The sequence below is a fragment of the Lepidochelys kempii genome, chromosome 18 (genome assembly GCF_965140265.1).
Source record: "Lepidochelys kempii isolate rLepKem1 chromosome 18, rLepKem1.hap2, whole genome shotgun sequence".
In the NCBI taxonomy this organism is placed as follows: domain Eukaryota; kingdom Metazoa; phylum Chordata; order Testudines; family Cheloniidae; genus Lepidochelys; species Lepidochelys kempii.
In genome coordinates, this window is record NC_133273.1 from 21,153,691 (window position 1) to 22,307,123 (window position 1,153,433).

Consider the following 1,153,433-nt stretch of genomic DNA (forward strand, 5'->3'; position numbering starts at 1 on the left):
GCTATCTCCAAGGTTCCTCTCCTCTTTGTCCGTCCCCTCCCCCATATCGCCTCACAACTTGTTTCTAAATTTTAGTTTTACTTGTTAAAAGCAGTGTCCGGGCTGCGGCATGAAAACCTGTCCTTAAAAACCGTCTCCAACCATCGCCAAGGTGAAACAACTTGCAAGTAGTGACCTCTGGGCACTGGTGAAGGTTTGGTTGCCTTTTTTAATGAAGTTTCTCTCTTAGCAGCAGGGCCCATAAGTGTCTTTAAATTCTGTGAATGTAAGAAGGTCTCTGCCGTGATGTGAGGGACGTATTTACAGACCAGCATCTCTATTACGTATTGATGAGAGTGAGGATTTCTCAGGACAGTCAGACTTTCCAGACTTCTCTCCCCCCTGCCCCCCCACCAGAATAAGGAATGAGCAACTTAATTTTTTGATACTCAAACCATGGCAGTCTGATTACCCTTTGGTGTGATCTCTGGGAGCTTTGGGGGGCTGTTTTCTGGTGAGGTTCAAAGCTGGGAATGGTAATGTGGCTGCAGCCAAACTGCTCCCTCTTTGCAGTCTGAGACAAATGAAATATCGTGCTTTGTTTTCTAATATGGCTTCTTTTTACAAACGCAGTGAAGGCGGGGAAGGGCTGGGATGTAGGACTGAGCCAATCACCGTTCTTTATAGGTCTGGATGAGGGGCATGGGTTGATCCAGGAAGAAACTTGTATGTGACCTCCCGCCCCGGGAACGGCTTTGGGAGTTGGAATTCTTAGGAACGAAAGCCTTTGTAGCCAGTTCGTGCAACAGATCGTCCCTAGCTGTGCAGAGAGCAGTGAGCATCCCACTGGGCATGGTTCATACTCTACAGTTCCGCTGGGCGGTCTCCTGCAGCTCACCCTGCTCTGCCATTTCAAGCACTTGTGTTGAGTGAAGCTTTTTACGTGAAGGAATCCTGGAATCCCACCACCCCCCAAATCATCCCCCATGCATCAGTTTTACTTACGGAAAGAATTAAAACTTTGGCTCCCCCTCTCTTCTTTCCAGTTCTCTGTACTTCCCAAATGTTGTTTTTTTTCTTGGTTTTAGTAGGAAAATATGTTTGAAATTACTCTGGCCTCCATGCTGTGGGGGGACAGCCCAAGGCCTGCTGCCGACAGTGCTGTGTTTCACGCCCTGCATGGCTTTGTGAGCCCGTTCTGATACTCCACACCACTCTAAGACTGCTGCCACGTGTGTGTATCGGTGGGGGTGAGATTGTCTGTCTGCTTTGTCCATGAAATGTGGAATGCGGCTGAAGGCTCCAATGTGGAATTCCAGCACCTTGCGCCTGTAATTGTTACTTACCCAGATGACCTGAACACTGCTGTATATCGTATGTAGCAAGTATTTAAGCCAATAAACTTCCTGATCTGTTCTGAGCGGTGAGGGGGTTTGCTGGTTTTATGTCATTGGAGCTACTCAGCAGGAAGTCTGGCTAATAACTTACTTTAGGGTATCTGGAGGGGTTGTGTAGAACATCACGCCGTCAAAGGAATACGTAGCCATTCAGGCAAGCTAGACTGGCAGCCTGCATGCATCCTTCAGAAATGTCAAGGGGGCGAAAACTCCAGGAGTGGGTAGTTATTCTCCGAGAGAGCGAAATAAATGTGTATTAAATAGAAATGGGAGTTTCAAAACCTATGCAAAGTGGTTACTAGTCCCCCCCGTTTGGGGTTTTTCCATGCAGCGAATGAGGTTTTTGCTCTTCAGTTGGGGCAGTCATTGCATTGTTTTGGAGGAGGCCTGCTTTGATGCAGGCAGGAGCGGCTGACTTCCCATGGCAAATCTGTAAGGTAAGAATTGCTTGGCATTTGTGGGGCTAAACCGGCTGTGTCTTGGGGTCAGGGTCACGTCAGCTCTTTGTTCAAGTGCAGGTGGCTAGTGACTGGCATTTATGGTGGCTGTACGGAGAGTGGGCTGCCAGGTGTCCACATCCCAAATGCCATGCTCAGCGCCGGTGCCTCCCCTCCATGTCAGCCGGGAGACGGAAGTAAGTTTGGCCTTGCAGCACTCGGTTCCTCCATGTCCAAGGTGAGCTGTGTTAGGAGGGACACCGGCACCGCTGCTGCCTTGCGGGTCCTTCGCTTGCCAGTTCGGTCACTCCTGCTGCTTTCAGGAGCACACAGGCATCCTCAGAGCGTGGGGGAAATACAAGGTTAGTGTGGCTGAGCTTGCCAGGTTTCATTCTTTATCCCTCACCTTACTTTACCCTTCAGCACATGTTGTGGCCCCGTCAGCACCTGTTAATGGGCTTCAGTGCCTTGGTTTATCACTCTTCTCTGCTACAGGCAGGCTCTGTCGCGTTGCCTGGCTGGAGGGTGAGTTTTAAACCCGTTCCCAGAACGAACGCTGCTAGTGAGTTTTGTTTTGGTTTGTTTTAATGCGAAGTCAGATCCCAAAGTGAAAAGGCCTCATTGCTCTGCTCAGGCAGGACCAAAATTGCTCCATCCCACAACTGCAGTATTGAGTCAGATTTTTGTTTGCAGTGCTAAGGGTGGTTGATGTGGGTCAGAGTCATAAGTCTCTGGAACAGACCAACTCAGGAATACACCTGACCTGTTCTCTGTTTTTCTTGCAGGGACAAATTAGAGATGGTACAATGAGAACGTTGGGGAGAATGTGCTTGTGGTTAAAATGCAGGAGTGGGATCTAGGAGATCTGGATTTTATTTGCGGCGCTGCTACAGATTCCCACATGACCTGGGGTAAGTCTCCTAAGTTTTCTGAGTCTCTGTTTGCAAAGTGGGGGTGATCCCTACCTCATGGGGAGTTGTGAATTGCTTTGAGACCCTGAAATAAAGAGCGCTGTGGAACTGTCCTTCATGCCAAACTGTCCTTCCATTAATATTAGGGCTGTCAATGAATTGCAGCTAATGCATGTGGTTAACGCAAAACAAATTAACTGATTTTTTAAAAAATATTTGCACCATAAAAAAGACAGAGTATTTTTCAATTCTCCTCATACAAGTCCACTCAGTCCTCCTCCTTGTTCAGCCAATCACTAAGACAAACGCGTTTGTTTACAGTTACGGGAGATAATGCTGCCTGCTTCTTATTTACAATTCTCCTGAAAGTGAGAACAGGCGTTTGTCTGGCACTGGTGTAGCCAGCATTGCAAGGCAGTTACGTGCCAGGTATGCCCCTTCATGCTTTGATTTGTAGCCTCTAAAGTTTTATGTTTTGTTTTTTGAGTGCAGATATGTTTTTAAAAAAAAAATCTATTGTGAAAGTGAAATTTACAAATATAGAGATTGCACTACAGTACTTGTATGAGGGGAATTGAAAAATACTGTTTCTTTATCATGTTTACAGTGCAAATATTTGTAATAAAAAACAATACACAGTGAACACTGTACGCTTTGTAGTCTGTGTTGTAATGGAAATCAATATATTTGAAAATGTAGAAAAACATCCAAAAATATTTATAATAAATTTAAATTGATATTCTGTTGTTGTTTAACTGTATGATTAAAACTGCAATTAATCGCGACTATTTTTTTAATCTTGTGATTAATTGTGATTATTTTAATTGTTGGACAGCCTGAATTAATATGGTCAGTAGGTGGCAGCCTAAGCTTCGGAAACATCAACACTTAGTGCGATGTGCATGCTGGATTGCGATTGCAGACGGGAGTTTGAATAAGGCTCAGCTCATTGTGCTGCTTGCTGCTAATTGTCTGTATTACTGGGCCGTGGAGCAGGACCCCATGGGCCCAGGTGCTGTCCAAAAGGTGGTTTTATATTTAGCAACAGCCGAGCCCTTGAATCAGGAATCTCAGCCATAGGAGTGACCAACCAAGTGTCTGAATTAAGCTTAGTTAGTGATTCTCATGAACGAGGCACGCACCCTGGGCATGGGGGATGGGCAGCGTGGATCCCCATAGCTGGAGCCACAAAGGGGAAGGCTGCTATTTTAATGCATTGTGTGCTGCACGTGACTGGTGCTGCTGCTGGCTTGGACTCGTTTGGGCCTCTCAAACGATCTGAATTCTGCCTCCTTCTTTTTGACGTCCCATCCCAACTGGGTCTGTGACTGCGCTTCGGTGGCGAGGGTTCTGTAGCACCATAGAAAGGTGGGGCTGGACGGGACCTTGCGAGGTCCTTGAGGCCAGCCCCCTGCAGCAAGACAGGACCAAGCAAACCTGGACCCTCCTTGGCAGGTGTTTGTCCAACCTGTTCTTAAAAACCACCAGTGCTGCTGGGGAGTCCACAGACCCCCTTGGAAGCCTGGTCCAGAGCTTCACTCCCCTTTTCCCAATATCTAACCTCGGGCTCCCTTGCCGGGTTCAGCCTGTTCCTACTTGTCTTGCCTTCAGCAGCCATGGCGAGCAATTGATCGCCGTCCTCTTTATAACCACCCTTAATGTATTCGAAGACTGTTATCAGCACCCCCTCCTGCCCCACTTTGTGTTTTCTTTTCTCAAGACTAACTCTGCCCAGTTTAACCTTTCCTCAGAGGTCTGGTTTTCAGAGATCACTTTTGTTGCTCTCCTCTGGACTCTCTCCAATTTGTCCCCATCTTTCCTAATGTGTGGGGCCCAGAATTGGACACAGTGCTACAGCTGAGGCCTCACTAGTGCTGTGTGTAAAGCGGGACAGTTACCTCTGTGTTTTACATGTGAGACTCCTGTTAGTGCACTCCCAGATACTCGCTTTTGTCACAACTGCATCACCGGGTTGACCCACTATAATCCAGCTTCTTGGGATCAGTACTGCTACCTCCCCCAGCATTCCCCATGGGGGAGTTTGCATTTTATTTCCCCCCCCTTTTTAATTACCATGCACTTGTCTTTATTGACTTTCATTTTGTTGATTTCAGACCAATTCTCCAATTTCTCAAGGTCATTTTGAATTCTAACCCTGTCCTCCAAAGTGCTCGTAACCCCTTCCAGCTTGGTGCTGCTTGCAAATTTTAGAAGCATATTTTCCACTCCAAGTCATTACCGAAAATATCGACTAGTGTGGGATGCCCATAGCTTGACAGCAAACCTTGGGTAACTCCTCTTTGAGTACAGTCTTTCAACCTCCTGGGCACCTACCTTATCGTAATTCCAGCACCACTGTAACTCTAAATGCACCCCTTCCGATGATCCGGCTGCGCATGAGAGACGCGTCTGTTCTGTGGTTCTAGCTGGAAGGCGGCATTGCCTTAGCTAAGCAATGAGAGGGGGGTAAGAGAAGCAGCGGAGACGGATGTGTCCTAGAACACCCCCTGACTCTGTCCTGTGTTGAACTCCTGTGTATGTTGTAAAGTTTTAGATGCATCACACAACCTCAGTTTCCCTAGCTCTAGAATCAGGGTAATAGTGACCCGTCTTCGTCAAGTGCTGGGAGCAGCTGAAATGTTCAATGTGTGCAAGTTGTTTGTCAGTTGTTACAAAGGGTCAGGTCATTTGTTAAAACTAAATCACAGTAACTCTGTGTGCTAGAATTGGAACTGTGCACTCACTGAATGTTTTGGCTTCTGGCAGGTAATGAATACAAGATGTTAAAGTAAGAGTATTTTGTGGATTTCACGTGAAATTCAAAACTCAGCGTGCCCGGACTGTTGTTCTGGCTCATGATGTATGATGATAGCTGTTTTGTTTGGTTCCTGAGACTAAGTGTTATCTGCCCTCCAGGTCCACACCACAGTGATCCTAACTCAGCACACTGTGCTGAATGGAAGTCAGGAAACAAATGTTTTGCTTCTTGCTAGTTTTGACATTGGACAACAGATTTATCTTTCTCAGGGCAGTGAAAGGCTCCAGCTTAGTCTCCCAAGAGAATGGAAAGCTGCAAATCTGATTAAGAAACGGAATATTAAGTTCCTCGTTTCCAGTCTAATACATTTGTCCATTAGTTGTGGCTTGACTCAGAGGATTGACTTTGGTTTTTAACAGTAAAATGCCTCTGGGAGTGGATTAGCTCAGTCTGGGATGAAGTACTGCAGCCAATGAAGAGTGTCCTTGTTTTATCACTGATACAATTTTCTCTGAGTTGCAAAAAGTTAGTGTGGGCCTGATTCTGCTTTCCCAGAGCTTTGCTTGGAAACAACATTCAGGTGCAAGTCAACCCTCTGCTGCTTAGGCCAGGGCTCTAAACTTTTATTTACATTGTGTCAGTTAGCAACTGGCCCCAAACGCTCCCGGAATTGCTTTTTAAGTATTTCAGAACCCCTTTTGAAGTAGCGTAACATAAGAACAGCCACAGTTAGACCAATGGTCCATCTTGTCCAGTTTCCAGTCTTCCCAGAGGGGCCGATGCCAGCTGCTTCCCAGAGAGTGATCCAGTCAGCTCGTCCCAGCTTCTAGCAGTCGGAGGTTTCAGGACACCTAGAGCAGGGGCTTGTGTATGTGACGAAGTAGCCACTGATAGACCCACCCTTGATATGCTTTGCTATGCGGTATGTAGTTTAATATTAAATATCTAATATACCATGAAACATTTTTACCATCTACATGAAAATCATTGGCTACCCAGTGATCTTGATGAACCTGCACTGTTACCAGTAATAATATAATAAAGCAGGTCCTACTTACTAGGTCACTGATTGTTCTTTAAACACATCTAGCTTGTTTTCAGTGTCTGCATTGCCTTTTGTGCACCAGACACCGTGACAAATTTCCAGCACAGCAATTAAACATGCAGATCACCAATTGCTTTCAAATATCTGCCCAATATTCAGAATTCAGACCCTGGTCCCAAACTGCCTGTTCAAAGACTTAGCCTCCTCTTTCACAAAAACAAAAGGCAGAATAATTCCACCAGGTTAAATGGTCATTCTCAACCCTTTGTATTCAAGCCTGTAGCAGCCTCTCACTCCCTCAGACAGGCCCACTGTCATCTGAGCACCACACTAGTTTTGTCACAATGGATCATTGGCAGAAGGGATCTTATCAATTTTCTCTGCAAGAGCCTGGCCCCAGCAGCCTTACGTTGACTTGTGCCTGGTCTCAAGGATGCGCACATGCAAAGGGTTAGGGTAAGCTCACAAGCTTCGCTCACCAACAGAGGTTGGTCCAAAGAAAGATAGATATTATCTCACCTACTGTGTCTCTAAGATCTGGCATTAACAGCGCTGCAATCAATAGTCTTTTCATGTGAGGACTAGGACATTTGTCCTAGCAGCAGTGTATTTTAAGGTGAAATATCACCACTTTGTGAAGTCAGTCAGTGGCCACGATATTTTCACATTCCTGGTTGAGTTTCACAATCAGGGTGGATTCCTTAGGAAAACTAAGATGCCCCTGGCCTCCTTATTGGTTTGGGGCAGTTCTAAAGACTTACATATATTTGGGCATAAACTTTTCTGGGTAAAAAACCCACTTCTTCAGATGCATGGAGTGAAACTGCCCACACTTCCACTACGTGTGTAGGCAGTGCCTGCATCCAACTAGATTTGGGTTTTTGACTTACCCTGTAGGTGGTGTTTAAACGATCAGGGCCCGAGTCTGGCACCAAGAGCTTTGCCATTGACTTCAGTAGGCACCTGGGGGCAAAACATGGAACTGCCCGTGTGCTGCTGCCCCTAGTTAGGGTAGACACACTGATGTCCACCAGGGGAGGTTCGCAGGGTAAACGGAGCCCTAGCCGTGATGATATTGCTGTAGTCAGCACAGCTGGTGTAAACTCTTCCGATAACTAATGAAACTACCATTCAAGTTGCATCAGTCCCTTGTGCTCAACTCTAGGCTATGGAATGCACAAACTCCTGCAGTTCTGTCAATTAATCACAGCTGTTCAGTCAAAGACTCCATTAACTTTTCCTGCAGAAGTCCTGTCCTAGCACAGCTTGTGAAGAACATTTGGGGCCAGGGTTTCAAAAGCACAAAACATCAATGGGAGCAGAGTTAAGCTAGTTGTTGGAAAATGCCAGTTCCTCAAAACTTTTTTTTTTCCCTGAACGGAAAACTTCACTGAAACTGATCTGTTCCTGCAAGGCCTTTTTCAAAATGACACGAGTTTTTGGTTCAGAAAAGCAAGTTAAGAAAGAGAAGGAAAAAAATCTAAACAATTTTTGAAATGATCAAAATGAAGCATTTTGTTATTAATTTCAACGTTTTTGGCCTGATTTGGGATTGGAAAATGATTTCCCACCCATCTCTAATGCTTAGTACTGTTGAAAGTCCTGCCCTTATTATCAAAACCACCATTTATGGAAACATTTCACTACCTTTTGGGAGCTGTCGCAAGCCCACAACACACTTGGGTCATTTGGTGTCTGGCCCAGCTGCTCACATGATTCCTACAACACTGGCAATTAGGGTTTGTCAGACTATCACGTTCTATATTAAGACAACGTTTGTTTATATTGCCTCTAAAACTAGAGAGATGTGATTCCTAGTTACATGAAAGTGCTCAGTGCTGTTTAGTAGTAGCTTGTAAACCTGTCAAATAATTAAAACAAAACAAAAAAGGTGATTAATAAATGTAAACTATCTGTGATTGGTAAATACAAACATCAGAGCTATACTTAAGCCTGCTGCCTATGTGATGTGCTTTCTTAGTACTGACCTATTTTAAACCCCTTTTGCCAGTAATGCACAACCAGATTTGTTAGTCGGACGAAGGGTTCTTAGCTCAGTTGTATAAGTGTGTCTCCGTCACAGAATGTAGTGGCAGACAAGAAAGGTGGAACCCTCATCCTCGAGGATCTTGTTGTAGTTGGACAGTGTCATTTTTGAAGTTAATTTTCCTGCACTTACAGTGTTTCTGGCTAAGATTCCCAGGAAGAAAGTGAAGTTGGGACTGTGTGCTGACATCACCAAGAACAAACTGAACTGCAGATGGGTAGATGTGGTATGAATTGCACTACAGAGCACAGTGTTTCGTATTGCTTTTTCCTATGCATTCAATTAGGGACACAGCTTGGGCCTAAGTGTATTTTGGAGATATTGAGCAGTGAAATCATATTCCCTTTAGCTTTTATTATAATTCAAACCAGATACCACTTTATGTTGTTTTTGACATAATACTGTGTTCTAGCACTCATCAGTTCAAAAGGAGTACAGAATAGAACATATATAAATAAATAACTTTTCACCAAATGAGCAGCTAAGTTAATATTTCTTTTAAAGCAACAAAGTTTCTTGTACCCAGCTGTGGAGAGGGAGGGTGTACTCTATTAAGTTGGTGCAGTGGAACAGAGTGCAAAACACCTTAAACTTGCCTTTAAACATCTCAAGGATAAACAGGTTAGTAGCTCAGCTCCTTGGAAAGACGAGGTTACGAACACTGAGTCTGATCTACGATGCTACTCCAGCCCATTATTTTATATACAGACTACTACCAACCAGACGGTGTTTCCTGTGCTGCTGGAAGAAGCAGTCACATGTAAGTCAAGTCTCATTAGTTTAACAAAGTTTGCACAATCCCCGGAGTCCTTGTCACCCACGAGTATCAAATGCTCCTCTATGGAACCAGGACTTACAGTACATTTTGGAACTTAAATGTGAGTGCTCTTATGACCAACTTATTGAATGTTTATTTTATTACAGCACCGTGGCCAGTGGTAAACTACAAGGAAAGACTGTTCACAAGTTCAAAAATCAAGTGATGCAGCACCTCCACACCCTGGGGCTCGGGGTCTTTGGCTACCAAGCATGAAAACACATTTGTACATCTTCCCATAAATATCTTTACATAAATATGTATTTTGATTAAAATTCCACACAGACAATAAAAAAAAATTAGAGGATGAGGCGCAGAAGTCCACTAATTGCCCATTGGAGAAAAAACTGCTGCATCTCTCTGATAGAGTAAAAATAAAATGCTTCCCAAAGTTTGTTGAGCATGAAATTCCAACAGCATTTCTCCCAGGTGTGTGACTTTTTACACACTTGTTCACAGGCTCCTTGCTGAGTTGTGTGCAATAGCCTCAAACCTCTTAGGCTGAATTCCTGTGTGGTTAGTGTTAGCTAAGACAGGTTCAGCAGAAAGACCAGGGGCTTGTTTACAGGCTGACTCTTGTTTTCCTTGAACATGGTGGCTGCATGACCTAATGTTTCACAGGCTGGAAAACTTCCCTGGGAGAGAACAGGTAGGATATTCTAGCTGCCACAGCTACAAGAGAAGAGAGAACAATGTGAGATCTTATAGAAGGCTCAGGTGTGTAGGGCAGAATGCCCTCTCCACCACTGCCCTCTGTTGGACTGATTCATACCTACTCAAATGCCATTGGTTTTCTCTATGCTAGGCAGGGTAGAGATACCCAACCTAGCTTTAATGTATCTACTTGCCTGAGGAAGGCATGCCCCAGCTAGCCCCACACAGCTGCCGTGTCGCTGCTGTTGGTACCCACCCTAGTGTAGGGTATGGCTGCAGTCACACCCTCCGTGTCTGAAAGCTCAACCACTCTACCTGCCTAAGGGAAACCCCTTGGGTGAGAGCTTGTCAGGTCCAGGCCATAGGGCTGCTTTAGCTGAGGATTGTGTCTACACTAGGCTGTGTTAGTCCTGCAAAACCCCGAGGGCATAACAGTACTGGGGGGTGCCCTCATATTAAAAGCACTAAACCACAACCCTTTGCATCTTGCCCCAATCAGTTACTGGTGTGGGGTGACAGTGGGAACGATGGAAATACCAGAACTGCTGCCTGAGGTTACCTTCTTGACATGTAGGGCCTATGTACCCATTAACGCACGTGCACTGGCCATTCTGAGCATTGCAGAAAGAATTGACAGGGCCACAGTCACAGGTCAGGGCGCAATCTGGGCCAAATTTATCCGTGCGGCAGTCTGGAGAGGAAAAGGCAGAGACTGTTTGGAGGAGCTGGAATTATTTCAGCAGGTTAGCTTGCAGAACTAAGCACAGGGCTGGTGAAAGGTAAGGGAGCAGTTTGCCCCACGAGAGAGATGGGATGCTGTACCTTACCCTGGATTTGTTAGACCACCCCAAGGGTCCAGAGAGGAGTTCAAGTTCCATTCAGTTGTTGGCTTCTTGACTCCAGCTAACTATCGGGGCAGAGGAGTGTGCGGTCAGGGGGCCACCCATCTACTAAGCGTGAGATGGACCATGGCATTCAGTCACTGCTGGGAGACCTAGAGGTGAATAGTCTCGCATCCCATAGGAACACCTGGAGCCATCCAGTCCTCCATGTCAGTACTTGTGTTTTATGAATGTGACCTACAGAGCCAACGGGCACAATTCTCCTCTCGCATTAGTGTACGGCTGGTGCGAGAAGAACCAAGTCCCATGCCGTCTGGCTAGGCCACAAAAATGCCCCTCCCTTTAGTAGTCCCAGCCCCAGACAGGAAGTGATGAAAGCTCATCCGTCCTTAGATCACCCTCCCTCTTACGCGCTTGGACACCTGTTATGTTTGTTGCAAATAATCCACGCTCACCCAGCTCACACTTGGCACCAGTTTTTCCAGGCGGACACAGGCAGCGCCCAGTGACTGGATCACATGGTGCGTTTCCTTCACAGTCACACAACTGCTGGCAACCCTCTCCATACCGCTCCTCCTCGCAGCCTGTGAGCACAAGAGAAAGGGGGATGGGCAGCACAAGGATCTTCAGCCCTTCGACCAGTGCTTTTCCCCACACAGCCAGTCTTCCCATTTCTGAGCCAATCCTGTGGGACTCACCCCCCCAAGACAAGAGACAATCTTCTTTACGTGGAAATTATCTCAAGGTACCGGGAAACCCTGCATGCTTCTTCCCTCTGAGGGCAGGGCCAGGACTGCACCCCATTAGTAGGAGGCCTGTGTGACAGAAGCTGATTCGGCAATTGGCCCTGTGGGCTCAGTTTAGTAATTACCCCCACAGAGTGTTGTGCAAAACAGCAAATTTTGGAGGAGGGAGAAACAATTGTTTGATTATTGATGTATTTTTGTGCCTCTGCTTGCCTAAATTTGAGTCATTCCAACTGGCTCAAGATAGCAGAAAACTGGTGTCTAAGAAATCACTGGGAAGAAATGTTGTCGGGGATCAGAGCAGAACTCCAGGGTTCCATTGCTGTCTCCACCTTCCCTGGTGTCAGAACACCACAATGGGTCTGGCACTACTGAACGAACTCACTCAGTGGGTTTGATGTTTGAATACTACCTCATACTTACTGAGCCAGAGCCCTTTTAAGCTTATCTTAACACATGTCCTGTTTGCCAGCAGTACCTTCCCCCCCAATGCTGAGTGCCTTTGGTGCCAGCTGGAAGTAGATTTACACACTAGTATAAGAGATCAGCACTGGGCCCTGTGTATGCAGTGACAACACTTCACCTTTTGATTGTAAATACGCTGAAGTCATCTATACCTTTCTGACAGCGGTCTTTGTGGAAGCCAGCAGGACACAGACACTGACCGGTCACTGGGTCACAAGTTGCTCCATTTTGACAATCACACAACTCCTGACAATGAAGTCCATGGAAACCTGGAGGGCAGGCTGCGAAGGAAGCCAGTTGGAAAGTTCATTAGTAAGCACAGAGCACTTCAGTGGGGCCTTATTCGCTGGGGGTCCCAGCAGCTCACCCTCCTGCTAACTCATGGGAGGAAGCATGAGCCCTTTGCACTGGGAAGTTTTGAGATGCAGAGGGACAATCCTGCTCTGTGTTATGAAGGGGCAGGGAGGGATTAACCAGTGGTCTTTCTGACACTTATCCTTCTAGAGAGCAGGCTACTGCTCTCCGTCTGCCTTTTAGCTCCATGCTGTACACTAGATCCACAAATAATCATTTATTACAGTAGTGCCTGGGAGCCCCATTCATGGAGCAGGCCCCCACTGTACCAGGCGCTGTACAAACACAGAACAAAGGACCTGAAAACTATCCAGTCAGCTCCTGAAATTCAGGAAGATTGTTGAGTGTAAAGTTTTACTCTTTCCATGAATCTCAATAGCAAAAAAATGTAAGCTCAAAAAACTCTTCACCCATCTTCCATTTTAGTGAACAACAGGGGAAGATTTAAGGTGAAAAATGCAAAATGTCATGTGAGAGACGAGGTGGTATCTTTTATCGAACCAACTTCTGTTGGTGAGAGAGACAAGCTATTGAGCCACACAGAGGTTAGGGAATGGTACTCTGGGCTAAATGCAAGAGGGAACAGATTGTTTAGCATAAGTAGTAAGCACATGTTCTAAGGGACCATTCAAGGTAGCGTGGCCCATTAACACCTCTGCAGTTATAGGACAAAACAGGTGTGTTGGTGGGTTACAGATTGTTGTAATAAGCCATAAATTCAGGGTGTCTGTTCAGTCCATGAGTGTGTGAAACTAGCCAGTCTTTCCGTTTGATGCAGGTGTGTCGTAGCACTGCCTTTCCCACAAAACTGCTAAGGAATCTGAGGTCCTAAAAACAGATCTATTTGTCTGACCTGAGCACACTAAAGAAACACAGACATTCCAGTAGGGACCATGTTGCTGCTTTTTTGTACTCTGGATTGTTTTTAAGCAGTTGCTAATGTGGGTCAGCTTATGTGTGCACAATCCCAGCTCACACAAAGGACAGGACATTCAAACCAACAGCTTCTTTAACTTGACTGATAACCTGCCTAGTGACGTACAGGGCTGCCAGACAAACACTGCAAATGCAATTTCAACCGGGCTGTGCAATGTTATGACCAACACTAGGCTGACAAAGGCCACATGTCAGGGCTCAAGTGGATCACCCAGCTGCTTTGTCCACATGCCTCCTTTTTACCCCTCCCCAGGACAGCGCAGTAGTGAGCTGGCCCTGTGCATTACCAAGAATTCTTCCAGTGTGCTGATGCCTGTGGTTTTGGCCTCTGCCAGAGGCAGGATACTAGACTTGATGGACCTCCTGGGGGAGGGGGGAGGAGAGAGAGCGAGTGTGTGTGTGTGGGGCCGGCCACTGGGCCTCTCACTTGCTCTGATGTTCAAACTGCCCCTACGCGAGTCAGCTCGGCTCCTCTGCCTTATGTCTCCTGGTGCTCACATTAAACATCTTTACAACACAGCCTCGGAGGGCAGAAGGAGCAGCAGTTCTGCTGCCTGAACTTACTTTGCTCACATAAGTGCCCATAGTGCCCGCTGTGGCAGTGGCAGGCGCCCGTCACTTGGTCACAAATCCCATTATTCCGGCACGCACAGTTCAGCTGGCAGTTGGCGCCATACTTCCCCGGTGGGCAGTCTGCGGGGAACACATCCAGAGAGTAATTGGCACACGGCTCATAGGCGAGCATGTCCTGTGCTGCAGTGACCTGTGGCCAGGCCATGCCTCACAGGGCGCCCTGCGAGGGAGGGCGCAGCTACGCCTGTGGCTACGGCAAAGAGGGCAACAATTCTAAACACAAACTCTGTTAGTTTAACGATTGTCAGCCTGGTGCCAGGCCGGAGCACTCCGGGGGGTTTACCCAGTTCGCAGAATTTCCCGGTCCGCCCAAGCCCACACAAACAGGAGCCGTCGGCCGCATGGCAGATTCCTCCATTCTGACAGGCGCAGGTCTGCATACAGCCTGCCCCATACTGGTTTTTCTGGCAGACTGAAAAAGACAAAGGAGGAGAGAGTGGGAACCCAAATCCGGGTGTGATCAGACACTACAGCAATGGGGGTGGGGTACCTTGCCTGTACCCAACCCTACAGCCCTCTCCAACCACGGTGGTGAAATACCCAGTCTTGGTTAAATGGCACCATGGTTAATGTTTACCGTGTTCACAGCTGGGACCAGTTCTTCCTGCTGGACAAATGCAGATGCCTGTCACATGGTGACAGGTGGCTCCTTCTCCACAGGAACACAGGTGCATGCAGTCCTTGCCATAGCGACCAACAGGGCAGCCTAAGAGAGGATTCACTTCCATAAGAGATGGTGACATTAGCATTCTTAGAAGCAGGCTGTGGGGCACAGGGCACTTGCTGGAGGATTCGCTGCACCTTGAAGTCTTTAAATCATGATTTGAGAACTTCAGTAGCTCATAGGTGAGAGGTTTATTGCAGGAGTGGGTGGGTGAGATTCTGTGGCCTGCGCTGTGTAGGAGGTCAGACTAGATGATCATAATGGTCCCTTCTGACCTTGAAGTCTATGAGTCTGAAAAGGAAGGGCTTCGGTTTGGCTTAGAGGGGAATGTGTCTGGTGGTTAGAGCTCTGAGACAAGGAGTCAGGACTCTTGGATTCTTTTCAAGGCTCTGCCACTAACTGTGTGATCTTAGGTCTGATTTGGTAGAGAAAAAACAAGAGCCATCTAGATCACTTCTGGTGGAGGAGGAAAGCATTTTAATGGAGGCTCCAGAGCCAATCAATGGGATGGTGCAAGGGTGAACTGCCAGATTAATACAGCACTTCCAGACCTGGGAGCAATTATGGTGCAGAAAAAACCCCAGCAAGAAAGTGATTCTATTTCAATAAAAGCAAGAAATTAAATCAGTTACTTGGGAGCTGTAATAGTGGACAGGCTCTTTCCTCTCCTGTGTGATTCAGAGGAAGAAAAAGTAGTGCACACAGCCAATGGTGTAGTGTTGTACCTGGGAGAAAGACTTCCTTCCTGACACTGCAGCTGAGCGATTCATGTCCTGAATTGGAGGACTGGAAAGGACCTTGAGAGGTCAGTCCTGCCATGAGTGCAGGGGACTGGACTAGATAAGTATTATCTAGACCATCTCTGACAGGTGTTTGTCCAACTGGCTCTTAAAAATCTCCCATGATGGAGATTCCACAACCTCCCTAGGCAATTTATTCCAGTGCTTAACCACCCTGACAGTTAGGAAGCATGAAATTATCTCTCTGGCTGCACATCATGATCATCTTAAACTTCTACCTGGTGCTGTAGCTCCCTCTGGTAAAATCCATTTTGGCAAGAGCTTGAATTTTTGCAGCAATTCACTTTCCCTTTGTTTAGCTGATGTATCATTAGAACCATAACAATGCTGGGAGAAAAAACACCCATCCCCCAATGAGTAATAAGAAAATTCCCTTCCACAAAGGTCTTTTTGGCAGGGTCACCATTGCTCCTGCAGGGGTTTTGACAGAAAACATTTTGCTGGAACCCAAGAGGAAAAAGCTTCATGAATCTGTTCTTAGAAGATGAACCAAAGCTGTCAAGATTGTGCCACGCTCAGGATATTATTAGTATTGTGTAGAGGGGGTATTATTCTGTTTTGTGGCACATTTACTGTGTGACTCCCTTCCGCTTTAATGTCTAAAACCTTTCAAGTGTAAGAAACACCCCGAACTTATGGATTTTTGCTTTTATTGTAGTTCTGGACAGTGAATCATCTAAAACAGGAGTCACTGGGAGTCAGAGGAAGAAAGAATGGTCCATGCATTTCAGTAGTAATTGAGAATTCACTCCCCGCACTTCCTCTGCTAACAGACATCTCTAAACTAGGCAGTGAAAGATACTCAGTGTAATGTTTTGCAAAGCTTGACTTGGAAGACAAATGTGCTGCTTCAAATCTACCTGCAATGTTCTTAGACTGTGGCCTGCATCACAACTGCTGCTCTCTCTTGAAGGGCAGCATCTCATTCATGTGCATGGCGGCAAAGGAAGCTGCACACTCACCAATACTGCAGTCAGCTCCGACGTACCCAGGGGGACACTGACATGTCCCTGTGGTGGTCTCACAGTGTCCTTGATTCTTGCACTTACACTGCTGCTCACAATTGGGGCCATACCAACCAGCTGAACATCCTGGGGGGAAATTTAAAAAAAACCCAACGCTTAGAAAAATGACAAAGCCCAGACACTGATCATGTGGCATATGCACGGACATTCACAATGCAAGTGTCTCCTCCCCAATCTTTATATTTAAACACTAGGTCGTGGATGACAAGGTAAGATGATTCGAAATAGTGTGTAGCATGATGGCAATCTAAGGGGTCCGCCGATTTACTCATCAACATAAACGTTTGTAGAGACGTTGTTAACCATGGTTTACTTGCTCATAAAACAACAATTGACATTGATGAGTAAATGGTGTTGGTATGAATATATGCCAGACAGTGACACCACCCAATTCACTTCACTCAGTGAGAGGAGGTGGGAGAAGGTCATTTCCTGTCTATTTTGAGTGAGATGCTGCTGATTTCCTGACTAATCTGAACAAAGATCTCATGGTGAGCCAGAGAAACCGGTCCAGCTGACATGACATGCACACCAGCAGGATGAAGATTCAGGAAGCCAGGTCTGTTCTTGCCTAATGGACTGCATGATGGAGTGGACTGTTTTGATTAGATACAACCCACATATTGTGACAGAAATAATCAAAGCGCAAGGCTATCCTTCATCCTCCCAGCACCTGCTGACACAAAGCACAGCATAAAACACAGGGAAGTGCTCACAGCTCCAAGGTACTGGCTTCTCAAAAGCAGGCCGAATTCCACATTTTATCTTGCATTAGCCAAATCTTATAGAACTATAAAAAATAATCAGCTAAGTCACTGGTTTTCAAGGAGGCTCCTAATGGAAAAGCTATTAGTGCAGTGAAAATACATTTTTAAAAAACACTGCATAGAAAACTTTGAGCAAAAATGAAATTGGGGGAAGATTATTTTAAGAGGGCTGCAATAAGGTGCCCATCAATCCCCACCCTTCCTCCAGTTGCGCAGTCAAAAGGACGAGGGTGAAAGCATCTCTAAATAGCCCTCCTTGCTCTTGGCAGAGGGAAACTGATCCAAGGAGTTTTACACTTAGAGAAAAACAACAGTACAAAATTCTCTGTTGATCATACTATGTAGCCAACTTGCCCATGGGTTAGATGGGAAATGGCAGAATGTGGCACTTGTGTATATTAAATTGTTTTTCATGGCACAAACTCACTAATTAGTAAGAGGAAGTGTGTGTATGGGGGTGAGAAAGTGCATGTATGGGTGTGGGTTGATGGATGGATGTATGAGTATGCAGGGACAGATGGAGGAACAAAGGGAACAGAAAATGCCTGTGTGGGCAGAATCATTTTCCCCATTACCGGCAAGGTTCACAAAGACATAACCTGGGAAATGTTTTTTAAAATCTCAAGCTGCATGAGTGAGGGGAAAGGAAAGCACAGTGGGAACCTGGGATGACAGCCAATCCGAATGCAGGAGGTCCCATATTGGAGCTGTCCCAAGGCTCCTGGAGTTCAGTTCCTGGCCTTAACTAGTATCCAGTGCTGCAGAGGAAGGTGGAGTCCCCTCTTCTCTGATTAGGGAATTGTGAATGCTACCAGAAACTTCCTTCCTGACCCCACAAGATGATCAGTTTATGCCCTGATACATGACCATGGACTCTCCTTGGAACACTCAGCATGAAGAACACAGTCCCTGATTCGCTACCATGCAACAGAGAGGCTGTAGGTGAAGTCACATGAACCCTGACAATGCTGAAGACAAAGGTTAGAGCAAACTCACTTAGTTGGCAATTTCTTCCATGATAACCAGGCGCACAGATACACTCCCCAGTGACAGGATGACAGTCTTGGTTCACTTCTGGGCACTGGCAAGCCTGAGCGCAGTTCAGCCCAAAGGTGCCTGCCAGACAGGCTGTAGGAAGAGAGAAGATGAAGATACCACAGCATTATTGTGGGGGCTCATGGTCTCCCTCAAAACCCTACTCCCTAATTTATTGTCATTTTTAGAACTTCACTATAGAGCAGGACTTATTGGTATCAAAACCCAGAGCCATGATTTAGAATGGCCTTTAATGCGCATGGTCTTCATCCGCCACTCAAAGCAAGGGGAAATGGGAACCAGTCTCCCTGGTGTATCCTGTTGTGAGGAGCATGGGGGTAGCCGCTAGGATGCACAAAGGAGTGGGATTGAAGAGGACTGGAAGTATTTTCAGATACTAGATGCCCTCTGCAATCATGCATCCACACATGCACAGAGAGATCTGAAATACACACACTTACAGACTGAATAATGTGCTCACATGCCTCTGTCTCTCCCAGACTTGCTCATATCCACAGGAGCTCTGTCTTACTCTGATTTATTGCTAATCCTTTGGATGGAATATACTGCTCTGGTTTCCTACTTGGCTCCTTTTGCTCTGTTATGATTATGTGGGCATGCACTGCCTGCCAAAGTGTGAGCTGCTATTTGGCAACGCATTGATTTTTTTTTAGTAGTAATGGATTGAGCCGTCTAGTTCCCTGGACTCTGCTAGTAACCGTAGAAGGGCTGTTCCCTCCTCCGTACATTGTTCACATCCATGGCCCATAAATCCTGGAGGGCAGCCACACTGGCCAGTGACATGGTTGCAAGGCGTTCCTGGGGAACAGTCGCAGCGGCTGGCACACTCCTTCCCAAATGAACCAGGCAGGCAGGCTGTAGGAAGGAAACAAGGTGGGGAAAAGAAATCAAAACAAAAGGTTTGCGAATTCTTCCTAGTGCCCAGCACTAGCAGGAATTTTATGCCCCCAAAATAAAGTGTAATTAAAGGTTTAATGCAATATTGTTGTAGCCTTCCTGGAAACGTGAAAGAAATGCCCCATTGAACACTGATGTGAGCTGAAGACACGTCATGTCCCAACTGGGCACCTTCTGTCCAAGGAGTTGCTAAGAAGCCGATGTCTCCGTAAGTGAGCAAATCTCAAAGTCTGGCTGCTTCCCCCAATCATCCCAAGGCCCCCTTTCCTTGGCACACTTCTCTGTCTAGTGCATTGAGAGATGCCAGACTGACAAGCCAAGAAAACAGTCCTCTTAACTGAATAGGTACAGTGGGGCACCAGCCACACAAACTTCCCCAAAGCTGCCTTGGCCTGGAGAGACTGTGAGAGAGGTGAGTGGGAGTTCAGTTTCTGTGACCCACTTAGTCCTGGGCCTCTGCTGAGATGTCTTGGTGCCTAGCAGTGCCAATAATGCTGTGGCTATCTGTCTACTGGGGAGCGAGCTGGGCTCGAACTCTGACATCAGCCAGCCGGCAGCATTTGTTACAGCAACTGAGGTACAAGCCTCTTTCTATAGCCCACTGCCCATCCCCTGAGCCATCTAGTCCTACTTCGTCTGTTACTGTAGAGAAATCAGGCTCATTCCCAAAACGTCCAGGGCTCCGTGACTTCATCTGAGGCTGAAATGTAACGAGAACAGCCTGGATACCTGAGCAGCAGAGACGATGCAGAGGCGACGTGATTCTCTCACCTTTCTCACAGCGCTGGCCCCTCCAGCCTGTGGGGCAGTCACAGGTGCCAGTGATGTGGTGGCATGAGACTCCAGCCCCACAGGCACACTGCTCTGCACAGTCCTCTCCGAACGTACCCTCCGGGCAAGCTGCAGAGATTCAAACGTACAGAGAGGTGGGGGATAAAGGGGTGCTACAGAATGAATACAGGCATGGTCTGGTTTCATTACACAGGGCAATTCAAACTATGCTCTCCAGGCACAAAGAACTGCAAAGGTTTATTTTATGTCCCTCTCGTGTTCTCATGTCAGGGGGTGAAGTTTTATGTTTCACTTCATGTTTGACAAGTCAGGGGGGATCTGTCAGCTGCAGAGCTGGGTCTAACGAGACTAGGAACAGGATCAAATAGATCAGACTAGTTTCCTTTCTTTGGTGGTGGCGATAGGTACCAGCCTGACAGCTCTGGAGAATGGAGCCCTTCGTTCATCCCCAGAGGAGGTACAGCATGGGCAGCAGCTGGGCAAGCTTCCCAACACTGCTTGGCTGGAGCACTTCAGCCCTGACCTGAAAGGATCCCTGTACCACGGCTGCTGAGGAGTGAGAGGAGAATTTAATCTCTGTAGCCCAGTCAGTCCTTGGCCTCTCGGCTGAGCCCACCAACAAGGGATCCAACTGTGCTGCTGCTTTACCTTTCAAAGGGGAAACTTGTTGACTGGGAATAAACTCATGTGACCCTGGCCACTGTACAGTCCCCAGACAATAACGTGTTCATCACCACTGCTCTGGGCAAGAGTGAACCAGTGAGCACCAGGGGAAAGGCTCCATCTCCCAAAATCGCCAGTCCGCTGGGCAATCCATTGACTCAGCATCTCCTTGCCACTCTCCGTAACAATCTTTGCTTGTTTCTAAGAGAGGGATTTTCTGATTCTTCTGTTCATAAAGCGAGGTCATAAGGTCAGTTGGGCCAAATTCAGCCTTGGCCTAAACAGTTCCAACTCCCATGGAAGTCCGCAGAGTAGCACACACCTACGTCAGGGCTGAACTTGGCACATGCGGTTGGATTTGTGACATCACCATTACCTTTGAGACAACAGACCATGAGGTCAGAAACTTTGGCAGAATCCGGGACAGGGAGAAAGTGCGTGCTGAGGCGGGGAGAATAGCTGAGCCAGGCAGGAAGAGGGGAAGAAAGAAAGTTGTGAGCCGACAAACTGCTCTTTGCACAAACATTCTCTTCTTCCTAATCTGGTGTGAAAGTCTCTCTCTCTCTCTAACAGCACCAAATGTTTTTGGAAGCATTATTCCTGGCACCATTTAGTGGGAGCTGGGGGGCCAGGATAGTATCACCATCAGGGCCATTTTCCTCCTGTCATCTATGAGGAAGTGAGAGGCTGGTTCTTAAGGCAGATGAAAACCAGATAAGAGAGTCATTGTCTGAATTATAGAGAAGTTAGTTGCATAAACGCACAAGCTACACACCTAACTGACAGCTAGTCAACTTGACTGAGTGCACAAATTCAGTAACTGCATGTGCAAATGACAAAATAGGTGCATTTGCCCACGCATTCACCCAATTTGCACATGCAATTGGGGTAACTGCAAGCATAGATTAGGGACATAGTTGTGCATATATTGTATGTGCACGTTTGCACACCTAACTTTTCTAACCAATTTATTTGAGCATAAGCTTTCGTGAGCTACAGCTCACTTCATCGGATGCATACTGTGGAAAGTGCATCCGATGAAGTGAGCTGTAGCTCATGAAAGCTTATGCTCAAATAAATTGGTTAGTCTCTAAGGTGCCACAAGTACTCCTTTTCTTTTTGCGAAAACAGACTAACACGGCTGTTACTCTGAAACCTAACTTTTCTAAAAAACAACCCCTAAAAAGAAGTCAAATAAAGGATTCTGACTTTTGGTGGCGATGGGGTAAGTTAGCAAGGCAAGTTAGCAAGTTAGATAGGCATTGCTGGGCTTTTTAAATCTTAATGTCAATATAGACAATGGTCTCAATGTAGTGAAATTCTGCCTACAGTGAGACAGAAAAAGTCCTGAATAGTTTCACTGCAAATCATCATTCTGGTTATGATGACCATTTGCTTCAAGCTGCCCTGTGAAAAGCAACAACTTGACTAGAGGAGGGTCATGCGCAAAGAGTTCTATATAACACAGTGACATGGACCTGTGATCTGGTAAAGTGCCTTGAGGCTGACTTGAATACCCAGCCAAAAGGATGGTGCCTGCCAGTCCCCAAAGATGGTGGACGGTTAAGTGAGATGTGTGTTTCACGTTACAGTACTCAAGGCTGTACTGAGGGTGCGCCAAGTCCAGTCAAACCTCTTCATGGCACGGATCTCATTCTCTGCTTTTCTCCTCAGACACAAGAACCAGATGGCTAAGGTCCAGTGCAAATAAGTGAGGGTAACAAGCAGGGAGGCTATGGAACTGAGCAGACATTTGGAATCTTCCACTGAGCATTTGCTTTTGTGGGTAATTCTCCCCTGCACTTTCTAATTGGAAGGCGAAGCAGAATCATATACCAGTGTTGCTGGTTGCAATTTGCATCATGACACCATATCCAGGTCTGGAAAACACTAAAATAAATTTCACTGGCACCATCAGAATTCTGCCCTGGCCCCTCACGCACACTGGCCCAAGAGGAGCTCAATGCCACATAGCAGAACACTCGATATTCTGCTTGGAGAAGGCTCAGAAGCTTCTGAAGGTTCCGTTCAGAGCAGAATCCAAAAATTCAGATACTTTTCTTCTAACCATGAGGTTGGATACCTCACAAGAGCACATCTTGCTTTCATCGGAGTCTGAAATCCCCCAGAGCTGCCTTATTCAGATCAATGGAATGCCCACAATGGGAGGTGAAAAATCAAGCAGATATAGAAGGGGTTCAGAGACAGATGACAAAAGCTACTAGAGCCCTGGAATGACCTGCTGTGTGAAGAGAGGCTGACAGGGAGCGGGACAATGCTACACATAATGTAACATACATTACTCAGCCAGAGAGTGCATCAGTGAAAGGGATACTCATGAAAGGGATACTCGGGAAGGAGAAGATTAGGATTTCTCAGCTTTGCAAAGCCTCAAACGGCTCTTGAAACTTGCCTGACCTTCGTCCCACATTAAGAAATGTTCCAGCAACATCATATTACAGGCCACAGTCTGCTTCCTGCTAATGATCCAGGGAACAAAGCAGCCACACCCCCACATTACCTACAAGAGCCTAGAACCAAAACAGTGACACAGTCAACACCTTGTAAATGTCAGGGCCTTTCCTAGCCATGCTGCTGAGGGTGGGAATGACTGCAGCAGACAAGTCACTCACGCCCACGGCTTCAGCTGATTACCAGCCTCAGTCTAATAACCCCCTTCACAGTGGGCTACATTTGCTGTGGCTGCTGGGACTTCTGGGAGGGGAGGGGCTCCCCTTTGCTGATCTTCTGGGACTTGATCCAGTCCCTGAGGCTCCCCTTTCAACACTAGCTAATAGCAAAGGGATTGCCAGGGTACTTAGTAAAGTCTGTAGATAAGCTGAATATGAGGCCTGCGGAAGGCAGACCTACGAGCTTGCTGGGGCTTAGGACAGAAGCCAGGCATTCTGGGTCTGCACAGCGGTTCCAGTAGCGAGTAAGCTCAGAAGCTGGAAAGGGGGAGGAGGGAAGGTGATCTGGAGCAGCATAAAGCTATTAAAGTCTTGGGTCAGGTGGAGGTTTTCTTATGACATTTCAGCTTCACCTTGCCTTCCATTGCCATCTGCTTCCATTGCCATCAGGGGCAGGCTGTGTATCAGTCTAATTCAGGGTCTGCTCCTGCAGGTTTGCTATTCACTTCACGGGGAGCAGGGTGACACTTTGGGATCTCTGGGAAGGGACGTGGCCTTTTCGTGATCGTACCGCACTAGGTACACGTAGGAAACGGCACCAACAACGTTTCTTTTGTTCAGACCTTGAGGGGAGCACAGCGCCCGGCAGAATGAGTTCGCAAAGCTAAAACCATGGCCTGTTTTCTCTTGAGCTGTGCAAGCCAAATGTTGGGCCCTGTCACCTACAACAGATGCACCAAGCAAACTATCAGCTACCTCCAGCAGAGAGGACTTGTGCTTTTCTCGTTGTATCAAAAGCAGCCTTTTAAAAAAAAAACCAAGGTAACTAGACTTCCCTGAACCTGAGAAAGGTTCCATCTGAGGGAGGGCTCAGGCCAGCCAAATCTGTTCCCTTGCCCTGGCAGGTAAGTAGAAGCTACAACCATTGGTAGGCTCCTGTGGCTTTCACTTACAGCTTTGGCACTGCGGCCCAGTCCAGCCAGCCCGGCAGATGCAGAGGCCTGTCTGACGGTCACACAGCCCCCTGTTGTGGCAGTCGCAGGCTTGCTGGCAATCCACACCATACCGTCCTTGCGCACATTCTAGGGGAAGCCAGAGAGTTGACTGAAGTGGTTTTAGAAATAGCACAATAGAATCTTAGTCCAGAAATACAAACCCACAACTCCCCCTTGGGGACAGAAAGTAAGGATATGTCTACACGAGAGCTGGGAGCAGCCCCCAGCCTGAGTAGACAGACTTGTGCTAGCTTTGCTCGAGCTAGCATGCTAAAAATAGCAGTGTGGACATTGGCGCTCCGGTGGAGACGTGGGCTAGCTGCCTGAGTTCGAGCCTGCCCAAATCCCTGTGTCTGAGCTTGGGCAGCTAGCCCTCACCTTCCTGGGAGCTCCAGTGTTCACACTGCTCTTTTTTAGCGCTCTATCTCAAGCAAAGCTAGTGCATGTCTGTCTGCCCATGCTGGGAGGCACATTCCCAGCTGCAGTGTAGACATACTCTAGAGGGAGAACGCTAATGACCCTGCTGTTATCACCAGATTGTTCTAAGACTGGGGACTGGAGTTATGGCTCCATTGACCACTGGTGTTCCTCCCCCGGGTGCAGTCTTGACTGAGCGTAGATTAGATTAGAGAGCACGGACACGTGCTGCGCCAGGCATCAAAACCATTAGGAACCAAACTCAAAATGTTCCGAAGCTGCATTGCTGCTTTTTGTTGGCAATGTGGTAGCCCCGTTTTCATTATATTTTAATACAAAAAATGGCTCGAACTGTGTTCCTTGAGCCCCAACAATGCTCCCCGCTATCCTTCTGCGGCCAAATTACCGTTTTCTTGCCATCCTGGGGCATGAAATGACTGAAGTGAAATCAGGGAAAACTTGTTGGGAGAGGGTTAAACGTGCAACAAACGTTCTGCAGGTTTCAACAGCCCGGGGTTAACAAGGCTGCTCCCACTCCTGTTGCTTACCCAGCTCACAAGCCAATCCAGTCCATCCTTCTAGGCATGTGCAGTGCCCCGTGACGGGGTCACACCTTCCGCCGTTCCGACAGAGGCAGTGCTGGTGGCAGTTCGTGCCATAGAAACCATATGGACACGCTTGGGGAAAAATCAGGACAAAGACCGAAGTCAGAAAGCAGCTCGACACTAGGTTTACAATGCAGAGATCAGGCCTGTCGTATCGTGGGAGGCAGTGGGGGTTAGGAGTAGACAGAAATGAAATGGAGCTGCTACCGCTAGAAATAAGTAACAAGAACACAATCCAATAATGCCTGAGGGCTGCCTAGCTGGGTCCACAGGAAGGTTCTGCATTTTTACTTGCATATAAGAGGTGTCAGGTCACAGGGGACTGGCCTGGGGTGGGGAAAGGGAGGGAGAGAAACAGCAGAGAGGTGAGGGAGTCACGTGCATGGAAAATCTTCTCAGTACCGTAAACTCTCTCTTCTCTCCCACGCTTTCCCCACCCTCTGCGAGCTTCTCCACAGCTCCCACTTTAGCCATTTGGTGGTGCCTTGACCTCCTGAGCCCTGCCTGAGGCTTCCTCCCATTCCGTGTGTGCGAAGTAGGGATCAGCTCCAGCTCCCACCAACTACAGACATGTAGACGCAAGCCTGGCTCCCTCTCTCTGTCCCAGTGCAGTGGTTCCAATGACACCAAGTGACCCCTCCGAAGCTCGCCAGGCAGGTGGGAACCTACCAACAGACACGGCAGGATCTGTGGGCAGGGGCGGTGATGGTGGCATGAGGTCTGCCAGAGGGCGTGAGGTGGTGGGGCCACCAGACCACTCAGCCCCGCCCCACCCTGCCTCAGCAGCAGCCTGCTGCTCTCCTCCCCTCTCTCACTGCTGGGGGCTCCCCTGCTGCCCTGGACACCTGGCCAGCTGCAATCCCGTGTATTTTAAACCCGCCAGAGCCTGCAGGAGCGAGAGGCTCCAGGAGGGCAAGGAACACTGGCCCACTCCATGCCACGCTGCCATGGACACCTCCAGGGATGGAGCCAACCGAATCCTGCCGCCAACCCAGGTATGAGCTGCACACTCCCCTGGTTGAGTGACTTTTTGCCCTGGAAGGCCCTGTAATGTGACTCTTATGGGGGGCAGCAAAAAAAGGTGTTGGGAACCTCAGCTCTAGTCTGGGAAATGGCACATGGAGCCCAAAACAGTGAGTTTGAGGGAATGTATTAGAATCCTGTGTCCCACTAGAGAAGGTCTCAATAAAACGTGGCACTGCAAGTGAGTTGGAAGACTGGAGGTTTATAGGAACAAGGAAGGTGGTTTTGGCTCACCATCTAAACACAGCTTGGCACAAGGCTGCTATAAACTTGGCTTTTCCAAAGGCCAGATGGGGGATGGGGGGTGTCTTTCATAACACAGTAAACTTGGAAGAAAAGAGCCTTGATGCTGAACTATGCTTGGCCTGTATTTTCATGCAAAAGCTTTGTTGCTAGTGAAGATATTTCTCTTCTCCTTCCTGCTCCTGCAGTGAGGTCCATAACCCCGTGCTTGCCACTTCACACGCTGCTGCCATAGAAACAAGCTGGGGTGTCACAAATAGAGCCTCCCAACATCACTGCAGGATCCAGTGGAACGTGCTCCTGTTTCTTGGGATGTCTGCGCCTTGCATAAGGAGGCTGTGGGATCAGTAACTTGATGACTTGAAATTTAAGCAACTCAATGGTCCACCAGATGCCTTTGGAGAGTGTTTAGTCCAGAACACACTGCATTACTTTTAAAGGGAGTTGTATGAATTTAGTGCCACAGGTTGGCAGCCAGTGACTTCAATCTTGACTTGCAGAACACCCTGCTCTTCCACATCTGGACAATGCTACCAAATTTCACTACCAAAGAACCATAGGATGAACGCAGTTGCCTTGGCAGAAGAACAACTTCTCTGTCGTTTACCGTAGTAGTCAAGTAAAACTGGTTATATCTGCATTATCTAAATTTCCTTTAGGGCTTGATTCTGCATGCTAAACCTCCAGCTGCCAGAAGCTGGGACTGGATGACAGAGGATGGATTATTCAAAATTGCCCTGTTCTGTTCCTTGCCTCTGAAGCATCTGGCACCGGCCACTGTCGGAAGACAGGATACTGGGCTAGATGGACCATTGGATTGACCCCGTATGGCTGTACTTATGTTCTTATATTATGTTAAGCTGCTGTAGGAACCCAGAAAAAGCACGTAATCACATGCTTAACTGTAAGCACATCTATAGTCCCACTGATTTGGGACTAAGTGCTTTGCTGGATCAAGGCCAGAATGCCCTTACTGAGAGTTAACATGTGCAGCACAAGTGGAGATGATTTGAACCATGTTCCAGGCTCATCACCATGCCACCAGAGCACTCCACACAGCCAGCTGCTAGGCTGATTCAAACTACAACTCACACAGACACTTGGAATTTTTTTTCCAATGGCTGATTTTTTCCCCACAACAAGGAAGAAGACAGTCTGGAATAGGACATGACCACATGTTGTATTACCCTGCTGGCAGGTAGCTCCTGTCCATCCAGCCGCACAGAGACACTGTCCACTAACATGGTCACAGGTGGCATCATTAAAGCAGCTGCATGCCTGACTGCAATTCTCTCCATACCAGTGATCCTTACAAGCTGCAGGGAAACAGAAGTAGGCACAACAACTAAGTAACAGGTATTAGTTACATAGACTTTTACTGCTGATTCAGAAATGCAGCTGTTTGGGAGAAGACAAAGGGGACGAACCCACAACCTCACCAACCAAAATGTTACAAGAAGGTCAGGTTAACTGCCAGCTATGCCTGCTCATGAAAAGTGTGTGTGTTGTGTGTGTGTGTGTGTTTAAAAAAAATTTTTTTTACACTATCATGAGAAAATAACAGTCAGATTGTATATATGGTTGTAGTTCACAAATATGGACGTTATTTTTCCATGATATTTTGAAGGTAATCCATTGGGAAGCTGTTTTCACAGATGCCCCAAACCTCATTACTATCTGCAGTTAGGGGCACAGAGACTGAGCCATTCAAAACTTTTGGAGGTAAACTGCAAAATAGACAAAATTTGCCCCCAAAATTTCCCTGAGATTGGGAGTCTGTTTCAGATAAATGCTGCACAATTCAGATCCAGGTCAAAAGTGTCTCTGAACTTCTTGCAAGATTTCTAGCCCACTTTTATAGACTGAAGAACAGGATTTCTCTGGGACTTTTGGGATTTCCTGATTACAGTCAGGCTAGATGCAGCACAAGAACTGCCCATTCTGGCACTTCCACATCTGGCCCTAGCTGAAATCTGGCAGTAATAGGCAGATGTAAAAATAAGAAAAGCTAACTCAGCATTTCCAAACCTTCCCATGGGCATGGGTTATAGAAAAGGGTTACGCTCTGGGGGGGCCATGGAGAGGGGGGCTTATTTTTTCTGAGTCAATTTACCCTCCCTGGCTGGCACAGCTGTTCTCAGCATCCAATAAAGAGCACAACTGAAATGAGAGAGAAGATGAAAAGTGGAAAAGATCTGTGGAAACAGCAGGCATCCCTTGAAGGTGAAAACCATCAATGTCGCAGGAGACCCTGGTGCTGAGACCGGCCTTCCAACTACGTCTGAAACCCCACCTTCCTACTACTGCAGCAGTGCTCTGAGAATGAAGGATTTCATCACTGCAAGACTGAAGCAGGGTCTTTGATTATTTTGGCACAAGCACTTGCGTTGACTCTTCATACCAATGTGAAGGCAACAGCAAAGCTGTGTGTGTCACGCAGGAAAGAAGCCTTTTTTCCCCCCTCCCTAATGTTTGTTTCACTCGCACAAGCTCCTAAAGAGCTGCTGGCACCTCATGAAAAGCTTTGATAAATATTCACTAGAGTGACAATTTCATCCTGGACAAAATCCAGGTGGAGTAATTACCTTTAGCCAATCTAAGCTTCCACAGCAGTTTCAACTGAATATGGGATTCCTATACATAGAGCCAGATCCTCAGCTGGTGCAAATCAGAGCAGGTTCACTGACTTCAGTAAAGCTATGCTGATATACACCACCTGAGATCTGGCCCATCGTCTGTAAATTACTTGGTGTTCTTCTGGATGGAAGGGCAAAACCCACCTTCAAAGCTGATCCATGTACCTGGTACGTCCCTTTTCAAGGGCTACTGTTCTCATGTAGTATCATCCAACAGGAGTGCCACCCAGGGTTTAACTCCTCAATCAGCATCCATCAACTCCTGCTGCTTACTCCCTCCCTGACATCACACTCCTTTCTGTGGCATGAAAGCAACAGAGGTGGGAATAAGCAGCAAAAGAAATGCAGACACCAATCTCTTTGAATCACGTGCCAGGACAAAGAAACAAGGATACTGTATGATTGACTGCAAGCTGTCTCTGACCAAGTTCATCTTCAAAGGCACTAGTGGTCTGCAAATGGGAATCCTCTATTGGGATAGATTTAATGGTATAACCTCGGCACCTACTCTGGTTACAGTTAAGGCCAATCCAGCCGGTGGGACACGTGCAGCGCCCTGTCACATGATCACAGCGGGCTCCGTTCAGACATGTGCAGGTTTTCTGACACTCCAGTCCATAAAATCCATCGGGACAGGCTGGGAAAACAGAAAAAGTCCAGAAATGTTTGTATAATCGTCGGGGTGTGCAGAAGGCTGGAAATCTCCCAAGGAGAGAGGGACATTACACAATAGCTCATTCTGCTAATAAAGTGCTTTGCAAATGGATTTGTAGCAACTTCATAAAAAATGTACACCCTCACACCATGACACGATTCAAACTTGGAACTGAAGGGTACTGCCATAAGAGAGCCATGTCCCACAGAAAGCAAGGGCTGGTTATTCGAGACACTTGTGTTAGTGCCCCAGATTATCCTATCAAACAAGTTTATTTTTCTATATTAATATAACTATATTAATCAACACAGTATCTGAGAATTAAGCTGTGTTGACTGGTTAAAGCAGAGGACTAGGAGTCCAGATTTCTGGGTTTTGTTCCCCACTCTAGCTCACTATCTGTGGGTGAGCCATGCAAAGACTATTTACCACTTAAGTCTTGTTGCAAGGACCTTGTGCTAGCTCTTTGTGCATGGGTGAATTTCACCCTCAGATCTTGAGAAGTCATTTATCCTCTCTGTGCCTCCATTTCCCTATTGATATAAGAACGATACTGTGGGCTTGTCTACACAAACACTTAATTCACAGCAAGCTGGGGTGTGAATCTACCATGCACTTGCCTGCGTGTGGACTCTGCTGATGGGCAAGAACAGTTCCCTAGTGTACTTTATCTACCCCTCTTTGCAATGGTGTAGATCAAAGCACAGGAAGGAACTATTAGTATGAGTCAGCATGGTCCACATGGGAATAATGTATGGCAGATTCACACTGCATGTATTGCAAACTAGAGTGTTTGTGTAGACAAGCCCTAAGTTGCAGGGGGTGAGGTTTCATTCATTCCTGTTTATAACCTGTTTGGAGATCCTTGGTTGGCAGCTGTTAACAATACTGTAAAACTCTTGTATTGACATATTACAAACTGGGCAGGAAGACTGGAGGAATGTTTGTTCCTGCATATTCAGTGCTATGGTTTATCCCACCTGTGTAGCGAGAACTCACTTCATGGTTCATTGGTGGGATACATTTCCTGTCCCATAAAAACTACAAATCCCCCTTCGACCTTTCTCTTGTGTATTTAGGGCTCCAATCGGAGTGAGAACATAGCCAAGCGCTCGTCTCAGGGCCTAATGGTCTCTTCCCTTTGGCTGTGAAATGGGCTCCCCTTCTGCCTTCCAGGGCTGCGTGGTTGCTGGCAGACTAAAACTCACCTCCTTCCCGTCTCGCACCCCCGACACAAAACTGTCGTCAAAGCAGCTGCCAGCTCTTGGTGTTCCCTTCGTAATGTGAGTGGGCTGTCCTCTAGCCATCACTAAGGGGGGGGGGGGGTGTTGCAGTATCCACCGTAAAACCATGGGGCTCAAAGCTCTACAGCAAAATCCTGGTCTGAACTGAAATGGCCTCTTCAAGGTCTCACTCAACTCGGGAGGGAGTTTTTCAATTATTTGGTTTTCACTGTATAAAACCCACGTTACTGTGCTTATTGCAGGTGGCTGTTTGCAAGGCGTGGAACTAGGGACATGCTGGAAAAGCAAAACTGGCCCAGGTTTGTGACTAAGAGAAAAAGTGGTGCGTGGGGATTATCTGCTTCTTCAGTGATCTCCCTTGGGAGCAGACAAACATGTTAGTGTCAGTCTGAATCTTTGGCAAATCTCAGAGGATTGTTCAAAACTGCAGATGCTTTTGGTTAGTGAATTGTTTTACAAATACATTGATGGATGTTAAGGCTGTGGGGTTTAGCCACCATAATTAGAAGCTTTGGACCAGTAATGGGCTATTAGTATTGAGGTAGCCTAAAGACCCTAATCAAGGATGGGGAACTCATTGGACAAGCACATAATGACAAAGATGGTCCCTGCCCCAAGGCACTTACAGCTGAAGATGGGACTCTCCAAACGTTCATCAGCTTGATTTGGATAAATACCCCAAAAATGGGACCTTTGACAAAGTACCCAACCCGCGTGGAGTGGGATACCTTGCTGTGAGATTGGTGTTCCTTGCATCTGACCAGGTTGGAGATAAGGTGAGAGAAGACTTTTGTTGGCTCTTTCAATCTTAGTGGGAAACAGGAAGTGCAGAGCTACCCTTTTCAAATGCATGCACCATGCAAAAATCAGATAGCCTTCATGCTGCCAGAACATACCCACATGCATGTGCAAACAGGGAGGCTCCTTGTTTACATGCACCATCATTCACTTGTTTGTATGAACCTGTTATTTCCAGAATTAAACTTTGGGACCAGCCTGGGACAGTGCAATAGTCCCCACAGCTCTGCTGGGTGCTTCTTGCCAACACTTCCAGTAGGAGGTCCTGCACAATTCCCAGTGACATGGAGACTTCATTAGACATGACAGGTTCCTTAGCTCTCCTTAAGGAGCAAAACCAGCGTACTCACCACGCTCACAGAATGTCCCGCTCCAGCCAGGGCTGCAAGTGCACGCCCCACTGACGTGGTCACAGACAGCTCCGTTGTGACACTGACACCGGTGTCGGCAGCTTAGCCCAAACCATCCTTCAGGACACTCTAGCAAATACAAGGCAACCAACGTTGACAAGAGTGTCCTTCCAATCAGGGTCATTTACGAGGCTACATGAGGCCGCTGGTTCAGACCCTGCCGAGTGAGGGCAGCAGTGAATGAAAGCAGCGCTATCTGATGGCTGGTTGTTTGCAGTGGACTGGTGGTCTCTGCTCCAGGACTTAGGGAACAGATCCATGTCACCAAAACACCAATCACAGCTGGCACTCATTGGTAATACAGTAGAACCTCATACGAACGCCTCGGGAATGGAGGCTGTTCATAACTCTGAACAAAACGTTAGGGTTGTTCTTTCAAAAGTTCACAATTGAACATTGATTTAATACAGCTCTGAAACTTTACTATGCAGAAGAAAAATGCTGCTTTTAACCATCTTCATTTAAATGAAACAAGCCCAGAATCAGTTTCGTACCTTAGAGTCCTGACTGGCTTCGTATGGAGTAGCTCCAGAGCATCAGCCGGTGACTCCGTGACACCTTGTCAAATCTTTTTTTTTTAAACTTTCTCCCCCCGTTTTTTTGTAGCCGTTTACATTTAACAGAGCACTGTACAGTATTTGCTTTTTTCTTTTGGTCTCGGCTGCTGCCTGATCGCATACTTCTGGTTCCAAATGAGGGGAGTGGTTAACCGGTCAGTTCGTAACTCTCGTGTTCTACCGCATCAGCAAAGAGACCAGGCCTGGGAAAAGAACGAGCCCCACCCCAACAGATGTGCCATCATGGGGGAAGCTGGCCCTGCTTCTACCTGTGCTTTAACCGTTGTGGATAAGCAGAGGGCTTCACTCAGCAGGGCTGCCAGGCTAGCATCTTTTCCTACCATAAAAGCTAATAGAGTTCAGCTTGGCTGAGCGCTCCAGCCTGGAACCCAAGGGCTAGACCAGCCTGCCGACAACACTCACTCTGATCACAACGGAGTCCCGTAGAGCCGGCTTCACAAACGCACTGTCCTGTCCTCATATTGCAACTTCCGTCACTGTTGCTGCAGTTGCAAGTGTTAGCACAATCTGGGCCCCAGTGGCCAGCGTCACAGGCTGAAACAGAGGAGAGACCACGCCGTGAATGGCAGTGCCCTTTGCTCAGCTGGGCAAGGACATGGGGGAGAAGGGGCTTTTCTTCTCTCCTCTGGATGCATGTGGCTTCCATCAATGGGCACGGCTTATTTGGGCCTAAGCTTTCGTGGGTAAAAAACCCCCACTTCTTCAGATGCAACTCCTCGTTGTTTTTGTGGATACAGACGAACAAGGTTATCCCTCTGATACTAGGGGATAAGGTAACACAGGGTACCACTGCATTTTGTACAGGGTCCTTTGTGCAGCTTGAATCCCCACAAAGGACACGGAAGGAGAGAGGGAGGGCAGGTAGGCAGAGGGGCTGTGACAGACAGTTGCACAGACAGAACAGAGACACATGAAAGCGAACATACACTGAGAGGTGCCCTCCACACAGTGTCCATGGCACACGAAGAGTGCTGTACCTCTCCTGCAGTTATCCCCAGTCCAGCCAGGGGCACAGCTACATTTCCCTGTCACCGGGTGACAATATCCATCATTCCCACAGCTACATCTCATCTGGCAGCCTGGCCCAAACCAGCCAGCTGGACACACTGCAAGGGAAGAGAGATATTAAGAGCAAACTGCTGCAAACGGTGCAGTAGTTACATTTTTGACAGGCAGCGTGTGGTGTTACACACCCTGATTTCCAGCATGGCTCTAGTGCAGGGCCATCAAGATTGGCCCAGCCACATGCTTTAAAAACCCTGCTTGCCTGATGCTCCCGCCTGGGCTGACCAGGTCCAGGAACCTGCCCTGAGGAGCTGCATTCCTTCTGGCATTACTGCTTCCTTCCATACATCAGACAAGGAGGAGGATTAAGCCACTTATCTGCAAGCAGCTAGACTTTAGCTCCATACCACTGCCAGACCACAGAGGGATTGTCTGAGCAGAGCACCGGGCCCCAGGAACTGACTCACTGTGTGACTCTGGGCCAGCTGCACAACTTCTTGGTACCTTGGTTTCCCAGGCATAGGCTACGTTTAAAATTTAGGTCAACATAGTGACATCAGTCAGGCACAGGTGTTGGAACTAAGGGTGCGGTGGGGGAGGGTGCTGCTGCACCCCCAGCTTGAAATGGTTTCCATCGTATACGGGGTTTGCACTTTGGGTCAATGGCTCTCCGCTCCCCCACTGTAAAAATGGTTCCAGCACCCCTACAGTTAGGGGTGTGAGAAATGCACAGCCCTGGCTGACGTAGCTATGCCAACCTCACCCCCAACTCTGTCGACAGAAGCTACCATCACTTGGGGAGGCGGTGTTCCTACACCAACAGAAAAATCCCTTCTGTTGCTGTAGGCTGCACCTCCACTATGGGGTTACGGCACTGCAGCGACGCTGGTATAGTCCTCCTAGCGTAGACATAGTCCCTACAAAAGGGACCCGTGGTAGCTCGTAGGAGCTGCAAGGACACCAGCTAACGCCCGGCACTCCAGGATGTAAAATGCTAAGCGCTGTTTCTTCTTTAGCTCAGTGGTGACAGATAACCACAGGCTCAGATCAATAAGTAGGATAGTCCAGGCCACACCTGTAGGAATCCTAGTGATCACCACCCACGCGCATTCACTGAGATGGAACAAATCCAGCCTTAAATGTCCCCACTTACCCTCCTGGCAGCGACTGCCAATGTACCCAGGTGGACACAGGCAGGCACCCGTGGCCGGGTCACAGCTGGCGTCGTTCTCACACTCCAGGCAGATCTCCTGGCAGCCCACTCCCCAGCGGCCATCGGGGCAAGCTGAAGCACAGACAGAGATGGATGCCAGAGGAATCTCCACTCATTATTCCAAAAGGCAGCTAGTGCTGGGGAAAGACGCCAGCTCCAGAGCCCTGGAGGATAACACGCTCCCTTTCTCCACAGAGCTGGTGTAGTAAGGGCAGGGAGAGGGCAAGCTTCTGTGCAGCCAGTGCATGCAATCCCGCCTTGGAGAGGCCACCCCTGGGGATGGAACCCATTCTGCTGAGAATACTAATACGGTGGCAATTAGTACCAACCGCAATGCGGACACCCGTCCACTAGGAAATGGCTGAAGACCACCATGCTGCCCACTCTACACCTTTCTCACCCTTGCTGTTACTGCTGCTCCTCACATCAGGGCCTGGGGACAGGAAAAGCAAATGCCACGAACAAAAGATGCCCCAAAAACCACTAACGAGTTTTCAAATCTGTTTCCCCCCCACCCCCCGACCCCCATCTCTCATCCACCAGCCCACATTCCTGGACAGAACCCCACCCTCATTCAAATGCTTTCAGAGAGAGTATTCACCCGGTTTACATTCTCCAGGGAGTTTTATTGTTATTTACTTTAAATTAAGCTTTTTTCCTTACTACCTGGATCCCTGGGTCCTACTCCAGAAAAGGGAGGGAAGTTAATGACATTAGAAAGGCAGCACTGAAGTCACACAGTTAGACTTAACAAGCCTTTTCTTCGCCCACCAGGCAATCTTTCCAGGAGTTTGAACAACGTCAATGTAAATGGGAACGAGCTGGGAAATCTGTTTCTTTGATTCCAGAGCATTCTTTCAAATATTACAGCCCTGGGGTGCCTGCAAGCCCTGGGAACCATGCCACAAAGCTATTTAAAAAGAACTAAAGAGACAGGTTTATTTTATTGTTTCTTTATGACTTAAGTGAGGCTTGTGCTCTCGTGATCTGAATTTCCTTTCTTTCAGTGTGGAGCTGGGGGACAGACTACACGCATCCCAGCTCTTGGGGCCAGTTATCTTTATGACAACGGAGTCTCTACGAATGCCATCATCCTGCACTACTCCTGTCTGTCTGGAATCTTCTTCCCTTACCAGCCAAAACGTTCTCTCTGCTGCACCGTTCCATACCGGGAGTGGAATCAGGTACATTGTCTCTACAAACTCAGCAATGCTGCCTCCCCCACAGCAAATGCTATTAATTCCTGAGCTGGTTTTCTGAATCCACTTTGCTTGTTCCATGCATTAGCAGGCTCTGTTTGTTTTCTTCACCTGTTTTGCTTGTTTTTCTTCTGATATTCTAGATGAAAAATGACAGTTTGTGTGCACAAGCCCTAACCCACCAGTTCTTCATCAAAGCCACATTGCTGGGAATCTCAAATGCCACTGCTTCAGAAAGAACAATTCATCCAGTGCCAGGGGATTTACAGTGACACAGAATTCCAGCCAGAGTTACTGAGGTCGAATAGGCTGAACCAAGTTTTCCCTAGCACTTGGAGTCTCTAGGCATCCCAAAGCAGCTGCTGAGTAAGGAACTGAACATTCACAACGCACTGACTGCGTGCAGGCAGCTGGTGCACCTGAAGCCCAGCATCAACTATGTGAGGGACACACGGTAAAGCAGGCCAGCCGCTTACGGGCACTAAAAAAGGGCCTGATCCTGCATGCCTTCTGCATGATGCTGCTTTCCATCCATTCCCACTGGGTTCAATGGGAACTGATGGTGCTCAGCACTCCCCACAATGGCATCCTAAAATTGTAAGAGCTAACCACTTGCTTTTGCTGTGCATTGAGATAGGTTTGCTTTCTTGCCTGCTTTATGCAAGCACATAATTCTGCAACCTAGGCTAGCCCAAGCACTTTCCAATGTGTTTCTTGCTGCTTGATCTTACAATTAGTGAGTTCTGACCTGCTCCTCAGTAAGAAAATGTTTTAAGCAGGTGGTCAGCATTCAGGCAAGATGGTTTCTTCAGGTTGCTAGACAGAGATCTTGCTCAGCATTCCTAAGATTTGCATTTAGTTCCAAAAAGGAGCCAAGAAGCTGAGAAGTGCTAAAGCTGAGTCAAGCATCCTTCTTAAAGTGATAGCAAGACCCTCCAATGGCTGGGGGGAACTATTAAGTGCCGTACATGTGTGTCTTATATTGCTCAGTCAAGCTATTAGAACTAAGACATTTCAATATGACTAATATCTTCCAGCTGTTGTAGCTAACTTTTTTATTTAGGGATCTCTGGTCTTCCAGACATTAAAGGGACATGGTGAGGATGATAAAAAAAAGAAAATATCCATCTGTAAAGAAAAATTCCTTAGACTTCAACACTTGGAAACTCCAATTCACTTTTCATTCCTCACTTGCTTACACGTCATTCAGCTTGGACAATGAACCTCGACTAGCTTGTTTTATTGTCAGTGTCTTGGACACAAGAATAATGCTGCTTTTTTTTTTTTTTTTTTTTACACTTTCTCACAATCTATTTGCAGGAGGTTTGTAAAACCTCTTTAACAAAAGAAAAAGAACCCCCCAAATGGACAGTTTAACTCTCCCCCCACCACCCGCAGCCACACCTCTTGCCTTCTCACCTCGGCCACAGTCAAGTCCTGTTCTACCCGGCAAACAGATGCACTTCCCAGTGAGCCGGTCGCAGGGGGAGCTGCCACAGGAACAGGATTGTAAACAGTTAACCCCAAACTTCCCTTCTGGGCACTCTACAGTTAAAATAATGGAGGAGAAATCACACTTCACTATGACACATTTTCCAAGAGAAGACTTTCAGCCAATCACAGCTCAGATCCCTCACGTCATCACAAAAGAGATACCTCTTCCCTGACTCTGTGGGGTCACATTATGGCTGTTTCCCGGTGCATGTGTCAGAAGTGGAGAGGGGAAATGGCTCCCTCCACTGGAAAGGAGCATAACCACACTGCATATTGCTGAGGAGCTGGGGAGGGTGGCGTGAACACAGGACCAGACACAGCCGCTGATGCGCTCCATGCTGCAGAGGGAATATGTCTTAGTGGGGTGTGTGTGTGGCCACGCTGTCATTCACCCTAGCCATCATGCCCTCCTCCCCCCTCCAGACCTCACCCTACCCACCAGGCCCACAGTGAGAGGTCCCTGACAAGGAGGCAGCACAGAAATTTCACAGCACCACACAGTTTTTCTATTTGAAATGAGCTCCTCTATTGCTACCTGCCCTTTCACAGGAAAGCTCATGTGTTCAGTAACTACCATTTGAGGCCAAACCGCCCTCCCCTGCTGCCTATGGTTTGCTGCCTGCAAAGTGTCCTTATTAGAGGTACACCCAGAGCACAAACATTCATCCACAGGCAGGAGCTGCCAGATTTTAGCACCTTTAGTGTATTTCCACCAAGACTGGGCATTGTCTGTAAACCAGCCCACATTCCTTCCTGGCCTGGAACCACGGAGGACCTCATGTCAGTGGTTCCCTTGTACTGAAACACAACTGACCCATTTTCTGGCATCTTGTTTCTGTAATCCGACCAATGAAATGTCTGTCAAATTTACCTATGGCTAAATCTTAATGCTCAGGGAAGCTAAAGGAGAATTCCCCCCCAAAACCAAAAACACAGTAAACTAAGGGAGGACGGGAAGGATGTTCACATGGCTAGTTTTTCCTGTGTTCCCTTAGCAATTAAGGAGGATATTTCTGTTTGGGTCAGGGATTTCCTGCCTCAACTGTACAATATGTGGAGAAGTCGCAACCATTCATTTGTCAAATCAGTCTCTTGCCATCAAAATGATTGCGACGGCCTCAATTCAACATTATGATATCGCTGCAGGATACGATAGGAAGGCGAATGCCGTGCAAGAAGCCCCCAGGCTTATACTGAGTCACACGTAAAATGGACGCACACTGGCACACAAACAGACACCACTGACGTCAGTTAACCCCATGCAAGTGCCAAGAGGAATAGCCCTAAGACCCTCCATAACTGCATGCCTCACCCCTTGAGCTACAGAAGTGGCTTTCAACACCTCAGCACATCTGACCTCCCGTCCACTAGAGGGCAGATGTGCACACACTTGCACGCCAGAACACTATTTTCAAATGAGTCAAACCTCGACTCTCCCAAATCATTGCCTAACCCGAAGTCCAAAAAAAAAAACAAAACCACACCTCTAAGTCGAAGACCGAAGTTCTCAGACATTACAGAGTCCAATTTTTATGAGTCAGCACTGTCGACAATGGATAATGTAATGCAAAGCGAGCAAGAGAATTATCATGCACAAGAGGAACGCACATTTTCATTTCCTTTGCTCACTGTGCGAGGCTTGTTTGGGAAAGCCAGATTTTGGTTTTTTGCAGAATGATCTGCTTTAGTAATTAAGTCCCACATAGACCGAGTGCCTCAAAGTTAAAGATCCTTAAATCCTATTTGAATCTCTGAGGAGAGCTCCAGGCTTGGAATGTGTTTGTACACGTGCCCCAGCCTTTCATAAGACTAAGCATTGTAACACACTGACACTCACAAAAGATGGAGGGGGAAAAACCCCCGCACATGTTCAGAGATTTAAAGCAACACTGCAGAGTTTTCTAATGTTTCTCTTCTTTGCTAATGGGTGGCAGATGCTTGTCTTCGCTCTTTAATAGTTTCCAGATCCAAACAAGAGTCAAGAGCCTATTATTTCTATGAAAATATTTGTGTTATTTCCTAGGACTCTTCCCTGAGGACTTTAGCTCCATTCTTTATTCTTTCAAAAAGCATCTCCTGATTGACATTTCCAACCTCTGGACTAGCTCAGTGGCTCCAGAGGCAGCACAGTTCTCTGCCATATGGAAGATCTGAGACCACCAGTGACCTTAGGAAGGACCCCTGCTTCCCAGGTGATTGGAAGCTAGGAACCCTGTAGTGAAGCACAAACTTTGCAAAGGTTTTCTGCATCTCCTCTGGTAGATTCCTGAAACTCTCGTAGATTTGGCAAGGAGGGCAGAATATCAGAGAAAGAGGGCAAGAACTGCAGGAGAATAATGCCTGATTGGCATGGAAGAATCACTAAGAAAAATCAGTGGCATTAGCATTTGGTCAGTCCCATGGGCATAACATTGGCCATGATGGGAGACACAAGCATGAATCTAACTTTGAGACAGTGTTGGACAATCCTCACAGGGCTCAGCAGTCCAGCACAGATGTGCAACCCAAAGATCAGACTTTTACCACAAAAGGGTGCCAGCTACAAAGTTTGGATGCGACCATCCCAAAGTTTTGAGGTGTGCTCAGCTACAGGGTTTATCCCAAGTTTCTGGTCTAGAAAACTGACAAGAATGGGCTGACAAGATTTTGAGCACCTCCTGCCTACAGTCAGAGCTAAATTAACCTTACACAGACAACTTTTCTTGCTGTATTTTGGCAGAGCCACTTATACACCTGGATAGTACCAGGAAGCATATGACAATTAAAACATTTTTGGAGGGAAAAAAGGAGAAGCACTTTCACGAACCTCAAAGAAAAAAGAATCCGTTTGAGTTGGTTGAAGTGACAGGCAAAAGAGTGGTGGTGGGGGCCTCTGGGGTCTCTCTTATTTCCCCCCGTCGCTTTTTGCAGCACTATTATTCAAACACAAAATTAAGCCACAGAGCTTGTTGCTAAGAGGGTAGTCATGTCAGCAGAGAGCGTGGGTTGCAGGCACAGAGCCCAAGCTGATCGAGATAGATTATTTGCTGTCATTGGCTTTTCACAGGAATGTAGAATAGATATAAAAGCAATCCCTTTGACTTGCTCTACTGGAATATTTTGGTGAAAATCTACGGCTTTCACCTTCACTGATAAAATGAATGGGCTAAATTTTCTGTGCTGTTATTCAGCATAAGCACATGCTACTAAATTACACTAACATTTGGTAGTCACAGTCAGAATTTGGACAATGAGCAGCAGCGAGTGTTTTTATGCTGTGGGTTTTTTCCTTTCTATGTCTGAAGACGACAGCACTTGGATATTTCCTATCAGATCCAAGAAGTTGGCACTAAGGTTAGAGGAGACAAAAATGGGGCCCAGAGGGGGCCACTCCTCCCCCCGGCATCCCCATGGACCAAGAACTGATGAATGAACACGTGACATGCTGCAATCACACAGGTCACTCTGTTGGTGTGTTATAGCCCTTCCCCCACCTGTGTCTGTCTTGTCTACTCTGACCAAAGCTCTTCAGGGCAGGGTCTGTCTGCCACTCTGGGTTTGAACAGCGCCTAGTACAATGGGGCCCCTTCCTTGGCTGGCCCATAAGCAGCAATGTCAGAAACACGTAATAACAATAATTAAATGCGCCAAGAACAAAACAGCTACACAAAAGGGGATGATGCTTTTTGATCCGTGGGCCAAACTGGAGGCTGGACCAAAGTCCAATTTTCCAAGTTCTGTTGCAGTCATGTTTCCTGGTTAATCATCCCCTTACACCTCACAGCAACAGTTCTTCTACTGTCTTTTTACATTAATCTACGAGAATTCACTGCAAGAAAATCTAACATGCACCTCTGCCATGAACTAACAAAGCCAGGGAGCTCGTACAGTCTGAGCACTGCACCGCAGTTAGCCGGGAGGTTCAGTCATGTATTCCAGTTGCCAGGCTGCCTGGCAGGACATTGAGAAAAGGATCATATGGGGGCACCAGGTTAAATTTTAAGACCACTGAAATATAAGATTTTCTTCTCCTCTTTCAGATCAAAAAAAGCTTTAATATGGAATAAAACGCAGAAAGGAGACTCTGACTCCATTCTGCCAGGGATGGAATGCCTGAAAAAGAACAGATGTCAAAGGAAGAAGAAGAAAATGCTGCTAAATATCATCTTCATCTACAAAAGCCGAGGCACCCAAATGGCAGGATAAAGTGTTGCTTTTTCCTCCTGCTCTGATTAAGAATCATTATTAAAAAATGTTTCCCTCCACACTTTAAAAAACTGCAATGCTTTGATACAGCCCCTGGGTGTTCTTTTATCATCTAAAGCCATTTCAATTTCAGCTTATTTCTTCTGGCTTCACTCCTATAGGGAGAGGAAGCTTAAATTGACCCCTACAGATGTTCAGACTCTGCACAGGCAGCAGCTGGCACAGGACACTGCAGGCACCCTGGAAAGATGTTTGGCCTAACAAGGAGAAGTACACAAGAAGGTGGAATGTGTGAACTGGAAGTTGGGACATAGAAGAATTTTGTCCCAATTCATTTCTGAAATTCACAAGCCCTTCAGTGAACTTGAGAGGCAATAAATCAGGGCTCATCCTTGGAGAACTAACAGACAAACTCTAGCCACGTTACAGCGCCCAGTCACTGAACAGACATATAGAGGCAACATTTTCAAAGGGACTTGCGATTGTGGATGCCCAACTTGAAATATCTGAAAGAAGCCAAATCAGGTCCCTTTACAGTGTCCCACACTGGGGATCCAAAACTGGAAGTACCCAAAGACACCAGTAGTGGCTTTTGAGAATTTAGACCAGAAGCCACACAGGAACGGCTTTAATAATGCTTCCTTTCAAAGAACTGCCTGCCTAGAAATAAACCATTCACACCAACCCTTGTACAGAGTCTGTGTCCTTTATTTGTCTAATAAGCATTTTACAATGAAATATGCCACCCTCAATGTAAAGTGCTGTAAATGCCTCTGTAAATATATCGATGTATTAAAAACTGGTGTTCTAAATAGTTTGGCACTGATTTGGAAGCCAGTTATATTGTACTTCCAATGAGACTTAGGTTTCCAAGTCACGTAGGCACTTGCGAAAAATCTACCCCGTATCTACAGCGTGCTTAAAAATTGTTACGTGTGTCATTAACGCCTTTGTAACCTTTGAGGCAAGTAACCTTTAGAACAGTAGAATAGAGAGGAACATATATTGACCCCAAGCACTGTAGTCATGCTATAGCGAGAGGAATCAGCCTTGCAAAGCATAAAGTATCTGGACTCCACCTGCCGAGTTATTCTCTCTCTCCGTTTTTAGAGCATGTTGGTTACTGCAGTACCTGGGAAATCTCCTCCCTAACCCCCTGTGGTTTTGATACACTATAACAAGCTGAACAGCGGCATTCAGAGGTAGCTGCCAGCGAAGCTCACTGAGCTTCTGAAAAGTAGAATATGATACATGCACAATCTGTGCTGGTGCAACACTTGTCCTTCCGCAACCCAGTTCCACATGCGGTTTTTACCTTGGTCGCAGTTCTCCCCATGGTAACCCTCGGGACACTCTTTCTGACACTCTCCGCTCACATGGTCACAGGAAACTCCCAAGGGGCAACTACATTTGTTCTTGCAGCCACCACCATAATAGCCAGAGTCACACTCTGTTAATGACAGACATTGAAAAGAAAAAGCATTCGGCATTAGCAGACAGACCTGGGAAGAACACGCTGCCCAAACTGAGTATCAGGGATTTGAGGTACCTGCAGCGGAACGCTAACAGACCCCTCACTGATCTAATATATCACACCTAGCTGGACTGTGGACACAAGTTCAGGGAGTTTCCACCGGCATCCAATGTGTGTGGAACTAGACACCCTAAGTTAGCTGACCAAGGCTGAAAATTGGGCTTGCTCCTGTTCTAATTCACAGGATGTCCTTGGGGAGGATCTTAGTGGTTCTTTGTTTTCCCAGTAAAATTAATGAGCGGGGGAAAAAAAGGAAAGCCCAGGGAAATACTCCCCTAAACAGCCCATGTCACCTGACCACTCACTTGTCTGACACCTTTTGCCATGATAACCAGGTTTGCATCTGCAGGAGCCATCCTTCTTGTCACACTCCTGGGTATTCTGCTGCACACACAGGCATTCTTCAGAGCACCCAGGCCCATAGGCCCACTTCGGGCAGGCTAGATGTGTTGGGAAAGCATCATTAAGTGCTTTGGGAAACCAAACAGCAGAGAACAACCAATAGCATCATTATCACCCTCCAAAGACCCTGCCCAAAGGGAACTCTTAGAAAGATCTGTCTGACAGTGTTAGAAGGTAACGGTGTTAGAAAGGGTTCATCCTGGTTTTGAAAAAGTTAATGTGGGCCTGAGAGGCTAACTAACTCACCTGGCTGCACCTAGAGGGTGGGAACCAGGCCTAACTACAGATGAAGCCAAGCTAGGTGATGACTATAAAGGAAGGAAGACCAGATTAGAAGGGGGCTGCAGGAAGAGAATGTTTCAGTCTGTCGTTGGCTGTAGAGAGTGGAGAGACTGGCAGGGTCAAGGAGGAGGCCCAGGGAGATAGCTGGCCTGGGGGATTCTCCCTGAAGTACAGAAGTCTGAAAGGATACCAAGAGAGACAAGGAGCAGCCATCAGGGTGGAGCAAGCTGCAGTGGTGAGCCCTGATAAAAGGGCAGGATCTGGACTTCCGAGGAGAGAGCCCTGGGAGGCATTCAACTGCGAAACAGAGAGGGATGAAAGGTCAAGCCCGAGAAGGGAAGAAGTTGGGTGTGTTTGTTGTACTTTTAGTTAGGGATTTTGTTGGGGGATTCCAGAGGAGAGCCCTGCTAGTCCCAGCCTTGAGAAAGGGTGAAGCTAGAGAGGTTGTGGGGAAATGGCCTGAAAAAGAAAGAGGAAGAAGTCCAGGCAGGCAGCAGCAAGGAGTCTGCATGAGGCCCCTGATAAGAGGATAAGAATAACTGAAAGCCCTGAGAGAAGGATATGAGGATCATGGGACCCAGAGATGGGGTAAGGACATTGTTACCCTGGAATGGTTGGGGACTAAAATGTGACCTGGCTGAAGGGCCAAGTCATGAGAAGAAGCAGACGATGGCATGGAAAAGGAAAGCTACCTACACCACACCCAGCCACCAGGGGGCACACCAGCAGTCAGCCAACCCTTCTATGGCTGGCCAGACTCACCTAAATGGCAGTATCGTCCGTAAAGTCCAGGGTCACACAAACAGGCCCCGTAAATTCGATGGCACCGACCTCTGTTGGCACAGTTGCATTTCTTCCTGCATTGTTTCCCAAAGAATCCTTTAGGGCAGCCTAGAAAGAGGAAAATGTACTCCGGTAAGAACACCCAGCACAGGAGTGTCACGTCACTTTCAAAGTGGGTGCTGATAATGGAACTTGGCAAGAACACCCCCATTGCAAAATCACTGCCTGTATAGGATAACAAATTATCACAGTCCTACAGGGCACCTGGATGTGAAAGACGGAATGGATCATTCTGTCATGAAGAATAATGTCTGCCTCTCTGTGAGATAAGATATCAATAAGGGGGTAATCAAATCATATGCTTCTGGGCATTATCCAATGGCTGCGGGGATCAGAAAGGATTTGCATCTCTCACCTCATGTACAGGGCTGTTTATTAGGTTAGATGCATTATGGAGTGTTGGGACTCTCTCTGAAGCATCAGGAATCAGCAAATACCACAGACGGGATACTGGACTTGATAGAGAGTGATTTGATCTAGTGTGACACATCCTATGCTACAGGATGATGACAAACCCATTCTACAGACAGACCTCTACAAACAACTAGAAAACACCAAATTACCATTGTCAGCTCCGGGACACCTTTCAGTGCAAAGGCTCCCAAAGTGCTTTACAACCAGAAATGCACAGAAGCACTGAAATGCAGCCGCATCCAGGGTACCAGATGGGAAGCACCAGGTTAGAAATAAAGGCCAGTGGGAAACAAATGCCCTGTGATTTCTGATGACCCCCTAGATTAAACAGAACCTCACCCAGCAAATCACATGGTACTTCCTCCCTTTATGCATCCAAGATACTCCCCAGTGCACCCAGCACCATTGTTTCCACATTGGAAGGACAAAGGGCTGAGTCAATCCTGCTGGCAGCCAAACATGGAGTTCCAGGAAGTCTAGCTTTTTCAGACCTGACACTTAGACCACTAAGCCACCCCCTGGGAAAACTGACAATCATATTTGAACTGTTAAAGGAATAGAACAGTTGCCAGGTTTTTATTAATGCTGAAGAATTTAATATTAGAAGCATATGCCAAATACACTGCATCCGCAGAACACTCCCACCATCAGAGGTACAGGTAGCACAAGCCTTCTCCCATCTGATAACAACATCATACAGTTTAGGAAGAAGGAAGGCTGTCTGGCCCAATTCGCCAGCTCTTTATTGTTTATCTTAACCCCACCTTCCTGCTTTTTCACTGTGCCCCTCAGCTGCCTCCTTCCTAAGGAAAAACGTCTGGGTGTGCCTCAAACTCAGATATACTCTGCTTCAATTGCCTTCTCCAGCAATGGATTCCGTCTGCTCCTAACCACTTGAATGAAGTCATTTTAATGGAATTTCTTACTGCCTCCTTGTTTTCACGTTTTTAGATTATATCTCCATGATTTTAACCCTTCAGGGTGAAAAATAAATCAATATCTACCCCAGTTCAACTGATCCCTTTTGTGCAAGAAGATGGGAAGCGACTATTCTCAAATGTCTCCAGTGTCTACCTCCACTTCAGCGACAACCATGACACCTTTCCACACCACTTCTACTTCTTATGACTTGGAACCTTTTTTCTTTTTTTTTTTTGGCTGCCTTCCACTGAACTTTCCCCAAGACAATCATCTGCTAAGAGGCAGTGCCCATTACTGCTCCCTGTGTCTCAAGGAGGACGTCACTGATCTGCTAAACTCGGGCTGCAAGGTGCGTGGGGCAGGAATTTGGGCGTGACCTAGAACACTGATTCCTGGCAAGTGGGTTTTTCAATCACCCTTTTCATATGGAAAAAAAAGTCTCTTTAAACACAAGACTACGTGACCCAGCAAGTGAGATGGAATCTAGGGATGTGTCAGAGTCTCACACACAGTGATGTTCCAAGCAAAGGGTTAAAAGATGCCAGGTGCCCTTAAAATACAGGTGTCAGGTAACAGATTAAAGAATATAAACTGAACAATAGAGCACATCCTATGTAAAGTGCTTCTAAGTTTTAACAGAACCACAAGTGGACAGTGAACCCCTGGGCATCACACTTGGCTATGATCTCCATTTATCACTAGAGCAAACACTCCACTATAAAGTATCAATTCAAATAGCAAATGAACTATCCTGTTAGCTCTGGGAATGGAGTTTGTAAGCAGTTAAGAAATATTGTTTTCCTCTTGCTCTGTCCCCAATTTCATTAAAACACATTCTACAGTAAAAAGAGGAGAGCAAGACAATTAGGAAGGTACAACCCCCAGCACCTTGTGCAAGAATTCAGGGCCCAGAATAGCAGAGAGACTGCACCTATCCTATGCACAGATCCCTCTGTCCTTCCTCCACATGTATTGCACTGATATCATTCTTTCCTTTTTCCAGTACTTTATTAGCATTAACTAATCATCACAACACATTGGTGAGGGCACAGAGATACTGATTGCCCATTTTACAAATGGGGAAGCTGAGGTGGAGAGGTTAAATGACTTGCCTGAGGTCACTGAAAGAGTCAGTGTCAGAGCTGATATTGATGCTCGGGAGTTCCTGGTCCGCTGTCCTGTGCTGATACTTTCTGCTCTGCCCACCCCAGCTCCCAAACTGCTTAATCTGTGCATGAAACATTACTCACAATGTGCGTGGCACAGTGCGTGCGGCCAGACTGTGCCTTCAGTTACAGAACCAGGAGCACAGGGTGGCCCAGTGTTTCTATCAGCCTGCTGTCTAACTGCTTAGAATGAAGCCTTCCCGCACAGAAGCACCTCCCTCACCATCATGTCACTGGGCTAAGGGGAGCGAAAAGGGGGAGTCTCATTACTGCATGAAGCAGGAGATTGGGAACTTGACCATACCATCCTCACACAGTTCTCCACTGACCCCAGGTGGGCAGCGGCACTTCCCAGTCACTGGATCACACGTGCCTCCATTCTTACAGTGGCAGGTGAAGCTGCAGTTCCTCCCAAAGGTGCCTTCGGGACAGGCTGTGAGGGGACAGAGAGACAGAGGTCAGAAAGGCGATTGTACTGTCACAGCTATTTGTTGATTTGTATTGCCCTAGATCAGAGGCTCTCAAACTTTTTTTTTCTGCGGACCACTTGAAAATTACGGAGGGTCTTGGCGGACCACCTCTTTCCAAATGTTGTTTGTACCATTAGCTATATAAAAAAAAAAACCCTTAATAATAAACTTTTTTTGTTCTATAAATAAAAGCACACGACTCATTTTAATAGTAGTAGTCTTAACCTTTCTAACGTGACGGATGTGCCCTCTCTCCCCCGCCACAGCAGCCCCCAAGTTGGGGCTGGGAAGGAGGGGGGTCTCCCCAGCAACCACAGCCCTGGAACTGGGGAAAGTCGTCTCTTTCTCTGGCCGTCGCAGCCCTGCAGGTCCCAAATTCCCCCCACCCCCTCTTCTCACCCCATTGCTCCCTCCCACCTACTCCCTATTCCCCCCAAGGCCACCACCTCACCTTACATGTGCATCTTCTCCAGAGTCCAGGCACCTAATTAGTGGAGCCACACCTGTGCGGCTCCACTAATTAGATGGGTGGCCCTTCATTTTGTCATGTGCAGCCGCCCAGGTGTGTACCTTAGAGGGAAATATCTGTGGACCACCTGAATGGAGCTGGCGAACCACTGCTGGTCCATGGACCACAGTTTGAGAACCACTGCCCTAGATTGACAGATTAATTACAATAAGGTCTGACACTCAGCCCAAAGGGTTTCCAGCAAACTCAGTGAGACCTTTCCCTGCTTGACTTGCAGCAAGCACGTCCTGACATCGTAGTAATTCAAATGGATGACAGTGAAGCAGAGAAAGGGACATGGGGATGTCTGAAACCAATACAGTGCAGTGGGACTATTCGCATGCCTGCTCTGCACCACTCTACTCCAATGCATCCTAGTGCTGGTGCAGGGCCATAGGAAAATCAGAGGATGAGCAGATAAGGTGTACTCTCAACTGGTGCTTCTGATCTCTGGTGCCAGCTAATACTCAACCTTCTGACTAAGACCTCACTGCCGACTATGTTCTTTTTTCCTTCTTGCATTTGGCCTGTTATCCTATGTATTGTATTTGTCTGAATTAGACTGTAAACTCTTCAGGATTGGAATCTTGCCTTCTATAGCTCTGTGTACATCATTAATGATGGTAGCAGTAAGAATGAGCCAAAAACCTCAATGGATAAAAACCTCACAGTGTACAGAAATTTAGAGAAAGCTGAACAAAATTTGGAGATACGGTTCAGTTTAGATACTTATTCAAGCCTCTGATGTTTTCTTCTCCTCTTTTCTACAACAACCCCACCTGTCATTATATCGTACACTATGGAAAACACCTGGAAAACAAACTTTTTCAGCTTTGCATTTATTTGCTGAAAGGTACATGCCAAAATATTTTTTTAGAAAATAAATCCTGAAACCCAGATGCCAATTTCATTACCATTTAGGCAATATATGTATTCATTTTTATGTACTCTCTTCTGAAATACACACCGTTAATTTTTCCTAAAGTTACTTACTTAAAAAATAGATTTGCCTCAGGCCATGGAGTTCCATTAATATTTACAAGCACGAACCCAGCCAGGGGGTAGGGAACCTTGCCTTTCCCTTTCAACTCATTGCAAATACAGTTCCAAATATTTAAAAAGCAAAATAAGGACTCCAGAAAGTACTGGTTGGACAAGCAAGATTTTGGGCATCAAATTCAAACTGAAATTGCAAATATCAGCTAACTGCAGCCCTTTCTCTGAAATGGGCATCAAATGCCAATAATGTTTAAATGGAAAGAGGCCCCAGGGGAAAATATTCCTTCATTTAAACTGCCAACAGCTTTGAAGCCAGAAGTTCAGTTGGAAGGAGGAATTAGGACGACTCCCATTAGTGCCTTAAATAGTTTCTTAGTCTTAAAGAATGTAATATGTCTAATTCACTGCCAATAGGTTTGTGTGCACAGTCTGAGAGCTAAGCTCAGATCCAACACTAAATACAAACATTTGCAGGTTTGAACTATAGATTCATACTCTCTGGGATCTATATGGTAACGAGAGGTAGAGAACTTTATTAGGGATTTTGTCTGGTGACTACAACCATGCTGTGCCAACACAAACATTGCAAATGCAGGCAATGGGGCAAAGAAAAGCCGGGGTTGTTAGTGCTATTTAGACCAGCTGGGGGGTTGTGCTTACCTCACTCTTCTTTTTGACTGGCTTTTGGAAGGAACACAAACACTATAAAACCAGCCTGCCCTTTGCTTACCCCTCTCGTCCTGCCCTTCTCCAACTTAACTCACTCTGATTGCATATGACTCCACTCCAGCCCTCCGGACAGTCACAACCAGTCTGGTTCTCATTGCACGTTCCACCATTTCTGCAATCATCGCATGTCAGGCTGCAGTCATGACCAAAGGTGTCCTCCAAGCAGACTGGAAGAAAAAGAAGCTGCAGATGAGTGGGCTTTCCAAAAGCTGCTTCATCGAGCTGAAGGGTTGAGCTGGGCAGCCAAACCCATACCACTCAGGAACACTGAATCTCCAGCAAACGCACCAGTAATGTGTAGAGCAGTGGTGTGTCTGGGACATGTGGGGAATGCATAAGAGTCTGGAAATGGTCTGCTCATTGTGACAGTTCATGTCATAAGCAGCAAGACCCTGGAATGTTTGGGGTGACGTCCTGGCTCGGTTGAAATCAATGACAAGACCCACGTTGACTTAAACAGAGCCAGGATTTCACACTTGGTGTTTAATGAGAGGTACAATATGAATCCGAACTCACAAGTGAAGAAAGGGTGTGTGTGTGGGGGAGTATTTTCTTCTGTTTTGGCAGCAAACTAGTTCTCCGAGACAAGATATTGCTTTTAAATAGGTTAAGACCTTAAGAGACAAGTTGTGAGCCCTGGTTTACAACTGTGAATGCTCAAGTTTGCATAATACAACTGAAGGTGTCTGTAAAACGAAGGGGCACCACTTTTCCATCCGCAAGCCACTACTTGCACGCGGAACCTGTAGCTGAGTGCTCAGCTACCCAACCTGAGTGTGCTCAATGGATGACAGCCCCCGCAACCTGTGCCGTAATGCAGGCTTCGTACATGACAAGCTCTGTGGGTGCACTGAGCTGCTTGTGCAAATTTGGACATGTACGTTTGCTCCAAATGTGTTGCTACTGCTAAAGACACCAGAGAATTTTCCACATGCCCTTGCTACAAAATGCCCACCAAATTTTTCCGAAAGCGTGTGCTCTCCTCTTGCTTCCACCTCTTCTTCCTCCTCCTCATACTCCTCATCGAAGAGCTGGGTGAACTCATCACGCAGGATGGCGACGTGAGGAATAGGGCGTATGATGGGGCGCTGGCCATCCAGGGCTTCCATGGGGTCATCCAGAGCTGGGAAAATCCATGGGGAAAGACCAAACGTTTCCATCCAAATCACCAATCCAAAGAGGAGAGATTCAAAGATGAGTGAAACGAGAGATGAACAAGAGATTAGCAAAGAGCAGAAAAATGTGCAATAAAAAGCAGGAAAAGAGAACAAGATCTGACAAAGTCAGTGGTTCTGTACTGATTTAGCGTTTTATAGAGTCTACTCCAGTGACCCATACATCTGTCCCTGGCCACTTTGGGGACTGTGATTCATTCCCTGTCTCTTTCCTTCTCCCACATTCCCATATTCTTTTATTTCTCTCAATCTAGAATTTTATACCATTCCCATCATGTGAGTATCTGACTGCCTCCAAAAAAAAAATCTACTTGAAAGGCTTATATTTTATATTTACAGAGAGATCTGATTTTCCAGGAAACTGTTCTGTCACACAAGCTAGGTCCTCAAGGCCTAGGTCCACAGCCGTCTCAAGCTGCCGCAAAGGGACTCTTATCTTGTTTGTTATTTTTGTTTTTATAACCTAAGTATGACAGAGCTACCTTGACATTTCCAATCCAAATATGCCTTTCAGAAGCTGAAGTGAAAACTGGTTACAATTTAAAACGAGAGCACATGCTAGGGGACACAGCACAGCTACGTTTGTTTGCCTGTTTCCCAGCCTTTCCTGGCTTCTCCACTGTGCTTCAGCTGCTCCCTTGAACTGCATCATCATAATTCATCAGAAAACCCGCTGCATCCTAGAACAAGCTTAATGGAAGATGTATGCCTAATGCCCCTAGACTGTTTGGAAAATCTCAACCCTGCCAGGAGCAAAGTCTCTGTGCAAGCAGGGAAATTGTTCTGTCTGTGTTGTTGTAAGCTGCAGAGGTTTTCCATACAGTTATGATAATACAGTTCATAGTAGCAGTTTGTGTCAATAATGGAGCTGTGAAGAAGCCAGCAAAGGTTCAGAAAGGGTTTAATAAATCATTGCTCTGCCACCCAGCATACTTTCAAAGCAGCCTGGAGGATTTAGACTCAAGCCTTCCATTCCTCAAAAGATGTACATCAAAACCCCCCATAGACTGCTCTGGAGATCTCAGATCTGGCCTCTCTACAGTGAAAATGATTGGATTATACACAAAGTTGCACAAGGAAATGACACCAAATGAAAACTGTGTAAGGGAAGGAAAAGGGTATATATAAATGAAACCCTTGTTTTCACTTGATATTGTTTCCTGTTGAAGATTTTATACATAAATATCTTCAACAGGAAATCATACACACACACAAAAAGATGTCTCTTACGAATACAGCTCCTCCGGTCTTCATCCAGTTTGTATCCAATCTGGCAGCTGCACTGGAAGGACCCCACCAGGTTCTGGCATGTGTGTTCACACTCACCGTTATTTGAGGAGCACTCATCCACATCTAAAAATATATACATGGGACTATATATACATATGCAGATAAGAGAAGTGTCCAGCATAGGTCAGGGACTCCAAGGCATACAGAGTATTCAGAGACTAACGAGTATTACTGTTTCTGCCTGACTTTCTAAAATTAAATCAATGTTGGGCCGAGGGACGCTGCAGGTCTGATAGAAGCCTTCAGGTTCCAGAACTCTTTTCACCACGTCGCAGAATGGATTAGAATCATTTCTCCTTCCCATTTGAAGTTTTTAATTTATCCTACCAATATCTCTGGATAAACAAACTTTGTCTCATTTTCTGTCCTGTTCAGCCATGCAAACCTACCAACATTTCTTTTACATAAAACAAAGATCACACATGCAAGTGAACCACAAATATTTGAAAATCAGTTTCCCCAGTTTTAAGAATCAGCCTATGTATGCTGGGCCAGTTGGACTAACTTAATCTTCCAGCTAATAACATCAAATGGGGCTGGATAGCTATGCTAGTGACAAAACAGATTATCATCGGGGAATGGAAACCCAAAATCCCACCCACTTATTATATTCTGACTGGCTAAATGAGCTACTCAGAACAGAACTGATGGAAAAACTGACATTCCCTGGGAGAAATAATTAGAAGAAATGGCCAGCTGTTTGGGGCCATATGGAAGTATTTCATGTCACCTCACTTCAGAGCTCGCATTAGTCATTATCTTCCTAGCTATATTTTTGTAAACAGATTGGCATTTGCGTGGGTCCCTCCAAAGCCAAAATTACATGCAATACAAAATGACATTTCCATGAATCGTTAGAAGAGATGGGACCAAACCAACTCTCTTCAACTTTGGGAAATTCTGGGTTGGATCCAAACTGTGCTCTTTAGCTGCTACTATCTTGAGCTAATCTCTGTCTTGCTTGCGTGTTTCTTTGCTTCTTTCGTCAAACTAAAAAACTTAAGAGAAATCACCAAAAATAAGCCTTTAAATCTGACTTAACATTTATAATAAGTTCAATGTAATTGTAAAACCAGGCATAACAGGACTAGTGGAAGGACCAACACAGCCATGCCTGTAGCTGTCACTAACACAATACTGTAATGCAAAGGGGCTGAGCCAATGTCTTTCGTCTTTCACCTACCACAGTCCAGCTAGGCATTGCTGCTTACCATCACACCCACAACCATCGGTGTTGAGCCTGTATCCAGCATAGCAAACACATTCATAGCCGCCAGGATAATTGTAACAGTCCTGCTGACAGCAATGAGAACGAGCGTCACAGTCATCGATATCTAAAGACGGAAAACAAAGAGCATCAGTTAGCACAAATCTGAGAGTTTCTGCTTTGCAGAAAGCGGACACATGCATCCATCCAGGCCTTTCCATTTCTTATTTGGCTGATGAGCTCCCTTCTCTGGCCTGTGATTTTGTTTAAAAGTAAAGTGCAAAGGTTACAGAAAAAGGTCTGCATCCCAAATCAGTAATAGAAACGATATGCCATTTTAGAAATCAGCAATAAATATGTTTTAACATATAATATCTGCACATCATTTTCCCTTCCTTTTGCAACAGCTGACAACTTCATACCAATCTAAAATAAAGCAGCACTGCTTTCTTAGGTGCAACAGCATGAGCTGCAGTGGGCCACACAGGGAAACCTGAACCCTGGATGCAACAGATAAGGATGAGAAAGACCGAGCCAACGTTTCTTCTAGAGATGTAGCTAGCCATCTGGATTATCTGTTGGAAATCTTCATGAACTTCATGTTACTCACATAGGTCCCTAAACAGTGTAGGATTTTTTTTAAAAAAAAGCATTGGTGTTTACCTTCAAAGACATGTGAATCTGACTGTACTTGGAAAGTGACGCAATATTCATAATTGTAAGTGAACTAGGGAAGGAGTGGGGTCTAGTGGGTCAAGTACAAGGGACAGGGAGTGAAAACTGCTCAGTTCTATTTCCAGCCCTGTCACTGACTCACTGTGACCTTGAGCAAGTTTATTAGATCATGATTTTCAGAAGCGATAAGCACTTGCAGCTCCGTCTAAAGGAAAATGTCTGGTTCTTAATCTCTATGGAACTCAGCTTACCCATCTGTGAAATGGGCTGAATACCTCCGTATTTCCCGGGGGTTCCCTGGTAAAGGGCTTTGCTATCCCCAGATGAAACCTGGGAGTGCAGAAGATTATTATTTTGTGATTAAAACTTGCCAGGGAAGAACCAACACTACTCAGGCCTATGTCAAACAACTTGGGTGAGGCATTTATGAGCCTACTGTGCAAAGCCAAGTTTAACTGCCACATTACCTCTCTTTTATCTTGCACTGTAGTAAGAGAGGTGTTCCTTTCTCAAGAGGTTTCTGGAGACAATACTTTTACTTCTCCAGCTGCTCTTAGGAGAGCTTCCTCTTGCTCAGCTATGCGAGAGGCAGAGCTAGTACTCCTTTCAACTAAATCGGTGATGGCTTGTCCATTGTGCTTTATTTCAGAAAGAGAGTGAATCTGTTCATTACAGATGGTGTTGTGAAAGGGAAGGCGATCCCTGAGCCCAAATGAAAAGCAGCAGCACCAGAACCAGATTTGAACCAGATTTGTCTCCTGCGTCATGCGATAACTGGGACTTTCCAGTTCCACACAAATAAGTTTTATATGGAATCAGTCATAAATCATTTCCCTATCATCTGTCACCACCCTGTACTCTTCCATTTTTACAGACAGTAGATAACCTTCTTCCATTATCCCATACATTCTTGCACTATTCAGGACATACAGCACCATACGTATGATTGATTTGACAGAATACCTATAGGGTTTCTTAACCCTTCTCTGAAATTCATCTGAAAGATCTCTAGGCATTGACCCAGCCAAGTTCATACTCACCATACCTGAGAAACATCCAAGGTTATCTAAGTTTAAACACTGGACCCAGCCCCACAGGAAATACCTGTTTAAGTTTATTGACACAGGAAATGCCTGGCTACTGAGCATTACAATATGTTTCCATTAGGTTAATTGTCCAGTGGCACACGGAACTACATAGTCTAAAGTGAAATACACACATCAAGATTATGGCATTTATGTACAGAAAGCTCAAGTTGCATTTCCTTCTTACCCAGTGTGTTAATACATCCATCATACACCCAGATGCAGCTGAGTTATAGATTGCTGGCTGGTGGCCGATCTGTCTCACCCAGTGATACAGTCAGTCATTTCAGCAGTGTTGCCACTGAAGCAGGAGGAGAGAGGCTACATTTCCTAGTCCAGGGACAGGTTTAGGGGTATTCAAAATAAGCCACAAGGGGGCGCCAAGGAGGAAAGTGCATCCCCAGCCACAGGCTAACTTCTTCATTATTCACAAAGAAGGAACTAATCTTCTGTATCCTTCAGAAGGAAATGCTTTCCAAGGAGCACTAGTTTAGAATAAGTAGGGATTTAGCTACCCATAGGTGCTGCTCTCAGCCATATAGCCCAGTGGGTCTAACGCATTTTCATATGGCGGAGCACTCCTTAAAAATCAAGATCCTTTTGTGAGCACTTCCCCTCCTGCAATCCTGATCCTTCACCTTTCCTGCAACAACCGCTATAGTGCTAGGCTAGAGGGAATGGCAGCATTCAGAAAATGTAAAGGGATCAATATGAAAATAGATTCCCATTAATATGATGGGTGCAGCTGCTTGAGTACAGCCCTACATTGTATCTGTGCTGTTTATATCCCCTCCCTTGGTGCAGAACATATTAATATTAGATCTCCCTTTGCTGCCTGCAGCCCTCGCTGCTCAGATCTCTTCAGGTTACTCTGCTCTTTAGTTCTGCCCTCCATGGTGTTTGCCATTTCATCCACAAATTGGATTGCAACTGATTTTACATCAGAGATGCCCAGCAAAGACAGATACACAGGAACTATGCACAAGACAAAGTGCTTGGATTTGTTTGGCCAGAAAAGCCTCAGGAGATTATAACAACAACACATTAGGTTACTACTGCTTGAAGTTGGAGGTGCTTCACCATTGGAACAGAAGCAGATCCATGGACCACAATCTGAGATCAGTGCATCAGCAAGAGTCTCATCTGCTGAGAAAGCCATTATCATCCAGTTCCACTAGAGCAGGGGTTCTCAAACTGAGGGTCGGGATCCCTCAGGGGGTCACAAGGATCTTACTTGGGGGGTCGCGAGCTGTCAGCCTCCACCCTAAACCCCACTTTTCCTCCAGCATTTATAATGGTGTTATTAAGTTTTTAATTTACAAGGGGGGGGTCGCACTCAGAGGCTTGCTATGTGAAAGGGGTCCGTACAAAAGTTTGAGAACCGCTGCACTAGAGGCACTGTACTCTGTGTAGTACTTAAGGAGGACTGGCCATTCAGATCTGAACTGGCTGAAGAGTCTAGATTTTATAATCCCTCCTTGCAAATAAATAATAGAAGAATTTTTAAAAAACGATTAGATTATCAAGTCCGTTGTCCTGCAAGAGCAGGGCGCAGACCTCAGATTCAGGCAGTATCAGAGATTAACAGGAATGGATGGTTACACTGTGAAAGAGAAAGCATTCAGTATTTTACTAGAGTGCTCTTCACTGAACTGAGGGTTTTGGTTTTTTTTTTTACTATCAATATTTCAGTATTTTAATATAAATCCATATGGTGTCCAGAGGAAGGCACCATCCCTCTTTGCATAGATTGGAATCTTATTCATACTCAGCCAGCACAGACCCTCCCCAATTAAGAGTTGTCTAAAACACAGCAGGACCATATGGATATGCCAGCCCCTGTGGAGCACACGGAAGTTCTAATGTGAAGGACATAAATTTACACCATGTAGAGGTTAAGCACAGGAGTTTATTACGTACAGCGCTGACGGAGTGTCACCTTGCTTATTAGGCTCAGAGACACTGTTAATTAATTGATTACAATGGAATATATGGATTTTTCATGGGCGGGGGAAAGTGACAGGGTAGGCAGTCCCACACCCCCAGATAGGTTTAGCAGCAAGACATAATAGCACAGTAGCCAATGGTCAAAGGTTACATAATGTCTTTGCCCATGGTCTTATGTTGACAAATTAATATTTAACATTTAATTAGTGCTTTAATAAATGTATTAGTATAAAATATATATGTTGAATTTTGATTTGGGGTTCTTAGGAATGAAGTAGCTTCTTTGATTGTCCAACAGATACATATTTAGAGGTAAAAGCAAAGAAACAGTGAAAGTATATAGCAATAAAGATTGTCTTTTAAGTTGTTTATTTGTGTTTTAAGGCAGGCATTGGTTCCCGGGAAAGGGAGGTGGGAGGAGGCCATATCTTATACTGACGTGCTTGAACCTTTTATAAACTTCAGGTTGGATGTGTGGGAAGAACATCTCTCTACAGAAGAAACTAACACAACAGAAACAGGGCTTTTTTGTTCTATTTGCAACTTTGAATAAGCCACAATTATTGCCTCCAACATCTGGCGTTTTGCTGACCAGGCATATTTTAGCAAAAGCAATGTTATTTTTCGGTTATTTTGCTTTTACTTAGCTAATTACTATTTTCAAGGCCTCTGACTTCTTGACCAAACTTTGGACTTTGGGCCTGTACACAAATCCATATACTAGGGTATTACATCAGCAATGGATTTTAACCCTTCATAATGGAACAATGTATCACTCAGCACACAACGGGAGCCACCTCTGCAGGGCAGACTGCTTCCCTTACCAATGCAGGTTTTCTGGTCCTCATCAAGCTGGTAGCCAAAGTTACAGGAGCAGACAGGGCCGGAGCTAGTGTGACGGCATAGATGGGAACAGCCACCATTACTGGCCTCACAGCTATTCACAATCTCCATCTCTATCCCTGGAAAGCAAACAAGCATACCGTATGGATATCTATCGAGCATCTTGTAACATTTACACAGGATTTTTCCAGGGGATCATGGCCGACCCATCTCTGCCGTACCTGGATTTACAGAGCCACATTCTGGCAGGCACCCAGTATTTGGGATAACAGACTCCCAGAACAAGCAGGCTTCATTGTGTGCACATATTATGGCTGTCTATGCGCAGCCCTCGGAATAATAAGAGTAGGAACAATGTGCAGGAGAGAGGGGTTGGGGGTAGCTGTAGTGGGTAGAGGCCATTGATAGGAGAGGAAATGATGCACAAACAGATCACATGCAGTTCACAGCTACTGATCCCAGGCTATACCCCATAATATCCCTGCACAAATCCTGTTCTGGACAAACTGTGGGGCAGCCTCTCTACAACCTTTCAAATGGCCTTGAAAAGGGGCCACTCCTGCTGCTGACTGCTGATTTTGGACATGCTCCAGCACATGCTGCCAGCCCAAATCTGGCGCGTCACCTTTCCGCAGGTTCTGCACAGAGATTGAAGGACAGCTAGAAACTGGATCAGCAGCAGCACAGAGCTAATTACAGAAATATTCAGGTTCTGATAGCCGGGAGAGTTGGAGCCACTTCTTGTAATGCTGGAAGAAACGTGAGTAGCAAACAGACACATGAGTTTTTGCCAAATGATCTAAAAAAGGTTTTTAATTAAGCTGATTTATGGCCAATATGAAACTTATTAATTACATGTTTTAAAATCAGGCTAGCTAATTAAAAGCTTTGCAAACACAAAGGAACTTATCCCCAGAGAGGATTTTGGCTCAGTTCCATACATCGCTTTAAAAGAACAATTTCGATATTTTCATCACAAAATGACGTGATTTTTTTTTTCAGCTCTTGTAAAATCCTGGGATGGGCGCATGAAAGCCACGAATGCTGGCCCTGCCTCTCTCCTGACATCGGGCAGGGAGCCAGGCCCAGGTGTAGAGCAAGGGTTTGTCTTTCACTCAGATCTCAGAACAAAATGAAGAACATTTTATTCTTTCTCCTTTGTTGCCATTGTAAGAGCAGTTAGCAGGGTTATGAAAGGCAGAACTTCTGCTTAGAGATAAAAAAAATGTTAACCATGCACCCAGTGAGGACACTTGAAGGAAATTAACACCAGGAACAGCACTAAATTGAGCCCCTTGCTGGAAGCCTTAGCAGAGACGCCAAAGCCTCAAAGAGCTGCAGAGACTGAATTAATCTCTCACTTCTAGCAGTGGACATTTCAGAACCGGGCTGAAGCATGCCAGTAGGAGGCTACGTGCATGGGTGAAGCTTGCACTGCAATCGCCAACAGATGTACTGTTTCAGTCTCCAGGGCAGGCAGTCTGGCATCTTTTACCAGTAACATCTACTAACCAGAACCAATGTGAATAAGAAAGCAGCTAGGCATTGAGAGTGGTCCAGATCTTTACAAGTCACCTGTGTGCCAATTAGCAGCAGAAGCCATGGGAAGACTGGGTTCTTTGCTGGGACATTCACAACGCTAAGAGAAATTAACTGGGCAGATCCACTACTCCCAGACTCGCATTTACCTTTCTCATCTGACACTCCATAAACCTACCTGCTTTAATTTCTTAACCCCATCCAAGAAAGGGAAGGAACATTGCTAATTTAATATGAAACTCCTCTTTATATGATCTGCCTGTAGGCTGCAAGGAACTATACTAGTGGGGGAAAACCAGTGTTATTTTAATAGTTGAATAGAGTACAGCATCAGTCCAATTCTGCACGTCACTCTCAGACCCCATCAGTCAGATTCCTACTCTTGTAAGGACAATTTTAATGTCAACACCTAGATCACAGAGAAGTGCAGTAGCAGCAGGAATGAAGGGTTGAAAGGATGGATCTCATATCGTGTTGCTTCTTATAAGAAACAATAAGCCTGAGGGACCACTACTACCCCCCAGTCCAGTGTACTACATAACTGACTAGCAGAGTATAGCAGGGAACAGCTGGGGTAAGCAAGAACATAGGTAGTGACAAAACCCAACGTTAATTCATTTGCTAGGGGATTAATAACAACAAGGACAGCTATGGTGGTTCTTTACCACATCAGTAATGGACAGTAGAGCTTTACGTGCCAGTGACTTCACTTCGGGCAATTAGCTATCACTGCTGGTCTTCATTAGCCTGATAAAGAATTATGTGTTTTATCATTTCATAACCCTGAACGTCTCTTTTTCCCTGGGAGGGAATTGACGGGGACACATTAGATCAAGTTCTGCCTCAGTAACAATTCTGCAATTTCACAGACTTCAACTTGGGGAGGACAGAGAGCAGCAGAGTTAGGTCCATTGTTTTTAGACAGCTATTAATACATCACCAAAACCACTGCAGGCAGTTTCATGATCCCTTTAAAGACCCAGCACAGCTCTTGTCCTGGTGAGAGAATAAGCAGTCCCATAAACTTCCCTTGAAAGATGCCACTGAAAACGCCTAGGACTCTCATTGTATCAGCTCACTTAGAACAACAATGGACACAGGTTTTGTCAAGGATTACCTCACTGTTTACTTCCCTTCTTTTTCCCCCTGTCAAAACCACGTTCTCTCCTCTCGTTGTCTGTGGGTTAGTGAGCCCGGGCAAGGCGGTCAATACTTACTGTAGCACTGCTTGCCATCTTCCCCCAGCTCATACCCAGGGTTACAAGTGCATTTAAAGGAGCCGCGGGTGTTGAGACAGCTGTGTGCACACACGGCCAGCCCAGTTGCACATTCATCTACGTCTGCAAGAGAAAGACGGGCAATTACCAAAACCAAGCAGAGCGGCTCTGGCAGTGGAATGCCCTCCAGGAGCACAGCTCCCTGCTTTTCAGTGTGTTCAAGAGAGGGACGGTTTGGGGGGCTCCTTTCTGAACTGCACACACAGACTGGTCTCTGGTCCCTCCTAAGAGATAAAAGCTGGAAATAGCCATGTACAGCTGCATGATGGAACTAACTGGAACTTAACTAGAGTGGGGAGGTTGGGGAGAAATATGGCAAACGTACATTGTTGAATCGGTTGCCACATGTCTTGTGCACAGCTAGGAAACACGTATGATTGTCTTTCCTTTGTATTGCACTACTGCATTTCTGGAAGCAGGGATCACTGGCTCAAAAGCCTACGTTGGTGGGAATAGTGGGTTGTACCCTCTTCTTTTCCAAAACCTCTGCCACAGACTCAAACCAGAGACCAAGCATTTCATTTTTGGTGTTTCTGACTTTTGGGGGGGGGGGTGGCGATGAGGGGGGAGTGATTCCTTACATTCCACTGCACCTCCCCCCAGACTGGTGTCAGGACCATAAGCAGAGACACCAGCAAACAGAAGGACTGCAATCAGGAGCTATTCATCTGTTCACAGGAGACCTCCAGCCCCACTGCTAGATCAGTGAAGTATGGCTGCTGGACAGATTTAAACTAATCACAGGAAATCTTGGATGCTTTCCTGAGCTGAACCTCTGGAAAAGCATAAGGTTCATTTGTCACTATGTTAGCCACCAACATTAACAATACCAAGGGTTGTGTCTCTCTCCATGCACGCTGCATTGTGGGTACTGTACCTTCACAGGCCTGGCTGTCAGCTGCCAGCCGGTAGCCGGGGTGGCACTCGCAGCGCACTACTCCATGGCGATTTTGGCATTGGTGCATGCAGCCTCCATTCCTATTGGCACATGGGTTCCTCACTACAGAGACAGAGCAGGGAGCAAGTACACATCATTTCAAACAGATCCTCTCTCTTGCTGGCATTAGCCTAGTGGAAGAATAAAGCGCCGAGTGGTCATGGAGATCAAGGAGAGACTGTAGTTCATTTAATACAATCCATGAATACAAGACAGAAGCTCCATTCCTGGGAGAAAAGGTCCTCATTTGCATTAAGGACTGCCCTGGACATGGCCCAAAACTCAAAGTGAACCCTGAACTCTTTTGGGGACTCACCGGAAATGCATTTACCAAGCAGTCCCTGGCAGCGCATGCCTATCCCACAGGCTCTGTGCACAAACTGTCACAAAAAGAAAAGGAGTACTTGTGGCACCTTAGAGACTAACCAATTTATTTGAGCATGAACTTTCGTGAGCTACAGCTCACTTCATTGGATGCATACCGTGGAAACTGCAGCAGACTTTATATACACACAGAGATCATAAAACAATACCTCCTCCCACCCCACTGTCCTGCTGGTAATAGCTTATCTAAAGTGATCAGCAAGTTGGGCCATTTCCAGCACAAATCCAGGTTTTCTCACCCTCCACCCCCCCACACACAAATTCACTCTCCTGCTGGTGATAGCCCATCCAAAGTGACTACTCTCTACACAATGTGCATGATAATCAAGGTGGGCCATTTCCTGCACAAATCCAGGTTCTCTCACCCCCTCACCCCCCTCCAAAAAACACACATACAAACTCACTCTCCTGCTGGTAATAGCTCATCCAAAGTGACCACTCTCCCTACAATGTGCATGGTAATCAAGGTGGGCCATGTCCAGCACAAATCCAGGCTCTCTCACCCCACCCCCTTTTTTCTTTTTCCCCGGGGACACACACACACACACACAAACTCACTCTCCTGCTGGCAATAGCTCATCCAAACTGACCACTCTCCAAGTTTAAATCCAAGTTTAACCAGAACGTCGGGGGGGGGGGGGGTTGGAAAAACAAGGGGAAATAGGCTACCTTGCATAATGACTTAGCCACTCCCAGTCTCTATTTAAGCCTAAATTAATAGTATCCAATTTGCAAATGAATTCCAATTCAAACTGGACAGTCTCTACGTAAAAGAATAAATGGACACAAATCAGATGTCAAGAATTATAACATTCATAAACCAGTCGGAGAACACTTCAATCTCTCTGGTCACGCAATCACAGACATGAAGGTCGCTATCTTAAAACAAAAAAACTTCAAATCCAGACTCCAGCGAGAAACTGCTGAATTGGAATTCATTTGCAAATTGGATACTATTAATTTAGGCTTAAATAGAGACTGGGAGTGGCTAAGTCATTATGCAAGGTAGCCTATTTCCCCTTGTTTTTTCCTACCCCCTCCCCCCGCCAGACGTTCTGGTTAAACTTAGATTTAAACTTGGAGAGTGGTCAGTTTGGATGAGCTATTGCCAGCAGGAGAGAGAGTGTGTGTGTGTGTGTGTGTGTGTGTGTGTCTCCCCGGGAGAAAAAAAGGGGGGGGGGGTGAGAAAGCCTGGATTTGTGCTGGACATAGCCCACCTTGATTACCATGCACATTGTAGGGAGAGTGGTCACTTTGGATGAGCTATTACCAGCAGGAGAGTGAGTTTGTGTGTGTGTTTTTTGGAGGGGGGTGAGGGGGTGAGAGAACCTGGATTTGTGCAGGAAATGGCCCACCTTGATTATCATGCACATTGTGTAGAGAGTTGTCACTTTGGATGGGCTATCACCAGCAGGAGAGTGAATTTGTGTGTGGGGGGGTGGAGGGTGAGAAAACCTGGATTTGTGCTGGAAATGGCCCAACTTGCTGATCACTTTAGATAAGCTATTACCAGCAGGACAGTGGGGTGGGAGGAGGTATTGTTTTATGATCTCTGTGTGTATATAAAGTCTGCTGCAGTTTCCACGGTATGCATCCAATGAAGTGAGCTGTAGCTCACGAAAGCTCATGCTCAAATAAATTGGTTAGTCTCTAAGGTGCCACAAGTACTCCTTTTCTTTTTGCGAATACAGACTAACACGGCTGTTACTCTGAAAACTGTCACAGCATCAGTTGCCCCCCAAGATCCCCAAGAACTTTACAAAGTTTGTAAACTCTAAGTACACCGAAGTCACTTCCCCGATAAAGCGCAGACTCTTCTGGGGTGAAGCATGGCAGCTATTCAACAGCTAACAAACACTACACAACATTTCAGGACAGGAAGTGAAAAACACCAACCTATCCACCTGAAATCACCAGGGGAGTTTTAGGTAGACGGAATGCAATTAAGTTGTGATTAAGCCAGGATAACCTGGAAGGTGATCTCTGGGGATCCTTACTTACTGTATATGAATATTCAGGACCTTGGTTTTATGCCTCACCTGAGAAGGAGGGTATACATAGAGTGAGGTCCTGGCAAAGCAATGGGCTGACCTTAATGAACCATTTCCTGCAGAACACTGTGCAGTCCCATCCCTGTGCAGCGATCAAGAAGGAAAAGCAGGGCCAATCTCTTCCAAGGACTTTTTACTAAGAGATATGCTAATTCCGACCTGTTCCAGGAGCCAGGCAGATATGCAATTGTGAAATCCCATCGGATGCTCCATTTATCAGATCCCAGATGGTCCTGTTCTCCCAGCAGCTCCACAACAAAGACCTCCCTTCTCAGCACTTATGCCAACTGCTATGCATGAGAAGCCTGAGCTTCTACTCCTTCCCTCTTCAAGCTTCCTCTCCTCCCCAGCAGGAGAGGCAGGACAGCCTTAAATCTGTCCTAGGGCAGGAGGAAAGTGCAGGGGTTTCTGTTCCACTGATATACTGCTGCTCCTTTACTTCCTCAGGAGAGCATGTCCCAATACGATTTCATTTGGGTTGCCCAGGCTCCTTTCTGCTCTTCCTCAGCTTCCAAAATAATTCCCAGAAGAAGTCCAAGGCAATATAATAAGCAGAATTGGCACCAGCTTCTACTACAGTGCAACATGCCAATCTGATCTGCTCCACATCGGAGCATGCAGTTGTGGCATCCCCCTGGTTTGTGTTCAGTTAGCACTACGAGCTGGTCTCTAAATTATTATTATTAACCGTTTCACATCTGGTTCCTCTCTAGGAATGTGAGTGGGAACATGGGAATAACCATCAACAATGTCGAACTCCTACAGCGCAGGACTTCCTTTTAAATAAATCTAGCTGTGGGTACAACCTGGGAACGCAAAGACAAAAGAGAAGGAGTGCCTCTGAATTCACAATTCATTCCATGTGCTCAGAGCAGACTCACGGACACAGTGCTTGCCGTCCTCCTTCAGGTGGTAATTGTACCAGCACTGGCATTGATGCTGTGTTAGGGTCAGCTGCACGCAATCGTGTTCGCATCCACCATTGCTGACGGCACAGGTGTTCACAGCTGGGAGGGCAAAGGGTAAAACCGATTAGAGCAGGCTGACAAACAGTATGCAAGAGTCTGCTTTGCGAGTAGCCAGGGCAAAATACAGGCACCAATATGCAGATTTACGAATACAGCAGGAATCAGACTGGCTAATAAGAATTCCGAACTCTGGAGCATATTCAGTCCTGGCATAAGTGGAGGCAGTTCCTGGTGAGTCTTTAAACTGTGCTATATAAACACAGATTATTGTTGTCATAAGCATCTATTCTGTAGTCAATACACAAGATATATGCGACAATATTGTGCTATGAAGATATTCTGGGCAGTACACCCAGACCCAGGGCGCTGTTCTTCAATGATGAGAGCAGCTCTATTCCGCAGCGTGAGTCTGCATCTTTAAAACACTGTTTACTATAAATCTTTATTTCCCAGTACAGCTCCCAGCTGCTCCTCAGGGAAAGGAACGTAGGCCAGAACATTTCTGGCTTGGATTACATAATCTAAAGCTAAATTCAGAAAGCTACATGGGAGGGAAGTTAACAACAAGCATGTTTGCTTTATAAACGCTAATCCCTCCCTAGCAGGTGGCAGTGTCAGAGGGCAGGGACTGGGGACTGCTTGTTTATCACGGAAACTCTTGCAATTGTTCTCAAAGGCACTGACTGCAGGTTCAATAGCCCAGCTAGTTCAAGTCAATAATGATTGTTTAGTGAAGGGCCATCTCTGGCATATTCAAATGCGTCCTCATGACAAAATGATATAGAAAATTAACTTTCTGGACTGGACGCACACGAAAGACACTCTGATTACACAGGATGAGGCCATGAAGTTATGTCACAGACTCTGCTGGGAAGACCTAGGGAGATATGTTCTAAGCCACACCTACAGGCCAGTAGCGTAGCCGGGGGGGGGAGCCGGGGGAGCGCCTGCTCCCCCTCTGAGCACAAGTGGCGCCATTTTAAATGGTTACTCAGCGGCGGCGCTCCGGGCTTTCACGCGCTCCAGCTAGGCGGGGGCCTTCACTCGCTCCGGGTCCTCAGCGGCGGGGGCCTTCAGTGCCCCTGAGGACCCGGAGCGCTGCCCGGGGAGTACAAGTGGGTGGCACCTTTTTTTAGGTGCCCCTGTTCGTTCCACCTAGCTACGCCACTGCTGCAGGCTTGCACATAAATCCGGCATCTTAACCTCCAATTTGCTGCTTTGAAAAATGTGACCTCTACACAAAAGTTAGTGGGCTTGTTTCTCCATTCACCTTATAACTTGTGTTATAACTATCGAAGCCACTTAGTTGTCTTCTTGTTAACAAACAGATGTAGAGAGTTTAGAGAGAGAGGTGCTGACAGGGAGTACCATCTAGTGGTTAGCACAGGAGACTGGGAATCTGGATTCTTGAGTTCTGTTCTTGGCCATGGCATTAAGTTTCTATGTAGCCTTGAGCAGGTCACTTCAACTCTCTGTGCCAAGGAACTTTACATAAACAAAACAAACTGTTCTTATGACCTGGGATGGCAGGTTGCCTCCAGTGAGGTTCCTCAGTTAGCCTGCTCCCCACTATGGTAAATTACCCCTAAAGAGTAACATAAGAACATAAGCATGGCCATATTAGTCAGACCAATGATCCCAGTACAGATCCTTGGGCAACCCTGCTAGTTACCTCTCTCCACTGTGATCATTTATTCCTACCCTTTGTTTCCTATCTTTTAACCACTTACTGATCCATGAGAGGACCTTCCCTCTTATCCCATGACTGCCTGCTTTGCTTAAGAGCCTTTGGTGAGGGATCTTGTCAAAGGCTTTCTGAAAGTCCAACTACACTATATCCACTGGTTCCCCCTTGTCCACATATATGCTGACCCCCACAAAGAATTCTAATAGATTGGTGAGGCCTGATTTTTCTTCACAAAAGCTGAGCTGACTCTTTCCCAACATATTGTGTTCATCTACATATCTGATCATACTGTTCTTTACTATATTTTCAATCAATTTACCTGGTACTGAAATTGGACTTACTAGCCTGTAATTGCCAGGATCACTTCTGGAGCCTTTTCTAAAAATCGGCATTACCTTAGTTATCTTCCAGTCCTCTGGTACAGAGGCTAATTTAAGTGATAGGTTACACAGCAGATATGCAATTTCATATCTGAGTTCCTTCAAAATTCGTGGGTGAATACCATCTGGCCTGGTGACTTATTACTGTTTAATTTATTGATTTGTTCCAAACCCTCCTCTACTGACACCTCAATCAGGGATCAGTTCCTCAAATTTGTCACCTAAAAAGACTGACTCAGGTGTGGGAATCTTCCTCACATCCTGTGCAGTGAAGATTAATGCAAAGAATTCATTTAGTTTCTGCGCAACGGCCTTGACTTCCTGTGTGGCAGGCTTCCTGCTTCTGATGTACTTAAAAAAAATTGCTGTGAGTTTTTGTCTTTTGCTAGTTCTTCAGATTCTTTTTTGGCCTGCCTAATTATACTTTTGCACTTGACTTGTCAGACTTTCTATTTTACTCAGTAGGATTTGACATCCAATTTTTAAAGGACGTCTTTTTTGTGTCTGTCTCTTTTATTCTATTGTTTAGCCACGGTGGCAATTTTTTGGTCCTCTTATTGTTTATTTTTATTTGGGGGTACACATTTACTTTGAGCCTCTATTGTGTTGCTTTTAAAACGTTTCCATGCAGCTTCCAGGCATTTCACTCTTGTAACTGTTCTTTTTAAATTTCTGTTTAACTAGCTTCCTCATTTTTATATAGTTCCCCTTTTTGAAGCTAAATGCTACTATGGTGGGTTTCTTTGGGACTCCCCCCTCCCCCCACAAGGGCATTAAATTTAATTACATTATGGTCACTATTATTGAGCAGTTCAGCTATATTTACCTTTTGGACCAGACCCTGTGTGCCACTTAGGACTAAAGCAAGAATTGCCTCTACCCTTTTGGGTTCCAGGACTAGTTGCTGCAAGAAGCGGTCATTAATAGTGTCCAGAAATTTTATCTCTGTATCTCATCCTGAGGTGATTTACCCAGTCAATATGGGAAGAGTTGAAATCCCCCACTATTATTGGGTTTTCTGTTGTTGTTGTTGCCTCTCAAATCTCCCTGAGTATTTCACTATCATGGTCAACATCCTGGTCAGGTGGTCGGTAGTATATTCCTACTGCTATACTCTTATTATTCAAGCATGGAATTTCTATCTCTAGGCTTTCTTTCACATATAGTACCACTCCCCTACCACTCAATCCTTAGCCTCTCCACTAAGATGAACAAGTATACTAACAAAGGTTTGAATGGATATGTGAACATAGTATCTGTAATAACTGAACTGAGAAACCTGCTCATTTCATACAGGCCACCAAAAAACTATCCAACCGCACTGACTTTTGGTCACTACACACCCAGGAGAGATTAAAAACGTGTGTGTGTGGCATTACGCATCACATTTTAGAGTTGTGTGTGTGTGGCTGGTCTTGAAAATACAACCTATAATGGAAACACAGAAAGGGCTCCCATCACTCAGATTGCAGAAGAAATTGTTGTACCAATAGGGAAGAATCTTATGAGGGGACTACCACAGTCCCTAACTAAACGCAACTCTCCACAAACCAGCACTGCTCAGGTAATCACAATTCTTGAGCAGCCTCCAAAGTATCGCTAACCAGTCAACCCTGGAAAGCTAATGCTAATAAAACTCTGCCTATTTTCCACGGGATCCCTATGTTCCTATAAAGTTCTCTACTGTAAAATCATATGCTTCTCTGGCAAACACCGCAACGTTCCAGCTCACTCATTTTTAAATATTATTTTACAACATAATTGCAAGAGGACAACATGCAGTACCATTAGCACTTAGAATCCATAGCTCTTCTTATCCCGGGATCTCAGAGGGCTTTATAAACATGACTTACTGAAGCCTCTCTATCCCCAGGGTGGTGCACAGGAAAACAAACACATGACTAACCCCTGAATGGAGTGGGACTGAAATTCTGGCTAGAACTCCAAGTGAACTGAACCTTTGGGAGGTTCAGAAAGTTTGTCGTCTTGCCCTTATTAGGCTAGGGATACTGAACGCCTCATTTACTCGCCTTTGGGTGCTCTATACCAGTGGTTCTCAACCAGGGGTCTGGGGCTCCCTGAGGGGCGGTGAGCAGGCTTCAGGGGGTCCGCCGAACAGGGCCAGCATTAGACTCACTGCAGCCCAGGGCAGAAAGCCAAAGCCCCTCACGTGGAATTGAAACCCGGGGTCCCACCACTCGCGGCTGAAGCTGAACCCTAAGAAATGCAGCTTTGCAGGGGGCCCTGTAGCAAGGGGCCTCAGGCAATTGCCCTGCTTGCTACACCTAATGCCAGCCCTGGCTTTTATATGCAGAAAAACAGTTGTCGTGACACAGGTGGGCCATGGAGTTTTTACAGCATGTTGGGGGGGAAGGGGGGCTCCTTAGGGAAAAAAAGGTTAAGAACCCTAGCTCTATACCTCCTCCTTAGAAGGTATGCCGAGTGCCCCTCTTAGCCTGATTTGGGGTGTTGCAGGACACCTCCCTTATCAGACTGGGGTAGGAGTGCTAGAATGCCTCCCTTGGCCTCGTCAGTGGGGGAATTCAGCACATACTGCAGTTGTAAATTGATTTTTCATTTGTTTTTATAGCTCACTTTGAAACACAAAGACCTTCTCCTATAGAAAGGGTTATGAACAGCTGGAAAGAAGGTCCGAGGACTTTGCCCAGAAACAAAAGGCTAAGAAGTTATATCAAATGACAGCTCATGGTGTTTATAACTTGTAAGTCAAATACAGTACAGCTCCTTTGCTCATCTATGAAAAATGACCTGAGGCTGGATGTTTACAGTAAGGAAACCGACCTCTCAGGCTTGTTCAATGCCTTTAATTTTCCCTCCTAATTAAATCCATTTAACCTGCACCTTTTTAACAAACAGTTTCTACTGTAGCAAAGTAGACCAATGAAATACTGAAAGCTATTTGATTAAGCCAGTCTATTTTTACCAGAGCGTTAGCGAAACCCCAATATTCTTCACTATGGTTGTGCAGACATTTGATCCAGGGTACACATGGAAAAAACCACAAAAATGTTCTGATTTTTCTACAAACAATTCTCCAAACTGAATCTGTTCAAACCAGAGCTCAGGACCTCTATGATACAGAACAGTTTGAACTTCCATTTGCATCAAGGCAAACATGAGTCTCTGATTAACTAAACAACATTTTTGGGAATAAAACTAACTTAACTGGGTCAAAATGTTGAAGAATGCTGCTCGGCGCTGGAGCAAGAACTATCAGTCTGCGTTAATTTTCCTGATTTTTTAAAATTTGTTCTACTTTGACAGAGGCAATAGAAGTAGTTGGCATTACTGAAAAATTATAGGTACATTACTTGAGTTATAACGGAGCTGGCTGGTGGCAATTTTAAATGTTCTGGTATATTAAAATGTTTAATAAAAACATATTCAAAGCCTCTCTAAAGCAGTTATAGTTCTTGGGTTTTTTTTTTAAAAAAAAATCATTAAAATAATGCTAAACTCAGCCAGTAAATATCTCCATATGGGAGAAAAACAAGGCCAAAGTTTAAAATCCAACACATCTTAAATCCAGAATAAGCTCACAGTATGAAACTATTCATTAGAGTCTGGAGTCTAAGTTGCCTTCGTGACCCATCAATTCTATACATCAGATTTTTAAAGATTTAAAACCTGAAGTCAAAGTTCTTGTCTTTTTTCATTTGAAAGCCATCATCATGCTGTGCTGACAGCCCAGGAGAGGGAAGTCTTCGAAGACAGCCACACAGCAGTAATAGCGTGGGCAGCAGCAGTGCAGGCTCCCCAAAGCAGATTTGAAAGGACCACTTCTACAGCTAACAAAACCAGGTTTCATCTCCCACATCCATTTAGTCCCTAGCCTTTCCACTGAGACATGCCAACCAGATGCCACATGCTAACAATTGTGATCATGGATTTTTGAGATGGGGACAATCGTCCGTAATGAGGCAGAGTGACACTTCCAGGACATCACATGGACGCCATCCAAGCACTGTCAGACGGCAAATGACTATCAGTCACGATAAAGCTGGGTTGGACATAAGCAACTAGTGAAAGGATATACATCCCATTATCAAGCGACTGACCAGCAAGTCCTCCTTGACAAAGGTCTTTTAGAAGAAAGCCCTTGGAATGCTGTGACTGACTGCTACCATGTCTTCGCCATGACTTTTCAGCGGCACTGGAACCAAATATGGTGTGACGATGGGCTGTGAAGTGCCTTGACACCTTACTGCATAAGCCAACTCAAAATATTTGAGAACTAATAAACAGAAGCCAAGAGGTAAAGCAGCAGGAATGTTGGGCTCTTACAGGTATTTTATTTCCTCTCATTCTCCTCCCCACCTCCCAAAAGTGCCATACATTGTGTTAGCAAATTTATTGTTAAAGACTAATAATCCCATCTGAGCCTCATAAATTCTGACAGTGGACATGCTGACTAATGAACCCTAGTGTTCTATTTGTGTTAACCAGGCCGGGTACATTCCAGCCCGGTACAAGTAATAGGAGCCAGACGTCAGTCTCTGGCAAGAGGCATATGGACAAGTGAGTTCTGGTTGGCATCACTGGCTATTCAGCATGAAGTAGTTTATGGTGGAAAGGATCAAAGCAATAACATCATATTGCTTTTAATATACACCACCCACATTACACTGAATAGCAGCAATGCTCTTAGATGCAAGCACTAAGATGTGCTAGGAAAAGAAGCAGACTGGCTGAATTCAAACACAGGGAATGGCAAGACCTAAAGAGTAAACAGCTTCCTCTTTTTTTCTTCTTAAAGGAAGGGCCGCTTAGTCCTGGGCCTCCTTAGGATGCGGTCTCACAGAGCAGTGAGTGAAGGCTAATAAGACTCATTATTGGACTGATTTGAATTATTAATCCCTTTCTTTACAAAGCCACACTAAAACAAATGTCCATCCCCAGATGCTTTCCCTAGCTGACCCTTTCTGTGACAGTGCTGCCAAACCCAGTGTCATATTGTGTATCATGTGGATTTGTGAGAGAAAAATTAGACAGATTTTCCACAGACGATATTTCACAGCTTTAAAAGAGACCGAACTATTTCCATCCCCTCTGCTTCTAGAGTGAGTTTTGTGTTTGGGAAACGTTCTGGGCTGAGAGCCCTGGAGCCCGAGGTCCTCAGCTGACCCTGGCATAGACACACCATGGACAGTGCCAGGGTTTGCCACATACGGAAAGCCATGTCTAATCTGATAATAGAATGGACTGAACCAACTGACAAAGAAGCACACCTCAGGGTCACGTTTGGCAAATGCATGCATCTGGCTCATTCCTGCAGCTGAAAGTCAAACCGAACCCTTGTGGTTGCAGGCAGCAGTTCTCCTGCAGTCTCAGAAGAGCAGATGCCAGTAGTAGCTGTCAGAAGTACATTTCACTTGAAGGTCTCTCGTCCCTCTCTCCCAGGGACCAATTTCAGAATGTAGAGGGGTAAGTGCAACATCCACTCCCGTTCATTCACTCTCTAGATGACCTGCTTAGACTGCTCTGTATCCCATTTACCAATCCTGATTCAGCTTTGAATCAGCAAAGCACTTAAGCAAGTGCTTAATTTATATGCTTAAAGTTAAGCACATTGTAACAGGGTAGCTGGCCTCTTAAATGCAATCAGGCCCAGCGCTTCTGTTCCAATCCAGGTGCAACCTAGTTTGGTGCAATAAGCAGGGCAGGTCTACCTCCGGGCAGTAATAAATGAGGAACAGCCCAAAGGCATGTGACAATTCAGAGTCCAGAGAGGGAGACAGAAAAGCCAAGGGATCTAGAGAAGCAGAGAGCTCAGAAGAAAAGAGCAAAGCTGGGCTGATAGCTGCAGGGAGAGGATGCCACTGAAGGAGGGAGCGGTGAGAGTTCCCTAGTTGGGCTGTGGAGGCAGAGATCAAGCTGGTGAAAGCAGAAGGCAGAAAGAAAGTGTGCAGGGGTCACCTACAAACTTCCCCACGTCGGACAGCCATGGCCAGAGAGGGCTGAGAGCAGCAGAGGGAGATGCTTGCTGGCCCTCTGAGCCAGAGGGCTGAGACTGGAGGTTCAGACAGGGCTGTAGGCTGGGGAATGATAGAGGGGAGCCCAATGTCATCTCTGGGCAAGAGCGAGAACTAGATCCGAGACTGAAAACGGGAGGAGAAGCTCCCTTCCTAGAAGGGCTGGAGTGAGGCCTGGTGATATGACAGGCCCATACCTGACAGTATAAAGAGATGCCAGAGTCTAAAGCAAGACACGAGAGCTGCACCAGAGCAGCTGAGCGTGGTAAGAGACGCCATGGCAGTACCTGGTGTGCTGATGGTTTACTGAGACTTGAAAGAGTCCATGTACTATTGGGATTGAAGCAACACACAAAACATCAAAACACAGTCCTTCCATCCACTCCAATAAATCCCTGGTATACTTGAGATTTCTTCATCTAACATACTCTTAATGATATAAATAGGGATATATTGTGTAATCTGAGCTCCAACAATTTCCAGAAATACATTGTGTGCTAATAAGGACCATCTCTGTTTCCCAGGCCAAAGAAAGCAACTGGCTCACAGTAAATACCTCATTTTGCAATGGAGTCCAAAAAAAGAAGAAAAAAAGAAGAAAAAAATAAACACGCTCTGAAACCGTATAAAAAAACTGGAAGATGTTTGCCATCCCTCTCTTCCCATCCATTTCTGAGCACGGGACAGGAGGTAATTTCAGGATAGTGTGATGATGTTCTTTTCTTTAGTAGAAATCTCTTTTTGTTTTCCCTTCCTTCTGTACTGAAGCTGCGTCACACTGGGCTGTCATATTTCAGCAGCAGAAAATGTGGACAACGTACAAGAATTTCTTGCAGCCTTGGTACAGATCACACAATGAGTTGTTGGCAAGGGTGAGACTCTGTGCTTTCCTGTGCTGTTCTAAGCAGCACACACATATCACAGCCCCAGGAAAGTGTGTGTGTGTGTGTGTGTGTGTGGGGAGGCGGGGATTAACAACTTTTGCACCCTCCCAATTCTAGGGTGTTCCATGGCCTCAAGTGAGCCTGGCAGAATTTAGGCAGCCCTCCGGGGCTGTCTCTGGCTGCTTATGGGCAGCAATGCGGCACAGAATCGCCACAGCATTGTGCTGAGACTCGTTCTCTGCCACTCTCACCCGCACTTTAGCACAACACCTGAGCCAGGGCTTGCAAAGGTCCCTTCGGGGGACACGCTGCGGCTTTCTCTACCTCGGTTCCCGCACCAGGGGAATTGTCCCCAGGCTGTATCTGGAGCTTTTAGGGTCCCTTTGTCCAGTGTATATGGTGAGAGTGGGAGTTCGAAGCATTTTTCTAGGGGAGGGAGTCTGCCTAGTGCAGTGGTTCTCAAACATTTGTGCTGGTGACCCCTTTCACATAGCAAGCCTCTGAGTGCGACCCCCCCCCTTATAAATTAAAAAACACTTTTTTGTATACTTAACACCATTATAAATGCTGGAGGCAAAGTGGGGTTTGGGGTGGAGGCTGACAGCTCGTGACCCCCCATCTAATAACCCTGCAACCCCCTGAGGGGTCCTGACCCCCAGTTTGAAAACCCCTGGCCTAGTGGGTGGAGCAGGGGAGGGGGAGCCAGGAGTCCTGAGTGCCATTGACTCTGCTACTGTCTCACTGTGACACAAATTAATTAGAATCATAGAATATCAGGGTTGGAAGGGACCTCAGGAGGTCATCTAGTCCAACCTCCTGCTCAAAGCAGGACCAATCCCCAATATTTTCCCCAGATCCCTAAATGGCCCCCTCAAGGATTGAACTCACAACCCTGGGTTTAGCAGGCCAATGCTCAAACCACTGAGCTATCCCCCCGAATTCATTTACACTCCCGTGAGTCAATTTACCCATCCATAAAATAGGTTTAATAAGAGGTTGTGCTGAGAGGCACAAATTAAAGTGTTTAGAGAACCTTGAAGGAAAAGAGCTAAAAAGGCCAAAATATACATTTCAAAATGTGACAGGTGTAACTGTGTTACCTAGACCAGTGCTACTCAAAGTGGTGGTCCGGTCCGCGAGCCACCAGCTGCCGGTCTGCGCGCACACTGGAAAGAAAAATTACCGGTCCCCCCACATCAGACAGCTTGAGAAGCACTGGCCTAGACAGCTATAAATATTAAATTGCCGGGCATCTCATTATGTTATTTCCTTTCTTTCCCTTTGTAAAATCTTTTCAATACATTTTTACATGTACCAGGAACCTAAAAGACCCGATTCTCCTCTGCTTTGCAGCTTGCCTCATCATTTACACTTGTGCAAAGTACACAAGTGTAAACAGCCACAGGAGGCACAAGAGACAGGAAAGAAAGCAGCAAAACGTTTTACCTGGCTTCTAGTTCCTGAATATTTAAAAGAATGAGAGAGGATAGGAATATCCATCACAAACATGTAATAGTAACCCAAAGAAAGAGCTAGAAGAGTATTCATCCTCTCCCTGTGCAACTCTATTTGTGGTGTGAGTTCTTCAACAGGTTTTGAACCTTCAGGGTTAACAGCAAACCAGCCTCCTCTAGTGGGGTTTTGGAGACAGGATGTGCTTTAGTCAGTATCGTTGATGAATCAACAGCTTTGTGGGTTTTGTGGTGATAGGAAAACATTCAGAGAATTAGATTCATTGATTGACATATTTTAACTAGAAACTTCATAGCAAGATACTCTTTCTGTCTCTAAAATACTCTCTGGCACCGCATTTCTGCTCACTAGTATTGCCAACAGCTTCCTAAAGTTAATATCCATGCTTGATGGTGGCTCTGGACTGCAAGACTCCTGTGTACCTCGGCTCAGAGCTCCATTAGGAATTAATATATGTTCCGTGTTTCCTTCAGCAGAATGGAACATGAGGGAGTCCACTGCATTTATTATTCATTCTTTGTTTCATTACGATCCATTTTCTATAACTTCAGGAATTTTGTGCATTAGCTGCACTGAGACTTTTCTGTGCTGCAACTGAAAGATATCCCACACTGAAATGCAGCCCATGCACACAAAGAAGTGACCTGATCCTCCAGATTCTGCACAGATAAAAATCCCATGAACTCAAGGGGAGTTTTGCCCGGATTAGTACAACACTACTGGGCCCAGGTCATTCAGAATGTCACTGGGATGCAACCCAGATCCTCTTGCTCCAAAAGCACAAGCTCCTACATATCTGAAATAGGGGAGAACGTCCTTCAGCAACTAGGCAATACAAGATCTATGGCACACGATGAAAAGTTCTGATTCCATCCAGCAGAGTGCAGCGGTACAGAAAACATACCCACACATAGTAAGCAGTTCATTACAATAGGTTTTAACTGTGGTTATTATTATACAAGACACTGAATGTCTTGGCAGGCAGCAACTAATACAACAATTAGAAAACATTTTGTCACTGGTTAGATGCTCAATTTCCTAATTGCAATCTACAAATGTAGCTTGCTGTGCCCTTCTTTAAATGTGTGTCCACACGTAAGCATCCAATCTTGGGGTGCAGCTCTGAACCAAATTCCAAATCATGACGTTTGCCTGCCACTGGAAAGGATCAACCATATGTGACTAAAAGTGTATCTGCCGGTCTTTATCCTTGTCTCTTTCACTCAGTCACATATTTCCTCTACCTTCAGGTACCCCTGGCCTTGCAGACTTTCATTTATGCAAGAGAAATTTTCTCTTCCCATATGGTGCTAGAACTGGGGAAGGGTTTGTAAAAGAAGAAAACTGAAGAATAAATTAAGGTTATTGTTAAGTGAGGCCTCAGGTCTGTTCTGCTACAGGCTACACACTTTCCTACAGCCCTCAAAGAGCCAGCCCTGTAATACTTGTCAAGAATGTTGGTTTAATAAAAACCATGTGATTTCAAAGATCAAGTCATAGCAAAGCCTCTGACTTTGCAGGGTAAATATTTATCTAGACTAAGCACTGGCGGAGTGAACCACTTTCATGTACTTGCAAAAACACCACAAAAAGCAGGCACACGTTCAAGGAACAGGGATTATTGCAAAGTGACCCACTGAGTGAAGACTGGCTTGATTGCTTGCATTTTCCAGACTTCACTGTGTTATCAGTCTAAGTATCAGAGTGTGGTGAAGGAACAGGAAGCCTCTGCACAGTTCCCTGGAACATACTTTGCCTAATGAATAAATCTTAGGAGGAAGAGTGCCCCTTGGCTGCCTCATGTTCACAATGCGGGGTACTTTCTGTGGGTTGGTTTTTTTAATTGATGGCTTGGACTATCGTACGTTTAAGTAACTTCTACAAACTCAAAACACCTCTCAACACTGCAGCTCACTGGTTGTTCGTGACTATTAAAGTGCAGTCAGCAACTGGATAGGATATAGCTACTGGTACCAAAAAAAACCACAACACAAAGTTGATGGGGTAGAAACCATCCACCAAGAAACAAACATAGGAATAGAGACACTCATCTGGCATAAGCATTCATGGCAGGAGCCAAACGGAGGCCTAGGAGTGACGGGAAGGCAGAGTCACAAACACAACCCCATTTACTGCGCATGGAAATACACCCAACTTTTCTATTCCATTCTGAGCTTTGAAAAACTCCCCTCTTATCAACTTTGATCCTAGTGAACAAATGGTTTCAGATGTTATTATAGAGTTAGAATGAGAGTATTGTACTTTATTCTATCATGAAAGTGTGTAAGGACAAAAATCATCAATCCTAAAATGGGAATGCTGTACCTTTATAGTTGTTCCGGTGGTGGTATTTTTTAGAAACATTAATTTATGAATTATATAGTGTGGAGGTTCTACAAGCTGTCTATTCATATTATAGGTCATATTCTAGTTGTACTTTGTCACAGAGGTGCAGGCATGCTGGAATAATGCCAGGTCCTGCCAGCCCTGAGCTCCAGAGATTTTAGAAGCTGCCCCAATACCTCCCATAATGGGAGGTCAGGTTTAATGATTGGAGACACCTTAATTCTAGTAGATGAGCTCCAGTACCATGCATCTTACTGCTAATCCCTCCTGGGAAGTTTAATGCAGAACAGTTTTGCAGCCTGCATAGGCCTGATTGGATTCTCACTGGAATTTTTTTGCATAGATGTTCCATACAAGTAGTAAATATACAAAAAAAGCAAGAAGGTTCATGGAACTCCATGGAAAATCAGTTTTAGTTAACTGGATGTTCCAGTTAATGATGATCATCCCTCATGTTTTCTTTTGGTTTTGGGGGCCTTGGTGACTGACAGGTTAATACTTCCAAATGGGAGGGTTCACTTTTCACTCTGTAGTATGCTTCGTTCAATGAGTAAGAAGAAACAGCAACACTTTAGGCCACAGAATGGGAATTAAATCCTAACAAATTGCACATTTACACATGTAACAGCAGCATATACATACAAATGGATGGTTATTGGTTCAAGTGGTTACAGCAATGGACTGGGAGACACTGGCTTCTTGTCTCTGTCTGCCATTACTTTGCCACTGGATTTTTCCCATGCAACACGACACTCCATGAACTGCCAATTTAAATGGATGCGCCCCTGACAACATTAGAAATATCATGATGTGGTTGGTACATTTGCGGGTGGGGTTTTGGGGTGCACAGTTGTGGATACGGTGGTAGCATGGGAGGAAGAGTAAGTTAAAAAACGTTGTACATAGGATATATGTAATGGTGCAGTGTGGCATAAAAGATTTCTGGCCTGATTTGGGGTTGGCCACATCAATCATGACTGGCACACACACACACACACACACACACACGTTCTCTCTCTTAGACATTTTTTTAAGCAGTCTTTGGCCTGACAAGTCTCAGAATCCCCTACACCCAGGAATTTGTTCCACTTATGCAAATATTCACTCAAAGAATTTGCAAAAATGACAAATAAACAGCATCCCAAAGGAAAAGTGAATTCAAAACAGCAGCAGCAAGAGCAAGAAGGCTGACACCAACCTCGAGTATCAGGGGGTAGCCGTGTTAGTCTGTATCCACAAAAACAACAGGGAGTCCGGTGGCATCTTAAAGACTAACAGATTTATTTGGGCATAAGCTTTCCTGGGTAAAAAACCCACTTTTTCAGATGCAATCTTCAGATCCATGCAAGGCTGAGCTCACCAGCCAGCAGGGGGAGCCAAGGAGAGAACTGTTAGAAGAAACTGGCCTGGAAACCAACCATACGCCAGCTACCATGTCTGAAATACTACATATGCTCAGGTTTCAGAGTAGCAGCTGTGTTAGTCTGTATCTGCAAGAAGAAAAGGAGGACTTGTGGCACCTTAGAGACTAACCAATTTATTTGAGCTTAAGCTTTCGTGAGCTACAGCTCACTTCATCGGATGTGCTCAGAAGGTGATGCCTGGATCTGTAGCAGCCAAGTGGCTGCATGACTGGACTCAGAGGCAAAGGTGGATGGGGAACTTATTTCACAGCACAGTTCCACCGCTAGATTCCTAGTGCTGCAGATCCAGCATGGTGCCACTGTTTTAAACACTGTTCTTTGTAGCTGCTGGGACAAGAGTGACCCTTTTACTGTGTGCCTGAATATTACTGCAGTGGGTTTCTCAGAATCAAGTGCTGAATAAGGAGCCATTCTTAATGTGGTTTGAAGACTCTACTGGCCCTCCAGAGCAAAGCCGCTGCACACTTCCCTGCTTCAGGGAAAGGCTATTTTACCATAAGATTAATTATCTCTGAAAACTCCTCAGTACAAACCTTTACATCTTCTGTTTAAAACCAGTCTCCTCATTCCTAGTGCATTCCTGAGCTAGCAGCAGGCTGACCTTCAGTGCTGACCCTCCTTCCCCTATCCCATGAAATGAAAGTTGACCTCTGGCAGGGGGAAGTACTCAAAAAACCCAGGCATCAATAAAAACTGGGGTCCACCAGAAAAGCCCAACCCCTTTACTGCCCTTAAAAATGTGGCCTTTTGTGTTTCCAGGGTGTTGATTCTCTCCCCCACTGTCTCTTTAGTGGCGATATATGACACTGGGAGCACTTTATGTCGAGCAGGGAAAACCCTTGAGTGCTGTGCACATGCAGGGAAACTCAAGCTCTCCGCATTTAAATTACAGATACACATGTGTAAAGTCTCCTATAAAATAAAAGAATGACAGAATTACATGGGGTACAGTCTTGGGGCCTTTTTCATTTCTAACAGATCATCCAAGATTTTTTAATTCACTGAGAATGTGGACTCAGCTCTTAGTCCCTGACTGGGCACCATGCTGCTCATGTTAACAGTCCACAGAAGAGAAGTCCCGCGTGTAGTTTATGCGCAGTTGGGAGCAATATATCCTGTTTACTGCAGAGTGTGCTCTGAAATGCAAAAAACAGGGATGAGAGAAAAGCCAGCACCAACAGCTAGGATCTAGGTTTGAAAACCATATTGAACTAGGAATTGGATTGGATTACTGAAGCCAAATATATGGCACCTTTTAAAGATTTCAGAGCATTAGGGAAGGAGAAACGTTTCTTTAACTTTTGAAGATCTCTTTAAAAATCTCTACAAATGTTTCACAAAACGTCTCAAACATTTTGGAAAAGATATAGCAAAAACTATGAAACTCCCTATTTCTCTGGCTCCTCTCATGCTACTGCAGATTTAATGCCATAACTCCAGTCTTCCAGCAAACCACACAATTAATTCCAGAATACGGATAGCAACTTTTGAGGTATTCCACGACTGTGGAACTCAGAGTGCATGCATGTTATATGAAACTAAAAATGCACCTTGTTCTCTGGGGTTCTTAACCAGAGGCTTGTCTTTCTTTGATTAAATCCTAGGACCATTAAACTAAGAAAAGGAAAAGACTGGAAAGACAGAAAGACAGAAAGAAAGAAAAGACCCAACTAGTTCTATCTGACCGAGAAATGGGTCCTCAATTTTTAAAAGTATAAACCAATTCAGAATAAACTAGGGATGCAATATAGAATGTTACAAAGCACTTCTTGTGCTAACTTCTTTTCCTATTTACCGTAGCAGGCGGATAAAGGCTGATCGCAGGATGCGATAAAGTCTTATTTTTCTTGAAGACCAACACAGAATTCCAACAGATGTTTCTGCTTTTAGATCAACTGTAGTTTTATGGAGAAGTTTTCTTTTCTCTCCCAAACAACAGACGGCACCAGAACCCAGGAGACCTGCTGCTGCTGCGAAATACGCTGGCTGGCTTAACTGCCACACGGACAGGAGCTAGCAGGGGAAAACGATCCAAAAGCAACTGATTTTCCCTTTTGCAAAGAGAATCAAAACAGAGTGAATGTTGTGCTTGTTTGTTTGACAGCCCTCCTGGATGCTGACGCGCCACACTTTCTGGGTCTGGGCTGCGTCTGGAAGCGGAAGAGCCAGATTACCGCAAAGCAGGTTGGTTTTGCAAAATTTCCAAACTGAAGGAAGTATCTGAAGTCTCACTAAAAAGCCTATTCTGTGGACATTGCCAACCCCGTTTTGTACTCCCGAGACATTCAGGAAAGAGTAGAACCTGCAAACTCTTTAAGGTTCTCCCCATCGCTTTTTTAGATCACATCAGATATGAAACCAATAAGACCCTCAGTAGCTGTATGTTAACTATATTCAGTTAAACTTTCACCGTTTTCACTATCTCTCATCTCTCTGATAAAAATTATGGTTTAATTGGTCCTATGTGTGTAGATAATTTGAGCCAAATCCCTCAAACCTGACTTCATCCTTAAGCAGGGAAAGCTCTCATTGACTTCAGTGGGAGCTTTGCCTGAGACAGTCAGAACTGCAGGATTTCATCCTATAATTTCCCCAAAAGATGGGATATGAATCAAATGCAGCCCAAAAGCCTCACCCGTGAATGGAGAAAGGCACCTCAGATTGTTTCCTTGGCACAACACTATCCCCTCATGTCCAGGAACTTACTCCTCCTTGCCAAGAACTCATTAATCCTTGGCTCAGGAAAACTTACCATAACAGGGAGCACAAAAGCTCCAATACTTCCCACATAGGCTAACTTGATAATATCAAGAGAGAAAATTAAGACCCTAAATCAAGGATGGATCTTCTTTGATGTGCTGCTGTATAATTAATTTGTTACTAGTTTAAAAAATCGATTCACCCACTCAAAGGAGATTTGCTTTTCTCAAAATATGACTAGTCCCTTTTTCACTTTTCAAAACTTTTTTGGTCCTAGGCTTCCTCCCATTAGCTACGAAGTACACTGATGCATGCTATGAACTCCATCTTCAAAATATTCATAACATATGCAAAATGCAGGAAGGTGGGCTTGTCTATACACAGTACAACGAGATAGTCACCTCCCTGCCATCAGTTCAAAGCCCATGTTGGACCAAAGTCGTTGCCATCTACAGTCTGATCTGCGGGTCTGATCCCTAGTGGTTTTGGATTAGACATCCTTCAGAACAGATTACTGTACATAATGACTGAGGTCAGCCTCAAACCCAAGAAGGGCACACATGGAGCTAATCTTGTTGGTTCTGAGGTTAATAGGGCCACAATGACAGCATTAATGAAAACCCTTGCTGTTTTTTGCCTTCCTCTGTACCATGGGGCATGGGTCACTTGCTGGAGGATTCGAAGTCTTTAAACCATGATTTAAGGATTCCAATAGCTCAGACATAGGTGAGAGGTTTATTGCAGGAGTGGGTGGGTGAGATTCTGTGGCCTGCATTGTGCAGGAGGTCAGACTAGATGATCAGAATGGTCCCTTTTGACCTTAGTATCTGTGAGTCTATGCTTATTAGCCTCATTCGACACATCTAGGCTACAACAGTGCATTCCATGAAGCAATAGGCAAATCAACTCAGATAAAATAAGGACTAACCTGAACCTTTTACCCAAATTAACTTAACAAGAAACCTTGATGTTTGGGGAGGGGGTGGTTTGAGATTCAAAACAGTAAATTTTTTGGTTGGTTGGTTTTGAAAATGTTATGCCTCATAGCCACTGGACCAGAAGCAGAAAAACCTATAAGAAACACTATAAGAAATCAACAATTGATTTCTGTCCTCTCAACATGTCACTGCCTTGCATAGACAATGGAAGCAAGAGGGGTGGGCAAAAGGAAACCATGTTTGTGTTCCATGCAATGCTGCACGGGGGGATAAAAGGGATAAGGAGAATTAGATGCTCTCAAAAGAACAAAAGCCTCAACTTACCAATGCAGGTCCTGCCATCAGTGTGCAGGCGAAAGCCTGGCTTGCACTCACAGTAATAGGATCCCAGGGTGTTCACACATCTGTGCTGGCAGCCCCCGTTGTGAATCTGGCACTCATCAACATCTGCAGATGGGAAGACGAACAGAAACATTCAGTAAAGTGGGCATGAAAGTAGCTAACCTTAGCATTTCTCCTGGTTGTTCACGGACTCCAGAGCTGAGGAATGGATGAAGGACAGGAGGGGAGAGCGCCATATCATCAGGTTTAACCATTCAGGACATTGTGAAAATCACAAGGACAGACATGCAAAGAGCATCAATGCAGATCACGAGTCATTCAAAGTAAACCACCCTTCAGACTTGACTCTGCAACAGTGCCGCCCCCACTTTGAGATCAGTTACTCTGTGCAACTTTCAGACATCTGAATGTACTCTCAGGATAAAGAGAGTAGAGATGGACTGAACTAAACTACTGGAATACTCCAGGGGGAAATCCCATTTCTGAGGCCTAAGATCTGTACATACTCTAAATCAGGGGTGGCTCTTCCGAGGTTAATATGCAGCTCCTTGCATAGGTACTGATTCTGAGGCTGGAACTACAGGTGCTAACTTTTCCGCGTGCTATGGGGTGCTCACTGCTCAACCCCTTGCTCTGCCCCAGGTCCTGCCACCACTCCAGCCCTTCCCCCAAGGACCCTGCCCCTTATCCCGAGCCTTCCATGACCTCGGTCCTCCCCCATCCCCACCAGAGCCTCCTGCGCACTGCAAAACAGCTGACTGCAGCGGGCGGGAGGCATGGGGAGGCACTGATTGGCGGGCTGCCGGTGGGTGGGAGGCGCTGGAGGCCGGTAGCAGATGCGGGGCCACTGACATATTACTGTGGCTCTTTGGCAATGTTCATTGGTAAATTCTGGCTCCTTCTCAGGTTCAGGTTGGCCACCCCTGCTCTAAATCATCCTTGTTCTCACTCTGAACAGGCTGGGCTGTCCCATTTGCTATATACATATTAAATTATTTATAATAATGACAAGAGTAAACATCTAACATTTAGAGACTATAGCCAAAAAGTATACCTTAAAGCAGCAAGTTTTAAATCCCTAGATTCCCTGCATTTATGGGTTGGGATCCTAGCAGGGTTCATAGAATATCAGGGTTGGAAGGGACCTCAAGAGGTCATCTAGTCCAACCCTCTGCTCAAAGCAGGACCAAGCCCCAATTTTTGCCCCAGATCCCTCAATGGCCCCCTCAAGGATTGAACTCACAACCCTGGGTTTAGCAGGCCAATGCTCAAACCACTGAGCTATCCCTCCCCCGAGGGCTGACTCAGCCCTTCATCTTTCTGTGCCAGAGAGACCAGATTCCATGCAATTTACTTTGTAATAAAGATAGGGTTCACTGAAGAACACCTTGAACAGAGGTCCTCCCTTCTCTGTATGAACACTAAAGCTCAACTTTGCCAAAGCCTGCATGCAACATCTGATGCACACACGCAAGTTGTAGATTTCCCAATACCAGCCTGACTTGCTTGTGTGCTTGGGTTGTCATGCAGATAAGTCAAGTGTGCACAAGCTAGGCATAAAAATTTTGAAAATTCAGGCCATCATAAAAGTAGGGATTTGTCCATATGATGTTGACCAACATTCCCTCTCCCTCCCTGCATTATCTACATGGCTGCAGCTCAGAGCTCAAGAGGTGTTGTATGTATATATTGTGGGAAATACTTTCACCCTGAAGCATACCAAAGAATGCATATGAATATTAAATGTTATTACTATTGAGCTCATTCATCCCAATTTTTTCCAAAGCACTTAAATTTCACAAACTACAGGTCTCACTTTACCTGTTGTTGCCATACAGCTAACCCTGGGGTGGAAGGTAACAGATATTTAACCTGTGCTCAGTAATTCTACATGATATTAAAGGCCAGAAAGTAAAGAAAACCATCCTATCCCACTGAAATTGTGAATAATGGACTTGTATGAGGATTTTTTCATAATACAATGACATCTGTTTAAGGTCAACTTCACCCCATATATGAAACTCTGAAATGTGTGTTGCAATTTTCTTGTCTGCCCTTTCTAGTTCCTTCTACTGCACAGGTATCCATGGTATCCTGGCTTTCACACCAAAACAAACTTGGACAAACTGAGGCAAAACTTTCTACAAAGAGAAACACATTTGGCCAGCATTCATCTGTGTTGCCATTTCCATAATTGAAGCTATCTGGGCTTGAATAAAAGCCATTCTCCTTGCCAGAACAATTTTATTTTTTTCCTCCAAACAATGAGCATTCTTTGAAGGGTTCAAATGTTAACCAATCCATTATTTCTTGGGCACACATCCTATCCCACCTCATATTTAAGGCTATGAAAAAGTAGACATTTTGTGTTTAAAAACAAGAAATTCACTCCTGTTCCACAATGACTAAGTCACACACAGTTGTCCTTAAATACTGTAGAAACAAGGAAGATAACCACCCCGGGAGCTTCATGCTATCCAATGCTATCTCAGCTAGACATACCCTGAAAGTAATTGCAGGATTCAGAGACACAGGATTCCTTAGGTGAAGAGCAGTTTGTGTTTGTGAAAGTTATATATTTGCTAATTAACTGATCTTCTCACACATACATATATACACATACTAAGCTATAGATCCATATAGAGAAATCACAAGTCTGGATTTCATTTTTCTTCTGTTTTTGATTCCCTCTTCCCTTCCTACTAAGAGGCTGAAAGTCATATTAGTCCAATGTAATTGGAATAGTATAGCAGGAACACCATTCTCTTCTGTAAAAAGAAAAGGAGGACTTGTGGCACCTTGGAGACTAACAAATTTATTTGAGCATAAGCTTTCGTGAGCTACAGCTCACGTCATCGGATGCATTCAGTGGAAAATACAGTGGGGAGATTTATATACACACAGAACATGAAAAAATGGGTGTTAAAATACACACTGTAACAAGAGTGATCAGGTAAGGTGAGCTATTACCAGCAGGAGGGAGGAGGAGACAGACCTTTTGTAGTGATAATCAAGGTGGGCCATTTCCAGCAGCTGAAAAGAACGTCTCAGGAACAGTGGGAGGGGGGGGAATAAACATGGGGAAATGGTTTTACTTTGTGTAATGACCCATCCACTCCCAGTCTTTATTTAAGCCTAAGTTAATTGTATCCAGTTTGCAAATTAATTCCAATTCAGCAGTCTCTTGTTGGAGTCTGTTTTTGAAGGGTTTTTTTTGTTGAAGAATTGCCACTTTTAGGTCTGTAATCAAGTGATCAAAGAGATTGAAGTGTTTTCTGACTGTTTTTTGAATGTTATAATTCTTGATGTCTGATTTGTGTCCATTTATTCCCCTCTTCCCTTCCTACTAAGAGGCTGAAAGTCATATTAGTCCAATGTAATTGGAATAGTATAGCAGGAACACCATTCTCTTCTGTGTTAGAAACAGTTGGCTTCTTGGCTGAGAGACTAAACCAGTATACATTGTTATCATTCAGTTTCTTTTCCATTGCTCCAACACTCCTTTTTCATGACTGTATCGAGGCCCTAAGAAATGAGCCCAAAAATGTTTCTATCAGATTGCAACTGAAATTTGAAAATGACAATGGAAAAGAAAGGCTAGTATAATTAAATGCTCTTCTCTCCTGTCTGTAACAGGAAACAACAATAATCCTAGGAGACTATTGAAAATGTGAGACCTTTTGTTAAATCACTTGTTATTCTAATCTGTAATAATAGATTCTCAAATCGAAACAAATTCTTCCTTTAGGTAGAGTGGCCTTTCTGTAGTGACACTATTGCATGGTATACGGGTGACCACAAAGAAGAGAATTACAACAGCCAAGAACTCAGGATGCAGGCAGGAGCAAGATTTTCAACAGAAGAGTGGTTAAGATAGTATCAGGTGACAGAACACAGGGAAAAGCCATTTGGAAATATACAGAAGAGCAGCAACTACAGTGTAGCTGGCAACACTGAACTGAACAACAAGGAAGAGGAGTTACTTTAGCATGGTGCATCACAAGACATGAGTTTCACAGCACAGAGTACAACTAAGGATAACTCTCCCCTGCAAGCACCTTCATTGCCCTCATGCCAGCAACACACACTGAACAACAGAGGTAACTTGATTCAGAGTAGCAGCCGTGTTAGTCTGTATCCGCAAAAAGAAAAGGAGGACTGGTGGCACCTTAGAGACTAACCAATTTATTGTTATACCAAATATGAGGCTGCACGTCCTCTTCTTCAGATCAGTTGAGTGGGAGGAGGAGGACAAACAACACTCCTACCATACAGAGTCTAAAATAAACAAACTTAAAAAAAAAGGTCAGATCTTGACAACTGACCAAAGCCAGGACCATGGCTCATAAACACTCGGTCCAAGGAGAGTCATGCTGGCTATTAGGAACACAGACATGTGTTGTTCTAGTTTACATAGGTGGCTTTGGGTTCATTTAGGGAGATAAACAGTAGTGGCGGCTTGCGTGTGTCGTTAAACCACAATTACAGTCCCTCTGTCGGGAAACATCATACTCAGAGCTTTGTAGTTCAATCTAATTTGAACATGGATTTGCTTCTAGCAGAGCCAACATGCTTTCCCTACTGCACAGACAGCTCACAGAGTACGGGCTCTTCAAAGCCTCTCTTCTTCCTGGCCTACGACACCCAGCCCTCCCTCTAGTAAGCCTGTCAAACCCACCCTCCTCCCCGTTCTTCGTCAGTCTCCCAGGAGCTTTTAAAACAATATGTGATGAAATAAACAAAACAGTTAAGGCAGGAATCGAATTTCTGTGCACCAGGCTTATGGACTTGGGAGGTTTCCAGGGTACAGGATTTACAGTACACAAGGGGGGGGAAGCATTCCTGAGTCCTGCTGTGCTGGCCAACGCACTGCCGTGGAGATCCCCTGCCGGATTTACTCAGCAACAGCTACCGTATCGTACCTCACGCTGCACAGCGAGCAGCAGCAGAGGGAGTGATTCATGGTGGATACATAAAAGTACAGTGGGGCAGACGTTACCAGTCCAGCACATAGGTCAAGCCGCCAGCAGAGCGATATGTCCTGGCTGCGTGATGAACAAATACATGTCAGCACTGATTGTTACTAACAACACTGAGAAACAACTCCTCCGTTAATCGTTCTAGGGTATTTCCCATAACTGCTTGTGCCTTTGCACATAAGCCATTTGCAGGAGCTTGTCCCAGCACACACTTGAATCGTATTTGGAATCCCCTCTACCTGCCTGCATTAGGAGCTGCCAGTCCTAACTGTTTTCATTCTTTTCTTGCCCTCTACTGATTGTTTCAACAGCTGTGACTGTGCAAGGGATCTCATAAGTCTTCATCCTTTCTTTGAAAAATGAGACAAAATAACCCTGGAAGGACAGCGTGCTTCCTAAAACCACAAAAAGAACCTGGTTTGTGCTCCTATGGCTCGGTTACAGAGTATAATAGAAACGCTGACATTTCCTTCCAGCACCTTTCACCCAGGGGCTTCAAAGCACCTGAAAAATGTTAATAAACTATGCAGCACCACACGTGGCCAAGGTCCCTGTCATTAGTCAGTGGTGGGACTAAGGCCCAGAGAGGTTGAGTGACTTGGCTAAAGTCACAGAGCCGTCAGTGACAATGCCATGGGTAAACATGAAGAGCCCTGACTACCTAGCCCTGCTCCAACCTCTAAATCACACTCCCCTCCCAGAGTCAGGAAAAGAACCTGGGAGTCCTGACTTCTAGTCTCCAGCTCAAATGGCCAGATAACACTTTCCTCAAGGCTCCTACCACATACCGATTTTCTATTAATATCTTTATATGAACGAGACACACCATGCTGCAGGCTGTGGATAAAAAAAATCACTTTCTCTATTAAGAGCTAGTTATTCTCATTAACTCCCAGGAGAAACGTCCATTTCAACAGACACTGTTGACTGAGCGGTGCCGTCTTTCAGGGGGAAGGAGGCATTTTTAAAAAAATAAATAGAGTGGTACCTTTTAAAGTAAAAACAATTACAAAATTCTGATGTGAAATCTTAGCTCCAATTGGTACCCTGTGGTGAAAGCCTAACGTGCCTGCCAAGCCAACCTAGCTCCAGCTAAAACACCTTCCTTCCTAAGTCTTTGCGAGACTTAGCTTCTACAGGGTCCCAAAGCCTGTGATGTATTTACTCTATATGCAGGTTGGATAAATCAGTTTGTTATCTGGAAGGCCTAGCAACAAAACAAAACCATGCTTGCAGCATGGGATCCGAGAACGACACCTTACTCCCATAGTCCATAGTGGCCGAAGGCATTGCAGAGATAACACCAGGGAGGGATGGAGTACCTCGCCTTGATGTCAAAGTGACCTTTTGATGTAGAAGCTGTGCTGATGAGCTCCATAGAAGGCAGAGTCCAAACTCTTTGGCCAGAAGATCAAGTCCTTTGCATGGAGAATGAGGGGGAAAGGGAGAAACTCCCTGATCCCCAAAATGAATTAAATATAAATTACACAGAAAAACCTACAGAAAATCCAACAGCTGCCAACCTGTTATTTGTGCCTGTTTCCACTGGCTACAATGGCTGGAAGGAGAGGGATCTGGCAAACACATTCCTGCTCATGTGGTCCAGGGGCAATATGAGCACAGGCTGGAATTATTAATTAATTATTAATTAATTGATTATTAATTATTAATTATAAGAAAATTTTCTCCATCTGACCCATTATTTCAGTGCTTAGCTTGAAGGCCACTTTCCAACTAGCAGAGAGGAAACTAGCAAAGTAAAGAAACATTCTACAGTCACCAGCTTCAGTACAGACCCAGCTGGCACAGTTCAGAACTTGAAGCGTCTTATCCACCTCCAGTGAAAATCTAGAGGACACTTGAACACTTTCCCTGGTTCGAGGCAAAAGGGAAAAACTGTAGAGTCTCAGAAAACCATTAAGGTGGAATAAGCTCTCACTGATGAAGACAAGGCTGAGAAAAGAGAGGATCTGGTTGAAAGAAGTTTCGTTTACTTCTGGTTTTCTGTGTGCATCTTTATCATCACTGTTAATTATGAGTTATTTATGGGAGTTTCCCTTCCTTTTGAGCCCAGCTTCTGCCCGTGACACTGCATTTTGGGGACTGAGATGTCACAAAAGGAGTGAGATTACTTCACTGCAGTAACACATCGACATACAGGGGATAAGCTGAAGGAGGAAAAACAATTAACACACCAACAGTCAAATTTGGTGGCTCTTGGTCCAGCTGCTAATGGACAAGTGTTCTCAAAATAAAAACGACTGTCACAATGGGTACTAAACTCTCACCCTCACTAGCACTCTTAACAGCGGAACCAAAGACTAAGTGGTTTTGGATACTGATCTAATCTACGTACCCACAGGTGGTCCTGCCAGGTGTAGGGTGATGCCATGTTGGGGCATCTTGTCCTGAAGTTGGCCATGTCATTCCCGCTCTGTGGGCAAACGGCAGTTCTCAGCCCCCAGGCTGTCCATCCAGCGCCTGCCACCAGCACGGAATTGAACATCCTCTCGCTCTCTCACATACACAAGGAACTTCGATGATAAGCTCCAGTGGCAACAGGGATTGAAGGGAAAAACGCCATGGGGCCAGACTCTTTGTTCTGCGACAGGCTATTGGTGCTGCTCCACCAGAACCATGAACCCTGAAGAACCAGCCCCTGGGGAGTTAACAGGTGCACAGGAAATCCCTGGGTGGTACAGAGCTCACCTAGAGGCCCTACACCATGTCACTCCCACCCCCAAGCATAGGGGGTACGGTCAGAATGGCACTGTGACCCCTGGCTGCAAGGGGCCATAGACATCCGGGTGCAAGCTCCAATAATCTCAGGGCTAGTACCAAACCACCCCCCTTCCAACTCTTATCCTCACCAGCATAAAAGTGTCTTAAATCTACCTTGCTCTCCCTCCCTGTGCTGAGTTGGGCTGGAATGAAGGATCAGGCCCTTGGTGTTCTACTTCCCTTATTGCAACAATTTTACCCAATGAGCCCTGGTACCCCTATAGAGAGACAAGGTGGGTGAGGGAATATCTTTTATTGGACCAACTTCTGCTGTAAGAGAGACAAGCTAAAGAAGAGCTCTGTGTGGCTCGAAAGCTTCTCTCTCTCTCTCTCTCTCTCTCTCACCAACAGACGCTGGTCCAATAAAAGATATTCCCTCACCCAACCTGTCTCTCTAATACCCTGGGACCAGCACTGCTACAACAACACTACATACATTCCTATAACCTGTCCTTTAAGAAATGTTAGCAGGCTCTTTAAGCGCTGTCAAGGCAGCTCACTGTATTACTAAAGGGATCAGGTCAATATGGTTTGTGTCAAGCAACTGCCCATTTGTTTAGCATGCCCGAGAGCCTACATTTCTTTGTCAATATGTACACAGCCTTTGGGAGCTGCAGTTCTCCAGTGAGTCAATGTGTCTGAGATCTGCCTGTTCACGTTTGGCTCCCTTGAGTGGAGGTCTCAGTGTGGGAAGGAAGACCTACAAGTATTTGGGAATGTCGTGCCATCCACAGAATGGTCTAGGAATAAGCATCATGCTAGTGTCAGTTAAAAGGAACGATCCTTTAGTTCAAGCAGCGATGGTTTGCGTAGCTGGTTCACTGAGCACTCTCCCCGAACTATGTAAAATTCTCTGATTAACTGTTAATCCTTTACTGGTATAGACAGCTGTTTGTACATACCACACTTTCCAAAACGTATCTTCAAATACGGTTTGTAACCCAAAGAGGTTATAATCCAACACAGGCAAGACGAAACACAAGACAATAGCTGAAGTAATGGAGGACGTGAGAAGATGTTGGTGATTCATCGCATTACCCTGACGGAGAGCCATTTCCTGTTTGATTTAAACCAAAATGTTTCTCTAACAAGAATTCCCTATCAGAGAGTTTTACTGGAGAGAGGGCAGCAGCAGATTGCAAATTACTGAACAGTCTGCACAGAGGCAGCTTCTCTCCTATGAAAGGCTGAGGAGAAGGAGTGAGAGGAGAAGATGAATCCCAGCTGTAAGCACAGGCACTAGATATGCTTTTGCGGTTTGCTGTATTTGACTAAACATCCAGTGCCAGGTTTTAATCTCTGTGGCAATTAGCCTGGATTACAGAGCAGGGATGCAGGAGGAAAGGTTAATTAAAATCTCTAAAGAGGAGTGCATGTGGGATTGGGCTACTTTATCTTTTCAGTACCAGTTGGTTAAAGTTGATTACAGCAATTATAGGAAATCCTGAGGCTGAAAGGCGGTGGAATCAGCAAAGCAACAAGTTGCAGAATCAGACAGACTGCTAACAGTTCGGGGAGCAGTGAAAATATGCATACTGACCTGGATCGGTTGTCCCACTGTGCAGATTCCCCTTGGAAATCAGTGGCACAGAATGGGACCTGGAGACATTGGAAGAAAAAATAATTGGTCTGTGGTCACTTTTTTCTCCTTCTGTTCCCCTCCCACCCACTGGGCAATCTGGAGCTGTTAGGGCTCTGTCATGCCCCGCATCCATTGTGATAAAGTCCAGGAAAAACACAGCAACAGCAGGTTCCAACAGTGAGAGAATCACCCGGGGGCAGCAGGTTTTTCATCTCCTTTCTGTCTCCTCTCTGCAGGAGCTCCCCTCTGCTTACCCCCCTCCCCATTTGGCCCCCGTCACTCTCAGGTTTTCCATCTTCTTCCTGGTTAAGAATACCAAACCATACTTTGCTGCTCTCTCCGGTGCTTTGGTCACCAAGACGACACACAAGCAATGAGGGGAAAGGGGAAGGTGCTGATGGCATGTGCCTGGACAGTCTTAGGCTTTCAGTGTCAAGCTGCAGTGTCCACCCATTACAGCCTGAGGGCCTGAAGATGTTGATTAAGAAAGATCAAGGGATCCCAATTAATACGTTGGGGCAGATCATCCGTCCCACTTGCCTGAGGTGGGGCAAATGGAGGGGTAACCACTTGCAAGGCCCCTGCCCAGGATTCTCCCAGAGGGTGTGGAGTCCCCCCAGCCTTAGGGCACATAGCATAGAGAAGTGGCTGCACTTGGGCTGGGTCTGGGGGAGAGCATCAGGGAGCTGTAACCAGCTGTCAGCTTCTCCCTTCCATTTCTCCCGGCTGCACTGGGTGGCAGAGGGGCCTCGTCCTTCGCTAGCACTGCCCCAGGTTCAGGCAGGGCCAGCTAAGCTCCCGTCCTGGGAGGCTCCTGAAGTCCAGCAGGGAAGCAAGAAGTGGAGCAGCCGGAGTTACTCTCCCCTCCCTGCCCTGCAATGCAAGAAGCGACCGGTGGGGGAGCTGCTGAACAGCTGCTATTGGCAAGAGACAGCGGCTGCTCTAAAGGCCCCAGCTGCAGAGCAGTTCCTGGAGCCACAGGGGAGGCGAGGGGAAGCTGTGGGAGGCAGCAATGGGACTGATGCAGGCAGTTCCGTTTACCCTCTGCAGGGTGTTGCTCAGGGGCAACACTTCCAATTTGTAATCAAATACACATTTTCTTCTTAATACGGAGGCCCTTGAAGGCCACTGGTTGGACAACCCTGCTTTAGAGTCGCCCACCAGCCCAGATGATCTCTATCCTGCCTGTGCTGGGTGATCTCCTTCACCACACCTGTCCGATAGGTGGTGCTCTTGATGAGCATATTAAAATGAAACAATGCTTTCCACTTCTGGGGCACCTTTCACCCGAGGTTCTCGAAGCCCCTTACACAACTACAATACCCACCTGCTGAAGTGAAGAAACAAATTGACAGAGCCAGAAGAGTACCCAGAAGTCACCTACTACAGGACAGGCCCAACAAAGATAATAACAGAACGCCACTGGCCATCACCTTCAGCCCCCAACTAAAACCCCTCCAACGCATCATCAAGGATCTACCTAACCTATCCTGAAGGACAACCCATCGCTCTCACAAATCTTGGAAGACAGGCCAGTCCTATAGACAGCCCCCCAACCTGAAGCAAATACTCACCAGCAACCACACACCACACAACAGAACCACTAACCCAGGAACCTATCCTTGCAACAAAGCCCATTGCCAACTGTGCCCACATATCTATTCAGGGGACACCATCATAGGGCCTAATCACATCAGCCACACTATCAGAGGCTCGTTCACCTGCACATCTACCAATGTGATATATGCCATCATGTGCCAGCAATGCCCCTCTGCCATGTACATTGGGCAAACTGGACAGTCTCTATGTAAAAGAATAAATGGACACAAATCAGATGTCAAGAATTATAACATTCATAAACCAGTTGGAGAACACTTCAATCTCTCTGGTCACTCGATTACAGACCTAAAGGTCGCAATATTACAACAAGACGACTTAAAAAACAGACTCCAATGAGAGACTGCTGAATTGGAATTAATTTGCAAACTGGATACAATTAACTTAGGCTTGAATAGAGACTGGGAGTGGATGGGTCATTACACAAAGTAAAACTATTTCCCCATGTTTATTTCGGCCCCCCTTCCCACACCCTGCTCCTCCTCATGCTGGTAATGGCTCATCTTAAGTGATCACTCTCCTTACAATGTGTATGATAACACCCATTTTTTCATGTTCTGTGTGTATATAAATCTCCCCACTGTATTTTCCACTGAATGCATCCGATGAAGTGAGCTGTAGCTCACGAAAGCTTATGCTCAAATCAATTGGTTAGTCTCTAAGGTGCCACTAGTACTCCTTTTCTTTTTACACAGGTACTGCTATCCTCGGGTACAAAGGGATGCAATAACTTGAGAGGCGTTCAGAAGCATGCTGGTTACAGAGGAGAAATCAGTGGTATTACAACTGTGTTGTAAGAACCATTGCTCTCAAGCTCTTGCAGGAAGCTAATCCCATCCTGCATGGGCCTGGTCTTTACTCACGTGAGTAGATCTGTTGTAGCCAACGAGATTATGCACAGGAGTAAGGGCTGTAGAATGGGGCCCTACGTGCTTTCCAGAAATCTGTGCACTATACTGATCATTATCGTCTCACTGTTTCCTCATGCTCCTCTGTCTGACACTGCCTGGACTCTTGTCTTCAAATGTGACCGTAAGCTCTTAGGGGTAGAGACCGTCTTTTTGTTCTGTGTTTGTACAACACCTAGCACAATAGGCTCTTGGTCCATGACTAGAGCTTCTAGGCACTATTAAGGTACCAAAACCACAACAGTAGCCAACAGGAGATGCCCAGCCACCAGCATCCCACACAATACAGCCCCAGGCAGGCTCGCTTTTGGAACAGGATCTTATTTTTCCTCTTCATAACCCTCCTCCTTTAATTTGGCTCCAGGCCCAGGGAGAAACACCAACAAAACTGGCAGATCCATCAAGATGAGCGAGCGAGCAAGCAAGCAGTCTCAGCCCCCGGGGAAACGATGAGAGGGCATTTTACTTTTCAGCGGAAGCAATAAAACCACCACAGATGGGGTCACATTGAAGTCCAAACTATTCACGTGACTAAGAGGTCAAAACTGCTCTTCAATCTCCATCCCCAGCCTGCAAGAAAACAACCACACTCGCTATTGCTAATCGCTATTGCGATTTCACAATATTTAATCTGATTAAACAGAAGTGCAAAATGGAATTATTTAAACCAAAAGAGGCTCCCAAATTCAGAGTCAAGTCACTTGCTGTGTCCTTAACTCACCTTTGTTTTGCCTCAAAGCAGCGCAGTTGGGAGAGTCAACCCAGCTCTTCCCTTGCTCACATTTCAGTCTAATCAAGGGACTGATGATTATCATGCCTCACTGTGCTCTGTGCCATTTTGACTGTACAGCACGTTTATGCACGGAACTGGCCTGTAACGGGCCATGTACACTCCTGACACCGTATAAATGACAGTAATACACACAGCATTACAAACTGGTGGAAAAGCAGGACATTGCCCCAAGGAACTCACAGTCTCATTGAGATCAAATGGTATAAACAAAAACAATCAACGGTGTTATGTATTGTATTGCTTTTATGTCTGTGTTACATGCATTTATGTCAAGTCTATCCCTCCGCAAGATCACAGCATAGGTCCCCAAAAGAAAACACATTGGATATTAACATAAGAATAGATACTACAACTAATCTATTTTATCTAGTAATGAAAGGATCTCAGAGGGAGCCTTTGGCACTGGAAGGCATAACCCTTCACTAACACTTTACATAGAAGTAACTCAGTGTAGAGCCTGTGTCACGGAATACATTACAGAAGCATTACAGAATACGTTTGCCAGAAGCTGGGAATGGGCGACGGGATGGATCACTTGGTGATCACCTGTTCTGTTCATTCCCTTGGGGGCACCTGGCATTGGCCGCTGTCGGAAGACAGGACACTGGGCTAGATGGACCTTTGGTCTGACCTAGTATGGCCATTCTTCTGTTCACAACACACTGAGATTTGAAAAGATATGTATTACACTCACACAGCAAAACGCTTCCCCCTCACCTACTCTAATATATTAAGGTGCCAGCCATAGGCATGTACTATATTGAAATGCTGGCTTGCTGCCCTTCTCTAGCTGCATGACAACAGTTTGATATGTTTATGGAGATGTGCATTGCATGGAATCCTAGCACTGAAGCAGGCAAAAAGGTCAGTGTAGCCCAAGTTTAACCAATGCATGTGGCTGCAAAAAATATAGAGATCAAAGAGACAAAAGACAGACCCACGACCCATGCTCTGGTCTATGGATCAAAAGGAAGAAGTGCAGTCAGTGAAGCAGGATCACCAAAGAAAACTACCATGGTACTGTATCAAACATACCATTATCAATGGACTACTGACCACATGCTCTGCCCTACCATGTGGGAGGACTGGATTTGATTGTACTTCTAATTCTAGTGCTCTCCTGGAGCTGCAGTAACTCCCTAACAGGAACACTTGGCCCTGCTATAGTGCCTTTCATCCAACAATCTCAAGGTCCTTTGCACGTATTAAGCCAGCCTTGCATCTCCCAAAGGGGTCAATATCACACAGATTAGGACGTCCATTGGACAGGTCGGTACACGGAAGATGGGTGAGACATTTGGTGTTTGTACTTCGTGTGAACCTTCCTTTACATCATCTGGTTCAGTTCGCACCTTTTGAGATTTTATTTCCATTTTAGGTCCCCAAACTCAAAAACAAATTGAGCCAAAATGATCTGATTTCACAGGGTCTTCATAAATGAGTCCAAACACATTCAAAACTAGGCCCAAACATCACCTGTGCTGATGTAGGAAGAAAGCAGCAGCACTGGATGGTTTAACCAATGCATCTTGGAGGATTACAGTTCAGAAATCTAGCTCCTTTCCCAGATCCAGGGTCATCTCTTAGGCAGAAAAAGCCTCATCCCTGCCAACAAAAATCTGCAATATTCTTGAGTGATCTAGTCTTCACACCTTCACCAGTATTAAACTCACCACTTCGTCAGACATACCATTTGAATACTTCATGCTGGAGTAGACCAATAATTCACTTTTCTTTAGAAGGAGCTCAGGGAGAGAGATTTTTATTTTCTATTCACTACTTCTCTTCTTTCCCTCTTCTTGGAAATCTTTTCTCTTGGTTATTTCCCTACTACAAAAGGGTGCCAGACATAATTTCTTCAAAGAAAAAAATATTTGTCTTACCGGCTAAATTCTGTCCTAAAAGAGAATATGTCTGGCTCTCTGATCCTCCTTTTGCCTGGAAGACAAAAAAAAGAGCCGCACAAGAGGGATTTACGGTTACATAGATTACCATCTTTCAATTGGTTTGTTGTTACGTTGTTATATGAATGAGGCTTCTTCTGCAGCTGTGGAAGTCTTCATCTGGGGAACAGTAGCCAAAGGGACAGGGTTTGAGAGCTGCTTGGTATCTTGACTGCCAGCTTTGAACTACCTTCCTGAACCACAGGAGCAGCAGCTCTATTGTGGAGGACCATCAGAGATACTGGGCCAGATTCAGATCTTACACCAATGTAAATCAGAGTAGCTCCAAAGCCATAGGGTGACTTGTTTGTGAAACTGGTGTAAGTGGGATCAGAATCAGGTAAGTGATATAATAAAAAAGAAAGAAGCAGGTAAGCCAATTTTTATTGGGTTTTTAAGCTTCCTGTGAATCCCCGTTATGCTGGAGCCTTGGATTTGGGTGTGAAACTTGACCTCAGGTGCCGCAGACATAACCTTTATCTTTTGAAGGGAGAGTTTGAACTTGTGGAAGCTGATAAACTGATGGACACTCCAAATGATGTGAGTCTGAAAACAAACAGCTGGTCTATAAATAGAAAGAGTAACACACCCAATTTCCAAAGGTGTGTGGCATCTAGTAAACCCGCTAGTGTCACCTCCACAAACAGCAGCTTGTGGCCATAGGTTTTAGCTTGTGCAGAGATACTGCACTCTTTGCTATTTACATGACTCACAAATGTCAATGGTTACCAGCTTTTGGTGGACTGTGGGCTCCACATATTCGCCGTCATTTCCTGAATTTTCAGACAGTCTCAACCTTTATCGCCCAGGAAGTCAGCTGAACATACAGCCAGGGAGACACATGTGCAGGATTGTACACAACAAATCCCTGCACAAATCCAGTCACCCCGGCATGGGAAGCAAGAGTTCTCTAGCTGCTGCCCAATCATTTCACAATTAGAACCAGTACACAGAAACCAACAGGCATGAGGCCATTTCTGATTAGTGTCCAGTGGAGAATTTTTGAAGAACACAATCATTTCTTAATTATCTCAGCCAAGTGACTAGTCAAATTCAGCCCTGGTGTCAGAATGTGTACCTCTCACTGGCACCGATGTCAGGGCAGAATTTCTTGTTAGTCCAGGGGATGGAAACAGGCGGGGGCTATTAATTCGCTTTTGTGCACATCTGGATCTGTGCCCAACACCAGCTGTCACTCCTATTTTAGCACTTGCAGAATTCAGATCAGCAGAACAGATGACAAAATGTTACATTACAGCAGCAGAATGTTCTTAATGTTTATAATCACATAAGATGTGGTGTGACTCTTAATTGCAACTGCTTGGCTGTGCCAGAAAATATCCACACAGCAGCAGGCTCAAGACAAAGAGGTTAGGAATTTGTTTTTAACAAAGACACTAATAAGTCTGGACCCTTAAATTCAGAGATGTAGTCTGCTGTGCTTTCCAGTCTGTGGCTGTCCTCTCAGCACTCACGTGTGTGCAAATAGGAGCTATGCTCCTTACTTCTTGTCTCTAATTACTGCTAGAAAAATGAATACTAAGAGCGTTTCCCATTACACGTAATGACACTGAACAACACAGAGCCACACAACTGTATGTTCTCATCATGCACTGGTCAGACAACCCAGACATGCTTGATCAATCTATCAGTCAGAAAGCCATCATTTAACCATTTCATTTGCTGCCCTGAGTGATTTGCAAAACTCAAGATCAGCACAACCCATAACAAAATACTAATTTATTTTAACATGCTTGTTGCACAGCAGCTACATAACTTTATAGCAATTGAAGTAAATGAAATTCCATAAAGTAAGCCTCTCTGCCAAGAATGACTTTCAGAATAATAAATCCATTCAAGCAGGAATATGTCTATAACGCTTAAAATTTACACCAACACACAATCAGATGGGCAATCAGCTCCCTGATGTGTGATTTCAATAGTTGTCAGGATGGCAGTCACTCCTTATACTACAGTTACCTGTCTCCAAGCTATCAATAAAGAAAAAACATTTTCACCTCATATCGGTTCATTGTTCAAAAGTGAGCCTGTCAAGAGCATCCCTGTAGCTGTGAATATAGCAGGGATACATACCTGGCCTCATCTCAACTCCATACCCTGCACGCCCCATATAACAGGGGTGACAGCTTCTCCAGAGATAGCGGTAGTGAACACCAGCGGCACCTGGGATGCCACTAAAAAGGCTAATGCACCAGAGCACCGTCCAAAAAAGCCTCGGTTCCTCTCCCATGGTGAAAAGCCAACAAGAATAAAAAGCCAGAAAACAGGATTCCAGAGCAAATTAAAGAGAAAATAATGTTAAGCTACAAAATGGTAGAAAAACCCTTAAATTCAAATAAAACCACCCCAGAACATGTCTGTCACCTACAGGGCAAACTGCACACAGAGCCAAGCTGCCCTGCAAAGACTCACAGATGCACAATGTGCCATGGTAATAACAGCTACTGCTTCCTAACAACAGATGTAGTTTGGGACCAAGCTTTCTTAGGAGCCCTCCTACACCCCTTCCCTTTTATGTTCTCAACTTTCGACCCGCCCCCTGCAGGTAAAGGCCAAACCCAGCAGAAGTGTCTCCGCCCTTACATTCATTCACTTTCCTCCCTCCCCTGCTCTGCTTTTTCTTCTTCTGTGCTGAGCCAGAATTTGTGCGTGACATCACATTCCTCCAAAAACCACACAAACTGAAAGAAACCAAAAATTCCTGGCTAGCAGCTCCGGAGCTGGGTTTGGGCCAAGCCAGAGTTCTATAATTGGTCATGTTAGCAAAAAAAAGAAAATATGAGAGCTGGGGGGAAATGCGTAGGGGGGGGATGGGCTTTAAATCAACACCACATTTTGGAAAGTCCCGCCTAGACACTACTGGTGACGGTAGAGCAAAATATCCTGAGACACTCACCACACTGTGGAACAAGAAGAGCGGTGTCTCTTCTAGGAGCAAAAACCCTGACAAAACAGAACAACATGAGTTCGTTTGGATGCCTAAAAAGAGGCCATCAATTACTATATAATTATGTCCCTGTTGCTGTGGCTTTACAGCACAGCGTACGTTAAAATGAAACAGCAACGAGACTAGGTAACAGCTGCCTCTATCTACCAGCCCAACCCCATAGTCCTAGCCCAAATTCAAGCAAATGCTGGCCAAAAACAGGAGTCCTGCACATTGCACTGAACTCTGTTCTTGGCAGAAAGTGGGAGGGACTAAACTCCAGAGATGGGGACTCTTTACCCAGGTGTCTTTTCTCCAGTTCTCTAGTGTCCCGTTCTAGAGACTGGTGTTAACAGCACTTCAGCTGACATCATGCATCTGTACACCTAAAGCAGGAATTTGGGAACCATGTGCAAAATTCGGTGTCATAATTTAGATGTACCGATTACGATGATCATCTTCATATATTGTCCGGGCTTTTCTTAATAGACAGTAGGTTCATGACTAGAACTGTGTGAATAGTGCAAAATAATAGTCTGCCATCAGTGGTTCAAAAATGTTAATGAATTCACTTTAATTGTCTTTGCTTCTTTATGTTAGCTGTTTCCCAGCAGAAACATTCACTGAAAGAAAAGGAAAATTGCAGAATATTTGCAGGAAGTGAATTCTGAATTTGTATCCACAAATATTCCACCAGAAAACTGATGCTAAGAAATATAACACATCCAGTTAGGAAACAGAAACATATTAAGTGTCAAATCAAAACATTTTGGGTTAACTTGTTATTCAAACAGACTGCTTGCAAACAAGCTATAAACCTCATTATTCGAGGCAAGCATTCAGCAAATAATTTGGAATAATGAATATATTTGAAAAAATTACAATCTGCTTGCAGACAATTCCCAGCGAGGTAAAAATTAGTGAGTTAAATAAACAATTCCTTACAAGTTACTTGGCCAGCTCTATTCCTGACTGATGCCCAGGAATATATTTCCTGTTTTTCAAATGGAAAATAAAGAACCACACAATGCTGCCTGTGTGAGCAAGAAACACAATTATACACTGTTCAGTACTGGATAATGTTACAAATGAAACTTTGCATAAAATTAAGATTGAAAAGTATTTTAATGGCTAAGAGAATTAAGATTCTGGGACAGACAGAGTTTTTCAAAAGCAATTGCTTGTGTTTTGGTGCACATCACTTTTGCAGGCAACTATATAACTATGCATATAAATATGGTAAATGCTCATGCAATGGGTCAGTTAATTCAAATTATCATCTCTGTGTGTACAACTACTGTAATGGCATTTGTAATCCTGATACCATATTTGCACACATAGCTTGGGCACACAAATGGACAACTGTGTCTGCAATACTCAAAATTTGTCCATTAATATAGGTCACCAGCAATCAAAAATTACTATCTTACAACTGTTCCATCACCAGTATGAAATGAACTGGTGGTCTCAGACCAGCTCCTAAGCACCTCTAGATCATGACAGACACTATTTGGTTCTCTTGTCTGAGCAGAGAGGTCAGCAGTTAAATAGGTAATACAGACTTTACTCTTACCTCTAGAGGCCGTTCCTCCAGCTATGGGATGAAGCACATGGTTGGGGGAGTTGAGAAGTTGAAATTGCCACTATCTGTGCTGTACCCAAGGGTTACACAAACTGTCCCAAGTCGGTCACATGACTGGCAAACATGAGTTTTGGCTTTGCTAGCTTACGCTCCGTCACTCCTGTGAACAGTGAACAGTAAAATAAATAATCATTTGTGAGAGTCATTTTTTCAATAAGCATTCAGAATGATGTCGTGATCTCCAGCCCCTAATATGACTGGGCTGGAGATCACGACATCATTCTGAATGCTTATTGAAAAAATGACTCTCACAAATGATTATTTATTTTACTCTCCACCTAGGAGCCTTAGTCATGGAACAGAATCTCATTGGGATAGGGTGCTGTACAAACGCAGCACAAACAGGTGCCCCTGCCCCTGCCCCAAGAGCTTACAATCTAAATATAAAACAAGAGATAACAGATGGATACAGACAGCCTGATGGGAGTACAAGTAACGAACGAGACAAGACTGGTCAACATGATTGGCAACCTAACCATTCTTAAGGTTTGTACAGGCCTCACTCAAAGGAGTGTTTTAAGGAGCGATTTGAAGGAGGATCATCAGGTAGCTTTGACGGTATTTACAGGTAGCTCCTCCCAGGCACGAGAGGCAGCATGGGAGAAAGCACAAAGATGCTTGTTTGAACAAACGCTAACATATTATGCACTACCCTTTATACAGAGTACCACACCATGAGCCATTTGTCATTCAAAGCTACTCCTGGTGCAAAAGGCATCCTTGGGCATTACTGGAAAGGGCTGTATGCAGACACTGATTAACTGAGTCTTGCCTTGGACTGGTACACGGGTATGTCTGTACACATGCTCACACGGGCATGTGTGTGGTAGGAGCCTGTGTGTATGTGCTTTGTGAGAGGCCATGTCTACCAATCTGTGTGCTATGATCAGCATGTGTTGTGCATGTGTGGCTGTGTGCATTATGAGTTGCGTGTACCTTGTGTGGATATGTAAATGTCTGCATGTGTGCATGTGGGAGAGAGAACACTACGTTCTCTTAAAAACAAATAAAGGTTAGTTCTGCACGAACCTATCTTTTGAATCTAGATGCCAGCTGAAGAATGAAAAAATTGCAAACTGTTCCCACATTATACAGTCTTGCTAATGAAATAATACAAATATAATCTCTCCTAGAATGCTTAAAAAGCATTAATAATACTTGCAATTCATTTCTGGAATCCTAGGAATCTGTGCTAATCTCTTCACAGATTTTTTTATTTTACAGCAAACAAAACCATTTTTTCCAAATGTTTGCATTGATTGCTTCTGAATAAAGATCACGAAGAAAAAAGATGATCAAAGCTAATACAAACAAACATTCTATTAATATTAAAAAGAAAATGAGCTTGCATTCGTTCATTATGTATTTCATTGGTCTGCTGTCCATGCACAATGCTAAAAGAAGCCCAGAAACTACACCCACAGGCATCTGAGCCAACAATTACAGCCCCAGCAAAACCCTTTTAACTGTATTCTTCTTTTTGTTCATGAAAAGGAATACAGCAAGACTTTGACATTAAGGTAATTCCTTAGAGCTTTACACTGTCCTCTGGTATCCCACTGTTGCCAGTGGAAGCTGTATATCTGAATGTCCTTATGTGATCCTTAATTGCCGTAACGAACACAGCACATGTTGACAGGCAGGATTCTCTTTTCCAAGAGATGGCTGAATTGATCTGTTATTACTATTCTGTTATAGTTTTAAGTCAATCTCGTGCTGGTGAAAGGTACCACTATTTATTTAACTGCAGAATAGGTACAACACAGTCAGCCACAGAGCAAGCTTCCAATCCCTACCCGCACTCCCCCTCCTGCCCCCCGCCCAAATGTGCCTCAGCACATACCTGGAGGGAACAGTTAGTGAGAGAAGAGTTCAGTCCCCGTGACCCATTAAATCTTTTCAGTTATTTGCAGGCTTTTCCATGGCACTCACTGCCATGGCACCTCAGCACCTGGCAAATGTGATTTACCCTCACACCGAGGTAGGGCATTATTACTATTCACGTTTTAGTAGTGGGGAACTCAGGGACTGAGGTAGTGAAGTGACCAACACAAGGTTACATGGGAAACCAGAAACGAAGACCCCCATCTCCTGAGTACCACGCCAGATAATTAACCACAAAACCATGCTTCTTTTCTTGGCCTCTCTGCTCACACTGACATGGAGGGTGCCCGTTAATGCCAATAGCGAGTGATTCATTTGTTTTGGGGTGTAGTTTGGACTTGCACGGCCAGCTCATTTCCTGCAGGCCAGCAGACAGTTCTCAAACCACATTTTATTTAAAGTGGATTAGAACAGGTGGCTGAGACTCCTAACCCCTGCCAAGATGTCTGCTGCACCCTAACTGGTACAGCCACAAATCCTCTCGGAGTGGCCTTAAAAGGCCAGCATGACATTGCAGGGTTTTAACTCTTGCTTTAAGACTACATAATCCCAAAGATTAAACAGCAAGAAAAGAACACAAGCCAAAGGATACTGACATACCACTCACCTATTACCCAGCTGAATTTACCACCACTACACATTACAATGTAACAGATCCCAGAAAACAGAGCTCCAAGGCAACGTGGACTGCAATCTTTAGTGATGAAGTACAAAGCCTCCCAGCCCATGACTGACATCAAATGAAGAACCCTCCCTTTCCCATCTGACTCCCAACCAGGATCCCTCCAACCCTGTCACCAATGAGTGGTGAAGCCTCCTACCATCTGACACCAGAATCATTGCCTTATCCCCCCGCAGGAATGACATCAAATCAACATCCTCTTCCTCCTCCCATGGGACTGATACTTAGCTAACCAACTGATGGCTCTCCCATTCTGCAAGTGACACCTGAGCAACAGCTCTCAAACCCTGCGACTGAAAACATGGTATGAAAAGGTTGGGGAGACATTCGCCATCCATTAAAAAAAAGAGAGTTCCATATTTTGGTTCTTTGCCCTACACAGACTGTCCTAGAGAGCAAAAGCTATGGGAGAACACCCTATATTTGGTGTCTCCAAAGCTTTCGGTCCTCCTGTGACCCGAACTGAGAACAAGAGAGCAGAGTGTGTGGCTAAGGCATGGTGTTTCTCTAGCAACCACTAAGGTAAAGAAACTTTACTGGGTCTTTCTTTTTATTAATCCGATGAAATATTTCTAAATTAAGGCACTGCGTTCAAGCCACACCAATTACCCTAAGAAAGTAATAATGTTATCAATTCCTGTGCTCTGGAAGATAGAATCTAAATTTAAAAAATAGAGGGGTAAGCATAATTTATTGGATTTTCCAGAGACCAACTCATAAAACACAATTAGCTTTCTGGAATGTTTCGTAACATGGTGTTCATACGAGTGGTGGAGAATAGCAGCTCCTTTTAGTGGTATTATTTGGCCATAGCAAAATTCCAAATTAAAATTTGTGGTTTAGACTGTAATGAATATCACTCCGTGATGAATATGCAACACTGAAAGAGTCCAACCCAGGAGGAAAACAACAGCCTAATGTGATCACCGCATACTTTCCAAAGGAAGGTGGACTCTAGTCACTTGAGTAGACTGTTCCAAATGTCAGCAGCTACCTAACCTTCCATGAATCATTCAGCTCCTCATAATATTCATTCACTGTAACAAACTGCACACTTGTCATTAATATTCTGAGTTTAAAAGAAACATTCTAAACCAAGAACTTGGACAGTTACTCTATGGAAGAAGCATGATCTTTCCAGAAAAGACATTTTTTTATAACAGTCTGAACAAACAAAAGTCAGTTATAATTGCTGATGTGATGAAGCATGCTTTGTTACAGCACACCTTTCACTCACCCTCTGACCTCCATGAACACATCTGGAATGTCTATTAAAGTCCTAACTGTCCAACACAACTGGAAGAAGCTTACATGGATGCAATCAATGGAAGTTAGGAGCCCAAATACATTTGTGGATTTGGGCCTACATCTTTATCACCTTATGCAATGTACAGATAAACAAACACCTACCACCTTAATTGGAATACTTAGCATTTATATAATGCTTTTCACCTGCAAAGTGCTTTATAAACATTGATGAATTAATCCTCACAACACCCATCTGAGGGACTTTAATGGCCCATTTTATAGACAAGGAAAATGAGGCATATAGAGGTTAATAAACTTTCGTTAGAAGGGATCAGAATCAGAGCCAGGATTACAAGTTAGGAGGTCTTGACTCCCAGTCCTGTGCTCAGACTGTTCAGAGGGATAAACAAGACAGATGTGCACAGTACTTATAAGTGATGCAATAAATATTTTACTAGCTAAATGAATTAAAACCCCTGAAGAACCAACTACCTTGATAGTAAATCTCAACTAAGTAAATGTGAAAGGCAGGGAAGCTAGGACTGTTAACAGAAAATCTGTTCTTGGCACTGGGACGGTTAGTCGAATAGACATATCGCTGCAAAAATTTCTTTTTAATCTGCTTAATCACAGTTCCCAGTGGAAAGCGAAAACTTTCCTTTCCCTTCCTTGTTCAAATTCCATTGCACCTGGCCCTTTTCCCTGGACAAGTTAAAAATGAGGTAAAATAAAAGGCTCATTAATCAACCATACTGATGATAGCAAATTAAGGCAGCTTGTAAACACAGAGAAACTGTAGATCGAACTAGTGAGTTTCGAAGATTGGGCAGCATCCAATACCATGAAGTGAAAGGTGGATAAATGCGGGCAATAGATAAAACAATCTAACCAGCAATGCTAAATCAGAGCAGACTGGTTTGAGAGCAGCAGTCCAGAAAAAGACCTGGGGCGAGATTAGTTAGCGAATTTCATATGCAATCCCTGCAGAATGTTCTTGCAATATAAGCAAACATTATTCTAGGATGTAACATTGGAATACTGTGTATTTTGTAAATCCGGAGAGGTTTCTGAATTCCTCAGCCTCAGGAAGAGCACAGAGAGTTCTGAGTACAGTTTTGGGTGCCACAAAACAGAAAAAGACCTTGACAAACTGGAGTATCCAAAGAAAAGGTACAATAAAGACTAGAGGGCACGACATGTAAGGAGAGTCTGAGGGACTGTGCAAGGGAGAAGAGGCAGCCAAGCAGGGAGCATGCGAACAATCCAGAAATACCCAAGAGGTACTAACTAAAAGGAAGGGAAGCAAAGGGGCAGACAAGGGAAATTGATGCCTGATATATGGAGTAAGGTCTATCAAGCAATGAAGAAATCCACCGTGGAAGTCACAGATGCTCCTTGGCTATGTTCACTCAAAGAATACTGGGTGTGATGTTTAAAGGAGTGGAGAAGAGCTGCGCCTGCACTCATGAGTGTAGCAGGCATGCTGCATGCAGGCAGGACACAGAGCAACGGGGCCCTGTGGCTGAAAGTCTGCAGGGCTGAAGGCAGTGCTGTCCCCACCCAGTCTGAAGCCCCACCCCCGCTGGGCTCTGGAGTTTTTATACCATGTTGAGCAGGGCCTCAGCAAGGAAAAGGTTGAGAACCCCCAACACAGAGCTTACTAGCTTGGAGGCAACATGTTTGGGATCTTCCTTAAGCCTTTTAGCTGCTAGATGTCGGATAATCAGCCCCGGCTGTGTTATCGTCATGGCATTGTGTGTCATGATAAGCCTTCACAGGGTGATTACGAGAGCAAGAACATAGGATTTCCAATACGAGAGGTCAATCTAGACTAAGTGTCTTTTTTCCAACAGTGACCAATGCCTGATGCTTTAGAGGAAGGCGTAAAAGTCCCATAATAACCGAATTGTGCAATTCTCTAGTACAGGGGAACTTTTCTTTTTTGTTTCACCAGATGTTCAGTTTATTTCTTTTTGCAGATACAGACTAACACGGCTGTTACTTACTCCTTCAGTTTATTTTAAGCAAGTGGATTGAGAGTTCCGGGTCTGGGGAAGCAGGGGGTTGGCAACAGACTGGCCTTTAGCTACACACCGGCCTCCACTGAGACAGGAGGTCCCTTTCCAAGCCTTATCTGTAAAGCTAATAATCTCCATATGTCACAGGGAGCTTGGCTTGTAGTGCATACAGTAGGAAGTGACAGCAAAACCCTATACACATCTGATACTCTCCCCATAACCGCTGCTTCCTTCTCTTTCATGCTGCCTGTTCACATTTCAGCCTCCAGATTCTTCTGCAGCACAAACCCGTTATCGTCCCACCACTGGGTGCGCTCAGCCCCATGTGCTGCATTTCATCAGCACAGTAAGTTTGCACTCAGTACACTGGAGCTCAGGGACTCCTGTCTCCAGAGCTTCCCTTTTCACCTGCTGCTGTTCTTCCCCTTTCCAGGGGGCAGCCTTGCCTATTAATGCTTTTGGGCTAATGCTTTTGACCTTCAATTAACCAGCTGCCATTTTGTATATGATTTCCATTCTATTCCCTAGTTTTAAACAAAGACTATACCTGCCAGACTATCTTAGCTGAAGGAATAGGAATTGGCAAGCACTGGAAAGCCAACAATTTTTAACCCTTTCAGTCCAGCTCCGTTCAATGAAGGTTGTGTTTTCCTAGGTAGAACCATCACCTAAGGAGAGCAACTGAGCAGAGCGGGCCAGTGAAGTGAACAGGTCCTGTAGGAGGCTCAGAGGACTACATCGACCCATGACAGCATATAACAGCCCACGTCTTAGCTGGTGGAAACTGCCAACACAGCAAGAAGAGACCTTCGAGCACTATTTTCAAAGTAACTTCACACAGGAAAAAATGTGCGTGGACTCTGGTGTCAGAAATGCCAGCTGTGTAGCTGCACTTTGAACACGAGTTGGAAGCGTTTAGAAGTGCAGCGGTTTGAGTTTACAAGGAGAGAAGAGTGTACGCATGTGTGCACGCGAATGCACAGGAAGGTAATATTGCATCTCAATTTGCTGATACAAAGTAGGTGGATGATGGAGTCCTCTAGTTTGTCAGTGCTATTGACAGTGCATTCACAACACTTCCTCTTGACAAATCTCCCAGCGTGGTGTTGGCATTTGTGAACTATGGGAACACACCAGCTTTGGGCAGGTGCTTCTCCCGTTCAGTGGCGGTTTGGGTGGGACAGTTGGCATGTTTTCCCAAGTCCGTTTGGGTTCCCTGCATATCCAGCACGTCGTAGTTACATCTGCAACACTGCCTTGCATGCAGTGATGTAGCTTGAGGAACTGCTCCGGGTATTCCCGCCTGTGGGGAGGTATCTGACAAGCCAGGGAGAAGGACAAATGGTTTGCAGCTTTACTCCAGTCTCCTGGAAACAATACCATGGCCCACGCTTCATTCTCCACAGCTAAGTGTTCACTTGAAACAAAACAATGGTACAAAAGGAACAAATTGTCACCCTTGAAGTCTCAGAGAGGGTAAAGCCCCCCCTGCCCTTTTGCCCCAGAGATGTTCCTTCCAGGTCAGATGGGGAGCACCTTGACTAGGTTGGGTGAGGGTAGCTTGCACTGATACCACCCCAACTGCATGCTTTCTGTGAATAAAACAGCAGACTCTGGTTCTCGGGGTTGTCAATCTTCAGCCTTTTACAAGTGTTACAGTCATTTCCAATGTGCATTCATGAGGGAACTGAGGCACATGTGTAAACAGGTAAACTGAGGCACAAGCTGACAGTAAGTTAGTTGCAGAGTCCGGACTAGAACCCCTAAATCCAGACTCGCAGCCTTCTGCCCACATTCCATTCCAGGTACTGAGCTAACTATGCTCAAATGAAACGTTCAAATTCTAGCCCCATCCCCAAACAGATAACACCTAGACCTAGAGCCACAGACAATTCATTTCAAACGGTATTAAAGAGAGGGGGAAATTCCTGTAGCTTAGCATCATCCGTGGATGAACTGAGGCATTTCACTGGTATGCATTAAATTCCTGAATTCAAAATCAAGATCAGGCTAGTCTAACATGGATTCCAGGATAATCTAGGGATTTAAAGGAGAAACAGAGGAAGCTTCTCCTGGATTTAAAGACTGCACAAAGCAGAAGACACAAACTACCAGGTGATTATGGTTTACAGCGTTCACTTGCCACTCTGGCCTTTGATTCCCTACTAACCTATGCTATGAAGAAGTTTGGTACCACTCAGATATGTCTGTCTACGCTGAGAGGAAGCGGACGTTCCAATCTGGTTAGCTACGGCATTCTGACAACGCAGATTAGCAGGTCAGCTGTTCTATCGTTGTGCCGTGCTGTAACATTGGCTTTGGAAGAGTCAGATAAATAAACAGAATGGGAAATTTAACATATCCCAGTCACAGGCTGAATGCCCAAAAGTATTCCAGACAGATATTTGAACCCCTCTAAATGTGCGTAAGAAAAATGTTAGTTGATAATTAAATAAATAGAGCCCCCTTTGTGCAGAATTACATTTGTTTCACAAAATACAGCGAAAACTTGAAATTTCATTTCAGTTGATGCCCTTGTCTTCAGAAGAGTTTCCAAAGTTCAAAGATGCTTCCTCCATGAATAAGAAGTGACATTTAGACAAATGACCTAAAAATAACAGTTTGTGAGGACCACACTTCAGAGTTTTGGGGACCACTTGCAAGTCATGCTCAGTTCACAATACCACATGCACTGCTGTTTGGAAGAGTTCTTAATTTTGTATTGAGTCACTGTCCTACAGCTGCCCACTCTCCTGACAGTAAAAAAGTCGCATCTCAGTCTGTTTAGGGTTGTGAAGCACAGGAAACCTTCCAAGATGGTGACAAACTTCCTGCACAAATTCTACAATGCAACAGCAGCTAACAACAAAACTAACGGCCAGAAACTGTGCAATGATTCTGAACCTGCTGACACTTTAGGACCTGCAGTTGAACAACAAATGGGTACCTTGTTTTATGACTCTTGGTCTAAATGTTGCAGGTTCTATTGTGATATGCTTTGACAATGCTAGCCCTAGTTGTGTTTGAGCCTTTACACTCTCCAGTTTTGCTGCTGAAATGGAGTTTCTCACTTGAGAATGTATCTAGAAAGCCAGTGCTACATTAGACCTTCGAGTCAGATTCTGCAGGCACACTTGCAAACCCTCTGCAGTCTCCTTATGGGGAACACTTCCGGTATCAACTGGGTCGGCACTTTGCAGATAGTACACTGCGAGACCGAGCAGCCTGGCAGGCGGATTTACTTCTTACTGAGGTGCAACAGCAGTTCCATAATTAGGGCTGAATCCAATTTTTGCCTTTGAGGAGACTTTAAAGCCTCTTATTCATAAGCGTATGTGCCCACTGCCTCTAGGCCTCTACGCAAAAGGTTCCATCAACTCCAAGCTCTAGTCCTCAATAGTCCCAGCCCTGAATCTTGAACTCCTGCCTGAATCTGTTTGAGATCCAAACACAACCCCCCTCAGCGCAGCTGTAGGGTTAAACAGATACTATGCTTGAAGTCAATAGGCAGCCTTTCAGTTCATAGGAGAATGGGGGGGAATAAAGAGCTAATAAGTTGCCCAAATAACTCAAAAAAAGAAAACGGAGTGAAAACATTTTTCTGTACCACCCACTCAGCCCTGGCTAAAGCGGTCTGTCTCTCTACCCTACCTCTGTCTGCACTTGTTGGGCAGTCATGGGAAAGATGCCAGGCAGATGGCTTAGATACCCCAATGTCATAAAACAGAAGAACAGGGTACATTAAAAGTATGACAATGAACCTATTGTTCTAGTTGCTCAGCCAATCCACAAGCCAGGAGCTGGTCTGCTGACTCTCAGGGCAGGTATGTAAGCTTCCAGGAGAGACAGCAGGTCAATCTGCCGGATGTCACTTCACAGCTTGAAACTCTCCCCTGCCTGACAGTGGTGGTGGATTCCATAGACCTTTGTCCAGCACAGCTCCCAAACCTACACCTGCCTTGTTCCAACCCCACTCTTCATGCCTGATTCTGGCTCCAGTTTCCAACCTGACTGCTGCCGCACAGACCACTAGGCCCAACTTCCACTGCTTCAACCACAAGGCATGATCAGGCACCTCTCGGTTTCTGCCACTACATGCAACATACTGACGACACTCCATACCACGTTTACAATACACACTTAAATAGGTTAGAAATTTTTGGTGGGGCGAGATCACTATGGGATTGCTATGAGATATAGTTACTCTCAGCATTAGGTCCCCAGTTCAAATTCAGTTCATGTCCATAGAGATGAAAGTTAGCACCATGAGTGGCTATTCAACACCAATAATGAAGTAAGTTTGGCAACCTCCGTCTAGTTCATAGTTGGGTACATCACAGCACTAAATGGCTCCATTGTTTCTAGTCTCAGCAGAGGCAGCCAGGACTGCCTAAGTTATGAACGCTCTTCTGTCTAGACATGCTCCCCCCAGCCCACAGGTGAAAACAGTCTGGGCAAATATGCACTGCTACCACTCGGGCTGTACCTGTTCCGCGGATAAGGGGACTTCAGTCCTAAGGGCTGTGAACCAGACCCAAACACCAGTGGTGAATTCATTTTAAACAGAGACTATTTCTTAACTGTGAAAAAGAAATGCTCTTTCTCATTCAGTCCTCTGATGGGAGTTACTAACATGCCAGATGGCAGGAGTTAATTGAAAGATCACCTATCCATGGAAGATGTTGCATGAGATCTTCTCAACTTGTCAATAAGTCAGTCAAACTCTGGGACAGCCAATCACTTCCCAGAAATTCTTACCACTCCCTTTGGGTCAAAGGAAAACCTGCACCCGTTTCCGAGATCCCACCCATTACCCAATCAATTTCCACCATGGGATGAGAGGAGTGACTTTTTTTTACGCTTTTTTTTTCTTTTAACTGCATTTCTCATTTTCTATATCTTTTACTGTGAGTGACTCAACATAACAAATCCCTCCAATGCTAGTTAGCATGAGGCACAGTGTTTCCCCAAGAATTAAATTACATCTGTCTCAGGGGCTGCCAAGCCCTCAGAGCAGGTTGTTGAGATTCAAGTGTTTTCCGTAAAGTTTCCTACCCTGAACACAAACATCAAGTCCTGGAGTTTTCACCTTTACCCCAAACCCCCGCTGATGTTATTGTGTGGCTGTTTGTCTAACAGATACATCAAAGGGGAAGACTCCAAAGGGGCTTGCAATTTGGTGTCACCAAAATATCACAAGACCCATCAATCAAGTCACATGATGAAGACAGTAAAACAGTGGCCTTTGCCCCCATGGCTCATGCTCTCAGGATATTCTCAACAAAGATGTGAATTCCATCTGAACTTTGGGAACCTCTGTGTCCAACGTGGAACCAAGGAGGAGGACAGGATGCTGAGCCCCTCACACTTTGGAGTCCAGATTGTTTTATTCAAAGTCCAACAGGATTTCCAGTAAGAAAAGCAAGTTTCAAACTTTAAATATCGATTTGTGTCTCTTGTGCCTTTACTTAAAAAAAAACCACTGTACAAAAATGGGTCTAGGCCTATTAACTCTTCTTTACATATCCCTTAACAAACAGGATATTTGAAGGTGATTTCCAGTTCTGATGTACACGTAAGAGTAAATTTAAACTGCTCCAGATGAAGCAGAGTACACCCTGCCACAGGAATAAGAATTTTTGCTGATGAGCTCAGCACAAGCACCATGATTTGTCACTATTTTGTCCCTCATATAATTATTTACTGTGACCCTCAGAGCCCCTCAATGCCAAGTGGCAAAGGGTTCACTGTTTTGTAATAGTGACTTCTATCAGGTCTGACAAACTCACTACACCTAACATACTGCTTTCATGGTATTTATCCATAAATAGTGTCTTGTAAGATGTCAAATGAAAGATAGTGATACACTGGTTATTAACATCATTGCAAAGGACATGTACAGACGTTGTATAAGGAGTTACGTATACACAATGAAAATTAAACAAAGCAGAGTTCAGAATTGGGTTTTCTGTCAGACAAAGCATGTCTGTTCACCTATCCCTTTCTGTGTCATAAATTAAGCACTGAAAGCCAAAGACGATGGGAGCTACATTTACATTTCAAGTCAACAGAAACCTGTGAAGTCAAAGAGCACACAGGAAAAAAAGCAAAGAGGGAGAAGAGTGTTATCTGGTGGTGCACTTCAAAAGGACACACTTCAAAGGTTTTCTGGACTATAGCTGTCGGGACAGGGACAGCATCCCGGTTATCTATCACTGAGGAAACAAGAAAGAGAACACTGTGCATCCAGGAATGGTGGATTACAACCATGCTGGTTGGTGATGCTGGGAAGTTGCTTGAGGTAAGAACTTACTTCAGACAAGGATTTTAGTGTGTTAAAGTTAAGTTTAGACTCCAAAAAGAGTGTTATCCTTTTGTTTCGTATGTAACCATGCTGTTTCCAATATTCTTACCCACTACTCATTTGAGTCTCTGATTCTCTGTTCTATGATATTAAACTTGTTTTTGTTTTTATTATAAATACATCTCAGTGCTGTGTTATTAAGCAACGTGTGACTCCACAGTTGAATCAAAGAAGCGAACTTGGTAATTATTGTGAGTGTCCAGCAACGGGAGCTGAACACTGCAGGGAATGCACTTAGATGGGCTCGGGGACCAGGGTGCACCTTTTGATACCTGCAAGGCAAAGTCAGGGCTAGCAGAATTCTGAGGCTAGTGCTTGAGTGGCAGAAAGGCTGGCAGTGTCCAGGAGCTGACATGCAGAAACTACAAGAAAGAGGCAATGAGGTGACTCTCCCTCCTGGGCACGCAGAGGAAGCATCACAATTACACCCAAGCAAAGTGAGTGCAAATTTTGTGTAAAACGCCATCCAAATCAGAACCCACTTTAAACAGATATAAGTGACCACACAAGGGTCAAAATCTTGGAGAGTCAGACCCAAAAGCTTTGGATGAGGTTATTCAAACCACGATAGAGTGGAAATTGGATTGGTAATATTAAAAGAGCCATATGAGATTTCCAGCACCTGTCAGTTTAGACAGGACTGGAAATGCCATAGGAATAGACTCGCTCATGAAACGTCTGCCCTTTATGGTCCCAGCTATTTAAAAACAAAATAAAAAAAAGTTTAGTTGAGTCTATGTTTGGGGCAAAGGTTCATGTCAATTTTATTTTAGCCAAACCATTTTGCCCATATGTATTGTATAACAGCACCACATGATCTGTACTAGAGAGTATAATTGGGTGGTTCACTCCCACCAGTATCATGAACCTCTTAATCATCTGAGAAACTAATCCTTGTCCAGGGAATATTGGGGAAATTCAAAATGCCTTAACTTGGCTCAGATAAGGGCAAAGCTGTTTATTTCACACATCTTGCCAGTGTGTGTAACAAGCCAGGAAATACCTTTCAGCTATTTTAAACAAAACATGACAAATATACCAAACTGGCAAGGATGCAACATTTTTTCCTCAAAAATTCCTCGATGTCCAAATCAATGTTCATAAAAATGGCTCTCTCCCAGTATGTCAGTAATGTTTATTAATTACTTTGAATCGTTTCTGCTTTCTCCCACTAAGCAAATCAGTGTAGTAAACTGATAATTCTACTACAAAACATGTCACAATACTAATTACACTAATATCACATGCTGAGTTTGGTGCTTTAACTATTATTAAAGAAAATATGTTTTCTTTATATTTTTAATGCTGTAAGAACTTGGTAAAGGTGTCCTTTTCATACAGTTTCAGCTAGTGCTAGGATTGGCATATATTCAGAAAAAATACAACTAATTCTTGGCTCTGGTTAGCAAATAATTTCTTGCAACAGTCTGACACTGAGGTCCAGCCATCCCAAAACTGGTATAGCAGATAACAGCAGAAATCGTATAGCAGATAATTCCCAGGGAGTGGGGGGGAAAAGGGGGGAAGTTTAGCTCTAGTAGAAAACTACAGGCTGTATAACAATAATGAATTCAAGCTCTAGAGGGGGAAACGTCCATATGACTGAGGCTTACTTTGGGGCCTAGACTATTACATTTCACAGTCACCTTATTTTCACTTTACAAAACATACAAATGTGTACCTCTTTGCCTATTTTGTGGAAATAGCCATTTCAAAGTGGAAGATGGCGAACAATGTAAAGATAAAAGAAAAGGAGTACTTGTGGCACCTTAGAGACTAACCAATTTATTTGAGCATGAGCTTTCGTGAGCTACAGCTCACTTCATCCGATGCCACAAGTACTCCTTTTCTTTTTGCGAATACAGACTAACACGGCTGTTACTCTGAAATGTAAAGATAGACACTTTGGGTGAAATCCCGGCTCTGTTAAGACAATGGCAAAACTCCCGTTGACTTCAATAGGGCCAGGATTTACCCATAAAGCCTGGTTTTCATCCTAGCCTCAAACCAGACAGCCTTTTCCCACCTCTGTGGATACAACTGGTATCATTTTAGATATCCATGCTACTGACTGTGCCCAGAAACTGAGCACTTCTGCTGGATGACTGAATGACGTCAGGAGTGCATGAGTAGAGGAAAGAGAGCCTGTCCTTTAAAATCTAGTTGTTAGGACTCTAACTTCTAGGCTACTCTGTGGGTGAAGTCATGGACCTATAAAACCCTCCTTATAAACATAATGATTCATGCCTAAACCACAGCGTGGACTGGTACTAAGGTACGAACACGGCAGAAAATGAGAAGACTAATCCTCTTGGAAGTTGAGCGTTACCACCAGGCCTCTGTAGAATGATCTATTAATTCTTCCTAAGGACTAAGGAGCTATCCATTATATTCACATTCTGTAGTCTCTCAATCGCATGGTTAAACTACTATTGCAAAAGTAATTTAAACACAAAAATATAACGTTCCCCTCAGACATGATTTTAGAAGAGATGACAGTACTGATGCTAAACAGAAGGCTACGTGACTTTGGACAGACCCTGCCACTCTCTGAGGAGCATTAAAATGACATTCTGTGTCCAGCCAGTATGAAACGCTTATTAAGAAATGACATGAGACAAGAAATTCCCAGCAGGGGATGGCAAAAGGGGTGTCAGCTAGTAGTTTTTTTAATGGCTTGGACCCTTGCTGAAGGGCATTTGTTTATATCAACATAAAAACAAGAGCAAATATATATAGAAAACAGGGAGAAGGAGATGGGACAGCGACTTTGACTGAAGTAAGCAAGCAGCAAGTAAGATGAAACTGGATTTTCTATTCAAGCAAATGTCTGGGTCCATGCTCACATTTTCCTTCTAATTTTCTACTGCTGCACCAGTTCAAAGGAAGATACACTGGACACCTGGAAATTAAAAATGCCAATGTAGCTGGATATTTCCTTCTAGGAGCAGCTTTTACACATGAATCCACACCATCCCATATTGTGGATGCCCCTTCATTTGACATACTGCTCCAATTCCCATGACCATTGTAAAGGAGAGTTTCAGTTTTCAAAGAAGGCCAATGCAAGCTTGCCACCATTTAGATGGAGCCCAGTGACGTGTCAGTCCTGGGGGGGAAAGGAATAGGCGAGTACTTGTAAGAGGAACATTTTATGTGGAAGTGGGTAAAAGGAATGGATATTTCAATCCTGGCACAGAGAAGACTTTCTTTAGCATCACAAACTCTGTTCAGAGGCCTGTTAACTTACTCTAAAACCTCAAAAGTGCTGGCTCATTTAAAATTGTTTTATTCAAGTCTGGATTTGACGTCAGAAAACTCAAGGCAATTCTGCCTTTCCAGGATGTTTGTTTTAGGTTTCAGCCACCATGCTGTAAATTACTAGGAAATGGAAAGAAATGGAGAAATATTTCAACAGAGGCTTCTCTCTCACTGATCCCCATCCAACCACCCCAGAATGAGGTATCAAATTCTGCCAGATTTCCACTCAAAATCATAAATTTCTCCCCAAAATTAGAAACTCCACCAAAGTTCACTTGAAATCGTTCCAAATTCATATATTTTGCATTGCTCTATCTCTCACCTAGCTGAAGAGACTCAAGGAAATTGAACAAGCTAAAATAATTAGCAAGTCTGTCTGCCTTATTGCAATAAAAGAAAATGTTCTTTCAGCAATTGTCCCAACTGGTGGTGTTGTCAGTACTGAAATATAATTGATAAATTACATTACTAGTGCTAGCTTTCCTACTTGGAAGCATTAGTGCAGAATACTGCAGAGTATTGTTATTTAATAAGAGCAGGCTTCTTTAAACTACAAATATAAACAACCACCTGTTTTCCAAGCATACTTCCCCCTTTCCTTGAATAATCAGAACAAATCTGTCCACTTAAAACCAGCTCAGCCAAAAGTTTTCCAAGACATTGTCAAGAAGGCTAAAATGCTTTGAAACCACAAACCACCCTTCTCCTCTCACAGACAGGACACAGCTGGGAAAGGGCACAAACAGAACCGTTACATTCCTGAAGAGAGAGCATTCAGTGATTTCACGTCACAAAAGGAAGTTCTATTAGGAGTGAGATAATAACATGTTGTCCGACAGAGAGAGAAAGATACTAGATGGCCTCTCCCGACTAATGGCCTTTCATTGCCTTGGAAATCTGGCTGAAATTTAAGATACCATTGCTGCCTCCCGGTAGCCAGAAGAGGCTTTCAAATGGAAGGTACCCTGGGTGAAGGAATAAAAGACATACTGTAATTAAGTGCATACGTCAAACCAAGCAGCTAAGCTGCAATCAATCATCTATGGAGCATGTAGTTGGTGTATGTTTTGTATTTGCTCTCCTAGTTACAGTTGTTGTCATAAAGGAAAACAAAAGTCCCACACTTGGTCCCATCCAATATGCTAAAGCTAAACCTGATTTCCTCCTATTCCTTCTCATAAGGGGAGGGTGTTGGATGTCAATATAATTAAAATTTTATTTTGCATCCTGAAATTACAAAAAGAGGAAGAATTCTACCAGAGTGCGGCATGATCCCAGACTATACTGTTCCATGTGCAATCACATACACCACCCCCAAAATACGCCCAGTCTGTCCTATACACTCCACAGTACTACTCCAGACCATACAGACCTCCCTCACAAACCCCCATCCAACCTCCCCAAACCCTATTATTCCTACCCCCCCACCCCACCCCCACACACCCCATCTACACGATTATTTATCTTGCAAACCATCCTGAGATACAAGTTGTGTAGAAGACTGTATTTTAAATGCAGTTGGATTGTAAAGAAGAAGAGGGCTAAGGGTACTGAACAGCAGAAGGGCAAAGGGTCTCAACACTACAGACAGATACTGACAAGCACCCACTACAACAGCTGATTCTTACTCTTCAAATCACAGGGAGATCCAATCTGTTCTGTAGAAATCTCTACGCATCACTCTGCTATAAAATTTGGTAAGGCCTTGCTTTATAACTTCAGAATTTCTAAGGCTACAAAGCAATTCTTTGTAACATACATGCAGCTGTAGGAGCCAAGGGAATTCATCAAAGCCCCCAGTGGCTGGCCCATGCCAGTGGGCTGTCATCCCATTCCTACCTTCGCACGCCTTCCCGTCTCCCTTCAGCCTCAGCCCATCAGGGCACTTGCAATAGAAGCTCCCAATCGTATTGCAGCACTGGGACTCACAACCACTGTTCCCGGCTTCGCATTCATTGACATCTGAAAGAGATGAGAAATTGGGGCGGGGGGAAGAGAACGTGAGAGATTTCAGTGGAGAACCAAACCAGAAGGATGATTAATGTGATATAAAAGTGTGTCTATTTTCAGTACACTTCTCTCTTTTATTTTTTAATTAGATATCTAGTGCCAATAGTAAAAAAATAAAGGGTAAATTGTACAAAATAATTTGCATGCTAAGGGATATATTTTAAAGCTTAAAATGTAGCTACAAAATAGGTACTTACCCCACTGAACATGCAGTACATGTGCTTGCATGCACACAGATATTTACACTCAAATATATCCGGTTTCCCTCAATAATACCCATTTGTGCATGAAAAATTACAGACTGGGGTAACGGGTGCACCTTTGTATTATGCAGAAGCAATTTATGAGCCTAGGTTTGAAAATTTTACCCTAATAGCCTCGTACTTTGTTTTTAAAAAGGATCAGACATTTGCATGGGTAAGAAGAGATGCAGGATAAAAACCACAAGGATTCGCAATCCTCGTATTTCAGTTGGTCACCAGTTGAAAGAGCAAGAAACTTCCCACCATGTAATCAAATTTCACAGTTAGCTGCGAAGTAGTAGGAGGTTTAAGGCTTTCATTGCAACATTCAGAAATGGCCACAAACACCAGACCTGATGGACCATTAGTCTTATCCTCTGAAACAGTTTTCATGTTTATTGCAATATTAAGAAAATAAAGTGCTATTGTGATGTTGTAATTTATACTTGCACCTATGACATAACCTAAACAATCATGAATTCAAAGCAGAGAGCACTGTTAATAACAGAAAATATCAAAACTATAAGAATTGCAATCATTCCTTAACACCAAAATCCCCTAATCAAAGAAGTTTCAGTTTCCAGACCTGCCCAAAATGACTTATTTGCTGATACGCATAAAGAAAGGGAACATGTATGTAGAACAAAGGAAGGATGAGATGTAGCAAAGTAACTGGCTAGCAGGAGTTGGCTACTTCTCAGCCAAACTTGTTAAACACCCACTATCCTCTCATGGAGAAAACTGAATAATATTTTGTATTTTCTGTATTTCTATTTCAACTCCCTTCCCTCCCTCCCCCCCCCCTTGCTGCTCATTATTCATCTGAGGTTGCAATTTTCTACTTGTGACAGATGAATCACAGATAAATCCCTAAGTAACAATGATCTTTTTGCACACCCGTATCCAATGGGGCAACACTGACTCTTGGAAGGTCTCAATTTTTTTATGCACCACCCTTTGATGATCTGATGCAGAAATGGTGCTAGGCATAAGCAGACTAAGTCATTGCTTAGGGGCCTGAGCAGCTCAAAGGCACCCGCTATTCACTTTTTACTATGTGCTGGGGGAGGCAAAATATTCCTGCTTTGGGCCTCAATGGGCTAGCACCGCCTCTGATCTGATGACAACTTCTTCATGTGTATATTTCACCAGCACTTCACCATGATGCACTCTTTATGACCAGCAGCTCCCTAGGCCTTCAACAGGCACTCCCAGCTCTTAAAGTTCTAGTTCAAATAGGAATTAATTCCGGGACATCCTATGGCCTGTGTTATATGGGTGGGGTGGGGGAATGTCAGACCAGATGATCACAGTGGTCACTTCTGGCCTTATGAGCTATGCATCTATGAAAGGCCCAACAGAGCGAAAGACACAGGGTAGCATGTAAGCTGAGTCTTCCACATGGAAGAGGAGATCACAGCAGGTAGTCACATGGCTGACCCCACTGGAGTCTTTGAATAGTCTAATGAGCCCATTCAAAGGCTCATGCACAACACATCACAGATAATTATTAATGAGGGGACATGAAGGAAGCAGGAGAAATCCATCTTCAAATGACGCATAGCAGGAACTTTCAAAAAACACACATGACAAAGAGTAAAAAAGCAGAAATCTTTACTGACACGGGAAGCCCAAATGATAAAATGAATCCATCTCTCACCAACTACTATGAGTTCAGAGTTTAAAAAAGAGACTAATCATCCCAAATCAAAAGGCTGGTTTCCAAGATAATTTTGCACGTTTTGCCTGCATTATCAAAGAAAACTAGCAAAAAGCCCATCTCAGTCTCTCAGAATCTAAAACCCCCTTTCTACTTTTATACTCAAAACCAATTTTCAGACCTTTAATTCCAGATCAGTTCTGGATGCCATCAAGTTTCATGTGTAGCTTGTTTAATAAGACTCAGCAGTGTGTGGTAACTCTTACATTGCATTCTGCTCAATTATTTCTTGCTGGGGACCTATAGGGAATCCTTTTCACTCAATAGCTGGCAGCAGCTGGTCATTTCAGCAAATACTCCCACAGACAAGAGAGAGTGTCTTTCTGACACCAACTTTCATTACTTACCCAACATAGTTTAACTTGTGTCAGCTTTTAAAAGCAAAATCTTTAATCCTCTGTTGAAGAAAAGGCAGAACCATTATGATAAATTTGCACCCAGAATTCCTGAGAGATTACCAATTCAGAGTCGGGGAAAGCACCATTCTTCTTTTTGGTTCCTCTGTTATCTAATGACAATATGACACTATTCTTTAACTGAACTGTGTGGCATAGGCCAATGGCACAGAAGAAATTCTGTGGGCAGAAAGTAATGCCCAGCTGTCAGATTCAGAAAAAGATTTAAGAATCAGAGCCCCAAATCAGCTGAAGTTTATACATCCCTTTCCCCTAACCTTGAGGCGCCATCCTCCCCATAATCCCTCTGGAAGCCATTCTCTGGCTGCACGCCCCATCCTCTTAAGTACCGGTAGGTGCCGGAGTTGCTGTCTGTAGTGCAACATTTTCATGCCTCACTGAAATATGAGAAAGTTACTTTAAACTACTTCAAAACTAACAGACTATCTTCAGGAGCTGCCAATGTTCCAAATGTATAGCATATCAACTGCTATAGAACCTCATATTAAAAGCCATTTCATACTTCAATCTCTCTGCAACCTGCAGTCAACAACTAAGGGACCATCAAAAATCAACTGCCTAGCAGAGGTGAGAATTTAAGTGAAAAATCAAACAAACAATAGTGCAAACCTTGAAGATTATTGAATATGGTTGCTTAGATAGAGGGTTACCAAACAGCTGTGTGTTCCCTTGTACAGGTGTCACTGCATATAAACTGACCCTCCCATACTGTGGGTGTACCCAGGAATAATACTCCATACCAGTGCAGAGGCACCAAATTCTGCAGCAACCTCTAAAGTGGCTTGTGCAAATAGGCTGCAGGGGAGATTTTTAGGAGACTCCACATCATGGCTAAAAGAAAATGAATATTCTACCATGGCAAGACTGGGACATTTCATATTTTCAGCTACAGAATCCAAAACAAACCCAAATTTGGAGATGTTATGTTCTGATCAGACATCTGAAATGTGTGGGGAGGTTTTAAAGAGATTTATTGGTTCACTATGAAATTCTTGACATTTGGCACCTAACAAGACATTCAAAAAATGTATTTGGGTTCAAGCAGCTAGTTCTTTGCTTTGTAAAGAGCACGTGTTACTTAAACCGGACAGAAAAAAAGGAGACCAGTATGGTTTTTAAGGCATTTGGTCTGGAAGTCAGAATCATGAGCTGCAGACTGTACTGTACTCTGTACATTTCTTTCGGCTATGGTAGCTAATTCATTTTCCTTCACACACCCAGAGCTCACAGGGCATGCTCACCTGCCTGCAGAAGTGGGAATCCCATTTCTACACACACTGCAGTTAACTTTGATTAATCTGACTCCAAACTCATCATCTGTATCAAAAGCCAAAGTAAGGCATAGCTCTTTGACAAGTTACTGGATACAAGTTAAGGCCAGGACCGTTACTGCTGGTAGATCATACACAGCACCTTGGAAGGAAGTCACTCTGTTCTTGCTTTGTATTGTTAACTTAAAAGTAATGCACAGACAGCTGGATGTCCATTGTCAGAATATACCATTCAGACAATAAACGCTAATGAAATCTAGGCTGAGCTAATGATTATATATTATTTTAGACAAGTCACTAGCTCTAAAATAGACTCACCTGAAATCTTGCTAAAGTCAGCATGTGCCACAGGGAAAAGAAGATTAACTGAACTCAGAACCAAGACTTCTGGAAGACTCAGTGCAACCTTCCAATCTGAGGAATGGAGATGACAGGTGTATTTGCCAATTCAAGGACTTAATCAGTCAGCAGCTTCTCTCATCTAGTGGCAAGACCCAACTTGGCACCGCTCACATTTCTACAACTGAGTCTTAACTTGCAGACAGTTAAGTCCCGCAGACAGACCCTGCAGCAGCCAAAATCGAGCCTTCTTTTTGGCCAAGCTGGTAGGACTTTGCTGACACCGCCTCTTCTAAAAGATGTTCTTTGCCGATCTCAGAATAATCTTCATAAAAGGCCACAGTTTTGTTTTTCTAGACATACATCATGGTACCAGTATATAAGACACAAACTGAGATGCGTATAGTATCATCTTTACAGAGGTAACAGTGAATAATGAAAAACATTCTTGGTAAAACAGTTAGGTTTTCACTTCACCTCTGAACTTCGTTTCACTTTTAATTTTTTTAAGCAAGGGTCACTGTGACAGGCAGGTGCTTCAGGTCATTTGTCTTGATGGTCACAAGACGTGGGGTCCAGTGGGTTACCCAAGAAATAAGGAGTCCAGTAATTGGGGTCTTTGACTGAAGAAGCCTGGCTCCAGCCATAAAGTCTTCAAGATTAGAGCCTCCCAGCTGATCTTAACTTAAGGATTCAGAGCAAGGTGTAAGGTGTAATATAAAGAACAGTTGCAAATTATGGTGACTGGAATAAAATTCCTGCAGTAAGTGGCAGTGCATGAGATGTGATGATATTCATCATTCTGACATCCAGGATGATGCAGGTGTCCAAAAACTGATTCCTCATCAAGAGAGGTACCAGATGCAAAAGAGTTGCCAAGAAAGATTCCATGGCCAAAATACTGGGAAGCTGAGGGCTTGCACTTATCAGACAGATTACATTAGCCATCTACTGTACATCAGGAGCAAATCAGAATGTCACCAAATGAGAGCCACAACAAAATGCCAAAGAAAGAACAGTATAAATTTTGGGGTAATATTCAAACCAACTCCTCAGTAACCACATCAAGCACACAGATCATCCTGCAAAGTAAAGACACTTGCCTATAGCACCTTCAATTATTATTATATTTTTAACTTTACACCTCCGCTTAAGAAGATTCATGCTACTGTCATTATAGTTGGCTAACCTGTGAGGCATCGCAACCTACAATTCTTTGGGTTGTAGGCTGCAGTGCCTCTCCGGTTAGCAAACTATTGAGGACCAGCATTTTTAGGAAAATTAATAAACTGGCAAACCAAGAGCACTGAGCTCCTGTTGGTCACATTCAGAAAAAACCACAAATCACAGGGTCTCAGTGAAAAGCATTCAGAGAGACGCTTCCACACACAATCTTCAGCACCTCTGCAAACAGCCAGAGGCTCCAATCTCTCTCCCGTATCCCATCCCATGTTGCTTTTTGTTCTTGTAAAATGAATGCCTCCTGGTGGCAGCTTTAAAACAGTGCACAAGTTCTGTTCAGCGCTCATTTTAAACTGCTAGTTATTACTGCAATACGTGGACTCTCCAATGCTTTGGGGAAATTTCTTGGTGTTTGTTATGCACAAACTTCAGCATAAAGATGAAATTCTTAGGAACTAATTTAATTATTACTGTCTTTAATGTAGCCTGCAAATCTTCAAACACAGGCTTCTGTCGTATGCTTATATAGAGGGGACAAACCCACCACTTTCCACCTGAAACTCCCCTGTCCCCAAATTTGGATAGTTTGATGAACTGAAACCCATATTTCAACCACTGCTTCTTGGTTCTGCAAAAACAAAGCTTGAGTGATGAGGTTGTGCAGAACCAAAACCTGAACTAGGCCTTCTTGGCCCTTTTCCAGTTTAAGAACCAGAGGCTAGTCTGGACATTTTCAGCTGGTGGGTAAACTCCTTCCCTTTATCCATGAATTATACTGCAAGAGCTCTGTAAAAAGATACAATCCCAAAGAAAACCTCTGACTGCAGGAAGAAAGGAAGGCTCCGGGCAAAGCATGTCAGGAAGAATATGATCATTCTTCCAGCCAGAACACTTATCCCATCTTCTAGAATCAAACCAAATGCAATGTTCTTATAGCTCTGTCCTCCTCACATGTTTCATTCTTGCACTAGCTCTGCATTTCTAGATCTGTGACTAAAGCTGTACTTGCAGTATTTTTATAATGACAAGCAGTACCTTGCATCTTGGGAAGGATCCTATTCTTGTGAGATTTCCAACCCAAATATGCAGACCCAAGGAGACTGAATAATCTTCAACTGGAGCGTCTGCAGCTCTGAGAGCTTGCCCAAACTCACCACAATCCTCCTGAAGTTTAAGATCCCACATCACTAGAAGAAATTTCATGGCTCCTTCCACATGAATTCACTACATCAGAACAGTCCAACAGCTGTTAAAACAAAACAACTGCTCCTCCAAAGAATGCTGCTTATCCCTAGATGACAAAGTAAGAGCTAGACAAGATGCTCAGATACTGTGGTGATGTGAGCTGCACAGATAAAACAAATGAGACAGGTGACAGAGAGAAAGATGTAGAAACAATCACCAAGGAAATGAGACAATGAGCACTTTCAGGAAATGAAAGCATTGCATTCTCAAAATGACGACCACCAAGGAGCCAGGGTTATGCTGGAAAAGAACACCATTCTGCTGTGGAGCCAGACATTCCATGTCAACTGTATAAAATGTTTTGATGAAGGCCATCACGCAAGCTCTGGAAGGACTTTGCAGCAGGCAGGCCAAAGAACAGAAAAGAGCTAAAATAAATGGAAGGAAATGAATGTGAAAAGCTGAAAACGCATGCATAAATGTCAGCATGGAAACACATTCACTATTACAACATATACATTCCTGCAAAGAGAATTAACCTGGGGCCTGACATAGTATTTCTGGAAAGCTGCATCTGGACCATCCATGAAAAGCTATTCACAAAGATGTTCCTTTGGGTGGTGTTCTTTAGTCATTATAACATTGGCGGTGGATTGTTTTTATAACAGCAAGAGAAAACATTCAGATGTCTGTAGTGACCTGACCTGTCAAGTTTACCTCTTAAAACCAATGGAGAATTAAGTGTATTAAACATGAGGGCTGTGAAAGCCTATAATAAATTAGGTTTTGGGAGTGGGAAAATAGAAGAAAGAATAAACGAGAAAAGCTCCAAGTTGTACAGGAAGATTTTAGGGGGTGAACGGCTCTGAGTAATTTCTGTTTTTTATTATGATACTGTCCAATTATATTTAATAAATTATGTCTGCAGCTTATGTGGAATTGTTATTCTCATTTCAGACATTCACGATGCACTCTGAAACTTAGACAATTTACAAATTGTGAGACTTACAAATCACTTGGTGTGGGACAACTTGACATTTGTCTTTTGGCTGAAGCTGTGTTGAAATATGACAGTGTTGGAAAAGGAGACCAAATAAAGTAAAATAAGCATGCGATCAAAGAGGCCTTCATTTTACCTCCCTCAGACCCTTCTAATTCAGACCTCAGGAGATTACCAAATACCATTGGCTGAAAAAGAGAGAGAAAAAGTGCAGAACCTGCAGTTTTGTGATTCATTACCTCCCAACACTAGTGCATGCTACATTTCACTCTACACAGCTGCCAGATTCCAGAGTAGGTTTTCTGAATGTAATTCTATTTGCCCAAATCCTGCATCTACATGTTTGGGCAACATGAACCATTGTTCATGCAAAATGATTATAGCATTTATCAAAACAAGCCAGAAAAAGTGGAGACAATGGTTTCACCTTTGTTTACATATTGAAACTTTTCAAATATGCTATTGTGCACACCATAGCAAGTAAATAGTGCATTCCTTTCAGGAGGCGGCTAATACTTGGGATGCACAAAAGTTTGTAATGAAACCCCTAGACAAACAAATATTTTTTCCTGCTTTGGGAATTCAACCAAATTTCCAAACTCAGAGTATCACCATTAAAAGGTGCTGAGGATCCCAAACTTGGGCAGGTTGGATTGGCTATTGGAAGCAGGGAGGGCTGTTTTGTTCTGTTCCCCATCTGGTGGTTTGGGATGGTTGGTAGGAGAATGATTACTATTGTGCCTAATGTGTTCTGTAGAGGCATGTGTTTTATTCTGAATGCATGGAATGTGACCTGTGACCAGTTAGTGCAAAATAAATGTGGTAACACACATCATATTCCTTGTCACTTTGAGGGGTAGGGAGAAGGGAGGGTGTAACAGGGCGGGACTCACCCCTGCGGCGCCTCCTGCTGGTCGTCCAGGGAATTAGTGTTTCCAACCTCCGGAGCACCCTCTGCAGGCCGGTGTCCCGCTTGTCACTGGGTCCCGAGTCCCTCCCAGACCCTGGTGCCCCTTTCACGCCGGGGTGCTGCCCCCTGGCAGTACCCCCACAGATCTGGGTCTCTCCCCCACGGCCGGGGAAACCCCACCCTCTATCTCCACCTCACTTCAGTCTTTGGAACCAGTCCTCAGTTGTGGGGATGAATGGCCAAAGTATCAATACTGGCATAACTTCTTGTAGGCTCTGAGCCTCTAGAGCTTTGAAGTGCAGTTTGGACCTGCTTGTGTTGATCAGTTCTGTTGTGCCGCCGGCCACTGAAGCAGCAGCTGGGTATTTCCTTCCAGGTTACTTTCAAAAACATGAATATAAACTCTTTCAGAACTACCAGTGACATAAAGTTACTATCTGTATGCATTTAGCTAACGAGGAAGGGCATAAACAGTCTGTATTTTGGAGATGAGGAGGCAGTGAGAAGCCTCCTTCTCTTATTTTGGCCATTGTTTAGATCAAGCAGGGAGCTTAATCTCATTGGTCTCACAATGTTTAGTTTCCATTAATTCCATCACAAATAAATAATGACAGGAACAATATTTATGATGAATGTGTATTTAGGAAAACCAGACACCATCAGAACAGCACAACTAGTGTTCGTATAGTTAGAAAAATACCATGTGCACATTACATCCAAATTTCCAACAGAAACAAACAAGGCTGGCAAAGAACTTTGTTGGAATGGACTAAGAAGAAGATCCCACAGTTCCCAAGAAAAATTCAGTGAAGCAGGCAACAGCATCCTAAAATGGCAGTGATTTCTAGAGAGGAAATGCCATGCCAACCCTGGCGGGGCAATCAGGCCACCACCCTAGTTGGGAGAAGTCACATAATTCTGGAGGTCTCCAAGGAGCACTCTCCTTATTATTAGACATCTTTGGAGGTGTCTGAATGTGTACGTGTGAATGATGTGTAGGGGTATCTCTGAAGATGCATATGCAAGGGAAATCAGTTCACCTCTCTATTTTCTTAATGTACAAACCTAGAGTACCGACCAGATCAGGATTCAATTCACAGAGATGATATTCTGTTGGAAATTCTGAAGGAATTACCCTGGCTTGATTTTCTCCCGCATCCATGCTCAGTGGGAGCAATGGGAACAACTGGCACAGGACCAGGCTCTGCGGGCTTTACATGTATCCTTAGGCGTAGTTTGACTTCTATATTTAGGGGGGCAGCTCCCGCAGACCAATGGGTCCATATTGGGGGGGGGCAAATTCCATGCCTGCAAGAGGCTTGCCCAAACTATGCCCATAAGCTCCCAAGAGGAATTCTCAAATGGCTCGTTACAGCTAGAGGGGATTTAAGAATCTGGCCCACTGTATGTACGAAGAGCAGAGATGGTGAATGAGAAAGCTGTTGCATAAAGGTGACTTTGACCTGTGCTTCACACATGTTTCACACAAAGAGATGAGTGATTTTTCATCTCTCTTATTCCCTGAAGAACCAGATGATTAGCCTGTAATTAATAACTTTCATCCTCTTTATCCACTGGTCTGACAAATCTGTCTGGGCTCGAAGTGCCCTTTCTACTTCTGAAGCATGAGGCTGCACAAGTTTTGTTTTACTTTTTCAAAATCCTAAGGCCTCGTGAAGCTTAACAAAATCCTCCAGGGTTTACATTCCTTTAATCCTCTCATTCCAGCAACCTGCCAGGGTTAGGAGACCCCCAGAAGGACAGTTCATTCCAAACATATTGTGGAACAGAGAAAGGCTACTATGGGGTTATGAGGAGCGGTGCATAACTATCGCTCAGAGTTATCCCTACAAATGGATTTCCATTCCACTAGGTTAAAAAAGAGAAACAACCCACACGTTTTAATTAAACCTTCTACAGTTTAATCTCCTAATCACAGTATTGGTGGATGGAAAGACATGTTATTCTAGAAACTTTTCCAGGGATGTATTTAACCTGGCTCTGGGGAGTAAATATTCGTCAGTTAAAAATGTCTTCTTTGCATTTTTATCAAAGATCCAAGACACATATCACTGGGCCACTACAAATCTCTTTTGAGGCAAAGACCAACACTGGTGGATACAATAGTCAGACACATGGCAGATCGTGTTTTACATATGATCAGAAAATGGTTCTAAAATGCTGCGAACAGCACTTGCTCGCAAGCACAAGGAAGAATTATTTTCCCAACCTTGTCCACTATTAACATAGCCATAAAGATGCATTTGTTATTCAGTCCCAACAGCATTGACTGTGGATTGGTCAGATATATGCCACCTGGAGGATGAAGGTCTCTGTGAGGGATGTTGAGTTTCACTGTGCAACAAGAAGGGAGTTAAGAAATATAACCCTCTGGGATTTTGATACGCTTTGAAAACGCAACTGATGTTTTAGAAGTTAAAAGGGCATCTCAAGGCAATGAAGTATCTGTCAGGCTGAGTTAGATATGAAGAGTGTAGTAAAAATGAGTTCAGATTAAAGGAGGATTTTTCATGCTGGGGGTAGCCTGAATAAGTTTATTAAAATGTTTGATGGTTTAATAAGAAGTTTTCACCTCTTGCTTTCCCTCTTCTGCACAAAATCCTAATTCTATGCTTATTATATCAATCTGTTGTGGAAGAGACTGCAAGGCCACAAATCAGCATAGTGACATCCCTGCAGGATCAAATAGAAGCCCTAAAGGGAAAAAATCCTCATTTAACCCCCAAAATAACAAAAGTAATGGGCTCACACTGAACAAAGTCACACAGAATCTGGCAACTTCACTTTGCAGGAGATTGATTAAACTCTTTGTGTTTTAGTTATTTGTATGTTTTATCTCAGAGCTCCTGAGCATGGTCTTGGGTTTCAGAGTCAAATGAACCTAAAATCCCAAAGGGAGACTCAGTCAAAATTGCCATCTTTCACCATGGTTCACATCAGAAGTGAATTTCACATAATTGTGATGCAAAACCACAAATCAGTCCCAGGATTGCTAGAAAGGTTCATAATGAATCTTAGCAAATTCTGATGGATCTGGGTGGAGGTACAAATTTGTCAGTAAGCCTGAAACCACATGAATTTCATAAAGTTTGAGGGTTTGTTGTGCAGGTTTTGTACAGCTGAAGTCTAGTATATTTGAAACTAGCATAATTTTCTTCAATATGGAACTCTCTCTTTAAATCATGGATAGATAATCTAATTAACTTTCTGACAATTAATTACACAAACTCCCACAAGGATGGAGAGAAGCATTTTTTTTTTTGCATGGATGTTTGATAAAATCCATAAAGCATTCAGATTCTACAGTGATGAGTGTGGTATAAATAGATTAACACAGATTCCTGGAGCTTGTAGATTTCAAAGAATATGACCAGAGGCTATAAAAGCTCATTACTCCATCACTGAAGCATACTATCCATCTAGAGAGTCAAGAGCGCTCAGTCACAAGATGTCACTGGATGATACATCACAATGCTTACAATATTCCTCAAAAGTATAACTGCCTTCTGTATATTTTTCTAATATTATGCTCCCTCCCTTCCCAGCAGTCATTGGTAGGGGAACTGGCTTTTGTTCTAGCTCCGTTTTGATTCTGTCCTAGTCTTTCCATTGTTTTACCCTGAATTTATTACTGAGGAACATTGTATTTAGCCTCCCAAATGAACTAATGGAATACCCAATGTCTGGTTCATTTAAAATTGAGCAACGCCCTAAGGAATACTGCACAGAACAATCCTGTAGTAGCAAGGGAACTGACTACATGACCCAACAGCCCTTTGGCATCTCTGTGAGCCTTTATTTTTTATCACAAATACATAGGAATTACCCCAATGTCAAAACCTGTAACTACCTTCCCAATGCTGTTCCAAAATTCACCCTATAAAAATACCATTTTTGTGACTGTGTAGTACCAATAAAAGAGTAGGAAATGACTCTCGAAAGGATACCAATGATCCATACTTAGTTAAAAAAAAAAAAGAAGGGACTGAAAGAGTTAAACATTTTACTATCACAAACTTGGGACCCTCTGGTCATCCTCATGGACCTACAGAGTTATAGGACTTCTAGGTAAAGAAGGTTACAGAATACTAATCAAGCCACAAAGTATGGCACTGAGATTTATTTTGCCTCTCCATGAATCAGCTGTCACCAGCAGCCAGGTGTCATGAACAAACAGTGCTAGAGGCTGGTCACTAAATCAAACCAGAATCTGCTGAAGTTGAACTAACTAGAAGCAGCTGGGCTGGAGTCAGTCCTAATAGACCCTTTGAGTGCTTGGTAAAGGAGATTGTGTATCATTCCCAGGAGGTTATCATGCACCTTTAAAACAATTCATTATGTTTTACAAAAGTGAGATTGTTGCTGGCATTCCCTCGTTAAATACGTTTGGTCTACATTAAAGATTTTACGTAAGCCATGTACCACCCAAAATTAAAAGCATACCCGACCCCCCCCCCAAAAAAAATCAGTGAATTAGGTGTCAAGAACTTAGTTATAGAAATCCTTTTGGATTTTGAGAAGTTTTCACTAAATACTTTGAGCTGACATTCCAAGTAGCTAATCAGTACACAGATCATGAGTCAGCCTCACTCTCAGTTATTCTACGCTGATGTAAATCCAGTGTAACTTCCCACTTCACATAAGTTAAACCATGTTTTCACGAACATAACTGAGAGCAGAATCTGGCCCTGCGACTGTACATTTGTGAAATATCAGAACTGCAGGAATTTTGGGGGGGCGGGGGAAGCTATAAAACCCAATTCTATTCAAAAGTCTCTTGTATTTGTATTTCCAAACAAATTCAAACTCAGTTCAGGTTCACTGAAAGCTCTGAAATCTTTTCAAGTAAACTAGGCCTACATTTGAGCAAACAAGGGCCAAGTTATCATTTCACAGAAAACGTGCAAATTCTTCATAGTTCTCATATGAAACCCAGTGAAAGAATGTGGTTTTAACTATGTTTCACACTGAATGTTTGGTCTTGTTCAAAATCCAGAACTTACCTCAAAACTCAGAGGGGGTGAATTCCATTTGAGTCTGAACAGTAGAAAATTTTTGCAAGAAATCCCTGAGAAAAAAACGACATCAAGTTTCATATGGCTCGACAGCTAAACATCAAATGCTTGTGAGCAGGATCAGTAATGTTTGTTTGGAACAGAAATACAACTAGTATCCAGTCATCCACGAATGAAAACAATAAAATATCTACTTTATGATTTTCACTGCAATTCAACAAGTAGCATGTAGCAAGTTAAAGAAAAGTTAAATATTTCAAAAGGCTAAAGTGATAGGGAAAAAAAGTTTGTTAACTGAGAGGCAATTAGTTATCTTGTGATGGCTTCTTAGCTAGCTAAATAATGAAGTCTGCTAAAAGGTTTGGGGGATTAGTAAATCTCCACTCAATAAATTGATTTATGATGTTGAATACTTGGCAGCTACAGTCATCTCCCGCAACAGAACTTAGTAAGTGAGACCATGGGCACTGGCAGGCATATGCCTTTCATACCACTGCACACAATTTTAATTTCCTGCAGGCAACATTTCTTGAGGTGCACTGGGGAGTTTTACAGGTTTTTCATCCGATCTCAGTAGCTAACTGCCATGGTAGTAATCATGTATGTGAGATCAAGAAGCTGGATACAGTCCATATATTCATTTCAGATTGCTGGGTACATGGTGGGCCTAGCCACTGACAGTGCTCTATGTTGCCAGGTGATTAGCTGTATTTAGGGCAGAGATTCAATTCCTCACAAAAAGTCGAAAAGCTCTGCACCGTGACTGTGGGGCAAACTGGCTGAAGTTATAAGCTGTGAGGTGCAACCCACTGCACCCACTTACTGCAGCAGTAGATCTATCCCAATACACATAAACCCAACAATTCAGAACATAGTGCAGGTCTAAGAAATCAAATTCTGAAAAATCTGTAGCCTGGAAACGAATTACAGAACCCTACATAATTTAAGAATTTGAGGGGGTGAGGGAAAAGAGTTTGAAAACAATGTTCAATTCCTATCTTTTTCTCCAATCCTAACAAACAGCATCTCCCCAGCATGAAGCACAGGGCTAAACTATCTCTAGAAGACCCACAGCTAGAAACTGAGATCCACACGCTAGGGGAAAGAGGACCGAGTACGCGTCCAATAGCAGAGCTATTTACAACGGTAAAGACTTCTGCATTCATATTTTGCCACAAACTTGAAACTTGGGTCAGCTGCATAAACAGATCTCTGAGGCTCACAGACTTTGTGGGGAACCTGGGCCAAGGTTTGCATGGCTCTGACCCATTTGTGGCTTTCGGTGGAAAACATTTGAAATTCAGAATTTTCCACTGTTTCCATCCAAAACGTGACCATTTCTGCTGAGATAGGCTTTGAGTGTTGGAGTTTCAATCCTCAGCCCCATCATTCCACATGACCAGTGACATTAACCTTGAAACAGTTTCTTTGCTTCTCCCACAACAGTGTCCCTGTCCTCGTCTGCACCATTCCCTATGCATGGAACATCCTTCACAAACCCGTCTGCATGGGGCACTATCCTCTCCACTTCCACAAGTCTTCTGACCTCTCATCCCTGCCCTAGTGCCTACGAGAAATTAGCTGACTGATAATGGCAAATCGGTGGGACAACAGAGAAAAGTCTATCTATCCTTCCAAAAATTTGTTTTAGCACAGCACCCTATTACTGTGGCAAGATCATGGACCCTACCAGAAATAAATAATAAATGTTAACAATAATAAAAACAACAAAGCCAGGCCTGGGAGTGGAGGTGGGGAGAACTGAATAAAAAATGAAAAGGGTTTATATTAACACCCTGCAAACCAAACCACTCAAGATCTGCTCAGGTCTACAGATCAGATAAGATTTGTTTGTTTGAGACTGTCTCTTCGCTATGAGCTAGGGTGATTCCCACTGAGCTAGTACGAGCATAAATAGTGTAGCCACAGAATAACGGATAGTGGCAAGTATGCATACCTGTTCAGGGGACTCATACCCCTAGCTTGCAGTGTAGATATAATCTTTACTATCTTTCTATCACCTAAACCCCTGCAAAATGATCTCCCCGCCCCCCCGACCACAGTAGGATTTCCTTTCACTGGATCTGCTCCAGCTAAAACCTTCTCAGTTTATAAATCAGGTTAAATTTCTGGATAACGGTATTTTCAAGGAACGATTCTGTCTCTAAGGAGCAAATGCCAGAGTCATTAAAAGCTGGTAATTTGATGCCTACGCTTAGTACAGTGTTTCTTAAACTTTTTAAAGGAATCTGGATTCCAAGAGGCAAAAGGGGGTTGTTCCAAATGGCCACAAATTCACTCTGCAAACAGTCATTTGCTGTGAAAATCATTCATATTGAACATGGTTATTTCCATTTTATGGTTGTCCATGATTTCATATATCAGAAGATATATCTGCACTACTCCACCATATCATTACATATATAAATTTATTGGAGTAATGTAGTGTTGATTAAAAGAGTTGGATTGACAGCTCTGGAATATGAAACCCTCTAGACACAAACAGAAACAGTACGGGAAGTGGCAGTGCAAGATACCCAATAATTTACTTCTAACATTCCCTGGAAGAATAATCTCTAAGCATGAGAGAAGAGTTCAGTCCCAGTGGCCCATCCATCTCCTGAGAAACCAAAGCCCAACTTGAAGTACTATTGTGGGTTATGAATTTAAGGGCACTATAGAAAATTTAACTGACCCAACTGCTAGTGAAATCAATGGGAGTCTGGATCGGGCCCAAGGGGAACAAGTAGAGATGGGAAAACTGGTTTGGTAAAATGAAACCCTTTTGAACCTGCACTGCAGAACTCCAACAATATTCTCTTTTGGGATTTAGAAACGTCCTTTTCTCATGCTCACTCACTCATGAATTTTCAGGTACTGGCTGGTACCATAAGCAGAAATGTCATGGAGAAAACACATATTTATGAGACTTCCAGAAGAATTTGGCAGACTCCAGCAAATCCAGTAAGATTCAGACCTCTATGTGGTTGTCTACCGTAGACCGCTTAAGGATCACTAAAGGCAGGCAACAGTTGACAGATTCATGCAAACCTGCACATGGGGCTCACAGCTCCTGAGTTTCATTTTAACTTTTGGGTTTGAATGAACCCAGCAACTCAAAAATTAACTCAGCCATAACTCAGGGTTGATTCAACTTTTGCTGAATCTAGTCTAACTTTGAGGTTTGTAAGGTGGGTGTTGCCTGGTTTGGGATTCAATTATCCAAATTGGTTTTGGTTGCTGTAGTGGGGCAGCTGCCCCCCTCCAGTAGGCAGGGGGTTAAAAACAGCTCTGGAGAGGGCCGCGGCTGGGAAAAGCTAGGTTGATTTGGGAAGCAGCCACAGCTGGGGCCAGCCCAATAAGGGCCCAGCTGACTCTCATAAAAGGGCTGTGGGCCAGAAGCTGAGGAGTCTCACTCTAGCCCTGGAGTGGGAAGGGCTAGCTGCCTGGGAGTAAGGTACCTGAGGTAGAGCAGTGCTGGGGAGCTCCAGCCTGGTAAACCTGCAAGCCTTGGCAAAGGCCCAGAAAGGTACTGGGGCTGCAGAGGGGCAGCCTGGGAATAGGCAGAGGAAGCTGGTCCTAACCCCTTGCCAATGATGAGTGGCCATTACACTGCAGTCTGCCCCAGTGAATGGGGGTTAGATGATGACTGGCAGTAGCCACTGAGGCAAGGTTAGTTTAGAGGGTTGGGGGTTCCCCAGGGAGGGGAGACCCAGAGTGGGGGGGTACTGCTGGAGCAGAACCCCAGGGTAAAGGGCACTGGGGTTCAAGAGGGATACGGATGCCAACAGCAGGCAAGACACCGGCCTGCGGAGGGTGCTCCGAAAGCTGGAAAGAGCTAATTCCCAAGACGACCAGCCGGAGGCACTGCAGCAGTGAGTCTCTACCTCGCTACAGTTGTAAATTACTCAATTTGTTCCGGGAATGAAGTTTTTCACTATGAATCAGAAAAATACACAAAGCCTTTTCAAAGGAAAAAGTGATTTATAAAAGAACTATAATGATTTTGGCTATAATGATTGTAAGAAAAAAACCCTGCATTTTTTAATTATTGTATATTAACAAAATTCACTCCTCCCCCTTTACATTTCAGTAATCAAGGGCAATTCTAACAGTACTTAATAGCAAATAAAATACTTCCTGTGTTTCTTCTGTAGATTCCCTGCTGACCCTTGAAACCAAGTATGGGTCGCCTAGAATTAATTCAACAGGCTCCACCCATTCTTGATTTCCAAGGTCATATACAGGAAGTATCCAGGAATTCCAGCAAACCTGTCCCTTAAAGAAGCTTCCCAGTGTTATTGGATAAATCAGCATACATCAAACCCACACAGAGTCAACCACATACACACACACAGTAATTAAAGTAATGTGAATGGTCTGATGTAAATCTAGACAAATCTAGTACAACAAGAATTACTGTACTTTCCTTAGTAAGACTTAAATGTACCTTGCATACTGTTCCTAATTATATTTAAAGGATCTCTTTAAAAAAATTCTTAAAGTTAGATTCTTATACCCATAATTGCCAATTAGTAGCACTTTACTCCATAAGTAATCCCACTGAGTCCAATAGGGCTACCTGTAGAGTAAGGTACTTTCAAAACAAGTAAAGGTAATAGAATCTGACTCTAAATTAGGTAATGCCAATTAACTTGGATCTCTCTTTTGGTGTTGGCGCTCACACAGAAAAGAAACTAGTCGTTTTTACACAACTTGAGCAGATGCTAGTCTAGGTTCCCTCACCCAGCTCTTTGAACATACTGAAACCTCAATCCTGGCCAGCAACACTCCTTCCATTCTAGTCAAACCCATCCACCTACACAACTCTGCCAATACACTTCAACCCTGATCTCAAGCACCTCCTGCTGTTCTAGGCCAGAGTCTACTCTGAGCCCAGGCCAACTGAGATTTTGAAGCATTTAACGGTTGTACTTTTTTATTTCATTTTCCAAGCAACTTTCTATATTCCTTTGACGTTTCCCAAGCGAGTTTAACATTATTGCAAGGTTCATACCACAAAACTACAATGAATCTGTTGGACGATAAAATGTAGCCCAGGTCTCTGAGGTTCAAACAAACCTGTGAAATGGCTGGAATGGGATTTGCAAAGAAATATATTACTACGGTTAAATTTCCAAAACAATGTGTACACTTTTAAGCAGCTTCAGGGACACGCACGGAGTAAGACTTTTTCTGAAGTTCAAACATATCCTGCTGAAAACCGTGTTTTATGTAAAACTGAATTCATCTGCTTTGGGAGATCTTCATAATTCTTTTCCACTTCCCTTTTATCCCTGCACCTGTGCAGGATTCCCTTGAAATTCATTCTCCATATGCAGTTGAATGCACATAAATTTCTCTGCCTCCTTCCAACCATTAGAACTGGCACCAGCTTACCCTCCCAGCCTCGGCTATAGGTCTCTCTTATAGGGCATGGTAACGAAATGCAGTCAGTGTGACATAAACACCACTTAGCTCAACTGCATATTTATTTCTTTTCTGGAGTTTTTGAGAAGTTTGAGACTTGCTCCTATGGTTACTCAAAAATGGCTATTTACATTTATCCACACTGCATATATCTTCTATAGAGTCACGTTATAGATAAAATATAGCTGAGGCCACAATGGATAAATGAAATGGCCCATTTAGTGTGATGCTTTCAGCAGTGTCCAACAGTCAGTGACAGGTTCAGAAGCCTAGTTCGAAGTAGCATCCAAAAGCTGTGCATCTTCTTCAAACATCTCCAAATTATTTCGGTCGCAGACATCAAGCTGTAATGCTGAACAAGTTCTCTCAACTCCTAATTATGTGCTCATCACAGCCTCACTTAAACTCTGTGAAGTTCTCATTACCCTCCATTTTTATAGGCTTGGAAGTAAGAACAGCTTTCCTCATATGGTAATATTTCCATTTCTTTACCTATTCAAAAGCAGGAAGTGGAAATGGATATGGAATTTAAAAACAAAATGTCAACTGAAGTTTTGTGAAACTCTAAACGCTTTCGAGAGAGAGATTTTGGTTTTGTCTACATTTGAGCTGGGAGGTGAGATTCCCAGCTCACATAGACATACCTGCGCTAGCTCTGCTCCACCTGTTGTTAAGCCCCCACCCATGCCGCCATGGACCTATTGCTATTTTTAGGTGCTAGCTTGGCACAGCTAGAGTGGGTACCTTTCCACAAGCTGGGAATCACGTCTCCTAGCTCAAATGTAAAAGTACCCTTTTAGCTGTGGGGTGAAATCTGGGGCTGGTTGTGTTTTATCTGAACAGGTCAACCCATCAATAATAAGAGGCCGATTGGTTCCCTATCTACTTGCTCTTGTAAGACTGAGACTCCCCCCACCCCCTGCACTGGGCCTAGTGATTTTTAATATATATCTGTTTGTTTAGAAAGTGATGAAATTTCACTTTGGTACAAATGACACACTGTCACCACCTCAACACATTTTATTTTCAGTGTTGAGGGAAGTGTTGCAAGATAATTTGGAGACAGTATTTGATTCAGTGCCATCATTTCATTACAGGTGCACAACCAGGATTCTGGCTCAGATGAATAATATGCTCTCTCAAAATCTTAATAGGAAAAACTTCTGAACAGCTATAACATTCTTCAGGACAAGTTTGATGGAGGCTTATTTTTAAATTTCTTTAAGATTTGCCTCCTTAATCTCTGTCAGAAAGTTGCTTGAGACAATGCCAGCTCCATTAATAAAAATTCCTATCACCCAAAAGAAAGAAAATTGGGGACAGAGAACACAAAGGGATCCAGATGGGTAGAGGATGAATATTGGGATATTGAGAACTTTCATCGCTCGGTCACTAGTCCGAACGAAGAAGTCACTAACGGCCAGATCAAATGTCATTAACAGTAGATAGCTGTTTGGATTCTCTGTGAAACCAATTGATTGTCTCAGTTTGGTTTCTAGCAGACAAGTGTCCAGATCCCAAAAAACACCTCCAGGATTAACACGAATAATTCCCTTTGTTAGCAGTCCCAGCAGAGAGGCCATAGAGGGAATGGACCATGAATACTGAACTGCCCAAGGATACTCTCTAGGATACCCTCTAGGTCGGGACACAGCAGTAGGGCGGTATGGCAAAGCTTTCCCTCTTGCTCATGCTGTACCCACATGGTGGACAGACTCCAGTCTCCAGCACTGTCAATCTGACACCTTTTCACCAGCAAACTCACTGAAAGGAAATAGCTAGCAACAAGAAAGATTGCTATTCTTTATGAAAATCTCCAAACTATTTTAAAAGAAAAACAATTCGAGCACATCTGGTACTTTATGTATGGAGAGTCAACATTCCCAGATGAAAGAAACCCACCAAGTTAAACTGATAACAAAAAATAGCCCAAAGGCAGATGGAAAGTAAGGGTAAGAGCCCATTAACATTTACCACCTATTGTCAAGTGACTTTATAGGATCTTGTGAAAAGGCCTGGAGGAAGCATTAAGAATGAAGGGTCCCAAGACCATGGCATCTGTCTGAGTCCTGAACAATGACTGCCCCTTATCAATGTACAGCCAGTTTCCCAATTCTAAAACACACACATCAAGCAAATTCTGGGTGACCCTAGGCACTGAGGTGGTAGAGATCAAGGAACTCGACCTTCAAGAAAGAGAGGAATGTCTTTGTACATTATTCTTACAGGGCAATAAAAAGCAAATGCAATGTGGACCACACATGTCAGGGCACCAACTGGGTTATTTGTGAGTATCCCAAAACATAACTCCTTAGAAAGGGGGAGTAGGGAGCAAACCTTGGGTTGCAATACTTGAACAATAACATTAGAAATGCTGCCTCTACTTTTCGCGAAAGTTTGTTAAAGGAAGCTGTATTCCCTTAGACCGCAAGTTAGTTGACGGGGTCCCCTCATGAAGGCAAAGGAAGGATGTTGCTGAATGAGATGGTTTATTCTTCAAATGCCTTACTAAACAAAGAACATGTATGGACTGAATTTAGTCACAGATAAGCAGGCTCGCGGTCACAGCCTGCAAATCTGCTGGACCGCTGCAGTGAGGTGTTTCAGGGTGCATGGCACTGTGCGCCAACTCCAAGCCCTTGTGTCGGTCATGACCATTTTTCTCCGCCACATGGCCTTCCTCGCATTAACTGAGTGAAACTCGTGTCTGTGCAGCCTAAACTGACATCAGCACTGATGGAGGCTGGATGGCTCAGTGGACGGGTTACAGAAATTTTCACACCTATGTTGCTGATTCCAAATTAGCTCAGGTTGGCAGTCCTTGAAAGTCCTTACTATCTGGGTAGCTGCTTGTGATATATATGAAATAGGCAACTGCTCACAGTCTAGCTGCCAGTGGACTGGTATTCACATCAAAAGTGCCACCCAATCGGTCCCTCAGCACAGAGACGAAGAATTGAAATGGCCCAGAGCTGCTGACCCCCTGGAGGTACTTTCTTTAGAAGAGAGTGAGGGACTGCCAGTGCTGGTTAGAGATAGGACTGCAGTATGTCCTGTTAATGGGATTCTGCTTCCCAACACCAAATTCTCCCCAAAAATTGGAAAAACCATCACATTTTAAACTGTGCATCAAAATCATGGATAGAAGAAGCTTTATATTTGTACCCAGATATTATGAGAACCTCATACACCTGCTAATCCCATTAGAATTAACAGCTGTCCAAAAAGATTTTCTGTCTAATGTGTTCGCATCATAATATGTGATATTCTTAAGATGAAGGACTACACTGAAAAATGTTTTTAAAAAACAGCAGAGCTTTTTCAATTGCATTTGGTCGATGTACCCAGTGAGCAAATAAAAATGTATGGCTTACATCACAGGGTAAAGGTTGTGGAAAACATTCCAGATACATGTGAAAGTCAAACTGGGTTTTGGGGACTCTCTCTTTTTCAATCACAAAAGGCCTGGTCTCTTCTTTCCCTCTGAAAAATGTTCATATGTCTGCCCGGGCTCATATTAACAATAGGGATGGGTGGGCTGTTTCAAATCAAATGAAAGGCAACCAGATTCCTGGAGCAAAACTCAAACAAAGCCCTTGTACGAGGCCTGAAAATGAGTAACTTTGCTGGTGGTGGTTTGCATTCTCATGCTCCTCAATGCTTCCTGGTCTAGCTGCAAAGGACAGAGGAAGCACCAAACTCCAAGAGAGAGAGCGTTCTTGCCTAGCCCAAACCAGCAAACATTGCCAAATGCCAGGAGCTAGTCCCGGTCACTAGTCCAGTTCCTACTCCACACTTTTAGATGCTTCTCTGAACCCACAGAGAATCTCACCCTTCGGTATTTAATATAGTTCAACATTTCCACTTGGCATTGGTTCAAATTAGCAACAAAATAGTAGCAAAAAAGAGAATTTACAACATCCTCCCACACACATCAGCTGCACTCCATGCCAAGAGTGAAGCGCTGACAAGAGGAGAGACTACATCTATCGTGAACCAGTTAAATCATGATGTTTGTTGTTCAACATACCCAGAATCTGTGGCAAAACGCACATGCAGGGCTGCCTCACATATCTGGGCCCTCCCCACAGAGATGCCCAAGTTCACGTTCCACTGATGTGCAAAGGTTGCTTGACTGCTGCTCCCTCTCCTATGCATGTACTAGCAATTGGAGTGACACATCTTTGCATTCCCAGAAACACAACCTTTAAAGGGAGAACCTCCCTGTCTCTTGATTTCAACAGAAGTGTGATGGGGTGACAGGACAAAGAAGAGAGGTGCCCCTGTACGGAACACATTCCCTGTCCATGTGGCACCAATGTACTAAAACCTCAAAGAGCAATGTCTCAAAACACATCATTCTCCAGTTGGCTTGGATATCACTGCATCTCTCCTGAACTAAGACAGGTTTTAGAGTAACAGCCGTGTTAGTCTGTATTCGCAAAAAGAAAAGGAGTACTTGTGGCACCTTAGAGACTAACCAATTTATTTGAGCATAAGCTTTCGTGAGCTACAGCTCACTTCATCGGATGCATACTGTGGAAACTGCAGAAGAATTATGTCTTCTGCAGTTTCCACAGTATGCATCCGATGAAGTGAGCTGTAGCTCACAAAAGCTTATGCTCAAATAAATTGGTTAGTCTCTAAGGTGCCACAAGTACTCCTTTTCTTTTTCCTGAACTAAGAGGCATTCTCACATGAACAATGTTTGCTATAGCCCAGCCAAAGCACTAACACGCATACTTCTGGCCACTGAACAGCTAACAACCACCTGCCACATGTCACTCTTCCAGCCGGGATCTCCAGCACCATGCGCTACGTTAGGGGACCTTGAAATCTGACTCCATTAAGTAGGCCAAAGTTTTTATATCTTTTCAATATAAAGTAACTTCACAAAGTGCTAACTGATCAGCAAACGAACTTCCATGGACACTTGCTATCCAGTCACTGGGCACTGCTCTCATTAGCAGCTATTCTGTTAGACAGCCTGGCTGACGAGATAGCTGGTAGCTGTATTTGGATGACTGCCTAATTCTTACACTCCTGACTGAGCAGGAACCGTTTTGAGGCAGCCCAGAGGTTGGAAAGTACTTACTGTCTCTTGCCACATCGTTGCCTTGTGTGGGCCATACTGTATCTTGAAAAGTCTAGAGGGGGGGCAACCTGTTCCAGCCCCTTTGAGTAGAGCCAAATATAAAAATAAAGGGCCTGGGGAGGGAGTGCAGCTCATCCTCTTTTGCGGAAAGCAGACTCCTGCATTCTCTGAACTCAATCCAATTTATCAACATCCTTCTCGAATTGTGGACATCAAACTGGACACAGTATTCCAATACCAGTCACACCAGTACCAAATACCAAGGTAATATAACCTACCTACTCCTACCCGAGATTCAAGAGGATATTTCCCCATCCCCACTACTGTATGGAATCTGCTATTAGCCCATGATAGCAGTCATTCATACTCCTTGCTTGGTATTGTACCAATCTTGTTCCAATTAAGCAGTAAGTCACTCCAGATTCATGTATGAGCCTAATCCAACCTGGAGCCTACCTGCAATAAGGAGACCAGAGGGATAAACAGCACAAGGAAAGAGGAGTCATTTAAGTTAAAGGCCAATGTTGGCACAAGAACTAATGGATATAAACTGCCCATCAACAAGTTTAGGCTTGAAATTAGATGAAGGTTTCTAACCATCAGAGGAGTGAAGTTCTCAAACAGCCTTCCAAGAGGAGCAGTGCAGGCAAACAAAACAAAAGTAACTTGTCTTAAGACTGAGCTTGATAAGTTTATGGAGGGGATTGTATGATGAGACTGCCTACAATGGCATATGGCACATCCATGACTGCTACTAGCAACTATCTCCAATGGCTGGAGATGGGACACTAGGCAGAGAGGGCTCTGAGTTACTACAGAGAATTCTTTCCCAGGTGTCTATCTGGTGGGTCTTTCCCACATGCTCAGAGTCTAACTGATCACCATATTTGGGGTCGGGAAGGAATTTCCCCCCAGGTCAGATTAGCAGAGATCCTGGGATTTGTCACCTTCCTCTGCAGCATGGGGCATGGATCACTTGTTGGTTTGAACTAGAGTAAATGGTGGATTCTCTGTGACTCAAAGTCTTTAAATAAAGACTTGAGCACTTCAGTAACTCCGCCAGAGGTTATGGGCCTACTACAGGAGTGGGTGGGTAAGGTCCTGTGGCCTGCAATGTGCAGGAGGTCAGACTAGATGATCATGATGGTCCCTTCAGGCTTTAAAGGCTATTAGTCCATGAGACACGAGGCAGCAGAGCTCCTATAGAAGGTGACCAGTGTTGGATTTACTGCCACAGTTTTAATTTCACTTATGGAGGGAAAGATGTAAGGTGAATTGGACACCAGATGCCTTCTTTAAATTGACAGAAAGCTGTTCCTAAAGTTTTCAATCCCCTACTGACTGCTCCCTTCTGCCTTGTCAAAGCCCTCTCCTGCTTCTTCTGAATCTCACAATCAGCTCTGGGTAAACTCCAAAGGCTGAGCAATTTGGTTGAGATACTAGGAGTCTGAATACCTATATGCAGCTACTCTGCATTATCTGAATCACTAATAGTGGGGGCGTCACTATTTCACTCCCTCACTCAGACTGAAACCAGCTGGATTCTTCCTTGAGTTAGAGTCCCATCACAGGCCTTTCCCTCAAGGTCTCCATTCACCAAACAAGAAGCAAAGTAAGAAGCTTGCTTGTCAAATTCTGTTAGGAGCAACATTTCCTTTGCACACTGGGAAAAAACCCAACCTAGACAGACATAGGTACAGTTCATTGTCATTCACACTGTCAGCAGTGAAGACAGACACATCAGTGATTTCATAACGAGAGCTTGTGAATATAATCTGGACATTTTTATGGGCTGCTTTTCCCCAGCCAGCTGAAGCAGAAGCGCTAAATAAATCACAGTACCAGCCAGCCCCAAAAGCTTCCTCCCAGTTCGTGGGACAGATCTGTAAAACAAGCATCAACACCACTGACCATGATTACCATAAAAAGATGTGCTGGCATTGAAGATTATTATTAAAGGGACCCTGCCACCAACATCACTTCTCTGGAATTCTGTTCCAATTCAGACAGCATTGGCTTGTTTTCAGGCCTGCTGCTTTATAGTCTGGCCAGTTACCCTGTAAGACAGAATATCCATCAGCCCCCCTCCATTCATCTCAGAGCACATCATGACTTGCAGCAAATATATTAATTCACCTTTGGCTAAAGGGCTGTGCTAAGACACATGTAAGCCAAGTACTGACATGAAACCCCAGCAACACGAAAGGCATAAGATGGAGAACTGTGAATTCCAACCTGAGCTGATAGTTTTGTTGTTTGTTTTACCAGTGCACAATCTGAATTCCCAGCTCCAGGGCGCTGGGCTTCTTCACTGCTGGCACATGCTGCACATCACTGCAGGCAAGACTCCAGCAGAGATTCTCACAGTCCAGAGACAGCAGCTGTACTGAGTAGAGAGCCTTTGGGCTCGGCTAGGCCTGTCTCTGGAGAAATTTAAACTCACCTGTCATACAGAAGCACCTATGCTGAAACGTTTTGGCCCTTCGCTGCAAGGAAAAGCAAGCTGAGCCTGCTTATGAAAGATCCTACTAAGAATTCCTGAAGGGTTGGGGCTGCACGTGTCCTTCCAATAAAACAAAAGAGTTTTACGCTTCTATGGGCAAAGAGTCCTACCAGACTACGGCCCACATGGGCATATATGGGTGACATCCAATTATTTCCTGGGTAACAAATTGCCAACACCTGGTTCAGCTGTACCTTGAAAGGAAGCTTTTGTTTTCTGGAATGTGAAACATTGCAATTTCCCTAGGCTGTCTTCAGTAAAAAGAATGACTCCTGGACTGCCTTTTGTCCACAAATAGAAAGCAAGAGACGATGATTCCACAAAGCCCAATGTTTTAAGCGTTCTCCCTCTCTCTTTCACTCTTTGTATCTGTCTCTTTCTTTTTTCCTTTTCTCGCACTGCTTCACTTGATGTGTACAAGCCAAGTATCCATTCACTATCAAAGGCATTAATTTGTGAAACATACTTTTAAAGTTACTGCAATTTTAAGGCGAACCACCAGGGGGAACCAACTGCTCCCATTCCCTCTGACAACAGCAAAAAAGTTGAATTCTTTTATCTGGCTGCACAATGAACATCAAGTGGCTCAGGACTAAACACTTAAACTGTTTTTTTTTTTAAATATACCACAGTATAAAGCTTCACATTAAATATTTACAAGAATAGAGTAAAAACAGTTAGCATAGTAGCTTGTATCAAAACTCCAAGGAGGTCAATATGAAGATACCAGACACAGTTAAATTTTGATGCTGGCGTTGAAATTTTTCCTAGTGCTGTTCAGCCACTAACAGCATTGACCAAGGCAAAGAGGATTGGTACATTTCCAGTTCATACTGAGTGTCTGTCTGTCTAGGTGTAGAATACCACGCTCATCACTAGAAAACCAGGAGAGAGTTTGGTTTCAGAACTGTTGCTGGCCCCCAAAGAATTGCATCTTTCAGCACAGTCAGAAACATCACAAATACAAGCTGTTCAAGTACAGGGCTGTCAAAACCCTGATGCAGAGTACATAAAAATCAGGAGAGAGGAAGACGAATGGCAGCATAATAGAATGGACCAACAAAGAAATGCTCTGTGCTAGGTAACAATTACTGAGAATAGCTTGGGTTCAGAGTATATACTCCTCCAAAAGTGCGACTTCTCCAAACTACACAAACCTCTCGAGCCTGCAAAACTGGGTAGGAAATTTCAAAAGAATAATTTTTTCTCTGGAGATTTCTTGCACTTCTGATCCAAACTGAGAAGATGTAACAGGTCCTTTAAAAGTGTGGTCCTAGAGAAGAGGTGAAAGTTCCAGTCAGTTCAGAATTTCCTGAACTGGTTCACTGCTCCCTAATACTTACTTATAATGTTTAAGTCTACTTTAATGTGTAGGATTTACATAATCCTGTTGGATGGAGTGCTGCTAAGTTAACCCTTTCAAATGCCCCAAAAGTCAGTGGGTTTTAGCCCACGAAAGCAGATGCCCAAATAAATTTGTTAGTCTCTAAGGTGCCACAGGGACTCCTTGTTGTTTTAGTAGAAAAGGAGAGCATTGTAATATGGGGGAGGGACGGACAAGTATGAAAGGCTGCGTTCTTAATATGAGGGAGGAATGGGAGGCCAGGGGAGGAAGGAGATAAATTGACACCTCCTGTCAGGTGGAGATGGCCACAGTCAGTGATTCAGCATCATTCTATTGTTCTTTTTTCAGGTCTAACACACAATACAGAAAACAACAGAATATGGAGGAGATCTGACTGCATCTTGGTAAGACACTGAACCAAGAACCCTGGGTCACTAGTGGCAGGTCGAGTCAAAATTTCTTACATAACTAAGTAAAACAGACATCACCGTAGCAGCAATAGGTATTTTCCGTTTACATTCATGGGACTCCCTGGGTTCTGTTACTCTTACTTGAGAGTTAGGACCTGGGTCTCCAAGTCATTAATTCCAGAGATGCACCAAATACCTACAATAGCTGGCACGTCATATACCACTGATTAAAATGTTAATTGTTTCTTCCTACTGGCTTTGGCTCTGATGTGCAACCTGACATAGGATTAATCAGTGAACTTCTGATGTGTGTGAATATTCATTGGGTTTAAAGACATCTGCAGACAGTGCCTGCAAACTGTTGTGCGAGGGAGCTTCCCTTGCCCTACCTAGCACAAATATGAAAAGAAGCTTCAGGTTTGCTCTGGATGGGGTGGGGGGAGAGACTGCAGTGCTGCTCCTAGCATTCCCAGACCAGGGTGGGACTGCACCGAGACTCTCCTGAGAGAGCCTCAGGACCTCAGATATCCAGTCCTGGAGGGCCAAGACGATCAGAGAAGAAATTGAACTTCTGCACTCTCATCAGAACTGAATCACTGAGGTTCTCCCTTGCCGTGCTTAAATATGGCACTTGATTGCCTCTTCTTGCAATCAAATTCTATCACACCCTTCCCAACTCTAATGCAAAAGGTCATTAATGCACGACGCTCAACAGATAAAGCTTTGCCCTTACAGAGCCTCATTTAGCCAAGAAAACCGAAGTGCTTAAAAACAGACAGTTCCCTCTCCTCCTCCACCACCACCAAGCATTATGCCCATTTTACAGAAGGTGAGAGTAAGGAAACAAAGATAAAGTGGCTGGCCCAACATCACACAGGGACTGTCTTTTGTTCTGTGTTTGTACAGTGCTTGGCACAATGGGGTCCAAGTCCATAACCAGGGCTCCTAGGCACTATGATTATACAAAGAAATAACAGCAAAAACATCAAAAGCAAGTCAATGGAAGAGCTGGAAATAGAACCCAGAAGTCCTGACTGCCAGTCTCCTGCTCTAACCATTAGACAACACTACCATTCTTACACAGACAACTTACTGTCTAACTCCTGTTTGACTGTGCTAATCAATTTGGATTCTTTTTAGCTGTAGTGAGAAAAAGCATGGTGACATCTGATCATTTGGACCCATTGTTTCCATTGATCTATGAGAAGGCAAACTGCATTTTTCAGCAATGTTGCCAAAATTTATGGAGATCCCTCTCGCTGCTGAGATTCCTTTTCCTCCATAACCCACAGAACGCTATTTCACTGACTCTCCTCTCCTGTCACTACCAACTGCACCATCCCTGCTGTACATCACAGCATCCAACCCACTAACCACAAAGCCACTGTGTATGCTGAATGCTAATTACTGTCAGCTCTGATCTATGTCTTTCTATGTGTCTAGCTATATAAATATAGATTTAAACACATCCTTTATCATAACACTAGAAAGTATATTTCTGAGATACGCTGCAGTTGCTGACGAAGTCAGCTGAATACCATTCAGAAAGAAGAATGAAAAACAATCTTTCCTGGGAAAACTGGACACTTAAACATAGCACGTAAAGTGCCCATCAACAGCTGACTCAGTCCCAGCAGCTTCCCGAAGACAATGTACCAATATTGGCAAAGCAAATCATCTGGCAAGACATTAGACAAAACTACCACAGCTGCTGGCCATCTCTGCCCTGTACACAAAACTTCCCTGTGGTTCAGGACTCATGTTTGTTGTAAGTGACTTTTGTTTTAGAAGAGATGGCACTTTCTGTCCTTGTCCCATAAACACAAAATCAAGATGGTCATTCTGATCAAAGTAATGGCTGGTAACATTTAGAATCAAAGGAAATATAAATATTACTTCACACGACAGAGTCAGCCTGAGGATTCTTGGTCACAAAGAATCTTGGTCTAGATTTTTATAAAGGGGGGATTAATTGTCATGGTTACAGGACGAGCTATGCCCCAGTCCCCTTTTCAGGCCCTCTTCAGTGCCCCCCTTCGGTGACAGTCTTGGCTTCCTTCGCCTGCCTCAACTTCAACCATTCTTAGACTGGATCTCTGGGTTGCAGCCCCCCGTTTCCCAACCATGTTAACATGAGAAGCCCAACTGGATTTGGCTCCTGCCAGAAACTTCCCTTTGGAAGCCTGTGACCATCTGCTGATCAAGGTGACTCAGAACAGCTTCTTCAAAACAAACATATGGTTTATTCACCCAGGGGTACACAGCAATCACAGAATAGGGTTAAAACATCAAAAGGCCTACATGCCTGGGCCTTACCTAAAGCTGATCATTTCCCTCAAAGCTTGGGCAAGCTTAGCTAATTCACACTCCTCCTGCATGGCCTCTGACATAGTCCGTCTGCTTGTCGCAAACAGCCTCTGATGACTGAACTCCCCCTCCTTCTCTACAAGAAGAATTTTCAGCTGTTTTGTGTCCCTTTGATCTCAAGCCCTTAGCCTTGGCAAACCAGGCTTTTGTCTGTGTAGCTTTGTTTCATGCCAGAAAGAAGCATCTTCTGAATTAAAGGCCCAGCGTTGTCCACACAGGCACTGCATCTGGTGGGACAGGCACAGGCCCCACAGATCATCCCTGAACATGTTCTGACTGGGGGAGATGAAGTGTTTGCCAAACATGAGGGAGGCTGAAGCTTGGAGCTTGGTTTCTGACCCTGAAGAGAAGCTGATAAGGAGAAGGAGCTTGGCAGATAAACAGCTAGAGTGCCTCAGTTGTGGTCTCTATCTCCTGTTTTGATTTAATAGCGAAGGTTTACAGTTGGTGGCAAAAACAGACAGCTCAGTCGCCGGATCCGGGAAGAACATCCACCTTCTTTAGTTTCCAGAGTAACAGCAGTGTTAGTCTGTATTCGCAAAAAGAAAAGGAGTACTTGTGGCATCTTAGAGACTAACCAATTTATTTGAGCATAAGCTTTCGTGAGCTACAGCTCACTCCATCGGATGTGACAAGGGGAAATCGGTTACTTTTTATAATGAATCAACCATTCCCAGTCTCTATTCAAGCCTAAGTTAATTGTATCCAATTTGCAAATTAATTCTTTCTGGATGAAGCTCCCCTCCCTTCCCAGTCTCCATGAGGCCTGCTACTCTCATTTCTAGTTAAATCCTTAGTCTTTCTTAAATAAACCTACTTTGGATTTATAAGTGCTCACAAGTGCTGTGTGGTTTACAGGAGTGGTGGCTTAATGTAAAACTGGTAAATTGGGATACACTGCACCTTTGGGGACAGAGAATCCGGAATTTCTGTGAGTGCCCTGTGTCAGGGGCTGGATATTACAGAGGAACAATTCTAAGGGACTCATGGGTTGGGGTGCATGTACTGCTAACCTGCAAGGTGAAGTTAGGGCCGCCATAGCCCAGAGGAGAGCGCCCAAGTGGCTGAAAGGCTGGCGGTGTTACGGAGCAAACCCCCAGGTACCACAAGAGAGGCTTCTTCTTGCTGGAGGCAGAGGGTAAAAAGGACCCACAGTCCTATGTGCCCGAGAACCATCACACAGGGTGAAAGATTTTACCTATGGATCTTAGACAAAATGGTGGACAAATGTCAAGATAAGGGCAACTACAGTCAAGTCAGTTCTCCTGCAGACCTCTTTAACACACCGTAACACCAAGAGTTACCTTCCCTTGAGAAGCATGCTGAGGTCTGTGGATGAAAAGTACCTATATAAAAGCTAGGTGCCCAGCTACCATCAAGATGGAAGTGGTATAAGCAGCTCAACACAACAGAGACTGGAACAAACAGTAATGTAATGTCTGTTTTTAATAATAAACGAGAGTGCAATAAGCTGCAAAATAGATCAGCTTCCTGCTCACCAAGGGTGAAATCTTGGCCCCATTAAGTTAATGGGAGTTTTCTGTAGACTTCAATGGAGCCAGGATTTCACCCCTAGCAATCATCCCACACACACACAAACACACGCTGCACCTCACACACACTCAGCTTGAATATGTGAAGATGTCTATAAATACGGGCTCATCTGCAAAGGTGATAAATCTTCAGCTGCAGCTATCTAGCTTCATAGGACAGACCTGGGTCTAGCACAAAACATTTTTCTGCTTTAGGAAACAAGAGTCCAGAGATAGGATCACCTCCATAACTAGGTATGAGATTTGGAATGAATTATTCCCCACATATTTCTGTGATCCATATCCCTGGAGAGGTTCAGCAAGTAACTCCAACCACTAACTTTCAAATCAATGCTTGTAACTCACGGGCAAAGTAGAGAGCAGAGTGAACCAAACAGAGCAGGGGCAGCTTGCTGGGAAAGAGCCAGGAAACCTGCCTAAAAAAGGCACAGCCTGCAAAAGAGATGACTGGTTAATTAACCTTTACACTGCATACACCAACATACATGTTATTTCTAAGTTTCCCAAAAAGGCTTTAAAATGGTATTTTTTTCACGTTAGTAATCTTTAGTAAAGAGTAGCTACTTTATTACATTAGAAAAAGATGTTGAAAAAGCAAACAGTTACAGGCCATTAAAAATGTATTTTAACACACACACGCTAAGTAATAGCTAGTACGGCTTTTGTTATGTTATTGTCAGCAAAGCTGAGCTGGAGATTGGAAACCGCATAAAACAAAACAGAAGGAAGTTTCACACAAACCTCTTGGAAGTCAGATAGGAAATAAGGCATACATTTTTGATAGTGAGGGTAATTAACTTTTCAAACAATTTACCAAGGGTCATGGTGGAATCTCTATCACTAATAACTTTTAAATGAAGGTTGGATGTTTTTCTAAAAGATCTGTTCCAGGAATTATTCTGGGAAGTTCTATGGCCTGTGTTACACAGGCGGTCAGACTAGATCATCACAATGGTCCCTTCTGACCTTAGAATCTATGAACGCAAATCACCAAGTTTTTTTATTACCCTAGTTACTCTACTTCATAGCGTTTCCATGATAGTCACACAAAATAACTATAAAATAAAAGGCCCCAGGGTCCAGTTTTGGTGTTTTTTCCAGGTCTCTCTGGAAACTTGCCAGAGCTGGCTCTCTCATAGGATACTAATTCTTCACTGCTAGTTGTAGCCAGAACCAGGAAGTGCAGAGATGTGTGAACACTTACATTAAAGAATTTTATGCTATTAACTCTTGTGGCCTCCTCTACGTGTTCATGTATAAAACTGATCTCTGGATGTTTCTGGGGCAGGAGTCAAAGTTTCAGACTGCGTTAATGGAGAAGCTATTTTCCCTCCATTTTTCTGGACTGCAGGCCTGGTCCAAATTATTAATTTCATTACAGTAGTGCCTAGAGACCCCAACTGAGATCAGGGCCTGATTGTGCTAGGGGTTCTACATATCAGAGTAAAAGGCAGTACCTGCCTCAAAGAGCTTACCATTTAAACAGACAAGAGAGTCAAAAAATGGGAGAAAGGAAGTATTAATATCCCCATTTCATAGATGAGGAACTGAGATCTTACCCTCATTCAAGTACAGTGCCTCTATCCTTCCACTTCTTCATCCCAACTCACTCATCCTCAGTGTTACATAGGAGTAACTTCACTAACTAATTACGTTGCTCTTGATTTATACTGTTATAAGTGAGGAAAACTGGACCCTACATGTGTACTCAGTACCAGAGATAACGCTCCTGCCAAATCCTACTGAATTATGCAGCATCCCATGGCATGCCCTAAACAGAGAATGCAATGATAATCAACGTACCAGTGCTTTGTATTCCTATAAAATAGTCCCTTTACTTATTTATAAGTGTTTGCATTACATGACAACATGATAAAGGGAGACAGAGAGAACACATTCATCTAAGACTGTCATTTCTAGATAGCCCAGACAGTTTCTGCGGAGAAAATAATCCTACAATATCTCTTTGCATTTAATGAGATGCTGGCCTGAGACCAGGTACGGTGAGGAAATGGCAGAGACCTGCCTGCAGCTTCCTGCTGAAGCTACTAAACCCAACTGAAAAGCATAGCACATCACTGAGACACGCTCAAGGTGCTACCAGGCACAGAGGTCCCAATTAACCTGTGTGACGCGGGTGCAGCCATGTGCCAGATTAACCCTACAGACAGGAGATTCTTAGGAGCATGAGCCTGGCCGCAATGGAAAAGGCCATCATTCAGTCACAGTTCCATCATCTCCAGTATCTTCTTCTGAGGGTGGCCATGGTCACAAGAAGTTAAACTCCTCCATAATGCATCTAGTAGTACAACACAATAATATGGGACTTTTATGGCCTAGAATATATGAATTGGTAGCCCTCATAATATCTAACTTATGCTACTTTATCTGTAGCTGCTATTGTTACTCATACTATGAATTTAAAAGGATGAGATGTTTGAAAGTGAACTGCCACCCTAAGATCTTTCATTACCACCTGCAGTAGGTTAATTATTTGCAGCATACAAACTACTTTCTATACCTACTGTAAAGATCTGACCTTATAATTTCTCAGTAGGAATCATTTGCTGCTAGTGGTAATATTCAGACCTGCTAGGCCTAGACACACGGCTCACAAAGTATAAGGAAAAAACAGTTATGCAAGTTTGGTAACACTTCTATTTACAGGCTAGAAATACAGAAAACTTACATTTAATAGAGCACTGTAACAGTTCCACTGCTAATTAAAAAAAACCCCATGATTATTTAACATACTCAAGTCAATTTAATCAATGTAGTAACTATAAACATGCAAGAATGTCTAAAACATAGTAGTCCAACCCCAATTAACTTTTTAGTGCTCAATCGCTGTGTAATTAATAACATTGCTGAATGACACCTCTGTGTTATGGCAACCTGTAGGAAGAGATCATATCTTGCTGAATGACAGTTTCAGGAAACAGAGTACTGGTTTTTGGAAATTTATGATGTAACAGGATTAATGTGACCAAATGCTGATTCGAAATCTATGTTCATGTGAATGGGGTAGAGAGTCCCACAACACAATCCCCCCCTTCCCCCTTCACAGGCTTTGCCTTTATTGTTAATTTAATTAACAAAAACCTCAGCCTAAGTTTTCTCTGAACACAGCTTGTTCCTTAGATTTCTCCTTACAGAACCCCTTGCCCCATGGGCATGGCAACTCAAGCCTTTTTATCGTCCTGAGTAAGACCTAATAGGACACACCTGCTCTGGTGAGTCAGCAGAAATAACTCTGCATTTTTGTGCATCATTTTAGCAGGGCAGTTACCCCACTCCTGAGATAAGAGGAGTGAGAACAGCTGAGGGAAACTGACTAAGTAGCTGACCACAGGTGTGGCCAGCTCAATCAGGGCCCAGCTGGCCCTGATAAGAGGGCTGTGAGGAAGGAGCTGGTTAGAGTCTCACTCCAGAGCTAGAGTGAGGTGGACTTAAATACCTAGGAGCAAGGTACCTGAAGTGAAGCAGAGCACTGTTGGAGAAGGGCAAGAGGAGCTCCAGCCTGGTAACTCCCCAGGCTGAAGGCCTATGGAGGTACTGGGCTACAGGGATAGGCAAAGGCAGCTGGTCCTATCCCCTTGCCAGTGATGAGTAGCCATTACAGACTGCAGTCTGCCCCAGAGAAAGAGGGCTAGATAATGACTAGCAGTAGCTGGTGAGGTGGGTATAGAGAATGGGGGGGGGGGTCTCCTGGGAGGGGAGACCCAGAGTGTGGGGGTACTGCTGGGGCAGAACCCTGAGATAAAGGGCACCAGGGTCTGGGAGGGACCCAGGGACCGGAGGCAGGCAAGACACCAGCCACCAGAGGATGCTCTGAGGCTGGAAAAGAGCTAATTCCCAGATGACCAGCAGGAGGTGCCATGCCAGTGAATGCTCAACCTTGTTACAATCATACTATAACTTGACTCTTATTACAGTTTGGATAAATAATGCACTTTGCTTTAGTTCAATAGCTCTGATCCTGCAGCCTACTGCCAATGGGTATTTTGCCAGCCCAGGAACACTAGTGTTCTGTCGCATATGATTGCGTGCTATGATATTCTAGGGTCTGCTGAAGTATCCACCCCTTGTTATTTTCTCTTTAAAGAAATAATTTATAAATCAAACTTAGTTGTGGTATGTGCTTTAAAGTGGGAATCAACCCTCAAGGGCTAGGTTCTCAAGCGGAACAGAGAGTGATTGCCCTCAGCCTTTAAATAATAATGAATTAAATAGTGATTATCCTGTTTTAGTGCAACTGAACTGAATTAATTCTAAGATGAAACACTACATAAATTTTCTAAAATTCAAATTACTACAGCATCTCTCTATGGAAACAGATGCACTGGAGAGACTCTGCAGTGTCTTGAGAATTAGAGCTACTATCCTTCACTCTAGATCTAGTGTGTATATTTAAGCACTTTATCTTTTTATAATATGATTCCAATGAAAAGACAACTGGGAGGATTGGGTCAAAAGAAATCTGATGGGGTTCAAGAAGGACAAGTCCAGAGTCCTGCACTCAGGAAGGAGGAATCCCATGCACCACTACGGACCGAATGACTAGGCAGCAGTCCTGCAGAAAAGGACTTAGGGGTTACAGGGGACGAGAAGCTGGATATGAGTCAACAGTGTGCCCTTGTTGCCAAGATAGCTAACAGCATTTTGGGCTGTATAAGTAGGAGCACTGCCAGCAGATCGAGGGACGTGATTGTTCCCCTCTATTCGACATTGGTGAGTCCTCATCTGGCGTAGTGTCCAGTTTTGGCCCCACACTACAACAGGGATGTAGAAAAATTGGAAAGCGTCCAGTGGAGGGCAACAAAAATGATTAGGGGTCTGGAACACAACTTATGAGGAGAGGCTGAGGGAACTGAGATTTAGTCTGCAGAAGAGAAAAATAAGGGGGGATTTGATAGCTGCTTCCAAAGAGGATGGATCTAGACTGTTCTCGGTGGTAACAGATGACAGAATGAGGAGTAATGGTCTCAAGTTGCAATGGGGAAGGCTTAGGTTGGATATTGTGAAACATTATTTCACTAGGAGGGTGGTGAAGTACTAGAATGCGTTACCTAGGGAGGTGGTGGAATCTCCTTCCTTTGAGGTTTTTAAGGCCCGGCTTGACAAAGCCCTGTCTGGGATGATTTAGTTGGGGATTGGTTCTGCTTTGAGCAGGGGGTTGGACTAGATGACCTCCTGAGGTCCCTTCCAACCCTGATATTCTATGAAAAGCAGTTGTGGTGTGTCACGGTTCCTCCCCCACTCTGAACTCTAGGGTACAGATGTGGGGACCTGCATGAAAAACCTCCTAAGCTTATCTTTACCAGCTTAGGTCAAAACTTCCCCAAGGTACAAAATATTACCCCCGTTATCCTTGGAATGGCCGCTACCACCACCAAACTAATACTGGTTACTGGGGAAGAGCTGTTTGGACGCGTCCTTCCCCCCAAAATACTTCCCAAAACCTTGCACCCCACTTCCTGGACAATGTTTGGTAAAAAGCCTCACCAATTTGCCTAGGTGACTACAGACCCAGACCCTTGGATCTTAAGAACAATGAACAATCCTCCCAACACTTGCACCCCCCCTTTCCTGGGAAATGTTGGATAAAAAGCCTCACCAATTTGCATAGGTGACCACAGACCCAAACCCTTGGATCTGAGAACAATGAAAAAGCATTCAGTGGTTTACAAGAAGACTTTTAATAACAATAGAAGTAAATAGAAATAAAGAAATCCCCCCTGTAAAATCAGGATGGTAGATATCTTACAGGGTAATTAGATTCAAAAACATAGAGAACCCCTCTAGGCAAAACCTTAAGTTACAAAAAAGAGACACAGACAGAAATAGTTATTCTATTCAGCACAATTCTTTTCTCAGCCATTTAAAGAAATCATAATCTAACACATACCTAGCTAGATTACTTACTAAAAGTTCTAAGACTCCATTCCTGTTCTGTCCCCGGCCAAGACGACTACAGACAGACCCAGACCCTTTGTTTCTCTCCCTCCTCCCAGCTTTTGAAAGTATCTTGTCTCCTCATTGGTCATTTTGGTCAGGTGCCAGCGAGGTTACCTTTAGCTTCTTAACCCTTTACAGGTGAGAGGAGCTTTCCCCTGGCCAGGAGGGATTTCAAAGGGGTTTACCCTTCCCTTTATATTTATGACATGGTGATATTTAAAAAATAAGAGCTGATGCATTTTATACTAAAATGCCTGGGGTTAACTTTTGCCCTAATGCAATAGCATTGGTGCTGGAGGCATTTACACAGGGTTGGATTTGGTGCATGCACTCTGAGACAGGAAGAGGGAAGATATTTTACAGTCCCTGAAAACGTGACTAAACTGATCAGTCAAGGGTGTGCTGCTCCACAGTATTGAAGTTCTGCTGATTCTTCGCTTGACCTGAATGAAAAGTTTGCCACCCAACTAGAAACTACAGAAATGCCTCCATTAAGGGTTTATTTACCAATTTGACTCTTAGGCTGATTTGATAGGTATTCCTAATATTCAAAAACAGTTTATCCTGAGTGATCCCAGGGACAATTGACTGGCTGCCATAGACACCAGGCAATGATTGTGGTTTTACCTAGACTGACATTTAAACAAGATAAAACAGAGTGGGTTTGAAAACTTGGGTGTCAAGCCATAGGATTTTCTCCTCCACTATTACGGCCTTTTTACGCTATTGCAAAATAACATGTCCACTAGTGCCTTGGATCTAGCCATGACAGAATTCCCTGTGGCGCAACCTTTTTGTAAGGTAGCGTATGCTTCCCTCTGAGGCCCCTGGTACAAGCCCCATGACAGGGGGTGCCCTGCTGGGAGGAGTGGATCAAAGGTAAGAAGGGCAGGGACACAGTGCATGCAGAACACTGAAGCTACTGCCCACAGACAGCTGGGGCCAGGCTGTGGTAACTAGAGGGGTGTCTGGCCTCCTCCGGAGGCTGCAGCAGCCCAGAATCAAGAGGGTGCTTCGCTCCTGTCTTCCTGGGCTGAGAGTTTGGTGCTACCCCATTTAGAAGCAGAGCAAAAGAAATCTCTCTCTCTTTCTCTGAGGTGGGGGGAGTTTTGCACTCACATGGTTCCTTTTTTTGCTCTCATAAACAAGCTTTAAAAGGATGGCAGCAACCGGACTATTTTTTTGAAGTGCATAACTTCAAAATATTCCAGTTTGTAATCAAGAGCCCTTGAAATGGCATGTCTGGAAAGGGATTCATTTTTATAATTCTGTTCTTAAAAATGGTAAGGGTTTATTCTACATCCTCACAGATGTTTAAAATGGACTCTTCCTTGCTAAATGTCTATATACAAAGTTTCAGAGTAACAGCCGTGTTCGTCTGTATTCGCAAAAAGAAAAGGAGTACTTGTGGCACCTTAGAGACTAACCAATTTATTTGAGCATGAACTTTCGTGAGCTACAGCTCACTTCATCGGATGCATACCGTGGAAACTGCAGCAGACTTTATATATATACACAGAGACCATGAAACAATACCTCCTCCCACCCCACTGTCCTGCTGGTAATAGCTTATCTAAAGTGATCATGATGATGATCACTTTAGATAAGCTATTACCAGCAGGACAGTGGGGTGGGAGGAGGTATTGTTTCATATTCTCTGTGTATATATATATAAAGTCTGCTGCAGTTTCCACGGTATGCATCCGATGAAGTGAGCTGTAGCTCACGAAAGCTCATGCTCAAATAAATTGGTTAGTTTCTAAGGTGCCACAAGTACTCCTTTTCTTTTTGTATATACAAAGTGTAAACACTGGGGCGGGGGAAGTGTCTTACTATTCCCACCCTCTGTTTAGGGATTCTGGATAACAATTGTAAATATAACAGATCCTTGTTTATTTCCTATTCACAGTACTTGGTGGGTGGGGTTGTGTTTTTGTTTTTTGTTTTTTTTTTTATAAATGGAGATGGGATGAGACAACTGCTTTTAGGGTAAAGTGTATTCTAAAAAGAACTCATTGTAGTATGAATGCACCAGACAACTATTGTGCAGTTCAGCTCTCTCTGGGTAACTTCATCAGGATATGACCAGATCTGTTTACATGACAAATGTAGTATGATTTTTTTTTTGTCTTTTTACCCTTTCAAGCTTACCATCTCTCTGACTCCCTCTAACCTGCAAACAATATAGTCAACAAAACATCCATCATAGGCAGCACCTCCCGGAAGTCTCTAAGAAAAATTATGGGCCTTGATGAGAAGATACTTAGATGAGATCTATCATGGGCTGGGGGGGTACAGAATGCCATTTAAATGCTGCATCTTCCAGGTATGGTCCAACAGTGTATCCAATGAGTGCTGACATGGTAAAAGATTGCATCTAATGTTGACCTTATTTCATAAAATCCCTCTCTGTTCTGTTGTCCTGTTTCTATGCCATCCTATTTCTATGGCAGACAAAGACTGAAATAGCCCACAGCAAAGTCTTTTGAGAGCATCTTGCATCTTCAGGTTGTCTTTGCCAAAGGAAATCAAAATATGTTATAGATAAAATGGTCCCACAGCTGCTGCACTGAAAGACTAAACATTTTCAGGCCAAAACTACTTTTTACCTCTCTGTGGGCAGTGACCCTATATAACTGGTATACAGTAGTAACACCTAGAGGCCTGCATTGAGACTGGTGAGTCATTATGCTAGGAACTGTAGAGACACAGAATAAAGGTAGTCTGTGCCCTGAGAAGCCTACAGTCTAAACAGATGAGACAGAGAAAGGGCCAGACAAAAGTAACAGCCAAACATCATAGACAAACTCTGAAAATGCTTTCAACTCCCACCTCAGCCCCTGTTGTAAGTGACCTTAAGCAGCATAGTCACTGGCAGAGACTCAATACAAATGTATCTCTTAACCTCAACAGCAACCACAGTTAAAGAAAACTGCTTTAAAGGGGGCACCAGCTTGGCTTCTAGGCCAAGCAACACTTGTGTATACTACAGTGTCTTTCCACCAACCCCATCTGCTCTTGTGATATAGCAGGGTATTGGCATATTCAAGAGTTTTGAACAGCATGACCTAGATTTCCTTTCTTAAAAGTTATGGAAATAGTCAATTTTGTTGAGAATGAGCACAAAAGGAATACCCAGAATGGGGGAAGGATGGTCTTGTGGTTAAGGCAAAAGAATAGGAGCCAGCAGATGTGAATTCTAGTCTTGCCTCTGCTCTACATGTGATGGGACTTTACTGTGTCACTGATCTGTGCCTCAGTTCACCCCCCCAACACCCACTGCAAAATGGGGGTGATAGCACTTCACAGGCTGTTGGCAGGTTTTATTATTTTAAATTTTAAACACTTGAGCATTCTTGGGTAGAAAGCAAAGTATTAGTGGTGCTTGGACACTAGAGTGATGGTCACTTTAGAAATGTGACAGACCTAAATTAGGCTGAAAATATCTCCAAAGACCTCAACAGCAATAACTCCAGCTTCAAGAGTCAGTGTCACAAAAGGGAATGAAATTCACCCTGGGAAACACATTAGAAGTCCATGGCTTACAAAATACCATCCCCATGTTCTTAGAGATCCTGCAGATCCTCTCACCCTAATCCCCACATCTAATCCTTAATGGGGCGGGGGGGCGTTCTAGCAGACACATCATTGGGCTTGTGGTAGCCAGCTGCTATTTACCAAAAATGGATCAAAGGGATTATGATGGAGAAATGAGAAGGCCAAATATCTCGGAGGTGTTTGAAAAGCTATTCAAACGTGACCTGGAAAGGTAAAGTTTGATGTCAGACTGGAAGGAAACTGATGACAGAAATTAGAGATACACAAATAGTCTTGAAAGAAAAATTAACAGACCTGAACTTCTGCCCAAAACCTAACTTTTCCAGCATTGGGAAAGATTTAAACATCATTTAGGGTTAACTTTTCAGCCGTAAATGTTCCAAATGTCACAATTCAGACTAGGACCAAGGGTACAAATGCTATGAAGTTTATCCTCTTGGCATTTCCAATGTGTCTGAACATGGGAAGTACTAGCGCAATATTTCTAGGCCAAAGATCTTCAGATGAAGATCTGAAGTTTTTGGATAGAATCCAAACAGGGCCAAAACATTCAGCATTTTAGATCCCTTATCTTGGATGGAAAAGATGACTGTTTCCAGAGTGCATGGATTGAGTTTGCTGCCTTGTTCCTCAGGCTAGTGGGGACTTTGGAGCATCTGATATCAGCAGTAGTAAGTAAGTTTAGCAGACAATTTTTAAAAGAGGTTTCAAATTTTCAGAGGATGTGAAAAGACAGATTGAATTCCACCCTTTTGGGGCATAACAAGTGAATATGCTGTTATGCCGGTGCCAGAGACAGGAATGATAAATTACCATTTACTCCTGTAAAGCAGCAATCAGGGACGATGTGAAGGTTTTGGGAGGAGAGAGGCAGAAATCATGATTAAAAATAGTTATCAAAATAGACATGTTTTTCCCCCTCTCCTTTTTAGCCCAACATTCAGGAGTAACTAAAACACCCAACATCATTGGGTTTGTGCCTGATGTTATTCCCTAGTGATCAGTTCATCCAAGCTTAACTAATTAAGTATATAAACAACATTGCAGATTTAAGATATACTGGTGACGTCTGCAAAGAGAGGAAGAGAGACAGAATGAATACCCAGGCAGTATGCCAGGCTGTGCTGATTAAAAAGCAGCAGGATAAACTAGCTTCACAACCCGAATGCCAGCAGACATTCCCAGCGCCAAACTCTGTTCTCAAAACCTCCATGCAGAGCTTTCTCCCTGACTGTAGAAGCTGTGACTGTTACTAACTACACTAATTGTAACCCTTTCACTGTCACTTTGTGCTCCCCATCTGTTGTCTCTTATAACCTCTCTGAAAGCTGGGAGCATCAATTCATTGTGTGTACAGCACCTAGCACAAAGGGGCCTTGATCTCCAGGTGGATCCTCTGTGCTACTACAATACAAATATGAATACGCTGTAACTATAAATAGGACAAACCTTACAGTTGTTACTCAGGCAATCTTCCATTGAATCTACTGAGTCTGACTGAGATCTAAGGAATTTTGCCTCAGTCAGGATTACAGTATTTGGCCCGATAAAGACTGAATAAGCATTAGGTACACCAGTAGTTTAGCATCCAAACTACTGTGCAGTAAGGGTTTTTCCCCCATTTCCCTGCTTGCTGTTGGAATTTTGAATCAGATTCCAAGAGATTATTCATCTTTGATTCCTAGTCTGACAAACATCATCTTTTAAAGGTGGGGAAAAAATGGAGTGGGCATAAACAGAGGGGGGGAGGGCAGATGCAGTGTGACCTCATCAATTTACCTGGAATTTGACTGACAACATAGACTCATAGACATTACGGTCAGAAGAGACCATTATGATCATCTAGTCTGACCTCCTGCACAATACAGACCAGAGAATCTCACCCACCCACTCCTGCAATAAATCTCTCACCTATGTCTGAGCTAGTGAAGTCCTCAAATCATGGTTTAAAGACTTCAAGGTGCAGAGAATCCTCCAGCAAGTGACCCGAGCCCCATGCTACAGAGGATGGTGAAAAATCCCCAGGGCCTCTTCCAATCTGCCCTGGAGGAAAATTCCTTCCTGACCCCAAATATGGAGATCAGCTGAACCCTGAGCATGTGGGTAAGATTCACCAGCCAGATACCCAGGAAAGAATTCTCTGTAGTAACTCAGATCCCACCCCATCTAACATCCCATCACAGGCCATTGGGCCTATTTACCATGAATAGTTAAAGAACAATTAATTGACATCCTCTCAACTTCATTGTCCCTGTGCTTGAAGAAATAGCGGCCAGGGGATCAACTCTACTCAAATTGCAACTGCTATGGGCCCTATTGATTCATATAATCAATTTACACACACACTTTATATGCATTTCTAAATCTCATAGCAGTTAAGGTTAGTTCACTAATTATTCTAACCTCCCTCCCCACCCAAAAAGTGAGGACGGAAAGTTAATGGCCTGAATCTCAGGGATGCTGTGCACCCACAGCTATAACTGGAGTCAATCAGAGCTTTTGGTGCTAAGCACCTCTGAATATCAAGCCTCTTCATTTTCAGAAGTGACCCCTGACCTTGAGTGTCCAACTTAAGGCAGCCTGAGACTGATTTTCAGAGATGCTGATTACCTAGAGCTCCCACTGTCGTCAGCTGACATCATGGGTGCTCAGTACTTCTGAAAAATCAAGCCCAAATTCAGCCCTTCCTCCCCCCGAAAATGAGACACGTAAAGTCAGTGGCCGCGTTTGAAAATTTTGGCTTCAGTGTATGGCAGAGATGGAACAGAATCCAGATCACCTGTGCCTTGTATAATCATCCTACTTCCTCTGTTATTCTGCTCAGAGAAAAAAAGTGTAACTGTGTGTATACACACATACACAGCTATTATAGTCACACACACTAACATACAATTGTACATACAGAAAAATGCTCAGAGAAAAAAATTATAACTAGATCATTGTAGAAATTTCTTATGCTAATTAAATAATGTTGGGATTTTATGGTCCAATATCTCAAACTTTCCTGATTAAGTAAGTATTGTATATCTCATTGGAAAGGAAGATTCCTGACTTTCTAATGGGTAAAAAAAATCCCATTTTTAGCCTGCAGGGGAAAAAATATTGGTTTTAAATATTTAACTGGTGCAGGACTGAATGCTGCTCATCCTAAGAGCCACACCAAAGTAGCGTTTCAGAGGGAGGGGAAATTCTATACTTAGGAGGGGGAAAGCAGCATTTTTCTGGCAGGCTGATTTAAAAAAAAAAAAGTACAGCATCTGTTTGAATCTGCTCAGAGTTTTGGAATGTTAGAAAAAGTCCCAGTGGAGCTGGATTAGTGTGCAGAGTTCAGGTATGGTGGCCAAAGTTGAGTAATAAATTCAATTTATCACATGGATATCATCTCCACACATACTGAATATATATCCTGGAGATTGATTAGACAGGCTTTAAACAGCTTTTCTGAAAAGAATAAATTACCATTTTTGGCTTCTGTTAAAATTTTCTACAAATGTAAATATTCAGTACAGCCAAATTATACTTAAGCAGTATCACAGAACAAGTTTATATGGATTACAGGGATTACGGTTTCTGAATTTACTAGACTGATTCAGGAAAATTGTAGGTTTTTAAGGAAAAGTATATACGGTGGTATCAGCTCTCAAATTAACCTTCAATTTGTATGATTCGAGTCTCACAAAGAAGTGACTTGCCTCATACTGGCCATAAGCCTCCCAGGTCTCCTTAACTCAGCTCCTGGAGGTTGCACACCATACTGTGAAGACAGAAATTTTAAAGAGGCCAAACATTCTCTTCTAAATGCTCTGGGGGAGAGTGTGAAGTCTGAGTCTTTTTTTAAGGTAGATAGTCAGGTGACCCAAATAAACTCCACTATCCTGTTACTGACGTGCGTTTCTCTTCCACTGCCCTCCCAAAGGAGACATTTATGGGTCTGAAATAATATAAAATCTAGAAATTCCATATTCTCTACTGAAGAGAATAATATCACCAGATCAGATCCCCTGTTTTGGAACCACAAATGGCTCCCTGAAAAGCTCAGAACACACATACAAAGAGTGGAAATGCAAATACAAATATGGGAATCTGAGCACATCCCAAAGGTAGGCCCTTCCCAGCACTATTCTCAAGAGCCTATTAATTGTTTACCCTCTGCCTGGGAAGCCTACTACTTGAATGTTTCAACAGACCTCTTTAGTGCTGCAACATTTCACATTAGATATTGTCTCTATTTTCACCATTCATGTGAGTGACTCAAGGATCATTTTGGTCCTCAAGTTCCCCAGCTGGACTGTTTCTTCCATGACAATACAATTATGGTTTCAAGGAGGCTGTGGCCAGGTGCTTCGCAGAGGCTTCCTGGCTTAGCAGAGATTCAAAATAATGTCTGTGACCTCTTCTTAAATCCTAAAATCAGGCTCATCTCATCTGGCTCTTTCCTTGAGCCTCAGAGCATGAAGAACCCTTCACTGCTTCCAGCAACATCTGCTCAAGGGAGGAAATAATTAACAGAGGAACAACAACAACAACAAAAAGTCCTCCTAATCAAGAAACTGAGAAACCCATCTCCCAGTGACAGGGAGCAGCAGTTTTACTAGTCCCTAAGAAAGAGAAAGGCAAAGGAAGAAGCTAAAGGCTGGTTTGGAATCCCTCCTTCACCACTGGGATGTATGTAAGTACCTGTCCGGACTAGCATGAGTTATTTGGTTTAGGTTGTGCAAAGGCTCTGGGAGAAGGCACATCTATCAGAGAGAAAGTAGTTACACAGAGCTTGAAAAATGCTTCCATACAAATAACTCTAGGCTGCTGCTGATCTTCTACTAAGGGATGAGAGAATGGGGTTGACAAAGATGCTCATGAAATAGTCTTGCTCTATGCAGGACAAATGTACTCATAACATCTGCAATTTATGGATGTTCTGTCACCCTCCAGTTGCTTAGCTTCCAATCAGTCACCAGCACCATCCATGGCTTCCTATTCGTCCCTTCTCTACCCTACATAATTCCTACTGACTTTCTATTTCTGTCACAGTTTTCCTACCCATATTCTGTCACTGACCTCCTATTCATGCCCCCATCACTATGACAGGTGCACTATCCATCTACAACTTAAATCTGAAAACTGGCTTCCTGATTTCCATGGACTTGCTCCAGTTTCTCATTCTCTCATATTTCTCCTTCTTGTCCCACAAACCTGCTTCCCTCCCCCCATTATGGCACCCTCCCACCTCCAAAGATTCTGAGCTGGCATCCACAAGGGGCATAGAATCATAGAATATCAGGGTTGGAAGGAACCTCAGGAGGTCAGAGTCCAAACCCCTGCTCAAAGCAGTGCCAATCTGCAACTAAATCATCCCAGCCAGGCCTTTGTCAAGCCTGACCTTAAAAACCTCTAAGGAAGGAGATTCCACCACCTGCTCTCCCAGAGTGGGATCCATACAGAAACATACTTGAAAAAGAACCTTGGTTACAAGTTCAAAATTTGTTCTTTATACAAGAGACATTTGAAGTATTTAATCCAGAAATCTATCTGCAAATGGTGCCCAAATTGTCTCACAAACCTCCAATTTGTTCAAGTCACCAAAAAGCAACTTTCCCATTCTTTGCTTGTCTGACATAAAGCCATGACCTGGAGGTTGGCCACTCACTTAACAATTCCAATTCATAATCTAATTGGCAATCGCAGCAAATGGAACATAGTCCTACATGAGCACTCTGATGCATTAACAAGCCTCTTGGATGAGTACAGTGCAGTACTCTGCCAAGAAAGGGGAAGGATTTTCAATGCACTAGACAGTGCTGCTTTGCTCAGAGTGGATTCATACATTGTACCACATGTTCAGAGGCAAGCACCATCAGCACTAGATCCCTCAGGCCCATATCTTCCCATTTATCCTTCTCCAGGTTTTGCTGAATACTTTCCAATTCTAAGGAAAATACTGGAAGGCAGAATCGGACTTCACACACAGGAATATAAGTAGCACCTCAGGACTCAGGCTCACCTGGTGAACCATGCTTCTTCCCTTTTTGACTAGCTGTAAACAAGCCACCCTTAAATAAAATTCCTCCTAGGGTCATCCTTAAATTTGGGACATGTAAAGTGTCTTTCTCCATCAGGCAATTCCTACCTAGATATTAACTGGCTGCTTCTCAGCTCCCCCTTCATGGCCTATCACACACAAAGCTGGCAAACGTTCCACAGTGAGATGCTGTAGAAATAGCACATTTCTTCAGTGCAGTGAAAACAGCCCATTATGCTATTTATAACTCCTTAAAAAAATACAGCTAATCTGCCCTGTAGATGAAACATAAATCTGAGACTCTGACTATTCATGGTCATTCTAGACTATGGGGCACATGAAAGCAGAGGGGTGATGATCACTGTGAACTGACCAATTTCCAACTTGGGTACTTACCTAAATTCCATCTCTGAGTACAGCCTGTTGCATCAATGGTTGCATTTCAATGGTGAATGAAGTGAAAACTTCAGATGTAAAATTTCCAATGTACTTTGGGATATGGGGCAATAAGAAGCACTTTGCAAGATGTAAGATATCATTAACAGTACATCCGATGAAGTGAGCTGTAGCTCACGAAAGCTTATTCTCAAATAAATTTGTTAGTCTAAGGTGCCACAAATCCTCTTCTTTTTGCAAATACAGACTAACACAGCTGCTACTCTGAACCTGTCATTGACAGTACTACAGACCATCAGAGTCAGTTAGATTTATTCATCATGAGCAGTTATGCTCTTACACCCTCATTCCTTACCATGCATCGAGCTGCACTATGGTTTTTACACCATATATGCTTTTCAAGATACAACTGTGGAAAGCTTGCCCCATTCAACTGTAAACAGGGTCTGAATGAATTCTTCCCTGACAGCTAGATGGGAGGCGGGGAGAGACTGGGTTTATGTAAATACATTTTGCTCCTGCTTTGCTTAGATATCAAGCAGATAAAGCAGTGTTTTGCTCAAAGTAATCAACTTTGGCTGGTGTTGAGTTACAAATCACTTTAATACTGAATGCAGGGGTAGTGAAATGCTGTTACCGACATTTAATTATTGTAGGAATACAAAGAAGCAGGACTGTGCTTTGCCTCGTTTGAGACAGGTTATCACCCTCAGCTGAAAGAACCTTGTTAAGCCAGGGGCTCGAATGCCAGAGCTCTGTGAAAGAAAGGGGGTGGGAACAGGTGTCCCAGCCAGAAGGTGTGGACCCGCCCCCCACAGGTCCTCCCTGGACCGGTTTAACCTGTCTTCCACACACACTCTCTCTCTGTGTTCAAAGAAAGACTGAAATAGGCTTCTTTAGGAACCACTTTGTTATTTTAAATGTTCAATCAGGGCAGAAACCAGTTGTGGTAGGACTGTTTCTGTCCTGCCTGTTAAGACCTAAAAAATCACTGAGAGCTGAAATCACTTGAGATGGGGTAGTATTTCTGCCCAGCCTGCAAAGTGCTGAAAATTAAGAGACTGATGTGGTGTGGTCACAGCAGAGAGGCAGGTGGCAACTGACAGTCAGCTGGTGAACAAGTGGCTGGTGAAGTGGAGATTCGTGGCAAGTGGCCAGCAGGGTAGCTGGTGGAGAGGCGTGGTGCAAGTGGCCAGCAGGGCAGCCAGCAGGAGTGGCTGGCAGAGAGCCGTGGCGATCAGCTGGCAGGGCGGCTGGCAGAGGGGGCAGCAAGCGAGTGCCTGAGCAGTGGAGAGACTAAGGTGCCTCTTTACCCTTCTCCCTCCATCTGGGGTGAGAAGTGAACTCTGCAGATGTACCTTTGAACCCTAGGTCTGCACTGACCAAGGACAGCAACCGTGAGTGGGGTGCAGGGAAGGGACGGGCATGTGAAAGGGACTTTTGGGTTGCTGGGCTTAAGAACCTGAGGGGAAAAGGACACTGCCCAAATTACAGGGGGGTGGGTCTTTTGCTCATGGTTTATGTTTTTGAACCCTGTTTGGGTTCAAATTAACACCAAGCTACTTCCCTCCTTTTATTAAAAGTTTATTTTCTACACTCAGACTCTGTGCTTGCACATGGGGAAGTATTGCCTCTCAGAGGCACCCAGAGGTGGAGTGTAATTTTCCCAGGTTACTGGGTGGGGGCTCAAGCCGGTTCTGTGTTGTATCAATGGAAAGGAACTTCTAGATATTGAACCTGGCCCTGGTTGCTGCCGGCTCCATTTGGCAGAAAGGTTACACAACCTTCAGGCCCAGAAGTTTGGTGTTCAACTTCCTCAAAAAAGCAAATCACTCTGGTTTTCACAAGGAATTGCAGGGAAGTTTCACAGGTAATTTCAACTACCACCAGGAAGGAATATAAAAAAAGCTACTTCTGCAAATCTATTCAAACTGGGCAGGAGAGCCTTTCTAAAACAGCAACAATGCCACAAACTTGGTGACACTAAACATTGCTGCAGAAGTCATATATAGTAGGCAACTCCCTCTCCACCTCCCTTTAAGCTTCATGAATCCAAACAGACAGAGGGACATTTCTTTTACACTTTGAAAAACTGGTTCACTCACCCAAAGCCCTTGTAAAGAAGTCTGCAGTGCACACATAGCATGTTCTGAACTATGTGATTACAGAAAGAATCACAATACCTGCCCTAAACAGCTAGTGGAATGGAAGTGACAGCCTCAACGTTACCTCGGGCCAGACTGTTTTTTCCACAGACTACAGAGGAGGGCCCTATTTGGTTTAATTGGCAGTGTCTGCCAGTAACAAAGACTTTATAGGCCCTCCTAGGCCTGCCTAAGTTTTGTTCATCCTTTTCCCTCTAATAAGATCTAACCATTCAATTAGCCCTCACTTCAAAAGGCTATTCTGCTGGCTTCAACAAAGATAAAGGCTCATCAGAGAAGGAAACAGAGGCAGCAAAACGGGCTGCTCAGGTCTAGGCGGTTGCTTCATGCCTGTATTGAAAATTTGCCCTGGATGTCCAGAGAACCTGGGGAGCGATAAAGATAATGAGGCACTGAATTAAACAGCAAAGAATTAGTACATTTTGGTCAGGTAAGGGGTGGGACTATTGTTTCAAATAAAACCATCCTTCAGACTTCTTTGCTTCACAGTTCAAAGTGCTCCTGTGGCATTTCTGGCACAACTAAAAGTAGTCAACGCTGGAAATCTAATGAGAGAACAAGTTCTTGTGAGATTTCCAGTGCAATTTTTCAATCCCAAGGCTTTGGGAGAAGCATCTAAACCTACAAGTTCTTATCCAAATTGAAGAGGACCTCTCAATTTTGAGATTCACTTGTCATAACAAAACCCCCAGAAGTTTCAGAAAGAACTAACTCATTGTAGATGTTTGTTCCCTATCTAGGGGCTTATCCAGTTTAATTTTAAAATTCTTGAAATATGGTGCTTCCTCTGCTTCTCTTCATGGATTATCCTGGGTCTTAACAGGGCACGGTCTCAGGAAGGTATTGCCAATATCCTGCCAAAATTTTCCTTCTTAACTACGTCTAATTTTGAGTTAAACATGCTCCTGCAGAAGAGGCTCCTGTTACATTAAATCCCCCACAATGTTTTCAGAATCATTGCTCCATCTTTCCTCTCCTTGTTCTGAAGCTAGATGTGCTACTGACTGACCAAACTATATGGTTAATAACAAAGAGAAAAGTAGTAAAAACAACTAAGAAGAAGATAAAAACAGCTGACACTCTCTGGTCCAAGCTGACTTACCCATTTTAACTCAAGTGATACTTTTAAAGCTGAATTAAAGTTGCAGCTCTACAAAGCAGCCAAACCAGGAAATTCTGGTGCCAGGCTCAGAGCTCTTTGCATTTATCTGCCCATTTTTTAAATGAAGATTCTTCAGCCACATTTCGCCATCAAAATGTAATACAATAAATAGAGCTGGTCAGAGGACAACAATTCTATTTTCTGACAACTTTCACAATTTGTTTTTGAGTTTGTTTTAAACTCTGAGCCCTTGGAATGTGTTCACAAAATAGATGTGTGTTGAAATGTCCATTTTTAAGTTCTCTCTCTGGACCTCAGAAACCTTCCCATTGTAATCTCCGCAAAGATGATATTTTGTTGAAAATGTTCTGACAGCTCAAAAAATAAACTACTTGTCAATGGGACCCTGTTGGGCCCCCTGTTTGGAAAGAAGACAAACCAGTTAAGTGAGGGTCAGCATTATCATTATTTATATAGTCTGCACCGACAAAAGCAAAGCAGAGAATTGTGCCAATTCCAGCAGCGCAGCCCTGATCCTGCACCAATGAAGGCAATGGGAGTTTTCCCATTGATGTCAGGGAGAGCAGGACGAGAACCCAAATGAATCTAGATAGCAGGTTCATGGAGAAATATTAAAAACAAACACTGTCATAGGATGCCAATCTTCAGGGTTCAAATAGTACTTTGCAAAAAGTTTTAGCTGAGTTATTTCATCTGAACCAATTCACTCATTCACAATATCACAGTAACAGCATCAAATGGCTAAAACCCAAGACTGTGATGCAGAAGATCTGGATTCCAGCTTCGCCAAAGATTTGTTGTGCTATTTGGGCAAATCATTTAACCTCTCTGCTTCAATTTCTCCATTTGCAAAATGATATCAAAAGACTTGCCTGCTTCACAGCTTAAGGGCCTTTAGGTTGTGAGGTTCAATTCATTAGCATTTGTAAACTGTTTTGAGATCTTCAGATTGTTGCTATACAAGTGCAAAGCATTATTATTACTGATCTGTGAAAAGCACTGTTACAGAATATTAGGCACCAATTCTTGCTTTGTCAAGATAATTTCAGTTAAACAAATTGAAGTCAACCCAAGATAAAAGAACCAAAGTGCCTGATTCTCCTCTCACTTACACCCAGGTAACTTAATTGACTCCACAGTAATTAGTGCTAAGTGTGAGAGTGGAACGAGTTGCAAAATATCCAGAAGAAAAAAAAAATACAGGTTTACCAATAAACAGACACACACACACCCCTCAGAGAGAAGGGGGCAGATTTTTTTTTAATTGCCGTTTTCCATGCAAGTTGCTGAAATACATCGATCAAACAATACTGAAGATTTTTTTTTAAAGTGACATACTTTTCATTCTACACATTTTGAAAAAGAATGTTTTTCCTAAAAGTTTAGTGACTGGGTTTTTTTCCCCACTCTCTTTTGTCACTCTGGAGGGAGGAGACAAAGTAGGGGACGGGGAGAAGGAAAAAATGAAAAGCCAGAAACCTTTTGCCTTCAGTTTTTAATTAAAGGAAAAAAAATTAAAAATCACCAAAAAAAAGAATTTAAAAATATCCCAGTATAAGGCAGGGAACTGTGCAGCCTTACTAGCCCTAGGCAGGAGGGAGTGGAACAAGGGTCCCTGCCCAGAGTGAGGTGACGGCTGGAGATTTGAGACCGGACTGGGCACTCTAGGAGTGGAGTGGGGTGGGGGACATGCAGGCAGACCTTGTCCGCCACCCCACCCCCATGATTTACTGCTTGGCTTGTACTGGCCATGCTCACACAGACAGAGCATGCTCAGTAATACTGCTGAAGCCCCTGCCCTCACTCCGACCCCCCCCTTCCAACCTCACTATCAGCAGGCACGGGTCACCTTTTAGTACAAGATGGTTGTCATCCTCCCACCCCCAGGCAGCATGAACTTACAACATGTCATTTGCAAAGACTCCAGTGAGTTCAATTTGCAAACATTCTGATAGGCGCCTGCTGAAACCTCAGACCAGGGTACGGCGACCTTACTCTGGAGCGCCATGGTCAAAAAGAGAAGGGACTGTCTGGTCAAATCATTATCAAGAAGGCTCCCTAGAAAGATCCTAGTGCACAGCACTCGCCTTTCATTAAAGAATGAGTCTATGGGTATGTCCACACAGTAGCTGGGAGGTGATATTCCCAGTGCGGGTAGACAGCCACGCGCTAGCTCTGCTCGAGCTCGTATGCGAAAAGTAGCAGTGTAGCCATGGTGGGAAGGGCGGTGGCTGGGGCTAGCCACCTGACCCCATCGGTACCTACTGACACAGGTAGCCAGAGCCACTGCCCACATTGCTGCAGCCACACTGTTATTTTTAGTGCACTAGCTCGAGTAGATGGCTACCCTCGCTGTTAATCATTCCTCCCAGCTTCTGTGTAGACATAGGCTACAACTGTATCTCAGTCATGGGGTTTGGATTTCCCCTCAAGAGAAGGCACTTACACATATTTTGTTTAAATATCCATGAATCTCCACTTACCTCTAAGAATGTGAACAGCAAAAACTTTTTGCTTTTTGTTAAAAAACAAAAGCAAACTCACAACCACAACCCTCCAGGGAATGTTTGTTACAGAAATATATCTTGTGGTTGGGGTTTTTAATGGATTATTTCTACATAAACATTGCAAATAAATTGTGAAGGGCAGTGGAGTTTTGGACAAGCAAGCTAACTGCTGGCCTCCCTTTTTAAAATGATGGATGTATTTTTCTGCATCCCTGCACAATATAAACTTGTGGTCTTGTACCTGTGGGAGCCAGCAAACCATTTTGCTTCTCGGAGTGACAGACAAGATCAACAGAAGAGTACACCAGAGCAGAACTGACTGGCCATAATAAAGCCCTTCACTTGTTTATTTTTTCTTTTGATCCTGTACATAAACACCCATTAAAAGCCCATTCCCCAAACCTTTTTTCCCTAGATAATTAACAGCTGCTTCTTGCCCAATCCCTCTCAACCCCAAATCAATGAGCTGCCAGATTTCCTGATAGCAGTTTACAGTGACTAAACAATGTATTCTCAAGAATTAGATACATTAAGCTTCTCCAGGTATACATGTTTGAGTTTCTAGATTGGGACTTTCAAAAGGGGTCTATGGAAGTTAAACACCCTACTCCCGTGCCAGTGAGAACATGATATTTTCTCAGCTATGAGCTTTAATGGAGGCTCTAGTGCGTGGCCCTGGGTAATGCACAGCCAGTGTGTTTAACTAGGAAGCAAAGACCTGACAACATATTCGCAAGTAATCACAACAAAAATGAGGCACAAATGGGACCTGACTTCTTTTAGTAGTAATCTTCCTGTGATACTTACCTAAAAAAATAAGAATATACTGTCTGAAAAAATAAGATTGATAGTGTGAAAGTTTATCTGGGATGGGTCAAAACTCATACATAAGAAACGACATGAACAACGCCCATTTTTTGAAGGGAACTTACCAAAGCCATTTTAAGGTTCTGAAATCTTTGGTTATAGGCTGTTTCCCCACCCCTACCCACAACAAACCTATACTTCTTTTTCCAACTGGGAATAGAACCAGAAGTGCTGAAATATCAAGAGAAAGACTAACTAAAACTTACAAGTGGCAAGGAAAGGGCCAGACAGCTCAAGGATGCCTGATTTCCAATCCAGGAAGTCTAGAAAGTCTAGAAGTCTGGAAAGTTTGGAGAAGTAGCGTAACTTTAGGGTGTTTATTCAAAGTAAATCCAAACACTGCATCTTTTGAAGTTTGCATGCCACTGCGAGGAGCACACCGTTCATTTGAATGATCGATATGTTCCTAGATAATCATGGTTTCCTTCCAGTCTCTTTGTCTACGATATAACTGAGCTCAACATTACCGAAACCCCAAAAGGGGGCATATCCGGTGAGACGCTGAGTAAAACAAAAAAAAAATCCCTGAAAATAAATTGGAACAGTTGCAAAAGCAAATGACTTGTCTGTACAATAACTTGTATTAGGCAATTAACAGTGGGATGAAACATTGCATTGCTACTTAAAAAAAAGCAATGTTGTTTAAAGAACATTTTATGAGTGCGTTTTATGTTGTCCTCAGCAAATTTATTGCCAAGCTACAAAAGGCATTTATACACCCTTCCTTTTCCCTCTGATGAAAGGGTCATTGCTACTTAAAAAAAAAAAAAGTGAAAAAACAAAGTTCAGTCCTGCTGAATGCACTTTAAACTTCAGATTCTCCAATTCAAATTGTGAAAGAAACTTAAACAGCTCAAATTCAGTGCAAATATATTAGTTACGTGGAGGGAGCTCACAGCACTTTACAAGTGACTGTAATACCACAAAAAGAAAAGGAGTACTTGTGGCACCTTAGAAACTAACAAATTTATTTGAGCATAAGCTTTCGTGAGCTACAGCTCACTTCATCGGATGCATTCAGTGGAAAAATACCACAGGGATGACTAAAACACATCCTTGCAAGGTAACTAATCACTTTCTGATAACAGTCAGTCACGGAGTGCCACTAGGATCTATTGCACAGGCTTCAATGTGCAGACTGCTGTGTATACTTGACATGTCAAGTCCCTGAATATTAAAACAAAGTTACATATCAAAGCAACTGGAAAAGATGAAGGAAACACTCGCTTTTCTTTCTAGAGCAGTTCCTATACTGTGCGGTGCAAGGGCAGCTCCCCAAAGCTGATGAGAGGGACAGAGGAGGAGGTGGACAGTGCCCACTTTGCTGTAAAATCAGATACATTATCATCTTCACCCACTGGCTCTGAGGAGCAGTTATAGGTCAGTTTTGCCACCCACTTTAAATGTCACCATCCGCAACTGGGGTTCTTTTACTAGTAAGGTCCTCTGTCATTTACTGCTCTACACAGCAGACATGAAACAGCTACCATTGCAGAGCTGCTTGCCACGTGCTATTCCTTTTATTTATGTGCCAATCGTTGGTGCCAGAGAGCAAGGAATGAACAAACTGTTCCCATATAGTGCAGCTGGAAGATAGAACAATCCATTCCCCCCTTAGATGCTATATATTTACCATGGTAACAGAGACCTCAGCTATCACACACTAGGACCAGCTTTACAAAGCCAGATGCCGAACTGAAAATCTGGTCCTGGTCCATCTCCCTTTTGTTCTCTGCCTTGCAGGAATTCTTAAAGGGAACACTGGCTGAGTGCACTCCTAAAACTAGGGATGGGCAAACTCCATCAGAGAAAATGGTAAGCTCTGCAAACTTTCTCCCAGCTCTCAAATGGATCCAAAACCAGATCTTCTTGGGAGTATTTAAAAAGGTACGTATCTTAACAATTATTTTTTGCATCACCCCACACAGAAACCAAAATTACAGAGCCAAAATACTGTGAGAAAAGGTGTTTGTACCCTGAAAGAATACAAGCAGTACCCACCCTCTCCCTTGAAAGCCCATCCTTCGGAATTACAGCATCCATTCTGGAGCCACAAGAGGTTTGGGTAATTTGGACAAGCATACATGGCTAGATTCTCCGATATTGTAAATCTGCATAGCTCCACTTAGTTAGTGAGGCCACTTTACACCAGCTGAGGATTTGTCCTACAAGCTGTCCCAAAGTAACTCAAACTCCACTTTTTTTTTGGGGGGGGGGAAGGTTTCACAACCCTAAAAAATACTGGGAAGAGAAAGAGGTCTCTTAGCTGACTACCTGGGGCAAATGGGTCTGGAGTTGGTGCCTATGTGATATTAGCTTGAACAGACATACATTTATGCATAGGAAGACTATAATGTAGTCTTGTGGAGCATGCCAGTAACGCGTTCAAATGTTAGAAACCTCGTTCCAGTGCAGCTGTTTCAGGACCTGCCAAAACTGCAATATCTGTGGAGTGACAGATGATATGCTTTATTGTGTATTTCTATCGTGCACTTTGCTATATATTTTTATGTTGTATATAAGCTGTAATAATCAAAAGCTGAAGCAACGAAGCTTGAGTGACTAAGTGATGTTGCAAGGTGTATTTCTGAGCAGACTGATCTCTGGGAAACTATTCCAGATTTGTTTCAGGGATGGTCCCTAAACCAGGATAAGGAAATTGCTGCAATGAGTTACAGGAAATCAGTTACACCACATCAGCACAGCAATCTGCAGCCTAAGAGGTCCCACCCTCAGTCTCTGGGGAAAAGGAAAAAACTGGCATCACAGACTAACTCCATGTTCAGAGGGACAGACTACAATACTGCTCTTGCTGCTATCAGGGCCACTCAGTGCTGGAAGGGAATTTTGTTTCTGCCCTCTGCCATGGACTCTGTCACTGTCCACTGCGTAAGTGAGGCTGGTGAAAGAACAAATGCTGTGGCTGTGCTGAAAAGACAGTGTCACAAGTGGCAAGGGATTAGCAAGCTTGATAGTGCCGTCACTTGCATACATGAGACATGACCCAGAGGCTGATCTGTGGTTGCTAAATTTTCTTATGAGCTCGTCATCTTTGTGGCATAAGCTAAACACACAAGTGACTTTTACCATTTTAGCCCTTCTAGTGTATTAACTGGAAGTCAGCTGGTCATGTGAATGTTGTTACATTTAGTCCACATGGAAGCTAAAGAAGGGGACAAACCTGATAAGCGAAGTGGCCATTTCCTGTCCAGCAATTCCATGTGTCCTTTTGGAAAAGCATTTCAACACACTTGAAACTCAAGCCTTTAAATTGAACGTTAAATAAAGATCGCTCTCAACAGACCTGCAGTACTTGAACCTTGGGTGCAAAAGAACAGTAAGAATGGGTGCAGCAAGATAACTGGCTCTGTGGATGAGGGGAAAGCAATGGATGTGTTATTCCTTGACTTGAGCAAAGCTTTTGACACAGTCTCCCACAGTATTCTTGCCAGCAAGTTAAAGAAATATGAGCTGGATGAATGGACTATAAGGTGGATAGAAAGCAGGCTAGATTGTCGAGCTCAAAGGGTAGTGATCAATGGCTCCATGTCTAGTTGGCAGCCGGTATCAAGTGGAGTGCCCCAAGGGTCAGTCCTGGGGCCGGTTTTGTTCAATATCTTCATTAATGATCTGGAGGATGGTGTGGATTGCACCCTCAGCAAGTTTGCAGATGACACTAAACTGGGAGGAGAGGTAGATACGCTGGAGGGTAGGGATAGGATACAGAGGGACCTAGACAAATTAGAGGATTGGGCCAAAAGAAATCTGATGAGGTTCAACAAGGACAAGTGCAGAGTCCTGCACTTAGGAAGGAAGAATCCCATGCACCGCTACAGACTACGGACCAAATGGCTAGGCAGCAGTTCTGCAGAAAAGGACCTAGGGGCTACAGGGGACGAGAAGCTGGATATGAGTCAACAGTAAGCCCTTGTTGCCAAGAAGGCCAATGGCATTTTGGGATGTATAAGTAGGAGCATTGCCAGCTGATCGAGGGATGTGATCGTTCCCCTCGATTCGACATTGGTGAGTCCTCATCTGGAGTACTGTGTCCAGTTTTGGGCCCCACACTACAAGAAGGATGTGGAAAAATTGGAAAATGTCCAGCGGAGGGCAATAAAAATGATTAGGGGACTGGGACACATGACTTATGAGGAGAGGCTGAGGGAACTGGGATTGTTTAGTCTGCGGAAGAGAAGAATGAGGGGGGATTTGATAGCTACTTTCAACTACCTGAAAGGGGGTTCCAAAGAGGATGGATCTAGACTGTTCTCAGTGGTAGCAGATGATAGAGCAAGGAGTAATGGTCTCAAGTTGAAGTGGGGGAGATTTAGGTTGGATATTAGGAAAAACTTTTTCCCTAGGAGGGTGGTGAAGAACTGGCATGCGTTACCTAGGGAGGTGGTAGAATCTCCTTCCTTTGGGGTTTTTAAGGTCAGGCTTGACAAAGCCCTGGCTGGGATGATTTAGTTGGGGTTGGTCCTGCTTTGAGCAGGGGGTTGGACTAGATGACCTCCTGAGGTCCCTTCCAACCCTGATATTCTATGAGTCTATGAGATAACTAGAGCAATGACATAAACAAGATAGATATAAAAACAATGAGGAGTCCTTGTGGCACCTTAGAGACTAATAAATTTATTTGCGCCTAAGCTTTCGTGGGCTAAAACCCGCCCACAAAAGCTTATGCCCAAATAAATGTATTAGTCTCTAAGATGCCACAAGGACTCCTTGTTTTTGCTGATACAGACTAACAGAGCTACCACTCTGAAGAAAGATATACTCTTCCACTTAACGTTAGCATGAATGGAATCCTAGGAATCCTTCCCGTTCTTAGGAGACCATCTGAGAGAGCAGAAGTGATGGTACCAGCACATACCTTATGTGCATGACAAGACTGACTTTTCTCACAATGCACCTTAAAAGATTTCCAATGTCGTTTTACAGTAAATGAGAACCAGTGGCATAACCATGGTCATGTTGCTGTAGGCATCCCAGCAAAGGAGTATTTCAAGGAGGGATTTGAAGGAGGATAAGGAGGTAGTTTTGCAGATGTTTATGGAGAGCTCCTCCTATGTGTGGGGGCAGCACAGGAGAATGCGCAAAGGGGCATGTTTGAACATTTAAGAAGTGGGAGGTGGAAGCTGGCATCATGGCCTGATCAGAAGTAGGCGCTGACCTCTCAAGAGAGAAAACAGGTAGGGCAGGGATAGTTCATGAAGGGCCTTGAAAGTGGAGACAAGCAGCGTGTGTGCGATGCGATAGAGAAGGGGGAACCAATAGAGGGATGAAAAGAGAGGGTTGCCATGGTAAAATGACAGGCTCAGGAAATGATTTTTGCAGTAGCATTCCGAATGGACCTGAGCAGGGCAAGATTGCATTTGTCAAGGCCAGAGAAAAGGATGTCGTTGTAATCATGAGACAAGATGAGAGCCTGGAAGAGAGTTTTAGCTGGGTGGATTGATAGGAAAAGCCACATCTTAGAAAGGTTATGCAGAAAGAATCTACAAGGACTTAGACAGAGCACAGATCTGAGGACCTAGAAGGAGTTGAAGATGACATCCAGGTTACAGGCCTGAGCAACAGGCAGCTACACAGGAGAACTGACAGGCAAAGCCAGCCACTATCGAAGCCTTGATTTGTTCCAAAATAAAAGGGATGTAAAGCAAAAATGTATTTTTAAGGCAATTACTGAAGGAGAGCAGCACAGGAATCTAATCCATAGGTCTGTTGAAGAGTCAGAAGAGGGACTTATTTTGATTTCTTGGCATTCATGTACAACACAGCTTGCTGTTCTGGTGCCGAGTTTCCAGATCCCAGTTGTATTTTTATTTGCCCCAGAGATAGAAAGAAAGTCAGTTTCTGAGCATTCCCATAAACGAGAAACACCTGTTGGCATTCAAAACAGTTTCTTGGCTGGCTTTTGCCAACTGAGAGCCTAGCAGGTGTCACTGCAGCCCATGGGAATAACTAAAGTGGGTTCAGAGGCCCCACAGACGTTAAGCTATGCAAAGAAAAAATGTCTGCATAATTGCATGCAGCTCATGTGCACGTCTGTGTACGTTAGACCACGAGAAACAGTGGTCCCATAAAGTTAAGCATGCAGTTGAGTGTCTGGGAGGAAATTAATGCAGCCGAGACTGGAAAACCTCACCCCATAAATAGCAAATGCTGATTGGATACTCCATTCAATCTAACTGTTTCTGCTGGCAAAAATGCTGTGTGCACCTCCTTCTGGCTTGCAAGCATTCTGACTCCACACCTCAGCCAGGTGAAAAAAAACCCCACTACTCCAGCCACCCTACCATATAGCCTATTGCAGAGATTTGACATAGTTTCCTAAGGATTCTATTATTCTTTGAGGCACAGGCACTCATGGCCAGCATTACAAAGACGAATTAACAAACCCACCTGAAATTAGCTCCACAAAGCACTAATTCTGCGAGGCGGTGCGGGATAGTGTTAACTCCACGGGATGGGGATCTAGATTCCTGATGTTCTGCCATTAACTCATTGTCCAATTTGGGGCCTGAGCTTTGTCTATTGTCATCATGTGCACTTCTAGGGCTAGACAGATAAATCATATGAAATTATATAGGCCCTTGTAATGGGGAGACTGACTGAACCGCAATTAATTTTCACAGTTCCACTGAGGTAAAATCTTGAAATGTGGTACACACTTTCTCTAAGGCTAGGTATGACCTTTGGCCAATCCATCCAGGGTCATCAAAAGGGCATCAGTCTTTCTCATCCAATGTCAAACATTCCAGTCCCATTTGCAACAGGAAACCTGACCTTTGGTAGACTTACTCATTACAGACCACTGGCTACCGCAAAAGAAATCCAAAATCCCACGTATCAATCAAATCACCAAAGCATTCTCAATCTAATAACATACAGAATGTCTTACTATTTTCTGCGACCTGGTTGGGTTGGGTTGGGTTGGAGGTCTCCAGTTTTGGGGAAATTAAGTTTGCCTGGGGTCAGCAGTTCTATTTAATTAATTTTAGCCAGGCTAATTGGCGAAGATGAGTGCATGCTCCACAGTTACTGATGCTTACAGGCAGGTCCTGCCTCAGAATGGACTGCTGTCAACTAATCAGCAACACTCACCGTGCATCACTTTAGCCATCTGTAATACTGATATAATGATGTCCCCCTTTAAGAGGTGCTGTTAATAGTGTTGGGTAAATCTCAAAAGATTCAGTTTCAGTAATTCCCATCTGAATCTCCTCTGACTCCAGAATTGGCCAGGCACCCCCCTAGAACTTCTGGTTGGGTCAGCTTTCAGACCCAAGCGGAGATCCTGCAAGAACAGTCTTGGGGGGGATATTTTAACACTTTCAGCTCCTGTCTCAGCATAAAACTGGAAGTGAAAATACAACTACTGGAACACTGCAGAACTTCAATCAAGTTTGATTTTGAGTTTGGTTCTAAAAAAAAAAAAAAAAAGGCAAAGGCATGGATTAAAAGGGCGAGTCTATGGTGGTTGTTTTTTTTTTAACCCAAACTGATTCACCCATTTATTCCTGTGAGGCTTTAAATTAATTAACTAATGTTGTGAAACCAACAGGTGTTGGAAAGCCCCAAAAGAAAAGAGACATACAAGGGCAAATTCATAATACTAGCTTGAACCTCACATTTGAACTTGATATAATGATACCAGAATAAGCAGGATTCCTGTTTCCTGAGATATCATTTTTCATTAGCATTTGGTAACAGATGTTACGCAATAAAAAAATGATTGCAACAAATTGTTTTTCTCTCTGGCTGGTGCCAGCTGTTGATCTGGTTACGATGGTTGCCAGAGAAAGCTTCTGCTCCTTCTCTGAAGAACCCTGTTATCAAACAACTCAGTCTGGCTTGATATTGCACAGAATAGCAAGGCTCCTCTGCAGTGAAGGAATTCCAGAGAGCCTCTGGAATGCACAGAGCTGCCAAGCACTTGAATTCGATTCAAGGATATGGAGAAATTGTCCGATTTTCTCACATGCCCCTCATTAATTATACCACTGGAAGCTGGAATCTTCAATGTCCCTTCCCGGAACACACAGCATCTCAAAGATATTTTGACATTCCAAATTATTAGTTTCTTAAATTATTATATTAGTTGCTTTAAAATAAATGTTAAATTATTCTATTCATTCGATGCTTCTTTAATACTGGGAGTGTGGTGGGGAGAGAAGAAAATGTGTTTGGATTCAACACAATGAAAAATGAAGATTAAGGTGAAACCTTCAGCTGAGCTGATTGTTTGTTTCAGAAACAGAATTCAAAGGTGATATGAATTGGCACAAAATGACCTTCTAATTGGCTGCCTTAAAAACCGCAACACGTTCCTAAGAAAAAAAAACAGCGTAAGGCTATCCACCTCTGCAAAAACATTAGCTGTAAAAGCACTATCTTTTGTGACATTTGGACCTGTGCATAAATCATCCTTAAACATAACAATTCTAACCATTTTCACAAAGTGTGTGCTTACATTTACCCTTTTCTCCTTCAATCTTCATTCCTAATTTCACTAAGAAAAAGGGTCTATTTTCATGGGAATTGGTCACATTTTTCAATTTGAATCAAAAGGCCAAAAAAAAAAAAAGCCATTGAATTTTGAGTAGTTTTGCATTTTGCTATGTTTTGCTGACCTATGAATCCTAATGAAACATCATCACAACTTTGACCAAGCGCCGCTATAGGGTTAATACTAATTTGAGTTTGAGATGATCTGGGGCTTTTCATAAGTCTCCTGAAGATAACTCCTAATTAAAGGTCATGAGAAATAAACTCTCTCAAGACACTTTTTTTCTATAATGTAAAAAGGCTGAGAGACTTGAAAATTCTCAGCAGGGTACAGAACAGAAACAATTCAACAACAACAGGGATCAATCAGAAAGCAGGGGAACTGTTAGGGACGGACATCTGAAGGCGGAATTTGCTTGACATTCCCAAAGCAACTAGATAAGCTCTTCTAGGAAACTGAAGTGAAAAGTCTGCTCTGGTTTATTATTTCATCCCCAGCCTGCACAATGGTCCCAGAATACCTCAGAAGACACAAAAGACATCAGTTAAGCATTCTGAGTAACATTATCTATCTAGTTTGTGTATCTGCTGCCAAAACAAATATATGTTCACCTGTCCACTACGAACTGGAATCTGAGGCTAAAGCCTCATTTCAGAGCTCCCAGTGAAAATCTTTTTAGAACATATATCTTATATTTGTTTTGGCAGCAGATACATGAATTAGATAAATAACCGTCACCACCATAAATGACACTAATTGGTCTCCTTGTTGTGAAGATCTGCTAAAGACAAAGTGGGAATGGAGTCTAAGCTACACTGCAGGTCAGAGATGAAGGGATTCTCTGGAGAAAGGGCTAGTCTGGGATAACTGGTAGGGGATGCTCTGGAGAAAGGGCTGGTCTTTGGTCTGGAGAAAGCTTACATTGCCACTGCCCATGCTGTACCTGCTCTAGGGCCGGTGGGTTTCTGTCTCAAGGCTGTCAGTCCAATACCATTTCTGAGCATTAAATAGGTATTTTTTTAAAAAATGAAAGAATTGCATTTTATTTTATCTACGTAATCCACAGAGACCAGAAATGTTGAAGACCAAAACCATTCCAACTCTTGCATGCTAGAAACAAATACAATGCACTTATGGTTAGTATTATTTCAAGAGAGGATAAACAGACTCGTCCACAAAGCTAACATACTTTGCAGTCTTGTGAGGTTAAATCAAGGAATGTATTAAGTGTCCTGACTCCTGACAATAGAACCAAGTACTAGCAGTACCCCACTTGTATCTCTGGAGGGTGACAGAAACACTAAAGTTAGAAATTTTTAAATCAATAGGTCCTGATAACTTGCGTCCAAGAATATTCAACGAGCTGGCTGATGAGCTCATTGGACTATTAATATTGATTTTCAATAAGTTTCAAAAGACTAAAAGAAAGCTAATGTTGCCCAACTTTTTAAAAGGAGAAACTGGATGACAGGTAATTATAGGCCTGTCAGCCTGACATCCATCCTGGCCAAGGTAACAGAGCAGCTGATACAGAACTCGATTAATAAAGAATTAAAGGAGGGTAGTGAAATTAATGCAAATCTATTTATGGAAAACAGATCCTGTCAAACTAACCTAATATCTTTTTTGAGGAGATTACAAGTTTGGTTGATAAAGGTAATAGTGTTGATGTGATATAATTAGACTTCTGTGAGGCATTTGACTCGGCACTGCATGACATTTTGATTAAAAAACTAGAATGGTATAAAATTAATACGGAACAAATTAAATGGATTAAAACTGGCTAACTGATAGGACTCAAACTGTAATTGTAAAACAAGGAAACATCATCAAGTGGATGCGCCTTTCCAGTAGGGTCCCACAGGTATTGATTCTTGTCCCATGCTACATAACATTTTTATCAATGACCTGGAAAAAAGATAAAAACCATCACTTATAAAGTTCGCAGATGATACCTAAATTAGGGGAGGGTTAAATAACTAAGACAAGTCATTGATTCAGAGTGATCTAGATCTTGTTGGTAAACCAGACACCAGTGAACAATATGTGCTTTAATATTTAAATTTAAATTTAAATCTGGGAACAAAGAATGTAGGCCACACTTATAGGGTGGGGGACTATATCCTCGGAAGCAGTGACTCTGAAAAAGATTTGGAGGTCGCGGTGGATAATCGGCTGAATGTGAGCTCCCAATAAGATGCTGTGGTCAAAAAAGCTAACGAAATCCTGGAATGTAATAACTGCTGGAGTGCTGTGTCCAGTTCTGGTGCCCACAATTCAAGAAGGATGCTGATAAATTGCAGAGAATTCAGAGAAGAACCATGACAATGATTAAAGGATTAGAAAACATGCCTTGTAGTGATAAACTCAAAGAGCTCAATCCATTTAGCTTAACAAAGAGAGATTAAGGGGTGACTTGATTATAGTCTGTAAGTATCTACATGGGGAACAAATATTTAACAATGGGCTTTTCAATCTAGCAGAGAAAGATCTAACACGATCTAGTGGCTGGAAGTTGAAGCTAAACAAATTCAAGACTGGAAATAAGGTGTAAATTTTTGACAGTGAGGGTAATTAGCCATTGGAAGTTTACCAAGGATCATGGTGGATTCTCCACCCAACAATAGATGTTTTTCTAAAAGATCTGCTCTAGGAATTATTTTGGGAAGTTTTATGATCACAATGGTCCCTTCTGGCCTTTGTATTTATGAATATATGAAACCACAAAGGGCTGCACAATGCTACAGCTGGCAGATTCACCTCTGGAGATTAGAGCCTTTAACTGGCCTGGTCTAAGCCCACTTACATTAGTGGAAAGGCTCCCACTGATCTCAGTGGGCTTTAGAGTATGCTTTTTGCCTATACTGCAACAACACCTGACGGACCTTTTGCTGTCCCCAATTTTAAATCTCAGATTTGTCACAGACAAATTCCTTCCTCTGTTTTGCAACAAACACTCTGTTCTCATGAAAAGATCTGCTCTCTAAAGAGAAGCGGAAGCAAGTCCCAAAATTCCTCTTAGCTTTAAAAAAAAAAAAAAAAAAAAAAAAAAACCAACCTCACAGACACAACCTAGCTGCTCAAGTCATCCTGGCCTGACTATTTTGTGCCCGTGCTGCTCATTTTGATCAAGAGTGGTGGAATCTCCTTCCTTAGAGATTTTTAAGGCCCAGCTTGACAAAGCCCTGGCTGGGATGACTTAGTTGGGGATTGGTCCTGCTTTGAGCAGGGGGTTGGACTAGATGACCTCCTGAGGTCCCTTCCAACCCTGATAGTCTATGATTCTAAGAGGAGATTATTACAGAATGTTTCAGGAAACATGAAGGTCAAACTCTCAGCTCCCAAAGCATCAGAATCCTTATGAGCCTGGGTACCGCACTCCCCCAACCCTAATTATCATCACTGTCCAGCCATTGGTGAATCTCAATAGATTCAGAGTTTGGGTTCAAATCTCATAAGCACCCAGAAGTTTGGATACTCACCCAACCTACCTGAACCGCTAGAAGCTGAAAGAAATTAAATAAATAATAAACAACATTAACCAAATATTTTAGACCTTCCTGGGGTTTGATTCGGATTCACTTCTAAACATAAACAAAGGTTTGATGTGTTTTATTTTTTCCTCTAATCAATTCATCTAAAGCTTGATCCCCACCAATAATCATGCGATTCCATTGATATAGACACTGTTTCACAGACATCCCCAGAGCTAATTATTCTGCCCAAACTGTACTGAATCTTTTTATTTTTTTAATGTATTTAATATTATTGTTAATTATCTGCTGTTCAGATAAACCAACTTGGTGGGTCAGTGTTTGTGATTTTCCAGTGGCCTTTGACTTCCTGACTTTGGGAGCCATCGCATTCTCCATGTAATGGTTCAAGGACTCAGGACTAATTCTCTCCATTTGGCATTCATGCATCAAGTTCTCCTTAGTACCAATTACACTAAGAGACCCCAGGAGGTCCATTTTCAGACTTTATTATATTTTCATTGCTTGGAAAATGACTTGCTCTCTCCATACAAATATAATTCAACTCACCTCCGTGCATACATTTGGGCTTTCAACAGATGGTTTATGGGAGCAAAATGTTTAGGTTGAACACACAGCTCACAAATCACAAACAAAAGAGAAAGAAAAGGAGTACTTGTGGCACCTTAGAGACTAACCAATTTATTTGAGCATAAGCTTTCGTGAGCTACAGCTCACTTCATCGGATGCATACTGTGGAAAGTTTAGAAGATCTTATTATATACACACAAAGCATGAAAAAAATCTCTCCTCCCACCCCACTCTCCTGCTGGTACCAGAAGGTATTTTTTTCATGCTTTGTGTGTATATAATAAGATCTTCTAAACTTTCCACAGTATGCATCCGATGAAGTGAGCTGTAGCTCACGAAAGCTTATGCTCAAATAAATTGGTTAGTCTCTAAGGTGCCACAAGTACTCCTTTTCTTTTTGCGAATACAGACTAACACGGCTGCTACTCTGAAACAAAAGAGAAAACATTATAGATGCTCTTTTGAAAATTTAGACTGGGATCCAAAGTCATTAAGGTTTTGCACACAAAAAACCCCACCCTTTCAATTGGTCACAGCTGAGTGTAATAGTCGGTTTTAAATCCTTGTGGGGAAGATTAGAGCTGGGACTGACAGTCAGCTATTGTACTGGTGCTGTAATGATTAAGGACCTGACCATGTGAGGCACTCAGCGTCCTCTGTTCCCACTGGAGTCAATGGGAGCTGAGGACATGCGACACCATGAAGGTGATGTTCAGCACCTCACATGATTGGGCCTAAAGTTAGAATGACTAGTAACAAAGCTTAGACACTGTGACATAACCAGGCAGTTTCTCCCACATCTCTTTTATTAGTGTCGATCTTAAGCTAACAGGCTACTGCGCCCAGCTCCCTGCAAAACTCAAACTCAGTTATTTTTCTCTGGACTAAGATGTAGGATTCCTCCCAGCTGTACCACTCAAATACAACTGCTGTCCGCAAGGGAAACTTGAGGGTTTATCACCCATTGACAGAAACTTGTTTGTGTTACTTTTCTAACATATTCCTGGAGAGTTGTCAAAGTACTTTGGAAATATTCAGAGCAACATTAAATACCTTCTGGGGAACGAAAGACACCTTTTTTATGCGCACCTGCTAGCTGGAATTTGCTGGGGATAGTAGGAGCGTAATGATATAAAACACCAACACTGAAGGATAGTTATTAGTGAGGATTATGCTGCAAAAGCTTGGATAATCCACACCCTGCTTGCTCTTAAAGACCGCAAAACCAATTAGAAAAAATAAGAACTTTCTCCTCTACATGCTGCCAGACCTTTGCCAGCTCTAGAAATGAATCTGAACAGAACTTTATGTTTCTAAAATATTTGGTTACATTTTTCCATTCTGTTACATTTTCACACACTTATGTGCTTTCTGTCTGGGATCAGAACCCCTAGAACTGCAATGCCAGGCTGTTTGCACAATATTTCTGGCCTGCCTATAAACATGATAAGAGAACCATCTCCCATGAGATTTCCAGGCTCGTTATGCAGGCTCTAGAAGTTTGCATGACTATTAAAATCCTGACTTTTCACATTATAGACATGTTTGACAACAGCTTTAAAAATCTGCTCAAGATTCAAAATCGTTAAGAGAACCCTATGTGAGGACATGAAAATTGCAAAAAATGCAACTCGATATATGCTGAGCAACTAACTTCTGTTTCCCTTTCTGTGAAATGCAGAGAATATTCACAACACCTCTATGATACAGGTGGTATTAAATAGTACAGTCTGTATGATGATTTTGAACCTATTAAGAACTAAATATTATTAACACGTATTATTTGAAAATCGGTTCCTCCTTTATTTATCTACCAAGGACTGAGTAAAGCACTGCAAGACATCCAAAAACATCAGCACTGCATTTTCTTTTAGCTGATGTAATCAACCTTTTCAAGGGGGAACACGAAATCTTGAACCTTGACTCTCGTCTGGTAAATAAGGGCTTAATTCAACCCAAGAGAAATCTGAAATGAATGGAAAGATTCCTGCTGAATTCTAGGGGAGATAGGCTAGGCCCTAAAAAGTCAACTGCTTTCAACTACTGCAAGTGTTTTCAAAACGAAAATGGTCTGGTAATAATTTTAAGCCTATGAATCCATTATGTTACTGATCTGGGACATTGTAAATAAATTAACACACAGAAGTTGTCCAAAGGCTTTTCAGTTAACCTTTAGAAACTCAAAAGCATGTAAATAATTACGTTATTTATAGACTAATGCCCCAATATTTACATCCAAATTATTTAAAAACACTTCACATCTCCAGACACATCCCATCAGAAACCTTAAGAGGCATGCTGAATGGTGTTTTTGACATGAAATGTGTTATTCACTGGTTCTTATCTCAAACACACATCAGGAAAGGGACTAGAGGGAAATGTGGCTCTCAGTCAGACCCCCAGCTATTTTCCCTACTTTTCCCCTTAAAACGTATTTACCAAAATCTCCTTTTGAACTAAATACACCCTCACGTGGCTTTGGCTTATTTTCCTCTTACTAACTTCTTCAAAGAGTTCAGAGCTACCTGTTTGCCAACTACTAAATATTTAATATTTGACTGATGGACAAGCAGATAGCGCAGCATGAAGCAGCGCTTTGCACAAGTTGCCCTTGTTCCTTTACCTGTCAGAGCCAAAAGGAACAAGAAAGGAAAAGCCTCGCCAAGCACAATCACACAGCAAACCCGGCAGGCGACCCACTATGGGTTTCTACACTCCTCTGCTCCCCCGCCTCCAGCAGAATGATAAAAAGCCACCCTCTGTGGGCTGTTTGTCAATACAAGCATTGTGACTTCTTGGCTGCTGGAGGAAAAAAGGTTCTGCTTTATTTAGCAGCGGTATTATTAACAGTGCAAACTATCCAGTACTCTGATGAGAGCTCAACAACAACTGCTGCTACTTAGTTCCACAAACATATTTTAAACCAGCCTTGTGAACTGTAAAACCATGAAACATTAAGCACAATATCCTGTTATTGTCAAACCAGTGAACCTTTGTGTGGGTTCAGTGGATTTGGACTAGAACAGCTACCTGAGTTGAATTCAATGTCTTATTATTATACACACACATCCGATATAGCCCTGAGTTTCGTTCTGATGCTGGAACGATGCTCCTGGCTACTCCACCCAAGAAGAGCTCTACAAGGGATTTTCCTTTGCTTCCAGTGGGGGAGCATGAAACCTTTTTAGGTTTGTCTGTAATGCTTTGAAAGTATTTTACAGTTCCGTGGTTTTTGCTGCTTTCTTCGCTAAGGATCACCTCTGCTAACAACTCTACAGTAAATCCATCTCTCCAGCCCCCACACTCCTCACCACTCAGCAGTCCATGCAGAAACACTCCAGAGCACTTCCAGCTGAACAATCTGAAGGGATTAGTGAGAGGAACAGAGTTATTAAGCAATCAAGCAACACTGAGGGCCAGTCAAACATTTGTGTAAATGACGACAGCAAAACAAAGGAAAGAAATAGTGATGTCCTAAAGCAGAGGGGAAAAAAAACACTTTCAGCTGGCTTTGAAAAAGGGGACACTAACAACGGGGCATCTTCACTTAGTTAGCCAACCTCTTATTTATGTGGCTAAAGGTGGTTTGGTTTGGTTTGGTCTGGTCTGGCTGACCACTCAAAACACAGCCAGCCTAATTAGAAGGGTCAATCTCTAAAGCACAGCAAAGCTAGAATATAAAAGCCCTCCGAAATTCAGTGTGGTTGAAACTGTCCATTGTACAGTGAAATATTTAGTAAGCAAACATGAAGCCAAGGCAATTAACTTGCTGTGAAATCCAGCCAAGTAGCTGATTTACAGCATAAAACAAAAATAATGGCCTGTGTTGCTTTCACCCCATATCACAAAAGTTCACAGAAAAAACACAATGTTCTCAAAATGCACAGGGACCGGCGCTATGCCGCAGAAATGTGTCAAGGTGTTGCAAGTGGTTTCTCACTGCCACTGCAGTCTACTGAAAATGGAATGTCAGTGATATGCAGAGAGAACCGATTACATTCAGCAGCACCTTCAGTATGTATGACCCAGGTGTACGGACACATTCAGCCACACAGCAGGGGCAGGCAAATGGCTAAACAGTGGTTTGAAATAGCTGTCCTTCCACTGGGTTATCTCTGAATCAATGCTACATGCAAAACTGACTGGTGAAAAGCCTGCTGAGTAGTCCCACTGCCAGAAGTATAACAGCACTGCTGTTGCTGCCAGCAGAGGAGAGAGCACGCAACAGGAAATGCCCTGGTGCCTCTCAGGACTGAAAAGACACACTGTTTCTCTCTCATTTGGAACCACTGCTATTTTCTGCGGTGGAAATCCCACAAATAATACAATGATATTAAAATAACGTTGCCTATCTCTAACACCTTCCATCCATGTGTCTCAAAGCTATTTACAAACAAACCAAAATTCAACCCGTTTTATCAATGGGGAAACAGAGGCACTGCAAGGTTAAGAGACATGCCCAAGCCAACAGGAAGTCTGTAGCAGAGTCAGGAACAGAACGCCTATACACAAGTGCCTATACACGAATGCACGAAGCCTGGGAAATAAGCAGGGAGAACTGGAAGTCTTGGCAAAGTCAAGGAATTATGATGTGATTGGAATAACAGAGACTTGGTGGGATAACTTACATGACTGGAGTACTGTCATGGATGGATATAAGCTGTTCAGGAAGGACAGGCAGGGCAGAAAAGGTGGGGGAGTTGCACTGTATGTAAGGGAGCAGTATGACTGCTCAGAGCTCAAGTATGAAACTGCAGAAAAACCTGAGAGTCTCTGGATTAAGTTAAGAAGTGTGAGCAACAAGGGTGATGTCATGGTGGGAGTCTACTATAGACCACCGGACCAGGGGGATGAGGTGGATGAGGCTTTCTTCCGGCAACTCGTAGAAGCTACTAGATCGCATGCCCTGGTTCTCATGGGAGACTTCAATCACCCTGATATCTGCTGGGAGAGCAATACAGCGGTGGACAGACAATCCAGGAAGTTTTTGGAAAATGTAGGGGACAGTTTCCTGGTGCAAGTGCTGGAGGAACCAACTAGGGGCAGAGCTCTTCTTGACCTGCTGCTCACAAACCGGGTAGAATTAGTGGGGGAAGCAAAAGTGGATGGGAACCTGGGAGGCAGTGACCATGAGATGGTCAAGTTCAGGATCCTGACACAAGGAAGAAAGGAAAGCAGCAGAATACAGACCCTGGACTTCAGAAAAGCAGACTTTGACTCTCTGGGAACTGATGGGCAAGATCCCCTGGGAGAATAACATGAGGGGGAAAGGAGTCCAGGAGAGCTAGCTGTATTTTAAAGAATCCTTATTGAGGTTACAGGGACAAACCATCCCGATGTGTAGAAAGAATAGTAAATATGGCAGGCGACCAGCTTGGCTTAACAATGAAATCCTTGCTGATCTTAAATACAAAAAAGCAGCTTACAAGAAGTGGAAGATTGGACAAATGACCAGGGATGAGTATAAAAATATTGCTCGGGCATGCAGGCGTGAAATCAGGAAGGCCAAATCACGCCTGGAGTTGCAGCTAGCAAGAGATGTTAAGAGTAACAAGAAGGGTTTCTTCAGGTATGTTAGCAACAAGAAGAAAGTCAAGGAAAGTGTGGGCCCCTTACTGAATGAGGGAGGCAACCTAGTGACAGAGGATGTGGAAAAAGCTAATGTACTCAATGCTTTTTTTGCCTCTGTCTTCACGAACAAGGTCAGCTCCCAGACTACTGCACTGGGCAGCACAGCATGGGGAGGAGGTGACCAGCCTCTGTGGAGAAAGAAGTGGTTCGGGACTATTTAGAAAAGCTGGACGTGCACAAGTCCATGGGGCCGGATGCGTTGCATCCGAGAGTGCTAAAGAAGTTGGCGGATGTGATTGCAGAGCCACTGGCCATTATCTTAGAATACTCACAGCGATCGGGGGAGGTCCCGGACGACTGGAAAAAGGCTAATGTACAGCCCATCTTTAAAAAAGGGAAGAAGGAGGATCCTGGGAACTACAGGCCAGTCAGCCTCACCTCAGTCCCCGGAAAAATCATGGAATCAATTCTGAAGCACTTAGAGGAGAGGAAAGTGATCAGGAACAGTCAGCATGGATTCACCAAGGGCAAGTCATGCCTGACTAATCTAATTGCCTTCTATGATGAGATAACTGGCTCTGTGGATGAAGGGAAAGCAGTGGACATGTTGTTCCTTGACTTTAGCAAAGCTTTTGACACTGTCTCCCACAGTATTCTTGCCAGCAAGTTAAAAAAGTATGGGCTGGATGAATGCACTATAAGGTGGGTAGAAAGTTGGCTAGATTGTCGGGCTCAACGGGTAGTGATCAATGGCTCCATGTCTAGTTGGCAGCCGGTATCAAGTGGAGTGCCCCAAGGGTCGGTCCTGGGGCCGGTTTTGTTCAATATCTTTTAAGTGTAGACTAGGCCTAGTTAATTCCACAGAAACTCCTTTTAAGGCAGTTGGAGAGACTGAGATTACGCAGAGAACTCACACCAGTTTAACTAGAGATACGTTGAACAGGTTCATTTAAACCAGTGCAATGTTATGAGCAGAAACTCATACACTGGTTTAACCCTGGCAGACATTGCTTTAGCTTGCCCCTGAAATGTAGCATACTATTTAGCATCAGTTTAGTTAAAGTAGTTTAACATCACACCTTCAGTTAAACCAGTGCAACAGTGTGTGTAGACCACTAGAAAGAATGAAAATTCAATCTTGTGGAAATGAGACACAAGACAAGACTTCTTCACAAGTGACAAGGAAAGGCATTTACAGATGTCAATCCAATCCTTTTGACTTTAGGACACAGGGATTAGAAATAAAGCAGAATGGCAGGTTGACTTTGCAAATGGATCTTCCAGCATTTTTAATTAGCGCTGGTCTGCTTGTTTTCTCTGGCAGCCAATAGAACCAATTAAGGATTCTGGCTTTGGGAAAGCATTAGGAGTAATGAAAAGGCATCACAAATTGGAGACACCAATCTGAGAAGCATCTATTTGCTGAGAGCAAACCACTAAAGCAATATTTGCCATTGATGTTTATTTAAAAAAAAAATTGCGCCTTTCAGGAATCAAGAGCTGTACCTAGGGCAATAATATTTTTCAAAGCTGGGGCTGGCTGGAAACAGAATTTAAAAGGAGAGTTTGGGAACTGGGAAAAGTTGCATGAAAATGCTCTGGCAAAATAAATACAAAGTCTCAAATCTACTTTGTCTATATATCATTTTCTTCATCTGTAGCTAACACAAAATGCTTCACTTGTGTCATCTGTTTGCAGACTAGGAAACCTACATCAATATGTGACAAAGCCTGATTATTGTTGGGTTATGCGAGCACAAACTATCCCTGTTCATTCACTTAACAGACACAAAATTAGCCAATTGTCAGATAAGGAGAGAAAAAGCAACTCAGCAAGATGTATTTAGCACCCATTAAGTGGATGATATTTTATCACCACTAAAATATTACAGGAACATGAAACCTATGCTCACTGTTCCACTCCCACTCCCACCCCACAACACCTTTCCCAACAATCTTCCTAACTAGAGCTAGGTGAAATTTTGCTACATTAACTTTTCTAAGCAAAATATGCAGATACGGGTTGACTGAAACATTTCACCAGTTTGTGTCGAATTCAGTGATTACTTCAGTCAAAAAACTTTAAAAATTCCAAAGAAGTCTAAACATTTCTTTTGACATTTTCAAAACAAAACATTTTGACTTTGCAGTTTGAAACAACTTTTTGTTTTGAAATTACTTTTAGTTTTATTTTTTTACTAAATTTTAAAAGAAAAAAAAAGGCTTGTGAAATCAAAATGCACCCTTTCATTTTTGGTACAATGAAAATGTCATTCCACCCAAAGCAATTTCTGCCCCCCAATTTTCAATTAACCAAAAATTTTTAAAAAAAATTGTTTTTGGTCAACCTGAAATAATTTTACTTTCAATTTTTTGGAATTGCCAACACACTAAAACTCAGTGATTCATACAGTTCCACTCCTACCATACTCAGTGCTCTGAGGAAGCAAAGAAGTATCTAGTTTCACTCCTCCTTTTGTTCTCCAGCCTCACCACCATAGTTTTTAGGATAGTAAATCAGTTAGTTCACCTGCCCCTAATAAAACAGGAAGATTCAAAACTCGCCAGCCACTGTCTGCATTGAGAGATAAACAAAAGAAGCGGGCACTTGACTGGGGTTAGTAAACTGTTTCCTTTTGAAACACAGTGAGTACCGGTGTGATCTCACAGTAAGATCCTCTCTGTGTGCTCTGCCCTCCATTCAGAGCCTGAACCCAAATCAGTTGACTCAGAATAGGACACCCACAGTTCCCGTCTTTTTTTCTTTAAACAGGGATTACCTTCACTACAGATGAGCTCCATTTATCACATGACAATCCCAGAGCAGGTGCCATTCTAACTGCATGTAGCAAATGGAGTTAAACTTTTCATGCGGGCAGCTCTGCAGAAATCTATATGAACCAAAAAGCAGAAGAAGGAGAGAGATTAATAGATCCTACTTCTAAAGATGAGTGATCCAAATCGTACCATTTTCAGGAGTGGCAGTTGTCCAAATGGGCTCTGAGACCCCCGAAATATGGAAATGGGGAGCATCCTGCAGATCCCTAGAAGAGGGGGGAAAGGCAAAGTATCTTTAAGATATTCTAGGGCATCTTGAAGCAAGGGAAGGGAGAGGAAAATTCTGATGTGAAGCAGGAGGAATCCAGGAATGCTGGAGGAAGGTGCAAGAGAATATGATTCCAAACAGGTGATGCTCAGACTCTGGGATCTGAATATTATCCAAATATTAGGACTGCCAAATCCAAGGAATGACCTAAAATGACCAATCTCTAAAATTAAGATAATTAGAACAAGCCAGGACCAAAGCTTGGGATGCAGGGTATGTATGTCTATACTGGCCCAGTTACAGCACTGGCAGTTGCAGAGTGCACTGAAGGGAAACTGCTGTTGTGCGTGCATGCTGTCAGCTGCCTGCGCAATAGCGTGCTCACACTTACAGCAGTATTCGGAGTGGTGCAGCTGTACCACAGAGCACCTCTTCCTCTTCTGCTGCTACGAGTTGTGGGAAGGCGGAGGGGGTCACAAGGCATTCTGGGTCCTGTCCCAGTGCCCCGGGATGCAATGCTTCGCATCCCAGCAATCCCTGTGCGCCCATCTGCATTTGGCACCATCTTTCAATGGTTTGTGTACTGCACGCTCTGCCTCTTCGGTCTGCAGGAACGGATCCTGCACTGTTGACCAGTATGCTGCTCGCTCTGATTAACACGTCACGAGTGGCAGTGGAGTTATTCCTTAAACTACACAGGCAAAAGGAGCGTGACGTTGATCTCGCCACGCATCGTAGCTTTGACATGAGATTGCTTGTGGCTTTCACGGAGGTGCTGACCACAGCAAAGTGGTCAACATCCCATACTGGTCAATCATCCCAGACCTGCAAAACTATGCAGTCCCACCAGTCTGTGCTTGTCTCCCGGGCCCAGAATCGGCGATCCACGGCATGAGCCTGCCCCATTGCCACCAGGATGTCCAAATTGCCAGTACTTTGAGAGAAGTCTGTGTCCATGTCCTCATCACTCTCGTCACCGCGCTGCTGTCACCTCCTCGCCCGCTTTTGCAGGTTCTGGTTCTGTACATACTGCAGGATAATGCACGAGGTGTTTACAATGCTCATAACTGTCGCAGTGATCTGAGCGGGCTACAGGCTTGCCGTGGTACGGCGTCTGCAGGAGACCAGGGTTGCAGCGGAAGCAGTGGCTGATGATGGATGTCACGAGAATAGATATTTATAAAGAACAACGAGAGGACCTGCGAGGTGGATTCATGAGAGCAGAGCGGAAGCGGTGGTTCAATGACGACGGTGAGCAGTCCTACTGCACCGTCTGCTGAAAGCAGTATGGCATCCGCACGGAAAAAAGGCGCGAAACAATTGTCTGCTGTTGCTTTCATGGAGGGAGGGGCGACTGACGACATGTACCCAAAACCACCCGCGACAATGTTTTTGCCCCATCAGGCATTGGGAGCTTAATGCAGAATTCCAATGGCCGGCCGAGACTGCAGGAACTGTGGGATAACTACCCACAGTGCAACGCTCCGAAAGTTGACGCTAGCCACTGTACTGTGGATGCACTCCACCGACTTAATGCGCTTAGTGGGGACACACACAATCCACTGTATAAAATCGCTTCCTAAAAAAATCGACTTCTATAAATTTGACCTAATTTCGCAGTGTAGACATACCCTTAGAGTAGAACACTTGAGCACCATTTGAGACAGAAGAGCCAGTTGATAAAGTAAAATCAAGGGCGAAACTTTACTTAAAATGTGAATCAAGCTTTAACTCTTTTTAATAGTTGATAAAATTGAAGTAACTTTAAAACAGTCAGTCAATCAACCTGGCTTCATACAGTGCCTGCCTGTCTGGGGTTAATCTTACTTCATGCTTGTAGTGCTTTTTCCCTTCATGCAATAAACCTACGTAACCTAAAACAAGAACGTCTGTGTGCCTTTCTTTGTGCTTCCTGATTTTGGCTCCGAAATGGAAATATGCTGTGAAAAGCAGTTTATCTTCTTGTCTGTCCCCGTCACTGAAAAGTTCATGAGAGTCGGTTCTCAGGAGATTTCCAGCCCAAAATAGTTTCTTTTGGGTCCTTATCCCACTTGAACCGAAGAATCCTTTGATGTTAACATAACACTATGGGCCTGATTCGATGAGGTACTGAGGATCCTTAACTTCCCAACAAAACTGAGGGAGCTCAGTATCTGTCAGGAAACACTTGTCACCTTGCACTATTGAGACCTATGTTGTTACCATTTATTGGCAAACTCCTCCAGGGTCTTGGAATTTCACAGGTTCACCCTCTCGTCCTTTCCTTAGAATTCACTCATGATCCAAATTCAGCATTGGTTACCTTATATTTTCCGCTACTTTAACATAAGAACAGGGAAACAACAGAAGTCATAAACAATGCAGCATTTCCTGTTTAGGTCTGAGCTTTCAAAAGTCCTGCCACTTCCTTCTAACCCTTGAAGTGAGCAGACATTCATGTCTGGATGGATTCCCTGTAAGGAGCAGGATGATTGTGCCTTTGGAAAGTTTATGAACCATAGGACTAACAAACAGTGCACAGCTATCTCAGAAGAATGGGACGTTAGGAGGTTGCTCCTGCCATGCGCTTTGAGACACGCTTCACTTGGGTATTAAAATAATTTGAGGAAGCAAACAAAAAACAAACAATCCACTCAATTCAATTGGGTTCTGCAGTTTTAAAAAGGATATTAAAAATTAATGTTTTATAGACTGAGATTAAGAGCCATGAAGAATGATTTACCTACCATACTCCACATTCTCCTCTCCACTTTTCTTTAATTAGCTTATTCCATAGTAACAGGTTCTCTCGCTCTCTAATTTCAGTGAAGGATAGCTTTGGGGATGCTGCCCTTTGCCTTTTGCACATTCTGGGCCACTTCCTCTGCTGGTATAACTCAGCCTCCCTCTGTGGACATCAATGAAGCTATACACCAGCCAATGAGATGACTCACAGTATTTTGCATTTTGGAGAGTTTTTTAAAATTTAAGGAGTACTTGTTGCACCTTAGAGACACAAATACTCCTTTTCTTTTTGCGAATACAGACTAACACAGCTGCTACTCTGAAACCTTAAAATTTATCATCATAATTACAGACGAGTGAATTCTCCGAATCGCCATACAAAGCACAATCTGAAGCAAACCATTTGTAAGGTTCAACAGAAAAACTTGGGTAACATTTTTCCGTTTAATTTTTTGCTTTTCTGTGGTTGCCTCTTTGCTTTCTGATTCTGTCCAGAAACAAATCCTGAACCGCCACCAGAAAGACTCAACTGACAGAGAGCTGGACAGGAGATCTTGTCAAACTGGCCTGTTTCTGCAAGATTTCCTACCTAATTTTGCACTCCTTAGCAGCTCAGAGACTTGGGAGAAGCATTTTTATAAAGGGTGCTTTGTCCAAACTGGCCCTTTGGAGGTTGACCCAGCACTAGCTTTTAATGGGTGATCATAATTTCTATTCCCACTCACTAATGGTCGCTCATTATTTGGGTGGGAAGTGCCCCTTTCCAACAGATGCTTCTGCTTGCCTGCAAATCTGTTACAATCATGGGAAAACTAGAACTAAACTGGTCTAACTGGGATGGTAACAAGTGATTTATGGTTCGATTGTTCCATTCTGTTCCTCCTCCTTTATACAGGTCCTTGTTTCTTCCCTGACCAGCCCCACGGAAGTGTCTGAATAAGGCACACGGTGTTGAGTGTGCCACTAACCCAAGCTACTATTGTCCTTCCCTTTCTATCTCATGCTGTTTCTGCAAAAGCTTTACAGAGAAGAAAAATAAAGGCTAATCTCCAGCACTACAAAGTTTGACCTTTTAAAGCCTAAAGCACTGACTTCAGGCCCTTTCTTCAAGGGGGGTACATTAGTGGAATTTACAGATGTATTTTCTTTCTCTCCAAAATAAACCAATCATTTCCCCCTTTTTTGGGGTACCAGAAAATATGCCGTTTATTTTTAAAGCTGCAATCAATTATAATTTAGGGATTTGTTAAACGTTTACAAATGTGGCAATACTTGATAGTTCCCAGGTTCTATATGGGAAAGCTCCCTGTGTTTATTTTATTATTTTGTGTGAGGGAAGATATGAAAAAATTTGCAAATGACTCTTTAAGGAATGTTTACTTCCAAAGGAAACTAATCTCTCTTTCACACACACATACCCAAGCAGTCTGTCGTGAGTACATCACCTGTGAATTAGCTCTCTTCTGATCCCTCCTTGTGTAGAGAATGAGAGATAAACACAAATGTTAACAAGTGGATTGGGATGGTAGATGTTGAAGAAAAACTGCATGCACAGATTATTCCCTGGGGCTATATTATAAAAAAATTAACTGTCGGGTATTTTGGAAATATATGTTTGCTTCAAAAACAAAAACAGTAATGTAGATTGTAAATGATTAGTGCACCAAACCCTTTTCCTTCTTACACTAAAATTTGGATTTAACATTTAATCTTGACCTTGCCCTGGAATGTTAAGTGATCAACAGGTTAAAACTGGACTGCTGAGTTTCCTGCTGGCAGATACAGGAAGGGAGACGCTGTGATAATCAAGTTCGGTACCAGCTTTTTCAGCAGAATTTGGAGTGGCTATAAATTTTTTTCCACATCTGCCTCAATGCAACATGAAATAAAAAACATGGTGCAAGAAACTTCACACTGTCCTGTACTCTATCCAGGCTATGAAACATATGACAGCCCCCTGCAGGATTATGTTCAAAACAGCACATAAGACCAGATGTTAAATTACCAGCATCATGTTGCTAACGGCCCATGGAATGAAGTGTCTCTCGATGATAGGAGGACTTTAAGAAAAAGAAAGAAAAAAAATTACAACAGGATAGGCCACCCTGTGTGCTTTCATCTGTCACTACTGCCTGATGATGTCTTTGAAAATGTGTTCGATAGAAGGACGATGAATCTGGGGGTGATGTCATGCACCACTCTATAACATTTGCCTTCCTGTGGCTTTGCAGTGAAAGTGCACTGGTGACACATAAGAACTGGCGTGGGAAACAAATCCTCTCCCCTGCACAGAAAAACAAGATGCAAAGTATGGGACACTCTAGAGCAGTGATTTCATGCCTCAGTGTGGGTCAAAATCTGCCGCCCTTACTCTAGCTGAATACTACTCCTCTTCAGGGCGGTAGTCCAATTTAAGCTCATAGGTGGCAAAATGTGTTCTTGTGCGATCAGTGCAGCATAGTGCTAGTGGTTAATGCCCTGCTCTGCCATGCAGGAGACCAGAGGTCAATGTGTGATCTCTACAAGAGACATGTACAGTGCACTGATCTATAGTGACAGAGAAGACACACACAACAGAAATCCGGTACCTCACAAAATCCATATGCTCTGGAGTGTTACTTCACCCACAAAACTTAGCCTCGCTTTTGTTTTGAATGGTTCCTAGCCATACCATTAGGTGAGGTTAGAAAGCAATGCTAGGCTGTTGGATTCTGGATCTCAGCTCCCTTTTGCCTTGCTAGTCAACTGAAGCCAAGTTTGGCTTCAACAACAGTTCAAGCTTTTGCACTGAACTATGTGCAGAGTCATACTGTATGTTTAAATATACTTCATGACATTTCCAGTTGGCATGCAGCTCATTATTAAAATGAACTTTCAGCTGTGATGATTGACAAAACAGATGAAAAGATGTCATGTTCGGACTAGAAATTCTGGCATCTTTGGGCAAAACTTGATACCTTTGCCCCTTCAACTTACACTACCCGTGCTTATCTTCAAGTGAGAGATGTAATCTCAAAGCTTCATTCAGGGCATGCAATGTATGGTGCAGAGAGGCTTGCCATAGGCTCTCCGTCAGCCCTAGGTCATGTGAATGCAGAGTCAGGGCTAAAAGGGTCTGGGTAACCGAAACTCTTCAACTGCTTCAAGAAGATCAATAGGGGCGGGGGAGAGGGGGGAGATTTAAAACCAAGGACTGGCTGTCTAAGATGAATGGGTAATGGGAGACAGAACCTTTATTCTGTAGTGAACGTGAGCCTCTGCCATTTTAAAGGACTAAGTGAAATTAGCTAGTGGACGCAGTCTACCGCCTAACAGAGGAGTGTCTGCGTCACGAGGTACCAGTGTAATCGGTACTCTCCTGGCACAGCCTCAACAGGATCCTTACAGATTTCCCGAGGCACAGACTGAGTTTTTATCGTGCGGTAATACAGTCAGAATAGGGCGGAACAGCACGAGGGAGGTGTGCACCACTGCTGGCTGTGCTAAACCTAGGCTGCAGAGCAATGAAGAACCCAGGGGTGAAACTCTGCCTGCACAGAAGTCACTGGGAGTTTTGCTCTTGACTTCAGTGGGGCCAGAATTTCACCCCTGCTCAGCCGGCTGTCGATATGGCACCTTTCACGCCGTTGTTTTTAAAAGGCTTGATTCACACAGGTTTCCTAGTTGGTTCAACTTCTGTTGGTGCATTTCCACAGACAGTTTCCCCACTTTGTATTGTGCCAATGCCTTTGATTCTTCTGTACAGTACTGTTAAAAATCAGCTCCTCAGAAAAGTCACAAAGAAGTTGGAGTGGTTCTGTTCTCTTCCACCAGGGCATAGACAGCCAGCATCTTGCTGCTTTGCTTTCTCCGCCGAAGGGGTAAGCTGTGCAGTCAGCTTCCAGCATTGCCATGCACGTGATGAAACACAGGAGGATGTAGTTGTGCTGGGCGCAGTATTCCAGCAGCAGCACCACCCTAAGCTTGCTGCGGACTCCGCAGGCACTCCATCAGCAAACAGAACACGGGGCTCCGGGCTCAAGAGACTATGTGTTTCCAAATGAAGCCTCCAATTCGGAAAATAGTTCAAGCCGGAATGCCCTTCAGCAAAATAGCAGCGGCAAAAGGTTGCTGCTAGCACACCTGGGCCTTTGCAGAAATTCCTATTTCAATTACCGGGGAAATTGGCTCCCTCCGTACCCGGGTATTTTACACCAGGCAAATTGGGTGGCCACCAGATAAAGGATCACATGCCAACTCAGTGTGCACTGGCTGTTCCACAGTCCAGTCAAGCCCAAAGGAAGGCTCAGATTCTCTGGTGGAAAAACACTCCCACTCCTCCTGACCGTGCAGGATGGATACAGAGCCAACTGAAAACACAATCTAACATTGACAACAAACTCTTTTACAGCAGCAAAGAGTTTCTTGATTAACCTGCAATTGCATTTCTGAATGAGGGAACCAAGGTTTTTTTCTTTAACAGGATTATCTGAATGAGACTTAAAGCCTTTTAAGCACTTCTTAATTGATACCTGTAACAATAATTAAAGTTCCTTACAATAGATGTGGCATGAAAAATCAGCTCTAACATGCTGACTCAGCAGCTGAAACCTCGCTGGCCACCATACCAGGTAATTAGGTGCTTTCTGGTGCATCAGAATGGTGGGAACTTGTCACCTTTCCCTCTTCGAAGTGCAGCATTAAGATGCTCGTTTATTCTGCTGCCGCAGAACTAGTACAATAATTTAGGAATGTAGCAAACTGCCCCGTTTCCCCAGTCCTCTTCTATGCATTCTGGCCACAGAGGCTGAAGTGTAAGCTTTATGCTGTGCGGAAACTGCTGTTTCCTCTCAACCCCAGATCTTCCCCCATGTCCAGCCCTTCTTACTGGGATAGACCAACCCTTTACCATGGCTAATCAACAATCTGGGGTAGAGAGACCAAACTCTTCCCCCCACCCAATAGTTCTAAACCAGAAAGGAAATAATACTTACTTGAATTTTCCACCTTCCTTAAATTCACCAAAGAAAGAAAAATATAGCAGAACTCCTTCACTTAGAGTACGTCCACACTGGAACCCCAGGGCGTGACTGCAGCTCGTGTAGACATACCCAAACTAGCTTTAGGGAATGAACAGCAGCAAAGTCATTGTAGCACAGACTTCAGTGCAGGCTGTACAAGCCCGCCTAGAACTCTGGGTAATTACTCAAGCAGCTAACCTGCACTAACGCCTGTGCTATCATGACTTCACTGCTGGATTAAAGCTAGCTCGTGTATTTCTGTACAAGCTGCAATCGGAGATATGCCCTGAGTCCCAGCTTTCTACTACAGTACTCTCAGACAGTGATCTATGCCAAATACTTCAGAGGAAGATGCACAAAACCCATTGGTGGGCAATTATCAAATAACCTGCCCATAGAGGAAACTTCTTCCTATCAAATTATGATTGGCTTCTACACTGACACACAAAAGTTTCTATTCCTATGAATCAGGAAGGAGGAGGAGTTTGTGTGTGTGGTTTTTGGAGGGGGGTGGGGGGGCTGAGAAAACCTGGATTTGTGCTGGAAATGGCCCACCTTGATTATCATACACATTTTAAAGAGAGTGGTCACTTTGGATGGGCTATTACCAGCAGGAGAGTGAGTTTGTGGGGGGGGGGGGGGGCGGAGGGTGAGAAAACCTGGATTTGTGCTGGAAATGGCCCAACTTGATGATCACTTTAGATAAGCTATTACCAGCAGGAGAGTGGGGTGGGAGGAGGTATTGTTTCATGGTCTTTGTGTATATAATGTCTTCTGCAGTTTCCACAGTATGCAGCCGATGAAGTGAGCTGTAGCTCACGAAAGCTCATGCTCAAATAAATTGGTTAGTCTCTAAGGTGCCACAAGTACTCCTTTTCTTATTCCTATCTCATTATTCATATAAATGTCCAGTCCCATTTTGACTACTACTAAGATCTTGGCCACAGTGATATCTAATGGCCATGAACTGCACAATTAATTATGCATTGTGAAAAAAATGTACTTATTATTGGTTTTTAACTTGTTGTTAAAGGTTTGCAATGCACTATGATCAATCGTTATATCATGGCGCATTTTCCAGACTGCCAACCAAATAAATGTGTTGATTGATTGAACGTTATGGGTAGACATTCCCAAGATCCCCAAGGAATAATACAACGTACATTGTTCTTACGCATTTGTTTTGTATAAATTAGGTATAGAGTCGTGCTCGGAGTTTTTGGCCTGCTCTCCAGCAGCAGCTTGCTACCAAATAGCATATCAGCCAACAAGAAGATTCTGAATTGCATAACACAAGAAGTTCAATAACCTTCACAAAAGAGTGTGTGTGTATTGTGTTAGGTGCTAATTACACAAAGTTTAACAGTTCAAAACCAGTAAGACCTGACAGAAGACATAACAGCTCTAGCTAGTCCTTTCGGATGCAGACTCTGTCAATGTTTAAACAACATCTACTTGTGAAAACATGTCTTGAAACCCTTGCTAGAAACAGCTCAACCATTGCTGCCCCTTTCCAATGGCGACGGTCTACTGCTGGGCTCACTCTGGATTTGTCCAATGGCTAAAGGTTCAGTTCACAGGAAACGACCCCAGGGTTTGCTTTGTTCAACCCAACTTTAATCAGCTTCCTTCTTTGATTCCAACAAACCACTTCAGCTGGTGGTGGCCAGGAATAAAGGCCATTGTATATTATGGAGAGATAGGGCTGTATTCACAGCAAGTCATGACAAGCACTTCCTTCCCAAACATCCCATTCTTAAAACATAACAAACAGGAGCCAGTATATGTGTAGAGCAAATTAATGGAGATATGCGATAAAACTGCAGCTTGCAAAGATAAAGGATGCTGGGGTCAGGAAGCAAACATCAGGGAAAACAACCTTCGTCTCCTGCTCCTTCGGCTTTAAATTAAGAATTCGCAGGAGGAAGGTTTAAGGTAAGGGGCTGGAAAGGCTACTCACCATACTGACAGCGGGGTCCCTGGAAACCAGAAGGGCAGCGACAGAGCTGAGAAGATCCTTCCATGCAGTTTCCTCCATTGAAACAAACTCCATAATTGCAGACAGCTGAAGGGGAGGGAAGAAGGAACAACATGAGATCATAATTGTACATACATTAAAATAACTTCAATGTCCATTCATCATGAAGGCTCCCAAAGCCCATTAAAAACGCAAACAGATATACAACCAATACACAACCAGCCCCAAAATGCATCCCCCCCTTTGTGTTAAATCAGAGCAGCAGTTTAATAGCACACAGAAAGAGTCCCCAGAAATTCAGGACAGCAGATAGAGAATATCTGACCTTGTGACCATGTTTGTATTCAAAGCATTTACCCAAACTGAAAAGGGGGGGGGGGGGGACTGGTACTGAGGTTTTGAACTCCAGTCTTACAAAGCACCAGGGGGTCTTTAATGACTCCATTTTATGCCTCATCTGAAAGGTGATTTATCCAGCACCAGTGATTTCCTTATGCCCAATCTGAGGCATTAATTCCTAACTGAATCAGAAGAAACAATGCCACTTACTGAATCATCAACATCACTTTCTACAGTGCCTACAGATGGGTGTTCCTTGGAGGTACCCCATCTAAATACTGACCCAGAATACCCCTACTTAGCTTGTAGAATACAAGGGGATACAGAGGAAAGAATATGTGCTGTAGTTTTTTACAAGTGGGTTAAGTTAAAAGTGAGATCATTAGAATGAAGAAGGTGGCACTGCCCTGATTCTTCCTCTGCTCGGCAAGCTCCACTTTAGCAAAGGATTTCTAGAAAGCAGCAATAATTCCAGGGATGGAGGGAGGCTGGAATCTTATAAATGAGAAAAATCTCAAATGTCGTTTTTTTCTTTCAATGAATCAGTGTTTAACCTATCCACGATCCCCAATCACAGAACACAAATGAACATTTTAGAAGTATACATTCTTTTAACAATATTTCCCTGATTTATCTATCTGCCAAAAATGAGAGTCCAGGGTTCTGTTCTGTGTTGCTCCTGCAACAATGACTGACATCACTAACGCCAAAAGCAGAAGCCAGGAACTACATTCCTGGCATTCCTTACCCTGTGCTAAGGTGCTAGTGACTTCAACAACTGTGGTGGGGAAAACAGAAAACCTTATACTTGTCACTTTGCAATTTAAAAGCCTTTCAGTCCCCTTCAAATGATGGCTGCCCACAAAGAGAGAAACAAGCCCTTAAGTATCATCTCTCAAGTGCATTTGATTCCGAGAATTAAGCTCTAGTGTAGAAAGCATGAGGCTTGGAATCGGAGGAGCTCTACTTCTAGCTTGGTCACTGGACAAGTTACTTCACCTCTCAGAACTTTAGTTTCTCTGTCTGCAAAATGAAGACAATACTACTGACCCGTCTCACACAGGCTTCGGGAGGTATCGCTCATTGGGTCATTTGTAAAATGCTTTGAGATACTTAGATGAAAGATGCTAGGAAAGTGCAAAGTCCTAAGCACCTCTCCAGATCTGGCTATACATGAACTAAGTGTATTCTGTGGAACAAGCTCACAGAAAGAAACATATCCTATGGCAGAATCACATAACCAACATTTTGTTACTAAAAGGACCATTAAAATCAGCTTGATCTGAAACATCTTTTGCTCAAAGTTGTAGCTCGTCCAATGTAATTACAGTAAAATAGTGAGAATCCAAAAGGGCATTTTTATGAAGGCCCGGGGTTTATAAAAGCCAGTTGTTTCCCTGGACGAGGTCCATCTGCTCTGTAACAGAAACCACTGCATTGAACACAGAGTCGATGACAGCAAGTAGCTCTCTCTATCTTTTGTAAACTTCCTGAATTCTGTGTATAACAGCAGGGTGGCAGATTTCAGACATCTAAATAGCCTTAGGGCATTCTGCAGTGGAGCTTAAGGTCAAATGAAAGAGACACGTACAGCCCTCCAGAAGTACTGCTATTCTGCAACTCCTCCCAAGCAGAGGTGGCGGCATGACCCTTATTCAGTGCAGGCTGAATCTTCACTATTAAAAACTCAGCATCCTGGCCAAAACCCCAGTGCAGGCATAAATACACTCTGCCCCCGAAATGCCTCATGCAGTTTCAGGTGGATATGATTTTCTTCTTCACTTCCTCTTCTAAACACCTCCGTAGCGTTGCTGTGTGCGAACGGCTGCCTTCCAGCCTAGAGGTAGCTGTATTTCAGCAGCGAGTGAAGTGATCGTCATCTATTTCTGACCTACTTCACTGGAATGGTACGTGGCTTAATAAATGCTTTGAGACGGTCAAATGAAAGGAACAATAGCAATGCAGAGTTGTTGTTTTCCAGATAGCACCTTGGTGTGCGCGGCGCTAACAGAAATAAAACTAGGTTCCTGCCCCTAGGATCTTACACTTTAAAGTAGACGAGACATTGGATTTATGATGTTCATATTCATTTCTATACTATGCAAATTATGTGCATTAGCAAGTTGTTTACATGGCACTTGCCACTGTGAGGACTGGGCCAGGCTTTAGGGCCACCACAGAGTGGTAACCTGAGAGCCCTGAGGCTGCTGCTACAGTGTGTGAAGCAGATGCTACCACAGCTCTGCCAACAGAGCAGTCTTGGGTTAACAGTTTCAAAAACCCACACATGACTCAGGACCCTACGTCCCGTTATCAAAAATAACTGAGACACTCAGGATTTTCACTTTTCAATAAGACTTAGGTTTCCAAGTGCCTCATTCACTTCTGAAAATGGGATTTAGGTGCTTTTGAAAACTTTACCCTTGCAACTGTGCGCACGCCTGGACTTCTCTCCCAACCAGACAGTACGATACTGTGGGAAGAACCACCGCCTTTGCTAAGGCAAAAGTTAGAGTTGCTCTTTCTTCTCTTTCAAGCTAGAGAACCTGGGGACCACAATGGATGCAGCATGCTGGTTCTTATTCATGTGCCATTGGAAAAACACACTTTCCCATATGAAAACATCCACCAGTGGTAACTATAACATATTGCACTTCTTGGCTTGCAAAGAATATTCCAGCCCCAATATCTTCCAGCTGCTTCAGAAATTTTATAATACAGGTTCCATCTACACTTAAAATGCTACGCAGCAGCTGAGCTGCAATGGTGCGTCAGTGACTCTCCTGTCACTGTAGTGAACCCACCTCCCCAAGAGGTGGTAGCACGGTCTTGGGTTTGCCCTCTCCCCCCCGGTGCCCCGACTTTTCCTAGCTCCTCCCCAGCTGGCACTGCAGTGTTCACTGGAGGGCAGAACGGGACTCCTAATCACAGCATTGTCAGAGCCTCCCCGCTCCCCAACAGCTGACAGAAAGCAACAGCAGTGGCCTGGGACAAGCTTAGCATGGAGCGAACCAGACCCGGATCCCTGCCCTGGGACAGCCATCAGTGAGACACCCCCCAGCCCACCATCCCACTCCCTGGGATAGGGCTGGCCCGCTAACCCCAGTGAACAGCTGCAGCCTCAACAGGGAGACAGAAGCGAGGACGCTGCACAACTTTGCCCCCGCTGCCCCAGAATTTTTCTAACATATCATCCTTGGTCCCATTCCTTGTGCAGTCAGTCTTCCTCGATGGAAGTGCCGACATTTCTCCAAATACCCCCACATTCCTGCTCCCTCTGTACCTTCAATAGCAAATTCTTTGCTTTACGGTTCAATTATGAGCTCATTTTATACATCTCTAAAATGTACCATCTGATTGCTGGTCCAGTTCCAAATTTCAGAGCAAAGTGACCTCATGGCTCCATCACACTGCTCTGCTGCCACATGAGCAGCTCAGCAGAGAGAGGCAGCCTGTGTTCCTGTTTGAAATGTGTTCCGTCAAATCTTCAGGGAGACAGTTTCATTGATTAAACAGGTGTTGAACTGGAACCCAGGGGAAAACTAAACAATAAGTAACCTCACAGGTACTCTGGAAACTACTCTACAACGGATACTTAAACAGATGATGCTCTGAGATTTGGGACTTATAATAGGTAAAATGTTAATCTCTACAGTCTAGAATTTTCAAGGTCTGAAATTCTGTATTATATGTAAATTTTTTTTACATAAACTAAAAAAAGGTGAGATTTGAAAGTCAGCCCTCGTTTTAATAATGCCTCACTGCCACTAAAAAGCTGTAGGTAACACAAAGTCTTGGAATCTACTTGAGCTGGATGAACTCTTCATAACAATTTGTTCAACAACTTTAGCAATGTTTTCTCTCCGTGAATTATCTGCAAACAGCCAGATTTGTGTAATGGTTTGAAGTTTTCCAACAAAGTAGTATGATTCCTTACAGATTACTTACACCAAGACTATTGCTTTGGGTATTCATTATTCTAGCAAATGTACATATGCAGCATACATATATGTATACCACCACCAATAGGTATCCATACTACAGAACTGTTTGTGTAGCCATCCTGAAAGCTTTTCATAATCTGGGGAGTCGTTCAATTAGAGAGCAGAAACAATACCATATTAGGTGACCAATCACACAGCACAAATAGCGAATACTCTAAGCAGTAGTCACAGCAAATGGTTCATGAGCAATCCAAACGCAGAAATACATTCACTTAATCCTTTTTGCTGGAAATCTTAAACAAACATTTATATAAATCTGGCCATTTGCTGATAATTCATGAACAGAAAATATTACTGCATTTGGTGAACTGCTCGTTATGAGTAGCAATTTTATATTTTACTGCAATGATGCTACAGCTTTTTGGTAGCAGAGTCTGGTAAAAAGGAGGACCCATTTAAATAATGAAGATAAGGATGGTTTTCATGAGGATTTGACTAACTCCACAGTACTGATAAGGAATAATTATATACAAGTACATTAGCTCTTTAATGCACCTTAAAATGCAGTGCAATATGTTTCATTTATTACTTTTTGATTAGTTCTTTGTACAATTCTCCATCAACCCTTTTCTAAAGCAGAGGTAAATTTGTATCCACAGCTACTTTTCCTGGCAACTCTTTGCTGCTTTCCCTCCAAAAAAATGCCATTCGAATTGTTAGGTGTGATCTACCTTTTGAGAATCCATCATAATGAAATGCTAGCATTTCAGGTGCTCCGTTAGCCTGTGTCTGATCAGCGTATCCAGTATGGTTCCCAAGCAGACTCCCAGCACTTCCTCTACACACTTCTGACAAGGTATTGAGTGGTTACAATGAGTCTGGAAAGGAGGGAGTGTATCTCCCCTGTTTCCTGTCTGGCACTGGGGCTTTTTCTGGTTAGTCTTCATATGGTCTCATTTTCTGATTCCCATCTTCCAATAAAATCTTAATTTCCTTTTGCATTTCTTCTCATTATTATTGGGAACGTATGTCCACTTCTGGAAGCTGTCCCCCATATTTCTGGTTGAATGAATCCATATGCGATCATTATTTTTGTTCGTTTGTTTTAACATAAACAACAGCTATTTCCTCTACCAGTGAATTACCTCGGTTATTTACTCTCAGAACTAGCCCTGTCCTTGAGGGAACGTTTCAAGGTGTAACTGAATATATTCATCTCCATGGACCACTCATTCCCTGGCTCCTTCTGTTGAAAGTGCCAACAAACAAAAGGTAGGGGATCATCTAATTGTTAACTGCAATGTGAACAGCTACAGATTGGCAACTGGACTGACTTCACCAGTTCACATAGATCAGACATTAGATGGCAAAAACTTTAGGTCACTACCAACTAGGGAATCATTTGAACCAGAAACCGAGAGCTGAAAAGCTGCATTTCCCTTTCCCAGCCCCTGCAGCCAGCTAGTTTCTGGGTGAAAAGTGTTGCTGAAAAATAACTGGTTAACAAATCAAGAAAATCGTACTCCCCCAAACCATCAAACTGTCCCCGAGTGGGATGCGTGAAAGACCAATTACATCAGAGCGGATGGACTCCTGCATATTGCAGCAGGAAGACTGCTATATAACAACTATTAAACCTTCTCTTTCAAGGTTCAGGATATTCTGTCCCTGAGAACCAGAGATTAAATATGCAATTAATTGTCGTTTCTCCAACAACTTCTTTTGGATTCCAAAGGAACCCTGTTCTCAACTTGATGCTTTCCACTGACAAACCCAGTGTGTTTAACTCTCATTGCAAATTCTTTGCTCAAAATAATGCATAAACAGCAGAGCTAGTGTTAGTGTTTATTGAGCAAATACTGAGTGTCTAGAGAAATGCAGATACTCGTAGCTGCTTTGCTGGCTGGGTGATAGAAAACATGGCATCAGTGATATCACCTACTTGCTTATGGGTTAATATGACTGGACAGAGTCAGAAGTAAAAGAAGATTTGATACTGCCTCTATTAGTCCTCTGGGGATGAACTAAACTGCTGAGGTTATTCCCCACAGTTAGGCAAAACAGCCAGAACTATGACTTGTACAGGGCAATATAACACTAAGGGTCTTAACTATTCCATAAGTAGTCATGGTCAAGAATTTGGAGGGTTTTTTAAAAAACAATAATCTGCAGAAACTACTGGATAGTCACAGCATCACCATTCTAACAGATGAGAAAATAAAACTGAGCCTAAACAAAAAGTAAAACTGAGCAGTCAAGTTTCATTGTTCTAGCCAAGTGAAGTGCAAAAATGTACACAGACAGTGAGCGTTCAATCAAGTTTTTGAAATCCCTTCTTTTTCATAATCTAAATTATTGTTAACACCATAATTAGGGGAAAATTGTTTAAATATGGAAGATGCTTTCCCCGTTAAATGTAGGATTCCTAGGATTTACCTACGCACAAAATAATTAGTTAATACCTCCCACTAGGATAAAGTTAATGTGGACAGAATTGTGTAAAAATAAGAAAACAGAGACAGCATCTCTCTCTTTCTTTTAAATCCAAACAAAGATTTGGACTATAAAATCATGTACCTGGGGTCTTAAAATGTTGTCAATCACTGTAGTGGTTGACCGCCTCCTCCCAAGAGATCACCACCAGAATCACAACAGGTCAATGTCTAGTTTCCCCGAGCAGGACATAACAATGGTTTTGGGAGGGGGGTTTCCCTTCCGGCTCTCCTGTCTTACTACAACTTCGATCTCCTTCTCTCTGTCGCCCCATAACCACTTCTTGCATGACTAAACAAATTCTGTAACAGAGTCCAAAAATAAACTTTATAAGGGAAGTAGATACTAATACATTTCACAAGGGCAATCACAAGCCAGATAATTAACAACACAGGGCAGGTGGGGGGGAAGTGTACACGTATCTGTACACTGTACTGTATATCTATATGAGTGAGAGGGTTTGCAGCTTTGTGCATCTGAAACAGACCTCTACATAGTTCCTGATCCAACAGTTCTCACTCAGTCTTTAACCCCAGTAGGACTTTTGCTTGAGTAAGGAGTGCATCCTGGACAAGACTAGGACAAAAGCAAGAGAGTGTGTGAAATGATGTATTACAGCTTATGCATTCCAGAGAGGAATGTACTGCAACTGCCAATTCTGTCATGATCATCCATTTTAGGGGCCCTCCTGTCCCATTGATCCAATTTATGAGTCCAGAGACCATAATTATTCAAGTAGCTGAAATTACAAGGGACAGGGCTGATGATCCAAAAATTATTGGCTCAGAAACATTAATTTACTAGAACTAGCAGAGAAAGCAAGTGACCCTGACAAACATTAACAGTTCAATGAAAGCCAAATGCAGCTTAGATTGGGGTTTGGTTCAGATTGTACTGGACTCCTTTGACTAACATGGCCTGCCAGCCTGCATAATCACTGAGTGAAGCTGGACTGCCAGCAAAAAGTGTCACCTCGCAAACATATCGTGAATCCTTATCAGACCGAAACCTGTTCCCAGGGAAGCAAACAGGAATCTTGCCACTGACTTCAGTGGAAGCAGGGCTCGGCTGAGAGAGAGACAGAGACAGAGTAGCCTTGTCTATATTTCTCTTTAAGAAAGTTACCTGCTGCTGTCATCACACCATCCCTGGCTGTAGCTGAGCCAGTGCTCAATATACTTTAACTACAACTGTAGCTAAGGACAAAGCATACGAAGCACCTTTCCAGACACTATCCTTACAGCTTGCTCAGAGCAGGCATATATCGGGTTCTGTGTGTGCTAGAAAGTTAGAATTCTCCTTCATCTTTTGGATTGAAAATATAATTGTTCCTCTTTGTCATTCACCTTCTTCCCCTAATTCCTGACAATATCACAGTTTGTTTGCAGTGTAGCTGTAGCCATTTTGGTCCCAGGATATTAGAGAGACAAGGTGGGGGAGGTGACATCTTTTATTGGACCAACTTCAGTTAGGGAAAGAAACGTGTTTTTGAGCTACACAGAGCTCTTCTTCAGACCTACCCTGAGGAAGAGCTCTGGGTAGGTCACAAGCTGGTCTCTTTCACCAACAGAAGTTGGTCCAAGAGACCAGCTTGTGACCTACCCAGAGCTCTTCCTCAGGGTAGGTCTGAAGAAGAGCTCTGTGTAGCTCAAAAACACTTTTATTGGACCAACTTCAGTTAAGGAAAGAAAAGATATCACCTCCCCCACCTTGTCTCTCTAATATCATAGTTTGACATTCTAACTCAGTGATGATTTATATACCCAGTTTGATTTTATTCTATTTAATATCTTGATTGTTCCTCAAATCCAAAAATGAGTCCTGGTGACACAGGAGTGGTACTGAGGAAAGCAACATCTGATACTGATAGACTTTACTGTTGGCTTTGTGATCAAGCTGTTAAACTTTAAGTATATAACACCGATCCTTCCCTCTCATGGGAGCACTCCTTTTGCTTCACAGCTTGGGACTGATGCTTTCTTAGGGTGCACCTAAATACACTAGGAATTGTGGAGAGCACCACGGGGGCAGGAGGAGTGGTTTTCATTTTGTCTAGCACTAGTATGGCTCTCAGCTGGGCTACACAAAACAATGGAAAAAAATACCTGAACTTACCATTACCAGCACCAACAGTACAAAAAGTCCTACTGTAATAAGGCTTTAATTGCAGTTTCAAAATTTCATCTTTGAAGGTTCTGCTTCACTAGGAATTATTGATATTGCTGAACGCTGTTCTCTGTTAAACAAATCATCATTATTGGATTCCCTGTTTGAAACTTTTGTTATCACCAGCTTGTCCCTCTTCCAAACGTACTAACTTTAGTGTCCTCGACTCAGGTTAAAGGGGAAACTTCAAGTTTTTCATTTGCCAGCATGTAGCATCTTAATTCATGAAGAAATGGTTGAGGAACACACCAATTATGAACCTATTTATAATAAAGAGTGTCCTCCTCCATCTCTTTGCCCCAGGGAAATTTCATGCTGACCCGGAAATTTCTTGTATGTTTATGGCCATTCCTTGTAAAGTGTCTGTGATTCTCTACAATACATTAATACTAACTGAGACAATAGCAGCCGTACCTGCCAATGTCATCTGTGCTCCTCAGTGCAATATGAAAATTTGTGGAAAGGCAGTTCCTTCTCATCTAAGCTTGTGGTACTGCCAGCTTTGTATTTATGACTTACCATAAAGGAAAATGCTGGAGAACTAAATACATCTTCAGCATGGCCTTCATACACTTTGGTAACTGATTGTCTTCAGCTACTGTATTTAACTATTGGTTTCAGAGTAACAGCCGTGTTAGTCTGTATTCGCAAAACTATGTTTGTAAGGATCTGAAGGGATGATGGTGACACCTGCTGGCATGATGTACTGGGCTCAGCCATGGGCACCAGCACATGGAAGAACTCCACAGCAGACAAGCACTAAAGTTAGTCTCAGGGCTTGAACTGAGTTGGTGCACTGCCCCTCCTCACGGTCAGTGACCAGGCACATAAAAGTGGATGGCTAAAGCACAGGCAAAATATCCCAACACCTGGGGTCAACTGAAGAGCAATAATCCCCCAATAACTGTAGGTGGCACAGATCCTATCCCCATCCGTCCTACCCACTACTTCTCTAATTCAGCCTGCTGAATTAGGAGCCTCTCTAGTTTCTATCTGGTTTCAAGGATTCTGATGAGCAATTCCTGGGAGGTCCTATCCTTCACATATTCACTCCCAAGATTCAAATCACTAGGATTAATCAAAGCAGTACACTGTGCACTGAGTGTGCATTACTCCCTCCTGGCAACATAGCAATATCCAGTCTGTGCATTCCCTCCTTCCCCATCACCCAAACAAACAATATTCACTATTAAAATAGCAGGGCTAATGGCGATACAATTCACATCTATTTGTGCCACATTATTACAGTTAGCAGGGATGCTCCAAAAATGTTCCCGTAATTCTTGCAGATACTTTATTTTTTGTATGTGCAAATGATTGTATTTGCACGTGGAAAATGTGCAGTTAAGAGCATGAATACTTGTTTTGCACATGCCAGCAAGAGGCTTTGCACACACAAATGGATGAAAATACTGTATTGTCAATGCAATTTCAGAGACCCTTTGAAAATTTGCCTTTAAAGACACACTCATCTTAAGACAGCATTGTGCCCCACTAGGACACAGGAAACCAAAACCACACAGGTGTCAACATGCCAGGTGTGGCACAATACCCCCTCTCTAGCTCACAGCACTGCTAATACTCGCACAGATAGGAATGTGACCTGCACTGGTAGCAATAGGACATGTGATCAGAGAGGGGTGTTTGCTTGGGCACTACAGGTCATCTTCCTTTCCCTCCTCACCCCATTCCTCCTCCCAACTCCTGTGTCCATCCTATGGGATGAACACAGTGAATCTAACACAATGTGGCCTTTGTCTCATTAACTTGTGCCATCACTCCCCCATACACACACAAAATAAAAAATTCAGAACGTTGAAAAGTTTCTTAAATTGCAGAGCTCATGTCAGCTCACTTCAGAAGCAGCGTATTTCAGCGAATCTGAAGTGGGACTGGAGAGATATAAATCTAGACTGCAACAGGGCCTGATGCTGGGAAGAAATGTAATTATGTTACCTGGAGCAACACAAAAGGAACATCTCTCCTGGCAAAGCAGATCTAGGTCAACGGACAGGGATGTGCAATGGGACTCTGTAGATTCACCTGGCTCCAAGGAGCAGTTCACAGAGCCTTTTAACTTGTTGGCAAGATGGTAACTAGCAGATCTGACATAGGAGCTTTTGAGAATCAATCAATGGTGTAAAGGAGATCAAAGCATTTTTTTATGTGGGCCCGCAACCAAAGAGTAAAAGGATAGAACAAAAACTCCAGCCTGTGGTGAAGACATATTTCTGCAAAAGAGGAGTGGGAGGGGGAAGGAAGAGAGAGGCCAAGTGTTAGGGAAGCATCTGAATGGAGCACATGGAATCTACATGCTAAAACTGGGTCCAGGTTGCAATGTTAAACATAGGAAAGGGGCGGGGGGGAGGAAAGGGGGAGAACAGACTTTTTTTTTCTTCCAGCTTGACCCAAAAAAATCAAAGAATCTAAGGAACACAGCCAATACTTTAATTTACATCCTTAAGAAGCAATGTACTAGAACAGAAATAATGTTAATTAACAAGGTGATTGAGATACAGCAGCTGAGACATTGAAAATTCAGAGGCATTTCTGCCCTAGGTTTTCAGGATTTTTAATTTTATTATACAACTAGGAATATTAAATACATACATACAGTAAAGTTCAGTGGTTCCTGTTGCTTACTACTCAACCAAAATCATAATCCATTCTTTGACATCTTAATGGTCACCACAGCAATTGCCTGTGATGTTAAAAAGAAAGAAAAAAAATGAGGATTTCAGGTGGGGATTAAGCAGCAGGATTTGGTGAAGTCCCAAGGAACAAAGAGCCTGTTTTCATGCACATGTCCTTAGTGGTGGGGGGGGGGGGGGGGGGAGGGAGAGACACTATACCAGAAAAGACAGAATTGTTCCGAACTAAACTGTGCTTCATGGAAACTTTGGGAGCAAACAGCTCTTGAAATCACAGTTACCTGATTGTTAACTCTTATTATCACTCTGACTTGTTGGCCTTGTCTCCCACAGAGACCCACAGGATTAGACTTTATAACTCACTCAGGTATGTAAAATGTAACCAACTGGAGATTTCTAAGGCCCAGGGGACACTGGCTGTGTCTACAATGAGCTTTTTTTTCTTCAAAGCCTCCCAGCATGGCTATAAGACCAGTACAGCTCCACCGGTGGAAGCAGCAGCAAGAGTGCTGGGATCAGCCAGCTGCTCGGCATCCACCCCTTCTCAAAAATATACTTTTCAAAACTAATCGACCAACAAAATACATCTGCTACCAGTCTAGGACGGACCCTTCGCTGGTCAACCAGCATATTAAGTGTCTGAATTATATTTGTCTGAGAAAACCCTAAGATAGATAGATCTATCTGTATTTTCTGTATAATTAAAGGCTGGATTCTGAGCATATATTCCACTCTCACTGAAGTAAATTGTAAGTTAAGACATTAAGGGCCAGATTTTTAAAGGTATTTAGGTGTTTAGTGAGGTTTTCAGAAGCACGTAGATGTCTAAAACTCCTTTATTTCAATAGGTGTTTGGTGCCTAGGCACTTCTGAAAATCCCACTAGGTGCCTAAATACCTTTAAAAATCTGACCTAAGGCCCCAACTTCTGAAAGTATTTAGGCTTTGCTCTGTTCAGCTTTGCAAGGCCTAAGTGACGTCATCTGTTAAGTCCCATTTTCAAAAGTGACTTAGGCACTTAGGAGCATAAGATTCACTGATTGTCAAGTTTGGATGTTTTTCTAAAAGATATGCTCTAGTTCAAACAGGAATTAATTCAGGAAGATCCCTGGCCTGTGTTATGCATTGGTCAGACCACATGATCACAGTGGCCCCTTCTGCCTTTATAAGCTATGAATCTATGAACGCTGAGCAGAGCAATGCCTAAATACCTTTACAAATTTGGGCCTAAGTATCTTGTATAATTGAGTCTTGAAACTGTAAGTCCCAGGAGGAGGCATCACATCTTCCTCTACCCAAATTGCAGTACCAAGCCCAACAATGATACTGCACAGACAGCCTCATCTCCATATTTTCCCAAAGGATCCTAAAGCATTACACAAACTATATAGCTGCAACATCACTGATATGCAACCACCTCAGAAGTGGAGCTGGCAACTTGGCCAACTACCCACACATTTGATCAGCTTACAACACTTCTTACTAAAAAGGCAGCATGCATCTAAAATGCATCACCACCACACGGAGGTGGCTTGTTCCCCGCTGTCTTAGACGTGCCAAATCTCCTGAAGCTCTGCTCTCCCTCTATAAAACATCCCTCTATTTTTCATATTGGAAAGCAGGCTGCATTTATATCATGGAGGAGGGGGTACATACCCCAGGGGCATCATCCCAGCCCATCCGCTACAACTATAATAAGCTGCATTGTCACTCACTGCCTCCAGGGCTGGAATAGTGCTCTTGGGTTCTTGTAATGCTCAGGGCTGGAATGTTAATAGGCAGAAACAGGAGAAAGTAGTGAACTATTGGCCACCCAGTGTAAATCTTATCCTAGCTCCAGATCAGCGGGAGAGCGAGAAATGGCATCCTGTTATGCACTGAACACTTGGGAAACAACCATAATACAGAAACTAAAGAGAAACTAGAAAGGGAGTTTATGGGGTTTGTTGCACCAGTCAGTTAGTTAAAAATAAAGCAGTAGAGAGAGAAAGAAATACATTAAGCCAGACACTTCGATGCGTGCGAGAGATCACTACCTCTTACTGGGAGTTATAAAATATACCATGCTTGCCCTCCCCCCATTCACCATGTCACAATGAATACCACACAGTCCTTGGCAGTCTCAGGGCAGCAATGCTTTAAGAAACAATGACAACTATGTAGTAAGCCACAATCCCTATTTCCCAATTATGTTTCTATTCTGTCACTTTGCACTTTTAGTGGAGGATCTCCAGGCACTTTAAAAATACTAATTAACTAAGCCTCAGAATGCTTCAGTGAAGTAAATATTCTCCTCCTCCTCCCGTTTATAGATGAGCAAACAAAGGGGCAAAGAGATTACACAACTTGCATGAGGTAAGTCAGTGGCAAAGTTGGGGGCAAGACATCAGGAGTCCTGACTCCAAGGCCCACTTTCTTTAACCATTCGATACAGTGCATCCCACTTAATTCCCTATAGTGCTCCTCATTATCCCTCGATATTCTGGTCAATATAGCGTGTTCCCACTGGAACTATACCTACTTTGTATAACTGCAGTGCTACTGACTATCAGTATATAATCAATAAGAGATTTGAGGGCGCCTCACAAGAAACCAGGTATCATGTGTCATAACAACATTACCCCAGGCAAGCATCCAAGAGATTTATATTTAACAGCACAGTAAGAGGCACCATAACTATTCTGTAATCTCGGACTGCAGTAGATCCAGTTGCCCAGGTACAGCAATGCTCCCTTAGCTCTTTGAGATGTTAGGATGCATTCCCCAAGACCGTGTAGGACAGGGTTAGCCATAGAGGCATTTTGCAACATCACGGATGGGAGTCAATTGATGAGCTTCTCGGAGTAGTGGCAGTGTAATGGATACAGCTGGGAAATGTCAGGGCTGCTTGAAATTAAGACAAAAATACAAGCATAAAATCAAAGGATGTAAGGAATGAGCCCTTAGCAGAAAGGTACAGGGAAGGGAGCTCTGAGCAGACAATTTCCATTGATATGGAAAAAAGTATCAACCATAAACTGGAGGAAATTATTCCAGTTCGGTGTAATGGCTTAGTGAGGCTACATTAGGGACACATCTTTAGTGGCCAATCCTTCAAATTACATTCTCTTTGTCATGTTTGATTATAATTCTCTTATCGTAGTGTTTTATCAAACTGCATTCAATTATGATCCACTATAATATGGAGAACTAATTTCCCCATTACTAAGTTTCCTGCTATTCTCTGTTTACCACTGATAGCTACATGCATTAAATATTGACTACAATTTTCCTACTGAAACACAATTGGCTTCCTAAATTCCCACTGTATGCTAGGTACTGACATTGTCCTTTATCATGCTTTTCCTCCACAGTGTAAATTCCTCCTGTTTCACCATCTACACACGCACATTCAGTCCACCTAACACAAAGAAATAACTTCATATGTTAGCTGCTTGCATTTTTCTCTTCTCCTACTACTTAGTTCCCTATGGGTTCAGTTCTCTACTCAAAGGGTTATTATATAAGTGAATAAAAGGAAATATATGTAAGAAAAAATTCCTGAGAGTAGATTATTAGATTGCTGGAGTAGTATCACAGGGAAATGGTGGATTCCAGTTCACCCATTCTTGTCACACAGGAAAGACATACACCTGGGTCCATCCTTAAATTGAGCTTGGTGTGCAATCTCAAAATAAGTGAAAGCACAAAAATCTCACAACAAAGATCAGGACAGCCTGACCTCTCCATCACAATGACTAAAGGCCGAATCTATGGAAGAGGGAGAGATGATCAACCAGGTAATTCAACCCAGCAAAGAAGATCAGGAGAGAAATAATTTAGTTTTGTTATGCTGGTTGGGTTTCTTGGAGATGTGCTCCGAGTGTCACATCTTTAACTCTATGTCGCAGGAGTCAGTAATAATAACTGCAGTTCCCCTTTCTTTCAAAGGCACTAACTCAGCTATATCTTGGTGTCTCTGGAGACTCTCTTTAAAATGACCATCAAATGGTCAACTGAGCCCAGCAGAATTCCAATTTTGCTTAAGGACACGGTGTCATTATTTAGTTACCCTTCACAGCACTATAAATGTCACAATTTGTCCCACCTCTGTACCTGCTTCAGGTTCAAAGGGCTCAGGCAGTTTACTCTGAGAAGCAAACACTCCCTTGTCATGGAGCTGAGTAGATCATGACTGGCAAGGCTGAGCTGTATCTTTACCTTGATTTAAATCCCATTCTGACCCACATCTGAACCTCCACCTTAGACCTTAGAGACATTATAGCTGAAATACTTAGTCTGGGTGCTAGTTCTTGTTTTAGAGTTTAAGTATTTGACCATTTTTTATTCTCTCCCCAAAAGACTGCTTAATAATACAAAGGTAGCATTGAAGTTAAAATACCCCTATACCCAGACTAATGAGACTGTGATGAAATGCTGCCTCAGAAATCCATCTATCTTCCTAGCTAATGTTTAAGTCACTTTTTATGACTATGTAGCCTTGGGTGTCATTGCAAACCCATATATTTTACCTGTGGAGAAGCTCAGAAACCCACTCCTAAAAATCAAGTTCTGGTGGTTCCCCTTACAAATGTCAGTTTATATATATTTCTTCCAAATGTACAGGTCTTCCCCCACCCCCAAGTATAAAGACAAACTGACAATGTATCTATAGATATTTTCCTTGGGACTTCCTATAACAGATATAATCCATGCTGCATCTTTAGTAAAGTCCCAGAACCTTAAAATATCACTAGTACTCTAGCCCTACAGAAAGAGGGCATCTTTTTTTAGAGCATGTCAATATTATTCAATGGAAGTCTCTCTGCAGGCAGGAAATAACCTTCAGGGCCGGTGGAATGTTAAGGCTCTTTGGGTTTCATTCTATGATCCTGTGGGATCTCATAAGCTAGATAGAGTCAGGTTTGATCAGTGTTTGGCTGTGCATCCGCAAGGAACCTCTAGATACTGCATGGAATGGTACTGACAGTTCAGTAAGTGATCTTCTTCCCTCCAAGTCAGTACAAGCAAGGGCCACCGCATGGTCCTAGGCGACACTGGAAATACTTGTGGAAATGTGAGACTAGAAATCAGGATATGCGTTCTACTCCTGACCAGGCCCCAGACTTCCTCTGAGGCTTGGACAAGTACCTTCACCTCTCTGTTCCTCCTTTTCCCCAACTGTAAAATGGAAATAACAACAACATCCTATTACATAAGGCGCAAAAAGGGCATGAAAGTCTTAATTCACTAACGTTTGTAAAGAGATCTTCAGACAGAAGATGCAAAATATGGTATTCCACTGTTACACAATACATCTCTTTACTGTTAAACAGTTCCAATATGAAACTTGGTATACCACTATGAAATGGACAATAGCTACCATGTAGAAATAAAGGTTTCAGAGTAGCAGCCATGTTAGTCTGTATCTGCAAAAAGAAAAGGAGTACTTGTGGCACCTTAGAGACTAACAAATTTATTACAAATAAATTTATATAGAAATAAAGCCACTTGCTTTTATCAGGGTTATGTCTTACCCTGGGGTGGAGGGGGAAATCACTATTCTCTGGCTCATTCCTTGGCAATGTTATTTATATTTAGGCATGAACTTTAAAACCTAAGCGAATACTTAACCCTTCCCTATATGATAGGAGCCAGCCCAGCACTTCCTACTTCAGGAGATCAGAAGCTAGAAAGAAAGCACTGCAAGGAGGATGACAAGCCGCAGGCCCTGGGGGAGTCCACCCCATTTCTGAGCAGCTCCTGCCCAGAGACAGCCCTCACAATTCCAGCTGGTGAGTAGGGGCACAGGGCTGCAGAGAGCACCCTGGGAGGCTGCAGGGGTGAAATAACAGATCCCTGCAGGCGCACAGAGCAGCAAAGGCTGCGCTCGCCTGGTACTATCAATAGATTTTGTTGTTGTTGATTTGTGTGTGTCAGGTGACATCGAAGTTTACAGACAACTACTCATTTAAATGGAACCCTGCCAAGCCTATAACTGTTTCAAAAGACAAGGAGTAGAGGCTTGCAGGGACATAGTAGAATATAGCTTTTCAAAAGAGGATACATCAGAACATTAACCAAAATTATGCTTGATCCGAGGCAAAAGGCTCACCTCAGGGTATTCTTCCCAGAAAGTTAAAAAAGTATGGATTGGATGAATGGACTATAAGGTGGACAGAAAGTTGGTTAGATCGTCTGACTCAACGGGTAGTGATCAACGGCTCGATGTCTAGTTGGCAGCCGGTATCAAGCGGCGTGCCCCGGGGTCGGTCCTGGGGCTGGTTTTGTTCAACATCTTCATTAATGATCTGAATGATGGGATGGATTGCACCCTCAGCAAGTTCAAGGATGGCACTAAGCTGGGGGGAGAGGTAGATACGCTGGAGGGTAGGGATATGGTCCAGAGTGACCTACACAAATGGGAGGATTGGGCTAAAAGAAATCTGATGAGGTTCAACAAGGACAAGTGCAGAGTCCTGCACTTAGGACAGAAGAATCCCATCCACCGCTACAGGCTGGGGACTGACTGGCTAAGCAGCAGTTCTGCAGAAAAGGACCTGGGGATTACAGTTGACGAGAAGCTGGATATGAGTCAACAGCGTGCCCTTGTTGCCAAAAAGGTTAATGGCATATTGGGCTGCATTTGAAGGAGCATTGCCAGCAAATCAAGGGAAGTGATTATTTCCCTCTATTCGGCACTGGTGAGTCCACATCTGGAGTACTGCGTCCAGTTTTGGGCTCCCCACTACAGAAAGGATGTGGGCAAACTGGAGAGAGTCCAGCAGAGGGCAACGAAAATGATTATGGGGCAGGGGCACATGACTTACCAGGAAAGGCTGAGGGAACTGGACTTATTTAGTCTACAGAAGAGACAAGTGACGGGGGGATTTGAAAGCAGCCTTCAACTATATGAAGGGGGATTCCAAAGAGGGTGGAGCTTGGCTGTTCTCAGTGGCAGCAGATGACAACAAGGAGCAATGGTCTCAAGTTGCAGTGCGGGAGGTCCAGATTGGATATTAGGAAACACTGTTTCACTAGGAGGGTTGTCAAGGTTCCTCCCCCACTCTGAACTCTAGGGTACAGATGTGGGGACCTGCATGAAAAACCTCCTAAGCTTATCTTTACCAGCTTAGGTCAAAACTTCCCCAAGGTACAAAATATTCCACCCGTTGTCCTTGGATTGGCCGCTACCACCACCAAACTAGTACTGGTTACTGGGGAAGAGCTGTTTGGACGCATCTTTCCCCCCAAAATACTTCCCAAAACCTTGCACCCCACTTCCTGGACAAGGTTTGGTAAAAAGCCTCACCAATTTGCCTAGGTGACTACAGACCCAGACCCTTGGATCGTAAGAACAATGAACAATCTTCCCAACACTTGCACCCCCCCTTTCCTGGGAAATGTTGGATAAAAAGCCTCACCAATTTGCATAGGTGACCACAGACCCAAACCCTTGGATCTGAGAACAATGAAAAAGCATTCAGTTTTCTTACAAGAAGACTTTTAATAACAATAGAAGTAAATAGAAATAAAGAAATCCCCCCTGTAAAATCAGGATGGTAGATATCTTACAGGGTAATTAGATTCAAAAACATAGAGAACCCCTCTAGGCAAAACCTTAAGTTACAAAAAAGAGACACAGACAGAAATAGTTATTCTATTCAGCACAATTCTTTTCTCAGCCATTTAAAGAAATCATAATCTAACACATACCTAGCTAGATTACTTACTAAAAGTTCTAAGACTCCACTCCTGGTCTATCCCCGACAAAGACAGACTATAGACAGACACACAGACCCTTTGTTTCTCTCCCTCCTCCCAGCTTTTGAAAGTATCTTGTCTCCTCATTGGTCATTTTGGTCAGGTGCCAGCGAGGTTACCTTTAGCTTCTTAACCCTTTACAGGTGAGAGGAGCTTTCCCCTGGCCAGGAGGGATTTCAAAGGGGTTTACCCTTCCCTTTATATTTATGACAAGGGTGGTGAAGCATGGGAATGGGTTACCTAGGGAAGTGGTGGAATCTCCATCCTTAGAAGTTTTTAAGATCAGGCTTGACAAAGCCCTGGCTGGGATGACTTAGTTGGAGTTGGACTAGATGATCTCCTGAGGTCTCTTCCAACCCTAATCTTCTATGATTCTATGAACAGAAATACAATTTATCCCTCTGAACTGACAAAACAATAAGCTTCCAGGAGCCAAGGGGCAATGTACACAGGAAAGTCAACCTCTTAAGGAAATTAAGTTGTTATATGAAAATATTTGCTGTGGATCACACCAACACACCTCATAAAATAATCCCTCATGAAGACCTGGTACAAGATTTTTTCTGCGGGTTGTGCAGCCCATGGTTATGCACCAAGCAGAGTTTTGACATATTTGCAGAATAGAAACCAACAGCTGAGCGTGGCTGCCAGAGCAGGCCCTGCTGAGTGCTGTTTAACTGCTCACTAGATGATATGCTAAAGCTAAACAGAGCTGGCAGTGAGACATGTAGTCCAGCATAGGGTAACTCACTTTGGAGTCTTTAATAGGCCATTTGTGACTAATAAAAGCTCCCCTCTTAATAAGGCAATCAGAATTTGGCTGCTTTCTATGCACCCCTTGGAGATGCTCAAAGTGCTCTTTCAACCCACCTTTGTCTCTGATAACCACCCCCCACACCAGAGTTAACATTTTATTCTCCCTCTTCAGCCACAATCAAGCCTGTACCTCAGAACCTGGAAAACAAGCAAGAGTCAGTGCCAGCAAGTCTTGTGCTGTTTAACGAGACTGGCTTGTACCCATCAAAAAGTCAAAGTACTGAATCTCCCACTAAATCTTTCTTCCTGTTCCTCCACATTTCCCCTCCTTTTCACCATCCTCAACTCCTCTCCATCCTGCAGTTTCATTAGCTGAAATGGAAGGAGTTAGCAGGGGTGCCCAGACACAGTGTCTGTTACTGAACTCCAATCATTCCATTCAGGTTAAGAGCTACCAATTGTAAAGACTTGATGGGACTCAACTTTTCAGCAACCTGGAGCCAACAGTAGACATCATGAGGCTACCCAGACACACAGGCCTTGTATTGCACAGCAAGGAGCTTAACTACACTATTCAACCCATGTGGAATTTATGTGACATCTCAGATGTCATCTAATACTAATAGTTTTAGCTCAAAAGTCAATCTTATCAGTTATCATTAAGGATAGGAATCTGATACCAGACCATGAGTGAAAAAGGCTGTCACGACTTCTGACCTTTTCCCTCTTTAAACTGGGCTGTGCGGATGAATGGCCCAGGACAAAGGTGGATGAAAATGCAGTTAGGAATGACATGGTAACAGAGCTGCAGCGAAGAAGCATGGGTTGACTTAAGTCAAAGTGATTTAAATCACATTTTAATCATGATTTAAACCATCAAGCAGGAAAGCTCGATTTAAATAATCAATTTTCATCTTGTTTTGCAATTGTACTTTTTAGTTATTTTCCTAAAGATAGTTTCTAACCAATGAGACTCAATTAAAAAACTATATGTTCATTTGCAAATAAATATAGCCCTTTACCCAAAATTTGGTACTTAACTAACCATAAGAACACAATATATCTATACATATTTAAACAATTACATAGCTTGCACATTTATTCAGATTATTGTTTACATATTTCAGTATATTAGAAAATGATGAATAATGCACTTATTATACAATGGTCATTGTTTACTTGTGATTTGTATCAAGCTCTATTTGGGTAGAAATTGGCATTCAATTCACATGTATAAAAACAACATTGTAAAACTGGTATATTAATTAAATAAATTTTTTTAAAAATGTGCTAGACAAGAAAAAAGTAAGTTTATTGAGTCATTCTGCATTTAAAACTGATGTATTAAACAAAGGAAATATTATCTGTAGTTAGTAAACTGAGCTGATCGTTTCTGGTGACCATGTTCTTCAGACTTTAGAACTAGTAGATCTTATTCTCTCTCACCTAGTTGTTACTCATAGATTGGAAGAGGAAAATAAGCTTACCTTTCAACTCTTGGTGGTTTCTTAACTTGACTGAACTAGTCATTCAACTGAACTAGCAGAATAAACTGAAATGAAAAAAATATTCTCTCTGCACCTGCAGAAGAGGCTAGTGGTGTCAAAAACTGGTAAAAGGAATTCAACGCACACTCTGGTTCCAGGTGCTTAGCCAGTGACTTCCACCAGTTCAGAGGTTTGACTTTTAAAAAACTTCTGCAGCAAACGTGTACACCTTAATTTTTATTTATTTACTTTTTATTTTATCTAAATGTAGTTTAATTATAAGTAGTTTAGACCTTATCATAATTTCAATTTTAAGTAGATTTATTTTAAAAAAGAAAAATGGATTTAAGTAAAATAAAGCAATTCAAAATTTTAAAAAATCTGATTTTTTAATCATCACTTATTTTCCACTGTGAGCACAAGGGAGGAGAAAAAGCAGGTAATCCACAAGGGAACTGAGCACTACACATTTATAAGGTGAGATCTGACAACTCCTGGGAATGTTATAAGCCCAGCAGACAACTACAAATGGCACAGGGAGAGGGACATAGCAGGGAAATCAAATATTCTTCAAGAAATTTTCAAATCTCTGCGGAGCATTAATTCTTTAGAGCTCTTCCTTAAGTGACATTTTACAGGGTGTTTCAATGAAACTTTCCATCCATTTCCCAATTATTCATTCCCAGCAGAGACGCTGAACTCTGTTGGTCATTAAGCAGTTCCCAGCCTGATGGCACTGCATAGGCCATTCTCACACCTCTAAATACTTGGACAAGCACCTTTTGGAGGCTGGAATAAGCCCTCAGTGTTTCAAGCCAGCTGTAAGCCTGCTAAACAAGGAAGAGGCAGAGTGTGGGTATCAGTTGCCTAGGCAAAGCACTCTCCTGCAAGGCAGGTAATACAGCCCTGGGAAAAGCACACTCTTCAGGGTTGGGTTAATAACCAGGCAGGTACCGGGTCCTTGGTCTCCCATAATATTATTTATCGAACATCAGATACTACCTCATGACTGTGAAAGAGAGAAGCTACAGGCATGGCTGAGCGACAGGCACAAGCATAAGAACACAGAGAGTGCAAAGTTACCCGCACAGAGCATCGTGTGCTTCTGCTTTTAGACAGATGGAAGGGTTAGCCTCGCAAAAGGAAGAAGAGCATAAGTAAGCGAAGAGATTTGTAAAGGAGCATTCCAACGCCTGGAGGAATGAGCACATGGCAGTGAAGAAATGTTAACTCAAACTGGAAGACAGAAAAAGATGTTCTTGCTAGCTTGAGTCTGCCTTACAGTCTCCTACAGTTCTAATTATATTTTCACCATTGATGGCCTTGCCCACGTGTCTGCATGGAGCAGGAACAATATCCATTACATCTCTGAGGACAGACACTCAACTAGAATAATTTGGCATAGCTCCATTACTTCAACAGAACTACACCAATTGACACCAGCTGAGGACCAGGCCCTGAGCCTTCAGTGTTACATGAGGTAGTTTCCACAGCAAATCTTGCAGAATTCACAGCTTACTGGGTACACTTCTCTGTCAAAGTAGTTCTTCATTAATACAGTTTATTCAACTCATTTCCTATCTCCATCCTTACCCCTCCCCTTTTGATTAAAGGATCCATAAAAGTCTAGACAAGAACCCAAAAAAACCACAAAGTTCCCACTAGAGAACTGGGGGACTGGGCAGAAAAGTAATTACATCCATGCAAGCTAAAAAGCTGGAGATGCTACAGGGCCCCCTCAGGACAGAATATTTTGATATGTGAAAGAACAACAAACAATGTATTGCTGATTGAAGCAGAAAGCCTGGATATAAGTCACTTGCCACCCCACGGAGCAGTGTTGAATGGTGGGTAGATAGAACATTTAGGATAAACAGCTCTCTGATCTGTTAAACAACAGCTTTCTCCTATAGTGGTTGACAGTGGTGTGCCAACTTTAGCCACCAGGCTTAAGCACTCTGTTGTTGCTGCACCAGGTTCTAACAAAGTTTGACCAGACAGCGCAGACTGGACCAAACCATGTTATAACTGGGGCCAAAAACCTAGTCTACAGTCCTGGTCTAATTCAGCCATGGTTACAACACAGCTGTCTCCCGACATGGTTAAAGAACAGCTCTCTTGAAGTACTATTCGGACCGCAGCACGTGCCAGATCATTAAATAGCACTATAAAGCCTCACAAGATAGAAATATGCCATGGCCATATTGGAGATGGAACATCTATATTTTCACTTTGTTAGGGGTATAAACACAGTTTTATGCTCAAAAGAAATTGAAGATAAAAAAAGAAAGAAGGTTTGAATGTAGGTTCCAGAAAGGCACTTGGAAACCCAGTGCACATTTCCATGTGAGCCCACGCCAGATGTGATCAGTGAAAAAACCTTTGACTTCGGAAACTGAAACCCTTCTGCCACAAATGAAACAACAGCTCCACATTATCAAGCCAGCCTTTTTGCATTCTAGATTCTCCAGTTCTGCCAGAATTTCTACTGAAGTGGGTTTGGGCCAGCAATGACCCTCCCGAAAGCCTTCCTTTTCTAATAGCATTATATAGGTCCTTGTTCTTGTCACCCACAAATCAAAGTTCATCCCTCACCTCAATTTCTGGTAACAATTTGCCATCTCCCTCTTTTTTTATTTTTCTGGAGTAGCAACAGCCTCATTTTCCTTTAGTCAGGGCTCAGCCTGAGTTCCTGCCAGTTTTGGCTCCACCTGCAGAGACACCCAGGACTAACTGAGCTAACCCTGGATCCTGTTAAAAAGGAGATAAAATACACAAGCTGCCTGTGACCAGGAATATTATCCTAAGATACTCTAAGTGCTCAGGGTTAGCCAAACACAGAGGCAGCCAGCAGTGGCATTGCTGGAGTTATAGGGAGCCAGGAACTTAAATAGCCAAAGCAGAGAGGCAGGAGTGGAATTGCAGAGTTAACCAAGACAGCAGGATGGTAAGGTAGAGCGTGTTGCAGCCACAAGGCTCCTATTTTTTCACATTTACCCCCTTCCCACCAAAAGTATTATTTTAACTGGTTACCTGAATCACCTTTGCCCCTACTTTGAAATCTCAAGGCTCGTGAACGGAAGCAAGAGAAAATCATTGGCTTTGAAGTCTGCTTTTCAACCTACATTGCAGGCACAAAGCAAAAACTTCCAGCTTTGTTCCTCCCGGGGCTCATATGCAAAAATACCCAAACAAACAAAACTTAAAAGGAAACAACAGGGTCTACTGACTTATGCATAATAAGAAAATAAATGGCATTTGTTCTCCTGTCACATCAGCAACAGGCACATGATGAATATTTAAATAGCCCAACACCTTTGTTCTCAGAAGGCCCAGACATACTTCATTCTTTATGAGAATCCGGCATCCTCTATGCACTCTGCTTATTATCCCCTGAATCAATTCTTCTACAAACAGTCCAATGCAGTTAGAGATTATTCCTACACCTTTGACTTTCAGTACGTACAGTTGGGATGACAAGTTAAGAGGTTTCTCTAGGCAGTTCTCTTTCCCTTCCTCTTGCTCCCTTCCTGTATAGAATTATTCACTTCCTCTATAGGAAATTCATTACAGTAGTCACTTTTCTGAGTTCAGCTGAGAGTATTATCTGCCTGCTGCAACTGGGTTATGAAGGACCCACAGAGTTTCCTTTGACACAAAGGACTTAGCCTCCTATATTATCATCCTTTAAATCAGAAAAATAAAAATTGGCTTGCTAGACACATCTTACTCTTTCATCCTCACTTCAAGAAGCAAAGTGCAAGAAAATGGGTCTGCAAGCCCTTCTGGAGAACAAAAGAGGACTAGCTGTAAGAGACATTTTCCAATGCCCCAGGTCAATTACAATCAAAATCATTTTAAAAATGGATATGAAACCTGTTGGCTTTTGTTCTTTTGATGTCAGGACAGCCAAGCATGCACACCCTTTGTTAGTTCTCCTGTCTATCGCCTCTAATGAAAGCTAAATTTTAATGACATTAGTAGAAAATGCATCTCCCAGTGCTAATTAAAAAAGGAGCTGATGATTTTATTCAGTTACTGAGCATGAAATTAATAATATAATCATGAAGAATATACATGATACTCCCTCACTAGTAACTTTTATTTCTATGTATGTGCTTGGCTGTATCAGTGTGAGATCCAAGAGAATATTTTTCTTTTTTCAAGCTATCCAAATATACCATTTTAATCAACCGTGTTCCACAATAAAAGCAAATACTAATAATATTTTGCACCTCCATAGCCTAATCCATCAAGAGATTTTAATACACTTTAAAAACATTAAAGGAACCTTGCAACACACTTGTGAAGTAGGTACCTTTATATCCATTTTACATATGGTTAAGCTGGGGCAAAGAGAGATTTACCAAAAGTCTCAAAGCACGGCAGTGGAAGAACTGGGCCTAGAACCCAGCAGCCCTGACTCCAAGTCCCTCACTCTAAACCACCAGAGATATCACAACCCCAGCTCATTCATAGCGGACAGTTAACTTCCTGTTCTGGGAGTGTGACATTAACCCTTTCTACTGTGGTCCTGACAGTACTAAACGCCAGCAGTTTAAGAAGTCCCAAAATCCTTTATAAGGGGAGATCAGCCGAAAAGAAAGTGGGTAGGGAGAGCCCCAAGTTCAGCCAGCTGAATTCCAAGCTTGAAAAATCCTAAAATATAACCAAAAATCATTTGACCGTTTTCAAGATATAAGGGGAAGCATCTCTCAGATTATGTAAATTCATGAATGAACCTCTCTCTCTCATTCTTATTTAATAAGTGCAGGGAGGGGCAAACAAAACAGGAAGCACACACAGTTGAGTGTCCATAAATTTCCAGCCAAATCTCACAGGGCTCCTGCACCACAGTAGTGAAACACATTTTTGTATATGAACAGTTCAAAGGCTTCATTTGTCAAAAGCTTCATTTCCAAGGCCTCCTCCTATGATGAAGTGGTGAGAAGCACTCCAGGAAATGCTGAGCAAGAGGAATTTGTAGGCAAATTAGCTAACTATCACTGGCATGTTCACTTACATAACCAGCAATTAATGTTACATTTAATGATAACGCCACTCAGAGTTGGGATTACAGCTTTCTGCAGCTTCTGCCACTGGGGCACTTTAAATCACCAGCTTGTGATACGTTTTAAAATGTTAGTAGCTTTTGGCAACTGGGTAACTGAATAATGTGACCCTGAAAATCTCCGTGTGTTAGAATGTGGAAGTTCTATACAAAACAGAAAGTGGCTCACACCACTTCACAGGAGTCCAGAGAGAAACTTCCTCTCCCATTAAAAGAAAGTATTCTTCTAAGACAGGGGTTTACAGCATCTGCCGCAGTGTACCGACCATGAAATAAGCATGCAAAGACAACTGGAATGAGAAGAAAACCTCATCGGTGCGCAGTGGTACTTACAGTAAAGGCAGCCAGCATCCCCTCCAAGCTGGGACCATCCTGGGCAGCACTTGTACACAGTCTGGTATTCCATGCTGTACACCTGCCTGTAGTCTGTGTAATATGCTGTTCTAAAACACAAAACACAACCACCATTAACCCCTGGAGGAGGAGGATTTAGTATTAAAATGGAGTGCACAGAAGATTCAAATCTGACTGTAGCACCTAAATAAAAAGAATTCAATTTCAAATACTTTGCATAGTTTCCCACATATTCTAATAACAATCATGGATCGTAACATAATGCTTTTCAATCCATTTTAAAGAGGTAGGAGACAGCCCGGGGGAGCGGGCTCCAGAACAAGCCTAGCACTTTTCTTCTTGTCCAAGTTGTGTATTTCATTAATTCCTTTGCAGTTTTGTGAAATCGCTTCCCCCCTAATTTAAACTGCTGTTTGTCAAAGGAAAGTCAATTTATAAAAACAACAGGTATTTAAATCTAGCACCGGTGAGCGAGTCACACCAAGGGGCTGGTGAGAGCTCAAAAACTATTTGGCTTATGATGAAGGAATTTAAATATATATACATATATATGCTAGCATCCTACCGGAAAACATCAAGCTATTCCATGCGCAGACGGCTCCTGATGCAGTTGTGGATTAACCAACAAGCTACTCACAGGCAGAGCTGTGGGGAAGTTTCCAGTCTCCTCAATTCTCTTGCTCCCCCCTTAGCAACCATGACGAACACTCAACCCTACATCACTGCACATAGGACTGGAAGGGACCTTCTGGCTCATCAAGTCTAGTCTCCTGCTACCGCAGTCAATACAGTTCTAGAATCCCATTCTTAAATGCATCAAGCTCTTCTCGGGGCTCCTGCCACTCCTTTACCCCTTCCAGAACTGTTCTATTTATATAAAATAAAACTAGCTTCATGACTGACAGCTATGGCCACTAAAGGGGTGCCAGGACATGGGGTGCCACATGCAACACTGCTTTTCACATGAACCCAGTACTGGGCTCTGTGTAAAGAACCCACTGTCCAGGCCAATTTCTTCAAAGGGTCCCAGAGGACTGAAAACCTTCACAGCAATCCTGTGCCAAGTTTCTAGTGAACCTGCTCCTCTCCCAGGGAGGGGTTATTAGTCTTACATTCAAATTAGACAGTGTGGTGCATTTCAGGGTCTGGCTGAATTGGAATCATAGAATCATAGGACTGGAAGGGACCTTGAGAGGCCATTTAGTCCAGTCCCTTGCACTTATGGCAGGACTAAGTATTATCTAGACCATCCCTGACAGGTGTTTGTCTAATCTGCTCTTAAAAATCTCCAATGATGGAGATTCCACAATCTCCCTAGGCAATTTGCTCCCAATTAACAGCCACCCCAATATCCCACCCGACCAAATCCTGAAAAACCCCCACCAGCTGCCATAACAAATCTATTGCACATGGTAAATATCTAACTCATAGAAATCAAAGCCCTTCACACAGGAGGTCAATATCATTATCCCCATTTCTCAGATGGGAAAACTGAGACACAAAGAGGGAGTAACTTGCCCAAGGTCACCCAGCAGGCTAGTAGCACAGTCAGTAATAGAACCCAGGTCTGCTGAGTCCCAGTCCTGTGCTCTATCCACTAAGCCACACCACATCTCTTGCAGCAGCTGAAGCTCCAGAACATCTCAGGGCCCAGCAGGATCATTATGCTTATTTTTGGTAATGCCCACGGCCCTGAGCAGGAATGGGGCTCTGTTACCACAGACATTGTACTAAGGCAGAAGCTGAAGATCTTTTAATGACTCCTGCTCATGACTTCCAGGTGAGATGTCAGTCTGACGAACAGATGTTGAGTTAAAACATAAATAAATGTGACACTTTTCCCCCTGAAAATTTAGTGCTCTGTGTATCTGAAAATCAAAAGCGGAGATAAAACGTTTGAAGCTGATTTTAGAAATCCTACTTTGGCAGAAAATGAAACTGCTCACCCAAAGCACAATGGACAAACAGCAACAACAAATATTTGGCACAGCTGAAAGTGTTGTACGCATCCACTGAAAATATTTACCCTAACTAATCCTGGTTGTTTGACTTTGTCTACATGACTCTACAAAGAAACTAAATAGTGATGCACTAACCAAATTAATTCCCATGAAGGAAATCTTCAACTACACTTCATTGCCAATGAGTATATGAGGTCACAGCTGATAAAAATAAAAACAGTTACCCATTTTTGTACAAGCTTTTAGCAAATTGTGAAGGAAGTAACCTGGGTTCACACACAACTAAGAATGGAATTCACTAAAGACAGCTAGCAATCAGGCTGAAATCTATCGGGATCTCTTGGTGTCAAGAGCTTCTCACCACCCAATGCCTTGTGTTCAAAACAAATATTGCTTTTAATGTAATGTAATGTGCATTACAATGTGCAAAGTTAATGCCAGGGATGCGATATGTAACTAAACCCAAAAGCATTCAGTGTAGAAATGAATAATATTACTCACCAATGAGTGGGGAACACAAACATTTCTATGCATTGTTGTGACAGGAAAAGATTTTTTCCCCATGCAGATTCACTGAGACATTGCTGGACTGTACTACAACAGTCAGTGTGGGGGGTTTTTTTAGGCTGCATAGACTCATACATGGAGGGCAAGCTGCTCCAAGGAAAATCAAAGGACAGTAGGAAAAACTTTATAGACTGTATTCTGCCCTTGGACATTCATTTGCAGCTCCTACGTAGGTCAAAGGGGAGTAGAGGAAGCAGTGCTTAACCCTAAAACTCTCTAAGATATTATAACAGACTACCTACGGAAGCAGTGGAACTAAGATAGCAGAGGCTAAGAACTACGGGAGAGGAGTTGAGGATATTGAAAAGTCCTGCCATATGCAAAACTTTACAAAGAAAAATGGGATCCAATATAACATTCTACAACTGATCACAGAAAACTAGACTGGAGAAAACACAGCTCTTGGAACCACTCTCCACACCTGCTGGGATGACTCAATAACTTAGGTGTTTTTGCATCCCTAATTTGAATGATTCTCTGATCTTTTTGTTCAACTGAGCACTGGCACAACTTCCTTCAGGAGTTTCCCCCCCCCACCCCCAGAAGTTGATAGGATGGAGAGCTACTCTTGCTACCTAACAGAGCATCCAGAGATGTTGCACAAAAAGAAATGGCAAAATATAGATAATGGGACCCAAAACAATCAACATTCCCCAAGATGGCATAAAATACCAGCTCAGCGGCAAACCGTTAATCTGTCGAGATAACAGTTATGAAAAGCATTCATTCTGATGGCAAAGCAAAGCCACCAGCTAGTGCGGCAACCCAGTGTCAAATTCCTCTTTTTTCTTGCCCTCCGTTAGAATCAATAAAACCTAATAATGCGGGATTTTATTACACGGAGCCTGGGTTCCCTAATAATGCGGGATTTTATTTATTTACTGCACGGAGCCTGGGTTCCATTCTGCCCTCAACAGATTTCTAAATGTCTAGTTGAGCTGTGTGAGTGAACAACCTTGGCCCATCTCCAACTAACTTTATGTCAGGCCCAAGATTAACACATTTACTGAATCTTGAACTCAAGGTTCAGTTCAAGTAGATTTAAAATGTGATGCAAATATTTTCCACAGTCCCAATTGCCAGTGCCTCTATGGATGTCACCAAGGATAAAGAAAGTGGAAGGCGGAATAAGGAGGTGTGGAAAGAACTGTTAAAGGAGATTGTTTATCTTAGCTTTTGTTTTCTCTTTCAGAGTTTCTGGCCCAGAGTTATTCAGAACAGCCAGAGCTAATGGAACTCTAGCTTAGAAAAATACTATAGTGTCCTGCTGATGAAAGATCCATTTACATACCCTTGAGTACACGGCATACATGCATCAGCGTGTGATTCCTGAAGGCTATGTCAAACTAAACTCTTTGTTGTTAAAACAGACACAAATAGTACCAAAAATATAACATTTCCAGGAGCAGCTAGCTACACAACCCCTTGGATGTTTAGTTTATCCAATGCAAAACAATTTTTCACACTCTAAACCAGCAACCACCATGTCTTGAGGTCCCACATATTAACACACCAGCAGGACCACAGAAGTGATAGTTGGACAAGACCTATTAGATAATCTAGTCCACCACTACTAATGCCCCAGTCAATGAAGGACTGTTCCCTACAGTCAATTTTCTAGCATAAAGTGTTATTTATTTTTATAAAATGTGGCAACCCCAATAATCTGGGCCCATATACAAATTTTATAAAAACAACCACTATCACTTCAAGCAATGTCCAAAAAGAAAACCCCCCAAAAAACAACCAACCAGCCCTCTCAAACCCAACTGACTCTTGGACAATCCGTGTCCAGACACCCCAAGGGAAGAACAGAAGGTTTAAACCCTCAAAAATAAGCAATTAAACCAACTGATTGCACACAGTGTTATTTTACTGTAAGAGTATATGGAGTAAGATCTTTTATGGAAGCTTGTAATGCACTGAACAGTCACTCTGAGATAGGCATCCAGGTTATGGTTATGAACGTGTTAGTTACAATTACAATTTTCTATACATATAGTGGTGCCTCTTCTGCTCTCCATTGCCCCAACCAGTATTCACCCGCCCTCCAGAAAAAGCCTGAAAAAAACGGAACAATGCATTTGTCAGTGGACTCTGACTCACACAAAATTCATCCATTTTAGCAGGCCTGCTATGGGTTTAGGCTCCAAATGATATCACTTTACCAGTATCTGCAGTGCCACAAGAACATACACAGGGACATCAGGGGCTATCGATAATTACCACTAACGTTTACTGAATTATTGTCCATGCAGCCCTGCAGACAGCTGCTCCACATTAAACAGGTGAAACTACACTAGGGAGAGGAATAGCAGATGCTGTATTTTCCTAGTCACGTCCATTAACTCAGATAAGTTGCAGCCAAGGTCAGACCAGCCTTCTGTGTGTCAGATCCTGAGTCTGTTAATATGTTTCCTGAACCCAGTGTTGTTGGAGCACAGTCCAACTGGAGCAGCTCCAGTGGGTGAAACGGAGGCTGCATAACATTCACATGGATGCCGTCACCGTGCACTCCAGTGACTTCAGCTGCACGGCACAAGAGAGTTTGGCATCAGATCGTCATTCTAGTGGGATGTATTGCTGCTGTAATGGAAACTTCCAGCAGGAAGATCAGAAGGAAGAGAACAGCAGAGACAGCCTGATGAAAGGATTTTTAAAGTTCCTTTTATATCACTTATTTTTCATATTCGATAGGTAAATTCTGCTCCCAGTTACATGGGAGCAGCCCCATGGTTTTTGGCAGAAACTAAATCCCAGCATTGGAACATACAAGCTGTCATCCACCCTGGAATTATGAAACACCATTTGCCCCAACCCACTATTTGGCCACCTCTGAGGGCTCTGATTTCCACCCTCAGACAAGGTGATGTCTCTTTCCAAGACTGCTCTCAGTGTTGGGTCTGTGCGACTCTGTAAATTAGCTAGCCAAACTATGAAAAGAAAAGGAGGACTTGTGGCACCTTAGAGACTAACAAATTTATTTGAGCATAAGCTTTCGTGAGCTATAGCTCACTTCATTGGATGCATTCAGTGAAGTGAGCTGTAGCTCACAAAAGCTTATGCTCAAATAAATTTCCACTGAATGCATCCGATGAAGTGAGCTCTAGCTCACGAAAGCTTATGCTCAAATAAATTTGTTAGTCTCTAAGGTGCTACAAGTACTCCTTTTCTTTTTGAGAATACAGACTAACACGGTTGCTACTCTGAAACCAAACTATGAAGTTATCTTGGTGGGCCTTTGCTCAGTTCCTAGCAGACAGGGGTCCACTCCAAAAACCCACCAGCCACCCAAATCTTGTTTGGAGTCTTAATCCAGAAGCTAAGGACTGAACGGGCTTGGATAATACACTCTTCTCTTTCTCTTAGGAACGGTCAGGCCACTTCAGGGCTGATGTACCTCGGCAGACAGAATGGGGAATCAGGCTACAGCTACCTGCACTGTGTCTGTTGTGGACAAACAGAGAGACCTTTGGTCTACGGGGCTGCCAAGTCAGCACATTTCACCAGCACCACAATTCACTAAAAAGTGCATAAACCAAACCAAGACCAAACTGAAACAAATACACAGAATCTTTTTTTTTTTACCAAAAAAGGCAATAATAATACATAGTTAGCTTAAACCTCTACCTTCATCCTGTGTACAAGGCAACTTCTGTTCACAAGTAGACAGATGTTCTCAATGGAAAATTATGTTGTTTTAGTTCCTTGATTTACAGTGTCAAAAAACATGCATTAGCAACCTGAAACAGACATTTGCGACTGGAGAACTGCCAGCCTTTGAAGTAGCAGCAGACAAGGCACCTATCATTTCAAAGTACTTCCTCAAACACAGTCAGAGAGACAGACTCTATGACTGAAAATCAGAGGGTTTGTTTGTTGCTTTATTACCATTACATAGATATTATCACCAAGATAATTACTGACAGTTATAGGTTAAGAGCAATTCCTTAAACCCAACACTTAAAAACTGTCTCTAGTCCAAGGTACCTCCTTGGAATTAGTTTCCTGATGCATCTTTAAAAAAAAAGACTTATAACTGTTCAAGGGGATGGGGAAATAGAAAAGGGGGCAGAAAGCAATATAATGCTTGGCCCTACCTACTTTAGCCAGGACAGCAACCAGAGAAGGAAAGATCCAGAATTCAGCATTTGCAGTGTCCTTCCTTCACAACCCACTTCTCCAGCTTTCAACAGCCTCTATGCTCCCAAATTAGGCTCACCTGCTACTTATCTGATATCCTAAGAAGCGAAACACCTGCAGTCACTTTCAGTTCAGACCACTGCACTTCAACTACTAAAGGCCAACTTCATCCCTGACACAGGCAAGTGTAATCCACCTGACTTGTGTATAGTTGTACCTGCTTACATCAAGGCTAAATTTGGTCCTGCTTATCTATATTACACCCATTTTTAAGGAAGCCCTATTCTGCATCAAAGTCATCTGCTTCATGATAGCAGTTATCATAGTAAATCTCCCCAACAGTCGCCATCACCTCTCAGAGCAGACATTACAGCTCTTCTGGCAGCGCCAGCCCACTGCTCCTCACTGATTTCATCCACAGACTACAACGCTGCCTCACTCAGTGGTGCTCGAAGGTTACAGAGATGATCACTGATGCGTATCTGCTGTTAACAAACTCCACATCACAGAACCAACAGCAGCTGTAGACCACAGCTGAGCTGCTGACAGCATCCTGCGCTAATTTAATCTTTTCCCAGAAAATCTGACATTCATATTTCCCAGTGCCGGCTGGAAGACAGCCCATAGATGGCAGCATGTTATTCCCTGATTCACAGATTCTAAAGCCAGAATGGACCATTATGATCATCTAGTCTGATGTTCTGCATCACGTGGCCCATAGATTTTACCTAGTGAGTCTTTAATCAAGCCTCAAAGAACTCCAGTGCTAACTGCAGCATAGGCAATTTCAGCCTGTAGACCTTTATCTGTTCAGATTTTTAGCTCCGTACAGCCAGAGAAGCCAATGAACCCGCATTAAACATTTCAGTGACTAAGGACCAGAATCCTACTTCCACATAAGTCAATGAGAAGTTTTTGCCACTGATTTCTGAAAGACTAATATTAGGCCAGGAAGCAGTGCACAGTGAATGTGCATACATCCGCTACGCCCACAAACAAACCTAAACGTGAGTCAGCATATTCACTGGCAATTTGACTGTCTCGGAATCAGTCTTCAGCCCAGAACACTGTACAGTCGTATTTCAGAGGTAGCGTTAGTACCACACTGTACCTTTTTTAAACAACAACCTTTCTGGAGAACCAACAAACAAATAATAATTTGAAGTAAAATCCCAATCTAACATGGTCAAAACCCAGGCATGGAATCTGATATAAAATGCAAAAGGGATGTGTGTCAGTGTCTTAGTTTCAACACCTTTTCTATCCTGGAACAGAGCCAGTCCTCGAATCTCTGCCTGAAACTTTTTTCCATTAGAATCAGGGGAAGAGTTTTGTTACTGTTAAAAATCAGAGCATGTCCCTCAATTGAATTTTCATGGCTTGGGTTGATTCTCTGTACTTTCGTATAGTAACTGCTCCAGGCAATCTTATTATTCTTCTGATTATTGAGCAGTCTTTGCTCTGATGAGATTAAAAGAAAATGGGAATATATTAATATTCTTAAACCCTGCAAAAGATGGGATTTCCAGCTCAAACTGATTCCTAGTACTGTCAGTTTAAAATGTGGCCACGGACCCCGAATGACTCTCCCACAACGTATCTGCTCCCAGTCCAGCACCAGACTGGACTACTGCATTGCAGATACAACCAAAGCTGTGCAGGTGATTGATTTTTTGTTCAGTGCCAAACCTGGAAAAAAACGTTCATTTTAGGTCAAGGAAAGGTTTCATTGGACCTGAAACAAAACAGTCTGGCAGGCCCAAATCTGCATTTTTCAGCAAAAATAGTTTCAGCTGAAAAATTTCACCCAGCCCTAGATACAACTACAGTAAGGATCAGGTGGAAAACTCAGCTAGTGAAGAATGTAGATTCCTACGTGATTTGTGGTGCTTCCCACATGGAACACATTACAACTGTGCTCCACAGAAAACTCTGATCTGCAGTTCTATGTGTGGGTTTTAATCTATAAAGCCCTTTAATGATTTGGGTTATGTGTTTCTTAGAGACCGGACTCTCTCCTGTTAAACCATGGCAGTTGAGATTAGCTGGGACACTCAGTCTCACAGTTCCTAGATTGGTTAGGATCTGGGGGTAGGACATTCAGTGTGAAGAGTCCTTGACTCTGGAACTCGCTTCCCCACATCGGTCTGGGGAATTTGTTGACCTCTCTATTTATGTCGACTTTTAGTGGGGGGGGTGAATGGGAAGGTAGGGCAGAGCTTGTGTTTGTAGGGGGGTGAGAAGCATTTAATGTTTTGTTAGTGTTGTTTCATCAGATTTATTTTGTGATGTGCTCTTCATTGATTTTCCATGGGCCTAAAGTCTTGGGATAGGAATAGTACAAAAATCAAACAAGCCAATATCTGCTTATTTTAATTACAAAAAGACAGATTTTGTTCCTGTACCTTGTAGCAAGATAGGAACAAATACAGATCAGGGTAGTGAGACAGACTCCATTTTGCCATCATCCACAAAACTGTTAGCTACATTCTGACACATTCCTGGTGAGGCGAGAAGCAGAAAGAACTCAGCTAGCTTGTAAGGCCGCAGGATGAGTCTGTGGTGGCAGCACCTGAGATAGGTGAAGGGAGGAATCACTTCTGCGACCCTGTTAACATTCTGAAGCTGAAATTGTTGAGAATGAAACATTACTCTGAAATGACATGGCTGGTTCCAGGAACATAACCCCATATTGTCAGGTGGTTACAGAAAATAAAATGTCCCTTCAGTCTTTAAGACTCCCAATTTCTCTTCAGAACTCACCATCATATGGACATCCAGTTCTTCACAATCATCTTTATATGCCAGTGTTTCTGGTTCAATGCCTTTGAAAGAGGCTGCTGCCTTGGTCAGTGCAGTTTAGAAGAGGGCAGGTTTGGGACTTCTATTTTAATGAGAACAACGTGGGACAGCTGTCGGGGGATGGGACGTCATCCCTTTCTCTTTGCCTAGCTTTTGAAAGATCCATTTGAATTACTGCTTCGCCCTTCCCCTGGAATATAGGTCATTTGGAGCTTTTTAGCAGATGAACATTTCGCTTTCATTCTGGAATTCTTTCATGTGTGGAAGAGACACTAAAGGAGACTTATAAAGTGCTGGCATGGCAGAGCATGGTACCAGGTGACAGGGAATGGGATATGAATAATAAACATTGAATTTTTACCCAGCATTAAACCTTTTTCTTAATAGCTGCTACATAAATAAATAAATAAGAAAAATGATGTTTACAATATTCTATAAAATAAGGTAGTCTGGATTTATTCTGCACTATATTCATGTTCTATTGCCCAAGTAACACTTTGTGATATATTAACACACGTCAGTTCCTACTAACAATCACAAGGAGTTCTTACTCTTCACTGTTTACTTGGTATCATTTAAAATACTTACGGGAGGAACTGGTAGACTAACGTGCGACCCCCTAGATCGACAGAGGTTGGGAAGGCTGTGGACACAGCGCAAACAACTCCAATGAGGAAAGCACCCCTCATTACATATGAAATGCCGGTAACGGGCTCTGGAAGAAGCAACCTCCAACCCCCCTCAGTTGGGGGGAGGATGGCCACAATTGACGTGTCAGGGTAGGAGGTAAGTAAAGAGGGGAGAATATGAGAGGGTCTCGGAAGATCCTATCCACACAAAATGGCCTTGCTATTATTAAACGTTATAATCGTGGGGTGGCAACCAGCATGGGGCTCCACTGAGATGGATGCCATACAAACGTAGTAAATTGCAGTCCCTGCCCAAAAGAGCTTACAGTCTAAAGGACAAGCCTTAGCAGGTGGGTGAGACAAACAAGTGGACTGGGGTGGAGGTTCAGGAAGACAGGGTCCTAAAAGTTAACAGAATGCAGGCAGTTCTTAACCAATCAGAAACTGTAACCACAACTCATCACCTGCCTAGCTGTTAATCAGGTTGCAATTTCCTACATGTATCAAGTAACAGGCAAGTTCTGAGAAAGGAATTGAAGGACCGAAAGGACCAATTTTGACTGGGAGCTTTTTCCACTTGTAAGGGGCAGTGTGGGAAAATGTGTTTCTTGGGGAAGCAGATTATCAAGGTTGACATCACTGGCAAAGCTAGGGCAGGGATCAACTTTGCAATACAAAACAAGCCTTACACACAGGACCAAGTTTTCAGACACTGGCACTTACGTTACACCTGTAAAAACTGTGCATACAAAAGGAGAGCTTTCATGGGAGCAACTCTGCCACCACTATTTGAAAATGTGGCTAGTACACTCCAACCCCATGAACAGGAAAATGTGCAAAGCAGGTTGAATGTTAATTCGGGGCTACATTACACTGGCAAACAGAGAAGAACAATATGTGTTAATGAGAACAAGTGCTGCTCACTTAATTATCCATGAACCCCATGTAAGTTGCACCCTGGTAACTGAAAAGCTGCCTGGAAAATCTGCACCAGTGCCATTAGGTTCTTGTCTACATTACAAAATTTTACCAGATGAACCAGGATGTGAAGAATTGAGTTGCTGACACAGTGCTAACTGGTCAGAGCAGGCCAGGCAAATCACATCCAGTATCATCTTAACTAACTAATCTTGATTAAATCCTGTGGGGTTTTTTGACAGAGAATTTTTTTTGTCAGCAAAAATGTATTTCTGTTTTCCAACCAGTTTTATTATTAACACACAATAAACTTAATTCACAATAAGTGATCAGTTTGAGAAACCCTGCCCTTTAAACATTTATAGTGACTTTATCTGTACTTTCCTGCTATGAAGTCAACACAACTGAAGCTGTTGGGATAATACAGATGATGCACTTAATTAATGTAACTAACATGGTATGATCATGGCAAACAGAGGCAATGTGGGTTAAGACAACTGGAAACAAATACAATGGCTAACCTGCTCCAAAAACAAACAGAGACCCTATATTCTACAACCTAAATGCTTAAAGGATTTGAAATTCTCAACATTGAGCATTGTTACAGTAGTTATATTACACTGGCACCCACAGACACCAGCTGGAATCAGGGCCCATTGCACTAGATGCTGTGCAAACCCATAGGAACACATGGTCCCTGTCCCATGATTGTGTTTAAAGGTTCACAAAATCCTCTGGGATTCCCCTATTTCTAGCCAGACCATGGTGTAATTAAATAGCTGCACTATTGATGGCTAATCTGTGGCTTTAAGCCACATATTTCTCTGCACGTGCCTCCCTTTGTAGGTTTGAGTCAGCCACTACATGAATTCTTTATGTTACCCTAATAAAAACTGCAACATGAAATCAATACAAATCAGATAGCCAAGGCACATACACAATAGCAACTAGCATTCTCCAAACTGGTGACTGAATTTAATGCCAGATCCTTCTGCGAGTCCTAATACCGAGTCGACGGTGACTTCTGTTAGCTGTTATTGTTAGGTGTGTTACTTTATAATGCACCTTTTATGTTCTTTGCATTGCCCAGTGTTAGGGGGGCTTATTCCTTCACCCACTTCCTTCCCTGGTCCTTCTCGCATGAACAAAGAGCAACAATACCCGAAGTCCAAAGGTGCAAACAATTCAATGTTTATTGGGGTGAACTTCCAGCAAGCATGATTCCAGTTTCCTTCCTTAGTATCCTCCTTCCCAGCTCTGACACCACAGAGCCTTACACCTGTGTCCCTGTTCCCATTCCTGCCCTTAGCAAAACATTATTCCAATTTCCTTACCCCCATTCCCTGTTCCCATTTCCCCCTTTAGCAAAACATGATTGCAATTTCTCCACTCCCATTCCCTGTTCCCATCTCTCCCACCCACACACCCACCCCCTCACTTCCTGATTGACTGCAGACTATATAGTAAAACTTGAGTTCGGCTTAGCTATACCTTAACCAATCATTTTCCTGAAATTTAACTAACCAATCCTAACATATTGTAACATGATTTTGTAACATGATTATGTAACCAATTATATCCCACCACCTTAATAGTTTACACCCAGCAAAATTAATTATACAGCAGACAGGAACAATCACAGAACCAGACAGAGATTATACAGACAGACAAACAATAGCAAAGTGGGAACTATAATGACAAAACAATACAAAAGTGAGGATTTCACATCCCAGTATTGATAAGTGAGTTCTTGCCAGACAGGATGCTATCAAACTAAGTTTCCTTTTACATTTTCTAGGCACTTCCCTTTCTCTGGAGGTGATAGGCACTATCAGGACACGACTGTATTCCTAACAGCCCAATAGCACCTTATTTCAATGTGACTAGTTTGGGAAGTGAGGAGGTGACCGGTCGCTTCCTAGCTTATGGCTGCCTCTGCTGCTTAGCCAAAGGCCTTAGCCTAAGAACAGGGCCTCAGACTGTGACAGTAGGAGAAGGCCCTTACACCAGCAGATAGTGATTTTGATTCTTTCTTTTATACCTCTAGAACTAGCCAAGTGATAAGAATACACCTCAATTCTTAAAGTACAGGCCTTTGCAGACAGGCCTGAATATCTATATCCTAACACCCAGTCCTTCTCCCTCTGAGCTAAACGGGGGAGCACCTGTATTGTCCACTCCCCTTTGTAAACTAGCATATACCACTTATACCCCCTCACTTTCCTGCAGCACTCATTACAACTGCACCAAGCCTCTTCTCAGGCTGCTTTCAATGCTGTTCTGTGGCTCATCCATCGAGGAAGGTAGGAAGGTGAAGGGCAGCCTGGTCTGTCTGGCTTTTCACCTTTGCAACAATCCCCACCTCCTCCAGTCCAGAATCTGAATAAACTTGAAGTCAACATTTCAGTCTAATAGCATGCATCTTTGTGTGTCTTTCTCGCTGTCATACATGCACACGCTTACAGACACACACACACACCCACACCCACACACACAAGCTGAAAGAAAGTGAGTTAGGTTAGCATTTCCTTTCAGAAGAAAAAATCTATTTTCATTTGACAAGGGAGAAAAGAAGCACCAGAAAGCAGCACTTACCTCCGTTCATAGCCTATGCACCACGGCTGTCCTCTACAGCCCTGTTTCCACACTTTGACCATCCGAGTGAAAGCTTGGACACATGGCTGCCTGTGCCCCACTATCACCAGCTCTTGCTCCGCACAAACGTTTGGCCTGTCGAACAGAGAGAAGCAGACATATTTATATCTCCCTCAACATCATGGAGTGAACCAGCACTGTGCTTTGACAGCCTGAGAATGAACAGGGTGTGAGTAAGCGATGCTTTTTCTGAGAAAGCGTCTCAGACGATATTCTGTACAATATTTATCTACTCATTTAATTTCTACGGGAGGAAATGGAAGAGACATAGCCTCTCAGCTAAGCAGGTCCGAAGCCCTTGGGGGCCTTATACTTCACCCAACACTTAAACTCCTTCTGGGAGCCCCAGGGAGCCAGTTCAAATCACGGAGCACTGGTTTAATATGCTTATGGTGAGACAGTCTACTTACCGAGCAGCGCACCACATTTGGCACTAGCTTCAGTACAAATAATATAATAAAATAACAACAGCACCTCCACTTCAAGAAAAGAACAGGAGGACTTGTGGCACCTTACAGACTAACCAATTTATTTGAGCTAAGCTTTCGTGAGCTACAGCTCACTTCATCGGATGCATCAAGAGTGTCTCACTGGAGGACCAAAGGCCTTCATGGATCAGTTAAGTCTCACCGCACCCCATCAGGTAAATATCAGCCTCCAACATGTTAAAAGTGGACAGACTGAGGCAGAGAGAAGGTAAATATCTGAACAAAGTTCACACAGTGAGTCAGTGGCAGAGACAGCAATAGGACTCCTGAGTTTAGACTCCCTGTACCATGCTCTAACACCTAGCCCCACAACTCTTCCCCACTTGATTATATGTTTAGATACCATAGTGGTCATCCTGCAAAAAAGCATAAAAGTCACATCTTTTTATACCATTTAACCTGTATTGAAATAACTTTTATTTCCATTATAACTTTTATCCAAGGATCTCAAAGAACTCTATAAACAATTGATTAAGTAAGCAAGGCAACACTCCTTTGAGATGAGATGAGATGAGAAAGAAAAGAAAGAAAGAAAATCGCTTCAACAGTCACTGGTATGCTGCCACCTCTGGCATGAATGCAGCTGATGTCTCAGAATGCACAAAGAAAAGGAGTACTTGTGGCACCTCAGAGACTAACCAATTTATTTGAGCATGAGCTCTTGTGAGCTACAGCTCACTTCATCGGATGCATGTAGCTCACGAAAGCTCATGCTCAAATAAACTGGTTAGTCTCTAAGGTGCCACAAATACTCCTTTTCTTTTTGCGAATACAGACTAACACGACTGTTACTCTGAAACCTGTCAGAATGCACAGCATCACTATACAGCTTAGAACAGGAAGTAATTGCATTGGGAAGCTCCCTGTAACAGAAAGTAAAAAATGCTGTCTCCAAATGAAAATGTATGGGGAATTTTAAGTGATCAGAGTATAATTACTTGAGTGGGAGTTTGAGCAAGAAACCAATGTCAGACACTGTAAGACAGTTTCCATCCTGCCATAATATATACTCAAAATAAGAAGAGAAAAAAATAAATCTGTTTAAATATAGCACATTAAAGGTCTTCTGATTATTGTCCAACCAGCATTAAGGCAGGCCAAGAAACCGCTTATGGTGTTTTAAATTGCCAGATTCATAAAGGTCAAGATAGTCACCAACAGTAATGGGTTCAGAAATGGAAACTATAACTGACAAATCTACTTCCAAGTACATTTCACAGTTTACAACCGAGGGGGAAGGTGCTTCATACTCTCAGAATTTTCAAACCAGGGGAATGAGTAAACTGGGTGCCGTTTTCTTTTATAGCATTTGGAACACGTAAAATTAATCAACAGCTTCAAAAACCGATGAAATCCGAGCAGACATATCAAGAACTCATGTGTAGTACAAACTTCATTGGCTTAGTGCTTTGCAACCAAATTATTAAAAGATGAAAATATTTTGGTTTCCCAAATGCTAATAAATAATAAGCTGTGTAATCTTTTTTCAAGTATCAGAGGCCCAGAGTTCAAAATTTCTAATAAATTCTATTTCTATTTGCTTTTGCCTCTCCACACAAAATAAAATATTAGTTTATTGTTAAGTTCATTTTATATTTTCCAAAATGCCCTCCCACTGAACAGAAGTGATTGGGGTTGATTCCTGGAAAGAAACAGGCATACGGGATTTGCCCTAGTAGACCAAACCTTTGCTTCAACAAGCAAAGAGTTTATATTCTGCTGTTCATTATAGCTACAATAGCATTGACTATCAAGCATGACTAACTTGAGGTGGATATGCAACTATTACCAAGCAGTAAAAAAAAAAAAGCATTTTCCCCCAGTACATAATAAAGTGGAGAACCTTTTGGAAGTCAGCCTTTGTTGCCACTGCTAACTTGATTATGGATGGTATGAAATATTTTGAAATCACAAGTTTTGGACAGTGAAGAGCTGAGAATGTGTTTGGGGATCCATAAATAAGCTACAACTGCATTACTGTATTACAGCCACGATAGGGCTGGTACAGTGTGAGGTCTACATTTCAGAAAGAGGATTTTTGTTTTGTGTTGGTGATCTTAACATTCTCTTAGAAAATGTTAATTCTGTATTTGGCATTCCTGCTTCCCCGACTGATTAAACCTGAACGTATTTTAGGAATGAGTTACTTCATATCCTGTTTACAAAAATAGGTCTCTCTCCCCTCTTGTAGCACCTCCTCCTGGCCGGCTACAGGATTGTATTATAACCAATTTTCAAAGCAATGACTGTGAAGCCAGCAGAGTGGATTCCTAACCTAATTTTGACCATATATGGCACAATGAACATATATTTCAAAAGTCACAAATGACTGTGCACTGCAACATTTTTTAATGAACAATGAAAATACTTCAGGGATATCAGTACAAAAATTGTATGGTCTGGGGTCACAGGAGTAAACACTGAGTGACTTGTGGGTCTTAGGAGGAAAAAACACTGCCAAGTCCTGCTCTGGTTCACTCTCACCCTGCCTTGCCCTGCTTTCTACAATGGGAATTAAAGTAACGTATTATATCCTGTGCAGCTCCCACCTTTTAAAGTAAATACTAATGTCACCCAACTTCTGACTGATAGGAATTCTCTTAACGGGTCCCAACTGGTTCTTACCATTGAAAAGATTTGATTGTACACTAGTCTAGTTGTACACAAGCACTCTCTTTATTCTGACTATTTCTGGGTGGTGGTTTGGGCAGGTGTTGTTCTGTTTTGAAGTGGTTGTTTTGTTTTGTTCCTGTTTCAATCAGGTTTCCTCCACAATTAGGAATACAAGAACGGTGATATGGAATCAGAGCACTGGTACACCTAGTCCAGTCTCTTACAGGGCTCAGCACCAAATTCTTCAGAGGTAAAGGTCCAAAACTTCCATAATGGACAACAATGCAATGCCTACGGCGGAAATCGCTTTCTAACTCCAGCGGGAATGAATGGTTTATATCCGCTATTATTTTTATTCTCTCTGTAACTGTGTATATTCATATTATCCATATAAACGTCTATGTTGTTTTTAGCTCCTGCTAAGCTCTTCGCTTCAGAAACATCTTGTGGCAGTAGGTTCCACATGCCAACTATGCATTTTGTAGAACATCTGTTTTCACTTTCCTCCATTTTAAATGTTACTTTTGTGTGTTTTAAGCTGATGTCCCCTTGCTCTCTTATCGTAAGAACGAGTATAGACCTTTATCATGCCCCCTTTTTCATTAAAAGAATCTGAAGCAACAGTAGGTTTACCTATAGGCAAAGCTAGTCATTGCCCTGACCCTTTTCCTGAATTAGAGTAACAGTAAGTTACTCTACCATGAAAGATGCATTTTTCAGTGGTTCTCAACTCTATGACTAAGGGTCCGTGAAAGGTTGTTGTTACCATACAACAGTGGTTTACAACCTGTGGTCAGCAGTGGGGTCCGCAGACTATGACTAAGATTTCCAAAGGGGTTAGCACTTCCATTTGAAATTTTGTAGAGGTCTACAACTGAAAAAAAAACTGCATTAGATCACTAGGGCTATCTGCTTCGCAAGGGCAGGCTTCAGTTCCCCCAAAAGAGGATCCATTCATATTATAAACTGACTGGATATCTGATTTTGGCCAAAAAGCGTATCAGGGTTTGCAAGAGAAGAGACATACAGGTCAGTTTGCCTCTTCTCTGAGGCCCGCTAAAGTTACATATTAAAGCACTAATAGTAATTGTCTTTTTCACAGGAACTGCATTTAGGAAAAAAAAAGGAAGTTTGAATTTTTTCATCTATTTTTTCAGACAAGGCTCTACAAGCCTTTTCAGCAGGAGTGAGCTGGAGCCAGTTTGAGTCGGTTCGCGCAACCAGTTGTTAAATTTTGAAGCAGTTTTAGAGCCGGTTGTTAACCCACTTCCCTGCAGGGGGCGCTGAGGCTTTGATGGGCTCCGGCCGGGAAGTGATGTAATTCCTCCTCCGGCCGCTGGGGGCGCTGCGCTGCGGGAGCCACGTGGGCTGCTGCCTGGCCCTGGGCACGAGCCCTGGTGCTGCTGCTACTCCCCTGGCCCTGGGGCTCCCGCTGCTGCCGGGTGGGTCCCCGGCTGCTCAGCTGGGCCGGGGCTGCCTCCTGCCGCTCGGGCTGCTCCGAGCCGCTCTCCCCGTGAGCACCCCGCACCCCCTGCCTCCAGCAAGCCCTGCCCCACGTCCACTGGTGCCCTGCAGTTCCCAGGGCAGTAACCCTGCACACTTGCTTCAATGAGGGGGGCAGGGAGCAGCTGGGACCCACACATGTGCACACCCTAGGGTGACCAGACAGCAAGTGTGAAAAATCAGGACAGGGTGTGGGGGGTAATAGGAGCCTATATAAGAAAAAGACCCCAAAATCGGGACTGTCCCTATAAAATTGGGACATCTGGTCACCCTAGCACACCCCCAGGGAGTGGCAGGGACCCACACATGTGAAACGGAGCTCATTTCTAGTTCAGGCCCGTCTTTTTTAAAAATAACTTTAGGCAGGGTTAACACACACCCGTATTTTCCCGGACAGGTCAGGCTTTTTAGTTCTTAAATCACCGTCTGGGAGGAATTTTTAAAATTTAAAAATTCCTCCCAGGAAAATACAGACGTATGGTAACCCTGTTGATACAAAAAAATACACACTGGGGCACATCCCTTAAATCAGAACTTTTTACAGGGAACCAGTTGTTAAGATTTTAGCAGCTCATCACTGGAACAGCCCGAGCGGCAGGAGGCAGCCCCGGCCCAGCTGCGCAGCCGGGGACCCACCCGGCAGCAGCGGGAGCCCCAGGGCCAGGGGAGTAGCAGCAGCACCAGGGCTCGTGCCCAGGGCCAGGCAGCAGCCCACGTGGCTCCCGCAGCGCAGCGCCCCCAGCGGCCGGAGGAGGAATTACATCACTTCCCGGCCGGAGCCCATCAAAGCCTCAGCGCCCCCTGCAGGGAAGTGGGTTAACAACCGGCTCTAAAACTGCTTCAAAATTTAACAACCGGTTCGCGCGAACCGGGGTGAACCGGCTGCAGCTCACCACTGGGCACAACCCTTAAATCAGAACTTTTTATAGGGAACCGGTTGTTAAGATTTTGGCAGCTCATCACTGCTTTTCAGTAAATATGTGGTCTGACAGTGGTCTCTGCTTGGAGTGTGAAAAATATTTCAAAATCATAAAGCAAATAAACATGTGTTCTGAATAGTAATTATTCACATCTGTCTCCCTAGGCAGAAGCTTACCTTATAGCTGTTAACACTCTTCACATGCACAGTACCTCTAGGCAAGGTGAACCTCTATGAAAGATCCAACAACTACTTGTCCACTGATCCCCGACAGGTATATTTTTCTTTTAGGGACTTTTAAGAAAGAGCACCTTAAGAAAGAGCAAGAGTCAAAGAGGAGGCAATTTTCTTGTGGGCCTGGATTTCAAAATATATGGTAGGATCCATGTTCATCCACTCTCAATTATTCCAGAATATATGAGCTTTATTTACAGGTTAACAGATTATTTTTCTAACGGCCATCCTCCCAAACCCCACCTGAGATCCTCCTGCCTCTGACACGATCACCAGAAGTAATGAGTCTGCCACTAGACTTAAACATGGATTGTGTTGATGCTGCAAAAGACAGAATAGAGAGCTCGCTATCTCCTAAATGCACTGATGCCGACAGGGCTGAGAGGAGTACACACTTCCTTTAGTGAGTAAGGTGATCAATTCTGATTAAGTTAGAAAGCGGGTCTATTGAGTGAGTAGGTGCCATTTTTGCCTAACCGCTTTTCTGACTAACTGGGCTTCAATAAATATTAATCTGTTGTTTTAATTTTAGGAGGGGTAGCAAACATTAGTCTGTGAATTAATGAGATTTGGGAGCAATCTGTTGGGTTTTTTTCCACTTCTGGTGGTTATGGTTCCCCAAAAGAGCCTATGCATTTAAAACAAACCAACGTTCTATAGCAACAGACTAACTCAATAATTCAGACATGGAGAAGTATAGCAATTCCAGCTGGCATCTTACTGCTCCAAGACATTCAATTACAATACTGTTACAGAAAGCCTGAAAATGCCTTTTGGATTAATGACGTGTTCCCCCAATAGCTTTGCCTTAAAATTCTGGCCTGTTGTTCTCACATGTGGCCACTGAAGAGCTATTCAGTTAGCCAAGCCTCATATACATCAGTTCACCAGACCCCCGTCACAGATGGACGGAGGCCAGGGAAGCAGTTGTTATTTTGCTAGTATCTCCTTTTCCAAAAGACAACAAATCCATCCATATAATAACTATCAAAACTTGCATTTGCAGCTGATCGAAGGGCAATCTACAGAATGGTATTGCCCTGCGTGTCCTTTGCTATTTACTTACAAATGCCTCACCCCTTAGCTGTACGCACATCCAAAAAGGAAGAACTAAAAAGAACCACAAGAATGCGGTTGGCAGCAGCAATGTTTCTGGAATAATTTATTGCAGTGAAGGAGCGTTTTTGTGTGCACCAAACAGTGGTTTTATGTCTAAAGAGTATTGTAAGCAGTGCTCTATTGGGAATTATGTTGCTAAATTAAATTCAGCACTTCCCATTCCCTGGCATTTTCTTTTCTTGAATACACTGGCACACATCTCATTTCCAGTATCTGATCCAACAATCCCTAACAGGCATTGCTGGGGAGATAATATGAAATTCTTTACATAAGAAGAAAGATATCTTTGCAATAATTTTCCAAAACACATCCACTGAACAGGAGTGCCTCCATCCCCAATAACAGAGTTACTGATACAGGGAAAAGATGGTTTGGGTTTATTTCACTGCACAATACTAGTTTCATTTACAAAGAAAAGCAGAGAGATCCCCCTCCAACTTGTAAGGAAGTTTTCCCAGAGGATCCACACAGTTAATGCCAAACTAAAGCTGTAACATTTCATTAAAAAATACGGGGCTCAGTGCCTCTAGATTAAGAGCAGAAGAAAAAAAGGTGACTACAAAGAGGAATGTGATAAGAAAAGAGAAATAAAGAAGAGGGTATTATAAAAGCAGCAGTCATAGGAAAACAGTCTTCAGACTATATAATTACATTTCATACTCACACACTACCTACATCTCAATAAGAAAAAAAAAATCCAAGCATCTCCTACAGGCAAAGGGAAGCATCCATACTTTTCAAATCCCTGTTTGCCTTTGTTCTATGCACACTTGTGACCAGGGAAAACTAAAAAAGAAAAAGAACCTTTTTTTTTAAATTGCATATAGCAGTTTCTCCCTTAAATATTTGCGGACCTGACCCAGCCGGTGAGTCTCTTCACTCAGTACTTACATAAGGGGCTGCAGTTTGTTCCCATAGGTGAGCGGACACACTGGCAGGGTGAGAATGAATGATAGCACCAACAACACGTGTGACTCCATTGCTGCTGCTCCCTTCCCTTCCCAGGGTGGCTCTGGTGGGTGCCTAGAAAGTTTTACAGCCTTCTCAAGTGAGAGGCTGGCAAGCGTCTCTTCCTCAAAGAAAAATGTTCATGATTATCTCCTGACTTTGCCAATTTCGCCTTTGCTGACAAAGAACAATGCTATGGGAACACACACCGATTCTTGCTGGGGTCCGCTGGAAGAGCAGATTTATCACTCTTGGTCTTTTCCTCCTACAGGCAGTTTCCCCTGTATCTTCAGTCCAAGTGAAGTGAGGACAATGAGAGTGGTCACAGAGCTTTTCCAAAACCCAAACCTGGCTCCTTAGCTTCTCTTGTTAGTATTAAATTATGCTGAGGTGGCTTTTCCTGCTGACATTTACTTTCTGAGGAGATCCAAAGTACCGGTGGCTTACAAAATCTGGGTTCAGTCCAGCAGCGAAGTCCCATGTAGGTTTGATTGGTTTGGTGTCCTGATCCACTTCACAAGGCAATATATAACCCAACTCTGAGGACGGGAGCTCCCACAGAGAAGTCCACCTTCCTGAAGACACACACAATTCCCAGCCCCCTTTCAGCAATGGGCAGAAATTTCCATTAACCCTCACTGCACACCCTAAGTCATCCTCTCTCCATCAACCTCCACCTTTCTCCTGGCAGGAGACTCACTCTCTTACACACACTCGCTTTGAAAGCGGCAGCTCTTCTATCCCCTGCACTACAGACCAACAAAACTTTCTTCTTGCCTTTCCCAGGTCTGCCTTTCATTCACATGCTCTCTTGTTTCTTTCTTGCTGACAGTCAGAAATCCCTCCCACCAGCCATGCCCAACCGTGAGGAGAGGAAGGGGAGGGGGGGAACCCAGCAGAAGTGCAGCAAGAATAATTTCATTTTGCTGATCAAAAGGCAATTCTTTTGCCGGACCCACTGCCAACTCCCAAAGCTTTGCAATCCTTCCAGCCCCCAAAGACAGGTCTAAAAGAGTCACCGAGATCCAAGCTTTCCTGCACATCTAGAACAGATAAGGCAGCTCACAACTCTTCCAAGAGAAATTCTGATGGGGGTGTGTAAGGCTGACAGGGACAGGCAGGAAGAACACTTTGATGGCTGGAGGGTTAATAGGTATGCAAGTGCCTTGCTCACAAATCCTGTTATTTAGTGCATGGTTTGCTAAAGTGCATCTGGGGTGTGGGGCAAGATTAAAACTATAATTAAAATAATACATAAATCTGGATCCAAAGGGAAAAAATCATTCCAAAATAGCTGGGCAAAGTGGGGGAGAAAAGGGATTAGACTAATTCGTTATTTGCCCTCTCCTACTTAATTGTCCCTCCTGCAAAAGAAAACAAAATGAGCAGTGAGGTTTGATGGGGGTTAGATCTGCGTGGGAGAGGGAAGCTGTGTTTTATTGGGGGTTGACCTCTGCTGGCTCAGGGGTAAGGCTGTTATTTAATTTTTTGTCCTTGTAACTTGTGGCTGAGGTGCCTAGAGGCCCCGTTTTATTATTGTATAAATCCAAATAAACAAACACAGTGGCCTTCTGCTGTCCCTGTTCAGCATGCTTCTCACTACCTCACCTTCTCTTCTCCTCAAACATTGCTCTATGGCCAAGCGCTCTTTAGAACTTTTATTTTAGTTCATACTTGGCAAGCAGAAAACATACCCCACCTGCACTAGACATTTTGGTTTGGCCCAAATGTGAAATTTCACTCAAAGTCATAAGCGCATTTTATCTATTTAGTCTGGAATGGTTCTGAGAGCAGGACTCACTCAGGGAATGGAGTATTGAGACTGACTTCTAGTTCATTGATTCCCACCAAACACAGCGCACTAGGGACTAAATTGTGTTGCCATCCAATGACTGTGAACTAGCCAGTGTGAAATTAGTTGGTAGGTCTCAATCCAATTCCCAGTTGAACTAGTGTTACTCCCCACCCCATCAAAAAAAAAAAAAAAAAGAAAAAAGCATCACAAGTGGCATTAATTGTCCTGTTATTGTCAGTCTCAGCAGACGGACGTGCTGAGGATTAAATGAGCTAAAAAGACTGCGCTCCCTGCTTGCCCCTAGGGATGGTTCCGTCAGATGGGGCAGAGACACACTGGCTGGTACAAGAGGAGTGGGAAGAGCAGACAAGAAGTGTGAAAGCACTGCAGTAACAAACACCCAAGCGAGGAGCTGTCTGACAGAAGCTGAATTTCAAAAAGGGGTGGGGAATCAACAAGGGAGAGGGAGGTGAACAGACCGGTCCACGGAGCTGGGGAGTCCTCAGCAAAGGACTGACCTTCTGTACAAGAGAGCAATGAGGAGTGCAGGAAGACAGAGGGAGAGTCTGCTGGAGTGAGACTTCCAGCCCCAGCTGGTTCAGCAGTGCACCCAGGAATGTGTGTGACTAGGTGAAAGAAACCAGACTTTGGAATTAATGCACCTAGAGCAAGATTGGAACCCCACAGGGCCAGGTGCTGAACACACTGTAAGAGACTGTCCCTGCCCCAAAGAGTTTATGGAAATGTGATGTGACATGAGTTTATATTTGCTGGATTGAACTCACACCAAAACCAGCTTCGCTAGACACTCCCCAGCACCCACCTATACTTCTCCAGAGGAACAATGGGTTACCCAGCTCTTTCCGTAAAGATAGAGAGAATCTTTTTGTGAGCAAGTGGGCAGAAGCTTCTGAATGTCCCTGAAACTGAAACTCTCTAGTGCGTGGTGTGTGAATGCCAGTGTACTGCTATGGTAAGAAAATGGGGGCCCATGGGGAATGCTCCTAGACCTAATTATGTCTTTGAGGAATGCAACTCGCATTTGCTGTATACATAGTCTTGTTATTACTGCTCTTCTAGGCATACAGCTTACTGTGGCACTTAGAAAATAAAAATATGCAGGGTTCCTGGCTCAGGAAGAGCAAGGTGATGACATGTGGGCACTGCACATGTTGCTGAATTTGGAGTAACATAGTAGTACTCTAGGGGCAAGTTAGAAAAATAACAATTGCTTTTGTTAACAGCTAAATGTATCCCGTTGAAGAAGATGGAAAAGAAACAACTTCTGCAAATAGCTGGCTTTACACATTAATCCCTTCATAAGTGCCCCATACACCACCTTTACAGCTGTGTGCGTAACATTCTCCCTTAGGAACTAAGTAGCTGTCTGGCCCAACAGCTGGGCCTTCGATATTTTCTGTTTTAAGAAAGGGACATGGCGATGTAAAAATTCTATTGTTAAAACTTCAGAGTGTAAGTCAGCACAATAAGGAAATTCAAGCACTCATTTTCTTCTCAGGATCCTGAAGCCTTGTGAGAAATTACACTGATTTCTCAAAGGGAAACTGTAAAACTATTTAGATCCTAAAATTGCTTCTTGAAAACAGCAGGAAAATTCTACTGAGTATCTTTTGTAAATTATCTTCATATTTAATTTCTGAAGTGTTGTTCAAATCTGAAAAATAACTTTGTTAAAATGGCACTGTCTTTCAAGGACTCCAGATCAAATTTGCTCAATTTACAAGAAGAAAGATGTTCCAAATCTCAAAGCCAATAACCTCAACCTGGGATCTGAAATTCATATCAGTTCCTTGTGGCTCATGCATCACCAGTAAAATAGATTCTTCATGAAAAATCTTCCTTCAGTTATACCTCTGCATCACCAGTAAGAACATAAGAATGGCCAAACTGGGTCAGGCCAATGATCCATCTGGCCCAGTATAGAATCATAGAACTAGAAGGGACCTCGAGAGGTCATCTAGTCCAGTCCCCTGCACTCACGGCAGGACTAAGTATTATCTAGACCATCCCTGACAGGTGTTTGTCTAACCTGCTCTTAAAAAGTATCCTGCCTTCTGACAGTGCCTGTGGCAAATGCTTGAAAGGGAATAAACAGAACATGCCAATTAACAAGCGATCCATCCCCTGTCATCCAGTCCCAGATTCTGGCAGTCAGAGGCTTAGGGATACACAGAGCATGGGGTTGCATCCCTGAGCATCTTGGCTTATAGATGCTAATTTATCTCCGCTAATTTATCTCATTCTTTTTTTAACCCAATTATACTTTTGGCCTTCACAACATCCCCTGGCAATGAGTTCCACAGGCTGACAATGCGTTGTGTGAAGAAGTACTCCCTTATGTTTGTTTTAAACCTGCTGCCTATTAATTTCATTGGGTGACGCCTAATTCTTGTGTTATGTAAAAGGGTAAATAACACTTCCTCATTCATTCTCTCCACCCCACTCATGATTTTATAGTCGTTTATCATCTCCCCCCTCAGTCGTCTCTTTTCTAAGCTGAACAGTCCCAGTCTTTTTAATCTCTCCTCCTATGGAAGTCGTTCCAGACCCCTCGTCATTGTTGTTTTCCTTCTCTGTACTTTTTTCCAATTGGAATATATCTTTTCTGACATGGGGCGACCAGAACTGCACACAGTATTCAAGGTGTGAGCATAATATGGATTTATATACATATTTTCTGTCTTCTGATTTTCTACCGATGCTGACATAGTCTGTGCTCAGTTAAACCTTTGCTGCCAAACTGTCTTTACTCAGATCCCATTTACAGGTGTTTAATTTTATTACCGTGAGTTGTCCTGTTCATTTCAACGGGGCTATTCATGGTCATAAAGTTAACCATCCAACTGTTTGCAGAATCAGGACCTATGAGTGAATGAGTACAAATCAGACCATTATGAAACTGCACCTGATCAGGGCATCACACTCCTGCAACTGGTGCTTAGTAAACAATTCTGGTGATGATGCACAAAAACCAGACTTCAGCTCACTCTCACCTGTGCTGTTCTGCAGGTTTAAAGGAAGTTGAAAGCACTGAAGACTCATCTTAGTCACGGAAGAGAGCAGCTCTGATTCTGAATACAAACAGGGGGTAGATCTGCGGAGCAGAAGGTGCCTGCATGCTGCTGGGTTAACTCACTAGCTCAGGAAGGATCAATGCCACTTCAGAGCCTCTTTTCAGGCCCTTGCCTCAAGGCACAATTCATTGGTTAAAGAGAAAACAGAAACAGAAACACCAAAATAAAGTTGTTTCCCCTGTCCAACATGGGCTGTAGTTCCTAAAGGCTTTTCCCTCACCTCTCTCAGCCCTTCCAGGACCTTGCCCTGTCATGGGGACTCCTGCAGGAGCCCACTGGCTCCCTGCAGTTCTCACTCTCCAGGCCTTCTACCTGAGAGTCACTTAACAGCTGAGTTCTTTCACCTACAGTTCTCTAGCTCAACTGATCCCTTGCTGACCTTTATAGACTAGGGCCCCCGTTTTTAAAGGTATTTAGGCATTGCTGTGCTCAGCACTGCAATGCTTAACTGATTTACATGCCTAAATCTCATTTTCAAAAGGGATTTAGGTGCTTAGGAGCATAAATCACATTGACTTTAAAACTTGGGGCCTTGGTACTCTTCAAGCTATCACATGACTCCTACCCCACAACCTCAACTGGAAGGCAACTGATCAATTTACTCTGTGCAAGCACCATTTTTACAGTCACTTTTTTGGACTAGAATCACACTTTAATCATTAACAAAAAACATTGGCTGGATATTCCACAACCTAATGAAGTCTGACCTCTGCTTTGCCATGGGTCCCATTCCTTCATGAGCTTGGAAAGAATTGCATTGTCCTTTTGACTAAGGAAAGACATTCAAAGCTTTGGAGGACATGAGGTACAAGAAATGTTTTACTCCTAGGATTGTAAAAAATGAAGGAACAGCAATTGCAATGCTCTAAATCAATTTACCCTCTAACCCAATTTAAGAATATGGAGACAAAGTTCAGTTTGTGGACTGTATATTTTTTAGTGGGTAGCTCCCTCTTGTGTATTTGGAAGGTACACGCAGCTTATAAGAATGGATTCAGTTCTTTAGTTTAAGGAGTCCGTTATCTCCACCAAACATGAAAAAGGAACAGTGGCCCCCCAGTGGACAGACACCAGAGCAAAGGAGGAGAGAGTAAGAACCAAAAGAGGAATTATTCTAGGTGCAAGTTTATCTTCCCAATTCAGACCTCAAGTAACTGATACAGTCTGAACAGCCTCTAGACTGATTTTCATAGATGCCAGGTAGTGTACATAGGTTGATGGTTAAGGTTATCCTCTGACCTACACAGTGTGGCTATTCCTTGTAGGGTTGTCTGGGAAGAGAAGGTGACATTACGATGGAGAAAGCCCTGCTTTAAACACCCAAGATTTGGGCAGTTAATGTTATTGAACATGAGGCCAATTCTACAACCCTTACGTTAGTAGCCTTAGCGAAGACTATGGGGGTACTTCCATAAATAAATGGTTGAATAGGGATTTCAAGAATGGACTTAACTTAGGAAACACGTGTGAAAGATGAATGTCTGAAATCCAATACATTGTATGTCAAGTCTCTTGAATATGTTTTCAGTTTTTACTGTCTTCTAGCACAACTGTCTGCTAAAAATATCATCTTCTGGCACAAAGTATAGTAACCCTGGAAAGTAGTAACAGAGTTACAATATCGGCTGATAAACAGTATATATGGAATCTGCAAACAGGTAACTGAAAAAAAAATCTACATGCTTTGATACCCAGCTGTTTAATCTTGAGTATCAAATAGAGGAAGCACGGTACAGTGTACAGCATGCTGGACTTAAAACTCTACCCCTGACTCTACCATTGACTCATTTTGTGACCTTGGGCAAATCACTTATCCTGTCTGTGTTTACCCATTGGTAAAATGAGAACAGTGATACTTACCCACTTTTGTAAAGCTCTTTAGGATGTATAGATGAAGCATGCTACATAAACGGTAAGCATTATTCCCATGTTCTTGTCTCCTGGAATATTTATACCTATGGTCATTTGATAATTGCTCGTTTGTTATGCTTTCCCCTCCAGTTTTGACTCAACATATATTGTATGACTTAACTTATATCTGCTTATTAATTGATACATATCTGATTGCTTGTTAACAAGATTGATAAAATAAATAATCACTGGAGCACAGTAGGTAGTGTAATCTCAGAATGTTACTTACAGAAAAGCAGGGTTTGGTTTGGCCAGGGAATCCAGCATTTCCAGGATGGCTGTGATGAGTTATACTGCCATCTGCTGACAGAAACGTGATCAATTTTAACAAAGACAAGAAAAACTGGCCCCAATAGTTCAGTGTATTTTTAATACATTGTGGATGAGAGTTTTTTGTATATTTATAAATGTTTGATTATTAAAACAAATTTAAAGGAAAAGCCTATTCCTATTTAGTGCTTTTAGGGGGCCCCAGATAGCCATTATTAAAAACTAAAATACAGGCTGAGAAAAAAAAAAAAAAGATTGGCAACTTCTCCCCCATAACATGGCGCTAGGGTCAGTGTGTCTCAATCCTGATGCCTCTAAATTCTGTCTCCATGACTGTCTCACCTGCAGCTCCTGCCATATGGAACCACCTTCATGGATCTGACTCATCAGCTTTCCAACACTTCAAATCTCATCTGAAAACATCACTTACTCCCCTCGTTTAGGCTTTTCATTGCTCCTTCTCCCTCTACTATATTTTATTCAATTCAATAATGCGTTTTGAGATGAAGTGTAAATTTTTCAAAAGCACCTACGTGATTTGGAAGCCTATGTATGTCCCATTTTCAAGAGACAGACGCTCAGGAGCCTAAATCAGAGTGCCTTAGACACTTAAGAAAATTTTACCCAAAAATCTATATAAATGATCCTATATAATATAAAGCTGCGTTGTACTGATTGTATGATTCATACATAGCTACGGGCTGTAAATTTTAGACCTGGGCTCAGATCCTCAAAGGTATTTAGAAGTTAGGAGCCAAAATACCTAGGATCTGGGCCCTGGTCTCTAGATGGCAGCAATATTCTGTAATCACACCCTGTAAATATGCCCCATGAATCTGATCACTTCAGCCTAAATTCTTCTTAGCTTTGTGTTTTAAACAACACTTCTCATTGTTACCAGGAACATAAGAATAGCCATACTGGGTCAGACCAAAGGTCCATCTAGCCCAGTACCTGTCTTCCGACTGTGGCCAATGCCCCAGAGGGAATGAACAGAACAGGTAATCATCAAGGGATCCATCCTGTCGCCCATTCCCAGCTTCTGGCAAACAGAGGCTAAGGATACCACCCCTGCCCATCCTGGGAATAGCCATTAATGGACCTATCCTCCACGAACTTATCTAGCTCTTTTTTGAACCCTGTTATAGCCTTGGCTTTCACAACATCCTCTGGCAAAGAGTTCCACAGGTTGACTGTGTGTTATGTGAAAATAGGTAAGAACACTGGGAAATACGCCAGTAAAAATTGCATACCCAGGTGTTGCTTTAAAAAAAAAAACATATGCCTGGTACTGAGGCTGAAGCAGTTTTCCCAATATGCTTCTCCAGTCCCTATAGAGTTTGTTTATTGCTTTTATGTCTCTTAATGTTTTCTCAACAGTTGTTTGTTTTCCAAACAGGTTACAATGCCGTCTCTCCCAGCCTAACCCACTGCATTGACTGATAGACCCCATTATGATGAGAAAGGGGACAAATCCTAGATTTGAGACCCCAAACCCCTTTACATCCACTGAAATTTGAGATATCTGTTATTCCCATACTTCAGGTGCCCACATTCTGCCCAGATAAGAGACTCATTGGCAACTTGCTAAGAGCCCAAAGACCAAACTCAAGTACATTAAATGGAACAGGTCAAAATCACCCTGATCTTTAATATGGCAGGCAGTTCATGGATACATCCCACCATGTGATACCCCATCTTGAGCCAGCCCATTTAGTACTGCCAGTTTGGTTGGGCTACACATGTGTATTAAAGAAGGCGGGGCATATTATTGAGCTCCACAGACCACACTCTGGGACAGTCTCCATTGTAAATTACTGACATCAGAAACATAGGCCCATGACATGGAGGAGACAGAACACTGTTGCTGGCTAGACAGGGAAACATTCGTAGGAAAATTCTTTACCACTTTCAATTGAGATTTAATTCAGATGGACATTCTCCAACCAGCTCTATTGACTACACTATTGACACAGGTAGCACTAAGCCCCCAACCCCTCTTCACATCAGCTTCAGTCCTTGGCTCCCCCAACCCCCCATCCCTCCACCCCATAACACGGACCATGGCTGGCTGCAGGAGGAGCCCTCAGCTTCCACTCTGCAGAGGGCAGGTTGCTGTATGTTTTAATTACCCTTCCCCTTTCTCCCCCACACTCACATCCCCTGTATCTCTCCCTCTTCCCTTTACCTCCTCCCCACATCCCCTTCTTCTTCACCCCTGCCCCCAATCCCTTCCCCCCAAAGCTTGTTCCATCCTTCCCCCTCTACCCCATCCCTGCCCCCTCTTCCCTTCCCCCTTCACCCCATCCCTTCTCCCTTCATCCCATCCCTGCCCCCTCTTCCCTTCCCCCGTCACCCCAGCCCCATATCCCTTCCCCCTCGACCCCATCCCTGCCCCCTCTTCCCTTCCCCCGTCACCCCAGCCCCATATCCCTTCCCCCTCGACCCCATCCCTGCCCCCTCTTCCCTTCCCCCTTCACCCCAGCCCCATATCCCTTCCCCCTCTACCCCATCCCTGCCCTCTTCCCTTCCCCCGTCACCCCATCCCTTCTCCTCATCCCTGCCCCCTCTTCCCTTCCCCCTTCACCCCATCCCTTCCCCCTCGACCCCATCCCTGCCCCCTCTTCCCTTCCCCCGTCACCCCAGCCCCATATCCCTTCCCCCTCTACCCCATCCCTGCCCCCTCTTCCCTTCCCCCTTCACCCCATCCCCCTGCCCCCTCTTCCCTCCCCCCCGCCTCTTCTCCAACCTCTTCCCTCCCTCCTCCCCCCTGCATCCTCCCCCTTTCCCAGCTCCCCCACTCGGCCCCGGGCCGGAAGCGGAAGCGGGCTGCCGCAGGCCGGAAGCGGAAGGGGCGGGGCGGGGCGGAGCGGACCGGAGCGGAGGGCGGCGCCGGGCCGGGGCACCCGCGGGCGATGCTGCAGCTGCGGGACGCGGTGGAGGGGGACCCGGACGGGGGCCCCGCCGGGGCGGCGGCGCTGCTGGTGCCGGCCGAAGCCGACGTGCCCTTCAGCCCGCCCGGGGACTCGCTGCCGCCCCGCCAGACCCTGCGGCCCCTCAGCGTCCGCAACCCGACCCGGGGCGGCCGCCTCAAGGAGTACTTCGTGTTCCGGGTGCGGGCCGGGGCCGCCGCCCCCCGGGGCCGGCCCAGGGCCTAGAGCCGCGCGCCCTGCCCCTGCCCCTGCGCGGCGTGGGGGGAGCGGGGGCAAAACGGGGAGCCCGCTCGCCTGTCGGCCCAGCAGCGCTTGGCTCCGTGCGCCTCCCCCCGGAGGGTGGGGGGCCGCCGCCGCCGGGCTCCGTGCGCCTCCCCCCGGAGGGTGGGGGGCCGCCGCCGCCGGGCTCCGTGCGCCTCCCCCCGGAGGGTGGGGGGCCGCCGCCGCCGGGCTCCGTGCGCCTCCCCCCGGAGGGTGGGGGGCCGCCGCCGCCGGGCTCCGTGCGCCTCCCCCCGGAGGGTGGGGGGCCGCCGCCGCCCACTCTGGGGACAGACGCAGCCGGGAGGGGTTTGCTGCACTAAATGGTGTTTGTTTAGAAAACCCAGTTCGGTTTCAATGAGAAAACCAGACCCCCAGCACCCTGCTGTTCACCTCTGCGGAGAGGCCCTCAGGGCCAGGAATGTTTCAGTACCTGGGCTCCTTTCCTCCTCCACTGTTCCTGGTGATATAAATTACGCTTGTCTGTTTCCTCTCCATCCCGCTCCCGCAATCCTGGCCTTTGTTCCCAAGAGTGAGAGTGCGGTGATCGGCTTTCATGCCATGGTTTTCTCCATGCAGGTGGCTCTTAAGGAATTAGAGAAAGTAGTTACTTTCTCATTTCCTAATTCCCAGAGCCCCCTGCCAGAGCTTAACCTAATCTCCGAGAACAGGGTTTGGGAACCTAGACCACAAAAAGAAACATAAATGTGGTTGTTCTGTTGACAGGGGCAAGAGGTGACAAACCCCAGACTGGTTTAGAAGTGAGAGGCCAGTTAGAATATCGAATAATCTTTTAAAGGAAGTAGTGGAGGTCCCATTGCTTGAGATAGAGAAAGGCCAGGAGGAGACAATAGGGAGCAACTACCTGATCCCTGCTAGATGATTACAATTTGTTAGGTCTTTGCCTCTCAGATCTCTATCCCTGGTCCTGGTAGATAGGTGCTATATAGTAAGTCAGTTTCAGAACCTGCTGAAATGTAAAACAGCATGACTGTCAAGAAGTTGCAAACATGAATACGTAACTAGAGAAATATAAAACCTGATTCTTTCTTTGATTTAGCCTGGAACTATAGAACAGGCAGTAAATGAGATTCGTGTTGTTGTGATGCCCACTGAAGATGGAGAGGTGCAAAGTGTGTGGTTGCTAACAGAGTAAGTAACAGTACTAATAGACAAATGGAACTTTTCTTAGCTTTTCAGGACAAATTTTTCTCCTGGATCTGCACACCTATTACAAATTCTCTTGCTATCTGTGTGAAACTCACAAGTAATTGGAGTAAAGCTTTCTTGTGCAAATCTGACACAAAATTCATGTCTTTAGTATACAGTTCATCCAGCAACATTTATCTTAAAACCAAGATCTTTTTACTGCATGTTTTATATATTATTGTATTGACAATATTTGTAAAATGCTTTTACAAATCACTTAAAATCCCATGTTTGCCAGTATATCCTGAACTCTGTTGGTCCACCATCTGATTTATTTATATATACAATTGCTTCATTTACCTGCTTTCTTTTGATCAGTTTAAACCTGGTAAATGTTTTAGTTCTGGAATGCAGTATAGGTGTGCCCAATAAGATATTACCTCACCCACCTGGCGTCTTAGTATTGGAATAGAATATATTATAGACTTGGCTTTATCAAAAGCCCAAGCAATTAATTGTTTGAATGAAGGACTCTCAAATCTTGGTCAGACTCCAAAATTAGTCCCATGTCCTATTAAACACAAATTATTGCAGTCTATATTTTAATATCCTGTATCGCTCCTAAACTGCGTTGGGAGGGACCAAAACATAGCTGTGTGCTCAACTCCAGGGTTTCTCAGCTCTAGGCACTTCACAGACCAAGGAAAGTTGTCAGTTTCAATCCTGTGCCTGCTAGTAAGAGCTGAACTGGCAGAAGGTCAGCAAGACATGTAAGCACCTGCAGTTCAGCTATGCTTTGGTTGGCTACCCAGCCTGTGAATTAGGATTGTTTTTTTTAAAGAGGGGAGCAGTTTTGGTGTAGTCAGCTTTACTTTAACAGTGACTCTTTTTAAACCATCATACAAAATTCTTAGTTTTATTTTCAGAGAAAAACACTAATTCTACCATCTAGTAAAGCTGCATTTTAATCCACTGTTTTGAATCCTCTAAGGAGTCAGTGCCCCCTCAGTGGTGATTGAGGGTGAAAGCCATAGTCTACTCTAGACTGCTACAATAGTTAAGTACTAAAGAGCCAGAAATGGAGAGGCACTGATGTGATAGAGGCAATTGTTTCCCCAATGCATATAGAAACATGGCCAATGGTCACTGGTACTTCCAGCAAAACAGTGAGCTATGTGAGAATTCATTGGCCTTTATTGTAAAAGTTGTAGATTTGTGCAAGCATTAAAACATTACAAACTGCTTATATATTCATCTGAAGCTTTTCCCTTAATCTTTAAAAGTCTTCATTAGTAGTTTTTCCTATATTCTGTGTATTTGAAACATGCTTTCAAACTCTTGTCAATCCTATATAAAAATAGCAATGAATGGGAAATACAGCATCACCGTTATTTGAATTTTCTACAGAATAATACTGCTGTTGCTTAAATAATTCTCAGTTGCTATTGTATTAGTCAAACTATTACATGCTTTAGTCAAACTACTAAAAGGATAGAAGATTATCAGAGTTTACTGTTTGTCTTACAAGAGTTGACCACTGGAACAATGAGAAGGAGCGTCTGATTCTTATCACTGACTGGTCCCTTCTGATCTGTAAATATGACTTCATCAGCTTGCAGTGCCAGCAGGTTACTAGAATATCACTCAGTGCAGTTGACACTATTTCTGTTGGAGAATTTGAGTTCCCACCTAAATCACTGAATAAGTAAGTTTTGATTTTTATTTTATTTTTTTAAGTTTCTAATGATACTGCTAATGTTAAGGCTGTTAGTCTATCATTAGCCATATATCAATTTTGATAGCCTTTCAGTTTATTTGTATTAATAAAAGTTTTGATTTTGCTGTAATTAAAAAAATTATTGAAATTGGTTGATCAGCAGGGAAGCAAAATTAACAGTTACTATTTAGACTGAAAACAGTTTACTCCTGAAATATTCTTTAACAACATGGACTATACTTTATTTTGGGGAAAGTCTTTGTAAGCAGTCCTGTAATTTTATTTTAATTGTTCAGTATTAGCATTATATTAGAAACTTGTAAGTTAATCAGATTATATTGAGTATTAGTCTTACTATAGACCAGGATGTGTTAGGCTGCATGAATATAAAGGTGGAAGACTTGCATGTTTAATTTTAATAAACTTAATCTTTCATACAACTTGTCATTTAAACAATCTTAATGTGGGAGCTGGTATAAATGACTGATTTTCAACTATGCTGATATTTGTTTAGAGACTATTACCATCTAAGAAAAAACTTTAAAATTCTAAAATGGACTTTAGTTTTCATTAAGGTATTCAAAAATGTTTAAAAAAAAAGCTAATTAACCTGCTCTAAAGGAGCTTCAAGGCCTACCCTATCAAATACGTGGTGTCTTCAAATTTGTTAGGCGAGAAGGCATTGGCATTCGAATTCAATGGGATAAGCAAAGCCGTGCATCCTTCATAAACCGATGGAATCCATGGTCCACAAATGTGCCCTATGCTACTTTTACGGAACATCCAATGGCAAATGCTGATGAGAAGATTGCATCCCTTTGCCAAGTAAGGAAGTTTTCTATACTGTATTAGATATAAATCACAATGATTTAAGCTGGATACAGTTCTTACGAATTTACCTTCTTTTGAAAATGACTTGATGATGGAAGCAGAGAATAAATGTAAAGAGACTAGCCAAGCTTTTTCTATGCTCTCCATCTATTTCAGCAGGGTAGTGCTGCTAGAAGTAATCAGGCAAGTCTTGTTGACTCTTCAAATCATGTTCATATAGCAAAAATGAGGTTGCAATGATTTCCAAATTTACAAAAAAAAACAACTGAAGCTGAAAGAGGAAAATATTTCCTTAAACTGCAGGTAGAGTTCTTTCAACCTTCTTTCCTGCGAAGAGGTCTAGGCTTTACCTGGAGCGTTTGTACTTTGTAATTCTAGAAGAATCCTAGTAAATTATATGTAGTTCCAAAATATATACCCCTCCTATGTGCGCACATGTTTCAGTGGCTTTTTTTAAAAGGAGAGCCCTTAGGGTAAACAAATTATCAGTTGTGGACAGTTGTAGAGCTAAGCATTTATTATAAAAAATTACTGTTATAGCTGATCTTTATGCAAACATCTCATATTTAGGAAAGCATGTTCTCATTTGAAACTACTTGCATCAGTATATGCTAGCATGTGGAATTTATTCTAGGATGTAGGTAGTCTTATGTATAACAATTACAACTTTATATGTGTTAGTAATCTTCTGTTTCAGCAGCAGTGGCTCTTTTCGGTATAATTCTGCCTTTGTAAGCAAACTAGCAACAGATTTTCAAATAATGGGAAAATATTAAGTTGTCAAAAGTAAGTAGGTATACTTAATGTTGTTTTTCCCCCTTAGTTGGAAAACTTTAAGACTCAATTAATCCAAGCTGTGAAGAAGGCCCATAAAGAGTGTCCATTGCCAGGGAGGGCCAATGGAGTACTCGTGCTGGAGCGTCCTCTTCTTATTGAAACATACGTGGGATTGATGTCTTTCATCAACAATGAGGCCAAGCTTGGCTACTCCATGACAAGAGGAAAAATTGGATTTTAAATTCATTATAATCAATCCACTAAAAGGGAAAGTGATTTGAGATTAGTATCCTGGGGAAAGAGTTGGGAGGACTCAGTACATGGCAGAAAAGAACAAAAATGAATAAAGTGTATGGATAAAAAGGATTGGTTAGTTGCAGAATGAATGACTGTTTCAAGAACAGTCACTACTGTTATGAAGTTCATGGATAAGTCAGTTATTGAGTTCAGGTGGTCAAAGGGTAGTTGCATTTTTAGAGTACCCTGGATTTAACTTACTCACTATTTGTATGCAAGTCTAGTGAGCAATGATATTTCCTCTTACATTTCAAGCTAAAGGTCTTTCCTTACTGAGTGTGACTTATCTGTGAAATATTCCATATCACTATCCAGTGTAGATACATTGCATGTTCATGCCACAGCTATATTTACATAAGGATTCAATTGCAATGAAATCATTTCATGTGCAGTTGAGACTGATTTTATATTGGCTAAGAAGGTACTAATGTCTAAATTACAGTAATCTCAGGAATTTAATTCAGTGTCAAATTTTTAAAGAACTCATTCTTTAGCAAAGACAGCTAATTTGGTCAAAACTAGAGTGTTATGTCTTCTCCTAACCAGTGGAATCGAACAGTTATTTTGTAAGTTGAAGTGGTGTTTGAGTAATGTCACTGGTCTCTTTTAAATAGCTGTCGAACCTGAATCTGTATAATTTGCAGGTTTATCTTATTTATGACTTCTCTTTGCAGCCATCTATTAAAGAAAGACCTTAAAATAGAATAGCCAATTTCAAAAAAACAGTTAAAGGGTATCTTTGCCTTCCTCTGAAGTTACTTTTAATGCAACATGGGAATGGTAGTTTTATAATTAAAAAGGGAATTCTACTTTGAGTAGCTTTATATTTCCTTAGCAAAAGTGTATTGTGTTGTTTTTGGTTTTGTTTTTTGGGGGTTTTTGTTAATACATGGACCAGATTACAATAGCACCAAAGTCAGGTTTTTGTAATTTATGTGGCCATGTAGTTGTTGGAGAGGGGAAGCTTTAGTCATAGTATTGTACTTCAGTCTTATGTGATCTTCCCTTTAAGTTTGTAGAAAGTAAATTCAGTAGTACAGTGAACTTTAAATGCAGTAGTATACAAAGATACTGAACAGAACTACAGCATGAGATTACTGAGACAAGTTTCACTGTGGATGAATCCTTTATACAGACCATCTTAATCTATAATTTTATCAGAAGCATTTCTTTGCCTCTCAACATGTTAGTGATATGCTGTGCAGCAGTGGAATTGGTATGTTAAAATTTTTTTACCTTTTAACTTGAAATAAACTGTACATGTTTTTTTGAATGTGGCTCTGGAATGCAACCAGCTGCATGTTCTTGTCAATATGGGCTCTTTTCTAAGACATCAGTGTCTAGCTTTTTGTTAATAAACTTAGCCATCTTTGTTCTCTGGTTTTTAGTTGGTAGAACACTAGATGTTGTAAAAGCAGGGATATAAACCCTCATGCTTTAGGTCATAAACCAAGCATAAACTGATAAAATCTGTAGTAAGCAATTTATCAGGGCCTCTGTTGTACCTTCCTTTGAAGCATCTGGTGCTGATCAAGATGGACCACCTCCTCTCCCTAATTGTTATGGAATTCTTACACACTACTTCCAGTCCATCCAATTTGATACTCCACATTTCTGTGATTAAGTCTCTTTAAAACATCTGATATGAAATCCTTTCCCCTATGCTGGTCTCTTCCCACAACTAAAGCAGGTGAGAGTGAGGTGAAGACTGTCATGGTAAGAATCTCACCTGTCCTTTTTTCAAATGCTATTCTACACAATCACCTATAATTTAGAGGAACACTGTTCAGGGTCTGATATGATGCCAGCTTAACATTTTAGTTGGTAAAGCAAACTGGTTCTCACACAGTTGCACTTGATGACTTCAACACTTATTCATGGCTAAAATGATAAAATAACTTCAGAACTGCAGTAACTGTTCTGTATTCAAAACTTACAAGTATTCAGGGTCTAACAACTATATGCATTTCATTCCATATTTAATTCTAACAGAAGAGAGCACTCACTGTATTGAGTGACCAAATGCAAAGACTAGTCTATGAACTTGTACACTACTCCATGAAAATAGCTGGAAAATTGTCTTTTATTCTTTCTTGAACCCTGTGTCCTTGGGGGACTAGGGATTGCTGTACAATGGTATGTAGTTAGTCACTGTCCACTTGAAATCAGGGTGACAGCAATAGTGATATGTACATGTGCATTTCAAACCTCAGTTCCAGCTCAGAATATTAGAGGATTCTACACTTTAGGATAGTGCTGGGTTGATAGTTTGTAGCCACACTAGCAGAAGCTATCAAAATGTTTATTGATATTTATACAAATTAAATAACCTCTATACACTATTTACAAACATACCATTTTAGAAAATATTTTGACAAAAGTTCAAAACAAGGTTTAAGTCTTTCAACTCTAAAACTTCATAAAATCAAGACTGCTAGTTTCCACAATTTTAGCTGCAAAATTAGAGAGCTCTTTCTAAATTCCTTTGTCGAACACACTTCATTTCAAGTAACTATCACAGTACTTCACCCAAGGGAGTCTTCTTACACTCCCCCAAACGTAAGCTTTCTATTAGTATAAAACCTCTTCCTGCTGAACAACGAGGGCCTGCCCATTCTCATCTGTTCCATATAGATATAGCAGCACTTTTTCAAAGATCCATTTGCAAGGCAGGCTTTTCTAGCCTTGGGGGGCAGAGCGAGGGGTTCCATTATCTGCTTTTATTTTACCTCTTCTCTTTCCAAGTAGCACATGCAAAAATTATCCTTACTCAACAGTGCCATGGAGTCCCCCCTAGAGTGCCAGCAAAGTGAGAGGACCTGGAAGTCACCTGCAGATACAAATTAAAGAAATAAATAGCAAGAACTCAAGAGTTACAATAATTCTGTTCTAGAAATCTTGTTACTTGGAATAGCTTAGTAATTTCATCAGTAAGAGATAAGAGGCTTGAGTGAACAGAATTTTGTACTGTATATACCATTGTAGTTGAGCTTGACCATATTTTAATGCAAGTAAATATCACAAAATTGATCACTGTTGCAAAGATCTGCAACCTGACACTGAAGGTAAAATTTTCTTCCATGGAAGAACTACTAAGCCGAGAAGCATGCTATAGGTTATATTTAATATAATATTTAACTTGCAAGTAGGAAAGATATTTATAAAGCAATTAGCCAGCTAATATGCTAGTCCACTGAAAGATCTTACTGTGTACCTGCAGATTAGAATGGAGGAAAGGATAGATAGGAACCTTAATTCTGCCTTTTTGGAGTAGATTTAAGATTCAGATTTCATGTTAAAATTCTAAAAACACCACAAAAAGTAATTAATTTTAATGTACTCAAAAGTATGGTAGGCACTACACAGTTCTTATTTTGGCATTTGGTATACCAGACAGCTACAGCTTCCATATAAAAATTAACTGATATGAAAGCAAAGCCTTGAAGTGTTTTGATTTACATGTCAATAAATTACCATGCTAGGGCAATAACTTAATTACCTTAGATGTAAGCTTTATGTTCCATTCTCCCCATAATCTCTTGAATGTAGGGAATATGTGACTAAACACCCAAAATGTTTGATCACTTCAGGCAGTCAAAACATCACTATCACTAACAGTACAATCGTTTATATACATTAAACAAACTAATGATTCTGACTTGCAGCAGTAGTTTTAGGTGGCCTTACCTTCCATTGGTACCTGCACTGAGACGCACCCTGCTGGGGACCACAGGTACACTTTGCTATTCCCAGTACATATGGCAAGTCGAGGTTGACGTGGATCCCACTGGAACAACTGAACAGCATACAACTGCTCCAAGACTACAAACAATTTCAACTTTTGAACATCCCAGATCCAGATGGAGTTAGGAATGTTATCTGTTAGAAATGGCCAGGGAAATGGTTAGAATACTGTAAGGAACATAACACTATGTGCAATGTCATTGCAATATCTCACATTAAATGGGTTTCACTACCAGTAACCTATCTACTCTACTGCTTGCAGCATTGGTGCAGAAAAGTCTGGGCAACTAGCATTGAAGATTCATAACCTTTAACTCATTATCCCTTTAAGAAATGGTGAAAGGTGACATCACTGTGAATGTTGAATGTGTGCAGAGAGCTTGCAGTCTGAAGTACAGTACAGCAGTACCCTAGCAGTGCGCCTGAGTCCTCACTTTGGGGAAAATTGCCACTAGGACAAAAAGAGTAATTCAATCTATAGAACTTTCCTTCACCGGCTTTTCTAAAACTACATAGAGATGCCACTATTGGTGGGTTTTGTCATGTGAACATTTCTCAGCTAGGAACTGGATTAAGCCTCCCCCCCAGCCCCCTACCACCAGTTTCCCAAGATGTTTTTTTTCCCCCTTTTATTGATAACACAGCACCAGGAATGCTCTATCCCAATAGAGAGATCCAGATCTACCAGGGAAAAGGTTAGATGAAAAGTCCAGAACTCCCACTGTTCCTGCTAATGCAAAAATTAATATTTTGAAAATTTCTGAAAATTACTTTTGTGCAGGGAGGGGAGATGGATTTTAGCTAAGATTATGTATACAGTATAATGAGCTAAGGCAAATATGAAGGGAGATAATTTAGCACATGGTACTTAAAGCCAAGGCTATGAGTTCATGCAGCAATTAATAGCTGGTCCCACAGCTTAGTGGTTTATGCTAAAGGTTGAATTCCCTCTGCGTACAGTGCTAGCCTCAATCCCAACTGGGGCCTCTAGCTGCAGCCAGAATACAAATAATTCACAATTAAGTAATTTACTTGTTTATTTATAGCAGAAGCAACAAGACCTAGAAAAAAACAAAAGGGTTTCTCCTTTAAAATATAGCCTACTAGGTACTAACCATTTTTGGTTGCCAGGAAACAGTTATCAGGACTAAATGCCAGCATTCCAATTCCTATTCTGGGATTTGCCCGATCAGCAACTGGTTTGACATACTGTAAAGAAACTGGTACCTGGGAAATGTCATCTGAAATTTGAAATACAAGCACTATAACAAGCAAGTCCATATGGACATGGCAATACTATTTCTAAAAACAGTTAACATTATCTCTGAAATGATAGGAAAATAGTAATATATTGCACTTCTGTAAGATGTTCCATCCAAAAGATCTTTACAAACTTTGTCTCAACATACCTGTCAGATAGTATTTCTCCTTTTTACAGAAGGAAAAACAGGTACACAGAAGAGTCTGAGACAAAGCTATGACTACAACCAAGATCTCCTAACTCCGACCCATGTTTTATAACATCTCACATATAGGCAAAGCAGTACTTGTGACACCTTAGAAACTAGTCTCTAAGGTGCCACAAGTACTCCTTTTCTTTTTGCGGATACAGAGTAACACGGCTGCTACTCTGAAATCTCATATATTAACACTCATGTAAGGCAAGGGAATAATGAAGTTGAACTAGTTAATGATTGCTCAGCACTATAATAGTATATGCTGAACTTTGACACTCAAATATCAGTAGTAGTAGTAAAGAGATCAGGGACTGTTGTCTGAAAAAGTAAAGGTGTTAAATTAGAAATATTAAAAAAATTCATGGTCAGAACTTGTTAGATAAAAATAATGTACCCTTGCTGATGTAGCCACCCATTTTTCCACCTGACCATACAAAAAGGCAGCATTTCTATCAGTACAGGCAGTTAGAGAGGCTTTAGGTTGTCACATCTTCTGAATTTTTTTAAGTGTGGAAATTCCCATTGATTGAAGCCTCCTACAATAAGAGGAGTATACTCTGCATCATCTGCAGCAGTTAATATAATTCTAGACAAGAAATATCACTGTTGCAGAGACTTAAACCAGCCAAAAATCACCCTGTTCCGAGGCACATTTTGCACAAATAAAACAACATTGGGAAGGGGCAGGTTGTCTGTCACTTCTACCCACACTGACCCCCAAAAGTTTGCCATGCCTCTCCTGGAGCCCTTCATTGCCCTTAAGATCTTCACCGTTAGCCCCATTCTGCAACCATCATCCTCTTTAGCCGAGGAAAACATGTCCTTTGAAGTCTTGCATTTAATTGAATGGGCTTCCCCTTAGCAACCCAAGGTTTGCCCCTGCCTTCAGAGGCAAAGTGAGCTATAATGTTGATTTACAAGGCTTAAATATTTTACATCACAGGTATTCTAAAGTGGTCCATTTTAGTTTGCTTACATTTACTCTGTGTGCTGAAGAGAGAGCTGGCTTGCGCTCTGGCTGGAGGGAAAGCAAGGCTCTCTGTTTCAACTCTTGGGGATTTCTCCATTTCCTTATATACAATCTACACAGAAGGAGAAGACAGTTTCACAAAAGGGCCTAGCAAGATTTGAGCCTAGTGTGTTGAGTCCTCCACATCCCATGCTCAAAATGAGCACTAAGGCACATTCATTTTAAATGTACAGTGTTTCTCAATGCTCTTTACTATTGTACACTGGGAGCAGGCAGATTTGGGCATGGAAATGCTAAATTTTGAGATTTTTGAAAATTGGGCCCACAATTAGAAAAAGCAATTATGTAATTCAGAAATGGACATTGTATGGAACTACAAATAATCCAATCGTTGTCATTTGAGAGCCCATGTAAAATGAGTCACACAGAATGCACCTTCCCATCCCTTACCAACTGAAGGTAAATTTGGTAATATAACTGCAATCTTTTATACAGCAGGACATGCAATATTTCATTCCATGCCTTTGAGAACCACTGCAAACAAGCAATGTTAATGGGATAATGCTAAAAGGAAACAGTGATGAAATGCTAACAATGTGACTAAATTGGAGCTCCCAATCTAATTTTATTAGCAGGAGCTCTCTTCTTTCCAATGGAAAGGGACTGAACTATTTCATTTGATTCTCATTCTACCTCTCAAGTTTAGATTTTTATTCTTAATTCTGAATTTGAAGGATAATGGATACATTTGGGTGTTGCAGCACTTAGTCTGGCAGCCAGGTTTAATATCTAAAATGCTTGAGTCACATTGATTGGAAGAGAAAATAAAGAGCAATAATGAAGACCGCTACCACAGAACTAAAACGGTTTTCTAGCAAGGAGACATTTTACTAAAGCATATTCTGCCTGCCAGATTCCTTGATAAGCAGCAACGATAGATTTATATGAATTTTTTTAAATTTAAATCTGCACACCACAAACACTGATCTTTACTATAGCATATTATGTGAGACCTGCTCCGTTCCTTCTATTGGCCGTGTAATATTATTACTACCAGTGGAGATTCTTCCTCACAAGGGCTGGGGACAGAGAGAGCCTGTGATTTTGAAGTAGAATATACAGTTATCTCCCTGCTGAGAACTGTAAAAAAAACTGTGGCCACATGTGCAAGGATAAAAAAAAGATTGTGACAAACATTTACAGAACATACTCATTAAGTGAGCTAGATTTGCCTATACATATGAAATTAGGTGTCATCATAAGACACTTCAAATCAAATCCAACACTATTCATACACTGCAAATTGTATAGCGCTGAGATATACAAAGTTCTCATTCATGTTCAGCTTCCGAGCACTTGGGTACACCACCACATGCAAATGAAGTCTGTAAACACAGCCACCACCTCTATCAGAAGATAGAGTACTTAACAATAATTATCCATGACTCCCTTACATAGAGAAAAGGAAGATGGAGGGGAAAAGAGAAGAGAATTCACTGAAAGAAGTCAACTAAAAATGATTAATCTATTTTCCTTACTTCATCATTTTCATTCAATTTCCTCAGCAGCATTTGCAAATCAGCAGGACTTCAGTCCAAGTAAAAAAGCTTTTACCAAAGATATCAAAACAAACTGCTGCTAAGGATCCAAGGGTCCCCATTCTATACTTACTATCTTTGGGTTAGCAATGGTCACAGGGTGTTCAAACTCTGTAATCTTCTTCCAAGTCACGTGGTTCAGGATACGCACCTATTTCAAGGTAAGTAGTAAGGTAGTAAGAGGGGATTGCTATGACAACATTTTGCAACTGACTTGAATGGGTTTAAATTCCTTTTTTACCTTTTCATCATAGCTGCCAATCGCCAAGAACTGACTGCTGGGACTCCAGGCAACTGACTTAATACCCAGTGACCATTCATATGCACTGTATGTGGACAGCAGACGGCCATCAAGGGAGTACAGCAAGATTTTATACTGTAACACAAATTGATTTGATTTAAAGACAATTGACACTGTTAAAAACTAACAGAGAGTATATAACTCCTTTTTAAAAAACCATCCCCATCTCAATGCACAGATGTTCAAAATGGAGTTTCCCTTTTCTATATCTTATAAACTAATTCTGCAGTTATTTGTTTGGATAGTTACTAGGCTAACATGGCTGTTACTCTGAAACCATAGAATCTTCTGCAATTTTTTTTAAAAAAAAAGATACTTAAATTATGAAAAAATATAAGTAGGATAATTTGGTAACAATGAGTTTATATGGCAATTTAAGCAACAGTGTTTTGACGCCCATCACCAATACCTAAGTACAAAACTACAAATTGTTTCTTAAAGCCCTTCATTTTATTTTATTTTTTTTTAAAAGGTACTGCATTCTATGTAGCAGCCAGAAAACTACTTAATATATGTTCAGGAGCCCTTAATTAAGTGTTCAAGATCTTCAGAAATAATCTGTATTTTCTCATACCTCCAGACAAGTATCCCACACTGCCAACACACAGCCATTAGGAGCCCATTCAATCCCAGATAGGTCTTGAGTTTCAGTGTCAAAATGCTTCCCAAATGCAAAGAAAATAAAACAATGAAACAGTTTTAAAAGCTGTACTTAAAATGTACGGTTGCACCTGACTTTAAAAGTAAAATCCTAAATTAGTATCACATTACCTTTACACATTTAAAAAAACATATATAAAAACATTATATATCTATCTTATTGAGCTAGCACATCCTTTTATATGTCTGAATGCATAGACTAGAAACATTTCCTTTCCTTTTGTTATAATACACGACATTCACTGCTTCCTTATTTTCTCCTACCAAACTATACAAAAATCAAGATCTTTTGAAACAAAGTGCACTTTGTAATAAAAAGAACACAAATTCTCGTATGTTGTAACTTGTTGTTCAGATCATCATTTTGGCAAAAGCAAGTTGTGATCATGGTGCTGCGGCAATGTATTTTACTGTCAGCAGGATTGCTTGGATTATGCCAGAACATCTGAATGCTTCTCACAGTAAAAAAAAGAATGCAGTGCTTTATCATCCCTGTATGTGGTTTCCTAAGCAGAATTCTTCTGCCTCCCCACACACCTGCAGGCCAAGGAAGAAGAAGAAGAAGGAAGCCATCAGAGGAAATGCCCCAAATCGCAGAGTCTAAAGTGGAGCATTAGAGTTGTTCAATGATTTAGTTAGACTCTACACTATGCAGAGTACACTTTAAATCTGTGCAATAGCAATGGAAGGCAAGGACATGTCTTACCCTCAGTAGTTGCCAGTCACTGCATACAAAGAGGCTAATGAAGTCTTTGCAGTCACGCCTCTCTGCTAATGCCATATAGCGACCATCCTTCGTGAAGGCTATTCCTGCCAGAGAGATTAGAAAATACAGTCCAGACCAGTAATATATATACTTGTGAAACTGGCCCTATTAAAGCACCAAAGCTGAAAACAATTATGAGCCAAATCAGCTGGAAGTAAGAATTTATTCAGAAAAATGTGAATGATGATTGGAAATCATTTTGGCATACCTATTAGATGCCCAAAAAGCATGTTAGGCACTTCACTGAGACTCAAGCACACAAAATACTTGTCCCAAAGAGCCTATAATCTAAAAAACTGTAAACAGATGGAGTTCCCACCCTTCTCTGAAGAGTACTTCACTGTACATAGGCCAATCTTATTTCCTTCCTAGGTTTTGACCTTCATGGTAATTCAAGAAGTTTCAATCTCAGATCTCCCTTACCAAGCTTGGCTGTACCTGGTATTTTCCCTACAGAATTTCCAGTTCCCACCCTAGTTCTCTTTGCTTCTGCAAGAGGGATATTTCAGCCTCTCTTCCATCCTGCCTTCAGGTAACAAAATATACCTGCTACTGACTCAGCAGTAAATACTCAATCTTCCTACATGATTCAAACACCTGACATTAAGAGGACTCTGAGGAGCCTTGAGTCTCTGTGCAGGATCCCAGAGTCTGTCACCATTATATACACATGTATATGAGGACTGAATACAGATGCGTAACAAAAAGATGAGCAATGAGAGGGGATACTTATACTCCACATTTTTTGTTCTGGGTTTGTGTCACAATCCAATCTCTAGCTATACAGCTACATGAAATACTATATCACTGATTTCTAGCAGACTTGGCAGTGGTTTTGTTCAGTATCTCTTCTTTTTCACTGGTGTTTGGAAGATGGACAGGTGCATATGCTAAATGTAATATTTACTTCTCGTTCCTAGTAAGACTGCGATGACTACAGATTAGCTCCCATGGTTCACACAAACAGTAATGGTAGTGCACTGGTATTGAGCTCAGTAAGACCTTGTCTACATTTGTGGGGACATGTAGGGTACACGTAGCTATACCCCCCAGTATAAGGCAGGCTGTGTCCACACTTGTCACCATGGTGTATAGCTAATGGCTCTGGCAGCGGGGAGCTGCTGGAGCCTTTCCCCTCTGCCTCCTCTCTACTAGAGCCTTTCAATGAGGTAGAGAAAGCTCTGGCAGCTGGACATTAATTGCTAAATTTAGCAGTGTAGATGTGGAAGACGCTGCTTGGGCATGTAGAGAGACATGGAGATATACACCCTAAGGTTCAGGTATGTAGGTCACTCTACTTGCCTAAGTTGTACCTCCCTGTCTACCCTGCTATTTATACCCATGCTAGCTGGGCGTGCAGTGTCTGTACTCTACATGTCGCTGTAAGTGCGGACGTACCTTAAATAAGATATGCATGTCCCTCCAAGGTGATCTACAAGCATCAGCAGAAAGGTACTTGAATACACCCTGACCATAAACGTATGCTTGATTATATGTAAATTCCATTTTCCTTTATTACCATATTAAAAATGCTTTTCCTATATTAGGTATGATACACTCACCGTGCTGACAAGCTTTGGGATACTTGATATAAGACACAGATTTTGTACACAAGGACCAGACAGTTATCCGCAGCTGTTGGAAAGAGAGAGACAGGGAAGTATTTGTTTATCTTTGCAGACAAAAAAAGTGTACAGAGAATCTCATTCAACACTAAACTTTTCACACTGGGAGGGTCTCACATTAAAACAAACAACCATGGAACCAAAACTTTTCCTAACAAAACTGTTCTACTTAAATCTTAGTGTCTCTATATTAGATTGCACTTATGTTTTATTAAAAAACCTCTTTTCCCAACAAATGTATAACCCTTCTATAATGCCCTTCACATATTAGGTATTGTAATAATTGATCAAGTTAAAAACAGCCTCAAATTTAAGAGATTTATAGCGGTCCTGTTTTATTTAGTTCAGTAAAATGTTTTCAGGTAGAGTTTATATAGAAGTCATAAAATAATCAAGTTGTGTTGTATTGTAGTGTACAGAATTATCCAGGACACATAGAGATTGGGCAAACAGGAGTGCCAAAGGCTGGAGATTCCAACAAAGCAATGCATCCAGTCCTCTTCCAGACTTCTATCTAATACGCCACTTTACCCTGAAGCTTTTTAGTTTTGTTTTAAAAAGGAGACGTAGTACCCAACCTGGTCCAGAACTCTGGCAACAGGACCCTGGGCTATATGTAGAGTGCTTAAGAAGAGATCAGGTTATTAAAAATGCAAGTGAACTTGGGAGCTATAACAAACTAGATCCCCAGTCCTACACTTGGGAAGTGTGGCCCAGATCCCCAGAGGTATTTTAAGCTCCTAGCTTCTGCTGAAATCAACCCTTTGAGGAGCCGGACCAATGTAACCAACCTTAACGTGCAAGACTCTATACAAAACTGAACCTACATGTGTGCACTGCAACATTTAGGCATAACGGGAGGATTTAGTCACCACAGTTCAGCGTTCTCCTTTCATTTCCTTATTTCTGTGGTTTTAACTAAGGAAGTTTGTGAGCTCTGATTGCTAGGAATGTTAGGTTCCCTCAAACAAAACCCCATCTCTACTTTTCAGTCAATGATATTTATTCCGATTTAGTAATGGAAGCACATAGCAATACAGTGTTGATGAGATGTATAAAAGAAGCAGGAAGTTAAATGGCCAACAATATTAAAATTTACATTCATATTATTAAATGCTGATAGTAGTGTAAGAGCTAGCATCATGACTGCCAATGTGTATTAGGAAATCATTTTTGCACAGATCTGTGAGATTTCTAAACCATCACAGGAATCTGGAAGAACATGAAATACATAGGCTGGCAAGAGGTGAGAAATTCTTCTTGTATTTAGGTTCTTAGTGAATGATATGAGAACAGCATGTCATTTTTAGAGTGAAATGCTGCATCTCTTGGGATGAGATTACTAATTACTGACTCGTCACTGTATTTTTCAGTTTCAAAAAATCAAGATCTGAGCTAACCAATTTTCATTTTAATTTCCCCTTTCTCAACCACACAAACAGAAAAAAGTGACATTATGCAATTATTGGAAGGCCTTGATTTTCAAAAGACTAATTATGAACCATTTACATAGTGTTTGGGGTATTTTTGGAGACTCATGCATCTGTAGAATTCGGGAACCACAGAGGAAGCAGTCAGCTGCAAAACAGGCCTCTCCAGAGCATGGCAAGGTCACAGCCTGTATTATAGAGGCTCTGCATTACCATCTGCAGATTATTCAATTAAAAACAAATACTTACTCTACCATAGCAACGGCAGCAACACCAGACACATGTCTTCATCAATGTGTCATGTGAACCTTTGCATTTATATTTGCAGAGAGGAATATTTTCCAATATAATTTTTTTCTAGCTTTTTCAATATTTTGTTATAACAAGGGGATACTACAACAAAGTGAAAGGTACAGTACAGTGGGACACCAATAAATCTTTTCTGAAACTATCACAGCACCACCAAATCTTACAAACAATAGCAAAGTAGGTCTAGTACAATGTTTAACCACATCACTCTTTGTATTGATTTTAACCCTTCCACCAAGCAAAGGGGAAAAAATAAAACCTAGAATATGTATGGTTATGTCTACAGTTACATTGGCTGGTGTATAACAATCCTGAAGCTAGAGAAGTATCTCCCTTCAAGGCATAAACCAACTGCTGCCAGAGTTGGGGAGAGCTTCCACCATGGTTAGTTTACTTTACAGTTGTCCATGATAAGTATTCTTGCAACTTCCTCTGAAGTAACTGGTACCATTGGAGATGGGATTCCAAGCTGAATGGACCACTAGTCTGATCAGCTGTGCCATTTTTTATGTTTTTACAGCAATTTTACTAGAATGCATTTTCTTGCTACCAAGTAAGATCCAGCACTTGATCACCTGGGCGTGGCCACTATCACACCTAGTGCATGGAGCAAACTGTAAATTCTAGTGCTGCCCCCGTGTCCTAACTGAAATGCTTAAATTCTACTTCAAAGAATCCTAACTGTCACCTCCACAGAGAAGCATCAGGAGAGGCCCAAAACAAAAAGGACTAACACTTCCTTTTTTTAAATACACCAACCTCTACACAGAGCATCACAAGAATAAATTTAAAGAGCAAGGAAGCTTGTAAAGAGATTTAAAGACATCACTCAGAAGTTGAATCAGGGTTTCTAGTTAGCCGGAAAGAGAAACAACCAGTTAGGCCCCCAAGCCTCTTTCATGTAAAGCAAAAAGAAAGAAAAAGTGCAAGAGGGAGCGGAGGACATGAGTTTAACTGCTCTTATCACTTTCCTATTTACCTCCTTATGAACTAAGGATCAAGGATCCAGGGTCGTGCCTGGGGCAGAAGTGACATCGCTTCTGGGACTAACCACGCCAGGGGTGGGTAGTGGAGGCAGCGTCTCCCCAAACAGCCAAGTGTGGCTCCGCCCACACTCCGCCCCCACAGGGCCTTGCCGCTGGGCTCCAGGGGGCTATGGCCATGCCACTCTCCCTCCCTCCCAGCACTCCAGGGCTGCTGGGGGAGGCTGCAGTGCTGCCATCGCGTGCTCTCTCTCCGGTGGAAGGGGCAGGGCTGGGGGTAGCCTCCCCCAGCCAGCAGTTCACCCGCCGCCCATGCAGCGCCGGCCAACACACCAGCCCGCAGGGCTTCCCCAGAGCACGGGGCCTGGAGTGGTTGCCCCTATTTGCCATCCCCTAGGGACGCTCTGCAAGGACCTATAGTGTTAACTTTAAGAGTACTTAATATAGTAATTCAACAAGAATCCACTAGACCAGCAGTTCTCAAACTGTGGGTTGGGACCCCAAAGTGGGTCCCAACCACATGTTAATGGGGGTCACCAGGGCTGGCTTAGACTTGCTGGGGCCCAGGACCAAAACTGAAGTCCAAGGGCTTCAGCCCCGGGCGTCAAGACTCAAATTACAGGCCCCTGCCTGGGACTGAAGTCCTTGGGCATCAGCTTTAGCCCCCACCTTCCCAGGACTTGGGCTGGCTCAGGCTTCGTGTCCCCCCGCCCGGGGTCATGTAGTAATTATTATTGTCCAAACGGGGTTACAGTACAATGAAGTTTGAGAACCCCTACACTAGACTGACTTTTGATAATCAAGTTTTATATTACCACAACTGCTGGCTTCTGGACACACAAAAATACACCATCAGGCTGTTCTGGATACAAGATTTACTTTAAAAATACCAACACCATGCCCACTCACATTCCTCTACAGCAATAGAGGCATCCTGCTTGCTCCTATTAATTGCACTTGCCTCTGTTCCTCCCTTAATCCAATCCAGCATCTCTCTCTCACACACACACCCCGGCCACTTAATACAAGCTTTGAATGTTAAGTTCTGGGTTATAGTCAAGCATGCAAGTTTATAGCTGTAATACTGACTTGGCCTCCTGACCAAGTACCTACTGGGTATGGAAGTGTCATTCAGTTTAAGGCCATAAGGGGCCACCTAGTCTGACCTCCTGTATGTCACAGGTGACCAACATCAACCCGCAGCTGCACACTAAACCCAACAATTGAAATTAGACCAAAGCATTAGAGCCCACAGGAGATGTATGCGCCACAGGAAGAGAATAGGTAGAACCAAGGGTGCCAGTGTCCAAGTCCCCTGCATGATGCTCTCCTGCCCTGCCCCCACATAAACAGTCTTGGCCCCCCAGTATAGGGCAAATCCCTGCTGCTTGAGTCAACCCAAGTACACAGGTCAGGTGAACTCCACGAAGGGGCGAGAAAGCAAGTCTCCCCACAGGCTATAGAGGCACTCTAACTTCTGCTCTGTTTCAGCCTCCACCCCATGAGAGAAATGAGACAGTAGAGGAGCCACCTGCCCTCTCGAGCAGCGCAGAATGAACCCCACATCGGTGCCCAGCAGCCTGCCTTCTCATGCAGGAGGACCACACTAGTTCCACTGCACAGGAAGGGATGGAATGCACCTCGAGCTAACTGCTTGGACACCAGATGATAATACTCAGTTTGGAATAAATAAGCAAATAACGTATATAATATATTATTCTAACCAAGAACTTTATTGGCTTTTGTGCTGTTTGGTAGCTTCTAAGCTTAAATAAATAAATGTATATGAAAATCCAAAACTCACAAAAAGGTATATCCAGATACAGTATGGTTACAGACAGGAAAAGTGATTAAAATAAAACTAGAACATGTTGGGATTACATTTTTAATCAGAGTGTTCTGAAAACACCTATGAAGCATATATAGCCAAAAAAAGGGTACCATTTTTGCAGTCAGTATTTTCTCAAAAGACATTTACTGTTCACTATTGCAGAGAAACTTATACAAGAGGTCATGATCTTTATTATGCAATTCCAATCTTAAAACAGCTCCAAAATATCTGCAACTGTACCAGGTACAATTCTTCCTTATCCCCCCTCATTCTGTCCGTCCCTGGAGAAGCCATTTATGACAAATTTCACTGTAAAGTTCTATTAAATATCTGTTTTACTACTATAGCATGTACTCACATGGACACTCAGAGCACATTTTAATATTACTGCACATATTTCTACACATATCTATATGTTATTTCATTTATAATGAATAAATAAAATGGTCATTATAATATTGAGAATTTGATAGGTTCAGACTGCACACCCAGTACGTTATACAAGTCACAAGTCTGTAACTAACTGTTACAAAGAGATATTTCTTTTATAAAAGAAATACCAGACTAAATGAAGGTCTTATAGTGGGCACACAGGCTTCTTGTGTAGGCAAAGCACATATTTTTAGCCTCTTAATGCACCTGTGGAGTACAAGTACACAAAAACCCATAGGCTCTCCTGTCCAGCTCAGATATGTCACTTGAGGACCAGCTGTGGTCTAGTGCAATAAGCATGTAACTGGGAGTCACGAAATCCAAGATTCATTGATACCTTAAACAAGTCACAGACCAACATTTTCAAACATTGGTGCCTAACATAGGCACCTGAAAAAACTGGGCCACTTAAAGTGCCTAAACTCTGGTACCTAAGTTTGAAAATATTGCTCTTACTGTCTGCGACTCAGTTATCCCATCTGTAGAATAGGAAGATTCTCAAAGTTTGGGTAACAAGCACTTTGAAATCTATGGATGAAATGCAGAGTATAGTTATACTGTGTATATTTCATTGTCAACATGTAACTAGTCCCATGGACAAGAAAGCCTTCATATTCCCAATGGTAACAGCCACATTTATCCACATACTTGCCCTAAACCTCTATGAAAACTACACAAGAAAGATGGTCTCTGCTATCAATGAAACAAAGAAGGGAAGGAACAGAGTACAGTGCTCACTGCATGTGAAAAAAGGTAAAAACAGCCATTTAAAGTTTAACAAATGGAGTTTTCTGTGAAAAAAAAGTTTTTCCCTGAAGCAAAAATTGATTTGATCAACTGCAAGCATTTCTTTACTAACCATTCCAAGATGTTCTCTCTTTAGTGCAGATGACTGGACTAAGTGAAATGTCAAACTCAAATCCTAATGGTCATGCTGTCCAGGAAGTTTTCAGCTGTTGTTTTGCAGTGGAAAAACAAACCAAAAGCAGCAGCATTTTTAAAATAGCTTAAAAACAGCTGAGAATAAAAAAGTATTTAGATAGTAACGTGATAAACAGTCCAGTGCTGGGTTAGAGATTTCATCCCAGTTTTGACAGCTTTAGGCAGGTGTGAGACTGGTGATTTTCACTAGACAAAAAAAAAAAAAAAGCCACACACTTTTAAACAAACTTGCATCTCAAGTGACCGTCAACTTTCGTCCCAGACTTGACTGGGTCACAAGGCCTCCTTCCATAGCTGTGTCTGTCAGCACAGGATTTCAGAGGATTATTCAGGGCACATTCCTTGACAGAAAGTATTTTTCAACCAATATAGCCATTTACAATTACTAAGGATTAGCGCCAATATGCACAAAAAGCACACTTTTTAACACTGTGGCTGTAATTTACAATAGGTTTACTGACATCTTAACCCCCTGACTGTGCTAGAAAACACAGAAATATGCAGTTAATAAAATAGGATTCCTAATGGAAATACTGGATGAACTAATGTTACTGATTGTTGTATTGTACTTTGGTAAACATGGGAGTCACAATGAAAAAAAGAATGGAAACCTAAAGCTTCCTTCTCCTATGAATCAGGGGAGTGAATTATCTACAATAATTTGAACAAAATGAACATACCAAATTTGCATAAGTTGCAGGATGGGTGGGATATGACAATATCCTAGTGTTACATGTACGATCTGTACTATATAGCTAATTACAAACATCCACTTTCCCCCTCCTTACATTCTAGCCGAGTTCTCTTCGAGATACATACACTCCCACATTGTGGAGCATGCAGACAGAAGGACGTCATCATAAGATGCAAGATATCTGGCATAGTATCCGCTTTCCCATTGGCAGATGCTACCAGGCTGTTCTAGTAATACAGCAATAGGCTTGAAAGTGCCATTCTGCTCCGACAATGGTCACTTCTCTCTGTGGATCTGCACCCACGCCCGGTTCAGAGTTAGAGCCATTTCCTATAGCAGGTAAAGTGAGCACACTACTTTTTATCCCTACTAAAAAATACAAATATAACTACAGGAGACTGACCAGATTTCTATTCCATTTCGTGAGAACTAACTAACTACGATTTCTAAGCGAGCCAGAAAGAATCCAGCTTGACTTTCAGATTCCTGGCTGAGTTTGTAGAGCTGGTAATTAGAAGTACATCTTTTAGATTTTAAATTAAGCTAGAGTGATCTGGAGTCACTGAAACAGAAACATGGAACCCCACAGCACCATTAGGAGAATCACTGTTCAGTTTCTATTCACCCTTGAAGGCTGCTGTAAGCATCAACAACTGGAAATCAGCTCAATGCACCCTGGATGATAAAAATCAAGCTGCAAACTTTGCATGTAATGAGCCCTTATTTTGGACTAGTGCCTTTGCTATGAGTGTGTGACACAAAGGGGAACTTTTAGCTAAACAAAAGTTATAAGTGACTGAAAGCACATGGGAGTATGCTCAGCTGACAGCTGGCAAAGATGGTGGCAGACCCTAATAAAGGGTTACGCCTTTTATATCATCAGAGTCTATAGTGTCCCAGCCTGGCCAGCTGCTTAGACAATTTACAGGAGGACTGTCTCACTGACACCCACCCACCCACTCCACAATCCTCCTAGCAATGCAAGCTAGAAGAGCAAGCCTGAAAGCTCCTCACATCTGAAGAAGGCTTGCAGGATGAAGCCCTGCATATCCATCTTGTTTTGTTACTTCTGCCCTCATCCACTGTTTTTTCAGATTCTGTTGCTGTCCTATTAAGTGTTACACAACACATGACCAGGTATGGGTGGTTGGGTGGGGGGTTTGTTGTTTTTTAAACTGAAGACATTACATACAAAACCAACTTTGTTAATGCAGCATTAAGATCACATTTAAATAAATCATTACAAAATACCAGGGAATGCAATAGAGTCCCTAGGAACTTTTAACTCTCATACATATACACTATTAAATGTAACTTAAATACACAAAGACAATGAAATACGTATAACTTAATGTTTCTATGAAGACCATAACCATTGCATTCCTTGACTTTCCTGTTTTAAGTGTAGCCACAACAGTTTTTGCACCTTTTGTATACATCATATTCTCACAAATATATACAGGACCACCACCAGAACAGCCATACTGGGTCAGACCAATGCTCCATCTAGCCCAGCTTCCTGTCTTCTAACAGTGGCCAATGCCAGGTGCTTCAGAGGGAATGAACAGAACAGGTAACCATCATGTGATCCATCCCGTCGCCGATTCCCAGTTTCCAGCAAACAGAGGCTAGGGACACTTCAGAGCATGGTTTTGCATCCCTGCCCATCCTGGCTAATAACCATTGATGGACCTATCCTCCATGAACTTAGCCATCCTTTTTTGAACCCTGTTATAGCTTGGCCTTCACAACATCCTCAGGCAAGGAGTTCCACAGGCTGATTGTCCACTGTGTGAAGAAATACTTCCTTTTGTTTAATAGGCAGCAGGCTTAAAACAATTTCATTTGGTGACCTCTAGTTCTTGTGTTATGAGAAGTAAACAACGCTTCCCTATTTACTTTCTCCACCCCAGCCATGATTTTATAGAACTATATCATATCCTCCCTTAGTCGTCTCTTTTCCAAGCTAACAAGTCCCAGTTTTATTAATCTCTCCTCATAGGGAAGCTGTTCCATACTCCTAAAATTTCTGTTGACCTTTTCCAATTCCAATATATCCTTTTTGAGATGAGGCGACCACATCTGCATACAGTATTCAAGATGTGGGCATACCATGGATTTAGAAAGAGGCAATATATTTTCTGTTTTATTATCTCTTTCCTAATGATTCCCAATACTGTTAGCTTTGACTGCCACTGCACATTGAATGAATGTTTTCAGAGAACTATCGCCAATGACTCCAAGATCTCTTTCTTGGGTGGTAACAGCTAATTTAGACCCAATCATTTTATATGTATAGTTGGGATTATGTTTTCTAACGTGCATTACTTGGCAGATGAAATTCAGTGTTGATAAATGCAATTTTCTTGCCCAGTCACCCAGTTTTGTGAGATCCTTTTGTAGGTCTTCACAGTCTGCTTTGGACTTAACTATCTTGAGTAGTTTTGTATCCTCTGCAAATTTTTCCACCTCACTGTTTACCCCTTTTTCCAGATCATTTATGAATATGTTCAACAGTACTGGTCCCAGTACAGACCCCTGGGAGACACCACTATTTACCACTCTCCATTCTGAAAACCTACCCTTTGTTTCCTATCTTTTAACCAGTTACTGATCCACGAGAGGATCTTCCCTCTTATCCCATGACAGCTTACTTAGCTTAAGAGCCTTTGGTGAGGGACCTTGTCAAAGGCATTCTGAAAATCTAAGTACACTGCTTGTTGACCCCCTCAAAGAATTCTAGTAGATTAGTGAGGCATGATTTCCCTTTACAAAAACCATGTTGACTCTTCCCCAATAAATCATGTTCATCTAGGTGTCTGATAATTCTGTTCTTTACTATAGTTTCAACCAATTTGCTTTGTACTGAAGTTAGACTTACCAGCCTACAATTGCTGGGATCGCCTCTGGAGCCTTTTAAAACAATTGGCATCACATTAGCTCCCCCAGTCATCTGGTACAGAAGTGGATTTAAATGATAGGTTACGTATCAAAGTTAGTAGTTCTGCAATTTCATATTTGAGTTCCTTCAGATCTCTTGGGTGAATACCATCCGGTCCACGTGACTTATTACTGTTTTAATTAATCAATTTGTTTCAAACCTTCCTCTAATGACACCTTAATCTGGGACAGTTCCTCAGATTTGTCATCTAAAAAGAATGGCTCAGGTTAGGGAATCTCCCTCAGATCCTCAGCTGTGAAGCCCGACACAAAGAATTCATTTAGTTTCTCCACTATGGCCTCATCTTCCTTGAGTGCTCCTTTAGCATCTCGAGTGCTAAATTGTTTGTTTTGCAGGCTTCCTGCTTCTGATGTACTTAATTTTTTTGCTGTTAGAATTTGAAGAACAGCTAGCCACAGACTCAAAGTTTCTTGACCTTCCTAATTATATTTTTACACTTCATTTGCCTGAATCTATGCTCCTTTCTATTTTCCTCAATAGGATTTAAACTTCTACTTTCAAAAGTTTTTTGCCTTTTTGTCTCACTGCTTCTTTACTTTGTTGTTTAGCCATGGTGGCACTTTTTTCGTTCTTTTACTAAGTTTTTTAATTTGGGGTATACATTTAAGTTGAGCCTCTATGATGATGTCTTTAAAAAGTTTCCATTAAACTTGCAGGAATTTCACTTTTGGCACTGTAACTTTTAATTTCTGTTTAACTAGCTTCCTCATTTTTGTGTAGTTCCCCTTTCTCAAATTAAATTCTACCATGGTGGGCTGCTTTGGTGTCCTTGCCCTCTCCCTCCCCTCTGGGATGTTAAATTTTATTATGTTATGGTCACTATTACCAAGCGGTTCAGCTATATTCACCTCTTGGTCCAGATCCTGTGCTCCATTTAGAGCTAAATCATGAATTGCCTCCCCTCTTGTGGGTTCTAGAACTAGCTGCTCCAAGAAGCAGTCATTTAAGGTGTCAAGAAACGTTATCTTTGCATCTTGTCCTGAGGTGACATGTACCCAGTCAATATGGGGATAGTTGAAATTCTCCATTGTTACTGAGTTTATTTTTATTGCCTCTCTAATCTCCCTGAGCATTTCACTGTCACTATCAGCATCCTGGTCGGGTGGTCAGCAAGACTTTTACTTCATTTGACTCTACACCATAGTGCCATTCCCCCTCCAGTACAACTTAGTCTGTACTTTCGATATATTTTATACCCTGGTATTACTGTGTCCCATTGATTATCCTTATTCCACCAAGTTTCTGTGATGCTGGTTATGTCAATATCCTCATTTAAACACACGACACGGCACTTCATCTTCACATTTAGACTTCTAGTATTCGTATTTAAGCACTTAAAAAAATTGTCTGCTTGCCATTATGTGATGTAATTGTATGGGACTCTCATTAAATTAAACATTACTATTTGTCATCCCTAATATAGCTGGTTCTTTATCCAACAGTTACATAAAATGGTATCCCTTGTTAACACATTCCTTATGTAAAATAGTACTCAATGTTTTGTAATGCTAATTATCTTATTTTTTCACACCTATTTAAATATTTGCTATCAACTGCTGCTTTTAGAAGTTTGATGGAAATAGTATCTCTTCTGCTGTTATCTGTAATGAGATACAGTGGCTGATGCTGGATTCAGTGGACCAAATCCAATGATCAAAAAGTTGCTGACCACGGATTAATGTTTTCCAGGACCTTTAGTCAATAAAGTGTAGGCTAACTTCAATTAAAAAGACTAGGCAGCAAAACAAGACACAAAAAAGAAAATATGTAAGTTAGGGATTTGTGCTCAGCTTTGTTTAAACTCAATATACCATAAATACCCATACCAATGACAATGCTGGGCAGTACTCAGCAAAAAAAAAAAAAATTATAGGTACAGCACTTTTCTATACTCTATTTCCAGTAAGACCGTGTCACTGAGTTGACCTGTGTACCATTCTACATGTTTTGATTGCATCATTCGTGTGAAGCGTTAGATATTAGTGTTAGAATCTCAATCATTGGAGATTTTTAAGAGCAGGTTAGAGGAACACCTGTCAGGGATGGTCTAAATACTACTTAGTCCTGCCTTCAGTGCAGGGGACTGGACTAGAAGTCCCTTCCAGTCCTATGATTCCATTTACCTGTAGCATTTTGTATTATTGGATACTATGCCATAATGTTTGGTCTCAGATATATGGTGTATTATATGTATGAAGGATTCTCATTTGCAATGAAACAAGTATAAACTGAAACATTTTCAGATTTGCATTGATCTTAGATACATACCTTTTTGAGACATGTAGCATTATGCTGTATCCACTACCGAGTTTGCACACCATGAGCAGTAATGGACTTCAAAGTATTCAAGGAAAAGTCTCCCATTTATTTTAAGTTAGATGTTGGTTTCTTGTACGCCGATCAGATCAGAAAAATCAGTGTTATGAACTATACTTTGTTTATAATTCATATACCATACAGAACACCCACTATGAAAATAATGCAGTTTAGTTATAGAGAGTTATAAATCACACAAGTAGCTAGAAACAAAGTACCACAATCACTTTTTTTTTTTTTTTTTAAACTACAATGTGTTTAAAATAACATGAAAAAATATTAGTGAACCCATTTTGGAGCATATATATTGACCTGAAGAATTACAAGTATGAGTCATAATTAGTTGGTTCTATATTAAAATGTCAGACTACCAAATCTGAGCAGTGTGGGTTAACACAGAACCTTTAAAGCCTTCAAATGATCCTTGAACTTGATAATGTACATAATATGATGATATTAAGTATCCTGCTATTTCCTGTCTCAAACACCGTCTGTCCCGGTAGAGACTATGGATATAGCATACTAGAGAGTAAACACAACACAGACACCAGCATAACCCAAGCAGCTGTCTGACACAAGTTAATTTAGCAACCTGTTTACAGCTGGAGAGAAAACCTATCCTAGCACAGATGCCAACTTGGCAAAGGCTTAAATGAAATCCTGTGGGGTCAAACTGAGTTCTGATAGGTGGTAAAAAAAAAAAAAAAATACTCACTAGTCCACCCCCGCATGTGCCATTATGAGCCTACTTGTAGCATGCAGCAGCAGGAGCCGCCCACAGTTTTGGTTACTCAAACTACAACAATCCTGCCTATTAGACATGTGTCTGTCTTTAGTTTGAACAACCGGACTCATTTTTATCCCCACCAAGGACAACCAAAACGGGGAAACTCTTTCCTGGATTCATCACTGTGTAGTCACCACAGTCCCCTGGAAAAAGAAAGGAAGTGCTGATTTATAGTCAGAAAACTGTTCTCCCTCTACACTGGACACCAAAAACTCCCTTGTGAAACTCATTTAAAAATCCCAGTGTGTGGGTCATGAAATATTTTCTGGCTGTATTCAATTTCACTCTCTCACTCACTTAGAAATGTTAGCATTCCAGGCTTGCATTAACTCTCTACCATCCACACACAAAATCATCTTCTCATATCCACAGCAAAGATACCAACTCCAATATTCTGCTCTCCCTGCCAGCACAGGGCTTCTCCCATGGATGATAATGGGAATTTCATACATGTAAAAAACAAACAAGATATAGGAATCAAGGTCCACTGTGTAGAATGAAGAAGTGAATTTTTCCTCTCAAGTCATTTCCTCACCTTTACCTCTAAAAAGATACTCATATCCAGACAGGTGAAATCTCCATAAGCATTAAAGAATTTTGCAGCACACAGATACTATGAATTTGTTGGATTAAAGAGTGAATTTAGTGCTGGTAAAAGCTGCTGGTGTGACAACCCTGGTATATGAAGTTTATGAATATTCAGAGAACAGGTACAGTGGCAAGGCAAATTTACTGTATTTAGTTCTTAGCTTCTTTTCACTATTACTGTTACTGCTCTGAGCTCTGATCAAATCATATAGTTCTGAAAACACCTATGAAACCCCTCCCACTGTTTTCAATGAGCTTTGAAGCAGGCTCATACTGACCAAACTCAGTGTCATATCTTGGCTAGGATTCCAGACTAAGGCTCTTATCCTACAAGCACTAATACATGTTTAATTTTAGTCCTGCAAGAAGTTCCATTGAAATCAATAAGACTAATCACATGAGTAAAGTTAAGCATATGTGGAACTTTCTGCAGGTCAGGTTCTAAGTCTTAGAAGTAATTTATCTAAACAGCATTGCCTTATTTTTATTTAAAAGGGCACTCTTACTTAAAAAGCATGCCGTAAACCTATATTACTCGGATCACACTAAATTACTTGAACTATATTTTAAAAAAATTCTGCTTATGTATTACTTTTCATGCTTACTTTTTGCATCCCTCAGCTTGGATGATTAAAATCAGATAGATTACTATCAATTTCATACTCTTAATGCCTTAGTGGAGGAAATCTGTTTAAAAATAACTGTTCCCCTTAGAGTTTTAGAAACATTTCTGTTCACAGATTTTGGAAAAAAGTTTGTGTATTGTTTTTTTGCCCAAATTTGAATTTCTGGTCACATTTGCCAGTTCTTTAACATCTTTTTTTAAATGCATAATTTCATTTTGAAAGGCATGAGTGTTCAGTATTCCACCTTTTCACCAAAAAAAATTAGAAAGCAAACTGTAAAAGAACTAAGCGGTGATTAAATCAGAATGATCTAAAACAAGGAAAAAAATGTGCATATACATTGATTAATAGAACACTACAGCTTTAAGAGCTCTAGGCTATTTTAGATGCGGTGTGCAGGCAGTAATAGGATACTCTACAGAACAATCATGACTTCACACTTACGTAAAACTCAGTTGTATTGAGAATATGACGACCATCCGGACTCCAGCACGAAGCCACCAATCCTGCTGACCCCTCATCAATCTTGCAGTGCCAGTCTGGCTGCTCCAAGGACCAGACCTAGGTCAGAGAGACTAGTCAGTGCAGCAAACTGACTAGCACACCAAAACCTCCCTCTCATCACAGAGCCACGCTACAGCTAAGAAAGAAAATTCCATCAACACATACCAAGGGGTCAGGAAACCTTTGAAAGCCTTTGGCCATGAAGGACTGGCGCTGGATCCCATTACAAAAGTAAGCTGCACATCTCTGTGCATTAACACAAGTCATAAAGCATATTTTCTTCTGTCATGTTTTCTGAATACCATCCTTTTTAAAGCTTTTGCTCCCTTTAATAAGAGTCTGCATGTATTTATTTCCTTCTGAAATAACAGATATATGAGATACTTGGTAGCAGCTTCTGTTTTTACACATTTGCTCCAAGTGTTTTTATTCTGATGTTATTTATCTTCAGACTAACAAATAACCTTTTAATCAAGGTTTTGACAAACAGTAGCAACCTCGACTTTCTTCAAACCATGTGTTATTAATCAGAGTATCAGTTACTTTGGCAAAAACACTCAATTAGTGCTTGACATTAGAAGTTCTCAATTTAGTAGTTAGTAAATTTTAGACAGAAACAATACGCCATGCTGTATCTGTACTTACCTGAACAATCCCTCGTTTATACATGGCACACAAGATAAAGAGAGAGTCTGACGACCATTCTATGTACTGGATCTGATCCAGGCAAGTATACAGCTGAAGGATCTGGAGGTTGTTCACATCTCGAACTATCAAACGGTACTGCACACACGAAGCCTGAATGCAAACAAAAATAAACTGCTTAACTGACGCACCCATATCAGAGTTATTAACTGAGACTTAAGAGTGCCAGGACTTGAGCTGCATCATTCACTCTCTACCACACTGATCTAGAGTTTAGATGTTTTGGATGCACCAGGATTTATACTTTTGGATTTGTAGGTTTGTTATGAGCTACACAACCAATTGCAAAAGAAGGTGAATAGAGATTAATCCAAAGCAAACGTTAGATGATTTTAATGTATTTGTTAAGAGTTTACAAAACTCACCTATGTGTTTAAGGCTGAAGGATAGAAATGTTTGGTTTCAGGCCAAACTTTTTATTTTAAAGAGGTACTAAATTTGTTTTACATTTAAAGTACAAAAACGTTTTCAAACATTTCTATCACAAAAACTGTTGTTTTCTAAGATGATACGATCAACTTGAATCTAGTCAATTTCAAAAATGAATTAAAGTAGCTTCAGATATTGCACATGTCCCTGACTTTCCCCCAGTAAATTTTTGTGACTTCAGAGTCAATTTTCTTATTTTAAAATGTTTATTTTCTCCCTCTCCCCCCCCATTTTGCTGTGCCCTTAAAACTCAGTAAACTGACTATACAGAAAGCATCATCAAATGCATAAAGTAAACAAAAAAAAGGGATGGGTTATTATAATGACACTAGTCATAAAAGTTAAGCAGCTGCTTAAGTATTTTCAGGACTAGGGCCTATATAAGTAAGGAAAAATATCTGTTTGCTCCATTACTACTATTTATACTAGTCATAGAATCATAGAATATCAGGGTTGGAAGGGACCTCAGGAGGTCATCTAGTCCAACCCCCTGCTCAAAGCAGGACCAATCCCCAATTTTTGACCCAAATGGCCCCCTCAAGGATTGAACCCACAACCCTGGGTTTAGCAGGCCAATGCTCAAACCACTGAGCTATCCCTCCCCCCTATTGCACCTACTTCTTAAAACTATTTTTCTTCCATTTCATGTTTTCCTTTTAATGAAAAATTGGCTACGGCCTTATTCTGGAGTAAGTGAATAACATGCAAGTGAAGTAACACACATGTAAGCAATTGCACAACTGAGAACTCATAGCAGGATCAGAGCCTCAAGATTTTAAAAAGTGTCTTCAAACAATACAGACAATGGGTCTAAACTTTGCAATTTTTTGTTTTGACTCATAACTAAACCAGTGCATTAGAAATATTTGTAATTTTTAATTTAAATAAAACACTGAGGGGCACATCTTGGTCCCAATGATGTCACTGGGAACAAGCCTGATCCTGAACATTCAATTTTTGGGCTGAGATCTTGTCTGACAGTCAGTCAGGTTCAAAGTGAAGTTTTATGCGATGAAGAAACTAATGTACAGTAACTGCAAGTAATGAAGAAACTGATCACCAGTAGGTGTCACTATAATACTTAATACTGTACGACATTATCTTTACGGTCAGAGCAAAATAGAAGTTAAAACTTAGAGAAGGTTATATATTGTAACTAGACTGTTCACTAAATTGTTTTGCTAAAACTAATTTTTTTTAAAAAAGTTAGTCATGCTTTTTTATCACCTGCAGTATAGAAACCAGCTCACAAAGTACAGGGATTTGATTGCAAAAGACTAAGTGATCTGCTATTTGTCTCTCCCTCAGGTTCACTATTATGGTAGCACCCAGAGGCCCCAACTGACATTGGGATCCTGTTATGCTAGGCACTGTAGAGCAGTCCCTACATACCAAAGAGCTTGCAATCCATCTAGACAAGGCAGAAAGGGAAGGAGCGGAAACACAGGCAGAGAGGTGAAGTGACTTGCCCATTGTCACCCAGCAAATTAGTGGCAGAGCTGGGAACAGAATGCAGGTCTCCTGGCTCAGTGCGGTGCCATAGCTGCAGGATCAGGATACCTTTCCCTGCAGCTTTCGAAAAAAAGCTCAGTAAAATGGTGGCTTTTAAGATTCATTTGAACAATACATTTATGGATTCCTACTGCTAAACTTACGGCTAATTCTTACACAAAGCAAAACAAGGGAGTGTGTCGTCCCGTTCCCCCCAATAATTACTGCCTCTCAAGACAAAAGTCAGTTGCTTCAAAAAGGCCAATACAGGGCCAATACAGACGTTTCTATATTTTTTTTTTATAACAGCTGCTATTACTCACAATGAAAAAATATTGTAAGGTACGTGAAGGATCGTTTTTCATTAACTAAAATCCACACAGTATTAATGGCTGTAAGCATACTCTCCCTTAAACCAACAACGGAGGGGGTTGTTTGTACGTAATGAAATATCTAGGGTTGAGGAACATTCAAACAGTTCAATCTTAGTGACCAATTTTCTATACAATACTTTGATTGTACATTAAAAGGTTATTAACAGCAGCAGCAAAGTTAGGTGCATGTCTGTTGTTTGGTTATATACACTGGGTATAGGAATGGATGATAAATGCAAATTTTACTAAAGATTTAAATAGTTTTATTAGGAAACTAAAAAAAGTTGGTAAAGCCCCTTAATAAGTGGTTAACAGAAATATACAATATCCCAGGAAGATTAAATTTAGTTTTTGCTAGTAAAATCTTAAATTTTGTGATCAATATTAACATTGCTTTTGAATGCATTTAATGAGTCTCAACAGTTCTACTAATGATGCATTATTTCCACATGTAATTTTCACACAAAAGTGTTTATATCAAATGTATCACTAGTTAGGAACATCACTACAAGATCACTACCTTCAGAATAAAAAAGTGTGTTCATCAAAATAAAATGTTACATTTTAAAAGACATTTACTATTTGATAGAACAATTACATTTTACATTGCAAGGCCCCTGTTGACTGTTTTCTGCCCCGATGACAGATTCCCTAGACATCAGTCACTCTCAGATTCACTTGTACTTTGTTTCGAATTCCTTTTTTTTTAAAAAAAAACCAAAACAAAGCTGAGTCTCCTATTCGCAGTGAATACCTTTCGGCTAGAGGTTCACTAACCCACATGCATCTACAAATCGTTTCTCACTTTAGTTACACATTGCCCGTCAGTTCAGCCGGTTCTACAGGAGGATCTCATGCAGTGGCTCTCAAGCTTTTGCCCGGGTGACCTCTTGCACACAGCAAGTCGGGGAGCGCGGCCCCCTCGTGAACTAAAACCACTTTCTGTCCATCTAACACCATCATGAATGCTGGAGGCAAAGGGGGCTTGGGGTGGAGGCTGGCAGCTCGCGACCCCCCCGCCCCCATGTAGCAGCCCCGCGACCCCCGGTTTGAGAGGAGGCCCATACCTACGGGCAGAGGCTCCTTGGTGGCTGGGGACAGGCCGGGGGCCGGTTTCCTGACCAGGCAGCCACCGCACACAAGGCAGGAGTCGGGGGGGCGCGGCCCGAAACCCACCCCCCGGAGGTGGGAGAACGAGAAGCGCCGGGGGCCAGCCCGACCCCGGGGTGTGTGTCAGGGGGAGCCGGGCCCGGCACACGCCAGCCGAGCCCCTGCAGAGCCCGGGCTGCGGGTCTCCGGCCAGCCGCGGCGCCGGGCCACTCACCAGGTACTTCCCGTCGGGCGAGAACTTGCACAGCAGGCTGGAGAGCTTGAACACCTCCGAGAAATTCATGGCGGGCCCCGGAGAGCAGCCGCGGGGAGCTCCCGGCCCGGTGCGCGGGCCCCGCGGCCCCAGTGCCCGGGGCAGCGGCCGGCGTCACCCAGGCCCCGAGGGAGCCGGGCCGAGGGGGGAGCTCGGGGCAGCCAGGCCCCAGCGCGGCCTGCCCCGTTCCCCTGACAACGCGGCCTCGCACAGAGCCGCGGCCGGGGCCCGAGCCAGGCCGCGACTCCCGGGGCCGGGGGGGGGGTGAACCCGCAGCCCGATTCAAACCCGCCCGCTCCCCGCCGCCTCCAACCGCCTTCCCGGACCGGAAGCGGGCAGGAGGGTACCGGCAACCCGGGCGGCTTATCGGGGCCAGGCCCGCCCCGGGGCAGCCTGGGAGTTGTAGTCCGGGGTGGGGGGAGCAGGTACGGCTCCGGGGTGCGACAGACAGACAGACAGACAGACAGGTGCATCTGTGGGACAGGCAGACAGGGGCGTGCGTGGGGCAGACGGAAAGACAGACCCAGGGGTACCAGACAGACAGTGGGGGCGAGGCATTGTGTAGACCAGACAGACAGACGGGGTATGTGTGGGACAGACAGACAGCAGACAGACGGGGCGTGTGTGGGACAGAGAGACAGACAGACGGGGCATGTGTGGGACAGACAGACAGACGGGGTATCTATGGGACAGACAGACAGACGGGGTATGTGTGGGACAGAGAGACAAAGGGGGGGTGTGGCACAGACAGACAGACAGACGGGGTATCTGTGGGACAGACAGAGGAGGTGTGTGTCGGACAGAAAGACAGAGGGCCTATGTGGGGGACAGACAGACAGACGGGGTATGTGTGGGGGGCAGACAGACAGACGGGGTATCTATGGGACAGACAGAGGGGGCATGTGTGGAACGGAGAGAGAAAGGGGGTGTGTGGGGGACAGACAGACAGACGGGGTATGTGGGGGGGCGGGCAGACAGACAGACGGGGCGTGTGTGGGACAGACAGACAGACAGACGGGGCCTGTGTGGGACAGACAGAGGGGGTATGTGTGGGACAGAGAGACAAAGGGTGTGGGGGGGGGACAGACAGACAGACGGGGTATGTGGGGGGGGCGGGCAGACAGACAGACGGGGTATGTGGGGGGGGGGCAGACAGACAGACGGGGCATGTGTGGGACACACAGACGAGGCGTGTGTGGGACAGCCAGACAGACAATCGAGGACAGGCCGGGGCTGGAGGCAGCCAGATTGCTGCGGGCTGTGTTTCGGGACGCCCAGGGACTGTCAGTGCCCCTGTCTGTACGAGGCCGCACCGGAACGATTATCGAGCTCCTGGCGCTGGCGAGGGGTCAGGGGATTCGGTGTGTCGGGGGCGGAGGGGAGGTCCCGTACTGCCAGGGGGAGCTGGGGAGCTCTGCAGAGCCAGGTGTCTCCTGGGCACCCTCCCCGCATCACCGCGGGACGCCGCTGGTGCAGAATAACGCCGGGAAAATGCCTCGCAGACCGATGAAGCGAGCTGTAGCTCAGGAAAGCTTATGCTCAAATACATTGGTTAGTTTCTAAAGTGCCACAAGTCCTCCTTTTCTTTTAGCGTTAATCTAGACACGCAGCTGTTAATCCATTGACAGGGGCCTCCTGCAGTCTCAGAGCAGGCTCGGTTACTTTTCTCCTGTACATGCGGGATAACGTCTGTCTGCTGCCAGCCCAGCTGTCTGTACCTTCGCAGGTTGAAACCAACTCCTCCCTGTGAATTTACGCCTGGGAATCCTTTGGCATTAGTTATTTACACATGTGCTTACAAAATACATACAAGCAAGGCACAGAAATCTCACATTTTGGTTCTGGTCCTAAAGCTTTTAATTTGTTTCCATTAATTTTCGGTTAATTTTGCCAGTGTTACCCTTCAATTTTCCCTCCCTCCGGCAATACAATAATCCCGAATCCTTGTCTCTTCGTGCCTTCCTGAAATATTTTAAATATCATATTTTAAATAATTTTCTTCTCACCCTTTTTATCTGAAAGAAATAAATTATGAAATAGTTAATGTTACAGTTCAGCCCTGATGTTTTTTTCTTGGCACCTCACTGCTTTGTTTTGTTTACAATCCGATTGGAAGCATCCACTAATAAATACATTGTTATATACAGTCACATCCGTTTTTCAACGAATGCATCACTAAACCTTTCCGAATTTTTTTTTAACCAAAATCTCTTTACAATTACTAAATAAGGTACTGGGACCAAACAATAAGTGCGGTCACAGTTTAAAAGAATGCAATGATTTTCTGCTTATGAATTTACAAAATACAAATAATAATGTTTCTTATGACAACATGTTATTTAAAAATACTTTCGGTGATGGGGAATCATTCAGTGAAATTTAATTAACAATTGTTAATTGTTTTTGTATTTACTTTATACCACTACCATCTGACCAAACCCTGCCGCAGGTGTTTAAATCGCACGTAAAAGGGATAGGACAAAGTATTTCTGCTGGCTTTATGCTATAAAAAGCCCTGTCAGTAAAACTTGTATACGCAAGTGGACGTTTCAAGGACTCCATCCAGGGGAGTTTTGCCGAAATAAAGACTGCAAGCTAGGCTCCTTATTAATTATTATTGTTGTTCATGATTATTGTCAAGGACCCGACTGTGCCACAATGATGGCTCTACAGAACCATCTCTGGCATTAAAATAAGGAATAGCATCGCCTACCTTTGCAGTAAGAATATTTTGAATCTGCAAATTGAATCTGCAGTTTAACCAATGTCGGATTAAAAGCAAACGGATTCCTCTCCTAGCAGATGGATGGGGCCATTGTTTCAGAGACAAAATACGTGTTAATAATTCTCTCCTGCTTTTAATTTGCTATTTGTTTTAATTTCTGTAGCAATGAGTTTTATTCTCTCCGTTTCTCTAGTTCTGTTTATTTGCAGTGTCTGCCCTGTACGCTCCTGGGTGGCGTTAATTTGATACCAGACTTGTGTGCCAGAACCTGACATATTTTCTCCATTTGATTTCCTGGAAATAGGTTTATAAAATAAAACATTAAAAAACATTAAAAAACGACTTAACGGTCACATACACATACCAGGAGAAAATATGAATGCGTATCTTGCAGGAAAACCGTGATGCTTCCTTGGAATGATCATTTATTTCCATGTTATTGCATTTCGGAAGGTGTAAATCCTAGTACGCGCCTGTTGTTTGGTCGGCGTGTGACTGATTTGCAGTATTTCTAATTGCTTGAATTATATATTCTCAATTGTTTGTGAACCTCAATTCCAGTGTTGCGTTTAAAAATCCCAGGGAGATGTTTAAAATAAAATCCTTCCTGGGAAAGGATCAGAAATATCTGAAAGCTCTCTTTAAAGATCATCCTCAAATTCCCTCTCTCGTCTTGTCCTTTTAAAAGTATATGAGTTGGGGTCGGAGGTGGAGGGTGGGGGGCGGGGGGTTGCGCCTGGATCCTCTTTAAAGGGACATTTTAGTGTCGGAGAGCTGGGGGTCAGAGTGGCGGTGAATATGTAAATCGTAGCCTTGAGGAAAAGTGACGAGCTCAGGGATGCGCAGACTGGCAGACAATGGTGCGGCTTCAGTTTCAGGGGACACGGGGAAGGGGCGATAGACTTGTGTGTGTGGATAGGCAGAGAGGGGCCCCGGCTGGACCCGGCTGGGAACCACCTCGCCGGGCCGCTGCCTTCCTTCCCTTGGCCTTGCCCAGGAGCTGCCCCAGCCCCTGTCTTGGCCCAGCTCATCCCTTCCCTCCTCCTCCCCCCTGCCCCCGGCCCTTCCCGCCTGCTCAGCGCGGAAAGGCGGCTACGCTGCAAAGCCAGCCGCCTCCCGTGCCCCGGCTGCCGCGCGGGCAGGGAGGGGTTAAGGAGCCCCGGGCCCGGGCCCCGGGGAGCCCGCAGGGTGGCTGGGCTCTGGCGGCGGCGGAGGAGGCGGTGACTCGAACCCCAGCCCGGGGAGAGGGCGGCGAGGGGTCCCGTGCAGCCTGGCTCCTGCCCTGCCAGTGGCACCGATGCCATCCGAGCGCACGGACCGCCGCCGCCGCAGCAGCCAGGTAGGGCGGCCCCCTGCACGTGGGCCCGGCTGCGGGGCCGAGCCAGGGCAGCCCGAGCGCCCTGCCAGGCCGGGGAGGGATGGCGGGGCGCTGCCCGAGGCGCCAGGGGTGGTCAGAGCTCCCCGCGGCAGCGCCCGGCGTGCCCGGCCCTCGGGCTGAGCGGGGCTTCGCAGCGCCCGGCGCTCAGCGGAGGGAAAGTCAGGGCTCTGCTCTCCCCCTTCGCGTCCCGTCCTCCCCGAGCTCCCTCCAGCACCCTCCCCTCAGAGCCAGTCCCTCTGCATTGCCCGGCTGCGCCAGAGCCCCCCAGCCCGGGATCCTGGGACCAGGGGAAACACTCCCGGGAGGGGGAATTCGGGGGCAAACACCCAGGATACGAGTGAAAAGCTCTTTTCCCTGCTGGGTTAACCAACTCTCCCTCCACTGCCCCCGGGCATTGCCTGGTTGGTTCTTCAAACTTCATCCTCAGTACAGCAATATTCAGGCTGATCTCCGCCCCAGCTTTTCATTTCGCCTGTCGTTTGCCGGGCCAGCTCAGAGAGGGTTGCTCAAGAAAAATGGAACATTAATCACAGAAAGTGTCCGGGTCTGCATCTATTTATACACAAAGGTTTCCAAACCAATGAGTAAGACAAATGCAGACAATCCAGACATATGTAGAGTGATTCCTTGTTCTCCCCAAAAGAAAAGGAGGACTTGTGGCACCTTAGAGACGAACAAATTTATTTGAGCATAAGCTACAGCGTAGCTCACGAAAGCTTATGCTCAAATAAATGGGTTAGTCTCTAAGGTGCCACAAGTCCTCCTTTTCTTTTTGCGAATTCAGACTAACACGGCTGCTACTCTGAACTTGTTCTCCCAGGCATTGAGAGCTGATGTCTGACATGTAGGAGCCTCTGGTCACTGATCTGAGCGTTGTTTGTTTCAGTCAAACTGTCTCTCAAACTGGAAAGGGTGAAATAAGAGATTGAACAGTCGGATGTTTGCACCAACTTCCCCAGGACTGTTGTTTGCAAGATGATGTTTTGGAAATTGTTGACTATGAAATCAGTAACTCTGAGGTTGATTCGCCCTCAGGCTGGAATAACTTCATTGAAGTCAGTGGAGCTATATGGCTGTGTAAAACTGGTGAAAGCAAGAGGAGAAGCAGGCCCTGTTTCTAGGTGTATATGCTGTGTGAGAACCCTGTCTGAGAGTGGCCTGGGATCCCTGGTTCTTTTGGCCTGGGGTCATTGTGAAGATATCAGGCTCATTGTAGGGGTACAGGGAGCAGTGGGGAGGGTGGAAGCATCCATCCCTCATGGCTTCCCCCAACAGCTGGTCTCAAAATGGCAGTCTCCAAGATCAGAGCCAAGGTGATGCTGGTGTCTTGAATCTGTTGTGGGATGAGGATTTACACATCAGAATCTCCTGGGGTGTAAACCTATAATTATGTTGCAAGCTTTCAAAGTGGCTGATTTCTAGCAGACACATTTTATATAAAGGATCTGTTTGAAGGGGGTGGGTGGGAAAGAACCTTTTGTGAAATAAGGAAAATAATGCTCCTTGCCCAAAAAGATGTTCTGGACAAAGCAGGACAGACTTGTAACACTACTAGCCCAAATTCTGCTCTCATTCACTCGGGTGTAAATTTGGAGTATCCTTATCTACCTAGGTATTTTGATGGCCATAATCACCACAGTATCTGAGCATAGTACTTCACCCTACTGAAGTCAAATAAAATAAATCCAATAGACTGAAGAAAATCAAATTAAGCAGAATTTACACCAGTATAAAAGACAGCAAAATTTGGCCTGGCCAACTGACTACCATGGAGTTTCTTCTGATTTATACTGGTGTAACTCCAGGCAGAATTTAACCCACTGACTTAACTGGAGTTAGACGAGGTTTACCCCACTGTAACTGAGAGAAGAATGTAGTCCACAGTGTGTGTTCCAGATCCAATCACTTTAATCCTGAGAGAGCAGGTTAGTGACCCTGCAGGAGTGAACTGTATTCTGTTACTATGGTTGTTACCATGGATGCCAGTATAACCAACTAGGAAGATTACACAGGTGAGGAAGCCAAGCTACAAAATTTAACAGAACTTTTAAAACAAAGGTAGAGAAGGGTTCTCTGGAGAATTAGCAGAACATGAGAGCTGACAAAGTTTAGGCTAGTGCTGCCTAGGTTTTAATTTTATTTTGCAATGGAGAGATCCACCAGCGGTTGCATCACTTAGAAACACTGCCATACCTTTTCCTAACTCTGAGATGTTACTTGATTTTATTTGAGTATCCTTGGTCAGTCAAAGGTGGGAACTTCTGCTTCTCCTCTTCACGGGATAGGTGTATGTCTTTTCCTTCTCACAAATAATGTTTATATTTTGGCTCGGCAGAATTTTATTTTTAATATAATTTTGATGGGTAATATGTTTATTTTTAAGCTTTTTACATTTTTTATTTATTTAAATTTTCACAGCAGTGGAAAATTAAGGGTGTAAGCATTTTTTCAATGTTTATTGATTTAAATTTTCATAGTTGCAGGAGATTCTGGAGCGGGGTTCACATAATAAGGGATTAAACAATTATCTAATTACAGTAGACACTGTGATTCAAAAAGTTAAATATTGATAAGCATTAAAACACAAATTGTTAACTTCACATGTCAAAATATAAAATAAATATCCTTAAATCAAACTCTAATAAGTTCTCAAGCAGAATTTTTCTTATTTTGCCTAGCTGTAAAATTTGATTATTATACATGGAAATATTTTGGTTTGTGTGTATGGTGAAATAAACATTTACTGACATTCACAGATAAAAATCTAATCCTAACAAACCTATTTATATTTTGGGGGTTTTTTACAAAAAAAAAAAAGAACTGAAATGGCATTATTCCAATTCAACAATTTGTTTGCAGAAATTATTTCAAATAGAGAGTTTGGGGGGGACAGGGAAGCATTTTAAGATGTATTTGATAGGAGTGTTTAGTTCTTTGTTTGTTTTTACTTTGTTGTTTTCTTAAAAGATCACAGAGCAGAACAGTAAATTCAGGGTTTCAGTAAGAGCTCTAGAGGAGACAGATTATCCATCTTCATAGATTTTCTCTCCCTGGAAGGATTGAATATACAATGTCCTCATTTCTCATTCAAATGAGGGAGGAAAAGAAGGGTATCTTACAGGCAGTCTAATGTTGCTAATCCATTCTACCGCAGACTTAGTCCCCAAAGCAGCTGGTGAATGGGATTGGTTCTAAACCAAGAACAAGGACAAACCAGAAGGAAAGACTAGGTGTAAACTCTACAAAGCCAATGGGGCAGGACTAATATAATATTCACTTGGCCTTATATTCCATAGCTGACACATAAACTTTTCCATCCAAGCAGAGGCTAATATTGTATAATACTTTCCTAATCCCTAGTGGTCAGAGCAGGATTTCTGGCTTCTGTTATCGATCTTGATCTTGATATGCTGATATTGGGCCAGTCACCAGACTTACCTGTGTGTTAATTTACCCATATGTAGAATGGGTATAATGAGTGCTTGAGAGTCTTAATTAATGTTTGTCAAATGCTTTGAGATCCTTAGGTGAAAGATGCTATAGAAAGGCAAATTGTTAATAACTGATGTCCCTAGGGAAAATATCTTTCTTAAATGAATATTCTGCCCCTAGGTTAGATGGAGCCAGAATAATAACCACTCCAATGTCATTCTTATTTGGACCTGGGCATAAATTAGAAGTTCATTGCTGCTAAGACGACAACTCCAGTCAATTCAGAGCATGATGCATGCCCAGTATCCACAGAATGGATAATGACTTAGAAGTTTCTCCGCCTTGTCTGGGGTGTTTTCCCCCTTTGCAATCTGAACATATTCTCAGCATCTGAGAACAACATGTTTTGTGCCAAGTGCCATCTGGAGATTCAATTCACTTTATTACCTTTGCCAGTTGTAGGGTGATTAATTTCCCGCCTGCTGTTTCTGGCTGCAGTGGGCTCTGCTGGGAGACCCTCTCTGGGGGAACCTCTCTATGTAATCAGGAAGCCGTTCTTACATTTAGAGTTACAGCTAGTGTTTCTGTCACCTGTGATGTTGGCCCAGCAGAGACTATCCCTACCTCAACTTCCTCAAAACCAAACTCTCCTTAGGCCAGGTTTACACACGGGTTAGCATGTGACTCTTTACCAAAATAATAAAAGTGGTACAATCCCTAGTGTGGATGCCATTATACCAATATAAAGGTGCCTTATGCCACTGTGAGAATAGCAATACCAAAATAAAGCATCTTTATAATGATATAATGACATCCACGCTAGAGGGTTATAGGTCTTTAATTATACCAGTATAGTTAGAGGTAAAACTTCCTAGTGTCAAATTTAAATGTCTCAAGGGCCTAAATTCCACTGATTTAGGACCCTAATGGCCAGATTTTTAAAGGTATTTAGGCACCAAAAGATGCAGATAGGCACCTATTGGGATTTTCAAAAGCTCATAGGGCCACATTTTGAAAGGTATCTTTAGGTATCTAAATGCCTTTAAAGATCCAGCCAGAAGAGACTTGATCCAGGTCAGCAGAAAGTCGGGGCAGAGCTTGGAACAGAACAGTGTTTTAACCGCAAAACTGTTCTTCCTTTCCACTTAACCTCAACATCCAAAAGAGAATATCATTATCTAAACAAACTTCCATCTGGTATATAAAACACAATTATCTGAATAATAAAGAAATGGTAGATAGACAGCTATTGAACGTATATTTTAGCAACAGTTTATGTGTGAAGTCTGATAATCAAATAATGATAAGGAACAGAGATTAAACTAATAATTATTATGCAAATAGGATAAGCAATCAGCACACTATTTAATAAGATGTGATATGCAACGCCATGATTAGACACCAATTTTCTCATTCCTCCTTTCACATTCCTCATTCCCTACCGTCCACAAATGTCAACAAAACTGTCTCATAATTAGAAGAGTCCCCTATATATATCAATATATTTTAAGAAAGCATGTTCCAACTTGCTTCCTGATTCTTAATTTCTGATCATGAGCAGCCTCTTCCTGACTAATTATTGGCAGTAATGAAAGAAGAGGCATCAACTTGTGAAAGTTTCCCTCTGCTTTTATAGTGAGACTGCAAATTAAAAATGAAATATATTGGTAAACAAAAATTGGATAAAAAGGAACATTCATAAGATTCTGAGAAAAATGGAAAGTGGATTTGAGTTTAAATAAAGTAAGGGAAGACTGGCTACTTTGTGTTAAGATCAGTGTTAAAGGTGTAAATCATGCTTAATTTCAGTTTAACAGGTAATTAAATTGGATCCTTGTTTTATAGCAGTTTAATTTGCACACTGTTTGCAGTTAATTTGCACACTGGGTCAGCACCAGGGATGAATTTGATCCACTGTCTTTCAAAGAAATATTTAATGGATAATTCAGGTTGAAACTGTAGCTGCCTTATTCACCTGATCCTATGCCCACTGACTTCAAATAGTGCAAGATGGTGTCCTGTGTATCTTTCTTTCTGGGTCACTCAAGATCTCAGATTGTTATTCTGAATTAGTGAGGTGATACATGAAGTCTTTTTGAGAGCCTGACTCTTGCATAAAAACAAATTCCCATTGGCTTCTTTCTTTCTATGCCCCAGTGTAGTTAAAAGTACCATTCATTCTGAGTCTCTTGGAAGGAAGTATTTATATTGCTCTGAAGTTACAACAGCTTCTAGACTGGCTGTCGATCACAATCTAGAGCCAATATCTAGAGGCCATTGCCCTACCTCCTGGGGAAGAGCCGCCAATCAGAGAGCGTTCCCCCCAGGCAGGGCTGATATGAGCTGGAGGTTCTCCTGCCAGCCCCTGCCCTGGCTGCACTGGTGTGACCTCCAGCTCCCTGCCCTGCCCTCTCTGCACCTCTGGCATCCAGGGTGGACCTCTCCTCCCCGGCCAGGCCCAGTCCAGATGCATTCCCCCCTGCATCTTTGCCAGCTCACCCCTCGTGCAGCCCAAGCATACTTCCTGGCCACCCCTTTGCATCCCCCTCCCCGTCACCTGGACACTGCCTTCCATGCCTCCCCACCAGCCTCTGCCTGAAACAGTCTCTCCCTCTTCCCATGTGTCATGTGACTTCCTGTGCCTCAATCACATCCCTCCCCAGAGCTCACTCCACCCAGCAGAGACCCCTGTGAGGCCTTTGCTCAGCCCCCGGTGTGCTTGTGGGTCTGAACTGCTCCCACTGGGTCTGAACTGCTCCCACGCGGGCTGGCCTGTGGAGTGTCAGCTCCTTGGGGCAGGGACATCAGCTTCCCCAGTGCAGTTTTGCATTGTTCACACAAACCTCTCAGACTCTGAAACTGAAATCACGTTATTGCTTCTGTAGGCCGAGCTGTACAGCCAGCCACTGAGAGAGAGCAGCGTATTAAGCTGCTTCCTGTCATATGTGTGGCCAGCACAGGGGGTATTAAAGAGATTCCTCTGCCTGCAGCACCAAATGGGCACTCTGAAAATAACACCTATCACAGTAGTGCCAAGGGCCACAATCTTAGACCAGGGCCCATTGTGCTAAGTGCTGTACAAACATCTATCCAAAGAGACAGTCCTTGCCCAGAGGAGCTTGCAGTCTACACAGAAAGCACAATATAAACAAATTTCACACAAGGTTAATATGTGCAAATATATTCCATCAAAAGGCATTACTCTCATAACCTATTTCAGCTGAGTGGGGCCTTTGAAAATGAAGCATGTTTTTCACCTGTGAAAATAAATGCAAGGATTTTATAGTCATCTCAGGCAATATGAACATGCCAATGCTAATGTGTTCAGACCCTTGTAAATGTCAACCTATAATGAATAAATCACATGAATGTATATGTGGGAATAAAAGATGTGAATATTCTAACAACAGACAGAAGTCTGCCCCATTAAGTGTGCTTTGGGGATGCCTAGGTACAGACTTTTGGTTATTGTTAGACACTGAGTGGGGATAAACAAACAAGTTCAAATGATGTTTTTAAAATAGTGAATACACTTCAACTGCCTTTTTCAAGTGTTTGAATGGGGTTAAGCACATAAACATCAGCAAGACTGATTACGCAGGGACAAGAGACAGTAAGAAGTTATTCAACAATTTCGTAATGCGAAGATAATTAGCGTCTTAGTTGGAGGTTCTGCAGGGCTTTCCAGACAGACATTGCCTATTGTTTTCAATCAGAAACAGAGTGCTCTTTACTGGCGACGGCTCTAGGCACAGCTTGGCAGGTCAGTTTTTCCCACCCACATTCTGGTGTCACCGGAGTCCACGTGCCTGTGATAAATTATACTATTCAACAACTGTCTGAAGAGAGAGGGAAAAAACTCCTCGGCTTCTGAGCGTGAGCGTATCACATTGTGATAACAGCCTCATTCTCACAGTATTTGATTAAACGCTAATAAAACAGAAACTCTCCTTTCATGCGTATATTTACCATGAGGGCAGTGCACTCTGCTGTTCAGTGGTACTGAATGGCTGGGCATTTCTGGAACCCTAGATGAGCCAACCTTGCTTAGCTTCAATGACCATCTTAATTCCCAGGCACAGTTGGCTGAGCGTTCCCCACCCCCTTGTAACTCCCTTGTGTTCCAGGAAGGAGAGCTCAAGCCCTTGCCACACTTTTCACATAGCTTTCAACAGCTCCAATGTCATCGCCTAGGCGACCGGGACGCTACTTGCTTGTAGTGCAGCAAATAACGTAGATCCACAATACCAGGCCGCCCCTGTCTGCTGGAGACCTCCGGGGGGACTCAAAACTCTCAGGGCTACAGAGCAGGTAGGAGGCCTTGGGTGTGTGTGGGTGTGTGTGGGTGTGTGATTTATTTAGCACAGTCTCTCTCTGGATTTCGCAGTATGGCATCTGGAGGATGATTTGTGCTGCTTTGCTCCCTAGTTATATGACATTAAACATCTTGGATACGTTGACCCAATCAATGCGTCTTTGATCCAAAGTGATAGCGCTGGTGGAGAAAAATAGCAACAAAGCCTCAGGTAAAAAGCCTGTGCTATGCATAGATAGATGCCCGGTGCCATGTCACCTGCATGGTGACAGAGGGGAGTTGTGTCTTGCCTGAGCTACAATAGCAGACTTCAGTGGAGTCACATTTATACTCAGAGGTGGACTTGAGCTGTTCGATTTAAGGAAGGGGAGTTACTTTAATTTAGTCTGCCCTCCCATCACAAAACACCCGGAGATTCCTTCTCTTTCTGCTTCTCTATGTACCAGTCCATTTTCCTATTTCACCTATCTAATCTTGTTTGTGGATTCATCACCATGGTGGCTGTTTTCTGAATAATTGGGGCTACTTTAATTTCTTCTGTTCTTCCATCACAAGAGGAATAATTTCTCCTCTGTAGGAGGCACCATGGGTTAGCCAGTGCTCAGTGCCTGAAAGAGGGAACATCATCTACTCCCTTATGATACTGTATTGTCTGACCTGTTTGACAATTGTTATAAACTGGACACAGCACAGGATCCGTAAGGTACAGTACATATCGTGCCTGTCCTAGGAGGTGGCCATGCATGTGTAAAACCTGAGAACAGCAAGCCAAGGAACAGCATTACCTTGGGTTGAGGAGACATCTAGAAAAAACATGAAAAAGGCCCTGCAGTTCATGGTAGCGAGGCACACTGACAGGCAAATTGCTTCTGTCCTCGTGGGCACTAAAAGAGAATTTGAAACTCAAGTGTGCTTTGGCGAAGCTTAGTATCTCTTGTAAATTCATACAAGCTCCATGTTCCAGATAGGAATTGAATAGCATGTGATTAATTATAAAAGTCATGAATTATCACCTGAGGATCTCAAAGCACTTTGCCAATGTTAATTCATTCTCTCAACCACCCCTGGTTCGGGTGAGCATCATTGCTCCCATTTACAGATGGGAAGACGGACATACAAAGAGATTCACATGACATCAAGGCCACACAGCAGGTCAGTGGGAGAGCTGGAAATAGAACCCAGGAGTCCTGACCCCAATCCTCTGTTCTAGCCACTAGACAGACAGCACTCCCTTTTTGGAAACGTGGCTGCCCAGTTATCTCTTACTAGTTGCCTCTGTGGTGTTGACATACCTAGGGCGTACGGCCTGTTTGTGCATGGGCCTTCTCCTCTCAGGGCATGCCTGAAGGCTGTTGGGTAATGGGGATTGAATGTACCTGCTCTGTGGCCTTGCACTTTGCAAAGTTGTTTACACCAGTGCACAGCGGGTGTAGAACGTCAGCGGATCAGAATGGTAGCATTTCATATTCATTGTGCACTTACCTGGCACTGTTACAAACAACGGAGCAGGGCAGTGGAGAGCCAAGGCTCTGTGAGGTCTCAGTAGCATGCCGTTTTAGAATGCTGGTAGCAATGGAGTTTTCTCTTCACACATAAAAAGCAAGTCTGTGTGGAACAAGGATATATGTGGTGGTAAAAGGGAAGGTTCCCTTTGCACAGAAGGATAATGGAGGAGTTAGAACACTACCTCAAATATCTCTGAGAGACACCTACTGTGGCCTGGCCCTTGGGTCCCATTGTAATGTAAATAGATGCCAAAATAACTCCATTGCTATGGTATTAGATCTGAACCAGACATAGAGCCAAAATCATACCAACAGGAGAGAACATTATCCTTTGTGTTCTGTACATTGTTAAACAAAGGAATTGAAAATTTTTGACAATAGCAACTACAAAAAGATGCTCAGCGATTATGCTGTGGGGTACAACGCAAAGGTTCTGCTAACAATAAGGTGCTGAAAATTAAGACTGCCACTCCATCATGCAGGCAGAGGGAAGTGAGCACCGAGTATCAGCCCTAGCTCAGAATTGCCTGGTTTCCATTGGTTGAAGTCATCCTCTAAGTAAAAACCTGTTTTAAAATTTGAATTAATCATGGTTGTGGCTTTGCAGGTTCAGCTGTTGTATTTTCCTGAGGTACCACTTCTTTCTCCTCCAAAGACATCAGTGACTCCTGGGGAATGTTGTTGATTCACATTCTTCGGGCTACGCTAGCATATGAGAGGTCATTTCGGCGGAAAATATTAATCAGATTTACTTGGAATGTACAATACAACCAAAGTTACACCAGAGGGGGTTCTTCAAGGAGACTGAGTGTTTCTAAAGGACTTCTTTAGAAACCATTTGTGCAGGCAATTCACATGGATGATAAATCCACAGAACAAATCAAGCCAGTTGGAACAAACCAAAGTCTTTCCACAAACTTTAAAGTCCAAAAGTCCAGTACCTCCGTGTGAGAAGGGCAGCCCTGGATATTTACCAGTCAGGGGACCATGTTGAATTGAGACACCCTAAAGCAAGATTTGCTTTTGCCCCAGCTATTTCTAATCTTCTCGACTCTGGGAATTTCTTAGAAGGCATTGACTAGCGTTAGAGGAAAGCAGCAGCAGCTGCAGGGGTGGGGTTAGTCTGAGAAGGGGGTTCTGATGTGGAAGCCTCCATTTTGAATGAAAACACAAGCACAAATGCACCAGTAACCTTGGGTTAAAGCAGCCAAAGAACCCAAATATGCATGTTCAATTCTGTGCCCTTTTAAATATCTGAAACAAATTTGCCATGTGCCCTGCTCTGCAGAATATCTCCCATCCCCCACAGTGCACAGAGGGGACTCAGCAGCCAGCAATGTCCGTTCATCAGCCACAGTTAGCTGGTAGACAGTTAAGGGCGTTCAAATCAGTTGCATGTCTAGTAAAACTCTTCACTTTCCCTGCAATTTGCATGGTGCACAGACACGCAGAAGGCAGAGGATCCCCTGCTGCAGCATTCCCCAGGCAAAGACAGGTTCATTATTGGGCTTTCAGAGGCACAGTTTGGCTCTGGGTCCAAATTCCCCCTAAATTCAGGGGTCTTCAGTTTGGGGTTTTTTGCCAGAGTGCTCTCCCTTGCAGGAAGCTTCCTAGTACTGGCCATCCAAACACCAGCCCTACCAAGAGACTTTATCCTTCACTGACAAAGTGACTTCAGTGCTGCTAACAGGTGCTGGGATGATTGCTTTGGTGATTAAAGTCCTCTGTTTGGTTATAACCACACACAGCAGTGGCTGCGGCAATGTGAGTTTCCTCTGCTGAGAAACCTCAGTCCTAATCAAGAGGGACCATGTTAAAGAACGAGAGAGGAGTTTAATCTCCATGGCTTATTTGGTGTCTTTTGAGATTGTCAGCAAAGGGCCAGTTGCACAGTAGTTTCCTGATGTGGACGTTAAGTGGACAAGGTAGGTCACCAGCCAGCCGCCGTAACAATGTTTGACCATTACTGCTCATCTGGGTGGACTCAACCCAGTGAGTTAGGCATGACAATCTCTACAGCCCATAATCAGTCCTCTGGGACTCCATCTGACACTGAAAACTCCAGAGAGGCTCAATTAGTAAATCTAGAGACCTGGTTTCAGTGAAATCCTAAATAAAACATGTGGCTAGCGAGACGCCTATTGTCAATGAACACTAACCCTCCCCCACCACCACTATATTATTACCCTGCCTCAGACTGTGTTAACAGAGCCACTGATATCTGCTCCCTTCCCTATCACTGAGTATCAACTGCATTATAATACTGCAGCAGGGTTTATACAGTGTCAGGAGAAAAAACACATCAACTTCATTATGTAATCCCAGGTATTAGTATTAGTGTGAACTAATGACTGGGGCATGGGACTGGGAGTCAGGATGATTGTGTTCTGTTCCTTGCTCTCACACTGGACTGTGTGTGTAGCCTTGGCTTAGTCACTTCTTGCCTCAGAGCTTCCTCTGTGAAATGGGGATACTACTCCTTACTTCCCCACCTCACAGTGCTGTAACCATAGCACTCTAGAAACAAGGGAGGAAAATGGCCTGTTAGATTATCTAGCCCACTCCTCTCTAGCAATACAGGATTATTCTCTAGGGCTCTTCCCAGTTCACTTTTAATTAACTTAAGTGATAGAACATCCACCATTTGCATTGGGACACTTTCCCCTTCCAATGGATCTCACTGCAAGGACATGTTTAAATCTTGCTGTTACAGACATTGCCCCAAGCCTAAATAGTTTTGTCATTAATTAGAAATAACGGTGTAAAATTATATCTCATTTTAGGGCAGCGTTTCTCATACTGGGGGGTCTCAAGCCTATTGTAGGGGGGTCACGGTATTGCCACCCATAGTTCTGCGCTGCCTTCAGAGCTGGGTGGCCGGAGAGCAGCGGATGGGCACCCAGCTCTGAAGGCAGTGCTGCCGCCAGCAGCAGTGCAGAAGTAAGGGTGGCCTGGTATGGGGAGTGGGCTCATCACTTTTTTGGGGGGGGGAGGGGATCATCCCATATTTTCAAAGGGGTCCCAGCAAAAGAAGTTTGAGACCCCCTGTTTTAGAGGATGCTGTGCTGCCATTAATATTGCTGACACTTTCTGGAGTTACTAATAGTTGTACAGCACTTTGCAGTTCTCTGCCTTTCCTTCCAGGCTGTCACAGTATTCTTATTACTACTCAGCCACACTCTCTCCTGGTTCCTACCACTTCCTTTATAGCAAATGAATTGGCAAACGCACGGACTAGTGTAGTGACAATATTAATAGCCCAAGCCTCCATTTATATCATAGAATTTACACCATAGAGTTTTAGTGGGAGCTCTGAGCTGTAAAGAGACACTAGCCTGGGTTTGCAAACACAGATCAGGCTTCTGAACTCCAAAAACGCCCTTAAAATATTCAGATTTTTTTTTTTCATCTGAAAATGACTCGAACCACGTGGTTAGAAACCGTGTCACCCATCATGACCACATTGTAGTGGGTGCTGCTGCTGTGCTTTCTCTGCTGAAAGAGAACGTGCAGCTCATTCCTGAGATTGCTCATTCCTGGGACGGAGAAAGGCAGCATGGAGCCAGGGTAAGGTTGCTAACAAAAGCCCCACAGCACCTCAGAATGGTTCTAAGCTTTCTCTTAAAGCTGCAGCCCATGTTCTTTTCTTGCACAAAGTTTCTTTCTCTTATAAAAATGGAGTTGGAGGATATGGGACTTCTACAGACAGAATCCTACTGTGGCTAAATTCGTAGCAAGAGAGTCCACTGTTGCTTTGGAAAAGCCCTCCAGATAATAATTTGTGGACATTGTATCCCACAGACAAGACACAAAGGTAATAGAACACCAGGGGCTAGGATCAGCTGAAAGAGAATACTCAGGCTGCTTTCATTTTTAACTTACAGTGTGATATTTTCAGTCATTTTTTTAATCCTTTAAATTTGAAGTTGACTCAGGGCAAGCACAGAGAGAAAGGGGATGACCAGAGGAATCCCTGAGCCAGAAGGGGTACCTCTGTACCAAGAACAATAGCTCACTTGGTTAGAAAGCTGCTGCTTCCAGATTCTGCAGTTTAAGATCGAAAAGCAGGAAGTTTTTAGGTTCTTAGTATCAGATGACAATACGAAGGTGCTATATAAGATGGTAATACTGGCCTTCTGCCTGAAAGAGGTTGCCCAAAGCTCCTGAGATGGGGATATGTCACCAACTGGATACAAATGGGGTCCAGTGTCCGTGGAGGGGATAGGCAAGGAAGTGAAACCGAGTGATTCTGCAGCATGGCTCCATGCAGTGTAAGGCAGCAGAGAGTCCAAGATGGCTGCAGCCTGGTGGCTCCAGGAAATGATGGTGTTTTTCTGATGGATTTAAGGGAGACGAATCCGTGGGGCACAGTGATCAAGCCCGTGCTCCCTGAACATTTATGTCTGGATTTGGAAATGACCTTGAAAATATAGATTTACAGGGTATGACGCTGGATCACTACACTACCTCCTGCTCACAGCATGAGAGAGACTTATCTGAGCCCACCACGGGAAATCCTTCCAACTCCGCCAGCCACTGACAGCACAAGTGCTCTGCTCCAGGCTCTGCGAGCCCCGCTCATTCCCACTGCAGGGTAGCAATTCACACACACCACCTTGTTACACTCGAGTGCCCAGTCCTTTGTCTTCTGAACACCTGCAAGGCACACAGATTCATCGCCCCCCTGGAAGCAGTGCACCCCCGTCCACCAGCCTCCCCTCAGCTCAGTGCTCTCTTCAGCGCAAGGCACTGGGTCATGTCCCCAATAAAACCAGATAGAAGTTTATTTCGCATAGCTTAAGATAAAGATCCAAAATCGATGCAAGTAAAAGGACTGGAACCACCAGGTTACGGTGTTACACAAAATTTAAAATGTAGTTGAGAGCCTGTACTTATTAACCAGTTCCCATCCAATCCAATAAGGTATTTCTCACCCAATGGACAATCCTTACAGCACTGGCCCAGTCCATAGAGGTGAGATCCACTTTTCATGGGACACTCAGGTTGGCAGAGCATCACCTCCGTAGTGGATAATGTGTTGTGCTCTTTCTCCTTCTCCTTCTTCTTCTTCTTCTATACAGCCTCAGACTTATTGTCTCTTTTCATAATCAGGGCCTTTCATTAACTTCAGCTCAGCCCTGAGGGCCCCTAGTCAGTGACTTTTCTTGAGTTTTCTTTGTCTTTGTCAATGCTCAGGCCTGCATCTGGTCCAGACTGTAAACTCAGGGCTGGGCTGAGCTGAACGATATTGATTGTTCTCACTCATTGAGTTAGCTGAGGCCCACCCTGCCTTAGGTGACATGTGTCATCTCCAACAATTTTGGAACATAATATTCTACACAGCTCTTAATATATGACCCATACAAACCTCTCACAATAACCATGACAATTAGCTATTCTTACCTTTTGCCAGAGAGCACACACACCACCCCCACTTTGGTGAAGTATCGAGAACCTGGTCAGACATAGTTGTAATATGCCTGCCTGGACATGTCTGGGCACGTCTAGGCATGCCTATGTTACATAGCGGCTTGTAGTGACTTGCAGCAAATCCAAGCATGCTGTCAAAGGCTACCATTGGAATCATGCCAGGCCCCACCAAAGCTGAGTTTCTCTACTCACCCTGGCTGACAGTCGGGACTGCCAGAGTTCTGGCAGCTGATCCCCAACATGTTGTCGAAAGTGATCCAATGTTGAAACTAATAAGGAAAATCTCTTTGGTGCATTGCCTACTTTCTAATAGCATCCCATTGTCTGAAACAGTTGAGATTTGCCCATATGCTCACAGATCTATAGTTTGCAAAGCAGGGCCTAATTTTTCACTGTAAGGTCTGTGAGAGCACATGGGAAAATATAACTGTATGTGCACAATGAGTACTGCACACTCTGATACTTTTGTGGGAGTGTATTAATTTTGCATTCACAAATGTGCATTTTATGCGCACATTTACCAGTCACCGCATGTGTGCACAGAATCTCCAGGTGAAGTCTGAGCCCTCTGTTTGAAAATTTGGTATAAACAATCTAAGTGTTTAATCAAGATCAGTTTAGATTTTTTTAATGTGCAGGCATTTTGGTGGGTGGTGGGTATTATGGACATGGGGATTGAGGGAATTACTTCAGACTGATCACCATATTTTGTTAATCTACAAAGAAAACCACAGTGTAAAATAAATCCTGACACTTCATTTCATTGTCTTGGCCGTACAATGAGACTGTTAGTGGTCTTAGGACAGTTTTCTCCCCACCCAGTAAACCCTGCTGTGTTTTGTCTGTTGTACCTCTGGGCATGTCTACACAGTGCTTTAATCCACACCAGAGGGGTGTAAATTTTTGTCCGCACTAGCATGTCGCACACTGACTGGTCGAGGTGGACCCTACGTTATTAGGTTAAAAGCACTAGGGACTTTTAGTGCGTACCAGTAGAATACACATGAGCCAGTTAGTGTGTGACATGCTAGTACAGACTAAAGTTTACTCTGGTGAGGATTAAAACACCGTATTGACACGTCCTCTTTCTCTTCCTGAGCCGTTACCTTATGCTTCCTTTCAGCCCTATAAATGCTTTGTCTTTCCCATGCAGAGGGCTTTCGAATCCTTTGCTTTGGAGGGGAGCTCTGGGGGAGTACTGAGTCCATTACTTCCCTGAGGGCAATTGAAGGACAATACCAGTGCGCCTCCTGGTTTCATGATGTTCCCTTTTAAGATTGCTGACCTTGCAATGTCGCCTAGGAGTCTCCTACTCGACGCTAGTTTACATGTAAGCCCCTAGGCTTTACACAAACTGACTCTGGGTCATGGTGCTTTCCTACGCGGACGCTAGTCACATGGTAAGAACGTGACTTTGACGATCATCACAAAGGATAGCATGAGGCCACTGATAGTCACCTTCTGCTTGCTGGAAGCACCAGAAAACACAGGGCTGATAAATGCACCTGCCGAACACATCCCACAAATGGGCTGCTGAGAATATGAGGTCTGTCAACAACTACCTGTGAGAAAATGTTCTCTGGAGGAGTGAGCAAGGTGCTCAGCCTGGGACTGAGGATGGTTTTTGTCGTCATGGCACTGGGCTGGGATTCAAATGACAAGTACTGATTCTGCCACAGACTTTCTGCGTGTGGCCCTGGGCAGGTCATGTGATCTCTCTGTGCATCAGCTCCCCATCTGTGAAGCAGAGATAAGAATACTCACATGCAGCTTATAACGTGATACATTTATTCATATTTGTGAGGTGCCGAGGTGTTGGGTGGGAGAGGCCTAGGGAGGTGGTAGAGTCTCCTTCCTTAGAAGTTTTTAAGGTCAGGCTTGACAAAGCCCTGGCTGGGATGATTTAATTGGGGATTGGTCCTGCTTTGAGCAGGGGGTTGGACTAGATGACCTCCTGAGGTCCCTTCCAACCCTGATAGTCTATGATTCTATGATTCTATGATTCTAAATACCTTGACAAATAAAACTCCAGACAGCTGGGTTCTGGCTTCACCGCTCACTTGTACTGTGAGTGGAGGAGACTCATTTTTCTTCTCTGTACCTCAGTTTACCCATCTGTATATTGGGCATATTAAACTTTACCTTCTTGACAGGAGAGTTATGAGGCTAAATTAATACTGGCAGAACACTTTGTAATCCCTGAGTGAGTAGTGCTATAGAAGGATTAATATTAATGGAGAAAAGCTTTACAAAAGTGATTCCTAAGAATGTTTTTATTATAGCTTATTGCTGTTGAACAGTGTCTAATAAAGAACAGTACATTCTGCTCCTGCTAGTTAAGGTTAAAAACAATCTGATACAAGTTTGGAGATGTTCCTTTGAATGAGCTCATTAGCATTAGAATTGCAGGAGCATTTGGAGATCAAATTGCTTTTGATAATATTTTTGGCTTAACACATGTAAACTTTTTTAGAGGGCTGCATGAGGACAGGGTTGGCTTTCAAAAGGATATTAATGTTTTCATGTTACATTTGCTATGACTCACATGTAGTAACTCCCATAGTCATATATACAAAATATTATCTAGTCTAAGGAGAGCTTTGTAAACTCTGGACTCCTGTGGTTACCCCCAAACCCAGACATGTGATGGTGGGAGCAGAGCCTGTGCTCAAAACAGGGAGCCCAGATTCAAAGAGCTGTGATGTGAGATTGTGTCTGATTCCATTGTGTTTTTACTGCACTTGCTGATCAGTGCAAAAATTATTAATTAATATTTGTTTGAATTTGAAAGGAAAATTTTGAAGGCAATGACATTTGTAACTCAGGTTGGGTGAATAATAATTATGAGAAAAATGCAACAAATATTTAGTGAATATGTTTGCAAATGATATTCCCAACTGTAAGTGGTCTTTAATGGAAATGAGTAGTCAGACGGTTTGGGCTGAGATGAGTACAAGGAATAATTGTCTACAGAGCACACCACTGGCTAAGAGGGCTGCCTGAAGCAACAGTTGACCCTTTAACAAAGTTTATTGTAACCTTCTCAAATGGGAGTCATGGAGCCAGTGTTTATTAGAGATGGGTTGGAATCCAAGCACCCACTGTACCTCAGTCCCTTCCGAGTTTTCGGTATATTTAGAAGCAAACTGAACGGTGTTGACATCTCCGGAAATACAGCCCCATTGGGAAAGCCCCAGCAGCCAGAGGGCTGCCGAAGGAACATTTCCACTGCTTCACTGCTTGCTTTCTCTCTTTAAAACCGGAAGTTGATTTTGTGCTGATGAAAGGAGACAGGCTGACAACCCGGGAGACTGGCGATCTCTTTCTCTAGAGATCAGGTGTGGCATGGGCAGAGGTAAAGCAACCTCCCCATCATATCCTCACCACGGAGCCTCAACCCTGCTCTGGACCACCCAGGGGTAAGGCAGTCAGGGTCTGACCCAGAGCCCATTGAAATCAGTGGGAGTTTTTCCATTGATTTCCGTTGACTTTGGATCTGGCCCTTAGTCTCCCTGGCTCATCCAGGCCTTGGCTTCTCTGTTGAGACTGTCAGTGAGGGAGCCAATTAATGTCAATGATGATGAGTTCATTGGGAACTCTACTATGGCCTCAGTTTATTTCCTACTGTAGGCCGCTGAAGGGCTAGCAGATGGTAACTAATTATATTAATTTCTAGTCGCGGCATAGGGCCCCCATGCATGGAATCTCTACTATAAATGCTTTGGAGAGTCCCTGTCTGTAAATTATTGGCTGTGTTTTATCATTTTCAACCCAGCAAAACACGTTTGATTAATCAGTTGGTGCTGAGCTTTTCAGAGTTGTTTGTTTCTTAAAGTGACAGTAAAATTGGTTTATATGGAAACATTGGCACAGCTCATCCTTTCCTTTCTATTGCTGGTAATGGTCTATTCTGTTCTACTCTGGTTCTTATGCTGTGCCCACCACTGGTATCTGTGGGCTTTGGTATTCTACTGAGAGAAAGCAAGGCATTGCTGATTGCAACTCATTGTCCTAGTAGAGTGGAGCATGCCTAAAAATATACAATTTTGGTACAATTCTCTGGGATCTGGCACTTCCATATGACTGACCATGTGCAGCATTAATTTAAATATAATGTGCAGCATTAATTTAAAAACACAAGGATAGTTTCAAGCAGAAGTTTGAGAATAGCATCTCATCAGCCTGGTTTTACATTTCATGCCCTAACACTATTTATTTTAGCTTTATCAGAAAGCCCCACTGCACTTTAAGGGCATAGCTCCATAAATCAGCTTAGCTCCATTGGCTTCGGTGAAGCTATGTCGATTTACACTAGTGGAGGATCTAGCTCCAAGAAGAGAAAGCATTCCCTGTCCTTTCGAATTTCCAGCCCCTCACTCCGGGTGGGTTGAATGTCTTGGCTCTTTGAAATGACATCTAGATGAATGAAAGGTTCACAGACACAGAGCCAGATTTTGCTCTCAGACTTTACTAGCAGGCATTTAGGAGAGGGGATGCCATCTTTCTCAGGTTGAGATGGAACACTGCATGCTGGGGCCTGTAGTCTTTGCTCTCCATACTTCACTATTCAGCATGAAGGTGGATGCAATCTCCTCTTTCCTGTGCAAACTGCCACTGGATTATAGCAAGGCAGCCCTCAGATGGGTAAAGTTTGGGTGCCCCCATTGCAAGCAATTTATTGTCTCTGGCCAGTGCTGTAGCCAAGTCCTGCTGCCTTGTACTCAAGTGCTAAATCATAACAAAGCAGCGTCCCTGGGACAGAGCAGCCTCAGGTGGGTCCTTCGGCGGAATACATAGTGAAACCCTCCATTCGGAAACCTTCTGGGAGTCTCACATGATCTTGCTGAATAAGGACCCAAAGGCTGGATGAAGTGACAGATTGCTTCTCCCTCCTCCCCCCTTCTCTTGGTGACCCATACTGAACAGGCCTGGGCTTGTAGGGCTTGGCGGTGCCAAACAAACGGGAAAAGCAGCTCCTAATTCTTTCTTTCACACGCTGACGACCTCTAGAGGCCTGAGCTCTGCCAGATTTGGGACTAGATTACAGTGCTGGCAGGAGAGGAAGTGGCAACATTTCAATGTAATGAGTCCTACGGAGATCTGGTTCCAAGTGCCACATCACTGGGGAGCTACATGTGAGCTCCCCGGGCGCGTCTGAGAGTGCTGTACTCCACCAGGGGCTGTCACATAGCAAAACTGGGAGCGAGCGAGAAACCAGAGGGTGGGGGATTTTCAGCAATCGGTTATATACAGTGGGATCCTCTATTTCCCCTCCTAAAATTAGAGGCCACTGTTATCCACATGCAATGTGATACAATGGCTCAATATGGGACTTTCAATCTACTTTATCTTAAACTGAGTTTACTGTATCTTGATTTAATTATACATGAGATTCACTGTCGAGGCCCAGGAAATAAAGAACTGGGAAAGAACAATTTGATCGTCTATTCCACCCCTCTGCATGCACAGAGCACACCCCTGTATATACACTTTGGAAAGCACTTAGAGAACCTGCGGCTGAAAGGTGCTATGTAAGTACAGGCTATTATGATTATATGCATTGTGGCAACACTAATGATGCTGTTTTTCTTTGGGCCCAGAGTGATTTATCCTCTGTCAGACTCCCCCTCTGTGAAGATGTCCCAGTCTTCTCCAGCTGATGAAGGAACGACATTTGAACATCTCTGGAGCACACTGTAAGTGCTACTTGACCATTTGTGCTAAAACTCACTCTGGGAAATAATTGGTCCATCACTGTTTAATGCTTAGTGACTCATATTGTTGAGGAACACTTAAAAGGGAAACATTTTTATGGGTACCTCTACCCAGTCTCTTAAGCTGCAAGCCCCGTTTTGCATGCCCATGTTTTCATGCATGTATTTTTCATGTTCAGATTTTTGCTTGCAAAAAAGCTCAGATTTGTCAGCTCAGTCTACATTTTACCAGCCCAATCTCCTTGCATCAGTGGAGGTCCTGATGTAAGACAACTCAGTGAGAGCAAAGATCGTGGAACATCTTGAACAAGAAACCACCCATCACCTCACAGCATCTGGTCCATAGCTTGCACATGCAAAAATCTGGACACCCAAAATTTGGCCTCCTGTTTTAGTGGCTGCTTTTGAACCTTCCCCCCGCTGCCTCCCCCCCAGCGCTAATGCTCTAGATCTGCACCATGAATGCAAGGGTGTGTTTCAGAATGCTGCAAAAAATAACTACAGCACAGCTCGAATTTGTTCTCCCCCTTACTGATTGAAGGTCAACGCCCAGGCACTTCCTCTTGCTGTAGCAAACTTTACTGTTTGGAGGGGACTATTTGGAAGTGCTCATTTAAAGTCAAAAGAAATTAGGAAGATGTGACACCCAAAGGGACTTAAGTTCTGCTGAGATGGAAGCAGCCAAGCTTGTGCCAGCTTTGTTCTCCTGCCTGCATCTATTCATAGAGACTTACCCGCCTGTTTCAACCCTTTGTAGGGTTCCCACACACACACTCCACTGACCCATGTACTGGACTGAAGAGAATTAAAGCAGGGCTGGTTCACACAGTGCTGCTGCAGGAAGCTAGCATGGGCTAGTTTGGGTTGTTCTAGCTGACATGGCGGCCGGGAGAGTTTGCCAGTCTTCACAAGGGATTGTGCTCTCTACACATGGCTCTCCCCGCTCCTGTGGGGCAGGGTAGCTCAGGTCTCTCTGTGACATTGTCTTTCCACTCAAGACCCTGGAGTCCTCCCTGTGTGGTCCAGATTCCACACCGGGGCAAGTGGGTGGAGATTGGCAGGGCAAGAGGGATACACGTTGTCCGCCTCTAGCCCCACACAGGTTAGTCAGACAAGAGTGTTCAGTCCTGGGCTGCATTATCTTTCCTTCATAGCCCCACTTGGGATCCCTGGGTGCAGCTGCTGCCATGAGACATCCCTGTTCATGTGGCTCCAAAGGAGTCGTGCTGCCAGAGAGCCCTGGACAGTACTGCACAGGGATCCAGTGCCAATGGGAAGGTTTTCCATTGGTGTTAATGGGCATTGGGTAGGGCCCCTGCTTAGCAGGAGAGGTGGATGTGAGGGACAGGCCCATGGCTGGATGGATCAGGTAAGACCCACTCCTAATGTATTGGTTCTCTCTCAGGCCTGACTTCCTTACACCACTCAGGGTCTGCCTGATTAAGAAATGAGCATTCCAAAGTTAAATACTCTGCATTTTCTAATGGCACCAAGGCTTTGGCAACCTCTCTGGCCTCTATACTTAGCATCCTGATCAAATAGGGAAGGAGGAGTGTGTTCCATTTCATATTCTCCTCCAAGCTGTTCTATAACTTAAAGCCATTCCCAGAAGGAAGAAATGCTCTGCCTGGCTAATCGATCGCTATTGAGTGACAAGCAGCTTCTAAGTCCTCTGAGTCTTATGCTGTGTTTGTCCAGCAATTTGTCTAAGTAAAATGTGCTCAAAGGGGGCAGCCCTGTCCTGGGAAAAAAAAAGGTTGGAGGGGTCAAAGTTCAAGGGAAAGCCAAGCTATTGGGTGGGATTGATGAAAGCTGCATGGGGGAGCTGAAGACATGTCATCTCCTTTTCTCAGGGAACCGGACAGCACCTATTTTGATCTCCCTCCATCCAGTCATTCAGGAAGCAGTGAGGTGTCTAACCAAACTGAAGTCACAATGGATGTCTTCCAGATGAGGAGTATGAATGAATCAGTCATGGTGAGTACATTCAGGTTACAAGAAAGATAGTAATTTTAAATAAAAGGTTGTTTCCCTCCTGGGGTACTGGATGGCTCAAGGGTCTGCTAGCGGGATATGGAGGCGATTATTTCTGTGTTACTGGCTCATAAGCCAAACAAATTCAGTGCTGGCCAAAAGCCATTGTATGGGTGAATGGAATAAGCAGGGCTCCTCCATATTAATTGTACTGCATTTTGCAGCCACCTCATACAATATCCAGGAAAATAGCAGTCCCTTATTAATAAGTTTCACTGGATTGTCCAGAACAGCACGTGGGTTAGTGTCCTGGTAAGACATGGAGTAGCGATCATCTCAGTACAGCTTCTGTCGGCTTGACCCCGGGGTGGCTCTCTCTTGTGTCACCTGGCAGAGGTGCTTTCCATAGACCATGGTGGTCCCTGTTTGAGTCTTGTCTGTAGAAATGTCCGGCTAAAACACAGAGCAACTCTGGCCACTTGATGAAGGACTCCCCACATCCATATAGTCAGCAGGAGCAGCTATTGTTATTGCCCCATGCCCTAAAGTATCCCACGTGGGAGCAACATGCTAAAATGAAACCCCAGAGACAAGAAGGCGGTGGAGCTCAGAGGGAGGTGCTGTTGCAGTTGGAATAGTTTAAAGCGCTCTAGTCATAGTAGCTGCATTGAGATCTTTGCTTCATGCCTCTGCTCGCTTGAACACGCCAGACACAGGCTCCTGGATAAAATGAAGGTGGAGAGCTGGGCAAGTACCATTTAACAACATACATACCCTATAATTGTTCAAGTACAAACATGCTGAGTGGTAAAAGTCATTTGTAAGCTATGCTACAGGCATAACTCGGCAAGGGCCCACTCCAGCTCCCACTGCAGTCAGGAGGAGCTTTGCCCTGGCTCTTAGGGAAGCAAGATTGAGTTCTTAGTACTTTGTGGGGCTCCCTGCATAGTCTCTCAGTTAGAGCTTGGAAAAGAGATGCTACGTCTATCAGGGAGAAAGGGTTTTAAATATTTATTGGACGTGATTGATTCTAAATGGGGAGAAAGCAAAATAAAACAGAAGCTTCCTAGCCTGAGGTGGGCTTTGCTCTCTGATTTTCTGGCTGTTTCTGACAATGGCAGTTTACAGGGAATTTTTCCATGGCTCACCAAAATTAAGGCCCAAGATGGCATATCTTTACTCATATGAGCTCAGCCTAACTCATGCGAGTAGCTGGTGAAGTTACTCAGGTGAGTAAGGTTTTTGTAAGATCAGACCCTTCATTTTGTTATTAGGAACCTTCACAACAATGGCTAGAATAAAGTAAATTCATTTGTTGAGTCGAGGTTTAAAAAGCACCAACTCTGTATTCTCAGCAAGTTCCTCTCATAAAGTTGCCGGCATCACTGGTCCATAATATGCAATTTTTTTTTAATGTTACTCTTTTACAAAAGGCACCAGAGCCAGCTGTCCTAGTGTATGCAGGGAATGCCTGCCCTGGGCCTCAGACGGTCTCCAGATCATACTTCCTGGGCTAATGCAGGCACAAGGGCTTGTGCAGTCCAGTTTATCTCGTGATTGAAAACCTGTGTAGTTGGGGCAGCGTGTTCTTTCTAGCATTCGGATCCACTGCCTGGATATTGATCGCTCAATAGGTCTGTTTTCCCCCACGCTGTCCACTCACCCACGTACTGCTCTGCAGAGCCTGAAAGCAGGGCTGGTTCAGGCAAACCTTCGCTCACACGGCCCCCACTAGTGTTAATGGGATGGTTACGTGTGCCGCTGCTGCGGGAAGTGAGCATGAGCTGCTTCCCGCTGGCTGAGAGCTCCGGAGGGATCAGAATGTTTCCCTCTTTATTGTCGTGGCCCTCGCTGGGACACAGCACAGGCTCTCCTTCCCTCCTCTGGAACAAGAACCTCCAACCACTCTTTGCACAGACCGTGAGACACTCACATGGTTTCGGATACTTTACTTATGCTCTTCACACCTCAGCCCTGCTTTAGGAGGAGAGGAGATCTGGGTCCTATACATGTTCTTGACCAAGTCACTTCCCCTCTCTGTGCCTGAGTCCCTGCATCTGTCAGCCCGAATGGCAGCCCCCTCATGTCCTCACAGAGGTGTTGAGAAGCGCAAAGCATTATTATTCATAAGAAAACACACACAGAATAGCTCTGACCTGTCTAGATTAGAACTGTTCGCTCCATATGTCTGGGCCGCTCTGATGCGCGGTTTGCAGCGATTAGTATGTCAAAACTTCCCTGTCAAACAGGTTTGGTCTCCTGGGAACGTCCCCTCTTTAACGTTAAGCACACAGGCAAGTGCTCAGAACTCCTGTCCATTTATTAAATCTCCCTCCTCAAACCTCCAGCTTCCCTCCTAAAAGTCCTGAGAGTCTCCTTCCATCTGCACTTTTCCCTCCTCTGTGGGCCTCTTTCCCTCTTCTCTGCAGCCTTTGTCTGCCTGGCAGACGGATCAGGTGGACAGCGAAATGCTAATTGTGGCTCTGCCCCAGCCTTTTGGCCGCGGCCTCCCTTCTCGTTATTCCTGCTGTAACATAAGCCGGGCCAAGTGTGAATTCCATGCAACCTATTATTGCTGCTGAGGGGGGGCATCCTACTGCCCACACCATACTGCAGGACACATGCCAGGGGCTGATGAGCATGTAGGATTCCTAGCGTTCTGGCTTAGAACTGGGGAGCATGTGTAGAGGGTGTAGCTACCTGCCAGTGCATGTTAGCACTAGTTTGATCGAATGAGCCGTTAGTAAACATTTATACTGGCCCAGCTTTGGGACTGTACATTATATTTCTTTGCTCAGGATGCGATGAGTCCAGCTGGTACTATCTGTCACCACTAAAATGTGTAGCAGGCTCACACGTATAAAAATAAATGCACAGGCATATGATCCTTTCGGCCTGAAATAAAGGTGGCATATGTGTTGAGTAAAGGAGGTGGCTGTTAGTTCTTTTTTTTTTTGAGGCAAAGTGCTCATGAGGTTTAGAGACATTTCTCAGGGAAGCAGTATAGTTTTGTGGTTACAGTAGCCAGGGCTCCAGGGTTTTACAGCTAGCTCTGCCACTGATTTGCTTTGTGACCCGTGGCAGGTCACTTAAAAACTGTGCCTTGGCCTAGGCATCTGCAGAAGAGGGGTAATGGTGCTTCTTTACTTCATGACCTGGGGGGTTGTGCCATCTTTTGAAAATATGACCCACCGTGTATTAAAAATTCCCATCCATTCAGAAAACCATCTGTCTCAAACCAAGGGGCAACTGCAAGGGGCTGTGGCTTTCTTTCTACCCCGTGTTCCTGATGGGATTGAGAAGCCTCCAAGGATACTGAGATATAGCTCTATTATGATGTCTAGCCAGGCGTAAAGTGTGTCTCATGAAGGCGTCTCGTGGGCAGCTGGCTCAGAGTGCCAGGCACTCCCATCTCTCAGGAGTAGAGCAGGCTAATTCTGGAGCTACCGCACATCTAAAAAAGATTGTGTAAGCGGGTGTTTGTGACAGACCTGTCAGTGACTAGCTTTCCAGGGTTTAGTTGTATGCACAGCAAAGATTCCTTGCAATTTATGACATTGTTAGACTTTTGGTTTGTGCACAGGTTTGATAGACAGAGCTACTTAATGCACCAAAGATTTTTGAATATGAAACTAAGAAATGCTAAACAAATTAGGAAATGTTCTGTATTTTCCCGATATGTACAACTACTGCAATTCATGGCTCATATACAGTAAAACTCTAAAGGCTTGAAAGTTGAGTCTGCATAAGCCTCGAAGCATTTGGATATTTCTCTGCTTTTCTGTGGTCTAGAAATGTCCTGGGAACAGGCATGTCAGGAGATTTCTCACATCCTGAGTGCAGCCAGATCAGAAGTGCCACCAGGGCGGCCTTTCCTACATGGGTGTGCTGTTTCTGATTCCAGTCCTGACAGAAGTGAGGACCTGCGGCAGGGTTGTGTTGTTGAGGGAAGGGAATTATCCACCGTTCTTCAAATCTGCACACAGATTTGGTTCAGGTTTGTTTCTAGGATGGGAAGAAGTTTCTGGTAAAGTTCTCTTTTTATCCAGACCAATTTGTCCCACCCTTGGCTGTCTCTGACACTCCTGGAACCTGCATAGTTCCCCTGACTTTGATCATGTTCCAGCCAGAAGCAGCTTTTAGAATCCAGGATTCCTACCGCACCTCTCTCGAATCCTGCCATTGTGTGGTGTTGTACTGCATCGCGCTGGGCATTGGGATCTCTAGCGTAGGCGTCAGTCAGGTGGGAAAAAGCAGGTTTTCTTCGTGATCACAGCAATATTATTGCGGGTTTAAAATCACTCAAAGCTGATGTCACAGTAATCGTTAGCTATCAGTAAAAGAAAATGAATTACTGGATGAAAACAGAAAAGACATGGGGCCTCTTTGGCCACAGCATTGATTTCCTGCAATTATTCAGAGCTGTTGGGCTATTAATTGATACCTCCCTGGGTGAATCTTGCTCTGCCGCAATTCCTGGGGGGGCGGGTGAGGCTGATAGTACTCTTGGGATTGCCGGTTAATAACAGCACTTATTTTAAAGGCGGAGTTTCACGTTTAAAAAGTCCAGGAGCTACCAGGCAAGGAGACACAAATCTTCTTAGTGTGAAGAGATGCCTAATTAGGCCATGTGAGTGGTGTGGCATAGAGTTAAATGCTACAGCTGGATTAAGGGTTGGATAATATTATGACCTAGGCACATCTGCGGCTATACATGCTAAAACAGAGGTCGACGGATCTCACGCTTCAGGCTGTAAGCTGATCACCTGGGCCTAGGGTGACCAGATGTCCTGATTTTATAGGGACAGTCCCGATATTTGGGGCTTTTTCTTATATAAGCTCCTATTACCCCCCACCCCATCCCGATTTTTCACACTTGCTGTCTGGTCACCCAACCTGGGCCCCACGGGCAGAATTGCCAAATATATTGTGAATTTTTCACCTCCTTTTGAAGCACCAGGTAGAGGCCACTGCTGCAAATGTCTCCCAAACGTAATGTTTGCAGAGATAGTGGAGCAGACACAATCTATTCAAGGAACCAGCACCACTCTTCTCCACTCTGCTAGGATCACTAATCAGGGACTCTGACATCCTTGCTATGGACAGTTACACTATCCATCTGCCTGTGTCTACTTCCACTCTCCTCCTCTCCAGCTAAAAATACCCCCCACTCCCACCATTTGCTTCTATGTTATTGGCCTCTGGCTCTCATGAGCTGTTCCTGGACCATCCTGTCAACTAACTTCTCTTGAAGTCAGACCTAACAGCACCTCTGAAGCCCCTCACTACCAGCCGGGATTTTCATCAGTCCTCAAAAATTGGAAATTCCAAAGTCACAACCCCAAGGTAGGGCAGAAATCTGTCAATCCAAAACATGGTTCAGAGGGTGAATGTCACTGCATTTGCCTCCAGCCAAAGAGTTGTTTGTGCCTAAGATTATTTTTTAAATGTATTTTCTGGGAGGTTGGTAGGTGAGACTGTTGTCATCATGATAATTCACAAGCTGCATTTGATGTGAAGGAATCTTATAGTCCGATTTCATGTTGGAAGAGAATTGATTAACAGTGTTGCAATGTAGCTTACTAGAGGGAAGTCTTGGTGTTTTTCAGGCTTGTTAAGAATAGGTAGATCATCTCTCCTTGAAAAGAGGCAATCCAATGACATAAGAACAGATATGGGGGAGGAAACGTTGAGTTATTGGTGGAGAGAAAACCCAGGAAATCAGCCGCCCATCAACTGGCTGCTCTGTGGCTCTGAACTGACAAGAACTTCCAAACTAGTGAATCATGTGTTCGCTTTTCCTCTCAATATTATCTTGTAGTTTTGGTTAGTGGATCATGAGTTACTATTTAGCATGGATTGCAACGTGGGGACATTTGTGTGACTACATTCTGGGAACTTCCCTACTGATCCACTAAAGGCAATCTGCTCTTTTATCTGTAAGAGATAATGATGTCATCCCACTTTATTCCTTCGGAGATGTTTTCCTAGACATAGTGAACAGTAAACCTGTGAGCTAAGTATGCCTCTTTCTGCATTGTACTTCTTATCAACTCCAGTTCTTCAAGAGTAAAAGAAGGAAACCCTGTTGATGTCATATGGATAACAGACCTTAGGAGGAAACTAAAAACAACCCCGCCATATATCAGAATCATGGGATCGATAGATTGATAGATAGATGGGGTTTATGGGGATGGATAGATAGATAGATAGATAGATAGATAGATAGATAGATAGATAGATAGATAGATAGATAGATAGATAGGGTTTATGGGGATAGATAGATAGATAGATAGATAGATAGATAGATAGATAGATAGATGGGGTTTATGGGGATGGATACATAGATAGATGGGGTTTATGGGAATAGATGGACAGATAGATAGATAGCAAAAAGAAAAGGAGTACTTGTGGCACCTTAGAGACTAACCAATTTATTTGAGCATAAGCTTTCGTGAGCTACAGCTCACTTCATCGGAAGCTTTAGCTCACGAAAGCTTATGCTCAAATAAATTGGTTAGTCTCTAAGGTGCCACAAGTACTCCTTTTCTTTTTGCGAATACAGACTAACACGGCTGTTACTCTGAAACCTGTCATAGATAGATAGGTAGATAGATGGATGGATGGATGGGGTTTATGCGGAGAGATAGCTAGCTAGATGGATGGATGGGGTTTATGGGGATAGATAGATGGATAGATGGATGGATAGATGGATAGATGGGGTTTATGGGGATAGATAGATGGATGGATGGATGGATGGGATATATGGGGATGGATGGATGGATGGATGGATGGGGTTTATGGGGATGGATGGATGGATGGATGGATGGATGGGGTTTATGGGGATGGATGGAAGGATGGATGGATGGGGTTTATGGGGATGGATGGGGTTTATGGGGATAGATGGATGGATGGATGGATGGGGTTTATGGGGATGGATGGATGGGGTTTATGGGGATAGATGGATGGATGGATGGATGGGGTTTATGGGGATAGATAGATAGAAAGATAGAGAGATGGATGGATGGAGTTTATGGGGATAGATAGAGAGATGGATGGATGGGGTTTATGGGGATAGATGGATGGATGGATGGATGGATGGGGTTTATGGGGATGGATGGATGGATGGGGTTTATGGGGATAGATGGATGGAAGGATGGATGGGGTTTATGGGGATAGAAGAATGGATGGATGGGGTTTATCGGGATAGATGGATGGATGGGGTTTATGGGGATAGATAGATGGATGGATGTATGGATGGATGGGGTTTATGGGGATAGATAGATGGATGGATGGATGGGGTTTATGGGGATAGATGGATGGATGGATGGGGTTTATGGGGATAGATGGATGGGGTTTATGGGGATAGATAGATGGATGGATGGATGGATGGATGGATGGATGGATGGATGGATGGGGTTTATGGGGATGGATGGATGGATGGATGCGGTTTATGGGGATAGATGGATGGGGTTTATGGGGATAGATAGATGGATGAATGGATGGATGGATGGGGTTTATGGGGATAGATAGATAGATAGAAAGATAGAGAGATGGATGGATGGAGTTTATGGGGATAGATAGAGAGATGGATGGATGGGGTTTATGGGGATAGATGGATGGATGGATGGATGGGGTTTATGGGGATAGATGGATGGAAGGATGGATGGGGTTTATGGGGATAGAAGAATGGATGGATGGGGTTTATCGGGATAGATGGATGGATGGGGTTTATGGGGATAGATAGATGTATGGATGTATGGATGTATGGGGTTTATGGGGATAGATGGATGGATGGATGGGGTTTATGGGGATAGATGGATGGGGTTTATGGGGATAGATAGATGGATGGATGGATGGATGGATGGGGTTTATGGGGATGGATGGATGGATGGATGCGGTTTATGGGGATAGATGGATGGGGTTTATGGGGATAGATAGATGGATGAATGGATGGATGGATGGGGTTTATGTGGATAGATAGATAGATGGATGGATGGATGGATGGGGTTTACGGGGATGGATGGATGGATGGATGGGTGGGGTTTACGGGGATGGATGGATGGATGGATGGGTGGATGGATGGATGGATGGGGTTTATGGGGATAGATGGATGGATGGATGGATGGGGTTTATGGGGATAGATGGATGGATGGATGGATGGGGTTTATGGGGATGGATGGATAGATAGATAGATGGATGGATGGGGTTTATGGGGATAGATAGATAGATAGATTGATTAGATAGAATAAAGGTCAATGTCTACATTTGCCCAGCTCCACAAACACAGTATTTGAGTTATCCCAAAGTCACTTCATGCACTCATCAGTGCAAATCTAGTTGCCTTATTCTACTGATAAAAGGTGCAGTTCAAATGGCTTTTAGCTCCATTGATCCTCTACAAGCAGCTTTTTGGAATTAAATCCAGCTGAATTTAATTATGGAGAAGGACCCTCAAACTCCCCCTTGGTAGGGACATTTGGTACAGTCCAATACATCATTGGGCAAGCCTCAGCCTGCCTGTGTTTTAATGAATAGTCATGAGGGAGAGAAAGGGGTGGGCCTGAGTTTTGTTGTTAGATGCAGATGACAGAACTAAGGGAGATGGAAAAAGCGAGAAAGCCAACAAACTGCAGACAGGTAGCCAGCCCAGCATCCCCGGCGCTGCCTCTCCCTAGTCACTTGCCCTTGTCTTTACGTTCCATTATCGTATGTCGATTAATACCCTCTTTATTTTTTCCATCCTCCCGTGACCTCATGACTCCTGTGGCGGGAAAGTTCCTAGTTGTTTTTAAATTCCAAGAAGACTAAAATGCTGTATATTAGCGACCCAATGCAGCATTACACCACGGTAGGTGCTACCTTTTCTGAACAGCATTTGATTTATTATTTTTCCTCCAAAGGGAATGTCCTCCCCCCCCCCCCCGCCCAAGACAAAAGGCTTTGCAGAATATTGCACTCGCATTCTTGTTTTCTTGAGTTTTGCGCCTGTTGCTATGTGAGAAATGCCACGCGTGAGATTCAGTCTTCATTCAGGCAGGGTGACCCAGTGCAAGAAGGTGCTGATGTAGAACGGAAGTTGGATGGATGCTTGCTTATGTGCTCTTCTGCACATGCACAGATCATGTTGTTTTTAGCACCAGGAGGCACTCATCTGTTCTGATCATCAGGCAGGTTGCGACTTCATGTGCAACTCCAGAATGTTGCAAAAGGAAATTTCGCCAGATTCTACTTCAGGATGGGGTGGTTAAAATGTTGTCTACTTAGTTGGCAGGTCTCTGCTGCACTCTCTTTATATCTAAGATATGTGTTGTGCTTTGCAAAATCTTCAATGTGATTTAAATCTCCGGCTGAGGTAGCTGTTTGAAGCTCCTGAGTCCCCCATGAATACATCTGTACAAGCCTCTATACCCTGCATTGTGGTTTCTCCCGTATCTTTAACTAACTACAGCTCTGAGCTACAATTTAAAGAAACAGTCTGTCTTCAAACTTCTTAGCTGCGGCAGCACCAAGGCATTGGTGTATCCTTCATTTGGGACTTGCTCATTTGCAGAAACCACGGGAACACTTGCATCTCTGTAATGCTGTGTGTGTTTGTGTCCCCAAACAGGTTTCCTTCTGCAGATTAAAGGGGCTGGGAGATTATGACAATTAGCACTGGACATGGATTCTCATATATACATTTTCAGCATGGTCTATAAACTATATGATGCTGTTTTAGTCTACAGATTTTGTTTTTGCTGTTCTGGTATTCAGGATATATGAGGCAAGAGCGTCCTTAATGAATATACAAGGTGAAGGAAAGAGATCTCTCCCCAAATGCATTTCCTTTTTAAATAACAAAGAATTTTTTTCTGAGGGTAGTTTTCTTTTTGTATTTATTGATGAATAATCATACATATAGAGTGAAACAGTGTTGCAGTTCTTGGTTGAAATTATTGAATTGCTTGTTTCTGTTTCCACATATGGTGGCTTGGTTTTGTATTGTAATTCCGTTACTCTGTGTGCCATTATTACAATGATATTTCTTTTTAATGTTTACATGTGGATTTTTCTTTTAAAGGGACACCACCAACTTGCAATCTAATCATTCTCAAAAAAGGAGTTAAAATCATTTTGGGTATGACAGCTGCCCCTGAAGCCCACTGCTGACATTTGGGGATTTACAACCACAATTTCCTATTTTTAAAAATAATCTTGTTTCTTTCTCCTGTTGCTTTGTAACAAGTTCACACAATTGCCAGGGGAAATCAGCTATACAGGGAAACAGGGAAACTGTCTGTACCCAAAGTGCTTTTAAACGCACAGAGAAAACATAGTGGGGGAAAAAAGGGGTGAGGGAAATACTTTTGACTAATCTCTATGGACTATGTTTTGGCACCTTTACTCACACTGCATGTAATTTGACTTTGTATTGATTTAATTTATTTAATTTAATTATGTCAGTTTATAGGAGTGCTAAAAAGAGAACCCATCTCTATGCTTTATTCGCCCTGGACAGAAATTAAAAATGTAGCCTAAGTGCATCAATTTAAAATAGCTTGCCACAATCCCCATCTCTCAAACAATTCCCCACCCCAACAATTACAATTGTAAATAGTTTCAGTGGGACTGCTCACAGATTAGAGTACTCCTCAATATGAATAATAGTGGCAGAATCCAGCCCTTCGTTCTATAATCTGCAATGTTTCTGTAACAATTATAGGGAACAAATTTTTGGGTAGGAATGTGAATTTTAAATGGATGGTGTGTCTGGTTCAATGTACCGATGATCACTTAGGTTGCTGGGCACGAAGCTTTCGTTTTCACAAATAGAGGGGTTTACTTTTATCAGAGGCTGTTGTCTTTTGAAAAGAAGAATGTCTCTCACACTCTAAGCATCGGTGCTCATGGCAGTGGCTCACTTCTGATTTATCTACACGTTGTACATTCTTCTTGCACTCAGGCACTGCACATGCTGGGACAGCTGGCTGGAGTGGATGTTGTATTGTAAATAGTTGCACATTATTGTTGCGTGTAATGAATCTAAAGGGGCAGCAAACATCCTTCTGAAAGCACTTATAGAGCATACACAGCGGGTGCTTTTCAAGTTCAGTATCTTACCCCTCGTTGTGGGGTATTTTGAAACACCAACAGTAATTTTGTTGCGTGTCCATCTCCTGCAAAATATCCTGGCCCGAGAAAAGCTCGTCCTAGATCAGAAAGCCGCTGTTTCATTGTGCTCTTATTTAGAACCGATCACACCTACTACACTAAAATTGTGTGGGAACATTCACACTGGTAGATGCTGGGTCCTTTCTCCTGGCAACGATTCATGCAAGGGACTTGTGCTACAGGTTCAATGCTTTGCACATTGATGGGAGAGTAGCTTACTTGCAGGTAGTGGCTGACTCAGAGAGTACTATATGTAGGGACTGTCCTTTTGCCATGTGTTTGTCCAGCACCTAGTACAATGAGGCATTGGTCTATGACTGGTCTTAGACACTATGGAAAGGCAAAGAATAAATAATAATAAAATAATAATAATAACACAAATAAAATATTGCCCAAAGGAAAAATGATTCCCGAGACCATGATGTATGGCCCAAAGCTGAAAGGCTTTATTCAGATACTACTGTGATGGGGATGGATGGGTAGAAAGGATTCCCTCTCCTATGCATTTCATTCCAATTGCTCATAAGTCCTCTGGGGAGCAGGGAACCTGGTGCTGGGGTGGCAGCCTTCGTAGGAGCAAGACGGGCAGTATCTTTGTGAGAAAGGGAGCAGATTGTGAGCCCCCACCCTAAAGGAGCAGCCTTGAGGGTAGAGGGGGAGGCATAGGGTTGTCTTCTCTTCCTCCACCCTCACTTCTTCACCTGCAGGAAGTGTTTCAGGAGGGATGCTCAGGAAGTTGGTCCAAAGTCACCCCCTGCACAGGAGAGGTCAGGTCAGCTGGCTGTGGCCATGGTGGGTAAAAGGTGGGCTTGGCTTTCCCAGTGGGGGACGTAGGGGTTGGGGGAGCTATAGGCTGTGGTAGCTTGCTGCTGCTCCCCCATTCCCATGACTGGACATGTTACTTATGGGTAAAGTGAGGCCCAGAAGGCTATGTCACATAGTCACATGGAGAATCTGTGATAGGGCTGGATATCCTGAGCCCAGGGGTCCTGAATCTAACCATGGTAAACTCGCTACACTGTTTAAGAACTCTTCCTATTTTTGTCGACTTTTGCAGCAAACATTTCCACTGGATTCTGGCTTTCTGCAGTCTGCAGAGCTCTTGACTCCGTGGAAACAGAAATTGTCAAGACGGGAAATGATGCATGTTTATTTCCCACTTTTCAGGAGATAACTAGTGGACCAACACACACTTTATTCTTTGTCCCTGACGATCAGAACACACATTGCTATTATTTTTGAAGGATGAATTTTTATGTACAGAATGAGAATCCGAAAAAGTAGTATGATGGTTCATCAGTGTAAACCAGTTACTTTCTGTTTGTTCCTGCGAAAATAGATTTGATTTTCTTATTTGGCGATGAATGTTTCTGGCAGGATCTTATCTTGCAGTTCATTTTATTACTCCTAGAGTAGTAAGAAATCAGCAGCTCTGTGCTTATCTGGCTGAACATGCCATCATGGGCTTTGTGGACTGTTTTCCAGGTATATTTTGATAACAGTTTAAATGAAGTTTCTTGTGATTATTTCTGGAATTATGGATAGTTCATGAGGTTCTTGTTTATCTGAGGCAAACTATACAGCAGGAGAAACAGACAGAGGGTTTCATACACATATTTAAGGGGAGAAGAGGGATGTATTTGCAAACGCAAGTTAGATCTTGTTTGACATTCCATCAGTTAGTCACAGAATCCTGACGATCTTGTGGGAGACGTAGAGAACTGGAGGTCTTACTTGGAAAAGTTTGATAGCTTTTTTTTTTTAAACGATTATACTGTAAACCCGTAACTTTCCTTTGGGTGAGGTTAGGTTCCCAAGTTAAAACATGTCTCTTGAGTCTGAAATCTGGTTAGTTGCGAGCATTTCAGACTGACTTCATTTGGGGGGAGGAGGAGTGTGAAGAGCTGTGCCCGTTTGTCATGTGAAATCATGCTTTAAAAAACAATACATTTAACAACTTGTTGTTTAACACATGTACATTTCCAAGTGCCATTATACACTGTGAGCCATGATGTGTGACGGCAGGGACAGTTCTTTCTCCCAGAGCAAAGGGGTTGGTTTGAGAACAGCTTGCAATGGCCTCAGCAATGGAAGACTGGATGGTTCAGGGTAAAGACAGATGGTGATTTTCACATCTGGGTTGCTGGGTCAGTGAGGCTGGGGGTGAGTGACAATAATTACCAGTCTGAGGGCAGTTTGGTGGCCTCTGTGCTCTGAGTTCAGATAGCAGCAGACTGCCTGAGCAGAAATACCGAGGGATGGATGGCCAAGGAGACAGACTTGGCCGGAACTGGGTGAAAGGCGTGAATGTAGGGAGACTGGAATAGTAGTCTGTTCCCTGGACATGGTTCCTTCAGAGGTGTCTTGGAACACGTGTGCAGGACGCTCTCTGGATGAGGCTTGCGCAGCCTATGCTATTCCTGTTGTATGGATGAGCTCAGGTTTTGCAGTCCCACCGGTGAAAAAAATGGAGCCACTTTTTGGATCATTATATTCACCTAAAAGAGACCCTGTGAAATAGGGAGGAGGCTGGTAGGAGTTATTACAAATACTCTCTTGGCTGTTCATGGTCTTAGTACAGTTGACAAGAATATGTGAGAAGTTGCCATAAGAGAACACGTGAAAAAAACCCTATAGAATTATGGGTAAAAAATGTATAACTCTTTCCATTAAACATCACAGTGGGGAAACGGTGGGAAAATTCTGTAAAGATTCTTCATGAGCAAATCTCAGACAAATTCAGTGCTTTAATTCAATAGATGTGTCTCATGGTCACTTTGCTAGAGTGTTCAGCCATAGAGTGCGAAAGTCCTCAGTTTATCCAAAGACTAGGTTCTACATGTAATAGATCAAGCTTCTCTCAGATTAAAATGATAATCTCATGAGAACAGGCTTTTTCATTTGTGAGATTTCCAGAGTGTTCTGACGGCATCTGAATAGGAAACACCACAGGAGCAATGTTTGAGTGGAGAATTGATGTATTTCTGCTCTGATCCCAGGTGACACCAAAAAATATGCTAAATGTTTTTTAAAAAAAACAGTTCACATCTTTGGAGCTTTTTTTTTCAACTTCAGAAAAAGGCTGGATTTTGGTCTGAGTTTTGGATGTAGGATTAGGTCAGTTATTGTTTTGCCCTGCGTGGTTCTGCTACATTTACATGATATTTAAGGCCATAGGATTTACCAAATAGAGGAGAACAAATTCCATCTTGTGCCATTGTGACACAGGCATGCCCAAACATGCCCTATCATGCCCAGGCAGGCAAATTACACCTATGTCTCACCAGCTTCACGATATCTCACCAAAGTGGGGAAAAGCTAAGAACTATCTGATTGCCATGGTTGTTGTGAGAGGTTTGTACAGCAAATATTTTAAGAGCTATATAAAATGTAGAATACTATGGTCCCAAACTGTTGGAGATGAAACGTCACCTGAGGTGGGGAGGACCTCAGCTAACTCAGTCAAGAGTGAGAATAATCAGCATCTTTTGACCCAGCTCAGCCCTGTGTTTACAGTCTGGACCAGATGCAGGCATGAGCATCTACAAAGGCAAATAAAAAAAAACAAAAACCCAACAAAAGATTCTGAACAGGGGACCCTCAAGGGCTGAGCTGAAGTAAATGAACTGATTATGAAAAGAGACAAAAAGTCTGGGGCTGCATAGAAGAAGAAGAAGAAGAAGAAGCAAGGGCACAAGATGTTACTTGTTACGGAGGTGACATTCCGCCAGCGGAAGCATCCCATGAAAAGTGGATCCCACCTCTCTGGACTGGACCAGTGCTGTTAGGACTGACCACTGGGTGAAAAATACTTTATTAGACTGGAAGGGAACTGGTTAATAAGTACAGGCTCTGGACTGCATTTTATATTTTATGTAACACTGTAATCTGGTGGTTCCAGTCCTTTTACTTGCATCGATTTTGGATCTTTATCTTAAGCTGTGCTAAACAAACTTCTATCTGATTTTACTGTGGACACGACCCAGTGCCTTGCGCTGAAGAGAGCCCTGAACTGAGGGGAGGCTGGTGGATGGGGGTGCACTGCTTCCGAAGAGGCAGCAGATCAGTGTACATTGAGGGTGTCCAGAAGATGAGGGACTGGGCACTTGAGTGTAACAAGGTGGCATGTGCAAATTGCTAGCCTGCAGTGGGAACGAGTGTGGCTTGCAGAGCCCGGAGCAGAGCACTGGAGGATTTTCCCCGGTGGGCACAGATAAGGCTCTCTCATGCTGTGATCAGATGATAGTGATTCACACTGAACACCTTGGTAACCCCAGAAGTGTCACAGACATCAGCTGTTAATGGAAATATTTGACAATGGAAATTCAGAACAGATGCTGAAAACCAGCTTTATAAGAAGGCAGGAACTGGCCCAGTACACACAAAATAAGGGTAAATTCGGCCAATTATCTTATTTTCACTCTGCATCAAAACTGTGCATTTGAATGTCTCCCAAACCGTGGACTGTATTACTGCAAACTGCAAAAAGATTATATCACTTGTGTAAAATGAATTGTACAGCCTGCCTCTGAAAGGTGATTGCAATGTTCATCCACCCTCACAAACCTAAAGAGGGAAACTGGGTGGGATGTGCATGAGTGTGTGTGAAGGGGTGAATGGATGGATATGGTTGTGCATGGGTGAAGTGAGAAATAGGCCCACCCCATTGCAACAATGCTATCATCTTATCGGCGGGTATGTTAGTGATTGCGGGGGGTGGGGTGGGTGGTTGCTCTGTGGGCTGTATGGACCAAGTTCAACAAGTAATTCAGGTGCTGATTGTGGTATTCAAGATATCTCATACAGGGGAACGTTTGCTTGCTCCAGAGTGGAGACCTCGTCAAGGATTCATTTACAGAGTGTGGCAGTACCACTTTATAAAGATAGAGGGCACTCTAATGACTCTTATGAGCGTCTCGAACAAACATTGCGGCTGTGTCCCACAGTAAATTGCAACTTTTATCAGATAAAATTCCAACCCTTCCCAGGGCGTCAGTCTCGTAACTTTCTACGACATTTGCCTTGGTGGAAATGCCATTATTTCTCCAAAGCAAATAGCACTTTGTAACTGAAAAACAGCCTTAATTCCATGAAAAATCTGAGAGATGAACAAAAAGTCACTGTGAGACAGGGGTTGCTCCCTGGTTTAACCAGCAGGCTGGTGGGGCAGGCGTGGGGTGTTTTCTCCAGCCCTACCCTTGATATTTTTATATTTAGGCGTCTTACTTTCTTTTTCAGTGTGACCCCACAAACAGAGCCGGTGCATCCAACTTCTCCCTGATTCTGAGAGTTTCCTGTCCCGTGGATGCATGCATGCATCTCCTAACAGAGACATATTCATATTCTTTGGACAGTCAGACCTAGATTTCTCCAGTTTGCAGCTCTAATCCGTTCGGAATCATTTAGGTTTTAGTGTATGGTTCTGGGAGATAGCAGAGGGGGCTGCTTTTCAGACAATCAGTGGGAGATGATCTCTCCTGCTAAACTCGACTACATGACCGGAAAGCTTTGTATGAGCGCGGGGTAGATAAAGAATTTCAGTTTGTCATTAAGTCCAAGATTTTCAACAGGGACCAGTGATTTTGAGTCCTCAAGTTGAGATGTCTTAAAAAGTCTGATTTCCAGAAAGTGCCAAGCAAGCATCCCCCTCTGAAAATCAGGTCCCTTTAACGCAAGCATCCACAATCAGTAGTTACTTTGAACATCTTCTGTGGGGTGAAAGTTAAATCAGGAGGCAAACTGGTGTCTGTGGTGTCCCTTCAATGGGAGTTAGGCCCTGCTTTCCAAAAACCAAGAAGTGAAATGTCACTCTGGGGCCTGGGAATGGGCAACACTGACGTAATAGGGTTATGACAGGTCAAGAGCGAAGTTAATTACTGAAGCGGGAGAACGGGTGTGTGTGTCCATCTCTGTGTGTCTGTCTGGGTTAAGAACCAGCATCAGACCCATATTTTCACAAGCTCAAAAATGCCCCTAAGCGAGACACACAGTAATTTCTGTTAGCAAATGATTATTAAATGTCATGTTTAACGCTAGGCCTCGTCTAGCGGCTGATCCATTGAGGGAATGACCGAACTACAGCTATCAGCTAGAGGAGTCCTTTAGAACAATGGTAGACACTCATGGTGCTGGAGGTCCTCAATTCAATCCCCAAAGATGATTCACGACGGTGCCCGCTGTGAACGAGCCTCCAGCAAACCCCACCTTTGTCTCACTGCTATGATGAGGCCTTGCCATTGGCCAGCAATTGCATCTTTGTGCAGAAAGTCCCACCTACCAATCTGGGTCGTTTTGTCCAATATATTTGATTCGGTCGGCCTTATGGAACTGAATGCAGCAGCCAATTGCATCCTCCTCCTCCGCCCCCCACCCCGGGCATCATGGAGGGCAGACAGGACATGGTGCAGGACGCTTAGGAAAGGTGCACCAGTGGGCTATGCTTGGAAGGTGAGGAGTAGGACTTTGCAAAATCGGGCAACAGGTGCCCAAAGGCCAAGTGGCTGGGAAACTGGTGCTTAGAATTCCGCCTCCCCCTGGTGCTTAGAAGTCCCAGAGCTGTCAGTGCAATATACCATTACTCGGTGCATTCCTGCTCTCCCACCCCAAGGGAAATGCATTCTGTCCCACTTTGGAACAGGGGTGACCTTTGCTCAAGTCTACCCTTGACTTTTTTATTGGGCTGGCTGCCAGGGTTTCCCTGGGCTGAGCCAAGAAGCTGTGTTTTGCAGCATGTATGTACATGTGCACATGTCGCTGTCTGGCTCTGGGCACGCTGCAATTACCAAGAGATAGAGACTTTTCAAAGTTGTTTTCTCCTAAATTTCTTACAGCTCCCGAGTGGTCTTTGTTGCTTTGGGGGCAGCGGAATCATGGTTGTGGGTTTCACCCACAGGTTGTTCCAAAGGGACTAGAGTCAGAGTTTGATGATTCTTTATGGGCTGCTGCCATCCCTCAGTATCGTCTGCATGGGCTACGGCTGGGCTTTTGGCATTAAATGCTGTCGGTGGTGTTGGGCTAACTGGGGGGAGCACATTCAGCCTGTGATGTGAAGGCAAGGGGAGGAAAGAGACATGTGAGGAAGAGTTTGTCTAATCGGTGTCACTTTCCTGATGGGAAGAATTGGGAACAACTAGAAAAAAATGAGAAAGTTAAATAAATCTGGGAGGGGAAATGAAGAAGGAAAAGTGAACGAAGGAGGAGTAAAGCTGGAAGAGAAAGGAGAAAATGAAAGAAGAAATAAGGTTTATTCCAGTAGTTTGGATAATGATATGAACTAAACACGATCCACAATTGCTAACCAAGCAGATGTGACAGGTGAGATACGTGTAAATAACAGGCTGGCCCCAGAGCAGCTTATTTGTTGATGTGTCTATGTTCAGCATAACCCAGCACAGCTAATATATGGACAGGAGTCAAGCCCAGGAGTCCTGACTCCAGCCCTGTACCCTGGTCACCAGACCATCCTACTTCCCTTTGTTATCACTTGGATATGTCTCCACAGTGCATCTGCATAGATAGCAGATTGCCGCAGCTCGGCCTTGCTTCCCAGAGCTGATAACAATGAATCCACTTGGTGGGTCATAGCTTGAAGGCAGCTCTTTGCAGCGGAGTGGATCCTTTTAAAACCCTGTGCTGGCTACGTGTGATACCACTGGTAATGGAATGCAGCGTGTGCATGGAGACTCACCACCCAGCCACCAGTGTAATTCATTCAAGGTGACTCTTCGGGAGCGAAGTGGGGAGCAGGGAACGTTTTGCTCCACACACGTGGGCGTTTTGTTCTTGAGTCCTGGGCATGCATGTGTTTTAAGGACTCTCCTCTCTCTTCCAACTTGGCTCCTTCTCCTGATGGAATCTGCAGGGAAGGCACAATCCTGCACTTGTGGCATCCCACTGCTTTGCTACGGGAATAAAGTCACATACGCACAGGCTTCAGGGTGGGATCCAATGGGAGGGGAGATGGGTAGTGACTTGGGGTGGAAGCCCTGTTTTTACACACAGCCATCTCAGGCAATGAACAAACCGTGGGAAGAAAGATTATCAGAAAGGCTGGAAGGTAAATTCAAGGCTTCAGCATCAGTCTCTCTTCAGAACTGATTATTTTGTTTCCAGTTCACTAATAGAACTTTCTTTCTTTCTATGAAATAGTGTAAAGTCTGGCTACTACTGAGCTTCTGAGATGGGGCTTCTCTACTACTAAGGTGGGCCCAACCTACAAAAGAGATCCAGAGTTCAAACCCCACAAAACTTAAGGTGGCTGGAATCTGGGGGGTTGGTTCAGCCCTTTAGAAAGATAGGAGCCATTTGCAAAGTTTGGTTCCTGGTCTGGGTTGCTGTGTGAAGTTTGGGAGTGTTTGGCTCAGGGTTGGGGGTTGGGTTAGTCCCATATGAACTGAAAGTACTGAGATTTGAAATGGAAGTGAATGAGCCCTTACAGAAAGGTCCCTGATGGAACCAACGGGGATCTATAGAAATCCCTCTGAACATCTCCAGAACTTATCAGAGGATGAGAGCCTTTCCATCACACTTGTTCGGGCATCCTCTGGAGTTCTGTACTATTGGTGTATTCTGTAGGGTGAGCTCTAAGATCATTATCATTTTCTAGTCAATAGGCCTTTCCCATAAGGGGGTAGCAGAAAACAGCAAATATATGTCTCTTCCTAGCTAAGTGATGATTTCCCTGCAAAAGAGGTGGTTTTACACTGTTAAGTGCACTGGCAATTCAGGAATCTTGGCCCCTGGCTGCCTCCGTTATGGATGAAGCTGACAAAAGGGGGTGATGTCAATGTGTCAGGTTTTATCCCTTTCACAAGCGGTGACCTGTTTTAAAAACAAACCAACCCAGCGGAGGTATTTCAGCTAACTTTCCAGTGTGCTGGCCCTTTAAGGAGGCTGTAACAGGACACCTGAAGTCCTGGAGAAGTGTAGTCTCTAAACTGGCTGGTGTTTTCTTTTTTTTCCCCCTCCTCCCCTTTTCCCTTCCTCCAGTCCCAGTTTAATTTGCTGAACAGCAGCATGGATCAGAGCATCGGCACCAGAGCAGCTTCCACCAGCCCTTACAGCTCTGAGCACCCTTCCAATGTTCCAACGCATTCTCCCTACTCGCAGCCCAGCTCGACCTTTGACGCCATGTCCCCAGCTCCTGTCATCCCCTCCAACGCTGACTACCCCGGGCCCCACCACTTTGAGGTGACCTTCCAGCAATCCAGCACAGCCAAGTCTGCCACTTGGACAGTAAGTTGCATGAGTTCTTCTTGACTTCAGTAGAGAGATGCATGTGTGTCTGTAGAACTGTTTGCAATGAATCTGCATCAAACCCTTTACTGTCTCTGCAAAAAGAAAAGGAGGACTTGTGGCACTGTAGAGACTAACACATTTATTTGAGCATAAGCTTTCGTGCCCTCCTTTTCTTTTTGCAGATACAGATTAACACGGCTGCTACTCTTTACTGTCTCTGTATCATTTTGCAGAAGGATACACAGTGCATGTTTATATACTGCAGACGTTGCAATGTCAGCTGCAAAATATCTGGTTGTTCAGTAGTAAACAGAGGGTATTTTGGTGGCCACCTTTAGAGGCAGCAAATATAACTCAAGCCTGACAAGCAAAGCTTTGGTGGGAAATAGGGGGTTTATTTTCAGGATTTGTTTCCAGACACAGTAGAACCCTGGATTTTTCATATTTTTTTTATTTCTTTTGATTTGTAATAGCAAATGAATCACTCAAGCTGTAAGAGCCCTGATGATAATTAAACTTGCAGCCACAAAAATATCATTTAGCAACGTCACACAATAAGAAAAATGAACAGAGGAGCCAGTAGATAGTAGATAACACAGTTGCATAGACCTTTTCCCTGAGTACCCAAAAAGCCAGCCGCTCAGCTGTGTCAAAGAGATGGCTTTCACAGCATCTCTTCAGGTCAATGAAAAGCATCATCTCAGCACAGCAAGGGACAGGGAAATTACTGAGAGAAGAAGGGTGCTGCTTTTCTCATCAGAGGTTAGATCCTAAATTCATGTCATAGGGGCTTTTGCATAAGCATGGCCCATAAAGAAAAAAAATATTTACACTGATCTATTTTTAAAACATTTCTGTCCTAGACGTTTCTCTGAAAACAAAGTATTCACAAAAAAACTCCCAGTGCAACTTAAGCACCCGCTCAGATCCTACCCGCCAAGAAATGCCTGGGAAAATAGAGGCATCTTACAGACAGAGTTCATCTCCCTGAGGAGAGATAGCTGGCATTGAAAGGGAGCAAAGGGGTCTCCTGTAGGATTGTGGTTTGACCGTGCTACCAAACCAGCACAGCAGAACATGAGCAAGGTGTATCAGCCCTACGTGCGATAATGACTTGTTTTGGAAGCTGATGTGTTCAGTTACTGTGAAAGGTCTTTTAATGATGGACAAAAAGTTGTCTTCCGGCTGTTTAATGTATGGGCTATGAGCGTTGAAACCCCAAATGGCTGCAGCTCCTATTCTGTTCCTGTCAGTCCAATATGTGCCACCCCTCTAGCTGCTGCGTGTGGGAATGGAAAGTGCACACGGAATATAGCCTAGCAGGAGTGTGGCAGGGAAGAGGTTAAAAGGGCGATTTGTAACAGCTGTCTCCCAGCAGTTTGTTTTGTAATTCTAGACAGCCAAGCTTCCCCATGAAAATGAATAGGGAGAGCAGTGAGGGGTCAGCTCTGCGGGGCTCCCAGGTGAGGGAGACCAACGGGACTGCTGAATTCTAAGCATGCCCAGCACAGTGCTGAAGGAGGGAACTCCTATCCCAGTGCCCATAGCACTGGCAGCCCTCAGCACACAACAAGCTCTTGTCAGAATGATCCCCCAGCAATTATAAGCCAAAATATGTGGATCCTGGTATCAGCAAAGAATAAGGAGCCATTGTGGTGTAAAATAAAGCAAATGCAAGGTAAATCCGTACAGCATTGCACTGACCACTCAGTCTTCAGAGAGCAACAGAGCTTCTAAAGCAAACCAGAAATAAATCTGGTTTTAAAGGGATCATTGCTTTCTTCGTGGCTTGGCGTAAAGGGCCAGATTCTCTGGTGTAAATAGCATAGCTCCACTGAGCTGAGGAGCTGGCCCAAACATTTTATGGGGAATCTTTACTTGACCAGCATTCTAGTTAAAAGGACAGGCTGTCTGGATGGCAGTGTATCCCCTGCCCCCCTCTGGGTCTGGTGAAGTGTAGATTAACAATGGGGTACCTCTCTGGATTAGGTCTGGGATTAACGTTAGGCCTTGAGGATAAGAAACAACCCTAGCCTGTTTGTCTTCCCTTGGGGGGAAAGCTTCCTCAGTGAAATGTGAAGGTCAGTAGGAATTGCCCAGCTAGCAGAGGGACTCAGGACTGTGACCAGAGCCAGATAAGAACCTAGGTAAATTGGTAGGGCCAGATTTGGATGAAAGATGGAATTTTCTGCCCAAACCCTGGTTCTCTGGTGGTGACGTTCAAAAGGAAGGGACACCAAATGGAAAACAAACGTAGGCTACTCTGATGGGTCTCATCTCTGAGATTCCTCCCTCCTTGGGCACTCAAGCGAGCTAGGAGCCACCACATGGATCTGGGGTAGCATGGTGGTCATCGAACGTGGTTTGGTCAGATACAAAAGGCAGGGTTGCTTTAATCGTGAAGCCTGCAGTTTGACATCCCATCCCCTGACAGTGCAGGTGAAATTAGGGTGACCAGATAGCAAGTGTAAAACATCGGGACAAGGGGTGGGGGGTAATAGGTGCCTATATAAGAAAAAGCCCCCAAAATCGGGACTGTCCCTGTAAAATCGGGACATCTGGTCAGCCTAGGTGAGACACTAATAATCAGCCTGGTGGCAAACAGCAAAGAAAATAAACTCAGCATTTCCCAGGGGGAGTCAGTAGCTTACTTGATCTGGTATTGCCCCCCAGTGATGCAAGCGGAGTGTATCAGCTACAAACGCTTGAGAGACAATGAAAAGCCAAAGACAGTTCAGCCTGTGCTGCGAGCCAGCTGGATTCACGGGGACAGGGACAGATCCCGGATATCAGACAATGCCCTCCTGGATTCTTACCATACTCCTGACATTAATACACACCGACACAGAGCTGTGGTCAAGGGCTGTTCAGTGCCTGTAAATCAAGGGGAAACACCTGCTGAAGGAGCACCCACTGATCACAGTTGAATGACCATTAGGAAAATGCCTTTTTCCTGCTCTCAAATGTTCACTGATCCTAGGATTTGTGCCTGGAATACATACAGGGTGTATATACCCGATGCCATGTCATTCCCACAATAGCAGCAGCAACCGTCAAGGATAGAGCAGCACAGAAACAAGTGCTTTGGGCTCGTCCCATACAGCGCGCAGCCACTGACTGCTTCACATCCCTCGTTCTGTTTCAGTGCCATTTTTCTATCGATATCAGCTTTGTTGCTGACTGTTGTGTCCCAGGTTAGTGGGAGCTCTGTTTCTGGGACTGGGGATCATGTTCTCTGTCACTAGAGATCCGGGCACGCTCAGCTTCATTGATGATGTCTGCACTGCATGGGCATCCACACAGCACTGATTATACTACCAAAGTCCTCTGCCATCATGCACTGGGCTCCACATAAAAGTTAGGGTGGATTCTTTTGCGGGATATTCAGTTCTTCAGTTATTACAGAGCCCTGCTCAAGAAGCTAGGATCTTCCCAGGACCTTGCACTAACGCAGGACAAATGATCAAAATCAGGATATTCTTATCTCACGGGAAGCACAGTGGAAACTGCTTGCATTTCATCCAGATTCAGTAGAACTCCGCTTAGAATGAAGTGGAATGAAAGTCCCAGACTGTTTCGGCATATCACACTGTGTTGGCTGCAACCCTGGTTTCTTGTATCCTTACACTTGGAATGAAGTTGATCTGTGCGGGGGGGAAATGACTAACATGAGAGACTAGTTTTCATGTTTGGAAACCCAAATTATCATCCCTAGCCATGCATTCAAGTGCCCAAATCAGCTTTGACACCTGAAAGAGGCATGTGAGTCCACATGGCTCAAATACACATTTGAAAATTAGCCTCCAGGAAGTTGTAGGCACTTCCGTACCACAGTGAAAGAATGAATATGTGGAATGAATGTGTGAGATAGACACGGTCTGATTCTGCTCTCAGATACTCCATTGTAAGTCAATTTGGAGTAACTCCACTAAAGTCTGTATAGTTACAACATGTAAAACCTGTGTGAGATCAGAATCAGGCCTATCATTTCCCTGTATTTTGGACAGTGAAACTTGTGTCAGATGCTTGGTTCCAAACATCAGCTGCGTTGCTGGAAGGAGCACAATTTCCCATGTGACTTTGTAGTGACAATTGTAACATCTTCTCTTTTAACAAATACTGGTCATGCTGGATTGGCAGCGAAACTCATCCCAGATTGTATCGTCTGATTGACAAAGTGTCTGAATTTTGTAATTTTGTATTTTCTGTTAAAAGAAAGAGATTATTTTCCAGGTCTGTTTTCTCTCCACTAGACTGCATGCTTTATTTCCCCACTAGATACAAGACTGGAGAATGAGTATTTATGCAAAGAAAATGATTACAATTGAATCAAGTGATCACACTCTAATTTCACTTGCTATATGCAAACAGCAGATAGTCTCAACCAAAGTAGTACTAATCAGCAGTTAGGAATGCAGACAATTGGTAAGGGAAGCTAAAGGTATCAATGAAAAATCTATGGCCAGTGGGGTTGAGGATAGCAAGAAAAATTTCTTTAACTATATCAGGAATACATGAAATCCTAATAATGCTATAAGTCTGATATTCAACAACAATGGCAAAATTATTAATCATGATGCAGAAAGTAGTAGTCAACAAATATTTCTGTTCTGTATTCAGAAAGAAGCAAGATATTTTCATATCTTATAGTGATAAAGAAATGTTTTCTATTCCATCAGTACTAGGAAGGATTGTAAACAACAGCTATTAAAGTTAAACATTTTAAAATCAACAGGAGCATATAAATTGCTCCCATGAGTATTAAAAGAATTGGCCAAAGAGCTCTCTGAACCACTAGTGTTAATTTTTAATAAATCTTGGAGCACTGGACTGGAGAGAAAAAAGAGAAAGCCAGTGGATGATCAAAGACCCTCTTGGCCAGTTAGCCTGACAATGATCCAAGGCATAATCATGGGTAGGCTGATATGGGGATACAATCACTAAGAATTAAAAGGGGCTAGCATAGTGAATACCAGTCAGTATGGATTTATGGAAAATAGGTCTTGTCAATAGGTCTTTGATGTCGTGTTTTGATGAGAACACTAGTTTGGTTGATAAAGGTAACTGTGTTGACATAATATACTTAAACTTCTGTAAGGCATTTGACTGAGAGCGTCTCTACACAGAGGATTAGTGCACGGCAAGTCAGGGTTTAAATCTGCAGTGACCAGCTTGCCACGCACTAAGTAGCCATGTGGATCCTGGTACCACACACTACAAGTTGCACAGTGTGCTTTGACATTCTGCTATTTCAAGTACTTGCGTGGGAGGAGGTTTCTGGTAGTACAGGGCTCCTTAGTCTAAAATTAAAAAACATAATGAGATCCAATGCTTGGAAGCTGAAGCTAGACAAATTCAGACTAGAAATAAGGTGCAGATCTTTAACAGTGAGAATAACTAACCATAAGAACAACTTACCAAGGGTTGTGTTTCTCCAACACTTGAAGCATCTAAATTAAGGCTGGATATCTTTCAAAAGATAAGCTCTAGCTCAAGCATAAATTAGGGGCTCAGGGCAGGAATTACTGGCAAGGTTCCCTGGCCTATGCTATGAAGGAGGTTAGACAAATCGTAATTCATCCCTTAAAATCTGTGAATTTATTAATCTATGAAAGGGAGTAATGGAGAAAGGGACCAAGGCTTCAGTTGCAAATTGAGGGCTTATGTGGGTCAGAAAATGTTTCTTTAGGGCTGCTCCATGGGAATCTCCTGCAGAAGACGCGTGTGAATCAGGAGTGCCTGTCCTGTGCACTGACCGTCAGACCAAATCTGGCTTTCTGCAAAGCGTTAGTGGTTTCTGTCTCTTAGTACAATCCTTTTAAAATAAAGCCGTCGTATTTTATGCAAAACTTTAGAGCCAGGTTGTTTTTTCAAACAATCTCTTTGTCAGTGGAGGGCCATGAGGTGGGACAGAACCTGAAAATGAGATTTTTTTCTCTGCCTTGGAAGGCCCCTTTGGTGGCTTGTTTCCTGAGGTGGGAGGAAAGGAGTGGATCTGTAGCAGTACAAGACAGGGCATGCAAGGCGCCTACCTGCTTGTTGGAAGCTGTCAGGACTCCCCGTTTCCTGGAGCTGCCTGTACATGCTAGAGCTGGGAGCCGATCTTGGCTGTTTTCTCACATTCAGCCCCCTTGCCATGCCAGCCAGCTGGTAACTGATAGATAATTAGTATTTTTCTCAAGTACAATTTCAGACTGACTGGTGCTTTCCTCCCCTCTAAAAACATTATCATCCTCACCAAAGCCAGCAGAACCATTAATAGGGTCTTTGGCCTCCCGCAGCCTCACTGAAAAAGAGCCCTAGGAATCAAGCTACCCTCCTCCTTCAGATCAGGACTTGTCCCTGCATTCCCTGATGACCCAGAACAGACGAAGCGTCCATCCAGTCCAGCATTGTGGGCCTGATTCTCCATTGCTTGGCCTTGCTAATGGTTTATGCTAGCACTTTGCAATCTCTTCGCTCAGGTGTATATGACTGCACATGGTGCAGGGCAACAGAGAATCAGACCCATCTCTGGCACGGAAGGCGTAACTCTCCATCATGGTGCTGGTGAGGATGTTGTTATTGGAGGAAGGAGATGATGTTCACCCCAGACCTCAGCTGCTGACCCAGCTGGCACTCTGAAGCTAGAAACTGGATAGCCCTCAAAATGAAGTGGAGCAGTTCACTGGACTGAAATTTTGACATGGGTCTGGTGTGGATCTAGTGCCCAGTTCACTTACATGGTTTCAACCACAATCCAGGGAATGGAGCCAAGCTGCTAAGGGAGACTGTGACCATCTCCATGACTGGAGAGATTCAAGGCTGGCACTAGACACCAGTCTGTCAGGGATAGGAATAATTATGGACCAGGGGACACAATCCAAACCAGGTCCAACCCCAGAGCTAAGTCAGTTAGCTACTACAGCGACGGGCATGTTATAGGACCCTAATTAGATCAATTCTCCAACTTCACAGCTTGATTAGTTTCAGAGTAGGTGAGCTGTAGCTCACAAAAGCTTACGCTCAAATAAATTGGTTAGTCTCTAAGGTGCCACAAGTACTCCTTTTCTTTTTACAGCTCGATTACTTACTGCATAATGTTAGGGCTGGGATGGGGAAAGCAGGGAAGGGAGAGGGAGAAGGGAGAGGATGACTGAAAAATTTTGGTGTCCCCAAAATTGGTTGCTTCTGCTATAGTCATCATCTAAAATACCCTGTAAATAAACAATGGCAAAAATCTGTCTCCCTCTAGCAGCAACAGTAGGAAATAACTAACTCCTGGCACCGCTCCTAAGAATGTGGAACTCTCAACAGTCTGCTAAATGTCCCTTAATAAGGGCCATGGCTGTGAGTCAGATCTCACTCTGCCTCTGAGCTCTGAACACTTTAGCTTGTCTCCAAGCAGCTGAAAAGAACGGGTGAAAGATCTGGAATGGCAGAAATAGGAAAGCATCCGCAGTGGGGGTCTGATCCGGAGTCCACTGAAATCAATGGGAGTCTTTCCATTGGCTCCAGCTGGGCATGGCTCATGCTCCGTAAATCCCAGATACAGTGGGATTGCGGAGAAAGGCCCATGGCAGTGTTTATGAGAGTTATTTTCGGCAGGCCCTGGGAGGACGCTGGAACAGTAGGCTGTTCCAACAGGACTGTGGTATCAGTTGCATTATCTCAGAAGTTTATGGAATGCACTGATTGATGTGAGTGAGGCCTTTTGCTCTTTAGCATGAAGAGAGAATTCTCCCTCCTCAGTGCTGCCAGCAAAGCCCAGACAGACAGTTAGGACCGCTGTAAATTAGCAGCACTGCATCTAATATTCCTGGGCCTCAGCAAGCTCCATTCACCCCTGGGTTACACCTCTGAGGTCCTCTAAAGTCAGTGAGGCCTGGCTGATTTACATCAGCGGAGGGACTGGACCTTGTTACATATGTGGTAACAACAGAAAGTCCCACGTGGTGAAAATCTGTCTCATTCAGGAGCCATGAGCAGTGGTCACGGAAAGCATTCTTCCAGGCCTGATTTCCATGGCTGTGAGTATGCACTTACATGCACCGAAATGCAGGGGCAATTTGCATGCTTAGCGAGGTGCACGTTTTCCCTGCACATTTTGGTGCTTATGAAAATCTCTCCCTATGTTTCTGTCTCTGAACCAACGGAAAATAGACCTGAGCTTGGGGATTGGGACTGGGTGAAGGGGGAGCTTGACTCCAGACCTGGTAGCTACCGGCATCCTGTCTGAGTTCAGTGAGCTGTGTGAGGAGTCGGTGACTCTGATGCCTAGGTGTGCCCAGGCCTGAACCTCACACATTATTTTGAGGGAGGGTTTTCTTGCTGTTTTAAACCCATTTGTAATTAGTCTTCACTAAGGACAGACGCACACTCCCCTCCATCCCAGCTGTATAGTCTGAGACTGCTCAAGGCAACCTGCTGCCCCAGGCAACATTTGAGTGTGTTGCCCCCCACCTCTCAGATTTGGCCCAACCACCTGTCTTGTCATGACAGAGGGGCGGCTGGGCCAAGTTTAAGTGAGTGAAACTGACAAAATTCCAGCCCAGATTGACTGGCCTTGGTACCCAGATCACAACAGCTGCAGCACAGTTGGCCCCTGGCTGGCTGTCTTTCCAAAGAGCCCTTGGACAGCACGGGCCTTGAAGGGTGAATTTCCTTCTCCTCCCATCCTCTGGGCTGCCCTGGATGAAGTGCCCTTGCACCAATGCAACCGACACTGTACCTACTCTGTGCATAAGGAAAGGCTATGACTCTCCCAGGCTGTCAGTCAGGCACCCTCACAACTAGCCGAGTCACTTGAAAAGAGGAACACGGAATGCCGGGACCTTGACAGGATCGCTACCAGGCACTGCTGGGGTTGGGGGAGGAAAGTCAGATAGCCCACCTGATTGTAACAGTCCTTGTTCAGCAGTGTTTGTTCTCTAAAGAGGGGCATGTTGATCTCATCTGGAAGGCTGTTTTTCTCCTGCTACATGGGGAGGATCAGGGTTTTTCCTCTTCTGTATTAGAGCAGATTAGTAACATTCTCATACCCTCCCGTGGATTCTAGTGCCAGATTCAGGGGCGGGAGCAATGTAGCTGTGTGTTGCCATCCTCAGTGGCTTGGAGGGAGGATGGTCTTGTGGTTAAGGGACTGGAGATCTGAGCCAGTTTCCAGCTCTGCCACAGACTCCCTGTGTGCCCTTGGGCATGTCACTTGTCTTTCTGAGTCTCAGTTCCCCATGTGTAGAATGGGGATAACAATCACTTCTTTCTCCTGACATTTGTCTGTCTTGTCTATTTAGATTGTAAGCTCTTTTGGGCAGGGACTGTATCTTACTGTGTGTGGACCCACATACCTAGGGGCTTGTGGCAGGAAGCTGACATCTGCTATGCAAATGGTTGATTCCCTGCTCCCAATGTTTTACTTGCCAAAGCAAAATCATTTAAAATCTTGTTTATTAACTAGGCTCCTTAGATTTACACCTTGTTCCAGTGACTGAAATGCAGGAATTTTCTGGGCCATTTGCTCACCTCTGTCTCTCTCCTGTATCAGCCAATTCATTTAGGGCCTGACCTTGACTTCAATAGCAAACCTCAGATAGATTCCAGTGCTGTCAGACTGAGCCCTCTCTGTTTACATGGCAGCCTGCAGCTGATCAGCCTCTCTCCCACACTCCAAATTCTGCAGCCTTATCAAGCAGCAGAGAAATTCAGGGACACCTGTTTCCTGCTGAGGTTTGAAATCACCTGGAGAGTCAGGCAGGAAGATACAAAAGGAAGTCGTCGGATGTCAGAAGCTGCAGAGGGGATGTCTGTGGCTCCAACTATGGTGAGCAGGGACACAGAGGAGGCCAACGTCATATATGCAGAGGGAGAAGGAGGCTGGTATATTTATGCTCCAGTTATCATCATCTCAGTGTTAGGGATTTGGAGTTCTTGTTGCTGATAGGAAGACTGTATCTATAAACTGGGTATTTGGTGCAATTACAAAAAGAACAAAAGGCACATTGGACATAGTATCCAATTTACAAAATACAGCTCTCAGGAAAAGCCACTTAATTTCTCAAAATCAGCAGCACAACTCTGGTACACGTGAGCCTTTCCCTAATCCCAACTGTGCTACAGAGCAGAGCAAAACAGCGCTTGCAAGAGGCACCTCCCCCACTAGGAACTTTACTCTCTCAAAAGGTGTAGAAAAAGGGTATTGGCCAACGGTTGCTCCATGCACAAAGTCTGCTGTGCCCTGTAAAGCTTGAGATGTATCATGCCTCCTTTATGGTTCCTGAGTAGCCGACCCAGTAAAGATAAATACACAGCCTGGAATTCAGTAATAACACATACGTGTCCAGTATGTGATAATGCAAGAGCACTTGAGCTCATGTTGAGCTCCGTCCTCGATCAAAGCGTCAATCCATTAGCTCCAGTGGGGACCCATATCTGAGGCTATACTGGGGGGAAACAAAATGAACCATATTGCACCTGCCCCTTTGTGCAATGCCGGTAGGGGAATACTCCTTCCTGACCCCTGGAGTGATCAGCGGATGTCCTGAAGCGTGAGCTTGGATGCCTTTTTTTTAGCTGCATATGTGCAAATCCAGCTCTGTATAAAATCAACCTAGAGCATCTCCAGCAGCAAGTTCCACAGTTTGAATACATGCTGTGTGAAGAAGTGTTTCCTTTCATTGGCCCTAAATGTACCTGCCATTAATATCACTTTGTGTGTCGCCATCAGGCAGATCTTGGGGGAGAGGTGTACTGGAGGGCTGGAATACTGATCTTGCTCAGCAAATAGTGCTGATCTCAGTGCTTTGCAAGCCAAAATTTCATTTCAGAACGGCTGCTTTGTACGCAGCCGGTAGACCTCTCTTGTGCATGAGGAATAAGGAAAGTCCTTGTGAATGATTCTAAAAGGGGGACCACTACTTGAACCCTGAAGTTTCATTCTTAGTTAAAAGGATGTTTCACAGTCATTCTCTCTATGGCTTTCAAATGCCTTTCTGAATCCAAACTGGAAAGTACTAAGCGTTGATGGAAACCACTATGCAATGGAGAGGGGACACTTCCCAGTGATGCAGGGAATGTGCTGACGCCCTCATTGCCCACTTGGGCTCTTTCACCCCCTGGGACCCTCAGCTTGTGAGCAACAGGAAGGTGGTGTCACCGTTGAGCTGATCGTGTCAGAATGCACCAAGGAGAGCAGGTCTGAGACTCCCTGGGGACCTTTGAAAATCTCTCCGCACCTCAGTTTCCCCATCAGTAAAATGGGGTAATAATAAATTAAATAATAATACTACTTCCTCCTCTCTCTATTTAGATTGTAAGGTCTTCAGGGCAAAGGCTATCTGTGACGATGCACTGTGCGACCCCAGCCTCTGTTCAGGGAGCGCTAGCTACTAAAGATTAATTAGGATCCGACGCCAGGTCAGATTCTGTTGCCCTGTGTTTTTGCATCGGCGTGTTCAGCTAGATTCCCCCGATCATATTTCTTCACTCTTTATCCCCATGAGTTCCTCAGCGCATCCCAAAGCAACTGCATTGCTGGGTTTTCTGCTTGCTTGTTAGTGGCACTTGGCCTCTGTGCAGTCTTGGTCACATGGTCAAAGTAGCCAGACAGAGAGCGAGTCAGACTTACTGGAAAGATTTGAAAAGAACAAAGTATGTGTGGCTCGGCCAAGCAATGAGTAAGAGAGGATGTGAGCCCAGTCGACAGGTATTTAAAAGGTGTAAATGTCAGGGAGGGAGGGAAATCAATTAGGGTGAACCATGGGACTGTAATTAGGGGTAATGGAAGGATAGTAAGCACACAAAAATGCAGACTGAAGAACCAGAAATCTATTCATTTGTGGTCCTGCTAATAGAACTGGGGTACAGCCTTGGGGAGTCTCTGGTAACACAGCCCCAATGAGAGCTGGGTTTGGCAGTCACAGGTCTTCCTGCAGATCCCCGAGGTGTGGGGTGAGCTCTTGGGCAGAGCAAAGGCCACCCTCTGAGGGGATGAGGTGAGCTGATCTCAGCATGGGGATCCTTGTAACGTCTACCTGCTCACCTTGTGTTTGGTCGGAGCAGAGCCATCTTCTGTGTGAGGAGATTTTGGCTAGGCACAGCAACTGCAGTATGCATAGAGGAGACCAAGGGTCCTGCTGCTTTGGGAAGAGCCCAAAGAGGGCCTTTCAAAGCTAAGTTGCTATGCACACCTTTGTGTCTCTGTGTCCATGAAGCCTTCCTGGTGAAGAGGCGATTTTACGATGATCTGTTTATTGAGAGAGCTACGTTACATTAGAGTTAAAGGTGGGGCTAGCAATGCTTACAGCTGGGTGGAACCTGTACCCACTGTATAGGTGCAGCCAGGGGAGATTTTTGGAAGACGTATGATCCTCAGGAGTCCTGGGTTCTACTCCTGGCTCTGCTGGGTGACCTTGGGGCAAGTCACTGTCCTTCTTTGTGCCTCAGTTTCCCCATTCCATAAAATGGGGATAACACTACTGACCTCCTTTTGTACAGAGCTCTAAGTGTATGGAGGAAAACACTATCCAGGAGGTAGGTATTGTTCCGTCCCCTTTATATTCCCAACCTTTTACTGTCCTGCTCGTTTAAACAGTCACTTGCAGCCATCCTGTGATCACCACTGTCCAGAACCAAGCAGCTCCGTGGGAAAGATCTGAAATTGTTCTCTTCAACTTGATCATTACCAGCCACTAACTCCACTTCTTTTCTTCTGGAGGGATGGACGAAGTGGATGGGGCATGGGGTCAGACGGAACTGGGACTTTCTGGTTTTATAGACAGTCCATGTAAGGCTTGTGTACATCTCCCGATGCAGTGCACACGATGCCCTGGTCACAGCCACATCCTTGCTCACACTAAAAGGGAAACAAAGTAACTTGTGATGGAATTTCCAAATCAGTGAGAAACTATAAAGACCAATGATTAAAAAAATGGTTATTAAAAAAATTAGAAAGGAAAAAGCCCTGCAGTCGGCATGTCTTCCAGGATCTGTTGTAACAGATTCGTCCGAGCCAGTTAACGGTCTTTGCGGTTTGCAAGCTCCTACACGTCTGAGTAAAATGACAGACACATTATTATCACCTCTCCGCCGTGATCTGTCCAAACCTGTCCTGGGGTGCAGCTCCACAGCTGCTCGCTAGAGAGTACAAGGAAATGAGCAGCCCAAGGCACCACTTTTCTTCTCTCTCTCCCCCTTGCCAGTCTAGGGGCTTTATTGGGATCCACTGACTGCAGTCCTGGACACGTCTTGAGCGGGACTAATGGGGAGACTGGAATGTAAGGAGGAGGAGGCGGTTGCAGGGGGAGATAGTGGGGGAAAAAGTAATTGTTGGGCAAATCATTTCCTTCAAGAAAGAAAGCAGCAGCTCTCGGATCCAGTCCTCCCGAAGCAGGCAAGTCTAGACGCTTCTGTGTCAACAGCTGAAGATAAATAAGATTTTTATCAGTTCAGAATCTGTTGGGACACATCCGCCTAGCGGTTCTGCAGAATGGGCAGAACTGGGGGGAAGGGATGTTTCGGTTAGGCCTTTTCACACAGAATATTTAAGTTAGATTTTGGTTTTAGGCTCTCAAAGCACTATGGGAAAATGCTTCTCTTTTCTCCTGTCCCCATCACAGGAAGCGGCGCCAGTAGCTATAAGCAGTGAAGTAGTTTCTTTCTTCACGGAGTTTGGGATTCTGTTCCCCTGCTCAGGGTGCAGGGCAATAAATGGTAACACTCAGTGCCGTTCGACACTGCAGACAAGCTCAGACTTCAGTGGGTTTGCATGGAGTATTGGAATGGGATTTTGACCACTGTCTCTGTAAAACCCTTCCTTGGACCTAAGCTATAGATGATAAACATCGGCCTCGAGATGGGTGTTATTAAAGAGTCTTATCAAAAGAGCAGATTACATCCCCAGGAGAGTTTTTATTTTCTGTCACAGGTGCGGAATGGCTGCTCTGTCCCACCCCAGAAATGGCTGTATTTCAGAAGATAGGGGAAGTGACCTCTATCCCATTACACTCCGGGATTCTTGGGTGTGAAAGGCACTGGAAAAATGCATGGAATTTGCTCAGAGATGTGCTTGAATAGTGAAAGGCTGTCAGTGTTTCACTATTTTGGCTCCTCCAATAAGTCCTACAACTCTGGAATTTACTTGGACTTAAAGAAAGGAGGTTGCAGTAGCAGAGAAGAACCATCTAAGCAGGTTGAGGTCTGATTTTCATTGCAACAAATGAAAAAACTCTGGCATTAGAAATTGCATCAATAGGGCAAAAATTGGATAAAAAGATATTTCAGATAGAACAGCCTCAGTTTATGTCAGATTGGTGCTACTACCATTGTTTGCTATTAATTATCACAGCAGCTCCTAGAAGCCCCAGCTAGCTGAGGCCCTGTTGTGCTCATTCCTATACAAACACAGCGTAAGACAGTCTCTGCCTTTGTTCAGTGAGGGGAATGACATTAGTTATAAAGCTAGTGGGCAGGAAGATGCTAAAGGTCTATAAATACCCAGACGGTACAGTAGGAACCAAGAATAAAGGGAAGGAATGATACAGAGGTGACAGAACAGGGAATACATTCAAGCTCGTCTGTATTAGAAACGGAATCCTAAGAGGGAGGTCTCTCTGGTGATAGACTAATCCACCGTGGGGAAGTGAGAAAAGGAGTAGAACCCAGGTGTCCTAGGAGCTAGTCCCCTGATGAAGCCACTAGGTATACATGCTGAATAAAGACAAACATCTACATGTAGTTTGACTATGTTCCACCTAGACCAGGGACAGCTCCTTTGGAAGAGGTCCAAGACTTTTTTCAAAATGCTTGTTCAACAGCTCCTTTCAGGAAGCCATTGTTGTCTTTCTCTCTTTCCAGTTCTCATCCAAATGGGAACAGCAAATTTTTACAAGAAAAAGCAGAGTCAGAATTTCTCCAAATGGAGACAAGAACCTTGAAAATAGGATGTCAGACTAGATGATCACAATGTTCCCTTATGGCTTTGGAATCAACGAATCTCTGAAAACATAGTACAATCACTTGGACTGAAGATGTATCTGAGGGTTATTGATATATATGGAGTTCAAGCAATGCAACCAGGAGCAAATGTCACTTTGCACTATGGGACGTTAGGCATTAGATGAAGGTTGGGTTTTGTCCTCTTACCTGTGAGTGAGCTACACAATAATTCATATCACAATACAATGCAAAAAAAATCTATATTAAAAGGCCACGTATTTCAAAATATGTAGAATATGAGGGAATACAAATGAATAACCAGAGTCTTTAATGGCTGTTGTCAAAAGTGTGCTCTTGGAAAAAGGCAAGGTGGTGGCTCTGGGCTAGTGACTAGTGTAAAGCATTGGGACTTGGGAGTCCTGGGTTCTAGCTCCAACTTTGGAACTGACTTGCTCTGAGTGAGAGCAAGTAATTTCGCTAGTGTATGCCTTTGTAAACTAGGGCACACATATCTTAACGAATGCTTGTAAAGTGCTTTGATATCTTAAAGGTGCGAATTACCATGGGTCCATTTTTTTTCAAAAGGCCAGAAGCCCAGGACTATGGACAGAAATGCAAGTGCAATAGATTATTAGCTCATGCAGATCCCCACTTAGATGTCTAACTTTGGCATCTGAACTAGGTACGAAATTTCACATGCATTATGGTGAGTGCAAAATATTTTGGGCTTCTTCCTTTTGAGAATCAGGCGGTGTGTGTGCACAGTCGTATTTATTTTTTAAAATAGAGGGTTCTGGTGCATAGCGGCAGTGAACAGGCTCATTCAGAAAGAAACATCTACTCTTTTCAAAGGAATAACTCTAAGAGGCAAGGAACCAGTCACTCCCAGCAGAATCCCACTGAAGGCAAAGGGCATGCAAATGGGAGATGCATGACCTGAGTGGACATTGACTGGTAGGTGACAGGACATCTGAGCTAAAGAAAAGAGCAGTGTATTGTATGCAGTATTGAAATGGGATATAAAACAGGCTACTGCTCTCTCTGAGTTATCAGCACACAGTTCCTTAAAAGAATAGCTTGTTATTGTTGAAGGATCTTTGAAGACAATCCTGGAGCTGTTAAGACACGATAAGGTTATCAGTGGAGGCATGTCTGTGTTCGGCTGTAGCTCTTTTGCCTGCAGGGCAATCGGTTTTGCTATTTAACAGAGATTTATCCATGTCATAACATGGTATAATGAGAGCGTGTGTTACCGAAGAACTTACCATAATGCACCTCTACTCTTCCAGAAAAATGTTATTTCCCAGGCATGTTGGGGACTGCCTGGGGAATGTCGACATGAAAGGATCCTTTGACAGGAGTTGCCAGTATGTTAACACCTGGCCAGGAAGAACCCCCCAAATAACCCTTGTTCTGCCATGCTGCCTTCTGAAAATGAGTGTATCAGATCACAATCACACAGAGTATGTAGGTTACATGGGCGAAAGCAAAGGGGTCAAGCTTCTCTGTTCTGTGCTCACAAATTGCAGCTATGTACACGTTTCAGGAGAGACTATTTAAATCTAATCAAAAGTAAGTGCAAAGCTTGGTTTATATGCTAAATGGTATCACATCTGAGAAACTGACTTTAGTATGTGATCAAAATGTAGTCTGATCCTGCACCCTTCATTCGCCTAAGATCTGGGTATGTCACAAAGAGGCGTGTTCATAGTGTCACCCAGCGTTCTACTGCTTTTATAACAGGACGCTGACCTGTAATCAGACAGGAGCACATCTGTGTGACTCAGACAGGCCAGGAGAATCCTTACTGCCAAATTCACCCTCATGTCATATATACAAATTGTTACCACCCACCCCACCCCTTCTTCAAACACCTCTTCTGTTTCAGGAACTAGATCAAAACTGCCCCTCTTTGTGTTTAAAACAGTCCATAGACCTGATTCCAGCCAACTCCTTGGTTCTGGCTCTCTTCCCTGATACCTTCACTTACTCGCTAGCCCTTTGCACAATCTCACCCCTGCGGGTCAGAGAGCCGTCTCCTCTGCAACTCCTGCCATCTGGGACAGTGTTAAGTGCTCTCTGCATCGCTTCATGGCTCTCCGCTGAAAAGGTATCTTTCATTCCTTGTTTCTCTCTCCTAACCTCTCTCCCCTTTTGCTAGTATTTCACTTGATAGCTGCTTTATCTAACTCTGTAACATTTCTGAGATACAGTTGGCAGGAGAGAAACCAAAGTGAAGTTGCACTGGTCTGTCAGTGGAGAATAGATGTTCATGGAATTTCCTTGGGCCTGGGTTCCACAGCAGAATTTCCTATCAGAATGTATCTGTACACACATGCCCCCACCACACAAAGACCCACCCAAAAGGGAGCTTTTGAATGTAGCTGCTAATATTTACTGGAAGTCATATGTCATACAAATCCATCTGTCCACCCCTCATCCGGGCTGATCAGCAATCTTGATAGGAACTGATAAGTGGAGAGCTGTAGGGCAACAGAGACCTTGAGACAGCTGCATTCTGTGTGCAGGCATGATAAAGATAGCATGCCTTGAGACAGGAACAAAAATCACGTCCAATTCACACTGCCTTTTTATTGTACAAAACTCAAACCAAAGGGGGGTGGGTTTGAGCCAGGTGTGTTTGCCAGAAAGGTCAGCTGCCAGGAACTCAGCTTTAGATTCCAGGGGTTAGACCGATTTTTGTTGGATGTGTCTGTGTGATGGTGGATTGTGTTCAATCATAGTTTACACTAACACAGCATGACAGAGCACCAAAATACTTGGAAAACTGCCATAGAGTGCTGCAACCCCAGTGATATCCAGCCTGGCAGAGCAGCCCACGGCACATCACACAACAATCAGAGAAAGGGCAATTTACACTATAAACATTGAACAAATCCTTACTCTGGGACTGTAAATGTCCATACAGGGCAGACAGGATCTCAGAATGTCAGCTGTCCTCCAAAAGCCCTACCCCATGCACAGTGAAATGCATGGAACTCAGCTAGCTGCACTGGAAGGATGAAGGGCTGAGTCAGCCCTGTCACAATTCACAGCTGTGGTTCCAGGGAGGCTAGTGATTGCAAACCTGGTGCTCAGGCCACTCAGCTATCCTCTGTCTCCATACGTTTTGATGTGTGCGACTGCAAATGCTTCACTGCACTTTATATCACCACATACATATAGAGAGCAGCTGTGTCAGTTAGCATGCATGTACACATGATTAACTCAGATCACGGAAGAAGGAAAGCCAGTGAGCTCTGATCCGCATTCATCCAGATTGCTAAATTATCTACAATAGTAGCATTTCCTGGGTGGTTAGCACCAGTTGCCCTTTGGCCCTCTGCCTTGGAAAGACAGGGCTATAACCACCTAGAAATGCACTGGCCACGGGGTCCTGTTGTTCAACTGACTGGAACCACAAAAGCAGAATCACCATCTTAAAAACCCAAAGGTGTTCGCAGCAATCCTCTGTGGATGTAGCCGCACCTGCCTGTGCGCCCTGCAGCCACGTCTATTATAGGCATGAAACTTGCCTGGGAGTAAAATCCTGGGTGCACCAAGTGACTAAGGATAAAACTGACCCCAGCTGTAAGGAAAATGTGAAGGCTGGCTGGAGGCATGCCGGAGTTACGTGGCCAGTGCAATGGAACAAGAGCACCAGTGCTGCTAAAGCATTTCATTGCAGCCAAGGCGGCTTGTCTCCAGTCAGAACCGTCTGCTCTCATGTCCACTCGTTGCCCAGGAAGCTGCAGGACTCCTGCGGTCTCACAGTTTGGCTTTTCTCTATGTGTTTTGATGGCTCAGGACAAGCTTTACCAACCCTGCAGATGGCCTGTGCAGTGGTATATTTTGGCACAAAGTGTGTGTTGTTGGGGATAAGATACAGTGCTCTGAACAGGAGCATGCCCTGCCATGCAGTAACTAGCACTCCGCCTGCCCTTGGCCTGCTCTTAGGTGTGTGCAGGAGAGGAGAGGAGCTCTCAACAAAACAACAAAACAAACACACAAACACACACTCTTTCTTGGCTGCAAAGCAGCTTGGAGGGAGGTGGCATGGAAAGGGGACTCGTAGATTTGCTTATCAGCACAAAAGGCATTGATTTCTGGACAGAGCGAGGGGAGCCACATGCTTATTTGAAATGGAAGAAAGATGTTGCACCAGGGAAGCTCCCGCCTCCTCACTTCTCTCTCTTCCCTGGCTTTAAATGTTCCATAACATCCCATAGACTCACGCTTCTGCTGTGTATTTTGCTGTAGCTGTATGAAAACTTGTGACATGCCACCAGCTATGGGACCTCAGTGTGGCTTTTTCCTACCAAGTGGCAAAGCAGTGGGCTCTTTCACAAGCATGCTTCCATGCCCCACCAAGGCAGGACACGTGACACTGAGACCCCATACTTTGTGCTTCACCCCGAGTGGGAAAATCCCCTTATGCCAAGCCATGCAGGGGGCTAACGTACGCCCGCATACACTATCAGGCCCAGGGGTGACCTCAGAGGCATGTCACGCAGTCACACTGTTTAGCAGTCTACAGAAAGCTGGGACGTGACTGCAACAGTATGAGGAGCCCAAATTACTTGACAGATCTTAATGAACCAAGGCTTGTAACTACAACCCCTGTGAGCTGGGTAACAATATTATCCCCACGGTTGAGAGGTGGAAACTGAGTTACAGAGAGGAGAGATGACTTGCCCAAGGTCATAGAATCATAGAATATCAAAGTTAGAAGGGACCTCAGGAGGTCATCTAGTCCAACCCCCTGCTTTGACCAATCCCCAATTTTTGCCCCAGATCCCTAAATGGCCCCCTCAAGGATTGAACTCACAACCCTGGGTTTAGCAGGCCAATGCTCAAACCACTGAGCTATCCCTCCCCCCCAAAAACTTTCTTGGCAGCGGTGGGATTCGAACCCACGCCATCAAAACGACTGGAGCCTAAATCCACTACCTTAGACCACTCGGCCATGCTACCACACAGCAAGTCAGTGGCAGAGGTGATAATGTTGCCCAGCTTTCTCAAAACCCAGCCTCGTTCTGTAGAAACTAGACCTCTCTGCAGCTTTCCTTAGTGCAAATCAGTCATTGGCACCCCCTAGTCACTGGAGCATTCCCCTGCCTCATTTACAGCTCTTTGCACTGTGCCCTACGCTGTCCCCACCCTGCCAGTCACTGTCCCTATCTGGCTGCACCCCCAGAACCAACACACATTCCCAGGGCAGGAAAGAAAACAGCCACCCACTGATCTGGGCTGCAACTATGCAAAGAGCGTCTCTCCCCACAGCAAGGCCTAACTACTGCACCAGCTCAGCCCCTGACCATAGAAGGAAAGCACCAGCCCTCAGATCACTCCTCTTATAAGCTCTGCTCCTGCAGCAATTCAGCCCAGCTGAGCCCACCCTGGGAATTACTGTACTGAGAGCAAGCACCTGTGGATGGTGTTAACCCCATCCCTGCCAGAGTCCATGCTCAGGTTTTCACCCATTGGGGGATGTGGTACTTTATTCGGCAGTGATTACCCTGTAAGTGCTTTTGTACTTGCACAGTAACTGCACAGGTCTGACTTGGCAGCATACAATCTGTGGTAATTACATGCTTGGGCAGATTAGTTGGTAGGTCCTACGCTAATTGCTGTGTAATTTGCATTCTGATTTAAGCCTGGTATATACCTGACCATGAAACTGGATTTACATGAGAACGTGTGGTTAGTCCAAGGGAACTAGATATATTGTTGTGAGGTCTAGGGCAAGTCTCTGTGCCTTGATTTCCCCGCTAGAAAACATGGCTAATAGTACTTGCTCAAGCTGGTCAATGGCTTTGCAATCCTCCTATGAAAAGCACCATCTAAATGCAAAGTAGTATTACAATACTAATTAGTGATTCTCTAATGGAAGCCAATAGCACGCCCACGAAACCAGCACATGGGAAACACCAGGGTTTGCCTTTCTTAATGGCAGCCCTTTGCTCGGAAGAGTTTGCTTCTCTTTCACATGATCAGGCACATCCTATAAGAGCCTTGTGGAGAATATTTCAATGGTAAAAATAAAATTGTTTTCTAGATATAAACCAACCACTCTGGGCACGTCTCAGACTGCCTGCGGGGCTATATCACCACTCTTTGTCTGACTGTCTCTCTCGCAATTGACATTTTTTAGGACAGTGTCTTCAGTCTCTGCTACAGTAATATTAAGGTTAGACTGGCTGATCAGACTGGACCCTTCTGGCTATTCTCTGCTCTGGAGTCTGGTAGGAAGCCATACAAAACTGAACATCAGCAGCATAACAAGGCACTACACAGTTCTAAGAGAGGCTCTAGTTACATGAGACACTACAGGGGAACTGGGGCACTAAGCTGTTTGGAAAATCACTCCCACAGTGCCCCAAAGTGGGCCCAAGCATTCAGGTGTGTGTGACTTACATGGGTACTGATACTCTGGTAGTGTTGTGCAATGCACATGTATTAGGTTCTATACAGATACTTCCAACTCCGGCCAGATATTGTGGCAGGACAATGTGGAATTCAAAGAACAATATGTGGAAATGCATTCACCACTGGTGATGTACTACAGAGATCCCTAGGGAGGTGGTAGAATCTCCTTCCTTAGAAGTCTTTAATGCCCAGCTTGACAAAGCCCTGGCTGGGATGATTTAGTTGGGGATCGGTCCTGCTTTGAGCAGGGGGTTGGACTAGATGACCTCCTGAGGTCCCTTCCAACCCTGATATTCTATGATTCTATGTGCACACAACAGCAGCTTGTCATGTAGCCTGACATGTGAGAAAGGCAATGTAGGGAAGAAGTGATATATTAAATAACTTCAAAGGAATACCTGCGTTTCTCAAGTGATGCCCTTTGCCAGCAGACAAAGAATCTTTACATTGGCACAATATCCTCAAAGTGGTTAGGACACAAAAGGCAATAATTGGCTCTTCAGCAAGTAATTATTTCAATTTTCTGCTTTCCTGCTGTGTTGGCACTTGGGTTGAAATACACAGACAGCAGAGAGTGGGAGGATCATAAAAGCCAGAGGAAAATAAACGTCCATTTTCTTCACACACTGCAGGGTGCAGGAGTGCTAAGCTTGAGCACTTTTAAACTTCTACTTGACAGCAAGAGCGTTTAGCGCTCAAAGTGTCCAGAAAAGTAATTACCTTTTGGGTCCCGAACTGATGGAGAATGCCAGGCCGCGGCAACTCCTCCTGAGAATATGCCAGCAAAAAAAATACGTTTCTTATTTCCATGTGTACGTTCAATGGGCAGTGGACGTGCGGCAAGAGTTGGCTAATAGTCAGAGTTACAAATGGAAAAGGCCAGGCCTATTAGAACAGAAGCCACAACACACATCAGCACAAGGCTGGTCCCCATTGAATTGCTTTGTGCAGTGCAGCTCTAAGTACCAATGGGGCTTCCACAACAGCCCCTGGGACTCTCTTCCTACATGGCTCTCGGCTACAAAGTGTTTAGTGAAACTTACTCTTAAACTTCCCTTTCTTCACTTTCGGAGAAAGGACAGCCTTGTGCGCTGGGTTCAGTTCCTGCCTCATGGTGCCTCTCCTTCCGTGTGCAAGAGAGAGAAGGTGATCTTCCTTGGTTATTTAGATTATAACCTCTTCCAGGTTCTGTGTGTGTGTGTGTGTCCACCACAGTGTACTTTTGTAGCCAAGATATACAAATATGGCTCTGTTAATCAGTCCTCACATGTCAGTCCCTGATTATCTTTGTTGCTTTCCTCTGCACTCTCTCCAAAGTGGCAATATCATTCTGGTGCTGCGCTGCCCGGCGCTAAACGCTCTGCGTTAGGTGCAGTTACAGTTGGGCACTCGCCACCCTGATCCATTCTGCCATGAGCTAGGTCAGTTTAGTTCCAGCTCCCTTTTGTTACAGGGAGGTCGGCTGCTCCTTGATGCCATTTAAGTGCTGAATAGTAATCTGGTTTTTCAGAAATGCCCCTCATATACTCCAGTCTTGGTCATTTTCACACTGGAATAGCAAAAGGACGTGGGTGCAGGTATTTCCTGGGGAATGGATGCCCTGCTGGGGGCGGTCACTCGGCTTCCCTCACACCCTTCATCCAAAGGATGTTAACGTGCTGCATAGACACTCCTTACCACTGTGACTTGCCCAGGCTCATGCAGTGAGAATCCAGGAGACCCTGCTCCAAAGCCAACCCTAACCATGTTGTGGGGTTGTGCCTGTGATCCCTGGACCTCTCCCTTCCTTGCTGGTACGGCTGCAGGCTATAGACAAGGTACCAGAAATACACTGCAGAGTAAGCACTTATGTGTGAAGGCGCCTTCCTCTCTGGAGTTGGATTCAGAGTACACCCCAAGGGCAGCACCCCCATACCTGTGTTAGTTTGGGCAATGCTCTATCTCAGGGCGGGCGAGGGACTATGTGAAGTGCTCAGTGTGGCCTACACTAACGGTTCACCTCATCCGAGGCCATCAGGGGTTCAGAAGCAGATTTTAGCTCCCACCCTCCAGTAAGAACGCTTGGGCTCTGAGGCAAGGGCTGTGTGCAGAATTAGCCCCATTTCAGCCAGCTGGGTGGCAGCACTGATGTAGCAAAGGAAAGCTAGGACCGGTACTAGTAATTCTCAGCCTGGCTGCAAAAAGGGCAACCACTGGCTTCACCATCTACACCAAGGGGCTGTAGTGGGGCAGATACACCCAGGAGTGAAATCAGGCTGATTCCAAGAGTAGAGACAGTCCCTCCTCATTTTAAGGGGAGTTGATCAGACACTGTAAAGGGGGCTCTTTCCTCCATTCCTGTCCTCTGCATCCAGTTCATCCCGACCTGTTGCAGCACATCCGTGCAGGGAGCCAACTGGTGCAGAACAGCTCCTCGAGCTCCTGGTGAATATTTGGGATCCCTGAGCAAACCTGCCTGTTCCAGCATGTTGCAATAAGCCTCCCTCCCCTCCCCCACCAAAAAAAAAAATCCCCAAATCTTTGCTGAGAGGAGAGTCTCAGCCCAGGCTGATGGGGGTACGGCTCAGCTAGCTGATCAGGTATCCCTGCTGAGCTGTGTGCGTAGGGGAGGGTCATACGGGCGTCTAGCAGATGCCAGGGATGGGAGGCAGGTGAGTTTTTGTCTCCCAACTCCCTAACCCACTGTGAATGCAAGCCATGGGTTTATCGTCTAGGAATGGCACATAAAGCTCCCGTCCCATACGCAGACACAGACCCCTGTGCAGCCAGGCTGCATTTAGTCAGGTTGGAGGGGAACAGAGGATTATTGGAAAAGGACATTTTGTTGCTTTTCCCTCCGTGGAGGGGGCAGGGAGACATCAGCCAGCAGGCAGCTGTCTCTGCAGTCTCAGAAGAAAGTTCTGTCCTGTGCTTTATACCTGTGCAGCCCCAGTGACTTGCTGGACCCAGCCCTGATGGCTGTCAGGTTGCAGGCATATAAGTTATGAAGGCAGAATATGGCTTTTGGCAGTTGCCCTCCCCAGGGTGAGTGTAGGGGGGGCCGTTACCCTTGCTCCTTTACATGCTTATCGTTTTAATTGAGTTGCCCCAAACATTTTCCCCTAGCAAACCCTGCCACGTGTTCTGCGTGAAAACCAGGTGCGCCGGCCAGAGGCACATGCCTGGCTCTCTGGCCCAGCCAAGGTGCAAAAAGGCAAATGAAGATGGGGCAGTGGAGGAAGAGGGCTGCAGACCAGGTGATCTCAGCCAAGAGACATTTCTAAAAAGTGGGACATACAGGTTACAATCTACCCTGGCATGGGGCAGGGAGGCACTTAGCCTGAGGGCCCCAATGCACCCCCATCCCCCTGGCCTGGATAAATTACATTGCTAGCTCTTTGGGGCAGGGAGCGTGTCTCACTGTATGCGTACAGCACCTCATGCTGATTGGGGCCTTTTGGTGCAACTGTAATATAAATAAATAAAGGAGCCAATCCTAGGTGTGGGTTTTCTGGAGCTCTAAGAGTGCGCTGGCCTGAGCAGCGGTGTGGACCCCACAGTGCGGGGCACACTGGCATGGAGACACAATGCCTGCACTGCAAAGCCCCATGGGCTCAGTCTCTCCAGCTGCTGTGACACGTCTGATACCGCGATCCATTCCGTCCCCGACCACCCTTTGCCCGGGCCACGGGATGTGCCCTAACACCCAGCTCTCCCTCCTCTTTTCCAGTACTCACCGCTGCTGAAGAAGCTCTATTGTCAGATCGCCAAGACATGCCCCATCCAGATCAAAGTGTCCACGCCGCCCCCGCCAGGCACCGTCATCCGGGCCATGCCCGTCTACAAGAAGGCAGAGCACGTGACAGAGGTGGTGAAGCGCTGCCCCAACCATGAGCTGGGACGTGACTTTAATGATGGTGAGAGCTGGTCTCCTGCCCCTCAAATAGCGGGTCAGTGTCTCCGTCATCTGCCCAGCTGGTGGGGACAATGATTCTGTTTGAACCTGTCTCATGCTGGTAACCTGTATCCTGGAGCTTCCCCATAACCAAGACTAGCACTAGAAAATGAGCAGGGCCATGCGACACCTGACAGGTGGGGTTCAAGACCCTCCATTTTCACTCCTGTATACAGAAGTCTTCCCTTCCCCACCCCACCCCAGCCTGTTTCACTCTGAGAACCAAAAAGCTGCCTGTGAAGCTCAGATGAAACCAGCACGTTTTGCCTGGCGTGTGCTGGGAACCATCGCTCCTGGCAGCCCCAGGACTGGACTGATGGCGAGTGAGACAGATGAGGTCTGAGCAGAGGCAGAGCTAACAAGCCCTGGAAGCACTCATTGAGCCAAGTGCTCCATCCACTCTGTGCTAGGACAGCATCACCCTTTACCTTACCTCTCCCTGTGCTGTCTGTCCTCTTGGTGGTGGTAACAGGACAAGTGCCCGCCACAAATTATTTCAAGGTCAGATCTGCTTGCCTGTTAGGTATTTTTCACCTACTAGCTAAGCTACAAATTCCTCAAGTTGCTGCTTGTGACACTCGGATAGAATTTTCAAAAGTGCCCAAGTTCCAAATCCACAAAGGTATTTAGGCACCTAATGTCCATTGATTTCACTGGAAGTAAGGAGCCTAAATACTTCTGAGCATCTGTACCTAAGTGACTTGGGAGCCTAAGTCCCCTGGACATCAATGGAGCAAAGCTACTTAAGTGATTTTGAAAATGTTACCCACTGACCTCCTCTCCCTTAAAAGGCAGGGAGCTTGGACTCAGTTTGGCTCCAGCTGGCACCCTGAGCTCCTCACTAAAGTCCATCTAAAGAAGACAAAAGGATCAGAGCCCCAAGTGTTGCTTGTGAGATTCATGCTGTTATACATAACGTTCTGCTCCCAGCAGAACCCTTTGCCTGCTGAAAATGCAGCCCAGCCGCATCAAATACAGAAGGAAAGAATTGGGGTAGGTGTTTTGAAAGGGGTTAGGTAGTTAGGGGGCCCCCGCCTCTCATTGCAGGACTTGCCTGACGTGCCTCTGTTCAAGTGGGGCCCTGCTCTCTGGTCAGCAGGAATGAGCAGGTGTGAAGCAGACAAAGGATTCTTCAGGCAGGGCAATTGTCCGCACCTTCACTGGCACTGTCAGAACCAGACATTCAAGTCTCCCTGGCTGGGGCCTGCCTCGTACCCCGTTTCCACAGAGCCACGTCCAGGCAGCCCAGCCCAGGAAAGGGAAGGGAGTGATGCATGCAGCCACAAAATCATCCTTGAAAATGCTTCGATTAAGAAAGCATCGAAACGCCCAAACGAACAGTGGCTGTGACAGCAAACCTCCCTGTGCCCCGGGGAAGCCTGAGGCGACCTTTGCACAGGTCATTGGTGGCAATGCACCACTGAAGTGGAGCAGCCTCAGCGCCTCTGGAAATAGGCTGGCAAGAGGTTGCCATTTGGAATGTTTGGAGCCCACCAGGCTGCTTCAGGATTCTCCTGTCTTGCAGTTGCCCAGGGTTTCTCAGTCTCAGAGGATGAGGGACAGCGGCCTGGTGTCTTGCTAGGTGTTTGTACTTGCCTACTGTGATGGGGCCCAGTCCTGATTTGGTTCAGGCCCACCTGGAACACCCAGTAAATTCAAAGGCAGATGAAAGTAAAAGTCAGTTAAACGAATTCTTTGGCTCCTCAGAAGAGTTTCAGGTTTAGGTTGAATGCTACGTTGGGTGGAATTTTCAGGTCAGGTTTTATGTGGCCTGACCCAAAACAGCCCCCTTTGGCCTCTTGAGAGAAGGTGGGGCTGAGGGGAAGCTGGAGAGAACAATGTCTACACGTGGAAGTTGAACCGGTTTAACTTCCATAGTTTTTTTTTAAACCATTTTACCAGAACCATCCCGTACAACACTCTTTCTAGTTTAACTCACTTATTTTGGTTGCGTTTAACCCAATTCCTAATCAACTTAAGCTAAACTAAAATGCATGTGATGTAAACCAAAATGTGAGCGTCCACACTGCCTTTTGCCCTGGTTTAAGTAAACGGATTTTATAATCACCCCGTGCAACGTTCTTGGGTCGGCAAGCCCACCGAGAAGGGTCTTTCCTCTAACTCTCCCCTCTGCAGGCCAGTCCGCTCCAGCCAGCCACTTGATCCGGGTGGAAGGCAACAATCTCTCTCAGTACGTGGACGACGCTGTCACCGGAAGGCAGAGTGTAATGGTGCCATATGAGCCACCACAGGTATTCTCTTTGCTTGAAGAGGAATAGGGGTGCTGGGGCAGGGGAGAGGAAGGGGCCAGGAGGGAGGGTGAAAATACTGTTTGTAGTTTTCTTAAATAAAGTTATAGCTACCTCACTAGCTTTGACCCTGCAGTGACTCCACTGGCACCAAGGTGGCTAAAAGCAGCATCCGCCCTGTGGAATTTAGGAGATGAATTTCAATCCCTGACAAAGCTCCTGATGGCACTGCAGTGTCTGGAGAGTAATATCCCTCGTGCTACAGCCCTGATAGCAAATACATTTTGCCTGTACTCCTTCCCTTTCAGGATTTGCCAAAGCATCTCACTTTAAAGGGGAATCTTGCTTCAAACCCACTGGGATCACAGAGCATTGTGCAGGTTAACAGAAACTTCAGTCCAGCTAGTAACTGCTCAGGGGCACATTTAGCCAATAACGAAATTAAATAAAATGGTGAGTGGAAAGCTTAGCGCGCCCCCTAGGGCCCTGTTAAATTAGTGTCTTTGTGATGTTGATTTCCAGCTGCAATGTCACATGCCCAGGGCAATGAATGAAGTATCTAGCAGTAAGGTCCCACAAAACTGGCATGATATGAAAGTAACACAGGCACTCTGCAGTTACAGTGGCTACATAATCCCCATTCAAGGGGATATTTCTCCAGAGCACTGGTTCCCAAACTTGTTCCACCGCTTGTGCAGGGAAAGCCCCTCGTGGGCTGGGCCGGTTTGTTTACCTGCCACATCCACAGGTTCAGCCGGTTGCGGCTCCCACTGGTCACGGGTCGCGGCTCCAGGCCAATGGGAACTGCTGGAAGTGGCGCGGGCCGAGGGACGTACTGGCCACCGCTTCCAGCAGCTCCCATTGGCCTGGAGCCGCGACCTGCGGCCACTGGGAGCCGCGATCAGGCGAATCGGCGAACGCGGCAGGTAGACAAACCGGCCCGTCCTGGCCCGGCCCGTCAGGGGCTTTCCCTGCACAAGTGGCGGAACAAGTATGGGAACCGCTGCTTTAGAGCAAGGGTCAGAAATTCATCTTCCCCGCCTTCCTCCATGAATATTCCCCCAAACACACACACAAACCCCCCACTGATTTGTGAGCTGAGACACGCTTTTTGCACCTGTCTGGCTGCAGCCCATTGCTGCAGTGACTGAGGTCTGCCACCATCTCCCCTGGGCTTTTAACACCCTGCCCCCTACTAACCCCACCCCCCACATGATGTCATTTCCTCTCTTTTGGGCAGGTTGGGACTGAGTTCACCACCATTCTGTACAATTTCATGTGCAACAGCAGCTGTGTGGGAGGGATGAACAGACGGCCCATCCTCATCATTATAACCCTGGAGACAAGAGAGTGAGTCATTCTTATGGTACCTGTGCTGCAAAGGACAGACATCTGCTCCCCTCCGCACTCCTGCGCCTGGCTCTCCTGGGCCCTCCTGGACAGATTACGAGCTGAACGGCAGCTGCGTAAATAGCTAGAGAGAGGCTCACCCAGTTCACATCTGGGGATGAACCACGCATGGCCTGGGGAGAACCTCAGCAGTGAAACAGAGGAGTTAGCAAAACTCCAGAGCCTGATTTGCAAGACCTCTGGAGGAGAAGGCAGCCCATAAAGTTCTGGAAGCTGCAGTCCAAAGCAAACTCCTGGCCAAGCATCTTTGGCATGGAGAGTCCAAAGCACAGTGAAGAGGTGGGAAAGTGGCATTCCCTGACTGGGAAGTTAGTGACTACGAAGAGCCTTAGAGGGTGGGTGTGGGGGAAGGTAGGAATACACAGGGGCATGGGCTTCTCCTCTGCACACCTTTCACAGCCTGGAAAAAACTCTTGCTCCCTCCTGTCTCCCAAGGTGTAACTGTATTAGTCCTTTGCTAATCAAAGATGAAAGGCCACCGGGGGAAATTCACCCCTAGTCAAAGAGACCTGCACAAGAGCCCGTGCATCACTGTGAGACTGTACATGGAACACAGCACCTTGTGTGCTGCATCAGGCCTGGTGTATATGTACAGCAGCCTTGGGCTTCTAAGATCAGCAAATTCCTGCAGAGCCCTTGTTAGGTGCTCACAGGAGGGGAATTCCTTTTCCTGAACTTTTCTTTTTAGTATTTTCTGGATTGTTTAAAAGCTTTTTGAAGAATTGATCAACACAAAGTCAACGGACAGAAACCCAACCCCATAGAGAATGAGGTTTAGTCTGATTAGTTCCCTAAAAAAATAAATCCTTTTTGGTTTTTACTCTGCTCCCCAGTGGCCAAGTATTGGGGAGGAGATCGTTCGAAGGGCGGATCTGCGCCTGTCCCGGCCGAGATCGGAAAGCCGACGAAGATCATTACCGAGAGCAACAAGCCCTGAACGAAAATGCAGCAAAAAATGGCAACGTCAACAAGCGCAGTGAGTCCTCCTTTCAGGAAAGGGTGAATCTCAACTCCGAGTGAGACCCCCAGCTTTGTGCTGCCTAGCACTGCTGAGCTGGTGTCGTCCAGGGCATGGCCCATGCTTCCGGGGCAGCAGCAATGAACACCCTGAACTACGGAACTTGGGTGGTGACGTTTAGCTGAAGAGCAGTACTCCGATCCAAACGTCATCGCTCAGATCCAGCTGCAGTCAGAAAAACAGAGTGGCATTGTTAGTGGAGGTGGTTCATTGTCCAGATCTATTTGTTCATCATTATTATTATTAAAGGCAAGTGTTTGTTAGTGCTGAGATAGTTAAAAAACTAACATGCTCCATAAGCTTTAAGCTTATTTCCTGCAGGCATCAGAAAGGAATTTTTTGCCCCCTCTCTTCCCATCCAGCCATGGCCAATTACGTACTGTGGGTTTTTTGCTGTACTCTGAAGCATTGCCCCTCCCAGAGATAGGTTAGCAGCAGGCAAAGCCTCTGTTGAGTGTAGGGCTGGGGGCTGAAGTGGGAGGCAGAGGGAAAGAATTTTCTGTGTAAGTTTATTATATTTCATCACTAATTCCACACCCCCAAATAAATTGGGCACATACTGAGCTAAATCTTCTCAGGGCAGGTATTTAACTGTTCGCAGTAAAACCTTACAGAAGGCTCCTGGCAATTTATCAGCTCGTACACAAGAGTTTCTCACTAGCCCTCTATCACAATGGTGATAACTCATCTTTTAGGCACCTGTCAAATATTTACGCTCCTAGCAAGTGTGTGAATTTAATGATCTGTACTGATCTTCCTCAACTTTAACAAAGCAAATCACTACGAAGGGCCTAGGGACATGCAGCAATGCCCTCTTTCTTCCCTTGTGAGCTGGAGTCATAGTTAGGTTTGTGCAGTAAGGTTTGCATTGTCCAGCAATGGGCTTGGAGTTCCTCTTGTTGGTAGTCAGGGAAGCTCTGGGTTCTGGCTTTCGTTCAGTGGGGCCCTTCAGCAGCTGCCTGCCCTACTAGGAGCTATTGCATTTACTCTAACACAGTTCCCAGTCTAACGTTATAAAGAACTAGGGAGTGGCCGCTTAGATGATCACATTTAACTTGATTTTTCCGTAATACTGTTTCCCATCTCCTTCCTCAGCTTTCAAGCAGAGCCCCCAGGGGATTCCAGCACTAGGGGCTGGCATTAAGAAAAGGCGGCACGGGGAAGAGGAAATGTATTATGTCCCAGTAAGTATCAAATCTTCTGCTGCACGCAGTGTCTGAGCCCTGCTCTGGGAGAGCAGTGGCGCTGGCCCCTGGATAGGATATGGGGGAGCGGCTCCCAGAATTCAAAGGGCAATGAAGTGATATTTTACCTAGCTGAAAGGATGAGGCCTCCCCAGACTGGCATTCCCAGCAGTACACAGCACTGAAGCGCTTTACTTTGGGTGGCTGGCGCTTACCGTCCTGATGAGTCCTTACAGAGGGCAGACAGGGTGCAAGGAGCAAGACTGATGAGGCTAAGAATGGGTACAGTGAAGAACAGGCTGGGAACAAGTCTGCAACGAACGCTGAGCAATGAGCAGCAGGAGCGGAGATCCAGAATCATGCACTGGAATTGCTTTGCATTCCCAGGGCAAAATAGCCTGCTCCAAAACAAGGCTGCAAGTCACCTTCCTCCCTGATCCCACCGTGGCCAGAGGGAATTTGGCTTTGTGTGCCTTCAACCAGGGACTTGGCTACCCCGTCTTCCTGCTGTTAGGGGAGGAGACACGTTATCGGACCCCCACTCTGCTCCTGCAGGAAGGGGACTAGAGGAGACCATGCGTTGTAACTGGATTTCTTGAGGATGGCTCCCCTAGAAGCATGGAATCCCAGGTAGCTGCTTGCCTTGCTTGTGCTTAAGGCTATCCTCACATTGTCCCTTGAGTGGGCTGGGTAAAGGAGGGGGAAGGTGGGACTGGCTATGCGCGAGGGTCCTCAGCAAACCGGACAAGGCAAGTCAGACTGAAGTACAGGCTCGCCTTGGTCCCTGATTCAGGTTCGCGGCCGGGAGAACTTTGAGATCCTCATGAAGATAAAGGAAAGTCTGGAGCTAGTGGAGTTAGTTCCACAGCAGCTGGTCGACTCCTATCGGCAACAGCAGCAGCAGCTCCTGCAGAGGCAGTAAGTACCATGACCTTATTGTCCACTGTCGCCAAAAGAGGTCTCCAGAGATACGTCGAATTAAACACAAGACATAACAGGGATCCAGGAAGCTGGCCTGACCCACCCTCAGGGTTCTTATGCTTTGTATAACTATGGGGTGTGGAGAGGCCTCTACCACCTTCCAGAGAGCCCCTCACTTTGATTCCTCCTTGGTAGTCACCAATATTGGGTGGGGGTGGGGCCAGACCTTCATTCTTCTCTCTGGAATAAACTATTCTTCCTCTTTGTTTATTGTTTCCCTGACTAGACATTGATGAGCACCTTGGGAACGTATATTATGATAAAAAAAGCCAGAAACCAGATACACCTTACACTGCTACTTAACTCTTACCCAGAGCTCTTCAGCCATAGCTCCCACAATAGTTTAATGGTGGGTAGACTGCAGAATAGATTCACTGATTCCAAGGCCAGAAGGGATCACTATGATCATCTAGTCTGACCTCCTGCATACCACGGGCCATAGCACTTCCTAACAATAATTCCTAGAGCAGATCTTTTAGAAAAGTATCCAACCTTGATTTAAAATGGTCAGTGATGGAGACTCCACTATGACCATTGGTAAGTTGTTCCAATGTAATTACTCCCACCGTTAAAAATTTACGCCTTATCTCCAGTCTGAATTTGTCTAGCTTTAAATTCCAGCTATTGGATTGTTATATCTTTCTCTGCTAGACTGAAGAGCCCATTATTAAATATCTGTTTCCCCATGTAGATAGACTAATCAAGTTACTCCCTAGACTTCTCTTTTTTAAGCTATGAAATCTGATTAAGCAACAGCAGTGAAAAATGGAATGCAAAGAAAGGAAGTGACTTGTCCAAGGATGCAGAGACAGTGACTGGAAGAGTTGGGAATAGAACCCAGCTCTCCTGACTCCCAGTTGGGGACCTCTCCATGGGACCACACTGCAGTGTGCACCTTACTTCTTCAGTGACAGGTGATAGTTGCCCATCAGAAGCTTTAGTTCTGCACTGCTGGTTTAATGGGTAGGAGGTGGAGAGCAGCATCCAAGCAAAGAGTGTTGGAGAAAGACCGACACAGAAGTGAAATCAGCAAGCAGGGCTGTAGGATATATTGCAAGTGAAGCCTCTGACAGTATATCTCCATAAAGCAATGTGATCTATGGGTTAGAATGGATGAGCAAGGACCAGGAGCTCCTGAGTTCTTATTCCATCTCTCCAACTGACCCACTGTGAGAATCTGGGGATGTCATTTCACCTTTCTGCCTCCACTTCTCCATCTGTAAAATGGGGATAATTCTGCTCCCTTACCTTATAAGGAGGTTGGGAGGGACTCAACTAACGTTTACACAGGGCAGTGCAGATGGAAGCTGTGTAAATGCTATGTATTAGGATGCCTGTAAGGCCCCTGCTACGGTCCCCGTACTGAGGTGAAGCCAGCTGTTCCGCATCCCATGCACATTCCAGACAAACCAGTGCAGAAGTTGATTTCCCCAGTAGGGGTACAGCACGATTTGCACCAGTGCAATGTACCCAGCCTTAAACCAGTGTCAGTCGCGTCTAGAGCAGGGTTTTGCACTGGTGCAGCTATGCTGCTGGCTAAAATCTCAGTATGGACAAGGCCGAGGTCGGAGTCCCTAGAGAGGTTTGATTTGCTCAGTCTCCACTAGGGTCTCACTGACCGTGCCACTCTTCCCGAGCAGGAGTCACCTGCAGTCCCCTTCCTCCTATGGGCCCGTCCTTTCGCCAATGAACAAAGTACACGGAGGAGGGATCAACAAACTGCCGTCTGTCAACCAGTTGGTGGGGCAGCCATCACAACACAACTCCAGCTCTGGGCCCAACCTGGGCCCAATGGGTAAGGCACCCGCACTGCCATGTGACACGGGCTCTGCAATCACAAAGGGCCAAGAGGCCAGACAGATAGACAGCCGCCTCAGCGAAACAATACATAAAGCAGTGCAAAGCTCCCTACGCCGAGCTCCAAATTCTTCCTCCTCCCGCTCTCCCAGGCCAAGCAGAGTAGGTTACCATGGGCTTGGTCATTAGTCGCTTATGCAGCTACATTGCTCAGAACAACTCACCATGCCAAGAGCTGGGAAAGCCCTGCCCAAGCCAGGCTGCCTGGATCCACGGCGTAGCCGCTGTCTGCAAAGGTTGCCCCTGAATCTGTGGATTGTGGGGGTGGAACCTCCAGCTTCTTCACTCCTCCTCCACGCAATGGGTGAATTCCCAGGGAATCCTGCCAGTTAACACTCAGGATCTTGGGTCCCTGAGGTGGGTTATTCCTGCAGATTGGAGAATGGGGCTCTGTGCTTGGGAAAGGACAGTTGTAGCTTCTTTAAGTTAAATCAAAAACTTTTCAATGGTTCTCCCCTGTACGCTCTGGGCACAGTCCAGGAGATGGAAACCCTTTTGCTTTTTCTTGTGCTCAGGACCCGGAATGCTGAACAGCCACCCCATGCAATCCAATGGAGACATGAATGGAGGCCACTCCTCCCAGTCCATGGTCTCAGGTTCACACTGCACTCCTCCTCCACCCTACAACCCTGACCCCAGCCTTGTCAGGTAGGGACGTCACCGGTCCTGTGGTGTGTTGTCTGTTGTTGTTTCATGCTCTTTTCCTTTACTCTAACCTTCAAAGATATGTTTAGCAACTGGTCAACTGGTCACTAGTTCCAACTGAGAAATCACTGCTCATGAAACCAGAGAGCGTTTTCCTCACCCCTCTTCACTTCAGAAATTGTCCTCGCCAGCCAATTGCTGGTTAGAAACACATATCACCTGGAAAGATCTTTGGCTTATTCATTCTCACTAAGTTCATTCAAAACTTGATCCCTTTAGCAGACTGATATGAAAAGGCACCTTGCCCTGCATGTCAAACACTGGCATATAACTTTGCAGATCTTCCTTCTTCCCCCTTTCGGACCAATGGTGACTGGAAATGGCAGTAGAGGATTTATATCCAGACATTAACAGGTCTGTAGTCTGTGATTTGATGTCCTTCTTAAAGAACCGATACCTCAGATGTTTTCCCAGATGGTCTACCAGAATCCCGGAGTAGCACAATCCGTGCTAGCATTGTGTAGCTACAGCCAAGCCCTGTACATAAAATATTTCAGCACCAAATGTTATAGTGCAAAGATTAATTGTTGTTGACCAAATCGCTTAAGGCCAAATTCCACAACCCTTCCTCAGTCAAGTTGCTCCAAGGGGAAAATTAATCCCTAGAGTAATTCCATATAGGTCATTTAACTGAGACATTGAAGACTGCTGAAGCCAGTGGAATTATGTTAGGATGAATTTGGTCCCATGGGCTTTACCTCTCCAACATTAATGCCAAATTAGTTCGCACTTTTCAGCCCCAAGAAAACTCTGACCAGGAGTTTTGAGGATCCCTGAAATGGGTTCTTGCTACGCTTCCAATTTCTTGCATCCCACAATACCATAGTAGCATGAGAAGAGTTGCCAAGCCTTCAGATGAAATAAATGAGTCCAGTAAAATGTCCCCATACCCTCACATGAATTCAAAAGTGCTTTGCCACAATGGTGACACTTGAGAACACAGCATATATACCTGACAAGTTAATGCCACTTTATTTTCAAATTCTTTCTGCAGTTTTTTAACAGGCTTGGGGTGTCCAAACTGCATCGACTATTTCACCTCACAAGGGTTACAGAATATTTACCACCTGCAGAATCTAACCATAGAGGTAAATGCTTTGGGAAGATCTCTTCTTATCACTTGTTTCTACCAGCTGTTGATCTTAAAACAAGGACAACCAAATAAAGGAAATAAATGTGCACCTACCTATCATACAGGCTTTATAGGCATGTTTTATGTTTCCCAATTATGCATTCTTTGTAGTCCTATAGATTTAGAATAGTGCTATCCTTAAAAGAAACTGTAATATTCTCTACTGTTGATTTTTCCAGGCTGTAGGATGCAAGGCCTAGCAGAGATCTGAATTAAGAAAGAAATGCAAACAAAAACAAAAATGAAAAAGAATTCAGGTGCAATCATTCTCCTCATGTGCACATCTAAAATAAAGCCAAAGATACAGAAATCAGACTTTGAATTGATTTTCACTAAATATGTCTACTGAAACAAATCACAGTACTCAGGGACTGACCCTAAGCCCACTGAGCAATGGAAAGATCGCCCTTTGACTTTGATGAGCTTTAGCTCAGAGCTGCAGGGCCCAGCTGCTTCCCTTGCAAATCAGGAGTAACTGCACTGGCCAAATGGAGTCACATTAGCAATAAACCAGAACAAACAAGGTCAGAATCAAGCTTTTTGTATTTAGCAATTTTTTGTTTCAACCCCAGGACCTGATATTGTGGGCTGGCTGGTCAAGAGCTGTAATTTTTTTTTTTAATTGATACATTACACGGGAAATGCTCTAATTTGTGTTTAAACACCTTGCCTCTGGGTGTGGTGAGTTTTATTGTAGCTATTTCTTGGTTGAAGAACAATCTCTTGGGAGAGGAGGAGCCAACTTTGCATGAAATTCACCTGCCTTTGGTGCCGATGAAAATTGTAAGGTCATCCAGCCAGTCTTGACATCAGTGAGGCAAGGGGCTCCCTCAGTACAGTAATGTAACCAGCATACACATAATGCATTAACACTTTTCATCTATGACAGACCCCAAATAAATCCCAGACTCAGTATTTTGACCAGGACAAAGCTCTTATCTTGATCCCATCTCATTCTTAAAATATTTGCTGTATGCCTTCCTAGTCTAGCAGCTAGGAACCAATCAAGAACGCAGATGGTATAATTATTGAAGACACAATGATTTTTCATTGGTAGCTGGGGCCAGTTGCATAGTCTTAGATTAGTTTTGAAACATTTTAATAACTAACCCTGTAAGTGATTTTTTCTTTAATCTGCCAAAAAGCACATGTATGGCACAGTCAAAATAGATTGCTGGGTTGTGTGTCTGAGTTGACATTTTTAACCCCTAATTACATACTTACTTCTTATGGAATTAATGCTCACGAGTGAGTCTGTGTGTTTGGAGTTAATGTGGACCTCTAGCAGCAATTCAGTACGTCTGAAATACAAACTACTTGTATTTGTTCTGATGCAGCCTCTGGCATGTATGATACAATCCTGAAGTTTTCATGCTTCTGTTTAACATTATGACCACAGCACTTAATGTCTGTGATGAATAACATCAGTCAGTGCACATGCTGGCATAGGTTAATGCACCAGAATCCTGTGACACTTCATATGGCTAGAGCAGAGAAACAGCAGCCATTCAGAGCCGATCATGCTTCCCAAGGCAACCTTTGCCCATCCTGCCAGCATTTGTGACCTGAGATTTTAGTTCAAGGCTTAATCCAGGTTATGATTATCCAGGGGAGAGAGAAATGATTGCAGGCAAAATGGGATGATGGTTTCCTCCTTATTTCAGTAAATTGAATGACCTGACTCCTCACGTGGTGCTCTGCAACCTGCACAGTGAAGGCATTCAGCCTCACACCGTCCATTTTGTTAATTAGATTCATTTAAAGCAAAGGAATTCTCTTTTCTTTACAAAATGATATGGTATATGACCCAAAGCCCTGATCATCTCATGTGTTGACTATGTGGCTAGACCCACACACTGATCTAGACATTTAATGGTCCATGGGTTTGCCCCTCTCTTGACGATGCTGTTTAGCAAAATCATTTTTGAAGAGGCCCACCTTAGTGACGTTGTTGTTCTAGGATCTCGGAGCGCTGAAGGTCCCGGAGCAGTACAGGATGGTTATCTGGAGAGGCCTTCAGGAACTCAAACAGGGCCAGGACTATGGTGCCCAGCAGCTTCTCCGTTCCAGCAGTAATGCCGCCACCATTTCCATTGGCAGTTCTGGGGAGCTGCAACGGCAGCGCGTCATGGAGGCAGTGCATTTCCGCGTGCGCCACACCATCACTATCCCGAACCGCAGCGGGGCTGATGAGTGGGCGGACTTCGGCTTTGACCTCCCAGACTGCAAATCCCGCAAACAGTCCATAAAAGAAGAGTTCACCGAGGGCGAGATCAACTGAAGGTCTCCAGCAGTGCGGCAGCAGGAGACCAGACACAGAGATTTAAAGGAATGGGGGAAAATATAGAATCCCAGCCTGAAAAATGGAAAAACATTTCCAGCTTTGAGTGTCTGAAGAAATATTTTTTAACATGGCTTTACTCAAGAGATGGGAACTCATCAGCTGTGTGAGGACATGGGTCTGGGACCATCCCCTGGAGGAAAATTCCAATGGTTTTATGACAGGGGATCAAGGGAAGGAAAAAGGGCAGCTGCCACAGATCTCTCAATGGGCTGTAGAGTTTTTTTAGCCTTGTGTGGCAGGGGAATATTCACTTGCCAATGTACAGTGCAACTTTACAATTTGCTGGACCATTTTTGCATCAAACTCTATTGCAATGTAAAGGCAAAACACACACATTTTCTTTAACTCTAGCCTGCCCCACATTCCACCCTATCCTCACTGTCTGCTAAGGGACGGCTGAATAATAACAGACCTTTGTCTTGTGAAAGTGGTTTAACCCTCAACTGTTCCACTTTCTTTAGGGACATCTGCCATTGACTGATACCCAAGAACAAAAGGACTTGCTTTCCTGATGGACTGCCAAAAAGTATTTGTTTCTTTTGTTTTTTTGTAGAGCAGAAAAGCAACTTATTTGCTGATTCCAGACTGTGTGCATGTATCTAACTGATATTTGTGTATATAGACACATGCTATATATACAGTATATTCACCATGCTGTAAGGATAGAGAGATTTATTTTCATGAACTTGTATGCTACAAAAATATTGATAATTTCCCCTAAATAAGACACTACTGTGTCATAATTAAATTAACTTCATGCTCTAGCATGTAAACATGCAAAAACCTGATATATTTCAAGCCTCACTTGTAAAAAAATCATTTTTCCCATGTGGATTTTTAATACAATTCTGGAGAGACAAATCCATGGACCCCACTGCTAGGAATTAGAGGATTCTGTATAATTAATTACAATTATTCACCCAAATCTTGCTCAAAGTTCCTGATATTGCCAGAACTCAGATTTTTTGTAGCACACCATTAATTTTACCTTAACCATTAACCTGTATGTGTTAAAAAAAAAAATGGATTTCCCAGACTGTTGATAATCATCCCCATCTGGTAAAATGATTATATTTTCCACATCAATGAGTGGAAATGGTTTCTTCCTTCCCTATAGTCCCTGTGGATAGGTGTTTTGTTGATTTTCCTCAAGCCTTTTGTTTGTCTGCTGGTTGAACTTAAAAACTCAGCAGGAAACAGTCAAGCATGCAGATGTATTCATCTCCAGTTCTTGTGCAAGTCAGCTGGAAACTCTCTGCGTGAGATTCTGTGAGACACCTCTAAGAGGCACAGCACAGAATTCACTGCACAGGCAGAGGAGGGGCTATGGTGGCTTTAAGCCAACTTTATACCCCTCCTCGTCCTGGACTACTATACAGCCCCATAGTTTAGACAGCCCTGAAGACCTAAATTATGGCAGCTTGGGGCTTCCACGCTGTCTGGAATCTCCACAACACTGCAGTCCTGCCTTTGGCATACTCCCTACGCGGAGGCTAGCAAGGGGGTCCTTGAAAGAGCCTTGTGGCTATTTTCCACTGTGCTTGCACGGGGGGATTCCTCCCTGGTCTGATATGTTTTTAAGAGTTCCTTTATGCTGCTCAGGGCCTTTTACCGGGCATAAAGGGGCCAGAGGTAGGATTTCACCTATGAGCAAGTACAGCGTTCACCTCATAAGTTCTGCTTCTCCTCTCAAGCAGGATGGTCACTGTCCTCAGTCTTAGCAGAGGGAAGGCCACAGAGAAACTGAGCTGTACCTCTGCAAGTGCCAGCACAGTAGCACAAGTGTACTTGTCTCTTCCCCATTTCTACGCAGATTCCCCCTTCGCTGCTGGCAGCTCAGGAGCTTGGGAAGGCAGGAGACCACTGCTCTGCTCCTTGTAAATGACCAGCTCAGTTTCCACTGGCTTTTACCCCAGTCCACCAACCTAAGCCAACCCAGCATATTTGAAAGCTGTACACTTGTGCACACTGTACTCTTTAGGGATTAGCACTTCAGGGCGTTGCTGAGCTGTGAACATGCGCTTTCTAAGTAGTAGTGAATTAAAGCACTTTAATGCTTTAAGATTTTTAAAATAATCATTCATGTTTTCAATGTTAACTAATGCTTTTTCCAGCAGTATTACTGGATATATTCCAACTCTATTAATTGTATTTTTTGTAATGTTATCTTTTGGAAAATGTGTTATTTTTATAGCTGTGGTTTGTTTGTTTTTTGTAACACAATAAAACACACGTCTGAAATACAGTGGCTCTGATAGAAAAACAGCTCCTGACTAGATGGCCCAGGAGGTGATCTGATAGTACTAATGATCTACAACTTGGAGAGTTACCTTCTGCCTTTCAGAATTGGCCTGAAGTTTGAGCAGAAAATGGGAAGCTCGCTGTTGCAACTCAGTGAGTAGTGTGAAGATACAAACGAGCAAAGCACAGAAGTACTTACCCAAGCCAAAGTAAAATTAAGATAGGCTTTGAGTGCATTGAGAAAATTGCTTGCAGGATCCCATCATTCAAAACAAGACATGGCATTCATCTGTGACTGGGGAGCAGCTGTGCATGAATCTTGGTCAGTGCATACAAAAAGTCTACCTCATTTCTACAAGCTTTCAGCACACTGGTGCTACTTTCTGCAACATATGAGCAGAGACAATCTGAGGTCATACTTAAGGAAGTTACATTTAGGAAAATGTAAGTTTTAGAAGAACTATGGCTGGATCAAACATTCATGTCAAAAAGAAAAAAACCCAACAAAAGAAAAACATTCGCTTTCATTTAATAAGTGGCTATCTTGATTTAATGGAATTTAGGGGAAGAGGGTTATATATAAACTATCTTTCAATAAATGGCCAGAAAATATATCACAAATCTGACAGTATATCATTAAGACACAGCTTTCTTTGGGTTTAAAAAAAAATGACACTTAAACTATTTCCACGAGAGAACTGGGTTTAGTTATAAATATCACAGCTATTCCTAGTTTTAGTAATATATACCGTGTATATATATATATAAAAAAGAATTGGAAATTGACAGAGTTAAGAAATTTTTTCAGGAAGAGAAAATGTGACGTATAGTTGCTCACACATTCAATGCAAGAATGTTATTTTAATACAATTAAAAAAACCCTTTTTTTAAATCTTGAAAACCAGGGTATGAGAAATACAAACAAGAATACAAAAGTCAAATATATAAATTTCAATATGCTCAACATAAGAATAAAAAGTTACAAATAACCTGGTTTAAAGCAGACTTGCCTGTTATGGAAGGCACTATCTTTTCCTGTGATGTGTAATCCAAATCTGGTGGACTGTAACAAGCATGTATATCATATTCCCTTCCCCCACTCACGGAAAACATGTATTATTTAATTTCCCTATTGAAGAAACACTGAAACATGAATTTGGATTCAAGCAAGGAAAACAAAACTGCTGACAGATTGTACTCTCTTTGATGCATCCAGGTGACATTTCTTGTAACAGACGTTGTACAGTGCTACTGTGTAGAGATTCACAATTTTATTCTAAAATAAACTTTTATTTTTTAACAGTGATGCAGTGTTCATAGAGAAATGCCCAAGTGCATGGTTTGCTCTGTGAAACAGTCCAATTCATAGCATGCCTTCCAAGTTTCTTTCATTACACTCTAGAGCCAGAAGTCTCCCTGCCTGTTCATTTTCAAAAAGTTAGATGCTCACAACTTCCCAGCGATGTTATTTCAAAACCACAGCAATGAATTAAGAACAACGTGGACAGTTGGATAGATGGGGGATTCAGAACAGGGGTATTTAGTACACAAATCACATTCCTGCATATACTAATGAGATGTACCGTATGGACCAAAAGGATGCTCTCATTTTGAACACCATGGTTGCACCTCATTTTCAAGCTGCCATTATAAATGTTCATTGCACAGTCTTCACTACAACAGCAGGTTGTCAGTACGTCGTTGTCAATATCATGATTAGTGTCTGGGAAATCCACTTTCAGGAAACCAGTATTCCAGAACCTGAAACTAACTCCTTGAAAAAAGGAAATACCACTGCAGACAAAGCCTCCCATAATCTCCTCTCAGAGTCCTGAGCCATCGGTAACACCAGTACTGAACACTTTTGTAGCTCTAAAAGGTATCCGAGTTACAGGCGTTGTCAGTGAAAATGTAAAAAATAATAAAAAAGGTTGTTTAGTTTTGTATTAAGACAACAGTGGAAACCTCCCTAGATGAAGAGACCTCACTCCCGTTAGCAGAGCTCAGGGAATACCCTTCACTTCAAACAGCAGTGTGTGTCACATTATTTCAGTCTTGATTAGAGACACATCTATTGCTTCATTGCGTAAGTCAACAGCAGATCCGTTCCTCCAAGACTGCTCGGCAGCTGCAGCTACCTGAATCGTCCAGAGAAACTGCTCTTTGGTGATAACAGGGGGTTCTTTGCCTGTAAAAGAAAGACTATGTTACTACAGGCAATGAAGCATAGAGGATAAGGCTTTGGACTCTCAATCAGGAGTCCTGGGTTCTATTCCTAGCTCTGCCACTGAAGTACCATGTGATCATGAGCAAGTCACTTCACCTATGTTTCCCTTTCCACCCTTTGTCTGTTTAAACTATAAATTCTCCAGGGCAGGGACTACCTCTTCCTATTTGCAAGTATGGTGCCCCAATCTCACTTGTATCCTGCAAGAGCTACTGTAATACAAATAATAATGATCTTTATAAAAATAGGGTTCATCAGTGTATCTCATTATCTGGTAATAACCAAATGTTTGTAGGGCTAACTTAGCTCACACGAGCAGGCCCAAGTTAAGAGAAGACAAACCTGAACAAGTAATTGCTCAAACAACTAACTATTTTGAAACCTATTTTGAATATGTTTATGGTAAATAAGGGAGAAAGAAGCTAACTAAACTAATTACTGTGGGTACTTTCATAGTAAACAAAGTAGGCAAGAACACCCTGAAGCTTGCCTTATACAATCTGCAAAGTGATTGGTCCTTTACATGCTAGAAGTAGGCTTGTCAAGTGATTAAAAAAAAAATAATCGTGATTAATTGCACTGTTAAATAATAATAGAACACCATTATTTAAATATTTTGGGTGTTTTCTACATTTTCAAATATATTGATTTCAAGTACAATACAGAATACAAAGTATACAGTGCTCACTTTATATTTATTTCTGATTACAAATATTTGCACTGTAAAAAACAAAAGAAATAGTATTTTTCAATTCACTTAATACATGTACTGTAGTGCAATCTCTGTCATGAAAGTTGAACTTACACATGTAGAATTATGTACAAATAACTGCATTCAAAAATAAAACAATGTAAAATTTTAGAGCCTGCAAGTCCACTCAGTCCTATATCTTGTTCAGTCAATTGCTCAGACAAACAAGTTTGTTTACGTTTGCAGTAGATAATGTTGCCTGCTTTTTGTTCACATCACCTGAAAGTGAGAACAGGCATTCGCATGGCACTATTGTAGCCGGCATCACAAGATATTTACATGCCAGATGCGCTAACGATTCATATGTCCCTTCAGGCTTCAACCACCATTCCAGAGGACACGCGTCCATGCTGATGACAGTTTCTGCTTGATAACAATCCAAAGCAGTGTGGTTTGATGCATGTTAATTTTCATCCTCCGAATCAGAGGCCACCAGCAGAAGGCTGATTTTCTCTTTTGGTGGTTTGGGTTCTGTAGTTTCCGCATAGGAGTGTTGCTCTTTTAAGATTTCTGAAAGCGTGCACCACACCTCATCCCTCTCAAATTCTGGAAGGCACTTCAGATTCTTAAACCTTGGGTCAAGTGCTCTAGCTATCTTTAGAAATCTCACATTGGTACCTTCTTTGCCTTTTGTCAAATCTGCAGCAAAAGTGTTCTTAAAACAAACAACATCTGCTGAGTCATCATCCGAGACTGCTATAACATGAAATATATGGCAGAATGCAGGTAACAGAGAGATGGAGACATACATTTCTCTCCCAAGGAGTTCAGTCACAAATTTAATTAACGCATTATTTTTTTAACGAGCATCATCAGCATGGATGCATGTCCCCTGGAGTGGTGGCTGAAGCATAAAGAGACATTCGAATGTTTAGCATATCTGGCACGTAAATACCTTGCAATGCCAGCTACAAAAGTCCCATGCAAATGGCTGTTCTCACTTTCTGGTGACACTGTAAATAAGAAGTGGGCAGCATTATCTCCCATAAATGTAAACAAACCTATTTGTCTTAGCGATTGGCTGAACAAGGAGGAGGAGGACTGAGTAGACTTGTAGGCTCTAAAGTTTTGCATTGTAGGAGGACCTTGCACCCATTTTGCTCAACACAGTAAGAACATTTTGAAAGGAAAGAAGCACTTCTCTCTGGGGGGGAAGATATTAGATGTATTTTAAAGATTTCTTCAATTTAGCTATTGTTTTGGATCTTGGTATTAATAGCAGCTTGTTTAAAATGTAGCATTTTATACTGTACTTATGTGAACTTGAGAGCCATGAACAGAGGCAGCTAACAGGAGAATTTCAGAGTAAGTTTAGAGAAGGGAGTGTGGGAATCTTCCAGGTTCAGTTCTGCAAGTGATTTCAAGCATAGTGGTGACATGCAACAGATGTGCCATGTTTTCTTTCCTGCCTAAAACTAGAAGCGACTTCCTATGCATGAAGTACAGGCCGGTGACTGCGCTGAAGGAGAAGATTCTTGGTCAGGAGGGGGAAATAGACACATTAGTGAGAATAAGAAAAGCTGAGGCATTTCTAGACAGCCAGGTTCAGGAAACATCAGTACTCCAGCTTCAAGGAAGAAAGGAGATGGCCACCAAGGAGTCGGAGAGAGAGGAAGTCAGAGTGGAGGCCTGACAGTTCGTAACCACAAGAGGTAAGATGTTATGTTGGCATTCTGTGTGGCTACTGATAGCCAGGAGTAGGCAGGCTGTGGCTACCACAGAGAAAAGGACCTGGAGGAATTCCACACTAGACATTTCTAATCGATACCAATTCATCAGAGTGGAAACTGTGGAAGAAACCTCTTCCAGCTGGTCCAAGGGAACAGAGAAATGTATGGGATACACCTGTAGATGGCAGGTTGGCCCAACCTGTCAGAAAATCAAGCTTGCCCACAAAGTCCTACAACCATCCAAGGAAGACAGACGATCCAGAACTTAGAAGAATCGAAAGAACATTCTACAAGGGACAGCAGACAAACACCCTGGAGTGCTGCCTTCCCTGAGCCAAGACTTGAGATATGACTCTGAGGTTGGATAGGCTTCTGAAGTTGATGTGAAAGAATCCTAGAGTCACTAATGTCAGTGTCGCAGGACATACTGCAAACAGTAGATTACTTCAGGAAACTTGAAGCATTCTGTAAAAAATAGAATGTCCAAGCTATCTTCTCTGAGTTACTTCTTGCCCCACAAGCAAAGGAAAATAGAAGATTCTAGACGTGAACTGCTGGCTAAATAAGTGGTATAGGGTGGTGGGTTTTGCTTCTGTGGGGTGAAGGGGCTGTATAGTTTGGATGGCCTTCACCTCAGTAGACGGGAGACTAATCTTCTCAGGGCTGGCTAGAGTAGTCAAGGGTGTTAAATAAACAAACAGGGAGGATAAAAAGAGGGAAGACAGGCATACTCAACTCAAAATGGAGATTTCGAGAACAAAATTAATCAAGGAACTGAAGGACAGGAAGAGAAGAAATTCTTTAGTTGCCTCTACTACAATGCAGGTAACAAACTTTAATCCAAGAGTTTTCAAAGAGCTGTCTGAGGAGCTCACTGGACTGTTAAACATAGAATCATAGGACTGAAGGGACCTTGAGAGGTCATCTAGTCCAGTCCCCTGCACTCATGGCAGGGCTAAGTATTATCTAGACCTGGGGGTCATGAGGTTATTACACAGGGGATCGCAAGCTGTCAGCCACCACCCCAAACCTCTCTTTTCCTCCAGCATTTATAATGGTGTTAAGTATATAAAAATGTGTTTTTAATTCATAAGGGGGGGCCGCACTCAGAGGCTTGCTATGTGAAAGGGGTCACCAGTGCAAAAGTTTGAGAAGCACTGATCTAGACCATAATGTTGATCTTCAGTAAATCTTGGAGAACTGGGGAAGTTCCAGAAGACTGGACAAAAGCTAATGTTGTGCCAAATTTTCAAAAGGGTAAACAGGATGACCCGGGTAATTATAGGCCTGTCAGCCTGAGAATGATCCCAGGCAAGATAATGGAGCAGCTGATACAGGACTCAATTGATAAAGAATTACAGGAAGGCAATGTAATTAATGCTATTCAACATGGGTTTACAGAAAATAGAGCCTGTCAAACTATCTTGATATCTTATTTTGATGCGACTACAAGTTTGGCTGATAAAGGTAAGACTACTGAAGTAATATACTTAGATTTGTGTAAGGTGTTCAACTTGGTACCACATGACATTTTGATTTAAAAAACTAGAATGATAGAGAGTTAATATGGCACACATTACATGGATAAAAGCTATCTAACTAATAGGTTTCATAAATATAATGTACACTGGGAATTATCACTGATAATTTTAGTGGAGTCCTGCAAGGATCAGTTCTTGGCCCTATGCTATTTAACATTTTTATTAATGACCTGAAAGAAAATCACGGATAAAGCTTTCTGATGACACAAAAACTGGGGAAGTGGCAAATAATGAAGATGACAGGTCACTGATATAGAGTGACCCAAACCCCATGGTAAGCAGGATGCAAGCAAATAATATGCATTTTAACATGACAAAATGTGATTGTACCCATCTAGGAACAAAGAATGTAGGTCGTACTTGCACAATGGGGAACTCTATCCTGGGAAGCAGTGAATTTGAAAAAAGATTTGCGGGTTGTGGTAGATAATCAGCTGAACATGAGTTCCCAGTGAAAAGACTAACGTGATCTCTGGATGCATAAACAAGTGAATCACAAGTAGAATTAGAGTAGTTATTTTTCTTCTACACTTGGCACTGGTGTGACCACTGCTGGAATATTGTGTCCAATTCTGGTGCCCACAATTCAAGAAGGAGGTTGATAAATTAGAGAGTTCAGAAAAGAACCACGAGAATGAGTAAAGGGTTAAAAAACATGCATTGTAGTCACAGACTCAAAGAGGTCAATCTATTTAGCATAACAAAGAGACAGTTAAGGGGTGACTTGAATACGGTGTATGAGTACCTATCACGGGGAACTAATATTTAATAATGGGCTCTTCAATCTAGCAGAGAAAGGTATGTCATGATCCAATGGCTGGAAGCTGAAGCTACACAAATTCATACTGAAAATAAAGTGTAAATTTTTAACAGTGAAAGTAATTAACCATTGGAACCGCTTACCCAGGGTTGTGGTGCATTCTCCATCACTGACAATTTTTAAATCAAGACTGGATTCTCACCCCCAACAAAATAAATAAATACATAAGTAAATAAATAAATATAAAAGCTCTGCTCTAGGAATTATTTTGGAAAGTTCTCTGGCCCGTGTTATACAGGAGGTCAGACCAGATGATCACAATGATCTCTTCTGGCCTCTGAATCTATGAAAACTGTACTGTCAGCAAATTTCCAGCTCATGGATGCTCCTTTAAACCACCAGCAAACCTTAAACGAGTTAAACACTAAGCATTAAACATTGAAAATCTACACTCTTTTTCTACATCTGACAGCTTTAGGGCCAACTTCTGTCTTCAGATATACATGTGACACAGTGAGACAACCAAGGGCAGAACTAGACCCATTCACTGCCAGTGTCATCAATTAGCATTTTATTTGGCTGCCACCAGAAATGCCAATTCTAATTTTAAAAACAACCATCTAGATTTCAGAGTTATTTAATGGTAACAAGGTTTTACTTTTCAAACTGTTCAGACTGGCTGGTGTTTAGAGTTCATATAAACACCCGTTTCTTCATTTTCTCTCGTTGCGGAGTCTGAGATTCCAAGAATAAATGAACCCCAAATTGACATCGCTTTTGGAACAATCTTCAAGACTAACGTTTGTTAAAAGCAAATCCAAAAGTGAAATTAAGATTACTCTTACAAATAAATGGACATTGCATATGTTGGCAATTTTTTCCTAACCTTTGAGAGTTCTGAGAAAGTGTCTAAAGAGTTCTCTGTATGCTTCTTTGTACCGATCAGCCTGGGTTTGTGAATATATAGACACAGATGTTCCATGTTCTGTAATTCCCAAGGGATTCTGATTATCTACCCGTAATGTTCCTTGAGAACCATGAACCTAGGAGAAAGAGGGGAAAAAAACAAAAATACACATAAACATGTGTTAAAGACCCCTAAATTAACATGCTTTTGGCCTTAAAACAATCTATAAACCATGTATAAACCACTATAAACCAATCTATAAATACTCCTACCACCTGAGGAGTAACTCCTCCAGCAGGTAGAATTACTTGCTCGGTCACTACAGAGGATGCAAGCACATGCTGTACTAGCCTGGGTTGCAGTTGCACAGTATATCCACTCTCCCTTGGTTATGAAACAAGCTGCTTTTATTTTAAGGCTTAAACATTTCCCCTCGCCAAATCCAGCTTAGAGAACTTTATATTTTTGCCACTCTAATATAAACCAACATGAACTTAGGCAGAAAAGATTTCCTCCAATAATGATAGATCTGTACCTTTTTTCCCCCCTTGGTACCATTTATATCTGTGATTCTGATTTACCTCTTGGCTTGCTGTGTCCACAATAAAAACATTACATTAAAAAAAAATGGGGGTGGGGAGGGAGATAGGTTGTCTACAAAGTTTAAGACTCAAGGCACCTGAAACAGCTGAGAAACTATCAGGGCCAAATTCTGCTCTTGGGTGACCATATGAAGCTCACAGTAACTCCAAAAAATGACCATGTGCATATCCAGTGGCAGAATTTGGCTAACAAAACTGGAGGTTTATTTTAAATGGAGAGCATGACAGTCAATTAATTGTTACTTCTACTGCAGTAGTAGTGTTCTGTGTAGTGTGCGTATACCCATAGTACCATGACAGACTCATCTGAAAAAACCCACCTCTAGTCTCTGATCACAGCTTTTAGTACAGTGCTGACTGACGTCCAAAGTAACAATTGCTCCACTAGGAAATTTCATGCTGACTGCTACAGTGTCTGCATCCTTCAAGTAGGCCATATCTGAGTGACAAGAGAGGCACTAACTCAGACTAGGAAATTAAACCAGCAAGTCTCTTGTACACAAAATTGCTCTTATTTTGTAAGAGGCGTTATAGTGAAAAGAACATCTTTAAACAGTAAAACAGGAAGCACAGTAAACATTGAACATGTGTGTGGCCGCCTACACTAATCAGACTACAGTCGTCCACACCACTCTTCGGCACCGCTAAACTCTGGAGAACCTTCTACTGTAGTTACTGGGGGCTGAACTCTCCAGGACAAGCAGCCTGGCCTACCTTAGGGAGAACCTTTCGCCTTTGAAACATAATTGCCTTTGTGGTTACAATACAGACAACATCAGGCAGCCTTCAGTATGCGGCCTACATATTCCATTATAAGGTCACTTATTGGTTTTGTTCCTGGCAATTCAATGCCCTACCATACATTAAGATGGTCTATACTGCCGCTTGTAGCAATGGCAGCTGATTGCTGGCAGCAACCAATATTACATGAAAAACAGTTAGACTCTGATTAATAGTTTAACAGTCTGAAGTATTAAAAGGGAAATAATCAACTTTATCTATGTCAGGTTTAACCAAAGAACTGAAAAAATGATATTGTTAAGCACAAAGCTTTGTTTGAAACCCCCTGGAAATGGTAATATTAGCAACCCTTTACAAATCACCAATGTTCACAGTAATTGGCATTACTGATATTCCTATAATAGTTTTGCAGCACTGAGAAATCCACAGAATTCAGTGAAGTTTTTTAAGTGTTTGCAAATCTATTCCAACATTCTAGAAATTGTTCTGTATTTCCATTTTCAAACAGATCCATGAGAGAACATCTACATTAGTTGCCCCTTCACATATTTTCAAATTTCTAGCACTGAAATCTGCAATTACTAGGAAACTAACAACACATCCAATACAAAGTCACCAATCCATGAAGTTTTACCTGCACAGAATGCATGTCCCAGTGAAAATATTGTATCTGGTGCACTTTCTCCCAGTAACAAACTGATAATATCAATATCATGTACAGCAGCATTATAGAAAATTCCACCTGGAAGTAAGAGGGGAAAAAATGGGCACTAGAAGATTTAGCATTATAAAACCTATGAGCAAACCTAGATATCTATACTGCATGAAAACCAACGTAAGAGCACCAGAAATATGATTTCAAAGAACATACAGATAAACTCACTCGTCCACAATCAACATTAGGGTCAAAGGGAATATTCCCTGCCATAAGGGACAGAATAATGCATTGCAGGACACACACACGGACACACACATATACATATGTGGCAAGATAAATTGCTATCCCTTCACAGAACCAACCTCTTCTTCTATAAGAAAGCTACTCAGTACCTGACTTTTTTAGGAAGCTAAGAGATGCTGCTGGATATATGCTGCTAACTGTCGAAATCCGATGAATCCTCCCCAGTGCCTGGCTGTCATGGACTTTTTTATACAAGAACTGCAGGGCTGGATCAAAACGCCTACAGAGAGACAGCCAATGTGGAACAGTGAGTGTTCAGTACAGAACAGGTCATCTACACCACTGACATGCAGTCAGATGTTTGGGGGCAGAAAAGAGTCTGGACTTCAGACAACTTCCAACTTAGACAAGGGTCAAAGTCCAATTTTTCTGATGAGATCAATTGCTCAGCAATTTATGAGACTTTCAAAAAAAACCCTCACAATAAGTTCTTACAGGCAATAAGCAGAATGAGTATTTGCCCTTAAAGCTCTTTACCAACAATATAAACTAAGATATTAAGCCACTATAAATAAAGTGATGAGCAATGTCCAGGAAGTTATATATAGCTAAAAAAATACACCTTTATGGTTTTATATTCAATTAGGTCTTAACAAAAAAAACCTCCACTCTAGAGAAGTTCAGATCCAACCTTGTGGCTTGGGCTCAACTTTCTCTGAAGCACTCAAACCAAAATGCAGTATCACAGTATATATTGTGTTTGAATATATTTCCATCTATATATAATTTGCATACAGATAATTTTTGCTTAAAATGAAATGAACAGTTTTCAACAAAAAAAACAGTAAGTGGTCAAGGCTGGGGGGAAGGCAGGGAGGGAAATAATCCACACTGTTACTAAACACATTGGGTCAAATGCTGAGCGTAAACTCAGAGCCACTTTCCTTGACTTCAGTGGAGTTACCGAGTTTACAGAACTGTAACAAAGCGGAAGTACATTAGAATTAACCTACTTTCCCCATATTTACAGTGATTTATGATTTAGGGTTAGTCTACACTAGAAACGCTACAGCAGCGCTTTAACGCAGCATGTCTGGTGAAGACACTCTATGCCAATGAGAGACAGCTTTACCGTTGGCATAATAAAATCACCTCTGCGAGAGGCAATAGCTATGTCGGCAGGAGAAGCTCTCCCGCCAACAGCGCTGTCTACACCAGCGCTTAGGTCGGTGTAACTTATGTCACCAAGGGGAGTGGCTTATTGACACTCCTGAGAGACATAAGTTATGCCTACAAAGCCTGTAGTGTAGACAAGCCCTAAGATCTATATATACAACCACAAGGAGAAAACACACTTTTTAATATTTACTACATGTACTCCTATTTAAATGGGCCAACCATTCTGAAAACAAGCAGGACTTTCATTTTGATGTCCATTATGCGACCCTAGAATGTACAAATACGACTTCTTCCAAAAGGTGTTATAAGGAATAATGAGCTAAATTCACCTGTATACAGAAGGTCAGCCTAAAGTATTCAAAATAGGGCTTACGTTACATTTAAATAACACGTACGTACTATACTGGCTACATGCATAGAGGTGAATTTCACCAAATTACAGTGGCCTAATTACATCAGTAGTAGCTCAGAAAGAGTTTGTGTTAAATACATTCTTTACAAAGAACATTATTATTTCAAAACCTACTCTATTATTTACACCCTACAATTATGTCTGGTCCACTGAAGAAGGGCTGGCATATTTCAGTCAGTACAAGATTTAGGATACAGCTAGCAAGTCAGTAACAAATATTCAAAATAAAGGTAAGTTTTAAAAATATATAAAATCTCTTCCGCATGCTTTTTATAGAAAATTATGCTGTGATATTTTAAAAAACAGAACCTATTTACTTCTATTTTTATTTTTCGATTGCTGCAACAGAATTGTCAGTGTAGTTATTAAAAAAAATAACAGCCAAACAAATAAGCTCTTCACATTCCTAGGATTTGAAAGAAAACAAGTGCAAGACACAAGCAGAAATTGTCTGTGAGGAGGATTTGTACTGTGTGACAAGGCTTAATGTTGTAATGTTTTTCACTGGACTCAACATTTTTGCAAAGTATTTAGTTTTGCAACTGAGAACAGCCAAATGCAGATCTCAAGTAGCCTAACTTTTACCAAAACCCATGTCTGCTGAATTAGATGACTGTATACACATACAAAAAAATTCCCACTTTGTTTTTTTTCTGAAACCACAGACCAGCAAAGTTGATCCATAGTATGGCTCAGTAATTCTAGTTACCAGTACATTTTCCTCACCTCTAAAAAAGATCTGGCATAACATTTTCAAGAACACCTAAGTGACTTAGGAGCCTAAGTCACTTCTGAACATGCTTAGATGCTTTTGAAAATCTTATCCTAGGTACCTGTAATACAAATTCTGTTAGCACCCAATCCAGTGTAGATGAATAAATTAATTTTAATCCTATGCCAATTAAGAAAAGATTCAATTGTCATCTCTATGAAGCGTGAACAATGAATTTTGAAGCAGCAAGTCCACCGAGCTCTCTGTTTAGCTACCTTCTAAGCAAAATTTCTCTAAAACAAGTATTAAGTAGCTATAAAAATTTAGGAAGGTTTCATCAGATAGAAACATTACTTTACATTTATGCTTCTTGTTGAAAACAAAAAAATGCTGGTCTTACTTGTAGAATCCACAGACCAATGGTCTTCCACATCTGTCAGCTTCATCAAAACAAGCCTCTGCTGTCTGCCTATCTAAACTGGGTAGCTTCTCGCAAAACACGCCTTTCCCTATGTAAATGTCATAGAATACAAAATTGAAGGCAGGACATAATCCACACTGAACATTATATATTCTGCAGTGTTCTATACATGTCAACACATTCCAGAGACAAGGTTTCAGAAAATTGAAAAAATTGTTTTTGCTGAATGATTTTCAATACCTACAGCAGCTACCATTTACTATTTACAAACCTCAAGAAGTGATTGTTTTTAGAGATAATGAAACTCTGATCTTCTTGGGTTTTCTTTTATACCTAGCTGTGTTTCTCTGAACAGACATTTCAGTTACCTGTAGTCAGAACAACAACACAGTACAAGCTCCGCTGACATTACAAGTCATTAGGGTCATTGTCTTCAGTGGACTAAGTTCTCCCTAATTATGCAATTAGACACTCAGTGTATCCCTCAAGGGAAACTACAAGGTACAAAGAGGCAGACTGCAAGTGATTTTAATCACTGGAGAGGAAGAATAAATCCCTGATATAAATGCTGATGGGAGGGCCTTATTGAATTAAGACAAGGAATTTACAAATAAAACTGAAGTCAGTCCTGTTCAGAGGGCATTAACACAGATGCATCATCACTAACCAGGAAGCTCAATTGGTGTCTAGAGAAGTACAGTTTATAGGCCACTAGAGAAAAATTATTTCCACATATAAAAATGTTGAGACATTTTAGCAGAAAGATAAAAGAGGCAACTTGTTTTGAGCACCACTGCACTAAACCATGGTCTATGGAACACCACTGACCAACTGAGCAATTGGTGGTAGTCCACGGAGAGCTGGTCTGTTAGAGGGTGCTGGCTCTCTTCTCCATTTACAGTTGATTAAATGCATTAATACTTTCCTAATGTTACTTTTCCATGTATGCCCCTGATGTACTTGCCACAACTATGCCATGAGACAGCAAATGGGAACAGAGGTGTCCACAAGACAATCACCCCACTAAGATGGATTGATACTACAAAGAATTGTGGATCCCTGCTCTAGTGGACTGAGTGTAGGGCTGAGACTGAGAATGGGATCCAGAAACTCCTCAATTCCAGCTCTGACATGGACTTCCCAGACATAAGTGCTAAGTTTTGTTGGGGCAGATGTTCTTTAATCGTCATATGTAAAAGACACAAAAGGATTTCATTCTTGGAACAATTTTCATTTAAACAAGCATTCAGAACAAATATATGACTGATCTTTAGCTGGAGAAATATATGAAAACCAGAAAATTAGCAGTTTGGGGTGTTTTTAATGTTACAATTATTTTTAAAATAGCCAATTTAGTACTTAAACTGGGCCTGATCCTGCTTTCATGAAGTCAATAGCAGTTTTGCCACTGACTTCAGGAGCACAAAATTGGGCCCTAATAGCATGTCTTAGATCAATTATCCAATAAGGAGATCCAGGAGATTTCAAAAGCCAAATCATTTTTTAGTAGACTATCAGTTTTTGAGTTCACTGTCTCTCTACCCAAATGGTGTTTCCTCTGGTGCAAACAACTAAGGATGTAGCTTTATAAACATAGTGGGCCCAATTCAGTGGGGCAACATGTTATATATGAAAGCAGAATTTGCTGCAGATCTACTTCAGTTCTCCTTACCTGCTCGTAAAGCATCTATCACAATTTCAGAGGCCGCTTCAGGTGGTGAACAGACAATGGCTCCAGAGACACTGCAGAAATTAAGAGAAAAATACTTAGATGGAGACAAAATTTCTGCTGAAACAAACAGTGGCCAAAATTAAGGAGAGAAAAAGATTCTTGAACATTACAAAAGTTCCTCACATCAGGAAGAGGGTGGGGAAAGAAACCAGCAACTCCCAGGAGACAGTAATATTACGAGCAGGGAAAAGTTATTTTTTTAAGAACAGCAAGGACATAAGCTCTGGGGCAACAGTACCAGGAACAGATTGGGTTCCTACATTTAGTACAGTTTTTTAAATGGAACGCTGACTTAATTCATGGTCCGCAGCCTCCCTAAATACTTTTTTTAATGGTATAGTTATAAAGAGCATGTGTTCACAGCTTAATAGAAAAACCTTTAGAATGGTTTCTTTCAAAACCTGTTTGAACCCTCTATGTTATCAAAACATATGGGGAAAGGCTTAACACAAATCTACACAGCAAATTGCAAAAAAATGTACAGTGAGTAAAATTTAACCGATTTTTACCTTTGAATTTCTACTGTGAAGTAACATCTTTCAGAGTCACTGTTCCCTTTTAAGATTTGTGTGAAATCTGAAATATTGCTTTCACAGATTCATAGATATTTAGGTCAGAAGGGACCATTATGATCATCCAGTCTGACCTCCTGCACAACGCAGGCCACAGAATTTCACCCACCACTCCTGCAAAAAAACTCACACCTATATCTGTGCTATTGAAGTCCTCAAATTGTAGTTTAAAGACTTCAAGGAGCAGAGAATCCTCCAGCAAGTGACCCGTGCCCCATGCTACAGAGGAAGGCGAAAAACCTCCAGGGCCTCTTCCAATCTGCCCTGGAGGAAAATTCCTTCCCGACCCCAAATATGGCGATCAGCTAAACCCTGAGCATATGGGAAAGACTCATCAGCCAGATACTACAGAAAATTCTTTCCTGGGTAACTCGGATCCCACCCCATCTAATATCCCATCACAGGCCATTGGGCCTATTTACCATGAATATTTAATTACCAAAATCATGTTATCCCATCATACCATCTCCTCCATAAACTTATTGAGTTTAATTTTAAAGCCAGATAGATCTTTTGCCCCCACTGCTTCCCTTGGAAGGCTATTCCAAAACTTCACTCCTCTGATGGTTAGAAACCTTTGTCTAATTTCTAGTCTAAATTTCCTGGTGGCCAGTTTATATCCATTTGTTCTTGTGTCCACATTGGTACTGAGCTTAAATAATTCCTCTCCCTCTCCAGTATTTATCCCTCTGATATATTTATAGAGAGCAATCATATCTCCCCTCAACATTCTTTTAGTTAGGCTAAACAAGCCAAGCTCCTTGAGTCTCCTTTCATAAGGCAAGTTTTCCATTCCTCGGATCATCCTAGTAGCCCTTCTCTGTACCTGTTCCAGTTTGAAAGTTGACAGGAACTCTATTTAGCCAACGTGTTTTTAGCAATCTAGATCAGCATTCCAGAACGTTTAGTGAAACAATATAAACACAACATAATATTGCACGTTTACACTGTACCCTTCATCTTGAAGGATCCCAGAGTGCTTTATGAGCTTTTCACATGTACCTCCACTGAAACAAGCCAGGCACTGTGCGGTGGAAGGGTGGCAGCCAGCAGGGAAACTGACGGACGACATGCTACATGACAGCATGAGGAAGGGAATTTGGCCAAAGGCATCATCCCTGAGAAAACTATCCGCGGAGACGAGACAGATGGTTTGTTTGTACAGCTACATCCACAAGCCCTATATACCTAAGTTAAACTACGCTTCCCAGCAAGATCCAAGAATGCGTGCGATCCTCAGGATGTCTAGTAAACAGTAAAGTAATTCAACTAGACCTACAGCTGCCACCTGCTGGTGAAAGGAATACAGCGTTCCAATCTCACAATGTAATATTGAGGCTACTGAGGTCAGACGAGCAGGATTCACCAAGTGTGTCCTAACTCTAGGAAAATTTTCCAAAGACAGAGTAAGAACACTGATTGATAGTGCTACTTATCTCTTAAAGCCTTAATTACTTAATAAGGAAACATGCATGGAAGTTATTGGCGGACTGTACCGTTGATCATTGAGCACTATGTCAGCATCCTGCTGCCGTAGCACCCTGGTGTTGGCCAGGAATTCTGTATTGAAGGCACGTTCCACATCTGGCAGCTGATCCTCCACAATGTAAAGCAAACAGCAGCCATTTTCTTCCATTAAACTTTGAAACAATGCTTTGTTACCAAGCCCCACGCCGAAGAGGGCAAGACCAATATTGCTTCCTGAAGTCCCACTACTGCTGTACCGTCCCACTGACCCTCCAGAAGCCACACTGTTGGATGCCTCAGAAATAACAAGTCTTTGGATGCTCTGTTTTGAGGGAACAGGCGCATTTCTCATATGGAGGGCAGCGAATGCCGACGGGTGACTGGTGGAGGTAGAGGGTGTTTGGTCTTCTCTGGCAGACATGACACTGGTTGTGGAGCTGATGGCGCTGGGGTGAACAGGGATCAAGGACTTGTGGTAGGAAGGTGGAGATGGTACCATGCTATAGCTGGTGCCGGTGCTGGTGATGCAGGGATTGGTTGAGAGAATAAATGAAGGCTGAGAAAGCAGGGAAGGAGTGTCAAGTTGCATGGAAAGGCTGGTACCAAGGTCTGAACCTGCAGATCTAGATAAAAGGGGACAAAAATCTTAAGGAAGCTGCTGTAATTCAGGATTATTCAAATACAAAGATTTTATTCCAACAAGAGAAAACTGAGGAAGTTTTACTGAGCTTCAGATGTCTCTAGCTCTGTGATCATAAATGTATTAAAGTTTTATTCCATCATTTGACTGATATGCTATCTGGCAATTAAATTTAGTTAGCTATACAGAACGAAAATAGTATCTCCCATCTTAACAAGATTTAATAGCAGGTTCTTCATGGTGAGCTATTAGCTACACTTTCACAAAATATACAAAGTGCACTTACTAGTATTCTGTGAAGTAACCTAAATCATTCTATTCAAACAAGTTACCAGAATACATGGATGACGTTCATTCTGATGGTTACACTTGCTTTTGTTTTACTTTCTTTTTAATCCATAAAATTCAAGAAATTTGCAATGTTTCCCAGTCAGTGTACTTTAAGTAAAACAGGCAACATACACATCTTAAAATACACATTACCAACTCTGAAAAATTCCTCACCTGTTACCACACTACTCTGAATTAACAACAGTGTGGCTGGTTTTTTTAAACAGTTTAAACTTCTGAGGGTATTTTTGTACTATTCCGCTTTGATCATGAAAATCAATTAAGTCATTTCCACTTCCAAGTTCTTAGTACTCTGCAATACTTGGGTTTCAAAGGCTGCAAGGGGATGTTTAAAAACCAAATGACCTTCTTAGCAGTAAAAATATTTCGAGAGATCTTAGGTTTTATAAAACCCCGGGGGGGTTTTTTTTTGGTTTGTTTGTTTGGAGTTTGTTTTTTTTTTGTTCTAAGAACCAACTGTGCCGAATTGAAATGGACAAACGCAAAGCTACCACACTACTGCCCTCGCACTTCCTGGAAACCAGGGAGTTTGCCGCCCGGTGTAATTCGCAGGAAGGACTCGGAGGAAGTTTTAGCACCACTCGGGGGTGGGGTGGGGGAAGCAGGTCAGCTTTTTCCAGGATGAAAGAACAGCCCCTCCCTGAACGACAGCACGAGGCTGAAATCCGGGGAGCAGGACAAGACCCCCCGTGTAACCGCCTGGGGGGGGGGCAAACGACTCAACCCCGAGGCCGGGCAGGGCCGGGGGCCCCCGCGGGGAGGCGCCCCGGGGGCGGCAGCGGCGGGCGCTCCCCGCAGGCCCCGCTTTGACCGGCACAGGCCCCGCTCTGGGCGGCTTCCCCTGGGCGAGGCCCCGGGCTGGCGGGGGGGAGACTCACAGCAGCAGCGGGGCGCGGAGGCCGTGCTGCTTGACCAGCCGGCGGTTGCGGTAGTGGCGGCCCGAGGAGAGGTGCTCCAGGATGCGGTCCCGCCGCACCCGCATGGGCAGCTCGCAGGACTTGCAGTAGAGGGTCTCCACCACCGAGCTCTCCCCGGGCCCGCCGGGCTCCAGCAGGTGCCGCTTGACGCCCAGGTCGGTGAACTCGGCCGCGTAGTCGTGCAGCGTCTTCTTCTTGCGCCCCATGGCCGGGCCGGGGCCGCTCGGGCCTCGGGCGGCTGCGGCAGCCGGGCGCTCTCCCTTCCGCGGCCGGCGCAGGGGGCCGCCTCTCATCCCAGGCGGGCGGGGCCCTGGGCGCCCCCCAGCAGCGACGGGGCTCGCGGGCACCGCGCGCGCGGGGGGGGGAGGGGCGGGCACCGCGCGCGCGCGGGGGGGGAGGGGCGTCCGCCCCCCTAACGGGCGCGGGGCTGGCGGGGGGTGGGGGGGCCGCCCGGCCGAGGCGCCTCCGGGCCGCTCCCCTTCCCGTTCCCCGGGGCCGCGGCCCCGCTCTGCCTCCGCCGCAGCGCCCGGCCCCCCCGGAACCGGAAGCCCCGACCTGCCCCTCGGAGGCGGGAGAGGCCTCGCCGGCAGCCAGGGTCGCCGGAGACCGGCCGCGGTGGGGGCGGGGCAGAGAGCCGCCCCGCCCCGCCCCAAATAGCCCCGACTGGGGGACGAGGCACCTCATGGAGATTCCCGGGACCCCCCCCCGGCTACTGGTGCCCCCCCGACACCCCCTCAGTGCTGCTTCCCCCTAGTCACCCCCCCTCCCATGTGCTGCTGCCCCCCCGACACTGCTCCTCTGGACACCCCCCCGCCGGTACAGCTGCCCCGACCCCCCCCCCAGCTACTGCTGCCCCCCCGACACCCCCTCAGTGCTGCTTCCCCCTAAGTCACCCCCCGCCGGCACAGCTGCCCCGATCCCCCCCCAGCTACTGCTGCCCCCCCGACACCCCCTCAGTGCTGCTTCCCCCTAAGTCACCCCCCGCCGGCACAGCTGCCCCGATCCCCCCCCCAGCTACTGCTGCCCCCCCGACACCCCCTCAGTACTGCTTCCCCCTAGTCACCCCCCCGCTCCCCCGGACCCCCCCCCCCGGCCGGCACAGATCTCCCAATCCGCCCCGGCTACTGCTGCCCCCCCCGACACTCCCTCAGTGCTGCTTCCCCCTAGTCACCCCCCCTCCCATGTACTACTGCCCCCCCGACACTGCTCCTCTGGACACCCCCCCAGCACAGCTCCCCCCCCCCCGACACCGCCTCAGTGCTGCTTCCCCCTAGTCATCCCCCGCTGGCACAGCTGCCCCGGACACCCCCCCCCCCGCTGGCACAGCTCCCCCAATCCGCCCCGGCTACTGCTTCCCCTCCCCCCGACACCCCCTCAGTGCTGCTTCCCCCTAGTCACCCCCCTCCCATGTGCTGCTGCCCCCCGACACTGCTTCTCTGGACACCCCCCCGCCGGCACAGCTGCCCCGATCCCCCCCAGCTACTGCTGCCCCCCGACACCCCCTCAGTGCTACTTCCCCCTAGTCACCCCCCCTCCCATGTACTACTGCCCCCCCCGACACTGCTCCTCTGGACACCCCCCCAGCACAGCTCCCCGGGATCCCCCCAGCTACTGCTGTCCCCCTGACACTGCTCCCCCAATCCCCCCCAATTACTGCGTCTCTCCCCCACTACCCCCTCAGTACTGTTTCCCCCCAGTCATCCCACTGATGTGCTGCTCCCCTCCCCCCCCATACTGCTCCTCTGACCTCCCTGAGGTATTGCCCCTCTTCCCAGCCACGCACACCCCTTGGCACTGCTCCCCTTTACACCCTCCTCCCCAGGCACAACTGGCCTGGGGGCCCCCCTGACACTGCTCCCCTGACCTTTCTCAGGTATTGCCCCACCCCTCAGGGGCTGCTGTCCCTGGACATACACACACCTCCTCCCTGTGATTTATAACCAGGGCTGGCCTACAGCCAGATTTTGTACTCATGGCTCTGTGAGAGAGGGTGGGTGGCAGAGGGTGTTACACTGATCCTTGTGCAGCCCCCTAGCCTGGCCACACTCATGCTGGTATGAAGATGCCTGCCAGTGAGCACATTACAGTGCATTTGCCCAAATGAACTAATATAAACACCTTTGGTACCAGTATCAGAGGGGTAGCCGTGTTAGTCTGGATCTGTAAAAGTGGCAAAGAGTCCTGTGGCACCTTCACTACATACACCCTAGGGGATGGTATCAGTTTAACTGTACCTGTTTCATTAAATCCATACAGAAGTTGTACAAACCCAAAAACCTGACCTAAGAACATGAAAGGATCGAAGCTGCAGCTCTTGACACGTGCCCCAAGAGGGACTGAGGGGATCCAGGGTAGAAGGGTACTGTCTTCAGTGTGTCACTGCTACCTGGTGTCCTGGCTGATGCGAGGGAGGGATAGTGCCAAATGAATCACCCACCAAAAGTAAATGAACATAAGAACGGCCATACCAGAATCATAGAATATCAGGGTTGGAAGGGACCTCAGGAGGTCATCTAGTCCAACCCCCTGCTCAAAGCAGGACCAATCCCCAATTTTTAACCCAGATCCCTAAATAGCCCCCTCAAGGATTGAACTCACAACCCTGGGTTTAGCACTCAAACCACTGAGTTAGACCAAAAGTCCATCTAGCCCAGTATCCTGTCTTTTGACAGTGGCCCATGCCAGGTTCTTCAGAGGGAATGAACAGAACAGGTAATCAAATGATCCATCCCCTGTCGCCATTCCCAGCTTCTGGCAAACAGAGGCTAGGGACACCATCCTTGCCCATGAAGCAGTGCCATAAATACAGTGTTAGTGACAGGGGTGTTTTATCATATCTGTAAATTCTGCAGACAGTACAGTGCTTTATGTCCCACTTCTCAAAAGGATGCTTCTGGTTTCTCTGTCTGTCTTGGACCCTGGCATCCTTCCCCCATCCTTGGCTTCACTGTTTTTGCTTACTGGGGTTTAGCTTCTTATTCAAAGGCATAGTACAAGTTTCCCTCTGCCTCGCAGCAAAAAAAGTAATTATGTAAGTCTTCATTTTGTGCCCAGCTTTTATTCTCTATTAAAGTCATGAACACAATAGGCCTTAGCATTCAGTACACTACACTGGTTCCAACACCAATACTGTGTGTATTCCAGTAAGTACTATGACTATAAGTTTTCTATTGAGGCAGGTTTCTTCTGGAACTTTTCAGTACAGCTGGACTTTTCAAAGGCATGTAAGTGAATTAGAGGCCACCGAATTTCAATAGTTTTTCAGCACACTAACTTCCTTAGACTGATTACTGGATCAGTTTCCCTGGTATAATGGATTCAGATGGTCGCTTCAGGTATTTGCAAAAATCCTCCTAGAAATAAAACAGATAAGAGACAGACTATGTGGCAAGGATTGAATTTCTAATGCAGTATTCTTAGCATGCTGCAAAAGAAACATTTAGAAGAAAAACTTTATCAGGTCAAAAAGAAGAGGAGTACTTGTGGCACCTTAGAGACTAAACAAATTTATTTGAGGATAAGCTTTTGTGAGCTACAGCTCACTTCATCGGATGTATTCCACGAGTTTTTTTCATGAAGATGATAGATTTCCACTCCATACGGCTAAATTCAGTGCCTTGCATAATGACAGGTTTCAGAGATGAAGTGAGCTGTAGCTCACAAAAGCTTATGCTCAAATAAGTTTGTTAGTCTCTAAGGTGCCACAAGTACTCCTTTTTGCGAATACAGACTAACATGGCTGCTACTCTGAAATTTATCAGGTCAGATTCTTCTTTAATATGTGCAGTTGGTCATCTTGAAATTTCTACATCTGAAACTTTAATTGACATCAACGGAATTTCCACTATCAAAACAAGCATAGTATAGGCAACCAAGATCCGCACTGTGAGTAATTCTGCCCTTTATGGGTGACTGAAGTAAAATTTAATAGAAATTAGATGTTAGTCATTATTTAAAAACGTGAGGTTGAATAAACAGAAAAATATAACATGCATAGAGTTCTACTGAAATGCATTATAAAGCAGACATTCTAGAAATGTCATTATCTTGTTTGCTTACATTAAGACCTGACAGTTCCAAAAAACCTTATAAAAGGCCTATTTCTGAGCGATCCTAAACAGCAGCAATTCCCTTTGGCTTCAACAGAAGAGTATCTCAGGATCAGGTTGATAGTGAGCTGCTAAGCTACAGTCAGAACAACCTTTTGGGGAGGACTTCTCCCTTCATTCCTATTGATTGTTTGAGGAACACTCCCATTCTTCTAATTCAAACCCATTTTGTCCATTTCAATAAGCATCTGAACTCTGGATGCTCCTCTGAACCTTCTTAAAGTTCTACCAACAGTGATAATAGATCTCTGTTTTCTTTCTGACAGGAATATTCTAAAATCCATTATCCTACAGATCTATGTCTTACTGGAAATCCACAAGAACCTTCCTCATATCCGTGTCCAGTGCAGTTCTTTCCCCCGTGCTCTGGGGCAGGATTATTGCATCGTCGAGATCGGCTCACCACGCCGAGGCCACAAGAGATGGGGCAGGGAGTCCAGGATGCCCACGGAGACCACATCCCATCAACTGAGACAAAGAAAAGACAAGCATCATGACCAGTGCTTCTCTACTTCATTTCTTTTTAATTTCTACATGTTTCAGGCATTTATGTTCAGGAAAGATAACTTCAGATGGGCTGTTGCAAATTGGTCTTTTCATGCAAGCCACTAGCCACTTTTTCATCTGGCAGCATCATTATTATTCATAAAGTACTGTGCGGGTACATCACAGTTTACAAAACATGAAAAATGTAGTAGCCATGCCCTGAAGAACTTACAGTGCAATCTGAATAAAAACCATGGACCAGCAGTTAGCATGCAAGAAGCCACAGAGACTTTAACAGTGAGGGGAAAATGAACTAAAGTCTTCACAGAAAAGGGGTTTTAATGAGGGACTTGAAGAAGGAAATGGAGATTTGGTATGCAGGAAAAGGTGGTTGTTCTAAGCATCAAGGCATAAGGAAGATGTACACCTACTGATGGGAGGAGGAGACAAAGGGAGTAGTTAGGAGTGGGAGGCAGTGTAGGGTGAAATGGGAGCAGAGATGTGGTGGGAAGCAGAGCTCTGGGGACACTCCAATCTGGTACTGAAGTCCCTTTGACAATTACTTATGCAACAGAATCTCTTTCTCAGTCTCATCTGCGTCTGATATTTTGGTGAAATATTACAGTATTCAAAATAACTACTGTACCTGGGCATTTGTTGTTGTTGCACACAGTGACTTCCTCCTTTAACCCAGCACAGGGCAAACCTCCTCTGGAAGGAGCAGGACTATTGCAAATCCGGATTCTTTTCTTGATTCCCAAACAGGTGTCAGAACACACTGACCAGGGTGACCATTCTGACCACTGGCCATTCACTAGAGAAATGAAACAGAAGCATTCTCATCTCTCTGAGCAAGGTGGCAGATCCATATTGATTCAGACTATTAGCAGCTATTTGTGTTGAATCTTGTCACATTCCATGAGGATACACTTCACTGAAAGGGATTCACATCATTGAGGATAATGGAAAATAATCATTAGGACGAGGATGTTGTCACAGAATAAATAGCACACTCTCTCTCTCAGCAGAAATGTCTCTGCTTTACCTTATGGATATATTTTTAGTGAAGCCTTGAACTCAGCTTTTACATTTACATTGTTCTAGAAGCAATGGGGCCACTGGGTATGCTCTGAGATAGACTCGCAGGATGTTAAAACATACCAAAAATATCACCGTCATCACATGTTGATACATGTCGTGGCTCAGGACAGCTTATTTTTCTGGCAAGCTCCTCCAAGTGACAGTCCTAATTGTGACAATCCATGCTGTCCTGTGACCACCTTCTACTCCACTGACATGATCTCTTCCTTCAAATGCAGGAGATGACATGTTATTTGATAGGTGCTGTCACAGGCTGGCTGGTCCTTTAAGGTTCAGCCAGTGACCTAACAACTAGCCCCCACTTGATGGTGATGTGAAAATAATTAATGATAATTAGTGACCCCCTGCTGTGAAAAGGTTAGGGCGGGAAGGCCTGGGAGAGAGAAGCAAAGAAGTCAGGCTGGAAGGCCCACACAAAGCAGGGTAGGCTCCTGTGGGGGGCCCTGAGCTAGGGCCCACAAGGGGCAGAGAGATCCCTAAGGGAAGCTACCAGAGTCCCCAGGGAGAGGAGGCAGCAGTGGGGGGATCCTGTGACAAAGCAGCAGCAGAAGAGGAACTGTGCAGGAGTAGAGTTGAGTTACTGGTTTATAGATTTAATTGGACTTTCATTTGGACCCCAGGCACCAGGGGGCGCTATCAATGATAAGTGTACCCCATTACAGGTGCCAACTAAGGGCCCAATTCACAGTTTTCCTGAACCTTGGGTAGCTGTTTTCCCCAATGCAAACTGCTACTACCATTCTCGCTTGGTAATATTTTATGCCCACTTTGCATTAATGGAAATGACTAGACCAAAGCAGGTCATCAGCAGATCAAGCCCTAAGAATTCCTCTAACTTGTGGTCAACTAAAGAAGCATATAATACAAGGGATTGTCAGTGAGAAAGCTTCTGTTACAGCCTGTCTTTTTATGGCTCCACTGCTGGAGAGAATGGCAAACCAGCTTTGAACAGGTTGAGTCCCTACTCCCATCCTCAACACAGCAAGCAGTTCCTGAGTTAGTATCCAAGCACCCTCTTCCTGGGCTTGGCTTTAGTGGAAATTCAAAAGCAATAACATAACCTCAATCTAAACTTTCCAAGCTTAGATGTTCTTTGGGCTTTCTTCCTCTGTACTAGTCCCCTGTGGCCAGAGACACCCTGTGAACCCCTTTATACACTGGTTGGAGTTTACTGCACCCACCTGCCAGTATGACTTAAGATTCAAGGTAATTACTATTAAGACAGGGTTTTTATGAGCTACACCTAGGGGAACTCAAGGAGTCCTACATTCCTGTACAAGGTCCTGGGGTCAGCCATCCTGTTATACCAACACAACTGATCATCATTTTGTGAGGACTCATGCTCTAGGGGATAGAGAACTGAAAAGCAGAGCTGCTGAGAGCAAATGAGATTCTCATTTAGTCTGTTTTGAAGCAGGACATCCCAATTTCTGGTTCCCATGCCAAACTGGCACAGTTTAGCTGACAAATGTTGCATAGGGAATCGAAATCATACAGCAATCTGTATGAGTTTGGAGAAATGAATGAGTTTGGACTCACTTGGGCATGGTTCTAGATTGGGACAAAGCTTGAGATCAGCAGAAGGTCCCTCACAACGCATCCCACTTTCTGGATGGGTGCACAAGCGGATCCGCATCTGGTTCTGGTATCCACATGTGACAGTACAGACCGACCAGGGAGACCATGGGGACCATATGCTTTTTGCTGCCATAGGGAGGACAAAGATGAAAACATCAGGATGAGAAACACATCCACGCCTCACCTCTTCCCAGTCACATGTAAGTAACCAACAGGTAATCTCGTCTCCTTACCTTTACAGTGAATGCCATCGCCAATGAACCCACTCTGACACACACAGAAATAGGAGCCAAGAGTATTCAGACAAGTAGCATCCTGATTACAGTTATGGATACCTCTTGCACACTCATCTATATCTAGAATGGAAATAAAAACACTAATTTTTTCATTTAAAATGCAGTTATACAGGATTCATGTAAATTACAGGTTTCTACAGCACAACAGTATCTTTATTCAGGACCTTCGACATGAGGAAACAACCACAGATGTTGTTTTGCGTCTGTCTTGACCAAGGCTCCTTGGTAGGAATGGGACTTAATTTCCCTAGGCCTCCATCATTCCAAGCCATCTTAATAGGGCTCATTGCCTGGCCCTTTTTTGGCCTATCAAAAAGCAATTTCTGCACATTTCTTTGGTACCTGTAAATCACAACCACAGTCTTCTCTTTACCTGTTTAATTATACAGGCTTTGAAAAATGGACTTGCTTCTAAACTTACTGTTCAGAATGTATTAGCTGACAAGCTAACTCAGTTTAAAAAAAAAAAACCCTCAAGTCTCAGAGCTCACATTTCCTTTACCTACACAGCTGTACAGTCCATCACCTTCGAATCCGTGTGGGCAACGACAAAAGTATGATCCATATCTATTGATACATTCAGCCTCGGGCAGGCACTTCATGGGCATTCCTTCCACACACTCATCTATATCTTCAAGCAGAAAGAAGTGTCAGAAGATAGTCAGAAGATGCCCAGAAGCATGGACTTGATTAATTCTCTATCTTAGGCTGTATAATTGAAAATAGTATTATTGGACCAAAATGTGTCTTGTCCTTTTAAAAACTTCAGCCACTACCATTAACAGCATGGCAGAGAGGTGCTTTCTCATAGTGCATCTCACTATTGCACTGTAATCCTTTTTTGCATCTGCAATGTTTGCATATCAGACACTTAAAAATCACAGTAAAACAGAATTCAAGCCAGCCATGGAAGGGAATGTTGACTAAACCCATCCTTTCTGGAATTAACCTTGAATTTCCTTCACAAGCTGCATGGCACAGCGTGAAGATGTTTTTAACAAAACTCATTGTTATATCTAATGAGTGATTAATCTTATTCTGATCCTCACCTTGAGGCAACCCTTCAGAAAGGCTACACTATTTTTGCAATAGCAGCTTAAAACACTAGCAAAAATCATTAAAATGTGCAATTTTAGGGTCATTACTGAAGAATTCTATGATATTTTTATAACACATTCTGAAATGGATGCCTGGGACTTGACACCCTCCTCCCCTGTCTTTTATTCTTTTCAATGAGGCAAGCCTCATTTTGATGTCACATGTGAATCCTTTACATGGATATATAAGGCATTGAATGGCTGCAGCATATCACAAACGCTTCAGTCTCTTCTATGTTAAGTTATGCTTACATTATGAGAAAATGCTCCAGGAAGCAAAGTGTATGAATATTTACCAATACAGTGTACGCCATTTCCCTCAAATCCCGGGTTACAGTGGCAATTCTTTTCATTCCGAGTTCCATTGCACATTTTGCTAATATCTGGGAGGGAAAAATGCACATGTGACACAAACAAACAGGAGACTGGCCAAAGTAAAGTAATTGATCCATTTAATCATTTCATGTTATTCAAGTCAAAAAGACATAGTTGCCCTTTATAGTAAACACAATAGGTGTTGGTTCATTCACAGACTCAGATTTTAAGGCCAGAAGGGACGATTAGCTCATCTAGACTGACTTCTTGTCTAGCACAGACCACAGAATTTTACCCAGTTACACTTGCATTGAGCCCAATAACTTGTGCTTGACTAAAGTCTAAAGCAAATCTCCCAGAAAGGCATCTGGTCTTGAGGTAAAATCATTAAGAAATAGAGAATTCGCCACTTTTGTTGGTAGTTTGTGCCAATAATTAATCACCCTCACTGTTAAAAATGTGTGCCTTGTTTCTAATTTCAATTTATCATGCCTTTAATTTCCAGTCATTGGCTTTTCTTGTGGTTTTCTCTGCTAGGTTAAAGAGCTGGTATATTTTCCTTGTAAAGGTATGTGTATTCTGCAGCGAAGTCACCTCTCAGTCTTCTTGATGAAAAACTAAACAGATCATATTCTTAACTTAATTGTAAGGAATCTACTCCAGCCCTCAAATTATTTTTGCGACTCTTTTTCTGCACCCTCTCCAATTTTTTAGCATCCTTTTAAAAATGTGGAAAACCTCGTTCATTAAAAGCTTTGGTGAACAGTTAATTGAACTCATGTTAAAAGGGTACTGTCAAGCAGAAGTGACCTATATATGTATTTGCATATAAAGTAATAATTTAAATAAAAAGTGGTCTTACCAAAGCTAATATTAATAGAATATTTTAATGATTTTTAAAAAAAATATTGCATTGGCTGATTTGGTTGTACTGAATATCTAAGTAAAAAGGTAGAGATGACATGGAAGTCAAATCCTGATGAAAGCATACTAAGGATAATGCACCACAAATTTAAAAACATTCAGTACCCTTCTTTATGAAGAAGAGCCTCTGGGCTACCATAACCCTTCCAGGAACATCAGGGGTGAAATCATAGACAAGAGCTCGGATGTAACCAAATTCACTATTCCTGAGAGAAGGTAAAACAGAAAGGAAATGAGAATCCTCGATTTCCCACTCAGGTTTTCTACTGAAGGTTGCTTTACAGTACTCAGACTTCACTCTGGGGATAGGTTTCCTACTGGATGAGCAGGGAAGGAGATTAGAACTCAGACATTTTGTTGATTTTGTCTCCCCCTCAGACCACAGGCAACTGGAGGCTAGTTTAGGAAGAGAAGGGGGAGAGTACTCAAGAGGGAAGAAATAGAAGGAACGGGGAAGTAGAGGTGATAGGAGATGAGGGGATTAAAATGCAGAGATCCACTCTGTTTTATGACAGCTGCAGAACCCCTGGATGGCTATTTTTCTTATGGACTCAGTTCACAGTTGCTTTGTATTTCTACTCCTTCTCTAAATCTATTTCTATTCCTAATCATTTAAGAAATAATATTTTTACAGCAAAGTATGAGGAGCACCACTAAGTGATGATAATCCCAACAGTCCATGTGCCTTATTCTCTGCTCCTTGTGGATGCTTATCCCATATTGGTGTGCATATGGGGGGGGCGGGGGAATATGATAGAGGTTATAAAATCAGGAATGGTGTGGAGAAAGTGAATAAGGTAGTGTTATTTATCCTTTCATATAACACACAAACCAGGGATCATGCAATGAAATTAATAGGCATAAGGTTTAAAACAAACATAAGGAAGTACTTCTTCACACAATGCACAATCATCCTGTGGAACTCCTTGCCAGGGGATGTTACGAAGGCCAAAATATAGGTGATTCAAAAGAAAATTAGATAAGTTCAGCGAGGATAGGTTCATCAATGGCTATTTGCCAAGATGATCAGGTATGCAATCCCATGCTCTGGATGTGCCTGAACCTCTGACTGCCAGAAGCTGGGAATGGAATGGATCACTCAGATTGCCCTGTTCTGTTCATTCCCTCTGAAGCATCTGGCATGGGCCACTGTCAAAAAACAGGATACTGAGCTAGATGGACCATTGGTCTGACCCAGGATGGTCATTCTTATGAAGATGCATTACTCCTGAGCACTGAGAAGGAAACAGGAGTTTACAGGCTGAAAGTACAGCAGATTACAAGCATACTTTACTCCTTTGATCTCAATCCCCTCAGTCCCGTTGGCCAGCACAACAGCATTGGTATCAAACAGTGTCATAAGCGAAGGCTCTTTGGTCCACTTTACAAAGCTGGAGGGAGACACCTGAAGATACTGAGGCAGCTGTATGGTAACGGTGTCTCCTTCTAAAAACTGTCCAAGCTCTAAAAGACAAATGCAAAACCAGAGAACAAGATCGATAAACATTTACGATGGCTCCTAAAAAACCCCCAAACTTTCATTGGTTCTAAAAGCATTCTACCAATAAATCATGCCAAGTATGCCTCAAGGAAAGTAACAGTCAACTGAATGAAATGTCTTAGATTTATGCTCTAGTCAAAGTGCGATAAATATCTCCATGAAGTTGGAGATAAATATATGCAAAGATCCTGGAGACAGTATTTTGTCAATGTTCATTGGCAGATTCTGTGTGTGCCAGCTCTACTTTGATCTTTAATGATCAGTACCATACAAGCATCTAAGCAGAGTGTTATGGAGGAAGCCAATTTTTTTATAATGTGTCCTTGCACAAGCACTCAGGGCGCTGTAGAGAGAATTAGAAAATAATCATATTAATAAGCAGCATACAATTAACATCATATAATGCAATATAAAAGCAAAACCACATGCTGTAAATGTAAATCTGATTTAAACTCCTCCCTCAAATATCAGGTCTCTCTGGATATGAAAGTCTAAAATCAACATTGAATGAAGAATACAACAGAATAAATGGGCATAGCTATAAATAGGGTGCTACCTTCACAGAAAGAGGTACAGTTTACTATTTCTTTATAGGTGAGAAACAGTCCTACAGACAGCCTCTGAAGGTGATTACAGAAGAAAAAAGGGTTTGTTCGTTTACTAGGAAAAGGAAGTCTCATGAAATGCAGGATGGCTGGTGATCCCAAACATAAAAGGCTTAGCTCAAGAGCATGCCACCCTTTATGTTTTATCGGCTGGGTGTTAGTACAGGTCAGCCGTTTCTGATAAAATGGGCCCTGATATGGATGAACACCCATGGGCTAGTCCATTCTCATTTAAGGGGATGTTTACAGATGTAATGGTCACTGCAAAGCACCAGGCATGTTTCTGGTTTTACAAAAATGATAACCAGCTTTGTCTTATTTGACAAAGATTTCCACACTGACCCTTACAGCATGGCAAAGTTTTCTAATGTTAACAGTGGTAGCAGTTTCCATTTCTTACCTATTGGCATTCTTTCTAGGACGAAAAAGTACCTCAAGTGGGAAGGGTTTAACATCTGAAAGTCTGTGAAATCATACGCTTCAATGTTTGCCTGTTTATCAGGCAAGGCTTTTGCTTGGATTTCAGCCCAGAACATGTTTGGGTAAAAATCATCCTCATCAATAGAAAACAGCTTCAGAGACAGACTGCTGTTGGCCAGAGCCATCTTTGGGGACAGGTTAGCAGCTGGTGTCAATCTCCTTCGATAACTGCAAAGAAACAGTCCTTGTAACCAAATGGGATTTTTTTGGCTAAAATCAATTGTAGGATCAGTGTAATACTGGATACACTCTATATTTGAGAGTGACTATCCCAGGCTGAGGGGAATAGAAATGGTGACTGGTCTTTTCCAGATCTTTGCCAAGCCATATGCTACCCTCAGTGTTTGGCAATTCTCATTGACACCAATGGAAGCCCCTCACATAGAATGCAAGGAATGCATGTGGGTTAGATCCTCTGTACGATATGATAGAGGGCAGATCAGGTGTAACTGGAGGTAGGCCAGGGACACATCAGGAACATGGGAGAATGAAGAAGAATAACATGCTCTGGTGAACCTGGCCAGCAGAGTGGCTTCTTAGGGACATTCTTCACTGATGTAACTTAACTATCTAACTTGTGCTGGAGGCCAGTTGCCCCTCTCCCCAATATCACTGGAGGGTAAAGGTGGTATGAAGCTATCTCTGTGTTTCTCCCTCAGCCCACCATGCAAAAAAAGTCCTATTCCACCAAGCCTGGGGACCTGGCCATGTATATATAAAGGTGTACTAGTAATAAGTCCTCCCACAAACACATTTCTACAGTGATCAGTAATGGTGCTCTGAACAAATGGCTGGCCACCCTAAATGATAACAGACTCTGTTTGTCTCTAAGGTGCCACAAGTCCTCCTTTTCTTTTTGTGAATACAGACTAACACGGCTGCTACTCTGACAGCTGCAGATAAACACTCTTTAAAAAATCTCTAAACTTATACTTAGGAACTTCAAATACAGGATTGTTACGTACTAGCTGTTCTCAGCCTCACTCACCACATAAACTACTCACACCAATGACTGATAGCAATTTAAGTGAGACAAGGTGGGTGAGGTACTATCTTTTATTATTACCTCACCCAGCCTGTCTCTCTAATAGCCTGGGACCCACAGGGCTACAATACTTCATGCACCAATTTAAGTAACACCCAAGTGCCCTCTAGTGTTGAAAGTGGTATTGCAATGAGATTAAAAATCCATCAGAATTCAAGGTGAAATTCTCTCCTATGCAAAGGGCCAACCCAAGGCCTAGGCACTATCTAAATCCCACATAAACCCAGTTTGGAGGATTTACAGGGGACTTAAGGGGCTGATAGATTTTGTGGCTGTCTTCTATGCAGGCGTTAATTTCCCCCTGTGTTATCAAGAAGCAGTTCAGTTCAAGCTTTGCCAAGGTTCAGGCAAGTGGTTATAAAAATTGCTAAACTCAGTGTCCTGAATCTGCTTGTTAAGCAATCCACAGTGGAATACTGCAGCCTTCAGCTAATGGGGACTGAGGAAGAAACAAAATGTTATAAGGCCCTTCCCCCAAAAAATATATGTTCCAGAGGGTTCCCCTAATTATTATGCCATTTGCCAGATACATGCAATGCTTCCAGGCTTCTGTGCAGAAACCTTCCTCTTAGGGAAGCTGCTAGTTCTATGAGGAGAAGAACTCAAGGTGTTGGAGAGCAGAAGCTCACTAATTCTGAAATGAACGAGGTGCAAGCGGACTCACCAATTCAGTTTTCCTTCCTACTTCTAAAAAAAAAAAAAAAAAAAAAAGTTTGTAAGTCCTGCTCAGCTACTTCAGCCATGGTCTGGAGCATGGAATTAACTATAAACTAAGATAAGATCTGAAATAGGTTTCCAAGGGAGGTTGTGGAATCCCTATCATTGAAGGTTTTAATAACAAGTTACACAAACCCTTGCCAGGGATCACAGCTGCCGACTTTCCCAAGCACCGGGGTGTGTGTGTGCGCTCAACCCCTGGCTCTGTCCCAGGCTCTGCCCCCACTTCACCCCTTTCCCCAAGGCCCTACCCTTGCCCCACCTCTTCCTGCCCACTTCCCCGAGAGCGTGCGTCCTCCCTTCTCCCTCCCAGCCTCCAGCACGCTGCAAAACAGCTGTTCATGGCGGGCGGGAGGCACTGATCTGTGGGGCCTGCCAGCAGGCAGGAGGTACTGAGGCCTTGGAGGGGAGCTGATGGGGGGCTGCTGGTGGATGCTCAGCACCCACCATTCCCCACCCCCATGGGTAATCCAGCCCCAGAGCACCCACAGAGTCAGCACCTATGCCAGGGATGGTCTAGGTTTACTTGGCTTTGCCGTGGCACAGGGGGCTGAATTAAATAATCTCTCAAAGTCCCTTCCAGCTATACATTGCTGTGATTGTTTCTTATTTTATCCAGGCTGGTCCCCAGCATACCTAACAATGACATCACCACCTGTAAAAATAGATAATTTCCTGTAAGAATGCATCAGATCATGCTTATATTACACATATTATAGGCTTGTAATATCCATAATGGTGTGGAATCTGCACTATTCTAAATATACCTGTGGAACTGGGGTCCTTGGGCAGAGTAGAATTTGTACCATTTTATCATAGATGGCTGGTGGTTCCCAGCAAGAGAGACTCTGAAAGTGACTTTTCTTCCAGTCATCACTTTGATAAGACAAACCTGCTCTCCAAAGCCGTCACAAGCAGATTTATTGAAAACAGTTATGCTGTCAGCAGGCTCTAGAAAAGGATAAACAAAGATCTTTGTCTGTCTTTAGAATCATGGCAAGCAGCATTAACCTGCTCTTGTTTATTACTGTTATCTTAGTGAATCAGTACTGGTAGAAGATGTCAAAAATCGATCTCCATTTCAGCCATATTGCCTGGGTAATTCTGCTGCTGCTGCTCTCTGGACACAGAAAATTACACACACAGGAAGCTCCACAAAGGTCTGACCAATTTCCCTCTTACAATAGCAGCATAAGCAGTTACCTCTAGGCACAGGTAGCCCATAGGGGGCGGTTGTTCATATTTGGATGGACATGGACTGGTCTGTCCTTGTTAAGGCTTGTCCTAGTCTTCATTTTACAGTACAGCACTTTGCTTACCGACAATAATACTATAATACTTTGTGCATCTTTAGTCCTTTCCATGGAAGGATCTCAATGCATTTAATAAGCTCCAATTAATTGCTATAGGACCCTTGTAAGATAAATAGGCATTATTATACTGGTATATAGATAAGTCAACTGAGGCACATGGAGGTAATGTAACTCGCTCAAGGTGAGTCACTGGCAAAGCAGAGAAAAGAATCCAAGAGACCTGATTCCTGATCCACACTTCCTCCTGCTGAAAGGAAGTCCCCTAAACATGCTGTCAGAATTAGCCTAAGATGTCACTTGCCTTGACAGTAATTAGTGCCGTCACCCTCATATCCTGGCAGACACTGACAATAGAAATAGGTTGTCACTTCATCCAGCTGACAAATTGCCTTTGGATGACACTGAATTCCCCTTGTACTGCATTCCTGCTTGTATGGATCTGGAAAGAAAGACTGTTTACAACACATAGAATCATAAAAATGTAGGGCTGGATGGGACCTCAAGAGGTCATCTGGTCCACCTTTCCCCTCCCCCAACCCATCCCTGTTCATCAATAGTATGCAAAGCTGATAGAATGATATAATCAAGAAGTCCCAGAAGGCCTGATCCATTGACATTAATGGAGAAACTCCAACTGCCTTCAGTGGGCTTTAGATGAGGTCAATAATGCTTGGGAGAGCCACAGATCCAAGTCTGGAAACAGAATCTCCAGCACAAATTGATAATTTAATTATCTTTTAAATAGAGTTAATCCAGAAATATATCTTTGTTTCTTTGCAAAAATTAATGTAATTTGAAACTGAACAAAATCTAGATTCCTGATGAACAACAAATTGCATTTGAATTAATATGATCAGCATTTTCCATTTGTGTGTGAAATCTTCATATAAGGCTGTGTTATCAGGGGACACATTTTAACAGCCTTTGGACAAAGGTTTTTGCCCTCTGGAAATCTAGCAGTTCAGCAAGAGCTTTCACACAGCTTCCTAGTAAAATGCCACCACCCGATTCTAATTTAGCATTCATGGCATATCAATAATCGCTGACATAGGACAGATTTTTAAGCAATGTTTCAAATATACTTTTGACTCTAGGCTTCTAGATTCACCCAGGATTATGCTTTAAGCCGGAGTAGGAAAGACCCTGAACTTTATCCAGGGTGGGAGCTGAGAATTTATGTTTTACTTCCACGGCTAATTAATAACGCACCCCGGGTTCTGCTCTGAAGCTGGGTCGCTAATAACGGCAGGAGGAGGATCCACTTGCCCAGCATTTCCAGTTCACTCTCTGCTTGGTGTGAATCTCACATCCCGCTGCTGCTGGTGGCATTAGTCGATCCCCAGGGGCAAGCCCCCGAGCCCGTGGCGGGGAGCCGCCCAGCCAGCCATCGGGGCCCGGAAAGCGCCGCGCCCAGGGCCCGCGGCTGCCCGGTAGCTGTGGCGGAGTGGGGGGGGGGGGGGTCGGTTTCCGTTCAAAGCGTCCCGAGGGTTCGGATTCCAGGGGCCGGAGCCGGCGCGGAGCCGGGCCGGGCGAGCCCCGCGAGGAGCTGTCCTGGCGCTCGGGTGCTGAAGCGGCCCCCGGCGCACCCCAAAGGCACCGGGCCGCGTCCCTCGGCGTGGCCCCCGGGCGAGCTCCCTCCCGCTGCCCCGGCGCCGCGGGGGCCGGCTCCTGCCGGGCTCTGGCTTTTTACAAGCAACGCGTCCCGCCGGCTCGCGGCTCGCGGGCCCCCCCCTGGGCGCTGCTCCCGGGGCGGGGGTGGGCGGCTGCAGCGCCCGGCCGGGAGGACGGAAGGGGCGGGCCGGGGCGGCTGCTGACCCTCTGCACCGAGCGGGGGGGGGGTCACAGGTGGCCTCAGGAAGCCACTGGCGGGGGGGGGGGAGGGGGAGACGCAGGGTCAGTTCCCGCCCCCTCGGCCCCGGGGGCGGGAAAGGGGGCTACGGGCTCCCCCCTCTCTCAGCAGAGGGCGGTAACCACGGGGCGACGGATCCTGGGGGAGCGCCCGCTCCGGATGCAGCCGGGCTGCCTGGGGTGCTCCGCAGCAGGGAGCCTGCGTGGCCCGCGCCGGCCGCCAGGGGCGCGCTCAGCGGCCCCGTTTCGCCCCCCCCCCCAGCGCCCTCGGCCGGTGGCTTAGCAACAGCCGTCCACGAGCCGGGCGCCTGCCCCGCCCCGCGCTCGCCGTTCCCTCCGCTCATTGGTCACCTCCCCTGTCCGTCCCGCCTCGGGGCTGGTCAGGCTCCCCCAGGCCAAGCGGCTGGTTGAGAGGCCACCGCCGGGGGCAGGGGCCGCAGCGGGTGAGGAGCCCCGCCCCCAGCGCCCCCCCAACCCCCTCTTCCCCCCAGCTCCCTCCACTCCCTCCCCCTAAACCAGCCCCCTCTTCCCCCCAGCCAGGCTCCAACCCCCCCTCCCTCTAAGCCAGCCCCCCCAGGCCCTGGCCCCCCAACCCCTAAACCAGCCCCCCCTGCCGCCCCGCCCCCAGCCAGCCCCCAATCCCCTCTTCCCCCCAGCTCCCTCCACTCCCTCCCCCTAAGCCAGCCCCCCCAGTCCCTGGCCCCCCAACCCCTAAACCAGCCCCCTGCTCCCCCAATCCCTGAGTCAGCCCTCCTCCCTCCTGCTCCCAGCCCCCTCCACTCCCTGCCCCCAGCCCCCAAGCCAGCCCCCCCAGTCCCTGTCCCCCCAACCCCTAAACCAGCCTCCTGCTCCCCAATCTCTGAGTCACCCCTCCTCCCTCCTGCCCCCAGCCCCTAAACCAGCCCTCCTCCCTCCTGCTCCCAGCCCCTAAGCCAGCTCCCTGCTCCCCCCAGCCCCCGTCCAGTCCCTGGCCCCACTCTCCTGCTTCCCCTGGCTCCCCCAACCCCTAAGCCAGCTCTCCTTCCTCCTGTTCCCCACAGCCCAGACCCTCAACCACATAGGGCTGGTGTTGCCCTGAAAGTCCCTCTCTGCCTCTGCCACTGCCCCCCCGAGGGGGGCAGGCCCCCCAGTTTGAAAACCTTGGATTGAAACTTATCAGGAACACAAATGAGGAAATGTGATCTGTAAAATTATAGGCCTTTTAACCCAGCAGGCTCCTGTTAATTCTCCCCCTCTCCATGTTGTGAAAGGCTGAGATTGATGAAACACCATTAGAGAGATGAACTTGATGACGAAGGGTTTCAGTGAGCTCCAGGAATTAAGCAGCCGAAGGCAACAGACACCAGTATGGAAGCTTCCCAGCGGTAGATCCACGCTGAGTAAATCAGCTCAAGCAGTCAGACGCTACTATGAGAACCAAGTATTTAATATGCTGCTATTTTAATCACATTTTAGACATGATAAAATGGGATTTGATTTGAGAAGCAAAGGGTTATGAGGGGCTGCCTTGCTAGCACTATACACCTTCTGGGAAGTACTCAGCACCTTGCAGGTTGGCATTTTGGGCAGCAGCTTCTTTCAGGCTTAAGCTCCAAAGAAAGGAAAATCCCATTAAGTAGAATGGATTCTGCACACCGCAGGAGCCAGTCATATGCCATTTGCTTATCCACAAAATATTGGGGCCTCTCAAGGCAAGTGCAGCCAAGGCCAGCTGTCATATGCAGGTAATGGCAAGAAGTGGATTTTCATCCCTCCTGTGCAATTTCAATGCTTTGTTTATCAGTAAAATCATAATCCCACCCCCTGGATTAATGCTGACAGTTCCGAAAGGGGTTAGGCACACAGTTTCAAGGGGATTTGGGCATTTAATTCCCTTGAAAATCTTAGCTGAAAGGAAGTGGGAGAAAGGAATTTTAGCATTTGATGAAGGATTTCTTTGTGAGGGTCTGATCCTGCAGTGAACTCAGTGCCTCCTATGACATGCTGAGCCCCCTCTATTCCCACCAACTTCAAAATGGAGTTGAGGATACTTTGCAGATCAGGCTCTGACCTTGAGCTGCCTATCATTGCTGGTTGTCACATCACAGAATGGATTTACACCTACATTCCTGCCAACCTACAATTAAAAAGCACTTTTTGAATAAGACACATCCAGTTAATGGTCTAATTTCCTCCTATTTGCCAGGCTAATATCAAACCTGCTGGCTTCTTTGAGTCAGAGTATGAGCCCCAGGTGGAGGAATTACAGAGATCTTTTCTAATGCGCCCTGGATGTCCTAGATTTAGTAACAGAGCAACTTCAACATCCCAGCTCGGTAAGGCTCACAAGGAAGATCAGCAAACCCCTCAATACCCTTTCCTGTAATATGCTATTTCTCCCACACAATAGCCCTTATTTCCCCAGTACTCCTGTTTAAGTCCTACAAATTGTTTCCCCATTCATTCGTCAAATTGCAGGTAGGCAGAGTACTGATGATTCCCTCAGCACGACTTTAACATGTAATATGGATCTTGCACTTGACGAGTATGTATTTGCTAGTAGGGGCTTTCGACAGTATCATTTATTTAGCATTTCCTCAATGCTACGACAAAGTTAGAAAAGCCTAGCTGGTAGTAAGTGAAAAACCCAAAGGCAAGTGTACATGATCCAAGAAGGAGGAGGCCAAGACCATGCAAACAAAAAACCATCCTGCCATTCAGAGGGTCTCCAGACCACCACCAGCCATCTAGAGTTCCAGCTTCTTTTATTGTTCTAGGAGGCAGGCAAGCTGGCTCTTTTTCCCTTAGACAGCAGGTCAGGGAAGAAACAATTTAACCAAGTTCATAAGGCCCTTACCTCAGAGGGTTGAGTCAGAGCATATAATCAGAACACAAAGTCTCTGAGGCTGAGGTCAGGCTGGTGACCAATGGGACGGTTGAACCACTATCACCAGCACCACTTCTGGTTCCTTTCTCTCTTACTTGGCTGCCTTTCCCTGTTTATAAATAGCCCCAGGGCGGGCAGGGTGCTTCTTGATTGCACCCGGGCTGTTTAGGCTGTAAACTCCACACTGTCTCTTGAAGGGGTAGTCGCAGAGTAGGGTAGTCCTACTGAGAGGAGTTTTTCCCTATGTCCCGAACACCAGCCCCATTTTTCAGGCTAAGGAACCTTTGGGTTTATGCTGGGCTGTGACAGTTTTATGCTGAACAGAGTTTCAGAACTAGTTTCTGGATGCTCTGGTGGTCCCTTTTAGCCTTAACCTCTGTGACTGAAGACAGATTTTTCCTTATTCAGAAGGACGAGGTGACTCAGATCTCAGCCCCTTTCATTCTATCATAAGTTTGTGTTACCATGACCATGTAAATCTACCTGGATATTAAAAGTGATAGGTTCCTCACATACCTGAACTAGGAATTCAGTATAAATGTTTAATATTTAAATCAGTCCATCTCATTTTGCATAAAACCCACATTCTCTTCACTTCTCTGAAACTGGTAAAAGTTTCAACACTTTGGCTTATACCTTCTGTCACGTTAAAGTTCCGACAATCTGGAATACCTCAAATGGATATTTTTCCTTGCCAAAAACAAAAAAGAAAAACCACTTAGCAGTAACCAGAATTTTTTTTTTTTAAACACAGAAAGTACTTTAGCAGACATTCCTGATTTGCGCTATAATTTCAGTACCATCAGTCTGTCCTCCCAACTCAGCTTTGAAGAGTGGAGTGCTGCCCTTCAGAACACACATTCATTAGAATCAGTCACCAAAGGTAAGGGTAAGGGGATGACTGTGAAGAGTGTGCATGTGTGTTTTCCCAGGAGGGTAAAAATCAGCTGCGAAATTGTTGTGTTTGCAAGTTAGCGCATTACACTGCTCCAGGAAACACCACTGGGCTTGCCTTGGTTGCTCTTTTTAACCAGTTGGTGGCATGACATGATCTCCAAGCTGTATACTCCATAGAGCAACCTGCACCATGTAGTAGAAGTGCTGTCTATGGTCCTTCAGGGTCCCTGTTCCAGTCTAGGTGTGGTTATATGCAGAACACAGGGCACATACAAGTCCAGCCATAAGTTGGAGGATTTTGCTGATCAAGGTTGTAGCCAGAAGTTGGAACAAGACACAACTCCCTTTTGAAGCCTATCCATTGCAGGCTGGGTCACTGCTTTTAATTCAGTATGGTAAATAATAATTTCTGAGGAGTTTTTTAAATGGTACAGTCAGTGGAACCCAAAGCGCTGAGGTTAGTAATCAAGATTTGTTGCCAGAAGAAATAAGTTTGACAGAACAAATATGTTTTTCCAAGACTCTGGTTGTTATTTAGATAAATGCTCTTTCCACTATTCCCCTCTCCCCCACCCCCCAGAAGCTGGCCAGCTCCCACACAGTAGAAGTCTCACTGGACTCTCTAAGTGGAAGAGTTTCACAGAAGGAATAGTTTCACCCGAACAACAAAGAGGACCTAGAGAGAGTAAAATCCCATGGTACATTGATGTAATCCGTGAGAAGGTAAGAAAATGTTGCTATAATACTTCAAAAAGAAGAAGAGACCACACACATAGTTAATTGCAAAGTGATCCAGCTAGAAAATTAACTTTCTAAGGGTGTGATGTAAATTACGTTAATAATATAATTGTATTTGGATAAATGGATTCAAAGGATCTCAGAGTTCTTTTTCAAAACAACGTGAAGTGCAGGAAAGAAGGGAAAGCAAATAGAGGAGAATGGCAGTAAGTCCATGTAAAATAAGAAAGAACCTAGGAGTTCTGGGTCCTAGTCCCTTAGACTAGATGCCATTAAATTCCCTACAGATGGGCAGATATTGAAATACAGTACATCATCCCCTCGCATGCCATTCATCCATCTTTTTCTTGCCCACCAATATCCCATCAAACCTAAGATGCATTGTTTGAGTGAACAGTATGCCTGTTTCTATCCCCAGGAACGATGCTTGTTGATGATGGGAGAAGAGATTATTCGTCTTTCAAGATGTGAGGAGGAATGTGCAAGGAAGGATGATGCAATCTCTATCCTTAGAGATGAGATGGAGAATCTGAAGAAGCATCTGGAGCTGCTCAGGAGGGAAAGTGTCATCACAAACGAGGTAACTTACACTCATTTTCTCTGTATGAAATGAAGCACACATTTAAGACAGACCTCATAGTGAGAGACAAAATGGTTATCAGCAGTGGCCATCACTAGAGGAAAAGCTGATGGTGATGATGCTTGTGATCCCTTCTGATCCTATGATGTAAGCAGATAGGGGACTTCCTCAAACAGGTGCGTGAGCGCGCACACACTCACACACACCAGACTGAGGAAGGAGGTTCAAAATAAAAGCTATTTAAGGCCCTCCTTGTGCTCTGAATTCACTAGTAGCACAGTGAGAGGGAAGAGCATTCTGGGTAATTATATGCAAATGAGACACACACACCCCAGCAGTCCCATTTTGATTATGAGCCTCATAAGGGATGTAATAAAGCTACTGACTATCACTGTGCCAGTCGGTGGCAATCTGAAGCAGAATGGAATGCTGGGAGTGCTCATTTGTGCATCATTTTCTAAACATGTTATCAGCTTCCCCAGAACCATTGTGGAGGCCTTGCACTAAAAATTCACTGACAAGGTGAGGTATATTTGTGGTTACTGCACCAAGCTCTTTCCTTTATGTGCTGCAAGCTAGGAGTGTGGAAAGCAGCTTCCTACTTTTAGCTTCCTAGGTAGTTTTCCTCATACTAAAAATTTTCCCTTGCAGAAAGATGCAGCCTCAGAACCTGTAGCTGACGACAGCAAGACAAAGATGGCTAGGCTAAGCAGCTCAGTGCAGGATGGCTTAGGACAAAGCAGCACTAGAGAAGATTTGAGAGAGGAGGTGGCATGCTTAAAATTAAAACTAAGCTACTCTGATAAAATGCTGGACTCCAAGATTGCTAGCCTGTCTGAGTCCTTGATGAAAGACCAGGAGGAACTATGGCAACTGGAAAAGGAGGTGAAAGAGGATCTGCACTAGTCCAGATATGGCAAAAGAAACTGGCAGTAGAATGAGAGGAGTCTCTGCCATTATGTACTTTTCACACTGTTGCTAAATGTGTCCTTTAGTGACTGCATCCCCTAGATCAGTGCTACTCAAAGTGGTGGTCCGGAGCCATCAGCTGCAGGTCTGGGCGCACATTGGAAAAAAAATTGCTGGTCCCCCACATCAGATAGCTTGAGAAGCACTGCTCTAGATCAGCATTTCTCAAATGCAACCACCATGGTTGCATGCGACCACCAGGGGCTTTTCCTGTGGCCACAGCCTCTTGGGCAGTGATTCGGGGAGAAGGGGCAGCAAGGAGGGGTTGGGTCCTGCCCCCCTCTTGAGCCACAAATGTCAGAGAAGCAGACAGCCGGTGTGAGTTCCCCACCTTCCCCCGGGGTGGTGGGGCTCAGGCTTCCGGCTTCAGCCCTGGTTTGGTGGGCGGCAGGCTCTGGCCTCATGGTGGTGGGCTCTGGCCACAGGCTCTGACCATGGGGCTTTGGGCTCTGGCTGCACAGCTGCGGGCTCCATTCTCTGGCTGCTGGGCTTCAGGTTCCAGTGGCTGGGCTTTAGACTCACCCCCCTCCTATCGCCCCTGGCCCCTCACCCATCCACCCCCATCACCCTGGCTCCCACTGCCTCCATACCCACCTCCCCATCCAAGGCTTAATTTGTTCCCCCAGCTTGCCAGGGCTGAGTAAGTCTGCTCTGAAAAGTGATATTTGCATGTTTGTTAATATCACTTTTCACTGCCTCCCAGCTAGATAACAAGTGTCTGCTGTGAAAAAGTGATCTTAAGAAACATACAAATATTACTTTTCACAGAAGGCTTTAGACTAGTTAGCAAGTCTAAAACCAAACAAACCTGCAACCAAAAAAGCCAAAGAAACAACAACAAAGACAAGAACATGCAAAGCATCTTATTTGTGTTTTTATTCTGTTTAGGTCCAGTAAAGAATAGAGACAACTGTGTGTTGTTATTATTGAGTCTGCAAAAATACCCCTACATAAATAAATTACACTGATTGGACCTGTATATGTGCATATGTATTTGTTTTTCCTAAAGTTAATTAAGTATTTTAGGAAAAATTGTCAAAGCGGCCATCAGCAAGAGACTTGGTGGCCACACTCTGAGGCCACCCAAAAATTTGTTGCGAGAACCCCTGCTCTAGATTGCCCTCTCTCCCCCAACTCCTTTGGGTCTCTGATTTGCAGACATGGGAAAGTGTATACTGAAAACCAAAGCATTTAGAACCATCATTATAAAGAAAAACTTAGGTTAACATCTCTGGGCCAAATTCTGCTTTCAGTTACATCAGTGTAAATTAAGGTACATCTACAACAAGATAAATTCTTATAATTTAATCCTCCTTCCCGGGTCCACTGCTGTGAAGATTCCAGGGAAATTGTCTAACCACAGGAGCCAAAGAGATCAGTGTGGACAGATCCTAAAATAAATTAATCCTCCTAATTGTGCAGAGGGGGTCTATAAACAAACAAACAAACAAACATACATCTAACCACACAGATCCAAAAAGGTGCTCCAATGTAGCACATTTCAAATGCTCATGTATAAAAGTGACAAATATTCAGAATCTTCTTCTCTTGTAGTATCTTGGAGATATTGCCTGGTTTTGGGTCAAGTTCACGGTCAGTGGATTTGGTGTCTGTTTGCATTTGGACCAAATTAGGCAGGAGGGCAGCCCAATAATGAACTTCCGGAAATCTTGCTCCAGGTCTGCTTGGGTTTTTGGGTTGTGCCTCCAGGAGTATGTTTTTTTAATATCTAGACATTGTGAGGTCCCCAGATGCTCCAGTGCTGGACCCAACAGACACTTTCAGATAAAGAAGAAGAACAGGAAGCAGAGCTGTCCAAAAGTTGAAAAGGGAACTAGTAATTAAGCTGCAGCAGTTACTGAGTCATTTTCTTAAGCCAGTGTCAATGTTTCACCATACATTATATTATTCCATTTGTAAGGTGTCTGGCTCAGGGTTAGAGGTGCCCTAAATGCAACTCCAGAACTAGACTCTTGTCCCTCCAATGTTCAGCTCCAGAAATGGAGCCTGATAGGACTAAAGCCAGTCTCTACCGAAGGCTGCATTTTGCTTCAACTTTCAAAATTCTTCCTGTCCTTTTGTCCTTACAGTATTCAGAAATGCAGCAAAAGGGCTTGAGACAAGAGGACATGGAAAAAGAGCTTCTCAGTGGTACAGAGATTGAAGTGGCTTCTGAAGAGGAGGAGGAGAATGAGGCAGAAGCAGAAGAGAAAGCATCCCTGATCAAGCTCAAAGAATTCCAGCAAATGAACCAAGAACTCTGTAAAGAACTGGAGAAAGCAAAGATGGACTATGACATGGCCACAGGTACCAGGACTGGCACAGGGGGAACACAAAAGGGCTAAAGACCAGAGAGTATCTCGAGTGGCTCGATCCCAAACTCTTCCCCTGTTCTGCGAACAATTTGTATGCCGGTTATGGGGAGCAAGAGGAAGTCATAATTGTGGCTCAGTTCCTTCTGTCTAGGAAGGATCTACATTAGATCTTCACTGAGAGTCTGCAGCTTCTATTCCCTCTGCAGTTTTAAAGGTAGCTTCCCCACAACAGCAGCTACTTTTCCCTTACAGCTTGCCTGGTAAAGATGCCTATTACCAACCAAGGGCAGATTCTACTTAAAAGTGCCTAGTAAAGTTTGAACTGCTAAACAATGCGGGTGCTAATCAAGAGCAGCTTTTGAACAAAGAGGTGCAGCCCTGTCTAGCTAGCAGCTCTTTGGGAACTCTGTGACGTGTCCAGCTTCTGATGATTTAATTGGGGATTGGTCCTGCTTTGAGCAGGGGGTTGGACTAGATGACCTCCTGAGGTCCCTTCCAACCCTAATATTCTATGATTCTATGATTGTATGATTCTGTCGCTAGCCTGGAGGGAGCTTCTGCATGTCAGACCATTTCTAAGTCTTTGGACTCTTGCACAAGATGAATTTGGCTGGCATTAAGAAATGGACACTTCAATTCAGTCATGCGATAAAGTATCATTCAGCTGAAGTGTTAACCCTCACTGTACTTCTGTAGTGACTGTAGTTCTAAGAACTTATGTTCACAACTAGATGACTTTTGGATTATGGAATAAAATGACTGGCCCCTTTTTCATCACTTGAGGGAGGTTTCCTGAGGGCTTTAACAGGGATTCAGTTGGTTCAGAACTCTACTCTGATTATACAGGTACCATCACTTCCTTGCAAAGGCAGTTGGCTTTCCAAGAGTCACAGCTGCGGAGAACTGAGTCTGAAAAGGAAATGCTACAGAAGGAGCTTAGAGAGCGGGGAAATCAACTACAAGCTATGTCTGCCAAGGTACAATCACTAAGAGCATAACACAGGCCATTGGCCACCATTGGGTAGTGTGGGAAACTGGGAATTTATTCTTTGTGAGACTTTTTTTTTTTGTTCTTTTTTAACAAATCAGGAAATCATGATTCTGTGACCTGTAGTAAGGGGGATGATGTGTTAACTGGAGCTTTTTCCTCTCAGTTTTCCAGCCTTCGAGAAGAACGGAAGTGTGAAGAAATGATGGGAATAATAGAGAGAGAAAATTACAAACTCCGACAGGTGACTCATTGGTGCAAAATCCTGTGCTCAGTTACAGCAGCCAACACCCTAATTCTCCCTGCTGTGCACCTCTTAGGCCTGGGCCTGTATAAATTAAACAGAACAATACCATTGTGTGAGCACCTTGTGCTCCTTTAGGTCCTTTCCTGCTCTCTCTCCAAATCCTGCACTGATGTCCTGTGTCTTTCAGTCTAGTTATTCGCAACCCTAAACCCATCCATGTCCTCCCTAGTTTTTCAGGGGAGTTTGTCCCATGAAAATCAGAGATGGGATAGCCCTGGCATATGTTGTTTCTCAATACACTTTATTGCTCAGTTTAATTTTTCTAACGAGCCTGAATTGATGAAAAAGGGAACAAACCTGTTTTAATGGCTCTTAATTAGAATAATTATTAAATACTATAGGTAAAACTGGCGGGGGGGACAAAGTCCCAAACCAGTAACGTTACTGGGCATTGACATATGCCGATGTTTGAGTAAGGCAGCTTTCTCCTTCATTCCTCCTGAACTGCGTTTCTCCTCAGGACATTGTAGAACAAGAATCCAAACTGGATGAGAAAAACAAACTGATTGATGATTTGCAGAGCAAGATCAACCAGCTCCAGGCAGAGGTTATGGTAGCCCAGCACCATGTGCAGAAGCAGCTGTGTGACCAAAGTGAGATGCAGAGCCAAGTCGAGGCCTTGAAGCACACTGAGCAGCAGGCCAAAGTTGCACTGGAGTGCATCAATGCCAGGGTAAAGACAGCCTCCTTCACTGCGGGCCTCTCTCCTGGGGGAGGGACTCCAGCTAACGAGAACAAAGGCCCCAGTTTAGTCAGGGCCGTCCTTAGACACAATCACTGGGTGGACTGCATGGGACTCCCTTTGGCACCTCAGCTCCAGCAGCTGGAATGGAGGGCCTGGCAGTTAACAGTCTACTTGCTCCCCAAACTTTCCCGGGCGGCTTGGGCTCCTGTGCTTGCCAGGGGCTTTTGTTTCAATTATGGGTCTTATGGGATACCAAGAAAAAGAGACCCCGAGGTTTCAGAGCAGAATAGTTACAATGCCAAACTTCTTTCTGAATTTTATCCCACAGCCTCCCAACCCGTCTGGGGATTCCCCCCTCTCTCAAATACAGCAATAGGCTAAACAGCCATCATGGGAAGACATTTCTCCAGATTTATTCCTAAAGGGCCATATTCAGACCTGCTGCAAGCAGGTGCAACTCCATCCAACGTCAGGTCAGATTTGCTTACGTTACTAATTCAGAGACACACGTTGCCACTAGGTGTCTGTGTGGGGCTTCTGGTGAAGCCATCTGGAATTGCACATACTCAGCCCAGGGCAGAATTTCAGTCCTGCCCTTTACTGGTCTCCTGGGGACATTCAGAGACATGAGAACCTGTCAGAAATGCCAGCTGTCATACCAACCCTCTTGTTGGCATATCTTAAAAGCAAGGGTTGCTTCAAATTCTCCCTCTAGTGAGAGTAGGTCTTTGCTTGTGTCAAACAGTATCCCTCTTTAATTGGAGAAACCTGGTTAACTCTTCAGCCTAAACTAAGGTAGTTTTTTTTTTCCTTTTTAAAATCAAAGTTTGAAAGATTTCGAAGCAAAATAATTCAGGCCACATACAGCACTGCAGGCTCCAAATCCCCCCAAGCTGAAATTAGCGATGAGGAGGCACTAGAGGCTATGCAGGTATGTGATTCAGTGTGGAATGATGCTTCTGCTTGGACCCCTGAGCTGGGGACCTGCAGAGAGGTGAGGGGAGAAGGAAAAGTTTAACGATCCTATCACCTCCACGGCTAATGCTGGATTCTCCTGTGAATATGTCTGATTTCCAGAGAATAATTAGTGAGCGGCTGGATTTTCATCAGATGCTGAAACAGAAGGGTGTGAAGGTCCCGTCTCTCTTCAGCACTGAGCCAGCAAATCTGTCCTCTCCTAATTCTAAGACCAACAAAAAGAGTCCTGTGAAATAGGGCCTTGTACGCTGAGAGCTGATTCCTGCAGCTGAGTCACAGAGTCAGAAAGGCCCTTTCCCCTGAGGTTCTTTCCTGGTTGCATTTTGGTTTTTCTCTGGTGTTTTGTTTTTTATTGACAAATTAAACAATTAAATCGGACTTCAACTGCATTCTGTTAAGCCAGCTGATCTCTAATTAGTCTACACTGTTGTCTCATAATTGGAGTTGGGGACTGGAATCAGCGCTCAATTTGCCATAAATCACTTATTCTCTCGGATTTTCCATCTGTAGAACAATCTCCGCCTCACATGGGAGGTGTGAGAGTTAATGTGAGTTTGCAAAGTGCTTTGGGGGTCCTTGGATAAGAGGAGCTAGAAAATGAAAATGATTCCCTTTGTGGGCACACCACCTGCTTTGGCCAGGTTATTCTATTGCTGCTCATTGTGCTCCTTTTAAACACAGGGTGCAGGCATAATCACTGGCTCACCAAGCTTCTCTGGCCTGAAACAAGCAGGCCTTCCAAACTTTCCAGATTCTAGCAATCACATCCAGGTCATCTCTGAGCATATTGTACAACAGGATGGTTCCCACCCACTGCTAGATATCACTAGCGCTGGCAATCTAAGCTTTAGTAATCAGTCTCCCCTTTCCCAACCTTAATGCTAAGCCACTGTGCCAGGCTCTCATACAGTGTCACTGCCAACCTCCCATTCAGCTGTGCACCCTCTAACCCACCATGGAGTTTGGACTGCTGCAAAGCCAGCTTTTATTTCAGGTTAGCTGAAATCTGTTCCTTATCAACTTAAACTGAACCAGAATAAGCCACTCTTTTTTTAAAAATAAGTGTCCACACAGGAGTTTGCATTGACTCAACTAAACTGGTTTAAATTCACATCTTTAGTTAAACCAGTGCAACCCACCATGTAGACAAGCCTGAAATGTCTTTACAAACCTAAACATCCTAGTGAGGTTTTAGGTGCAGATTCTGAGACTGGTCTCCGTTTTAGTGGACACAAGTTGCGGATAATAGATTTATGGGTATAACTGGGAACTTAGACATCTACAAGGGCCTAAAATGCCAGCACAAATAATTGCCGATGAAGAATTGTCCTTGCAGTTTGGTTCCTGCAAGACTGAGACTCAGGGCTGGGCTGAAAATCTGGCCCTTAAAATGTTAGTGTTCAGTTTTCCTCTGCAATAAACACAGTAGGTGGTGTGTGTTCCTGGATCCCCATTTCAAATGTCATGGCCAAATTACTTTAACCCTCTAGCGGTGAAGTAATCACCTTAGTAAGGCCTGGTCTAGAGTCTCTTATCTCTGGTATGAAATTAAAGTTCAAAATTAAATTAAAATTATCAGTTCAAGATAAGGAACATGGACCAAGCTGTGCATTTTAAAGTGTGGTTCTTAAGGGTAAAAATGATGCCTCCTTACTCGGCTAATCTGCCTGTGCTTATTCAATCATGTCTGCTGACTTCACGGGCTAAAATTAGGTTGCACTTTTTAGCTCTGTAGCACTCATACAGCTTTGAGAGCGGGACCTGGATTCTATTCTGGCTCATGTTCCCTTAGCAGAATTATTAATTGAGTTCCCATTGCAAAATCTTTTTTGTCAGCGATGTGTGAGCCATAGAAAACCAGCTTGATTTTCAGATACCAAGACAAGTTTGCAGGGCTGGCGATTAGAAAAATAAAATCTTTTGGATTGCAAAGTGAGCGACAAACACGGAACCCCACTCTGTCATTTCTACAGAGTCACTTTTCAACTGTACCTTATTGCCATTAATAACAGCAAACTAGAAACCTGCCTTTGTGACCAAAATTTTAAACCAGTTCCATAATCAATGTGATGATCACCTCCTTGACATGCACATGATTATTCTGTTCTAACTAACAGAACAGGTCAAATACCCTAATATCTACTTCCCGGAAGACTTCCCCGTGTGCATCATGCCAATTCCGTGCTGTCAGCAGGTAGCTCCAAAGCCAGTTACAAATCGAAATTGCATGTTTGTGTTTTACCCCAACCAAGATCCACACTTATGAATTTCCCATTGGACAAAGTTATTCCAAATGCATAAAACAGCCTCCTCATCTGTACGAGATTTCTGGCTGAATTATGTCACAGTAAATAAAAGGTCTGGTTCTTCAGGGCCTGGACCTTGTGACCTCATCTACACCAGTGTAAAGTGGTGATGAAACGCTGCCAAATTAGGATTCTCCACTCACTTGTACCATTTCACTCCTACTTTGCAAAAGGGCACAGGGTGACAAGAGATTCAAACCCAAAGCCCTTAGGAAGGCTAAGGATACAAACCTCTCTGCTACAGAACAGAAGAATAAATTCACAACTCAGATGGTTGCCTCATAGTTATTTGGAAATGAAATGCATCCCCGTGTGGCAGTCCCAGCCCTTTGCCTGGAGTTCTACAATGCTTGCATCCAGAGGTCTGTTGCAAAGGTCAACCAGGCTAAAGTACATTTTCCTCGTGAGCTTAGCACCAGGCTGAATCTCCATGACTAATGTCTGCCACTGCCCTCTTCAGTCTGATCTTTGCATTGTTCTAGGTGCTGTCTTCACACAGCTGATAGTCTCTTGGAAAACACCATTGCCGATGGTAGTGGGGGATGTGCCATTGCTTTTCTCTTCAGTTTTAATATTTCTAATACAACCAAACACAAAATCAACTTCCTTTTTGCATTTCTCTGTGAACTGACTACTGATGAGAGATGCTGGACTAAGGGTCCTACATGGGCAAGCGCCGTAGAACCCTGACATTGGGCCTCCACTCCAGGCTGGAGTGGACTATCTCTGGGGACAAGACAGGAGTTAATTTCTGAGGCCCCTTCAAGTGTGCCCTCTCTGCTGAGATGGATGATCTAGCTGCCAGTTGTAAAGGTGATTTTGGGATGCTGACACCTGCCCACTCAGTACTGAACTGGGGCTTATGCCTGATTTCAGACAGGGCACCAGACAGCCTTCAGTTGGAAACAACAGACCAGAGCTGCATTGCAGCAAGCAATCTGGCTGTGTGAAAGGCTCTGTATCCCATCAGCAACCTTCCCCCGAGCTGTCCAGTTCCCTAATCTGCACCATTAAAGAGAGAAGTACAAGTGTAGGATTTTGCTTCAGACTGATAGTGCTGACTAGATCTCTGATGCACTGTACCTATTCTGATCTCACAACTCTGATGTAAATCTGGAATAACTACATTATGTCAGTGGAGGACAGAATGAGAAGCTCTGGATCTAGCCCAGGAGGAGTAAGGGCTGCGGGCAGGATTTCAGGGATTACAGAATATTCAAGAGTTTCCCCTGCTTGTTGTCCAGCTTCTCCCAGGGCCATGCACACCTTTCACTGGAATCCCAATGCTGTGATGGCACTGAGGTCAGAATGCTGAAATAAAGGAAGGGCCAGATCCAATGGTCAATGTTTCTGGTGGTAACCCTTATACTCCTTCCTCAAATCAAGCCTTTGGCATGCATTCTCCATTGCATGCACCTCATTTGCCTTCAGATGGAGTGGGGTTAAAGAATTTGCATGTGGGAACTGTGGAAATTTTGCCCCAGCAATTTGGTGCTTAGGTCAGAATGTACGGAGTCAGCCAGCTGTAGCTGGCACCTGTGTTTTTGTGCTGAAAGGCTCTGAACTGATGGGCCCCGCCTCCTTCCCTGCTCCTCCTCTAATCTTGGTTTAATACAACAGCACACGCAGGAAACACCGAGGCTCAAAAGCTCACAATCAACCCAGCAAGGAAAGAGCTCAAGGCAAAGGGTTATTTTTCTCCAAGAAACAGTGTGGAGCAGAGTCAGAGAAGGACTTTGATCCTCAGGTGAGAGCACGCTGCAGCTTTAAACACAGTCTCTGGCAAACTCGCTTTTCTTTTCTTACTTTTTTTCACTTTTCCACCCAATTTTCAGGGGTAGACTTGCTGAAGCCCAGCTCTGTGCAGACGTTAAGAGGAGAGGAGGAGTATAAAATCCAAGCCCATTCCAGTGGTAAACTACTTTTTACTGGTTGGTTTGGGGGAAATGGAGAGAGGCAATATGGCTTCATTTTAAAAATCTCTCAGCCAGAAGTAATGTGTCTGCTCTAGCCAACTGGTCAATATGTTATTTGAATATACTGATCCCTGGAGAGGATGTGAGACCTTTGGATCTGGAAATCATACAGAAGGCAGCTAGGGAGACACCTGAAAGGAGCAGCTCCTCAACATCCCAAAGTGCAAGGACTGACGTTGTGCTGGGTCCTTCCCTGGGACTTTAAAGGAGAGTAGGCTCCTTGTGTCACCCCTGTACAGGGACAATGGCTTTTATAAGTGAAAAAAACACCATCAGATTGAAAACCAGGGGCCAGATTCCCAGCGGGGCTGCAGCTGCAGAGTGTTGATATAACCCAGCAAAGTCAGGCAGTGGAGAGTCCCCTGACAGGGAGGAATTCTCTTGTGGCACAGGGTGCCTCCTGCCCTGCACAGCTTCCCCTTCTCCAGCACAGGAGGTGCAGCCTAGCAAAGAGGAGGCTTGGCCAGGACACTGTTGTGTCTGGCTGTTAGTCTGGGATAGTCCTGTGTGGCCTCTGGAGATGGGTGTGAATTAGAACAGCCTTCAGGCTGCTCTAACCCACTTTCCAGCAGCGCCAAGATTGGACAAATGCTAAAGTGGATTAAAGCCACCTTTGACCCAATCTGATCCGGCACCATGCTGGTCAAAAAGGGGCATCTTTAAAAATGTAAAAATATTTTGAAAAATTCCTCACAATATGCCAGGCTCATGCCAAGTTGCAGATGATAGTAAATGTTTCTAAAAACCTGCAAGATGCTACAGGGATATGCACAAAGAGGCATTTAGATCGCAGAGCCAGAACTCTGAACGGAGCTGCTGGGTCTCATCGCTAACATGGTACGTTAGCAAACACCAGTGCGACTGCTGGCACTAGCAGGTTTAGAATTTGGACCTTAATCAGGGACATTGTTATGTCAGCAATGCCAAGAACGTAAAGTCCTCTATTTACAAAACATAGGCTAGGGTCCAAGTGAAAATAATCACAGTTAAAAGGGCAAATTGAAAATACCCCCCAGGCAGCATAATTCCTCTCGGTCCTGCCCCATCTTCTCCTTCCCAGTTCTGCCCCATCTGCGTTCCAGGTCCCCTTTCTTTCCCAGACACACGTCAATTAGTTGCATTTCTAGTTTTCTTTTGTGCTGCTTCCCATAGGGCCACCCTTTCTTCTAGCTCCCTTCTGCCAGGCATGGCTGTCTCACAGCACTGGGTGCTGCGCGCCGTGTCTCAGGAGCGGGAGGGCTGGGTCATAAAGGAGGTGGCAACAACAGGAGAATTTAAAAATTACTGCAAATTAGCTGTTGTAAAGCATTATCTGTTAAGTGCCGATGGCGTGTTCTCTACAAGGCACAAATATCTGGTACTCTCAGTCTGGAAGAGCTTATGACATGAGAAACAGACAACCTGCATTGCAAGACAGAGAGTAAGGAGTAACTTTAGATAACTCAGTCTTGGTGAGAATTTTAGGTAGGCTTCATAAAATAAAATTTTACGTTTCTGTAGGGGGACCTTTCACCATGAGAATCCCAATATGCTTCAAAAACCATGGGACATACATACATCTCCTTACTGAAGTGCAGACACCTCTGGGGTGTGGAGGGCAGCAGCTAGGCAGTCCTTACTCTGCAGGGAGAGGGGGCTCTTAAGCCTTCCAAAGATTTGTGGGTGTTTGGAATCTGGACCCGAATCAAATGCATATATAAGATTGAATGACTTGCTGGAGCCTTTCACCCCAGATTGTAGGTTTATTTGCTTGGGTGAATTGGTTTGATAGTCTCAGTCTAATTCCCAATGAACAGGTGTTTACACATAAAATTATCACGAGCCCAGTTGATTGATGTACTTAGATCAATAAATGGAATCTCAGGAGTGGTTTCACAGTCACCCATCCACTTTTTTTTAGGCTTGATCAAAGTTCCCGTTCAAAGTCCTGTCAGACTTTTCAGAGGGATTCCGTTTTAACCCTGATAGTAATTGGTACGTATAGCTGTCTCAATACTTTATGCCTGTATTTCTCATTAGTCTTGACAGCTATTGATCTGGAGTCAGTAAGAGAGTGTAACCCCACATGGTCATGCCCGGTGTCACATCATTGACTGTCATTGTCAGTTTCATAAGGAATAAAGGAGAATAAACAAAAGTTAGGAAACTGCATTAAGTTTTTCCTCTTGTCAAGGCATCAGCTTAACTTGTATCTGCCTTTGCCTCCTTCCTAGAGTCTTTTTCCTTCAACCTTTTCCTTGGAAGGATGCAGCCTCAAGACACAGGTGTTCAGTACAGCAGGTGGAATGACAGTAGTCGTGATGAAGTCAGCGTGAACACATCCACTGCTGAGGTGTCGGGATGTAAAAGGTGAGACCCCTGTGGCTCGGCTGCCTAAGAGGTGTAGACTCAACAATAGCTGTCCAGAACCTATTCCTCTTGCCAAGGTGTTCCTCCTGAGCTATGGAGGCTCCCTGCAAGCCCTCTTGTCCTTCTCCTTAGCCTTAGAGAGTCTGTCAACCTTTTATTCCTCTGTGCTGGAATTACAGAAACCCACACGGTTTGACTGCCCATGGTCAATCAGCAGAGTAGCCCTACATCCACCATACATGGTCCTAGAACCAGACACACTGTTCCCCAGGATCTACCAACTGCATTTCTGCAAGGCCAACACAGATCACCTCCTGGAAGATAATGGAGTCAAATCTTCCAGGATTGTCTTTGTCTCTCAGTTTATAGCAGCGCAGAAACACACAAAGGTTCCAATCACACAGTGCCACTGTTGTCAGTGAGATTAATGCCTGAGTATTGATTTCCGAATGGGAACCAAACTTGGAATTTTTAAAGCAGAGAAATTGGGCTCTACTCACAATCTAGCTGAAGTTACAGATATAGCTGGCTGCCACGTTACGATTTTAAAAGCTAAGATGTCTGTACACAATTCTAAATAATTCCTTTGTTCTAGAAAATTGCAAACAGTGACTCAGTGGCTTACAGCATCGTGATTCTTTCCTCCACTCACCCTAACGCATGGAAAGGAAGAGATATACGACCTTTCTCTCCCCCCATGTAGACTCTGTAAGAATAATAGTAACATTTATTTCTCTAACACCTTTCCCCCTAACGTGTTTTACAATAAACTAGAATCACTTCACTTGCCACTAAAACCAGCCACCTCTTGCCAGAACACAGCCACGCTACACAACAGTTCAGGAAGTGCTGTGAAGAATGTTGTGTTGAACAGAAGCTTCAGGGAAGATTGAGGGAGACAAAGTTTAATTACTCCAGGTGGACTGTACCCTGAATTAGGGCTAAGATTTCTACTCTGAGGAGAGATGCTGTAAAATCTTCAGTGATCACAAGCAGTCAGGCCCTGGGTTTTATATTTCATCCAGGAGATGGCATAGCCCTCGCAGCCCCTTTCACAGGGCAGCTGATCACTAGTGACTGGGTGCCACCTCCTGAATCACCAGCACCACTTCCAATACCAACCTGGAGTTTGACAGCAGGTCTCCCAGCCAAATAACAGGCTAAGTAGAGCTGACTGGGTTTGCTAATGCAGCCAGGATGACTACAGCTGTTCCTTATCCCTGTTTATCTCCCCAGAATCTACACTAAGCTGTGCACTGGGAAAATCGGCATTGCAGTTAAAGTGGTTGGAGGAAACATCCTCTTTTGGACGGTTTTTGTCATTGGCTACGTGACAGGTTACTATGTGCACAAGTGCAAGTAGAAGGAACAGTGAAATTCACCGGCAGGACCCCAGGCCTGGATTTCTCTGGTGCGGTAATCCCAAACCTCCTTGTCCAGTTCCCACCCGCAATCAGGCAAGTCACCAAGCATGCATGCAAGATGCAGGAATCTTCACTATGTGTCAGATGAGCACGCAAAAAGAACCATCAGCATCAGGGAGGTGCACAAAGCCAGTGCTGGATGCAGCACGTCTTGCTGCCTACGAGAAAACTGATCGTACAGTCGCAGCTGAAGGCTCAACAAAGGCAAAGGGGGAACTAGAAAGGGACGTGCTCTCCCTCATGAATCAGCAAAATGTGCTGTTTCCAAAACCTGTCACTGCTGCCAAAATGCCCTGTATTGCAATGAGAACTCCTCCCTGGTCCTGCGGTTTCCATCCTTACCCCTTATGACACCCCCATCAGCAGGGGATCTGGGTACCGGTTTTGCATGGGCATGTTTTCTATGAGCTTCTTAATGGCACCTGCATACCTCCTGGAACATCCATATGCATGTGAAAACACCTCCATTTTGTGAGCACGTAATGGGTAGCTGTGTGAGCAAACCTGTCACTGGGCACCCAACCCGTTTGTGCACCTGATTGCACGTGCAGGAGACTTTAATCCAAATTCCTTAGCAGTCACTGGAGCCCTTTGTTGATCGCTGGGCCGACACACATACACTTCTATTTGACTATGAATTTTCCAGGAGCAAGGTGCTGCTCCCTTACGTTTGGGATCTTTCTCTTTTCAAGCCCTTATTTCTAGCCTACACTTTACTAGAGGCTGCGAGTGCAGTGCCTGGATTCACAGGATTTGCTGAACCAACCTTTGAAACTTCTTTATGCTCTATCAGTCACGTCAGCCAGGAAGATTAAAGGCTTTTGCACACAACCCCTCTACTAACTCTTCAGGAAGGCTGCATGCCAGCTTCCAGCATAGCTGGGTTCATTATAAACCAGTGTGATGGGAACCTTTATTTTAATCATAACCTCACTGGCTTCCCCCTGCAAAGGAACCGGTTGCTCTTTATAATCATGTTAATGTTTCCTTTAGAAAACTCTCTTCCAGACCAGGGCTCTCCCACAGATTTTCAAACTGTGCAGCAGGCATGTAAAGCTCTGCATATTTCTGCAACAAAGTCAAATTGTTTTAAGCAATAAAAAGGAGATTTAAAGCCAACAGGCTGCCCATGTCTCTGATCAGTGCTGGAATATGTGTCTCAATGGAAAGGCATATACAGGGGAGACTACTGAAGTGTATCTTGCTGTCTTAGACTAATTTCCTGTGAACTGCAGCTTGAATAGGAAAGGTCAGGGAACTCTACTCTTGGAGCTCCCTGGGACTGTACATTATGTATTTGGGGTTCAACTAATTGAAGGTCCAGGGCTCCCGGTAAAGAGTCTGGGTGGGATCCAAATTCCAACCCCACCCCACTCAAGGCAGAAAGATTTGAGCTCATGCCTCTTCTAAACAATCCTGACAAGAATAATTCACCCCATCTGAGCACAACCCCAATTCCGATCCTCCAGGCAGGCCCTGCTGGTAGATCTTATCTAAGATGTGCATTAATGCTTTCCCAGGCACGAGGTGCATGCATGCAGCCTGGCCTGACACAACTAAGCAAAGGGGAGAGACTGATGCAGTTATTTCAGGGATTTAGTACAAGCCTGGTGCATTAGCCAAAGTTATGCAGATTCTGTTCTCTTTCCCCCACTCAAGGCTGTTTGCAAACAAAATGGTGGTAGGCCGTTGTTCTCTTCATGTCATTTTCATCAGCATATCCCTCTCTTCTTCCCCCAGGAGGCAGGGTTCCCTCAGGCACATGCTGCCTTTCCTAACTTCTGCTTCCTTCCCTCATTCCCCACTGGACCACAGCCCATGCAATGGAGCCTTTCGACAGGATGCTTGTAAGAGCAAAGATGCTGAGTCAACCCAGATCTGTGCTGTGGAAGGTCACACAAGGGAGAGGAAAAGCATTTGAGCAATGCTGTCAGCAGTATCTATTGCTCTGGATGGACTGGCCCAAGATGCATCTGTGGAAGAGACAGGCCAGCCCCCACATCGAACAGTCAGAGAAGCCACATTAGATAGCACAAACTGTAAACTAAAGCAGCACTGAGTATTTTATTTACCAAGGGGTCTGTTTGGTTTTTTTAAGTCACTGGTAAAGAATGAAACCTGATCTGCAGCCTTGGGGGCAGCAGGGCAACATAGAATGGGGCACTGGGTCAGGGCAGGTGCTCTGGAGACTTCAGGGTAACGACAGGATGAGACAAGGGAGCACTTTGGGTTTGATATTCATTGTACTCATTTCTCAACTTCCCCTGCTGCTGCTACCCACAATTCCATGTACTGCCCTGAAATAGCTTCTGCATCTGCTCACTAGTGTCACTGATCCCTAGGCCACTCTTACGTAGGGCTCAGAATCCTGATTATTGTGGGGCTATCTGGGAGTTTTGGAGGGTAAAAGCTGTTTAATAAGCTGGAAGCTCTCAGAGTGCTTTTCAGCCATGGATCTCCAAGCAACTCATTCACAGGACTGCTTATCAGAGGAGAGTGATTCATCCCAGCTGGGCTGTCTGGCAATCCCTACAGTGACGGTAAACACCTGTGGGGTAGGTCTAATTTGGCAGCCGTTGCCTCCTCTCCTGTTTACAATGGCATTGCTTAACTTTTCATGAGAGGAGAGATCTTGGCTTTCAAAATAACTTTTCACCAGCTATCTCATGAGCAAAATACATTCCTGACCTGATCATCTGACCAGAATGAAAGAAGCAAGCACAATTAAACCTGTCAGCCAGAAGAAAGCAACAGAGCAGAAAGACTGTACAAACCCTGAGATTTCTCCTCTGGCAATAGCCTTCACTAACCTGAGTTAATGCTGGCTTCATTTGCCTTAAAATGTGGTGCTGCTAGATGGGAGCTGCCTCTTTCCAAACACACCGTCTGACGCAGTTACTGTGGCCCTGAGTCGATGGTTGTCCAAAGTGCTAACCCAGAGGGGCAGGAGCCTAGCATCCTCTGAGCCCAGGAAGCAACAGTGCCAACTTCCCCACACTGCACAGCTGACACCCATCAGTCAGGGGTACTTTTAGGTCTAAGCAGAGAGTTCAGCCTCGATGGCAATCCTGTGCTCCCTCCAACAGACCACAAAGAAGGAAGCTAATGGGTGCTGGATGCAATGATAGTTTTGTGATGTGATCACCTGTCCCTCCAGCAACTGGGCTCAGACCCACCCAATTAATTTCACACAGGCTACCACGGAGTGGTAACTTTGGTTGCTGTTGACCTGGCTGAGATTTGAACCAAGCAATCTCGAGAAAAAAGTTATCAGAAGAGGAGTGATTGCATTTTAAAACACTGTATGAGAGCACACAATCTTTGGCGTTGGAGATCATTGTTAGAATTGATGTGTGGCAAATTGAGCCAGTTTCTGATCTTACACCTACATAAACCCAGAGTAATTCCACTCCAGTATCTAGCTAAGGTATTTTATGTGCTGACCCCTGTTGTATCTCATGCCTGACAGTAATAATGTGTGGAAGCAATTGTGAAATACAGTTATTACATAGCACACACAGGACATAACTTGTGACATAACTTGTGCCAGTTTCTGGCATATTGCTAGGGGCTGAAGCAGTTTTGCAGAGGAGGGAATATCACAGGCCAAGGTTCTGATGCAACCGTAACACCTACCTGCTGGTACAGCACTTGCAGCTGTATCTTGATAACTGGTCCATTACATATTTAGTCCTTTCCCCAAATATAAAAGTGGCATGTTCCCAAGGAACAAGATGTACTGCTCAGGAGCTTTATTGCTTAAAAGTATGAGTCAGCAGTTTGGCCAAACTGGACTCTACCCTCATCCCACTTCCACCACAGCTTCTGAATGCTACAGGCTTGTAGTTCTTGTTTGTTTTAAAAGGACACTTGTCAACCTGTTTTCTTGGTCCAGAAACTAGCTGTAACCTTTTAGGAAGCACGTTTCCTACGTGTCAAACATCGATTTAAACAAAGAAAAAAAAAATCCCATCTGTGCACCATTAAGTAAATGTTGCTAATAACGATGGCTTCTATTGCGTGACAGGCTCATTCTTGGTAATGTCCCACTGTCCTGCTGAAAGATCGTCTTCCACCTTGATTTCCACTTACAGCAAGACCTCTCCATCTAGATGGATCTTTCTAGTGCACCAATAACTATCGCATGTTGGTCCCAGTTCTGAAGCCCACTACGATCCTAGGTTACGTATTTCACTGTGTATACATTGGGCCCGCTCCTCAGCTGGTACAGATCAGAATAACTTTACTGATGTGAACAAAGCAATGCTGATTTACGCCACACGAAGATAATTTTTTATTGCTCCCAAACCCTCCAGGTCATGCTGAGGGGAATTATTTGTAATAAAATAACTGATAATTGAGTCTGCCTCAGCTTCTCCGGGTGACCGGTCTGCAAGGAAATGGTGAACTGTGGTACGTTTCGTATTTGAAATTACTTATAAACTTTTGGGACTGAACATTAGTGAACAGGTGCAGGTAGCTGTTTGCCAACTGGCACTGGGCTGGGGTAGTCACAGGGTGTTGATTCTGTTCCCTGATTGGATAATTTATTTAACCAACATCACTATGTTGCTAGCACCTTGGAGTGGGAAATTCACCAGTGGAAAATCTGCAGGCTGGTCCCTCTCCCTGTCCAGAGCATGAGCCTAGGGCCTATCTAAGGTTCCAGGGCACTGGGCTGGAGTATTTTTGCACTGGGTATGTAGCGGATTCCCAGCAAAGCTGCCGCACCGCTGCACGATCAGGATGGTGGTGTTCGGCTCCAGTGTAGGGCTCCCCAGGGCAAAGCAACTCTGGTTGATCTGCAGGAGCCACTCCCAGATGTGCTATCAGGGTCCAGCTGGGGGCTGGGCAGATCCGGCTGCCCTGGGACAGCCCTGCTTGGCTCCTTCCCTGGCCAGCAGTGCCCCTGCTCTTCCTTCGGGCAAGGCTCCACTGGCTCAACCCCCGCATGCCCAGGGCCCCTCCCCTGGCTGGCTGCCCCCACTCCCTGCCGAGTTCTTCAGGGGAGCCTCTGCCTTGGAGCACCAGCCCCAGCCGGCTCTGGGAGTCCCCGTTGCTTAGCAGGGACCTTCCTCCTCTGCTCCTGGGCCAGCCTGGCAGAACAATCATGCTTTCACTTACCGGCTGCTCCCATGGCGGAGCCGCTCCCAGCTGGATGGGGAATGGGGGGGGGGGGGAAGGCCAGAGTTTATGGTAGGGGTGCTGAAAGCGAGCTAATGAAACTGTAAACCACGTGTGTTCAAAAGCAAAATTCCTGCTCACAGCACAGCTCTGGAATTCTCAACAATTGCGAAATAATGCTCGGCTCATTCTGACGGCACCAGCCAACTTTTCACAGCGTAACCCAGGGTGCTGCAGCACCTGCCCAGCCCTAGTTCCCGCACCCACGTGCTCTGCTCCTTCACTCAGCTCCCAGACATGAGGGAACATCTGCCAGGAAACTATGCACCCAGCTGCAGTTAGCCTAGGCTGTGAGGGGCCACAAGGGTCAGCCCTCAGGGCACAGAAAGCAAACAGCAGGAATCCTGGCTCACTTTACAAGTGACCTGCACAAGCTTGTTTTCCAAGCAGTAACATAGCCCTGCAGCAGTGCTTAATTTGTGCCCTGACACCTCTGGGCATGGCCGTTCATATTGCCATCAGTTATGAAAGTAAAAAGATTGTTTGAGCCCTAGCACCTCCTTTGTTACCTATTAAGTAGTGCCCTCCAGGGTCTGCAAGCTCCCCTGGAGCAGGCCCTGAGTGGCTGCCAGGCTCAGCCTGACTCAGCTTACAAGCGAGGGAGAGAGGAATGGGGTGGTCAGACTGCACTGGCTTGGTCATTGCTACTTCAGTTTAGGCATGAAAAGGGCTTTGAGCAGTAGGAAAGTGCATGATCCATTTACTGTTTTAGAAGATAGTATTTTGTGAGAAGGGCAGGGTGGAACACCAAACTATCTTCCCTAGAAGGACACAACATCCCACATTCCCTATTAAACTAGGCACTTGCCCAGTCCCGGCAACAGCTTCTGGAGGGCGGAGGTTAGAGCCCCGCATGGATACAAAATTTGTATCTGCATCCAATCCACAAGCTGCAGAAATGACCCACGGATATCCACATCAATGGATTTAAAGTGGGTAGGCACAGATTTGCAGGGCTTTAGATATAAAATTTGGATCCCCATCCACCTGTGATCTACGGGTAGCTGTAGACTTGCAGGGCTCCCGTGGAGGTGCTTCTCCAGTAAGGAAAAGGCACCAGAACTTGCCTACATGCACCTCTCTTCTCCCTTCCCTCCCACCCCAGCAATACTTGCAGCTGTGGAAGTGGACATTTCTGAACTGCAGAAAGTGTTTCCGTAAGAACAGGACAGGTTAAAGTAGGGCTCGAGTAGGACACAATAGCTCCTCAAATACAAGCACAATACAGATAACAGTGTAGCACTAGCCTTAATGGAGAGAAAGCGGGTTTAGTAGTATGGCTGCTCTCTTAAGTTGGACTGTGATTGGAGAGAGTACTGAGGTCCCTGAACTCCATGTTCAAGAACTAGTAATGGAGAAAACTCTACTGTAAATATGCAGAGTTTTGTAAAGGACTGCCCTAGCCTAGCACGTATTTAATAGCACACTGCAGGAGTTCCTTCATGCTCTCGCAGGAACACTCGAAGCTATGTCAGATAACGTAGACCACTTCTTTGCAAAGCTTCTAGTGTAGTTTCATGGGGTGTATACATGTAAAGAAAAAAACCTCATAAGTAAACTGAAGGCAAGTTCGAACTGCTCTCAAAACACAGAAACCCTTATTTAACTAAAGGCTGGCTTACTGGAAGTATCTCCGCGATCCAGCTGTTTAGTACACAGGTGTACCTCTGGCAGGTTACAGGACTTGAAACACAGAAACACTAAGGACAACACTGACCGTGATTACAGACACCATCACTTCAGTTTTCCCATCCATTATGAAGATCTCAGCAAAATTCAGTGTGTTTTATAGAACAGTGAGTAGTTCAACTACGTAGACAGAGCTTGACTCCACGAGAAAATACAGTTTACATGTCATCCAACAGTATGGAACTATTAGCATGTCTGCCGTTACCGAGTTAGTAGCTGGGATGCAAAACCATCCCACACACAAAGAGTGCAAGGAAGTTGTTCGTTTCTCCATTAAAGTTACCTGGCTACTTCAAAAAAGCTTTTCGTTATTTCACCCAGTGCATTCCATCGATACTGAGTGTGCTCATGAGACATTCCACCCCCTGAGTCACCCTTGGGAAGCAGCTCTCTCTGTGCTGCAGGGTTAAGGGAGAGTTTGCACAGCACAAGGGGGAACATCAATGCTTTTGCAAACAACAGACCTCAAATGCAGGCGTGTAGTATAAACTCTGAGCAAACTCAATAGGCAGCTAATGTAATGGTTTGGGACGGTTCAATGGTGGCTAATACTTCAGTGTGAATGGATTATAGCTTCAAAATGCAGCATGACCGATAAACACCTCCTGAAGTGGCTTGCTGGTGCTTTGGTGAGCAAGAGAAGCAGTATCACACCTATAGCAATATGGTGGTGTAACTATCACATGAAAGGTTCACAACTGAAATTTTAAAAAATGTTTGGCTGTACTTAGACTGACGAGTTTAAAAAACCACAAGAGGTTACGGGGTTTGCAGTGATTCAGGTTTAGTTCCATATGAACACATTACAAAGCAGAGTTGCATCAAGAAAAATAAGACCCAAATCATGATAATCAGCAATAGCTTTAACTCTCCACATCATCTTTTTATGGTATATTAGACAGCCAATGTCTTTAGTACCAGTAGATGGGATATATCCTTGTTGGTCAGTTTTTGTGTTATCTATTAATTTACTCATTAAGTCACAAAATAGGTTTCCACATTAATTCACATGAACAAAACAAAAAACAGGCTTATAAAAAGATTGATTTTTGGGGAGCGGGCAATTTCATAAACTGGTATTTTGTTTCAAAGCATCTTAGAACAGCTCAATGTTATTTCAACTTCCAAGGTCACCATATCTATAAATTACAACTAGATGGGATAAGAATAATCCTGAGCACAAAATATGTGAAATACTTAGATCCCAAGTTTAGCATTTAAAGACTGATTCACATCTCTAACCAGTTATAACATTGGGACTTTATTACTAAGACAGGAAAGAATGTAGTATTCCTTGCCATAGTAGGATCAAATTATCAGAGTTATGCACCCAAAAGGAGGGCACTTTACATGTTTCTTAAAGACAGAGGAGTCTAAATAATTTAATTTTACCATATACAAACTCTGTATTTGTAAAATACGCAAAAAAATTCAAAATCAAAGCATTTTACAAGAACCTTGATGGCTGTTAACGAATTACAGTTAAAAGAGATGAGACCAGAATTAGGTCAGTTTTAGATGGATACAGTACTTTTAAGTTCCCATCCATGTCCACAACGCGAACCTGCTCCACTGTTAATGGAGAATTCTCTTGCTCTGCATTTTGGCTGGGATTTGAATTCACTGGTTCAGAAATCATGTCCGATTCAGCATCAGACACAGATTCTTCCTCCTTATTCTCTAAAGTGAATTTGTTGAGTTCTGCCATTTTCTGATTAGGAAACAAAAAGGAATCAAAGATATCAATGTACATGGTGAATGCAGTGGATGGCCTATGAATTGCTTAAAGAATTTCCAGTAAGAAGGCCTGAGCTTTACATACTACTGAGGGACTGATATAAATGGAAGCTTTCAGTAATCATTTAAGCATTTTTTTAAAAAGAAACTTACAGCTCAATATACAGGTTAGTGAATTCTATCTGAAAACCTTATTTTCTTCTGCTATTCTTGTCCTCCAATTCTAGAGGAGCAGGTTTACAAATCAGGCTTTGCAGCCCAGCACTTCGATTCTAAATGAAAAGAACCTGCTCCAGTGTCACTACTGAGGACTCTGCTTTCAACATATTTTAAATTGTCCTCATTCCTGCCCTGTATCAACTATCCAAGTGTCACTGAACTTGGACTTCAGAACATGCTAATGACAGTTCATTAATGAAGTGTAAGAGAGGAACTAGGGGGTAAAGCATCCATCAGACACCCTGGACTGTGGGACCTGCACATGAACAAAACTGCAACCTGTCACAACAAAGTGTCAAAGAGGTCGAAGTGGGGAATCTCCCAGTCTTGAAAAATTAGGATGACTATATCTGGCCAGAGAGACCATTTGTGATGACTGGTGAAAGATCTGTTCAATCTGCCAGCCTATTCTGGAGACCTGGATGGTGGGAGGCTTGGAAGTGAATTGTATTGGCAATACAAAACTCCCAAAGCAGTATTGCTTCTTGGCACAGAAGAGTCAACCCAGCTCATCCTTGTCTGTTCACGTAGATCATCACGGCTGTGTCGTCCGTGAGAACTAATAAACGTAGTTTTTTCCCCATACATATGGGTTTATGGAAGATAGAGCTTGTCAGCCTAACTTCACTTTTTTTTGGATGAGGTTACAAGTTTGGTTGATCAAGGTAATGCGTTGATGTGATATAATTAGACCTTTGTGAGGCGTCTGACTTGGTACCGCATGTTTTGATTAAAAAATTAGAAGGATATAAAATGACCATAGCACACATTAAATGGATTAAAAACAAGGCTAACTGATAAATCTCAAAATGTAACTGTAAACAGGAATAATCATCGAGTGGGTCTGTTTCCAGGAGGGTATCGCAGCGATCAGTTCTTGGCCTTAAGCTATTCAACATTTTTATCAATGCCCTGGAAGAAACTGTAAAATCCGCACTGATAACCTTTGCAGAGGACACAAAATTTGGGGAGTGGTAAACAAAGAAGAAGACAGGTCACTGATTCAGAGTGATCTGGATTGCTTGGTAAACTGGGCACAAGCAAGCACGATGCATTTTGACAGAGCTAACTGTAAATGTATTCATCTACAAAATCAATGTAGACCAAACTTGTAGAATGTAAAACTATATTCTGGGAAGCAGCGACTCCGAAAAAGATTTGGGGGTCATGGTGGATAATCAGCTGAATATGAGCTTCCAGTCTAATTCTGTGGCCAAAAGAGCAAATGCAATCCTGGGATGCATAAAGAAGGGAATCTCGAGTAGGAATAGAGAGTTATTTTACCTCTCTACTTGGCAGTGGTGCGACCACTGCAGGAATACTGTGTTCAGTTCTAGTGAGGGTTCAGAGAAGGGCCACAAGAACAATTAAAGGATCAGAAAACATGTGTTATAGTGACAACTCAAAGAGCTCAATCTGTTTCTCTTAACAAAGAGATTGGGGGGGGGGAAGCTAATTACAGTTTAAGTACCTAAATGGGAACAAATATTTAACAATGGGCTCTTCAACCTAGCAGAAAAAGGTGTAATACGATCCAATAGCTGGAAGTTGAAGCTAGACCCATTCAGACTGGAAATAAAGTGTACATTTTTAACAGTGAGAGTAATTAACCACTGGGACAGCTTACCAAGGGTTGTGGTAAATTCTCCATCACTGACAATTTTAAAATCCAGATTGGATGTTTTTCTGAAAAGCTCTACTCTATGGATTATTTTGGGGGAAGTTCTCTGGCCCTTGTTATACAGGAGGTCAGATTAGATGACAACAATGGCTCCTTCTAGCCTTGGAGCCTATGAATCTATACAGAGATAGGCATGTCCAGTAGGCAGTAATGCATCTGAAATCCATTGACACTTCCTGATTAAGTGGCATAGTCACAGGCAATAAAGTTACCAATAAATGTTCATAGTAACATGCAATAAAGACAAAATTATAAACAATAAAGGGAGAAATTAAGCTCCATGTACCTCTCTATTCCAACTTGGTTCTCTTATTCAGGGAACACACAAAGAACAAGCTATAGATTTAGCTTATTGGAATACTTACTAGAATGAGGGTGTCCATGACATCTTTGCATATCTGGAGGCTGGTGCCGCTCGTCACTTCCAGAAATAGATCACAAGTGTTTTTTCTAATCTAAAAAGTATTCCAGAGGGACTCAGAAAAGGGAAGGCTGAATTGTATTACAATGAAATAGAAACTAGTGTGCACAGCTCCATAATCACACTGGTGCATTTGTTTCTCAAAGAATATTTCAGCTATTATTTGAAAAGCATCCAAGTGCTTAAGTAACGACATGTGAATCCTGCTAACTTCATGAAGGAAGAACTGTAGGTTTGCACGTCTCCGGCCAAAACATCGTACCTTTGGAACGGCTTGCTACTGAGTACGGTTTCTCAGCCTGTGGGTCGCCATCCAAATATCAGGTGGCCAGGATTTCTCAAAGGCTATGTCTGCACTATGAGCCAAGGGCATGATGCCCTTGTTTGTGAACACATACTCGCGCTAGCTGTATACATAGCAGACCACCCACGACAGCACGGGGAGTGACAGCGGCCGCACGGCTCAGCCATGCGGACTATGTACCTACTGGGCTCAGCATGGCTTAGCTGGGGCTCTGCTGCCACTGCCTGTGCGATGATGGCTACACTCTTATTTCTACTCAGCTAGTTTGATGACACCTAGTGCAAGTCTATGTACACGACCCGGGGAAAACACACCCCTAGCTCATGGTGTAGATGTAGCCAAATAGTCGAGTGGGAGGCCTGGGAGGGGAGGGGAAGGGTGGCCAAATCCTGCCCTTGGGGAGATGGGAGGCCCTGGGTGGGACAGGAAAGGGAGGCTGCAGAGCCTCCCCCACACTCATCCCACAGCAGTGACGCCTACAACTCCAGTCCTGCAGGGCTGGCTGGGCTCATGTTACTACCTGCTGCGTGGGGGATGTTACTACCTGCTGCGTGGGGGAGTCACAGCACCACTCAGGTTTGGCTCAGCCACTCCTCCATCATGACGACAGGCTGCCAGCCAGGGCAAATGTGAGTGAGTAACCCTACGACCCCAGAGGTTACCACACCCAGAGTGAGGAGCCAAGCCCAGCCAGCCCCACAGGACAGGCACCACTGCTATGGTATGCAGAGTGTTCTTTTTCAGTACTTAGTACAGTAACGTGCATTATATAATCTAGGTAAAAAAAATATTTAGTAAGGCAGATTTTTCTTCTCTGCAGGAAAGCTATGCACTGGGTTGCTACAGGCCATCAAGGTTAACAAATGGCTCCTGAGCCCAGAAAGGTTAAGCAGCACTGCTAAATAGCTTAATGTAATTTTGACATTCAGCATTAAAAATGCATAGTTTGACTTCAAATTCATTTTAAAAAATCTAGTGCTTTTAATGTATAAACTTTAGATCTTAAAAGTTCAGATTCTAAACTCACTCATGAATTTCAATGGAGACTTGAACATATGGTAAGATCAGGAGCATTTATTCCACAACACCTGAGTATCTCCTGACAAGGAGAGGATTGAAGTGATTTAGTTTTGAAGCCTGGCCCACTTCCACTATCATTGAGACTTGGATATAAGTGGATTGAAACTTTTGTACCTTTGTTCTCTCACTGTTAGTGATTGGTGGGAAAGAAATCACAACACCCTCAGCATCTACTAGACAAGGATAGTTCTCTTTCCCATCCAGTAATTGAAGGTACCTGTCAAGGGAAAAAAAAAAAAGGTGAAGATAACGGAAAGAGATCAGGCAACAATAAATAAGACAGTTAGAAGAGTGGGAAAATGGAGGTTATGTGTTTCTGATCCAACACACAGAAAAATGTAACTACGGCATCATGACAACAACTGCACGGCCTGCACTAAATGTGAGTAATGAAGCAATAATCATGAAGCACTTTGAAGTTAAAGTAATATTCCGATTGCCAAAGTGAGCGAACACGTTCTTAATGCTTTTACTGCACCCGGTGCTCAAAATATAGCAACATTTTAGAGCTTGTTTTACTGATGCTACAAGCTCATATGCTTAAATTTAAGTCTCATTACCCGTCTCCACCACTTACAAAAATATGCAATCCCCACTTTGTTTACCTGGTCGGTTTCCCCAAAACATGCATGATGATGGACATGTGAGATGATCCCAAAACAAACGGGATGGGAAGGGTGATGTGTCGTTTTCCTTCAAATTAGATGTAGTCACTTAAAGGTTTCAGCTCCTTACAAGCTGTTCCATTGACAGAATTTTGGACATTTCACATAAGCAAACTTATTGTGCTTACATTTATATTCAGCTCCCCTCCAATTTCCCTCCTCTCAAACATCTGCTGTCTTTCGGCACAATTTATATTGTAGTAATGGTGACAACTTCCAAATTAACTCTTGGTATAATTGGAGGCCCAACAACATGTCACTCAACCACACTGTACTCAGTACTGTTCTTTGAAAATTTCCCCCCAACCCTTCTTCCGCCCCCTCCCCTCCTCTAGATTTTCAGGAGCTCATGTTAAATGCATATGCACCCTGTTACCATTAGATGTTGCCTTTCATAACTAAGCACAAAGGGCAAATCTGCAGTTACGATACTGTTGCTTTTCATGTGATCTTAAATTGGCCAAAATGTGTCTGATCAATTTGAAAAAAGCTGTGCATTAATACACTGACTTGTGCAGTCCAGAAACATTTTGACGCTTCTTCTGTTTTCTTTGTTCCTCAGCCTCTAACTGCAACTGACGGACAAGATCCTTTGCCTTGATCTCTTTCCGACCCAGTGGCATTACCTGTATCAGAGAGAAAGCAAATACTTAAAGCTAAGAGTCATTCAATTGACGTCAGGACTATCTGAGCTAGTTCATAAGAGCTAAAGCAATAAAAAATGGGGAGATAACACTTAACTGAAAGTTCTGCATAACTTTAATTCTTTTGCTTGGAACATAGACAATGGGGGATTTTATGAAACATTTGTGACACTTCATTCTTTAAAAACATCCTACATATTCAGGCATGTTTAAACTCCCTGCCCGGACTCTTGTTTGTGTTATCACACCAAAGGGACATTCCTATTAATTATGGTATGTTCTTGAGTTTTGAACACCATGTTTATTTTAGAATTGAGTGAACAGGAGACATTCAAGAATAAAAAGCTTAACCCAAGATACACATCTTAGAACCATGGCTCACCCAAAGACTTTCCAGTGCTCTGGACTATTTTAGAAGAAAAAACTGAATAGTTTTAGTATTAACTCTTATGCCCTAGAGGCCTAATTTGTGATGTGTATATCTCAGATTTTACATTACTATAGATTAAGCTCTACAGCTCTTTATTCTGCAGAGTTTAGAAAACTCCCCTGCCCCAATTAGTGCTGCTGAAATCTCTTCTAGTTGTTCTAAGTTTTATCAAGGGTGGCTGGTGCTACATGCTCAAGCAGTGATTATGGTTCCTCACTATTTGATCAACTCTGCAATCCGCGTTCTCATTGGTGCTAAAAACAGACTGGAGCAAAGCAAGACTCGGAGGGAACAGCAGGATGGAAAACAGGGGTAGAAAAATAATCATTTAAAAAAACAAAAACCTTTTTATTTAACTTTACACGTTGCTAGTTCTTTGCCTTCTTTAGTCTTTGTTTTGTACTTCTCTTTAGTTTATTAATTGCTTGCAGAACTTCAGATTTTACATAGAGATTTCTTTCCAAGAACCATCACACTTAAAATGCTCATCTGTGCAGAAAAAACAAGTCCAGAACCTCCTAACATCCACAAACTCAAACAGAAAATGGCTACGCAAATAGCCATTGCTCTATTTACAACCAACACCTTCTGATAGATTGTACTTCCACAAGTCAAGAAAGCTGAAATGCTTCAAACAGGCTATACTCCTACATCAGGGTTCAGTTTGAAGTCAATGGGACTTGCATTCCCAAGTCACTTTGGTGATTCTGAAAATTCCACCCAGAGGTACTCACACAGGGGCTTTGGAGCCTAACTTTAGGCTCCTATATTTTAGCTTGTACATATAAAATTCACAATCATTTTGGTATTGTATTGAAAATCTAAACTTCTTGTGGTTAGCACTGAAGCAAGCCGTTTAAAATGACAAAGATGATTATTCTACTCAGAGAAAAATATTTAACAATACAATTTTAGCCCCAGATTCTGCAAACACTTGATTTTAAGCACACTGAAATCAATGGGACTATTAGTGAGTGAAGTTACGTACCCACTTGAGTGTTTGCAGGATCAAGACCTTAGTTCTCAATGTTTTATTTTGCCTATAGCAGTTACATAAAACTGAAAGAAGATACTGAACCATCCTCATTTATAATCCAGCACAACTGTTTTTCAATCTAAAATTGCAATGGACAAAATCTAAAATTCATTTTACAAAGCCTCAACGTGATTTAAAATAGTTATTTGTATTTGTTTTAGATCAAGTAATTTAAATTATGACAATGATTTAGATGCCTTTATTTTAATCACTCCATCCTGGAAATACTCCTGAACAGCTGGGAGGAGAGGGTATGGAGCACAGCTGTGTCAAACTGGAGCACACGCACTATGGTTTATTTCTAATGAGCAAATAACCCCCACTTCACCACTCTGCCTCCCCCCCCACCTTTAAAAAAAATTTTAAAAAAAGCCAGTCAACTGCTCTCCTATTGTATTAATGGAATTAGGAGGACACTTTTTTAGGTGCATCTCAAAGGCTATTCCCATAGCTTGGTCAGCAATTCGTGGTAACTGCAGAAAAAATATAGCATTGTCTCATACTGTGAAGAACTACCCCACAATTTGGATTCTGGTCCCTTTAGAATCATGATGCTGTGGGCAACTGAATTTGAAGATCCAACAAAATCTTTCACCTGTGATCCAAGGAAATAATTGGACCAAAGTCTCCAGAAGTGAAAGAAGTGTGCATTAGCCTACTGTATTTTGTGACTATTCACGCACAATAACTTGTAGTAAACATGTCTGTCTAACTAGCAAGCAAGCAGAGTCAGGTAGTCAGATGTCCACATTCTAGTATTTGCACCTGCAATTAAGGCCACAAGACAGGCAATTTTTCAACATCAGGTGGTGAACATGAAGTTCAGGATTTATTTGTGATCCCTTGGCCAAAGTCCACACCTGCAACATTTTTTCTAATTTCAATTATATATGAAAGACTTGGCTCCTGGATTCTACTGCTGGCTGGTAGTGTTTGCTAGGAGTTAAATATATCCTGTGGAGTGGGTTCTCAGAAAGCCTTGTTTGATCAGGGATTACTTTGTGGGCTGCATGGTTTAAATCAGAGATGCTTTGCCATCTGGAATATTAAAAGTAAACAAAACCAAAGATTAGTAACATTTCATCAGGAAGTACAGTTAAAAGTGTTTTTGCCTTGGGCAACAGGTAGGTAAGTTTACTACAGCCTGTCAGTTCCTTTGTAGCAAGAGACAAGTACTGGGCTTGTTCCAAGTAATTTCTAGCTTCGTATGGCCTCAGTCCATAAGAGGGCAACTGTTGGAGGACTGAACCTCATCAGTATATGATTAAATGCTTTAGACAAAATGCATTAACTACTAACATTTGCCTGCACTCCTATAGAGCTTGAGAAATGAACAGAAATGCCTTGATTGCATTATTAGTGATGAAAACGAAGGCAGTCTGCATCTAAGGCCTGGTCTACACTACGAGTTTATGTCAGATTTAGCAGCATTAAATCCGAATTAACCCTGCACCCATCTACACAACGAAGCCATTTTTTCGACATAAAGGGCTCTTAAAACCGATTTTTGTACTCCTCCCCAAGGAGGGGATTAGCGCTGAAATCGACATCGCCGTTTCGAATTAGGGTTAGTGTGGACGCAATTTGAAGGTATTGGCCTCTGGGAGCTATCCCACAGTGCGCCATTGTGACCGCTCTGGACAGCACTCTCAACTCAGATGTACTGGCCAGGTGTACAGGAAAAGCCCCAGGAACTTTTGAATCTCATTTCCTGTTTGGCCAGGTGAGCTCATCAGCACAGGTGACCATGCAGTCCCAGAATCGAGAAAGAGCTCCAGCATGGACTGAACAGGAGGTACTGGATCTGATCGCTGTATGGGGAGAGGAATCCGTGCTAACAGAACTACGTTCCAAAAGACGAAATGCCAAAACATCTCAGAGGCCAGGAGGGACAGAGGCTACATCAGGGACGCAACACAGTGCCGCGTGAATCTTAAAGAGCTCAGATAAGCGTACCAGAAAACCAAAGAATCAAACAGACGCTCCGGAACAGAGCCCCAGACATGCCACTTCTATGCTGAGCTGCATGCAATTCTAGGGGGGGCCGCCACCACTACCCCTCCCCTGTCCATGGACTCCGAGGATGGGATACTCTCCGCCATGGCTGAGGATTTTGCAGATGGGGAAGATGAGAAGGATGACGAGCTTGAGGAGAGCACACAGCACACCATTTTCCCTGACAGCCAGGATCTTTTTATCACCCTGACTGAAATACCCTCCCAACCCAATGAAGCTGGAGAAGGGACCTCTGGTGAGTGTACCTTTTAAAATACAATACAGGTTATAAAAGCAAGCTTTTTTTAATGATTAAGTAGCCATGAGGACTTGGGATGCATTCGTGGCCAGTACTGCTACTGGAAAAGTCTGTTAACGTGTCTGGGGATGGAGTGGAAATCTTCCGGGGACATCTCCATGAAGCTCTCCTGGAGGTACTCTAAAAGCCTTTGCAGAAGGTTTCTGGGGACAGCAGCCTTATTCCATCCTCCATGGTAGGACACTTTACCATGCCATGCTAGTAGCAAGTAATCTGGTATCATTGCATGACAAAGCCTGGCAGCGTATGGTCCAGGTGTTTGCTGGCATTCACGCAACATCCGTTCTTTATCTCTGTGTTATCCTCAGGAGAGAGTGATATCGTTCATGCTAACCTGGTTGAAATGGGGGAGTTTGATTAAGGGGACATTCAGAGGTGCCTGTTCCTACTGGGCTGTTTGTCTGTGGCTAAAAAGAAATCCTCCCTGCAGTTAGCCACGCAGTGGGAGAGGGGGGCCTTTGGCGCTGAGCTGTTTGCTTTTGGCTAGCAGGGATCTTCCTTTCCCGGCCATCCCATGTTGACGTTGATGAAATGTCCCTTGTGATCCATCAGTGCTTGGAGAACCATTGAAAAGTACCCCTTGCGGTTTATGTACTCGGCGGCTTGGTGCTCCGGTGCCAAGATAGGGATATGGGTTCCGTCTATAGCCCCACCACAGTTAGGGAATCCCATTGCAGCAAAGCCATCCACTAGGACCTGCACATTTCCCAGGGTCACTACCCTTGACATCAGCAGATCACTGATTGCGTTGGCTACTTGCATCACAGCAACCCCCACAGTAGATTTGCCCACTCCAAATTGATTCCTGACCGACTGGTAGCTGTCTGGTGTTGCAAGCTTCCACAGGGCTATTGCCACTCGCTTGTGAACTGTGAGGGCTGCTCTCATCTTGGTATTCTTGCGCTTCAGGGCAGGGGAAAGCAAGTCACAAAGTTCCATGAAAGTGCCGTTACGCACGCAAAAGTTTCGGAGCCACTGGGAATCATCTCAGACCTGCAACACTCTGTAGTCCCACCACTCTGTGCTTGTTTCCCGGGCCCAGAATTGGCATTCCATGGCATGAGCCTGCCCCATTAAACACCATGATCTCCAAATTGTGGGGGAATGTGGTTTTAGAGAAAAGTGTGTTCAGGGCCTCATCACCGCATTGCCATCGCCTCCTCGCCTGGTTTTTCAGGTGCTGGTTCTGCATACACTGCACGATAATGTGCAAGGTGTTTGCAATGGTCATAACTGCTGGGGTGAGCTGAACGGGCTCCATGTTTGCTATGCTATGGCTTCTGCTCCTGCTCAGGCAATCCAGGGAAAAGGGCGCGAAACGATTGTTTGCCGTTGCTCTGGCGGAGGGAGGGGAGACGGACAACATGGCTTACAGAATTGGCTTACAGGGAATTAAAATCAACAAAGGGGGTGGCTTTGCAAGAAACAAAGTGGCCCCCTCAAGGACAGAACTCAAAACTGGGTTTAGCAGGCGGTTGATTTCACGGTGGGAGGGAGGAGAAAAGGAGTACAAAACAAATCTGGTCTATTTCTTGTTTTGATCCACTTCATCTGTCTTTATACATCTTGCTGGCAGCAGACTGTGCAGTATGACCACTGGCCATCGTCATCTCCTGGGTGCTCGGCAGAAGACGGTGCAGTATGACGGCTGGCCATCGTCTTCTGCTGGCTGCATGTTAAAAAAAGACAGTGCACTGCCAGTAGGACTGAATCGCCATGAGATGAAACTTAAAAGGGAAATGACCTGGCTGAGTCACTCCCATGTTTGCCCAAGTGCCCCGACCTCATCGAGGTCGGTTAAAAGAGCACCCTGGACTACGTCAACGACGGCTACCAGTCATACTGCACTGTCTGCTGCCAAAAGGCAATGAACTGCTGCTGTGTAGCAATGCAGTACCGCGTCTGCCAGCACCCAGGAGACGTACGGTGACAGTGAGCTGAGCGGGGCTCCATGCTTGCTGTGGAACGGCGTCTGCACAGGTAACTCAAGAAAAAAGGTGCAAAAAGACTGTCTGCCCTTGCTTTCACGGAGGGGAGGGAGGGAACGGGGGCCTGACGATATGCACCCAGAACCACCCACGACAATGTTTTAGCCCCATCAGGCACTGGGATTTCTACCCAGAATTCAAACGGGTGGTGGAGACTGCAGGAACTGTGGGATAGCCACCCACAGTGCAACGCTCCGGAAGTCGACGGTTGCCTCGGTACTGTGGACACACTCCGCCGACTACATGCACTTAGAGCACTGTGTGGGAACACACACAATCGACTGTATAAAAATGCTTTCTACAAAACCGACTTCTATAAATTCGACCTAATTTCGTACTGTAGACAAGGCCAAAGAGATCTAGCCAACCAAAGTGAGGTCATGGACCATGCTTCAGGACTCTATAGCTCCTGAACCTTAAGCACTCCTGCCTGGTTTGCAATCACAGCATCTAGAATTGAAAAAGCTTTAGTGCCACTGAAAATTTCTTCTGGCTCCCACTGTGCGGATGTGATGAGTTAAGAGACCTACTCTTCTCTTCATGACAACACATTGTCTACTAGCAACAACAAGAGATGCACAAACACTGACAGAACTGTGTGTTCAAAGAGTGCAGCTATTTCTGATAGAATATCCAAGTTTAATATTGAGTTATGTTTTACATAACCTTCTTTCCAATGTTCACCTGAATTTCCTGTCAGGAGGCTAGCTTGCCCATGATTAATAAGAAGAAACCAAGAACTGGAGAGACAGACAGACAATCTAGTTTTTAGCACTGCAAATGAACCGGAACACTCGAGTACACATCTCTGTTGGAACACAAATTGATGTGGACCAGACTGACTTCTACTCTAAGCATGCAGTGTTACTGTTTGAAATGGCTCATTACCAATGAATTACTGCAGGAGCACCCAGAGCTTAGTTTTACATCCAAACTCTGGAGACAGCCTGCAGATTCACTAACTGGACACCATACCATCTTGGAGAAGAAACATTACTTTTAGCCCATGTAACAAAATACACGATATTCTGAGTGTTTTTCAAGTGTAGGACCTCGAACATAAAATGGTTTTCTACTATTTGTTACTGTAGAAAAATTTATTTTGCCAGATTTATTCAGCCCTGAAACCTAATTTCTTTTGAACATGAATTACCCTCAGTGGTAAAAGCTGCCTTTGAAAAGACTGGCACAGATGACATCTAATTAATCTGAAAGCAACAAGCCCATCAACCATCACAAAGACTGGCATAATCATCTTGCTATTATCATACACTGAATGAGGATAACTACAGTACACAGCAGAAGCCATTCTTGGGCAATCCCTGGATAAACTGCAGACCTGGAAATGAAGTACATAGCCTTGCTGATTAGACTGTGTGCAGAATGAAGAAATGAACAATACAGAGTCGCTCTCAAAATCCACACTATTCAGACTTCCCTGTTTAATTAGAACAATTAAGTTAGTGAGTTCACTGACTTCCTCTTACAATGGCAATTCAGGGTTTCCTGATCAGCATGTTAAAGTAACATTTTGTAACGTGGATTTAAGTTTCATATCAAGTTTAGCTTAAGAGGTTGGTATACTAATGGGTTGTAAATGATTACATTATCTGGGAGTGTGGCAATAAAACTGCCAGAGAGAAAGAATTGGTGAACAGAGCCTGAATTTGGTTCAGCTGATCAGCTTATAGATTGCTGCCCATCACTCCCGGTACATTCACGTGAATGAACACCTGCTATGCTGCACAACACTCCAAGTATATCCTAACATTTTATGGACTTCCACTGAACATTAACTTAGCAACAGCTCAACACAAATGAGAGGACCAGCAGTGAAACTGTTAACAGGGAAACACCAAGACCTCTGTCACCCTAAGCAAAATGCGTAACATGCAAGATCAAAATGCTCTTTATGGAGAAAAAACATTTTGGACTGCTTTACCTGTTTGAATTTTTAAGGTATTCAACTAGTACTAGGGGTTCTGTAACTATTAGTAAATCAGATACTTTGATAAACGTTCACATTCTGAAGGATATTTGAACAGCGAGGAGTTTTCTGAGCCTGATTTAGATAGGGGTTGGCACACTTTCTGAACTTAACCTCCTGGTTCCAGTTAAATTTTCTTATTTCTTTAGCGTGCAAAATAGCATCTTCCCATTTCTGTACCACTCCAAAATTTGATAAAGCAACAGAAAAAAGGTTATTTATCCTACCTTTAATTCATTAGGTGGCTGAGCATCATACAGCAGGGGCCCTTTGATCAGCTGCAGGTCATGTGTGGCAATGGTTGCTGCTGTTCGTTTCTCACAGATGTCGTCATGAAGTTTGATCTAACAAAATGTGCAGGACACAGAAATATGAAGTTACCAGCCAATGTCCTTCAGCATTCCTATACCATTACCAACTTCAACCTTACTCTAAGTTGTCTTATTAAACTAGTCCCTTAGCCTCAAAACATTTTTGCCCCCCCCCCCATCAATTTTGTCTTTTTCCATTTGACAAGCCTTTGCTTCCCCCTCTGTTGGATCAGGCTGAAAGCAATAGTTCTCTTTACTTGTTCACCAAAGAGTAATTCACCACTGTCCACATGGCACTGGAAGGAATGCTTGTTAATTTGCTGATTATAATTACGCTCTGTAGCATTGGATTGAAATGGATAGATGTTGGTAAACTATTTCAACTGACATACTGAAATTGACGGGAAAAAAAACCACTAACAGTCAACGGGAGCGCAGCCTCCCTGCCTTGCACCTACAAGGACTTGGTGTCACCATCCATGTGGCAGTGCAGGGAGCCCTCTGCAGCCCTCTGCCAGGCCCTGCTCTCACCAACTGGGAGTGCTGGGGATCCCTATTCTGCCATACCAGGACAAGAGCATTCCTTACCCCTTTTGCCTGCAGGGATTCAATGTCACCAGCCCAGAGAGCCCTCTGCAGCTCTGCCGTCACAGCCCCACCCACTCACCAGCCAGGCATGTAGAAGCCATCCCTGTGCAGGAACTGTTCAGCAGCAACCTGGGGTCAGGGACTCTGCTCTACCAGGCCAGGCCCACAGCCTTCCCAGCACCTTGTACCCTTGGTCCCTTTGACCATACAGGGAGTCCCCTGTATTCCCCTACTGTCAGTGCTGCCCTAACCCCAAATCTAACCCCTGCTTAATTTCCAGCAACTGTAAAAATTAAGGATACATTTATACTGCAAAAAAGCCTCGCAGCAGCAAGCCTCAAAGCCCATGTCAATGACTTGGGCTCATTCTATAGGACTATAAATAGCAGTGTAGACATTGGGTTTGGGTTGGAGCCTGGGCTTTGACACCTGGTGAGTGGGGTGGATCTCAAAGACAGGGCTCCAGCCTGAGGAAGAACATTTACACTGCTATTTTTATCCCCATATGTGAGCCTGGGTGAACTCAGACATGCTGTTATGGGTGGGGTTTTTTGTATTTTTTTTTTAACCCTTAAAAAAAACACCAAACACACTGTTGAAATTAGAGAAAAAACATCAATTTCTGCCAAGCCTAATTATAATGCAGAAACAGAAGAGAGGAGTTCAGACTGTTTTGCTGGTTCCATAAAAATGGAGACTTAAAAACAAAACACAATTAGGGAGCAGATAAAATGCTTCTATTTAGACATTTAGCATATCAATTACACACAGAAGCAAGAGGAACTTCCCTCCAGCTTACAATGCTAAGGTAGGTCAAATTTTGCACCGCACCACTTGTTTTTCTTCCAGAATAATCTTCCCCATCCTCCACTCTCTCCTCCCCACCCCTAAATCCCATACTTATTTACTATACAAGTAAAGAAACTGAGTATTCAAAGGTGCTTATTACCACATATATGGCAAAGCTAGCAAACCCGTGAAAAGAAACTGATCCAATCTCAACAAGGTGTTTTGGGGAAAACACTCCACTGCAGCCTGCAACTTCAAATGCAATTGTTATGCATAATATTTTGAAAGATTGTGCATTTGTAAGCATCAATTACCGTATGGGACCAAAGTTGTGCTTTTTGGGTGATCTATCCCACTAATTCTCCGTTTTCCATTAGGAAATGTGTAGCACAGCCCAAGTCAACTAAGGTAGAAAAAACTACAGATGCACAAGGACCTGCACATTTGAGAAAAGCAATCATTTGCCCTCTAGTGGACAAGGTGACTAATGTACCAGTTAGGAAATTTTTTCAAACATACCACCTTCAAGTCTGAAAACTAGAGTACAAACATGTGCCGTTAGTATGGCTTAATACAGTTTTAAAGCCACATATGGCATTTAAAACTAGACTGGACAAAGCACTGAAGAACAGTTGTAGGAAACTACCAGTCCAGCACCAGAGAAAAAAAACATTATAATCTAACTCAGTGATACTCAGACTGAAGCTCATAAGCTGCAAGTGGCTCTTTAGTGTGTATTCTGTGGTTATTTGCAGCACATATTAAAACACTGAGGGATTTAATTATTAATCAGTCTAAGTTCTTAACCAATAAGGACGCTTGCATTATGTTAACAACCAATTGTAGTTGATAAAATAATATAATCTATATATTAGATATTCTCACACCAATATATAAACTAAATATTTCCTGTCATACTATTGAAATATGACTATATAGTACTATAGTGAATGAAACAATGAATTCACACTACTGTGACTCTTTTGGGCAATGTTGATCATTGATTTGGCTCCTGAGCCACTGAGGTCTGACTATCACAGATGGAAACAATCTTTGCCGACTCTAATTTTAACATGGATTCACAGTTATCCTTCATTCCCAGAACATAATGTATATGGCAAAGCTACAAGGATCTTTTAAACTGGTAGAGGAAATCTGTGCGCTTATGTGGCACCCTCCACAATAGTATTTCAGCTTCCAACACCTTTTTAATAAAGAAAGCTTTGAAATTTGCAGTAGATCACGCGATTTAGTGCAAACTGGGGCAGAAATCTGATAGGAAAGCAAACTGTACATAAAGGAATAGATGCAAGTTGTTTTGTACTGTTATATTGCAATCTAAAGTCACCCAGAATTTAAAAACATCAATGTTCATCATAACAACTGATCAGTTACTTCCTTGGTTGGGAAAAGCTCTCTCTCTCTCCCCCCCTCAAAAAACTAAACTTATGTTCTTACAGAGAAGCTGTCCTCGAGGTTTATGCCTATGTGCAATAGCTTCTTTAGTCACTCTGTTTTCTCTTTAATGGAGTCTATACCCAGGAACAGACTGTTCCTAACTCTGTTCATTTGGAATGGGAGTAAAATGATATCACTGAAAACGCATTCACAAAAGTTCTAGCCTAATCCTTCAATAATTACCTGTGCAGAAAGAAATCTCTTCAAGGCATTTCCTTGCTTCAAATTCATTCCCTTCACCACACAGCCAACAATGTATGGCCGAACTTCTTTTATATTTGGACTAACTTTAACTACCACTGGAGCTGGATTTTCTGCAATGTGCAGAATCTTGATCATCAGTTTATTCACCTCTTCCAGCTTGTCTTGTTCCCCATCTCCACTATCCTTTTTCTGGCGTTTATCCCTCTTTTTTTTTTTACTTTCCTCTTTATCAAAGTTGTCTGGCTTCCCTTTTCCTTTGCCACCTCCTCGGCCTCCAACCCGCAAGTACTCCAGGATGGATTTTGTCTGGCAGCTATTGACCATTTTCTCCAGCCGCTTGTCTTTCAGTTTGTTCCCTCTGAAGTTGACCTCCTTTAATTTAGGGCAGTCAGCAACCTCAACAGGGATTTCTGATAACTCATTATTGGAAACATCCAGGATCTGAGGGAGGAAAAGCATTTACAAAGTTAGACTGGCTGCTTCTAAAAAGCTTGAGCTTCACTCACCCTTGGCATGCTGTTTGCTCAGAAGGCAGCTAGATGCACAAGGTAAGGCATGGCATAAAATATCTACATGAAGAGATTCCATAACACCAGGTTGAAAATGCTTGAAATTTAAATCAGTTATTTTTTTCCCCCCAAAAAAGAAAAGGTAATTTGTTTTAGCTAACACTAGAACCAGGATATGCCATTCTATCAATGCACCATTACATAGTTCATGAACTCTGCCAGTTCCTCTATACAACACCCACTACTTTTAGAACTGGTAATGTAGCCGAATCCAACATATCAACCTTTTCCCATGAAGGTCTAATCACCACCCATGCTGACAACTCTCAAGTCATGCCATATTTGTGACTTTCTTAAAGCCCCAGTATCCAGGATCAATTTAGTGAGAATCTCATCTTCCATTAAAAAAGTTTCTAGACCTCTTGGTTGTGGAAAAAAAGCTCGATAACCTGAACCAAATGAAACCTAAAGGCTCAGAAACTAGAAAGCAAATAAAATGAAGCCCAAATGGGTTGTCTGTTAAAATCACTTTTTTTAAAGTGCCTAACTTATGCTATTTGTACACTGGGGTTGGCAAAACAGCATCCCTCCCTTCCCACAGGGCTCCAGCATCACCCCCATTCCAACCCACAGGAAACTACCTGCAATGTCCTGTGGGGTCCCAGCCCCTCAACCCCTTCTCCGCCCACCGTATGGGGGGCCCAACCTCACACCCCCAAGGGGTAGCCAGTCTCTTTGCCCAGCCCCTTCTCCTCACCCTCCCCCCCTGACCTTGAGGGCCGGCAGGTTGGCGATGGTAGAGCCCAGCTCCTGCAGCCCGTTGTCGGCTGCCTCCAGCTGGCTGAGCAGCGGGAGGAGGCTGGAGGCGCCCGGGGGCAGGAGGCCGCCGGGCAGGGCGCTCAGGCGGTTCCCGGAGAGCAGCAGGGTCTGGAGCTGGGGGGCGGCCCGGGCCAAACCCGGCCCCAGCTCCCGGAGCCGGTTCCCGGTGAGGTTCAAGCTCCGCAGCTGGGGGAAGGCGGGGGGCCCCCCCGGAGCGCAGGGCCCGGCCGGGCCCAGGGCTCCCCCCAGCGCCGCGGGCAGCGTCTCCAGCCCGTTGCCGGACAGGTCCAGCAGCCGCAGGGCCGGCAGGGGGCCTCCCAGCCCCGGGCCCTCCGGAGCGCCCAGCCCCGCCGGGCCCAGCCCGTTGCCGCGCAGCACCAGGGTGTGCAGGGCCGGCAGCGCCGCCGCCAGCCCCGGGCCCAGCTCCCGCAGCGCCCCGCAGCCGCTCAGCTCCAGCGCCTGCAGCAGCGGCAGGGCCAGGAGCCGCGGGGGCAGGCGGCCGCCCCCCGCCCGGATGCGGGCCTCCACCGCCGCGCCGGGGAGAACCAGCTCCCGGCGCCGCTCCCGCTCCGCGGCCTCCAGCTCCGGCCAAGCGGCCGGGTCCGCCATGCTGCCCGCCGACCCCGCCCTTCCGGGTCACGGCACTGCTTCCGGGGGCGGCGCTGGCCCGGGCTTGGGCGTCTCACCATAGAGACATAGAGACCATAGAGAGCGGCCCGGCGGGCGGGCGAGAGCGTGCCGCGCCACACCCGGCACTGCCATAGAGCGAGGGGCCGCCGGAGAGGCTAGAGGGTCCCGTTGCCATTTCAAAGGCAGGGCGGTGGGCCTGGCTGCCATAGAGAGCAGCCCAAAGGGAGGCTAGAGTGTCCCACCAGCCTTCCCCTCAGCGCCGACCTGCCCGGAGGCCGCTTGCAGCGCTGGGCGTCTCCGGCCCCGGCTGAGGGTGTATCTGCGGGGCCGCCGCGGCAGCGGCGCCATGGTAGCACAGAGGGCCGCCAGTTCCGGTGGGGTGACTCCCTGGGGGCTCCGTCCCATGCCACCAGCTTTAAAATGAAGGTATTAATCTTTCACTCCTGGCGGCCCCCGGGCAGTCCTGGAGGGTTGGCAACCCCGTGTAACAGCGGCCCCGGGCCCTGCGGCCGCGGGTGTCCGTCGGTGGTGCCCTCGCAGCCGCTCCCAGAGGCCGCCCGGGCGGCTGCTGGGCCCCCTGGGGCCGGCGGGGGTGGCACTGATCTACCCGCGAGGCGCAGGCCTGAGCGCGGGGGCGAGGTCGATCTGGTTTTTAAGCGTAGACCTGGCCTAGCCCTGCGTGCAAAGCTGAGGGCAGATTGCGGGCTGCGGGCGGTGCCTGGCTGCGCCATTCCGTACAAGGTGGCCGTGCTCAGAAGGGCCCGGTTTCTTCGCCTCAAAGGATGGGAAGTACCTTCTTTCACTGACGTAAAGGGGGCTAAATTTCCATGAAATGAGTGTGTGGTTGAAGGACATTGGAAGAAGAGAGAGCGCTCGCTACCCCAGTCTAGGCAGGGAGACGTGGGGGGCGGGAATCCTTCTCCTTTTCCCACCTCTGTTCTCTCAAAGGGGTAGCAAAGAAAAATTAAAAAAAAAAAAAATTATGGTGAACGACCCTTAAGGTGCAAAGTCGATCACTCAAAAGTTAGGAAATGCCCGTAATGCCTATTCAGCCTTAATTCATCTCCTTTCTGCATATGAATTATGATACAGTCTTTAATTACATAAGCACATACTATTTTTTCCAAAGGAATTTGTCCCTTTAAATCCACGCACATATTTGACCTTAATTATACAACATGTAACCTTTAGATGTGAAATAAAATGTGTTAAAAATAAAATAGGAACCGTTTAATTTCCCAAATAATTTAGAAAATGGTTTTTGGTACTTTGTGGACTTCGTGAATTAGAGCAAGAAAATATTATAAAGGGGTGTTATATGGCAAGGGATTTTAATACTCTCCGCACAGAGGGTCCCAGGCTTGGGGCTCCCTGCAGGGCCATGAGGGTATCTGCGGCTTGGGCATCAAGCCAAGCATATCTGGATGCCCGATGATATATTTAAAAGATGAACATTTAATTCCATTATTATTAAGAGATAATCATTAATCAACCTCATTTACAAGACTCCCCTATGAAGGGAATTGGGGTTCTTCAAACAGTGAAAATGTAATAATTATAAACTAGAGCTATGAAAACTTCTTAAGAGACACACTATAAAAGCCAAACACTTCAAAAAGCCAAACAAACCAAGTAGGATAATTAAGTATACTCTATCTTGATATCATAAAGAACTAGTTCACATTCTCCTGTCATACTGAAAGAAACTTCAAAAAAATATACACTATGTTATAGAAACACGGATACCAGCAACATCAAATGCTATCTGTGTCTTCAGAGTATGTCTCTAACTTCTAGTAAAAACACTAGGAGTGAATCTATTGCTCTGCCAATAGAGGGGGTATTATGCCCATGTATGTATCAGTATACTACCAGAAAGCAAGATGACTAGGGCCATATGTTGCTCAATTAGAGTAAGAAAATATTATAAAGGGGTGTTATAGCGAGGAATATTAATACTCTCCACACAGAGGGTCCCAGGCTTGGAGCTCCCTGCAGGGCCATGCAGATATTTGCGGCTCGGGCATCAAGCCAAGCAGTTTTGGCTTCAGGTGGTGGCCTGGGGAGCCAGACCTATCCTGGCAGGCCCGCCCTGGGGAGTGGCCCTGCCGTTGGCCCAAGGCCAGGACACCAGAAGCACTCTGCACATCTCTCCATCTCCTGGGATGGGCTAGCTCCAGGCTAGAGAAGTGGTAAGCTGGAGCCAGACCTGCTGACGGTGTTCCTGGCAGGTGTCAAGTGCAGGGTCCCAGGCGGGGCACACGGATGCCTAACTGCTGGCAGGGGTCCGCTGCCCAGCATGGAGGGCAGCTGCTGGCTGCACACGGTGCTGAGGGCAAGCGTGAGCATCTCCTGTCTCCTGCCATGCTGCTCAACCTGCACCAGCTGTGGCAACTAGAGCCAGGGTCCCGGGGGCACTGGGCCCCCTGGGGCTGGCTCCAGCCGGCCCATAGTAGCCTGAGCCTGGGCTCCTCTTGGGAGGCGCTGCACCCTTCCCCAAGGGCAGGACGCTGGACTGCGTGGTGCCGGGTGCCCCGGGCAGGCGGATAGGTGATTCCACCCCTTGCTAACGCTCCGCCACCGCCGTTACTTCCTGCTGTGGCTCAGACACCCGAGAAGTGCCTGGGCGACCGCACTGCCCTGCTCTTTGCCGTCCAGTCAGGGCTGGAGCACTTTGAGTGGCAGGGGGCCGTGCAGAGCCACGAGCTGGAGTTCATAGAATATCAGGGTTGGAAGGGACCCCTGAAGGTCATCTAGTCCAACCCCCTGCTCGAAGCAGGACCAATTCCCAGTTAAATCATCCCAGCCAGGGCTTTGTCAAGCCTGACCTTAAAAACCTCTAAGGAAGGAGATTCTACCACCTCCCTAGGTAACGCATTCCAGTGTTTCACCACCCTCTTAGTGAAAAAGTTTTTCCTAATATCCAATCTAAACCTCCCCCACTGCAACTTGAGACCATTACTCCTCGTTCTGTCATCTGCTACCATTGAGAACAGTCTAGAGCCATCCTCTTTGGAACCCCCTTTCAGGTAGTTGAAAGCAGCTATCAAATCCCCCCTCATTCTTCTCTTCTGCAGGCTAAACAATCCCAGCTCCCTCAGCCTCTCCTCATAAGTCTTGTGTTCTAGACCCCTAATCATTTTTGTTGCCCTTCGCTGGACTCTCTCCAATTTATCCACATCCTTCTTGTAGTGTGGGGCTCAAAACTGGACACAGTACTCCAGATGAGGCCTCACCAATGTCGAATAGAGGGGAACGATCACATCCCTTGATCTGCTCGCTAAAAGGTCATCAGAAAAAGTTTGTTCCTATGTTACTAAAACTTTAGGTATTACCCTACTATATTTACTATGACAAACAGAATTTTAAACCTGCATTTATTTTTCACCATTTATGCTGTGTTTACTTTTTCCACATCAGTCACTGGAGACAATGAAAACAGAACTGGCCTGCCTTGTCACGTTCACAAAGTTGTGTTTGGATCACAACCCTGAAGGGGAAAGTTTACATGTAAACAAAGTTTCCACTGAAAATTAAAAAACACACAAATACACAAAAACATTTAAAAGCTTTAAAAAGTGTTAACACAACATCCCTTTGGGTATGATCGACACCAGCAAACTATGTAGCCATAACTCAACAGCGGTGGAACCGCTGGAAGACAGCGGATGTTGAAGCTGTAGTGTAGGGCTCAGCTATTTTTGCTACTGTCTCATCTAACTTTGCTCAAAAGCTGAAGGACATCAGCAAGGTGCGGCTCCTCTAGTGCTAGCAATGGTACGAATGGAACAGTGATAACCTGCCCGTGCTTTAAGCCCTGAGGTGCATAGACCTGCACAGAACAGAATTAGTGCAGCACCAGGAGTGAGTTACAGCCATGATGTTTACTAGGGCATATACAGCCAACAGAAATTTGGATCCATTCTGCTCATCCCAGAAGCCTGGAATGTTAGAAGAGAAATAACGTTATTTACAATATGTAATCCTGAGTTTATTCATGGAGAGAGGAGATGCTTGCATTTTAGAATTTCATGGTGCTAGCCTGCAGAAAAATGAGTACCATTCTCCTTTACATAACATGTGCAACATTTAAAAAAAAGCTATCAAAATAATGTAAGAATGGCGTTACTAGGTCAGACCAGTGGTCCATCTAGCCATGTATCCTGTCTTTGACAGTGGCCGGTACCGGAGCTTCAGGGGAAGCGATCCACTGGTCTTCCCCTCCTGGCTTCTGGCAGTCAGAGATTTCGAGTTGCCCAACCATGTGGTTGCATTCCTGATTATCTTGGCTAATAGCCATTGGTCCATCTATTCTCCATGAACTTATTTAGTTCTTTTTTTAACGGAGTTTATTTTTGGCCATCACAACATTCCATGGCAATCAGTTTCACAGGCTAGTTGTGCTTTGTGTGAAGAAATACTCCCTCTTATTTGTATTAAACCTGCTGCCTGTTAATTTCATCAGGTGACCCCTGATTTTTGTATTGTGTGAAAGAGTAAATAACACTTCTCTATTCACTTTTTCCACACCACTCATGATTTTGTAGACCTCTATTCTATCCCACCTCCCTTAGTGACCTCTTTTCTAAGCTGAGCAGCACTTACGTCACTCTGTGTAGGGAAGCCGTTCCATACCCTGTATCATATTTGTTGCGTCTCTCTGAACCTTTCTGTATTTTATTTATGGAATTCAAATCCAGTAAGCAATGTCCCCAGTCCCAATAATGTTCAAAAGTGCTGAAGTTTGCCTTGGGTCTTTGTATTAGCAAGTATAAATCCAAAAGCATTTAGCACTGACTAGTAGAACTTAAGGAACCTGTGCAGTTATTGCACAGACGAGAAGCCTAGTTAAACATAGAAAGTAGCTTAAGATAGTAGGAAAGCAGTTCATACACCTGCTGTGAGGTGCTGACACATGAAATGGGAAGATGCACATTTTAGACAAGTGACCTAAGCATCACAACTTTCAAACACCTTTGAGATGAGCGAGTCCGAGCCAAGGAAAGGATTGGAGATGTCAGAAAGAAGCAATACTGAATTCCTGAAAACAATGCCAGGTTCAGCCCCAAATTTATCAGCTATTCAAAATGGTGAGTAACAGTAGAATATGAATAGAATATGGCCTTTATTCCAATTCCTGGGGCTTAACCTATAGACGATGTAGTTATAAAAGTCTACCCCTGGCCTTGTTTTCTGGGCGGCCCCCTACACAAATTAAGAGACAGCGAGCATATTTGCTGCTTCAGTTATGTGAAGGATTTAACTAAATGCCTTCGTTTTAACTGTTAATCATCTGATTCATAAGACACCACACTCTGAGAAGGGTCACATTTACCAATGCAGTGCACCCCAGGAGGGCCCAATCCAGCAAACATTTACACGCATGAAAACCTTTCCAGACAGGAGTAGATCCATTGAATTCCAGGTATAAAAGATTACAGGTTTGGACCATTCAAAGGTAAGCTGTACTCTGGGATCTTATCAACTGACCCTGCAGTCACTACACAGGCTAAACTCTGAGCAAAGTCAACAGGACTTTTGCCTGCATAATGGACTACAGGATCAGGTTCTAAAATGGAGAGACCGTTTAATTTCTAACAAATATGTGAAGGAGTGTTTAAAGGTTACATACAACAGCATTTCAAATGCAAGTGCTGCAATGTGCTTATAAAATTCATAGACATGCACGGAGCACACAAACAAGCTCTGTTAAAAACTGTACACTACAAATATAGTATATACAAAATACAATAAATACAGCAAATTCGTATCAATGTGGCAAAAGAAAAAATATTGCTTTCAGATTACTATAATCCCATATTTCTGGATCCTGCTGTGGACAGTGGTGCAGAACAATTAATTTTATCTTGGAAGGAAATATCCTGAAATTTACAATGAATAAAAGGTGTTTTAAATGCTGTTCCAGGGTGTACATGAATTTTAACACACTACACCTCAGAACTAAGTGTTCTGTTTAAAGCAGAACTACACAGTGGAATGTCGATTTATGAATGTTTATTTTACTAAAAAGCTAATGAGAGAAACTGTTATTATGAAATTAGGGCACTGAAAATAACCAAGGGAGAAGGTCACTAGAGCTAAAGCTTTAAAATATATATTTTTTTAATGGATTTTTACTTTTTAGTAATTACAGTTCCTAAAACCCTTCCCCATTTTTAAGGCAATATTCAGCCAACCTCTGGGATTCTATTTGGAGCTGAGTCTTGGCATTAACTAGGATTTGGGCAGCACTCCTCCTTGAAAAGTCTAGACTTATGATTAAACAGAAGGGAAGGCCAAATTTCACTAAAGGTACCGGGTCTTTTCTCTCAGTATACACGGCTTTTGTTCGCGTCTCCAAGGATCATTTTGGTGGGCTGAGCTACAGAGGGGAAATCAGTCTCAAGACTATACGCCTCCCCTATTGCTCCCAGCAGTGGAGCTACACGGGTGGCAAATTATGGATCACAAATTTCCTAGAGAGAGACAGAACCTACGAGGTATACCACATTTTCCTTCTCATACGGTCAGTGCTCCTACTAATACCTAAGGAAGGTGCTTGTCCACACACATAAGGGAGGGCATACAGTTCAACATTTTACTATGCATTTACACTAGTATTGTTATTAACAATTTAATAAGCTGCAAATTCCTGTGGTTATGCAAACTGTTCCCTTCTAATCAAGAAGTATTTTCTCCTGTAACAGACATTTCCCCCTCCCACTCTATAGCCTTTATTGGTAGCAGGTTTCTATTAGCCCACTCTTATGAAATCAAACAATTCTATCTAAAGGAAACTTTTGCCATCCCCACAGACTACTAGGCAATGGAGCAACAATCTTATTCAGCTCTGGGGGTGGAAAGTGATGTAGAAGTGCAGCATGTTATATTAAAAGTTAAATAATAAATAGACGGGTAACACTTCAAACAGCTGCTCACAAACACATAGCTGTAGAGTAAGTTAGACTGCGGGTGAAAGTCCAGCCCCACTGAAGTCAATAGCAAGACTTCTATCGAATTCAACAGGGCCAGGATTTCACCATGCATTTTGATGAATAGGCTAGTCTCTTGTTTGCAGTTCAGAAAGCATTACGGTGTCTGAGCAAATAGGGTGGGGAAATCATCGATGGAGACTATGTGGTTGTCAAAGAGGCCATTTAAACAGCAACTTTTCTAGCACTTTGGTGACTGTAAAAAAAAAAAAATTAAAATTTATTGGGAACTTGTATTGTCTATTGGAGAAACATTTTGGAATATGTACTGCACTAACTGTGCACAGCAAATGCATGTCGTAAAACCCACTGAAAAGTGTAGTAAAAGCCTTTGAACAGTAACTTCTCTCCTTCGAGAGAAACCATTTTTCAAAGCTACACTTCCTGGTAGCTTTTACTCACAGACATGTATTGTTATAAGGGCTGATCCAAAACTCACTGAAGTCAATCGGAATCTTTCCACTAAACTTCACTGGGAGTTGAATTTGGTCCTAAATGAAGAATAAATCATTGTTATAGAAAAAATACTATGCACAATTTCAGTTTAGAAACATGGCAGTTTTGAGCTAAAGCATACAGAAGAAATGACTAGCTTTTTGCAGTTCTGTAAGTTAAATGACCAAAATTATTTCATCCACTTTTGCTAAAACAAAATTTTTCCCCTCAGCCAACGATCTGTCTCCCAGAATGATTAGAAACCCCTGAACAGATGGGATTGCTGTAGACATATAGATGGTACCCACAGTCAATGGTTGTTGCTGAATTACTATCAAATCATGTTAGTATGTGGCGTAATGGAGAATTACAGTCTCCAGAGAACGGGATGATATTTTGCTTTACAAGATGTTAGGGTGGATAATAGAGAACAAGGCAGTTGACAAAAACTTTTCAGTTTCTTGTCCTGCTTATAAACTGGGCACCTTATGGGTAGAGAGAAACTACAGGTTGGGTCTTGCAGGATTCAAAATATGTTCCTGGCCTGCGCTGGTGACTCTGCAATGTTATTTCTGAATTAAACAGCTCTAGTAGAGTTTTATTTTAGGGAAACTGATATTTCACAAGTTCACTGCTCCAGGTGTGTATCTGTTCACAAGAGTCCATCTAATCATATTTATGAAATAATTGTTTTGGAAGTACAATCTGCTTTTTTAAATGTGACTTTAACTGACAGAATAATTTATGCTTAAGCCCTTGCTATAAATGTCTAACAGGTACTCTGTATAGACAGGCATATTTTTATAAGTATACATAGTTATTATATAATATACAAGCTGCTACCTGAAATATTCATTATACTGATCATATCAAACTTGGATCTGGAGGTAAGACAGCCAACCCAAAGGAATGTAAGAACAGTTAAAGTTTTTCTAGAAAGAGCATATTGTTTACCCACATCCTTCTGTGACTACGGAACATTGGCCAGCTAGAGAATTTCAAAGTGTCTCATAAAGGAATATTTTTAGCTGCTCAAGACTTACTTTCTACTTTAATTTTTGTTAGCTGTATGTTAGAACAGTTGGGTTGTGGGACTCCTATGACACAAACTTAATGACAGCAAAGCTACTGTGATCGCAATATAGCTATTGTGTTTCTAATATTCAGTGATGTGTTTCAAAGCCTAAATATGGTAATTTCTCTGTAGATTGGTTTTGATTTGCTGGACTGGTGCAGAAATACACCTAGTCGACCCATACTGTAGGTAAATGATACTATAGTCTTATTGTAGTTCTATTTCGGTACAACTAGCACTTCCCCCCCTCAATCAGATATGTAGTGACACTATTCATTTTACTGTGTCACACACCCAAGCAAGTTTTGACAGAGAACAGTTACCAACAAATTTTATAGTGACTTCATTAAAGTGATAAAGTCACATGATACAATGATTGCATTCTCTAAACAGTTTGGGAATATTTGTCAGTGAACATTAGCTTTGGTTCAAAGGAACAGATACCTCAAAGCTTTGTTCTGAAAACCTGATTTAGTTGGACTCAGAGTCTCAGCTATGCCCCGAGGAAGGGCCAAAAGAGAGACAGTTGTGGCTTCCTGACCCTGGGGCCAGTTCCTTACTTGTCCTAGCATCAAGGATGCTCTTGTTTACACTGGCTACCGCCCTCGTCCCATGGGATCATACACTGACCAGGGACAGCTGAAGCATGCTATATTTTGGCCAGGATCTCTACATTGGTTGCTGCTGCAGTGGGTAGCTCAGGATCTGGCTATGCCATGGGATACTCCCCCATGCTGAGACAATCCTCACCAAGGAAGGTTCAGCTGCTTTCTGCTCCCTCTGTGCTACTGGGGAAGTGCAAAAGGAGTGTAGCAGGCCAGAGGCTTTGTCCCTAAAAGACTGCAGATCACTAACAGTGAGATGCAGATTCTTGGGATAATTATACACAACACTACACAGAGAGAACCAATATATAAGCTTTAACTATTGGGTAAATGAAGCAGTCAAACACTATTTGTGGTTGATAAACAGCAGCATGTAGTTCAGGTGAAATGGATGACGTGGGGCTCCTATCACTTGCAAACAAATCTTGGAAATGTTGTGCATTATATAAAACTTGCTCAGTTATGGAGACAAAGGAAACGAGTACTTCTCATGTCATCGCTTTGCATATGTTCTGCCAGTGCTTTTATTCAGGCCCCCTTTTGGGGCAGGGATCTTGCTTCCTACAGAGGGGGATCGAACCTTTGTTGCTGTAGGACCTGATTTGGTTATGGTTAATCCTGCTGCTTTTCCTGGGAAAAGAACAAAGATTATCAATCACAAACAAATACTGCATATCTCTTGCATTTCAAGTACATGCCTTAGCTACAACATTGACAGAAGTAATAAGATTGACTTTGAAGTGACAGGATTACTCACAGGAGTGGTAACAGGAGATGGATCATACATTTGAATCCAGGCCAGGGAGTAAACATGAACATCTGACATGAACATACCATCAGTCTGTTCAGAGACCCACCATATGTGACATGAGTTCATGGTCAGAGTTCAGTTCCCAGCTACCTACCTGCCACAGGCATTTGTCTGATGCTTATCAACCCAGTGTCCTAATTTCTAGTTCTCTACAGGACAGATAAAGACTACCTATTCATTTCACTCCATCCCATAGTTAGGATTAGATTAGCATCTCTAATTGGCCCTTCTCAGGCCTGAGGCATATTGACAATATAGCATTTAAGCAGCTGCCTGTGCACTACTGTATCTGTTGGGTTTATAGCATACCGTGTGATATAAGAGGGCAACTACAGCAAGAAGAGTCTTTGTGGTATGCTGCTCCATAAAATGAGTGAACAATAAGACAAAATTAAAAATGAGGCAACTTCTCCACTCCATTACAACAGCGCATCTGTGATGAAGTCATTGAGATTGACTGGCGTATCAGAGGGTAATCTGCCCTCTGCGTGTGCTATTCTATACCAACATATTTAGAAATACAGAGTCAGCATATTCAAATACTTGAATAATGCATTGAACTGTTCTTGACTAAGGATCAACTTGCTTTCTAGAATAGAGCCTTCTGCTTAAATAAGTAAACCAAGTGAAAAGCATAGTAATCACAAGGAAATCCATACCAGACTGCATCAGCAGAGTTTTATTTAGCGTAGGCACCCTCCGCAGATTCATTTGACAGCCATCTTTGCCCATTAGGTGAGATTTCCAGGCCTATGATCAATTAAGAAACAAGTGATGTTACAAAAGCAGAGAAATAGCAGGTCTTTCATACGAACGCTATTTCTGTATCTACACGTGTGCACAGCCATGTGAATGCGCACACACTTTTTACAGCATCAAAGGAAAAATGAAATGCTAGGTGTCATTTTACTGAGAAAAGCAAGCAGATTTCAATAGTTTTGGCCCGCACTGAGGACAAAATCTGGAACATCTCACAGTCACCTTGGGTTTAAGATGACACATTGTCTCATTCTTTTGCCTATTAACTACGGTCTTGATCAGACTGAGAAGAGACCTCTGAATGAAAGCCAAACATAGATAATCAATTCCTGCTGTAACCTGAACAAGCCTAAATGTAACTCCATCAAATCACTTAGCAAAGCAAATTAAGGCGGGGGGAGAATTGGAGGCACCATTTCCTGCTTCAAGGCTGATCTCAGAAGAAGTAAGGTGGCCATTAAATTCCTGTTTTGCACAGCCTTTGAAAGTAGTTTGCTACCAGTTTGCATTTATTAACCTTGTTCTGAAGCCACAGGCAGAGAATCCCGGCACTTTTTGATATGGTTATGTTCAGGCAGTGTAGGTAATTTCCGTGTTAAAGAACAAACTATTTGAAGTCTTAGTGACAAGACTACCAAGACCAATTTGACATTACACTCATTTTCTCTTACCTCCTCTCCTGGGGCGAAGTTTTCATGGCACAATGGACAGCGGTTTGCCACCTTTTCTGGTTTTGCAGCTGAAATTATTAGAAAGAGGGAAAAAAGTTATGCTACTGCCACGTGTTTTGCCCAATGCAAGAGGAGCAGCTTGATCTCTGCCAGTTTCTGTGAGCATGGGATGGAACTGGCTACTATTCTACCTTCCCCTGCCTAGTCAAGAAACCGATGATCAAGAGAAAAAATGAAAAGGAAAGGGAGAAAAGCAAACACAGAAGTGCCTTCAGCTTGTTCTACAGTAATGAGGGTGCTCTAAACTGTGGAGCAATCTTCAGGGGTTTTCTGTTCTTGCTCACAAGACACTTGCACATGCATTAATTGGAGGTAAGTGCAGGGAGCACTGAAAGGCAAAAACGTTTAGGCCAAAAATATTCAATCCTTAGCCTCAAGTTAGGATTCTAACACCAGCACCTAAATTGAAGAGGCTTGATTTTCCAAAGGTATTGAGCTTTTGAGGTATTGAGCAGCTCCCCCCGGCTTCACTTATTCCATTTGAAACTACTCACGATTGCAAGTCTTGCCCTTCACATGTTTGGGCAGTTCCTCTTTTAGAATGGCCTCACTACAGCGCTGACATTTCCCAAAGCCATCTTTTTTATCACACTCAGTCAGCAAGTGCTCTGTCAGGCTTGCTATCTCCACCACCTGCAACAGGAACACAGACAGGTGGCTGAGAATACAAGAAATACAGGAATAGACTTGTATTGGGCTATGAAATTAAGAATAATATTTTCAAAAGATCTTAAGTGACTTTAGAGCTCAAGTCTCATTTTTAAAAGTGACTTAGGCACCTACAAGCTTAAATGTCATTGAAAATTAATGAGACTTGGGCTCCTAATTCACCTTTGAAATTAGGACTCAGGGTAAAATTTCAAAATGCCTAAGTCTGGTAACATTCTGCTTGTGTTTCATACACCTGTAACCTGCAAATTTAAAGCAAAAATGTATCGTTATAGGCTTAAAAATAAAACAAGGAAAGGTAACTTAAAACTTGTTCCTGTGTTTAACTCTATTCTTACCTTGAAATACAGTTAGAAATGATTCCATGTATTGTACTGTGTATGAACACAGAAGTTGCTAACACTGCATGTACGTACAGGCAGGCATGGGACAAAACAGGAACACATGCTTCTTCCTGGGATAATCTTTGTACAACATATCAAGCAGCATCTAGATAGATGCTTCAAAGCCACCTTGACTGCCAGTGGTTGAGTAAATCAATGAAAGTTTCACATTAAACACCTCAGTAAGGGCTCCTAGGCCAAGTTCATCATGAAATAAATGGATGCAACTCCCATGGAAGTCTTGGGGCCCACAAGTGGTGTTGTAAGCTGAACTTCAGGTAGAAGTTGGTCACAAAGCAGATGTAAATACTGAAGTACATTTGGACTAATCTAAAAGTCAGTGGGTGTACAAAATAATGGTGCTTACACACTAAAGAACAGAAAGGCAGAGGTGGGAGAAGGAACAGGAAAAGGAATTGAAATAAGCTGTCCCAGGCCTCTCGCTTTTTAGTCCTTGTTTTAATTGCTTCTCCGGCTACATCCCTCTTCTGCCCACCTGAGGTGTAAGTTACATTTGTTTTGCACTTTCAGTTTATGACAAATTGGAGCAAGCTACTCGACAGGTAACACTGGAATGTTAAAGTGTCCCCACAAATAAATACATATCTGAAACAGGGCCCACACTGAGCTGGTTAGTAGTCATATGGCATGCTGCCTTGTTCTCCAGAATCTCAGCACTTTTTAAAAGACAAAATCTAGTCTCTAGATGTGATAATTATCAACACAGCTCAAAAACATGTATGGAGTGTAACTGATAAAGTGATGCCTGCCCACGTTTGCAGAACCTGAACCAACGGCACTGAGTGTTATTAGCTGCCCGATTCATCTCAATGGGAGCTTACTGAGATGCCTAAAATGTTAACAATACAACTGATTGTAAAAAAGGAGAGGGAGGGTTACATTATGAAAATCTGCACATGCACCATCTACCGTGAATGACAGCTCCCCTTGGCAACTGCAGCAAATGGGTTTGGGAGACACTGCTACATTCCTCCCTCAATCAAGAAAGAGTTGAGCCCAGCAGAATCCCATTAAGGAGAAGCCAAGCTCAAGGAGCCCAGCAGAGTCAGCAGTGTATTAGGACCCAAGTGGTGGAAAAGCCGAACCCAGAGAGCCTGCGTGATCATATTTGAACATCTGCGCAATCAACTATGACTACATGTCTCCTGTGGGCAGAGCTGATTTTGTGGGTGGAGTCTGAAAGAGTATCACTAACTTCTCCTCCCCCAATATGACATCTGGTCTGAAATGATTTAGAATTTCACACACAGCAAGAGCTCTGATTTTCACACATGCATCCGCAGCTTATACTGCATAGCAGTGATTCCCCTATAGATGTGACACAGCCTTTCCTTCCAAACAACACTATTTAAAAGGTATTTGTCCTAACCCAGAAGAGAGATCCCCTTCCTTTCCCGTTTCCTCATTCTAATGGTTCTGTGACATTTTAAATAGACAAGTATGTTGAGCAGATTTACTTTGGTTGTTAATTTGGTTCCTTATACTGCTCTTTTCCTCGTGTTATTTTCCATGACAATGATTCTGCTACAAACTGAACTTCTTGTTAAACAGCAATTTTCACCTTTTGCAGCTTATCAATTGACAACAGAATAATTCACTACTTGTGTTAGTTCTGGAACGTGTAAGTTAGGTTGAATATTGATACAGGCTTTTGAGTCCAATCCCTGACCTGTTTGCAGTGCTCACATCTTGTCAACATAGGGCAATGTTTCCAGTAATGGAGATCCAAACCTTCCTCTGTGAACGATTCATCCCTTTCACCACAAAAAATGCATAGGCTGGAGAAGACAGAGGAAGAATAACAAACACTATAGATTACTGAAAGAAACAAGGGAAGGGAACCTCCTTCCAGTATAAAATCATTCTGTGACATAGACAGTTTTTTTTTTTTGTATAAAACATCTTCCCTACATAATACCTGCCTCTGATTGGGCTCAGGCAGAGACTTTTGTAAAGTTGTAGTGTAGCTATAACTAAAAACGTTCACTCAAAGAGAGAGACATTATTACAAATACATACTGGGGAGGGCTCACTTAGACAGTTTACCTGATCTCAGAAAGCATTCTAGATCTTCATCAAGCTCTTCAGCGTGACAATCTTAGTCTTAGTTTTGCCTCTGTTTCTGTAGCAGTGATATGCTGTTATATTGTGACAGTTTTCTAATCCATGGACACAACTTCTCAAACACATGTACAAACCTCACACTGTACAAGTGGTGAAGGATATGTAATCCTGATTTGTCCAATATTAAGTATATTTATTTTGGAAGATAAAGAATAAGGAGGAAGAAATTAAAATATTCAAAATGCCACCTATTAACACTTAACAATTTAAATCTTATTTAATGAACTGTCCACAAATGTCAGTATAGATATTTGCATTTGGATGATCACTAACTGCTCTTTAGCAATTACTCTTTTAAAGTGGTTAGACGCTGCTGATTTTACTTACTTATCCAAATAATTTGCAACCGAGGAATGATCATCTGGAATCTCTGTTGCCGCAGGTAGGGTGACTTTCTTTCCCTGCTCATCTGTAACAAGGAATCTATTAAACTCAATAGATGGTTCTTAGTTCTTTTTGGATAAATATTGTTTCTCAAGGTCTTAATGGCAACTGACTATTTGGAACAGTACATTCCTAAACGTCAAAAAGCACAAGAGGAAATGCTTCCTGGATACAGCAGGACAATTGCTTGCCTTTTGAGTGCGCTGCCATATACAAAACAACAGCAATGGATTGTTTGCACACACAGTCATCACTTAAAATGCTGGTGAACATTTTGAAAATAAAGCAGCAGATGATTTCACCTCAATGTGAGGAGAAATGCAAACTGGCTTCAATCCAAGCCAATCTGAGTTGGTGTAAGAAACCACCCACCCAGCTGATGGCAACCAATGTTGGCACACTAAATGGTCAGTTATCCCCTGAAGACTGAATGATTCTCTCTGTCAGATTGAGTCAGCCAATCCAAAGCTCTAGGATCTGTGTGTTTCTGAACTCAGATGAGTCAGCGTGCATTATATCATAGTCAGTCACCTATTGGTTATGTATCCTAACTACTTCCCCATCCAAAACATTTCAAGGCTAATTTGGTTTTTGTGTTTCGTTGAATAGTTTTAAGCTTTACCTTGAGTCTTTAGTTTTTGATAATCATTTTCTTTCTCCTGCCAAACAAAGAAATAGTTGTCAGTAATTCCCTTGGTGACTAAGGCACCACCCAGGAAAGAACAATTTCTTGGTATTTCAAGAAAGAAGAACAGATAAATCCAGAGAAAGTCCAGTCAGTGAACAAACAAGAAGCACGGTCAAGGCAACACAGGTTGTGGTGCAGACAGACAGCCTTCCCAAAGAGGATATCTCCTGAGTGCTGGGACACAACAGTGTTCCTCCAGTAGATATATCCCTTTCCCTGCCTTGGTACAGGCACATATATTGCAGCAGGGTGGGCAACAGTCCCTCTACCATATCAGGGTGCAGTTACTAACCTTTTAAAGTCACGTATGTTCAAATCCAATTGATGACAATTATATAGTATAGCATCATTCTAAAGTGACCTACATGAGTTATTATGTATAGTACCCTTGCACTGCTCTAACAAGTACTTGGACATTTTAAAGCTTGTAGAAGCAGACTCCAAACACCACACGATGGATTCAACAATTCTACATGGATGCAATTTTTGTACCACTGTACCAAAAACAAAGCACAGAATTTTAATTTTGACTTCTCTTTATGCCATGAGTAAAGACTAGTCCCTTCATGTATTTCAGTTAAACTTCTTGTGGTTTAATATAGTACCAGAGTTATCACAAAGCAGCCTTCATCTCACAGAACACAGCAGCTTAATCTGTTTCCAGTATCCATCAGGAAAAAATAATAGGACCAGTACCTGTAATTATACCACCATTACAAGATAATTTCAACCCAGAACATCTGCTAAAAAATTATATTGACCTTTCCAGCCTGAACTGCCTGGATCTCCTTCAGTGCTGCTAGCTGCCCTTGCAGGACCTTAATCTCCTCTTTCTTCTGTTTTTCTGCTTCTTCTGTGGCTGCTTTTTTCTGTGCCTGTTAAGAAATACTCTTTCAGTTACAGTGGTTTTGTAATACTCTTTCACTCAGGGAAGGATGCAAAAACACCATTTAATCTAGAACATAATGTTGTTTTCTTACTGTGTGCAAAACTAACAACTGGTCCATTACAATATAAACAAAAAAGGATCTTCTATGCTAATTTTAAAGAAATGCATTATGATTTAGACCTGTCTCTCATGTAAATACCCCACTGACAGATAATGAATAAATTAACACATCTTCCATTCGTCCCACAGTCAAAGAATGACCATACTGCCACTGACCCTAGATTTTTACCTTACTGATGTGAAAATATTGTTAGTGTTTCAGAAATATAACCTGTGCTTTTTTCTATGCTTGATCCCTATCATAACAGTGATTATAAATGGGTTTATATAGTAAAGTGAGTGCAAGTCTGTTTTTTTACTATACGACCGTGATATTTACAATTATGAAATTCTGCCGTAAGTGTTATAACCATTTTTTTTTTACGATCAGTGCAGCTACAAATTCAATACATGGTTCCACCAAGACACTGCTGAAAATACAATATCTTAACATAGCTGCACACTTTCCACAGTCTTATTACTTACCCTAAGCTCAGCCTCAGTAAGTCTACCATCTATTTTAGTAAATCCATCAAAGAGTGTTTTATAGAGAACATTCTTGCGTGTGTTGGCATCATCTGGAGGAAGATAATCCAGTATAATGGCCTGGTGCTGCCTGTACATGTCGAAGATAATCCGTAATGCTGTATCGCGTACCTCATATACTCTGTGCTCCAACGCCCCTGTCGCAAACTGAAAATATTGGTGAAAAAGGTTATTCTTACTTTCTTCTGGAGTTAAACTGGGCCGGACTATTCTCACCACATTTGGGGGAAAAACAAAGATAGCTTTAAACCACCTTCGCCAGCCCCGATTTCCACTGTGTGCTGAGCATACCTCAGTCAGACCAAAGGATCTGTCCCTTAATCAGGAGCGACTGCCCACTGCAGTAGGAGCATTGATATTGCCTAGTTAGACAGACAGGCATGTTTCTCCAACCACGTATCCTTTATAGATTTTCTTTTGCATTATGGATCTTCACAAGGTTGACTAATGCCACCTAGAGAAGCTCACTGGGCCTCACTGACTGGTGTATGCACCAGGCACTCTAACACAAATAAATTAACATTCATTCAAGAAAAAGAGACTTAAAATACTGTAGTTTCAGACGCTTACCCTCATGACGTTGTCAATGGTAAACCCAGAGTTTTCTGTTCCCAGGTCTTTCAACAGGCGTTCCACCAAGTCCACCTGACTCATTGCCAGATGAGTAGGGGAATTTGGTTTCAATGGCTGGACCAGATGAACCGGAATGATTTGAAGAGGTTTAACTTCATTACACAGTGCCATTTCCTGTAGGGAAATACAGAGTTAACCCGCACAGGAAAATGCTGAAACACAGGATGAAATGGTTTGCAAAGCCACTGTTATTCAGGACCTCATGACCAAGAATGTCCTGTGTTAGTTACAATGAGATAAACCTTTCAGGAGAGGAAGATGGTTATTCACTATTTCAACACAGTCGGCTGTACACAGCATAAAGAGAAGAAAAAAGTGTCAGTCTTGCTATTGGCAACAACTTTATTGACCGAGAACATGCACACATTGCATCTGCTGGGAAATATGTTTTCACTGGGATCTCTCATCTGAACAAGACCTGCAGAATTGGACACTAAGTTTTTTTTTTTGTTTTTAGATAACTGAAGGAGAGAGAAAATTTCCTAGAGGAAGTCTAATGATAATGCCTCAAGACTGATCTCAGGAAAGTGCTTTAGCAGAGGAAATCTACCACCTCACATTTTATTGATCTACTAAGGAAACAGCCTCACAGCTGAATTCTGTTGTCATAAGATGCTTGCTGTTTGGTCCTTTCAATGCTAGACAGTACCTATTCTAGCTGTGTGTGCAAAACTGATAATTTTAACATGTTCGTAGAAAAAAATACAGTAACTTTCACTTAACATTTTAGTTTTATTAGGCTAGATTCTGTTTTCAATAAGAAAACTGGATTAAATCCACCAGCGCCTGATCTAGTATATAGCATAACAGATCAGAATCTGACACACAGAGTACATTTAACAAATAAATCCAGTTATTTTTCCCTGTGAATAAATATTAATATGCATGAATCAATTATTGTTCCTTCCACTAATGAACAGTGAAGACTAGCATTTTCATATCTTCTGTGCTTTTATGAAGGGTAAAGAAATGCACATTTCTAGGACAGTTCTCCATTCCTACATAAGTTCTAAATCCTAAAACATGGTCAATGCAGTTGGAGTCTCACTTGTGTTCAAATTACACTAACTTTTGTGCCCATTTCATTTCTTCAATGCCACATCGCAAAGATAAGATTTTGGTTTGAATTTTTTAACATTTCAAGTAATGTTTGTAATTTGGTTCACTGGTTTATTTTTACTTTCCATGTGGTGCCAAGTATCATTATTGTCTTCAACATCAAAAAAAGTCATAACATTTAGTTTAATAGTTGTGCTTTAAATTTGATAAGGTCACAGGAAAAAGGAGAAAAGTATATTTAAGCTAAGGTTTCCTGACTTGTCTAAGGAGCTACCAACAACAAGGAGATTAAAAGAAACACCCAGGTCAGTTGTGACAATAGAAGTATGGAAGTAACAGGCACCAGATCATGAGGCTATGAAGCCTGGTAGTATTCCTTTGAAATCACTGCACTCTGTCCTCTTGTAAGCAAACCTGACAAAAAGGGGAAAAATTGAGAAGGAGCCAGACATTAGTTCAGGTAGGTTGTACAGAAAGAAGAGTCTGTTGTAACAGGTTTACTGCAACATAGCTCAGACCATAAGCCACTATTGGTCTTGCCATCACAACTGACTGAATATTGGTTGCCAGTGGCTAGGAAAGAGAGAGTAACAGCTTATAGGAGAAAAGTGAGACATGTGAAGCAGCTTGCACCAGGATCAAAAGAATATGTAGTGGATGCACATGGAGGAACAACACTGATCTGCATTGCACAGGATAATTTATGAAGCTTTCATTTGCATGGTCTGTGTGGGAGCCCTGTGCCAAAGGAGTAAGTGGTGGTAGCAGTGGCAGTAGAGAAACAGCTTCTTTCATAAATTGGTTTGATTTTAAGTGATTATGGAGCAATGTTTCATTTAATCTTAGTTCATATTTCTTAAAGGACACATGAATGATCTGCATTCACTTTTCAAGTAAGAGGCAAACCTACTGGAAAAGGTACTGAGTGTATATAGGAAAAGGGCTGCTTGACCATCTTTTATACCTCCTGTTTGGAAATGTCATACAAAAACCCTACAGGAATATTACACTGTCACTCTAAATATTTCTTAAGTTTTACTGTTTAGGTTCTATTAAGTTTTATTTTCTGCTAGCAATAATATACTAAGTATATCTTCCTCCTTTTCCAAGCCAAGTACTCTATGTCCTGGCTACAAAACTACAACAGTAATGGCTTCCTCATTTCCTTTCAAGTATACAATTACAAATCTAGTGTACACGAGCCAAGAGGTATTAAAAAAAAAAAGCCACCTTTGGCTTTAGAGTGACAAACCAGAGCAGTTCTCACACTATCCCTGTTAAAATCTGAGTCAAGTCTGTAGTGAAAGAAAAAACTTTTCTCCCAATCTTGATGAATGCAATGATAAAATAACCCAGAGCCAGTGACTCACCTAGTATCCTCCTGGGATTATATTAACATATATACACACACACAGAGAATTACTGTTCCTGCTTTGAAGTTTTACTGGAAAACAGAGTCTGTACTTCTTCAACAGCTGTTCACAAATGCTCACTGCCACCACACAAGGAATGGATTGTCAATTTTTAAATTGGCATCCTTTTTTACTTTTGCTAAATCTGATATTTACGTCATTTGTTTACTTCTAATTGAAAATTTCCCTTAATTTTTATTGCAATTAGGTTAAAATGACTCTATAAAATGACCTAAAATTCAGTCACAGAACAGGTAAGTTTATTTATAATTTTACAATTAGTTTGAGTGTAAATATATTTTCTTTTAATCAAAAATTATACCATATTACAAATAGGAGACAAGGACTATCTAGGTACTTTCATAGCTCTTATCACTGCAGTACCCTTCAAATTAATAATAATAAAAAAAAATGGCAAACTAAACTTTATGTCCATTCTGCTCTTGCAGGAGTAGACTGAAAACTAGCAGATTACTTCACAACCAGTAGATTTGAGCAAGCTGCTGAAAAAGTAATTGTGAGGAAGCTAAGTCAAAGAAATGGAGTTAGTTCCAACTACTGTGAGGTTCATGGTCATTATCTCTTCTGTGAGTGAAGTCCACAGTTTAGGTCCAAATCCTGTGAGAGTTCTGTCTCCTGCATTCACAAGCAATACAAGATGAATCTCAGGAGTTCCAGTTTACGAGATATTTCAACATTTTGAAATATGGTTTAATTCCAGTTCAGCACAATATTTTGAAATTTCTTATGAACTGGAAATCCTGAAAAATATTTTGCTTCTCATACACCAACACATTACATTTCCAAAAAAGAAACTCGCTTTCCAGAGGGCAAAACTAAAATTGACTTTCTTGGCAGTTTAGCCACTGCTACAGCAGTGAAATGGACAAGAATGTCCATTTCAGTCAGCAGTTGTTGGAGCTTCCAAGTTTTGCAACTTTTGGGGTGGACCTTCTTAGGGCTGGGGATGGAGGGCTTCCAGACCCGAGGGCAAGCTGGCTTCCATGGCTGCCTGCTTGGGAGCTCAGCAGCCCAGGAGGCAGCCAGCCGAGGAGTCTGGAAGTCCTTGGTGGCTCTTAACAATCCGCATGTAAATATGATAGTGGAATGTGTAATGAAGTATTTACCAGAAATAGCACATTCAAACCAAAAAGGGTAATTAACACTTAGCGTCAAAACGTACAACCATGATATGGAGCTTATTTAGGTTAATCCAGCAGCAGTAAACTGATTACTGTAGCACCAATATATCTTTTTACATTTGATTTTGGACAGATGTCATGCAGTCCGTGTCTTGGTGGCATTCTCAGTCTGTCATATGTGTGGGTAAAACAGCTAAATGTTGTATTAAAAAAGTCAATCTAATATGCATTTCCAGATGACATTCCTACCTGAATAAAGTTGGCAGCCACAATACGAAGACGGGTTGAGGAGTCTCCTGTTCTAGAAAGCAGATTTGGAAGCGTTCTTTCCACACAATGAGCTGTTTCCAGTTTACCTAGTTTATGCTTTGGTATATACTGAGTGATGATCATTTTCAAAAGTTTCAGGGAAGCTTGGAAAACCTGAGTTAGAAAGATTATTAAAACAAAAAATATTTTAAAATGTCCTATTTCCATGTAATATAACTCAGTCTGTTTTCTAGAATTAACAGAAACAGCAAAAGTCTAGAATTACCAATATGGAAAACACGGTAATGGAAGCGACCTCAGGTTTTTTCCCCTAGAAAATATGAGTTAAATCCTTAAGTGAAGGGCCAAACAATATATTCTACTGATTTTCTATAAAGTCCAGCAAGCTCTTGAAAAAACTGAACTTTCCCCATCTCCTAAGGCCTAGCTGGAGACTAAAAGTTACCCCTCTGCAATCTCTTCTGTTCCCTGTATCAACTTTATAAAGTAGTATAGCCCAATTTTAATACATACTGTATCCATAGTTACTTCTTCAAGCCCATTACTCAACTTTGACTTACACAAATGTGGAAAATATTGCCTTGATTTTGTCCAACCCTAGATTAAATGACTTAAGTTAAGGCAGATATTCAAGTAAAGGCAGATAGTCTAGCTTTCTTTATTCATTCTGAAAAAGTCTGCACAAACTATTTGTTGCAAGAACCAAGTTGATTTAACTACATACTTCTGCTATGCAAATTTAACTGTTACTTGTTCTTTGGGTATTTTACAGAATTAAATTGTTAAATTTAAGATGAATTTTAGGATTCTCAGCTTTCATTCATGTTTTGTGGAGCACAGTGGATAATTACAGGGTACATTATCCATAAATAAGGCTACATTTTAGTCACAGGTATACTAAGTAAAAGACATGGATAGGTCACAGGCAGTAAACAAAAATTCACGGCCTGTGACCTGTCCATGACTTCTATTATATACCCCTGACTAAAATTTAGGAAGGGGTCAGCTTGGGAGGGTGGCTCTGGGGGCGCTGCGGAGGCTCGGGGAGGGGGGGTTGGTGGGACTGGGGCAGGCTTCCTACCTGGCTCCTAGGAAGCGGTGATCCCAGCTCCTAGTTCCACTTGCTGCCTCCGCTCTGTCCCAAGCCCTGGTTCTGCAGCTCCCATTGGCTGGGAACCATGGCCAATGGGAGCTGCAGGGGCGGTACCTGCGGGCAGAAGCAGCACGTGGAGCTAGGAGCTGAGGGAGGGGAGTTTTTGTCGCCCTTCCGGGGAGCCTCCCCCCGACCAGGTAAGCACTGTCCCACACCTCAACCCCCAGCCCTGAGCCCCCCCACGCCCAAACTCCTGCTGCTAGGGGTGGGAGGGCCTGAGACTGCCCCAGCAGAGGCTGGTGTACCCTGAGCTGCTCAGGCAGCCCCTGGGCCAAGTGCACTGGCTGCTGCAGAAGTCACAGAGGTCACGGAAAGTCACAGAACACGGAGCCTTACCCATAAAATATATTATTTGCTAAATAACCTACGTTTCTCTTTCTACTATAGCATTTAAGTGCTGTATAAAAGTTTCACAAAAAACTTATTTATTGAGCACAGTCACTATTCTTCATGGCATGCAATACACAGACAACCCAAGATGCTCACATTTTATAAACTATTTACCTCTGTATATTATGCAGTTCCCTAAATTTGGCAGCAATTAAAAACCTGCATGAACTCACATTTTTGTAAAATTGCAACTATAATTCAAAGCCAAAGTTAATATAACAGCATTCCCTTTTAGAGTGTAGGCTATTCAGATATTTAATATTATTAAATTACAATTATTTTCTCAACTAAAAGCCTTCACTTACTAGGCCCTGATCCTGCAACTTGTTCCATGTGAGTATAGCCTTGCACAAGGCTGTGCAGGACTGGAGCTTCAATGAGGATATTTTTATTATGAAACAGTATTACTCACTGAAGACACTATGTCTTTTATGGCTCTTCTTATAAGAAAGACAGCAGCTCTAAGCATATTCTTTAAATCATCCTTAGATGTGCTGGCAGAGATTTCCATCAGCTTTTTATATATAGCAAGCAATGCATCTTCTCGATACGACCAAGTCTTGGAATATGCTCCTGCAACCTGATACAGAGTAAGATTACTGTTAAAATGGCTAATACTGGCAACTCAATGCATAATTTAGTGCGACACAGGAAGAGATTTGCAAAGGCAAAATGGGAATTAGGCACTCAAATCCCATTTACTTTCAATGGGACTGAGGCATCTTACTTCTTTTGCATTCTTGAAAATCTCTCCCATAAAATTGCTTAAAGGAAAAATGAGACTTTATACCAAAGGAAATGGGATTAATACCTTAACCTCAACAAACTAACCCAGATTTTGGCAACTACCTATCTACCAACAAAGCACCATTCGCTGTGACACTAACAGTGAAACTTTCATCAGAGGACAAATTCTAGAGCAGATAATCTGTAAACCTCTTCTTATCTCACTCCTGAAAATGGATGAGCTAAATCTACACAAACTTATCTAGATATAATAGATTCCTCTGATAATATGTAATCAGCTCATTAACAACCGAAAGTTAGGTAGCCATGTAAATGCTGAAAATAGGCACCTGATTTTAATACTAGTGACAGTAATACCAAACTTTAGATTTGCAGTTCTATTTAATCATTACATATATGAAGCTATTATCTCATCATGCTTTTGTTCACAAAGTGAATTCTAAAATGACTCAAGATCTGGATTATAAATGTGAAATGGTTTATTTTTCTGGTCTTTACCAAGGCCTCTCCGAAAACTTCAGTGGCAGGGCTGGCCTCCCTCAGCGCTTTCTCAGTTAATGGTTCTGGCTCCCCAGTGATGCCACTTCTTGGAGTATCACTGATATCTTCTTCATTCATCTCTGGCTCAAGGTAGGCAAATCCATCCTCATGCTGCTTACGAATAGCTGGAAGAGGTCTCTCATCGTAAGGCAAAAATTCAACCTAATGGAGAAGACAAGGAAAGTAATTCGAATTGTGATTCAGATCTGATGTTGTTCCATCACTACTTTGATTCATTTCAACACAGTCCATCCAGACTTTTCTCCAGAGTTGTATCTCCTGCATTTTAAATGCAGGTTTGGAAGTTTTCATTTTTTAATCATCCTGTTACCATGGCAACAGTGCTTTCAGAATGGAAGTCAGTACTAAGGATATATTTTATATGACATTAAGCAGATAAGATAAAAACATTATGGAATTCCATTTATAGCCACTCTCCAGATATGAAGACAATGTAAACAGTTACATTATTTTACTCCAGTGTGCTGTAAAGAGATTATTGCTGCTCTTAGAGTCCAATCCAACTCCTACTGAAGTCAATGGGAGTCTCCATTCGCTTCAGAGGAAATTGGGCTGGCCTTACTGGTTATGTCTGCACTGCAATTAGACATCTAGAGCTGGAGGGTGCATCTGACTTGGGCTCAGGCTAAGAGGTTGTTTAACTGCAGTGCAGATGTTCCAGCTCCGGCTGTAGTCTGAGCACCAGGCCATCCCACCTCACAGGATCCTAGAGCCTGGGCTCCAGCCTGAGCCTGGATATCTATACTGCAATGAAACAGCCCCGCAGCTCCAGCCCTGTGAGCCCGAGTCAGCTGGCATGGGCCAGACTAGGGTTTTTAACTGCAGTGTAGACATAGTCTTAGTGTTTCTGGTTCCAAGAATTTTATTACAATTACTGCCTGGATTACTTTCCCTCATGATGCACATGACATCAAGCCATTACTGTGTTCTTCAGTCTCATTCTAACATACTCTTTGCTGCTGTTTTGGCCCTGAGCCTAGAATCACACATGATCATTTCTAAAAGAGGAGTGTTATCAGATCATTAGAGGAACAGGCTGAGTTGTAGCCCAGCCCTAAAGTGAGTCAGCAGTGTGACCTTGGACAAGTCACTTAACCTCTCTTTAGGTCAGTTTCCCTATTCGTAAATTGGGTCTAATCTTACTTAACTCATCTTCATGAATGTTTGTAAAGGCTTTCAAGGGTCTCACACAAGCATCATTATTACTAGATGAACACAGATTACCAGCAGAGAAAGCCAACCTCTGATGCCATATGAGACATCAGCATAACCAAAAGATGATCAGATTCCTAGAGGAAGCTCAATGTAATAAGAAAATCATTTTCTTTGGTAGATTCCTATAGAAATGGCCAAGAAAGGTGACTTTTGGCTGGATATGATTATATGATGATCTCTTGCAAATGTGGGAGGCCTCAAATCAGAGAAGACTCAGATAAACAAGATCACTTACATTTATCTTTGGAAAACTCTCTACAGAGGCTGGTGGCTGGGCTACATGAGAAACGGAGTGGTCAGGGACAATGGGCTCAGGAGAAGTTGTCTCGGGTGGCTTTTCTTGTGGCAAAGGCTCAGTCTTCTGTGCTTCTGTTTTTTCATGCTGGAGTGACTGCATGGGTTTCTTTTGCCGAGGGCTAACTGAATAAACCATAGGCTCAAGGGGAAATTCAGGAGGTCTTCGGATCTGAGACAAGAAAGGGCAATTTTGTACAATCAGATTTCCGGACATGGCTTCAAACTAAAATGCTGAAAGTGAAGCTCAGTCACCACTACTACATCAGCTGCTTTCGAACCAACACAACGTCACTTATAAAAATCAGTGGAAATTGTGGCTCTAAATGCAGGTGTCTGGCATAACAGCAAAGCAACACAAGGGAGAAGACTACAGATTATAAGGAGCCTCACCTAATTGGCAAATAATGGTTTCCCAATAGCTTTTCAAGCTATAAATACCCCTTGGGATTGTGGTATGCCCTCATTTTGAACTCCTGTGGTTTGCAGTCAAGCCACCAGAAGCCCTTTATGCATGTACGTTAGCAACAACAAGAGGTGCTTAGTAATATGAGAAAGCCACGTGTCTTGATTACATTTAGGTCAGACTAAGTGATCTAATGGTCTCTTTTATCCTTGAAAATCTGTGACTCTATGCTGGATGGCCTTTAAATTAGACAAAACATGTGAGTATTTCTAGTGTAACTGTGATTGTTAGTGCCTTTTCATTATTATTTATAGACCACTAAGTGTATATGGCTGGAAAAACTAGATGAGTACAGATCAACAGCAGAGAAAGCCAACGTCTGATGCTATGTGAGCAACAAACAATCCAAGTAAAAAAAATAAAGTTAACAAAAATACTCTGACAATTACCTAATGAGTCCTATCCCTTGAGTTTATTTTAGCTTCTCAGATACATATAATACCACTTGATAAAGCCCTATGAGTCAAGCCACCATGTGTTTATTTTTATATTATGACTAGTGATCCCTACCATCAGCTCTGGATCCAGAAGGTTGTGCAGCTCCAGTTGCTGATACACCTTCAGGCGGTACTCTTCCATCTGCTGTTTCTTCTGTTTAGCAAGATCATAATCTTCCTTCTCTACAGCACAGCGCTTTTCTACCTCATACCGCCCGAGTCGTTCCCCAACCTGAAAAATGGTGCTTTCATGTCATTAAGGTTGCTGGAAATCACATTCTTTTAAATGTATATAGAATTCCAGCCTGTAAAACTCAATTGTCTGACTCTTCATTTGTTATTTTTAAACACATCAGAGGGGTGACCTGCAGCCACCAAAAATGCATTTTACTGCAAAGATTGAGGACCATCTTATGGACAAATGAAAAACTCATGGATTTGTGACATGACGGTTATTAAACAGTACCTTTTGCAAATCAGCAATAGCTTGTTTGAGTTTCTTGGCATAGTCATAACGTTCATGACGGACAGCTTCATGCTTTTTCTCATCCAGTTTACGAATTATCTGAGCAACTTCCGGATCCTGGTACATATCAAAAGCCAAATCATCCAGTGGTGAAATAGAGTCAGGTTTTCTGGAGAAATATATATATATTTTTTTGAGGTTAATCTGAAGCACCAGCTACATATATTCCTTCTCTTTTTGCTGTGAGAAGATTAATATATATTAAGATGACAATTATTTTTTTCTCATTCTTCAATATACTGTGGATCTCACTTATTTTAAATGGCTCATCAAAGTCACATTTTTCCTGTTTTACTTTGAAATACAAGTTTAGCTCTTGTAAGAGTTATTTCTTCTGTTGGGTTCAATAACATTTAAGCAAATGTATATTTTCCATTTTACTCTACATTGAAGTTTACTGGATATGTTATCCCCTAACTCAATGTTCTAGACCTACCACTAACGAGACTTTGATGTGATCTGTTGTTTTCAGTGACATCTATATGATTAAATTATCACACTTCTATGTAAATGAAAGAGCTCCTCAAGACTCTGGTCATTGAGATTTTCTAAGGAAGAAGAGCAGATGTCTGTTGTAATGTTTATAACGGCTCTGAAGGTTTAAAGTACTAGGTAATAGCTAATTATTATACTCCTGTTATTTCCATCATTCACCAAAACCTTGTCCTCCCAGCCCAGATCCAATTTGAGGTGCTTCTTCCTTCAAATCAGATAAACTGGAAAATGCCGCCTCTAGCACTAGTCGATGTTGGTATGGACTGCAGTGATGTTAGTAAGTAAACAGTTTGTCAGTGTCCACAGAAAATTGTCTTTTATTCAAAAGAAAATGCCTTCTACTTACAAGGGAAATTAACCACTAGAACATCTTATCAAGGAACATGGTAGATTCTCCATCATTTAAGTCTTTAAATGACAACTGGATGTCTTTCTAAACATATATTCTCTAACCCAACCACAAAATAGGGGTTTGATAGTATTTCACCCAGTAATTTCTGTAAGGTCTGTGTTATACAGTTCAGACTAGAATCCTAGACGATCACAATGGTTCCTTCTGACCTTAAAAATATATGAATTTATGACTGAGAGTAACAGTCTCTTCTTTTAAGTGAGATGCTAACATTTTTAAAATGAACAAAGAAAAAAGATCCAGAAATATAAGATTCCTGAAAACTAAAATATTGTGTTATTCTGATAGAGTGTTTTTGTGTACTAGGCATGCAATGATATGACCTCTAGTTGTCATACAGGTAATTCATAATCTGCTGATTATTCTGAACAAATAATGCTAAGATTGGATCAATTTGATCAGAACAAGCAGGAAGTATTGTAGGCCAAAGTATCAAAATCCTATGCAATGGACACAGATTGTTCATACACCGCCAACACATGCAAAAACCAACATGTGTGTAAATCAAGTAACTGCACATTTACTAGCATACAAACTGAGTCAGTTACTTGATCTGCGTGCCCAAAAGAGGGCTTCTGTAGGCACAATTTGTATGGCTTTTGTAGAGGTTTGAAATATGTGGGCCATGTAATTATGCAGCCTAAAAAGCCTAACTGAGAAACAGTTAGTGCTCTCTGACATGGCTGTTTGCTATGACAATATTATCGATAGGAGAGTAACTCAGTAAGACTCAGAGATCTAGCTAGCTTCTGGAGAGTATAGGCTAGTCTGTTAGCCAAACTACTCTCCTCATCTGTCACCTGATAGAAGAACTACCACTGGCCAAATTTGCAGTGCCGCCACATTGGTTGAATCCCTGACAGCCAGCATACATGTTGTGATGGCAACCACACTGTAAATGTTAAACAGGAAAATAGGATGAATAGTAGTTAAAGTTGGGCTGGTTAACAAGACGCCAAGAAGAATAGCTAGTGCTATCAATTCTGTAACAACCGCTTGGGTTCAAATTTTGCATTTAAGGAACAACGTTTCTGAGATATAAGACACAAGGGTAGCTGATGAAGAAAAGACCCAACAGAATGTGACTGCACTCTGTTCATTCACTAAGCATGTAAGACATAATTAAGTGCTGAAGTTCAACAATAATCAGCACAATTCACAGCTTGGAAATGACAAAGTTTTGGCACCTAAAATTGTTTATAATTATAGCTCATCGGGTCACTAGTTTTATTAACTCCTCTGATCCAAATCTCAGCAGAGAAATCTTACCGAAGGTATGTTCCATCTAAGGTTAGGTCATCTAGATTGTTCCCAAGATAATGGTCAATCAGCTTCTCTCTTGAAGGCTTTGAAAGAAAAAGGTTAATGAAATGTCACCAATTTTTTTGTGAACAGGATAGAAACTATAGAGTCAAACAATTAAAATTAAATGTGAGACATCATGTCATGCCTTTTTCTATGCCTCTATTTTTAGACTTAAATAACTAAGTTGAATTAACAGTATCTTCAAACAAACTCACATATATAACAAGGTCTCACAATGTTAGAGTTTTTACTACATCTCTGACAAAATACTAGTTTTGTTTAGCACAACAGTAAAAAGCAAACATGGCAAAACTATTATATGCAAATTACACAGTAAGTTTTAAAATAAAAAACGCTATCATTTATATTTACTGTACTATAAGAGAACAGCAGCATTTGTTCCAAACATACTCAGTTCCGTTATGCTATTTTGGTTTACTTCTTCCAAATGGAATTTCTTTTCAAAATTACATTAAAAAGAACAACCAACCAAAAAACAGAAAATAAGTGCATGACAGCTCTGTTTAAACAACACTAATGTAACAACAACAAAAATCAAAAGGCACCCTACATTAGGTGAAGCACATCATTATTAAGTATGTGTAGCAACATCCAATGGACAGTCTATGTTTGAGATGGAAACTTTCTTCCGTAATTTACTTTATATACTTACGTTATTGCTGTCATTGCTGTAGTCTGCAGGTTCCCCAATTATATTTATTGCTACCAGAGCAACCTAAGGTAGAATTAAAAAGAAATACAAGACCACTATTACTTTACTTGTATTTTATGAAGACTTGAACAACATCATTATATAACATGCACTGAGCCATTACACAGCTTGTGCTGGCACCTCTAAAATATTTTTGATCACTTACTGAAAATTATCTAGTAGTGAATTACTTAAATTCATAGAGAGTCTATGGGCCCTATGCACCCAAATATATATAGGCAAGAGCTCATTGTAAGAGTAAGATGCATATGTTCAACAATTTGTTATTAAATTAGCTAAAGGTAACTTGGCTAGAAACATGGTGTAGTGGTCTGCTACTCCCCTTTTAGGGCCATAAGCCCTGGTCGACACTAGGAGTTGAGGTTGAATTTAGCAGCGTTATATCGATTTAACCTGGCACCCGTCCACATGACAAAGCCCTTTTTTCGACTTAAAGGGCTCTTAAAATCGATTTCCTTACTCCACCCGACAAGGGGATTAGCACTGAAATTGGCCTTGCTGGGTCAAATTTGGGGTACTGTGGATGCAAGTAGACGGTATTGGCCTCCCGGACCTATCCCAGAGTGCTCCATTGTGACTGCTCTGAACAGCACTCTCAACTCAGATGCACTGGCCAGGTAGACAGGAAAAGGCCCGCGAACTTTTGAATTTCAATTTCCTGTTTGGCCAGCGTGGCAAGCTGCAGGTGAGTGCAGAGCTCATCAGCAGAGGTGACCATGATGGAGTCCCAGAATCACAAAAGAGCTCCAGCATGGACTGAACGGGAGGTAAGGGATCTGATCGCTGTATGGGGAGAGGAATCTGTGCTATCAGAACTCCGTTCCAGTTTTCGAAATGCCAAAACATTTGTCAAAATCTCCCAGGGCATGAAGGACAGAGGCCATAACAGGGACCTGAAGCAGTGCCACATGAAACTTAGGGAGCTGAGGCAAGCCTACCAGAAAACCAGAGAGGCAAATGGCCGCTCCAGGTCAGAGCCCCAAACATGCTGCTTCTATGATGAGCTGCATGCCATTTTAGGGGGTTCAGCCACCACTATCCCAGACGTGTTGTTTGACTCCTTCAATGGAGATGGAGGCAACACAGAATCAGGTTTTGAGGATGAGGAAGATGATGATGATGAAGCTGTAGATAGCTCATAGCAAGCAAGTGGAGAAACTGGTTTTCCCGACAGCCAGGAACTATTTCTCACCCTGGACCTGGAGCCAGTACCCCACGAACCCACCCAAAGCTGCCTCTCAGACCCACCAGGCGGAGAAGAGACCTCTGGTGAGTGTACCTTTTAAAATAGTATACATGGTTTAAAGCAAGCATGTTTAATGATTAATTTGCCCTGGCGTTTGCGGCTCTCCTGGATGTACTCCCAAAGCCTTTGCAAAAGGTTTCTGGAGAGGACAGCCTTATTCCGTCCACCATGGTAGGACACTTTGCCACACCAGGCCAGTAGCACGTACTCGGGAATCATTGTAGAACAAAGCATTGCAGTGTATGTTTGCTGACATTTAACCAACATCCGTTCTTTCTCTCTCTGTGTTATCCTCAGGAGAGTGATATCATTCATGGTCACCTGGTTGAAATAGGGTGCTTTTCTTAAGGGGACATTCAGAGGTGCTGTTCCTGCTGGGCTGTTTGCCTGTGGCTGAACAGAAACGTTCCCCACTGTTAGCCATGGGGAGGGGGAAGGGGTGAGGGGCTAGCCACGTGGTGGGGGGAGGCAAAATGCGACCTTGTAACGAAAGCACATGTGCTATGTATGTAATGTTAACAGCAAGGTTTACAGTGAAAGAGTGTACCCATTGTTCTATAAAATGTGTCTTTTTAAATACCACTGTCCCTTTTTTTTTTCCTCCACTAGCTGCATGTGTTTCAAGGATCACAGGATCTTCTCCTTCCCAGAGGCTAGTGAAGATTAGAAGGCAAAAAAAACGCACTCGTGATGAAATGTTCTCTGAGCTCATGCTCTGAGCTCACACACTGACAGAGCACGGACGAATGCATGGAGGCAGACAATGTCAGAGTGCAGGAAAGCACAAAATGATCGGGAGGAGAGGTGGTGGGCTGAGGAGAGTAAGTGGTGGGCTGAAGAGAGGGCTGAAGCTGAAAGGTGGTGGCAGCGTGATGAGAGGAGGCAGGATTCAATGCTGAGTCTGCTGGTGGATCAAACTAATATGCTCCAGCATATGGTTGAGCTGCAGGAAAGGCAGCTGGAGCACAGACCGCCACTACAGCCCCTGTGTAACCAACCGCCCTCCTCCCCAAGTTCCATAGCCTCCTCACCCAGACGCCCAAGAACGTGGGGGGGGGCCCTCTGGCCACCCAGCCACTCCACCCCAGAGGACTGCCCAAGCAACAGAAGGCTGGCATTCAATAAGTTTTAAAGTTTTAAACTTTCAAAGTGCTGTGTGGCCTTGTCCTTCCATCCTCACCCCTCCCAGTGCTTCTCTCCTCCACCACCCCTCCCGGGCTACCTTGGCAGTTATCCCCCTATTTGTGTGATGAATTAATAAACGGTGCATGAATGTGAAGCAACAATGACTTTATTGCCTCTGCAAGCGGTGATCAAAGGGAGGGGAGGGTGGTTAGCTTACAGGGAAGTAGAGTGAACCAAGGGGCGGGGGGTTCATCAAGGAGAAACAAACAGAACTTTCACTCCGTAGCCTGGCCAGTCATGAAACTGGTTTTCAAAGCTTCTCTGATGCGCACCACGCCCTCCTGTGCTCTTCTAACCGCCCTGGTGTCCGGCTGCGCGTAACCAGTGGCCAGGCGATTTGCCTCAACTTCCCACCCCGCCATAAACGTCTCCCCCTTACTCTCACAGATATTGTGGAGCGCACAGCAAGCAGTAATAACAGTGGGAATATTGGTTTCGCTGAGCTCTGAGTCAGTAACTGCGCCAGCGCGCTTTTAAACGTCCAAATGCACATTCTACCACCATTCTGCACTTGCTCAGCCTGTAGTTGAACAGCTCCTGACTACTGTCCAGGCTGCCTGTGTACAGCTTCATGAGCCATGGCATTAAGGGGTAGGCTGGGTCCCCAAGGATAACTATAGGCATTTCAACATCCCCAACAGTTATTTTCTGGTCTGGGAATAAAGTCCCTTCCTGCAGCTTTTGAAACAGACCAGAGTTCCTGAAGATGCAAGCGTCATGTACCTTTCCTGGCCATCCCACGTTGATGTTGGTGAAACGTCCCTTGTGATCCATCAGTGCTTGCAGCACTATTGAAAAGTATCCCTTGCGATTTATGTACTTGCCGGCTTGGTGCTCTGGTGCCAAGATAGGGATATGGGTTCCGTCTATCGCCCCACCACAATTAGAGAATCCCATTGCAGCAAAGCCATCCGCTATGACCGGCCCCTTTTCCCAGGGTCATTATCGTTGATATCAGCAGATCTTTGATTGCGTTGGCTACTTGCATCACAGCAGCCCCCACAGTAGATTTGCCCACTCCAAATTGATTCCCAACTGACCAGTAGCTGTCTGGCGTTGCAAGCTTCCACAGGGCTATTGCCACTCGCTTCTCAACTGTGAGGGCTGCTCTCATCTTGGTATTCATGCGCTTCAGGAGAGGGGAAACCAAGTCACAAAGTTCCATGAAAGCGCCCTTACGCATGCGAAAGTTTCGCAGCCACTGGGAATCGTCCCAGACCTGCAACACTATGCGGTCCCACCAGTCTGCGCTTGTTTCCCGGCGCCCAGAATCGGTGTTCCGCGGCATGAACCTGCCCCATTAGCACCATAATGCCTGCATTGCCAGGGCCCCGTGCTTTGAGAGAAGTCTGTGTCCATGTCCTCATCATTCTCGTCACCATGCTGACGTCGCCTACTCACCCGGTTTCACTTTGCCAGGTTCTGGTGCTGCATATACTGCTGGATAATGCACGTGGTGTTTAATGTGCTCCTAATTGCCAAAATGATCTGAGCGGCCTCCATGCTTGCTGTGGTATGGCGTCTGCACAGAAAAAAGGCGCGGAACGATTGTCTGCCATTGCTCTGACGGAGGGGGGGCGACTGACGACATGGCTTACAGGGTTGGCTTATAGGGAATTAAAATCAACAAAGGGGGTGGCTTTACATCAAGGAGAAACAAAAACAACAGTCACACAGAATGACCCCCTCAAGGATTGAACTCAAAAGCCTGGGTTTAGCAGGCCAATGCTCAACCCACTAAGCTATCCCTCCCTCTGATATTTCAGGCAGGACTTCATGGAGGGAGTGGGGAGCAAATGAATACAAAACAAATCTGGTCTATTTTTTGTTTTGATCCACTCCATCTATCTTTTACATCTTTGGCTGGCAGCAGACGGTGGAGAAGGACTGCAAGCCATCCACACCTCCTGCCTGCTCACCATAAGATGGTACAATAGGACTGCCTGCAGGACTAAAGAGAATTACCTGATCGAGTCACTCCTAATTTAGTCCCTGAGCCCATATCTGCCCAGGCGCTCCTGACCGACCTTACCGAGGCGGCCAGGAGCATCTCGGACATGAGGAGGATGGTTTTCAGGCCTATTGTACCATCTGCTGCCACAAGGCAATGGGTTGCTGCTGCTGTGTAGCAATGCAGTACCGCGTCTGCCAGCACCCAGGAGACATACGGTGACAGTGAGCTGAGCGGGCTCCATGCTTGCCATGGTACGGAGTCTGCACAGGTAACTCAGGAAAAAAGGCGTGAAACAATTGTCTGCCGTTGCTTTCACAGAGGGAGGGAGGGCCTGATGACATACCCAGAACCACCAGTGACAATGTTTTTTGCCCCATCAGGCATTGGGATCTCAACCCAGAATTCCAATGGGCAGCGGGAACTGTGGGATAGCTACCCACAGTGCAACACTCTGGAAGTCGACGCTAGCGTCGGTACTGTGGAAGCACTCCGCCAAGTTAATGCACTGAATGCACTTAGAGCATTTTGTGTGGGGACACACACAATTGACTATATAAAAACGATTTCTAAAAATACTACTTCTATAAATTCGACCTAATTTCGTAGTGTAGACATAAGTCTGATTCATACACAGCATAAGTATGCAAAGTTAGAGAGGGTGATTCTCAGCTTCTTTCATTTTGGATAGATGTGCAGTGTAACTACTTAATTGTCTTGCCTGTATTATACAATAAGCACTCAGAGCGCAAAATGAAAAACAGCATAGAACTGCACATTTGATTAATCTGTTCTGGATACACTGAATACCACTTCTGGCCAATCTGACAGAAGAGCAGCCAGCAAGAGAACTTTTACCTTCAGATATTATCTATACTCTTAATATACAATGCAATGCTTGGATGAAAATGTGCCAAACGAAAGCTCTCGATTATATCCAAATGTCTTAAGTGTAGTATAGAAATCTTTAGAATCCTATATATTGAAGCTAATTGAAGCTAATAATTTGCACATTAAAGAAAAGAGACACCAGACTTTTAATTGACATTTTTCTGAGAATTACTCATTCACAACAACTTCCCACTGGCAATTTTAGTTTTATAAATCAAGGCAGCATTTTGCTATGGCCGTCTTGGACAACTGCAATATTGTCTAGACCATCAAGTCACCATTTTAATTAATCTTACCTGACTGTATAAGTTGTATCTATTGATGTAATTTTTATGGAAAGTGAGTTTTAGATACTGTCCTACTGCATCCACGTAGACTGACTTCAGCTCCCGTGCTTTGTACCCAGTCTTCTCATTGTCTGAGAGAGAGACATAACTGTAGAAAGAAAATTGATAAGGCAGATGGAATGTGTAAAAACGTGCAAATAAGTAAAATATATTTTGTTAATATAGAACATCCATTCAAATTAGTATTTTGATAAGATTTAAAATGGTATTGAGAACTGAAATAAAGAATGCCATTTCTCTTTTTAAAAAAGCACTCTACAGACTTAATTCAAAGTGCACTGAAATCAAAAGACGTTTTGACACTGAGTTCCAGGGGCTTTGGATCACTTCCTATATCAATTCAGTAGAATAAGCCCCACAGCGCTGAGCCTGCATTGAGAAAACATGTGAGTGAACCTTTGGGGTTCTACTCCGGCAGCCACACATATGGACACAATTGCAGCACTGGGGCCTATGTATTAAAAGAGCTGATGTGTTAAATATGCTCAACTATTAATAGAATACCAGAGAACAGGGATGCATAAAACCACCTGAAGTTATGGCAACCACCATCCCTTTAAAACTGCAATAAAAAGGACTTTTCTATCTGAAGATATTAAAATTGAAATCATGTACTTAGAGTATAAGGTCTTTGGGACATGGATCATATTTTTGTCATGTTTTTGTATGGCACCTAGCACAGTGAGGCTTACAACTGGGGCTTCTAAGTACTACCACAATACAAATAAATAACAACAACACAGGACTTAATACATACTGTTTTTTTATAGATTTTTCTTCTTTCAACAACTGTGCCTGCTCCACATGCATATTTAAAAAGATGACATGTCAGCTTGTATACTGAGAGATATTGGTCAATAAGTCTAGTTGGATGTCTATATCCATGTTTAATAAAAACCACAGAAAAGAATGCAGCTGTCATGTGTGTTCTGAAAGTCCAGGGAAAAATGTTGTCCTCAGTTGCACCCATACAATTCGAGTGACTTCAACTTTATTACCGTAGCATTCCACAGATGCAACTGGGGGACAGAATTTCCCTTCCCTATTTCCTTAACATCACATCAACATTTTACCAGTGACTAACATACCACTCCCTTCCCAAATCTTACCTTTCTGATTAAAGTGACACTATCATTTAGCACCTTTTGACTTACCCCAGTCTGCGAAACCTCTCTGACTGATATGGTGCAAAGTACTCAGGCAGATTTTCACTAATGTAGAACTCAATTTTGCTTGAAATCATATACTGGTGAGCGAGTAATTGCAGCTTTCGAACTCGACATCTCTCCACCATCTGAAGGACGATTTCTTGCGGATACTGGCAGAGTCTGAAAGTAAAGAAAATTTTCAATAGTCATCTTCTTAAAGAGTTATTGCCAACTTGAATCACACTTTGTCTAAAAATTGTTTCTCTCTTATTGCTACAAGTAGTCCCTAATATTCAGAGCCATGCTGGGAAGGATGGGGGGAGGAGGGACAGCTTGCCCAGGTCCCTTGTTCGAGAGGGCTCCTAAAACCAAGTGACATTGCTGCCTGGCATGCAGGGTCATAGTGCCACTCACAATAGAGGGTCAGCCAGACCAAACCTCAATGGCTTTGCAACTCCATGTAATAGGTTGGAAAGCCCAGACCAGAGAGCCAGGCCCAGCCCTGTGACACAGGAGCCAAGCTCCTGCTGTGGGCTGAGTGTAGTGTGGGCTCTCTCTCCAATTCCCCACCTTCCCTCAGTGGTAACTTTTTTAGCAGGGTGGGGGCCCTCAGTTTCAGATCTTGCCCAGGCACACCAAAATGTGCAGCCCTGCTAACATCACTACAGCAAGTTTTGGTGTGTGTGTGTTGTGGGGGCTCTTTTTTCAATTTACTTTGTTTATTTAACAGCAGTATGTATAGACAGGTCACCCTGCTGGATGTGTGGGCCTGTCACACAATAGAAGTGGAGAGAAAAGCATTAAAAAAATAAGAGAAGGCAAGTGATTGTAAAACCACAAAAATTGGCAGGAGGACTTGGAGGCAGATGTAGTGCCCAAAATCACTTTTTTTTTTTCAAATTGACTTGTTTCTAGTTAATGGTATCCCTTTTAAGAACACTCTGGAGTTTTGGGGGATAAGAGCTGTGTGGGATGAAAGGTAACTAAAGAACTTGGTCCATAGTTCTTACAACCAGTGAGGTCCCTCACCCTGCAATCTGCTTTGGGCAGACAGAACCAGGGCGCTGACTTTGATGGGGTCTCACGTGGACACAGGAGTCTGCCTGGAGCAGTTCACAGGACTGGGGCTGGATTTTGTCAAACTCTTTGTGATCTTGAATGAGAGGCAATTATGCAAAATCATGATTTTCTATCTTAGATTTCTTATTTTTTGATGTAATCAGATACCCAGGGTAGAATTATTTCCCTGTGAATTACTTATATCTCATATTTTAGAGACACTTCAACGCATCCTTAATATAAATAACTCTTTCACTTACAGTACCTTGGTGATCTCCATCCATTGACCGTTGGTGCATGAACCATCAGTTCTTTTGCACTGAAGCCATCTTCATGTCCTGATGAACTGATAACTACAAATCCAATTTTGTGTGGCATTCTGCACAGTTGAGCTGATAAAACAATGACTTTTTAAAATTAAGTTAATTCATTTTATAAAAGCTACAACTAAATAAGTACAACCCACTCCAGCAGTCTCTACTCAGACAAAATGACTGTTGACTTTCATGGGAACTTTCTTGAATAAAAATACTAGCACATCAGATTCTTAATCTAAATCCTATCAAACCTCATTAATATTAAAGGTATTAGTTTTAGCATTGTTTAATAAAGCCAATAAAAACTTCCAAACTCAGAGGGAACTTTGTACTATTAGCCAAGATGGTTAGGAATGCAACCCTATGCTTTGGATGTCCCTAAACTCTGACTGCTAGAAGTTGGGACTGGACAACAAGGAATGGATCACTCAATAAATTGCCCTGTTCTGATCATTCCCTCCAAAGCATCTGGCAACGGTCACTGTCAGAAGACAGGACACTGGACTTGATGGACCATTCGTCTGACTCAGTGTGGCTGTTCTTATGTAATGAATGGAACTGGTAAGTGAGAAAAGTAGATTTACCAAAATACCTCTGATATCACAACACTCCACATAACTCAGTTGCTCATGGGGCAAAAGCACAAAAAAGTGCATGGATCTCTCTGATCAAAGAACAGCCTCCTGGTTAGTGATCTTATAAAACTGAACTCATTTCACAGTGAAAAGGATACAGAGCTAGCATGTAACACCTGCTTTCCTAGAATGTCTGTAAAACATATCCATCATTCCCGCACTTAGAGTGGTCTGCAAACAGGTTAATTGGCAACAAAATAACTAAGAAGTAATGTATTAAGTTATCTTTGAAAACTGAGCACATTGTAGTTTCACACAAAAAGTAGGCGGCAGGAAGGGATGATGAGCTCCCTTCTCCTGTAAAGTTCGTGAACTCTGTAAAAGAAATGCTCCCTCCTAGTAGAACACTTTCAGTTTTCATCAGCATCTGCCTCAAAATTCATCACCTTGTTTTAAACTCTCACAAACTGGTTTGTCACGAGTTGCACTCTGTTCTGAAAACTAACATAAATGGTCTATACCATCTGACAAAGTAAATAAAATGTATCATGATTAGATTAAAATGAGATACATGCAAAATCCTGGGAGTCCGTGAGCCTACCACAAAAAATTTTAAATAGAGTTCAACCTGACCACTGGCACTGGTGACTGGAGCAGGCTTTAACACCACAGAACACATTCTCTTGTGGGCTGCCCTGTATACCCATTACTGTGGTCCACTTTCACGTGTTAAAATGGTTCTCTTGGGAGGAAATTCAGTTTTGCTAAGCTTCTAGCCCACCTCATCATGCTTTGTGCACAGCAAACAGTGGCAAGTATTAACACAGCACATGCACTTTCCCATCTCTCACATTCTCTGAGCCTGCACTCCTCCAGCCCCCTCAACTCTCAGTGACCCTGGGACAGGGCACAGGGGTGCCATTTCAGATTTTGGTAAGTGGGGGGCAACTTTAACTGTGATTCCAAGGGCTACTTAGGCACCTGAAAACTTTAGGTTTTTTTTTGTTTTCTGCAGATAACTTCAAAATTAGGAGCACTGTATCTAATTCCTATATATATATATATATATAAAAAACAGAGGATTTAATAAATATTACTCACTCAGCTCTAATACTGACATGTTCTCACATCTTGCGTCAAAATCACTTAAGGAACACTGGTTAGGTTTAAAATTTTAATGTATATCCTTTGTTACTAACTCTTGAATACAACAATTGAAACAACTGTAGAAATATCTAGATTACTTTCTATCACTTTTTTGCAGTTCATCAAGATTCGAGTAGATCATTTAATTTTGGAAACATCCTACTAGGGCAGGGCCCCCTGAGTTTATAATGCACCTGCCTGGGGCTCTAGAGGTATTATCTCATGATAAATAATAGACTAGAAACTAATCTTAAACAGGAGTGAAGCTGACACTTTCACAGTATTGCCAATCCCAAATGTTCAAAAATGATGAATCTGGCTCCCCAAAAATCATGAGATTGGCTTTAAAATCATGAGATTATGTCAAAATAACAGATTTGGGGTTCTTTTTATTTGCCTTCTGCTTTTTGAGATGTTAGGGTGCTTTGGGGTCACATTTTGACGCTTTCTCCACAGCCATGAGGACTAAAAACTTCTTTTTTCTTTAAGAACGAAGGCTAAAATAATCACATAGCCACTTGACTCCAGGAGCTGGAGCTTTAAGGAAAACAATCATCATAAGACGCATGACAAAAATAATAAGAGTTGGCAACACTGCTTACTTCTGTTTAAAAGCTAGTTACTTTTCAGAAGGCTCTTAAACACAACACTACAGCAATTGTGTTGCAGTTCTCACAGGAGAATATTTAAAACCAAACACCAAGAAAATTCTATAGTTTAAAGTTGAGAAAAAAACAGACTTCTGAGGTATATCAGAGCAACTGCAGGCAGGAAAGGAAAACAAACAGGCACAGGAGTTCTGGGCAGCTCTTCCTTTAGAAAGAAAGTTGGAGGGTCAAATCTTCTAGTCCTTAATCAAGTAAAACTTCTACTGCCAGAAGTGCCTCCACTCAGAGCTATAAACATCACAGTGAACATGTGAAAACGTGTGGTCAATAACTGTACAACCTCATATTTAAATATCTGAGCCATCTTATCCAGATTTACACATTTTATACGCATTGGCTCAGGGACTGGATTTTCTGGCATATTCTGAAGAGTGCCGAGCACACAGATGGTGCCCAGTGAATAATGCAAATCATGACAATCATTGACTTTATGGACTCTGTGGATGCAGTTTCTGTTCTTTGTTCTGGAATTGGCCTCAATACAGCTGAAACCCTAAGAATTTGAGGCATAAACACATCTGATACTTATATGACACTTTCTCGTTCCTTCTTTTTCTCAAATTCAGAACAAAAAATGACTGAACAAAATGGTTTTCAGTTAAAATGTAAAACTGCACAGCAGCCATTGCTCTACAACCCAGCATGGGGCAGAACCTGCCACCCCTTGGGAGTTAAGTCATCTCCTCTCATCTGACTCTCATTCTCCATCCTTCCTAACCTCTGCGCTGCTTTTCATGCTGTCAACCATGACATCCATCCTGGGACCATTTGCTGGAGTCTCAGAGAACTGGCCGCCATGGTTTTGCTCCCATCTATCAGAGTCCTCTTTTTTGCAGCATGCAGCAGAGAGAGAGGCTGGTCTGCTGGATAGGGAGCTAGCCCTGAGAGACCTGGGTTCTACTCCCCCCATGGACTTCCTGTCTGACCCCACCCCAGGCCAATGCTTTAAGGACAGAATTTCAAAGGTGTTTAGGCACCCAAAGATGCAGTTAGATACCTAGTGGGGTTTACAAAGCACCAAATCTTCTAAGTGCATTTGAAAAACCTCATTAGGTGCCTAAATACCTTTGAAAATCTGGCCTTTAGTCTCTGTGTGCCTCAGTGCTCCACCTGTACAATGGGGATAACAGCATTGCTCTACCTCACCGAGAGGCTGGGAGGAGAAATAGGTTAGACGTTGTGAGGCACAGCCTCAGATACTGTGGTGATGGGGCCACGTAAGACCATGGGTAGAGTGGGAACCTCTCTATACATGGCTAGCCCTGCCCTGGGTCTGACCCCTTCTTTCCACCTACACCCCCAAATCTCCCCCTTTTCTGCATGTAACCTAGGCTCAGTGCTTCGCTATATTTTTTCTAAATCCCCTGTTCTTTCTAACACAACCCCTCCCCCCTCTCCAGAGACGTATTCCTCTTTTACAGGCTAAACTTCCATGTCTTTAATTTAATCACCAGCCAACTCCCTGAAAAAGCACAAGAGCAAATCCTCACAGACACACCCCTAGAACCCCGAGAAGGGGTATTCTATCTGCTACCCAAGATCCATAAACCTAGAAATCCTGGACACCCCATCATCTCAGGCATTGGCACCCTGACAGCAGGATTGTCTGGCTATGTAGACTCCCTCCTCAGGCCCTACGCTACCAGCACTCTTAGCTATCTTTGAGACACCACTGACTTCCTGAGGAAACTACAATCCATTGGTGATCTTCTTGAAAACACCATCCTAGCCACTATGGATGTAGAAGCCCTCTACACCAACACTCCACACAAAGATGGACTATAAGCCGTCAGGAACAGTATCCCTGATGATGTCATGACAAACCCAGTGGCTGAACTTTGTGACTTTTTCACATAACTATTTCACATTTGGGGACAATGTATACCTTCAAATCAGTGGCACTGCTATGGGTATCCGCATGGCCCCACAGCATGCCAACGTTTTTATGGCTGACTTAGAACCACGCTTCCTTAGCTCTCGTCCCCTAATGCCCCTATTCTGCGCTACATTCATCATCTGGACCCATGGGAAAGAAGTCCTTGAGGAATTCCACCATGATTTCAACAATTTCCATCCCACCATCAACCTCAGCCTGGACCAGTCCACACAAGAGAGCCACTTCCTGGACACTACAGTGCTAATAAGCAATGGTCACATAAACACCACCCTATACCGGAAACCTACTCACCGCTATACTTACCTACATGCCTCCACCTTTCATCCAGACCACACCACACGATCCATTGTCTACAGCCAAGCTCTACGATACAACCGCATTTGCTCCAACCCCTCAGCCAGAGACAAACACCTACAAGACCTCTATCAAGCAGTCTTACAAGTACAATACCCATCTGCTGAAGTGAAGACACAGATTGACAGAGCCAGAAGAGTATCCAGAAGTCACCTACTAAAGGACAGACCCAACAAAGAAAGTAACAGAACGCCACTAGCCGTCACCTTCAGCCCCCAACTAGAACCTCTCCAGTGCATCATCAAGGATCTACAACCTATCCTGAAGGATGACCCATCATTCTCACAGATCTTGGGAGACAGGCCAGTCCTTGCTTACAGACAGCCCCGCAACCTGAAGCAAATACTCACCAGCAACCATACAGCACACAACAAAACCACTAACCCAGGAACCTATCCTTGCAACAAAGCCTGCTGCCAACTGTGTCCACATAGCTATTCAGGGGACATCATCATAGGGCCTAATCACATCAGCCACACTATCAGAAGCTCGTTCACCTGCACATCTACCAATGTGATCTATGCCATCATGTGCCAGCAATGCCCCTCTGCCATGTACATTGGCCAAACCGGACAGTCCCTATGTAAAAGAATAAATGGACACAAATCAGACCTCAAGAATTATAACATTCAAAAACCAGTTGGAGAACACTTCAATCTCTTTGGTCACTCGATTACAGACCTAAAAAAAGTCACAATATTACAACAAAAAAACTTCAAAAACAGACTCCAACAAGAGACTGCTGACTTGGAATTAATTTGCAAACTGGACACCATTTACTTAGCCTTGAATAAAGACTGGGAGTGGATGGGTCATTACACAAAGTAAAACTATTTCCCCATGTTTATTTTCCCCCCTACTGTTCCTCACACTTTCTTGTCAACCGCTGGAAATGGCCCATCTTGATCATCACTACAAAAGGTCCCCCCCCCGTAATAGCTCACCTTACCTGATCACTCTCCTTATAGTGTGTATGGTAACACCCCTTGTTTCATGTCCCTGTACGTATACATATCTTCTTACTATATGTTCCATTCTATGCATCCGATGAAGTGGGCTGTAGCCCACGGAAGCTTATGCTCTAATAAACTGGTTAGTCTCTAAGGTGCCACAAGTCCTCCTGTTCTTTTTCGGATACAGACTAACAGGGCTGCTACTCTGAAACCGGCCTCTGTTTGTAAACAAAATCCTGACTCCCTGCCCGAGGGGCACCTCTCCTTTGCACAGCCTCACACGAGCCCTGTGCTGTGGTGAAGAGCTCCACCTGGGAGCTTGCACTGAGACTCGGGGGGCCGCTCTCCCCTGCCCAACTGGCGCCCTTGACTGGGGGGCGGGGGGAGCTTGCTGAGACGCCTGCACAGAGGGCTGAACACAGAAACGGGAGCGGGGGGGGTGCGGCTCATCCCCGGTGAAAGCCAGGCTCTGTCTCCAGGGCGGTCAAAGGGGAAGGGTCGCGGGGCCAGGCCCTAAGCGCTGGGGGGGGGAGGGGGGGGTTGTAAAACTCGACAAAGACTCCGGCGGGGGCGGACAAATGCAGCGTGCGGCGGCGACTCCCGCCCAGCAACGCGAGGCCGGCAGGGAAGCGCCAGGGGCTCGCCCGGGGGTGCTGTGGGGAGGAGGGAGGAGACGGCCCTGCCCAGGCCGGCCGGGTCTGGGATCCCCCTAGTCGCAGGCCTATGGGGTCGGGGCCGGGCAAGGACACCCGTTACCGCTCACCCCGGGCATGACAGGACCCCGAGCGGGACAACGACCCCCCCTCCCCGGCAGCCCTCGCCCTCAACCTACTTCACTCCGGCGCCATCGCCAGGGCCACTGCTCCCATGGCAACCGGCCTAGTCCACGCCCCCTGCGCATGCGCAACATCCTGCCGCGCGGCCGGGCCACATCTGCGCATGCGCCAGGCGAGCTGGCGATGGGGCGGGGACAGACTGCTTCCCCGCCTCGGTAACTCTCACGGCGTCCGGAGCTGTGAGCATGCGCAAAGTGATCCGAGCGGCGCTGGGGCCCGGGAGCTGCTGATGCCAGAGGCTCGGGCCCCGCTCTCGGCTGGGCCATGGCCCCGCGGCCCAAGGCCTTCAAGATCCGCAGGCTGCGCGGCCCCCAGAAGTACGGGGTGGCGGGGCGCAGCCTGCCGGAGCTGCTGCGCAAGGCGGGCAAGCGGCTGCAGGTGCGAGCCCCGGCGAGCCCGGCTGCGGGCAGCCCCAGGGCTCGGCCTGGCTCCGCGCCGTCGCTCCCCTGGGGCGGGCCCAAGGCGCTGTCAGGACGGCCCCCCCCGCCCCGCCCCGCGCGTCGCGGGGTGTTGGTGGGTGCCCCAGAGCTAGGGCACCTGAGCGCCCCCGACAGGCAGGCGCGTCCGAGCGTGGGGGGTGAGGGGCGCGTCGCCCTCAGAGCAGGGGGGCCTGTCTTCCCGGATACCCCCCCCCACCCCCACCCCGCTTTTCGGGAGCGGACGATCATGGGGCCCCGGCACCTTCACCCCGCCCCAGAGTCCAGGGAGGGCAGCTCTGGAGCCGCAGAGGCACCTCTCGGCGCTGGAGGAATCTGTATTTTTGCGCCGTCGCTGATGTTACACTGTTTATTTTAACGCATTTCACTTGTAAAGGTTTCTGTGGGTCCATTTGCAGAGAACCTTCATTAAAGTGCAACTGTGTGCGCGCGTGTGTTCTTTTTGTGAACAGCTTCCTTTTCCCGACTGCCGGCTCTGTTTGTATGAGGATGGGACAGAACTGACTGAAGGTTACTTCCACGGCGTTCCAGATAATACAGACCTTGTACTGCTAGCCCCAGGGGAGACCTGGCAGGGTTGTAAGTGGGAAAAAATTTAATCCGTTTATCTTGCAGCTTAAACAGTTTCACATTTCGAAACCCCAAAAGGGAAGGAGTCGGAACTTGGGATTTTATCTCCATCTTCGCAACTGTTGCTCAAGGTGACCTTGTAAAGGCCTCCTTGTGCCTCAGTTTACCAATCTGCAAAAGGGAGTATGATACCATACTAAAATTTCATTACAACATTCTACTGTGCATTTACTAGTCTGAACTACTAAAGCCAATCTACAGTGGTCATCTTAAGAATACATGTGGATGCATTATCATTGGGTTTTTGTTCACGCCCTTATTTTAAAAATGTGTGCAATGGGCTGCCCACTTTTTCGTGATGTGTTACTATATTACTAAGAAAAGGAGTACTACTGGTACCTTCGAGACTAACACATTTATTTGAGCATAAGCTTTCGTGAGCTACAGCTCAAGCAAGCTTATGCTCAGATAAATGTTAGTCTCGAAGGTGCCAGTAGTACTCCTTTTCTTTTTGCGAAGACAGACTAACACGGCGGCTACTCTGAAACCTTTATTACTAAGGTAAAAGTAAAAAGTAAACGGGAAGAAATTTCCCTCATTTTTCAGAGTTGGTTACTTGGGTGGAGAAAAGCCTGGTAGGTTTTTGAACAGGCACAGAATAAAAGTAAAGATGCCTTTACTCGCTCTGAGTGGAATCTTACTCCCCAAGTAGTCATGTTGAAGTCAATGGGGCTACTCTGAGCAAGGTGCTGTTCATCATGAATAAGGTGAGGGGAAGTTGGCCTGAAGGGAAACCCTTTGCTCCCACATTTCTGATGAAACACTAGAAAGTCAATACCGCGGGTTTGGATTTACTTTTAATTAAGATATAAATGTTGGCAAGTAGCATATTACTCTTTTAAAATGTTTTTTATTCCGTCCCAGAGAAACTTTTTATGGAACACACCAAACCCCAGCTGAAAGCACAGTTCAGACTACATAAGTTTTCCTAGCACTAGTTTGCTTTTTTCTTCATTTAAAACTACAGTTGTCAGTGACATAGATCACTTCCTAAATACATTTTACGCACAAAAAGATGACATTGTTGAGGCTGCACAAAAGCTGCTATCAGATGAGCAGGCTCCCAAGAGACAGAAGCTTCTAGTGGATCTCATATCAAACCTAAGTGAAAACATTTTGGCGGAAAGCAGAGAGGAAGACAGAAAGTGGTTTGAAGGTAAGTTCTGTATCAGTATAGCAGTTAAATCTCTCAGCAGAATGATAGATGAGATAGTTTAAAACAATTTCCATCTTTAATTTCTTAGATTTGATCACAACACATGGTCTAGGCCTTCAACTCCTCTATGCTTTATCAAATCTAATTCTAAAATGACCCAAGTGAAGAGGATCCTGCCATTTGCCTAGGAACATTGTACAGTTCAGTAGATCTGTCAGATATTCCTCTTACTTGCCTCCCATTTCTTTTACATATACAGTCTCTGGGCAACTCTTTAGTATTTAGATGTTTTTGATGTATATTCCTCTTTGTTTAGATATCTATTCCCTTTAGATGTCACTCAGTTAAGCTATATCTATTTGGCTCTTTTAATATCTCCTTTTAAACCCATCCATCTTGTACCCTAATCATTGTGATGTTCCTTTCTAAATACCCTTCAGTTTGTCATCTTTCTGATACAGAAGCGCCTGGAACTAAACATCGTATGCCAGGTATGGGCCATCAAGGAGTATCGTTAAGAGCAATGATTGGTATATGATTTATTAAGGGCAAACAATGTACTGAGCCCTATGTAAAGCCAAAATAGTAAGGCATTCTTGGTGTCCAGAGTGCTTACACTATGAACAGGGAAGCAAAGCAAATAAACAATCATACTCACTTCATTTCATAAAGAAAAGGAGCTAGAGATCCAGCCAAGTAAAACAACAGCTTGAGATTTTTTATACAAGTCATAAAATATTTATTTCTTTTAGGTATGGAGTCTCGCTTTAAGAATAAATCAAGTTATATGAGATACAGTTGTGAAAGCAGAATACGAAGTTATATGAAAGAGGTAAAAATTGCTGTTTTGAATGTAGCTTGGTTTCAAGCTGTTATTAAAAATAAATCTTTACATTAGACCTGAACAGCTGAATTTTTTCCATAAACAGCCATGGAACTATAAGTTTTACATTTAAATCTATTGGATTTATTAAGTAGATTCAGGGTGCAGTAGGCACTGTCTGAGCTAGGAATGACATAGTGCTTTTTATTTTCTTAAAGGTTAGCAGTTATACTTCAGCTGTTCATCCAGCAGCACAAGCAGAATATAAAAGAATAACTGACTTTATGTTGGATAAACTGAAGTCTGTTAAATATAATGGCTGTTACTTTGACAGAAGAGAGGAGGCGGCGGTCCGCCTCTGCACTACTGAGGGATGGTTCTCCTGTCAAGTAAGAAACTATTTCAAAGACAAATAAGTGTGTGTAATGTATATTTTATGTGCTGTGCTTATGAAAATAAATTGTAATGGGAGTTATGCATTTAAAGGCAGAATAAGCCTTTGGGCACTGCAAACTATTAAACTGAAGAGAAATAATTTACCTACCTACAGTGACTGAAGGACGCTGCCAGCATAATTTGTTCTCAGATAAAATTCTTTGGTGTTTTTACTAAATTTAAACAAGACTTAAGACCAACAAGTGTTTTGTTTTTGTTTTTTGGAGTGATATTTTAAACATTGCAGCACTGAGAGTGAAACTGACTAATTACTTTGAGCATCCAACTTTTGAGAAGCAAAGTGTGGCATATTACCTCTTATTAATCAAGGGTGTGGGTAACATAACTAACTGATTTACAACATTTTTAAGTTGACAGTGTCCCTTTGCTGATTGTCATACTGCTGAACAAATTCAAGCCTTACTAGGGGAGGCAGGGCTTTCCAGGATTCTGTATTTTATTTAAGTAAAATGTCTGATTTAGGCTGATATTTCTGTTAGGCTTTCAGCAGGACATGGTGCCAACGGTTGTGTAAACAATCACCTAGCTTTAAAAGAGGACTTGTTTCTTGCCCTTTATAAGCTAAAAATTGGATTTCACATCTGCTCTCCTGAACCACTGATCCCCAAATTGTTGTAAAACAGCAGCGGTATCAGGGGCTTCAGTACAAGCTTTCCAATCATTGTTAAAAGTTCCACCATGCTAAGAGCTGCCCTCCATTCACCTCTTACATAGGCACACATTTCACAGTCATTTCTTAGCCAGAGTTCTCTGCTGCAGCAAGTGCTGGCATGCTGTACAGCAGTGGTGGGCAACCTGCAACCCATCAGGGTAATCCGCTGGTGGGCTGCAAGACAGTGTTTACATTAACCGTCCTTAGGCACGGCCACCCATGGCTCCCAGTGGCACGGTCACGGTTCCACAGTGGCGTGGGCTGCAGGGACATGCTGCCTGCCGCTTCCCACAGCTCCTATTGGCCGGGAACGGCAAACTGTGGTCACTGGGAGCTGCGGGCAGCTGTGCCTAAGGACAGTCAATGTAAACACGGTCTTGCAGCCCACCAGCAGATTACCCTGATGGGCTGCAGGTTGCCCACCACTGCTCTACAGTGATGGAATTTGAGGAAAGAGATAACTACTTAGATACCTAATTAAATACAAGCATACGTTAGCTTACTGATATTGATTGCTTATTTGTGCAGGGAAGAACTATTAAAATTTTATCCTGTGTTTCCAAAGGCAGGCTTTGTCAGTGGATGGCCTTGATTCTTCCCATATCTTTTCCTATGCAACAAGTCGAATACATTTTGCTGGGTGGATACTATCCCTCTGCCTTTCTTTTTACAGGGTCCTTTTGACAGGGATTACTGCCTGTGTAAACATTCCATCAATCCCTACAGTAACAGGGAGAGCAGAATCCTCTTCAGTACGTGGAATCTCGATCATATGTACGTATAAAACATTAAACCAAACATACCTGTTACACACCTTCCACCTTCAGCATTAAACAAGATACCAACCCAGCTTGTTTTCATCTTATGGGGAAGTCTGATGGTTGGTCTGCTCATTTTATCCTAAATCCACTGAGATGGAAGGTTTGCAGAAATGGGTGGCAAGATAGAAATCTACAATACATACTACATTCTAGTACATTCATTGTTAGCTGCTCTTCCCTTACCCCTAACTTCTCTGTGTATTAAAAACATCCCCCACTAGGCTCCTCAGGTGACTAGTCTTTCATTTCTGCCCCTGCCCAAAGCTGTTTCAGGTGTTATGTAATTAGAAATTACATAGGATTCTAGGGTCCACATTACTCATGCTAAGCTCCTTTCTTTAGAATTTAAAAAAAACTACCATCACCACCACACACATCCTAATATCAATGCAGAAAAATCTTACACATGACTGAAAGGTTAGCTCCCATCCTTCCTTTAGGGAATACATACATGGTTTGTTAAAAGGAAGTTTGTTACGGTCAATAATGGAAAATGCTTCCCTCATTTTATATTGCAGAATAGAGAAGAAACGTACTATTGTACCAACACTGGCAGAAGCTGTCAAAGAACAAGATGGAAGGGAAGTAGCCTGGGAATACTTCTATCAGTTGCTATTTACTCTGGAAAATTTAAAACTAGTGCATATTGCTTGCCATAAGAAAGCCAGCCATAATCTCACCTGTGACAAAACTAAAATATACAGAAAAAGAAAGCGAATGCAGAAGGTCTCAAAGTGACTTCCCTGAAGATGGCTTTTTGCTGTGGTTTTCTAAACTATATGAAAGGACACCATTTATAATATTTCTGAAATTCTTAGTGAAAGAACATCATAGATTGATCTCTTCTTGCTAAATTTCCTAATATGTGTGGCTGCAATCAAACCTCATTCAAACATTTGTCATTCCACCTTTCATACAGTTGGTTTCTGAGGCCCCAGCTCATTTTCTGTGAGGTAGTTAAGTTGTTCTACAGAGCTTACAGCTGGGCAAACAATCTGTGTGCCTTAGATTTACCAAAGGCTACCACACAGTTAGTGGCAGAGCTACTCCCAGTTCTGTGTCCCTGTGATCTCTGCTCTAATCTACTAATGACTCCCATTTTTAACCTATTATTTTACATACATATTTTCTAAAGAAACTTATCAGTGGTGCTAGATTCTTTTTTTTTCTTGGTTCATATTCCTCTTTTGTTTTTTTTAAAAAAACATCTTCTAACTTCCTTGGCTGCTTGACATTTCTTACAGTGTTGTGCAGTACTGCATATGAAGGATATTATAGGAAAAGGCATTGTATGTTCAATATCTTCGATAATTGTCTGTTCATCAGCTGTGCTCCCCTATACCTCTTAATTATGTAGTAAAACGTGAATGATTTTTTTTAAAAAAGGCCCTCTGGAATCAACTGAATTCTCAGGAACTATGTTAATGTAAAACTTCAATGTATTTTTATATATTTGTTTAATAAAGATCTTTCAGGCATCTTACCTCATACATAAGTATAAAGGAGAGATAAGGTGTGTACAAGCAACTAGTGCAAAATCAAATGAACTAAGACCCACTTCTGATAGAGTGAAGTATAAATTGGTCAGGCTAGAATAATGTCTTTTGGCACAGAGTTGTGTTTTTACATTTGGTGAAACACTAGTCACAACATGCCTGTCTGTTTTTTCCATGTACTTGCGTCTCTCTCTTTTCCACCACAAACACTACTCCAAGTAGCATTAGGTTATTAGTAAAAAAGTACCATCTTATTGTTCAAAGTGGGGAAGTTTTACTATATAAAGTGAGTAACAAACTCAGAAAATAAGCATTCAGCATTGCTGCTATACAATGAGCGGGTGCATTTTTAAAACAGGGCTATGGCAGACCCAATAGTTACCTGTCCCTGTTAATTTTTAAACATATACTTCTTTATACAATCAAAACAATTGAATAGTAATCTGCAACTGTTTTAATACCAGTAAATAAGAAATCTACACATTCACTCCAGGATATTTTTGGAGATGTAACAACAAAATGAAGATCCTGTTCTTGCCCTGCTGACAAATCTAATGTCGTCTATACAGTATGTTCCCTAAATAATTTAATATCACCCTTTAAGATGCTATTCAAAATAAATGTTATTCCGCCTGAATAGACACTTACGAGGTACAGGGGTTTACAAATAAATCCCCAAAAGCCTGAAAGACAAAAGCTATAGGGATTACAGCAAGATTTAGTTAAAAATCGTAACTACACTATTTTAAAAAAGTTGAATGCCTCTGTATTAGAAAAGAGGAAAAGCACTAAGACATTGCTGACAGTAATATATCAGAAGTGAAAATAAGTGAATGAACATATCATATACAATTCATTCAGCTTTTATGTGGATGCTTAATAGGCAATAGCTGTAGAAATGAATATATATGTAAGCCATCTGCTGAGATGTTTCCTACTTTTCTAGAAGTATAGAGAGCAAGTACTTAAATGTTTCAAAAATAAAGATCTAGAAGCTTATTGCCTAATAACCACTGCCAGTGAAGTGTTACCAATGTTAGATAAACTAACAATTTTCATGAAGTCATTTGAAGCTGCTCATTTTCCAAAACCACTACAACCTGGGAAAATCAGGCAGACCAACCTTATTCTGTACTTCCAACACCCATTCATCTAGTAATAAATGGTTGAAGAAAGCTCAGAGATTAGTTTTTATTCCTTCTTGAGCATCAACAGATTTACTGAGCTCCCATAAATAAGAGCTGTGTAAACCAACTGAAGAAAAACAGTAAGGTTACATAGGTATAAATGAGGGCAATATTTATCCTGCAGTATCTTTACTGCTGGTAATATATGTGAAAGAAAGAAAACCCAGCTTATACCTCAGATGGTAGGTGGAGTTCATTGAACAGAGAGTAAAGCTCTCATACTTGTTTGTAAAATAAGCACATCTGGTCATCTAGAGACAAAACAGAACCCACACTGACATTTGTACAGGGCCATTTTTTCCAACAGAACCACAATTTAAAGGTTTGTAAGTTGAATTGATTAGTTTCAGAAGTAAACAAATGGTATAACACTAAACATAAGAAATACAGGATGGACTCCCTCTTAGGTATTGGGTACCAGCAGCTTACTTACTAGGCACCTATGAAGGACACAAACGTGTTAGTCACATTTTGCTTTTAAGGTTTTTCTTCTTTTTAAGAAGATCACTGTTAGCCCCACGGCGACCTGTGTTGTACGTGCTCAAATTTACATAATGCTCGTTAGCTGTTCCTCTTCGCACCAAAGAGATAAAGTAAAATTGCTTAGTTTATTAAAGCAACAAGTCCTTTAATGCTGTTAAATTGGTAAATCAGTAGCTGTGGCTTCTAAATCCTACAGACTTCATACTTCCACATTCACTAGTAAAGGCACTCACTCTCTTCCACACCCAGCTTCGGGGTTTTGTCTAGGATTCCTAGAGAAACTGTCTGTTTCTCTAGGAAAGGCACTTGTACAAAGATGTCATGCCAGTGAAATGTGATGGGTAGGGCAGCTAATTATAATAGGATCACTAATTATTTTAACAGACTTATAGAAAGAGACAATTTAACAACTATAAAAGTTATGTTTTTTGCATTCTGTGCTTAAAGTGCATCGTTGTCGTCGTCATCGTCTTCCTTTGCAATGAAGTGTAGCTTTCTAAATTCCCGCCTGCTCATTGTGGTGCATGTGACTGCAGCTGCTGGGAGGTCCTTTAAGAAAGAGAATTTATTAACAAAAGCCAGCTGCTGTAGCAACTAAACAGCCCTCCCATACAGACATTTCACATTACTTTATACAGGTTCCTCAACTGGTATATGCTAGACATTAACATATACTCTACTGCAGCTGACTGTGTTCACATACATCTTAAGCAAAAGCAGTCTGAGGTGAGCCTGCTCAAACTGCTCATTTTTTGCTCTTAACATCTGCCTTAATGTGTGGTTCTTGCTTTCTTTTTTTAATACTTGGGGGGAAAAAATTGGGCTAAGTGCTCTACAAACAAATCCGAACATTACCCCTGTATGATGGTTAAGTATTATTCCTCATTAAACAGCTGGGGAAAAAGATTATGTCTTGTCCAAAATTACAATGTGTCAGTGGTGGATCTGGGAATAGAACTCAAAATCCTGTCCCATACTCAATCCATTAGTTCAGCTGGTGGAAAATTTCTGTTCTGTGGGAAAATTCTCAAAAATCCTGATTCAGAAACATTCTTTTGCTTAGGTAAAAATGTTTAGTTTTGGTTGTCATATTAGAATATGAAAGATGGTCTTATATTTAATATTATTAAAATATAGTAAGTCAAAAATTTGACACTATTGAAATGAAACATTTTACCTTACCAAAACAAAATGATAAAAGCTGAAAAAAACATTTAGACATTTTCCTTTCAAAATCAAAAGTTCCTGCAAAATGTTTCAATTTAGATTAAACCCCCCCCTTAAAAAACAAAACAAAACATCAAAATGTTCAGTTGAAAGATTATCAGCCGGCTGTACCCAATAGCTCAGGATGCTTTGAGCAGGGGTTGGACTAGATGACTTCCTGAGGTCCCTTCCAACGCTGATATTCTATGATTCTATGTTTGTCTAACAGATTGTCAATATTGGTCAAATTTGCTTGAAGTTTTGGCACCACTCTAACATTCTTTGGACATATAGACTAGAAGCTAAAAAGGAGTTCATAGGAGCAAAATTAAAACAAACAAAAAAAAAACACTTCAGAGTTTTATTCTTCTTACCTGCATGAACTCAATGTTTCCAAAGAATCGATCCACTGGCATTGGCTGGTTACTGTCCTCATCTAAGAAAGCACTATTATCCAATTGAATTGGTTTCTTCTGGAGATCCACGGTCTCCAGCCCAGACTCATCTGAAAACGCAGTTCCACAGCTGCTCTCCTCTTCCACATTTGGGATATGGTTTTGCAGAAAAGTTTCACCTTCCTCTTTCTTTGGTGGGCAGCTCTTTCCCTTCAGTGCAGATGGTTTTATGGAAATATCATCATCATTCCCCTCTCTCTCTTCATTAATCTTTGGTGCACTTTTGATTTTACTCTGTAAAGGTTTCATATTGGGGTCAACTGAGTCTCCCAAGAGTTGAGTCTCATCAGATGTTTCCGTTGGTTCTTTCAGACAGCGAACACTTCCATTTCCAGATACAAGTTCTTGTAACTGCAGTTTCACTAGGCTGTTTTTTTCACATTTTAGCCTCTTTGAAGGGCGTCTGTCAGTTGCTTTGTGTGAAGAAGCCTATCACAAAGAAAGAAGATCTAAGGTCTAGTTCAAATAAACTTCACTAGACAACATTAGTGGCAGGCTGGATATGGAGCTTAACAGCTTAATGAAGTGAACACTGGGTGTTCTTTAAGGGGCTGCCGTTTGATCTAAAGCTATATGCTTAAGTAAAGTTGATTTTATGATAAACAGTGGGTTTAAAATTTGACGCAATTACATTTCACAAAATTACAAACAATCAATCACCATTTGGAATCCTCTTCCCATAGAAAGCACAGAACTAACGTAGCATGTGGATGATCACCCATCATATTTTTCACAATATTCTTCTTGATAATTACCATAACAGAACAAACAACTTTATACACCTTATTTTATGAGATAGCTATATAGGAATTCACAAGACAGTACATACACACATGGTTTACCACAGTGCACTTTATGCTGTGAACAACAAATCCAGAAAACTGACTCCACAATGTATAAACTTGTTCCCTTGATTGTGTTTTTTTGCATAGCCATATAATCAAAATAACGTAAATATAGTGAATCTGAAACGTTTTCTTTAACCAATTCTCAAGCTAAATCGATCACACTGGTGGCTCATTTTGTAGCTGTTTATAATTAGATGCAAAAAACCCTTCGTTGCTGTGTTTAAACAGATTTTAAACCTCAGAAGAACTGTGGTTCCCACAGCAGCCATAAGTAGGCCACATTGCACATATATTAAAGGTAAAACCCTAGACAGAAAGTAAGGGATAATGATTGCTGGGGAGGACACATTATTTCTTAGTAATTAGTGACGTGCTGAAGAAATGGAGTCATTAACCTCACCAGCCATTGACTGACCAGAAAATGCCTTAACTATTCATTATTGCCATTATCAACCATGAAACTGTAAGTTTAAGGAAAAATAAATTACCACTTTATAAACTCAAGATAAAACTACATATTACTATAGAGTACTTTTTTTTTTTTTAAACAGAACAGGTTAACTGCTAGTACAGTAGTCAACAGGAAGACAGGATTTCACTTCCAGTGTGTTCCTCTATAGTATGCTGTTGTTCCTTAGAACCATTTAATGAACCTTAGAACCAAGGTTTTATGATACAAAACTGGACAATTCAACCTCCGTATAGACATAATATGCAAAAAAACCTTGTTTTTAGAGTGAAAAGGAAAAGGTGCCAGTGCATTTATTTGCATGTACGCACCACTGGTTGCATGTTTAGAAAACATGCCACTGCCACCCTGATATTCTGAAGTAACAACCTGAGGAATCAGAATTAGTTATATATGATCTGGCGTACCTCAAATTACTGACACATCCATATTAACATGCAAAATGAATGTTCCATATGTTAATATATTAAATGTTCATCGCTATGTTTCTTTATATAGCTAATACAAGGCATGTATGTTATGCATGTTTATTTCCATCTCCCTTGCTCTCTGGATAATCATGTGTAAATTAACTAAAGTTTAGCTGTAGCCGTGTCAGTCCCAGGATGCTGGGGAGACAAGGTGGTTGAGGTAATATCTTTTATAGGACCAATTTCTATTGAATGGTCCCTTAGCATTTAGCTGTGACACTCTAGGGTACCTTTCCCAGACCTGAAGAAGAGCTCTGTGTGGCTCAAAAGCTAGTCCCTCTCACTAACAGAAGTTGGTCCAATAAAAGATATTACAGAGACAAAGTGGGTGAAGTAACTGAAAACATTTTGTACAACATATAATTTTCATGGCCTTACTAAAAGTCAAAACATCCCCTATATCATACTCCAAAATGAACAGCTCAGTGCAAAATGAAGTTACTTAACGTTCTTAAAACATTTCAGAAAGTGAAAGTCACAGGTTTTTCCTACCAGACACACTGTTTTTGTGGATTTGCAAAGATCAACCTCTTGATGAGATGAAGACTGGGTTGCTGCGTTGTTTCCAGCCTTCTGGCGTTCTGAAGATGGCACTCCATCTGCAAGCTAAACCAGATGCAATTTTACAGTGCAGAAGGGATGTGGGGGTTTTGTTAAATCTTTAGCAGTAGAAGCACCCATTTGAGCAACAAGGACTCTCCGAAAGTATCACGGTGTGCACCCAAACGATCTGACACAGATCCCACAGGAACGCAGGGCAGACCGCTGAGGCAGAATCCTCTCTCCATTTAGGTAAGGCGGGAGGTTCGCCTCCTTATCACGTGGGAGAAGTCCGCACCCGAACTTGGAAGTGGTTAGGGTTAGCAAGAGAGATCGGGACAGGAACAAGATGGCTTTTAACCTCTGTCCAGCACCCCCCCACAGCTGCTCCCACCAGGGCAGGGTGTGGGGCCGCCGGTTGGGGGGGGGGGGGGGGGCGCCGGCTGGGGGGGTGGGCAAAGGGCGCACGGGGGGGGCGCCGGCTGGGGGGGGGGGCAAAGGGCGCACAGGGGGGGCGCCGGCTGGGGGGGGGGCAAAGGGCGCACAGGGGGGGCGCCGGCTGGGGGCAGTCGGGGGGGGCAAAGGGCGCACAGGGGGGGCGCTGGTTGGGGGCAGTCGGGGGGGGTAAAGGGCGCACGGGGGGCGCTGGTTGGGGGCAGTCGGGGGGGGTAAAGGGCGCACGGGGGGCGGTGGTTGGGGGCAGTCTGGGGGGGTAAAGGGCGCACGGGGGGGGCGCCGGTTGGGGGGGGTAAAGGGCGCACGGGGGGGCGCTGGTTGGGGGCAGTCTGGGGGGGTAAAGGGCGCACGGGGGGCGCTGGTTGGGGGCAGTCTGGGGGGGTAAAGGGCGCACGGGGGGCGCTGGTTGGGGGCAGTCTGGGGGGGTAAAGGGCGCACGGGGGGCGCTGGTTGGGGGCAGTCTGGGGGGGTAAAGGGCGCACGGGGGGCGCTGGTTGTGGCAGTCGGGGGGTAAAGGGCGCACGGGGGGCGGTGGTTGGGGGCAGTCTGGGGGGGGTAAAGGGCGCACGGGGGCGGTGGTTGGGGGCAGTCTGGGGGGGTAAAGGGCGCACGGGGGGCGGTGGTTGGGGGCAGTCTGGGGGGGTAAAGGGCGCACGGGGGGCGCTGGTTGGGGGCAGTCTGGGGGGGTAAAGGGCGCACGGGGGGCGCTGGTTGGGGGCAGTCTGGGGGGGTAAAGGGCGCACGGGGGGCGCTGGTTGGGGGCAGTCTGGGGGGGTAAAGGGCGCACGGGGGGCGCTGGTTGTGGCAGTCGGGGGGTAAAGGGCGCACGGGGGGCGGTGGTTGGGGGCAGTCTGGGGGGGGTAAAGGGCGCACGGGGGCGGTGGTTGGGGGCAGTCTGGGGGGGTAAAGGGCGCACGGGGGGCGGTGGTTGGGGGCAGTCTGGGGGGGTAAAGGGCGCACGGGGGGCGCTGGTTGGGGGCAGTCTGGGGGGGTAAAGGGCGCACGGGGGGCGCTGGTTGTGGCAGTCGGGGGGTAAAGGGCGCACGGGGGGCGGTGGTTGGGGGCAGTCTGGGGGGGGTAAAGGGCGCACGGGGGCGGTGGTTGGGGGCAGTCTGGGGGGGTAAAGGGCGCACGGGGGGCGGTGGTTGGGGGCAGTCTGGGGGGGTAAAGGGCGCACGGGGGGCGCTGGTTGGGGGCAGTCTGGGGGGGTAAAGGGCGCACGGGGGGCGGTGGTTGGGGGCAGTCTGGGGGGGTAAAGGGCGCACGGGGGGGCGCTGGTTGGGGGGGTAAAGGGCGCACGGGGGGGCGCTGGTTGGGGGGGTAAAGGGCGCACGGGGGGGCGCTGGTTGGGGGGGTAAAGGGCGCACGGGGGGGCGCTGGTTGGGGCAGTCGGGGGGTAAAGGGCGCACGGGGGGCGCTGGTTGGGGCAGTCGGGGGGGTAAAGGGCGCACGGGGGGCGCTGGTTGGGGGCAGTCGGGGGGGGGTAAAGGGGGCACGGGGGGGCGCTGGTTGTGGCAGTCTGGGGGGGTAAAGGGGGCACGGGGGGCGCTGGTTGGGGGCAGTCTGGGGGGGTAAAGGGCGCACAGGGGGGCGCCGGTTGGGGGGGGTAAAGGGCGCACGGGGGGGCGCCGGTTGGGGGGGGTAAAGGGCGCACGGGGGGCGCTGGTTGGGGGCAGTCTGGGGGGGTAAAGGGCGCACGGGGGGCGCTGGTTGGGGGCAGTCTGGGGGGGTAAAGGGCGCACGGGGGGGCGCTGGTTGGGGCAGTCGGGGGGGTAAAGGGCGCACGGGGGGCGCTGGTTGGGGCAGTCGGGGGGGTAAAGGGCGCACGGGGGGCGCTGGTTGGGGCAGTCGGGGGGGTAAAGGGCGCACGGGGGGGCGCTGGTTGGGGCAGTCGGGGGGGTAAAGGGCGCACGGGGGGGCGCTGGTTGGGGCAGTCGGGGGGGTAAAGGGCGCACGGGGGGGCGCTGGTTGGGGCAGTCGGGGGGGTAAAGGGCGCACGGGGGGGCGCTGGTTGGGGCAGTCGGGGGGGTAAAGGGCGCACGGGGGGCGCTGGTTGGGGGCAGTCTGGGGGGGTAAAGGGCGCACGGGGGGCGCTGGTTGGGGGCAGTCTGGGGGGGTAAAGGGCGCACGGGGGGCGCTGGTTGGGGCAGTCTGGGGGGGTAAAGGGCGCACGGGGGGCGCTGGTTGGGGGCAGTCTGGGGGGGTAAAGGGCGCACGGGGGGCGCTGGTTGGGGCAGTCGGGGGGGTAAAGGGCGCACGGGGGGGCGCTGGTTGGGGCAGTCGGGGGGGTAAAGGGCGCACGGGGGGCGCTGGTTGGGGCAGTCGGGGGGTAAAGGGCGCACGGGGGGGCGCTGGTTGGGGCAGTCGGGGGGGTAAAGGGCGCACGGGGGGGGCGCTGGTTGGGGCAGTCGGGGGGGTAAAGGGCGCACGGGGGGGCGCTGGTTGGGGCAGTCGGGGGGGTAAAGGGCGCACGGGGGGGCGCTGGTTGGGGCAGTCGGGGGGGTAAAGGGCGCACGGGGGGGCGCTGGTTGGGGCAGTCGGGGGGGTAAAGGGCGCACGGGGGGGCGCTGGTTGGGGCAGTCGGGGGGGTAAAGGGCGCACGGGGGGGCGCTGGTTGGGGCAGTCGGGGGGGTAAAGGGCGCACGGGGGGGCGCTGGTTGGGGCAGTCGGGGGGGTAAAGGGCGCACGGGGGGGCGCTGGTTGGGGCAGTCGGGGGGGTAAAGGGCGCACGGGGGGCGCTGGTTGGGGCAGTCGGGGGGGTAAAGGGCGCACGGGGGGGCGCTGGTTGGGGCAGTCGGGGGGGTAAAGGGCGCACGGGGGGCGCTGGTTGGGGCAGTCGGGGGGGTAAAGGGCGCACGGGGGGGCGCTGGTTGGGGCAGTCGGGGGGGTAAAGGGCGCACGGGGGGCGCTGGTTGGGGCAGTCGGGGGGGTAAAGGGCGCACGGGGGGCGCTGGTTGGGGCAGTCGGGGGGGTAAAGGGCGCACGGGGGGGCGCTGGTTGGGGCAGTCGGGGGGGCAAAGGGCGCACGGGGGGGGCTGTTGGAGGGTAAAGGGGGGTGGAGAGAGGAGGGGCGCTCGGGGGGGCGCTTTGACCGTGTAGCCCCCCCCACCCCAGGGGAGCGTGACTGGCCCGGCCAGAGCCGCTCCGGGCTCGGGCTCTCCTCACCTTTCGGGTCCTCATAAGACGCCCAGGAGGGGGCGGCTCTGGCCGGGCGCCGCCAGCTCCCCCAGCTGCCTCCCCCGCCCCAGCCGGCGCCGCGCCGCTTCCGGGACGAGCTCGGACGTCGCCCGCCGCCGTGCCGACGACACTACGCCACGCACGCGGCGGCCGCCATCTTTGTGATGGGGGGGAAAGGCGGGGGAAGACAGACAGAGAACAGGCGCCATCTTTGTGAAGGGCGCAGCCGCCTTCCCCCCCCCCCCCCGCCGCGTGGTTGTGAAGAAAAGCTTGAAAATGTGACCCTTAAAAAAGCTCAAAGTCCAGAAAGCAAAAAGAAACCCCACATTTATTGTTTTAGAAAAAGTCATGATTTTAAACTAATCTCATGATTTCCGGGGCCGCACTCATGATGTTTGAATGGCTGATATTGTAATATTATAGCTAATGTTTCCGATCTCTGGGATGAGGGCAATAGGGGTGTATGTGAGGGAAAGTCACTTCATTTACAATGAGATCCTTTCAGCTTCGTCTTGCTCTGACTTTTGCTTTCTCAGAAAAATGGCACACCTGCAGAGCCATGGCTCTCAAATGTCCCTCATCACAAGGGAACATCACTCATTTTAGTGTTAAAGTTACTTATACCCCTCTCCGCCATTGTGACAGACTTTTATTATGGACAATTATTTTACATCAGAAATAAAGAGTCTGGAAACTGTTGCTATCAAAAGACTGATTACACAACACGATGGAATCCTGCCGGGTTTGAAATTGCCTGAATTAATAATTTTGGTGTGTTCCCGATTTTGGGTCTGTGTCATGTTTGTTCCACATTTGGGCCTTGGCAGGGAGAGTTTGGAGGAGATGGAGGAAGGAACATGTGCATCTTGAATTCATTCCTTCACTGTTCTCTCCTTTAACTTCCCGTACATTTATGATCTTTTCTGTAATGGTTGTTTTTGTCAAAAAACATTGTGGGAATCACACATAATCCCCTTTCTGAAAGGAGGGAGAACAAAGGAGACCCATTCCCCTCACCAAAAGTTTGCAAACAAACAAAAAAGTTGTATTTTGGGAGATAATTCAGGGCATAAAAAGAGTTTTAAAGTGGATATAATAGTAAAGGGGCAAAATTCTCCTCTGCATGCTGGGTCTCTAGTGCACATTTTGAATGTGGAATAGCAATTGATGCTAATTATGGGTAGAACATTCACTGGAGGCTGGCTGTGCAGCTGGGAGTAGAGAATTTTGCCCACAGACAGGACTATGTTAAAATCACCTTTTTATAAAAATGAAGAATTTTGCTTCAAGTTGCTCCCCAATGGGCTGACGTTTGGAAAAACACAATTTTTGCCTTATCGTTCTATCAGTTATAAACATTGCAGATCCTTTTCCTTCCCACTGCGTCTCCTTTCTGTAACTGTAGTTTGATTTATAATATGTGCAGTTAGGGACTTATTCAGATTTGCCTCTCAGTTCATTTGTGCAACCCACAGGGAACAAAGTATGTTAGTAACTCAAATCTCTGTTTAACTTCAAGGACTCCAGTGACACCAGTGATAATAGATGCATTTATGTGAAGCAAGGAATGAGACACCTGCACTTAAATATGTAGTTATTTTTTTAATAAGGATTATTTAGTATTTTATCATTTCAAGTAATGATTGGTATCTGTGGTCTGTAACTGATCGTGTTACAATACCCAGAGCACATGTGCTGGGAAAGAGTTGGAGCCCTATCCAAAGTCCATTTAAGTCAATGGAAGCTATTGACTTCAGTGGGTTCTGGATTTGGGCCTTGGTGCATGCATATCTGTGAGTGTCACACTAAATTGCACATCTGCTTTTTGTTGGTTTAATGGATCAAGAATAATATGGAAACTTTTATTGCTATGTCATCAGTTGAATAACAGTGCAGTACAATACCATAACTGTGACTCTGAACTGACAAGTGACCAGATTAAAGGTCTGAATGCTGAATTCTTCATTGGGAACTTTTCAAACATTTGCAGATTTCAAAACCATACAAACACTCATCAGTGGTTTGATGTTGTTACCCACCTTCCTTCTCCAAGTCCCTATTGCTCAGGGAACAACTCTTGTCCACACCTCTCGGCTTTAAAAGAGTGAACAACAGCTTATGTCTTAGAAACAAATGGCAACAGCTTAATGTTTTACCTGTGAGAAAATTCAGATAAGACATTTTTCTCAGCAGCATAAAGCTCTCACAGTTAAACTGAGGTTGAGAGACATGCCTGCTATGTTGTTCTGCAATTTCATGCACGGCTCAAGGGTCCTTCCGTGCTTTATTCTGTAGCTGAAGTGTAATTCATATCCTCCTCCAAAAGCATCCTAATGTTCTCTGTTCCCTTACAGAATTGTCACTTGCAGTCAAGCAATACAGATAATTGTTTTTATTATATAGTGAAAATGTCAACCCTGCTTTGTAAACACATCAGGACCAACATTCAACTTTGCTTTAGCTTGGCCAGTCTTGGCCAATACTTGAAATTAGCAACTCTTCCTTTTCAGAATAATCTAATCTAACATGTTGCACTACCTGAGCTTCTCTCCTCTGAAGATCTTAAAGCATGTTCTGAACAGGGGTGAAAGTAACTTAAGGGACTTACCCATATGCAGGGCTGGGGTCCTGAGCAGGGGGTTGGGGCCTCAACTGGAAGGGGTCGGGCCTTTAAATCCCCAGGTCCTTTAAATCACGATTTAAAGGGCCCGGGGCTCCAGCCCTTTTAAATTGCCTCCTGGGGAAGCTGCCCCCTGCTGGTACGGTCGGCTGTGTACCGACTCTTGCTGGTATGTGGTACCGGACCATACCGGCTTACTTTCACCTCTGGTTCTGAACAATTATGCCTCACATAATTCATTAAAGTTGGGAGGTAGGTATTGTCATTATGGGGAAAATGAGGTGCTCAGTGGCCAAGGTGTTTGCTTATGGTCATACAGTGAGTCTGAGGCAGGTGTGGGAAGATAACCTAGATGTCCTGCTTCCAGCTCCTAATACTGTTCCTTTCAAATACTCCACCCTGTAACTTCTGACAAGATAAAGTACACTAGAAACCAACTGGCTTGATATCCTCTCTAAATGAGGTTCTTCCCTTCCTCCTAAACATGTTATACTCAGTGGCCATGAATGTTATATAAGAATGTATGACTTGCCATTCTGACTCAGATCAACATTCCATGGCAATACGATATGATAATTCTGTTCTTTACTGTAGTTTCTACCAGTTTGCCTGATACCGGCCTGAAATTGCTAGGATCAACTCTGGAGCCCTTTTAAAAAATTGACTTTACATTAGCGACTTTCCAGTCATCTGGTACAGAGGCGGGTTTAAGTGATAGGTTATATACTACAGTTAGTTCTGTAGTTTAATATTTGAGTTTCTTCAGAACTCTTGGTGAATACTTTCTGGTCCTGGGGACTTATTACTTTTTAGTTTATCAATTTGTTCTCAAACCTCTTCTACTGACACATCAGTTTGGGACAGTACTTTGGATTTATTGCCCAAAAAGAATAGCTCTGATGTGGGTATCTCCCCCACATCGTCTGCAGTGAAGACCAATGCAAAGAATTCATGGAAGTTCTGAATTCTTGCAGCTGAAGATCTGGGAGCTTTTCTGAAGCTTCTGCTACTATGCAGAGTAGTGTGACATGGAAAATGCACCATGAAAAGGGAGCTGGAATGGAGATCCCCTTTGAGGCCAGTCCAGACTTCTTCAGGGGACAAGTGACTTGAGAAATTGCAATGTGACCAGTAACCACCAAGGAGCCCTACAAGGGGATCAGATTGCATAAAAGAGGATGTATTTTCAATTAGATTAAAAAGTGTCTTTTTTAACCTTTGGGCTGACAGGCAGGAGAAAAAAAAAGAGATGAAAAATGCTGTATTGAGAGCTCGCTTGCCTTTAAGCAAGGGAGGTCTGGGGTGGGGAAACCAGACTATAATCTTATTAAACATGCAGCAAGGTACAAGCTGTGAAATGGAATGTGTAAATTAGTCTGTTGCAGCACATTTCTCTTTGCCTGCCACACTCATCAGTGTCTCCATTTTTTTTTTATAACCTTCTGGGCTCATTTGGCTGAACATTAGGGACAGGATAGGGACAGCAGTCAAAGGAATAGAATTTTGCCTGTAAGTGTAATGGCTATTAACTGTTGGATGGTTCCCCCCACCCTCCAAGCCAAGTAATTATCGAACAGAGACACTTGGTGATGCTTTTCTGAATCAGAAAGTAACGATCTTGAGCTAAGGTGTCCAAATTCCTCTTTGTTAAGAAAACGTAGGGGTATTGAGAGTGAGAGCATGAAGACTAGGGAATGGTCTACTAATCAGCGGGATACTTCCGCCCAGAGTGGGTTCCACATCCCTTTCTGTGTCTAATTGAGAAAAGATGTCAATTGGGAATAGTCCCAGCTGTATGAGTTAATCTTTAGCTCAAGCTGTCGAGACTTTTAGCTCTGGAGTTCTCTGGTTCAATCCATAGTCTCAACCAAGATGGCGGTTGTCATGCAAGCTCAGTTAATACATTAGACCTTCTACTCCCAAGTGTGGTGTGTCCTTCTATCATTTCATCTCAGTTAAAATAAAATAGATCTTATTTGGGCTCCTGAAACATTCTAAGGTGCCCAGCCCAGCATGAACAACAGAGAGTGTCACTCCATAACCTAACTCTCAAATGTTCTGAAGTCGCACCGTACAAATCTAATGTGCCTTTATTAATATCACTGAAAATTATTCACATCAGAAATAAAGAGTCCCGAAGCAGAGGTTACAGACAAAGTTATTTACATTAAAGGAAGAGATTTTTTTGTGTCCTGCTCTTTAGATCTTTCTCATATACTGCATTCTACATTAGAGTCTTAGCAGGGTGAGAGGTGTGGTCAGAAGGGATGGAATTAAGCAAGTTCCGCAGTAAGGTACAGCTAAGACAGGATTTATGATATGCCTGACCTTAGCCAAAAAGCTTAAGGGAAGGAGACAGGGAATCAGAAATTTCATGGTCAGATGGGAATGTTATTTACAAGAATATACAGTTATCTCTTGCAGGCCTCTGAATGTTTCTGGTATTACAAAAGATACTGGACCCTGGCCTGTGTTCCCTGTTGTTGGCAATAGAATCCATTTAATAGGTCCCAGTATTCAGCACATTTACTCAGTGATAGTCACAGTCCTTAGCCCCAATGTGCTACTCATTGTCAAAGCACTTTACAAACCTTAACTCATGAGTGAATGGCTTTGAAATGAGTCCACCTCGGTTCTATACCCCTTGCAATGCTTAATTGCTTTGTATAATGCTTATTTTCAAAGAATTTAATCAAAAATAAGTAAATCTCTCCTAGCAGAAATATCCCACTGAGCATCTAAGAGTATGTCTCCACTGCAATTAGACAACCGTGGCTGGCCCATGCCAGCTGACTTGGGCTTGCAAGACTTGGGCGAAGGGGCTGTTTAATTGCAGGGTAGAGTTCGGGCTCAGGCTGCAACCCAAACTCTGGGACCCTGCCCCTCACAGGGTCCTAGAGCTGGGGCCCTAGCCCAAGCTTGAACATTTACATTGCAATGAAACAGCCCCTTAGCCCGAACCCTGGAGCCTCAGTCAGCTGGCACAGGCCAGTCACAGATGTCTAATTGCAGTATAGACATACCCTTAGAATCGCTACCATTGCTTCAGGAGCCCGTCTGATCCTTTAGAGTGGGGCTGAAGGAATGAGAATTGCCCTGAGGAAGCAACAGAAATCAGGGACTCACAGAACTTTTGTTCTGAGTTAATTTAACTATGGTTAAGTTAACCACACCAATGTAATACCGACAGACCCCGGTCATCGTTGGGCGGGATCGAACCTCGGACCTCTGGAGCTAAATGCATGAGCCTCTACTGTATGAGCTAAAAGCCATACAGAAGAGATTAACAAGTCTGCTCTACAGCCTTAGCTAAGTGGTCTCGGTGCCACTAGATGGGACAGAACACCACACCCAGAGGGTATGTGCGTTACACCAACACCCACTTTTTAACCACTTTCCATTTCCTTCCCAAACCTTAGTTCTACAGGTTTATGGGTGAAATTGCATCAAGCTCTGAATGCTTCTACCCACCTAGTTACTTATATGGTCCCCTCACTGGAGTATCTGAGTCCCTCCCAATCATTAGTGAATATCTCTCACAAGCCCCACATTCTCCTTTTGTGTATAGAGAAAGGGGAGCTGAGGCATAGACGGATTAAATGACCTGGTCTAGTTTACACAGAAAACAGTGGAAGAGGTAGGAAATGAAGCCAAATCTCTTGACTCTGCATCCAGTGCAAACCTCAGCAAGCTTCACCGGGTGGGGGTGAACCAGGATTAATTTGCAGCAGCAGCAGCTACTTATTTTGAGTCCTTCGATGCAAATTACTTGTCAGCTATTTGTCTGTCTGTCTTTCTTAGTGCCTCTTTCCTTGGTGTTGTAAAGGCTAAACAGGTCATCATATAATGAACACTGGGTTGGAAGCTCTCTGATTTTGTTTAAACCTCCCAGCTCCCAAACACTTGGGGTCAGTATTAGATAGGAAATTAACTACATAGACAAGGAAGCAGTCAGCAAGGGCAGCTCACTGCCATGTGGTCATAATGGTTCTAGACCCTGGCTATCCCTATGTGGGGGAGGGGAGGAACGTTCCAGGTGTGGGGCAGGGTGGGGCTTGACAAAATAGAGGGAGCAAGTAGCACATCTCTTGACTCCCAGGGTTGTCAGAGTGCAGCCTGAAGCCACAGCAGGGCTGGGGGAAATGTTAATTTTCCATTTCTCCATTTGCAGACTCCCTCTCAGCACCCTTGAGACAATTGGGGAATGAACATGTAATATTAAAAATGTATTAATGGGTGAGGAGCAGCTGTTCTCTGGCGCGAGCTGATTATCATGAAAGGAACTTACCTACTGTGCCAAGCCATTTAGCTCTCTTGCGGGTAGCTAGATTCCCTTGCTGCAGAGCCCGTGGGGAGTCACAGAGCCGGAGCTGTTATTTTATTTAATAGCCCTGACAATCTGCTATTCCCAGCCAGCATGGCACTTGGCATCAAACAGTTTCACTCTTGTTTCCGTCAGTCTACTGTCACTGTTTCCATTTGCTGACTGGTTGCAGGTAAGCAGTCTGAGCCTGGGGTCCCCACCACTCCCGAATTTCAGCTGAGCAATCCAGATTTTGATAGCTTTACTTTCCGTCTTCTGCAGGACTAAACTTGGGGAATGCTTAAAAGTCCAAAGTTTAAGGCGGAAATTCTTTTCCTGTTATTCATTTGTTTTTATTTACTCTTCAATAATTTAGAAAAGGGTATAAAATGCACCTGGTGAAACACCTCTGGGCACATGAGCAAGATTTCACACAACACAGCAGGTGACTTATTCCTACATAGAGTGACTTCTTTCCACCCACCCGCAGATCCTTTCAGGCAACTCACACACATCCACTCCCTCACACACGCATGCTTGGCACATCAAGCTGGGTTCCATCCTCCATGAAATCTCTTAGCCAGGAGTCCAGAAAGCAGGTTGGGAATTGATTAAAATAAAAAAACAACAACTGATACTTGAGGTTGCAAAAATGAAGTCCAGATAGAAGAAGGGCAGGGGTGGCTTTAGGCCACCTCTGCACCCTTTAAATTCTGGCTTTGCCTGGCATCTGTCTCACTTTAGAGCAATTACAGGGCAGGGCCTTACATGTGAGGCTAAGAATCATTCCCCTCTTGCTCTGAACCACTCCCTATTCTGGGGACTGTGCAGGAGCTTGACACTAGTGAGGGAACCCTTGTATATAAAATGATATTTCTTTACAATGCTTTTGTGCTCACATCTCTCCTCTACATCTGAGAGACCTGGACACCATACAAATGGGATATCTAACAGCTAGAGGCCTTCCATATGTAGTCTCTGCACACCATTTTGGGGATCCGCTGGCAAGACAAAATTACCAACCTGGAGGTTTTCCAAAAGTCAAATCCCACAAGCATCAAGGTCATGCTGATAAAAGCCCAACTATGTTGGGTTGGACACGTCATTAGGATGGCTGAACATTGACTCCCCAGAAAAATTCTCTTTGGAGAATTGGCACAAGAACACCAGAATCCAGGCTGCCTCAGAAAGCGCTACAAGGACAGCATCAAGAGCAGCACACTCCTAGGTGCAATAAAACCAGATGATCTCCAAGGCTGCATCAAGTAGATCAGCCTGGTGACACACAGCACCCAGAGGTTTCCAAGCCTTTCAAGAAGACAGAAATAATCAACTGTTAGCTGCAAGGGGAAAGCATCAGACCACGGCTATAGCTACCAAGATGCTCACTCATGACTTTGTCTGCCCGATCTGCTCATGAGCATGCACATCATGCTTTGGACTTCAAAGTCATTCCAGGATCCACAAAAAGAGAGAGCATGAAAATGTCATTGTTGAACCAATGGACTATGCAAGAGAGATTTCTCAGAAGGGTCATTTTGCCTGCTTTATGCCTCCAGAGCAGTGCAAAGGGGCGGAAGTGGGAGATAGAAACAAGCATCATTCGTGTCTAAGGCCCTCCCAGTTTTGGACTTTCCTGTCCCTCTCTGCTACTCCCCTCCCTTGGGAGAGGCCTGCTGTCTCTTTCTCTTTCATGTCTGTACTGGGCCATTTCCCCTCTGACTCTGCTGGCTCCTAGATTTGGTCTGTGTTTGATTTGTCATTGCTGGACTTCCTGCAACCCACTGGTCCTCAGAGTAATCTGATTGCCAAGCAGCTGTGGTTCCACATGGAGTGAAGGCTCCTTACTCCCTTCCTTCTTAGATTTCCTCTTAATTACTAGGCTTTCTGTACTGACCAGATTCATGCAGAACATTCTTACAGCTCTGTCATCCTGTATGATACACCTAACAGTTTGGAATCTCCCTTTGTTCCACGTTAACACTTGCTCCCAATATCTGCCTCTTTCAAATAGCCTATCAGTGCTTTGCCAGCTCATCAGGACTTTGACAATATTGGCCTAAGGCCTGAGAAAACACGCTGCCGGATGGCTTTTTGTTTGAGAGATTTCAGGCATTATCCTCCTCACAGCCACTGGAACTAGCTGGTGTTGGTGCTAGCTAATGAGCTGCGCTCAGTCACGCCTCCATTCGTCCTTCGCTTTTTCAGAGAGGTTTTCTTCCAGGGAAGGTCTTCCCTTCTCCTTCCTGTCTTGTGGCTTCCTCGTTCCCTGCTGATTCCTCTCTGCCCATCACACTCTCTCACCCTTGGGTGTCTGTCCTTATTAGAAAATAACATAAAGCACTTCCTCTCCAGAGACAGTGCATGTCCCTTTGGAGGAGCACGCACTAGCAATTCTCCCACTAGCTCAGGGGCCAGACCCCTATAGTTATTCTCTGTTTCTATTAATATAGGCTAATAATTCTCTGTGATTTGGGTGCTGCCCTCTGACCCAAGCGCTGAGCACCAAACACCTCGTTCAGGAGGAACTCTGGCTGAAGGCTCAAGGTTCTGTTGCTCAGAAGATTGCCTGTTATGTGGGGAGGGGTTTTAGTGGAGTGGGTCCCCAGCTAGATTGCTGGATGTGAGTTACTCCCTTGCTCCCTAGGCTTTGGGGAAATCCCATTCAGGTTTGATTCCAGGTCTATATTTGGTGGCTAAAGCCCATCTCTAGTTCTTAGACATCCTTGAAAGTCAGGGACACACGACACATAAAAGCAGACCTTTGTGTTATGAACTGGGGGACAGAAAGGTGGTACTGTCTTCCCTCACTCAGTTCTAAAGCTTTTTGTTGAGATTGGATGTAGGAGGTCTGAAGCAAAGTTGGACAACCTGGTGTGCTCATTTGTCCCACCTCCCTCCCATCTCCAGGTATTTCGTAGCAGGCTTAATGTCAGATCTCTGACAACAAATTGAATAGTGTGTTGCACTGAGATCCTGTCTCTGCAGTTTGCAAGCATGTATTATAGGAGGCTACACCCCATACGCCTCTGGACATCTCTTCCAAGGGAAGTGCTGGACATCTCATTGCCTGAAGCTTTGAACACTAGCCTGGATAAAGCAAAGGAGAATTTTCTATAGACTAGATGCTGTCTCTAACTTCTGTAAATCTCAGTCTGGGATATAAATTCAAACATTAGGTGCAATAAACATGGTTCTAGGCTTAAACTGCTCAGGTCAGCCTGTGTCAAAGCTTTCCGTGGAGCATATTTCAGAGGAAATAGCAAGAGAATGCAAGATGCATCCATCCTACACTCTAATGAATATCAGGCTTAACTGCATCCAGATTTTCCTTCAGTACCAGGAAACATTTTAGTAAATGTTCTGCATTATTTAGTATTGTTTCTTTGGGGAGATTAAAATTGCTTTGTGTAAATGTAGCTCTCCGCCACACATACCTGACAATGACAGAGGAGCCCGCTTTACAGAAGGCTCATTAAAAATATAAACATTATGTTGATTTCAGCAGCTTAAATTACTTAAGCCAGTGTAATGGGATAAATATTTGATGCTGAAGTTTTATTAAATTTCTATCAATAATATGTTGTTGCTAAATATGTGGAGCGCTCTTTAAAAGCGGCTTGGTGGTCTAGGCAGGGAGATTATTTAAAACCCATCTCAAAGCTCTGTGCTCATTGCTTGTGGGCTGGAAATGAATTACATTCTTCCTGTTATCACCTGCAGGTAATAGCAAATAATTTCTGGTGCCATCAGGCCACAAAATATCCTGGATCAGATCCTCAGCTGGGGTAAATTGGCTTAACCCCATTGAAATCATTGATGATTTACATCAGCTGAGGGTCTAGCCCACTCTAGCCCAGTTTGTAAGCAGTGGGGGTAATTTCTAGGCATCCCATTGAAAAGTGAAGGCACATTCTGTCATGCTGCAGTGGAAAGTTGAGTTGTGGGAGTGCGTGTTTAGGGGATGTTCTACTTTTTAAATGGTCTGTTTGCATAGTATCTTTTATTGTCACCTTCTTGGACTTTCCCACCCCACTGCTGTGCACTTGGCCACAGGAAATGGATTGAAGTGAGAAGCTGATGGAGAGGAGAGGCAGAGCTGAGGGCAGGACATGCTGCATTAAAGAGAGAAAACTCAAGGAAGCTTGAAAAAGAACCGTCTGACATAAATGATGCATGTTCCTGAAGTCCAGCTCCTAATCAGGCAAAAAGTGGCATTCACAGAAGATTACTGTAAAGATGAAGTCAGACAATGAGCCTGAGAAACTGCTGAGCCAGCAACCTCCTCTCCTGGGGAGGTGGGACTGGGAAGGAAGTATCTCTCAAGAGGCTTCTTGGGAGTTGACAGATGCAGGAAGTGGTGCTGACAGGCCCTGGAGGGAGTCTTACTCTACCTTATCAATCACAAAAAGGATCCTTTGCGAGGAGCAGAGTGTTAGGTCAAATGGGAAATCCCAGATGAGCTCCCCGCGCTCACAGATCCAGGTGTTTTTTATTGCTAAGCTATAATCAAGAGGTTGTTTTCAGTGTGTTAGTTCCCCGAGTGATTTGGGCTCCATTCCGCACTCCTTGCTCGGGCAAAGCTCCCTCAGAAGCTAATGGGACTTTTGCTTGAGTCAATAGTGCTCTAAAGTCCAGTGCAGTCCAAAGGGCTGAGGCAGCCACCTTGGGGCAGTGTGTAATAAAGGCCTGTGTTTTCCAGGCCACTGCCCCAGTTATTTAAGCTGAGAATTGCTGCTTCCCAAAGCTGCTGGGCTCTGCAGAATGGGGGATGGGGGTGGGTTCTCCACTCCTTTTAGCTCTGGAAAAGCAGTAAAGGGTGGTTGCGATGCAGGTGACATCCTCTCCTAATCCTCAAAGTGCAGAAAGGGAGTTAGGAAAAAGGGTCCAGCTTTGATTCATCTCTAACTTCTAATCTTCAGTCTCCACTGCCTTGAAGTTGACTGACATAATGGTCCCAACCTCCCCAAAATTGCCACAAACCACATCTTTCCCCTTTATTATGAGTTTCCTTAAAATGCAATTGGGTGTCCCATTGCTCCTGCTGTGCCTAGGGACTCAGGTGTTTGTGTTTTGCTTATTCAGGTAAGAACAGTGCTTAAAAGGTCAACATGCTTTCAAATTAATCGGAGTTTGTCCAGCCATCTGACAGAGTACACCGTGCATTAGCTCTCTGAGTGGAACTGTGGTTCAGAGCAGGTGAACAGGGCCAGCCTGAAGGATGGGAGGCAAAATGGAGGGGGCCTTCCTGGAGTCTGAGGTGAATATTTAGCTCCAACTTCATATATTAAAAAATAAAAATCCAAACAGTCCCTTAAAGAGACCTTTTCCCAGGGGTCCACCGAATTCTGACCCATCAATGACGCTATTTGGCTGTGAATAAAGATAAGACTTATCCTGCCTTTGTGAGAATAGACTGAGTAACACCATGAACCTCTTCAGCAAAAACCACTGTATAACACCGATGAGGGAACTGGGGCAGACACTGAAAGGTCTAGCTCTACGGCCCTTACTAAGAGGCGTAGTCTCGTAGACTCCAGCAGTATTACCGACCCCAAGTGTCCAAAAATCACGAGTTTGGCTTAAAAATCATGAGACTCTAAAATAATGCATGTGGTGTTCTTTTTATTTATCTGCTGGTGTTCATGTTCTCCACCTTTTCTTCATAACCGTGAGGGACACAAACATATGGATTTATAATAACATGAATCCAGGAACTGGGACTTTAAACCCCCCCCCCAAGAAAAACAAAAAAAAACCCACCACTGAAATGTTGCGAGACTCTAGAATTGTGAGAGTTGGCAATACCACTTTAATAGTACCTGGATTCCATCTAAAACACCTTATGTAGACTGGCTAGTCTGAGCAAGAGCTGCAGGGTTCGACCCTTAATTTGTATTTGTATTGATAGCAAGTATATCGTAGCAATGTTATTGGCAGTCACTGGCAGTGAGCGGTAGCCATGTGGAAACTTATCAAGATGGACAGAAACTAGAAGGTTGCATGGCTAGATTCTGTGCTGATCTGAGTTGAGGGGGTCTTTCAATTAATTGTCTTTGGGGCCAACTAAGGAGGAACCACAAGATTTTCCCTGGTCAGATAGTTTGGCCACACCATTTTGTTTCATTTGGGAAAAAAAAAATCTTTAACAAAATCTACCATGAGGATAAAGTGTTTCCACTTTGATTTAATTTCATTGAAATTAGTTATTGAAATCTAGACCTTCCTCTGCAGTGTCTGCAACCCAAATACAACATCCTTTGCTGGTGCAGGAGAATCAGAAAATGAAACTGACCAGTCTGGCTTCTCTATTTCAAATGGAGTGAAATGCAAAGAAGTTAGCAGAATGTAAAAATGTGGAAAACGTCAATGAGATTGTGTTGGATTTGGAGCTGCCTGTAATAATTTATGAATATCATATGTTGACCTGGTTAAGTGATGTTTACTATATACGTATACTGAGTTAGTTCAGGTTTCATAGTAGCAGCCGTGTTAGTCTGTATTCACAAAAAGAAAAGGAGTACTTGTGGCACCTTAGAGACTAGCCAATTTATCTGAGCATAAGCTTTCATGAGCTACAGCTCACGAAAGCTACAGCTCACTTCATCGGATGCATCCGATAAAGTGAGCTGTAGCTCACAAAAGATTATGCTCAGATAAATTGGTTAGTCTCTAAGGTGCCACAAGTCCTCGTTTTCTTTTTGAGTTAATTCAGTATCAGCATTTTCAGTTAGGGGTGTGGTGAGGTGGATCCTGGTATTCACTTCTCACAAACACTTGAAGCACTATGCAAGAGCCATTGGCTTAGATGCTCTGCTGGGCTTGCCAGATCCATTTCCTGACTGAATCAGTACCTGTGTGGGGAAGGAAGATCAAATGGTCCAAGAGGTTTTAAAGAGAGACACAGTCCATCAAGCAGGAGGAGAGACAGTTAACACCCAGCACAGACTTTAGGGGTGGTTTAGCCTTAGTCTGCTAGGTCGCCATTTTGGCATGGAAGGACTCTAGGAAAATCCATTTTCTTCCAGTGCTTTGTTCCTACAAAATAAACCATACTTTGGTTTCAGAGGGCTGTATGGGGTCTCTGAATACCATTGGTCACAGGCTCCTGAAGAGGAACAAGGATCCTAAACCTCATTGGAATTGCAGGGTACGAGCGGTTGATGCATAGTACTGCAGCCAAAGGCCCGGTAGGATAATCGTGCGACTTCACCTGAGAGGAGTGAAGGCAGCCCCTGACACCAGAGGGTGTGCACTCAGAGAGACCACAGAGAAACAGAAGTGCAGTGAGCTCAGCAACTGTGACAGAGATTTTAAAATTTTACTCAGGTTCACCAGCTTCTAGTATTATTAGTAGCACAGGGAAGGACAACAATTATTAAAATATTAATTTTTATTTTAAGTAATATTAATTTTATCCTGACAGTGTTTCTTCAAGGACAGTCAGAATGTTTTAAACCCTGATCCTACAAAGACTTACACGCATGCTTAACTTTAAGCTTCTGAGTAGTCCCATTGCGATCAAATTAAAGTTAAGCACGTGTGTAAATTGTTGCAAGATCAAGGCTTGAATGGCTCCAAAACTACAGCCCAGTCTTGATTTACTGCTGTGACTTAATGGGACTTGTGTTAGTGAGCAATGGGCTTAGTAGCAATTGTTTGGCGCACGGGATCTATCAATATTTGGATTGCCTTGTGAAGTGATTACCATGTGGCCTCTCTCCCTCCTTGTCACTCTAAATTCACGGTTGTTGTTTTTCTATTTCTTATCCTGTGAAAATTCAATAAAAATAAAGTTTAGAAAACACCAGCAGTTCAATTCCTGCCTCCTAAGAAATGCAGTTCTTAAGAAGATGAGTCATATCCCTGTGGACTCGAGTCAGCCAAAACAGAGAAGCATAAGAAATAAAACTCTCTGCCGGTCACTGATCTGAGATGAAGTTAGCTAGGCCAAGTAGCATCTCACCATTGCAAGGAAAAAACCCCACAAATATTTTCCTTGGCAGGTGTATCTTTCTCCAGTGTCTTACAGGGTGGGAGTTTCAGCCACTGCAGAAATATCATTCTGGGTCACTGCTTTCATGCTTCCCCCACGATAAAAGGCTAATTACCAATGAACACATGCTAGAGAAAAAGAACATGGCCAGGCGTTTCTCTTAAAGAGCTGCGCCCATCTCTTTATCCGAGAGTGTGAGGAGATGTGGAAGTAGTGGCGGTTGCACCAGTTTGCCCTGGGGGCACTGTTCCCTCTAAGGTGTGCCCGTGTGCGCGTGCACGGTGAAACCCCGCGTGCACAAAAATTTGCACAGAAGAAATTTTTTTGCACACACGGCCTGTCAAAAATTAGAGGGAACGTTGCCTGGGGGTAGGGTTTATATTGGTAAAGTGGGAAAAGAGAATCAGGAAAATATTCTTACTTTCCTCCCAGTTCTCTTTAAGAGTTGCTAAATTAACAGAGGAGCTCTTCCGCTGGAAAGGTCCATGCTAGGGCAACTTCTCCAAGGTCCCAGACTGTAGCGGACTTATGGACTCAGTCCATTCCGGGTCTCCAATGCAGCAGTAGCTCTTCAATGACCAGCCTTGCATCCACTCAGAGTCAGGGAGCCAAGGCTCTGTCACGTACTCCTCCCTCCCTGATATTCCGTCGATATGATCACATCCCAGGCATGTCACTCTGTCTGCGTTCACGCTGAAGCCTGCCACGCGATGGGAGCAGCTACAAGCCTGGCTAAGGGCTCTTTTGGTTCAGAATCTCACCAGGCTGAATCATTATGGATTTTGTGCTGCGTTACTATCCCGTTTTTAAGTTCTCAGCCGTTTTGAATGGTGTGCAGCGACAGTAGGCAGGTAGCTATGCCATACCAAGAGGCCCCAGTGATATCAGAGCTGACTCAACCAAGTACCACCCTGCCTCTACAGCTAACTTGCACTCAACAGTTTCATTGGTGGTCTAAGGGAGACTGGTTGTTTACTTGGGCAAATAGCCACACCCGTGCGCCCAACTGCCATGAGCACAAATCAACACAAATCACTCAGCACAACCCAGACAACAACACAACCAGCCTACCCAACCCCAAACACAACACAACACAACCAGCCTACCCAACCCCAAACACACACAGTCCCTCACCACTGCACCCCCCCATTTGCCACTCACACAAAACTACACAACTTTGCCAGCACAAATACACAACCAGCACACACAGTAACCCCAAACACATATAGCCCCTCACTGCAGCATACAACCCTCATTCACCACCTGCACAAATCAACATAAGTCTCCCAGCACAACACCCCTACACAAATCAACACAACCACCTACATCTCAGCACAACCAGCATGTACAACCTCCTACGCGTAGTCCCTCCCCACAGGACTCCACCTCCCCTCAGTCACCACCAGCACAAATCCACACAACACTCCCAGCACAACACAACCCACCCACAAACCTTCACAACCACTCACATGAACAACACATCCAGAACACACAATAACTCCAAACATCACTCAGAAAACTAGAATGTCTGTTGAGTCAGCATGAAGTGATGGAAACAGCTGCAAGCATCGCTGAGAGCTTTTTGTTTAGAATATCACCAGGTGGAATCATCACGGGGATTCACGGACTGTTACCGTCCAATTTTAAGTTCTCAGGCATTTTTGGCTTTTTTACACATGTGGTTTTATGAATTACACCCTTGTGACAGCATGGGTTTTCACCTACTAGTGTGCAAATATCCCCCCACGTCCGCCTACCAACCACCAAAGGGAACATTACATCACTGATTCATTAAAAGCACTTTTTGCAAGAGCAGGAATGGTTGCCTGCATGTCCTGGCCAGATTCGGACCTTCTGCAGTTTCAGCTGGGTATGATGTAATTCACACCACAGCTTCCCTTGTTCCCATATAGAGTCTCGGCAATCAGTTGTTCCATGACAGGTGGGTAAGCTCTTCCAGGCTTCTTCTGTGCACACTGACAATGCTCAGTGCATGACGCAGAATCACTCAAACAGAATTAAATAGAACCTTTGGGATGAAAAGTGCTACCAAAACACACGATCCTGGCTGAAAATCTACCTGGTGTCTTCTGCCTGCCTTTAGCGTACTATATCTCTTTAAAACCAACCCTCTGGGACCGCTGGGAATGAAAACAATTTTTTATACTTGGAGAGTTTTTGATTTGAGTGACACGTCTGGGCTTGAGACTGTCATGCCAGGTCATTTGTGCTGAGTCATGAACTGTCACTGGAAGGAGTGCACTGTAAGCATGTGTTTGCAGAGTCTGGGGTGGCTTTGCTTTGAGGACATAAACACAGATTGTCACTTCCCATCTTTGTCTGCCCGGATGGTTGAGGTACAGGAAGGTGAATAACAGGCTTTACAGTTCTAAGGCATCTGTGTTTTCAGTCCATTTGCACACGGATTCTGTTTGAGGGTTGTGTCATAAACCCTGTGTCTGTTGAAAAGGGGCAAGTTTTGACTTATTCTGTGGGCACACTGATTTCTGCTCTTCGGAAATACTAACATGCTGCTCTTTTGCCATGGCTTTCATGGCTGTAAAAGATGTCAAGAGCTTACTGCTGTCTTAAAGCAGCTAAAGTACTAAAGCCTAATTGGTTATAAAGTCAGGGCACTTACAACACCAAACAGGAATCATCCACCCTGGCCAAATTCACTTTTGGGAGAACTCCACTGGCTCCATTAATCAGATATCGAGATTTTTGTGAATTTTTTTGAAAGGACACCTTCCCTCTCTCTTTTCTGAGTGCAATTTGCGCCTGTAAAATTTGCACCTTCATTTTCTGCCCACAAATCAGGGATGCAAATCAGGTCATTAGAGGTGCAAGCACTCAGAGCTGTGCACACGGTTCATTTGCAGGTGCCAAAATGGCAGATGGGACTTGTGCCCCCCAAAAAGGGAAACTGGGCCTTAACCAGGCTTGATACCTGACCCAGAGTTTGTAAAGAGCTTGGGATCCTTCAGGACAAAAGGTGCTATACGTACATGTGAGATAACAACAACAGTCATACTTGTTAGCATACATACAGGATCTTCCTTACCAGATTTTCATAGTCAGTCCCCATTGGTGATCTCTTTTCAACCAAAGAATCAGTCCTTCAAATGCCATCTTAAAGGGACAGAGGTTGTGTGCTGTGGCATTTTGACATTTTGTGACATGACGTCAGCCAACATGAGAGACTTCTTAAAAGAATAAACTATTTCCTGCTTCCCTCTCTCATGTTGTGATTTTAAATAGAAAACAAAGCATGCAGCTCTTGGCACTGTTGGGGAATTGGAGCTCGGGCATGAAGGACAATTTCCCCAAAGGAGCAAGCATAAGATAACAAAGTAATGGACTGCAAGGAGCATACTGGCCTCCTGTGGCCAGTGAGATCAGAAGGAAGCACTTGAATGGATCTTTTAATCCTGTGCCTGGGTGGAGGATGGAAAATGGTTTTAGCCAGGTTAACATAGGAAGGATCTAACCTTGATCAGTCTGCATGATAAATAAGCGCAAGTATTAGTAGGGGTTAAAGTAAAATTAAGTCAGTCTATTATGCTACAAATGAATAATATGGATGGCCCAAATAATGGTATTTGCCATACAGAGCTAAGAATATAAAGGTACAAATAGGTCAAATACAGAATGCCTCGACAGCAGTCATTCTAGGTGTGGGGTCTATCATTCTGGGGCTCTGCTGAATGACAGAGGAAACAAGTAATTCACTATCTAAGTTGTTCAGAGATGCAGCTAATAAGCTGTTAGTACATTGCAGCTACACATCTCCATGATTTTTCACACAGTTAGCAGGGCTGCCTTCCCCTTTGTGAGTCATGGATTGTATATGGAGATGAAAGGAGCATTCTTGATAAAAGATGCTGTTTTGTCAAAGCCAAAACATTTAGGTTTTGACAACGTTTTATCGGGAAGTCTATTTGGGTCAAAAGTAATGGGGGAGACAGACAGCAAATGCTACTGAGACTGACTTTCATAGATAGATTCATAGATTCATAGATATTTAGGTCAGAAGGGACCATTATGATCATCTAGTCCGACCTCCTGCACAATGCAGGCCACAGAATTTCACCCACCACTCCTAAAAAAGACCTCACACCTATATCTGTGCTATTGAAGTCCTCAAATTGTAGTTTGAAGACCTCAAGGAGCAGAGAATCCTCCAGCAAGTGACCCGTGCCCCATGCTACAGAGGAAGGCGAAAAACCTCCAGGGCCTTCCAATCTGCCCTGGAGGAAAATTCCTTCCCGACCCCAAATATGGCGATCAGCTAAACCCTGAGCATATGGGCAAGATTCATCAGCCAGATACTACAGAAAATTCTTTCCCGGGTAACTTGGATCTTACCCCATCTAAAAACCCATCACAGGCCATTGGGCCTATTTACCATGAATATTTAATTACCAAAACCATGTTATCCCATCATACCATCTCCTCCATAAACTTATCGAGTTTAATCTTAAAGCAAGATAGATCTTTTGCCCCCACTACTTCCCTCGGAAGGCTATTCCAAAACTTCACTCCTCTGATGGTTAGAAACCTTCGTCTAATTTCTAATCTAAATTTCCTAGTGGCCAGTTTATATCCATTTGTTCTTGTGTCCACATTGGTATTGAGTTTAAATAATTCCTCTCCCTCTCTGGTATTTATCCCTCTGATATATTTATAGAGAGCAATCATATCTCCCCTCAACCTTCTTTTAGTTAGGCTAAACAAGCCAAGCTCCCTGAGTCTCCTTTCATAAGACAAGTTTTCCATTCCTCGGATCATCCTAGTAGCCCTTCTCTGTACCTGTTCCAGTTTGAATTCATCCTTCTTAAACATGGGAGACCAGAACTGCACACAGTATTCCAGGTGAGGTCTCACCAGTGCCTTATATAACGGTACTAAAACCTCCTTATCCCTACTGGAAATACCTCTCCTGATGCATCCCAAGACGACATTAGCTTTTTTCACAGCCATATCACATTGGCAGCTCATAGTCAACCTATGATCAACCAATACTCCAAGGTCCTTTTCCTCCTCCGTTACTTCTAGTTGATGCGTCCCTAGCTTATAACTAAAATTCTTGTTATTAATCCCTAAATGCATGACCTTACACTTCTCACTATTAAATTTCATCCTATTACTCCAGTTTACAAGGTCATCCAGATCCTCCTGTAGGGTATCCCTGTCCTTCTCTAAATTAGCAATACCTCCCAGCTTTGTATCATCTGCAAACTTTATTAGCACACTCCCACTTTTTGTGCCCAGGTCAGTAATAAAAAGATTAAATAAGATTGGTCCCAAAACTGATCCTTGAGGAACTCCACTGGTAACCTCCCTCCAACTTGACAGTTCACCTTTCAGTAGGACCCGTTGTAGTCTCCCCTTTAACCAATTCCCTATCCACCTTTCAATTTTCCTATTGATGCCCATCTTATCCAATTTAACTAATAATTCCCCATGTGGCACAGTATCAAACGCCTTACTAAAATCTAAATAAATTAGATCCACTGCGTTTCCTTTATCTAAAAGATCTGTTACTCTCTCAAAGAAGGAAATCAGGTTGGTTTGGCACGATCTACCTTTTGTAAAACCATGTTGTATTTTGTCCCATTTACCATTGACTTCAATGTCCTTAACTACCTTCTCCTTCAAAATTTTTTCCAAGACCTTGCATACTACAGATGTCAAACTAACAGGCCTATAATTACTTGGATCACTTTTTTTCCCTTTCTTAAAAATAGGAACTATGTTAGCAATTCTCCAATCATATGGTACAACCCCTGAATTTACAGATTCATTAAAAATTCTTGCTAATGGGCTTGCAATTTCTTGTGCCAATTCTTTTAATATTCTTGGATGAAGATTATCTGGGCCCCCCGATTTAGCCCCATTAAGCTGTTTGAGTTTCGCTTCTACCTCAGATATGGTGATGTCTACCTCCATATCCTCATTCCCATTTATCATGCTACCATTATCCCTAAGATCCTCTTTAGTCTTATTAAAGACTGAGGCAAAGTATTTGTTTAGATATTGGGCCATGCCTAGATTATCCTTGACCTCCACTCCATCCTCAGTTTTTAGCGGTCCCACTTCTTCTTTCTTTGTTTTCTTCCTATTTATATGACTATAGAACCTTTTACTATTGGTTTTAATTCCCTTTGCAAGGTCCAACTCTACTTGACTTTTAGCCTGTCTCACTTTATCCCTACATATTCTGACCTCAATAAGGTAGCTTTCCTTACTGATCCCTCCCTTCTTCCACTCCCTATATGCTTTCTGCTTTTTCTTAATTACCTCTCTAAGATGCTTGCTCATCCAGCTTGGTCTACAACTCCTGCCTATGAATTTTTTCCCCTTTCTTGGGATGCAGGCTTCCGATAGCTTCTGCAGCTTTAATTTAAAATAATCCCAGGCCTCCTCTACCTTTAAACCCATAAATTCTTCAGTCCAATCCACTTCCCTAACTAATTTCCTTAATTTTTGAAAGTCAGCCCTTTTGAAATCAAAAACCCTAGTTGCAGATTTATTTTTGTTAATCCTTCCATTCAGTTTGAACTGAATTAGCTCATGATCACTTGAGCCAAGATTATCCCCTACAACCATTTCCTCTATGAGATCCTCATTACTCGCCAAGACCAAATCTAAAATGGCATCCCCTCTAGTCGGTTCAGCAACTACTTGTTGAAGGAATCCATCAGCTATCGCATCTAGGAAAATCTGAGCCCTATTATTATTACTAGCACTCATCCTCCAGTCTATATCTGGGAAGTTAAAGTCTCCCATGATCACACAGTTTCCATTAGTATTTACTTTATTAAAAACATTAAAAAGGGCTCTATCCATATCCAAATTAGATCCCGGCGGTCTATAGCACACCCCAAGCACTATCCCAGGGGAGGCTCTAATAGTTTTCTTCCCCAATTTAATTGTTGCCCAGACAGACTCAGTCATATCCATTTCATCGCTTCTTATTTCTTTACATTCTATCTCATCATTGATATACAGTGCTACTCCACCACCTTTACCTTTATTTCGGTCTTTCCTAAACAGCACATACCCTTCAATACCTGTAGCCCAGTCATGACGACTATTCCACCAGGTCTCTGTTATACCTATAATATCTGGTTTCACTTCCTGCACCAGTAACTCTAGTTCCTCCATTTTGTTACCTAGGCTCCTTGCATTAGTGTACAAACATCTTCATTTTTGCTGTTTGGCCTCACTCACATTCTGTACCCTATTAGGCACGGTTATTTTACTACCAGTATAACCTATTAGACTTGTATCTACACTGCCCTTCCTCCTACCTACAGCTGTATCCACTCTTACTTCATTTTCTTTCCACTCTATGCTAAATTCTGGCGTGGAGATTACCTGGACATCTCCCAACCATCTCCCCCAAATTCCTAGTTTAAAGCTCTCTTAATCAGTTGTGCCAGCCTCCATCCTAGAAGTCTATTTCCTTCCCTACTCAGATGAAGTCCATCCCGAGAGAACTGTCCTCTATCCATGAATGCCTCCCAATGGCCATACATCCCAAAGCCCTCCTTATAGCACCACTGCCTAAGCCATCTATTGATAGTCATAATCTTGTCACACCTTTGTTGCCCTTCTCTAGGAACAGGCAGAATCCCACTAAAGATCACCTGAGCCTCAATTTCCTTAAGCGTCCTCCCCAGCCTAACATAGTCTCCCTTAATACTTTCCAGTGAGAATCTAGCCGTATCATTTGTTCCCACATGAAGGATAATTAGGGGATTCTTTCCCGCTCCCTTTAGAATCCTTTTTAACCTCAGGTCTACATCCCGTATCTTAGCACCTGGAAGACAGCACACCCTCCTATTTTCTGGATCAGCTCTGGTTACAGGCCTATCTATTCTTCTCAATAAAGAGTCCCCAATCACATAGACCTGCCTTTTCCTAGTGACGGTGCTATTCTCCAGTCTATCCCCTGTTCCCTCTGGCTGCAAGTTTTTTCCATTCCCATTCTCCCTTGTAATCCTTTTTAACCCATCCTGTATCCTCCTGGGGCTCATATTTGGTGTAATCTCCATTAACTCTTCCCCTTTTCCTATAGGACTAACCGCTCTTCTCTTCTTCCTTGCCCTGTCACCTTCAGTGACTACCTGCTGAGCCCCTTCTTCATTTTCCAACTCTGCAAACCTATTCTGAAGCTCTATTTCTCCTTCACTAGCCCGTCTTTTCCTCTGCCTAGTTCTTTTAGTCACATGCTTCCACTGATCACTTTCCTCACCCAGTCTCCCCTCAGAATTCCCTAGTCCTGCTTCCATCTGCAAGTCTGAGCTTTTCCCTTCAGATACCTCATGTCTTTGCTCCATAATCTGCTCAAACCCCTTCCTAAACTCTACCAGACTTTCCACCTGCATCTCCAAACCTCTGATCTTTTCCTCCATCAGCTCTATCAGACGGCATTTCATGCAGACAAAACTCTTACCAGGTGCCCCCTCCAGGATCATGTACATACCACAGCTTCCACATCCAGTCATCTTCATTGTGTCATCTGCTACATGGGTCACTCCCACTGCCACCTCTGAATCTGTCATAGCCTTCCCACCTAAATCCTGTTAATCTGGGAAACACAAACCACACCAAAACACCACCACCCACAGCAAAACCAAACCCCACACAAGCACCACAAGACAAAACTCCGCTTTCAAACTCCCACTCAAACTCCCCTGTTTACAGCTCTGTTTGCTAGCTCCTGTGCTGCTGCAGCTTGATAACTTGGTAGCTAGGACATTGGCCTGGATCGTAGTAGACCCAGGTTTAAGTCCCTACTTTGCTGGATTCAGAGCCGAGTGTGTTATCCCCAATCCTGCTGAATCAACAACAGAATGAAAACAAATGTATAAACTTTGAAAGTTACCATGAAACACAATTGTTGTCCTCTGAAGGGCTCTAGTCCTGTATGTTTCCCATAGGTCCTGATTTTTTTAGGGCCACATATGTCTCATCTGGTGTTTAAGCCAAGGTTGCTACATAGATTTACATTGGGGTGTTGATGGTTCTTTGCTATCTCACATCTATGTCAGCAGGGACCTATGTTCTTCCTCAGGGGGTGCATTGTGTTGTTTCTTGTCATATGATTTGTCCACAGGATTGTGCTGTGGTCAAGCTTACAGAGTATAGGTCCCCCAGCTGCTTACCTATAGCAGTTTAAAGGCAATGCATTCTAATGTAGGGTATATGTTCCACTTTGCTTTGTGCTTTGGGTCACAAGTTCTTGCTGCAGCAGTGAGCTTTCCCCTGTTTTGTTTCAACAGTATAGAATCAGGGAAGGGAAGAAAAACCCCACGTCTCATTCGTGTTGCATCTTCGGTGAAATGTAAAGAAATGGATCTCCATAAATATTTCATGATGGAGTTTATTAAACTACTAAAATGATGATTACTGCATTAAATATGTCTGAGGCTCCAGTGGGGTATTTTTTAAAAACAATCCCAGAAGTTCCTGCTGTGCTCACTATCTTCAGAGCAAAGATACCTGGCCTGAAAGGGTGAATGGGACCTGCACAGCCAGGGGGCACTTTATGTCTAGTGGTTGTTTTTTCCTCTCCTCTGCAATTAAAATAAGGTACAAAGATGTGTTTTGTTGTTTGGTGGACCCTTGGGAAGACGTTTGGAATACATGGGCTTCATTAATTCAGCTGCAATTAAACTGTGAGCCTGATTATCGTAATAACAACAATACCTAGATCTTCATCAGTAGATCTAAATGTGTTTTACCAAGAAGGTTAGTACCATTATCCCCATTTCACAGATGGGGAAACAGAGGTACAAAATGACTTGCCCAAGGTCACCCAGCAGGCCTGTGTCAGAGCCAGGAATAAACCCCAGGTCTCCTAAGACCCCATGCAGTGCTCTGTCCAGTAGGTCACCCTACCTCCCAGGGTGCTGCACAGGACCTACCCTTTATAGAAAATCAAAATCTATAGTTTTGAGAAGAAAGTGAAACATGGTGGTGAACTATTAGATACTGTGCCTAGTGGCTGGAGCAGAGGACAGAGACTGAGGATTCCTGGATTCTCTTGCTGGCAGAAAGAGAAGTGTTTAGGGCAAGTAACTGAGAACTGGTTCTCTTGAGTTCTGTTTCCAGCTCTGTGTGGAATTGGGAAATGTGGTCTAGTGGTTGGAGTGGGAATCAGGAGTCCTCATTTCTATTCTTGGGTCTGGTTTTCACTCACTACAGAGATATTCTGTTGAAAAGGACTATAGAATCACAAAGCATTATTACTGGTATAAGATGCTGCACTCACCATATACTGTGTGTGTATTAGGGATAAAAGCCAGGTCTGGAATAGGTTTTATCCTTAGCAATCAAATGTCCAGATTGGCAGGTCTGAAAGATGATATTGTCCAGCCCAGGGATGTCTATTCCAGGTCATTAGTTTGTGATTTCAAAGTGAAAAATTCAAACTGCGCATATTCATAAGAGAGACACCAAGGACTGTAATATCTGGTCAGTGCATGAGATCGTATCCGATGTGTTTGCAAATCCCACTGTTAATACCAAGGGAAGTTTCCTGGACAAATCTCCTTTCTCCCCAAACAGAGAGGAAAATATGCCTCATACATTTAGGATGGATTTTGAGTCTCTCTAACTGTGAAAGGGAGTGGCTGGGTCATCACACATATTGCATCTCTTTCCCCATGTTAAGTATCCTCACACTTTCTTGTCAACTGTCTAAATGGGCCATCTTGATTATCACTACAAAAGTTTTTTTCTCCTGCTTATAATAGCTCATCTTAATTAATTAGCCTCTTACAGTTTGTATGGCAACTTCCACCTTCTCTGTTTGAATATATGTATCTTCTTACTATATGTTCCATTCTGTGCATCCGATGAAGTGGGCTGTAGCCCACGGAAGCTTATGCTCTAATAAAGTTGTTAGTCTCTAAGGTGCCACAAGTACTCCTGTTCTTTTTGTGAAAGGGATGTTGCTCCTTAAATATTTAAGACTGTCAGTGTGAAACACAGGAGACAGCTGTAATGTTCATATTGCTGTTTGTGCTGCTATCTTCACCAGATCCCAAAAGGATTGGTGAGATAACTCCAACTCCATTTTCTTTGTGATGGTCACAGCGCTGACAAGGGTTATTGCAATTACAGGAGGGCTTGAATTTATGGTTTGTCTGGAATCACAAGCACTCATTAGTCACAAGTTCTTTGCCCAGGCAGAAGAATGACAGGGCTGTGCAGCTGGGCCCAAGATACCATGGGGAAAGAGTAATGCTGCTGAGTTTGCTGTTGGATCAGATGAACTCCCTTTTCCCATCGTTTTAGCTCTTCTCCCATCAGTTTCAAGTGGGAAACTTGATAAAGGATCAGAGCTAATGTGGGCAGCCTCAAAATGGCACCCGACTTAAAGGAAGGTTTTGTTTTCAACGTGTGGTTTTATTTGCAAAAGTGACTATGTAAAAATAGTGTCACTTCATAGATCTACCGAGTCTTTAGTCCAGCTAGCTCACGTTATCGTCTAGAACAAGTTGTACTGCTCTTTACCGACCTTAGATTCTTCTGCAGCACCCATCATTCCCATATCTATGAGCTCTAAACCCATTAGCCCTGCAGGGCTAACACAGCTAAGAGAGCGAGTGAGCTGGATTCTACCCCTACTCGTGTGTCATCAATAGAACGGCTTGTTACATTTCTATCACTTGCACCTGGCAAACTTGTTGGCAACAATGGGGCTGCACGGGTGTCACCAAGGGCTTCATTTGACCCGTGGAAACTTTACTGCTGGCAGTGAGCAAGGGAAGAGCCCAGCTTGGCTCTCCGATCCCAGGCTGAGTTTGCAGGGATGAAAGTTAGAGAAAAAAGCCATTATTTTATTTATAAACTGAGTGGATTTGACTAGGAGTCCCTGAGAGACAATGAAACCCCTGCAAAGCCATTTTGCAGTCATGTTTCAGAGCAGAAATGCACATGAACTGACATGCGGATTCTGGAAAGACTGAAACCTCCCCTCTTCCTAAGCTCCGCTTCCTGAGACCCAAGGACTGCACTGTTCTGCAGCTCTTCTCTGAATGACATGAGGACAGCATTTGACAAATGCTGTTGGGAGATGCATCCAGCCACAAGGAAGGTCAGCTTGACGCAACAGGGAGCAGAGAAAGACAACGTGGGGCAATTTTTTTCCTAGAATGGCTGGTGAAATTGTCCTTCTACTCTCCCTGCTGTCTCTGGTGCTGCTCTGAATGCTGGACAGTGACACACACATGATAGGTGGCTGGTCTCAGTCAGGTTCCCTGAGATCAGGTGTCCACATCACCCCAAACACCCTGGTGCTGCTAGCTCCCCTCTCAGCAGGGAGGCTAAGGAATAAATGTACCAACCTCCACTCTCATTGTTGGGAACCTCAGGGCACATGGTGAGGAGCATTAAGCAGGGGTCCACTTGGGGTATTTTCACTGCTGTCCCTGGTCTGTGGATAAATGTCGGATCTCATTCTCCAGGGGGATAGTCTGGCCCCTTTCAGCAATGTTACGTCCAAGTGCAGGACAGATTTTTTTAAAAAGCAGCAGGCTCTCGAGCGATTTCTTCTCTTCTTAATTAGGTAAAATGCATCCGTCTAATGCGATCTTGTTGCTTAAATCCCAATTCCAGCCTCCTGAGATTAATTACCTTCCCCCTGTATTGGCATCCTGCCTTTTGCCTTTACATTCAAATCAGTGTAAGAGATGATGTGGTCTTGGAAGTAGAACTCCCCGTCACTAACCGGCAAACCAACTTCTCGAGAAGTGGCTCAGAAGGGAGCCAAGGGAGGGTGCCTGGGGTGAGTGCTGCCTGGCCTGAGCTGCAGTCACTGGGAAGAGATAAATCGCACTCGCCCCTTTGGCGAGCTGGCACTTCGCAGCGTTGGTTACACAGGCCTCCAGATCGAGCTCTGCATGAAGCAGAGGAGAATCGGGCCTTTTGCACTTCCACAAAACATTCGGTGCCTCCAAAACCACCAGCGACAGCGAGGGATGTGCCATGGTGCAGCAGCACCTGGCGGCGAGGGAAGTCCTCAGTGACACTGAGGAAAAGGGTCGGCATCAGCTGATGCTTCAAATGCTGCACAGACCTAGCCACCGGCCCCTCTTCTCATTTGAGCCTGGGAGCTGCTAGCTCTTGTAAGGGCCTGAAGTGAATATGTCCATGACACTGATGTGCCAGACGTATTTCTCTCCTCTGGAAGTACAGCCTTGTGGCATGCTCTGCCGAACATTACAACCTGCAAGGGGCATGTGCACATGAGCCAGCAGCTCCCAGGTTTACATGGGAGGAGGCGCTGGTGCTGGCATCTGTTCAGTGAGGGGCCATCGATACTGCAACTTACTGCCCTGCCTCAGTCTATCAGAGCTTGGATGCATCAATTTTCAAGGCATGCGGCAAGGCCTATCCACTCTCCCTGGTGGTTCCTGACAGGACTGGTTAAATGGGGTGTGGATGGGGGATGAATGCACAGTGGATGGGATTTGTGGTGGAAGGACAGCATTTGAATCTTTGCAGGCAATTTTGAAATGGCCGATATTGATTTAGATTTATCACGTGTCCTTTTGTCACTAACAGACCATTTCCTTCCCTCTTTCCTTAGGTTTTTATGGTGCTGCTCACAGAGTAAGGACGACAGGATCAGGCCCTAACTAAAGAGGAACAAAGCACACACACGCAATCAAATGCAGTGCCATGTGCTCACACCCAATCACCCATAGGTGCACTCCCCCCAACACAAATGCTTAACTCCCATTCCATTGACATTTACCCAAGCACTGCTTTGTGTTTCAAGGGCAATTCATTGCCAATAGCCATTCCTCCTCCTGACTGCCCATTGCTTTGAAATCCTGAACTCATTTCCCACCCCAAATCAACAGCCATAGCTGCATTCTGCTAACTGGGCATGTATGTTCCAAATCCATCACTCTAACAACCCCATGGAAATGCAAATAAAAGTGAGATTATGATATTTTACGTAAATAAGCAATGTAGCAACTCCAATCTGGTTCAGGCTGTCAGTGGAATTCACTGGAGAGATATTAACACTGAAAGATTTGAGCATGTTCTCATGGAACATTTATTGTGTAACTCTGGGCTCCAATAAAGCTTTTCTATAAATTATTCATTATGGAATTCAGATGAAATGCCAAAAATCCCTCCCATCAAGAGACTGTTTTGTTTATTACTAAGAAAATCTAGTCTTAGTTAGCAACTAAGCTATTAAATTGGCATGCAAGATAATTAGGAGGGGGAAATGAACAGTTATATCATTGCATCACTGATCATACACTATTACCCTTCAAATATGCTGGACCTCCACAGTTAAGGGTTTTCTCAGCTAAAACACAAAAAGTTGCTGTTTATCAAAGAATATGAGTATCTACCTACTCTGCTTCTCCTTCTGGGCTCTGGAAAGGGACAAATAAATATTTTGCACAGAGGGAACTACAGGGGTCTGTAGGCAGTGCAAAATTACCTAGCACACTGTTAGCACTATGAGGAATAATAAGCAGCCACTCCACCATAACTGTAACCTAACTGGATCTCACTAGGCAAGGCTGGGCTTGGTCAGTGCTTGGATGGGAGAGCAAAAGAAAATATGTGCTACAAACAGCAATGTCGGTGGTATTGTCCGGTGGGTGAACAACCCAGAGGTGCATGATGAGTATCAAGGTCTGGGTGAGGGGTGGAACTGCTGGTGGATTTGGGAGAGGGGACAGATTTTTAAGAAGAAGAGAGAGCATGGCTCTAATAGGTGTTTTATGGTAGGGAGGGTATTTCATCCATTTATGGCCATCGAGGTAAAACATTTTCAAAGGGAGCCCTTTCACTGATGCGCAGCCTCAGCATAGAGGGTGAGGCTGAATGTGACATGGGCTGGCATTTTCCAATGTGCCTAAGGGAATTAGGCACCCCAACACCATTGACATTCAATTGGAGTTGAGCACCTAACTCCCTTGGGCTCCTTCGACACTCCCAGTCCTGGAGCATAAACTGCTGTCTCATCCCTGGATGGGGCTGCTGATACCATGGGGGCAAATGCAGTATGAAGCCCTAGGGAGAGATGGCCATAACTGAGACACGTTGGCTGACGTAGCTTAGGTCGACTTGCTGCGGTGTTTACACTGTGCTGTGTCAATGGGAGACGCCCTCACAACGACCTATCTTGGGGAGCTGGAGTACTAGAGCTGATGGGAGAGTGCCTTAAATCACATCACCTCCCTAAACCAGGTGATGCAAGTCCTAGATGATACAAAGGCTTGGGAGGTAGCAGAGGAGGTTTGGCTGCATCTCTGGAGAGTAAACTCCTGTGGCTCCCATCCCAAAAACTGAGACTCCACCAAGAAGGATGTTAGAACTGGCCAAGGGCTGTGTCTATAGCAAAGGTACGGGGAGCCGGGCACAGCTGTACCGAAAGCTGCCTTAGATGCCAGCACATTAGTGAACAGCTTTGAAGCCAGAGCAGCCAGTCCTACATCAACTAGGCAAGACTTCAGAGTGTAATACAACACACACAAACGCTGCTGATAAATAATGGATCAAGCCTGCTGCCTTCCAAAATCTGCTCAGGGTGAGAGTCCACAGGCTGGGCTTCGCTAGAAGAGGGTGCCAGCTGGCAAACAGTTCCGTTTAGTAATTTCACTGGCCTAGTGGGCACTTCTCATCTTCTCTCAATTTCTTCCGCTGCAATTAATGTGGATCGGATGCAAGAAGCCAGCACAGTCCTGGGCGAGGTAGGCAGACCTACGGGCAGCATTGCGGTTTTCCTGTGACTCTGTCACACACAAAGTCCATTGTTCTACACACTGAATAGAAGAAAGTTAATGCCCTGTGCAGACCTGGTGAGAGTGGCTACAGAGCTGCTAATCTCGGGCTGGCTTTCCATCTCCCTTAGTTTAAAAAAGCCAGGGAGCCCTCCTAGAGGGTTGGTATCCACCCAGGGAACAGCACAATGTCCTCTAGCTTGAAAGTTCCTTGGGGGCAGATGCAGCATTGCAGAAATAATCAATTATGTTCTGAATCTCAGCATGTCCTTTTAAAAACTCCTTGGCAAGCTCCTAAGCCTCCATTTTCAAGGTCCCCCCCTTTCAATTGTAATGGAGACTATGTCTTCATCAGGCTTTCTGCCACCATTTCTAGCACTGGTCAGGCCCTCCTGCTGGCAGCAGCAGAGGAAGCCCTAGTGTAGACCAGCTCCTGCCGTAATCTCTGTGCCACTGAGACCTGCTCTGACAGTCACCACATTGCTTAAAACACTGCTGACCAGCTGGCCTCTGCTGTCCTGGCTGCTGTTTCCACTTCTCCAGTGCCTCACGAGGGTGATTGTCACAAGAGCGCAATGCATCCTGGGAGATTTAGGGACTCTGGAGAGTAACACGGTTATATAAGGAACTGATGACTAGGAGCAAAAGAGCTCCTGAAGGAGACAACTGCCAGTTTGCTTGGAAATAAGATTCTGCCTTTCAAGGAGGAGCGTAACCATCTGCATTATGGCTACACGCACAGAGCATAAGTGTTTCCCTTTATGGCTGTGTGAAGGACCACAGTGTGGCAGTTGCCATGGCAACTCCCTTTTTGAACACTCCATTGTTAAATAGTTACGTAAACTCCCCAGTAAGTGTTGCTGCAGCGCCCTGGGCTCTGACATTCTCTGGCTTTTCTCTTTTCACTCCAGGAGCCCCTGTCTTGCTTCAGATCACTGGTATCCTGCAAAAGCCTGGGCTCGTCTGCTGATCTGTACTGCCTAGAGGGTGCTGCTGGATGCTGCTCATGTGCTGACCATGAGGCGGCCCTGACCCTTGGGGCTGCCGGCAGGGGGTGGGAAAAGGAAGGCCAAATGGAGCCCAGATCACCCAAAATCTTACATTTCTGTGAGAGGGCTCAGTCCCCTGACCTGTCCTCTTGAGAGTCTACCGGCCCTTTGAGAGCTTGCTCTCTTAGCCTTTTGCACAGCTCCTGCTATCTTCAAATCCTTATGCGGTATCCCTCTTCGGCTTGGTCACAAGGCCTAGGGGGCCCAGAGAACAGGAGAAGGGGGACCCAGTTAGGCTGGCGGGATTTCCCCAGCTGTCTCACCCCAGTCCCCAGGGAACTTCAGGTTCTGCTCCCAAGGCAGCTTCCTGCTACTTGTCTGTTCAGGGTGGGTATTCCTCAGCCTCTCTAGCAGCCCCCCTCTCCTCTTGCACCCCCTTATCCCAAACATGGCTGGGTAGCCAATTAGCACCACCATTACAACAGGGAGCTTTTGTTTAGAGAAACATTACACAGCTATCTAATCATTCGATCTCTCTAATATAATCACTTTCTAATCTTCCTCTTCTTGAAGGCTGCCTGCCCTTCCCTAGGTGAAGGGCACAGTGAGTGTCACACAAAAATAAACATTTGCCATGCTGGGCAGCCACGGGTACCTCCACCTGGGACCCTTCCTACAGGAGTCAGCCCCGAGGCATGGTAGCTAATCCTCACTGCACCCAGTATACAGTGCCTCGGAGACATGGGAAATGCCATGGTACTACCAACACCACGGGACAGTTGCTGTTTACTTGTTGTTGGTGCCCAGGGTTAATCAGACTTTGATTAGAAGTGTTGATGTAGAAGTATCATTATCATGCCCAGGGGGTGCAGAACCAAAGGCAGGGTTGGCGGTAAGCCCAGAAGGCTGTGAGGAGGCTGAGTTCCACAAGGATGTGGTGTGAATAGCATCTCCCCAGGGGAATCATTAGGGCTCTAAAATATTAACGACATGGCAAAACCAAAGAAGAAAACAGCACTTAAAATCCATAGAGACTGGAGCTTCCAGGGAATGGCTTGCCCAATGCCCATTGACTTTCAGTGGGATATGGGTGCTTTAGCTTCCTTTGAAAGTCCCAGCCCGTATATTGGTGATAATCCCATGGTGGATGTGATTGGGTGAAATGTAAGATGGGCCCCTGGTAACCAGGGTGGGTTCTGTCCTTGCAGGAGCTCATCTTATTCTCACCACCTTGCTATCTACTCCCCTCTCTGGTCAATGTTGTTTGGTGATGATGTGTTATAACATGTTGCCGTAGTTCTGGGGTAACAAATGGAATGATTGCAACAGAAGATTACTTTTTTCACTTCGAATGCAACAACACTAACACTCCCGCGGTGTAGCTGCACTTGCAATTAGTTATTTTGTGGGTTTTTTCCACAAAGACTATTTTTTTTCCATTTATGACTCTTCCTCTTTAGCTTCAGTATATGTTTCTTGAGGATGATTTGGGCTGCCCCCATGGAGGCAGGGGATCAGACCCCAAACAGGTAGGCTTTTGTTTCTTTACTGGTTTATAATGACTGTGCCACAGATACCCCTAAATTTAAACACTTTATGCATCCGATGAAGTGAGCTGTAGCTCACGAAAGCTTATGCTCAAATAAATTGGTTAGTCTCTAAGGTGCCACAAGTACTCCTTTTCTTTAAACAAAACAAGTTGAAGTTAACAGCTCTTGAGATTGCACACACAAATGGACAGTTAGGCATGCAAAAGAGGCATTTTAAAATGCTGATTTGAGCATCCAGATGTGAGATTTGTATGTGTTATTTCGCTTCCACGTTTATAAAGTAAGCTCCCTTTCTTTAGGGAACCCTTAAGGACACTGTATGCTGTGAGGCTTGCCTGTTTGCAGCCTGACCTACTTCCCAACAGACATTTATATTTGTAGCATTACACTGGGGCCTCCAGCTGGAGTGTTAACATGCTAAAATTCAGTTAAACTGGCATAGCAGCAAAGTCCCCATTGCTCTGGATGGTATGGTGATAACATCTAATAATGACTGTTTCTTTCCTAAAGCTCTTTAACAAATTAATCTTGTAAAACTGCACCTACATCTGCAATGCAGCCACTTCTACAGCTGTTAACAACTATACAGTGATACTGCATATGGGAGTGAAAAAAAATCATGGCTGGATTCTCCACTGTTTTGCATTTGGTGCCATAATTTATTTCTGTGCAAACCCAGAGTAAAACGCTACCAGATCAGAGTAGTAACATTTTACATGAGTCTTGCACTGGGATAAATGACCAAACTAGCTGCAAGGGACTGGACACTCCTTCTTTGGCCAGATTCTGATGGTATTTATCATGGTGTAAATCCAGAGTATCTCTACGGAAGTCAGTTGCATTGCCTTGGATTTACACAGGTGTAAATGAGCTCAAAGTCTGTCCCTGTCTCTCTTACTGGGAGTGTCATGGGCCTGTTCTGGTACAGAAATGGCCAGGGTCCTTGGCTTTACATCTCATCTTGAAGACAGCATCTCCAGTGGCTCAGCCCCCGCGAGCAACCTCTCAGGGCCATTGGTTCAGTACCGATTCAGAGGGTAGGGGACTGACACCATTTCCTGCGGTGCTTGTGGGGCCAGGAGATTCCTTAGAGGGTTCTGATCCTGTTAAATGATGACAGGAGGGAGTCACACACCCAGGGAGAACAGAGCCTTACCGACGGCCCCCTAAACTGACACCTGGCACCTGCATAAATAAAGGTGGGAAAGTAACAAATTGCAATAGTTACTGCACTTTATTAGCTTGTTCACAGTGTAGCACTTGCAGTCCTACATAGCCCATAGAACCGTAACTGTAACTTTTTTATATGGCAGCTGTCTGCCTCTGGCAGCCTTTTATGGATCATCAGAAAAGCTAAATGGAACTTTCCCCTTTTCTTTTGGAAGCACATCAAACGCCACTATGGCATATCGTTCTCTGGAGCAGAGGGCTGTGTGCAGGCCACCTGGGAAAGAGAGAGCAATGGTGAGTTGAAAGCAGTTCAGCGGCTTCTCCGGTACCTCTCTGCTTCTTCCTTACCCCACCGCCATCCCCCTGCTTTGTGGGAGACAGGGCCAGCCTCATGGTGCTGGGGCCCCAAGCAAGACCTCAGAGGATTTGGAATCTGTAACCATGGGCATGTACCAGGAGCTAAATACTCTGGCTTTTTGACAGTATGAAAGTGTGGCCTGAAGTGAGTGTGTTCTGTGCATCGTGAGTGTATGTGAACAGGTGTGTTCATGAGCAGGCTTAGTGATCTGGAAAGCTGCCAGACAGGTGGTCCTATAGATTGCAGCCCTCTGTTTACCCCAAACAGGTAGAGGGTAGGACAAGCATCCCATGTGCTGCTCTGGCTGGGGGCTTTGGCCTTTCTCTGGAGGGACCACCTCAAAAACTGAGAGGAGAGTTCTGGTTCCTCCAGCTGTCTGCTGGCACTGCTTACAGTGATGCCGTGAGTGCCGGCTGGGGCGGTGGTTTTTGTGATGTGGGCACCTGTCTTCATGCATATTGAGAATTAAACAGCTCGCAATGGCAGAAATGGAATTGCAGCAACTTATCCTGCGGGAGGGTTGGGTGAGAAGCTGTTGCAGCTTGTCCTGCTTTTGCAGGAAGTGAGCTGGGACTGGAGATGCTGTTGGCATGAGGCAGAACTCTGTGGCTTTGCCCATTTGAAATATTATTGAAAAAGTAAAACAATGAAGCAACCCCGCTTGTTATGTCCACCAGGCTGTGTTCAACGGGGAGCGTTCACGTCCCTGCTTTTGGTTTCTCCTGGGCAAACGAGGATGTCCGTGTCCCACCAAAAGGTACAGCAAGCTTTCTCTGTAAACAAGAGTGGCCCTCCCATAAACTAGCCTGAAAGAGCTCCCCCATCTCCCCCACTGAACCGGAAAAGCAAACAGAGGGTAAACACAAGAGGAAAGGCCCAGGGACTTTGCCACGTCTTGCACTGGTGGCACTCATGCTGTAACCTACACCCAGCGAGTGAGAGCCCAGCAGGACATGTCACTCTCACTCCAGGTGCAGAGGGCGGGCAGGGCTCAGTGTGTGTGCCACAGGCAGCGAGGGTGCTGCTCTCCAGAGCGTGGCAGAGGTAAAAAGGGCCCGGGGATATTGACTGCTGAAAGGGCTGAGATTCTGGAAAGGGGCAGGGAGGCCAGGGGGCAGGAATCAGAGAGACTCCTGCCGAAGGGTGTTGGTAAGAAGCCGATCAGGGCAGCGAGGTGAAAGGAGGTGCCACTCCACTCTGGCAGAGTCAGGCGGGATTGGGAAAGGTGCCAAAGGAGCCCTGGCAGCGGAGAGGAGAGGTAAGGACAGTGCCCTTTGGCGGGGAGGGAGGGCATTCAGCACAATGGAAGAAAGCACAGATCAGCAGTTCAATAGCAAACAACCACACTCTGACGGCAGAGAAGCGTGGGGAGCTGCTTGTGCTGGGAGCAGGGAGCGTGAGGCTGGCCAGGCTGGGAGCTGTGTGAGAGACACAGGCCTGACACAGCCCATTCAGGAATGGAACAACCGATGTGGCAAAGGGAGAGGGTGGGTCCTAGGGGGGCTGACATCGCAGGGGAGAAGAGGCCAGGAGGAGGAGGAGGAATAAGAAACAAACCTTCTGCGTATGGCTGCACAGTGGGGGCTGGGGGTGGAGGTGGAAGGGCCTGGGTTTGCTAGGCTGTTGGGATGTCCTTGGATTCCCTGGGAGTAGAATAGAGCCCTGGCTGGTTGTTACAGGTCAGGCCTCTAGCTTAGCTTACCTTGGCTGGCACAAAGGACATCCCAACGTTTGCTGCCTCCTGGCAGGTGCAGCTAAGGCTTGGTGGCACAATGGGCTCAGGCATCCACTATTCACTTGTCTACCTTTGCTAAAGTGATCCAGCTACACCTAGACTCCAGTTCTTCTGGGGTCTATGTTGTTTCCCTAAGGCCACTGTCACTTTAAATAAAAAGAAGTGGGATACAGCAGAGGCAGAGTGGCGCAGTCGGGTTCAGTGTGAGGCTCACATACTGTGTGTGGAACCAGCTGAGCACGCGTTGTGGTAGCTTTCCTGTGCGCCCTCTGATGGGGAATAGGGATCGCGACTGCTCACTCCAGGGACGGAGGCTCAGCTGCCCTCTACAGTGTATATGATGGTCACAAGTGGAAATGCATTTACTGGGTCTCAGCCAAAGCTCTGGCGGGCTCTTATCCACATCACACACCCACTATGTGCCATCTGTACCTGACAAGTGCAAAAGTCAAGCAGGTGGAATAGAGAATATTAAGAATGAGGCTCAACATTAAGCAAATTTCCCTCCCACTCACATGTTTCCATATTGCATTAAAGGAGCTAGCTAAGGAACACATGAAATATTTTCTGTCCTTCTCCATTAGGGTGCGGGGGTTATCAGGAGGAGGAATGGCCAGAAGTTATATTTCAATGAAGCATTAGGAAATGCTGACCTGTAGCACTGGCAAAAGGTTTAGCCACACCTTTGTGGAAGTGCAGAATTGATGGATAGGTTGGCTGACCCCAAGGACACAATGGGAACTTGCTGGAAGCCACAGGTCGTCTCCTCTGGCAATAAATCAAGCAGATCGTGGTTGCCTTGGTAGTACTCACAAGGGATCCGTGGTCTGGGAGCGTAACACCTCTCCTTTGTCTTTCCTAATGAGGTGTGGCTCACACGGAGAACTCAGCTTGCAACACTTGATCCTGGGTGGCACTTCTGTGTTAAAGGACAAGAAAGCCACAGGCCATCCCCTCCATGGGGTACATTTGTCTGTGGAAAGTGCTTTGACAAGCCTTGATTTGTTTCTTGTAGCTCTGCATTCTTGTGGCAGGCAGCAGTCTCAGCACAGTGTGTGCGTGTCTCTTTGTGGGCGTGATTATGTTGCTAGGTCTTTTTTGGGAGTCTATTTTTTGCTCACCTTGCTTACAATAGTTTATATCTGTGTGGTAACTTCAACACTGAGAATGTGTCCTGAGCAGCACACAGATCATACTGGAGGTCACTCGGTAGCCTGTTGAAATGCTGATGCTCATTGAGATTGTCCTTATTATGCACAAAGACTTCCGAAAGTTCGCTGTCACATGGATTCTGCTGATGCTAGACAATAGCAGCAAAAGGTATTTTTCCTCAGGGATGGGGAATGCCCCAAGTTAGCCCCTTTTTCAGAGCAGCTGGGCCTTGTCTACATGAGAAAGTTGCCTTGGTTTAACTTAAATTGGTTTATAAACCAATGTCGCTAACCTGGGGCAATCCCCTGTGCAGACCCCATTATTTCTGTTTAAAGGTGGTTTATTTAGCTTAAACTGATTCTTCCCTCTTGAAAGCTAAACTGAACTAAAGGCCTCCCCACAGGCTTTTGCACTGGTTTAACATCCCACCTTAAGTTAAAGTGGTTCATAGACAAGCCCTTAGACAGACAGATGTTGCAAACAGGAGTGACAGCCCTACCACGTCCTCTGGATCCTTCACCTATGATAGATGCCTGAGAAAAAGGTGGCAGACAACGATTTCGATAAGCTCTGCTTAGTGCAGTGAGAATCTCTGGGGAATCCATGTTTAACAGAAATATAACTGTATCCAGTTCTGAGCAATATGATCTATCATCTCTAATATACATAACAATTAGGGATTTAAAACAACAGTAGTTTTCTATGACAGCATTTACTCTTAGGACAAAAGCCTGCCCTCCAGTGTGCACATAGCGCCCCCAGAGGGCAATGTAAGCACCTCGGAGAGTAGAACCTGGCTCTAATCATCTGCTTCTATTCATCTACAATCACACTCCTCTCCCTCCAACTCCTGGAAGCAAAGTGTGAATTTTTTGCCATTCACTGAAAAGCTGCACAGTGCACTGCCCCTGGTGACACTGCTCTTTGTTAACATAATGTGTGAAAGATAACAGCAGGAGAACTGTAATTATAACATTACAATCTTAGGCTTCAACCTGTGTTCGGCTTGTTTCACTGGTAGGATGGGAAATAATTTCGCTATAGAGAATGTTAATAAGAGCTTTTATAAGAGATGAACACACAATATCTACCTATCTATCGCAATACCGAATAATGAAATTCAGGGAGTAATAATTATCAGTGCATGCGGATTCCAGGCAGAGCAATGATCACAAGTGCCGTATGATTAACTACTTTTTATTTGTACAGCTGTCTCCCATCCCTTAGTTTGTTTTCACAAAACACTGTTTCAGGTGGCTCCATCTCACACTGATAAGGCTTCTAGTGTTTCTTGTTTAGCTCTCTCGTCTTAAGATGCCTGTCAGGGACTGACAATTAAACGCATTCCCAGCAAATTTCAGCAAGCAAATGTGCAAGATCTTAAGAAATCAATTGCATTAAAAATTAAAGCTGGAATCACTGTTACAGTGAGAAAAGATTTGCTAACATTTTGTTTACAAATCACAGATACTGAAGATGGCAAAGTGGATGTAGAGTGACATGGAAAACTCCCTGTCCTCCCCCACCAATTATGGTGCAGCCTGAGATGCCTCCTATCCTCAGGGTTAGTAGAGCTGGCATGATTGAAGGAGCATTTCTTGGTCCTACTGCGACTGAATGGGGAAGCAAGTAGGTGACTAATCCTCTTTTGGCCCCATGTTTGGACTGTGAAGGCAAATGAGTTTGGTTGCTGCTGCCAGATCACATAGGCACAGCAGATACCTTTTGCAGCACATCCCCCCTCTTGAGACAGGGTTGTTCCCCACTCTAGGGGAACTGCTAACATTTAGCTGCTTGGTTCTGCAGAGAAAGGCAGAGCTGCCAACATGATTCCTACGCCTCCTAAAGTCTGCATGTGAAGTTGGAAAATCAGCTCCACAATCCTTGATGCTAAAAGGACAGGAGGACTTGTGGCACCTTAGCGACTAACCAATTTATTTGAGCATAAGCTTTCGTGAGCTACAGCTCACTTTATCGGATGCTGTAACACTCAAGAAATAGAGACATCGAAAGCACCAAGGTTGCATGTATGATGCTTCCAGGCCAGATGCCAGCTCTTGCCCAGGCTGCAGGCATTAGCTGGAACGGACAAACTTGTAGCTGCAGACCAGACCAGTTGTATCTTAGTTTGGCTCAAAATAGGTATTAATCTAATAAGAACGTATTTAATGTTTAGACTCTATGAAATACTTTTAAGTTGTTGCCTGCGTTAATCTCACTTGCAATATGGGTGTTCCATGCTGTAAGAAAATATGTAAGTTTTGCTTTATAACTTTGAAAGTGTTTGCTCTGAATTTGTGAACCCAGGCATGAGAATCATCTCCCCCGCTTATCCAGAAGGACAATCAACTCAGATAGGCCATCAAGGAAAATTGCAATACAAAGGATTGGTTAATGGCCCTATGGCACCTTGAAAATGCTACGTGCAAGGAAGTGCACCCTGTGGACTCGGAAAATTTTCCTGTGACTTTGTTTATTTCCTTCATTCAGCTTCCATCTCTTCCTTGTTTGAACTCTCACAGGGCTAGAGACACCAAACGGAAGCCAGAGATCCCTTCTGAGTCTGCCCTGAAAGATATTTGAATTGACAGGTCACTACAACGCTGTCACTCTTAGGATTTAGATGATAATCCATTTGTGTGTATGTTTGCTGCTTTAAACTTTAAATAACTCTCTTATTTCTTTTTCCTAGTTAATACACCTTTAGATAGTTTATTATGGACTGGCTACAGGCATTGTCTTTGGTGTAAGATCTAGGTACCAATTGGTCTGGGGGTACGTGACTGGTGTCTGGGCACTGGAAGCAACCTGAATATGGTGTGAGTTTTGGTGTAATTGACCATTTATCACGAAGTCCAGTTTGTCTGGGTGGCAGGATAGACTGGAGAGTCCAAAGGGACTGTCTGTGACTCCATGGTAAGACTGTGACAGCAATCCAGGAAGTCACATTTGTTACTGGCTTGGTGAAAGCTCTTATAGAACACACCACAAGTTGGGGTGTCTGCCCTGGTTTTGACAGTCTGCCCTGAGATAGGCACTCTCACTTGTGAGCCGCTCCAGACAGTGTGACAGCATGGGCTCATTAAAACCTGCTCTGTTATTGCGGGCTACTTTCTGAAGCTGCTAACTCCGCCACCCTGGAAATGAAGCCTGGCATCTCAGCAAGGATTTTTTCTGCAATATAATTATTTATCATAAAATAGACTTTAAAACAATGGCAGGAAAAGCATGTTGGGCATCAAGAGCCAAAGTCCGCCATCCTCTTTTGTGATGAGAGATGATGTAATTACAGATTGCGGCTTTTTTTGCATGAATTTATTTACTAGCCTGCAGCACAGTATGTCTTCAGAATGTCTTTGTTTGGCTGAGAGATGATCGAGTGACTGGGGACCTTGAGAAAGACAGTGATGTCAGTTTCTCTTCACAAAGTTTCTATTTAAGATCTGTGGTGTGTGCTGGCAAATATGTCGAAGGTTTCCTCTGCTGCCTGTCTCTCCCCAGCGTTAGACAGCACTCTTGTGCACTGCTTGGGCCATACGCAGCAGCTGTTGCAAAACTCAGGTAAGTAGTTCTTTGAATAGGCCAAACTTTAAGAGGACATCCTGCGGCATTAGTCAGCTGCTGCTTATCCCAGAATAAGTCTGGAGCGGTTCCGGTGGAATCAGTGAACAAAATACAGAGATCCAGCTGGTGAAAGCAAACTGATTTTGGTTAACACAAGAGGGGAGAGGGAATAACAGAAGTAACTTAATCCCTGTTCCCTGCCCAGACAAGTGGATCTGGGGGCCAGGACCAGCCCGAGCAAACATGTTGTTCTCCGGGCTGATGGTGAGGGGAGCGAGGCACAGAGAAGTGAGTCAGTATCTGTGCTGGGGTTAGAAATGTGCAGCTCCTAATTATGTGTTTACCACCAGCATCCACACTCCTGTCTCAACAGTCAGCCCTGGGCCCTGCTGCTGCAATGGGATCTTCAGGTGCCTTCCGGTCTTCAGCAGGACTTTGCTTGGGGCCCAGGGACCAACCAAGTGGATCCTGCTGCAGCATCTGGGCTTTGCATCAGTTTGGTGGGTTTTGTTCTGTCTGGGTCGGGTCTCCCTCCTGCCTTCTCGGCAGAAAATGACACAGTCTCTGGGGTGGTGTGTGTGGGGACATAATGGGAGAGCCCCCGACATCCTGGTCTGCAGGAGTTTGTGGGGTAGGACCGACTGAGGGACGGAAGGAGCTGGGGGATCCACAGCTGCACTGAACCACTGTTTTGCCACCCCCCACTCAGCACCCATGTAGGGAGCGAAAACAGCCACGGTGATGCCGTCTTGGCCATGGAGTGTGGTTTGCGGGGGGGGGGGGGGGGTTCTCCCTCTGCCCCAGGCAGCTCCAGTAAATCTCTGGCGAGCCTGGCCAGTGCATTCAGGTTGTGCACTTAGAAGGAAGAGGAGGAGGAGCTGGCAGCCCCATGTCCAGCTCTGCACTTAGCTAGGCATGCATGGCCTGCCTTGGGGCTGCAGGTGTTTGAGGGTCTGTGCACATTCCAAATACATATGTTGCTTTAAAGCCACATTTTAAGAACTGGCTTCTGGTTTTGCATCGAGCATGAATTGTGCCTACAGAGAAGGCAGACGGGACATCACCATAGGTGCAAAGATAGAGGCTGGGATGAGGGTCATTTAAACATATGGAGCTCAGCACATCTGTGATGTGACATAAGCAGGTGTTAAGGATGAGCCCTTGGGTAAAACTCAGACAGCGCACACATTCTCTGCTGAGTGAGCCTTGCCCTTTGCTGCACTGGACCCTGGCTTGCAGAGACTGACTAGATTTTATGTGTCATTATTTAGAATTTAGCAAGTCTTCCTCTGTGTTCACCCCCTCCGGTCATGACTTCAAATCCCAGCTTCCCTCTCTCCCAGTCACGAGTCAGGACGGGAAGGGAACAGTGGGAAGGGATCATAGACAGGGGCTTTCCCGCAGCCCTGCAGCATCTATGTCTAGCAAGCCAGGAGGATTCACTTTCCCAGTCAGACATACTCCTATGGAAGTTGGGATGTCAGGCAGGCCAATAGGCACCTGGAGAAACAGGCCCCAGCTAGGACATTTCTATGGGTTATTTCTATTGCAGGGATTCATTTAGCTGCTCAGGTACAAAGCAGATTACAAACCTACCACCTGAACAGGGACTTGACCCCTCGGATTAGGACTCTAATGCTCTGTTGACTGAGCTATCCAGCGTCATAGGGGCAGATGGCTGGTTAGGCTGGAAAAGCAACTGGGTAGGCACACTATAGGCAAAAACCTGCAGGAACATTGCATTTTTTTGGTCCAGGGCTCTAGCCCATGGGTGAGAATCGCCCTCTTGGCTCTGCCTTCCTCCCTCCAGCACCCAGAGGCTTTTCTGCCTCCTACAACAGATGTGATGTTCCGCCTTCCCATAGTCTAGGACCCGTGACACTAGCAAACCAGGTGCCAGCTCATGCCAAAGTTCCCATGTCTCAATGGAACACTGACAGATACATGGCTGGAGCCAGTTTGGCTCACCTATCTAGCAGTATTGTTAAAATAGGTATTAGAATTATAAACTGTGTCTAGTGTTTAGGCTTTATTGAATAGTTATGAGTTTCTAGATGCATTAATTTCACTTTTAACGTCTGTATCCCACACTGTAAGGTAATATTTGAGCGGTTGTATTGTGAGTCTGTGTGATGCACGGGGGTAAAAACGGCTAACAAGAAGGAACTGCATCTCTGTGCTGCTTGGAGTCTGCAGGGCAAGGTTTCTAGTCATAAGCAGTAGATCCCCAGCTGCTCAGCCTGGGTTAGCCCTAAAGGACATATAGAACTTGCTTATTATAGAAGCTTCTATCGCCTTTTGCAACCTATGATTGTAACTCATTTGTGTATCTGTTTACCTGCTTTAACCTTGTAAATAACTCTCATTTCCCTTTTTAATAACTCAATGTAGTTTATGATAGAATTGGATACAAGGGTTGTCTTTGGTGTGAGATCTAAGGTGCAATTTACCTGGAGTAAGTGACAGGTCCTTTGGGACTGGGATTACACCAAGAATCACAGCAGTATTCAGGTAAGGGACTATCTCTCACAAAGATAAGCTCACCTGGGTGGCAAGGTAGATCAAAGTACCCAAGGGGACTGTCTGTGACTCATGGTTAGGCTGTTATAGAGCCTGAGGAGTTTATACTTGATAATTGGTTGGTGAAATCTAAGTATAGAATTCACATTCAATTTGGGGTTTGTGCCCTGCTTCTTAGCAGCCTTCCCTGAGGTTGGTACTCATGCTCTTGAGCCACTGCCGGCAGCATTACAGACCCAACTAATAAGTGCACGTTTAAATTTTAAAAAGCAGTTACCTCCCTCTAACCAGCTCTTCGGCTGCAATTGTACCAGGCCATTTAATTCCTCTACAAGCAAAACATTTCATTTGGCTAATATGGTGTAATAGGAATATTAATGGATTTCCCCCTCCATAGCAGACAGTTTTCAAGAGATTTTTTAATGTCCCAATCTGGAAAAAAAAAGTTAATCCCCTAGTTCTAGTTTATTTGCAGATAATGCAATTACATTGCTAAAATCCTCCCTGAAATGAATACAGATGGTTATAAAACCAAAACATTTTAATTAATCTCTACAATGAACACATGAATATAAGTAGATCATTATCTCTCTCCATGAGCTCTTGCACAGCAGAGAAGGGTTTATGATTTCTTGACAAGGGTCATTAGAGGACTTGAATAATTTATAGCCTGGTGGACAGATCAGGTCACAGCTGATTTGGCCTCAGAGCAGAGGACAAATCTGCTACTACAAGACTAGTAACCTAGTCTGTGATCATTGGTCTTCCTATTCACTGACCTTCTAGATTCTAATTTGAAAAAAAAATTCCACTGCATTAATGCTTCAGTCTATTAAACGCTAATGGCCAAGTTACAGAATGAAATAAATAAATGAAGTAATAAACATACACAACCTAGTGATACCACCCTCCATGCTCATTACTGTAACCCTATTCTCACATCCCCCAGCCCCATTGTCTTGCCCCACCTGTTATCTCGTTAAGGTCTCCATAGCAGGGACTGTTGTTTGTTCGTTCTGCAAAGTGATTTTGTAAAGGGACCACTCAGTGCTTGAGAAACATTTCACTTACAGTACTTCAAGGTGGGAACTTATTGTTATGTAGTTGAATAAAGCAGCAACAAATGGAGAGAGGGGAAAAACACACACACTTAAGCTGTGTCTGCACTCCAACGTTGGTTGAGGTAAGTTACATCATTGGACAGCTGCTGAAGTTTGTATACCACTCAGGTGCATGCATACTTGGCTGCTTGCGTTGATGCTGCACGCCCACACCAGGAGTGCTTGTATCAATGCAACATGCAATGTATGATGGGTAGGTGTCCCAGCGTGCTACACTCTGCCGTTCGGCACAAAGCCATTTGGGAAATTTTCACAAAGTGTTGTGGGGATGGAATTGGGTCAACAGCTTGGGAAAAACCTGACCATGCTCAGTGCCAGTCTGCTGAAGCAGAGATGCTAGTACATGTTTGTCAGTGTTCCTATACTGCTCAGATACCTATGGACAAAACCAAGTAGTCCCTTGTGCAGGAGAGGGCCACGTTAAACCCGGCTGCTGTAACGTGCTATTGTTACTGCAGGGAGACACCTGACTCTGCACTTCGTAGCAGCTTTCAGTTTTCCCTTTTGAATCCTTGTGCTAAAAAGCATTACCTCCGGCAGCACTTGAGGCTAGCTCTCGGTCAGAACAGGAAAGCCTGCGATACCCTGATGGAAGCTCCCCTTGAGAAGTTAACTGTGGGTAATTATACCCCTTTACTACCAGCTGAGTGTCCACAGCTCACTATGCATCCGTCAGAATCGAAGTGATGTGGCTATTGCCTTTCTCTCCTCTCTCCGTGTGGATCTGCTTCCTCCATTCAAAGTTAAAGCTGGGTTGTAGCTAAGCCATTGGTTTCAACACATGTACACACACACACACACTGCAATGCCAGTTTGGTGGTGTTGGTTTGGATTTTTTTTTTATTATTACTTATACACTCCAGTAAGAGGCAGGAAGGTAAATGATGAATAATCATGATAAATAGAGCTGATCGAAAAATTGGTTGACTAAATTTTAAATATTTTTTTTAATCAGAAAATGCCAGTTCACTGAAACCAACACCTTTAATGGGAAGTTTGACAGGAAACATCTTTGGGGAAAAAAAGTTTTGAACTTGTTGACACTTATTTGGACATTTTCAAAACAAAATTCCACTTCAAAATTACTTTTTATTTGGAAATTTAAAATAATTATAAATACAAATACATAAATAAATAATTACAAAATGCTTTATATTGATAAAATAAAAAGGTCAATCAAAATGAAACTCTGGTAGTCTCAGACTGAATGCTTTCCACTCAGACTTTCAGTTCACAAACATTTTCGAGATTTTGTGGGATGGGAAAATATTTCCATTCCTTAAACAAAACCAATGCGGAAAACAATTGCCTGTCTGCTGTAATAATGAATAAGCATTTTTCACCCATAGATCTCAAACTGCTTTCGAAAGGCAGGTATCATGATACCCATTGATCCCCCCCCCCCAGATGGGGAAATGAAGCCATAGAGAGGGGAAGTAACTTGCATAAGCTCATAGAGCTCTCACACTCCTAGCCAAGCCCATAAGATCATGTTGACAAAAGTCCTCTTACAAAGAGACTAATACCTCTTCACACTTCCTGTTCTCAAGTGTCCCTTACACTAGGGGATGGGACCCTGTTCTACTTGCCTGTTATTTAACACCACAATGTATAGAGTCTACTCACCTACATACTTTAGCGTTTGAAGGCGAACTGGAGACTCCAGTTTATTCTGGATCTCTGGTTCACAGAACTGAGCCAAATTTCAGGTAACAGCCTGGGACTACAGTTAGCAATTTGTGCTCCGGATGAGCATTCACGATTTCAGTTATTGCATTCACGAGTGTCAGAACTTGTGCTGATAAAAATCTTGTTACAGGGTCCGCTTCTCCTCTTAAGAGTGATATGAATCAGGAGTCACGCCACTGAGTCAATGAAGTTGCACGGAGTTGTAAAACTGAAGTGAGAGGAGAATGGAGCTCACTGGCCCCTGTTATGCTGCTCAGGTTTGTGGGAATGGGCCCATTTTCTCACTATCTAAGGATGTCCTTGCTGGCAACCTGAATTTAAATGGAACACTTTACCCATTTAAAAAATCCCTGCATCAGAAAAAGCCCTGATTTGCTGCACCACCAATAGGTTGTTAACAAGCTGCTCACAGTGGTGACTGGGTAAATGTCTCTCTGCAATCTTTCTAAGGGACGGAGAATTGATATTAGCCTCCACTGGCTCCCTCAAACTTCACGTGTGATGTTACAGTTAAAAAGTTCCAATGACTAAAATCTGAATCCCTGTGCGATGACTGAAGCATCTCACCTATGAAGGGTGATTACCATTTCTTTCACTTGTGGGGGAAAAAAAAAGACTATAAAAGAGCTTTCTCTCATGCCTTCAGCACCCTTGAGTTATAGGTCTCTCCTCGCCATAAAAGAAACATAATGTTCACCCTTCACGAGTGAGGTACCCAAGATCAGCTGCCAAAGTGTGAGGCTGTTTTATGGATGTTCTGCATCCTTAACCTTCCTATCCGCAGAGCAGACATTACTTTGGTTTGAAGACACTGAACTTCTCATGGAAATAACGGAGGGTCTAGCTGCACTACAGTTACAGTTGCACAGCACCAGAACCTATGTAGATGCTTCCAACATCACAGAAGGGGTTTCCCATTGACGTAATAATAGCGGTTGCCAACTTGCTATTATAACAGAAGATAGTGGAGACTTCACTGAATTTGTTGCTGAGAATTGTACCAACGGGCATTTCTGGCTTTCCTGCTTGGCTCCATAGGTGCCGGAACATAGGTCCTGCCACGCCCCCTGGCTTGAAGTGGTTTCCATCACACACAAGGTTCACTGTTTGGGTCAATGGCTCTCAGCTCCCCCACCGTACACACGGTTCAGCACCCTTGCCTGGCTCCCAAGTGCCATGGCAACATGCTTCCGCTAAGGGTCACTTCACCATGATTCCCCCCCATACAACACTATGGGTAACTTTGGTCCCTACTCTGAAGTTCCCACTATCATTACAATTAATCCACCTCTCCGAGAGGCAGCAGCTAGGTCAATGGAAGAATTCTTCCATCAACCTACCTGGGGCTAGGTCAACCTAACTATGGCCCTCAGGGTGTGAAATGCTCAGGGCTATGAAAAAATGTAGACCAGGTTTCAGTCCACCTAGAGCAAGGTTATGTAGAAACAATGACATTAAGTAGCCATGAAAGGGAAAAAGAGGAGAGACCCCCCAAAGACTTTGAGGTGGAGAGCAAACTTTAAATACAAGATTCATCTGAAAGCCCTTCCCTAAAAGCCAGTGGAGCTATATCTGGCTCCTGTAGCACAGAGAACTTGCATGGAAGTCAAGAGTCGCAGTCTTGCTGCTGGCCTCTTTGAGCACAGTGATTTTTCATATATATTTGTAGCTCAACGGAGAAAGCTGTGCTTCATATTCAGAGCCTTAATATTGCAAATTCTCCTGCTGCTCTTGGAAACCTCAGCAGTTTCTGGAAGGATGAAAAAGCTGTGAATTCATGCTGATCCACTGGCTTTCCGAAAGGAGATTACAGACAGGCACTCCGGTGTCACCAAATCAGGCATGGACTCTTTGATCACTGCTGTCGTCTGACTTTTTCCTTCCAGCATTGTGACTTTAGGCTTTTCTATTCTGAATTGGTTCCTAATCTCCCTTTAAATAAAGATCAAACAGGGCCCTGTCTCTTTGTAGGTTGCTTCCTTTGTTTACTTTTAGGTCATTACCCTGCACTGGCTCCAGGAGTTTTGAAGTATGATTAAAAGGGAAATGAGAGTTCTGAGTGCTGGGTTCAAAAGAGGGCGAGACTGTTCCGGGTTGTAAGAGAACCAGGTTACTTTGCTGAATGGCGCATACAAAAATCCCACAGTAACTGCCCCAAGCCACAGCACAAAAGCAAATGGGGATATGGGGATTTTTAATAGACGCTGCAATAGTCTGTTCAATCCCTCTATTTCGCCATGGGGGGAGCCATTAGTGTCGGCCTGTTTCTACTTCACATTACGCTAGAGCTGCATTTGGACTCTATAGCCAACGTGTCCATCCCCAAAGAGAAAAAACGGCGAGAAAGTTAAAGAACTCCTGCAAGCTGATTCTACAGCCCGTTGAAGAAATGACTGCGGCCATGCATTGCCGTCCTTGTCTCTGATATTCCAGAGCATTAATGTACCATAGGCAGCCATTATCCTCCTATTTGATGCATTTAGCAAAGTCATTCCCCTCTCCCCAGGACAAATCACACCACGAATGATCTGTCTGAGGACAGGCCAGTTCTCCCGGTTCCTCTGATGACCAGCCACCTGGCCCTTGTGCCTCCAGTTCACCACTAACTTCACTAATGGAATCTTACACCTCTCAGTCCCCGAAGGGCACTAGCAGCGACACAGCTGTGACAAGCCTGCGTTTCAGTGGAGCCAGAGGTCTTGATTTTAGGACTTGGATGTTTTGGGTTTTGTGCTATTTAGGAGTGTTGGGAATGTAATTGCCAGACCATTTGGTCCAGTAGTCCACTTCCTGACATTCCAGACCTAAGCACTTGCTCAGTTAGCATTGTGAAAGACATCAACACCAGATTCTTCAGAGGAACTCATATATCTGTACAATACCATGGAGAAAATCTTCCAGCTGCTGACCAGTTTATACATCTTTGCAATTTTATCCCAGATATCTACCTATTCTCTTGCCCCAGCCACTACTAGAGTATGTTTCTTGCTACATTTGAAAGCACCATATTAAACTGAGCTGTGCTGATAAAAATCCCAAGCAGGAGGGCCATGACTTTGATAAAGAACTTGAACTGTTTCCCCCCAAAGATTCTTGTAGACACTACACCTTGGAACAAAAAGTGGGAGTGTGCTAACAAAATTTGTGGATGATACAGAGTTGGAAGGTATTACCAATATGAAGATCTGGATGACTTTGAAAAGTAGAGTTTTGCACCTAGAAATATGTAAAGTGCAAGGTCATGGATTTAGGGATTAACAACAAGAATTTTTGCTATAAACTGGGGACTTATCAGTTGGGAGTGACAGAGGAAGAGAAATATCGTGATGTATTGGTTGATCACAGGCTGACTATGAGCCACCAATGTGATATGGATGTGAAAAAGGCTAATGCAATCCTAGGATGCATCAGGCAAGGTATTTCCCGTAGAGATAGGGAAGTGTTAGTTCTGTTTTACAAGGCACTAGTGAGACCTCATCTGGACTACTGCGTGTAATTCTGGTCTCCCATGTTTAAGAAAGATGAATTCAAACTGGAGCAGGTGCAGAGAAGGGCGACTAGAATGATCAGAGGAGTGGAAAACCTACCTTCTGAGAGGAGATTCAAAGAGCTTGGCTTGTTTATCTTAGCCAAACAAAGGCTGAGGGGTGAGATGATTGCTCTCTATAAATACATCTGTGGGATAAATACCAGGGCGGGAGAGGAGTTATTTAAGTTAAGTGCCAATGACAAATGGATATAAACTGGCCATCAACAAGTTTAGGTTTGAAATTAGATGAAGATTTCTAACCATCAGAGGAGTGAAGTTCTGGACCACTCTTCCTAGGGGAACGATGGTGGCAAAAAAACCTAACGGGCTTCAAGACTGAACTTGATAAGTTTATGGAGGGGATGGTGTGATGAGACTCCCTACAATGGTATAAGGCCCATCCATGATTGCTACTAGCAAATATCCCGAACAGCTGGAGATGGACCGCTAGATGGGGAGGGTTCTGAGTGACTACAAAGAATTCTCTCTCAGGTGACTAACTGGTGGATCTAGCTGACATTCTCAGGGTTCATCTGACTGCCATATTTGGGGTTGGGAAGGACTTCCCCCCCAGGTCAGATTGACCAAGACCCTGGGGCTTTTTTGTGTGTGTGTGTATGCCTTCCTCTGCAGCATGGGGCATGGGTCACTTGCAGGTTTAAACTAGAGTAAATGGTGGAGTCTCTGTAACTTGAAGTCTTGAAATCATGATTTGAGGACTTCAGTAACTCAGCCAGAGGTGAGGGGTCTATTACAGGAGTGGGCGGGTGAGGTTCTGTGGCCTGCGATGTGCAGGAGGTCAGACTAGATGATCACGATGGTCCATTCTGGCCTTAAAGTCTATGAGGCTAGGTGTTAGTGGGATCTTTAAGATTCTTAGAACACTGCCAGCATCTCTTTCTATAATGACTGGCGGGAACTCAGAGAATATATGAGATGCAGGCTATAATTTAGAATGTCCTGGGTAGTCAGCAGACGCGGTTGCCTAAACTCTTATTGAGCCTACATTGGAGTAAATTATGAAAAGTGGGCTGCTAATTTAACATCGGGGTTAGCAGCAGGGTCATGTACAATGATGTGAAACAGTGTTTCCGTGACCTTATGAGATAGGTAATAAACCTGAATGAGATATGCTTTGTTCCCTGGAATAATAGTCTCCCTCCTTCAAGAAAGGACAAGATATGCTCTGCTTAATGGTACACAGAAGAACAAGGGGAACTATGTTGGTTTGTGACTGCAATGTCGGCTTAGAAGAACTCTAGGAGAAATGGTTTAGCTTATAGGAGATTAATGCTAAGACACAGGCAACCTATAGAGCAAGCTAAAGGATCTGCAGCAAATGGGACCACTTATAGCTTCCTTATTCTAAGCCAGGAGGACATTTTCATAGAATCATAGAATATCAGGGTTGGAAGGGACCTCAGGAGGTCATCTAGTCCAACCCCCTGCTCAAAGCAGGACCAATCTCCCACTAAATCATCCCAACCAGGGCTTTGTCAAGCCGGACCTTTTCCATTTTCATGGTTTTCTATATGTGCTTGTAATGCAGCATACTCACCACAAGTGTGTCCCCTTGTGTCAGGGTGTGATGTTGCGGGGTTTTTCATCTCTGGCACCCCCTGCAAGCCACCGTCTTTGCCACGTGCCTCGAGGGTCTTCTGGGGCCTGACCCTCCAGCAAAGTCATGTAAGAGTTCAAAACCCCTCTCGGTTCTCTTACTGCCCCTTCCTGGGGGCTTCCTCCACAGGATGCTAACATGCTCCTGCAGAGTTCCTCCTCTGGTGCTTCTGATGGAGCAGGTTTCCTCCCCTCCCTAGGGACTCTGACAGCTTCCCTAAGGGATCTCCGTGCTCCTTGCAGGCCCTGGCTCAGAGCTTCCCCTGCCACAGGCCCCTCTGCTGCTCCAGCAGAGCTCTTCCTCCAGGAGAGGACTGCCTTCTCTGTAGCCTTTACCCTTTCCCTCCCACTATGGCAAAGCAGACTTGACCGGATTGTTTCTAGCCACCACCAATTCTAATTCCTAAATACCTGGTGGTCGATAGTCTGTCATCTGCCCTCTATCTTTGAGGTACCGTAACAGCGGTGTTCTAATACTGCTCCATTTCCCCAACATTTTTACTAAACAACAGAATATAACTTTTGTTACCTTAAGCTGTGTAAAAAGCTTTTCTCTTTCTTTATCTGAGCCCTAACATACCCATAGAAGGTGATAAATTCTTTCATTCCCTTACTGTGCTCTCTCAGTCTGCTTATATGGCCCAAGTGACCCACAGTTCATCTCCTAGATCTTCCCCCCTGTGGCCAAGGGGCACTCAATCGCCACACAGGTGTAGGTTTTTTCCCCCTTCTCAGGCAGGTGATGGAATTCAGCTGCATCGCAGTGCTTTCCAGTGCTCGCTGGTGGTTCGAACAGGGACTATGAGTTCAGCCCCACCCACCCTTTTCTCCCCAGTTGGAATTAAATATCCCCAACAACTGATCTCTGTCCCTGGCCCTAGTTATTGTTAACTGGCTATCTGCTTGTGTGCAGCTAGAAGCAGGTACCAGGGAGGGTTAGCGCTCACACTTAGGAAGTGAATTGCACAATATTACCTTACGTGGGGTAGGCAGTCCAGCAAATCTAGGAAGATATTTGGAAAAACTGTCGGGGTTATGGGAGAAAGGGAAAAACACCTGAGACATAGGTGAGAGGTAATGGAGACGTTAAGAGGCTACCACCAGAGGGTGGTTTCTTTTAGAAGGAGCTGTAACAAGAAGAGACAAAGAAGCCAGTCTGGGATCTCCCATGCCGTTGGTGGTGCCACCATCCAACCGTCTGGAAGGAGAATGCAGAAAAAGAGTCATCAGGAGGTGGAGTGAGAGATGCCAGGAGAATCGTAGCCTGGACTGAAGCTCTAGGTCTGTAGCACTAGGCCATTATTACTATAATCAGCCCCAATGGACATAGGCAGTGGTCTCTCTGCTGCCTTCTGAGGAATGGCTCTGGTGCAGCTGTTTGGAATAGTTCATTTAGTTCTTAGCCTTACCCCACAGGCAGGTTGACAGTGAGTTTAAACTTCCTGTCAGCCTTGAAAGGCAGATCAGAGCGGAGTTGCTGAACTTGTCTGGGTTTACCTATTATTGCTGCATTTGTTTCTTTCATTTATTGAGCCTTCTCCGGAGAATGACGATAACCTGAGCTTGTGCCTGCATCTCTGTGCGCCGGTTGGGATGCTTGCATGTGTGTTTGCATGCATGTGGCAACAGCGTTTGCACACCTGGGACTTGCGTGTGTGTCTGTGCATGGCTGGGCTGTGTTTGGGGCCAACACCAGAACAGAGAAATACAGCAAAACAACAGCATACACAGACATGGTAATGTTGCTAGGCAACAGGAAGTTAGTTGTTGAGCAGGACGAGGAGCCAAACCCGCTGCTGGTTCAGCTGCAGCCAACTGGATTTACCCGGAATATGCTTCCCCTTGGCTCCCACCCTACTTCCATTGAAATCAATGGCACAGCTAGCTCTCCAGAACATCTGTGGGAGGAGGGTCAGGCCCTGGGGTAACGGCAGGAGTACTCGGCTCCAGTACTGTTATCAACACAGGCCTCAGAGAGAAAAGGGACAGACACCTGAAACATCAAGGTCCCCTGCGGAAGTGGAGTGTTGGTGTCCTGCTGGCCAAAATTCAGTGGGAGCTTTGCCTGCAGAAGGACTGGGTCTTTAAGGTGGTAATAAGAGGAACAGGATCAGGGACCAAGCCCAGAACCGATTTGCTCTTATGTCATCGGGAAAGGGGAGGCCTAGCAACAGTGCTGGGTTACAGCCCTTACACTCCAGGGTAGCCAAAGAGCCCCCACTAGAGAATGAGTGACCAAAGTAGATGAATGGTGCATATCCCCAGAGCATGGGTTAGCGCTAAGCCCCTGTCCAAGGTGCCTCCTGGAGGGATTGCAGGATGTGATAGGACAGCTGGTGTTTCTCTTACCCATCCACTGCTCTCAATGCTGAGTGGAGATAACTGTGTGTTACTGCTGGCATCATCACAGACCTTGGAATGACAAACTCCCAGTTAGAGCTGCATGTAAAACAGCCTATTACCAGATTTCCAGAGCTTGAATGATACTGTATTTAATTTAATATAATGAGTTATTGTTTCCCCCCCAGAGTGTTATCAATAAGACAATTTAACTGCAGTTGATGAAGGCATCTCCAGTAATTTATGCCTGGGCAGGTCAGGCAGCCTATTAAAATGCACAGCATAAATTCATTGCCCTGAATGAATTTTTTTAATTATATATATTTCTATACCCAGATTCGCTGGTATCCAGGAACAACTGTGCTGACTAGGAGAGAATGATTTGGGGCCGTCAACGCTGCCACAGACGCTTCCCTGTGAAGCAAGTGAATTTAATGCTTATCAGAGAGGAAGCCAGTCCAGCAAATCTCTACGCTGAGGCGACTAGCTCCCACTGAATTCAATGGGAGCGGAAGGGCTGAGCACCTCGCAGGATCAGCCCTTAGGCCCTGATCCAGTGAAGCACTTGAGCATATGCTTACCTTTAAGCACGAGTGGTAACTGGAGTCCCAAGGCTAAGCAGGTGCTAAAGAGCTTTGCAGGATCAGGACTTTAGTGCTGTCACTTAGGGCTTGCCTGCACTGGGAAAATGCACCCTACTGTGACACATGTTGGCTAACACCATGTCCAAAACTCCAGGTACGTCTACACTGCGATGAAAGACCTGTGGCACGGCGGCCTGGGCCAGCTGACTTAGGATCACGGGGCTGAAAATTGTAGTGTAGGCAGTCAGGCTCAGGCTGGAGCCCTGGCTCTCAGACCCTGTGAAGTGGGAGGGTCTCACAGCCCAGGCCTGAACCCGAACATCTACACAAATTAGCCCTGCAGCCCAAGCCAGCTGACCTGGACTCTGAGACTTGGTGTCGTAGGTTTTTTCATTGCAGTGGAGACATACCCTCCTTGTGGACAAAGGCTCTCATGTTAGCTGCTCACAGCTGATGTTATTACCATGGGGTTAGTCCCAAGCAGCTAACGCAATTGTCAATGTGGCAGTCCTCATCTACAGTGAGTGCTAAACCATGTCTTACATTGTGTGAGTTCACACATTTGCTATCACAATGTATTATCCCAGTGTAAACACACTCTGAGTGCAAGCCTCACTCAGCTCTGGGTCATACCACTCAGGTCTGACCTGCAGCACTTCATGCTACTCAGATCCTGGACCTTCTTGAACACAGACCCCTGGCTTGTCCATATGGGTGGCATGGGTAAAATAAGACCTTACGAATGTATTTTTGCTTGTGACCTAAATTGGCCTTAAACCCCAGGTCCTTACAGATACAGGCCTAGAGCACTATGCACTGCCTAATCAAGATGTCTTTCTTCTGTCTTTCAGTGGCTGGGGATTGTGGAACTAGCTGTTTCATCAGTTTACTCCAGCATTCTTCATGTTAATATAAAATATTTAGGGGTTGGTTTTTTCTGCAACAGACTAACTGCCATCATCTCCTAGGTCATATATAAATCATGGCTCAGAGTTAGGGAACATTAAAGAACTTTCAAACTAGGCAGGAAGAGTTTTCTTTTTCCCTGAAGTTTTATCCTTGGCTGTTGTGTTTTAAAGGTTATTATTATGGAACAATAAGAAGACCCAATCTCCCCCCCACCCCAAACGATTCACCACTTTGCTTCATTTCACTGGACTTTTAAAGAAAGCTGCAGGCTAAGCTAACCAAAGAACTCCTAATAACATTGTTCTAACCAGACACGCAGCTACTTTTCTTTATTCTAGTCCACCTCAGGCAATTTTCTTCACAGATTTAACCTCCAATTTAGATTTCCCCCCCTTTGTTGCCTGTCAGAGGTAAAAAACAAATGGAAGCTGTAGCATTCCTACATGGATTGGCTGGCCCTATAAGGAAGAGAGACACACAAAGCCACAGGCTCCCTGAACCCCCATCTTCACTTGTTATTTCACTCTCATTGCTGTGATATAGGCTTTCATTTCAGCACCAGCCACGGGACTTACAGGAGTTTAAAGGAACAGGGAGCCCCCACGGAAGGGACTATTGAACCTCTTGGGGTTTTGGGGTAGGAGCCAGGTGTCAGGTGCACGTTATACCAGCTGTGCTGCATGGGAAAATCTGCCTCTGTTTTATTAGTATTTTTGCTAGTATAGCAAGTTCGGTAACTCATGGGATCATAACTTTCCAACCCTGGTAAACACAAAGCAAATCTAAACCAGAGATGGATCTGGATGTTTATCCAAACCCTTTGCATTCAAGCATTAACTGGGATCCCAGTAAAACCAGGCCAGGTCTTGGTGAAACCTCTCAGATTTCCTGGTTCTGCCTGCATGGGAAATGCTAGGAGAATAGCTGGGTCAGACTCTTTCAGTTTCCTTTATCAGCTGAACCCACACAGCACAGATGCACAGGGAAAAACGAAGCCCATCTTTGTCAAACCTCAGACAATGTTGGGTTCTGTTTATGGCATGGCCCAAAGTTTGGATCAGTTCCGATTCTGAGCCAAACTAGTTCCCGCAGCCCCGGTACTACTGCAAGATTATCGAGAACTTGGTTTACCCAGAAGAAGTGCCTGGAGCAGGAGTAGCAGCCATTTCATTGAGGTATGCCGTGTCTAAGATAAACTGACTATTGAATGAACTGGGAATTTATTGAAAACCTGCTTTTATTCTTAGAACCTTTTTGTCTTTTTGCAGTAAGCAGTATTTTTAACTGCAAAGGGACAGAGTTCTTCCATGAATGGTTTGGTCTCTTTTGCACATGAAACCTAAGGCAGGGAATTATTGTGTGGTGTTCAGAGATGGAGTTCTCTGAATTCTTTTGTTGGCATATCAGGTCCTGGTCGGGGAAGATAAGGGCAACTGACAGCTCTTACTCTAACAGCTAGCCCCTGTGGCATGAAGGAAGTTGTCCATCTGAGCTTGTAGCTAGTGGAGATGTGCCCTCACGACAGAGCCAAGGAAACAAGAAGACCTAAAACAGAGACAGATGAGCACTTTCCAGCAGCAGCGTTGAGATGAAGCTCAATTGCTCTCAGCTTAGTCCAGACTCTGAAATCCTGTGTCCCAGCCCTGGAATCCGCTTTTCTCTTTAAATGATAGAGATTCCCTCAGAGGAAAACAAACACAAACAAATGATCAAAACAGCAGATGTCTCCACAGTCAAACATTTAATTCAAACCCCAAACAAACCCGGAATCCAGCACTGTATTGACACAACACAGATGGAGCCAGCTTCAACGGGGCCGGGGCATTGTGTCACTTAATATGCAAACATGAATGAGAACATATTGCCTATTAACTGTGCTTTCAGTCTCATTATAGAAACTCCAGGGTTTACTTCTGGATGTTGTCACCCTTCCATTTCCCCATATATTGTGCAGCAATAATTATACAGTTCATAAATAGGTGCTGGTTCTCCTTCAAACTACGCAGTCAGAGCGGTGGCAAGGGCTTAGAAAGTGCAAAGAGGCCTATTTGTCTGTGCTATGAAAAGTTAAAAAGGAACAGCCAGACTTAGTGTCACCAACATTATTTATTATGACTGCTTGGACTGCGGTAGCACCTAGGAACCCCGGTCCTGGACCCCATTGTGCGAGGTGCTGTGAAAACCCAGAACAAAAAGCCAGCCCCTGTCCTGAAGGCCAGTAGCATGCACTCTGGAATGATCTCTAGGCTTTGAGCTCTAGCTCTCTGTACCATATCATCTGCACCCTTCACTGAATTATTCTTACTTATTTTTGATGTAGCACTGTAGACGTGCAGGATGCTTGTTTTAAAAATACCAGGTGAAACATAGATTCCCTACAACAAGGAATTCAGAGTTTAAGGCTCCGATTCTGCAAATGTGCATGCCATGAACAAAATTTTAAACATATCAGTGTTTGCAGGATCAGGACCTAAGTTACGACAAAGACAGACCCAAGAAAATAACACCACAGGGGATAAAGGGCGGGACAGTGTAACCATGTGGATGCTTGAAAGGGTAAGATTTGGAGGGGAGGGTGGCTAACACATGGCTAAAGGGAAATGGAGTGTTTTTAATGGAATATTATTGTGTTAGAGAGAAACGTGCTTTCTTGGTGCTGTACCTATGTTTGCTGACCTGTGTTTGACATAGCCAAGCAATGGGCACTATGATTTCTTCAGTCAGTGTAGACATCACAGAGTACCATATGGGAATATGTCCCTGGCCCTCATTATTATTTATTTGTAATCTGGATTTGCATTAGTCTTCATCATTGTACCTGTCAAATCTGGCATTTTTTGCTTTGAACATTTCAGTGAATGTTATTCAACCTGCCACTTGCTAAATTACACGCACATTGCTGGTTTTGAGGGTGGGTCACTTTGTCTCATGGCAGTCAAAGTTTCTGCCCAGTGGAGATTGCTGCAATGGGTGTGGAGGAAGTAGTTGTGGTTACTCCATGTGTTTCCTCTGCAGATTGTGCATTTGTCTGTGAATGAGCCTGGATGTGTGTGTGTCTCCCATATTGTGTGTGTGTGTGTCTGTATGCGCCTGTGAGAACATACATGGGTCTGGGTGAGCGATGCAAGTATACATGCATGTTAATGTGTATAGGGATGAACTCTGTGACTGTGTGTGTGTGTCTGTGAGTGTGTGTGAGAATATACATGGTTCTGGGTGAGCAATGCATGTGTGTAGGGATGAATTGTGTGTGTGTGCGTGTGTGTTTCTGGACGAGTGAAGGCACACATGCATTTCTATATCTTTGAATGAAGGATGTTTAAACTTAATCAACCAAGTTATATGACAGCAATTTTTTTGCCTTATTGACTGGTGTACTCATTTAGACATTGTAATGGGATCTTTCTCTAACTTTATTTTCAGAAAATTTTGCATTGTGATGAGACAGAAATTACCATTTTCATTGCTTAATGCCAGGGTATTGTAAGAAAATACCAGTAATGCGCTCTTCAAATGAGGATGATATCATTATGCAAGCAGCTTTGGAAGGAGAAACATATTTACTAACTCTGGGCTTAATAATGCATCCCTTCCCCAACTGCTCCTTTGCTGTTACTTTATTTGTCTCCATCCTCCTGTTTTCTTCTTGTCATGAGCCTACAAAGAAGAGAATTCTGCTAGGGTGGCTTGTCTCTCCTATCAGGTCTTTCTCTAATGCCCCTATGGAGGCTAATTTACTAGCTCTAGTCTTGTTGCAGGGACTCCTGGAAGGGGGGATTCATTCCCTCTCTGGAAGCAGAGGGGGGAAAAAGATTGACCAGCATCTTGCATTTTCAGCATAATGAGTCTGTTAAGCTGAAAGAAATGTACAAAGTGCTTTGCAAATACGAATTGCTTCATCCACACTTGAAGTGCAACCATCTCTGGGGTTGAACTCGGCAGCTGTTTAATAGCTGATCAGCAAAACTCCACAGTGTCTTAACAAGGAAGAATTCTATAGCCCAGCAGTTCCCAAGCCATGTTCCTTAGAGAGCTTATTGGTGGTCCATAGAGAGCGTGTTGGTTATTTGGTGTTGGCTCCTCCTTGTTTTCAGTTGCTATGTCACCTGAAATGACAGCTACATACCCCTCTAATGTCACTTTTCCATGTAAGCCAGTCACGGCTATAGTTTCTACACAAACTTGAATGTGTGGGGAGGAGGCCTATGCAATTGGGAATGGGCAGGGAGATGCTCTGTGATACAATCTTTCTATGAAGAGGTGGTCCAGACTGTGAAAAAGTTTGGGAACCTGAGTTCCAGCCTGCGCAACCTGTAACAAGCTGGAGAGGGGTCAAGCTCTGCATTGCTGCAAAACAATGTTCTTTGCACACCTTGCTTTGCAGGAAGAAACTAATTGTCCCTCTTTCTGAGCATGTCAGTATCAAGAAGTCCATACAGCTCAATGGAATTCACGTCTGAGATGCATTCTTATGTTAGCTCAGCTGAACGTGATTCATGCTTTATGTATTTTAAATAGTTTTAGGGTGAAAACTGCCTGCAGTTAATGGATGCAGGCCGAGTCTCTAACATCTTCTGGGATCTTCCTGATTTAGATGGATGGGTCCCAGTCTGCCAGACAATCAAAGCCAGTCTCCTGGAGAGGTTTTAATAGAGATAGATACTAGCAGGCTTCAAACAGTTTGAACTTTTGGTGTATAATATAGCTCACTTGCAAATAAAACAAAATAAAAACCCAGCACACGTCTAAGTGATGGAAAATGTGCATTGATTTTGAAAAGCTGAGAAGTTCAGTTTGCAAGGCCTTCATAAAAAAATCCTCTGGTGCCAAGGGGAAATTTTTGTTATTATAACTTTTAAAATAAAGGTTAAATAGATAATATGAAGCATAGGGAATGAATATCATGTGGGCCCTCAAACTCTTCTTTCCCAGATATGCCTCTCATATCACATAACTTATTGAGACAGTCACGACTTACAGGACTCCGAAATGCTAGATATTTTGGCTCCCTACCTCCACCCCTCCACTCCAGTTTTCCTGCTGTGAAAATGAATGGCATAACAGTGACAAGAGAGGGAAGGAAACATTAAAAGGAGAATGGAGATAAGGGAAAAAAAAGAAGGGAAGATGGTTAAAAGAAGCAGGAAGCCAGAGAGAGAAGATATAGGACAGCAAAGTGGTTCAAAATGGAAGGGTTGTAATTTATTTTGACACTAATCATGTATTATTCAATTGGAGTAAAAATAAACCTTATTAACTAAGAAAATAGACCTCCCTTTTCAAGCCCACACTGAAACATAATCACAATAATCTTGAAAATCATAAAGTTTGCTCAAAAATCTCACCCTGCATGCTAAGATTCAGATCCTCTCAGGGCAGAATTGTACGAACAGGCACTTGCAGCTAATGTTCTGATTCCTCACATATTACCATTCTGTCTGAGCTACAAACATTTCTAGCCACTGCACATGCAGGATAAAGTGCCAAAATGAAATGAATTGTCAAAGAAGCCAGATATTGAGCATTTTTTGTTTTTAACCTCTGTTAAAAATACCTTTCAGCGCCCCTCCCCCTGAAGGATCTCAGTACATTTTGCAAACTATATACAAATGGGTCAGTTCATCCACTACTGAAATGCAGTCACCTCTGGGTTGTAATGTGGCAGCTGTTCAATCAGTGCACAGAACCTCTATATAGTAGTTAAGAGAGGAAATAATGAAAAAGAATATTTATCTGAAACTGCAGTGAGAATTTTAGAGAAGCAGAATGTAATTAGATAACCTGGAATTTGCCCAGGACATCTGGGTTAAACATTTCTATTGTGAAAAGTGCCATGGGATTCCAAGATAATATAAGGCCAACACTTTGGTTTTATGTCTCATTTGAAACAGCACAGTTTCTCCAACATTATGCTGCTGCATTGGGTGAATACTAAGAAGGAAGAATGCCACCTACTGCACCCTCCAAATCACTTCCTGAAATACCTGGGCATTCTTTGGAGGTAGCTCATCTGAGTACTGATCTATCCTAACCTCATCTTGTTTAGTTTATGAGGTTGGACAAGATTATGGTCCAAAGATCTATGGTTTCACTTCATAGACGACAAACTGCTGTAGATCTGTTAGTGACTACCAGAGTAGTTGGTAATTTGGGAGATTCACAGCATTGCTCAGGAAACATGTAGCCATTTATGGACACCTGAGAAAAAGCAGAGAGAATTTTCTCTTCCTTTTTGCCTATTTAGACCATGTCTGCAAATTCAGAGAAGAGTTTATCTGCTACCTAAATTATGTGACATTGCAAGTCACACCTCTGAGGGGTACTGATTATTTATTTCCTTAGGCAAGGGGCTGTTTTGCCAGTCCAATAACCCTTTTTGCAAGTGCTGGTGCGTGTTCTGCAGGTTCATGCTAGGCTCTGCTGTTTGAAAATTTGGCCTTTAGTCTGGAACTAATGACAGCTGTGAAAATGGCTAAAAATGCTTATCTGGGCTTGTGTGCCATTAGAAACTTGAAGCCCTATGCAGATTGAGAGGGAGCTCAGTTTCCAGTAAACCTGAGGTTGATTTATGGTTCAGTGATGCAACCCTGTGAAATTCACATTTGTAACTAGGATTTGCTTTGAAGTGTTGAAATTCAAAGTAACTCCTGGGTTCAAAACACATGAATTTAAACAGATTAATATGGCAGCGGTGAACCCCCTGAAACTGCTAATGACACAATTACAGGTGTTACCATACAATTTTTAATGCCTGAGTTTAATTCTTTTCTCTCTGTACCAACAGGAGACCACTATACAAATTGCATTTCTGCGGGAAGGTCAGGACTTCACTCAGTCTGTTCTGGGCACTGGTTAGAAAGTTGGTTTAGAATAAGTGGTTTTATTAAGATCAAACTGGGATGAATCCTGGTTCTGCCTACATGAGAGTGGAGAATGCATCAAAAAGAGAATGAGGGAACCAGGATTGTCAGCTCCAGGCATTCACAAACCATACGTCAGCCATCACCCTTCTCCCAAATAATGAGTTTTTAAAAGGTAATAAATGTTGGGTTCTTTTGATTTCCCTTCTGGTTTCTGGGCCCTCAGGGTTTACTCAGGACAAATTTTCAAGCTTTTCTCTGCAATCATTAGGCATGTTGTTTATGCAGGAATCTCAGCTTTAATTTTTTTAATCATCTGACTCCAGGAGCTGGGGTTTTAATAAAAAAAGAATCAAGTGTCATGAGACTTTTGCAAATCTGCAGAAGCCTTCTCTTGAAAGTGATTCCATTGCTTTCAGTTTTGCCAACTCTCAAGATTTTATCACAACGTATGTTTTTGTTACATAATTGGTATCAGACTATAAAATCTGCGGACTAACACATTTTCCACTGAACCCTTAAAAACAAATCTCAAACAAATAAATCCAAAATGAAATGATCTGCATCTTGTTTCTTTTAACACTGGGCACAGTTACAGCTGTCACTTGTATTGCATTCCATGTGTATAGGGAAATATGATTTGAGCCAGCTCTATATATGTACATGAAATATGTTTTAATTGAATGGTTATTTTCTTGATGATTCTTCAGACCCTTCAGACCCCAGAGGAGGAACATACTCCAAGCCGCATTGCTCAAAGTGTGATTAGCAAGCGTTTTATTAAGTGTGGAGGCAGTCCTGAAAACAGTTGCGAGGGGCACCAATAAAAACATAACACTCATCATCTCAGGTGAATGTGGGTGGATATATAGTTGGCTTTTTCTGTGGCAATATTTGTTTAAGAACATAAGAACTCAGAGTGCAGTCTAATGGTTAGATCCATGGGATCAAATTCAGCTGACATTTACACTGGTGGAAAAGAGTAACTTCCAATGACTTTGCCTAAGGGTAAAGTCTTGACATTCCTCTGGTGTCACTAAGAGGACCATTTTGCCCATGGACTGGGAGATGGGATTTCTGGGTTTGGTTTTTGCCTGCTTTTCGACCTTGGGCAAGCCATTCTCGGTGACTCAATTTCCCCAGCTGTAATGCCCAAGAAAGATTATGGAGGTGTAAAAATATTGCCCTCATCACATGGCGGACGGGGCTCTTCTGTTGTAGATTAAAAGCAGCAGAAAGTCCATGTAGTGAGCATGTGAGTAAAAAATACCAGATCTCTCAGAGGCAGCAAATGGAGCTGAAACGTGTCAATGGAAGCATATTAATATATTGTTTCCCTGTTTTGTTTGCCGTGATGTTAATAACGGGAACCCTACATTTATTCTAATGGGCAAAGCTCAGGGGACAAGCACTAAATAGCTCTGTTTCCCCACTTCAGAAAAACTAAATCACAAACCCAGAATCACTAGGGATTTGCTGTTTCTGCTACTCACGAGCCATCCATGCAATTACAGCACTAAACCTTTTTACTGGCAGACAAAACCATTTCCTTTAAGCCAAAAAACAAAAATACACCTCCCTCCCCACCACACACAATCCCCCACCACTCACATCTGCTCTGCTGACTGGGGGAACTGACTCTGATGTCAATTCCAGATCAAATTCTTCAGGCTCTGAAGGGACTGCTTGGGAAAGGGGAGATATGCTGACCTGAAAGAAGGCATTTCCCTGTGCCTTTTCTCATTGTTAGTGGCTCCCTTCAACATACACTGCAAATACGTGAGATCGGGTGAAGTAAATCCCATTGATTTATTTACATGTGTAAAACCATTGTGCTGGATGCTTTCACACTAATAAAAGCCTCACAATATCCAGTCACATTATCCATCCAATCCAATGCAATAGACTGCCCATCGTACCCGCAGTAATGAACACCCTCCAATTACTCTCCGTGGAAATCAGTGTCACCTCCTCAAACCTCGACAAAAATATCCCCTGCCTATTAGCACACACAGAGTATGAGGACAAAGTAATCGCTAAGCAGGGAAGCCGATTCCTGTCCAATCAGCCTGGTTGCATGTTCATTTGCTGCATTATTCAGAGCCTGTAAAAAGTTTTATGAGAAGAGGAAGCCAGTTTACAAGTGCTGCTGGGTTCAGAGCTTTTCTCCTGCAGGGTCAGCAGTCCTCATTGTGGCGCTCATCTCTTGCTCTGTCTGGTCTGGGCTGAGGCTGCCCACATGGTGTTATTTGAGGGGGCTGAGGTTGTTTTTTCTATGCACAAAGCTGAACTAAGGAACTGGGCGAGGGCTGTGCCTGGAAAGAGGCAGCTGGCAGCCCTGGGGCGTAAACTCCCTTTCTCATGCTTGGAGGTGTTTTTTCCAGGTCAGGGGTGGTGAGGCAGACACGCTGGTAGGGTGTGGGCTGAATGGGGGCAGGAGGGGAATTTGCTCAGCTGCTGCCATCACTGGCCCTGTTCTGTGGATAAATAAATGACTTCCATCTCCTCCAGGGCTGCTGTGAGTTCTTTGGAAAATCCTATTACAGCTGAAAGAAATGGCCCTGGTAAAAGGGATGTGTTTTTAGAGCAGTTTAAGGACTCTGGGGGTTTTCCTGGGTCCCTGAAACATGTGAGTTTCAAATGAGACCAAGGCCTTGTTAAAAAGTTTCTTGGATTGTCAGGGCAAACAATACCATTATCATGCGCCAAACTCAGCCCCTTCTCCTGTTTAGCCCATGCTCACTTGGACGGGTTTTCTGTAATCAAAAGGTGTCTCGTCTGTGGGGGGAGTGAGTTTTAACAGCAAATACTTGCCCTTTAATTACCAATCACTCCTCTTTGCTCGATGTGATCATCTGACATCACACCATGTTGCCATGGAGATGGATGTGACAGCATAAGCCTGCAAGCATGACTATTCTGTGTTTTGCAAGAAAGGGCACAGGGGCTACTGATGATCAGTCGCTGCACACAGACAGAGAGGGGTGTGTAGCCCAGTTGCCTTGCTGTGGAAGAGCATTTAGCTGAAATCAGGAGAAGGGGCATATCTCAGGCTCCCTGAGCTCTGCACAAACAAGTTATTTGTTAGCAAGGCAAGCAGCAGTGGGGAGAGGAAATTAAAACCACCGCTAATTTACTTTTAATGAACCCTGTGAGCATCAGCTGTGGATAGGCCCAAAATGAATATGGAAAATAGCACAGTAAGCGGGAAAGCACTGATTGGGTTTGCATTGGGGGAGGCAAGCAGCGGGCTCGATGTCTGAGACCATTTATTTCTCTAGATCCTAAGTAATAATTAATGCTGAGCCTAAAGAGTATGGTAGTGCTGCTAATTTGGTTCATATTATGATCGCTCGCTGGTTTCCAGCCCTGTTGTTTTAATGGGAAGCACAGGAGTGCAGACAATTTCTCCCAGATACAAACCGGGAAGGTTCACAGTACGTGATCAGTTTATTGCTGAAGATGACCCTGAAATAGATTGGGTCTGCCCTGAGGTGGGCTGAGCCAGCACAGAGTGCAAATCTGTCTGTGAATGGCACCGAGAGATAGAAAACATGATAATAGATGGGCCAATCAGGCCTTCTGATATTTTTATCGGCAACATAACATCTCTCCCCAGGTCTTCAGTTTGGAACCCTTCCTGGCATCTGTAGCACAAATAATGAAATAGTCTTGTAAGTAACAACAAATGGGCAGAAATTAATGCAGTGGCAAGACCTGGGTATTTTTCTGATGTTTTGGCCTTTGGCTCACCCCAGAATCATATTGTCTGAAGCAGTTTAGCTAGAAGCAAAGCGTTAAAACAACAACGAACGGCAGGATATATAATCCTGGTGTTTCATCTCCCCATTGGACAGAAGAATGGTTTGCGTATCTGTAAGTTTGGAGGTGTTTTAGGAACAGGGGGTGACTTAGCTTTTCCCTAAATCCTTAGCTCCGTTGGAGTCACTGATTTATACCAGCGGAGGCGTTGGCCCTTTGACTTGGCACAACTAGGCCTCATTGACCAAGGAATCCAATTCCTATGTTGAGGATTAGATTCTGATTAGCAGCTAGAGGCACCCGGGGGGCAAGTAGCCGTAGAGAGCGCGTGCCCCGGCAGAGTCTCCCTCACTAATTCTACCTGGGCTGCATGCTTCAGGGAGCACTGGAGGTGATGCCTGGCTCCACCACTGGGGTCGTTGGGGCATCCCCATACCCAGCACTTCAGTCCAGGGTATGCTAGTGCCTGGAATCATTGGACTCCTGCCTGGGAGGGTTGGAGGCAATGGCATTCCAGAATCTTGGCCTTACTTTAATGGGCAGGCTCAGAAGTAGCAACGGGTGAACCAGCTTGGAAATGATAGGAAATGGGGCCATTCCCAGCCCTGATCCAGGAGTTGCTGAAGTGCTCTGTTTTTGTCACCATTGTTTTTCATTTTCACTATGCCTTCAAGCACCTGGTTCTCCTGCCAGGACCAGGAGTGGAAACACCACATGCTCCCATTCTTCATCCACGCTTGTGCTGTTTCCAGGAGGCGCCAGCAGTCTTCATAAAAAGCCCATGCTCGTGGACTCTCCAGCCTGAGTTTGTAGACTTGAGAGATCTGAGCAGTCCAGAGAAGGCACTGAAATTGCCTGCGCTGCCCAGGAGCTCTGATCTTTTGAGGGCCCAGGTCTATCTCTGCAACATTAAGGAGGGGAGACTGGAGTTCCTACAGCACTGGAGTTTCCCTTGTGCATTTGCCATCCCAGTCCAAGCCCGTGTAAGATTGTGACATCTGATGTATTCACTGCGCAAGCTGGTGGGGCTGCAAACAACATCACCAAATCCAGAGCAGGCAACAATGCAATAAACCAGGGCTGAGTTCCCTATTAAAAACACACTCTCGTTCAATAAAATATTTCAGCTCTCAGCCTTTCTTTCTGACCCACGCTCATTTTTCAGAGAAGAATCATACCTTTGGGCCCAGTCTAATGATCTCAGCAGCACCATTCCACAGGTGAGAGAGATTTTATGCATTTCAGGGGCACAGAGGAGATTGTAGTTCCTACAGATAGCAGATGGTTTTAGATCTGACATACTTTCCAACACTATTGTTCTAATCTGGCTTTAGCAGACTGACCTCCCAACATGGATCTCAAATCACTGCTATGTTGAATTGAGGTCGCGCCAGAATGACCCTGGTGCTTTTCATATGTAGGATTGGGGGCCTGTTTGTGTTTATTCAAAACCCTACCCTCCTTCCACCAAAGTTTGGGGAAAAAAAGATTTTGTTCTTTTTCTGTTTTTAAGTATTTCACTCACAACATCTAAGACGCAGCTCATCAGATCATATTATCCCAGTATAAAACAAACCTTCCCTGACTTGTGGTGAGATTTAGGATTGATTTTAAAGTGTTATTACTGACTTATGAGGCTTTAAATAATATTGGAACCCTCGTATCTTTCAAATCTACTTTCCTTTAATATCCCTGATCAGTTTTTAGATCTAAGTCTGGAGATTTATAGGGCTGCCCTGAATATAATTTAGAGTCATTGTGGCTTTTGTTTTTAGCATTTATGCTCCTAGATTTTGGAAGTGTTTCTTACTTCACACTGTAGGGAATTGGAGTTGGGTTTAGTTTTAAAACTAAGTTAAAGGAATAACTATTCAGCAATGTTTTCCACTGGGCTGAAGCATACTGGATCTTAGGGAAATGCCGTGCAAAGAAGTGATATTATTACTAAGTAATGCAATTTTAGCTAAATAAGAAATAAAGTAAAAACAATCGAAATTTCCAATTATTTATTGAAAAGGCAGGATTTGAATTGCTCTAGTGTGAGGCTATAGAGTTTTAGATCAGTATTATATACAAACCGGCCCTCACAAAGAGATGTCCCTTTTCATCTTCCAAGTGGCTTACACACATTAGTCGTCATGGCCCCCCTCTTCTATATGTCAGTATGATTCATATTTTCCAGCAAGGTGGAGAGGTTTGGTGCTTTAACGCCCCTGCACATTCCTTCAGCACTTTGTGCCACTCCCCAGGTGTGAGGCAGGCTGCTCTAACTTGGGTTGTTTCCTCTGCTCCTCCCACAGTTTCCAGGAGCTTGATTGCTGTGGCATCAGGGAGCCCCATTGCCACGCCCCCTGCACGAGCCTCAGGTGTTGGTGGGAATTCTCCGGTGGCCAGTAAAGCAGCCCCTAGCGCAGCTTTGCACCTGTTGAATGACACTCGGCTGACCTGGCCTCTGATATTTCCCCTTTCCTGTAGCAGCAGGTCTGAGTGTTCCATTATAGAGACACGGCTCCAGCATCATCTTGCTGTTAAACAGTTTAATCGGCGTTCGGTAAATTTTATTAGACAGCAGCATAACTGCTAATAATTCACTCCTGAAGATGTATTGAGAGCTGCTGGCTGTAAAACAATCCATATCCATAGACACCCTGTTACTAAAAATTCCTTTTGTGTCTTTCATGGTTGCTAGGTTAAGAAATGAGAAGGCACTAAAAGCTGCCTTGCTCCATAAAGAAAGCCATCAAGGGTTTATAATAAAGCACAAAGGATTCCATATTGCATTTAACCTTCAATTAGCAGCCAATAAATACATTGCAAAGAGTGGCCGGGTGCAAGAGGGCCAAGGGTAGGTGTTGTGGGCCTGCCCTGTGCTCAGGCTTCATGGATACAGGTCACAACCTGGCTCCAACTCCCAAGAGGCAGGATTGTCCATGCTGATGATCTCTTTCTACCCTTCTCTAACAACCATTTCTCCATGTCTTTCTGACAATGTTTACCAGGAAAATTAGTCGTAAGTCCCTGTCCTGCAACTTGTGCACACGGACAGCTTCAATGGCTGGCGAACTGCTGTCTCCATGTCCTGCTGGTGCTACCCACACCGTAACGAGGGGGCACGAAGGAGACGTGGTTCCGGAAGGCGAATGTGAAGCATGAAATGATAAAATAAACATTGCGTCTAACCATCCAAACAATATTGAGAAGATGTTGGCTTCTGCTGAGGTTAACATCAAGGTGTATTGACCTTTAGGTCGGTATTTATAAGAAGTAATTCTTCCAATCTACTCCCCGCTGATTAGGCTTCAGCTGGAGTATTGTGTCCAGTTCTAGGCGCCACATTTCAGGAAAGATGTGGCCAAATTGGAGAAAGTCCAGAGAAGAGCAACAAAAATGATTAAAGGTCTAGAAAACATGACCCATGAGCGAAGATTGAAAAACTTGGGTTTGTTTAGTTTGGAGAAGAGAAGACTGAGGGGGTACATGATAACAGTTTTCGAGTACATAAAATGTTGTTACAAGAAGGTGGGAGAAAAATTGTTCTCTTTAATCTCTGAGGACGGGACAAGAAGCAATGGGCTTAAATTGGAGCAAGGCCGGTTTAGGTTGGATATTAGGAAAAACTTCCAAACTTCCAAACTGTCAGGGTGGTTAAACACTGCAATAAATTGCCTAGAGAGGTTGTGGAATCTCCATCATTGTGGATTTTTAAGAGCAGGTTAGACAAACATCTGTCAGGGATGGCCTAGATAATACTTAGTTTCCTCGAGAGGTCATCTAATCCAGTTCCCCGCATTCATGGCAAGACTAAGCCTTGAAGTTCATTGAAAGATAACGTCAAGATGTATTGTGAATGTTTTCATTAGAAACACAGAGAAAATTTCCATTATGGTTATGGATCTCTGCTTTGTTAAATGCTCGAAAGTGGGAGAACTTTAGAAAGTTGATACATACCTGAGAAGCCAGTCCAGATAGGGACATAGCTTGGGAAGGAACCTCCTCCAGCATAGAGTCCTGTCCCTTGCCAATGCAGGCAATCCCATCCTATAATCCGATTTGTAAATTTATCAGGCTCCATCTTAAAACTAGTTTGGTTGTTTGTCCCACAATCAGATGAAGCATTTGAATAAGCCATCTCATTATTTAATATTATTCCAGTTCTCAGTATTAATGACTTTTGAGAAGGTCAGCACAAGAATAGAAATTTGCTGACACATCACATGACTGTTGCCAGCCAACTATGAATCTGCAGGTACGAACTATGTTAATAAAACAATAATTACATGCACTATGCCCTGAGGAGATGGCAATGCAATGCAATCTTTTCAGGGAAAGAATCATAGCAGTACTTATTATTTCTCAATGATATTATGAAACAGCGATGAGAGATTAAAGCCATGGCCCCATCACAGAGTTAGTTTTCTGGTCTTGTTTCCACTACAGCTCAAAACTCTGTTCGCAGGACCCAATACCTTAGATGGGTCTGGAATCTGATTTACAAGTTGTCATCCAGGAAGCAATTATTTTTTAAAGGGTTGAATGTTTTAAGGCCAAATACTGTGTTAGTTCAAGGATGGCACCTCCTTTCTTGCCCTGTTATTACATAGTGTTAGAGGCATTTTTTTTTGTGTGGCTTAAAACATTTTGTGTGTTAAAGAGAGAAGTTTGTGTACATTCAGTTCATATTGGGAAGGAATAGTCTGAAATCACTAACATATGCATTAATATGTATTATTATTATTCATCTTGGGAAGCCGGTAAATAACTCTCCCATTGTACAGCAGAGCAAATGGAGGTGCTCGAGGCCTGCTCCTGCTCCATTGTAAACTATGGAATTTTTGCTATTGACAGCAATAGCAATAGGAACAGGCTCAGATCGTGGTCGCCTTCCCTGTGGGGAGTATGAAGTCAATGAGGCTTGTGGGAAGTGGGATACCGGGAGGAAGCACGACCAGGAGCGCATGAGAGAGGAGGGCTCCTGCCTCATACTGAGAAAGAGGGGCGATCAGCGGGTTATCTCAAGTGCCTATACACAAACGCACAAAGCCTGGGAAACAAGCAGGGAGAACTGGAAGTCCTGGCAAAGTCAAGGAATTATGATGTGATTGGAATAACAGAGACTTGGTGGGATAACTCACATGACTGGAGTACTGTCATGGACCGATATAAGCTGTTCAGGAAGGACAGGCAGGGCAGAAAAGGTGGGGGAGTTGCATTGTATGTAAGGGAGCAGTATGACTGCTCAGAGCTCCGGTATGAAACTGCAGAAAAACCTGAGAGTCTCTGGATTAAGTTTAGAAGTGTGAGCACCAAGGGTGATGTCGTGGTGGGAGTCTGCTATAGACCACCGGACCAGGGGGATGAGGTGGATGAGGCTTTCTTCCGGCAACTCGCAGAAGCTACTAGATCGCATGACCTGTTTCTCATGGGAGACTTCAATCACCCTAATATCTGCTGGGAGAGCAATACAGCGGTGGACAGACAATCCAGGAAGTTTTTGGAAAATGTAGGGGACAATTTCCTGGTGCAAGTGCTGGAGGAACCAACTAGGGGCAGAGATCTTCTTGACCTGCTGCTCACGAATTAGTAGGGGAAGCAAAAGTGGATGGGAACCTGGGAGGCAGTGACCATGAGATCGTCGAGTTCAGGATCCTGACACAAGGAGGAAAGGAAAGCAGCAGAATACGGACCCTGGACTTCAGACAAGCAGACTTTGACTCCCTCAGGGAACTGATGGGCAAGATCCCCTGAGAGAATAATGTGAGGGGGAAAGGAGTCCAGGAGAGCTGGCTTTATTTTAAAGAATCCTTATTGAGGTTACAGGGACAAACCATCCCGATGTGTAGAAAGAATAGTAAATATGGCAGGCGACCAGCTTGGCTTAACAGTGAAATCCTTGCTGATCTTAAACACAAAAAAGAAGCTTACAAGAAGTGGAAGATTGAACAAATGACCAGGGATGAGTATAAAAATATTGCTCGGGCATGCAGGAGTGAAATCAGGAAGGCCAAATCACACCTGGAGTTGCAGCTAGCAAGAGATGTTAAGAGTAACAAGAAGGGTTTCTTCAGGTATGTTGGCAACAAGAAGAAAGTCAAGGAAAGTGTGGGCCCCTTACTGAATGAGGGAGGCAACCTAGTGACAGAGGATGTGGAAAAAGCTAATGTACTCAATGCTTTTTTTGCCTCTGTCTTCACGAACAAGGTCAGCTCCCAGACTACTGCACTGGGCAGCACAGCATGGGGAGGAGGTGACCAGCCCTCTGTGGAGAAAGAAGTGGTTCGGGACTATTTAGAAAAGCTGGATGTGCACAAGTCCATGGGGCCGGATGCGCTGCATCCGAGAATGCTAAAGAAGTTGGTGGATGTGATTGCAGAGCCATTGGCCATTATCTTTGAAAACTCCTGGTGATCGGGGGAAGTCCCAGACGACTGGAAAAAGGCTAATGTAGTGCCAATCTTTAAAAAAGGGAAGGAGGAGGATCCTGGAAACTACAGGCCAGTCAGCCTCACCTCAGTCCCCGGAAAACTCATGGAGCAGGTCCTCAAGGAATTAATTCTGAAGCACTTAGAGGAGAGGACAGTGATCAAGAACAGTCAGCATGGATTCACTAAGGGCAAGTGAGGGCAAGGGCCTGACTAATCTAATTGCCTTCTATGATGAGATAACTGGTTCTGTGGATGAAGGGAAAGCAGTGGACGTGTTGTTCCTTGACTTCAGCAAAGCTTTTGACACTGTCTCCCACAGTATTCTTGCCAGCAAGTTATGGGCTGGATGAATGCACTGTAAGGTGGGTAGAAAGTTGACTAGATTGTTGGGCTCAACGGGTAGTGATCAATGGCTCCATGTCTAGCTGGCAGGCAGTATCAAGTGGAGTGCCCCAAGGGTCAGTCCTGGGGCCTGTTTTGTTCAATCATAAATGATCTGGAGGATGGTGTGGATTGCACCCTCAGCAAGTTTGCAGATGACACTAAACTGGGAGGAGTGGTAGATACGCTGGAGGGTAGGGATAGGATACAGAGGTACCTAGACAAATTGGAGGATTGGGCCAAAAGAAATCTGATGAGGTTCAACAAGGACAAGTGCAGAGTCCTGCACTTAGGATGGAAGAATCCAATGCACCGCTACAGACTAGGGACCAAATGGCTAGGCAGCAGTTCTGCAGAAAAGAACCTAGGAGTTACAGTGGGCGAGAAGCTGGATATGAGTCAACAGTGTGCCCTTGATGCCAAGAAAGCCAATGGCATTTTGGGATGTATAAGTAGGGGCATTGCCAGCAGATCGAGGGACGTGATCGTTCCCCTCTATTCGACATTGGTGAGGCCGCATCTGGAGTACTGTGTCCAGTTTTGGGCCCCACACTGCAAGAAGGATGTGGAAAAATTGGAGAGAGTCCAGCGGAGGGCAACAAAAATGATTAGGGGACTGGAACACATGACTTATGAGGAGCGGCTGAGGGAACTGGGATTGTTTAGTCTACAGAAGAGAAGAATGAGAGGGGATTTGATAGCTGCTTTCAACTACCTGAAAGGTGGTTCCAAAGAGGATGGATCTAGACTGTTCTCAGTGGTAGCGGATGACAGGACAAGGAGTAATGGTCTCAAGTTGCAGTGGGGGAGATTTAGGTTGGATATCAGGAAAAACTTTTTCACTAGGAGGGTGGTGAAACACTGGAATGCGTTACCTAGGGAGGTGGTAGAATCTCCTTCCTTAGAAGTTTTTAAGGTCAGGCTTGACAAAGCCCTGGCTGGGATGATTTAATTGGGGATCGGTCCTGCTTTGAGCAGGGGGTTGGACTAGATGACCTCTTGAGGTCCCTTCCAACCCTGATATTCTATGATTCTATGATTCTCCTGGAGTAAGGTGCTAGTCACTGCGAGTAAAGAAATCACAATCTGGCCCTGTGTGACTTGGCTAAGTGAGTTAGACAATCAAATCAAAAAGGATCTTTCACTTGATAATGGGAACAGGTCACATGTAGGATGCTTATTTTAAAGGAACTGGACTACCAGAACTTTGACCCATAACCTGTGTAACACTTTGTTTCACCTATTTTGTCTGTGTCTGATTGAAGGCCCAATTTTGCAAAATCCTTTATCATGTGACCTATCCGTATTCACATGGATAAGGGTTACTAGAGCGAGTAGGTGCCTGCAGGGCAGGGCTGTAATTTTGCATGGTTCAAAGCATATTGTAGGTTGCCTTTCCTAAATACAATCACATAGCACCATTGTAATGTGCAGATGGATTTTGTATTCATGCATTTGTCTCCATATACTTCAGATTAACTGCTGAAGGGTTTGTTTGCTTTTGGATCACTGTTATAACAGAGAACTAATTACAAAGGGCTAATTAATACCCCTGAAGTAGAAACAAAAAAGGCTTGTATCTATGTATATTATTAAGTTCCTAATATTGATGGCATTGTGAATAGAGCTGTGAGTAAGCAATGGTACAACATACTTTAGGATGCAACAAATTATAAATTAAGGTATTCAATCTTTAGAAAGCCTACATGTTTAATTATCTAGCAAGACCTTCAGGGAAAAGAATTTAGAACAGTAATTGTCAATTTGTCCTCTGTATCCAAGGGCAAATTTAGCATTTAGAGGACAGGTTTGTTTTGTTTTTTTTGCTTTATGTAATGCTGATTAGCAAAATGTACTGAAGTCTTCAAAATTAATGACTCTCTTCCCCTCCAGTCTGAGGTGCTGTTGTCTTGGAGAATGTCCTGGATTTCAGAATGATTTTGACTCTAATAATGCTAGGGACTCAACAGATTAAAGAAATCCTCACTTGTAGTAAAGGAAAAAAGCCACTGGAGATATAAATTCAATTTTGACAAAATGGACCTCTTGTTGCTATGTTAAGTTTTCCCACATAGCTGGAATTGAGCCCAGCAGGTCCTAGCAGACAACGGAAATATACCAATCAGGGAACTGCTTCTGCCACTGGGATCTCAGAACCCTCCTGCTTTCTCCTGGGTGAAACTGAACTATGACAAAGTGGGAATTTTCTGTAATATTTTTATGACGCCTATGTGTGCCTCAGTTTCCCTCTATACTTTGCATTGCTACCCAGTGGTTGCAGAAGGATTAAAAAGCTGCTCTTGGGACAGAGCAGGAGACATGAGCTGTTGTATCAGGTAACTGTTGTGGGGTGGAATAAGCTGGGTCATTAAAGGACTGGCTGAAACGGACACACAGTTTCCTACAAATATAATGGGACCCCTGAGGACTGAACAATTAACATATCTACGGGGATCCCTGGCGGGCAGACTACAAGAACTCAGCACGGGTCTGTGAGGGTTGGACAAGAAAAAAAAAGTGTGAAAGTCTCGGGCCAGGAATCTATCCCAGTGAGACTTGCTGGGCCAGGCTCATGGTGTGAAACAGGAGTGCTGGAGCCCAGAGACTCAGTCTTGGAGGCCTGAGGCTGTGTGCCCTACCCGTAAGGAAGTGTGGGGTGGCATTGGGGGTTTGACACACTGCCGGGGTTCCTCCAAAGGATTGTTTAAAAGCTGGGGTGTAGCACAGGTCCTGTGGATCCATGGCGCCAGCCAATGGCCATCTATTGTGAAATCCTGATTCCACTGAAAGTCAATGGCAAAATTCCCATTGACTTTGGTAGGGGAAGTATCTCAGCCCTGAATTGTGTGGGGACTTCCCTCATGTGGATGGTGCCTCCCACTGCCTTCCTAGGTCCCTCACTCAATCAGACTGACTGGCCTTAGAACATCAAGGGCTGGAACATGTGCAATATACAAGACGGAAAGCATTCCACGAGCCATGTGGTTAATGAGTGCTGGCTGATCTGTAAGGGGGGGCACTTGTCCCCGGGCGGAGCCCTATTGACTTTTGCGGCCATCCTTGTGGGTACAAAGGTCTGACCATGCAGAGCAGCTTGCAGGACTGAGGCCAGAGCAACCCCGAAGAGTGCAGACATTCTGATCTGGACCCATGTGTGAACTGTGTGTTTCAGGCCCATGCCTGGTACAGAATAGACAGTAGTTTACAGCTGTCCTAAGGGAAAGGTGGTAGCAGTTTTTCCAGACACTCACCCACATTCCACCCCCTGAAGCTTGAAATCAGTTATTATGTCCCTAGATTCTTGGGAAGGACTGATGCATCGTGGATGTAACTTAGCATGGGTCTGGAGGGGGAAACAGAACTATGTGCAGTCTGGGTTTCTTTGTTCTTGCAGGTGCACAAGTGAGGTTATCCTTTTTCATGTCTCACAAGGAAATATAAAAAAATTGGAAAGGCAGTGCTGTCTAGTGGCTAGAGCAGTGTACTGGAACTCAGGACTCCTGGGTTCAGTTCCCATGTCTGTCCTGTGCGACATTAGGAAAGTCACTTATATTTTGTACCTCAGCCTCCCTACCTGTTAAATGTGCATAATGGTAATGCTTGCCTGGTGTCTCCTGTGAGCTAATTAACTAACGCTTGTACAGCTCAGTAAATAATATTAAGTATTAGTCTTTTAAATTACTAAAAAAGCCATGATGCAGAGGGATGGACTAGATGACCCATTAAATGATACTTTAAATGCCCTGAGGTGCAAACTCCTCATCCGAATCCATGTGCACAACGCTGCACCGGTGTAGGAACTGGTTGTATCAACAAAAAATTTTTTTTGGTGTACATCTTACAATATATTCACTGCAAGTTGTCTTACTATTGATGGGATTTTATGTTTCTAGCTGCATGACCGTGTACCACAACAACTGTAATAAGCCAAAAAGAAAAGGAGGACTTGTGGCACCTTAGAGACTATTGTTTCATATTCTCTGTGTATATATAAAGCCTGCTGCAGTTTCCACGATATGCATCTGAGGAAGTGAGCTGTAGCTCACGAAAGCTTATTTAGTCTCTAAGGTGCCACAAGTCCTCCTTTTCTTTTTGCGAATACAGACTAACACGGCTGTTACTCTGAAACCTGTAATAAGCCATTTCATGTAGATTGTTGATCAATGGGAATTTACAGAAACTATATATTTAATTTACATCACTGTAATATTGAGTTACTGATACTCTGCAGAATAAATGAGGTTATTTTTTCTGTGATTGCTTCTGCGACTGAATTAAATGAACACATGATTTTGAACAGCAGAAATAACTGTTCCTGCACTAGAAAATGAGAATAGTTCTGGTCAAACGGGCTGTCTCTCAAATTCTTCTCCTTCTGTATATCACTCTCCTCATGGCTTGTAGGTCTGACTTCAGATGGCCGAGGATGTCCCAGTGTGCAGTTCTCAAGAGTCACGTAGGTGAGATGGGGGAAAGAGAGGAATGCAGCGGTTTCATGCAATCTTCTAGACAGAGGGACTTGTAACTTTGTACTATGGAACTTTTCTCCTTTTTCCCTTTGTCAACTTCTACGGCACCATCACCAAATTAAATATTTAATATTTATTTGGAAAGAAGGTAATAAAACAAACTTGTAGAACTAAACATTGCTGGGAGGATTTTTAAAAAAAACCATGGTGATGGGCAACATTAATAGAAAGAGAGTTTGGAGTTTAGCCCACCCTGGGAACTCATCACTCTGCAGTGAGAAACCACTAATAGAGTAGAAGTATGCAAAAGCTTTTGCAACAGAACCTGAAGCCAGTCAAAAATAGCCAGACACCTCAAACTCACGGTCCCTGAGTTGTACCTGGTGAGAATCTCCTTCTTTTGTGTTTCAGTTGGTGTCTTCACGATGCATTTATGGTTCCATTTAGGCCATGGGGAAACCTGAAGATTTCCTGTGGCTGAATCCAAACCAAACAAAGCTCAGTGGCTTTGGTTGAGTTTCACCAAGAATCTCTGGCCTTGTTTTAGCCTGGGACTCAAACCAGCAATCGGGAGGTGTGAATCCCTGAGGACAGAAATCAGCCAAGTCCTTTGCAAAGCAAAATGGGTGAGTCCCCCAGTGCTCTGTGTAGAAAGGAAGGCAGAGATGGGACAAACCCGAAGAGGCAGATTGCTGACAACAACCACTAGTGGACTTGAACTAGAATTCCTCTTCCTCTTTGCCCACACCTTGTGGATAGCCACCCAGCAGCCAGGGCTCTTCTGGACTAGCTATGGTGCAAAAGCACCTCGGGAAGTGACCAGCTAAGCGGTGGCCACCCCATGTCACTATGCAGTGGCTGGGTTCAGCAGATGTGAATGCAGGTAGCTTTCCATCCTGGACCATACACACACACGCGACATCACAGAGAGGCCCTGAACTAAAGTGGCCCCAGCAGCCTTGTTGCAACTTCCTCATCCAGTGAAATCTCTCATCCCTGGGAGAAATGCGGAATGGGGGAGGGGAAGAAATAGCAATTGTTTAAACAAATTGGTACCTAATGTCTTTCATCTTGTTAGTGCACAGCCAAGAAGATTTGTCCTAAGGTAAAGTTTGTCCCCATTAAGCTGCAGTGTATTTACGGGCTACCTGCCGTGCTCTGTAATTGTCAACAGTGCGAGTTACAGCTGGTTAGGGACATCTCACACACGATTCAGACACTTCTAAGTTATGAATTTCCAGAGCCTGCAGATTTCTGCCTGCCTTGCCTACTCCTGAAGTGTCCAGCATGTAATGAACGGGTTTCCCAAGGATCTGGTTAGTTGGATATCAGTTCCCCCTAAAGGAGATGGGAACAATTATGTTCGCTCACTTTCCACCTTTAGAAAAGTTCAGGAGTCAGACTTTTGTAGGGTCTGACTGCTGGTCAGGGAGGCTTGCACTGGAGCAAGTGGTCCCAGACTCAAAAATCACTGATGGATCCCAGAGACTTGGTGATATTTTAAAGGCCACCATCATTTAACGGAGTTACCACAAACGACCCTCATGGGGAAAGGATACAACACAATTTCCCCTTCTTTAGGAATAGGAAACTCTTTTTTAGGCCATTTACTCTGAAGTGACCCCGAGGCTGGTGAACCATCCCCCTCTGCTATCGTGACCTGAGTCCCCAGAAAGGGGAATAAATGTTTCTTAGGAAAGCACTGCCGTTCTAATCAGAATGAGCTTAGAGTTTTGCTCTGTGCATTCTTCGAGAGGCACCATTAGCAAATGAATCCACCTCTCAGCACCCTTCAGGTGGAAGAGTTTCAGGGGGTACATACAAATTAAGGACCTCAAACTGCTGTCATTAAAGGCAAGGGCTTAATGTGCTGCAGTCATCTGCTCCTGACAGGCTTTTATTTATAGATAATGGACTTTTTTTACACTCATTACTTGAATGCATCAGTTTCCACTTGACCTGTCTGAGCAAATTCTTGATGGATATTCAACCTCTTATATAAATGTGGCTTATCCTAAGGCTGAGGAGAAAATTAAACATTAACAAGAAATATAAAATGCAATTTGGGATTTTCATGAGCGGAATAATTCCTACTTAGAGCAGAGACAGTCAAAAAGTATAGAACTCCCCGCAGGGAGTGCGATGGGGAGACACCTTGCCCAGAGTTCATGAAACAGCACAAGGAATTGTGGGAAATCCTTCTGCCACCACCATGCAGTGAGTGGTTCCTGCACCCAGCTGCTTGCTGCTCTCGGCCGCTTTCCCTGCCCTCTGTGTTAGATTGACTCTCCAACCGTACTTGGGGTTATTGGAAAATAAAGTCCTGAATGTTATTCTGAGTATAAGGGGCTCTAGGAGTTATGAACTGAGCAGTTTGAAAAATGGAATTTCTGTCCCATGGGAAATTGTGAGATTTTGAAATTTGGTTTCTTACCAAATTGTGATGAAAAGTGGAAATCTTGATGTTTTTCATGAAACAAAATATTCTGAAAATATTTAGTTTTGACTTTATCAAAGTGTCCCACTTTGATATTATATTATTTAATAAATTTACATTGTTTTAGGTAGTCCTTTTATAGTGTATAATTTACAATATAATATAAAAGTCAAACTGTTCCTATTATATATTAGTCACAATGATCACAAAAACTAAATGTTTCCCTGAGGCCCGTGTCACTTCCCGTAGCTCCCATTGGCCAGGAATGGCAAACTGTGGCCACTGGGAGCTGTGGGCAGCCGTGCCTACGGATGGTCAGTCTAAACAAACTGTCTCGCGGCCTGCCAGCAGATTACCCTGACGGGCTGTGTGAGGCCCGCAGGCTGCAGGTTGCCCACCACTGGCATAGAGAGTGCACTTATAAAGTTTGCGGATGATACCAAGCTGGGAGGGGTTGCAAGTGCTTTGGAGGATAGGATTAAAATTCAAAATGATCTGGACAAGTGGAGAAATGGTCTGAAGTAAATAGGATGAAATTCAGTAAGAACAAATGCAAAGTACTCCACTTGGGAAGGAACAATCAGCTGCACACATGCAAAATGGGAAATGACTGCCTAGGAAGGAGTACTGCGGAAAGGGATCTGGGGGTCATAGTGGACCACAAGCTAAATATGAGTCAACAGTGTAACGCTATTGCAAAAAAATCGAACATCCTTCTGGGCTGTATTAGCAGGAGTGTTGAAAGCAAGACACGAGACGTAATTCTTCCGCTCTATTCCGCGCTGACTAGGCCTCAACTGGAGCATTGTGCCCTAGGCACCACATTTCAGGAAAGATGTGGACAAATCGGAGAAAGTCCAGAGAAGAGCAACAGAAATGATTAAAGGTCTAGAAAACATGACCCATGAGGGAAGATTAAACAAACCCAATTTTTTCAGTTTGGAAAAGAGAAGACAGAGGGGACATGATAACAGTTTTCAAGTACATAGAAGGTTGTTACAAGGAGGAGGGAGAAGAATTGTTCTCTTTAATCTTTGAGGACAGGACAAGAAGCAATGGGCTTAAATTGCGGCAAGGGAGGTTTAGGTTGGACATTAGCAAAAACTTCCAAACTGTCAGGGTGGTTAAGCACTAGAATAAATTGCCTAGGGAGGTTGTGGAAGCTCCATGACTGGAGATTTTTAAGAGCAGGTTGGACCAAACACCTGTCAGGTAATGGTCTAGATAATACTCAGTCCTGCCATGAGCAGTCCCTTCCAGTCCTAGGATTCTATAATTCTATGATCCTGCCATATTAGAAAATGAAAGTACCTGAGCTTTGATTACTATTTTTTCCCTCGGCTTTTTTTTAAAGTAGTGAGATGATAAAGATGATGAAGCTGGCATGGAAAGCTTCCTAGAATGAGTCACATTATTAAAAATGCTCAGGTTAATTCAGATTGATACTTGCTTTTAAGTAGTGGGTTTCCCTTTTATAATTGAGTTACACCTTCATCACTGAAGTCAAAACAGCTTTAGTCACCACCAGTGTTATGAAATGTATGCTGAATTTTTGGGGTCACTGTTAGTGCCTAGAAGAGAAATAGAGGAAGCTGCTCTCTGCTACCACATTGCCCTTCCCAGCTCTGGGTGCTCTCACACAACACCCTGTGGACGTTAATGATCCCTGCCTGTCCTCACTACTTGGGAGATGCATTCTAATTACCACGACTTCTGACAGCCCCCTCCTGTGTATTTTGAGCTCTTCATTCAGGATCAAAAATCACAGCTTTCTCTGAATTGTCCTTTTCTCTCTCTTTTCTTTCAGCTGTTTTGACCTGTAGGGAATTATAGGTATTACTTTGCATGCTGAGCTGTGGTCCTACCACTGGGTGCAATGAACCTTTTGCATTTGATCGCTCCAGCTAAACAGCTTTTGATCAGGCCAGTGCAGGCAGTGGTCTACATCAGTGGCTCTCAACCTTTCCAGATGACTGTACCCCTTTCAGGAGTCTGATTTGTCTTGCGTACCCCCAAGTTTCACCTCACGTAAAAACTAGATGCTTACAAAATCAGACATAGAACTACAAAAGTGTCACAGCACACTATTACCGAAAAATTGCTTATATTCTCATTGTTACCATATTACAAAATAAATCAGTTGGAATATAAATATTGTACATACATGTATAATATACAGAGCAGTATAAACATGTATGAAATTTTAGTTTGTACTGTCTTCACTAGTGCTTCTTCTGTAGCCAGTTGTAAAACTAGGCAAATATCTAGATGAGTTGATGTACATCCTGGAAGACCTCTGCATCCCCCTCAGGGGTACACATACCCCTGGTTGAGAACCACTGATCTATGTAGGACTCTTCCCTCTGAGCCATGTTGATGCAATTTCCCAAAGTGGCATGAGGAGGTGTGACCCATCCTGCTGCTCCTTTGGAGTAACTTCTCTACAAACTGAAGCTTTGAACAAAGGACCAAGAGACCCATCCAAGCTTTGGATTTGTTCCAGAGGGACTTTACAAGCCAGCAAACTCACCAATAGACTCTGAAGGCATATGTATGTATCTGATTGCTTTGACCTTTTAACAACTCTCTTCTTGTTCTTTTCTTTTCTTTACTTTTCTAATAAAACCTTTAGTTTTAGCTATTAAAGGATTGGCTGGCAGCGTGGTGTTTTGGGTAAGATCCAGGCTAGCATTGATCTGGTAATGCGGCTGGCCCTTTGGGGATCAGAAGAATATTTTGTATAGTGAACAGAGTTTTAAATAACTCCTCACCTTACTGGACCTATTTGCTGACTGGGAGCCAGAGAACTGGAATGCAATAAAGGGGGCTCTGTGATTTCTTTTTCTTTTCTTTTTCTTTTTTTTTTTTTTTTAAGCTTCTCGATAACCAGTGTGGGGGATAAGGAGCACAGTTTGCAACTGGTTGGTCAATCTAACTGCAGTGTTAACCACCACTTTTGGGAGAATCTGCTCATCTTTTTGCAGCCTGCCCTGACCTTGACATTTTCAGTGTGGGCTCCCCTAGGTACTTCAGGTCACAGGAGGCACTGTGCCTTTTAGCGGAGATCTAAAAGCAAAGCTCTGATGGTCAATAAAGGCCCCATGGCAGTTTTTGGAAAGGTATCATCCTCGGCCAAATTCCAGTTCACTCTGTCTTTTTATTTCTGATTGATCTGCAGTTTCAATTGAGTATAGTATGCCTCTTCACTTCCTGTCCCAAATGGTTGCTGCTATGCTCCATTAAACAGGCACTACATTTCATGGGTGGAGGCAGTCATCTCCTTGTATTGTACGGATCATTTGTAAGGCACTTGGGAATCCTCCAGGTCATTATTGTTGTGCCTGAGAGCAGGGCCCAGGCAGGGAGGTGTAAATGGGCGAGCCCGCTACTTTCCTGCCTATAGAAGCTGATTGAATGGAATTTATGGCCTACATAATCATCATCAGTTCCTGGGGCTGATGCTTCATTCGTGAGTGTATCTGAAAAGGGAAAGTGGCACTGGGAGATTGCCATCAAATTAAAAATGGCCCTAGCCCTAGTACTGGCTGAATTCTAAAATAGCAGGAGACTGATAAGGCAACTGAGGGGAAGTGACTTGTCCAAGTTCACCCAAGAAGTTTGAGGCAAAGCTGGAAATAGAAGCCAGGTTCCTAATTTACAAGCTCCAGTCTCATTCAGCTAGAGCGCTGCTCTATGTTCTCCTGCATCGCTTGGCTAAGGGACACACATACACGGTACGGCCACATGCATACAGAATTCCCTAGCCAGATTTGTACAAACCAAACCAATCAGACTCAGGCAGCCGCCTCTTCATCCTGATATCTGATAACCTTCATAAATTCCTGTATTAAATTTAATATCTCTGATCAATCACAGTAAAACTTGAGGAGATGAATTAATAAAATGAAGAATTGCTTTGCAAGGTTTACAGTTATTGTGCTACCTAAATTAAAAAGGTAAGCGTTGCTATTTAAAAGAAAAAAAAATTACTCCCACTGCCCTTAAAGCCATGTATATCATTTTAGTTCCAGTTAAAGAATTCTGATAAACAGCAATTACATTGATCTCTTTACACACACTAATTAAACAACCACCCCATTTGCCTGAACTGTGAATTACAGGCTGGCTTATTGGTCCTCGCCTACAGGGTGCAGCATAGTTTGTCTTTGTGATGTTCTGTAATCACAGAACCAAGGTCCTGGGCAGAGACCTGCTTCATGCAGTGTCTCAGTTCCAGCTGCCTCTGCCTTCCATTGTGTGAGCCTCTTAAAGGTACATTTCCTCAAAGCCCTCGGAACAATGGAGCACCTCCTCATGAAGTTCCCTCTTGGTCTTCAACTCCATGGCCTGGAAATGGGGCTGGGAATTCTTCCTGCATTCAGAGGGAAGAGGAAAGTCCCATACCACTTTTTGAAGCACAGTGCTTCCCAGCCCTGACTGCACCTTCTGAACCATGGCCTGAAAGCAAAAGACAAAGGCATCCAGATGCTGCATTTCCAACCGGTGTCAGATCAGCAGGCAGTGGGTCCTGTTGGGGATTCGATGAGGACAGTGGCTGAACTTCAAGCGGGTTAACAGTTTGTGGGCAGCAGCTGTCTCTGGAAAATGGCCTGTCTATCCTTGCGGGGAGGTGAGATGCATTAAGATGCCTGCCCCTTCTCCATGAGGGGCTCATGCTGAGCTAGATTGGATCAAAGCAGCCCGCCCTGCCAGGGGGTTCAGGAGAGCAATCTCGTTAGTCAGTCATTCCCCTTCGCACCTGTCCCCTGGCAACTCCTGAGGAATGTGAGTGGTTCTAAAGGACACTCATTAAGAGGAAAAGTGGCCCAAGCCCCCTAGGCTGCTTCCCACACCAAGGAGGAAAGGCTGTCCCTCAGCTTTGCTCAGCAGGAGCCAGAAAGTACCAGCTTTTATCCCACAGGGCAGAGCCATTTGGGAAGTGGATGGGGTGGAGGAGGCGGAAAAACTCTCCCCACAAAACCTAGCTACCTGGTTTGGTGATTTCTCTGCAGACCTTTGGAGAGGAGCTCGGTGGCCAGGTTTCCCCTCCCATTTGCTCTCCTATGACTCAGGCTCCCTGAACTCATCCCAAAGGCCCATACTCCATCCACGTTTAAATCTGTCTTCAAGGCTCATTCGCCCATGAGCCCTGCAGTGAACCGAGGTGACTTGTATCTAAGAATCCATGCATCTTGCTTCCTTTCTCCTACCCTCTGTCTACTTATCTGTCCTTGGACTGTGAGCTTCTTGGGGCTTCTGCGAACTTCAGGAAGGTGCCCTGTACACTGTGGCTGCTACTACAAGTAATACATAATAAAGGAGAGTAAGAACCTGGATCTGAACTTCTGGAGGAACCTGGAGTGGTTCTGTATAAAGTTGCATGTGAAAACCATGAGATACTTGCTGAAGGTGGGATGTTTTCTAATTTATACGAAACCAGGCAGCCCTCAGCAATTTCAGCTGAAGTTTGTAGGCTGATTTGAATTCAAAGTTCAAATCAGAGGACGTGAATACAAGTGAGATGAAACTGAAGGAAAAAGTCACACAAACGGTTGCAAGCCAAATCCACAGCATGATGTTAGTGCTCCTTGCACCTGAGCATGGTTTAAAGGGTCTAGACAAACCATAAGCCCATTAATGCACTGCTAAGCCCGCGGCTTTTATTTATTTGCTGTAGAAACAGAGATTGGCCAGAGAAGGCTGAAATTGGGCTGGAAAATCTGTGGCGCGCATGTTGCTTCTTAGGCTTCCAGATGCTGTAGTATTGATTCTTTGAACTTTTCACAGTACTCAAAAGCCACATGAGTCATGGCTACCGTTGATATAAATCAATCATTTGTATGTAGAGTGCTCTTCTTTGGGTGAAGGGAATGACTGAATTTGCTGCATACATGCAGGCTGGGGGAATTTGTGCAACGAGTAAGATAGGGATGAAGGGCTCTAAGCTTGTGAAGGAATATTCAGACGCTAGGCTAGATCTGTAAATCAGCTTTCTGCCTCAACCAGCCCTGTGGTTTGCTGGGGGCTGGACCAGTCCCAAAGCATGACAGAGCAGCCTAAGGATGTTCCAATTCTGCTGGACTTGTAATGGCATCCTAATGGCCTTTATGACAATGAGGATTATGGCAGATCCCTGACGGGACCCCTCTGCTCGGAAGGTAGAGGTGATACTGCGACCCTGGCACTGCATGGTTCAATGGGTCCCCAGCTAAGCTTTTAGGGCAATTTTCCAGCTGCTTTGCACGGACTGAGTCCTGCAGAGAGCAGGGATCGGGTGCAGAGTTTTTATTAACTTTGCATTAGTGAAATCAAAGAAAAACTCGACATCCATCCTAATGACACACAAAGCGTTTTGTACATTTCTCAATGACCTCCACATTCAGAAGCATACAATCAGGCACGTGACTAATTTAAAGAAACGCTGTGACAGTTCACAACGTGTATTGACTTTCTGTGCAGCTAGCGGGCCCATCACAAGGCACACAGCCTCTCTTTTTCCTTGCCATAGAAACAGGTGCCATGCAAATTTGTGAAACCAGAACCAACATCCTCACTCTCCTAACTCTCTCCATACACCAGGGGAATAGATGGGCTGGTTAACGGAATCACAAATTAGTTACTACGTCTTGGTTTACCAAAACACAGCTCATTGGCTGCTTTTGTGAAGTTCTCTCTTAAAAATAAATGGTCGGAAATGCCAAGTCTTGACCTTTTGGGGTCTGTGTTTTTCCTGTCATAGTCACTACCACTAACCCTTAGGCAGAGCTGAGCAAATGATCTGTTTTGAATAATTTATCTGACAAAATTAACTTCTCTTTTCTGCTTGTAGAATATCCTCAGATTATGATTTTCCTCAGATTTGTTTATTATCTCAGCGGGATGGATATTATTAATTAATGTGTGTATTGCACCATAGGTGTGCCTGCTGCTCTTCATGGTAGCAAATAAAACATGGTCCCTTGCCTCACAGCTCTTGCAAACATATACCTTTTGGCAGTTTTTTACTCCATGGACTGAGCATGAATATTTGCATTTGAGCCGTGCTGCTTAATTGTGGGCAAACAGGCACATTAAATGATTTTGAAAATTTCACATTAAAATTTTTCTTTTTGACAAACATTCATTTGCATAGGAAACACTCATCAAGACGAGAATCTGTCACCTACGCTCATGTCTCAGAGCTCTGGCTCCTTTTATCAGGGTCACTTCTGGAGGACGGCCATTGCTACAGGATAGCTCTAGTCTTTCTATGCGGGGGCAACAGAGCAACCCCGGTGCTGCTGTAGCGGTTGCTGCTCAGTCTCTGTTTCCCTACCTGCACTGTCGAAGTGCCCTGCCTTCGGAAGGAGATTGTGGAGTGACACTCTGAGGGGGTCCATGATCAATCTGAAATTGCAGCCTGCCTGGCCTTCCCTTCAAATCAATGATCAGCCAGTAAAAGTATCCTGATCGTATAATGTGTCTCTCTTGCGTTTCACTGGCTAAGTGTCACTCGTTATTCTGCTGCATACGTCAAATTCTATGAAAACTCATCTGAATCGTTCTGGTTTAGAGACTATGCCACCACTCCAGTTTGCCTGTGCCATTTCAATTTAGCTTTGTGAAATTTAGCTTTTAATAAAAAGCTTTCTAATTTGCTGTCATACTCAGTGAGCCTGAAAATAAAGGAGGTCTATTATGCACCCCCAGAACTCTGGTTCTGAACAGTGTTTGGGCTCATGATACAGCTTGGATTTACCCTGCTGACCAGAAGAATGCTTGTGAGTTCTGTGGAGAACTCGAAGGGTGAAAACAGAGACACAATTGGCTGGGAAGTTTCTGAGAAGTCAGAGGAGTTGGAGAGGCCCCTGATCTGCCTGACAGTCTTATGATGCTGAGAGGAAAAATAAACCAAAGATTTTTTTTTCAAATGTGTATGAGAGATCTTTTGCTATTGAGATAGTCTTCATGCATAATAACCTTCACTGTAGTCTATGAAACCCCACTTACAGATCTCAGCACTGCGTTAAAGCAGAGAAAGATAAACAGATTTGTTTTAGGAGTAACATTAACCTGACTTTAGTCATTTTGAAGCTTGAAGGTTTTAACTACCTGGAGAAAAATATAACAACAATAGTCAGAAGTAGGATTATTTTCTAGTTTTGCTGCAGCAGCTGCTCCAAGACAAAAGAGTGAGCAAAAGAGAGAGATATACACAGAGTAACTTAAAACTATAGCACCCTGGCAGCTTCTGCTACTGCAGCTATGGTCTTTATTTCGCCTCGGGATCCATGGAGCTAGGGCTCCTCAGCATGATAGAATACCTATATAGTGCATGACTCCTGGGTGCTACGGCTACTAGCTAACAGAGTGACTCGTTTAGCTGAGCAGTGGTAGAGAGCTATGCTTTTAGTCCCAGGTTCTATCCCTGGAGATGGTTGATGGTGGCTGGGCTACTGTCTGTGTTATTAGGAGGATTAAATGAAAGAAAAACAAACAATAAAGAGGAAAGAGAAATATTTCAAAAGATTTCTTCAAAGTTCTTTTTAAACCCACTGCATGGAAATAGAAATGACAGGCAAGAGCTTTTAAACTTTTCTTTTTAAACTCACACCAACCTTATAAAAAACCCTGTCATGCTTTGTGTTTTTCATTTTTAAAAATGTTTTTCCAGCCCCTGCAGTTGTGTGCTGCTCCTGTCCAAATTCTGGCAGGATTTCATCTGTACAAAGCCAAGAACAGAAACCGACCCATGGGAGTACTGAAGCAAGTCTAATGTTCTCTGAGAGAACACAGTTGAGCTCGGGTAGTGGGGAAATATCTCAGCTTGAAACCAGAACCCTAACCAGTTTAGCTCCTTCCAGGTCCCACACTGGAGCATCCAAGAGGGCAGGGACTGGCTTTCTAACATTTGTTTCATTATGATTTCTCAAGGTCAATCTACACATATGTCCTACCAGCTGAGTTGGGAGGGGCCTTGGGCTCCACAGCTAAGCTCTGGCAGCATCATGGACAAACAATGATAGGCCAGTCCTGACCCCCTCTTCTCCCTCAGCAAGATTCCTGCCCACCTGCTGTCCCCTCATCCGTGCACACAACTGAACAGGAGCAGAGAGCCCTTGGGCCAGATCCTTTATCTGCAGAGTTATGAAATCAATGGAGATGCCGATTTATAGCAGCCAAGCATCTGGTCTCCTATTGCAGAAGGAGAACTCATAGGTGGTGGACCACCTGAGCTGAGGAGTTGGGTGGGAGGAGAATAGAAGGCAAGATACCAAGAGGAAGAGTGCCATACTTAAGGGGCTAGTACACCTGAGTTTAATTCCTTCTGTCTGTCTGTCCACCTACCAATCCTTAAACTGCTCCCCTGGCCACGACACATGAATGCCTTCATAGCCTAGTGCTGATCTGGGATTGTGGCTATTTCTCAGTTAAAGAAAAGCTTTAAAAGGGGAGCCCACCTGACCTTCAGTTCTGCCCAGAAGGAACAAATGGCATTGGCAACAGTCTGTGCATGTTCGGGGGCAAGCGGACGGGAGTGGGAAGGTCCCTAACTTTCAGGGAGCCTGGGTTCCAATATCCACCTTGCATATTACATCCTGCACATTAGCCGTCAGTCTGCCTGTAATGGAATTCAGGCTTTCAAAGCTGGTCTCTGCTGAATACTCAACTCCTTCGTCTTGTTCTTTCATTGCATGATTGGACAAGGTGTCATTACGCTGATTGAAACTAAATTCAATTTCCTGGAGGGCTCGTCTTTGCTCCTCATTCCTCTAATATACATGGCTCCATTCTCCCTGTTAAGGACATATGCCTTTGCTTGGCTATTATTCTAATTTGATAACATTACATTTTACAAAATTAAGCTTGAAGAAATATAATAAAACCATCAAAGACTCAGGCCTTAGCATTGCAGAAGGGCCAGTGAGCTCACAGAGACTCAAAAAAACATGGATGTGGGTGTAGGAGGACAGGGATCTTTCTGATCCTCTCCATTACACTGACTCTCCTGGAATCTGATTTAACTGTCTCCTTACTTTCTCAGTGACACCTGGAACCAGTGCTAGCAACTGGCAGTTCATAGATTATTGCATCGAGCAATTTTCTCCCATCCCGTTAAGGCCAGATGCTACTGCTGGGTGCAGTGATGGTAACCATGAGGGTTTCTTTGGACAGTGTGCACTCCTGGCTGCTGTGAGAGGATTACTTTTCAAATTTCTCGCGGCTGTAGCAGCCCAGTTCTGCCAGGCATTCAAAGGCAATTTTTCAAGGCAACTGGCACTTGGACTAGAGGGAGCCAGAAATATCTGATGTTGAATTTGGCCTTTAGTTTTTATGGTATTAAAAATAATTGGAAATTGGGTATGCCCAACGTAAAGGGCAAGTCATCCTAACATACCCAGGCTGCTGTCTTTCTCAGTTACTTCTGTATGTATTTAATTCTTATTGCTATTGCCTTGAAGACATAACAAGTGGCTCCCTTTTTCTTGCTGGGACATGTGGTTGCATTTATTTTCCGGGGCGAGCTTACATTTTGAAGAATCACTGTTCACTTCAGGTGTTGGCTTGCTGGTCTGACAACCCCTTGATTTTCTTCTTCTACTCTGAACTGCAAACAAAAAGAGTTCACTTAGTCCAACATGAGATCGTCAGTAAATTGGGAGAGTACAGAATTATATTTTAATTATGATTTGACACAGGAATTTTCATACCATCACATGATCCTAGGTGTTTGTAGGCTAGTCATGCGCATAGCTTTATCTTACAATTAGGGGATAACTATGTGCAAGGTTAGAAATATTTTCTCCACTAACTATAGTAAATGAGCAGAACAGGCAGGCATAGTGCATTGACAAATGAGAGGTTCCATTTTGGGTTAGCCAGTCAGTGCACAGTATGTGTTCAAAAGGGCAGAAATAAGGGAGAAGATGGATCAAGACCATGTACAGAAAACGACTGAGAATAAACCCTGGTCTACACTTGACATGTAAATTGACCTAACCGTGTTGCTCAGGCATGTGAAAAATTCACCCCCCCGAGTGCCGCAGTTAAGCTGACCTAAGCCTGGGTGTAGATGCACCTGGGTCAATAGAAGAATTCTTCGGTCAACCTAGCTACTGCTGCTCAGGGAGGTGGATTACCTACGTCGATGGACAAACCCCTTCTGTTGATGTAGGAAGCATGTTCACTCCAGCGCCGCAGGTAAGCTGCTGCAGTGCTCATAGCATAGGCGTATCTGTGAATTTCAGGTGCAAGGGCTGGCACGAGGTTTAACTATTCTGAAGCGCAGTCAATAAGGCAGGGGTCACTGCAGGAGACTAGAGGCACCGTTGTTCAATTTTAGCAGGGCTACTGCTATGTTCCTCTGAGAATGAGCTAGCTTTAAAATTGGAATTTCCTGACATCTGTGGGGGTAAACAAGTCTTCAGAAATTCTGTTAACATATGTGAGCTGAATGCTCCTTTAAAGTGTGGCTGCCAGACATCCTCTTGCCTGATTTAATGCTGTATGTTTGCAGCAGAAGTCTCTTCAGGGTACTGAAGCTAAGCTGGAAGGACTAGCTAGTATATTGGCATCTCTGGGGGACCAAGCGAGGCTTTCTGTTGATGTGACTGTGTGGTAGTGAGTTATGTTCTCCTTGAGGATAACAGCTTCCAGGATGCTGATGGTACAGTGGCCATTGGGTCATTTGAACTTTGCTGGTAGTGTTACAGCACCCAGAGGAGCTTTACGGCTAGCATGATCGTGACTAATAAGATCAGCTACCGACTGCACAAAGAAAACTTCAGGGCATGAATCCTTCCGCAGGTAACTCTGTGCGAGACCCGGGGACAACAGTTCTTTCTGAAAGTGCATGAAGTAAGCTGGATTCCAGGGACTGCAGACAGAGAAAGGCAAAAGCTAAAGTGAAGTGGAGGAAAGTGGCTCATCTCTCATATTTAAGAAAGATGAATTCAAACTGGAACCAGTGCAGAGAAGGGCTACTAGGATGATCTGAGGAATGGAAAACCTCCCTTATGAGAGGAGACTCAAAGAGCTTGGCTTGTTTAGTCAAACCAAAAGAAGGCTCAGGGAGATATGATTGCTCCCTATAGATACATCAGAGGGATAAATACCATGGAGGGAGAGGAGTTATTTAAGTTAGGCGTCAACATGGACACAAGAACAAATGAATATAAACTGGCCATCAACAAGTTTAGGCTTGAAATTAGACAAAAATTTCTAACCATGAGAGGAGTAAAGTTCTAGAATAGCCTTCAAAGGGAGCAGTGGGGGCAAAGAACCTAACTGGCTTCAAGACTGAGACTGATAAGTTTATGGAGGGGATGGCATGATGAGACTGCTTACAATGAGATGTAGCTGATTTGCAGCTGCTAGCAGCAAAAATCTCCAACTGCAGGAGATGGGACATTAGATGAGGAGGGCTCTGAGTGACTACAGAGAATTCTTTCCCAGGGGTCTATCTGGTGGGTCTTGCCCACATGCTCAAGGTCTAACTGACCACCATATTTGGGGTTGGGAAGGAATTTTCCCTCAGGTCAGGTTGGCAGAGACCCTGGGAGGTTTTCACCTTCTGCAGCATGGAGAACAGGTCACTTGCAGGTTTAAACTAGTGTAAATGGGGAATTCTCTGTAACTTGAAGTCTTGAATTTATGCTTTGAGGACTTCAGTAACTCAGCCAGAGGTTAGGGGTCTATTACAGGAGCGGGTAAGTGAGTTCTGTAGCCTGCAATGTGCAGGAGGTCAGATATGATGGTCCCTTCTGGTCTTAAAGTCTATGAGTCTATAACTCCTGACCAGGATATTTGAGAAGAAATTATGTGAATTGAGCAAAGTCCTTTATTGCCAATAGAGCTGACTGCTGCCGAGCTACATGTTTGCCACCAAGGGTAGGATGTGGCTCTGTCACAGACCCTTAAGCTGCCTGTTCTCCTCTGAAAGCGGAAGTGATGGAAGTCAGATGCAAGCTGAACTAACCGTGACCACACCCTCTGTTTGGAACTCAAAGCCAGCGTGTTCTGGTGCTCGTGAGGTACCGGTGCTCTGTCATGCATGTTTTCTTATGTTCTTGTGGGAAGCTTACAACTCATTGAACAGATGTCCAGAAAGAACCAGTGGGAGCAGCATTGCAGGGGACAAGGAAAGGACAAATGCATCATAGAACCAGTGATAACTAGCAAGAGCTCATCATGTTCCACCCTGGCAAATGTATTTGGGTTTGTGTGGGAGGCAAAGAGCTGCGCTGTGTGTGTGAAACCTGCAAAAGGAGTCTGATGAAATGCTGCTTGAATTCAGTGAGCTTCAAAAGGAGAATGGTGCTTCCTGGGCTTAGAAGCCGAAGGGGTGTCACTTTGTTTTCTCTTTTGAAAGACAAGACATTTAAAAATGATAAAAGGAACTGTACCAAACAATGCCTAAGTAACTTGTGGAACTCACCATCACAAGACCTTAGCAGGAGTCATAAGAGAATTAGACATTTACATGGTTAAGGAGAGAATCCAAAGTAATAGGGTTTTTTTAAAGAAGGGATCTCAGTCCTCCTGCTTCAGGGTATAGGGCAGGGAACAGGAAGAAACATCTCTTGTGTGGAAACAGCTCCATAATTGTCCACTTTGCTGTTACTGGCACCTGTCCCTGAAACATCTGGTTCTGGTTACTGTCCTCTATGAGACGCTCCACAAGCTGATTTGAAGGGGGTGGGGGGAAGATGTTACCCTATTCCTTTCCAGTCCAGGAAGTGCTGGCAGTCTCATGAGAAATCCTAATCTTGCATAGTGTTCAGCCAGACCACACAGGTGTAATAAGCACCTGCATTTTAGGGCACTCAATAAAAACGAACCGCCACAATGTTTGCATTTCTCACCCATCTCTAATTTTCTCTGTACCCTTAAAAAGAACTTTGAACTGCAGTGCTGCGGATGTTTTCCTCTCATCACATCTCCCGTGTTGACTCTTTCCATCACAGCTTGTCGCTTTCTCTGTTTGCAGATACCTCGGCAGTGATATATGAGTCTGCTTCCAAAGGACCTCTGGCTGGACACAGAATTTATGTGATTTATTGCCTGGGTCCAAGTTGCTTTGTAGCAGTGGGGTGTCTGTGACTTGGAATGAAACTGTTTAGCGTTACACTGTTCACGCCCCGGGGGCTGAGCCTTCAAGAAAACATGTCTCTTTGGGTCAGCCTAACATCATGATGTATAACACACATGCTGCAGGTTCGAGCCTGCACCACTTGGGTCAAGGTGATGGAACTAGATCTTCAGCTGTTAGCTCCACCTCTAGTTACGTTTTCCTGGCACTTTCCATTACAAGACCCTGTTTTCAGTTGCTTATAACTTTGCAGGATTTTAACCATTTGGGCTGAAATGTCCTGTTTGCCCATCCATTGCTGGTCTCCATAATTTTACTTTAATAAAAGTTTTTCATTAATTTTTAGCGTTCGCATTTTCTTGCGAAGAAACGTAGGATTTAACTGTGCTCTTCACATGCACGTGGCACTTCCAGGAACACCAATGAAGAGAAGAATCGTGGCTTCATGGTGAAGGCACGGAACTAGGATTCAGCAGCTTGGGGTTCATTTCTGAGCTCTGCCCCACACCAGTCGCCAGTAAAATGGGGCGAGTAATGTTTCTCAATCTCCCACAGTGTCACGAAGTTCAATTAATTGATGTTGTGAGATGGGCAGATACCCTGGTGATAAGTGCCACAGAAAAGTCCATGGATACACTGAATAATAAAAGCAAATGAGTGCATATGAAGAGGAAAAGAGACTCCTTACAGTAGGGAGGAAAGGCCTATGTGGAAGTGGGGCAAACATGAGAGGAACCTAAAAGGCTCCATCAGACACACAGGGGCAAGTAATGCCCTTTGGACAGCGAATGATGGTAGCATATTTGCAGATTGTGTCGGAGTCTAACATTGCTTAGAGCCCACCCAGTCTGTTTAATGGCCTTAGGAATCAGCCAGAACATTGTTACCAATATGTAGGCTGCCCCCAGCTCAGCTCCCTCTGAAGTTCATGTTCTAACCAGACCTGTTCCTAAGCAAACTTCCTGTGCCGGCTGCTGCTTCCCAAGTGGGTTGTGAAATACACAGCACAAGGCAAATAGTATTGATGAATTCTGCATTTATTCTCCCCCAAGCCATTCCTTCTATGCAAATATTAAATGCACCAGGCTCACTGTTAGTTGCACATCACCAACCTGTTTGAAATATTAATGCTATATTGACTCTCGAGTTTCTTTTGGCATCTGAAATTAATTTCATTTTTGTTTGGACCATGATGGATTTTAACATAAGATAACAGCAAACCTTTGCCAACCTTAGGCAGTTTAATAACCAAAATCTTTGATTAAAAATTTTAATAGCCTGGAATGATGGAATGGCTCCCATCCATGATAAATTAAGCGCCTGTCATTCAAATTTATGTACAGTGTAAATTCTCTTTTTATGCAAAATCTATCCCCTTACCACCCTCCAAAACATAAGTATGTAGAGCAGAATGTTTTCCTACATCAGGCCCAGCACTTTTGCATAATTGTGCTTTTTTTCTGTAACAGTCACATCTGGGCAGGCAGCGGTCCAGCCCTTCAGCTGTCTCAGTTGCTGTTCCTTTAAGGGGTGGAAGGAAATGCACGGAGGCCTGAGGACCGTAGCTTTCCAACGCTGTGGGCTGTGAAGCACGGAAGAACCTCAGGATGTCAGCAAGCTGCCTCTGCTTCTGCAAATCTACACAAAAAAATAACATGCTGCCTAAACGGAGACTGGAAAATATCATTCAGAGCTTCCAGGGGGCAACACAACTAAATACTACAAAGATTTTAAAAATGTGATTTAAACCCCGAGAACATCCCTCATGTATTATTGCAGCTGCTTGTTAGAGCCAGATCCTACAGCCCTACCGGGCAAAGTACCCACCAAAGCTGACTAACTGATTAAAAAGTCCAGCACAAAGCTGGCTGGGTGTGGCTTTTAGATATTCCATGGAATCCTTTTCACTGAAGGATCCCAACGCATTTTAAAAGCCATACATTCAGGAATCACTTTGCCCACCACTGAAATGCAGCCGTTGCTGCGGTTGTGCTCAGCAACGTTTGAACAGCCGACAGTAGCACTGAACAGCATCTTCTTTTAGGACTGGAACTGAAGTCAAGTATTATATCCACTTCAAACTGCAGCGGGAAACCTAGGGTGGCAGAATGTGATTACCCAGAGAGGAATTTGGCAAGGACACTGGGATTAACATTCCTTTTTTGCAGCTAGACCCATAGGACTGCCAAGTGTACCGGGGTATTGGCTTTATCTCACAGATGACACTTTTAGCAGCAGAGAGACCCACTTGCACTTCTTGCAGCACCCTGAGTTCTCCTTGGAGTCTCCTATCCGAGGACACAACTATTATGCCTGGCTGCTCAGCCAGTGGGAACAAACGGACACTGTGTGAAGGGCAAAACTGTTGCTTATGAGAATTTCCCTGTGGCAGTGGTGGATTTTTATCTCCAGACTCTTCAAGGCACTCTTCATCAGTTGTTAACCACGATTAGACGCAATAGTTGATATTGCGGGTTTAAAGTACTTGGCTTGTCCCTTTTAAAGTCCAACTGGAAGTCCAACACGCCCACCTGGTTCAAATTTCCCTCATTTTGAAGATTCCTGAAGGTATTTTTTTTGCAATTTGACATGGATGTTCCACCTCAGCAATAGAAGCATCTTAGATATTTACAGGATTTGATACCATTTATAAACATGACAGTTCTGGCTTCTATTCACGCACAGTGAGTAACAGACATACTTCTGTCTAAAAAAAAGTGTATTTATATTGAGGTCAAAAGTTAAGTTGCCTGGAGAGAGTACAGTGTGTGTGTCTCCTCCGTAACAGTTTGCCGCTACTCTGAGAATGAGCTGACTGCCATCTATGCACACCAGCAGAGTTCTCTGGAAATTTGAAGGTGCAACACGTAGACTGAATGGCGTTGCAGGTTCTTCGCCCCCTTTTTCATTTTCTTTCCTGTTAATGTGGTTGTTCATTTTCTTAAGCACTGCAGAGGAGAAAATGTCAAGGATTTTCTTTTGAATCAGCTTGCTACCTGTCCGTCTCCCTCTTTATATTATTATAACATGGGAATTTTAAAACGACATCCATTTTAGGTCTTGGAAGTAATGGGAGATAGTCCAACCGTTCCAAGTCCCATAAATAGATTTAGACCCCTGATGAAACCGAGTGCCTTGCCCGACCCCCGTGCCCAATCTTGGCAACTCATGTCAAGAGAATGAAGGAGTTACAGCTTTTTAGTATGAATCCTCCAATGTCCTAAATCCTAAATGTCAGGAGGAAAGCAATTACAAAACATAATCCAATTTCATGTGGCCACCTCCTTAGCTGAGGGAGAACTAGGAGACAATGAAACATAGCTGTGTTTTGGGCCTGCTAAACACAATGATCTCAGACCACAGCCCTGGAGGGACACAGAGGGAGAAAAAAGAAAAGGAGTACTTGTGGCACCTTAGAGACTAACCAATCTCTAAGGTGCCACAAGTCCTCCTTTTCTTTTTGCGAATACAGACTAACACGGCTGTTACTCTGAAACCTGTCATTACAGAGGGAGAAAAGGGGAGGTGTATGCAGCATTCGAAGCAGTGATGTCTGTCTCGCAGGTCCCTGCCCTCCTGCTTCTTCCTTCTCTCTGAGGGGGCAGGGAGAGGGCAGAAGCCAGCAGGGGCAGAGGAAGAAGTCTCAAAACCAAGTCTGACAAACAAATTCCCGGGCTCAAGGGCCAGAAATCACCGAACCATGTGAGCTCTTGGGAAGCACTTTCTAAAAGCAGAACGGTGGGTTAGATAACAGAGTAAATTCTCAAGGGAGGCCCTGCAATGCACAACAGTGGAAATACTTAGGGCAGGCAAGGCTAGTGGAAAAGGAAATCTATCAGTAGCATCATCCTGCAGTCACGCAGGCCCCTGCTGGACTGTATGGCACAAGATGTCCTTTCCAAGCCGTGGAGTTATGAAATCACGCCTACTGACCAAGGCTAACAGACCGTGCAAGGCCAGAGGGGGCATTTGGATAATGAAAAGAAAGGTTGGCAATGGGAGAAGAAGGAGGTGGGATGGCTCCAGGTTTGCTAATGGAATATGGGCCCTTCTGCTTGCAGGTTACTAGTTCAATTCCTTCCCGGGTCAGTAGTGGCTGACAGCTTTACCCTCTGTGTGAAATGAGTGGGTGGGTGTCACTTCAGTTCTTAGTTCCACATGTCCACACAAGAAAAATCACCCACATAACTGGCCGTAAGCCCAGACTGTGAACTGCTCCTTCATCTCCAGTGGATCCAGGTCAGGACGCAGGCACGCTAGTGGCTGGCCTGTGCAGAGGGACAGGACCTCAGTTTCTGGGGCTGTGCGCTGGGCATGGAAGGCACTTTGCCCTAATTTATTATAATTCTTTAAGAGAAATCAGGGAGGAACATGCTATGGCTGGTTGTATAGGCCAACCCAATAGGCCTTACTAACATGAGAGGACCTCCTGAAGCCATGGGACTACTCACGTGGGTAAGGCCCCTGGGGTTTGGCCCTCAGTGGCCGGGCCTGAGCCAGCCTTGCAGTATTCTTGATGATTATTGGTACTATTTATCATTTGCGTTATGATTCCCCATTGTGCCAGGTGCTGTAGAGAGACAGAGTAAAAGGCAGCTCCTGTTCTGAAGAGCTCACAGTCCAGCTGAGACCAGGGACAACAAGTGTGTGTCACCAACAACTGGGAGAAATGAGGTGGAAGGGGGGAAAGGAAAGAAACAATAAGATGACTACTCCTGTTGCCTATGTAAATGCTTTTTAACATCGCAAAGGAAACTGGCCGTAGAGGGGACCAGCCGTGCTGCCATTAGGATGTGCTGCAAGAATAAGCTCCCCAGTGCCTGTCTCTGCAGGAAAACAAAAAATGGCGTAGCACAAGCAGAATAAACGACTGTATCAGAGGCAGCTCGAAGTAGAACCGCGCTCACCCGTTTAAGCCTCATTAGCCGTTAGGATCTGGGAGCAAAACCTTCAGAAAAATGCTGGTGCTGGGATTTCTCCTGGTTTGAGATTCCAGGCAGGGTTAACACACAGGCAAAGGTCCTGGTGTGTTTGGTGTGTTTTATGCTTTGGGATCCTTCTGGATGAAGGTGCGATATAAATGCACAGTATTTTTCAGGTAATGTTTTGCTATCTGGTTACCCTTTATTAATTTCTCAGAATCCGGTAAGGGTTATTTTAAATCAGACAGTCTCATGTCATTTACATCATGATTGTTAAGAATCCTAATGCCTGTCTGACCTTCAGTATGATCGTTCTCTAAGAACTTATTGTAGTGAATATTTCTATTTTTAAATTGGTGACTAGATAAATGCATTGCTGCGGTAGAGGATTTGAGAGCAAGAGTGGAAAGCAGCATGGCATTTTAAATGGATTGAACGGGATTATCTGAGCTGGAAGTTCACCCAGATACCAGGTCAACAGCTGTTTAATGGGACTCACTGGGGCGCCGTGTGGATGCTGCCCACACAAAGCAGTTTGCAGGACCTGGGCCCTGCTCTCCAAACTGCAGGACCAGGTTGCATCATTTAGCACAATGAAATGCAAGGGAATGATGCTTGTTGACTTGTATTTCCCCCTATGGTCTCTCTCACCTTCACTCTATTATTATTATTTTGCAATAATGGTTTTCAACAACATGGTTTATTTGCAAATTAAATGAACAGAAAGTTTCTCCCAGAACCAGCTCCCTTTTTTCCAATGCAAGTCAGGGCGGGCTGAATGCACAGAGCAGCTATTGGCAAAATTTCCCTTGCCACGGTCATGCAGACGGACAAGACTGGGGAGAGAAAGTCTGACTCTGGGCAGAGCCTGAACTAATCTGTTCACCCAATTTAGCCCACTGCAAAATGGGGAGGCTCCTATGCTCCCTTGTAAAGTGCTTTGAGATGTGCAAGTACAAAGTGTTACAATGATTTTTATTGGACTTTCCGTGTTCAGGGTTCGGACGTCAGGCTGCCATTTTTTGAACTGTTCAGGTCATCACTTTGCTCAGGCTTTCACGTTTCCAGAGGGAAATGTGCCATCCCTCTTGTGCTGCCATGCCACCTACCAGCATTTTGATAGCTGTGTCTCTCTGCCTCAGGAGCTGTTCATAGGATCCTAAATAAACTCATGTCACCGGTGATCCTCCATAAATCTTCATTACCGTTTGCCTCAGCTGCAGCTCCAAACATTTCTTCTCTCCCTAATGGTTCCCAAAGCAGCCATAATTTTCTTCTTCAGGGCCAAGAAGTTAACAATATTTTCTAACCATTGGGTACATTCAGTTTATATCTTATTTCTCAGCCTTATGTTTTTAAGCAAACATCATCATTTTATAGGAGAAGAAACTTTGGATTGGCAGTAAAAGAAAAGCAGGACAGAGAGCATTTCTCATACTCTGGAGCAAGCAGACGGGTGACTGATTTTGTCTCAACCTGCAGGAAATAGAAAACAAAGTTAGGAGAACGAAATTATAGGCTTTTAATCTGACCAAAGACATTTATTGGGACTTAGCATCTTTCACACACTGCAAAGTGCTCTCCCGACCTTTTCAAATGTATTCTTTTAAACACTGCCCAAGAGTCCAGACTGTGTGACTCTCCTAGATCTTAGGAATATACAAATGATCCCATTCCAGCTACAGAGGGAGACATTTTAAAAATGCCTTGGCTTGTGATATGAGGATTGTGGGACACAGCAGAAGCGTGATGAAGATGGCAGGGCTCAGGAAGTATTACTGTGCAGCATATTATTGTTATTTACTCGTACATCAAGTATTGCTTAAGACTGAGGATGGAACAGTGGATGTAATGGGCCACTGGTTCAATCTGGTATGGCAGAATCTTAGGCTCATGGTCAGTGGAGCACCGCGGCGTTGATTAAATGGATCCCAAACTGTGTGTCTCAGAGAGGCTCCAAGTCTCTGGTCTTTGCTGTATTGCGTGGCATCTGGCCTCATGTCAGTGCGCTGGTCAGGCTCCTCTGCTGAGTCTAGATTGCTCCGTGAGCCTGGCTGCGGCCATGCCCCGGCCTGCTCTCTGCGCGGATCACCTCGTTCTGGGGGTGGGGCCTGCTCCCCCCAACCACCTCCACAACATGTGCACCAGCCTCAACATGTGTGTTCTCCTTTTAGCCCTGCCCTGGTGCCAGCTGACTGGCCTGGAGCCAATACTCTGTCCCTGCTCTGGAGTGACATTCCTCTCCTCCAATGGGAAGTCTGGTTGGCAGCAGGAAGTCAGGGGAAGTCACGTCCCCTTTCTGTCCAGCCCCTTGTCAATCAGGCCAGATGGCTCCTTCCTCATTACAACCACACCACACCTGGTTTTTTAAAGACCACTGCATTCTACCTTGGCAAGACAAGTGGCTATTCCCTGGCCAGTGTAGGTGGCCCCTGGCTCTCACTGGCCCTGGAATAGGAGGAAGATTACACAGTGATAGCAGTTCCCATTTGCCTTGCAATCCTTGTACCACAAATTCCAGTGCTTGGCTTTTCTGTCCATGTTACAGTGTTAGTCGCATGAACAAGCTGGTTGAATTGTAATACGGGGAGCAGTCCACGAGCCATATCAGTATGCACAGACACTGCCATCTTTTTATGCAGTCTGTACTTTTCTTGCTGGCCATTCGGTCTCTTTCTCTCTAGCGCCCAGAGACTGTACAAAAGAGAAGAGAAATGGGCAGAGTCAAATTAGAGAACAAAGGAAAGGTCAAACTCATATTTCAGGATTACATCTCAGGACATTTACAGGTGGTCTCCATTGCGGAGCATGAGCATTGTTCTTGCCATAATCACCACAAGGAACAATTTCCTGAAATTACCACGTTTGCCTCATTTTTCCAAAATGCCGGTTACTCAGTTTGGGACTGATTATCCGAGCAGGTGAGCACCCTAAGCTTCTACTGACTTCAGCTGGAATTGTGGGTGTTCAGCACCTCTGAAAAATCCTAAATGTCCAGCGTTGCAAAATGCTTTTGAAAATTTAGGCTGCTTGATTCTATACAGTTATTAATCACATTTGGTTAAAGTAAGAGTCAATGGAAAACTTCTCCCAAACCTGAACCCAGATTGGAACATCCCTTTGGCTTTTTAAAAAAAGCGTTATATTTCTTTTAACGTTCAATTGCTCAGAAAAGGAGGGACTGGAATATCATGGTGTTTCTAGTGCTGATTGACCTGGGGTCAGGAAGTACTGGAAATTTTATGGAAAAGCTAAGATTTCCAGCTCATCTTCTAGATCAAAACAGTTAAGAGGAACATCTAGGAGGTCGGATGCTTAGCTAAATTGATCCTCTGATCCTTTTGAGCTTTGCCCATCCTTAGTTAGCTTATGTAATTATTTGAGATGTGTTCAGTTATAGGTTTAACAAAAACGCTGTTGTACAAATTTGGCTTCAACTTTAGGTACTGAAAAAATGAATTTTTTACAAAAAACTGAAAACCTATAGAAATGTTTTTATGATTAACAAAATTCCAATACAGTTTTGACAACTTCCCTGCCAAATACAAAACAACCTCCCCGCCCTATTCTTTTGCAGTCTAAACATTGCAGCATTGAGAAAGCAGACCCTGAGATTAGAACATACAACTGACTAACAACTGACTCCACCAAAGAGGGTGAAATTGACTGGCTAATTTTTAAATTATTTCAATTATTGGGAGTGGACTACATATACCCTGACTAAATTGGCCTTCAATGTTGGTTCTCCACTTGTAAGGTAACTCCCTTCTCTTTCAATATATATTTGTCTGTATCTGTACTTCTCACTCCATGCATTTGAAGAAGTGGGTGTTTTACCCATGAAAGCTTATGCCCAAATAAATCTGTTAGTCTTTAAGGTGCCACCGGACTCCTCATTGTTTTTGTGGATACAGACTAACATGGCTACCCTCTGATGCTTGGCTAATTTTTATTTTTCCTCTTGATAGAAATGCAAAAAAGATAAACACATAAAAAGTAACAGATTTTAAATATCAATTCCATTGCAGTAACCCAAAGAAGATGTAATTAGGAAGGCAGAGTTAGGAATTTAAAATTAATAAATACATAAAAATAAGAGCGTTATGGAAATTGTGGCCTTTTCTGAAACTAATAGAATGGCATACTATTTAAGGCACTCATTACCATGGACACAAAAATGTTCTCCAGCCCAGCATTGTGAAATATAGTTATATGTAGTAAAGGTTTTATTTCAAAATAAGTTGCTGTATAAAGTCTAAGGGAAATCTTTATTTAAGACTTTTAATTTAACTCCTGCTCCCAGACAACAGCCTCATATCTGCACTGCTATCTTCTACCACAGATCCCTGACATCAGTGGGCCTTGACATAGATCATGGGGGCTGTGCTAGCAACTTCCAGTGGAGGATCAGGACTGTTGGTTGTTAAAATGCACCTGGAATTCCCCAAGGGAGAATGCCCTGGGCATTCCTCCTTATTGCACCTGCCTAGCCACTGAACTGAGGTGTTTTTTCTTGTTAGAGTCAATTGTGCAACCCCCCCAGGACTTATAAATGCCTTGATAATATAGATAACACCAGGCACTAAAGCTGAACTAGTTAGGTACCTGATCTCTTTTGTGATAATGCCTAGAAACCCTCATCAGGGATCAGTACTCCACTGCGCTAGATGCTGTCCACACATATAACAAAAAGCCAGGCCTGGCCACAAAGGGCTGTCAATCTAACAGGGTAATTCATCCTCCCTCTTTACCCTCTCTGTTGACCCGAAGAAGTGAAGCAGCCTCAGTGGAATGGAAGCTCCCTGAGAAAACAGCTATGCACAGTGGGCCCCTGACCAGGGAAATATCCGGGAAACGGGATGTCAGGAGAACGCCATGCAAAGCACGGGGCGCTTGAGGGAGGTGATTAGGACTGAGGCCACAAGCTCATTTTACACAGGCCACTGAATGTATATACATATATCGGATTGACTTCACGTTCAGGCAGGGTGAATTTCAGGAACATACTCTCAGTCTCTTCTTGTGGGTGACATTCACCCCTGCACAAGAAGCCAGCACAGGGCACCACTCAAGCCCCATTCTGAGACCTAGAGTGGTTCATAGGCTTTGGGGCCTTCAGCTCCGGGGTTGAATTCACCCTGAGAGAGGACAGATGGTCCAGTGGGATGGGTGCTAGCCTGAATTCAGCTCCCTGCTCAGCCACAGACACCTTCTGTGACCTAGGGCAAGTCACGTAGTCTCTCTGTGCCTCAGTTTCCCATTTGCCGCATGGGGATAATACTTCCCTACCTCACAGGGGTATTATGAGGATGTACCCATGACAGACTGTGAGGCATTCTGCCAGAATGGTAATGGGGACTGTACAGATGTCTTGGGCAGGTATGTACTATCACCATTTTGCAGCTAACCCTGTTTTTAGAAGAGCATTGAGAAAAGTCTGAATAATTTTGCTAATTTTTGTAGAAATATTTTCTCTTTTCTTTTTTTTCTGTGTGCTCCATCCATCTTTAGAGATAAAGAAAGCAAGATCTCTGGGGATTTGGAACAAATCCTAAATTAACAAGCTACTTCTGTGTTGACACAGAGTTAAATGGTTTTAAGATTAATACTATCTTAAGTAATTGTTTAGATTAAACTCCATTATGCTTAATAAATAATTAACCTTTCAGATGGAATGCACTTACAAAAAACAGAGCAGTCTGCTTAGCAGGAACATGGGTAGAACAGACAGGAGGTATTTGTAGGCACATACAGAAAAGCTGACTTCCCAAACCACAAATTAAATTCAGATAAGTTTTGCGTTGCTTTGTGCATAACATGTAAGTGACATTTTCTGGGCAAGAAGATCTGCAGTGCTCAAGGGGAGAACTTGCAAGTGTAAGAAGGAAAACAGAAAAGCCATATGGATTCTTTTGTCCCCAGTATAATTCCTCAGCTTGTATAAACCACCTTTTTAATTTGTTCAACACTCTCTAGGTTAAGGTAACCATTTTGTAATGTCAGGGACACACAAAGTAGCAATTATCTCTGTTCCTATTGGTCAGGAGACTCAACTAGCTTCCTTTACATTTCATATTTATTACTTTACAACCTCAGGCTTTCAGCCAAAAAAACAAACAAACCACACACATGATTTTTATTAGCAAAACCAATATTAGCATTTAATTCTTTGCCCCTATATAGTGCCTCCCATCCAAAGCCTTTCACAAATATCAGTTCAGTCTCTCCCCACCCTTTCTGAGGTATCATATTGTCCATTTTACTGATGGGTAAACTGAGGTTCCGAGGGGGCACTTGTCCAGTGTTGTACCGAAAAGAAGAGCTGCCCATCTCTGCTCAGTGGGCTGAAATAAGCCTGGTTAGGCTGTCTGGTCTCTACACTCCCTTGACTTTTGGGATGAGGTGAAACTATTAGACATTATTTTGAGATATTGAACCAAAGTCTGGTCTCAGTTATTCTGGCATAAATCCAGAGTAGCTCCATGGGATCTGATTTTACCTCACTGTGACAGAGAGAGGTATCTGGCTCATTGAGTTGGACTTCTTCCCCGGTCTGAGTTTGCTGATTTCAGCCCAGAAAGCCCCGTTCAGCATCCTTCAGTGGAGCCGTGCCATGAGCAGGACTGGCTCTAGGCACCAGCAAAGCAAGCACGTGTTTGGGGTGGCACAATTCCAGGGGCGGCATTCTGGCCACCCTTTTATTTTATTTTATTTTATTTTATTTTATTTTATTTTTTTTGCTTGGGCAGTTGCAAAAAACCTAGAGCTGGCCCTGGCTGTGAATTGTGCAGGGGATGCAAGTCTCACTGAAGCACAAGGAAATGGTCTGATTATACAGTGAAAATAAAGCATGAGACCGTTTGATGCTCTGTCTAACAGCTGTATGGCACATTGCCCCATGTGGGGAATAAGGGGCTGGTTCTTGCGCGTTCTGTGACACTGGCCCTGAGAATACTCCAGAGGCAGCATGCTTATCTTGTGCGGTGCAGGGAGCATCTCTCAGCCCAGCACCACTCTCTGGCTTAAGGACTGGCATTCACAGGCCCCAGATGGGCATGTGTCCTTCCTCTTCAGATGGAGAGGAGTGTCTTATTTGCAGTGCTCGCTCCATTGAGAACTGCAAGAGAGAAAGGGGCTATCAGTGACTCTCTTTGCCGCATATTATCGATTCTGTTGAGCCCCGTCCTCTGCCATGCCTATAATCTGGATCGCGACCTCCCTCCCTGCATGCCACTGGTTGGCCTGAGGGCAATTTACCTCAGACAGAAGGGGATAGCAGCGTGACTGTGGCCGGTTTGACGAGCAGGCTTCTCCACTAATAAAGCTGTAATGGGTTGGAATTAGGATTTATTGTGCTGCGCAGACATTTCTTCAATACTTCGAGTTGATGACCCCAGTGTTGGTTTTGAACTATTGTTTAATTTGCACGTGTTTCAATTTAAAACTCGCAGCAATGATTAATCAACGGCCTGGAACATCACAGCGCTGCAGAAACAGGGATATGGAGATTAATTAGGAAAGGAGATTTGAATGTACAGTTCAGAATTTCAAGTACTTAGAGATGTTGCATCTTGAGTTCAGTTAACATGTCTCTGCCCTCCCAGGGAATTGTTTGGTTTCTCACATTGTTCTGCTAAAAGGATGGCTGGGGAGGAGATGGTGGGGAAGTATATGCAACATACACTGCTACCTGGGTCAGTAGCAAGGGGCTATGATACGCTGCTATGTAGAGCTGGGTGGGAAATGGTTTTCCGAGCCCACAACATTTTTGGAGATTTTGGAATTTTTTTCCTGCTTTGAGATGAACCTGAGACCTGGGGGAGGGGAGGACAGAGGGGGGGGGGAGAGAAATGACATGAAAAACACCTTTATTCACATAAAATCACATCAAAAAACTTAAAAATGTTATAAAATTTCAACACACACACAAAGAGATATGAATAAAATAAAGCAAATCAGGTCTCCAATGAACTTTAAACATGGATCACTAAAGCATCATCATCATCATCATGGAGTTGACTCAAAATATTGTTAACCCATCAAGTCAACTGAAAAGTGTCCCAGTTACGAGTCAATTGATAAAAGTGTAATCAATCGGCAGCCGGGCCACCATCTGTGTGGAACAGCCCTAGCACGTGACTCCACTCTACCTGGCCATTCTATTCCGGTGAGACTTCAAAACAGTTTTGTTTGACCCAGCAAAAAGTTAGCAAGGCGGGAAACCAGCCGAATGCGAGTGCTGTATCTTGCTCCAGGGACAAACAGGGGTTTGGAGAAAAACAGTCCTAAACTGCTGAAAAGCTGCTGCAAAAGAAGAAGAAGAGGAATCAGTCAGGAGCAGCGTAGGAAAAAATGGAGCACTGGGCCTCATGCCAAACAGGAGGAGTGCTGCGCGGACCCCACAGTGCTAACATGGTGCACAGAACGATTGGTTGCTACGATGCAGTGGAGGACCCTCCACTGCAAGTCACCGGAGCGCTTAGCATGAGAAGGTTTGCACAGCATCCTCCAAGCCAGGGACACAGAGTCACCCAGGGACAGAGGCTGTATCAGGGAGACCAGAAGGGTGGCATAATGCCGCAGCTTGACACACATACCACAGAGCTGCTTCTTGGTCATGGCTGCAAAAGGAACATTCACCAAACCCTCCCAGGAGAGCAATCTGCCTGGAATCTGCACAAGGATCTCATCTTCAGTCCAAAAGGCCTAGAGGGGTGTGGGGTGGGAGGGGTCCAGACACAGTAGCTGATGCCATGACATTGATGCCAGGAAGGGAGCAGCCTCATTTCTGCAGGGGGCCTTACGCTTTCTCTTCAGCCCCCTCCCAGTTCCTTACCATGTATTGTTCGGATCCGAAAGAGACCCCCAACACCTTAACCCCCAGAGATGCCCCACTGCAATTGTTGGGGGCAACAAGGGGGTCCATACACTGCCAAGAGCCCAGTAAGATTGAATTGCTCCTAGCCCAGGAAATGTAGACAGAAGATGCCTGTTCACGCTCTTGTAAACAAGTGCAAAGTGCCTGCATGTCACTGTCAGATGTGATAAAACCCTAGATACCTTCAGCATAGGCTGACAGACAAGCTGGGAAAGCACCCGGCACAGAAAGGCCAGTCAGACGGCTTCTGAAGAGATGCAGAAATGGCTCCAAACTATGAGCATACAGCATCCCAGACAGAGCACACCCAGACAAATGCCTCTGCGAACTGGGAAGCAGCAGCTAAGACCCCCCATTAATCTTTAGAGCACTGAAAACATGGTGGTACAATAAAGAAATATATGAGGAGAACACTGGCCCAATCCCCAAAGCTTCTAACGCTTTTAAAACATAACTCTGCTTATCTCTATCAAAGGCCTTCTCCTGATCCATTGCAACAAAACGAATGATGAAAAATAGAGCTGCAAGGAATACAGTAGGTTTGATCAGAGTGCGTCAAGGAGTCCAGACAGTCCTTCAGTTGACTAGCTAAGGGCCTGAATAAAAGTTTATAATCAGAGCAGAGAAGGGAACTAGGTCTCCGGTTCTGTAAGTCACAGAGATCCCCTTTCGAGTGCAGCAGGGTGGTCTCTTCCCAGCTGCAACTGAGGGCAGCTCTTTCTCTAGGGGAAACTCCAGCCCACGAGAAAAAAGTCAGGACTGATAAGATGCCACAAATGCTTATAGAATTCAGATGGCAGCCCATCAATGCCTGAGGCCTTGCCTCTGGATAGCTGCTGGGGTGCAGCAGAGAGCTCCTGCAGTGACAGCGGGAGATCCAGGCCCCACTGTTCTGCACCAGTCAACCAGGGTAACCCCTGGGGCAGCTTCTCTATTGCTAGCACATGCCAGGCTTCAGGCAAGTACGGAGTACTGTAAAAAGAACCAGCTGTTTTCTGGATCCCAGCAGGGTCAGCCGTCAGATGACCATGCAGCAGCTGTAGGCAAACAGTCTGCCACGGTGCTTAAGCTTTTTCTCCAGGCAGAAAAAGAACCTTGTGGGAGGGTCAATTTGATGCAAATGAGTAAAACTCAGGGCTCCCTGCATCGTCTCTTCCAGCAAGCACCACAGGAGCTGGTATTTCTCAGTTAAGGTTTGGTAAATCTGCACTGGGTTTCCCATATCAGGATTGCCATGAAAGCCCAAGATGTCATATTCCAGGAGACTCATGACCTGATGCAAGGACTGTGTGGCAGCTGGCATACTGCTGGCAGGGACGGTTGGCTCTGGACCTCTCCGATATCCCACCACTGTCTCAGGGACTCATACAGGGGCTTGTGCTGCCGTCAACGCTCCCAAAGCACAGACAGAGCCTGCATCCGCACTGTCAGATTCTGTCTCCTGCTGGTCTCTTGCTGTCCCAGTCCCCTTCCCATTATCCTGGGGTCCCACATTTCTACCAGGGACCCCAGAGCCAGCAGTGTGTGGGCAGGAACCCCTCAAATGACCACATAGGAAACACTGCACGTTTTCAGAGGTAACAAGCACTGTATAATCGGCCCCATCTTCGTGGTGTATAACACCAGGTTCTGGGACTGTTCAGGGTTATTTAGAACCACCTGAACCTGGCGCTGAAATCACGTAACATGCCTCCCCTTCGGCTTCTTGTAGCTCAACGGACTCACGCGAACAGCGGACACCGCCTTCCCATAATGCGAGGGCTCAGACACTCGCCTCTCACTTTGAAGCCGGGGGGAGGGCAGCTGGGACACTGGAAAAAAACACGAAGTTGGTAGCAGGGGTAAACATGGGGAAAACTTGAACAAACGACTCCTTGACACAGAGCCCTTCCTCTACCAAACGATTCACAAACTGCTCCTGGGCCAGGAAAAGCACAATAGATTTATTAATTCAGGAGACTGATTTTACATTAGCACAGCCAAGAATTTTATCTTCACTCAGCAACACACCCTCCCCAATGCTGGAGACAGCAGGCGTGCACCGAACCCCATGCTTACAGTCAAACCGCTAAACCCATGGAAGTGGACCCCCTGGAGAACAACCTCCCCCAAAGGAAAGGCGGGGCAGGGACCAACAACACCCCTAAAACAATGAAACCGCAAGTAACAAAACAAAAGCCACAGACTAACAGACACCCAGCTAGTGCACACGTCAAACACAGCCTCCCCTCACCCTCAACAACGCCCCCAATCCCGAGAGCGAGCGAGCAAGTGAGTCATCAGAATAGCTAATAGCCTGGTGATTAGGACATTCACCTGGCCTGTGGGTAGATCTGGGTTCAAGTCTCAGCCCCACCTCAGGCAGAGCTCCTGCTGAATCTGATTCACTTAGTATAAATGATGATAGAAAGCACAGAGGCTGCTCAAAAGATGTAGATGCTCATGTAGCAACAGCTGCCACCATGTTCCAGGCCACTCAGTGACCTCTGGTGAGACATGATGACATCAAGCTTGCTGTGGATCTATAGAATCAGTTGCATTGTACGGCTGTGAATTGTAGGTGCCAGGGAAGCTATGTGTTGACATTTTTGATGCTCATTCTTTTAATCAGCTGTTCCACATCAAGTGGAGGGCAAGATCAGCAATATGAGGATATTCATAGATGAACCGACCAACTACCTTCATCATCACTGGTTTGGTTTCAGTGTCTTTCCTGGTACAAGACGGAAGATCAGCTAATGCTGGAGTGCATTTACCCAAGGAATGCCCTTATATGGTCGGTGATCATGGGGGCGACAAAAGCTTTGGGGGCATGATCAGACTGCCAATGACAGACAGTGAATGAACATCCAGCCAGATGTCTTAAGGACCTAGCTAAAGACTGGCCTGGATGTTGCTCAGTCTGCACAGAAGCGACGTCCTTTTGGGATTTGATAATGATGATTGGAAAGGTGTGTCTTAACACCACAAGAGAAACTATTGTGATTTCTAGCCTACTCATAAGAGGAATTTTGCAAGAGACATTTCTGTTCTTGAGAAAGCTCCAGCTGAATTTTGAAGGTTCAAGAGGCAAAAGAGAAAGTAGGAGGACGACAGTTTTTTGGATGCTTTATCTGAGGTGCACCTTTCTGAGGTTTGCCCAGAATTAGGTAACTACCTGGTTCATTTGTCCCGGTTGCAGTGTGAAAAGCAGACATGGATCTTTAAGTACCCGTTTTATTCTTGATGAATAATTGTCCATCCCAGGACACTTTGGTTGTTTGGTAGCCGCATCATTCAGAACAGTTTAGTTTCGATTTCAACTCAGCATTGTCCCTGGCTGGTGGGGATCTGAGTTAGGATTAGGAGTTCAGCCCCCCCAGACCTGCAAAGGCTTGAGAATATCTCTCATGTGAGAAGACAGCTGCCCTCTCTGATCAGTTCTTGGAGCTGTTTTGATGGGGTCTACTGGCAAATAAGTTTGGTTCTCTTCAACTGGAAGAAGCGCACAATATCAGTAACATGGGGACAAGTCTTTTGTCCTCCTCCTAGGTTACAGCAGAGGGGGTGACCCTGAGATTCCAGATGGCTTCCCCCAATAAATAATAACAATCCATCCCATTTCTGCCATCTCTCTAACTGAAGGAAGGGGATGATGTGATTTCCTGCAGTGTAAATAGGATGTTAGTCCATTAATTTTTCAGAAAGCTTTCAAGATATCACAGGACCCTGTAACTTACAACCCAGAGATTCCACTGTGGCAAAAGCTCCTTCCTCTTTGTTAATGGATGTTACAGTAACATACAAAACCTATTGCATGTAAATATTTGAAAACATTTACGGGTAAAACCCTTTGTTGTGTTTTCCCAAGTTTTGCATGTGGCCTTCAGCGCAGAGAGCCTTGCTGTAACAATGCTAGCTAACGACCATAAAGTGTGTAACTTTAGGTGTTAATTGCAATTCCCTTGTGTGTTTGGTTCCAAATCTAAATGAGCCATTCTTTGTTGGAAAAACAAAAGATCTGTTGAATTATTTGTGTTGCACTCTTAGTAAATCGGTGCCATAATGTAGTTGTTGGAGCTTTCATGGAGTGGTGTTCTCAAAGCAATGAATTCAAACATTGAATTGCAGGGGCCCTGATTTTTTTTAAAAAAGCTATTTTAATATGTTAGACCCAACCCTGAAGTCTCTATTTTGTTTCAGATTTGTCCTTGTTGCCATAAATTTATCTTCATTGTTTGAACTGCAACTTTGCATATTATCATTTTATATTATAACCTAAATATCACTCCTCTGGTTAGTTAATTTCTTCTAAGAGAAGGTCCAACATGAACTACTGGATTTACCTACTTCTTGCTCTTAAACAGAAAAGTAGTTGGGGATTTTGGATGGATGGAAAAAAGTCATTCACTTGTTAACTAAGAAAAAACAAAGAGCAGGTTATCTGGGCCTATGATGAGTCTTGGGTGACACTATTTTGCAGCGTACACAAAAGTCAGGTATCTTTTACTTCTGTGATAATCACATGGGTTAAATTAGGCAAAACATATGTCTGTAAATATATGTCAATAGCAAAGGGTGCTTTTGGCCAGATTAGCCCCTCTCCTGGGGAAAACAGGGTTGGAGAAAGTAGGCAGAAAAATTCCATGAGATAAGCCATCTTCTTTATACTGATGGCTCCTAGATCCATCACTCTATCCTGACGATCTTCATGTAATTTAGTAAGAATGGTCTGATCTTGGGGTAAGGCATGGGACTGGCACTCAGGAGATCTGGCTTTTAATTCTTATCTCTGTCACTGACTGCGTGTGTAACCTCGGGCAGCTCACTTAATCTCTTTGTGCCTCAGTTTCCCATCTGTAAGATGTGGATAGTCCTTCCTTTCTTCCACTCTGTGAGCTCTCCAGGGCAGGGATTTCCTTTGACTGTGGGTATGTACAGCCCTTAGAATAATGGGGATCATGGCTGGGACCTCATACTCCCTGTAACTGAATGATGGGTCCATTCTTTTTGCTCATTCACTGTGCCACGTGTTGACTGGCGTGTGCTAATGACAATGTTTACAGTCAAAAGTGACTGTGCTCAGATGTCAGATTCTCCAATGGACTGTGCCATAGGAGAACCTAGAGTGAAAGGCATGTGGTGCCCTGGGCAGCTTGACTATGTTAGTGAATTTTAATGGTTTGGTTTTTTTACGTGGACAGGCAGGACTAAAACAGGAGGTTAACAACAAGTCTAAAGCAATGTGTTCATGAGTGGCAGCATGTGCCCACAGCTGCCTTATTTAGGAGGAGGATGTGCGCACGGGAATATCAAACCTAGTGACAGTGGCATTTCCATTTCAGGCTGAGTGTACCAAGCAGAAGAATCCTGTTTGTGTTCCAACAGCCCCTCCTGGCTTTTGATTTAGGATGAGTGTGTCTGGTTATTTCAAACCATTTCCCTGTCCCTGAAGTGGTCTTTTCCCTTCTTGCTGGGGGATGCTGAGAATACTGGATTTGCCCCCCCAGGCTGATCACTGACCCTTCCAGTCTGGTTCTCTGCCTCTGACATTGCCCACTATCAGAAGATGAGCCTCTACACTTACATTCAACTAGCTGGTTCTGAAATGCTGCAGGTGGGTGGAGGGCAATTTCTCTTTGACCCCCAAGGTCATCAAAATATTGCTCTGAAGCATGAAGTGGTTATAATTTTATTTTTATACTTTGCTGCTTTAAATAGATACTTGAATAAATACTCTGTGTGTGTGTGTGTGGCAGGGGGGAATGGTACATAACTTGTTAAATGAAACTCCTAACCTAGCTAAGTGCTGCTGGTACTGGGAAGATAGCTGCAAACTGCTGCAAGTGGGCAAGTGTTAAGTCAACCGTTTTCTTTACACGTGCTCAGAAGAGCCTGCGATCTGGCCTTTGAAATCTCTCTGTGACCTTGAAAATATTGATGGGTGAAGACGATGTTGTGAGTTAACAACAGCACTGCCCCCGATAATGAATGCTAACTCTCCTTTAGCTTTTATTAACCACATATATCATGTGACACAGCAACTGGGAAGATGGCAAAAAAATCAATAATGAGGACTCTGCGGTTATGGGGAACAATCAGGAAATTTAAGTTGTCTCTATCACTAACTTTTTAAAAAGCCCAAATATTTAAGGAGCCCTGGCTAGACAGAATGGGGATCCTTTCAGCAGGGTCCTCTTCTCAGGGTTTTTTTTCCATTTCTTTGTTTTTGTTTTTTCCCTTTGGTGATTAGTACAATGGGTTGATTTTAGAGATAATCCAGTTGACAGGGTTTTGTGGACAAGTTCTGGATCTGAGTTCAGAATTTTTTCCTTTATGACTTCTTGCCTCCCACTAAGGGCACCTTCCAGTGAGACATTTTTGGTGGCAGGAGCAACCCTAAAAAGAACAAAAGCTCCATCTAATTGCATCATAGGGCTCAAGAGAGAACTTTGGTCTAATTCTGGTTGTTGGGCTTGGTGTGTTATGTGATGTTATGTGGCTTGTGAAACACAGAAGGTCAGACTCTATGATTTGGTGATCCCTTCTGGGCTTAAACTCTGAGACTTTCTAGGTTGAAAAAAGATCCTTTGCAGAGAGATCCCACTCTGTGTGAGAGAGTAACCATGTCCAAGCTACAAAGAGCTGATATTATGGTTGGCTGCAAGAGGTCTGGAAATCCATGAAGGGGTTTGTTGGGATCATATGGATTATGGAGATGGAAGAGATCTATTAGGGCACCTTCTCCAGTGTAGGACTGTTCTCTGGATAGGCGATCTCTGAATGCTTTCTCCTGCCTAGTTTTAAAAGACTGCAGTAATGAATGGGCTCTTCCCCTCCTTCTTTTGGATTGAGGAACTATAGAAAAGGAAGAGACCAGGGAGGGGTTCTTCCCATTGGTCCAGCCCTGTATGATAGCATCTTAAAGGGAGCAGGAACAGTCCTTAGCTGGCTGGGGAAGAATTCTCCGGGTGCAGACACTGCAGGAGGCTGCTGTCAGTGATAGATCCCTGGCATAAGGACATGCTGAGGGTAGGTTTGGGAGCAGAAAGGGTATTCAGTGGTGGGAGGGGGCAAGACTCCAGCACACAGCCCCATGGGGATTTGGGCAGTGCAGCCACCCACAGGCAGCTGCGAACAAACAGATGTAATTTGCCTAACTTGTGCTGGGGGCTCTTAAGCTCCCAAAACTGCCCTGAACTGAGAGGACATAAAAGTGCCATTAACCCACCCTACCCAGTCTCCCCTGAGCTGTACGTTTTCTGTTGTGCCTCTTACAGATGCAGCATAAAATTGCACCCCTGGAACTTTATTTCTTTAAAACTATTTTTCAAAGTGTCCACTTGACTTCTGCCTTTGCCATCTAAATGGAAATTTCCCTTTGATTGGTGTTTTGTTCTCTCACAGAACGGCGTCCCTGTTCTGGAGCTGCTGATGCTGATATCACACCTGGATTTTATAGCTCCTGGTGCTCTGCAGATCTAGAAGTTTTTGATCAAACTATAAAATGATCAAACGTAATGTAAGGAAGAGATTAGAGCCCAGACATGGCTTGTGTAAGATTTTGACGGCTTTATTAAAGTTTTAATATTCTCCCCACCTCTAACTAATCTTCCAGTCATTATGACTAGGATGTGGGGGAAATTAAATTGACAAGATCATCAGCACTAGGCCTGAAACTTCTTCAAATGAAAATGTTCATATCTGTAGTCATTTCAGAGCCACCATCTTGTCCTATTCAGGTGATGTCATCTCTACCAACATTAGAGAAACAGAAGGGGGAAACTGAGATGGAATGGTAACGACTGTCCATGTGAAAATTTATAGGCTGTAAAATACTAGGCTGAACCCTCATAAAGATTCTGCCCTCCAAATGCAAACATTTAGAATGTTTGGTGGGGTGGGAGGAACAGAATGAGATGGAGAGTAAAGTTTGAGAATAAATTTATTCCATGACTCATGGAGATAACGTTTACTCCTGTCCAATAATGACACGGAAGCATTGGCTCTCAAGTTAAGTTTTCAGAAAGAAAACAGGAATATTTAGAGAATCAGACAAGCCAAATTCATCCCATTTCAGGAGGACTGGATGGGCTAGGAGGATGCACTTATTTGATTCATGGGGAAGTTTGTTCCTTTGCTCCATTAATCTGGATTCCAAAGACGACTCTATAAAAGCAAACTCTTGGAACACTTCTTGCAGTCAAAATGAATTCTATCTTCAATTCTAATCCCCTTTTCAGTTGCTCATGATGTTCTCAAACACATTAATGTTGTGTTGAAATTTTCCACATTTTTTCTCAGCTGAAAAAGGTAAATAGTGGTAGAAAGTTTCAGCAGACTTAGCTCAGCCATCTTTGTGTTCGTAAAGTGAGGGGAAGAACATACTTCTCATATGTTCCAAGCAGAAGTGCAGTGCTCTGACCATTTAAAGTAGAAACATCAAACGGGTTTCACTTTGCTGATCCCAGAGAGACTTAACATCAATCCAAGAAGAGTCATTCAGGAATTCTGAAGTTGGGCAGCATTCGCTCTCTCCGCATGGACATGACATAATTTATATCTGTTTTGTATCACTCATTTTAAGGAAGTCTGACCTTAAGAATACTGAGGGGTGCACCTGCTAACATCAGTCTGTCATACCTTTACAGCTACTGCAACAATTTTCTGCAAACCTTTGCAGCATTCACGGAGATTTAATCGTAGAGACTTGCTCCTGAACATCTGGGCTCAAGGACAGCTGGTTCAATGGGACTGTGGACCAAAGAATGCTGGCCAGATTTACTGGATGGGAGACTATCTTGGGAAGCAGTGACTCTAAAAACAATTTGGAGGTCATGGTGGATAATGAGCTGAACTTGAGCTCCCAATGTGATGCTGTGGTCAAAAGAGCTAATGTGATCCTGTGATGTATAAAAAAGGGAATCTCGAGTAGGAGTAGAGAGATTGTTTTACTTCTATATTTGGCACAGGTGCAACCGCTGCTGGAATATTATGTCCATTTCTGATATGTACAATTCAAGAAGGATATTGATCAATTGGAGAGGGTTCAGAGAAGAGCCACAAGAATGATTAAAGGATTAGAAAACATGTCTTATCGTGAAAGAGTCAAAGAGCTCAATCTATTTAGCTTAACAAACAGAAGGCTAACGGGTGACTTGATTACAATCTATAGGTACTTACCATGGGGAACAAATATTTAATAATGGGTTCTTCAATTTAGGAGAGAAAGGTATAACACAACTCACTGGCTGGCAGTTGAAACTATACAAATTCAGACTGGAAATAAGATATACATTTTTATTGGTGAGAGTAAATAACCATTGGAATAATTTCCCAAGGGTCATGGTGGATTCGCCATCACTGGCAATTTTAAAATCAAGATTGGATATTTTTCTAGAAGATTTGCTCTAGGAAATGTTTTGGGGAAGTTCTCTGCTCGTGTTTTACAGGAGGCTAGACTAGATGATCACAACAGTCCCTTCTGGCCTTAGAATCTATGGGTCAGTGGTTGAGGATGGCTTAGTTAATGAGGCCTCAGTCAAGGATAGCTGTTTTCAAGAGGCATCACACTGAACAGCTGCAGCTCAAGGAACTTACGGACTCTGCTGTTGAAGGGAGGGAATGGAATTTCCAGTGAAGTCTTGTGACCTTGATTAGATCCCAAGTTGCTTAGGAGCTATTTGACCATCAGTTTCTCAGGAATACTATTCACTGTCATGTACAAGTAATGATGACATCCCAGGAAACCGCTCCTGACAGCCTTCACTGAGGAATATAGCCAATTAATCATAAAAATGACATTTCCTTGCTGGAACTGGGAACAGATAGGCAGGCAGAAACATGAGATGGAAAATACTGCAATGCTGGGCAAACCTGTATAAAATAGAGCCTGTCTATTCTTATCTTGCCCTCACTCTGGGATTGTTTATTGAAGATTGAGCAGCTCACTTAATTCAGGGTCTCATTTCACACAATTACAAGCCTTTTCTTAAAAGACATTCTAGGCGAATGAACATGTAGACTGCATAACTCTTCTGCCCAGGAGACACAGATTCTCTGCTTCTATAACAAGCGGCTACCGGAGGGACAAACTGGGGTTTAAACTACACCCACTTGTGTACGCTTCCTGACAGGGCATTTCTTACTGGCACTGAACAAAAGAAAAGGAGAACGCTTTACAACTGCCCAATAATTGCTGCTGCACCAGAGGGGGTTTCTGTGGAGGCCCAAAGGAACAGATCATTACTGGTGACAAAGAGAGAGCTAACTCTGGTACCACCTCACAGGCCCAGACTGAAGCAGTTCAGTGAGACTGTTGCGCTGGTTTCAGAAGAGGGAAACACTGAATACTGAGCAGCGTGATTATTTCACCCAGTAGGGGCAGATGTGCACATATGCAACTGACAATTTATTGCAAACTATGCTGTGGAAGCTTGTCCACCCACCCTTGCTAACCTGCCCAGAGACTCTGGCTGATGCTACCCATTTCTCTCTGTTGTGGACACTTTAAAAATCACTGCAAAAAAAGAGAAGAAGAAAAAAAGAAAACACAGTTTTTGTTCAGTGAACTGCTCAGCTACTTCATCTCAGAGCTTGACTGGGAAGGGCTGTAAAAAAGCGAGCTTTGTGCATGCAATGCACTGTGTAACGCAAGCAGTGACATCCCTAGCAGTGACACTCAGTGTCGCTGAATGATGAAGGGGCTGTAAATACACGATGCACCTTGGGCCGTATGTTCAGTATGAACTGGGGAGGTAACAATAAATAGTAATATTTGGCTTTTTATTGCCTCTTTCCTAAGACAACCTTATGACATTGTTGAAATTCCCTAACTACAGATAACTTGCAAGAATTGTTACTTTCTTTTGTAATGTCAGTCCATATTTATTTTCAGTTTTTTATGCTAAGTGACCGTAGATCCAAAACCTTTTGGCATTCAGATTTGCATGATTTGAGGTCGTAATATTTTTTTGCAGCAGAACCTCCACATCATACCTCCTTCCTTTCTCTTGACAGCAGCGTGCTCCTCCACCATAAAAAAGTTATGTACATGTACAGTCAGTCTCTGATCACAGGGCCACAACTTCTCCCCCCTCAGGGATTTTAGAAATTTCCTTTCGTACATTTGAGAAAGGAAATTTGCTAATGGCAAAAACACTCTTTCCACACAGCAGCTAGCTGGAAATCACAGTTCCTACGGCACCGATTTATTTTACACTGAGAATTGAGAATGTTCTGTGTTTCGATGAACAATCTGTTCAGTAGAAATATATGGGAATTAAGTAGAGCTGGTCAAAAATGCCATTTCACCAGAGTGAAAGAGAGCCCAGAATAATGTGGGAGACCCAGGTCAAGTGTTTGATCCGGAGCAATGACTAGAAACAGGGTCTCCCATATCGCAGCTGAATGCTCTAGCCACTGGGCTATTGTGGGATGGGTCAGTCTTTTGTCTCTCTCTCTCTCTCTCGTTTTCATCAAAAGGTTTCATTTATGTTCTGCATCATTACAAAAACAAATCTGAAACCCTTCAGGGTTTTTTTTACGTGATTTGCAATTGTTGTTTTCCAGCCAGCCCTCATATTAAGGGATGGGGTTTCTTTAGCCAAGTGAAACTCTTAGGCTTACAGTGACTGAACTGGGACTAAATCCTTAAATACAGTAATTCTTTCATGGTCCCAGCATCACCATCCATTTAGCGTAGGGAACTGTTTCTGGCATTGTTGTGCATTTTGTATGTTGCATTTCAGCCAAGAATTCTGATTTCTCCAGAAGTGTGTTTCTCATTGCCAATGGGGTCATGCCCTTTCCATTACTAAGAGAGGCTACCTGCTCTGCATCCCATGTATGCCTCTCTCTTATGTATATGGGAAGGGAGCTCTCCAACAATAGGCAGGCTGCCAGATTTTGAGTGACCATGAGCTCATTGCCTCCAACAATTCAACAAACACATCCCGCCCATCTCATGGGTTAGCCAACTCGTATTTTGAAGATCAGAGTAGCTTGAAATAGGAGAACAAAGACTATGTGATAGGACTTTGGCAGCCTCTTGCTACACCATGATGCAGTCAAGTGTCCTATGGGGGGATTACTGCAGCATCCCATCCGTGCATTCTTCAAGGCATTGGTGCATCATTAACACACAACAGTTTATTGGCTTTTCATTCATCTCATGCCGTTCTGTTCCGGTGTGAATGACAAGAACCGTTACCTGGCTGATACCACCCCCATTTTCAGCTCCTCAGAGGAAGGTAAGCAAAGCTGTTTGCTTAGCATGGTCTTTAACATGATCAAAAGGAAAATTGTGCAATGACCTTAACTGACATGGAAAAAAATCAAATCCATTTCAAATTCATTGAGCATGAAGGGTACTTTTTGACATTTGAGAGACAAAAGTTGTGCATAAATATAGTTTTTCATCATCATGTTATATTACCCAAACACTATATATTGTTATAAATGTCACAGCAGTTATGAATGTTAATAATGCCATTAAAATAGTTCAACTAGCATACACTGATTTTACTGAAAATTCCCATATCTACAGCAGCTTCTGCAAGGACATATTTTAAAATGGAAATTAAGCTTTGAGCAGAAACCTAATTTGCTTAAAGTAGCTGTGACGTTTCTATTGGTTTAATTTGAAAAAAAAAACCAAATAAACAAATGGAAGATGTGATTTTGACAAATGAGGGCAAACTTCATATGATTTTAAAATATACAGTTATAGATGAACTAATTACATGAGTGCATCCTATTTACATTGTAAAGCGTATCTGCATGTTTACACAATTGCATTTCAGTTCTGAAATCCAGCAGTCTAGTCAGGATTATAAATGAATACTTTGATACCACTTTATTTTGCAGGACGCTAATAACCATTTAATAAATATGTGAATACAGATTCATCCATTATATTACTGTATGGCAGCTACCCTGCTGCTCAGTCTACTAGATTGCAAGGAGAAACATATTGGTTATTTGGATACAATTCAATACCTTTGCCATGGACCATTCTAATGTCAACCTGTTACACTTTCAGTATTGGCAATGATCTGACAACCCCACCCCCCACAGGTGATCTACAGTTGAGTGATTGTGGTTACTATTGAATGATCCATGCAGCATTGCCTATGGCAGAACAATGGGCTGATGCCTTTTGATTGTGATACCAGGGTGTTCTGTGGAAGGAGAGTGAGGATAAGATACAGAGAATCATTAAGGGGTGCAATCCTCCTTTCCAACACACACCGAACTCTCAGTGACGTGCCGAATGCATGAGATACGTTTTGCTCTTGCTTCATCAGTGAATGTCTTTATTTCTGTTGGCTATCAGGGTATAGGCATCGCCAAAACACTTTTGTTTAAGATTTAAGAGTTCATTCTTCCCAACACCACTCAGTCTTCACAGGCTTCACCACCCCTGTCGTCATTCTGGGTCACCATTGGCATGAAAGATGTGATGCAAAATAAAGCTTTATTGCTTGTAATGCAGCAGCTCACTCCCCCTCTAGTGGCATAGTACTTTTCATGCTTTACTAGGCCTAGTTAGCTTCATAGACATCCAGAGATTATAGATGGAAAATACCCACAAGGCTGTCTAATTCCTCCCTTGCTAAGGTATACCATACTGGTGCATTGTCCAGGCTAGTTTAAAATGCAATGGGGACTCTGTCACTTCCTCCTGAGAGACTATTTCACACTGTATCAGATCCCATAGAAAGTAAATTTCTCCTAGTATCCAGCCCAGTTTCCCCCTATTTTAAATTCCTCCAAATGGCTCTTAGTTACATCCTTTTGTGCCACCCTAAAGAATTTTTCTCCCTTCTTGGTGGTTGCACCCTTCAAAAATTTATCATATAGTCTTGTAGATTCGTAAGAGCCTGGTCTTCAAAGGTGCTGAGCACTCACAGTGCCAGCTGAATTCGACAGAGCTGCAAGAGCTCTGCACTTCTTGAAAATCAGGCCTTTCGCCACTGTTTGGCCCAGCTGTGTCATCACGATGAGAATTAAACAAGCTCCTTGACCCTCTCTCCAGAACTCTAATCCTTTCCGGGGTTCTTCTCTGAGCTAGTTTCAGAATGCCATTGTCTTTCTGGTAACAATGCACCTTACAGACAATACAGCGTTCTAGGGATGGTCACACCAGAGCCATAGGCAGAGACAATTGCCTCCCTTTCTTATGGGATGAAACTTCTGATGCGGAGCCTGACAGTGCATTGGCCTTTCGTGTTACCATGTCTTGCTATGCACTCTTGATTATTTGCCTGTCCACTTTCAGCCTTAGTGAAGGATGGGCAAGGGCCTAGACTAGGACATCTAGGTTTAATTTTTGGCTCTGACACAGACTTTCTGTATAACCTTGTAAGAGTCACTTTGTCTCTCTGTGTCTCAGTTTTGCACCTGTAAAATGGGCATAATGGCACATTCCTATCTCACATGGGTGCTGTGAGGATAAAAATCCATCAGTGCCAATGTGGTGCCCAGATACTTCTGTGAGAAGTACCGGATAGGGGGCTCTTCCAGCATTATAGCTTTTGGGCTTTTGCCTCCTCTTTAATATCTGTCTTTCACATTATTATTATATCTTCATTTAATATTTTTCAAAGCCTCCACCATCAGCTCCCTGACGGAGACACAGGAAATACGCATTCTGCCATCCGCACATTGGCAAGCAGACAGAACATGTGCCTTTCAGTTCTTTCACTTCCAGTGCTTTTATGTCAGGTGCTTTCCCTCATTAAGTAGGCAGTGTCATCTCACTAGGGGCGTGCCTCCCCCAGAGAGCTGCAGAACCGCTCTGCGGTCAGAGTAATATTATTTACTTTTCTTGGAGTCAAACTCCAGCTGCTCACCATACAGCAAATCAAACTAGGAAACAAAGGAAAGGATTTGGAAAAGTTTAAGTTACTCAGAGGGTCAATTTTACATCCCAAGCCTCTGAGTGCTTAAATCCCTCTGATAGACTACTGCCACACCCAGACTCTAGATCATGCCCCTTTCCTCAGGCCTCAGTTTCTTATTCAAAGACAAAGCAAGCTGCAAAGCCTAGAGAGCTTTTCCCTTGCGCCACTTCCCTCTGCTCTGCAGCTTGCACTAGACTACCCCCACTTCCCACAGCTCCCTCTTCCAGCTGAGCCACAAGCTGGCTTTTATAATCACTTGGTCTGTGTCAGCTGGGAAATGGCTGATCAGGCACAGGTGAGACTGAGCCCAACTCCACTTTTGACCACTCTGTCACCAAGTTGCTGAGTAATCTCCATCCTGCCCACCTAAGCACCCTGCAGGGTTTCCAGGTGTACGACTGTCTATAATAATGGCCAACTGCAGACCCACACAGCCTAAATTGCCACACGAAAGTTCTGGGGCTAAACAGAGTGATCTCAAGTCACTAGTGTCCTTCAGCAAGGGGGTACCCAGCCACACTGGCTGTGGGATCATTGCTTCTCCTTCTCCTGGGATCATATCGCCCCTTTCACTCTTCCCTCTCCAGGACTCACCTCCTCATATCCCGCCTCAAGCTGGCAGCTCCCCAGTAATGCCATGTCTGTAACACTCATTGTCTCTACTACACAGCATCAGGCCTATTGTCCGCCAGGAAACCCTGATCAAGGCACAGTGCTGTGAACGCTGATGGTTGGTCTACCCCCAGCTCCTACAACAGAGCAAACACTCTTTGATGCTAATGGCTGAGATGAGAGTACCAAGGACAGACTAATACCCCTTGGGAAGTGCCATACTCTCCGCTGCCCTGTGCAGATGAAAATCTCCATGATTTCTCCAAATACCTATTTATCCACAGGGAACCTCACATTCCAAATGTCAGCTCCTGCTCATTCAAGGCTGTCCCCATGCTGCACTGTGGTATGCGTGGCCCTCACAGCCCTCCACCCTGACTGCTTGGCGAGTTCTACTCCTGGGTGGTGCTTGGACAGGTTTTAAATGAGGCATCAGAGATGAGAAGTCACGGATCTAATTAGGAAGGGGACCCGTGGCCCTGCTCTGAAAGAGCTCGGATGACACACATTCTTGGAAGAGAAAAACGCTGAGTTTTCTTCCCCGCTGCACTTATGGCTTCCAATTCAAAAGTCTCCATTTACCAAAAAACAGTCCATTCGCCACCCCCGCCAGCAGGATGATTTTGGATGCGAACGGAGGGGATGGGGGAGAAGCCATGGTGCCAGCCTCATCCTGCTGCAATGGGGATTTTGCTTCTGACTTTGTCAGCATGGAACGCCTGCGGCAAACTGGTTCCTTCATTTTCATGAACTGCTGCTGCAGCGCCCCCAGCCATCCCCGGGATTGTGGGAGCGGAAAGGGGCTTAGAGGAAACTTGCTCTCCTCCTCCCCACATCCTATGCTACACACAGCTCAGTGAGTCTCTAGGAGCTGGCTCCCAGCCTTTAAATTACAGTAAATACACCTGGCTGCCTTAGTCTGCAGCCTTGAGCAACTCCGCATGTTCTTCTCTAAATGGGGTGAGAGCCTTGACTTGTGTTTTGGGTTGTGAAGCTGAATTGCGTATGAAAAAACAAACAGAGGGACATCTGGTCCAGCTGTAGTAGAGGGAAAAAATAGCAGTGCCCCACTTGATGCCAGGCTCTGGCAATAGCAATTAAATTACCAACACTTCATTCACAATAAGATCTAACACCTGCAGCCGTACCCACAATTGGGGCATCCTCAGGTTCAGTCAATAGGTGACAGGATTCGTTTTCGTTGAACTAGCTTTTCCATGGTCACAGCTCTAGGCAATAAGAAGCTGACAATAAAAATAATTTGTTGATGGAATGTTGATAAACCCCTGGTTATTGCAAGCAGTAAATTAAATGTGGATACCTCCACCTTTATTTCCCATCTCGGGAACAATATCCACTCACACTGAACTCAGAGGAGAAAGGAGAATACAGCACAATCACTCGGTCCCCCCGGTCTTACCAAGAAACTCATAAAAATGGAGGAATACTTTTTCAGAGAGATAAGGGTGTTATGGATGCTAAAACTCAAGTACAAAATTATTCTTCCCCTGAGGAGGTGAGTGCAGGATGGAAAGGGATTTCTTTTCACATTTTTAATTTACCAAATTCTTGTGAACTACAAATTAAAGTAGCAATAGCAATTTCAAACGGCTGGATTCATTTAACCTTTATTTAGCCCTTAATGTTCCAAAAGAAGAATAATTTGCTTAGTGAACATGAGCTATGTGCTAACAGCATGCCGTTCCCACACAGATCTTCAGCAATGAATTTTGGCTGCTGCATGTTTTCCAGTTGCTCTGTTCTCATTTAAGTGTAAGGATATGATTTCATGTAACAGGAAATGCCGCTTTCATAGTGAAATCCGCTGTGTTGTCTAATGCAGCATTGAAATGCATTGTATGCCATGATGTTGTGGGCATAGATAATCATAAAATTCCCTGAGCGAAAGAGATGTCTATAAAAATACAATTCTCTCTAGAATGCTGCAGTTATTCACTTTTATGCAGTCCTTACACATACGGAGCTATATTTTCAGGCGCTGTCCAAAGCACCTTGTGTGTTTTGGCTGCTGTATAAATAAAATAATAACTATCAAGGCTAGTAGAGGCACAACTGAGGTCACCAAAGACCTGATCTTGGGAGATTCTAGGCCCCCGTAGCTTCAGATACATGACAAACCCTTGCAGATTAGACCTTTAGATGTTTAAGCCTTTCATCGGAAGGTGCATTCAAGGACCTAATAGTCCAGGTGACCTAAACTACAGCTGCAAAATTGTGCACGTGTTGTGGCTGCAAAAATGGAGTGCCAGTTAAGGCTGGTTGAAAATTTGACCCATAACATTTTAAAATAGCCCAGCCTGTTTGCTGCTTAAAAACTTCAAAGCATTTTCCTTGCAAAAGGATGGACAGAGGGGCTGGGTGCCGCAGGTAGTTGGCAATGTGACACAAAACCGTTCACGGCGTGGTTTCTAGTTAACAGTTGGACTAGCCTAGCAGTGATCAGAGAGGGAGGATGGCCTTGTCAGTGCACAGAGCCAAGACTCAGGAGAGCTGGGCTCATTTCCTGACTTTGCTACAGACTCCCTGGGGCAAGTCACTTAATCTCTCTGTGCCTCAGTTTCCTGTCTGAATATTGGGGATAATAACACTTCCTGTCTCCCACCTTCTGTCTTGCCCATTTAGATTGTAAGCTCTAGGGGGCAAGGACTGTCTCGTGCTATTTGTAGGCAAAGCACGCAGCAGAGTGGGGCTTTGGTTTCATATGGAGCCTCAAGGCTCTACTGTAATGCGAATGGTGATAACACCGACTGAAGGGGGTTGACATCTGGCAGCCATTGAATTGTGCCTGACCAGGTCTTAAGCCAGGGGTTGTCACAGTACAGTAGACTGCCTCAGAGCTAGCACTGACTGGCATCTTTGTGCACAGTCCAGACAGGAAGGCTCAAGAATGATATGGCCTGGAGGAGTCAACCCTTCAGCTCTAGGGCTGACCCTTCCCGGGTAGAATGAGGGTTCGTTGGCAGGACTCTGGGACAGCGTGTGGAGGAGGCTTGCGTGTCACTGCCCATGGTCTGCCTGTGCAGTGAATAAACGGAGGCCTCGGTCTCCAAGGCTCTCCGTCTCACTGTCCCTTTGTTTAGACTCTGTGACCTGAGTTCCTGTCCCGGCTTGTTCATTTTTTTGCCCCTGCACTCTGCCTGTGGCCCCTCCCAGGCCTGAGGGCTGGGCCTTTTGTGGCTCCGTCCACCAATCCCAGTCATACTCAGCTGGCACTTCTCGCAAGGAGTGAAGTACTCTTATAAATTGAGGCCAAACCATTTCTTCCTGAGCTTCCTCAGTTTTCCTACTCCTGGGAAGCCTTGATGATTGAATGAATGGGACACAATCTATGTATTGGTTATGTATGTTGTCTGCCCACAAACCACCCAAGTGTGAAAGCTTCCATTTCCAAAAATGGAAGGACTGGAAAGTACCTATTGATGTAGGGCGATATGGGCATTCTGTGCTGCTCCCAGCTTCCCTGCAAGGGAGAGGCACCTCTAAGAAAGGCTCTTTGCTCATTTAGCCTTAGGCCTGTGTGTGGAGTGGCAGCTTGGCTGAAATGAGCTGAATTATTTGTGGTGTTTTTGGTGAGGCAAATGTTACACCTGGGGTACCACGTCCAGAGAAACACACTCGTTTCCCTTCAGATGCCAAGATGAACTTGAGCTCCTACACACAGCAGCGTTGCTAACTGAACCAAAAGGGGAAACACGAATAAGGTCAGCGGGCACAACAGAAGCATGGCTAGAAATTACCAGGAAGGAAAAATGCAATATTCATTGCGGATTGGATGGATAAAACCACAATTCCAGCTTCCAGCATGCAACTTAGAGTGCAGCATTGCACTGGCCCCAAAGTGCATTTAAAGAAAATGATTTAATTTTTAATAGTTGTATTTTACCAGTGGACCTGACTGAGTTGTGCCCTGTCTTCTTGTGAATTAAACACGCTCCCTATAATCCTGATGAGATCCACATGCTTGCTGGATTCTGTAGTGCTCTGTGTAAGGATTCCTTCTGCTCTGCCCTTACCAGCTCTAAACCTGGAGCCTGTAATCATTTGAGTTGTCCCACTGATTTCTGGGACTCCTCATTACTGATGTCAATGGTATTTCAGAGTGCCCAGTTTCTCTTGGGCATTTTAAGGAGGGTGAGTCCCTAAACATGGATATTTTGCCCTTTACAAATTGATTGTTTTGTAGCTCAAATCTTTGATTCAAATTGTCTTCATTTAAAGAAAATTGCATTAGCTATCACAGATGTATAAAGAGTAATGTACATGTGTATGGAGAGGAGAGGGCATGCAGAGTTAAGAGGCCCTTACGGAGTTGAAGTGGATGGTTAAATGTATCAGTCAGAATGGATTTGCCCCTGAAATAGTTGAAACAAAATTACTCTGAATGTGCACTTACAAAAGCACCTTGTATGGGCTCAGGTGAATTCATACGGGAGAAATATCCAGGACTAGGAAGAGCGTCATGTAGTCAGGTTTGCACATTTCACAGTGCCATAGTAAATTGGGGAGCTACCTTGAAAAAGATGAGAATATCACTTTCGGGACTCAAACAAAATGTAAAAGTGCTGCTAAAGGGGAAGATGCTGCTTTGTGTATGTTCAGGCAAAGCGGGCCCTAGCCATCCCTCTCACATATTCTGATTTCCTGACGCTCTTTGAAAAATCTAGCAGAAGAGCCATTGACTCAGTGTGTGACTCTGAGAAAGTGATAAGACCCACTCATGCCTTAGTCTCCCCAAGTGGAAAATTGGGTGAAAAGCAGGAACGTCACTAAGAAAATGGATGCTGCACGAGAAGCCGAGCTTCCCTAAGTAAATAAATTACAACAGCAGCAAAACCTGCAGGAAGTCACTGGAGCTGAAAAACTCTGACCCTAGTGTACTTGTTCCACTTGTTAGCCTCTCGCACGGCCATCAGCTTGTGGAGAATTCAATCTCTTTTCAGTTTCCAGTTCCTGACTGACTGCACCTGATGATGTAGAACGTTTGCTATCCAGCGAAGGTCGGAGTGTACTGCCTCTGAAAATGTGAACTTGGAGAATCCTTGAGATTCACTATCAGATTAGGTGCAGAGAGTCAGGTCAGCACTGACTGAGATAGGTTGCATTGTCCACTTAGTTTTAACCAGCTCATGGTTGTACGTGCTTTGAACATGTACACTGCCAGATAATTATGTATATAATCATCATCATCATCGAAATTCTTATTATTCTTTCTGTCAACCATATGACTTGCCTCACCGGATGGCAGAGGATCCTGTTAGTAGGGAAAACTTGTCTAAGAGGTAGCTTTTCAAGCTAGTACACTTGAATTAACTAACGCAAGGTAAAATCTTACTGAAAAATCAGGGAGTTTGTAGTTTTCACATGAGTCAACAGATCAAAGTAGACCCTAGGCCCCTCCATAGTCTTTAATACGATGTGCTGCTGTGAAAACGACACACTGCCTTGTAGTCTTCTCTAGGCTTTTTCCTCGTGTTGGCGAACACGAGTTAAGAACACACCTGTTTCCTTAGTGACGATGCCAATGACAGTTAGGTGTAGTAAGTGACATATGTGCTTTTGAAAATTTACCACCGCATGACTGAGTAGAGGGCATGGCACCATTTTTACCTAGGAATGGGTGAATCTCAGAAGAGGCATGGAGGTTCAGGAATGCAGCCAGGAAACGGGCTATGTTCTGGTTGTCGCCATTCATTTCACTGGGAGCCGTGTGGTTGAATACTTTCATCAGCTTTAAAAATCACAAGCCCAATGCTTCTCCAGGTGTTAGTCACACTCAGGAAAATGCAGAACGGGGCTGTGCAGCTCATGAGAAGATGTTCTCGCAGAGTTAGAGCCAAGCCAAATTTTGGCCAACAAATTCAGGTTTGGAAAAAACTGGCAATTCTAGAGTTGGATTAGCACACATCAAATGCATTTTTTCGCTGGCTCATCCGGCTGCATAACGCAGATTTAACATTTGTGAATTTCTTCACAGCCTCACCCCCTACTAGAATAGCTAGCAAACAAGGTCAATGCAAATATCTGATCTTACCATGTGTTGACTGACACAAGGGACTAGGCAGTTACTCTTGAATATCAATTGAAATATGTTTTTTTGTGATCATTCAGGTTTAAAATTTGCTTTTCACAAGTGCTCATATTAGCAAAATTTAAGTGCTTTGAATTTGTGTAGCAAGTGTAACATGAAAGCATTCTGGAGATGGCCAAAGACATCCCCAGTGGAGATTATGTGTTACCGCCCATCACTCAGAATTGCATTCTGAATCCTTGTTTTCAACCCATCAATGTGCATTTAGTTCCTTCGGGGCCTGAGTCAAAGCCCATGATGGCAATGGAAAAATTCCAATTAGTTTCTGGATCAGACCCTAAGTGATGGAAGAGAGTGCACTGTGCTATGTGAGTGAGAGAGAGATTGCCTTCCAAAGAAATGCTGTTGAAAGGATATAAATATGTCCCTTAATTCCCTGAGAAAACAGAAATAAACCAGGTACAAATAAAAGATTAAATTGACAAGATAAATACAGCTGCTGAAGCCATGGTATTCATTCCCACCTTGACGTGAACCCTGGTGGAAAAAATAGCTTCCTCAGTGTGCGAGGTTCTGGAGAACCTTGCTGCAAGAGGACCAGATGATTTCAATTACTTGTGCTTCCATTCCTTTTATCGTGCATGGGATTAAACTCTGGCCCCATTTATTTTAAAGACCTGCCTCGTCTGACCTGTGTACAGGACTCGTGGCTTTCTCATTGTTGCCTTTGAAAGGATGCAAGAGAAAATGCCTCCAACCTCATGTTCCTGTGTGTGGCTTTATGGGCACAACTTGAACCAGGTACAGCAGGAGGAATAAAGAAGAGCAGCGCTGTGTAAAAGATTGAAGGCATGTGCGTGTTCCTGTCCACACACTCTGGGGATTGGTGAAGGACACAGAGAAGAGTCCCCTCTGCTCTTCTTTTCAATATCTCTTGGGAAGTGGAGGGCACACAGCCACCGACATAGAATCATAGAATCATAGAATATCAGGGTTGGAAGGGACCCCCGAAGGTCATCTAGTCCAACCCCCTGCTCAAAGCAGGACCAATTCCCAGTTAAATCATCCCAGCCAGGGCTTTGTCAAGCCTGACCTTAAAAACCTCTAAGGAAGGAGATTCTACCACCTCCCTAGGTAACGCATTCCAGTGTTTCACCACCCTCTTAGTGAAAAAGTTTTTCCTAATATCCAATCTAAACCTCCCCCACTGCAACTTGAGACCATTACTCCTCGTTCTGTCATCTGCTACCATTGAGAACAGTCTAGAGCCATCCTCTTTGGAACCCCCTTTCAGGTAGTTGAAAGCAGCTATCAAATCCCCCCTCATTCTTCTCTTCTGCAGGCTAAACAATCCCAGCTCCCTCAGCCTCTCCTCATAACTCATGTGTTCCAGTCCCCTAATCATTTTTGTTGCCCTTCGCTGGACTCTCTCCAATTTATCCACATCCTTCTTGAAGTGTGGGGCCCAAAACTGGACACAGTACTCCAGATGAGGCCTCACCAATGTCGAATAGAGGGGAACGATCACGTCCCTCGATCTGCTCGCTATGCCCCTACTTATACATCCCAAAATGCCATTGGCCTTCTTGGCAACAAGGGCACACTGCTGACTCATATCCAGCTTCTCGTCCACTGTCACCCCTAGGTCCTTTTCCGCAGAACTGCTGCCTAGCCATTCGGTCCCTAGTCTGTAGCTGTGCATTGGGTTCTTCCGTCCTAAGTGCAGGACCCTGCACTTATCCTTATTGAACCTCATCAGATTCCTTTTGGCCCAATCTTCCAATTGGTCTAGATCCTTCTGTATCCTATCCCTCCCCTCCAGCGTATCTACCACTCCTCCCAGTTTAGTATCATCCGCAAATTTGCTGAGAGTGCAATCCACACCATCCTCCAGATCTTTTATGAAGATATTGAATAAAACCGGCCCCAGGACCGACCCTTGGGGCACTCCACTTGATACCGGCTGCCAACTAGACATGGAGCCATTGATCACTACCCGTTGAGCCCGACAATCTAGCCAGCTTTCTACCCACCTTATAGTGCATTCATCCAGCCCATACTTCCTTAACTTGCTGACAAGAATACTATGGGAGACCGTGTCAAAAGCTTTGCTAAAGTCAAGAAACAATACATCCACTGCTTTCCCTTCATCCACAGAACCAGTAATCTCATCATAAAAGGTGATTAGATTAGTCAGGCATGACCTTCCCTTGGTGAATCCATGCTGGCTGTTCCTGATCACTTTCCTCTCATGCAAGTGCTTCAGGATTGATTCTCTGAGGACCTGCTCCATGATTTTTCCTGGGACTGAGGTGAGGCTGACTGGCCTGTAGTTCCCAGGATCCTCCTTCTTCCCTTTTTTAAAGATTGGCACTACATTAGCCTTTTTCCAGTCATCCGGGACTTCCCCGGTTCGCCACGAGTTTTCAAAGATAATGGCCAGTGACATCAAGGTCCCCATTTGATACTGGGCAATAACCTCAGAGATTGGTTCAGATTACATGGGACTGAAAATACTCCATGTTCGTGACACGAGACTCTTCTTCTCAGGGAAGTGCTGAGCCTTTTATTTTCCATTTAGAGTCAGGATCAAATTCCCAAGTAGCCGAGCCCTTGAAGGGTGTGGCTCCACTTTGTCTCCCAGGGGTATTCACCGTGAGAGACTGCTAAAACGAGTGGAAGGCACTGAAGGGTTTCTATCTTTAGAAGGAAGATATGAGCCCTTGAGCAAGGCATGCAGACCAAAGGCTGTTTCCTCTTTATTGCACGGTTAACATTCAGTGACGGGAAGGGCAACGGGGGAAAGTGTCCTGAACAGCAATAGAACAATGGCTCCGGCAGTTCCAAGCAGTGAGGAAGACCCAGAAGTTCTAGACTGCAGGAATTTATGAGGTGCTTGCCAATGCTACTTCTCCTGTTATGTTTAAGGATCTTAAATACTTAGCCAAAAAACTGGAATAAATACGAAGAGCTTGTAGAGCAAGAGGGACTGCAGATACCCCAGCCCAGCAAGGCTCTCCAGCCCATGTTTTGCTTTAAGTTATGAGTGGTTCCATGGATTTCAGGTTTGACTGGAGGCATGTATTAGTATTATTTATATTATACTATAACAAGACTTAATAGGGTTCACCAAGACTATAAATGGGTTCAATAAAGCACCAGATAAGTTCGTGGAGGATCGGTCCATCAATGGCTATTAGCCAGGATGGGCAGGGATGGTGTCTCTAGCTTCTGTTTGCCAGACTCTGGCAATGGGTGACAGGGGATGGATCACTTGATGGTTACCTGTTCTGTTCATTCTCTCTGGGGTACCTGGCACTGGCCACTGTCGGAACACAGGATACTGGGCCAGATGGATTTTTGGTCTGACCCAGTATGACCGTTCTTATTATGGCAGTTTTTCCAGGCCCCAGCCAAGTTCAGGGTCCCATTGTGCCAGGTGCTGTACGTAAATATAGCAAAAGTCAGTCCCTGCCCCTACAAGCTTGCAATCTAAACAGACAAGGCAAAGAAAATATTAATATTAGAGCTGGTCAGAAAAAAATCTAATGAGATATTTTTATGTTGGAATTTGCTGGCTCATTTAAATCAAACTGGTCACTTTGGAACTTTTTGATTTCAACAAAGTCCCTCTACAAACCAGGAAGGTTTTGAAGCCTGGTTTCTTGTCATATTGCACACCCAGTTCCTCAGCAGCCCATCTGGCAGGCTGCTGCTTGAGAGTCCAGATTCCCAGGTCTGCAGCTCCAGGACAGTCTGCCAGACAGATTGCCCTGGAGACAGGACCCTCAGGCTTCCAGGTCCATGGCTCCAGGACACCTACCAGGCAGACTGTCCCTGTCACAGAAAATTTCAAAAATGTTGGTCTTCATTCTGAATGGGAACAAAATCAAACGTTGAAATACTGAAAATCCTCTGTGGCAGTTCTCCCAAATGCCAATTCAATGCATTAACCATAAACTGACCTTTCTCTCTAAATCCATCTCTCTGTTTTGGCTGGGCCCTTTCCTTCAGCGAGGAATGGTTGAGAATTGCTGCTTTCCTGAGTTTTAAAGAGCAGATTCCTGCAGGAGGGATTTCTTTGCCCACACCCAGGGAAAGTCTGGAGTGTGAATCACAGCATGCTGCCTTCGCTCTGTTGAATTACCATGGCACATTTCTCCTTTGCCACAGCTGAATTTTGTCTTTATTCTTCTTTATTCTATTTATCCACTGACACAGCTTGAGTGGTCTCTCTCATACATTCTGTAGTTCTTCCAAATGACTAATCAATTATTCTTTATTAGGTTTATTTGCTTCATTAGTCATTTCTTCAATGCTTTCAATGTTTCATTAGTCCTTTCTCAAGTTACTGTGGATTTCAAGCATGCTGGAGTATGGGATAATTTATTTTATGAGGTAATTTATTTTTGGGTACATTTTTAAAGGTCAATTAATCAATCTAAATAGAGGGGTGAGGTATGGATTGCCACACAATTTCTCCTTCAACTTCTGCCACTCAGACTAAGATATACCACTATTGAGCATTTATTTATCCAGTAAGGGAAACATACACTAATAAGCAGGATTACCTTCCTGTGATGTCTTAACCTGGAATTGCACTTTCATAATTAGTGTTGATTATGTGCATAATTAAAGAGATTGCTGCTGTGGATGGATGACCCAATTTGGATTAAATGAGCAGAGCCATGGACTTTCACTGAATACCAAAGTCAGAATAGAACCTTATTTTCCGAGGTTTCCAAAAGTTCAGTTCAGTTTTTAATTTTCACATTCAGGCACATGCTGGTTTCAGCCCAAATCCTGGCAGGTCACCAAGATTTCAACCAATACCAGACGGTCCAGGAAAAATACCCTACTTTTTATTTTTTTACATTTCCAGCCCAGTTTCCAGCTCACAGGGGTTAAAAATATAGATATAGCTGAACCTAATAGCACCTGCCTGGCTGCGGGATGGGAAAGGCAAAAGTGGCTCTAAGCCACCTTCATACCTCCTCAGACCTGCGTTGGCCAAGGAGCAAATTAGTCACTGGTGCAAGACAGAAGAGCCACATGGCTGCTCTAATTTGTGCAGGTTACTATGGTTCCTTATCCCAGCGATTATTCACCAGTTGGGCTCAGCAGAGCTATGGCCCTTTGGCTCCTCCCACTCTATCCCTTCCTGCTCCCATGGCACCAAATGACTTCAGATGGGGCTAAGGATCTTCATACCTCTCCAGGTGTGCCGATTACTGGTGCTTCTAAAAACTAAACACTGAAGCTGCATGTACAAAGCAGTTGCACGTGCAATTGTACACACACATGTTTTGGAAATCAGAGCTGAAGTATGCTGAGTTTTTCATCCTGTACTCTTTCCTTAAGGCCACAGAATTTTTCTTCTTAAAATTAAATTGGTAAAAGGGTTTTGAGAGCTTTTCCCCCTCTCTCCACTGGATTTTTAGAAGGAAGAATTAGCTATAAGTAAAGCTGGCAATTTTGGCTTCAAATTCTCATTTCTCGCTTTGCATATTTCTTGGGGAGAACAACTGACAGCTGCTTTGGTGCTGTGTGTTCGGCATCAGGTAGTTTATTTTTGCATCCATCAGTCCACATATTCTGTGCATGGGAATGAAACATCCTGATTATTATTATTGTTATCATTATTATTAACAGCAGCATCTACAGGTCCCAACCAAGATCAAGGCCTGATTATGGTAAGCACTGTACACATGTAGTAAGAGAGAAGCATTGTCTCAAAGTGCTTGCAGTCTAACTAGACAAAGCAGACAAAGGATGGGGAAAGGAAGGATTATTATCCCCATTGTACAGATGGGGAACTGAGCCCCAGAGAGATTAAGTGACTTGCCCAAGGGCACACACTGAGTCTTTGTCAGAGCTGGCAACAGAACCCAGAACTCTGAGTGCCAGTCCAATGCATTCATTTCACTGTGGGCCCCAAGTCAGGTTGCATCTGGAATGCAGACACAGTACCAGTTCTTTACTTTCCTAATGTTTTTTTTCAATTTTTATTTTCCGGGCATATATAGCAAGAGCCCTCTAACAGGCAAGGGATCGTAAATTTCGTTAGTTATGTTTAGCCTTAGGAAAGGACAAACTTCAAAGTGACTTTCTAATTAATCACAAGAGCCAAAAAACCCAAACAAAATATCACATCCCAGTGCTAAATGTGGCACCATTCTGCAAGACTGGTTTGGTAGCTCATAACCAGAGATGGAAAAAAAAAGTGTGGGGGGGAATATTTTCACCAATAAAAGCACCAAGTTCACTTTGCTGTGATTCATGAGGTCATCGTCTGTGAGTATTAGGACAACCGCCAGGTAGTCACGAAAAGTTTGCAGATCTGGAAAATTTCATTAGTTATAGCAGCTGAGGTTATACAGTCAGAAATTCAGAATAGAAGTGTGCTCACCAGTCATCTTGGGTCACCTTCTCCCTTGTGCACATGGCCAAGGCATCACTTAAGCCCTCAGACTAGGATCAAATGGGTCAGAAGTGTATCTAGACTCTGTGCTGTCCCTGTGAACAGGGATGAATTTCACCCTATGTTATTCACTCCTGGTGCATCATTCAGTCAGGAAGCAGGAACAATACCTCTTGACCTAGGTGACAAACAGTGAGCAGCCAACCCGAACAGCTGATTGACAACCCCTAATCTGAGAATTATCCAGCGATTGCTTTGGAATGCTGAGCGCTTTCTGTGGAAATCAGGTTTGGTTCATCCACGGGTCGATAAGCAAGGAATGGGGTACATTATTCATTGCAAATGGTTCAACCAGCTCTCAGCATATACACCCTGCTCTCAGTGGCTGTATTAACTCCTGTCATTGGAGATCATTCTGATTTATACTAATCTAAATGACATTACGGCCTAGGGTGGTTGTGCCGTGAATTTTGGAATGGATTATAATCCACCTAAGACTTCATTTTCCCAACCCAAACACTGTCATTGATGGGGATTTTTATCTGAGTGAGAAAGATTCAGCATGATCATTTTTTATGGGATTTTTTCCCACCAAAGTGAAGCGATTATATCAATTCTATGGACCTGAGTATTGTGGAAATTTAAAGACAAACTCTATTCTCCTTGCCCACGGGAATCATTCCATGTTGGCAGGATTGTACAGGATTATTGTTATTATTGTATATTACACTGGATATGATGAGTAATGCCGATTCTGAAACCCTGCCCATGGCTATAGGTGTAAGAGGAAGTGATGATGTAATGAAATAATAAGTCAAGTACCTAACTTTCAGCTTCAGAATAACAATGAGGGTAAACCACAGCTCAGTGAGGAGAGGCCTGGATTCTGAAATGTCTTTTATGAAACAATAGCAATAAGACTTAATCAAGAAACTGGGCAGCTTCATTTAGATGATTGATTATTATTCCATTCAGGATATAATAAGAGATATGCAAGTTCAATCCACTGAGCAAGAGCTAAACAATCCATTGGTTCTGCTGCCTTTCCAGCAGTTTCTATTTATGTTTTCATTGATACTGCCCAGAGCGAAACACCTATCATTTTAATCGGAAAGTTCATTGAAAGAGCCATAAAGCTTCTCCGGAAGAAGCTATTTAAGTGTAGTGCAGAGAACATGAACAGCTTGATGCTTCATTCTTATCCAGCATGTGAATGTGACTCAATCTAAGAACTGTGAAAAACCAGGCTTTTCTAAAGTCGGGAAACACTTGGAAATGTAAAAAGTGCATGTTCCGTACATTTCATAGAATCATAGAATCATAGAATATCAGGGTTGGAAGGGACCCCAGAAGGTCATCTAGTCCAACCCCCTGCTCAAAGCAGGACCAATTCCCAGTTAAATCATCCCAGCCAGGGCTTTGTCAAGCCTGACCTTAAAAACCTCTAAGGAAGGAGATTCTACCACCTCCCTAGGTAACGCATTCCAGTGTTTCACCACCCTCTTAGTGAAAAAGTTTTTCCTAATATCCAATCTAAACCTCCCCCACTGCAACTTGAGACCATTACTCCTTGTCCTGTCATCTGCTACCATTGAGAACAGTCTAGAGCCATCCTCTTTGGAACCCCCTTTCAGGTAGTTGAAAGCAGCTATCAAATCCCCCCTCATTCTTCTCTTCTGCAGGCTAAACAATCCCAGCTCCCTCAGCCTCTCCTCATAACTCATGTGTTCCAGTCCCCTAATCATTTTTGTTGTCCTTCGCTGTACTCTCTCCAATTTATCCACATCCTTCTTGAAGTGTGGGGCCCAAAACTGGACACAGTACTCCAGATGAGGCCTCACCAATGTCGAATAGAGGGGAACGATCACGTCCCTCGATCTGCTCGCTATGCCCCTACTTATACATCCCAAAATGCCATTGGCCTTCTTGGCAACAAGGGCACACTGCTGACTCATATCCAGCTTCTCGTCCACTGTCACCCCTAGGTCCTTTTCCGCAGAACTGCTGCCTAGCCATTCGGTCCCTAGTCTGTAGCTGTGCATTGGGTTCTTCCGTCCTAAGTGCAGGATTTATGGCAAAGGTTGTTGGAGCACAAGAGAGGTGCTTTCTGGCAGATTATGAATCCCAGTAAATTAAATACCTAAATGTTCCTGGCTAAGGAGCATCGTATAACACTTTTAATTTGGGGCTGGGAGTCAGAGCTTGTTTTTCCCCCACTGCTCTTTGAAGGAATGAGATCCCAGCCCTGGGAGCAGGGGATTGCGGTTCATGACTAGAGCTGCTGGAACGTTTACAAATGGTGACCAATTTTAGAATTAAAATAAAAAAAGGAAACTTTTTTGAAAAAATGTTTGCAATTCCCCCGCCCCGCCCTGCCCCAATAAGCTCCAGTCAAGACTCTTGGGTTCTATTCCCAACTCTAGCCTGTGACTAACCCTTATGTAGCTGTGCAGAGATGTAGGAGGGTTAAGAATTTCCCTGTGGCTATCTAAGAACTACTCATGGCTGCAGCCCCAGCACTCCACATGCTTTTTCCTGGGAACAACAGGGGGAGCAGGGGCAGGGAGTAGGTCTGTTGGCTCACCCCAACAAATGGGGCAGGAGTGTTGTATTTTTCAGGCAGGGGGATATGCTGTAGCCCTGTAAAGAGGTGCTGCTGCAGATGATTCTTCCGCTACAACCAAGAGGAATTGTGCTTCTTGGAGATCAGATGCTCAAGGCCTCTGTGCGGGGAGCATGATCCAGGACTTAGAGCTGGGGAATCAGTCAGAGCTCCTCACTCATCCATCCTAGGAATGACAAGCCCGGCAGCTCCCTCATATGCAATCTAGCTATCTGAGATGCATATGCAGCTCCCGTCACCCCAACAGCTGAGCATCTCACAATCTTTAATGTATTTATCTTCACAACAGCTGTGGGACTGGGAGGGTGGGAGGAAAGTATTAGACCCTGTTTATGGCTAGGGTCCTGGTCCCAGAGAGACTGAAGGACTTGCTCAGGGTCTGTGACGGAGCAAGAAATTAAAACCTGGTCTCCTGAGTTCCAGGCTGGCATCATAACCACTGAACTTCTCTCTCTTGATCCTGCCTGGTACAATTTCCCCTGCCTTCCGGCCTTCTTCCCATGCCTAGGTGAACCACAAAGCTTCCCTCCTACACTGGGATGAGTACTGCTTGTTTAAGTGGATACATTTAGCTTGAAAAGCGCAATTAAAATAGGTTCCCTATTTGTTTCTTTTGTTTTGTTCTTTAAAACTCTTTGCAGCATCCAGGGTGTTTGAACAAGAAGAGTTTAATAGTGGCCCTTTTATTTTGGTTATAGCATATTCTCTCTGATCTAGCCTGTTATATCTGAGGGAAAGATTCTAACTATATTGGGTCAGGTACAAAGGTGGCGTAAATCAGCATTACTCCCACTGATTTCAATAGAATAACACCGATTTACATCAGCCGACAATCTGGCCATATTTTAACAGGGAGTTTTTAGATACCTACATTTTCTTAAGGAAGTGACCTAGACATTGAGCAGTTTGTTCTGTTCTTGCACAATTGGGCTCTGGTCTATGGCTAGGGCCCCTAGGTGCTATGATCATACTAATAATAACACAGGACAGATCAGCAAAGTCACTTGTGGGGTTTTATTAGGAACTGGAGATCTGGGTAAGTGAAAGTAAAAGAGAAACAGAAGAGAACATTTTCCTTTAGAGCAGCCCTGTCACGTCCACCACAACAAGACACCATGGAGCATGACAAAGAAGAGCTGACAATCTTTTAAAAAAGAACCATAAGACATAGAAGAAAAAACATTTTAAAATGATTTAAAAACCCTGATGTGTTATTATGAAATTGTTTCATAGTATTTTTTTGGTTACATTATCATGGCATGGTAGAAGGATATTAATGAGGTTGTATAATTAGTCCCAATTTACATTAATAGTTTTTTACATTAGTCACAGCACAGCATTACCTCCTGTGTATTAAATAGGCAGGATGGTATGAAATGTAAAAGAAAACAGAGAACAGCACAATACAGTGGGATGTATTTCAAATCAAGCAATGACAATGCCCCTTCTGTATCTAAAGGAACCCTATTTCTAGAGTGAAAAACACCGTCATGTGTTTGACTGGCAACAATCTGCTAACACTTATACAGCACTAATGAGCAGTTAAAGCCAAAAGGTGGAGTGGAGTCACTGAGTCCCCTCCTCCTGTTGGAGATGAAAAGACATGGCTCAGCAATTACACGTTCCCCACGGCTAAATTCAAAAGCTATCATGTTATCCCGGACTAGAGTCCATAGCAAGCAGAGGCAAGCACAGCATGGAGACGAGGCACAACCCAGAGCATGTGTTCGAATGAGTGTGTTGGGCAGGCGGAGAGAGACCTGCATTGTTTCCTCTTAGCTGGCTGCAGGAAGAGGAGTGGAGGGGACAAGGGTGCGTTGTCAGCAGGCTGGGTTACAGAACGGGATGTGAATAGTCCATCCCAAAACAAGAATATCTGGAGGTTCAGAGAGTGTCTAGAGGAGCAGAACTATTCTTTACAAGTTCATGTAAATAGAGATATTTCTCCATAACCAAAGCACCGATCCAAAACCCAGATGCTCGGACAATACTAAAGCCACATGGACAGGTTACAAAGGGCCAGATTCCAATGTCTTTTTTACTGCCCTCACTGCACCAGTGGTCTCAGTGACATCAGTGGGAATCCTCATGGAGGAAGATGCTGCTCAGTGAGAGTTAGGAGATCCTAATTTGGTCCTAAACTGGGGATCAGAAGCAAACTCTTCTTCACCCCTCCCAGTACATCAGGACTAATAATTTCCTCCCCAGAGCCCACTTAAATCCTCCTCAGGTAACTCCTCCTTCTCAAAGACTGGTGAGAATAGATTGTCTTGAAAATCTAAAGTCTTGGACTGTAAGCCCATGCACCCGGGTGGCTGTTACACTGCGAGTGAACATTAACCCAGGTTTTCTGGTGCATTGGCATCGACATTGTCCACAGTTTATTAAGGTAGACGAGGAAACTCATGTCTCAACAGCCATTTCTGTTTACAAACTGAATGTTAACTGCGCCAGGCTAGATCTTAATGTAAAATTCTTGGGATTATAGTGTCCAGGGTCCGGTTATTGTATTTACACTGATTAATCAAAGCAAAGCAGTGAGAGTGGTTCTTTCCCTGGGGAGAGAGTCACCCATGTGCAGAGAGTGCTGGCTAAAGGCCCGGTTACCCATGAAGAAGTTCCTTTGACTCAATGGGAACCACTCCCTCCCCCCCTTCAAGTCCAGTACAAATGTGTAATTTAGTGTGGTTTTTTATTTTTATTTTAAACATCAGTGCAGGTTAGTTTTTGCTTTCCCCGTCTTCGTTCAATCACATTAAATGTGGTAAAAAATCTTGCCGCAGGCTTTTTTAGCCCTTCGGTCCCAAATATCTTAATTTTGTATAAATGACAGCTGAGAACACCTTGTACTGTTTCTTCAAGAAGCCTCCCCTCTGAAATCTAAAGCATCGAGAAATGCCAGTTCAATACAGTTCAGATAGTTCCCTTGGAAAAATCCGCATTAGAAGCTTCATTTATTTTTTTACATTTGTAAACAACATCATTCTTGTACTGTGGCTTGAATACCTTAATTATGTTCTCGCATCCCACTGTACTAACTAGTACATCCTTTTATTTAGTCTTTAGAAAAAGAATGTCAAAGGCCCCAGGACTGTCACTGCCTCACCGGAATCATTTCAGCTCTTCCTGTTACTTGGCAGCCTTGCATCACAGACATTACTTCATAGGCAAGTTGGAGTGCGCTAGTTTTTATGGCAGTGGGTCATAAGCATTCAGCCAAGAGCCTTCTAAACATGCCCCAGGGGACAGTCGTATGCAGGAGTGTCCCGCCAAAATCAGCACCACAGATATTATGCTATCCAGATCTGAGAAAGCAGACACATTAAAGAGAGACTCCATGGAATCTGCTGTATCTGAACTATTCCTTGAACCCTGAACACCCCTTCTGTGTGTTTCCTTGCCTCCTGGTCCACACATTCCTCTTCCAGGCTGCTTCCCAGACTCATGGCTAAGGCACTTGAGTGGGATTCAGGAGATCAGGTTCTGCTCCTGACTTCCTGTGTGACCGTGAGCAAGTCACTTTGCCTCTCTCTGCCTCAGCTTCCTGCTTTGTTAAAAGGGGGTATTAATACTTGCTGACTTCACAGGGGCATGGTGAGGATAAACCCAGGCCTGTCAAGCCCTTGAGATCATGAATAGAATCTTCATTCAATTAATTATCGATTAAAGAACTTTAAAGATTTATATTGCATTAAAGGCCTCAAAACCAGGCTGGGCCCTGTTGTACTGGCTATACAGACATAAGAATGGCCATACTGGGTCAGCCCAAAGGTCCATCAAACCCAGTATCCTGTCCTCTGACAGTGTCCAATGGCAGGTGCCCCAAAGGGAATGAACAGACAGGTTATCATCAAGTGATCCATACCCTGTCACCCAATCCCAGCTTCAGCAAACAGAGGCTAGGGACACCATTTCTGCCTATAAGACACATAATACGTAACCCTCCCTGCCCCAATAAGCTTGCAATCTAGCTGATTTTCAGGAGTAAGGAGAATATGTATCTCAGTCTCCGCCATTATGGGATGATTTCAACACCATAGTAGAGCTTTCATCATAGGCCCCCTCGTTCCTGAAGCCACCTGGGATAAATTGTCCTGGCTCATTGTGAACTGTTTCGACATTGAGCTCTAGGGGCTGTTGTAAAAACCAGTGCTGATTCTCCTGCCACAGTGCAGGGAGCCCGGACCCAAGAAGATCTTGTCAGCCTTCATATCTTTGAATAGGAAATCAATCTAGGTTCTGCTAGTAGGAAGTGTAGAGAAGCTTAGACGACCTGAAGTTGGCCATCACTGTGCCTTATGGCTGGGTCAGTGCAAGACATTTTCCTTCTGTTTGGGAAGGGCTGGAGCCAGGACTAGTTTTCTTAGGAGAAATCTACTAGTTGAGTTATATCTTGCAGTCCCTCTGTCTGAGAGGTGTCCCTAGTTAGCTGTCACTCGCAGGGTTCAGCATGCTGCTACAGAAAGGCTCATGTGGGGTAGATTTCCTTGTAGAAGAGTTTATTTTCAAGGTGATCTTGTCTAGATGTTGTTTGGCCGGCAGTTTTGCGTTACATTTGCTGCCTTTCTCACGTAATGATTTTACTCCGATAAAGAGAATTAGGGGCATCTGCTCTGTTACATATACACACAGACACACAGAGCCATGCATTGGGGATAGAATGTGTGTGATACTGTTCTCCATTCACTCTATTCTGTGATCACGAGTGTCTCTCTGTGTGAGATATATAGACACACACACACACACACAGACGAATGATACAATTCTTCATTCATTGCTGAAGCACAGAGTTCTAAACCAATGCACCCAGAAATGAAAGCCGGAGGTGCTTTTCTGTTCATGGGGCTCAAACTCACGTGCTGTGGATTGTGTAGGGTGGCACTGAGAATGAACAGCGCAGTAAGGCAAAAAATGTAGACCCCATAATTCCCCCCCAGGAGTCTCAGCCTGGAGCTGGAGTAGCGCAAAAAGGAGAAGGAGGGAGAGAACAACATGGCTCACGTGTTCGAACAGCGCACAGAAGGCGCAGGCATAGATGCTACTGCTACTCTCTGGTTGCTTTGTGAGGCTCACAATCTCTTAATGAGATGCTTACCTGTGCACAATAGCTATCCAGACACACAGCTGTGCTGTGCTTGGCTGCCACTGTCTAAGGGAGAGAAATAAAGGTACATGGGGAATAGGAGAGAATACGGCTCGCCCACGCCTGCTCGCTCAGTACTAGCTGTCTGGCTAGCAGACTAAGAGCTGCTTCTAAGAAACAAGCAAGCATCACATCGAATCCAACTCTGTTCCTTCTTTCACTCCCTCTCTCTGCCTCCAGTATTCTTTTCTGATTATTAGGACTGCATGGCTATGCAGAAGGTTGTGAAGAAGTCCTAAGAGCCAGACTGGAAGAAGTAGGCTAGCCTTGAGAGGAAAATTAAACCTCTGGAGGTATCCTACTCCTGACATTAGCCTGCTCTTCTCACACAGGTCTTAGTGCTGAGATACCCAGGGAGGGACTCACTCAGAGAGTCAACTTGTTCAGATGCTCAGAGTCCAGGCATTTGCAAACTGGGCTCTTCCTTCTCTGCATCTGGAGAGCAGAGACAAAAGAAAAGATAAAGTATTGCCAGATTACATGGGAAAGCAGGTTATTTTTCCATCTGCCATCAGTACAATTTTGGGATCCCAAATCGGGCAAGGGGCGCTGGTCTGTTTTCAGCTCTGTAGCATGAGCCCGGCACACCAGGGTCACTGGACCCAGGCTCCGAGACTTGCTGCCCTGTGTTTTTTTTTTTTGCTGTGTCAACATCAGGCTTCTCTACCTTATTTAGGCATGTAAATTAAAAAGTGGTCTGATTTTCAGAGGTGCAGGGCACCTGCAGCTCCATTGTCCTCAGAGCTCAGCACCTTGGGAAGTCAGGCTGCTTTCTATTTACATGCTTAAATATGGACTTAGGCGCCTAACTTTAGGCAATCAGGTCTGCAAATGTAGCCTGTGTAATCACATTATTCACAACCAGCAGCTGGAGTATGACTGATGAGTAGTTTTGGCTACGGCTGATGAAAAACTGATGGTTTAGTGCTTTTGTGCTTCCGCATTTTCTCCTTGAATTTGGGCTAGTCTATTTTTAGGATGAATTGTAACTGAACTTTCCCCCAGTGGCACTCACCAGGGCTGGCTTGGAACTTGGAGAACAATATTAATTATGCACAAGGGGTGAGGCTGAGCTGAGCACAGAATATGCTGCTTGCTGAAGTTTACAGTTCAGAAAATAGGTCAAAATATTGTTATCCACTACATGACGGAGGAAACTGATGCTCTCTTCCCATGGCCTTGTCTCTGGACAAGTCAGAGGTACCTTGTCCTACATGGCTGAGATAATTCAGTCCATTGATTGAAAGGAGCATCACTTGAATCCTGATTTAGAGAAAGCCAGAAAAAGACTAGGGGTTTCTTTTATTGTATAATTGTATCCTGCTGCTGTTACTAGGTTGCCTGGCTAATGTTGCTTGTGGCATTTAGGCAGGGAAGATGGGCTGTGTGTACTAGGAGGCCTTGAAGTTTAAATAGTAATAGTTTTCAGAACATTTTTGGCCATTCAGTCAAGAATAACTATCAGCCCCTTGAATGTGCTCTCATTTTACAGCAGGTGTGGGGCTATTTGATTTAAAGCATAAAGGAGAGTCACAGCAGCATAAAAGAAGGTGTTAGGAAGAAAAATCATTTCCTTTGGCATTTTGAGCTGCCTGCAATTGGCTCTTAATCAAGAAGTGGCAATGTTAGTAATTCCCCAGAAGACCCATCTTCTTGAAGCCCCCACGAGTTCAGAAAGGTTTATAGACTATCCGTGAGATGGGGCACGACAGAATATATGACACACCTGCTAGATTCTTCTGAGGCAGGTGGCAATGGCCCTGCTGGGTTAGTGAAGTATGGGGGAGATCCCTCCCTGGTGGAGTGCCCAACCCATGTCCTGTAGTCTGTGGAGCTGAGCTCTGCAGCAACTAGACTGGAGCAGAGGAGGAATATTTTAAACTTGCTAACACTCTACAGGTTGTTAGTCCTTCACAGGAAGCCCATGGAGGGCAGAGGGCCTGTAATACAACAGTAGAAGGAAGCAGAAATATTTCCCTTTGTAAAGACGAGTGACCGGGAAATGCTTCATTCAAGCTGCCATTGTCTACAGCTATTATAGATTTCTTTATTGTTATCAAAGCCCTGCCACCCAGGGATATGAGGCTGAGCAATATTTCTTTTGTCCACCCCAATGGGTTTTTCCCCATTCCAGCACCTTCCCACACGATCTTCATGGGGGTGGAACAAATGACGTCCTGTTAGCTCTGTAAAACCCATACTATATCTCGCCCATGGCAAAGTGCTGTAGTCAGAGCTGTAATCATGGAGTTGGCTGCTGTAAGGCAGTTTTGCTTGCACCTGGCCTTAGGAACAGTAGACACCTAAGCAATAGCATCCTCTGTTATCCAGTACAAAGCTGTAACTCCAGGGAACCCTCATTTCCAGCAGTCCAATGATCAGAAATATTGGACTAGACTAAACTGTGCTCTCTGGGTTTCATGATGGGCTTTCTGTCCTTTGCTATACTCGTGGCTTATTCCCTTCCCCGATTATAGCCCTGGACACAGAAGGTGCAATCCAGCAGCCAGTGATCCCACCAAGGAGAAGGATTTACCTCTAAAGACTAGAGGTGGATATGCACTTGAACCCTGGATTCAAAAAGAACTGAACTTGAGTGGGCGAAGATGTCTGGATCTAGAACAAAATGTTATAATTAGGGGTCCTGTCTCTAATGATTGTGAACAAGAAACCTCACCGGGAACAGCCTTGACCTTGGGGGATCCATATCATCAGTCAGACTAACTACATGGCCTGAGCTTCTTTCCCATTTGTCTTCCATTATGCTCTTGATCCTGGCAAACCAAGGTCCCCAGCTTGTCTGCTGAGCCATCAGGGTTGACCAGTCACCAGGAGACTTTTTGATTTGTGTGTATGTTTTTCTCACCTTCAGATACCTGGTACCTGGCACATCCCCTGACAAGATTACAAGATATTCACCCTTTCAGAATTAAGGGGGGGGGAAGAATAGGGAACAAAATGATATTTCACTCTGATTAGGACCAAGGGAAACTGGGCTCTGGCTCTAACCTTTGCCTCTTCTTCTTTTAAGAAGCACACAGCCAAGATCTATTTCAGTAATACAGCAGGATGGGACAGCAGACTCCTGGTCGCTGATGTCATACGGCTGCAGCTTCTTCACAGTGCAATGGAGATGTTTGGATAAGAATATATAGTTGTTTTTTTTTAAACCATGGGGCGGGGCGGGGAGGGGGGAGGGAAGCCTTAGGCAGAAAGTTTTTCAAGCCTTTTGAGTGGCCAATTTGAGAGTGGACCTGGGCTTATCACAGCCCTGTCTCTGTGCAGTTTAGCAAGAACTGTAGGCTTTACATATTGATCTTATCAAAGTCCTCACACTCAGCTGATGATAAATAAAATAGAAAAATAACTCATTTGTAGTTACAGCCTGGAGGCATTACACAGCTCGCCGGAGGCACTCACAAGCTGAACACCAAGGACAAGCATTATTTCATCAGGAAATGGAGGTACAGACCTCAGTGTTATCATCACACATGAGCCGGTAGGAATGAGGTCAGTTCTTTCACTTCAGCGTTCTAATGGGAGTGCACACGTCATGCCCAGTAATGAACCACACAGGGCTGGATTCTACCCCCTCTTACTCATGCTGAGAAATAGACCCCTCCAATGGGGAGGCTGTTTTCCACCGATGGGACTCCTCGCAGAGTGAGGTGCTACTCAGTGTGAACAAGGATGACAGAATCTGTCCCTTTATACATTTCCAGATACAAATATCAGCTTCCATGTATCTACCATGCAATTGAAAATTTGATTCTGGAACATTTGACCGTGTAGGAAAGGGCTGAGGAAGTAGCAAGGGTCAGAGGTGGGAATGAAAGAGAACGAGGCCAGCCAACATTTCAGCTTTCCGGAACAAGGGACATAAATGTAAGGAATTAGTAATCCACCCTGTTCTGGAGGCGAGAACCGTTTGAACTGCTCTGTGTTCACTGTGGGAGTGTTAAGACTTTAACCTTCCCACCCTCACTGAAATAAAAATTCATGGGACATAGAGGAAGAAATACAGAGTGCACATGGGGGAGGTTTAGATTGGATATTAGGAAAAACTTTTTCACTAAGAGGGTGGTGAAACACTGGAATGCGTTACCTAGGGAGGTGGTAGAATCTCCTTCCTTAGAGGTTTTTAAGGTCAGGCTTGACAAAGCCCTGGCTGGGATGATTTAACTGGGAATTGGTCCTGCTTTGAGCAGGGGGTTGGACTAGATGACCTTCTGGGGTCCCTTCCAACCCTGATATTCTATGATTCTATGATTCTATGATTACTTCTTCTCAGCTGAAAAACACAAGGCGGGTTGGTACATTCTGAGCCCAGCTAGCCATGTACAGTAGCAGATTTTCCATCTTTAAAAGCTGGGGGAAGGACTAAAGCCTCTTGAAGCAATGAAACACACAACAGTGACTATATACTTAACCTGATAATGCTTGGGAAGGGTTCAGAACTGAGTCAATTACAAGATCTCATACGTGTTTGCAGGTAAAATATGTAAAAAAATAGTTTTGGTGGAAGTGCCAGTCTTTATACAGAGACTGGAGGGAATGTCTCTCTGTGTTTGTTAGCTGATAGCTCCAAAGAGAATCTTTCCATCGACTTCAGTGGGTGTCGAATTGGGCCCTTTCCCTTCACTTGTGTCATGAATGCTGTAAATAGTCATGGCAGTCTTAGCCTGGCACAGAGTTCATGGCAGTCTGTCTGGTTGTGGGTGTCTGAATGGAAGATGGAGAGCGATTCTGCTGGCTCACCTTGACAGCCATATCAGGTGGGTCTTATTAGCTGCAACATAGGAAGATAAACCCTGGATAATTTTCAAGGAAAAATATGATTTTGCAGGGAGAGAACTCTAGAAACAGCCAGCTCAGAAGGAAGCTGGTGCTACAGTTTGTGTTATGAAGAAAGGAGGTGCTTCATCATAACACAAATGTGTGAACATGTGCATGTGGTGATGAGAGGGGTGTGTGGGGTTTCATTGTACATACAGAGACCGGTGGCAAATTTGGCTTCAGATCTGGGTCCGATTCAAAGTTCAGAGGTGGCCAGGTGCTGGCTTTGGGTTAAGGTCCCCTGGTAGTTTAGATGGACTTCTCCTCATCCCAATCCTGTACTGAACAGTGAATGCAGAGGACAGTCCCATGAATGATGCAGTAGGATAGCAGCAATATCTGCTGTAGAGGCTTCCCTGGGAATATACAACAATGAGAACTGGGAAAGCCCTACTGGGCCATCTAGCCTGTTCCCCCTCTGTTACTAAGGGAGCTGCCATTTTCTAGCTCTGAGGCCTAGTGTTAAATGACTCAAAAGAGCTTGCCTAAGACTGGTTTGTGTAAAAATCTGTCCAGTGGGCAACTTCCAGCTGAGATCATCTCAACCAATCTCCCCAACACAGCCTGGGTGAGGGTTTCTTATCATTGCTGCCACAGAAGCACTTGCCTTCTCCTGGCTTTAAGAGGGTGCAAAGACAGGTATCATAGACTGAGCTGAATTGTAGGGAGAAGATTGTGTGTTGAGATTTAAATCCAGAACAGTTTGGTTTGCTGTGGACATAATCCAATAAAAAACAAACAAACAAATCTTGCCTTTCAACACAGCTGTGGAAGCAGCAAAAAGTCTATCTTTCTCTCCCATTTTTCGGCAGTGCAGAAAAGGAACATATTTTTTCTTTACTGATGAATGCCCTAAGCTGTAGGTTTTGGAAAATGCTCATTTTTGCAGTGGCAAATTAACAAAACTTCACCATTGCCAGTATACAAACCAGCCTTACCCCATTCATTGGGCAGTGTTGCACAATCAACTGTACACCCTCTTAATAAAACATAATATTATAATTAATACATTGCAACAGCTTCTATACAGGGGAGATTCCCTAAAATTGAAGAGAATGGGTTGTGAAAAAGCAAATTTCTATTGAGATTATATTGAATTATATCTTGGTGATTTTTTCCCCCAGCATCATCACAGCAAAATGACTGTACATACAGTGCTAAATGAATCTTCATGAATCCGCTCCAGAATTATTAGGCAATTAGGCTGTGTTTTATGCAGCTGTCTCTCTGAGCTCAGCATTGATGTCTTCGACATTTGGGTTTATAGCCATATAGACTTGAAATAGCTACACACCTGAAGTTGGACAATAAGGGATTCATAGGAGAGAGTTTAACAGACAACAGAAGCAGTCATCACTTGATGTCTTGGAACAGACGGTAGAATTCCGGTAAAATAATGTTCAAAGCCTGAATGTGCCATAGGCAAGAACTTACTTTGTCTCCCTCTAAATGTTTTTTTTAAATTAGTTGCAAAACATAGAAATCTTTTTCAAGGAAACATAGTAAATTAAAATCAAGATGCTGAAGCACATTGTCAGCCAGGCAACTACTGGACTGTAGCTCAAGAAAGTGTGTGGGCGCAATCCTGTTCGATACAGAGAACCCCTTGGGACGCGCTGATTGCTCTCAAGTTCCATTAAGGTCAGTGCAAATGAAGGCACTGAGCTCCTCTCAAAATCAAGCCATGAGAAAAGTGGAGCTTGAAACAGACTTTGAGTACAGTTGAGAGGCTCTTTGTCTGATATGACTGGTGATTTCAGTTTCACTCGCGATGCTTGGCTAACTTTGATTGCATTAACTGTTGTACAGGCTCAGTGTTTTGTGTGCTAATACATTCCTTTTGGTGCCCATTAATGCAATCAACCCTCTGATTTTTCTTATGTTCTGCAGATTCAAGTTCCAGCTAAAACCATTCAAATTTGTAGGGAGGTTGCCACGGTTGAGCTGGTGTGGAATCAAATAAACACTGAACTTGTTTCACACAGTGTGCTGGGGAGGACAGCGGCACCCACCAAAACACAAAGGGTTGCTGTTCATAACTGAGCTTAGCAATGGCCTGAAAAGCCTCTTCTAGTAAATCAGCCTCCCATCAACACAAGAAAAGCAAAATATACTCTGCCCAGGCCACACTCACAGTTCAGATGGAGGCACTGAGCAGAGCGAGTGCCCTGAGACTGAAATTAGACTGAATATGGTTTAAAGGATCCCAAGGGACCGTGTAAACTTTGGACCAATTTTGCTGGGAATAACAAAAGACACAATTGTGATTATATTATTTGTCTTCTTAAAAAAAAAAGATGAAATAATAGTTTATACCAGTCTCTCAGCTGCTGAATTCTTCCAGCCAGATTTTCAGAAGTGCCAGTCGGTCCAGACTCATTGGGAGCTGCTGATACGCAGCACCTTCGAAAATGAGGAGACTCATTTGTAACTGGAGATGGAGCACAGTCAGATTCGATGAGAAGAAGACTGGATTACTTACAAGGTCTGTTTAAGTGCCCCCAGCTTTCCATCCCCCGAAAATGGCAGGAAGCTACCCAAGCAGTTCAGTGAGAGCTGCTGAGTACTATGAAAGACTGAAATAATCTGCAGCCAGCCACACATTTATGCTGAGCACTTATATAGCACTTTTCACTTGCAAAGAGCTTTACATCTGTCATTTACAATTCACATTTGTACACCGCAGATGACTGTCTTGGCATAGCTCTCGGGGCTAAGCATTAAGACTGGTCAATTCTTAGATGGGAAACCCAGAGCTCAGCAGAAAGTGGTGCTGGTAATTCAGTAGGTGGCACCAGTCCCGATGAGCTAGTAAAGAACTGATGCCTACGGAAAGTGTGAAGAGCTGAGTTCCTCACTGAGGTGCCACCTATTAGAGGACATATCAAATCAAGATCCTAAGCTGAATCTCGCTTTAGCTAGTTCACACCTACTGGGTTTTCACTTTCCATGCACAATTGTTCAAGAAAAAACATTTTTTCAGGCACTTCTCCCAAGATGCATCAAGCCAAAAACATTAACGGGATTTTATGATTAAATGATTTTTTTTTACATGTGTATCTGTTGCATTATGATTTCCAGAGAGGAAATGAGATCATGTGACTTAGACCCTTTCCCTAGATATTTAAGATGAGGAGGGATACACACTTGGTCATCGAAAGCTGCTATGCAAACATAGAGGGCCAAAACCTTTAAAACTAACTAGTGATTTTGGGTGCTTGAGACCCATTAAAAGGTCTGATTTTCAGAGGCTGGGTGTCCAGGTCTTTCTGGACTCTTTAGTTTGTTTACACTAACAGAATATGGGAAAGCACAAAGTTGCAAACGGCGTGGGCACAGAAGAAAGCGAATGTAAAGGTAAAACCAGCAAATTTATGCAAGCTGGTAGCCAAACCAGAGATTTCTCATCTAAGTATAATTGAAACAATCAAAGTGTGCACGAAAATGTCCAAACTGTCAAACCAGCTGTGGAAATAGAGTCTTCAGTATAAGTAGTCTTTTATGTATTATTCATGCCTCACAGTTCAACGTATCTACCATCTACCAGCTGCAGGAGAAAAGCCTTTTAAAAGATCCCATTTGACTCACTAAGAATTACTGGGTGCAGTGTGGGGCTGTACAGGGAATTAAACTCCTCATAGATATATTGCAAGTCTCTTATAACATGATTGCGCTTTAAACAGGCTAAATAAATATTAATAAACCATAAAGAGCATGGACTCTGTTAGAAAAGTGGAGGGTAACAGATGGTCTGTAGTTAACAATTAAATGATGTTTGGTTGAAGAGACGGGGTGATGTGACAGACGGTGAGAGCAAAGCTTGAGCTCTTTAAGAGCTATCCAGACCAGGAGATGTAAAATACTGTTACAAACTCAGGCCCATCTGCTGTTCTTTATGATATAGTATATCCTTGTATGCTTTATGTGGAAGAAAGCTTGGTTAGAACAGCCTACTGAAAGAGCTGCTGGTTTACTTTATGTTCATGACAGCGCTCTGGTTTCCTGAAACAGCCAACACACCTAGGGCCTTCAAACTGCAGCGCTGGCTGCATTAGAAATATCTGAGGGACAGACATGTCACCTGATGACATCAAAGGCCCTCTCTGGATTATTTGCACTGAAGTGAGGGATTTGGCCAGTTCATTTCCATTTGGATAAATACCTCCATTCACAGCCATTTCCAAACTTCTGGAGTCTGCAAAACTGGGCAGCAAATCTCTCACAGAAAGGCAGCTTTTGTGAATGTCAGGCAAGTCGGTTCTGGCCCAGCTGGAGGCTCCAAGGGTTCCCTCCTTCCAAGGGAGAATAAAAAAAACAAACCCCGGCACATTCTATCATTCGACTCCAAGCCTGCAAAGAGGGTTCAGGTGTCTTGTTCAGCTAGACCAGAGGTTTTCAACCTGTGGTCCAATCAGAACACAGCTGCGCCCCTGAGGGCCATCCTATATATATTATATATATATATTGCGTGGCCGCGGCCCACAATAGTAAATGGATTGAGAATCCCTGAGCTAGAGGTTTGTTCAGAGACATGTGGTTCTGCAGGGTGCAGACTGCTTCCCTTCTTATAGCAAAGTTCCCCAGAGTTCAACAGAAAACAATGACTTTGCTATAGGTCTTTTGAGCCATCCTACAGTAGGAACAGAGACTTACATAACTGCTGTAGAATTATGCAGGATGCTTTTTAAAAAGCCTTAGAAGAATCACCTCTTCTATTAAGTTCTACAGGATTTTAAAGAAATGTAGAACCCTATTACATTTCTATGGAACCCTTTTGATTTCAGCCCTATTAAATTCCATAGATCTTTTCCTTAAGTGCTGCATGGCACGAGTACCCTTAGCACTTATGGACAAGGACACCTCGTGGATCCACAGCATTACTTGGGATCAGGCCCAACATTGCTTCTTATTTTATCCAAGCTAGTTATTTCTGTTTAGATTTGCCCCCGAAGCCCTCCCAGCATGCTGGACATTCCTGCTGCAGGGATGGTTAAATAAAGCAGTTAAAAATACCTCATTGCTAGGGAGGAGCCAGAGTGATCTCTCCCATTAGACTAGGAGACGTCTACTGTTGTAGAATGAGAGATGGTGAAGGAATAAGTGCACAGGAAATTTACTACGCTGATTGGTGTTATTTTGGAGCACTCCAGCTGAAGAGCAGCTTGATAAATGGCTCAGGTGTCCAGCTGAAAAACGTAAGCCTTGAACGCCAGCTGGGAAGCTGAAATTGTAAGTGAAAACATGGGGATTTGCTGACTAAATACTGATGTAGAAATAAGTGATGCAAAAAGTTTCCCTTCCTCCACAACTGGCTTTTCTGTTGTCCTTGGGTTTAGAACAGCGAAAAGAAGTTTTTACAGGAAGTGCTGAATAGTGGATGGTGAAAAACCAATTAAGATAGAGACAAAAGTTCCCTTCAAACAGACTGGCAAGGAAATCAGCAATAAGCAGAGCAATCCTCAAAGAAGCTTCTGAAATAAATTAAAGAGAAAAAAATCCATTTACTTTGGATATTCATTTTTGTGCTTTATTCCAAAGAAATTGTTTTCATGTAAAGAGCCTAATGTAACATCAACTAAAGTATTCTGGGAAATTTGGTTTGGGGCTAATCAGATTTTCATTTTAGGTCTCTTTGGATTTGGACTCTGAGAAGGAGAAGGGGAAAAAAATCCCATCTCTTCATTTGTATTCATCAGCCTTAAGGAGCCTAATTGTCTGAGCCTGCCCCAGCATGCTCCAAAATAACCACACAGTGTCACTTTAAGTCCTACATTCTCAAACTGTTGCATCCTGGCACTGGAGTAGTCTGTGCTGGCAGGCCCAAGGCATTCCATGCCAAAGGTGTGTCTATGACCGTGATATTCACTCCAGATCATGCGACAAAACTAAAAGGCACTTGCACGTTCATAGAGCCATATGTGTTAACGGTCAGGGTGAATCCAATCAAACTGATGGATTGTCCTTGCTTTCTCAAAAGCCATGTTAACACTGAAGAAAGTAGGTGTCCCTGACATGATTGCAATACCTAATTCAATTTCCTCCTCTTCAGACACTCAAGAACCTCACTGCCAGTGGTATGATGCCTAGTGCTATGCTGACAGCTCCTTTGTTGGATGGATAGATATAGGGAATGGCACGTATATACAAAGTTTAAAGGTGCTTGTAGCGGGTTGGTCACCCGCTCCGGGCCTGAAAGGGTTGCAGCCAGCCCTGGGAGAGGGCTGGGGCAGTGAGCCAAAGGCTAGGCTGATGGGGAAGGCAGCCTACAGCTGGCCCTATAAAAGGCTGTAGGCCAGGAGGTCAGGCAGTTTCTCTCTAACTGTGAAGAGAGACAGGCCTGGCTGCTTGGGAGCTGAGTAAGGTACCTAGAGTGGAGCAGGGCTGGGGGAGCTCCAGCCTGGGAACCCCCCAGGCTGCAGGCCTTGTTAAAGGCTGGGAAGGGTACTGGGGTTGCAGAGGTGCAGCCCAGGGTAGGCAAAGGCAGCAGGTCCAACCACCCCCCTCCTTTGCCAATGATGAATGGCTTGTACACTGCAGTCTGCCCCAGTAAGCGGGGGCTAGAGGGTGACGGCAGTAGCCATAGACTGAGGCGAGGTGGGGATAGAGGGTTGGGAGTTCCTCTGGGTGGGGAGACCCAGAGCGTGGGTGTACTGCCAGGGGGAAGCACCCAAGATAAAGGGGCACCGGGGTCTGGGAGGGACACAGGGGCCTGAGGCAAGTGGGACACCGGCCTGCAGAGGGCACTCTGGAGGCTGGAGAGCTAATTCCCAGGACGACCAGCGGGAGGTGCTGCGCTGGCGTGTCCTGCCTCGCTACAGTGCTTTGTAAAAACTAGAGCTGGTAAAATAACGTGAGATGAATTTCTCGTGACATTTTTGTGGAAAATGTATGTGATTTGGGGGGGGGGGGGAATTGAACATTTTGGTGAAAAATTTCACTGAAATATTGAAATTAAGAAAATTCTGACCAGCTGAAATAAATGTCATAGCTAGATTAGAAAGATCATGGAAATATGTTACAACTAAGAAACAAGAAAAGAGGGTGGTATTTAAAATTCATGTCAGTTAAACATAAACGAGACAAAAGACAACACTGTCAAGCAGATATTACAAGGAAGAAAAAAAAAACAATATAAGCAGTCACCAGGAAAAGTTCGTAGAAAACAGAAACACCAGGTGTTAAGGTGGAGAATTTAAAGATCTATAGAAAATATTTCAGTGGCCAATGAAAGGATTCTTTAAATATATTCAGAGCTGATAGAAGTTAAGGGAAAGAAAATAGGTCTCCTAAAACTAATGATAGTAGGGTAGATGAGACAGAGAATAAAGGACTGACAGTTTGGGTAACCAGTTGATTCGCATCTTTCCAACGCAGGAGGATGGGAAACTGAAAAGCAGCTACTTGGTGCCCTTTGTTGTAATAGCCAACACTATTATAAGAAGGTAGATTAGACAGACTAAAATGCACCCACAAATTACAGATTCAAAAAATATCAAGGTTTTAAAAATTGGGCCCATAAAGTGTAAACTTTTTATAAAATACTTTAGACTCTGAGACTTGTGTGTGTCGAATTGAAAATGCATGCTATTAGGTGGGATTTTTGAGGCATTTCAGTGAAGTTCTGTAACAGTGATTCACACCTTTCAGCATCCTCTACTGAGGGGTGTCCATCCATGCCTCTTCAGAAAAGCTTCTTGTTAGTTGTGGTTATGTAGGAAGTGAAATGTGTTCACACTGCACCTGAAATGCAGCTCTCTAAACTGGAAGGGTCATTTTGGTAAGCAAATCCCCAAAAGCGAGTATGCCTGCTCTTCCGGTCTCCTTGATAAACGCCTGTAGTCAGGCTTTAGACACTGCAGCATATAGCTAAGTGGGCCCACTAGCTTTTTGACTGGTTGCTTCTGCGCTGCCATTGTCAGTGCAGGGGCGCTGGTACAATTTGTATCGTGGGGCTGCTCAGAGCCATTGAACCAAACTATAAACCCTGTATATGATGGAAACCACTTCAAGCCAGGGGAGCAGCAGCACCCCCCGCACCCTTAGTTCTAGCATTTTTGTGTCCATGCTAGAAGCAGAATGATTTTCATCAGAAGGTAAAGTGGTGGGCTTGGGGTGAGCAGACAGCAAATGTGAAAGCCCCCACCCCCATCCCAGGTTAATAGGCACCTATATAAGACAATGCCCCAAATATTGGGACTGTCCCTATAAAATCGGGACATCTGGTCACCCTAAATGGGCTGGCTACTGGTATCCTGGCGTGTGTACTGATGATCTGCCTAGCTCTGGGCTGCCATCACATTACAGGTATTCTTGTAGTAGCTCGGGAGAAAAAATTAACATCTCAAAAGAAATGTCACAATGATTCATTCACTGAAATGCTATGAGGTGATAGAGACATTTGGTGCAAGCGATCCAGACACTGCCATGCGTGCATGTAATGAGAAAAACCCTCAGAGGAGCTATGATTGCATAAAACATAAAGAATTGCACAGCTTCATTTAGAGCTGCAACGAGCTGCTCCCTGTTGTTCAGGAGATTAGAAACTCTGAAGTGCAAAATGGCCGGAGCAATGCAAACTCAAATGTATGTGTTGCCTCTCATTGTGGACTCCGATTGTAAGCTCTCTACTTCTCTAGCTAGACTGGATGCAGGCCCATAACTTTTTGCCTTGATGTCCCTTTGGCTAACTGTGTGCTGGGAGGATGCAGAGTAGAGAGGAGACCAATATTTCTTTTAGGGGTGAAATGAGAATATCCTGTGGGTGCTTCTCCCACATCTGACAGAAGCCAGGCAGACTGATTTACTGGCTTTATTACTTTTATTATGGGGAGTAAACAGGAAGAATTGTAATTTATTAGTACATCAGCTAAATTATGACTTAACTGGCATCACTGAGCCTTGGTGGGATAAATCTCATGACTGGAATATCCGTATAGAGGGGCCTGGCTTGTTCAGGAAGGACAGGCAGGGGAAAAAGAGGGCATGGTTGCGTTATATGCCAAGAATACGTACACTTGTTCTGAGTCCAGAAGGATGAGAAGCAGACAAGTTGGAAGTCTCTGGGTGAAGATAAAAAGGGGAAAAATGGGGGTGATGTCAAGGTAGGAGTCTACTCTAGACCACCAAGTCAGGAGGAAGAGGCAGAGGAGACATTTCAAGAACAAATGACATAAATATCCCAAACACACAACCTGACAGTAATGGGGGACTTTAACTACTCGGACATCTGTTGGAAAAGTAATAGGGCAAGATGCAAAATTTCCAGTAAGTTCTTGCAATGTGTTGAGGACAACTTTTTGTTTCAGAAGGTGGAGGAAGTAACTGGGGAGGGACAGGGGAGGGAGCCACTTCCGACTTGATTTGGCTAACTAGGAAGAATTGGTAGTGAACCTGAAGGTGGAAGGCGATTTGGATGAAAGTGATCATGGAATGATAGATTTCATGATTCTAAGGGAAGGAAGGAGTGAGGGCTGAATAAGGCCAATCGACTTCAAAAAAGCAGTCTTTATCAACCTCAGAGAACTGGTAGGTAAGGTCCTGTCGTGAGGCAGCGTGGCCTCCCTCCTAGCCAGAGGGGGAGGAACCATCCTCTGTGTCCCAGTGGGCGGAGCCAGGCCTGTCTCGCCCCTCCCACCGGAAGTACATAACTGGGACAGGAAGTAGAAAGGGCGGGGCCTCCCGTTCAGTTGGGGCTGAGACATTGAGGGAGGCAGATGGATTCTGCTGACACGGACCTGCCTGGACTGCCACTGGCCATCTATCCTGAAAAGATGCAGGACTCCCCGCTGATCCAGGTACACCCCAAGGGGAGGGGAGGAAATGGCCTAGGGACAGCCGACCTCAGCTGGGCTGTAGCTCCGCCTGGTCAGTGTCTTGCAGTTGGGATCCCCGCTGATCCAGTGGCGGACCATTCTGCCACTGTGAGGGCCCTGGGTTGGGGTCCGGTGGAGTAGGGTGGGCTCAGACCCCACCTGCCACCCCACTCCTGGGGTGGCAACTTCCCCTCGCCATGTCCAGTGGCCTGCGTTCATCTGTTGTCCTCCAGAGCTAGGATGTCCGACCCCTTGGGTTTGCTCTCTCTCTGCAATGAGAGACCAGAGCTCATTGACTACGGGGTTTACTCTGTGGCAGCATCAAGGACCCAGAACTAAGTGACCTCTGGGACTGCTCTGGCTCCTGCTGAAGGGACCCCAGGCCATAGCCTATGGTGTTTGCCCAGTCCCTGCTTAAGGAGCCCAAGGGCAATAGACTGTTGGCCATTCAGCCCACTCCTCAGGGCAAGGGCATACAGACTCCTGGGAGAACCTGTTTCTGCCTACGGCCTGGAGCTAATTGTCCATCTGGGAGTTCATCCCCATTAGGCCAGTCGGGATACTAATGCCTAACTGTTAATTCCCCCAACAGTAGGCTGAGATCCTGACGATGTAGTGAGGTGGTGTGGCCTCCCTCCGACCCCGAGTGGGAGGGATGACCGCCACCCAAATACAGGTCCCCAGGAAGAAAATCTAAGGGAAAAAGGAGTTCAGGAGAGCTGACAGTTTCTCAAAGAGACAATATTAAAGGCAAAACAGCAAACTATCCCCATACAAAGGAAAGATACTAAGAGGCCAATATGGCTCTATCAGGAGCTCTTTAATGACCTGAAAATCAAAAAGGAACCCTACAGAAAGTGGAAATGTGGATGAACTGCTAAGGATGAATACAGGAGAATAGCACAGACATGTAAATCAGAAAGGCTAAGGCACAAAATAAGTTACACCTAGCAAGGAACATTAAAAGCAATGAGAAGAGGTTCTATAAGTGCATTACGAGCAAGAGAAAAATGAAAAGTGTAGGTGCTCGACTTAGCAGGCAAGGAGAGCTAATAACAGAAGACATCAAGAAAGCTGAGGTGTTTAATGTCTGGAACTATTTAATATTTCCATGAATGACTTAGGTAATGGAGTGGAGAGTACGCTTATAAAATTTCCAGCTGAGTGGGGTTGCTAGCACTTTGGAGGATAAAATTAGAATTCAAAATGACCGTGACAAATTGGAGACTTGTTCTGAAATCAGCAAGATGACATTAAATGAAGACAAGTGCAAAGTACTACACTTAGGAAGAAAAAAATCTAATGCACAATTACAAAATGGGGAATAACTGGCTAGGCTATAGTACTACTGAAAAGGTTCTGGGGGTTATAGTGGCTCATAACATGAGTCAACAACGGGATGCAATTGCAAAAAAGGCTAATATCATTCTGAGGTGCATTAAGAGGAGTGTCATATGTACAACACGGGAGGTAACTGTCCTGCTCTGTTTGGCAATGGGCCTTAGCAAGAATATTGTTTCCAGTTCTGGGCACCACAGTTTAAGAAAGATGTGGAGATTTAGGTTAGATATTAGGAAATTCTTTCTATCTATAAGGATAGGAAAGTTCTGAAATAGGGAGGTTGTAGAATCCCTACCATGGGAGGTTTTTAAGAACAGGTTGTAGAAACCCCTGTCAGGGATGGTCTAGGTTTACCTGGCCCTGCCTCAGTGCAAGGGCTTTAAACAGAAGATGAGTTACACTGAGGCCAGGACACTTTTATACTTGTCCTTGGGGCATGGGTGCCCTTCCTGGTGAATACAAACATGCTGGGATAGGGGATGCCCTCAATACTCCCATGATGGAAAGGATGGCTAAAGGGATTGTATGGTCATGTTGTTAAAAGGTCCTGGGACAGCTTCCTGAGCTGCTGCGGTAACAGGTTGGATCCATGATCTTTCTCCTCACTGGGCTGAAATATTTGTTCCCCCGGTGCCTTGTAAGAAGGGGCAAGAAGGGAGGAGATTTATTTTGGGGTGGGGGGAAGGATTCCCCCCAATGTTTCCTTGTTGCTATCTCTGTTTAACAAGTTTCTCCCATGGGATGTTCCTGGCACAAAAATAAACCTTGTAATTGCTCCTCAGACGTGATGAACCCTGTAAAGAGAAAACTCTAGCAAACTCTTGCTTCCTCTTCATAAGAGGATGAGAAAACAAAAATGGCTGGAAAACACTGAGAAATAAACTTAATTGCCATCCTGCTCTTGGGTACTGCCCTTTGGTTCTTCTTGGCTTTGTATCCAAGTCATTTTGTTACATTAAATATCTTGATCACATCTCTGCTAATTACCCTCAAACTGCTGGGCCTGGTGTCTATCGCTCACTCTCTACTACTTCTCCAGTGGTCAAGTGAAAGAAACAAAGGCTGCTCTATCTCATTCTCCTTTTCACATGGCTTCTGCAAACTAGGGCTTATAAATTGTCATCATGCATGGTGTTTCACGTTTTCCGAAACACCAGGAAACAATGAATGTGCTTGAGGGGCACTGTGGTTGGGAAGAATAAAGACTCAATGTGTTTTTAGGGCATGGTAGTTATGAGATCCAATCAGGCACACACGCGAGTGGACTTTTATCAAATGTTCTCTAACCCGAGGTGGTGCAGCGTCAGTTTGAAATCCATGCAGGGGTCACTGTTGTTCTTCATGGTAGAATCCAGAGCTAGTTATTAAAGGGAAGTTACTTATCCTGCTGGCTCAGACCGCTGCGTACTCCGTTGAGCCAACTCTCAACACACATCTAATGGATTTGCTAGAAGCATTTTATATGGCCTCCCACTCAGCGTATAGTCAACAGAATCTGTTTGCAAGTAATTGCTTGTATAACTAAGTTCCTAAAAGTGACTGCGCAGCGGAACCAATGTGACCTTAGGAACAAGCAGCCACCGTTTCAAATGAGTTTAGGGCTAGATTTGCATGAGATCAGTGGGCATAGTTGGGGAAAGAATTTCAAAAAGTAGCCAGCCCCTCCCATCATTCCACTTCTGGCCAGATTTCCAAGAGCACAGTACCCGATTTGCACCCAACATGCTGAACTTCTGGAACCCTGGTCCCCGTCGTGGGTGCTAGGCACTTTTGAAAACCTGGCTCCAAATGGGAGACAAAAGAAGGAGTCCTGCTAGGCACAGTCAGTCCGTGCTCTGATATCTCTGTCCTGCAGCCACCTTCCCCTTAGCAGGGGACACAGGCTGAGTAAAGCAGCTCGGATGAAACATAAGTGCCCTCAGAGTCATTTGAAGCACTGATGGAATTACCAGGGCCTTTTCTGTTGAGTGGAATAAACACTAGAGAAGTTGGAAATCTCTAGCCAAGGCATTGGGGTTGATTGTTTGTTAAAAAGCACAGAGGAGAGCTGCAAAGTGTATTTGCCCTCATGAATTGAACTGGACAGGACTCTTTAACACCTGGTTGTGATGTTATGTCTAAAATTAAATTAATTGGACCATGAAGAGACAAGAGTTTAAAAAAAACATACTAACCCAACAGAAAGGTAGTGTTGTTACCTCGCATTCAGCAAAAAAGCCTCTGACTTTGGGAACTGTAGCGTTAGTTTATTAAGGGAATCGGGGTGATTTATTTCAAAGTCTGACTTGAGTTTAAATGTGTACTAATGTCCAGATTGCCTTGAAAATGCTGATCAAAAGTTTACAATTATATATGTGCTTATATCAATGTGGATAATTACAATGAGCAAGTTTTAGGCCTTCTGGTTGAGCCTGGGCACCGGGCTTGCTCAAGGCCTATACACCACTGAAACCCCATTTACACACAGTTTTGTCAGTGGTTCATAAGCTTTCTACTGCCCCTCTCCCCACGGTACATTTCACCCTCAGTACTAATCTTACTCTAGAGGGAGGTGTCTAGAGTGAAACTGTATGCCCTTAGAGAGGAATGGATGGGCAGAGACATGAGCATTTGGTCTGAACTAAGGAACGGGAGTTAAGAACTCCTGAGTTCCTGGCTTTGAGATTGTCTCCTCTTTCTGCTCTTCAGCTAACCACCTGAAGAGCTTTGCCCTGATGGGAACATAATTAAATTATAGAATGTTAACAGAGGGTGAAATTCACCTCTACGTAGAGGGTTTGTTAGAGCTTAAGTGAGACTTTTCTAGTGCATTAGCCTTGAGTTGACCTTCTGGCTTTGGTTTATGTTTATGTCCTTCCTGTTCATCAAGAACGCTGAACATTTCATCCGCTTTGCTAGGATCCCTCCTTTAGAACGACCTTGTACGTTTTCATTCTGATATTTTAGCGTTATTATAAACACTTCCCTGAGCTATTTGATGCAGAAAGCATCTTATAATTAAACTACCAGACTGCCTTTCCTTCCTAGTATGTAGGTGAATCCTTGAGCACAGAAAGGGACTCTTGAGAGCTAATACCGCTCAAGGTCTGCCAGGTGGGCAGCAATAGATCCAGACAGCCCAACTGGGATTTATTACCCTACTTTAGTGTCTCCTACAGACGTAAGTGACTGAATTAAGAGTGCTGAACCAAAAAAAAAAAAAAAAATTGTCCAGCACAGAAGCTGTTTCTGTAGGTGTTAGCCACTAAACAAGGTTATATTTGCTTTGTAGGTCAAACCATGACAAGGAGCAACACAGTTAAGTCAGGAGAGATGACAGGGTGTATAATAGATCTGCAATAGATTGGCTAAGTAACCTCGCGCTGAAGTCTGTTAGGTGACCCTGCCATAGGCTAGTGTACTTCAAGGTCTTATATATTGATTATGGAACAACAGAAAGGAGAGTATGTGCAGGGGGAGCGGTCATGGCTGGCCTGACAGATGTATTGTTTAACTAACTCTTGTCCACTTGACGTGACTGACAGCATAGGACAGTGTCATCATCATCAACAGCCAGCCTCATGCCTGTATTGTCACGGCTCGGTTGTCTGCCCAGCGACAGTGTTCAGGATGAGGGTTTCACTGCCCGGACCTTTGTCTACACTAGGAAAAGTACTGGTTGCTGACAGTGGATGTCCCCAGCAGGTGCAGCTGAGCAGGATTTAAGTGAAAGTGTAGGCAAGCACAGAGGGCGCTTTGCTCCCTTGCAGAAATCATGGTCAATAGCTTGTCAGCAGGGGCTAAGCTGCTCAGAGTAGGGAAGGCTTTGAAACCTACAGGAATACCAGTGTCGACTCCATGTGTATGGCAGGGAGACCTCCCCTTTCACGTCTGTCTTGCAGCAATATTTTAGCTAACCACTTTGCCTGTCAGAGCATTTGGGCGAATTTTTAAAAATTTGTCTTCTAGCATTGATATTGGATAATTGCAGATACTGGGCTAAATTAATCCCTGAGGTAACTCAAGTGAAGCCAATGGAATATCACCAGGGATTAATTTGGCCCCTGTTTTTACAGAAGAGAAGAGAGCTTGATAATACAGAAAGTATTGCTGTAGGACTGTCATTGGATACCCTTGCTAGGGTCTGAACTATTCTAAATGAGGGGGAAAGGCAAAAAGCTAACCCTTTTTTAAGTTGACATTGCTTATGTCTGGGAACGTAATTGCTAGAAGGGATACTGCTTGCTGTACTGGACATGTAGACTTTTGGGTAACAGTATAATACATAGGATACTGGGCTAGATGGACCATTGGTCTGACCCAGTATGGGCGTTCTTATATTTCTGTCTTCTGACAGTAGCCAATGCCAGCTGCTTCAGAGGGAATGAATAGAACAGAGCCATTATCAAGTGAACCAGCCCAACGTCCAGTCCTAGCTTCTGGCAGTTAGAGCATGGGGTTGCATGCCTGATCATCTTGGCTAATAGCCATTGACCTATCCTCCATGAACTTATCTCATTCTTTTTTGAACCCCGTTATACTTTTGGCCTTCCCAACATCCCCTGGCAACAAGTTCCACAGGTTGGCTGTGCATTGTAGAAGTACTTTCTATTGTTGGTTTTAACCTGCTGCCTATTAATTTCATTGGGTGACCCCTGGTTCTTGTGTTATGTAAAGGAGTAAATAACACTTCCTTATTCACTTTCTTCACACCATTCACTATTTTATAGATCTCTATCATAGACCCACTTATTCACCTCTTTTCCAAACTAAAAACTCTGCCTTTTTAATCTCTCCTCATATGGAAGCTGTTTCATATCTGTAATAAATGTTGGTGCCCTTCTCTACCTTTTCCAATTCTACATCTTTTTTGAGATGTGTCAACCAGAACTGCACACAGCATTCAAGGTGTGGGCGTACCATGGATTTACATGCTGGCATTATGATATTCTCTGTCTTATTGTCTATCCCTTTCCTAATGCTAATGGTTCCTAGCATTCCGTTAGCTTTTCTGTGTGCGCTGCCTTCTGGGGGCAGTCCAAGCAGGGTGACAGTTCACAGGAGATGGGTGCACTCGAATTACTGATGGATTTCTAGGAAGAGCCAGGTAACAGGTGATTATATCTATTCTCACGGTCGCTGTCCCAAGTGGACTGGGCTGTGGAGGAAGATATTACATCCAGCAATAAGCATTTGGACTAACAGGTTCAGCCTCTTGAGCTGTAGGCAAGCAAAGCCTCCAGGAGCAGAATTCTCATGTTGCTCTGATAAGTTGATTCCCTCTTTCCCTTCCAGGCAGAGCTGCGTTTTCCAGGCATGCTAGCAGTGTGTGTGTGGCACACACCAGGAGCAGCTGACCTGAAAGAATACTGCTCTCACTTAGCTTCAGCTTAGTTGCTCACTGGATGGAAATAATTTTGGGTCATTCAATTTAAAGTTTCATTTTGAAATCTCTTGGGGAGAGGTCAATCACTGGTTCTCAGGTGTGAGTGGGCTTCTACCTCTCCCTTCCCCCACTCCCAACTTCATATTTCATGGCTTGGCGCTTCAAGCTGTTATAATCAAGATTAGTTGAAGTGCAGATTACAGATCAATAAATTTTGGAGAAACAACAGCACTAACGGGCACCCTCTGTAGAGATGCACCTTTCATGCTAGGGTTACGAATTTTGAACAATGGAGAAGATAGCTATCAATTAGAGAGAGTGCCATAGAAATCAGACAAGTATCTGACTGGAGAGAAACTAAAGAGAAATCCCTTGAACGTAATTGCGTGATGGGTCAGACAGACCCCCAGACATAATACCTGGGCTGATGTCAGGTTTCCATTTTGCCAGCAGTTCTCAAACTGCAAGATGTGGTGAGAGCTGTGTGGAAATTGTTACAAACCTGCTACATGGGACAGATTCAATCAAGGTTTGTGAAACTCCTGGGGATCTGAGTGATCTAGTTTCAAGTGAAGCTGGAACACCTGGTAATTCTGGGTTTAAATCACGCAAAAGACTTTGGGTTTGCATATTTATTTTGAAGAAACCTTGACAATGTTGGATGAGTTTCCCTTTGAGGTTTCCCTTTGAGAAACTTGAGAAAAGCTCGGCAGGAACCAGGGGTTTTGTACAGTTCTAGTCATATGTGCCAATGGCTTCAGTGGGATTGCAGAGGGGCGAACAGGGCTCTCACCCCTACTTTTTAGCTTTCCATTAAAGTGCTCCATCACTTGCCACAGGCTGCTCCCTCACCACCAGCTACATGATGAATTTGTGGAGTGCATCTGAAGAGGACCAGTATAAGTGGCTCAATACAAGGTGATGGTCTCAGAAGCCCCCTTCGGGGAGGGAGGTATTGACAACAGCCTAAGAGTGAATGCCAAACAGACCTGGTTTTGGCAGAACCCCTGCATTCAATAGAAATGCAACATCTTTTCCTGTTACACTTCAGACCACTCTAACAACGCAAGGAGACATCATTTACCTTGTTCAGCAGAGGTCAAATGAGAACTGGGGCCACTTAGGAAAGCCCACCTAGGGACCTGGTTCACTTCTATGGAAACAGCCTGAAAATCTCACCAAGCCTGGGAGGGGTAGAGAGGAAATAAATCCTAGAAATCCAACAGAGAATGTAAAAGCAGGGGGGAAAACTGTAAGGCAGCAAGAAATATTAATTAACAAGCGCTGGTGCTGGAAACCAATTCCGAAAGCAAATCTGCTGCCAGCTAGCATACTGTTGAAGGGAAGTGATAGAAATCCTCTGAGTCTGTGCCTCTAGGAGGTGTAAATCCCACTTTACCAGCTCTCAGGCTTTACTCTGCACTTAGTCATAGCACTGACTCCCCGGGCTCCCTCTCTACAGTGCAATCAACCACGTGTCTCCTGCTATTGGAGCACAAAGACAGCAGAAGTCTGGCTAGCAGAATGTCACCATTTGCTTTACTAGAGGCAAAGTTTGTCCAGGATATTGCAGGAAATCGCCATCCCTGTCACCAGTAGGGTTTGCAATAATGGGTCAGGCCATAACATCCATCTAGGGCAGTATCCTGTCTCTCACAGTGGCCAGTGCCAGATGCTACAGAGGAAGGTGCCCTGAAGAGGGCAATTCTGGAAATACCTGCCAATAGGGGAAGTCTCTTCCTAACAAAGTGAGAAGGCAATTTATACCCTGAAGAAGGAGGGTTTGGATTCCTTTGAAGCCATGGCTGTCTTCAGTATCCATATAAATGTTTAATCCTTTTAAAAATGCTGCTGAGATCTCAGCCTCAGGGATATCTTGTGGCAGTGAGTTTCATGGGCTAGCAGTGGACTGTGTTAAACAGAATTAACTTTGACCAGTCGTCAATTTGCTGCCTTCGAGTTTTGCTGTTGTCCCTTTGTTTCTGCATTAGGAGAAAGGGCAAAGCAAGCGGACATGTTCATGGCCAGCAAAGATGCATGAAATCTGTCATTTGTCATTTCTGATAACTGGCCATAGCCTTTCCCAGTATGTTGTTTATTGTTCTGTGCTACACTTATTCCCAATTATGATTCATTGTAGTCCAATTAAATGCCACTTATGCTTCATTGTAGTTATCCAGTCCACTACTCTTAATTAGTTTGTAAAGTATTAAAAGTCAATTTTAAGTATTGCCAAAGGGTTTCAGTGAAATCTCAATTAGATATCTTGTGCTACCAGTATAAGCAGTAGCTCTTCGTTGCTTTCCCTAAATGCCATTTACTTCTGGAAGTTTTCACTGACTCATTTTGGCTAATATACACTTGGAGTCAGTGGGCAGCACAATGCGCTAGCAAGAAATATTTGGATCCAGTCAGTTAACTGCAATGAAAACAGTGGGATGCCACTAAAGTCAATGAAATTCACTTGAAAGAGACAGGGCAATTTTTTGGCAGGGTAATAAAATTTCATGCTTCATGACCTAAACTCATCATCACAGGGGTCAGGAGGAATGTTTCCCTCCCATGTATAACATTACACATTTGGTCAGGTACTTTATGGTTTTCTGTCACTTTCCAGGCACCAAGAACTGACCACTGTGGAAACAAGGACTCTGGGCTAGATATCTAAGTGCTTTGTCCTACTATAGCAAATTCTATTGTTGTTCTCAGTGTGTTCTATTAGTGGGGACCACATGCTCCGGAGATGGCTGCAGTTTGCTGGTGGATGTAGCGATACTGGTATGCACAGACTCTGCTGTGGGGGCGCAGTGGGGGTCTGTGCCGGAATAGCACCTGATAGGAAATCACCTGAGAGAGGCAGAATGGCTCTGGGGGGCTAGAGGAGACAGGTTCTGCACTGAAGCAGGAGAGTATTATCCCTTCCAAAAGTTTGTTTGTTTATTTTCCAGGAAATACTATGATACCTCTGGACATTTATGTCACCTATAGTATTGTCTTGTGTCCAGTCTGAATCATGTGATTTTGTCGCACCAGCTCTGCCCATGTTCCTCACTTTTGACCGACATGACTTCTGCATTTGGAGTACTGCATATCACCTACGCAGAGAATTCCCAACATGCCAAATTGGGAGGCTTTTGCAATTGGTGGGAGATTCCCAGGCTCCATGGCCTTGGCAGATTTGAACCTGATGTCTGGAAGTGAAAGGCAGATTTGCTAATGGAGCGTCTTTTGAGTCTTTTCAGAAACAGAAAAACTTTTGCAACAATAGGAAAATGGAGTGGGGCTCAGTTCCTGGCTTTCCTGTGCACTTTCCTAACACAGTCATAGCTATCTGGGATTTTTTTTTTTTTTACTTCAGCTCTTGCTGGATTTAAATAAAAACCCCCCAATCCATGCAGAAAAGGCAGAAGACTGAAGACCTGGGAAAGCTGTGAGATTTGAATAGTCCCAGGTGACATCATTGTGCTGCGCACATTGGTCTTTGATTACTGGCTCCTGCTTTTTAACTGAGACCACAACTATGATTTATGTGTGTGATTACTAAAGTCACCTGGGCATCTTTTCCATTATTAATGCCATTGTCATTCTCTTAGGGCTTTTATATTGAATGATGGATTGATTTGTAGCATGTTTGGTGGGACTTGGGATTTCTTCTGGAGTGATTTCTTACGCATTGAGCTTAGAAAACAGTTGAAGAAATTTGGTAAATAATTTTTGTGAAGATGATATTGAACATTCTGGAGGCTTTAGAGAAATCTCTTAGAGAAACAGGAAATGGCATCTTCTGTGGCTGACCCTCTCTGTATCAGATTGTACCTCCCCATTAGTATTAATAAATTAACAGACGTTTCTGTATACTGACACACTACACAATAGGGAGGGGATGTCCATACCATATGCTGAAAGTATTCATTAGTGCAACCTGTCTATCGAACATACATTTTCAAAAGCGTCTAGCAAAGTCATGTTGGATACTCAGTCTTTGGGTGTCCAACATAAAACATCTATTCCCTGAAAACCAGCTCCCTCTCAGCTGACTCAAGTTTGGCACCTAAAATCACTAGTCAGTTCTGAAAATTGAGGCCATCTGAATAAACACAAAAACACCTATTATGGGCCAGATTCACTGATACACTCAGGCGGTTTTGCACTGTTCTGGTGATGCAAAGTAACCATCAAACCACTTTAACTAGCAGGCTGAAGCTCGGTTTATGGCTGCTTTGCACTGATAGATTGTTGTAAAGCAGTCGGGCTGTATTACTGAATATTGCCCTACATATACAGGGCAACATTTTATAATTAGTTTAAAACATAGCAGACTCTATTCTTTGTGTGCACCACATAAGAGACCAGGCTTTCAGTATCTTGCATTTGCCATGGATTGCTTCTGCACATGAAAGTGAATGAGGGAGAAGCCATGTACAGTTGCTAAGATAGCCATCAAATGACCTTTTTCTTAAAAAGAAGTCCTCATCAAAATATACTGGTAGTGAGCTTTATTGCCATCCGTGTACAAATCTTAATAATCCAGATGTCCTCCTGTTATGTTCCCAAGTGACTGCTGGTACTTACCAGTTATCAGCAACAATTTTATCAGCAACTTACCAGTTATCAGCAACTTACCAGTTATCAGCAACAATTTTAGTCACCAAATTATTTTCTCAAGGTAGTAATAGAAAACAAAACAAATGCAAACCTATTTTTTAATCTATCCCAGCTAACGGAAAATGCAAAAGGAAAACCAGGGGCTGTCCAGAAGTTTTTTGGATGTAGCTTCTTTCCCCCTCTGTTCTAATGCTGAGACAACCTCTAACAAGGTGGGGGAGGTGATGTCTTTTATTGGACCAACTTCTGTTGGTGAGAGGGACACAAGCATTGGAGCTTCTTCAGCTCTGTGTAAGCTCGAACACTTGTCTCTCTCATGAACAGTAGCTGGCCCAATAGAAGACATGACCTCCCCCACCTTGTCTCTCTAATCTCCTGGTACCAACATGACTACAACAACACTGCATACAACTACCTATAACAGAGAGAGTACTCAGTGCAGTTTAGTTTCATTTACTCTGCTGGGCACAATTTCCTTTCAACAACCATCTCAATGATATCCATAGCTTACACTCAGCTTACCTGGGAAGTTTACTATCTATTTGTTTACTAGCAAAGCCCAAACTCCTGCAATGTTTTTTGTTTGTTTGAGAGCTTTAAGCAAGCTCCATCAGTTACCCAAGACAGTTAGATTTCCTGCCCAGTGTGGCATGTTGCATCCACTGGGATGCCTTCACATCATCACCATTTCCAATGAGACAGCATTTACCAGAATTGCAGTTAAAGTAACAGGAGCGGCATACCCAGGAATTCTACCTTTTGCATGACATCATTTAAAAGCTTAGAAATGCAGGGCACCACGTACTTTTTCCTTTGCCAGTTTCACCTTTTAGACAAAAGTTTTCTAGTTCTGGGCCAAAGGTCTTCTGTTGTCAGAAAGTAAACACCTCATTGGACCAGCTCTTTAGCTAGAGTAAACTAGAATGGCTCCATGGAAGTCACTCCCAATAAATTTGGGTCCCAGGTTACTGGGAACCCTTCATTAACAGACCACTGAAAAGTTGAATACTAAAGGAAAGGACAATCAGCTTACTGGATATGCTCAGCATGTCCATAGACAGAGAAAGTGACAGTCCTACCCCAAGGAGCAATCTACCAGCCTGCCACGTCTTGGCTGCAGTCTCTACATTGGTTGTTCCGCTGTCCTGCTCTGGAGCGTGGAATGGATCTTTCCAGGCTATGACACCTTTTAGTACCACGTGTGAGGAATGGGGCAGAGAAGACTCTGAATATGGATATGTCTAGATGAACATGGGGGAATGTTGCTATATTTTTTTGTTTTACCAATGTGAATGTTGCTATATTTTTATTGTCTGCAAACAGCACCTGCTGGCATTAGACAGAGAGCACCACAGCTATCCGGGTGCTGTTCCTGGCTCTGCCTCTGATCTATCGCAAGTCCTTTCGTCTCTTTGGGCCTTGATTTCCCTCCCACCTTTTGTCTGTCTCATCTATTTAGACTGCAAACTCTTTGGGGCAGGGGCTGCCTCTTATGGAGTGTTTTTACAACACCCAGCACAGTAAGGCCTGGATCTTAGCTGGGGTATCTAGCCGCTAATGTGACTTAAATAAGCAGGCCACACATAGCACCATGAATACGGTGCTCCTATGAATGACAGCATAGCAGAGCCTGTGCAGTGGGATGGGTTTGGCCAGCCAGATATTCTCCAGCCCTGAACTGCCCCGTTTATAATGTTCCCCAGGCATTTCACTGGGAGCTGTGTTGAAGAGCTGACCTTGCTGACCCTATCCCTAAGATGCAGTGTACAAGGAAGTCCAGCAATGCAGATGCGTGGGCAAAGCCTCAGGGCTAGCCTGGTCAGAACACAGGAAGCTGGCCTCTCATGACAGATGCCTAAAACGCAGTATCAAAAGGCAGCAGAAGCAGCAGCTGGGAATGGAGATAGAGCATGGGTGGTTAAATGTTAACAGCTGCCCTGGGAGCAACCCTCAGTTGTCCTGGGAGTCTGTTTGGAAACTGGAAGCCCATGAAGGAGGCTATTTATTTAGCTTTAAACACCAGAACAGTCTTGCCTTGGCGACCTTTTCAAGGCACTCAGACCCTCTATGGTATCTCTGAATTACTGACTGCAAACAGCAACATTCTCACTTCATTTATCTGCAGTGGCTGATTTGCTATAATTTCTTCTTGCTGTGTCGAGAGGAGGGGGGCGAGGTGGGAGTGAAAGCGTGCATTTCATTCAGGACTTCAGAATCGGAGAATCAAATCTAGATTCATTACTGCTAAAGTGGATGGAGTTTCACCTCTCAGAGCTAAAGGGTAAATCTATTTCTTCTGAGAAATTACATTTATTACCACCATGCTTGAAAAGTATATCAGCTATCAGGAGTCTCAAAGAGGAAAAAAACCACCCTGATGCTGTGAAATGTATGTAGTCAAACTAAAAAAATAAACCAGTACAGAACATTATACAGACAGCCCCACAAAGCCTAGAGAGAAGGCTCACACACGCCCAGGGCCAGTTACCTACACTTCTGGGGATAACCAGTCTGCCAACATCTGTCACTTTCTAAATGTTACTATTTAATTATTTACAGGTTTCACATTTTACCTGTCCCCTCCCAGAATCTCTGCTGCACCAACGATCACTTTGTAGAGCTTTCAGCCCTGGGAAGAACACACAGAATCGAAAAGGTAAAACTGATGTCCAGCTTGAGGTTCTGGACCTTCAGCCTATCCCGCCAAAGCTAGCGGTTTCTCCACAGACATAAACCGGGGCAACCTGACTCCACTTCTGCTTAGCTTGGAGTGAAATCATTTTAGGAAAACTGCCTCCCTGAGGAATAAAGCTGCAGCAATAGCTGGGACTGATTGGTGCCCACTAATTGGACTATGAACTTGCTCAGAAGGTAGAAGCTGCTAGTAGGGCATGAACCCTATTGTGTTTAGAGGGAACTGTAGGGAAAACAATAAATCTCATGCTGCATTTTTCTCCATTAATGTAACAAAATGTCTTTCTGCACCTCCTGCGTTGCTTCTCAATTGGAAACAACAGGGGTCTCACCATGCAGCGGAGGAAATTTATTATGAAACCTGATTCATAACCATCCATCCATGTTCCTCCTAAAATCATTTGTGGTTTCACACCACAAGGGTGTTAATTTGGGTAGCTGCTTTTGATTTAAAGCTTGACATTTCTATCTGGTGCCAGCCCTGCATGGGGTAGAGGGGACCCCACTGGAGACTAACAGATATTAATGGTATTTGCAATGCAAACCAGCCTGGGGTTTGTTTCTGCATGGCTTGTTTTTGTTTTACTTTACAGCAGGAGATACTCAAACACGGGTCTATCCAAAGTCACCTTATCAACAGAGGTTGAGTTATTCTTTAGAAAAGAGCAGGGGAGCAGCAGTCTGCTCCATTTTATAAGGCACAGTGGCCTACAGATACTACAGCTCACAGCCTTCATTGCTGCTTGTTACACCCTTCTCCAAGCAGTGACTGTTGGGCTCAGGATGGCACAATGCCTGCTGGGATTTGTAGTCTCCAAAGGACACATTGGTCTTGTCAAGGTTCCTCCCCCACTCTGAACTCTAGGGTACAGATGTGGGGACCTGCATGAAAAACCTCCTAAGCTTATCTTTACCAGCTTAGGTCAAAACTTCCCCAAGGTACAAAATATTACACCCATTGTCCTTGGACTGGCTGCTACCACCACCAAACTAATACTGGTTACTGGGGAAGAGCTGTTTGGTCGCATCCTTCCCCCCCAAAATACTTCCCAAAACCTTGCACCCCACTTCCTGGACAAGGTTTGGTAAAAAGCCTCACCAATTTGCATAGGTGACCACAGACCCAAACCCTTGGATCTGAGAACAATGAAAAAGCATTCAGTGTTTTACAAGAAGACTTTTAATAAAAAATAGAAGTAAATAGAAATAAAGAAATCCCCCCTGTAAAATCAGGATGGTAGATATCTTACAGGGTAATTAGATTCAAAAACATAGAGAACCCCTCTAGGCAAAACCTTAAGTTACAAAAAAGAAACACAGACAGAAATAGTTATTCTATTCAGCACAATTCTTTTCTCAGCCATTTAAAGAAATCATAATCTAACACATACCTAGCTAGATTACTTACTAAAAGTTCTAAGACTCCATTCCTGGTCTATCCCTGGCAGAAACCAGCATACAGACAGACACAGACCCTTTGTTTCTCTCTCTCCTCCCAGCTTTTGAAAGTATCTTGTCTCCTCATTGGTCATTTTGGTCAGGTGCCAGCGAGGTTACCTTTAGCTTCTTAACCCTTTACAGGTGAGAGGAGCTTTCCCCTGGCCAGGAGGGATTTCAAACGGGTTTACCCTTCCCTTTATATTTATGACAGGCCTGCAAGAGGAGAGATTGATTCTAAGCTATCTAGTTGAGCCACAATTTGGCCCACTTTGTTTATGCAAAAAGCAGCTTTTAATAATGGGAAAGCTTGTAAAATGTTGACAATGCATCTTTATTCCTCATCACCTCTTATCTTCTACTTTGTTTGGTTAGGAAAGGTAAAAAAACCCTCTTTTCTTTTTCAGCATCCAGGTTATTAGAGAAATAAAATATTCTGCAGATCAGTTGATTCATGAACTATTAAATGCCCCTTGAGCCAGTCTGCAGAAGAACTGGCTGATACATAAATGGGATGGGTATTCTACAGGGCTCCCTGCCTTCAGCAGCTTCCAGGATCAGATGAATATTACACATATTTTTGAGGCGTTTGCCTTTCATGTAAGCAGAACTTTCCCTTTCTTAATTTAATTTCATCCCCTCTTGATACACTGCTTTGTGCCTCCCTAAATCACCCTTACTTTGTTGTGATGCACATTTACCAGCCCAGGCACAAAATCTACCCCCTGCCCTTTACCCTGATGATTGGTAAGGAAAACATTAGCAATATTTTATTCAGATTTGTGGATCTTTTATGCCTTTGGAGTGAACCACCAAATAGAATCATTCGAGGTTGCCCTGAAGAACGCTTTCCATTCATGGGGTTTGCACCCTTCAAATATTTGCAGACTCACAACTTCCCCTGGCCAACATGAGCATATTCCCCTCTTTTAGTCTTTCCTCATAATTCAGGTCTTCCACCTCATCTCCTCTTAATGTTGTGGCTTTTCTCTGAATTGCCTTTGATCTGTCACTATCTTTCTGGTGCCAGGATGTGCAGAACTGAACACACTATTACCTGTGTGGGTGCACCAGAGCTCCATAGAGGGCTCCTGATGTATGATCTGATCATAGAATCATAGAATCATAGAATATCAGGGTTGGAAGGGACCTCAAGAGATCATCTAGTCCAACCCCCTGCTCAAAGCAGGACCAATCCCCAATTAAATCATCCCAGCCAGGGCTTTGTCAAGCCTGACCTTAAAAATTTCTAAGGAAGGAGATTTCACCACCTCCCTAGGTAACGCATTCCAGTGTTTCACCACCCTCCTAGTGAAAAAGTTTTTCCTAATATCCAACCTAAACCTCCCCCACTGCAACTTGAGACCATTACTCCTTGTCCTGTCCTCTTCTACCACTAGGAATAGTCTAGAACCATCCTCTCTGGAATCACCTCTCAGGTAGTTGAAAGCAGCTATCAAATCCCCCCTCATTCTTCTCTTCTGCAGACTAAACAATCCCAGTTCCCTCAGCCTCTCCACATAAGTCATGTGTTCCAGACCCCTAATCATTTTTGTTGCCCTCCGCTGGACTCTTTCCAATTTATCCACATCCTTCTTGTAGTGTGGGGCCCAAAACTGGACACAGTACTCCAGATGAGGCCTCACCAATGTCGAATAGAGGGGGACGATCACGTCCCTCAATCTGCTCGCTATGCCCCTACTTATACATCCCAAAATGCCATTGGCCTTTGGAAAGAGTTCCTTGAGCTGCATGAAATGTTCTTCAACTGACTGGATTGCATAATGTAGCACCTGGTTAAAGAATTCAACTTTGAATTGTTATCTCCTATAGCTGTGAATAGCATTGACCATTTCTGCTGCCATCACACTGCATACCCATGTCAAGTTTACTGTCTCTTTTAGCATTATTGATTCCCAGGCTTCTCCCTCCTACCACTTGTTTTGTGTTTATTGACTCAAGTTTACTGGATTTGTCAGTCTCTGTAGGAATTACTATTATTATTTATTTGTATTATCATAACGCCTAGGAGCTGCCAGCATGGACCAGGACCCCATTGTGCTAGGAGCTGTACAGACACAGAAGAGTAACGGATATTTTTACATGCTATCTGTGAGCCAGATTTCCAAACACCTGGCCATGAACACCCTATGCCTAAATGGGAAACGAGCTGCTTGGCCTCACCTTTCTGGATTCTGATGCCACATCCATCAGCATGGCTTTGGGGTGAAACCTAAGAGATAATCACTGTTCCAGGAGTTGGTATGTATGGCTTATGTTCAGCTGAATCATTTCCACATATCCACTGAGACCAGGATATGTCTACATGGTAATAAGAGACCCGCAGCATCACTGTGCGGGTCCACGTCTGCTGGCTCAGGCTCTGGGGCTAACAATGGCACTGTAGACATTTGGGCTAGGGCGGGAGCCCGGACTCTGAAACCCTGTGAGGGGGGTGGGTCTCAGAGCCCAGACTCCAGTTAATCGCTCATGGGGATTGTCAGGACTTAGCTGCATACCTGAGACAGAGTCCTGACAATATGTTACTTACGCACAGCGGGAGCTGAAGAGGCAGAATGGAGAAGGGAAGAGAGACCAAAACTGGCACGAACTGGCCCCAATTTTTGGTAGCCTTAGTAGGCTACACAGGCTGAACTCCTGCTCTGCCTTAGGAATGCTTCCCCCAGGCTCAAGGCATGGGGCGTTGCCTGGGGCGTGGTGTTTTAGGGGGCATCGGCACCACGGCTGCACAGGGCTGCCATCCTGGCATTTGGGAGTTTAGCTGGGCTTTCGCTGGCCAGAGCAATAAAGGTGACAGTGGCGATCCTCACGGTGCAGTCTAGGTACTTTGATTTAAGGAGCTCCTGGTAATGAAGGTCACAAGAGGAAGCAGTAGACCAAATGCTGCGTATTAGCGAGAAGATTACAAATCTCAGCATCGCAGCATGGAGCCTGGGTCTGTATTAGTATCTCAGGACTCAGATACATTAGATACATGATTTTGTGGGGACTGGGGGTAAAATGTGGTCACACATTTTGTGGCAACTTGGCTCAGGGATTTGAAAGGGGAACGTGCTGGAAAGGGGAACGTTCCATGCAAGTGTGGGGGGGGGGGCTGCATAGCAGAGAGCGAGCCGGTGGAAAGAGAATGCCCTGCCAGCTTCACTGACATGCCTGTACGGGTCACCACACCAGACAGATGAAAAGCCCAACAAGAATTAACAATGGCTTTTTCCTTTACTGCAAAACCTCATCGCATTTCAGAGAGACTCAGGATGTGTGAGGAGCTGAATTGGTGCTAAAACCTTCAGTGCGTCTAGAAGGGCTGGGTGCTTCATGTGTAATTTCAGAAGTAGAAGACAAGCCTCTGAGTGCCAAGTGCCCAGCAAACCTTATGCTAAAGGTCTTCATTTCCCAGATTTTCAAGGCCTGCTTATTCACACCTCAGGGCAGCACCCTCTTGGTGGAGTTCCTTCTCCTCCTATTTCACACAACTCCCCCCTAGCCCCTTTAACAAGTCTGTTTTAGTGGGAGGGGGTAATTTTCAGGGGGTCAGTTTGTTCTTATGGCTGGGGCTAAAACCGCTGCTCATTTGGCTAACTGACATGGAAGGCCTGGTTAGGGGCAAGGCAAGGATATCCTCAGCTAAGTCTATATGGTATTGTCGTGGCTACCCTTCATAAACCAGCCAGTGTGGGCAGGTCCCCACTGCTTGTGTACAACCGTGGGACAAGAAGCCAGCCTGGGAAGAACCCACACCACACCTGTGCAGTCGCAGAGCAAGAGGCCAACAGCTGCACACCCCTGCTGCTTGTATGCAACCATGCAACAACAAACCCGCATGTTTGAGCCCTCACCACTGATGTGCAACCTTACAAAAACAAGTCAGCATCTTCAGCAGCCCCCACAACACACGAGCATCACTACAAAAAGAAGCCAGCTTGGACACTCACCTCCGAAGGGAGAAAATTAACTAGGGTTGAATTTCAGTGTCATGCTTCGAAGGAGTGATTATAAATGATGATGCAGGGAAAAAAGATGATTTTTTAAAATGATGAAAAATAATCTCTGAAGTTCCCTTTTTAACATAATTTAAATACAGCTTCACTGTGAACATCTCTATGCATGTCCAAAATCATTTGTTAGAACAGCTTATAAAGGCTATCACTTCAAATGCTGATGAGTAGCTGTCTCACAGTCATGTCTCTTAATGTTTGTATAAATGCTCCTCACTTGATCTTACTTTTATTAGGGAGCTGAGAAATTTCAGCAGCAGAAAAACCCCCTTTAGGGGAACAAAACAACAACTAAAAAGATAAAGCAATTTCCAGCTCTGATGGAAGATATATCCTTTTTCTGCTCATTATAAAATACTTATTATCTCCCTTTATCTCCAAGCCAACAGTGTTATTTCAATTTAACAGTGTTTGAGAAATGCAAGGAAATATAATAATAGGGCCATAGATGCACTATTTAATGTCAGAATGACAGATGCTTCAATTAGGCAGACAGGGCTATTTTTCCCCAAAATAGATAAAGATGAAATTTTTATAAGATTGTGCTGTTTGTGTTTATGGTACTGCACTGTTATAAGCTTCCATTACAACATAAATTAAAATAAAACCTCCTATTTCAATGGAAGCCTAAATAGGTTTTCCAATAATTTTGCAGCTCATAAAAGCATTTTATCCAAAAGCTACCCTCCTCTTCCCTCTATTGCACTGACTTATTGCCATCTGTATCATTGGAACTGGAAGGTGTATGGTGCTTGTGACTGTGAAATGTAAACCTGTTTTTTTACAGGGGATTCAAATCCCTCTCCTCAGTTTACAGGGTGCGAGCTAATTAGCTTCACCCTTCACCAGCATGGTTTAGTGCACTGCTCCCTCCTGTGAGCTAGGGGCATATCAAAGAGAGCCAAGATGGTAGAGCAAGGATCACATGGAATCTTGTCTGTTACTTTGGCATCTCTGAGATAAATTACCAGGACCGCTGTTGCATTTTTCCTTCTGCAGAGTCAGGCTTTTGGACTTGGACTTAGAGCGGGTCAAAAAGCCCAAGGGACTGCTAGCAAACATTTCACACACACTTTTAGTTTGTTTCTTTCTTGATTTTTCGTTTCAGCCTGCTCTACTCAGAACTGTCCTAGAGTTAAGGCTAGATGGGACAAGATCATCTCGTCTGACCTCCTGTATGTCACAGGCCACCAACATCCCCCAGTGCCCACACACTAAACCTGACAACGGAAAGGAGACCAAAGAATTAGAGCCAACAGGGGAGTAGACTGTCTGTGTCACCACCAGGAGGGACCAGGTGCACCAGTGCTTGAGCCCTCTGCAATAGCAGGGAAAGTATTAAGTGAGTTATAGTCAGATAATCCTGGCAAGTGATGTGCACCCCCATGGTGCAGAGGGAGGCAAATCCCCCACTCCCAAGGTCACTGCCAATCTGACCTGGGGAGAATTCCTTCCCAACACCACATAGGGTGATCAGTTGGACCCTGAGCCAGCCCAGCACCTGAGAGAGAGCCCTGGCCCTTCCCATCCAATATCCCATCTCTAGCTGTGGCCATCCCCAATGCTTCAGAGGAAGGAGATAAAAAAATACATTGGGGGCAAAAATCCCTTCCTGACCCCTGTCATAAATATAAAGGGAAGGGTAAACCCCTTTGAAATCCCTCCTGGCCAGGGGAAAGCTCCTCTCACCTGTAAAGGGTTAAGAAGCTAAAGGTAACCTCGCTGGCACCTGACCAAAATGACCAATGAGGAGACAAGATACTTTCAAAAGCTGGGAGGAGGGAGAGAAACAAAGGGTCTGGGTCTGTCTGTAGTCGTCTTGGCCAGGGACAGAACAGGAATGGAGTCTTAGAACTTTTAATAAGTAATCTAGCTAGGTATGTGTTAGATTATGATTTCTTTAAATGGCTGAGAAAAGAATTGTGCTGAATAGAATAACTATTTCTGTCTGTGTATCTTTTTTGTAACTTAAGGTTTTGCCTAGAGGGGTTCTCTATGTTTTTGAATCTAATTACCCTGTAAGATATCTACCATCCTGATTTTACAGGGGGGATTTCTTTATTTCTATTTACTTCTATTTTTTATTAAAAGTCTTCTTGTAAAACACTGAATGCTTTTTCATTGTTCTCAGATCCAAGGGTTTGGGTCTGTGGTCACCTATGCAAATTGGTGAGGCTTTTTATCCAACATTTCCCAGGAAAGGGGGGGTGCAAGTGTTGGGAGGATTGTTCATTGTTCTTAAGATCCAAGGGTCTGGGTCTGTAGTCACCTAGGCAAATTGGTGAGGCTTTTTACCAAACCTTGTCCAGGAAGTGGGGTGCAAGGTTTTGGGAAGTATTTTGGGGGGAAGGACGCGTCCAAACAGCTCTTCCCCAGTAACCAGTATTAGTTTGGTGGTGGTAGCGGCCAGTCCAAGGATAACGGATGTAATATTTTGTACCTTGGGGAAGTTTTGACCTAAGCTGGTAAAGATAAGCTTAGGAGGTTTTTCATGCAGGTCCCCACATCTGTACCCTAGAGTTCAGAGTGGGGGAGGAACCGTGACAACCCCCAACCAGTGGCCAGCTGAAACCCTGAAGCATGAGCTTTGGTAACATAACACATCAACCAGAAGTGAGCCCCCAGGCTGTTGAGCCCTGCCCCCCCACCATCACAAGCAACCCCATCACACAGTCGCACTCATAAATTTGTCCAGCTCGTTCTTAAAACTAAGTTGTTTGTCCCCACAACTCCTTTTGGGAGACTGTTCCAAAACCTCATGCCTCTTAGAAACTTTCTTCTAATTTCCAGCCTGGATTCATTTTTGGCCAGTTTATTTCCATTTGTTCTTGTGCCAGCTTTGTCTTTTATCTTAAATAGCTTTTCACCCTCCCTAGTGTTTATCTGCTTGGTGTATTTATACAGAGCAATCAGAGCCTGTCTCAGCGTTCTTTTTTTTTTTCTAGATTAAACAAGACAAGCTCTTGTGGGCTCTTCTCCATCCCCCTGATCATCCTTGTCACTCTTCTCTGCACCTGTTCCACTTTAAATTAATCTTATTTGAACACAGGGGACCAGAATGATCCCTTCTCAACCCTTTTGTGTGACCTCTTCTTGGGTGTCCTGTGGCAGGCTCCCAGGAACAACGCTTGCCTTGCAGATTTTTCTCTTGATAAATAAAACTCACTGCTGTACAGGGCCGCTCAGCACAAGGCCTAGCCACCACCTCAGCTCACTTAGGACCCCGGTGATACACAGGACTCCTACATGCTCTCCTCTCAGGGTAAATTCACCTTATGTTAGTACAGTGAAACCTGCAGCAAGGACCCTGGGGCTTTGTTTTTCTCTCGCTGGCACCAGTGTTTAAACCAGCAGCAGCCCAACTGAGACACACGGAAGGACACAGATGTAAAATATATAAGTGAAAGGGGATTCAGAATTCCTACCTCCACCAGGCAACCCCCTGTTTTCAAGGACCCCGGGTTTTCAGTACAATTTGGTTTAACCTGGGGTTAAAGAACCTCCTCTACTCGGCACTGGACTGTTGCTGATTGTATTTGGTCTCCTCCGCCTTTTCTGGGGGTGGGGTCTGGGTGTGTGTCAGCTCATTCCACCGCTCATTTTTCTCCCTGGAGCTGTTGAGAAGGCATAGTCATTTTTGTTCAGCATTGCTCCCCTTGGTTGGGGGGTGGAAGAGCTGATTTGGGGGCCCAATCCTGCAAGGTGCGGGGCACACCTCAGTTGCCATTGAATTCAGTGGATACTTGGATGCTTTGTAGCCTCCGGGCCTCAAGCTCCTGATGGGCAGTGAGACCGCTCTGCAGGGTCACAAATGTGTGGCAGGCAAAGTTGTAGTCACTCCCTGTCTGTTCAATACTTTCTGTTAACGAGGTACCTAGACCTGAGCAGAGAGATCCAGAAAAATACGGGCAGCAATCTGGAAGCTGAATCACTGGTGATTTGTTGCAGTCCTCATTACCAGAGAGCCAGTTCAAACAACTCCTCACCACGCAAGCTGCAATTTCTCAGAATGTGTTTCAGAGCATTGCTGAATGCCTGCTAATGTTTGTGTTTAACCACGTCTGTCTACCAACACATCTAGTGGGATTCTATTTAATTTCCTTCTTCAAACAGTGCATCTGCTTAATGTAAACCAATTAGACAGTTTCTCCTTCTAGGAAACCATGAGGCATAATCAAGAAAATGCAATTTGTTTGCCTTTCACAAATACATATTTTAACACAACCGCAGGAAAATGGATTTCTGTGGAGCCACAAAAACAAAATAAAGCACATTAAAGCAAGCATGTGCTGTGTATATATGGTCTCATTTAAGCCCAGGAAGGTCAGGAAATGCCAGCTTGGACCTGGGAATCCAAGTTCGCATTGACACTATACTACTAAAGTAAACAGGGTCTGATCAACATGCGGGGACCTTCACTGACACATCTGTGACTGCTGGCCAGAGGGGGCCATTAGAAACTTACACTACATGCTCCCTCTTTCCAAGATAAAGCATTATGTTCTCCTGAGGCCTTGTTTACACACCATCTGGCACCCGTTTAGTTAAACTGGTGCAGCCCCTATGGGAACACATTTATTTTGGTCTAAGAGGGGCGTCTTCCAGTTTATCTTATTTTGATTCCGTTTAAGTCGAATGGGAATCAGTTTAAGCCCCTCTTAAACTGAAATAAGAGCGTCCACACAGTTCAGTTAAACCAGTGCGACTCTGCATATAGTCTAGCCCTGAGCGTCCACCCCCTGCTGGGTCAATGAATGAACGTCCCAGCTCAGATTCCTCATTTTGGAAAATCAGTGTGTTGAGGCAGAGGCAGCTGCACGTGGGATACAGGGTGGTTAACGGACTGGAAGGCAGTGCCAAGAAGTCTGATAGAACATGCCAGCCAGCAGCCAGTCCTGCATCAATTTAAACTAAAAAATGTCCAGGTAGGTGACTATTTACCCCTGCATGAAAACCAAACGGAACTGGATTGTTATCTCCCAATTCAGAAGCCTTGCCAGAGTTTGGAGTTGTTTTTATGATCAGAATGGAATAACAATGCTATTCCCCAGACAGACTCCCATGCCCATTGTCTCTGACGCTTGTCATCAGTCTTAGCTCACTGGTGCTGTGCACGTTCCTGGGAGGTTGTTGAAATAAAAGCGTGATACCTTGGAGAGTTGGTAAAAGATTGGGATTTGTTTTCTGGCTGCATGCACTTGACATGGCTCAGAGTTGCCAGAGGCTAATATCTCTTTGTCATATGCCCCGGTCAGTGTGCTGTTACTGTTATCATGTCAGGCAGCCTCTTCCTTGCTAGTTGCATTTGAGGAATTCTTGGAGTGCTCAGTATGTCTATGAGTAAACTCCAATTGCAGGCAGTGACCCAAGTTGTCAGTTGATCATGAGCTTCGGGCCGAGAGGCTACAGAACACACAAGTACCCGCAGAATTCAATGGCAACTGAGCTGTGTTTGGTGCCTGTAGGATTGGGCCCCAGGTTCTCAAGGATGCTGGTGTAGCTTTATTCTGAGTCGCTGGATGAGACGGATTCTGTTTGTTCTCGAACGACAGTAAAGACCCCTGGTGTTCCTGCACTCCACCCTGCCAGCGTTGTATGGGGTGTGCCATTTGCTGCTTAGCTGCTCCTCTCCATTGCTCAGGGGCTGTTTTTCAGTGGTGCTCATCATGCGTAATGACATCTTCACAATGTGCCCACTGCTGGTTCTGTATCCTGTTTAGGACTTTCCTGTTGTACAGAAGCCAGCTGTCTATATAATCACTTGAGAAGTAGTCACAAAGCTCTCTCATCTGATATTTTGCGCAGTGTGAGGGCAAAGGTGAGGGAAGCTAAGACTTGGATTAGACACCAGGGCCATCTCTGAATCACCCTGAGGCCATACACATGAGTTATTGAAAATAACTGTCACTCAGCCAGTATTTCCTCCTAGCTTCCCTCAGTGGATTATTCCTGTAACACAAAAAGAAAAGGAGTACTTGTGGCACCTTAGAGACTAACCAATTTATAAGGTGCCACAAGTCCTCCTTTTCTTTTTGCGAATACAGACTAACACGGCTGTTACTCTGAATCCTGTAACACAGCTGCTTTACAGCTGTATAACATTTGAGGGCTGATTTGTTTCCCCAGCTATTTTTCTTACTTTGCCGTTGGTTAACATTGGTCAGGACCTTGTAGTGGCCCATAGCTTTGAGTTTCTTTTCTTTTTAGTTATACGAGTGACCTCTTTAAGGCTTTGCAGAATTTATACTAATCTTATCTGCTAATGACTTCTCTTTTTCCCCTTTTATTTTATCCAAGATTATCTGTCTTGGCCGATTGTGAAGTGTTCTCAAAGGATGTTATTAAGAATTTGTTATTCCTCCTTTTGCAAATGCAAGACAAAAAGCATTACTGAAGGCATGGTACTGTAGCTGACACTTATCAACCAGCAGCCAAGTCTCTTTGACTGAATATTTTGTGTTCTTCGTTTCGGCTTTTGGGCTATTATATGTGAAATAAACACAGCTCAAAAAATCATTTAGTACAAAGGGTTGCCGATAGTCAGAGAGAAAGTGAGCAGGATCATATTAAGCTGTCATCCTGAAACATCAAAGAGCATAGCAAGTGCTGAACATAAATGGCTGCCTCTAGTCTTCAGGCACAGAGACATATCTGCACTAAGTACTTATTACGAAGGATTTGTTTTAAGTATAATTAATATGATCTCGTCATTGGAGAGCGTAGTCTAGTGGTTAGAGTAGGGGGGATGTTAGACTGGTTGTCAAACTTGGATTCCTTTTTTCCCTTTGCTGCATCACTCTAGGCAAGTCACTTCACTTCTGTATGGCGCAGTTTACTCCCCTATTAAATGGGGATAGTGCTACTTACCTACATATATACAGCGATGAGCTGCCAAAATCTTAACAACGGGTTCCCTCCTCACCCCACAAGGGGCTCGTTGCCCACCCCCGCCCCCCGGGACTCCTGCCCTATCCAACCCCGCCCCGTTTCTTGACGCCCCTCCCCCCCCCCGCCAGGACCTCCTCCCCATCCACCCCTGTCCCCTGACTGCCCCCCAGAACTGGGCAGGAGGGTCTCGTGGGCCACCGTAGTGGGTGCCCACCCCACCCCTAAGAGCCAGAGGGACCTGCCAGGGGGTGAGGTGGGGAGTCCCGGCAGGGCTTACCTGGGGCAGCTCCCAGGAAGCATCTGGCAGGTCCCTCTGGCTCCTAGGGGTGGGGGAGCGTAGCTAGGGGGGGAGCAGGGGGAGCGGCTGCTCCCCCACTGATCACATCAAAAGTGGCGCCTTAGGCGCTGACTCCGTGGGTGCACTGGGGCTGAAGCACCCGCGGGGAAAATTGGTGGGTGCAGAGCACCCACTGGCAGCTCCCCGCCCTAGGCCCGGCCCCAGCTCACCTCACCTCCGCTCTGCCTCCTCCCCTGAACCTGCCGCCCCGCTCTGCTTCTCCGCGCCCCCCGGGCGTCCTGCGAATCAGCGGTTCAGCGGGAAGCCTGGGAGGGCTGAGAAGCAGGCAGCGGCTTCCCCCTCGGGCCGAGGGTGGCGGAGGTGAGCTGGGGTGGGAGCGGTTCCCCTGCGCCCCCCCCAACCCCGGCTTACCTGCTGCGGCGTGGGCAGCCCTCCTCGCGCCCCCCGGCCCCAGCTCACCTCCGCCTCCCTGGGTCTGAGTGCGAAGCTGCCACCTGCTTCTCAGCCCGCCCCGGCTTCCCGCGCGAACAGCTGGTTCGCGGGAAGCCGGGGGGCGGGGCGGAGAAGCAGAGCGGGGCGGCGCGTTCAGGGGAGGAGGCGGAGGCAGAGTGGAGGGAGGTGAGCTAGGGCCGGGGGTGGGGCGGGGAGCTGCCGGTGGGTGCTCTTCACCCACCAAATTTTCCCCTTGGGTGCTCCAGGGCTGGAGCACCCGTGGAGTTGGCGCCTAAAGCGACACTTTTGGCCAGTTAAATTTAGAAGCCCTTTTAGAACCGGTTCTCCCTCGCGGAACAACCAGTTCTAAAATGGCTTCTAAATTTAACAACCGGTTCCAGCGAACCAATGCGAACTGGCTCCAGCTCACCACTGCATATATGGGTTTAAGACCTACTCACTTACTCACAAACATTTTCCCAAATTAGACAGGCTTTAACTTGGCTTGTTCAATGCTATATTATTTTCTGTTCATCGACATTCAAAATTTTGTTTCTATGATACTTGTGAAAAGAGAATTTCAGGTCTGATGCTGAGGGTCATTTATTCAAGCAACAAAATGTGTTTTGTGGTATAGTAAACTTAATTCTGAGCAGAAATGGCAGTACTGTATAAAGGTTAGCCCAGAGGTAATTCCATGCAACTCAGCGGACCAGTCACAAAGCCTGAATGGTGAATTTCCAATATGGATTAATTAGCTGAATAAGCCTCATGAATGATCCACAGGCTCCAGTATATTCATAAAAAATGTTTGACAAATAATTTTTAATGCAAAATTAGTGAAGAAATTATCAGAAAACAATCAAAACAAATTTTCTATATGCTTTTCAGTTTTTCATTGAAATTTCATTCTGACTGTAATTTCCCATCCACCTCTACAAGTCCCTGATCCAGCAAAGCATTTAAGCATGTGCTTAACATCAAAGGGCCTTCCATGAGTCGACCCATCTGCCTCAATTCAATGTGTGTTTAAACACATTATTAGTTTGGGGGTCCAAATTAGTAAAAAACATGGTCTTCTTTTTGGTAAATAATTTGCAAAAAATCATAACACATTTTCCTGTGTGCTAACTATTAGTTTCAATTAATTTGTGACCCTCTTTAATTAAGATCCTCAACTAATCTAATCTTTCCCCAGATTTACTGGTGGTCTGGAGTGGAGTTTTGGATCTAATCTAATCTAACCTAATCCATAAGGGCAGAGACAACGTTTAGGTCCATGTCCAAATCCAGATATAAACTTCTCCAAAGTTTGGGGCTGAGACTTTGGGCTGTGCCTAGCTCTAATTTAAAATATCACCATTTCGTTATAAAACACCCATCTAACTTCAGTCTTTTCTCTTCTTGATTCAGATCTTTGAAGAAAAATAAAAAGTCAGAAGTTTCCAATCTTTTGTGGTGTATGTCCCTGGCAAAATGACTTGGATGTTTTCCTTTGTAGTGAAATGCAATTTTATGTCATTTCAATCACCATATGATACCACAGGCAATAACTTTGTAAGATACATGAAAGATGCTGATGACACTTACTATAGAGTTTACTTTAGATGCCTCCTGGTAAATTTCTTCTTCAAGATGTGCATAACCTATCTGGGAGCCCTTGAAATTCCTGGAGGTCTCATCTTTTTATCTCTGCTAAATTCTATGGCATATGTGTAGAGTAACTAGGTCAAGAAATAGTCAACAGAAAAAATATGTCTGTATTTACTCAGGAATTATATATGTAGCTTGAATTGTGCATGAATTTTAAAAAGTCAACAATAGATACATAATAAACATTTCATGTTTGCCAGTTATTTTAATGGTGGCAATCTAGCCAGCTGGATTGTTCCACAGGAGTTTAAGTACAGGACAAGCTTCCTGACTTTCAGCATAATTGCTGCAGAAGAAAATACTTGCAAATGGAAATCAGAGCTGACACCAGATTACAATCTGGCCTTGAGAATTGCCTGGTGAACTTTGTAGTCAGGTGGTGTGCAGGAGAAAGTTAATGCTTTTTAGCAGAGCAACACAAACAATATGAAATAATGTATAGTCAGAGCCAGACTGGAGCAGTGAACTGCACTGAAGCACATAAAAGAATCAGATTTTCCATAAATGAAAATGCTATCTCAGGCTATGTCACAGCCGCTCCATTCCTTCCAGGTTGCAGCCTTTTGCACCTACAGGGTGGATGGCTCCAAGATAACCAGGCACAGGGTTGACGCTTGAAAAGGAGCTTGCCTATCTCACTAGCTCAGTGATGTGCTGGACCCGGCTCCTGGGAGTCTGTCATTAACATTCCACCAGCCTGCTGGGATGGTTTTTCTGTACATGATGTGATTTCCCTATGCCGTCTCTGGATACTGCACAATCAAGCTTGTAACTGGGCTGGCCACCTCCTGTGTGCCCCCTGGTGGCCTAGGGGCATGCTACAGGTAGTCTGCCTCAGTTTCCCCTCAGACTGTTCAAATAAAACTTCCCTTCAGATGTTTCGTTGGTCAAAAATACCCCTTCTTGGGGACTAGGTTTATTAATAGAAAATAAACAGCAAATAAAACTCAAAGTCGCCAAACAAAGTCAATTCTTAAGGCCACACAAAGCAAGCTTTCTCTTCCTCCTCCCAAGCCTTTCTGCGTGGGGTCTTTGCAGTCTCTCTCAGGCCTCCCTGCTCTCAGGTCCCTGCAGGAGCTGGTCCTCACTCTCCTCAGACTCGACCACAACTTCCTGAGCTTTCCCCCTTCACTGCAGCCACCTGCTGCCCTGTCTAGGGAATTACCTGACTCAACCCAGGTGTGCCTTATTCTGTACTAGGGGTTGGCTAGCCCCAGCCCCCCAGCCTTTAAGGGGTGAGCCACCCTTTTACAACCCCCTTTGGCCAGCACCCACACAGCTGACATAGCTTACGTTGGGTTGGGCGGGGGCGCCATCGGACCGAACTGAAGAGGAGCAGAGGGGCTGGCACTGCAGGGAGGGCGGTGGTGGCGTGGTGAGAGATGGCACAGAGGTGACTGAGCCAGGATGGCTAGAGGTGTTGTGAGTACAGGGTATGGGCAGGCATTTCTTCATGGAAGCACTTTCCCGCCAGGGGCTGGAGATGGACTGGTCCAAGTGCGTTTCTGGGATCTTGGTACTTCACTAACCCCTGACAACAAACCGTGAATGGGATGCACCAAAAGGGAAAAGGGGGATGGAGAACAAGATGTCAAAGAGACATTTGTCCATCGGACCCTCACATTGTCAGGTGGGGAAACTGAGGCAAAGGTCTATTGCCCAAGGTACTCTGGGGTGGTTATTTTATTTACTATTCATGCTGATTTATTGTGTTGTGTTTTCCTAGTTCATACTGTGTTTCTTGTTTTATACATAGACTCATGCTCACGAGAGGTTTTATTACATAGACTCACCCTGTGAAGGGTGCCGATGGGAGGGGTTTAGTTTTCCCAGGTTTCTGAGTGGGGAGGTATGTATCCTGCATACCAGGAAAGCAGCTCGTTAAATATTTGTTACCATTCCTGCACCTGCCTGGAATGGTACTCAGCCAAAAGGATGTGGCTCCTTTCACACAGCACTGTTGAGTTCAGACAAGCACTGTGACCTGAACATAGGTTGTAGGCAATGCTGCTGCTCCGAGACAGAGGGCCATATTCTGATCTCAGTTGCATAAGTCTTGTGTAACTCCAGTGATGTCAAAACAGTTAGAGTGGGGTAAATTAGAGGATTCAGCTGAGCACTTATTTCACTACAAGCTTTTATTCTCATTATTAATAATATTAAAATAGCATTTATAGTACTGACTCCCCAAACAGGCAAATACATCATCTTTGCTCCATGGCTTAGGCAATGCTAAAGGTCAGTTGGTGCACAAAATAAATCAGTTTCTCCAGCCCATAGTCTCAGTTAGTGGGCCATATTTGAACTGATATATTGCATTGTGCAATACTGTGTGTTTGCTTTCTGAATAGTTTGGCATATTGATATTATTTATGGTTTCGTTCTGACTTTAATTGTTTCAACCTTGTATATTTTAGTCATTTAATCTGTATTTGATTTGTCATAAAGTGCCCAGATACTGTGGTGACTATGCATTATAAAAATATTTATTATTTTACTTCAAGCAAAACAAGCATTACTTTAATTTATTTGTTAATCACTTTTCAAATTCTAAGGAAACATCTGTGCAGATTTGCAATTAAAGTGGCATATAGCTGCAGAAAGATATCCCCAGACTTTCTGTAAATAGACCCTGAGTTTATTCTGTAATTTTTTCAATATTCCTGAACAATTATAATCCTTTCCCTTTGTTGTAGACCATTAGCTGTCATATCCCATATGACTGACTTATTTAACCAACAGGATTTAATTACTCAAAAGCGAGACCTTTTATTTTTCAAACTTGTCAGCCAGCGAATAATTCAGTTAGGGGCGAGTCTTTCTCCCAGTGAAGTTCCAGAGCAAAGGTTCTATTGACTTCTGTAGGTCATAAATCAGGCCATTAGGCACACTGGGAGCCTGACAAGTCTGTGCCTCCATAGAATCATAGACTATCAGGGTTGGAAGGGACCTCAGGAGGTCATCTAGTCCAACCCCCTGCTCAAAGCAGGACCAATCCCCAACTAAATCATTCCAGCCAGGGCTTTGTCAAGCCTGACCTTAAAAACTTCTAAGGAAGGAGTTTCCACCACCTCCCTAGGTAACGCATTCCAGTGTTTCACCACCCTTCTAGTAAAGAAGTTTTTCCTAATATCCAACCTAAACCTCCCCCACTGCAACTTGAGACCATTACTCCTCATTCTGTCATCAGCTACCATGGAGAACCATCCTCTTTGGAACCCCCTTTCAGGTAGTTGAAAGCAGCTATCAACTCCCCCCGCATTCTTCTCTTCCGCAGACTAAACAAACCCAGTTCCCTGAGCCTCTCCTCATAAGTCATGTGTTCCAGTCCCCTAATCATTTTTGTTGCCCTCCGCTGGATGTTTTCCAATTTTTCCACATCCTTCTTGTAGTGTGGGGCCCCAAACTGGACACAGTACTCCAGATGAGGCCTCACCAATGTCGAATAGAGGGGAACGATCACATCCGTCGATCTGCTGGCAATGCCCCTACTTATACATCCCAAAATGCCCTTGGCCTTCTTGGCATCAAGGGCACACTGTTGACTCATATCCAGCTTCTCGTCCACTGTAACCCCTAGGTCCTTTTCTGCAGAACTGCTGCCTAGCTATTCGATCCCTAGTCTGTAGCAGTTCATGGGATTCTTCCGTCCTAAGTGCAGGACTCTGCACTTGTCCTTGTTGAACCTCATCAGATTTCTTTTGGCCCAATCCTCTAATTTGTCTAGGGCCCTCTGTATCCTATTCCTACCCTCAAGCGTATCTACCTCTCCTCCCAGTTTAGTGTCATCTGCAAACTTGCTGAGGGTGCAATCCACACCATCTTCCAGATCGTTAATGAAGATATTGAACAAAACTGGCCCGAGGGCCGACCCTTGGGGCACTCCACTTGATACCGGCTGCCAGCTAGACATAGAGCCATTGATCACTACCCATTGAGCCCTACAATCTAGCCAGCTTTCTATCCACCTTATCGTTCATTCATCCAGCCCATACTTCTTTAACTTACTGGCAAGAATACGGTGGGAGACCGTGTCAAACGCTTTGCTAAAGTCAAGGAACATGTCCACTGCTTTCCCTTCATCCACAGAGCCAGTTATCTCATCATAGAAAGCAATTAGATTAGTCAGGCATGACTTGCCCTTGGTGAATCCATGCTGACTGTTCCTGATCACCTTCCTCTCCTCTAAGTGCTTCAGAATTGATTCCTTGAGGATCTGCTCCATGATTTTTCCAGCGACTGAGGTGAGGCTGACTGGCCTGTAGTTCCCAGGATCCTCCTTCTTCCCTTTTTTTAAAGATGGGCACTACATTAGCCTTTTTCCAGTCGTCCGGGACCTTCCCCGATTGCCATGAGTTTTCAAAGATAATGGCCAATGGCTCCATCATTTGAATAAACTGCTTGGAAAAGAAGAAAAATTTGTTTCTGAGTTGGAAACATTGTTTCATGATAGCTGCAATCCTGTAAAATGCTCAGCACTCCATAGCTCCCACTGATTTCGGGGCACTTTGCAGGATCTGGATGATTATGTCAAATAGGAGTTAATTAGATTTTCTACTGGTAATTCTGCTCATTTTCCCTCCTGGCTGTTTTGTAAGGAGGCAGCAGTTGGAGTTCTAACACTGGCCAGAACTATGGAGAATGTGTTTGCTGGAAGACCTCACAAGGTGAGTGGCAGAGTGCCAGAGATGCAGCATAGCATTAGCTGCCAAATGGGACTTTTCTTTTGAACCTTACCCAAGAAACCCAAAGTGCTACAGAATGTAATCTAGATAATTTTGTAGCCTTTCATTTTAATCATACAAAGGTCAACTGCCATTACATTTACAAAAAACACAGCAGGGTTGACTTAGTTTTTACTTTAGGTACATATCAAACTGCTAATAATTGGATCCCATTGCTAGTGAATAAAATTCTGGGGGAGGCTTGTTTTCTTTAGTTTAAAAGACCAGGGCAGATTTAACCACATCTGAGACTAGGATGGTCATAGTTTGGAGTATGCAGAATCAAATGCAGACTTCCTTGGCACCTGGCTTGCTAGGAGCTCTGCTCAGCTGGGATCTCTCTTTCTAGACCATGCAGAGGTTAGGAAGAAAGTTGCTAGTTTTTTTTTTAGAAGAAAAAAGTTTGATCAGTAGCTGCAGTGTGTGGGCCAAACTCACCTGTCGGTCACTGGTTTCAACAGAATTGGACCCGGGGTGCTGAGACAAATCTGGCCAAGCAAATTTTCCAAATGACTCACCCGCAATGCGCACTGTGAAAGCTTAGTCTGGTGCCTCCTGTGCTGTATTGTTTATACTGGACGACAGGTCGGGTCAGGGGATTGCTAACGTTACACAGAGCTTTTCACTTCCAGGCCGTTGGTCCAGATCCTGCCTGCCAGGTCTCTAGAATTATCTGACTAAGCTGTTAGTGCCACTGGGTACGATTTTCAGGGCTCTCGGGATCTCTGGGGCCACCTTAACGTCTCTGGAATAGAAACAAGGCCTGGGCGTTCGACAGCCGCTTTGCACTGCTTCAGCCAGGTGGCAGCTCCGTCAGATGGCTGAACGGCTGTTTGGAAAGCCAGTGGGGGTCTAAGCATGGGATAAATGTGATACTTTGAAATCACTGGTACATGACACAGTTAGCCAGCTTTAGGTGAAATAACATCGCGCAGGGAATACAGTTCAATGCCAAGCAAATCACTTCATCTGAAAAAGAGCCCTCTAAACTTTTCAGTGCATCATACTAGGGACTGCTCCCTGAGTAATGTAAATGCCCATTATTAATATAGATATACGTTAGCATCACTAAGGACGCTGCTTGATTTTAGGAGAGTGACCTAAAAAGCCATTTTGCTAGTCATGCTGCTCAGCAAATGCTGGCTTTCAAACCCCAATTCTTGCCTTTTTCAGTAAAAAGACTCCCTCGTCTCTCCCACCAGGGTGACTTACCATAGTAACCAGACAAATGTAGAGGCTCTTTTTGCCAAGCCTTGTTCCTAACCCGAGGGGTGGCATTACTGTATTTCTTCATAATCACACACTGCTCCCATTGCCTTGATCTATAAATAATATTTATCACTCTGAGTCCACTTTAAGTTCATCATCTTTAGTCCCCATCACTGTGTGACAGGACACAGATATTCAATAGATGTTTTAATTCTCAGGAGGAGGAGCAAGATTAACAAGTAATGCTTTAAATACATCACCTACTGAGGGACTGCAGTGCTATTGACAACTATAAGAAAGGCATTTTTCCCCTTTCAGTCCAGTGAGATCTTGCCTTATAACAGAGCAATAGAGATTTAGGGGCCCTTGGAATGTTGTTAACTCCGTGGATGAGATATTAGCTTAAGTTGTCCTATCTTAGAAGAGAAGAGCAGAAGGAAGGGAGATCAATAAAAGATGCCTCTATGAAATTGAGTGTGGTCTTGCTAGAGGGAGCAAACCATCCCCATCCAAGAATTTATCTTGCTGACAAACTGAAAGTACAAACAATTCTACACCACTCAGAAGTGAGTCAACTTACTGCTATAATTCTTCTACCATAAACCCTCTGCGATACTCACTTGCAGAATATAAATTAACTAAAAACATGGAGAGTAGGCAGATGCTGCTGATAAAAGTCTTTTTGACGTGAGCTTGGATGATAGAAAAATTGCTTTGATTTCCCCCCCCATTCACAGCAATTGAAATGTTAGAGGAAAATGTGAATCCATCTTGTTGGTTAGCTGAGAAATCAGCCCTCCTCCCCTCTCCATCTCAGACTTCTGATGTGCTAGATCCTACTTCCTTACTTCACTCTGTTTAGGGTTAGCTAGTAAAATTCACAGGTGATTAGGGAGGGGCCAACCTCACAGAGTTCTGGGAAGCACCAAGAAACTTCTCTAACTTTTCAGACCCTTTGGAGTTTTCAGTACTAGTTGGGGAGCCTGTTGTGGCTAGTGTTCATCACTGTGGTGTCTGAGCTCCTATGAACGGGGCAGGAAGGATAGTCCCGTGGCTAAAACTCAGCTGGGAATACAGCCCAGATATTATGATTCCCAGTCCTGAGCCCCAGACTGCTTTTGTGTGCTTGGCAGGCCATTTAAACACTCAGTGCCTCAGTTTCCTCACTTGCAAAAAGGGAATAATGGTCCCTGACCTACCTTGCTGGGGTGTTCATTCATGTCTGGGAAGAGCTTTGAGATCCCTGTCTGCAAGGTGCTATTGCAGTGCAAAGAAAGCACTGCTTTTATTTCTTGCTTGCATTCAGGCATATCCTTGTATGGTCATAGAGGCGGTGACCTCAGGACAGGCTTTTCTTACTGTATTTTTGCACCTCTTTTTCCAGTGTCTGAACCGGAGGGGGAGAGAATTTTGTTTGAATGTTTCAGAACCTTAGAAGAAGGTTTGGTTTGGACGTGGTTCCAGAAGTGCAAGGGAGAGGTGAGGACAGAAGGCTCACCCAGCGCACCAACACGGCTCACCTGTTAATGAGAACTTTGAGTCCTCTGCACAGTGGCAGCTGAACTCAACACGCAAAATACTCACAGAGCGATTGGCAGGGAGTTTGGACTGCTGGTCAGTGGCAGTATTTCCTTCAGGCCCGAACACACTGGAACATCACTTTGCTCTGGCACTGACATCTGCCACAGCAACTCCTGGATTTCAGCCCAGAAGCCAGCCCTTAATTGACTGAAGCATCTCTTTAAAGTTGGGATGAGCCACCGCTGGTGGGCTGCAGTAATGGCTTGAGTCACAGCTGAGAGGAAGCGTGTGTACTCTCTTGTGAATGCCCAGTGCCAGCTGGCTGTCTCGGGAGAGAGCATGATGACTTTCTTGGCATAGATCTCACACAGATACTGCCTGAGTATATGGAAAGGGACAGCTTTTTGCAGTGCCAAGTCTCCCTCGGACTACTGCCACCTGTAATTGATTCTCCTCGTGTATTCTTGGGGCAATTCACTGTTTAGCTTGAGGCCAGGACACTCTCCAGTCAGCATGCCAGTTAGTTAAAAAACAAAGCCTGGGTTTCCATCAAGGCCTGTGTTTGCCAGATCTCCGCTCTGTGACAAACATGCCAGCTAGAATGCATTCTAACCACGCAGGGTTTGATTTGTGTTGCACAGCACCATAATGGTTGAGAAAGCATGTGACAAACTGAATGCCACTCCTGGGTTGTGTGATCATCACGTGATGATCCGCCATACACACTGTACCTCTGATGATTGGAGATGGACATTTCACTCTGGACTATAGGAAAGGAGTTTAACTCTGAACTTCTGATTGTAGTTGAGAACTATATGAGTTTTCAAATGAAACTCAGGAGCCTCTGTTGTTTCTGAGCCTCATCCAGACAAAACGTGACCCCACAACAGAACAGGCTTTGGAAATAAGTATTGTCACACGCTGTATGAAAAATATCTGTATTATTTCCCTGCCAGCAGACTGAATTCAAATGACACTCATTAGGCAGAATACTATGAATTGAAAAAACCTAGAAGTGCTGGGGGCAAAAACCGACAGATGAGCTTGTTCTTTGAAAAAGTTGAAGGCCAGATGCAAACTAAGTTAGATGGGACTAATTAATGGCTGACAGCTCAGTAGTCAGCTTTCAATTTGTCTGGATATCAAAAATATATATTTTATTATAATTTTTTTAAGTAGAAAAACTATGAAAGGAGAGTGTTTCTCTTGCATTTGGTTAAATCTTGTTTATCTCCAACATGCTCAGCAACATCTCTCGCATCACTGTCTCCTCTGTAACTACCAGCTGTTTTGAGAAGAGGGCTCTGCAAATTATGAATAAGTAATTAAAACTCAGCACCTACCAGCCCATCAGCATATTAAAGGGACTATCAAGATAAATGACTCCGACTCTTACCTTCCTCCTAATTAAGCTTTAAAATGTCACAAATTCATCATATCTGGTAAAAAAACCCAACAACTTTTTTGAGAGCATCAAGCTTTGATCATCTACTGAACTGTTTTTTCTGAGTCTTCAGACTGCATGGAGTTCTAAGATGCTGTTCAAAAAACTGTTTTATTCATGATAGACCCTGTGCTAAGCTTCCCAAAATGCCATGTGTCATTTGCCATTTGAAACGGAATGTATATTTATAATCCGCCAGCATCCTCAGGACCAAAATTATAAATTCTGTGTTACATTTTAGCAGTTTTATCCCAGTTCTCAAACGTAATACATTTGCTAATAATAAATATATAATGCCATTGGTGTTTCCAAGAGCGACCTCTGGGTATATGAAAGATGGCTTAATTACAAGGAAATCACTGTTGATAGATTGTAACATGCTGTCTGCGCTTTAAATCGAACTAAGCACCTTGACCTGGTGGATGGAGTTTACAGTATATATTTTCTTGCACAGGATAGTATCAAATTGGCTCTACCATGTATGGAATCTATTAGCTTTCTCTCTACCCCTTTCCTTCACGTCCCGTGAAACATGCCTGCTAATTAGCAGCTTCATAGGAAGGTGAAAAATGCTTCCAACCTAACATTCCTCCTGTATATAACAAACAGAGTTAAATTTTGCCCCTGTGCAAGCAGCCATCATGAAGCCCATGCCCCGCTTAAATCTTATGTTGAGGGATTAAGTGGGATTTGTTGCTGGGGTTTCCAATGGAGTCAAAGAGTGTTAGGTGCCTGAATCTCATTGAAATCAATGGGATTTGGGGCCTAACTCCTTTAGGTGCCTGGGAAGAACCCAGCCGTTGCGCGGCGTGGGATTTGTGCCAGCTCTGTGCATGGAAGTGAATTTGTTGTTGCCCTTAAACGCTACCCGTTCCTTTGAGACGCTTCGGAGGCTACCAAGATGTCAGCAGTACGCCCAGGTGAGTTTACGACCCTGTCCCCTCTGGAACTGCTAACCCCACTGAAGACACTGACACTCTCCTCATCCTTGCATGCAGGGACCCCAAACCCCAGGGTTGTGGCAGGTCTTGCACAGGTGCACAACGGCACCTTCACCCCCTCTCTCATAGCTCCTGCATCTACACAAGGTGGACTGAGTTTACCGCTAGCATGCATGCGCCTAGCACAGTCAAACCTGGGAGATTTGTCCTTCTCTCTTTGTTTCTCTTTCATTTCGGTTGCATGTTCCCTTTTCCACCTCTTCCTCAGGGCTATAACTGAGTAGACACCAAAACACAGTGGATTTGTTTGGACCAGGCAGATAGGGCTACAAGCATTTTTTGCTTTAGTCTGTTCTAGTCAGGTTCTCATACTGGAATCATCAGGGTAAGTCCTGATTCAGCATGTGTTTAAACATTTTATTGAATCTGGGCCTTCGCTCCTTCCAAAATGCAGTAAGCACTGTGAATAACATCTGTCATGTGTGATTTCTTTGCAAATTACGGAGGGAAAATTGTACATGGATTTATAATTTTATACTACAAGATGAGTTTTCATTTGTGAAGGCAGGTCAAGAAGTGTGCCTTGCACTTGACTGGAAGCTGACTTTTGTTAGCTGTTACTTTAGGGCTTTTTCTGCCCATCGATGTTACCTTTATCTAAAAGCAAAGGAAAGAAATTGTCCCAAAATACATGTTCTATTTTGTAACATAAAACTCACTGAGGAGTATTGCAAGTACTGACAGGGGAAAGATGATACTTTCCAAAACTTAGGCACAAAATATTTCACATCTTAACAAACTTTTTATTATTGCTTTCTTATTGAAACGTTTTATGACTTACACTCAGTTCAACTCCCTCCTTTTTATTAACACAATCAAATGTATTTCTTACTTTCCTCCACCAACCAACATAAAATAAACGCCTACAAACACCTAAGATAAGAGAGTTGCATTTACCTTCATTCATTGATTTCCATGCCCCACGCTGCATGTCTGGAGTTATCTATAATCTTTCATATCTGGGATCTAAACTGTTTTCTAATATTATTTAGAAACAGTCTCCATATATCATCAATTGCCTCTATTTTGCTTTCAAGCCCATAAATCACCTTTTCTTAAACTGGAATATTTCTATCACCCTCCAGCTCTGATGTGCCAGATATCTTTTCGGTGCTTGGCTATAATCTGTTTTGCTACCATCAGACTAAAGTAACCTGTTTAGCCTTTTCATAGGAGACGCTTATTGGTTTCAACGGATATCATTCCAAAATCACTTTAGACTCCCCAAAATATATTGCCATAGTCTCCTATAGGTTTCCAGCATCTCCAGTGTAGATTATTAAGGTCAGCATATTTTGTAACAAGACAGCCTTCCCCCATTTTCTGAACCAGACTGGGTTTAATTCAGGCCTCCTTCCCCATATGTGCTTTAAATATGAAGGGCTGGATCTCATCTGGTGTAGAGCGGCATAGCTGTAGTGACTTGAATGGTACAATGCTGATGTACACAGGCTGATGATCTGAACCACTGAGGGCTTAGCAACCAGTCTGAGAGGAGGTTAGGATCGAGAAGAACATAAATGTACTTCATGCGTTTCCCCCCACAGCAGAGTGGATAAAATCTGTAGTAAATGAACCTATTATACCAGCTTCTGGTTATTTTGTCTCAATATTTACTTCAAGAGCCCTGTGCAAAATATTGTGTGCATAGCAGAGATAAACCTGATGGTGAACTAATTAGAAATCATTTTTGTTGGCAGAAAAATTGTATAAGGGAGAATTTACTAAAACTACTGCTGTGGTTAACTGCGTGTAATAGGCAAATTCAACAATGAAAATATAACTGCTCTGCAGAATCCCTGGGATGAGATAGCGTAATTCTGGAAATGGAGCCGGTGACAAATACTGTTTAAAGTTCACTTAAGGCTCCTGTCATTCTGCAGGGCTCTAAAATTGCAAATAGACTGCACTTGATTTCTAAGGGATGAACAAGGCAGAAATTCATAGTCACCAGGGATGGTTTTGTGTTACAGTCAACACCGCTTACAATAGCTGGAAAACGTCCGTTTTCAGAATATACTTTGGCTCAGATCCCTCATTTGTTGTAAAGCGGTGTGGCTTCACTGAAGTCAGTGGAAATATGCTGATTTACACCTGCTGAGAATCTGGCCCTGCATTTCCGCTTACCTCCTCATGACCTCATATGCACCCACTAGAGTATTAGGGTCTGTGTCTTTAAAGGCTGAGCTTCATAGAGCTCTGCCCAGACTCTCTGGGAAGCTCAGCCCTTAAAGGCACAGCCCACCACACCCACCAATCCACAATCACCAGTGGGTCCACTCAGAGCTGCCTTCAGTGCAAAACATCTTCTGCTCCCTCTGTAGGGGAATAAGAATTTGTCCCTTTAGGGAAGCTGTAGTTCAGCGTAAGTCTTCCAGGAGGTTATATCTTCTCACTCTTACAGTGACGGGGTATTTTTCTGTTAGTCGCACACATTAAGAGTGTTATCCTTTCCAAAGGGCTTGATGAATGGTGTGTATCTATTCACTTAGAACGTTGCCTACTGGGACAGAGTTCGGAGGGGCATGTCATGGTCTCAGGAGATGCCCACCATACCATCTTACTCCAGTAGACTTCAGCGCAGTACAGTCGGGCTGGACTGGTGGTCACTTGAGACTAATGCTCACAGTACTAAAATATGCCTGATTAACAGTCCCCACCTCCTGTTTGTTGATGTGTGTGATCTGTTATGTCACATAGGACAGAGACAGTCTTGGTTTGCCTGTTTGCACTGCACTTAGCAGAATGGGACTGTTGTAATATAAATGAAAAAGAAGAATGGATGATACACAACGTAAGAAAGCAACGTCGAACAGTTGCAGTTCCAGTCTTTCTTTACATTTTCACGGTTTCCTTAAAGGATGGATTAAAATTCTCTTAAAGCCAGTTATTATTGGAACCTCGTTGGGCAGCAATGCAGACAAAGCCATTGGGCGAAAAACATTCCACCACTGGATGCACATATATAAACCCCTTTGGCCTGGCTGCATCTGAGAGCAGTTTGTCTTATTGAATGATACTTTACATAAAGCTTTTTGCATCTTTATTTCCAAAATCAGACAGCAATTAGGAAATCTCCAAATATATGGAGAATATAGGTTCTCTGTCCCCGAAAAAATGGCAGCTGTTTCCACAGATTGCTTTTGCCTCTTCCAGCATGTTTCCTTTGCTCTCCCTCCTGGTGGGTGCAGTGAAAAGAAACATGTGCACAGAGCAGTATGATCATACGCTGGATCAGACTGGCTTTCTGAGATCTGCGGTTGGGAGGCCTAGGAGAGAGGGTTTTCAGAATAAACATGCTGCAGCTGTTTATACATTGTTTCCTATTACAAGCTTGTTTGGAACTCACTTTTGAAAGAACCAATGCCAGTGTTGCTACAGCAAAAGAGCTGGCAAGAAAAGGCACAATTGTCTCAGAAAACCAGGTGGTCAAGCCATCCATAGCCTGACTTCCTGCCACTCAGCTGAAAAGGAGTTGAAATTTCCCTTTGGCCTTCATAGTAAGTCAGTGCGCAACTTGTGTACAACTGTGGCAAGATCAGAGTTCCCATGTATGTGTGGAGTTCCCCTGGCACTTGGCAATATGTTAGGTATCTCAAATCATTATTGTCATATAGAGCTGCAGTGGAAATAGCTAAAGGATATAGTGAGCGAGACCAACTAAAGAACTAGAAAAAAAGAACAGGAGGATTTGTGGCACCTTAGAGACTAACCAATTGATTTGAGCATAAGCTTTCGTGAGCTACAGCTCACTTCATTGGATGCATTCAGTGGAAAATACAGTGAGGAGATTTAATTACACACAGAACATGAAAAAATGGGTGTTATCATACACACTGTAAGGAGAGTGATCACTTAAGATGAGCTATTACCAGCAGGAGAGCAGCCGGGGAGGGGAGGGGGGGAGAACTAGAGTAAATTCTGCGGCCTCCCAGGTCTTGCTGTTGTTACATTACATAGCATGACTATTCCAAACTTGTGGGGCTGAACCTCAGATCTTTTCCAAAAGCATAGGCCCCAGCCCCTTGAGTTTAAGGGGGAATCTTTCCCATAGCAGTTTAAGGGTTATAGACTAGTGCTGCTTGAATTGTTTGTTGCAAATCATTTATCCAAGGGATTTTGGAGTTTTTCTTCAAATAAATGATATGCAAGTACATTTTTCTGTTTTCCCGCCAGCTCTATAGATTGAATATTAGTCTGCAAATAATATGAACTTCTACCAAGCTCTGAATAATTCAGTCACAAATAATTGTTTTTTCCATTATTTGACCCAACAACAGGGTCGAGCAGAGTCCTGATTCCCCCCAGTAGAGGGCAATAGTACACATACAGACTAGCCATTCCATCATAGTAGCTTGTGTTTCTTCGCTAATAAACTCCACAGATATCTGCATTCACCAGAAGCACCACTTATCTTTTAAAACTAGGAAGGGCAGTGCCTTTTCCACCAAGGAATGGCAGCATTAACAGCTCACACGGTACCAGTAGGAATCTCCAAGTCAGCAATTTAAGGTTAGAGACTGAAAGGTGTCCCAAGTTAAAAAGATGCAATTTAAATGCAATTTTCAGAGCTTTCCTGCTAGTGAACTAACCTCAGCAAACATCCATTCTTTTTGAACAAATGTTTACTTGCTTTATTTCAGGAGTAATAATTATGGATGAGCAAACATTTTGGTAGATTCCTTAGTACATTGCTGGTTATGTATGTGCCCAGGCTGGGGTGACTGCTACTATACTTGAAAGACTACAGCTTGGAGTAAGCTCTTCAGAACAGACATGATCAAGTGCTACATTAGGTCTAGGTTTCACGGAGCCAAAGGTTGAATTGAAATTAGAGGTAATTTGAATTAATTACACCATTAACAACTACTCTTGAAAGGTCTCAAAGACCAGAACCCTCAGCTTCAGCAAATTAGCTCTGCAATTGCTGGGAAGCAAAATCCTTCAGTGAATACTTTCTGAAATTCTGATGTCCATTTCTGGACAGTGTGTAAAATGTTCACGGTGGTAATTCTAACCGGCCGCCGACCCCCACAAAAGGTAACACAATCAGAATACGAGACCAAAAACAACCCATGCTGATAGGTGATGAGGTCAGACATTAATAATTGGCTCTGGGGGCTCACACAGAGTAAACTGAACAGCAACAACAAAAGTAGCTGCCCAGCAAGGATGTCAAAAAGCAGAGCTGTGGCCAGGTGTGTCTGGCAGTGTTCTGGCCATTGCTGTCAGACGTGTCCCAGTCACTCCCCCGCTCACGAGCTTCACTTTTCCTTGTGAAACTGAATACTGGCTCCCTTCACTAGCACCTTCCGCCTTTGGACCTCAAAGTGCTTCGCATCTATTCACAGCCATGTTCTCAGCGGGTAACAGGCCTGGCAATCCGTGGAGCTTTGCTGATTGATACCCGCTGAGCTTCTAGGCCCAAGGCAGTGGCGTAGCCAGGTGGAGAAAACAGGGGAGTGGAAATAAAAAAGGCCCCCCGCCACTGCAATGCCGCCGAAGACCGGAGCGAGTGAAGGACCCGACGCCCAAGACCCGTATGATATGAATATAGGAATTTCAAAATGGGAAGTGCCTACATGGCATTCCGTACCTCTGGACCATTCCCTGAGTCAATGCTGATTGTCATTAAAAATTTTGGGGGCTTCCCAGGGACTCTATTATTATCATTATGTTATTTCTTGTGGTGCTAGTTACGCAATTCTCCATTGATTTTGCTCAAAGGCTTTGGAGATGCACTAGCATGTTACTGATTAGTTTTCCAAACCAGATTACTTTGTCTGGTATTTTTTCCCTGATTCTCTAAGCTCTCATTGAAACCAAACACAGATTTAAAAATAAACCTGGGGTGTTGTAAAAGTATGAGAGAGTTTTTGAAATTGTCTTTTGTGCGTGACAGCACGTTTCCCTGTAGAAATTGAAGCAATTGTGTCTTGGCTGTAATTGCAGAACTTTCCTATGAGCCTCTGAAGTATTAAGATTCAAGTGTATTATTGCAGAAATTTACCATGGAAGTAGTATATTACTTTGCACTCCTTGAGTATTACCAAGAGTTGGCAGAATTGTAATATTATTCTTGAAAGTCCATGGGAATAAAAACAGATGATTTTTCTCATCAAAATTTAGCTCATTGCAAAGCTGAGTGGTTCATGAATAAACCTCTGATCTCTATCTCAGTCTAGTTCAAACTAGTCTTTCCACACCTTGCTTCGGAACAGGATGTACGACTGATGATTCATAGAATGGTCAGGCTAGGTTTTTTGGCTTGGGTTTAAGAAATATTTTAAAGAAATCTGGGCCATACTGTTTAGAAACTTGAAAACAGAGGTCAGGGGAGAAAGAATGTGTTTCTTTAAAAGCAAATCTACCCTTCCCAACCTGTCTTTCGCCATCCAAAGCCTTATCTCAGCCAATTTCTCTGACACCACTTGACATCACCAAAGCTGAACTTCTGATCTTTCCTCCCCAACCTTCTCCTCTCTCACTTGCCCTGTTACTTGGGAACACACTTTCATTCCCACTGTCACCAAGCCCATAGCCTGCAAATCATTTTTGACTCCATTTGACTGTGTTTCTGTATGTGTTTGTACAGAGCTTGGCATATCTCTTTGTTCTGTGTTTGAACAGCACCTAGCATGATGGGGTCCTGTCCATATCTAGGACTCCTAGGTGCTACATTAATTATAATTATGATTAATTAATAATAATAATTTTGGGCCTTATTGCAATAGAAGTAAATACCAATAAAGGGAATGGTTTGTTCTTTCGGTGCTTCTTTTATAACAGGTGCTCCCAGCCAGTCTTCAAAATCTCTACAGGGCATGAACTTAGTTTTCCTTCTGCTTCATAACTTTGGGGCACAATGGGTATCCAGTGTTTTAACAATTACATACAGGAAGCAGAGGAGACTAGGTGCGGAGATTCTTAGTATTTCTTAATTAGAATCCAATGAGAGTTTTGCCATTGACTTAGATGAGGCCAAGATTTCACCCCCAGATTAGTCGTTTGAACGTATGGGCTCAGAAATATCATCACCACTGCCTTATAAAATATTGACACTGAGACACCGAGAAGGAAAGTGATTTGCTCACAGCAGATGCAGGAATCTAGCCCTCCTGACTCCCCGTCGTGTGCTTCAAACTCTGGGCTGCTCTTCCTCCCATTATCTGTTAGTATATAGGTCTGTTTGTTAGCCTGGGATAGAATTTTGCGTTTGATTTTTTGATACTCTTATATACAAAGACACTGTGATGTTGCTTCTGCTTAGTCAGATGTATTTGTTAGTAAAATGGGAACAGATAAGAGCAGTTAAAGTGTTACTCAAGAGCACACTTTAAGATTGCCTCAACCCATATCTCAAGGCAAAGTCAAGCAACCAGTCAGGAGAGGCAAAGGGGCTTGGGTGAGGAGGGAGATAGAAAACACTACAAGACCAAAGAAATGCCACTCCCTGATTGTAGCACAACCTCACTCCTTACCCCTCCCATGGGATACAAAAGAGGTGGGACGAAGACCCCAGACCCAAAATGGAATATGACCCTAAGTTGTAAGGAGTGGGACTGTGGGCGTGCATTGCAGGTATATTTGCGCCTGCTAAGAAGGAGGAGGGGAAATGGGGGAATGGTGGATGGGAAATGGGAATAGGGAAGGGGGACATGGGGTAAAGGCTCTGTGGCATCAGAGCTGGGAAGGGGGACACGGGGTAAATGCTGGGAACGGGACACTGGGAAACAGACTCTGCCGGTGTGTAGAGCTATGGATATGTTAGTTCCAAACAAACCCCAATAACCACTGCATTGCTTGCACTTCGGACTTCTGGTCTTCTGCTCTCTGTCTGCATGACAAGAACCAGGGGAAGAGGGTGAAGGGAAAGCCCTCTAACATGATCCATCCATATGAATTGCAGGACTGGACCAGATCATCCGTCATCTGCCATTGGCACAAAAAATATTGCAGAGCCTACGGCGCTTTTGTGATGTTCTTTGGAAAAGATGAAAGATTGTGCATGCTGTCGATGTAGAATGAAGGGTGCATGAAGCTATAAACGAGAGTGGAAATCTGTCCAGCACAGGAACCAATCTGATCCACCACCAAAGTCTGAAATGTGTTGCATATGTCTGAGCTGGAATGCAGCCATTAACTTTCACTGGCCAAATTAGCAGAATTTGGATGGGATTCTTCCCAGGCATTAGCCTTGTTAGTCTCACCCACTCAACACTAGGTTCTGCTGGCCTTGCTGAATTACAGGAGTAACCTTTGCCTGGAGACTGGGTTGATAAGTCTTAAACACTGGAGTGAAGGGGAGAGAGACAATGAGAGCAGGCCCAAGAGTGAATCCCTGGCCTTTATTTCAGGCATAAAACTCAGCTGATACTTCCCTTCATTATGAAATCATGCTGTATGAACTGCCAATTACACAAATCATTGTCTGATGGGAAAAGCAAACAAGGTAATCCTGGTTTAATACAAATCAAAATAGTTTATTCTTATCAAATCATTTACTCACCATACAGTCGAAAATGAGTATTTCTGGCATCCACTCAGCCCTCTTTTAACAGCTGAGCCCTGAATCTGTGGCAGTGATATTTTAATATGAATTATGTGTATACTGCTGGAAGATTTCATCTAGGACAAACTGTCAAACCACAAAGGTTTAAAATGGAATTCTTTAACGTAATTAATCAAAGAAGAGTATGGACTTGGAAATGAGAAATGTATGGTGTTTAAAACAAAGAGATGAAAACAGAAACAAATCAGACAGATGGAAATGAACATGGGAACATTCTTGGACAGTTTCCCCTGCTTATAAGAGATGTGGACAATTAAATGATTTCTTGTTCCTTTTTGCTAGCATTAACTCCCACGCACCAGGTATTTTAGTTTCCATGTGAGATGACATGCCAATAGCCAAGATGAAACAACCTGTGGGCAAGCGGCTTCTGAGAGTGTCTATCCAGCTCTCTATGCCAAAGAAATCCCCATTTGTGCACGCTACAGTAAAACTGTCGCATGGGGTAGGTGCCTTTCAGACAGAATAGGTCTTCCCATGGTGCTTCAGAAGTTTGCAATGCACATAAAGCCCGCGTGTGCAGGGAGGAAGTGTGTCAGGTGGTTAAAGCAGGGGTTGGGAGCCAGGACCCTTGGGTTTCATAGAATCATAGAATATCAGGGTTGGAAGGGACCTCAGGAGGTCATCTAGTCCAACCCCCTGCTCAAATCAGGACTGATCCCCAACTAAATCATCCCAGCCAGGGCTTTGTCAAGCCTGACCTTAAAAATATCTAAGGAAAGAGATTCCACCACCTCCCTAGGTAACGCATTCCAGTGTTTCACCACCCTCCTGGTGAAAAAGTTTTTCCTAATATTCAACCTAAACCTCCCCCACTGCAACTTGAGACCATTACTCCTTGTTCTGTCATCAGCTCCCACTGAGAACAGTCTAGATCCATCCTCTTTGGAACCCCCTTTCAGGTAGTTGAAAGCAGCTATCAAATCCCCCCTCATTCTTCTCTTCTGCAGACTAAACAATCCCAGTTCCCTCAGCCTCTCCTCATAAGTCATATGTTCCAGTCCCCTAATCATTTTTGTTGCCTTTCATTCCCAGTTCTGCCACTTACACATCTCTTCTTCTCTTTCTGTGTCTTATGTTGGTGAACAAGACTGTAAAATACACTTAAAATGCTATGTTTTGATTTATTCAGAAAGATGTGGTTAAATATACACGTTATTCAGGAGCCTCACACTGTATCCAAGCAAGTGTGTGTTGAAGAGAAGCCAAAGGTAAAAGAAACACCATCAACAATGTTGGTAGCTTCATTCCCTTTTGACTTAAGATCAATAAATCCCAACTCCAGGCTGAGAATAGCAAGAAAACCAGCAAGCCCAGACTCATTATTACCATTTTTTAATATCTCATTGAAAGCATCCTCACCAGGGAATATGTCCGTGGTGACAGAATATCTGCCTCTGTTTTCCTGGTGCACAATTGACAGCAGTGCACTACTTTGGTCACTCTGATGAGTGCTGGAAGAACTAGCTTGTGACTACCAGGCTGGCTCTCTGTTTCCTCTGGATTCTTAGAGAGAAGGGAGGGTAGCAAAAATCATGACGGGAAGTCAGTTACACCAGGGATGAAACTGGCCCAACATCGACCTTCTCTCTCTCTGTGGTCCCTGGGACACAGGCAGCCCTTCCTACTGACACAGGAACTTTCACTTGGAGACAAGTTGCAGTCAGACCCCATGATGATGCCTGAACAGAGGTGAAGGCACCCTGAATCAAGCTGTCAAGTGGCTGGTATTGAGAGCGGCTGGCAGCAGTGGAGTGTGGAAAGCAGCATGGCTGTGAAGAGGGACTGAACGCTGGAAGGAGTTCGAAGGAGAAGAGGGGAGGAGCAGCTCAGGAAAGAAGCGCTATATGTTATATCTCCTGGCTGACTTTGAGCAGCCAGGGGAAAGCATGGGCTTTCTGGGGCTGCCTCTGCACGGCTCTCTCCAGCCGCAGTGCCCTCGACACACTCTTTTCACTCCTGCTTCCATGTCTAAAGCTGAAAAAAAAGGGCGGGGATGCTTCTGTCCCTCGCCCCCTCCAACAGCGTCTGCATGCAATGAGATTACCATACCAGTGCCCATAATTGTTGAATCACAGGGTAAATTACTCTAACCATTCAACAGCCACGCACAGCTGCAGAGAGCAGAAGTAAGGGCTATGCTTGCCCCTGGAAAAATCACACAACCTGCAGTCTAGTTTCTTGTTTAATCCCAGAATCCCAGATGATAGCTTTGGAAGGTGCTTCCTAGATCATCTATTCTAAACCCCTGCTTCACTGTACTTTCCATCTGCTTATTGAATCTTGCCTTGAATGCCTCTGACAGATAAACCAAAAGTAGAAGGGAAAAATGAGCTTGGCTGAGAATTTCTATCTGAACGCAGCTCCAGGTCTTCCCTTGGGGGGATGGTCCGTCTCTGAGTGATAAAAGGAGGCAGGTATTGATTTGAGAAAGAATGGGATGTAACAGCAAAAATGGAGCTCACTTGAACTCAGTGCTTATCAACCTTTTCAATAGCAGGACCCCTTTTGCTCACCAGTACACCCCCAAATTTAGCAACATGGAAAGGGCAGAGTGGGTCACAGCCTCCCCCACACTGAGAGCCCATGCTGTAAGTCATGCCAGCTGCAAGCCCAACAAATGTGATGGGGGACCAGATCAGAGGTATTCGGGGAATAGTTCCCACAGTTCCAGGCCATGTGTGCAGTCTCAAAGTCACAGATTCCAGAAGAGACAAAAGAAGGAGATCAGTATTAATTGGATAGTAGTTTACGCAAATGACTCCAACCTAAAATAATGCATTTATCAGAAGTGCTCTCAGATGAGGGGCAGATCTAAACGCAAAAGCCACGAGACCAGCTCTGACACATGAACAATTCAGTTATGTGTAGGATTTAGTAGTTGTAGGCACAACCTAGAGGAGTGAAACCTTGTTGCATTTGGTGTATAACAGACAACTCAGAAAAGTCCCATTTTAACATGGTACTAGAAGTGGAGAATCTTGTGCAGAGCAGGCCCCTTTCTATCACTTGCATGTCTAAATACACGAGGGGGGGGGCGGAGGGAAATCTGGGCAAGAGACAGTCCCCAGACTTAGGAACATCCATCTTTCCGTGTGTACTTATGTTGTCACAGGCTGGTCCACGAGGGGGTCTCAGAGCTCCGCTAAATTATTATGCTAGATACATCCAGTTGTTACAGAAATAGTTCTCCACTTGTTTCCGAGGGTGTTCCATGGGAGCTCTGCTCTCACAAGGGGCACACCTGAATGCTCTTTTATATGTCCTGTGTTTTCAGGATGTGAAATGATTCATTTTGTTTCTTTCAAGCTGTCCAATCCTAAATCTCTAAATAGAGAGTTCTGCCCACGTCAGCTGGAGTCTGGTAGTTTTGCACAGCAGAAATAGTATGAAAAAGACTGATGACCTAGGAGACATGTACAAGGGAGGTAATGTAGCCTATCAGAAAGATTTGCTCAAGCACAAAGGAGAGAACCATCACTCCTAGGGGAATCTGGGAGATGATATGGGAAGAAGAGCCAGGAAAGGAAACTCAAAGGGAATCTGTGGGGGAAGAGAGGAGAGCACAAAGCTTATTTCTAGCACAAATCACAACTACCATTACGTTAATTCTTAGCCAGGGCTTTGCTTCCAATGCACGTGTGCTGTACAGCGGCGAATTGTGCGGGTGCTCCATTGACGCACTGATGCAGCAGACATTAATGGAACAGTAAGCTAACTGTATTACTGCAGGGCAACTTCAGAGGAAAACAGGCAACACAAAGGGAAGTTGCAAAGTTTTAGAGTCAGAAATCTTGATAGCACAAAGGGCTTGGTGGCTCCCCACCATTTCCACCTGTATGATTGTGGGGCTGCTTGAGAGACCAGCAACATTTTAACCCTGCAGCTCCATATGGGCCCTGGCATCACGCTGCATTGCGAACAAAATGGAGTTTTAATTGTTCCTGGTGACAACATTCCTGCCTGCTCAATCTGCACAGCAAAGGGAAGTGAGTCTGTGATGCTGATAGAACCTGGCTCAGTTTACCCAGGCTCAGGGTTAGTGCTATTGCTAGTTAATGGCTGCTAACAATTTCCAACCCATTTCCTTGATTTGTATGGGGGAAATAAGTCCCTCAAGTGGATAACTAAAGGCATTGTCTTATTAGGAGGATGAAGAGTTCAAGGTTTATTACCTCACATATAGCAAGTGCCAGGCATTAAAAGGACTAGGCTGCAGTGCAAGGATTATTTGTAAAGTTGCATGGAGAGAAAATCCTGCAATATGTTGCCCTTTCTTAGTGCCTTCTAGTTCAAAAGCATCACGCCCAAGATTTCCCCCCCTCCAGCTCCCACTGTTCCTCAGACATTCTTGTCAACTGCTGGAAATGGCCCACCTTGATTATCACTACAAAAGGTTCCCCCCCCTCCCCCTCCCGCTCTCCTGCTGGTAATAGCTCACCTTAAGTGATCACTCTGGTTACAGTGTGTATGGTAACACCCATTGTTTCATGTTCTCTATGTATATAAATCTCCCCACTGTATTTTCCACTGAATGCATCCGATGAAGTGAGCTGTAGCTCACGAAAGCTTCTGCTCAAATAAATTTGTTAGTCTCTAAGAGGTGCCACAAGTCCTCCTTTTCTTTTTTGCGAATACAGACTAACACAGCTGCTACTCTGAAACAGGCCCAAGATGTGTGTCTCCAGCGGCTACTTGCCTTTGCCTGAGGCCTCTGGGGTACTGAGAAAAATGAAGTGCTCCGCAGGTTACTGTCGAACCATGGGGCCACCGGGTCACCACATAGCATCTGGACAGCAAACACTCCTGCGCTGGGCATTGTCTGGTGCAAGCTCTTTTAGTTCAGACCTAGAGACTGAACTCAGGGGTGCTGCTAGCTGTGTGATATTTTCCTTTGTTGTTGGGAAATCTCTGCTCTACTTCCAGCACCCCATTCGTCAGCCTCTCTCCTTCAGAGCTTGCTGCTTTTTGGGGTGCCACCAACAAAGATGCTGCGTGGGCTAGCCTTTAGTGGGCATTTCAGAACAGTTCAGCTGCAAATTATTTGCTTCCTCTAGAGCTGCTGTATTTTCCTTAAGCATTCAGCTGTGAACTTACAAGATCCCTAGCGAAGGTGACGTGCTGGTGTGTTTTGCACTTTGGGGATACATATGTACACAGTGTCTGTGGCTTGTTCATAAATGGATTAGTGGTTCCTGTTTCTGAATGAAATCATTTGTACGGCAGTTAGTGTAGATAGACTGGGGAATAATGGACATGGAAACAGTTTTGTAGGCAAGACTGCCCGAGTTTTGTATACCAGCCTAATGAGTTTAATAGGCAGTTTAGGGTAATGAAGAACAGCAGTGAATTGAGGTAGGAAAAAGGGGGATTTGCTGTGGTCTCAGTTCACTTTAACTGACAAAAGAAAAACTTACAGGAAACCTCCAGAGGGCACAGTTGGAGGGAAGTTAGTGTTTAAGAACAGAAATTGCAACGGGAAGTCTAGAAATGAATCAGAAGTACTAAGCTTTATACACAACATGTCCCAGGGCAAGGAGTTCTGAGGAAGTGGCTGTGAAATCAGAATTCTACTCCCTCCCCTTCTAATGCAGCCTGTCATGAGATAGGTACACACCCCCTTCCCCAAGCCCCCACTCCGCCTCTTCCTGCCTCCTCCCCCTGCTTCCACCCTCTCCCCCGAGCGATGCCAGGAGCTGACGCGGTGGGCTGGGGTTGGGTCGCTCACCAAAGCACAGGGCCCTACAAAGTGTGGGGCCCAGGGTGGTTGCCCCAGTCCGTCCTATGGATGGGACGGCTCTGGGTACACCCCGTCACGGGGTGTCGGGTCATGTAGGATTAAATGGAAGGGTGGAGGCAGCCTGTAGGTCCTACACCGATGACCCTTACTGTAACATGGGGTAGTATTACTTAGTAACTAGAGACAGTGAACAGCCCTTCCCGTCAGGGCAGCATGGCCCAATGGCCAGAGACAGTGAAGTAGCCCACCTCTGTGAGATTGCGCGGCTGGTTGGCCCGTTGGAGGAGTGGATAAGGGGGCTTGGGCCCACCCTGCTCCTCCGAGCCCCAGCCCAGGGCCCTGGTGGTGGCGGGGGTGCTCATCACCAAGTCAGCAGGGATCCTCCCAAAACACACTGACCGGTCCCCCGGTTCACTCACCGGTGAAGAATTCGAGTCATCTGGGCTGCTTCTTACCCTTTCCCCCTCGTTGAAACTCCCCGGGGCTCTCAAATGGCTGGGATCCCACCAGTGTCGTCCTTTCTCTGGGCTTGTCGGGCAGCCTGGAGTCTCCAGTCAGGAACTCTGAGACATAGTCCTGTAGTGGGGGTTTGTAGCAACTCCCTGCAGGACATTTGCAACCTGCATCCTTCCCTGTCAGCAGCCTCTCCAGACGGAGGTGGGCTGCTACCTTTTATATACTGCCTCCAGGCTGAGCATGCCCAGCAAGGTCGGAGGGGTGGGCCTTCCTCAGCCTGCAAAGCAGAGTTAACCCTTTCAGGGCTGGAGCGGGGTAGATACACCCCGTCACAGTCCTGTAGGCTGAATATTAATTCTGTCCTTTCCTCCAGGTGTATGTGTTACCAAAGGTGCAGTGTTTTTGGGGTTCCAAGAAGCTCTAGGGGACTAAGTGAAATGAAGATGGAGTCCTTGGCTTTTGTTATTTCTACTCATGTGATCAACTGTCTTCAGTAGCTTTTCTGCCTATTACACTTATCTCTGACTATAGTTTATCTATAGATCTAGTTTAAAGAGACCCAAGACTCCCCCACTTTCTCACTCACTTGCTGAAAGACCGGTGAGCATTGGTTAATGCCTTCATGAGTAGATGATGTCAGAGAAAATCTCAGAGCACAAACAGAAGTTTGCAGATTCCTCGCACCAGTGAGACCCAGTCTCCTCAAAGTACCTTCCCAACTGATTGCTGCCAAAGAGAGCTTGTACCACTGTGTAAGAAGAAAAGACATCCCTTCACAGTAGGTGCTCAATATCCAAATTATCTAGTCTACCTGAAAAGCCTTGCAACAAAATAACTCTGTTTATCTCATACCAAGCCTATCTCTAGTCCACCCACAGGAGCCAAGCCGCAGCACACCTCCACTTCTATTCCTGGATCATCAACAGAAGCTGTTTCTATGTTTTTTCTTAGTGTAGTTCTTCAAGCTGAGAAACCATGCAGAATGCAATATGGTGAAAGTCTTTGCTAGGGTCCCGGCAGAGAGCACAGCTAATTTTCACCATCTCAAACATGTGCTGAAAAGATCATACATTTTCAATAATAACACAGAGGATTATGTGTCATCATCTTGCATCCCAAAGCAACCTTGTGGCAGCTGCCAAACAGCAATGTAGCAGTTGAGGGCAGGAAGTGAAAAAAAAATGCTAAATCCGGTGGAAACTGTACAAGAGATCTGGGCAGGAAGAATATAACTGGAATTTGGCTAAAACACAAAACCAAAGTGTGGGAGGAAATGGTCATCATTCACCATGTCTAAAGATTAACACTGGGGCGTGCCAGGGTTCTCTACAAGAAATGATGCAGTTTAATGTATTTATTAATGATCTGGGAAATGTGGTGAGTAACGAAGAGGCAAAATTATATGACTCAGAGTTTTTAGGATAGTCAAGTCCAGAGAAGTGTGAAGGACTTCCGAGCAACCTAGCAAAGCTAAATGAATGGGCAGCACAAAGGCAGGTGAAAGTTTGTGTTGCCAAGTTCAAGGTAATGCACATTGGATGGAATAAACTGAACTATATATACTGGTGAGTTCTAAATGAACAGTAACCACTGAGGAGAAATACTTGGGCTTCATTGTGGATAGTTCAGTGGAAGTCTCTGCCCAACGTTCAGCAGCAACCAAGAAAGCAGACAAAGTGTTAGGCTGTATAAAGCATGGAATAGGAATACTGAGATATCATGTTTCAGAGTAACAGCCGTGTTAGTCTGTATTCGCAAAAAGAAAAGGAGTACTTGTGGCACCTTAGAGACTAACCAATTTATTAGAGCATGAGCTTTCGTGAGCTACAGCTCACTTCATCAGATGCATATCGTGGAAACTGCAGCAGACTTTATATATACACAGAGAATATGAAACAATACCTCCTCCCACCCCACTGTCCTGCTGGTAATAGCTTATCTAAAGTGATCATCAGGTGGGCCATTTCCAGCACAAATCCAGGTTTTCTCACCCTCCATAAATGCATGGCTCACCCCAGCTGAATTTGGCCCAGAGTAATCAAAGATGCAATAGCCAACTCAAACAACTTAGTAGCTACACAAGCAAGAGATTAATGTAGCAGGAATTCAATTGGCTTACAAAATGGGAATATGAATCAAACCAAGATAAAAGGATTTTATAAGGTAGAATACTAAGTATTAGAAAGGCTGTCAGATGACTCCATTTAAACTTGTATTGAGAATCTGCTGGCAGGTAACTGGGACTGATATTTCTCTACCTGTAGGTAGTTGATACTTCAATATAAACCCAAGTGCACCATGTTCAATCAGCCATTGAAAGAGAAAATGTTCCTCCAGGGTTATTAGTGGGTTATGTGCTGCTTGGAAGGGAAGGAGAGTTTTATTATGTGCAACCAGCAGGTTGCATAGACATAGCTATTTTTTCTTGGTTTCTAAAAAGTCTCCTAGAAATGGAGCAAATCAGTATGGAAATCTCTAAACATGGGAGACAGTGCTGACTCAAGACATGCATGTACCGTGTGATCTCTGCACTGCTTTCTTAACTCTGACCCTGCACACTTATTATTCCGTTTCATGCGAGCAATGTGGAAGAAGAATAATTTGACTGCAAGTTCCTTTGAAAAGGGTCTGTCATTCATTATATGTTTGTTATGCCACCTAGCATGTTGGGGCCCAACCATGATAGATGCTACCCTGGTACAAATGTTAATAATAATATTAACATTGATGAGTCTCCTGGTCATTTCATGTAGCAGATTAATGCTCCCCAGGGACTACAGGGAGGATCATCTTCTTTATATTCTTCATGGTGTACTACACTTACGTATGCACTGAAAGATGCTTAATGAATGGCCAAGTACCAGTTTTCGTAGAGAGATTTGAACCTTTATATTGACGTCAGCAGTGTCATTCAAATACCCCTTCTCTTTGGCTATAGAAGTCTTTAACACATAAGATTTGCCACTCTAGATCATCTAGTGACCATTACCTGATATTTCAAAGATGCTCACGCCCACAAAATGCAGCTGGCCAACCCTGCGGTTCTGTCTGAAGGAGAAAAATGGATCCCTGGCCCCTAGAGCCTGGATTGCCACTATTTTAGCATTTACAAATATTAATGGTAACAATGTAACCCTTTGTAAAATCCTGGGCCAGTGACTTCCATCGGCTAACTGCCTCCACGTGTTGAAGGAATGGATAATAGAAATCACGCCTCAGCTAGCTACCTCCATTCCTATCCCTCCTTATGTCTGTTAATCTTTATGGGGGGAGAGGGGAGGGGGAGAGATTCAGCACTGATGCAGCATTGACAATAATGTAGTTACTCCTGCTCTGGGCCAGTTTGTCATAGCAAAAGTTGTGACATTAAGCTTAAACTCACATTTTATTCTTCTTGTTCTGATTTCTTAGTGTGGCCTTGGATGATGCAGAGAACATGTACTGTGCTGCCAGCTGTTTCAAGTAAACTCTTAAATCATTTAGCAAATTAGAGCCAATTAGCTCCATTTGCATTGTTTGGGTATGACAGCTATGTAGAAGGCTAGGCAAGCCTTCCGATATTTATCGGGCCTATCTAAATGCAAATTCTTTTTACTGCATCCCTCTTTCTTCCATCCCCCACACTTACACCCACTTGTTGTGTCTTGTCTTAATTAGATGAAAAGCATTTTGGACAGGAATGGCCTTTTACGTTGTGTTTGTTGCAACCAGGATTGTTGTTCCCAGCCTCTCTGGTTACATAGCCACATACTGCACATTATTATCAGTTCTTTGTAGCACGTAGAGCCGTCCGTGGAGTTACATTGTGATAGGTGATTATAAACACAAATATTTGTGGTCATCTTCCTTGGAAATTTTTGACAAATACCTCCTTGGTATTATAACCTTGTAATGCATAGACTGTTTATGAAGGTTGTGCCATCCTTTACTCAGGAAATGTAATTCTCATTATATTTTGGAGACTTAAAAAAATGTGAAAAGGAACAGCCCTTAAAACTAACTTAACTGGTGGACTTTTCCATTCTGAAGGAGCTCATGCCTGCCTTGATAAAAGGCACAATACAGAACGTTCTTCCCATTTCCTCCAAGCTTTTGATAGATTTCCACTTGGCAGCTTTTGCATCAGTCAGGGGGCATGGGAGTGGGCAAAGTACAGTGAAAAAATAAAGAACAAGAAACAATGTCAGATCTAAGCAGCTTTCCAGGCTGGATCCTCAGAGACAAAATTGAGCTGCTTTCTAATCTCCGTCAATTATTTAGAGGGACAAATAATTGTGAGTGCTCTAAATGTTGTGGCCACAATACAAATGTGGGAAGAGGAAAGAGATGCAGGATAAGCAGCCAAGGTGTTCCAAATGCATTGTCCCCACAGTGCTGCTTACTGGGGTGATGCCGAGGAAGTGACAAATGTGAATGAACTGGGACTGCTGGATGCTGGTGTACAGGGGGCTGACGCTGGCTTAGCTTGCTCTGAAGAATCAGGGAGTCTCAGGTTATCCTCAGTTGGCACGGGGCTGGTTTCCCCTTCTGCTGCCTGCCCCATCCATGGAGTGTCTGTGCCCGGGTGACCTCTCACTGTTCCAATGGCTTCTTGGGGGCATTGGCAGGTGGTATAAATCAGACAGACATATCTCGGCCCTTTTGGATACATTGGAGCTTTCCCCCTCATTTTTCACTTTACTTGTCTCGGTGATGAGCAGAAAAGAGACAGGGTGAAATATTGAGATCTTAGCACCTGGGGCTCCAATACTTCCTCTCCCAGCAAAGATCATCTCCAGTCTGACCATTTTTCAGAGATGATGGCTCTACATACACAGAGCTGACCAGCTGACAGCTCGTGTTAATACCGCAGCTATCACGGTCGTGGGGAGCTCAGGTGTGCGTTGCACCATGACAAGTTGTCAGCTCTCCTTATTGCTGCACCAGATATCTGCTACGGTGTCTATCACTTCCTTTTGTGCAGTGGCATGGAGTGGAAGTGCATGCCAACTGAGTTGCTCCATGTCAAATGATCTGTGTGTCTAGCTATCCATAAGAACTCAGTGGCAATCAGCACAGTTACATGTACTGTTTGTACTATGGTGCTCATTAGCTTTTTAATCCCGCCTCACCTGATTCTTATTAATGAGATCTGACTGTCATAGAAGTGTTGGATATTGCTATAAAGTCAGCTAGAGTGTTTCCAGAGAGAGCCAGCTTCTCACAGTCCCATGGAGAGCGTCAGCTTCTCAGGATCAAGGAGCATTGCAGCTACGGGGCCATTGTTACCACATGACAACGTTACAGAGATAAGTTGTGACAGCTGAAAAACTGCAGGAATAAAAAGCATGGCAGCTCAGCACCATGATATATCCCTCCATAGGGGAAAAAGGGTGAGACATGTGGATGTTAGATTACACCAAGATCTGCAGGTGCCAAGAGACACAATCTGTGAAGCCATTCATGGCTGACGTGTTACCTCGGCAAGGCGGGGGTGGTGGTGGTGCTGTCAGGGCATCTTCAGGGCCGAACTGATGTGCCGTAAAGACACAGAGGTCTTTTGGCAGCTGCTGAGTAGTGTGTGGTGTGGGGTTGGAAAGGAGTGCTGCTTCTGCATTGACTGCTTCTCTCACTAAAAGGCAGTTCACGTCACTGCTTCATGCCTCGGTTTCTCCATCTGTAAAATGGGGATCCTGATCCTGACTTTCTTTGTAAAACATTTTCAAATCTACCAAGCAAAAGAGCTATATAAGAGCTAGATATTGTTTTTAGCTTTAACATGTGTCTCATGCCAAGAGCATGCTATGCACTAGATGAGCCTTCTCTGATTTTAAAATCAGAATAAATAAATAACTGTATCGGAATTCGGTATGTAAATAGCAAACTGACATGGATAAATGCTAAGGCAAAGGTACATGAAAGGAAACTAAAGAAGATTAAACTGGGGGCAGGATTCATAAGGTATTTTTTTTGTTCCTTCCAAAGAAGATAATAAATGTACATAAAGGGTAGCTACATAAACAAGATAGTTGGCGTACGCAGTGGGGTCATTCAGGAAACGATTAGATGCCATCCGAGGGGAAATGAATTACTGAAGAGGGACAGGCTCTCGGATACTGAGTGTCCTTTAGCTGTTCATAAGAAACTGTTCTGTTCTGTTACTGTACATCCTGAGACAGAGGGCAATTGTGCACACCAGAAAGACACTTAGGGGGGATTGAATGATCAAAGCACAAGTCCTCAGCAAATCAAAGTAATGTTAATGTATAAGGTGACGTATTGCTATAGAAGCTATTGTAAACTGGAGCACAATAATATAACCGTGGTACAAACTGATGGGGTTTGTACATTGTGCTCATATTATTGTACTTTTCTCCTAGTACAGTTCAGTTTAAGATGGAAAACGTGAGATCAGGTTATTACCTTGGTTGATGTTAAGCCGGTACACATAGTAAAAAAGAAACAGAGCCACGTTAATGTCCCTTCCCCCACAGCACTAAGAAACAGCAGCAGCTTGTAATGATTTTGCAAAGACTCAACAGGGGTCCCAAGTTGGGCACCTCTAACCATTAGGCTTTGTGCTGCAATCCTGCCAGTGGTTGATGGAGCAATCTCTCCATACCACCTATCTACCACAGATTTATAAAGTGCTGTGGATTTCCTATATGAACAGTGCTGTGACAATGCACCTTATTATCAAGCCCACACAGTCCGTCTATCAGCATCATAACCTATCCCAGGGAAAAATGGCTCCTGTTTGTCAGCCAGATGTCTTTGGTGATTCCTATTGTATAAACTGAATTATATGTGTATTGTGCCTTGATACAAATTAAGTGCAGCTCATGGGCACTTTTTGCTGTCATGTCCATGTAAGATATGACAATTTGTGGTTTAAAAAAAAACAATACTAAAGCAATCAAGACTCTTTCTTCCCTTCTGTTATGATGCCATGCTCCTCCTGAAACTCTGCAGGCATCAGAAGCTGTATCTGTGTCACAGGGGTACACATCCTTTACTGGAGACTGGCATCTGTATTGTGTAACCCAGAGTTTAATCAATGAGGGTACCTAAGATGTTCTAGTCAGGGACTAGCAGGTGAGGTGGAATGGGGCTTTCCAATTGAACCAACATGCTTGTTTTTTTAAAATACAGAAAGTTCCAGAAGAAAAAATAAATGAAAAGAGATGTAAAATAAGGAAAATAAAAGGCGCAGAAGAAAAAACATGAAAAGAATCAAAGGTTGCCATCTGAGCAGGGATGGACAGCTCCCCTGCCCTTGAGAAGAAACAGTTGTAGAACATGTTCAAAATCCCTGGATTATATGGCCCTAGTTTTGTTGAGGGGCATGTGTTTCTACTTTCATTTCTCTTGTGAGTGTCTTCAGCATCAATGGTGGTTCCTCCTTGTACTGAAGAGGAAAAAACTGATTCAATCTGAAAGGTCACAGCTGACCAAAGCAACATCCCCTTGTGTTTCATTTTATTCTTTCCCACAAACCCACCTTCAAAGGGCCCACGTCAAGGGGAGCGACCCTCCAGGCTGTGATGGAGGCACCTTCCTCTGTAGCGGGTTAGTACTCTTCATGTCACCCTCGGGGGTGACCGGCACAATTGAGGCAATAGTGACTCAATGTCCAGAGGAATTAACCCGACTAATCATCTCACTGGGAAAAGACGGGCTCTGGGATCATTCAGTGTCTGTTCAGGATGGAGCCTTTCTGCTCAGAACCCGGAAGCTGCTCTGGATACATCTTTCATGTAAGAAACACTGGACAACAGCCTTGCAGGCTATCTGGGTATGACTGTCAGTGGGAGTTCAGTAGGTACGGCTTGATCCTATGCCCATTGAAGTCAGTAACAAAGCTCTCATTAACTTTAATGGTACAGGATCAGGGCCCACCAGTTGGCCTTTTCCATTGCTAACTACTAAGATCCTAGCTAAGCTTCCCAAGGAGCCTGTGACATTGACAAATATTAGCTAGGTAAGAATCCCTTTCCATTAGACCTGAAGAAAGACAGTGACAAGATACCATTTACAAAAGTAAACATACTAAAAAGCACAGGAGAACTGTGATCTTTGCAAAGGCAATACTAAGAAACCATTAGCAACACTGATAGATTTTGGAAGGTAAATAGACTTTCATTAGTTAGCAGCTGGAAGGTGACTTCCCAGCAGAAAACCAAGACTTTTCTCAGCAACAGAAATCATCCATCACAGAGGATGCAGCCAGACTTTCCAGGGCCCTGAATTTGCATAGACAATACTTAACTATCCTTACGCTGAGAAAATTTTTCCTAATGTCTAACCTGCAATTTAAGCCCATTATTTTTTGTCCTGTCCTCAGTGGTTAAGGAGAACAATGTATCACCCTCCTCTTTATAATAACCCTTTACATACTTGAATACTTGAAGACTGCTATCATGTCCCTACTCAGTCTTCTCTTCTCCAGACTAAACAAACACAGTTTTTCCAATCTTTCCTCATAGGTCATAGTTTCTAGACTTTTAATCATTTTGTTGCTCTCCTCTGGACTTTTTCCAGTTTGTTCACATCATTTCCAAAGAGGGGTGTGCAGAACTTGACACAGTACTCAAGCTGAGGCCTTATCAGTGCTGAATAGAAAGGAAGAATTATGTCTTGTGCCTTGGGCCATGTCTATACTTATAGCTAGATGGGGAATGCTGTGATTGATGCAGCGCTGTTGATTTAGCCAGGGAGGTCTCTTACCATACTTCCTTTCTTTCCTATGCATTGGGACTATTTGCTCTTGTGCCTTTAACAAAAAATAGAGAATAAAAAAGTTATGAAAAATAAAGTCATGGTCTCCAGCCATGGTCTCTGGTTAACTTACTCTCATGGCGAATCAATAGGACTGTTCAGACACGAGGGTGCTCACCAGGGTCAAAGGCTTATATGAGGATCTGCAGGTTGTGTGGCGCTGGTAGAAAGTAGGGCTGCTCTGTGTTTTCTGAACATAGCAAGGAGCTAATCAGTGTATGAATAATAAAAGAATAATTCAAAACTCTATTTTGAGTCGAAAGTTCCCAGTCAATACCTACCAATTTATAAGAAATTGGCCACCATAAACTAATCAAAATATGAGTAACAAAATGAAACAGAATAAAAAAATCGCATTCCCCTGGAGAGGGAAAAAAGGTGGCATATTTAATGAAAATGTTATATGTCCTTGTAGCGGTGCTCCGATCCTGACAGGGCTGAGGCCAGCCCTGGGAGAGGGTTGGGGCTGTGGGAAAAGCCCAGGCTGATTAAGGGAGCAGCCATGGCTGTGGCCAGCTCAATCAGCTGCAAGGTGCCAAACAGGATACCTAGATTGGAGCAGGGCTGGGGAAGGGCGAGAGGAGCTGGGAGCTCCAGCTTGGAAAGCCTCAGGCTGCAGGCCTGACTACAGGCCAAATAGGTGCAGGGTTGCAGAAGGGCAGCCCACGGGTAGGCGGAGGCAGCAGGTCCAAAATGCCCTTGCCTGTGATGAGTGGTGTATAGACTGCAGTTTGCCCCTAATATAAGGGGCTAAGTGGGGACTGGCAGTAGCCCAGACTGAGGTGAGGTGGGGTTAGAGGGTGGGGGTTCCCCTGGGTGGGGAGACCCAGAACCTGAGAGTGTGGGGTTACTGCCAGGGGGGCAGCACTCCAGAGAAAGGGATACTAGGTCCTGGAAGGGACACGGGTGGGGGCCGGCAGTAAGGCGGATCACTGGCCTGCAGAGGGTGCTCCGGTAGCTGGATGAGCTAATTCCTGATGGCTACCAGCAGGAGGCGCCACAGGGGTGAGTCCAAACCTTTACAGTCCTACTTGGAAGCTTTGTTTAGTTGGGCTTTGAAATTAATTTCCTATTCCTTTCTAGAGCACTGTTATTGCCTTAATTCCCTGCTCTGAATAAGGCCATTTGTATTGCCAAATGGGTGCAGGTTTTTGTAGTGTAGACTTGCTGAGCAAAGTAGTGATGGCTTCCTTTGAGAAGGCTGGCTTTTGTCAAGCACTGTTTTGCCTTTATATATATTTTTTAATTTTAGATGTGTTTACCCCTGTTTCCTTTCAGTATAGTGTTACAATTATATTATTCATTAAAGGGTGAGGTATATATTTTACTTTTCTCTTCTTTGTAAGATATTATTGCACTCTTGCTGCTTCTGGACCAGTGCACTGCTTCTGCATTTATATCTAGAACATTTAAAAGTAGGGGAAAGAAAGTGGGGAGGGGGAATGAATTCATCAGGGCAGAGTACACAGTCAAAGGGGAATCTGCCTTGCTTTGCTTTGACTGCACTCTAAAACCACAGAAATTTTATTTTCAAATCTGAGTGTGAATATATTGAACTATCATGTCAAGCTTGAACAAAATAGAAGTATTGCAAACGTTAGGCCTCAAACTTCCGTATTCTGCAAAATGCAAGCCTTGCAAAAATAAAGCTTGTGACTTGTGGTCAGGAAACGAGGCGACCAGATAGCGATTTATGCTGATTCCTATGTACTTATCAATCCAAAATTACCCACATTCAAAATCTGATTGGCTACAGAAAATAAACAGGCATAAAAATTAATTATGCATCAGTTATACATTGAGGGCAACCACATACGATGTGATCCACCCTGATTGGCTGGTCTGTTCTAAAACAGGGCTGTCAGACCAGATAAAAAGGCGAAGGCACGAGAGTGTGTGCATGTCGTTGGTCGTACCTGACCCACGACCCCTGAACCGAAGGGATGTGCACTTCTCGACTGTCTGTACCTGGCCAGTGTGGAAAATGGCCAACTGAAGGGTAACATATTTTTTTGGACGAATGCAGGGTAAGTCTATGGAGTAAAAAAGTCTGGTCTCTTGAGCCAAATTGATCATAGTCGTATGGATACCATAGTATAAAATCAATAGTAGATGGCTGATGCATAATAGCTTTCCATGTGTTATTGCTTGTCTTTTACATAGTCCTAGCAAATGCATGTAGTGCGGTCATTCATCAGCTTTATGTTGCCTCTAAAAACACCAGGAATATAGGGCTGGTGAACAATAGTTTGACCTATGCTTGTCTTCGAGGCTTTTATTATAACCTGCCAGGACCAGTATATGTAGAGTCCCTGTTCAGGAACTCACAAATGGTCCACGATATTACTTGTACTTGTGGTTGTCTTCAGTATAATCTGCCTTTTGTATTCATTCTTATTCAGTGCTGGTCTTTGGTTTTTCTTTTCTTGTTTTGTTTACGCTGCTGTTATAGTCTAAAATCATTAAAAGCTTTTCTTGAGGAATAATTAATAGTTCTTACTTAACCTCATTACATCTGTGTTGGGTCGTGGGAAGTAGCGAACACCCTGGGGTGAAATAGGGCCCCGAGGCGTGCCTCCTTCTTCCTTGATCTCCACACTGAGTTACTTAAAAAAAAAAATTTATAATGAGCAAATTTAGTACTGGTGAAAGATTTCATGAGAAGTGCCTTAAATGTACCTGATTTCAGTTAGACAGCTAATAATGGCAAAATACTTGAAGTTACTGATGCTCTCATGGCTTGGTATGCTCACTGGAGTTACTGGATAATTCGCCTGGAATACACAGGCCAAGGTCTTGTTCCGTCAGATGAGATAAGATATCCTGATGTCAACTTGTCCAGTCAAGACCATTTATGATGCTTCAAACAGACTTTCCTTCCCATTTCAAGGATTTTTTTAGTCTAACGTTACATCAACTTGTGACTTAATGAGTGTCTTCAGAGGTCATTGCACTGTCATTTTCCAGACTAAAACTAACTCAGTTTTCAATGCATTTCACTCTGTTTTCTGCTCGTTTCTGTCAACCATCCTGCTGAAAACATATATAGGTCACAAAGGCTCTTTTCACTCCCTTTGGCTCAGCAAGGCTTTTAACATCTAGCTCAACTTTGTAAAACAATCTTAAATTATACATTTCAGCTCAATCAATTTTCAGCATCCCTGAAATCTACCTACTTATACAGGTGCCTATACAGTATACATATAGCTTTAGTAACTCCAGCTTGAATAACTTTAATGACTCCAGCTTGAAATGTGTAACCCAAATCCACTGAATTTTAAATGCTACTCATTTTGCTAATCTCACCTGAATTTTTGTGATTTTAATTTATCTAAAGGTGACAGTAAATCTCCGAGGCCTGAGGTTGTTGTTGTTCAGGTGAGGGTGTGGTGTGTGGTTTTTATTTATTTTTTTTATTTTTATTTTTTTACAGGAGAGAAAATAAAACCTGTTTGGACAAGTTTCCAGCCAGGCAAAATTGCTGCAATTGTTTGAAATAGTCTGAAAAATCTGATCCCCTTATGGTCTCTGCTGTACCAGCAAAGCATGAAAATCAAGATCTAATTGCTCAAGTGATGAGAGAGAAGTACACTTGGGAATGTTTTGTTCTTGGAAAAATAAGAGATGTGCAAGTTTGAAACTACCCACCACTTGCACATAGGAGACAACTGGAAAGTTCCATGGCCTCTGTAACTGGTAACAAATGGCTGGGCTCTCCAGTTCTTAAGGATACCAGGTGAAAGGATCTTTCAGTTTTCCATCACCCACATCCCTCAAATTACTTTCAGCTTAATAAATCATGATCTTTTAAAATGTAAAGTGATTGAAATGCATGGTGCCTACATTTGCGCACGCCCGCCGGAATCTGCTAGCCTGGACCCTTTGCTGATGTAGAATCAATGAGACTTTGCACATGTGCAGGGGTTGTATGCTTGCCAAGCTTGATGCGGGATCGGGGCCATATTGAGTTGAACTATGAAGCTGTTCACAAGACAGTCCTGTGGAATTGCATTACCTTACACTGCAACCCTCATCCTCTCCCGCATTCAATCTCCACCCTGTTGTTTGTTCCCAATACTTGTTGCATCACGTTTAAATCTTAAACTGTAAACTCTTTATGGCAGGGGCTTTTTTTGTGCAATCCCGAAGAGATCCCATCTGTCTTTCAAGGATTATGTAAATAATAAAAAAATACTATAATTAGGACAGTATTGCCACTCCCAACCTTTCAAAATTCACAAGTCAGCTCCCCTCTCCCCTAGATCATGATTGGGTTCCACATTAGCAGATTTTAAAAATTAATGCATTTTGGCTTCTCTTTATTTGTTTGGAGCCTTTAGGGTTCACGTTTTCAAAGTTTCCTCCATGACCATGAGGAGTAGAAACATGGTGGCTTTTTTTTTTAAAACCTGAGATTTTTCACATAATCCCACATAACTCCAGGAACTGAGGTGCTAAACACACCAAGCACTGTGAGATGCATAATAAAATTGTGAGCATTGGCAACCCTGCAAGATACGAAAGGCACCCTCCTCCTTTAAACATATGTGACTCCCTTTTTAGCACCTTTATGCCTAGCATCTCCCCCACATGACAGACTTCAAAAAAGTGGCACAAAGCAAAATGACATGCCTTCTGTTTTTCCTCCTTTACTGTCTATAACTTTGTAAGAGCTATGGGAGAGTCATATTATTGCTATTATTTCAGCTAGATATTATGAAAAGCTTTCCAAATCTAATGATAGTTCAGGACTGGAATAGGTTACCAAGACAGGTTGTGGAATCCCCTTTACTGAGGGCTTTTAAGAACAGGTTCGACAAACACCTGTCAGGGATGGTATAGATTTACTTGGTCCTGCCTCAGTGCAGGAGGATGGACTAGATGACCTCTTGAAGTCCCTTCCAGCCTGACATTTATATGATATGATTATTCATTTATGACTTTTTTTTTTGACAAATAGAATCTGATCTCATTCACACCAATGTAAATTTGTGGTAACTCTGAATTAAGTACTAGTTTTGCTTTTCATGTATTCTCCCAGTTTGTCACTCTGTCAGTGGACTGGTATTTGTACATTTCTACGTGCTTTAAAAAAAAAAAGATAAACTGTCATGGGATAAGAGGGAAGATCCTCTCATGGACTGGTAACTAATTATAAGATAGGAAACAAAGGGTAGGAATAAATGGCCAGTTTTCAGAATGTAGAGAGGCAAATAGTGGTGGCCCTCAGGGGTCTGTACTGGGACCAGTCCTATTCAACATATTCATAAATGATCTGGAAAAAAGGGGTAAACAGTGAGGTGGCAAAATTTGCAGAGGATACAAAACCACTCAAGATAAGTCCCAAGCAGACTGCGAAGAGCTACAAAAGGATCTCTCAAAACTGGGTGACTGGGCAACAAAATCACAGATGAAATTCAATATTGATAAATGCAGAGTAATGCACATTAGAAAACATAATCCCAACTATACATATAAAACGATGGGGTCTAAATTCGCTGTTACCACTCAAGAAAGATCTTGGAGTCACTGTGGATAGTTCTCTGAAAACAGCCACTCAATGTGCAGGGGCAGTCAAAAAAGTGAACAGAATGTTGGGAATCATTAAGAAAGGGATAGATAATAAGACAGAAAATATAATGTTGCTTCTATAGACATCCATGAATCAACCACATCTTGAATACTGTAGGCAGATGTGGTTGCCCCATCTCAAAAAAGATATATTGGACAATGTTCAGAAAAGGGCAACAAAAATGATTAGGAGTATGGAACAGCTTCCATATGAGGAGAGATTAATAAGACGGACTTTTCAGCTTGGAAAAGACAACTAAGGGGGGGTTATGATAGAGGTCTATAAAATCATGACTGGTGTGGAGAAAGTAAATAAGGAAGTGTTGTTTACTCCTTCTCATAACACACAAACTAGAGGTCACCAAATTAAATTAATAGGCAGCAGGTTTAAAACAAATAAAAGGAAGTATTTCTTCCCACAACACACAGTCAACTGATGGAACTCTTTGCCAGAGGATGTTGTGAAGTCCAAGACTATAACAGGGTTCAAAAAAGGACTAGATAAATTCATGGAGGATAGGTCCATCAATGGCTATTAGCCAGGATGGGCCAGGGATGATGTCCCTAGCCTCTGTTTGTTAGAAGCTGGGAATGGGTGACGGTATGGATCACTTGATGATTCCCTGTTCTGTTCATCCCCTCTGGGGCACCTGGCATTGGCCACTGTTGGAAGACAGGATAGTGGGGGCGATGGAGCATTGGTCTGACCCAGTATAGCCATTTCTTATGTTCTAACTCCTTTCCCCAGAGGGCTAAAATGAGTCTACTTCACTTTTTTTGAATCAATTCCTACAACTGGTAGCAAATCACTACTCCATGAAGGGAGGCGGGGGAAAATGATCATGTATCCAATTTTCCTTATTATTAAGAAGTGAGATTTCTCAGCCACACCTAAATTCTGTGCCTGCAAAACTTGTGCTGATATTCATGTGCTCCCTCAATAAGCTGCCAGTTTTGGGTCTGAATTGCAAAATGTGATTCATCAAAATAATTGTAACGGCTCATTTTACAAATATTATTATTTAAACCACTGTAATGTAATTTATAATAAAAGTATTGCATAAGAATTTCAAAGTGCAGCCAATAAGATCAGTCAAACAATCTGGAAAAACCAAGTACTTTATCTCTAATTAGCTAGCTTTTATCTTTTTTAAGAATAAACAAGATTGAGGCAGGTTAAGGTAGCCACAACATATCATAAAGATGCCTGAAGCCATGCCTTTCTGCTGTACGTTAATAATTGATTTTAGAAAAATTCAGCTTCTGCATAGGCATTTCAATTACCTGGAAAATGACAAAACACAGAGAGGTTAATGGTTGTAAAATATTTAAAGAAAAGGTGTTTGTCTCATACCCCAATCATTTAGCTTCACTGATGATTTCTCTCTTGGAAAAATGAGAAAATATAACAAGCACAGTGTTTAAGCCCTTCAGAGATGCATGCTACTAAAAGAGTGATTTATACAAATGATTCTTTCATTAGGAAGACCGCATGTGGCATCCGCTCGATGAATGGAAATGGAAAGGTTCTTCCTTGGGCGCCCTCAGGGCGAACTAGTCTGGTAGTACTGACAAACACATGCCTATGCTGAAGATCAACCCTTGCTCGAGTAGCAGAGGGCCAGCATAAGGCACGTGCCCAATTTAAGTCCCTCTTAAGTCTTGAGGTCTTAAGAGGTTCATGGGCGTGTGCTTGCCCTTTGCAGGGCAGGTGGACTTTACACTCAGGGAGTACCCAGAGACCAGGTCACCCCAGCTCCAGCCCCATCATGCCAGGGAAAAGGGCCAGAGCAGAATATAGGGGCACAAACAAGCCATATCCAGCCAGGGGAGGAGGAGCCCCTCAGGCAGTCACCGTGGAGGACCGCCAGTAATCCTACCCTCTGACGATGCCTTTACAAGCCCTGGCATCGGGGGCGCGCCACGAGAAGGACGGCAGCAGCATGGTGATTTTGGACAGTTCTGTGGTTCATGAGGCAGCTGCTGTTACTTAGACAGGCAGAGCTGGGAACTGGACCCAAATTTCTGAGCCCCTCTCTGGCCCCTTCACCAGAGCACTGGCCTTCCTACCTTTTCATAAGACTGGCAGCACATCAGTGGCTCTCGTGAATGTATGTTTCGACATTCCACATCATTGTTTCTACCCCTTGTTGCCTTTCCTCTGGGCTGTGACTGACCTCTGTGAACAGAATGTTTGTTGGACGATGTCCATTCAAGTCACTGTGTGCAGTGGATTTTCTTCCCACTATGTGGGAATAGGAAGCTTTATTCTCCTTACGTGCGTATGTTTGTTTTTTCTCTGAGCCATTTGGCTGCCTCTGTATTTAATCTGAGGACTATGACTCAGACGTATTCTTTTTCAAGCACAGGGGCAGCTAAGCCTTTGGTGCTTGGTTAATTCATAGCTAATTTTTTTTGTTTTGGTTTTTTTGTTGGTTTTCTATGAACTAATTTAACATCAAAATTCACCATGTTGTGCACAGTTCTGCTGCCTCTTTGGAGTTTATCCCTTGTCTTGAGACAAATATCACAGCTGTACACATTGACATGATGGGTGTTGGCACAGTGTTTCTATGCTGGGCGTTTTTTTTCTAGCTCTGTACCGTAGCCCTTTCTTCTTCTTCTAACAAACCAAACTGAGAAATCTCCTCCTGTGTCATCTGATAGGGTTGCAGTGTATTTCTGGGTTGCCACCAGAACTGTGTGGCTTTATTTGTTTTATTTAGCAGGAATAGAGAGGTGAAAGATGCAGACTGGAGTCCTCTAGTCATTCAACTAACAGACACAACACAAGTTGTGGCATTGTACATTTTTCCCAGGGATTCCTTAGTTGATTTTGCTCTAATGGGGACATTCTGAGGTGCTCAGTTGACACAGCCCATTTAGTCCTTCACCTTTCTCCACGGGCCATTTGTAGTGGTGACTTTGAGATGCAGGAATGGGACTAAAACTCCAACTCCAACAATTCCCCTCTCAAATGCCAGTGGCTTGTGGTTATTTATCTAATGATAAATACATCCCAACCAATGAAAAGGCCTATAACTCATTCATACTCACCTATGCCAGCTCTTTCCCATAACAGTTATTTTATGAAGAAAGTGCCATTAAAAAACTGTTTCAAAAGGGACCCACTGCAGTCATTTACCAAAAATCAAACTTAAAAATATATTTATGATGATCAGCACAATTACTGCTGACTGTCTCCGCTGGTGGCAGGAGCCTTGACCAGGAATTTTCCTGGGTTCTCAGAGTGCATAAGGTCTTTGATCGTTTCTTCTGAATTTATCTCTAATGTAGCAGAAATGAGACACTTCTTGGAACTGATTAGATAAAAGACATAAAGAGATGTTACTGTAAGTGAGGAGCTGCTGTGGATTTGCCCATGGGCATTGAAATCCTGGTCATTTATTTTACTGTTATCCCTTAGCAAAAGAAGCCTCCACAGCAATTGAGCCTCATCCTATCCAGGAACTGCGAAATCAGTGGAAATGGGGGTCTCCCTATTGAAACTGGGGTTAGGGCACCTATTTCTGCCTTCGGGTGCTCACACAACACATCGGCAGTCAAGACCAGCATCTGAGCATTAAGTTGCTTACCTGGGCACTCAAGTGGAGGACACGTGTCCCCATTTCAATGCTGAGCCCATAGACCTTTTTTTTGGTAAAAGGAGGTGGCGGGGTTCCTTTGTCATATAAAAGCATTCGGTGCTGGAGCCCCCAAGGGAGTGCTGTGTGTGGTGCAGGATGAAGAATTTACCGGGGCTTGTATTTATGACAAGGTAGGGCTCAGGTTAAGTTCAGCTTTACCAGCCCCAGCAATGGCTACTGCTGTCACAGCTGCGATTAAATTCCAAGTAATGCCAGAAAGGGACCTCTGAGACTCTGCTGGGCTGAGACGGTGATGCTCACACTTAATCTGATGCTGAATATGAAATTATAGTTGTCTGATCCCAATATGGCTACGGGACTGAGAACTTGACAGTTGGAGGCTCGTTTTTCATTCAAGGGGCTGTAGTTCTGCTTTTGGATTGATAGTCCCCAGCTTCAAGCCCCGCCAGGGACAGACTCCACCTACTATGCAGAAAACAGCAATGGTGGTGTACTCTTTACAGAATTCCGTGAGCTCTGCATGATGCTCTGGTTTGTGTGCTCTTTGATCATTATACCTCAGCTCTGGGAAATGCTTGGGTTCCCTTTTTGTTTCAAGAGAAGGAGTACTTGTGGCACCTTAGAGATTAACCAATTTATTTGAGCATAAGCTTTCGTGAGCTACAGCTCACTTCATCGGATGCATTCAGTCTAAAGCTTATGCTCAAATAAATTGGTTAGTCTCTAAGGTGCCACAAGTCCTCTTCTTTTTGTGAATACAGACTAACACGGCTGCTACTCTGAAACCTTTTTGTTTCAGTTAACTTTCCTTTTTCACTTTCATCCTTTAAAATTTATACTAGTTTGTTCTATTCACTTTCATATTTCGGTTTTACTTTCTTTTAAAATTCTGCTTCAGTGGCTTACGGTGAGACTTTGAAGATGTCTCTCCCTGTCCTCAAACTTTTCACAGGAACAAAAACCTATCCTTTGCAACCAAAGGGAGGGATCCATTTAACTCTTTCACTGCTATGTGTTATCTATTTACCTCCCTGTTAACTGCAATACCAAACAAAGCAGCATGTAATCAAGGTAGACTGTCCATTGTTTCCATATCCCTTTCAATGGGAATTAGGTGGCAATGGGTTGTCTGGCAGGAATTGAGTGAAAACAGCCTGCATTCATTAACATACAATAGGTTTTCTCAGTTTTTTTTTAAATAAACCAGTATATAAAATGATACAAAAACAACTAAGGATGGAAACCACCTAGTACGTCATCTAGTCCGGTGGTTCTCAAACTAGGGCTGACATTTGCTCAGGGAAAGTCCCTGGCGGGCCGGGCCAGTTTGTTTACCTGCCACATCCGCAGGTTCGGCCGATCGCAGTTCCCACTGGCCGCGGTTCGCTGCTCCAGGCCAATGGGGCTGCGGGAAGGGTGGCCAGCACGTTCCTTGGCCCGTGCCGCTTCCCACAGCCCCCATTGGCCTGGAGTGGCAAACCGAGGCCAGTGGGAGCCGCAATTGGCTGAACCTGCGGATGCGGCAGGTAAACAAACTGTCCTGGCCCACCAGGGGCTTTCCCTGAACAAGCCGTGGTCCTAGTTTTGAGAACCACTGATCTAGTCCACCCAGCACAGACAAACAGTACTGGTTTGGCTCATACTTTCACAGAAAAATGACCCCAGAGCACTTATTCATAAGAGCAGGTGACAACTCCAGTATTCTACCCAATATCTGCACTCTTTATAAAAACAAGGTTGACTGGACTTAAGCTATCAGGGCTGCTCCATTTGCCTACACCGCCAATAGCCAATGTTCACTGCCATACTTTCACATTGTTCTGATTACTTTCCAAAGAGCTTTACATTAATTTCTGTACTGCATAAAACCACGTTGCAGTGTAATCTAATCTGCAGATTTACTTCCGTTCTAAATTCACATGAGTTAATCTATTGAAGGTGAAAGTGACTATGCTATTTCTTTGAGACCTAGTTGTTCACCCACTGAGTAATGCAAAGAGAATGAACACAAATCAGTATGAGCTTCTGGAATAAATGTACTGCTTGAATGGAGAACATGCCTCTGTACATGCATGGAAAACCTATACATAATGAAACAATATATCCAGTGCTAAACAGAAGGAAGACTCCGTGGAGAAGCTGACCAGGACATTAAAACCGTTTCTGGAACTGGCACTAAAACATGCTCCTTGCATGGGCTGTGTTAATAAAAGCCTTCTCCAAGAAGGGCCTTTTTTCTCTGAGTTACAAAGATTTTAAATTTTTCCAAAGTGGAGCAAAGGTTCAGTGGAGAAAAATACTCTTATGCACAGCCACTGAAAAGGGCTTTCAAGACAGCTGTTCTTGTCCCCTGCCTAAACAATGGAGTTCTTTAGCTGGCATTTCCTTTCCTTTTCAGATGTGGAAGCTTCTTTACTTCACTTCTTTGTAGAGATGGATTTTTTCCCCCACCTTTTGTTCTCAAGTTTTTGGGTTGTTTTTTTAAGAGAGATTTCAGCCTGGAAGATTTATTTGATTTCAACTTTAAAATGAATCTTCCAGATAGAAACTGTGGGGAGTAAGTGCCATTTGTCTATCAAGTTTATGGTATTTACACAATTGCTTTTTGTTTTATTAGACCCTGACTGCTGTTAATATTTCACTGGGCTTTCACTGGTATGTTAGCGGTACATAGTGGGAGGGCAGATTTTCCTACCGTACCAATTCAGACCCCATTCTTCCAGCTATTCTACCCACAGAACTCCCAGTGACATCAATAGGAGCTCTGGGTAGGGAGATTCAGGAGCATTCCCTGCATGTCCTGGCTTTGATTCTCAGAACCTGAAGACTGACTTGAGCTTTGTCATGATGTCAGGGGTAATAGTGGCTGACATCAGTGCACCAGGGAAAGAGGGGTATTATCTTATTAGAAACAGAATTCCTTTCCAAAGGGTCTGTGTTTGACAGCAGTAGCTGTCAAACTAATGACATCTAAATAACCTGCAATCTAAATAACCTGCTGTCGTTCGTTGACATACTGAATGAACACTGTAGCAACCTGTGCGTGAAAGGAGAGGAGGGACTCATTGCCATCTCAGATAAGCAGGTCATCTGCTGCCAATTACAAGAATCAGATAGGTAATTAATTGGACACAAAGCAGGGTCCAGTTCAGAGGGAGAAAAATTGTTGTTATTATTACAGTGACACCCACAGACTCATCCTGTCAGGCACTGCCCAACACACAGGAAGACACTGCTCCTACACTGAAGAGCTGAGTCTTCCCCAGCTCATCTAGTTATCAGGAGAGATACACAGCCTGTAAGTCCCCATTTTTCCACTTTAGTTTACGGAGGAGATTCTGCTTGTTGCCACGTCAAGCTGCACAGAACAATATGTTAGCAATCAACAATTATCTATTTATACAATGTCATTTACCCTGGAGGTTCTCAGAGCGGTTTATAACTGATGGTATTCGGATGCCTCACTCCTATTGATTGGCTGCATGGTCAAGCAAAGCTCCCATTAAAGTCAATTGACAGCAGGATTTGACCCTATGTACAGAGAGGAATCACTTGGCCACTTAAACATAGCCACCCCTGGCACTCCAGTCCTGGCGACCCTTCTCAGGCTCATGTGTCAGGTCAGTGATTAACCAATTGGCCTCTGTTAACCCTGGCCTTCCCACTGTGAAACGAATGGGTCAGGCCTGGCAGAGAGCTGGAATGTCTGTTTGGTGCCCCCAAAGGTAAAAACAATCAGTGCCCGGTGTCAGCTCTTTCAGGAGCCCATTAGGAGCTGACCATGCAGAGTTTGGCAAAATCTCTCTTTGGCATTATGTCATGCAGTCAAACTTGCTATGTAAGAACCTGCAACTCGCTCCCTGGACTCCGTGTAGGAAGCATGGCCTAGTGGTTAGAGTGCTAGCTGGGATCATCGGAAACCCAGGATTGATTCTTGCTCTGCCACAGGCATCGTGTGTGAACGTGGGCCAGTCACTTAGTCGCTCTGTGCCACAGAGTCCCCATCTGTTAAACAGGAATAACAGTACGGCCCTGCCCCATGGGGGTTGCGAGGAAAAATACATTAAAGGGTGTGAGCTGCTCAGATACTCTGGCAACAGGGCCCTGTAAGTACCTGTGACAGACAGACATGTACTTGACAATTAGTTGTGATGGGACTGTCAAAAGCCTCAATTATTGGCAGACAGCGTGAGGCCAGAGTCCCATCCTAGTGCATAGTGTTGCATTACTGTACTTCTGGGCCTGACCCTGTGCACCCTCAGCCATGACTGCAGCTGGGGGCACTTAGTACCTTGCAGGGCTGGGCCGTTGAAGAGCACACCAGGAAAGGGAGCATCGGAAGGAAGGAGTCACTGGACTCTCTATTGTCACTGGATCCTATTGACTTGCTCTCATTGTATGATGTTCTTATGTCTCAGGACAATAAAAACAGAAGTGTCGAAGAATGTTACCATCCCACATGGCCATTTCTAACTGACCTTTGACTTGAGAGAGCCGGCGGCTTGGCTCAGGAGGATAAACACAGCCCATCGCAGCGGGCCAGGAACAACACTTATAGCACTTGTTCAATATCAAGCCAACAAGAGGAGGGAAGGGGAGGGAAAGAGTCAAGAGAACTCCCTGGGCTTGGAGCTCAGCCCAGGCCTCTGAGCCTGGGGGAGGATCCTAACTGGCCCCTGCTGTGTGAACCAGCCAGTCTTATAGGGCCTCTCCCAGAGTGCCCCCATTGAGAGGAACTGGAGTGCTTCAGTAGGTTTCAATCAGGCCCACCCTGCCTCCCCTGAGCAACTGGGAGAGCGGAGGGATAAGCTGAGCTGGAGGTAAGCTCTGGTTAACTTGGGACCAAGTAGTGCTGAATCCTTTTCATTATTACTTCTATGATGGTAGCAGCTAGAGGGCCTGCTGAGATCAGGGCCCCGTTGGACTGGGCTCTGCAGACCGGTAATAAGACACAGTTCCTGCCCTGAAGAGGGAAACAAAGGTGCACTGACTGACTTGCCCTAGGTCACCAGCAAAGCCAGGCATAAAACGCCGGTCTCCTGGCTCCTAGTTGAGTGACCTAGGACCTTTCCTCCTATTGGGTTTCTTTCATTTGCTTTGCATTCAGATGGGATTACACAGGTTGTGACTGAGTGAGAATTTGCCCTTTGTATTTAAATGCATGTCTTCTCCCTTGTTCAACTAGGCTTGCACTGGCATCGTACAACCTGCAGATTGCATCTTGATTGGATCCCTTTTCTGTCTCTCCCACCGTTCCTCAAACACTTTTACTCAAAGCATTAAAATTCAGGCAGCTTCTGGAGACCAGCAGAAAATAACAGCACATTAACACAGCCAGTAAAATGCTATATGGGTCCCTACATCGCCAACATTTTAATATCCTGCATTTGTATTGGTGGGCCCTGCCCTCTCTTTCCAGCAGGGTAATGAGGCAAGGTACCACCCAGTAATGAATGGGGGAAGGCCAAGTGGACCAATGGGCCCATCATCTAAATGCACGATCCAGGAAAGGTCAAGTCAGCCAGAGCCTCCTTCTATGACTCACAGCCTGGAGGAGACATTTGAATTCTGAGTTCTATTGAGTTCAGATTTATTCTTCTGAGAAATGTGGGAATGAGATAAAAAAAGGTCACGGAGCCAGGCCATGTGAATGACAAAGATTTTAACAAGGCTGGCAAATGGTGCAATTAATCTCACTCCTTCCAGCCCCTGCTACACTGTGATCTCACAGTTCCTTCTCAGGTCAGGGTGACACTCAATCCCAGCTGAAGTCTTTGATTCAGCACTGGTCAGGGCTCTTGGTCTTGTTCATTTTTCGCCCCTTAGCATTTCTCTTTGGCCTTGTAACAGTGTTCAGTTCAGAACTGGAGCTAGAGAACAGATTTTACTCCGTGAAAACAATGGGCGAAGCTGGGAAATGATCAGCGCCAACTTCCTTTCCCAGAACAGGGCCTCTGTTCAGCAAGCTACTTCAGCATGTGCCTAACTTGAAGCATGTGTGTAATGTCATAGGGACGACTCACATGCATAAAATCCCGGCTGAATCAAGTCTCAAAGTTCTGACCATTTCCATGGCGCAGAAGAAGCATCGGCCCTTCACTCATCTCCCAAGTATCTTACCTGGCAATATTTTCCTCATTCCGATTGCAAGCATTGTTTCAGAACTCAAGACTATTCGAAAGATGTGCTAACCCCAATACACTGCCCTCTGAGAGAATCTGAGAATCTCTTTGGCCTGGGAATCTCAAAGTGCTCACCACTCCCTGTGGAAGGAGCTGAGTGTTAGCCATTTTGTACCGATGGAGAACCGGGCACAGATACACAACTGCCCTCAGGGACTCAATGCAGAGGGAGGTCTGGGAATACAGCTCACAAGTTCTGATTTGCCAGTCTCCTGCATTAATCCACAGCACACCTTCCATAGCAGGCACTTTCCCCTCTGTACACCGGGAGCCCAGCAGCTCGGAAGGTAAATCCCTAGCCAAATTATATTTTCATACCCCTGGAAATGAGACCTGTGACAAATTCCTGTTCCTTTCCCAGAAAGGGATATGGCGGCATGACATCAATCACACTTAAGCCTATATTAAGGTTTTAAGTGGAATGTGAGCAGTGCATTGGACCTAGTTCTCGCCCTCTGAATTTCACCCACCCGTGGCAGTATAACAAGCCCCTTATATGAACATATATGGCAGAGCTGGCTCTATAGGTTAGGAATAGCTCAGGAATCTGAAAGCTGATATGTCTGCTAATATTGCAGACCAGATTGTTATGCTCCAGAGAAGCTGTATTTGGGTAACTGGAGCAGATTGGAGGTGGAGCTCTCCCTTCTAGTCCACTGGAGATCTAGCATGTGTGGGGTGAAGGGAGAGCAGTTATCTTCTAACGGATGTTAAATCAAATGCCAAATGTAATGCAGCTTCTTCCCAGGAGGTGCTTTGCTGTAGACACTCTGCTTCAGTGATAAAGCTTTAACCAGGATAAACATCTGTGCGCTCGGACTGGAGCTGAGGAGAAAAATCCTTGTCAAGGACATTGGGTGGTGTTTGCACACGTCTGAAATGTTAATTTGGAGAGGAAATTTGAATGGTGTAATAACTGGAGCAGAGGAGCTCGACTTCAGGCAGGTTGTTCACTTGCACTCCACCTTACGAGGTTTGGATAAACGCAGAAGTCATTTTTGGGACCAAATGAATACCCCGCTCCCACTGCTGCAGACTCTCCATTTCTGCAGTGATCGAGTGCAAATAGTACATGTCACGCGTACAGGGAGGCTTAAAGGAGAATCTCAAAGCTTGTTAAGTGCCTTATTTAAGAGACCCTCAGAATCCTCTTGAGGCGACTATTGTTACTCCTGCTTCATAGATGGGGAAACTAAGATACGGACAGGTCAAATGACTGGTCCAGATTCACCTAGGGCCTCATGCTGTCACCCTTCCAAAGAGTGCGAGGCACCACGTGGGCCTTTTCCTGGAGTAAGGAGCTACTCAGCTTGGGAAAAGTGAGGAGATTTAGGCCCACAGGTGAATTTCACCCTCTGAATTTAGGAAGAGCACAAGGCCTGAAGCTGTGCTGGCTGCTTGCAGAGGGGTGAAACTCATCCACTTCTTGTTCGTTCCACTTGGCCTTCCTGTCTCCTCCACACAGTGAGCAGGGGCAAGGATCCCAGCCTGGAAATATGGTATATCTCCCACAGTTATGTAGCGGGTCACATGAGGCTGTTTTAGGCTAGAGGAGCAAACTAGAAAAGGGCAATAAAACGAATGTGTTGCATTAGCAGATTGTGATGTTGGGTGAAATGAAATCGTTCCCCAGCCTTGTCCCGTTCCCTGACTGAGACCACACAGGGCTGCAGAGAGATGTGTGCTTGATGGTATGCACAGCTACATGAGGGCTAGAGAAGGTTTGATCATTTCATTTTTGTGCAAAGGCCTGCTCCTATTGAAGTAATAGCAAAATTCATACGGTCTTCACGGGGGAGTAAGAGCTGAGCCATGATTTGTGTTATTACAGCCTTCAGAATTGCTGTTTTGAGCTGGGATCTCCTCAGGCCTCCCTAGAAGAGTGGTGGTGAACTTGGACAGATCTGTAGAAAGAACCCCTGAGGGCTGCAGGAAATGGCACTGGTGGGCTGGGATGCTGTGCCCTGGAAGCAATTAGGTGCCCAACTCCCCAGTGTGCTACCAGTACGATGGCTTATAAAATGGTTTACTTTTCTTGTAAGTTCTTTGGGGCAGGGAGTGTGAGGCGAGGCCTCTGTATCCGTAGCTGTGTAAAAAGTTAACAGATAACGTGCCAGTAGGTGGCACTGAAGAGTACGTGCCATAGTTCCTAAGTTTGACAGACCCAATAAAAGTTGTGTTTTGTTGTTGTTGTCCTGCAAATGGCTTCCTCTGTGTAGCTTTTCACACCAGCTAGTCACAGGTGTACAGTGTGTATTTAGCACAACTGAGCCCAGATCATCTACTGAGGCCTCTAGATACTACAACAAACAACCACAACAGTAGCTTGGGATCCCTAGAAGGGGAGTGCTGGTGTCTACACATGAGGAGGAGTTATTATTATTGATGTTGTTGTGTAGGGGGACTTGGTGTGTGATCCTCAGTAAAACCCTTGTGTTTTGTCTCATCCTCATGCCATATAGAGGATACAAGCCCTGCTTTAAAGAGGCCTGTTCGTTTATGGGGAAGTTCCATGTTTATGGCTCTCAAGGCAAATGTACCTTCAAGCTCAAGGGTTTATGGCAACAATCCTTGGATTTTTATTTTTTCTTAACAGCTTTGGGATTTGTAACACCCAGAAAACAGTCACACCCACGGGATAGCACCTAAACCAATGTGCATTATGTCACTTCACACCATGTTAACCTCCCTGCATATTTTCCAAAGTAATCGGATTTGACTGTTTCCGTGCAAATTGAAAGCGTAGCAGAGGCAGCCGAGCTCACAGATGGGCACATAGACAGAGCTGAATTAAAAATAGTTCTGCATGTAAGGACTTGTCCATGGTAATCAAAACCACGCAGGAACCATTGATCTCATTCAAATACACAATTTAGCAACTTTCCACCCACACACCCTACACTTTCATGATCTATATTTATAGATGTATATACATGCCCACTTACACACACCAAGCACAAACAGTACATCTAGGCCCATGATGTGGTTTTTGTGTGTGTACTTTGTATGTATAGATAGATGATCTATCACTTGGGTGGTTACTAAACACTTGGGAATGTACAGTATGTTGATAATCCTGCACACTTCAGGGCTAGAGACTTAGGCTGAAATTTCCAAAGTCACCAAGACTTTGAACTTCCAAATCCCATTAAAATTAATGGGGACAGGTGTCCAAATGCCAAGAGGCAGCTTTGAAAACCTCAGGCATATGTCTTTGCTGCCCCTTCAGTGTCTAGGATTCTGTTTGCTGGTATCACATGGGAAGAAGTGTCTCAGCGCTGACAAACTTTTAGAAAAATGCATTGATCAAAATGGGCTCAAGTGGTCTGAAAAACTCCCCTCTTCTTTTCCCCCTAATGTGCTTGCTAAGTTTAAAGACATGTCTCACAGCTTGTTGACAGAGAAATCTCCAGGGTGGTGACTGGGTGAACAGGGCTCAGGAATAGATAAGGAGGCTTGGAGCCTTTCATCGCCAGCTCCCGGGTTCGAAGCAAGCTGGCAGGGAGTCAATGTTGTTGCTATTTGGCAGCTGTTCCCTGGCGTGTGTGAAGTGAGTGAGCAGACTTCAGCCACACTGGGCTCTCAGGGGAGCGGTTCCCACACCACAAAAAAACCCTCCCCCATTGGCACAAATTGGTACCCAGGCTGGCAGTCCCAGAGCAAGGCCAGGAAGCGAACGGAGAGGCACTGAGTCCACTGCTGTCTTTGCAGGGGTGTGGCAGACTGAGCTGAGCCAGTATCTGGTGCTGCTGGTTACATGGAGGGTGTCCCCCCATCCCCCCCACCTCCACTGTTCTATGGAAAGTTGCCAGGGTTGTAAACTCAGCACTAAACTCACTTTAAAAATACTTTAAAAATACAAGCGAGAGAAGGTGGGTGAGGTAATACTTTTTATTGAACCCCCTTCTGTTGGTGAGACAGACAAGCTTACCAGCTGCATGGAGCTCTTTTTCCGTTCTGGGAAAGGTTCTCAGAATGTCACCTACACAGCCCTGAAGAGGAGCTATGTAGCTCAAAAGCTTGTCTCTCTCATTAGAAGAAGTGGGTCCAAAAAAAGATGTGATCTCACCACTTTGTCTCTAACATTCTGGGACTAACATGGCTACAACGACACAGCATTTAGAAATACAAGGTGGTTGTGGTGACCCCGCTCTTAACCAAGCTAAAGATCTGCCAGCTTGATTCCCTTTCCCTGAAAGCCAGAATTTGGCTAGCTCCGGACACATTCATTTTCTCTGACAGGCTGTGGTCAGTGTAGATTGTCCTGGGCTTTATTTAACTCTTCAGATTAATACTGCCTTTTGCAAGGACCAGCCCCCCTCTTGGAGCTGTCCTCTGCCATCTAATTAAATATTTCTCCTTAGCTGCCTCATCGGAAACAGCTCATCTCCTGAGTGCCTTAAATGACTCTCAATGAGAGAAGCTGGTGCATCTTTAGATCCTGCAAAGCACCTCAAACTCCTTCCCATATCAGCTGCTCTGCTACCTCCAGTACCCTTGAAATGGGTCTCTTACATTGCGGCTGGCTAGTGAAATGAGAAGTGTGGAATGACTGGAAATCATTATCATGGTTACCCTGTTTTCTACCAAAAACCCTATTCATCGCTTTTTAGATTAATAGGACAAAGCAGTCAGTTCTGCGGATTTTTCTGGGGAAACACAGTAAGGCCCCAATTCTGCAATGAACACCATGTAGGAAACCCACTACCCCCATGTGCAACTTTAATCTCTCTCCACCTAGACCCTCTCTCACACACAGTCTGTTGCAGGACTAAGACTGTGAAGTGATGTTTCCCTTCATCAATCGATAGCTGATGGTGATAAAGACCACCTAGATAAACAAACAGGCAGGAAGATGTCAGCTAGATTTAAATGATGTTAAACAAATGAATAGTTGTGGCTCAGGGCTCAGGGAGAATTTATTCCTCTAGGGTGAGGAATTAAGGCCAGCATCCTGGCCTTAAAACACTATACACCATTTCAGGTGTATGAATTAGCCAGGGTGTGCAAAGTTCTGCTACATGAGGTTAACTCGAACACTGCAGCATTCTGGACACTGCCCCAGCTCTGCCATTCCTCTTTGAGAGCATTAATTGCTTGGAAGGAATGAGAAGGACTTTTTGAAAGCAATGTATTTCCTTCTTCTCCTTTGAGTAAGGTTGACGTTTCATAGGTTTCATGGGGTAGCAGACATCTTTCATTTTCCAAGTGATCATCTGCAATGGGCAACTGAGGAAAAAAATAACAGGAAAATATTTGTTGAAGATATAGTTTTTTGAAAGTAGTGTCTGGCTAATGGGCTGGAATATCTCATCAAAGCAAGTGAGAGTAAAGAAAACAAACATTTCACTTTCAGAGTGAACATGAGTTGACTAAAAATCAGTCACTTACAAAGTAGCCAAGCGCAGATGGCACACTCCATGTGATTTTGTTATAAATCACAGAGGAATAAATGTCACAAATTGACAAGCCATTGTAACACTACTTAAGGTGAACATTAGGCATTAGTATCTTCTTCAAGCGCCTCTGAACAATTATACATTTCACGAGGTATTCCTGTGCATAAAGACTCATCTTCAGACCTTCCTGTGTGACTGCCTTCTTTCATTTCCCATCACAGTCACATCCATCCCCAAGCACCTTTCCTTTCTCTTCTTCTTCCACTTCAGAGTTATTAGGCCTTTACTTGAAGACATTTTGCCCCATAGTCAACTGATACAGAGTTAGACTGGAGTCTCTTGGAATGGCCACTCCACAGAGATGATTCAACCCTCACATGGGCCATGTGCTACTTACTGCCATGGCAATTCCCATGTGCCTGGGTTTCTCTGCTACTCTGCCTATGAATAATACTGGTCTATCTGGGTACACAGCACAAGGCTTGTTTTGTGGCTACCATGATGGACTGGGACCTAGGAGTGCGGGGTTCAATACCTGGTTCTGCTACAAACTCTGACCTTAGAGAAAACAATCTTTCTGGGCCTCAGTTTGCCATATGTAAAACAGAACTATTACAACTTTCTGTCTCCCACTCCATTGATTGTAGGTCATTCATGGCAGGAACTGTCTCTTGCTATGTCTTTGTACAGTGCCTAGCATCTCGGGCATAGGACTATCACAGTGATAATGTTTACACTGGACTCCACCATACGGCATGTGAGCACCTTAGAAGTTGGAAAAGAAACACACTGGTTTCTCAGATTCTTTCTCTACATTCCTTGATGGAGGAAATCTTTCATCCTGTCTGATTGGGTGAAAGTTGTAAGGAATGATGCGACTCACAAGTATTTTGAGGGGGTCTCTAAGAGTTCGGCTTCCATTCCATTGCCGCGTGAGCTCATCGAGCTCTGCAGTAAGTGGTAAGCAGCAGATTTGTAAATTACTAAGGAATTGTCATAAGAGCGGGAAATCAGTTATTGCTTGGTGCGAAGAAAAGTTAGCAAGGAGATGCCAGCACCCCACAAAAGAAAGGGTCCCTCTGAGCAGTGTGCCCTGGACTGAGGCTCACAGTGTCCCTTATCTCCATGGGGCAGGGGGGAAGGGACTTGTACCCTCTTCAGGAAAGTCTCTTTGGTAGGGGAGCCCAGTCCCCGCCTCTCCCCGGTCTCTGACCCAGGGCCCTATGAACGGCAGTGATCGCTAGGGTGCTCAGATAGCATATGTGAAAAATCGGGACAGGAATGGTGGGGTAATAAGCACCTGTATGGGGAAAAGCCCCAAATATCGGGACGGTCCTATAAAATAGGGACATCTGGTCACCCTAGTGATAGCAAATATTGTGGAGTACTGTCTTCCTGGGCCACTTCCAACTACTTCCTTTCCCATGCCACAGTGTTACCAAAAGCTCACAAATGATCCACTGGAAGTTAGAGTGAAGGATTCCCAAGTCCTGGGGAAAGACTGGTCCCTTCTCTATGGCCAGGGGTAGCTGCCACTTACAGCCCTCTCCCCATGCAGCTGGCTGCTGTACCCTTCTTCACCTCCTAAGACAGGCGTCTGCCCCCATCTCAGCTCTCTGGATGTCTTTTAAGCCCTTCCTCCAGCTAGAGCAGGCTCTGACAGTGCAATGGGGCAGAGCCACCTGGGCCCAGAAATGATCCTTAACCACTTCTGCCCCTAACCCCAGTGTAGGGTTTATACACCCCATCACCATGCTTAAGCTCAGACTTGGAGGGTTGATGCTGACCATAAAGGAGGAAATCTATCTAGCCCAGTTGCTCCTTGACTTGCCGGCTGAGAATTCCAACCAGAGTCTCAGCTCTGCTGGTGGCTCTTGAAATGTGACTGTATTCCCGCTAGAAACTTCACTGAGACAATCAACCTGTCACAAAGGCTACCCGAGGGCTAGGCGGTCATCAGATGGAAATGCTGTCTTTTGACCACCACTGGCCCATGTTGGATTAAGGTATTGAACCCTGAGCATTGGATTCTGCTTTGGTGCAGGGGTCTGCCAAGCTGAGGGTCCCTGTGAATCTCTAGGCTGGCTAGTATACCAGTGGCAGTGTCTTCCGGCAGAGCAAACGGGGTGTGCAAAAAGCTGTTCTGAAACTGTGCAAAAGAGTATGCTCAAAGGAGAACAAATGCAAAGCAGGGGAGAGAAAGCTAAGTAAATAGGAATGCCAGCCTCTGCCGCCAGCCTTCCACATGGCAATCACTACAGTACGGAGAAGACACAAAAGGCCAAGGGGCGACAAGAAAGAAAATTAGGTGGAGGGGCAATTGGAGAAAAGATGATAAAAAGTTAAAAAGAAAATGAAATAAATACAAGGAAAAAGCCAGGCTGCATCCCAATAGACTGCAGGGTCCAGTGAGCAGATGTGACACACACACAAAGGTAAAACACCCTGCTTCCTGAATAATACAAAGATCAGAGCACAGGTGATAAGAAATGGAAGGAAGGAAGGGTAAAATTTGAATGCAGAAATTACTGAAGGGAGTAAACTGCAGGCAATATGCTATTTTGCTATGCTAATAAAGAGATGAAAGCAAATTCAACGGGAGCAGAGACTGGCAAAAGTCTTATTTTTTGTTGGAAAGAATAAGAGGATAAATGTTTTTAACATTTATGAAGTCACAAAATAAAGCAAAGAGACTCAGAACATCAAGCTTATAGATGAGAAAATTAAAGTACATAAAATATTTATTCATTTGTGCTTAGTGGCTGTCAGCCATGCACGCATTTGTAGAAATGGGATGTTTCTAGGCATAGTTATAGACTCTTTCCTCCACTCCTCTATGCCACAGATGAACAGGAACAATTTGGTAAATAGCAGCTGAATATGCAGTTCATTTTCCACATTCCATTAATGTTTCATTTCTTAATACCCTCAAAATAAAATGGGAAGTTTGGTGTAGAACATTCTTCCCTCTTAATATAATAATAAAAAAGTATATGGCTCCAGGCCAATAATCAAGATTATGAACTGGCGTCTGTATTAAAATGTGGTGGTAATGCTGGTAAAAGGCGCCAGATTGACAGCAGCCCTGTAGTAATCAGCAGAAACCGGTTCAACAGTGGCAGCACAAAGTTACCTCTCAGGACCAGCTCTGCAGGATGCTTTTTGTGCTTCTTGCTGACATTGCAAATGAAGATGGTAATTGTAGTGGCAAATGTGGGCCAGCTGCCTGCTGGGAAATGCACTGAGACCCCTGCAGTTCGTTTCACAGTGTGGAGACAACAGAGCAGACAACAGCTGGTAATTGCCATGGCTGAACTCATTACTGTGATTGGAATGGTGGCTTTTAATGAAAATGTGATTAAGTATATCTGATCAGTGATCCCATTAAAATCAGTGTACCTTTTAAATACTTTCACACCTTTTGTCCGTTCTTCCCCCTACTTCCCAGTTCTGGACCTGGGGCTCAGTCATTTGAAGTGAGACTTTAACATGATGTCTTAATGTTACCTCTTATAAAAGGGACATTCGATGTACGTTTTAAGAATACTACAAATGCCTGGAACAGATCAGTTCCAAAAACAAGACCGTTCAACTGCTGGCTTCACCCCAGGCTGTGCCCCATTAGCCTAAGGCAATGGTCTGAAAGGCGGCTATTGGCTTCTCTGTTTCACATCACTCTCCTTTTCTCTTGCCAGTTGTGTGTGGGTTTTTTTTTCTTTTTTTAAAGAAATCTGTCCACAAGGAGAGAACAAGGGCGACCCCATTAATGGAGAGAGAGAGCATGTTGTAAGATGGAGTAACCATTCCAAAGTCAAAGTAATACCCTTTTATGACTGAGCATGGAAGGGCAGATCTGTGGTTTTTAATTCTGAAAGGCCCAGTTTTAAATTGTAATAGTAAACATGCCCAGTTATACAGCAGCTGGAGAACAAATCTGCAGCATATTCAGCCTGATTCCAGCTACAGCCAGCAGCCAGCCAGGAGAGCCTTTGAAAGGGTCCGGGGCCCAGTACAAGATGAAAGGTCAACAAGAGCATGGATTGGTAGGTGGAGGTCTGGAGTCGCTGGCTGGGGAAGTTGGAATAACGCCCCCCTTTCCTCCTGCCACATGTGGCAGCGGTGTTTGCAGGAGGCCATGGGATCTGTAACGTATTGTGCTACATACACCAAAGCAACAGGGCCTTATTCAGCATCCCCTTGAAGGGTCGTGATGCTGTGAGTTTGGCACCAAGGGGAGCAGAGGAGATTTTGAGGGCTAGCAGCTACAGAAACATTTTGCTGCTCAGCCGATCTCCCATCTACTAAATGGAACGTGAGCATGAGGTTTCAGTTGTCATCAGCTCATCCTCGTCAGGAGTTGGGCTGTATTTGGCCCGAGGCAATGGGCAGGTTATTAGCCTCTAGCCTATTACTAATTTTAATTTGTTTGATAGGGAATTCCATTAACTCCAGTGCTCTGGTTCACATCACTTGGTATCTGTTGAATGTGTTTATTCTCCTGACAACAGAATTTTGAGTTTACCAGTTGCATTTTCCTGTATTGGGTAGCTGTAGCTCTTGTGTAGTTTGTCATTTCCCTCCACTCTCTTAGAAGCAAGCATTTCTTTCCGGTCATTGAACCAGCTATATTTATTTTTCCCTTTTCTGTAGCTTATGTTGAACATGCAACACCTGGCGGACAGGAGGAATGGAGAGGCTAATGAATCCCCTTTGGAACAAAACACCACCTCTCACCTTACCGCATTCCTTACATGATTGCCAGGCTAGGGAGATGATCAACTCTGAAAAAAACTCACAAGTTCAAAGCCAAGAGTTTTATAGTGATCTCATCATGGGCCCACAAAGAACTGTGCTCTTTGGTACAATGTTGCACCTGACATCAGGTTGAGGAGAGATTGGCAGAACTGCTGAGGGTGCCCTGAACCTTCAGCCTTTGTGGTTTGTCAACCCACTAATTTTGTTGTTTGTCTCTTGTTTGAAGAACATGAGGAATAGTGCCACATAATTGATGGAAAATATAAACGTTTCACCTACTGTTTAGGACAGATGAGTGTGTAGCCACACCTTGCTCTGAACCTGTCAGGGTGGGTGAGTTCAGTGTGCAAAGGGAACAGAGTGGATTGGATCAAGGGGCTGAATTTCAGTGTGGGGCATTTTGGGGTGGTCTCAGGAACCCAGTTTCCCTAATCCTACTTGTATGTAGTGATGGGCAAACCTCAAAGGTTTGGAAACTTAGTTCAGTTCCAATGATCAGCCAACATGTGTGTGCCTCTCTAAACTATAACCAGCATCTCCAAAGCTGGGCTGGAGTTTTCAAGAGGATGCAGCCTCTCATCAGATTCTGGCCATTTCCTGCTTCTGATCAAGCTGCAGTCTGGAAATGCAACGACAACATCACAAAGGAAAAATGTTGGGGCTAAAATGCTTCTAATGCCATAAAGGATCCATGTGTAACCTGCACTTAGAGAATGGGTCTTTGTCCCGCTTTAGAAGCTGGGCTACGTAAGAGGTTAATGCTGATAAATCTGCTAAATGTGCTACCAGAGGACTTAGTCCTTTAGATTGAATGATCATGATTTCTGGTTTTAATGGTAAAGGTCTATAGTTCAAGCCCCACTCTTGATCAATGGGGATCATTTATTGGTTATTTGGGTTTGAGGTTGGAATGAAGTTCAGGTTAGTTGTTAATTTAACCAAATATCAAGTGTGTGTTTTTATTACACCACTGATTTTCCATGGGCCCCTGAGTTTGAGGAGAAACCGTATAGAAGGGCCCCAGGCATTTCCAAACCCTGCTTTTCCATGGAAAGCATCATCTATGATGTGTGACTGGACTTTGGTGGGAGACATGGTGGGAGAAAGAGGTTTTTATATTTTTTCCACTCATTAATTGCACATTTCTATATAATATGGTGGTTGGAACATTAATCTCATTAAAATATACAAATATTGTTACTTATAAGCAGAATTATTTGAAATCATACATTCTGGGAAGTTCCCTCTACCCCTTTGATTTTTACAGATTTGAATCTTATCCTCAGATGTGTAAAGTGGGGTAACATCATTGACCTGAATTGAGCTTTGGAGATTTGCACCAGCTGAGAAGCTGCCTCTTAATTTTTAGTCTGGTGGTTTCTTTATTTAAGAAAAATGGACACGTGACTAAGTATGGAAGAAACAAGGAGCAACTGATAGAATCATAGAAGAATAGGGCTGGAAGAGACCTCAGGAGGTCATCTCATCCAATCCCCTGTTCAAAGCAGGACCAAATCATCCCAGCCAGGGCTCTGTCAAGCTGGGCCTTATAAGCCTCTAAGGATGGAGATTCCACCACCTCCCTAGATCAGTGGTCTCCAGACTTTTTGGCTCACACATCCCCAGCATGAAGACCGGAAGACCTGCCACAGGTGGGCCGCCGGAGGGGAACACCAGCCATGGACGTGCAGAGCTGCCGCCAAAGAAAAAAAAGGCGGAGTGCCATCCGGTGGTGCTCCTGCTGCCGCGCACCCCAGTTTGCAGACCACTGCCCTAGGTGACCCATTCCAGTGCTTCACCACCCTCCTAGTGAAATGGTGTTTGCTAATATCCCACCTAAACGTCCCCCACTGCAACTTGAGACCATTGCTCCTTGTTCTGTCATCTGCCTCCACTGAGAACAGCCGAGCTCCATCCTCTTTGGAACCCCCCTTCAGATAGTTGAAGGCTGCTATCAAATCCCCCCTCACTCTTCTCTTCTGCAGACTAAGTAATCCCAGTTCCCTGAGCCTCTTCTCATAAATCATGTGCCCCAGCCCCCTAATCAGTTTTGTTGCCCTCCGCTTGACTCTCTCCAATTTGTCCACATCCTTTCTGTAACAGGGGACCCAAAACTCGATGCAATACCCCAGATATGGCCTCACCAGTGCCGAATAGAGGGGAATAATCACTTCCCTCAATCTGCTGGCAATGCTCCTACTAATGCCGCTCAATATGCCGTTAGGCTTCTTGGCAACATGGGCACACTGTTGATTCAAATCCAGCTTCTCATCCATTGTAATCCCCAGGTCCTTTTCCACAGAACTGAAACTGAGCCAGTTGGTCCCCAGCCTGTAGCAGTGCATGGGATTCTTCCTTCCTAAGTGCAGGACTCTGCACTTGTCCTTGTTGAACCTCATCAGATTTCTTTTGGCCCAATCCTCCAGTTTGTCTAGGTCACTCTGGACCCCATCCCTACCCTCCAGCGTATCTACCTCTCCCCCTCAGCTTAGTGTCATCCGCAAACTTGCTGAGGGTGCAATCCATCCCATCATCCAGATCATTAATGAAGATATTGAACAAAACCAGCCCCAGGACCGACCCCTGGGGCACTCCGCTTGATACCGGCTGCCAACTAGACATGGAACCATTGATCACTACCCGTTGAACCAGACAATCTAGCCAGCTTTCTATCCACTTTATAGTCCATTCATCCAGCCCATACTTTAACATGCTGGCAAGAATACTGTGGGAGACCGTGTCAAACGCTAGCTGGAACAAGGAGTTTACGTATAGCCAAATGGCGCCACTTTTCTCTAAAATGAGGGATCAGAATTCTCTCTAGGTGGGAGGAAAACACAAGTGACAAGTGTATTTCAAAGCTTCAGGCACTGCTTGTGTGGTATGCATTCTAATGGTAAAGCAGTTTAAAGCCTTCAGTCCAGGGAGTACACTTGCTCAGTCAGTCCACAGGAAGGAGTGTTTGTTTGATACCTGGCTAATAGTAGACCCCTAAGGAAAACCTACTTAGGGGATGGGATTTAGGCCTGTAAAGAGTAAATATAAAAGGAAGACAGGTCAATATGGAAGAAACACATTTTAAAACTTTTTGAAAATATTTCTAGGTTCTTTGATTCTTTTTAAAAGGGGTTTATTGGTGAAAGTGCACAGTGAGAGATTACATACGGACATCGGAAGGAAATGTGTTAGCGGCTCTTCCAGAAGCCATCCCATTACACGAGAGAGAATGGCTACAGCTGCTAATTAGCATGGCTTAGTATCCGCTCCTGACATTCCATAAGGAACCAGTTCTGTTCTTGGCTGCATGTTCTCCCTTTGATTTCAGTGCGGATTAGAATATACACGTGAGCAGAATCTGCCCCAATAAATTAAATAAAAATGGTCAAAACTGATATGATCTACAAAAAAGAGCAGGGAAGGTAAAAAGGTAAGGGGAGTCTTTCCACTGACTTGGATGGGCTTTGAGTCAGGCCATTCTGACAAGTGGAATCCCAACTTGTAGACGGACTTTGAGTCTCCCTGTATAGTGGTGTAAAAAAAAAAAAAAAGCCCGTATAGAAAAGAGATTACATAAAGGCAGCATCCTACTTTGCAAACTTAAGTACCTAAGTTGCATGCCTGGGATGGACCATTTTGGTGTCTAAATGCTCCTCTGCATGTGCAAGTGATGGATCAGCACATGCTGTGTAAGTCCTCTGTTTTGCAAATGTATGTTGCCTTCTGCAATTCAGTGAGCTTCAAGGCTTCGACACTAGCAGTAGAAGATCTAAGGCATGGCCAGACACAACTGAACCAGTGGTAGATGGCGGCAGAGGGAAAATCCAAGCTTCAGCATGTTTTTGAAGGTCAACAAACTGTCTTCTAAATCTGACAAACTCCAATGAGCAGTGTAGTTGGATGGAATGAGGTGCTGTGAGGATCTAGTCCAGATGAAGATTCTGGCTGCAGTTTATGATGAAACCTACCTGGCAAGGCTCATCAGGGAGCCCACACTGGGCTTCTTCAGTGCCTGAGCCACACCATCTGCAGGAGGCAGACTCCACCCATGACACAGAGCTGCAACGTGCCGACAGTGTACATCGTGAGCATCACAGGCCTGAAATGTAAAGAAGGTCTCAAACATTCAGCTTACCGTGGGAGCCCGTCTCAGGGAGAATAATTGGGCTTGCGAGTTGAGGTTTATGAGCTTGCATGGGCTGGCTCACTATGGAGGGTCTGAACCTCAGCAGGTGTAAATCCATGTAGTTCCAATTAGTGTACACCCATTGACGCAAGATCTTGCCTGGAATCTCCAGGGACAAATAATTTAGGCTATATATGCAGATGATGAATTCAGTTTTGCCGGTTGCCTACCCTCTGTGCTTACCATTGCATTTCCACCAAGTACATACACAGTGTCTGCATTTACCTTGAAACACTTTCTTCCCAAGAACTCATGAAATACCTCTGTCGCCCATTCCCTGGGGATGCTGCAGTTTCTAAGTGAGCAGAGAGGAGCAAATTGCTTTACTTTCACAAATATCATTTGCAGGTTTTCATACTTAGGAAGCTGACACCTTTTCTGAGTATCATCATGTGGTAGAAATCAGGGATACCTAGTCTTAGGAGATGTCACATAGAAGCATTTCTCCTGTCATTATCAATAACCCATGCTCAGTCAATGCAGATGAAAATCAACAGTCAGAGGGATGGGAAATATTTTTCTCCCCTGTGTGTGTGTGTGTATAAGGGCAAAACGGATTAAAAGAGCTATTGAAAATATATACAAATATTGGAAGACCTGTGCAATGTAAAAGTCTACAGCTCCTTGCATGAACTCTTCTGTCTTGCCATGTGGAATAAAAGGAAACACTTAGGAACTCCACAGGTTGTGAGCATGGATCGCACCAATGCTTTTATCTAATCCAGTGTTCAGTCTCTGACCGTCACCAGCACCAGATTCTTCAGAGGAAGGTGTAAGAAACATCCAAAGAGGACAATTATGTGATAACTTGCTCAGGCAGCGGCACTGGAACAGTCTTAGAGTGGGGGGGGGGTGCTAGATGAGCCCCCCCTTACCCCTGTTCATGCCCCTCACCACCCCCTAGAGCTCGGGCCGGGAGCAGAGCAGTGTCTCCGGGAGGGGGAGACGCATACAGGGGTAAGGTGGCCAAGGCTGGTGCCACGGCTGGGGGCGGATGCGGAGCCCCCAGGTGCAGGGCCAACAGCCGGGACCCCAGGCCAGCAGCCAGGACCGCGCCTGGCACCGGAACTCCTGAGCATGAGGCCAGCGGCTGGGACCCTGGGCACGAGCCAGCGACCAGGGCCAGGACTGGGGCTTGCGGCGGAGCCCCTGGGCATGGGGCTAGAGGCCAGGACCCCATGCAAAACCTGGGGGTGCTGCAGCACGCCTCACACCTCTAGTTCCCATGCCTATGCTCATTTTCTTCCTATTCCCCTAAATTAGAGGCAGGTTTGTGCCCTGAAGCTTGTTTCTAAGGAGGAATATATAATAGACACGGCATTACATTTACAGAGAATAGAAGAAGAGTGGCTTCCTCTGAACAGGGATTAAAGAGAAAGAAGCCCAATTCCCAGGCAAAGTCGTCTGGGCCGTTTTCTCTGCCTGTCCTTCAGCAGATTGTTTGGAAAGGAAAACAGTCCCAGTAATTCTTGCACACCTCTGGTTATGTTAGTGGCCCGTTTTACTCTCCTACAGTCTTAAAGGGCATCCAGAATAGCTAGCATGGCTGCATAGCTTCTCTTCCCCATGTGGCTTAGGAGTTAGGGTCCATTTTCTGTTTCTACTGGGGGTTTGGCAGTTTACATGCTGCCTATCAATGTGAGGCTCCTGTTAGAAGGCGGTAGGGTGTAAAAGGGGTGCTTTGGCCTGTTGGCTACATTAACTTCCCCCTTTCCCTTCTCTGCCTCTGTATAACTCTCCACGCAGGTGAGCCCAGCCCTGGAGCCTGTGTTAACCCAGCCAATGTACAGCAGGTAACTCATTTCACAGCCCTGCCATTTCATTCAGTCACTGGTTAATTTACTCATCTAATTTAATCAATACCGCATGAACCAGATCTTTGTTAAAAATAATACAACTTCCACCCGTCCAGCTGCTTGATTCCAGCTGGTGCTATTGGATTAATTTAATGAGTCTGGAGGCCAAGTCTGCATGTGGCAGGAAACCACGCGCAACTCGCAGCTGAGGTATTCATACAGTGTGACAGGCCGTGAGGGTTATTTGTATTATAGAAGCGCTTAGCGGCACCAACTGGGATCAGGACTCCACTGCCTGAGGCACTGCACATACCCCTCCTAGGAGAACCTCCCTGCCCTGCTGAGTGTACGATCTAGACAAGACCGAAGGAGGATGGGGAAAAGGAACGGTTATTTCACATGATGAGATTATTTCACAGTGGAAAACCGAGGCAGAGCTAAAGCCATTTGCCGAGGGTCATACAGGGAGTCTGTGGAAGAGTCAAGTCCTGGACCCAGATCTCTTGAGTCCCAACGCCTTAACCACAAGCCCATCCTTCATCTTTAGAACCAAAGTTTCGTTACGGTACCAACATGGGGTGTACATTCCTGGAGCAGTGGTGCATTTTTCTTGCCTTTGGCTTCATTCCTCAGCGCGCCAAAGGCCAGTAACTACGACCAAGGAATGCACGCACAGATGTAGCTTACTGTTAATTAGATGGCTCTCTTTTGATAAGCATGAATCCTTCCATCTCTTGTTCCACCTTTAATCAAATTTGTAGCGCCTCAGGCTTTTCATGGGGGGTGAAAGGGGAAGCTTTCAATCTGTAATAAGGATGTGTCTGTCAAGTGGAATAAAATTGATAATTAAGTCATCCACTCTGGCTGCAATTTTTATGAATTTCTGAAGAATTGTCTTAAAGCAATGATGCACATAGAAACATTTCTAAGCCACACGAGGAGGCTGATAAACAACAGCAGGGACTTCTGCTTTCAAGGGATAGCAATGAATAAACATGTTTCCAAATCAGAGTGTACAGAAGAGAGGGCAAAGAAGCAGCATTTTTGTCTAGGACCTTGGACTAGGCACTATTTTAATAGAAAAGGGAAATGAGTTTATTGGAAATAATACAAATATTAGTAGGATGGTTCAGATTTATGTTAAGGGGGTGACTTGATTACAATCTATAAGTACTACCTGGGGAACAAATATTTAACAGTGGGCTCTTCAATCTACCAGAGAAAGGTATAACATAATCCAATGGCTGGAAGAAGAACCTAGACAAAGTCAGACTGGAAACAAGATGTCAATTTTTAACAGTGAGAATACTTAACTATTGGAACAATTTACCAAGGGTTGTGGTGGATTTTCCATCACTGAACATTTTTTAAATCAAGATGGTCTGTCTGTTTTTCTAAAAGCTCTACTCTAGGAATTGTTTTGGGGCTGTTCTGTGGCCTGTGTTATGCAGGAAGTCAGACTAGATAATCACAATGGTCTCTCTTAGGAATGGGCGACAGGGGGTGGATTACTTAATGGTGACCTGTTCTGTTCCTTTCTTTTGGGGCACCTGGCACTGGCCACTGTCAGAAGACAGGATACTGGGCTAGATGGACCCAGTATGGCCGTTCTTATGTTCTCCTGGACTTGGATTCTATGAATCACCAAAACTTGTGAGACTTCCCTTTGCGGTTCAAGCCAGGCCCATGCCTGCTTTGCTTGTGAGGTGTGACATGATTGTCTAACTGCATGGCATTCAGTCTGCTCTTTGAGCTCGGGGGTTTAGTTCCTAGCTCAAGGAGACTTACACCGGCTCTGATGAAGTAAGTACACTAAAAACAGAGTGCAGCCCACGGCAGGTGTGACAGGCTAGCCACCTGGAGTATTTGCCTAGGGTCTCAGGAGGGCAAGTACTCAAAGTGCTCGCTCCTCCCACCAACCATGCTGCTATGCGTTCACTATTTGTGTTGTACTAACTTGATTGGAGATAGTGCAGGTATGTCTAGTTGAGCTGGGAATCACACCCCCAGCTCAAAGTGGAGACACTCCCTAAGTCTATCAGAAGACTTCCTATTAGAGGTTAATACAGCTTTGAAATCTAGTGTAATGTGAGATGAGGAGACTCCAGGCTATGGAATCGTTCGTTCGTGGATTCATTTGTCTCATGCCTTGTTGACCTATTTAGAGTCCTTTTTGCAGTGCTTTCCCCACTTGGCAGGATTTTCTCTTCCCATACATTTCCCGTTAATATCAGTGCTTTTTACTGTATCAATCATGTTGATGTCTTCCACGTAAACTTTCAATATTTTCTCTTCTTTAAAGGTCTGTATCTGTCCCTGCATGAGCTATGTATTGCCTCCCACTAAACATCTGTTTTCCATGACTTATTCATGGAAAAGAAATTATTCTTAGTCAATGTTCTGCACCTTTGAAATCGTGCTGAAATGAAAACAATGTCCTCTCCAGTTTAATATGCCTTTCGGAAGTCTAGCCTCCTGAAGGAAGAATGGCTGGGAATGATATTTCTGTGCCAGTGCATCTTGTTAGTTTCTGCTTATTGTACATTGGGCATGTGCTTATTTCTTAGAGACAGGAGAGATTGGCATGATGCTGGGATGAGAGGAGTGTGAACAGAAGAAAATTTTCAATTGTTTATATACCAGTCCTAGGAGTCTGGGTAACAAGCAAGAGGAATTGGATATTCTCAATGATGAGAAGAAATTTGATCTAACTGGCATTATAGAAACCTAGTGGGATGATTCACATGACTGGAATGTTAAAATTTCTGGTTATATCCTGTTTAGAAAGGACAGAATGACTAAAAAAGGTGTGTGGGGGGGTGGCAATATATATGAAAGACATCATTACTTGTTTTACAGTTGTTGATAACTCAGAACTGCAGGATCTTGAATGCATATGGATCAACGTGCTAACTAACAAAGCCCAGGAGGAGGTAACGGTGAGCGTCTTTTACAGACCCTCAAATCAAACAAGAGACCAGTAGGAGTTACTGCTTAAGCACCTGCTTGTCATGGGTGTAAAGAAAAACTACGTTTTTAGGGGAGACTTCAGTTTGGGAGACAAAGGCTTGAGGTCGCATGTAGCCAGTAGTAAAACACCACTTGAGTTTCTAAAAAATTATAGATGATCATTTTCCTACACAAAAGACAGTGCGCGCAGCGCGAGGTAATGCTATTTTGGACCTCACTATCATATGGATAAAGTTGAGTTAATCAAATTGGTGGTTCCTTACAGACCAGTAATCATAACCTGATTACATTCAGTGTGGGCAAAGAGAGGACTGGCCCAACGAGTTTATATATACATCCACGCAGAAAAACGTTAATGAAAATAGGGAATTTTTAAAGAAACTTTATTAGACGTCCAAAAAGCCATGATTTGGAAAGGGAACAGCTTTGGATAAAAGCCCATCCTAGATGAGTGGGCAAAGTGAAGGCAGCAATTAGAAATAAAAAAGTAAAATGTAATAAATGGAAAAAAGGACAAATAGATAGCAATCAGTATAGAAATTATGAAGTACAAAAAACTGATAAGAGAAGCTAGAGACATCAGGGAAAAATCCATAGCTAGCAGGGCTAAGGATAATAAGTCTTGTCAAACCAACCTGATTTCATTCTTTGAGATTACAAGTTCGGCTGATAAAAGTAATTGCGTAGATACAAGATGCTCAGACTTTTGTAAAAAGAAAAGGAGGACTTGTAGCACCTTAGAGACTAACCAATTTATTTGAGCATAAGCTTTCGTGGGCTACAGCTCACATCCGATGAAGTGAGCTGTAGCCCACGAAAGCTTATGCTCAAATAAATTGGTTAGTCTCTAAGGTGCCACAAGTCCTCCTTTTCTTTTTGCGAATACAGACTAACAGGGCTGCTACTCTAAAACCAGACTTTTGTAAGGCATTTGACTTAAAATCCTAGTGCTATACAATATCAATAGAAGACACACTAAATGCATTAAGAACTGACTGACTGCCTGATCTCCAAAAGCAGCCCTCAGTGGGGAAAAATCATGGAATGGAAGTGTTTCTAGTGTGATTCTGCAGGTACTGGGCCTGATGCTATTCAACATTTTTGTCAATGATCTGGAAGTAAATATAAAATCACTGCTGATAAAATGTGTGGGTGACACAAAGATTGGAAAGGTAAATAATGATAAGAGGGAAGGCAGATAGAGTGCTCTGGATTGCTTGCTAAGCTGAGACCACTCCACTAAAATGTGCTATAATACAGCCAATTGGACAGTTCTCCATCTCGGAACAAGGAATGCAGGTGAGCCCTACAGAATGGGGGATTGTATCCAGGAAACCAGTGACACTGAAAAGGATTTCCGGGTCATAGCAGACAAGTGACTCAACATGAGCTCCCATTGCAATTCTGTGGCAACGTGCTCCTGAGGATGGATAAAGAAGGGAGTAGATGTGGGGAGGTGATCTTACCTTTGTGTAAAGAACTGGTGAGACTGATTGTAGAATACAGTTCTGAGCACGAGCTGTTACCACTTGAGCTAATTTCCCGTAGCTGAAGCTATTGCAGACGTCTGTCCTACGTGGATCAGGCTCTTAGGGGGACTTATAACACACTCTCCACAGCGGGTTACACTGACCCTTCACAACTGGCAGTGTTCCACCCCCTCTTTGCCTAGACATAAGTGATAGCACAAGGTGCAGAGCAAGGAAGAATCAAGCCCTGCATCTATGCCATGGACAGTATTAAATATCTGCAACATCCCTTTTTCTTCACAAAAATATTTCATCACAGAATCTCAGGAAGAAAATTCACCAGTGGGCCAACTGCCTAACTCTGAAAAATCAGACCAATCAAAACCAAGGGCCAGCATCTTAAAAGGGCCTCATCTCAGCCTATGGTTTTCTGGGTGTCATTGAGTGCTGCAAATAGACCTCTGACTGCCCAGGAAATAAGGCAGAGATTATGGCTCCTCTGAGTTTCTGGGACCAAAGCAGATCATTACACTGAGTGATGACTGCAGTGCAATGGGACACTGACCCTGGTTAAATAACAGATGCAGGGTCACTTTTAACAGAGGGAAATGGTTTCTTTCCCACAGCTGTTACACTCACATAACTGCAGTCCCTTATGCTGTGTGTTTTTACCAGCAGAGAATGGACTAGTTCCTGCAACAGCTTGTATAATCTTTATCAGAACTTTTCCCTGCTGTATTTTCCAGAGGGAAAGCTGCTGCTGGGAGAGGGGACTCTTGTGCTTTCCCCTCCACCCAGAATGAGGTTCAGCTTAGACATGACTGACCTGGGCACGTGGATCGTCTTCTTCTTTTTCAAGTGACAGGGACGAATGAGTAACTGACTCCCCCCCCTCAAATTGCTAGCTCTCAAGGCACAATTTTCCCTTTCCACTGGAATTGCTGTTATTTTACAGCAGATGCTGCTTTTAGATGTCCAGTCATTCTGATAACTGCTTCTAATGTAGACACTTTCTTCTGCTCCATTCTTTTCTTCACTCTGCTTGTGTTTTCTACTAGGCCTATTTTTGGTGGGTGTGTGGGCATCTAATTGAGGTTCTAATTACTACCAGCTGCCTTAATCCACATTTGAAAAGGAGAAAGTGCAGCCTCCTTCTCTCATGTAGATGAACTCTCCAGGAAGTTAAATTCATTTTCAAGCGTACAGTTACTTTTTTCAGAGCTTTCTCCTTTTCCCCTTTTTGCAGGGTGAACTTAGCCCCAAAGATTGAAGGCTGCTTCAGTATTACCAACCCCAAGCATTCAAAAATCATGAGCTAGGCCCTAAAAGCAGAAGATTGGCTTTAAAACCATGAGATTTAGAAATCATGAAGGGTGGGTTCTTTCATCATCGCTTAGAAAATGTCAGTGACTACAGAATGCTGCAGCGTGTCTCCTCGTCAACCAGGCTATCGCAGGCGACTCCAACCTGTCCTTTGCTCCCTACTGGCTCCCCCAGAATATTGAATCAAGTTCAAAGTCTCCGTCCTTATCTTCAAAGCGTTCCATGTTCTGGACCTAGAATATCTTAAAGATCAACTATAGCTCCAGGAAGATGATCGTGGTTGACAATCTGCTCTTCTGGCACAGTGGGACTCTCTCCAGTGAGTGCAAAGCCTGTCTGTTTGGGAGACAGAACTTTCCTAGGGATTGGTCCAAGGCTGCAGAATGAACTTCCCCAGGAATTAGGACAAGCACAAACCTCCCCCGTTCTATTCCAAGTGCAAGGCGTGTTTCTTTGGCCTTGCCTTCTCCAACATAAACACAGAGCAACGTGTTTTAAAAAAAAAATTAAAAGAAGACTCATCACTGCACCTGCTTCTGCCTCTAGGGAGGGGATGAAACAACAAACAGTATGTGGCAGATGTGTAATCCGTTGGTTCATGAATGACTGGAAGGCATCAGATACTCTGGTGATGAGTACAATATAAGAACCAATGTGGAACAGAATAGATCATGGGTTGGATGCAGAGTCCATTGAAGTCAATGAGTGTGTCTTCCCATTAAAACTTTATACTAAGTACACTTCCTTTTCCAGCAGGGAAGCCATAGCCTCAATGAGAACAGAGATTTATATCTTCTCACTCCCTGTAGGTGGGACTACCAAGTGATGAGGGGAATGTATTAGGTAGGGTAGTCAAGGCAGAGCAGCATGGGGCAAACTTGCATTGTCATTGCCTGTGAGTTTTAGCCTGTAAAATGCTTTTCACCAGCAATAACAAATAAACCACTTTAAAGGTAACCGTGAAATAAACCCAAAAAGAATTTGGATTAAGCACTAGAGAGAGTCAGCCAAAACAAGTGCCTCTCTCCTTTTTTTTTTATTTTCTTTCAGCAGAGGTCAATTGATTCTCTGTCACCTTGGGACTCATAACAAAATCAATGTTACTTCATCCATAATTTGACCTTTTCATTTACTAAGGGTAGCAAATGTTAGTGCCACTGTAATTTTACAGCGTCTTGTTAGATAACAGGGGAAGATATAATGTGAAGATTATGCACGGTATCAGTGGCAAAATATTATAGCTGGGAATGAGTTAGAAGAACATTAATGTTTGAGGCATGCTATAAGACATGACATGTATCCGATTATAAAATGTCTCATGCTTCAAGTAATTACTCAAAACCTGACTCACTGATGTACTACCGATAGAATATCACCCAACAAACTGAATATCCTATTAGCAGAGAATGACCTACAAATATTTCTCCTAAGCCAGGCACCTTTATTCTTCAGAGCATAATCTTGTATGTCAAAGAGCCAGGCAGGCTGCAAAGAGAGAGAAGTGACTGATGTTGTAAATTTTAGACAGATCGATAATAGAATCTATATGGACCTTGGATATTTTTATGTTTAATTCACTGGATAAAATGAAAGAGGGTAAATCACTCCGAGAAGATATGAACTGATGTTCATAGGCACATTTATAGAACTATCTAAAAATATGAATCCTACAATTACTGACTTAAAAGATCATTGGTACTGTAGTCACTACAGCATGAAAAAATGCTATGAAAAAATCCCTTCTCTGAGCACACTGTGTGTGTTTCAGGAGTGAGAGTTACTGCAGTATTAGCTAGAGCAGAAGCAGAGATGGGCTGAAATTGAAGTAGAGATCCTGTCTGTTGTCAGGGTCTAGCAAACGTGAGACTGTAATGTCCAGACTAAATCTCTCTGTGCCCACCATCGAGTTGGGGGTGCGGCGCAAGTGGGTGCCATGTTTTTGTCATATCCTCCAAACTACTGGGTGTGGTTCTGGTCTTATTTACCCTGGTGTAAATCAGTAGTAATCCCAATTAAATTAATGAGACTCAACTAGTGTAGCCCCACTGTCTCAAACAGGCAGGAATCCTTATCACCATTTAATAATAGATTGTAGGTTGTCAATATGTAATGACAATACATAATGCAATCACTCAGCTGCTGACATTGCATTTATCTGGTGCCAACAAATAACCCCAAAGAACAACGACAGCTGAGACCAAAACGACACCAGAGTAGCAGTGAAATTAGACCAGCGCTTGTTGATCTAGGGCTTGATCCTGCAAGGAACTGCACAACCCCTGGAGGTGCTGAGCACCCTCTGCTCCCGTTGAGTTGGCTGAGTTGGTACAGGGCATAGATTCTAAATTTCCTAGGGTCACGTTTACTTTGCACGGCAGCAAGGGTGTGAGGTTAGAACTGAGACATGGAAAAGATTTATTATACTGCCTAGTCCATCTCCCTGCTGGGGCAGGATCAGCCCCCAAACCCTGTGTGCACATGCTTTTCCAAGTCTAGATTTCAGTGTCTCAAGTGATGGTGTCTCCCGCATATGCCTTGGCAGCTGTTCCATGCTTCTCACCGTCTGAAAGGTTTCCTGACGTTCAGCCTAAATTTTCCCTGTCTTAATTTGTTTTTTTCACTCTTGTTTTTTAACTTCATGGACCACCTTAAACAATTCCTCTCCCTCCTTGGTGTTCACACCCTTCAGATGCTCAGTGGAAGTGCCATTGCCTGGTAGCTGGATTTCCCAAGCCAATGAGGTGATGTTCCAACATCGACAAAAGCACGAATTCCCGAAGGAATCGTGTACAGAACCTTGCTTCGTTAGCTGGAAACCAAAATGCAGCAGTGGGAGGAGAAAATAAGGAATGAGGGAGAGAGAAAGAGATTATCAAATTATTATGGCTGTGTTTCATCACTGTTATTATTATCTCCTGCTGCAAGGAATTCTGTCTCTTAGTGTTAAAGGTTTCTTCTGTGCTTGGCATGTTTCTGTTTCATTTATCAGCTGAACACACGTTGTGGAGGATGCGGCGAAGTTGCTGAGCTGAATAGCGTGCTGGCAAAGTGCCGGGGTGGGGGGGGAAGTTCTGTTTTACTTCTGCTAACAAAAAATATTTTGCAGCAAATCAAGAAGAGCTTATGCAAATGATGACAGTTACCGGACTCCTCCAGGCACCCACAGACCTTCTCTCCACAGAGCAGTGAGCTGGTGTCACTGTGCGTGGGTGGTGCTGCTTAAAGTGGGCCTGTGTTTTCCCGATGCTCTTTTGAGCAATATCTGTTTTAGATCTGGAAATATACAATGAAATGGGACACAGTCTGTGCACATGCACCCACACTGACATATGCATGTCCCAGCATGTACGCACATACACGCAAACATACATGTGTGTGTATATATGCCCACACTTATGCATTTGCTTACACACACATGCACACACGACACTGGTACATTTTAGCTCAACAAACCACCAAGCAAACCCATCCACTCCACCCACACTGTTTTCTGCGGCAGTTTTTGCTAATTTGAACCACGGATGAATGCTATTGATCACACATCTTTAACGACATAGTGAAAACTGGAACATTTCTCTCGAGGAAAGATGCAAAAATCAAACTGGGATCAAAATAGCATTTAAAAAAAAAATCCCACTCCTCTTCCCAGCAGCAAGCTCAGTCATCTGGGCTGGGCACTGGGTTGTAGGTTTACCCCTGTTATGTTAATTTCTGTAGGTGGTCTCAGAAACAGGGAGACGGATGACAGAATCTGAAAAAAAAATAAATAAAATAAAGCACCCTTTGCATCCAATCTCTCTTGCAGGCTCCTGAAGCTTCCGTGAACTGTAGGAGACCATCGCTCCTGCTTGCTGAGTCTATAGTTTTGCTCCATGCATTCCTGGCATACATTTCTCCATGCTGTCTTTTTGACCTGCTTTCATTAAATAACAGGTGCTGCTGAAAGTCTCAAGAGGGGCACGTGCACTTGCAAAGCAACCACAGTGCAGTGGGTAGAATGGATAGCCAGTGGGACCAACAGGCTAATTCAACCAAATTGGCTGCAAGCATTCTGAGAATAGCATCTCATTAAAACCCCTGAATTAGTCTCAGCAGAGGCCTTGCTCTTTCACTGAACACTGGAGCAGTCTCAGTTTGAATGCTGGATGGGAAGGACAATCCCACGCCAACGCCTGCAGATTCCTTTGAAAAACCAGACACAATCATGTCATCACTGCTGTACAGAGTGGGGCCCCAAACTGCATCACCCGAGAAGGTGGGCACCAGCCTGGGAAAAGAAATAGAGGAGCTGGGTTGTAAAGGTAACAATCCTGCCCCCAGGCAATGGCAAGAGTTAACAATTAGAGTCCATGGAGTCGCTGTGGTTTCCCAATACAAAACAAAATAATTATTATTCTAAACTTGACTGGCGCCTGTGCATAATCTCATTACACACAGAGCCGCACAGCACCAAGGAAAGCTCAGGATGACAATAAAATGTTCCGTAGATGCACAAAGCAATTAGAATGAAATTTCTGTAAGGCTCAGGTACGAGTCCTTTGTCAGTTGAGTCACTGGGGTGGTTCAGTGGCTGTCTCACAACTGGGTCAGATATGCAGCGCCTGCACTGGAAAGTCTGGTGTAAAGCATGCCTTTAGAAAAATACATCGGGCTCAAACAACCTCTTCTCCAGGGTTTCTGCCTTTCATGTAGCTGCGGCTCTTGCTGTCTCCCGGAGCATGTTCAGACAGCAGAGAATCGGCTGCTGTCATTTATGCTGCATTTACGGACCCTCATCCTGGAGTTGGATCTGGGTGGATGGGGCCCTACTCCAAGCAGAGCACCCTTGACATAAGCATCTGCCTGCCTGGACTCAAGTACAGAACAGGCAACTATAAATAGATACTTTTTTTGGAGGGGGGGGGGAGAAGGGGTTGGATATATTTGACTCCCTATCTTGAGTCAAACTTGAGCTTTAAACTAGGAATTTGGGGGAGATGGTTGGGAGATGTCCAGGTAATCTCCACGCCAGAATTTAGCATAGAGTGGAAAGAAAATGAAGTAAGAGTGGATACAGCTGTAGGTAGGAGGAAGGGCAGTGTAGATACAAGTCTAATAGGTTATACTGGTAGTAAAATAACCGTGCCTAATAGGGTACAGAATGTGAGTGAGGCCAAACAGCAAAAATGAAGATGTTTGTACACTAATGCAAGGAGCCTAGGTAACAAAATGGAGGAACTAGAGTTACTGGTGCAGGAAGTGAAACCAGATATTCTAGGTATAACAGAGACCTGGTGGAAGAGTCGTCATGACTGGGCTACAGGTATGGAAGGGTCTGTGCTGTTTAGGAAAGACCGAAATAAAGGTAAAGGTGGTGGAGTAGCACTGTATATCAATGATGAGATAGAATGTAAAGAAATAAGAAGCGATGAAATGGATATGACTGAGTCTGTCTGGGTAACAAATTGGGGAAGAAAACTATTAGAGCCTCCCCTGGGATAGTGCTTGGGGTGTGCTATAGACCGCCGGGATCTAATTTGGATATGGATAAAGCCCTTTTTAATGTTTTTAATAAAGTAAATACTAATGGAAACTGTGTGATCATGGGAGACTTTAACTTCCCAGATATAGACTGGAGGACAAGTGCTAGTAATAATAATAGGGCTCAGATTTTCCTAGATGCGATAGCTGATGGATTCCTTCAACAAGTAGTTGCTGAACCGACTAGAGGGGATGCCATTTTAGATTTGGTCTTGGTGAGTAATGAGGACCTCATAGAGGAAATGGTTGTAGGGGATAATCTTGGCTCAAGTGATCATGAACTAATTCAGTTCAAACTGAATGGAAGGATTAACAAAAATAAATCTGCAACTAGGGTTTTTGATTTCAAAAGGGCTGACTTTCAAAAATTAAGGAAATTAGTTAGGGAAGTGGATTGGACTGAAGAATTTATGGGTTTAAAGGTAGAGGAGGCCTGGGATTATTTTAAATTAAAGCTGCAGAAGCTATCGGAAGCCTGCATCCCAAGAAAGGGGAAAAAATTCATAGGCAGGAGTTGTAGACCAAGCTGGATGAGCAAGCATCTTAGAGAGGTAATTAAGAAAAAGCAGAAAGCATATAGGGAGTGGAAGAAGGGAGGGATCAGTAAGGAAAGCTACCTTATTGAGGTCAGAATATGTAGGGATAAAGTGAGACGGCTAAAAGTCAAGTAGAGTTGGACCTTGCAAAGGGAATTAAAACCAATAGTAAAAGGTTCTATAGTCATATAAATAGGAAGAAAACAAAGAAAGAAGAAGTGGGACCGCTAAAAACTGAGGATGGAGTGGAGGTCAAGGATAATCTAGGCATGGCCCAATATCTAAACAAATACTTTGCCTCAGTCTTTAATAAGACTAAAGAGGATCTTAGGGATAATGGTAGCATGATAAATGGGAATGAGGATATGGAGGTAGACATCACCATATCTGAGGTAGAAGAGAAACTCAAACAGCTTAATGGGACTAAATCGGGGGGCCCAGATAATCTTCATCCAAGAATATTAAAAGAATTGGCACAAGAAATTGCAAGCCCATTAGCAAGAATTTTTAATGAATCTGTAAACTCAGGGGTTGTACCGTATGATTGGAGAATTGCTAACATAGTTCCTATTTTTAAGAAAGGGAAAAAAAGTGATCCAAGTAATTATAGGCCTGTTAGTTTGACATCTGTAGTATGCAAGGTCTTGGAAAAAATTTTGAAGGAGAAGGTAGTTAAGGACATTGAAGTCAATGGTAAATGGGACAAAATACAACATGGTTTTACAAAAGGTAGATCGTGCCAGACCAACCTGATCTCCTTCTTTGAGAGAGTAACAGATTTTTTAGATAAAGGAAACGCAGTGGATCTAATTTACTTAGATTTTAGTAAGGCGTTTGATACTGTGCCACATGGGGAATTATTAGTTAAATTGGATAAGATGGGCATCAATAGGAAAATTGAAAGGTGGATAGGGAATTGGTTAAAGGGGAGACTATAACGGGTCCTACTGAAAGGTGAACTGTCAAGTTGGAGGGAGGTTACCAGTGGAGTTCCTCAAGGATCAGTTTTGGGACCAATCTTATTTAATCTTTTTATTACTGACCTGGGCACAAAAAGTGGGAGTGTGCTAATAAAGTTTGCAGATGATACAAAGCTGGGAGGTATTGCTAATTTAGAGAAGGACAGGGATACCCTACAGGAGGATCTGGATGACCTTGTAAACTGGAGTAATAGGAATAGGATGAAATTTAATAGTGAGAAGTGTAAGGTCATGCATTTAGGGATTAATAACAAGAATTTTAGTTATAAGCTAGGGACGCATCAACTAGAAGTAACGGAGGAGGAAAAGGACCTTGGAGTATTGGTTGATCATAGGATGACTATGAGCTGCCAATGTGATATGGCTGTGAAAAAAGCTAATGTCGTCTTGGGATGCATCAGGAGAGGTATTTCCAGTAGGGATAAGGAGGTTTTAGTACCGTTATATAAGGCACTGGTGAGACCTCACCTGGAATACTGTGTGCAGTTCTGGTCTCCCATGTTTAAGAAGGATGAATTCAAACTGGAACAGGTACAGAGAAGGGCTACTAGGATGATCCGAGGAATGGAAAACTTGTCTTATGAAAGGAGACTCAGGGAGCTTGGCTTGTTTAGCCTAACTAAAAGAAGGTTGAGGGGAGATATGATTGCTCTCTATAAATATATCAGAGGGATAAATACCAGAGAGGGAGAGGAATTATTTAAACTCAGTACCAATGTGGACACAAGAACAAATGGATATAAACTGGCCACTAGGAAATTTAGATTAGAAATTAGACGAAGGTTTCTAACCATCAGAGGAGTGAAGTTTTGGAATAGCCTTCCGAGGGAAGTAGTGGGGGCAAAAGATCTATCTTGCTTTAAGATTAAACTCGATAAGTTTATGGAGGAGATGGTATGATGGGATAACATGGTTTTGGTAATTAAATATTCATGGTAAATAGGCCCAATGGCCTGTGATGGGTTTTTAGATGGGGTAAGATCCAAGTTACCTGGGAAAGAATTTTCTGTAGTGTCTGGCTGATGAATCTTGCCCATATGCTCAGGGTTTAGCTGATCGCCATATTTGGGGTCGGGAAGGAATTTTCCTCCAGGGCAGATTGGAAGGCCCTGGAGGTTTTTCGCCTTCCTCTGTAGCATGGGGCACGGGTCACTTGCTGGAGGATTCTCTGCTCCTTGAGGTCTTCAAACTACAATTTGAGGACTTCAATAGCACAGATATAGGTGTGAGGTCTTTTTTAGGAGTGGTGGGTGAAATTCTGTGGCCTGCGTTGTGCAGGAGGTCAGACTAGATGATCATAATGGTCCCTTCTGGCCTAGATATCTATGAATCTATGAGTCTCATTCAGATGGGTATTTCTGCCCTGAAATCACCTGGCCTTTTAGGGGTCCCCAAATGGTACTTTAGGTCAGCACAACCAGACCTTTACAGGGCTGAACCCTTCCTAGAGTGTTGAACTTACTTCTCTACTCCATCTTAATTTTTCTCTCCCCACACTAAGAAAATATAAATACCTCAGATTTGAGGTTAGTCATTTTTCCCTCACTGGAAAACAAGATAGGACACTTTGGTTTTTTAAAAGATATGCTTTAGTTCAAACAGGAGTTATATTGAGGACATTCTCTGGCCTGTGCTATCCAGGAGGTCAGACTAGGTGATCTCAGCCCCTTGGAATCTATGGAAACGAGCTTCCTGTTAAGAGGAAGGATGGTGTAATGGTTAGAGAACGAACTGTGGTCCTAGGGTCACTTCCAGCTCTGCCACAGACTTCTTCTTCTGTGTGACTGCAGTCAAGTCCCTGAATTACTCTGTGCCTCAATTCCCCATCTGTACAATGGGGAGATTAGCACTTCCATACCTCACAAGCGTATTCACACCTGTAACAACACTAGTGGGTCTAACACAAAAAAAAAGGAAAGGGGAAAAAGGTAGGGCCTGAATTTTCAAAAGTGACTAGCCTCAATTCTGGGGGTGTCCTACTTAAGAAACCTGCTTTTCAGAGGTGGCTTCGAAAGTATGTCAAGTTGGGCCCCCCCAATCACTAGTCACTTTTGAAAATTTGGGACCTACCCTCTCTCTCTCTCTCTCTCTCTCAGACCCACTCATTAGTGTCATTACTGGTTTGACTTTTAAGTTTCATTCTGTTCTGAAACATTTTAATTTGGTTTTATTGTGTTGTACCAAGCATAAGCACCTCAGTGAAGGGTGCAAAATAACAGCTATTTTTTATTATTTTATTTTTTATTTTGTTACATGGACTTCTAAAATTCTTCTGACGTAAGCAAACTAGTTTCACATGTATTGAACAATCTCTGGAGTTCATTAAACAGGATAAATTAGCTGTTTATGGAAGACAAAGTAATTAAGATGATGCCAGTACAGTTTGATTCTAGCAAAAGCAATTATTTAAAAGAGAGGAATTACATGGGGATTAGAGATGGGTATGAAGATATTATCTGGCATCTCAAACAGCCCTCGGGTAGCTTTGAATTACCTGATTTGTGTTGGTATCCATTCCACTTTGAGCCAAGAGGGAAGGGACCTCTGTTTCTTTAATTCTTTAACATGACAGGTGTGTTTGCTTCTGGCTTCTCTACATTATGTTGCTTTGTTCTTTGTCTTGAAAATTTAAAGAAACATTCCCCGTTTCTTTCCATTGCAGAGCTCCATGAGTGAGCAGAGAAACGACCTGGGAAGCAGGCTTCCTTTCTCCCTCCCTTTAAACCTTAGATAATTTGAGTAAGATGGGGAAATGTTGTTAACATCACAAAAAGACAGGCCAGTAGAAGGCAGGGGAGCCTGAAGGGATTGGGGATGTCATGAATATGCATGGAGAATCCTCCTGGATACTATGATAACTCCCAAGCTTTCTGGATCTTTCTCCAAGGTTTCAAGAAAAACTATGGTTCATTCTCCCCCAGGTACCCCACTGCCTCTCTGGGTACCAGCCAGGAAGGAAGCTGAAGGGCTGAGCCTGCCCTTGTGGTATTTCTCACCCAAGTCGAAGCATGAGACCACACTTTCTTCTGCGGTTTGCAGTCAGAGGTTTCAGCCCCAAGAGGCCTGGAGAGCTAGGAAGTGAGGGTGCTTTCCATACTGATACCAAGCCTTTCCAGGGGCACCCATCATTCCCCATGTGGGGAATAGGATGTAGGAGCCAGCACCTACACTGCTGCCCACAAAGCACATACAAGCTTCCATATCACCCAAGGCATAGTAGCTGTGTTTGCTGTACAATAGATGAAAGAGAGAGAGAGAGTGAGTGGGTGGTGGGATCCTAAGGGGGTGGGAGGAGCTAGAAAGCAGGTCTCATGGCTCTGTCACACCATGATGCGACATTGGACAAGTGCCACAACACCTCTCTGTGTCAGTTTCCACAGCTGTAAAACAGGGATAATAATCCATACCACGGTCAGCCCTTCGGTAACTCCAACAACTTCAGTGATGTGGCCCAATATCCATTGAATCCTTCTAACAGCCTTGCAAATTGGAACCGGTATTTGTAATAAATAATAATATAATTAATAACTAAATAACTAGACCTAGCTCTCATAATGTGCTTTAAAATATTTCACGTGCTATATACTCTGGGCCATATTTTGCAGTATCTTACACCCTGGGCAACTGCAGCAGCAAGGCAAAGCAGTGAGGTTCCCTGGATATAAGGCAGTGCAGAATATGGCCCTAGAAATATCATTGTGGACTTGCAGAGAAAATATTATGGGCCAAACTCAGCAGCCCAAATACTGCCAGCCTGATTCTTTTAGCTGTTGCATGTCTCACATAGAGGGCGCTAAGTTCCTTGAACATACATTGACTTTACTGGGAGTTTTGCCTGAGGAAGGACTGAGCAATGGCTACAGGATTTGTCCTTTTGAGATTACATTACAAACAATAATACTTTATCCTTACAGTGTCATGTTAATGCTAATTACCTGAAATGCACCAGAAGTCTAACCCTTTTAACATTCAGTTTAACAAAAATGATTTGTCCCAGAGTGTGATAAAATATATTTACGGACTGTCTTGCAAGCCATAATTGAAATGGCATTGGAGTGGTGCTGTTTTTTTTTTTTTAATTTTAAGCAGTTCCAAACCTCTTAATAGTGTTTTAAACTGTAACTTAGATTTTTAAAAGTTTATCACGCACTAATTCATTCAGCTTTCATTTGCATTCTGTTGACAGGCTACAAAATTGCTTCCCTTCCATTCCAGAAAGCTCCAACTCCTGCAATTTACAGTGTCTTTCAGGATATTTCCTAAACTCCACGTTAATATCAACAAGGCAGTTTTCAATAACACCTAAAAGATGAATGGCTATTATTTATACTTTTAGCACACACTATTTTAAACCACCTTCAATTGTGCATTAGAATAAAGATTGGATTAGGCAGAAGGCCCCTATAAAACACGCCTGGGCAACAGCTAGGAAAGCTCCTACTTCTCAGGTCAGAAAAGTGGCACATTTGGTAGTACCTTTAAATTGCAAACCACAAATCCTGCCATCACCTAAGTGCTGTTTATTTAGGGCCTGAGCCAAAGCTCACTGAAATCAGTGGGATTCTTTGTGCTCGTTAGAGTGGGCTTTGGATCAGCCTTTTAGAACAACAGTAATATCTAGCTCTTATGTCGAGCTTTTCATCAGCAAATCTCAAAGGGCTTTATGAAGTGCCTTGAGACATGCCAAGCACCCTCACTCCCTGGTGGGAGCCAGTTTAGGATACCCATTACCTTGCAGGAGTCACACAGCACCTCACAACATCAGACCCTTCATCACTGCCCTAAAGAGTCAGTATCATATTGTTACTGGGTCAAACACTTGTTATTTCAGTCTTCTAAATTCTGCCAGTGCAAGTCAGAGCAGAGATTATTTTTGGCTCTGCCATGTACAGGTACCTAAGCAACTTGCAGGAGGCTGGTGTTACTGTGTAGTCACTAGAGCTGCGTGAAATGTTTTGTGTGAATTTATCCCCTTTTCCTGTTCACAAATGATCAATGAACAGATACTGAGTTTTACAAATTTGTTCATTATTTGATAAATTTCAGACTCTGGGTTGCTTCTGAACTATTCACCACGGTTATCGCTTTGAGTGTTCACTGGTTGTCATTCTCAATTCACACTGGGTGCGTGGTCACCTAAATTACATGGCTGTTTCTTCTCCTTGATTGGTCAACCAGCCACTTGTGACATAGACATTTAGGCAAAGCCATACTGCAGTAAGTATTCATGATGGTTTGGAAGGTGGGTTTAAATGTCAAGAAAACAATGGCAAACATGTATTTTAGCCAATCCTACAAACCCAGTAATAGTTTGAGAAGTCCCAAAACTCTGAATCCAAACTACTTCACCTGCCCCTAGCACTAGTGCTGGATCCGATCTTTGGGGAGAATTTCTGGGTTACTGAATAAAAGTATTTAAGAGCTTTAGGAAAATAAAGTTGAAAATTCAGTGGAAACTATAGTATTCATTCCCTGGGATACCTTCCCTCAAGAGTATTTTCCCACGGTATTCTTGTCAGCAAGTTAAAGAAGTATGGGCTGGATGAATGCACTATAAGGTGGGTAGAAAGTTGGCTAGATTGTCGGGCTCAACGGGTAGTGATCAATGGCTCCAAGTCTAGTTGGCAGCCGGTGTCAAGTGGAGTGCCCCAGGGGTCAGTCCTGGGGCCGGTTTTGTTCAATATCTTCATTAATGATCTGGAGGATGGTGTGGATTGCACTCTCAGCAAATTTGCGGATGATACTAAACTGGGAGGAGTGGTAGATACGCTGGAGGGCAGGGATAGGATACAGAGGGACCTAGACAAATTGGAGGATTGGGCCAAAAGAAATCTGATGAGGTTCAATAAGGATAAGTGCAGGGTCCTGCACTTAGGACGGAAGAACCCAATGCACAGCTACAGACTAGGGACTGAATGGCTAGGCAGCAGTTCTGCGGAAAAGGACCTAGGGGTGACAGTGGACGAGAAGCTGGATATGAGTCAGCAGTGTGCCCTTGTTGCCAAGAAGGCCAATGGCATTTTGGGATGTATAAGTAGGGGCATAGCGAGCAGATCGAGGGACGTGATCGCTCCCCTCTATTCGACATTGGTGAGGCCTCATCTGGAGTACTGTGTCCAGTTTTGGGCCCCACGCTACAAGAAGGATGTGGATAAATTGGAGAGAGTCCAGCGAAGGGCAACAAAAATGATTAGGGGTCTGGAACACATGACTTAGGAGGAGAGGCTGAGGGAACTGGGATTGTTTAGTCTGCAGAAGAGACGAATGGGGGGGGATTTGATAGCTGCTTTCAACTACCTGAGAGGTGGTTCCAGAGAGGATGGTTCTAGACTATTCTCAGTGGTAGAAGAGGACAGGACAAGGAGTAATGGTCTCAAGTTGCAGTGGGGGAGGTTTAGATTGGATATTAGGAAAAACTTTTTCACTAGGAGGGTGGTGAAACACTGGAATGTGTTACCTAGGGAGGTGGTAGAATCTCCTTCCTTAGAAGTTTTTAAGGTCAGGCTTGACAAAGCCCTGGCTAGGATGATTTAATTGGGGATTGGTCCTGCTTTGAGCAGGGGTTTGGACTAGAGGTCCCTTCCAACCCTGATATTCTATGATTCTATGATTCTAAGAGCATGTGTTCTTGGGCTTCCATGATACTTTTGAATATTATTGTTACTTGTGCAACATTTAAACTTAATAGAGTATTTCACTATTATGAAATCAATTCATGAATTCCACACAGAACCTTTCCCTTTGGACTACAAATGGAAAAGTACAATGTCTTGTTGTGTGACTATTCTTTAGGATGTCACTTAGAAATGTCTAGTTCTTCACGATCTTATTTTAATATACCTTAGGTTAAAGCAAAAGAATTTGTAGATTTTTTTCCATCTTTCAGATTCTCAGTGTATAGAAGCACATGACTTACAGGTCATACATATTATTTTACATTGACCTCATTAGCCCTAAGGGGGTTTGTCTTTTCATTCCCCCAGAAAACTACATGCAAGACTTCATACTGGGATGAAGAGTCACCATTATTCGACTAATAACTAATATTGATTGCTAGAAAGCAAATAAGTCAGTGCATTCCAATCTTTTGGTGTCTATTTGTCAAACAGGAGGAAAAAGTCACTAGGAAGAGATGAGGTCATGTGGAATACGGAAAGTAAAATCCAAGTGGCTGTAAAACCACACTCTGCTACTGTAAATATACAGGAACCTTAATTAGGAACAAATTAAAGATACTTTATTTCCATGTGTACGGTTACACACTATATTAAATTACAGACAAAACAGGGAGAGAGAACACATTCTAAATGCCTTCCTATTAATGACAGGTTTCAGAGTAGCAGCCGTGTTAGTCTGTATCGGCAAAAAGAAAAGGAGGACTTGTGGCGCCTTAGAGACTAACAAATTTATTTGAGCATAAGCTTTTGTGAGCTTCATGAAGTGAGCTGTAGCTCACGAAAGCTTATGCTCAAATAAATTTGTTAGTCTCTAAGGTGCCACAAGTCCTCTTTTTCTTCTTCTTATTAATGGTGTCCTTAATATCAATCTCCTAGAGTTATAAAATCTCCCCTAATTCTGAAGTTTGCAAAAAAACTTGTCATAGCCACTATTCTTTTCCAAGATGAATTGTCAGTGGATTACACTAGGTAATGGCCTGTCAATAGTCTCCATGGATCTTTTGTACACTGTGGATTTGAGTAAAGCCTAGCCAGCTCAGATTGCTGCAGATCTGAAGCAGGCCTGATTGCTTGCTGGGAGGTAATCTGGCTATTTTGTAAACCTGACCCACTCTTTAAACGCTGGGTGATGCTATGTCAAATGTTATTAGTCCTGGAAACATTATAACTGGTTGCCAATTACCTGTTGCTTCTTCAGTTAGTGTAAGGTAAACAAGTATTAATGTACCAATTTAACAGATGGCTAAACTGAGGTATGGAAAGAGAAAGGGTCCAACTTTCAAAGCAGCCTTCATCAAGCCTCCAGTTATGGCTGAAAACACATGAACAAACAGGTTTTGGAGCCCTACCACTGAATAGAATTTGCATGGATCGAATACAGTGAAACATCAGCCGGAGTCGTTGAGTTTTGCCTTGTACCAGCCAACAGCCAATGGGCCAATCTTGTTCATGACTTGGCCCAGGTTCTCCATAAAGTTGCATGATTCTCCACAGACCTTCCAGCTAGCCTCACTTGCATTTTAGATTTGAACCAAACCCCAAAGCTAGACTAGTTTGGAATGGCTCCTGTTGGAAGTTCAGCAGCACACACAGAATAATGAAGCACTGAACATAGCTGAAGGACATTCATTTTTCTGGTCAGCAGTGCAGTTGTGTTTGCTCTCCGATGGTACCACTGACAGGTGGAACAATGCAGGTATATCAGATGCCTTTTTGGAGGGGATATGTTCATAAACCTCTGCTCCCAAAGCATATATATGTTTGTTAGATCTATGGCCCTGATTGGTTTCTTCTCCGAAGTTGTCACATAGTGTAAGAAAGGAAGGAGATGGTTGTTGCTGAGCCTCAGTACTTTGGATGTTTGCTTTAAATAGAATTAACCATGGAAATCAAAACATGTAAATGTAAATTAGGGTTTATTTTGCAGTTGTTCTTGGTGCAAATTTACCCTAACATTACCTATAAAGCATCTGCTGAAGTGCCATTCTTTTAAGCCTTTAAACAGTATCTATTGGTCCAAAAAGGAAAAAAAAAAACCAAAAAACAAAGCTGTTGCTTCTCATATGAAAGCCTGCAATTATCATTAAAAGACTATTGTGTTTTAGCAATGATTACCCAAGATCTGTGAGCTTTTCTAAAGTGTGATATTCATATCTGTTAATCAAAGTCTAAGTATCTGTTGCTCATTTTCATTATTGGCACAGCGTTCAAACTGTTACAAAGTTGTAATGTATTTGAAGGCAAACTATGAAGGTCTCTTCAAAGAAATAAATTAACCTATTTCAAATCCCGAATCATGATCTGAATAATTGTGTTGACCTTACATGAACCACTACTTTCATCTGGAGAAGGCTGTGTTCTTCTTTCCCTCACACCATTGACTTCTATAAAGCTACTCCAATTTAAGATGCTGTAAGCGTGTGGAGGATCACACTCTTGAAATTAGGGCGGGGTAGAAAATAACAAATCCATTTTGTGAAAATTTTGGTTTGGACAAAATTACATTTTTTAATGGAAAATCATTTAGTCTAAAAGTGGATGGGCAGAATGGCTGGAAACGCAGTTCCTCATTTACTTAAACCCAGTGTGCAAAAGCACCTGCATCTCCTTTAAGACCTGAACAACATCACCAAGACATCTAGCACCATATGGAATGTGCTCCCTGCCTGTAGCTGGCATGTGGCATCACCTATTCTTTGCAGGGGAAACATAGAACAGTGAATTACATTCTTGGCAGGTAAAAATGCTTTTCACTTTTCCTGGCAATGGATATGTTCCCACTTATACCAAGTCCCGAACGAGCCAAGGCATTGCAAGGCACTCTGAGGTCAAACAAGGTGACAGGCATTTATGGAAATGGAAAGTATGGGAATATTATCGTGTGTTGGAAACTGACCCTCCCTGCTCAGCATGGGGCTTGTAATAAGAAACCAAGACTTCAAAGTGCAGTCTAGTGAGACAACATAAGCAGCAAGGAGATGACTCACCTGAGAGGGTCCATGTTGTATTAGCTGTTGTGTACAAACCAAGCCCCTGTGCATGTTTAATGTGGCACAGTTCTCGTTCTGAAGCAATGAGCAGGATCTTCTCTCAAGCATTATGTCCCATCTCCTGCCCTCTGTGAAACTCCAAAGCAATCAAGCAGATTCAAGCAGTTTCTTTAACAGATCTCAATTGGGGAACAAGACAAAAACAGCGTCTGCCTTTAAGTGAGCTATCAATTTTGCTGGGGGTGGGGAGGGGGGTTGGTACAGTGAATTGGAAACATGACACCAGATGAATGTTGGGTCGTATCTAGTCAGGATTTTCATTCAGCACCATTCCATGGGAGGAGAATTCACCATCTATTGTGAGACTGAAATGTCCATTATCTCCAGGTGACAGCTATTTTCCAGTGACCAATAAAGAGGAGAGGGGGGGCACTAGGCTGCAGGAAACATAACTTCCTTTCTCCAAGCTTTCTGCAGCCTGATGTATTATTTACATGGTTATTTAAACTTTTGTTGTCATAACCTGGAGAGTTATTTTCCAAACAAGATGAAGTGCCTGGATTCTGGAACCACTGTGCACCATGTTCTTCATGGTAAATTTGGTTTTGCCAATCACATTGTGGATCAGTCCAAGGTGTGGTAGGATTAGGAGTAGAGCTTGTTGGGAATTTTCTGATGAAACCCTTTTTGTTCGAAAATGCTGATTTGTTTAAACGGAAACGGTTCACTGGAGAGGGCCAGCTTCAACAAAACTCCTGATAATTTTTTTTTAAATTGAACAAAATTTTAAATTGTTGTAACGCCCCTGTTTTCGAAACAAAAAGTTTTGTTTTTTGGTTAGAAAGGACTTTTTTTACTGTAACTTAATTACAATTTCATGATGAAAAGATTTAAAAACATAAAAAGGTTGAAATCAAAATGACACATTTCACAATTGATCCAATTCAAATAGTTGTTCAGATTATTGATTCATGAAGATTTTCTAGGTTTTGAATTTTTGTCCCAATTCAAGATGGGAAAATGCTTGAAATCCTTGTGGGTCAGGAAAACCATTTTGCACACAGCTCTAAATAGGAGTGGGGCAAAGGCGAATGGCTTTGCCTTGCAGGTGACTCATGTCTCTTTAATGTCCTTTTGCAGTCTGAAGGAAAATCAGAAGGAAACCAAGATGACACATCCCAAAAAATTATACCCTAGCAACCATATCTGCCCCTACATTATTATATTGGTAGTATTACACTAGCAACTAGCAGTTTCAACCCTAGGTACCACTGTTCTAGGTGGTAAGAGGCCATCTCTGCCCCAAAGAGTTTATAGTTAAATAGACTAGACAGACAAAGGGCAGGAAGAGAAACAGCAGCAAGGGGAGAGGAAGTGACTTGCTCAGAGTCACACAGAGGCAGCGCCGGGAAGACAATCCAGGTCGTCTCTGTCCTGTCACACCAAGGCTAAGAAATGGGAGTGCCATGTGTGGGCTGTATGCGTTACAGCCAATGGCAATCACCACCTTGAAAAGTTTGTTCTAATTCCCATTATTTCCAGCACGTTTCAGACTCTGCCCCCACACCGCAAAGTGAGAAAATTCGTTTCAGCCTCATTCACCTGAATAACACTGGATAGAATTCTCTCAAAGCATTTCTTCAAATTTCACACTATAGCGACATAGCGTCACGTGTGATCCTGTTAACACGTGGCCCAAAGACGGGCTTACAGTCTGAATTAGTCTTAGCTACTTACAATATAGCTGGGAGCTTATGATACTAACAGAGTCATGTATTTAGCTTCTATATCAAAATAAGCTATCTCAGGTTAATTAAAAAAATACCGTGGGGTTATTCACTGGTTCTCAGGAGATGAACTGGTCCCCTTAGATTTAGCAATTACTTCCTGCACAGATGAAATTTTGTTATAGATAATCCATAGAAATCAGCTATTACACAATGGAAATACACAGATTGTTAAACCAGGTGGCTATTACTGGATTTATATTGCGGATGCTCAAATTTTATACTAATGTGGAAAAATGGACTAGACTAACAGCAGATAGTTAAACTGATTAGTGAACTCCCATCTCTTGGATTCTCTAAAGCACATTTATAGAGCACCAAGCCTGCGCAGAATCCCAGGGGGATTTATAGATACCTCATTAATACACGTCTGGGCTGAATCACAAGGTGTGTTGGTGGAAGCCTATGCAATCAGTATACAGGGTATCTAACAGTGAATCAGCCAGTTATTCAGAAATAATGTTTCAGAGAATCATAGGTCTGTTTGGTTGTTTATATGTAGTGAGCTGAGATGCTCAGAAGACAGTGGTGAACACACTATTCATGCAAGGCATAACTGTCTAATCAGCACTCAGGTTGCCAATTAGCACTAACTACCACCCGAAGTGGCAAACCTCAGCAAACGGGCCAAATATTGGTTTGGCCCTGGAGGCTGAACTGTGCTGTCTGTCTCCCAGAGAAGGCACCTCCTGATTAGGGATGAGGCGCCATGTTTGTATAGAGCAAAGTGCAGTGGACGCCTCTCCTGCTGCTGCTCATCTCATACTGATTTGCACCAGCCTAAGCATGATCAGAATCAGGCCCTAAGAACTCCTGAACAAGCCTCACCACCATGGATAAATATCTGAGTGATCTTATTGATGCTGCAGCTTCACAACTGGATCAGAAAACATGGGCAATGGTTTATAATTCCATCTGGCATTTGATTTGACTGTGAGGGTTTTAGGAAGGGATTTGATAGATATCTTTCCTTCTCCTGTTTGTCATGTTCTTGCTGCAGGCGTTAACCATTGCTGGTTTCTAATGTCAGATACTGAACAGGGGTTACCCTTTCGCTGCTGGCAAAATTGGGTGGCAAGTTCCCATTCCCATTATTTTGTAAAAATGCGAACGATAATGTGGGTTCTTCTCCTTTTTTCATTGTAAGATAAAAAACTGTTTCTGAAGGCAGCTAACACACATTGCAAGTGGCTTCTGCAAAGAGGGATCATGTAGAAAAGTCACGTGTGAAGAAATGCCAATCAAATGCTGACTTTCGCCATGCTAGAGCTAATTAAACACTATGGGGCAGATCCTCAGCTGGTGCAAACTGGCATATCCCCACTGAATTCACTGGAGCTGTGCTGATTAGCTTCAGCTGGGAATCTGGCCACCCAAATTCACCCCTTTTTGTGCCAATTTAAACCAGCTGGGGATCTTGATTAGTGTGTTTAGCCAGCCCAATTCATTGGGTTCACCAAATGTTCCCCAGATACTCTTTTCTTTGAATAGGTTAACTATGGGGAGCGCTTCTTAGGATGACACAGTCAGCCAAATACATCCCTGCTATAATACTGAGTTACTCCCAGGGAGAATTTGGCTCAGTTGGTCTTTGCAGGCTTGACCCAAAGAGAGAGAACTGCACTGACTTCAATGGGATTCAGATCAGAGTTTATGTATTTTCTTTTCCTCACTCACTAGTTTTCTCACACCAGCTTCTCCTATTGTCGCAATCAAAAAAATTAACTTTCAGGAACTTTCTTTTACAGTAATTTCTCTGGCCTACCAGACAAGTGAATTTATAGTGGATAAAATGTCCTCCACACATCACCGTTCTGAAGTCTATATTCCAGGAGAGTTTAGCTGGATTAGCATAGCAGCTGCAAAGCTCAGGTGAAGCAGAGACGGGTGAACCTCATAGAGCTTTATAACATTTATAGGTTGAACCTTCTTCATTAAAATTATGGAGGGGGGCCCACAGAGACTATTTTGGAAAGGTCATAACTATAAAAACATTATGAACATAATTTTAGCCTTTTTGCTATTTCTTTAATGTTTTATGAAAAGGCAGCCTCTGCCAAAACAGTAACGCCTGCCCACCTCCAAGCTGCCCCCCACCAGAAATGGGATGTATGTGTGGCCTTTTGTCATTCTGTCCAAAGGGCACCAATTGTGTCTGTCCAAGTTCAGTGGACTCAGCCTAGCTGGAAGAGTTGTTGGCTGGATTTATGTTGGGCCAGATTCTTAAAAGGTCAAAGCTTCCTTGTCTGTTCTGGGGGGAGCGAGTGCTAGGTTAGACGATAATGCTACAAACGCCAGAACCCTGGATATCACCACCACTCCAGAGAAACCTCCTGAAACAAGTTTAGCTAAACTAGTTATAAAAACAGTTCAAGTCACCATAGTCTTATCTACACTGTGGTTTCCAGCAGTTTAAAAACTTATTTTATTTTATTGGGGGTAGTATTCTCATATGGAAATTGGCATATAATACGTATAGAACATGACATTGGGCAGGGTATATAAGCATAAATATATTGCCTAGTATGGATGAAACCCCTGTTTAGGGTGACCAGGCAACAAGTGTGAAAAATTGGGATGGGGGTGGGAGGTAATAGGTGCCTATGTAAAGAAAAAGCCCCAAATATCAGGACTGTCTCGATAAAATTGGGACATCTGGTCACCCTACCCCTGTTGCAGGAGCAAAGTGTGCCTGAAAAATTGGGCTCTCAAATAGGAACAAAGAGGTTTTGCATACAGAATCTTTTTTGCAATGTTCTTCTAGGGAAATGCAACCTAGATGGAGCTACTATGAGGTGGGTACAAAACTGGTTAGAAAACCATTCCCAGAGATTACTTATCATTGGTAGGTCATAACGAGTGGGGTCTCGCAGGGATCAGTTCTGGGTCCGGTTCTGTTCAATATCTTCATCAATGATTGAGATAATGGCATACAGAGTACACTTATAAAGTTTGCGGACGATACCAAGCTGGGAGGGGTTGCAAGTGCTTTGGAGGATAGGATTAAAATTCAAAATGATCTGCACAAACTGGAGAAATGGTCTGAAGTAAACAGGATGAAATTCAATAAGGACAAATGCAAAGTACTCCACTTAGGAAGGAACAATCAGTTGCACACATACGAAATGGGAAATGACTGCCTAGGAAGGAGTACTGTGGAAAGGGATCTGGGGGTCATAGTGGACCACAAGCTAAATATGAGTCAACAGCGCAATGCTGTTGAAAAAAAAGCAAACATCGTTCTGGGATGTATTAGCAGGAGTGTTGTAAGAAAGACATGAGACGTAATTCTTCCGCTCTGATTAGGCTTCAACTGGAGTATTGTGTCCAGTTCTGGACGCCACATTTCAGGAAAGATGTGGACAAATTGGAGAAAGTTAAGAGAAGAACAACAAAAATTATTAAAGGTTTAGAAAACATGACCTATGAGGGAAGACTGAAAAAAATGGGGTAGTTTAGTCTGGAAAAGAGAATACAGAGGGGACATGATAACAGTTTTCCAGTACATAAAAGGCTGTTACAAGGAGGAGGGGGAAATTTTTTTCTTCTTAACCTCTGAGGACAGGACAAGAAGTAATGGGCTTACATTGCAGCAAGGGCGGTTTAGGTTCTACATTAGGAACTGTCGGGGTGGTGAAGCCCTGGAATAAATTGCCTAGGGAAGTTGTGGAATCTCCACCATTGGGGATTTTTAAGAGCAGGTTGAACAAAGACCTGTCAGGGATGGTCTAGATAATATGTGGTCCTGCCATGAGTGCAGGGGGCTGGACTAGGTGACCTCTCGAAGTCCTGCCATGAGTGCAGGGGGCTGGACTAGGTGACCTCTCGAAGTCCTGCCATGAGTGCAGGGAGCTGGACTAGGTGACCTCTCGAAGTCCTGCCATGAGTGCAGGGGACTGGACTAGGTGACCTCTCGAAGTCCTGCCATGAGTGCAGGGGACTGGACTAGGTGACCTCTCGAAGTCCTGCCATGAGTGCAGGGGACTGGACTAGGTGACCTCTCGAAGTCCTGCCATGAGTGCAGGGGGCTGGACTAGGTGACCTCTCGAAGTCCTGCCATGAGTGCAGGGGACTGGACTAGGTGACCTCTCGAAGTCCTGCCATGAGTGCAGGGGGCTGGACTAGGTGACCTCTCGAGGTACCTTCCAGGCCTATGATTCTATGTGGAAAAAATTCCAGTAAAAAAGGTAAACATTGCCAGAAAAGCACCATTACAAAAGGCTATCTAATGCAAACTGTCTCAGTAAATCCGATGGGACTTCATCAACAGCCACAGTGCAGCGCTACTTATGGCCTTGATGCAGCAAGGCGCATAAATATGTGCCTCACTATACGCACATGACTTGTGGTATTACTCATGTGCTTACAGTTAGACATGTGCTTAAGTGTCCTGTTGAACTGAGGCATACAGGCACTGAAGTGTAATCTCCATTGTGCTGTTTGACTTCAGACTTATAGTAAAAGCTTTGCCACTGATTCACCCATTAACCTGGGGCAAATCGCTGAGGAGCGGATTTTGCCACCCTTACTTGCGCTCTGTATACCTTACTGTATGTAAGAATGGCAGAATCAAGCCCATAACCTTTCATGCCTCACTTTACCAAGCTGTAACATGGTGAAGTCGTACATTCCTACCTCAGAGAGAGCATGTGTGGGTTAGTGTTTGTAAGAATTCTCATTATACTTGGATGAGGTACAGAGAAATTAGCTGCTTTGCTCCACCTCCAGCAATCCGTGGCAGCATTAGGGATAGAACCCAGGAATCCAGACTTCTAATCCTCTGCTGAGTGGAACGTATTCCACAGTTTCATGATGTACCTAAAAAGGAAATTCTAGCCACCTGAAAACAAACCAATGCAGCTCCGTCAGCTGGGAGACCTCATGAGAGCTTTTCAGCGGTATCACAGCATGGGAGCGCAAACACACAATGCAGATTCAAACGAAAAATGAAATGAACCAATGTCTGGTGGTTCCATCAATACTAAATGCAGCCAAATATTTATAATGCTTTCTACCTAGCTTATAATCAAATACAGAGTTTGCCACTTTTCCTCAGTCATTTGTTCGAAGGTTCTTGTAAGAAGTACAAAACATTGTAGGAAACATAATTGAGCTTTTTTCTTGTAATTACAAAGAGGATTGGTCAAATTGATCAAAATAATCTCCCCAAAGTGATGAAAAACATGAAAACAAAAGTCAACAGAATCCAAAAATTGAGATACTAAAAGCAAATGGGGAGTTTAAGCAAGATGGTTCCATAAACAAGTACAAAATATATTTAATAGGGCAGTGCCAGGAGCCAGTAAAACCTGGAGCAACATGGTTTCAAAAGAAAACTAAATGAGTTTGTACACCAGGGAACACAAAAAGGATGTAATGGGAAAATGCAGATAGAAAAACTTGTTTAAATGAATCTAAGCACTGGAGCAAAAAGTTTTTTTTTAAAAAGTGGGTTTTTTATGTGTAATAATGAGGGATCAAATTCTCTTCTGAGTTACACTGGTGTACAGCCACAGTTTGGATGTTCATTGTAAATTATTTTTTGTTAATGTGTTCAGAGATCACCAGGTGTTTTCAATGCATTTTGTGCTATTAGAAGGTGCAGGATTTTTTCACTGCTGGAGAGGGAGGTGTGAAAGCACAGAGAGTGAAGGAGAGGTAGAAGAGCAGAGTAAACTTCCATAAACTGCCCTACCAATGAGCTTCCAATCTGATCTGGAGTGTCCTCATCTAGGACTGAGAGCATGGCATGTTTTCTATTTCCATTCAAACCATTACCCCACTACCAACTCTTCAGTCAAGTTGTTAGGTGTCTATGTCACAAAAAAACCTAACATCATAACAGTCTTCTAAAAACCAAGGCCGCTAATTAGTTTTACAAAGACCAACAAACATCTTTCAGATGGCAACACTTTACACCAGGGTTGAATTTGCATCAATGACACACAGCTACAAGTGAATTGCTTCACATTCCATTAACCATCCTCTGAGCTACACAGTTCCTCACCACCCCCATCCCAACATCTCCCCAAAGTTTCTAATTTACAGTGGCTGCTGAGGAGCTGCAGCATGTCAGACTGTAGTTAAATGTCATGCTGAATGCCGGGACACCCAACATCTGAAGTTTGTTGGAAGAGTAGTTCCCTTGGGCTCTGAAGGTGAAATTGGACCCAGGCCAGAGGGTCAATGCAAGGCCTATAAATATCTCTGGAGTTTCATTTATATTGTATTTTGAGCACCAAAGATGCTTGCCATTCTGGATAGATGTTAGCAAAAGTTGTAGTCACTGTCTTTCTGAAAGAAGATAGTTCCCAAGATGGAAAAGGGAAGTGGGAGAAAGTTCTCTAGGAGCTATTATGGATTGTCCTTCACTTGATGCCAGATTCATCATGGGATAAAGCCCATGCTGGGATGCCTGGGCTGAGGATGGAGAGAGCAGAGCAATGCCATAAAAAAATCTTTTCCACAAAAAAACAACCAAACTTTCCCGGTCTGTGCTATGTATACTGTGCAATTTCCAAACTTCAGCACTGGGGTCTAGAATTCTCCTGGCCTTATCTCTAATGGGGATATCCTGGCTGGTGAATGTCTGTAGATGCCAGGGGAACACAATCTCTGGTTATAAATTTCTTGTGTGTTGGGGAGTGGATATTTGTACAATCAGTTCCATTACAGCCATTGCCAGCAGAAAATATCTTTGCTAGACATTCTTCTGGCAGTCCAGGTCACCAGAATTCCATTGCTTTCTTAAAGCTGAAAATGATGATTAAACTTCCTGGGCCAGATTCCCAGCTTGAAATCAATGGAGGCTTATACCACCTGAAGAGCTAGCTCTATAGTCCTATAATATTTTCCACACTTGGCAATTTGATTATGTCTATTTCATATCTCAACATTTTATAACTACAGCAACCAGTGGGAGGCGATGGAAAGACTGTGTAACAAAAGTGCTGTCTATTAAGAAAGGTTATATTAGTACACCTTATTACTCTCTTTATATACTGTAGTAGGCAGTAAAATGTTAATTTCTCATTCTCACGAGAAACACTGTACCCAAATGCCGAGAAAGTTGAATTCAGAATTAGCTCTTAGTTCTTGTAAAGTCATTTAATGGGTGCTTCTTCCTATAGACTCTTCTCCAACTGAGATGGCAAAACTGGTAACTCAGTGACTAAAGAAAATGCCTGGTGTGTCTTCTGCCTTATTAGCTCGTCTCCTGCTGACACTTGGCAGAGACTATTGATCTCTTCCTTCCTCAAATTCAACTAGTCATTTCCAAGGTCTCTCTTTCTTATGGCTGTAAATGATGCTGCCTCTGAACACAATTTAAGTTCATGCTACATCTTCCATTGAAACTTGTTCAAGCCACACAAAAAGGGAAGATAAAGGGTGATGTTCTGGCATCTGTCTACCTTTCTTAAGTCAGGAGAAGAAAACTCACTCAGCTTGATTTAGACATATCACTATTTATTTATTTATTTAGCTTAAATTTGTTTGAATGGAGGACTCAGGGGTCCATTTTCCTCTCAGTGTGGCAGTAGAATTGCATGTGTAATTCCCATTAACCCCACTGGGAACTGCACACAGAAAGGAATAGATGCTCCCACATGGTGTTCACTATTAGGTTTGCAAAGCTTAATGCATTTATGGTTTCTATAGTGATTATCCTTTTCTGTATCTACAGACCTATATCTACAGGCACAGGGTAGCAATGCAAGTGTCTCAATACCCTGCTGCTGTGCCTCCATCCTGATTTGGAGGTGCTTACAATAGAGCTGGGAGGGTGCATATGGGAACAGGAGGACAATTCTGGGGCAATTTAGCCTCCATGGTGCGCACTCAATCCTAGTTTCTACAGGGGGACTGCTGATTGTAAAGAGAATGAATTTCACTCTAGAGAGAGAGAGCAACACATCTCACCTGTATTAGGAGAGAAAGCGACCTCTGTCTATCATCAGAATTTCAAACATCTCTGCTAGTCACCTCAACCCCTCCTCATATTCCAGGGGAACCAGCCCAGCTCTTTTAGCCATTCTCCTAATTTAGATTCTTCAGAGCTGGTGTCATCTCTGCTACCATCCACTGCTCCCTCACTTTGTAAGCAATGTCCTCCTCGCAGGACAGCACGGAGTACCGAAGAGGTCTCATGGAGAGCTCTAATCAAATCAAGGGTGAAATTCACCCCTATGCAGAGGGCTCAAGAGAGAGATAAGTGTTGCTCAGCTCTTGTGCTGGCTCATGGCACAGAGGTGAATTTCATCCTTATTTCCACATCTTGCTTGAGAATCTTTCCCTCGAACATGCTACTCAGTCCCCTGGTTAATACAAAATCCAAGTCTGACTTAGTTCAGTTATAATCAGTATATATAGTACAGTATGTTTGCTGAGCCATGACCATTATCCCTAATAAAACATGGTGATTAACAAACCAAATACCTGTGCAGCCTGGGAAAAGTCGGTATTTGGGTCAATCTTATTAATCCCAGTGACAGATGATCCACGTCTTTTAATAACATCAGGTAACTTCTGATAACCCCAGGTGCATGGAACCCCACCAAGCCAGCACAATATTATGTCACCACAGGAAATACCCCCTCCAGAAAGTGGTGACATCAGCCAGTTACCAATGACTGTTGCTATGACATCACACTTGGGGACAGTGCTTGATCTGCATATTGCAATGCTGTATCAGAGGCTGGGAAGGACAGGTTTGGTTGTGTTTTTTTCAAAACCATCCGATTTATGAATTTCCTTCTGCTTGAAAGCATGTGTACATCATGACTGGAGTTTGCTTCACATATAGTAGGTAGCTTCCTTTACTGTGAGTGACATATTATGATTTTGCCTTCACCCTTAATCAAACAAACTTTAGCTTAAATGTTTTAAATTTACAATGTTTTACAATAATTCTGATTATTCATGGCGCCTTCTGTAATCCATTGCATAAGCATCATGCTGCAATACCCCATCAATCCCTCCTATAATGCCAAATCCATATTTTTCTTTATAAATTGCAGGCAGAATGAGCAGGGGATGGAAAATATACCTATAAAATAAAAACCTGGTTTTATGGAAGTCTCTATTGCCTTAAAATCATTCATTCTGACACTTGGGAAAGAGAAAAGAAGGCGGTTTCCATGAATAAAAAAATGGCACTACGGGCTAAGTGACTCCCCTCTCATAGTCAATATAATGATGCAGTGATTTGAATTGTTAGTGTTTGGCACCAAAGCGGGAGGGAAGGGAATACACCTATTCTTCATCTGTAGGAGCTGTGCAGGTAGATGGTTGACTGTGGCCTGATGTCTTCATTTACATGTAATGAGTGTCCTGGAACCTATGCAATTTCTTTACCCAGCTGTGACATTAGTATGTTCATTGTCTACAATAGGGTTGGGTGAACCAGTTTGGATAAAATAAGAAAACAACCTGAAGTTTATCCCCAGGTTTCAAACCAATCCTAGGAACTTGACTTGAGGCTTAAAAAGAATTAATTGGACTTTTTTCTCCAAAAAGAGTTGTAACCATCTGGTGGCAGCTGCTGTTTTTGATTCTGGCCAGGACCAGAAGAAGATATTCTATGGGATGGGCTATTAAAATGACCATAAACAATGGACATTGGAAATCTTGTGAGGTGGTCTGTTCAGCACACCCCTTCCATCCCAATTTCTAGGCAAAATTCCCATCTTCAATGTCTAGAGCTGTGGAGAAATATCTGAATTTCTAGATGCTTAGCTAATGGAACTTCCAAACACATCCCTAGTTCTTCCATCCAACAAGCTGGCTGATTATTCTAAGCACTTAGCAAAGCTTTTGAAACTTAATGGAGAATGAAGGCACAACAGCTTCTATCAACAATTTGTTTCCACATCCCAAAGAAAAGAGATTGTGTTAGTTAATTTTAAAATTATTGTGACCTCATCCTGATTTCATTGAAATTATGTGCCAAAATCGAGGTTCTTCTTCATATGCAGGCAAAAATGTCACTGGTACAAGCTGGAGGTTTGCATAGAATTAAGCATTGAGTCAGTCCTGAATAAAGGATTCAGGATTCTGCTCAGTAATAATATTTTACACATATATCATGCCTTTCACTTGACAATCACAGTGATCTTTACAATCATGAAACTCCGAAAGCCTTCATGTAGAAGATGGATATAATTATTCCCACTTCATAGATTGAGGATCTGGATCTTTATGCCCAAAGGTATTTAGGCACCTAACTCCCACTGAAATCAATGGGAATTAGGCACTTCAGTACCTTTGAGGATCTGGGTCAATGATGTTAAGTGACCTAGCAAATGTCATGTAGAAAGTCAACAGCAAAATCATTATCAGAAACCCAAATGTCCTGAAACTGAGTCCTCTGTTTTAGCCAGACACAGTGGTGATGGGTGCAGTATGAGAACCCAAATAGAACAGAGTAGCCACAAGCCCATTCCTCCATTCCCAATGGGAACTCAAAGATATTTGTTTCAGGGCAGTGAAAACATTGCAACAGATCCCCATTAAACTTGACTAGTTGTCAATTTAGACAATACTGATTTGCTGAGATCTGATGACAGACAATTGTGAATAAAACTGAAGGTCTGTTGCTTTAACATGACAGCTAAACTGAGAGCAATGATCAGCTGTGTATATTTTTGGAGATGAGTACAAAATTTGTCCTCTTCCCCCAAAATTGAGAAAAATGAATGGAGAGCTATAGCAAACAGTGTCGCAGGAGGTGACATCTCAGTCAGCTACCCACGCTCACAAATCTTGGACCAGAACATCAATAAGTTCCCACTGGGCAGCAGACAACACTTCAAGATTCACCTGGAGGACCTTAAGTGCCAGATCTGTGACTAGAAAATCATTGTCTGGAACTTGTTTGACTGGTTGACCGAGATTCCTGGTAGTCCTTGAATGTGAACTGCTAGTTGGATCATCCGTTTTTTTTCAGACCGCAGACAAGCTGCAGCTGGGTGCTTATGGGGGATGCATTGTGAATGAGACAATCCACTATCCACAGGCTGGGCAGCCACAAACCATGAGACACATTGTTGAGGACTGCAAAATGACTCAACTTCCTGGAGGTCTTCATGCCTTGAACATTGCTGATCAAAACACTGCGGCCTGGCTTGACCAGAGTGCATACGCCAAAGAAGTCTTGGGCCTCAAGCTCCTTGCTGTTCACAAAAGGGAACTGGTATGTGTGATGCTCATTCTGTCCCTAACAACTGGGACCATGCCACCAAACTTCTGGCTACTTCCAGCACATCCCTATATGTGACCAATGTGTATCACTATACACATACCATTTCTGATCAAGCTTGACAGGTAGGGCAGGGGAAGAATCATTATAGTACATGTCAGAAAGAAGTATGCCTTTCTCGGCCCCATGCTCACCTTTGTTTGACTTTCCTTCTGATTTCATTTGAACGCATTATCATTCCTCTGTTGGCTGTAATGAAAATCCAGTCCCTTCTCCTTCTCTGCTCTCCATCCGCTCCTGAGCTTGGTCACTACAGACTTTGTTAAAAGAATATAAATCTGTGAGGATGGCTGCTCTACATGTGACTGCAGAATGAGAATTGGACTTGGGAAATCTTAAAAAAACAAACAACTCACCAACCCTCTTTTATAATTTGCAAAACTAGGTTGTTACTGGCAACTATTGAGAATAGAACTAAATAGCTACATGGTGCTCGTATGCTGATGAGGAATTTTAAATAGAAATCTTTGTCTCTCCACTTATGTAAAACAGTTGTTCCCTTCTTCCGCATTGTGTCTGAACAGCACCCTCCCGAATGGATTCTTTTTTTAAAAACTAAGAATGGCTATTTCCACAGTCACATTCATCTCCGCTGACAGAGTGACAAAAAGGTCTGCAGAATGCCCACATCCTAGGGCTGTTTTGCAGCCCCATGAAAGCAAAACCCTTCTCTTATGTGCTTGTGAACAGCAATGCTACCCAGCATTTGCATTTCTATTTCTCGTTAGCTTTATGCCTGTAATATGGGAATTGCTTATTTTAATGAGCTAATGCAAATACTTTAATAAGAATCATAGCTACCTACTACGCATAGGTGTTGTGAAGAACAGATAATGTTTAATGAGTTAATGAGATCACAGGGTAAAATATGCTATGGAAGTACAAAACCGTATCCCTCTTAACCCTATGTTCTGTACTGTAGCTCCCTCCTACAATTAAGTCTGCAGTATATTATCATGAGCAGCTGCTGAGGCTATTGGATGTTATTGATTGTGCTGGGTAAGATCTTCTTTGTTCAAAGAAGTTCGAGAGCTTTCCTGAGGAGGGAAATGACTGCTTGGGGAATGCTTCTCTTTCTCAGATAGATGGAAAATATTTCTGTGGCCACTTCAACTACCACTGAGCCGGCTAGCTTTAAAATCATATTCAGCTTCACATTAAAAATTAAATAGAATAGCTACTAAGAATAAAGTTACTTACATGATTCTGATTAAATGTTTTCTGTGAGCAAGGATTCGTCAGATTAAATTGGGAGTTGCTTCTAAACCCCATTGTAACTGTGAGGTTTTAAATGGAAATTGAAGAGAAATGACTGATGGGATATCAGTAATGGAAAGCTTATAGGCAGCTTAAAAGGGGGAAAATATAATTTAGAAAGATAATGTTTAATCTCACTGGGTTTCTTGATCGCTCAAATCTTGGTGGACATAGGGAAGTAGCTGATTTATCAGTGAATTCATTGTTCATTGCTTTGTCATTTACTAAGAAGGATCAAGCCTTAACAAAGTCCTCTCCAAAAATGTATCTGGCACAAGAAAATATCTAAGAGAATGTAATGTATTCTGTGACATCCATTCAAAGGGATATGACAATATCAGTGAGGGTGAAATGCACCTTATGGAAAGAGCTAGCACAAGGTATATGAACCACTTAAATATTTTCACTGTATGGGTAAGTATGGGCAGGGATGGTGTCCCTAGCCCCTGTTTGCCAGAAGAAGGGAATGGTCAACAGGGGATGGATCACTTGATGATTACCTGTTCTGTTCATTCCCTCTGAAGCACCTGGCATTGGCCTTTGTCAGAAGACAGGGTACTAGGCTAGATGAACCTTTGGTCTGACCCAGTATAGCCATTCCTTATGTTCTTCTTAAGTATTATGTTCACAGCATACAAATAGACAAAGTGGATAAAAACATAAAATACCCTAGTCGGGAAGGATGCAGTGTAACCCTTCATTACTTTTTAGAATGACAAATCCTAGTACACAAAATCCTAAAAACAGAGGGGGACAAAGCAGGCTGCTCCCTAAGAAAGAGAGGCACAACTCACCCTACCTTACTGTAGGTTGGTTCTTTGCAGACTGACTGTTGCTAAGCCCACTTCCCTACAAAACCACCTTCCTGCAAGCAGGAACAGACCTCTTCTCCCCTAAAGAGTTTAAAGTGATAGATCACAATTTTAACACATCACACTAAAGATTCTGCCATCCTGGCCCATATCGAATAATACTTTATTCTTTGCACAGTCCCATGGATTTCAATGTAACTAAGCAAGCAGTAAGATAATACTCAGTGTGAGGAAGGGGGTCAGAATCTAGCCCTGGAGGAGTAACTAGAGCATAGGTTATGAGAAGCAAGAGATCATGCAGCTATTACAGGACAAAGAACAACTGTTATCAATCTCAAATGCTGTGATAAGGTCACCAGGATGCATCTGACTCTGTACAGTGGTGATGTGTTTTGGGTTCCTTACTGTCACCATGATGATAGTGAGAAATTGGAGGGAATTCAGTGAAGGGAATCTAAAAAGAAAACATACTTAAGGGGCTGGAAAGACTGATTTATGAAGACAGATAAAAAGAACTGAAATGGTATCGCTTGGCCACATGCAAAAAATGTGAGGGCACTTGATAAATGTCTACCAATATTTCAGGGGATTCAGCTCCAAGGAGAAAGAGCAATTGCTGAGGGGGGTCAAGGCCAGGTAAATAAGAGTAATAGGATGAAATTTAAAAATATGTATTGGGGGGGACTTCCTAACTGTGAAATGCATTACACTGTGGAATAGTCTGGCAAAGGAAACGGTGGAAGCCCCACTGATTGAGTCAATAAAACTGGACACGATGCTAGAAAATCTACAAAAAGGAACAATCCTTCATCCCTGATGCAAGGGCTTTTCCATCTTTCATTTCTGTGATTGTTTGATTTGTATCTCAGCCCTCTCTACTAGACACCACGCACCCAAACCAGGTATCTCCACTGTATAACTCCTGCACTTACTGCCTCTCCACTGGGCTGGTTTCAGGCAGCACCTTGGTAATCGGTCCCTGAATCTCACAAGGTAGAAATTATGAAGTAACTGTCCATCTGCCTGAGGGTGACATACTGGAGGAGAAGTCACTAACTTATATCTCTAATAAACATTTATGCTACTTGTATGAGTGTTTTGCTAATGCAGATGGAATGGTTGGATTAATTGAGAGTGCCAAGTGGCACTTTGTTGGCATTCTAACCCCGATTGATGGGTTTTATTTTCTCCTCATCATCTTCCTCTGTTTTTCTCCCATTTTAAAAAGAATTACCTATTTCCAGCAAGACTTCACTCCCTTGCCACCTTCCCCTTCTAGCTATAACTAGTCACAATTATCTTGGTAGACTTCCTGTGCACATGATAAATATATCTCATTCCCTTTTTAACAATCCTGCAGCCAATAAAAGACAATAGCAGGTGAAATGACACGCAAATTGTGTCCCCAAAGAGTGGTAAAGTGCTAAACTACTGCTCCATGCGATAATCAGATGAGATTTTTGTCTTTAAACAAATAACTCTAGTTAACAAAGAAGAATATTCAAATTGTGTAGCAACGTATTTGAGCAGCACAGGGAGCTTGTTTATAGCTAATGGGCTATATTCTATGCTCAAAAAGAAAAGGAGGACTTGTGGCACCTTAGAGACTAACCAATTTATTTGAGCATGAGCTTTCGTGAGCTACAGCTCACTTCATCAGATGTTTACCGTGGAAACTGCAGCAGACTTTATATACACACAGAAATCATGAAACAATACCTCCTCCCACCCCACTGTCCTGCTGGTAATAGCTTATCTAAAGTGATCAACAGGTGCTCAGTAACACCAATACAAATGCAGAGTAACTCCGTCTACAGAGAGCAGAGTTTGAAAGTGTCTCCACTCTAGATCTGCTGGGGAGGGAGAAAATAGCTTTAATTTCTGTTCAATCTTTGTGTGAAAACAAGCAAGTTCCCTTTATTTCAGCTAATAGACACTGTAAATAACTTACAGTTGGCTACTTTGCCTCACAGTGGATGCTAACAACCTGCACTTAAAGTTGTATTGTTTTAGGCTATATTATACCACATGAGAAAGGTGAGTGTCAGGGTTTCAGAACTGTCTGTTCAATGGGCAGAGCTCTAGCTTGGGTCACAAGGAAGATTTTAAATCCTTCCTTCTCTGAAGCATGCACATGCGTGCAAATACCATGGGCCAGGCCCCCAGCTGACACAAATCAGCGTGTCAGAGGTCAAGGCTGAGAATCTGGCCCACAGATAGCGAGACATTTGTCTCTATTGGGGCACTAATTTCAGATATTCGTTTGGAGAGAAAAGTGCAGAAATGCTTTCCCTATTGTTAAGCGATAGGATTCCCATTTTATCATTGGCCTCAATTTTCCTTCCTTTTTACTAGAATAGTTGTTCTCTAAGCCCGGATTTCAAATATTAGAGAGTTTACACGCCACCTCCTACGCTTGGCATGCAAACTGGGTCCATAAATTCTTCAAAATTCAGCTGATGGGAGCAGGACTGAATTTGTGATACATGGAAACCACTTGGGAATTTTTTAAAAATTAAACTACAAGGGGCTGATGCTATATTATAAAGGAACTATGAGAACCTGGTGCAAACTGGCACAGTTCCACTGACTCCCAGTCCAATTCAGATCAATGGAACCATGCCAATTTACACCAGCAGGTTCTAGCCATAATGTAGGCATAAATCATTGGAGAATATTCATAAGAGCTCGTTGAGAAAGAGCAAAAAAATTCCTTCAAAAATTATTTTTGGATCATCTCTAATATTTATGATCCTGGAATTGGAAAGACATTTTCTGTGCCTGTTTTCAATATACTTTTGGATGTTAGAGGAACCCGGCGTTGCAGCTTACTAAGCATTCTCCTATCCAAGGTAGCGGAAAGCAAAGGTGGCCACTGCTATCTGAAATTATGGCACCAGTACACTACTTCAAGGTGAATAATTGCTGCATCGTATTATCGAGGAGGGCTCTGTAGCTTTAAGCACAGATATAAACTAACACAATCCCCTGGTTCTGTGACATGTCTTCAAACTCAATGGCTGCACAGCCTGCACAGAGGCTGTTATTTTCATCTTGGTCATATTGGTCAGTCTCTTAAATACAAACAGAGAGATCAGTCACTCAGAGACTGTGCATTCATGGGCTGGGCTGGGCGCTAGCCATAACACCAGGCAAATGCTAAGCCGCCACCTTGAAAAATACATATCTTGTTGCATTAGGGGAGTCATCACATACTGTCACAAAGCAGGCAGCAGCCCAAAGGGACAGTGCTGAAGCCCAGAGGATACAAACACCCAGCACTAAAGTGACAGCGGCTGCTCCTGATGCTAAAGCTCTTTCAAACCATCATTCTCCAAGGGGAGCTGGAAATGGTACCTGGGGCCTTTCACCATTAGGTCACTGCCTCTAACCCAGCCCAAATAGATTCTGAATGTAGAAGCCAAAAGGGGCTAATCCCAGTCCCCAGCCCCACTGCAGAACGGGTGTGGCTCTGTGGTGTATCCGCAAGGCTTTGTGTCCCGCACCAGTGACCTTCAGTTGAAAAAAGTCAATCATTAAAGACATCCCTGGTCAGTGGCGCCGAAAGTCAGGTGCTCAGATGGCCCCTTTGACAGGACTGTATCTCTGGCCTCCAAGTTCTGCTTCAGAAGCCAACGTGCTTCCTCTCAGGCTGTACTGCTGAGTGGGGTCCAGAAAACCCTGCCCACCACCTCTCCAAAGGTCTGGGTGTTGCAGAGCATTTCCACCTCCGCCCTAACACGGCTTATCACCAAGAATGGGTCTAATCCAGCAGTTCCTATGTAGGCCAAACTCCCCTTAACTACAGCAGGAGTTCACCTGTTTTAAGGGCTGGGCCTGCTAACAGCACATCATTTTTAGTTTGCTTGGTTCTTCCAGCCTGGACTTCATTTCCGTGCAGTTCCATCCCAGCGCCCGGCGCTGTTAACTCTCCCCGGTAATTGAAGTAGCACTGATGATAGTCTTTAAGGAGAATTGAAAAGATTTTTGCCCTCTCTGTTCCAAAGCAAAGCTGGCTCCCATGTAGCATGGTGACTCCTTCAAATCAGGCACTGACAGTAACGACAAGCCTACACCAGTCAACGAGTCATCAGGAGCTCGGGGAAGGGCTCCCTGCTGGCTTTGTGAATGCAAGGTGTGCATGGTGGGACTGTCAATAGGGGCCGGGCCTGGGGATCAGATGGGGTATTGATTGATCTGGTAGCTTTAATAAAAATCAAAGGGAAGCAGGGAACCTGTCAAAGGTACCGAATGAAGCTGAACATCAATAGCAGTAAAGGTGGGAGATCACAATCGCATGTGGAGGGTCGCTCCTGCCAGGATACATGCCGTTAGCTGGCCTTTCCAGTGGCCTCTGCTCTGCATGGGGGCAGCTCTCTTCCATGGGGAGGATGAGCAATAATTCAGACTCCCCGTGGATCAGCAGAGCTGCCCCCTGTATCGAGCGGGGCTGAGTCAACTGCTCCACTTGTGCTGTAAACTAAACACTCTGTCGCAGGGCTGAGTTTGCTCAGGGGCCTCTGGGTGGACATTAACCATGGCCAGAGGCATAACCAAAAGCCCAATGTGGAGAAACCTCTCCTGTCTTTCTGGCTTTATCTGCTGGGATACACAGAGATCGGCACAGGCACATGCAGACTGTGTAGGCATGCACCCAACAGCTCCCCAGGGTGCATGCACTAATGTGTGGGGGGAGGGCTCTGCACAGTCCTTCCCACACGCATTAGCCCCCTGCAGTTACCAGCTGCATGTGAAAACTTTTCTTGGTGTGCACAACACATCAGACATACCAAAAAAACCCAACCCCTAGCTCAAAGCTAGAACCCCCTTTGGAAATGCCCTTTTCCCTACAAAGTGTGGTCTCATTCAGAGCTGGGAGACACCATAAATCACCCCACTTTCCACAACCATCTGTTACATCGTAGTAAACATCATTCAGTTCAAGGGTAATCGGTGAGGAAGTACCATGCCCAGGGCTTTCTGGACAGGTCATTGCAGAGTGCTTTGAAATACTTCTGCCCTAATGGCCCTGCAAAGCTCAATGCCTCAGGAAGTACTTATAAATCCCCACAATCTTCTTCCTTATGTTCAGACATCCTCCTGGGAGAAGAGTAGCCTGGACACTCCAAGCAGGTGTGGGACACTAAGTATTACTGAGGGAGGCCAAAAGAAAAAAAAAGGGAAAAAAAGTTATTAATAAAATTCTGTTCTCACTACTCAGGAATGGTGTTTTATTGAGGGGGAGGGGGATGGGGCGTGGAGAGGGATCAATCTTGACAGTATATTCCCCACTCCCTCCAGGGCCCAGCACAAGCAGCTCATGGTAAGGCAGAAAGGCTCCACTCTGAGCTTGACCCATCCAGCTGCTCAAAGGAGGAGAGAGAGCACCCAAAGGTGCAGAGTCCTCCTAGCGCAAGGCACTGCTAATGCCAGACTGCTGGTGCAGTTAACTGGCTGCATAAGTGACTGCAGTACATGATACTAAAACAAACTGTGAGACTGTGAAGCTTTTTTTGGGTTCAGCTGGGTCCTTTTGAATCAAGCATATGGGGCAGATAGCGTGGCTCGTGTGATCACAAATGACCTCCAGAGCCAGCTGGGAGAACTAGCCCATCCCTGTAACCCCAGCATGAGCACCTCCTTACTTCCCCTCTTGTCAGCCATTCCCCAGTGGAATCAAACACCCCCCTCATTCCCTTTTGAAACCCTGCTCCTTAGCTTAACCCTCCTTTATCACCCCCTATTAGCAGATAATAACATTTGGGGACAATGTATACCTTCAGATCAGCGGCACTGCTATGGGTACCCGCATGGCCCCACAGTATGCCAACATTTTTATGGCTGATTTAGAACAACGCTTCCTCAGCTCTCGTCCCCTAAAGCCCCTACTCTACTTGCGCTATATTGATGACATCTTCATCATCTGGACCCATGGAAAAGAAGCCCTTGAGGAATTCCACCATGATTTCAACAATTTCCATCCCACCACCAACCTCAGCCTGGTCCAGTCCACACAAGAGATCCACTTCCTGGACACTACAGTGCTAATAAACAATGGCCACATAAACACCACCCTATACCGTAAACCTACTGACCGCTATTCCTACCTGCATGCCTCCAGCTTTCACCCTGACCACACCACACGATCCATCGTCTACAGCCAAGCTCTGCGATACAACCGCATTTGCTCCAACCCCTCAGACAGAGACAAACACCTACAAGATCTCTATCAAGCTTTCTTACAACTACAATACCCACCTGCAGAAGTAAAGAAACAGATTGATAGAGCCAGAAGAGCTCCCAGAAGTTACCTACTACAGGACAGGCCTAACAAAGAAAATAACAGAACGCCACTAGCCGTCACCTTCAGCCCCCAACTAAAACCCCTCCAACGCATTATTAAGGATCTACAACCTATCCTAAAGGATGACCCAACACTCTCACAAGTCTTGGGAGACAGGCCAGTCCTTGCCTACAGACAGCCCCGCAACCTGAAGCAAATACTCACCAACAACCACATACCACACAACAGAACCACTAACCCAGGAACTTATCCTTGCAACAAAGCCCGTTGCCAATTGTGCCCACATATCTATTCAGGGGACACCATCACAGGGCCTAATCACATCAGCCACACTATCAGAGGCTCGTTCACCTGCACATCCACCAATGTGATATATGCCATCATGTGCCAGCAATGCCCCTCTGCCATGTACATTGGTCAAACTGGACAGTCTCTACGTAAAAGAATAAATGGACACAAATCAGATGTCAAGAATTATAACATTCATAAACCAGTCGGAGAACACTTCAATCTCTCTGGTCACGCAATCACAGACATGAAGGTCGCTATCTTAAAACAAAAAAACTTCAAATCCAGACTCCAGCGAGAAACTGCTGAATTGGAATTCATTTGCAAATTGGATACTATTAATTTAGGCTTAAATAGAGACTGGGAGTGGCTAAGTCATTATGCAAGGTAGCCTGTTTCCTCTTGTTTTTTCCTACCCCCCCCCCCCAGATGTTCTGGTTTAACTTGGATTTAAACCTGGAGAATGGTCAGTTTAGATGAGCTATTACCAGCAGGAGAGTGAGTTTGTGTGTGTATGGGGGTGGGGGGGATGTGAGAAAACCTTGATCTATGCAGGAAATAGCCCGACTTGATTATGTAAAGAGTTGTCACTTTGGATGGGCTAGCACCAGCAGGAGAGTGAATTTGTGTGGGGGGGTGGAGGGTGAGAAAACCTGGATTTGTGCTGGAAATGGCCCACCTGTTGATCACTTTAGATAAGCTATTACCAGCAGGACAGTGGGGTGGGAGGAGGTATTGTTTCATGATTTCTGTGTGTATATAAAGTCTGCTGCAGTTTCCACGGTAAACATCTGATGAAGTGAGCTGTAGCTCACGAAAGCTCATGCTCAAATAAATTGGTTAGTCTCTAAGGTGCCACAAGTACTCCTTTTCTTTTTGCGAATACAGACTAACACGGCTGTTCCTCTGAATACTGATACTGTCTCTGATGTTAAAATGGGTCAGCGTTGGCTCTGTTCTGAGTGTCAGCTTCTCCACCTCTTGGAAGAAGAAAAGTTACTGTCCAGAATTCCACTTTGCATCACAGCCTGTGGGTAGACCCCCCAGCATTAGGGGGCTGTTCAGCATTACGAAAAAGCTGGGAGAAAAACTTCCTTCTTTGAGAGCCCCTCTCTTACCTGACTCACTTATCTGCCTTGTTCAGCATTTCCCTACTTGAATTCACTCTAAGTAAGGCATTTCAAATGGATACATTTCTCCATTCAGAACACCTCGCTGTTGTATGTTGAGAGGCTGCCTGTATTCCTTATCTATTGCTGGGGCGTTGTGTTGATGGAAAGAGAGGAGCGAGGGAGGAGGAGCGAGGTAATATAATGAAGCCCTTAGCCCAAAGTATTAGCTATGTGTCATGGAAAGTGTAAATAGGAAGGAGGTTTTGTTGCAATAACACATTGAGTCTTACAGCTGTTTGGTTCTATTGCATTTTGCAAGGCACTCCCTACTGCGCTATCCTGCCTCTCTAACATGCATGCATACACTTGCACAGCTCACAAAATATTAATCCAAGTTTTCTACATTATAGTGCAGACCAACAATAAGCAAAGAAGTGTGGCATTGCAACAATTGAACAGGCTCTGAGACCACGATCAAGAAGCAGTACTCCCAGGAAGGGCTAGCAATAAAACATTTTCCTTTTGTACTTAAACAAAGGATCTCAAACTGCTTTTAAATATTCATCAATAAGACACCTCTATGAGATAGCTAAATATTATTAACCCATTTTACAGGTGGGTAGAGTGAGGGCACAGAGTTTAAATGACTTGGCCATTCTGCTCCAGGAGTCAGTAGCAGTGCTGGAACCAGACTACCTTGTTTTCTCTAAGAGTCTCAACTTCCTAAAAATCTGCTATTAGTAACCAAAGGACAAGATAGTCCTCAACCAGGCCAACAATAGGAACAAGAACAGATAACATTAGTGTATTGTAGCTATAAAAATTTCCTTACTAAAGGGTGGGTCTGCTCTGAAAATAGGATCCTATTTATTGTCCCTCAATGATTCCTTATCGCAGATAAAGCAGCTTTAGCTGCTTCCCTCATTGCAGAGTAACCTAGGATCTGAGCCAGCCAAGGCCTTCCCTTCTGGTGCATGCTCACCTGCAATAAAGCTTTTGGAGGCTAGATTAGGCCCTCAGTGACATCTGTGCAGCTCTTTGTTGTCCGTGGGTTTGCACAGGTGTAGCCAACAGGAACTGAGTGAATAATTGTGCTGTTGATGCAAGGAAAGGGATAAAATGCAGCTGTGTCCTGCTTAGCTGTGTGAACTGCAGGGCTAACAGGAGCGACAAACAATGAACACTTATTGTCCTCACCAAATTATGCAGCTAAAACAATCACAGGAGATTTCCTGAGTGAGAAGGTGCCAGCTGTACATGGACAGAGCCAAACTGCACTTTGAGCCATAGTTTATCAGCGCTACGGTTCCCACTTTCCCCAGCTGCCCCTCCCAACTGCTCTGTTAGGCAAGTGGGCTGGAAGTGAGATAAAGTGTGAGTCCAGCTCTTTTTTTCCTTCCTCCCTAAACATGCCTATTTACAGCTTTTACAAGTGTTGGCAGGCCCCGTAGAAGTGCACTGATGCTCCAATCTGGCCACAGGACTTACCTCAGGGCTGCTGCCGAGAATGGAGTCATCAACACCAATTACGGCTCCCTGCTTCAGCCGGGACTCCTCTAACACCAGACAGCCCTCGGGGGCAGCCACCTGCGACGGGCGCTGCTGCTGAGACTGACAGCGGGGCATTTACAGCCAGACGGATTTTACAGCCATGTGAAAACACGCCCCAGTCCTCACAGCTGAGCTAGTCAGAGTGACCCCTCTGCTTCTGACAGTTGGACTGGGGAGAAGTTAGAGGAGGAGAAAGACACCTCCAAAATCTCAAAACCATTAAGGACAGGCAAGCAGTGGGCAAAGGAGGGTCCCATGCCGCAGAGAGAAAAGCCTCTACCAGCAGAGCAGCGTAGTCAGTTGCTTCTGGTACTTGCACAGCTGAGGGGCAGGAAGACAGAGGAGATGACTGGGGATACGCAATGGACATCGAAGGCCGTAGCCCAGGATATATATAATTGTTTATAATGATGGGAGTGATAAGGTGGCCTCCACTTATGGGGCTGGGGGAGATACACCAAGGGGGATGCTGATGCACTCTGGTTACATAGAAAAAGCCAGATGACTCTAAGCTACATTTACACCAGCTAAGGGTGTGGCCCAGGATCTCTGCCTGAAAAGAGGAACAGAAATGGGAAAGGGTTCAGAGCTAGGCTGGGGCTGGTCTTTGTGGAGTTGTACAGGGGCAAGGAAGAGATCATCTTAGGAGGGGCCAACCCTTTGTATGGCCTACATAAGGTCTGAGGAAAAACTGCAGCCCCTGCCCTAGATGAAAGCATAGGGACAGCTACCAAGATGCTCTCTTGGGAATAACTCACTTGAAAGGGAGAGGAGAGTTCGCCCGTGCCCCTCCTCATGTGTTAGACAGTGGAACTGGCTGCAGGAGGAGTAAGCTGAACCTCTTAAAGGGCTGTCTCCGGCTGTACAACACCCAGCACAACCAGAGAGCTCCCGGAGGCATGAGAATTAGATATCCTGACCTCCAATTCCCTTCTGCAGTTACCTCACTGCTCATGTAGGGCCTTATCCAAGGAGATCCCCACAGGACCATCCAAAAAAGGGCAGGAAATACATTGAAGGCTCATAATGGTGACGGAGCACGTGTCCCACCCGGAGATGTTGTCATTGTGTCTATTGTTCATTGTGTTTATGGGATGAGAATTTATTTAAAAAAAATAACCTGCTCCAGGAGCCGGCTAGATGCCGACATTGCTGAGGGTTCCAACAGCAGGCATCCTGCCCTTGCTCCCTAGGCAGCGTGCTGCCATCTCTCCCAGAAATGAGATGTTTCAGCTCCGTCAGCTCTTCTTGTAACATTATATAAATAAAGAAAAGAAAATCCATGCACATCGATGTTGTTGTCCTAGAGTGACATACGGCACTGAGCTACCACTAACTACACATATCTTGAAGATGCTCTACATAATACAACATGCAGCAGGCAAGGCTGAATGTTCAGACAATATTTGACAGCTACAATTTTGTTTCCCCAGCAGAATTTCATGTCTGATTTACCCAAAGCCCCTTCAAAACATCATCTGCTGATACTGAGAGTTTGTTCAAATGATGTGATAGCGAAGCAGGTGGGATTGCACTATCAGCGAGTAGGCTTTGAGGTTTCGGGAGACAGGCACTGTGATCTAACCAGTCATGGCTGAGTTCTGCAACGGTTTACACCTTGTGCAATCCCATTGGTTGTATGTCTTAAATTAAAGTCTTTGCAGAAATCCAGATAACAGGGAAGTGCTCCCAGTGCACCAGAAAGGTCTGTGTGGCTCTGGCCCAGAGGTCCAGGAGTGTCAAAGCCAGAGCAGGCAGGTTGGGTAGTGCCTGCCCTGTTTTTTCAGTGGCCTCCACACAGAGCTCAGAGTTCAACAGAACAAAAGAAACAGGACCCAACCCAGAGGATACAGTTACTGTGCTGGGTTTGCTTCCTACCAGCTTTGCCCATAGATGCCTGTTCATATGAAGATGATCCAACATGCTGGAGGTCTTGCACGTACAGCCCGTTAGCCATTCTGCATTATTCATGCATCCCACACTCCAGCATCTCCCTATTCATTAACAGAAACCTTTTCATTTATACATTAAAGGGCCAGATCCTTAGCTGTTTTTAATAGGGAAAGCGCTACGGAAGCCAGTACAACTATGCCAATTTAGACCATCTGAGATCCAGCCATAAACCCTTTACCTGCTGGAACTCCAGTTCCAGTATACTTTTGAACCTGCTTCTGATGACTTCCACAGAGAGACTTTACAAGCCTATGTTTGATTAAATTGATTTTCAGTAACGACTCATCATGGAGTCCAGTGTCTGGATGGTGAGACAATGCTGGAATGCCTAAGGAGCTTGTGTCTCTGATTCCTTGTTAACCAGTGTCATGAGACAGAGGTTTAATTTTCTTACTGGCTTGGTATAATCTAATGACAGAATGGCCACCAGTTTGGAGTGAGTGTGCCCTATTTCTCAGCAGTTTGTCCTGAATCTGGCATTCTCAGCTGTGACCCACTGAGGCACGGTGACAGAAGTCATTCAGATCAGCGGCACTGCTATGGGTACCCGCATGGCCCCACAGTATGCCAACATTTTTATGGCTGATTTAGAACAACGCTTCCTCAGCTCTCGTCCCCTAAAGCCCCTACTCTACTTGCGCTATATTGATGACATCTTCATCATCTGGACCCATGGAAAAGAAGCCCTTGAGGAATTCCACCATGATTTCAACAATTTCCATCCCACCACCAACCTCAGCCTGGTCCAGTCCACACAAGAGATCCACTTCCTGGACACTACAGTGCTAATAAACAATGGCCACATAAACACCACCCTATACCGTAAACCTACTGACCGCTATTCCTACCTGCATGCCTCCAGCTTTCACCCTGACCACACCACACGATCCATCGTCTACAGCCAAGCTCTGCGATACAACCGCATTTGCTCCAACCCCTCAGATAGAGACAAACACCTACAAGATCTCTGTCAAGCTTTCTTACAACTACAATACCCACCTGCAGAAGTAAAGAAACAGATTGATAGAGCCAGAAGAGTTCCCAGAAGTTACCTACTACAGGACAGGCCTAACAAAGAAAATAACAGAACGCCACTAGCCGTCACCTTCAGCCCCCAACTAAAACCCCTCCAACGCATTATTAAGGATCTACAACCTATCCTAAAGGATGACCCAACACTCTCACAAGTCTTGGGAGACAGGCCAGTCCTTGCCTACAGACAGCCCCGCAACCTGAAGCAAATACTCACCAACAACCACATACCACACAACAGAACCACTAACCCAGGAACTTATCCTTGCAACAAAGCCCGTTGCCAATTGTGCCCACATATCTATTCAGGGGACACCATCACAGGGCCTAATAACATCAGCCACACTATCAGAGGCTCGTTCACCTGCACATCCACCAATGTGATCTATGCCATCATGTGCCAGCAATGCCCCTCTGCCATGTACATTGGTCAAACTGGACAGTCTCTACGTAAAAGAATAAATGGACACAAATCAGATGTCAAGAATTATAACATTCATAAACCAGTCGGAGAACACTTCAATCTCTCTGGTCACGCAATCACAGACATGAAGGTCGCTATCTTAAAACAAAAAAACTTCAAATCCAGACTCCAGCGAGAAACTGCTGAATTGGAATTCATTTGCAAATTGGATACTATTAATTTAGGCTTAAATAGAGACTGGGAGTGGCTAAGTCATTATGCAAGGTAGCCTGTTTCCTCTTGTTTTTTCCTACCCCCCCCCCCAGATGTTCTGGTTTAACTTGGATTTAAACCTGGAGAATGGTCAGTTTAGATGAGCTATTACCAGCAGGAGAGTGAGTTTGTGTGTGTATGGGGGTGGGGGGGATGTGAGAAAACCTTGATCTATGCAGGAAATAGCCCGACTTGATTATGTAAAGAGTTGTCACTTTGGATGGGCTAGCACCAGCAGGAGAGTGAATTTGTGTGGGGGGGTGGAGGGTGAGAAAACCTGGATTTGTGCTGGAAATGGCCCACCTGTTGATCACTTTAGATAAGCTATTACCAGCAGGACAGTGGGGTGGGAGGAGGTATTGTTTCATGATTTCTGTGTGTATATAAAGTCTGCTGCAGTTTCCACGGTAAACATCTGATGAAGTGAGCTGTAGCTCACGAAAGCTCATGCTCAAATAAATTGGTTAGTCTCTAAGGTGCCACAAGTACTCCTTTTCTTTTTGCGAATACAGACTAACACGGCTGTTCCTCTGAAACCTGTCATGTATCTTTTAGGGCTGACTCTGCACTAACTTACACTAGTTTTACCCTGCCATAACTATGTTGATTCCTGATGTACATTACCATAAGCTCAAGGAGAATCAGACCGAATATGTACTACCGGTTCCAGCACAATTCACCATTGAAGCTTGTAAATCTTCAAAAAACAAATGTGAACTATTCGTTTCCTTTGGAACTGCGACTGTAACATTTTCTATGTGGTTTGATATTTGCAGACAGGCTAATGTCTGTAGCCTTCTCTGGCAGTTGTTTAACACGATCCTCTTCTAAAAGAAAGTTGAACATGAATGCCAGTTTGATAACTAGAGGCAGAGCATAACTCCCATCTGCTTTGCTTGCCAGACCTACTTTAACTCTTTTCAGACAGGTTTCAGAGTAACAGCCGTGTTAGTCTGTATTCGCAAAAAGAAAAGGAGGACTTGTGGCACCTTAGAGACTAACCAATTTATTAGAGCATAAGCTTTCGTGAGCTACAGCTCACTTCTTCAGATGCATATCGTGGAAACTGCAGCAGGCTTTATATATACACAGAGAATATGAAACAATACCTATTCCCACCCCACTGTCCTGCTGGTAATAGCTTATCTAAAGTGATTTCCAGCACAAATCCAGGTTTTCTCACCCTCCACCCCCCCACACAAATTCACTCTCCTGCTGGTGATAGCCCATCCAAAGTGATAACTCTTTACACAATGTGCATGACAATTAAGCTGGGCTATTTCCTGCATAAATCCAGGTTCTCACATCCCCCCCACCCCCATACACACACAAACTCACTCTCCTGCTGGTAACAGCTCATCCAAACTGACCACTCTTCAAGTTAAAATCCAAGTTAAACCAGAACATCTGGGGGGGGGGTAGGAAAAAACAAGAGGAAACAGGCTACCTTGCATAATGACTTAGCCACTCCCAGTCTCTATTTAAGCCTAAATTAATAGTATCCAATTTGCAAATGAATTCCAATTCAGCAGTTTCTCGCTGGAGTCTGGATTTGAAGTTTTTTTGTTTTAAGATAGCGACCTTCATGTCTGTGATCGCGTGACCAGAGAGATTGAAGTGTTCTCCGACTGGTTTATGAATGTTATAATTCTTGACATCTGATTTGTGTCCATTTATTCTTTTACGTAGAGACTGTCCAGTTTGACCAATGTACATGGCAGAGGGGCATTGCTGGCACATGATGGCATATATCACATTGGTGGATGTGCAGGTGAACGAGCCTCTGATAGTGTGGCTGATGTTATTAGGCCCTGTGATGGTGTCCCCTGAATAGATATGTGGGCACAGTTGGCAACGGGCTTTGTTGCAAGGATAAGTTCCTGGGTTAGTGGTTCTGTTGTGTGGTATGTGGTTGTTGGTGAGTATTTGCTTCAGGTTGCGGGGCTGTCTGTAGGCAAGGACTGGCCTGTCTCCCAAGATTTGTGAGAGTGTTGGGTCATCCTTTAGGATAGGTTGTAGATCCTTAATAATGCGTTGGAGGGGTTTTAGTTGGGGGCTGAAGGTGACGGCTAGTGGCGTTCTGTTATTTTCTTTGTTAGGCCTGTCCTGTAGTAGGTAACTTCTGGGAACTCTTCTGGCTCTATCAATCTGTTTCTTTACTTCTGCAGGTGGGTATTGTAGTTGTAAGAAAGCTTGACAGAGATCTTGTAGGTGTTTGTCTCTGTCTGAGGGGTTGGAGCAAATGCGGTTGTATCGCAGAACTTGGCTGTAGACGATGGATCGTGTGGTGTGGTCAGGGTGAAAGCTGGAGGCATGCAGGTAGGAATAGCGGTCAGTAGGTTTCCGGTATAGGGTGGTGTTTATGTGACCATTGTTTATTAGCACTGTAGTGTCCAGGAAGTGGATCTCTTGTGTGGACTGGACCAGGCTGAGGTTGGTGGTGGGATGGAAATTGTTGAAATCATGGTGGAATTCCTCAAGGGCTTCTTTTCCATGGGTCCAGATGATGAAGATGTCATCAATATAGCGCAAGTAGAGTAGGGGCTTTAGGGGACGAGAGCTGAGGAAGCGTTGTTCTAAATCAGCCATAAAAATGTTGGCATACTGTGGGGCCATGCGGGTACCCATAGCAGTGCCGCTGATCTGAAGGTATACATTGTCCCCAAATGTGAAGTAGTTATGGGTAAGGACAAAGTCACAAAGTTCAGCCACCAGGTTAGCCGTGACATTATCGGGGATAGTGTTCTTGACGGCTTGTAGTCCATCTTTGTGTGGAATGTTGGTGTAGAGGGCTTCTACATCCATAGTGGCCAGGATGGTGTTATCAGGAAGATCACCGATGGATTGTAGTTTCCTCAGGAAGTCAGTGGTGTCTCGAAGGTAGCTGGGAGTGCTGGTAGCGTAGGGCCTGAGGAGGGAGTCTACATAGCCAGACAATCCTGCTGTCAGGGTGCCAATGCCTGAGATGATGGGGCGCCCAGGATTTCCAGGTTTATGGATCTTGGGTAGTAGATAGAATATCCCAGGTCGGGGTTCCAGGGGTGTGTCTGTGCGGATTTGATCTTGTGCTTTTTCAGGAAGTTTCTTGAGCAAACTTCGAGACACCACTGACTTCCTGAGGAAACTACAATCCATCGGTGATCTTCCTGATAACACCATCCTGGCCACTATGGATGTAGAAGCCCTCTACACCAACATTCCACACAAAGATGGACTACAAGCCGTCAAGAACACTATCCCCGATAATGTCACGGCTAACCTGGTGGCTGAACTTTGTGACTTTGTCCTTACCCATAACTACTTCACATTTGGGGACAATGTATACCTTCAGATCAGCGGCACTGCTATGGGTACCCGCATGGCCCCACAGTATGCCAACATTTTTATGGCTGATTTAGAACAACGCTTCCTCAGCTCTCGTCCCCTAAAGCCCCTACTCTACTTGCGCTATATTGATGACATCTTCATCATCTGGACCCATGGAAAAGAAGCCCTTGAGGAATTCCACCATGATTTCAACAATTTCCATCCCACCACCAACCTCAGCCTGGTCCAGTCCACACAAGAGATCCACTTCCTGGACACTACAGTGCTAATAAACAATGGTCACATAAACACCACCCTATACCGTAAACCTACTGACCGCTATTCCTACCTGCATGCCTCCAGCTTTCACCCTGACCACACCACACGATCCATCGTCTACAGCCAAGCTCTGCGATACAACCGCATTTGCTCCAACCCCTCAGACAGAGACAAACACCTACAAGATCTCTGTCAAGCTTTCTTACAACTACAATACCCACCTGCAGAAGTAAAGAAACAGATTGATAGAGCCAGAAGAGTTCCCAGAAGTTACCTACTACAGGACAGGCCTAACAAAGAAAATAACAGAACGCCACTAGCCGTCACCTTCAGCCCCCAACTAAAACCCCTCCAACGCATTATTAAGGATCTACAACCTATCCTAAAGGATGACCCAACACTCTCACAAATCTTGGGAGACAGGCCAGTCCTTGCCTACAGACAGCCCCGCAACCTGAAGCAAATACTCACCAACAACCACATACCACACAACAGAACCACTAACCCAGGAACTTATCCTTGCAACAAAGCCCGTTGCCAACTGTGCCCACATATCTATTCAGGGGACACCATCACAGGGCCTAATAACATCAGCCACACTATCAGAGGCTCGTTCACCTGCACATCCACCAATGTGATATATGCCATCATGTGCCAGCAATGCCCCTCTGCCATGTACATTGGTCAAACTGGACAGTCTCTACGTAAAAGAATAAATGGACACAAATCAGATGTCAAGAATTATAACATTCATAAACCAGTCGGAGAACACTTCAATCTCTCTGGTCACGCAATCACAGACATGAAGGTCGCTATCTTAAAACAAAAAAACTTCAAATCCAGACTCCAGCGAGAAACTGCTGAATTGGAATTCATTTGCAAATTGGATACTATTAATTTAGGCTTAAATAGAGACTGGGAGTGGCTAAGTCATTATGCAAGGTAGCCTGTTTCCTCTTGTTTTTTCCTACCCCCCCCCCCAGATGTTCTGGTTTAACTTGGATTTTAACTTGAAGAGTGGTCAGTTTGGATGAGCTGTTACCAGCAGGAGAGTGAGTTTGTGTGTGTATGGGGGTGGGGGGGATGTGAGAACCTGGATTTATGCAGGAAATAGCCCAGCTTAATTGTCATGCACATTTGTGCTGGAAATGGCCCACCTGTTGATCACTTTAGATAAGCTATTACCAGCAGGACAGTGGGGTGGGAGGAGGTATTGTTTCATGATTTCTGTGTGTATATAAAGTCTGCTGCAGTTTCCACGGTAAACATCTGATGAAGTGAGCTGTAGCTCACGAAAGCTCATGCTCAAATAAATTGGTTAGTCTCTAAGGTGCCACAAGTACTCCTTTTCTTTTTGCGAATACAGACTAACACGGCTGTTCCTCTGAAACCTGTCATTGTGTAAAGAGTTATCACTTTGGATGGGCTATCACCAGCAGGAGAGTGAATTTGTGTGGGGGGGTGGAGGGTGAGAAAACCTGGATTTGTGCTGGAAATCACTTTAGATAAGCTATTACCAGCAGGACAGTGGGGTGGGAGGAGGTATTGTTTCATATTCTCTGTGTATATATAAAGCCTGCTGCAGTTTCCACGATATGCATCTGAAGAAGTGAGCTGTAGCTCACGAAAGCTTATGCTCTAATAAATTGGTTAGTCTCTAAGGTGCCACAAGTCCTCCTTTTCTTTTCAGACAGACAGCATTATCAAATTAATGTAACACTTGTGTCTTTGTGAGGTCTAGAAATGAATGCCTCAGCTTGTGAATTCCCTCAGACTCATTTCCTTTATTGTTCTCCCTCAAAGACTCCTTTTAGCTGATGGAACTAAAACAAAGGGACTGTTAAGTAACAAAGCCAGTCTGATGTGCTTCCTATTGATTGTTTAATTGATTACCCAGCCTGTGTGGATGTGTCCATGTGCTCAGTTTAGTGAATCAGGCAAACTTTTTGGACTTGAATATCAGAACAGTGAGATTACTTGAGTTTGTTGTTGTGGAGGAAGAACAGGTGCTTGGATCTAACTGTTCACATGTTGCTAGCAGTGTCTGGTTCATTTATGTCTTCTGTGTGCTTGGGTTCTGGAGGAAATGTGATGAGAATAGTTCCTGTTTATCCCAGACTGCATTTGCTTTTGCAAAATGTACTGACGTTATTATGCAAACAGTAACATATTTGCAGCAGGTGTAATAGATGCCAAATGTTCCAGCGTGTTGTACAATTCTTCCACCCTGCCCGCATTAACCATGGACTGAAGAGGCTCAATTTAGCACAATACCAGCAAACTCAACATCACCACAAATGGGATCCTACATCCTGAGCTTGATTGCTTCCCCGCAGATGGATGACATAAAAATGGACCAGTCTCCTAGTTCAAAGACTTGCATGTTGATGGATGGCAGTAGTTCTTGATGCCACCTGCAGCTGAGATCTTTGGATTGTATCCCTTGCATTCATGACCACTGAAGGGACACTATCAGCTGTCTGATGCTGTTGAGATGAGGACAAAATAAGCACGTGCACTTCTCAGTACAATTTGAGTTTGTCACTAGAAATCTCAGAAAGAGCCCTTTACACAATATTGGGGGGGGGGCAGAGTGAAAAAGGCAGGCAGGCATAAATAATTTAGAACAAACATGGCTTAAATGAACTTGTCTTGTTGTGATACCCACAGTAAAACCAATAGGCTGCAGTGGAAAATTTAGTTCCCTTTCCAGTGAGTCTCATACAGTAGGCTTTGTGGTAGTATGCTTTCCTGACATCATTCAAATAGGTGTTTTTCTCAACAGAATTTATTTGTTTCAACATTCCCAGGGAGATACATGAAATGACAAGTCCTACAATATAATGACTAAAGGATGACTAATACTGGCTTCTGCATATTACCATGCTAAGCTCATCTTCAGCTGGGGAAGTGTGCATCAATTCGTGCTGTGGTTTCTTCCATAGAAGAAAGGTAGAGACCCTGGTAGGGGCAGAATCTTTGTGGTCTGCAGCCATCTTACTTCTGCAAACCTTCCCATTGTCTTTTTTTAAATAAAATCTCAACATGTGCTTAGCAGGCTGGATTCAGATATTTAACTGTTTGTGCTAAGGATGAAATTCACTCCCATGCAGACAGTCCATGGACCACTGAAGTTCCATTTAATCCCAAAGGTGCATTTCATCCTCCAAGATTAGAATGGAGAATAATAAATAGAGATTACAGCAGGGTGAACAATTCACAATTAGCAATTTATTCATTGACTGTCACCCATTTTTCTGTACATAAATGTACTTGAACAGCCTGTTTTTTTCTATTGCATAATTATTCACTATTCATAAGTGCTGAATTAATTTTTTTTGTAAACCCACTTAAGGCTGTGAGCTGCTTGCTAGCTGTTTTCTGGGACTATTCAATATCAGTGATTTGATAATCAAGCTGTGTTATGCCTCACTGAAGTCACATGATCTTGTTTCTCTTCCTTGATTGGATAAAGTAGCATTTGTAAACCATCCTCTACAAACAAATACAGTTGTATCACAAAATTATTTTAGTTTTTTTTTCAATAAATCCTAGCTCTGAGTTGCAAGTTTGCTTCTTGTGTTACATGCACATACAAAATCTTTCCTCATGTTAATGTTTGCCAAAAGTGAATAAAGCTGGGAAGGATGAACAGCCACAAAGCTACATGTCAAAGTTATCAAGGACTTTTCTCTTTTGACAGTTAATAAATATTTTTTTAAAAAAATTCATAACAATATGTGCAACTTTGCAGTTCATTTAAACAACTAGAGGACAGGACATGATCAAGTCAAATTTGCATGCAGTCTCCAAAAAGTAAATTTTCTTAATAGTCACTCAGCAATAAAGGGTCCTGATTTGGCAAAGCACCTAAGTATATGCTTAAGTCCCATTGTATCCAACAGGAATTTAAAGCTAAGTGTGTGATTGTCTACTCTGCTGAACAGGGATGGTTTGCTGAGTGAGAGACTGTAGAGAGATGGACCTGTCCATGGTGCTGAAATTCAGAGTGCATTCCACTGGAGGCAAATGGAGCATTTGGTAACAATATCGTGCTCTGAAGTAGCAGCAAATACGCTCCCTGCTGTCTGGTCACATGATAATAGTTTAATATTATTACATCTCATAAGCAATCAGAAGATTCCAATTTTATATAATATAGCTCTAGCATCTCTTCTATATATCCATAGTCTTGTAAAATTAAGAAATGTCTGCACTTTGAAGAGAAGCTGCTTCCATTTTTTGTCCTTCCCAGTTCTCAGAAACATTTATATATTTGTCCCAATAAAAATGACTTCTTGTATAATAAATTACTTGAAGCTGCATTTTTTATCCACTTTTCCACATGAACAATAATGTTGAACTGAATGTCAGTCATCAGACAGACATAATTGGATTTGGAAAGTGTTATATTGTGAATTAAGTTGACTGATGGGGAAATGTCAGTTTTATTAACAATCTTCCTTCAGATGATAATTTTATACCTATAAGGATGAATTACAAAAGAGTACTTGAAGGCATCAATTCAAAATGATGGAGTCATTTTAATAAAGGCTGACTTTCTCTTTTATATTCTTGTTTTTAAATATTTTATCTCCTTGTGGGAAATTGCATCCAATTAGGAGCCAACACCATTGTAAAAAAATGCAACATAACCAAACAGAATTAGTTTGTATCACAAGCTTGGATGCATAGGGCCAAATTAGCAATAGAAGAGACAAATACTTATCTCTGTAGTATTTGCCCACAAACAATACATGGGTTGGAGTGAGGAAAGGGTTAGAGATGCTTGTTGTAGTTTTTGTTATTAAGAAATGCAAAATATTTTCCTATTGCAGCACTGAAGTTGAACAAATTACAGAAACTGGATGCCTTTATTAATTTAATCTAATAGAGTATACAGTGCATGTCTCATTAAATGTCTCTAGGTCCACAAATAATAAAGTGATTATTTAAAAACAACCATAATAATAACTAATAATCAAATAAAATTATCAAATTATCAAATTATCAAATCAATCAGAGGACCCCTTAACCCTCAATAACTTCCCTACGCAATCTACCCCGCATTTGCATTCAGGTCCTGAATTTGTCCTGCACCTGAGCTCTGCCTTGCAGCACATGGGAATGTGTGCAGTACAATCCTCTTCCATGGTTTCTCCACAGCTTAGCTCTCCTGCAACAGTATTGTACTCTGTGTCCAATACACTAAAACCTGTAGGATCTAGCCCTTGACGGATTTCCATAAGCACTCCACATTCTGAGTAACACACAATTGCTTTACAAAGGCTTCCAGAAACTCAAAAGTGCAAATACTATATGCATAATTACTTTACATTCCAATAATGGTCAAACCACCAGTGTCCAACCCAGCCCCTAAGAGCAGTCCAGTGTAAGGGCAAAAGTTAATATTCAAAAGAATGTATGCAAAGGGCACATGAACTTTTACATGTCTGACTTAGGTGTGCCCACACCCTGATCCCCACATGCATGCATAGGTCTGAAATTTTGGACAAGAAATTATTGGTGAGCATCCGGAGACATGCAATCTTTGTTAATGCATTCTGGTACCTGTGACACCCTTTGTTACTTCATTACTGGGGCCTTTGTATTCATCTGCCAAAGCTCCTCACTATCTTAGTATCCCAGAGTTGAGCTTTCTCACACTGCAAATGAGAGTTGCATTGAGTTATGCCAAACTAGTTTTGGGAGGCAGAAAAAGTCCCGCAGGAACTAGAATGAGAGCAACAAACTTATTTCTAGTCCAGATCTACTAAGGCAGCATCTCATCTTATCTCCCCAGAGGGGAAATCTTGGTGGAGAACTCACACTCCAACTCAGCTTTCAAAATAATATTTGAAATGTTTTTCTCCTAAAGTTTGACACCACTTTAATTACTTTGAACACACCTAGGCCCTTTGGAGCAGATACACACACACCACTAAAATTCTACTTTAAATTTTACCCTTTGATATATTTTCTCATTGGTTTTTCATATGGTTCCACTCATTCCTGGAACTGATGAATATATTAAAGTTTTAAGGGAAACAGTAGCTCGATAACATGTTCTTCAAAAGGAAACACTCCATTTTTTAAAACATTCACTTCTAATATAGTAGTAAAATAACCCCTAGTATTATAGTGGCATTAAAAAAGCAGGATTTCTCAATAAAGAATGGGTTTTTCTGAATATTATGAATGTATATAAATAGCAATACCACAGGAGATATCAGTAAACAGTGCTCCACGATACAGGATTTAGAATGCACTTAATTCTAAACTAACCTCTGTAAAGCCAAAGTCATGTGAAATGCATAGACATTTCCTTATATCCATCCCAAGTATATTTAACTGAATCAGTCTTTCATTCATATATTCATATATAAATACTTTATGCTGCTTTACCCCTTTAAGCAGCCTGCTACAAGCAGAACTGAGGAGGATACAGATATTAACCACATCACCTGATTACATTTGCAGACAGGTGCCTGATTATGTTAACTTGCTTTCTTCATCATCTCATCTTTATTCACATATGCTGGTCCTGCTGTTCAGCATAGGTGTATTGAAATGCATCATACCAAATACCAATTGGTTCAGGAGGAAAAGAAGTTCAAAGCTAAAGAGATTGGGATGTTTAGCTTTCCCACTGCTCTAGTCATAGAATCATAGAATAACAGAGTTGGAAGGGAACTCTGGAGGCCATTTAGTCCAACCCCCTGCCCAGAGCAGGACCAATCCCAACTAAATCATCCCAGCCAGGGCTTTGTCAAGCCTGACCTTAAAAACTTCTAAGGAAGGGGATTCCACCACCTCCCTAGGTAATGCATTCCAGTGTATCACCACCCTCCTAGTGAAAAAGTTTTTCCTAATATCCAACCTAAACCTCCCCCACTGCAACTTGAGACCATTACTCCTTGTCCTGTCATCTGCTATCACTGAGAATAGTCTAGATCCATCCTCTTTGGATCCACCTTTCAGGTAGTTAAAAGCAGCTTTCAAATTCCCCCTCATTCTTCTCTTCCGTAAACTAAACAATCCCAGTTCCTTCAACCTCTCCTCATAAGTCATGTGTTCCAGACCCCTAATCATTTTTGTTGCCCTTCGCTGGACTCTCTCCAATTTTTCCACAGTCTGTGTCAACTCCAAAACAAGACTAGTTGGCTGAGCAATAATTTTATACAGAGCCCTGGTCTACAATACAAATGATTGTAGGTATAACTACGTCGCTCGGGGTGTGGAATGCAGCAACGCATTTATACCAACAGCACTTCCGATTTAGACAGTGTTATGTTGATGACAGGACTTCTCTTGTCGACCTGGCTGCCACCTCTTGGGGAGGTGGAGTACCTAAACCAAGGGGAGACGCTCTCCTGTTGGCACAGGCAGCGTCTGCACTACGCGCTACAGTGGGGCAGCTGCAAAGCTGTGCGTGTAGACAAGCCCTCAGTCTGATCACTAAGCAGTTGATCTGAGACCAGATTCCGCCCCCAGTACATAGGTACATCTTCCACTGAGCACTGCATGAGTGTTTCTGAAAGCAGGATTTGGTCGTTATATTTATTTCAGTGCAACACCTTATGCAAAATATTAAGCCAATATAGTCAACGTTCCTCAATAAAATATTCCTCTGTTTGTTTCTTCAGGATGTGCTCACTTAAAACATTTAAAAATATATTTCAAAGTGAAAAATGTACAAATATACTTTTTCATCAATGGAGTTTCTTGCAGGAAGTTCAATAGGGGCCGGACTGAGTCTTTTTTGAAGCCCTAGGTCAGTGATCGGTCTGATTTTCTTCTCAAGTTTAACCTAACAGATTTTCCCTTAGACTATGGTTACCTTACATTTCAGATGTTTAGTCTCTGTTTAACTTGACTGTAAAGGAAAGTCATGCATTTATTGAGGAAAAACCCTTCAGGAGCATGACTAAGCTGTAGTGCATGGCCCCGACACACAGAATCCTGAACATTTATCAGAGATTTACACCTGTTTGCAGGCAAACACTCTCTTTTGGCTCACTCGCTGAATCACGCACAACTGAGACTCTGAGTCAGAGGCAACTATCCTTGTTTTACAGACCCTGTGGTTGCTCCATTTAAGTCTGAGGTTCCAGAGTCACATTAAGTTGCTGGAGTCACGTTCTTATCACTGGAGAATGGTAGGTTCATTAGATCACTATTGCCTTGTTAACAACCTTTGCTTTTATTGAAAAAGCCAGCAAAGGAAGGATGTGGGGGAAAGTATTGTGCAGAAAGGAACATTCACATTCAGCTTTCAATCCATTCTTCCTGTGAGTTCGAAATGAGACCAAGAGAATGTACTAAACTTGGACCCCATGACCAGTTGTGTCAAAGGGATAATGGTAAAGAGATAGAGAGATGGATTCTCTCCTGTTCTGCACCGTGTGTGGCTATTTACACTAGTGCAAACTGGGTGTGAAAGGCGACATCAGCTCAGAATGGCAGAGTTTTACACCCAACTGCACTGGTATAAATGAAGGAGCAAGGTCGAGGATGATGGAGAATCAGGTCTGAACTTTGCAAACATCCACAGAAGAGGTGTCAAGCCTTGCAGCATCACTTCCGTGGTTCAGCACTTTTTCAGTTAATCTGCTACTATTTATTGACTGATGGAAGATCAGCACTTGGCACATATTAACCATCGATGGGCCAGCCTCAAATGGCCCAGAGTTTGAATCAGTTTGAAGCAGCTTCCAAAGGTTCTGATAGGCCCCCAGACTTAGCAGGACTATTTAAGCCTGGGGCTCAAACTGGGAATCTCATGGGAACCCTATGGTGATAGTGGAATGTAAAGCTTAAATCAAATGTCAGTTCCACTGAGACATGTGGAGCCCATGTCTGAGCCCAAAGTGATCCACCCCGCACCCGTGGCATCTCAGGTACAGAACAGTAGCAGCTCGTTTCCAAAGGCATCTTCCTCTTCTACTGAAGGTTGGAAGAAGGGAATAAAATACAACCTTCTAAATGACTGTTTAAAAATGGGTAATTGGAAAATAACACGCACTGAGCAAAAACCTTCCTGACAGCAATGTTTACAGCCATTTGTTCCCATTCCCCTGGTGCGTGTGTGTTTGTCCACGACAAGCCAGCGTGCTGGTCTCATCCAATATTTACAATACATATAAACTGAAAAAGAAAACCAGCCTATTTCCAATACTGAATGGGGTGGGCTATTAGGCAGGGGGCTGCCCATCAACATGGGTGCTAACTACCTGGCTCAACGGGTAGTGATCAATGGCTCCATATCTAGTTGGCAGCCGGTATCAAGTGGAGTACCCCAAGGGTCGGTCCTGGGGCTGGTTTTGTTCAATATCTTCATAAATGATCTGGAGGATGGTGTGGATTGCACTCTCAGCAAATTTGCAGATGATACTAAACTGGGAGGAGTGGTAGATATGCTGGAGGGGAGGGATAGGATACAGAAAGACCTAGACAAATTGGAGGATTGGGCCAAAAGAAATCTGATGAGGTTCAATAAGGATAAGTGCAGGGTCCTGCACTTAGGACGGAAGAACCCAATGCACAGCTACAGACTAGGGACCGAATGGCTAGGCAGCAGTTCTGCGGAAAAGGACCTAGGGGTGACAGTGGACGAGAAGCTGGATATGAGTCAGCAGTGTGCCCTTGTTGCCAAGAAGGCCAATGGCATTTTGGGATGTATAAGTAGGGGCATAACGAGCAGATCGAGGGACGTGATCGTTCCCCTCTATTCGACATTGGTGAGGCCTCATCTGGAGTACTGTGTCCAGTTTTGGGCCCCACACTTCAAGAACGATGTGGATAAATTGGAGAGAGTCCAGCGAAGGGCAACAAAAATGATTAGGGGTCTGGAACACATGACTTATGAGGAGAGGCTGAGGGAGCTGGGATTGTTTAGCCTGCAGAAGAGAAGAATGAGGGGGGATTTGATAGCTGCTTTCAACTACCTGAAAGGGGGTTCCAAAGAGGATGGCTCTAGACTGTTCTCAATGGTAGCAGATGACAGAACGAGGAGTAATGGTCTCAAGTTGCAGTGGGGGAGGTTTAGATTGGATATTAGGAAAAACTTTTTCACTAGGAGGGTGGTGAAACACTGGAATGCGTTACCTAGGGAGGTGGTAGAATCTCCTTCCTAAGAGGTTTTTAAGGTCAGGCTTGACAAAGCCCTGGCTGGGATGATTTAACTGGGAATTGGTCCTGCTTTGAGCAGGGGGTTGGACTAAATGACCTTCTGGGGTCCCTTCCAACCCTGATATTCTATGATTCTATACCTCCTTGTACACACAAACCCAAGAGTATTCTAATATACCTTTAAAAAAGGGCAAAATACCAAAGCCTCCCATAGCTGAATGTCCTGAGCGATCATTATATCACTGATGTGTCGTCAATGAGACACATTACTTTTCCAGCGTGATGCGATGGCCCTCTGAGGCATTCAGGCCACATCTTCATCCTGCAGGGAGTCCTGCCTTCGTTTGCTCTCATGTTATTAGCTCACTGTGTGGGCCTTCTGGCCAAGCTACTGCCTTCATGTGTCATTGTTCACAGCTGCCTTCCACAGTCACTCCTCGGGGTCTGACCTTGCCGTCCGCTATCTGGCGGTGATGTGTGGAGCAGAATGATGTGAGCGTGATTATCTTACCTCCTAAAAATTGAAAATATAAACAAAGACTCCATGAACTCTGCACACTTGAAATAAGAGTGGAAAAGGTGTGTCAGGCCTGAATGAGAGTTAGCATTCCTGTACAAAAGGGGCATCTGCTGCCCATCGTGGTGAAGTGCAAAAACACCAGAGGAACGTGTAGGGAAGTGGAGAAAGGGCAGGGATAAAGTTTTACATAAGTTCTGCTGGTACCAATACAGGCAAACATTATGACTATTAGCATTACGGTACAGCATACAAGCCCCAACTGAGGTCAGCGAGGCACTATTTATACAGGCTGCAATACAAAGGCAGGTTCCCACCCCAGAGAGATTACAGCCTAACTTCTGATCCTGCAAACACCCTCCCACACATTTATCTTTACACAGATAAGAAGAGTCATTGAGATAGATGGGCCTACTTATAGGAGTCACATTAAGCACAGGCAAAAACATTTGCAGGATTGGGGCCCACATCAGCCACTATTATGACTGACCCATTTGTTCTTATTTTGCTTGAGAGATGAATGGAAGCAGCTTGCTGTGTGAGTTTGCCAACAGCTGAGATTAGCTAATGTCTGCCTACCACTTTGGAACATAAAGAACTATATGGAAGTGCTAAGGATGACCGTGATTATTACTGCTATGACAATAAAAGCCTGTACTTGACCAGACTTGTCCTGATCCTACAGTCATGGAAAGAGAGGAGCCACAAGCTAAGTTTTAGGGCTCTGTCAAATATGCCTAATTTCCCCCCTCCCCAAAAGGGATCCCAATTTCAAAGCAAATATTAAAATTCAAGGTTATCGTTGCTTGAGATCTGAATTTCTGTCTTCTGCTGCAGTGGTTTTGTCTTGCAATGGTTTTGAAGTTGTACATATTAGCACCATTGAGAGAATGAGGCAGGATTTGCCTGTGAAATGAATCACACTTGGTGTGATTATAAATGGCCATAAAGGTTGGATTTAAGACTTCTTTGTTACATACTATTATAGTTTTCAGTAATTTTCCACCCCCTGGGATGTGCATCATTCAGATGAGGTTGGAGAGAAAGTTTCTCTGCAATTCGTTGCTTACAGACTGATCCAAAGGGAATTCTTGATTTTTAAGTAAAAAGCAAGAGTAAAAATAAAAGTTAGCTCTGCTTTTACCAGAGAAGGATTTTTGTAGAAATGCAAATGCTTTGAAGCATCAGAGAAACATTTTAAAATTTAAAATGCAGAACATTAGCAAATCGATAAATTACTGAGCCCTAGGCTAAAATCCAGGCCCCACTGAAGTCAATGGGGAGTTCGCTATTGACTTCAATGGATATAGGATTTCACCCTGATCTCTGTTAAATTAGGATCCTGGAACATTTCAGTAATGTATGGCTCTCTTAACAGCTCTCTGCCACATCAGACAGGACAGCACTGACAGTGATGAAACACCAGGCTCAGTGGTGGACTCAGCTCTTGCTGCTTAGAACCAGAGTTTCCATAACCTGTGGGAGCTGAAGTTTCTCCAAAACAAAGTAGGTTCTGGAGACATGGGGTGTGGAGAGGGGCGCTCCAGGGGCAGGAAGAAGCAGAGGTGCCTAGTGTTGTGCTAGATCCCAGCTGGTGCAGCAACTGGCCACGAGTGGGGTAATTTGGAGACACCTAAGTGTTGATATAAGTTACACAGAGACCAGTTTGGCCTCTGGCCAGCCCAGGATCAAGGAAAGAGAAAAGTGGCTCAGGAGAGCTAAGCCCCACCCTGGACTTCAGAGCCAAGCCCAAATGTCTACACAGGTCTTTTTGAAACCATGGTGCAAGCCCTATGAGGCCAAGTCTGTAGGGCTGAGCTCTGAGATTCGCTGCCGTGGGCTTTAAAATGCAGTATAGAGGTGCCCTTAGATTCCCTTACCCCCAGCCTCTTCTCAGCTGTGCCAAGTGTATATTCAGCACAGCAGAGGACTAAGCCCAGCTTGTCTGAGGCTTGGAGCGCATGCCTAGCGGCCAAGATTCCCTGGTTCTGCTCCCCCCGGCTCTACCACTGACTAGCTTTGTGACCGTGGGCATATCACTTAACCTCCCTGGGCAGAACTCACCCCTGCAGAGAGGGTCAGCACAAAGCCTATACATCAATTACATCCGAGGCAAACCCTACATGTAATGCGAATGGCGCACTGGTCATTCTGCACAGGGATGAATGTTCCCCACAATGCATTAGTATTTCCACAAAATGGGGTTAGTAAGTACATCCCAGGGACATTGTGCAGATTAAACCATTAATGCTGGTAAATCACTTTAAGATTCTTGGGTGAAAGGGGCACTACAGAGTCAACGTATTGTTAGCATTAGCATTAATGACAATATAATATAATTTGACGTGGAAAACACAGCACCAACCCGCTGGGAAAGGATAATTTCTCCCTGTAGCTGTATCATTCCTTGCACAGCTCTGACATTGACTGACAGGGCTCTCGGTTTCTTGCCAGTGTGCAGACCAGAACTGCCAACAGACGATTTCAAATTCTTTATGAACTGAGCTGGGCCATCCTTAAAATCTTTAGCACTCAAATAACTAGAGCAGAGGGAAGCTGTTTCCTGTCAGTCTTTTCTTGATTGTTTCAATCTCAGCCCACCACCAGCAGAGACTTATAAACAGGGAAACACTTCCCAGTTTGATGGATAGGTCCAGGATATATAACCCTTGCATCTTGGTCCAGCCTCAGAATGCTATGTAGAGCCAACTATAGAGATATTCCTCCATGCTAGTTTAGTTAGTTAGGAAGGAAGGAAAGCAAACAAGCAAGAAGTTAGGGGACAGCCCAGCATCTCATGAGATGTCAAAACCTAGTGAGATATCAGCTTTAACTCGGGAAAATTAAAGTGTGTGTGTGATAGCGGCTTAATTTTAATAGAAAGCTTAAAGAAAGATGAGACTGGGGAGAGAGACAGTTAACAATTTTAAAGACAACCGAGTAGATGGAATTATCTTTAGCTGAAACAGTATGTGACAATTCATCTGTGCAAAATCAATATTAGTGAACCAGAGCGCCGAGGAATACGATGCAAAGGACAGGAAATCCAGGGGTAAGGTTAATAGCAAAAATCAATGCGGGCTTAACTCAGCAGAAGTGCCATTTCCATGGGCGGTGGCCAGAGAGTTTTCATGGAATTCCACAGTTCGGCACCTGCATAGAGTGTCTTAATCTTGAGACAGGGCACAAAACTCTCCTTTGGTCTCTCAGATACTATGGAATAGGCCCCGTGCTCCTGGCTTTGGCTGCATGCCTTAGATCGCCATGGAACATGCTGTACATTTGGGAAGGATAAATGTGTCCAGCTCAGTAGACAAGCATTATGGTTGCTAAAGCAGATAGTGTCTTGGATGCCTCCTGTTATACTTTATTCCCTAGTGAACACTGAACAATTTGTTAGTTGTCTAAGGTGCCACAAGTCCTCCTTTTCTTTTTGCGGATACAGACTAACACAGCTGCTACTCTGAAACCTAGGATAGATTTAACACCTTCCTCCCCATTCCCTGTTTCCTCAAGTCCATACCTTCATACAGGGGTAGCCTCCTGCAAATATTTTCAGGGACTCTGCTGAGGTCTTCTGGGGTATTTCTGAGCAGATTATCCTGCCCTCCAGGGAACCCTACCTGCCACAGAGCTCCTCCTGATAAATGCATGCAAGTTGTTCTAAGCAATTGGTTCAGGCGTGTGGTGGGACAGGGAGACTGGACCTGACTTCACAAAGGCTCGTAAGTGTCACTATTTAACAAGGAGCCTTCTCCTCTCCTCACCAGAGTGGGACAATCCCACAGTAACAGGGTGCTGTCCCTCTGCCCCCTAGCTAGGGTGCACTCCTGCAGCAGGCTGCTGCATGAAAGGTGTGCCTACCTCAGTTTTCCCTCCTTCCAATCCCCAGTAACTCCGTGCAAGCTTTCTTGATTCAGCAATACACTCCTGGATCTGGTTTATTACCAATGAACAGTTCAAGTAAACTGCCACAAAAGTCCCAAACATAATTCTCACACACATGCCTTAAAACCCCACATTCTCTAATCCATCAGCATAGCACATACCAGCATCTTCCACCACACCTGGACTCTTCGTTGGACCTCTCATCTCCTTTTACTGGGACGGCCACTCCACTTTCAGCTGAGGAGCAACTCCTCTCTTTCCAGCAGGAATCCCCACAGCCCCCTTCCGCTCTTTGGCTTAGAAGTCAGCAGGCAAGTCCATCTGCTACTGTCTGATCTTCAGTCTTCTCCAGCCCTCTGGCCCTGGCTCTCTGGCTTCAGGACCCCAGCCAGCAAACCCCTCTGCTGCTCTCCTGCCTTTAGCCTTCCGCAGGAACCACCTACAGCTTCCTTCAAGGACCTTCTGCAGCCTCTGGACCTCTAGCAGCTCTCACCTGCCAATCTGTACCCTCTAGGGCACAGGTGCCTTCTTTGAAGCTCAGCTGAACCAGCCTCTTCCATCTTGAAGGGCCAGTGTTGTCCTGTGATACCCACTTACACCGAGAGAGATGACAAAGAAACAACAGTGCAGAGTAAATGCCATGGGACATGATGCTGCCACACTAGAGGGGAGTATGTGGTGAAAAGCAAACTCCATGAACATTCACTGATATTGGGAAGTGATTATGGATTTGCGTTCGCTTTCTGTGCACATTTCAGAGCTTTGCCAGCATGATTCCTTGCAAAAAAGGTCATTTTCTCTCAGCCTTAGAGATGAAGTGCTGCTGTGCACATCAGATAGGAGCGTCTGATTTCTCAAGGAAGATAGCTGTTTAACTGCAGATTGTCAAATTTAAAGATGGATGGGACATGGCATTCTTGTCCCCTGAGTATATTTTTAGAGTTCAATTTTTTCCCCAACTCAGATCAGGATGAAACATCAAACTCTCAAAACTATTCATGCACCAAAAACTGGTTTGTGTTTATTTCAGGCAATCAAAAAGTGCCATCATCATTTGATTCGACTTCAGTGGGTTTTTTTTCAACATGTTTTTCAATCTAATTAGCTTAAATTTGGAAACAAAATGTAATTTCAAACTGGAAACCTGGAACTTTTTATTTGGAAAGTGCTGAAACATTTTAAACCTTTTCCCTCGACATGGTTTGAGTCAGAAAGTTTGTCAGAAATAACCTTGTTTCATGCCCAGTTTTGGTTTGGATAAATCAGCACTTTTCAACAACAAAGATTCATCTAAAAATTTCCAGTCAGCTCTAGTCATATTAGGAAGCCTATGGCCAAACTCTGCAGGGAGGTTACCCCCAAGTACACACTGCTGTGTGGGGGCCCTCTGCTTTTCACCTCAGCTGAGATTCATCTGGGAACCTGGGAGTCCACTGGCAGCAATTTTACAAGGTAAAGCAAAAGGCAACTTTCCGCTGGCTGAGCCAGTAGGAATTTCATTGAGCTGGTCTAGGCCTGAAGTTGCTCATTGCATATTTCACACAGACCAAGCACTGCGCACAGACACACAGTTGCTGAGGTAACTGCGCTTCTTCCCGTGAATAGTTCCTGTGAACTAATGATGAGCAGTAATTGATTAGCATATAGAGCCTGCATAATTTCCCACTGCATATGTTATTCCTTCTGTGGCAAGACAGTTCTGAGACCCTGCTTCTCCAAAACTTCACCCAAAGTCTCCTTGGCAGAACTACTTGCTCTTCCTTTTCCTCTGCTGATTCAACATCTTCTTTCCTTTATCTTTTGTCCCGTTTCGAGTGATGGGAGCTATGTGAGTGAAGAACCAAAACAATGGTATCAAATAATAGAGCAGTAGCATTCAACCTGTCGTCCGTGGGCCCCTGGGGGTCTGCAGTCTCTGACTAAGATTTCCAAAGGGGCCTGGACCTTCTTTTGAAAGAAGGGGTGCACAAAATAAAAAGGTTGAAAACCACTGTAGTAGAATGATTCCAGGTTATTTACATGTGGTCTTATAAGTGATGTATTGACACGTGTTTTTATCCCCTGGTCCATATCGATACTGGCAAGATTCAATTGGTGATCGAGAAAGAAAATACATATTGAAAGTTGAAATGATACTTATATGCAAATGTGTTGTTTCTAATGCATGTTAACTAATCAGTTGCTACAGAAGACACTGAGTATTCATAGCAGGGAAGCTTTTTAATATGGCAAGAGCTATAGAAAGTATTTTACATGATTTTTTCCCTGACTGTCAAAGTTTTACCACAATGTAAATTAAAAAATAATTGAAACAGATCATATGCAACTCAGAGCAGGCATTATTCTCCAGTGAGTGGTAAGGGAAGAGTAAAGCGGCAATGCATGGCTTTTGTAGTCTTGTCACTTTGATGAATTCTTGAGTAACGTCAGCCTTTAAAGCAAGGATACTCTTGCTTTATTCTACATTTCTGTCAATTAAATACCAGATGGAACAATAACTCAGGTTGGCATCAGAAGGCCTAATTTCTGTGTTTTCTGCTAATCAGAAATATATTTTTTGTCTTGTAAAAAAAATTGCAAATGGGAAATTTGTTAAAAGGAGCCACTGATTCATTCCTTTACAGTGCAGTGTGTTTCCCTGTGATCTGTGCTTTCTGGCCTATTGCAAAAGGAAACTAGCTGGCAAAGATGACTCTGAGTTCACTCTAGTCTCACTCAAGAAGGAAAGCAACATGAACTATTTTTGTTTAAAAACCCAAAGGTTGTGAAGTGTGGCGTGAGTGAGTGAGTGAATCAATACGGAGTAGGGTTTATTTTCTAATTAACCATGCATGTTATTCACAAAAGCAATCTCTTATTACAGTCGAACATGCATCACTCCGAGGGGGCTCCTCAGTAGCTTACAGAACATCAGGAAATAGGGTTTAAAACAATATTCCCTGAATGTCAAAAACAGATTTTCTTTATCAATGGCTGCATTCAGAAAGGAGACTCTTTGAACATGTGCCTTACATTCTATTCTCTGAAGAAAAGATTATCTGAAAGCCTAGTAATATTCTTGTGCTCCCTGGAATTTCTCTTATTATTATCCCCCCAAGGCATGTGAGGTGTCGTTTGCACTGAAGGTTTGGAAGATATTTCAGCTTCAATTATTGCATTTTCCCTCGGAGACAGCTGATGAGAGCAATGCATATTGATTTTGTGATCACATTCTATTCCTCCACCAATAGCAAGGTTTTGTGGATACCTGGGTAGCTCATGGAATTGTCGAAGCAATAGGCAAGCTCTACGGCCTGCTGTTGTGATCTCATTCATGGTTTAGGAAGCAAATGGGAAGGTGACATAAATAAGCAACCTTTTTGTGAGTCTCTATATGTTTTTGTGTTTGAAGACAGGTGAAACGTAGAGCTGAGTGAAAAACTGTGCAATGACTAATTTATGAGCCGAAAGTAGCCTCTTGTTCCTCTCCTGGAATATCCACAAACAGGTTAAGCTCTTTTAACACAGTCATTTGTGTGTGAATAGGTCTGTGTCAGCAATCCAAACTTCAAAATTAGTTTTTTGCAAGCATATATATATATTGCTAAAAGAAAAATACAATCACTTGCATGTGCAGAGAAACATAAAGGAGGCATGAACTCAGCACAGCAAATATTTGCAAACATTTTTTTTTCTAAAGTATTCCCCGAACTCTAACAAATGTTTCCCAGCCTTTTGCTAGAGTGATTGGAATGCCCTCATATATTCAGTGAATTATGATAGTAATTGCACTGTCTTGATCTTGTCAAAGACAGTTAATTTGATTTGACTAGCTCTTCCTCTTCTCCGGTGTATACAGTGTCACTAATCCATGTGGAAAGGCTGAAATGATCAACATACAGAACATGCAAATGACAAAAATTACCCAGCAAGCCAATCACAAAGCAACGTAAGTCAGAGATGCTCATAAAAGGGCTTGCATGCATACTGCGCAGTACGGGGCTGTAATTTATTTTTCATTAACAACAGTACGCAGTCTGCAAAACCTTCCATCTCCTGGGGTTGGGGTCTCACTTCCTATAAAGTCCAGATAATTTCCAGATGTAACAGAATGGGACGTTTCTTGGACGTTTACAAGACATAAAACTAAACAGTTGCGTGTGACACCGTTCAGATTGGAACCAGTTTGCCTCCTTATCAAAATACATGCATCACACACAATTTCAGCTCGAATCAAATGAAAAGCCCCATGCAGGACAGCAACATGACCTTTCCAATCCAATTTCCAAGGATGGAAATATTTGCATAGCATCATTGTAAGCACAGGCTTAGTTTAGTTGCCATAACAGCTCAGACTGTAGGTCCATCTAATCCTGCATCCCATCTCCGGCAGTGATCTGTACACGGGGGCGTCAGAAATTCAACCTTCCATTGTCCCTAGCGCCTTGTGACATTCATACCACCTGACATAGGGGGCTGTGCAGATCTGCACCACCAAGAGGAGGGAGTGAAGGAGTGAGCAGACCCTGTGCTCCCTTAAAGGCACGGTCTCCAGTACCACATGCCCCATTGCACAAGACTTGATATTTTGGGAGACCTTCACATAGGTTGAGCAAGGGGAGGGGAGATTACCTGCATTCTCCTCCAGCCCAGCCTCATAAGAGCCATCACAATGAACCCCGCCGATCTGTGCAGGGCTGATCAGGAGAGGGGCAATCTCTTTTCAGTCACCTGGGGGGACAGACAGAAGTGCTGAAGCCTGAGGTTTGGTTACCCCCCTAGCGATGGGTCAAAATGCATCCCTGGGATAACTGTCACAAAGCCCGTGGAGATCTGGCAGGGGTGATTATGGCCCCACCTTGTTAATGTCCACAGCTGCATGTTCTGGTTTAACTTGGATTTAAACTTGGAGAGTGGTCAGTTTGGATGAGCTATTACCAGCAGGAGAGTGAGTTTGTGTGTGTATGGGGGTGGGGGGAATGTGAGAAAACCTGGATTTGTGCTGGAAATGGCCCACCTTAATTATGCACATTGTAGGGAGAATGGTCACTTTGGATGAGCTATTACCAGCAGGATAGTGAGTTTGTGTGTGTGGTTTTTGGGAGGGGGGTGAGGGGGTGAGAGAACCTGGATTTGTGCAGGAAATGGCCCAACTTAATTATCATGCACATTGTGTAAAGAGTTGTCACTTTGGATGGGCTATCACCAGCAGGAGAGTGAATTTGTGTGGGGGGGTGGAGGGTAAGAAAACCTGGATTTGTGCTGGAAATGGCCCACCTGATGATCACTTTAGATAAGCTATTACCAGCAGGACAGTGGGGTGGGAGGAGGTATTTTTTCATATTCTCTGTGTATAAATAAAGTCTGCTGCAGTTTCCACGGCATGCATCCGATGAAGTGAGCTGTAGCTCACGAAAGCTCATGCTCAAATAAATTGGTTAGTCTCTAAGGTGCCACAAGTCCTCCTTTTCTTTTCACAGTCATCGAGACCTTCCTAGCAGTCAGACACAATGTCTGTCATTTTGATTACTTCCCCTAGGTTCCTTTTATAAAACCCTCAGCTCACCCTGATGCTTTGGTTAAATACCCATCTCATCCCACATGGGACATGGTCCAGGGAATAGAGGAGAGATGGTGAGCAAAATCTAAAGTTTTTAATGACCTCCTCCAAAATTGCACCAACAATGCCTTCAAATTGCACCAACAATGCCACTTTCACACAAACGTTTAGGGGTTCATGTTAATCAAACTGCTGACATAAAATTGGAGCCTGAGCTGAGAAGCCCCTTAAAACATGGTCTCCTGCCTCCCACGCCATCTTTTTGGTGATTATTTTCATCTTGTTTTGCCTCCTCGCAAATAGACCTTTCCCATAAAAATAAAAACAAGGCATGGTTTAGAATTGTATCTGTGCATGAACATTTTCATTTTGCATCTGCTGCTTTGAATTAAGACTTGAATATTCATTTACAAAATGTATAATTTATTGGTGAGGCTGACAATTAATAATTTAAAAGTTATTGCCCTAAATTAAGTATAACGTTTAAGCTGGCAGAGGATGGGAGCACTGAAGCTTGGAATCACAGACAAAATTGGAGGAAATCCTTTTAGGTCATCACTGGCCCAGACCCTGGAAGGAAAAGATTATAATTTACAGCACAAGGAATTTGGGTCCAAGGGCCTGATACTAAACCTAATGAAGTCAAGGGAAAGACTCCCATTGACTTCAGTAGGCTCTGGAACAGACCCTAAAACACATTGCAGCCAGCACAGGTCTGCATCATTCAGCTAGTTCTCCTCCTCCTCTGATAGCATTTATTAGACAAAAAGAGACAGCAGAAATGAAAGTAGAGAATTAAACCTGAAAATTTAATTAAACCATCCTTTGATCACTCTCTGCGCAATGGACTTTGGTTCGAAAGATTATTTGTAGGAGTGCAATAATAGCATCTAATTAGGATAGGAATCAACCTGAAATGAAAGTTAAAAAAACCCACAAATAAACTCACCCCATAAACATTAAAGGGAACCAAATCTTATTAAAGTTATATTTTATAGCTCAATTATTTGCCTCCTTTCTATTGTGTATCAGCTTGCTCTTTTTGATTTAAAATAAGCACATACATGTAATCAAAGAAATATGTGGCCAAGTTGGAGTTTTGCCTAAGTGAGGATTGCATGACAGTGACCGGATTTGATCCTGTAGAAATTGAAAAGACCTTTATATACTCTAAAGTCACATGCATTTCATCTTCTCCACATGCCCGTGTGGGATTGTTGCCCTCAGTATGGTAGGGAGTGCTTTTTCCCTATGCGTTTTGGTCTAATGCTTCTGAAGTGGCTTTGGATTTGTGACATGAACTAATTACTTCCCTAAGGGCTTGCTCAGCCTTGCTCGGTCACCAGGGAAGAGTGCCGACTGGAAAGGTTCATCCAAAAAGGATCCCCATCTCCATCACTAACTACGTGGATACAGAGATACAAAAGCAGAAAAGCTAATCACTTCAGACACTAAAGAGAATATATGCATCCAATTATTACAGGGACTCACACTCTCCGGGAAACATTTTAATAGAGGCTGAGATGATAGAGAAGAACTTGTGCAATAATTAAAACCCCTTTTCTTGGCACCCTTTTGTAATATTTGGGGATATAAGGCTAGAATATGTTTCTTCTTTTTGGAATATATGCACGCAGGATATTCTTCAAATAGCATTCGCAGTGGAAGCAGATCTGTATCTCTAGGACCTCAGGGCAGACACACTGATAACTAATGTGACATGTTTGTCACCCTCTGGTATCACTGTCTTTTATTATTTGTGTTACAGTAGCAGTCAGAGATCCCTTGAAATCAGGGTCCCATTGTAGGGGAGAGGTATTTCCTGCCCTAAAGAGCTTACAGTCTAAATAGACAAGACAGACAAAGGATGGGAGAAAGGAAAGATTGTTATGCCCATTGTATAGATGGGGAACTGAGGCTCAGAGATGAAATGAGTCCCCCAGTGTTACACAAGGTGTCTATGGCAGAGCTGAGAACAGAAAGCCAGCATGTTAACCAGAAGACCATCCTCCCTTTCTAGCTTTATGGACATTTCTGGAAACCATACACTATCAGTCTCTGCTGGGAATATGGTTTTTGTTCCGTGCTAGGGAATAGGTCTTCCACTATATGTGAGCCTAATGGTATAATGATTCAAAGGGTGGTGGAAAGCAGAAACTTTGGATGGCAGTAATTATCTTTTAGGCTTTTCCTCACACAGAGTAAATTCCACAAAAGAATATGCATGTACCTGGCTTGGTTTTGTGAATGAGGCCCTTAAAGATTTGCATATATCATAATAAATGTGAGTCATAGCCAGTCTGCATTTAAAATGCTCACTGAAAGAAGGAACCAAATATCACCATTAGTGTTTTTATCCTCTGCTATTTCATATCACAATAAAATGTCACAAGAAAAAAAGAAGCAGATTTCTGATATTATTACTTTGAACTTTTCTTGGCTATAGTCCCCCGAAGCATGACATTTAGCGAGGGATAAAAAAAAACGGACTATCTCCTTAATCATTTTTACCTGACTGCAGTGGTGCCAGGCTGCTGGGTTTCATCGTCTTATTTGTACTTCAGCAGCGAGTTGGCAGCGGTGCTGAAGCCCTGGGACCTGACGCGTTCCTCACTGCGCTGCCAATCTTTCCAACACACAGGCACAAAATACATGTCATTGAAGGAACGATGCTCTAGGTAAAGCCCATGGAAGGCATTTGGCAAATTCAATAATAGTAATATTTAGCATTTTTAGGGCCTGATCCACAGCTATGGACTAGATGTAGCCAGTTACTAAGGAATTCTTAAACTACATAACATTAAACAAGCCTGTTAATAAAAAGTAGAGGCATGTGGGAACGGAGGATTGGACAGCTTAGATGGCTTCACAGGGCACAAGTTACCAATGTAAATTCAGTCCAGGTTAGCACTATGGGAAACTGTTCCTATTTGCTGGTCTTCTGGTGTGCTATGGTGCACGAAATGAGTTGGAGGGTCTCAGTCCAATTCCTAATGGATGAATGTTCACATCGCAAAAACCACCATGATAACGGGCATGGACTATCTGGTAGCGTGGGCGAGGGTGAAAGAAAGGGATGGCCAAAATCTTGGCTCACACCCTCAGGACTGAACCAGCTACCTCCAGATCTAAAAGAAAGTTGTAATAGATGCACTTCACCTGGGGATTGGGCACAGATTGGGCATCAGCGCTCCTTGTGGTCTTGGGGGATTACAGCTTGATGTGCTTGCTGCTCTCCTTCATCTTCTGGCCTGCAAAAAGGAACCTCTTGTTTATCAACGGTCTCTGGAAGACATTTTATTGACCTAGTGCATCAGAGCACTCTTGTGTGCTGAGGTATGTCTTGGTAGACCATCTTTCTTAATGGTGCCATCAATAGTTGGCTTTGAAAAGGGAGTTTCCTTGGCATGTGAATTTGTCTTGTGGAGGATTAAAAATGAACTAGTAAAAAAAAATTACAAGTCATTAAAAATTCACGGTGAAAGGAAAAATGTGAATAGATGTGATAAAAAAGTTATAAGAATAAAGTGTTTTTCCATCAAAGACTTTTATGAGTTCACTTAAAAAAACCTCCATTTTAACTGTATTTTAATTTAATTTATGGACCTATCATCAGGCTTAGGAAAGACCAGATTCTTTCTTTCTTTCTTTCTTTCTTTCTTTCTTTCTTTCTTTCTTTCTTTCTTTCTTTCTTTCTTTCTTTCTTTCTTTCTTTCTTTCTTTCTTTCTTTCTGAAACTTCTGTCAGAAGTTGTGTATGTCTCATAGGGATGGGAAGCTAGTAACATAATAAATTATTTTAATTTTTGAACAAATACTTTCTTTCATGAGGAGATGGTGGCTTGAATTCAAGGGTGCCTTAATAATTGAGGAGTACAGGTCCCTTTGACTTTCCAGAGGACTTATGCTCCTAAATCACTTGGAAGATCTTGAAAATCCTTGTGAGCCTATTTTTCAAATTTGGTCCCTAGAGCCTGGTCCAACTGTTCTTTGAGTCAACATTCCAATTGGCTTCAACTGGAGTTGGCTGAAGCCCTAGATAAAAATTCCCAATTTGGGTGCTCAAATCAGCATGAAGGACCTCAGTCTTGCAAGATTTTCCGCATGGAATCACTCGAGAGACTGGGGCTTAGGTGCCTAAAATAGGCATTTGGGTACCCAAATGAAGAATGGACTACCCTAATTTAGATACCTAAAGTTTGAAAATGGGGCCCCAATAGATTGTGAGCAATTTATACACAGAATTCCACACCTTTTTCCGTTTGGGAATTGTCTGTGAACATGTCGCTAAATTCCTGAATTCACTCATTCTTCAAAATTATTCATGAATATTTTCAGAGAATAGTTCTTGGTGTCCAGATCATTTGCAAGCAGCTCGCTGAAAATATTAAAAATCTATGTGGTGCTGCCTAGCTGCACAAGTCACATAACATTGTCTCCATTCCTTGAATGGATGACTTATGAATACATCAACAAAAGTTCCAGTTTCAAATTGTATTTTCAAGCATAAAATTTTCTATTTGGCATTCAAAATTTGCACAGTTGTTGGTTAATTCTGCAATTCCAAATTTGCTTCATGTAAATATTCAAGCTTTGAGCTATTTATGTATTTTCACACTAGCAAAGATGGATTTCTAGGATATTTGCAGAAAGCAAACACAAAAGGAGTGTGAACACAGCTGAAGCAAATTTATTTAATAATTTGAATGAATATGGATGGAAGCTGTTTGGCAGTATTTCCCCACTTCTGCATATTATATGCAGGCTCTTTGACTGCTGAAAGTGAAAAGCTGATAATTGATTGCAGCAAATCAATATAATCTGATAATATAAAAGGAGATGTTGAAAACACCTAATTCTATTTTCTTATTTCTTATGGTTCTTTGTATCAGGCTTTAGGAAGACTTCCTTCTTTCTTTCTTTCTACTCAGTTTGCCTGCCTTCTGTATTTTCAGAAATGTTTTTTCTTTTACATGAGAGATTCTTAAGCATCTGATATTCTGTATCAGTTTTTCTGCCCACGTAAATTCCATGTCAGGTCCTTTGACATTTTGAATATTTCCTCCTGTCAATCCCTTTTATGTCCTTTTGGATCAGTCACACACTGATGCCCATACTCTGCAATACTCTTTGATTTCATTTGGGTAAATGGTATCATAGAGGGAGGCTCTGACCAGGACATCCTACATTTTTTGGCTATGAGAGTTGTATACTGCCCTTAATCCACACGTGTAGCTGATACAGACTAGCATTGAGATTGTCAGAACTGACGAGGGGATTTAGACACATGACCCCCATAATGCGAGCTGTGTGTCTAGATCCCTAGACCACTTGGACAGTCTCAAACTAGAACTGCATTTAACCCAGAGGTTTCACTTTGCAGGAGTTCACATAAACCCTCCCTTAGGTTTTGATTCTGTGGGTCTCAACCCCTTTGTCCAATTCTCCCATAATTGCATATGTGTAAATCTCATTGTCTGGTAAGCTTCCCATTGGCTGGGAGTGTGGACAGGGCTCCAGCATTTTTACCACAGTGTCTTCTAAGCCTGGTCCTAAAGTCTACACCTTGTCCACACTACAGCTTCCAACACAGTGACCACTGGTTAGGAATTACAGATCCCATTCCTGGCCAGTGTAGCAAGGTCCCAGAAGTTCTGTGCAGTCTGTCATGCACTGACAAGTTCATATATCAACAAATCATTGAAAACATTACGAGTTTGATTTAAATCCACCAAAGCTAAGATGATTCGGAGATAAAATAACTAGGGCATTGGCCTTTTTTCTGGCCTTGTGAAGAGGGAAAAATGTCACCCTAAATGATGAGCTATTCACAGGCCGCAGGACTTTGTAACATTTTATACCAAATAAATTGCCCTATAAAGCAATATAATACTATACTATAGTTTACATGGCTGTTAATGCATGGCCCATCATGAAATAAAATTAATTTCATATAGTGGAGGTGAAAAGTGACAGCCTGGATGAAGGAAGCCCCCCCTCCCTCTTCATAAACAGTGTGGTCAATAACAGCACAAGTTCACCACCCATTCGTTCACTGAGACTATTGTAGTGCCAAGAAGCCGCACTTTCATTGGGCCCCATCATGGTCGGTTTGGTAGAGCCACATAATAAGTGACAGCCCATATGCCAAAGAGATTGCAGTCGGAAAGACGTGGGTGTAACAGGTGGATGAGACAAGCACACAGGCAGGAGATTGGAGAGGGGAGAGCAGACTAACAAGATACGTCTGCACACACTAGCTGTACACAACCGCTGCACACACAGCCTTATCCCTGAGCTGGAGTGACTTGGCAGAGGGTGGCTTACCTTCCATGTCAGCTGGTCCTCAGCCTCAGGCTACCAGGAAGAGAATCAGCAGGAATGATTTGTGATCTGCCAGGACACCAGTCCTCCAAGAGCTGCACTGAGGCTGCCAGCCGAAGAACTATCTGACAGCTAACAATTGTCAGTCACTACTGTCCTAGGCTGGATTTGAACTGGGAAAATAGAGCTGAAAGGGTCCCGTGGCCATTTCCAACCCTCCGAGCTACTATCTAGTCTCTCTTGAAATCAGCCATCTCATGAAAATTCTTCAGTGGCTCTCAATATTTAAAATGATATCTATATCTATTTTTTTTTCAGATTCTGATTGCTAGAGACTGAACTGAATTCCGTCACTGTGCTGTTTTGGCCTTGGTCCCACTGGCCGTGCTATGATGGTTTTGAGCTCTGTAAGTGAATCTAGCTTAGTTGATTCATCCTGTGCATTTAATTTTGATGTTTACATAACAAGGTTATATAATTGCACAGCAAGAGCCCAGAGGCAGGATCTAGAATTATAACAGACAGCAGGATTAAAAATTCTTACGTGAAGTACATTAAAAACAAAGTTCTTAAGCTATATTTTATCTCAGCGGTCTGGGGAGCTTTCAACTTGATTTGAAAAAAAATCAAAGCTACTGGCATTTAAGAACCACCGTTTTGTCAGGATTAAATTATAAATAAGAAACTGGCACCTCACTAGATAAATATGTTGACTAGGTAATTTGGAAGGAGTGGAGACAAGATGATTGCATGACACAGAGAAAAATAGAGGCTGCCTACCAAGGAAGTCAATTTCTCAGTGGAATTATATGTTCTCAAGTAAGTTACTGAAATGAGGGCCCTTTGACCAAACTATTGTTAAATTCCTTTATTATAACTAACCTTGGGTTTGTGAAACCCCTGGCAGGGTGCTGGCCCTATACAAACCCTACTAATAATAATAACAACTGAACGAGGATAACCATACGTAATAATTTGGGGGCTATTTGAACCAGGTCCATCCCTTGTTCAGGTAGTGTAAAAACCTAGTGCAAACCTGCCCCCTAACTCAGACTAAATGCCAAACTCCTCTGAAGTTTGAAAATGTCTGGTAAATCTCTTCCCTTTTTAAAACATCTGTGTTCTTCTGCACTAGGCTTTCAGATGGGATCAGGAATGTCATAGGAAGTTGTTCTCATAGCATTTCTGACTAAACAGAATTCAGGAACTAGTTGAAATCGTCTAAGAAAAATGGTTTTCCATCCGGATTCCCATCCTGAAGAGGTTCCGGAAAGCATAGATGTGAGCTTCCAGTCTGTGACAGGCCCTCACAGTAATGTGAACGAGCTAAATGGAAAAGTGCAGACTAATTAATACCCTTGTCACTAAAGCTGGTCAAATAGCAGAAGAAAGCATTCAGCATGTAAACCATACAATGGAGACTGGTGGTGATAGTGGCCAAGTAACACATTGGCAGAACACCATTCGACGGCTCTGTTCCCTGATGCGCAAATTATCGAAGTGGCTGGGCAGCTAAGGAGAGCTAAGAGCCAGTTTGTGAAACTGAGAAAACATGGAAAATAATTGCATGTACAGATGGATCCAGCCTGAGATTTGTCACTTTGAATTAACACTGGCAGGCACCTGCACCAGCAGCATTTGGAGGGGAATTCTTTGCTTATCACCACAGCGACCGTACTTCTGCAAGTGAGATGGTGGCAGTTAGTCTCCAGAGGGGGAAAAATACAGTCAAAGGGAAGCTGGTATTTAAACTTTGCAGAGTGGGAGAGAAAAGGTGTTGTTATGGTAACAAATTGCTTGTATTCTCCAAAGGAAGCTCTAGTTTTGTTTAAGAGGGAGGAAATGCAGAGAAGGCAACAGGATAATATTTCAAAAAAAATTTAATGAGACGTGAATTGCACATTCTCATTCTGCTGGAGTGTGTAAAGGTTCAAGAGGAAGGGAGCATGGCATTTCTAACCAGGTCTTAAATACAGTGCGTGCACTGTCTTCCTGCTGACAGCTCTGCACCGCGGACTGCACAGAGCCAAACGTCAGTGACTTTGTTCCTTCTCATGTTGCAGTCTCCAAATCAGGCTCATGTTTGTAAAATGCAGAGAGCAGAAAGCACCTCGGGGGGAGCCAGGGATAGCCCCTTATTATTTTCTGGAGAGAAAGAGAGAGAGAGAGAGAGAGAGGCTGGCTCCTGCCAAAGAGCGCAAGGGGAAGCCATGGTGAATTGGACAGGCCAGCATGGTGTCGCTTCTCACTACCCTCTCTGTGATGCTTCCAAACAATTCCTCTCCGAAGTAAACCCTTAGAGGGGAATGCAAAATGACATGCTGTGTGATAATGGGGGAGGCACTGGAGGCCAGGCAAGAGAGTGCTGAGAGGTGGCCCCGAGGAAAGCCTGGTTTGCTCTGCGTGTGAGCTCAGCTCAGCACTGCTGCTGCAAAAACGCTTTTCTAGTTCTGTGGAGACAAAAATTCCCGTGCGGTCGCCCCCGACGCACCCTGCAGCGAAGGCTGTGGCACAGGAACACAGCGTGGTTCGCATTGCTCAACAACCACGCAGGCCTTCAAGCAGCCTCGCTGCAAGTTTACTGAACAGATTTCAGTTTCACAGTTTTGCCTGCCCTCTTCTCCTCGGCACAGGCACTTACTCGTCAGAGGAAGGTGGCAGTTTGACAAGGAACATGATAATTAGGCACGTGCCAGAAATCAGGTATTAATAGAAGCACGATTAGAGAGTTTATGGATAATTTAAGATGCAGCACATTCTTTTAGTGAGTGCCTTGTCTGTTCAAGAGCAGTAATTGCCTGTTACTTTGCAGCTTCTGATGTGCTTGGCTGCATGACACATGAAGATACAGCATATATTTAAAGAACTAACACTCATTCAAAGTACCTGCTTGCAATTTTAAACACAAGAATCCAATAAACTTCTAATGGCAGCACGGAGATTGACAAAAAAAAAAAGAAAGAAAGAAAGAAAGAAAGAAAGAAAGAGAAGAAAAAAAGCACATACAAAACAGCAAATCAACAGTCAGGTAAGTACCCTATAGCAAAACACTGGATGTAGCTCTTATTAATGGCTTAAACTACAGAAGGCAGTTTTGCTTATCTTTAACTGTGATAAATATTGCCTCGCCTTTACTATATGCCACTTGTTTTGTGCCCCAGAGCAAAGATGCTTTCTTGTGCATTGATCAAACAGAATGTGGTTACTGGTTAAGGGGAAATAAAAGAGCTTTTGCATACTGAGTAAGCCCTACAGCACATTACTTGTTTACCTTCTGCTATGTCTCTAGAACTGCTCTAATTTGATTCTTCACAATGTGATGGAACTTTGATCCCGGCTGTGTATTAACATAAAGGAAGATCTTTTATTTCTGAACCAAAAGGCGCGTGCTGTCTCATCTCCCCCTAGCCACTGTAGTATGAGCAGCTCATGGCTGGTGGTGGCATTGTGACATTACCTGTCAATCCCCCCAGCCAATCCCATGTAAATAGGCAAACTAATCGGATGTGATACTGGAAGAGGCCTCAATTCTTTGTGTTTCATTAATTTGCATGTAGTAATCCTATTGGGTCGAATGCACTGAGTCAGCGGGGCACGTGAGTGGGAACTGGACACACATTTTGAAGGGCAATAGAACCCCGATTTACATAGACAACCCCCCAAGCCCTGTTAGCACAGGTGGAAGTCTCTAGCTTTTGGGTGACACCCTCCCTATCAAAACTGGTGGAGACACAGTAGACCCTGGGAATTCACTCAGGGCAGTTTGAGAAATAACAACAGAGGGTGCCTCATGCACGTAGGCTAAGATTTTCAAAAGCGTCTATTGATTTTGCAGTGCCCAGCTGCTTGAAACACCATGAAGGAGTCTGATGAAGGGGTCTGATTTTCAGAAAGTGCTGAGCACTTGCCCTCTGACAATCAGCTCCCTGTCAGACATCTTAAATTGGGCCTCTAAAAATGGTGGCATCTGAAATCACGAGTTCCATGTGCACGAGTTCCACTTCAGTTTCGTGACAACAGCTCATTTCCAGTGTGCCAAAGCTCAATGTCTCTGGTGCACTGTTCCTGGCTCTTGACAGCACAATGAGCCCCTTGCATTTTTACAAGCACCAACAAATTTAAATAAAAATAAAAATCAGATTTGACAATTGTTTGCCTGTGGAATAGTGGGGAGGTGTCCCTTGACCCCAGAATTTCCACCCTATGTGACAGTGCTCAGTGACATGAACCCTCCTCACATGTTGCTGTTCACTTGGCTGAATCATTGTTTTTGTTGCAATTAAAGGTGGGACAGGGTTTTGAATAAGGGTCTGTGGCTGAGAGTTGGAATTCAAACCAACTCTTTAAATGCAGTGGGGCAGAGAAGGGGTTTTGTTAGGTATCACAGAAGCCAAGGCAAAAGGTAAGAAGAATTCACTTAATGGACGCCTGGACACCACTAATTTCCACTTTCTTTCCTTTTATGTTTTTAAAATAAAAATACTGTAAAAACATTTTTAAAAAATCCAAAAAGTAAGTGAGTTCCGGTGAGTCCCTGGGGATAATGGCGAGAAACTTGAATGCAGCTACCAAATGAAGCGCAAAGCTGACAGACATGAAGAGCGTCAGCTCAGCACGAGTATATGAAGTTTCTCCCCCATTTGACTTTTGTGTTCATATTCATCACCTTCGGAGTCACTTTTCCTTTCATGGAATTGCAATGTTGTGCCATCTTGATGGAGCAGCCGATCATTTTCCACCCCTGGATATGCATCTAGATATAGTCCCCTTCACGCAGCAGGCTGCTTCTTCGTTAGGAAAGATGACAGGCAGCCCAAAGTATTGCACTTCTCAACAAGCTTCCTAGTAAGGGGGTAGAAGTAGGCTGGAGCAGGGTTCTATCTGCCAGCTGCCAAAATGATGGGACGGCAGTCTCAGCAGAATGCTTGTCGATTCATCTCATGTATGCTGAAAGGAATTTTAGGTTGCGAAAAGCTTTCCTACAGGTAAAATGAAAGTTCACATTTTTTCAGAGTTCCCAGAGCTCTGCCAAACTCTGCAATCAATCCATCAATCATTCACTTTTTTCATCTCCAGTCACACTCGTAGGGAACCTTGTTCAATTGTTATCTCCCAGGCTTTTAATGTACTACAGGTGCCCTTTGGTATGTTGATCTTTGTGATTACATGATGAATTGAATTTGATTTAGATATAATTGTTCTAATTTGTGCACCCAGTTACTTATCATTTCTACATCATGGATTTTGGATCACATCCAACCATTACAATTAAGGTTTGTACAGTGAGTAAATGATACAGGAGTGCTTGAACACAGGATCAGCAAAAAATGCAACTGAGATTGCAAAACCCAAATTATTTTTGTGATAATTTCATTCTTGAGAATTTCAGTTAATTGTTGCGTATCTCTCTCTTTCTTTTAATGAGTTCATTTGTTTTCAACGGTTTGCCTTCCCACTACTGTGAGTCCAGAGAACTGAAATAGCAGCCAAATTCCAGTCAGAATGGAAAATCACTTCGTATTATCCAAGTCCTCAGATGAGCAACATTCTTTGCTTTCATCTTCAGTGTGAAACATTTTTCATACTGTCTCAGTGGTGATGAAAAATCCTCCTTAAATTCAGGCAGAGCAGAGGTGAGAATTCAGGCTTTCGGAATTGCACAAACCCCCAAACGTATATACCAAGCTGGATTGAATCAGTCCTTGGAGGAGAGACCTTCAGGAGGAGACCTCCAGTGACAGCACTGGATCCTTGCTGTTGGCCCAGTGTCTCAGTTGGGATGCAATGTGGTGCTGTCTTTCTGGGTGGGATAAAGATGCCAATGCACAAAGCCTGATGGTTTACAGCCATCTCCAGCATTTCTCATGAGCTGTGGTGCTGACTCCATTGCCCTGGAAAAGTCCCAGTGCAGGTTATTTTATTCTGCCTCTCTAAAATCCCCCTGCAGTCTCAGCTGGAATCGTCAGTGCTCAGCCCTTTACACAATCGGGCCCAAAATAACTAGCTTTAGTTTGCCCTCTGTAAAATGGGGATAATGAGCGTGACCTCCTTTGTAAAGGGCTTGGAGAGCCGCTCGGTGTTAGGTAAGAGCTAAGCCTGCTGCTGATGATTAATAGTGACTGCAGGTGCATATCAGCTCTGAAAGTCGGACCCTTGGGGTTTGTCTGCACAGCTAGGTTCAAAGCACCAGCTGCACTGGTAGCACAAGCCTTGCTATCCGAGTCTGTCGACATGGCTGGGCGGTTCACTGTGTAGACGTTCCCTTATTGGCTACAGCACATTTCTTCACTCCTTGCCCGAAGCTGACGTATGCCATAGCTGCACTGTGTGAACACTCAGCTGTACCCCAGTGGGAGCTGCATTTCAGTGCTGTGTGAATTGACCCCTCTAGACCCATGACCTGCCTCCTTGCAGGCACACTTTCCATCCTTAGCAGACTTCCAGCAGTAGCAGCTGGTCCCAAAGGAGTGGGTTGTCCTGCTTTTGCATTGTCCCTCTCCCTGGGGGACCTGCCAGGGTGGGGCAGCTTGGAGTTACATCCAGAGCCCCTGCTGGCAGAGACTGCCCAGTGGATGTACTTTTCTGCCCACTTTTGGGACGAGGGCAGTGCAAGGTTTATGGGTATCTTCGGCTGCTGAGGCCCCCTTTCTCTCAGGGTGGACGTCCCTTGCCAGGGTCCTTGTATGACGGTCTGTGCTGGTAGAATCCAGTGCAGATGTTGTGGGAATCAAGCTCTTTATTTTAAGATAGAAATAGGTTCATAGAGTCACAGATGCTAAGGCCAGAAGGACCCATTAGAACATCTAGTCTAGCCTCCTGTATAACACAGGCCAGAAAATTTCACCCAGTTACCCCTGTATTGAGCCAAGTAATTTGTGTGTGACTAAATCCTATCTTCTAGACAGGTAACCAGTCTGGATCTGACCACATGATGAGGTCGTGAATCCACCACTTCCTTTGGGAATTGGTTCCAATGGTCAATCACCCTTATGGTTAAAATTTTGGGTCTCATTTCTAATTTGAACATGGCTACGACTTGCAGACACTGGTTCTTGCTTTGCCTTTTTTTTACCAGATTAAGGAACCCTTTTGTATGCCGTGTTTTCACCCCCTAATGGTACTTGTATATCGCAACATAGCCACATCTCTTATCTTCTTTTTGATAAGAAAAACAAATTGAGCTCTTTATCTTTCCTTGTGAGGCACTTTCTCCAGCCCTCAAATCATTGTATGGCTCTTTTCTGCACCCTCTCCAATCAGAACCCCTTTTTCTTCACGGAGCCTCTGTTTTGTTTTAGTTTCCTTAACTAACTTAGTTTTTGTAGCAAGGCCTTGCTTGTGGGTGGTGCTATAAAAAGCCATACATAATAAATAACAATAGTGATAAAGGCTTTCACTGTCTCTCAAATGAGCACAGAGACGTATACTCTGAGGGAGCACTTCATTACTCTGCTGCTTTTCCAAATTCAAGAGCTTTAAATACCTAGCTTCTTTAAAAAAAAACAACAGTTGGGTGCTGAATATCTTTTCCCCCAGGAACCTATGGCACACCTGGCCCTCTCTTTTGAAAACCCCACGGTGACTCCCCATTGTTTGACATTTATTTCTGATCATTCAGTCTCTGTCACTCTGGTTTCCGAGTGGGCCCAGAAGTGACAGTGACATGGCAATCACTGGCCGTGATCTCCCAAGCAGCCTAGCTGATGAACACGCACTCAAAGCTGCTGCTGGCATGTCTGAGTGGTTGTTGTCATATAAATTGGTTTTGAATGATACAACTAGATATATAGAGATACTTTTAAATTTAGTCCTTCAATTCAAGTTAATTGCTAACCTCTGCTGCTTCCAGGGCAGGTAGGGTCCTTTATTCACTTCATAAAGTTTTGCCTTGGCATGTGTCTTGCCGCTTTCTCTAAACCGTGGTGAGTGAAACAGCTCTGAGAAGCTGCTAGTTGAAAATAGATGCATCTGAAACCCTCTAGGGGACTTTGCAGTGAAAGAGCCCTTCAGCGCATGTGCAAACATTAAACAAAAAATCAGGAAGGAAGAATTTAAAGCAATGAGAGCAGGAACCCAGCTGCTGACTGCTCATGGAGGCCTATTGTTAATTAACAAATGGCTGAAACTTGCAAGATTATATGTATCACCAGTACTGATGAATTTATACCCCTGCTATTTGTGATAAGGGATTAAGGCATACAAACCCCTTGATGAGATCAGGATATGTCTTCTGTTTATAAGTTGCATGTATCTTCACTGCTTTTTTGATCAAGATCTCTACAAAATAACCTGGCAACAGCTATACTGTCTATTTCAAGGTTAATTGAATAAGCAGTTGAAGGTCATGCGAAATGCACTTGCTTTTAGTAAAAGGTCTAATAGAAAATAGACTTTTGTTATTTCCCATAACATCGAAATCCAAAGTGTTAGTGCTGGAAATATTCAGCTTTCCTCTGTTGGCAAATCTTACTTGCCAGATATCCAGATGGATAACCTCTGAACCAGTTTGATTTGAAACCCACGATAGGCTGGGGTTTTGATGAGTCAGGTAGCTTGCACTGCTTTCCCCTAAAGTGATAATTAGGGTTGTGCATCTTATTTACAGAGAAATCTTGTTGGCCTCACTTGGCTGGGTTTTTAAAAATGTTTTGTTTGCTAAACACTTATGAAAAATGAGTATAGCATGCCAGATTATATTGGTCGTGAATATGAATCCACAGCACATAACAGCTGAATCTGAAGGAAAGGTGGGTTTTGCTCAGAAAACTACATTTTAGTCGAGCCAAGGAGCTGCACAAGGTCCAGGCCTGAAAGACTCTGTAGGCCTTACAGGTCTGAGCTTGAAATAATAATAATAAAAAATGTATTTGGGGTTGGCGGGGCTTACAGCTTCTATACTGGCTCTGAAGGCACTCCCAGTTCTCTGCGGCTTAGGTTGCCCACTTGTTTGGGAAATGTACAGGAAAGAACTAACCAAAATTCACATAAGTCACTGGGGTGGTCTTCAGCCTAAGATTACTGTCTTTAACATAGTGCCTGCAATGAAATCAAGTGAAGTACAGGAGGCAAGCTGGTGCTGAAGCTGTGGAAGGGAATGGATAGAAAGGAGAAGTATAAAGATTCAGGAATCCTATTGACATGGGATATGTTTGTCATTCACTGCTTGTTACATCTCTTAATTGTGTGTCTCCATCACTTGAGCTTCCCCCTCCTGATCTTGACAGTACGTCATTTCTATGTATTCTCATAATATCACTTTTTCTGGAATCTTTGCAATCTGTTTCCTCTTTTAACTCTCCTGGGCGTGCATGCACAAACAAAGCCACACATACTGCTAAGCAACAGAGCCCACGCACCTAGAGTCCTTATAGTTGGTATTTCAGCCCTTTAAAAGAGCTCTTGAGCCAGCATCTTTCCATATTTTTAAACTACAGGTGTTATACGTCCTCAGCGGGGGCAGATGACATCTGAAAGTGAGGAGGCAAAACTGACTCACAAAGGTCTATGCTGAGCCAGTTCAGAGTAGTGGGTGAGGATTAAACTGTATGTCTATCCTCAGGATAGTCCACTGGTCCTCCTTCCCCCTAACATGGGTAATATTTAGAGGGATGTTTCACACTGTGAATATTCACAGGTGGTCACCAGAGAGGGAGGGTGTATTGGATCCCTATGGGCCTCAGAGCAGGACTAGGAATATTTACCCTGAAACATTTCATCAGGAGGAAAGGACCAGAGGATAGAAAGTGTCACATTTGGGGGGAAGGGACCACAAGACAGCCTCGGGCATCTACATGCTCCCCACTACCACAGCATCTGAGCACCTCACCATCTTTACCCTCACAACCCCTGAAGAGGCAGGGAAGCACTAGCCCCATTGTACATATGGGGAACTGAGGTCCAGAGAAAATAAGAGACTTGCCCAAGGGAAGCTTGTACCAAAGCAGGGACTTGAGCCTGGGGCCAGCCTTCTACTTAGGGATAACAAGCTCCAAGTAGGGTGGGGGCGTGTAACAGGCATGCAGGGGGTCCTTGTGTGTATTAGTCTCCAGTGCCTGAGGGATGAGCAGAATCTGAGCCTGGACGAATGTCTGGCATGCGCTGTGCTGCGTGTGGAAAGTGGGATGCCTGCCAAATGAAGCATTCCTGCTGGAAAGTGCAGTGCCGGCTTGTGATGCTGCCTGGGGGACAATGCTGGGAGTCCGTATTGGAGCCTGTTCGTGCACCTGGCTAGGAAGTGTGAAAATGGGAGCGGGGGAAAAACACTCCAGAGGTTACATGGAGAGAGCCTCAATGAGTTCAGCACAAAAGCTGGTAACAAATGAGCCATCCCTAAACCTCCAACTGCCAGAAGCTGGGGCTGGACGACAGGGGATGGATCACTGGAAATTGCCCTGTTCTATTCATTCCCCCTGAAGCACCTGGCAGCAGCCTCTGGCAGAGACAGGACACTGGGCTAGATGGAGCATTGGTGTGATCCCTTATGGCCACTCGTCTGTTCTTATGTTCATCTTGGTCACATCCCCCATGCTGTCCACACAGAGGGTGGGACCTTCTCTGTGCAAAAACGGAACCAGGCATTTCCATACCCCTGAGGTTCCCCAGGGAAGGGGGTAAAGCAGGCCCATCGCACCCCCTGCCAGAGATGCCATATCTGCCTTGCAGTCTGCAGCCAGAATGTCTCATTAATCTAGAGCCCCTGCATAGAGGAATGCTCCCTGTGGGGCTCTGCTTCCGCTGTCAGGCCCTGGGTAATTGCATGAAGGGCTGGGGAGGTTGTTATAGTCCACTGATGAGGCTTTAAGACAATGAGGAAGGAGGCACTGTCATTGGGCCAGGCTTCTGCCCCAGCTGCAAAGCATGTACTGCCTCACTAACTCAATCCTTAGCCTCAGGCTTCAGGGCCACCCCTCCCAGGGGCCTTTGCACTTTGTCTGCTCCCTGCAGCTTCCCACTTTCAGTCAGCTCTGCTCCCCCCCTGGGGCTGAGTCGTCCCTTGCTCCTGGAACCCAGCACAGGAGCTAGCTCTGCTCTGGGGTGGCTTTCCCTCCCTAGGGCACAGCCTGTCTCCTTCCCCCATCTGCCCACGAGCAGCCCTTTATAGGCCAGGTGTAGCCCAGCTCTCTTTAATCGGCTGGATTGGGCCCACCTGCTCTGGTCCAGGGGTGCTGGGCTTCCTCTGTCCACAGGGACCGGCTGCCCTGGGACAGGCACATACAAGGGCATGTGGCTGCTGTGCTGTGTCATTCGAGGGTTTCCTCTCCCCATGGTTAATTCCTTCTGGCAGGAAGAGCAGAAGGGGCTGGTTGCCCTTAGCAGCAGCTGATAGGAAAGGCACTCAGAAGTGAGCTCCCCTGCTCTTGCTCCCAGACCCTTCATCCTTCTCTCTTTGCCCCCCCTGTCCCTGCCCCCTTTATTGCTCTAGCAACGGCAAGCAAAGTTACAAGGAAAGTGTGCTTTGCCCAGCACACCCCCCGACACACCCACCCTACATAACACATGGCACATCCACAGGCCACATCATACAACCCATTGCACCCACCCTACGTGCACATCGCATGCCCTCCCCATACCATACACCCCACTGCAAAACACCCTAATAACACACACGCTCTGCACCCACTACGTACCCCCCCACACACAGAACTCCCTGCTCCACACACAGAACACCCCCACAAGACACAGATCCACTAGCACAAAGCAAAGCACTTAGGGCTAAATTTTCATTCACTTCTACCTACCCACACAGACTCTGCCACAGCACATGTGCCTTTGCTCCAAACAACCAACACATTCAACTCCATAACACATACCTCTTCCTCTTCCTAGTATCCCAAATAATCCTTCCACATTCACACACCGGACCCCTACTCCTCTCCACGTACACCGGATGCTTGAGTAATATGAAAAGACTTACAGAGAATGACCAATAAAATAAATGGGTGAGAATGCTCCCAGGAGCAGAGGGGTTACTTAAAACATTAGATTTACCCCCCCTCTCTCCCGCCCAAAGATCTATATTCTGTTTTGTTTGGCTGTGTTCTTTGAATTTTCTATTCATAGCTGATTACTGGAACCAGGTTGAGCTCATTTACATGCAATTTACATAAAGAGTTATGAAGTGACACTGCCAGGGTTTCTATTATCCAGCCCATAAACTTCCTTTTTTACTTGAGAAAGTAACACACAGATCCAGAACGAGCACTAAAACTTCACCTGGGCCTTTAATTTCAGTCCATCACATGGTCCAAATTCACTCTCAGGAGAGCGCAGCCCCAGATTACAGAATCATTTTTATGCTAGTGTCATAATACCCACAATAATTAATTAATAATCTCTGGTGGTGGTAATAATAGCCTTATAAACCACCTTCAGATAAGGACTTATCTACACTAGCCATGTAGAACTGCCTTAACTAATCCAGTATAGTTCTAGTATCTTAGTATGGATATAATTATAATGGCATAAAGTTACTTTATACAGATATAGCTGTTCCCATCTGGGAAGGGGAATAATTACATCACTCTAGGTCACCTTTACACTGGTAATAACTGCATCTACACTGGGGCTTTTACAGGTATAACTACCTTGGTAAAAAATCACACCCCCAAGTGAAATGTTATATTGACGCATCTGATAAGTGCAGAGCAACCTAAGTATCATTTAATAAATGGAGACACAGAAATATTAAGTGACAGGTTTCAGAGTAGCAGCCGTGTTAGTCTGTATCTGCAAAAAGAACAGGAGGACTTGTGGCATCTTAGAGACTAACCAATTTATTTGAGCATGAGCTTTCGTGGGCTGCAGCCCACCTCATTGGATGCATAGAATGGAACATTTAGTGCTATATGGAACATACAGTACACGAAAGCTTATACTTAAATAAATGTGTTAGTCTCTAAGGTGCCACAAGTCCTCCTGTTCTTTTTACAGAAATATTAAGTGGCTTGTCCAAGAGAGGAAAAAAAGTGAGCGACAGAGGTGAATAAAAAACAGATTTCCTGACTTCCAGCTTCCCACTCTTAACCACTAGACCACACTACTGCCTTAAGTAGTGACATGATAGCTACATGTAAAAAGGTAGATGATTGTATATAATTGTATTGTATAGAGAAAGGAATAAAAATGTCATTTGAGATCTGAAACGGTTAATAGAAAAGGCAGGGCACAGGCACCCAGGAAAGGTAAGTGTAAATATTTAAATGCTTTAATCAATAAGGTATTAGTTATTCAGTCTGAGAAAAACACAGTAATTCACTAGATAGAGAAAACAAGTATGCGAGAAATGAATTAATGAATCGACACTGCTGCCTGCAGCTTATCCCCTCTGCCAAGGGCAAGCAGAGTTCTCTGAAGCAGCCCTGTTGCGGATACAAGTCAATATATTTACATTAATCCCAAAATGCAAAACAAAAGTGCCATCATAAATTCAGCCAAGTGCATAGCCCTCATTTAGGAAGAGCGTAGAGCACACTTGCTATTTCCCTCAATTAGAAAGTCACAGACTCTCCATACTTAGGGAGCCAGGGGCTGTGTAAGATGAGGTGCTCAAACTTCTCCCAGTTTAAGGACTCAAAAATGATTTCCCAAGAGCCCAAAAGGCCATTCTTCATTTGTATTATGTGGAACATATTGCTGCTACCTTCAGCTTTAATCCAGAGGTTTCAGTTACTGGAACTCAAAGAAGTAGCTAAAAAACAGGGGAATAGGTTTTTTGCAATTTGATTTCTTTGTCCATTTGACACCAATTCACACAGAGTTGGTCTCACTATTTCCCCTACATAATTAGGCTCCATCTATACAACAATTTACCGTGCCACTAACTAGTCAGCTCAAAACACTTGGGGCCTGATTTTCATTTACACTTAGTCTCTGGCAGTGTAAAAGAGCTGTCCAGTTACATCCACTTTAAGGTCCCTTTAAACTGGCGTAAAAGGTCCTTAGTGCAAATGAGAATCAGGCCTTTTGCCTCCACATGGCACTTGGGAATGTCCTTGCTATTATTATGATTAATATATTTGTACTATGGCAGTGCCTAGGGTTCTCACTCAAAGACCAAGAGCCCATTGTGCTGGCACCATACAATCACAGAACAAAACCACAGAGGAGTTTAGCTTGTGAGCAGAAGACAAAAGAAAACAGATGGGTACAGCAAAAAGCCAGGGGGAGCACGAGGAAAAATTGAAATAATAACGGTCATCTTGAAAAGCAGTAGGCACAGCATTTCCGCCTGCTTTGCACTACCAAAGCAGCGCGGAGCAATTGTTACTGACTACAGACTCTGATCCAGCACACTTACAATCAGTAAATTTACATTTACTACAACCAATTTGACTCGTGTTAAAATACTGGCCGTCCAAGAGCAGGAACATTTAGTAGGCCCTTTGTCAGCTCCTGTCTCACATGTATACAGACCAGCATGTTTGGGAAAGGATGAGCTCAAGCAAGACATCAATCAAGATCCCTTATTCAACTGACTTCTACCCTCATGTAGAGGGATTGTTGCATTCCTTCCATAGGGTCAAAACAGCTCTTTAAATCGGAGGTTTAACTTGAGTTTACAAAGAATCAAATGCCAAGTTAGGAAAAATTAAATTCTGCATGGTATTTTGTTTTGCTGAAAACATCTATTAGCCTTTTGATCTCTGAAATGGGCTATTGAGAAAGAACGTGGCCCTTTGTTTTTAGGATTTTAGCACAGAAGTGTGTAATAATGTTCTTGGTACGAATAATGGTGTTTCTGTAGCTAGCAGTCCTTTCTGGGTCTCCATGCACTTCAGTTGCCATTTAGTGCAATTATTTCCCATTGTGAGCTATCAACGTGGATTCAAATGCTATGACCTGTTAGGCCAACATTACTCTCAGAAGCAGAATTCTCTCATATTAGAATTTTCGCTCTGAAGCTTCTCAGCCCATGACAAGTGGAACCAGTGTAAATCAAAAGTAATTCTACTGAAATCAATGGAGTCACGGGGCATAAATGAAATGAGAATCAGGCCCATAGATGGATATCACTATCACTGCTGATGAGAGATCCCGTGTGTGCCTGTGTCCAGTAGCTACCCCTTTGTTTTGAAGCTGTGCTGTTCTCCTGAGTACGTGGATATATAGCAGGGTGATGCCGTTAGTGGTTAATGTCTTTGAGGACCATTGTTACTGTTGCTTGAATTGCTGACCATGCTCTAATGTTCCCTTCACTGGAACACTTTAGATTCTGTTTCTCTGGGAGTCTCAGGGTAAGACCACAAGGTCACATAGATACATTAGATATGTTCCACAGACATGGATGGCAGCTCAGCTTTCACCAGGTATGAAATAGACAGAGTACAATCATTTACCACAATACCACATCTTGTCCAGTTCAAATGTTGCACTCTTCTTTCAAACACAGCTACTCACTTGCATAAATAATTAATGCCATGGTCTCCTACGACTTCTTCCTCTTAGACGTGCTGCCAGATCCGAGTATTCTGCTGCAAACCTATTTCCTATTAATTGCCTCTGTTGTATACCAGTTCTTGGCCTTAGGTATCATTTATTAGTGTTCCTATTAATGTTCAGATGTTCCGTTCAGGGTGACCTTGTTCCTAAACCTCAACCTAGCGCTATATCCTATTAAATCACCACATTGTAACACAGTTGGAGTAGAAACAATTTACTGCTTAAATAATTTATCTAGATTCAGTACAGAAAGTCTTTTGAAGAGATTCATCAGCTAATAAAGAAAATTGATTCTGGAAGCCAAAGTCAATAAGAGGTTAGAGAAACACCACAGCATTTACAAAGGCTCTGCGTCAGGAGGTTCTCTGTCATCATGTTTGCTCTGATATTGTGATACCATACCATGCCTCCCAAGCAGGGCAGACTCCCTATAATTATTAGCTCCCTGCTGGGTAAGGTTCAAGGTGTTCCCCCTAGCTAGTTAGACCCCCACTGTGTTCATACTTATTCCAATTTACTGTTTTTGTGTCTTTTTGTAACTTAAGGTTTTTCCTAGAGGGATTCTCTATGTTTTGAATCTGATTACCTTGTAAGGTATTTACCATCCTGATTTTACAGAGGTGATTCTTTTACTTTTTCTTCAGTTAAAATTCTTCTTTTAAGAAACTGATTGCTTTTTCATTGTTCTTAAGATCCAAGAGTTTGGGTCTGTGTTCACCTATGCAAATTGGTGAGGATTTTTATCAAACCTTCCCCAGGAAAGGGGGTGTAGGGTTTGGGAGGATTTTTGGGGGAAAGACGTTTCCAACCGGGCTCTTTCCCTGTTATATTTGTTAGACGCTTGGTGGTGGCAGCAATAAAGTCCAGGGGCAAAAGGTAAAATAGTTTGTACCTTGGGGAAGTTTTAACCTAAGCTGGTAAAAATAAGCTTAGGGGGTTTTTCATGAAGGTCCCCACACCTGTACCCTAGAGTTCAGAGTGGGGAAGGAACTTTGACCCAGGGCTATGGGGAACTCACTCCTGAGTCTGAGTGCACAGTGCATTCGATCCCAGGAACTCATGATGTTCTTGGGTTCAGTCCCTAGCAAACTGAAGGGTAAAGTGAGGACCAAGAAAAATGAGGCTATACAGTTACTGCTGATAAGAAACAAGGCACAGGTGAAATGTTTAAAGTAACTTTGGTAGAAAAGTTTTTATCTAGGCCTATGTTTGTAGGTCATATTATGCATATGTGTCTACATGTCATGCGCATATACACTGGTCTCTACACAGCTTGCGTACAGTATATGTTGGACAGGAATTGTCTCAGAGGTTGAGATTTTTTAAGTAATCTAGGGGATTTAGAGATATGTCTTCCATTAATTCCAGTAATTCTAATGGGTCATGTGTCCAAATCAGAAAGACTGCTTTGAAAGCCTCAACCAAAGTCTTCACTCTTGCCTTTCAGACATGGCTTTTACATGCTCTGAAGTTTCTAAGTAGTTCTGAAGCATTATGGCTTGTCAGGGTATATTAAAAATTCATCTCCTGATTGTTTGCATTACAAAGGGACAGCAGGAGATAAAATAAGGAGCCAGCTTAGACACAGCAGTGGCATATTTGCTTAGAAAGGAAGCATTGTCCCCCCTTCCCCTGACCCTGCTGGTGTCTGATGTCTATCAATAGAGGAGTCTTTTTAAAACTACCACCAAAAAGATCATTAGCTATTTTATAAAATATGGCACGTACAATACTCCATATTTTGACCTATCCATGTAGTAGTCCAAATGGAAAAAATATGACTCTAGACTGTATCTAATGCAATGTAAAGTATCTTCACAGCATCCTCAATACCTTTCTTCTAACAAACAAACACACACACATTACTAAAAAGAAAAGGAGGACCTGTGGCACCTTAGAGACTAACCAATTTATCTGAGCATAAGCTGTAGCTCACGAAAGCTCATGCTCAAATAAATTGGTTAGTCTCTAAGGTGCCACAAGTCCTCTTTTTCTTTTTGCGAATACAGACTAACACGGCTGCTACTCTGAAACCTGACACACATTACTGTTCTTCAGGCTGACGGTGCTTAGAAAACCCATTGTAAATTGTGAGGTGGTGGTGAAACCAGTACAAGCATTTGTGTCTCTGTTTAGAATCAGTGGGCTATCACACTGTCCATCAATCTTCCGCAGCATGAATCACTCCAAGTAAGCACATGAGCACAGAAAGTGCAATAAAAAGGTAGGTGGAAAGGTCATAGATATAAATCACAGGAAGGAGACTGAAGCTAGTTGTTTTGATATTATAAACTTTACTTTAAAACTGGGCATCTAACACATATCTAGGAGAAGGGCTCTGGGATAATTGCAGACCATGAGTCAGTATCCCGCATGGAGTTCCCCTGTTATACATGGTACATCTTTGCCTTTGCTTTTAAATAACCTGATATTTCTCAGTTTGACTGGCTAACTTGAGGCCTCTCTCAAGCTAAATGCTAGAGACTCAAATGTGTCTTAAGGAAGTTTCTCCAAAGGGCTGACAAAAATTGGTTGCCTAATAGAAGTGTATCTCAAACTAAAGGTCAAACAAAATTGTACGGAAAACCATGGGGATGCTGTAAAGTGATGGCTTATGACAGGGGATTTCTTCTAAGACTGTGTCTCTGCCTCTCTGACCTGCCAGGCCAACTGCATTTGTCTGCAATGCTCAAGATAACTATCCCCCAAAATGAAGCTTGAGGGAGCAGGGCATTCTCTGCAGGAGGTCCCCACCTCCAGTATTCACTTCAGTGAGAAACGTATCTGAGCGTGAGCCTGGGCAGGTTCAGGAAATGTCGTCAGAGCACTTTGTCCAGGCTTCTTGGTAAAGGCCAGATCTGGAATGCTCAGTACTCTGCTGACAGGCCTGGTCTCTTTAGTGAGATAATTCTAAGGGTCCATCACCTTAGTAGCTGAACACCTCACCTGCATTAGTGAACATTGTGAGTCAGATAGAGCAGGGTTATTACCTGCATTCTAGAGACTGGGAAACAGAGTCCCAGAGAGATTAAAGGCTTTTCCCAAGGTCAGATAAAGAGTGTGTGGCAGAGCTGGGAATTGAAGCCTGATTTCCCGAGTGCCAGCCCGGTGCATTAACCGTAAGTATGTCAGTCTTTTAGCATTGCAGTGCTGTGATGGAACATGATATATTTCCTCCTTATACTTGGTAAATGGATTTTGGTTTTATTGGAGTGTCCCCAGATGCTACAGTGATGGGCACTTTCTCCACATTTGTAACAATACTGAGCCTCTGTGCACTTTTCACTGGAATGAAATGCACACTGAAGTGTGTGCATTGGGTAGGAGAAGTTACTATCTTGTTTGTGATTGGCCTAATTGCTTAGTTAATTGGTCAGTTAATTCAACAGTTGCTAGGAGGGTGATACTTGCTCCTTGAGCTAAAATAAAGAGAGATTCTGTGCGGTGATCAGACCCCTCTATTTGTCTTGATTTCACAGGGAATTGCATGGGCTTTGTACAACAACACACCCTTTCTCCTTCTCCTTCTCCTGCCCCCAAATATGAAACTGTTTGTCCTTTGGAATCTTTAACAGCTGCCTAAGAACAGAATATAATTCAGTAAACATTGGCCCAGACCTACCAAGGCCTGCAGCAAAGCTCACTTATGCACCTCACTTCACTCAGACAAGTCCTGGAGAATTTCTGACTCTTCTTTTCTGAACTCAACATCTGGAGGCCATGAACATTTGAATTGGCAAAAATAAATATTAAAGATGCATTACATCATTCTCCCACTCCTCTGCCTGCTTGTCATTTATTTGAACAGCACAGAACCTGTATAGAACCTACATTGCGAGCAGGTATCCTTAGGGTGAAAACAAATCTATTTTAGGCCCATATTCTTCTCTCAGCTCTACAGGTGCCATCAGTGGGAGTTGCACCTTTACAGATTTGACTGGAATTTGTCCCTTAGTGGTTAGTGCACAAGAGAAAATCGGCAAATGATGTAACTAATTCATAATCATTAGATGCTATGACTTAAAGGGAAGTGTCTGCTTTTTCTAAGCATAATTTAATTTAGACTTTAATGCTTGTGAACTCCTATATTCAGAACAGCAAATAAAAAAATGGTAAACGTGCTGGCTGTACTGAATCCTGGAATTCTGAAGCAAAGAGCAATGGCTTGATGTGCTAGTCTACATATCAATCTTCACAATGATTCTCCAGATCACAGCTATTTCATAGTGGAGCTAGAGTCGGAGCTGAGCTCAACAGCTTTGGATGTGCCAGGAGGGGTGCTGGGATCTCTTCCTCTGTGTGCTTTTGCAAGATATGAAATAAGAAAACCTCTAATCAATATTCACCATTTTCCTGGCTTCCTCTACTCTGAAAGGGGAAACCAACCATTGAAAATGCATGTGGCTGAGCAAAGTTAATTTCAAATGCCACCTCCTCCTGTTTTTTGCTATGAATCTTATTCGGAAGCTAAAGAAAGCCAAAGAGAGCCAACTTGGAAGTGAAAATTAATGTAGAAATGAGAACTTGGAGAAAAACGTGAAGTTGCTATAACCTTTAAACCTGTAATCATATTTTCATGTGCTGAGTCTATTGTATGAGTTTGATTTAAAATGAAAATTCAGAGCCGTTTCCTGGTGCAAATCATATGTAGGGGATGAAACAATCAATGGAAGGTATTGTTTCCAGCCAGCTAGAACATCTCATCTGTGAACACAGACTCATTAGCGGCGTCACTAAAAGGGTTTGAAATGTGGATGTCAGATGGTGTTAAAACTAGCTTTAAATTCTTGTCTCCACTGAACACATACAATATGTATGGTACCAAACCTTAGCCTTGTTTCAGCTTCAGACTCCAAAGGAGCCAGGACATTCAAGAGTGCCATCAAAAGTGTATTGTGAAGGTGCTTTTCAGTCCTAATGTGATGCCCATTTGAAGTGGGAATATTAGAAGCTTTTCTGAAATTTGCTGTTTTGCATAAAAAGAAACTAAAGGAGTAAAGAATCTATTTTATTCTTGTCTAATTTCTATTTCTCTCATTTCTACAAAACAGATATTTTTACCCACTCCAGTACTCCCTCAAAGGAGCTCCTTGGGTGTTGTAGAATCCTTTGCCCTACAACTTAACCTCCTCGCCCCCACTGAGTTGCATCTGAATCAAGTAACCTGGAGGTGAAAGACTATCTCTCCCTGGAGCAATTTAGTGCCCCATTTTCCCCCAGTCTTTTCTTTTGGGGATCTGATTCTGCACTCATTTACGTCAACGGGTGCTAATCGGTCCTTTTACTGGAGGGAGAAGTTGATGTTAATTAGCGACACTAACAGTAACTAAAAATAATTGCTCTAAAATAGAATGCAAAGAGTTGTGCAGAATTCACAGGATCATGTGAATTAGGTCACCAACTGCATGTGAATTACATATGGTGAATAGCCTTAGAGAATGGATAACAAACGACACACAGCCTGAAAACTGTGTGGGCCAAATTTTACATCAAATGCTTTCAAAGATGAATATGCCGACATCAAGATCAGTTTAAGACAAGATACAAAAAAGGTGTTTGCAGTCAATAATTAAATAATGAGAACATCACTGGTTACAAAAGGTAAGAAAAAGAAAGAAAGAAAGAAAGAAAGAAAGAAAGAAAGAAAGAAAGAAAGAAAGAAAGGTATCTTCTGGAGTGCTCCAGCCAACCACTATCTGAAGGCATTAGGATCACACTTTCTTTATGAGATGCTTATTCTATAAATGTTCATTCAGGGGTTTCTTGCACCTGCCTCAAGAATAAGTGTCACTGGCCTGTCAGAGGTAGGATATAGGGCTACATGAACTTCTGGTCTCACCAGTTGTGGCAGTTGCTATTTTCCTATAGAACAACTGACCAGTTCTAGTTCATATGGCCAAATCTGGCCCCAGGTTCCACAGCACATGAGGCTTGACCCAGTGGAGCTGGTGTGGGTGTAGGGAGGTGAGGAAACAGGACAGGGTTTGGAGACCCACACAAGGGGTCACTGACTTTGATCCTCAACCGTAGCTAGGGAGGAGAATTCTTTTCCTTCCACAGCCCTTGCAACAATCCTTGGGGCAGAGGCAGTGAACTGGGGCCTAGAATTCTGTCTGGGACCTGAGGGCTGCATGGTATGAGGCCGGGCTCCTGCACTGGAATAAATTTGACCATCAGAGAGCAACACCTACCCGATGAAATCGTTACTATTATTATTATATTTTAAATAATGAATGCCGACCAGAAAGAAGTTGATAGAATATTTGTATTCATGAAGGATCTCATGCGTTTTCTCCTCTAAATGGCCTCCTTGATTAGATATATCAAAAGTATACCTTGAAGAACCAAGCTCCTTTTATGGATATGACCTATCATTAGTGTAAAAAATGCCTGACAGGACCTTTCAATTTCCTTGTTAAACACTGATCATTGTATAGCCACCTGCCTGTGAATCTCTCCAGTTCATTTGTAAGAAACCTCATTTGCCATTGGAGGCTGGGCTGCATCCCATCACTCACCGCCTGTGTGTCATTTGCAAACAATGGAAGAATTATGTGCCCATGATGAGAATGCATGTCGCGCTACTTAGCCACATTGCCGTATATTTTCACTGCTGTTATATAATAGAGGCTTCCACAGCTGGCAATATCTGGACACCTTTTTCCGTTCCTGTCAGCAAGCTGCTTCTTTTCCATTTTCATCTGTCATCTGAAATTAAATGGTGAAAATCCTCCTGCGAAAATGGAAAGTGCTATCACTCTATTAAAGCAGAGGGAGCTATTGCTAATTCATCTTGTACCCTTTTCTTTCTAGTTTGGAGTCAAGAGAATGGGATTCAAAAGTAAGGGAAGTGCTTAACAACCTGAGACATAAATTTGGATTCCTCTAAACTCAGGTGCAGCTGTCAAGCCCCAGGCAAGGCTTAAGGCTTCACTTCCTAGTTTCTTTGCCATTCAGGTAGAGCCATCTTTTTCTAAATTGGCAAGAAAATAATGACTAGGCAAGCTGGAGCTCTGAATAATGTCACAATGCCCCAAAATAATCTGGAGGTGTTTAAAGTTTCAAAGACCCTACCAGGCTCCCCCTTTCTGTGCATACATAACACTAGCTAGTTGCCTCATGGTTACATACAACCACATACTTAATTAAGCCCCCATGCGTATAGTACTGAACAGATGCATTTTAATAGTGAGTGCTCGGTAGCATGGGCCGGTGGTCAGCCACCAGTTTTTCTGGTCCAAGAGAGAGGCCTGTTGGCAAGAGCCCGCACTCTGCGTGTCTAACTTCAGCAGAGACTTCGGAGCATGCTCCAGGGCTGTGGGGGTTAGTTCCTATGGAATGTTTCTGAGCTCCACATTCCATAGGGAAATGAATACTTCCGGCCTGGTGCCTTACCCAGGGGGATTTCAAGTGGGCTGAATGCGATTTGCCTGGAGCAGAATTTTGCCAGGACATTTGTGAAAAGAGCAATAGGTTCAGTTCCTTAATAGTAGCAAGTGGTCAGGACCAGAACTTTATGTCTCATCCCAGAAAGGCCCCGCCAGCAGCTTAGAGCCACTAGCACAGTGCAGGGGCTTTGGGTTAGGACTGACTCTGAGGAAATGACCAATACCACTACCCAGGTCGTCCATCTAATCGCAGGTCAGGTCCAAACCTGCTTAGCTTCCAAGACTATCGTAGCATGAGATTGCAGGGTTGCAGGGCTCCTGGTTGCCACTGGCAACCGGAACAAACATGCCAAGGACTGAATGGGCTAGTGCACTGGACTTCTCCATAATTGGCCCCTCCCAGGCAGGTTTGAGGCATCCTGCCACAGCAGGGTGTGTGCTGTCCATGACTGACGTGTTATGTCAGTTAACAGAAAGAGTAAAATAAATAAATCTACACAGAGCTAATGAGTAGCCCTCACATCTGCAGCCAGCTCTGCATTTATTCTACCTCTGACCCTGGAAAGGGCACAGATTGCTATGAAAATGATGAATTGCCAAGGTTTTTCATCAGGGGAATGGTCATTTCAAGATCCTATTTACTTCCTTCAGGCACATGAGGATGAGACAGGACAGAGGGGAAAGGTTTCAGAAATGTACTTTAAGGCTGAACTTCACCACACAGAAGAAATTAATTCTGCAGATGCAGTGGAAATGGTAGCCTATAAAGTTAATGAGATAGCACTGAAGGAAGGATAAACAATTAGGAGTATTAGCTGCAAAGATAAACCAAGACCTGTTGCCATCAAAAATACTGAAACTAATTAAATTGGAAAATACAGCGAGAGAGTGCAAAAACAAAAACAAGTAAAGTGAGGGTGAGAATTAACGGGCTTAATATTGCAATGACATTATTATTATTAACAGTGGGAGGTGGGGATGGTTTTGATTAAACCCGTTTGTTCTCCCATACCTTTGCTAAAACACAAAACTAATGTGTGTTTGGGAACACGCAGGGGACATGGAGTTCTGGACTAGAGGATTATTGATGCTCTTGCTTTGGATTCGGGGGGGGGGGGCGGGCGGGAGGGAGTGGGAAGCAGAATTCCCTTCTTTATTGGATATTTGGCATCTGCATCAAACTCCTTTTAACATTTGATATCTGGAACACTGAACTGGGGTTACTGACACAGACGATTGCTGATCAGCTCGGGCCAGCTGTTAGGGCCAGATCCTGCTAGTCCAGGGGTTCAGAGAGCCTTACACACAATGCAACTGCCGTGCAGAGGATGGGGTTAGAGGTCAGGCTGTGAAAATTCCTCTGCCCCACTGCTTGCTGCAGAACAGGGCCACTGGCTGCCCCTCCCTGGCAGTGCAGAGGAGCGTTATGGGGGCAGGGGAAGGACAGGTTCATGTTCATTACAGCTGCAACTCTGCAGATCCACAGGCTAAACTTTGCATCGGGGGGGATGAGAGGGGCCCCAGTCGCTGTGAAGTGTGAAGGTTATAGACGTAGCTGTGCTGGTGCTCTTCTCTTTGGGGAGGGTGGGTTCTGCCCCCCCCCCCCACTTCGGCAGGCATAGCCTGCACATGGTGCTTTTACCCAGGCTTTGACAGGACTCCAGAATTTGGTCCTCAGAGCTCAAGGCAGATGTTATCCCATTATTATTACTGAGCATGTGTCTGGCCATGTGTGGATCTCAGAGTTTCTGACCAGAAACTGAAGGAGAACCACAGACACAGAGCCAGATTCAACCTGGCTGGCACAGAGCCATGCAGACTCACCCCAGGAGGCCAGCCTGGGGTTGGGGAGGTTTTCACCCAGAGGAGAGCAGGTTTAATCCCAAACAGGCTCCATAGGAGACTTGCTGCCAGAGTCTGCTAAGGTCGCTAAATCAAATACATCCACTGGCTACCCTGGCTCCTCCCCTCCTCTGCCCGCACCTCTCACTTCTCAGGGCTGTGCTATCCCCAGGGCTCACTGGTACAATGGAAGCTGGGGGCACACTCTGCCGCGGGCACAAGCGGGGGGCGCACTTGCTGTTGCTAGGGGCCCTATGCCTGGGACTATCCCTCGAGCGGCTGATGTGGAGCAGGGCTGAGTTTGCTCCATGCTCTCAGGAAGCACGTTTTCATGAGCTTTGCAGCCCGAGCTTGCAGGAATCAGGACAGCTGGATGGTTGCGCTGGATAAAGAGCTGGGCTTGTGGGCGCTTTTCTGACCCGAACCTCTGACCCATCTGCCATTCATTCATCATCAGCAAGGAAAGTGGCTTGTGCCACAAGGGCAGGAACAAGCAGTCTGATACAGAACAGCAATGACACAAGAACACGTGTTGAGGAAGCCAATAGGTTCCTGTCAGAGGAAAGGGCTTATTGATTTGAAACAACACAATTGACCCATGAATAGAAAGCGGGGCTAGCAAGGGCCCCTGTGCCTGCCTGAGCGGGAACGACCCATGGCAGCATAACCACGTGCTCTTGGGTCGTATACGGAGAGCCCTCCCGCCCTGTGCTGGAGCTGAGCACTGGTGCGATCTCCCACAACAGCCAGAGCTATAATCTCTGTGGCACTGGCTGACAGCAGAAATCTTTGGTTTAGTTCTCCTATGTCACGTCCCATGACAAGTGTCTGAGGCTCTACGGGTCCTTGTGCTGGGTAAATGTGCAGAGGGGCACAGTCAGTAAGTGCAGAGCGAGACCCTTGTGGATATTGGCAGATGGGTTTTTCTGTGAGCTGTTGATTAATTGAAAACACCTGAGTGCCTTGCAAAGCAGCTAAAAATTGGCACCACTACCAGGCTGCCTGTAGTTGTATCGGAGGGTTCAAAGGAGTCTGGCTACTGTCTTTGATGCAATGAATGCCTTTGATGAATTATGGCATGAAGGACTCTGCTATGAGCTTTCAGGAAACAAGAAACCAATGAAAGCTACAACGTTCCTGACAACTTAGTTCAGGAATATTTGGAGTAGGTTCTTCCTCTCAAAAGCACTGCACCTGCAGGCCTGAGCAGCCAAAGGGGGCTACTTTGCTTCACCCCCTCCTCTTTCTGGGATGAATTGTCTGGTTCCTGCTGATTCCATTCCATTGTCTGACTGGTCACCTTTCTGGGTTAATCGGAACTCCCCTGGGCCAAGGGAGTCATTCAGAATGTGTGAAAGCTACTCAGTGAGACAGTCAGGTCCAGCGTTTGCACAGAACGACCCTCAGTTACAGGTCTGGGAGTCTGCAAAGACCTTTTTGCTGCTTATTAGCAAAATGAGTGCAAAAGCTGAGCAAAATGAAGGAACAACACTGTTAGAGCAAGCAAAGGAATGACAAATCTATAAAACATAGGAGCTTTCTCAAGGGCTTCTCTGTGAATTTAGGAAACCTACAGAGACCTTGTAAGAATTTAACTACTAGTCTGGGTACTGGGGAGAGATGGGCAAAATAAACAACAAAAACAACAATAATAAAATAGTTTTCACTCTTGCACAGAACCTTTCATCCAGGGATCTCAAAGCACTTTACAAAGGAGACCAGGTATCCTTATTCCTGTTCTATGGATGGGGAAACCTGGGCAGGAGAAGGGCATATTTTCAAAGGCGCAAAGGGGAATTGGACGCCCAGCTGCCATTGACTTTGGGGAGTGAGGTTTGAGAACAGACTTCCAGCAGGAGTGGTTGGGGGCAACAAACCTCACTGGTTTTAATATAGATCTAGATACGTTTCAGAACAGGATTACATGAGTGCCTGCAATAGCAGGGCCCTGGACTTGATGACCCAGGAGGACTCTTCCGGCCCTACGATTGTAAGTAGGCATCACACTGCCCTTTGTATCTTCAAAAGACTCCCCTGAAGTAACTTGCTCAAGATCACACAGTAAGTCAGTGACAGAGCTGTGAAAAGAACCCAGGTCTCCTGACTCCCAGCCCAGTGTGCTCCCCACATGCTTTCAGTTAATTCAATAAATACGCTACCTGTGCTCTTCATTGATTTATTTCAGTTTAAAGAGTGTTTACTGTTTTGTGAAACAGAGAGAAAAAGAGAAAGAAAAAATATAATGAGTGTTTTAACATGGCTAGGTCGGGGTTTAAAACGATCCAGGAACGTGAAACAGAACTAGCCTTAGCAAAACAAAACAAAACAAACACTGTAACAAGGACACTTAAAGCTATCTTTTAAAATTTAATTTATGGGAACATAATAATTTTTCCATTAATTAAATAATATAAGACTCTGCTAGCAAAAAATGTTAACCTGAAGGAAAGTATTTAGCTGCAAACATTTCAGAGGGTCATTTGTAAAGCTTAAGCATAACTGTGCTTTATTAATTTAGCATTTGCAGTAGCTTTAGAGGTTTTGCAGCATTCCAATGACTTTACCAGCAGACACTACTTTGATCTACTTTTCAACACTTAGATTTGTAACTCTTGGGGCCCTGGCCAAGGTGACTAGTGATTCCGGGTGCCCTGAGGTAAGCATAGCGGGCCCGGTTTTAAAAGGGCAGGTGCTCAGCACTATCTGAAAATCAGGACACCCCAAAAGTGGAGACCTTCAAAACTATTAGTTGCTTTTGAAAATCTTGAGCTGTTGTAAGCAGCTGGTTCTCCATTTCCTGCCATTGGAGGACTGATATTTTTGCTCTAAAATATTTCTGAGAAGGCAAAGGTAGCTCTTCGTTCTACTTCTTCCAGAGGTGCTGGGGGCACTGCCGCAGCCCTTTCTTGAAGTGGTTTCCATGATTTACAGGGTTTGCAGTTCAGTTAAATGGCTCTCAGCACCCCCACTGTCCAAATTGTTCCAGCCCCCCAGGCTTCCTCCCCTGTGTATTGAAACCTAAACTGTATAATAACAATTTAAAAAATAAAAAACTGCAGTTGGGAGCGTGACTGAATGCTGAGGCGCCTGGGCTTGCCCAAACACTTGATTTCTTTACTGTTCCATTGTGTTATGAATTTTGTTTTAAGAAATTAATGAGGAGAGTTGTGGTGCCAATGATGGACCGCACGTAGAGACGCCCCCACCACATGGGAAGGCTAGGGAATACCATAAGGAAGAGCAAAAGCAAAAGGCAACTGAACGCTGACAGCATGGGCAGTGCATCTGCTTAAATATCCTCATTGGTTATGTCTGAGTTATGGCTATTTGGTGGGTTATTGCTGCTGATTTGATGCCTGCTTGCAGCTCCGAATGGGCGCTTCTGCTGGCTCCTCAAGTGCAAGCGCATTGTGCATTTGGTTGTGCCCTGCTTTGGAAATGTCTGTTTCCATTTCAGAGCATCACCAGTCAAGGAGCGGCTCTCCGATGTGAGGAATCCAGGGGACAAGCTCCGAATAGGCAATGTTTTCTAACACCTGGAATACTAGGGACCTAATATAGCCTCTGCTTCAACAATAGCACTTCAGTCTCCTCCCATGGCCACTGTACAATAGGCTTTTTCTGGCTTCAGACCCTGAACTGCTCTAGTCAGCCACTGTCTGGCAGAGACCTCCAGAAGAGTCATTAGCACTTAAATAATTGGTTCCATTTAAAGGGTTTAGCGCCAAATTAACTTTATGGTTTGCCACCCAGAAATAATTCCACTTTAAGTGGTCAGACTCATCTGTGGCACCCAGGGAGACAATGAGTGGGCTAAGTGCTGCTTGTGGGAGTTCTCAGCAGTCTACAGGGCTGGTAGTCTCTCCTCTGGGGAGCTCCCAGCATGCCTGATGAGGTGAGCTACATGGAGGGCCGATGCCTTAGCCACGGTTTCATGCAGCATTGCAGTGGGCGTGACGCGCCCTCGAACAAACCTGAGACCGACAACCTTCAGAGGATGTAAAATCAGATGCCAAGATGAGGAGGCTTCAGGCAAGAATCTGTGTATTCCAAAGGGGAAGGAGGCAAAATTCCCAACTATATGCGGAGACCTCATTCCCAAAGCCATCTGGTCCCTGTCCTTCTCGTCGAAAAGAATATAAAAGCATTAGTGATTTCTCTCTGAGCAGGGATACAGATGTGCCGATAGCACAGACTGTCTTGCTCCTTAATTATTGTGGTGGGATTAACTCACTCAAAAGAAGATTGCATAATAGATTTACATTTGCAAAATTTCCTAAAAAGCTCGTTTCTACTTTCTCCCTTGCTGATCCTTAGGCAAAGGAGGAGCTCCACAGAAACATCTACAAAGCCACCTCATTGTCTCCCTACAAATCCCACCTTAAAACTAACCCTGCCTTGGTCCCTACACAGCACTTGACAACAGTGCCCTGACTGCTGCTTATCATGCTTTGTCATTGTCTTCTTGTTGTGTTGTGCTCTTCCGTGCAGGGACTGCCACTGAGTTATGTGTGTATATCTTTCCTTAGCAGTATGGTGCTGAAGTCTGTAGATGCTTCTCTAATTCTAACAACAATAATAATAACAATGATTTGCTAACTAATGGCAATGTTAAGAGTCTCATATTTCAAATCAGTTTATATGATGCCTCCTACTGGCTCCCCTAGGAAAAACATGAGAAGTGGTTAGCCTCACACTTGCCCAGTGAGATGAACAAACTCAGGTAATCCACAAGAGCAAAACTGTACCATCATCACAGCGGATCAGCTGTAAGGGAAGGCAGCATGGCCTAGTGGATTGGCAAGTGGACTGGGAGTCAGGAGACCTAGGTGTCACTCCTGGCTCTGCCACTGACCTGCGTGTGATCCTGAGCAAGTGATTTCACCACCCTGTGCCTCAGTTTCCCCATCTTTAAATGGGGATAATGACATTGATCACCTTGGCAAAGCGCTTTGACATCTAGGGATGAAGAACCAGGTATGTAGGTATTATTCACTATGATACTTACTTATCTTAGCAAGGATGTTTGAATTCTAGAGATGGAAGAGCTAATTATTAATAATTATTTTTATTATTAGTCTGAAAACACTTTGGGATAGAGAGCTGTCTTTGACAGAACACTTATGCTGCTATAAGAATAATAAATAATAATAATGTTAAAGCTATGAACTGAGGCTTTACCTATCTGCAATGTGATAGATACGAGACTGATGTTAATGCCATATACCTGCCAAATATTCATCCAAAAGGCAAGGTATGTATAATGTCTCAAAGGAAGCATTACAACTTCTGATCAGAAATCTAGTGGCATCTGGGAAACTAGCAAGAGCCAGAAGAAAATTTATAAGAATGTACGAATTAAAGAGACAAAATTAAGATGAACAAATTCAAAAGATTTACCTTATCCATTCTCTTAGTAGAATCTCTGATAATTAATGAGATAATCCGACAAATGTAATCTACTGAATTATGCCTTAATTCTTACATTTCACTCATCTGAGATGAGGAAACCAAACTGGTCTGTTTCATTTCTTGGTTCTTGTGGGCTACCCAATACCTATTGCCTTCTTTATTCAAACTGGAACTATACTAAACAAAAATGTGTTGTGAGAGAAGGCCAGATTCCCAAAGGAATTTTGACGTCTAAGAGATGCAAATAGGCACCTGGTGAGATTGACAAAAACACCGAAACAGATTAGGCCGCTGCCACCCCTTAAAAGGCACTGCACGGCATTGGTTAAATTACATCAAGCTACTTTCACAGACGTTAAAAGCAGTTGTGGAAATATTACGTTTCAAATTAACTTTCGTTAAACCCTTGGCTTTATTTTTTACAAACCTCAATCTGGGGCCTTGACAGTGTCACTTTAACCTCATACTCCAGGGAAAGTCATCTACTGCACTCAGACACAGAGCAACAATACATCCTGCTCAGGAACGTTGGTGCATGTGCTTAATTGCTACAATACTTGAATGGGCCCCAATCCAGGAAAGCTCTTAAGTATGTGCTTAAATCCATTCCTAATTCAGGACAGCACTTAATTACTGTCCTAAAAAGGGATGCTTTATCAAGTCGTGGCCATGGTGTGTGACATCTTAGCACAGTGGGAGGGAAACCCAGAAAACGCTGAACACTCCAGGGGATAAATCCATCAGGGTTTGAGTTTGGTTTTGATTTTCAAATCTTGAAGAGTGCTGCAAAGAAATTAACTGAAGAGATTTAAGGATATGACTCAATGATCAGCCTGTCACCTCAAGATGTTATATTGTTAAAGTGACCTTCCCCATTTAATCAGTCAGCCGCAGAATACCAGGCTGCATCATCTGCAGGCCAGAGTTTCAGTTCAATTCAGGAATTTCGGTGTGTTTATGGTTTTCCAGTGAAACAATAAAGGCCCTAGAAGCAGCTGGGCAGGTTGAAGAGCTGGTGCTTCAAAGCAGCTCGTTAGAGTGTAATGACATTTCTGAGACTAAATGTTCATATGAGCAGCAGGCAAAATCCTTGAGTGTGTATGGCTTGATATATGGCACTCATCAAGAAGCAGCTAGTGCTGAGGTGCATGCCAGGACTCAACTTTACATCCAACTGTCTACTCTTAATGGATACAAATTGTTGCCTTTAGCCCTGAAAAAGCTGAATAGATACAAATATTACCAATATCTTAAAGGTTTACTGGGCCTTGTTATCCTTGGGTAATTGAGGTTATGTGCAATTGTTCTCTCTTATCTGTCAGTGTCTCTCCTGGCAACATGCTGAAGCAGAAAACTCAAGGATGAATTCCTATAAACTTGGTAGATGTACGGAACCCAGAAATACCGATATGCCTACTGAGGCACTCTGACTGCAAGATCTGGCCCTCCAAAGCAAATGATCAGGTATGCAGAATAAGAAGCCTGTGCACGGCCTTGCATACTTCCCATTGATATCAGTGGGAGATTTGAGAATGTAAGAACGGCCATACTGGGTCAGACCAAAGGTCCATCCAGCCCAGTGTCCTGTCTGCCGACAGTGGCCAATGCCAGCTGCCAGAGGGAGTGAACCTAACAGGTAATGATCAAATGATCTCTCTCCTGCCATCCATCTCCACCCTCTGACAGACAGAGGCTAAGAACACCATTCCTTACCCATCCTGGCTAATAGCCTTTAATGGACTTAACCTCCATGAATTTTTCCAGTTCTCTTTTAGAGAGAACAGATTCTGACTTTCCTGCTGCTCACACCAAACTAACATTGTATCTTGTATTCCTACACCCTGGAACTTGAAAGTTCAGCAAGGAAAAAAATATTCCTTGAGCTACGAGATGCTGGTATAGAACATACGATGTTATTGTGCCTACGACACAGTACTTGGATGGTTTCAGTTAGACCTGAGCAGATCATTAGGGGGAAACATTTAAACAGTTCATTTTGTATTTGTTTGTGAAAAGCCTGTGAACAGACAGTGAAATTCTCAAATGGATTCATAACTGTTTCCTAATTTCTCCAGGGAACATTACAATGTGTACTGTCTGGTAATTCCATGCTTCTGTTCTCTTACTGGATCATCTTCTACTTACTCACCAACATCATTGTATATAAAGGCTGCTCTGGTTAGTTAAATGTGTCAAACAATCAATGAAGAGAAACAGTCCATGTGACTAACCAACAGCAAGTGAATTCCAAAGGTGTGTTGCTTTGTAATATTCATACTTCACACTGTGTTGGTTGGTTCCATAAGTCACAAACTGTTCTTTATGTTTCCTGATGGGATGGCTTATGTAACAGCACAAATCATGTATTTTACAGCTGAATGTACAAAGCAACATTTGCTGTCAAGAAATATTCAGGCATTCAAGCTTAAAATTTGTTTTTTGCAAGCATTCTGGCTAATAAAGCTCCGGCACTTAAATATTCTTGGAAAGTGCTCACAAAAGGGTTGCAAATATGTCCAGTCTCTAATTCACTTTTCAGTTCTAAAGAACAGTCAGATTTTTTTTTCCATGATTTGCTCAGCTCTAGTTGCAATGACAATTTTTACCACAATGGGGACACAGAAGTATTCCATACAAGTCATAACGAGTCGGTGTGTTCACATACAGTGCTACTAAAAACTCTTCGCAGATATTAGCCAAAATTAACATGCTGAAATATTAAACATCATTTAAAAAAGATTCAGAAAATTCCAACTCCGTGAACTCCTGTGTCATTTTCAACTGCACTTAACAGACATCCCTCCCTCCTCCTTTGGCTACCTCAGCAAAGATGCTGAAGACTAGATGGGCCACGGAGACTGAGCTGCAATATTCATTCCTACAGGTGGCTGCTCCCAGCTAAGATGGGAGCAGACTGGTGGAGGGAATCCTGCACCATTTCTGCTCCTGCTGTGCATGACTAGAGGACTTTTGTTGCCAGGGATGAAGATGCTACTTAACCAATTGTTTTAAGTTCGCTGTAAGGGTTAATCAAAACCTTTTGCTTTCCAGAAGATTAATATAACTTCAGAGGTCAGTCAAGGCCATGCTCCTCTCCTCACTCTTTTCCTACATACACAAAAAGTTATGTTGATGTTATGAAAATGGCCCTTAGATTTCCACCGCAGATTTTTTTTAATATGGCACCATTCCTTTCAACCCGCAGCTACGATAAAGAAGACAGATCACCTTTCTTGGGTTTAAAGGCTTTTAAATAGAGAGCAGAATTGATTTTGTCATCTGAATAACATTCATTTAGCTTGTCAGCAAGAGGTTGCTTTTGATGACAAAGCATCTCACTGTGTTGATTCTCTTCAGTAATACTATACGTCTATTTGTTTCTGTACAGATGTAAGGACATAATAGATATACTGTTTTGCTATCATTCCAAAAGTTTTAAGTTGAAATTTTCTTGTCCTAGTCATTTCACAAAGATCTCCTTCCTCTCACAGTGAAAAATAATTTTGAAGTCACTTCAGTTAGATTCATCAGCAGTTTAAAAACTCATTTGCTTTAGATAGTTTTCTTTTCTTCTTACAAATTCTACAGAGATACTTGATGGGACTGAATGTGTGAACATGATCCTAAAAGTAAGTTAGTGCTTTAGTTCAGTGCAACATACCTCACAGACGTATGCTAACACTGAGAGCTAACACACAGGGCTTCTCTTCTACTGGGTGCTTTGCCATCCTAGGGACGCTGACACATACGACTTGCCATATTGAATCAGACCAGGAGTCCGCCTCCTGTAGCATCCTGTTTCCGACAACACTCTGAACCATAGCTGTAGTGGCTCTGCTATGGGGCCCTCTGAAGGGAGGGGTGTGGGGGGGGGGAGAGGTGATACAAGGACCCAAGGAGTTCTCCTCTCTAAAAGAAAGAGCATCACTTTGCAATGTCATTCATATTGCTCGCCCTCAGCCTCCGCGAGACCCAGGTGGGATAGGACAGCAGCGAGCTGGTTGGTTTTCATGCAGCTGTGGCTGATTCCACCAACAATGTGATTCATGTGACAAAATAATCCATCAGCAAAGGCAGCCCCTGGCAGCCCCGATCCTTTCCTTCTGTGCGGGGAGGTCTGCAAATTGCACCCACACGGTCCTGGTGACAGCAGATGTGCTGGGTGACGTGTGTGCTATCTATCACTTTCCCCACAGCTTCCTGCAGGCTCATTTCACAGGTGTAGCAGGAAGGTTAATGGCTTTCATTGGCTGAGGAGCCAAAGCAGACGACTACAAACGGAGGGCAGTTACCTCCCAGCTCAAGTTTACACTCCAGATAAAACAAATTCCTCATTCTAATCCCGTTTCCCAAACTCCCAAGAAGAGATTGTAATGGGTAAGCCATGAAGGGAAAAGTAATTACCTTTCTGTGGCACATTTGCACATCACTTTTATTACTATTCATTCTCTGCATGCACGTCGCCCCTTTTCTGATTTATTCTTGTGCTTTTCAGGTGGAACAATGTTAATGTTTGCAGATCCTGTTTCTCAAGAGGAAGTTTTAACTCTTTCTTCACACAGCCACATGTCAACCACCTTGGTAAATGAGAGAGCAGGGGGAACCTCTAATACGTATGGGGCTGTGGGGGCTACCACTGGCTCAGTAGATTCACCGTAGATCTCCCCACTGTGCCTAGAGGCAAAGAGCACTGGGCTTTCTTCTTAGGAATCACTCTGGCAACCTCCACTGGGAGAGCAAAGGGGCTGTCCTGGCATATGTTTACATCGTGGGGTGGGAAGAAACAGAGAGAAGATCTTATATTCCTTTATTTATGCTGAGGGGGTAGGGGAAGGGTGTTGATAGAACCGTATGAGTCACGGAAGGGCAGGAAGAGAGTTAGGGGGAAGAACCTAAAGATGCAAGGACATTTTAGTACTCCACAGAGAGTGCTTGCTGCAATCTTAGCATTTGGCCACCGGGCTCAAGGTCCAAAGTTAGATTCCCCCATCCTTTCCCTGACAGCCAAGTCCAATGTGAACCTGAATCTTTTCCACCCAATACAAGTCTAATTACCATTTTGTTTGTCCTTTGTCATTTTTCCCAGCTGTCCCTGTACTTCCTTGTCATGGCTGGAACTGGAAGCAGGAGGTACTAAGGCAACACAGGAAAGCCCATACTCAGGGTAAGTTCCTCCCACCTGACAGGAAGCTGGGCATTCCAGATGTCTCACAAGAAAGAATATGGACATCAGGCTTCCAATCTGAATTTGTAAGCCCAGGAAGTTGGGAAAAGGCTTGGAGAAACATCCAAACTTTCACATGCTTGTGCAAACTAAACATCTAACTGTCTGAGATCTCCCCTGTGGCATATTTAGTCATGCAACTGTGATGCCTTTGCTGTCTGTATTTTGTACCTTTAAACCTCCAAGGACTCAGCTGTCTGCAGAGAAGGGCAGCCATTTTGTGTTCAAATGACTGCAAGTTGTCAGAGGAGCCATAAACACTGTCTGCTGTCTCATGTAGTCTTTGCTTTCATTCTTTCTGGTTCTTGGGACCTGCTTTTCAAAGATATTTAGGCACCCAAAAATGAGGGTAGGCACTTTGTGGGGTTTTCAAAAGTGCCTAAGCAGGTTAAGCATCTGCCATTGAAACCAAAGTGACATCAAGCGGCACAGGGGCCTCGCCACATCTTTAGGCACCTAGGTACCTTAAAAATTCCTAATTTGAAATCAGGCAGGGAGCGTCTCTTTGCTCTGTGTGTCTGGAGAGGGACAACACTCCACAGCACGAGCAATCATTCCATTTTGCTCGGAGGAGGATCTGTAGGTGAGAAATACCCACTGGAGCGTCTCCTTTCGGAAGGTAAGGTCCTGAAATCTCCAATGGTCGTGATTTTCCTCTCATGCCAGTTGGACACGGGTGTTAAATGAAGGACTGTCGGGCTCAATAAGAGGCCATCACTCTGGCTAACCCCAGAGCTCCCAGTGTGACATTCTCTTGCATTGCCATATGGTTATCAAAGAATTTTTCTGCCCTCCCACAAACAGCTCCCGCTGCCCCCCGCCCCTCCCATGCCTCCAACCCATTACCGAGGCAGGGCTCTACATTTGCACCTCCTACCACAGGTTTATCAGGCTTTGCAGGCCTGTCAGAAGTGGGGGTCAGGTTTAAGCAGCAGTGGCTTACACCGGGAAACATCCGGAGTTAATTCTGAATTCCTGCCATCCGGGGCTTTGCGGAGGTAAAGCTTTTAATGGAAAGAGGAAGTGTAAAATGAAAAGATGGGAGGATTAGAGATACAGTAGGCCAACCACTGTAAGATAAAAGTGAACAGAACAGAGGAGGCAGGAGCCAGTTCATCATGGCTGGGCCCACTGCGTCTAATTTAGATCAGATAATGGTTATCAGAATGGAAAGCACATATCTTAATCTGCTGTGTATTTTCAATTTTCTTATCAGCGCTACGCAAAGGGCATGGGGAACCATGAGAGAAGAGCTGCCTTGATGCTCTTTTACACTTACAAACGTGCATCGAAATAAGCTTCTTTGTATCGTTCCCAGAGACCCTGCCACACGCAGGCACACCTTACAGAGGACACGGAATTGGTGAACTGGTTAATATAACAGGAGAACTGACCTGAACCTTCACTCAAATTCAGATCAGATCCCGAATGGAATCTTGTTGGGATTTCAAAAAAAGTTTCAATGACTTTCCCACCTATTATTTATCATTATTGTTAATTTCTTCACTTCTGGCTTCCAGCCGTTATTGGAAGCCAAAATGCTGTCAAGCTGCTGTATTTCTGGAACTGAAATTCATGGGGGACCGGGGGGCGGGGGGAACTGGTTTCCAGGAGCTTTCCAGACCAATTTTGCAGACTCAATATGTTTGGATAAATATCTGGGCCCAGATTTTCAGAAATGCACATCTGCATCTGCACATGCAAAAGTGTGTGGGCATTTTCAGACCTGAATGCACTAATATGCATGCCTAGTTATCACAGGTACCTGTGCAGAGGGTTGGTTAACTTTTTTATTCATCAGTTATGTGCACACTTATCATGACTGCACAGACTGTCACAGTAATGCACACACAAACAAAATCAGGTGTAGAGATTTGCACCTATGACTATATGCTACATTATGTGTCCAATTCCGTTAGTCTGGGACCTGAACTTTTATCTCAACTGAAAATCAAACCTTTGGAGATTTGCCCTGCACTAACTAAACCACCATCTGATTGCCATGCTCTTTCCCCAATATATCCTTTACAACCATTGACTCTTCATAGAATCATAGTAGAATCATGGAAGATTGGGGTTGGAGAGACCTCAGGAGGTCATCTAGTCCAACCCCCTCCTCAAAGCAGGACCAACCCAACTAAATCATCCCAGCCAGGGCTTTGTCAAGCCAGGCCTTAAAAACCTCTAAGGATGGAGATTCCACCACCTCCCTAGGTAACCCAGTGCTTCACCACCCTCCTAGTGAAATAGTGTTTCCTAATATCCAACCTAGACCTTCCCCACTGCAATTTGAGACCATTGCTCCTTGTTCTGTCATCTGCCACCACTGAGAACAGCCGAGTTCCATCCTCTTTGGAACCCCCTTTCAGGTAGTTGAAGGCTGCTATCAGATCACCCCTCACTCTTTTTTTCTGCAGACTAAACAAGCCCAGTTCCCTCATCCTCTCCTGGTGAGTCATGCGCCCCAGCCCCTGATCATTTTCATTGCCATCCACTGGACTCTCTCCAATTTGTCCACATCCTTTTTGTAGTGGGGGGCCCAAAACTGGACGCAATACTCCAGATGTGGCCTCACGAATGCTGAATAGAGGGGAATAATCACTTCCCTCAATCTGCTGGCAATGCTCCTACTGATGCAGCTCAATATGCCGTTAGCCTTCTTGGCAACAAGGGCACACTGCTAACTCATAACACTAACACTAACACTGCTAACACTGCTTCTCCTCTGTAATCCCCAGGTCCTTTTCTGCAGCTGCTTAGCCAGTCGGTCCCCAGCCTGTAGCGGTGCATGGGATTCTTCTGTCCTAAGTGCAGGATTCTGCACTTGTCCTTGTTGAACCTCATCAGATTTCTTTTGGCCCAATCCTCCAATTTGTCTAGGTCACTCTGGACCCTATCCCTACCCTCCAGTGTATCTACCTCTACCCACAGCTTAATGTCATCTGCGAACTTGCTAAGGGTGCAATCCATCCCATCAAACAGATCATTAATAAAGATGTTAAACAAAACCGGCCCCAGGATCGACCCCTGGGGCACTCCGCCTGATACCGGCTGCCAACTAGACATCGAGTCGTTGATCAGTACCTGCTGAGCCCAACAATCTAGCCAGCTTTCTATCCACCATATAGTCCATTCATCCAATCCATACTTTTTTAACTTGCTGGCAAGAATACTGTGGGTGCCCATATCAAAAACTTTGCTCAAGTCAAGATATATCATGTCCACTGCTTTCCCCATATCCACAGAGCCAGTTATCTCATCATAGAAGACAATCAGGTTGGTCAGGCATGACTTACCAAGACATTTTTCTTCAAGGAAAAATTCTAGTGTCGTCAGCCAATTCCTGTTGTCTGATTCATTAATCACAATCCATAACACAATCCACTGCAGTGAATTGTGGGGATCACACAATATAACATTCAAGAAACATTATGTTATTGTCCTCAAATTAACCTCAGTCTGTCAATGCAAATGGACTTGTCCAGGTTCGGTCACCCTCACAAATACCTTACTCCATGACTAATCCCACTGAGGTTAACAGGACTCTGATGAATAAGGTACTACTTTAACAGTAGCAGAATTGGGACCATCGCTCATCTCACAGCCAGAGGCCCATCATGAACATCACTCCAATTGACTCAAACTAGAACCAGCAGGTCATGAAGGCAGCAGCTCTACCAAGTGGACAAGCAACCACCTGCTGGCAAAACTGAAATGGGCAGAGTTTCTCTAAAATGGAAACTGTTCTATGTATGTTGTGAGACCACAAGGGGCAACAGACTTGGCAACAAAACACAATGAAGCATCTTGACTTCCTTTCTGGGCTCTCACTTGGCTGTTACCATTACAGCATTCAGACTGGACAAAGATGGAACTTTCTTTTTAATTTAGTAAATTTCCTGGAAGATGATTAAAGATTTTCTGTTGCACACTGATTAGAAATCACCTTACAGTGTGTGCATTGGACAGTTCACTCTCTGTGAGTCGAAAATGTCTGATTTGGGTCCAGCAACTGCTCTTGCCGTGGAAACTCCATATCCAGTTGGGTGCATATTTGCTACTACATTCCGTCTCACAGCTACACAGAAGAGAGGAACCAGGGGTGGTCTCACAAACATCGTCTTGATTCTTCTTCCCACACGTGCGTGCACACCCACAAATATCTGTTCATTACAATGGTCGTGATGCTATTACTAAAGGAACAGAAAGTATCTCTATCATGAGCAATTCATTTAAACAGTACAATTCTGAAAGTAGTGTCATCCTTAGGCCAGTTATCCACAGGTCCTGTTATTATCTGTCTTGTTAATGGGGGAATACCAGGTCTGCATGTATTTAGGCTTGAATATGGATCAGGGATTTACTGTTTTCCTATCAGTCCTTTTTGCTAGGTATTTAATTCAGCACATGTTGTTTATTTAGTTCGGATGGAGAAGCAGCTGCTGCATTCAATATAATTTATCTTTCTGTCAAGCTCTCTGTCCAGACAGGTAGAAAGGAGAAAGAGCCCCCACCTCTGACTGCAGGAGTTCTGGGGTTGCTTTGCATGTGGGGATATGAAAGCACACGCTGCAGTCGGCTGGATCACAGCACTAGAACTGGTGGGAACATTTGGATGACAATGAAAATTTTGACTCAATACAAAATGTTGCAAAACAGAGTCTCAGGTTTTTCCTATTCCCCATCCGGACATCCAGGCAGGGAGTGTCTCTGAACGTGTGTGAGGCCAAAAATGCTGGGCCACATCCTCAGGTGGCGTAAATCAGCTTCCGTCTGTGGACGTCAATGGAGCTATTTCTGTTTACACCAGTTGAGGATCTGGCTTATTATATGATGGAGAAAACTACCCTGAAACTACCCCCTGACAACGGCTGTACTGTGATGCCAGGTAAAGTGGAAGGAAACTTATTGGTATCTTTTTTTTATACCAGCCTCCTGTATTTCATCCAAAATGCACCACCAGAATCCCCTCTCTCTCTCACTTGCCAGTCAGCCTTGGATCCCCCCCCACATCACACCTCATTCAGACTCCTTGTCCTTGCTGTCACAGCCCACAGCCCATGCCATTTCGTTCCACCGCAACCCCCTCCCAATCCCTGTGCCGCCCCCTGCCTGGGGCACCCTCCACACACCTGTTCACCAGGCCACCTGCCCTGTCTCTTGTGCAGCCTTCCTGGAAACCCGCTCCGATCGGAAATCTCCAAGAAGTGGGGAAGCGAAACTCTACCCTGCCCTCCAAACCCAGGGGTTAGGCTGGAAATGTTGTTCCGTTGGGTGTGCTAGCCAGCAGGCTTAATCTGCAGCTTAAATAACATGCTGCCAGCCTAGGACCCTTCTCTGGGATGCAGGAGACACCTGCCCCTGGCTGCCAGAACTCAGTGGGCCATGAGACAGAGCAGTGACTGTGATTCTTTCTTAAAGCTTCTGGGATTTGGGAGCACCCCGGGTTCTGAAAGGCTTGTGCCCCCCCCTCGCAAACACATGCCTCTCCCTCTCTTGCTGAAGTTCTACGGGGCCCTGGGGCTCAGAGGAAAGAACCAGGTGCAGATCGGTGAGGACAGCACTGCACTTGGACTGACAGGCACTTGGGCTTTGCGTAAGGGGAGGGGAGGGAGACAGAGCGCTCTTGTTTCTCTGCGACGCTCTGGTTTGCCAGAGCCCCCAGGGACTGGACAAGGCTCAGTGGTTGTTTTATGAGATGTGTAAAGGCCTCATAGCAGTGTTTAAGATTGCTCCTGCTGGGAGAGAAAGGAGAGCGACTCTTCCCCAGAAATCTCAGCGTAGCTCTGGCTTGTTCTTTTTAATTGAATAGGCCGCAGCTGTGAAGCGCTAGACAGATAGCCCTGGAACCGGCCTCTCGCTCCAGCCCCACCCCAGGTGAGGCACAGGCCAGTGCAGCCTCTCCCCTGGGCTGCCTGCTCTGCTACAGGGCTCACTTCTAGGGATCCCATTGCAACGTAGCCCCTGACACAGCCCCTGAGGGTGCCAATCAGCCCCATGATGGGGGTGTGTGCAGTGATGGGCTTGCGCTGGGACATTGCACACTTAGGCCCCTGATCCATCCTCAGCCATGACCCTTGGTTACTGCTGGCTTGAGCCACGTTCGCACGGACAAAAGGCTGCACATCCTGTTACCAGCCCCAGGAGTGTCCCAGGCCTTAAGATCAGCAGGGACGGCAGGACTTTTAGGGATCTGGGGCAAAAATTGGGGATTGGTCCTGCTTTGAACAGGGGGTTGGACTAGATGACCTCCTGAGGTCCCTTCCAACCCTGATATTCTACGATTCGGGCTAGATCCTCAGCTGGTATAAATCAGCAGAGGTCTACTGAAATCAATGGAGCCATGAGGAACTGGCCCCTGGACTGTAACTGGTGAGCAGCAAAGCCATCGGTGGCGTGGGTGAGAGACAGAGCTGCAGCCTAGAACCCAGCCAGAGACAGTTTTCCAACCCCCGCTTCTGAATCTCAGATTGTTAAAGTAGCACTGTTAAAAAAAGAGAGGCTGAAATGTACTGGAAATAATTCCAGCGTTAAATGTATTCATCTCTGTTTGTTTGTTTTTAAATTAACCTAGGCTATACAATTATTCGCTGAACTACAAAGAGATCCCTCTGCTTGACAAGAATTACAGGCGGAATTTCCTCCGCTTTCGGTTATCACAGGAAATGGCATTTCAACATCTTGTTCGCTCAGCGCAGGGGAAGGAGTTTTGTACTGTGTGCCTAGACAACAAGAGCCTGATCAAAACGTCTCGGGCATCAGCAGGGATCGGGTGGCATGGGGAATGGGGAGAGGCATTCGCTCTGGGAATTCGCATTCAGTTCCTGCCTTGTTGTGAGCTAAACGGCATGCTGCCCCCAGTAGAATGCCGTGGGTCAGGCACAGGAGTGGGGGGCAGAGACCTGGGCTCTGTTCCCAGCTCTACCATGGCCCACGGCGGTCACTTCCCCTTTCTGCGCTTCTGTTTCTCACCCCACTCTGTGTCATGTCCACGGGGGCAGGGGCGGTCTCTTACTATGTGCCTGTGGGCAGCTCCGTTGCAGCCACAGATAGCGACCATGGGACCAGAAAGTGCATTGAATCAGAGAAATGTCGGGCTGGCAGGGACTCGAGGGGTCACCAAGCCCAACTCCCATGATGGAAAGGGCTGAGGGTCCCAATGTGCAGCCCCCGGGGTGGGGGAGTGGGAGGGGCAGAAAACTTCCCTAAAGCCTGCTTGGCTTGCATAAAGGTTCCCCAGCTGGTCTAGAGCTGCTGCAGTGTCTCTCAGCCACAGGCACAGGGAGGGGATGTGGCCGGCTGTCCCGAATTGCTGGCCTTCCCTGGCTGCTGAAACAGACCAGTGGGCTCAGAGGAGCATACCGGCAGCTGGCCACCACACCTGCACCCTGGCCCCTGAGCTGGCTCGCTGTTCACCCCACTGGTGGTGGTGGAGAGACAGTGTGTGGACACAAGCGGATTCCCTGGATCATGTAGCCGATCAGAGGCACTCGCCCGTTAAAAGCTGGAGTGAGGCTGGGGCAGCAGGAGTAACTCCAGGGCCAGTTTTCTTCCAGCTGTCTGTCTCTCAGGGACAACTACTCCACACTTCAGATAATGACCCTGGGGCAGGGTGCAAGTGACCCAGATGGAGGGCACTGAAAGGCCTCAGGAGTGAGGAGAATTCAGGAGACTCCTGACCCCTGTCCCTTTTCCGTGGACGCCAGAACCACCCACTTGCCAGTTCACTGAAGTCCCTTCGGTGCTCCTTTGCTTTCACACGCTGGTGACTAGCACCTTTCATTCCATGCCAGCTGTTGCCCTTTAGCTACGTGATCCAATGATGTGGTTAGAGTTCACACTTCCCAGGATAACTGATGCTGGCCGGCCGTATGCTCGGGAAAGATATACGTGCACAGAAATGTGCAATGAGAGAAGGGAAATCAAGCTGAAATGCAGCAAGGTGCACTTGAGAGCTGGAAAAGTCAGATACCTGATGGCTTTGACTAAAGGGAAACAAGCCATCGTTAGCCTGCGCATTGCTGTCACTCACACCCAATGACCCATCACACCTGGTACCACATCTCTGTCCAACGGGCCAGGCTCACCTTTGGCTTGCCCATAGTATGGGCAAAGCGAGTGTGAAACACAGTCAGATCAGAGCAGTGAGCTTTTACAGCCACTTTGCAAGCCCATTGCACTGGTGTGAGTGAGTGGTGCAGGGCAATGGTGAAGCGGATCTGTAGTATGAAGTCTGCCTATGCTTCCTTTTCAGCCAGTCCCTTTGCTTCCTGTGCCCCCATCCTAGACTTTCTGCTTTCTGTCCTGTTGCCTTGTATGCCTGCCACAGCCTTTTGTGTGCTACAACCCACCCCTTGCCACCTCTTTGACCCCCACCTGTTCCGTGAGAGCTTCAGGCTGTAATGTGTGTGCTTGTTTTGATCAGCTCTGTGTTCTAATTTACCGGTCTGTGGCTTGACAGTCCCTCCCATGGCGTGGAATCATGGTGTCACTGCACCATTGCGGAAAGAATCGGGGCGGGAGAGTGGGGGCTGGTTCTGAAGGGGAATGTTACCCACAAAGACCTTGAGAATCTACAACCCTGGAGATGGGAATGGGGAGAATTGCCTGAGAGTAAATGGAGCTTTAATTAAACAGGCATCTGGGGGCAGCAGGACTCCTTAAGCAAACACCATGACCTTCATGGTTAAGCTCATTTTCAGCACCTAATAATCTGCAACATTCTGACCTGTCCATTTCCCTGGTAGCGCTGAACTTTGTCTGCATGAACTTGAGCCCTCTAGTGGAGCATTGCACAACGGAGACCTTCACAGAGCCAGGAGAAGAAATGAAGTACAGTTTTCTGTCTCCTATACAGTAAACTGCAATTGCTGTTCCTTGCATCACTCAGCTTTCGGACAGTCAGATGCTTGGGAGTAAAAGGAACCGTACAATCATTCAGAGGAACTGGAGTCTGACAGCCCAATTTTCCTGACAAGACAGAACTGATGGCATGACAGCAATTTTTCCAGATGAAGTAGACTCGTAGTAATTTAAATAGACCTTTGCCTCGGATTGGAATGGGCATGGATGGAACCCTGCTTTCCCAAGAGACAGTAAATTCTCGACTCTTTCTGACTTGCCCAGATCTGGTGTTTTCTCTGAGATTCCTCCAGACAACACAGTTCCTGATTCTGACCATCACTGAACCTGAGTCCCCGAAAGGCATGACTGGGAGAGAGAAAGAGATCCTTGCATGAGAGCTCAGTGCAGTAGAACACACAGATCCCTTTAGGAATACTTGTAGTCATCTCCAAAAGCTGCAGTTTTCCAGGAAACACTGGATTTGTATCTATATATCACAAAGACCTCTGTACACAGCCTTCACTGGACATGTCTAGGAGAAGAGGAAAGCCAGTGAGAGGGCAGGAGGTCTCCCATACTCTTAGGAAGCATTGCCATGTTCCACTTTAGGACAGAGCTTTTATGTGCTAGCAATATTGACTAACAAGGCCAAGAGGAAGCACAGGCAAGAATAAGCATGTGCTCAGAGGGAGAAGGGACAGAACTCCGGCAATTTGCACCCAATGTCAAACAAATAAAAGTTGCTCACTGATTCTCTTGAAGAAGAAACCAAGATTTAAAGTGTGAACTCAAAAGACACAGGGGGAGAGAGGGAAGGAGAGAGGAATATCCACACTGCAAGCGCCATCTCATGACTCTCTGCTCCTTGCATCCCTTGTGCTGCAGAGCCTGGCTCTCTAGAGTAACCAGACTGCTCCTGCTTTACCTCTGCCCCGTGCCCTGCTCAGACCCACCCCGCAGGACTACAGGAGCTGCCCTGCTTTCCCATCTTTCCCTGCATGCCTATCCTAGCCCTGCCCACACCGCAGCCAGCTGATAGCCTCCTCGCCACTCTGAAAACTACGTCATTGCTGTCACGGGGTGTCAGCAATGGGTGCACAAGCAAAACCAGTGGTCAGCAATCACGTCAGAAACCTGCTCTTCTCACCCTGGGGTCTCCACACCCTGAACTTTCTGTCTCACGCAGGCTCACGCTCCCCACCACACAAACACACACAGACACAGAATACAGCATCCTATTACCATGAATACAACGTCCTGTTATTATGAACTCCCCCCTCCCCTTTCCCCTTGGTTAAATTCCTGCCAGTGACCCACAGTCATGCGTATTGCAAGGGACTCTAGTTATTCATTATCCATAGATATTTTGTGCACATTGAGGTGATGACAGTAATGATGATCGAGATTAGAAGATGAGGCAGGGAAAGCTGGGCTAGCCAAAGAATACGGAAAGCCCAGGGCCATAATTAGACTTTTGGGAGAGAATGACCTTGTGAAGTATCAAGGAATAGAACTTATAATTAGGAGGCAAAAGGGTCAGATCCCGTAGAAGATGTCTAAAAGACACGAAATTGGTCTGGATGACTTTATTGCCAAGAAAATTAGGGAGAGAAGCTGACAAGCACTAGCAAAAGTGACCAAGCAAGAAATGACTGCACATTCTTTTAATGGATGGTATAGGACCTAAGGGCAAGACGGTAACATGGAAATGCCAGTACTGATGGGGTGGGGCAGGTAGAGGAGGGCATTTGCTGGGCAATGGAGCTGAGAGTTTTAACAAAGAACAACAAAGGGAGATGAAGATCTGCTGGTAACACGGGTAGGAGTGTGGCAGGTCCAATCGGTTCTCCCTGCTGGTGTCTGCAGGGTAGGTTAAGATTCCTGAGCTGTAGGTGGATTAGGGCTGGGAGAAAACATTGGCCTCATTGATTAAATTGATGAGATTTTGATTTGTGGCAAAACCGATGAAGGGGTGTGTTGGAGGGAAGGGCAGAGAACATGAGGTTACAATTTCTCATATTTCCCATTTCTCATATTTCCCATGATCTTAGTGGGGGACTCTTTCTCTGACTGTAATGCCTTGGGATCTAAGCACAGGACAAACTTACACAGTATCAGAAGAATCCAGAACAATTGGCATTTTCTTGCCTTTCCCCTGGCATTTGGCGAGGCAGAATACAACTGCCCACTTTTTAAACTCGGAGGAACATCCAGTTCTTGTGAAATGTGCCCTGAGATCTTTAGTGACTACAGGTTGCTTTTAAAAGCACTTGTAGAACACTGACATTTCTACCGTTAGTTCTCTATGGAACCCAGAAGTTCAGAGGCTGATGAATGTGGAAAAAGAAGTGAAGAGACCTTAAACAAAGTTTGCAGATTAGTTGGTTTCTATTTTTATTTGAGCTAGGTTGCCAATTCATGCTTTAAAGCTTCCGATATTTCCAGATTCAACACTGTGCTAATAAGCTTGATGATCAAGCTCTCTTTTTCTCTGTTAGGTCTCTTTCCAGCTAGTTAATGAAAAAATATAGCATCTGAAGATCGGGATCATCCTTCTTATTTGTCTTCGCTGGTCCTTTGGAATTAGCTCACTTTAGACTGTTTTTTATATCATTTTAACAAATGGACCAAATTACATCCTGGCTGCTCCCTGATATACCCAATTCTCCCAATTTAATGGAGCTGTTTCTATTCTCTGGCCATTAATCCTATTAGTGTCAGATTTTGTGTTTGGTGTTAGGCATGTGAGAGATAATAAATTGCATTAATATGGCACAAAATAAAATAACAGCTCTTTGGAGCACATCCCTGCATTAGGCCACAGAGATCAAGAGCTGTGTTTATTAGCAGATTAACAACAGCTAATTTCCTTTCACCTGCCCTGTCCCTATTTCCAAATATGTCTCTGAATTAAATCTCAGAATCTATAGAGAAAGCTGCTGAAGAGTCCAAGAAAAGCTGTGGGATTTGCATTCCTGTGTCACTTCCCTACAGGCGATTATCTTAATCCTCTGTGTGTACAGTCTGGCAACAGGCAGTAATCTCCCAGCTGATTGATCTAAAGCAATGCGGATTGAGATGGCTGCTCTGCCACATGATTGTTCATTACATCTCCAGCCTCGCTGGCCTCCTCTTCGCCTTCTGCCCCAGCTTTCAGTAAATGGGACAGCGATGAGGCGGGTGAATGCCGAACTATTTTAACCCTACTTGAAAAGGACACTGAGATATCACAGTTAGTACTGGGTGGCCAATTTGTTCCAAGCATGGCTCTAGTTTAGACTGGATGCTTGTCCCAGGAATTCAGCATTAGATAGTGGGTCTATCTATGCTGCACCAAGTACCTTTGTTCTTATCTGTACATAACATACCATAGCTACAAAGGGAATGCCTGCTTGCATATTTAACATGTATGTTTAATGGAGTACTTACCTGTCAATGGAAAATACTTTTTAATTGAACAAAGTTTAACCCCAAAAGACATTTGTAAATAACAATGTTGACCAGAGCTCTAATTATTTCGTATGTCGCATGTCCTATGGCCCGAATTCTCGGGTCTGGAGGAGTTTCTGTGCCAGCCGAGGAACAGCTGTAATGCTCCAGCACATCCTATCCCACCAGCAAACCCCGGACATGCCCCCTGTGTTGGAGAAAGACAAGTGTCAGGAGGTTTAAGGCCTGGGTTCCCATCACACAAACCCGGAAATGGGCTCGAACCTGTCTAGCTGGGAGGGCGATCCCAGTATGGAAAAGGGGATCTTGGTGGGGAAAAGACTGAGAACTATTCGTGTGAGGGACAGCTGCATCTGGCAGGTTATGCTGGCTTTCCAACCCCTTCACCATGCCAGCAGAGCAGCACCAGCAGGAGGAAGATCTGGCTCTCTAATCTCACATTGCACCATATCATGGCACCAGTTTTCCTTTTTCTTTGCCTCCCATCCCTTCTTTATGTATTCCTTCCGGAAGAGCTGTGTGAAAGGGAGCAAGTCCCTTCACGAGGCCTCACCCTCTTTCTGACTTAGCTTCTGGGGACGTACAGCCCTGGGGTTTCAGTACACTGGGACTGTGGAAACCACAAGGTTTGGAAACTGACCCACAGTTCACAGGAAAAGATGTGTTCATCTCTCAGAGAACCTGCGTGGAGATGTGATACACGAATGAAGCTCCGCAACAGGGGAGCTGTGTATGCTTTCCGTCTTCAGACAGTTCTACTGTAAGTCAGCTTAGCTCTGGTAAAAGGTCCTTTATGTACCCACAGAACAGGAGCATCAGGGCAAGTTTCCTTCTTCTCCTGCTCCAGGCTAGCCCAGAAAGAAGTGGAAATGTTATTGCAAAGCCAATTTGTGTGCAATTTTCCTCCTCATATCCAGACCAAAGCAGTACGTATGTGTCTGGGACACAGCCAGCTTGCACTTCCTGCTTGCCCATCTTCACAGCTAAAACATGTGCAGAATTCAATATGGGACGCTCCTAGTCTGTTCAGTCGCCATCTGGGTCTCTAGCCAATACTATATGCATCTCATCCCATTGTCTCCTGGCTTTATTTTGTTTTTGCACTTGTCGGCTTGGTAGCATTCCAAGTTGTTGTTGTTTTTTAAATAAATCCTTTTGAGAGAAAAGGGACTGGACCAAGAAGTATAATAAAATCTGGTATTTCAGCTGGTATAAATCCAATACCTTTTTAAAGCCAGAGAATTAATGCTTCCTAGGATGGCTCATGACAGAACCTTAACAGACAAAAACATGTAGAAATTAGACAGCGGGAGGGGATATTTGTGCAATAAACCAATAGAACACGCAGGCAGGAAAATAAGAGTTGATGAGAATGAGCTTGCCCGCAGCAGATTCTGAATGGCTGCAGCTCATATTCCAACAGCAACCAAACCTCATTCTCTCTTAAAGGCCCCGCAGCTTTAAGGTCACTTTCCCTTCAAGAGCCCTACAATATGAAAGTAATGTGTTGATCCTGTAGCATTATTTTTCAAATTATTTTTATTCTGAAAAAGAGACAGAGATTAACGGGATAGAGAGGAGAAGCGCCTTAAATCAAAATCCCCAGCTCCAACTGAAACTGATAGATAGAGACTTTTACAGGACAAATTTGCAGAGTAATGTCTTAGTTGCACTTGAGAAATGTGTGTGCTCCACTGTTGCACACAGAAACCGCACAACTGTGTATTTCCACTCTTGTCGTGTGCATGGTTTTCATGCACACTAATTTTGGGAGAACAGTTTACATACCTCTACGAGAAAACTTGACTTCCATGGTGAAATGTGCAACTAGACTTCAACTAATAAGGCACAGCAAGGGTGCTGTTGCAAGAATTTCTTAAAGCTACTTACTGTGTCTGTGTAATGAGAGATGTCTGCTACCAGTTATCTATTAGATTTTCCTTCCTCCTATCTGGTTGTTTTTGTCACACAGTCCACATGTGGTCTGTGTGCAGTTTCAATTGTAGATGTAGTCTGGTGACATTTTAAAGGCATGGGTGTAAACGGTATATGTATTATGATTTGTATTACCATGCTGTCTAGGAGTCCTAGTCATGGGCCAGGACCCCATTGTGCCAGGTGCTGTACAAACAAAGAGAAAAGACACTCCCTGCCCAAAGAGCTGACAGTCCATATATGAACTATAAAATATATGTATTTGTACTTTAGATGCCAGATCTCAGTGTACTGCACTGTTTTCAAGCAAGCCCCAACACCTTGACCAGCCTCCCCATCCAGCATCCAATACTTCCCCATTTCCATCTCCTACCCATCTCCTTAAAACACACTCCCTCTTTCACCCAGCTCCCATCACGGATTGACTAGGACCCGCATGCCTCATCCTTTTAACTGTCTTTATCGTAGTCATTCAAATTAAATTCTCAGCTCCTTCAGACCAGCCCCAGTGCAAACTGGTGGTGGAGTTCTGTAGAGAAGTGTGTACAGCGAGGGTGCTATCTGAGGGGTAAGTCTAGTAAACACTAGCACCATAAAAACCAGACGGGATACTTTTTATTGACTATTATGTGAAGTCTGTATTCTGTACTCTGCTGCTACCCTTGTTTTCATAGAATCATAGAATATCAGGGTTGGAAGGGACCCCAGAAGGTCATCTAGTCCAACCCCCTGCTCAAAGCAGGACCAATTCCCAGTTAAATCATCCCAGCCAGGGCTTTGTCAAGCCTGTGAGATTTTCCCCAATCTCACAACACATGGCTTCTTGTAGAAGCTACACTGAGTCTTTGAGTATCACGTCGAACATTCCATCTCAGTAAGATCTGAGCTCAGGCCAGGGCAGGAACATGACACTGGTCCAGAGACAGCATCTTTCAAAGCCTGGGGATGGCTTTGGGCCAGTAATCCCTAACAAATATTTATAATGCAAGTGCCATCTCTGCTGGAAGAATGAATACCTTCATGATACCAAAAGGAAAAGCTCGGTGTCTGGTCTTTGGCTGGATACATTGCATTGGTTGGTTGGATCTACCCGTGACAGATAATTAATTGAACTGCACTTCACTGGCAGAAAAAAAACGTGATGAAGTGGATTGTGGACAAGCCTTCCCTCCAGGGGACCATGAGTGCACATGTCAAGCTCAGTGAATAGGAAATGCCAAATGGAAGTCATTCTGCTGCTGAGGGGGTTGAAGTTTGCAGCGTCTATGCAAAGATCTGAAAGTCTGATTGTCTTCATGTTCACACTGTGCCAAGAACTATGTCCCACCCAGTACTGTGAAAAGAAGATTACAACTAGAAATAGGAGAAGACAAAAGAATAATTTTCTTTCCATTACTCACTCTCTCCTCTATCCTGTTGCATTTTTATTTTTTGGGAATAAAGCTTTACGGTTATTAGCCCTGGGTGAAATTGAAAATGTTCAGTGCTTCAGTTAGGACAAGCATCCAAATGTTTACATATTACTCTGCATGTCTCTGGTCACGAATTGCCGTGAGGGACTCCATGAAATTTTCAATAATTCCACTACCTATCCTGGCTGAAATCAAGACCTCACAAGCAGTACAAAATAAATAACCAAACAAAATATTAAAAGAACCCAAACAGAAAAGTTCTACATACTTTTTCCCACCTCAAAAATATTTGGGGTTCATTTTGGACATTGGTGCCAAAATCTGGTTCTGCTCTTATCCTATCAGAAAGAATTCCACCCTTCTCATTCAAAACAGAATCAGAGCAAAGGGGTTGTCACTAATATTTGCATATAGTGAGTGTCTATTAAAATACAAGTTTCAGAGGGGTAGCCGTGTTAGTCTGTATCAGCAGAAACAACGCGGAGTCCTTGTGATGCCTTAGAGACCAACACATTTATTTGGGCATAAACTTTCGTGGGCTAGAACCCACTTCATCAGATGCATGGAGTGGAAAATACAGTAGCAGGTATATACATACATAGTACATGAAAAGATGGGAGTTGCCTTACCCCCCGCCCCAACTTGGTAAGGCAACTCCCATCTTTTCATGTACTATGTATGTATATACCTGCTACTGTATTTTCCACTCCATGCATCTGATGAAGTGGGTTCTAGCCCACGATAGCTTATGCCCAAATAAATTTGTTGGTCTCTAAGGTGCCACAAGGATTCCTCATTGTTTTTATTAAAATACAGTAGTGTATCATGTCATGCTCTTCCATATACATAGAATGAGATAGTCTTCATATGACGTGGGAACATTCACTTCAGAGGGTGTTTAAAAAGAAGTGTTTAAAGGTCCCTGCTGTTGAGGTTTTTTTTTCTTCCTGGACAGAGTTTCACAACAACAGCTGAAAAGTGTTTTAAGTTTCAGTTATAGAAATCTCATATACACATGCATCTCTGGCTGGGTATTCTGTACAGAGTCCTGCCACTTACAGAAGCCCTTTAAAGTTCCTGCAGGAGTAGAGTGCCCTTTTTAGAAGAACTTAGTGTTATTAATGGAATTTATCCGCAGGACAGGTATTCGTTTATTAATATGATTGTTTATTTGTATTGGGGTAGCACATAGGAGCCCCAGTCCTGGACCAGGAGCCCAGTGTGCTTGGAGCTGCACCAACACAGAACAGAAGGACGGTCCCTGCCTCAGGGAGCTGCCAAGCTACAAAATTACTAGTCTTTTCTCTGACCCCTATCACAATAGTACCTTTGAGCACACACGTTAGTGAATCGATCCTCACAAGAGCTCTGCGGGAGGGGAAATACCATTACCACTGTTTTACAGGCACAGAATCAGAGCACAAGGAGCTTAAGTGTCTTGCCCAAGGTCACACAAGAAGCTGCAGAGGCTGGAATTAAACTCCGATGGCCAGTCCATTGCCTGGGCTTTCAAAAGACCAGGACTGTATTTGTGCAGCCAGTCTGCACTTGTGTGCCTGTGTACATGCAACTCCGTGTGATCCAGGCAGTTGGAAGAATAATACCTATTATCACTAAGACATCCTTTGTCTGATGTATCACAGTTCTTGAAATAAAACAGCCGATCTCTGGTGTTTGATGAGAAAATAATGACTGCATCCTTCACTGAAGGACAGCGGCCATGAGCTTTGTGACTGATGGATGCAGTCTAGTACCATTTGTACAGGACTTTTGAGCAGCACTCAGAAGGCCACTCCAGGGGAGTGCTGTTTCAAGATTGTGAGATGAGAACTTGCAGAAACTAAGAAGAAGCTGACAGAGCTCCCGGCTGCAGGCACACTCCAGGGGCTTTTCTGAGACACCGTGCTATGGCTTCTCCTGGACTAAGGCCCTGCCCACCAACCTTAAAGACACAGGGGTTCTCTTCCTGCCTGTGCAGGAAGGCGAGTCAGATGCACGGAAGCCGTGATGCTTGATGTTTATTGGTTGAGTAAAATGGGAGGGAAAAAGAGAAGAACACGGAGACGGGACAGGCAAGGAAATGCTGGCTATTTAATCCAGCTATTTAATCCAGCTGACCTGACTGTTACTGATGCCCAGCGCTTATTGCTCTTTCAGGCTTGGGCCTCCCTAGCTCTGCTGCAATCCAGACCTACAGTGCCCCGGCTGGCCCCGGCTCAGGCTCTTTCTTAGCCTTACTGTAGACATGCAGCACCCCCAGCTCTTCCAATCTCTTCCCCCTGGACAAAATGGTGGGGTGGGTTTCAGATATGGACAAAGAGAGGTAAGGCCAAGACCTCCCCAAACTCATTTCACTTGAGCTCTGAGCCTCGGTCTCCAGGAATGAAAGGCCCGAGTGCAAACACAGAATGTGCATGGCCCTATGGATCATGCCATTGTCCTGTCTGTAGCTAACCAGGACACCCCACACTGACTGTAGCCAGTGTTGCCAACTAACTCTCATGATTTCAGCATGAGTCATTGGATGATATTCTTGAAGCCCTGGCTCTTAGAGCCCTGTGATTACTTGGGAATCTCAGCTTTCATTCTGAAAACAAGATCAGTTTCTAGCACTCATGGTTGCAGAATAAAGCCGGAACAGGCTCAGAAAGCAAATAAAAAGAACCCACAGTTTATTAATTTTAAAATCTCCTGATTTGGGGGGCCTGACTCATAACGTTTGAATGCCAGGGTCAGCAGTATGGGACCACAGCAGCTATGCTAAGGGCTGAGCCCGTTCTCCCTCATTTATTTTATAAGCTATGTAATGATTCCAACTGGAGGCTCTTTCATGTCTGACCTTGGGCCTAAATCTTGCTCCTGCCTTCCAGGGATACAGCAGGCTCCTGGCCCGACAGAACTGCTGTGGTTCCTCTGTGCAGAGGGTAAGCAAGTCAGCAGGAGCTTGTGTAGGGGAAGTGCACCCTTTGTGTGTTACTCAATGCAGCTCTGCGGGCGGGACAGGACCTCTCCAGTTTTCCTTCTGTGACCGCAGGTGCAAGGGCCACAAAGCATGCTCCTGCCCCGGCTGGCATGGAGTCTGTGGAGTGATTCTGCTCCACAGCCCTGGGGAAGAATTCCTCCTATATTCCACAAAGGGTACTGGTGGATTTGCCCAGCTGGGGAACATAATCCATGCCTTGAGGACCCACCCCTTCCTAGCAGGCTGGTTTAGTGGGTGCTAATGAAGGGAGGATTTATCTTTGAGCATTTGTTCTGCTTTTGTTCCCTTGAACAAGACATCTGCCTTTCAAACAAACAAAGCAATGAATTGTCATGCTAGCAGGTTTCAAGGAAAAGAAAAAGTGGAGCTCTGATGACAGCACAAAAGAAGTTTTGTAAGGACATGAATTACTTGAAATATGGCTGGGAACTTCCAATCCATAAATATATTTCTGATCACTGCTAATAAATCATCATAATTATCCTATAAATAAAGGAAAGGAGAATTGGTTGATGCTCAAATTTCTCTGTGGGTCCCTAGAGCAAATTTGTTAGTGTCTTAAAATAAACTATTTGCTCTAGATAGTTTGTTTGCATTCTGCAGCTTGTATTTGTCATTGTCTTCGGTTTGGTCTTTGGAAATCCATGCTGGGCTTTTTCTCCTGCTTGATTCTTACAGAGAGATTCTTTTCTTACAACAACGTTTCCTTCTTTTTTTTTTGGCTCTGTGCAATAAGAGGCCTTGAGAGCGAAGATCAAAGTTCCCTTCCACATCCCTGAGGTTGGCTGATGTCATGCTGCTCTGTCTTAGGAAGGAGCACGTCTTCCTCCTGCCAAGTGTACTTTTGCTTAATGTCCTCAGGGAGAAGAGAAGAGCATGGCAGAGCAGTACCGTCCATCCCGGTATGGCCCAGCTCCATTTACACTTCAGCTCACTTCATCTGGAGTTCACAGAGGCGCCAAGTCATTATTGAACTGACCCATTACACTGGTATTTGACTCCCTGGGGGTAAGCAGCAGGATAGTGGATCCCTAGTGATGTACTGGCAGTAGAATGTGCACAATCGGAATTTGGATCTCCACTGGGCCATCAGGATAGGGAGGTACCATACTTGGTCAAGGGCAGGGAGCGAGCGACTCATCTTTAGGAGCTTCATTAGTTCAACTGTTTGAGGCCCATGTTCGTGGAGCTGACGGGCTGCCAGGATTCTCAGCCCAGATGTGTGCGGGATTTACCTTGTAACTGTGTCTGTTGTCCGCAGAACAGTGGTTTCTTACAGTATGCTGAAGGGTCATGATGCCAGAGATCAATTGCCTTACACCACCTGAGCCGCACAGCATTCTGGTGCGTTAAACACGTTAACGTGCAGGGTATTATTGATTTGCTATCATGATGTTGTAAATTAATCACCTATAAAATAAACCCTTCAAGGCTTTTAACACAGTTTGTCCCCTTGGCTGGGCATGACGGTTTGATTGTGAGCGAGCACGGATGCTGTGTTGTTATGCTTAGCTGGAACTTGGCCAGCTAATCAGACTGTCCCTTTCCTGGCGCCCATTGCACAGAGTTGTTCTAGCATGGTATGCTGTGCTCAGCTCAGGCCCTGCTGCTTTATACCAAAGTTGTTTGTTTCCAGATGCAGGTGGGGAGAGGAAGGGAGGTTTCTGGAGAGTGGGAGGTTCTTGAATAACACTAAAATGGGCAGGAGTAGTTCCTGCTTCATGGCGGGAGATTGCTAACAGGTGGAGGCCTTCATATCAGAAGAGGTGATCGCAAGTAAGCTGGAGAAGGAAAAGCTTTCACAAGCAGTTTAACCTATTGTGACATGCTTTATAGATCTGCACTCTTATCTGATACAGCTCTTCCGTTGGACTCCATCAAGGCAGGAGTGGATTTGAAACACAGGCTTGCTGTTCTTGTTTAAATACCAAAGATTTAAAGTCCAAATATGGAAGAGAAGATGAAAAATAAAGTCTGGTTTTGATTACGCTTCAGCACTCACAGGAAATTGTCTCACACTCTTAGGGAAAAGGGAAATTACATGAAAATTAAACCATGCAGCTAGACCCACACCAAGCCTTTCTCCTGTGACATGTACATTGTAGCTGTCATGTCCAGTTTTCTACAATATCTTTTACTTATCAACTGTTGGTTTTGCCATACTGCATTTCATAATGAACTACAGTGTAAAAACACTCCATAAACCCAATGTCAAGTAATGACACATTGTACACCATATGTCAAGTGACTGTGCAAATGAGGACACACTGCACTGTGCAGCAGAGACAGGATTTTCATTCCTGATTTGCCAAATCTACTCCTGGGAAAGCTGGATCTGTTACCGGCAACAACTGCACCAAAAGGTGCTGGAGCATCATGGAAAACAGCAAGCAAAGAATTGTTTTCAAAATGTCAAATGCTGTTTGTTTTATTTCCTTTTACATCAGTAGGAAAATTACAGTCCTACACAGTTTTATACGTAAAGCTACATTTTCAATATGCAGGGCAAGAGGGAACCCAGTATCAGGAGTGAAGCTTAAGCACATTCACAAAATCTGTACATTCAAAACTTCTCTTATGGTGCAAAATGGTCAATTGTAGGCATAAGCATCTATTTGTTTATTTAATGCATGTACTTAGATTCATTTATTTAAAAAAACCCCAAAAACTATCCCCAGCCTGACAATGATTTAAAGTAACAGTCCATACTAGCATAACCTGCATCAACATAAGAGACTCGCCCCACCTCAACAAATCCAGCCAGTAATTCAAAGGCAACAAAATATACCTTATTCAAAACCCCATCGCACCCATGCCTTCAAGGTCCAGGCTGCCAGCAAAGCATTGCACACATGAAATTGTGGATGTTGCTTTGTGCAGCGCGTGGGACAATGTGGGCCCTAGAGGTTTGAAAATTTGTCCCCAAATGTTCATCTTTGGTTGCTCACAGAGAGGTTCTTGACCTGATTACCATGGTGCTGAGCCCTCTCCGCTCCCGTTGATTTAATTAGCTTTTCGCCCTCTCAGAGGCCAAGCAATACAAGTCCTGGTTCTTTATGGATGCACTGCTGGCCGACCTGCCTATGCTACGAATGTCCCCAAACCAATCTGTGTTACTGATATGATAAATGAGCCCTACTTTCTGGTTTTGCAGGGAGATAAATTCACCAGGAGCATCCCTATTATTCTTTTATGATTGTAGGTAACTGCTGAAATTGGCTAAGTCAGTGCGTTTGGCCATCTACCCCAGCTATTACTACTGTGACTATAGAACAGAATAGCTCCAGGCCTATGTAAGCACCTTGCATACTGAACACGCCTCTCCTCAAGTGCTTCTCGAAGGAATGAGGCAGATACCAGGGATAGAAGGACAGATCCTCCGAGGGGCTGAACACCCTCGACTCCTACGGAAGCCCCGCTCATCTTGGAGCGCTGGGCAAGCCAAGTTGCTTGCAGGTGGAAATGGACACAGCTCTACCGACCTCAGTGAGGCCAGCAGAGGAGCTGACCCAGCATCACACAGAATCAGGCCCACAGTGACTCAGCAGGTAAAAGTCGCGGCCCCCTCAGCCTGCCTTGGTGTCCCCGTGAGAGACCAGGGGCAGGGAAGCCGGGACTCTGGGGTGGAGACTCTGGGATCTTGGTGTCCGTGGCACGTCATCGCAGCAGTCAGAGGCGTGAGTGCAGCTCAGGTGGACATGCCCCTGCTCACTTGAATCTCGCTAGCCCAGCTGGGAGCAATGATGTGGTGACAGAGGCATCAGCACAGGCTCTATAAGCCTGCCTGGAATTCTGGATACGTATCGGCATTGTTAGCTCACCCTGGGGTTCTCCCCCAGAGCTGTCTGTGCTAAAGGGGCCTGGGGTTAATGTCTCACCCACAATAGTAGAAACTTGCACCATTCCCCTTTTCTTTCCGAAGCAACGTTACTAGTTATTGGAAGTTTACCGTTCGGAAACCGTAAGAGGAAAGTAACCTGAGACTCAGCCCTGGGGGAGGAGAATGCTAACCACAAGCACAGTCACTGCACTGAGGCAAAGGGAAGGCGTTCAACCACTCCTCCTCTACTTTTCTGGAGCTCTTTTCAGGCATCCAGACATCTCAGAGCACTTCACCGAGCATTTAATTACAAGCTGGTGGAAGAAATACTATGTTCAGACAACTTCAATAGCTGTTTTGAGCAAGTAGCATCCTGCAGCCCATAGCATATGGGCTCAGATATATGCATTAATGTCAATTAAACTGCACAATAAATCAGCATATTCTGTCTGGTAAATGAGCAATGTATTGAGAAGATGAGATAAGGAGCTTCAGCACTCATATAAAACATAAATAGAAAGGGTTTTTTTAATGTGCCATTATTAGAGAACATTTGTTCATTGCATGCACTGCAGTGACAAAAATGAAGTTATCTGAGTGAACAAGTAAAATCTCTCAGCGCTCTTGTGCTGGAGATGGCTTTACTGGTAGAATCGTGCTTTGAGATTTGGCCCAGCCTCCTCTCTCCCAAATTCAGCATGCAGCCTATCCATTGTCAAGTACCACTGGCTGGAAGTTAAAACCAGACACATTCAAAGGAGAAATAAGGCACGTGTTTTAACAGCGAGGGCGATTAACCATTGGAACAGATTGCCAGGAGAAGTGGCAGATTCTCCACTTCTGGATGGACTGGATGCCTTTCTCGAAGATGTGCTTGACCCAGACACAAGTTACTGGTCTCAATACTGGGGTAACTGGGTGAAATTTTATGGCCTGTGTTACACAGGAGCTCAAACTGGATCATCTAATGGTCCCTTCTGGCCTTAAAACCTATGAATCAATTAATTATGCTTCCCCCTTCCACTCACCCTTTTTGGGATTGGTGGTGGTGGAAGAGTTTAGGCAGAAGGATCCTTTCTTCAAGCCTCCCCTGACTCGCTTACTGTACAGTGTTGTATTCTCATCATGCTCTTTTCTAATGCCCATTGATCTAAATTCTCACATCTGCACAGAAAAAAGAGATCTGTGAATTTTCAGTTGATATGCTCAGGTATGAGGATTCCTAGGACTTTAACTATCTTTGGAGGTATGTTTAATAATGATTAGTATGTTAATTACATGCATTTCTATAGCACTTATCCCTTTAGTATCTAAAGTATCATTCATGTTGCTTATGACTGTGCCTCTGTGTAGCTCAAAGCCAGGGGATGAGGATGTGGCCAGAGCACCCTGAGGACGTCAGCACATAAAACACAGACAACTGATCTGAGGTCATTGGGACTGAGATAAGAAAACAGTTTGTGGGCTCCTTATAATTTCAGATCTGCGGAAGGGATAATTATCAGGGTTCCATTCACATTTAGCAGTTACTGTCTTAAAGAATGTAAATTCTTGTTCATTTCCATTCACGTCCTTTCATTTTACAAACCTGTTCTCATGTATGGAGAAAGCCTGTGTTGAGTTAAATCGCTTATCCTGTCGTGATGTAAAAAGACTCCAGCTCAAGAATATTGACATGGATGAAAGTCAAACTCACTTCTCTTCTTGAACACATGAATTATGACAATGATTAGTTATCAATGCAATACACCTGCTATGCACTGAAAAATAGTACTACCAGATAATAAGGACTCTAGGCAAAGAGAAAATAGAAAGCTTTTCAATAAGTGAACAAAAATGGTTTTAAATATGGAGCATTACTCTGATTTGCAAGATTAAACCGATGCACAAGTGACAACAGCACTGAGATTTATGAGACACAAATATGGCTAAAGGAAAATGAATCTACAAAAGGCTTTGTAAAGATTCCCCAGGGATTTATGGAGGCCCTTGTCCTTTATGAAAGCAAATGTGCTAATTCCATTATTCCACAGAATCAGAGATAATATAGCAGGCTACTTCACAGCAAGAGAGAGTCTAAAATGCCCATCAACTAGGTAAGAAAAGAGCAGAAGGAAAATCTGTTAACACACTAGACAGGAAAGGTGCTACTGCTAAAAATACATCATTTCCATCTCTCGGCCCTGTGAATGTCACCATATACATAGCATTGTAGAGCAGAGCCTGTGTATAAGATATGCCACCATCATAGCAAACCATCTCAGTTTGTTCCGGATAAAATATTTCTAATGGCGTGTGTGAGAAATAAGCCGACTGCTGCAGATGTGCAAGAAAGGGATAAAAACAAACAAACCCCACAAAGGAAAATCACAGATGTCCATAGATCAACTCATTCAAGCTCTGCCTAATGTAACCTTGTGTTCTCTAATGATCTCACTCTCTATTAGGGATAATGGGTTTATTCCAGGAGCCTATGGTACCTGTGTAAATTGCACTGAAATTAGTGGGAGCTGCCCATGAGTGAATGAAAATAGAATTTGGCCTCTTATATGAACTTCCTCTGGGCCTAAGTCTGTGATTGCTTCAAACCCCAGAGTGCCTTGAATTAAAAGTAGCCTAGAGAGAAGCTAACAAGACAAAGTCTTGATTATAGAAGTTCCCTTTTTGATTGACCTTTAATTAAATCAGGAAGAACAGAGGCTTCCTATATTTGGGAAAACAAGGGGCCCATTAACCCTCCCCTTCATTTGGGTTCTATTGCAAAGCATTACACATTGCACTTTAGTACTATGGTACCTTTAACTATCCCAGCACCCTTGCCAAGTAAAGGGGAATCTTTCATATGCCCTCAGGTGTTTAACCTTTCTCAGTCAATAATTCAACACCATGAGTGAAATCTTGGGCCTGCTGTGGCTAATGGGAATTTTACCATTGACTTCAAGGGGGCAAGCATTTCACCCCATGTGTATGTAGTCTAGGCAGACTGAGAGAGGACAGGGAGCTATCAGTTCGCTACCCAAGAGAAGGGGAGTTGGGGAGAAGCCCCGTTTTCCCAAGCCAGCGAGTTAATGGGAGCGTCCCCTTTAGTTTGCAGTACAGGAAGGGGAACTGTACACCCCCCTACTTGCTCTAATTTTAAGCTCCGTGATGCAATCCTGGCTCCAGTGAAGTCACTGTGAATTTTGATATTGATCACAAGGGGGACAGGATTTTCCCTCTGGGTTAGTGGAGGTGAGTTACTTCCTTGAGATACAACTGAGCTCTTTCAAAGGTTTTTCTATTTTTTAGTTATACAGAAGTTTTGTTCTGTGACCTTTATCCAACTGTAATTGTAACATCCAGTGTATCCGGTGGTAATTAGCATCCAGACTGCTTGCACTAGAAGAGTTCAGACACCTGGGGTTATTTTCACATTCATATTTTAAAACCAGGACCCTGCCCCAGAGCCAGGGGACAAGCTGCCAACTCGGGGAGGGCCAGTAGCTTGAGGAGAGGATGGGATTCTGAGCCAATTCATATCAGCCATGTTGGTGTTTGCAGAGCCTACAAAGAACATTGTGAGCCTGGCTCAGCAGGCCTGGTGTTGCCCCCACCTTTGAGAGGTTTGCGTCTGTGGGTGCCTGCCTGCCCAGCATGGTGAGCTGACCCCTTCCCTCCCCACTTGGGGCACTTTGCACACCAGGAGAGACTTGTGCTATCCAGATTCTGGAGCCCTGTCCCCCAGTCTGTGCCCAGTGAGCTTGCTGGTCTAGGGGCTAAGTTGAATTTCTCAGGGTTCGCTCAAGCCAATTACCCAGCACTGAGGGAAAAGCTCCATAGCTTTATAGAACGGTCAACGTTGAACATCCAACTCAGCTCAAGCAACAAACTGTCCCAGTGGTTCATATCATCCACTGTCTGTTCTTCAGCCAATTACCTGGTGACTCTAGCTTCTAGATGGCCTGTTAGAGTTGCAGACAACAACAAACACCAGAGTCTGTGCAAAATTCAATAGCTGTCGGGGGTGTGATACTGTTGGAGCTCTGGGATATTCCATGGCTTAGTTAGTTGCACAAGGGACAAATCTTCACTTTGGAGCCTAGTTGTTATTTTGCTGAGTTGAAGGCAGATTTGCAAAGAAAAGATTTAGTGCTTTCCTTTTTTCGAGTATGTACAGTTCAGGCAGGATTTGTTTCAGAGAGAGATGTTTACAGGACACATTTTAGAATTGAAGGAATTGATTAGCAACGTTTGGATTAAAAAAGCAAAGGGAATAATGTACAAGTGGCCTAGATAAGCTAATGCAATGCAGGGTGCTGGCTCGCCTGAACAAATTACTCTCTTCATGTGCTGAGACAGTCTCAATAAAGGGCAAATGCAGCTGTGGGGAACTCTGGGGTGCACAGACAGGTTTGAGGCAGGATGGTTACAGAGTAATGCTAATCAGGGGAGGCAGGATGCTAAAGTTTCTCTCCATGGGAAAGAAGCATGGGGGCATACGTGCCTGGCTAAGCAGTCAATTTCCTTGTGAAAACAGGCAGAAGAAAAAGACAAGCTGAGCGCACTTGGGAGGCAGCTGTGCCCAAGGTGAGTGGCCATGTAGGTGCCCTCTGCAGGGGATGTGGCCTTGGCTACAGGAAGTGAGGCTCAGCAAGGCAGGAAGGGTGTCATGCTCCTTTTCTTTTAAACTTTGAGAATGTGCAGAAGATAGAGGAGCTCCTCCATATGCTACTTTGTTCTTGGCTCTGCCAAAGCTTCCCAGTCCTGAGATCTAGTGTCCCTGCTTCTCCATCCATGCAACTGTTGCTATGTATTTCTTTTACAGTGCTCAAGAGTGTGTCGGGCATTCTGAGTGTTTGGCTTCTCTCTCTCTCTCACACACACACACACACATGCATTAGTGATCCTGAGTCTAATTTTCAAAAGCACATTTAGGAATACGTCTCCTTGATTTTCACCAGGACTTGTACTCCTACGTCACTTAGGCAGTTTGGTAAATCACACCCACTGTCAACAGAATTCTGTGAGATGGCCAGAAAAATCAAATTACAGAATAACAAAGAGGTAAAAATCACATCACATTCCTGCATCCCTCACAGACTTTATATCAAATTTAATGACATCCATAGGAAGAGGAAATGGTTAAACATTACCTATTTTTATTGCAAAGACCATGCTGCCATCCTCCTTGGTAACTGTATCCAAGACAGCATCTTTCCTTCCACCTACAGGCAAGTTAACAGATGCCTTCTTAAGATCATGATCCAACAAATCACAAAGCATGTGGAGGTTTTCCTAATGACTTATTAGCAAGTTTCTTAGGATCCCCACACTTACTTACAGAAAGAAAGGTTACAATGGGGAAAAGATGCTAGTGAAATTATCAGTAATAAAATCAATGCAGATCAGAGACACTCTGGATAAAACCCCTGCTTTCCTTCAAAACACTGCTCTCCCTGCTGATCTATATAATGAAGGAATTGGTCATTTATAATCACATTTTTATACTCCTTTGCCAGCCATTAGGGGTTTTAAATGAGTTGGTGAGATGAGGAACAAGTTGCACAAACCAATTCACTAATGGCTTCCTCCCCTCCTACTTAAACTGTGGATTAATTCACATTTCCTGTCACCAAAGTGGGCCGTTCTCTCTCTCATTCTCTTTAGCTCATGCCTCCCATTCACTGCTAGGCAACCCCAGCAGTAAATGAGCTAGACATTGCTAGGGCCAAGATTTTCAATAGGCATCAGCCTGCCCTTCAAAACTGCACCCCACATTTTGTGCCCGCAATTTTGAAAGGGCAAACAATAGAATTTTAACATCTCTCCAGTATTGTCCTAGGTGGTAGGCGGTTACACAATAGTGTAACTGCCTGTAGTCCTATTGTCTGAGAGAAGAGAAGAATGTGGAAGAGACATCCAAAGTGGCTCAGCGAAGAGGATTTTGTCCTCTTAAGCTTTATTTTTCAGACACAATAAGAACAAGCCCACTGTTTGTCCCCAATTCAGAATTTAACCTGGAATCATTTCCAAAGTATAAAAATACTCAGTGCAAAAGAAAACACACACAGAAAGTTAACTGTCACAGTCTTCTGCTCTCCCTTGATATTTCTGGGTCAATAATCCTTTGAGAATTGCCTTCCCGGTGGTATTTTCGACCGAAGGCATTAAGGTCTGTAAGCCTGCTTCCTAGATGCTGAAGAGGAGGAAAGAAGTTTTGTAGGGGAGTGGCTGGCTGAACTCTGGTTGAATTAATGATTTTATGGCTGTTGGGATGTAAATTGTGTTGTTAATGAGCCCAGGGGCACTCAGCGCCTTAGAAAGGAGTCTTTTCAGTTATTTTAAAATCAGAATGAATAAACAAATAGAAGGATGATTTCCTCTTGATTTCCAGCCCAATTTCTAGGCAAAAGAATTCTGAATAAGCATCAAATCCCATGAAGGCTCCCAGGTGTGATGTTACTCCCTTCGCCTGCCGGAATCCTAGCTCTCAGTCTGGCATGGCAGGACTCCCACATATGAAACCAACCTGCAGGCTGATTACATTTTTGCGCAAACAGAACTCATAAAACATTTTTGAAAGGTGGGGAGGAGGAAAGATGATTTGAGCTCAGAAATGGCTGCAGTTAACAGGCTTCTTGTGTTTAAGCCGTAAGTCATTTTCTTCTGCTTAGCAACCAATGTGTTTCAGTATATCACTAGCCCCTCGCACTGGCTTTTTAGATATGGGAAATTGCACTGTTTCTCTCCTGAGTGACCTGTGTTCTCCACACACCGTTTATGTGCAGAGTTATTATTTTCAATAATGCGCACAAGGTGCTTGGTGCTGTCAAAACGTATAGGGAGACAGTTGCTAGATTTGCAATACTGAAGTTGGACCCTCATGTCAATGTTCCCCAGGTATCCAGAAAGGAAATGTTCAGGAAAAGAAATGCAGGATTTACCTCTGTCATTTTGCTAAAATTGTGTTAATTTACAAAGATTAGCTCCATCATTGCTAAAATTTAACTTTTTTACAATGAATATGATTATTCATTATTAATTATTTGCATTACCGATAGGCCTGTGTCTTGGCAATATCAAAATTTAGCACAACTCACTGTGCCCATATGGAGAAGGGATTAGTATTTTAAATGGATAGCTCTGTGTGACGGGGTGGACTGGCCCCTCATTGGGAATGAGAGGGTCAACCCTTCCCTGCTGGCAGAGGAAGCCACGCCCCTGAGGCTCTGCTGGGCATGCTCCAACAGAGAGTCAAGTATAAAAACCTGCAGAGCTGGCGGCTGAGGAAGGAGGACACCCAGCGGAGGTTCCAGCCCAGAAGCAGTTGCGACTCATACAGGAGGGAGCCGAGGGGCCGGGAAGCGGGACCAAAGACTGGCAGCTGTGGGAGCCCCAGGGGCTGAGGAACCTGAAGACCCTGATGCCACAGGGACTGCTACATTTGGGGAACTGGTAGGAAGTGACCCAGGAAAGGGAAGGGAGTGGTATCTCCCACCACTCTGAGGGCAGCGTGTTGTGGTAGGATTCCCCGGTGACCCGGGGCGGATCACACCGTCAATGACAGGGACCGGGGTTGGAGACTGGTGAAGGCGGGTGAGCCCAGGCTCCCCTACCGGGGGTCTCTAACCCCCCCTCCTTTTGTGACGACACAGTTCGCTGACCTCTCTCTTACCTCAAAGGAGATAGATGAACTCTGGCTGCTGGGCCACACTATCCTACGAGGGCAAGAGGACTTAGAGGGATTCTGGCCCTCAGGCCACACTGCTTTAGGAGCACGCTATAGAGACTCTGGCTGCTAGGCCACGCTATCCTACCAGAGGAAGAGAGTTTTCGGAGACTCTGGCCATTGGGCCATGCTGCTTTAGGAGCACACTATAGGGACTCCGGCCACTAGACCTTGCTATCCCACCAGGGGAAGAAGATTTAGAGGGACTCTGGCCATTGGGCCATACAGCTCTGATTACTGGGGAGGTTGTAGAACCGGCGTAGAAACTGGGAGGCAGGGTTAACCTCTCCCCCCCAGAATCAAAGGGGTTGACAAGGTACAAAACCCGCCATGCTCTGTGATCATATCCATAACAGAAGTTTTCTTTACAACGTAGATGAACATAGGTGATTTATATCGCACCTTCTAAAACTAATTGACTGCAGAATATTACAGAAGGAACAAATTGTCTAGCCTATGAGTTAATATTTCATGAGATGTTTTACATTAATGGTGCCCAAACTGTCCTAATCTGCCAGAAACAAATAATAATAAAGCAATCAGTCTAGCCAGTTTTTAAGTTATATATTAAAAAATTCCAGTTACAAATTGTGGGTATTGTTCTGCTGCCAAAACTCCCATGGAATTCATTGGAAGGAAGCTCAGGTCCTGGAAAAGAGGTTTCCAGAGATTCTATTGGACAAACAGTTTTGTGTTCAGGTGGAATAAAGATGATAGAATCTTCAATACAATTTAATTTTACAATGAGTCATTCATACAGCTGTCTTCCCAAACGTTGGCACAATGGAAACACTACAAGAAGGTGTGAAAGTAAATAGGGATCATAGACAAAGTGAGGCATGAAGGTTGGGAATTATAAGAACTGGTAAGAAGCAATGACCCATGGGGGCCACTTCCTGTTCAATCACAAGGAGGATGAATGAGCAGTTCTGATGTGAACCCCCTGAGTTCAGATTTGGGAGGTGTAGCACTGAGGATGAGTGTGGCTATGTCATTAGAACAGTAATCCATCCACAGTGGTGGCTAGAGTTGAGATGAGGCAAGGACATATGTGATTTTCGTTTTGACTTGGGTTTAAGTCGGGACTGGAAGTTAAAGGCTGTGGCAGGGCTGGGGGTTAGCTTTGGATTAGAGGGTGCTGAAATCTCACCAGCTGTCCCTCACAAGGTTTCTGCTCCAAATGTGTGAAATCTGATGAGAACAACTATTCTTGAGAGGTCTCTTCAAATCACCTGAATACAGGCTCCTTCCTGTTCCAGACCCAACCCGGAAAATAACTTTCGGGGCAGCTTTGGAAGCTAGAATTCAGATTTCTAACCATATGACATTCAAAGGGGTTCCGATCTGAATATCTGGTTTTGACACATCTCATGTGGTAAGCCAGGGCATGCAGTCACGGGTGACCGTTCGATGCCTAAGTCCTCTGCATTGCTGAAATTCCTTCTGGGCAGCTGGTAACATCATACACTGCGCTAAGACTCCTGAGACCCAGGTAAGGACAATGCCATCCTTAAATCTGGATTCCCTTGCTTTAGTCACCACAACAGCAGTTGCTTACATAAAGCTTTTATGTTTGTGAGATTAATTTAGACGGAAGGAGGAGGAGAAGCGAGGTAACACCGATCTCTTAGAGAGAAAGCTGCGTTAATTAATGAATTAATGACTAGTACTGCAGAGTCCCTTTAAGAAAAATTAGTTTTGTTTTTGTAATTAGTCTTTTGCTTGCTGGTCCTTTCATATGGATTTTGCCATTTGGCTCTGCATATTTTATTGAAGTAAAACTGTGAGTTATTTAGAGAAATGGTCTGTTTGCTCTTTTAAGGAAAGTGCCCAAAGAGAGTTCAGAGTCTGCAAATTTCAAATCAATTCTCATCTATAACAGGGGCAACTTAGAAAAATCTGCCCCCAAATTCAAACAAAAGGTTCCCTTTTATTATAGCAATTGAACAGAAACCACAAAGGGGGGGGGGTTCTCATTTTCAAAGAAGGCCATCTTCCTTTATAATCCTAGTTACAGGCATCATTCTGTTTCCTACCTGCAACACTACTGGAAATAAAGGGGCCATTTCAGGCTGGGATCAAACATGTCTTAAGATACCTGACGTATTTGCCAATAACATTTTTTTGGTTTAGACAATCTACTGGTTTTTAAATAAACATGAAGAAAAAATATACATGTAGCTGATATTTTCTGAAGGAAACTTGGCTGATTCTTCCTTTCCCTTGGAGCTGGGACTCTTAGGAGAATAGGCTTATTTGGGAGACTTCCACCACTCCCTGAAAACTGGTTCAGCGACTGGTGGGAGCAGTGGCTTTTGGCCTTTCCTCTCCCAGTCTCAGGCAGACCCAGGAAGTGCAAATGCAGGTGTAGTCCCTGTGAGAGCGGCTGGCAATGCCCTGAAATCTTGACTCTTGTTCTTTCTCCCAGGCTGAGCAGAGTTTGAACATAGCAGTGCTGCACTTTGCAGTGAGCAGCTGCTCTGTAAACGCTGGGCCACCCAAACTCCTGTTCTCCACTGCTCCACAATCAGTTTTTCCACTCAGTTGCACTCTCCATTGACAGTGGTGAGCTTTTCATGTTGCCTGAGACTTTTCCAGAAGGCAATAAATGACACTTAATAGCAGGGAAAGTGATGTCACAAGAACAATTTTTTTCTGATGGGCAAGACTTTGGGTTGAAGGGTAAGCACAGCAGGGACAGGGATTGGAACCAGGGTTTAAACACACAGCATGAAACTGGGGTCTGGGCTGGGAGTCCAGTGCAAAAAGTTTGGCTCTACTTTGGCACTATTTTGGGGCTGCAGGGCAAGACAGTGTGGGGAGCAGCTGTACATGCATGCTATAGAAAGGGTCTCCTATGTAGGGACTGGGCAGACCAGGGAGAGCCCTCAAGCTCGATGTTTATGTGGAACACAGGCCTCAAATTTACTTGGAGTTAGTGGTCTCCAAGCACAAGTGATGTGATGGGGTTGTGATCACTCTATCAGGCCATGGGTTGGCTCAGAGGCCCAGGAGTATCTCCGGAGGCTGAGGAGGACAGTGCTGCAGATCTCAGCCTTACCCTCAGTGGTCAGTGATGGATTTCACCTTCCCAGCCCACTTGTACTCCCGCTGCATTAATTCTGATAGGTCACACATTTCCCTTCACCATTACATGACAGTGTTGCCAGCTCTCGCAATTTTATGGCAAGTCTCGTTATACTTCGTGTTTTTCTGTCAGACCAAGGGGGCAGGGAAAGGGAGTGATTTCCAAAGCCATGAGCCCTCCCCTGAGAGTGCCCTTCGCCACGCAGCGGGTGTATGGATGGATTCTGGTCATGGATGGAACTAGCAAATGCAGAGGCAAGTAGGTTTTGGTAGGAATGTGGTCAGGTGGTCAGACCAAAATGTCAGGAGCCAGGACTCTTAGTTTCCAGTTCTGCCACGGATTCACTTTATAACTGTAAGCAAGTCATAACCCCTCTCCTTGCCTTAGTTTTACTTTCTGAAAAATGGGGATGTTTATATAGCACTTTGAGATCTTGGGGTTAGAGGGGGTATTGTAACAGTAGAGCATATGGGTTAGCCCATGTTAGTGCAAGACATTTATTAATTGTAGTAAAGATAATAAAACTTCACTGGACTTTTTCAAATGCAAGATAACATTTAAATTCAGTTCACTTTTGGTTTTGGATGAAGATTAATGTTACTCCTTTTATCTGAACTGGTTTTCTTCCCCCTAAAGTAACCTCTTGTCCATCTGAAAAAATGTTTTCTACATTGATGCTTCTTTGTATGACACCTTCTCAGTTATGTGGCAGATTACATCTTATCCTTTGGTCCTTTTCTATTTCTTTTTGTTCTGTGTTTCTGCAGCACCTAGCACGATGGGGTCAAGGTCCAGGACTGGGGCTCCTAGGCACTATGATAATACAAATAAATAAATAAATTTGGTTAGACTCCAGAATGGACACTCTCATTCAGAATTAAAGGGGCCAAACTGAAGTGAGGCCACTTTAATTCTGCATGAGCGACCACATGTGGTTGTAATGTGGTTTAACCATTTTACATTCACAGCGTTGGTGAATTCAGATTAATTTTCCTGTGTGTCCCCCTGTAGACAAGGCCAAAGCCTGTTTTCTGGAAATCTCCTTCTGCCCATACCAACGCCACCTCTTGGAGTGGAACTGCTTCCTGCAGCTGCAGCAGAGTTGCCAGGCTCTGTTCTGTCAGACTGAAAGAACAGAAGGACTCTTTGGAGCTGCTCTGAGAGGCAAATGCGTGACATTTGCTTGGCACCTCTACTACATCATCAAACATACAGGTTCAGATCTTGAAAATCAAGATTTGGCAAAGAAAGGTTGGTTGTTTGTATCTCTTTCGCCCCGAGTCTGCGTTTGCTTGGGTGGCCAGCTGTGGTTTACACTGTAGCCTACGTTCTCCGCTGGCATGTGCGTATATGACAGCACTCAAGCTGTGAAGCACTGTGTAGAACATCTCCCCTCCCACAACACAACCATGCTCCGAGTGTACTGAGTTAAATGAGGAAGTGCCACAGGTAAGGCAGTCTGCTGCTCCTCCTCCCCTACGAGCTGCCGGCAGTTCTTTCAAAGCACAAATAAAAAATGTATCCATTTCCCATGCCCTAGAACAGAACGTTACCTCAACCCCACATCATTTCACTTTGGGGATACACCCTCTGACTACGGGGTTAAAAAAAATCACTATTGTGGCAGCTTATCTGTAATTAAATAAATACATAAACTTGAGCGTGGGGCATGGAAACTGCAGACAATAAAGGGCCATAGACAGTGCACCTTCTTTCAGTGAAGTACTAAAAAAAGCATCGTTTGGCTTTTCAGCCAAAATGGCAGTTCTCAGAAAACAGGATCTTGATGTTACAGTGATGGACACAGTGACAGACAAACAGAAGTGATGGGGAAACCATCCCACCTGGCACAATGAACCCAAGTTTCCCGAGTCCATAGGCAGGGGAGTTGTTTAGTAAAACACACAGCATTTGAATCTAGCCTTTCTTCTGAAACATTCCCCAGGCCTGCTGACAGCAGTGCATCCCCCACCACCCCGAAGCCTACTGTAGAGACATAAGAACACAAGACGTTGTCAGCGTTTTAACCACATTGTCTCAACCGGCTTTGAAGAGGTATACAAAACATGGTGGGTAAAACACCTGCTGTTGGTCTGTGCTAGTGGTCTCACTATTGCTTTCACTATGGAGTTTCATCACCCTCACCAGAAGCGGGGCATATTTCAGTGCCCTGGAGGTACAAGGTACTGAATATAATATATCCGCTTCGCCAGTGAAGGAGTAGACCAGAAGCGCCACTGCTTATTGATCTCTCTGGATTATCGGAGGAGCAATTTTCAACACTGGAACGTACCACATTACACTATTGTGGTCAGTCCAGTAATCCTGCCCTGCCTTTTATCATGCTTCCAGGGGGGCCAATGAAATCATAACAGTGCCTACCAACCTATGGAATACACTGCCACAAAAGGAGATTGCGGAAATTATTGTGGCTGCAGATTACAAAAGGATGAGGGATTTTATGACCCGGAATGTCATTCCCTGGTATGCAGCTAGGACAAGGGCAATCAAATGTCCTGTGATTGCCGAAGCGGCCAAGTCACAAGTCCGACCCTATGTACAATCGTGCACAACTGGCTCGGCACCCTGCTTACCCTCCTCTGAAGCACCATGCACTGGCCACTGCAGGAGCCTAGGTGGGCCAGCGGACTACCCCAGCGGACTAAACCCTACGGCCCAGTAAAACGCCTGGCTAGCGTGTAATGTTAGATGGGGCTAGGATGACCAGATGTCCCGATTTTATAGGGACAGTCCCGATTTTGGGGGGCTTTGTCTTCTCTAGGTACCTATTACCCCCCACCCCAGTCCCAATTTTTCACCCTTGCTGTCTGGTCACCCTAGATGGGGCAGAAACACCCATTCCCAACCCTGAAGGGGAGCAGCGAGTGCCCCGGGAGGACAGGGATCCATTATTACCCGTTTAGTGGAACCAGCGCAGCAGCTGAAGGGGGGCTCCCACCTGCATCCACCCCTCTGCCCTCTCCCAATCATGCAGCCCCAGCACACTGCCCAGGCAGTCCTCCCGCCCCCCTTCACTTCCCTCTCCCTCCTAACCAGCCCCTTCATCCCCCTGCTGCACTGGGGACAGGTGGGAAACCTCCACTCCTCCACAAGCCTCCCAGTTGCCATGGAAACACTATCGCGCTCCAATCCCAGCCCTCCCTAGCTCCTGAAAGGCTGAAGGGAGGGTGATGGAAAGGAGCCGGTGACGGCACAGAGCTCGGGATAAACCGCCAGGCAGTGCAGTCACCCTCCCCGTGCCCTGCCTTGTAACCCCACACAGCATAACCCCGCACCCCTGCAATCCTCCCGCCCTCAGATATGCGGGGCAATGCCCCATGCATCCCTGTGTAGTGCAACCCCACTGCAATCCCCTGTGCAACCCATGCAGTGTAACCCGTCTATGCATCCCAGATGCCCCGCAGTCCCCTACGTACCCCTAGTACTGCAACCCCCCCGGTGCCCCGCAGTCCCCTACGTGCCCCTAGTACTGCAACCCCCCCGGTGCCCCGCTGTCCCCTACGTGCCCCTAGTACTGCAACCCCCCCGGTGCCCCGCAGTCCCCTACGTGCCCCTAGTACTGCAACCCCCCCGGTGCCCCGCTGTCCCCTACGTGCCCCTAGTACTGCAACCCCCCCGGTGCCCCGCTGTCCCCTACGTGCCCCTAGTACTGCAACCCCCCCGGTGCCCCGCTGTCCCCTACGTGCCCCTAGTACTGCAACCCCCCCGGTGCCCCGCAGTCCCCTACGTGCCCCTAGTACTGCAACCCCCCCGATGCCCCGCAGTCCCCTACGTGCCCCTAGTACTGCAACCCCCCCGGTGCCCCGCTGTCCCCTACGTGCCCCTAGTACTGCAACCCCCCCGGTGCCCCGCTGTCCCCTACGTGCCCCTAGTACTGCAACCCCCCCGGTGCCCCGCTGTCCCCTACGTGCCCCTAGTACTGCAACCCCCCCGGTGCCCCGCTGTCCCCTACGTGCCCCTAGTACTGCAACCCCCCCGGTGCCCCGCAGTCCCCTACGTGCCCCTAGTACTGCAACCCCCCCGGTGCCCCGCTGTCCCCTACGTGCCCCTAGTACTGCAACCCCCCCGGTGCCCCGCAGTCCCCTACGTGCCCCTAGTACTGCAACCCCCCCGGTGCCCCGCAGTCCCCTACGTGCCCCTAGTACTGCAACCCCCCAGGTGCCCCGCAGTCCCCTACGTGCCCCTAGTACTGCAACCCCCCGGGTGCCCCGCAGTCCCCTACGTGCCCCTAGTACTGCAACCCCCCGGGTGCCCCGCAGTCCCCTACGTGCCCCTAGTACTGCAACCCCCCCGGTGCCCCTACGTGCCCCTAGTACTGCAACCCCCCCGGTGCCCCGCAGTCCCCTACGTGCCCCTAGTACTGCAACCCCCCCGATGCCCCGCAGTCCCCTACGTGCCCCTAGTACTGCAACCCCCCCGGTGCCCCGCAGTCCCCTACGTGCCCCTAGTACTGCAACCCCCCCGGTGCCCCGCTGTCCCCTACGTGCCCCTAGTACTGCAACCCCCCCGGTGCCCCGCAGTCCCCTACGTGCCCCTAGTACTGCAACCCCCCCGGTGCCCCTACGTGCCCCTAGTACTGCAACCCCCCAGGTGCCCCGCAGTCCCCTACGTGCCCCTAGTACTGCAACCCCCCGGGTGCCCCGCAGTCCCCTACGTGCCCCTAGTACTGCAACCCCCCAGGTGCCCCGCAGTCCCCTACGTGCCCCTAGTACTGCAACCCCCCCGGTGCCCCGGTGCCCCTACGTGCCCCTAGTACTGCAACCCCCCCGATGCCCCGCAGTCCCCTACGTGCCCCTAGTACTGCAACCCCCCCGGTGCCCCGGTGCCCCTATGTACCCCTAGTACTGCAACCCCCCCGATGCCCCGCAGTCCCCTACGTGCCCCTAGTACTGCAACCCCCCCGGTGCCCCGCAGTCCCCTACGTGCCCCTAGTACTGCAACCCCCCCGGTGCCCCGCAGTCCCCTACGTGCCCCTAGTACTGCAACCCCCCCGGTGCCCCGCTGTCCCCTACGTGCCCCTAGTACTGCAACCCCCCCGGTGCCCCGCAGTCCCCTACGTACCCCTAGTACTGCAACCCCCCCGGTGCCCCTACGTGCCCCTAGTACTGCAACCCCCCCGGTGCCCCGCTGTCCCCTACGTGCCCCTAGTACTGCAACCCCCCCGGTGCCCCGCAGTCCCCTACGTGCCCCTAGTACTGCAACCCCCCCGGTGCCCCGCTGTCCCCTACGTGCCCCTAGTACTGCAACCCCCCCGGTGCCCCTACGTGCCCCTAGTACTGCAACCCCCCAGGTGCCCCGCAGTCCCCTACGTACCCCTAGTACTGCAACCCCCCCGGTGCCCCGCTGTCCCCTACGTGCCCCTAGTACTGCAACCCCCCCGGTGCCCCGGTGCCCACTACGTGCCCCTAGTACTGCAACCCCCCCGGTGCCCCGCTGTCCCCTACGTGCCCCTAGTACTGCAACCCCCCAGGTGCCCCGCAGTCCCCTACGTACCCCTAGTACTGCAACCCCCCCGGTGCCCCGCTGTCCCCTACGTGCCCCTAGTACTGCAACCCCCCCGGTGCCCCGCTGTCCCCTACGTGCCCCTAGTACTGCAACCCCCCCGGTGCCCCGCTGTCCCCTACGTGCCCCTAGTACTGCAACCCCCCCGGTGCCCCGCAGTCCCCTACGTGCCCCTAGTACTGCAACCCCCCCGGTGCCCCGCTGTCCCCTACGTGCCCCTAGTACTGCAACCCCCCCGATGCCCCGCAGTCCCCTACGTGCCCCTAGTACTGCAACCCCCCCGGTGCCCCGCAGTCCCCTACGTGCCCCTAGTACTGCAACCCCCCCGGTGCCCCGCTGTCCCCTACGTGCCCCTAGTACTGCAACCCCCCCGGTGCCCCGCAGTCCCCTACGTGCCCCTAGTACTGCAACCCCCCAGGTGCCCCTACGTGCCCCTAGTACTGCAACCCCCCCGGTGCCCCGCTGTCCCCTACGTGCCCCTAGTACTGCAACCCCCCCGGTGCCCCTACGTGCCCCTAGTACTGCAACCCCCCCAGTGCCCCGCTGTCCCCTACGTGCCCCTAGTACTGCAACCCCCCCGGTGCCCCGCTGTCCCCTACGTGCCCCTAGTACTGCAACCCCCCCGGTGCCCCGCTGTCCCCTACGTGCCCCTAGTACTGCAACCCCCCCGGTGCCCCGCAGTCCCCTACGTGCCCCTAGTACTGCAACCCCCCCGGTGCCCCGCAGTCCCCTACGTGCCCCTAGTACTGCAACCCCCCCGGTGCCCCGCAGTCCCCTACGTGCCCCTAGTACTGCAACCCCCCCGGTGCCCCGCAGTCCCCTACGTGCCCCTAGTACTGCAACCCCCCCGGTGCCCCTACGTGCCCCTAGTACTGCAACCCCCCCGGTGCCCCTACGTGCCCCTAGTACTGCAACCCCCCCGGTGCCCCGGTGCCCCTACGTGCCCCTAGTACTGCAACCCCCCCGGTGCCCCTACGTGCCCCTAGTAGTGCAACCCCCCCGGTGCCCCGCAGTCCCTGTGCAACCCGCAGATGCTAGGAGTGCAGCCCCCCGGTGCCCCGCAGTCCCCACGCATCCCCCTCCCCTAAGCACGGCAGACCCAGGCCAGCCCTCACGCCCCCCGCGCAAGCCCCCCCCGGCAGACCCCGAGGCGGAGCGGCTCAGACCCCGAGGCCGGGTGGGTGTCCGTGGGGGCGGGAGGGGACGGGGGGTGGGGGCGGGTCGCGCTGCTAACGGGGTTCAGCATCCTCCGGCGGCGGGGGCGGGGGGGGGCGAGTGACGTCAGCCGGGGCTGGCCCACGCGGGCTTGGGACCCGCTGCCCGGGAGGCGGGCGGCGCAGAGCGGCCGGGGCAGCGCGCGGGGCCGCAGCGAGGCGTCGCCGGCTGCCGGGCCGAGCCCCTCCCCGCCTTCCCCGGCGAGCCCCGCCCGGCGAGCCCGCCTCCCGTGGGCTAGGCAGCGCGCGAAGGGCAGCGGCGGAGACGCGGCTCGGCTGCGCATGGGGCTGGCTGGCGGCGGGCCGGGGACGCGCGGGGCTCCAGCACCTCGGAGAGCGACCTGAGCCCGCGGGCAGGAGGGCGCTGCCCCCCCCCCCCCCCCCGCGCCCCTCCCGGCTGTGGCCGCGGCTCCCTGGGCTCCGGCCCGGGCTCTGCTGCCCGCGGGCGGGGGCGGCGGGGCGATTCCGCCCGCCCCGCTTCCATGCGGGCACGCCGGGGTTCCCGGCCCCCGCCCGGCTGAGCGGGGCGCGGGCTGAGGCGGAGGGGCGCCCCTCTGTAGCCCGCCTCGGCAGCAGGGGAGAGCGGGCGCAGGAAGGACCCCCCCCCCCCCCCCGGACGCCAGCCTGAGTTTTGAGCCCGGCGTGTAACCGCGGGGCGGCACAGATGGCTGGGGAGAGGAAGATCTGATCCTAAACTATTTGAAACGTGACAATGTGGATAAAACAGCTTTTAGCAATCAGGTAAGAGGCGCGAGGGCGGCCCCCCCCCCCCGGTTTGGTTTTGGATCGTCACGAGTTTGTGTAGCTGGGTTCCTGGGATCACGTTTTGTTTAGACATTTCCCCCCCCCCCGCCCGCCCCGTAGTTGGCATGGGTTGTACAAGATGAAATGACCTTTTGCTTCCTCCGCTGTAGTTTTCGCCAGGCTAACGTCTGTTGGGCAGTTTCTCTTGCAGAGTTCTGGTGAATCAATACCTTGAGGAGAAACCGGTTTAGTTAAAGAGTAGACCTGGCACTGCCAACCATGGTCAGTAAGTTACTTTGCAGCCCAAGTGTTGATCTGATTTGCCCAATCCTTGGGACTTTGGTAGGACCAGATTCCTATATTGGGCGGTTGGGTATGAACATGCAATGCTATGTGGAATCACTATTTCAGTCTGTGCATCCATGTAATTATATAGTTCTACATAGGCGCAGTCCACGCACCAAGAAAATACCTTCTCCAAGCACATTGAGGATGTCTTTACAAAAGTATGCATATACATAGATATATAAAAACGTTGCATAGAGGTTTTATCAACATGCTGATGGCTGCAGTGATGCTGACTGAAAAACTGCACTTGGTTAATGCGTGTGTCTATGTAACTATCTGTTTGTAAATAGCCGTGTATATATATATATACACACCTGCATATACTGCATAGGTTGTACACAGGTGTATGCAACAGTCTCTATGTACACATGGAAGCATATACACAGACATCTTTGTTTGATATATGTATTTGGATGTTTAACTGGCAGGAAACAGTGGATGAATAGAGCTGTATAATAAAATAACTCTAGCATGTAAGTATCTCCCTGTTCATCATCTTTTAAGAATGGAAGAAAAAAACAATTCTTTCTCTTGCCTCTAAAGTGATAGGTTGAAATAAATCATTGGGATTCAGATATTAATCTGATAAAAGGATTTATGCAGCTTGGTATGCAGTATTTACACACATATATATAAATTACAAGTGCTGAGGAACGTCAGACATGCTAAGGATAAGTGGTACCAGCTGTATCGAAGGCTTAACTTCTGTGTGCAAGTATTTGTGTTCCTTGGAGATTGAACGTTTTGATACTCTCTGTAGAGTGATGGGGAGAAATTGTGAAAGCAAATGTGTTTTTCTTATGTCTCTCCACTGGGATGCACTAGACTCTTACTTTGGACAGAGAAAGAAAGGAAAAGGAACCAGATTTTATGAGCAAACTCCCACCTCCGCTAAAATCTTTCCAAACATAGTGAATGATGATCGAGATTCATTGCAAAGCTATGTGACTCAATCGTCTGTTTTGGGGGTCGTGTGTGTGTGCATGCATTAACCATTATTCTCAGACTGATATATGTATAAGTCTGAGAGTATGGTTAATAGTACACTCTTTAAAATGCAGAAGTAAAATACCAATCTTGTAAAATACTCCAGGAAGTTTCTATGTAAGAGTAGACATCAGTTGGTTTATTGCATCAAGATAGTATCAACCCGATGTAGGATTATGTAGGAGTTTTCCTGTCACTATGGAAGGACCTATGGTGCAGTGTTGCAGTGAACATTCCAATGAGCATATTTGTTAACATTTAGCAAATCTGTTTCACTGAACTGTACTAAATAAAGGCCTTTTCACACAGATTGTGCTTTCACAAAGGGGGGGGGGAGCAGCTATGATGGCCCTTTTAAAGAGTTTTAAAGCTGAGATTGGGTATTGAGTTGAGTGTGACTCGAGATAGCTTGTCTACTTTCAGAGAAGTACTCAAACAGACCCTAGCTGGTCTTTGTTCCAGACAAAATGGAAATGCTCATTCAATGTCCTATCAAATTTAGTGTCTAATTTTCTCAGTGCTTTGCCTTCTGCCTCCTGCCTCTGCTTTGCCTTCTGCCTCCCGAAGCAGTAATCAGAAAACTCGCAATTCTTCCAGGTGTTTCTTCAGTATAGTGAAGGGTATCATGCGATTACTTCTGGTAGGAAAGTAGACAGACAGACAGACAGACAGATGTGTGCGAGTTGTAGATTAATCAAGAAGTACAACTGAAGGGGAACAGAATCTAAGTGTTATGTAACACATATTTATTACTGCTGTGAAGTCATCTGGCTGAAGTCTTGTTCTTACGATGATGCTGCATATAGGAATCAAAAGCATGATTCTTGCTGCTGATGTTTGAATAATTAAAAGAATCATTATTTTTCTTTATTTTCATTGTGTTTTAGTGGGGTTAAATTTAAAGTGGCAACATAGAAAAAATGACCAGTGAAGAATAATACATTGCTCTATGATTCACAGCAAGACACGCCTAAGTGAAATTGAAGAGGATTGTACTATGATTTTGGTCAAATGGGTAAGGTAGAGTTTAAGTCACAAAAATAAGCTGTGTCTGGTGTTTGGAAGAATGTTATTAATGTGTATGTTTTTATTTTCCTGGTGGGACAGTCATATAGCCTCTTCCAGTCTCTTGCTGTAGGGAGCTGCGGGCCCAAGTGTCTGCTGGACAGACTTCTCTGCTCATTCCAGCTTGCTGCCCTTTGCATGATGGTTTGCTTTGCTGTATAGCACCAGTACAAACTACTTATAAAATTGTGCTACGCAGCTGTCACTCTGCAACTGAAAACCCGGGGGGGCGGGGGGGGGGGAGTGAGGCTGCTGAAATGGACAGGTTGAGATGAAAGTAGCGAACAATCCTAACCTAGCAAGGGCATTGACAACATGAGACAAGAGGTCTTTTCCATCACTAAGTCGCCATGTGTCTGCAGCACAGACCTGCTCTCATTAGGGACGGGGGCTTTTTTTTTTTTTTTTGTTGGTGGTGAGCCTTGAGCCTGGAGAGGCCAATAGAGTAGGCAGTGTGGACTGAATTTTGAGAGAGCTGTGTTTAGGATAGCAGAGACCTTAAGCACCTGATCCAAAGCCCTTTGATGCTAATGGGGACTTTCCCACTGACTTCCCTGGGTTTGGGACCAGGCCCTAAGAGAGAACTGTCCACTGACTTTTAATCAAGCTCTCGCTTAAGCTCTGGAGTATGGAGCGGTTTTATTGTTTATTTTTATATACTTTATATTATTTTTCCTGAGCTTCTTACTGTGAGATTAGTATATACACAGCCACCCACCATATCTGGGGTGGTGACAGCCACGTGATGAATTCAAGAGCCAGGTGCCCAATAAATGGATCATGCACCTTGGACTTGTGGGAAGAGGGCAGTGGATGCAGTCAATCTCCCTGCACCTATTGTAACATCCCAGCCCTTAAAGCATCTTCAGACTGTCACAATCAATCAGTGAGGGAGATGCTGTTTAGTAGCAAGGATGAGGTCTTTAATGTGTCTGTGGTATGAAAATTGTGTCCCTAATGACCCTATGGAATTACTGCTAGCTCAAGTATGAAGATATTTTTCATTGCTTCCCCCAACTTGAATTGACTGGAAGGTGAAGGCAACAGTGAGGTAGACAGGGTTGTGGTGTCAGGCTGGAACTTGCAGAAGACAATACTCATGGAAACATCGCAGACTCTGCTCTTTAGTGCTTCAGCTTTAAACTATCAACATGAAAGCCATGGCTATCACTTCCCATTTTAGGGATTCCTTTGTTATTCCTCTGGAGTCCAACACACATTTCCATCGCCTCGGAACTGTAGTCCCTGCTTGGCCTTATCAGCTCGCTCTCTCTGCCTCTGTTTCATTTTTAAGAAGAGATAACAAGTAACTTTCCTCCTAACCTTTTTTGCTGCTGTAGCCTCTCTCGCCAGCTTCCGCTTCAACTCTGATTACATTCTGGCTTTATTTCTGACCTTTCTCCTGTAATTTTTCTCATTTTCCTTTAAGAGCCGCTAGGGAAGCAACATAAAAAAAAAAGCAAAAGACCCTTCCAGCTCCCAGTTCACCCCAGCACCTTCTCCCCCTCTAGGCCCTCATGGCTGAGAGGGATGTTTCTCTGGTCCCCCAATGAAACTGATATCTCCTGCTCCAAGGGCAAAGCTGCAGGGTCTGCAGCAGCAGTTGTCAGCTTGGAGACCAGTTGTGCTCCTAAAGCAAGTAGGAACAAGACTAACTCCTAGACTCTTAACTCCAGTTTATCTTCAGTTCTAGCTTCTTCATTTCTTTAAATGGGAACTTTCCACTTCCAAAATTCTTCTGGGCAGAGAGAGAGAGAGTGATCCTCAAGAGACCCAATCTCTTTCAACAATTTGCTAATTACTCCCCAGCCACTGAGAGCTTCCATTAATAGTTGTTATCCTGACCAGCACTGCAACTACCCTGATCCATCCCATCCCACCCCACTCAGAGACAGGAGTTATTAGTGCCATGTCCAGAAATGTGATTGTCCTGTGGTAAATTGGACTGCAGCTATGTATGTATAAACCCAACAAAATTGGGAGCTTCACATATTAGCTCTTCTTTCTTTTAGCTGTAGCTGTGAACATTCCTTCTTTAGGTGGAAATTGGATATTTTAAACAATATTGCATAGTCTTTACAGCATTTTCAGATCAAAACCTATTGGTGGTATAAATAAACATGTTGCTTGCAGTTTCCCTTTGGTTATGTAAAACAAGTCACTAAAAGCATATAACCTGGCATATTTGCATTGAGATAACTTTAATGGCCTTATAGTTAGTGCTGAAACAAAAAGTTAACGTGCATTTCTCTCATCAAGTTCACACAGATTCAGCCAGCCATCAAAGATGTGAACCTTGCATTCTCAGTGCTACTGTGAATACCAAATAGTGGGAGTTAATGGTTTCCACTAAAGAGGTTTTCACGTCTAGTAAATCTGTGCCGTGTCTGAGTCCCAGCAAGCTGTTGCTGGATGAATTGATTGCCACAGAAATTCATCTAGTGTCAGCGACTATGATAGTTATCAGCTACAATAATACTTGAATAAACTGCACTTTTATGCAGCAGTTCATCCCTTGTAACAGGCAGCAATTTCACAGATGAGAAAAAGGGAGATGTGCTGATATGAACACCCCTCTTCCCAGTGGTATGAATAATTGTTGTAATAATATTGGAATCATCACAGTATTGCCTTTTATTGTGTGTATTCAACAGAGTGAGAGCTGGAAGCTGGCTGAGTCACTGAGCAAGCACCTCAGCCTGCAGATGCTTTGGAGGCTTTTATTCTGGAGCGCCTGGTCCCTGGGCTGAGCGCACCAAGGAGCTTCGTAGAGATTGTACCTCATGTTCTCCAGGGTGGGGTCCAGCTTGCATATCTCTCCTATGCTCGAACCATGGAGCAGCAATAATTTCTGCATGAGACATGCCTGAGTGCTGTCCTAAAATGCCTCTGCTGGCCCTAGGAAGGCTACTTGCCAGTCCAGCGTTCGTTTACACAGTGACCCACTGATTCCTAGATTTCCCCAAGCCGTCTTTTGGAAGAGTGCACCGTAGCTTATCCGTATCCATAAAAAGGATACCTTGGATTGTTGTATGGATAAATGCAATGTTAGAATGATCAACTGGCTGCCCATCTGCTCTGGGGTTTTGAACAGTACTGCTTCAGTTTGCCTTATATAACGGTCATATGTTTAAAATAAGTCATTGCTAAATTTTCTTCAAAGGGTAACGTGCAAGCGGCGTCTAAACTGCTGTGAAGATTAGCTCTGAAAGCCGACTGTATGCCTGATCTCAATTTTTCTGTTTGAAGTCTGGCCCAAGAGGCCTCATTGTTACCCAGTGCCGTTCATGTGTGTATACAAGCAGTGGAGAGACATGAGCCGAGCTGCCTCACTCAGCAACTTTATAGGGTATATGTGGCTGCTCTCGGCATGTCTGAGATTAATTATGAAAATATGCTTACACCTTTAAATATAGCTAAGGGGAGACTGACTAGGAGGAAAGATTAAGGGAATTAAATATGCACAGCCTGGAAGAATGGAAGACACAGATCTAGTGTGCAGATACCATACAGAATGGAGGAAAGCATTACTGTAATTAGTTAGGAGTGATGATAAATAGTTTACAGTAACTCAAGACCAGTCCTGTTTGGATACTGTAGAAAGAACCCCTTCTACCTCCTCCTCCTCCACAGAACAAACCGTATTGCCTAGGACTAACCCAGGGAATGGATCCACAATCCAAGATAGTTGGTGGAATTCAGACCCCTCAATATCCCCAAGTCCCAGCTTGACAAGCACCTCTTGGGTGCTACCACTCTAAGGGACACTCAGAGAAGCCTAGTGAAAATGAGGAGGGAATGGAGGGGGAAGGCTTTTTCTTGTTTTTCCTTTGGACTTGCCAAAGCTGGGACCTGGCCTAAACATCCAATACTGCACACTAAATAGTCCCAGAGATGAACATCTCCCATTTTATGGGTGGTGACAGTGAGGCACAGAGAGATCATGGCCAAGATTTCCAAAAGTGACTAGTGGTTTTGGGTGCCCAACGAGGCCTGATTTGTCTGAAAGTGCTGAGCACCTGACTACTGCACTAAAGTCACTTGGAAATAGAACAAGTGTTTAACAGTTATAAATATCTATAAGACAAACCTCTGAACCCAACTGTTCCTTTGAAGAAAGAGTCAGAACAGCAATGCATATTTCTTTGTGACTCATTTTATTTTGACCTCTGCTATAGAGCTTGGTGGTTACAACCAACATAATTTCTTATGATAGGGATGCACTTAATTTAATTTCGCTCTGAAAGATGTTGATGGAATTTGGACTGCTGAGAGGTTTAAACTCAATCTCTGTTGCCTGAACTTAACTGTGGGAGATTTACCCGCCTTCATCCTTCAACATTAATTTTAGTTTTAGGGAGATTCTTTCTGAATTGAATATTTGGCCTGGCATTGAATCTGTTACTTTCCAGCTTTTATCAATTTCTTCTCTGGTCTCAGCATCTGTATGAGTCAATTCTGCATTAAAACCTGCCTCCGACCATTGTCTTGGAATGGCTTTAAGCTGGTTAGTACATATCTGTTAAGAGATACGTGCTCAGACACTATGGTGATGGGTGGCACTGTAAAACCCTAAGATAGATAGATAGATCATTAACTAGAAAATAAGAGAAATTCTTCTTCCTGCATCATGTATTCGATAATCCTGGGAAGTATTTTAATTAAATAATACAGGGAAAGAGCTTTGTGGTTTTAGTATTCCAGGTCCTCTAGGAATGAACTGTTTTCAAGCAGACCCTTTGCAGTTCAGCTCTGACCCAACAACATAAACATCTCAGTTTCTCTAAGGTGCACAACAGTATTAGGAAGCAGATCCTTTTTGATGAGGTTTACTAGGTAAACGAGTGAAAATGAGTGGTATGGAAGAAAACACAATTTATATTAGCAGAGCTAGCTACAGTTACACAAGCGAGCATATAAACATTTCTGAAACACACACAATGTAAGACCAAGGTGCATGGTACCCTTTAAAGAAAGGTCTCTTTTGGGTTTCTTTCTCCTGAAGGTGATTACTCTTTGGAATTCCTTGGCTCAGAGATTCTCTGGCCTAACAGGTTCCACATTACTGGGAATGAAGAAAACATGGAAGACAGGTATCAGTGGGTATATCAGGGTATAAAATAGGATTGAATATTGAGCAGTGAAGAATCATGTTGTTTAATTTAATCTCATCTGTCTCTCAAAGTGTTTCTAAGGTGCCCAGTCACCATAGTATTTGGGCACAGGGGCTCACAGGGTTGAACTTGCTAACTACAAAGTAGGATTTTTTTTTCCCCCTCAGCTCATATTGATGAGGAGCTTGAGGTCTTCATCAGCTTCCCGTGGAGCACCGAACAAGGAGTAAAGATGGAGGGGGCCAAGGAGCATAAAGTCTTGAGGCCTGCTAGCAAAACTTTGGGGCCTTCCATACAGACTCCTTTCATTACTCCTTGCATGGACTCTTGGCACCTCATGCTTCAGGATTTACACCTAACCAGGATTAGTATGAGACCTCCAAGGGGGAGATTATCCCACATCTGCCTACTGCAGTGTTTCTTGCCCCTTATTCTGAAGCATACGGTACTGGCCAGTGTCAGAGACAGGACTAGATGAACCTATATCTTCCCCTCAACTCCTTAGTTTTACTCCTAAATTAAACCTCCCCGTTCCACCCCCAGCAGCAATCAGCTGGGTCCAGCACCACCATCGGCTACCCTGCCTCAATGTTCTGGCTGTTCCCCCTTCTAACTCCAGGGAACCTGGTCTCCAGAAATCACCCTGGGAACATCCCTTAATACTCCAAATAATAGACATCCTGCAATTTCAGGAGAGCCTCAGTTCTTCCATTCTTCTTTTTCAAAGATTATTTAAAGAGAAACATTGATACCTGGAAAGAGCACGATCTGTTGTTGCAGTGTGTCATACACATTAACGTTCAGCTGAGCAGTGGCACCTGAAGGTCTGGAAAGTCACCCGAACCAAGCAGTATGGAAAAATCTTTTCTTCAAGGTTTTGAAGACTAATATTTCATCTGGAAGGCCCCTTTCCAAGGAGATCATTTCAGAGCTAACAGGATGGATCAGCAGATAGTGGTTGATTTGCCTAGGATTTCCCTGTGGATTTTAATGATCTCAGGTGCTGGCTCAGGCTAGGTACTTGGTGAAGTGGAAATGCTAGTTAAAAGTTTCAGTGTGAATAACAATAAGGAGCAGACAGCATATGGCAAAAGGGAGTTTAAGTTCCTTGCCCAGCCAACCCTTTCAGCCTCCTGATGTCCAAAGGTGGGATAAAGACATCACCGGAGAACCCCAAATGCAGGGGAATTAGGATGAGTTGGAGATTAATTTCCTTAACATTTCCTTCTATCTGTGCTCAGGGATGCAGCATTTCTGATGTCAAGCAACAATAAGAGTGAGAGCAACCAGGCTTGCTGGAGAGGGATGCACAATTGTGCCTGAAATAAGCATGTTCCCAGGCAGTGGGGACATTTAAAAGAAATAGAGCCAGCTAGCATACAGATAATGGCCTCTGCCAGAGTGATACCTCAAATCTTATCATTGCCTGCAACCGCTCAAGTGGTGAGAAGGGGAAGAGACAGCCTGTGAGATCAGGATTCAGTTGCATTAAGACAACACTGTTTCTCAGCACAGGGTCACCCTCCCATCCCAGTATATAGCCACAGAGAAATGCTTCTGAGCTTGCTTCTCTTATAACCTCTGCAGATAGCATATTCCACTTCAGCTGAGTCCAGCTCCGCCCTCCCCACCCAGGCTGGGCTCTCTGACAATCAATGAAGAGAGCAAATACCTGGGTGAGATCTGCTGTTCAGGGAGTTAACTCTCGTCAGGCCAGCTGCTGGAGGGGTCTGTACACCAGGTACTAAATCCTTCTCTCAGCTACAGGGGCTTAAACTGGAGCTACTCCATTGATTCTTCTGGATTTACTCTCCTTCCATGGCAGTTCCATTATTTTTTCATTTTAAGTTGTTTTGTGAATTCTAGAGCTGGTGGAAGGTGTGGAGTCACCAGGGCACTGGCAAGACTATGCACCCTGCCGTGCTGTGCCTCTGACAGTGCCTGGAGAGCCCCTTGTCGCAGTCAGACTGAAGCGCGGTTTGTACAGCCTTTCTGCCCTTGGCCCTCGTCTCACGCTGCCAGCTGGGTTCCCAGCTTTGATTCTGGTTTTGGTGCTGTTGGGGAGGGGATATATTTTATAATTTATATAATTATAATAATTGTATAATTATTATATAATCCCGGGGGGAGGGGATATCTTTTATTGGACCAACTTCTGTTGGGGAGAGAGACCCGCTTTCAAGCTGCACAGAAAGCTTGTCCCTCTCACCCCGCCTGTCCCACCTTGTCTCGCTAATATCCTGGGCCTGACACGGCTGCGGCTACACTGCATGGGACCCAGCAGACATTTTGTGTGGACCCCTGAACATCTTTTGACCTCAGGTATTTAGCTGGCTCCCATCGCTGCAGTGTTCGAGTGCCTTGCAGCCTAATGTATTTATTCTCACAACACCACTGTGAAGCAGGGTAGTACTATGATCCCCATTTTACAGATGGGGAACTGAGCACAGAAAGACCAAGGCCCTAATCCTCCAAGGTATTTAGGCTCCTAACTTCCATTCAAATCAGTGGAGGTTAGACACCTAAATATCTTTGAGGATCTGGGCCTAAATGACTTGCTCAAGGCCCACAAGAAATTAGAACAGCAGGAAATTGTACTCTGGTCTCTGAAGTCCCAGATTATGCCCCTAATGCCTGGATCATCTTTCCTCTCTCATAATTGACAATAGCTGCTGGCTTGTACTGAATTGAAGTTAGAGGATAAAAGCTACCGTGTTCGTTTGCTGATCTCCCTAAGCAATGCAGCACCCACTCCCTCTTTGCTAGTTATCATGAAGACATTAAACTTAAGTAAAAAAAACGCCACCCCGACTCTCTCTGGGAATAAAGCATTTGACACTGTTCGTAGAAATGTTCATTTTCAATTTTAATCTGAAAAATGCCATCTCTGAAGAATTGTGATTTATAAATAAAGGGAGGAATTATATTTCAAGTCAAATAACGTGTGATTTTTTTTAAAAAAACCCATGCTCTGAAGGTCTTTCTCACAAGCTGTAATTTAATGGAAATGTTATTGCATTGGCAAGTGCATTGTATTCTTTCTTATAATAGCTACTGGTACGTAATAAATTTTGATGAGTAATACCACCAACAATTATAAATACAGTGCTCTTTTCACATGATACAGCATGTGAATTTGTGCTTGTTGCTTTAGGATATAAATGCCATTTGTTCGGAGCCCTTGCCTGCGAGTATCACAAAATGTTTCTGTATTTCTGTAATGAAGAATGAGGATCTGTACATATCCAGCAAGAGAAGTGTGGTGCACAGGCAGACAAGGGGTATGGACTGAATTTACTTCTGGGCATGTTGTTAACTGCCCACAGTACAAAATGCTGTCAGTGTAATGTATGTGTCAAAGCTGGGAAGCAGGGCCAAACACTGGAATTTTTCTCAGCCTTTAATCTAGTGAAATCCCAATCGAACTCCAAGGGAGTTTTGCCTGAGTAATGGCTCTGTAAAAGCTGATTTAAAAAGCTCACAATCTGGTCCTGTCTGTCAGTAGTAAAGAGTCTCTTGCCAAAGGAATAAGGTTTGTGCTGGCATGGTGTGTGTGAGCCTGTGTTTGTGAGCTGAAGGAGCGAGTGAACGTATGTGAGTGTGCCCCAGTGAGCCAGAAATGAGCGCACAAGGGAGCTTGTGCAGATGTAGCTGTGTGTGTGACAGAGGAAGTGCATGGACTGAGCGAGAGAGGAGGGAAGGGGGGTTGTGCAGGTGTGTGTGTGAGAGAGAGTGGAAGGCTGAGTATGTTTGAGAAACTACGTATGAGGGGAACTGAGGGTTTGATCCTACACGTTGAAGTCAGTGGCGCAGCTCCCAGACTGGGCAGATTTAGGCCATGAATAAGAAGTGGAATGTATAAAGCTTTAAAGGGATAAAATCCAAGACGTGTGTCCCAGAATTTAAATGCAGCCACTTCCTCGTCTTTTTACGGTACTCAAATAAAAACACGGTTTTATGGAATTTAACCACAACCTCTTGGCAATCATTCACTCCCATCTATAGGGCACTTTGTCATAGCAATGTGTTGCTTAAAACCTACTGCTGCTGTAGAAATGTATGTTTTGCTAAACTCTCAAGCATTGGTTTATAGCTCTATAAATAAGGGATGTGAATGGCAGGTTAGCTGAGTAACTATATTAGAAACTGTGATGCTCAAGAGTTACAAAGACTGGTTGATCACCATTCAGGAAGCATCTGGGTAGGTTAAGAGCAACTAGTCAGACCTGTATGTTTTGCTATTTTAATGTCTATTATTTAGGATAAGTGGCAGAGCTTGGACTAGACCTCATAACTCCTTGCTTTGTACTTAGTCCCCTAGACTTGACCCTGCATGCTATAGAAGGCTTGGTGCACCATGTGTTCTGGTGTGAGCAATGTCACCTTTTCCAGGTGTAATGTTTGCCCCCATATAATTAATTCCCTAAAATGACACAAGACCTTGTATTATGATGTCACCGCCCCCTCTTCCTCAAACAAGGCTTTAAATGATGGAGTGTTAATTAATGCTAAATTGACATGGATTAGAACATCCACTTCAGTACCCAATGAAACTGCGGTGATTAATGCCATGGAAGCAAACAGGAAATGAATGAATAATTATTTCCTGCTTCTTCAGCAGTGTGATCAGACATCTGCCTTGCCCCTTTGGAATCACTTTCACTTGACCAGTTGAGGTGCCACATTGTGAATGTCTGAAGAGCACGTGTGTGTCACGTACCCTGTGCTAAATCTCCTGTGTTTTTAATAAACTTTTTCTCTGCTTGGAACTTCACATGTTGGAATTTTTGATTTGAAGAATGCTGCATCTCCAAAAGGAATAAGCTCATTTTGTTACAAGCAGTTGACATTTAATAGGTTTTCTCATGAATGAATGGGGAGATGCTTTATATGCCTTATTGTTCCTTGCTTTATAAGAGGATCTATACTGCTCTTTAGCAGTGAAGTTCTATGAAGTGAAAAATTCAAAACTTATTCTGGGTTCCAGTCAAAGTGACACACTCTCTGCCAAAATTAATTTTGATAGTTTTGTTGCAACAGAATGGAAACATTTGTTATGGGCTTTACCTTGAGACTAGGCAGCACAAGCTGCTTTTAAGAGGAAAGGATTAAATTCGTTATACTCTCTTTTCATCCTTCTCTGAACTGAAAAGGTCCAGGCCCCTAAGCTTTGCAAACCTGCTGTCATGTGGACATGGCACTGATCTCTCAGATCACACATGCCCTGGTGCTCCCAGCTGGACCTTCATTTTTTTGCAAGTGCAAACAATTGTGGGGACAAGGTTGCTCCCATGTGTATTGTTGGGTCTTTTGCAAAGATAAGTTCTGTTCCCATCAAGAGCTGAGTTTCCTCTGCTCTCTGTGAACGCATCTCATAGTGATGGTGAAGTACAGAAGACCAGACCAAGGGTTCTTCAGAAGGACTTGTATTTTAGAGGGGCCTGGGATTAACTCAATACTAGTTTCACATTGGCCTGCGAGGATCCAGGGAGTCCCCTATTCCTTTTTTTCCCAGGGAATGTAAGAGATGACGGCCATAATGCAAGATGAGGCTATAGCTTTTCAGGTATCAGAAATTGTAGTATGATTTGCAATTTAGAGATGGAAGGGACCTGTTAGATTATTTAGTCCCTTCTCCCATAATGATAGCACAGGATGTGTCTATGTAGGCAAAATTGGGTTAAGATGATTCAACCACACATTTTCACTGGATCTATTTGTTCAGGAGGAGTCTCTCTTTGTTACTCAACTCATGGGGATAGCTCCTTCTGGCCAAGTATGGCCAAGGGCACATTGCCCTGTAAAACCTGCACCAAACATGTACGGTCAGAATAAAAGTGCATGTATGGGGAGGATATTTTAGGCTCCTGCTCGAAGTTCACAGTGAATTCTGTCACCAGAGCCCACCCAAGGGGCCTAATTCTCCTCTCACATCAGTGTAAATTAGGAGTAACTGTTGAAGTCAATGGAGTTAAAGTGGTGGAAGATGGGTGCATTTGGAGTATTCTTGGGGGAAGAACAGTCAATTACAACACAGCTTGTGTTGCATGGACAAGCCAATGGAGTGAGGGGTGAGCCATGAAGAACAGCGCCTTCACTGCTGCCTTCACTTTCTGAAATCAAGAGCCAGATGGCTATTAAAGTCACAGTGACACCAGCGTGAGTGCCTAGAACTATTGTGTCCCCATGGTGCAGTGTGTCCATGTGGTGCAGTGTGTCCCCGTGGTGCAGTGTGTGAAATGTGTCCCCGTGGGGGGTGTGTGTGTGTGTGTGGGGGGAGTAGAAGTAAAGGAGTGTCAGGCACAAAAACGTGAAGCAATAGAAGGCCAAGAATGGTAGCCTGCCAGCCTACCCCTTCCTACAGGAATGCCTACAAGAAGCTGAGGTCAGGCTGCATCTGTGTCTTGAGGAGATTAAGCAATAATGAGATTGAATGAACTGTAAAGCTTGAAATAAAGCAACGAGGAAGAAGAAACCCCTCATCCTCATCTCAGTCTGCTAGGTTGAGACCCTGGACTCCCCTTTGCAGAGAATTATTTGAAATGTTTTATATTTCTTGCAAAAGTCTTTTCTTTTTAACAAATTGCAGCTCAATCTAATATCTGACTAGCAATTCGACTTGACAGCCTCTGGGCTCACAAACATGCTCCTTGCAAAAAATAATGCCCCCGCTGAGTCACATTCACCTTTATCCTGCAGAAGGTCACCCCTGCTGTGACTGTCACCATTATTGCCTCAGTCAAAAGTCTGCATGCTGCCAGCATGAGACTGTGATCTTCTTCTCTGTGTGCAATAAGATGGCCGTGGCAAAGGGAATTCCTATTCTCCACAGAAAGGAAAAGAAGAAGAAGAAGAAGAAAACGTGCTTTACACTAAAGGAATGTTGTGGACCTCTGTGTGAAGGGGTCAGAGCCATTCCCCCAGGATTGCTCTTAGTGTCTTAAGTTTTTTGTTTTTCTCCATCTTTTTAGCTCATTTCATTTTCTATTACTTAGAACCGAGCTATAAACCTCCTCCAGAAGCAAGCCACAGTCAGCAGTTTCAGCAGCTTTCAAAGATGTTTTTTTTTTTTATTGAAACTTGTGCTTTTAGGGATGAGATTGACACTAGAGCAGAAACTAGGACAGACAAGGACCTCCCTGGCACAGCAGAATGGGCTGACATGAGAGTTTCCAGGGTTCTCAACATTGGTTGTTATAGCTGTGTAATTTTATTTTGAAAGCCTGGATGCTGGCAAAGTGGTTAAGCCCCATGCTTACCCATAGCACTGTATAAATAATAAACAGGTCAGCTATTGCACTGTGGAGGGTATCCCTGTTCCTGCTGCCTCTTGTTCTACTTGGAGTAAATGAACCGTGTTTCTTGTGCTAGATACAAACTCAGTACAGAAGAGACTGTCTTTGTCCCATACAGCACCCAGCACAATGGGGCCCTGATCTATTACTAGGTACTACCACAATACAGATAATAGTAATGATTAAATTCTACCCTTGGTTTTGTAGCCATATGTTTGTATCCATAGCCTTGTTGCACCAGGGCAGACATGCTCGAAGCCAGTGGAGTGGCTACATCAGAATCTCTCACTCTTCTCCAGCATCTAAACTGAACCTTGCTTGTTCCAGCTCAAGAAGCCTGTCTAATTTCTCTGGTACATGATTGATTTATCCTTTTAATGAGAGAAGTGCCCAGGAAATGAGGCAGGGCTCTTTAATAAGAAAAAAATGACTTGCGTGAAGATGCAGCACCTGGAGTTGAGAGGCCATGGATTTTTGAAGGCATGAGACCTGCTCTGGAAGGTTTGCTAAAGTCTTCAATTACATTATTTTCACGCACAGTTTCTGTTTGGTTTCATCTAAAAGGGAAACTTCTTTGACTTCCTGTAGACAAAGGTGTAGGGGCTGAGTCTTCTCTCGCTTGAACTGGTTTTAAACCCATGTTACTCCATTCAATTCAGTGGAATTACTCCTGATTTACACTGGTGAAGGTAAGAGGAAAACCAAGGCCCCATGTATTTTAAGGCCCAACCCTGCAAACACAACTGAGTGTAGTGCTTACTTCTGAGAGTAACTGAGCACATCTGAAGTACTCACCATGGTAAGCACTACTCTCAGTGCTAAGTATTTGCTAGATTGAATAGTGTCTCACTCAGACCTGGACATCACCAGCTGTGGCAGCTACAATGACATATAATGTAGTAACAATTCAACTGGACTCTTTTTTTTTTTTGCTGATGTAGGTTTTCATGAGTGGCTAAATTACCAGGTATTGCAGCAAGTGTGCAGTGAGATGGAAGATTCATTAAGAAGAACAAGGCAAACTTCCCCTCAAACCTTCTCCCTCCCCTTGACTGTTGCCTTCTGAGCAGAGAGGACACCGAGGCAGTGTGGAGACTTGTGTTCTCACTGATCACATAGGCATTGAACAGAATCATCCCACATGTAATAAGCAGCTGCAGGGAAGCAATGATCAAAGAAGCTAACGTTTGCAACAGAGCTTGTGCCACTGACATTACCGAATAACAACTGCACTGCAGGTTGCTGGGCTGGCTGGCTAGCTGTCTGTGGTGCGTCTCCTTTCTTTTTGCACCAGATATCATGTCTTCATTTCTTCTAGTCTCTTACGCTGATATTTTAAATTTTCTTGCTTTTCTTGTTCCTTTTGTGTTCTGTAAACGTCTGTAGATGTTCCTTTCTCTCTTGCTTCCTCAATTGTCATTGGGTCTTATTTTGCCACCACCCTTTTGTCCATCATTCATTTCCTTGTGGTGGTGATCAGAATTTTTCATGCACTGTGCACTAGCTTGCAAAAGTACCTGCTACTTTAAAATCAGAGGGTCAGAGCCTGAGCTCAGTTACAGCAGTGTAAATCTGGAGTATCTCCACTGACTTCAATGGATTTGCACCCTGTCCCAGATCAGAATCAGGACCAGTTATTGTCAGTGTCCATCTAAGCCTCAGTAACGCATGTGTGTACATGATTGTGTAAGGCCATTGTGAAAAAGCGACTACACAATGGACTTAGGGTATGTCTACACAGCAAGAGCTGTGTACGGGTTAGCCTACTGGAGCTAGCTTGAATACAGATAGTGCGGATAATAATAGCAGCAAAGACATATGTGCCCAGTGTCTGTGCCAGGCTTGTACTGCCCGGGCTGTGCTGTCTTCACCACTGTTGTTACCCGCATTAGCTGGATTCAAGCTAGCTCAGGCAGGCTAACCCATACACAGTTCTTGCTGAGTAGAAATACCCTTTGGCTTCGGTTCAGCAACTAACTTAAGCACCTGCCGAACTTGAAGCATGTGAGCAGTCCCACTGGAGTCAGTGGTTCGGTTCACATGCTTAAAATTAGGCACATGCTCAAGTAAGTTACTGAATTAGGGCCATGGGCCATTGTCCGTCGCCCGGGCTAGATGAATGAAAGAGGCATGGGGCCATGGGGGTCTGGGAGCCCCTGAAACAATTGTATTTAATACAGTAACATGCATATTTTAGTGGTTTTGAGTTCAAGCCTTGGAATGAGGAATTCTTGAGTTTTAATCCAGGCTCTGATGCTGATTCCTTGGGGCAGAGCTTCTGTACCCCATTTCCCCCATCTGTAAAAGGGGAATAATACTTCTGTCACCTGCTTTGCGTGGGGTTGTGAGGATTAATTATTTAATGCTTGTAAACTGCCTTGTAGGTTGAAAGTGTTACACAATTGTTGCTAGTATGATAATCATATTTTTATTTATGAAGGTTCCATACAATAGTGCTTCTTACTTTGAAATGGTGAGTAGCTCTGAAAATTCCAGTGGTCCCAGGGATACCAGTGATCGAGATAGAACAGCCCTTTTAGAACATCCAGTCCCACTACAAGAGCCAATGCAGGACTGTGTCCTAGAGCATAGATTATAAGTGTGTTGTCCACAGAAGTTACAAAAGTCTTCCTTCCACGCCTGTTCTTTTATGAAAAACAACCCCCAAACTGTCACCTTTCCAAGGGCTAACTGGATTCGTATCCCGCTTTTAAAATGTTCATTTGTTTATTTTGTCATGTAAAAAAAGCTTGATCATTCTGCAGAAAATCTGGTTGGTTCGTAAATTGATTAGACAGGCGATAAACGTGAAAAAGTCTGAGAATTCAAGAGCAAGGCAGAAAAATAACTCGTTTTTCATTTGTGGCTATAGGGAAAACACAGATTCCACATACAGCCACATCGATCACTGTCTGCATCAAGGATGCCAATAAACTAAATCTGGCAACTTTACTTTTCAACTTCTTGATGGAAAAAATGAATATTGCATTGCTCAGCTTTGGAGCAATGACAGCAAATTGGATAGCATTTGTTACAAGGGGTATGTAATAAAATAACCCCCTGAAACAATAGTGTGGCTTGTATCACGCTGTTACGATGATGATTATTTGTATTGCCCAAAATGGGCTTGTTGCTGAACAAACACAGAAGAAGACAAGGTGCGTGCTCCAAAGAGTTGATAATCTGAGGGTGCGTCTACACCAGAGCTGGAGACGTAATGTGGAGGAGATGCATGTGTTCTAGCTTTGATGGAGCTAGCATGCTAAAAATTGCAGCATGGCCGCAGCTGGCGGGACGGACTAGCTGCCAGAGTGTGCACTCAGAAGTCTTTGATGGGATTGTACTTGGCAGCAGCTAGCCTATCCTGCTGCGTGTGCTACCGTGGCTTCACTTATATTTCGCTTGCTCGCTCACTGAAAGGTAGCATGCCTGTGTCTGTTTGAGCTGGAAAGGTTGGGAATCGTTAAGAAAGGGATAGATAATAAGACAGAAAATATGGTAACGCCTCTATATAAATCCATGGTATGCCCACATCTTGACCGCTGCGTGCAGATGTAGTCTCCCCACCTCAAAAAAGATATATTGGAACTGGAAAAGGTTCAGAAAAGGGCAACAGAAATTATTAGGGCTATGGGGATAGTCTGGAGGAGAATCAGGGGAAGTGGATACTGGGAGTGAGCCAAGGTTGGGGATTAGTGGGATAGAGAAACAAAGGAGTCAGGAATGGAGGGATTCAACACCAGAGTCAGGGGAAAGAAAGTTGGTGGGAGGGGCAGCAAGCCTCCTAAGTTCTGGTTGAATTAGAGGGCAGCTGTTAGAATCTGCCCTGTCCCCTAATAAGGGAATCTGTTGAAGGTCATGCAGTAGTAGCAGGCCTAACCTTCAGGTCCTTTGAGTGCTCAGGCAGGCCTTCGCCAGTGGACCATTCTGCCTCCATAGCTCAGACCTGCTTTATTGTCATTCATCTTCCTGCACCCCAAATCCCTGGGGAAAGAGCAACATCATAATATTTTGTCAGCCATGAGGGGCAATGTGACTCTGAGGTAAAATCTCATCAAGATGCTGTTAGATCATCTGGGGAATTAACAGACCTGTAATTTTGAAAGGAATATGTATTTAGTCTGGTCAGTCAAACCAATATCATTCTGAACTTGCCTGGGCCTGAAGCTAACGTATCCTGTTTTTATATATTCCTCATAGCATTAGAGACAATCTCTAAACACTTTGGTTTATTGGTTTCATACATAGATCATGGTCATTTTCCTTTAAAAACACAACTTTTGTGTGTTTTAATGCTTAGGTGAGGTTCTCTAAGCCCTCTGGGTATGAACAGGAGATAAGCACAGAGAGTGCAGGCTTCCCCTACATGCACTGACGACAGCTCTGGGTTGGACGGTCCCACTCTCGGGATAAGAGAAGTTTTCCAGGCTAACGCAATCTTTCACTGCTTAGTCTGCCTGAAAAGGGGGCAGCTGTGGTTGTGGCTTGTGTGGTGTGGGCCCACCCATTGAGAAATGAGCGGAGGTCACTAAACACACTTCAAACAGTCCATTAAACCCACACAGACAATGGTTCTGAGTAACCAGGATGTTAGCTGGGTTTTGTGCCAGTGTAACTCCCCCGGTTTCAATAGGGTTATACTGCTATTGAGCTGGGGTAACACTGAGGTGATTCATGTACTGTGTGTCATTTCTAATCCCACAGACATGACGCTTTCAGCTCTTTACAAATCTATTTCCTGGGCTTATTTACATTTTTTTTTTAAAAAAAAAAAGCTCAACCCCCAGACCTTCCTATTTATTTTAATTTCTCTGCCTTTTCTTAGTTGCACATTTTATTGGGATGGTTCTTAAGTAACTCTGATTTTCCTTGTACTCTTTAAAAGCCAACAATTGTGACCCCCCCCTCCATGCCGCTATCAAAGTAGCTCTTGTGTTTTAGTTCTCTGGGTGCATGCTAGGTCTTCTGGCAAGGGCCCTTGTCAGTCACTGCTGCTGCAAGAAGGAGTAAGATCTAGTCACCGTCCTATGGGAGCTCCTCTAAGGACATCCATATATGCTGCATGTCTTGGGATTCCAAACGGATTCAATTAGATACTTGCTAATTAGGGAGTATAAAGTGAATAGACAGTATATCCTTAGCCTACCCAATAACATAATGTGATAGCTCATTATAAACGTACAGGTCATGTTCGTTTTTAAAGTTTAGCTATTGCTTTTGCAGTTACTCTGCTGTATACTGAATTGTATCTGTTTTCTCTGTGTTGTGGATTCCTCCTTTGTCTTTCCAACATATTGATATTTTGAATACATGCATGTGTGTCATGCCAAGAGCCAGATACACTGCTACTAATTAGATTATAGTTGCACCCATCGAAGGCCTGGTGCTTGCTAATAAATACAGTGGCTTCCAGTGGAGGGAGAACCGGAAAGCTGTGTTTCCCTTTGGTTTGTTTTTGGAGCTTTGTAACCTGAAAATCTGAGTTAAGGAGTACAACTTTTCTAGAAACTTTCTAGTGGATATGGAATTATTACTAAGACAAATTTCCAAGAATGTTCTGTTTGATTTATTTAACTCTTCCCCCTAAGATTCTGAACCAGTAATGGCTACTAGGGAGAATCAAGGAGGGAGCTGCAGTTCAAAGAGACAGGTGCAGTTTTTAGTTTAAACAGCCAACTCATACAAAACCCCTTTGTCAAGACTGGACAAACGCCGAGTGTTATTTCAGACAGTTGGATGAAATGCCCTACTGTCCCTCCAGAGCACACTAAGTACATGCAGTGTTTGGAAAACTCCATTGGAAGCCTGCATTTTCAGAAACGCTGACAGGGTGCAAAATTGTTGCAGACTGCAACAGAGAACAGAGTCAGAGGAGAGGAGCTATCGGTGATTTCTTTAAATGGCCCCTGTCTTAAAGAGAATGGACGTTCACCAGGGAAGGAGAAAGAAAAGGAGTACTTGTGGCACCTTAGAGACTAACCAATTTATTTGAGCATAAGCTTTCGTGAGCTACATCTCACTTCATCGGATACATACTGTGGAAACTGCAGAAGACATTATATACACAGAGACCATGAAACAATACCTCCTCCCACCCCACTCTCCTGCTGGTAATAGCTTATCTAAAGTGATCACTCTCCTTACAATGTGTATGATAATCAAGTTGGGCCATTTCCAGCACAAATCTAGGCACAATCTGCACTAGAGGGTGCTGTTCTGATGAGCTGAAAAGAAGAGCCGTAGCCCTGAGAACTCATGATTTATTTCTCTCTTGAATCTCTGCAGCCTCTTTCTGGGGACTGTGGCTGTGAAATTCTGGCCATCCCATGTGCCCATTGATGCATTTTATTTCCTCTTGTATTTGCCAGCTAATCATTCAAAAATGAGGTATTTTCCAGTGCAGTGGGGATACCTAATGCTGCCAGACCAGAACGGGCAGCATTTTACATCCATTCATCCCTCACTTGGGACTAGAGTAAATGGTGATACTGAGTTCTGGGCCATGGACAGTTTGGTACGTGCCACCGTATTCCCTGCTGCCTTATTGGAGGATTGAAGGAATTGATTTCTTACCACAAGATCCTAGGGATTTTAAGAACAGAAAGAGTTTTTCCACACGAACTTACTGGCACCTTTTAAAATCTATTTTATCCCCATCTTGCTATTTCACCAGCCTCTGCTCTTGTCCTCCAACCTGTTTTCCTTCTCCAGACACCAGCCATTTCCTTCATATATACTCTTCATGTTCTCCTTGCCTCTGTCATCATCCTAGTGACACCATCCTTTATCTGCCGCATGGAACACTTTTGCACAATTTCCCGTCAAGTTTCTGTAATTTTTGGTGGCGTACTTTAATTTTGGACAATCTCATCAGTGTGATTAAAGCATCTTTAATCAGACACAGGCCCTTGCTGTGCTGATCAGTTCTGGATCCAGGTTTGCAAGTGGATCCACACTTCCCCCAATATTGGGTGTCTTTGAATGTTTTGAGTTCATTATAGAGACAGGACCTGAGCCATAAGTTCCCGACACTGCACTGCATACACTTCCCCCCGTGGAGAACAAGTGACACATGACAGATATTATTCATACCACGAAATGCTCTCAGATACTACAGGGCTGAGCAGAGTGAAAGAACCTTTGCAGAACAGAATCTGAACTTCCCACGACTGTGAAGGTCTGGGTGTCAGATCCGGGGTTCCACTCGAGACCCATTTTTCTTTTTAATTGCTCACAGCATTTCCAGGAAGAAAACCCAGCTCCTGTAGCCTTTCCTCAAAACTTCTATTTTTCAGGCCCAGCTGGTAGCATCTTTAATTGCCTTTTTCTGCCCCTTTCAATAGAAGTGAAGCCTGTCACACAGAAAAGACAGAAGCTGATGCCATGTGTCCTACAGCTTTCCTAGCACTTCCTTGTGATTTCTGAAGGATGAAATTATAATCCAAAGATTCTTCCTGGGGGACCGGAGTGTACATGGTGGGGTATAGACTGCTTCGAGCAGCAGCAGGTCAGAGCAACCTGTGAATAACCGAGCTTGGATTTTAGATTTCATGGGGTTCTTCCCTTGTTTCACCACCCTTCCCTTTCACCCCGTAGCCTGAAATAATCCCATGAGAGCAGTGAAAGCACCTAGAGATTTGTGTCTGACATTTTCTTCGTTTTAGTTACAGCAAATCTCAGGTAATTTTTTTTTCTTAAAGGATCTTAATTTTAATTATCTGGTGCTACATGAGCCCAGTGCCAGTGCACCGTTATTACTTGGTGCCCTTTGAATCACTCTCCATTCACTCCCATGCATGTCAATGCGGGGCAGTGGCCACGAAGACTACACAATGTGCTGCAATGAGGTTGGGTACAGACCTCAGCCGAGAATTGAGCTCGGTGTGTGCTAGGCTGCACTTATTTCCCTGTGTCCTGTAGATGAATTTGTGAATAACGAGGCCATGGCCAAAATTTTCAAATCTGGGTGCCTGAAGTTAGCACCTAAAGATCAATTTAAGCGCCTAGATATAGGTCTGATATGTGTCTGATTTTCCAGAAGTTCTAAGCACCCACAAATCCCATTGATATCAATGCAAGTGCTCAGTAACTCTGAAAATATGAATTTAGGAACCTGATTTTAAGCCTCCAGCTTTGAAAAATTTGGCCCCCGGCATTAATAGAGATTAAGCAGTTGGCCCTTGTGAGCTAAACTCCTAATTCTCGAGTGTTCCCCACACATTGTGTGCCTAGACTTGTAGCACATTGAAGGGCAAACCATCCGATGAAGTGACCTGTAGCTCACGAAAGCTTATGCTCAAATAAATTGGTTTGTCTCTAAGGTGCCACTAGTCCTCCTTTTCTTTTTGCGAAGACAGACTAACACGGCTGCTACTCTGAAACCAGAAAAAAAATGTTTCTCATATCACTGAGAGGTCAAAAACATTCCTCTGGTACAGAGATGAACTTCACCTTCCCCATGGCCTTATCTGGGCTCCTAGGACTGGCAATGCAGGGCTTTGGATGTCTGCTAAACAAGGTCCATACCCTTAGCCAACCTTAGCTGGACCATCACTTGGTTTTGGAACTCTCTTCTCTGTTCAGTATAAGGCACAGACACAGGATCTAAATCTCCTCCCATGGTGATTTTACCCTGGGGTAACTCATACTTCAGTGGTATTACCCCGATTTCCATCAGTGTGTGCCAGAGGCCTTCAGATGTGTTGGATTGCTGCCCCCCCCTACTGTTACTCACACCTTCTTGTCAACTGTTGGAAATGGGCCATCCTGATTATCACTACAAAAGTCTTTTTTTTCTCCTGCTGATAATAGCTCACCTTAATTGATCACTCTCATTATAGTGTGTATGGCAACACCCATTTTTTCATGTTCCATGTGTGTATATATAAACTTCCTACTGTATTTTCCACTGCATGCATCTGATGAAGTGGGTTTTTGCCCATGAAAGCTCATGCTCAAATAAATTTGTTAGTCTCTAAGATACCACAAGTACTCCTCATTCTTTTTAGAGTTAATAATGGTTTTGATGTATGTGCTGAATTGGAAAGAATCTTGACTGGCCAAATTCATCTCTGGTGCAACTCCACTGACGTTAAAGGACTTACACCGAGGGATAGACTTGGTGTACTGTGTTCTTAGTTACCATCACATCTTGTACTGAGCAGAGACCCAATCATATGTCAGCAGATGCAGAGACCACTGGGTATTAATTATGACTAGGCTTGAAAAGATTAGATTTTTACCAGTAGTTGTCAGTAGATGCTGATTTCACCGTACACATTGGCTGTACACACAAACATATTGCCATCAATAATAATCAAAATGTATAGATGGGCAAAGTAAGAAAAATGCTTCTTGAGAACTTATTGGAGTTTGATCTGAACATATTTACTAAGTATCTTTTGACATGGGATGTTGGATCATTTGTGTTTTAATGGTTATAAAGCTTTAACTTTTTGACTCCCAACATCTGCTGTCATTAAGTAATTATTGTCTGACCCCTTGCAACTGTGAAAATTTAATTAGATAAAAATTGAAAAAAAAATGCTTAAAAAGAAACCTCAAGGAATTACCCATGTAAATGATAAAAGAATGAAATTCGACCAACCCTAATTATGACCTTTCACTCTGATTTCTAGTCACATCTGAAGATTATTTATTTGCATTTGGGGGAGCTACAGATTGTTGCAGAAATGCTATATTACTGCACCGCTCTCCCTCTGCTCTTCACCTCTCATATCTGCACCGTCCTCTCTCCATGTGTGTATCCTCAAGATATTTGAGACAGCATAATATGCCTGAAGCAGAGGAATTACATGTAGCTTTTTAGGCTGGGGTTTTCAACAACACCTGCAGAAATTGAATGGCTACATCCCACTGAAATTCAGTGGCAGGTGGGTACTTACCTCTCTTTGGCTCCTTTGAAAAGGCCAAGCCTGAAAGAACTTAAGAGGGGAATATGGCAACATAGAATATTAGGGCTGGAAGAGACCTCAGGAGGTCATCTAGTCCAACCCCCTCCTCAAAGCAGGACCAACCCAACTAAATCATCCCAGCCAAGGCTTTGTCAAGCCAGGCCTAAAAACCTCTCAGACAGTGGCAGATTAATGATTTTGTGGCCCCTAGGCCCTGAAATAATTGCCCCCCCCGCCCCAGCTCACCTCCGCTCCGCCTCCGCCTCCTCCACTGAGCACGCCGCCAAGTCCTGCTTCTCCCCGCTCCCTGCCAGGGCTTGTGCGCGAAAGAGGCTCGCGAAGGAGGGGGGAAGAAAGGGGAACACGGCGCGCTCAGGAGAGGAGGCGGGGCCAGGGCGGGGATTTGGGGAAGGGGACCAACAGGGGCAGGGAGGGGGCGGGGAAGGGGTGGAGTTGGGGCGGGGCCTGGGCCGGAGGGCACAAACCGGGGCCAGGGGAAGCAGCCTCTGGCTGCTATTATAAATTTGCCGCCCCTGCAATTTTGCTGCCCTAGGCCTAGGCCTTGTCAGTCCAGGCGTTAATACGCCGCTGCTCTAAGGTAAACATGCAGCATTAAGGATGGGACTGGTTGTTGGATGTACAGGGGACCCAGACCCTGATTTGCTGCACAGGTTATGACCTGATCTTGCAAACACTCCTATGCTCTCACAGAAGCAATGCCTTCCGGACGTATTATAGCTCCTCTCACATGGTGATTGCACGGGGGCAAGAGGCTGCAAAGAGCCTTTTCCCTCCCATCCCCAGTGAGTCCATGGAAGGAGACAGTGAATGGTGTTCTCTGAGCTGAAAGGAGGGCTGCTGGTGGAACACCACACCCCAGAGGGAACCTGTGTGGGTGGGGATGGCACTGGGCTCCCGTTGTGACCGCATAAGGTGGCTCACTGAGCTACTGCATCCATTTACATTAAAAGATTTGACTAAATGAATCTAATGGGAATGGTTATTTTTGCTGTTTACCCTGTTCGATTGAGCTAGGATTGTTCTTGTTTATTCAGCGAACTCTAGTCTGAATACCCAAGTGCCTCTGGGAACATAAGGGTTTTCTTTATGCCTGGTTTATGCTGTTGATATTCTGCTGGCTTCTGCATTAGGCACTGGGAAGAGTGGACTAGTTTAGGAAACGGGGGCTATGTTCCCAGCTCTCATCCCAGCCCCTTCCGAACCCATGTGCTCCAAGACTCATTATCTTCAACACCCAAAACCTTTTTTAGAAACAAAACTCTGGCTGAACGTTTGGTTATGTTGTGCAATCTCTGGCTGTGGCTCTCTCACATCTTGTTTCTCCCAAAACTGGAACCGGGGAGTGCCAGGCTGCTCTGAGAAAAACTATTCTCATAGTGGTTCCATCTACAATCGGCAGTGCTTGTCATCTTGCCTCTTACCATGAGATTTTCAGCTCTGCTTCAGGTCTTGTGTGTGGTAGGAAATCAGTACCCGTTTTCCAGCAGCACTACAATCGTACCAAGAGCTGTCTAAAGTGTAACCTTGTATAAATTGATGGTAAAAATCCTTTAGCCCTCTCTAGACTAGTTCTTACACTGTTGGTAGCAATGAAGTGCTGCAATGCGCATGGCAAAGTTACTAGTTTTCCTAGTCTAGATGCACCAAGGCAGGTTGACTAGTTTGAACCTGGCTTGAACTTTCTGGGGTTCACCCCAAACCAGGTATTGGACATGAGCGCCGTGTGACGAGCATGCCACAAACCCCAAAGCCTTGTGAAATTCACTTGGTTTCTGTTTTTTGTTTTAAAAACTCTGAAACCCCTTTAGAGGTTTGCTCTGGCATATGAGACTGCCAAGCAGACGTAGGTGGAGCTGAGCGCAGGTGACTGATGAATATCATGGGGACTTTGTGGAGTTTGGATGCTAAACCAGATTCAGCTGGGTAGTTTGGGCTCCTCTGAATGTTGAGATTTAGGACCCTCGCTTGAGACTCCTGAGGTGTGAAAATTCTGACGGACCTGAACCGCAGGAATTGTTTGTACACACTTTGCAATCTCAGACCAATGTGCTTTTCTCAGCTGTTCTCAATCTTGAAAGGTGCTGGACCATCCTGTGTGGTGTTGAGAGCTCACAGCTTCCCACCTCCTTCAGCGAGAGGAGAGGGTGCTCAGCACCTGGCCGGTTTGAGCCCCACATGAGCTGTCTGATCCACAATATTCCCATAATCCACAGAGACCTTCCTACCAACACTACAAAAAGAAGGATTCTAGGTGGACTCCTGAATGTCGAAACAACAGACTGAACTTCTACATAGAGTGCTTCCGCCGACGTGCACAGGCTGAAATTGTGGAAAAGCAGCATCACTTGCTCCATAACCTCAGCCGTGCAGAACACAATGCCATCCACAGCCTCAGAAACAACTCTGACATCATAGTCAAAAAGGCTGACAAAGGAGGTGCTGTTGTCATCATGAATAGGTCGGAATATGAACAAGAGGCTGCTAGGCAGCTCTCCAACACCACTTTCTACAAGCCATTACCCTGATCCCACTGAGGGTTACCAAAAGAAACTACAGCATTTGCTCAGGAAACTCCCTGAAAAAGCACAAGAACAAATCTGCACAGACACACCCCTGGAACCCCGACCTGAGGTATTCTATCTGCTACCCAAGATCCATAAACCTGGAAATCCTGGGCGCCCCATCATCTCAGGCATTGGCACCCTGACAGCAGGATTGTCTGGCTACGTGGACTGTCTCCTCAGGCCCTACGGTACCAGCACTCCCAGCTACCTTCGAGACACCACTGACTTCCTGAGGAAACTACAATCCATTGATGATCTTCCTGAAAACACCATCCTGGCCACTATGGATGTCGAAGCCCTCTACACCAACATTCCACACAAAGATGGACTACAAGCCGTCAGGAACAGTATCCCCGATAATGTCACGGCAAATGTGGTGGCTGAACTTTGTGACTTTGTCCTTACCCATAACTCTTTTACATTTGGGGACAATGTATACCTTCAAATCAGCGGCACTGCTATGGGTACCCGCATGGCCCCACAGTATGCCAACATTTTTATGGCTGACTTGGAACAACGCTTCCTCAGCTCTCGTCCCCTAATGCCCCTACTCTGCTTGTGCTAATTGATGACATCTTCATCATCTGGACCCATGGCAAAGAAGCCCTTGAGGAATTCCACCATGATTTCAACAATTTCCATCCCACCATCAACCTCAGCCTGGACCAGTCCACACAAGAGATCCACTTCCTGGACACTACGGTGCTAATAAGCGATGGTCACATAAACACCACCCTATACGGGAAACCTACTGACCGCTATTCCTACCTACATGCCTCCAGCTTTCACCCTGACCACACCACACGATCCATCGTCTACAGCCAAGCTCTGCGATACAACCGCATTTGCTCCAACCCCTCAGACAGAGACAAACACCTACAAGATCTCTATCAAGCATTCTTACAACTACAATACCCACCTGCTGAAGTGAAGAAACAAATTGACAGAGCCAGAAGAGTACCCAGAAGTCACCTACTACAGAACAGGCCCAACAGAGATAATAACAGAACGCCACTAGCCGTCACCTTCAGCCCCCAACTAAAACCCCTCCAACGCATCATCAAGGATCTACAACCTATCCTGAAGGATGACCCATCACTCTCACAAATCTTGGGAGACAGGCCAGTCCTTGCTTACAGACAGCCCCGCAACCTGAAGCAAATACTCCCCAACAACCACGCACCACACAACAGAACCACTAACCCAGGAACCTATCCTTGCAACAAAGCCCGTTGCCAACTGTGTCCACATATCTATTCAGGGGATACCATCATAGGGCCTAGTCACATCAGCCACACTATCAGAGGCTCGTTCACCTGCACATCTACCAATGTGATATATGCCATCATGTGCCAGCAATGCCCCTCTGCCATGTACATTGGGCAAACTGGACAGTCTCTACGTAAAAGAATAAATGGACACAAATCAGACCTCAAGAATTATAACAGTCATAAACCAGTCGGAGAACACTTCAATCTCTCTGGTCACTTGATTACAGACCTAAAGGTCGCAATATTACAACAAAAAGATTTCAAAAACAGACTCCAACGAGAGACTACTGAATTGGAATTAATTTGCAAACTGGATACAATTAACTTAGGCCTGAATAGAGATTGGGAGCGGATGGGTCATTACAGAAAGTAAAACTATTTCCCCACCCCCCCACTCCCCACTGTTCCTCAGACGTTCCTGTTAACTGCTGGAAATGGCCCACCTTGATTATCACTACAAAAGGTTTTCTCCCCCTCCCCCCCTCACTCTCCTGCTGGTAATAGCTCATCTTAAGTGATCACTCTCCTTACAATGTGTATGATAACACCCATTTTTTCATGTTCTGTGTGTATATAAATCTCCTCACTGTATTTTCCACTGAATGCATCCGATGAAGTGAGCTGTAGCTCGCGAAAACTTATGCTCAAATAAATTGGTTAGTCTCTAAGGTGCCACTAGTCCTCCTTTTCTTTTTGCGACTATTCCCATACCCTCTTCTTGAGGGAGCTTGGTGTTAAATGACTCCTCCTCTCCCTACCTTAGGGTGACCTGGTTCTGCATCATCTATAAAGACTTCAGGAAATGGATACAATGGTTTTGGTCTTTGAATATTCAAGCAAAGCATCCAGAGTGCAGCTGTTTCACTATCTGCTAATTCTCCATATTAAATCCCAGCCTGTCCAAATGTTGCCAGTTTAATAGCTCCTGGAGGGAGAGGGAGAAATTAAGCAGCTTTACACATCTTTAAAGTTATTTTGTTAAATAATGGTTTTATCAGGAGGTAATCCTGAAGCTGAGTTCTGTAATGTAAACATGTATTGACATGGCCCATTTAATTTACCTGGATACTTCAATATGTCAGCTTTGGGGACTTCATAGCTGATCTCAGCTTTAAGTGTTTTTAAAGCCATGTTTTCTAATAACTATAAACATGTTACCTGGAGTCAGATATTGTTTCATAAGAGACTATAAACCCTACCAGCTATTTTCTGCCAGACGTTATCACGTTGATTTGAGAGGTATTCTTTTGGGCGTACAGCATTACTCATGTGAGTAAGGGTTGTGGAAGTAACATCTCAGGAAGATGACTGACAGAGACTATGGTGACCAGGTGTCCAGTTTTCGACTGGAACACCAGGTCAAAAAGGGACCCTGGTGGCTCCGGTCAGCACCGCCGACCGGGCCATTAAAAGTCCAGTCGGCGGTGCTGCGGGGCTAAGGCAGACTAGTCCCTACCTGTCCTGGCTCCGCGCTGCACCCCGGAAGCGGCCAGCAGGTCTGGCTGCTCAGTGGGGGCACAGGGCTCCATGTGCTGCCCCTGCCCCCAGCACTCGCTCTGCACTCCCATTAGCTGGGAACCGCGGCCAATGGGAGTTGTGGGGGCGGTGCCTGCAGGTGAGAGTAGCGTGCCTCTGCCTAGGAGCCGGACTGACTGGCTGCTTCCGGACGCAGCATAGAGACAAGACAAGCAGGAAGCCTGCCTTAGCCCCCCTGCCACGCTGCTGACGGGGAGCTGCTGGAGGTAAGCCCACGCCCCAACCCCAAACCCCAATTCCCTGCCCCAGCCCTGAGCCACCCAACCCTGAGACCCCTCCTGCACCCCAAACCCCTTTTCCCCAGCCCCACTCCAGCACCTGCACCCCCAGACAGAGCCCTCACCCCCTCCTACACCCCAACTCTCTCTCCCTTTCCAGTGCCCCTTCCCATACCCTGAACCCCTCTGCCCCACCCCCCCAGCCTGGAGCCCCCTCCTGCACCTCAAACCCTCATCCCTGGCCCCACCCCAGAGCCCTCACCCCCAGCCAGAGCCCTCACCCCCTCCCGCACCCCAAGCCCTGCTCCACCCCAGAGTCCTCTCCCGCACCCTGAACCCCTCATTTCTGGCCCCATCCTGGAGCCAGTGGAGCTACAAGGATTTACACCTGCTGAGGCTCTGTGCCTGTATTTCAAAAACAACCAGAGAGCCTGCAGAAGCGACTGCCTCACAGAGAGAGTTTAGCTATCTGTATCCTGTCAACATTCAGGCTGCTCCTTCCAGATTGTTGGGGCTGCAATGTACTGAGCCATGACCAGATACAAGAAAGCCAAGGGAAATGAATGGCTAGTCTGAGCGGCTGCCCTGGTGAATATCTTTTGTGTATCCCATGAAGTTTGGGGCTTTCTGTAAAATACCCCCAAGTGGCTGGCCTGATTCATATTCTTCGGAGCCAACTTTCCTCAGTGCGGACTGACGCTTCTATTAATCTATAGAGGAATCAAATGAATCCAAAATGTGACAAGAGCAGAGAAGAGTAAAATATTCAGATTCCTCCCTCTTATTAGCCCCTGAAATCTGCGTGGTCTGGCCACATGAATGCATGTGTTTCTCTTAAGCTACCCGTGGATAGCTTTCACTATTGAAGGGTGACCTTCCTTTGAGGAACAATTTTCCTAAACTGTACATCCAAGTAAATTCATTCTCCATTACTGGAAATATGTAAAACTAGACTGGGCCTGTCACTGGGAAATATACTATAGAGAGAGACCCTTTACTGGCTGAGAGATGTGACCTGTTAACTCTATTCTGTTGCTAATTTCTGGGACTCCTTAGTGTACCTTTCTTGTGTTTTCCACAGTCTTACTTCTCGGGTTTGCTCTTTGTATTTGAACAGGCTCTTCCTGTCTTCTTCTCTCCCAGCCCAGCTATCTATGCCATTCACTCTTGCAGTGCTGAGTTGCCATGTATTGTAGGTTCATAAACACAGGACAGTGAATACACTTCAGGGTTTGGCCCAAAGAAAAGTTGAGCTGAGGAAAGAGAAATGCTGCAGCACAAACCTAGATAACTGCAATACCAGCAAAGGGAGCACAGACAAATACAGGCCATGTAAACTGCTGTCTGCAGCGACATTCGCCTCTCCAACCTTCCAGTGTGAATGTCATCCTTTGAGACATGCCTTTTTTTTCCCACAGGAAGAGAGCAAATTCTTGTAAATTCTCTCATAATAAGTCATTTTCTGCACTTCATTGCAAGAAATAAAACTGTCCTGGCAAGGATGCTTCTTCTTGCTCTTCAGCACACAGACAGTATCTGCCTGATTAAAGGCAGGCTGCTGTGAGGAAGCCAGGTTTTGCTGGAACAGAAGCGAACATCACTTTACAGTTCTCCTTATGGCAAGTGGCTGTACTGCTGGCTTTTGTGCGAACATTTTTTATCTCCGTTTTGCTTGGTCTTTGGAGCTTAAAATGCTCTGAGTTAATAAATCATCAAAAACAAGGACATAACCTTGATTCTGTGTGCAATATCAATACATTACTTAACGCAATCATGAAACGGAAGAACAGTTCCATTTGTATAATTCTGCATTAAAAACCAGCAGATCTCTACATTTTAAAAGCAGCCTGCAAAGTGTCTCCACCACCATGGGAATGAAGGGCCCCCTTTTTTAATGGGAAATAAGTAGCCTATGAAAAGGATGCAAATGAGCATTTTTGTGCCATTGCCTACCCTATAGAGCCACACTCCAGTCGTGCTTTTGTGGCTTCAGTGAAATGGATTTGCAAATAGCCTGCAAGCTGGTGACAATTAGTGTGTTGCAATTTGTCTAAGCCATTCTGTGGCCATGATCCTAGTTAATTGCTTTGACAGATTACCGAAATCAGGGATTTCGAGTCTGGTGGGCACACAGTGAGTATCTTAATTTGTCAGCTGCTGGGATTAATCCCTTCCCTGCCACATAGGATGTTAGTAGCTCTCCTGGGGTCCCACCTTCGTCTTGCTGGGAGCCCATAGCCCTTTGTGAAGGAAAGATATTTGTCTGAGGGCCATCTCTCTCGAGGGAAAGCACCTTCTTCTCTGGTCCTAGGCCTGCTATTGATCACATGATTAATATAAAGCTAGTAGGAAGTGATTCGTTCATTAATTTCTGTTTGCTGAGTCCCTCTAGGTATAGTCAGGGATTTCAAGAGGCAGGTGGAGGGTGTGTATGTTTTTGACCTTCTAGATCCTAAGAACATTTAACCCCAAACCCAATATGAAATACTCTTTTTTCCCCCCCATTTCCCTCTTGCTGTTCATCATAAATGTTAAGCCTATATTTGCTTTATTCCCTGTTTTGAGTGCAACTGTCTTGCTGAGTTTCTTTGTTGGTGAATCTCAGAGCACCCTCTCACTCTTGCTCCTGTGTCATTTGCTCTCATTAATCCTATGCTGTAAAAAATCAAAACCAAAACTAACCACGCTCCATGCTAGATGTGTGTAGGAGCAGGAAGTTAAGCTCATGTTCTGTGGGTGGAGATATAAATGACACATTGTGGGGCTGACCGCATCTCCATTTATTTACTCTTCTATGGTGCTAAACACCATGGTATCTGAGCATTTCCGCTCACTTTGAGAAGTTGTACTCTCTTAAACCAGGGCAGTGTTTGGCTCAGCAAGTCCGGTAGGTCTGTAGAATGCTAAACAATGCAGCTGGTTGAGATCTGACATCAATTTTGCCCCATGGCCCTACTCACGGGTTTTCAGTGGCTTTCAGTAGTTTCCAGCAGCAGGTTATTCAAAGATGTCTCACTGAACTGGCTCATGTTTGATAACTCTCTGGCAGGGCCATTTGCAGCCACTCTGTTGCACAGCACCCTGCTAAGCCTTTGATTCTGTGTGAGAAATCGCTGAGACAGACCAACAGAGACTAGCCGTTCTCTGGGCAAGCGGCAATTGAAAGCTGCCCCGAGTGACGCGGAAGTGGATAATTTCCAAAACAATATCATTTTCCCAAAACAGAGCTGGATTTTACAGACCTGAAAACATGGCACCCAGTGAATTAGAAAACAGGCCTTTCCCCAAAATACCAGTTTTTCTGAAAGGATCTCTTTCTTGTCCAGTAAGGGCATCTTCAAACTGTTTTGACCTCCTGCTCCCTGAGTCACAGAAGCACAAATAGCTGGGATAAAGAAATTAGCTAGTGCAAAGTCAGGGACTCAGTTGGCCATTTCCTCAAGGCCTCACGTCTCAGCATTTTCCCTTCAGCCAAGGAGAGTTACCTGCGATGTGCTACATCTGCCCTCCACACCACATTGCTGGGCCACTGAAGAGCAATGCAGGGCACCTGGTCTGCTGGAGGCTGAGCACCTTGTCCTCTTAGAGGGAAGATTTGATTGTTTATTACTATGAATTACTTGTATTACACTAACGCCAACCAAGATCAGGGACCCACTGACCCAGTGTGGTACAAACACATAGCAAGAGACACTCCTGCCCTGAAGAGCACACACACAGTGGTAATGGAGAAGACAGGCAAAGGAAAGCACTGTTATCCCCCTTTTACCAAGGGGAAACTGAGGCCCAGAGAGGCTAAATGACTGGCCCAAGGTCACATGGGGAATCTGCTGCAGAGCAGAGAACTGAATCCAGATCCCTGAGTCCCAGGCCAGTGCCTCAACCACAAGATCATCCTTCCTCTGGGCACTGGAATAAAATGCTTGTGGTTGGCAGTTCACACTAGAGATAGAAGACGACTTCTGGATCAGAAATGGACAGTGCCGTCAGCTGTAACTCAGAGTGAACTCAGCCCATTCTGCACTTTGCAAAGGTTGGGTCCTCGTGCTGTGCTGTAGCTCATCATACTATCTATATGTCCGATAAGTCTGATACCACCTTGGGGACCAATACCACATACGGGATTGAACTCAGAGAGTTTGGCCAGCTCTGCTGGGTCCTGTCTACAGATGCTACTTTCAGGTCAATGATGTTTATAGTTTGGAGAATCTTTGTCTATTTAACCAGTTAATCTCGGTTTATTTCTGTTGTCACCCAAATGGCAGCTGTGCAAGGGACTTTCATTGCACTTCTGAAGCAGCAACAAGTAGCCAGTCGATTGGAAGGAGAGAGCATTAGAGATTGACTTCTGCTGTGGCAGATGATTGGCCAGCTCTGAGCAGCTCCAGAGGGCAGGTCAGAGTAGACTGTAGTGATAGCAAAGAACACAGGCAGCCAAGGCAGCGGAGTCTCAGAGTTTCTCCTCCGCCTCCCCGCTAGCCCCACGAAGGGTGCGCTATCCTCGCTATCCTCGGAGATCTGTTACAGTCTCAAGAGGCCTGTCATTTCCACTAGAATATTGCAGGGATCATATCAAAAGGAGGGAAAGAACATTTGTAACGGGATCTGCCTTTGAAGAAGAAGAAATCCTCTCTCTGCTAAGGCAAGAACAATGCTCCTTTTCAAAAGGAAAATTCAAAGGCAGTCCGGGCTAAATAAATAAATACACCAAGCCCCATGTGAATCCCGCTGATTTAGCAGTTCGATTGTTGTTCTTTTGCCAAAGAGTTGCCTGGTTGCATGTTCACTTGCTAATTCACTACATGGAAAGGACCTATTTTCTAAATTAGCAGCCAAAGGTGCAGTCATTATGAGCGTGTGCATGCGAATGCAAAATGGGAAGCTAATGTTGCGAGTCAGGACGGAAGGTAATTTACTCCAACCGCCTTCATTGTTTTGAATGAAATTGTTTTTTCAAGTTTCTGTTTGCGGGGTATCACTCAATGCCAAGTTCAGAACCCTGGTGATATTATTTTACTAGGAAATACAAATTGCATCATTATCTTCTTTGGAAAAAACAAACACAAACTTTTCTTTACTGCTCATTATCTTTTCCGATCCATAAGATAACCACTCACGTATCTAAAGAATGTTTGTGTGGGATCAGATTGTGAAACTGATACAAAGATGGTGGACCCCAATCTGACATGAGGAGGTAGATTTCCAGAATGACAGGACACAAGCCACCTCTCTTGAGATGCTGTCAGACAGGCTGAGAGAGGCCTGGGGCTGTGTTTGCTGTCCACTATGCCACTCATTTACCCATGGCACAGTCAAGGGCACAGGTGAGCACTTAGCATATAGGGAATAACAACAACAGCAATAATAGCCTTACATTTACACAGCGTCTCTCCTCCAAAGATCTCAAAGCATTCAGGGATCTCAAGGACATTAGCTGAGCATCACAGCACCCTTCTGAGGCAGGGACTCATTACAATCCCTGTTTTTACAGATGGGGAAAACATGGCACAAGGAGGTGATGGGACTAGGGGTGCTCAGAGCCAAGACTTGAACCCAGAACTCTAAGTCCCAGGCCTCCTGGCTATCGATCGCTAAATGATGCTCCCACTACAGATGCAGCAAGCTCAGGGGAAGAGCTCCTCTGGGTATGTAGGCTTCCTCAAGCTGGCCCAGGGGAGCTACAGCATAGACTTTAAAAGGGTCATTTCTTTTCGAAGCAGCGCTATAAATGGTTGGCTGCTGACCCAAACTTTGTAAACCTCCTGAGCCTAGAAACTGGGCTGAGAACTTAGTCAGACCAGGTTTTCCTAGGAGTTTTTCCAGCACTTCTTGTTCCCACCCCAGCAGGGAGTACAGCACAAATAGCATTTGACCACTCTGCTTCTGGTTTAGGCCAGAGCTGGGAAGTGAACAAAGTTGACTAGGACATTTAAGACTCTTCAAGCATGAATCAGTTTGAGTTTAGCTCTAAAAATGGGTGCAGGCTTTAGGGGCTGCTTCTCCCATCCCTGACCTTGGATGAAGAGGGAGGAAACATACATTCTTACCGCCAAATGGATGGGGAATAAAAAACGTTGCCAGCAGAGAAGTCATGGAGCTGCTGTAGCAAAAGCACAGTTTTCAAAAGGATATTGCCCTGGCATGAGCGTGGAGTGGAGTGATTTGAAATTATTTGTTTCGAACTCCCCCAGATTTCTGAGTTTGGCTGCATCATCATCATCAGACTTGAGCCTTGGACATGAAAGCACAGCATTGGACTTTTCAAGATAAGCAAAGAGTGCAGTTTGCCGAGAGCCTGAAAGTACTGTTTCCTAAGTGCCAACTTCCTACTTCATCGAAGCAAGTTGCTCTGTTTGGAAGAATTTAAAGAGGGACTTTCATACTGGGGAAAACTTTCAAACATATCACTTAAAGCAGAAAGCCAGGCACTTGGTTCTTCAGAAATGCCATGCTCTGTGTGCAGAATATGAAACACAATCATGTTTTTAAGCAGAGGGACCCTCCCTGTCAACCTGCCTTGGTTCCTGCAGCAAAGTTATAAATTTGAAGTTGAGACGACAAAAATAGCAACGCACTGATGCCACGAGTGCAAGATTAAGGCTCCACACCTTGATCTGGCAGAAAAAGGGGCCATCTATGAAGGAGTAAACTTTCCTCCCCGCACAGGTAAGTGGATACCAGCAAAGGTGGTGCAGGGTCAAACCAGCCAAGCAAACAGGCTCTACCTCTCAAGCTTGTCAGCCTAAAATTAGGCACCAAAACTCACATCCAGGCATCTAAACAGGTGCCTTGATTTTCACTAGTGCTGAGTACCCACAGCTCCTGTTCAAGGCAGTAAAAGCTGTGGTTCCCTAGCTGGACACCAGGCCACTCTTATTCAGTTGCCTACATACAGTTTTAGGCGATGAGCTTTAAGCACCTACATTTGGGGCTGTGCTGGCCTTGGCTGTGAGGACAGTCCTGCTCTGGGTCCTTGGAACAGACAGCATTGGCAGCCCCTAAAATCTGCAAATGTAACCCCTTTTCCCCCATACAGCCCTGAGTGCAGGAATTGCCGCTCAGCATTTGCGGGAACCAGGAACTGAGCTGCAGAAATTTTGTTCTCTGGTGCATTTATTCATGATCCTTAATTCCAGAATTAAATCCTGGGCCTGGGCGGTGGATCTGTGCGCAGCGGGGACCCTGCACCCCATCAGGGAGCTGTGGCCTAGCTCCGAAACAGTGACCTGCCACGCTCCTGCAAGTGGTGTGTCCAGTCCAGACGGGGAACAAATGCCGTGTGGGAAAGCGGACCCCGCTACCGTGACCAACAGCTGTGCACTGTCGTTGTTGGGCTTCTAGTGCCAGTGAGCCCTTAGCTTGATCATCCTTATGTGTCGGCTGCTGGAGGCCATTCCAGGGCACGCTGAAGACACTTTTGGTGCAGGTAGAAGAGGTGCTTGGAGTTAGTTCTATTGAGGGATCTTAGAGGCACATTTTCACAGCTGTCAGACCCCCAATTCAAAGGCACCATGCCCACCTCTCTGTGTCTCTCAGGTGAAGCTGACCTAGAACACTACAGGCAGATTCTCACCGTTTCGGTTGCCAAATGTGTGTCAGAAATGATTAGTGTGAAGGAGAGGAGAAGAACCTCCTTGGCTGACGTTAGGGGACAGGTAAAGGAGAATGCGTCAAAAGCTGGACCATCAGCCTTCACGCCCTGGAGAGGGTTGGGGTAGAGGGGGCTTCACAGCAAAGCTTCTCCCACTATCTCTTTTTCACCACTTCTCGCACATGCCACGTTGTCCTGTCAGCTCAGTCCTATGGGCCCTGGCTCTGTGTTTGCTCTGATGAAGCGGTCGGAAGGGATGTCTGTCAGAAGGCAGGGGTTTCCCTACAGTGACAATGCTGCTTCCAGTAAATAATACACCCCGGGTGGGCCCATGGCTAAAACTAGTGTAGCAAGATAGGCACCTTCCCGGGGGCATCTCGCTTTCAAGCAAGAGTAGCCCTGCCAAACTTACTACCCCAGAGCCAAATCCATCCTGGGGGAATGCCACTTACTTCGGCGGGACCAGGACAAGTTTGGCCTCCAGTAGCTTTGTCCTGGAGACAAAGAGAACATCCCCTGGGATCGGTATGCTGGGGTAAAGTGACTCCCCCTAGGGAGGATATCCCAATGTACCCCTGTTCCCCCAGTGTCTCTATCCTGAGCTAAAGCACTCATTCACTACTGAGAATTAATGACTCCTCAGTGAGAATACTTATGGCCAAACTCCATCCCTTAATATCTTCAGTTAACTCAGTTTAGGCACAAACCCTGCCCTTTATAGTCACAGTCACGGGGTGGCTGTCTGCAGTCACTTGAACGCTACCAGCCTTGCTCCCACTCAGACCCAGAGGTTGCTGCCTCATGCCCCAATTCTGGGCCCTGCTCAGATGTGCAAAGGGAACACCCCCCTGTGCAGGGAATTGCAGGTGCTAGCCTCCCCAGAAAGGGGTCAGACAAGAGTGGGGTCTTGGTCCCCCCATTCCTGGGGCAGTGACAGTGGCTAATTAAAGGGTAGGGAGAACGCACTTCATCCTGTTCCAGATAGGGGAATGGCTGCTGCCTTGTGTGCCCTTTTGGCGACCCGGGAGGAACCCTGGCTCTGCATCAGCCACGTGTGACGCAATGTTGGTAGCCAGAGGATGGGCCCTGTGCACCTTGCCTTGCCCTGGAAAAATCACTTTTACTGCAGGTGCTGCTGATGCTGGCCCTTGTCTTCCTCTTGTTTGGGCACTGCATGGCTGTTCTCTGCAGTGGTACAGTGAGGACAGGAATTTGCTTCATTGTCCTCATCCTTTAGTTCCATTTCTGCGGCATGAGCTGAACAGCAATGCCTGAACCCTCTCCCTCGGCCTCCCACCTCAGCCCTTCTCTCTACCAGCTATCCCCAGATTCTGCCCTAGCCACGCAGCCAACCTGTCAGAGCTGCCACCATCCCCTGGCCTTGGGCCTGAACTTCACATTTCCCACATATCCACTTTCTCCCAGAGTCCTTCACTCCCCCACCTTCTACCAGTCTACCTTCTTTCTTACAATCCAGTTAAAAGAAAAAGAACCTAATTAAAATCTAAATAACAGACTTGTAATTATCACAGTGTTTAATCCTAGACGTTGTGCCTTTGACGCACTATAATTTAATTTCATGACTGGCTTTCTTGCTAGTTTATAATTAATCTATTTTTTTGATAAAAAAGATGTATTGCAATAGATAATGTACTCTGGAAGCCTGTCACAGCCAGCCTGACACACGCTCTTCTTGGAACGAAACTTTTCAAGCAACAGTTTTAACCGGTGCCGGAGCCATTGGGACAGTTAACCACTAACGTCTCATGTTAGCCCCTGATCTGGAAAATACTTACCACTCTTGTGCTTAAAGTTAAGCACGTAGGTGAATGTTTGCAGGAGTTGGGGTTCCTGTGGAAAGCTAAGGCTTTCTTTGCCTCGCATTAGATAACGTGAGTGAATTTAGAGCTCATAATGCGAGAGACTGATCGCGAGAAAGATGGGGGGAGGGGGGAATGATACAAAATGTCATTGACATTGGTTCCCATTTTTAAAAAATTGAAATTCAAAATTTTGATGAAAATTTTTCTTAGAAACTCCAAAAATTCAGGGCAGCTGTAGAGCTGGTCGGGAAATGGGGAATAAATATTGCATAAACATTCAGTATTTTCCTTGTTTTCACTGAAATTCAGAATTCTCTGAAAAAATTCATTGCAACATTGAACTTCTGCAAGCCCCAAGCAGCTGCACTGATAACACATATGCAAGCCCTGCCATTGCATCTCATCCCTGGGCAACAGCACCCCCTGCTATTTCATTTCCCCGGATGCACGCACACAGCTCTGCCACTGTGCCTTGTTCTTGCATGTAGCACATCCCCTTATAGTCCAGTCTGCATGTCTCAGCACATCAGACTGTTTAGCCTAACTTAGAACTTGACCCCATGTCTCTAAGCCTCTCAGCTGTGTGTACCTTCAGCCTACTGACCTGTTTTTAATGGAATAAAACGCCTCCCTTTGGAGTATTTGGCAATAAATTATTTCAACTGCCGAGAATGTTTTCCTTAAAACTGTTCTTGCTCCGATCTGCTATCAGTGAAGAAGATGTGGGTAGGATAACTGAAGAGAGGGGAGTAGCCATTTCTGTGTGACTGACAATGATGAATGTCCCAGAAGTCCTGCGTCTCAGAATGGATGGGCTAGTCTGGGGCTAATCCGAAGAGTATTTATTATGTGATGGATTCCACCTAGAGAATGCTCAAAACCTTATCAAGATCTTCCACTATGGACTAGTATCCCTAGTAGCTAGCAAATTGCTAAGTAATGGCCTAATTCTAAAGGCAGGAGCTGCTCCAGTGGTTCTATTCTTCACCATCCTGAGCACCATCACCTGACAAAGGGGCTTACGACATGGACCCGACCTGTGATTTTGAGGATGTGGAGCAAGAGGGAGGCAGTAATTGGTGGATGCATTAATCCTGCCTTTAGCTTGCTTTATGAGGGAGGGAGGCATACGAATGGGATGCAAAGTTACCAGATCCACGTTCCACCTTTTCCTGTGGTTCCCCCTAAAAGTTTAATGCAAATCTGAGTTAGAAATACCTGAAGTAGACAGAAAGATGCTGTCCAATCCCAGAGCCCTTCTCACAGAACAGAACCAATTCATGTTAATTTATGGTAATTAATTATTTCCACCTTATAGCCAAGGATGACTCTATCTAAGCCACCTATTGCTGTGCTAGCCACCCAGTTAGGATCTCAAAGCAATTTACAACCATCAGTTAACCCGTAAACCTCATGAGCAGCCAGTGAATATGATCATCTCCATTGTAGAGATGGGAATGCAGAGGCATAGAATGGGAACATGGCTTCCCCACTGCTATATAGTGGGTTGGGGAAGAATCTGGCATAGAACCCAGGAGTTCTGACTCCTGGTCTCTCACTCTAACCTCTTAGCACACTGTGCCCCAAGGGCTGAGGGGAAGGAGCACCCTTGGAGAGCACCAATGGGCACTAACACCGAAGTGTACCTCGCTTGTTCCTTTGGAGTGGCTGCCACAGACTTTTCTGTCGGGCAGCAGAGTCCCTCCCCATTGCTAGTTCTGAATAGTGGAGTGGTGTGTTGCCTAGACAACCAGAACTCCTACACATTGCTATTTATTCTGAAAGACATTTTACCTTCTCTGCTGTTGCGAAATCCTAGGAAGAGTGGGGGTCACATAAGATTACCTCCTGCGAGGTGATGGGGCTTCAGACTCCTACCCCAAATGCCCCCTCTTGAGGGGAGCCATTAGGCAATTGGGCAGTTTGCTTGTCTGGCAAAATGTCATTTAGAGTAAAGGCCCCTGACCTCACTCCACTCAAATGTACTGTAAAAAGTGAGGCTAATTGGGATGTCCACATAAAACTGGGACAGGGTCAGATGCCAGCCAGCCAGGCATTATTAGCATTCCAGGTCTTTGCATTCCAGCAGTGCATGGAGTGTGCCAGGCACGGCCCATCCCCAGGAAGACCTGGTCTCAGCCCTTGTGAGCTTATACTCTAAGGGCAGGATTGCGTCTGGGAATGATGCAAGGAACCTGTGCATGGGGTCCGGGTGGTTATTTTTGCTGTGTTCAGGCTGGTTTCCTCTGAACTCTTATGTTAGTATCTGCTAAACCTCCTTGAAACAGCAAATGCGCATTTGCAATCCTCTGAGCTGCCTACGTGTTCCTGTGTCCATCCTGGCACTGCTTTTTACTGGTTTACTGCTAGCATCAACGTGCTGGCTGTGCTCGTGGCTGGCACGCTGCGTACTCGTATTGGGATTGTGGCCATGCTCGGGGCTAGGTAATTGCACTCTGCTGCGTACACTTTGGCAATGCAGCAGGGTCAGCTATTGGTGTGCTTGTGTATAATATGTAGACTAGTAACTACGAGCCTGGAGTTAGCAATTTTTTTTAATGCGCTGGTGTTCCTAGAAACAGAGCAACAAGGAGATATTAGGCCAGTTTCTCAGCTAATGTAGATTGACATGGCTTTGTGGATGTCATGGAGCTGTGCTGATTTACGTGAGCTGAGGACCCGGCCCTATTATTTCAGCTTGGTCATGTGACAAAAGAACAAGGGAAATATGAGGAGTGTAGAATATACCATATTCTTGTAGGCTGTGAACCCAAAACCAGGGAGAGTTTGAATGGGTAATTGGGAAGATCAAACACTGCAGCTGAAGTGTGGCCACAATCAGAGTATGGTTGGACTGTGCTTGGCTGTCAGCATTTACAGGCTACTAACAAAAGCACATCATTCTCATCCTGTTTTCTTCTTGAGAAACAGCCAAACAGCGAGTGACTGTGTATGTGTGTTTGTGTGCACAGGACATAAGAATGTACTTCTTCAGCGGGATATGTTGTCAAGGAAGGCAGACTGCATCTTTCATTCCTAGCGAGGAGAAATTCCAAATCATATTAAAAAGTTAGACAAAGACCGAAATGGAGTCTGACATGCCAGTAGAATGACGGCAGGGCTGTGAATATTATTAAGGTGAATCTGTGTTTAATGTTCTCATTGGAAAACTGAACTCCTGGCTTCTAACCAGCAGAGAGTGGGTGTTACCGACTGAGCCACAGACATGCAGCATATGGGAAATGGCCCTTATGCTGGAATACAATTACTTTCACATAGCAGGTATGGTAAACCTAGGCTTTGAAAATCCAGCAGGGGACCATGCTGCATGTTTAACTCCAGAGAACAAACCCTGGTACACATCCCATGAAAATGTATGATGAATAAAGTAACAGATTTGAACTTTTCTGATAACAAAACAACAACTCTGGCCAGTAGCTCCATTATGTGCTGTGAGATATACTTCTATCAGACTGTGAATTCAGCCGTCTCAAAGAGTTTGCCGCTTAGTGCAGAGAACACGAGGAAAGCTGGTGAGTGTGCAGTCATTTCCTGAAATCTCTCAGAGAGTCAGGAATCAGATTACTGTATGGAAAACAAATGGAAAAAACAATAAAACTGAACTGAGTTTTGGGAAAAAGACGCCACCCCTAGAGACCCATAGAACAGGCTTCCTCTCCGCAGCAGGGGCCACGCATAGGTGTGAGACAGGAATTCTGTCTCCCCTGCCCATTCCGTCCTTGGCTTCTCTGCAGCAAGGGGGCATCTGGTGCCAGTTGTACTGTGGTTTTTAATCTGATTTGGGCGCGTCAACAAGGAGCTGGGCAGAGCTGACTAGCTCCTTTGGCATGCTCTGCCAAACAGCCCGCAGATAAGAACCGCTTGTATTGCTGCTGGCGAGAGCTGGGCTCACACCAGTGACTTGGAGGGGAAAGGCTACATCTGCCATTCCAAGTCTGCAGGATGGTCCAGCCATCCAGAGGCGGGCTGGTATAATGCAGCAGCCACTGTGAAGACCCGGGGATGGTTTGGCGGCTCCCTTTGTCTTTCCTCCTATTGCACTGAGTGTTATTTCAGAGCGCTGCTCTAACCACACCGCTCCACCTCCTTTGAATCTCTGCTCTGACTTCCCATTCTCCACCACATCAGAGCCAAGCTTCTTGTCTCTCTTTAAGGCATTTTCATTATTCTGCCCATCCCTGCTGGTCAGCTGTTGTAATGCCCTCCCCTCTGCTTTTCCAGTGGTCTTAGAATCATAGAAAAATGGAACGCCCCCCCAAATGAACTCTCTTTGGGTTTTTTGGAGTTCCCTCATTTCACTGCCTTGTTGCTTTCACAGTTTTTTGTTCCATTTTCTCCTTATTTCAGCCAAAGAGAATGGGGCATGATCAGGTACTCAGAGGTGAAAGGACTCAGATTTGTGCTTGTGTTTCAGTTGTGGGGGCAAAGCATGAGGGCAGAGCATCTAAATCACGTCTAAAAATTGTCGTGAATTTTGCTCTGACCTCTCAAGGTCCCTTCAGCCTTACATTTGGGGGGTGTTCCATTTTTCTGTTGAATAATTGGAAAGATTAAAGAAGACAAAAGTTTTGAATGAAAAGTTTTGACCAGCTCTGTTTGCAAGTACAGTGACTTCTAAGAAAGAGGAGGAGGATGTGATTTGGAAAATATGGCCCTACACAGAGAGGTAGCTTTTTAAACCAGTGGTGGACTGTGTTTCTGAGTGTCTGGGCCTTAGTCTTATCTACCTTCATTTACTCAGGCACCACGTGGGTTTCAGAGTGTTACCAGAAGAGAATGGTAGGTATTCGCCTCTGCTTTGCACTGGCATGAATGACTGCACAGGATGTCAGGCAGGAAAGGGTTAGTCCATCTATTCATGAAAGGCACCCATTAACTCCCACTGACTTCAGTCCCAGCTTTCCTTGGGTAAATGCTGTATAAAACCAATTAAGGATTTCAGGAGTTTTAACGGTAAGAGTAATTAACCACTGGAAGTGCTTACCAAGGGTCGTGCTGGATTCTGCATCACTGGTCATTTTAAAATCAAGATTGGATGTTTCTCTAACAGATCTGCTCTCGGAATTATCCTGGGGAAGTTCTGTGGCCCATGTTCTACAGGAGGTCAGACTAGAGGATCACAATGGTTCCTTCTGGCCTTGGAATCTATGAATCTATGATTTGGCCCAATGATTCTTTAGAGAAAAGGATATGGGCATGTATCTAAGACATTGCGCCGATTATCGTTTTAGCAAACTACTTTAGATTAGTTAAGTAAAACTTTAGTGGCGGGGGGCAGGTTAAAACTCAGAATTTTGTAGTCCTGGAATAAAAGTGGAGAAGAAGCAATGCTTCAATATGAAAGAAAGTCTGAGTATTTTAAATCAGCTCAAAATAAAAAAGTGACTTATGGTGACAATTCAATGCGAGGTGCAGCTCTTCGTTTTATGTAAAAAGACTAATTAAAATTGAAGTGCACCCCACTGCACTTTCTTAATTGTCTGTAACATACCAGACCCCTTAATAAAACCTAGAGCGCAGGGTGTACTGCAGGGACATAAACTGGTAGTTAATGATGTAATATACAGTGAAGTGCAGTGCTTAGCCAAGCAGGTCAGCCTGGTAAATGAACTCCGGAGATAGCTGCTCTGTTTGAAGCACCTGGTTCATAACAGTGGGTTACACATGAGGAGCAAGAGTGCAGCCACTCTTAGCCTGGAGCTGATTAACAAATTTGCATTCCATGCACTTCCTTAAGAAAAAGAAAACATCACATAGAATATTGTCAGTTCCCTGGCCTGTTTTGTGTTAACTCTGTATACCTCTCTGATCATGCCAGATCTGGTCATTCGTTATGGACAGTCAGCAGGCTGTAGTTCATCTATTTTTCTGTCCTGTCTCGTTCTGTTTCATTTCATAAAATGTTTTACAGCCCCATGGAGGTGCAATGTAAAAAGGAAACACAGACCCTTTTATTCCAGGATCACGTCATCACAGAAAGGAGAGAAGTGACCCATTAAGTCAATTTTCCTAGATGCTGTTGACAATAGAGGTTGAAGGATATAAACATGATCCCATAAGGAAACTAAACGCATCATTAATATAATGTTATGTTGTTTTAAAGCTGTGTATTGGAACTGTACTTGTATATATGGCACACTGTAGCCTCAGCATTTAGCTTGGTACTCTTGCTAAACTGTCCCTGGCATAGCTATTGGTATCTGTATTTTGAATGAAGTTAGGTATGTACCCAGCTATAGAATGTTGCCATGCCAATTTGAGCATTGCTGACAGCACAGTTCCTGAAGATCAGCACCACTGACATTCTGCAGAAGAATGAGGTTTCATTTCCTGTGGGCTACTTTCCTTATGGCTTTAGTGGCCTGGATTTGGGATTGGATTTAATTAGCGTGTAATGTCAGGTCTACTTTGGGAGCTTGTGAGAATGCTGCAGGTAGGGAAAATGGATCAGTCAATTTGTGTGTGTGAGAGAGAGAGAGAGAGAATTTCATCTTACTGGATTCAACCCTGAAGTTTCAGAAAAAGTAATTTGTTGTACATTGATATATTTTCTGTCTCTGAGTTCAGAAAACTCTTGCTGCTGACCTTCTTATTTAATTTGTCTTATCTCCTTACTTCTAATGGGCATGGACTCCAGGTAGATAAATAAGAAGGAGACGTAGGGAAAGGTTTTTTGTTTTATGTAGAAAAAAAGAATTTGATATGGAAAACCTGCATTTGAGATGCAAAAATTAAAATATATGAATTTATAGATAAACATATTTAAAGGCAGGGAAGAGAATGAAAATGACTCCTGTTAAGGCACTGTTATTGAATGTTTCTGGTGTGAATCTGTACATTGATAATTAATTAATTACACAGAAAGCCGGGGGAGACATCTTACCAGCAAGTGAAATGTTTATTCTTCATAACTACAAAGGCAGCCCCAAATTTGCAATGTGTTTCATACAAGCAGCGTGGAGTATCCTTGAAGTCAGTGAGGCCCAGGGGTCTGTGCACACCATCGGTTGCAGGATCTGGACCTTAAAGGTAGATTTGGGTTAATGAAGTCAAGCCTTTTATGCCAGGATTAGTAACATGAGTCTCCTTTTCAACCCGGCCATGACTGGAAATGCCTCTAACCACTCGAGTTAGATTTAAGTTTGTGAATAAAGAGACAGGCTGTTGGGAGCATGACTATGGGTTATATACTGTATCTAGCTAATATACAGTTCAGCTAAGAATGCTGAGGTCAGAAATGCACACACACTGGACATATTGCTAAGGACTTTTCAAAGTAGAATCCATTCTTGAGTCATTCAAAGCATGGCAGTGTACTGTTCCTGTTTCATACCCCTACTTAAAAAAATATTTAGGCCAAAATTTCAAAACTGGACATTGATTTTGGATGCCCCAAGTTTTGGGGGTTCAACTTAAGACACCTTGAGGTCAGTTCTGAAAATGTTGCCCTTAATATGTAGAAAAGCAGATGGCTTATTCTTTTGAAGCTACAGAAGTCATTTTCATTATGTTTCTTCTGGTCTGGTTATCAGATTTTTCTTCTCAACATGGGTAAACCTGGCATGCTACTCTAATAGATACACAAACATTGCATTGTAATCTGTTACATAAATCATTTTCTTTCTCTTTTTCTAATACAGTTCGATGTCTGTCCGCAGGTCAGGTTGCCCGGTAGGAAGCCATGCTTGGATATTAATAGCCATGTTTCAACTAGCCATGGATTTCACCATCTGTGAATCTGTAGCCCAAGGCCAAGGGTTTAGGCTCCTGCAAAGGCCTTCTCACTGGCATAGATTGTCCCATAGTCCTTTGTGGAGTTTTAAAAATGGACAGCAACTGAGGATTCCTGGCCCTTTTTGGAACCATGTTTCTTCTCATCCGGAACGATCTCATGGGCAAATACAAACATATCATTCAAAAAGGCCACACAAAGCCACAGACCAGTTAGCAGGCTTTTATAAAAGCATGCAGTCCAAGCACTCTGCTACTGCAAAACCAGCCCCTTCTGTTGTAGATGGGAGCAGCAGGAGTACAGACCAGCAGACTCCTTTGAAAAGGGGGAAAAGGCACCTCCGAGGGAGCAATTTTGATCACAGAGACAGGAGGCCCACCACGGTGCCTGAAGTAATTGTATGGGGCCCAACAGGGGAAGAGGACTCCATGGAAACCAGTACATTCCCTGGGAATTATGGCACCACCACGACTTCCGCTTTACAAACCAGAACGACTACTGTGGCAACCACCACCACCACCACTTCCACCACTGTACGGTCTAAGGGGTTCACAGCATCACCCATGCCAGGGCTTAACAAACACAAGAACAACCCTGGCAGGATTAGCACAACGGAACCCTACACCAGCCACAAGAGCAATGGAAAAGAAGCCCGTCCACCTAAGTTAATGGGAGACACTACAGGTATTTTCTGTCTGTTGATAGGGTTTTGTTTTAACTGTTGATCTGGGCTAAGTAAGAGCAAAAAACCTATTGCCGAGGGCAGAGGTGTGTCCTATATGATGGGCACCAATGAGGAGACGGTACTGCGGGACAATGCCACAATATAAACAAGGTGCAGTGTCTGACGAAGGCTTCATATTGTGTTGGCTTTGCCAGGCTGCAATCATCATTAAGGAGTAATTAAAGAGAACATTATAGTATAATGTCCAGGTTTCAAAACAGTTAAGCAATTTTCAGTTAGGGAAAGGTGGGTGAACAGCTTTGAATAAAACGAAAACTGACCTGAATTTTTTTCTGAAATTTGATCTAAACTTTTTTTGTGATTTGCAAAACATCTGTATACTCTTTCTACTGTATTTAAATCTTCCTCTGCCTTCTTGGGTTCCCCAGGAATATAGCAGTATTTTTGGTTTGATCAGCAACAGGAAATCTCACAGGAAAGACTAGCCCAACAAGATTTGCAGCCTGGTTTTGCAAACTCAAGAAGCGTCCAGATTTTGGGGTGTTTGTCCAACAAAGTATTTTGCTGTTCACATATTTCTTTCTAGTCCCTTTCATACAATATGTCACTAATCATATACACACTGTGGTTGCTAGCTCTGAACTGCAGACAGATTCTATATGCAACATACAAGTCTTAACAATCCCTGAAAAGTGTAATAATAATCAATGTATTAATGTGGCACTCTGACACAGTACAATATGCAAACAACCTAGATTGTTGGTGTTTCAGCTTTGGTGACTGCGGAGAAAACTGAGTTTGGTTTTCACTATTCTTTCCCTGATTTAGATGCAGTTTTTCATTACACAGAAGCATACAGCAACGCCTGCTGAAGTCATTATCATAATTGTTTTCTGCCTTACAGTAGTACTTTTTTCTCATGCAGACTGGACACAAAGGTTACTTTAGTGCAAGTTAAGCTGGGAGAATTCTGCTAAAGAAATCACAAACCTTTGAGTCAATGAGAGCTACCGATTCCTTTCATTTCTATTGAGGACTCTTCTCAATTGCTCTTCACGAACATTTGTTGAGTAAGCGTGTTTGCAAGAATGTTCTCAGTCAGAGAACATGCAGTAACTATCCATGTTGTGATACATATGCATGCATGTTGATGATAAATGTGTGTGGGCCATCTCAGAAGCTCTTTTTGGCCTCAGGAGTAGGAACAACTTCATTTGACTTAGGTGATCAGACACACCAAGTTCTGAATACTCAATGAAACAGTCGAATTGAGCAATTCATGTGCTGAAACGTGTTCACTTACAACATTCCTCAAGTTATTGTGGTTAATTAACGTATTGGTAAAAAATCTGCAAATCTGAAAAAAAAAGCTACAAAAAAACCCCATGTTCTAATTTCTTACTAGAGTCAGGGGATAAATCCTTCATTAAACTGTTCACTGTGACTAGTTTGTTCAGCATAATTCAGGCTCACATCAGAGTCTCCCATCTAGCCTCTGCCAGGGGTTGTGAGCTTCTAGCATCTCACTGATAGAGTTGGTTTCTGATCAGACTGCAATGTAAGTGTTAGCCTGGGATCTCAAATGCTCCCTATTCTCCTCAGCATCATGTACAGTGTATGATATTAAAAATAAAAACAACCCATCAGGGCAGCACTTTGGATTACCTAGTGTCCCTGAGGAAGATGGTAATGGGATCAGGCTACAGGCATAGAGCATTGATTAGTGCTTAGGACTGGGACACAGCACCTAGCAAAAGGGGGTCCTGGTCCAGGACTCTTGATGCTACCACAGTACAAGTAAATAATTTTAACAATAATAAGCCTGGGGTTGTGTTAGAGGCAAGGTCTTCTGTCGGGTAAGAATGTTGCAGAAAATTGAGAGGAATTTGGGTTTAAAAATGAACACTGGGTAAGCCGATGAGAACTCTGATCCATCATCTTTATGTAAGACATTTGCTAGGAGTTTACAGAGTTTGCCTATTGCCTCTATAAATCTACAAGCCTAATCAAATTTAGTGCAGCACTCATTTACTATAGTATTTAGTAATATTTAGGAAAATATACTATTTTCCACCGACACCATTTGCTGTGTGGGAAAGCAGTTTTCCATTTATTCCAAATTATATTTATTTATTACTAAAGTTATACCATGGAACAATATTATGTATCTTGGCAAATTAATTCACATTACATGGACGCTGAGTAGTCCAACAAGTCAGATGCTTATCTGAGAAAGAATTATAGGGTTTCATGATGCAGTCTCCATCCTGATTAATTTCTCTAATAAACCCTCTTCAGAAAAAATGTCACTCCTAACTTCAAGAAGTTATTCATATCTGTGAAAAGGAGCCCCGCCTACACAGCAGATGAGATGTCAGCCTCAGCTGGCTCAGTTAGCGACAGAATATCAGTCACACTCTCCAGCACAAGAAATCTAACCAGTTCATACTAAGACATTTGATGGAATGCTAAGATTTACTTCCCAAACCGCATGTTTTTTTCAAAGCAGATAGTGTCATCAAGTCCTATTGTTATTAGCAATACTTACATCTGTAGCTAACTACATTTGTACACATGCGTCTGAAATCAAATAGGTGCCTTGCACTGAGAAAATTCCTGTTTATTGCTGTGGCTTAATTACAAATGGTATAACACTGTCAAAGTGTTACAGGGTATTGTTGAGCTGCTGGGATATCAGGGGAGTAAGTCAGAGGAGAGTCTTCCTCACCCTGGACAGCTGACATAGGCTTTTTGTCTAAAATGTGACTCATCATTTATTATCCCTGTAATGTCAAGATTCATTAACTGTGTTGCCAGTCAGTGGTCCTGTATCTGGGACACCACTCTGTGATCTAGGCACATTGCCTAGGTCAGTAGTTTGTGTCTAAGTCGTTGCCTTCTCCTCTGGTCTTTATATCAGGTAACCAATGTTATGATATTTCAGAATTGCCCAAGGTTTACTGAGTAGTTTGAAGATAACACTGGCAGTTTGGTAAGGGTATCTGACAGATATATGTCACTATTCAGGAAAACATTGCAATATGTTTCTACTTGAACTATCAAATGACCACTGATAATTGTCACTGCACAAACAGGCCTTCAGCAGATTTCTGTCCTGCCCACTAGGATGACAGACAAATGATCTCAATAGATCCAGTATAATGTAGGATTGGGATATTGAGGTGGTGTTTTTATTTGCTTTTCTCACCATTGTACTTTTGGTTGAGTTGATCTGTTCAGTACACGGACTTCAGCGGAGCCGTTCCACAATGAGTTTGATCTCCTGGCTTGGCTCAGAAGTGCCCACAGTGATTGCAGCGAAGTCTTAAATTTGTATTGGTGATTGACCTCTCGAGGTTCAGTCTGGAAGTGTTGTCCACCATTAGACAGTAGCTGGAGCAAGCCTCTAGAAGGATTCCTGCATTTGGTTTCTGGCTTAGATGCTGACTGGGTCTATTAAGTTGATGAAATAACATAACAACTCGGTACTGCAATTTACCCATCCGTAAAGGGTCATGGGGTGCTCTACTCACCAATGGGGGGTCTTCCTTCTGGCAGTTCTGGTGATTAGCTCCACCTAGTTCAGCACCTCCTTTCTTCTCTTCCATCATTGCCGCTCTCCTCCCGCTCATGGAGATGTAATACAGCCATTTCGTGACTCAGCCCTTCAGCCAGGTCACACTGTGTTTTTCCCTTCCAGGGGAGTCTTTCAAAGACCCTCTGCACCAGGGTTTCTACCCCCTTTCTTTCTCCCTTACCTCAGGGAGAGACACTGCTGGCTTCTTCCCTCGAGAATCCTGGCTTGATAGGAGCCTTGCTTGTTCCCTCACAGATGAGCTTCCTACTAATTAGCACCCTCTACACAGCCTAAATCTCCCCCATTTGCAGCTTAATTGGTTGATTGGGCCCACCTGGCCTAATTCAACTCTCTCAGGGTACACACTGAGAACTTTGTGACTATTAGACCCCTTTCAGATATCTCAAGTTGGGCTCCCAAAACCTGAGGCACCTAAAATCAGTAGTCACTTCTATAAACGTAAGCCTAGAATTCTCGTGGCTCTGCAGTTGTGTGTGAGGCATCTTTAACTGCTGTACAGTGAGGCCCTACAATATACAGCACATAAGGAGACAAATGTAAGCATGTTCTAATGAAAGAAAACCCTTTGATCTTCATAGCTATTCATAGTTTGTTCTCCAGCTTAGATCAATCAAAACTCAAGGATGAGATAGCATGGACCGAGATGGAACAATGCTTGGTAATTTTTATTTTGGTACTGGAATTCGCTTACACCTTTTCAAGGATGTTCCTCCAGCTGCTTTGTCCTTGTCAGCATGATGCCTCTAACATCCCTTACCGCGCTGACAGTCACAAAGTTTTGCTGCGGCCTGACTGATGTGGCTCTTGCTGGGATTTTACCATTTGTGGGTCTTTGAACAGCTTCCTAGCCTCAGCTTTGCAGTCCAGCTCAGCTGTGAGAGCTGGATGCTGTTCTAATGAGAATCAAAAATGAAAGGGCAAGGTGCATCTCCCAAACCCTATAATTGGGTTTAAATCCATGGTTGTTAGTCACCCAGGGCTGAGTCCAGTGCCCCTCGTCCAACTGAGTATCCCTTCCTCAGGCCGCAAAGCTGCTTGAAGCGACAGTCACTAGGTTGTTCCTGAGGGCTCTGCAGGACAGTGATTCACAGAATGCTAGTGGATCTGCACAGATCAACAGGCCTTCATCCTGCCCAGCCTCCACGTAGCCTGTGCTGAGACATTCCAGATCCAAGCCAGCCTCTCCCAATTCTCCTATCCTGTCCCAATCCCCTGAAGGCTCATGCTCAGCCTGTGCTTCTAAGATATCTGGGAATTGAAACTCACCAGCTGACTTTAATCTTTTAGCTCTTAACTCTCATTAAGGAGTTTTCAGAAAGATTTGAGTTTTCGTTAATTGGCCTCTTTTACTGAATAAGTGAATACAATAAAATACTTTTGTTGGCTAAAGGACCTTTCTGACCTTAGCTGTCCACCCTAACTTGAATAAAACCTAAACTCTGAATATCCCTTTATTTTCTTCATCTGCATTAAATCATAGAATCCCAGGGTTGGAAGGGACCTGAGGAGGTCATCTAGTCCAACCCCCTGCTCAAAGCAGGACCAATCCCCAATTTTTGCACCAGATCCCAAATGGCCCCCTCAAGGATTGAACTCACAACCCTGGGTTTAGCAGGCCAATGCGCAAACCACTGAGCTATCCCTCCCCTCCCAATATGCTGGCTTCCTCAGAGACTTTTTTGGTGGGGGAGAAGCTTTCCACTCAGCTCTTTCTCACTCCCTAGGTTAAATCCTAGTAAGGGCTTGCAATTGTTTAGGTTAAAAAAAACCACACAAACAAAATGAAGACCTCCCCCAAGATGGTTCATGATTCATACACTGGGGCACAAAAGGTTAAAATTCTAGCAGGGGATGAGATTGGTAGAGAGTAGATGTTTGATAGAAACTAGTACATTGTGGGAAACTGATTAAATAAATAAGAGGATATATGTATATACACACAGTCTGGGCCAGATCTTCCTCTAAACTCCAGTGATGGTTAAGGGGTGTGAACTGGGATGGAGCATCCTCAGGGAAGGAAACCTAGGTAAAATAAATATTGCTCCAACATCTAATATAACCCCCCCTTTTAAGACAAATACCCTATATAGGTACTTACTGATTTCACCTGCTCAGCTTCCCATTGGGACACCAAATTATGCCCCGGGCCCTGGTAGTTTGCTCTTACAGTGTGTGAGAAATACCAAATATTGCTGTGCTGAGCTGCATTAAATGGGAAGAAACATTACAATAGCAGTGGGGTCTCCCTGCATTTCCCATCACTTCTGCATGGAAGGGCAGCAACCAGCTCTGTCTTTAAGCAGTGAGTAAAGTATCCTGTCTTAAATAATGCCATACATATGTAAGGCCATGCATTTTTCAAATTCTGCTGCTCTCTGCTACACGAGGCTGAGGCAATGGAAGTAGTTATACTTTGCCTGGAAGTACTATATGGTTAGACATTAAGACTATGCGACTCATCTGTACTTTTTTGTCTAGTTCAGTGAACATTACAGATCATTGTCTTGCAGTCTTGTTACATTAGTGCTGCAATAAGCAGAACGGATAAGTAAAGTAAAGCTTTCAAGGCTGGAACACTTCCGTTTTCCACAACAGATCCAAAAAGTAAAGATTTCTATAGTGTTTACTCCCTGAAAGATTCAAATGAAGAGAAATAAGCTTTGGTAATAGAGAAGGTGGATGTGAAAGACTATGGATTGTACCGCAGAGCTGCAAACAAATAATCAAACTCTGCTGGACTACAACAAAACCTCTGTTCCAATCCCACACTGTTTCGTATGGATTGAATGCTGTTTACCCATGTGTCTTTCTTCCTCTATTTCTGTCATGCACACGCACAAACACACGAACACACACCCACCCGAACTTGTGCATATGCACACAGAGACGCTCATACTCAGACATTGGAGTCAGTCCAGATTTAACCACAGCAAGAGAGAAAAATGTGGATCCTATACTTTATGGGATGAATGGTACAGAGAGATAGGACTAAACGAAGTTATTGAATATTAATATTCTCTAGAAATGCTCTGAATGTAGCAGTTGACACTACACCACCCCTAGACGCACCTGTACACCTATGCGATGTCTTTCCTGCTCAGTGTATATTAACAGTAAGGGCCTTGGGGAACAATCTTGGTATTTCCTCGGGGATTAAGAATTGCTACATCTGAGAACATCAGCTCCATCCATCTGGTTGTTAATCCCCGGAGCTGCTCTGCTCCTCAGTCCTATCTTTGTTAATGGGTCTGTGTCCAGTGTGATCGGCCAGCATGCATTTTACTATTATTATTTTAAAGCAGTGCAGGTGTTTGTTGAACATTAGCGATAGCCCTGCCAGTGAACAAGAGCTGCATCTCGAAGACCCTGGGGACCAGATTTTGGCTCCCATTTCAGCCCCTCTGGAACATTTGGTGTCAAAAGGGCCGTAAATTGCCTTAACAAAGTGACCGAGCTTTGTCCTGGCAGGGGGGACCCTGCGTGCCTTAGCATCGACAAAGGCGCTCTATCGTCTCTCCTTCCCTCCAGATGTGTCTGGGGCCAGAGTGTTGCTGCATCCCAAGAACCCTTGGATGGCAAAAAGGCCCCACTGGGGCTGTTACCAGCTGACGTAGTCATTTGGAACGGCATCTGGGCTATTCTACCCTCTCAGGGACAAATCAACCCCCAATAGCTCTGGGAATCAAGGAAGCAAAAAGGTGATGTATAGTTACCTTAGCCCACCTGACTGCCTCAGCCAGATTCAAGTATTGGGGCAATGTATTGAATACATCCTGTAATCCAAAGGTAACTGGTTTCCCCTTTGTTCATAAAAAGTCTTCCTATTCAATGACTGTATTGCAGTAACAGAAAACGCCTGGAGCCCTGACATGTACTAATGCACCCTGGCATTAAATTAGTTTTGAGATAGTTAATTCTGATTAAATACCTAGCATATTAATACTTCTATATATAGCTAACAATACATCATTGTTTCAAAACCCAGAGGACTGGGTGGGAACTTACTTGAGTAGGAATATAACAAGTGAAGAAAGAAGAATATGGCCTGGGTTAAGTGGCTGTACCCAGACCTGTTCATTTGTAGACTTTCATACTTTTGAGGGAGAGTTTTTCTCTGGAAATTATACTTTATTTTCTTTACATTAAGTAGACTCCACTGATACATGAGTAGACACCAGTTCTGCAAACACTGACTTGTGCATTCGGATATGTCCATTGGAGCAGTCCAGTGTTGTTATAGTATTAAAGTTTGTTTATATTGTGGGAGAGCTCAGGGCTCCAGGCCATAGACCAACAGCCCATTGAGCGGGGCACCCATACAAACAGAGAACAAAAAGATGGGCCCTGTCTCAGAGAGTTTGTGAGATTGCTCATATACATAAGTGTTTGCAGGGTCCTGGCCAGAGATTTTAATTTACTTATTTTTATTCTGGTCCAAATCTGTGAGGGGTGCACTGTGAATATAGAATCTGCACTGGTTGCTGAGTGCTGGGCTCATTCCCTTCATACAGTGCCTCTCCGCATTTTCCAAACCAGGCGCCCCCTCCCAGCCTCTGCTTCAGTACCTTCATCAGTAGTAATGAGGTGCGCCTCTTGTCCTCTGAATGTCATTGGTGCCATATACCGTTACCTTAGAGACCCTGCAGATTTGTGTTGGAAGGCTGGACTCCCGGAGGCAGAACAGGTAAAATGCTGCATTCAATATACAGTTTGTTTTTCTTTAGAAACCAACCCCCTTAGGCAAAAATTCTCTCCCTCCCCCACCTTACTGAATAAAGGGAAACCAGAAAACAAGATTTATCTGTGAGCCACTAGCTGCAAAGCAGCTCTTAAGGTAAATTCATGTGGAATAGAAAATATTCTGCTGGTAAGTAGGAAAAAGATAGAAAAGTGAGTGTGTTTAATATACATAAAAGTATATACGTGAATAGAAAGACTAGTCGGGGGTGGTGGATTTAATTGTGCAAGGCTTTTTGGTTTCCCATTGAGGCAAATAAAATCAGGTATGTTTATCTGTGTGCAACCCCAATTTGTTCTGTGTGTGGCACTCCAGGCATGTGTTCACCCAGGCATAGTTTACAATTATGCTTTTCAAAATGTACACCTCCTTTTGGGGGGGCTGTCATAATAATTTTACAATAGAGCATGTAAAGAAAGAAATAATTAAAATTCCATATTGCTGCCAGACACAAAGGTTGTAATGGGGCTTTTAACACAAGGCAGAAATGATTGTCTCTGCAAAACATGGTGTCTTTTGCAAAATGCTGAATATCCTCTTTTCCTACTGGCTAGGCTAAAAGAAAAAGAGGGCATTTTTTTTGTAGTCTGGGCATGTCTGGCGCTCACTGAGTTCTCTGAAGCTTTCTTTTTATTATGATTAGAATAAAGTAATTAAACCTGTAAGTGCTTTCTATGGCATAAGGCAGCATAGCTCTCTGTGCAGTCTGCTTCTCTGAATAGCTGTTTGAAATGTGGTCAGTGTCTTAGTCCTCTTCTTAATGGACAGGTGTCCACATCGCAAATGAACACTGCAGCTGGTACTAATTAGCACCCTTCCTTGAGAGTGGGGAAAGAGGTCAAGGATTGACTGGGTCTAAGCATCATCCTCCACCTCTGTCCAGTCTGTCTGTGTTCATCTCTGAGTTTTATGGGACATCACCCCTCATAGGCACTTTCTCCATCAATTGAGACACTTAGTGTGGGAACCTTGTTTGGTACTGCCTAGAGGGCTTCACTCTCCAGGGCTGTCAGTTGGAATCCAGAACCCCCTCCTCCACCCCGAAACCCAGGTCAGTTCACTAAGACTTTAAAATGAATAGACAAGAACCAAAATAGTCGGCTGCCCCACTGAGAAATGACCCCCATCTTCAAAAAGCGGGTATAGGATAGGGGGTGCTGGATGAGCAATCAGATGGTGCATGCCAGAGGCTTCAAAGGAATTAATTAGAGCTAAAATATGTTTAAAAGAAAACCCTGAGCAGTTGGAAGAGAACTGCCTCTTTGATCTGCTTTGCTAAGACATCATGATCTGCTGCAGATCTGGGAGTTCCAGTAGCAGCAGAGAGGAGTGAGAGAAATGAGGTTAGGAAAAATTTACTGGGAGACAGTAAATTTACCTCAAGAGGTGGCTGGTTTAAATTGTATTAACAGTGCAGGTGGATTTGACAATGATAGCGAGTTACTGATACTTGCAATTCTCTGCTCCGTGGATGCTGTGTGGGGCACCCTGCCTAATCACAACTACACGAATGCAGAGCAAAGGGGCACCACTCCATTGTGCAAGGGGCAAGCGAGACTCGTAGCTCCACATCTTTTTGAAATGCCCTGCCGGTCTCTGCAGTGCGTTTCCCTGAGGACAATCCCCTCTGGCAATGGTGCCATTTCCTCCACTGCATTCACGTATGGTGTGGCTGCACCTTACTGCAGCCAGGTGCCTCGTCCTCCATCGGGTGCGCACAGTACTTTTGAAGCCCAGCCCCGCTGGGTTGCAGTGACTCACGCAAGTAGGCCAGAGTTGGGCCACCACCTCTGAGATGTCAGTGAGGTCTGAGTCGAGCTGCCGTGGGCTGTGAATGTGAGCAGGCCCCATCACACAAATGCTTTGGGCGTTGTAGAGGTGGAACCCACGTTCTACCACTCTCCCGTAAACAAAGCGGTGGCAGGTTGGAGTGACTGATTATTCATCAGTGTGAGCTTCGTCTTCCGAGGGGTGCATCATCATTTCTAAGCCCTTTCACATCTTGCACTGGATAATGTCAGGCAGCCTCTTTCAGACTCAGTGGGAGGAGATGTTACCTGTGGTGAGGAGGGAGGGGAACAAAGCGTATTAAGGGGATCCAAGAGTCCCACTGTAGAATTACAAGAGTCCCTGATCTTTAGCCAGTCCTTCTTTTGGAAGTGAATTCGGCGCAGCTGAATTGTCACAGGCTGTAGAATGTAGCTGCAGGGCCGGTGGAGCTGGGAAGCTGCAGGGTGGGTTTGCTACGATGCCCTTGCCAGAGCAGTTCAGCCTTGACGCTGGGGGCGGGGGGAAGTGTTGACAGATAGGGGGAGAGGTCATAGCACCGAGCCTAGGAGGAGAAGCTTGAAGAGGTAATATTTCCTGGGGTGTGGAGTTTGAATCCTGAAGGTAGGTTGTGGACGGGGGAGGAGGCTGTGCTCGGGGGCGTGGGGCTGAGCTTCCAGCAGGTGGGGACCAATGCAACGGTACACAGTAAAGGGGTAGCAGTCACTGCACGGGGCGGGGTGGGGGGTAGATCTGTGTGGCTGTTGTTTATAAGGTTGCAGCCATTGAACCTTGAACACAAGTGTTTTATCTCTATGTGGGGTTTTGTGGCCTACTTGCAGGAACAAACAGATCCTGTACCTCCCACATCGCTCACGGGGATTAGGTGTGTTCCTTCTGAAAGGGACAAACTGATCTCTGCCCCCCCCCACCCCCCGCAAACAATACCTACTGTTGCAACTGAATGAACAGCTTCACTCACTCCTTGGGGCTGAATAGCCTGGAAAATCTCTGCCACTTCTGTCCCCCACTGCATCTCCAGATGATACCAGTGGAAAGATCCAGATCCTTGTCTGATGTAAATCAGCACAGCTTCATTCACTGCAGTGGGGATATGCCAATTGGCAACCGCTGGGGTCTGGCCCTTCAAGTCCACAGTGTAGCTCACCAAGCAGCAGTGCCTGTCACTCTTTTAATCTCCTTACAAGCATGTTACCCCAGCTTCTTGCATTTGCCTGTGAACAGCCCATCAATACTGCAGCAGTGAGTCCAGCAGACAGAAGAAAAGGAAAGAAAGACAAACTCTCTTAAGTGCTCACCGGGAAGTCTATTGATTTGCAGGTTTATAATGGCTGTACTCTCTGCTGATTGAAACCTCTGTCCAAGGCCTAAAATAGCTTCTTACATGCTCAAGTTAACCAGAAATGAGCTGTGCTTTTATTAACTGGTCAGCCAGCTCATTTTCCTCCCTATTCACCTCCAGGCAGGGAAGAGCACTTTTGTTCTGGTGCTAAGTGTTTGCTTGCTCCCTGGTTTGGCAGGTAGGGCCTGACCCTCCAAACCCGTGCTCACAGGAGTGGTCTTATGGCTAGGTTGGCTTGGCTGGGTCCTAACCCAGGAGTCTAGACCTCAAACAGGCCAGAGCAGACAGGCTGTCCCATCCTTTGGCTACAGACCTTCATCCATTCTCCTCCTCAGTGCAGATTCCTGCCAGCCACGTTCCTCCCCACTGGGGGTCCTCCCTCCTTTTTGTCTTCCTGCTAAACATTGTCAGCACACCAGGCATCCTCAGCTGTTCCCCCTCCCCGCACCCATCTGCTATGACAATGCAAATGGCCATGGACTCCATGGAATTTAACTAGATGAAAGTCAATAAAGACAAGGGAAAGGCACGACACTTAGAAAAGAAAAAATCAACTGCATGACTGGCTAGGCAGTGGTACTGCTGAAAGGGATCTGGGAGTTATGGTGTATCACAAACGAAATGTGAGTCCACAATGTGATGCAGGCACCAAAACGGCTAATTTTCTGGGGTATATTAACAGGAGTGTATATAGAAGACCCAGAAGGTAGTTGTCCCATTTCACTCAGCACAGATGAGAATACTGTGTCCAGTTCAAGGCGCCACATTTTAAGAAAGATATGGAAAATTGGAGAGAGTCCAGAGCAGAGTTTCCAGAATGATAAATAGTTTAGAAAACCTGACCTGAAAAGAAAGGCTACAAAAACTGGGAATGTTTGACCTGGAGAAAAGAAGACTGGTGGGGAACCTGAGAACACTCTTTTGATATGTTATGGGCTGCTAAAAGAGGATGGTGCTCAATTGTTCTCCATGTCCACTGAAGACAGGACAAGCAGCGATCATCTTAATTTGCAGCAAGGGAGATTTAGGTTAGATATGAGGAAAAACTTGCTAACTCTAAGGGTGGTTAAACTCTGAAATAGGCTTCCAAGTGTGGTTGTGGAATCCTCATCACTGGAGGTTTTTAAGAACAGGTTAGATGAACACCTGGATGGTCCAGGTTTACTTGGTCCTGTCTCAGCGCAGGGGACTAGACTAGATACCCTCTTGAGGTCTGCAGTTCTCTGATTCTGTGGTGTGAAGTACAACAGACTACATCAGCAAGGGGACACAGTTACAGTCACCAAGAGTACCAGAGCTTGATGTTTTTGTGCATGTATGATCTCTTAGCTGCAGCTTTGCATTCATGGAGCAGGTTGGGGGGAGGTATTGCTTGGTTGGTGTTTTTTGCATTGCACTACCTACAAGAGAAAAGGAGGTATGTGACATGTACAGGAGACCAGTATGGGCCTGCTCAAAAGTCAGTTGCAATTCGTTCACTTGAACATGCCCTAGATAAGTGGGAAAAAGAGTTACTCCTGAGGGCATTCTGCGCCATAAAAATTCTGCACACAATATTTTACAATTCTGAAAAATTCTGCAAATTTTATTTCTCAAATAAATGTGGAGGCTCCAGCATGGCATTGGGGAGCACAGGCCACTGGCTGCACAGAGGTGGGAGATCACTGTACAGCTCTCCCCCACCAGAACATGGACTCAGCGGTGAGGCTGCACCCAACCCTGACACTGCGCAAGGACCAGACCTGCCCCAGAAACATCCCAGGGCTCTGCCCCTCCATTCCAGGTGCACCAGGTGTGGGTAGGCAGGCTCAGCCACGCAAGACCCAAGTGTGCAGGGGCTTAGTGTGGGGGGATCCAGATGTGGGTTGGGAGGGTTCTGTGTGGGGCAATCTGGGTGTGGGCATCTCAGTGGGGGATCCGTGTTGGGGGGGGATCTGGATGCACACAGGCTTGTTGTGGGATTCTGGATGCAACGGTAATGGGACTCTGCAGGGGGGTCGAGGTGAAGATGGTTGGGGCTCACCAGGAGAGGTGTCTGGGTGTGGGGGTGATAGAGCTCAGCAGGGGGGTCTGGGTATGAGGGGGTCTGGATGCATGGGGGTTGGGAAGATGGGGGAGCAGCTCCCTGTACAGTGATCCCTCCCCCTGCAGCTGAGGAGCGATGGGTGTAGGAAGCAGGGACAGGGGATTTGCAGAGTTTCCTACAGCTGGGGGAGAAATCCCGGGAGGTGGGTCTGACACAGCTCCGGATACTGTGCAGGGGAAGAGGAAGTCCCGTCCTCCCCAGCCCAGCCTGGACTAGCAGCTGAGCCCAGCGCAGGGTAGGAGCCACCGGCTGGGTCTTCCTTAGTCCTGCCTCCTGCCCCACAGTGATTTACCTCTCTGCCGGCTGCACCTGAAACATGCTGCTGGGGATGGTCACATTGCATGACTGCTCTTGTGGCTTCTTTTTGCTTCCCCATCAGAAAGTCATTTTTTCTGCAGAGAAGCAAAGAAATCTGCGGGGGACATAAATTCTGTGCATGCGCAGTGGTGCAGAATTCCCCCAGGAGTAAAGAGTAAGTGCATGTGTGGATGAGAGAGAAGACTAATTAATTAATACACTCGGGTTTTTTGCCTGTTTGAGAAGGCCGCAGTACATGTACTGTATGCCTATTGCCCAGTTGGAGGGGAGCTGGAGATGCTGTTGACAAGTTATCACAGATTTTTTTTTTTTTATTTCTTCAGAAAAAATAATGTCTTTAGTTGCTGCTACTTCGCAGCTGAGCGAAACAAATCCTGTCCTGGTAGTATTTATAAGGAGATCTGAAAGCTGGAAGGTCCCATATATATGAGAGCTACCCAGCTTATTACATGCTCAGGCTCTTCCTAAATGACGTGCGTTTTATGGCAATTCGCTCAGAGCTGGGCTGTTAGGATGACAACTGTGATCTTTCCGCACAAGCCTCTGCCAGATTCAGGTTTGCATGCCAATTAATTATCACAGCAAAGCAGCTGGAGGACCCTCTTTATAACACCAGGGAGAAAGGAGCTTTTTTATGTGTGCGAGGCACAAGAAATGCAATTGGCTTTTTTCTTTCCCCTTGGACGTTTCTCAAAACTTCTTTTTAAGACAGTCCATCACCTCCCCAGTCGATCCACTTTTCCTGGAGATCAAGGAACTTGGAAAGAGCTGGATCTGGAGTCAAGGCAGCATGAAATCAATGCATGTGTGGGCTGAGCAGTTTTTGGCATGTGAAAAGCAGTTGTGTGTTTCTCCAAAAGAGCCCCAACTCTTCCACAGACTGACAGAGGCAGCAGCCCTGGCTTCCTGGTAAAAAGGCTCTTTCTGCTGCCAGCTGAGGGCAATTAGGGTTTTACTGCTATTGGCACTGTGCACAAATGGGATCCAATTACCACTCTGATTCTCTTATGGATACACAACATTTCCCTTAATAATAGGCTGGAGTCAATCTCTAGCTGGACTGACAGCCAGGGTATGCTACTCCCTGAGCCCTGCTTTCGAAAGCCTGTCCCTTAGCCCAGCTTTGCTCTGCCTTTCCTGCCTTCACTTTTTCCACCAGAGAAGCCACTAGAATACAACAGGGAGTGAGAAATGGCCTGTCCAGGAGTGTTTGCTCTGTAGAAAGGGCTGGAATATTAAACTTTGCTTTCCTATAGCAATGTCATCGGAGGAACTCAGAGCACTTTGCATGCATTCAGCTTCACAACACCCTCAAGCAGTGCGATCCTCCTGATTTTGCAGATGGAGAAAACGAGGTGAGGGAAGCTTTAAATGTCTCTCTCAAGGTCACCCATCAAGCCAATGATAGAGTGCTAAATCTGAGTTCTACTCCCAGGTCTGTCACTGGCTCAGTGTGGGTTCTTGGGTAAGTCCCTTAACTTATGTGCCTTTGCAATTGGATACAGACCTTCCCACCCTGTCACAGGCAGGTATTACAATGCCCATCTTCCTGATGGGAAAGCAAACACCATCTGGTTTTGTGCACACCATTTTGTTTCAGGGACTCCCCTTTGTATTGCAACCTTCATTCTGGAGCAAGACCTTCCTGTTGTATTGCAACCTCCAGTGTGGATTAGAGCATCCACTTTGTTAGTAGGGGTTTGACACCTCACTGAACGACTGTCTAAGACACCAGCACAGAGCAATCTAGCGCCATCAACTCAGATTAACTCTCAACTACTGGCTCCTCCTCAGAAACCTGGCTGAGGGACAAGGCTGAAGTTCCTCAGGGACATGGCCCAAAGGGGTCAGAGAGTATATTTAAGGGAAAATTCCCTCTATGGGGTGGAGTGGGGGGAACAGGCCACTGTGACATGCAAGAAGACTGACTCACAGACTGATGAGCATGAAGCTACACTTTTGTTTAGAGTAAAGTGCCTGTGGTTAAGAAATCTGTTTGCTAACCGTCTCTCCCTTGCTTTCCCGACACATTGTCCCTGAAATGATTAATTGAGGAGCTCTGAGCTCCACAGGGAGAGAGAACTCTGAGGGAATGTGTATAAGCAAGTGGGGGCCCAGGTGGACTGGGGCATGGTTCTGGGGTTTAAGGTGTCAGGCATGGGATCTACACATGGGAGTGCGTCTGAGTGACCCAGAGCGAGGAACCCAGAGCCTGTCACTAGCCAGATCCAGGGAGCTTAGAAGCATGTGGAAAACAACAGCTGGGTTCACACATGACAGACTGGAGTCTGTCCAGAGAGGGGCACTGGCCCACGCTCTGATGCTACCTGCCTGCCGCCTGAGGGTGTTAAGAGGATGAGTCAGATAATATCTTTACGATTCATAGAATTTAAGGCCAGAATGAGCCATTATGTCTGACTTCCTGCATTACCATAGGCCAGAGAACCTCACCCAGTAAACTCCTCCAGCAATAACTTCTGCTTGAGCTGTAGCACATCTGTTAGAAAGACATGCAGTCTCGACTGAAAGATTCTGAATGATGGAGAATCCACCTTGGTAGGTTGTTCCAAAGGTCAGTTACCCCATACTCTTGTAGTGTCCCACGGACAAAGCAAATGCATCTGTACTGGACGCTGGGTGTATCTCCCTCACCTTATGCTTTTAGCTTCTGTGTCTGCATCATCAGCAGACAAACACATGAATTCTTTTCCAATTTTTATTTTCCACAGTAAAATTGAATGAAGTGGATATGAGACACAAGTGACACAGGATAGATGTCCTATCTGCAGCTCAGGCAGGGTCAGCCACATTCAGGCAGGGTCAACTCAGGAGAACCCCCTGACATACCTATTAAAATTGATCTAGAAATAATTGGCCTCCCAGCATCAATAAAACTCTGACTGTCAGTTCTGTGACAGCACCTGCCCCTAGTGAACCGTCAGCTCCCCTCCCTGGCTCATGCGGGATGCTAACAAACTTCGCTTTTGCAGCCTAACCTTTTTGCAGTATTTTTTTAACCACAAAAAAATGTCTTAAACTGCCCAGGGTGTTCTTGAGAAGCACATTCCCAAACCAGTATGGGGGGTGGGGTGGAGGGAACAACTCAAGGTACAGCTCATTCCAAGAAGCGAGAGTCATTGAAACATATGAGCTGAGAGTACTTAGGTGCTGAATGTGAAGAAAGCTCTCATGGCTGACAAGGAGCAGGTATCCAAAGCACTGCAGAACATTAGTCCCAAATACGTTTTCTCATTAAATTAATTGCATTGGTATTGAGCTGTCTGGCGGCCAGTCCCAAGGACTGCAGACTGCACCGAGCTGAAAGGTGTGAACTGGCCTAGTGGGTGGGGAGGAAGCGGTAGATGTGATGTATCTTGGTTTTAAAAGGCGTTTGGCATGGCCCTGCATGACATTCTCATAAGTAAACTAGGGAAATGTGGTCTAGATGAAATTACTATGAGGTGGGTGCACAAATGATTGGAAGACCGTACTCAAAGAGTAGCTATCAATGGTTCGCTGTCGGACTGGGAGGGTGTATTGAGTGGGGCCCCCCAGGGGTCAGTCCTGGGTCTGATACTATTTGATATGTTCATTAATGGAGGTGAGATGATGGAGTTGAGACGACGCTTATACAATTTGCAGATGACACCAAGCTGGGAGGGGCTGCAATCACCTGGGAGGACAGGGTTATAATTCAAAATGACCATGGCAAACTAGAGAATCGGTCTGAAATCAATAAGATGAAATTCAGTAAAGACAAATGCAAAGTACTTCACATAGGAAGGAAAACTCAAACGCACAAATAGAAAATGGGGAATACCTGGCGAGGTGCTTAGTACTGCTGAAAAGGATCTGGAGGCTAGAGTGGATCACAAATTGAATATCAGTCAATAATGTGAAGCAGCTGGGGAAAAAGCTAATAAAATTCACAGGAGGTAATTGTCCCACTCTACTCAGCGCTGCGGAGGCTTCAGCTGGGGTACGGTGTCCAGTTCTGGGCACCGCACTTTCGGAAAGATGTGGACAAATTGGAGGGAATCCAGAGGAGAGCAACAAAAAAGATAAAAGGTTTACATAAGCTGCCACAAAAGGAAAGGCTAAAAATGCTGGACATATTTTGTCTTGAGAAAAGAAGACTGAGGGGTCCTGTTACCAGTCATGCCAAGGGCTGTTATAAAGAGGATGGTGATCAGTTGTTCTCCATGTGCCCTGACGGTAGGGCAGGAAGTAATGGGCTTAATCTGCAGCAAGGGGGATTTATGTTAGCTACTAGGAAAGACTTTCTAACTCTCAGGGGAGTGAAGCTCTGGAACAGGCTTCCAAGGGAGGTTGTGCAATCCCTGGCCTCATTGGAGGTTTTTAAGACCAGGTTGGACAAACCCCTGTCAGGGATGGTCAGGGTTCACTTGATCCTGGCTCAGTGCAGTGGGTTGGACTTGATGGTTCCTTCCATCATTTTGCTGGAGTCTGTGATTTTAACTCTGTGTAGTCTTTTTAAAAAAACTGTTATTTTTCTGCTTCTAGCACATAAACTGCATTTTGTTTTGTGTGTGGGAGATGGTGTAGGGCATTTGGGAGTGGATTCCACAGCCTGGTGTGTGTATGTTTGCATCTCCGTGTGTATGAGTGTGTGTCGGAGTGGAAGTACGTGCAATGGTATTCATGTAAATGGGTATTGGGCCTTCTTTCTACCAGTCAGTGTCAGTAATATTCTTCTAACGTCCAGCAAAATAAAATTAACATCCCTGCCAAAATCAGTACCTAACGAAGCTGAAATTAAGTCCAAGCCCAAATGAGCAGATCACAGTCTGAGCTGCTCCTAACCAGATGGGAAGCTTGCCAAGTACGGTGTTTGCTGGACACCTCAAAGGAGTAATGACTGCCATTTCCAAGTCCTTGCCCAATGGTCTGTGGCGATTGTTTTGAACATGGCAGTATGAAACAAGTGACTTAGGTGTGTAAATTTCCTGTCTTCTTAAGCCTTGTCTATACTGGCAGAGATGACACCTGTGAATCCTGGTGGCAGATCCACTGGTGGTTACTACTCTGGTGAATTACACATCTTATTTTGTCCTTGCAGCTTGAGGGCAGGACCTCCCGATGCCCAAAGGGGGAGTCTGCCGTAAAGAGAACTGACTTATCTAAGGTTCTGAAACACGCTTCATCTCACTCTCTCAAAGGTTCCCAGTGCAAAATCCTACAGGATAGAAGCTGGAGGAAAAGAGGATCCTCATCATTTCATTTGGAGCTAGAAGGGCAGAGGTTGTGGCCCAACTCATTAGCGCTCTCATTATGTACCAGAGCAATGTTTGAGGAGTATTTAAGGCTCTCTAGAAAGCAATTTTTTTTCTGCCCATTTATAATGAATGTGTCTAATTAAACAGAGATGTAAGAAGATACCCCTTTGCCATGAAGGGTGATCAGAAAGCATCTTACCCTGCTCTTGGATGAGTTACAAATCAGTATCATGGAATCACAGAATATCAGGGTTGGAAGGGACCTCAGGAGGTCATCTAGTCCAGCCCCCTGCTCAAAGCAGGACCAATCCCCAATTTTTGCCCCAGATCCTTAAATGGCCCCCTCAAGGATTGAGCTCACAACCCTCGGTTTAGCAGGCCCAATGCTCAAACCACGGAGCTATCCCTCCCTGCTGGTCCCAGTTGAGACCTGTACCAGGGCCAGGTGAGAGTGGAAACCTCCAGCACACCCTCAGGAGCCTCTGAGAGATGGGACTCAAAGAACAGCTCGCATCCCCACCAGTCTTCTGATACTTTTAAACCTCCTTCCCCTAACATGAGTACCAATTCTGTGGCTACACTTTAAATTCCATTACACACCTCTCCTGTACTTACCCTTGAGTTACATGGTCACTGAGTCAATTTTACTGGTAAAAACCCTGAAGCGGTAAAGGATTTGCAGTCCCACTGTGATTATTATGTAATTACACTTTGTACAGCTCAGGGTATTTCCTGTGAGACCTATGCTGCTGTATCAGAGAAAGAAATACCCCTGTATTTATCCAGTAATAATAGGGTTCATGCTATGTAATTATCAGCCCATTTACTACATAGTAATTAACAGGTAATTAAGTGGTCACCTGTTCCCGTAGTTGTTAAAAAGAACTTAGGTGGCACTGGATCTTTGCAGTTTAAAGTGTTACCAGTGGTCTTTATTTAAACGGTAGAGACTTTCAAAGAGTTGCACAGGTTTTCACCCAGCACTCCTGAACAACCTCCCAATAAATAAGCTGCTGGGCAAACCTTCAGTACCAAACCGTAGTGAGTTTAGGGGCCTTCTGAGCAAACCCGACCGTAGCAGAGAAGTTTGTGCACAACCTACACAGATTCATAGATATTTAGGTCAGAAGGGACCATTATGACCATCTAGTCTGACCTCCTGCACAACGCAGGCCACAGAACCTCACCCACCCGCTCATTCACCCACCACCTCCATGCTCAAGCAAACCCTGTAATAACAAATCATCCTCAGGAGTAACCCTACAAGAAGAACCTAATCTCATTTACAAGCAGCCAACCATCATGACCCAGTGTGTGCCTGTATTTCAGCAGGTATCAGGACCCTACAATAATAAGGAATTTATCTGAGTGTCAAGCTTAGACAGGATTATTAGAAACAGTGATTTAAAAATTCCTTTAAGATAGGATGAACACAACACCTTATATATTATCCTTGCAGCATCCAATAAAGGATCAATTAGTTAAAAAAATAATTATATTAGCGCTACTTCTACCCCAGTGTCTCTTGCCCTGTAGCGCGCACCCAACCCAGTTCACCACCCTTCGCCGCTTCAGATCTCATTCTGTTACTTTTTTTCATGCATAGAGAAGAAAATACAGACAGAAAACTTATTTACTCTTTCTCTCCCACGTGTCCACAGTGGAAGTTATCATTTCCTCTTATAGTAACTGCCATCGTCTTGGTGGTGACACTTTCCAGCCATATTTATTTCCCTGCCGACGCTTATCTGACGTTTTCTTTCACGTATAACAGGGAAAGGAACACAAATGCCTGAGCAGCTTTTAAGTAATAGAGACTTCAGCACAATATGTTCGAATGCTGTAGACACATCATATGAAATGCTTGCTACAAATTGTCTCGGAAGGAGCTTTCTCTCCTGCGAGCTTGCCACCTGCACACTTCCAATTACTAATGCAAACAAAGTTCCTTCCAGTGCCGTTTGCATGTCTGTCTTTTCAAGACAATGATAACAGTATTCATGAAACACAGAGACAGTTACGCTGCTTCCCGGAGACCGAGCAGTGAAAGCACTAGAGAAATTGCAGGCCTCCCCCTTCAGCTCAGGCTCAGCACTCAGCTGCATTCGAAGAAAGTTGATCTTGTGAAGTTGGAGTCAAGTTAAACTTGGGATGTGTCTTTTGAACTGGTTTGTTTCCCAGCAAAACCTTTACAAAGAAGTAAATAATGCCAGGTTAATAGAACTGGCTCAGAAAGTTTGAGGTTTTTTGTGGGAAGAGGGAGGTTGTGAACATTTTTGATTGAAATGGAAAGCTGTTCATTTTCCTTGTCGTTTTTGGGCGGTTTCCTCAAAAAACCCAAACACCTGGGGGGAAAAGGTTTAAATTAAAACTCAGTAAATGCCAAGGAAAATGAACATTTTCAACACAAAAAAATTGTTTCTATGAAATGCCAATTTTCATCAGGAACCCCCCCCCATCTGTGAATGAAAAGTTTCAGCCAGGTCTCCTGATTAATGACAATAGCCCCATTCTCTACAATCACCCCTCAGTGAAATCCTTTCCACTAAAGCTTGATTTTCCAAGGTGCTATGTCCCTTCACTGCAACAGGAATGGTGGGTTGCAGGAGGAGTTCTGCTTTTTACCGTAGGGGCCATGATTTCCCGAGGGTACTAAGCATCTCCCTTGAAGTCAACAGATGAGGGCACCGAGTACCTCACAGGACTGGATCCATAAAAGTGGGCCAACCACCATAGGTTTGGGGTGAAATCTTTGACTCAGTGGGAGCTTTCCTTTGTCCAGACCCCTTGAATCTGCAAAAGTGGGCTGAGACTCTCTCAAGAATAGGTTCTCTCATGCTATTTGAGCACTTCTGCCTTGGTCTCAGCAGTAACCTAGATATGCAAAAGCCCTTGCTTGAATTTGAGGTTCATTTTGAGTTTGGGTTCTCCAGCAGATGAAGGATTGCAAGTGGGCGGGGTTGGAGGTGTCGTGGAGGAGGATAATTTTTAATTTTTTAATTTATTTAATTTTTTAAATTTAATTTAATTTTTAATTTTTATGGAACCCAAAATTGTGCTAGTTTACTTCCTGATAAAAATTAAAGAAAAACAAGCCGGGTCCTCACCCAAGCTGTTGATCAGTTTATAAAGTGAAGCGTAAGGATAAATAATCCCTGTATTATTTTCATAGCTAAATTCACTGCAGACATTCTTTTTCACATAGAGTTCCAGTGTGTTGTTTTTAATTTTGCCAAGCTATTTGCCTCAGTACTATCATGTGGCAGAGAGTTCCATAGGTCACTTACTTTGAGAGACCATATGGCCTAGTGGCTTGAGTACTGGACTGGGACTCAGGAAATCTGGGTTATATTCCCAGCTCTGTCACTGACCTGCTGGGTGACCTTGCGAAAGTCACTTCACTGCTATGTGCCTCAGTTTTCCCATCTGTAAAATGGGACATTTTAAGCACTTTGAGAACTACCAATGGAAAGCGCTGTATTGGAGCTAAGTATTATTATTTATTATTATGTGCAGAAAGATATTGCCTTTCTTACGGTTCCTCTTTAAACAGGAGTCCTTGATTGGCCACATGATTAATTCTTTTATACCCCTCCCATCTCTCATCTGACTTCTTTTCCTTACCAGACTAATGGCTTGATCCAAAGCCTATCAAAACCAATGGAAAATCTCCTGCTGACTTCACTTGTCTTTGGGTCATGCCCTAAATATTCTGGACATCTTTGCATAATCAAAGTCAATCACAGTTTATTATTTGAAATTTAGGAAGGTGTCAGCTCCAAGAGGCGTTAAGTAGCAAATTCTGGTTTGGTGAGAGTCGTGTACAGGGCAGCATGTGGGATTTACGAACTGGAACTAGAGGGACAATGTGCAGCAGCAGTGGGGGAAAAACCCTAATTTTGCTTCATCTGCAGAACAGGAAAACGTTCGACAGTTTCACAACTTTTTTTTTTTGTCATTTTCAACAAAAAATGAAAATAGATTTTAGTCTGTCCAGGCTATCATTCACTGTGACAACAACCCCTGTTCATTTGCTTAGTACATGGCAAATCTGCGTTTCAGGCAAACCCATGCAAACGTGCATTTTGCTCTAGGGTGGAATTCATTCATTCTCTCCTTTGCACAACTCTGCTGGCTGAGGGAAATTTCCAAAGCTTGACCTTGACCAAGATGGGCAAAGCTCACCAAAAATTCTTCATTTTCCACATGCAAACATTTGCAAAGTCAATATTGATCATGTCACATGGCTCTTCTTAGTGCTTGAAGCCAACATAAACCTATTTCACAGAGTGAAACAGTTTCATCCAATCTGAAGTACCTTGCTGCAGATATCTGAGCTGTTTATGCAATAATGCTCTCTGATGGCTCAAGGGTTAGTGCACAGCTGGCTGGAGGCGACTGGGTGATGTGCAGAGTAACATCTTGCCATTTCCAATTCAGCTGTTGGGGCTTTGCCCACAGAGATTCAAACAGACAACCTATGCTGAAAGAATAAGTAAAAGAAGGGGCTTGTTTAAAGAGAATGTCCCTGTATAGGAGTACCCCAGAGAAGGGAATTCATGGCTCCTTACGCTGCAGGACTAGAATGACACATTGAACGATGTTCCGTTATCAGTATATTTCTAATCTTATCAGAAATAATAATAACAACAGGGGTTGTTATTATTAATCAGCTCTAGAGGGGAAGGGTTGTCTCATGGTTAAGGCCCTGGATTGGAAATCAAGAGAGCTGGGTTCAATTTCTGACTGTCACAGTTTCCCTTGGGCAAGTTATTGGGTAATCCCACTCCTTGTCTCTATCTTGTCTGTTTCGTCACTGAGCAGTTAAGAGCAGGGAGGTTTCTTACTATGTATATGTACGGCGCCTAGCACAATGGGAACTCTGATGTTTGAAAAGTGGATTTCATGGTGTCCTTAGTTACAATCCAGCCAGATACTAGCTAGCTCAGCCTCATCTCAGCTCATAGCAGCTTAAGTAGAGTTTGGAAAATGTGATCTTTATGTAGAAGAAAACACACTGGGTGAAATCCTGGCAAAACTCCCATTGACCTGAGTGGGGCCAGGATTTTTCCTGTCATTTTATCAATTTGTTCATGGCCTTTCGGGATTGTGTTCCTTACTAATGAAAATATTTGGAAGGTGGCTATACTAAATTTAGGAATTTCTGGACTTTATTTTATTTCATCATTCTGACTGATGCTCCATAGTTCAATTAGACTCTTCTGTCAGCGTGACAAGGAATCGGAAAGTAATGGAAACTCTCATGTAACTATTATAGACTTCAGCTTGTGCCCCTACAACACACAGCACAGATGACCTTGTGACATAGCTAAGGATGCATCACATGTATGTATTAAGCCTATCAACTTTATCCACGGCACAGACCTTTGGAAGTTGTCTGACAGTCTTTGTGCTGATGAATTTTCAACAAGGTTATTCAGCACTAGAAAAAAATAAGGTTTCTTACCACTTCTTACTGAATAACAGCGCACTAATGTACAGAAAAGGAAACATTCCCCTGGAAGCCGCCATCACGGGGACTTTGTGAATTTATATATTGTTATATTCCCCTTAGAATGCATCCGGGCATTCTGTCTTGAAAAGTCCACCAAGAAGAATTGGATTGCTGTTTGCAATAATTGTAGATCATTCCCTTCAGAAGTGCATTATATTTAAATCCTTCCTTTGATAGACCCAACAACCCTTAGCGCACCTACAGAACTTTTTGTTCAAGGGTGTGAAAGTGCTTTAGAAACTTTATCTAATTAAGCCTCATGGCAGTTTTGTCAGACAAATGTAATTATACCCATTTTGGAGGTGGGTAAAACAAGGCACAGAACTTAAATCATCAGGAGAATCAGCATCAGAGTTAGAAACAGAATCCAGGCATTTTGGCACTTCATCCTTGCTCTAATCACTAGACAATGCTCCCTCCAAGAACCAAGAATATAACCCATGAGTCCTGACTCCAAGGCCTCTGTTCCAACCAACAGAACAAACCTTCCCAGAGCTGGGACTGAAATCCAGGAATCCTGATTCCCAGTCGTTGTCTCCCTAGCCCCGCTGCTCTAACCAGTAGGTCCCATTTTCCTTACCTGCTTTGCCTCACTCATTAGCATTCAGGTTGTCAAGAGGCAATTAAAATAATTTGCCAAGATCTTCATGTAGGTTCTTTTCTAGTGAACCCATCTGATGCTGCGTAAAATAAGATTGACCCCTTGGCACAAGAACTAATTGATCAGCCAGAGCTGCTTGTGGTGCAGGGCACAGCAAATGAACAAGGAGACTCTCTTTGGACTGTGTGTGAGATGTGACTCTTTGGACTGGCATGTGCAGTGGAGTTGGAAAAGCCAAGTGAGAGGCAAGCTAAGAAGATTATCTACTACACACGACTCACAATAATTCCCCTTTTCAATTATTTCCTTCTTATTTCCAGAAGTTTAATTTTTAGGGCACTCCATTTTCTTATTTATTTAAAGTTACAGACTCGCAGCTACTAACATTCAGAGTGAAACATTTTGCTTTGTTCACTTAAAAAAAGCAGGGTTGTTTTATTTTATCAGCTGTTGATTTTACACTCCATATTCCTTTCTTTCACACAGATTCTATAGCTAGATTTGCTCTCCAGGGCCTTCTCTCTCACTCACATCATGTCCACTGTGGCTGTGAGGAAATGCCCCAAGTTCTTATATCAGGTTTTGTATCTTGCATTTTGTTTCCTTTACATGGTACCATGTACTGCTTTGAGGGCATGCAGGAAAGGATGCTGCATTCAGCAAATAAGAGAAAGTACACCTTCCCTATTAGCCTCTCCTCCTTCCAGAAGGACAAGTAGATGCCAGTCAGTGCTGTCACATGTTTATTTCTTTGCAGTGTTTTTGACACCTGGTTTGCATTACTTGTGTATCTATGAATTGGTAGTTACATGACTTTAGTCTACTTCACCATTGAGCTGTGGTATCCTACAGCAATTGCATACCTACAGCAACACAACAAACTTGTGTTATCAGGATGCGGGGCAGGAAGAGGATAGCTCAGAAGGCAAATGGGGAAGGGGAAGATACTCTTGGAGATTTAAGTTTGTCAGATTCAAAACTCTAAGTGATGGTTGCTTCCATCCCCTGAGAATCAAACTGCAGCATTTCCATTGCCCTGTGGTGTTGACCTTGCTGTCCTGGCCAGGATTCCAGCTTACGTAATTACACTGCCTCTTGAAATTCACCTACCCATCTATGCAGAGCTGTACATGAGGGGGGAAGGATCCTTCCTGATCCCTGTGATGAACATCTTGTACCCTGAAACATAAGACATATTTCCATTTGTCCCACCTAGAGCAGAGTGAATGGCAGAGTTTTCTGGTTGACAGGCAGTTCTGAAAAATCAGGAAAAAAAATTATTTCAGGTTGAACCAAAAATATTTTCTCCCCAAATTTATAGCAAATCTAAAAAGTAAAAACAGCCCTTAGTTTTAAGTATCAGGGGGTAGCCGTGTTAGTCTGTATCCACAAAGATAACAAGGAGTCTGGTGGCGCCTTAAAGACTAACAGATTTATTTGGGCATAAGCTTTCGTGGGTAAAAAACCATTTCTTCAGATGCGTCCCTTAGTTTTGTCAGACAAAATGTTTCATTTAGATTTTGACCATTTTTAAATGATTTGTTTGTGTCTTTAATAAAAATTGAAATGTTTGGATTTTTTCCCCAGATATTTTCCCCCCAACCAAAACAATTTGGTGAAACAGACACTAATTTATAAAACGTTTTGGTGTCACCAAATATGCATTTTTCACTGCAAAAAGTTTTGGCTGAAAAATTTCACCCAGCTCTAATCCTAGCACATATGGCAACTCCTCTTATTCTACTGATCTAAAATTACCCAGCCCTTCTTCAAATCTGCTCTCTGTGCCTTCTGCTTGGGTAGTCGCAGCTCCTCTGTGGTGCTGAGCCACCTGCATTTCTACCACCTCTTCCCTACTCGAAGCTCCTGGCCTTTCAGAGGGATCCAGCACTAACGTGTTCTAGTATATTTTTAGAATTTGTTTCTTTTTTTATCTTTTTGCAGCAGTGTCCCACTGGGAGCACGTTCAGGTTTTTTTGTGTGATACAGTTAGATTGATTGCACTTTACTGCTGCTAGGATTTGTATTGCTTCTGACCTTGGGACGTGTGTGGCATTTGTGCTTCAACATGAACATTTATTGAGGCATATTAGACAGTGCCTCTTTGGTGTGTGGGGAGCCAATCCGTTTGGTCGTCCAATCTACAATACCACCTGCTGTATTGTGAGTGTACTCTGGGCAGGGTTAATATAGATGACCCCTTTGCACCTGCCAGTTTGTCTCATGGCGTAGCTGGTGGGGTCTGATTCTAACTCTGCCTTCACTCCATTATCCAAAAACTACTACATGGCATTTCTGAGTCAAGGTTGCTACAGAAGCCCATCCCTTCCCCGAGGGCATGGTCCAACACATTTGAGTGGAAAGGATCTCAATAACTTCAGAGGGTTTTGGTTCAGACTGGAGTGTCCGGCGCTCCTGGTGTCACAAGGACATTCAGTTACTGCTGGACTTCCTGGAACTCCCTTGTCCCATTGGAAGAGGTCAAAGAGTGAAAGCCCCATCGCCTCTTCTCCATCACGAAAGAAAGGTTGGAGACAGAGCAAGACACGAGCAGTTGTCAGGCCCTGGCTCGAAAGCTGCTCTCATGAAGCAGATAATCTCTCTGGTTAGGGTATGCGGGGAGGCAAGGACAGTCTCCGCCAACAATGGACCAAATGTCTTCCCAATAGATTCCACTGGCCAAGAGAGACTTGGCTCCAGATGGTAGGTTCCAGTTTAGAATTCCCCCAAGCACCTCCAGTACCTCTCTGAGCAAAACTGGCCCTACTCAGTGAGGAGAGACACTGTATTTCATTCCTACAGACACAAAACCCAATGCATGACTGTGAGACAAAACCCGTGTGGGTCATTCCATTGTCGTCATGGCAGCCTTGAGATCTGAAGACACCTCTGTTGATATTTAGGGTTAGGTCCCCTCCCTTCACCTCCTCTGCCCTTGCTTTCCAGGAGCACTGCTGAGCCGATACCTTTGGCATTCCTCTGACGGCTGTCTGAATGACCAAGTTCCATGCCTCCAGACAGAATCCACACCCTGACATGACTGCCCATCTTGACATCCTGCCAAAAGAGCATCCTGCCCTTCTCTGTCCCTCTACAGCTTTTTCCTGGTAGTAAATGGCCTGCTAGATGATGAGGGTTCCCTGTAGGAATTGCACCTGAAGATGCTGACCGAATGTGCAGCCAAGACATCGAATGTGTTGTTGCTTGGGCTTTATTTTACTTGTCCCTTTATCTTTTGCTGTTTTTAATCAAATGGAAGCTGGCAGTGTAAACACAGTGGCTGCTATTTCACTTAATGGCATTGCCCGCCAGGAAACCTTTCAGAAATCCCTTTCAAAGTAACAAAGCAATTTCACCAAACTTTCCCTGCTCCATAGAGATTTTAATGAAACACTGAGATAACTATCTTCCTCCTGCTGCCTGGCTGCATTAAAGCCCCAGTGGACTCAGGGGGCACTGGAGATAGTCAGCTGGACCCTGCCAGGCTCTTGTTTGGAAGCATTTAACCAGACACAGATGAGCTTTCGCTGTTACTGCTTCACTCCCCACCCCCAGTCTCACTTTATGAGTAAATTAGACCTGATGATTTGGCATAGCTGCTGCCTGTCATTCACCAGGGCTAACTGATTGGTAAAAGCAAGGCCTGTGCAGAAGAGTTATTCACTTTATAACAAAGCAAAAGGAGCCAGCTACTTCAGTGATAAAGAAGCAGCAAGGACGGCTTGTTTACTAGGACTGGGATTAGCAGTCAGAACTCCTGACTTCCATTCTCAACTCTGCTGTTGATGACTTGTGTTATCTTGGGCACATCAGATATGGCTTTATTCCATAACTGCTGAGCACCTGCAGATCCCATTGCATTCAGTGCAAGAAGAAGAATATAATATTATATTATTATTAATTATATTATTATTAAGAATCATAATAATGCTCCAGTGCTCTTTGCCTCGTTGGTAATGCAGAGATGCCCCTTTTACTGGGAGAGTTATCTTTCCATCATTACAAACCATGATCATTTGATGGATATCGCAAGTGTATTACCCTTTGGAGGCATTGACCCTCTTGCTGGCACTGATGGGCAGCCGTTCTCCACAAGCAGAACCGTGGTATAGTTTGCTTGGTACATTGAAATGTAACTGGGAGTAAATGAAGGAAATGAGTCCTCTGCAGAACTGATGCTTGAGCTTGGGGAGGAAAAATACTCTCGTCTCACCTCCGTCTATTCCATTTCCCACCACAAAGACATTGCTGGCACACTGGCCAACAGCCACCCCTGCCATTAGGAGGGGGGAGAGATGAGACAATTCACACAGGGTTGAGAAGGGGGAAAAACCCTTGAAAATCAGAAAGACTTACATTCCTGAGCATTCCACTGCCCCTAATTTTAAGTGAGTCGGAGCTGGAGAGAGGCGCTGCTCACAGAAAGCCAAACTCTCCTGTTTGCCCACAGGAGATGTAAAGAACACAGTGAGCTGCCCGGACCCTCACTCTTCTGCCTCTCTGCCAGCGTGCCTTCCCCAGGACCTGGACAGGGGTCTGCTTTCTGAATTTGAATCTGAGTAGGCGTTTGCTAACGCCGGTTGTTAGCAAAATGGATCATTCTTAGTCATTGTGGCTAGCACTTAGCTTTGTTTACGACTGTGACAGTCTTTGTTGCTGAAAGGCGTCTAACCTCCCTGCCGCCTGCCAAAAATATCTAGCCAATCTAGACATGCATTGGAAGGAGCCATGAGCTAAGCTAAACCTAAAATATCCCCTGTGGGGTTTGATCATCTAATGGCAAAAAAGTGGGGATGCTAAGGGGAGGAAGCTTGGTCTAGTGGTTAGAGCATAGGACTGGGAGTAGAAGGACGTTGGTTCTCATCCTGACGCGGAGACTGGTTCTTTGTGACCAAGAGGAAGTCGTTTCACTTTACTGTGCCTCTATAAAATGTGTTGCCCACCTCCCCGACGATGACTTTATCACCAGTGACATCTGCCCAGTCCCTCCTCCTCCCACGCCCCAAAGGTCTCCTGTCCCTTTTTCAGACATTCTGAAATTCCACTCGTGCTTCACATTCTCCTCATCAGTCTTTCACTCTCATGCCCCTAAGATGCTGGCAAACGCTGAGTGTGTCTTTCTTTGTATGTACCAGCTCCCTCTTCACTTTCATTGTTTTTAACACTGCAAGTCTCAGCTGGGGACTGAAATCCTGACATCTGATATTTCTGCAAATGACAAGACTGGGGCAATGTGGAAAGCAAGCTGCTAATCCCTGAGTGCTTTCAAAATGTCAGCACCGCAGTCAGTTTCCGCCTCCTCCGGTTATCAGTCCCTGCTGACTGTCTCACAGCGTTAGCACTTTGAGTAGAGTGAGCCTTTCCTGGCTGTGTGCTGGCAGAGGAGACATTTTACCTACGTACACCCTGAGGTCAGTAAGAGAAGGGAAACCAAAACCCAAACTACCAATTTTGCTCATCAGGTGGCCTGACAGCTGAGAACCTCTGCTGCACAATGGAAACTGCAGTGGGTCGTTGGTGCAGAGTGGCTGCTTTGGATCACAGGGCCATGAGGCAGGCCCCACTCCTGGCCGCTCTGGAGAATGCTCCTGAAGAGAGGGCCACTGGCACCAAAACAGAGCCAGAAACACAAAACAGGGTAAGAATGAAGATGACCAAATTCTCCAGGAGATTCTGACACACTGAATGGAGAGGAGAAAGGTCCCCTCTCACAGAGACACTGCCCTGATCAGCAGGGAGGAAGAAAGGAAGTTGGTCATAACACACACAGGCACTGATGGCTGGGGGAAGAGGACAATGAGGCATGGGGAGGTGGTTTCTGTAGAAAAATCTCACACTTCCTGGGGGCCCCCGTGATCCCAAGGTCCTTGATAGCAAGCCTGAAGAGAGGCAAGCTTGGAAAGGTTCTCCACCCTAAATGGCTAAGAGACACCTGGGTCGTCTCAGGCTCTTGGAGGGCTCCTGCAGTGTGAGAAGGGGGTGTATGAATGTGTGTCTGGAATGGCACCTCTCGCCCAAGCTGAGAGAACTCGTTGCTGGTGCCTGCAGTCCAGGGGACCCTAGACCAACTCGGTCCTTGTGGGCAGACAGCCTGCTGTGGCTAGCACAGACCCAATTAGGAGCAGCTGCAGGGCAAGATGAACATGATTTCAAACAGGAAGGAGTGGGCCTGGTTTGAGCATGATTTGAGGGGATGGTGTGTAAGGATTGGGTGACACGCGTTCTCAGCACCTCCGGTGATTCGTTTTGTTCACCTTTATAACCAGAACCGGGCAAACTCCGTGGAATTGGCGGGTCTGTGAGCCCCATAAAATATTTTTTGAGTTCACAAAACCAGTCTCTGTTAATGCACCTTTTCTCTATCATTTAAACACATTCCCCGCCTCCCCACCCTCCTGAGGAGAAGTTAATAAAAACTGCTGATTCCAGGACTGAGTTTAACCCTTCTCTTCTTGCTTCAGGGAGCTCTAGATATGGATATAGATCAGAGGTGGGCCAACTACGGCCCCCCGGGACCATTCTGCCCGACCCCTGAGCTCCTGGCCCGGGAAGCTTGCCCCAGCCCCTTCCCCGCTGTTCCCCTTCCCCCGCAGCCTCAGCTCACTGTGATGCTCTGGGCGGTGGGGCTGCGAGCTCCTGGAGCAGCACAGCTGCCCAGCCTGGCCTGACCCGGTGCTCTGCGCTGCACAGTGCATGGCTGGCTCCAGCTGGGCGGCCCGGCTGCCTGTCCTGGTGCAGCTGCCCCCCAGCCACCGGTGCTCCAGGCAGCGCGGTAAGGGGGCAGGGAGCAGGGGAGGGGGGTTGGATAGAGGGCAGGGGAGTTTGGGGGGTGGTCAGGGGGGCCGGGGGTGTGGATAGAGGTCGGGGCGGTCATAGGGTGGGGAACAGGGGGGTTGAATGGGGGCAGGAGTTCTGGAGGCGGTCAGTGGTTGGATGGGGCAGGGGTTTGCAGTCAGGAAGGAGAGGGGGGTTTGGATGGGGTGGCAGAGGGCAGTTAGGGGCAGGGGGTCCGGGGCCATCAGGGAACAGGGTGGGTTGGATGGGGCAGGAGTCCCAGGGGGGCCGTCAGGGGGCGAGAAGCGGTGGGGGGGCAGATAGGGGGCGGGGGCCAGGCCACACCTGGCTGAGGGGCACAGCCTCCCCTAACTGGCCCTCCGTACAATTTCTGAAACCCGATGTGGCCCTCAGGTAAAAAAGTTTGCCCGCCCCTGATATAGATAGATGTATCTCCCTGCAGCAAGATATAGCTATATAGATGTTAATGTAATTTTAATTTAAAATGTGTCTTCTGTCGATAGCACTATTTCATTCTATTGTGCACTGTTAAAGAAACAATGGCTCGAGGTAGAGGGGCTATCAAGTTACACATCAGTCTGCAGAGTTTGATTTTATTACAAACCACAACAATACAGCAATCAAGGGGGGGAATCCTATTGATTGATTTATAACTTGCTGATCCAGCTGTCCCCAGACATTATTCCATGTATAATTTTTCATTATGCGCATGACAACTGATTCTCAGCCACATTAAGACACAGTGTGCAATCACGGAGGAGTACAAAGGACCACTGAATATGTTGGAGTTATAATGCCTGACAGTAAAACTTTGAGGGAAACCAGAAGTGGCTGTGTGGGCACTGGGACACTCCTGGAAATGGAATTTAGTTATTTACTTGTTATAAGGAATATTATCAAACAGCGGTAACTGAGAGGCAGCGGGGACAACTGGGGTCTGCAGCTGGCTGCATTACTACCCTTGGACAAATCACTTCATTTCTGCGTGTCTGTTCCCCCTCTCATCCTTTGTCTTTTAGACTGCCTTCGGGCCCAGGATTGACTTGTGCTGTGGGTATGCACAGGACCCCACGATAAGGCCTCCATTTCAGTTGGGGCCCGGGCACTAATATAGTAATAATGGAACAGTAGGACCAACAGGACAACCTCGTCACCTTCACCAGCACCTAGTAGGAATGGCCAAGAGATAGACCATGGCTGCAGTGTCCACAGAGGGATGAGTTCGTCTGATGTACCCTAGGAACTTTTCTTTCCGGAGATTCTCTTGAAAGCATCTCCACCTATTTCCCTCCAACACAGCTGACACAGCCATCGTGTAGCTCTGCATATTAGAGTAGGTTGAGATTAAGGCCCAGGTGGGTAGTGTAGTACTTGGTTGCACTGAGCCTGGCTAGCCCTTGGTCTCTGTCAGCCCCCCATGGTGAAGTTAGTGAATCTGGATGTGGTGTCTTGTTTAGATCTTGAGGTCTGTGTCTTCCCCCACTTCCCCCTCCCCTCCTGCGCCCCTGACCGTGGCTCTGTGGGAGTACGGGCAGTTCCTTCTGGCAGGGAGTTTCTGCCGTGGTGAGCAGTGTGCCTGAATAAACCTCCTCCCAACGTTGTCTAAACCTGAATCTGCAGCATAGGTTCCTCTGCTGACATGGTGCACAAAAAGCCTTGAGCTGGAAGGAGGAACTTGGTGTCCATTAATGCTTCTGGCAGCCATCGCTTTGCGTTTACCCAAAACTTCCCAAATGATGCTGCTGCAGTGGCCATCGGCTCATTAACAGCAAACTCCGCAGGATGTTTCTCCTGAAAAACTCTCCGTATTTCATTCATGTCCATGTGACTAGATTTTTGGTAGATCTGCTTCTAAATGTGAAGCGTACATTCAAAGGAGGCGAAGCATTAGCCTGCTGTCTCTCGTGCCGGGTTACCGAGGTGGCCAGGTATCTTCAAAACAAAGAGGTCTGACAAGAGTTGCTGACAGAATAGTGAACCATCAATGAGCCTCTGTGTCACAGTTCCCTTCCAGATGCCTAGCAGGGTACTCATCAGAGGTGGCTGCATCCTATGGTTCTAAGCTCTGATGAGTACTTCTGCTCTCTGTCATATCTAACAAGCCAACTTTTGGGGTGGGGGGAAGTACCCAGTCCATCGCAAGCTATTATTACCCAAGCACTTGGCAGTGAAAGTGTTGGTGAATCCGGCTTGTTAAAGGTGACCTTGGTTTTATTATATTAAACTGTCAGAGTTCACATTTCTGAGTGTTTGATTTATACTTGGCATGCATCTTGGCAGAGAAGTCTGCACCACTTCTTAAAAAGATGTCACTTCTCACTGATGTTTTCTACATGCTATGAACAGCTTCGATATTTTATCCCTTCACTGCAATGTTGAGTAAAAGTCCACCTCCTCCAGGAGGCTGCCAGATGGAAAGTGAGGCTGCTGCAATTTAAACTTGAGTAATGAAAAATAAATAACAATAGTGAGTAGTGCACATGGGGCACCGGTGCTCAGTTCAGCAAAGCATAAATATGGAGGCAGACAGATACGTGGATAGACAGACTCTGGAGGGCCAGAGCCTCATCAGATGTAAATCAGCATCCTTCCATTGGTTATGCCTATTTACACCAGCAGAAGATCTGTTTCTGAGTCTTTAGTGCACATAGGTCATCTTGAGTCTCCAGGCTAAAACAGTGGAAGAGAGGAGGATGTATCTATCAGAAGGGCCTTTGGAAATGTGGCTCTCTACAGCTAAGAGGTAAGTGAGTAATCCCATTGACCTCCTAGGTAAGAACTAATTAGTGTGAATAAGGGTTGTGGAATCTGGAAGTAAAGAAGCTACATAATGGCTGTTCTCTGTTGTGACATTTCTCTTCCTGAGTGACGTGTGAAGGGTGTTTTCCCTCTGCTCGGAAGCTAACACATGTCACAATTGACTTCAGCTGTCAGGTATTGGTCCATGTCTTTCACTCTTCTTCAGGTTAGAAACAAATGTCAGTGACATTTCTGGAAAATTAGCGGTACTTTGAATATGTGCGGGCAACAACTCTGAGTTAAGGTGAAAGCCAGTAGCACATGCGAACATCTCCAGATACTCGTATCTGTGTCTGACTTTCTCTTGGTGGTATATCAATGCCATTATATTGACAGGGGGTCTCAGCCTGTCAATTAGCTTCTAGAGCACGGGTTCATCTCCTGGCTGGTGCGTGTAGGGGCTGTCCCTTTCAGGCTGAGCTGTCAGCCCCTGACAGGGGAAGATACTAGCAATGTCACGCTAGTAGTAATGAGAGTCATAAATCCTGATGAGACACATTGATAAACAGGAAAAAGGTGTGGGGGGGTGAATTTAAACGAGAACTGAAGGCTTTATATTTCATAAAAGAGTAAAGCAGTAAATACAGGGCTAGATTGTGACTTGGACTATACAGAATAGAAGGGAATGAGAGCCCCCTTTACATGCCTGTAAGGTCTACCCAGACTTTGTGTCCAGGCATGTAGGAATAAACAGAGCTATGCACCTGCATATTCTCTTCCTAGAGTGGGGAGCAGAGAATGGTTGGAGAGGGGCAAGAAACAGGCAGAGCCTTGGCTGCTTCTGACACATGGCCAGCATGGGTGTGGGGAGAAAGTAAAGGTCCTCTTTTGGACAGTCTGTTGTGGAATAATTAGTGTGCTTCACACCAGGGGCTAGTCTGGCATGCCTATTCTGCAATAACCATGCCGATCAATTTCCACATGTAGACAAGCCCTTCCTAACTAGTCAGCCCCCCCGGCCTCTTTCACTACAGACTGTGAAACTCAGACTACTGGAAATTTTGCTTCAGAGTATTTGATTAATGGGCTAGATCCGAAGCTGGGGTAAATTGTCGTAGTAGTACGGTGACTTCAGCTGAAGCCCTGACAATTTACATCAGCTGAGGATCTGCTCATTATACTAGATCTTCTTTCTGAATGTGGTATTTACCCCCAGGGAGCAGGCTGGGAATCCCTTGAAACGGAGCACTTTCTTTCAAGACATGGAAACAATCAAACCAGTGGATTATACACACACATACATTTGCTGCTTTCAGTGCCACACTGGCATTTATTTATTTATTACAAGTATCTTGCACCAGGATAATATTCACTAAAGTTCTAACATCTGTTTGTGAAAGACAGCATCCTTGGGCAGCAGCCAGCAAAATCATTTCATTACAAAATTGCAACTGTAACACACTGCACAAAGCCACAAACCTACTGTACACTGAGATGCTTCTGTTTTCAAACTACTCATTAGGAATGATGCACAAGCCAAAATTATACCCCGTGTAAGGGGAATTAGGAGAAAATGAGCCCATCTGACCTCCTAAGTGATAGCACTTAGTACTGTAATTACTATCTATGGTTAATCCCACTCTCGCTACAAAGCTGTACCGAAGTTTCCGTCTTTCCTCCAGAGGGTATATGTCTTTATGTTTCTTCAGTTCTTCATGCCTAATTCAGGCTGACAAGGAACATAGTTGAGGGGATAGAAAATGAGAAGCCTGGTTTAAAGATTATTTTATATAATGCAAGACAGAAAATTAAGTTGCCACTGTCTGATGGCGGCTCGCTGGCCCTGAGTGAAATGATTTGGGAGGGTGATAGGAGGATAGGTTTTTAGGGGATAGGTGCCAGGAGCCAACACTTCAGTGGGCACTCAGAGGTAGTCTTGTTGGCAGCCTCAAGAGACAGACAGAGACCTGCCTGGGAATGGGGCTGCATTTTCGCTCTGTGTGGCTTGGCCAAGGCCGAGGTATGTTGTGTGGCCACTGTCCTTGCCCTAGCAGTCTTTTGGGAGGGCTTTGATGCCCAAGAGGTCAGTCCAGCACTTTTCAACTAAACCAGCCTCACTGAAAAAAGGTTATTAAAAATCATTATGGATGCAAAATGCTTCGGGCAGGACTGTGATCCTCTGCTATGACTTCAGTAGGGCTGTTTCCCATTCCACTGCAATGAAGGTATCCCCAACTGGCTCTCGAGGACTGTAAGGCATGGGAAGAGGCGCTGGCAGGAGCAGGGAGAGAATTAGTATCTCCTGCTGTCCCCCTGAGGGTGGATACATGCAGCAAACTCTGAGACAGGGTGACCTCAGTGGACGAAGCGGGGTGTACAGGGAGAGGATTATTTCCCAGTGCCACCTGACGGTTATTAGGGTTTTTTTCGGGAAGGCAGCAACGATTGGTGGTGTATGTAAACTTCATTCATATTCCCTGTCTAACTGAATTACACACTGTCAGACTCCCACGCTGGTGTCAGGAAGCACCCCTACAGCCTCCCTGTGATGCAGTTATCCCAGAGCCAGACTCAGGATCTCTAGAGGGTTTGAATCCCAGCCAGTCAGTTTCAATTAAAGAAACTCTTTCATTCCCCATGAATTCCAGAATCCCTCCCTGTGCATCTATGAATGCAGTGCCAAGCCCAGGGCTTAGGCCACTATGTCGCGCTGGACCAGCAGTAAGAACCCGGAAAGGTTGGGCTGAGGAGAGGGAAGCAGAGGCCATGGGAGCCTTGTAGCCCTGTTAGTAAAGACGGGGCAGCAGCAGTGCCCTGAGCCTTTGGAATCTAAAGGGCAGATAGGGAAGAGGCAGGATCTGCAGGGTTGCAGGGACCTGCTGTGCTTTCTTAGGAAGAGGTGGCCAGTGCAGACTCAGGTCCAAGCACACAGGGACACTGTGAGTTACAGAGCCACCGGGCCATCTTGGGGTCCCCAGCCTGTACACCCTTCTCAGGCTTCTCACTCTTGTGTCATCCCCAAAGAACCTGGGTAGAATTGTAGCCTTGTTGCTGGCTCTGCATTTGCTTCACAGAGCTTGGAAGTCTTGACTTGAGCAGAGCTTGAAGTTTTACAAAGTCATACAACTGCAAGTCGGGTCCTTGCTCGTTATTATCCTGGATTCCTTTTGTTTCCTATCTCTACTCTCTTTTGATTTTTCTTCACAGGTCTGGCAGTCCATCAGATCATAACAATCACAGTGTCCCTCATCATGGTCATAGCTGCTCTGATAACAACTCTCGTCTTAAAGAATTGGTAAGGACCACTGTCAATCTGCTTGGCCTGAGTGTTGGTGCTGTCTCTGGAGTGCGTGGAGGGGTAGACTGGGAATCAGGAGGGAGAGACAGGAATAATGATTCTTTTGAATTGCAAAGAAATAAAAAAATCAGTAAATACTCAGACATCATGGGAATGCGCTCCAAAGAATTGCAGGGAAATTAAAAATAATCTTTGTTTGGGTTGAGATTTTTAAAGAAGGGCCCTCAACTCTCTTTGAGTCTCAGTCTTTTTGTTTAGAACTTAGAATTTGGAATCATGCCCAGCCTTGCACTATCCAGACATGTTAGCAAGAATGGAAAACAAAACAGCTTTTGCCCACCACATGGGCACATGAAAAAACACCCCTACCACTAATGTATCAGCTAAGTACTGTGGTGAGAGAAAGAGAGATGGCACTCTATGACTACTGCTAGTCAATGCACTCACTCCCCAGAGTCTTATATCAAAATTCAGGTTACACAACTGCATCTCATTTTAAGGCCCCTAAATCTAGGAAGTTTGCATATTGCCAGAGCTAAGGGATTCAGCTTCACTTCATAATACCCCTTGGACTTCACACTGGCAAAGGATGGTACTGCACTCTCTTAGTTTAGGAGCTACAAAATGTCTCAACAGTGGCATCTTCTGGCGAGGTCAGAGTAATTTATTCTACTGCTCTGGGTTTCCCCGCAAGGGTAAAATGCACCCTGCCCTGAATAGGAATGACTTTATTGCTTGTGTGCTGAGTTACTGTCTGAAGCTAAGCTATTCCCTTAAACACAAGACTGGCTCAGCACATAATAATTATATTTTCTGACCTTTTCTACAGCTCTAGGGACTGAATGCATCTTCTGAGCTTCTTGAATGCATCTAGTTTTACATTTGCCATATCCCCTAGAGTGTCCATGCACTCCTCTAGCCTAATTTGCTCTCATTTATTCTTCAACATCAGCTATGCATAGAGTAAAATAGGTTAGTTCTTAGCTTCAGGCATTCCTGCCTTTACCTATTTTCCAAGAGAAATTGTCCTACTTTGAGGTCAGTTTTGCTGGATGTAATAATGCTATTGCACCCGTGGGGAATCTGAAAAAATGCAGCGTAACTCTGCTTCTCTCCTACACAGTTCTGAGGCCTGTAGTCCGTCGTCGCCCCCCCCCCCCAGCAACTATTTCTCTAATAGCTTCCAAGCTTATCAGTCATATAGTGTAAATTCCCGCAGGTGATCCCAGTACTCTTCTCAGGTGATTGGATAAAATAAGATATTGATACTAGAAATATATTGAAAAGTCTGATTGAGAGTCAGGAATCCCCATATTAAACAGGATTGAGAAGGCTCATCTTAGGTTCTGTGTAGTTAGAATATACACCCCTTCTCCACTGAAATGTTTTTGAACAAAAATCACAGTTGGGTATTGTTAGAGTCTTACAAAAATGAAATGGTTGAAAAGTTTGCAATGTTCTTAGAGGAACTGTTTTTGTCAACCCAGTAGCAGAGATGTATACTTCCACATGCCATTAAAATATGTATTATAAGGCAAGAATTTCTCAAATAAAGTGATTTTGGATGCCTCTGTTTCTAGGTGCCCAATTTGTCTTTTTCTAAAAGGGCTGGTATTTCTTAGAGCTGGACAAATACTGCAAAACATTCTGGGAGAATATTTACTCAAATTTATAAATGAGTTAGCTTTGGACATGTGGGTGGCTCTCTTCTGTCCGCTTTCTGCAATTCAATTTTCCTGGCATGGTTGCTCACAGAAAGAGGATATCAGAGTTTCATGTACCAGCATTTGTAGAAAGCTAATTTTAAATTCACAACAGAAGTGCTTATTAGACCTGGCCAACCTTTTGGATTTCAAAAATTGAAAAAAATTATCAGAATTTCACAATTTGATGACAAAATTGGGAACAAAGAGGAGAAGCCATGACATTTTTGTCCTCCCCCTTTTTTAAACCAATTTAGCATCAGTTAAATTTTTTAAAAAATATTCAAAAACTCATCAATATTTCAATGAAAAAAACCAGGAAAACATTCAACAAACATTTTTGCCATTTCCCCCCTCTCTTTCCTGACAAACTAGAATGTTATACACACATCAAAACAGAAAACTGAAACAATACGACATGATTTATGTGACCAATCTCAACTAATTAGCACAGGTCAAATAGCAAAACTTGGAGAGAACTGCTTGTGATCGGTCCAGTGTGGGGAAAAAATCTGCCAAAACAAAACATTTTTGGATAATTTCAAATAACAGATAAAATATCAGGAAATCTCACTTTGAGATATTGCTCAAGAGCAAAAAAGAGCCAAAATCCCTGTGGCATTGTGATTTATTTATGCAGCTCTAATCTTTGTCCAATTGTATTTTGAGTCCTTGTATATCCCAAGGAACCAAGGGAGGCAATGTGGTGGAGTAACAAGAGTGGTAGACAGGGAGGTAAGATGTTTGGATCATGAATCCCTTCATGCCAGAGACTGACTATGTGACTTTGGGCAAGCCATGTAACCACTCTGTGACTCAGTTTTCAGTTGTATGAAGTGGGGTTAGTAGTTTACCTCTTTATAAACACTTTGAGATGAATGATTGCTCAATGCAGTGCAAAGTTTATATTATCTGTGTAAATTCACAGTATGGGGAACTGCTTATCTTTAGCAGGTGTCTATTTCAGTTTGAGAAATCAATGGAAACTGTACAGATCGGCATTATGGATGGACGTCTGGATGTACACAAGGGGCCAAAACGATCACTGGTGTAAGTGGTCGTAACTTTGTTAACATCAGTGGAATTGCTCCTGCTTATGCCAGCCATGAATCTAGTTTATAGAGTTATTGGTTAGGATTTTCAAAAACCTCTAACATACATAGGTGTCTAACTCCCCTTGACTTTCAGTGGGGCTTGATTGCCTAATTTCCTCAGGCCCTTTTGAAATTCCCACTTGATATTTATAGCCAGCTTTTTCGAGCCTACAAGTCAGGATCTTAATAAATCCATATTTTACTAAATAAAAGTGCCCAGCCATCTGATGTGCTACTGAAGTCAATGCTCAATGGTTTTGCACATTAAATCATTCCTATTCAGGATTGAGGCAACTAGCTTTTAGCACCTAAGTTTGAAACTTTAGGCTTATTTAGAACAACATAAGAACAGCCAGGCAGCATCAGACCAGGGGTCCATGTAGTCCAGTATTCTGGCTCTAGCAGTGGCCAGTAGCAGATGGTTTGGATGAATGCCCATAATGGACAGTTATGGAATAATGTGCTCTCAAAGGCAAGTTTCTTTTTCACCTGCATCAGCTAGCTTGTTTTCCTATGATCTGAAAGAAAAACAATATTCTATCAAGTGTAATATTCCCATTATCCATACAAATGCATCCACTCAAATTCTCTGTTGGTGTAATTCAGTTGAAATGGAATTATGCCAGCAAAGAATTTAGCACCTAATCTTTTTCTGAATTCTACTAAGTTCTTCACCTCAATTATCTCTTTTGGCAATGATGATATTTAAACCTTGGAAAGCCACGGTGGTTGCGGTCATAGGTATGGCTCATCACAAGTCTGAAAATGACCCCTAGTCCTTTTTAAACTTCAGAAATATTTCTAACAATCCTGGGCTCTTCGGGAACTGGAAATACTAGAAATGCAACTATTCTTGGCTGGACTAGGGTGTGGGAGAGATCAGGGATGAAATCCTGATCCCAACCAAGTCAATCTTACCATTGACTTCAGTGGGGCCAGGATTTCACTCCAGGAGTGAAAATACATGAGTGTTTCAGCCACATCGGGGAGAATAGGTAAAAGGCTGGTGGTGAGAGAAGGTTGCTCCAATGGTTGTGCCAATGAAAAATACTGACACTAGCATGTGGGAGGCTAATTTTTCAGTATTTCTAACTCAGCCAAAACCGAAGGGACTGTATGTCTCACAAGAAAGCTTTTTCTCAGGGGATAGGGAAAACAAAGGAGTTGAGCTAAGCACCCTAATGCTTATCCTGAAACTTTGGCTCTAGAGGTAGCCTAACCTCTAGAGCCCAAGTGTTCCTTATCAGTCTTAAGGATCCCCTTTCCCCCTTTTCTCTCTAGCCCTTCCTCCCGTTATTGTTATATGTAATAACAAATGACTGTACATCTTTCTTTTTTTTATCCTCATGCACCTTCTGGTGCCTGGGGCGTCCACCAGTTTCCACCATTTATTTTGATCTTGTGCTGGTCTGTTTAGGCTTCTGAGTATTGTGCTGATGGATTTGGCTTCTTTCTCTATTGTTCTGCGTAATGTTTCTCTAGGTCTCCATCTTTGAATTGTATGACCATACATATGGTTCTCCAAATTGTCCAGGACATGTAATGTCCATGTAGCAGGTGCCCTGTTTTGTGCCTGTATAGATCTTGAAATACAGTACATTTCTAGAAAGAAGAACATCCCATGTCAAACTCATGAGGTGCAGTAGGTGGAAGGGGATGAAATACAGAATCTCCCCTGTAGACTAATGCACCAATGAGTTATCAGGCATGATTACATGGGGCTTCAGAATCAATGAGTGAACCATATCCAATGTATCTGTAAATGTTCTCTGAGTCCCAGTGCTTCTCTCTCAGACCAATTTCCTGCCATTATTTGTCACAACAGCTTCAAGGACACAAAAGGGTTAAGTTGATTGTTCTTGTTTAAAATCTTTGTGCAAAGAAAGTTCTAACTTCCTGCAAATACGGCTGCACCTCTTATCTCAGTAATTCTTCTGAGAATAAAAGGCTCACATTTAAAATTTAACTTTAAACATAAAAGATAAAATAAAGGGAATTGATTGCTTGATTATGGCTGATCTTTCCTAAGTGCTTGTGAATTGTAATCTAATATTAAATGATGTATAATTAATGGTAGGTAATGTAAGTTCCTCTCTCAAGGGTCACAGTTGTATTTTGGGTTGTGTTTTTTTTTTTTCTTTTCTTTTTTCTTTCTTTTCTTTTTTTTAAATTTAACACCCAGTTGTGTGCAAAGTGGAAACACACGGCGGAACGGCCACCAACGCAAAATCAATCAGCAGGAAGAGAGTTGCCAGAACTTGACAGACTTCACCCCAGCCCGTGTGCCCAGTAACCTGGACATATTCACAGCCTACAATGAAACACTACAGTGCTCCCACGAGTGCGTCAGGACACCAATGCCAGTGTATACAGAGGAGATGTTACACTCGCCCGGTGATTATAAAACAACGTTCAATGGAAACAGGTAAGACAGGCATTGAGCAGTCTCTTACTCTACAATCTCTCATGCACATTTACATTTAGAGGATTCAAATTTATTTGGGGTTACAAAAAAGCTCCTTAAGCTATTACACTCAAGTTATTATTTTGATATGTAACAGAAATTCCAATTAATAATCAATATTGATAAAATCCAGTAGTGAAGGAAATTGACACCATTGGATTGCAATGGTTCTTTAAGCTATGATGTGCATTTTCCTTCCCAGATTTACCTAGTCAGTTAGAAACATTTGCCAGCTCTGAGTCTAGTTTGGTTAGCACCATCTAATATGTAGAACCAGGAATACCAAACTTCTCTGTCTTCAAAATAAGGACAATGATTACTCATGACCTATGTGACCCATAGGCATAGGCCATTGATTATTTCTAATGCCTGTAAAATGGCAATTTTAAGTACTGCTTTTATCCTTGCAATGCCAGCTAGGCTCACCTAGAACACATCTTGTTAAGCTGTGCTGTTGTGTAGTACCACACATTTTTCAACTCCCCTCTACCACTTCCAGCAAGGAAATTTACCTCAAATCTATCTTCCAGAATTTCTATGCTGCTTTTTTGAGTAGCATCTGTCAAGCTGTTCAGATTTAAGTGACAATGTGATTAACACAAGAATAGGCTGCATGAATCCATTTTGTCTGGTATGAAATAATGATACATTAATAAGGGGGAGTTGACAGAATATGGAATTAAAGATTTGAGCCATCCTTCTATATGTCTGTTGTCTGTGTGGAAAGTGAGGCTGATCGGAGAACTTGGTAAGTTACCTTTACCCACAAAGAAATACTAAAAATGTTAGCCTTCTAATAAAGGGTTAATTGCATGGGGTGCTGGGTATGTTGCTAGTTTTGTTTGTGTTTTTAGGAGGAGGATTTTCACTATTGATTGGTGCAGAGATTTTCCAGAATTGCTCCGCACAGTAAATGTATGTTTGCTGTCAAAGCTAGAAAACAATTTATTGGAAGTGAAAAAATAATAATTCACCCCACCCCCAAGCCTTCTTCAAATGTATAACCATGTTGAACTCTAAGGGATATTTATTATAAAGTCCTTTATCCTAAGTGCATGAAGAGCAGAAGTCTAAAAGCAAACAATGATAATAAACATATTTTTAAATATCTTTGTGTGTGTGTGCGTGGAATTTTGCTAGCTGTCATATTCTGGGATTTCCTCCGATCTTGGGAGGCAGAGAATTGGCAAGGATTTTCAAACCATTTCATTGAGTGTATGTATATGTTAATTCTCACATGAACCCCAGCCACCAATGCTGGGGCACAAAGCGGGGAGATTTTTGTTCTGTTTTCCTGTCCTGTCTCTGCATGGTACTGAGCATAGTCCGTGTCTATTGTTTGCGCTGCTATTAATGCCATCCATTGGTATATGAGCATTGGTTGGAAAGGGTTCATTGCTTTTTTGTCTTAAGGTAATGCTTTGTTGGAATATATTGGCCTCCACACTTTTTGCTGAAGCTTGGTTCAGTCTGAGCAGTCACATTATAAGTCACTAACAGTGGCAAAGTCATATGTTCTCCCAGCAATAAACCAGCTGTCCCCCTTATGTACTGCATTTTTCCAGGTGACCAATCTCTATTTGTCATTGCAGTGTTGGGGCGACAATCATGCACTGCAGCTGGGAGAAACAGGAAAGTAGCTCAGGAGAAAAGGAAAGAGGAAAAAAATACTTAAAAAACACAGAGATACTGTAACTCATCTTTGGACTGTCTAAGACCCCCCAGATTTGCATCCTTAATTGGCTTAAGAGTTACCTTATTTCAATATTTTCCATTTCCACTGAAAACACATGGCATTAAATTTCATCTTCTTTGTACAACCCTCAATTGCCAAGGCCAATAAGCCCATTCAAAGCATTATTTTAGAGAACTTTTTTCCTCTTAAAAAAAAAGAAACGGAAACGCTAATTTTGGCAGCAGGCCGGATGAGGCTTGCTCGTTGTGTGTTACGTACCAGCACGTGCAAGCCCATTTTTCTGCTCGCTGCAGACCCTCTTCTTCTGATCGGCATCTAATTCCTGTGGCCTTTGTGTCTGAGAAATGGTTTGAAATCTCCTGCTGACTGGCCGAAGTCTGTTTTACTTCCTGGGGGCAGGGCAGACGCCATGTGTCTATTTCCTGGTACGTACCACTCTTACAAATTTTTTTTCAACCACTCCACCTCACATAACTATGAACATTTCTGTGCATAGCGAGGTCTCCTTCACCATTGTATTCCCTGTGTAATGCTTACCAGCTAGCTGATCCTTTTTTTAAACATTTGACTTGACCTAGGTGCCCCGAGCAGGGGATGATAAATGTCTTCTAAGATAAAAGGGGGACTTGGTACCAAAATGGCTTTTCCGTTTGGTGAATTAGAGGTGGGCAGGAACTAAAATTCAAGACCCATTCACCCTGGATTTCATGGAGTGATGGCCTCTCACTCTTTAGAGGGCCAAACTAGATCACCCAGATGAGAGCACACTTAAACTTTTGAGAAAGTTCACCTCTGGATCCAGACCTTGAGTCCCATGCGGGAACATCTCTAGAACTGGTTTGCTTTCAGCAAATGTTGTGAACATCAGTGCTATTAAATGGCCTCCTTTTGTGATTAACTTTTTGTTGCATGATGGAACTCCAGAGCCTGCATGTATTCTGTGCATAGTCGGTTGATAACCTAGAGCTCACGTGGCTGGGATTCTGAAATAAGTGACCTTTTCATGCTTCCACTGCAAGAGTAGCAACAAACCCCTTCTTTACCTTGCAGGAAACCATATCTGCCATCCCTTAGGCTGTCTGGGGAGTCTCCAGACCTTGGGGGCTGATACACCCACACTAGTATAAAAAACATTGTTTTGCAGATCTCTCCCTCTCTCTTTTTGTTGTTTTTTTTTTGTTTTTGTTTTTAGCTTGTGCCATTTTCTCCTCCTTTTCTTTCTTTGGAAGGTGGCATTGCAGATAGCAGTGGGAGGAAAAGCAATTAGGATTAACTATGTGGCATTTTACTGTAGGGCAGCACTGCCAGTTTGAGCCATGCGCTCAGGCAAATTAATTGGTCAGTTCCAAATCCCTGCTGTAATGAATCACATATTCACTCTAAATGAAATTTCCAACCTTCCCTAACTGTGACTTGCTCGAAATAACCTTTTTAACTTGATGCTCAGTTTTTGAACACAGAAATGTAATTAGATTAGAATGGAAAGAGAATAAAAAGTTAATAGTCTCTGCTGTGACTTGCTATGGTTTTGTCTGGGCAGGCAAGGTGAAATGTGCCCGTCTAGCTAAGTGCATTGATTAGGACGGGATATACAAGACGGCAAATATTTTATCAGGATTTGCATCACAGTCTTCCTTCTTTGTCTGCAATGCTATAACGATCATGCTGATTAAAGCTACAAATGACACTCCTTTTGTAGCTGAAAATGAACATGGCAACCAAGAACCTGGTTTATGGCTGGAGGAGTTTCATTTTTGTTGTGGTAAAATCTCTGTACCAATCAGAGCCCGACGGATGCAGGACTTTGCCGTTACATTAGAAAGACAATATGATAAACCCGCTGCATCTTGTAAGCTATCACACACACCCATGACATGAGTGGGACTCAGGTCAGTAGTAGGAAAAAGTTCTTTCCCCACATGTACAAAAATTCCTCTGTAGGGGGTGCAGGAGATAAACGGGGACTGGCCAAGCCCCCGCTTCACAAACGAGGGGGATGTGTGTCGAAATATAAAGCTCTGAATCCCGGGATGCATCAATGCCCCAAGCACCTTCTTTTCCAAAGCAGGTGTTGGCTCATGCTGCAGGATATTCCTGGAGGTGTACAGAGAGCACTGGGCACTGCAGTTGGTTTGACCAGGATGGGTTTGACCTCTAGGTCAATTTTGCTGTGTTTAATACCCAAAGCAAGGACGGTTTAGTTCTATGTCCCTTTTTATCCAACCCTCCAAATTCAGTGGGGATAGCAAGAGTCTACAGTTCTGGACTCTTGTCTTTTTTTATTTTTTAAACATTCCAGTAGTGTTGTGACGATTTAATCCCAAACGGCATGTAGGCCAGAGACCCTGCCCCATGTGTGGCCCCACTGGGCTCCGTGGAGCTACTCACAGACATAAGGTTCTGCAGGACTGGGACCTTAACTGGGTCAAACTGAATACTTTAAGGTTCACACGTCACTACCTAGGACAAAGTGTCCTTAGAACAAGGATTGGCTATATGGAGATGTTTAGCTTGGGAATTGTTACTTACCATTCTACTGCGCTGTCACTGGACTGACCCTTCAAAATGCAGTGAGAAATGGTGAGCTTAAGACTGTTTCCCAGCTCCTATTTCTAGGACTGTGAGTGGTGTAAAATGTATTTAGAAATTCTTGCTGACTTCAGGCTGCAGCCATCTGCTGCAGGTGTGAATATCTTCTTGGCTGGATTTGATAGTACCAACAAAGCAGCATGAAGCTGAGTAAGTCACCTTTAACCAGGTGCATCTCAGGAGAGATGGAAAGACTTGCTAGAGAGCGCAAAACCACTTACGTTCAGGGGTTGGATCCTGCATTCCTTTTCCCAGAGCATTTAAACCTCTTTCACTGAAGAGTTTGGGGTGTGTAAGAAATGCAGGATTGGATTAGCTGTAGCATGACCCAGGCCACTCAACATCCCGTAGTGAAATCACCCTAAATCATAGTTTCATAGATGGAACAATATAAATTATATCAGACTGAACATTTCAAGCACCTTTCCTCAAAGGAGCTCAAAGCATTTTACAAGTGTTAATTAATTACACCTCACAGCACTCTTGGTTAGTAGTTATTATCCCAATTCACAGATTTGGAAACTGAGGCACAGAGAGGGTATCTGGCTAGAGAGGGAAATGGTGAAGAGCCAAGAACAGAACACATGGATGGGTCTGCACAGAGCTTTTGTAAATTAACTGAAATCAGGTGAAACTAGTTCTGACTGCAAGTTGAAAGCAGATACTGAATACTAAAAAGACCACCAGCAGTGAAAAATTTGTGAGCAACTCAGAGGCTGAAATATGTTCTCCTTAAACATTAGCTGAATGTGAGTAAGTTAGGACAATGAATAGTAATAGTGATCTGCTTACAGGGGATTTGCAAACCAAAAAGTTTGAAATTTGATGAACAGTTCATCCAGTTCCAATTACAAACCTGGAACACAGGACAAGTTGGTGACCTTCAGAGGTTTGCTAATTTAGGAGGAATTTCTGGGAACCCTGGAACAGACTACGATTTCCAGTGGACAACTTGAAAATGACAGAGATTTTACATGGGTTTGACCTGGAACCAGGCAAAACTTGGCTGATTTGGTTGAATTTCATTTTGATTCTTGGCCTTTGTTCAAAACTGAAATTCAGAGTATCTCTGAGATAGAAACTGAATGGTTTTGCACAAACTCCTGTGAATCAAAATGTGGTGTTTCACCTGGTTCCTGTCCTGAATTCTAGCCTCCTGCTGTGTTTGACTAAACAACCTGGAATGAGATCATATAAAATTCTATAAGGCACATCACTTGCTGACCGAGTTTGCACACAGGGGCCCTTCAGAATGCAATATAAATATTACATACAGATTACAGTGTATTAATTAAATAGCATTTACACAGAGTTATGTAAGTGTTAAGCATTATTATTATATAAATGACTATTTGGGATTCTAAAATGCTAGCAGTATCAGAGGGCTGAAACTGCCCCGTCTTTCACACAGAGTAGGTCGAACTCACAGCACTTCGTGGTACTTCTCTGCTTTGAAACCTGCAGCCTGCTGCTGTGATGCCCTCGTTCTGCCTTACAGCACACATTTTTGCGTTAATATTAACAGATAATGAGTCATCATAAAATATCCAGGCTTGTCTTAGAAAGAATAACAGCATTGCATACACAGACCTGTTACAAGAGATTAAGTATTCTAAAGCATCCAGTTAATTAAGACTTCAGTGCTTTCCATGGGTGAAAGCTGGTATTTCTGTCATCACCTTCCAGCAAGAGAACTGAATAGATTGCATTCAAAAACATCAAACAAATTACAGACTATGCTTTTTTCTGTTACAGATAAAAAATTGGGGAAGGAGCAAAGGGTAAATTGGGCTCCCATCTCCCTAAGAACAAGTTCTTGATAGTCTTTGACTTTCTCTTTTAGGAGATATTTTTCACTTGGGCAACCAGGGCACAGAGAAAACATAACCCAGAACAAATGTACTGTGCCAGCAACACGCTGTTTGGCTCCAATCCTGCCAGGAGCAGAGCACTCGGGCTGGGCTGAACACAACAGCGCGGCTCCTGTGCCTAAATGCTTTGCTGGATCATGGCAAGCTGATCAGCACCTGGCATGCTGAACCCTTTACTGACCAAGGACATCTGCCAGTAGCTTGTGGTCTTAAACGAAAGAATGAGCGATCTTAAATTAGAAGCATTTAAAAAAACAACTAGAGAATCACCTTCTTATAAGATCAATAGCACTTTCAGAGTTCCAAGGAAAGGTCATTGAGAAACCATCAGGAAGTCGCCCCCACTGCATGACAAATCGGTTCCTAATACTCAGGTAGAGATCTAAGTCAGTTCTACACCAGAAACTTTTGTCCGTGCAGCACTATCAGTGATTTGTGGTGACATTTTGATACCAGCAGTAGCCCTAGTATAAACACAGTTATACCAGCATAAAATTGCTTTTGCTGGTAGAGCTTATTTTGCTCAGGGCACCGGTATAAATTATGCCAGCAAAAGCAGTAGTTTAGACGCAGTTATACCAGTGTAAGATCATAAGGATAGCCATAGTGGGTCAGACCAATGGTCCATGTGGCCCAGTATCCTGTCTTCCGACAGTGGCTGTTCCCAGAGACTTCACAGGGGATGAACAGAACAGGGCAATTTATTGAGCGAGCCATCCCCTGTCATCCAATCCCACCTTCTGGCACTCAGAGGTTTAGGGACAACCAGAGCATAGGGTTGCGTCTTGACTGTCTTGGCTAATTACCATTGATGGACCTTTTATCCTCCATGAATTTATCTGATTCTTACTTGAACCAGTTCTACTTTTGTCCTTCACAACATCCCCTGGCATCAAGTTCCACAGGTGGACTGTGCATTGTGTGAAGAAGTATTTCCCTATGTTTGTTTTAAAGCTACTGCCTATTAATTTCATTGGGTGATGCCTGGTTCTTATGTTATGTGAAGGGGTAGATAACACTTCCTGATTCACTTTCTTCACACCAGTCATGATTTTATAGACCTCGATCGCACCCCCCCTTAATTGTCTCTTTTCTAAACTGAACAGTCCAAGTCTTTTTAATCTCTCCTCATATGGAACTTGTTCCATTCCCCTCATCATTTTTGTTCCCCTTCTCTGTACTTTTTCCAATTCTAACGTATCTTTTTTGGTAGGGGGTGACCAGAAGTGCAAGTGGTATTCAAAGTGTGGGTTTACCATGGATTTATATTGCGGCACTACAATATTTACTGTCTTATCTATCCCTTTCCTAACGGTTCCTAACACTGTGTTCGCTTTTTTTAACTGCTGCTGCACATTGAGCAGATGTTTTCAGACAGCAATTAATGATGACTCCAAGAGCTCTTCTTAAGTGGTAACAGCTAATTTAGACCCCACCATTTTATATGTATAGTTGGGATGATGTTTTCCACTGTGCATTACTTTGCATTTATCAACACTGAATTTCATCTGCCATTTTGTTGCCCAGTCACCCAGTGTTGTGAGATCCCTTTGAAACTTTTCACAGTCAGCTTTGGACTTCACTATCTTTAGTAATTTTATATCGTTTGCAATCTTTGTCACTGTTTACTGCTATTTCCAGATCATTTACATGTTGAACAGCACTGGTCCCAGTACATATCCTTGGGGGACCCTGCTATTTACCTTTTTCCACTGTGCGATGAAATTGCTTTTTTCAGGTATAGCTTATTTTACTCAGGGAACCGGTGTAAACTACACTGGCAAAAGCCTTGTTTTGCTGGTCTAAGTTGCATCTACACTAGGAGAACTTGCTGGAATAGCTTATAATAGTATAGCTATACATTAGAATCATAGAATATCAGGGTTGGAAGGGACCTCAGGAGGTCATCTAGTCCAACCCCCTGCTCAAAAGCAGGACCAATCCCCAATTAAATCATCCCAACCAGGGCTTTGTCAAGCCTGACCTTAAAAACTTCTAAGGAAGGAGATTCCACCACCTCCCTAGGCAACGCATTCCAGTGTTTCACCACCCTCCTAGTGAAAAAGTTTTTCCTACTATCCAACCTAAACCTCCCCCACTGCAACTTGAGACCATTACTCCTTGTCCTGTCCTCTTCCACCACTGAGAATAGTCTAGAACCATCCTCTCTGGAACCACCTCTCAGGTAGTTGAAAGCAGCTATCAAATCCCCCCCCCTCATTCTTTTCTTCTGCAGACTAAACAATCCCAGTTCCCTCAGCCTCTCCTCATAAGTCATGTGTTTCAGACCCCTAATCATTTTAAACCTTTCCTAGTATGGACACGTCCTTGCCCTGCAGAACTGAGATGTGGCAACCTGATCCAAAGCTTATTGAAAGCAACAGGAGTATTTCCATAGAGTTCAGTCATCCCCAGGGCTTGATTGACATGCATGTAGCTATGATGGATGGCAAGAGCTGGAGGTATCTCTGTTAAGGTTGAGGTGCAAAAGCCTGCCTCCCACGTGGTTGCTGGAGCTATCCTGGGTCTGTGGACGTGGCACTCCACAAACAAGCAACCTCAGAGGCTGTTTTCCTTTGCTCCAAACCCCATGACAGTTGCATGAGTTTTTTGTTGCGTTTGAATGATGTAGGTATGATATTAGCATTAGAGGAAAGCAGTAAATATCATCCCTCTCCCACTTTTGATAGAAACAAAGAAAAGGAAAGCAAACAAGTATCTTAATCCTCAGTAAATACTTAAAGTAAATGTAGAGAGCCACATTTTTGCCCTCGGTTATAACGGTCATGGGTTTGCCCAGTTGTAACAGAGGGCAGAAATTGTACTGTAGTGTGTGTTTAGTATGGGGTGCCTGTTTCATAAAGGTTGAGTCAAAGAAAGACTAGTCTTGCAGTGAAAGTACTAGACTGGCCTCCCAGAAACCTGGGTTCAAGTCCCAGCCCTATCACAGGTGCCTAGTGTGGTCTCAAAGAAGTCTCTGTTTGCCTCAGTTCCCCCTTATTAAATGGTGGGGATGATGATACATCCTTTGTCTGTCTTGTCTATTTAGAATGTCAGCTCTATGGGGGTAGGGATTGTCTCTTACAATGATTTTGTTTAGCATCCAGCACAATGCTCAGACCTCTACGTGCTACAATAATTAATAAGAAGGAAGGTGTTTGAGGACTCGTTCCTCTCCATTCACCTTAGTCAGAGTAATCATTATTGAGGAAATACCCTTTTGATTTAATAAGATACTTATCTAAAGACAATAACTACCAATTAATTGTGAAGATTTAATTAATGTTTAATAACTAAAAGAGATATGTATCTCTTACATGGCAGTTAAGTCGCTATACATATATTTTAATTATGATGTAGCATTTATTTAACATACAATCTTGTCTTTTTAAATCTAAATTAAATGCACATTTGAAGCGTTTAAAGTGTTATGAAAATTTCACTCATGCACACACTCGTGCACTCACTGCATGTAATGTTTGCACACATATGCACTCTCAATTACATGCAAAAATGACATATGCACATGCCTCACAGATCACACAAAAAGGTGTGCATACTTCATGTCTACACACACACATCCATACAGAGTCAGCTCATGCATGGAAAACCCACCACTAAGCACAAATCATATATTCACACATAGACACAAATAACTACACACATTTATGCCAACACATATATGTGCATATACGCAAAAACATACATGCATACCAAATATATGCAGCATATACATGCAGATCCAAACACTAGCATGTGTTCATTATTAGAAGCAACAATTTCCATATAGAAGATTTAAAGAATATTATGTTGTGAGTGAGCTTTAAGAAGATGACAAATTAACAGCTAAAGAGAAATTTCAGTGGGATCTCTATTGTTTGTGTTTAACCAGTTTTCTATGGATTCCTTTAGGGCATTTAAACATTAGAAAATCGTGTTAGTGCTCATATTCTTCTTCGCATCTGCCAAGCCACTCAATATGCTGCTTAGTCTGAATGTGAAAAGGTCTAGAATTCAAGGATGATCAGAAATGAATTCTATTTTGGAAAACGTATTGAGGAGATAAACGTGTGAAATAAGAGCAGCTAAGCCGCTGAGTCATTCCCACTGTTCTCGAGAAGCATCTCTACCAACACCATTTCTGGAAAGCTGCAACCTATTGCAAAAGGCTTTCCCCCAAAAACACACTCAAGGTTTAGGTGAGCCGTACAAATCTGAAGCTTTTCAAGAGATGTTTGAGTAGTAAGCCAATCTGAAATGCATCCGATGAAGTGAGGGGTAGCTCATGAAAACTTATGCTCAACTAAATTGGTTAGTCTCTAAGGTGCCACAAGTCCTCTGTTCTTTTTGCGGATACAGACTAACACGGCTGCTGCTCTGAAACCTGTTTAAAAACCATGATTGTGCTATATCAGTCTCATAACAGAAATATGCAATACTGCTGCTAGTGATGGGTGATCATTAACAAGGTTTGAAGATCCAGGAATTCTCTGGGTAGAACAGTCTGGGTACATGCCAAGCCACAGAGGACCTAGTTATGGGTCCCTAGTTCTAGATTCAGTTTTGCCCCTGTACACGGTGCCCTCAAAAGTAGATGACTATGGCCCCCTAAGTCGTTGTTCATCAAGTGAGTAGCAGTTGGTGCAGTAGCATTTTGCCCACATTCCCTCTCTCCAGGCCCTTCATAGCAGGGTTTGCAGAGTTAAGTGAGGTAGGAGCTGGCTGCCCAAGAGATTCAGCTGCATTGCAGATCCTTTGGACCAGAAGAGTACTGCAAAAAGGCCAGCTTGCCATTGAGAGGCTGGCCCCAAAGTCTGGTGGTATTTTAAGAACATTATCCAAAATATCCCAACTTCTTGGTTTTTTAAAGTTGGGTTGGACAGCACATGGCAATATGCATCCCTATTGAGACCTTCCAGTGTTTAGTACTTCTGGTGTGACTAGCAAAACCATCAGAAAAGATTTTCTTAAGGTATTTTAATAGTTGGGTAATTGCTGATGCATAGTGGCTCTCCATCAAACATCAGGGCTTTGGGTCCCTCATTTTGGTTAAGGTCCCCAGGCTCCAGGAAAGCAGCAGAATTTGCTAGCGACTGGCCAGCAGGCTTCGCCTATCCATTTACATCAAGCTGACTGTGTGGTTGTGTATTTACAATATGGAGTTTTCTGCTCAGCAAGCTCAACTAAATGAGGAGCACCTAGTGCTCTTCCTCATGGTATCCTGCAACCCTTCCTCATAACTGTGGCTTTTGTAGCTTTCCAGCCAACTGGTAAGATATTAATGGACTCAGTTTACTCATACAGTAATGAGTCTAGCAGCCAGGTTACTTTGTCCTTCACAGGAGGAGTCTAGTATGAAGGAAACTGGAAAGTGAGTTAATACTCTGCAGTGTATGCAGAGAAAAGGTACCACAGGCAAACAAATGAAGTGGCATACATTTGGGATGCAACAGTTTTAATGGACGCAGGAGCTCAGCATGTCATTTCTGTGTGATGTTTAATGATTCATTTTGCAGTAAGACTAAATGTCCCAGGCTGGGCGATAGAATCTATCCCTAACATCATTCTTTGACTATGAACTATTACCATTGGGACACTTACCAATTACCATTTTCATTTACATCCATAAATCTTATTGTGGTACTAAGTTTCATGCAAGATGGAAGCATCCAGCATTTTAAGAGGATAAATATTAATAATTATGGTTTTAATGTAGGGAAAAGAACTAGCCAAGTATTCATGAAAACATGCGTGACTGAGACATTACCAAAAAAAAAAAAAAAAAACCAATATATTCTGGCTAAATTTACCCATTATAATTTAATCTTTATTTTTCTTTTCATCCTTAACAGGATTCCATTGGTGAACCTGTAAAAAAAAAAAAGGGTTACCAATACCTACCATTTCTGTTTACCAGTAGGAGACTCAAACAGCAGCACTCTATGTGCCAAATATATTTTTATAAAAATGAACACACCTGTAGGAAACTGCATTTTCAAAGCGCGCATTTATGGGAGAAGAGAAAAAAACATGCAAGCAAAGAAGCCTATGAAGAAAGGGGAAGTTAAGACGAAATAAAGGAAAAGGACTGAACATCTGGAGTTTGGGATATGGACTGTGATTCTGAACCTGTGCCAATAATACCATTATGTGCCATGTACTGATCTGAAAGACTTCACAAGAAGCTGAAGCTAAGTGAATTACACATAGAAATATTAGAGAAAACCGGGGTGGGGAATCTCTTCTGATAGAGTCAGTATTTCTGGTTAATATACATATATACATATAGATATAAATATATATATATATATACAAACACACACACACACACACATACACACACTTTTTGTACTGTAGCAATTTTTGAAAGTCGTAAATATTCATTTTTTAAAAATTGTGTCATGGGTTACAAATCTGATTTCTTTAATATTCTTCGTTTGAACTAAATAAACTGATGTTTTCTACTTTGGCAGCTTGCCTTTAAAACACACACCCACACACACCCACACACACCTACACCCACACCCACACCCTCTATTTGAAATAAATTTCCACTAGTGAACAAATCGTTTGCCAGGCCTAATAAACCATTGATTACAGAGGATTCCCTGAGAAGGCTCTGAAACTCTGTTAAAGTGACAGTTCTCTTATCCATTGTAGAGTTGCCAGGGTGTTGGCAAGACCCAGAAGGGATTATGTTAAACCTAAAGCAGAAACGTATGGCAATGTTCATTTATATGATCAGTTGGTTCTGATAGTTCTGAAAAGAAAGAGAATGGTTAATAAATAGTATTTGGGGCTGTTTTGAAACAAAAGCAGAATTGAGATGTGTTTTGAATACAGTTAAAGTATGGATGCCTCTGGGCCAAATTGACAAAGACCATTCCAGTTATTGTGAAATTAAAAAAAAAAATCCCCAAATTTAAACCACACAGGCAAGGAATCAGTAGGAGATCCCTTGAGCAAAGCCCTCAGATCTTAGCCCAGAATTCAAGTAATGGCACTGCTATGAAACAGCAATGAGCTGGAAGAACATTCTGTGTTTGGAGAGTAAATTTAAAACCAGACTTCATTCCAAATGGCCCCAGTTGATACTATTTAAATGGCCTGGCTTCTGCTCCATGTAAACCATTGTGCCCTGGCCAAGATCGTCAACAATTATCTCATGCTATTTTCTGTGTGGTAAAATCAACAGAGACAAATTTCCCCCTTCCATTCCTCAACCCCAGTCACTAGACATTGCATCTGTAAAGACACCAAAGTGATCAACTCTCCATTGCACTTTCTAGTTTATGGTAAGACATCTGAGGCTAAGATACACTGGACTGGACTGCTGAAAATCTGAAAGTAGAGTCTGAAGGCTGCATCGGCGCCTGTATCCATTCATTAGACAATAAATACTGAAGAAAGTTCACAGAAACGAACAGCTGAAACCAGCAGCAAGGGTTACAGTCACTTTAAACCAGGTATAGGTGTTATAGTGGTTGCCCAGGGAAATGGAGTGGAGAACTTTTTTTACCTTTTGGATTAATGTATCAAGAAGGAGCATAGAAGGAAACCCTGAAAACAACTCTTAAGTTTCCTCTGTTTTATAGTGCCCTGACCCCTATTTGTATGTTTATGGTGTTATATCTAGGGGCTGCCAGGGACAAGTTTTAATCATTACTCAGTTTGTGGGAAAATGTAGGAGAAGGTTCCACTGTTGACACTTGTGTTTCGCTCATATCAATATCATCTTATCATGGCAAATTATGAATCACCATATTACACAAAGCCACTGCATTGATGATGGGTGAAGTAGCGTTTTACAAACCTTGTTCCCTCGTGGAGCTGCAGAGTACTTCCAAAAACAGGTGTGCAAATATTCATTCTGATTTTTAAATGCATTCACTATGACTGTGGCTCTGGGTATGCCTCTTCAGTGTTTGCTTTTTGTGAACTTGCTATTGATGGTGTTTTATTGCCATAAAGTGAATTTCTAAGTCAGAGGTGAGTGCTCTTGAAGACTGAATATCAGATTTCTGTGTGTGATTATTCATGCCAGAAAAGCCTGTAATCTCATCCTATCAGAGAAGAAAAACAATTCTGTGTGACTCCTTTGGGCAATAACAACTAACCAACGTTGGACCTGATCCAAAGCCAACTGAAGTCAGTGGTGTCCTTCTATTGACTTCCCTAGGCTTAGATTACGTCTGTAGCATGAATAGCAAATGCTGATAAAGAACTACCGGTACACAGCCAGTAAAAAAGACCTCAAATTATTTTGTATAATGAATAAAACTGAATGAATGTGTCAGTCTGCTCACAGAGATTCCGCCAGCAGAAAAGGTGAAGGCAAATTTCTTGTGATAAATTATGCTTTTGTTTAAGCAGCTCCAGTTTCTTACTTTTTAATAACATATCACATGTCCATTCTCGAGGTAGTCTTTTTTGCTAAGGGTAATAAACTGTTTTGAACTTGTTGACCTATGCACTAAAATTTGCTGTTTGAACCTTTGCAGTGGGATGGAGGTTCTGATAATAGGCAGTAGGGTAGCAGGCGGAGCTGTGCTGGATAGCGAGATCAAACTCAAAGTTCAGTTTGGCTGTCATCTTTAAATACGAGGTATGGGAACAGCTCCACCCCACTAATAGCCGCTGATATCTGTCCAGGGACTGCTTCTGCAGATTGAAAGGTGTCCTGCTGTGTGCACACTTGGACAAATAAGTAGGTGACTCTTCAAGATAGACTTTAGCAAACAGTTTTCAAAGGCTCCTCCTATCTCTAAAGTCTGCCTCCCTCCCATGCATGAAAGAGGGCATCTTCCATTTTACAAATGACTTATCAAACTCCCAAGACTTGTAGCTATTTTTTTTAGATAGTGGCATCTGACTCATTTTAGCTGAAGCATACAGCACAAATCATTCATATGACCTGACATGTCTAAAATACCAAACTCTGCTCTAGTGATTCTGATGTAAACCTGGAGTAACCAATGAAATAAATGTCAATGGAGTTAGTTTACATCAAGGTAACTGAGAGCAGATTTTTTAACCCAAAGCCCCTAAATCCCCTTTCTAAACTGCTCTCTCAATGGTGGGATTATCCAGAGCTACATCTGTATTTATACATTAGGTACTAGACTCAATTTTTCTGTGACATTCAACATTTAATTATTTTAGAAGAGAGTGAAAACACTCCTCGTTATACCTAGGCAACGGTGCACATTGCACCTGTGAAACATTATAACTCAGGCAATCGCTTGTCTTTCTAGATTACTTTCTATCCATTTTTAAAGCACCTGTGTTTTTCTAATCTACTGCTGAGCTCTGGGAGGAAATCTTCCTTGCCCTGCTCCACCATAACATCTGTGGGCCTGACTCAAAGCCCTTTGAAGACATTGGAAAGACTCCCAGTGACTCTGATGGACTTTGATTCGTGCCCTAAATTCTTTTTCTCAGAAGACCCAGCCACTCTAGAGCCACTCTGGCAATATAGATGAGACGTATAATAGAATTTTGTCAGTGTGCACTATTATATTTTTCCATGTTAAATTTTATCTGCCATTGTGCTGCTCAACATTTAATTGTCTACATCCCAGCTTAAGTTTATCACTGTCCTTCACAGGTTTTATAAAACAGCTATTCAGCAAACTTCATCAACTCGGCATCCATTTTCCCTATGAATATTAACCCCCAAAGTAAACTAGTACTAACTTCTATCCACTGTGTGCGGCAGCTGTACATTAGCAGTAGGTTTCATAGTGCACCTAGTCAGTTTTTGTTCCATGACAAAACTTTTCTCCTGATACTATAGTCATTTATTGCCTCAGGGCCAGATTCTGATCCTCTTAAGTTGAGTAAATACCACTTGACTTCAATGAGACTGCTCACAGTGAGGCACTGTTCAGTATGAGTTAGGGGATCAGAAATTTTCCCCTTAATAATATTTTACAGTTGACTTTAGCAAAATCTTTCAGAAAACACAAGTAAAATTGTGCTCCTGTGTGACATTATCTGCTATTTCAAACAACTCCAAGGCTAGGCAGACATGTTAGATTACACATACTTCCCCAAATACTCTGCTTTTGTGATTAGTTAGACTCTTCTATTGTAGCAGGGTGAAGTTTGCTGATCTGTAATTCCAGGATCTCCCAGGGCTACTTTTAAAAGAACTTCATCCCCGACCATGACTGAAGTCCCATGTATAGCCTATTAAGCAGGATTTAAGTGGTACACAGTTCTTGTTTCCTGTTCTCTATACAGGGGGAGAATTTCACATGAAAGGGCTGAAGCGCCTTCAGCAACTTCCCTTGGAAATATAATGTATGTGTATTCAGTGCTCTGCCTCCACCTCTCTAAAACATGACTGCCATCAGGGGCAGGTACTGTCAGGCCCTTCTCCAGTCACCAGTGGAGTATTAACCCATGGCCAGGTAACAGCTTGACTTCTACCTCCTAAATTCAAATTCACTGAGGTGCTATGCTCATCCAGTGCGACATCCCAGACATTATGATGCAAGCACTATATTCACTATATTCACGGAGGAGAACATACACTAGATTGCTTTAGTAGTGCAGAAAGCTGAATTAATAAGCATAAAGGACTACCCTGTTTTGATTGATAATTCTACTAATCAGCATTATTATTTCTATATATATATATATATATATATACGGGCCTTATTCTCCTCTAGCTCACGCTGGTGTAAATCAGGAGTGACTCCATTGGTGTCAGTGGAGTTACACCAGTAAAGCACCTTTAAGTGAGATGAGACTGAGACCCCCCCACAGCATGCACTCCTCAGAGTCCCACCCCAGTCTGTCAGCATATCACAACTTCTACACAATGAGGGGTACGCCGTCCTTAGCACCCCCTAGTGCACTCAACGGACTGTAGAGGCACTAACCACAATTAGCGATATACCTAATAAGCAACACTTTTTTAAAACAAGCAGTTAAATCAAAATTTGCACGATTAATGTGATTTTGGGGTGATTACTTTGGTGCAATCTGTTGATTCAGTGTATGGGGGCTTTTGTATTTTACCAGTGTAAACAGTGCAGCCCTCAAAAACTATCAAAACTCGCCAGCATAGAGTATATACATTTTCCTTCTTTGTTTTACTTATATAGCATTGACCCTCTTCCAACTCTGAAGACTGTGTTTTGTACCTTTACCCATTGATCTTCTATTTATTTGTATTTTTTGGCTGCACTGTATAGTACTTGTGGGTATTCCATTGTAACCCTAATGGCAGTTTGACATCATAAAATATATTTCAAATCCCTTATTCCAAAATGTTTGAAGGATTGTTACATATTTTTGCATCTCTGGTGTTAGAGTCTGAACTAGACTGCAGGAATATACTCTAGTAGGGAATGGAGTGAACTTTGTATCCCATGTGAGGTAAGCAGGAGGGGCCCAAACTCCCATGGGATAAGCATCCTCAAGAGAGAATACCTTGGACCTCAGGAGACTCAAGTATGATTTCAGATGGCAATTTCAGGAGCCTTCCATACACTCTGCAAAGGGACAGCTTTGGTCACTGTGAGACCAGACAGGGGCAAAACAGAAAACAAAACGACATGCACAAACTTCCCTTCTTTGTAAGGACCAACAGCACTTGCACTTTATCAAAAGAATACTGACATCCCTCTGTATGCTAAACAAACCAATAGAGGGACCAGCCAGCAGACCCACCGGCAGGGGACATAGAATTCAAAACTGCAAATACGATTCACTGTGCAGAATTCTAATGTCCTGGCCTTTTATATGTTCAAATAAAAAACAACAAATTAGGTTTAATTCATTCCTTGTATCTAATGGTAGCCAAAAAAAAAAAAAGTAGAATTATATGGTTGTGTGGAATAGATGCTTACCAATTCTTTTTCTGTTACATCAGAGAGAACAGATTCCCCCACACTCTGTATCTGATGATAAGAGTCTGTTTAGATTTACATTATGCCTTCAGCCAGATTTCGCCATGGGAATCTTACAACAGCAGCATGCCATCATCTTTCAGTGCATCCCCTTTCTGGTGAACACGTAGGCCACATCTGGGGCCGATGGTAAATGGCATAGTTCCATTGACTTCAGCTGTCACCAGTGGAACATCTGGCCCAAAATCCTTTAGCAGTGAAGAGCCAAATGCTTATGTCATAGAATTACTTTCCTCATGCATGTAGTTTCACCGAGTTTAATGGGACTTAATCCTGTGAGAAAACTTACTCGGGTGGATGTTGGTAGGATCAGGCCTAAGTAAGTATTTTGTATTACAGTCAGAACCAAAATCCCTTTTCCAGCCAAACTGCACTCCATAGGGTGGTGTGATATCCTGTACATCAAAATAGAGCATGAAGACCCCGGACAGTTTAGTTTTATTTACATTTACTCGGGGCAATAGCTTTTTCCACTCACGGGCAACCAATGTCAGAGCAAGTCTCCTGCAAATATGCTTTATATTTCAAGGGAGATATTGCAACAATGTTACGCTATGGAATATGGGGTATGTATTTATTGTGAATAGATTAATAGATCATAAATGTCGATATGCAACCACATATAATATTAAGACTAGCGTTCCATCAGAGGGTTCTGCTGACACTCAAAACAGCAAGGACGGGCTGCTTTTCAGCAGAACTCCATGACAGAGTTTTGTTGCGGCATATGTGGGATATATAATATCTATATGCAAACTTTAGAATGTTTCTTTCTGGGATTGTTTTCAGTTTATGTTCCGTGGGCTTGATTCTGCTAGGTTCTAAGCACTTACTGGACCCTGTTCAGAAAACTCCTTTCTCCTGTGAATAAAGCTGATTTCAGTGGGAGCTGAGAGAGCTCAGCACCTGGTGGGAGCAGGGCCCATGTTCCCAGAAAGTCATAATAGAGTACTACCAATGTGATGTCACAATAGAAGTTTTAGGTGGACAAGAGGTTTTGAGAGGCAGCATTGCCTAGCTGAATGTGCTAGGGATTGTCCTAATCTCCTGTCCTAATCTCAGCTCTTCCAGAGACTTACTGAGTGATTTGGGACAAGTCACTTAAACTCTCTCTGCCTCCTTTCCTTCACCTGTAATATGGGGATAACAATGCTTCCCAAATCTACCTGGCAAGGGTGTTGTGAGCATTAATTATCTGGTGTCTGTATTCTGTTTTGAACATGTTCAGCACAATATTCGTGCTAAGTATTATTATGTCCAATCAGTAGCACTGCATTGTCTGCTGGAATTCTCAGAGACCATAGCAACATTACCGACAAGATACCCATGGATTGCAGTGATATTCAGAGATTTGTAGAACACAAGATACAGGTCGTAAGCCAGAAGTATGTGTTGCTCATTATATCATATTCCCTGAGTTTGTCATATCCTTAAAAATATACATTTGATTTTTCATCTCAATGCATTGCAGATAATGCAGTTCAAACAAAGAACTGTGGTGTTTGTCAGGCCAGACCATTTCAGTTCACCTCTTTCAGTTTCCATTCAGTTCATTTTATTTGACAAAGAATAAACAAATACACTACAACAATTAAGTTGCTATAGGATTCCAAAACTTGTCGCAATCTACTCTCTCCTTAGTGCATATGACTGTCTCTCAGTAAAAGTAATAGGTGGGAGTCAGAGGGTTACATACACCAGGAAGCTGCCAGTCCTTTTGCCCTGAAGCTGAACCTGCCACATGAACTTACTCTAAGGTTCAGAATAGTTTGGTTCATTTTTTGTGCCAAATCCATATCCAGGCCTTTTCCTGCCAATTATAATGCATGTGAGCTGGGACTGGCTGCATCAGGAGAAGCCTGAAGGACCAGAGCCTTCCTTTTTACTTGCTCAGAAAAAGCTCCCATTGACTTCAGTGGGGATTTTCCCCCAGTAAAGACCGAGCAAAAATTGAGGAAGAACTTCAGGTCTTGGGGCCTGTTCTAAAGTTCTCTGAAGTCAATGGGAGTCTTTAGATCAGGACTTTTGATTAGGCCCAAGGCCCTCTTATCTGCTGGTGTTACCTGGAAATAGAAGGCAACCCATACTTGTACTTCCAGCCTTATTTCCATGCCAGACAGATTCAGACAAGCATCCGGTCTTTTGGCTGCCTATCCAGAACATTGCCAATCACTAGTGGGAGAACAATTAATTCCCTAATTTATTGCAAACTAAATATTTTCAAAAGGTAGCAACTGGTGTTAGCACCACTTGGAAAGATGTGCATCTTTCAGCCGTGGTGAGATTTTGGGTAAATGCTGATGTGGTTTTATTGTCCTCCAGCCAAAGTGAAAAATAATTGTCTTCATTTGCAGCATCTTTAAAAAATCCAGATATCTCCTTGTACCTTAAAAGGTGGCCATTTCTCCAACCACATCTTCCCAGTTGGCCAAATGGCTCAACCCCTCTGAAATATTATTTTAAAGATGTGTTTCAGTTTACTTCTTTCCCACTTGTTCTGAAGGAGTGCAATGGAGCTAAAAGATTAGTCAAACAGTAAATATTCGACACATTATATATATAATTCACCCATGCCCTTCATATATAATGCAGTTGGAAATTTGAGTCAACCAGGTATGAAATATGCAAGAGATTTGCAAACAAGTAAGAAATCCCTCCCCATTTTAAAAGCCCAATTGAGGTCCGGTTTATACTGCAGAAGTCACATGATGCTTCCCACTCACTCCTTTTTTTCTTATTCGCAACATTTGTAGACACATACTTAATATGTGTGGAAAAAATATATCTTGCACAATACATACACTAAGGGCACAGGGTTCTGATCAAGATTATTTTAGCTTCTGAGGGGTTTATTTTTTACTTTTATTTATTATTATTTTACATCTGGAATACCTCTTGTTATTTTTCTGCAAAAATTATATACCATATGTGGGTACACACCCACCCACTTACACACACACACACACACACACTACAAACATGTATGTGAGTTTATCAGTCTTAACAGGTTTAAATCATTGTGTCAGTTCAATGTTGTACTATCCTTTTCTAGGCATATCATGGCCATATTACTAATAATAAATGACAATGGGTTTTCGGAGGGAGTCGAATGGCTGCGATTCCATACAGGTGAACTATTTTATCCGAGAGTGTTTTTTAATTTGTTTATGTATTTCAAAGCTATGTACTTGGAAAGCACTGTATATGCGACCCTATAACAATTTCCCTGTGTATATTTAGTACTCTGATGTTGCTATTAAAAAACAAGATGAGAAAAACAAGCAGTTTTGACTTTAGGTTCCTATGGTCACAATTCTTTAAATATTCACAGGAAAAACCTCTCTTCAAAGACTTGCGAATAATTTGAGAGCCTACAGAAATGAACGACGAAGTAGCTGCTATTGTTTGCCTCACTGTACTTGTGGTGGCAGTTTTATTCCCACAATCAAAAGTTAATATAGGAGAAAAGTAGCAAACCATTTTTAAGGAAATCATATTTTATTCAGAAAAGCAAAGTCAGAAAAAGGTTAGCAGTAAGAAAGGCCTGATTCACAGCCAGTGGAAACACTCCCATTATTCTCAATGCGCTTTGCATCCCTTAATGTTCTTCTGTATGTTTCAAAATATTATCAGTCATTTAGCCGGGGGGCGGGGGGAGGGGGAGGGCGGTCAGGGATTACCAAAGACCAAGGGGAGAAGCATAGAGAGCACGCAATGCACCCACTGAAATCACAGAGGTTAGGCAGGCCCAGAGCCCATTGTTTTATCCTTGGATTCTGGTCTGATTCCGGATTGCCCAGAAAAGAGCCCCTGAATCCGTGGTGCTTTGCCCGCAGATGCAATATGTGCAATCTGAATGGAAGAAAACACCTGTCCCTGTCTCTGCAGCTTCGCCAATGGCTGCGAGCAGTCGGGAGTTCTCTCTGGCTAGATATCACGGGGCTGGAACGTCTTCCGAGCAGCAGGCGTTCTGAGTTCTCTGTAGGCGCCGGATCTCGGTTACAGGTAGGCTTCTGGGAGCTTATACTGCACACTTTTGTTTTTTCGGCAACAGGCCCCAGCCCATCATGAATGCTGCCAACAGGCTGAGGCATAAAAGTCCTGTTAACTTGTTTTTTTTTAACTCTAAACTAGAGATAGGCTGGGCACCACCCTGCATCCTCAGTCCTCCAAGCTTTGGGAAATGTGCTCCAGGGTCTAGTTCTACAATGGGTCGCTGTTTCCCATCCACATCCAGCTCCTGTGACATCTTGTACGGCATTACTGAATAGTAGGCTAAGGTTGTTAACTTGCGTTCAGTCCCATTCCTGCTAGGCACGTTACCACATCACCACTGGATATTACCAGCCCCAGGGCTCAATAGGACACTGAGCTTCTCTCTGGCCACCACGAGTGGACATGAGGCATATGGGCGGGGTGCTGTGGCTGGAGTTTGACCAGCCTCTCCCCAGGATCCCTCCTTTGTGTGGATCAGGATAGGACTTGAGCCTGCCAACCTGTGAATCTGGCACTTCTCCGGTGAAACTCACCTCTGCCCCCAGGACAGCTAAGATCGATGTCTGTAAGGGGCCTGACTGGCTGGCTTTGAGAGGCTGATGGATGGCACAATCTGCCTCTCTGGAACACATGGTCACACAGATGTACACAAGCATCTGTGTGGGTGGCAAGGCACACTTGGCTCAGCTCTGACTTGTGGCTCTCTCCGCAGTCTGAGGCGTCAGAAACCTTCCCACACAAAAGGCCGGGCCCTGTGCTCCCAGCCTTACTGTTGTGCACAAGTACCTTCCTCTGCATGGATTCCAGGGCCACTGGCCTGGGCAGGACGGTACCCCTCTGCATCAGTCTTCTTCTTAGCTTACATGCCTCAAGTAGCACATGACCAGGATTCATCACCGAATTTGGTCCGCTGGTTGGATCATTAGCTTCCCTGGCCCAGGGTACTGACAGGGAGCGTGACATGAACACTGATCCACGCCCCCGTCGGCATCAGTAAGGGAGACAGAATCTGGCCTTTCAAATGGGGAGTGCAAAGGGGCCGGTCAGGATCAGGGCCTGTTCCTGATGGCTCTCGGCAGTGACACAGAGAGACATGGCCACTGCCTTGAAGAGCTCGCAGGCTAAGGAGGAGATTGGGGATGTGCCACAGGCCCTGTGCAGGGTGCCACCTGAGGCATAGCCCAGGAAAGGAGCTGTCCCTTTGAGAACACAGTCCTTTCCTTGTTCCTAGGGGATAATATTTTGGTGCTGGCCTACACAAAGTTACCACACTCCCTGTGCTGCCAAAATATGTTGGTGTGAAAATGCCAGCTGATCCCTTCTGCCCCTCAACCCAGCTTCATTTGGGCACCCGGGCTGAGGAGAGTCTTACGGAAGGATGTGGAGGAGGACTTATTAAGAGTGGGCCTCCCTTCTGTAAGGGACAGCATGGGTGAAGGCTCCCCATGTTTATGAGGGGCAGAGGGGTGGAGGAAGCTGGCACCATTGGCAGAGCTGAGGGGTTGGGGCAATGTAGTCAGAGACAAGAACAGAGAGGAAGCGAGGGGCAGAAAGGCGGGGAAGAAGCCTCAGACTTGAAGCTCCACATTCATTTTATAAGAACATAAGAACGGCCATACTGAGTCAGACCAAGGGTCCATCTAGCCCAGTATCCTGTCTCTGACAGTGGCCAATGCTAAGTGCCCCAGAGGGAATGAAGAGAACAGGTAATCATCAAGTGATCCATTCCCTGTTGCCCATTTCATTCTATATTTACAGTTTAGAGTTCGTTCTAACCAGAACAGAAGCAAAAAGAAGAAAAGGGCAGTTCACCCTGTCACAGGCCATCCCTCTCAAATGTGGGGTAGTGCTGTGGGCCTGGATTGCCACAGGAGATTGACTAACAGACTGGCTGAGAATTGTCAGTCAAAAAGTTTTCCCGCCAAAAAAATGAGGTTTAATTAAAAAAAAATTCCACAGGAAATTGTCATTTTTGAATATTTTTCCTCTATTTCAATGGGAAATGAAGTAAAAGAGTTTGTTTTCATTCTGTTTAATGTCCAATTGAAATTTTTGTTTCATTTTGGTTTTCACAAACTGAAAAATTTTGGCAATTTCAAAAGGAGTTGAGGGAAGTTAAGGGAAAAAGGAAAATGGAAGGGAGAAAAAAAACCGAACCCTAGAAACAAGTTTTTCTATTGCAGCCAATGGTGAAAAAAGGGGAGGAAACAAAAAATGGAAATTTAAAATATTTTTTTTATTTTAAGGGGGAAAAAAGAGAGAGAGAGAGAGAGAGAATTTCAGTTTGAAACAAAATGAAACAAACATTCCATTTACTTTCATTTAAAAATTTTCCTGCAAAAAATTAAAATTTAAAATTTTGAATAAAATCGTGTCTTTCAAAATTGTACAGGGAGTAAAAAAAATAAGTGTTTTGACCAGCTCTATTGACTTGCATCTATAGGGAGTGCACACCCCATATTTGCTTGTATACAGGGGCTCTTCTGTATGCTGATTGGATAGCTGCTCGCTGATACCATAGGCACAAGGATTTGTATGTCAAAACCTGCTTGCACACAAGTCTACCATCAGCAAGCTGGGACATGGGACTGGTGAACACAGCAAGCTGCATATACACATTTTGTGCCTGCATTTGAAAAGCTAAAGGCATAAGCCTGCATGATGCATCCTTTTACTTTGTGACTCTCTTTCTCTCGGAAGCAACCCAAAGTGTGGAATGGGCAGTGCCAGGCTTGGCAAAAGGTAAGACTGCAATTTCATTCTGTACCAGAATTATTAATAGCCTCACCAATTACAGCCGCACACTGCATCCTGCAGCAGCCTGAGGACTGCAGTAATTTATGCATCTCCCCTCGTGAATGGTTTCTTTCTCCTCACGCTGAATATCTGTAGTTTGCACAATGCCATACAAATTGTCTTGTCTTGTTTTCCCAGCAGTTTTTACTTTTTTTCAGAGTTGTGCATTCCTCAGATGAATGACCGAGAAATAACCTCCTATTCAAAAGGGGGAAAAAGAGCCTCATTAATCCCCAAAAGGCATAATGACCTCAGACAGATTGATGAATGAGGCTCATCACTGCCGTCAACAAACAGAAACAAACAGGCCCATTTTGGTCATTTTAACGAATTAAAAGCCAACAAAAAAGCCTGGACACAATTAAAATAAACTCATTTACTAACAAGCATGAGCTGAAGATGGTCTTTTTGCAGTGCACCTTCGGGAAATGGTCCAATCCTTACAGTCATGTCAGACCTCATAAAGGCAGGAATGTGCTGACATTCCCTGAAAGGGAGAGTTCTCAGATTGCTTCAGTTAGAGGCAGAAAAGATCTATCAAGGCATTTAGCCTCTCCCCATCTGGCTTATGAGGACTGTCCCTACAAAATGCTCTCTTGCACTCTGCCCCTCCCTGACACCCAGTGGGGCCAGTTGTGGCTCTGTGAAAAACACCTGGAAATAATTCAACAGGCATGTCCAGCTGTGGGTACTTATGGTCCAAGCACCTGGGCAACAGCATAGGGATGTGCTCACAGCACCCTGGTTACAGAGGGTCGTGGACAGGTTAAAGGAGATATTAAGGAGGATGATGTATGAGCAGTCCCATGGAATGCATGGGGGCGGGAGGGTAGGCTTCTGCTAAGAACTTTGGGTTCAAATAACTTCGGGGGTCAATAATGTTTTCAGGAAAACGTCCACCCACGTTCAACACGGATGGTTCAGTAAATAGATCAATGTTTTGACCATGCACAGCCTTTCCCAGAAAATTCCAAGTCCTGGTCCCTGTTATCTCCATGAAGCTGCAAGAGGACACCATAACTAGGGAGTCGAAAGCTGTTCCATGCGAGTGCAGTCCAGGCTACTCCTTATAAGTCCCTTTGCAATTACCATGGAGGAACTGTATGTGCTCTCTTGGCCGCACATTAACTAAGCATGTGGCAGAACTAAATTAGCTCATTTAATGGCAAAAGATAGGCCCGTTACAAAGTAAAAGCTAAGTGATAACATTTGAACCCGGGGATCTCGCACACAAAAGCTGAGCGCTGCTGCTTGAGTCAAGGACAGCTCTCTGCTTTCGGCCTGGAGTATTTCTACCCTCTGAATCTGAAGTTAAAGCACCTCATAATGTGCTACTCAGTTACATGATGCAAGCTCTTGTGGTGTCACCAGATCTTGATGCTTGAGCAATGCACTTGTAGTACCTCAGATGTCCCCTGTCAGCATGACACTGAATTAAGTGAATCCCAGCAAACAACATAGCTGTCCTGCCACTCAGGGGACGCCACTAAAAGCATCATTGCAATCCAAGCGCACTGACAGTATTCTCACGGGTTTCACCGGGGTTGTTTTTCAGCACATGTGCTGTTCAAACAAAGCTCCCATTGTTATGGTTGAGCCCATGCAATCCATCAGGTCTCCTTCCCCTTGTATAACATGGGACTCCATCACTCCTTAGAGTCCTTTTGGGAGGGGTTAAAGTGCCTGAAACAGGGAAGTCATTTACATTTCATAGGACAGTTATCAAATTAATTGAACATCATTAAAGATGTTTTAAATAAACAGTTATGCAATAAGATAAGCATCTTTTCTATAACCGCTTAACCTAGTTACATATTATACATAACAAGTGGATATTTATTGCAAGTTGATGTATATTTTACTGTTAAAGTGATATTTATTATATGCGAAGTGAGGTTGAAATGGATAATCATAATTGAGATCTGTGTTTTTCATTTCTTGCCTTTAGACTGAACCTATTTTGACTGTTTTGCAGCTGCACTCTGATTGGCTCATGCAATCTTTGTTTGCTCAGATCATTAAAACCCCAGCACACCACGGGTCACAGCAAGACACCCCTGCTCCATCATGTTCCTGCCCCTTCGTGTTCCTGCCTCCTACAGTATCACTGCCCACCACATTTGGGTGACACCTGAGGAGACACTGATCGTTTGAGCATCCAGATGCCAAATCAGAGTCTGAGCATCCAAGGTGGTGCCAGGGACAGTTCAATAACCCACTCTGGGTTTCTCCTGATGCAGCCCCATTGCCAAGATGCTGAGGGAATGCCTCTGAGCTCCATGTCTTCTTGGTTCATCATTATGTCGAGGTGAGGAACAAAATTCCCTTTTTAGTTGGAATGTCTGCAAACACAGCTACCTCTGTGGGATTAGAAAAGAGCTGCTCAAGGCCAGTGTGCTTTGAGAGGACACACTGTCATCATACATGTAAACCCAGCATGTCTGGAGAGCGGAACCCAGCCAGAAATAAACCGGACTGCCTATGTGCAGAGAGCATATTTCCTAAACACATCCGTGTGTAGAAGGTGTGTTGGATCCTGATTGTGCATTCTCCTGTTCAAAGACTCATCATCCTGGAAGGCAATTCTAAAGACAGTCAAACAACATCCCTAATCTATTGTGAAAACAAATGAATGCATCATGTGAGTCTTGGCTTTATTGTTCTCAGGATGCACAGTTGCAAGTCAATTTCTATGGTTCAAGTCACACATTCAGATCAGTTGCTCTGAAGATTGTGACTGAACATGATCCTAGACCCTCCTTTTCGTCAGCTGTTTAATTTTTTTCCCTAGGAAGGCATCACTTATAGCTCACGTGAAAGATAAATGAGAACTGCTGCATCCAGTTTTGGTGTCTGAGGGTGACCTAATTGAAGAATTAGAGTCTCTAAGAGCTTTTATGTCAGCCATATCTATGGCTGTCTCAAGCCAATGCACATACACAGTGGAACTGAAGAAACACTCAGGTCCCCAAACAATTCAATTTTAAAATCAAAGGACTTAAGAACATGCTTTAGTGCTTTGGTGGAAGAGGGTTAAAGCCAGTACATAACAGGTAGCTGAGCCTGGATCACTACTAATCCACTAATCAACCCAGTAATATGTGTGTTCATGTATTTCTACCCATCCTTGCACCAACAAGATATCCTTCCGGACACTGAATCTTGTTTGCACAAGAAAAACAGCACCACACTGGAGCATGGCCGATCACCCTGCAATTTGGATTTCACAAGCATGTTCCCAATGAAAATTATCCTTGTTATTTGCCCAGGTTCACTCTTCCCCCATGATACAGGCGCTGTCAAAGCACAGCGTGGTGTTGCGTGTCCCGGTAAGGATGGCTCCTTGCAGCGCCAGGAATGGCTATTTGGAGCTTGGTGTCAGTTTGCCCAAGGGATGGGAATCAAATGGCCTGGTAACTTCTGGATAAAAGCTTCTACTTTTTTTTTTTAAAGGCCACCTGCAAGTGCTATTCTGATTGATGATCTTTTTTTGCATCTGTATTTGCCTCTCAACTTTCCTTGCTTCATATCTGCCTCCTGCACACTGCAGCCTGTGACAGCATAGACTGAGTAACCAAACTAGAAAGGTTTCAGAGTAGCAGCTGTGTTAGTCTGTATTCGCAAAAAGAAAAGGAGAAAGCTAGAAAGCTCCTGTATGCTCCACTACAAGAAGAGCTGTGCTAATGTCAGCCAATGATACAGATGCATTTGTTGACTTGACACTGCAATCCCACTAATTCCTTCCATCTGTTTTTTTTTCCCCTGCTCTGGGGGGTTCTCCCTCTGAGAAGTGACCCATTTGCCTGCTGTGTTGCAATCTATAAACTCACCCACCATAAAGCCCCGTGATGAACGCTGTAGTAGAGCAGCAGCATGATTTAGCAGCATGGATGCAGTGAAGAGAGCATATTACAGTAATTGCTGCACTCTGTTGGCCTGTGGCTGCGGCCAAGCTGCCCTAACAGAGCAAAGCAGGAATCCAGGCTGTGACTCCGAGAAGCTCTTCATGTTAATTAGGTTGCATTCCTGCTTCATTAATGATGCAAATATGTCTTGGAGGCAGAGCACCTTGTTTTACTGCAGCTCTGCAGTATGATTGTTCCCATTATGCTCCCAGCACCACAAACTCTTGGCAAAGTGAATCTTCCTGTGCTCCGGGCCATGTCATCAGACACTCTGCATGCAGAAAGCCTTTTTCCCTTTAATTTTACATGTCTAATAAATTATGTGCCAGGTCTCAGCTGGTGGAAATCAGTCAGCAGAGCTAGGCTGATTTCACTGGAGCTGGAATGATTTACACCAGCTGAGGATCTGGCTCTATTTGTTCTGAGAACCCTTTACTGACCATTTGATATGCCCTCTGCTCTAGAAAAGATATGTCTATGCATCCTGAAGACTGTGGTTTGGAGAATACAACTGGCCTCAATGAAACGGGATGGTGATCTTGCTCATTCCGAGAGCAACAGAGGCTGGCATTACAAAATCAGCCACCACAACTGGTACTCCTTGCTGATACTTTCAGCCCATGATCAGCAGAGCTATGGAGGTGGGAATACCTTCTACCCTTCAGACTGATATAAAAGAGATGCTTATTAATTTTCATAGACATTAAAGCTGGGTTTTTCTTTACCATCTGAAAGCCAAGAAGGAAATGTTGGAGTGATTTGGATGTGCAGAGGTAGCAAAGGAAAGAAAGGAAGAAAGAAAAAAAAGTTGGAACAAAATCATTTCTGGAACAACATGAATGTTTATCTTCTCCTGTGCCAAACATGACACCCAATGGCACGTGGAAAGTGGAACTGGATATGGTGGATATTACACAGCCTGATTTATCTGAATGTCTCTGACAGCACCCTGTGAGACGGGGAAGAAGTGAGGGGCAAAACGAGATGCTCATTTTTGGACCAAATTGCCAGCTTCAATCACCATGAAGATGTATACAGGCTAACAAAATGAGACTAAACAGGATGCTATATGTATCTCAATCAGGGGAGCATGGTACATTGATATGCAAGTGAGTTTTCAGGGAATGAAATACTGTGCTGGAATTTTATTCCATTCCTTGCTATTTATCATGCCAGGAGACATATTTAGCAGCTTGAGTTGTTGTGAGTGTCATTTCTGTAAAAGCAAATGAAAAATATTATTCTGAGCTGTGCGATACAGGAGATCAGATATTATGGAATTTGATGCTGGAGATGAATGGCTGGAGCAATATTGTGTTCTGTGCTCTTCTATATTTGAATGTATTTCAGACAGAATACAGCTTCTCTAACGGACTTAGACAATCAATAACTCCACAAGAGAAAAGCAGCAGACATGTCACTATTTTATTATCAGCAGCTTTATTTTTGCCTCATATTTATGTCCCAATAAAGATCATAGTCCTCAAGCCACCACAGTTCCTATAGAACTAGACATGACTCAGTTACCGGCCTAAGAATCCCTTGGATGACTGGTGCCTTTCTGCTACATTCCTGAATCAAATACCATCTATCTAAGGTTCTTCTATGACGCCCATTACTGCAGTAGCTGAGCACGTCTCAGTCTTTAATGTCTATATCTTCACAGCCCGCCCGTGAGGCAGAGCAGTGTTGTTATCCCCATTGTATAGACAGGGAACTGAGAGATGCAGGGCTTGGCTACACAAACAGTTAGACTGCAGCATGCAGTCGACCTACACTTGCCTGCCATGGTCTGTCTACGTGCGCCCTGTGGACCTTTCAATAAGGTGCTTTGAGCTAGTGTTCCCAGTGTGCCCGCTGGCAGTGAGACTGCAGCAGGCTAGCGGGGGGAAGACAGTCATACTCCAGCTTGCCACAGTCTCACTGTTTGTGCAGACAAGGCCTAAGTGACTCCCTCAAGGTCACACAGGAAGTCTGTGGAGGAGCATCAACTTGAACCCAGGTTTCCCATGCGCTAGGCTAGTGCCCAAACTGCTGGGACCATCCTTCCTCTCTGTGCCTCAGGAGAGCCCTGTCTCTGAGGGACAGTCAGTCACACTGCCCTCATTACTCCTCAGACCTTGGCTTCCAGGCTCAGACCGCCAGCAAAAGAGATAAGCGGTGCCTGGCTTGTGCTGAGCCACCTCTCCCCACTGCAGCTGGCCTGCAGGGACCCTGGGCTCACCACACACAGCACCCCAGGGCAGCCACATTCCAGTGTTCTCTACCTGGGCCAGGTTGGAAGCAGAACCAGAGAGGGAAAAGGCTCTTTCTCCCATTCCCAGTCCCCTTGAGCCAGCCAGTCCTCCTCCTCTTGCAGATTTTAATATCTATGGGCCATATGCTCTGCCTCATCACTTGGCAGAGCGCTCGGTGTACGTGGCTGTGCGGGTGGGCAGCACATTGAAGCAGCATCTTCTGTCTTGACAAGTTGGTGCCTTGTGGTTCAGAAGGAAGGGGCGGGGGAGCCAGGAGAGACAGACACAGATTAATGCAGAGGCCACCCTTCATTTACACAGGCACGTTGTGCAGTGCTTGGGGAGAGCTGTGCTTGCCGCACAGGACAGGGCCGCATTACAAGACCCTCATGGAATCTGAGATACTTGGCCTCAGCAATAAGCTGAGGGGAGAAGGGAGCCCAGGAGGTCCGACTGCAGCACAAATGGCCCAGCGTCTGCATCCCCATCTGACTGGCCCGGAGGGGATCTTCACAGCTGTTTGTACAACATCTGTGCTGCTGGCCCAAGAGTGAGAGTTCGGTTCTGGAAACAGCCCATGGGCACGTCCCACCAGGCCAGGATGGTGGCAAGCACAGGGAGTGGGAAGGATCTGTCCTCTGCTGCAATCAAGCCCATAAAGCACAAACAAGTGTGAGTCTCCTGGCACTGCAAGCAGGAAGTGCTCATCAACCCCTGCAAACTGCAAGCCAGTCCACAGCCACATCCCTGGGGGTGGCAGGGCATGGACCCAGCGTTCAGTAGCCTGCCATTGTTCAGTGCAGGGCAGAGGATGTTCGGGCCTCTTATAACTGATGCTGGAATAGAATCAGGAAATAAAGGATTTGCTTTGGAGAAAGCTCAGTGCTGGTTCGCCAGTCTGTCCCACAAAAGGGAGGTGAGGGCCAAAGCAGTTATTCCTCCCAGGCCAGGTCACCCTTCACCCAGGTGACCCATTTCCACATGACAGGTGCAGGGTCTGCAGGGCTGGGGAGGAGTATGCACATGTCTGCCAAGTGGTAGCAGATGTCAGGCCTTGAAGTTGGCTACCTGTTGTCAGAGAAATCAGGGATGCAGGGGCTGGGTATATTCTTAGTTTTCACAAGCCCTGGAACAGAGGTGATCAGCTGTCACACACAAGCATTCCCTTTGTTCAGGCATCTCAGCCAGGTGCGACTGCCTGGTTCCCAGGGACCAACTCTGTACCAAGAATTGACTCTACTCAGAGGGATTATGGCAGAGAGCAATCTCTGTATGCGAATCCCAGCCTCCCTTCCATGTGTGCCTGCCTGAGATGTATTTTGGAACAATAGTTCCTTTGCTCACCCAGAAGTGGCCCAGGTCCAGAAACCAAAGTCAGTTCTCTTGATGGAAACACCCTCTTCCCCCACCAGGCCTTGGGTTTACCTAACACCGGCTTGTTATGTTCTGCTTATGGTGGCAGCAGAAATTTTACCATGTGGGGAGCAAAGGAATGAGTTCCGCTGGTATGTGCCCTTTTTGCAATGCATCCTCCTTCTACACCCCATTGTTAAGCCAGATCCCCATAGCTCACTGCTCACAGCACAACCTACAAACATTTCCAGTCAAAGTACACACCTGCTACAATTCTGCGCGCTGGCCCAGTGAGATTGCTTTTTACTGTCAATGTTAATAGTCCACTGTAAGATTCTTTGTTTGGACCAGCCTCTCTGGCTGTGCTTTTCAAACCCATCATAGATCAGCTATGAGGACAAGAACTTTGCTGCCTCTTAATCAGAGCTGGCATTTCTTGGATCCATGGTCAGTAATTGACTGGAATACTCATGCAGCTGCCCCTTTCATCCAAAGATCTCCAAGTGCTTAACAAGCATTAATTAATTACATCTCAAAACAATCTCATGGGGCCAGAATTATCGCCATTGTTCAGGTGAGAAACAAGACACAGAGTCACTAAGTGACTCACCCAAAGCCAGGCAGTGAGTTCATGGCAAAGCCAAGCATGGAACCCAGGAGTCTTGACCATGTAGCCCTAGTACTAGACTACACTAGCTCCCAAAAAAGGCATTTCAGCAAGTCCTAGCTCACACAACTGTAGGAATACAGTGGAAAATAAAACTTTACTGTATTGGTGCATTATTCTTCTAAACATCAGCACTATCCATGCTTAATTATTGTAATTATACTAGAGAGAAGTAACTGCCAGAGGTATTTTAAGCATCAGCCAACATATTTTGAAAAAGGAGTTTCTGATTTTTCCAGGAGCAGGTACTAACCACCCACATGTAACAACACACACGTCAAAAATACTTAATTTGGCCTCTTTGCCTTTAGCAAACATGAAAAGCATTTTATTTGGGGTGATGAAGGGATGGCTTATATTATGTGCAATTCTGCATCCTATTATCCTCTCATGTCAAGCAAGAAGTATGTCAGCAGTGGAATTTTTACAGCTGCAAATGCCACATAACCGTCTCAGCGCCATATTGGTTGATGAAAGCTGTCATCCTGCGCTCGTCTGCACTGAATTCTGACCCAGCCATGATGGAGTCCGGCAGAAGCACAAACTGTTAACTAGCACAGAGCCTAGGCACTAATAGATGGTACCCTATGCCCACTTGGTGCCAAGATCATCAGGCTCGCTGATTTGTGTTGCAGTCTCTCTCACACCTGGGTGTCAGGCTAAGTGAGCTGTAACTCACGAAAGCTTATGCTCAAATAAATTGGTTAGTCTCTAAGGTGCCACAAGTCCTCCTTTTCTTTTTACAAGACAGTAAAACACTCAGTTCTGGGCGAACAAACACCAGTTAAAGAAACGTGAGTGATCCATATAAAGTCACATAAAATTGATTCAAATTTGGCTTATTTGTTTTTTTTTCTGAAAACTTACTTTATTTTCTCCTGCAGTTACTGAGATAATGGCCTGTATGTCTCTCCATCAAGTCTCTCCCTCTTGCTTAACTGTATGTAAACTAAAATACTTGTGTTTCCTTGATACAGAATGCAACGATTATACAAGACGATCACCTGTTCTGTTCATTCCCTCTGGGGCACCTGGTACTGGCCACTCTCAGAAGACAGGATACTGGGCTAGATGGACCTTTGGTCTGACCCAATATGGCCCTTCTTATGCTCATATGTTCTCAAGTAAGATACAATTAATGTATGATCACCACTTAGTGGTGAATAAATGACACTACACTTTTAAAGTAAGGTTTTAACTGCTGTTCATAAAGTTGTTTGTTCAAAAACTAGGCATGGAAATAATCAGATGATCTGGCAATGTAGTGATTGGTGCACTGCTAGCCAGGGTTGGAATCAGGCCTGCAAACCAGCAACCTAGAATTGGCAGATTGTTTTCCATTTAACAATGCGCTGAGCCATCCAACTCCCCAGTATTGCCTGCATCAAGGGCTAAAAATAAGAAGTCAAGCTCCCCAAATCATGAGATTGGCTTTAAAAACATGAGTTTAAAAAAATAATACAAATTGAAGGTGTTTCTGGTGGGCCTACTGGTTACTGAGAGGTCAGGATATGTTTGTGTCATGGTTTCAGGCTTTTCTCTGCAACCATGAGGCTTTAAGAAAAAACACCAAACAGCAGGAGACTGTGGATAAAATTGTGTGAGAGAGCACACGGAGTGCACCTGGCTGTCCATTTTCTCTGTACCCTAAGTAATATATTTGAGGAATCTTGGCTGGGTACAGAGTGATTTAATGATGTTAAAATCTTTTAAGCTTGTTGTTGAGATTTCAGTGGCTCTCTGGCTGGATGTTACAAATTGTCTGTATAATTCTGAATCATTCTTAACTCATCCAGGAAAGGCACCAGGGCTCAGAACTGAAGCAACAGCAGGTGCTTCTGTTCAGCAGATGCTGCAAATGTGCTAAATTAGGTGGTATTTCTTACTAAAAGTTTTAGTACACCATCTGAGCTGATGGGTCTTCGAGCCAAGATCTCCATGGGTCCTATTATTTTCAAATGTCATTAGTTGTATAGTAAAACATACAGTCCCATGAAGACATCAGCAGATCTGATATGTAATAGACTCTCTGTCACCCTTGCTTCCACTTAAAGAACATCTTTGGGGAAGATGCATGTAGTGCTGTGTCACCCAGCTGGTGGCCAGATGTTGATGTCAATGCAACCAAGAAGAGATGCCCCATCCTTTGACCACACCTTCTCTGTATGTCCTGCATGTTATTGCAGATAAGACTTGACTTGCAACTCCTGAGTCCCCAGGCAGAAGCTGCACGGGGTGAGTTCCTCCTAGCTGAGCTTCTTGGGTCTATGGTGCAGTTGCCTCTGCTGGAAGTTGTTCTTTGCATGGGTTAAATATCGTGATATTTGATTGCTAACTCTGTGAACTCTAGGACTTCCAAAAAGATTATATGAAAAGAAATGACCTTTTGTGTGTATCTCTGGAAGGCAAGAGGCAGTTTTATCATTGCTTAAGGACATCAGACATGGCAGCCAGTTCATGGGGACTCTTCTAAGTGGTGAGCCTCCTGGTAAAAGCTCTGATCTGGGAAAGGAAAGTCTGACTAGAAATGGAGTGCTTCTCCATTTGTACTGAACTGTGTTACTGAATATACCCTTGAATCAGGGGATATGACACAATCCCCGCTAAGAAGAGTGAAACCAGACACTCTAACATTAATAGGCTTAGCACAATTGTCTGGAATAAACCTCAAAAGCACCAGCAAGGGAGTTGCATGTTCAATTTAATTTCCTCCGCTAATGTCAATGTGATTTTTGTGCTGCATCCCTTGCCTCCACTTTGAAAATTAACTTTACACTGATGGAGACTGGGGGATGGATCCTCAGCTGGTGTACATGGGCCAAGGTCCAATGGATTTAATGGAACAATGCACAGTTATACCTGCTGTGAGAGAATACATTTGCAGGTTTCGAATGTTTATCTGACGTAAATGCCTGTAATAGTTCCCATCTGAGGCACCCAAAGTGTCTCGTGAGCACTTGGCTCAAGAAGCAAGGCTCCTTTTTCTATGTACATTGTTCATATGAAGGAAGGCGCACTCCCAATGAATAGCTAACATTGCAAAAGTGCTTTACTACTTCAAGGCAATTGCTGGTAATAAGCAGTTTCAAGCTGTAAAGTCTCTCAGCAAAGTGTTGAATTATGGAAGAAATTCATTTAGGAGCAGGAATTCTGAAAGAGCAACAGCTAAAGACAATTTTGGGAGGGGAATAATAATTATAATAATCATAAAAAGCCACCTGTAGCCTCCACAGTTGAGCTCATTGTCATCCTCAGTGGCTACATGCAAAATCCGTCTGCCCGTCTATCTGGGGTATTTAGTAGCATAAGACTGGAAGACACCTCCTGGGTCATCGACTCCAGTCCCCTGCTATTGCAGGAACCCCATCAGATAATCCCCTTCAAAAATGTTTCAAGTTCCTGCGTAAAATTACTTAGGTTGTTTGCTCTTGTTACTTATACTGGGAGGCTGTTCTGGAACCTCACCCATCAGATGGTTAGAAACGTCTTCTAGTTTTCAGCCTGCATTTATTCATGGCCCCGTTAGTCCATTTGTTCTTGTGGCAGCATTGTCCTTTAGGTTAAATAGCTCTTCTCCCTCCCTGGTGTTTACTCCCCTGATATATTTATAGCGAACAATTTATAGAAAGTATTTGCAGAGTGCCAATCACCATATTACAGTATCTGGGCAATGACATATTAATTCCCCTCTCTGATTTGCAGGTCTCTGTTGCAGTGTCCTCTCCTAATTCCACATGAGAAGCATTAAGGCAATGCAAACCTACAGATTTTCAGGTGCAGAATATGACAACTACATTACAGCAAACAGAGCTGCCGTACATAGTAAGGAGGATAATCTGGCCCTAAATTAGCTGTGTTATCCACAACCAAACCTTTGTCAAAAGACATTAGAACTTATCTTGCATTGCGAGGAGTGTGGCGCGAATGATTTATTTGTGAAATTCCTAGAGGATGGGAAGGCTTGCACAGGTCAGTGAGCCGCAGGCTGAGGCAAACAGTATGTCACAAGCTATTTACCCAATGATAACACACACTAGAGCAAAAAGCGTAAAGGGAGTAGGGGACAAATACCATCCCTATATGGCAACTTAGTGGGTTTTTGGAACAGAACACAAGTCACTTAGAGGGGAGGATTTTTCTCTAGCTTTCTCCTCCCCAAACAAATCCCCATCCAAAGCTTCTGACGCTCGTATTGTGAGGTTGCACTTGTGAACAAAGGTTCTACCAACAAATATGAGGATTTATAAATGTAGAGCCAAATTTAGGACTCACCTCACTCACTCAAGCAGCTTCATTGGCTTCACCAGTCCTACTCAAGTCAACTAGCTGGTCTAGAGCTGACTATGGGCCAACAGAGCAATGGATCCATTCCACCAAAGGATAAGTTTTTTGTGCCTATGTTTATAGATTTTACGGTCAGACAGGACGATAAAATCACCTCATCTGACCTCTTGTGTAACACCTGCTAGAGAATTTCACCCAGTTACCCCTGTCTAGAGCCTAATAACGTCTGTTTGACTAAATCATGTCTTCCAGAAAGGCAACCTGTCTTGAAGTTTTCATTAAAGGTGGACAGTATGATTGACAGTGTAAATTATTTTCTTATACCAGTGGTGGAAAAGAGGGTGTCAGGTGGAAGATAAGAGAATTCAGCAGAGCTGAGAAACTTGGCCATGTTCAGAGGTACTTACCCAGCCCTTGTTTGGTACAGCTAGTTCAAAAGCGATACTGATTGACTTAGAGGTCCAGGATTGGGTCCATAAGCACTACATATCTCCTTTGCAGGGACAAAAAGACAAAGCTAAAAGTCTAAGCAAAATCATTCTCCTCCCTAAAATGGTCTTTCTGGACCAGTGGCTTCTAAATTTGGGTTTCCTTAATACAGCCACTCCCAGGGAGAGTATGAGTAGGGAAAATGGGAGCTGGAGAAGGAGGTGGAAGAGCATATACATGATTTGAGATGTTTCCTTTGAACATGAGCATTCCTATTCATCTATGATTTATTAAAATGAAGGCTCAGGAAGTGTGTGTGAATGGGATTAGCAGGGTTGCAAGTGCCATGTTGATTTTAGATCCAGTGGTGGTTCTATTGCGGGTGACGTGATCTGATCTCACAGGCTCTGACCAGCTCAGAGTTCTGCCAGGAGTGACATGTCCATATATTTTTAATAAACTTACAATAATGAAATTCTCTCTGTATTTGTAGCTCTGTTTATACTCTAGAGATACTATTAACTGAAAGGCACAATCACAGAACTCACATTTATGTTAGTCTCATCTCAGGCTTTTACTAGGCCACATGTTCTGGGGGCTTGTTGGTTTTGTCCCATTCAGAGATTGAAGTGCAAATGATGAGTATCTGAGGATGTGAAATGCATGCAGCAATGTGAATAGTGCCCTGAGCAATCTGCTCGCCACCCCCAGCCAGCTGCTCATCCAAGCAAATCTCACTTGCCAGCTTCTCTGCCTTGGGTAGTGGGAGTCAGCCGTGCGCCAGATATGCGGTGAAGAACATGGAGGGAAGACAAGAAAGGTGACACCTGTGAGACCTGTCCAGGAACTGACTGTGCATGAAATCCCTGTATTGGTTTGTTCTGGAAATGCATCTCTCTCTCCTCCATGAGGGGGAACCTGATGGATCTCTCAGAGGGGCTTATCAGAACCACTCACTGCTTTTCTTTAAAGCTTGGCTGAGCCAGGCTCTCTTTCAAACCTGCTCCCTAAGAGAAGGGGAAATGGAAATGGTATTTACAGGCCTCTCAGAAGACTGCCTCCTAAAAACCAGGACTAAGAAGATGAATGTGGAGTAGAGATTGGATGTGACTGACCAGTAGGTACTCAACTGATTTCTAAGTCAAATTATGATCCCTGGAGAAAATATATTTGCCCACCAAAATGACTGGTTCCCAGCTATGAGGAATCACGTCTGACTTGCTATGACTTGTAAAGTTAATGTGATACAGTGAAGATCAATCCTTTTGTTTTGTTTTCAATGTATGGACGCAGTCTGGAGAAGGGGCAGCAGATCCGTCTTTGGGATGCATGGGGCAGCAGGTGGTACCCAGGAGCTGCTGATTCCAGCCTGTTTTCACGGAAGAACAGTGCTCTTTGTCAGCACTCCCTCCAGAGACCTGAACTCCTGCTTCGACTGCACTTGCCAGAAAGAGCTGAGCTAAGGCTTTGTCACTTCTCCGGGTTGAAAAGGTTTCTTACCGCCAAGAAAAAAAGAAAGCTGGGTTTGCACAAGGAAGCTCTCCCTTACATGTGCAGTACAGGAGTCAGGTGCTTTAGCAACGCTGGAGAACAGGGGCCTCGGTACTGGAATATGGCGATGCTGTGAGTGGTGCATTGGCAGCGTTGTGCAGAGAGCCTGGAACTGGAAAAGAAAGGGTGCTGTAGGCCAGTACTGAAAGGCATGAAGAGATCTGTGTGTGGAGCCTACGACTTGATTAGCAGTTTGCTGAAGGTCAGAGGTCTGTGATGTATAGGTTGCGGGGTGGATGGAGTACATAGTACTGGTACACTCCATCCAAGTATCTTACACACTATGTTCACTTGAAAAACAAATACATTCTTGGAAACATTTCCTGCTCTGTGGATTAAAGTCTCTTGACAGGTACAATATTTATTGACCTGTCAAAGGGCTTTAATATGGTTGACCACTCTCTCCTCCTACAACAATTGATTTCAGTCAGTTTAAATCAGAGAGCAGCTGATTGCTTTGTCTAGTACAGTACTTATTCTCCAAATGGTACGTATTGGTGAGTCTATCATTTAGCAATTCCAGCTGGTTGGTATTGCTTAGTGATTCCAGCTGGGGAGTTTTAGGGAAAATATTGCTTAATGATTTGAGCTGCAGAGTATGGGCCAATATATCATGTAGTGATTCCACCTGGGAGTATTGCCCTTTACTTTTAACTTAGGACTTTGGTTTCTAAAGAGAGCAATACTAAAACATTGCTCATCCAGCTCTATCTAGCACCAACTCTCCAAGGTTAATCCGGTTTATTCTATTTTTTGGCAAAGCTGCCTCCATGTGCTTTGATTCCCGCCAGGTCTCAAAATCTAAGCAACATTAGTCTTGGGCAGTACTCCATGTAGGAGGCCTCCGGTGAACAGCATCGGGACATTTGCAGAAGGCACTTCTGCACAGATCCAGTACCTCCCCAGTGCTCCCAGACCCACCTGACGGGCTGGTTCCCATGAGGTCATTTTTGGCTGCTGCCCCAAAATCCCATCAAGTTGGTGTGGGAACAACATGCCAGATGGCGCTGACAGAGTCAGCATTTTCTTTTGCTGGAAAATCACCATAGGTTTCAATGGAGCAGCAATGTTAATACCTAATTCTGGTAGCAAGTTCTAATCTGCTCATTGCTGAGAGCAATTTACCCAGCAAAAGCCTCCTGGGGCCAGATTTTCCGTTGGTGTAAATCAGGTTTCCCCTTTGAATTCAGTGGAGTGATGCTGATCTACACCCGGTGAAGCTCTGTCACACCCAGCAACAGTGTAAACAGCCCAATGCTGGCACACCTTTGCCAGATCTCAGTGGCAGACAAGATCTTGTGCCGTGCGTGTGTGTCTCCGACAGTGAGGCTGCCAGCAAGAGTCAGTGCCAAAGCCAGAAGCTGCATTTTCTATCTTTCTGTTCTTTTGTTTCCCCCTTTTTTGTGTGTTTGCCTTGTTTTGTCTCCTGGGAAATGGATCAAACTTTAATAACAACAGATCCTGCCCATTTCAATGAACTTTTTCTCTTTTCCCCAAAAAGAGTGGTTAGTGCCATCTTTAATATCTTTTAAAACACTGTCAGAGTCTTTCTGAAAACTGACTAAAACTAAAGAAAAAGGGAGCAACAAATGTTAAAATAAAAGCCTTATTTAATTCTTTACATTTTAAATATTTTAATTGATTCCTTCTCTTCTCAGTCTTTAATAAACAGTTAAAATATTAGTAACGTGTTTGCCATGGCACTAAGCAGGCTGAGGTCTCTGTGTTCCAAACCCCAAGCCTTGTTTAAAACTGTTTAATGTTGGACAGTAGCAGGATCACACTAACACCTTTAACTCTTTGGGATCATGTATTCCATCAACATTCGTACAACAGCCAAACACGGTGAAACTCAATGACTGCATCATAATGTTGAGCATGGAAATAGCCAGGTGTTATATCTGCCTGCTGCTAAGGAGAGCTGAATTCTGCTCTAACCCCCTGGCCTCATGTTTTCAATTACCAGCACATCCTTCTCCTCCTCACAGAGTTTAAAAGGCTAGCTAGCATTTTGTCCTCAGTCTATAAAAATCCCAGCTTGACATTTATTTATTTTTCCTATTTCATTTGCATTTCCCTCTTTCTTCCCTCAGAGGCTGTGCAGACATCCAGACCAGCAGCTGTAAACCTACCAGAGTGGAGTGTGGCCAAATCCATTTATACAATCAGAAGAGCAATATTTCTGGAACCGGCCATAAACCAGCACACTGCAACCATTAGCCATGATCTCAGACAAACGTTCACTTTCAATGAAACCGGAGAGCTATCCAGAAGGGACTCATTTTACTATCAGCCAAATACATCTAGATTGGGGAATGTTTTATTTGTTAGTTTTGCACTGGTATTGTCTCCCTTGTTTGGAAGGCTGATAGATGAGCTGCACCGTTGGAGATGGGGATGATGTAAGCTTGGTAATACCCTCCGAATTTCTATCATTGTCATACATCGGCTCTGATATGATTAAATATCAGCTGCAAAGGGAGCCAAGCTATGACACATTGCCATGCCAAGAAGGAGCACATAGCACTCCGTTGAGAGTACGTGGCGATTTCCATACACACCCACTCAGGATTGTCAGTCATTATATGCCCTTTTTCAAAGATTTCCAGGTTAGGGGCCCATAATTGCTGACCACTATTGAAAATGTTGCCCCAAAAGCAAGACTCCTTAGTAATAGCTATAGTGCCGAAGGGATCTGCTTCTAAGAACACTAGACCCATGCAGCCTGGGAAAGGCATAGACTCATCAGTCTGGAAGGGACCTCAGGGGTCATCTAGTCCAGTCCCCTGCATTCATGGCAGGACTAAACATTACCTAGACCATCCCTGACAGGTGTCTGTTTAACCTGCTTTTAAAAATCTCCAATGATGGCAATTCCACAACCTCCATAGGCAATTTATTCCAGGGCTTAACAACCCTGACAGTTAGGAATTTTTTCCTAATGTCCAACCTAAACCTCCCAGGCTGCAATTTAAGCCCATTGCTTTTTGTCCTATCCGCAGAGGTTAAGAAAAACAATTTTTCTTCCTCTTCCTTGTAACAACCTTTTACGTACTTGAAAACTGTTATCAAGTCCCCTCCCAGTCTTCTCTTTTCCAGGCTAAACAAACACAATTTTTTCAGTCTTCCCTCATAGGTCATGTTTTCTAGACCTTTAATCATTTTTGTAGCTCTTCTCTGGAATTTGTCCACATCCTTCCTGAAATGTGGCACCCGGTACTGGACAGAATATTCCAGATGAGGCCTAATCAGTGTAGTGTAGAGCGGAAGAATTACTTCTTGTGTCTTGCTTACAACACTCCTGCTAATACATCCCAAAATGATGTATGCTTTTTTTTTGCAACAGCGTTACACTGTTGAGTTATATTTAGCTTGTGGTCCACTATGACCCCCAGACCTCTTTCCGCAGTACTGCTTCCTAGGCAGTCATTTCCCATTTTGTATGTGGATAACTTAGTGTTCCTTCCTAAATGAAGTACTTTGCAATTGTCCTTACTGAATTTCATCCTATTTACTTCAAACCATTTCTCCAGTTTGTGCAGATCATTTTGAATTTTAATCCTATCCTCCAAAGCTCTTGCAACCCCTCCCAGCTTGGTATCATCTCCAAACTTTATAAGTGTATTCTCTATGCCATTTTCTAAATCATAGATGAAGATATTGAACAGAACTGGACTCAGAACTGACCCCTGCGGGATCCCACTCGTTGTGCCTTTCCAGCATGACTGTGAACCACAGATAACTACTCTTTGGGAATGGTTTTCGAACCAGTTTTGTACCCACCTCATAGTAGCTCCATCTAGGTTGCATTTCCCTAGTTTGGTTATGAGACGGTCATGTGAGAGTATCAAAAGCTTTACTAAAGTCAAGATATACCATGTCTACTGCTTCCCCCCATCCACAAAGCTTTCTTTGACAGGGTAATGAGCCATCAGGTTGGTTTGACACAATTTGTTCTTGACAAATCCATGCTGACTGTTACTTATCACCTTATTATCTTGTAGATGTTTGCAAATTTATTGCTTAATTATTTGTTCCATTATCTTTCCAAGTACTGAAATTAAGATGACTGGTCTGTAATTCCCTGGGTTGTCCATATTTCCCTTTCTATAGATGGGCATTATCTTTGTCCTTTTCCAGTCTTCTGGAATCTCTCCCATCTACCATGACTTTTCAAAGATAAGTGCAGTGGGGGAGGGACAGCTCAGTGGTTTGAGCATTGGCCTGCTAAACCCAGGGTTGTGAGTTCAATCCTTGAGGGGGCCATTTAGGGATCCGGGGCCAAAATTGGGGATTGGTCCTGCTTTGAGCAGGGGGTTAGACTAGATGACCTTCTGAGGACCCTTCCAACCCTGATATTCTATGATTCTATGATAATCGCTAATGGCTCAGATATCCACTCAGTCAGCTCCTGGAGTACTCTAGGATGCATTTCATCAGGCCTTGGTGACTTGAAGACATCTAACTTGTCTAAGTAATTTTTAACTTGTTCTTTCCCTATTTTAGCATCTTCTGATCCTACCTCATTTTCATTGGCATACACTATGTTAGACATCCAATCACCACCAATCTTCTTGGTGAAAACCAAAGCAAAGAAGTCATTAAGTACCTCTGCCATTTCCACATTTTCTGTTATTGTTTTTCCCCCTCATTGTGTAACAGACCTACTAAAGATTATATTAATTTCTCCATTTGAATCACTAAATGGATTATCCTGAAATCTGGGACCTATTCTGTTGTTAAAAATACAAACAAAATTCATAGAGGACGATGCCCATGTAAAGCTCTTCCAAAGCCACCAAGAACAACACTTTTCCTTCTTCTCTTCCACCACAACCCAATCCACCCCCAGGAAGCTTGAGGACAGGGGCTAGATTAAATAACAAAACACTCTGGCTCCTCCTAACTATTATGATTCTGTGATTCACAGGGATAAAATGTATCATATTTCAAAGACAGCACAAGGAACAGGAAAACAGAGAGCATATCAACGGCAATTTAGACTTTTTGATATTGCTCCAGGGCACATAGTTGTCAGGAAACGTGGCGGTGGCAAAGATGGACAAAAATATCCATGGGAGATTCACTACCTCCAAACATGGGGTTAAGTGAATCACTGTCTGCTTGTTTCATTGCATTGCGTTGTTCCTACAAAATAAACCAGAAGAGACTGGAATAGAAAAATGATCGCAGCAGTTGCTCTTCCTTGCTCTAATTGGCTGAGCAGAGTGAAGGACAGCAATGTCAGAGGCTCAGCAGAATAAACTGAACTACACTTATCGGGGATCTATTTGCAGTTATTAAGCAAAACCTGTGGCTTAGATACATTGGTAAAGCAAATGATATGATAATTACATGATCATATAGGCACACAGTAGGGTCACATAAACATACCCTTTATAATAAACTCTATTTCTCAGCAGCATATTGCTTTGCCTTTCTCATTTAGTTTGAGATGAAAGGCCATTTCTGGCTGTGAGAACAATGAAATTCCAGATGGGGTAAATTCATGATGGTTCATGGTTTTGTCCTGAGGAGTGCAGCAGGGAGAGAGAGGGATTTGTCTCATTGCTTTGGACCACAGAAAGCCATGTTTATTGGAGGAAAGGTTGATACTTTGACTTTCTCTAGAATGAGCCTACAAACTCACTCCCCTGGAAATGACAACTTGTGCATTTGATAGCTGCAAATAGAGAACTGTGCCTGATCCTAGCACAGGGGGAGAACTTCCCCTCCCACTGGTTTCACTCAGGACTGGGACATTCCAGCCCTCATCATTGTCCCTCTTCAGAAAGATTTTTCTTTTCCTGGCAGGAGCTGAATGCACTTGGCTGCGTATTTGAAAGTGCGACCCCTTATTGGCAGCTCCTCATTCTGAGACCCAGAGCTGCAAGGGTGACAACAAAATCCCAGACGCAGTCAGCAGCCAGGCAGGTGTGCACCCCAGGTCTGATTCATTGTGTCCCAGGACTGCGGCCCCAGACACCATGTGGCAATGTCACCCCCATCTCCTTTATTTATTTCAGGGGCACTCAAAGGCTGCAATCAGACTCAGGGTCCCTTGTGCTGGGACTAGGATGAGCACACAGCAAGACATGGTCCCTTCCTTGAAAAGTTGATAATCAAATCCCCTAAAATCAATTTTCTCCCTTTATTATCACAGTTTATATTAGTGTAGCAGCCAGTGGCCCCATCACAAGAGGCACTGCGCAAACACTGGGAAAGACGTCCCCGGTTCCAAACAGCTAACCGTTTAAAGAGACAAGACAGAGGAAAGGTTGCAGAATGGAAACATTGCACGCTCGTTTTACAACTGAGGAACTGAGAGACTGTTGTGGCCAAGGGGCAGATCTAGGAATAGACCCCAGCTCCCCTCTCACTGCACCATGCCTTCCTCTCACTGCACCGTGAAGCACAAACCTGGGTAAGAAAGCAGGCTTCCTCTGGGCTGTCAGGTTTCTTCAGGGCTGCCAGAGGGGCTGAAGCCATGAGGATGACATGTGTCCTTCATTTTCTAAAAACCCCAGAACCAAACCTTTTGACAATTTTTAAATGCCCCTATGGTGGGGCAGCTGACCCACAGAGGGAGAAGAAGGGGTTAAAATCAGCACCACGGAGGCTGCACAGAACCCACTAATCAGGAAAGGGCTTATTGAGCCCACCAATAGGGGGAAGGCTCGCTGGAGCAGCCAATCAGGGCTGGCGAGGGCCATATATAAAGGGCTGCTCAGCAGAGCAGAGAGGAGTCTCTCCCTGGCAGACAAGGGAGGAGGACTGGCTGCCTGGGAAAGCGCCATAGATCGATCAGTGCGGGGCAGGGGCAGCAGAGTGCGAGGGAGACCTGCTGACTGACCACTGCCAGGCTGGGGCTTTGCTACAAGGGCTGAGAGGTTGCGAGGGCTATGGGGGAAGTGGCCCAGGGAAAATAGGCAGCAGGATGGAGGAGGGCAGTAAGTAGCTGCCGGGTACAGGGCCCTGGGTCGGGACCCAAAGTAGCAGGGGGGGGGCTGGGTCCACCTCCCCCCCCTTGCCAATGAGGAGAGTGGCTGGTATACAGACTACAGTTTGCCCCTGAGACGAGGGGCTGGACCTTGGACTGCAGTTGGCTGAGGCAAGTGGTGGGACGAAGGACTGCCAGTCCCCCAGAAGTGGGGAGATACTGGAGTGGGGGCACAGCCAGAGGATCATGCCCAGAAGAGGACACTGCGGTCAGGGGAGCAATGCGGGTCCAAAGAGTGGAGACAGCTGAGGGCAGGCGTGACACCGCTAGCTGAAGGCGGACTAGAAGGGCCGAGAGCTAATTCCCAGGACGGCCAGCAGGAGGCGCCGCAGTGGTGAGTCATGCCCGGTTACACCCCCCCCCCCCCCCCATACACATCGTTTTGAGCCTGGAGATTTGTCAAAACCAGCCCTGTTTCAAACAGCTTTGGTTCTGCCAGATCGGTGTTTCTCAACAAAAACAAAATCCAGCTCTAATGTTCACACGCAGTGAAGCTTGTGCTTCTCCATATTCCACTCTCACAACTGAATTGAGAGAGGCTTCTGTGGAACAACTGGGCCCAGCTCCAAGGCTCACCATTCAGGTGAGGAGTGCAGAGTCCTACTGATGAAAACAAAAGTACCAGTACTGGATCTAATGATGGTAGATAGTTACTCGTTACGGATGCTGGTTTGTCTGAGCTGTCCTTCACCTAGAAGGTCCATTCACAGACACAATGTGTGTTCCTGAGAGAGGATTACTGGCCTTTCATTACAGTATTACACGCTGAGTTAATTGTTTATGGTGCCAGTTCTGTCCTTTTTCACGTTCACTTCTGGAAACAGTGAGAAGGACATAGAAGACTTTGTGCATATAAAAGCCATGCAGTCCTGGGACAGACCTTTAGAACAAGGCAAACCCTGGTGCAGTGCTGGTTTCCCATTTAAAAAAAAAAAAGAAATTAAAAAACACTTGAGAGCTCCTTGTCTGTCTGCGGAGTGACAAAATGTCAAATCTCAGCAACCTCCTTTCTCCTTGGATCTTGGGAAGAAACAAGGAAATAGCACAAACTTTCAGATGGCAGCAAATCAAAGGCATGTTTAATGAGCAAGCACGTTTAATGAGAGAATGGAGTGACTGAAAAAAGGACAACAAAATGTACTTGTTGCTTTAAATTATTTGACTAATTTTACTTCATTCTCTAGATTTATTTTGAGCACCTCACTCTGTATTCAAGCTATGATGGTTGGCTGTGATAGGTCAGGTAGGTCACATGGTATTCTTTCTGTTCTCTGATTGGATGAGTTTTCTAGTGAAAAGCCTTGTGTGAAGGAAAGATGAGCACAAGTGAATACTAGCGGTTACAAATGTAAAATCCTGGGGTTGTTTTGCAAATATTTGTACACAAGAGGATGAAATTCCCTTGCTGCAAAAATGTATGCCAGTGTAAGGCCTTTGAAGTCACACCAGTCATGCTGTCATTGCACGTAAATAATGTAACTACTTTTGCCATGTAGAATTAACAAGATCAGTAGCTAACGTAAAGCGGCATCATTAGGACAGGATTTGCCCATATGAATAATATGTATAATAGAATGCCTAGAGTAGGCACTGCTTGTATCCTTGTGCTTGCTGCATCTCCATGATACTCACTAGGTGCTCAGTAATCATCTATACTCTGCTTCTCACAATGTGTCAAACAGGGGCCATAGTGGCTGCTCATGCCAACCAGATGAAAACCCCTGTCCTGTAAGATGCAGCATGTCATACTGGATTACCATAATGGGCCCCAGTTATGGCCTCCAAATTTATAAAATTATTAAACCCACTGATTCAGTGTGTGTTACACACACCCCTAGTGGCTGGACCCCAGAACGGGCAAAAGGTCAAGTGCTACTACCAGGAAATAAGTTACTCCTTTAGGGGTAGAGGCCCATTCTTATAGTGCTTGAGGTCCCAAATTCAATCCCTGATGACCACCCATTGGCACAATGTAAAAATGAGAGGACCTGTCTATGTATGGGAGCGTGGCCAGAGCCCTGCCTCCCTGTACACCATGGAGGGCAGGAGGCCAGAACTGGGGAGAAATGCATGTTATGAGCATAGCAAAGTGCTACTTTAGAGCATGCTTCTCCAGCAGTCAGAGTAGATCTTATAGCGCTACCCTGAGACTCCCTTCAGCTCCTAAAGCTGCCCCCGCCTCCATCTACCCAAGCTCCGCTGGCTCCCAGAGCCACAAATCAGACCTAAATGCATAAACAAACTTGCGTTAATCAGATGCATAAGTGCATGAAATATAAATGTAGCATTAATAATGAATGTGAGCAGTGTTCGGTACAGTGCAGGCAGCATCTCTTGGGGAAACATGGTACTGTTCCATCCAGGCGGGCTTCCTTTCTTTCCGCCTTTCGAGTGAAGCCTGAAAGGGAAGGAGGAGTCTGGAGCTGGGGAGTGTTTCCAAATGTTACCGTTGCTATAGAAACCCTCCCTGGGCACAGTATGTCAATGTCTGACATGTTGGTCTCACTTGGAATTTGGCTGACAGTCGCTGAGGAGGAAATATGGAGCACAGTCAAATGGGGCTTTATCTTTGAAGCAGGGTTCGGATGAAAACTGGACTTGCTAATTAATTACCTATGAGCCAGCAGAAAAAAACCCAACAACTGCTGGGTGTTGTCACAGGGAACAAGCCTTTAGCAAAATGTTCAATGGGGATTTTGAGATTTTACATTTACCGTGAGGTTTCATTTTATTTCTCTGAAACAAAACAAAATTAAGACGTCTGTAAAGGGGATGATCTATAGTCCAATGGGAGCCTCTCAGGTGGATCAAGCCAAAAAACAGTGTTCGTGCACCAGGTGACTTTTCTGAAGGACTGCTAGAGGCTCATGAGGCCAATCAGAATTGTTCCCACTCTGTCATCAGCACCATTGTCCTTGTGGCAAATCCCCAAAGGGGGTGGTCAAACTTAATTGGACTAATTTCAAAGTCACTCAAATATCCTGTGTTGGAAAGTTGCTTTTTCACATTGTTTGGAATAGACTGTGGGAAAGGAGTGAAGAGAGTGGGGAAAAGAGATTCAAATGGAAAGAAGATACATTGAGTCTGCTTTTTATTTCAGATGTACCTGTGTTAGCTGGGAACAATGCTGCTCAATTTAATCAGGTTACTGGGGCTGGTGAGATCAGAATCTGCTGTCTGCATACATTTTTGGTGGGGGAGAGTGGGTAGGGTTACCATATTTGAACATTCAAAAAAGGACAGCCCACGGGGGGGGGGGTGTATTTGATCATGCCCCTCTAACCCTGCCCCAACTCCACCCCTTCCTCACCCCTTCCCCGCCCCCATTCCAACCCCTTCCCCAAAGACTCTGCCCCCTCCCTGTCCTTCCCCAAATCCTGGCCCCGCCTCCTCCCCTTTGTACGCCACATTCCCCCTCCTCCCTCCCAGCCACGTGAAACAGCTGTTTCATGGCGCAAGTGCTGGGAGCTAGGGGGGGAAAGGCGGGCACTCTCTCAAGTGATCAACTTTCACTCTCCTTGAATGATCAACTCTTCGTTGGGGAAAAATAATAATAGCAAAATCCCGGACGTTTTTAAATATTTAAAAATTCCTCCCGGATAGCGATTTAAGAACCAAAAAGCCAGACATGTCCGGGAAAATACGGACGTATGGTAACCCTAAGAGTGGGCGGGCAGGTCATAAAGTTTCCTCCTTCTCTAACACATAAAACATATTTCCCTTTAGGTAGAAAAACAGTTTCAAAACAATGAAGTCATGCTCTAAATAAAGATTATGGGTGAGATCATAGATTCATAGATTCATAGATATTTAGGTCAGAAGGGACCATTATGATCATCTAGTCTGACCTCCTGCACAATGCAGGCCACAGAATTTCACCCACCACTCCTAAAAAAGACCTCACACCTATATCTGTGCTATTGAAGTCCTCAAATTGTAGTTTGAAGACCTCAAGGAGCAGAGAATCCTCCAGCAAGTGACCCGTGCCCCATGCTACAGAGGAAGGCGAAAAACCTCCAGGGCCTTCCAATCTGCCCTGGAGGAAAATTCCTTCCCGACCCCAAATATGGCGATCAGCTAAACCCTGAGCATATGGGCAAGATTCATCAGCCAGATACTACAGAAAATTCTTTCCCGGGTAACTTGGATCTTACCCCATCTAAAAACCCATCACAGGCCATTGGGCCTATTTACCATGAATATTTAATTACCAAAACCATGTTATCCCATCATACCATCTCCTCCATAAACTTATCGAGTTTAATCTTAAAGCAAGATAGATCTTTTGCCCCCACTACTTCCCTCGGAAGGCTATTCCAAAACTTCACTCCTCTGATGGTTAGAAACCTTCGTCTAATTTCTAATCTAAATTTCCTAGTGGCCAGTTTATATCCATTTGTTCTTGTGTCCACATTGGTATTGAGTTTAAATAATTCCTCTCCCTCTCTGGTATTTATCCCTCTGATATATTTATAGAGAGCAATCATATCTCCCCTCAACCTTCTTTTAGTTAGGCTAAACAAGCCAAGCTCCCTGAGTCTCCTTTCATAAGACAAGTTTTCCATTCCTCGGATCATCCTAGTAGCCCTTCTCTGTACCTGTTCCAGTTTGAATTCATCCTTCTTAAACATGGGAGACCAGAACTGCACACAGGTTTCCAGGTGAGGTCTCACCAGTGCCTTATATAACGGTACTAAAACCTCCTTATCCCTACTGGAAATACCTCTCCTGATGCATCCCAAGACGACATTAGCTTTTTTCACAGCCATATCACATTGGCAGCTCATAGTCAACCTATGATCAACCAATACTCCAAGGTCCTTTTCCTCCTCCGTTACTTCTAGTTGATGCGTCCCTAGCTTATAACTAAAATTCTTGTTATTAATCCCTAAATGCATGACCTTACACTTCTCACTATTAAATTTCATCCTATTCCTATTACTCCAGTTTACAAGGTCATCCAGATCCTCCTGTAGGGTATCCCTGTCCTTCTCTAAATTAGCAATACCTCCCAGCTTTGTATCATCTGCAAACTTTATTAGCACACTCCCACTTTTTGTGCCCAGGTCAGTAATAAAAAGATTAAATAAGATTGGTCCCAAAACTGATCCTTGAGGAACTCCACTGGTAACCTCCCTCCAACTTGACAGTTCACCTTTCAGTAGGACCCGTTGTAGTCTCCCCTTTAACCAATTCCCTATCCACCTTTCAATTTTCCTATTGATGCCCATCTTATCCAATTTAACTAATAATTCCCCATGTGGCACAGTATCAAACGCCTTACTAAAATCTAAATAAATTAGATCCACTGCGTTTCCTTTATCTAAAAAATCTGTTACTCTCTCAAAGAAGGAAATCAGGTTGGTTTGGCACGATCTACCTTTTGTAAAACCATGTTGTATTTTGTCCCATTTACCATTGACTTCAATGTCCTTAACTACCTTCTCCTTCAAAATTTTTTCCAAGACCTTGCATACTACAGATGTCAAACTAACAGGCCTATAATTACTTGGATCACTTTTTTTCCCTTTCTTAAAAATAGGAACTATGTTAGCAATTCTCCAATCATATGGTACAACCCCTGAATTTACAGATTCATTAAAAATTCTTGCTAATGGGCTTGCAATTTCTTGTGCCAATTCTTTTAATATTCTTGGATGAAGATTATCTGGGCCCCCCGATTTAGCCCCATTAAGCTGTTTGAGTTTCGCTTCTACCTCAGATATGGTGATGTCTACCTCCATATCCTCATTCCCATTTATCATGCTACCATTATCCCTAAGATCCTCTTTAGTCTTATTAAAGACTGAGGCAAAGTATTTGTTTAGATATTGGGCCATGCCTAGATTATCCTTGACCTCCACTCCATCCTCAGTTTTTAGCGGTCCCACTTCTTCTTTCTTTGTTTTCTTCCTATTTATATGACTATAGAACCTTTTACTATTGGTTTTAATTCCCTTTGCAAGGTCCAACTCTACTTGACTTTTAGCCTGTCTCACTTTATCCCTACATATTCTGACCTCAATAAGGTAGCTTTCCTTACTGATCCCTCCCTTCTTCCACTGGCATAAATTGGTGTAGCTCCATGGACTTCAGTATGCTGATTTACACTAGCTGAGTGTAGTATGGTGGAACTGGAGAAAGAGGGTCACATTAAAGAAGGGACCTGGTTCAATGCAGAACCAGGTGTTCAGGAACATCCAGCATGTAACACTAGCTACTCAGCATACTCAGTAAAGGAGAAGATCTCTTTCATACAGCTCTGCCTGTTTGCTGCATCACCTTTTGCTAAAGAAACTGAGGATCTGGTCCTGTGGATTTAAATGGTTGGAAAAAAGGGTTGCAAAAATGAGCTACTTTTGCAGACTCAAAAAAAAAAAGTTTAAGGTTCACCAAATCCTGAACTCTGTGGAGTTCAATCACCTCTAGTTACAGTTAACAGAGGATACTTCATTACAAGGGAGATTGATCATGACAGAAAAACTGCATAGTAGACTGGGGCATGGAAAAGACGGTACAGAACTCACCAAATAAGGATAGGGACCAAGAGAAGAAACAAGTGGAGAATAAAGAGAAGGCAAGAGATAAGGAGAAGGTGAGGGATCTGGAGGATAAAGAAGAAATGGAAAAATCTGTGCCCAAATTGGATACGTCTCCACAACTCTAACATGGTCTGTAAGCACTATTAAAGCCAGAGATCAGTGAAGGGGGAAATTGAAATGTTAGGGCATGGAATGGACAATGAGGCATGAGAATGGCATAATAGCACAGGTGTTTGCAACAAATACTTTGAGTGTGCTGTAAAGAGCAGTAAAACTCTCCCATGTGAGATCATCCCATAGAAGTAGTCACTCAGCTGCCTCCATAGATATTGAGATCAGTGAAGCAGCAGCGTCACTCCACGTGGCTTTGCCCTGAAATGAGTGGGACAGCCTAGGACTACCCATGTCCAGCAATTGGGGTCTGCTGTTTATGACTGGGAGCAGGCCACAGGTGCTGGTACGTCAGGAATCAGAGAAGTGACAGCACACAGTGAGAGACAGAGGGACAGTGAAGTAGTAGAAACCTAGAGAGTCGAGACAGGTGGAGCAATGGGGATGCTCGAAGTGCAGAGCAGTAGGAGAAATACTAGGGCATGGAAAGCAGAGGGGCAGCTAGAGGGAACACCCAGCAGGAAATAGGATCAGGATTAAAGACACCCTGTGAAAGGGGCTCTGTTGTGTCCCACCTTCAGCTTAATTCCGTACACATCATCAGACAGCTTCTGTTCTGCTCCAAGCACAAAATAATGCTTACAGTTCCTCCCCTTCCTCTTCTGGCTCGTGAGCCCCACAGAGAAGAATCCTAGACCCAATGCTAGACCCATTGCCTCAGCAAGCCTCCTGAAGAAGTGTCTCTATTCTGCTCTGGGTGTTGCTGAAGAGAGTGAGCTAAACCCTGAGTAAAAGCCAGCGTAACTGGCAAATGACACGTGCAATGTGGGAAGCAACAAACTGGTTCCTAGTTGCAATTACATCTGAGTAAAATTTCACAATTACCTTGTGCGTGTGCGTTGGCAGAATTCTATAATTGCATAAGGCAGCCCAACTGCTCCTGATATGAATATTCAAAGTTTGTCTCACCACAGAAAATCTTTCCTGCATTGGAGGCTGTGGTTGAGGCAGAGAACCGTATTCAGAAGCTTCATTCATACATTTCATAAATAACCTAGAAACCCAGCCAAACGTGCTCTCATGCACTTCAGAGGTGAAAGGAGGGCCTAGGAGCTAAAGCCTTCTTTGGAGGTAACTTGAATTTAACTGCCAGTGAATTAAACACCTATTCAGGGGTGGCAAAGATGATACGTCTGGGTTGGAGAAGGAGGGGGCCACTGCAAGGCAGAGATGGGCCTGAGCTGTAAAACTAGACTCCAGATCTGAATCTTTCTGTCTGCGTAGGGTTTTTCATGTCACGGATTGTGCCAGAGCATCAGTCTCACATTTCAAACAACCCCGAGTTAGGTTTGTTCATAGATAGAACAAAAACTCTATCTGTGGCAGAGGAGAAATTTAGCTCTGGATTTAGTCTCCGGGTCCTAGGGGTTGGTTGGGGCCTTTCTCTAAGCACCTCACACTCTGCTATGGATGTCACTTTAGCTGACTGAATTTTTCCTGCTTTCACTTCAATAAAACCCTTAATAGGGTCACTGGGTGCTTCCAGGTGGGAGGGATAAAAACTGATTAATTTCACTTCAAAGAACAAACCAAACCAAAAAGAGGATCTGGAACCTCACTGGAGGCATGCGTGCTACGTACTGCTCAGCATAGCACCTGCAGGGTGGCAGGGGATCAGGCAGTTTTGGTTTGACATGTCAACAGGCCCTGAGGTAGAATTAATCGATAGGTTATGGCCAGGACATAGCAAGGTTCATCACATCTCCAGGAACTTGCACACTGAAAAAGAAATATTGCCCTTGTGTAATCCAGAGCCTGTTCTGCATGCTCACTACCCAGTATAATATCCCCAGGAGAAAGAGGGAAGAGTAGCTCGGACTCAGGAACAGTAAATAAAACCACAGGGATTTCAATCATCATGTGCTTTCCAGAGAGGTAATGTACTCCAATTTCTCCCACTTTCACCCCCCAGACTTCCTGGCCCCAGATCCACAATTCTGAGTTTCTTTGCAGTCAGATGAATGGAGAGAAGAGACACATCTAGACATCTCATAGGAAAGCAAAGCATCAGGAAGTTCAGGTATTCTCCACAAGGACCTGAAGCAGAGCAGGGGTGTTAGCTGCATCCTCAGCTTCATCTCCAGCCCCCAGTGGCTTGGACTCCCACAGGCTAACCTCACTGGAGGTAAGAATAGCATACAAAATGACCCCAGACTGTAGATAGGTGGTGAACGAGACTGAAGGGGATATGAAGGGCAGAGAAGGCAAAGAGATATGGTGTTAAACACCATTTACTTCTGGCATAATGGGAACCCTCCCACCACATGTATTGGTGCACACGTTTTTGGGCCACCATCAAATAGTGTCTTTCTTTCCAGCTCCCACGATGACAACACTGTTCCCGTATCCAAGGGTGAGCCGTCCGGGTGCAGGACGCACGTTGGAGATGCTGTCCCCATTCTCAGTCTGGGCCACGACCAAGAAAGGAGTCAGGGCTGTCTCCAAAGCCCCTGGAAATAGTCAAAGAGGCTGAACTCTTGCTCTCAAGTGCACAGCAGTTCCAAGGGCTTCTCCACGCCGAGCTGGTCCAGAGGCAGTGAGACCAGCCTATACCAGCTGCATATTGTGGATGAGAGTGAGCTCCATATGGGTCTAATGAGGGAGTATTAGTGCCAGGAGAGCTCTACCTTCGCTAGCCCCTATCACTGCAGTATCCGAGCATCTCCGTCTGTAACGTATTTACCTTCACAACCCCCCCAGTGAGGAAGGGCAGTGCTGTTATCCCCATTGTACAGATGGGAAATTGAGGCACAGAGCAACTAAATGACTTGCCCAGAGTCACATTCCATGTCTGTGCTGCAGCAGGACTGGAACCCATGGCCTAGTCTGGGACCTGCACCACTGGATCAGCCTTCTCCTCTGGTATGCAGATGCAGGGTAGGTAACTCTCAATGAGAACTGCACTACCCCTCCAGGGCTTGATCCTACAGCACTAAGGTCCACTATTGGCTTCACTAGAAGCAGGATCCGGACCTTAGAGCATCATTTCTCGACCCCATGCAGCACAGTCTTTCCAAATGATCTGCAGAATATTCTGAGGCAGGTTGTGGGAGAGAAGAGCATTGCCACTGTGGGTCTGCCGCAGACTCTCCTGTGAAGTGCTCCCACCACCCTGGGAGGGTTTTCAGGGCATCTCAGGACATTCTGCCCCCCAATCCCATGAGATGTTACAGGTCCTACACTTTGAGTGGTGAGAAGTTACAGTATTATGGGACGTCATGCTGGGCCTTAGCCTTTCAGTGCCTCCAAAGGGTACCCAGTTTGTTACCACACCCACCTCAGATCCTTTGATCAAAGCATCTGCTTTAATGCTGGTGATATCATTCAAGCCAAACAGGGAACATGAAAACATGGTATTTGCTTTCTTGTGCTAGGGACAGTTATATACTGAAAGCCCCTCTGAAACATCTTCCTTCAACCAGCTTGCAACTCAGACCCCACCTTTCCCTCTCCTTGACAACATTTCCTGTGCACTCTATACGCACAGTTCAGCATCTCATGGCGGCGGCAGCCACAACAACAGAATTATTTCTCTGTCCGGGCTGCCAAGGGCTTGGATTCAGGTACTTTTAAATTAGTCAGAGTCCAATACCTTTTTGATCTAAAGAGGATTTTGACTGAAGTCGGAGCTTTTTATTCTTCCCTGTTATCACTGCCAGTGACTGCGAACTCTGAAACATCTTCTGCCCAGAGTCTAATCCTGGAGGGATAACCATGCAGGGCCAGGGGTGCTCATGTTAGAGCAGGTCCTCAGATCCATATGCAGCCAGGGTTTAACAAATACTCCACAATGAACGCTTAAGATGCTAGCGAGTACGTTTAAGCAGTTTGGTATTTTAAAGCCTCTTTTGCCCTTAAGGTAGCCTTAGGTTACAAAAGATCCATTTCTGCACTTTATTACCTGGCTATAAAATACCGATGTAGCAAATGATTCCTAGTTTGTTCTCTAGCGGCAGCATGAAGCGATTTATACCGCTGTCTATCTGAGGCAGTGCTAACACCACAAACATGGTCACCTGGAGTGTGAAAATTAACATATGGCTCGTCGCACCCACCTATCCACCCCTTGGGGTTTTGCAGAATGCAGAAAGCAAAGCAAAACGCTGAATATAATGCACATGTAAAATGTAAGCAGCAGTGGTATGGAAGTGGTGGTCTGGCTGGAGTAGAGAACATGAGCTGTACCTGGAGCAGTACTGGATGTGGCCTGGCTAAGAAGACTTTAACCACCTCTGGGTTTGTGTGAAACAGGAAGTCTTTGAAGAAAACTCTGCTCCTTTAAGGGCCAGACAAATACAACTGGACTTCCCTCAGCTAAAGCAAAGGCCTGGTTCACAACAGCCAAGCTCTAGAGGCTATGGAGGAACAGCATAATTATACTTAATTATAGTTAACAGGTATACTTAATCCTGCCTTAATACAGGGAGATAGACTAGAGATGACTTCCTAAGGTCCCTCTTGGCTCTATATTCCTGTGCTTCTATTGTTCTTTTTGGCCCAACCCTGTTCCAAGAGCTGCAGCTGCGTTTTCCCTGGCTACCCTGCTAAACGCCAGACCCCCTGAATGGCTCTTTTGAAGTCTGCTCTGGGAAGACTAATTCATTCCCCCCCAGCTGTCCCTTCTCTGTAATGGCAGAATCAGTGCAGCCAGCTGTGCTATATTCTTCACCTGGGTGGAGACAGGTTCTCTCTTCCCTGCCAAGTTCCAGTCAGGGCACATCCATCCTGCTGCCTCCACCTAGAACACTTCTGCAGCATACACTGGGTGTGCCAGTCTGCAAATGCAGCTCTTCATTTCTAAACTGCACAGTGCCAGGATGAAGTAGCTGATCCATGGTGCTGTCCTGCCTGGGGTTAGGGTTGGGGAGTGAGGAATAGCTGGTTCTCCCAATTGCTCCGTACGCTGCACAAGAAGAAAGAGAATTAGAGCTCAGGAAGGGAAAGGCCTGCTAAGAGGGATTGCCAAATCCCACACAGTTTTCAAGTGTTGACTCTTGGGAGACTGTCAGACTATTCCCCAGCCGAGGCTTCTGCATAGGATGCACTGCTCCAGCAAATCTGCTGGGGAAAACAGAACCATGAAAAGTCTCCTTGAAATTGATAAAGGAAAGGAATGACTGCTCATCTCTGTAATGATGGCGGGATTCATTACACAACAAACCAGCAAATGAGAAAGGAATAAAATAAACTAGAGATCTTCTGTGGTGAACTACTGTACACAGCCACTCTGTGTTCTCAACCCCCACTTCCAGCGCATGTCTAAATTCCATATTCATAATACCGTCCCTTAAGAAGGAGCATCTCTAAATGATAATCTTCCCCAAACATGTCTCTGCAATCCCTAGTATCCACCTTACACAGAGTGGAAAGGAATGTTAGTTTCAGGCAGAACCATGGCTTGTTTTTCCTTTCAGAGATATGTGCATATTTGGAGCTGGGGAGAATGACTAGCTCACAGCAAAGGCTGGAGGAAGACAGAGGGGGATTTTCCCAAAGGACAGAGGGTAGTTAGGCATCTAAATCCCCATGTGCCACACCACAGCAATCCACAAAACTGCTTGTCTGCTGCCTAACTCTGTAGGAGCCTAAACTCACTCGGCACCTAACTTTCCACTGTAAAAATTCCTCTCTGTTGCCTCCCTCTAGCTGTCTGGGTTCTCCTCTCCCACCTAAGCCCCAGAGCCATTCATGAACTGAGGGGAAGACAGACATTTGGCCATCTCAGTCATGTGTGGGGCCTGATGCAGTAGAAAGCCTCTGAGCACGCTGACTGGACCACGTCCCATTCCAAATCCAGCTAGAGGAGAAGGAAGTGTTCCTATTCAAACTTATAGCTCAGTAGTTAGAGCATTTGCCTGGGATGTGAGAGTCCCAGATTCAATTCTCCCCTCTGGCAGAGTGGGGGAAAGGATTCGTTCTCACTCTCACTGGCCTGGGTTCCCTAGGGAGGTGGTGGAATCTCCATCCTTAGAGGTTTTTAAGGCCCGGCTTGACATAAGCCCTGGCTGGGATGACTTAGTTGGGGATTGGTCCTGTTTTCAGCAGGGGGTTGGACTAGATGACCTCCTGAGGTCCCTCCCAACCTTGGTATTCTATGATAATGACTATTTAAGTATTTATCACAGTCACTGGGCCAGAGAAAGAGAATGACACTTTGTAGTCCAGTGGTTAGGGCATCCACCTGGGAGATGGGTGACCCCAGGTCCAGTCTCCCAGCTCCAATCAGTCTTTCACTATTATCCCCAGAGGAACAGCGGGAGAGATGGAGGGAACATAACACCAGAATACACCATAGTCCACTGGTCAGAGCCCTCTGCCGAGGTGGGAGACCCCTTAGTCAAATCCTTTCTCCCGCTGTGGTAGAGAGGGGGCATGGGCGGCAGGTATAACAGGCAAGGGGAGGCGTTGCTTCCCCTAGCACAACCGTCCCTGCTGCCCGACACCTGGGCCATGGTACCCCCTCTTCCCCTCCCCGCTCTGACCCTTCCCCGAGGCGCCCACGGCTTGCTGCTGCTGCCTAGGGTGAATCTTCCTCCTCTCCTCTCCCCCACCCTATCCCCTTCCCCCTCCCCCCTCGGAGGTCCCCACAGCTGCCAGACACGTCTCTCCTCACCCCTTCGTGCAGAGCGTGGGGGGTGAGTGTGTGTGTGAGAATGCGAGCGAGGAGTCAGTGGCAGACGGGGGGGGGGGGAGGGGAGGGGAAGGGGAGTGAGGAGGCAAGCGGAGGGGATCCCTGAATAACTTTACACAGTGAAAAAGCCTTCCAGAGACCTAGGGCTAGTCTTCAATAGCAACGTTCAGGCAGTAATGAAGCCACTTAACAGGCATTTGCCAACACCCAGGAAGCCTTTGGCCACATTCAGCTGGCTTTTATATTGTAGGAAAACTGGGTTATTGGGTTTCCAAATGAGGACCCTTCAGTTATTCTCTGTACCCAGAAGAAGCAACTGCTGACCAGGCTCAAGGAGGAGCTGACATAGCCAGTGAGTTTATTTCTTGATCTAATCGTTTTATTCAAACCCAGTTCAGATCGCTCTGAATCAAGGACCTGTCCTCTTCATTATTTACCACTTCCCTAATTTTTGTATCATCTGAAACTTTTATCAGTGATGATTTTATGGTTTCTTCCAGGCCATTGATAAAAATATGAAATAGCATTGGGTCAGGAACCAATTTCTGGATGGACCACCCATAGAAACAGTCCCGCTTGATGATGATTCCTCATTTACAGTTATATTTTGAGACCTATCCATTAGCCAATTTGCAATCCATTTACTGTGCACCATGTTACATTTATATCGTTCTAGTTTTATAATCAAAATGTTGTGTGGTAGCAAGAGAAACGCCTTACAGAAATCTGAGTAGATTATGTAAACAGAGGTATGTATTACACGGGTTTAAGTGACCACATGAGGTGCAATGTACCCACAGATGCTGTTCTGCTCTCCCCAAAACTCTGCTAGTGCAATGAACCGGCACAGGTTCAACGCAACAGCTATCTTTAATAATGAACACATAAATAAGCCGGGGAGCTGACTAGTTTTTCCGAAATGTCTAAAGCTTAGCAACATTTTTGTCCAATTATAAATTAGTCCAATACGTGAAAACTTTGACTGGTAAGTTGCTTTGCATTTTATAACCAACGCTCCATTAGAATGGAGTTAGCCAGTCAGTGCCAGTTTCCAATCTGGCATCTGGATTTGCTCTGTATGTATCATATATTTTACCACAATTGAGACTCAAAACAAGATCCTGATATTCTAGCTGAACCAAGTGAACCAAGCGGGGCGGTTCCTATGGCAGTAGCCCAGGTGGAGCTCTGATGAGTTGATCTTTTCCACGGAAGCCACAACCACTCTTTCCAGTGAATATATGAGTGTTTCCCCTACAGTAAAAGCAAATACTGTTTTTCTTTTTAGCTGACTTTGCTTTGCTAATGTCAAAAACCCTGAAAATGAAACGTTCAATGAACAGTCCTTTTGAGTTTGTTTCAGTATTTCCAGAATGTGCAAGTGGGTGTGAGCATTTGGACTTTCATCTCACAATAATAAGTCTGGTTTAGGAAGATGTCTTATTTTGGTGGTTGCTATGAGACCCATTTCATGTTTCTGATTTGCAGAGAGGCAAGTGAATCATTAAGAGGAACAGGATATTGTTGACACTGTCAACAGTACTGTAAAAGTTTACCCGCAGTGGGTCTCAAATGGAACACAAACTTAGAAAGTCCAAATTAATTTTTCGACAGATGAAGATGAGGGGGCGGGGGAATTTAGTAGATAGATCCTCTTTCTAATATCCATCAGCACCTCCATTTTCTTTGTCACTTTCCAGATTGCAAATCCTCAGCAGATGCTAGCTGCTTCCTGGAGCATATTTTGAGGAAGAGAGGGTTTAACATGTCCCTCATTAATTGAAGCTAAGCTCTCTGCCATAGAACTGTGCACCTAGGCTGTGATCTATTAGGCAATGCCTGCCCTGCTAGATAGTATGGACTATGGGATTGTGGATTGCAAAGCATGCCAAAGAGCTGCATTCTAACTGCCATATATGGATGCTGCTGGTGTGAACTAATAGGTACCTAGTTCATGTTAATGCTTTTTAAAATCAGTGGAGATGGAGACCTGCCCTGAAGAGCTTACAGTGAGGCTGCTTTTATGGGTGAGGGCTGCTGTACCCTCAGGACTAAGGGTTTGCAGGATCAGGTCTTAACTGAAGACAAGAACAGCTGACTTGGATGACAAGCATAAAGAGAGACTGAAGAGGGGTTTGTTGAAAGGGGATGGAAATAGGATCATGTAGTTGGTCAGGTGTAGTGCACACATCTTGAGGGCTACCTTATTTTGTTTTTAGAGGACAGAGATGTGGCAGAGTGATCAGGAAGGTGGCTCCAGGTAGAGCAGACTTGGGGTCCATCAGCTAACAGGACTGCAGGCTTGTATAGAATTCAGGCCAGCTGTTCTCTCAACACACAGTTTGTTCAAGAGAGTTCAGCTTTTTTTCCTGTTCCAAATTTCTGCAAAAAAGGCCCCTGAAATTCATTATCCTTTCACTGAATGACTTCAGGGAATAGTTATTAAACTGCAGGCCTGTCACAGATTTTCCTCTAAGGGAAAATGGGACAGCCCCCCCCTGTGTCATAATTAACTGCATCCCAGTGAATTAAGGGGTGGGATTAATGGAGTCAGATGTTACCAAGGGGAACACCTGGGCCTCATAAAAGGGGACAGCTGGGGGAAGAAGTTGTGGCCGAGCTATAGACAGAGGGGCTTCTGTGAGAGGGCCTGAGGTAGGGTTTGAAAGAAGTAGGCAAGGCCCTGAGGGGGAAGGTGGTGGGAAAGAGCTTCTAGGGGGAAAACCTGGGAGGAAGAACTCAGCTTCAGACACACACTGTATTGCTTGGGAGTAGGAGTAAAGAGCAGAGAACTCTGACGTAGATCAAGGGTACCTGAGGCACTGGTCGTTTGGCTTTCTCACTGAACGTTTCCTTACTCTGGAAAGAGACTGGACTGCAGGGCTAGGCCACAGAAGATGCGGAATGAGAACAACAGACAATAGGTGTAAGGAATGTAGACTTGCAGCTGTGCCCCTCTGGTCAGCCTGTGAGCGCAGCTGAGCTGCAGCAGGGCCACCTGACTGATTGCTCTGTCTAACTGGCCAAGGAAGCCAGCAGGCCTTCCCTTAAGCCTGACAGCAACCATTGACTTTGGCTGGTCAATACACACTTCCACAGCTGCGAGCTCTCTCCTGGGTTGCCCAGTCTGTTCCAGAGCTGCTCAATGCATGACTCCAACTCTGATCCTCAGCGTGTCCCTTGCTGCTGACTCCAGCTCTGACCACTAGGCATGACCACTAGGCATGGTTGCCCTTGTCCCAGTTTGTGACAATAGGGAGTGCTAGAGTATTGAGCCATGGGGTGAGTTCCTGTCCCTGTTACAAGCCATTTCTATTTTTCTGTCAATTCAGCATATTAATAGGCTCCCAATCACCAAAATCTAGATGCTGTAACTATAGTTATGTAACTAAACTAACCAACACAGCAGAGATTTTGAATTATGTATTTGCCTTATTCACAATTTGAATTCATGCTTTGTTGGTTAGTTACCTCAGTTAACTACAATTTTTAGCTGAATATAACATTTGAAAATTGCTTTGTCTGACATTGAAGCTAATCATGTTCTTTGTGTGAGTGTTCATCTTTGAAAAGCAAAATGTTTTTGAATCTTGACTGGAAAAGATCCTGGGTACAATCTAATTGAAATTTGCCTTTAAATGCAGGCAAATCTTCCTGGACATTTGTCTCCTAACTAGCGGTGCTAGAAGCAGAACTCAGTCAATACTGTGAACGTGTTCTTCCTTTCTGAATGGCCTGCAGGTGCCATTGTCCAGAACTCCTCCACCAATATGACTCCATCACTTTCAATGGGGCTCACAGTTGGTTACCACAAAGACGCCTGTACCTGGCAAACAGAGAAGTGGCAGGAATAAACGTAAGCGATAGCACTGAGTCTAAAGAGGATCTCACTGGCCTGGATAAAATGAAGATTAATTTGACTCATTTTACTGAAAGGCTGAATCATGTATATTCTTCCCTCTCGTTAGCATTGATTTCCCAAGTGACCATCTCATAGGACAGCATGGAGAGCACCAGGTGGGAGGAAAGCAGCATTGATAAGCTCTCAGAAACAGTCTTTATAATGAAAATGTCAGAAACATGTTTAACTAAACTGCATTGTGTGATGTTGTTAATATCTGCGATGCCATTCTTCCCATCTTTGTGTTGCATAAGGCTGTATCTTGTCAGGTCACATCAATGTGTGTTACATTACATGAGAGAGCCCAGGTTGATGGATTTGATCTGATGCGTGGCATTACAGAGAGATGCACTGTGTGGGAAAGCTGAAAGCCTTACATCTACAACCCTCGCTATTGTGCTAGAGTTCAGGGCCCATTAGCTTTTGTGCTAGTGGAATCTGGTGATAGGTGAACCAGATCAGAAGGAACAGCAGCTCAGTCTTCGCCCAGAATTTTAACTGAACTTATTCTCATTTTCAATGTAGAAAACAGTTACTACTTGGATTTCTTTTTTCATAATCACCTATGTCTGTGTATCTTGTTTTCAGATAGTGTTCCAACATTTCCTCTATAAGAATGGCAGTTCTTATGGAACTTATGCGCCCTTTGACTTAGGCAGTGCTCGAAAACTCACGAGAAAGGAAATGTTCTCAGGAGTGTTCCTGCGTGACAGTGGGACAGAAGATGTCTGGATGGGTTAGCATCCAAGTGCTTGGTTCCTTTTAGCCTGAGCCCCTGAAGCTTTTGGAAATTTGACCCTCTTTCCTCCAAAGTCACATTGAGGGGCAGATGACGTAAATTGTCAGAGCTCCACTGAATTCAGTGGAGCACTGAAAACTTATCCCAGCCAAGGATCTGCCTCTAAGTCATTATATAGGGAAAGGGTATTTCTCCTCGCCCGATGCAAAGAGGGTGGGGAACCCTTCCTGTGTAATGGGCATTACAGAAAGGTGAATCAAATTTTCCTCTTGTAGCCCTGATTGTTTGATGATCTGCCACAGCCGGTCGGATTTTTCATAGCAGACAGCAGCAATCCTATTCATGAGTTTATTTGCCTTTTTCTGTAGAGTGCAACCACTTTACCTCACTACGTCTTTGTACTGCATCCATTCATTCATTGTCTGGCTACAGACGAGCCAGGCTCTGTTTAACAGACTGGGTTTTACTCTCCAATGCTTGTGAACTCTGCTCAGGCTCATTGGAAAGATTCTGAGCAAACTAGCCCCAGCATAATTTAAAGGCACAGGATAACAGCTTGCACTTAAACTGCTGCCAAAAGATCAGGGTTTTACACAAGTGAAGAATTGGATGTAGTGGAGCCTTACCCAGTGACACCATCCTCTGCCTCCCAAAGAGCCCCCTGCCTCTCCTTATATCAAGAGGAGATTCTGCTGATGCAGTGACTTCTCCACCGGCAACATTTGGCTGAATGGTCAAAGGGTCAAGAACTCCTTTGATTCATTTAAAAAATATCATGCAGAAATATTCCATGTCATCCTCAAGTCTAATGTACCCTTTGGGGGCGATGATGACCTTTTTTAGTGGATTCTAGAAAGGGCAAACCAGAATTAATGGAAAGACAGTTACAAGGATGCTTCTCAGTAATTATTATGGTCCAAGCCAAAGCTCATTGAAATCAGTGGGAGTCTTTCCATTGTCTACCGTTGGCTTCAGATCAGGCCCTATATGCTTGTATGCATGTAGGCATTTTGTAATTTAATATTTTGATATGGTTTTATCTTGCCCTTGGGATAAAAGCTCAAAGAATCAGACGGAGAACCCATATTCATTGACAACAATATACTGGAGAACCAATTTATCTGGTTTCAATGTGGTAATAGCTCAGCAATGAATGAGGCCTTGGTTTCTGAATATATTATGGGTTTGATGTCATTTGCTTGATTGAAATACAGCAAGGAATAGATATTATTTTAGTCATTTTAAATGAAGTATTATCCAGTGGTTACTCTTGTCCACATAAACCTTGATCAATAGGGTGGAAAGGTGGGTAAGGGGCAGTCATTGTGACCAGATTTGATTTAAGATCTGAATCCATGCCAGAACACAGGCAATATGAAAGTCTTATTAGTCAAGGTGATCACACCACCAATGGCGTCTTTGGCTATTATGTATAGACCCCTAAGTGCTAATTCAGTTTTTGTTAATGGGACTTTTTGATTTCCTGGCATCACTTTTTATTGAAGTTTGATAGATTTATGTCTCATGGGGGATTTTAATATTCATGTTGACATTTTCCAAGATAAATTGGCCACATAATTTATTAGCGTATTAAAGAAATTAGTCTTTGCTCCTCCACTTACGAAGGAAATGTCTTGCTGAAATTCATCCACTGAAAATCGTGTGTCCTTCCATTCTTTTAAGATATCATTGGACATTTCTCTGCCATGAAGGATATATTGGTGGCCATCACAGATCAGTCTGAAGGGTCTGAAAACTTGACTCCACTAAGGGAGAGGGATTCCAAGTGAGGGACATATTAAAAATTATAATACTTATTGCAAAGGAATGGCCATGTTAAGCTATTATTTCCAGTGTAAGTAGCTCAGTTCTGCAATAGTTTATAGCAATGCATCCATGAGATGCCCATTTTAGGATTATGCAAAAGGAATAAAATTGATGGATGCCAACACTGTATCTTATGTATAAAGGTCGTTATGTACAGGGGAATATTCTAATTCACCTTAGTGTAACAGGCACTGTGTGTTTGTGCTGCTTCTTTGCTTGTTTGTGTCGAAAATCAAGAAGCAAACAACTTGACAGTGAATTTAGCCTTTTCCTGAACATGGGATATTGTAACCAGATCACAATTGTTTCAAATCTATTTTTTGTTTTTAATTTATTTGACAAAATACATACGTTAAAATTGTTTTTTATCCTTCAATTAATCAGTCATTTGAAATTCTAGCTATATTTTTGATGGTTATTGGTCATGTGCCAAATTGTATCTCTCACCATACACATTGTGAAGAGAGCGGCCACCCTGGACGGGCCACCACCAGCAGGAGAGCGAGCCTGCCCGTGAGGGGGCGGAGGGTGAGAAAACCCGGACCCGCGCTGGAAATGGCCCAACCCGATGACCACTCCAGCGTGGGTCCGGGTTTTCTCACCCTCCGCCCCCCCCACGGGCAGGCTCGCTCTCCTGCTGGTGGTGGCCCGTCCAGGGTGGCCGCTCTCTTCACAATGTGTATGGTGGTCAAGGTGGGCCATTTCCTGGGGTGGGAGGTTGAGAAAACCTGGATTTGTACTGGAAATGGCCCACCTTGATTATCATGCACATTGTAGAGAGAGTGGTCACTTTGGATAAGCTATTACCAGCAGGAGAGTGAGTTTGTGTGTGTGGTTTTTGGAGGGGGGTGAGGGAGTGAGAGAACCTGGATTTATGCAGGAAATGGCCCACCTTGATTATCATACACATTGTGAAGGGAGTGGTCACTTTGGATGGGCTATTACCAGCAGGAGAGTGAGTTTGTGTGGGGGCGGGCGGAGGGTGAGAAAACCTGGATTTGTGCTGGAAATGGCCCAACTTGATGATCACTTTAGATAAGCTATTACCAGCGGGACAGTGGGGTGGGAGGAGGTATTGTTTCATGGTCTCTGTGTGTGTATAATGTCTTCTGCAGTTTCCACGGTATGCATCCGATGAAGTGAGCTGTAGCTCACGAAAGCTTATGCTCAAATAAATTGGTTAGTCTCTAAGGTGCCACAAGTACTCCTTTTCTTTTTGTAATACTTTAGTCTTTCGGAGGACTAAATGTTTATTTCAGTTAAATCTGCCTAGGACTCAAGTGCTGCATTTGGGCTGTAAACATCCAATGAAGAACATTCTTCTTTTGTAATCACCAGCTGCCTCTTCTGCTTAAGGATTTGGATGGTTAGAAATATGGTTGCAATAATGTGGCGCTTTCCCCCTAGGCTTGTCATTAAATAGCAAACACAAGTCACTCTGAAACCCAGTTACTATCAGAAGAGATGTATAGGCAGGATCAAACCTCTTCCACACAACCCCAACCAAACAAAAAACTGATTTAGAGAAGCTAATCCATGCTTTTATCACTTCTTGTTTAGATTACTATAATGCCCTTTCAAAGGGATACTGGAAAAGCTAAAATTCCAGCAGATAGGCTCAAATTCAGGCTAAAAAGACTAAGCACATTACACCAGTGCTAGCTTCATTATCTTGGCTTGCTGTTAAATACATGTTTTACTACTTCAGTTGAAAGCATTACATAACCAGGCTTATGCTAGTTGCCTTAAAATATCCTCTTGCTCACCTGTTCTGCTCTATGAGCCACAACTTCTGTATTTTTCTACTTCAGAATGCAGACTCCCTGCTCTCAATGACAGGACACAAGTTTCCAAATTCAGAGTGCTGGGGGAATTTTAGGTAATAGGACTGGGATAACTTCTGGTTATCCCAGAAGACACCAAGCTTACAGGGAGATTTGCAGAGGAATAAAGGGCAACTTGGTGCCTAACTCCCAACATAGTTCCATGGGATCAAGCTCCTTTGAAAATCCCTGCCTATATCCTTACTATACATGTGGAACATGCATTACAATATTTGTCAGCAGGGCCTCAGTTTTGCATCTCATCTAAAAGAGAGCAACTTCTGTGATGCAGTAGCCCATAGCATTGAACTGGCATTAGAACAACAGTGCTTTGGAGGGAAGAACATCCCCTTCTGAATCACCCACATTGCCTCTAGTGGTACAGATCTCCACTACCCCTTTTACCATCAGGTTCTGAGTATTGTTTCAAACTCAGAATGTGGAGTTCTGCTGTGTAGATGTGCCCTGAGATACAATGTCCGTTCCCTGGAGCAATAATAGTTGAGGTGTCCTCTATAACCCTTTTTTCGGATGTTCCTGTTTGTTCAAGAAAAATCAGATGGAAAACTGATCACATTTTGTACTTTTTGTTAAATTGGCTACTTCACGGTGGTGATGGCTTTTATTTAAGACACTGGGCATTTTAAATTATAACAAAAAGTTGGAGAGGTCAGGTAGGGAGACATTATTAATTATTAAAGATGGCTTGATTGCCTATGTGGTGTATGTTGCTTTCATATGTAATTATGTACCATATAAAAGCATTAAAGCCAAAATGTGTTGGATTTGTCCTTTTAACTTCTCCATGCATGTAGGCTGTGACACAGAGGCCCAGTAATGGTTCACTACTTTGTCAGCAATTCTTGTCAGGCCTGACACACTCACTACACTTCACAAACTGTTGTGATCTATAGCATGCCACTTTTTCAGTATATATCACTGGAAAACTAATAGCTCAGTATTCTTGCATGATGTATGTATGGGGTGTGTTCAAAGTTATGGATATGTGCCTAGAATCATAAGCTCGGTCAGCCCTAGTCAAAGGAACTGGTATCTGTCTGGCCAGCATGGTCATCAGGCAGAGAACATAAAAGGTAAACAAAGCCATCAACCTGGTGAGTGAGGGAGGTAGCCTCTCATAGGGGTCTGAACCTCAAATGATAAGAAATTGAACCAATATTGATTGTCTACAATATTACTGCATTATACAAGTGTATCAAGTAATGTCTATGAATGGATGAATTTGTTCTTTTCACTTGTATAATCCTCAGTTAAAAAAATCAGCCCAAACTTATACAAGAGGCAAGAGATAGGGGAAAAATAAGGGGGGTATGTGTGATGCAGGTTCTATTCTAAGTCCATGCTATATTCACCCACTGTGCACATGTCCATTGGTTGTACATAATATATTTTTGTATCAATAGCATCCTAATAAATGAGTCAGGTGAGCATCTTAGTTTATCAAGGAGTTATCTGTGAGTTGATCAGAGAGATTACTGTGAAGAGACTCCATCCTCTCATTGCAGGAGACAAGTAAATCCCCTACCTTTAGAGGGAATCCTTTGTCGTACCTGATAGTGAGAGAATAGAGTCAAACTTAATATAAGATGTGAATCATCCAGAAGAGAGAGAGACACACACTCTCTCTCTCTGTCATGTTCAAAACCTTGCCAGCAGCTGACTTTTCAAATATAACTTAATCTCCTGTAATCTAAACTAATCTCCCTATCTCTCTGTGGGCCCACTGAACACAAGAGAACTACTCGCATATGTGCAGTTATTTGTTATTGGCAGGATCAGGGTTTATCTTACAAAACATGTCATTGTTTTTCCAATTTCACAACAAAAAGTATGAAGTAGTACTTTATTCCTAGCCTGGAGTATTGTATTCATTTATAATGCACTATATTTGCTTCTAGTTCACTATTGCTACTTTATCTAGCTTGGCTATTATTTCTTAGTCCTACTTCAAAGGTTAAGGCACAAGAGGGGTATAGAGCTTCTTTTACCCAGCCAGCCATTTTTCATTCTTCTGAATGGTGTATGTGTTGCTTTAAAAAAGTATTTAATGTATCAAAACCAGAACTCACCAGATAATTATTTATTAGGTGATTAACTTTTGAAGCTGGATTTACTAAACCACTGGATTTCTCATGGACAATCTAGTCAATCATTCCTATTTTAAAGACCCTTAAATACTTATCTGCAATATTTACACAACAAAACAGGTGCAAAAAAAACTATTATGGTCTATTCATAGAAATAATCCATGTTTTAAAACTTCCTTAGAGTGCATTTCCAGAGAGCTTAAAGCAACATCTATCTGGTAAATAATACACATTTGGAAAGGTCACTAGGTATGTATTTGTATGTTACATGTTTTAAAATGACAGTAAATCCACATTAAAAAGGAGTTATTCTAGCCTTTGTCACCTTATGTATCCTTATACCAGGTGATCATTGTTTTTTAAAACAAGGCAAAAACAAATAGTAAAAGTGCTTGAACTGTAGAAAGTTTCAGAAAGAAATGCATAGTGCACAGCTGTGGTGCAAATGAAAGCCTTGTTTTGGGGAAAGTGCTTGAGCATGTGCTTAAGTCCCATTGACCTTGCTGAATTTAGGAGAGAAAGCATAGGCCAGTGAGGGGATTGAATAAGTAGCAAAGCACATCTGCATTGAACTCTGAGTCCCTGGCTTTTGCTAGTTTATCCTTGAGCCTTAATGCTATTTCACAGTAATGTTCTGTGTGCTAATTAACCACTGAGGCTGGGAAATCAAATAAGCAATTGATAAAATCAATCATTGCCCAGCAGAAAAGGTTTTCCTAGTACAGTTTGGTCCATGGGGAGGTATTTGTGCCAACAGAGAAATGAACATACAAATGTCCTGTGAGGTTATTTAGGGCAGTGAAACACATAAGTTACTACATTTGTATTGAATGAACTATAAGATCTCTCATTGCAGTAATTGATTGCTCCTTTGGGCACTTTTGGGGCCACTTCATTATTTTCAGGTTCCTTATTTATTCACTCACTGCCTCCCGCTTCTGGTTTTATAACCCTCTTCAAACCTCTGTCCACCAGCAATGTTAAAGGAATGCAGAAGAATCTCCACTCCACCTCTGCAAATGAGAAATGTTTAAAGGGAACTTTCTTAATGCTAGGGCAGCTAATCATCTTATAAAATCATTTCATTGTATAGTCTATTGCTGTATGTAACACATGGGTGATGAATAGATATAAGTGCAGGAATATGTAGGATAGCATTGTAGGGGTATAGGATTGATAAGTGTGTCATTGATAGAAGTAAGATAAGCCTATAGGCTTTAGGCCTGTACGGGTAGGTGGCTTGGCCATAGGTCTCTGGCCTGAAACAGGTTGGCATGACTAGCTGACCAGGAGATAACCCCTCGTCTAGTTTAATTGGTTAAATGCTGAGGTTCTGAAAACTGCAGAAATAGACTGGAAAACACACTGTAACGTGCTAGGTAATACTACAATGTGCCTGATAGTAACGTTTCAGGGGATTCTGTAATAACTTCGGGTTGCTCACCTCATTCTCCTAGATCTTAATGAGAATCTGGGCAACTGAGGAGGTAACCTATGAGAAATGGGGTGCCCTAAAATTCACAGGGAGTGGAAGTGCAAATAAGGAGAAAGGGATTGACGCTGTCACTTGCATGAGCGCAGTGGCCGTAAAACAAATTCAGGATAAAAGATGCTGCCAAGTCGCGTCAGTGGAGACTGAGCTCACCCCTCACCTGTAGACGTCGTTCTCCGGTCTGGAGCTGTGTGAGAAGGAAACGGTCACTGTAGTGCCCACAGAGTACGTGCGCTGGGAGTGAAAAATAGACTTCTGCCTCCAGGGCTTCCCATCTCCCACCAGCACTAAATTCATTTGGAAATACAACAAATAAGTTAAATTTTAAACATATCTTGTGAAGGTCTGAGCTAAATCAGAGAAATCCTGAAATTCTGTCCTCACGCTGGCTTTTAGTGCAATGCAGAGACATGAGTTACACTCCTCATTCCTTCTAAGTGTGCTCCCAGAGTGGGCATAAAATCGCCCATTTCCCTCAGTGATATAGGGTGCCTTGTTTCTGTGTTGAGGTGGATTTTGGTAGCTATTATTACTTAACTGACTCATGTGTAGCTTTAATTTTACCTCTTCTCTGGGCTTTGAGGATGTCTTACTCCTCTCTGCATCCGATGAAGTGAGCTGTAGCTCACGAAAGCTTATACTCAAATAAATTTGTTAGTCTCTAAGGTGCCACAAGTCCTCCTTTTCTTTTTACTCCTCTCTGGTGCTCATTCCTTTTAAAACCTGCATTCTCTTTGGAGAGAGAAGGTTCCAAACTTAAAAGAAACAAAGGAAGATTGAATTGCCTATTTTAAATTTAGAAATGAAGTAATAGTTGGCTTAGATATTATTTATCTTTAGACAAAAACTAAGGAACTTTTGTGTCATTCCCATTTTAAACAGCCCTTCTCTCATGCCTGGTGCATTACCAAAACCTAATACTTTTCTGTAAACAAAATTGAAAAAGACAGACAAATATTTCGGAGCTAATTAGGGTGGGGTTTTGAAGTGAAGATTTCAACCACCTTTTCAATGCTCTGGTCCAAAGTTTGAGGTCCTAGGTCTCACATGTCTTAGAACTTATGTGGTCATTTGCACTTGTTCAAAGGGAGTGTAAAAATACTACAGATTCAGCCAGGCAGCCTTGAGCACCCACTTTGCACAGGTGTGAATGACTGACTGCAAGAGGTACAAGAGCGGGGAGAATGAAGCCCTGAATGTCAAAATCTGGAAGCTTAATGACGTGGCTAAACAGTGAGTGGCAAGACCATGTATATGAAGAGGGGTTAAATAGGGTGGCATTCCCAGGGCTCTATCTCAGAAGAGTAGGCTGAAACCGAGAAGAACATGTTAGGCTGACAGTCGAGGAAAACCTGCCCTAACCACTAGAGCTACTAGACTGCAAAATGGGACATTTTATAGGGTGGGTTTACTCTGAGACAGTGCCTCTGTAAAAAGGCACCTTCTAACTCATCGGATTTGCCTTCTGCATGAAAGCCTGGCCCCACTGGAGTCAACGGGAGTTTTTCCATTGAACTCAGTAAGACCAGAACTTTACCCCTATTCAGAATCAGAGCTACTTACTCTACTGACCAATATACACTTATACATGTGTTGGCTCCATGGCCAACGCATGTATGAGAGCAGGGAACCAGATTCCATTCAGGCTTGAATTGTCAGCAGAAGTGTTAGCTAGCGCCTTGCACAACAATGGGATTTCAGGCAGCATCCCTGCTAACCCCTACTGCAGACACAGCATACACCAGTACAAAAGCATGCTGCACAGGGCACCTACACCAGTCATTGAAATTCCAACATAGACAAGGCCTGAATTTTAACAGATGCACCAGATCTGGTTCTTCCTTACACCCGTGTCACCTCATTGGACATAGTGGGGATGGCATGAATGTAACAAAGGGTAGCAATGAAAGATGATGGTGCTGCAAGACAGAGAGAACCAGCCTGACTTTCAGATCCCAGGTTGCAGGTATGGCAGCTACAAGCACAATTTTTTTCCCTTGTAAACTGCACAAATATAATTTTAGAATCATGGTGAAATACTAAACATGGAACATATTGCTTTTGTGAGTTTTCAGAGTGGAACTGGCCTTTAATTTAGTCATGTTAAAGCACTGCTGAATATAATGCAAAGAACAATTTTGAGTGGACAAGTGATAGTCCTAATACTTCTGTTCCATGTTGAACTTCCTCAATTCTGTGAAAACAGCACTTGGTCTTCCACTTTTTTTTTTTTTTTTTTTTTTTTTTGTGAGCATGGGGGTGGGTCCACAAACACACTGAACATCAAATTCCAATCTCTGACAACGTGGGTTTGTGGTTCAATGCAAATACTTCACACAGCTCAAGCTGGGAGCCTGGCTAACGGAGATGCTATGTGGTGCTAATTTAAAGTAAAATTAATTTTTCACAGCAGCAGCTGCAAACATATTGATAGACTTAACTGCCATCTGCCAGAATTCCACTGAGTAGGATGGAGTGCCAAGAGTGGGTACCTTTCAGTTTAGAAACCACTTATGTCCAGGGACTTTGGTAGCTTGTGAGACAATTTCCCCACCCCTGCACTCCTCCCCCAAAAGGCAAATTAATAATGTTAATCAAACCAGTGTCATATTTGAAGGTTTTAAAAAAACATGAAACCAGAGTGGGTGGTGGGGAGGATAGTTTAGACCAACCATCTGAGCTACTGAAGGAGACAACGTGCTCATAGCTAATAAGGAATCCTACATTAGCGATGTAAGAGAAGTTTACACTGGGCACAGTTTACATTAATCTTTTATAGACTCTAACAGAAGAAAGAGTAAACTGGCTAGGAACACCAGCCTCGAGAAAGAGCAAATAGCATCATTCTCCCGTCAATCTAAGCTCCACGCAATATATGGGAGGGACAGCCTGGAGCCAATTATGGCTCTGACTCCTGGGAGAATCTGTCTGTACAATGGCTGATGTTATGAAGTATCTACTATTAAATGTGTGCATCTTGGGATGGCTCTGTGTGGATGTGGAATCCAGCATTTGCAGATAGAGCCGTACCATGTCTGTCCTGGACCAGTAACAAGGGTGGATCATCAGAGCTTTGGCCACCTATCCAGGTGGAAGTACCTTGGGACAATAGGTTGGCTGAAGCCTAGGAAACTAGTTCTACCAAGTTTCTCTGCAATATAAATTTGAGAGACTGCCTGAGACAGGAACGGGAAGTGGTGGGTATTAGAGGGGATGAGTTAGGCATGCTCTCATAGCAGGGTGGATCTGGTTCAACTGTGCGACCAGCCAGGTTCAGAGACAGTTAATGGACCTAGAGAAGGCTCTGTGATTCTAAATAGAAGCCATGAACTGCAGGAGAAGGCAAGTGGGCTCTGCACGGGGCTCTGCCTGAGCGCAAAGCGCTCCTCAGAATGGTGAGAAACCGGAGGCAGGGAAACATGTAGAGCAATGTTCATTGTCTTGTATAGCTTTGCATAGTTCCTGTGCTAAGTACAGAGCAATGGTATTTAGAATCCCATGCAAACTCTGCGACGACATGAGCAATCACAGAAGGGGATAAAGGGCCTCCAAGGTTCTGTCTGCACTGGTACCCATGCTCAGTTATTTGACCCTGTCCATTCTTGTGCATGTTCCATATAACTGCATTGAGTGTCCACATGTGCGTTGAAAGGGGGACCATGCTGTGTACATGTACATACTTGAACCCCATGCTGCTACTGCTGTTATGTGACGCTAACATAACTCTTTCAGGTGCAGTATCCCAGGGTTATGTGCATCATAAGTAATGAGCATGTGCCCAGCTTGCCCAACCAAATGTTTTTTGACTTGCAACAGCTACTACATGTGACTCGAGTAGTTGAAATGCCACCAGCTGAGCAAGAAGGGAGCTGACCCTTGGCAGAGCCTGTAGGAATAGCACTGAGCTGGCTGGAAATTACTCTTTTGTGATCTTACCAGTTATAAGTGTGTTCCTGGGAGACTTACTCTTCCGCCCCTCTCCTGGCAGTCTCCCGCAAGTCCTTGTTGTGTAAGCAATTCATGGAGGCTTTCTGCATTGCACCTTGAGCTCACTAGCTTGTGCCCAAGAGAAACTGCTGCTTTTTTGACACCAGCCGTGTCTAATGTGACGGAAGTTGCTGCAGACCCTAGGAGGTCAGGAACAGGGGCAACTGCTGCTAGTGCTCCGAAAGGATGCTCCACTCCTTGTCGGCTGCACCCGTCCTTTGTGCGAGATGCTCACTGGGTGCCGAAATGCCACTGCTCTCCGGAGAGTGACCCCAGTGCAAGAGAAAGCAGCATCAGGCTCACGGGAGTCAAATTCACACAGACAGAAACCAGAGAAAATGTTCATGTGAATCCTTGTGAATGGAACTCGCTACCTTTTACACAGCTCTGCTCTCTGCCTCCGCACATCCTCGGCATGTTGGGTGCATGAGCCTTTTCCTCGTGTACCTTCCTGCCAGCGGGAGCTGCGTTGCCGCGTCAGTTATTTATGGGGAAGGATGCCGTGTGGGCTCGACTTTCTGTTAAGTCCCTCACTTCCAAGGATTTTTCTTTCTCTCCTTAGTTGGGTTATAAAAAATTTCAGCTCAGTTTACTTTATGTGCTTTGGGTTCAGTATCAACCAACTACAGTATGTTCCTGTGGGCTCTCCACAACCTGTTTGGAGCTCACCAAAGAGTTCTGTTTTGTTGCAGGTGTCAGACAAAGCTCTAGCTCACTTCTTGCTTTACCCAAACACACTTGCCTATCCTTAATATTCAGGCATCTTTGTACAGGCCTCCTGCTTGCACAAGCTGGGATGGAGACCGAAGTTGGCTCGCCTCTGTCAATGCTTAAATGTACTTAAACTGACAGTGAGTTGTGAAGAAGCAGAAGAGAGAGAATCAGAGTCAGATGCTGATTGTAGTTACTCTCGAGGTCAGTGTGATAACTCTGGAGTTACACCGGTGCAGCCGAGACCAGAATCTGACCCAAAGAGAGCGATTTCAGTAACTCTGTTAGACACAGGTAGCAGCGTGCACACATCACATTGCAGAAATGTATAGGAACAACAATCTTATGCATCATTCCAGCAGGCTGCGGTTTCAGTGCATGGCCTGTCTTTGCCCCATCATCCTACAGAAAAAGAGTTTTAATAAGAAGTTTCTTCCTCTGCAATAATGAGCACAAAATGCCACATAATCAAGTATGTGCAGTGATACGTGAAACAGGACAAAGAATCATGTGACAAATCAGGTCATGCCATGACAGTGCAATGGCCTGACATGCTTCTTAGACCGGCACAGTGCGTATTTGTGATAGCTCACAAAGAGAAGGAGACACACGCAGGCAGAGCCCCGCATTCTTGGTGAGCTCCAGTGTTGGCTTCTGATGGCTTGCTCTGCAGGACCACAGTCTTCCTCTCCTTCCCTTAACCACTCCTTTCTCGTTTACCACTGATGGTGGGCTCCATCACACAGATCTGAAGGGGAGGGTGTAAGATTTCGGGGGTTTCTAACACATCCCCCCACCATCACTTACTGTTTGATTTGAAGGCACGGAACTGTAAGTGACTGAGACTCATTTTAAAATAGTCTCTAATCTCCATCCTGGATGCAGCTAAACAAAACCCCATAGAATATTTGTTCTCCTGGTCTCTCTTGATATTGCTTCAAGCATACTCCCTAGGGAGATAAAGGAAAAGTCTCAAAGTAAACCTTTTGGAGAGGAACCAGAACCACCAAGAATTGCTGCTGTCTTCACCAAGGCAGTACACATTCCTTTTCATTTCAGGCAGTATTTATAGTGCCTTCCTCCCTTCTCAATTATCACTATGAGAGGCAGTAAAAAGAAAGATAAACAGAAGGGAAGTGGCTCTGAACTCTGCAAATGAGAGCTGGGCCTGTCGCTTTATTTCCCTTCTGTATCATCCTTGATTAGACCCATGTGCAAACAATAAGGGATGTGTCTATATGGTACATGTGTTTGCATGAGCATACCATAATCCTGCCTTTCTAGGAACTTGCATTCCAGGGGAGCATTTGCTAGTCCAATTAGTAAAGCATTTTGCCTCTAGGCGAAGCTGGTGGGCAACTCTCACAAGTGTGGTACTCTCAAAAATCAGAATGAGGTGACAGGCTCAAAGTGATGTGTGTTCCCATTTAACTGGAAAAATCTCTGTCAATGCAGGTGCTGGTGTTTTGTTCTGAGGAGGCAGAAAAAATAAGATGCAACTTAGCTGGTCACTTTATTTGCCATGGAATAGCTTCAGCAATAATAGTATTTGATGTTGAGTCAAAAAACACAAGGAGATAAAGGGCTTAATTTGAATCAATATTAATTTTGTGCAATTTACTTTTAACTTTACTTCACAGAAAATACAATTAGCCTGCTTGGAATCTATTAAAAAAGTCATTTTTCAACTCAGAAAACTGTTAACTGAACTGTTAGATTGCTCCTGGGCCCAAAGGAGTGTGGTTTATTATTTCAGTTTTGATCAGCCACGTATCCATACTTTAAATGGGAAAAATGCTGTTGGGAGTAGACGGGTATAATGCCTTCTGTGCAGGGCCTTTATGCACAGCCCAGGCTAGGATCATTGCTCAGGAGGCCCCAATCCAGCAAAGCTCTTAAGCATGTGCTTAACTTTAGGCACATGAGGAATGTCATTCACTTGGCATGGGACATGATTAGTGTTAAATCACCTAAGTGCTTGGCTGCATCTAGGATAGAATTTTGCTTGGTTAGATTACTCCAATGCACAGCTAGTCATAATTTTTAAAACTAATTATTCCTTCCCCCAGAAGTGGCCTTTTTTAAATGACCTTTTGGCAAATTTTTTTTTGTGATTTTTTTTTCAAATAAATGTAAATTTTTTTTTCAATTTTTGGTGTGTGTGTTTTTCCCCCTCCCCTTCCTCCTTCTTTCTTCCCCTCCTCCCCTGTTCCTTTCCAGGGCAGAAGAGGGGGGGGAAGGGAGAACCCCTCAAATTTGTTCAAAACTGAAATTTCAAAACCAAAAATCTGTTTATTTTGCAAAATTTTGAACAAAGGGAAAATTGTTCCTTGCTCCTGCAGGATGAAAAGGATTTGGAAAAATTTTGAAAATTTTCATTTTTTAGACTGGCTCTAAGCCCAGGGCTGGTGTAACCCCAGTCACCGAAAATTTGCCAGGAGGACTCTGCACTGATGCAAAGTGGCCCCAGCCCTCTGCTGAAAGGATCACACAGGACCAGCACCAACCAATACACGGGTGTCACTGCTCCAGGTGTGGGTGGAGCTCGCATGGCCGGGGAATGCCGTGATTCAGTTCATTTCTCTGGCTCATAAGGGGTCTGCTGGAGCCCAAGGGCTTCTTCCATCGGGCAGAAGCTTAGAGCTGGGCTCTGTATTAACAACCATCCTTCCCCTAATGTTTTAGAATGAAATAGAATTTATTTCCATCCAGCTTGAAAATGCATTTGCAGTAAATTCTACCAGGGAGCAATAATTGCTTCTGTATTTCACCTCATTCCTTTCTCCAGTATTTTATCCTACAATAGTAATGGTGCCGGGGGGGGGGGGGGAGGAGGTGGTATGTGTGCAAATAAGAAATTAGAAGCACTCTTAGCATTTGTGAGATGGAAAAGGAGAAAGAATCCAAGCCCCTTGTTTCCAATCTGAATAGACATCCTGGCAACAAGTAATTAAACAGCTGCAGGCTGAAAACTAATCTTGTATCAGTATGGAAGCCTTATCTTTTTATTCACCACAAATCACACAGGATCCTGCTAAATGATATAGCATTCACTATCAGTCTGGGGCTGTGCTGATATGGGGCTACCAATCATTGCACCTCAGCTGCAGGAACACTGGGGATAACAGCAGACTTTTTAATTATGGCCTCCAAACTCTATTTTCAGCCTTTCAAAGCTAAATGCAGTTCTCTTTATGCAGAACTTCATGGAAAATGTTCAGGGTGGATTTTGTCCAACTCTTGTTCCTAGTCTACAATCTGTCTAACCAGAGATAGAAAACTAATTAATGTTCTGGTGCTTTGGAACTTCTTGGTAGGTGGATTGGACACCCACTAGCACAAGGTGGATCGAATTCCTTCTGCCTGCATTACAAAATGGAAAGCAATTGATTTCAAAGGATATTTATCTTTTGTTATCAGCCTTGTCTTCTTCCCAGTAAGGCTGGGGAGTAACGTAATAAGTTTGCTCTAATTTAGAGAGCGTGCTGCAGGGCTCATGAGATTCACCCGGCCGAGAGGCTCTGTGCTGGTGGATGGGGCTGGTAGTACTCAGTTAGGAGCTGTTGCTTGGTAGGAGGAGCTGACCTGACTGGACTGCATTTTCTAATAAGTTTTGTAATAATTTTGTAATAATTGACTGTGTGCTCAGAGGAAAAAGGCGTGAGGGGCTTGGCATTGTTCTAAGTCAAATTAAGTAGGGACAATGGTGCTTGCTCGGATGTGTAACTAGATTGGACTTTCAACTGCGGGAGGAGGGATCTGAGCCAGGGAAAACGAGTTAGGATGACTTGATCTGAGGGTTTCATGGGGTGAGTCTGTCTATGCTCACTTAAAGGAATCAGTTGGCAATAACTGCTGGTGTCCTGAGCTATTCCTCAGAGGGTGAAATTCAGCTAGAGCACAGGACCAGCACAAACTAGGCCCCAGTGAAGTCCTCAAATAGGTAAGGAGTGCATCCAGGCCTCTTTCGGGCCTTCTGCACAGTGGTGAATTCTACTCTTAGTCTGAACTCCCGTGTAGGCTGGTGAGTATCCTCCATGAGTCAGTCTGCAAATTCAAACTTCATTGCAAGAGTCAGACTGAATGCACTGGGAGTAAAGGGGTCTTGCCAAGGTTACACAGTCTGGAGTGGCTCACCGGGAGTGTCTATCTCAGGGCAGTCAAAGCAGGGCAGACACCCCAAAACTGGTCATATGTTCTATAGTTAGATTTCACCAACCCAATACTTTGGGAATTCACAGTTGGTACCACAATAGTCTTTAATGGAGTCACAGACAGTTCCCTTACACATTCCAATCTATCTTCCCATCCAGGCAAACTGGACTATGTGGTAAATGGTGATTTACACCAAAAATCACAAATATGCCAGGTTACACCCACTCCCAAGAGACCAGTCACTCACCCAAGTCAATATGCATCCTAGATCTCCTACCAAAGGAAAGGTAGATAGCCAATTCCATAATAAACCATCCACTGGTTTATTACCTGGGAAAAAGGAATGAGAGTTATTGAGAGATTAGATTAAAGCAGGTAAAATATATGTTCAGATGAGTCAGTCTAGTCTATCATTTCAAAAGGTAGCAAGAGATGTAGTAATCTGCTAGTTTCTCAAAAATCTCTCAGGGCTACTCAGCATAACTCTGGGGATCTCCACCTTCTGGCTCAGTTATTCTGCTCCGTTTGTCTCTGGACTGTTTGGATTCTAAGAATTTTTCCTTATGTCCAAACTTATAGCTTCTCCCAGGAAAAAAAAGCTGTCAGGGTCACTACATACATGGGCTCTTTCTTTGATGGCAGAGAAAGAGAGGGGAATGTATTTAGAGTTCTTTGACCTCTAATCCTCACACACAATAACCACTTGCCTTCAATGGTACAGAAATTAGCACTTTCCTGTTAAAATTCCTCATTCGCATTACACAAGGCTTCCTCTTCATTTGAGGAGTATTTAGTTAATGCATTCTGCATCCCCTTCATTTTCACGAAGTTTAAACACCAAATACATTCTTACACTTTTAACACTTTGATCTATACTAATACACAAGTGAATTGGCCTTTCTTCCAGCTATGAGTTTGTCAGTTCTCAGGGGACACCTAGCCTTTGGCCAGAGCTGGCATTTGACTTACCAGTGTCACAGCCAGGTTAAGAGTTAAGAACATTCCTAGATACATGTGTTGTTAGCAACATCCTTTGTGATTTCTGTTCAACTTATAAATTATGAACTCTGAGGACAAACCCCACACCTCCTCCTTGTTCTGTTCAGCACCAAACACACTGTTAATAAGAGCTAATGAGTAATGTCAGTTTCACTTCATCAGCAGAGAGCTGGAATGGATGATCCAATAGGCATTTTCCACCTCAAGAGTCTGATTCTATGATACAGGTCTTGAGCTTGTAGCATTTGAGTCAATGGGAGTTTTGGCATTGATTTATAAGTGGAGCAGGGATCAGGCCCTTAGTTTCCTCACAGATTTCTCCCTCAGGTTCTTGTGTTCTAGCAGAATGCAGTGATGTTTGCATCACAAACACTACAGGGGAATGGGTATTTCTTAGCAAACTGCTTTGATCAGACATAAGAAAAACCATACGTATTGGTCTTTGCATTTGTTTTTGAGAAGATGGATTTCACAAAACCTAAATTTTGGGTCCAATTTGAATCGACAGCATCCCTTTAAAGTTGTCAGTTTAAATCAGGTTAAAGTTAGATTCCTCATAGATCAGTAGCATGAAGTCATTGTGCCTCATTCCAAAGTAAATGCCGATGGAGGATCTTCAAAATCCATTGAAAAGAGTTTTGGCAACATCCGAATTTCTAAGTAGAGCAAACCAACCGAGAGCATCAGATGTGGTAAGACAACAATGGACTTATTTAGGATGTGCTTTAAGGAGGCCACCAACATGACTTCCACATCAAGTGATAATATGGACACCCCCTTTGAAGTGAAAGAGGGTGACCTAGAGAAACATTATGCAGAAAACAGAGAAATCAAGTTCATCAACATGACACTCAAAAGCCTGAACAGACCAGCACAAGACCAAAATAAATAGTGGAAACTGGTGTATGCCCAATGCTGCTGAGGATGTGGGAGGATAAAGAAAGAAAGTTATGCCTTATGTCTGCTCCTCAAGCCACTGTCTTTCAAATCCTTCACCAATCAAGAGAGTTTTCCTTACTACTGCACAGAAAATAATTGGCAAATGCTGCTGCTGTCTTAGGCTTTGTCTACACTGCCAATTGAACGACAAAACCTTTGTCGTGCACAGGTGCTTAAAAAAGCTCCCCTCTGAAAGACAAAAGTTTTGTGGTGGCAAGTGGCAGTGTAAACTGCTCATTGTCAGCAGGAGTGGTGGCAAGTGGCAGTGTAAACTGCTCATTGTCAGCAGGAGTGCTCTTCTGTTGACAACTGAACCCCGCTTGTAGGGGGTGGAAGTATTTTGTCAGCAAAAGTGCCAACAAACAGCATTTACGCTGCCTGACTTTTAGTGATACGTGTCACTAAAAGCTGTGTAATGTAGACAAGCCTTAGTTAAAGCAAGGCCAGTTTCTTGAACCATCATTTCTGCAGATTATTAAATATAGCATTTATCTTTCTGAAACTTGGTGCAGGCTTTGAACATTGATTTTTACCTTAGGGCTAACACGTTGCTTTTGGGAAATGGGTGTAGAATAAAGGAGGTTTATGTGTTTTGCTTCAGCCTTTTTTAATAAAACTCAAGCATAAAGGCGGACAGCTCATTCCTTACATGGTTTTTGATATCTTGTAACTTTTTGGGGTGGGAGGAGGAAGTCTGAGAATGTTCTGGCAGATGCAGCCAATTTGTGTCTGCAGGTTCTAAACTAGTTGGGACTGCCTTTTTTTGACTTTATAAACCCAAAGGCCAGGATGCACAAACAGAGCCATAGAATGAGGACAATGGGCTAGATACTCAATCCTATCCAAGATTTAAGCTCCCTTTGTACTGGGTGCTATATAAACAGATCAGTTTGAATTGGTGTGAATTTTACTGCAAGAGCCATACCTATTTGGGATGCACTATAAACTCAACAGGATGGAAGGCAGGGTTTTCCACTGTCAATGAAGCAAAACTATGGAATCCTTTCTCCCTTAGGGACTAATTCTCAATGTTCTCCCATGCACTATGTGTTCTAACGGTTGGATCCTCAGCTGGTGTAAATATAGCATAGTTCAGGTTAATGGTGCTACTCTGATTTATACCAGCTGAGAGTCTGGCTGTCTATATACAAAGTGACCGTAATCAGTGATATAAAAGAGGAGGATTGTGCCGTCAGTAACACTGACATCGGCCCCTCTGAAGTCAGTGGAGTTTCTCCAGTTCTGTAACACTATAACAGAGTAGAAGGAGTCTCAGACGGCAAAATAACTGGAACTCCAATGACTGAAATGGGAGTCTCACTTCCTTTCACCAAGTCTTAATTTGGCCGCAATCTAGTGCCCATGTACGGCCTGATTCAAAGCCCATTGAAGTCAAAGGGAATATTTCCATAGGGACAAAACTGCCATAGGGGAGGATCATTTTGCCTCCGTCCATACCACTAACTTCTTCTCTGAAGTTCTAGCAGCAGAGTGTTTCTTTGAGTAACATAGTTGCTCAGGCAATAGAGTTTCCAACATTTTGGCAGCAGACTATCCAACTAATTATGTTCTGTGCCGAACTGTTAATTAGAAAATTTCATCAGAGATGACTGAGTGCATTATTTCTTTTTGAATACATAATATATTTTACTATAAACAGAAGTACAAATTTTAAGGTCAATTTCCCTCCCTCTTCCCCCTTTAAATAGTAATATATTAACTGCTGAGGAAGCAATGCCGTGGTACAGTAAGAGATAGCCAAATGCTTTAGTGTAGAAGAGTGGTTCTTGGGAATTGACTTTAAGATACTATTCTTCACTTTAAACTAAAGTACCGTAAAACACAGAGACACCGCCATGACCCTTTCAAAACTAAAAAGACCTTTCTGTAAACCAGCGCTGAACTTTCTCTTTTAAATAATCAGTCCTATTATGCCTCTTAAATGCATACACACATAACCACTCTCCTTTTTAATATGCATGAGTTTTAGAAAGCTTCATTTTTAAGATAGTGATAGGAGGCTCTGGGGATAGGAACTCTTGCTGGGAAATGACTGCAAATTATGTTAGTGTAATATTTATTAATCTGTCACATTTCTTTGACACCCCCTATTGAATTCTTCATGTTTAATCCACCATGTTCTCTGAAAGGACTTTATTACCACCAAGCAGATATTACCTAACAGTCCAACTCTAATATTAGCAGAGAACTGGACAGTGATATGCTGCCTCCCTGCAAATATTTAACATGGATCAAATTATTTACCTGTGGTATTGTGCTGAGTCTTAATATTCCACGGTAAGTGCACAGGAAGAGAGTCTTTGCCTGGAGCGCAGCGTAGGAGCCTCCGCCGGAGGAATCGCCACAGAGATAAAGCACTGCAGCTGGAGATGTATCTGAAGTGTTTTCTTGTAAGCACAACGGTAGTTTGTTCCCGTTCCAATCTCAGACTTTCATTCTGGGACGGGGGAAAAAAGTAGTTTTTTCTCTTCTAGATCATCTCTTTCCCTTCATCAAAATCTGCTCCCCGCACCGCAAGTTATATTCTAAAGTTCTTCCCGACGCAGTTCCCGAAGTAGTAGATGCTAAAGGAACAAGTGACGTTTGTGGCCTTATAACTACAGGACCCATTGAGGGGCACAGAGGTACCAAGAGGAGAAGTGACTTGCCCAAGGTCCCACAGCAGGTCAATAGCAGGTAGAGTTGGAACCCAGGTCTCCAGTTCAGTCCCCTATCCACTGGACCATGCCGCTTGCAATCTCAGAGAATTTACACAAGCCAAAGATGGGAGTATACAGAGTATAGGCTAGACTCCCTATCCCTTGCATTGGTGAGTGTTTACACACATCTGGGCCTATACTTGCAAGTGCTCTGCAGTGTAAGACAGACCTGAATGTTCCAACTCTATATAAGAGGAGGATCAATATTAACCCTTCCTGTAGAGGACCAAACAAAGTATCATCACCACCTAAAACAGATGGCATTTCAAGGAGAGAGAATCAGTAAGGGGAGTCAAATGGGGTCATAGAATCATAGAATATCAGGGTTGGAAGGGACCTCAGGAGGTCATCTAGTCCAACCCCCTGCTCAAAAGCAGGACCCATACCCAATTAAATCATCCCAGCCAGGGCTTTGTCAAGCCTGACCTTAAAAACTTCTAAGGAAGGAGATTCCACCACCTCCCTAGGCAACGCATTCCAGTGTTTCACCACCCTCCTAGTGAAAGTTTTTCCTAATATCCAACCTAAACCTCCCCCACTGCAACTTGAGACCATTACTCCTTGTCCTGTCCTCTTCCACCACTGAGAATAGTCTAGAACCATCCTCTCTGGAACCACCTCTCAGGTAGTTGAAAGCAGCTATCAAATCCCCCCTCATTCTTCTCTTCCGCAGACTAAACAATCCCAGTTCCCTCAGCCTCTCCTCATAAGTCATGTATTCCAGACTCCTAATAATTTTTGTTGCCCTTCGCTGGACTCTCTCCAATTTATCCACATCCTTCTTGTAGTGTGGGGCCCAAAACTGGACACAGTACTCCAGATGAGGCCTCACCAATGTCGAATAGAGGGGGACGATCATGTCCCTCGATCTGCTCGCTATGCCCCTACTTATACATCCCAAAATGCCATTGGCCTTCTTGGCAACAAGGGCACACTGCTGGCTCATATCCAGCTTCTCGTCCACTGTCACCCCTAGGTTCTTTTCTGCAGAACTGCTGCCTAGCCATTCGGTCCCTAGTCTGTAGCTGTGCATTGGGTTCTTCCGTCCTAAGTGCAGGACCCTGCACTTATCCTTATTGAACCTCATCAGATTTCTTTTGGCCTAATCCTCCAATTTGTCTAGGTCCCTCTGTATCCTATCCCTGCCCTCCAGCATATCTACCACTCCTCCCAGTTTAGTATCATCCGCAGATTTGCTGAGAGTGCAATCCACACCATCCTCCAGATCATTTATGAAGATATTGAACAAAACCGGCCCCAGGACCAACCCCTGGGGCACTCTACTTGACACCGGCTGCCAACTAGACATGGAGCCATTGATCACTACCCGTTGAGCCCGACAATCTAGCCAACTTTCTACCCACCTTATAGTGCATTCATCCAGCCCATACTTCCTTAACTTGCTGACAAGAATACTGTGGGAGACTGTGTCAAAAGCTTTGCTAAAGTCAAGATACAATACATCCACTGCTTTCCCTTCATCCACAGAACCAGTAATCTCATCATAGAAGGCGATTAGATTAGTCAGGCATGACCTTCCCTTGGTGAATCCATGCTGACTGTTCCTGATCACTTTCCTCTCATGTAAGTGCTTCAGGATTGGTTCTTTGAGGACCTGCTCCATGATTTTTCCGGGGACTGAAGTGAGGCTTACTGGCCTGTAGTTCCCAGGATCCTCCTTCTTCCCTTTTTTAAAGATTGGCCCTACATTAGGGTCCTGTGGTGTATTGGGGATAAAGGGTTGTGAGTGCTAGGAAGTGGAAGACTGGATCAAGGAAAGAGAGGAAGATTATGTTGGGTATATAGGAAGGGAAGAGGACACCTGTAAAGGCAGTTCTGCAGACATAAATTCAGGGATCCTCTCTCCCACGGATATCAGGGGCAAGAGGTGGTCAGAGTTTAGCTGGGTAGCTAGTGGTCCCTTTGCGCTTATCCCCCAGCACACTGACCATCAAATGGACCCATCATTGTCACAAATCAGCTCCTGGATCAACAAATACAAAACAGAGATGGAGAGAGTCAATAAGGATTTTTTGGGACAAAGCAATTGGCTATAAAGAGCCATTTGGAAATTTAGCTTATTTGAAATTCATTGTTCACTGGGAGCAAATTGCATATTTAAGGCAGAAAGGTCTTTTAAGTAAAGTGCAAAAGAATGTACTTTATTTTCCTGGAAAAGGGCATGTGATTCACATTGCTTCCAGTGCAGCAAACCCATGTAAAAGATGCTTGACAGGCTCTGACTTAGGTTCCAATGGTCATTCCATTTGCAAAGTGTAGCTTGGTATAAGTGCTAGACTGGCTGTTACGCTAATTTCACCTCCCGACGCAGCGTAGAACAGAGTGTACAATACCTGCTTGACGATTAAAAAAGGGAACGGGGAGACCATACAATCTTGTTCAATTGCTGAACACAATCTCCATGAAGCCGGAGGGATCAAGTAAGATGCCTGCCTTTATCTCCCACACTTCTCCTCAGCCTAATCATTAATCAGGCTTTGAAGAATTTACGTGTATTCCAGTCACACCATTTTCACTTCAAATAGAGCAAGGGCTGTGAATTAAAGAGGCATAACAGCTTAGAATCCATCTGCAATAAAACCTTATCAAAGGGAAACGTGGAAGCAAAATATTTTAAATGTTTCTCTAAGCTTCCCAAGAGCTCTGACTGGTATTTGTCTTTGGACAACCATGTCTGCACTTCAAACCCTTGAGACTAGAGAAAAATCAGGAATGCGTTGGGAGGCTCAGGTTGCACAGCTGTCCCCCAAGTCAGTCTGGCGTAGCTTTCTTCCCATCTGCTCCTTCAGCAACCACATCGCTCTGTATAATTAGTGCGGAGGGGGTTCTGCCACCTAACGTTCTCTCTTGTGATTTTGCAGAATAGCCTTTCAGACCTTTTCTTGTTTCAGACACTGCTTTGTGACTGAACAAGTTGGTGCTCACAGAGCATACACTGTACTTGGGAGGTTTCTTTAAAAAGAAAGTTAAGTCAATTTAGTGCTGGTGACACTGTAGTGAGAGACTGAAGTCATCCATTTAGCACCCCCAAAATCAGTATAAGCACTCCCAACTCCCTTGTCCACTGTGCCTCACCCCTGTCTTGGAGGTCTCCCTTCCAAAAAGGAGAAGGAAGGTTACTTTCCCTACTCGTTCAGTCCACTGCTGGAAGATGCTGAGCACTCTGGCCAAATCCAGCAAAGCTCCCAACCATAAGCTCAAATTTAAGCACATGAAGTACTCCCCTTGAGGTCAGTGAGTGCTCAGTGCTTGATTCCTATCAGCCTATGGGGACTCAGTTAAAAGGCCCGGTGTGGAGAAGACAAAATGAGTAATTACTTGGTCCACTCCTACATCACATGTGGGTTGATGAACTGTAGAATGATGGGACCAAGTTAGTCCCAATTATGTTTTTTGTTTCACTATATTGTGTAAATATTTAATCCAAAATCCACTGCTATCAATGGCCATTTTCCCATCTGCTTGGCAGGACTTTGGACCTTTCTCAAAACAGTGAAGCAGCCCATAAGTGCTGGATTTCAGTAATTTACCATCTAGTATTTCTGTACCAACCATCCATTTATTTATGGTGCATAAAATCTGAGACAGGTTCTGGGATGGATGTGAAGTAGAAAAATATTTGTGATAATCTCTCACTAAGCTACATGAGTCATTATCACTCTGGATACCGTATGTACACTTTGATCTACTTAAAAGAGTTCAGCTGTTGTCCTTGAAGCTGCAATTAAAGCTGAGGAAAAAAGTACACTAGGCATGATATATAACAAACAGAATTCTTTATCTTTTAACCAATGGTTTTCCAGAAACATAACCAATATAATTAAGGACATAAATCAGTTGGCTGAGCTAAATAAAATTGGAGGTGTGCAAGGTTACACTGTCTTTCTCCTCTTGCTTGTAGTACTACTTGATTAGATCTGTACTTCCAGTTGCTCTATTTATTTGCTTTCCTAACTAAAAATCAGTTAATTGCTTCCTCTCCTTAACCCCACTGACCCTAAGTCCCTTGTGCTGTGATGCTTTCAGGCCTCATAAGCGGAGCAAGGTAGGGCCAGCCCAGTAAATGGGATGGGGCACCCCAGAGGATCTTGTAATGCACTCCAACAAGTGGTACTGGTGACACAGTAGACATCACTCTTCTCCCTGAGTCAGCTCCAAGGCTGGTGTTTGGGCCACTTTATTTCTGGAGGTACGGTACCAACTCTTAGGTGAGAAGCAAAGTTACAATGTTGTCTGATTGCTCTGTTAACTCCAGTGTCTTGGCCAATCCAAGATAATGCTCATCTCCTTCAAAGCTGTATTCACCTTCCAGTTTCAATTGGCTACAGCCTTCTTCTTCTTCAGGACCTGTACTAAGCTGTTGTGCCCATGCCACTGTGTGCTGTCCTACAATTGCTGTGTTTCACTGGGTTATTTCTGCATTTCAGTTTAGCTCACTCTTATGGCAGTGAGTTTGTGTCTATCTGGGATTTGGCATCATTCCACTATATCCTTGTAAGGTTATTACAACACGACCCTGATACAAAAATGGCTGGCCAAGTGTGTGCGCGCCCTGAGTTTCAATACAGTTTGGTGAATTCTGTTTATCTACTACTCAGGATGTGCTGATTAATTAAATGCCTGTGTCTTCTGCTCCATGCACCCTAACTGCATCACAACTGGCTGGGTTATTGCTTATGAGAAATCACTGAACTAACAGACATGTGCTCAGAGTGAATTCCTGTCCACGCACGATGGCAATAGCGACTATTCCTGTTCCAGAGCCAGCTGGGTGGTCTGATGCTTTGGACAGCTGTTTGGTATCATGGGTCAGATTGTGCTCTCGTTTATATCCATGCACCCCCAGGCAGATTATGCTTCCTGTTTAGGGTTTGAAAACCTATTTCTATCACATCACTCTCCGTGCTGCAAGCACGGGAGGATTAAGGCAGGGTTCTTGGATCTTCAAGGCAGGAACTTTGGGAACTGGATCCCCACAGGCAGCAGGAGGCTTGTCACAACCAGGAATGTCTTTAAAGCAAGCACCATTGAAATTGCAGCGTGTCAATGAAAGCAGAATTACCCCGGCAGTCAGAAAGAGTATGGATGGAAAGCAGGATGCTATAATATTTGCATGTCATCCTCGCTTGTATATATACACCACATTCTCCTCTTCCAGAGCAAAATTTTCCCAGCCGTGACATCCATCTTGGAACTACCCCTTGCTATGGGTGATGAGAGACCGAGATGTGCCGAAGTGCATGGACTTTGGGAAGAGTCCAAGGCAGAAACTCACTGGCCTCCCACTTATTAGTAAGCTTCTGTCCAGATTGGTGAGCCTGCAACACCTTACCATTTTTTCAATCATTTCCCCCGATGTAAGGCCCAATCCTTCAGCCCTTTTCTCCATGAATAAACCCTTGTTGTGCAAGTAGGCCCAGTGAGTAAAAACTGTGGGTCTGCACCCTTTGGTAGGGTTCATAGGTAGTAGGGTTGGGGCAGATTGTAGAGGCACATCATACTGGAAATAGAAAAGCAAATTTCCTCTCTTGGACTGCTATGGTTTAATATTTAGAGAATTAGTTTGTTGGATCACCTCAAAGCACAGCTGCACCAATGCCAAGGAAAAGACTGAGGGAGGAACTGCCGTCCACCAACACTCCTCCTGCGAGACACAGCTCGGCACACAGAAGGCTTGAAAAGGGAAGACGCTGAACAGGTGGCACGCCTTGTACACTCATTTTTTTAAAAAAACAAACAAACCCCTCCCTAGCCAGAGCGACAAGGCAGAAAACCCAAAGGATTTCAGTCAAACATATCCCCAGGTTCTGAGTCCCCATGCGTCGCTGGATTCCAAATGCAAATAAGATGCTGCAAATGAAAAGCCAGCTGCTGAATTACTGGGCCAAAAATGTATCCTTATCAGTTTTGCAGACCAATAGCAGAGGGCGCCTGCCAGCTCCAGAACGGAATGTGCAGTCAGCATAGCAGGGAGATGTCAGTTCTATTGAATCAGTGTTACTGATTTGAATATAATTTGATGTGGAAGGTTAATTAAGGATTTAAACCCCATTTCAGTTACAAGCTGCTTGGGACTTTTTGTTTGCAGAAAGCAGAAAAGAGATCTAACTCTTTCCAAATCGATTTGTTAGCTCTACTTAGCTCAGCTGTGCTGAGTGTTTCCAAGGGCACTAAACAGAGCTGAGAAAGTGGAGCCTCGAGGATGTAGGAGAAAGTTCTCTCATCTTCTCTCCTTCCCCTCCCCACCCCCATCCTACACTGCAGGCTTGCCCTGCTATTATACCCCAGGCCTAGGCTCTCACATAAATGCTTCCACCGGAACTCAGTCCTGATCCATGGCATCCCCTGCTATATCAATCCAGAGAGCAGAGATGGACAGTTAGATGAAAACAAACCTAGTTTCTACTTTGAGATCATCCAGGGTTTGAACCAAGACTCATAGAAGTTAACTAGTAGTGTTGGTCCTGCCCCCCTCCAGAACATAATTTTACAAGAGGACAATGAGGAGAGCCAGCTGCTCTGAAGTCCTTTTTCAGCACACTAAGGAGTTTTTCTAATTAGGTATAATGAATGACTGTTTTAAAATTATGCATTGTTTTACCAGGAGCAAAACTTCTGCTGTCCCAATGAAGTGGCAATAAATCTCCAAAACTCTTTCATTCTCACTATTGACTTTAGGTTAAGGAAGAAGGGAAGTATGGATACCATTCTATAAATCACCAGCAATCTCTCTACCAAGGACCTAATTACTTTGACAATCCCCATCCTTTACACACCATTTATTACTGGAAACTTTGACAGGGGAGAGTAGTGATAGTCTCTCTCTCAGCCTGTATGGAAGCTCTATCAATCTACCTGCAAAGTGAATCAGAAAATGTCACACTTCCAGAGTGGGAGGGGATAAGGAGAAGCTCAGTAAGGTGGACGGGGGTTTATTGTGCACAATTCTTACCTAAAAGGTTAGATTCTGTGCTAGCTGATTGGTAGCTTTGCTGTGTTTCCAATGCAAATATTAGGTCAACTCAGTTCATACAAAAAACTCCATGAGAATCTTAAAAACTGAGCACAACAGTAGGTTGGTAAAAAATGAGTAACAGGGGAGGGATCACTTGATGATTACCTGTTTTGTTCATTCCCTCTGAAGCACCTGGCATTGGCCACTGTCGGAAGACAGGATACTGGGCTAGATGGACCTGGTATGGCCGTTCTTATTTAGCCTCCCCTTTTACATGGCCATACTTACATCTGCTAGGGGTGGGAGGAAAATAAAGGAAATTTCTGGAGAGGAATTTTGAATCCAGTCCCGTTTGCCACTGTAAGCGTAAGACAGAATCAGCCATGTTCCCACACCCCCAGGCTGCAGGCATTTGTTCTGAGGTCCAAAAGGAGATGGAGGCAGATCAAATTTGTGGGTGAAAATAAAACCTGGGATGATGTCATAGTAGGGGGGTCTACTACAGACCACCAAATCAGGAGGAGGAGGAAAAGGTGGAGGAGTCATTTCTAGAACAAACAGAAATATCTAAAACCCAAGACCTGATTGTAATGGGGGATGTTAACAACCCAGACATCTGTTGGAAAATACTACAACAAAACACCAAATGCCCAAGAAGTTCTTGAAATGTGTTGGGGACAGCTTCCTGTTTCAGGAAGTGGAGGAAGCAACCAAGGGGACAGCCATTTCAGAGTTGATTCTGACTAATCGGGAGGAAATGGTGAATCTGAAGGCAGAAGGCAATTTGGATTAAAGTAATCAGGAAATGGTAGATTCTAAGGAAAGGAAGGAGTGAGGGCAGCAGAATAAGGACAATGGACTTCAAAAAAAAGCAGACTTTAACAAACTCAGAGAATTGGTTGATAGGATCCCATGGGAAGAAAATCTAAGGGAGGAAGGAGTTCAGGAGAGCTGGCAGGAGAGACATAATATTAGAGGCACAACAGCAAACAATCCCAATGCAAAGGAAAGATGGGAAGAATAGGAAGAGGCCAATATGGCTTCACAAGGAGCTCTTTAATGACCTGAAAATCAAAAAGAAATCCTAGACAAATAGGAAACATGGACAAATTGCTAAGGCCATGTTTACATTGCAAACTTGGATCGACACAAGCTACATTGGTAAAAGCTGCCTCAGTTAATATATCACACATGTGCATGCATACTTCGCTCCTGGCCTCGGCACTGCACATACTCATCAGGAGTGCTTTTGTCAATGCACAATGTGGTGCATGACGGGTAGGTATCCCCATGAGCAAATTGCCATCATTCATTGCACTGTTTGCGAAATTTTGGCAATGCATGGCGCAACAGAAATTAGTTGTGCAGGGGTGACGTGGGCAAGTTCCCATCCTTCAGCTTTCTCCATCCCATAATGTCATCCATATTTCCTAGTTTGAGACTTTTTAAAAAATCCCACAAAACTGAGTGGCACTTCTCACTGTCTGCCATCAATGGCAGAAGCCTGGAGCCTACACAGCTCTGCACTATTGTCATGAGGATGAGTACAAAAGAATAGCACAAGCATGCAGAGACAGAAGTCAGAAAGGCTAAGGCACAAAATGAATTACATCTAGCAAGGAGTAATCATCTTAATCTGCAGCAAGGGAGATTTAAATTAGATAATAGGAAAAACTTCCTAACTATAAGGCTATGTTAACATGGTGTGTGGCCCTCCCTCACTGTCAACTTCCAAGGGAGGCCACACCTCTTGTCTTACACCCCTGGAATAACAGTCTTAGACAAGCAGGGAGTTAGCAGTCTCAGGGCTCAATCCCACCCAACACAGTCCAGGGGGCTCACACAGTGGGGAGCACCCAACACAGTCTAGGATCCTAGCTCAGCAGATGGTAGACTCCCACAGGCCTCCTGGCTGAAGTTGGGGTGGCTGCCAGCCCAGGGATGAGGTGCCAGGGGTAGGAGGACACAGGCCCACCCAACTCCACTGCATTCCAGCCCAGGGCCCTAACAGCAGAAGAGTGATCTGCCACTGGGGTAGCAGGGTCCCATCACAACACACTGAACCAGACTCAGGCAGCAACCCAGCCAGACCAATCTGCTGTCCCTGGATCTCTGGATGGTCCTGTCTCCCCTAGCTACCCTGCAAGCGGTAATCCCAGCCACTCCTCAGCATCGGGCATGTTTGGTAGCTCAGGCACTTCAGACAAGTCCTCACCAGGGTGGAAGCATCTGCCGCCCTCAGTGGCTCCCCTCCCCCCCCCAACTGAGTTACAGGACCCGCCTTTTATACTTCCTGTCCCAGCCCTCTGCGTGGCTTTCCTGGTTCCGCCCACCAGGGGGTGTCTGGTCCTCCGTCGCTGTCAATCTCCAAAGGAAGCCACGCCTCTCTGCTGCAGGGTAGTTAAGCACTGGAATAGACTTCCAAGGGAGCTTGTGAAATCCCCATCATTAGAGGGTTTTAAGAGCAGGTTGGATAAACACCTGTCAGGGCTGGTCTAGGTGTACTTGGGCCTGCCTCAGTGCAGGAGAACGGACTAGATTACTTCTCAAGGTCCCTTCCAGCCTCACAGATCTGTGATTCCATGACTGGGTAACAGTAAGGACAAAAAGCTCACCTAGTTCTTCTGCTCATGTAGAGAGGCCCATGGTGCCCATGTGACAGACCACCTCCTGCAACTCTGTAGATAGTGTGATGTATAGGGCTGATGGCTACTGGGCAGTGCAGGTGAATCCCAAGAGAGAGGAGAGAGGGCTGGAGATGGTGAGGGCAGCAGAGGAAAAATATTGAGACGTATTTAACTGAGCTGAACTATCTCCACAGAAGTCTTTGTTACACATATGAAAGGATTTTCAATACATACCAGTATCTACACCCAATTGGTGGGGATGGACAGAGATCTCCAGTTGTCTTCAGGAGCACCATACATTTACCTGTCTGCAGGGCCTGTTGGAATGGCTTTTTTGCTCCAATTTCTCTCATTTCAGAGGGCTTCTGTCATCTAGTCATGCTTCTATCTGAAAGATTAAAAACAAGGGTGGGTGAATTAACTTCTCCCTTATCAGAGGAGACCCAGCTCCCAAAACAAATTGAAAATAACAATAACCGCATGAGTCTGAATCCCTTACATCCATAATTAGGTATGATTTTAGCATTAGAGTATGGCACGTGTAGGTTTAAGAACACGAATATGGTAGGACAACAGCTTATGCATTATTGATAGAAAATGTGAAATCATTTCACCAGCCCAAAGGGTCTCTTATCAGAACTAGCAGAACATGGAATTTTAAAATGAAAATAAATGTCTCTCTGCCTTTGTTTCACTTTCACACTTCATAGTTCAGTGCTTTCTCTTTAAAATTAAGATTTAACAGCAGCTTCAATTTAGAACTTGCCTTATCAGGTAGTTGTGTCTTCTAAGCTCTTTCCAAAAGATAAACAACTGTTTGACAGTACAGGCTTCAAATGGTTGGGAGGAAAGGGAGAAATAAGTCTTCTGAATTTGGGCTCACCCCTTGTGTTGATGCTACATGATACCATGCTCAGTGGTTGCAGAGTTTGGATGAACCATTAAACCAAGGTTTCACATGTCTGTCTTGGGCGCCTCTGTGGAAAGATGAAGATTAAAGATCTACAGTGAGAGAGAACCCTGGGGTCCTGACAAACATACTTAATTAAGCATGGGTTGAGTGCCCAACGTTGTGGGTCAGTTACTGGTGCCCTGCATGTCTCTGCTTGGTAACTGTACTAGCGAGTCCACAATGTTTTGTTAAGCATGTTGTGATGTCTAGGGCAGAGTTGGCAAAGTGAAATCAAATTTGGTTAAATTCAGATTTAAGTCAGCTTTGATTTAACATGTGGACACATCATTTAGGCAGGCAGCTCCAGCCCTACTGGAAGAATGCAGGTACTACTGGTTTCTAAAAAGAGCACTAAGAATGTAGTGCCTCTAATTGCAGCTCAGGAGTTTCTGTCCCAGGAAGAACATTTGAAATAATGTATCAGGAATGAAATAGCGCATCTCTTAGGTGGAAATCACTTTTAGTCAAAGACAAAGGTCAAAATAAAAGCAATTTCATCTTAGAAACCCAGCTCCAGAATCAGAGAGTGACTATAGAATGGAAGAACAAAGGGAGAGGGGTTCCTGATTGAGATGTATGTCAATAGCAGATCTGCGTGCAAACTCCACACATCAAGATGGAAAGACATTCCATACACTATAATGAGATCTCTTCATGGTGTATTAGATTCACAGTTTAGAAATTTCTTTATGACAGTGCCAACATCAACTAGATTACCTCAGGAACTAGAGATGATGCACAGAGCCAGCCCGGTGGTCCTTAATTAACACACACCATAATCCAGCTGCCAAAATGATGTTTAAGATCTTAAAATCTCCCACCATCGTACTCCCACTCCTTCGCAGCTAGAGAAGTTATATGGGCTTATTGGTGTCTGCTGATGTTCGTGAGACAGTGTGAGTAATGGTTCCACAATGTAACCCATAGAAAATGGATGAAAGTCATAACAGGGGCACATTATAATTAAAACCACCCTCAACCAAAATAAACCAAATTACAATACATTGTAATGCCATTACAATAATGTCTTGTGAAAGAGAAGCTAGGCCTTAGAGGAAGGAATACATTGCATTCATTATTGTCCTCTACCCTAGCAAATTGATGGATGACAAATACGTGGTGGACAATTCATTTCCAATTATCCTCCTGAATTAAATGGAAATAACCAACCTCACAGAAGGAAAAGAAGGAGAAAGGACTGAAGGCATGTTCATTACTTACCAAAATATAATTTGACAACAAACTGCATTGAATCAAGGAAAAACTGGTAGAGAAAACAAACAAAACACCACAAAACACTACACAGTCTCTCTTGATCACTGAAGGTTGGACTCTGCAAGGTGTAGGTGTCAAGGTAAAGGGGCTACAGCCTGTGAAGAGTTAGCAGGTCACATGGCTGCTCAGGCCAGAGAATAAAAAGGGCAAGCTGGATCTCTGGGACTAGGTGTGTCTTTTCCTCTCCTGGCTGGCTGGAGTGGGGGAAGGTTTTTAGGGAGGATTTCTCAGTTGATTTTCTTTTGTTTTGTGGACGATAAAAACAAATTCTGAGGAAAGGGCCTTAAAAGGACTGATGCCAAGAGCTTTCTTCCCCTCCCCTAGCTGATGAAACTGCCTATCAGCTCCCAGTGTGGACCCCCTGGTCCTGGTCCAGCACTGCCTTTAAGCCTGTTCTGAGTTTTACAATGCAAGGGGAGGGAGGGAGGAAGGATTTCAGTGAGCAGGGCAGTGGTGATGTGAGCAGAGCAAGAAGACAAACGATTCTCTTCTGAGGGTCGTTAGCAAAGGGAAGCTAAAGCATGTACCATTGTGCATGATACTGGGATGTGCTTCTCTGCCAGCAGCAGCCTTAGTGCTGTGGCAAAGGGAGACCTCAGCGCATGAATGAGCTTTAACCACCGTTCTCCTTTAAAGTTAATCATCATCCATCAACAGGCTGGACTCAGCCAAAACATCCTAATTCGCAGCCACACAGGATAAACAAATGGGGAAATTCCCATCTGTGCCAGAACGCTAGCTGTAAACAGTGAAACCCTGAGGTTCTGAGGCTGCCTCTGACATCCAGCCATGTCCACTTGCGGGTGGGGAGGCACAGCCAGGTGGCCGGGAGAGAAGTTATGCTCCAAAAGAGTTGAACAGGAAGGGGCATTTTAGCTAATTTTCCTCCCAATGGAAATTAATATTTGCTTCCACAGGCAGAATAGCTTGTTTGCTTTAGACAATCTGAATGTGCGTGTTTTAGTGACAGTGGGGGAGTAAAGGACTCAGAGCGGGAATTCATAGGAGTGCTGTTTTAGAAACTCCAAATTGTGTTGTGTGCAATCAGCAGTGCTCGCTGTCACAACAGAGGGAGCTTGGAAGGGGGAGGCTGATGTGACTATTAGACCAAATTGTTGCTGCCGGGGAACATTTGAACATCAAGAGTTTGTCACTCTCCTCTCCCACTGCATGGCCTTAGCCACCTCAGATTCACCCAAGAAAGTAAGATGGGAAAGTGGCCCAGAATCAGAGGGTGAAGCTCTGAGGAGGGCAGTGTGAAAAAGCTCTGAGGAGGGCAGCAATCACCTTTCGCTTCTGGACGTCCCAGTTCAAATCCTATCCCAGGACACCAATGAAAAATGAGGGTGATGGGCCTCGGCCTATTGCCCATTTGCACTCATCAAACTGCTGCAAATTCAGCTCAGAAGGGGATGTGATTGCACGCAGGAAGTACCTCAGGGGCGGTAAACGCCCGGCAGGGAGAAAAGCTACTTAAGCTACAAGACAATGTTAGCACAAGAATAAAATGATTTGGCACTGGAGACAAAAGTAATCCAAGCTAACTTTGTAATTAGGTTTCAGCAGAGTGAAACTTAGCTTACAATTTCAAAATCTGACTTCTCTCCAGACACACTGGCTTGCTGGAAGTGCAACTATTAGCGACTGTGAGCATCGTGCTTAGGCCGACCATGCAGACCTTAAAATGGTCATCATTGCACCTTGACATCGTAGCCCTAGACGGGGATGCAGACATTTTAAAGGGAAAACCGTACTGGCTGGGCCTTTGGGGTTTTTTCAAGTTTTACTTACCTCTGCCTCTCCCTCCAGCCTTCCTAGCTTGGCTGCCTCATGTTCCAGCAAAACGAAGTGCACTGGCCAGGTACAAACGTACGTTGGGAATCATGGGTGGCACGTCTCATAGGCGGCGGGAGACTATGCCTCCCCATACAGCCCGTCGTGGCCCTGCCCACACTCTGTCTGGAAGGCCCCCGCCTGCTTGTCCTTTCTCCTTGGCCCCAGCCCAGGCAAGCTGCTCACTCATCTTCAGCAAAGTGAGCTGGGGCTGGGGCTAAGGATAGGGCTAGAGTGACTGCAACTAGCCTGCGGCCAGGACTTGAGGTGGCTGGGACTGCCCAGCATTAGGGGGCCCCCAGGCACTGGGGCCAGGCCATGTGGTGCTTGGGGGGCGGGGGCAGACTTCTGGCACTGGCGTTGCCAACCCTATGCTTGGGGATGCTGGGGACGGGGACTGCACACTGCCTACCTGGCGCTCGGGGGGCTGGGGGACTGGCAGCTGCGGGGTGGGTCTCTGGGCTCCGCCAGGGTGGTGCCTCAGGTGGGGCTAGCCTGCCACCCATGCTGGGAATTGAAGAAAGTTTCTAGCCATTAGAGGGGGGAGGCTCTGGAACAGCCTCCCAATGGGAGTAGGGCAGGGATGAGGGGAGGCAAATAACCTAACTGACATGAAGATGGGGCTGGATACGTTTATGAACAGGATTACCGGAGACAGCTGCCTGCGATAGCAGGGGACAGGAGTTGATGACCCAGGAGGTCTCCCACTTCCTGCAGCTAGTTAAAGACCTAAAGATGTGGGCACAGGGGCATGGAATCTGCCATATGAGATTAGGCTGAAGTTCAGCATCCTGTCTCCAGCAATGGCCTAACACTCGGGGTAAGCGATAAGGCCCATAATGCATGTAGCCATTTGTGGTATGCTGTTCTCAGGAAAGAAGCCCCAGCCCCCTGACGTGATCAGCTTCTTTTCTCAAGCATGAATTTCTGAAAGCATCTTTCCTTCCCTGCCAATCCTATTTAATTTTACTCTCCTTGATATTTTTTAACTATATTAAGTTTTTTGGGAATTCATTTTTCCTCCACCAACACCATACAACATAAAGGCATATGGTATTTAATTACCCTTCCCTCAGCCTGCAGAGCTACAAATGGTATGAGAATGGGAACGGGATGGTTGCATGAAATTCACTGTGCTTGTTTTGGCCTATAGAAATGTCCAGGGCTGCTGCGTGACTTAAAGCCAACCTGATCCTGATTGGAAATGTCGGGAGGAACTGGAGGAGAGACAGGGTAAGGTCTTGCTGTAGCATTTTGGAGAAGTTGCATTTCTGAAGTAGAAGTGTTCTCTACTTGGCCATATGAAGGCCAAGACTATAACAGGGTTAAAAAAAGATCTAGATAAGTTCCTGGAGGACAGGTCCATCAATGGCTATTAGCCAGGAAGGGCAGGGATGGTGTCCCTACCCTCTGTTTGCCAGAAGCTGGGAATGGTTGACAGGGGACAGATCACTTGATGATGACCTGTTCTGTTCATTCCCTCTGGGGCACCCGGCATTGGCCACTGTCGGAAGACAGCATACTGGGCTAGATGGACCTTTGGTCTGACCCAGTCTGGCCGTTCTTATGTTCTCCAGCTGGTCAGTGTACTCATATTAACGTGGCTCACTGGTACAACAGACGTCCCTCGAGTGTCAGTGGAATGGATGCACTGTACGAAGAGACTCTCTTCCAGCCATGCTGATGGCTACTGTGCAGTTGTCACTGCCTGTCAGTGGCTGTGGGCCCGCACTGCCCATATGAGAGAGCAATCAGCATGCTGGAACTTAAAACAAAGAACAAGCCCAGTTCAAGGAGTCTTTGAAAGAACTAGACAGGTCAACGGAAAAAGGCCAGGGACTGCTGAAGTAAGTGTTTGGACAAAGGAACAAACATGAATCAATCTGTATGCTGGAATCCAGCACAGTAATCTCCTCAGCATGTAAGCAGTAAGAAGATTAGGAGAGGGCAGTGAAGCTGTGCTCCATTCTCTCTCTCTCAGTACCATGGGGAGGCGGCACACAAGAGAGATAACTGAGCCAGACATCTAAGCCAAATGCACCTCTCTTAGGGTGACCAGATGCCCCAATTTTATAGGGACAGTCCCTATATTTGAGGCTTTTTCTTATATAGAAACCTATTGCCCCCCACCCCCGTCCCGATTTTTCACACTTGCTGTCTGGTCACCCTAACCTCTCTCCAGAGTGGGACGTGAATTATTTTTACCATCTCTTTTGATGGAGCAGAGGTTCCTATTAATGAACTGTGGGTCAGATGCTGCATCCAGTTTACGGGCTAGAGAAGGAAAGGAAGAGGGACAATAAAGATGGCTTCTCCTTACCACCAATCTGTGCCAAAAACCATCCACACGTCGTAGTCAGAGCCAGCAGGGGTGCGGGTGCTAGAGTGCTATGTGCACAGGGATGAAGTGCTCAGCAGCTCCTTCTCTACAGACTGCAAGCCTTGGTCATGTGCGCTAATGCAGAAACAAAATCCACTGTCTAGTAAAAGGACTTATCTCCTCTTTTCAAGCCTGCATCATAAAGGCTCTTAGATAGCATGGTGATAGGTGCATTTTGAGCATTGGAATAGAATCAGAATAGAACAGAGAGTGAAAGAGGGATAAACATTTGGGCATAATAGATTAGGTGGAAGAGTGGTGTGCAAACACCAGTACGTCACATCACGACATTTCAGAATGCAGTCCCAGTTTTGCCTTGCCAGCATTTGACTGGGAAATGGCAGGTTCTGAAGAGCTTTCGATTCCTATCCAAGGTTTGCAACTGCAATTCCCTTGTGGATCTCATAATGTGAGCGGCTGGGAACTAGCTCTTTATATTTATTTATAAACATAGTTTAAACTCTGTTGCCTTCACCAACCATCATAACATGCAGGGAGGTTGTGCTGTGCCATGGTACGTACCCAGGGTTGTATACAATGATCTCCTGTATGCACAGGGAGTTGAGTCTGTATGGTCTTTTCTGTCCTTGTCCTTACTTCTGAGACTGCTACCCAAAAGGCTGGTCGTCATAGGGGTTTTAGTCATCTGGGTACCTGGGAGCTTTTGTTCTTTGCAGTTAAAAGTTTCCTCCAGATCTGTTTTCCCAAGAGAGAAATAAAATGGAATTGCTGAAATGTCCCTCCAAAATCCTACCCATCTTGTTCAGATTGATCTGAAACTCAAACCAAAATAGAGAGGCAACCCACCTCTGCAAACACGTCATTGCTGAGAGTTTCACTTTTCCTCCCATCAAGGTCACTCTGGCATTAAGCACAGAGTATTAAGTGGAGAGCTTGAAATTCCCTTCACTGGATGACTCTAAAGCACAGTTTCTTCATGTGATATTGAATTCCCCGTTAAAGGCTTAAGCAGGATCAGGAATTCTGATATGTCTGTTATGTCCATTCCCTACCTGCGAACCTCTGAAGTGCCAGAGAACAGGAAATATATGTGTGGTGCTTTATACTGAATTCACACAGTTTGAGGGGGCTGCAGATGTCTTGTCTCCATGCTAACTTATTACTCCTAGGTCTGATTTTCCAGAGAGCTTCGCTCCCATGCAGATGTCTCTGTGAAGTGGGCAGATTTTTAAAAGAGCTCAGCAGCCAGCAGCTCCCTTAAAAATCTGGCCTCACTTGTGGGTACAGATCCCTCTTGGAAATCTATCCCAGTGTGTCAAGTGCCCAAAGCACAGGTGGTTTTTCTCTGCCATGAAGTGCTGGCTGTGTAGATAAAGGTCTCTTCACACTTGACAGGGGCTGAGTGCGCATTTGGCCTATGTTAGCTCTTTTGGCACTGGTTAATACATTTTGGGACCCACAATGCTGACTGTGTATCAGAATAGCTTTTCTTTTATTCAGGAGAAGGTTCTCCTTCGGTGAGCAAGCTTAGTTTTGGATGATTTATTATTTCACTCCTTCTTGATAGTACATGAGCCTCGGATTTACTTTCTTATCAAGTATAGTTGGGCCTTTTGAGACCAATTTCAAATGATTCATTCACACAAAGCACCAAGTGCTCTCTGTGCTTCTCTCACATTCCTGCTGCATATAACTAAGCTCCTTCAGAATTATTGAAACAGTGTCCTCTCAATGCAAGTTGCTGTTGGGTTGTACCAGAGGCTTGATAATTAGGAGTAAATACCTCTTACTCTTCGTTCTCAGTCATACCTTGTGAAACAGGTGGTGTAGCCTAGTAGGTGCAGTGCTGGACTGGGATTCGGGAACTCTGGGCTCTCTGCCACTGATATGCTGGGTAAGCTTGGTCAAGTAATTTTGCCTCTCTGTGCCTCAGTTTCCCCATCTGTAAAATTGGGGTAATTATACTGACCTTCTTTGTAAAGTGCTTTGAGCTCCATGGATGCAAAATGCATTATAAGAGCTAAGTATTATTGTATATTATTAATAAATAGGATTTACTTCAGCAGCTATTCCTGAGTGAGAAATCGCATAGAAAACATTCTAAACAGTCTAAAACATGGTTCTCAACCTTTTTTCATTTGCGGACCCCTAAACATTTTCACATGGAGGTGTGGACCCCTTTGGAAGTCTTAGACGTAGTCTGCGGACCCCCAGGGATCTGCAGACCCAAGGCTGAAAACCATTGTCCTAAGGAAATGACAACCTTCCATGGACCCCTTAGACATAGTCTGTGGTTCCCCAGGGATCTGTGGACCACAGGTTGAGAGCTACTGATCTAAAAGATGCAGTCTTTCTCGAATGCAGTAATAAACTTGCCTTAGGGTAGTTCTCTTCATCTAACTCAGTGTCTGGAAGTGGGGCCCCATCGTTACACACTTACAGCCTGTTCGGCCTTCTATCTCAGTCCAGAGAAGCAGGAGCAGTCCTTGCAATCAGTAAATAGGAGCCATGTCAGACAGCTGGTGGCCTGGCTGCACACTAATTAGTGCAGTCTCCTCCTCAGTGGCTGGACTTGCAGTAAGTTTAGCTTGAAAACAGCAGAGACACAGACTGGGACCTGGTGGTTCATAGACAGCAGCTCTGTGCACTAAGCCTCTGTCCGGGAGCCAGTCAGAGCTGCTGTGGTTTTGTCACATCCGGACATGATGACCCTGTTTATAAACACACATGCATTTTGCCTCACACGCTCTACAACTGTTCGGTCTTTGTTGTGGTAACCATGCTAGATGAGAGTCACATCTCTGTCATGGGGCAAACCTGAAATTGTGTGCTCCTGACACCGGGATCGTGAAACACAGCAGCTCGAGAGCTTTGGAGTCCTCACTTCCTTCCTATTCCTCTAACCTCTTGATTCTACTTTATTTACTAACTCTCTTTAGAGGAGGATATTTGTTGAAAGTAACTTGGATCTAGTATGTTGGGTTTTTTTTTTCATGGTGGCATGTTTTTATTTGCTGTATTTGGGATGTAAATAGAACAGGGGATGGGTCCAATTGGTCAGTGGTTCCTAGTGACCCTTGTAATAAATGTACTCTCTTCCCAGCTAAGTACACAGCTGACAGGCACAACAAGCCTATGCTGAATTTAGCACACAGCAATGACCCAGGCCATCCTAAGGCATGGCACTTTGAAAAGTCTGAATTTCATCAGGAAAGTGCATTCACTTGTTTGTTTAACTGAAAGATATTGGTTTGTAATTACATTTAATGCAATTTATATTTAGTGAGTGCCAAAGGGAGAAGTGGTGGCTGTTGGGCTTGTGAATCTTTTTAATCACAGATAGCTCATCTGGAAGCATAGGCATCCATGGACTATAAATCCAACCTGGGCAGAGCAGAGTTTGCTAGCCTACCTGGACATTTCTGAAGTATATGATATTGATATGCCTTGCTGATTGCTGATAGACAGATATAAACTATGAAGGCCTTGTCTCAGGATCCATTTTGTGATGGTACCAAATAATGTAGGGATGGGTGAACTCAAAGAGACGGAGTCAGATTTATTATTATTAATTGAGACTGGTACCCCATTGTGCTAGGTGCTGTATATATACACATAGTAGAAGCAGTTCCTGCCCCGAGGAGCATACAAGCTAAGTACTCGATGGGGTTGAGTTCAAAGCTCACTAAGTTCAATGAATCCTGAATTGGATTGTAATTATTTTTGTTCAAAATAAACATCAACATCTGACAGCAATAGCAACTACCATTGCCTTGTACAGGCTTTGTGGCAGCAAGGCATCAGAGAGCAAAAAATGAACAGCATTATGCCATGTAACTAGTTTCCTGATGCAAATATTTCCCATCATGCTTCTCTGAATTCAAATAAAGTAAATCGATATAAAAATACTTCATTGCATTTTTGACATTTTCATATCAAAACATAATTATATATAATTATTCAAATATTTCTAAAAAACCTTCTTAACAAATTCTTGCTACATTAATTGCCTCTATTAATTATGTGTACATTTATAAATAGCGATAGGATTAATATTTAACAGTATTTTTAGACAATTTATAAAGTCTATTAAAATGTTGCACATCAAAATATTACCTTATAAGTTGGAGGGTACTTTTGTTTTTATCAGTTTTAATCCTTCCTGCAGTTCTCCCATGGGAGGATATTTTTATGTTTTTAAAAAAATCATAATTTCTCATGAGATGTGCAAAGGGAATTCAGTTAATTGGAACTTAACAAATCACATGTGTGCTTTAAGGTATTTAAGTGTGCAAATCCTTCTCAGCATTACTGGTGATAGATATGCTGCTACTTCCAGTATCAGCTCTGGGGAAATGCTACATAAAGGGAGTTTTTCGCTTGGAATTCTTATAAACTAGACCTAAAGAATCACTCATGTTAAAGGGTGACATTCACCTCAAGGCCTGGGAACCAACCATTTAAGTCCTCAAAATAAGTAGGAGCCTTTGCTTGCCCTCTGGACAGAGTTGAGTTTCACCCAAAATGAGCCAATTAAACCTACATCATAGGAACATATTTACAAGTTCTTGAACATCTGATCAGTCACGATTGTTGTAGGAGTGGGGTTGGGGCTGAGGTTCATCTGCAAAGCTCAGAGGATCCTGAGCCCACGAGGCATGAAGTTTTTGGTGTGATGTAAGGGTCGAACAGTTGCAATGCTCCCTTGTAAAGCCTACGCTCTAGGATGATGCTCATGTGGCCAGGGAGAGCCAGGTGGAATGAGAAAGCAACAGTGTTCTGCCACTATTCATGATTTGGGGATGGCCACCAGGAATGCAGGACGCATCTTGGCTGGCTGCGAATCCTCTCCTTGACACTTATGCTGTGCAGAATGAGGACAGTATGAGTGTGGAGAAATGATAGCATCATGGGTTTTAGTCTGCAAACACTAAGCTTGCAAGGCCAGGAATGTCCTAAGATCACTTCAGTCCCCAGCTTCTGAGATATGACACCGTGTGGTTTGAATGGGTTTGTACCCTGGGCTTAGAAATTTATTCATCCCTTGATTTTTCACCTTCTTCTGAAGTATTGATTACAGGTAGAGGTAGGATATTGGCATAGGTGGATCATTAATCTCTCCTGCTCCTAGTATGGCAGGAGCTGGGATCCTAAACTAAGTGGGCCATTGATCTGCCCTGACATGTGAAGTTTGGACATAGTGATTATGACTCACCCAAAATGAAGGTATATTGGAGTCTTCCATCAGAGTGCAAAGAAAACATTTTGCTTCATAAACAAATTACACCCAGACTGTAATGAAGGGTAAAGAAATAGCAGCTAATTTAAACTGTGAATGAAGTGCTAGACAGTGTAATATGGATCATGCCATTTGAAGTCAACTTAGAAAATGGAAGTAATAACAAGAAAATAGTCTCGGTAGCACGACACCAGGAGAGAGTCAGAGATCAAAAGGCTGCAGAGATTCCTAATGCCTAGTGAGTATGGAACACGCTATTCATTTTCAGCAAAAAAAAAAAAAAAAAACTATAGGCAGGAAGGAAATAAATAAAAGACACAGAGAAAATTTAAAAAGAGTATAGATTTATGAATACAAATTATGAACGCAACAATGTACATGCTGCCCCATATTCCTCATGCCAACAACATATATCCCAGCCTTTTAGAGATCTACCCACACGGCTTAAATACGTGGAGAAAATCAGATGAATTGTTTCTTTAAGAAAGAGAGCACGCAGGAGGGAGCATTGCCAGTCGCACTCAGGTATGAATTCCGATTTTATTGTGAGGGGTGGAAGAATTGGATCCAGAAACACCAGCCGGAACAGTCCTTGGTATGTCCACAGAATGTTAGATGGTGGGGCTGGTAAATCTTTTCAGGATTTTCTGTTCCAAACTCCTGGCCATGGAACAGGATTTACCTGTGCACTTGGGACTCTGGGTATAATTCAGCCTAGCTCAGAGACCTAGGCAAGGCCCTCGGCAACACTGCAGACCTGCAGGAGTGTTGCTTGATGGACAGAGTAACTGCACCCCTGAAGACTATGAAAACTCCAGCCCAGCCCAATGTGCAGTGCAGTGATGGTGGCAGGTCATGCAGCGGGGCCAAATGATCTTAGTTACTTATAACTAGTTTCCTTAATACTTTGCACAGGGGGCACAGAGGGGCTGTAGCTGCTGTTTTAACTCAGAGGCTGGAGTAGTTCTTAGAGGGGTGTCATCACTGAAGCCCCTTCCTCTGGCTCCCAGCTCTGCGGAGAATGGATTTGATCTTTTCCCCCTGGTTTGTTTCACCCTTATAAAACCAACCGGCTCTGATTTTCCACAGGTGATGGGAATGTTGCCTTCAGAGCAGGCCATTAGCGGGTCCTCTCAGGTGTAGCCATGTGGCACTTTTCCTTGTGGAGAAAAAAACACATTTCCTTGAAACAAACAAACAAACAAACAAACAAACAAACAAACAAACAAACAAAGGAATCCCTGCTGCTTCTCCTGACCAAGATCACAGTGAAGGGTGAGTAAGACAGGATGAAAGAATGTGGTGGAAGCAGAACGAGTTAGCCAGCGAATGGTCTTAGGCATGTCAAGGGTCCCATCAGCCCAGGTGTTCAGAGCTCCTTCTTACTCTCCCGGCCTGGATACCCTTGCACGCAGCCACTGCAGAAATCCCCAGTTTGTCTCCCCTCCTCAAGAGAACTGATGTAGGCTGGACTCAAAGGATCCAGACCTAAACCCTGCCTCAGAACAATGCCTGCCATGGGGAGGATTGCAAAAATCTGAAGCCAGATCTGAACAGACATCGGGGCTGATGCAAAATACCCCTCCAAATGCCACCGAACATTGCGGAATTTGAGAGCCAGATTGAAATCTGAATTCTGTGGCTTGAGCCCATTTCCTTCATTATCTAATGCCAATGGGCATACATCAGGTCAGATCCTCAGCTGCTGCTGATTTGGTGTAACTCAGTGGAAGTCAATGGTATTATGGTGATTTACACCAGCTTAGAATCTGGCCAATTACTCTTTATCAGCTCTGCTTCTAGGTGAACACACCAAAGCAGTAAAGAACAAGTAAAAGAACAAAGCGTCAGCAAAGCCAGTTATGCAAGTAACTTGGCTCCTGGAAAAGAGAAAAAGCAAACCCACACAAATCCTTCTGACTGCATTACATGTTTGTATTTTCTTTATTAATATTAACACAAACCACTTGCCTACAGTACACACATTTTATTTCTATTTGCATCATGTTTTACTGTGAAAATGTCATCCCAGTCACCTGCGTGTGATATTTCTTGCCTATGAACATTAACTTGAATTAGTTTCTTCAGCAAGTGTATTTCCTTTGACTCAGACGGGTTCATTCTCACTTGGCTCATCACTTTCTCCTTTTTTTGTAAAGAAAACATGTTTTGTTTTGTTTTTTTGCAACAGTATGCAAAATATAACATCTAGGAGTTGTTTGCATACTTCATAAGAATAGGAGAGAAACGCTTCATGTTTGTCTAACTCTCTAGATTGCAGTTTTGTAATACTAAGGAAGTTCTTTGGATAACGAGTCTAGTGAGCATGAAACTCATTACTGTGAGATATACTGTGGAGCTGAAGCCAGGGTCATTAGCCAGATAGCCCCAGTAGACAAATGCAGTCACCTAAAGTAAAAAGGGCAAATTCTCCAGAGTATTTAATAATGTTTGCATTCAGTGGGAGTGAGATGTAAATTATATCATTAATGTATGAAAATTAGCTAACAATGTGTCTTGACCTAGGCTGCACAAAACCCTCCCTCACTCGGTGGGATGGCGGGTGCAGGCTCTGGTGGGCTGGTATCTCCTTTCTGGGCAGATGGATGGAGAATGGACTGAACCTTCACTACATCCTCCCAGTGTGTAACTGAACCACAGAACTGATCTGCACTGCTCCAGGGCAGTAGGAGACAACAATAACTAATTACTTCCACTCCTACAGCAAACAGGGAACCTGGGAAAGCATTGTGATTCAACAAATCACTTTCTTTCCTTCTTTAAGTCATAACTCCTTCCCTAGGCTGATCCTGGAGTGACACAGCATCTTGCCTTCTTTAAAGTATCAGTCTTGTCAGAGAAGCATTTACCAGCAACAACAACTGGAAAAATAGTGGCACTGCTCATTTGTAAACATGTCGGTGAATTTGATGTTGACCACATTCACACCCTTTTCTGCTCATTTTTCCATGAAAATCTGTGCCGACAAGTTTTTGGTTCTCACACATAGGGGAGCAGCTGTTCTTTATGTGAATACTTGTATTTGCATGAATGTGAAAAGTCATTTGAAATCAAAAGTTGAAATGATTCATTCCAAAAATGTTGAAATGGGACATTTTTGTAATGTTGGAATTTCCCCCCTTTTGGCCAAATTGATGCAATTTCTCAAAGCATTTCAGTTTCAACAGAATTGTATTTTCTCACAGACAGTGATTCTGTCTACGTTGTCCCAACCAGCTCTATTGAATAGAACGCAGGGAATGGAAATCTCCTTCACTATAATTTTAGGTTGACCAAAAGTTTATCTAAGAAGTTTTGGCTCTTTGAGTTGCTGTAGCTGCTGCTGTTGTTAGGTATTATGCTAATAATAGATTATGCTCATAATATGCAAGTAATGTTTCCCTAAATGAACATGGCTTTGGTCTTAAGAAGAGGTCTTAAAATGTTTCCAGTCTTCAGTCACTTTGAAGGAATCTGCATATGCTGATGATACTTGGGTCATTAAGATTAATAATGATAGACTTTTGCTGGTGTTTAGTTAGAAACACCTGGAGCTGCTCTTTTATGACTGATTAATTAGGGGGGAAACTCTGGTTTTAATTGGCATTTGAGTTCTTTCTGAGTTTTAACATTCATGCTATGCAAATATGTCAGTTTCTAACAATGTCTAACAAGATCATTTGAAAATGAGCCTCCCTTGAGAATTGCAATCATGGCTTTGGGAAAGGCTCAGGTTCTTTTACTCTCTATGTACTTACATAAATCAACAGGAACTTTGTGATCTCTGAGCCAGTTGTTCTCACCGTTCAGCAGGGCAAAGTGCGGACAAGTTGATTAATATTTATTAGCTGTGACTATAATGGACCTTTTGGACTCAAATTCCAGCTGCCAAATTACAGGTATTCAGCTTCCTTCATTTGTGCCTGATCCAAAGCCTAGGTGTCAATCCAAAGGCTTGCACTGATTTCAGTGGGCCTTGGTCAGGTCCTTGCACAGCAGAAAACAGAGAGTTTGTACATAAATGCAATAAGCTGCGTGTTCAGTCCATGATCCCTCACAACTTCATGTCTGCATGCAGTGGGCAGTGGAGACTCACAAAGGAGTGTCCTGAGAGGAAGTATTTATTGCTCTTATGAGAATTTGATACCTTGCCAGAAATGCATATGTAATTGATCGGTTCTTAAAAGATGGATATGCTGGCTGCCACAGGTGCTCAGCCCGGAGCGTCATGTCTCACTATGCATCTGATACAAGAGATTATCCGACGCACATCTCACAGCAGCTATTCTTAATGCCACACGTAGCTGCCTGCTTGGAGCCAAATGCTAGTTCCTGTCCTCCAAGATAGAGAGGCTCTCAGAACTGTGTGGCCAGATTTCACTGGCTGTGGATGCTCCTGTAGATCTGAGGAAAGGAGGGAGCACAGGGCACCAGCCCCCTCCCCTGCACCGAACCCCATGATTCCACTCCAGCCAGGGACTGCAGGAGAAGATCAGGGAAGCACTGTACTTACTTTCTGCCCTTTTCTCCAATCCACTGCGCTGCTGTTAGGAAGGAGTTACAGTAATACCATATTCTGAGTCATCACCTCTAGTTTCGACTCACTAGGCCACTCGGGCAAACAGGAGGAATTTTCCATGCCCCCAAACCTTTGGTGTCTGCTGGCATTTTTAAACAGTTACATCTCTTTAATGGAGATGCAGACTCCACCATCACCAGCTAATCAGACACAGCACACGCCATGTGGTGAACAGACCTTTGGCTCAAAAGCCACAGACACCTAGCGGGAGGAACCACCACACTGCAATAAGCAATAGAGGGAACTGATAGACAGTGGAAGTGATGTGATTCATTCACAGTACTACCCAGCAGGGACAGTGGTGTGGAAGTCTGTCTTCCCCCAACACTCTTGCGACATTTCAATACACACGTGTGCCCCCTGGAGCTGTGTATCTATCTTCCCTCCCAAACTTTGGCAGTGCATTGCCATAGACTCAGCAGACAGAACCCAATTCTTACCTCTTTTACTCCAGCATAACTCCATTGACATCAGTGAGGGGATTCCTGACATACCCTGGTGTGAGTTTAGAATTAGGCCCACTATATGCTGCCTGTTATCCCTGGGTATTTAATAAAGATGCTGTGTACTTAACGATCTCCTTTGAGTCTAACGCTTTAACTGGAGACCCAGGTTAATGGTCTTTCTGCTGCTGTTTGAGTACTGAGCTCCCCGTGTGGCAATACATTGCCAGATCAGACCAGTAGTCCACCTAGTCCTGTATTGTGTCTACAACAATGGCCAGGAGCACATACTCCCGAGGAAGGCGCAAGAAACCCCATAATGAAATAATCTTCCCTCACAGGATGTTACTTGCTAATCCCCATCAGTTGGTGGCTGGCTTTGGCACTGAATCATGAAGGGATCTGCATGAAATATGGAGGGATTGTATGTTATCTGATGCAACTGTGGATATTCTCATTATCCATATAAGGGTCCAATCCCTGTCTGAATCCTGTTTAGCTCCTGGTCTTAGTGAAATGGTATAGCAAGGAGTTCCACAGGCTGGTTATGCATGGCTTTAAAAATGTCTTTTCTTTTAATCATCTTTAACCTTGCTGCATTTCTGTGCTATTGAGCTGTTCCCTTTCTTTTGTATTATGCGAAAGGGTAAATAGAGACATCTTCACTGTATCAGCACCATCATCCAGCCAGAATAGCAAAGCTGCCAGAATAATGCTCCCCTTTCTGTCCTGTGCTTGGAGACACCCACAATATTAATATTAATATTAAGCTGAGCTTCCCTGTGTTGATAATTGGTATTTTTCTTCACCTGGTAATTGGCATTTTGATTCAGTTTTGTTGATGTGTGGTTGTGATCTTGACATGCACTTGAAAGTGCAGATGATTGTCACAATGTTAGTTGAATTCTCCACACCTTTTCCTGACTCTCTAGTAAAGAGCTTACAATAGTGCAGGAGGCTTTCTTTGTGAAGTTTAAGGAACCTTTTGCTGCTGGCCCTGGCTGGAACCTGGAGTTGAAAAATTAACTGGTTAGAGTCAGAATATGGAATTGTAAGGTCTGGGGAGCACACACACAGTGTTATTACCGCCCCCAGCCCCGGTTTATTCCTCTGCATACCCATGCAGTCCAAGCCACAATCTAACCCACTGAAAGTTTCAACATAATGGACTGTCTTACCAAATACAGACCTAATTTCAAGCTCTTTGAAAATTCTCATAACCTGCTTCTCCACTGCATTACTCCAGTTTGGCATTTGTGTAATCCCACTGACTTCAGAAGGGTTGTTCCAATGTAATCCTGGAATAACACAATGGAAAATCAGGGCTGTCATTTTAATGGCACTCCTGTTGTGCTGGAGTGTAATGGTGATATCCCTGTGACTTCTGGAAGAACATTTAGGGGATATTTGCAGCCAGAATGGAAAATATGGAACCTCGAATGACTTGTTTGGTGCAAACGTAATTATAAAAAAATTACAGTGAGTTTTAAAATTAGATTTTCTTTGCTCTTAAAGGGAAACACCTGGGTCTGTTTTGTCAATAGGTGTTATTACTGCCTCTTTTGTTTACAGTGAAACAATGAAACAAATCTTCAACATATTTTAATGTGTTAATTGGGAGTTATTATGGCCTATTTGATTTACAATGAAATTTTAAAAATAATATTCCATCTCATTTTCCCCTGCACTAACAGCTTGAAAGGATTATAATAACCTCCCATATAAACCTATACTTATACTGAGAAAAATGACGTGAATTCAAAGGCCTGAAGAACCCGCATAATATGCTAGCTTTGCTTAGATGTACCAGGTACCCCTGCAGTCCCCTCCTGGATGTGTGCACATTTATACCCAGACACTTCATTAGTGTTAAAAGACATGCTGACATATTTTGGACCCCAAAGGCAGGCTGAGCAGGGTTCTAATTTCTGCCACATCGGTAGTGTTTTTTACTATTGAGCCAATACTCGGAATGTTAATATTGACTAGAATGGGATGAATAATTCATAATGGGTACTTAAGTTGATGAATTTTGCTTTCTCTTCTGTTAGACTGAAATGCATGCCCATGTGCAGCAGGCCAGCAAAAGGCCTATGTACTACTGAAGTCCTCAAAATAGAGCTGAAATGAGTTTGAGTGGTTTGTAAACTTGGGCTTGGCTCTCTGCACAGGGGTGTATTTTCCCCTAAATCAATGTGGTTGAAGCTCCTGGGAAATGGAGGTCCTCTACCCATCCTGGAAACGGGAACAGGAAGATCCAGTACAAGTGTCTCCCATACTGTCCCACTAATGTCTAGGCCTCAGCAGTGCCTCCGTGGAGCCGGAAGAGAGGTGTTTAGTCTTCACAGTCATTTTAATCCTTAGTCTCTGTAAAGACCACCAGCAACTCCGCCAGTTAGGATGGTGCCTTTTTGTCTTGTGGACACCTGCCCACGAGCATCTGTACAAAGACTCACCTTTTCCACATTGCTCCATGCTGCTACACTTTCTAGAAGAGCTACGTTTATCTTGAGGCTGTGGCTTCTTCAGTGAAGTGGCAGTGGAAGTATAAACAGAACAAAGAATCTATCACTTCCTCTTCCTGCTGGTGTTGTTATGTCTCCTACCCAAACTTGCTCGTGGAGCTGCCAACAGCAGGACAAACCTGACAGAGCGACAGAGATTAATTGCTCAGGCAGGAATGGTGTTTCACAGTGTTCCGAGCTGCCCCACTTTTGATGACTCTAAAATGGCTTTAAATGGGAGACACTAAGAAAAAGCGATGGGGAATAATTTAATGGGTTTATATGTTACCTTTATAGGAGGATTTGACACTGCCATCTGGCTCTTTTCATGTTGCACTTTGTTGACTGCAACTTGTCTGGACTAAAGAGATTCCTTACCCAGTACCCATTCCTTTGATGTTCAAGGTGGTGGCTCTGGAATTTAGCAATAGAGAAAACAAACCTATTGTTGTCTTTCTAAAATAATCTTCTAATCCCTTTGTTGTTGTTGTTTTTATATCTCAGGGCAAAGCCATTTTATTGTCCTTTTAAGAGGTCTTATTAAAGGCACAACAAGTCAGCAGAGATTACTTTGAATCAGACCATAGACCACTGGCTGTATATTTTCATTTAAAAACTGTGGACACAGATGCCAGCTGCAGTGACAATGTAATTTTCTGCCTGGAAGCCACAGGGAAAAAATATGCTAATGATGTTCCAAGTGCTGATAGTTCCCTGGCCCCTGTAGATAGGCTGAGAGGAAGGACCATTTGCTCTAGTTCTGGGGGACTGAGGAGGGGGTACTATTCTTGAACAGAAGCATCTGTTCTTCCACCAGATGTGTAATTGTCATACTGGTTTTCTATTTCTTTTTCATTTGCAAGACCTCAGGGCTATAATTAATTCTTGACTAGAACAATAAATCAAGACTTTGAAAATTATAGGAACAAACTTTGAGTATTATTTGTTTTAGATGAGCAGGCTGGTTAGTTTAATACTATGCTATTGGTATAGGCACTGGGAAAAACTGAAGCGCACAAATTCACCACAAAACTGGTTTAAAGAGCAGAGCTGTACACCACCATTATTAATTATTGTTGTTTTGAAATTCTGAACAGAAAGCCAGAGAAAGCATCTACCAGCAAAACTAGGTCATTTTGTTTCTACTTGATTCAAGCTTCTGTAGATTCTCACCTCGCTAATGCTGCTGCTGCTCCGGGCAGGTCTGGGCAGCCCCATTTTCTCTCATTACTGTGACTCGCAGTCATAGGATGTACGTTTCTGCATCCACAGACAGTCATCACAAAGTATCCATTGCCTGGGCAATGGCAAGAAGAGAGGCAGGGAGACCATATCCATACAGATCTGTATGTCAGAACAGAATGGATAGGAAGAATGGACAACAGAAGTAAGAACAATCAACGGAGCTGTCTGTGCCAACTTACACCAATGGAAGGTCTGGCCCAACAGAGCCAAGCCCCAGGGTGACCTACTCTCATTTTCATGCTAATTTTCCCCATATTTAAATTTTCATACTCTGAGGTGTATGCTAGGTACAAATAAGCCAAGCTCTCTCTCTTAGCTGCATTCATCCCCCCGCAGTCATCTCTACAAACCAAGAGCAAGGGAAATACGGTGTGAAGACAGTTGATACACAGCACACCAGGATGCACCAAAGTTCTCACTAAGTATGGCTGCCTTCTTAGAATGAGCAGTATCTTGGATCAGTAAATGCCCTCTTGTGCCAAATGCTGCGGAAGAAATATCTAATTCAGCTAAGTGCTTGGCAAAGGGACATTTACCTGTGGCAATAACTGCAAAAGACTATCAGAGCCAGTATTGCTCGGCACTCTATGAAAAGTTCAGGCCCAGAGTAGTTAATCTGAGGGAGCAGCGCTTCAGTGGTTTCCGAATGTCTGAAATTACCCTGACTGAAGTAAAACCCAGTGACGGGGGCTCTGCAATGTTATTATACCAGCTGCATACTGGGGGGGAGAAAGGAATCAGAATTGTCACTGTAGTTTCTTTGGCGCAGAGGTTGATGTGATGCCTTCAAAGCAACTGGAACTCATATTTATAGATCTGTTTGGATCTGGACCAGCCCTTGTGTTTTTGGGATCTGACATGGACCAAAAGGCTTAAAGAGATGATCAGTTCCTGGGAAAGAAATACAGAGAAGTGAGCTGTAGCTCACGAAAGCTTATGCTCAAATAAATGCGTTAGTCTCTAAGGCGCCACAAGTCCTCCTTTTCTTTTTGCGGATACAGACTAACACGGCTGTTACTCTGAAAAGAGATCTCACAGTACTTTCTCCTGACAGCACTTTGATTCCCACTTATGAATATAGTAGGTAGGAATATGAAAGGGATAGAATTATTCAGGGCCCGCTCCTGCTTCTGTTAGAATGAATAGCAAAACCCCCAGGCATCTCATTTTGGAACAAGATCAGGCCTATCGTGTCGGCATCAGCAAGTGCTGCCCTTTTTGCAGGCACCCTCTCTGTTACGGGAAGGGGCAGCCAGCAAGAGTGTCTCTCCTCTGAGCTACATTCAGATTGAGCTGGAATTTTAGTCTGAATATCTCTTCCTTCCTTTTTCAAGTTTGCTGGGAAATTTGCTAAGGAGGCTAATACTTTGTCCTAAGCCTTTTTAGAGCAAAGCCACATGACCCAGTTAAGTCACCTGGGCCCTGCTTTAATAGCATAGCTTTTAAACCCTTCAGATAGATAGAGAGCAAACCAAAAATCCTTCCTTACAGCACCATACGCTACACAGACAACTGAGGAGGGGAATCCATATTGTAGACTACTTGCACTGTTGTGTTCCATAGCTGCGGATTTATTTAGCTAACCAGAAGGATTTAGACCATCTCTCCCTCCTTAGGACTCATCCACAGAAGTGAAAGTGGGAAAGTTTTTACAGCATCACTATTTCTGTATACATGGGGTTGCGTAAACCTTGCAGGGATTGAACCCGCCACCTCTGGATCTAAACGCAGAAGATTCTATAGCTTGAACTATAGAACCAGGTGCTGTGTAGCCGCTAGGAGGGGACAAAGAGCCATGCTGGGCTAGCACACAAAGGTCCTTGCAACATTGTCTTCCCCCTCGGGTGCTTATGGGCTTCCACCCTCCAGCTTTCACTCTTCATTTTGGTTTCAAATTAACTCAAAGACCCAAAGCAAAACTCCATCCAAATCCCTCAGTTTCATGTTGAAACCAGGCCAAGCTGCACACTTCATGAGATTTTTGCTGGCAAATGATAAATTTGCCCAGGTCCACCTAAAAGGACTGAGACCCTCAGGGAACCTTCCAAGGACTCTCACCTGTTATGAGTTTATAATGGAAGTCCAGCCAGACCAGTTTTGCCTGGCATTGGGTTTGGCTGCCTACATTTCAAATCACTCCAATATTACATGGTATTTCCATAGGGGGGCCTTTGCTCCCAGTGAAGTTATTGGGAAAACCCTTGTTTATTCCAATGGAAGCAGGTTTAGCTCAATGCTGAGCATTCTTCAAAATCACACACTGTTTTCTGAGAGAGTCACAAAGCACCATCTGTCATCGATTCCTACTGAGAAGCCAGTGTCATGCTTCCATGAGACAGATCACATTATTTCTTTTTCATTCATTCGTGATCTGTGCTGACTTAACCATCACACATTAACATGCACACAAAATGCTCCAATGACATGAAACAAATGTCTCCTTTACAAAGATAAATAAGCTGGTTGATGATACATTTGGATATTTTAATTCTTTGGCCCCCAACAATCTTCACGGGGCCCCAAATTATTGTCCGAAAGGCCAAAATAGATACAAAATTATCCAGTGTTAAGGAGTGAAGTGACAATGACAAAATACTGACACAATAGCCAAATATTACTTGTTTAAACTCTCTTAAAATCCAAGATGTTCCAGGGGACTAACTAGCCCCTGGACTCTGGAAGTTTGTTTTTTAAATAGCAACATCCAGGGCCCCCTAGAAACCCACTCTCCCTTCCCTTAGTAATGGGGCCCTAGAACTGGCACTGGTGAATGTCATAGTCCTCTTGCAAAAAAAGCCTTGTAACAACAGCCTTGTAACAACAAGCCTCAAATCTCCTTGTCACATGTGGCACAAGTGTGGCACTAGAGTTCCAGTGGCAATCAAAGAATAACATTAATAAAACAACCATTAACAAATCCTTAGTGGATGGACTTGATGTATCTACCACTAGGTTAGAAAGTGTCCGATGTATGAGCAGCTTTAAACTTCTATTTCTCCTAAATGTGTGCATTGCAGCAGATGTTACTTTAGATATTCTCTTTCCCATAAATCATAGGGTATTGAAAGATAGAGGCATCAGGTGTCACTCTAACTAGCAAAATTAGGAATCATTCAATGCTTAGATTGTACCAATTAGCTTCACAGTGTAAGTGCCAAGAGTTTTTCTAATTCAGGCAGGCAAATTTCTCAGTCTATAATAATCTCAGTAAAAGTTGTCCAAAACATTTCAACATGCTTTACGCCGGGGGTGACATGTGCGCATATATGTATGTATTAGTTAATAGCTAGTTGCTATATTGAAACATCCGTCATAAACCCCCTATTGTCATCCACTCAAAACTTTCTGAAAAATATTGGCTCATTGATGACATTTTTGTATTGGTCTCAGCCCCAAAGAGGAATTTGTTTGGAAAGGGTTATGTGAGAAGGGAGACACATACACATTTTCTGCTGTGAAAGGTTATTGAATTCTTTGCTCATGCATAATTAAAAAATGGCTGAACTTGACAAGTTGAAACCTTCCAGGTGGCTGGTAGTGAAGACATGTCTCCATCACAGTCTGAGAATAACCCTGAGCCTACAGAGTCATAAGCAATTGAAAATTCAGTATTTAACATGGACAGGATGAAACAGTCGAGAGATATTACTGTTCTCTTTATGGGACTAGAGCTGTTGAATAATAAAATAAAAATGGTTTTCAAGTATTTTCACCAAAAAAAAGTTACTGGTGAAATTTGCTGTGACTCCTGGGATCATAATATGAATGATTCGTGGGGATGAGGACAGCCAGCATGTATTTGTGGATGTGTTTGTGAATGCATTCAGTTCTTTTTTTAAAACAGTTTCAGTTGTCTAATCAGGAAAGAGGAACAATAACATCTGACTTAAAGACCTAACCACAGAGCATGAATAATGAAGAGTTGAAGAGCAGTTCATAGGCTGAAAATACTTCATTCAGGCTCCTCAGTGAATACTCACAAATAACAAACACATTTGAAGAAACTCCGGAAGATCAATTTGTGATGGATAACTAACCAAAAGAGGGGAATGGTTTGTAATGAGTATTATTCACAATGAATTGTTCCATGAGCTCTGGTGACATGGGGATTTGACATGTAGATCATCAGTTGAAATGCCACCTAGATCAGTAGAGAATTAACATCCTTATACTTCTTGATGGCAGATTTGTAGCTTCTCTGAGAGGAGCTGCTGTTATTTCAATCCCTTAAGAACAATGGATCTTATCATATAAAAAAAATCTCAATGGGCTCCAGCTAACCTTTGCATTCCTCACAGATACTTATGTAGCTGGACCACCAACCCAGAGATCTTTCCTCCAGGTCAGGGCTCAGTACGCTGATGGAAGTGGGCAGTGGAGCGAATATCTTACTGCTGTTCTCCTTGTTTATCCTTAGTGGATAACAAGCAGAGTTTAATCTTCAGAGCTCTCCATCATAACTCCATCATAAGTTGTTTCACCAGCACTACACAAACTTTTTCAGAGAGAATATTAACTCGGGGAGGATTTACAGTTGCAGTGGACTTCACTAAAATTGACTACTGAGTCCAATTATTGCCAGAAACAGAGTGGTAAAAAAATAAAAATGAAATAAAACTAAATCTGCATAAGAAGAAAAAATAAAAATAGTCTTTGGTGAAAGGAAGAGGCATGTCTCCCTGCAGAATATGATAATTTATAATGAAACATTATCTACAGACCCATATGTTACATATTCTATTTATGGCTAATTTGCTTAGCCATTTATAATTTGTGCCCCTAAGGAGGACAATTTGTCTTTGGGCAGCTGGTTAGCCAGCCCAGAGAGGGGGAAAAAACTTTCCTTTTCATCTGAACATGCCAATAGGGAGGACACAATCTGCACCATTTGAGGGTGTGTTTTAACATATATTTAGGGAGCATTGTGTACCCTGGTCACATACAGTAAATGGTAGCAATGATTCAAACAACAACAAAAAAACCTTCCTTTGACAGGGGCTGGAGGTCCCACCATGCTGCTTAAATCTAATTACACTGAATCACGAGAATGCAAATTCAGTTCCTTTATTGCTACTGAGATGCACCTGCTTAGGGGGCCGGTTGCACAAGTAGAAATGGATTAGCACTACATAGAACAAGAAGGGCCACCTCCAAGCCTTCCAGATTTGGGATAAATTTGAAGATCATTCCAAACTTTGCAGGTGTGGCCTGACTCCACCGTGGTTTGAACCAAGACTCCAGATACACCCTGTGCCCCAAACTTTGGGGAATTCCATATGCTGGTCTGAACTTTGTGGCTCAGGTCTGCTCCCACTAAATAAACTGGACCACATTCAGAGGTGATGTACCTTAGAGTTATTTACTGATGCCTAGGGAAGTCTCAGTTGGTGTTATACGCATGCCAAAGCATCAGCAGAAGGCATAAGTTAAAATAGGGATGTGGGCTACTTTAGCTTACACTTTTGTGCACCTGCTTTTAGTTCTTCTGTATAAATTACGCCAGCACACATTCCTCTCACACATGAACAGAGAAGGTCTAAGGTGTAAGTATAATGGAGTCTAATTTAGTGTAAGAAGAACTGACTGACACTACCTTACAAACAGCCTCTGAATTTGGCCTGCCATTTCTTGCTGATTTGCAGCTGTCACACTCCAGACACATTATTCTTGGCTCAGTTTAACCTTAAACTAAAATGAAAGAGCTTGATTGTCACAAGTCTGGTTAAGTTTCAAAAAGTGACAGGAGCCTCCTTGGATTATTGTGCTCCAGTAGTTTCAGATAGGTTACAAAGACCTTTTTACTTTAAATGTTAGAGACCATCAGGTTCAGATCTGTTTCAAATATTAATGTGGTGAAGTCAAAGTTTCTTTGCTAGCAGCTTAATTGTACTCAGTAGAACTGGCAGTAGCAAGGAGGTATATTTTGAACCCTGTCATTTCCCTTTTGGGTTTTTAAGGCTGATGTTTGTTTGAAGATGGTGCCTTACAGATGTGGGCCCTCATCCTCGGGCAGAGGAAGATGAGTGCAAAGGAGAAAGTAGCTATGTACTACCGCAGGTTCCCAAAAGCAACAATGAATCTGGTTATTATACAACTGTGTAGCAAGTGCCATTCCTCTTCCAGAGATCATCACCTTTATTAATTAAATTTTAATCTAATGAAATATATTAATCTGCTGAGAGGAGAATAGCAAGGATAGGAGTTTAAATCCAAATTTTTGGACCTAATCTGGTGTTGAATTTCTTGCACATCTGAAATATCTCTTTTGAGAAGCAATTCACCACACTATCACAGGGATATTGCAAAGATCAAAGGCACCATCTGATGGGATCCTCAGTAAGGGTGCCAGAGAACCCAGGCTGGAATGTGTCACATACATGGATTGCATCCAAATCTTGATCTTTTAAAAAAAATATATTTACAACTCAGTAATTCTGAGAGGTAGAGCGAGTTCCACGTGCTCTAGAAAGTCTGGCATCAAAAGAGGGCACTGATCATACAGGAAATGTCCTCTGCTAGCTGTTCAAGAGGAATCTTTCTGTGTGGACAAATCTGAACAAAGGGGTTTGTCTCACTCCCGCTAGAGTCAGGTACCCTGGGAGGATTGTGTCAAAATTTGAAGAATCCTTTTGTTTTAATAAGATTAAAACCGAAAATATCCTGGCAGCGCAAACAAACAAACAAACAAAAAAGAGCAGAATACCCTCTGTGACGTAATGAATGATACGTACCTTCACAGCTGCACCTAAGAGGAGGCAGTTCTGAGATATTAGCATGCCAGTTTATAGTCCTGGTATCACTTCCTTTGTGATACTGAGCCACAAACATTTCAATCACATCCCCAGCAAGGGGTTGGTAACCCAGGTGACTCTCTGAATCATTCTCTGCAACACAAAAATGTTTTTAGATCTGTTCCTGGACTCCTCAACAAGGTGTTCTCAAATCAGCACCAGAATTGTCTCTCTCTTCCTCTGATGCTCATGCTTTGTCCTTGCACTTACTGGGCAAAGAAATGAAGCTATCAAGATTTCCTCCTGCTATCTGACCTAGATGTTTCCTTACAAGCGCATTCAGCTTGTCAGTCAAGGTGATAAGGGCTGTCTGGAATCCAGAGTGTGCATACTAACCATTGCTTCATTCACATCATCAGCATAATTCCTGAGAGCACAGCGCTTAGCTCCTTGTCTGGCCCCAAGAGTGGAAGAATTTCAATGCTTTTCCTTTTGAAAGGTGCTGCACTTGACTGGGTAACAAGACAAAAGAATGATCAGGTTTACAGAACATAAAGAGCCAGGTTCTGCCCCCAGACACACCTATTTGATGCTTACTGAAGTCAATAGGAGTTGTACGTGCAAAGCTAAGAGAAGAGTTGCGCCCAGTACTCCCACCAAACCTTTCCCCATTTTTAAAACAAATCTTTGAATTTAAAGTTGTTAGAGTTTCTGAAATCGCCGGATAAGTTCCCCTCCCCCACCAAATCCTGTTCAGTTTCCATGGAGACTCAGATCCTGAAGGGCCAAAATACCAAGACGGAAGCTCCGTTCACAGCAGAGCTGCCAACTTTCTGATTTCCTGGGAGGGGCGTGCGACCCCTGCTCCACCCCAGGCCCCGCCCCCACTCCACACCTTCCCCCAAAGCCCTACCCCTGATGCCCCACCTCTTCCTGCCCCTGCCCTGTCCTGCCCCCTCTCCCAGTGCACCCCATCCTCACTCCACTTTTTTAAAAGAGGGGGAAATAGTTGAAATTGAGTTAATCAAAATGAAACATTTCAGTTGCCCAAACCTATTTTTTTCATAATGTCATGTCATGAAAAATTTCAAAATCTTGGCTTTTCATCGTGCTTTGGGGCAAAATTTCAAAATCTCCATTTTTTTTCTTGGATGGAAAATGTCCAGTGAGCTCTGCTCAGGAGCACCTGTCTTAGACCTTTACTCAATTCACTTGACTGCACTTCCTTGTGCGGTATTAATACCCAACTGGATAACAGCACATACCATGAGAATTACATAAATGAACACTTGGTTCTTTCTCTTTCACTTTTTGTTTCCTGACTTCATTAAACCTGCTTTGCAGTTTGTAACGGCCTTGCCTTCTAATGGCTGAAGTCCAGAGAGAAGCTAGTAGCATTAACAGAGGGTGCTACAACTGAAAGCTAATGGACTTTTTCTCTTCGCTCATGTGGCAGACCTTTTCGACTCAGGCCGGTGTGGATTCCTCATAAGAGCTGTTGTAAAATGACTTAGTTCACAGGAGAAAAGGAACAAGGAGCAAGAAGAATCTTTTTGTACCTAATGTTGCCATCTAATTCCTTGATTTGCAGAACGCTCTCCCTTCCTCCGGGGTAAACTCAGGGGATTATATAGATTGAATGAGATGGGGCCAAGCCAAAATTTCCTCCTGCCACCGTTTCACAATAACCGATCCCTCGGAGGAGTGAGCTGCTATAGATTGCAGCTGGCTTAGTAGGGTTGTGATCTGTGTAACCACGTGTTGAAATAATCTGATTTTACTTAACAATTAATGACATTATCAATTTTTTTACACTGTAAGACTAACAGATACCTTGTGACTCAAGCTTTACAGAAATGATTAACCTGTAATTATCTTGTTGTGCTGTTGTCTAATGCTGCTGTGTCTAATCTCACAATGAAGGGAATAAGAGATGTTACTGGTAAACAGGAGGTTACAAGTTTGGATTTGTTCACCCCTCCCTAACCTATAGTTTCTGTGTACATATAATTAATTTAGATTGTAAACTCTTTGAGGTAGAGACATCTTTTGTTTCTCTGTTTGTGCCACATCCCACAATGGGGTCCTGGGTCTGCTGCTGGGGCTCCTACGTGCTACCTAAATACAACTAATAAATAATAATAATGCTGTTGATGTGACGGGGGCTCAGTGCTGAAAGCTGATTGTCTGTGGCTGGCCCCATGGCCTGGAAGCAGCACATGCTACTGCCAAGTGAGAGCGTTTGCTTGGTCATACCTGTTCTGGTGCAACAAGTCAGTAATTCACAGACATTTCATGCATGCTCTGAGCAGTGGGGTAAGGAAGACACAGCTCATACTCCTGTCAAGCAAGTCAGCAGCCTGGGAGAACCATTGATGGGTTTCATCAGGAATCCCAGCCAGCTTCTCTGGGATGGACGGGTGTGGGGCCTTCGAGGAGCAGGGATTCAACGGAAGATCAT

The 1,153,433-nt window shown here is 44.2% G+C and overlaps 13 protein-coding genes and 4 long non-coding RNA genes across 49 annotated transcripts; 8 read left to right on the forward strand and 9 right to left on the reverse strand.

The window, feature by feature from the left end:
• Positions 1-8,922: 8,922 nt before the first annotated feature.
• Positions 8,923-264,882, reverse strand: MEGF6 (multiple EGF like domains 6). Of its 11 annotated transcripts, XM_073316368.1 has the most exons (40): positions 263,456-263,499; positions 261,509-261,582; positions 252,355-252,488; positions 246,595-246,729; positions 232,959-233,068; positions 205,959-206,063; positions 120,317-120,439; positions 83,811-83,933; positions 65,575-65,700; positions 62,199-62,321; positions 61,262-61,384; positions 58,487-58,624; positions 53,960-54,082; positions 52,689-52,811; positions 51,239-51,406; positions 50,319-50,450; positions 47,882-48,010; positions 44,996-45,124; positions 43,855-43,989; positions 43,331-43,465; positions 37,756-37,881; positions 35,078-35,209; positions 33,897-34,025; positions 33,322-33,453; positions 32,282-32,410; positions 29,743-29,871; positions 27,786-27,914; positions 25,276-25,404; positions 24,269-24,397; positions 19,960-20,130; positions 19,060-19,188; positions 18,274-18,405; positions 16,448-16,576; positions 14,599-14,727; positions 14,305-14,433; positions 13,953-14,081; positions 12,251-12,379; positions 11,343-11,471; positions 10,605-10,736; positions 8,923-10,063 (listed from the first exon to the last, which is right to left on the reverse strand). In XM_073316368.1, exons 4-40 carry the CDS (start codon positions 246,654-246,656, stop codon positions 9,999-10,001), a joined length of 4,674 nt encoding a protein of 1,557 aa, XP_073172469.1. In that variant the 5' UTR covers positions 246,657-246,729; positions 252,355-252,488; positions 261,509-261,582; positions 263,456-263,499; the 3' UTR covers positions 8,923-9,998. The 11 variants fall into 11 exon arrangements, with proteins under 11 accessions (XP_073172469.1, XP_073172463.1, XP_073172466.1 ...); XM_073316362.1 differs by lacking the exons at positions 252,355-252,488; positions 263,456-263,499 and adding an exon at positions 264,777-264,882 and having other exon boundaries at positions 261,509-261,579; XM_073316365.1 differs by lacking the exons at positions 252,355-252,488; positions 263,456-263,499 and adding an exon at positions 263,612-263,707 and having other exon boundaries at positions 261,509-261,579.
• On the forward strand, positions 264,395-270,998 carry TPRG1L (tumor protein p63 regulated 1 like). The gene is made up of 5 exons (XM_073316386.1): positions 264,395-264,662; positions 265,801-265,892; positions 267,418-267,594; positions 268,278-268,431; positions 269,261-270,998. The coding sequence occupies exons 1-5, from the start codon at positions 264,465-264,467 to the stop codon at positions 269,453-269,455; spliced, it is 816 nt and encodes a 271-aa protein (XP_073172487.1). The 5' UTR covers positions 264,395-264,464; the 3' UTR covers positions 269,456-270,998.
• On the reverse strand, positions 267,066-299,723 carry WRAP73 (WD repeat containing, antisense to TP73). 2 transcript variants are annotated; one of them, XM_073316385.1, is made up of 12 exons: positions 299,360-299,723; positions 295,682-295,834; positions 294,977-295,093; positions 280,570-280,642; positions 278,948-279,051; positions 278,156-278,242; positions 277,522-277,656; positions 277,354-277,431; positions 275,689-275,794; positions 274,371-274,496; positions 273,199-273,390; positions 267,066-267,236 (listed from the first exon to the last, which is right to left on the reverse strand). In XM_073316385.1, the coding sequence occupies exons 1-12, from the start codon at positions 299,426-299,428 to the stop codon at positions 267,220-267,222; spliced, it is 1,257 nt and encodes a 418-aa protein (XP_073172486.1). In that variant the 5' UTR covers positions 299,429-299,723; the 3' UTR covers positions 267,066-267,219. The 2 variants fall into 2 exon arrangements, with proteins under 2 accessions (XP_073172486.1, XP_073172485.1); XM_073316384.1 differs by lacking the exon at positions 267,066-267,236 and adding an exon at positions 271,799-272,341 and having other exon boundaries at positions 299,360-299,721.
• On the forward strand, positions 299,135-386,722 carry TP73 (tumor protein p73). 4 transcript variants are annotated; one of them, XM_073316373.1, is made up of 14 exons: positions 299,135-299,362; positions 323,784-323,879; positions 325,751-325,874; positions 346,014-346,259; positions 371,311-371,497; positions 373,672-373,787; positions 375,025-375,134; positions 376,028-376,170; positions 377,308-377,396; positions 378,190-378,314; positions 380,018-380,172; positions 380,750-380,882; positions 381,934-382,027; positions 384,032-386,722. In XM_073316373.1, exons 2-14 carry the CDS (start codon positions 323,821-323,823, stop codon positions 384,350-384,352), a joined length of 1,902 nt encoding a protein of 633 aa, XP_073172474.1. In that variant the 5' UTR covers positions 299,135-299,362; positions 323,784-323,820; the 3' UTR covers positions 384,353-386,722. The 4 variants fall into 4 exon arrangements, with proteins under 4 accessions (XP_073172474.1, XP_073172476.1, XP_073172473.1 ...); XM_073316375.1 differs by lacking the exon at positions 299,135-299,362 and adding an exon at positions 311,179-311,244; XM_073316372.1 differs by lacking the exon at positions 299,135-299,362 and adding an exon at positions 316,222-316,320.
• LOC140899986 (uncharacterized) lies at positions 359,043-375,220 on the reverse strand. The gene is made up of 3 exons (XR_012155528.1): positions 375,155-375,220; positions 371,318-371,420; positions 359,043-359,091 (listed from the first exon to the last, which is right to left on the reverse strand). It is a non-coding gene; the product is annotated as an uncharacterized lncRNA (long non-coding RNA).
• On the reverse strand, positions 380,233-384,431 carry LOC140899985 (uncharacterized). Its single transcript, XR_012155527.1, has 3 exons — positions 384,010-384,431; positions 382,126-382,278; positions 380,233-381,416 (listed from the first exon to the last, which is right to left on the reverse strand). It is a non-coding gene; the product is annotated as an uncharacterized lncRNA (long non-coding RNA).
• A 1,044-nt stretch (positions 386,723-387,766) lies between the features above and the next one.
• Positions 387,767-405,713, reverse strand: LOC140899980 (uncharacterized). 3 transcript variants are annotated; one of them, XM_073316379.1, is made up of 9 exons: positions 405,121-405,713; positions 403,281-403,874; positions 401,153-401,223; positions 399,460-399,568; positions 396,906-397,036; positions 396,490-396,597; positions 395,435-395,553; positions 394,492-394,648; positions 387,767-388,844 (listed from the first exon to the last, which is right to left on the reverse strand). In XM_073316379.1, the coding sequence occupies exons 1-9, from the start codon at positions 405,450-405,452 to the stop codon at positions 388,696-388,698; spliced, it is 1,770 nt and encodes a 589-aa protein (XP_073172480.1). In that variant the 5' UTR covers positions 405,453-405,713; the 3' UTR covers positions 387,767-388,695. The 3 variants fall into 3 exon arrangements, with proteins under 3 accessions (XP_073172480.1, XP_073172481.1, XP_073172482.1); XM_073316380.1 differs by lacking the exons at positions 396,906-397,036; positions 399,460-399,568 and having other exon boundaries at positions 405,121-405,712; XM_073316381.1 differs by lacking the exons at positions 396,490-396,597; positions 396,906-397,036; positions 399,460-399,568 and having other exon boundaries at positions 405,121-405,712.
• On the forward strand, positions 404,787-433,300 carry CCDC27 (coiled-coil domain containing 27). The gene is given in 11 exon segments (XM_073316382.1): positions 404,787-405,314; positions 423,825-423,994; positions 424,760-424,889; positions 426,195-426,323; positions 426,918-427,060; positions 427,494-427,655; positions 430,715-430,931; positions 431,786-431,916; positions 432,094-432,171; positions 432,695-433,270; positions 433,272-433,300. Coding segments are annotated over 10 exon segments (1,731 nt in total). The 5' UTR covers positions 404,787-405,314; positions 423,825-423,853; the 3' UTR covers positions 433,296-433,300.
• LOC140899979 (uncharacterized) lies at positions 408,203-422,476 on the reverse strand. Of its 2 annotated transcripts, none has more exons than XM_073316377.1 (13): positions 421,936-422,476; positions 421,028-421,165; positions 420,181-420,364; positions 417,572-417,819; positions 416,355-416,529; positions 415,171-415,271; positions 414,123-414,209; positions 413,232-413,360; positions 412,667-412,789; positions 412,395-412,559; positions 410,401-410,568; positions 409,576-409,736; positions 408,203-408,512 (listed from the first exon to the last, which is right to left on the reverse strand). In XM_073316377.1, exons 1-13 carry the CDS (start codon positions 421,997-421,999, stop codon positions 408,447-408,449), a joined length of 1,809 nt encoding a protein of 602 aa, XP_073172478.1. In that variant the 5' UTR covers positions 422,000-422,476; the 3' UTR covers positions 408,203-408,446. The 2 variants fall into 2 exon arrangements, with proteins under 2 accessions (XP_073172478.1, XP_073172479.1); XM_073316378.1 differs by having other exon boundaries at positions 421,028-421,178; positions 421,936-422,006.
• Positions 433,301-433,319: 19 nt separating the features above from the next.
• On the forward strand, positions 433,320-446,313 carry SMIM1 (small integral membrane protein 1 (Vel blood group)). Of its 4 annotated transcripts, none has more exons than XM_073316387.1 (4): positions 433,320-433,392; positions 437,824-437,950; positions 440,393-440,528; positions 441,765-446,313. In XM_073316387.1, the coding sequence occupies exons 3-4, from the start codon at positions 440,425-440,427 to the stop codon at positions 441,889-441,891; spliced, it is 231 nt and encodes a 76-aa protein (XP_073172488.1). In that variant the 5' UTR covers positions 433,320-433,392; positions 437,824-437,950; positions 440,393-440,424; the 3' UTR covers positions 441,892-446,313. The 4 variants fall into 4 exon arrangements, with proteins under 4 accessions (XP_073172488.1, XP_073172491.1, XP_073172490.1 ...); XM_073316389.1 differs by lacking the exons at positions 433,320-433,392; positions 437,824-437,950 and adding exons at positions 438,035-438,116; positions 440,080-440,153; XM_073316390.1 differs by lacking the exons at positions 433,320-433,392; positions 437,824-437,950 and adding an exon at positions 433,768-433,850.
• A 3,279-nt stretch (positions 446,314-449,592) lies between these two features.
• On the reverse strand, positions 449,593-468,658 carry LRRC47 (leucine rich repeat containing 47). The gene is made up of 7 exons (XM_073316543.1): positions 467,962-468,658; positions 466,661-467,122; positions 463,559-463,675; positions 455,443-455,558; positions 454,382-454,484; positions 452,828-452,917; positions 449,593-450,536 (listed from the first exon to the last, which is right to left on the reverse strand). Exons 1-7 carry the CDS (start codon positions 468,616-468,618, stop codon positions 450,294-450,296), a joined length of 1,788 nt encoding a protein of 595 aa, XP_073172644.1. The 5' UTR covers positions 468,619-468,658; the 3' UTR covers positions 449,593-450,293.
• An 82-nt stretch (positions 468,659-468,740) lies between these two features.
• LOC140900037 (uncharacterized) lies at positions 468,741-501,617 on the forward strand. Its single transcript, XR_012155535.1, has 4 exons — positions 468,741-469,065; positions 496,829-496,927; positions 500,275-500,369; positions 500,956-501,617. It is a non-coding gene; the product is annotated as an uncharacterized lncRNA (long non-coding RNA).
• CEP104 (centrosomal protein 104) lies at positions 474,211-513,772 on the reverse strand. Of its 5 annotated transcripts, XR_012155534.1 has the most exons (23): positions 513,670-513,772; positions 507,193-507,319; positions 505,875-506,048; positions 504,670-504,808; positions 499,041-499,103; positions 498,332-498,408; positions 496,096-496,264; positions 495,703-495,861; positions 494,668-494,898; positions 493,155-493,358; positions 492,322-492,489; positions 490,346-490,519; positions 486,421-486,597; positions 485,791-485,997; positions 485,078-485,191; positions 484,251-484,287; positions 483,572-483,653; positions 482,790-482,898; positions 480,542-480,680; positions 479,988-480,055; positions 479,217-479,307; positions 476,071-478,376; positions 474,211-475,827 (listed from the first exon to the last, which is right to left on the reverse strand). XR_012155534.1 is itself a non-coding variant. In XM_073316538.1 (22 exons), exons 2-22 carry the CDS (start codon positions 507,303-507,305, stop codon positions 478,240-478,242), a joined length of 2,832 nt encoding a protein of 943 aa, XP_073172639.1. In that variant the 5' UTR covers positions 507,306-507,319; positions 513,670-513,772; the 3' UTR covers positions 474,211-478,239. The 5 variants fall into 5 exon arrangements, 4 of the variants coding, with proteins under 4 accessions (XP_073172639.1, XP_073172640.1, XP_073172642.1 ...); XM_073316538.1 differs by having other exon boundaries at positions 474,211-478,376; XM_073316539.1 differs by lacking the exon at positions 513,670-513,772 and adding an exon at positions 512,834-513,654 and having other exon boundaries at positions 474,211-478,376.
• Positions 513,773-513,841: 69 nt separating this feature from the next.
• On the forward strand, positions 513,842-521,291 carry DFFB (DNA fragmentation factor subunit beta). Of its 2 annotated transcripts, XM_073316544.1 has the most exons (8): positions 513,842-514,051; positions 514,563-514,689; positions 515,708-515,896; positions 516,337-516,387; positions 516,649-516,728; positions 516,938-517,108; positions 518,501-518,601; positions 519,167-521,291. In XM_073316544.1, the coding sequence occupies exons 1-8, from the start codon at positions 513,938-513,940 to the stop codon at positions 519,384-519,386; spliced, it is 1,053 nt and encodes a 350-aa protein (XP_073172645.1). In that variant the 5' UTR covers positions 513,842-513,937; the 3' UTR covers positions 519,387-521,291. The 2 variants fall into 2 exon arrangements, with proteins under 2 accessions (XP_073172645.1, XP_073172646.1); XM_073316545.1 differs by lacking the exon at positions 516,337-516,387 and having other exon boundaries at positions 513,843-514,051.
• On the reverse strand, positions 518,506-529,552 carry C18H1orf174 (chromosome 18 C1orf174 homolog). The gene is made up of 4 exons (XM_073316546.1): positions 529,424-529,552; positions 525,755-525,868; positions 523,395-523,904; positions 518,506-522,363 (listed from the first exon to the last, which is right to left on the reverse strand). Exons 1-4 carry the CDS (start codon positions 529,436-529,438, stop codon positions 522,256-522,258), a joined length of 747 nt encoding a protein of 248 aa, XP_073172647.1. The 5' UTR covers positions 529,439-529,552; the 3' UTR covers positions 518,506-522,255.
• Positions 529,553-864,184: 334,632 nt separating this feature from the next.
• LOC140900108 (uncharacterized) lies at positions 864,185-897,230 on the forward strand. Of its 3 annotated transcripts, none has more exons than XR_012155559.1 (4): positions 864,185-864,364; positions 864,474-864,689; positions 896,237-896,322; positions 896,828-897,230. It is a non-coding gene; the product is annotated as an uncharacterized lncRNA (long non-coding RNA). The 3 variants fall into 3 exon arrangements; XR_012155560.1 differs by lacking the exon at positions 864,185-864,364 and adding an exon at positions 893,064-893,205 and having other exon boundaries at positions 864,373-864,689; XR_012155558.1 differs by lacking the exon at positions 864,185-864,364 and having other exon boundaries at positions 864,377-864,689.
• Positions 897,231-937,146: 39,916 nt separating this feature from the next.
• Positions 937,147-1,050,545, forward strand: AJAP1 (adherens junctions associated protein 1). Of its 6 annotated transcripts, none has more exons than XM_073316611.1 (7): positions 937,147-937,683; positions 985,095-985,870; positions 1,023,836-1,023,923; positions 1,026,581-1,026,679; positions 1,028,906-1,029,148; positions 1,031,177-1,031,308; positions 1,041,196-1,050,545. In XM_073316611.1, exons 1-6 carry the CDS (start codon positions 937,655-937,657, stop codon positions 1,031,247-1,031,249), a joined length of 1,308 nt encoding a protein of 435 aa, XP_073172712.1. In that variant the 5' UTR covers positions 937,147-937,654; the 3' UTR covers positions 1,031,250-1,031,308; positions 1,041,196-1,050,545. The 6 variants fall into 6 exon arrangements, with proteins under 6 accessions (XP_073172712.1, XP_073172713.1, XP_073172714.1 ...); XM_073316612.1 differs by having other exon boundaries at positions 1,026,584-1,026,679; XM_073316613.1 differs by having other exon boundaries at positions 985,113-985,870.
• The last annotated feature ends 102,888 nt before the right edge of the window (positions 1,050,546-1,153,433 follow it).

Bases quoted from the DNA above. Each gene is read 5' to 3' on its own strand.
- DFFB (XM_073316544.1), top strand. From the start codon at position 513,938: ATGGCCCCGCGGCCCAAGGCCTTCAAGATCCGCAGGCTGCGCGGCCCC. The intron at 515,897-516,336 runs GTAAGTTCTGTA...AATACCCTTCAG, and splicing joins AGACAGAAAGTGGTTTGAAG to TTTGTCATCTTTCTGATACA. The intron at 516,388-516,648 runs GTATGGGCCATC...TATTTCTTTTAG, and splicing joins AACTAAACATCGTATGCCAG to GTATGGAGTCTCGCTTTAAG.
- LOC140899980 (XM_073316379.1), bottom strand. From the start codon at position 405,452: ATGAGAGGCGGCCCCCTGCGCCGGCCGCGGAAGGGAGAGCGCCCGGCT. The intron at 399,569-401,152 runs GTAAGGAGAACT...ACATTTACATAG, and splicing joins GATAGATGCTTTACGAGCAG to GGAAAGGCGTGTTTTGCGAG. The intron at 396,598-396,905 runs GTACTGAGTAGC...TCTTACTTCCAG, and splicing joins TAGCTTCCTAAAAAAGTCAG to GTGGAATTTTCTATAATGCT.
- C18H1orf174 (XM_073316546.1), bottom strand. The intron at 523,905-525,754 runs GTAGGAAAAACC...TCTTTGTGATAG, and splicing joins CCACAAAAACAGTGTGTCTG to GCTTCTTCACACAAAGCAAC. The intron at 522,364-523,394 runs GTAAGAAGAATA...TCTTTCTTAAAG, and splicing joins GAAACATTGAGTTCATGCAG to GACCTCCCAGCAGCTGCAGT.
- AJAP1 (XM_073316611.1), top strand. From the start codon at position 937,655: ATGTGGATAAAACAGCTTTTAGCAATCAG. The intron at 985,871-1,023,835 runs GTATTTTCTGTC...TTTTCTTCACAG, and splicing joins GTTAATGGGAGACACTACAG to GTCTGGCAGTCCATCAGATC. The intron at 1,023,924-1,026,580 runs GTAAGGACCACT...GCTTATCTTTAG, and splicing joins ACTCTCGTCTTAAAGAATTG to CAGGTGTCTATTTCAGTTTG.
- LOC140899979 (XM_073316377.1), bottom strand. From the start codon at position 421,999: ATGCTGGGCAAGTGGATCCTCCTCCTGCCGTTATTAGCGACCCAGCTT. The intron at 412,790-413,231 runs GTAAAGGAAATG...TTTCCATTCTAG, and splicing joins TGGACTGTACAGCTGTGTAG to ATATAGATGAGTGTGCAAGA. The intron at 409,737-410,400 runs GTACAGTAGTTA...TCTTTGTCTCAG, and splicing joins CAACAACAACAAATGCCCAG to TTGATGGGATGTGGTCTCCG.
- LRRC47 (XM_073316543.1), bottom strand. From the start codon at position 468,618: ATGGCGGACCCGGCCGCTTGGCCGGAGCTGGAGGCCGCGGAGCGGGAG. The intron at 467,123-467,961 runs GTCAGGGGGGGA...TTCCTCCCTCAG, and splicing joins CCAACCTGCCGGCCCTCAAG to ATCCTGGATGTTTCCAATAA. The intron at 450,537-452,827 runs GTAAGTATTCCA...TTTCCTAATCAG, and splicing joins TCATGGACACCCTCATTCTA to AAAATGGCAGAACTCAACAA.
- SMIM1 (XM_073316387.1), top strand. From the start codon at position 440,425: ATGCAGCCTCAAGACACAGGTGTTCAGTACAGCAGGTGGAATGACAGT. The intron at 440,529-441,764 runs GTGAGACCCCTG...TTATCTCCCCAG, and splicing joins GAGGTGTCGGGATGTAAAAG to AATCTACACTAAGCTGTGCA.
- TP73 (XM_073316372.1), top strand. The intron at 373,788-375,024 runs GTATTCTCTTTG...TCTTTTGGGCAG, and splicing joins TGCCATATGAGCCACCACAG to GTTGGGACTGAGTTCACCAC. The intron at 376,171-377,307 runs GTGAGTCCTCCT...CTCCTTCCTCAG, and splicing joins TGGCAACGTCAACAAGCGCA to CTTTCAAGCAGAGCCCCCAG.
- MEGF6 (XM_073316360.1), bottom strand. From the start codon at position 254,510: ATGGAGTCACACGTGTTGTTGGTGCTATCATTCATTCTCACCCTGCCA. The intron at 37,882-43,330 runs GTAAAAACCGCA...TTTTAACTGTAG, and splicing joins TGGGGAGAACTGCGACCAAG to AGTGCCCAGAAGGGAAGTTT. The intron at 18,406-19,059 runs GTACGGAGGAGG...CTCTTCCTACAG, and splicing joins GGGCCATGGATGTGAACAAT to CCTGTCTGGCAGGCACCTTT.
- CEP104 (XM_073316538.1), bottom strand. From the start codon at position 507,305: ATGCCACACAAAATTGGATTTGTAGTTATCAGTTCATCAGGACATGAA. The intron at 506,049-507,192 runs GTACTGTAAGTG...CTTTACTTTCAG, and splicing joins AATGGATGGAGATCACCAAG to ACTCTGCCAGTATCCGCAAG. The intron at 480,681-482,789 runs GTCAGGGATTGG...TTCCTGTTGCAG, and splicing joins GATGTGAGCACTGCAAACAG to GTGGTGGAGATAGCAAGCCT.
- TPRG1L (XM_073316386.1), top strand. From the start codon at position 264,465: ATGCTGCAGCTGCGGGACGCGGTGGAGGGGGACCCGGACGGGGGCCCC. The intron at 265,893-267,417 runs GTAAGTAACAGT...TTGTCTTACAAG, and splicing joins AGTGTGTGGTTGCTAACAGA to AGTTGACCACTGGAACAATG. The intron at 267,595-268,277 runs GTAAGTTTTGAT...CAAATTTGTTAG, and splicing joins CCACCTAAATCACTGAATAA to GCGAGAAGGCATTGGCATTC.
- WRAP73 (XM_073316384.1), bottom strand. From the start codon at position 299,428: ATGAATTTCTCGGAGGTGTTCAAGCTCTCCAGCCTGCTGTGCAAGTTC. The intron at 275,795-277,353 runs GTAAGTATAGAA...CCTTCTGTGTAG, and splicing joins CCATTGCTAACCCAAAGATA to ATTGTATATAAGGAAATGGA. The intron at 274,497-275,688 runs GTAAGCAAACTA...TTCAAATTTCAG, and splicing joins CTTCAGCACACAGAGTAAAT to ATGACATTTCCCAGGTACCA.